At 37.7% G+C, this 1,011,242-nt stretch overlaps 1 protein-coding gene and 2 pseudogenes across 5 annotated transcripts; 1 reads left to right on the top strand and 2 right to left on the bottom strand.

Moving 5' to 3' along the window:
* Window positions 1-92,577: 92,577 nt before the first annotated feature.
* On the bottom strand, window positions 92,578-98,041 carry LOC105732292 (large ribosomal subunit protein uL6-like; annotated as a pseudogene).
* A 12,701-nt stretch (window positions 98,042-110,742) lies between these two features.
* On the top strand, window positions 110,743-111,442 carry LOC135268861 (large ribosomal subunit protein uL10-like; annotated as a pseudogene).
* A 71,497-nt stretch (window positions 111,443-182,939) lies between these two features.
* Window positions 182,940-850,623, bottom strand: TAFA1 (TAFA chemokine like family member 1). Of its 5 annotated transcripts, none has more exons than XM_012473823.2 (5): window positions 850,602-850,623; window positions 713,322-713,442; window positions 316,492-316,632; window positions 193,662-193,786; window positions 182,940-186,683 (listed from the first exon to the last, which is right to left on the bottom strand). In XM_012473823.2, exons 1-5 carry the CDS (start codon window positions 850,605-850,607, stop codon window positions 186,666-186,668), a joined length of 411 nt encoding a protein of 136 aa, XP_012329246.1. In that variant the 5' UTR covers window positions 850,608-850,623; the 3' UTR covers window positions 182,940-186,665. The 5 variants fall into 5 exon arrangements, with proteins under 5 accessions (XP_012329246.1, XP_012329263.1, XP_012329283.1 ...); XM_012473840.2 differs by lacking the exon at window positions 850,602-850,623 and adding an exon at window positions 715,365-715,850; XM_012473860.2 differs by lacking the exon at window positions 850,602-850,623 and adding an exon at window positions 715,626-715,850.
* Between the last annotated feature and the right edge of the window lie 160,619 nt (window positions 850,624-1,011,242).

Genomic DNA, 1,011,242 nt, shown 5'->3' with positions numbered 1-1,011,242 from the left:
AAAGGAAACATTTCAAGTTACAAAGTAATCTTGTAAACAGAACTTGGAACAAAAGAGCCCAGTAAATAATTGATGAACAGTTACTGATGCATGTTGGGCATCTTTGTAGTATTGATTTTTGGCTATGAAGAAAGCAGGACTCTGAAAGCTCATACTTTCGTCTCTCTCCTATTCAGTGCTATCAATCTTCATAGTCCACTTACATGTTAGGAATGTAAAATGATGCAACTTTTATGTTCTTCATTTGGGCCCTTGTTCTCTGTGGATGAGGTTTCTGACTCATCCCTTATCAGCTTTGATTCTCTTAATGAGAAATTATCAAAATAGTTCAGGACACTGAATTATTAATTGAATAACTGTAATTAATGATCAAGAGATGGAAGTAAGCAAATAAACTTTAGTCTTCTACTTCCAAGTCTGAAATACTATTCTCAGCAGTTCAGTTGGGTCTCTGAACTTCTCTGCCTTCTCTTTGAATTTCAGCTTCACCATTGCTTTGTTACATATATTAAGTTCAGTGCTCAGTGTTTTATAGTGTTTATTCACAGATAACACAGAAAATAAAATCACGCCCTTGCTATTTTACCATTGCAATAACTGAAAAGAAAACATAAAAAATAATCCATAGTTTCTAACACACAAGTCAATAGAGTTGGAATGTTTAGCTCAGCTCAGTGGGGGCATGGGTTGAAATAGGAATCAGGACAATACTTTGGAATATTTAAATATTTATGAGTGCTGTATATCTGATAGAAGACTGAAACTGATTTTGAATACTACAGTGAAGAAACTAAGGTAAAATCACTAGGTTTCAGCTTGAGAAAGTTAGTGACAAACTCTTGAAACTGTCAAAGTCAGAAAAACTGGTATTTGATGCTGCCATATGCTGTTTCAATCACGGTCTTTCCTGATTCACTACTAGAGCACAGACAAGGAGTGGGAACTGGGGAAGGAATCTTTGAAAGATGCTGTGTCTCATTCCCAAGGGAAAGGGATTTTGCCTGCAGAAAATCAGGCAGATGGCTCTGATTTGGCATGAACACATTTGGCCTAGGTCAGAGTGAGCGAAGTAGTGAGGGATTTGCATGGGTTTTTGGAGGGCTTTTACTTTACAAAAAAAGATTAGGAAAAAGTAATCTTAAAGACCTTTCTTATTTGTCACTCCATTCCTCTTCTTTAAAAAGAGCTATGTTGGTTTTTCTCTTCCCTCCTGACATCTCAAACACAAAAAGGGGACAGAAGAGAGCAGGGAACTATTTGGGTTCAGAATAGGGCTTGGAAGGAAGATCTGCCTGATAAGCAAATATTTGTAAAAACTGATCTGACTACGTAAAAAACAAAACTTTGTACATGGCACAACCACATAAACCAAACTAAACTCAAACTGGAAACAGTATTTATAGCTCACATGGCAGACAAAATACTGACATACACAAAACTTTTACAAACCAGTAAGTGAAAGAGGAACTTCTCAATAGCAAAGTGAACTGGAGAGGGGCCAAGATGGCCAATTAGAAGCAACTGCAATCTACAGTGCTCACAAAATGCTGAGTGAATTCTGCACCTGAGGTATCTAGGTTCTCACATTGGGACTGACTAGGAGGATGACTAAACCCACGGAGACTGAGGAAAAGCAGGGTGAGGTGATGGTCCATCCATGAGTGGCACAGAGCCAGGGGAACTACCACGCCAAGTCAAAGGAGGTGGTTAGTAACTGTGCGACCCTTTCTGGGAAACCATGCTTTTTCTATGGATCTTTGCAACCAGTGGATCAGGAGATCCTTTCATGAGCCCACATCACCAGGACCTGGGTCCAAAGCACAGAGCTATGCAGACTCTTGGTGGAGTGGCTGTCCACCTGCTTACTGGGGCATTTAGGGAAACCTGGGAGTTTTGCATACTCCAGTCCCAGTAATTCCAGCAAGGCAGGAGATCCTGTGCATTCCCTAGGAAAGGGGCTGAATCCAGGGAGCCAAGTAGCCTCATTCTGTGGGCTCCACAACCATGGCACCTCACAAGTTAAGACCCACTGGACTGGAATTCCAGCCAGCCAGCAGCAGAACACTGGAAATAGCCTGAGAAGGACTGAGTTCCCAGGGGGAGGGGCAGCTGCCATATCTGCTGTTCTAGTTGGCTGCTGTAGCCTGCCAGTACTGGGGACCAGGAGGAATTCCCCACAACACAGCACAGCTATTGTGCCTAATTGTGGCAGTCTGCTTCTTTAAGTGGGACACCGATCCATCCCTCCTCATTGGGAGGGGCCACCCTGTGGGAATTTCAGCAACTGCAGCCAGGGTTCTAGGTACAAAACTCTGACCTTTCCCTGGTGCTACCCTTCCTAAGAAAGAGGGGCACCTACTGTCTCTGCAGTTAGCAGACTTAATCTTTCCAGGCCCCTGTCCCTGGAGAGGCCAGGTGGTCAGTGCAATGCACTTGCTCTGCCAAGGAGCAGCCAGACTGCTTCTTTAAGTGAGGCTCTTATCCCAGGTCTCCTATCTGGGTGAGACATCCCAACAGGGTCTCCAGAGACCTCCTACAAGAATGTTCTGGCTGGCATCAGGTCAGTGCCCCCCTGGGAGGAGGCTCCCAGAGGAAGGAACAGGTTGCCATCTTTGCTGTTTCACAGACTTCACTGGTGATAACTCCAGGTATGGGAGGGACCAGGGCAACTATGATCTGGAGTGAACCCTCAGCAAACTGCAGAAGCCCTACAGAAGAGTGGTCTTACTATTAAACAAAACAGAAAGCAACAACCACATTAACAAAAAGACTCCACAAAACCCTATTCAAAGTTCAGCAACCTCAAAGATTGAAGGTCAATTACCCCACAAAGATGAGAAAGAATGCAAAAATTGTGAAAACTCAAAAAGACAGAGTGCCTCTTTTCCTCCAAATGACCACAACACCTCTCCATCAAGGGCACAGAACTGGGCTGAGGCTGCTGAAATGGATGAATTGACAGAAGTAGGCTTAAGGAGGTAGGTAATAATGAAATTCACTGAGCTAAAGGAGCATGTTGTAATCCAATGCAAAAAAGCTAAGAATCATGATAAAACAATACAGGAGCTGATAACCAGAATAGCCAGTTTAGAGAGAAGCATAAAAGACCTGATGGAACTGAAAAACACAACACAAGAACTTCACAATGCAACTACAACTCTCAATAGCTGAATACAAGTGGAGGAAAGAATCTCATAGCTTGAAGACTATCTTTCTGAAATAAGACAGGCAGACAAGAATAGAGAAAAAAGAATGAAAAGGAATGAATAAAACTGCTATGAAATATGAGATTATGTAAAAAGACTGAACCTACGACTGGGGTATGTGAAAAGAGATGAGGAGAATGGGACCAAGTTGGAAAACATACTTCAGGATATCATCTAAAACTTCCCCAACCTAGCAAGACAGGTCAACATTCAAATTCAGGAAATTCAGAGAACCCCAGTAAGATACTCAGTGAGATCAACCGCAAGACAGATAATCATCAGATTCTCCAAGGTCAAAATGACGGAAAAAAATGTTAAGGGAAGCCAGAGAGAAAGGTTAGGTTTAAGTGCAAAGGGAAAACCATCAGACTAACAGTCAGTGGGCATCCCGGCAGAAACCCTGCAAGTTAGAAGAGATTGTGGGCCAATCTTCAACCTTCTTAAAGAAAAGGATTTCCAACCCAGAATTTCATATCCAGCCTTTATAAGTGAAGAAGAAATAAGATTCTTTTCAGACAAGCAAATACTAAGGGAATATGTTACCAGCAGGCCTGCCTTGCAAGAGCTCCTGAAGAGCTAAAGAGCTAAAGAGCTCCTTGCAAGAGCTAAATATGGAAATAAAAAACCATTACCAGCCACTTAAAAAGCATACTAAGGTACACAGACCAGTGACACTATGAGACAACCACATAAACAAGTCTGCAAATTAACCAGCTAGCATCATGATGACCGGATCAAAGTCACACATAACAATATGGACCCTAAATATAAATGGGCTAAATGCTCCAAGTAAGAGACACAGAATGGCAAGCTGGATAAAGAGTCAAGTTCCATTGGTATGCTGTCTTCAAGAAACTCATCTCATTTGCAGACACACATAGGCCCAAAATAAAGGAATGGAGGAAAATTCACCAAGCAAATGGAAAACAGAAAAAAGCAGGAGTTACAATTCTAGTTTCTGATAAAACAGACTTTAACCTGACAAAGATCAAAAAAGACAAGGAGGGCATTATTATAATGGTACAGGGTTTAATTCAACAAGAAAAACTAACTATCATAATACATATGCACCCAATATAGGAGCACCCAGATTCATAAAACAATTTTTAGAGATCTTTAAAGAGACTTAGACCCCCCACACAATAGTAGTGGGAGATTTTGACACCCACTGACAATGTTAGACCTAGAAAAGAAAATTAACAGATATTCAGGACCTGAACTCAGCTCTGGATCAAGCAGACCTGATAAGAACTCTCCACCCCCAGACAGAATATACATTCTTCTCATCACCATATGGCACTTACTCTAAAATTGATCACATAATCAGAACTAAAACACTCCTCAGCAAATGCAAAAGAACTGAAATCATAACAGTCTCTCAGACCACACAGCACAATTTACTTAAAAGTTAAGATTTCGAAACTCATTCAAAACCACACGACTACGTGGAAATTGAACAACCTGCTCCTGAATAACTCCTGTGTAAATAATAAAATTAAGACAAAAATCCAGAAGTTCTTTGAAACCAATGAGAACAAAGAGACAATGTACAAGTCTCTCTGGGATGCAGCTAAAGCAGTGTTAAGAGGGCAATTTACAGCACAAAATGCACACATCAAAAAGCTAGAAAGATCTCAAATTGACACCCTAACATCACAACTAAAAGAACAAGAGAACCAAGAGCAAACAAAACCCAAGGAGAGCAGAAGACAAGAAATAACCAAGATTAGAGTGGAACTGAAGGAGGCAGGGACATGGAAAACTTTTCAAAAAATAAAAATTAATGAATCCAGGAGCTGGTTTTTTGAAAAAATAAAATAGACTGCTAGCTAGATTAAAAAAGAAGAAAACAGGGAAGGATCAAAGAGACTATCAGAAATGATAAGGAGGATATCACTATTGACCACACAAAAATACAAATAACCATCAGAGAATACTATAAACACCTCTATGCACATAAACTAAAAAATCTAGAAAAAAATGAATAAATTTCTGAACACATTCACCCTCCTAAGACTCAACCATGAAGAAATATAATCCCTAAATAGACAAATAAAAAGTTCTGAAACTGAGGCAATAATAAATAGCCTACCAACCAAAAAACAGCCTAGAACCAGACAGAGTTACAGCTGAATTCTACCAGAGGTACAAAGAAGAGCTAGTACCATTCCTTCTGAAATTATTCCAAAAAATTGAAAAGGAGAAACTCCTCCCTAACTCATTTTATGAGGCCAGCATCATCCTGATACCAAAACCTGGAAGAGATACAACAACAAAAAACACTTCGAGCCAATATCCCTGATGAACATCAATGAAAAAATCCTCAATAAAAATTTGCAAACCAAATCTAGCAGCATACCAAAAAGCTTATTCACCATGATCAAGTTGGCTTTATTCTTGGGATGCAAGGTTGGTTTAACATATGCAAATCAATAAATGTGATTCATCATAGAAACAGAGCTAAAGGCAAACATGACATAATTATCTCAATAAATGCACAAAAGACCTCTGATAAAATTCACCATCCTTTTGTGTTAAAAACCCTCAATAAACCAGGTATTGAAGGAACATACCTGGAAATAATAAGAGCCATATATGACAAACCCATAGCCAATATTATATTAAATGAACAAAAAGCTGGAAGCATTCCCCTTGAGAACAAGCATAAGACAAGGATGCCCTCTCTCACCACTCCTATTTAACACAGTATTGGAAGTTCTGGCCAGGGCAATCAGGAAAGATAAAGAAACAACGAGTATTCAAACAGGAACAGAGGAAGTCAAAATGTCTGTTTGCAGATAACATGATCCTATATCCAGAAAATCCCATCATGTCAGCCCAAAATATTCTTAAGTTGATAAGCAACTTTAGCAAAGTTTTAGTATACAATATCAATGTGCAAAAGTTGCTAACATTCGCATACACCACCAACAGGCAAGCAAAGAGGCAAATCATGAAGGAACTCCCATCCACAACTGCCACAAAAATAATAATATACCTAGGAATACATCTAACAAGGGAAGTGAAAGACATCTTCAAGGAGAACTACAAACCACTCTCAAGGAAATCAGAGAGAACAAAAACAAAAGGAAAAACATTTAGTGTTTATGGATAGGAAGAATCAATATTGTGAAAATGGTCATACTGTCTAAAGTAATTTACCGATTCAATGCTATTCCCATTAACTACCATTGACATTTTTCACAGAATTAGAATAAACTATTTTAAAATTCATACAGAACCAAAAAGAGCCCACATAGCCAAGACAATCCTAAGCAAAAAGAAAGAAAGAAAGAAAAAGAAAGAAAGAAAGAAAGAAAGAGAAGCAGCAGCTGGAGGCATCTCGCTACCCAATTTAAAACTATACTACAAGGCTACAGTAACCAAAACTGCATGGTACTGGTACAAAAATAGACACAAAGACCAATGTGACATATGTCTATTATTGATTTGCATATGTTGAACATAGACACATAGACAAACAGAATAGAGAACTCAGAAATAAGACTGCACACCTACAACCATCTCATTTTTGACAAACCTGACAAAAACAAGCAATGGGGAAAGGATTCCTCATTTAATAAATGATGCTGGGAGAACTGACTAGCCATATGCAGAAAATTGAAAGTGGACCCCTTCCTTACACCTTATACAAATGTTAACTCAAGATGGATTAAAGACTTAAACATAAAACCCAAAACTATAAAAACTTTAAAAGAAAATCTAGGCAATAACATTCAGGCCATAGGCGCGGGCAAAGATTTCATGATGGAGAGATCCGAGATGGCCGCTTAGGAGGAACTCGGGAATGCAGCTCCGAGAGAAAGCACAGAGGGTGAGTGGACGCCATATTTCCAGACTGATTTTTACTGCCCACAGACCAGGAGATTCACACGCAGAGAAGCCACACGGGTCGCCAGCGCCGCTGGCGCCGCTGGCTTGAACGGCGCAGCCGCTGGGCCGGCACCCTGAGGCAACGGCTCACTGTACAAAGTGAGAGAGTCTGAGTCCCCTATAAGCCAGCAAGGGGAGCTGAAACGGGGAGCCAGGCCAGCGCCACGAATCTCAGAGCCGCGGCTTTAGCCAACGCAGCGCTCCGGAGGCAGATCAGATGAGACGGTGTCCCCTCTTACCCAGCAAGAAGACCTGAAACACAACTGAAACCGGGAAGGTTCAGCTCTGTGGAGGAGGGGCGTTCTCCATAGGCACCCTGCTGTTCCCAGGGCAATCTAACAAGGCAATCCGCCACTACAGAGACTCCGTCACTACAGGGGCGGGCCAACATCGCGGAAGCAGTCCTAACTACACCCAGAAGTTCACACGGAAGCTGGGTGGAGCCCACAGCAGCTTAGCGAAGCCTCTGCAAACTGAGTGTGACTAGGCTGCCACCTTGTGGGCAGGGAAAACAGCAACCGCACAGGGGAACATCATAAAACTGTAACTCCCTGGGACAGAACCCCTGGGGGGAAGAGCAGGGGGTTTATGAGTTCTGCCACAGCAGACTTAAAATTACCAAAATCAGAAAGACAACAACTACAAAGTCAACAGGTGGATAAATCCACAAAGATGGGAAGAAACCAGCGCAAAAAGGATGAAAACACCCAAAACCAGAACACTTCTCCTCCTACAAGGGATCACAACTCCTCACCAGCAAGGGAACAAGACTGGATGGAGAATGAGTGTGATGAAATGACAGAATCAGCTTTCAGAAAGTGGATAATAAGAAACTTCCGTGAGCTAAAAGAACATGTTCTAACCCAATGCAAAGAAACTAAGAACCTTGAAAAAAGACTTGACGAAATGCTAACAAGAATGGACAACTTAGAGAGGAATATGAGTGAATTGATGGAGCTGAAAAACACAACACGAGAACTTCGTGAAGCATGCACAAGTTTCAACAGCCGAATTGACCAAGCAGAAGAAAGGATATCAGAGGTCGAAGATCAACTCAATGAAATAAAACGAGAAGACAAGATTAGAGAAAACAGGGTAAAAAGGAATGAACAAAGTCAACAAGAAATATGGGACTATGTGAAAAGACCTAATCTACGTTTGATAGGTGTACCTGAATGTGACGAAGAGAATGCATCCAAGCTGGAAAATACTCTTCAGGATATTATCCAGGAAAACTTCCCCAACCTAACAAGGCAGGCCAAGATTCAAGTCCAGGAAATACAGAGAACACCACAAAGATACTCCTCTAGAAGAGCAACCCCAAGACACATAATCATCAGATTCACCAGGGTTGAAATGAAGGAGAAAATACTAAGGGCAGCCAGAGAGAAAGGTCGGGTTACCCACAAAGGGAAGCCCATCAGACTCACTGCAGATCTCTCAGCAGAAACCCTACAGGCCAGAAGAGAGTGGGGGCCGATATTCAACATCCTTAAGGAAAAGAACTTTCAACCCAGAATTTCGTATCCAGCCAAACTAAGCTTCATAAGTGAAGGAAAAATAAAATCCTTTGTGAACAAGCAAGAACTCAGAGAGTTCATCACCACCAGACCAGCTCTACAAGAGCTCCTGAAGGAGGCACTACACATAGAAAAGAACAACCAGTACCAGCCACTCCAAAAACACACGAAAAGGTAAAGAGCATCAACTCAATGAAGAATCTGCATCAACCAAAGGGCAAAACAGCCACCTAGCACCAAAATGACAGGATCGAATTCACACATAACAATATTAACCCTAAATGTAAACGGACTAAATGCCCCAATCAAAAGACACAGACTGGCAAATTGGATAAAAAGCCAAAACCCATCAGTGTGCTGTATCCAGGAAACCCATCTCGCATGCAAGGATACACAAAGGCTCAAAATAAAGGGATGGAGGAAGATTTACCAAGCAAATGGAGAGCAAAAAAAAGCAGGAGTTGCAATTCTCATCTCTGATAAAATAGACTTTAAAGCAACAAAGATCAAAAGAGACAAAGAAGGACATTACATAATGGTAAAAGGATCAATGCAACAAGAAGAGCTAACGATCCTAAATATATATGCACCTAATACAGGAGCACCCAGATACATAAGGCAAGTTCTTAAAGACTTACAAAGGGACTTAGACTCCCACACAATAATAGTGGGAGACTTCAACACACCATTGTCAATATTAGACAGATCAACGAGACAGAAAATTAACAAGGATATCCAGGACTTGAACTCAGACCTGGAACAAGCAAACCTAATAGACATTTACAGAACTCTCCACCCCAAATCCACAGAATATACATTCTTCTCAGCACCACATCACACCTACTCTAAAATTGACCACATAATTGGAAGTAAATCACTCCTCAGCAAATGCAAAAGAACGGAAACCATAACAAACAGTCTCTCAGACCACAGTGCAATCAAGTTAGAACTCAGAATTCAGAAACCAACCCAGAACCGCACAGCCTCATGGAAAATGAACAACTTTCTCCTGAATGTTGACTGGATAAACAATGAAATGAAGGCAGAAATAAAGACGTTCTTCGAAACCAACGAGAATGAAGACACCACATACCAGAATCTCTGGGACACATTTAAAGCAGTCTCTAGAGGAAAATATATAGCAATAAGTGCCCACATGAGAAGAAAGGAGAGATCTAAAATTGACACCCTATCGTCAAAATTGAAAGAGCTAGAGGAGCAAGATCAAAAAAACTCAAAACCTAGCAGAAGACAAGAAATAACTAAGATCAAAGCAGAATTGAAGGAGATAGAGACACGAAAAACCCTTCAAAAAATCAATAAATCCAGGAGCTGGTTTTTTGAAAAGATCAACAAAATAGACAGACCACTAGCCAGACTAATAAAAAAGAAAAGAGAGAATAATCAAATAGATGCAATAAAAAATGACAAAGGGGATATCACCACAGATTCCACAGAAATTCAAACCATCATCAGAGATTATTACAAACAACTCTATGCACATAAATTAGAAAACCTGGAGGAAATGGATAAATTCCTGGACAGCTGCCTCCTCCCAAGCCTAAACCAGGAAGAAGTCGAAACCCTGAATAGACCAATAACAAGGTCTGAAGTCGAGGCAGCAATTAAGAGCCTACCACCCAAAAAAAGCCCAGGTCCAGATGGGTTCACAGCCGAATTCTACCAGACATACAAAGAGGAACTGATACCATTCCTACTGAAACTATTCCAAATAATCCAAAAAGAGGGAATCCTTCCCAAATCATTTTATGAGACCAACATCATCCTAATACCAAAACCTGGCAGAGACTCAACAAGAAAAGAAAACTACAGGCCAATATCCATGATGAACATAGATGCAAAAATCTTCAATAAAATAATGGCAAGCCGATTACAACAGCACATCAAAAAGCTTATCCACCATGATCAAGTAGGATTCATCCCGGGGATGCAAGGCTGGTTCAATATACGCAAGTCTATAAATGTAATTCACCACATAAACAGAACCAAAGACAAAAACCACATGATTATCTCAATCGATGCAGAGAAGGCCTTCGACAAAATTCAACAGCCCTTTATGCTAAAAACCCTCAATAAACTAGGTATCGATGGAACGTATCTCAAAATAATAAAAGCTATTTACGACAAACCGACAGCCAATATCATACTGAACGGGCAAAAACTGGAAGCATTCCCTTTGAAATCTGGCACTAGACAAGGATGCCCTCTCTCACCACTCCTATTCAATATAGTACTGGAAGTTCTAGCCAGAGCAATCAGGCAAGAAAAAGAAATAAAGGGTATTCAATTAGGAAAGGAGGAAGTCAAATTGTCTCTATTTGCAGACGACATGATTGTATATCTAGAAGACCCCCTCATCTCAGCCCAAAAGCTCCTGAAACTGATAAGCAACTTCAGCAAAGTCTCAGGATACAAAATCAATGTGCAAAAATCACAAGCATTCCTATACACCAATAACAGACTTAAAGAGAGCCAAATCAAGAACGAACTGCCATTCACAATTGCTACAAAGAGAATAAAATACCTAGGAATACAACTAACAAGGAACGTAAAGGACCTCTTCAAGGAGAACTACAAATCACTGCTCAACGAAATAAGAGAGGACACAAACAGATGGAGAAACATTCCATGTTCATGGTTAGGAAGAATTAATATCGTGAAAATGGCCATACTGCCCAAAGTAATATACAGATTCAATGCTATCCCCATCAAGCTACCAATGACCTTCTTCACAGAACTGGAAAAAACCACCTTAAACTTCATATGGAACCAAAAGAGAGCCCGCATAGCCAAGTCAATTCTAAGCAAAAAGAACAAAGCAGGAGGCATCACACTACCAGACATCAAACTCTACTACAAGGCTACAGTAATCAAAACAGCATGGTACTGGTACCAAAACAGAGATATAGACCAATGGAACAGAACAGAGGCGTCGGAGGCAACACAACATATCTACAACCACCCGATCTTTGACAAACCTGATAAAAACAAGCAATGGGGAAAGGATTCCCTGTTCAATAAGTGGTGTTGGGAAAACTGGCTAGCCATATGCAGAAAGCAGAAACTGGACCCCTTCCTGACACCTTACACTAAAATTGACTCCAGATGGATTAAAGACTTAAACATAAGACCTAACACCATAAAATCACTAGAAGGAAACCTAGGCAAAACCATTCAGGACATAGGCGCAGGCAAGGACTTCATGACCAAAACACCAAAAGCATTGGCAACAAAAGCCAAAATAGACAAATGGGACCTAATCAAACTCCACAGCTTCTGCACAGCAAAAGAAACAGTCAATAGAGTGAATCGGCAACCAACAGAATGGGAAAAAATTTTTGCAGCCTACCCATCTGACAAAGGGCTGATATCCAGAATTTACAACGAGCTAAAAAAGATTTACAAGAAAAAAACAAGCCCATTCAAAAGTGGGCGAAGGATATGAACAGATACTTTACAAAAGAAGACATACATGAGGCCAACAAGCATATGAAAAAATGCTCATCATCACTGGCCATTAGAGAAATGCAAATCAAAACTACATTGAGATACCATCTCACACCAGTTAGAATGGCAATCATTAAAAAATCTGGAGACAACAGATGCTGGAGAGGATGTGGAGAAATAGGAACACTTTTACACTGTTGGTGGGAGTGTAAATTAGTTCAACCATTGTGGAAAACAGTGTGGCGATTCCTCAAGGACCTAGAAATAGAAATTCCATATGACCCAGCAATCCCATTACTGGGCATATATCCAAAGGATTATAAATCGTTCTACTATAAGGACACATGCACATGAATGTTCATAGCAGCACAGTTTACAATAGCAAAGACCTGGAACCAACCCAAATGCCCATCGATGATAGACTGGACAGGAAAAATGTGGCACATATACACCATGGAATATTATGCAGCCATTAAAAACGAGGAGTTCACGTCCTTTGTAGGGACATGGATGAACCTGGAAACCATCATTCTCAGCAAACTGACACAAGAACACAAAATCAAACACCACATGTTCTCACTTATAGGCGGGTGTTGAACAAGGAGAACACATGGACACAGGGAGGGGAGCACTATACATGGGGGTCTGTTGTGGGGGAGTGGGGGGAACAGTGGGGGGGTGGGGAATTGGGGAGGGATAGCATGGGGAGAAATGCCAGATATGGGTGAAGGGGAGGAAGGCAGCAAATCACACTGCCACGTATGCACCTATGCAACAACCTTGCATGTTTTTCACATGTACCCCAAAACCTAAAATGCAATAAATAAATATAAAAAAAAAAAAAAAAAAAAAAAAAAAAAAAAAAAAAGATTTCATGATGAAAACATGAAAGGCAATAGCAACAAAACAAAAAAAATAACAAATAGGATCCAATTAAACTAAAGAGCTTTGCACAGCAAAAGGAACTATCAGAGTGAACAGATGACCTACAGAAAGGGAAAAATTTTTGCTATCTACCCATCTGAAAAATGTCTAATATCCCAAGTCTACAAGGAACTCTTAAATTTACAAGAAAAAAAAAAGAAACTTCATTAAAAAGTGAGCAAAGGACATAAACAGACACTTCTCAAAAGAAGACATTCATGCAAGCAACAAACATATGAATAAAAAAGCTCAATATCACTGATCATTAGAGAAATGGAAATCAAAACCACAATGAGATACCCTCTCACACCAGTGAGAATGACAATTATTAACAAGTTAAGAAACAACAGATACTGATGAGGTTGTTGATAAAAAGAAACATTTTTACACTGTTAGTGGGAGTGCAAATTAGTTCAATCATTGTGAAAGACAGTGTATCGATTCCTCAAAGACCAAGATGCAGAAATGCCACTTGACCCAACAATCCTATTACTGGGTATATACCCAAAGGAATATAAATTATTCGATTGTAAAGATACACACATGCATATGTTCACTGCAGCACTATTCCAATAGCAGAGACATGAAATCAACCCAAATGCTTATCAATGATAGACTGAACAAAGAAAATGTGGTACATATACATCATGAAATACTATACAGCCATAAAAGGAATGGGATCATGTGTTTTTTCAGGGACATGGATGGAACTGGAAAATCTTATCCTAAGGAAACTAACACAGGAATAAAAAATCAAATACCACATGTTCTCACATATAAGTGGTAGCTGAACAATGAGAACACATGGATGGGGTGAACAACACACAATGGGGCCTGTTGGTGGTAGGGCAGTGGGAAGGAGTGCATTAGGAAGAATAGTTAATGGATGCTGGGCTTAATTCCTAGGTGATGGGTTGATCTGTGCAGCAAACCCCCATGGCACATGTTTATGTATGTAACAAACCTGCACATCCTGCCCATGTATTCCAAAACTTAAAAGCTGAAGAAAGAAAAGTGAACAAATGGTATTAGTAATTCACAAAAGAAACAGAAAAAGGCTCGAGGTTTGCAGTTCTTGCTGAGTAATCGAGACTGCAGTCTTTCATGTATCAGCTTGGCCAATATTAAACAGAAAGATTAATATTTAACAAGAACTACAGGGGTATGGTGTTACATCATACATATTGTGTATCAAGAGCTATAACAGCGTATTATCTCTTGACTTCAAGATTTCTACCTGCAGGATTTTATCTCAAGGAGTTAAGGGGCCAAGTGATATGTGCAAGAATATGAATCACAGTATTGTTCATTGGACCAAAAAAATCACAAAACCTTAATAGCCATCCCAAAGGGTTGGTAGTATCTCCAATTCTAAGCAAAGTGCATTCTATTTTACTCCTAATCACAACCAAAATCCCTGGATGAAATATCTAAGTTACCCAGAAGAGGACTCCAAAAGGTGGAGGAAAAGCAGACTGCCTTGGGATGCTGGAACTCAAGGAGGCTCTGGGTTTTGTTTTCTTTTCTCTTTTTCTCCTATCTTCTGTATATCACAGATTGGGCACTAGAGGAACCTGAAACTCAGCGATATCAGTAGATGCAGACAAAAAAAATACCCCCAAGAAAAGCCTGTTTTCTCTTGCCCAAAGAACTGGGGAAAATGCAACATAATAGTCCAGAAACCTTAAATGAACATCTGTCTGTTCTTCAGGTAAACACCATGAAAAAAAAAGTACACCTGCTGTCCAACACAACAGGTTTCGCAGCAATGGAGTTTGTGGGTGGAACCCTTTCTTTCTTCCATCTCCTTGCCCTACGTGTAAGGCTGTATCCTTCTTATGCAGAGCCTGTAGGTCAACTCTGACTTCCACCTTCCTGTTACTTACCTCTCCTGACACCACAGATATGAGGAAGGACCCTTGCTCTTTGGAGCTGGTGGGCAGAATTGCAAATCCATCTCCCTGCAGGAAGAAAATGACTTTCCCTCCCCAGCTGTGTCAGTGCATAAAACCCTGTCTTCTGTTCCCACCCTCCAGTAATGAGTGCCCCTGACTTCCCCACTCTAGCCATTGCTAAGGAGACTATAGGGTATACTCCTGTCGTCTAGGTTGGTACACAAGTGCGGCCAACCAGAACAGCAGAACTGCAGAGTTATAAACTAGATTGACGTTTGAATCATGACCCACAAAAATGAGCTGGATGTACATTTTGAACCGAAAAGTTTGACTAGCTGCCAAAATAGCTTTACATAGGAATCAGTCTGACAACATAGTATTCGAAATATCTAGAATACAGCTCAAAACTACTCATTATTAAGAAATAGGACAATCTCAAATAATATAAAAATATGATTAACCGATGCCAGAACTGAGATGACACAGAAGTTGGGGTGTTTACAAATTTTAGAGCAGCTATCATGAAAATGCTCCAGGAAGCAATTACGACTGCTCTGGAAACAAATGTAAAAATAGATCAGCTGAGGAATAAAATAAAAATACAAAGAACTAAATGAAATTTTTGAAATGAAAAATACAATATATAAAAATAAAATTAAAAACCTCACTGGATAGATTGAAAAGCAAAAGTCAGATGAAATAGGAAGGAATCCATGAACTTGAAGACAGACCAATAGAAAACATCCAGTCTGAACAATTGAGAAAAAAATGGAAGGAAATAAAATGAACAGAGCCTCTGGGACTTGTGAGACAATAACATAAGATGTAACATTCACATCCTTTGAGTCCCACAAGGCGAAGAAACAGAACATGAACCTGGAAAAAAAGGGCCCAAATTTCCCAAATTTAGCAAAAAGACATCAACCTACCCTTTCAAGAGTACACGTAAGTTTTTGTTTCTCTGGGGGTAAATACCCCAAAGTACAATCACTGGCTTGTATGGTAAATGTATGTTTAACTTGGCAAGAAGAGTTGCCAAACTTTTTGAGAGTTGTTATACCACTCTACATTCCCACCTGCAATGTGTGAGAGATCCAGTTACTCTGCATCCTCACCAGAATTGTACAGTCAATTCTTGTTATGTTTTATAATGTTGCCGTAAACACTAAATTAATGAATACTGAAATCAAGGCTCCTGGGGGAAAGAGAGGGAAAGTGTCCTACCAGCCTCTGGTCAGAACGTTTTCAACCAATCAATACATAACCTTGTTTTACGTGTGTTTCTGTTTAAAGGCACCTTATTTCATACATTATTGTTGATTCATTAACACAGAATTCATGGCCAATAGCACTATAACTCACATCTGAACAAATCTTGTCTAACATAGACTCTTTTTTCTTTCTATAAGTCTGTTTGTTATTCAAACTAGCCATTACTAAACTGTTTAGCCTGGCCTGCCTTGTTTTAGAAGAAATCCCAATAAAGGTTTTTTCTCATTTCTGCTTCTGTCTCCTGACCAAAGCTTGATGCTCCCTGGCCTTTCATGGCATGGTATGTTCTCTTCTCTTGGGAAATGTAAGTAATCAATTCTTCAATGGCATTAACATGCTCATGTCAGACATCTCCATAAATTACAGTCACTTGGGTACAAATGAAACAGGTTTAACTTTCTTGTTTAAACTGTCTCTCTTTGAAACAGGTTCACCAGTATATTTACTCTCCAACTGAACTCACTTGAGATACTCCCTTGGCTTACCTGGTCATCCTAACTTGGACTGAGGTATTTCTCTTGGGGAGGAAGAACAACCCAGAGAGCTAGAAATGCCATTCTGTTTGACTGTCAAAACTCTGAGATGGTAATTCACTGTTTCCACTTGATCTCTCATTTCTAAGTCTTGCCAACCCAGAGATTCCATGTATCAGCATGTGTGGAAAGAGATGTATGTGTCCATCAAAATTCATCTATTACCTTTTCCTCTGATCTCACACATTCCAGGTTTCAATGTAAGCCTGAGACATCTCTGACTTCACTGCGCAGAAATCACGACAGAGAAAACTAATGTTGACTGAGCACCCGCTATAAGTAAGGCACAACACAGTATTTCACCAGTATTTCCCAGATGAAAATCTGAGTCTTAGAAAAATTCAAAAGCCATGCTGAAGACACAGTAAGTGTTATTGCTGGAATTCGTACCACTTGTCATGTTTCTATTTTGTCTCTCTCAGAGATTTGCAATTTGAGAGAATCTGTTAGTAAATAGTAATGTCAGCAACCACAATTCATTTTCAAGACCATACAGATTGAGCAAAAAACCCCAGAGAAGGCATTGTAAAAATAAAGCCTTATCAGGGTAGTGATAATGGAAGTGAAAAGAAGATTTAGAGTCTAATGCTATAATAAAATTTGTAATTACACAAGACTGTCCAGAACTGGGAATATGAGTTCTTAGAGAGTAAATAGATTTAAATGAGAATTACTTAACTAAAAATTTGATAAGACACTAATTGATTTCAGCAATGAGACATTATGTAAAGTACAGTCAGCAAGACTGCTAAAATGAGGAAGTACGTGTCTTGGTGTTTAATGGAAAATTATCCCAATTGCCAAGACATCCTCTTAGCAGAAAATAGGAGGCAAAAAGATGCTATTAGACAGGAGGAGATGGTTTTTTATGGCTAAAAGGAAGGGCGAGTAAGACCTGGTGGAATATTTCTTTTGGTTTTGGCTATGTATGTGATAACTATATTTTCTGATCTGATTTCCAAACACAGGAGTTAGTTGGTTGCTCCAAAGTTTCTCTGGGTTAGAGACTCATATCTTTTAATACTGACCACGACTCCATGCAATGGTCCAGAGATTCAGTGACAAAATCAAGGGCCGAGAGGAAAAAAAGGAATATCTTCATCTGATCTCCTGAGGAGACTTGAAGCCATATGGATTTTTCAATAAATGTCTTCATTCTACTTTCTCACAAGCTTTCTCTGACAAAGGAGAACTCCCTTTAAGTTTCCATCTGAAAGGGTCTGTTTGTCAGAAATATAGTAAGAATGGTGCTATCATGAGCAATATTAAATCAGTTCTAATGACTGTATTTTGAATAAAATATAGATATTAAAAGGACAAATTATAAAGCCAAGCTCATTTTATGGCATCCCTTTGGGAGAACCCTAGGGGATGCTGATTTACTGAATCAAAGTAAAGCCTTTGTTGTTAAAAGGGCCTAAAGATATAATTAGACATTTGATCATTTGCAATATTAGAGCTGTTTTCATCTTTCAATGAGCAAGTGAAACCAATATCAACTCTTTTTAGTTCACATTAAAAAAATAGGAAGGGCCAGAAAACAAAAAATTTCCGTTTTTCCTTTACTTTTCTTTTCTTCTGATCTTTGCAGTATCTGTGATTTGGTACAGATCAATTGCTAGAGATGTCTTTATAAATCAGATGTATTCAACAGGTACATTGATCCAGCCATTCAGAATATATCTGTGCTCATCTAATGGGAGGTTAGGATACTCCAGGGCATCAGCTTCAATTTTCCAGTTTTCATCCTCCAACTCTATCTGAAATATCATTGCCTAGACAGCCCCAAGACACTGAAGGAAACATGCATTTTGTCTGTTAGAATCTGAGGTATTTTGAAGAGTAGGCAGATTATCCTCAGGAAAGTTGACTCTTAATAATAGAGTCGTTAATAAAACAGCATGTTTAAAATCTATTCCCAACAGGATGAATGGTTTTCCCTTGAACTTTCTATTTTGAAATGATTATAGGAAGTTGCAAAGACAGTACAGAAAGATAGATCTCTGTACCTTTCACCTAGATACTGGTTTCACCCAACATACAGTAGCACAACATCAAAACCAGGAATTTGGTCTTGATACAATGTGAGTATATAGTTTTACATATAGAACTATTTCATTGCTACAAAGTTCTCCCTTATGTTAAGCCCTTTACAGTCACACGGCCACCCCTGCCATCACCATTGCTAACCACCCCTTAGCAACCACTACTCTATTTTCCATTTCCCTAAAATCTCAGCAAAATGCCCTAAGATCCGTCCAAGTGGCACATGTCATTAGTTCATTCCTCTTGATTGCTGAGTGGCATTCCATTGTATGGATGTACCCATTTTTGCTTAGCCATTTACCTATTGAGGCACATTTTCACTGTTTCCAGTTTTGGCCATTATAAGTAAGTTTGCTGTGAACAATCATGTACAGGTTTTGTGCAAACAGAGTTTTCATTTCTCTGGGATAAATGCCCAGAAGTAAACCTGCCTGTCATCTAACTGTGTTTTCAGTTTGTTTGTTTGTGTTTTCAGCTGCCAAATGTTTTGAGAGTGTCTGGGCCATTTTTCATTCCACTAATAAAGTATGTGTGATCTGGTTTCTCCACATTCTTACAAGTCCTTTACCAGCGTGTTTTTAAAATTTTGAGTTCTGAGAGCTCTTTATATATTCAAGTTATAAATCATTTGTGAGCTATGTGGTTTGCATATTTCCCCAGACTCATCTTTACTGATCTTTCACAGAGCAAAAGTTTTAAATTTTGATGAGGTCTAATTTATCTATGTTTTTCTTTGATAGATTATGCTTTTTGTGTCATGTCTTTTCATCAAGCCCCTGGTCCTGAAGATATTCTCCCCCTTTTTTCCTATAAATTTTACAGTTTTACATTTAAATCTATTTGTATGATATGTCAGGTTTAAATTGCAGTTCATTTTTTTTTTGCCTATGGATGTCCAACTGCTCCAATATCATCTGTTGAAAAGACTACTATTCATTCATCGAATTGCTTTTATTCCATGGTCAAAAATCAGTTTGCCATGCTTGTTTGTGGCTCTTTCTGATTTCTCTGTTACATTTATCTATGTGTCTACTCCTGTATCAAACATGCAGACATAATTACCATATCACAAATATTGAAATTGATAGTGATTCCTTTTTTTTTAAGAATTATTTTTGTGATTCTATTTTCTTTGCCTTTCCAAATAAGTTTTAAAATAGTCTTGCCTATGTCTACAAAAATATTGCTAGGAATTTAATAGGAATTGTGTTAAACCTTATTTAGGCTGAGTAATCCTAGGATAATTTTAAGATAATTAATGTTTACTCAATTGTATTTTCCAACCCATGATCATGGAATATTTCTCCATTTGTTTAGATCTTTGATTGCTTTCATCAGCATTGTGCAATTTTCAGCATACAAACCTACACAGGTTGGATAGATTTACACCTGAGTATTTAATGTTTTTGAAGTAATTTTAAGTGGTGTTTTTTTTTAAATTTCTTTTTCTCTGTGTGGTCACTGCTAATGTACAGACATACAATTGATTTTGTATGTTTATCATGTACCTTGAGGCTTTATTGAACTAATTTGTAACTTCTAGGAATTTGCTTTCTATAGATTCCTCGGGATTTTCTACATATAAAATAGGAAAAAAGCAGTTTTATTTCTTCCTTTCTTATACGTGTGCCTTTTCTTTTCTTTCCTTATTACACTGGCTAAAACTTTTAGTTCCATTTTGAGGAAGACTGGTGTGAGAGCAGTCATTCTTGCCTTGTTTCTGATTTAGGAGGAAAGTAATTAATCTTTTACTATTAAGTTTAATGTGAGCTGTAGGGTTTTTATAGGTGTTCTTTATTGCATTGAAGAAATTCACCTCTATTTTTCTATTCTTCTGAGTTTTTTTTTAATCAAGAATAGATGTTGAGACCTCGTGCAGTGACTCAAGCCTGCAATCCTGACACTTTAGGAGGCGGAGGTGGTTTGATCATCTGAGGTCAGGAGTTCAAAACCAGCCTGGCCAATATGGTGAAATCCCGTCTCTACTAAAAATACAAAAAATTAGCTGGGCATGGTGGTGCATGCCTGTAATTCCAGCTACTCGGTAGGCTGAGGCAGGAGAATTGTTTGAACCTGGGAGGGGAAGGTGTAGTGATCTGAGATTGTGCCACTGCACTCCAACCTGGGCAACAAGAGTGAAACTCTGTATCAAAAAAAATAGGAGTTAAATATTGTCAAATGCTTTTTCCTGCAATGATTAAATGCTTTTGTCATGTTTCTTCTTTAATCTGTTAGTAAGGTAACTCATATTATTGATATTTGAATAGTCTAAGAACCTTGCATACCTGGCATAAAGTCCATTTTCTCATGATGTATATTTCTTTTTATATTTTACTGAATTTTTTTTTTTTTTGAGACACAGTCTCCCTCTGTTGCCCAGTATGGGTTGCAGTGGCGTGATCTCAGCTCACTGCAACCTCTTGTGGGTTCAGGTGATTCTTCTGCCTCAGCCTCCCAAGTAGCTGGGATTACAGCTAGGTACCACCACTCCCAGCTAATTTTTGTATTTTTTTTAGTAGAGACAGGGTTTCACCATGTTGGCCAGGCTGGTCTTGAACTCCTGATCTGAAATGATTCACCCACCTCAGCCTCCCAAAGTGCTGGGTTTACAGTTGTGATCTGTAATATAGGTGCACCTGGCCTATATTACTGAATTCTGTTTGCAAATATTTTGTTAAGGATTTTGGTGTGTGCATACTGGTGTGTAGTTTCCTTTTTTTTTGTATCGTCTTAGTCTGGTTTGGCATTAAAGAATACTACCCTCATAGAAAGAATTGAGAAGTGTTCCCTTCTATGCTGCCTTCTGGAGAGATTGTTTAGAGTTGGTGTTAATTCTTCTTTAACCAATTCTTTTGGTAGACTTCTCCACTGAAACTATATGGGCATAGAAATTTCTGTGTTTATGACCATTGGTGTTCCTAGGTTGCCAGTTCTTCAGCACCCAGTCTGAGATACATGAGGCAGAAAGCAAACCCAGGGAATTCATGTTATGTTGTTTCCTGGATCCTGAGCTTCCTTGCTAGTCTGCCTTCTTCTACCTCTCAGACTTTTACTATATTTGTCTAGAGTTTTTATTTCTACTTATTGGAAGGAATAAGGAAAAGTACCTATGTTTCATCTTCCCAGGAGTGGAAGTTTTCCACAGGATTTTAACATGTTGCCTGGTGAGTAGCCAAGGAGAAAAATGTTTAGGAGAAAGGGGAAAGGACATCAAATTCTTGAAAACTATTTTGTCTTGGAAAAATGAACAGTGCAGCTTTGAGTTCTGGTGAACGATCTACTTTTGTTTTGTTTTCCTTTCTATTGTGATATAATTCCAGTACCATATAATTTATTCCTTTAAAGTATACCAGTGTTTTTTTTTTTTTTAAGTATATTTGGAAATTGCTATAACTACCACCACTATCTCATTTCGGAACATTTTGGTCATTCTAGGATGAAACCCCATACCCACATAGAGTCATGCCACATTCCCCATTAATATACTTTCTCACTAACATACTTTCTGCCTCTACAGGTTTGCCTATTCTGAACAATTTATATAAGCAGGATCATACGATATGTGGTCCTTTGTATTAAGGTTCTTTCACTTAGCAAAATTTTATAGGTTCATTCATGTTGCAGCATTTGTCAGTATGTCATTCTTTTATGGCTGATTTATTAATATGTTCAATTGTATGGCTATGCCAGATTTTGTTTATCCACCCATTAGTTGATAGACTTTTGGGTTGTTTCCAGTTTTTGACTATGATAAATGATGCTGCTATGAACACATAGTCACACAAGTTTTTCCATGAATCTATGTTTTCAGTTCTCTTGGGCATATACGTAATATTTGAACTGCTAAATCATTTGCTAATTCTATTTTTAACTTCTTGAGGAATTGCCAAATGTTTTCCAAAATGTCTGCAGCATTTTACATTCCCACTAGCAATGTATTAGGGTTCCGATTTTTCATAGCCTCAGTTTTTTAAATTCATAGCTCTCCTAGTGAGTATGAAATTGTTATCTCACTGATTTATTTTCATTTCCCTAGTGACTAAGGATGTGAGTACATTTTCATATGTCTATTGGCCATTTGTATATTTTCTTTGGAGAAATGTCTATTCAAATAGTTTTTCTTTTTGAAAATTTGATTATCTTATTTTAGATGTGTAAGTATTCTTCATATATTCTAGATATTATCACGTAGGCGATTTGCAAGTATTTTCTCCCATTTCATGGGTTGTGTTTGTATTCTTTTGATATTGTCCTTTGATGTGCAAAATTTTTGTTTTTGGTAAAGTTCAGCTTACCTATTTTTGTTGTTGCTGTTGATGCTTGGCTTCAGGTGTCATATGTAAGAAACTACTGCCTAATTGAAGGTCATCAAATTTACACCTCTGTTTTCTTTTTTTAAGGTTTATTTTATTTTTGCTTGACATAAAGTGCTATTTGTACATATTTATGAAGCATAGTGTGATGTTTTGATATGTGTATATTCTGTGTAATGATCAAACCAGCATATTTAACATCTCTATCACCTCAAATATTTATCTTTTTTTTGTGCAGTAAAAACATGGAAAATCCTCTTCTAGCTAGTTTGAAATATACAATACAATATTAACTACAGTCAGTCCACTGTGCAATAGAAACCTAAAATTTATCTTTCCTAGTTAACTGTAACACCATGCCTGTTGACCAATGCCTCCCTATGCTCCCCAAACCTTTCACTCCCAGTCTCTGGTAACCACCATTCTATGAGATCAATGTTTTCAGATTCCACATGTAAGTAAGATCATGTGGTGTTTGAATTTCTGTGCCTGGCTTACTTCACTTAACATAATATCCACTGGGTAGATTCATGTTGCTGCCAATTATAGGATTTTATTCTCTTTTATTCTGAATAATATTTCATTACACACACACACACACACACACATATTTTTCTTATCCATTCATTCGTTGATGGACACTTAAGTTGATTCCATCTTTGTTACTGTGAATAGTGCTGTAACATAAGCATGGGAGTACAGATACCTATTCAACATACGGATTTCCTTTCAATATATACCCAGTAGTGAGACTGCTGAATCATATGTTAATTTTATTTTAATATTTTGAGAAACAGTCATATTGATTTTTTGTAATGGTTGTAGTAATTAACATTTACACCAATAATGTATAAGAGTTCCCTTTTCTCTGGAACAAAGGATATACAAAAATCTCCCAACAAACAACAAAATGAGAGGCATAAGTTTTCACCTGTCAACAATAACCTTGAATGTAAATGAATTAAATTTCTCACTTAAAAGACATAGACTGGCCAAATGGATTTTTAAAAAGCTGACCCAACTATACGCTGCCTAAAGGCAAGTCACTTCATGTGTAAAGACACATGTAGACTAAGAGCGAAGAGATGGAGAAAAATAGTCTGCACAAAAAGAAAACAAAAGCAAGGAGGAGCACAGTATCAGATAAAGCAAACTTTAAGTCAAATACTGAAAAAAGAGTCAAAGAATATATCTGTTTGCCCTGCTGTAAGGTGAATATATAACAATTGCAAATATCTTAGTATATCTTAACATATCTGTTTTCTCTGATGTAAGGTAAATATATAACAACTGCAAATATATATTCACCTTACACTAGAGCAAACAGATATAGTAAGCAAATATTACTAGATCTAAAGAGACAGACTACAACACAATTGTAGTAGGGAACTTTAACACCCCACTGTCAGGGTCAGACAGAACATTTAGAAAGAAAATCAACAAATAAACATAGGACTTAAAACTGTACTTTAGACAAGATGGACCTGACATTTGCAGAACATTTCATCCAACAGCTGCAGAATGTACACTATTTTCATCATCACATGGAAGAGATTACATGTTAGGCTCCAAAACAAGTCTCAACAAATTTAAAGGAATTGAAATTATATAAGGTATCTTTTCTGACCACAGTGGAATAAAACTAGAAATTAGTAACAAGAGAAACTTTGGAATACATAGAAATTAAACAGCATGCTCTGAATGATCATATTGTCAGTAATTAGAAAGGAAATAAGAAAACTTTGTGAAATAAATGAAAATAGAAACACAACATACCAAAACCTATAGGATAGGTTTTTATCCATTAGCTGTTCTAAGATAATAGTTTAGAGCTGTATTTGTTGGTTCTTACACGACTATAAAGAAATACCTCAGACTGGGTAATTTATAAAGTAAAGAGGTTTAATTGGCTCATGGATTCCATAGGCTGTACAGGAAGCATGGTAGCATCTGCTTCTGGCAAGGCCTCATGGAACTTACAATCATGGTGGAGGGTGGAGGGAAAGCCAAATCATCTTACATGACTCAAGCAGCAGGAAGAGAGAGAAAGGGAGAAGGTGACACACACTTCTAAACACCCAGATATCACAAGAACTCACTATTACCACAACGACACCAAACTGGATGGTGTTAAAACATGAGAAACCACCTCCATGATTTAACCACCTCCCACCAGGTCCCCCATCCGACATTGAGGATTATTATTTGACATGAGATTTGGGCAGGGACACATATCCAAATTATGTCAATAGCAATAAATACCTACATCAAAATGTAAAAAGATTTCAAATACACAGCCAAATGGCACACCTTAAGGAACTAGAAAAGAACATACCTAACCCAAATAAGAAATAAAGATCAGAGCGGAAATAAACAAAATTAAGACAAAAATATATATATAAAAAAACAATGAATCAAAGAGTTGGTTTTTTGAAAGACAAACAAAATCAACAAACCGTTAGCTAGACTAGGTAAAAAAAAAAAAGGCCTAAATAAATTGGAAACAAAAAGGGTAACATTACAACTGATACATAGACATACAGGATCTTTAGAGGCTATTAAGAACAACAGGCTATTAAGAACTATATGCCAAAAAATTAGAAAACCTAAGTGGCATTGGGTAAATTCCTGGACACATACAACCTACCAAGATTAAGCCAAGAAGAAATGAAAAACTGGAACAGACCAATTACAAGTAATGAGATTCAATCTGTAATAACAAATATTCCATCAAAGAAAAGCCTAGGACCTAATGGTTTTGCAGCTAAATTCTAATGTATATTTAAAGAAGAAGTTATACCAGTTCTTCTCAACATCTTCCACAAAACTGAAGATAAGGAAATTCTTCCAGATTCATACTATGAGGCCAGCATTACTTGATACCCAAACCAGACCAGGACACAACAACAACAACAAAATATTAGGCCAATATCTGTGATGAACATAAAAGCAAAAATTCTCAATAAAAGATGAGCAAATCGATTCTAGCAGGACATTAAAAAGATCATTCACCATGGTCAGGTGGAATTTATCCCTGGAATGCAAAGATGGTTTGACATATGTAAATCTCTAAATGTGATTCACCACATAAACAGAATTAGAAACAAAAAACCCCATGATCATCTCAGGAAAAAAAAAGCGTTTGATAAAATGAAATATCCCTTTATGATAAAAGCGCTCAAGAATTTAGGTATAGAAGAAATATTAAATACCATATATGACAGACCACCACCACCATCATACTAAATGAGGAAAAGTTGAAAGCTTTTTCTCTAAGATGTGGAACAAGAATAGGATGCCCACTCTTGCCATTTATATTCAACAGAGTACTGGAAGTCCCAGCCAGAGCAGTTTCACAAGAGGAAGAAAAGACATTCAAATAGGAAAAGAGAAAGTCAAATGGTCTCTGTCTGCAAATGACATGATCTTAAATATAGAAACTGCCAAGACCCCACCAAAAGCTCTAAGAACTGATAAATAAATGCAGTAAAGTTGCAGGATACAAAATCAACATGCAAAAATTAGTAGCATTTTCTCTATACCAACAATAAACTAGTGGGAAATAAAATGAAAAGGGCAGTCCCATTTACAATAGCTACAAAAAAATAATAAAATACCTAGGAATTCTCCAAGGAGGAGAAAAATTTCCATGAGGAAAACTATAAACACTGACAAAAGAAATTGAAGAGGACACACACAAAAAAATGGAAAGACATTCCACGTTCATAAATGGGAAGAATTTTGTGAAAATAACCATGCTACCAAAAGCAATCTAAGACTCAATGCAATCTGATGAAAATACCAATTAAATTCTTCACAGAAATAGAAAAACAATCCCAAAATTTGTATGGCACCACAAAAGGTTCTCAATAGCCAAAACAATCCTAAGCCAAAGGAAAAAAAAAAAAAACTAGAGATGTTCCATACCAAACTTCAAAATATACTAAGGTAACCGAAACAGCATGGTACTTGCATAGAAACAGGCACATAGACCAATGGAACAGAATACAAAACTTGGAAATAAATCTACATATTTACAGCCAACTGATTGTTAACAATGGCATCAAGAAAATTCATCGGGGGAAAGGACAGTCTGTTCAATAAATAGTGCTGGGAGAACTGGATATCCATGTGCAGAAAAATTATACTAGGCTCTTATCACTTACCATATACAAAAATCAACTCCAAATGGGTTGAAGTCTTAAACATAGGACTTGAAACCATGAAATTACTAGAAGAAAATAGGGGAAATGTTTCAGAATATTGGTATGGGCAAAGATTTTATGGAGAATACCTCAAAATCACAGGCAATGAAAATAAATAGATAAATCAGATGATATCAAACCAAGTAAGTTTGATAAGGCCACTTACATTTTTAAAAGTTTTACAGTAACAGGCCCTATTTTAGTACTGATTTCAATAACTTGAGTCTTTTTTTTTTTTTTTTTTTTTGGTTAAACCAAGTGTTTTTCAGTACTGTAGTTAATCTTTTCAAAGAACCAACTTTGGATTTTGCTAAATTCCTCAATATATTTTCTATTTTCTCTTTCACTTATTTTAGCTCTAATCATGATTCTTTCTTTGGTTGCACTGAGTTTGCTTGATCTTTTTTTTCTAGCATCTTAAGTTGTAACATTAAGTTTATTGATTTGAGAACTTGTAAAAAAAAATGGTATTTGTGGCTATAAATTTCCTTTTGAGCACTACATTAATTGTAGCCCATAAGTTTTGATAGGTTGTCTTTTCATTTCTTTCTTCTCAAAGTATTTTCTAATTTCCATTGTGTTTTTCTTAACCTCTTGGTTATTTAGAAGTATATTGTTTAAGGTCTACATATTTGTGAATTCCCTAAATTTCCTTCTGTTAAATGTAGATGTGTGTGTGTTATATATATACACACACAGATGTATATATATATATACACACACATGTATGTATATATATGTATATACATATGTGTATATATACATACATAATGTATGTATATGTGTGCATATATATGTGTGTGTGTATATATATACACACACACACATACATGGGGGGTGGGGGGAGTGTCTTGCTTTGTCACCAGGGTCAAGTTCAATGACATGATCAGGGCTCACAGCAGGCTCAATTTCCTGGGCTCAAGAAATTCCCCTACTTCAGCTTCCCAAGTAGCTGGGACCACAGGCACAACTAATTTTTTACCTTCATGTAGGGATGGGGTCTCCCTATGTTGCCCAGGCTGGACTCAAGTTCCTAGGCTCATGAGATTCTTCTACCTTGGCCTCACAAAGTGCTGGGACTACAGGTGTAAGCCAATGTGTCTGTCCTACAGCAATATTCTAAATGTATTTTGTATGTGTCTTTAAAAAGGTAATTCAATAACTAATGTTCTAGGTCAGGAGTGAGAAAAGCTAATTGGCAAAACACTAAATAAAATTTAGGCTTTGTAGGTCATACGGTCTCTATTACAACGGCTCAACTCTCTACTTACAGTGAGAAAACAGCCATGGCTAATGTGTAGACAACTGAGTGGGACGGTAAGCCAGTAAAACTTTATTTACAAAAATAGGCAGTGGGCTGGACCATATTTGCCAACCTCTGGTCTACATGAATGTTTTCTGTCAGCGTGATTTGTTAAGATAGTTATTTTATCAACATTATCCTCTGTGCTGTTTTGAGATATGTCCTCTACATAATTTCAGCAAGTAATTTGATTTTATGAACTTTACTCATATTACAGAGATGCTAATCTACCAATCCATGATGAGTTTATTTTCAAGAAATAATTATTTCTTTTTTAATGTCTTCCGTTCTAAAACACAGATATGAAAATACCTTCCCATTTTCTTTACCATTATATATCAAACGTCAATATTAAAGTTTCCAGTAACAGATGTTTGATATATAATGAATCAGAAACAGCATAATATTCTCATCCCAAACACAAACAGCCTGATACACGGATTCAAATGAGTCACATCTGTGTTCAGAGTAAATCCCTGCAAATCAATTATAAAAGAGCATCCTAAGATGTAACATGTTTGGCTGAGAACGCATGAAACTATGTGTTAGAAAATATTTGGCAAGTATCAAGCCTTCAAGATTCCAAGGATACTCCTGAGATTTCAGAGGTGCAGGGCAGGAAAACTGTGGTCATTCCAACATACAGGTGTGACAACAGAAAAATTGAGCGTTAATTGATTAGCAGCTGCTCAGTGGTATGAAGCAGTCTGTAGCAGAGTCTGAATGAATAAATAATCAAATTCAGGTTATAAAGTGAATGACAGATTGCTCAGGAAGGTTCTGTTACTAAGACATCTTAGTGAGAGCTACAAGAACACCTTTATGCACTGGGAGGAGATGAGAAACATGGATGGAAGGTATTTAACACTATATTATTACCCTATGCTACATTTCTTCTAAGAGCCTTGAATTGCTGCCACAAACTTCCCCAGTAAAAGAAAGCAGACAGGGAGGTTATCTCAGTTTAACAGACTCAGAAATGATGGCCCAGAGTGGCTTAGTGACACACTGGTAAGCTTGTTTGCTTCAGCTCTGGAACCCTCTCGGGACAAAACCTGGACAGCTTCCCAAGCTGCCTGCCTTCAGCTGTGTTACAGCGACAAGTATTTATCTAGCACTGGCCGTGCCTGGTGAGGAGGAAGAGTAACAGCAGCAACTGTTGTTGTGAGGTATTAGGTACCAGACTCTGTGTTAACAGTTTGACATATGTTATCTCATTTATTCCTCACAAATAACACTGTGCTGATGATTAAAATGCACATCCAATTTAAAGATGAGGAAACTGAGGCTGTGATGGTTAAGGGACTCAACCATACTGAATTCTGTCTCTGATTCCAAAACCCTCTATAAATATTTTCTGCAGTTTCTTCAGTCAACACAATGGTTCTGGTCAGCCTGGCAGCTATACTTTGTGCCAAAAAATAGTGATGTCCCTCTGGCTCCCTGACCAGTCTTTTGGGAATCTGGGCAGTGTAAATTAGGCTCTCAGAGCTGAATATGTGCCCAAATTAAATTGTCAGAAAATGATTGTGGCTCACATGAATGAACTGGTTCTTAAGGGCAACAGTTGCCTACTTCTGGTTCCTTCTTCCCTCGAGTACAGATAATAACTGCTGCGGGAGGTTCTAGGAGATCAAATCCTATGTGAGCTGGGAAAGCCAAAAAAGCTGTGGTATGCGGAATTCTTTTTTTTTTTTTTTTTTGAGACAGGGTCTTGGTTTGTTGCCCAGGCTGGAATGCAGTGGCACAATCTCGGCTCACTGCAACCTCTGCCTCCCAGGTTTAAGCAAAGGCAGAATTATCTTTTTTTTTTTTTTTTTAAATTCCAGCTTTTAAGTTCAGGGGTATATGTCCAGGTTTGTTACATAGGTAAATATGTACTACGGTGATTAGCTGCACAGATCCTCCCATCACCTCGGTATTACGCCCAGTATCCATTAGCCATCCTTCCTGATGCTCTTCCTCCTCCCACCCCACCACCCTCCAACACTGCCCAGTGTGTGTTGTTCCCCTCCCTGTGTCCATATGTTCTCACTGCCCATCTCCCACTTATAAGTGAGAACATGTGGTGTTTGGTTTTCTGTTCCTGTGTTAGTTTGCTGAGGATAATGGCTTCCAGTTCCATCTGTGTCCATGCAAAGGACATGATCTCATTCCTTTTTATGGCCACATAGTATTCCATGGTGTATATGTACTACATTTCTTTATTTAGTCCATCATCGATGGGCATTTCCATGTCTTTACTATCATGAATAATGCTGCAATGAACATACATGTGTATGGATCTTTATAATAAAATGATTTATGTTCCTTTGGGTATATACCCAGTAATGGGATTCCTTGGTCAAATGATGTTTCTGTCTCTAGGCCTTGGAGGTACACTGTCTTTCACAATGGCTGAACTAATTTACACTCCCACAAACAGCATAAAAGTGTGTCTTTTTCCCCACAACCTCACCAGAATCTGTCATTTTCTTGACTTTTTAATAATGGCCATTCTAACTGGTGTGAGATGGTTTTGACTTGCATTTCTCTTAATGATCGGTGATGTTGAGTTTTTCATATTTGTTGGCTGCATTATTGTCTTTTTTTTTTTTTTTTTTTTTTTTGACGGAGTCTCACTCTGTCACCCAGGCTAGAGTACAGTGTCGCCATCTCGGCTCACTGCAACCTCTGCCTCCTGAGTTTAAACAATTTTCCTGCCTCAGGCTCCCAAGTATCTGGGACTACAGGCACCTGCCACCATGCCTGGCTATTTAAAAAAAATTTTTAGTAGAGATGGGATTTCACTATGTTGGGCAGGCTGATCTCAAACTCCTGACCTCGTGATATTCCTGCCTTGGCCTCCTGGCATTACAGGCATGAGCCACCGTGCCTGGCCAAATGTTGTCTTTTGAAAAGTGTCTGTTCATGTGTTTTGCCTAGTTTTTAATGTTGTTGTTGTTTGTAAATTTAAGTTCTTTATGATGCTGGATATTAGACCTTTGTTAGAGGGATAGATTGGAAAAATGGTTTCCCATTCTGTGGGTTGCCTGTTCACTCTGTTGATAGTTTCTTTTGCTCTGCAGAAGCTCTTTAATTAGAACCCATTTGTCAATTTTTGCTTTTGTTGCAATTGCTTTTGGTGTCTTCATGAAATTCTTGCCTGTGCCTATGTTCTGCTGAATGGTACTGGGTAGGCAGAATTCTAAAGTGGCCCCTGATATTCCTGCTGCTTGGTGCTTAGGCTTGTAATCCCCTCCTCTTGTGTAGGAGCAGGACCTGTAAATATGACATCATCCCATGATCAGGTTATATGGCAAAGGTCAGGGTATTTTGCAGATGTGATTAATGTCTCCATTCAGTTTTTTGTTTTTTGAGAAAGGGTCTTGCTCTGTCACCCAGGCAGGAGTGCAGTGGCATGATCTTGGCTCTGGGCTCAAGCAATCCTCCTGCCTCAGCCTCCCAAGTAACAGGGACTACATGCAAACAACACCATGGCTTGCTAATTTTTGTATTTCTTGTAGAGACAGGGTTTTACCATTTTGTCCAGGCTGGTATCGAAATCCTAGGCTCAGGCAATCTGCCCAGCTTGACCTCCCAAAGTGCTGGAATTATAGGCATGAGCCACTGTGGCTGCTCTCAATTCAGTTTGTCTTGAGTTATTAAAAAGGGAGATTATCCCAGGTGGGCCTGACATAATCAGATGAAAACCCTTATAAGCAGATCAACTTGTTCAGAAGAGACTGATTTTCTTGCTGATCTTGAAGAACTGCCATGCTGCAAGAGGGCCACATAGGAAGAAACTATGGGCACTGACAATGACCCCCAGCTGACACCTATTAAGAAAATCACCACCTCAATCCCATAATCAGAAGGAACTAATTTCTGCCAACAACGACATGTGCTTGGAAGAGGACCCTGAGCTCCAGGCAAGAGTGCAGCTTTTGAACTGCAGCCTGGTGAGACCATGAGCAGAGGACCCAGTGAGGTTGTACTGGGACTCCCGACCCATGGAAACTGAGGTCATAAATGGGTGTTGTTTCAAGCCACGATGATCGTAGTAGTAGCAGCACTAGAAATAATACAGAAGATTTCCCAGAGGAAAGGCTCTTTTACTTTTCTCTGATCTACTCCAAACCCTTGTCCAAGCAGCATCTGGGGTGATTTTTCAACACTGTACATAAAATCATCTCTCTTTGCAGCAAACTTTCTAATGGCTTCCCTCTGATGAAAGCCATCTCTACACTTTCACCAGAGCTCACAGGGTTGCATATTACTTGGCCCTTGCTCTGCCTGTATTCACTGTGCCATTCTTTTCCCCAGCTCTACACTCCTTCTACCAGGGCCTTCCTTTACTTCCCAGAAGACACCACCAGGTGCTTCCCAAATCTGGAGGCTTCACACGTGCTTTTGTCTGGAATATCTTTTACCTCACTCTGTACCACTTCATACCATTATTCAGGTCACATTTTCATAGAAGTCTTTCCTAATTCCCTATTTAAACTACAAACCTTGATTTCCAAAACAATTACTCTGCCTTAAAGGTTTGTAGTCATATATCTGTGTATTTTTAAAGATCATCTCCATCCTTCCTTCCCCGTTAGACTCCAAGCTCCTTGATAGGAGGGTGCAGGTCTATTTTGTTTCACACTTAGCATGCAGAACCCTGAACAGTGGGTGGTGTGTAATTCATTAAAACTACTTACCGAGACTTTTTATTCTCCTCCTATAAGATCAAGGCAGGACTGCTCTACTTGACTGTTGGAAGCTAGATGTGAACACGTGATTTACTTTCACCCACTGAATGTGAAAGGGCATGATGGTTATTACTTCTAGGTAGAAACTTTAGGATCAGTATATGAATGTCCATGCTTCTCTCTCCCTGCCCTAGCAACGTATGATGTTCTGAATCTGCCTTGTTCAGTACAGTAGCCAGTGGCCAAATTTTGACTATTGATATTTAAACTAATTAAACATTCAGTTCCTCAGTCACATTAGCTACATTTGAAATAATTGCCACCTGTGATTAGTATTATTTTGAGCAGTGCAGATATAGGCCATTTCCATCATTACAGAAAGACCTATTGGCCAGAGCTGCTACGGATGCCAGAGGCTTGTGTTTCTGATTGAGGAAGACATGGAAGAGGGCCATTAGTTGCTCTAACAGACATGTTATTTGAGCGTGAAATAACCTGTGTATCAGCAACTTATATTTTAGGTTTGTTTGCCACTGCAGCAAAATCCAGCTTATCCTGACTGTTGAATGTAATCACTAATTATTTGCTAAATAGCTTGAGGATTAAATTTCATAAGGGAGATATGCATGAAGGAGGAGGAAGAAAGAGCTTTTAAGGAGGCTGAGCAATCTCAGCAAAGGCTTGGATGTAGGAAATTAACAGGACCTCTGGGAGTTGTAGGGTTTGTGAGGAAGCTTTAGATATGAGAGGGGCCTGGAGGGAAATAGAGAAGCCAGGGTTAAGAATCAGTGCACAAAGGATGAAGGGAAGGTCACTAGTAGACCAAACCCGCATCTCCTGAATCTTGAGCAGTTGTGATTTTCAGAGCCTACAATCTGAACTCATGCTTTGCCCATTTAACTGCTATAATGTTACCTCCCAAATGGCACACCTGTCAAATGGGGTGTATTAGTCTGTTCTCACACTGTTATAAAGAAATATCTGAGACTAATTGATAAAAAATAAAGAGAGTTTCATTAGCTCATGGTTCTGCAAGCTGTACAGGTAGCATGGCTGGGGAGGCCTCAGGAAACTTTCAATCATGGCATAAGACTAAGGGGAAGCAGGCATCTCTTCACATGGCAGAAGCAGGAGGGAGCGAGTGAAGGGAGGTGTTCCTCACTTTTAAACAACCAGATCTCATGAGTACTCACTCACTGTGCTAGAACAGCAAGAGGGAAATCCACTCCCATGATCTAATCACCTCCCACCAGGCCACTCTTCCAACACTGGGGATTACAATTCAACAGGAGATTTGGGTAGGGACAAAAATCCAAACCATATCATTGAGATAGCAAGCTTAGCTCAGAGCATTGTTAATTTGCTAAGAAGAGGATATATGAAGAACCTGGATGATGGGTCAGTAGCCAGGAGGCTCTCCTTGTTGTCCTAGAATTGTGGATAAGGACCACAGCCAAGGAAGCAGCTGGAAATATACTACGTTCTAGTCAAAGTGAAAATGGCAGCCCCTCCTGGCAATGCTTGCTTAAGGGTGCCTTTGAAGAAGGACAAGCTTCTTCTCTCCAACTTGACCTTGCCACCTGTTAATAAGAGAAATGTGCAAGAATAGCTATTACCTCTACTTCCCCCTGGGGGCATGTGGCGGGAGGTACTCCGTCTCCCTAGAGTCTAGAGACAGTGCTCCAGGAAATTCACTCCTAAAACTGGTGAGTGGCGCTATTACTCTTCTCATGCACCTGGCAAGTAGGGGACAGGAGATTGATTCCCTCTTAATGATGCTGAGATTTACGACTGGGCATTAACATGGTAGGGGGGAAAAAGAATGACATTTAAAAACAAGACTGAATCTTAAAATCCAAAAGAGATAATTGGAATAAGTGGAAATCCCCTAAAACTCATGGAATTGGGTTAAAATACAAAGGGGGTTGTTACTTGGCTGGGAAAGAGTGGGGGAGGGTTGACATGTACTCCTTGAAGGATATTATTAGGAAAATGTTTTTCTTGTTTCTATTCCAATAGCTTGGAACTTCTCCATGAGCCAGTTATCCTAGGATGATGGTTGGGACGTAACAAGCCCCTGATGACCTTCCCAGGTGCCAGCTTATGAGATGTTTTAAGAATTGCCTCCTGAGCGCTCTTCAGTTCCCTCTTTTGAACTCCAAATTGATGAAACATATTTTTTAAAAGAAAGTATGAGGGATACAACTTGATATTCTTAGAGTATTTCTAGTTTTATAATTAATTCATGGATGAGAGAGCCATTATCTGATAGCATCCAGAAATGTGGAAATTATTAGTTTCAGACAAGCAACCCTGGTCCTGTTATAGTTTTTGATTAAAATGAAAACTTACCAAGTTTTATTTCTCAAAATATGACAGCTTCATGGGCAATTGAAATCAGCTAGTTCCATTGTTAGGTTTCTAATTCCAGGGCTTATAATAATATTTTTTTGGAGTCAAACATGACATAATGCTAGGACTCCTGGAGCTAGCAAAGATGATAAAGTATTTTTGCCACAGCAGGTACTCTGCAAAATCCTTTATTAAAAAGAGCTGCCACACACACGCTCAGAGTGTGATGGATTGTACAGAAATGAAGACTGACATGCTATGAATTTACAACATTAATTTTTTCCCCTAATTAAAGCAAAGGGAATGGCCTCCAAACAGAATCTGGCTGGAGCTGGACAGGGATGATTGTATTCCCTAGCACTCCAGAGGATGGATTCTTGACCCAGTGTTCTCACAACAAGAGTGCTTGAATTAAACTATGAGCTGACGGCAAAAGGTAACTGACATTATTTAATTAAAAAGCCTCTCTATTCTGTTACACCCGACTTGTATTTTCACTTGATATGTGGACATTTTCCTTTTTTTCAAAAACTATGTAATTAGACTTGGTAATGTAGCTGTCCTCTTCACAAAGTAAACTCTCCTAACAGTAAGAGTGGCTGACTTCTAGACATCAGAAAGGTTCATGGAGTCATTCAAACTGTGATAATGTGTGCGTTAGTGGCAACGAAGAAAATCTGGACAAACAATATCTACTAACAACTCTGTGATTGCCAGGGAAGGTGTGAATGACTTTGATTTTTCTGCATGTTTCTTGCACCAAGGGAAATGAAGGCATACATATGTCTCCAGTAGGAGATATTTAATGAGTCACAATGATGGTGCACGAACAGACGAATGTATTTTTCAAGGCTTTTGGGAGAGAAAGGATGAGTGGCCATGTATTCGTGACAAGTGGATCACATCTGGAACAAAGAGTTATTCAGAAACAATAATGTGCCCAAAACAAACACACAGTGAACTCTGGCTGCACCAGCCCATCTGTCCCCAGCTGTTTACTCATCTCCTAACTGTCAGTCAAGTCTTCCCACACTGATCCATACAGGACAACGGGAGTGTTTCTTTCATTCAACAGATTTATAGCTTCCCTTCTACCCCCAGAACTGAGGAGGACATAAATAGGAAAACACACAAATTCCTCCACCTATTTCCACTGCCTCCTCCCACAGTAGACTTTTAATTTCTCAGTGTCCTTTAAATACCTCAGTATTTCTCATTCCAATAAATTGTTTTTTCTAATATTTTTTTATGTAGGGTGAGTAGCATCATTATTAAGAATATGAACTTCAGAGCCTAGCAACTCCATGACTTCCTAACTGAGTGATCTTGTGCAAGTTCCATAATTCTCTTCTGCAAAAGGGGACATTAATGGTATCTATCATCAAAGAGTTGTTCTGAAGATGAAGTTATGTATGCATGCCTAGCATATGGGGTGCACCCACTAACTGTTAGCTATGAATATTTACTATCATTATAATTATTACCAATGCACCAAGACCTGATATCACTCAAGCTAATTAAAAATTGCATTTGCAGAATGCTGGAATTGCTAATAATTTATAGAAACATAAGGGAGGTCAAACTGATTTAGCAAGAGGAGGAGTGTTCTCTTTATTATTAAATTCCTCTTGTCAATAGTCTTAGTGATGAGTGATGTCAGAAAGGCAGAGTTAAAAAAATGACAGGAAAGATAAGTGGAAAAAGAGAGAAGATGAAGTGGAGGAGAATTTCAGAATACTGGGAACAAAAAAGGGATGAAGGTACAAAATTTTAAAACTACATTCTCTACCTTTTCCCCCCAAAACCAGTGGTCTCTGTGACAGTTCTACTTCATGAGTCCTCAGATCCCTGCTCACATGCTTTTGTAATCTTCTCCAAATACTTATCTATCACTATGACCTAATTGTTCCCTGCTGTACTAGAAATATCCTTCTTGCTATGAAAATCCCATCAACCTATTAGTATGTTCTCTTCAAACCACTGTGACTTAGAGTCCACAGCCCAAGGATGGCAAACAGAGTTCACCTTAGTTACCATCTTCCATGGACTGGCTATGATCACTTGCTAAGCTATTTTAAAAATATTTCTAAGTCCATGTCTGAGTTCAGCAGGAAAGAGGAACTCCTGTCATGTCTCCTTTAAGCCTGAGAAGGGAAAGTGGAGGTTGAATGCCTTGTGTTGCTTCAGTTACTTACGACTTCCATCCTGCCTTGAGTTTACTCTTGTGCAAGATCATTTCACCTATCTCCCAAACTTTGAGAATTCAATCACAAGTTTTTTTTTCTTCCTTCTATTAATAGTTCCACATGAATGCTTTGCATGCTGTAAATACTTGGTAGTTATATATGGAGTGATTGACATCCAGGAGCAGAAATTATGGTATTTGAGTGAATAGAGACAGGCCCCATGACATCTTTCTTTCCTCTTGAAATTTGGCTCTCTGAACACCTATAACGTAAACCTTCATCAGCTCCTTTGTGCTTTTCAAAGGAAAATACTCATACATTTCCCATACGTGTAAAGGAAGATGTGTCTGGCACAGTCTGCAGAATTAGTCTCTGGAACACAGAATTACTGAATTTGTATTATTCAGTATCATTTTCTCTGTCTTGCAAACCACAGGGAATGGCAGGCCAAACAGCAGGCCTATTGAAAGTAAACACATATCCACTCATCTCCACAGGAACTGCATTGAAAAGGGTGTACAAAACCAGGGCACACAAGAGCTTAGACTTGGCAAAAATCACAGCTAGCTTGGAAAGAAAGAAAGTTCACAGTGGTGCCACTGAACTTCCCTATTCCCCATTGCTTCTCTCATTGGGTTCATGAAAAAGCCACAGAGAACCAACATGGCAGGGTCTGCTGTCAGCAAGTCAGAATAACTATTGCAATTTTTAGGCTGCCTGGATATACGTGAGAGAGACAGGTTCTATACTGGGGGACACAGAGTGAGGGGATGCATGTGTGTGTACATGTGTGCCTGCAAAGGTGCAGGTGGGATCAGCTCAGTCACCTCAGTTTTTCAGCACCATTGCTAATTTATTTAGTTAAACCTAAAGAAGTACTGAGGTATTCACTTATCAATTAAGCAGAAGAGATGTTGATTGGGTAGCTCTGACAAGGGCTAATATAGCTAGGGAAACACGGATGTCCACACTAAAGGATACGAAAGGGTTTTATATTAATCAGATCAGACCAAGGTTTCTCAATCTTGGCAATATTGAGATGTGGGGCTAGATAACTCTGTTAGAGAAAGGGGCTGCACTGTGTACTGTAGAATGTTTAGCAGCATCCCTGGCCTCTACCCACTAGTGACACTCACTCGTAGTTGTAACCACCACATCATCTCCATATATTGCCAAATGTTCCCTGGAGGAAAAATCACCCTTTATTGAAAAATATTGGACCAGACCTTTCTATTTTAGTTACATGAAGTTGAGAGAGACATCAAATCAACACAGGATCCCTTGATACAGTTTCACTAATGATACACATGTACCTTGTGTTTTATCACTCAGCACGGCCTCAATCACCAATTGTATTAAAAGTTTCTTCAGCATGTTAAATAATTTTAAAGAACATAGATTTTTAATTTGAATCATATTAGCCTACATTAATCAGCATTTTTTATGCAGAGAGAATTATATATCCAAAGACAAACTAGCTAGAGTCATAAATCATGGCAAAGCAGGAAGCAAAATTAAGTTGGAAATGAATCTACAAAGTAAATATGAACACAAAAGCACATAGAATAAGTATGTCCCTTGCTGCATCCTTTTTGGTATTGCAATAAATTGGGGAAGAAAAAAAGAAATACATAGAGTGGGAGTTGGATATATGTTTTGCTTGTCAGAATACACTAGCACAAATAGATGTATGAGCAAGGTATAGTTCACTGCTATCATCACTAATCTGGATTTACGGACGTCTTGATTTCACAATGAAAAGGTGAAGAACAACAAATAAAACCTCATTGGCATTAACTGAATGACGAAACAATGTGAAAGATACACTGTATTACAAGCGTTTACTAAAAATCTTAATGCCATTCATTCACAGGCATTCCTTCTATTTAAGGTTGGCTACTACTCATTAACTTATTAGACAGACATGGTATAAAGAAAAGAGAAACATGGACAAGTGACTTTTTTTCTATTATTATTATTATTATTTTTGAGACAGAGCTTCGCTCTTGTTGCCTAGGTTGGAGTGCAATGGCACGATCTTGGCTCACCGCAACCTCCACCTCCCAGGTTCAAGCGATTCTCCTGCCTCAGCCTCCCAAGTAGCTGGGATTACAGGCATGTGCCACTATGCCTGGCTAATTTTGTATTATTATTACTTTTTTTAGTAGAGACAGGATTTCTTAATGTTGGTCAGGATGGTCTTGAACTCCCAACTTCAGGTGATCTGCCAACCTTGGCCTCCCAAAGTGCTGGGATTACAGGCATGAGCCACTGCTCCCTGCATGACCTTTTTTTTTTTTTTTTTGTGATGGAGTCTCACTCTGTCACCCAAGCTGGGGTGCAGTGGCATGAGCTTGGCTCACTGCAACCTCCACCTCCTGGGCTCAAGTGATTCTCCTATCTCGGTCTCTCAAGTAGCTGGTGCTACAGGTGCCTACCACCAGGCCTGACTAATTTTTATATTTTTAGTAGAGATTGGATTTTGCCAAGTTGGCCAGGCTGGTTTCAAACTCCTGAACCCAGGTGATCCCCATGCCTCAACTTCCCAAAGTGCTGGGATTATAGGCATGAACCACTGCACCCAGCCAACAAATGACTTTAAGGCAACTTTCCAATTCAATAATATATATTTTTCAGTACAAGGAGAAACATCTAATCAAATTGCTTTTGCCAAGCAAATTGACTATTAACTTATCAGATTCAAGGCTTGATTGAATAAAGGCTTTTTTAAATGTAGTTCTTATCACTAGGAAAAAGAGAAACACGCAAAGTCACCTCAACATTATACTTAGATAATTTAACTGCATAAGTAGTATTTTGATGAAGTTCAGTCATTACATTTTCCTTTCCCATTTTAAAAACAAGGAAAATTTAAAATCAAACTTAAGCTTATTCGTAAGCTCCTGGCAGCTCTCTTTTGCCCACTGTTTAAGTCATTAATTTTAGTTTAAGGGAAAAGCTTCCTACTTCATTTGATAAAGTTTTGTATCTTTTATTCTAAGTGTATTTTGTATTTTGCTTGATAATTGGGCATCTTCAAAAGAAGAAAATCATCCCTGAACTGAATGGGCATTCTATTTACACTTTTATTGTGAAAGACATTCCTTTGTTTCCTGAAATATCTTCTGTGTCTCCATTCTAAGAATCACCACATGAAAATACCAATGGAGTCTACTCTCTGTACAAAATGTAGTCAGTTGGTACAAAGCAACTGCTAACATGCTTATGAAAATGTGAGGCATTTTATTTTGCTGACATTAACGTCTTCTATGAATCTACACAGGTAATCAAGTGACTAGAGTTAGAAGCAAAAGTCATTCCTCCAGACTCAGTCCAGAGAATACTGGCTCTAGAAGCCACCCGGGGCAGCCAGCCCTTCCTTCCTCTGAGCTATGGTATTTTGAACACAGTTCCTGTTAGCATTCAGCCTGCTGTATTAGGATGATTTATTTTCCTGTCTTTCTCCCTCCCCTAGCAGACTGAACTACTTGAGAGCAATGAACACTTCTTATTCCTTGGTCTATCTTTCAGAGACTGTCCTTTCGTGATACTGAGCATACTTATAGTAACTTGTCTAGTGCCTGCCTTCCCTGCTGGACTGTTAGTAGGTGGCAAACCTTGATGATAACAACTTACATGGAACTGAAAATGTGCTAGGCATTGTTCAACATGTGTTGATAAAATCCTTTTTATTACTTTCAACTTCATGTGAAGTAACTACAACTATTAGGTTGGTGCAAATGTAATTGCAGTTTTTCCCACTACTTTCAATGGCAAAAACTGCAATTATTTTTGCATCAACCTAATAAAATCTTCGTCCTGTGACTGAGAAACCTGATAACGGAGAGATTAAGTAACCTGTCTGAAGTAATAGAGCTGCTAAGTTAAGAGCAAGGATTTGAACCCAGACAGTCTGATCAGAGGCAATTACTCCAAATCATTTTATTATACTACCTATACACTACCAGGGCCCTGAACAATATTTGGTAAATGCATAAAAGAAGGAAGAAAAAAATGAAGAAATGAGGAAAGAAACAAATGAACAAGGAACATATAGTCATTCAAGTTTTGCTGAATAACTGAGGAGTAGAATCTAATTGTTACAGCAGGAAAACCTAAGTATTGGCCAACATGGTGGCTCATGCCTGTAATCCTAGAACTTTGGGAGGCTGAGGTAGGTGGATCATTTTAGACCAGGAGTTTGAGACCAGACTGGCCAACATGGTGAAACCTCATCTCTGCTTTAAAAAAAAAGCAAAACAAAAATTATTTGGGTGCGGAGGTGCACACCTGTAATCCCAGCTACTAGGGAGGCTGAAGCATGAGAATCACCTGAAGAATCACGTTTTTTGTCTCATTAAAAAAAAGTCTCTCATACACACACACACACACACACACAGAAAGTTTCTAGATGCTACAATGTGTAGTATACCTAAATGATTTAAGTTGAATAGCTATTAAAATAGTAATCTTGAAGAATGCTCTGTGGTATGCACAATGGTGCATGCACAAAGTGCCTGTGCTAATGCTGAATGAAACGTAATTTAGCATATATCAGGACTATCTAGTAGAAATATGAGACACAGACATGAGTCACATATGTAATTTTAAATGTGCTAGAAGCCGCATTTAAAGTTTAATAGGTGATGTTAATTTCAATAATTTTGTTTAACCCAATAGAGCCAAAAATTTATTTCAGTAATCAACATAAAAATTATGAGATATTTTACATTTTAAAATAACATCTTATAAATCTAGAGTATAGCTTTGTCTTATAGCACATCTCAAAAAAGACTATCCGTATTTCAAAGGCTCAATGGCTCTATGTGGCTAGCAGTCACCATCTTGGACAGTGCAGCTACATAATATGATTTCTTTAAAATACAGTAACTTGGTTAGCCCTTCTGTCTATACATATTTATATGGAAAATTGTTGGCAGAGAATACAGTAACTTATTCATTGCAGTTATCTTTAGGTTGAAGAGATACAGGTACCTTTTCTTCTTCTTCTTTGTGAGACAAGAGTCTCTGTTACCCAGGCTGGAGTGCAGTGGCACAATTTCAACTCACTGCAACATCCGCCTTCTGGGTTCAAGCAATTCTCCTGCCTCAGCTTCCTGAGTAGGCACCCACCACCATGCCCACCTAATTTTGTATTTTTAGTAGAGACGGGGCACCTGCCACCATGCCCACCTAATTTTGTATTTTTAATAGAGACAGGGTTTCACCACGTTGGCTAGGCTGGCCTCGAACTCCTAATCTCAAGTGATGTGCCCGCCTCAGCCTCCCAAAATGCTTGGATTACAGGCATGAGCCACTGTGCCCAGCTCTTCATTCTTTAAAGAGTATGTTGAAGGGTTATTACTTTTAGAGTTTAAAAAAAAACACAAAATATTAGTCTCTACTTATAGCCTCTCAAGAAATACAAATATTATAAAAAGGAATAAAACAAACATGTAAGACATGAGTGTGAATTCAACATGGGATTCTTCTGTGTTCTGAAACTAGCACAGTTGTCAAGGTTCTGGTGGAATATGAGAAGGCAACGAAAAAGACACCAATGGTTTTGAGACAATGGCCCTACAAAATGGAAAAGCTACTAGGGACTCCAGCTTTTGTAATGGGAGGCTAGTTTTTACATACAAATCCTCCCATGGAAAACAACAAAAAGTGCTGGATAAATTATCAAATAAGTCTTCCTGAAAACAACAAACAGAATAGTAAGACATTAGTAAGCCATCTTTGGAAGAAAAACTAAGGCAGAGAATTAAACAGAGAATTGAAGCTTTACTCTGAGGGTATTTGCTGGTCTTTTCAAGTTTAACTTTAAAAGGCTCTTTGGGAAAAGTTAGAGCCCAAGGAAACATAAACGTTGGTGATTCTGATAGGAGACTCTCCACGACAGTCTAGAACTTTGAAGGCCTACATCACTAGGGAAAGTGTAAAGTGAAGATTAAATAAAACCAAAAATAAGTAGAAGGAAGAGAATAATTAAGATAAAAGGAGACACAAATTATGTAGAAAACCAACAAAGAATAGAGAAGAAGCAATGAAATCAAAGACTGTTCTTTGCATGAAATAATAAAATTCAAAAATCTCTAGTCAGGCTGACACTGATGAAAGAAAGCATGAATTACCTCTAGCAGGAATTATAGAGAAGACATCAGTACAAATCCTATATTATTAAATGAGTAGCAATGCAATGTTATTAACATTTTTATTTCAATAAATTTGTTAATATAGAAGAATTGGACAAATACTTTGAAAGATGCAAACTACCAAAACTAACTTAACATGAAATAGACAACTTGAGGTAGTTCTCTATTAGAGACATTTTATAAAGATACTTCAGGTCCAATTTTATTGTTTAGTGTTATCATGCAACTAATGAAGAAATAATACCAACCCTATAACACTCCATGAGAAAATAAGGGAATAATGAAGACTTCCCACCCCGAGTACAGTATCAGCCTAATGAAACCAGAAAAAGACATTAAAAGAAAACTAGAATTGAATACTCTTTAAGATAAAAGACACAAAAAACTTCAACAAAATGTTATTAAATCCAGCCACATGTTAGAAAAAATAATATATTTTGACAAAGTAACATTAACCCCAGGAACTCAAGATTGGTTTAACATTTAAAAATCATGTAATTCATTCACTGTATTACCAGTATACAGGAGAATGGTCATCTTGAAGCATGCAAAAATATATCTGGACATGATTCAATGCCCATCAATTATGAAAACTCTTAGCAAGCTAGCTATTGAAGAAAATTCCTTCAACCCAATAAAGGGAATTATGAAAAAAAAAAATTGCTCTTAAACAATCAATGGGCCAAAGAAAAAATCACAAGGGAAATTAGAAAATACTTAGAGATGAATTTAAATGAAACACAGCAAACCAAAGCTAACAGGATGCAGCAAAAGAAACACCAAGAGGAATCTTTAGAGCTGTGAATGTATAGTTTAAAAAAGATCTCAAATCAACAAACTAATCTTATGAACTAGAAAAAAAGAGCAAAGTAAACCTAAATGTAGCAAAAGGAAAAAAAAAAAAAAGATTAGAGCAGACATAAGCAAAATAGAGAAGAGAAAAACAACAGAAAAATCAAGGAAACGAACCATTGGTTTTTTGAAAAGATTAACAAAATTGAAAAACCTTTCGACTGACAGAAAAAGAGAAGCAGTTTAGAATTACTAAAATCAGAAATGAAAGTGGGGGCATTCCTACTGATTTTAAAGAAATAACAAGGGCAACATAGCAAGACTCTATGTCTAGAATTTTTTGTTTTTTAATTAGCTGGGCATGGTGTTATATGGCAATAGTCCTAGCAACTCAAGAGGCTGAGGTGAAAAGATGCTTGAACCCAGGAGTTTGAGGCTACAGCAAGCTATTGGTACACCACTGCATTCCACCTGGGGTGACAGAGTGAGACCCTGTCTCTTAAAAAAAAAAAAAGGATTAAAATATAATACAATAAACAATTGTACACCAACTATTAAATAACCTAGATGACATGAGCATATTCCTAGAAAGACACAAACTGCCGAAACTGACTGATAAAGAAATAGAAAATCTGAATAGATATGTAACCTTTAAAGTAACTAAAAAAAATTTTCCCAACAAAGAGAAACCCAAGATTGGATGGCTTCACTGTTGACTTCTACCAACAATTAAGAAAGAACTAATACCAATCTTTCTTAAATTCTCCTCCCCCACAAAAATGGAAGAGGAGAAAACACTTTCTAGCTCTTTTTGCAAGGCCAGAAATACCAATATCAATATGGCACAAAGATACTACCAGAAGAAAAAAACTCTATAGACCAATATCCCTCATAAATATTAATATAGTAATTTTCAAAAATACTAGCAACCTGAGTTGAGCAGGATGTCAAGGGTAAGATTCATTTCTGGGATACATGGATAATTCAGCATACAAAAGTGATAAATGTAGTAAGTCACATAAACAGAATGAAGAAAAAAATAACACAATCATCTCCATTTACATAGAAAAATCATTTAACAAAATTTAACACCCTTTCATGATAAAAACACTCAATAAACTAGGAATAGAAGGGAATTTTCTCAACATGATAGGGCCATATATGAAAAAACCACACTTAACATTACATTGCGTGATGAAAGCCTGAAAAATTTCCTCTAAGACAAGGAGGAAGAGAAGGGTAGCTTTTGTCACATCTATTCAATACAGTACAAGAAGTTTAGCCAAAGCAATTAGATAAAAGGGCATACATATTGAAAAGGAAATAGTAAAATTATCCCTGCTTTCAGATAACATGTTTTTATATACATAGGAAACCCTAAGGATTCCACACAAAACTCTTAGAACCAATAAATAAATGCAGCAACATTGCAGGGTACAAAATCAATACACTCAAGTTAGTTGCATTTCTATACACTAGCAATGAATAATCCAAATAAGAAACTAAGAAAACAATTTTTTTTTACAGTAGCATCAAAAAGAATAAAATACTTAGGAATAAGTTAGCTATGGAGACAAAATATTTGTACACTGACAATTATAAAACACTGCTGAAAGAAATTAAAGATGATATAATTAGGTGGAAAGACATTCTATGTTTATGATTTGGAAGAATATTGTTAAGATGACAATATTACTCAAAGAAATCTATCATTTGAATGCAAGTCTTAACAAAATCACAATGGAGTTTTTTACAGAAAATATAAAATGCATCCTAAAATTCATAAGCAATCTCTAGGAACTCCAAATGGCCAAAACAATCTTGAAAAAGAACAAAATTGGAGATATCATCCTTCCTGATCTTAAATTATACCACAAAGCCATAGTAATCAAAACAGTGTGATATTGGCATAAGGCACAGACTGAAGGGAAAAAAAAGAGAGCCTAACAATAAACTGTTACAATTATGGCTCACTGATTTTTTTTTCTTATGGGAAAGCCAACACTATTCAGTGGGGAAAGAAGGAATTGTCTTGTCTTTTCTTTCTTTTTTTTTGAGACAGAGTCTCACTCTATTACCCAGGCTGGAGTGTGGTGGTACAATCTCTGCTCACTGCAATCCCCACCTTCCAGGTTCATGCAATTCTCCTGCATCATCCTCACAAGTAGATGGGGTTTCAACATGTTGGCCAGACTGGTCTCAAACTCCTGGCCTCAAGCGATCCACCAGCCTTGGCCTCCCAAAATGTTGGCATTACAGGCATTAGCCACCATGCCTGACCCAGGACTTGTCTTTTCAACAAATGATACTGGGAAAACTGGATATCCACATGCAAAAAAATAAAGTTGGACCATTACTTTATGTCATATACAAAAATGAACTCAAAAGAAATCAAAGATAATAGCTACAACTATAAAACTTTTGGAAGAATACACAGCAGAAAATCTTCATCACATTAAATTTAGCACTGATTTTTAAAAAATATGACACCAAAAGCACAAACAAATAAACAGCAACAAAAAAGCAAATAAACAGGACTTCATCAAAATTTAATGCTTCTATGCATCAAAGAATGCCAACAAGAGGATGAAAAGGTAATTCAAAGAATGGGATAAAATACTTGCACATATTGCCTGATAAATGATTAGTAACCAGAATGTATAAAGAACTTCTACAACTCAACAACAACCAGAGAATTAAAAAATGAGAAGACTTCAAGAGGTACCTCTCCAAATAATATAAATAACAAATAAGTACATAATATGCTCAACATTATTGATCATTAGTGAATGTCAAAATCAAAATCACTGAGATATTACTTCACACCCATTAGGATTGCTATTGTAAAAAACTGGAAAATAAGTGTTGGTGAGATACAGGGAAACTGGAACCCCTGTGCATTGCTGTTGAGAATGTAAAATGGTGCCACTGCTTAGTGGCAATTTGGTGGTTCCACAAAATCTTAAATAGAGAATTACCGTTATATTTCCATAAAATTACCATATGATCCAGCAATTCTATTCTAGGTATATACACAAAACAATTGAAAGCGGAAACTTGAACAGGTATTTGTACATAAATGTTCATAGCAGGATTTTTCATAATAGCCAAAAGTTGGTACCAACTCAAATTTCCATCAACAGATGAATGGATAAACACAATGTGGTATATCCATACAATGGAATATTATTAAGCTATAACAAGAAAACAAATTCTGATATGTGCTACTACATGGATGAACCTTGAAATTATTATGCTCAGTGAAATAAGCTAGACGCAATAGGACAAATATTATATGGTTCTACTTATTTGAGACACTTAGAACAGACAAATCCAAAGACACAGAAAGTTGGAGTTTAATGGGTCTAGAGGAAGGAATAAATGGGGAATTATTATTTGATGGGTACAGAGTTTCTGTTTGGGATAGTAAAGTTCTGGATAGAGATAGTGGTGATGGTTACACAATATTGTGACTATACCTAATGCCACTGGGGTGTACACATAAACAGTTAAAGTGGTAAATTTTATATCAAATATGTATTTTACATGATAAAAATAAATTAAAAAAATACTAGCACAAACATCATATTTAAAGGTGAAAGACTAAATGCTCGCAGAAGGATACCTCCTCTCACCATTCTATTAATCATGCTGGAGGTCCTAGCCAGGGGGAAAAAAAGCTATAAATCCTCTTTGGAGACCCGATATACAGTGTGATGACAAAAGTTAATAAAAATGTATTAAATTTGGGAGGCTGGCAAGATGGCTGAATAGGAACAGCTTTGGTTTGCAAATCCCAGCGAGATCAATGCAGAAGGTGGGTGATTTCTGCATTTCCAGCTGAGGTACCTAGCTCATCTCATTGGTACTGGTTAGACAGTGGCTGCAGCCCATGGAGGGCAAACAGAAGAAGGGTGAAGTGTTGCCTCACCTGGGAAGTACAAGGGGTTGGGAAACTCCCTCCCTTACAAGGGAAGCCCTGAGGGACTGTACAGTGAGGAATGGTGCATTCCAGTCCAGATACTACGCTTTTCCTGTGGTCTTCGCAAGCCACAGACCAGGAGAGTCCCTTGGGTGCCTATACCACTAGGGCCCTGGGTTTCAAGCACAAAACTGGGTGGCCCTTTGGGCAGACACTGAGATAGCTGCAGGATTTTTTTTTATATCCCAGTGACACCTGGAATGCCAGCGAGAGAGAACCATTCACTCCACTGGAAAAGGGGCTGAAGCTAGGGAGCCAAGTGGTCTGGCTCAGTGGATCCCATCCCCATGGAGCCCAGCAAGATAAGATTTGCTGACATGAAATTCTCACTGCCAGCACAGAAATCTGAAGTTGACCTGGGATGCTCCAGCTTGGTGGGAAGAGGGGCATCCATCATTACTGAGGCTTGAGTAGGGAGGTTTCCCCTCACAGTGTCAACAAAGCTGTTGGCAAGTTCAAACTGGGCAGAGCCAACCACAGCTTGGCAAAGCTGATGTAGCCAGACTGCCTCTTTAGATTCCTCCTCTCTGGGCAGGGCATCTCTGAAAGAAAGGTAGCAGCCCCAGTCAGGGTTTCATAGATAAAATTCCCATTTCCCTGGGACAGAGCCCCTGGGAGAAGGGGTGGCTGTGGGCGTAGCTTCTGCAGACTTAAATGTTCCTGCCTACCGGCTATGAAGAGAGCAGTGGATCTCCTAGGACAGTACTAGAGCTCTGCTAAGGGATAGACTGCCTTCTCAAGTGGGTCCCTGATCCCCATGCTTCCTGACAGGTTGACAGACACCTCATACAGAAGAGTTCTGGCCAGCATCTGGTGGGTACCCCTCTGGGACAAAGCTTCCAGAGGAACAAAGAGGCAGCAATTTTTGCTCTTCTGCAGTCTCCACTGGTGATATCCAGGCAAACAGGGTCTGGAGGGGACCTCCAGCAAACTCTAGCATACGTGCAGCAGAGAAGCCTGACTGTTAGAAGGAAAACTAACAAACAGAAAGCAATACCATCAACATCAACAAAAAGGATGTCCACACAAAAACCCCAACCAAAGGACAACAACATCAAAGACCAAAGGTAGATAAATCCACAAAGAAGAGGAAAACCCAGTGCAAAAAGGCTGAAAATTCCAAAAACCAGACTACCTCTTCTCCTCCAAAGGATCACAACTCTTAACCAGCAAGGAAACAAAACAGAATGGAGAATGAGTTTGATGAATTGACAAAAGTAGCCTTCAGAAGGTAGGTAATAACAAACTCCTCCGACTAAAGGAGCATGCTCTATTCCAATGCAAGGAAGCTAAGAACCTTGAAAGAAAAGTTAGAGGAATTGCTAACTAGAATAACCAGTTTAGAGAAATCATAAATGACCTGATGGAGCTGAAAACAACAGCATGAGAATGTCGTGAAGCATACACAAGTATTAATAGCCAAATTGATCAAGCAGAAGAAACAATATCACAGATTGAAGATCAACTCAATGAAATAAAGTGTGAAGACAAGATTACAGAAAAAAGAATAAAAAAGAATAAAGCCTCCAAGAAATATGGGACTATGTGAAAAGACCAAGCCTACATTTGATCAGTGTACCTAAAAGTGATGGGGAGAATGGAAATGGAACCAAGTTGGAAAACACTCTTCAGGATATTATCCAGAAGAACTTCTCCAACCTAGCAAGACAGGCCAACATTCAAATTCAGGAAATACAGAGAATACCACAAAGAAACTCCTCAAGAAGAGCAACCCCAAGACACATAATCATCAGATTCACCAAGGTTGAAATAAAGGAAAAGATATTAAGGGCAGTCAGAGAGAAAGGCTGGGTTATCCACAAAGGGAAGTTCATCAGACTAACAGTGGATTTCTTGGCAGAAACCCTACAAGCCAGAAGAGAGTTGGGGCCAATATTCAACATTCTTAAAGAAAATAATTTTCAACCCAGAATCTCATATCCAACCAAACTGAGCTTCATAAGTGAAGGAGAAATAAAATCCTTTACATACAAGCAAATGCTGAGAGATTTTGTCACCACCAGGCCTGCCTTACAAGAGCTCCTAAAGGAAGCACTAAATATGGAAAGGAAAAAATGGTACTAGCCACTCCAAAAACGTACCAACATGTAAAGACCATTGACACAATGAAGAAACTGCATCAATTAATGGGCAAAATAACCAGCTACCATCATAATAATAGGATCAAATTCACACCTTAAATTTAAATAGGCTAAATGCCCCAATCAAAAGATACAGACTTGCAAATTGGATAAACAGTCAAAACTTATCAGTGTGTTGTGTTCAGGAGACACATCTCATGTGGAGAGACACACAGAGGCTCAAAATACAGGGATGGAGGAAGATTTACCAAGCAAATGGAAAGCAAAAAAAAAAAAAAAAAAAAAAAAACTCTGCCCAAAAAAACGCAGAGGTTGCAATTCTAGTCTCTGATAAAACAGACTTTAAACTAACAAAGATCAAAGGAGACAAAGAAGGGCATTACACAATGGTAAAGGGATCAATGCAACAAGAAGAGCTAACTGTCCTGAATATATATGCACCCAGTAAAGGAGCACCCAGATTCATAAATCAAGTTCTTAGACACCTACAACGAGACTTAGACTCCTACACAATAATAATGGGAGACTTTAACAAACCACTGTCAATATTAGATCAATGAGATAGAAAATTTACAAGGATATTCAGCTCTGGACCAAGTGAACCTAATAGACTTCTACAGAACTCTCCACCCCAAATCAACAGAATATACATTCTTCTCAGCACCACATTGCACTTATTCTAAAATTGACCACATAATTGGAAGTAAAACACTCCTCAGCAAATGCAAAAGAATGGAAATCGTAACAAACAGTCTCTCAGACCACAGTGCAATCAAATTAGAACTCAGGATTAAGAACATCACTCAAAACCACACAACTACATGGAAACTGAACAGCCTGCTCCTGAATGAGTACTGGGTAAATAATAAAATTAAGGCAGAAATAAATAAGTTATTTGAAACCAACAAGAACAAAGATACAACATACCAGAATATCTGGGACACAGCTAAAGCAGTATTTAGAGGGAAATTTAGAGCACTAAATGCCCAGAGGTGAAAGCAGGTAAGATCTATAGGATCTAAAATCAACACCCTAACATCACAATGAAAAGAACTAGAGAAGAGAGAGTAAACAAATTCAAAAGCTAGAAGACAAGAAATGACTAAGATCAGAGTGGAAATGAAAGAGATGGAAACATGAAAAACCCTTAAAAAAAATCAATAAATCTAGAAGCTTTTTTTTTTTAAAAGATTAACAAGATAGACCACTGGCCACACTAAGAATAAAAGAGAGAAGAATCAAATAGACATAATAAAAATGATAAAGGGGATATTACCACTGATCCCACAGAAATAAAAACTACCATCTGAGAATACTGTAAACACTTCTATGCAAAAAAACTAGAAAATCTTGAAGAAATGGTTAAATTCCTGGACACATACACCCTCCCAAGACTGAACCAGGAAGAAGTCAAATCCCTGAATAGACCAATAATGAGTTCTGAAATTGGGGAAATAATTAATAGCCTACCAAAAAAGAAAAAAAAAATGCCCAGGAACACATGGATTAACAGCCAAATTCTACCAGAGGTACAAAGAGGAGCTGGTACCATTCCTTCTGAAACTATTCCAAACAACAGAAAAAGAGCAACTCCTCCCTTACTCATTTTATGCAGCCAGCATCATCCTGTTACCAAAACCTCGCAGAGATACAACAACAACAAAAAGAAAATTTCAGGCCAATATCCCTGATGAACATTGATTACTGGCAAAGTGAATCCAGCAGCACATCAAAAAACTTATCCACCACAATCAAGTTGGTTTCATGCCTGGGATGCAAGGCTGGTTCAACATATGCAAATCAATAAACATAATCCATCACATAAACAGAACCAATGATAAAAATCACATGATTATCTCAATAGATGCAGAAAAGGCCTTTGATAAAATTTAACAGCCCTTCATGCTAAAACCTCTCAATGAACTAGGTATTGATGGAAAGTATCTCAAAATAATAAGAGCTGTTTATGACAAACCCACAGCCAATATCATACTGAATGGGCAAAAGCTGGAAGCATTACATTTGAAAACCAGCACAAGACAAGGATGCCCTCTCTCACCACTCCTATTCAACATACTATTGGAAGTTCTGGCCAGGGAAATCAGGCAAGAGAAAGAAATAAAGGGTATTCAAATAGGAAGAGAGGAAGCAAAATTGTTTCTGTTTGCAGATGACATGATTGTTTATTTAGAAAACCCCATCATCTCAGTCCAAAATCTCCTTAAGCTGATAAGCAGCTTCAGCAAAGTCTCAGAATACAAAATCAGTGTGCAAAAATCACTCATTCTTATACACCAATGATAGAAAAACAGCCAAATCATGGGTGAACTCCCATTCACAATTGCTACAAAGAGAATAAAAAAACTAGGAAAACAACTTAAAAGGGATGTGAAGGACCTCTTCAAGAAGAACTACAAACCACTGCTCAAGGAAATAAGAGAGGACACAAACAAGGGGAGAAACATTCCACGCTCATGGATAGGAAGAATCAATATCATGAAAATAGCCATACTGCCCAAAGTAATTTATAGATTCAATGCTATCCTCATCAAACTACCATTGGTTTCCTTCACAGAATTAGAAAAAAACTACTTTAAATCTTATATGGAACCAAAAAAGAGCCTGTATAGCCCAGGCAGTCTTAAGCAAAAAGCACAAAGCTGGAGGCATCATGCTACCTAACTTCAAACTATACTACAAGTCTACAGTAATCAAAACAGCATGGTTCTGTTACCAAAACAGATATATAGACAATGGGACATAACAGAGGCCTCAGAAATAATGCCATGCATCTACAACCATGTTATCTTTGACAAATGTGATAAAAACAAGCAATAGGGAAAGGATTCCCTATTTAATAAATGGTGTTGGGAAAACTGGCTAGCCATATGCAGAAAATTGAAACTGGACCCCTTCCTTACACCTTATACAAAAATTATCTCAAGATGGATTAAAAACTTAAACATAAGACCTAAAACCACAATAACCCTAGAATAAATCCTAGGCAATACCATTCAGGACATAGGCATGGGCACAGTCTTCATGACTAAAACACCAAAAGCAATGGCAACAAAAGCCAAAATTGACAAATGGGATCTAATTGAACTAAAGAGCTTCTGCACAGCAAAAGAATCTATCATCAGAGTGAACAGGCAGTCTACAGAACGTGAGAAAATTTTTGCAATCTATCCATCTGACAAAGGGCTAATATCCAGAATCTACAAGGAATTTAAACAAATTTACAAGGAAAAACAACCCCATCAAAAATTGGGTGAAGGATATGAACAGATACTTCTCAAAAGAAGACATTTATGTGGCCAACAGACATATGAAAAAAATTTAATTATCACTGGTCATTAGAGAAATGCAAACCAAAACCACAATGAGATAACATCTCATGACAGAATGGACATCATTAAAAAGTTAGGAAACAGCAGATCCTGGAGAGTATGTGGAGAAATAGGAACAGTTTTACACTGTTGGTGGGAGTGTAAATTAGTTCAACCATTGTGGAAGACAGTGTGGCGATTCCTCAAGGATTTAGAACAAGAAATACCATTTGACCAAGCAATCCCATTACTGGGTATATACCCAAAGGATTATAAATCATTCTTCTGTGAAGACACATGCATACGTATGTTTATTACAGCACTATTCACAATAGCAAAGACTTGGAACCAACCCAAATGCCCATCAATGATAGACTGGACAAAGAAAATGTGGCACATATACAGCACGGAATACAATACAGCCCCCCAAAATGGATGAGTTTGTATCCTTTGCAGAGACATAGATGAAGCTGGAAACCATCATTCTCAGCAAATTAACACAGGAACAGAAAACCAAACACTGCATGTTCTCACTCATAGGTGGGAGTTGAAGAATGAGAACACATGGACACAGCGAGGGGAACATCACACACTGGGGCCTGTCAGAGGGTGGGAGGCTAGGTGAGGGATAGCATTAGGAGAAATATCTAATGTAGATGACAGGTTGATTAGTGCAGCAAACCACCATGGCACATGTATACCAATATAATATACCTGCACGTTTTGCAGAAGTATCCTAGAACTCAAAGTTAAAAAAAAAAGTACTAAATCTTTGTAATTTGCTGAGATTTTAAGCATTCTTACTATAAGAAAAGATGACTGTAAGTTGATGAACATGCTCATTAACTTAATTTTGTTAATCATTTCACAATGTATACGTGTATCAAAATATTATGTTGCAAACCTTAAATACATACTCTTTTAGTCATCAATTACACCTCAAGAAATGTGGGAAAAAATAAAAACATTCTAAAATAAGCAATAAATTTCTTTTTAAAAAAAATATGAGACCTTATATGTAAAGAGAGAAAACAGTGAGATGATGCCACGAGAATTGCCAAATATTTTCCATGGTAGGAAAGAAGCAGAAGCCAGAAGTACAGCTGATATCTGACCAATAGAGTTTTGGCAAACACTGAAGTGTGCATGTATTCCATTCTCCATTGTCCTTGAAGTGGCCCATTATCATTTGTGATAATGATACCATTGTAAGAAAATTCACAAGCAAGTTATGTAGAAAAGAAATCAAAAGTAGCACGAATCAAATTCTTAATGCCAGTAATTACAGGTTGAGTAACCCACACATTGAGATAATCTAGGGAGGTCTTTGGGCTGCATACAAGTAACTTGAGTTTATAAACAGATTATATTAAATCTGTATATCTGAGCACTGCTGGTTATTTCACATGTGTTTTCTCCACACTGGTTCAATCACAACCAGAGACAAAATGTTAAGTAGCTATATAAAGCCATTCTGTTATAATCCTACAAATAGCCATCACTGCAGGAAGGCATTGGATGGAGAATGGGAAAACTCATTGTCTTGGTGGTCTGTAGAGACCTGCTCCTTGAGTCTGGACAGAGAAAAAAAAGGGTACTATACTCAAAGAGTCAGTATAAAATTCCCAAAAAGTCTTGCAGCAGAAGCAATACAAGACACATCTAAGTGTAATATAGTAAAAATTTAACCCATTGGAAACTAAATCTTCTAATGAATCTTTGGTCAAAGAGTCATCCTTTATAGGTAACATGAGAAGTGCAGCCATTTCAACAGTGAAATTACAGACCTTTAGAAAGTATTGTTAATGAGACTTGTACTTATTAACGTGTGTAGTATGCAGGAATAAAAATCTTCAAAAGAAAAAAAATTCTAGTCTTCAACAGTACCACTGCAAAGCAAAAAATAGCAGCAAATAAATGTTCAGTTCAATAATATAAAAATAAAACAACTCACAAGGAGTTTGAAAGAATTAAGATTAAAGAAGAATTAATTAAAAAGCACAAATGGAGATTTGAGAGGAAACTGTGAGAGCTGGATATATATAAAAGGCAAATAAAATAGATTTTTGCTAGTTTGAATTAAAAAAACTACAAGACAGCTTTGGAATGAGAAAGAGCTTGTAAGTATATCTGGAAAAGATTTTTAAGTTATCAAAAATGTGGTATAAAGCTCATGTTTATTTAAAAATCTAAATTAATGATTATTTACATATTTAAAATAGATTCATTATCAACATACTCACAAAGTAAGTTGAAAATGGTACAACAGATCTGTGTCCTACAAAGGAGTAGGAGAAAAATTCTATGTTTCTGAGTCTAAAAAACTACTTAATATGTTTTAGAGCAAGTATAAGGATGATGCTATCAACTAATTTTGTTTTTCTCCCACTTTATATGTTGAACTCCTAATCCCCAGTGTGACTGTATTTCCAGAGAGGATTTTTGGGAGGTAATTAAGGTTAAATGAAGCCATAAGGGTGTGGCCCTAATCCAGTAGATCAGTGACTTTAAATAAGAGATATCTGAGGGCTCTCTTTCTCTCTGTGCCATATGAAGATACAATAAGGAAGCAGCTATCTACAAGCTGGGAAGAGAGTCTTCACCAGAAACGGAATCAGCCTGCCTTAGATCTTGGAATTCTCAGCCTCCAGACCTGTGAGAAATAAATTTGTTGTTTAAGCCACCCAGTCTGTGGCAGTTTGTTATGGCAACTTGAGCTAACCAATTACAGATGGAAACCTTCCCAATTTATTTTTATCACAGTAACAAAACTAATTTCATAACCTGATAAATAGTACTGAAAAATTATGGACCAGTCTCCTAATAGTTTAAAAACTCAGAAGAAAATATTGAATGAATTCAGCAAAGTATTCAAATAATTAACATGACATTGTAGTGTTTATATTAAAGCAGGATGAGAACAGTTGAGCACTCAGTTTTATTAATCTCATATGTATATAAATAGGCTAAAACAAAGGTCAAAAAACTTTTTCTGTAAAGGGCCAGTGAATATGTTAGGCTTTGGGCAGCAGCAGTCTCTGTTTTAAGTACTCAATTTTTTCACTGTGGCCCCAAAGTAGCACTAGGTAATATGTAAATAAATGGCTGAGACTGTGTTTCAATATAACATTATTAAAATAAGAGTGAGTTTTGCTAACCTCTGGGAAAAGGAAGTAAAAAAATTTTATATACCTGGAGGCTAGAAAGGGATTTGATAGAATTGTACATATAGTACTTTAAATAGAAATCTCAGTAAAACAATGAATACAATCAATTTTATGAGCATAGATAGACTAATCTTTTATAAGGAAACATGAGAAATACAGCTATTAAAATCAGGAAAAAAGTTACTGATGCCTAGTATTTTATTGCTGTTATTCACTGTTGCACTAAATGTCTTAGTCAATGCAATGAGACAAAAAATAAATGATAGCGTATTACAAAAGATAACTTCTATACAATAATTTTTTTTCTATCCTGAAATGCAAGAAAATCAAATGAAAAATTATTAGAACAAATGCATATTTGAATTGTGTGGTTAGATAAAAGATAAATATACAGAAAAATCAATAGTGTTCTTCTTTATTAAAATGGAAATAAAAAGACTCCCAAACAATATTATTGTCCTAAACAGTGACATATCCTGCTAAGTGATTACGATCTGCTGAAGGGAAACATGGCTGTTGTGTCCCTATTAGGGGTGGAAGTTGGTGGCATCAATGGAGTGGGATATACAGAGACGTTACTATGGAATTTCACTGAAGAATGTAAAGAAGCCATGAATCAAGGGAAATCTATCTGGTCTCCCTGGATGAAAAAGTTGGTCATTGTCTGAATACTTATTCTCCAATAAAATCAGAAAAGCATGAATTTTAACTAGAAAAATCATTCACTCATTTGACAAATAAGTAGTCTAGCCACCCTTCTAGGGGCTTGGTTTCTTGCCCTTGTCAGTAACTTCTTTCCTGCCTTTATGGAGATTACATTCTAGCCAGACAAGATAGACCATAAGCAATAAGCCTAATTACATATTTTAGAAGGTGGTTAATGAAGCATTCAAGCAAGAGAAGGAAGATGAAAAATTTAGTAGCAGGTAATTTTAAATAGTAGGGTTAAGTGTGCTCTTACAGATGAGGTGACGTTTAAGCAAAAGCCCAGAGGAGGTGCAACAGGAAACCATGTTATCTGGGGGAGAAACATCACAGGTAGAAGTTAGTGCCAAGGCTCTAAGGCAAAGATAAGAATTAGAAGAAGGAACACAGGTAAGAGCAAGGGGCCAGTCTGACTGGAGTGGAACGAGCATCTGAGGGGGTAAGAAGTAAGACATAATGTCTGACAGGTACAGGAAGAGGTCATGTGGATCAAAAATTCATTGTGTGAATTTACAGTAAAATGTTAATTATTAAATAGTATAATGTCAGTATTATTGAACTAGGTTTCTTCAATTATGTAATAATTGAACTTGCTATGTAGCAGGTTGATAAAACAGCCTCAATAAAATAGAAAAAAGCATTCAGAAGAGCTAAATATTTGATAATTCATATAAGACAGGTTTGGTGTTCCAAATTTAGAATATCTATCTTTAGGGAGTGAGGTTGGGGAATGATGTAGTTGAATCATACCGTGGAAGAAGAGGCAGGAGATTTGGAGTGCAAGATGGACTCGGTCTGCCATTGCTAACTTCAAAAACAGAGGAAGCAGGCCCTGGCAGGAGTCAGAAGGCTGGAATCAGTCTCTGGGTTGTCACTGGTTGATCCTGATGAAAGCTATGTATTCTTCCAGGTCCCGATTTCCTCAGTCCCTGTCAGAGTTTCCTTTCCAGAGTACCACTGAACACATATCAGTGCATAGTAGTGGATAAGACCCTAGGGTAAATTTGAACTGTAGTTCAAATCCTGACTTGACCAGAGAGTAGCTGTGAGACCATGGGATTTATCTAAACTCTGCTTTTCATTGTTCCCATCTGCAAAGAGGACCATGACCCCTATTATACAAGCATGAACGGAATAAACAGATGTATAACACATATTATGTAGTTTGATACTTAGGTGCTCAGTAACTTTGTCCCCTTTTATCAGAAGTAGAATATTCTTGAAATAGAAGAACAATAGTAATAAAAATCTGCTTATTTGTGTTCTAGGCACTTTTTATTACTTACAACTTCATAAGATCGGTGTTATTATTTCCATGTTAACTGATCAGAAAATTGAGGCTGTAAGGGATTAAAAAAAACTTGCTCAGATAGTAAATAGACACACAGAACTTCTATTATATTCTATGTCCAACTTATTTCAGAGTTCAACTTTTAATCGCTACCATTTAATGCCTTAATAACTGCCTATATATGTAAGACATTTTGCATACATTACATATTTTACCTAAAAATGACCCTGTTAAGATAAAGCCCCAATTTTCCTTTCTGGTCTTAAACTGATGTAAATAGTTTGGTGGCACATAAAGCTGGTTCCTTAGAGAATTAGAACAATTATAAGCTTCTCAGGAATCAGTAAATGGTGACGTTTGTCAAAAAGTGAAATACTACAAAGGTAGTTGCTATTAATTTTTAAATAATTGCTGGAGACTAGTCTCAGCAGCAAGAAGCTCCATATATATTCTGCTTAATTTGATGGGGATGAACTTCAAAAACAGATTAAATCTTTTTTTGTTTTTCACCTCAAAGATAATTAGCTTGAAATCTGAGAGATGAGAATAAATCACAAATACTGTTATTTCAAAGACATTTCCTTTCACTTGATCCTGATTTGCTTGACGCCTTGATTCATAAAAGGTAATATTCCATCTGTATGTAAGTTTTGCACATTTTGTTCAGAAACACCATTCTTGTATTTTAGCCCCTAGATGGTAATTTCCAAGATTTCAGCTCCTCTCATTTGACAGCTATTCACAAACTGCTTGAAATCTCATGAGTATAAACAACAGATAAAGAAATATGGTAAAACTGAGAATATCAAGAGGTCAAAGATAAAGTGAGGACATTTTTCTTTACAAGCCTGGAAGAAATAGTTTGTTCAATTCTCCTTGCTGCATTGAAAGATCAGGAGTCATTCCTAAGTCCTTTTCCTGTGGCTTGGTTATATCAGCTGGAGCTCTCACTAGCCTAGAAGGGACCTCAAGAAGACATATATGCCTGCCTGATAGTTTCAAGCAAGGTTTTACCCAATATAGCAACACAGACATCTGGGCAGTGCTTGTAAAACTGAAATAAATATTTGTCGACCAAACTCAAAGTTTGCCCTAAAGGACTGCATTTTTTAGTATTATTTCATTTCTAGCAAAACCTCCTCTACCTTGGGATCATGTCTAGAGGCCTAAGCAAGGGCTAAGTCAATTTCCCTTTTGTAACTTTGGCTGACGTGTCATGCATCATGTCTTCTCTTAACTTGTTTACCCCAAGTTAGCATTTATTTTAACCATCTAAAAAAATTACTCCTGATGCTACTATTTGGTTCTACCAATCAATATCAAAAACAAAATTCCAAATGGAATAATTTTCTTATTTTGTCATTCCCATTGGATCCACCAGCCACAAGGAGACAAAGTGTTGGTAGTTGGGCGCCAGAGTGGACAAGAAAGGAAAAGAATCTGTATTTGCTTTGGAAAATTATTCGTCCTTTTACAAATCATGGGCTCTGGCTGCCTATCTCTTAATGAAATGTTTCTTAACCTGACCAAACTGCCAGAAAGAAATTTGTTATAAAACCTGGCCTTTTGTATCACTTTCTACTTTTTTTCACCTCATTACTATGACAAAAAGTATATTAGTGTCTGAATATTTCATCAGTTCCAAGAACTGTAGCTGTAGGCAGCTCATAAAATGGAAATTGGTGACTGGTTGGGCTCTTTATTTGCATGTGTACCACACCCATAATTGTTTAATTTGCATGGCATTTGCACACTCAGATCTTATACATGGTGTACCAGGCGGGGCTGGGGAAGCTCGGTTGGTGGTAGCAGCAGTTGTTGTCTTAAAATGGTCTGAGAGGTGATTTGGTGATTTGGGTTGCGCAATAGGTAAAAAACTAAAACACTGTAGAATATTGAATTATTCTAAAATAATATCTTACATATCCTCTTCCAGTATCACTGGTGTTTGCATTCTGTGGTTCAGGAAACATTTGAACAATAAGAGACAATTCTCCAAAACTGACCCCACTAAAAAACTGACTGGGACAGGCACAAAATCCATGTGTCCCCTAGAGAGCAAGTCTCCTCTGCTTCTCAGCCAGTCCAGGAAGGTTCACTGTTGGGCCACATATGACAGTGATGGAGAATTTTGTTAGAGGGGCAGTTCTGAGCAGCTGGGATCTTCATCATGGCAGATGAGAACAGGATTGTTATGCCACTAATAAATCTTCTATCATTGAAGAACTTGGTGATCCGTTCTGCTATTTTTTGCTTTGACAAACTTGAAAAAGGGGAAAAAAATCTACCTTAATAAAAGGACTTTTTAAAATTAGACTAACAGATTTGAGGGAAGAAGGCCAGGCATCCACAAGGGACTCATGTTTAGGCAGACTGTTTATCTTGGTGTCGAGAAAAATTCATTTTTTTGTTTCATAGATTCTGTGTTGCTTCCCCACCCTATGCCATTCAATAGTCAGACCACAGTCCTAGCTGACTGAGCCTTTGGTAGACCCCAGAGACACACCAGGAAATATGAAGCCATGATACTCTAAGGGATTACATCTAGATGAAAAAGGAAAACCCTATTCTCAGAAACAATTAGTGAACAATTATGTTTTATGAATATTTTAAGAGATCATTGCATTCTAGGGTAGCCAAAGAAATTTCACATTTCACAAAGTGGAAGGATTAAGCTTTAAAGCTAAATTGAATTTAAGTAGCATTTTATCTATTTTAATATTTCGCTGGTTAGGTTGCAATTCGTATGGTTTCTCTCACCTCCTGAAAAAATGAGCCTCCAACTTTGCGAGAGTTAGAATCATCCGGGGAATGTATTAGTGGTATAGTTTTGGGTGCTCTCTCATACACACGTGCCTTCAAACATTCAGAACCGAGCCTTTCCTTGGGTTATATCATTTTTAGAAGAGAGTCAGGTATAGTTAGTAAACAGTAGCAATTTCTCCTCTTGTGAACATTTAGAAATGTTAATTTATCTACACTTCTAACAAACGAATTTGAAATCTAACTAGGATTCAAATAAAGAGCCCGACTCAGGTCTGGCCACCTTGGGCAGCTGGCACAGGGCTGGGGAGGGGTCTCTGGGTAGGTACCTGCTGAGAACAAGAGGAGACAGGATAACTGTGGACAGAAGGATCTGGGAGAGAAGGAAAGGGAAAAGAGAAATTCGGCAGGTTTCCCATTATGTTGGTAAGTGTGGATACTGCAGTTTCTGTGGGGTTTGAGTCCTGATTCTGCCACATCCCAGCCATGTGAACCTGTACAAGTTCCTCGGGCCCTGTAAATGTCAGGTCTGCAGCTAACCTGGATCTCAGTGCTGCTTATCTGAATTGGTATTAATATGAACAATATTTATTTACTCAAGAGGGTTGTGTGTGTTAAATAACTTAACATCTGTGAAACTTGGTAGAATAAAAGTCAATTAAATATTCTTTGTGCATGTTGGGAGGGTGAACTGAGTGGATAACCTGAGGTAGGAGTGTGAGGCCAGCCTGGGTCAACATGGTGACAGCCCATCTCTACTAAAAGTACAAAAGTTAGCCGGGTGTGGTGGTGGGCACCTGTAGTCCTAGCTACTCGGGAAGCCGAGGCAGGACAATCGCTTGAACCTGGGAGGCAGTAGTGAGCCGAGATTGTTCCATTGCACTCTGGTCTGGGCGACCGAGTGAAACTCCATCTCAAAAAAAAAAAAAAAATATATATATATATATATTCTTGTATATTTAATTTTTAAATTTTCAAATATTCCATATCATTGTTTATATTCATTGTCTTGTTAAAATGGTTTATATGGTAGGCAATATGTGTGTTGGATTTTTAATAATTCAGATTTTAAAAATTTTGAAATGAAGAAAAATTGACTGCAATTTCTTGGGCTGTGTCCTGAAAGATTTTATCTCAGGAGCTGTGCGGTGGGCCCCAGGAATCCACATTTTGGAAGCACTCCTGGGGACTGTATTATGGATAATACCTGAGCTATCTTTTAAAAAAATAGTGCATATACTCAGAGTTCCTTATTGCAAAGAGAAATATTCTATATGTAGAGTATGACATATTATGGGTGCTCAGTAAATGTGTGAAGAATGAATGAAGGACTGAAAAGCAAAATGAAAAGGAAGACTAATTCTATATTTTTCACCTTCGGTACTGTTGACATGTTGGGCCAAATAATTCGTTACTGTGGGAGCCGTCCTGAGCATGGTAAGATGTTTAGGAGCATCCCTGATTTCCACCCCAGGTGCCAATGTTACCTTCTCTAGTCGTGACAAAATTGTCACCAGAGATGACCAAATGCCCCCTGCAGGCCAAGTCATCCTTTTGAACCAGTCTCACAGACTGATGCAACAACATCAGGGAAGACCCCAGCGCCGTGTGAGGCACATAACATGCATTAAATAAACATCTGCACCATTGTGTAAATCACGGCCATTTCTGAAGACCATTTTGGATGCTGAATTTTTTACAATGAACTTCAGATGAATTGAAGGAAGCACAGACTAGATAGAACATTCCAACAAAAAGGGCTGTTTGCTGGTTCTACAGGCCTTCTTATAAGGTTACATAATTATTTTCTTTTTCAGAATGGTTATCTCAATATGATCACAGGAAAAAAAGTTAATTTGATTTTGAGCATCCCTAGTGAATGTCTGGCCCTTAACTTAAAAAAAAATGTTATGGGTTGTAATTTATCAGTGTGATTCCCATTAAGTCCATTGGGAGTCAATGAATAAATCCATACATAAGATTTGAAAATGTAACCTTGGATAGGATCCACTTGTTATATTCATGAGAATTATAATGATTGCCTATACATGGACACATTTCTCTTCTCCCTCTCCATTAAAATTTTAAAGCTGCACACATAGCAAAAGGAATTCATTTCGCCAAGAAAGTAAATAGAGAAAAGAAATTAAAAATGTTACTGTGATAAGCATTATCTTTATTTCGTCATTTAAATATTTGGCCACTCCTTTACCTTCAATCAAACAATCGCATATCCTGGGGTCAAAGGGAAGTGAGGCTATAATATGAGCTAGAAGTAGATGACTGCGCTCTCCTGCATCATGGGAAACAATGAGGATTAGTATCCTCATAGAAGCAAACAAGGATGTGTATCATCTCACACTGAATTCTGCCTTTTACCTGGGGTTCAAAATAATAAATTAGGAGCTTCAGTAAGATAGGCAATATGAAAGAAATACTCAATAGGCATCTGGCCTTCCTTCTGCTTGAATTCTACCATGTCAGCAGCTGTCTCTGTAATAGCAATGGCAACTGCCATATTGACAACACCACAAAACAATGTCTATTTCTACTAGAAGAACCACCACTACCACTACAAACCTCTTTTCCTCCAACTGCTCTTTCAACACAATCATAACTACCATTGCTACCACATAGCCACAACAGCAATAGCTACAATGACAACAATAACACTACTACGATTACTATTACTACTCTTTTACTAATTCTGGAAAATAACTGTGTTGAGAACTGTTTCATGGACTTCACCACCATCCTCTGATATAGGTATTATGACCCCATTTTGACTAATTAGTGTGACTCAAGTGCTCACAGAATGCAGTTTTAGGGTCCCAGGAGGTCCACTCAGAGTGTGACTCTGGATCTCCCATTCAATGATGTGCTGCTTTACATTGCCAGGTGGCCACACAACCCTGGTCAGGCAGCCTCACCTTCCCAGAACTTGGCCATCATGCTTATAGAATGCAGAGGAGGGATTAGATCATTCATAAATTCATATAAATTATATAAATTCAAAATAGGGTCCCTCTATTCCCTTTCAGACTGACTGTATCACCGTATTATGTGAGCTCAGAGCACTGTGGCATCACACAGTGACTTATAACTGAATGTTCATTGTGTCCTCTGGGTTCCCTTGGGGATGGTTGCCTAGAGCTGTGGTCTAGCCAACAGGCGATTATTGAATTTGTCCTCTCCTGGCCAACAAGAGGACATTAAGATCAGGATCCCCAGCGTCTACACCAGGAGTGGCGGCGGAGTACAATATTTTTATTTGAACTTTGGCTTTCTTTGTGGTTCAAAAAATGATGACCATGGAAACCCCATAAGTTAGACATCTTTCAAAAACAGGTTAACTCAAGAGAAAGACTGAGGGAGGATGAGGAAGTGGGAAGAGTAAGTTCAGGCCTTTTTGTAAATAACAGAATTGTGAATGACAACAACATGAATAGCATTGTTATTCATAATAGCAAAAAAGTGAATGTCACATGTATGCCCATTAGGACGGGGCTAGCTAAATAAATTATGAAAGCCTTCTAAAACTTGATACCAAGCAGCCACTAAAAATGATTCCATATTTGACACAGAATGATACCCATTTACAGTAAACAAGATAAAATTGTGATATAGCATAATCCCATTCCTCCTCAAATTCTCAATATTTCAAACTCTACAAGTACAAGCAAACTTTAAAAAAATATACAAAAAATATCAGTCATAGGTCCCTTTTGGCAGTGGGATTAAACACGATTTTTGTCTGTATAAATTTGATAATAAGCAGAAAAATAATATAAAGCTATTTCTAAAGGGAAAAGCTAGATGTAGGGGGTTACAAGTATATTCTAGTCATATAGCCCTTCTTTGAAATGGTTTTCCTGTCATCTCAACTTTGCAAATTGTACGTAGATTTAATTTACATGCCACATTGGAAAAATCAGGCCTCTTCTTGTTAAAAACCCAAATCCCCTATCTGATCAGCCATGTTATTTGGAAGCTTTGATTCTAAACAACTTGTGGCTTGTTATGAAAGTTAAATCCTCCCAGGTGGATATGGGATAATACTGGCATGTGCAAAAGGATGCCCCGTGAGTTCTGACAGCACCTCCTGTGAACATTGCTAGAACAAATGCCAAACTTCAAAGACAACTATTTTCTAGGAAACAATGCTTATTTGGGCATATACATTATAAGGTGTGAACTAAGAAAAACACTTTTTAAAAGGCATGTAAGTGAACTCACAGAAAGGCAGCCCTCTTTTTAGTGTAAGTTTATGCTAAAATTATATAAAATTTTCAAATTAAGTGCTTTCAATCTCTAATCTTGCCCCTCAGATCCCATTTGGTTTGGTAATCTATTTTCCTCCATCAGTTTTCTTTTTGTGCACAATGCATTCTGGGCTCATTACTTTTTTCCTAGAAGCCTGGAGGCACTTTAATAGGATGTGTCAACAAATGAGCTTAATTGATCCTGTTGGGCTGTCATTTATGCAAGGAAGGTGAGGAGTGGATGGCTCAAAGTTCTTCTGAAAATTATAGTTTTGGAAAAATGCATTTTCATCTGACTTTATTTGCTGAAGGAAATATTCACTTATGTGTTGTTCAACATATATTAATCACTAGATTACAACCATCTCCATTTTACTTTTTGAGATACTCTGTCACCCCGACTGGAGTGCAGCAGTGCAATTTTGGCTCACTGCAACCTCTGCCTCCCAGGCTCAAGCAATCCTCCCACTTCAACCTCCCCAAGCAGCTGGGACCACAGGCATGCACTATTATGCCAGGCTAATTTCTTGTGTTTTTGGCAGAGACAGGGTTTTCCATGTTGGGCTAATCTCAAACTCCTGCGCTCAAGTGATCTGCCTGCCTCAGCCTCCCAAACTACTGGGATTACAGGTGTGAGCCACCAGGCCCAGCCTAGGCCTACTTTAAAAGACGCATTTCCCCAACTGTGCTGGTATCAACTCTGCTAGACCACCACTTGGTAATTTATGGTAGCTGTTTTTCAAAGAGGTTCAACGGTTACCAAAAACCTCGCAGTCTTCGCCACCACCCCACCCCCCAGCAGAAAATCCTAGTGGGGTGAGAGTGAGAAGTAAAAAACCTGTTTGCCAGAGGACTAAGAACTAGCCCAAGATCCATATCGAATGGGTCATTTTTCTCGAGTGTCTCTCAATTCTCCCAGCCCAGGTTCTTCCTCTCCACCATTCTCTTAGGCTGCCCAAGACTCAATGACATAGCATCATTTCTGTCTGTCCTAAACATATTCCTTAAAACAACATCCAGTGCTGGCAACTTTGTTCTGCTGGTTGCCTCCCACCCAACACACATGCTGCAGAAAGTGCTTCAGTCATATCATTTTCCTATCCTCTGACCCACCTTCTGGTGTTCAGCCGTGCTGCTTGGCATTATTAACATATCGGTTCAGTCTCCCACATGCTTCCTGACACCTCCTCCCTTCTCAAAATGCTAACATCTCCTTCTGCTCATCATTCTTTGATAACTTTGCTGTTTCCTTCGGAGACAATTAAAGCAATAACAAGAGAACTTCCACCAACTCCCATGTCCACAACCACTCACCTTTCAGCAGGTGTGTCTATATGCTCTGTCTTCTTTCTTGTCACCGTAGGTGAAACAGCCACGTTTCTCCCCAAAGACAACACTTCCCCTGTGCACAAGAGCCCATCCTCTCTGCTTAAAAACGCTGCTCCTGCAATTAATTCCACGCTCTCGTCCCCCTACGTCATCAATCCTGGCTCCTCGACTAGATTGTTCCCAGCTGTGCAGAAAACGCTGCAATCTCTGCCACCTTTAAACAGTCTGCCTTGATTACATTGCTCCCTCCATTTAAAGCTTCATTTTTCTGCTCTGCTTTTACAAACCTACTCTAAGAATTGTCTATGCTAATAGTCTCCACGTTCCGCCTGAACTGATTCAACCAGTTTTTTCAGGTGTTCCTTCAGACCCTACTGAAACTACTTTCGGCAACGTCACCAATGAATTCCTTGTTGTCAATTCAAATAACCACTTAACTTGTCTCTTTTCTCATTTCTTCCCATTGAGTATTCTAAATACAGCAACCAGACATCAGTTAAATCACGTCGTGCCTCTGCTCAAAACTCTCTTCCTGACTCCTCATTCCATGAAGTCCTGATAATTTCATACAGTATCTTGTATGACATGGCCCTCATCACCTCTCAGCTTCCTCTTTCCCTTGCTCACTCTGTCTCACTCAGTCACGTCATCTTGCTACTCCTTGAATAAGTCAGGCACACATCCATCTCAGGGCCTTTTCATGGGCTATTTTCTCTCTGACATGCTCTTCCCCCAGTTACATGAGTGGTATACTTCCTCAAATCCTCCAGGTATCTGCTCATATGTGACTTCCTCATTGAGGTTAACTGTCCACTCTATTTAAAAATTTAGTTTATCCCTGCTCTTGGCACTCCTTCCTTCCAATTAGGTTTGTGACTTATTTGTTACTTCTTATGTTTCTTCTCTGTCTTCTCCTCAAATATGAAAGCTCTTTGAAGGACGTGATTTTATATACCAGCTTTGAAGACCACTCTTGGCATAGTACACACTCAGCAAATCATAACTTTAATGAAGGAACTCGTGATACAATGACCAATAGTCCTTATGGAGCTTGTTTTCAAAAGACTTACAAAAATGCCTATTTTTTGGCTTCACACATGACTACTTAATTATAGTCTCTGGAGTTGGGTCCTGAGAATCTAGTTTATTCTTATGCACAACGACTCCTTGTAGTAGGACTCAGAGCAACAGAATACTGAATGGCTATTTGGTAGTAAACCCGCAATAGATGAGACACTCAAATAACTAGGCCAATGGTTTTGAAACTAGGGCTATTTTGCTCCCCAGGTGACATTTGGCAATGTCTGGAGACATTTTTGGTTGTTCACACTTGAGGAGAGTGGGGGTGGAAAGGGTGTACTGCTGGCATCTGGTGGGTAGGACGCTGCCAAACAACCTACAATGCATGGCACATCTCCCAAGAATAAAGATTTGTCTGGCCCTAAATGCCAACAGTGTTGAAGTTGAGAAACCCTGGACTATACTAAGCTTGTTTTCTGTCCTGGACAGCTTCTGATCCCTAGCTCCAAATGAGAAGCTTGTCAAAGATTTACAGAGGGAGATCAAAAGGTAATAATCAAAAAGAATACTGTTTTAGGAGTTATGATGCTGATTTTCAGCCTCAGCTCTGCCTTTAATTATATTATCTGGATTATATCACTTACCTGTTCTATGTAATTTTATGATCTTAATTGTTATATTATTACCTATTCATTCTATTTATGAACTTAATTTTGTCCCCTAAGGTGCATAAGTTGAAACTGAAACCTGTAACATGACTGTATTTGAAGATAGGGCCTTGAAGGTGGTAATTAAAGTTAAATGAGGTCATAAGACTGGTGTCCTATCTGATAGGACTGTTTTCCTTATAAGAAAAAGGAAGAGACCTCAAGAGTGTTGCGCATACTGGAAAGGGACCACGTGAGGTCACAATGAGAAGGGAGCCATCTGCAAGCCAGGAGCAGAGACCTTCCTAGAAACAAACCCTCCTAGCACCTTGATCTTCCAGCCTCAAATTGTGGGCAAGTAAATTTCCGTTGCGTAAGCCACCAGTCTGTAGTATTTTGTTATGGCAGCATAAGCAGACCAATACATATTGCAAATGGGCTTTGCTGCTCATGCTGCCCTTTATTTTTATGATAGCATCTTGATTTTCCTTTGGAGACATTACTCTTGTATCACGTACTGTAGTTCAGGTAGGTTGACCTCACCTTCTGGCTCTAAGGGCAGACCTATGAGCTAGGTTTGGCCAATCAGAGTGCCTTGGTCCTTTCACCCCAGTGACTGAAACTAAGCCTATAGAAATTATGGGATTTTATTGGATCTACTGGAGATCATCTTCCTTTCTGCTGGCTTAATGCTTGGAGAATGTGATCCTGTAGCTGCCAGACGTCTTTACTGACTACAGGAAGCTGCCTGAAAGTGAAGCCAACAATTAAGAAAACAGAACAAAGAGGTGGAGAGGAACTGAGTCCTAGTGATGCTCAAACCTTTAGATCTAACTTTGCATAGGGGCAAATGGGAGGGAGGAGCTGGAATTTTCATTCATAGAAGTCAACAAATTCTTATTTCTTTAAGCCTGTTTGAGTGGATTTTTAAACTTCCAACAAACTATGTCCTGTTTCAAATTTCCTTGAATATAACATAAGAAGCTGGATTTGCCTTATAGCTAAGAATTGGTAGTATGCACAAAATGGTATCGAATAACCAATAATGATGAAAACACGCAAGTTAAACCTTTGCCCCTGAAGAAATATTGCCTGTGAATCGAGTTTCAGGAATACAGTGGGGATCAGAATCCATCCTAGGGTTCCTCCCTTTGGTAAAAGTTAAATTGGAAACAGCAGGGGACTTATCACATTTGGGAGAAACTGAAGTTCTGGTGGTGAGGAAGGCCAACTCTGGCGTGGTGGAAGAAGAGAAGGAGAGGAAGAAGTACAACTGTAAACTAGTTTTTAATGTGTGTAGACCACTTGGCTTTGCTGGTAAGGAGTCATGTATTACATACATTCCATGATGTACCCAATACGGAAATAGGGTTTATTGTTCCTAGGAGGAGAGAGTCATAATTCAAGGCTATTAACAAAAATAATAGGGCTGAGGCCCTGAGGAGCTTTTCTTAGAACACCGGCACACATTTCACCTAACTGGCCAGCACGCATTCCACCTAACCCAATTTAAGCTATGTCATGAGTCAGAACGGATCCCCATCAATTCTGTCATGCTTGTCATAACATGGCATTTGAATAGAAGACATCCCTTCCCAAGAGAAATTCCTGCTAAGGAACTGTGTTATTTAATGAGGTTTAAAGATATCCTTTTAAGTTTCAGGGCCTGTTTGTATGAAATTTACATGAGAACAAGTAACTGTTGGCTGAGCTCCATTTAAAGGGAAATAAGCTTTCTCCAGGCAAGGATTCACAGGGGTAAGCTCCATGGCTATAATTAGCTAATGATGGCAATGGAGCATAGCAGAGAAAGAAGGTGGGGAGTGGGCTTTGGTTTGAATTTGGAATCACACATACGATTTTTAAAAGCTGCCATCTGTGAATCTGAGTTACCTCCAAAATAGTCTTGTGGCTATTAATGACAATGTTTCTCATCCATGGTGTCACTGTTCTGGCTGAGCTAATTGGACCAGAGGTGGATCCCCGGCTCAACACTGGCCATCACATTCTCTTGGGATTTGGAAATGTGGCACAGAGACATTCTAGTTGGTTTATGGTTGCTGTTGGTCGTTTTTATTGAACTTGAGACATGTACATTTCAAGGCTGATAGCTATACATAGGCTAATAGACGTCTCAGTCCTACATATTATTTAGTTGGAGGAAGAAACAGAGATAGCTTTGAATCCTTTGGAGGAAGCCTTGGGAAAAACAGCAAGTGATTTAGAAAAAAAGGATTCGGTGAAGTCTATGGTTTCTGGACACATGGCAGATTCCTTAACAGGCTATTAATTTCAAGACTAGGTGGTGTTAAGAAAGAATATAGCTCATTATCTAATCCACTTTATGTTTTTATTTTAAAAGTAGCATTCCAAACTCTTTTCTTTGAGCTCCTACCAGTTTAGTGACAGAGTAATAATGTTGCTGGAATTATTTAAGCAGACAATTATTAAGGCATTGAGAATACTGGAATAAAAGCCAAACCAAAGTGCTTTTCCCATTCTCTCAAAAAACACAGAAGTCTTCTGTGACCAGATGTGTGGCCTTTTTTTCCCTACACACCAAACAAGCAACCATCAATTTTATAGCAGATACTAACTGGGTGTTCTCTAATTCAATTCAATTCTGATGCTATCTCCAAGTAGACAGTGTCAGAATATCACAAGTTGAGGACTTAGTCCCCAAGACTGCCCCCCAATTCTTCTGATGCCAATCACAAGCTCCAGGTTGTTTAACCTGTGCTTCTGACCAACTGGCTATAAATCAAGGTTCTTTCCTTGGGCTTAATTAATTTCCTAGAGCAGCTCACAGAATTCGGAAAAACAGTTAAAATTATTGGTTTATTATAAAGGGTACTGCAGAGGATACAGATGAGGAGTACATCAGGCGATGTATGAAGGAAGAGGTGTCGAGTTTTCAGATCCTCTCTGGACTCACCACCCTCAAGCAGCCTCCAAGTGTTAAGCTATCCAGAAGCTCTCTGAACCTAATCCTTTTGGACTTTTATGGAGGCTTCATTACATAGGCATGACTGATTAAACCATTGCCCACTGGTGATCAACTTAACCTTTGGGCCCTGTTCCCTTCCCACTAATCTTGCCTTGGTTTTTTCGGTGACCAGCTCCCATCCTAAAGTTACCTAGGGAGGGCTGCAAACCATCAGGCAACATATTAGCATACAAAAAAAAAAAAAAAAAAAAAAATCCCACATCCATGAGAAGACTCCAAAAATTTTAGGAGTTGTATGCCAGAATGGGGACAAAGACTAAATATGTTTCAAGTATTACAAGCATCTTGGTCTTCCCCATCTTTAAATTATTTCCTTCTGTAGACATTTTCAAACAATAGTCACATGCTCATGGAATACTTTTTAATTGAAATGTAGGGGAATTAACAAAAGATATACCCAAGTAAGACATATTGCCAAAATGGCACAGTATGATTTACCTTATGTAATTCATAGAGAAGGAGATTTTCTCACAGAAAAGTAGACATTGACCACAAATACAAAAAGGCAAGATTGGTGTGTCAATCACGTATCCAAATATTGCTAATTCCCAAATATCTGCACTGATCCGGATGCCATGGGTTAGGTCAGTATCCAAGTGATTCATTATTCCTATGAATATGTTTTCCAAAGTTTATTTTGCAGTTAACTAGCGAAAGAAAGTCACATTTTTTACATCAGGAAAAAATTTGTGAATAAAATGAAACCTCTCATTAGTGACATTCCTTTCTAAATGCTGTGTTGCCGCAAATCGTGACAGCAGATCATTCGGACCCTACACTTACACTTCGACCTCCCTTGCTTTCTTTTCTTGCCTACTGTTACCTCTTTTACTTCTCTGATTAGAAAAAACTTGTCAAATGCTATTTTAGTGCCGGCTGAGCCTTTTGGAAGCGAACATGGCTAGGGTAGAAGGGAGAGAGAGAGTTAGCCCTGAGTGTTTCATGTTTGGGGGACTTCAAGCAGCAAGTAACAGCTGGAACTTTTGTAGCTGGATAAAATTAGATTCTCCCTGGATTCCTCACTCAGTATCACAAGAAATGGGGAAGGATTATCCCTCTTATGAAGGGATGGCTTAGTTCTAATAGTTTTAGGAGGAATGAGGCATTATTTCTTTATGGCTGACAGTAAAACAGCTTTACAATTAGCTCCAAGACAATGGCTGTGGTCAGACTCCTAGGCATATGCAAATGGTGGTGGCAGCTTGACTTTCCATACACCTACCCAACAAATTAGTCCTGGGATGGTTCAGGTGGCATATGACAGCAGCTACAGAATCTCTGGCTTGGAAATCTGATTCATACACCAGGTAATTTCACCCCAAGGGAATTTTCAGAAAGACTTAAGGGAGGGTGTATTTGTCAGGAGTCTCTCTGTAGGGAGTAAGAGATATCTCATTATTCTGGCATAAACATAAAGGGATTTATGGCTCACATCCCTAAGAAGTCAAGGGACCTACTAGCTTCAGGAATAGCTGAATCCAGGAGAAGTGTTGTATTCAGTCTTTCTCCATCTCTTACCTCTGCTTTCTTCTGCAGTGACTTTTAGTTTCATACAGGCCTTCTCATCGTGGTGGTCCCTCAGAGCTCTCGGATTATACTACATGTACAACCACAAATCTGAGCAGAAAGTGAGCTTCTTCCCTCCCCAGTAGTTCTAACTATTGCTGAGATTGCAGAGATGGATTCACTTTGGTCTGGGGTGGGTATTGGTTAAGAAATTCATTGGCCAGACCCAAGGAAATATTCTCTTCTGAAGTCATGTGTGTGTGTATATATGTGAGATGGCGTATCACTAGCCCCCACTGAAACTCTTAGACTGAGTATACAAAAGAGGTGATTTCTCAAAGGAGCACCAAGATGCTCTTACTAAAAGAATGGGAGCTGGGAGGTGGGTTTTTTTTTTTTTTTTTTTGAGATGGAGTTTCGCTCTTGTTACCCAGGCTGGAGTGCAATGGTGCGATCTCGGCTCACCGCAACCTCCGCCTCCTGGGTTCAGGCAATTCTACTGCCTCAGCCTCCTGAGTAGCTGGGATTACAGGGAGGTGGGTTTATAAAATCAGTGTTAGCAGATGTTTACCACAAGGAGACTCCTCAAAAAACTAGTTTTCATATTTGGGTACGTAAGGGCTGGTGATTTATCTACATGAGGCATACATGTTCACATGTCTTCTTCATTCACATTCACAAGCTAGTTAAACCTGGCACGTTCAGGTTTGACTAATTTTAAACTGACCAGGATGAGGTTTGATGGGAGGAGACTTGGGAATAGGAGGGGAACTGACTTCCCTTCATACCTAATACTTTCATATAAATCATATATGTATGATTTATTCTCTTTTTGTATTATTTCAAGGCAGGTGTCATTATTGCCATTTTAATATAGAAACAAACAAAAAAATAAAACAACAAAGAAACCTGTTTACGGTCACACAGCTAGTAAGAATCTAGCTCTTGTCTTCAACCTACCGTATTATTTCCATGTTTATGTAACTCAAAAAATTGATTAGTAGGCTAGAGGTCTTCCATTTGTGGTGCTGATGGGGGAGGTCACTCCCTGATGCTCAGATGTGTTAGCATCTTTCTAGCTCTTGATATAATTTCTGTGGTTTGGTTCCTCATCTGTTTTAGTTTGTGCTGCTGTAAGAGCATACCATAGACTAGGTGGCTTTGAGCTACACACATTTTTGTCTCACACTTCTGGAAGTTGGGAAGTCCAAGGCCAGCATGGTTGGGGTCTGGGTGAGGGCTCTTTTCCTGGTTTGCAGATGGCCACCTTCTTACTGCATCTTGTTTGAATGGCAGGGAGCGAGTGACCTCTGTCTGGTCTGTTCCTTCTCTTACAAGAACACTAATCCCATCATGGAAGACTCACCCTCACAATCTCATCTAAACTTAATTACCTCCCAAAGGTTCCACCTACAAATATCAACACATTGGGGGTTAGGGTAGCAAGATATGAATTTTGGGGCAAACATTCAGTCCATAACATCATCCTAGCCTTCTATCCTAGATAATCTTAACTTACGGTCATTTACTCTCTTCCTTTTCCCAGTTCTGCCTGGCTTCCTGCCTGCAATGTTTCTCTTTGCCACACCTATTCATGCCAAAATAAGAGTTTCTTTTGGAAAATAAGCTGGAATCTCTCTCTCATTCTCGCTCTCTTTCTTTTGAATTTAGGCATCTTTTGGCTAGCACAATAACTCAGAGAAGGGAAAACTTGGCTTACAGAGGCTGCTTTGGTCCCATGCCCAATAACACCCATATCTTGGAACCAAGGAAGACACAGAACTCATCCTTCCCTACTGCATTTCATTCTAATACATCTTGGGATTTTTGATCAAGTAAAATTATGAATAGGATCCCCAGTTAAATTCTCCAAATAAGGAAGGGGAGGCAAGAAACTATCCCACTAAATTTGGTATAATGTTTTATTTGGCATCTACTGAGAGTAACAGGCATGAGATGCTAGCTGGCTGGGCTAAGCAGATTAATAACTTGCCTTGGGTTATCAGCTGAGTTTCATCCAGAAATAAATCCTGTCTGATCTCTTGGTACAAGCCACAAGCTTATTCCATCTAGTCTGGAGGCAAGGATTTTTTGCCTTATAATTGAGCAGCAAAATGACACTGACTAAAGCATATTTTGTGTGTCTCAGGGTTTGGCTAATTTATGAATTAGGATCATGGGAGAAAGTTGGCTTGCTCACTGTTATCAGAAATGTTATAATCAAGGAGGATATGATCATGCTGGAGCAATGGTTCTCAGCCTAGGAGCAATTTTGCTGCCCTTCGTTCTAATAGGGGACATTTAGCAATGTCTGCAGACAGTTTTGGTTGTCACAGCTGTCGGGGGTGGGGGAGGTGCTCCTGGCATCTAGGGGCAGAGGCAAGAGGTGCTGCTGAATATCATACAATGCACAGAACAGCCCCAGGACAAAGAATTATCTAACCCAAAATGTTAATAGTGCTGACGCTGAAAGACCTTAAAGTAAATTATAAGTAGCCAAAGGTAATACTCGGGCTTCTAAGAGGGTAGAATATTTTCTTGGACTCATATAGGAAATATTTTTCTCTTTGGCAGAAACTGCTGCTGAGGAACTTAGTCCTTGTGTTAGTTTCTTATTGCTACTATGACAAATGACCATAAACTAGGTGGCTTAAACTAGTGGTGAAAAGTGTCACTACATCCCTTCTCTAGACTCTAGGAGAAAATCTGTTTCCCACCATTCTCAGCTTCTAGAAAGCTGAGGAAACTAGTTGCCTGCATTCCTTGGCTTGTAGATCTTTTACATTTTCCAGAGGAGCAATTTCGTCACTCACCTCTGCTTCCATCACATCTCTTTCTCCAACTCTCTAGAACAGGGGTCCCCAACCTCCAGGCCATGGACTGGTACTGGTCCATGGTTTGTTAGGAACCAGGCCGAGTAACAGGAGGTGAGGGGTGGGTGAGGGAGTGAAGCTTCATTTCTATTTACAGTCACTCTCCACTGCTTGGATTACCACCTGAGCTCCGCCTCCTGTCACATCAGTGGTGGCATTAGATTCTCATAGGAGCACAAACCCTATGTGAACGGTGCATGTGAGAGATCTAGGTTGTGTGCTCCTTATGAGAATCTAATGCCTGATGATCTGTCACTGTCTCCCATAACCCCTAGATGGGACCCTCTAGTTGCAGAAAAACAAGCTCAGGGCTCCCATTGATTCTACATTATTTTCTATTTCTGTATATGGATTAGAACTCAATGGGATCTTTTAAGAATTTGAATCAATAATATTTATTTTCTCAATCCTGCTCAGTCAAAATTTCTAGAAATACAGCTATCATTTTGGTCTAGATCCTTGTTGATGTCCAACTCTGTTCTTCACAGTCCCCCAAAATGCTGATGCTGAACTTGAAGGTCACTATAACAGATTCCCCATGGGGGCTGTGTTTATTGCATTACTTGAGCACCTATATGGTTACCATTGTGTTCTAGAGGACAAAAGTGGGTACCAAAAACTACAAGACAGTCTACCAGGGTTCAATGACCTTAAAATGCATTTGGCTCCACCTAAGAGATTTGAGAACTAGAAGAGCAAAATTCAAGCCAATTGAGTGAACATCTATGGAGCTTGTAATCTGTACCAGGTTGGCATAAAACACTACTATATAAAGATAAATTTGCAAACACTTGGACTTAGTACCTAGGAGAGATTTGCCATAATTGACCTTTTTATAAGTTCTATAACAGCAAGACTTCAATTTGTTCCCACTTCTAAAAAATTACATCCCTACATATATGTGGCATTGTACAAAGAAAATAAAAAAAGATTTCTCCATAACTGAGCTGTATTTTTCATTTGTGTTTTTAGAGTGTCAACATGATACAATGAAAAGCACGTTGGCTCTCCAGTACACCAACCCCAGCATGAATCCTAGGTTAGCCCCCTTCCCAAGAGATAGGAAACTTGGGCAAATTGCCTACTGTCTCCTTGGTTCAGTTTCCTCATTTGTAAAATGGGATTAATAAGGGTCCCATAAACCACTTTATCAAGAACCAGAAAAAAACATAAGGGCTTTACACAGGCATAGTGGATGGGTGGGTGGCTGATGAGTGGTGGCCATGATCATCACCCTCCCCCAGTACCCTGGTTACCAAACATGCTACTCCCAAGTGGAAGTACCAAGTTTCAGGCGGATGCATGCTTATCTTTTATAGCTCCTTCACCTCCCTCATGGGCTTGGAAAGAGCTTAATGTGAGGACCAGTTACAGTTGATAATACTCTTCAATTCATAGTAATTTTTTCAACGCCTTTAAATGTAACTCAGTTGCCATATAATTGGATGTTTTAAAAGTCTCCACTTTTTTTTAAGTACCCAATTGAGTATCTTCTGCAAGATGCTGACTCTACAGTTTTTAAAACCTATTACTATTACAACCATTTTTAACTTTGGAAATAATCCCACATTTTCATAGAGCACATAAGGCTGGCCATACAGCCAATTCTGAGCTTTTAAAACTCTCCATTGATATAGCTCCTATTTGGAATCATTTTTCTGAGAGCAAGAAATAATATTAACATTTTTGATCTATGCTTCTAGAACATTTGAACCTGACAACTTTCTTTTATGTGATTTTTGAGTTGGGGGCATTTGAGAGGTTGGGACATGATATCAAGGAGGACTGAATATGAATTCCAGCTCTATCACTTACTTGTTTTGGCAAGAGACTTAACTTGTGCCTCGTTTATCCATCTGCAAAAAGGAGATTATAATAGAACCTCCCTAATAAAGATGTTGTGAGATTTGACAGAATACTTAGTATACTTCCTGTTGTATATTATTATTGCCATTATTAATATTACCAATATTATTTATTATCATACTACTGTATTTCAGTGATTTATGGTTGGAATAAATTTAGCTGTTATATGTAAAGTGGTTAGCATAGAGTCTGGCACAAAGTTCGTTCTTGGTAAATGGCAATTATTATTCACCATATTTATCTAAGGGTTTTTATAAACATTACCTCATTTAATAATTATAATAATTCTATGTGTGGATTCTATTACCCTCGTTTTATAAATGGATAAACAAAAGCACTAAAGGACCAGAAGAAAAAAATGTAAGCGCTTTCATACAGGTGCAGTGGGTGGATGAGTGACTGATGAGTGGGTTGCTGATGAGTTATGATCATAATCATCACCCTCTCCCAGTGCCCAGATTACCAGATGTGCTGCTACCAAACGTAAGTGTTAAGTTTCAGACAGGTTGCACATTTATCTTTTATGGCTCTTTCACCTCCGGCATGGGCTTGGAAAGAGCTGAAGGGCTAAATATCTTGCTCAAATCACATAGGTATTAAGTGGTAAAGCTGGGATTTAAACCCAAGAGCCATTTTATATCATTTGGCTATAAGATTCTGTCCCTGGACCAAACTGAGGATTGGGCTGCTATTTCTTGTGGCCCAATAACGAGATGCAGATGAACTGGGGAGGAAGAAAGTTTTTATTTCTGTAACCAGTTACAGGGAGAAGCCCTGGAAATTATCTCCAGACCAACTCAAAATTACAAAGGTTTCCAGAGCTTATATACCTTCTAAGCTATATGTCTATGTGTAAGTGTGCATTTATTTAAAGACAGAGTGATTAACTTCTCTTAATCTATAACTAAGGGCCGAGTCCTGAAGGCTTTCCTCTGAAGCCTCAGCAAATTTACTCAATCTAAATAAGTCCAGGTGCTGGAGTGATTACCCTTATCTTGTCTCCTGCTAAATCACAAAGGTTTGGGGAGTTCCTTCAGACCCCAAATAAACTTGTTTGTGGAGGCCTGGGGAGTTTCTTCAGACCCACAGTAAAACTTGTATAATCCTAAATGGGTCCTGTTAAGAATTCCTTCATTATTTTGTCATGCTTTAAGGCCCAGGATAGGCCTAGGTAAAACTCTTGGTGGGCTTTTGTTACATTCTGGCTTTTGCATAAGGGCACTTGGCTTTTAATATTTAACTTAACCACTCAGTCAGTACTAAAACAGTTGTTATAGAAGCCTGCGTGAGTGAGACTTGGGCTACCACAATTTTACTCCATTTAAGATCTATCACAAAAATACCACTAGTGTGTCACTCAAGTCATGACCGTGCTGAAAGACCAGTTACATTATCTAGAGCAAGGCTAGATAAATGAGACTACAGAAATATTCCTGGACTTTGTATGGTGGTTCTCCTTCCAAGGTAGTCAATTTTTTTATAAAATGGCTAAGTGGGAACAGCCAATAAGCATGGTTGGAAATGAATGAGACATTCACTGATTCTAGAAGAGCTTTTCTTTAGTAAGAATGACTAAACCTTTTCATTGTTCTGATGGTGAATAAAACAACCCTTTAAGAAGAAGGAAAGCCTTAACAGGGAGGATGTGGCTGAGAAACATAGCTTCTCACAGGAAGATGAAGTGTGAGATTACCTTATAATGCTGACCTTATAATAAGATGCTCTGGGTGAGAGGCCAAGGTAATTCAGAGGGAATTACAGGCTGGATTCAATGCATAACTGAGATATTGCTTCTCCTTTTACAGGCAGTAGTGCAGGAGCAATGACATGATAAATTTGACAATATTCTTATTGTACAATTTATTGAGCATTTACTAAACACTTGGTTCTTTTCATACACATTTTCACTGGAATGGTGTGAATTCCTACATCACCCGCCTAAAGTAAGTAGTACTGTTTCACCATTTTACAAACGAGGAAACTGAGCTGCACAAGCTCGAAATGACATGCCCTGTGCCTTACAGCTAGAGTGTAGTAGATTGAGGGTTGAAACTCAGATTTTCCCACCTCTATCACCTGCTGGTCTAATCACTCATCCTCATGGGCAGCCAAGAATGGGAGAAAGAACCAGACCAGAAGTATTTTAGCTAGTGGGGAGACCTACTGGAAGGCACTTGTTTTCTCATCTCCATAAGGAGGAGTTTGTATACAAAACATCCTTGCTCAGTCTGTGTCCTTCATAGAGATGTCCTAAAGAACAGAACCTCTCATCAGATAAGCCAGCATGATGTAAGGAAGGATAATTAAGATAACTCATCTAATGTTCTATCAAGTGTTAGAACAAAAAGATTGAAGCTGGTATGAGAAACACGCAAACCAAGTTTAGACTGTTTTTACTAAGAAAGAGATGGATGGATACATGGTATTAAAAACTTTAGAATAACGATACTTAAAACAGCTGATTTTCTGTCAAATTACTGTGTGGTTAACAACAGCAGTTCCCAAATTTTAATGTGACCATAATCACCTGGAGGACTTGTTACAATGCAGATTGCTGGGTCCTGTGGCGCCAAACCCCTATTAACCTCAGTAGGGAGGCACGAGGTTCAGGAGGCCAAAGAAGAGACTCAGAGCCAGCAAATGAGACCTGGGTTCTTGTTGTGGGCTTCCATACAGGAAAGAGAGTCCAGTGACAGTGGGCTGGACAGAAGAACTGCCTTAATTACAGAAATAGTCCAGTGGTGGCAAGCTTGACAACATGACCTCACAGCCCAGTGGTTATGCGCTGAGCAGGAAAATCACAACTACCTACAAACATCATGCAGTTTATATAGCATTTTCATTTAGCACCCTCCCCCTAACAACCTCCACCTGTCAACCTTCATTTACCCTAAAACTCAGGGCCTCAATCCCCGGTATGGTCCATGTTCCATGGGCTGGAGGCTCAGATGTTCCTCATAGACAAGGAACAAGTCTCCGGGTTGGGCGCTCCTGGATTCCCTAGCTTGGAACACACATTCAGGTGGATGTTTCATACATGGCCATTCTAAGGGTATACTTAAGTTATCACTGTCAGGGGTGTTTATCCTACAGACCCCATGCAGAGTTCTGTTCCAGGAAGTCTGGAGTGGGAATCAAAAATCTGCATTTCTGATGAGTTTGCAGGTAAAGCTGACTCTGCTGGTCCTCACATGGGAAACCATTGATCCTGAGGGTAGGATATGTCAGGTGAGGCTTGATTCAAAGGTATCTATGTCACCTATGTCCAAATTGCTTTCCATCTTTTTGTTCTGACATCTGTAAAGTTTCCTTCAGTTTTGGGCTCTGCCTTGCCTTCTAGAACGGCTCCAGTATTTCAGTAGCAGCACTAGATTCCATTTCCTAACACCACACGTTTTAGGGGTTGAGAAAGCAAGGGTCCTTCTTTTCCTGGGAACACTGCTTTTCTGCTAAGCTGGTTTCAATATCTTATTGGTTCTGATTGGTCAGGCGCTCTTCTGTGACCCAAGGCCTGATCGGCTTAAGCCAATCCTAAACTTTGGAAATAAAGACGTGAAGTTAAAATACTTGGCTGAGAAGGGCTGAGGGATGAATTCCATAAAGAGAAATCAGGAACCTGATTTTGGGTGGGATTCAATAGATATTGGAGTGAGAAACAACATATTCCCTTAATTTTATAACATGATGAGATGCCTTAATACAGCCAGTGCTGTGGCCAGAGCTGGCGCTTGCCTGAACAGTTATTTCGAGATAGGAATTCTTCCAGGAGACATGTTTGACTCCTTTCAGAATGCTAGCTGTGCTCCAGTGGGGTTCTGTTCCGTCTTTCTCACTTATTAAGAGAATACCAGATGCTCAAGATAAATTTTCTCTCTTCCTGCTACACTGCTACAGAGCACTATGAAAAATAGAGACCTTAAAAACATACCCAGCAGTGCGACCAGTCTTTAAGCATGCAAACAGATCTCAGAGTCTTAAAGCAGTAGCCATAGCCCTAATGGCGACTGGGTATAAAGGGAACTCATTGCTCAATTCTAGGTACTTATTTAGGCAACAGACATCCTTACCATGCAGCACAGGAGTGTCCACAAGTCTCTAATTCACTGTCACAGCAAGGAGAAAAGACACTTCCCTGTAGACAGAGCCTTGGGTAAAAGGAAGGAGCGCAGTTTGCTTTCTATATGCATTGCACCTGAGGTCAGCCCCTGGGAGGAGGCCCTGGTGGACACAGCTCAAGGCAGCACGGGGCTGATTGTTGCTCCATTTAGAGGGCACCTGAGTTAAACAAGGTAAAAGGCCTTTACTGTAAAAGGCCTCAGGGACAGGAAACAAATAGCTGAGACTTATCACTGTGTGTGGGTGAAATGGGAGCAAATAAATGAAGGAGGTAATGTGAGAGTGGATACACACACACACACACACACACACACACTCTCTCTGGTGCTGGGTGCTTGAAGATTTGCCAGCCAGGCATGGTGCCCTCTAAGAGAGGGTCAAAGCTCTTCTGCCCCCTAACCTGCCCAGTCTCCCAGTCTCTCTGGCTGACCCAGGCTAGTGCTGGGAATTCTTGTTACACACCTGATCCCCCAGCACCCAATATGCTGCTTGAAACAAGTGAGAACTCAAAAAAGTACTTGCAATGTTTGTCCATTTGGGGTGGACTTGTGTTTCTGGTTCATATTCTCGTGGGCTTACCTGTCATACATTTTGATATGTAAAGTGCTCCTCAGTCTGGCGGCTGCTAGTGTCATTGACCGCCAGAACTTAGGAAGCGTTTTTGGAGCTTTGGTGTCATTAGTAGGAGGTACAACATCAGGGAGGGGAAGGAAGGCATTCTCTCAGTAGGAACCACTGTGTGTCACAGTTATTCATTTGCATATCAAAGACATGAGCTCATATTAGACCACAGACTGGTGAAACCACGTTAGGAAGATACTGATAACAACAGCGGCAGCACTATCTGGGATTTTTGTTTTTTCTCGAGTGCTCATCACATGCCAGGCACTTTTAAAAGCACTTAATATTTGCTCGTCTAACTAATAGTATGACTTTCCCTGTTTCCCAGATGAAGAAATTAAGGCAAAGGGTTTAGGTTACTTGCTGAAAGTTACACAGCTAGTAAGTGGCATATCCTACTTTCAATCTTTACATTGGTGGTTCTCAGACTTTAGCAAGCTATAAATTCCCCTGGAGAGTTTGTTAAGAATCACATGGCTGTGCTCCAACCCCAGGGTCTCTAATCATGTAGGTCTGGGATGAGGCCTAAGAATTTGTATTTCCAAGTTCCGAGGTGGTGCTGATGGTGCTGGTCCAAGGGCCACACTTAGAGGACCAGACTCCGATAGGCTCTAGAGTTTACACGCAACAAATTTTGTGTGCAAGGAATATTCACTGAGAAATTGTGGCACATGTCACTTTGACTTTTACACTTTACACCCCCGTCATAGGATCGTTTTTATGCCCAGATATGGGACAATTTCTCTCTCACCTCCTAAACCATGAACATCTGAATTGTGTATGATGAACATTCTGTGTAGGTTTACCACAGCTATGGTGTGCAGGTTGACTTTTCTTCTACTTATTCCTTCTCAGAGAAATTGTTACCATGGCCTAAGGAGCCCTATATCTGGTAGCCATCATTTAGTGATTTGCTAAATCAAGTATACACATTGAAACAAAAGAATACTTACAAAGTTATGGGGAAAAATGGTGGTCCTCATAAAATTTATTTTCCTTTTTTTATTACGTATATGGCTGGTCAGTTAGATAAATTATTTACCAGATTACCATGCAGCTAGGGTGTTGTATGAATCCGTTCTCATGCTGCTAGTAAAGACATACCTGGGACTGGGTAATTTATAAAGGAAAGAGGTTTAATGAGTTCACAGTTCCACATGGCTGGGGAAGCGAATCATAGTGGAAGGTGAATGAGAAGCAAAGTCACCTCCTATGTGGTGGCAGGCAAGAGAGCATGCACAGAGGAGCTCCCCTTTATATAAAACCATCAGATTTCATGAGATTCATTCAACACCACAAAGACAGTAAGGGAGAAACTGCCACCATGATTCAATTATCTAATACCTGGCCCTTCCCTTAACATATAGGGATTATTATAATTCAAGGTGAGATTTGGGTAGGGACACAGCCAACCCATATCAGGTGGTGATTTGATTAATGTTTACCTAAGAGAAATGGGAGCACTTTTCATTTTACTTTCTTCATAAGAAAGTTTCTTGCCTTGAATTTCCTTGTTTTCTCCTTTCTGTGAGCTGGAATACAGACAGGATAGCAACCCAGCTTTGATCTTACAGATGATGATAATACCTCAGGGGATAGTGAACAACAAGATGGAGGGAAACTGGGTCCCTGAAAGACTGTATGGAGCAGAGCTTCCCTGCCAGTCTGAACCTCACATCTCTATTTTATGGGAAAGAAACAATCTTATTTAAATCAGTAAATTTTTGGATTGTTCTTTGCTACAGCATCTTAGCCTTGGCAATAAATAATACAAATGATGGTATACATATATTGGTTATCTAAAATTACCATCCAAACTTAGTGGCTTACAGCAATGGACATTTACTATCTTTTTTGTTGGTTAGGAATTGGGAGCAAGTTAGCTGAGTGGATCTTGATTGAAGTCTCTTATAATGCTGTAGATAAGATGTTAGTTCAGGCTGCAGTAGTCTGAAAACCTTATTGGAGCTGGAAGATGAATTTTCCAAATGACTCCCTCACATAGTCATTGATAGGAGGTCTCAGTTCCTTGCCTTTCTATAGAGCTACTTAAGTGTCCTTAAAACATGGCAGTTGGTCTTCCAAGTTGGGCCATCTTGGAAGATTGCCACTACATGGTATGAAACTAGCTCCAAGGTGAACTCTTAGCTAGGTCAGGAATGGCAGGCACAGGATGCTTCGTATTGTTCAGGTTTCATGGGTATGTATACATATACCTATGCACACGTACACATGTATATGCCAAGAGTCTTTCTGAAAGGACACCTAACAGACAGAGCAGAGATAGCCTTGTCAGGGGAGGTAGGGTACTAGAGTGTGAAGGGTAATGCCTTTTACGATATATCCTTTTGTATAGTTTGACATGTATATTTGTTTTTAGCTAATGTTTAGTCACAATATGATTTTTTTTTCTTTCCAACTTTTATTTTAGGTTCAAGGAGTTACATACACAGATTTGTTACCTAGGTAAATTGCATGTCACTGGGGTTTAGTGTACAGATAATTTTGCCACCCAGGTAGTCAGCATATCTGATAGGTAGTTTCCAATCTTCACTCTACTTTCACCCTCCATCCTCAAATAGGCCCCCGTGTCTACTGGTCCCTTTTTTGTGTTCATGTATACTCAAAAAACATTACTTTTGTCAAAAAGCCAAACAAAATTAAAAACTAAAACCAAAACAAAATGACAAAAAATCCCCAAACAATTGTTATACAAACTTGACTCCAACATACAACCAATCCTAAAAAAGCAAGCTTATATTAGAATTTGATATTGCTTTTGATTCTTAGACTAATAACTGACTATGGGTTAAACAGTGGTTTTTTTTTTTCCTGTGTAAAAAGGAATTTTTCAAAGCAACAATTTTCGTGAATAGTTAACATCTTTTCTGGGATGCACAAAAATTTGGAGGTTTAAGTGTGAAGTTCAGGAAAGTACACAGTGTCATCAATGAAAATGTATTCAGTAGGCAGAAATAACAAAGAAATGTAATGAACTCCATTTTTCACTTTTAGAAGAACAATTTCTTTTATGTAACCAAAGGCATTTAAAATACTAATTGATACGGCTTGTGTCTTGAAACAAAGCAGTCAATGACTACAGAATTGCAATATTGTTTGCAAACAATGAACAAATTCTGTTCCCTGAAATGTTTTACTGAATATCTAGACTGCATTCTTCAAAAAGAAAAGGGAGGGTTTTTACATTAGCTAGAACAATTATTTAGCAGAAGTAATAACATTTCTTTGTTTAGGACCCAAAGATTAGAGCAGTAAATGGGGTTTACGTAGATAACTATTGAAAAAATGGGAAGTAGCAAATCTTTTCTTCATTTTTGACCATTCACAGCTGGTCAGCCACATCATGATGTGAGGCGACCAAAGTTTTAAAACTTTCCAATCTATGGTATGACCAATATGCAGCCCATGCCACATGTGACTCATCAGATGAGTTAGACAATATCTAAACCAGTCCTTTTCCTTTTAAACAAGGTACGCCAATGGAATACATGCTGGGATATTATGGCAATGTCAAATTGCAATGGAAGTTTCTAAAAACTTTATTTCTATGTCTATACTTATCCCATCCCAGACCTATTCAGACAGTTCACAAAAGGCCTTAGTCACTAGGTCAGCCAAGTAATACTAAATTAGATTATAGTTAATGGGGAGGGAATGATTTGGGACTAAAAAAGTAAGGTTGGAGGTATTTGCTTTGTTTCTTTTCTTCTTTTTTTGAGATGAAGTCTGGCTCTGTTGCCTAGGCTGGAGTGCAGTCTTGTGGTCTCAGCTCACTGAAACCTTTGCCTCCTAGGTTCAAGTGATTCTCCTGCCTCCACCTCCCAATTAGTTGAGACTGTAGGCACCTGCCACCATGCCTGGCTAAGTTTTGTATTTTTAGCAGAGATGGGGTTTCACCATGTTGGCCAGGCTGGTCTCAAACTCCTGACCTTAAGTGATCTGCCTGCCTCAGCTTCCCAAAGTGCTGGGATTACAGGCATGAGCCATGTGCCTGGCCCAGTGTTCATTTCATATGTGCTGTTTTGGGTTGAATTGTGTCCCCCCAAAAGATATATTCCAATCCTAATCCTTGGTACCTGTGAATATGACCGTATTTGTTCATTTTCACATTGCTATGAAGAAATACCTGAGACTGGGCAATTTATAAAGAAGAAAGGTTTGCTTGGCTCATGGTTCCACAGGCCGTACAGGAAACATGGCAGCATTTACTCAGCTTCTGGGAAGTCCTCAGGAAAAGTATAATCATGGCAGAAAGTGAAGGAGGAGCCAGCACTTCATATGGCCAGAGAAGGAGGAAGAGAGAGAGAGAGGGTAGGTGCTACACACTTTTAAACAACCAGATCTTATAGGAACTCACTCACTGTACAGTAGCAAGGAGGAGTGAGAACTCTATTCATGAGAACTCTGCCCCCATGATTCAATCACCTTCTACCAGGCCCACCTCCAACACTGGGGGGATTACAAGTAAACATGAGATTTGAGTGGGGTCACAGATCCAAACCCTATCAATGGCCTTATTTGGAAATACAGTCTTTGCAGACATAATCAAGTTGAAACAAGATCATACTGGATTAGGGTGGGTCCTAAATCTAACAACTGTTGTCTCTATAAGGTGAGAAAGATTTGAAGACCAACGGAGACGCAGAGAAGAAGGCCATTTGAAGAAGTGGCAGAAATGGGAGTGATGCAAATTTGTAGCTGCAAATCAAAGGAACACCAAAGATTGCTGGCAACTACAACAGGGTAGGAAGAGGCAAGAAGGATCCTCAATTTCTAGGGCCTTGAGAGAGAGATAGCCCTGCAATACCTCTCTCTTTTTTTTTTTTTTTTTTTTTTTGAGATGGGGTCTTGCTCTGTTACCCAGGCTGGAGTGCAGTGATATGATTATAGCTCATTGCAGCCTCAATCTCCTGTGCTCTGATGATCTTCCTGCCTCACTTATGTAGCTGGGACCACAGGCAGATGTCACCATACCTGGCTAATTTTTGTATTTTGTGGTTACAGGGTTTTTCCATGTACCCCTGGCTGGTCTTGACTCCTCAGTTCAAGTGATCTGCATGCCTTGGCTTTTCAAAGTGCTGGGATTATAGGTATGAGCTGCTGCACCGGGCCAACACTTTGATTTTAATCTCCTAGCTTCCAGAACTACAAAGGGCTAGATTTTCATTGTTTTGACAGTTTGTGGTACCTTTTTTTATAGCAGCCCTAGGAAACTATACCAGCAGTTGAGCATTAGTCCATTTTCACACTGCTATAAAGAACTGCCCAAGACTGGGTAAATTATAATGAAAGGAGATTTAATTGAATCACAGTTCCATATGAATGGGGAGGCTTCAGGAAACTTCCAATCATGGCAGAAGGGGAAGTAGGCAAATCTTACATGGTAGCAGATGAGAGAGAGGAGTGTGAAGGAGGAACTATCAAACACTTACTGAACCATCAGATTTATGAGAACTCACTATCATGAGAACAGCTTGGGGGAACCACCTCCATGATCCAACCACCTCCCACCAGGTCCCTCCCTTGACACATGGGGATTATGGGGATCACAATTCAAGATGAGATTTGGGTGGGGACACAGCCAAACCATATCAAGTGGATTCTGTGGAACAACTGTACTAAGAATTAATATGCACCAGGTAATAAATGGTTTTTATGGCCCAATAAGTTTAACTGAATAAGTGAAGTACTTTATCTCTATAAAAATTTCTCAAGGCTTTTGACCTAAAATTAGCTGCTACTACTAACTAAACACTTCGCTTCTTTCCAGAAGCTATGTAGAAGACGCTAGGCATATTAATGCATTTGATTATCACAACAACTCTATAAAGCTGGAGAATATTGCTCTCCCCATTTTAGAGATGATAAAACTGAGGCACAAAATGGTTAAATACTTGCACAATGGGCAGAGAATAGTGAAGCTGAGATTCAAAGCCAGTCAGTTGAGTCCAGAGCCTGGGCTGTCCTACCATGTAAGGAGCCCTGGGGATCTCTAAGTCTTCCCAGCATGAAGGTGGATCTATTTTTCGTGTGTGCAAAGAATTCATGGGATAAATGTTCAATGGAAAAATGACTGCTGACCTTTCATTGGACACAAATTCTACTGCTTAGGGTAATATTTCAGGATTCAAACAGTTTAGGATCCCTGGGAACATTAACTGAAACAATTATCTGTGACCTCCAGTGGTGGCAGACATATTCAAGTAGTTGAACAAATTATTCTTCTAACTAAATATTTTCATTTGAAATCACCTTTTTTTTTTATTTGAATACACATTGGTTAGTGACAAATACAGCCTGAAAAAAACAGAAGAAAAAAGGCCCACCCCAGCAAGTGGAAAAAGGAGCCAAATCAATGAGCTGTGAGAAGTGAAGGAAAGCTGATTCTGGTGTGAAGAAATGGTGTGGTTGTGAGTCATGCCATATTGCTGAGAGGATGAGCTTGTTTAAAAAAATGAACAACCCAGAAGATATCAGGGACACCTAGACCCAGAACCAGGGGGATGCAACCATTGGCAAAGGGCAGGAAAGTGAGAAATGGCCAATCACAAGCATTTAAAAATCCACACATTCAGAGAAAGGAATGGGTGGATGACTGCTGAGGAGTAAATGATGGTGCTTTTGGTGTCAGGAGGTCAAGATCTGTTTTCCCACTCTCAGAGGATGACCTTGCTTCTTATTTTATTGAAAATAGAGCAACCATCCGAAAACAATTCCCTCCTATTTTCACCACCAAATCAACCACCTACCTGCATCTGTGCCCACTGATTTTCCTTCTCACCTGGCACATGGAATAAATGGCCCCTTCTCATATCTGCCCCTCCACCTATGCCCTGGAGGGTGTTCCCTCTCACCCTCTCTAGGACTTTCCTTCTGTAATCTTCCACTTTTCCTTTTGTGTCATTATTTTTTCATGCTCTACTGTATCATACCAATCAGTTTATAATCATACTAAAAGTATATCCCTCTCTGAAATGTTTTCCCTCAAAGCTATAACCTTCAAGCTACAACCCTATATTTTCCCCCTCCTCCTTTAGAGCAAAACTGAAGAATTCCTCATATTCCCATTTTCATTTCTATCTGGAAAGGACTTTAATCAGGCTTTTATCCAGAACATTCCACTGAGTCATTCTCTGTGTCTTTGTCATCATTAGAACGACTTTGGGTCATATAACACTTTTCTAGAATATAAACCCTAGAGCATTGTGTCTTAATTTAACATGCAGCCCTTTGGGAATCCAGGTATTGTGCTTGTTTTGGATATTTCATCCTACAAGCTACAAGTATTTATTATGTAACATTAGGACATTCCCCACTCCCTACCAAATCTGCAATGATTACATTTATGATATCCCCAATGTCACTGCCTAGTTTATTTTGTTTTGAAGAGATCTTTAAAAGGCCCATTTATGTAACACTGAACTTTTGTAATTGTGAGAGTAATCTCTCCAGAAATAAATAAATACTCAATCTGTGTATAAAGAAAAGCAAAAAATAAATGTAAGAAATCAATTCTGTTTAGGGGCCTCTCTCTACAAATATCTTAAAGTAGAATGGACTGAGTATCTTTTGGATGAGGTTTTCCCTAAATTATACTTGGTTTTTCAAAGTAAAGTAATTGAAAAACTTTATAAAGACTTGCATGTAAGAGGATTCCCTATTTTCTGAATGGTAAGCTTTAGAGAGAAAACACCTTACCTTATATTCAGGCACATATGCTATTTAAGGCTACATAAAAACCAGATAGATTTGTCTGTCACAGTGGATAAAATAAACCTTACCCTGGATACTGACAACAATTTCTCATAGTCCCAAACAACAAAACTACTTTTCTGCAAAGCAACACATCTTGATAAAATCCTGCATTCACTGTCTCATCTCTTTCATTTTCTTTATAAAGCGCCTCTTGAAAACACAAGTGCCCCACAGAAAAAGTATCAGACCTTTAATTCCAGATACAAACTTTAGTATTCCACAACACGTGGGCTCAGGAAACCCATTTCATGTTTATAACCTGTTTTTAGAAAATTTGGCCTGTCCCCTCTCTTCTGGGTTTGGTTTCCTCATCCTGGACATTCAGGTTATCGTCTCAAATCAGAAATAATAATGAGTGGCTGGGGGTATGTTGCCTTTAGCACAGGTCTCTGAAGGCCACACATAGTATGTTCTCATTCCAATGGAATTTGTGAATATTTCTGCCACCTCATTCTGCTACCGCACAATTTTTTGAGAGTTCAGAAGTGGATGAATGTAGATTTGAGAAGTGAACATACAGAGTGGACATGTTCCTGGTTAGTAATTTTCATTTTTAAAAAGTTCAACAAATGAAAAAAGTTTAGGTGATTTATAAAGCTTTCTGTCAATAGAGATAAGCTTGTTTTTTAAAAAATGTTTAATTCCTGCTCTGTTTCCAATGTTACTCTGCCTTCTACTACTAAAAACTTAAAAAGTACCACCACAAAGAGGAATAAGTAATACGGTCTACCTTCCATGATTTATAGAGTTGGTCCAAGGTCACGTAAACTACCACGTGGCATGACTTCAGTTCACCACTACATAGCCTTCTTCATATGTAACTGGCCTCCTCCTTAAATTCTCCCCATAACATCTTTTGTCTTAAAACATTTAAAACCATAGTCATTATTGCAAAACAACAACAGCAACACAAAGAACATCAGATATTATTTATTGGATATATATTACCTTTTAGGATATATTTAAGTAATTTACCCAAACTATCTCCTTGCAAGTTAGAGACTATAATTAACTTAATTTTTCAGCTAAAAAAACTGAGGCTTAAAGAAGCTAAGAACTTCCTAGACAAAGCTATTTAAGTGCAGAGCTTGATGAAAATCCATACTCTTACCCTCTTTGTATATCACTGCATTCTCAGACCTAAAATGCACCCAGTAGATTCTCCGATTCAACTGCTTCATTTTCAGAATACACAATGGATGCCAAGAGAAGCAGAGTGACTCATTTGAGGTTACACAATAGCTGACCCAAGATCATAACCTGGATCCTTTATCTGATGGTCCTGGTGCAATATGATACTGCATCCAATATGATTAGGATTCTGGAAGATAAGGGACTCCTCATATTGGCTTTCCCTGCCCCCAACCCCCAAGATCGCTAGAGGTCTTTTATTGCATCATTAAAACATTGCAAATAGGTCTTAGGAATGATCTAGTATCTTGTTTTTGTAGCCGGATGACTCTTAGATCTTATTCACCAGCCTGCAAAACGGTTCCATTTTCAGTGACATAGATACCATCCCCCAATTTTCTGATATCCTTGTTTTTAATTGTTGTGATTTGTTAATCAAAGCAGTTGAATTTGAAACAAGTTAAATATTTCCTTCAAGGATTAATTCACTTTCTGGGCTTGAGATACTGAACAAGCAACACTTGGCCTCATCCAAACCCTGCAGATATATTTTTCACCCAAGAGATTTTGGATTTCAACAAGAGACCCATTCTCCTGGATAACAACATAGATGGGGTAGTGAGTAGACACAGATGTCATCTTTTACTGAATGTCCAGTATAACACCCAATATCATGTTTAGTACATGACTACAAATAGTGCAAATGGTAGCCAGTTCCTTTCTATTTCCCCACTATTTGTCAACTTGGAACTTATTTTTCTTTCTGAGGAGACTGAGTTCTAGATTGATGTGATTGAAGGCCCTCTGTAGGGTTTCTCCGAAATCCTTCACAGTAACTGTGGATCCCTTCAGAGGGATGTCCATGTTTTCTGGAATGTCAGCAGTCAGATTGCTGAGATGGTCTTCATTCTTGTAATAGATGCAGCAAAGAGACACACTGGCTTTTGACTCAAAGGAAACTGACTTGAAATTGTAGTAGAGTTATGTACAGGCACACACTTTGGAGAGAGAGTAGTGAACTCTTACTTCCAGTGACTTTTCAGCTTCTTTTAGTTCATTCTCATCATGCTAAGTTGGCAACCTTCAGCCTATACAAAGTGCTCCCATTGATTTAGTGTCTAACTGTGCGGATGTTTGGGTAAGACTCAGGAGGAAACCCCTTTTGTTCATTTCATTTTCCAGAACTTTGCTCTAACTTCACTCATCACGTTTATATGGAAAGTGAGACCAATAGACTAAGATATATTTAGAGATATTTTGTCTGCTGCATTTTCATGTTAGTTACTCAAAGATAAATAGAACGTTTTCTCTTTTCAAGCTTCACTTCTTCATCCAACATCTATCAATCTATCCATCCAACTATCCATCTATCTAATCTCTAATTAAATTTTTATTTTGATAGTGATCAGATGAAAAGACATATTTATACACCAAACCAAACATGATAAAATAACTGTTTGTCTCATATAGCTAACAGCTGACTTTCTAATACACTCTGATTTCAACTATGCTTTTGTTAGGTTTTTGCCAAAACATTTCACTAAGCCTGATGTAGAATATTAGAACCACTGCTGAGGTTGATTGCCAAACCTACAAATTAATAAAATTAACAGGGACAGTGACTCCATGCAGTGGTGGCACAAGAGAGGCAATTGCACAAAGTATGCCAGAGATTTTGATCAACAAAATGCTTCTAACAGATTGCCTGGCTGGAGTTTCAGTCCTTATTTGCCATGGTATTAATGCATGCAATTTTTCATGGATGAAAACAAATGATTGTGTTGAGGAATAATTTGCCACCTCTTCTAGTGGAGCTTGATGGAACTATTCAAAGCCATGTGATCAATGAATTATTTATAAACTACAGTACTAATGTCTGGTAGCAATGCTATTGTTAAGGGTATGCCAAGCTTTCCAATAGATACTGGCCTTTATTTTCTTCCCAAGCATGGATCATTTGCCCATTTTAAATTGTAACAAGTAGAAACTTGGTAGAGAGAATGACATTTTATAACAAAAATCACCAATCTTTGCCAGTAGACAGCAAAGAAAATTGCCCTTCCCCCAGTTACATTTAATCTCCAGGATTAAATTTGGAGTAAGGGAATTGGAATAAGTATACATTTTCTCAACGTAAAACCAAGGTGGCTTAGTATCAAGAATAGTACAATATGTTTCTAGGTAAGATTAACATATGAATAAAGTTCTGGGGTAGCTAATGGTTTTATCAGCTCAGTTTCACACTATCTCTTTCACATTTATGGGGGCCTTTGTCCTGTCAGAGCCAGACCTACCCTGCAAGTTCTCTCAAGACAGCATTTCCTAACATCCCCCTATCTGAACAGCCTAAATAGCCCAACTTAAGGATGGGAAATATGTGGTACTCATGGCTGTAACAGACATCACTAATCAACTGCAGCACTGTTACAGCACTCTGCTGCTGAACCTTCTTGGCCAAACCATACTTAAGTTTTGTTACTTATTTATGCACTTGTATTCTTGGAGAATGCATTTTACTACCCCCATTTTATTTATAGGAAGGGCAAACAAGTTTTCAAAAGTTACATAGTCAGGACTGAAATTTAGGGTCTAAATTCGACTTTAAAATGGTATAACAACTGTTACAGGCATTGTGGGGATAGTGGAAGAAGACCAAAATACAACTCAGTCTTCAATTAACCCATAATTAAATTATATATTAATATAATTATAGATAATATAATTATAAATATATCTAATTATATATATCTAACATAGATATATAATTAGTAGTGGCCTAAATATATATATATCTATATTAGATATATATAATTAGATATATTTATAATTATATTATCTATAATTATATTAATATATAATTTATATATACAATTATATTATAGATAATATTATATGTAATATATAGTTATATATAATATAATACATAATTATATAATATTACATAAGATTATTCAGGACTAAATAGGATTTGGACAGAGAAGCCATGCCTTGGAAATTTGATTTTTTTTTTTTTTTTTTGAGACGGAATTTCGCTCTTGTTACCCAGGCTGGAGTGCAATGGCGCGATCTTGGCTCACCGCAACCTCCGCCTGCTGGGTTCAGGAAATTCTCCTGCCTCAGCCTCCTGAGTAGCTGGGATTACAGGCACGCGCCACCATGCCCAGCTAATTTTTTGTATTTTTAGTAGAGACGGGGTTTCACCATGTTGACCAGGATGGTCTCGATATCTTGACCTCGTGATCTACCCGCCTCGGCCTCCCAAAGTGCTGGGATTACAGGTGTCAGCCACAGCACCCTGCCCGGAAATTTGATTTTTGAAAAAGTAGCCACTGTACATTAGAATGAATTGGATTTCCCTTATTGCTCCCCAAATCTCATTAAATCTACTATAATTTAAGTCACGAAACATCTCCTACCTGGAATATTGCAATAGCATTCTAACTCAGGTGTCTATAACCTGGGTCCATGCATAGAATTCAGGGGGTTCTGTGAAATTGGCTGAAAAAAAACTTAATTTTTACTAGCTTTTAACGAAAATTGAGCATTTTCTCAAATTATGCCTGCCTGTAGCAGACCACAGTGCTATCGGGAGAATCTGTGACTTGTTGCCAATAAAAACCATAAAAAAATTTATGTTATACATTATAGATGTTGAAAGTATCTTGAACAATATTCATGTTCTACATGTTTTTCAAATTATAGTGAATTTACCACTAGATTCTGTTATTTAATAAACTCATAAAGAGATATAGATTTTCCTAAATGGCAGTTTTCTTTTAACATTTTGCTAACTGCATTTTGTATAACTGTTTCCTTTGCAATCCTATGTATTTCTTCTACAGTTGAAAACATTTTCCTGAGGATGGGTCAGATGCCAAAGAAACACAAAAAGCTCAATCTCTTGTTCTTTGTTTTTTCCTTGCTTTCACCTGTACTCTCCACAGTGTGTCCTCCATGCAACATCTCAGTGATTCTGACAAAGATGAGTTTTATCATGTCTCCTTCCTGCTTCTGCCCTCCAATGGCTTCTAATGAAATCTAGGGTCCTTCCCATGAGGGCCTATGCAACCTGCCCTCACCTTCCCCATGTTCTCAGATCCCATCTGCTATATCTACCCCTCACTAATCACTTCATGTGGGACCTCCACACTGACCTCTTTGCTCTTACCTTGCACTTGCTCTTCCCTCTGGCTGAAAACCTTGTTCCTGGTTATCCTCATGGCTCTCTCCCAACTTCCTTCAGGTCTCTGCTCAAGTGTCACTTTACCAAAGGGACCTTCTCCATTGTTTTAGTCCATTTAGTGTTGGTAAAAAGGAATACCGAAGGCTGGGTAATTTACAAAGAAAAGAGGTTTATTTGGGTCATGGTTCTGCAGGTTGTACAAGAAGCATGGCACTAGCATCAGCTCCTCATGGGAGTTTCAGAGAAAGGGGAGCCAGTGTGTGCAGAGATCACAGGGCAAGAGAGGAGGCAAGAGAGCAAGCAGGGAGGCTCCAGGATCTTTTTAACCCTTTTCCTGTTTAGATAAACAAAAGCAAAAACATGCAGCTCACTGCCAGCACTCATTTAATTTTAAATAAACACACTCTTTGAGACTGAAGTAAATCTGACTGATTTTCCATGTGAAAATAAAATACAGAAAGCTGTTCTTGGAGTTATGTGTAATAACTAGCATCAGAATCATCAGAATCATCTATTTCAGAAACATCAGATTCATCCAATGAATCTTCAGCCAACGACTGTTCAAGAATAATGTTAACATCATTGGCATGCTATGTTTTCTATGATTTGATGTTTTCAGCCATCGAGAATTACTATATTTTGTAAACGGAAATACTACTACTAAAAACAGAATGCTATAAATAGAATGATGTCTTTTGTTTCCAAAGTATATATACTAAAGTGATGTGAAAATAATAACAAAAGTGAAATATTTTGTGTCAAAGTTATTTTGAGGTAAATGTGGCAGCCACGAGCACCACCTGCGAGTATTTGGGGGGCAAACGGGAAAGGCATTAACAACTAGGTCTTGCAGGAACTAATAGAGTGAGAACTCACTCGTCCCCTCCCCACACTGCCAAGGAGGGTATTCATCTTTTCATGAGCGCTTCACCCCATGACCCAAACACCTCCCATTAAGCCCCACTTCCAATAGTGGGGAAAGAATTTCAACATGAGGCCTGGAGAGTCAAATATCCAAACCATCACGCTTATCTTATTTAAAATGTTACTGCCAAACTCACCACTCCCTTCTCCCTAAACTTGCCTAATTTTCTTCATTGCTCTTATCACCATAAATGTATTGTATACTGGTGGTCTCCCCACAGGACACTGGACAGTCAATTTTGTGTTAAAATAATGAACAGGTAAATAGCGTACAGGAAAATGAACAGATAAGCAATGTACATGTATGACACGGCCATGGGATGCCCATGGGTCAAGCCAAAGATTATTCAGGGCTACTGATTATTTCTCTGCAGTCCCCTTCTGCCAGGGGAAAAGTGAAGGTGATCTGTATGGTTTGAAAATAGGCCAGGTGATTTTACTTTAGTCTTCAGCAAGGGGAACTCTGGGAAGTCTGAGCAACATCAGTATGTAGCCTGGGAGAAAGAGGTTATTGAACTGTGGCCAGCTCTCACAGGCCTGTGTTTCCCAACTATAAAATGGAGTTAATAACACTACCTACTCCTCAGGGCAGTACAAGGGTGATATGAGATAAAGCAGGTAAGAAGTTCAGCCCGGTGCCTGGCATGTGGTAAATGCTCAGTAAATGTTAGTTGTCACTTTATTATTGTTTTCATTATAGAAATTAATCATCTAGCTATACTGCTGTAAGTCTTAGACTAAGGCCTTTTCACCTAGGAGCCCTCAAAAGGCTTCACAGGGGTTGTGAGGCCCCCAAAAGTAAATGCCAACTACTTTTTGGGTAGGCATATCCAGATTTTTCTGGAAAAGAAAATCTGAGGAACTCCTACCCATGTGTTTCCTCTTCAACACCAGAGTGGTCCAGCATCAGGGTAAAGACATAGAAGGCTGTGAAGAATGGCATGCTGAGCAATGATCAAAGCTGCTGGCTCAGCAAAACTGACGAGCCTCAATTTAGCCAAAAGTCTAGGGGAAAATATTTATCTTCAATGGAGCAAACACACTGTAGAATAGAAGGTTACATAGTCATGAACTTGAGAGAGAAAACACTAGAGTTAAAGGACATTTCCTATCATGGAGACTTAGAAGGATGATCCCATATCCCCAGAGAGTACAAGATCACTCACATCTGCTAATGGGTGGTGGTGATAGATACAAGATAGTATAAAAATTTGTGAAACAACAGTGATGTTTAAATCTTAGTGTGCATCAAAATTTTCTGAGATGTGTGTTAAAATTGTCAGAGATTCTGATTCAGGGGATGAGTAGTAGATTGAAAAATCTGCATTTGTAAGAAGCACCCTGTATAGTCCATTTTCACGATATTGATAAAGACATACACAAGACTGGGTTTTGGGGGCACCCATTCAACTCACTATACTGAGAGCTTCTAATGTCTATGGTAAGAGGAACGTGCTCCAGTCCTTCAGTCTGGGCCTCAGTAGATTTGAGCTCAATTCACAGCCTGAAGCAGAGCATATCAGCTCATCTGCCCAATGTGAACAGAGGTAATTGCTGATTACTGTGTGCTGCTGAGACTTTGTTGTACCTTGCTGTATAGCAAAAGCTGACTAATACCCCAGGTATGAAAAGCATGCCCACTTAGTCCCCTCTTGGCAAAAGGGAGTTTTGTAAATTATATCACAGATACAATTACAGTAAGAAGTGACTTTGTGTTATGGAAGTTATTAGGGAGACTGGTTTTGGTTTCATATACCAGATAATTTACCCCCAAATTGGCCTGAGAATATTCATTCTGCCTCCAGACTCACATATAGCGATTTAACTGCCAACTTGGAGAGAGTGGGGAGAAGAGGAAATGATTTTAGCATTCCTTACTTGCATGCTCCTCAATAAAACAACCCACAGTTTCAGATGATCATAAGACTTCTTTGGATAATTTGCATTTTTCTTTACAGGGAGAACTTGGCTTTTTGAAATCTGATGAAACGCATTTTGATACGAAACACTTTAAGCTGAATATATACCAGCCTTGGTTCAGCCATAAGAAGGAAATTAGTCAGATTAGGGAAAGTAATGGATAAGCCTGTGAAAAATGGGTTTGGCACCAAGCAAACAGAAGGCAATATATGGGAATGGTGGAGGCACTCAGCAGTGAAATAAAATTACAGCCTCACTCACTCACAACCCATGGTCCTTGCCCATGTGCTGAATTAAATAAGACTTTTAACTCATTTTCACAGGAACCTGTATAAATAGCTGCAGCAGGTTCCGTGAACTGAAATAAGAAGCCAATTTTTGTTTAACTTTGTGTCCCCAATTCTTGGCATCAAGCCTGATGCTAAGTATATGCTCAATAAGTGTTTGTTACATGAACACATGGGAGCCAGAGTGATTGTCTTACAATGTAAGACAGACAAGGTAATTCCTCCATTCAAACCTTTTAGTAGTTCACATCTCATCCAGACACAAACTCAAAGTCTTTTTGATGCCTTTCGGAGATTTACATGGTCTGACCCTGAGCTCCCACTCTGACCTCATCTGTCCACCACTGCTCTACCACACATTCTTCCCCAGCCACTTCATCGTCCTCTCCTTGTTTCTAAAACTCACCAAGCATTCTCTAGCCTCAGGAACTTTGCACTTCCTAACTTCTCTGCCTGAATTGCTCTTTCCCTTCATATCTGCATGCCTTTTGGGTCTTTGCTCACACCATTTCCTTCTCCATTTGGCCTCGCATGACCATCATATATAAAACTGCAATTCCCAGCCTCACTCCCCAATACTTCCTGCTTCCAATCACTTGCTTTATTTAGTCATTTGCTCCTACTCTGATTTAACAATGAATATTGATATATTTATCTCTCTCTCTAGCTAGACTATAAACTCTTTCAAAGGAAGATGTGTCTGTGTGTATATATATTGCTATATCTTAAAACAGTGCCTGGCACAGAGTAGCCACACAGTAAAGATTCGTTAAATGAGTGAAAAAATGGCAGTTTGTGCCATGCATTGAGCGATTCCATAAACAAAAAAGTGCACCTTGGTAATGAATGCTGTTGCTACAGCTTAGGACCAGGACTGTCTCTTTAAAATTTACCTGAAAGGGCCCTTGTTTCTGTTGTTCTGTCTTCTGACCACACTGAGGCTTCCTGAGGCTTCCTTACATGCCCTGCCTGGCATGCCGTGCCTTCTGCTTCTAGGCCATAACACTTAAAATCTACTCTCTTGGGGAGCGAGAGCGTAGGGTGGGGAGTTTGGGAGAGATAGCATGGGGAGAAATGCCAGATATAGGTGAAGGGGAGGAAGGCGGCCAATCACAATGCCATGTGTGTAACTGTGCAACAATCTTGCATATTCTTCACATGTACCCCAAAACCTAAAATGCAATTAAAAATAATAAAATAAAAAATCCACTCTCTTATAAATTTTCAGGGATGGCCAACTATATGCAGGCAGGAAGAACATCTCCCACAGAAAGACCAGATGGAGAAGACCAGCACACTCTGAGCAGACCTTTGGAAGGAAGGCATTGAGAATAGATGGAGGGAGGATGGAGATCCTGGGCTGCAGCGCGAGTAAGGTAGGAACACTGCACAGGGCTGCTGAGCACCAGGACTTATTCCTGGCCCTCAGTGGCTCCTGGGGAAGGAGTCAGTTGAATAGGCAAGGAGTGGACTACTCTCACCATGGACCTTCAGAATCCTAGCTGCAGGATACTCTGCGACCCCCATGAACATTTGAGCTGACAGGGACAGCTGCTTGGAGAGGTGAAAGGGGCAGAACTCTAGTCTGTGTGGAGCCCAGAGGGTTTGGCTTGGAAATGGCTACCGTGGCTCATGACCACGGATGTTCATACTCCAAGGCTTGCCATGCTCCTCTAAGTGTTTTTGGTATTTGTTGACTCTTGGACCTAGAAAAGCAGGGTGGTCTTGCCTGTGGGACAGGACCAGTCTGATCTGAGCAGCCCTCTGTTTGTTGGCCTCTCCTGTGGTCCCTGCCTGGCTGCATCTGCTTGCAGCACAGCCTTGGATGGACTCTCTGGCAGCCACCACCACAGATTTTTTTGCTGGTAGTCCCTGCCTAACTGTCAGAGAGCTTCAGTAGATAGGCTCCAACCAATGTGTACTTGCCCACAGCCTCTTCCCATTACTTTGCCGGCACATGTGGACCTCACTAGGCCATTGCCACCAGTGCACATGTGAATCTTGCCACTGCTGCCCTGCCCCTGCCAGTGCAGGTGTACAGTAAATGTGTGCATATAGATGCCACCACCCCTCATCTGCTGGTGTGTGCACACCCTCCTATACCACTGTTGCCACCAGCATATGCATGCAGATACCACCACCTCAACGCTACTGGAATGAGCACTTGCACATGGTCTCTACCATTCCACTGCTGCCGGCACACATGCACATGAGAATGGACCCTACTACCACCACCCCAATGCAGTGCTTTTGCCAGCATCCCCATCAGAGAATTGTTGCCAGTGGAGTAGGAACACCTTAGCCCCTCCAACCCAGCAGGTGCTTAACCTTGAGGGGCCAGAGAACAAAGCTGTGGGGTGAGTCCCAGCCCTCCAGGGTTACTGCACACAGCCTAGGAGTGCTGAGCTGAGCCTTGGGCCCCTGAAATAGTCAAGAAAAAAGGCCAGTCAACTGAGTCAAACCCTCAAGGGAACTGAGGAATATAAAAACAAAAAACTCTAACCAAAGGACAGCAACATCAAAGATTAAAGGAACATCAGTTCACACAGATGAGAAAGAACCAGCTCAAGAACGCTAGTCACTCAAAAAGCCAGAGTGTCCTCTTGCCTCCAAACAACCACACTAGCTCTTCAGCAACGGTTCTTAACCAGGCTGAAATGACAGACACAGAATTCAGTATCTGGATAGTAACACTGATCATTGAGATTCATGAGAAAGTTGAAACCCAATCCAAGGAATCTAAGGAATCCAGTAAAATGATACAAGAGTGCAAAGATGAAATTGCCATTTTAAGAAAGAACCAAACTGATCTGATAGAGCTAAATAACTCTCTACAAAAATTTCACAATACAATCCAAAGAATTAACAGCAGACCAGAGAAAGAAGAATCTCAGAGACTGAAGATTGGTTTTTCAAATCAACTCGAACAAAAATAAGGAAAGGAATATAAAAGAATGAATGAAACCTCTGAGAAATATAGAATTATGCCAAGAGAACAAACTTATGACTCACTGGTGTCACTGAAAGCGGGGGAGAGAGAGCAACAACTTGGAAAACATATTGGAGGACATTGTCCATGAAAATTCCCCCAACCTTTCTAGAGAGGTTGATATTCAAATTCAGGAAATTCAGAGAACACCTGTGAGAGACTATACACAACAAACTATTCTCAAAACGCAGTCATCAAATTCTCCAAGGTTAACCTGAAAGAAAAATTTTAAAGGCAGTTAGAGAGAACAGGCAGGTCGTGTACAAAGGAAATCCCATCAGGTTAACAGTGGATCTTTTAGCAGAGACCCTACAAGGCTGAAGAGATTGGGGGCCGATATTCAGCCTTTTTAAAGAAAAGAAATCTCAACCAAGATTTTCATATCCAGGTAAAGTAAGCTTCATAAGTGAAAGGGAAATAAAATCTTTTTGTGGTAAACAAATGTTAAGGGAATTTGTTACCAACAGACTTGCCTTATATGAAGTTCTTAAGGTAGTGCTAAACATGGAAAAGAAAACTGTTACCAGCCACCACAAAAACACACTTAAGTAAATAGACCATTGATACTATAAAGGAACTACATCATCAAGTCTGCATAACAACCAGCTAGTAACAGTGACAGGATCAAATTCACATATATCAATATTAACCTTGAACACAAACAGGCTAAATGCCCCACTTAAAAGGCACAGCATGGCAGGTTGGATAAAGAGGCAAGATCCAACTGTATGCTGCCTTGAGGAGACCCATTTCACATGCAATGACAAGCATAGGCTCAAAGCAAAAGGATGGAGAAAAATCTACCAAGCAAATGGAAAAAAAAAAAAAAAAAAAGGCACGAATTGCTATTCTAATTTCAGACAAAGCAGACCTGAATACATATGCACTCAACAATGGATCATCTAGATTCATAAAACAAGTTCTTACACACCTATGAGGTGACTTAGATAACCACACAATAATAGTGGGAGACTTTAACATTGCAATAACAGTGTCAGACAGATCATGGAAGCAGAAAACTAACAAACATATTTGGGACTTAAACTCAACACGTGACCAAATAGATGTAAAAGACATCTACACAATATATGTCCTTCTCTTCTGCATGTGGCAAGCACTCTAAAATCAACCAAGACACTCACCTATAAAACAATTGTCAACAAATTAAAAAATACCCCAAATCATAAAAAACACATTCTTGGACCACAGCACAATAAAAACAGAAATTAATACTAAGACGATCTCTCAAAACCATACAATTACATGGAAATTAAACAGTCTGCTCCTGAATGACTTTTGCATAAACAATGAAATTAAGTGAGGAATCAATAAATTCTTTGAAACTAATGAGAACAAAGCTACAATATACCAGAATCTCTGAGACCTATCTAAAGCAATCTTAAGGGTAAAGTTTTTAGCATTAAATGCTGATGTCAAAAATTAGAAAGATCTCAAATTAACAACCTAATATCATACCTAGAGGAACTAGAAAAACAAGAGAAAACCAACTCCAAAGATAACAGAAGAAAAGAAATAAGCAAAATCAAATCTGAACTGAATGAAAATGATACAAATAATCAATGAAACCAAGTTTGTTTTTTGAAAGAAGAATACTGATAGGCTGCTAGCTAGACTAATAAAGAAAAAAAAAAAAAGAGAGAAGATCAAAATAAATACAATTAGAAATGACAAAGAGGACATTATTACAGACCTCATAGAAATACAAAAAATTCTCAGAGACAACTACAAACACCTCTATGCAGACAAACTAGAAAACCTAGAAGAGATGGATAAATCTCTGGAAACATACAAACTCCCAAGATTGAACCAGGAAGAAATTTAAAGCCTGAAGAGACCAATAATAAATTCTGAAATTGAATCAGTAATGAAAAGCCTACCACAAGGGAAAGCCCTGGACCTGACAGATTCACAGCTGAATTATACCAGATGTATAAAGAAGAGCTGATACAAATCCTATTGAAACTATTCCAAAAAATTTAGAAAGAGGAACTCCACCCCAACTAATTCTATTCTATGAGGCCAGCACAATTCTGATACCAAAACCTGGGAGGGACATAACAAAATAGAAAACTTCAGGTCAATATCCCTCATAAACATAGATTCAGAAATCCTCAACAAAACACTAGCAAACCGAATCCAGCAGCACATCAAAAAGCTAATCAAACACAATCAAGTAGGCTTTATTCCTGGGATGCAAGGTTGGCTCAACATGTGTAAATCAATAAATGTGATTCAACACATAAATAGAACTAAAACAAAAATCATATGATCATCTTAAAAGACACAGGAAGGGCTTTATGATAATATTCAACATCCCTTCTTGTTAAAAATTCTCAACAAACTAGGCATTGAAGGAAACTACCTCAAAATAATGAGTCATCTATCATAAGCTCACAGCCATGATCATATTGAATAAGCAAAATCTAGACGCATTCCCCTTGAGAACTGTGACAAGACAAGGATTTCTGTTCTCACCACTTCTATTCAACATAGTACTGGAAATCTTAGCCAGAGCAATCAGGCAAGAGAAAGAAATAAAAGGCATCCAAATAGGAAGAAAGGAAGTCAAATCATGTCTCTTCATGAACAGTATGATTTTATACCTAGAAAACCCCATAGTCCCTGCCCCAAAGCAGAGACTTTCAAAAGTTGAAAAGGAAAAAAAAAAAAAAAAAGAAAAATTAAAAATATAATATATTGCTTTTATCTGTAGTCACCATAATTTAAAATAAATTTCTTTAACTTAAAAAAAGAAAATTCACCTGAAAGGAATGCTAGTCTTGAGACAGGTGGAAGATCTGTAGGAGGTAATTCTTTAAGTTGTGATTATTTATCTTTGATAGCAGGAATAATAAACCAAAATGGTGCTAATATGCAATATAGAGGTAGCAATTGTGTCTCAGCTCAATATTTCATATCAGTCTGCAACTTTGTATTGGTCAATAGGAAAGAACCAGATGATTGTTGTGATTTATTAAATATGTCTTCTTAATTATGATGAAAGAGTTGATGCATTAATATTTTCCCTACCTGCTGGCTGGAAAAAAAAAGTCCAGTGAGAGATAAGCCCTTCAGATTCTGATAAAATGCCTTGGGGTAGGGACTTACAAAAAGCTAGTTCTTTTCCAATGGAGAGAAGTAGGGAGAGATACCTTAAATTCAGAGCCCTGGAATATATTATGGTGGCATCTGTGGCATTATAACTAATCATTAGAGTAGGGCCCTAAGAACCAATGATACACCCTTGGCTTTCCCTGGAATGGGAAATATAGGGGACCAGGTCAATGGTTCAGAAAGTGCCATTAGCATAGCATTATCCATAAGTCAAACCATTCCCTAGGGGAAGGAACTCTAGAGTGAGAGCTTCACCTATCTTGAGTGTGTTCTATCTTGGGGTCATGATAAGAGGGGAGAGGAGGGACTGAGATAGAAGTTTCATGTTTATCTTTTTCTTATATATACACTTCCATATGTCCCTTAAATAGGCTTTCATGAATATTTAGATTAAAGAATGTTTAAATCTGGTCAATCAAATGGGTGGCTAAAGAGAACTCAAATATACTGTAAATCAAATAATTTTGAAATAATTCAAATGAGGGTGCTATGGTTTAAATGTGTCCCTGAAATTTCATGTGTTGAAAACATAATCCCCGAATTCATATGTTGATTGGTTGTGGAGCCTTTGGGAGGTAATTGGGATTAGACAAAGTCTTTAGGGTAGGGCTCTCATGATAGGACTATTGACTTTATAAGAAGAGGTCACTTAAGCTGACCTGCAAACGCTTGCTTTCTCACCATGTGATGCCTTATGCCGTGTTCTGACACAGCAAGAAGGCCCTCACAGGTGCCGGTGCCATGCTTTTGGACTTCCCAGTCTCCAGAATCATGAACCAAATAAATTTCTGTTCATTGTAAATTACCCAGTCTCAGGTATTCTGTCATAGCAACAAAAAAGGACTAAGACAGAAATTGATACTAAGAAGTAGGGTTGTTGCTGTAACAGATAACTAAAAACGTAGAAGTAGCTTGAGAACTAGGTAACAAGTAGAGGCTAGAAGATTTTGGAAGAATGGGCTGGAAAAAGTCTGTATTTTCATAAATAGAATATTAAGAGTGATTCTGGTGAGGACTCAGGAGAAGAAGACTAGGGAAAGTCTGAAACTTCTTAGAGATTACTTAATTTGTGTGACCAAAATGTTGATAGAAATGTGAACAGTAAAGTCATTCTGATGAGTTCTCAGATGGAAATGAATATCAAGACATGGAAACTAGACTAAAGGCCATCCTTGTTATTCTGTTGTAAAGAACTTAGCTGCAATGTGTCCATGCCCTAGGGAGAGAAGTAGGGAGAGATACTTTACGAAAGGCAGCATTTAAGAATGAGGAACAATAATATTTGGTGGAAGAAATATCTAGGCAAGAAAACATTCAGGCTGCTGCATGGTTACTTTTAATTGCTTATAGTAAAATAAGGAGATTTGTATTGACAGAGCAAAGTCAGAGCCTATTCATGAGGACACTGGGACATCAATACATGATATGGAATTCAGAGAAATGCTCTTTTCCTAGAAGCGGATGAGGCAATTTTGTACTATGAAACTGAATAATAGGTGGAAGAGTCAGGGGACCGGGATTAGTTACAGATATACTGCTCTGGACATGTCACTTAACTCCACTGAGCCTCAATTTTCTCATCTGTAAACAAAATCAATTGTATCTTCTCTGCCTACTTTGGATAGTAATTCTGAAAATCATATAAGAACATATAGGTCTGATCACTGTATAAGCATAGTTTAAAAACATTTTTTTAATTGTATTTTAGGTTTTGGGGTACATGTGAAGAACATGCAAGATTGTTGCATAGGTACAGAGTGTGATTTGCTGCCTTCCTCCCTATAACATATATCTGGCATTTCTCCCCATGCTATCTCTCCCCAACTCCCCACCCCCCGCTGTCCCTCTCCTATTTCCCCCCGACAGACCCCAGTGTGTGATGCTACCCTCTTTTTTAAGTAACAAAACCTCCTAGCTTTCGTTAAAAAAATCTTAATCCCATAAACCCCTGGGGTTTATGACCAATTAACCCAGCAGACAGCTGGGATGGCATGGGCAGAGGATATTTAAGTCTATCAGAAATAAGATTTCTTTTGAAACAAGCCATTGTCTTATTTCTGAAGTCACCCATATGCTAGCAATACCATGAGATTAAAATTCATAAAAGTTATTTTTTTTCCCAGGATTTAAATAGCTCACAGTTGAATTTTGAGGAAAAACAACTCCATGTTCAATGTTTTTACTGCTCCTTAGGGCTCCAAGTCAGCATTTAAGACCCTGCCTGGAAAACCTTAATAGAAGATGAAACTATGTTAATTAGGACAATGGAAATGTATGTATCTAAATGGAAAGATCCTTTGTGTGTGTGTGTGTGTGTGTGTGTGTCCACACTCATGTGTGTGTGTTGGTGGGAACCTCCATTGGGTAGCTCCTCTCTATAGTGGGAGAAAAAATACATTAAAAATAATAAAGGATGCTACTCTATAAAAATATATCTAAAAGAAACTATTTTCCCCTCTGCTTGGGGAAGAGAGTTAAAGCTGTTCTGAGGACTCTGAAAAATTTCTCAGAGGTCTGAAATCAACAGACACTCCTGTATAGCCTCAGTCTCACATGTAATTCTGCTTTTCCATGTAGACATGCCCCTCTGCAATGCACTTTGAGACTCATTTTCCCTTTTAAGCCTGCCTGCACGAGGCTGCATTTCATACAGAAATTGTCACCTCTCTTTATCACTCTTTACATTCCCAAGAAAAAGGGAATACTAATTTTATTGGTCAGATTCTGAAATACTTTACAGGAAATTTACTATTGTATGGGGTTACTGCAAATTAAGAAGTTATACATATGGTACAGAGGTATACCACTGAAACTCTTAAAGTTCAATGTTAAAACAGACTTTGAATGAATGAAATAAAACAAATTCTAAACTTAGTTATTTTCCCTAATATTCATCTGAAGTCTTCAAAACTAGATTCCATGTAATAGTCAGTGGCATAGTGAATTTTCTTGTTTTTCTTTTCCTCCCAGATAACTAAGTTTGATTTTCTCTGTCATTCCTATCTTCAGCTCTGAAACCCAGTTCCAGACCACTGTAAGCAAGGCTATAGGTATAGACAAAATACACTTTTTTGTTGTCTAGGAATTTATATTGTTGTTTTTGTTATAGGTGACCAAAGAGTTTATTCTTATATCTTTTCACATATTAAATGCTAAGCTTTCTTAGTTCTCTACCTCCAGGCATTCTGTCTTAGAGATGTGAGCATTTGCAGCTTTTGGCTGAAATTAGTGAAAGCAAGTTTGTTACTTGTTATCACTTTGGAGTTTATGAAATCCCTGTGAAAGTCTTTCTCTCTGAGTTAACCAGGACCTGGGATTTTGCTTGACTCTCATGACCCGGGGTATACCACATGGGAAGATAAAATCCCTTAAAGTTCTGCCATCCTAATGGTCTCTTTCTAAGGGACACGGACTAGAAGGCAAAGGGTGGTGCATGGGAGTCATTAGACATAACAGTTGACTGTAGCTCCCGCTCTGCTCCTCTCTCTTCTTTATCTTGCTTCCAAAATAAATGTGCATATAATCACTGAGGGGTTCTGTTAAAATAGAGATTCTGACTCAGTAGGTTTGGAAGCCACAGATTCTGTGTTTCTAACAAGGTCTCAGGTGATGCAGATGTCGTTGGTCTATGGCCCACACACAAAGACAGACCTGTGCGAGGACGCTTCAGATCAGCTTGCCAGAGAGTGCAGTCCTCCAGTAGTGCAGCAGGCACAAATCTAAGTCCATTGGTATTTTGATTCCTTCAGCTTCTATCCATTGTATGCACTACTTCCTCAAGCTCTATTATAGAGGAGTGATTGGGAAAACAGGTAGGATCTCCTGGTGCAAAAATGATACCAATTCCTTCAGGGTATTACCACTCTTCCTACCAACAGTCCATTTATATTTCTAGATTTAAAATCACAGTAGTGAAGTTATCCCCCAGAGGATAATGGCTGGTGGCCAGAAGGATAACGACTGGTGGCCAGAAGGTCACTTTTATTCCCTTTTCCTCCTTGATTTATGTTTAATTTAAATGTCTTAAGCTATCCAGTCTCCATGGATGCCATCATCAGTTAGGCTGCCAATATTTTTGGAGATTTCTGGGCAGGTGCTAGTAAGAGCTTTTTTAAACTAATGATACCTGCATTAAAATAACATTCACCAACACAGCTTTAAACAAGTGGAAACTCAATAAAGCTGAAAAAGTGTATTAGCCTATTTAACAAGGCAGGCAGGCAGGAAGGTAGAGAATTATTCTACTAGGATTGAGGATGCTTACAGCCTCTGTTGATTATCCGTTCCTTGGCATCCCATCACCAATAGTACTGAATTGTATTCCTTCATGGGATGGTTCTTCTATAAATAATACTAAACACTTGCTTTGTGTTAGGGACCACATGAGGTATTGTGGAAATAACAAAGATAAATAAGACAAGAATTGGCTTTCCAGAGATCTAAATGCAGGCCAGAATAGACACATTAGTGACTAGATTTTAAAGGATTAACTAGAGGCCATTAATGCATGCATACAAAAAATATTTATTAGGCCACTACCACGTGCCAGGCAAAGTGGTGAAAATAACAGACATAGTCCCTTCCTCCATCGGAGCTCATTAAATAGCTAATTGCAGAAATAAATATGTGATGACAAATTTATATAAATGTCATGAAATGTAGATGGCAATCAGGAAGCAAAAAGAGAGACCTGGTTGAGAATTGGACTAGAGAGAGCCTCTCTGAGGAAGGGAAATTTCTCCTGAGACTCTGAGAGATAAGGAGGAGCTGTTAAGTAAAGAGATGGGAAGACCAGTACAAAGGAAAGCATAGCATGTGCTAAGGCAGGAAAGAACTTGATACATTCCAGAACTAAAAGCAGACCAGCATGGCCAGATGGTCATGAGGGAGAGAGAGAGAGGAGCAAAATGAGGCTGGACAAGCAGGCAAAGAAGTTCATGTTCAAGTACTCTGCATGACCAGACTCAGCATTTTCTTCTAAATGCAGTGGGAAACCACTAATGCAATTTGTGTTTTGAGAAGTTGACTATGACTGCAGACAGGAGAGAGGCAAAAGTCTTAGCTGATGGACCAGTTGAAGCCATCAGCTGGGTCATGTTCATCATGTTCTGAGATCAGGGACACACTGCTGGCCAATAAGGTGCCAGCTACCACTAGTTCTGGTGCCATTGCCCTGTGTGAAGTCCCTGTGCCCAGAACACTGTGCTGGGGCCAGAGAAGACTTCCCTCTTTCCAGGCATTAGGCATCACCACTAAAATCTCCAGAGGCACCGCTGAAATCCTAAGGGATGTGCAGCTCATCGAGACTGGAGACAAAGTGGGAGCCAGTGAAGTCATACTGCAGAACACCTCCCCCATTCCTTTGGGCTGAACATCAGGCAGGTATTTGACAATGGCAGCATCTACATCCTGGAAGTGCTTGACATCACAGGGGACACTCTGCACCCTCGCTTCCAGGTGTCTGCATGGTGCTATGGTGCTAATGTTTGCAGATTGGTTACCCAGCTGTTGTACTGGTACCCCATTTTATCATCAATGGGTACAAACAAGTCCTGGCTTTGTCTGTGGAGATCTGTGGAGACTGATTACACCTTCCCACTTGCTGAAAATGTTAAGACCTTCTTGGCTGATCTATCTGCCTTGTGGCAGCTGCCTGGGTCACTTCCGCTATCACTGCTTTTCCTACCGTGGCCACAGCTGCAGCAAGATTGAACCAAGAAAGAATTGGAAGAGTTGGACAAGGATATGGAGTGTGGTCTCACTGATCACCAAAAAGCAACCAACTTAGCCAGCTTTTTTTTTTTTTTTCAGAAGAAGTAAATAAAGACTTCTCCTAAAAAAATAAAGAAGTTTCAACACTGACTAAAGTACTTGAGGTCAACATGGAGACAAACTTGGTCAAAATGCTTCTCTTATATTCTAGGATCAGTTGCCCTGAGGGGATGTACTTGGAGAAGAAATTTTGGAACATGTACTTCAGAGAAGAAAGCGGACTTTAGTGATGCCCTAAAAATATATGATAAATTAATCTTAAGGTATCGTTTTGGGTAAGACAATACACTAAGTGTTGTGGGACTTGAGTTCCCATCCCCACTTCATTATGTGTACATGTGTACACATAGTACACATGTGACACATAGTACACATGTGTAAACTTGGGCCGAATGCTTATTTTTCTCATATATAAAGTAAAAGCATTGATGTGATCTTTAAAGTCTCTTTTAGCTATGCTCACTCCTGTGACCTTGGCCAAGTCACTTGATCTTGCTGAAACCAGGTTACTCATTTAAAAATAGGGAAGTGACGCTATCTAGAATTGAAGACCCAACATTGAATGCAACGCCTGGCATTTTGTAGGAAGTATTTAGTAATGAATGAATGCTTTTCTAGCTTGTGAAGATTAAATGAGATCTAACATAAGTTTGGAAACTATATAGCTCTGTTTCAATATTCACTGTGAACTCAAATTTACATTATTAAGAAAACTTTACTGTGTTCTGGGCTGAGCATGGCTCTTTATCCAGCATCATTTGTTCAAATGAGGGTACATCTCCAAACTCCTCGGCACGTATTAAAACAGCAGAAAGTGAGGCTGGATAAAAATGAGAGGGTATACCATTTAATGAGCTATTAAACTTCCCACCAGAAAGCCAGAAACTCAGAAGGAGTTCAAAATAGCAACTGCTACATAACCAGCCAAATAATCAGTTACATTTATGAGCCAGCAATCCATGCTTAACATGCCTACAAGATAAACAGGAGAAATAAAATAAAATTAAAAAGCCAGCTTTGGCTGAGGCTTCCCTGTAAAGTAACTTTATCGATCATCTTTAACATTTCCAATTTCCAGGCAATAGTTTCTTAATATGGACTTGCAGGTTTCATATGAGAATGACAAGTAAAGTATAAAAAGTTACCTCTGCAGCAGAGTCAACTTTTTACACTTTAAACTACTTCATCTTATGTTATCTTGAAATAGTGCTTGAGTTTAAGCTGTCAATGTTATTTAAATGCCAGAGTGGTTGTTAATCCTCACCCCTACCCTACAGCATACCATTCTAGTTTTTCGACTGCTGCTTTCCTATTCTTGAGAGTTGCAGGGGGTACCAGCTGCGGTTCAGTTTGGCTTTGAAGTTCAGCTGCCTTCCCGTGTTTCCCATGAATGATTTCTCTCATTGAGAGTTACTTTGAGCTCGAGGTAGAATTTAATGTTCTCAGAAGACTAAAAAAAATTCCCTTAGGTGTGTGATATGAAGAAAGAACATTGCCTCCTTATTTCTGCTTCGATTCATCCATCTAGAAGGCAGGCCAGTGGGAAGGCTGGAACAAAGTCTAGGCTAAATTAACACACTGGGTCCAATATTCGCTATTTATATATTGCATGAGGAAACCTGCCGGTGGCCCCATGGAGTGATCTGGAAAGGAGAGGAGACAAAGATGACTATGAGTATAAAGGGCATCATGGACAAAAGCTAATGTTTCCTCAAGGGGAGTATGAGCCAGTAAGAAAGTTAGTAAGAATATCAGCAAAAGTAGCAGCAATACTGGTAACAATAAGGCAACTACCATTTAATTGAGCACCTCCAATGTATCAGGCATAAAAGATGCATCATATACATTGACTCTTGCACAGATGAGGAAATGGAGGTAAAGAGAAGGTCAGTGATTTGACCAAATTTACCTACTCGAATGATGCAGAAGTGGGATTCAAACCCAGGTCCATTTCAGTCTAGTCTTTTCATTTCATCAAGCTACAGGGTATCAAGAAGGATCTCAAAAACTTTTTCATGGTGGCCTTATTTTTCTGTTCTCCCTGATTTCCAGGACTTATATGAGGGAAGATGGAGATTGCTCAGGGAAAACAGAGTGATTCTTTTTGCTAAGAGAGTGAGGGAGCTTGGATATTTTTTCTTCTTTAAAGCTAAAATGAATCTGAATTGTGATGTGTTTGCAAAAGGAAAAAGGAATGGTACTAAAAGTAGAGAGCATCGTGGGATGTTTGCAATCTAGTAGTAGGTGCATAGAGACTCAGTGCCCATATGCCCCAAGAGGAAACACCAAATCCAATGGTGCATTCAGAGAACAAATAAATTATATCTGTTTGGGTGGAAGAGATGGACTCAGAAAAGACTTCATGGAGGAGGTGGCTTTTGGTCTATGCTTTGAAAGGCAGAATTCTAGAAGGCAGAGATGGTATTCTAAAAAGCCTGATAGTGGAATTTAATTTAGTTACATCTCAGACTACAAAGTGATTTTTAGGGCAGCAGGAACTTGTATCATTAAGGCAATCTTCTTGGTCAACAAAAAAGCTTAGCCTTAGCAGTTTGCTAAAGTAGATATCATGATACTCTAATAGAAAGAGACTTTAATCTGGACTAGAAAGCCTGGTTTCAAATTCTAATTCTGGCACTGAGGTGGGACTTAACCACTCTGAGACCTAATCCATCAACTATAAAGTTCTAATGACTTCTACCCTGCCTTTCTCCCAGCTTGTGAAAAAGTTTAAAGTAGATGATAGGGTTGTAAATGTGAGAAATTACCATTTCTTTTGAGGGTTTGCCCCCTCTATTCTGAAAAGTTTTTGGTTTCCATTGGCTAACCAATTTGCTGTAGGCCTTTTAACTGTCTAAGTGAAATCTCTCATAGTGTTAGAGTTTCGTGAACTAGTAAATGATCAAGATAGAATTTAGACATTCAACTTTCTATATTCTACATTCAACATTTTTAAATGTGATAAATCCATCACATTTGCACACGAAGCACACACATGCGTGCATGCACATACACACACACCTGCCTTCATTTGTCTTCTAGCTTTAAAAAATAGTTTGAACACCAAAAAAGTAGTAAGAACATAACCTCAGTAAAATTCAGCATTTTAAAATGGAATAAATGTGGCTTAAAGAGAAGTTCAACTGCACTGTGCATCTGCCACAGAAGGTGACAGCATCATACTATGATGGCACAAGATCACATGGGACCTAATTTCCCTCTCACAGATACTTGCTAGGGACAGGTTGTTTTTTTAATTAATTAATTAATTTTAGTTGTCCTTCCACAGACTAGAGGATATAATTTCTAGGTATGGTTATTCTGTGGGCCGAGGCAAAGTTTAAGTCCCTCACAGTATATTTTTAATGTGTCTACCTTCCTAGCCTGCAGCATAGTATCTGAGATGGAGCACTGAGAACAATGTGTGAGTACAGGAAATATAAAGGATAATTACTTTGCTTCTTATTTGAAGTTGTTCTGGGTTTAGCAGGTAAAGTCGGAATTACGGTGGTCAATTGCAAAGATACAAAACCAACCTAAATGTCCATCAACTAATGAGTGGATAAAGAAAATATTATGTATATATATAATACACATAATATATATGTATAATTATATATAATACACACATATATTATATATAATACATATATATAACGTGTGTGTGTGTATATATATATATATATATATATACACACACACACATACACATACTATGGAATACTACTTAGCCATAACAAAGAATGAAATAATGTCTTTTGTAGCAACTTGGTTGGAGCTGGAGGCCGTTCTTCTAATTGAAGTAACTCAGGAATGGAAAACTAAATACAGTATGTTCTCACTTATAAGTGGGAGCTAAGCTATAGGTATGCAAAGGCATACACAGTGATATAATTGACTTTGGAGATTCAGAAGATGGGAGGGTAGGAGAGGAGTGAAGGATAAAAAAACTACATATTGGGTACAATGTATACTAGTCAAGTGATGGGTACACTTTTAGGGTAATTTAACCACAAACTACTCGTACCTCTACAACTATTGAAAAATTTTTTTTTTTAAATTAATGATGGTGAAGGTGGCCATGAACACATTTAATCTACAAACTGAATTCAGACCTAAGCTTATCCCAGGCCTGTTTGCTGCAATCAGATCCTACTCTATCAAATCATCAAACGGTTTAAGGTTAGAGGTCTTAATGGCAAAATGGTACAAACTCTGAGCACGTAGGGAATGTTCAGGGTTTTCACATATTTCTGACTCACTGCTAGGGATTTTCTAATTATGTTAAATGCAGAATAGTTTGAAAGTCCAGGTATCTGCACAGAGACCTTGCTTTTGTTTCTTCCTTTAGGGTTTCTTAAACTGGGATAAGCATACATTGGCAGAGTTGTAAACATAAAATAATGAATCTGAACTTTGGGGATAATTTGCAAGCTCTTCAAGGGTGTTTATGATCAGTCATAACTTCTACCTTACACATTGGCTCTAACACCTGCCTTTTCTCTTCCAACCAAATGAAGGGTCTGCACTAAGAAACATTGAGCTGAACAGTCCAGGACTTGAAACTTTGCTGGCAAGTACAGGAACTGTTGATACTGTGTTAGGTGACCCAGAGAGTTCAGGAGGAGTGTACTGAGATGCAACCTAAGAGTTTACACAGAAACTGACAAAGAACCTCTAGTTTGCGTTTGCCATAGTGCATTGGTTAGCTATAGCCACAATAATGCCATGTAACAAATTACCCCTAAACTTAGTGGCTTCAGATAACAACCACTTATTATCATGCACTTGGATCAGTGGCTTAGCTGATGTAGGCTGTGATCACCTGAGCAGCTCTGCTTCTAGTTGTGGATCAGCTGGGCTTGGCTCTAGGCTTTTGGTTGGGCTCAGAATATTCTGTTACCCTAGCTGAAAGCACAGGAGCTACTTTTAACAAGTCCTTTTCATGCAAGAGGGCAAGCCCAACCCTGAAAGCACAATTCAACTGCATGCTCATATTATGTTCACTAACAGCCCATTGTTAAAACACGTTGTATGTCCAAACACACAATTAAGGGCTGGAAAATACATCCCAACTACCAGAAGGCCATGGAAGAGGTGTAGACATATAATTTCCCTGCAGAGGGCTAAAGAAATTGGGAACAATAGTTTATGCTACCCCAGGGAGGAAGTCCAGATACACCGTGGGAGAGTTTTAGAGGACAAAAGGACAAAACTCTGTTTAACAAGTTAAGTTTTTTTCCAGGCTGCTAAATAAGCATCCTTTCCCAAGGCAGTGACTTGATTTTTTTTCTATTAAGTTTTACTTTTGTTGCCAGATCTGGGCTCTGGTGGCCACAGTTGATTTCTCTAGAGTCAACACATGACACATAGGTAAATGCAGAATAAAGGTTAACCATCAGAATGTGGAAAACTGAACACTTCATGTCAGTGACTGAATTCCTAGCTCCAAAACAGAGCACTGGATAACTTGAGATAAGTTGCTTAACCTCTCTATGCCTCAGTTGCTGTATTGATAAAACTGGTTTAATAATGGTATTTACTGAAAAACATATTTGAGGGATAATCAGGGAAAACTTCCCCAGCCTTGCTAGAAATCTAGACATCCAAATAAAAGAAGCACAAAAATCACCTCAGAAATTTATCACAAAAAGATTATCACCTAGACATATAGTCATCAGGTTATCTAAAGTCAAGACAAAGGAGAGAAGCTTAAGAGCTATGAGGAAAAAGTACCAGGTAACCTATAAAGGAAAACCCGTCAGATTAACAGCAGATTTCTCAGCAGAAACTCTACAAGCTAGAAGGCATTGGGGCCCTATCTTCAGCCTCCACCTGTAATCTCAGCACTTTGGGAGGCTGAGGCGGGTGGATCATGAGGTCAAGAGATCCACACCATCCTGGTTAACATGGTGAAACCCTGTCTTTGCTAAAAATACAAAAAGTTAGCTGGGCATGGTGGCGCATGCCTGTAATCCCAGCTACTCAGGAGGCTGAGGCAGGAGAATTGCCTGAACCCAGGAGGCGGAGGTTGCGGTGAGCCGAGATCGTGCCATTGCACTCCAACCTGGGTAACAAGAGCGAAACTCCATCTCAAAAAAACAAAAACAAAAACAAAAAAAACAATGATCAGCCAAGAATTTTGTATTCAGTGAAACTAAACTTCATAAATTAAGGAAAGATACACTGTTTTTCAGATAAACAAATACTGAGAGAATGTGCCAGTACTAAGCCAGCACTACAAGAACTGCTAAAAAGGAGCACTGATAATCTGAGAAAAGTTACTTAACCTCTCTGTGCCTCAGTTTCTGTATTGATAAAACTGGTTTAATAACGGTATTTACTGAAAAACAGTGAAAATGGTATTTACTGAAAAATATCTTGAAAAATCCTCAAAATACACCAAAATAGAACCTCTTTAAAGCATAAATATCATAGGACCTATAAAACAAAAACACAATAAAAAATCCCAAGGTATTCAGGCAACAAATAACATGATGAATAGAAGAGTACCTCACATCTCAATACTAATATTGAATGTAAATAAACTAAATGTTCCACTTAAAAGATACAGAATGGGAGAATGGATAAAAATTCACCAACTACGTATCTGCTGTCTTCAAAAAATCACCTAACACATAAAGACTCACATAAACATAAAGAGTGGAAAAGATATTCCATGCAAATGGACACCAAAAGCAAGCAGAAGTAGCTATTCGTATATAAGACAAAACAGACTTTACAGCATCATCAGTTAAAAAAGACAGAGGGACATTATATATGATAAAAATGACTAGTTTAATAGGAAAATATCACAATTCTAAATATATATACACTTAACACCAGAGCTCCCAGATTTATAAAACAGTTACTGTTAGACCTAAGAAATGGGATAGATGACAACACAATGTTAGTGGGAAATTTCAATACTCCACTGACAGCACTAGACAGGTGATAAAGACAAAAACTCAACAGAGAAACAATGGATTTAAACTATACCCTAGAACAAATGGACTTAACAGATATTTACAGATCATTCTACCCAACAACTGAAGCATATATACTCTATTAATCAGCACATAGAATATGCTCCAAGATAGACCATATGATAGGCCATAAAACAAGTCTCAACACATTTAAGAAAACTGAAATTATGTCAAGTACTCTCTCAGACCACAGTGGAATAAAATTTGAAATCAACTTCAAAAGGAACCCTTAAAATCATGCAAATACATGGAAATTAAAGCTCCTGAATGATTATTGGGTCAACAACGAAATCAAGATGAAAATTAAAAAATTCTTTGAACTGAACAATTACAGTGACACACCCTATCAAAACCCCTGGGATATAGCAAAGGCAGTGCCATGAGGAAAGTTCATAGCCTCAAACGCCTACATCAAAAGGTTGAAAGAGCACAAGTAGACACTCTAAGGTCAAACCTTAAGGAACTAGAGAAACAAAAATAAACCACACCCAAACCAGCAGAAGGAAAGAAATAACAAAGATTAGAGCAGAATTAAATGAAATTGAAACAAAAAAAGTACAAAAATAAAACAAAAACCTTGTTCTTTGAAAAGATAAATAAAATTGATAGACCATCAGCAAGATTAACCAAGAAAAGAAGAGAGAAGATCCAAATATGCTCAATTAGAAACAAAACAGGAGATATTACCACTGATATCACAGAAATACAAAAGGTCATTCAAGTCTACTATAACACCTTTGCAGGCATAAACTAGAAAAGCTGGAGGAGATGGATAAATTCCTGGAAATACATAACCCTCTTAGATTAAACCAAAAAGAAAAAGAAACTCTGAACAGACAAATAACAAGCAGCAAGATTGAAATGGTGATTTTAAAATTGCCAACCAGAAAAAAAAAAAAAAAAAAAAAATCCAGGATCAGATGGATTCACAGTTGAATTCTAACAGACATTCAAAAAAGAATTGGTACCAATACCATTGACACTATTACCCAAGACACAGACAAAATCCCCCCTAAATAATTCTATGAAGCTAGTGTCACCCTAATCCTCAAACCAGGAAAGAACATAATAAAAAAAGAAAGCTACAGACCAATATCCCTGGTGAATATAGATGCAAAAATTTTTAACAAGATACTAGCAAACTGAATTCAACAGCATATTTATAACCCATGATGATCAAGTGTCACCAGGGATACAGCAATGGTTTAACATACACAAGTCAATAAATGTGATACACCACATAAACAAAATTAAAAATAAAAATCACACGATCATCTCCATAGATAAACAAAAAGCATTTGACAAAATCCAGCCCTTTATGATTAAAACCCTAAGCAAAATTGGCATAGAAGGGATGTATCTTAATGTGATAAAAGGCATCTATGACAAACCCACAGCCCATATAATACTAAATGGGGAAAAGTTGAAAGCATTCCCCCTAAGAACTGGAACATGACGAGGATACCCACTTTTACCTCTTCTATTCAATATAGTACTAGAAGTCCGAGCCAGAGTGGTCAGACAAGAGAAGAAAATAAAGGGCATCCAAATCAGTAAAGAAGAAGTCAAACTATTGCTGTTTGCTGATGATCTGATTGCACACCTAGAAAACCCTAAAGACTTCTCCAAAAAGCTCCTAGAACTGATGAATGAATTCAGCAAAGTTTCAGAATACAAAATTAATGAACACAAATCAGTAGCTCTGCTATACACCAATAGTGGCCAAGCTGAGAATCAAATTAAAAACTCAACCCCTTTTATGTGAAAAACAAGAAACAAAAACAACTTAGAAATATACCTAACCAAGAAGACAAAAGACCTCTACAAGGAAAACTACAAAACACTGCTGCAAGAAATCATAAATGACACAAACAAATAGAAGCACATGCCATGCTCACGGATGAGTAGAATCAACATTGTGAAAATGACCATGCTGACAAAAGCAATCTACAAATTCAATGCAATTAAGAACTAGAAAAGACAATCCTAAAATTCATATGGAATCAAAAGAGCCCACACTGAATGTCAAAAAAAAAAAAAAAAAAGAGAGAAAGAAAAAGAGCCCGCATAGACAAAGCAGACTAAGCAAAAAGAACAAATCTGGAGGCATCACATTACTTGACTTCAAAGTATACTATATGGTAATAGTCACCAAAACAGCATAGCACTGGCATAAAAATGGGCACATAAACCAATGGAACAGAATAGAGAACACAGAAATAAAGTCAACTGATCTTCGACAAAGCAAACAAAAATGTAAGTGGGGAAAGGATACCCTATTCAACAATTGGTGCTGGGATAATTGGCAAGTCACATGTAGGAAAATGTAACTGGATCCTCATCTGTCACCTTACACAAAAATCAACTCAAGGTGGATTAAGGACTTAAATCTAAGACCCGAAAGCATAAAAATTATAGAAGATATAATTAGAAAAGTCCTTCTAAACACAGACCAGGCAAAGACTTCATGACCAAGAACTCAAAAGCAAATGCAGTAAAACCAAAGATAAATAGATGGGTCTTAATTAAACAAAAAGGCTTCTACACAGCAACAGAAATAATCAGCAGAGTAAAGAGGCAACCCACATAGTGGGAGAAAACTTTGCAATCTATACATCAGACAAAGGACTAATATCCAGAATCTACAAGGAACTTGAACAAATCAGCAAGAAAAAAATAACCCCATAAAAAGTGATCTAAGGACATGAATAGACAATTCTCAAAAGAAGACATACAAATGGCCAAAAAACATGAAAAGATGCTTAGCATCACTAATAATCTGGGAAATGCAAATAAAAAAATAGATATTGGTGTGGATGCAGTGAAAAGGGAACACTTTTACACTGCTGGTAGGAATGTAAACCAGTACAACCACTATGGAAAACTGTGGGGATTCCTTAAAGAACTAAAAATAGAACTACCATCTATTTGATCCAACAATCCCACTACTGGGTGTCTACCCAGAGGAAAGGAAGTCATTATATGAAAAAGATACTCGCACATGCATGTTTATAGCAGCATAATTCACAATTGCAAATATATGGAGCTATCCCAAATGACCATTAACCAACAAGTGGATAAAGAAATTGTGTATATATATACCTTGGAATATTACTCAACCACAAAAAGAAATGAAATTATGGCATTCACAGCAACCTGGATGGAGTTGGAGACTATTATTCAAGTGAAGTAACTCAGGAATGGAAAATCAAACATTATATGTTCTCACTTATAAGTGGGAGCTAAGCTATGAGGATGTAAAGGCATAAGAATAATACAATGAACTCTGGGGACTCTGGGGAAAGGGTGGGGCAGGTGAGGAATAAAAGACTACAAATTGGGTACAGTGTATACTGCTTGGGTGATGGGTGCATCAAAATCTCATAAATCACCACCAAAGAACCTCATGTGCCCAGGCACAGTGGCTCAAGCCTGTAATCCCAGCACTTTGGGAGGTCAAGTCAGGCAGATCACTTGAGGTCAGGAGTGGCAACATGGTAAAACCCTGTCTTCATTGAAAATCAAAAAATTAGCCTGGCATGTGGTGCACTCCTGTAGTCCAGCTACTTGGGAGGTGAGGCACGAGAATTGCTTGAACCCAGGAGGCAGAGATGGCAGTGAGTTGAGATCATGCCACTGCACTCCAACCTTGGCAACAGAGCATGACTCTGTCTCAAAAAACAAACAAACAAACAAAAAGACAAAAAAAAACACTTATTCATGTAACCAAACACCACCTGGTTCCCAAAAACCTAGTGTAATAAAAAAAAATCAATTTTAAACACTAAAAAAAAACCTAAAAATAGAAAAATATAAAGAAGACATTTTTATACAACTATGCAATTTTTCATGTATTAAGCAAAATGTTATTACAAAAGAGTCAAAAACTTCAAAAAAAATGAAAAATCGATAAATGAAAAAAGTTACAAGAATTTAAGGTTGATTTATTATTGAACAAATGAAACATTTTTAAATTAAAAAATAATGGTATTTACTTCACAGAATTGTTGAGAAAAAATAGTAAGAGAATTCAAGTTAAGCACTGGCTATAATTTCTCAATAAATGCATTTTTTTTGCTACAAATATTAGAACAATTCTTAGAAAGTTTAACCAATAGATGGACAAAGGAGGATGCCCCTAAACCTGCCATATCAGTCTCCTCAAGATGCCTAAAGAAGGAATATGTGAATGGTACTTTCAAGTGATATTTTCTGAAAATAGAGCTAAATGAATACTAAAATACAGGGTCTCAGTTCAGCCTGGCTGCTAGATATCAGCAGCTTCCCATTTCTGCCCTGCATTGCTATTTTACATATTGGCCTCATGGTCACTTTAGGGAACATTTTTTGAACATGCTGTCAGCAATTTCACTGGAAGAACAGAGCGGCATCTGGAAGTACTGTTCATAGGACTTCTCATATTTTATTTTGTCAGGCTCTGAACTGCTATTAGAGCTCTAGAATGTGTTCATTAGTTCAAATTTGCAAGAAGTCTCATTTTGGGAGAGCGTTTTGTACATCACAAACCTGTCTGGACACAATTACTTAGGTCATAGACAGTTCTCAGGAAATATCAGATTGTCTTTTGACTTTGCAAAATTTTGATCAATGCTAGGCTGGGGATTTTGTGCAGTAACAATATCACAGTCTATGTGATACCATCCCAGGAGCAATTATTGCTGTTTGAAATAAATATCAGGTGTCTGGTGACACTTCTTATTTTAGTGGTTCTCAAAAGGGATGTCTCAATTTTACTGGTGTGCCACATATCCTTCGAATGTATTTAAATGTTGATTGATGTGTACAATTTTTTTTGTTACAACTGAGGGTACCTATTATTATAATGATTTCTGTCAGGTATCAGGTTGTGCTGAATAAGGCTCATGAAACCCTGTAGGGCAGAGAAAACGTGCTGACAGGGAGAAGAGTCTAATCATGACATTGACTCATCTTCCAGGAAAAAAGCCTAGGTTTTGTGGAATATTCAAGAACTTTGCCTTATGAGTATTAGAGAGCTTAGGGAAGTATACTCTTCTAAAAAGGTCTGTGTTTGGTTGAAGGACAATTAATAGAGTTTAAAACTATGATTATTTTGGTAGATACCATTAAGCATTATCCTCTTGTAATAGAATTGTACTATAATTATTGGACTTGTTTATTGCTGTTTTCAATATCTTCATTGCTTTAATGTATGGTCCACATTTCTGGTATTTTAAATGTTGAGAATGAGTAATTCAGAATCATAAAACCCAATCTTTCACATGCTTTGGGGAGAGAAGGTCAGTATTTACTAAATGAATGGGAATCTAGGATGTATGTGCTCATTCCAGGTTCTCAGGAGGGCTTAGGGATTCAAGGAAGCACTAAAATATCAGAGAAATAGCAAGCTGGGAACATCCTCATATTAAAAAGTTGTGGGGTCAGGGCATGGTGGCTCACACCTGTAATCCTAGCACTTTGGGAGGCTCAGGTGGGTGGATGACCTCAGGTCAGGAGTTCAAGACCAGCTTGGCCAATATGGCTAAACCTCGTCTTGACTAAAAATACAAAAATTAGCCAGGCATGGTAGCCTGTACCTGTACTCCCAGCTACTTGGGAGCCTGAGGCTGGAGGATCCCTTGAACCTGAGAGACAGAGGTTATAGTGAGCCGAGATTCAGCAACTGCACTCCAGCCTGGGCAACAGAGTAAGACCCTGTCTCCAAACAAATAAATAAAATAAAATGTTGTGAGAGCATTACAGGAGTTAATAAAAAACTATTTTAGGTAGATAGAGCAGGGAAAATAGTCCTCTCTAAGTCTTTTTCTTTTAATAGAAAGCACAGTCCAAAACATTTCTTTTCTAACAGAAAGCAGCTTGAAAAACCAGACCTGCAAGCATTGATATGCAAATATTGGCAGTTAAAAGCCAGGTCCACCCAATATGGTGGTTCCTACCACTTTTTCTTTGTTGCCATTAGTGCATGGCAGCGTGGCCACCAGCCAGGTAGAGGCCAGGTGTGCAGGACATGGCAGCCAGCCAGGTAGCTGCATTTGCATGTTAAAAAGCTAGGGTGGGAGGGCCAGTTTGTTCGCAGGCTACTTGAATGACATGCCTGGTCAAACCAATCCTCGGGGCCCTATGCAAGTCAGACACCATGTCCTCCAGCCTCCCAATATAACCTACTGCTTTCCGCAGCATGTGGGGTTATCCATTCGGAGCCCTCCTCCCTCTGCATGCAGGAGGTGTTTTCTTTCTTTCTTATTAAACTTTCCTTTCCTTAAATCACTCCACTTGGGTCCGTGTTGCTAATTTTCTTGGGGTGAGACTGAGGATCCTGGGTGTTTCTCCAGACAAGGCAGCCATATCAGGAGGAGTGATAATAGAAAATCAAATGCTCTAAAATAATAAAGAATAATAATATATAGCTAACAAAAGAAGATGAAAAAACTGCTGCATGCTGGACTTTGAAGGGGAGAACACCTGTGGTTTAGTACACATCTGTTGAATAGACAAACATGTAAAAAAAAAAATGAATGAGTCAATGAATCAATAAATAAATAACCTTACCATACATTGTGTATTTACTATGTATCACACATGTATATGACCTCATTTAAGAAAGGCATTTTCATGCTCATTTGGTCACTATGAGTTATAAAGCTAGAAATTAAATGGCTTGTCCAGGGTGAGTTACTAAATAGTAGAGCTAGGTTTTAGGCTGAGAACTATCTAATCACCATAACCCAATTCTCTAGAGCGATTATATTTTAGACAAAAAGTTATAGATCTATTCACTACAGATTAGCCAAAACATAATCTTTAAGAAGGTTAAACCAGGTCATATCCTTCTTCTACTAAAGCCCTGTGATAATTTCCCGTCATTCAGAAAATAAAACCCTAACTCCTGACCTGGACCAAAAATGTCCCACAGAATTTTGCCCTGCCTGCTCCTTAGCCCTCATCTTTTTACACTGGACTTTCTGTTTTCCTAACCAACCAAGTTTATTCCTGCTTCAGAGGCTTACATTTACTGTTCCATCTGTCTAGAATATTCTTCCCCCAAATCTTTTCAGATCTCTGTACAAATGCCACCTTTTAGAAAGACATTCAATGATTATCCTGTCTAATTGTATACCCTATTTCCTTGTTTCATTGCTGTATTCACTCTCTGAAATTAGGTGGTTTTTGTTTACTTGTTTCTTGTGTCTCAGTTCCAGCCGTAGGTGAATTCTAAAGATCCCCTCAGGATTATCACAGTAGCCCTGGTCCCTAAAACAATACCTGACACACAGTAGACACTCAACTGATACTTACTAAATGAATGAACAAATTTATCCTTGGAAGCAAAGACTGAGTGCTGCTTGTCATCATGAAAACATTTCGTTTGTCTGTAAGACAGATGATGCCTTGAAGGGTAGGGAGGTAAAAAATAATGTCTGGGTAAGATGTTGTCACTTTAGGAAAGCACAAGATTGATCATGGAACATAACCCCCCAGCCTGTACGAACAAAGCAGCAAAAAGATGAAGGTGAAACACAGAATTTAACAGGTTGAGAATTTGTGGTCATATTCTCACTGGTCAGTTTAAACTTCATGACCTCAAAATGGTGCAGGTAAAAATGAATTTTGGACAAAGTTAGCCGATGACAAATTTGGCCACAGGATCACAAGGCAGCCATAATTTTAATGTAAACAACCTTCCACAGCGAGAGCAGTATCCTATTTGTTCGTGCGATTCCAAAGTAATATTTTAAAGGGCTGCAGCAATTTTGGCCAGGCACAAAACTATGCAAGTCTGTAGCTAAGTTTAAACCACTATCGAATTCAGAATATGTTGTGTGAGTGTCAATTTGTGAACTCTTAGCTCTAGCAAGTTTTAGAAGATGACAAATCAATTCCCATTCAGCTACCCGTCCCAAGGTAAAGGTACCTCTGAGGAACGATCTCCAAGACTGAGATATAGTTTGGAATTTAACAGTTATTGTTTCAGGTTAGAAGTATAATCTAATGAAGTGTGCAGTAATATCCTGTGGTGAGCACCTGAACGTTAAGCTGCTTGGGATGAGGCAGTGGATCTCATCTGACCTTGTCATCTATATTGAATTTAACACTCCCAGTGAACCCATTTTGCGCATCCCACTTCAAATGGATGCGATCTATTTCAATTTTCATTCTTCCTCCTAATAGTTTAATATAGCTGAGTAACTCCAGGGGCCTTGGTACAAATCAGAAGCGTTGCTCTCTGCTGCCAGTTAAGGGCTGGTGCATGAGGTAGCTAGAAATTGACCTTCATAAAACACCTCTCTGTTTCTGATCCTAATTCCAGGAGGTGATTGAGAAACCCAACGGCCAATTTTCCTCTGAGGATCTCCCCGGCTATAACCTATGGAGGGCCTTGACAGATGTGGGAATTGTGAGAGTTCAGAATTGGCAACATCTGTTTCCTTTTATAATTAGAGCTTAACTGCTCTGAGAAGTAGTATAATGCTGTGGGGTAATATTATGCAGTAGTTTCTGGTTTCCATATTTTATAGAGCAAAGCAAGTAAGACATAATTCAACACTGATCAATTCAATTTTCCTAGATGAGCTGGTTACTGCCAAAGGGTAAGAAATGGCATTTCTAGGATATTTGCATGAATTTTATTTTGACAGTCCATTGCATTCCCCATCTGAGTTGTGAGAAGGCTGGCAACAATTTCTTATACATACCCAAGTAAATATTACCGATTATTTTATGCTGTTATTTAACATTATTACAGAGGCAACTGGAGAATCTAAGTCTTGGAAAAGGAGCTCAACTTCAAGCTCTGTTGAGAATGAATGAATGTATTAATATAGAAAGTGAGATGGGTAACTTCGGGCAAAATATCCCATTTGGATTTTAAGGTATATGATAGTCCCTTTGTAGAAATCAGATTAAACTAGGTTAACTAAAAATGTCTATTTCTTCTGATATAGTTCATATAGCTTTGGTTTCTCAGGAAAACAACTAAAAAAATCAGCAAAAATGGGGCAAAATGTCACCTTAAACATTTACGGACAGCCTGGAATGTGCTGGGCCCTGTGCTAGATTTACAGCCAAGTCTCATAATGTTAGGCATTTTAGAGATGAAAAGACTGAGGCTCAGAGAGGCTGAGTGACTTTGGCAAAGTCCCATAGCTGGTCAGTGGCAGAACTAGGATTTGAAAACAAGTTCTTTCTGCCACTAAATTCCCAGCTTTTTGCCAGCATCTATCTGCAATCAAGAGTTGGGATTCCATCTTCTCTAAATGGATAAGCTGCCCAAGGTAGGGGCTCCAGCACCTCCTTCTGAGATACTGCCATTGGTGCATCAAGCACTGGAATGCTTTAAGTATAATCTGTACTCTCTAAATTCCAAGAGGATGGGACTCATACCTGTATTAAGTACCTACTACTTCACTATGTTATTCCTAGTGCCTGGAAGGAAATAGGTGCTTAATAAATGAATGCATGAATGCATAAAGTGATGAATGAATGGTCCATGCAGTTAGAGTCTAAAATACTTTTCTAAGTAGAAAGAAAATGATCTGGATAAGGCACACAAAAGTCAACGCAAGAAGCCATCAAGAAAATCCCCAGTTCAGGAACTTTGCACTGGCTGTTGTCACTGCCTGGATGATACTTTCTACAGATTCTTGCATGTTTGGCTCCTTCTCTACCTTTATCATCTCCAATGCCGTCTCCTCAGAGATGCTTTCTTCACTATCTTCTCTTTGTGTAGAGTTGACCTCAAATCTAGTTACTTTCTGTTCCCTGACTCTAACTGATTTTCTTTCTAGTGCTCATCATCAAGGCTATCTTGTTTATTCATTTGTTTTTTTCTTTGTTTCCCAACTTTAGAAGGTGAGCTGGCTTGTTTTCACTGTTGTATCCCTAGTGCCTAGACATACAGTAGGTCCTTAATAATTATTTCTTGAATGAATGAATGAAACCAAGGAAAGTGAGGTCAAGTCAGAACTTCAGAGGTCAAGGTCCAGGGGGAAAGGTCAAGGTCTAAGAAGCTGGAGATTAATACAGCAGCACACAGCTGATCTCCTGAAGCCTTGTAAACCTGTTTCTCTTGGGGTTGGGGGTCTACACTCCACCTAAACTCTCTCTTGTAGTTCATCTGCTTTCCAGCAACCCCTCTTCACAAAGACTACTTGGACTGAATTGTTCTCACCACTTTGCCCTTCAAATTAATCTTCAGTAACTGAATGCAGGGGTATGATAGAACAGATTCTACTTTTCTCCTGCTTTCAGTTCCAAGTGGATAAGGCCGCAGTCCCCAGCCTTTTTGGCAATAGGGACTGGTTTTGTGAAAGACAATTTTTTTCCATGGAAGGTGAGGGGAGGGGGTGTGATGGTGGTTTCAGAATGAAACTGTTCTACCTCAGATCATCAGGCATTAATTCGATTCTCATAAGGAGTGCACAGCTTAGATCCCTCACATGCCCAGTTCATAATAAGGTTTGTGAACCACTACTGTCCATGGTCCGGGAGTGGGGCATCCCTGGGATATCTGGTTGGTCCCTGGTTGGTGTTCTCATGTCCCTGAACTTCAGGGAGGAATCACTCTACAGGATCAGTCCATCCAGGATCATAATTTTATCTCTGGCCATTGTTACTGAGTCGTTTTGTATTTTTTTTTATATTTCCTTCCTTCCTTCTTCCTTTCCCTTTCCCTTTCCTTTCCTTTTGACAGGGTCTTGTTCTGTTACCCAGGCTGGAGTGCAGTGGTGTGATCACGACTCACTACAACCTTGATCTCCTGGGCTTAAGTGATCTTCCTGCCTCAGATTCCCAAGTAGCTGGGACCACAGGCATGTGCTGCTACATCCAGCTAATTAAAAAAAATTTTTTTTTTGTAGAGACAGGGTTTTGCTACATTGCTCAGGCTGGTCTCAAACTCTTGGTCTCAAGCAATCTTCCTGCCTCAGGATCCCAAAGTGCTGGGATTACAGACGACAGCCACTGTACCTGGCTGGCTTATTTCTCACATTCACTCCCATCATATATAGGAAGAAATAGAAACTTAGAGTTAGGGGAAAGCCTGGCCCACAGTCACACAGCTGGAAAGTGATGCTGGAGGAATTCAAATTCAGGTTAATCTGATTTCAAGTATCTTACTTTTTTACATAGACTTGCAAATGAAAAACTGCACAGTTGCTAGAAGCTGCTGTTTGTATTTTAGCCTCACATACAAGAAGGGACTAGAGCAGTGGTGTTCAACCTGCTTCCCTGTAAAATGTATAATTGTGGAATGGTTAACTGTAGCTAACTAAGAAATACATCGTCTCATATAGTTACTATTTTTGTGATGATAGCATATAACATGCACTCTCTTTACATTTCTAAAAAATACAATATATTGTCATTAACAATAGTCACCTTGCATATGTATACTTCAAAACATCATGTTGTGCATGATAAAAACTTACAATGTTACTTAGGCATGGTGGCATGCCTAGCTACTCAGGAGGTTGGGGCACAAGAATTATTTGAACCTGGGAGGTGGAGTCTGCGGTGAGCCGAGATCGTACCACTGCACTCCAGCCTGAGTGACAGATCGCGACTCTGTCTCAAACAAAACAAAACAACAAAACAAAACCTTAAAAAACTTACAATGTTGTCTCTCAAAATAAGTATATATATTAAAATAAGTATATGTATTATACAATTGTATGGTGGTGTTTTGCGTTTTCCTTTAGCCCTAACTCCCTAACAGCAGAGGTTTTTATACTTAGCCAGCTGTGAGGCCTGGCTGCTTTAAAGCAGGGGTTAAATGACTAAAAAGCCCCAAAATTGAACAGACAAAGGATAGTTTGGAAACCTTTTCCAGGTGTGACTCACTACAAACGATCCAGCGTCAGTGGCTGAATCCTCATTAAACTAAGCCCACTCTTGTCACTTCCCTGACCCTTGTTTCCTACCCAGACAGATGGCTTCATCTTCCACTTCTGCCATCGTACTGCCTTCCTCACCATGGGATTCGATCAACAAGCCTAACCAGAGTGAATCTGATGTAGGCCGGCTTGCCTGTCTCATCTCAGTGCCGTAAATGCCACCGTCGATCATTGTTTGGGCTTTTCCTAGGAAAGGCCACAGGTTCCGGGAGAGTCTGTCATTTTCTAAAAGGCACATTCTGTTCTTCAAGGTAAGAAGAGACATTTGTCTAAACCCAAAGTGCCCAGGAAATAATTTTTTTTTTCTGGGGCCTGACAGGATAGGAACAACTGAGAATGTGTCAGCAGCGCATCACTCATACAAAGTGAATTAATACTAATAATTACCGTGGATAGAGTTACCGTGGCTGGCATTTATCAACTGCTTTTTAAGTGCCAGTCTGCACTTTACATTACCTCACTAAATCCTCACATCAAGCCTCTGTGGTAGGCATTATTATTCTCTCCATTTTCCAGAGGCTCAGAGATATTACAGAATTTGTCTAAGACCACACAGGTAGAAACGGTAGAAGTAAGACTTGAACCCAGATATTCTACAGCAGTAGTTCTCAACTGGGGGTGAGTTTGCTTCCCAGGGGATATTTGGCAGTGTCTGAAGACAATTTGTAAATTAGCCTTTTATTTTAGAAAAGTTTTAGATTTATAGAGAAGTCGTGAAGATATTAAAGACAGTTCCCATATATCATCTCACACTGTGTTTGCCCTATTATTACATTATAATGTGTTTTTCCTATTATAACATCTCTTATGTGAATAATTAGTGTGGTACATTTGTAGCAATGAACAAATATCAATACACTATTCTTAAATACATTTTCTTCTTTAATCAGATTTCTTTAGCTTTTACCTGATATCCCTTTTCTAAAATCCCATGCATGACATACACGATCTTCATCTGTCTCCATAGGCTCCTCTTAGGCATGACAGTTTCTCAGAATTTCCTTGTTTGTTTTTGTTTTTGAGATGGAGTCTAGGTCTGTTACCCAGTCTGGATCGCAGTGACAAGATCTTGGCTCACTGCAATCTCTGCTTCCTGGGTTCAAGTGATTCTCATGTCTCAGCCTCCCAAGTAGCTGAGATTACAGGCATGCGCCACTGGTGTGCCTGACTGATTTTTGTGTTTTTGTAGAGATGGGTTTTCACCATGTTGGTCAGGCTGGTCTTAAACTCCTGACCTCAAGTGATCCGCCTACCTTGACCTACCAAAGTGCTGAGATTACAGGTGTGAGCCACTGCACCCAGTCTTCCCTTGTTTCTTTTGATTGCCTTGACAGTTTTGAGGAGTACTAGTCAGATATTGTGGAGAACACCCCTTGATTTGGATTTATCTGATGCTTTTTTCATGATTAGACTATGGCTATGGGTCTGGGAAAAAAGACCACAGAGATAAAGTGCCATTCTCATTGCATCATGTCAAGGGTACATATTGTCGAATATGGCTTACGCTGTTGATGCTGACCTTAACCATCTGGCTGAGATTGTGTTTGTCAGGTTTCTCCTTGGTAAAGTTTCTCTTTTGATTCCTTTTCATACTGTACTCTTTGGGTGGAAGTCACTATGCACAGCCCACACTTAAAGCGTAGAGAATTCCACACCATCTCCTTGAAGGCTGAATATCTGCATACATTATCTGGAATTTATCTGCATAGGAGATTTGTCTATTGTCCTCATTTATTTAATTACTCATTTATTTATATCCTCATGAATATTTATTTTATATTTTGGGTTATAATTCAATTCTACCTTACTAATTTTATTGCTCAAATTGTTTTAGGTTTGGCCACTGGGAATGCTTTCAGTTGGCTCCTATGTGCCTTTGACATAGCCCTACCATTGAGTGTCTGTGTGTGTGTGTGTGTGTGTGTGTGTGTGTGTGTGTACATTTTGATAACTTCCTTTCTTTCCAACACCACAAGATGCATTAGGCTTATCTTGCATATTCCTTTCCCAGACATAGAATCAGCTCTTTCTCTAAAAGTATTGTTAATTGTTATGACAGGGGGAGGGTGCTCCTGGCATCTAGTGGGTAGAGGCCAGGGATGCTGCTAAACATCTTGCAATACACAGAACAGCCCCCGCAACAAAGAATTATCCCGTGGGAAATGTCAATAGTGCCAAGGTTGAGAAATCTCGCTCTATTATCACTTAGAAGTTGAAATATGTCATTTTGACAATTACTGCCTATTCTTTATCCAAAGTTTCTAAGTGAAAATGTACCAAAGGTGAGGGCACAATCTATGAACGCCATACAATGTTTCAACCAAAATGAAAACACTAGGCTAATGGATTTAAAGATCCTTTTTTTTTATTTGCATGAATTTTCCTTGCTTTTCTGCTTGCCTTGAAGAAGGAAGTGTATTTGCCAATAGGAGGGAGGGTTTTTTAAAGTACAGCACACAAGACAGAAGGAGCAATGAGTGAACGCATGAATCTAGCATCTGCTAAATTAAAAATAAAAGTCTGTGTCCCTGGGTAGCTCCGTTACCAGTCCCTCTTTTTTTTTTTCCCCCAAATTATCCTTGGTATGAAGGTAAAACTCTTTTCCCAATTCTCTGTAGAAGGATATTTTAGAATTCAGTGTAAAGAAATTATATGTCTAGAAAATATAACACAGTAACTGATAAAAGAAGCAGATCTGTCGTTTACTTGTGTCTTCTCTTAAGTATAGTTAGTTATTTTAGACTGGGCAACAATGACTACTTTGTATGGTTGTCACAAGTTCCTAACACTTGCTCATGTCAAATTCCTGTTTGTAGTTAATTTTTGTATTGTAATAGTTTTAGCTAATAGAGTCTGCACGTTCTTTCCCATGTGTGGTGTTTTTTAAATTTTGTTTTGAAGTAAAATGGGTATTTTATGCATCTTACTTCCACCACCACTTACTTCCACCACCGCTCCCACTATAGAACACAGAAATTCTTGCACAAAGGAAATAAAATAACCAACCTGTAAATGAAGACAAAGCCAGGTCATTCAGAGAAAGTCAGTGCTTATGCAGTATGCCAGTTCAATCTCTGGGACATCCAAGCATGTCCTTAGCAGACCAAAATAGATTCAGAGACTGAATTACCACCTAAGGTGAATATTCCTTAATCCTGACTCTCACTTCAACACACATAATGGCTTATTAGTGAGAGGTAGTCATGTGCAGGGAAGGGCACTGGACTTAGATAATTTTTAATCCTGATTCAGTCATTGCCTGTGTGACCCAGGGTCACTCGCTTAATCTCTCTGAGCTCCCTGGATACTCATTCATAAAAGTAGACTCTTATTACCTGCCTCATAGAGTTGAGGATTTAATGAAATAGTGAATATAAAGCACTTTTACACTGTTACACATTGCAGATTTTCCACAAATTGCTCTGATTAGACATGCCTCTATATAGATATGTTAATTAACAGAGAATCCTGAAATTACCAGAAAAAAGTGAAGCTCAGATAGATTAGTTCATTGCTATTACTCTTGTTTGTTTTTCATATTTAAGTAATAGGGTGAGACAAGATGATCTTTAAACTTTCATAGTTGTTAGATTATAAAATTCTAGGATTCTCTTAAATAGGCATTGAAAAATGAATTTTAGACCCCTTTGCTTGATATAAATTTATACATATATATATTATTGTTATCATTATGGCTATTATTTACCATAACAAAGTCTATAGGTTTCACCCAGCCTCATAGGACCCCAAGAGAATGCACGATTTCCTGTCCCAATTCTCTTCTCTTCCCCTCTTCTAGTAATCCACCGCTTGCTCTCACTCAACCAGTGGGCCCAGGGGTACAGATCTGGCAAAGGGCAAAGAAGGGCAGACCCAGGGAGTCACAGGTGGGGACGAGGGACTGGGTGAGAGGTTCAGTTGGTTTCCACAATGAAGACATGGAGAAGAGGGAGGATGGGTGTGCAGAGGATAAAACAGGGATGGGTCATGGCAAGAAAGAGTGCCAGCAAGCTGCTGGTGTAGAGAAGAGCAATGGGAATACAGTAAATGTTGAAAGTTTTGAGTTGGTTCTCTTGAATTATCTTATGAATTTAGATAAAGAATAGACCACTCCCTTTGAATTTCAGACAAGTATATGCAACTGCCTTCTCTGCATTGCTACTTGGACAGCATTTTAACACAATCCATCCAAGACTGAATTCTTAAACTTTGCCTTTTACAGCTTTACTCAACATCTTTCCTATCTCGGTTGGAGGTAATTTGATCCTTTAACTTGTTCAGGAAAAAATGTTAGAGTCCACTTTACTAAAATTTTTCTCCCTCAGTGATATCCACACAATCAGAAAATTTAATCAGTTGCTATTGTCAAATAAACAAGCAGAATCTGATCATTTCTCCTCACTCTCACTGCTATTACCTGGCTGAAATCACTATGATCTTTTGCTTGCAATGTTGAAATAGATACTGTAGCTTTTCCTGTCTCTGCCTTAGCATTCATGCCACAGTGTTATGGTTAACATGTAAAGCAGATTATGTCATTTCACTGCCCAAAACCCTTCAGTAGCTCCCAATCCTGTGCAAAATGTGATGGTTAATTTTATGTGTCAAGATAGACAAATGGGATCACATTAAACTAAAAAGCTGCACAGCCAAGGAAATAGTGAAGAGACAACCTGTAGATTGGGAAGCATATATTTGTAAAATGTACACCTGATAGGGGGTTAATATCCTACAGCTATCTCTATATATTTATTTTTATTTTAAGTCCCAAGATACATGTGCAGGATGTGCAGATTTGCTACATTGTTAAACATGTGCCATAATGGTTTGCTGCACCTATCAACCCATCACCTAAGTATTAAGCCCAGCATGCATTAGCTATTTAGCCTGATGTTTTCCCTCCCTCTGTCCCACACCCCTGACAGGCCCCAGTGTAAGTTGTTCCCCTCTCTGTGTCCATGTGTTCTCATCATACAGCTCCCAATGATAATGAAGCATTTGGGTTGATTCCATGTCTTTGCTATTGTAAATAGTGCTGCAATGAACATACACATGCATGTATCTATAGAATAGAATGATTTATATTCCTTTGGGTATATATCTAGTAATGGGATTGCTGGGTGATATGGTTTGGCTGTGTTCCCACACAAATCTCATCTCGAATTGTAGCTCCCACAATTCCCATATGTTATGAGAGGGACCTGGTGGGAGGTAATTGAATCATGGGGGCAGGTTACTCCCATGTTGATCTCGTGGAGTAATACGTCTCATGAGATCTGATAGTTTTCTAAGGTGGAGTTCCCCTACACAAGCTCTTTTGACTGCCACCATCCATGTAAGACATGACTTTGCTCCTCCTTGCCTTCCACCATGATTGTGGGGCCTCCCTAGCCATGTGAAACTGTGAGTCAATTAAACCTCTTTCCTTTATAAATTACCCAGTGTCAGGTATGTCTTTATCAGCAGCATGAGAACAGACTAATACAGTAAATTGTTACTGGTAGAGTGGGATGCTGCTCTAAAGATACCCAAAAATGTGGAAGTGACATTGGAACTGGGTAACAGGCAGAGGTTGGAACAGTTTGGAGGACTCAGAAGTCAGAAAAATGTGGGAAAGTTCAGAACTTCCTAGAGACTTGTTGAATGGTTTTAACCAAAATGCTGATAATAATATGAACAATGAAATCCAGGCTGAGGTGGTCTCAGATGGAGATGAAGAACTCGTTGGGAACTGGAGTAATGATGACTGACTCTTGCTATGTTTCAGCAAAAAAACTGGTGGCATTTTTCCCCTGCCCTAGAGATTTGTAAAAGTTTGAACTTCAGCAAGATGATTTATGGTATCTGGTGGAAGAAATTTCTAAGCAGCAAAGCATTCAAAAGGTGACCTGGGTGCTATTAAAAGGATTTGGTTTTGAAAGGGAAACAGAACATAAAAGTTTGGAAAATTTGCAGCCAGATGATGTGATAGAAAAGGAAAAACTCATTTTCTGAGGAGAAATTTAAGCCAGCTGCAGAAATTTGCATAAGTAATGAGGATCCAAATGTTAATCTCCAAGACAATGGGGAAAATGTCTCCAGGGCATATCAGAGAACTTTGCAGTAGCCCCTCTCTCACAGGCCCAGAGGCCTAAGAGGGAAAAATGGTTTCTCGGGCTGGGCCCAAGTGCCCTCTGCTGTGTGCAGCCTAGGGACTTGGTGCCCTGCATCCTAGCTGCTCTAGCTACTTCTAAAAGTAGCCAAAGTACAGTTTGGCTGTTGCTTCAGAGGGTGCAAACCCCAAGCCTAAGCAGCTTCCACAATGTGTTGAGTCTGAGGGTACACAGAACTCAAGAATTGAGATTTGGGAACATCTACCTTGATTTTAGAGGATGTATGAAAATGCCCGGATGGCCAGGCAGAAGTTTGCGCAGGGACAGGGCCCTCATGGAGAACCTCTGCTAGGGCAGTGAGGAAGGGATGTGTAGGGTTGAAGTCCCCACACAGAGTTCCCCACTGGGGCACTACCTAGTGGAGCTGTGAGAAAAGGGCCACTGTCCTCCAGACCCTAGAATGGTAGATCTACTAAACAGCTTGTACCATGCACCTGTAAAAGACACAGACACTTAATACCAGCTTATGAAAGCAGCTGGGAGGGAGGCTGTACCCTGCAAAGCTACAGGAGCAGAGTTGCCCAAGACAATGGGAACCCACTTCTTGCATCATCATGATCTGGATATGAGACATGGATTCAAAGGAGATTATTATGGAGCTTTAAGATTTGACTGCCCCACTGGATTATGGATTTGCACAGGGCCTGTAGCCCCTTTGTTCTGGCAAACTTCTTTCATTTGGAATGGCTGTGTTTACCCAATGCCTGTACTGCCATTGTATCTAGGAAATAACTAATTTGCTTTTTATTTTATGGGCTCATAGGTGGAAGGGACTTGCCTTGTCTCAGATGAGACTTTGGACTATGGACTTTTGAGTTAATGCTGAAATGAATTAATACTTTGGAGGACTGTTGGGAAGGCATAACTGGTTTTGAAATGTGAGGACATGAGATTTGGGAGGGGCCAGGGGCAGAATGATATGGTTTGGTTATGTCCCCACACAAATCTCATCTTGTATTGTAGCTCCCACAACTCATACATGTTGTGGGAGGGACCTGGTGGGAGGCAATTGAATCATAGGGGCAGGTCTTTCCCATGCTGTTCTCATGGGAGTAAATGAGTCTCATGAGATCTGGTAATTTTATAAGGGGAGTTCCCTACACAAGCTCTCTTGACTGTCACCATCCATGTAAGACATGACTGCTCCATCTTGCTTTCCACCATGATTATGAGGCTTCCCCAGCCATGTGGAGCTGTGAGTCAGTTAAACCTCTTTCCTTTATAAATTAACCAGTCTTGGGTATGTCTTTATCAGCAGCGTGAGAACAGACTAATATACCTGGTCAAATGGTATTTCTGGTTCTAGGTCTTTGAGGAATCATGACACTGTCTTCCACAATGGTTAAAGTAATTTGCATTCCCACCAACAATGTCAAAACATTCCATTTCTCCATAGCCTTGCCAGCATCTGTTGTTTCTTGACTTTTTAATAATCACCATTCTGACTGGTATGAGATGGTATCTCCTTGTGGTTTTGATTTGCATTTCTGTAATAATCAGTGTTGTTGAGCTTTTTCATATGTCTCTTGGCCACATAAATGTCTTGTTTTGATAAGTGGCCATTCATGTCCTTTTATCACTTTCTAATGTTTTTTTTTTTCTTGTAAATTTGTTTAAGTTCCGCATAGATTCTGGATACTAGACTTTTGTCAGATGGATAGATTGGAAACATTTTCTCCCTCTTTGTAGGTTGTCTGTTCATTCTGATGATAGTTTCTTTTTCTGTGCTGAAGCTCTTTAAATTAATTAGATTGCATTTGTCAATTTTTGCTTGTTACAATTGCTTTTGACATTTTCATCAGGAAACCTTTGCCTGTGCCCATGTCCTGAAAGGTATTGCCTAGATTTTCTTCTAGGGTTTTTATAGTTTTGGGTTTTAAATTTAAATCTTTATTCCATCTTGACTTAATTTTTGTATGAGGTATAAGGAAGACTTCCATTTTCAATTTTCTGCCTAAGGCTAGCCAGTTTTTCCAGCACCATTTATTAAATAGGAAATCCTCTCCCTGTTGCTTGCTTTTGTCAGGTTTGTCAAATATCAGATGGTTGTAGATGTGCAGTCTTATTTCTGAGTTCTCTGTTACATTGGTCTATGTGTCTGCTCTTGTGTCAGTACCATACTGTTCTGGTTACTGCAGCCTTGTAGTATAGTTTGAAGTTGGGTAGCATGATGCCTTTACTTTTGTTCTTTTTTCTTAGTTTTGTCTTGGCTATATGGGCTCCTTTTCAGTTACACATGCATTTTAAAGTAGTTTTTTCTAATTCTGTAAGAATGTCAATGGTAGTTTAATGGGAATAGTGTTGAATCTATAAATTACCTTGGGCAGTATGGCCATTTTTATGATATTGATTCTTCCTATCCATGAGCATGGAATGTTTTTCCATTTGTTTGTGTCCTCTCTGATTTCCTTGAGCAGTGGTTTGTAGTTCTCCTTGAAGAGGCCCTTCACTTCTCTTGTTAGCTATGTTCCTTGGTATTTTGTTCTCTTTGTAGCAATTGTAAATGGGAGTTCATTTATAATTTGGCTCTCTGCTTGTCTATTGTTGGTGTATGAGGGTGCTTGTGATTTTTGCACATTGATTTTGTATCCTGAGACTTTGCTGAATTTGCTTATCAGCTTAAGAAGCTTTGAGGCTGAGATGACAGGGTTTTCTAAAGGATTATATCATTTGCAAACAAAGACAGTTTGACTTCCTCTCTTTCTATTTGAATACCCTTTATTTTTTTCTCTTGCCTGATTGCCCTGGACACTGTAATCCCAGCACTTTGGGAGGCCAACACAGGAGGATCATGATACCAGGAATTCATGACCAACATGGTGAAACTCCATCTCTACTAAAAATACAAGAAATAATCCAGGCATGGTAGTGTGCACCTGTAATCCCAGCTACTCAGGAGGCTGAGGCAGGAGAATTTCTTGAATGTAGAAGGCAGAGATTGCAGTGAGCCTAGATTGCACATTGCACTCCAGCCTGGGCAACAGAGCAAGACTTCGTATTGAAAACAACAGCAACAATAACAAGAACTTCCAATAATACTATGTTGAATGGGAATGATGAGAGAGGACCTCCTTTTCTTATGCCAGTTTTCAAGCAGCATGCTTCTATCTTTTGCCCATTCAGTATAATATTGGTTGTGGGTTTGTCATAAATGACTCATTATTTTGAGGTATGTTCCATCAATACCTAGTTTATTGAGAATTTTTAACATGAAGAGGTGTTGAATTTTATCAAAAGTCTTCTCTGCATCTGTTGAGATAACCATGTGATTGTTATCTTTAGCTCTATTTATATGATAAATTATATTTCTTGATTTGCATATGTTGAACCAGCCTTGCATCCTAGGAATAAAGCTGACTTGATCACGGTAGATAAGTTTTTTGATGTGCTGCTGGATTCGGTTTGCCAGTATTTTACCGAGAATTTTTGCATCTATGTTCATCAGGAATATTGGCCTGAAGTTTTCCCCTTCCTTCCTTCCTTCCTTCCTTCCTTCCTTCCTTCCTTCCTTCCTTCCTTCCTTCCTTCCTTCCCTCCTTCCTCTTTCTTTCTTTCTTTTCTTTCTTTCTTCTTTCTTTCTCTTCCTTCCTCCTTTCCTTTCCTTTCCTCTTTCCTTTTTTTATTCTTTCTTTTCTTTTCAGGTTTGGTATCAGGATGATGCTGGCCTCATAAAATGATTGCAACTCCTGCTTTTTTCTGCTTTCCATTTGCTTGGTAAATTTTCTTTCATCTTTTTATTTTGATGCTATGTGTGTCTTTGCATGAGAGATGGGTCTCTTGAATTCAGCGCACCAATGGGTCTTGACTCTTTATCCAGCTTGCTATTCTGTATCTTTTAATTGGGGGCATTTAGCCTATTTACATTTAAGGTTAATGTTATTATTTATGAATCTGATTCTGTCATCATGATTTTAGCTGATTATTTTGCAGACTTGATGTAGTTGCTTCATAGTGTCATTGTTCTTCATATTTCAGTGTGTTTTTGTAGTGGATGGTAATGGTTTTTCCTTTCCATATTTAGTTCTTCCTTTGGGACCTTTTACAAGGCAGGCCTGGTGGTGATGAATTCCCTTAGCATTTGATTATCTGAAAAGAATTTTATTTCTCCTTCACTTATAAAGCTTAGTTTGGCCAGATATGAAATTCTGGATTGGAAATTAATTTTTGTAAGAATGTTTAATATTGGCCCCCAACATCTTCTGGCTTGCAGGTTTTTTTGCTGAGATGCCCATGGTTAGTCTGATTGGCTTCCCTTTGTAAGTGACTTTTCCTTTCTCTCTGGCTTCTCTTAACATTTTTTCCCTACATTTTGACCTTGGAGAATCTGATGATCATGTGTCTTGGGGTTGGTGGAGTATCTTATGGGGGTTCTCTGTATTTCTTGAATTTGAATGTTGGCCTACCTTACTAGGTTGGAGTTCTTCTGGATAATATCTTGAAGTATGTTTTCCAACTTGATTCCATTCTTCCCATCTCTTTCAGGTTCTCCAATCCATCATAGTTTCAGTCTTTTTCACATAATCCCATAGTTCTCAAAGATTTTGTTCATTCTTTTTCATTTTTTTCTCTAATCTCATCTATGTATCTTATTTCAAAAAGATATTCTTCAAGTTCTGAAATTCCTTCATCTGCTTGGTCTATTCAGCTATTGATACTTTTGGTTGCCTTATGAAGTTCTCGTGTTGTGTTTTTCAGCTTCATGGTTCATGAATCAGTGGAGGCTGTAGAACAGCAAAGATGGCTGCCTGATCCTTCCTCTGGGATCTCCATCCCAGAAGGGCGCTGACCTGATGCCAGAGGAATGCTCCTGTAAAAGGTTTCTGGTGACCCTTGTTGTGGAGTCTCACCCAGTCAGGATGCATGGGGTCAGGGACCTACTTAACAAAGCACTCTTGCTGCCCCTTGGTGGAGGGGGTACACTGTGCTGGGGGTAATCGCACTGGTCCAGACTTCCCAGATTCCTCCGATCCATCGGGGGAAAGACTAAGTCCACTGATCTGTGAAGGCTGTGGGTGCCCCTTCTCCAGAGACTCCATGCCAGATAAAGCAGAGTTCTGTTTGTAAATCCCTGACTGGGCTTGCTAAAATTACCACAGGGAGGCCCTGCCCAGTGATGAGGGTCCAGGTTCAGCTTAAAGAGGCAGTCTGGCCACAATCTGCCACAACCACTGTGCTGTGCTGTGGGAAGTTTCTCCTGGGTCCAAACTGCTCAGTCTCTCCAGCACCAGCCTGGGAAAACTGCATACTTACTGGAGCCACAGTGATCGTGGCTGCCTCTCCCCTTAGGAACTTGGTAGTCTTAGGCAGTCTCCAGCCAAGTGGTCACCTAGAATTTGCACAGCTCTGTGCTTGGGATCAAAGGCCCCAATGGCATGGGCTTATGAGGGGATCCGATCCATAGGTTGCCCAGATCTGTGGAAAAAGCATGGTTTCCTGGGTGGGGTAGCACAATTACTCACCACCTCGCTTGGCTGGGGGTGGGAGTTCTCCTTGTGCCATATGGCTTCTGGGTGGCCTTTGCTCCACCTTGTTTTTCCTTGGCTTTCTGTAGGTTGTGCCAACTGCCTAGTCAGTTCCAGTGAGACTGACTAGTGGGAGCTCTTCTTGGTGGGAGCCACTGATTGCAGCTGTTTCTATTCAGCCACCCTGCCCCTCCCAGGCTTACTTCTATAACAATTTTGCTTCCTCACCTCTATTCTACTCTTGGGATTCTCTCTTCCCACATAGTACTCTAATATCACTACAGTTATTATGAGAGTCCAAGGCTCTGGAGTAGCAGGTTTCATTCAAATGGCCATCGTCCTTGTAGACATGACTTTCAGGTTTTATGATATCCAAATTATATAAGGAACTCAAACAACTCAATAGTAAGAAAACAAATCAGCCAACTAAAAAATGGGTGAAGGCTCTGAATAGACCTTTCTCAAGAGATATAAATGGCAAACAGGTATATTTAAAAAATGCTCGATATCACTAAGCATCAGAGAAGTGCAAATTAAAAGAATGAGATGTCAACTCATACTTGTTAGAATAGCTATCATAAAAAAATGATGAAAGATGACAAGTGTTGGTGAGGTTGGGGAGAAAAGGGAACCTTTGTACACTGTGAGTGGGAATGCAAATTCTTTCAGCTATTATGGAAAATCATATGGAGGATCCTCAAAAATTAAAAATAGAACTATTATAGAATCCAGCAATACTACTACTGGAAATATATCCAAAGTATATGAAATTAGTGTGTCAAGTTGATATCTGAACTCCAATGATCACTATAGTATTATTCACAATAGCCAAGATAGGTGATACTGTTTGGATGTTTGCCCTCTCCAAGTATTATGTTGAAATGTGATTCTCAATGTTGAAGGTGGGGCTTGATGGGAGGTGATTGGATCATGGGACGATTCTCTCATGAATGATTTAGCACCACCCCCATGGCAATAAGTGAGTTCTCGCTCAGTTAGTTCACAGGAGAGCTGGCTGTTTGAAAGTCTAGGACCTCCTCCTTCTCTCTTGCTCTGTCTTTTGCCATGTGATGTGCCTGCTCCCACTTCACCTTCTGCCAGGATTGTAAACTTTATAAGTCCCTTGTCAGAAGCCGAGCAGATGTTATTGCTATGCTTGTACAGCCTACAGAACTGTGAGCCTCTTTTCTTGATAAATTACCCAGCCTCAGGTATTTATTTATAACAATGCAAAAATGACCCAACACAATAGGAAATCAACTGTCCATCAGCGGATGAATGGATACATAACACATGACACACACACAAAACAGAGTACTATTCATCCTTCAGCAAGAAGGAAATCCTGTCATTTGAGACAACATGGATGAACCTGGAGGACATTATGTTCAGTGAAATAAGCTAGGCACAAAAAGATGAATACTCATTGCCTCAATTATATGTGGAATCTAAAAAGGGCAAACTCATTGAAACAGAGTACAATGCTGGTCATCAGAGGCTGGGAGGTGGGGAAATTGGGGAGATAATGGCCAAAAGACACAAAGTTTCGGTTAGAAGGAATAAGTTCCAGAGATCTATTGTACATCATGGTGACTACAATTAATAACAACATATTGTATACTTAAAAATTGCTAAGAGAGTACATGTTAAGTGTTCTCACTGCTAATTTACATACTTACAACCACATACCTAACACCAAAAATGATAGGTATGTGAGGAAATGCATATGTTAAATAGCTTGATTTAGCCATTCAACAATGTTTGCATATATCAAAACATCATGCTGTACACCACAAATATAAACAATGTTTACTTGTTGATGAAAAAATTATTGTGTATCACCTTGACTGGCTCATGGGGTACCTAGATATTTGATCAAATATTACACTGGATGTGTCTGTGAGGATATTTTTGGCTAGGTTTAACCTTTAAATCAGTAGATTGAGTAAAGTAGATTGCCCTTGCTAATGTGGGTGGGCCTCAGCCAATCAGTTTTGAAGGCATGAATAGGCCAAAAAGGCTGACCCTCCCAGAAAGAAGAGATAATTCTTTCTATCTGATTACCTTTGAGCTGGGACTTTTGTGGTTTCCTGGCTTAAAGCTTGAACTGAAACATCAGTTCTTCCTGGCTTTTGGCTTTTGGACTGGAGCTTTTCTGGTTCTCAGCACCTGGACTAACTACACGGTGAACTCTTCTGGTTCTCTGGCTTGCTGACTGCAGATTTCTGGACTTGTCAAATCCAATCATGTGAGCCAATTTCTTATTTTACACACACACACACACACACACACACACACACACACACACACACCCTGCTGGTTGCTTTTCTCTGGAGAATCCAGACTAGTAAACAAAGTAAAATCTAAGGTCATTGGGCATGATGGCTCTTGCTTGTAATCCCAGCACTTTGGGCATCCAAGGCTGAAGGATTGCTTGAGCCCGGGAGCATGGGCAACACAGTGAGACTCTGTCTCTGCCAAAAAAAAAAAAAAAAAAAATTAGCTGGGTATGGTAGCATGCACCTGTGAACCCAGTTATTCAGGAGGCTGAGATGGGAGGATTGGTTGAACCTAAGAGGCTGTAGCTGTAGTGAGCTATGATTGTGCTGTAATAACCTAGCTTGTGCTAGCCTAACTGACTCCATCTTAGCTGTAAACTCCATTTTTGCCTCTACCTCCCTGCCGTGTCTCCCTCGGGTGCATAACTGGGCCCCGCACTGACACTGTGCTTATATCATGCTGACCCTGTGCTTATCCTACCATATAACCATTGTAACCACATCCTGCTTGGCAAACACACCTGCTATTGTGTTTAACACTCCTTGTACCCCCCTCTTGGTGATTGTTTGGAAAATACCCTGGTCTGCAACCATGTTCCTCTAACCTGCTCATTCTGTTTCTGTAAAATTCTGCTGCAGCTAGGTGCCTCCTCCCCCACCTAATTCAAGGTATAAAAAACAATCAAGCCCCTTCCTCGGGGCCGAGATAATTTTGAGCATTAGCTGTCTCTCAGTCACCAGTAAATAAAGGACTCTTTATTTGGAACTCAGAGCATGGTGCTTTCCTTCTGACTTTCTCGGTTACAACCATGCCACTGCATTCCAGCCTGGGTGACAAAGTGAGACCCCGTCTTCAAAACAAAACAAAACTAAGGTGGTTACAATGATGTATAAAGCTCTGCATCTTCAGGCCTTATTATTTCCTGTTCATTCCTTTGGTCCAGGAGTCTGTAAACTATGGCCCATAGGCATACAAGTACTTCCTGTTCCCCCTGATGTGTTCTTCCCTTATGCATGACTTAGTCCCTTACCTCCTTCAGGTTCTTGGTCAAAAGACACCATCTCAAAGAAGCTCCCCCTCCCAAGTATTCTTCCCTGCTGTTTTCCTCCATATCAGCTATCACCATCTTAGTTATCATATATTTTATGTATTCTGTTTAATATCTGTGCTTCCCCACTCAATGTAAACTGTGTGAAGTTGTGCTTTTGTTTTGTTTGTTCGTTATTGAATCACTGGTGTCTAGAATAGTGGCTGGCATAGAAAATATTCAATGGAAATTTTGAATGAATGCAAGAAATTCATCTTAATTGATTTCTAGGCTGTTGAACTGTGTCTCTTGAATAAGATGCCATAGACTGAACTATATGTATCCAAAATTCATAAGAGTTTCATATGCTTATCTAGCCCATATAAGCATGTAACAGCATAGAAGGGCATTGATTGAAATAGCCTTCTGAACAGAAATATAATAGAAATATGTTTTATTTCCTGAGAGGACAAAAAAGCGGGGAGAACATATGCTTTAGGCATTAAATGTTTTCTTTTAATATTTTTTTTTTGACATTTCTCCCATTCTTATAAGCATGTGGCACTCTTTTCTCACTCCCTTGACTCTTTGACTTTCTCTGAAATGACTAAATTTGATTTTCCTGGTCTTATTATCTTCTGATCCCCTTCTATTTGTCCAGACCATCTCAATTCTAATCCTTTAATTCCTTTTAGCAAATAGGAGTGGAAAGAATGAAAAAAAGAGATAAACCTCAAGCATAGAGGTCGTGGACAAAAAATAAGTTCTCATGAGAAATAGACATTTGTCTTTTTTATTAAATAGCTCCTAGAGTCTGCCGGGCAATGCACAATTGCTTTGCTTCACCAAAGCAAATATTCATGGCTTGTATGTTGTGGATGAATGGAAAGATTGTGGGAGATCTGATGACCTTTTTTGGAGACCCTCCTTTATATTCTTAATTAACTATCTGTGCACAATTAAGAACAAACATATTTTTGTACCTCTTTCTACACACCTATGTACAGATATAGGTATAGACATAGATATGGATGATATAGATGTAGATCAAATACATTTTACACATGAGTTCCTATATACATAAATATATTTTATAGATCCTAAAATATTTATCAGATTGTGTGATGAATCAATACCAGTAGAAAATAAATTCTGATTTCCTATGTGCTTTATTTAGTCTTTGTTGATCTGTAGGGTAAGAAACTTGACTGAAACTGGTTTAAATAAAAAGAAAATTTCTTGGTCCATGTAGTTAAAATGTCTGTGGGATTACTTTGGTCACAGTATGAGTCAGAGGCTCAACTTAAGTCAAATAAGCCCGTTTCTTCAGAGCTCCAATAGGGAGACTAACCAAATTCAATGTATTGAATGCTGTAGCACCCACATCCCCTTTTGATCTCTTTTTAGTGCGGTGGGCCCTGACTCCCAAACCTAGCATCTGTATCTCTTTGCCTGAAGTCAACCTTCAGTGGCTAAAACATTTACTCTGCTAATGCTCAGGAAGACCAGAAGTATCAGGGAATTAATACCCCTAGGAGCAGCCCTCTACCAGTGACTGACAGGAGTTAGTTTCCACTCCTGTGTCAGGCTAACTCTGAGGCTTCTGTTCTACATGGGCTCCCAGAGTTCCCCAGAAGGATTAAGCTCCAATCCCCTCAGTTGTAACTTACTTGATTGTAACACATGCTTTATTGGATGCCTTTTCTTCTTCCTTCTCTACCACATTTCCTGGGATCACTTCTCAAATAAACCATTTATACTGAAATCTTTGTCTCTGGGTCTACTGCTAGGAGATTCTTCCTGGTTGAACATGATGCACACCTTATCCTGATTGGACAAGTTGGGACCACTTCCAATCTCTGCACCAGTCACTGTGGCTAGAGGGATTAGGGTGACCATTGGTTAAATTTAGACCACACTCTCTTCCCACAGAGCCAGAGTCAAGCTCAAGAAAAAGCATGTGGACCAAAGGATGTTAAGAAAAATAGACCCTAAGTAGCCCAGAAAACAAAACCAACAATGCCACTGTTACCTATCTCTGCCACATTGTTAGCAGACAAGTATATTTGCATGCCCAAATTTTGGGCACCAGGTGTTATGTCTAATGAACAGACAAATCTTCTTTAGTTCAGATGAACTAGACAAGAAGTTGAGAAACTATGGCCCTGTGGGCCAAATCCAGCTGCTGTTTTTTGTAAATCAAATTTTATTGGAACCTGGCCATGCTCCTTTATGTATTGTATATGGCCGTTTTCATGCTCTAACATTGAAGTAAAGTAGTTGCAACAAAGACCTTATGGCTTACGAAGCCTAAAATATTTACTATCTGGTCCTCTACAGACAAATTCTGCCAATTCTTGTTTGACACTAACCACTTTTATTTCCAGAAGCTATCTCCTAGATCCCAAGTCAACACATGAAGAACTGTTATTCTCAACTCTTCATTTTCCATTTCTATTTTCTTCATAGTTACCCCCATCTGAGGAATACCACCTGAGCAAATGGCAATTAATTTAGCAGATTCAACTTGTCATACTTCCCTAAGCAAGAAGTATATATTAAATCACATAACCCTGTAGCTAATCTTTTCAGTAGCTCAGTACCTATGGCCCCAGTAATGGAATATACTTAATACAAAATGTAACTCAAGCTCTTCTAAATACAGTTGTCACAAGTGTGATTAATTCAGTGAAACTGCCCATATTCAGCTGGAGAGAATGAGAAAGGCAATTGCTGATAGGTTATGAACCTGAAGTGACAATCTCAGATGTGCAAAAATTAATGTTATTTCTACAAAACTCTTCGATTTTTTAACTCATTGGTCCCCTCTGAAAGAAGAGTTAATTCAGTATTTTTTTAAGGATTTTTTCAGTCCAGTCTAGAGATTTTCATTAACCTACTTCTGGGCTTAAACTCAGTACCATTTAGAAGATTGCAAGAGCCATCTTGAGATTTTCTTCTTCCCTCTAACTCAGTCCTGATTTTAAATGCCTCAGGCCTAGACAATTTCTGCCATACCACTGGGGAGCCAAATCCAGATCTTGGTCCTTTCCTAGAGTTTTTTAATATGTGATTTGTCTTGTGTGAGTCTTGAGTGTGCCACCCTTTCTATGCTGGCATTGACCTTCATGGCTTACGGGCATTGACTTTTAGCTGCTCTGCTCTCTGAGATGTCCAAGATTTTACCCTGGCTTTGATCATCAGGTCCTCAGGTTATTCTCCACCCTCCATATCCTTTATTCAGGCTTATTCAGATATTTTAGCCCAACTTCAGTCCTTCTAGGTCTTTCCTATAGGCTGATTGTTGTTCCTCATGTTTAGGAGGACCACAGGAGATATAGAATCACTCTTCCCAACTCTATATGACTTACTCCCAATCCCTTACTCCCAACTCTATATGACTACCAATGACTAGAGTTTGAAACAGAAGAGACAGGGGTCCAATCCTCTCTATTATCCAGTTCCCAAATTAAAAGCCATTGTGAGGCAGTTTTCTCTCTCCATCATTAGGATTTATTCCAGGGAGAGATGACAGAATATGTTACCCTGCTAGTGTGTCTTTTCTAATCTACATTCTTTTGTCCATCTGTAGCTCAAAGGATCTTTTGTAGAGTCTTGGGGTAGGAAGAAAAATTTTTTTTGTTTGTTTTTTACTTGTTTGTCCATTTGGAGGTTAAGGATGTCACTTTTTTTCTCAGCTGTGGAATCTCTCTTATGCAATAGGTGTTCATCCATTTGGCTGCCAAAGATGGATGGTCAGCAGCTATACTTGGAGGTAGTAAGTAGCCCTTCAGTTAACACTTTGAAATATTATTCTGTCACATTAAGTAACAGGTTGTTGCTGACATCCAGAAAAGGCAAATAGTCATCCTGAATAATAATTATAGTTAGCATTTCTTGGATGCAAAGAATATGCTGGGTGTTAAACTAAGCTCTTTTAAAACATTTTCTCATCTAATTCTCATAGATCTCTATAGGATAGGTGTGCTCATAATCTCTGGGGAGGAGTTTGAGAAGATGGAGGTATGTATTTAAACACCACCACATGAGCTTTCTATGGCAGAGACAGGGCTTCATCCCAAGTGTCTAGCTTTCTAATGAGTGTCCTTAATCACTAAGAGACATTGCCTCCTCAGAAACATTAACAACACAGGTTTCTCTCTCTCTCTCTCCCTTCCTCCCCCACCTTACTCTGTTTCTCTCTCTCTCTTGAACAGAAGCATGGTTTTGCAAAGAGTCTGTGTGGCTTCCAACAAGACCTGACAAATGGTTCTCTCAGATGTGAGAGTAGCATATATTAGTATTGTATAACTGTTGAGATCATATATGTCTGCCCTTAAAAATGTCAGTTACTCAGTGGTAAGACTGTAATTTATCTTTATGACCCTGGAGCCCAGCAGTTAGTAGGCAGATAGTATTTGAGTCTTGCCTGAATGAAGAAATCAAGCATCAGCAGGAAGAGGCACCCTCACTTCTTGCAGAACAGTATTTGCTCCTGACATGTATAAACTTTGGTAGCATCCTTTTGGCTAAATTAATGTATCTGCTTAAAATGACTATTAAGGCCATCATCTTAGGATAGGGATGTCCATGATTTTAACACATTTCACCCTTCCATCCAACCACCTGTCTACTCAGCTTTCAGTAAATGCTCCCTGTGAATTCCTGTTCTAGGCTGGGTGCTGAAGAGTACTGTGGGGAACCAGAAATATGAAGTACTGATTTCAGTGCAATATGGTGATTACAAAAGAAATAAGAATAAAGGGCTATGGGAGGAATCCAAGGAAACGGGTAGCTGCATGTCTGTGGAAATTCTCATGGAAAATTTAGAGAGTTGACAAAATATACAGAAGTTAAGAGAATTATTGTGGTAGGCTCCTCAAAGAGATCTCTGTCCCAATCTGGGGAATTTGTGAATATGTCACCTTACATTGTGAAAAGGACTTTGCAGATGTAAATACATTAAGAACACTGGGATTATCTTGAATTATCCAGGCTGGCCCAAGGTAATAACATCCTTATAAGAGGGAGGCAAGAAGGTCAAAGTCAGAGAAGGAGATGTGATAATGGAAGCAAAGTCATAGAGAGGAACAGAAATGGAGGGAAAGGAAGAGGGTCAGAGAAGGAAAGAGATAGAGAGAAACATTTGAGATGTAATGCTGCTAGCTTTGGAAGTAGAGGAAACAGCCATGAGTGAAGGAACATGGGCAGCCTCTAGGAGCTGGAAAAGTCAAGAAAACAGATTCTCCCCTGGCACTCCAGAAGGAATGCAGCCCTGCCACCACCTTGAATATAGCCCAATATAATTTATTTTGGACTTCTGACTTCTAGAACTGTAAGATAATAGGTTTGTGTTGTTTTAAGGTACTACATTTGTAATAATTTGTCACAGCTTGATAGGAAATGAATACAGCTACTTTGGAGCCAGAGCACCTTGATTTGAATTCCCCCTCTGCCACTTCTTGGACATATATCCTTGGATGTGTATCACTTTGTTGAGCTTCATTTTGCCAAACCATAGATTCCTTCTTGTGCCAAATAGTAATACTACATCATAGAGTGTTGATCATCACCATGCCGGGCATACAACATGCATTTAATAAATATGAGCTAATAAGGTGATCCTTAACTAAAGCCTTGAGGGCTCCACAGAACATTCTAGGCAAAGGGAAGAGTATATGCAAGGCATGATATTATGGCCAGGTGGCATGCAGTGAAAACTTTGCTCTGGAGGCAGTAAGACATTCAAGATGCGAAGAAGCCAGATATGAGGCTGAAGAGGTGAGACTGGAACAAGCTGTGAATCCCTAATATAGCGTCTTAAGGAGTTTAAACTTTACTCTGTTGACTAAAGAGGCAGGAGCAATCTTTAAAAGAGTGAAGGCCATGATGAACTTGGGTATTTAGAGACATGGCTCTTTTGTTCATAAAGAGCCTAGGAATGGAAGACACTTGTTTAAGGGAAATAAGAATGTAAAATACCCTTTGATCTTGCAAATGATCATCATCATCAAAATTCATGTATTGGGCTAGGTGCAGTGGTTCCTGCCTTTAGTCCCAGTTACATGGAAGGCTGAGGCAGAAGGATCACCGGAGCCTGGGGTTTCAAGGCTGCAATGAGCTATGATCATGCCACTGCACTCCAACCTGGGTGATAGAGTAAGACCCGAGCTTCATAAATAAAACAAAATAAAATACCAAAATGCAAGTATTTCCTGAGTGCTTAGTTTGTGTCTGACATTGTAGTAGTTACTTTTCAAAGGTTATCTAATTTAATGACTCCAAGAATCTTATACCTTGGTATACTATTAGTCTCAAGAGACAGAAGAGAACATGTACTTAAAAAGCTTAAGTGACTAGACCAAGGTCAACTAACTAGCAAGGAGCAGAGAGAGGGTTCAAGTCCAAGTCTTTCTGATGCCAGGGGTTATTGTTTTACCTACTGTGTAATTTTTCACTTTTGTCTCTTCTGAGCAATTTCCTAAGTGAAGTCATATACTAATGAGGTCCTTGGTCCTTACAGACTAAATTAGGGCTCCATGAAGTACTCTCACTCTATCTATTAATGTTATTCCTTCTTGAACTGCACCAGAGCAAGTTTCCATTGTAACAGTTTCTCCGCAAGTTCATTCTTCAATCTAGCAGTCATGTATGCTAGAGACTATTTAGCCACCGAACGTCTTTATTGCTGTGAATTTATGCCCTCCTCTCAGTTCAGCAGATGAAATAACAGCCACTGATGAGCCAGTGAAGCACTGCTGATGTTGGCATTCTAAAAATACAGCCAATTAAGTGTGTCGGGTAGAAATGAACCCTATCATAACTGTTGCTGATGGCAAAGATTTGCTTGTCTTGGTATCAGAAATAAATACAAGCTTTTGCTCTCTAAAAGGGCATCAGAGATAACAACACATGCCTTGCTGGGTGCAGTAGATGGTGTGGTATCAACTTTTGTACCTTTCTTTATGTGGAGTGGATGAGACAAGGGATTGAAGGAAGACTTCAGGTTATGATAATCATATGAAATGTCTTTTATGAGAGATTATAAAGGAGATTAGCACACCTTCAGTTATATGCCCTTGAACATAAAAAGTATCCACACCCCAGATATTAGAACAAGAAAAGCCATTCTAGAATCTGAGGTTGATCACACAGTGGGGCTGGTCAGGGGGTGAGGTAGTAGGGAGGGAGAGCATTAGGAAAAATAGTTAATGCATGCTGGGCTTAATTCCTAAGTGATGGCTTGACAGGTGCAGCAAACCACCATAGCATATGTTTGCCTATGTAACAAACATGCACATCCTGTGCGTGTACCTTGGAACTTAAAATAAAAGTAAAAAGGAGTCTGAGGTTGATAACATGAGACCAAAAGAAATTGAAGGGTGACTTCAAAGGCAAGGGAAGACACTTGTGGTGCCTAAAACGTTTGAATAAGCTGAAAAAAAAAATAGGAGAAAAAAAGAAATACGGAATTATGGACTTCGAGAGCTGGGAAATGTTGGCTTATCTAGTCAAGAGTTAGCTAATAGATAGCATTTGGTCCATTATATAAGGCAGCCCTGCAGGATGGATCTGAGAAATTAATACCCTGACCCCCCTTTTCTCCCTCCTTCTAATCTCCCACACATGCTTTCCATTGGCTGAGCCCAAACAACAGCCAGAAAGTAAGGAAACCTGATGATGTCATATATACAGGTCAGGCTTGAGGCATGGATGGGTGGTGAGTAGACATACAGGTACAAAAGTGAGATATACACCACATTTGGATGGGAAATTAATCTGTAGGCTTACAGTAAGGAAGGGCTCCTAAGCCCCTAGTTAATAGTAAAAGAGCTAGATGAAGCCATCTAATGACATGTATATAGTAAATCTCCCTAACCTTTTGGGGATGCATTTTAACATCCCTAGTGGATCCATGAAGTCACAGATAGTATCAAACACAGATATACTATATTTTTTCCTATACATACATACCTATGATAAAGTTTAATTTATAAATTATGCCCACTAAGAAATGAACAATGATAACTAATAATAACATAGAACAATTATAACAATATACTGTAATAAAAGCTATGTGATGTGGTCTCTCCCCCAAAATATCTTACTGTACTGTAGTCACCCTTCTTGTGATGATGTGAGATGACACAATGTGATGAGATGAAGTGAGGTGAATGACATAGGCATTGTGACGGAGCATTAGGCTACTATTGACCTTCTGAGGACATGTCAGGGGGAGGATCATCTATTTTGGGTGATCTTGGATCACTGAGTCACGACAATGTCAATTGCTGGATGTTGGGAGTGAATAATGTCATCGACTAATGGGCAGGTAGGGATACAGCATGGAGAAACTGGACGAAGGGGAACTCATGTCCCAGGAAGTACAGAGTGAGACAATGAGATTTCATCATGCTACTCAGAGCACTGCATGATTGAAGACTTATGAATTATTTCTGGAATTTTTCATTTAATATTTTTAGACCATAGAAAGCAAAACCACAGATATGTAGGTACTACTATATGCTAGATATGTAAGCTGGCCACACCAGAACAGGGACTTAGCTTCTTGGTAGCATCTCCCCATACACCTGTAGATAACCAGTCACCTGGAGCTTCTCTCTTATTAAGGCCAATATTCATCTCAATAAATACTTAGTGACCAAGACTGTCATGCATGAACTAGACCTGAAGCCAAACACAATTGGTGGAAAACCATGCTTAGTAAGTTACAGGGCCAGCTTGCCTTTAAGTTATGACAGTCCATGAGCTGCAGACATTTAGTTCCCACTACCCTGCTTCTCAAATCTACCTTCTTGAATATTTCATCAATACATTTTTACCAAATGATTATCTCCTTTAGGCTAGGCTTTATAGCTATTTTTGAACATAGGAAACACTTCTGAACCTTATGAGAAGAAATTTAATACTACCACATTATTCATCAAGCTGTACACAGATAAATGTGCAGTTATCAGTGTGTATGTACGCATATTACACTTCAATAAGAAGTTTAAAATATTATCTTGAAAGTGATGCTACTAATATGTACACATATATTGTTTTGAAACACAAAAATGTGGATAGTCTAAGAAGATACGTTCCTCCTGGAATCAAGAAATAAGATTATAGCAGACATATATTTTTATCTCCCCCATTCTACTTTCTTTGGAGAATTATCTCTCCCACTTTCTGTCTGATTTTGTGGGTGGCTGCCCTTGCTCCCTGAACCCAAGGGTGAGCATATAATCCATTTCTGGCCAACACACCCCACGCCTCTGGCTGCAGCAACTGGTGTGGCAATAGATACTTAACCCAGATAAGTCAAAGTTCTCCTTGGACATTTCTGGGGGAACTATGGAGATGTAGCCTCTTATGTTTGGATCACAAATTGTAAGAAATATGATGTATATGTGGGACTTCTGGTTGTCATATTTCCAATTACACGAAAGGAGAATGAATATGATGAGGTCAACACATATTGAAGTAGAACTGAAAATTAAAGTAAGGCAGCTGATATCATCTAAGCCCCCTGGAATCTGCTATGCCTAATGTGTAAATGTCTTGATATGTCATGTGTCCATTATTAGACTTTACAGCTAGATGAGCCAATACATTCTATTTTTGAGTCAGGTTTAGTCATTTTCTTGCCATCTGTCATTAAAGTAATCTAATCAATATAATGGTATTAGTAGCATAGTTTTTTTTTCTCCCAAAGGTTGAAACATATCTTGGGCTTCTTTTCCTTGGAGCCAGGAGTTAAATAACAATGTCCTGACATCTTCCAAACTCACTGTGTGTCTCATTAAAGAGATAATGATTTTATATACCTTAGCATATGCTAACCCCAGTTTGCATATCCAACATAATTATTGGGTAAATGTAGGGAAAGCTTTAACAAAGTCATAGGACCTTCTGGGTTTCAGATTGTCTCTTCTTCCTTTCATTTTCACCCCGTCTTATTGTCCCTGAGACTCTTGAGTTAGAACTAATCCCAGGCACTATGCCTCTGAGAAGTCATCTCAAGTCTCTGGAACTCACCTCAATTTTCTGGGATTTGCAGAGATATAGAAAAGAACAATGCTTCTCTCATTTGAGAAGCCAAGAGATACTGATATGTGGCCTCCATTGAGAGCTGCAGGATCATCAAGAAAACTTCTGAGTAACCAGCAAAACTGTCCCAGACTGCTGAAAATCAGCCCCTAGGGAACTGGCCAAGAGCCTGGCATGACGGCAGCTGACTGTTTCCGTAGGGTTCTCACTCAACACATGTCTGCTGCAAAAAAATCCCTGCTCCCTGGGAGCTTCTTTGTTCTTTGGCCTAGACTCAAACTCTATTTTTCTGTTAAAAATGCACTTATTATTGGACCCTTTCTTGGAGTAATTGCAAAGAGAAATGTAATTTTCTTCTCCCAGGTTGACTGGTTTTACAGTGAGACCTACAACTAAACTTCTAAGATGACACTTCATCAGAGCATGGCCTTGATCTCAAAATAACAGATAAACCCTCACCTTAAGGGTGTTTGTTCCATGTAAGATGTGATCTCAGACACTAAGATTTATTTGCTAGGCTGACCTCGGCCTTTCTCTGAGATCTGAAGGCTCTACTTGTAACACATTTTCATCATTTTTGAAACAAGAAGGAGTTACCTATTGATCAAGTATGCCTGAATCTCAAAAGCGGCTTTCCCCTCTTGTGTACTTTTTACAGTGTTCATTTCTTACTCCCGCTATGTCTAGCCACCATGATGTCTCACCCGGATTGCCATCACACCTTCCTAACTGGTCTAGCTGCATCTACTTCTGTACTTCTGCCCCTGCCCCTATCATCTATTTTCAACAAAGTAGCCAGAGTGATTTTATTGAAAGGAAATCAGATCACATCACTCTTCTACTCAATATCCTCCCACCGTTCTCATCCCTTACTTGGAGTAAAAACCAAAGTTCTTTTCTTTTTCTTTCTTTTTTTTTTTTTTGAGATGGAGTTTTGCTCTTTTTGCCCAGGCTGGAGTGCAATGGTGCGATCTCAGCTCTGCCTCCTGGGTTCAAGTTTTTTTTTTTTTTTTTAACATCAGATATTCTCTTTATTTAAAATTGTTCAACATGACAGGATGCCTGTTGCATAACAGGCCTTTTTTTCTCAAACAAACAGCTTTTTGCTTTCTTCTTCTACAAAAAGTGGTTTGCTTTTTGTGTATATATATATATATATATATATATATATATATAGTAACTTACACCAGTGGTGACACTGCAAAGTCAATTTCCTGGGCATTTGATGGCATTGAAACACCATATTGAGATATTTAGAGCAATACTAAATGCAGTTCACCACTTGCAGTTACTACTGTTAAACAGAAGTCAGCTCAGGTCTTTGGTTTTGGTGCAGTACTTAAAAATTAAGGCAAAACTCCTCCTAAAATATATTTCCCTCCAAGCCCTTATTTGCTTGTTTACAAAGTAACTGTCAGCAAAATGCTACCTTTTTTGAAAAGCCAGTTGATTACCAATAATATCAATGTCAATGATTTGGGTGCTAAAGTTATTCTGTATTTCCAAGTACATATAGATATTTTCTAACCTGTTTAGTTTATTTCACTAAAACCAAAAGTTGATTAAGAACAGTTTATATGAAATGTTCATTTATCAAAATAGCCTTCCAAGTAGCTGGGATTACAGGCATGTGCCACTATGCCTGGCTAATTTTGTATTTTTAGTAGAGATGGGGTATCTCCATGTTGGTCAGACTGGTCTTGAACTCCCGACCTCAGGTGATCCACCCGCCTTAGCCTCCCAAAGTGCTGGGATTACAGGCATGAGCCACTGCGCCTGGCAAACCGAAGTTCTTAATGTAACCCACTGGCCTTATATACTATGGGTCCTCCTTCCCTTTCTAACTTGCCTTCCCACTACTCTTTTACTCATTCACTTTGCTTCTGACATATTGATCTTCCTGCTATCTTTTGTCTTCCTCAGGTTCACCAGGCATGCATGTACCTTAGGGACTTGGCACATGTCCAGAGTGTTCTCCCTCAGATATTCTCATGGCTAGTGCCCTGATTTCCTCAGGATCTTTTCTCAGAAATCACTTTCTCACTGAGGCTATGTATAACCACCTAAAATTTCAACCCTTGCCATCTGTCATTTCATATTGCCTTTCTTTGCCTCCAATTACTTTTCGTGTATTATTAATAATTCTATTTGTCATCTGTTTCTTCTACTAGAAAGTAAGCTCTACAAGTGCAGGAATTTTGGTCTTTTTTTTTTAAAAACCACTGAATCCTCAGAATCTAGAAGAGTACTTGATACATAGTATGTGCCAATAAATATTTGAAGAAAGAATAAATGAATGGATGAATATTTAAAATGGAATACAGAGGCACACAACTGAGAACTAAACTGAAAATGTATACGGAAGATTTTCAGAGAGGATATTGGTCCAAAGTGGGGAGGGGCTATGGTTTTATAGAGGCAGGAAACATAAAATACATATGAACCGCTACTTAGGAGATAAAAAATAAGCAGTTGAGATAAATATATGGACATGAAACAATCTAAAAATATGCTATATACAAATATACTATTAAGCAAAGCACATCAAAGAACAATGAATAAATAAAATCTTACATCTATAAACAAATCAAAAACAAACTATAGATTTCTGTATGTGTATTTGTGTGTGTATGTGTGTGTGTGCATAGATGCATACCTAGAAAAGGGTCTAGAAGTCTACACCAGTGGTCAAAAATTGTTTTCTGTAAAAGGCCAGACTATAAATATCTTAGGCTTTGTAGGCCACATAACGGTCTCTGTTGAATATTCTTATTTTTCTTCTTGTTTTTAAAACAACCCTTTTAAATGTAAAAAGAAACATTTATTTTATAGAATGTGCAAAAACAAAATCCAGCCTGTGGTCCTTCAGGTTATTGACTCCTAATTCAGAGTTTTTTACTTATGACAAAGGCAGTGGCATTGGAAAGAGTGAGGAAGACTAGTTTTTGCCTTTATAATTATTTTGAATTTTTGTTTTTTAATTTTACTTCAGGTTCTGGGGTACATGTGCAGGTCATGCAGGGTTGTTTCATAGGTGCATACTATATCCAACATTTCTCCCTATGTTATCCCTCCCCACCCCCCGCTGTCCCTCCCCTAGCCCCCCTCCAACTCCCTCCAGTGTGTGATGCTCCTCTCCCTGAGTCCATGTGTTCTCATTGTTCAATACCCGCCTGTGAGTGGGAACATGCAGTGTTTGATTTTCTGTTCTTGTGTTAGTTTGCTGAGAATGATGGTTTCCAGATTCATCCAAGTCCCTACAAAGGACACAAACTCATCGTTTTTTATGGCTACATAGTATTCCATGGTGTATATGTGTCACATTTTCTTTGTCCAGTCTATCATTGATGGGCATTTGGGTTTGTTCCAGGTCTTTGCTATTTGTAAATAGGGCTGCAATGAACATACATGTGCATGTGTCTTTATAGTAGAACGATTTATAGTTCTTTGGGTATATATCCAGTAATGGGATTACTGGGTCAAATGGAATTTCTATTTCTAGATCCTTGAGAAATTGTCACCTGGACTTCAAACTATTTTGAATTTTTAGAAAATTATTTGAATTATTTCAATTTCAAAATGATTTATGAGGTTTGAATCATGCTTTCAGGGAATGTATTCCTGAAATTTATGGGTAAAAAGAAATAAGAAAAAAAAATAAACACATTGGAAAAACACCTGGTATACAGTAGGGATTCAAGAAATATTTGTTGAATGGATCTTAAATGAATAACTGACTGTTTAAATGAATGAATGAATCCACGGGTTCACATGTTTCCAGTTCTTTTGTTATGTTTTGTGTAGAGGCAAGGAAGTAGTTTGTGCAGTTCCAGGGATAACAGAACAAGCCTTGAGGCATGTCCTATAAGATTCAAAGTCCAAGGTACTGACTTCATATTTTTCATTATTATCAATTTTCGTAATATTGGTACTGAAAAAATTACTAATAAAATTAATTTCATGAAATTAAAATTATTTTACCTATGCATTAATTTTTGGTTTGCCTGAGGCTTTAGTGTAATACACCACAGGAAAACTTGCAAAAATATTTAGTTACTTCCACATTTTGTTTCAAGCTTAAGTGAGCACTGAGCCACAAATATTTATTCATATTAAACCCACTTGTCTAGGAGTGAGCTGCTTTTCAGGCTCAATATGTTAAACTTTTTTGTAGAATAAGCATTTTAAACCTTTTTGGATTTTGCAAAAATCTATTTTCAATGACCTCTTTACAAAGAAGCTAAAGAAAACACATGCACATCTGTGTCCTTGTAGAGAGACGAGACTCTCCTCACTTTTACTTTAAAATCCTTTTTATACAATAATAACACATAAATTTTAAATTGTCCTTGAGATTACTATCTAAATTGCTAATAATTGTTTAAAACACCCCCTGCCACGCTTTAGTACCTATCCCATGTGTTTTCGCAAAATAGCATATTTATCATCATCAATATAAATCTCATTAAAAACACACATTAGGCACCCATCTGTACCTTCTGTTCTGATGCTATACCAAAGGGTTTTGGGGAAAAGAAAAGCAACAATTTAAGTCTGATAAGTCCTTTAAAAGTCACTATTGAAATTTATTATAATTTTTTTTTTTTGAGACAGAGTCTTGCTCTGTCACCAGACTAGAGTGCAGTGGTCCAATCTTGGCTCACTGCAACCTCTGCCTCCTGAGATCAAGTGATTTTCCTGCCTCAGCCTCTGGAATAGCTAGGACTACAGGCATGTGCCATCACGCTTGGCTAATTTTTTGTATTTTAGTAGAGGCGGGGTTTCACCATGGCCAGGATGGTCTCTATCTCTTGATCTTGTGATCTGCCCACCTCAGCCTCCTAAACTGCTGAGATTACAGGCGTAAGCCATCGCACCCAGCCAATTTATTTTAATTCTTGCAAGATTTTATTCTCTTAAATATCTAGATTCTTCTCCCTCTCTGCCCTATGTATGCAGAAGATTTCACTTCCTACTAAATTTATTACCTAATCTGGTTTTCAAAAAATGTATTTGAGAGGACAGAGTAAGATGGCAGAATAGAACTCTCCAGCAATCATTGTCCTGCAGAAGCATCAACTTAAACAACTATCCATGCACAAAAATACCTTTATGAGAGCTATATGGCTATAGTATAATAATAAGAAAAGACACACCAAAGAGGGTAGAAGGAACAGCTTTAAATTTCCTGTGTCACCTCTTCCCCAGTTTCAGGCAGTACAGCACACAAAGAGATACCATTACCATTCCCTTAGGAAAAAGAGCAGAAAGTGAGCATAGAACTTTGCCTTGGTGCCCAACACTGAGACTACCACAGATGGTCTCAGTGGTAGTCTGAGCACCAGGCAGACCCTCATGGCCCCCAAATGCAGTCTTGTACCCATGGACTGATCCCCAGTGTTAGGTGGGAACCCATAGTTCCTGTGAAATAATTTCAGTCTGGACTGTACCACAGTTGGCTGACTGCAACGGCCTTGGATCTCAGAAAGACTTCAGCAGCAGACAGGCCTCAGCAGCTGTGGACTTTGGCTGTATCCTGTGGTATGCCAGCCTCAGCAGCCAGACAATTCCAACTCAGCACTGTGCCAACCACAGAAGTCCTGGGCTTAGAGTACTCCCTAGCACTGCAATAGTTGCAGTAATAACAGGCTTAGTAAACATGCTAGAGGCCTACCCAGAATCTCTGCAATTATAGGCATTCTGTGAAGGGCATTCCCAGACAAAGCTAAACTGTGAAGACAGGAATAAGTACTTCTTCAACGTGCAGACACCTATGAATGACTGCAAGAATCAAGATCAGAAAAACATGAAAAAAAAAAAAAGACTAACATCAAAGTGACAAAATAAAGTTCCAGTGACCAACCTCAAAAAGATGGAGACATATGAACCGCTTGACATAGAATTAAAAATATGATTTTAATGAAGCCCAGCAAACTTCAATAAACTACAGTACAGAGAAACGATTAAACAAAATTAAGAAAACAGTAAATGACAACACTGAACAATTTAACAGAGAGACTGAAATAATAAAAAATTTTTTAACTGAAATTATGGAGCTTAAAGATACAGTAAACAATGAAAAATGCAATAGACAGCATCTAGAGCAGAATTAATTAAGCAGAAGAATCTGTGAACTTGTGGATGGGTTATTGAAAATATATAGTCATAGGAGATAAAAGGAAAATGATTGAAAAGTAATAAAGAAAGCTTACAGGATTTATGGGGCAGCATTAAAAGAGCAAATGTTTGAATTATTTTGAGTTAAAAAGGGAATAGAGAAAGACAAAGGAGTAGAAAGATAATTTAAAGAAATAATAGCAGAAAACTTTCAAAACTTGAAGAAAAATAAATGTTCAGGTAAAGAAAGGTCAAAAATCTGATTCAAGTCAAATAAGACTACTCCTACTCCAAGGCATATTGTATCCCATGGCATATCATAATCAAACTGTTAAAGCTCAAAGATCAAAAGAGCATTCTGAAAACAGTGAGAGAAATGAGAAAAATAACATATAAGAGACATCCAATATGCCTACCATCAGACCACTTAGCAGAAACCTTACAGGCCAGTGGGAAGTGGGATGACATATTCTAAGTGTTGAAGAGAAATAAATGCCAAGGCAAGAAGCAACCCACTCTCACCACAGGCCTCTGAAATACAGGCAAGAAGAGACCCCATGACCACCATGGACATTTGAGTTGGCAAAGAGACTTGCTTAGAGAAATGGTAGGAGCAGAACTCCAGCCAGAGTGGAACCCAGAGTGTTTGGTGCAGGAGCATCTGTAGTGGAGCACAGCCAGGGATGGCCATCACCCTAGGCTTAACTTGCTCCTGTAAGAGACTTTACCTCTAGTGGAACTGTCAGACCTGACCTTCACAGGGTGGTCTTGCCTGTTCAACTCACCCCTTCTGCAGGAGTTACTGGTTGCCAGGAATGAGTCTGAGGGGATGACAGTGTCATGTATGGTTTCCAGCTTTGTGCTCCTTCAGGGCAGCATCTGTGTCTTCCCTCTGCCCAGTCTCAATGCCTTTTCTCTGAGACCTGCTAAGAGTGTGCCAGTCCTTCTGATGTCCCAGTCCTTCAGTGGCAGAGGATCCCTCTGGCTGTGTCTAGTTTGCAATCTTGTTCCAGAGGGTTTTCTTTTGCAATTAATATTAAGTTGTTTTCAGCCTAAAACAATCTGTTACAAGACGTTTTTGTAAGACTCATGATAATCACAAAGCAAAATCCTGTAATAGATACACAAAAAATAGAAAGCAAGGCATCAAAACATACTACTATAGAAAATCACTGAACTACAAAGAGAGGAAGAAAGGAAGAAAGTATCTGTAAAACAACTAGAAAACAATTAACAAAATGGCAATACAAACTCTGTACCTACAAATAATTATCTTGAATGTAAATGGATTAAATTATCCAATTAAAAGACAAAGCATGGCTGAATACATTTTACAAAACAAGACCCAACTATATGCTGCCTACGTAAGGAAGGACACACATAGACTAAAAGCAAGGGCTGGAAAAAGATATTCCATGTAAATGGAAACCAAAAGAGAAGAGGAATAATTATACTTAAATTGTATATAAAATAGACTTTATTTCAAAAACCATAATAAGAGACAAAGAAGGTCATTATATAATGATAAAAGGGTCAACTTAAGAAGATATAACAATTGTAAATATATAAGTATCCAACATTAGAGTACTGAAATAGATGAAGCAAATATTAATAGATCTGAAAGAAGACATAGACTGCTATACAGTAATACCAGGGCATTTCAACACCTCACTTTCATCAATGACAGATCATCCAGATAGAAAATCAACAAGAAAACATTCAATGTAAATTACAGTCTAGACCAAATGAACTTAACAGACATGTACAGAATGCTCTATCCGACAGCAGCAGAATACATATTCTGTACAACTGTTCATGGAACATTCTCCGAGACAGATCATATGTTAGGCCACAAAACAGATCATAATAACCCTAAAAAGATTGAAATCATATTAATATCAAAAATATTTTCTGACCACAAGGGAATAAAACTAGAAATCAATAAAAGAAGTTCAAATAATTCACACATACATGGAAATTAAACAACATGCTATTGAACAACAAATGGGGCAATGAAAAAATTTAAAAATTTCTTTAAACAAATGAAAATGGAAACACAACATACCAAAACCAGTGGAATACAGCAAAAGCAGTTCTAAGGGGGAAGTTTACGGAAATAAATGCCTACATCAGAAAAGTAGAAAGATCTTAAATAAACAACCTAATGATAACCCTCAAAGAACAAGAAAAGCAAAAACAAACCAAAATCCAAATTAGTAGTAGGAAAGAAATAATAAAGATAAGAGCAGAAATAAATTGAAGAGACCAGAAAAACAATAGAAAATATCAATGAAACAAAGAGTTGGTGTTTAAAAAAAAATAGACAAAATTGACAACACTTTAGCTAGACTAAGAAAAAAGACTCAAATAAATCAAATAGATAAAAAGGAAGCATTACAATTGATACCACAGAAACACAAAGAATAAGAGACTGTTATGAACAATTATATGCCAAAAATTGGATAACCTAAAAGAAATAGATGAATTTCTGATATGATTGAATTATGAATAAGTAGAAAATCTGAACAGACCTATAATGAGTAAGGAGATTCAATCAGTAATAAAAAGTCTCCCAACAAAGAAAAGCATAAGACTAGATGGCTTCACTGCTGAATTCTACCAAACATTTAAAGAAGTAATACCAATTCTTCTAAAACTCTTCCAAAAATTGAAGAGGCAGGAATACTATCAAACTCATTTCGTAAGACCATCATTACCCTGATACCAAAACCAGACAAAGACATAGCAACAACTACAATAAAACTATAGTCTAATATCCCTAATGAACATAAATGTAAAAATTTTGAACAAAATACCAGCAAACAGAATTCAACAGTGCATTGAAAGATCATTCACCATGATGAAGTGAGATTCCTTTCAAGGATGCAAGGATGGTTGAACATACACAAATCTATAAACATGTTACATCACATTAAAAGAATGAAGAACAAAAATCATATGATCATTTCAGTAGGTGTAAAAAATGATTTGACAAAATATAACATTCCTTCATTATAGAAACTCTCAACAAATTAAGTATAGAAAGAATATGCCTCAATAGAAATAAAGGCCATATATGACAAACTCATGGCCAACATTATACAGAACAGGGAAAAGTTGAAAGTTTTCCTCTAAAATCTGAAACAAGACAAGGATGCCCACTCTTGGCATTTATATTCATTATAATACTGGAATTTTTAGCCAAAGCAACTAAGAAAGAGAAAGAAATAAAAGGCACACAAGTTGGAAGGGAGAAAGTTAAATTGTCCATATTTGGAGATGACTTAATCTATACATATAAAACCTAACAGATTCTATCAAAAAGTTGTGAGAAATAAAAAACAAATTCAGTGAAGTTGTAGGATAGAAAGTCAACATAAACAAATTAACATTTCTATACACTGACAATGAACTATCTAAAAAAAGAGTCAAGGTCAGGCATGGTGACTCATGCCTGTAATCCTAGTGCTTTGAAAGGCCGAGGTGAGAGGATCACTTTAGCTCAGGAGTTCAAGACCAACCTGGGGAAGATGGTGAGGCCCTATATTTACAAAAAATAAAAGAATTAGCCAAGCATGGTGGTGTGCACCTTTAGTCTCAGCTGCTTGGTAGGGTGATGTAGGAGGATCCCTTGAGCCCAGAAGTGTAAGGCAGCAGTGAGCTATAATTGCACTACTGCCCTCCTGCCTGGGTTACAAAATAAGACACTGCAAAAAAAAAAAAAAAAAAAAAAAGTCAAGAAAACATTTACAATCATTACAAAAAATAAAATAGGAATAAATTATTGAAGGAGGAGAAAGAGCTCTATATTGAAAATTATAAAACACTGATGAAAGAAATTGAGGACATAAATAAATGGAAAGATATCCCATATTTGTAGACTGCATGAATTAACATTGTTAAAATGTCTATACCATCCAAAAGTTATGTACAGATTTAATGCCACCTCTATTAAAATACCAATGACATTCTTCACAAAAACAGAAAAAGCAATTCTAAAATTTATTTGGAACAACAAATAAAGACCCTGAATAGCAAAAGCAATCTTGAGTAAAAAGAAAAACCTGGAGATATTATACTACCTGACTTCAAAATATACTACAAACTTATAGTAACCAAAACAACATGGCACTTGCATAAAAACAAACACATAGACAAATGGAACAGTATAGTGAGTCAAGAAATAAACTAACACATTCACAGCCAACAGATTTTTGACAAAGGTGCCAAGTACATATCATAGGGAAGAGACAGTTATGTCAGTAAATTGTGTTGGGAAAACTGGATAGCCACATGTAGAAGAATTAAATTAAACCTTTATCTCTTACCATATAAAAAAATCAATGCAAAATCAGCTAAAGATTTTAAGTCCCAGATCTATGAAACTACTAGAATAAAACATAGGATAAAAACTCCATGACAGCTGTGATGTGGACAATTATTTCCTAGTTACATCCTAAAAACCACAGGCAGCAAAAGCAAAATTAGACAAATGGGATTACATAAAACTAAAACGTTTCTGTGCAACAAAGGAAATAATCAACAGAGTGAAGAGACAACTTACAGAATGGGGGAAAATACTTACAACCTATACATCCAATAAGTGGTTAATAATATCCAGAATCTACAAGGAACTCAAACAACTCAATAGCAAGGAAAAATCCTGATTCGAAAAGGGGAAAAAATGAACAGACATTTCTCAAAAGAACGCATACAAATGGTCAATGGTTACATGAAAAAACACTCAACATCAGCCACCATCAGGGACAGGCAAATCAAAACAACAGTGAGATATCCCTTCACTCCTGAAAAACGGCTATTAATAAAAAAGACAGACAACTAGAGTTGGTAAGAATGTGGAAAAAGGAAACACTTGTGCACTGTTGGTGAGAATGTATAGCTGTTATGGAAAACAGTATTGAGGTTCCTCAAAAAATTAAAAATAGAACTACTGTGTGATCCAGCAATCCCACTACTGGGTATGTATCCAAAGGATATGAAATCAGTATGTTGAAGAGATAGCTGAACTCCCATGTTTATTGCAGCACTATTCACAATAGCCAAAATATGGAATCACCTTTAGTGCCCAATAAAAGATGAATGATTAAATAAAACATGGTGTATATATACACAATGGAATACTATTCAGCCATTTAAACAAAAGGCAATTCTATCATTTGTGACAACATGGATTAACCTGAAGGACATAGCGTTAAGTGAATTAAGCCAGGTACAGAAGGATAAATACTGCATGATTTCATTCATAAGCAGAATCTGAAATAGTTTATCTCATAGAAGTAGGGAGCAGAACAGTGTCTACCAGAGGCTGGGGTGATTAGTAGGAAGTGGGGTGGGGAAATGTTGGTCAAGGGATCTACACTTACAGCTAGATAGGAGGAATAAGTCCGGAAATCTATTATATAGCATGGTGACTATAGTTAATGGCAATATATTGTATTCTTGAAAAGTGCTAAGAAAGTGGATTTTAAGCATTCCCACCACAAAAATAATGATATGAAGTAATTTGTTTGTTCATTAGCTAGATTTAGCCATTCCATAATGTATATATATATATACTGTAACACATCATGTTGTACTCAATACATAATTTTTATGTCAATTAAAAAAAATCTGAAAAAAGTATGTGAAGTCCACATTTCACTGTGTTCAGCTAGAATTGTTACTGTCATATGGCTGTTTCTTTTGATTTTAAGACTATCACATTTAAGTGCATTGAATGCCATTTACAATAAATGCTAAAGCAGCTCTAACTATAAGCAAATATCCTACTACAATATGTGAACCACTCAATATTTTCCTGCCATACTAAAAAGTGTGAATTAATTTATAATATAATGAGAAATTAGCAGTTTGAAGTCATTCAAAATGTGGCAAATCTTCACCAGTGCATAAAATTTTTCAGTGATTGTAAAAATCATCAGAGCGGTTTAAACCTTGAAGCTTTCACCCAATAACCAAAAAGGGCCCAAAACAAACAAGCATAGCTAAGCATTTCATCCTGGAAGCAGCTTATTGAATTAATAAGACAAGTCAATTAATGTAACGCTCTGTTGCTTCAGGATAAAACATGAAAATGGAAAAATGTGGAGCTGTTTACCATATTGGGATCTAGCAACTAGGAAGACTCTGAACAAAACATCTTTCCTTCTTTAATTATTAAAGAAGAACTCAACATGGCTTCTGCCATGGATTAAATTGTATTTCCCCCAAATTTATATGTTGAAGACCTAGCCCCCAGGGTGACTATATATGTTCTTTCTCTCTCTTTCTCTCTCTTTCTGCCATATGAGGACAGAGTGAGAAACCAGCCATCTACCAGCTAGGAAGAGAGCCCTTGAGAGATAACCAATTGGCCAGCACCTCAATCTTGGACTTCCCAGCCGCTGGAACTGTGAGAAAATAAATGTCTGTTGTTTAAGCTACTCAGGCTTCGGTGTTCTTATTGGCAGCTTGAGCCAACAATATAGCGTCCAATAGCTTTCTGGAGAGGAGTATACTGGAGAGGAGGTTATGGTGGGCACTGAATGGGCATTCAGCAAGCTATCTCTTTTCCTTCCTGGGTGTACAATTGGACTGTTTTTGTTTTTAACCAGCTTTCCCTACAGTCAGGTGGGGCCATAAACCAGAATACTACTTAGTGAAATATGGGGAGTTGTACTTTATACCACTTCCAAGCCTGTCCTTTAACATATCTGGAATAGTCCTCCGAGCTTGTTCTCTATTCTTTGCTTGCTGATGGGAAGCAGAGACTCCATGGAAGGTTCCATGGGCCCTGAAATGTAGAAGCCTCTCCTACATTTTTACAAGGTATTTTTATCTTGGAATCCAAGGACCCCTTAGTCTATGGATAAAATTTAAGGAGTTCAACCCTTTTCTAAGCTTGGTTAGAAAATTCTACATCTGTATTTTCAGGAGACTCTATCTTGAATTTAGCACTTTCATTTATTATGAATGTAGGCAAATCACCACTATGCTGTTAGAAGTACCTATGACTTTGTCACCTAGAGAAATTACAGATTCTTTACATTACATTATAGTTGTTGCAGATATTTCAAAGTATTTTTACCCTCAAGGCTCCTTAAAAATTATGATAGTTATTAAACTTGCTGCTAGATTTTGTTATTTAATACTTTAATAATGAAGCATGTATATTACTACATATTAAATTTGTTTTTTAATAGTTTGATCACTGACTTTTAATATAATTTTCTTTAAATCCCATGAATTTTATTTTATGCATTTTAAAACTACTATTGTGGAAAAATGTTGACAGACTACACCAGACTGCCCAATATCCAAGGCAGAAAGAGGTTAAGAATTTTGGAGGCAGATGGAAGGAGCCTGTGTCAGTGTTACAGAGGGAGGAAATAAAAGACCCCTTATGTAGCCTACTTCTTTAAAAAAATATTCTATAGTCTGTACCTTTCCTCTCACCCTGCAACTAAGTGCCAAATTCTCAGATGAAAGTAAGCTATTCGGCTATCATCCATATCAGAGGTCTGCAAACTATAGCTCCTACACCAAATCTGGCCTGCTGCTTGTTTTTGTAAATAATGTAATTAAATTATGTCAGAATACAGCCCTGTCCATTTGTTTATATATTGTGTATGACTCCTTCACATACTGATGGCAGAGTTCAGTAGTTTCCTGCAAAGTCTAAAACAATTACTATCTGTTTCTTTACAGAAAATACTTTCTAACCTACAATCTAGACTTTAAGTGTAAGACATTTTTGCATCAAGACATCTGTTGAAACCTGGCTGATTTCAATTTTAGCTTTTCATTCTGATGTTTCATATTGTTGTGGTATCCACTGAATTTCTTGTAGCCTATTAAGCAAACCAGAGGCCCCTTTTTATTGAAAGAGAGCAACTTTAGTAAGAGAGAACAAATGTGGAAAGAGGTTATCGGCATTTGTTATTCTTTTGCTAAAATACCTTTGCCTTGACGTTAATTTGAATCATACTTATTATTTTGTTTAGTCAATTGTTTCTTTAAACAGTTATTAGGAGAAATGCTTTATTTCATCTTGTTATGTAAACGTTGTTACCTTGCTTGGAGAACAAAATTATTGCCTGACTCTTCAGCAAATTCCCACTTACTCCCAACCACATTGAATCCCAGTGTAATAGGAATGGTGATGGAGGAAAGCAGCTAGTCATTGCAGAGCCTTTGACCATTTTGACAACTACAATTGCAGCTAATCTACTTGAAATACACTTAAGATATTATGCTCGTTTTATGTCTCCAGTCAGCAGGAAAAAGATCCAGTTTATTGGGTTGGAGCAAAACGTACAACAGTGGTAAGACACATATCAAAGTACCTAATCTTCTTTCAGGAAAAGATTGTCTAAAAAAAAAATCATTTAAAAACTCTTCTCTTTCACCTTCTCCCTACATTTGCTCAACCAACTGACTAGAGTTTGTTAAAATAAAATTTTCTCTCTGTAGAATGCTTACTCACAACACTTTCTTAATCTTTCTCCATCCTGGAGAATGGGATTTTTGTTGAACTTTCTGTACTGTGGTTCTAAACAAGAGAAAATATAACATAATATATAATTCACCATGGTAAACTGTAGCATGAAAATGTTCTACAGGAAGGGGTATCAATGTTATTATCATTCCACATTTGCTTTGTCAAGTACCTAGCAAGAGCCTAAGATTGTTCTCAATAATAAGTATAAAGGAATAAAAAAATTATAAGCATGAGGAAAACGTGGCTTAGCTTTATTAAGGTACAATGTTAAGAGCCCTGAAATTGGACCTGATATCTCATCACAGCTTTACTATCAAGAAGCCCTGGTGACACAGGCAGAGTGCCTTCAATTATCTGGGCTGTGTGTACTCTTCTGCATAATATGAACACCAACATCTATCGTCTGAGAGCTGACTGCCAATATTATTTTTACTTTGGAGATGACCAAATAAAATGATAGAGCATTTATACTCTGTAAAGGACTCCACAAAGGAAGGGAGTTTTTAATGTGCTGCTCAGGAAGACCTTGAAATTTCTACGGGATTTTTTTTTTTTTGTCTTTTTCTTTTCAAAGTCCCTGGCAAAACCTCAGTAAGTTTCAGTTGGTTGAAGATGGGGCAATTAGAGCATCAGTAAGGATAACACGTGCAAAAAAGAGAAACACATCAAATACATTTACTTCCATGAAGTCATTATCATACTAAAAAATTCATTAGCTTCCCTGAAGGTTGCTACTGAAACAACTCAATATTTTGAAAACTGATAAACCAAGAGAATCAAGCATTTATCATGCCTTCTTATAAAATCTGTACCTCTGGATAACAATGTGAGAAAATTTCTCTTTGGAGTAGTGTCCAGCTAACAAACAAAGGAGGAATGATAAAACTTAAAATATCATGCTAAAATATTAGTGTATCTGAGAAGTTGTCATCAATAGCTGATATTGTCATGAAAAGAGACAACCAGACATTATGTGCCTCCTGATGGAAATAAACATATCCACCTATGAAGCCTTGCCAAATCAACAAGGAACAAAAACATATAATGTAAATCTGATCAAACCTTTGGATCTAACCCACTAGTTTATAGAAAATTCAAGAGACAGAGGAACATTTTAAACAACACCATGGAGATGTTATCAACAAAATTTAGACTTTGGGAAAACTTCACAGAACAGAGACAATCCATTTCTTAAAAATTATTTCAAAGAAGAATAAAAGAAAGGCAGAAAGAAAACATGTAAGTTAAAATGGACATTAAGAGCCTTCAATCAATTATAATATATAGAACTTATTTGGACTCAAGCAATTTACTAAAAAATTATAAGGCAATAGAACATGGGAAATATCACTGACTTGGTAGCTGATAATATTAATAATGTATTGTTAATTGTTTATTTGTTTTGATAATTGTATTATGGTTAAGTCTGAGGAAAATGGCTTATTTTTTACAAATACAGTCTGATATATTTACAGATGATATGATTCGCTTTAAAATAATCTGGGGTTGGGAAGTGGGTGGGTATACGGATGAAACAAGATGGGCCACGTACTAGCACTTGTTGAAACTGAGTGACGAGTACAGAAGAGTTATTACATAATTCTATCTACCTTCATGTTTGAAATTTTGGATTTTCTCTGTTCTGTAAAGTTTTCTCAAAGTCTGCATTTTGTTGACAACATCTCCATGGTGTTGTCTAAAATATTCCTCTGTCTCTTAAATTTTCTATAAATTACTAGTTAGACCTAAAATCTTGATCAGATTGACATTGTATTTTATCTGTTCTTTGTGTTTTTGAGGCAAGACTTCTTTGTAGGTGGAGAAGTGTATTTCCATCAAGAGGCCCACAATGTCTGGTTGTTTCTTCTCATGACATTGTCATTCTATCTACTTATTATTAAAAGTTAAAAAGCATGAAAAAAGAGCTTCAGCATGAAACAATGGTAATAAACCTAGGGATCTTTCTGCATATTCAGGCACTTTGGCCTGGGAGCTGGCAGTTCTAATAGCAGATACAGCAGAGTGAAGGCCTAAATGAGTCACTTTTTTATAGATGCTTAAATGACGTTGGGATCAGTCAACTCTGAAACCCATAGAAGTTTAAAGCTGCTTCAGTAAAATCCATCTGTCTCTCTCTCTCACACACACAAACTCACACACCCCACACACACGTTTCAAATGTCATTAAAATCTGTTAAAAATCCCAGAAGTTATAAAAACCAACATAATGACCACCAATTTTATGCCCACTGAATGACTATCCCCAAAATAGACTTAGCCTATCTTGAGTTTCTTTAAGAATGTGCTTGATCTGACCCAAATCTATTACTCTTTTCAGATATAAGCTTAAACCAATATGAAAAGCAGAGTGGTCAACTTGAAGGCCAGACTTCATTTTATTCAAAGAGATAATTAGTTGTATGTTCAGATTAAAATGTTCAACAAAAAGAAGTTTTTATTTTCAGTTATAGAATTAACAGTGCTTCTGTTAGGAGGTCAAATGGAATTATCATAGAAAAATACAAGACATGTCTCTAATCCTACTATGGGATTTTAAAATCTTCAATTGATGTTTAGAAAGAGAATGACATTTTTGAATAAAATACATTCCTTTCCTCTCTCTTTGGGACTATGGTCAATGTTTAAACGGAATGATTGTTTCATTAGAATCCCATCCCACAAGTAGAAGTGGTTCACAGGAGGTTACAGAAGGCATTCTTGCAGTGATACCAGCCAGTGGCCAGCAGGCTAGGATATCACCTTTGTGAAAGTCTGTGTTGCATTACTCACGTCTTCTAGGATACTCTGGGGCATATTTTATTTTTTATTTTGAAAAAACAAAACAAAAAACACCAATAAAAATGAAGTATTTTGAGAATTTTAGATTTTCCTTGAAACCATTAGAGACATCCCTGTGTATGTCAAAACTTGGTTTTAGAATCACTGACTTAGATCCTTGTTTTAAGCCCTCAGCACTTGGAAGGGACCAATTACAGAAAAGAAAAACTGAAAAGATTGTTTGCTATTTTTGGTGATATCAGTAGCCCCTGGTGCTTCTATAATTCTGCAAGCACTCTAATACTAGGTTTCACATTTGAAGCTCATGGCTTGAGGCCCTCTTAGCTGCTGTTTTTTGTTTGTTTGTTTTTGTTTGTTGGAGGTGAAGTTTCGCTCTTGTTGGCCCAGCTGGAGTACAATGGCGTGATCTCTGCTCACTGCAACCTCCACCTCCCAGGCTCAAGTGATTCTCCTGATTCTCCTGCTTCAGCCTCCCAAGTAGCTGGGATTACAGGCGCCCACCACCACACCCAGCTAATTTTTGTATATTTAGTAGAGATGGGGTTTCACCATGTTGACCAGGCCGGTTTTGAACTCCTGATCTCAGGTGATCCACCCACCTTGGCCTCCCAAAGTTCTGGGATTACAGGTGTGAACCACCGTGCTTGGCCCTTAGCTGCTATTTTAAATGAAAAGTAAAAAATTAAATCTTTGAGAAACAGGAAAACATCTAGCCCTGATAACTCTTTCCTATATATCTTAGAAGCTTTCTTGTATTTTTATCCTCTACCTTGAAGCAATTTGATAAAATTTTCCTCTTTGAGACAGATATTTTTGAACCTTAAGGGATGCTGCAAATTCTCAAAAATACTGCACATCCTAATCCTATTTATTTAGGAAAAATCCCAGAATCCTGCAAATATTTCATAGATTACTGCATAAGAAAACATTTCACATTGCTTTCTTAAAAGTTGGGGTGAAATGTGACAAATAGACAGGTGAAGGGACCAAATCACACAACTAGGACAGTCCTTGAAGTGGTCTGTAAGGGGTGAAGAGTTGTGACTATTTGTCAGTTTAGAAATGCAGGGAGTTGCATTGCAAACTATACACTTTGGTTATTTTTGCATGCTGCTAGGGCCGTGGTTGTCAACAAGCACAATATCTAAACTAAAAATATCTTTGAGGGCCACATGAAAATTGGTGCAATGATTTCTTGGTTTTCACAGCAGTTGTAGGATGCTACTACTACGTGGTAGGCTGGGAGAAGTGCTATATGTCCTGAAGCGTAAGATGTAATTCTGCTCAAGGAAGAATTATTGTCCCACTGAATTATTAATGTCTCGTTGAACATTAATGTAAGTGAAAAACCTGCTCATGATGAGGTAAGCCCAGAAATGAACTCAGTTTACAAAAAGTAATTTTTAAGACTTCAGACATAATTAACATTCCATAAAATTTACTCTTTTATTAAGTGGTCTATAATTTAGTGGTTTGCAGCATATTCACAAGATAGTACAACCATTACCATTATCTAATTTCAGAACGTTTTTATCTCCAATTAGCAGTCACTCCCTTATGTCTCCCTTCTTTCTAGCCCCCAGAAATTAACTTACTTCTGGACATTTCGTGTAAATGGAATCATATAATATGTGAACTTTTGAGTCTAGCTTTTTTCTCTTAGCATAGGTTTTCAAGGGATGAAATACTGATACATGTTACAACATGGAGCTGTCATCCTTTTTATGCTTGAGTAATATTTTATTGTATGAATATGCCCTCTTGTATTTTATCTATTTGTTAACTGATAGATGCTTGCATTGGCATTATTTTGATTTATATTAGAATTACCCAGGAATGCAACTACCATGTAAATGGGGGAAAGATTGTACTTTTTTGTTTTAAATTTTACTAAAAATCAATTATCATTTTAGAAAAATCATGTTAGTCTGGCTTGTGAATTTGAATCACCAATAAAACTACTTGTTTGTTTTTATTTACAATGTTGTATTCTTGTGTTTATAGCTACACACCTATACCATGTGCACACATATTTTTACTGAGTTTGTATTTTAAAATATAAAACAATGTGTCAACTGTATCTGGATAAATTTTACTTCTCTTAAATCTAATACTTATAAATATGTGTACAACTTTATTTCATTATGTCTTCTGACATTATGTGTTAGACTATTTACAAACTAAGATAAACATTTTTAAACAGATTTTCTTATATTTCTCCTTTATATCACATTTGAGAGTTACATTGATTTTTCCGAATTACATATGTAAGGATGTTATTCTTGAATTTCATTTCAAGAGAGTAAGGTCATGTCAGAAAATATTTGTTATCAAAAGGCAGTATTAGATCTTTTAAGGTTGACAAGCACTGTATTAGGGCAAGACTGTAGTGAAATATCTTTCTGAGAACTATCCCTCTTACATAGGCCACACATCTATTTGGTGGCATTTGTATGCACGCAGGCATTGTTCAGCTCTTTAGGGTATTTGAGACAATTGATTTGCATATTGCTGTTGGACTCTGCAAATTTGCCACAATGACAAAATTAATTAGCAATGGCCATTGCACCTTTGAGTTAGTGGTGACAATTCCTATTTAATATTTTTTCCTAACATAAGAAATACAAAACTTGTAATGAGACAAAAGAATATCTGGTGGTCTTCTGTTTAGACATTGCTGAAAAGATTGTTGAGAGTTTAAAGAGCATGTTAAAGCTGGAATGCAAAATAAGAGTCGAGAAATTTTTGTCTAGACGAATTTTCATTAACTGCATATCCCATGACTTAATATATTATTGCTTTTTAAAAATCTAGTATATAATTAGATGATATCTATAAATCGGATAAAGCATTATGTGTAAAGATAGCATAAGCATCTCTGGCTAAAATATTTAGTTACTTATTTAATTTCACATTTTTGAACCAATTCATGCCTTCAACCATTTTATAGTGTTGGCCAATTTATGTTTCAACTATTTGTATTTGGTCTGCTTCCCTGTTATCAAACTTTTGGCAGGTTCATCTTTGCAGTTATAGATATATCTGATTGAACACCTCTGAAGTCTTTCTGCCAGTCTCCATAAAAAAGACTGTTGGTTTATTATAAAATTCCTATGACTCCAAGTCATTTCCATTATCATCCTATTATTGATGTAACTGACTAATTAGAGATGGAGTTGGCTTGCCTTACAAGTGGCTTACTTACTCTGAAGAAACAGATGCCATTGAAATTGGTTTTAAAAAAAAATAAGAAAAGAAAAAAAGAAAAAAAAAACACCTTGTTTTTGCTGGTAAGCAATGCTGTTAGACAGTTAAGGGACATCTGTATCTTTGAACAAAGCAAACTCCTTATAGGCAGTTAGAGCTGCTCTTCTGAATCTAGAATTCATTGTGTCAGAAGAATCTGGCATTAGAGAGTATCTCTAATTTCATTTTCATTATACAGGTAATGAAACAGGCTCAGAGAACCACACATTCTGGGAAAGAAAAGATTGCATAGGCATGAACCCTTCTAGAATGTTCCTAATAGTTCTTGTCTGTTTGAACACCAACAGTAACAAGAAACTCACTACCTTCCAAAGAAAGTCTGCTGGGTTATTTGTTCTTACATTAAACTGAAATGTGTGTGGCTATAAATTCCATGTACTCTTTAAAAATTTTAATTTCTTTTCTAAATGACAGACCTTTAATTCCTTAAATGCAGCTTCATTCTCAATCCACTTATTGCTTGCCATTAGTCTGAACACTGTGTTCTTAAACTGTTTCTAATCATCACAGCTGAACTTTTGTCTGCTTGTCTAATTTGCTTGAACTTGCTTCAACCATGCAAGGTAGTCAATGGCCACTTTGAATGTACATACCTTCGAAATTGGTCTGCATGCCACACCAGTGCCCTCTTTCACATGATAAAACATTGCATAAGACATGGTCAGGACAGAACCCAGGATTTGACCACTAGAAATCTTTCTCCAGGATGTGACTAGTCTATGAATTAGAAACATCGAAATATGGCTATTCATTATGATTATAAACCTATGCAATGTTTTACTATTATCCAGCGGTCTCCATAATAATCCAGGTGTCAGCAAATGTTTTCTATAATGGATCAGATAGTATTTTATGTTTTCAGAGCCTTAAAGTCTCCGTTTCAACCATTCAACTGCTATTGTTGTGCAAAAGCAGCTGTAGCCAGTATGTAACAAAAGGTTGTGTTAGAATAAAACTTTATTTTAAATAAAGTCAGCGGGCCAGATTTAGCGTAAGAGCCAGTTTGCCAATCTTGGACTGGACTTGTACTTTTCAAAATTCTAGATGTATTACGTCCATCATTTAAAAACTTAATCTCTCAGACTAGTTAATCAATGAGGCCAATGGAAAAGGTGTCCAACATGATTTTTTTCTCAGTGAACTCAAGCTGGCCTCTAGTGATTACTGTTTCCCTAATTATTCATACAAATTCCCTTGAAGATACACTCTAGAATATACCTCAGGGTCACTAGTCTACAGTTTTCAGAATCTACTTATTTTTAAAAATAATTATAATTATACTTAACTGATTCTAACTTCTGGAAGCACCTCACCTTGGTGCCTCAAAATTCCTTGGCATTGGTGTGGCAATATTTTGATAGTTTTTCTTTTCTTCTGGTTTTTGGAATGTAGTTCTTATGCAGGGAGTGATACACGGGAGCTGGCTCTTACTGGCTTGTGAGAGCCGACTGTGTACATCTCTTCCCATCTCCACACTGGTATCTTGAAATCAGCTGTAGTGAGACGATTTACACCACAGGGATCAATAAGTGGTACAAATCAGGGCTTTCCCTTTCCCTCTGTCATGCATCCTGGGTAATTCAATCACTGAGGAGAGCAAGATGCTGTCTTACAAATCTCCTTCCCTATCTTGGGTTTATTTTTCTCTTAACACTATTTCTTCTAGGCATTTTAGCTGAAACAACATAGCTGCTTGAGAAAAATCTGAATTCTCTATCACCTGCACATTACTGGATTCAGGCAGTAGGTTTGTCCCTTCCTTGTTTTTCTTGCTTTGACCCTGACTACAAAAAGTTCTTTAGGTTGCTCTTAGCATTTTGGGGAAGCCGTAAGTCACTGGAGGAATTTAACTTTCCTTACTATGTTCTTCCAGGTTTCTGTCATTCTTATATATAGTCTTTCTTGATGGTTTGCTTTTGCTAAATCTTTTGCCCATGTCTTTTAAAATTCCAAACTGTTTCTTTAGCTAACTTACCATATTTCCTCACTGTTATCATTTGCTGTTGCCTGCATAGGATGCCAGTTCTAAGAACTGATTTGAGAAATGACTCCCTAAGTTAGGACTAAAAATTAGGACTCTTTTAACCTAATGCATTTACTAGGATGCTATGCTTTCTTTAACATTCAGTAAAAGAAGATATTGCGATTAAGAGACAAATTTGAAAACTTCTCATTCATAATTGAATTTGAACTTTGTTCACTGACAGTGAGGCTAGGTCTCATGAGAGTAGACTGAATCAGATGAAACAAAAACTTTCTCTCTATGACTAACCTCTAAAAGACTCAGCATAGTCTCATGCTTGTTTACCAAGATGGCCTTAGATAACTCGGTCCACTGAATGGTAATTGATTGATATAGCTGAGACTTGAATCTAAGTCATCAGCTCCCCATGAAAGGAATAGTATTATTCACTGCTCTGTCCTCAGGCTTTGACATGGTAAGTCTTCCATGTACATTACTAAATACCACAAAAACATCCTTATGGTCCCCTCAGTTTACTTGGGGGCCCTTCAATCTCTTCTCCATTTTGGAACCTCAGTTGTCATCTTAAAAGCTACCTTAGAATTTTATTTGAAAGATGAAGCCAAGAAGCACTGATAAGGAAGTCAGGAAGTAAGACAGGAAATTAAGAGAAGCCAATAAAGTGTGTGTTTATGGGCTGGCTATGGCTTTAGGCAACCTGGGCTCAGTCTTATATGGGAATTCTTAAGTGCTGAAGAGAACTGTACTGTACAACATGATAGCCACTGGCCGAATTAAACATTTAAAATTAAATAAAACTAAATATCAGTTTCTGTCTTGCAGTTGCCACATTTCAAGTGCTCAATAGTTTCATGTGCCAATTGGCTACCACATTGGATAGCTCAGATATAGAATGTCTTCACATTGCAGAAAGTTCCACTGTGTACTTTCTGATATAAAACATACCTCACGATTGCCCATCTGGGAGCAAGGAAGCCGGGAAATTTATATATTAGTCTAATTTGTCAACAGTTGCTCTCCTAATTCCCTGACATGTCTGGTTTGCCCTGCACATATAAGGGAACAAGGAGAGAATATGGATAGACACGAATAGCATCTGCTGTAAGTATAAATCAGATTGTGCCACTCTTGGCTTAAAAATCCTCTTTCATGGCTTCCTGCCACAATTCAGATAAAACCCAAACTCTTTATCATGCCCTACATGGCCCTATAATCTGACGTCAAGGTTACTTCCCCGGTCTCATGCCACTTTGCTCTCAATTACTCTGCTTTCAAATCAAACTGAAAAAGACTTTCTCTAAGTTTTGCAAACAATTGAGTTCTTCCTTGGCTAGGACATGGCACATACTGATCTGTCCACTTGTGATACCCCTACTGGTTCACTTCCACTCCCCATCAGCTCTCTGCAGGGCCGTTTCTTGCTATCCTCTAGTTCTCAGCTAAATGCCACCTCCTCCAGGAGATGTTTCATGGTTGTCTTACCTAACGTTAGCATTTCCCTCTCATTGTTTACTTTCTTGGCTTGTTCCAAATTTCTTTTTTATCATAATTTTTGATTATTTGTTTATTTTTGTTTCTGTTTGTTTCCCCTAGAACAATGTAAGCTCTGGAGTCATCCCCAGTATCCAGTAGTGTACCTGACACATCGTTAAGAACTCAACAGATATTTGTTTATTGAATGAATAACTGAATTAATGAACAAAAAGAGTCTTTACCAGTGAGGTAGGTGTAAGAGAGGGCACGAAAGCTCACAACTCTGCAGTATGCAGGGTTATATGTGAATCTGCTTGCTCAGTTAGCCTGAAGGACAAAAGGGCTGAGTGTGAGGGAAAGAGTGGCCTGGCCATGGAGTTGTGCGTAGTTGCCAATCGTGGTCTTACACACCAGATGGCTCAAGTCATTAGCAACTCAACTTCTGAATTAACACTCTGGACACCAGCAGGGTGCATACTCCAACATGCTATTACTTGCTGATGTCAATGGCATCACTCAAGTGTGGGTTATACTGGCATTTTCCAGTGGCTTAAAAACACTGGCTAGCAGATGGAGAATTCTACAAAGTGGAGCAAGCATCTGTCTAGTCTCCCAGCTTTCTAGAAAAGAAATATGAAATAAAATTTTGGCTATTTTTGCTATGTTTATTTGCCTTGAGTAGAGCTAGCACAGACACGGGGAGCATCTAGGTGACACCTTAGTAATTTGAGAGTAGTGCAGTAACAGTTACCTGGGAATAATAATTGCTTATCTACTGCTTTATATTTGTATAACATTTCCACTTTCTCTATTTCTCTAATCCACCCATAACCTTTAAATTCTGTATAATGATTTCTATTTTATAGACGAAAACTTAAGGAGAGAGGTTGCAAGCTCTTCTGGGTGGAATATGTAAGTGGAATGCAAGGACTTGAACCTTTGAGGAGCTCTTCTCAACACACACAGTGCCTTTTAGGCGTGAGATGTAAAGGGGAGAAGAGAGGAGAGAAAATGTGACTGGTGAGATGAGTGGTGGGGGGTGAGAAACCTTGAAAGCTTCTCAGTATAGTCATCTTTGGAGGAGTCAGATTAGGGTCCAAACACAGCAAGAACTCACATGAAGTCCAGGTATGAATGTAGACAGCAGCAGGAGTCACGAAATGATTCCATGTGACTCAACATAGAATCAGAGGGGAGGCCATTTTTCTTGGCCAGCTAGTACCTAGCATTCTTTTGAGTAGATGTAAAAGCATCTCGGGACTTTTTGCACAAGCTGGTAGGCTCTGCCAACCTTATACTGCTTCCTTTTGGTCCCCAAAGTTTGCTTCCACATTAGTTTGGTTACCCCAAAGTTGAAGCCCATGGAAATGCAATAATTTTACTCCATTCTAACAGAGAGGCTGGCTTCTTTTTGCAACCTTGACATTTCACCCAGTAGAGGACAACTGATATTCCCATAGAATCTTCGGTGGCATAGGTAAGACAGACTGTAGATTATGTATAATTGCCTGCAAACTAGCTGTCTCTGCCACTTTTTCTACCACCAGAGGAATCACATGAAAATGCAAATACGTGAGAATAATGTAATTTTGAGCCAGATTTAACAAAATTTCAATGGGTTATAAATATGTGAAATTTGGACATTTCATATTTTGATATCGTGAAATACACTTTTGGTCTTCAACATGGTGCCCTGGCATACAATTCTCAAACTCCTTAGAATTTCCAAGTGATGTCTTTTTATATGCTAATGAGCTGACTGATGATGGCTGGCTGCTTCTAGTTAGCTTCTCTGAAAGGAGACCAGCTCCTATCCCAAAGCATTAGATCCAAGGCAGGATTAGAGAGTCAGGACTTCAGCTCTACCTAAAACATCTAGGGAGGGGACAAGAGCTGAAGGTTGACCTGATTACCAGTGGCCAATTATTTAGTCAATCAGTCCTATGTAAAGAAGCCTCCATAAAAACCCAGAAGGACAGAGGTTGGAGAGATTCTGGACAGCTGAACACGTGGAGGTCCTGGAGGGTAGTGTGCTCAGGGAGGGCATGGAAGCTCCATACCCCTTCCTATACTTCATGCTACACATCTTTTCATCTATATCTTCTGTACTATCCTTTATAATTGATTGGTAAATATAAGTAAGTGTTTTCCTGCGTTCTATCAGTCACTTTAGCAGATTAATAAAACCCAAGCAGGTGGGGGTGGTGGGATACTCCATTTGTAGCCAGTAAGTCAGAAGCACAAATAAAACAACCTGGGGCTGTGATTGGCATCAGAAGTGGAGACCAGACTTGTGACACTGAGCCTTCAACCTGTGGGATGTGATGTTATCGCCAGGTAGATAGTGTGAGAACAGAATTGAATTAGAGAACATCCATCTGGTATTAGCTGCAGAATTGTTTGCTTGATGTGCCGGGAAAACCCCCCACATATTTGGTCACAGAAGTCTTCTGTTTTGATTGTCGTATGGTGTGGGAGCAGAGGAAAAATACTTTGAGTTTGTTTTTGTCCACACATTTACCAGCATCTGAATTTCTGGATATTCCTAAAAGTAAGTCAGAAGAATATGGACATATGGCTCCTTAATAAGCAGCATTAAGCATGTTTCCATGCATGGCAACAACAGTCTGAGATCAAATTTTGGCTAGTGGTACCCTGCAATGTGCCAGGGTTTCTACCTTCATCATGCTATGTTAGGCACTGCAGGTGGCCCTGCTTAACTAACTTGTGTTACCTGGCTAGTTTCTGTAGGCTCATGTGCCTTTCATGCCATGCTCGAGACTACCCTCGAACCAATTATAATGCTTTTACAAATTTATTCACCGTCTTTCTGAAGAAGCCATTTCCAACCCATTCCATGATCTCTGGCCATATATCCACGTGTCATGGCCTGATGGCTGCAATACACTATCTTATGAAAAATCTGGCTGCAAGTTTTCCTCATAGTATGCCAGTCTACTGTTGGGTTATATCCTCTCTAAGTGTGTGGGAATCAGGACTGGATAAACATAGCCTGGTCTATAAAAGTCAGTTAGTGTTGGGATCCTGGGTTTTATATTTTGTAATTATTATTTCTTTTAATAATGTAACTACCTACCAGGATGAGAGTTTAAACTTTTGGCAAATGAAGCAAACTACCTAAGTAAATAAAATAAACAAATGAGAGCCACTCATGAACCAATGATGTGAGCATGTCATGACATCCATTGATATGCCCCAAGCTCTTTTACAAGGGGCAAAAAATCCTGACCTATTCGATCTCAAATCTCTAAACCTTTAATAGGGGATATATTAAGAGGCGTGTACGTACAATTGATGGTCTCCTCTTTAAAGTGTGAACCTGATTCTATTTCATCACTTTTGTATATTCCCATGGGTAGTAGGAAATTAGATTCCATTACTGCTGCCACTAGTCCTGAGCTCTCACATTCCAGAGCAGTGCCGTTTATCATGTTTCCTTGTATTTATAAACTAGCTGGAGATGGCTCGAGCCCCACAATTCACTGAACACGCAGTTTTTTATTTAGAAGTTAGACAGCTCACAGAAAGACATGACATACTTGTTTGTCAAGCAAACTCTGATAGCTTTTAAAATGGTGATGTCTAGCTTAATTAAAATAAAAAGTAATATTATGACATGATATTTAACCTCCCAGGGAAGCAGTGTGTACCCTGTGCAGGTGAAGAATACGGTGGATCTCCTCATAGTAACAATTTTTATACCTTCCATAACTTACTGTATCAGTGACAATGGCAAGGTGGCATAATATATTATACTATAAAACCACTGTATTGCTTTGTGAAAGTTATACTCAATTTGATCGAAAAAACATGTTGAATTGTATCTTGGTGAAAACAACCTTCATCATTCTATAATAGAAAAAAGCCAAGTAGAAAACTTCTCAATGTGCTTGCCTAGTCCATTAACAGACGAATCTAATCACCCAAAAATGTCAACAAATAGGCTTTACTCTATTTGACAATCTTCACCTTATGAAATAAGCTACATTTTCTCTCTCTTTTTTTTCTTTTTTCTTTCTTTTTTTTTTTTTTACTAAGAGGAGGAGTCTCGATAAAACTCTTTGCATTTACTCTAATTATGTTATAACATTATTCATCGTCCTGGATGCACAAGCTCAAAATCAACATTAGTCATACCACACTGAGCTCTTTATTACCAGAAATACGTGATATAAGTTTTTACACCATAAATGTGCAGATTCAATAGGCAGATGGTAGCTACTGAATTCCCCAAACTGAAGCAAGTTAAATTTAAACACAATTTGATGGTTCACACATTTGTGTAAGGGACTTGGATAAATCCAAATTGAATTTGACGACATTTACAAATATTTGCACTGTCTTATGGATGGTTTCCTGATTCTGTTGTGATTTTTTTCTCCAGGTCTTTTCAAGAAAGACTATTGCATGAATTGACCGACGGGAAATGAATGAACAGACGTGGACCTCTAGACCGGCTTCTTCATTGACTTAAAGGCTCTGGTTACAGAAAAGAAAAAACTGTGACCAGCACATTTTGTGAGTATTGAGAAGTGTCTGCATGTGTGAGGCCTTACAAAAGAGAACAGCCTTCTTTCTTCCCATTGGATTTTCACTTAGGATCAATGCTTTTAAAAGAGTATCCTAGGGAACACTAATTTTACAGTAAAGTCCACATGTTCAGACAATTTGGGTCTGTAGTAATGCTGGCAGCATTTGAAAAATCGAATTAGTTCATCTCACTTTAGGCATGATAGACACTTTTATGTAAAATCTAGATTTCTGGTTCTTTAGAAAAACTGAAGATGTGATAATGCAGTAATTATATCCTCACATAGAAGCAATTTTTTACAGTTTCCCATTATGCAGGGTATGTGCATTCCACTAGCCATGTGACCAGGTAGAGGTTTCTTACTTGACTTCCCCTCTTATAGTCTTTCTTAAAGATACACAGTGCCTTTTGGTTTATTAAAGGCTCTGACAATTCCCCCAGTAATGTCTCTATTTTGTTTGAAAAGCTTTCCCAAATATATTTGATTATAGAAGTTTTTCTTTCACATTTTGCATCTGGTACATAAATTCAAAATATCCTGATTTGCTAGTGTGAATTTTGTGCTACCTTCTGTCAAATATTTTGTGAAAGTGTTTGAGAATCCTAGATTTTGCATTCAGGATTCTATTTCTGTCTCTGAATGCTTTTATAGGCCTTCAAGATGCAGAATCAGTTTATCTGGTTAAAGTGTTTGTAGGTTCAATCAGACTTCAGAATATATATATATTTAAGACGGAGTCTCGCTCTGTTGCCCAGGCTGGAGTACAGTGGCATAATCTCAGCTCATTGCAACCTCCACCTCTTGGGTTCAAATGATTCTCCTGCCTCAGCCTCCTGAGTAGCAGAGACTACAGGCACCCACAACTGCACCTGGCTAATTTTTGTATTTTTAGTAGAGACAGGGTTTCACCATCTTGGTGGGGCTGGTCTTGAATTACTGACCTTGTGATCTACCTGCTTGGGCCTCCCAAAGTGCTAGGATTACAGGCATGAGCCACCGTACCTGGCCCAAGCTATATTGATAGAGATGAATTTGACCTCTGAATTTGACCTGAGGTTTAAATTAAAAAGTCCAGACTATGTGGGACCCAATGTGCTACTGTCCTAATAAGAGGCCATAACAATATTCATTCCAGAGAATATGTTTTGCAGAAAAAGGGATACATTTCCAAGATAATTGGAACTAAAAGTATGATTATGCTATCCCAAGGAAAACTAGAACTTTAGATATTTCTTTCTTATAAGTATTAGCTGAGTAATTCTCAAAAAGAGAATGTCATTCATTTTTTGGTGGGGTTAGCCCCACATGTATTATTCCAGTGACCATTACAAAAGCCCAATAATGGGAACCGACATTTCAGCTTGCTGATTGAGGATAGTGCAGTTATAATAATGGATTTCTAATTTTCAAAATATTAACATTGAAAATAGTAGCCACAATGGAAACAAAGACCTTATGGGAGAAGTTCTGGCTGACTATGAGCAGGGCATTCTCTGGATTTGATTAAGGTTGACTGAGTAAAAATAAATGGCAAATAAAGAAGACAAGTAGGTTTAGAAAGAAGTTATTTACCACTTTAATAGGGCTGTCCAACATTTGGTCACATAGATCATTCTGAAATCTAATTGCCTTCATAGCCTTCCTATCTCACCAGAGGAGATCTGAATACTCTTGGAAAAAGCAAACCAAACATAGAAAGAGATGCCATGTTAAGACTTGTTGCTACAGCACTATGTAGTTAATGATGCCAGACTTTGGATTTAATCAGAGGACATTTCTGCAGTCTAGGACAGCTATACAAAGCCTTAAGACATTGTATTTACAGGACTTATTCATGTAGGGATCCATATCCTACCCATAACTCTGCCAGAGTCTTAGTAGCATGGTGGAGTGGCTCCCTTAAGAATCCTCATTTTCTTATATGTGGAAAAGCTAGTAGTTCTAAAAATATTTTCCTGGAAGAGGTTAGAATGGTTATTATATATCAATTGAATATAAAGTATGATTATGTAAGCCAAGCTTGCATGCTAATATTGCACAGGGTAGAAAGCAATAAAACAGGACGATGTGCTTCCTTGGACCATCTGGTAGAAGCAGAAGAAAGTTCTTGATTCAGTATCGTTATGATGCCTCAAATTCCAGGAGTCCACCTGTAGCTGGCCTTCCCGTGTCAGTGCCATCTTGAATTCTCAAAAGGGCACATATCTTCCTTGGCGTTAGAAAAAGAAATGACTAACAAAACGAAGCAAAACAGACAAAACATCCAAAAGTCAAAGGGGCACACCAGCCGTCTCAAACTGTGGTACTGTTCATTTCTTGAAGAGAATAGATAATATTTCAAAATATTATATATATATATATACACATATATTTCAAATGGTACAAAGTAACTATAGATTCAAATTAGAAGATAGTTGATCTTTCTTCACGATCCCCAAAAATTTCACTGAGAAACCTGTTTTTTAAGCCCACTTTCCATGGTGTTGCCAAAACGCCGTGTCTTCTCACTGTAGGATATTTCTTTACACACAGTAAACGCACTGTGATTATCTGGCACCCAGTCAAAGTGCAAGTAAGAAATCCATTTGGCTTGTATATATGTAAGATGTTTGAGATTCTCAAAATGTATTTTCCACAGGGTTGGTTTTCCTTTACTACCACAGATTCCTCTGTTAGGTTCTTGGGTGAATCTGAAACCAAAGAAAGACAGACATTTCAGGGAGAAAAGTGCAAAATGAAGGCACAAAGAAATGTGATTACGCAGAAAATGAAGACACTTTGAATCTTTAGGATGTTGCTTTTTTCAGGTGATCTGAAGTCAAAAATCTTAAAGTTTAGAGCATTCATTTTGAAATGGTAATCAAATTATATTGATAAGCCATCATACTTTTATCAGTGCAATAAATGTTGTCACCACTGAGGAGTGAGACTCTTGGAGCAATGCCTATCCAGGACTGGTTTCCTAGGCATGTGACCTGTGTAGCTGCACAAGGCCGTATCCTGGAAAGAGTCTCATGCCTGGTTTAATGTTCTTCTGTTGCCATCTTGAGATTATTAGTAATTTTTAAACAAGGGCCCTGCATTTTCATTTTGTACTTGGCCTTGCATATTATGTAATCAGTCCAGTGTCTATCTGATGAGAATTTGAACTGAGTAAGTTATTCCATGGTCTTGTCAAGTTGGCCTGTTGTAAGATGTGGAGGGCTGGCGTGAGGTGAGGTCATTGCCAAGGTTAGACCACATCTGTGTAGGAATACACAGATGAGAGACTGTTCCTGTGCACGGTGACAAACTGTTGCACTCAATGATACAGTGTTCAGAGACAATCAAGATTACATTTCTGTCGCTGTAGATATCTTCTAAACCACTTGAATAGGGTCTTAAAGGCTCAAATATTTAAAAGGACATATGTATAGAGAACCACTGATTTCAAGCATAAATAACAATTCTAATTGAGTTGAAGCCTCTATTCTAAAGTTCTAGGAGATATGGTACTTTTCTTTATTATCTCTTACTTCTTTGTAGTTTTAGAAGTTGAGTGTTCTGAGGCTGAGGCAGAAGTCCATTTAAGGATTTTAGAGTAAGGCAGGAGGATTTGTGTTGGGCCAGTCACAGAAAACACCAATTTGACAAGATGGCTATAGTGGTTAGTTGTACAATCGGAGGTCTTCTACCTCCTCCTTTTAGGGAATAAAACTTGACTTTACATTGTGTACTAACTGTTGATTTTCTCACTAGTCTGAGAGACATTCACATATTAGAATGAATCAAATCCAGAGCGGTTTGCTACTTCCCAGGATATTACACCAGACTATGTTCTGCCATTTTAATCTGTTAATTTGTCTTTTCCAGTGACTGGTTTTCTTCTCATTTTATCCTCTTCCTCTTCCTGCCTCCAAATAACTGACATTGAGATTTTAGATGAAATTCTTACAGCATTGTCAAAAACTTATTTTCTCTTTGAAAAACAAACAACTCTAAGGACTCCAAAATCACTAAGCCAAAGGGAAAGTCAAGCTGGAAATTATGTCAGGCAAACCTACCTCTCATTTTATTCCTAAATAAGGTAGCTATAAATAAATATATTTTTAAAAGCCATATACCTTCCTCACAATTTTCCCACAAGGAAATTCCTTGTGGGTCCCAGATCTTTACCCTAAAACCTGTCTGTTGAATTTTAACCTGGCAGTGTAAATTGATAGCTTATTTTCTCAGGTGCAGGACAAAGGAGAGAACTCTAAGTTAACACTCTGCTCGCCAGAGACAAATGCATATCTGATTGCATCCTCTGATGTAAAAACACAGATTCACTAAGCTAGATTAAGGTGTAAGTTAGTCTTCCTCTACCCCCTTTCCACATGTAAATTGTGTATTTGGTGAAAGGCTGGCCAAAGACTCAAAAGAATTCAGCCGTTAGTCTCTTATCTACCCACACCTTTAAATATTTTCTTCTTCTTTCCCCAATATCCACCCTTTTCCCTTTAAATATTGAAACCCTCAAAATCATCTTTGGAGGAAGGCACAGACTTACCTCTAGATCATGCATGCACAACCTTGGCAAAATAAGCTTTTTAAATTGAGTAAGACCAGTCTCAGATACTTTTCGTTTTTACATCTCTAAGGGGAAGTCTATCTTTCTAACTTAAGCCACTGTTCCTGAATATACGAGGTATACATATATTCCTGAATACATAAGATAGAGCCTCCCCAACTTTCCAACATATGTATTTTATATAGTTTAAAGAAAAAAATAAATAGGTATCTAAGACTGCAAGAACAAAATCTCCAGTCAATATTTTGGGTGGTTAGTCTTGCTTATAAATACCAACAAAGTGATTTACTCAAACAATTGAAGCAACAATCAAGCAGACACAGGGGAAAAAACTGACCATGAAACTTCACCCAGACATACTGGGATTCTCCCTGGGAGTATGTGTGTTGCCAGATTTATTCTACTCCAGGCTAGGTCTTGGAAAATCTCTCAAGGTGAATACTTCCTTTCTATAGGGTGGCCTTAAGGAGTCTTCCTCTCTTAAAAAGTTATTCCAAATCTCCTGAAAGAAAAGGCATTGCCTAATTCCACCTATATTTTATCCTTCCTTCTGTGGTAATAATGTTACTCAGATCCATTGCCCCTGAGGTTTTTTGTTAGACTGTGGCCTGTTATCTGGGCTAGTCCAGAAGTTCTGGGGTATCTGGTGGTTTAGATGAACCACCACATTTCTACTCTTCACCTGCCTTAAAAAATGAACACCATAAAGTTTTAAATTAGATCATACTTTGAAACATTATTTATCTACATTTTGAAGAGAATTTTGTTTCAGGATGATTATTTTGGAAGTAACCTAAAAATGATGAGAGTTTAGAACAATCGTTTATAAGAAAGAGAATGAAGTCCCAGGAAGCTTTCTCGTGATTATCTTTACAGTGAAGTTACTTTTAAAATAATAGTATGAAGGAAACTCTCAGTTGCTATTAACAATCTGAGTGTGTTTCTCCAACTTTATTTTCCTGAGTGAACTCTCTTTGATTTAATCTTACACAGAAAAGAACAAAAGATGTAGTTTTCTTTTTTTTTACCTCGTTGATATCAACAAAACAATGAAAATATGTGACTTGTAATAATTAAAGTACATCTGTCAATTAAACCATTTTTAAAGTTAAATTGTTAGAATCAATATTTGAAGTAAGCATATTTGTCATATTTATGCTCTGATAGAGAAAAATACATAAGGTGTATTTTCAGAGCACGTGATATAAGGACTGGTGTTGACACATCATTCGTACAGAATAGATGGCTCCTATATATACCATCTGGACTTAATTAGTGCCCTTTGTGTTTAAAAGTGCTTAGTTCATTGTGAATTTCTTGAGAAGGAAGGATGAGGTAGGACGTATGTCAGTAGGAGCATTTGAGAACTCTGAAGGTTTAAAAAGTACAGCTTTTCCAGTGTCCTCTTTTTCCTTTTCTAAGGACAGACTTGAGAATTCTCAGCTAACTGATGTGTAGTTCACATGGCTGTACAGTAGCCTCCTATTGCCTTACTTGAAATGGATGCACATATCAGAACCAGTACATCCTCTGCTTTCAAACCAACTGCAATGGCGATTTATTTATCTTGTCCATTCAACTGTTTGGGTTGAACTCAGCCCACCTAAGGCGGTAGCAAATGGTGTGCTCCAGCCTCAGTTACTGTGATCAGATCCCGCACAATACTTCTGCATTGTCAGAAAATGTCTAGGGTGCATCTGCAACATGCCTGATGGTTTTAAAATGTACTCTACAAGGAGGCTGAGGCAGGAGAATTGCTTTAACCCGGGAGGCGGAGGTTGCAGTGAGCTGAGATTGCGCCACTGCACTCCAGCCTGGCGACAGAGCGAGACTCTGTCTCAAAAAAAAAAAAAAAAGAAAAAGAAAAAAAAATGTACTCTACAGAGGTCAAATAAAAGCAAGTTACACTAGTCTCAAAAAAGTATCATTAACAATTTGTTTCTGGTTTTTCTCTCTCTTTTTTTTTTTAGTTTATATTCTATCTTCCAAAGAGTCTCCTAGTTGGTACTCTTGGAATTTCACATATTTAAAGCCTGACTTGAATTACTTTTCTTTACTGTGTTTCAGGTCTGGAGACACCATGCAAGCAACATTTGCCTTCAATAAAGAGCAATAAATGGTGTTGGGAAAACTGGCTAGCCATGTGCAGAAAGCAGAAACTGGGCTCCTTCCTGACACCTTACACTAAAATTAACTCCAGATGGATTAAAGACTTAAACATAAGACCTAACGCCATAAAAACCTTAGAAGAAAACCTAGGCAAAACCATTCAGGACATAGGCATAGGCAAGGACTTCATGACTAAAACACCAAAAGTATTGGCAACAAAAGCCAAAATAGACAAATGGGACCTAATTAAACTCCAGAGCTTCTGTACAGCAAAAGAAACAATCATTAGAGTGAACCAGCAACCAACAGAATGGGGAAAAATTTTTGCAGTCTATCCATCTGACAAAGGACTTATATCCAGAATCTACAAAGAACTAAAACAGATTTACAAGAAAAAAAAAAAAAACCCATTCAAAAGTAGGCAAAGGATATGAACAAACACTTTTCAAAAGAAGACATATATGAGGCCAACAAACATATGAAAAAATGCTCATCATCACTGGTCATTAGAGAAATGCAAATCAAAACTACATTGAGATACCATCTCATGCCAGTTAGAATGGCAATCATTAAAAAAACTGGAGACAACAGATGCTGGAGAGGATGTGGAGCAATAGGAATACTTTTACACTGTTGGTGGGAGTGTAAATTAGTTCAACCACTGTGGAAGACAGTGTGGCGATTCCTCAAGGGCCTAGAAATAGAAAATCGATTTGACCCAGCAATCCCATTACTGGTTATATATCCCAAGGATTATAAATCATTCTATTATAAGGACATATGCACACGAATGTTCATTGCGGCACTGTTTACAATAGCAAAGACTTGGAACCAACCCAAATGCTCATCGATGATAGACTGGACAAGGAAAATGTGGCACATATACACTATGGAATATTATGAAGCCATAAAAAACGATGAGTTTGTGTCCTTTGTAGGGACATGGATGAACCTGGAAACCATCATTCTCAGCAAACTGACACAAGAACAGAAAATCAAACACCACATGTTCTCACTCATAGGTGGGTGTTGAACAATGAGAACACATGAACACAGGGAGGGGAGCATCACACACTGAGGTCTGTTGTGGGGGACTAGGGGAGGGACAGTGCCGGGTAGGGAGTTGGGGAGAGATAACATGGGGAGAAATGCCAGATATAGGTGATGGAGATGGAGGCAGCAAACCACATTGCCATGTATGTACCTATGCAACAATCCCACATGTTCTTTACATGTACCGCAGAACCTAAAATGCAATAAAATACATACATATATATATATATGTGTGTATATATATATAAAGAGCAATCAGTTATTTAGACTAGAGAAAAGAGATCTGGCAGGAAATATATCAACAATGTGTTTAAAACAAAGGTGGTTAGATTCCAGTTATACCAGCCATAATTCAGAATAGCTTAAAACAAACTAATTTGCGAGGGCAACTTCAAATTATTTGGAAAAATCATTTTTAGGCAAAAGGTAACCAAAGGGAAACCTAATATCCATCTTCCACTAGCTAATTAAAATGGTTTCTGTGGGTAAGTCACATGAACCAGGCTCATTTCTGAATAATGTTTTTTGTAGGTGTTTCATTACAATGTAACAGGATAATCCACATTAAGCTACTCAGGCACAGACAGATGCATGTTAGCAAGCGAGGGTGGTTCAGAGGTCCTTCCTAGTCACAGGCTGGAAATGTATGGCCATTTCCTCCTGGTCAATGTGGTCAAAATTGGCAGGTAAATTTGATACACAAAATGTCTTCACTTATTTTATATGTGAAAGATATGTTTTATATAGTATTATGTAGCATTGGTTTTGTTTTCTGCATCACAAAGACATAAGAACTAATTTTATTTATTGAAAAGGTGATGCTGAGAAGGAAGAGTAAGTCAAGATTAATACTAAGGGGTGAGAAATAGAGACACCCTTTCAAATAAGTCAGCCTTTTGGTAGAATAAAAGTTCAGCATACTAGGAATTGTAACTGATGGAGCTTGCTTTAAAAAATACCCCATAGGCTGGATATGGTGGCTCATGCCTGTAATCCCAGCACTTTGGGAGACTGAAGTAAGATGATCACTTGAGGCCAGGAGTTAGAGGCTGCAGTGAGCTATAATCACACTACTGTACTCCAGCCTGGGTGACAGAGTGAGACCCTTGTCTCTCAAAAAAATATTCCTGTAAATTAAAAAACACACATGCATGCATGCACACACACACGTATACAGAGAGAGAGAGAGAGACAGACAGACAGACAGAAAGAGAGCAAGAACAGGGCTGATACTCAATTGGTACACATACATATATATAACCATACTTGTCAAAATATTGACATACTTTTCATTAGTGGTGCATAATTACTGTCTTGAGCATCCCCTATCCATGCCACTTTAGGATTCCAAGGCTGTCCAGTAACTATAGGGTTAAAGTCTGGCTAGCTAGGGCACCAATTCTGATGAGTGGGATTACCCTACCCTGAAGGTTGTTATTTATTTAGAAGAGCACTCCTGATTTAACCAGAGAAATTCAAGAATGAGTTTTCACTCCCTAAAACCCTTTTCAGTTCTCTGGAAGATCATCACACTCTTCTAAAGAACCATTAGAAATGGCTTTTGTAGGTGTACTTAAATGCAGATCCTTTCAGCAAATCATCTGGATGAATTAGGGAGGACCTTTATTTGATTATCATTCTGAGCACTATAGATGTTTGATGAATTATCTGAATAATTACCTTGCAATTCCTCTCCCCTCTGGCTATGGAAACCCAGCTTAATTTATGAGTCTGTGACAGAAACACTAAACTGCTCAATGTGGAACAGTTAAGTTCAATCTCTAACATCTCATTCATGGATGGACACTGATCTGCATAGTTAAGAATGCTTCCTGTCACAGGAGAATCTTTCTTCTCTCCTGTGCAAAGCTCCTGTGGATGCTGCTTGCACAGCACAAACTCCAATAACACAGTTTGTAACATGCAAAAATACATTTGAAATAAGTGCACTTACTCTCGTGGTCTTAATTTTGTTGCCTGTTGCGCACATCCATCCAGAATTGTCAGGGAGTGTCTTACATTCTTCTCCTTCTAGGCAAGGCTCCATCTCACACCACCATTTCCCGATCACTATGGAGGCTGTGCAAAAACAGGAAACAACTGTGTTTGCAATTCATCCAAACAACCTGAACACCGAAGTTATGTCCCTCTGCAGATTTTCATGTTCTCAGAAGCACGCTAAGTCCTCTTCAATCTTCCCTGACTAGCTAAGAAAACTCTATTAAGAAAAATAAGATTTTAATTTACATGTCTTATAATGCAAATATAATTATGTTGTCTGGTTTCATCAAGCAGCATTTTGTTGGAGATTGAGACTGCCTTTTCAAAATTATGACAGTAAGAGAAACTAACATAGCCGACTCCATCTTGCTACTAACATCCATGCTATCTTTGGTCATTCTTGGACATAGGCCAAGCTAATTTTGGGAGGAATTTAGTTTAAACTTAAGGCAAGGATAATAATAACCCTTCTCACAGGTAAGCTACATTTGTAAAACTAAAGAAAGGCAACAGTTAAGGCTATGAGGGGGGCTGAATTCTGTTAAGATGCAGAAGTAGTTAAATGATAATCAGCTATTGTTCTGGAGGCTGAGATTTGTAACTTTTCCAGTTATTCCTGTAGAAAACATCACTACTGTAGAACCTACAATTGACTCTTTGAGATGTTTTTCAGACTTCCCCATTCTAGCAACCAACTGACTCCACTCAGACCCATGCACTCATGACACATCCAGTTCTGTGGCCCTACCTGGAGGCTGACTTAGCATATGAGGTCCGTTTGACACACCTCTATGATTTCATCCCCAAACAATCAGCATTCCCCATTCCCTAGCCCCCTGCTGGCCAAACTACCCTTGAAAAATCCTAACCTCCAAGACGTCAGGGAGACTGATTTGAGTGGTAACTCCAGGTTTCCCATGTGACCAGCCATGTGCTAATTAAACTCCTTCTTTACTGCCATATTATGGTCTCAGTGAATTAGTGTTTGTCTGTGCAGTGGACAGGAAGATCCCACAGGCAATTAAAAAAAAATTTTTTTTTTTTTATGATGACAGCATGTGGAAGAGGAAGACTTATGAAGGAAATAAAAATATTTTATCTCAAAATACACTTTTTTGACATAGTGTGAGATGGCTGTTCAGAGAGCCAGCGAACAGCAGTAGCCCAGCAAAGTTTTCTTTCATGGGGGAGATTTGCATCTATAGAGAAAATCTGCACTGATACAACCAAGTTTCTCTGAAGCCCCCATTGTCCAATCTAGGAAAGAATAACTGAGAGTCTGATACTTTTAAAGGCCTAAAAGAAACATTTACCATCTTTTTTTCTCTGAGGGCTGCTACCTGCGAGGCCAACTTTGCTATCCAGGCCTCCTCTTCTATCCCTCCCCTAACCTGTCTTGCCATATAACCTGATTTACCGTCATAACCTGTTTTGGGCCATGCACTGAGTCCCCATTTTTTATGTCACTTCAAGATGGTATATAAGCTTTTATACCCCATTAGGGGGTTGGTGTAATCACTGTGATTGTCTCTCATGTACACATTAATAAGTTTGTATGTCTTTTATTAATCTGCTTTTTGTCCATTGATTTTTCATCAAAATTTCAGAGGACGAAGGAGAAGTATTTCTTTGCCCCTACACTTAATTTTTGGGTCTTGAGGAACTTTCATGCTGTTAGTTTTTGCAGAGCATAGACCTTGAACTATTTCTATGCAGTGAAGGGGACAAAATGCCTTAATATTCTTCAGAACGACTGAGGCATTCTTCCCAGAATGGCCAATTTATTCACCCAGCATTAGGGTTTATCCCCTAGCCTAGGGCCTTGAAGAATTTCAAAGGTAAAAGAAAAAGTGAATTGAGTGAAAGTACAAAAGAAAAGTTGCAAAAATAAAAGTCAAAAGTAAAATGAGATGAAAATATTTCCTTACCATTGAGAGTATAGTTGATATGGGTTGCGGTTACTTTTTAGTATATTTGATACAACATGGGCGGAACTATCACAACTTGAGCCTCCAATAAAACAGCCCCAATTTTCAGGGGGATATCAAGAATGACCACAATAGGAAGCTGGCAACGAATTTAGTATATGTATTAAATATTTACAGCACACATGTCCTGATAACAAAATTTTATAAAACCAGTGACTAGATTTGCTCAGTGCAAAGCAAGAAACTCTACGTTTTCCTTAATGTCTTGATTGAAAAATGATTTTTGCACAAACACCAGTTATTTCTGTAGCTCCTCCTTGTGTTAGCTCTTCCCAAATCCACCTGGGCTTTTCCCATTCAGAATCCTCAAAATGTCAGCCAGGTGCGTGTTTCGTGATGCTTTTCAGTTGGCTGTTTTTACTCTGAATCAGGACCCTTGTTCTTTAGATACTCACTCCCTTCCATCCCCCATGTTCCAAAGATGAGTCTCCACCATGATGTGTAAGTCTCACAACAAAGAAGCCAAATGACATATGATAATGTTACAGAGGATTAACATTAAAATGGGATGGAGTAAACCCTTCAGTGAAGCAGGAGCACATTAAAATTCTCTCTCTATCCAGTATTCACTAGAGGGATGAGATTGCTGACTTAAAAGCAGAATGGTTTAAATATCCAGACATCTCTCTGCACTTAGGCTTTCCTTCTATGCTTTTCTTACTTCAGTCTTCCCCTCCTTTGTATTCAGTGTTCCTCAATCTTTACTTTGAATAAAATTATTATGTAGTGAGGAAAGAAGAGAACTTTTATGTGAGGAATGTGAGCCTTTTCAAATTATTAGGCCCAGAGGGGTATTAAAATGCGATAGCAATCACACCCTGCTTCCCCTCTTTTGAGACACACATTCATCTAAGGAGATGGCTTGTGGTTGCAGCAAATAGCTATGCATTAACCTAATGCCTCAGTGGGCACCATATCCCACACCCTATAGCTTAACAATGTATAGCCAATAACTAATTAATGTTATTTTTGTAAACCAATGAGAATTCCTAATAAAACTTTGCCCCCATCCCCATTTTTTCCTCTTTAAAAACCTGCTTGTAACAATGGCAGGCCAGTGGAGCTCATATCCAAGGTTACTTGGGTCTGAGTCTTCCAGGGAGCTGTCCTAAGTTTGGCTCAAGTAAACTCTTCAAATTACATTTTGTGCTTCAGGATCTTTCCTTTAGGTCGACAGTAGGATTCTATATGTAAAGTCACATCTACTCTATTATACTGTCAATTTAAGAAACTTCTCAAGGGTAATTTTGCCATATTTTATTCTTGCTTTATATGTGGACCAGACCAAAGCATGTCCAATGCAATTCCATTGGCTATGGCCAGCATGCATAGGAGGTAAAATCTTGTAAATAGCTCTATTCACATGTAAGACAATGTAATGTTATGGGAAAACATAAAGTTATAACAGAAGACACAAATCCTTCACAGGGTATAGAATGATTGAGAGTTTAAAGTTTTCTTTTCTTTTTGATAGCACTGCTCTGTATCTGGGCATAGAGTAAAGGAAGATTCTTGTCATGGGTAAAAGTACTTATTTATGTGAATGAATAGATGACAAAATTAAATAAGAGAAGCACATGTTACAGTAGGAAGAAAAAGATACACTGTTGAAAGGGAACAAAAATAAATTGTAAAACTTCTAGTTACATAAGATAGAAATCAAGGTTTGCCAGTCTTTATTGAAAACCTATAATCTGAAGTTCCCTTTGGGCAAGCACTTAATCAGAAACAGTCCAGTCACATTTACTACCATTTCTAGTGCTTATTCACTTAAAGCCACCTAATATTTCAATATTGTTGCCCTGAATCTAAACCATCAAGAATGGAAAACATTTAATCTTAGCATGTCGGGAAACCTACCTTTCCCAACAGTCCTTCAACTTAGCATTTTGTCACTCTTTTTTTACAGAGGCACGAGAATAATGCACATCTGCCAGTGGGGTCAGCTTTTCGCACCTTTTTTGCCTCCTTCTAAGCCCTGCTCCTACTCCTCCTTCAGGCTGCTCTCTGCCTTCTTGGAGCTGACCTACTTTGTTGTAAGCTAACAAAGCAGTTTCCTTTTGTCTTAAGCATTAATGTCTCCTAAATGAAAATATAGACATTTGGGAAAACAATACATCTCCAAACCCATGCATCACCCTTAATTCAAGGTTGTAAAAATCCACTGGCTCATAGGGGAAAAAGAAAAGTCTTTCTAAGAAAAAAAAAGTCCTCAGACCTGTTATAATATCTAAAAACTCACATGAGAGTTGCCTCTTCAAAATAGAGTTTGATGATTTGGCTCTACCTTTTGGCTTACTAGAATCCAATTCATTATTCCAGTTATAGAGAAGTTTAAATCTGCAGATTTGCTAATTTGAGTCTATAAAAACTAAACAGATTCAGAGGAAAAAAAAGGCATACAAATTATGTGCACACACGTGCAAAGGAGTCATTCAAAATATAAAAATTCAAGGAAAGGCAAGATGATTGATGTTTTTATGCCATCTTGAGTTAACAGAAAGAAAAGGGACTTGGAACAGGTTATGGAAGAAGGTGAAGAGGAATCTGGCTAGCAAAGGTGGTCCTGTTACGCAGATGAAACTTCTCAGGTAGCAGCCCTCAGAGAGAAGAGCAGCGTGTCAGATTCTCAGTCAATCTTTTCTAAATACTGACAAGGTGGGGCTTCAGAGAAAAGCTGTTTGCATCTGTTGTCTACTTCACTTTTTTTTCCTCTACAGATGCAAATTCTCTCCACTAGAGACAGCTTTGCAGGGATACTTCTGTCTATAAGCCCTCTGAACAGCCAAAATATGTCAAAGACGTGTATATGGGGGTAAAATATTTTAGTTTTCTTCATGACGTTGCTTTTCTTAAGATATTATTAGACCAATTTTGTTTTTGATTGACACATTACATGGCCATCTTCATATGCATCCTTTTATATTACAGGTCAAGCTGTGAAAGGAAAATAAAATCTCAGGACCACAAACTCACTATGCCAAAGGAAAAGGTTAAGCTTGCAAACTGAGTCACACACACACAAATCCTTCCATTTGTTCTTAAATAGCTGCAAGATAGAAGGCCACAGGTCTCTCTGTGTGATCTCTCTCACTCTAACAATGTAAATTAACAGCTTATCTTCAGGGACAAAGACAAGAGTAGAAATCGTCCCTCTGCCCACCCCAAGACAAATGCATATTAGACTTCTTCCTCTACTCTATGTTTACTTTATCTCATGTAAAATGCAGATTTACTTAACGCAGGAGACAAACCCATAGTTGACTGTGCCTCTTTCTGCTCCTTTCACATGCAACATGTAGATTTAGTGAGCACTCATCAAAGTCTCTGATACGGTTTGGCTGTGTCGCCACTCAAATCTCATCATGAATTGTAGCTCCCATAATTACCATGTGTTATGGGAGGGACCCGGTGGGAGATAATTGAATCATGGAGGCGGTTTCCCCCATACTGTTCTCATGGAAGTGACTAAGTCTAATGAAATCTCATTGTTTTTATAAGGGGTTTCCCCTTTCGCTTGATTCTTTCTCTCTTGTCTAGCACCATATAAGATGTGCTTTTCACCTTCGGCCATGTGGCTTCTCTGGCCACATGGAACTGTGAGTCCATTAAACCTCTTTTTCTTTATAAATTACCCGGTCTTATGTAGATCTTTAACAGCAGCATGAAGATGAACTAATACAGCCTCATAAGGAAGTGACGGCTCACCTTAGTACATACCTTCCCTCTTTTTATGTTGTTCTACTTACCATCCTGCCCACTTTTCCCCTTTAAATACTGAAGCCCTCAATACCCTCTTTGGAAAAAGTGCAGGCCACAGATCCCATGGTGACTGGTGTCCTTTTTTCCCAGCTGTGTCTTCAACATTGGCAAAATAAACCTCTAAATTGATTAAGACCTGTCTCAGACATGTTTTTAAAATTTTTTTTGGTTCACAAAGCTACATTCTCTAGTCATAATTTTCTCATAAACTCATTTTTTCTGTAATATCTTTTTAAAAATTTATAAGGAAAAAATTTCAAAACTGCCTCCTCTTCAATATGAAAGTTACCTAAAAACCTTCAGGTTATTGGAACAGAATTGATCCACTAGATTTAATAAAATGATCTAATATCAATGCTAGTTAACTGTTTTTACAATTTTATCTTCTGGAAATACTTACGATAAGTGATAGAAACCCAAATATGCATCCACCCCCCAACTACTTCTTTGTCATATTTTGAGATGGCTATTCAGAGAGGCTGTAGACACAAAAATAATTCTGACAAGCTGTCTTTTGTGGGGAAGATTTGTATCTATACAAGAAATCTACGTTAGTGAAGTAAACAGTGGATGCAAATGGGCTTTCTCTGAGCAACCCCCACCCCCAAACAAAAGAGCCTCAGAGTTTGACACTTTTAAAATCTGACAGAGAAACTATTACGACAGGCTACCATTTAATCTTTCTGAGGCTGATCTCAGATACCTGAGGGGCTTTTATCCACATAAGAAGACAGCCTTTATTTGGCAGGTTTTGCCCTTGTTATCTCCCATAACCAGTGATGCCACCTCCCACTCTTCCTCCTGAGAAGACCCCAGCCCCTGTTCTTTCTGTAACCTCAGGATGGTATAAAAACTTTAGTCATCCAGCTCTTTTGGGGTCTTACTTTGTGAGACTCCCATGTCTATGTACATGTTAATAAATTTACATACTTTCTCCTCTGTGGATCTATTGTCCATTCATTTCAACAAACAGATTTGAACCTTCAGAGAGAAGAAAATTCTCCTCACCCTTGCATAAGAAAAATATAAAGATAAATAATTCTTAAATATTTTGAATTAAGATAGTCAATGGAATAATAAAAAGGATAGTTAACATGTATTGAGTGCTCCTATGTGTTTCTCTGTTAGGAACATGAAATTTATTACCTCAGTCTTTGCAGTAACTCTGTTAAATTAGGTAGTCAGGTTGGCATGAGCAGGGCAGGAGAGGGCCCCCTACCAGGAATGCCTGGAAACCATCAGGTGATGGCAGGTGGTTGTTAAACTGTCTCTTTAAAATAGTAATTGGTCACAGCCAGTACCAGAGAAAGGCAGTCTCCCAACAGATAGAAAATACCTGAAGCTGGTGATCGGCAGCTTCCCTGTAAGATATCAGGAGCTTGGTGAGTGGGCTCAAGCATGTGCACTAAGAAGCCAAATGGTGGAGTTTAATGGACCTTCCTCTAGGAACACTCAACTGGTCAAGGAAAAATGCCTCATATGAGTATGTGAACAACTTCCCAAATGCTGGCTGGTCACTACATGTGTGGACAATCCAACCCAAGGGAATAATCAGGGGAGATGGGACACAACCCCGCAGAAGCAAGCCAACGTATAAAACCCCAAATCAAAGGTCAAACTGTGCACTTGGGTCTCTCAAGTCACCTGCTTGTCTCTCTTTCAAGTGTACTCTACTTGCTTTTGTTCCTGCCCTAAACTTTTAAATAAACTTTCACTCCTGCTCTGAAACCTGCCTTGGTCTCTCCCTCTGCCTTACATCGTTCTGTGGAATTCTTTATTTTGAGAAGGCAGAATCTGAGGTTGCTGCAGACCTATAAAGATTTGCTTCTGCTAACAACCCTATAAAGTAGGTATTATCATTAACCCATTTTAAAACTGATGAAACTGAAGCCCAGAGAGATTAAGTAACTTTCTGAAACTTACACAGATAATGCAGGATTTAACACTAAAATTCAGGCTTGCTTCACTACCAAATCCATGTGTTTTTTTAAAATAATTACAGTGCTAGCTCAGTGCTTTCTAGTTTTGTATTCAGCAATCATAGAATTTAAAAAAATGATTGACTCTTGAGTCTGTGAATTCTCTATGTTGTATCACTATCAAGAATAAATTTCATAACAAACACAAATACTTGCAGAAAATAAAAACATTTAGTTTCTTGTAAAATTAAGTTATCTTTAAAAAAATTCAGGCAAGAGCCAATTTATCACACTTTTTTATCTGAGCTACACATTACTTGGTTTCACTAGTTATAGCATTTCAATAGAAATTCCCACAAGTGAACAATTTTCGAAGCCATGAGAAACTTTTGAGGTAGATGCATAACTACTGCAAGCACTTTTTATCCCTGAGAAATGAGTTAATTAAATATTGGCCACCAAAACCAACTTCTCTTATCTGTAGTGATTATGAAATAAAATCTTTAAGGTCCCATTTAACCCTGGGGTTCTAAGATTCGCTCTGTGAATTTGCCACGCTCAGGAAAATATCTGATCTTCAACTCTTTCGAGAATGTTCATCTTTCTTTTAGAGATTCTTAAAATCAGTAAAGCTTCTCTAATCACGAGTCTCAATTTCTCCCTTATACTAGGTCACATTGCTGTATAGCAAAAGAGAGGCTATAAAAGGAGAATCAATCCTTTATTTCAGTATAAATCCTAAATAGAGCAGAAATCTCTTCTTCATTATGGTTGTTCACTCATGAGGCATTTTGCCATGGAAGTATAGCAAGATACTAATAAGCAATGGGCTTAATGAAAACAGAAAATAAACAAACATTATATTGACTAAGAATGGCAGTCCCTTTCTATTGTTTCAGTAGATAATGAAATCCAGCAAATGTTTATCGAAACGTTACCTGCTTTACCGAGAGTGATAATAAAGAACATGACATAGTCCTGTCCTCAAAGGTGACAGTTTAGCTCAGAGTTTCTCAAGATAGGTTATTGGCATTTTGTCATAATTACAGGAAAGAAGTGTAAATGAGCAAAGTGCTCCTCCCCTAGTAAATATGCTGTTGTGTTAAAAGAGCAGGCTCAGGTTGGGAAATAAACGGGAAAAACTGCTGTAGCGTGGATGTTTGCCCTCTCCAGAGTTCCTGTAGAAGTTTGATCCCCAATGTTGGAAATGAGGCCTAATGGGAGGCATTTGAGTTACCAGGTGGATCCCTCATGAACAGGTCAACTACCCTACAGAGGCGGGTGAGTGAGTTCTCACCCTCTTAGTTCCAAGAGAGCTGGTTGTTAAAGGAGCCTGGCACCTCTCCTCTCTCCCTTGCTTCCTCTCTGCCATGTGGTCTCTGCACACTCAGCTCCCCTTCACCTTCTGCCATGAGTGGCAGCAGCCTGAGGCTTTCACCAGATGCTCAGTCTTCCAGCCAGTAGAACCATGAGCCAAATAAACATTTTTTATTTATAAATTACCTAGCCTGAAGTATTCTTTTATAGTAACACAGGTAGACTAAGACAAAGGCTTAATAAGACTATGGAAGTTCTTGAAAGCTAGCAGCTTGGGCTTTTTTTTTTTTTTTTTTAAACAGAGTGGTGAATGTAGATTCCGTGAGTAAAGGAAAGACATGATTAAAGGGGTGGTTGGGGAAGATGCATTGGTGTGGTGTGTAAGATGGATGAAAAAACAGCAGAAATGCTTGTTAAGTGTCACTAAATTCAAAGAGAAGGGATAAGCTCTTGATTTTAGATGCTTCACTAGAACTGTGAAGAAGGGCAGGGCTGAAGGCAATGTTAGGAATAACAGAGGAACATGTTAGCCAGCAGCTCAATCATCTTAGCTGTAACTCCAACCACATTGGAGTCATCTGCCTGCCTACTTGTACTAGGCAGTGAACTCCTTAGTGGCAGGATTAATAATACTATACTAATTGTTGAATGGCATGGGGTAGCTCAAGACTGATTTCCAACTTATGAATGAATGAATGAAGAAAATGAAATAAAAAGAGAAAAAAAATAGTGCCTATATCAAAGGGTTGTGAGGATTACATGAGAAAATGCATTCAAAGCACTTAGCAGAGTATTGGGCATTCAGCAAATGTTCAATAAGTATTAGCTATCATTATCTTCATTGGCATCATCAATTTTATTACTCTAAAGAATAAAATCATGCCAAACCAAAAAGGCAATTCTTCACTAAGTTAGAGTAAAACATTATTCTTCAATATTATGCCAAACTCTCAGCTTGCTTCTATGACTTATGAGAGTTTGAGCATAAATTAAATGGTTGAACATATGATTGAATTCATGTTTCCAGAAGTAGGTTATAAGTACATCAATCAAGACAAATTTCCAGCCTTATTTTTGTGCAACCTATCATGAAATTTAAGCAATGGGTAGAACTCCACTGGAGGGATGGGACAGCTCTCCAGCCTCTCTTTTTGCACAGGTTGTTGGAACAGCTGTTACAATTCTTTTCTTCGAAAGACCTGCAGTGACTCCATGTGTGTTATTGTCTTTATCAAAGTGAACAGGAAATTAAAGGCATTGGCTAACCTTCCCTGCAGTTATTTCAAAGTTCTGCTTTTCCATGAGCACACATTTAAGGATAGGATCCAATTTGGAGACATTATGTATTGGTTAAGACTCTAAGCTCTTGGGTATGTGATAGAGGAACATGGGTTTGAATTTTACTTTTATCACTTTCTAGTCGGATGTCTTTGGAAAATTGCTTAGTTCAAGATTAAATTTTCTCAGTAGTAGATGAAGTTAAAAGTCACAACTGGTTATTGTGAATTTTAGATAAGGCACTTACCATAATGCCTAATAAACTTTATACACAGTATGTGGCAGTTATTATTTATCCATGTGTCCATTATCCAACTCTGTATGCATCCATCCCATTACCTTTATACAGGGTTAATACCTTATCTTTAATTTGAGATTATACTAATTCTGGAATGCATATGCTCATTTTTTACAGGTCAAATTGTATTTCTTTAGAGGATCTACAATATATTTCAAAGATGTAAGTGAGTTAAGAGCTGATGAGATTGATTAGGATTGCATTCCCTCTACTAGAAATTCTATTCTAGTGCTTTTTGAACAGACAATCTTATGTTGGTGAGGGTAGAAAGGAGGGTATGGATTGTGAAATGGGCAGGATTGAAAGTCACAAGTTAAATGTAGTATAATTTCCTTCAGTCAGTGGTAGATATTTTTAAAGGTATTTGAGACAAAGGTTATCTTTTATTCATTCAAAAGCTAATCATTTACCGCAGTGCTGGACATAAAATAAAGACACATAGTTCCCACTCTAAAGCAGTATATAGTCCCTTGTTGGAACTCTACACTATATATAAAGACCAGACAATATATATTGAGGAGTTGTGATGCATAAATAGATACAGCATGCTATCAGCAAAAATCACACTCAGAGGTTCTCAGAGTGTGGCCATAAGAAGACTCCTCATTGATGAAGTAATTTAACTGTTAAATAATTAACAAAATTGTTTTTGTATTAAAACAAGTAAGCATATATATTATGATATAAAAGGCTAATTTGACATGAATTTTAAAATAAAATACAAAACAGAAATCTTTTACTTGTGATGGGCTACTCTAAACTGTCTCATTGGAACACAGGGGTATAGGCCCTATTTTGAAAAAAAGCTGTATGCTCCAGTGACGAGAAATTTTCAGAGACCTTTTGCAACTCAAGGGAGCTCTTCTAATTCCTGCCACTAATAATACTTTGTCTTAGGCTGAATATCAGTGCTGGAGTTCCTGGCTTATTCTGCAGTTTTAATTTGTGATAACTTTATCCTTGATTCTATTTTTTTAATCAAACCCTGAATGTTGGTCTTGCTTTCACTAAATAGATGATTTTATTTTAGAATTAAATTTAGCTTTATGTGACTTTGCATTTTGTGTAGGAAAATAATTTTTAATTAATGGTTAGAAAGGAACACAAGGAATCATGCTTATTAAATACATTTCTCACTGTATATCCCTTGTATCTTAAAATTTAACATTCTACCTTCAAATTATTTAAGAATGACCCTAAAGTTTATTTGTACTAGATAGTAACTTGCAATTTTGTTGAAGAACAAATGTTTTTAATATTTCTTATTTTACAAACTTGAGAAACCTTTGTTTTTTTCTCTAATTCTGAAAGTAATACATACTCTTTTCTAACATTTAAAGCATACAGATCATTATCAAAAAGAAAATAATTATCATTCATGATTCCATTTGGCAGAGGCATACTCTTACATTTTGGTATTTTGCTTACAACTTTAGAAATGGCTCCTTGAAGGAATATGTTTGTATACAAACATTTCCCCAATTTTAAAAAGTACTTTATGAGAGTACTATTAGACTTTATAATATGGTTTTTGCTGGAATTGCTACAAATTTACCATAATCAAATAATGTCAGTTAAGTACCGTTTCCTCTTTTCACATGTGAAGCAATCATTTTTATAGTTATTGAGGTATTAAAATACCACTTTTGGTTGATTCCACTATGCAGTTAATCCCAAATATTAAATTATGCTCAGAAAATTCCTGGCATCGAGTTCATTTGCAAAACTTGTTCTCACAATTTTGGCAGTAATGGGAAAGTTGTACACTGATTGTAAGGTCTTTCATTTTAATCTTACTCCTGCTAGAGAAGATTGATATAAATAAAATTTAAACAGAAAACATATTTTAGATGCCAGCTTGAAAAAGACTTTGTCAGACTAATGAAAAGGTATCAATTTTCTCTACTTTATTCAGTGAATTGTGAGTTATTTTCTAAATGGATTGAAGGGAAGTTCAAACTCCCAGGGATATGCTCTTGGCATTGATGGAGACTTTAGACAAGGGAGAAATAACAGGGCATGCAACACCTCTTAGACCACACTTCAGATCTATACAAATTGATACCAACTCGGATTAGAAGTGTCTCTAACCCTGAACTCACCTATTGCCTTAGAAGCCAAATTCTAGGGAATTGAACGAGACACATTGTTTCTCTTATTTTATTAGGGTGTCACAGGTGGCTGAGTGAATAACAAAGGAGAAAACTGGAAAATTGGGAGGACTGAGGTCTGGATGAAAAGCCTGTGGCTCTCAGCACTTTATAGGCTTGGCGCACAGATACTTGAGAATGTGTTAATACAGGTGTTTGATAAAAAAATAAAAATAAAAGAGAATACCATGATATAATGCCATGGTGTTGTTGCAGTCTCTAGGGGAGACTGATGGCTTCAGGTTTGCTGTAATTAAATTCACAAAAGGTAACTTGACTCTCATGTGAAGATCAAATATGGAAACCTTGATCATAGAGCACTCTTGAAATGAATTTGATGCATGTGAATATTTGAAATGGCAAAATAATTTGATAGTTGATTATTTTAGTCATTGGACAAGAACTTCCCAATAGCTCCAGAATATGCCTTTGACATCCACCTCCTAAAAAGTGGACAATAACAATCAGCTGCTTTATTTTGTTTTCCTATATAATACTGCACAACTGGTGTGGTTATTTGTGTGGAATTATCTGGACAATTTTGTGGAATTGTTTGGAAGAGTTTAGCTTTACTTATCAGAAAAATATTTATAGGCCATTTGCTCTATGCTCAGCACTACTTAAAATTGGCAGTCTGAACTACATAAAAGCATAGCAGAGCTTTCACCTATGAGTTTTAAAGCAGATGAAAAAATGAAGGATGATATAAGGTTCTTATTTTTAAATATGTAATTTCACTAATATCAAACCCACTAAACCAGAAAGAATCTGCCAACTGCAAACATAAATGGGAAAAAAATTCACCATACTGACCCTTCAAAATTCATTTTGTTCATGTCAGTGATGGCATTAAGAAAGCTAAAAAAATAATCAAAGGAGACCAGGAATATACATGTGGTAATGTTTCAGATGGATCTGCTTGCAAAAAGTTCAGCATCAGTTCTACTGCCTTGAGCCACATATCCCCTACACTTCTGACTGTATTTATGGCTATACATTTAGCTAAATTGAAAGCAGAGTATAACGCATCCCCAAAGTTCAACAGTAAAACCTAGAAACATAGTAAATTACTTCCCAATCTGAGGGCTCAAGATACTGAGAGGTGGGGAGGTTTGTGGTGGTTTAAAACCTTACTTTTCTAGCAATAGTGGTTTAGTAATGCTGATTCATTATGATTTTACTTTCTAAATGTACTGCCTCTTTATGTCAGGTGATAGCAATTTTCCATGTTCTGATTGTAAGAGAAACTACCAATACTTCCTCTCCTACACCCACCTCTGTGCACTGACTTTGCCTCTCCTTCCATTAAGAAGTGAAGTCTATTTTCCTAGGCCTTCTATCTGGGCTTGGTTATATGATTTTTTTTCATCCAATAAACAGTAACAAACAAGACACAAGAAGAGATTTGAAGGTGTTTGTACTTGGGGCTTGTTGCTCTTTGGAACCCTGTTGTGGCCATGATGAAAAGTCATGTGGAGCAGAGAGTAGCTACCCCAGCTGAGGCCCTCCTGGTGTCATCAGCTTGCCAATCATCAGACGTGTGACACAGGCCATCCTGACTCTAGCTCCAGTGGAGCCAGCCTAGACCAGAAGAAAACACCCAGACAACACACAGAATTGTGAGAAATGGTACATTTTTGTTCCTTTAAGTCATTCAGTGTGTAGAGATTTGTTATACAACAAAAGGCAATGGGAAAGTAGTCAGAAAATATCCTTTTAAAATGAATACATTTCAGTAAATTTAAAGAAAAGCATCAAGCAAGTAATGATAAAGACAATGTACTGGTATAGCAAGAAATAGGAAGATGGTATGAAACGGACAGAAGTTTGGAAAAAAACGACATAAAATGTTGGGTATTCTGCACCTAAATCCAAAACAACAAACCCCAATCTATAAATACATTTTCCCCTTGGATTTACTGGGGAGCAAGAGTCTATGCAAAGAAAACCTAGGCCTTTGAAAAGGAAAATAAAAACAATCTTATACATAATACACTTAAATAGCAAAACACTAGGAAGATGAAAATAATCTAGTATACTGAGTAATTATTGAGAGTGTTATTTTAGTATTTATATTTTGGGGATATTTTATTTTAATCAAATTCAGATACTATATTTATGAGTTTTTGCTTCGAAAAGCACTGATGTAAGAATCAAGCAATTGATGACAGGGCATTTTGTCACAGCTTCTTGATCATTGGCTACTTACTTTCCTGATTAAAGGAGATGTTCTGTTCTCCAGTCATATTGATCCTAAGAAATTACAAAACATTCATTTAACAATTAATCAACAATTGGCAGCTTATATGCTGAAATTGATGTGTGGATTCTTTTTTCTCCCTACATAGTACTTTTAATAATTGAAATTAATTACTAATATCCAAATTAGGAGATTTTACATTGAAGTTCAAATGTTAGGTTTCTGGGAAACATAGAAAGACTAGTAACAATGGGGATGCATGTTTATAAAAAGAACAGAGCAGTGTTTTCTCCCTTGGGTAGGGTTCATGTACTCCAGTTTGGCATAGTCCCTGCCACTGCCTATCATCCCTGGCATTCACTCATTCCATAGACATACATACACTTCTTTCAAGTGAGCATTTTGTTTTTTTTGAGACAGTCTCACTCTTGTCACCCAGGCTCACTGGCACAATCTCAGCTCATTGCAACCTCCACCTCCTGGGTTCAAGTGATTCTCCTGCCTCAGCCTCCTAAGTAGCTGGGATCACAGGTGTGCACCACCACGGCTGGCCAAATTTGTATTTTTAGTAGAGACGGGGTTTCACCATAGTGGCCAGGCTGGTCTCAAACTCCTGACCTCATGTGATCCCCCCCCGCCTCAGTCTCCCACCCCCCCCCACCTCAGTCTCCCAAACTGCTGGGATTACAGGTGTGAGCCACAGCACCCAGTAGCCCTTGTTTGTTTGTTTGTTTTTGAGATGGAATTTCACGCTGTCACCCAGGCTAGAGTGCAGTGGTGCGATCTGGGCTCACTGTAACCTCCACCTCTCGAGTTCAAGAGATTGTCCTGCCTCAGCCTCCAGAGTAACTGGGACTACAGGTGTACAACACCATGCCTGGCTAATTTTTGTATTTTTAGGAGAGACAACGTTTTGCCATGTTGGCCAGGCTGGTCTCAAACTCCTGATCTCAAGTGATCTGCCCACCTAGGCCTCCCAAAGTGCTGGGATTATAGGCGTGAGCCTCTGTGCCTGGCCTCAAGTGCCTTTTATGTCCCCAGATCCTGATTTAGGTGCTACCTCTGAAGCTCCAGTCCAATTGACTGGAAAAAGACCTGGAAGCCTTTCTTTTTCTGCTTCAGCAAATCTGGATGGCATCTACTTCCATGAAACTTTCCCTATCATTTTTCTGCACACTTACACGTGCTGCTAACACCACTGGAACTGCTCTCCTTCCACTGGCCCACTTAGTAGAGATTTTTGACTTCTTACATTCTCAATCCAAATGCGTGCTCTCATTGAGAATTTGTAGTGAGGAAAGAATTCATATCAGCTCTCACCAAGTTAGATGGAAAGATCTTGGCAGACGTTACACAAAATCAGCCTTATCATGTTCACTCCACAGGTAAAATCTCAAGATCTTTTAGAAAAATCTATAAGTAACTGAAAAGTTTTTGATATTTCTAGTTGGCTTATTCAAAGACAGAAAGCTATCAGGAATTGTGGCTTACACCTGGAATCCTAGCACTTTGGGAAGCTGAGGGAGGATGACTGCTTAAAGCCAGGAGTTGGAGACCACACTGGGCAACAAAGCAAGACCCTATCTATGAAAAATAAAAAATAAAAAACTAGCTGGGCTTGGTGGTGTGCTCCTGTAGTTGCTACTCAGGAGGAGGATCATTTGATCCTAGGAGTCCGAGGCTGCAGTGAGTCATGAGTCATGATCATGACATTGCACTCCAGCCTAGGTGACAGAGTGAGATCCTGTCTCAAAAAAAAAAAACAAAAAAAACAAAAAAGCCCAGACTCACTTCTCTGTTTGCGCCATAACATAAGCCAAGAAATTTCACTATTTCCAAACTGTCTATAGGTTTTTTCCTTCCCTATCCCTTATGAGTTCTGTGTCATCGTTGCTTGACTTAGTCTACCACTGACTCTCTCAAATATAATAAAATCATTTGCATGAGAAATAACTGAACCGCATGCCAAATAACTAAATATCCCTAAGGTATTCTTTGATGCTGTATAAATTTCTTGATCAATTCCACACGTAACCAGGCTTGTCTTTCTTCTTTCAGGCTTCTATTGTATTGTGCTCCTATTTCCTCATGCATTTTAAGTGTTTCTTTGCCTATTTCTCCACTAAGCCGTACACTTCTTGAGGCCAGTGATGATACATTTCCAGTTGTTTGTTTCATGCACCAAGTAGAGTGCCTGACATAGAAATTGTGACCAGCACTGTAAATTGGCTACAGAAAAGCCATTCCCAACCCCCTTCTCCCTTGATACCTCCCACTCCAGCAGTGGAACTTAAAAATAATTGCTTTACTAGCTTTCCTGGTAGCTGAGGTTGGGCATATGATACAATTCTGCTCCACGAGAACAAGCAAAGATCTGCTGGGGAGGGCACTCTGGGAGAGTCTTGATTTCCTGTTGAAAAGACAAAGTCACTGCTGGCCTGGTCCTTAAGTTGCCTACTTACAGTCTCAAATGCGTATATGACAGCTGCAGCTACTATAGCCAAAAGACAGTTGAGGAAAATTGCTGCAATGCTAGCACTTATGTCAACAACCAATACCTCTATACTTTCCGCTGTACAAGAAAAATCAATTCTTACTGTCCAAGCTGCTTTAGGTGGGCATTCTGCTACTTGCCACCTAACACAATCCTATGTTACACTGAAGATGCTCAATAAATATCTGTGGAATAACTAAATGATAGAATGAATCCAGGTGTTCGACTGCACTAAAGCCAGATTACTGCTATTTTCTAGCCATTTAGTACTGAATATTAAGAACTACTGAAGAATGAGATTTGGCATTAATATTAAAAAATTCAGTTGACTAATAGATAATCCTGAGAGTGGATTTCTGTCTTTACTACGTGTCTCTCCACTTTGCATGCACAATCACACTGTCCCTCACAACATGCCAGTGGCAGAAGTTACAGAACTGGCACAGATCTATGTAAATTAGACATTTCCCTAGCGAACTTCCATGACAGTGGTAATGTTGGGTTTTCTTAATTATAATCCAGATCTGTTCACAATGGAGTAATACTGACTGTTATGGCCTAGAGAAGCCAAATTCAATTTTACTTAATTATTAAGATTCATTTGGACGTTTCTGACATGATTTCTGCAAGAAGATGAGAGCATGTAGAAATTGCTTTCATAGTGAAGTATTTTTTGAGACTTGCTGTAGCACAAGAAATTGGGAGAAGACTGAACATCAGCCCTCAATAGAAAAAGAAAAAAATGGCAACTAAAGAAAAGGTTTCTAATATTTATTTATTGTTCTTTTAAAATCATTTTCTGTCCTACCTGTGGCAGGCTGAAATCTATCTCTACCTGAGTCTGAGCCACAGGGACAGGGTCTGAAAATCTTCGTGAATATGATTTGTGGAGAAGACAGGTCTAAAGAAAATTTTTTTTCTCATGTTCTGAATCTTCAAGTTGGCTCTAGCCCAAGTGCCAAGCTCAAAAACCATTTTCATTTTACTTTCTGAGATGACAACTTTTCCCAAAGAAAAAACAATCACCAGTGCAACATTCTGAATATAGACAACTTGTTTTGTATTTTAGGATTTTGTTATTCATAGGATTCCCTTTCTACAAGAAGGAATACTCCAGAATTATTTCCTTTCAATTCATCTCATTATGAAACTCTTCTTGAATGACATTCACTCTAAATTCAGAAAAGTAATATATAAGCTCATGTTATAAACTAAATGTTTTCGTCCCCCACAAACTCATATGTTGAAATCCTAACCTGCAACATGATGATGTGAGGAGGTAGGGTGTTTGGGTGGTAATTTGGTCATGAAAGTGGAGCCCTCATGGATAGAATTAGTGCCCATATAAAAGAGTCCCCCAGAGACCTCACTCTGCTTTCTGCCATGTGAGGATACAATTAGAAGCTAAGAGTATACAACCCGGAAGGGGGCCCTCACCAGAACCTGGCCATGCTGGCAAGCTGGTCTCAGACTTCCAGCCTCCAGAACTGCCAGAAATATTTCTGTTGTTTATAAGCCATCAAGTCTATACTACTTCGTTACAGCAGCCTGAACTAGCTAAGGCAGCCTATAGCACATATATATGAATTTATTTATGAAATGCCTCATACTAGGCAAGGTAGCTGATACAAAACTATGAAGTAATCATTAGCAATTGTCTGTGTCCATTTGGGCTATTATAACAAAATAATATAAGTTGGGTATCTTATATAGGACAGAAATTTATTTTTCACAATTCTGGAGGCTGGGAAGTCCAAGATCAAGGCAATAACCAATTCTATGTCTTGTGAAGGTCTGCTTCCTTGTTAATAGATGGTGTCTTCTCACTGTATCCTTATATGGCAGAAAGAGACAAGGTAGCTCACTGGAGTCACTTTTATAGGGACACTAATTTAATTTATGAGGGTTCCACATTCGTGATTAGATTTTAACAAATTGAGGGTGGGGAAAACACACACATTCAGACCACAGTAGCAACATTCAAATTAGCCTTTTATATATTGTATTTTAAACCAACAAGTTCAACCACCTTGATATATGTAAACTCATGTATCAACTCATTCTATTTGAGAATGGAGGAAGGATCACTGATACTTAAAATTAAATTTAATCTTATGATCCAAGAGGCAAGTTTTACAGACAAATAAAAATTAATCTGAAACTAGTGTTGTACTCATCTGACATTTTGTTCTCCCCAGCAGTAATCCCAATTTTTCCCCTTTGATAGAGGTACTTGGGTTTACCTTTGGGGAAACAACCTTCATTCACTCTCTCAATCCATGTGGTCATGGGACCTTGTCTCAACTCCTCTGCATATTTCTTCCCCCTTATTTCAGTGATTGGTTCAGATGGGAATGAAACCAGCCAATAAGTTGGTTTGGGGACTTTGATCCCATGAATGCCTGGTACAAAGTAAGTGCTCAATAAACTTGCTGCTGTTATTGTTATTATACAAGTAATCATCAGTAATTAGTAATTAGTAACTATTCTTGCCATCATCCAGATGCAATTCAATGCAGTTCAATTAAACATAAATATGTTATATTCCTAAATATGTTGAGTCTGAGGACAAATTTAATAAATTTCAGTGCATGCTCTTAAAAAAACTATTAGCTTAATAAAAGCCACAATTTAATTGCAATCAATGTAGTCAGGGCAATGGCAAAATAAATAATACTTTGAAATCATAAACATTTAGGGAGAACTGAATATGCTAAATAAATTGTGGCATTGTGCTAAGTATTTATTCTATAATTTAATCATCATAATAATATATGATATGGGTACTACTATTACCCCATATTAGAGAGGAGGAACCCAATCAAAAGGAGGATACATAACATGCCCATGCTCACACAGCTAGTAAGATGCAGGATCTAATCCAGAGCTGAGAGGAAGTTGAAAAAGGGATGTCTGCAATGAGTGCTAAATGATCAGTAAGAATTTGCAAATGCAGTAAAGTAGAGAAGGACAATCTCAGTGGAAGTAATGCTTGTGCATGACCCAGAGATATGAGCTAGAATGTTGTATTCTGGCAACTATTAGTTCATCATATCTGGAGCAAAAGAGAAAGCGGGGGGCGGGGAGAGAGAGAGAGAGAGAGAGAAAGAGAGAGAGTGTGTGTGTGTTTATCAGCAAATGGGGACAGATAAGGCTGGGTATATTTTAGAAACAATGCTGCTTAAATTTGATCACAGTCCACAGTCTTAATTAACTAGGCTTTATACAAATGCACTTGCTGTAACAAATGAAACATACCATAATGATAATAGAAATGATGACCAATGGAACAGAACGGAGGCCTCGGACGCAACACAACATATCTACAACCATCCGATCTTTGACAAACCTGACAAAAACAAGCAATGGGGAAATGATTCCCTGTCTAATAAGTGGTGTTGGGAAAACTGGCTAGCCATATGCAGAAAGCAGAAACTGGACCCCTTCCTGACGCCTTACACTAAAATTAACTCCAGATGGATTGAAGACTTAAACATAAGACCTAAAACCATAAAAACCCTAGAAGAAAATCTAGGCAAAACCATTCAGGACATAGGCATAGGCAAGGACTTCATGACCAAAACACCAAAAGCATTGGCAACAAAAGCCAAAATAGACAAATGGGACCTAATCAAACTCCACAGCTTCTGCACAGCAAAAGAAACAGTCATTAGAGTGAATCGGCAACCAACAGAATGGGGAAAAATTTTTGCAGCCTACCCATCTGACAAAGGGCTGATATCCAGAATTTACAAAGAACTAAAACAGATTCACAAGAAAAAAACAAACAAGCCCATTCAAAAGTGGGCAAAGGATATGAACAGATACTTTACAAAAGAAGACATACATGAGGCCAACAAACATATGAAAAAATGCTCATCCTCACTGGTCATTAGAGAAATGCAAATCAAAACTACATTGAGATACCATCTCATGCCAGTTAGAATGGCAATCATTAAAAAATCTGGAGACAACAGATGCTGGAGAGGATGTGGAGAAATAGGAACACTTTTACACTGTTAGTGGGAGTGAAAATTAGTTCAACCATTGTGGAAGACAGTGTGGCGATTCCTCAAGGACCTAGAAATAGAAATTCCATTTGACCCAGCAATCCCATTACTGGGTATATATACAAAGGATTATAAATCATTCTACTATAAGGACACATGCACATGAATGTTCATAGCAGCACAGTTTACAATAGCAAAGACCTGGAACGAACCCAAATGCCCATCAATGATAGACTGGACAGGGAAAATGTGGCACATATACACCATGGAATATTATGCAGCCATCAAAAACGATGAGTTCGCATCCTTTGTAGGGACATGGATGAATCTGGAAACCATCATTCTCAGCAAACTGATACAAGAACACAAAATCAAACACCGCATGTCCTCACTCATAGGCAGATGTTGAACAATGAGAACACATGGACACAGGGAGGGGAGCACTACATACTTGGGTCTGTTGGGGGGAAATAGGGGAGGGACAGCGGGGGGTGGGGAGTTGGGGAGAGATAGCATAGGGAGAAACGCCACATATAAGTGAAGGGGAGGAAGGCAGCAAATCACACTGCCACATATGCACCTATGCAACAATCTTGCATGTTCTTCACAGGTACCCCAAAACCTAAAATGCAATTAAAAAAAAAAACAAAAGAAATGATCACTTTTGATCCAGAGCAAGTTCTATCTCATCTCAGCAATACTATTTCTCTGTTAGATGAATGTCTCCTCCTGGGCCATAGTTCCGCTTTTGCAAAGTACAATTTCATAGATGTAACTGGAAATGAATTAGTTCATCTGACAGGATTAAGTGGTCTGTCTTCATCAAATATTTCCTTCAGTCCAGATCTCTATCAGATGCTGCCCGGAGGAGGCTTATTCAGCATCTGTATCACTCGTCTTTTTACAGACCACTTGACTGCACATTTGCACAGCTTTCCCTGCACCCAGATCACAAAACAAACTGGGGAGTCTTGGTTTATATACAAGAAGCCAGGATGAAAGATACTACATAAGGCCATGACCAAAACAAAGAGCTCCGCCTGAGTTTTAAAACAAAGGGTGTTACTTTTAGGAATTGATTCTTTTACTTCAATGAGTTTATATAAAAAGGAAACATTATTATCTTACTATAAGTTGAAAACTGGTATTACATGCTCTGAGGTCAGTATAAAAATAAATACAAACAATTTTTGTATTGTTTGTAAAAATAAATACAACAAAAAGTTTAGTGATTGTAGTTAGACACTATTGCCTTCCTAAGGTGAAATCCTCAGTTTCTTTTAAAAAGTTGGAGATGAACAAATTTTAGAGAGGTGTTAATGACATGATAATACTAAACTGAGATTTTCTCCTTCAATGTAGCAAAAGGATAGAAGGAAATGGAAAAAGGAATGATTGGCCAAGCACAGTGGTTCACGTCTGTAATCCCAGCACTTTGGGAGGCCAAGGTGGGTGGATCACTTCAGGTCAGGAGTTTGAGACCTCCCTGGCCAGCATGGTGAAACCCCATCTCTACTAAAAACACAAAAATTAGCCAGGTGTATGGTGCATGCCTATAGTCCCAGCTACCTGGGAGGTTGAGGCAGAAGAATGGCTTGAACCCAGAACGCAGAGGTTGCAGTGAGCCAAGATCGTGCCATTGCACTCCAGCTTGGGTGACAGAGCAAGACTCGATCAGAAAGAAAAGAAAGAAAGAAAGAGAGAGAGAAGGAAGGAAGGAGGGGGGAGGGAGGGAGGGAAGGAAGGAAGGAAAGGAAGGAAGGAAGGAAAGAAAGGAAGAAAGAAAGAAGGAAAGAAAGAAAGGGGGAGGAACAATTTATTTACTCTGTACTTCAATTGCTATTTTGTGTCACCTGTACTATTATTTCAAATGATTTTATTTATCAGTGCTATGACCCCTACACACTGAACACAGTGAAGCATTCCCTCCCTCTCCTGTTCTTTTATTGCCTCTTCTAGCAGCAGGAGAGAGAAAGAACCAGTACCATCCTTAATGCCACACAATATCCTGATGGCTTTCAATCCAAGATCACTTTTATTTATATCAAGTTCAGGAACTAAGCACATTAATTGAAAATATATACAAAGGAAACTATAAAATATGAAGGAACTGCAACATATGTAGCCTAATTTTTTCAGTTGGCATTCACATTAAAAAATGTAAAAACCAAGGCTAACATTTCTTGAAGGACAGCTCAGTTTCCACACTGTCCCCTTGATGAAAAACACCAGACTGAGAAGTCATCAGTCTAGAATCTTAAGACACAGTTAATCGCTGAATTTGGAACACAGCTTCTATCACCTGGATACTCAGGAAAAAATATTAAGCAATCAAATTTTATCAGTGATAACCAATAAAAGAGAAAAAGCTAAATTCAGCCCTAAATTTCATTATCAAGATGGGTTGAGCAACCTCAATAATCTTAAAGGACCAATGACCTTGGACTGCTTTGGATTCTGAGAGAAATGGATTTCAGAGATGAAATAGGAAAGTATGTCACTGCAAAGATGCATAGAGGTACTTTCTCATGTGAACAGAGACCAATATATCTGCTTTTACTCATCAAAGTGAAAATGTAAATTGCATTTGGGAAGTAAGGGCCAGTGCAGCCTGCAAATAATGTTTGTTTTCTACACATTTGAAACTTCTTAGGTGACTATGCGTCAGGTCGCTCTAAGAGGAGGTGCTAATTTCAAGAGGAGCTCGCATTCACAGTTTAAGAGGTTTCATAAGGAAAGAAAGGGGATAATTACTGAATAAACCCTAAGTGTATAGCACTCCATCTAATGCTAGCAGCAATCCTGGGAAGAAGATCATCATTATCCATATTTTAAAGATAAGGAAGGGAAGGTTCAGATTTTAATTAGCTCAAGCTAGTGAATGGCAGGGTTTAAGGTTCAGGCTTTTATGGACCGTACTACATTCTGATACCTTTTCTGATTTCATAATGCCTGCTAGAATTATTACACAAGGCTTGGTGATGTCAACATCAATTTGTCACATAGCTCTTATTTCTACTACCTAGCATCTGCTCCCTTCTTTTCTGGGAACAATACTTTAATTTCTCTTTGGAGACCTGCTCTCCCTATAACGTTAGATGCTTCAGGTGGAGCGAACCACACTCCCTGGAAACAGAGGTGGTCACATGATCAGGCTTGTCCAATCAGATCACTCCATCTCCTTGTAGCTTAAACGCTGTTGGAAAAAACAAATAGCTACTCCTCTCCTTGAGAAGTATGATTCCTCTCCTGCTGAACCTAGGCTGGCTCTAGTTACTTGCTTGAACAAAAGAATGTAATCCAAGTAACATTCTAGGATTTCCTAAGGTAAGTCAGAAAATGTCTTGCAGCTTCCATCCATGCTTTTTAGACTTTTATTTCTGGGAGTCCTGAGCCAGCCTACAAAAAATCCAACAACCCTGAGACTACCTTACTGGAAAGTGCACATGCAGATGCCACAGTTGATCATCCCAGCTGATCCCAGCCTTCCAGCTGTCTCCTTCAAGCCAAGGTAAATGAGCCATTTTGGACTTTCAGCCAATCCAGCCACCAGCTGAACACCATGGACTTCTGTCCATTAGTAGTTTGAAACAATAGCCATTTTATTACATCTCATGTTTTTATGTTTATTCTGAAGAATCACCCTGCCAAACCTTATCCAAATTGCTACTAATAAAAACATGAGATGTAATAAAATGGCTATTGTTTCAAGCTACTAATTTTGGGGCTGTCATATACAACTAAAAACTGGAACAATTTCTTTGGCCACAGTGACTAATTCAGAAATAGACTTGTGACCTAAGCCAACCAATAATTTTCAATTCCAGGATTTTTTCTAATGATATTGGGAAAAAATAATTTTTGTTTCATTGCTGGGTGGTACCCTGGTGTAATATAAAACTACGCCTGTTGGTAGCATTTTTATTACACCTGGGGCACAGCTTGTTTGAGATGGAACCCAGTGTAGAAGAAAACAGAATAGAGAGATGGAGAGAGAGGTCGTGATGTCTGAAGTCAGTCATTACCTTGGCATTATATTTCATGGCCAGAAAACTTTTTGTTTGAATGAGTTGAATGGTGTTTCCTGTCCCTGAAAGAGTTTAAATCAAGAAAAGTCATACTGGGGGAGAAAAGTAAAATGAGAAGTCAATGATCGCAAACAATGAAATGAAGGCTGTCTACACATACATATTTATATACATATGCATATTTGTAATTCATGTCAAAGGCACTGTTTCAAAATTAAATATATGCAATAAGAACAAGATAAGCTCAAGGACCACATTTAAAAATATTTTGTCATATCTGTATATAGAAGGTCTCTCAGTTCAAAGGCCATTTTAATCTTTCCAAATACACTTCTGCAATGGACTGATGTTTATCTCCCCCCAGAATTCATACGTTGAATTCCTAACCTCCAAAGTGACAGTGTTAGGAGGTGGGCCTTTTGACATAAGGAGGGAGCACACACAAATGGGATTAGTGCTCTTATGAAAGAGATCCTGGAGAGACTCCTCACCCCTTTTGCCATGTAAAGTTAGAGAAGAGAGCCATCTGTGGGGAAGGGGCCCTCACCAGATACCAAATCGGCAAAGAACCTTGATCTTGAACTTTCCATCTTCTACAACTGTGAGAAGTAAGTGTTGTTTATAAGCCACCCCATTCAGTATTTTGTTGTAACACCCTGAAAAAACTAAGACAATTCCTAAACAGAAAAAAAACTATATAGTTTGATCAAAAGCTACTTGCAAAAACATAAATAAGCAGAATAGTATGGTAGTCAAAACTATCAGCTTATGTCTCAGTGGGCAAGTTACTCTGATGACCTGAATTTTACTTTCTTTATCTGTAAAATGGAAATAATACCTGCCCTGCTTCCTTTATAGTCTTTTTGTTTTTTAATTTAAATGAGTTAGTGTTTCTGGAGGCAATAGGAAATAGGCAAGTAAAACCATGTTAAGGCACACAGTTTGGGGGGACTTATTTTGATGCATCATGCTTTATAAAATAGGCAGTGATCTACGTCCACAGAAAAGATATGGACGTCACGTCTGAGGTTGATGCCAAAAAAGCTAATGCTATTACTATCAAATACGATAATTACTAGTCACACGTGGATATTTAAATTTAAATTAATGGAAACTAAATAAAATTAAAGTTCCTTCTCAGTGATACCAGCTACATTTCAAGTGCAAAACAGCCACATGTGGTTAGTGGCTACCATATTGAATGGTACAGAGTGGAACATTTCCCTCACTATAGAAACTACTGTTGGACAGCAGTGATTTGGTATACCAGATCATTCTATCTGCATGGCATCTGTTAGCCATCACTTGGCACAAACCCACTGCTCATTCAATCCCACCACTCCTAAAAGAGTTAGAAGATTTGACCTCCACTTCCTTTCATGTCTTATGTTCACGACTCTGGAGGTACCTGTGAATGAAAACTGGAATGGAATCATAAAAAAAACCCTGGAAGTTGATAACATGTTTGCTATTGATATCGCTGAGAACTCCAGACAATCACATCATGTTACTCAGCCTCAGATTCTCATCTGTAAATTGGGTCTACCATCCACAACATGGACCTCCAACCATGACATGTAGAACCACCTACTTTGCTTGGCTGTTGAAATTGTCTGAGAGAATATTGGTGCTTTGAAAAATGTACAAAAGTTAAAATGGACAAAGTTCTCTAAAGGTGAAATTTTTTCTAAAGAGGAATTTCTCAAGGTTTAAATTAATAGTTCATGTAGCAACATAATCAAGATCATGAGCTCTGAGGACCAGCAGAAACACGTTTTTGTTTGTTTACTTAAATTCTACTTTTAGTCACTTGCTAGTTAATAAGGTCCAGGACATGAAAAAAAAAATTCTTTTAACCCCTTTTCTCATAAGATGAAGGAACAAAACCTACCTAGGAGTAATGTTGTGCTGATTAAATAAGATAAAGTGCTCTTAATATTGTATCTGGAGCACAGAACGAACTGAAAATTATTAGCTAATTTTTCTGGTCCTGGATCTTCCACAGGTGGTTGTATGGACTTCAGTACATATGCAAGATGGTAATAGGCGTGTATCTGTACTTTTTGTGGCAGGTAGAGAAAATTGCAGACAGCTAATAATACCAGCATCTAATATTTTTAAAAATATGTTATTTTGAAAGGCTCATTACTCTTTGTGTTGAAAAATAGTTACTACTTTTAAGTTAATGTATACTATTTTTTAGAATATTTTGGAAGCATCTCAGTTCTATATTGTGGGAAACAAATATATAAGTTCACTAAATGATGAAAGACATAGATTAAAGTTAGTAAGTAAACCGGTAAATCTAGTTATGGATACACTCCTCTGTGCATTACCTGAAGTGGTTAAGCAAGTGAAGTGGTTAAGAACTTCAGCTCTGGAGTCAGTGAGGCCTAGATTTAAGGGAACTTGATCTAGTGATTTAATTTCTGTAAACCTTGGTGCCCTTTTTACTAGATAGGGATAATTATAATGTTCCTATCTAATAAATAGGATTTAATTTCTGTAAACCTTGGTGCCCTTTTTATTAGATAGGGATAATTATAATGTTCCTATTTATTAGATAGGAACATTATAATTATCCCTATCTAATAAAAGGGGTACATAATACAACCTTATGTATACTTCATGAGGTTGTTGAGGTGATGATATATGAAATGAGTTAATACAGAAAGACCTTAGAAGAGGACTTGTCATATGTAAGTGCTACCTATGTTATTGGTGATGATAATGATGGCTATTATCATCACTTATATTATGCAGAACAATTCCAGGTATGCAACAGGTATTCAATTAAATATTGTATATTACTTATATTTATCTAGTATAATTTAAAATAACATATTTGATTTTACTTTCAATAAGTAAATGATGTTGACAGTTGTAATAAAGAGATTTACAATCAGGAAATTAAGTTTATCTGTGGTAACTAAGACTATCAGGAAAACGTTCAAATATTACATAAGCCTGGTATATTTAATTAGTATTATTTTAAATTATTTTTAAACCAAATTACTTTTAATATGTAGATATTTAAAGTAAGAGATACCTTAGAACTATTTTAAGGAATGAAAACCTCATGCTATTTACCCAGTTCACACCAGATTGTCTCGATTCAATTTAGGTTTCTATTGTTTTAATATAAGAAACATAGTTATCTCCTCCAGTGTATTTTTAACCAAGATCTAAAGGAAATAAGTGATTTCAACTTGTTTGCTAATAGAAATATATGATTAGAAATCTACTGAAGCTATGAAAATAACTAAGTTAATAACATTTATGGCAACTGCATTTGCTAATAGTATTATTTGCACATTTGTTTTCATACCTATTACTTCATGTTTAAATTCATCACAGCAAGGCTGAGCCTTATTTCCATATTTATTGCTACCCAGATATTTATACTATATGTTTGTTTAAAAACAGCAATGGGTGTAATCTTGAATGGGCAAAGCAAATAAAATACAATTGCAAAAGTTCTAATGAGATTTTTCCCCTTTCAGGGATGAGAAAATAGCTAGCATAGTTGAAAGGTGCATTTGCATTTGAGTCTTCTTAATATATACTCTGGAAAATCAATACAGTAGATATCTGACCTTCCTTCTGTGCTTTTGAATAAGCAAGAACAGACAGAAATCAAAAGGTGTAAAATCTTTAGGAATGTAATGAGCTGGTTTATTTCAAAGGACATATTTCTAACTTATATTTACCTGGTAGCCAAAGAAGAAAATTAACTTGCCTGTGTCTTCCTGCTACTTTTTTGCATAGCCCAATAAACCTGTCACCTTCTTGCATTTCTTATTATTTTATTCATTTTTACCCTTTACTATGCAAAATAATACAGTGGGAAGAAATTGAATTGGGAGTCAAAATTCCCCATTGTACATCTTCCCTCTATTGTTAATTAACTGTGTCACCCGCTTGACTCTCTCAACTTTTTTTGAGTCTCAGTTTATCCTAAACCGTGTGTAAATTCTAAGTTTTAGATGCAATATAACATTTAGCAATATCGTGTGGACCGTTGGCTACATAGGCAGCAGAGGCTTATAGCTCAGACTTTTGTCCTGAAACATACAACTGGGAAATGTGATACTGCACCCAGTCAACCACGCACGATGGCCCCCTGGTTTAACATGGGTGTAGGCTACTGTTTAGGAGATGAGAGAGTTAAATGTTACAACATTTAAGGCAATTTACAAATTGCCTTTCCTTCCCCCAGCACCATGAATCTACCTTAACACACTATATTTTTTCATTCACCTATAATGTCCTGATTTTGTATATATTATCTCTATTGGTGTTATTTTTGTCTGATTTTCCCCATAAGAATGTAAGTTTCTCAGGGATGAAGATCTTTTTCTGCCTTATTTATGCATGTATCTCAGAAACCTAGGATTTTTTTTTTAGCATAGAGAAGGAGCCCAAAATCTCTGTTGAATGAATGAATGGTTACTTCATGAGTTGTGTGATCACTGGACAAGATGCTTGACCTTCCTAAACATCTAGAAAGTAGGAAAAGTAACAGTATCCACAAGATAGAGTTGCTACGAAGAGTAAATAAGATAACAAAGAGTTTGACACCTGGTGAAAGTTGAATAACTGTTATAAAAGATGTAAGGCAAACCCAAGATGTCTTTCTGAACACTAAGATTTTCTCAGGTAGTTATGTACTGCATATTTATGTCCCCTTGAAAATCACATGTTGAAGCCCTAATCACCAATGTGGCAGCATTGGGAGTAAGCAAGTAATTAAGGTTAAATAAAAGATCATATGGGTGGGGCTCTGATCTGACAGGATAGGTGTCATTATAAGAAAACACACCAGAAAGCTCCACCTCCACCTCCACCCTAATGCATACTCCAAAGAAAGGCCATGTGAAGCCGTAGCAAGAAGGTAGCCATCTGCAAGCCAAGAAGAGAGCCCTCATCAGAAAGGCAATGGGCTGGAATTTTGTCTTGAACTTCTAACCTCCAGAAATGTGACAAAATAATTTCTGTGTTTAAGCTGCCCAGTCTATGGTTATTTTGTTATGGCAGCATGGGCAGGCAAATACACACGTGTTTAGATTTTTTGGTATATCTTGCAAAGGAGACCTGACATCTATATAAATACTACTTTGCAATAAATAACATGACATCCTGTTCCTTGTGAGGTCAAAACACTTTCTCATTACTTATGTTATATGCCGTCACCATGATTCCAAGCACAACAGAGGTTGTACGGTTTTTGCTTTTTATCTTCATTGCCATTCTGCATGTGGAGAAATGGGTCTGGGCTGGTTAAGAGGTGCACATAAAATCATACAGTGAGATATGCTAAGATTCTGGGTGTCTGATTTAAAAATGCCTTTATCACACTACAATGCTTCCCAAGACCAAAGCTTACCAAAAAATAACAATTTTAGAGTTTAAAAATTTTGTGAGCTCCATAATCATTTAATAGAACAATACCTGTTTCCTCACTGCAAACACAGCTTAAGTATGGGTAGAGAGTATTTCAAAGAAGAGAAGGGATAAAGAATTCTAGCTCCTAGTTTTAATCAATGGTTTATGCCCTGATATGACTACCTGGTAATCATGTTATATAATTTAAAAAGCATACTAATATATTTCATTTTTTTCCATATAAATAATATTTTAATATAACCTTTTAAAACTTTTGTCTCAGTAGTAAGAATCTCTTTCTCTATCCTGTCTCATCATGGTTCTTCGTTGGCCTATGTTTTCTCTTTGTTTTTGAGTAGATAATTTCATCTTGAGTTTAATTTTGTGGCCTAGTTGTGGCTCTATGGTAAGATAAGTTAATTGGCTATCCAAGGGCTGGCCAACAGGCTTTAACTCAAGTTCTAATCCAGCCATTGCTAGTGATTGGCCAAGGCACGGTGTTTAAGATTCTGAAGCTGTGTTGAGATTTCACCAGCAAGAGTACTGTGATTGATTATCAATGTCTGCCCTGGTGAGAAGTACAGAATGGCAGCAGGAAAGCTATGAATTTGCTATGCATGGCCCAGAACTTAAAATATCAAAGACCCTTCCGGCACCACAGGCCTTGCATGAGGCCATAATAAACACCCCTCCAGCCCAGAAAAATAATGTAGAATATCCTATTGCCATAGAATACATATTTCTGATTCATTTGCACTGTGGCTGCCTTTGAGAATAATTTAAATGAAATGAAAGGGTATATTTTAGACATTTTGAAAAAAAAGGGCATTTTGGGGAACATTTCATCTGACAAATTTGTTGAAATGGTCATTGTTAGGTACTAAGAGAAACCAGAAAAATGCCTTCTATGAAAAATATTAAAATATATTTAACATTTTCTAATGCTAGAGCAGTTATTTTGCCCTGAGTTATGGGACTTCAATGACTAATATTTCGACCAATCAGACCATAACAAATGCATGCCAGTAGAGCACAGCATTGCTCTGATTATGCCCACACGGTGTTTCCACCAGCTTTCAGATCCTGGTAACAAACCTAGAATGTAAATTGATAAAGCATATTTGCTGTGTGTGTGTGTGTGTGTGTGTGTGTGTGTGTGTCAAACACACTCTAAGATGACCCCTAATGATTTCTGTCCTTGGGTCATCCTCTACTTGAATGTGGGCAGGACCTGTGAGTCAGTTTTGAGAAATAGAATGTGGCACTGGTGATAGGAATACCACTCCCATGATTATGTTTTATTGTATAAGACTCCTTGGTAGACTAAAGAGATTCTCTTGCTGGCCTTGAAGAAGCAAACCACCATATTACAAACTACCTGCGGGAGGGGTCACATGGCAGGGAATTGAAAGCAGCTTCTAGGATCTCAAGCAGGCTGCGTCTAGCAGCCAGGAATAAGCTAAGCCCTCAGTCATACATCTGCAAGGAAATAATTTCTGCCAACAGCCTGAAAAAGTTTGGAAATGGAATCTTCCATAGATGAGAACACAGCCCACCGGCACTGATTGAAGCCTGGTAAGACATTGAGAGGAGGACTCTGCTATGGCATTCCTGAACTTCTGACACACAGACATTTTGAGTTACTAATGGGCATTGTTTTAAGTGCTAGATTTGTATAATTTGGTTTGCAGAAATAGGAAAGTAATAAAAAGTGGCAGAGATGAATTTAAAATGTGACCCTTAAACTTGCACAATGTGACTATGAGGTTACAACCATGCTCAAAACGTCAACGTGAGAGAAACTGTTAAAAGAGAAAAGCTAAAGACTTTAGAAAAATACAGCTTGCATCATATATGACTATTCCCATCCAGTGGTTTGTAACTTTTTGTGTTTGGTTGAACACTTGAAAAGCGTAAAATGTTTCTCTCTCTGCAGTTATCTTATTATTATCCACTTGGTTATCCTCCAAAACCTTGTCCCTGTTTTAGTAGAACCATTCACCATCCTGGCTACAGTTTTACATACTCAGGAGGTAGCTCTTGCACATTTCAGCAAACATGCTTTGATCTTTGGTGTCTGCTTAATAGGCTGCCATACTTCTCACCCCCTACTTGCAGCAAGACACACTCTGTTCTTACCATTCCACGTGCCCACAATTGTTACAATCTGACAACCTTTTCTTACAACCTTGTTTTTGAGTAGATATCCTCCTCAGTTTTAGTGGGAATAACTTTCATTCTTGATCATAATTTGATCCCTTTGAAAGGGTCATGGTACACCTGTGTACCATAGCACAGGATGAAACCTGGCCCCACTACTTTTGAAGAGACTTTTCCTTTTACTGACCATTGATATTTTTGTTGCTGCAGATGGGGAAAATTTCAAAGCTCATTATCTTAACTGTAAAAAGATTGGATGTAAATTTGTGATGAGGGGATAAGAAAAAGATGAAGTCCAATTATGATTTGGTAAAGAATTCCTTTTTTATATTAAGTGATGGAGTCAGATGTGAGAACACTTGATACATAGTGACATGAGAGGGACAGCTGCAGATCTCCTATGATTGTGTGCCTGTGTGGATCAGGTGAAACTAATCAAATCAACTGAAAGCCCCAGTGGCAGACAATACAGGAACAATGTGGCTGTCATGCTTGGATCCTGGTAAAATCCTAGTTAAGATGCTCCAGGAATGTATGCCAGAGTGTAGGGACACCCCTTATGGTGTAGTGGCAGGCAAATGGATACTGCTTGCTCTGGGAATAATTTGTGCTTGGAGCAGTTCATGTTAGGATGGCAGCTAAGGAGCCCTGCTGGCTTTCAACATAAAGGCCAAGCAAGCAGTTTCTCTCTGGCTTAACTCGGAGAGCAGGGCAAGAGGAACTAGGTTTTACAGGAAAGAAAGATCCTTATGGAATAATGTTTATGACAGACTAAGGGGACATACAAACTCCAAGGCTCAAAATATTTACCCTTTGCTTTCTATTTCGTTATACATAAATGACACTAAAATGTGGTTATTAAATTTTTCTTGTCCCTTCACCATAAAATGATGCTTTAAAAATATATAATCCTCCAGAAAAGCAGTCAATTAGGTATGCACTAAAATTCAGTTTGTGTACATTGGATTAATTATTTCTGTGGTTCCCAAGTTTATCAAAATTATATGATAATGATAATATAATGATGATGTTGATCAAGATAATTGTAATTGTAATCATCATCTTTTTACTTAATCATTCTCTTAGCATTATGTATTTTGTTCAAATATAAAAATAAATCTATGAATGCTGTTCCATTAGCTCTGTTTCCAAAATACTATTAGAAAATAATGCCCTTTTCTGGAAAAATTGAAACTTATTAGGTTTTCATCAGAAAGGTGTCCCTACTAGGAATGATTTTTCAAAAAATGATTCAGATAAAATTTACATAGCTAAAATTCATGATTTCAAGCATTTTAAAGTGTACAATTCAGGGGCTTTGAGTATATTCACGATGTCAAATCATTGCCACAAGTTGATCCCAGAACATTTGCAGGATCCCCAAAGGAAACCCTCTACCCATTAAGCATCATCATTTCCTCTCCTCACAGCCCCTACTGACCTCTAGCGTGCTTTCTGTCTCTATGGATTTACCTTTTCCGGATATTTCATGTGAACGGAATCATACCATATGTGGCCCTTTGCATCTGGGTTCATTCACATAGAAGGTTTTTCAAGTTCATTCATTGTAGTGCAGGCTAAGTATCCCTTATTTAAAATGCTTGTGACCAGAAGTGTTACAGATTTCAGGTTTTTTGGGTTTTGCAGTACTCGCATATACATAATGAGATACCGTGGGGATGGGACCTAGATCCAAAAACAAAACTTATGCATGTTTTATGTACAGCTTATACACAGCCCGAAGGTAATTTTATTTTTCCCTTGGGGATACTGAATAAGCTATGTGTGTTATGCACCTGCATTTTGACTCACTTGACCTGTCACATGAGATTAAGTATGGAACTTTCCACTTTTGCTGTCATCCTGGCACTCAAAAGATTTGTCTTCAGAACAAATGGATGATTTTTGGATTAGGAATACTCGGCCTATACATCATTCCTTTTTATGGCTGAATAATATCCCATCGTATGGATATATCACATTTTGTTTACTTGTTCACCAGTTGATGGACATTTGGGCTGTTTCCATCCTTTGGGTATTGTGAATAGTGCTGCCATGGAGATTTGTGTAAGAGTGTTGGTCTGAATACATGTCTTCAATACTTTAGAATTTTGGAATGGTGCTTGGTATTGTGTCTTTCGTTGGGGAAAACTTCAGACCTGGTCAAAACTGTTTTAGATGATGCCATAGCTCTTTGCATTTTGTGTTTCAGAGTATTAAGAAGGAGCTGTTTGACTTGGTAGGGTAAAGGTGAATGTGGAAGATCAAAATACATGGGGCTGGGGAGAATCAGGGAGGGAGAAGCATGCAGAAAAAATAACCTAGGTCCTCTCTGAAATAACTATAATTTCTCATAATCTGTGATATCAGTAGTATTGACATAGTGTCTACTTGTCTGTGATTATTAGTATGACTGTCTGTGTTCATCTGTGTTTCCAGAAACATAATCGGTTTCTACCCAGTTAATCTTTAGTAATCCATCAATGGCCTGAAATAATTAGGATATTAATGCCCAAAACAGGATATTTGGGCATGGTATCCGAGGTTTCATAAACAACTATTTTGTGTTTGGTGAAAGTCTTTGTTTCTTTCTGTGTGTTCTAAAGCACAAGAAAGCTCCAATTTATTTTTCCTAGTAAGTAATAAAAAGTAATTATAAACTTTATCTGTAAAATAGAATTAATAACAGAGTTGCTATGAAGATTAAGTAACTTAATATGTTTAGATTGCTTAGGACAATGCCCTTGCTATGAAGCGACCATTATATCATTATTATCACTCAGTTAATATAAGAGACAAAAATAGTGTTTTAAAAAGTAAATCAAACCACGTCCTCACTTGCTTAAAGCCCTTCAAGATTTTCTCACTTTGCCAAATCAGTAAAGAATTTCCACACACTAAGGCCCAGCCTGAATTATTGGGCTTCTAACCTCCCAAAAAGTGCTGAATTATTTTTCTTCTAGCTTACTTTGATTTTTTTTCCTGGAGGAGATCAAGATTTTCCTGCCACAGGGTCTTGGCACCTGCTTTTCCTATGCATGTCCACACTACGCATTCTCTACACTGTGTCCAAACTACACTTCTTTTGGCTAGTTGCTCCTCCTCTTATGGGATGTGACTTCAATATCACTTTCTCCTAAATACTTTCTTTGCTAAAAGAGATTCCTCCATTACTAACTTCTTTCTATTTCTTCTCCTTTTGGCTATGGTCAAATAATAGACTTATAATCTGCAATTTTTAAATTATCTACTGACTACAGTTTTGTCTATCCTTCTAACTCTCTGCAAGTTACCTTCCCACTCTAATCACTCTTATAGTTCTAGTATTTAGCACAGTGTTTAGATATTTATGGTATATATTGATTAAATATTTGCTAAACAAACATAATTTCTAAATAGTTTCATTTCTACTTCTGGAAAGTAGAGTTAAGTAGGTATTTTATAAGTATGATTATTTCATACACTCTTATGGTAGGTATTATTAATTCTCTTATTTTAATAATATTTTCAAATTATTTATTTATTCCTTTGCATATTTCATGGCTCTTTTTTCCTCAAAGGATTTGAGATGACAAATTCTTTCAAGCCTTGGTTATGACCTGCATTCACTTAAAGCATGTTTTGATTTTGCAGTATTCATTTTATACAGTAATTCAATTTTAAAAAGAGTCAGAAAAAGATGAGAGAATTAAGAGTAAAAAGATATAAGTCTGAAACTAGGTGATTATAGATTTTTGGCTCCCTAAAACATTTTCCCTTTTTTTTCTTTTTGTTTTGAGACAGGATCTCGCTCTGCCACCCAGGCTGGGGTGCAGTGGCATGATCTCGGCTCACTGGATTCTCTTCTTCCTGGATTCAAGCAATTCTTGTGCCTCAGCTCCCTGAGTAGCTGGGACTACAGGCACTTGCCACCATGCCAAGATAATTTTTTTGTATTTTTATTAGAGATGAGATTTCACCACGTCGGCCAGGTCACTCTTGAACTCCTGGCCTCAAGTGATCCACCCGCCTCGGCCTTCCAAAGTTCTGGGATTACAGGTGTGAGCCACCATGCCCAGCCCATTTTTCCCCTCTCTTGATAGCTGAATGTCAATTTCCTTTGGCGAATCATCCAGTTTCTACTCTCTGTTCATGAGCTTTTGAAGTGGGCATGTGCCTTGGTCTTGATCAATCATAAATCATGATCTGGTCACAGTGATTGCTTAGGGTAGGAAATGGCAAACTTTTCTTTTCCATAAAAGACCAGATAATAAGTATTTCAACCTTGTAGGCCACATACTCTTTGTCACAGCTACTCAATTCTGTCATGACATCAAAAAAGCAGCATAGACAATATATAAACAAATGGGTGTGACCATGTTCCAATAAAACTTTATTAAAAACTAGTGGTGGACCAGACTTAGTCAGTGGGTTGTTGCTTGCTGACTCCTAGCTTAGAGTGCTGCTCCTCAAAGGGTGATTATCTGTTGTTATTGCTGGTCTATTACAAGTACAGAAATTAAGAACACTTTATAACAATTGGGCAGGGTAATTTTATGTCTGAGAAATTGAAAAACAAAATTTTGGGCCCATATTTTACGTCCTTTTATTTTATTTTCGTGCTAATTCGTTTTTATTGTGTTTTACAAAAGTATTGGCCCATGACAGATTGGCTATTTTTTAAAAAGAATGAAAAGGTCCTTCATGATGGAGAGTTTGAAAGACACTGGTTTAGAATGCAACATGGCTTCAAACAAGCCTATTAACCCAAACCAAGCTGATCCTATGACTTACCTAAAGAGACACATTTCCCCCATTGGAACTCAAGCCCAGACAAAAATGCAGCTTGGAGCTGTTTAGAGCCATGTCAAAGAGCCTAGGAAGGAGGCAACATAGTAGAAGGCACAACCAAAAGATGTGATGGAAACTGAGCACAGATGGCATCATCACGTGAGGCTATGTCTTAAGAAAACCTGCAGTTTATTACTGTGTACTTGCAGTCTGCTACCCCTGCTAATAAGTTTTATCCCTGGACGTTACTTGAATTTACGACTACAATCCCTTCCTGCTTCTTGAAAAAAAAAAGCAAAAAGAGAAACAAATCCAGTTTGAATTGGGTTTTCTGTCATTTACAATCAAGAGAATCTTGACAGTCATATATTTTTCTGTCCTTTGCTTCTATTAACTACCTGTGAGACACTAGAACAATCGCCTCCATTATTCATATATTTATTTCTGCTACTATAAAAATAATGAGTTTTTACCAGATAATATCTTAGTTCTACAGGAACTTTAAATTGTGGTTTTGGTGGGGTTCACTCCCAACACACTGGCTCACAGCCTGGTCCTTGCCCATAAAATAAATAAATATATAAAGTATATTTTAGCTTACATTTTTGTGGTTAAATTGAAGATATTTATGATCTACATTTAAAATGTGAATTCAGAAATTTTAGTTTACAGCATGTCTTCTCAAAAAAAAGGAAGGAGGATGGAAAGAAAGAAAGAAAAAGAAAGAAAGAAAGAAAGAAAACAAGCTAGCTCCAAACAATAAACAAAAACAAAAAGCAAAAATACCCTCTCTACTAATAATCCAAGGTGTGGTTCAGTCTGCCATTTTGGCAATGGCAGGCTTTACAATGATTTAAATGCATCAATAAACAGTATTTTTTTTTCTTTTAAATTAACATATAAAGAGTTTCTATGAAAAATTCTACCCTAGATATTTGTTACTCATATCAGTTTGTCCCTGACAAACAAAACGAGTTGTTTAGTATAAATGAAAATTCTGCACAGATCTCAGAAGATATTTTAATACCTAAGCTGCTTTAAAAGAGTAAGGAGAAAACGTATCTCTTTCATGATTTCTCCAGCTCCATTTTAATGACAAGAAGTTGACTACTTAAGCTTCTACCAGAATAAAGGGGAAAGACTGTTGCAAAAGTAGGAGAGAGAAAATTTACTTCTAAGCCCCAGCCTATACATGACAAAAATCCCTTTTGCAGGAGACAGGCTTTCAAGGCTCCATTTCCCAGTAAGTGTTAAAAAAAAAAAACTCCTTTACTCATGAAAGTCCCTGAAGACCGTTTTAGTCAATCACCCTGGCAGCCAACCCTCTATACACAAGAACGACTTCAAATGTTTCTTTCTACATGGTGGCCACTAAAATAGTTTCCTCTCTACAAAAAAAAAAAAAAAAAAAAAAGCCACCAAACAGCTTTGGGAGGAATTTTTATAATCCAAATAGGCTTTTTCTAATCCTCTATCTGAATTAGCCTTCAAAGGAAAACTATCTTTGTGCCCTCAAGCTGTCTTACATTTCCAGTGACATCTTGGGCTCTGTAATGACCATGTTTTCAGCCAAGGTCAGACTTGGTCTTTTTTCCTTAAAATAATAAATTTCTTTGCTTTAGGGAGATGCAGCTACTTAGACCCACTTAGCCACAGTATGCTTTTCTAATTTGGAATTCATATTCTGCATGACTGTGGCATTGTTCTCAACCCCCAGCATATGTTTAATTTCTGTGATTTGTAACTCAGCCTCCTAGATGTATCTTTGAGAGTGGGGATATTGACTAATTCATCTTTGCATCCCAGTGCCTGGCTCAGTGCATATGTATGGGTTAAATGATTACAAAATAATATAATAATTATTGAGGACTTTCTCCATTCCAGGTGCTATTATAAATACTTTTCATCCTCATTGCAATCTCATGAGGTAGACACTATCCTTATTCCCATTTGACAGATGAGGAAACAGCAGCACAAAGAAGTGATTTTTCCAAGGTTATACAACAACTAGTAATTGCTAAGCCAGGATCAAACTCTGATCTGGAATCTCTTAAGTATTTGACAATAACAAGCATCTCAAGCCACGTTGGTGAAGCATATACTTAGTATTAAGCAAGGGGTTGGTAATTGAAGTCACCTATTCTCCCCAGAGTAGCATCAGATCCAAGTGGATTCTTTGGACAAAGTTCAATTAGTGGGTTACCAGGTGGAGATAATTTTCCTGTAGCAAAGACTCCTGAGCATTTTTTCTCTATCCATGCCATCACTCACAAGAACAAGCTATTATCCTCTTCCTCCTGGGCTACAGTTATTTCTATACACATCAGTCAAAGCTGTTCTAAACAACAAATGAATGAACAAACAAAAATAACCATTCTGCTTGTGTCATTCCCCTACTTCAAAGGCTTTATTATATATCCAAACAGGATAGTCAGTATCCTCCTCTGATTATGGAAGGTCCTTTGTGAATACTCCATTTGTCACTTCAGGCTCCTTGCAAGCTCATTTCCCATTCAGCACACTCTGTCTACTTTTGTTTCCTGGAAGGAACCAGCCTGTTTCTTAGCTTAGGATATTTGCTTAGGCTGATTCTTCTGCCAGGCACACTACCAACCTCCTACCCTTCCATCCACCCAACTAATACATTTCTACTCATCCTTCTTTTAGGTCTTAGCTTGGCCAGAAAAGACCTTCTTGATATCTCTCAATCTCAGACCACATTAGATTCTTCTAATGTGCACAGTCGTAGCTGTGTCTTGCTCTTCTAACAATTACTTTTTAAATATCTTTTTATCATCCTTGCCAACATGAATGAATGAGTGGACATATGTTAAATAATTAATGTTGTGTTAGTTCTTGGAACCACTGCCTTAGAGATGATAAAGCCTCTAGAACATATCTTGAAAGCACCATTAGCTACTCAGGAGTCTTTGCTACAGGAAAATATCCCCACCTGTTAACCCACTAATTGAACTTTTACTGAAATAGTTTACCCAAATACATGGAAAATCAGAAAAAAGGTGGTATTTTAATCATGGCTAATACATGCCAAACACTTACTATGTACAAGGCATCATTCTAAGCACCGTACCAAGTGGCCATGTTTGTTTTTCCATTGGGCTTTTTCATGAAGTCAATTCAGAGATCTCTTCCTCTACTAAAAGCTGAAAAAAGTAACAACAATAGTATGTTGATGGTAACAGTAATGATGATGATGTGGTGATAGAATCTCACTGTATGTTATATTATTTAAGTGAAGCATAAGCATATGTGGTCCTAAGGATCACCCCACGAGATAGGTAATGGTATCGCCCTACCACAGAGAAGAAAATGACACAGGAGGGTTAAGCAACATCTAAATTTACATGGATAATAAGGGCAGAGCTAGGACTCAAATCAACTCAGTCTTGACACTCAGGGCCCATATTCTTAACCGTGATGCTTGACAAGATTTGTTCCAGTTAGATTTTGCTCAAAATTAGGTGACTCAAAACAACATGGTATCTCAATTTCATGGATTGATTGGGCTCAGTTGGTAGTACTTGCTTGGAGTCTCTCATGAGGTTGTACTGAAATGTTGATTGGGGCCTTTGGTCATTTAAAGATTCAACTGGGCTGGATGGACACATCCAAGATGGCTTACTTGTAGGACTGGCAGTTGCTGCTGCTGGGGGCTCATTAACTGGAGAACCTATGCATAACCTTCCCAGAACCTACACGTAACCTTTCCAGGTAGCTTGGGTTTCTCAGCATTGAGACTAGCTTTTGAAAAGAAACAGCCCATAGGGACCACTGTGAGATACTAAAGGAAGCTGCAAGATTTCATACAATTTGGTCTTGAAAGTTCAGAATATGATTTTTCTAATGTTTTATCAGCCAAGGAAGCACTCAGGACAGCCCAGGTTGAAGGGGAGAGGAATTAAACTCAACCACTCAATATTAGAAACAGCATCTTCTGGAAGGTATAGATGAAGGCCATCTTGGAAACTATTTACCACAACATTCTAGCTCTTTTCCTAATTTATTCACATTTGCAACTGATTCTCTTTAACGCTGATCTTTCTGAGTAAAAAGGTAGGCCTTGCTACCCTCCTTGTATGTCTCATTGAGGAACAACTTTTGGTGTCCTTTAGCCAGAACATAGACACAGTGATATTTGATTTGAGAAGGTCTTTGTTTGTCTTTTTTTTTTTTTTTTGCTTCAGGAAAGAAGGTTCACTATCATTGTTATTTCAAGAGGCAAGTGGGAAAATCCTGCAGAATAAACAGGAGCACTTCAAAGGATGCTTCTTAAATCACTATCTGTAGAGATCACTTTCCTTTTAAGCCTGTGAAGGAAGTTTGTTTGGCATTACCTAACTTGCTTTGATGTAAATTCCTTCCTAGTTTTCCTTTCTTTCTTGATCCACATGTGAGCCTGGAGAGCATGTATCTTTCTGCATCCTCACAATCAAACCTAAGTTGCTTTAGATACCTGTCCTCAGGCCATGCCTGCAGCAGTGCGGACTGCAGATCATTCAAAAGGACCAACAAAGGTAGTTGGTAAGTTAGTTGGAAAATTCAGTGAAAGCAATAAATGACAAGTTGATCCACACACCTTGGATACATTTCAGTCTAACTAAAATCAGTGAAACATACACTTATTTGCCAATTTTTAAATGTAAGGCCAAAGACTTTCCTTGGATTAAGAATTTATATACTGAGATCCCAAGCAGTCATTCTTGCATACACTAAATTTATTATGAATCATCTTTGATGCCTAGTTTTTAAGTAAAATGACAGTATAAGGTAGAGCATATGATACTGCCAATTTTTTTTAATGATTTTGCCAATCTGCAAAACAAAGAAAAATTTTCTCTTTTTATCTAACCTCAGATTTAATTCTTTTTCTTCTCCAACTCATATTTCATTAGTTTATATAATATTTAATTAAATTATGTATTTCAATTGTAAGTGACAGAGGCATAAATGGGTTTGAAAACACCAAATGTTTCTAAGTATACAACTCAATTGCTGAGAACAGAAGTGCTCAAAATAGAAAGTGTCCTCCTAGCCGGAAGCCTCACTGTGTTGTGGGTCTCCACTGGAATTTCTATAGACAGAATGGGGAACATCAGTTAACCTGGTGTATTGGCTAGAGATCAGTTAATAGACCTCTATTGATAACACAATAAAAGTTGTGTTCTTTTGGTTTTTACTCTAGTTGTCACTTAATCTGATTGATAACCATATAGTCCACAGTACAGAGGAGAATCTAGACTTTCAGCCTAATCTTTTTGTTGAAATTCTATGGAATCCAAGCCAAGTTTAAGCAAAATTGATCATTTCTCAGGCATGTTATCTGTAACAGGTACTGTTTTAAGTGCATTATCTAATCTTATCCTTATAATAACCCTATGAGGTAGTATGTCAATTAGGAATTGCATTAAGCTGTTAGTACAGAAATAACAGGGCCTTAAAAACAGTTTAATTTTCTTGTAAAGAAAATGATAAAAAGTAATCAGTCCAGAGCTTGTGAGGTATCATTAGGAATTAATTCATCATGTGTGACTTTCATCTTCAAGAGCACTGCATGATCCAAGATGACTATTGGAGTCTTCACATCTGCATTTTTAGCAGCAAATTATAGGTGGGAGGAAAGTTCTCTGGGAGACTTATTAAGATCTAGAACTTTCAGGCCACACTTGCCTATGAGGGAGATTGAGATATATATTTCTCAGCTGTGAAATTTGATACTTAGCATAACATCTGGTTTCTTCTACAGAGAAAAAGGAGGAGAATGATACTGAATGTCAGGTAGCAGACTAGGACCCAGGCAGTTCTTGTTACTATCTCTATTTTACAGAGGAAAAAATGGGCTTATCAAGGTGAAGATCCTGATCACCCAGGTTGGAAGTGACAGGTCTAAAACTTATACCAATTAGCCGGGTGTGGTGACCTGCACCTATAATTCCAGTTATTCGGGAGGCTGAGGCAGGAGAATTGCTTGAGTCCAGAAGGCGGAGGTTGTAGTGAGCTGAGATCATGCCATTGCACTCCAGCCTGGGTGACAGAGCGAGACTCTGTCTCAAAATAATAATAATAATAATAATAATAATAATAATAATAATAGTAATAAAAAATAAATAAATTTCAGGTGTAGTGATATGTTTAACCCTTACAAACAACCCTGGGAAGTCGATACCATTAGCCCTAATTTTCAAGAAACTCAAACTTAGAAAGGTTAAGACCATGATTACACAGGAAGCACAGCAAGTCAGATCAGAGAGTGAATAAAATCCTGGTTATCAGATTCTGAAGTGGAAGCTCCAAATCAACACACCATTTGGCACTTTTGGGAAAGAGTCAATACAAATTCCAGATGTTGTCTCACTCCGCTGTGCATGGAGCCTCCAGGGAATGGTGCAGGAAAATATTATGAACTTATCTTTTATAAGATTACTTTTTTTTTTTTTTTTTTTAGACGGGGTTTCACCATGTTGAACTCCCAACCTCAGGTGATCTGCCCACCTTGGCCTCCAAAGTGCTTGGATTACAGGCGTGAGCCACCATGCCCGGCCTACTTTTTAAAAACATTACTTTTTAATGTTTCATCAGCTTTCAATCTTTTTTTAAATTTTCCGATCATTCATTGTCTAAAATTTGCCTGATTATAGAAATCACCTAAGCTATTTGTTTAAAAAAGCAAATTTCCTCTTACATCCATTAGGATGGCTACTATGGAAAACAAGTAACAAGTATTGATGAGGATGTATAGAAATGGAAACTTTTGTGCACTGTTGGTGGGAATGTAAAAGAGGACACCTACTGTAGAAAGTTATGGAGGTTCCTTAAAGAATTAACAATAAAATTACTGTATGATCCAGCAATTTCAATTCTGGGAATATATTCAAAATAATTTAAAGCAGGGATTCTAAGAGATATTTGTACACCCATGTTCATAGCAGCATTATTTACAGTAGCCACAAGATAGTAGCAGCTCAAGTGACCATCAATAATGAATGGAAAACCAAAATGTAGTGTATAAATACAACAAAATATTATTTAGCTTTGAAAAGGAAATTCCAACACATGCCACAACATAGAGATACCTTGAGGACTTTATGTTAAGGGAAATAAGCCAGACATACAAAGATAAATATAGTATGATTTCACTTATATTTGACTACCTTCAGTAGTCGAGTTCATGAAGACAGAAGTAGAATGGTGGTTGCTGAGAAGAGGAAGAGAGAGAAAAGGGGAGTTGCTGTTTAATGACTATAGAGATTTAATTTTGCAAGGTGAGAAGAGTTCTGGAGACTGTTTGCTCAACAATATGAATGTACTTAACACTACTAAACCGAACGCTTAAAAGTGACAAAAATTGTAAGTTTTATGGTATGTGTATTTTACAATAAAAAATAAGAAAAAAACAATTTTCTGGTTCTTTTCCCTAAAGATTATATTTAGTAGATCTGGGATGGAGCCAAGAAATCTGTATATTCAAAAACTGCCCCAGTTCATCCTTCTGATCAGACTACTGTAGGAAATAGACCTTTTACATGGCTTAATCAAGTGCTTTCTCTTTTAGTGCTGAATTCATAGAGATTTTGAAGGTGAAAATGTCTTCCCACAGTAGTTTTTGTAAGGCTTTTCCTTCCAAGAAGAAGAAGAAGAAAAAACTACAAAACCTTGCTTATCCTTGATCTTCTGTTTTTTTTCTACAAAATAAATATAGAAACACCACAAGCAAACTATCAAACTCTAAAGATACTTATCTTGAAACTTCAGCATTAAAAACTCATCCATAAAGTCAAGAATCAAAGACTACAATAAAACAACAGAGAAGTTGGGCAAGCACTGCTTTCTGATTCATTCATTGGTTTCTTCTTTCACTCATGGAGAGATCAGATGAATTCAGGGAGAAATGAGGGAATGTAGAATATCAGAAAAGCAACTCACTCAGAAATTCTCTCTGAAGTCTGGCTTCCCTAGGCTTCGCTGCCTTAACTTTTATAAAAGAAAGTCTCAGTGATATAGAAGCCTCCACTGAGTGTTTTGGAAAGGGCTACACACACACACACACACACACACACACACACACACACACACACAAAACACAGGTTGAAATAGAATGGGTCCATAAGAAGGCAATGCTTCTTAATTTATCAAGACTTAATCACAGTGGAAAAGGGAGTTTCTACAAAGTTTTTAGTCATTTTATGGAGCAATGCAATTATAACCAGGGACCCACATGGACCAGTCCCTATATAGAGGTACATTGTACACAACAGCAAATATCTCATCCACTAATTTCTATTTTTTGGTGTACGCTTTAATTTTCTATGTACTGATCATAATACATAAGTACAGAACTGCTTGTATGTAGACTAAATAAATAAATACACATAAATTGAGGGCATGCTCTTAAATGTTTTTTACTATTGAGGTAGGTGATCGATACAGTTTGATGTAGAACAGAGCTCCTCTATCTTTAGTGGGCTTCAGAATCCTCTGGAAGTCTTGTTAAGATGCAAATTTCTGGGATGCACAGGCAGAGATTCTGATTTGGTAGGTCTAGAGAAGGGCCTGAGAAACTGTATTTTTAACTATTTCCCATGTTGTGCTGACAATGCCCATCCAGAAACATGATTTGGATAGTACTATTCCAGAGTAGTGGTTATCATACAATTTGGTCTCAGGATCCCTTTTTACTCATAATAATTGTGGAGGAAGCCAGGTGCAGTGGCTCATGCCTGTAATCCCAGCACTTTAGGAGGCCGAGACAGTAGGATCACTTAAGCCCAGGAGTTTAAGACTAGCCTGGGCAACAGGGTAAAATCCCATCTCTATAAAAAAATACAAAACTTAGCTGGGTGTGGTGGCATACAGCCATAGTTCCAGCAACTCAGGAAGCTGAGGTGGAAGGATTGCTTGAGCGTGGGAGGTCAGGCTGTAGTGATCTGTGATGGCACTATTGCACGCCAGCTGCCTGGGTGACAGAGTAGGACCCTGCCTCAAAAAGAAAGAAAGAAAATATCATAAAGGATTCTAAATAACTTTGTTCATCTATTGATATCTGTTGATATTTATTGCATAGAAATTAAAATTGAAAAATTAAAAATATTTTAAAATTTAACAGCAATAAACCCCACCTGTCAACATAAATGGCATATTTTTTAAAAAACTATATTTTCCAAAACAAAAAAAATTGGCAAGAAAAGTGGCTTATTTTCTGATTTTAAGTCTGTTTAATATCTAGCTTAATAGAAGAAAGTTTTAGTTTCAATATATGCTTCTGCATCCAAACTTTTATATGTTATCTTGCTTGAAGTGTATGAAGAAAAGTTGCCCTTATATAGATATGCAGTTGGAAAAGGGGGAAATGTTATATTATATGATAATATTATGGTATTATAATAGTCTTTTAAGATAATCATGGATATTTTTCTTTGGTATCAAAAACTCAAAACATAGTAGTTTCTTAAAATTTAGTTGCAATATTTCTCTGAAATCTTATCAATGGTTATCTGAAAATCCCCTAGTCTATCTTCCACTGTGAATGGTCTTATATCCATGCAAGATTCTGTAATATCATGAACTATTCACTGGAAAATATTGGTTCACTGAATTAAGGATATTTTTGAAATGTTGACATATTTCACTGTGTCATGTAAAAATAGTGGTTTTCAAATATTACTCCCAATAACATCAGAAAAGTATGTAAGTATTGAAAATCTGTCAAGCTAAAGTTTTCCAAAATTTTAATTTTTCACTTGAAAGCTTGAGCTCTATCATTGGCAACAAATACTATTGATTATTTTCCTTGGAAGTGATAGCCTCATTTTTATTTTGTTTTGTTTTACAAAAGGGTTGCAAAATACCAAATCTGAATAACCATAGTTTGTCACTTTTTCATTTAAGTAAAAAAGGTGGCTCATGCAGCTTGCCATTTGATTCACAATTACAATATATGTACTTTCCTTTTTGTCACATGGGATATTACATGTGCTCAAGGATTTAAATAAAATTTAATAACTTTCCCTGGCTTCTTAATGACATTATTCAGAAAATGGCCATTCTTTTATTTTACCATGTACATACAGCAACAAATAAAACAATGGCTACTTAGTATATTTTGGTGCCACTGCGTTGACTTCATGCTAAGGAAGGAGCAGTACTACTCATCACTGTTTTTGCAGCATTAATGCAAATGTCAACACAATGAAAAAGAAGAATGTTTTATTATTTTCTGAAAATAATTTTGAACACACAACCCTAAACCAGTCATAGAAGAACACCAGGGGTCTATGGACCCCGCTATGGGAAATGCTTTTCTAGAAAATACAGAGCAGACATTGAAAATCAACTTGCAAATGGAGTTTGGCCTACAGATATATTTTATTTGGCTATCACAGTGCTTAAAAATTAAATTGAATTAGCTGTAAACATTTAAAATTAAAAGATTTCATATCAAAACATGGCTTTCAGATTTTTCTTGGTAGATCATAGAACTGGTAGCTTTGGCTCCTCATTTCTTCATGGTAATGATAGGTTTTGGCTACCCCTTTTACGTGAGGCAAACTTCTCAGTTGCTATAGTTCCCATTTTCATTCATTACATTTACTGTCCTAGGTGCAAACCAATCTGCATCCTCAAATCATGGTATTACAAAAAAAAAAAAAAAAAAAGATGAAAAACAAAGCCTTTGAGTTGGATATGCCATGAGTTAAAAACTGCAACTCTTCCACCTTGCTAGCTATGTGACTTGTGACATTAGCTCAATCTTTCTTATTCTCAGCTTCTTATGTTCCAAATGAGGATAATAATATGAAAGTTGTAAGGATTAAATGAAGTTCTGAAAATAAAGCACTTAGCTCAGAGTCTGTCTAATCTATAAGTGCATAATAAATGTTGGTTCTGTTGGTGGTGCCAGTTACAATAGAGCCACATGTTCACTTAATCTTCATAATAACCCTATGAGGTGATTCCGTTTTAGAGATGAGGAAAATGAGGCACAGAAAAATTAAACCGCTTTCCCAGAATAACACAATCAATTGACAGCAACAGCTTTAATGCCACTACTAATAATAATGAGACAACAATGCCATATATTGAGCACTCGTCATATTGCAGACTCTACACTAATAATCTTCTATTTACCATCTCATATAATCTTTACAACACCTTGTGCTGCAGGTATCTTACTGACATTATGCAGATGGAAAAACTGAGGACCAGTGAATTGGAGGGATTTTCTTAAGATCAATAGGAGATCCTGGACTTGAACCCACATAGGGCTCCAGATTTTTTGTCCTTAACAGTCCCAAGTCTCAGTGCTTTTTATACACTGTAATGGTTAATATTGAGTGTCAACTTGATTGGATTGAAGGATGCAAAGTATTGTTTCTGTGAGGATGTTGCCAAGGAGATTAACATTTGAGTCAGTGGACTGAAGGCAGACCCACCCTCAAACTGGGGCGGGCACCATCTAATCAGCTGCCAGCATGGCCAGAATAAAAGCATACAGAAGAACGTGAAAAGACTAGACTGGCTTAAATTTTTGGCTTATACCTTTCTCCTGAGCTGGACCCTTCCTGCCCTTGAACAGTGGACTCCAGGTTGTTCAGCTTTGGGACTTGGACTGGCTTCCTTGCTCCTCAGCTTGCAGATGGCCTACTGTGGGACATCACCTTGTGACTGTGTGAGTCAATACTCCTTAATAAACTCCCCTTTATGTATACATCTATCCTGTTAGTTCTGTCCTTCTAGAGAACCCTGCCTAATACATACAAATACTAGTAGGTGCAGAAATATGATTATATCTGTCTCTACTGGGTACTAGGTTTATTGCCATGTGGAGGCATCTGCAAAGAATAAATCTGTGCTACTTACTGCAACTTGTAGATGCCAGATCACATAGAAGCTTCTTTCTGTGAAACCTGCCAATATGTGCCAATAAAAAGAACAAACAGAAACATCTACAACACTCTAAATGTTTCAATACAATGAATTTGTAATGTATCATCTCACCTTCTTTTGGTACAGAGAACAGTTTAACACAGAGAAATTTCAACATACGTAGAAATAAATACACACTTCCATCTTTACAAATATGCGATGATTTATGAATCATATAACAATGCATAATTAACTTGCTGTGAAAAATTAAGAGACTATGAACATGGCTATTTTTTTCTTTTGCCAAATCTAGAGATTTTAAATAATAAAATAAATTTACAGTATGTTATAAAAAAGATTATGCTGATTTCTCACTGTAATTAGAACCACCTGAATTTTGCTATCAACTACTATCAAGTTTCCAAAAACCTTCCCTGACATTATAATATTTTGGATCTAGGTCACATTTCTAGGCAGTTGACATTCTCTCTTAGTTGCAATTAAATTCTGAAGTTTTCACACACTCTCTGGATCATCATAACATTTCCCATCTTTTCCTAAGTTGAAGAATGATCTGGCTTGGATTAATTGGATCTCAAAGGCTAAAAATTACTGTTATTTCTGGTATTTTATTTCATTTTATCTTTATTTTGTTGTCAAAACTTACTGGCAATGAAACATCACAATAAACTCACACTTTAAATTGTTTTAAAAATGAGCATACCAATTACACATAGGATGATGCCAAACTGCCCCTGAAATGCCATGGAAAACACTGATGACAAAACACTAAGCTATCGAGTGAGAAGTGGGTAGCTCAGTTGTGTAAATGCCCAGATATCAAGACATCTGGGTAATTAACTGAAGGCTTACCTTTTTATGATAATTAATGCTGCATTGACACCATCAAACAAGGGATCATTTTGCAGACGGAGAGGTCATCATTATGAAATGCTTTGCTATGTGTCTCATATTGGTGAGTACAATGTATTATCTCTTATAACTATCTTATTAGAAAGATGACTTATCATCATCATATTATAGATGAGGAAACAGCCTTAGATCAAGAAACTCTCCACAAATCACAGAGCTAGCAACTGGTAAGGCTGAGATTTAAATGCATTTCTGTTTGCATTCAAAGTCTAAGCTTTTCTCATGTTGGAGGCATGGTACAGATCAGGTGCTGCAAATGGAAATGGCCAGGGTCCAGGTGGATTGCCTGAATTTGTGAACACGATCATGTTTCAGACCATGGGGAATGGCCAGCTATGTGAAAAACTGCAGGTTGCATGCCTTACCTGACAGCTTTCAAATCCAGAGTTCTAAAAAGCATGATGCAGGAAAGCAAAATATAATGACCTTGTCTTGCCAGTTCTTTAGTTCGTCACAATGATACAGACAAAGCAAAAATAATCCTTTATGTATGGATTTCTTTTTCTATTTAGTAACTAGCTGTTTAAACTGCTGAAATCTGTTTAATAAGAATTTATCAGGCAAGGCATGGTGGCTCACATCTGTAATCTCAGCACTTTGGGAGTCTGAGGATGGCTTGAGCCCAAAAGTTTGAGATCAGCCTGGGCAACATACTGAGACACCGTCTCTATAAAAATAAAATTAAAATAAAATAAAATGGCCACGAATGGTGGCTACTCACTCAGGAGATGCCTGAGCTCAGGAGGCTGAAGCTGCAGTGACCCATGATCATGCCACTGTACTCCAGACTAGTTGATAGTGAGAACCCATTCTTTTTTAAAAGGAAATTATCAGTGAAGGAAAGGTCTCCATTTTACTGATCTTGAGTGAATTACAAATTAAAAGTTTAAAAGCAGTGACTGGAGAGATAGCCAATGATTCTAAACTTTCCTCTTAAATGCTTAATGGCTTTTTACTATAGAAAAATGTACATTTTAGTATTTAAAGTTTCCTAGAAATTATAGTTCAGTGATGAACTACCATCAGGCAAGTAGCCAATGAGAAGGTCTGAATCATCTATTGGTATAAAGAAACGGGCATTTGAATTTAATTGACTGAATATAGAATTCTTTATCAGGTATATGCAAAGCCTTTTACAATAACTAGAATTTGCTTACGTTTATTGGAGTGTCAAAGGAAACAGAAGCACTGAAATATCTTAGATGCTTTCTGGTACATATGGTGAGTAAAAAGTGGGTTTCAATATTGCATAAAGAATAGCTCAGTATCAGGTACACTCATCTAAATTCTGACTTTGTCAGGAGAGGCAAGAAATGGATGGACTTTTCCTAATTCTCTAAGTGAGCCAGTGGCAAAGTACAACAAAAACACAGATTTATTTAGGTCACTGTTAACACCTGTAGTATGGGTTAGGGTAGAGCAACTTATCACAAACAAGTGGGTTGTTCTGGAAGCAACTGGCTGGAATCAGTTAAACATCTGGCAAAGCCAGCTAAGTTGATGACATCTACCCTTGTGTGTGACAAGGTAGTTGAGTTGACCACCAAGAGAGATTTTGTAGCCTGTAGCTGTGGAAATTGTTAAGAGAAGAGACTGTTATTTGTTCTGGGTAGATTAGAGCCCCCAGAAGCTGGGGAGGACAACCCATGAACCTTTTCATTGCTACTTTGTGTGTAGATGCAGCCACAGTCACCTCCTTAAAATTCCAATAACCTTCCTACCTTTGCAAGATCATGTGTTGCCATGGAATGTAATCAAAGGATGGGTTAAAATAGCCTTGGTTATGATTCTTGCCTCGAAATTAAACCCCAGCAAGCAAATTGTTTCCTTTTTCCCTGAGAAGATTTAAAATCCAATTTATTTGAAGTTTCTATTTAAACTGAAAACACTGTAGCATCTCATGCAAAGTGAAATCAATCTCTTTAGAAGTAGGGAGAGGAGAAAGTAGAAGGGGAGAATGTGGTCCAAGTGTATGAAGATTAAAACTTGCTTTTTCAAAGATTTTGAAATATGAGAAACTACCTCTGCCTCTAAGATTAATGATAGATCCTTGGGACGGAATCACTCTGTTTAACTGCTTTCCTGGTTGCTTAATAGTTATCTTGAACTTAATATATCTAAACCCGAACTCCTCATTCCGCTTCTGCCCAGCTTCTTTTTCTCCTAGGCTTTGATCATTCAGAAAATAGAACCAATAACCTAGTTGCTTATGTCAACACCCAGAAATCATCTTTTGTTCCTCTTTTTACCTCACCCCCCAATTCAATGCATGGAATCTTATCTCTATGACATATCCCAAATTAATTCCTCTCTGCTACTCTTACCCTGGCTCATCCCCTTTCACCTAGACCACTGCAGTAGCCAACTAACTGTTTCGCTTGCTTCCACGCTTGCTCTAGATATTCCATTCACTACTCAGTAATCACAGTGATCTTTCTAAAACTATGCTGTTCAATGTCATAGCCACTAGGCAGAGCACCTTCTGATCCCTGGAAAGGTGGCTGGTTCCAACTGAGATGTGCTATAAGTCTGAATTACACACTGGATTTTAAGATTTATTACAAAGAAAAAATAATGTAAAATAGGTCATTAATAATTTTTATGTTGATTACATGTTGAAATGACAGTAATTTGGATGCATTTGGAGTAAAGCAATATCAAAATTAAGTTCACCTGTGTCTTTTTACTTTTGAATGTAGCTACTAGAAAATGTAGAGTCATGTGTGATTCACACTGTATTTTCACTGGACAGTGTTATTGTAAAATGTATGTATCAGATTATGTTCCTTCCTAGCTTAAAATCCTTCAGTGGCTTCCCAAGGCATGAAATAAAGCTTCATACCTGAGTCTAGAGAGCTGTAAGTGACCTGGCTCCAGCCATCTATTGTTTCCCTCCATAAACTTCGGGATCCAGTGACATTGGCCCTTTGCCTGTTTTTTAACATGTGAAAGGCATTGTCCTCTCAGAGGCTTAGCTCTTGCTGTTCCCTCTTCTCCAAAGGCTTCTCTCCCACACGTTTACCTATATCAGCCCCACAGAATCTGTTTCAGGGAGATATTTTTCAAACCACCCTAGGTAAAGTAAACCCCAACTCTTCCAACCACATCTCCCTGTCTACCCTTCTTTATAACAACTAGCATTCTCTGAAATTACCTTGCTGCTCATTTATTATTTTGTCTTCTTCTCCCATTCTACCAGTGCCAACTGGGACAAAATCCCTCTATAATAGAGTAGTGGGTGAGCTAAATATAACTTTGCTATCAGAGGCTACAACTGAGCACATAGTAAGTGTTCGTTAAATATTTGCTGAATGGATTAATGAGCAAGATGTAAACAGATTTTGTAATCCATGAAGCGTTATATAGATCAGGGTACATATTGTCTATGATTAATTTTCTGCTACAAGAGAACAGTTGAATAGCTTTGAAAGAGATCATATATAGACTCTTGGTCTACCAAGCCAAAAATGTCTATTCTTTACAGAAAATGTTTATTGACCCCTGACATATGTATCTATTTCTTAAAGTTATGTGAGATTCTTTATGAGTTGGGCCTTGTCTGCCTCCAGTGTGTGCTGAGTTACTGCCTCATTCCTATTCTGGGCTGTAGCTGAGCTAGACCACTTGCTGAGGCCTGGATGCACCTTTTAATTTTTATTATCCCTTTTTAGTTGACAATTCCTTAGTTGAGAATATCTGTCTTCCCTAGGTCTGGCAAAGACCTATATTGGTTGCAAGAAACAATAGAATTGATCTCAACTGGCTTAAGAAAGAAGTTGAATTTAGTGGCTCCACGAATTACAGTCCAGGGATAGGACTAACGTCAGGCACTTCCAGGACCATAGGCTTAAACTGTGTCAACAGAATCTGGTTTCTTTCTCTCCATTGCTCTGTTCTTCCCCTAATGTTAGCTCAAATCGCAGGCAGATTTTCTACTTGTGGTGGCAAGAAGGCTTCCAGGAGCTCTGAAAGTCCTGAATCCATCACCTTGGCTAGAAGAATGTGTTGTTTAAATTGGCTTAGAACTAGGTTAATGTCAGTTTGCTGGGTGAGGTCTGTAGACAGTGCTACCAAAAGACAGAGAGTAGAGGAGATTATTTTCTTGAGAAAATCAGGACTTTTAAACCAGGAGAAGCAGGCAGTGAAAACTGTGTGGCAAAGCTCATGGGTACCTGCTACCTTATCCCTTAAGACTTGATGGAAATGTTATCCCCTTTTGTAAGTTTTCACTGACCACTTTGCCACCCTTCTAGGTGATTTCTGCACCCATTCTCATCTCCCTGGTCTTTCCTGTATGTCAGCCCCGCCAACCCATGTGGTAATAATTGGCTAACTTGCCTCTCATTTGCAGAGGCTTCCAATTTCTTTTCTTCTTGGTGTTTACAATATCCAAATACAGTGCCTGATATACAGAAGGAGCCAAGTAAATGCAGAATGAATGTTTGCTGGATCTCTTTTTTTGAGTAACAGATTCTGTGTAAAACTTGTATCTTAGGAGAATTACTCTAATAGGGTGAATTTGTGAAGATTTCAGCTAGAAGACCATTACTGTGTTCCAGGACAAAATGAAGAGGAATGAGTCAAAGATGCTGGGCCATGGCAGTAAGAAAAATGATGAAGGAACTTGATAGGAGGAAATGCTCTCTCTGTATCAATGATTTAGAGATAAATCTCTAAATTATTGATCGAAAACTTAGACCAATTAAAAAAGCTACCACATATTGATATTTGCCTATGTGCTAGGAACTGTGTAATCTGCTTTATATAAATTAACAAATTAGAGTCTTCCAATACCCCTGGGGGTAAGATAATAGTCTAAATTTAGAGTAAAGAGTTTCAGTAATGTTAAGCAAGCTGTTCAAGGTTATGCAGTGAGTTAGGGTAGAATTTAGATCTGAATGAAACTCTGCCTCTAATGGGTGTGTAGTCATGAAAGTTAAAAGAATTATGTAACATCATCCAATTCTTCTAACAGTCTTTTAGATCCCAAGATGAGTGACTTTGAGATTGAAGGTCTATATTAGTTTTAGCGGTTTGAGCAAGACACCACTTGTTTGTGGTAATACTCTTCAGACACTTAATAGATTAAAACACTCACTGTTGATAGACTCCCCAGTCCACTGTCATAGTCAGGTTTCAGTCGATCTCCCTGATGGTGCCAGATAATGTCAGAATTCAGATAAAAGTCAAGAGTTGAATAAAGAGCTCATGGCTTTGTTGTCACAGAATCAACTCTCAAATCCAGCAGTCAGAGAAATATTGAAAGTCAACCGTGTATGTTCAAAAAAATGACAGTTTATGTATTAGTCTGTTTTCACAAGGCTGATAAAGACATATCTGAGATTGAGTCATTTATAAAGAAAAGAAGTTTAATGGACTCACAGTTCCACATAGCTGGGCAGGCCTCACAATCATGGTGGAAGGCAAGGAGGAGCAAAACACATCTTATATGGTGGCAGGGAAGAGAGAACGAGAGAACCAAGCAAAAGGGGTTTCGCCTTATAAAACCATAATAGCTCATGAGACTTATTTACTACCACAAGAGAACAGTATGGGAGAAACTGCCCCATGATTCAGTGTCTCTCACTGGGTCCCTCCTACAACATGTGGGAATTATGGAAGTTTCAATTCAAGATGAGATTTAGGTGGGGACACAGCCAAACCATATCAGTTTATAAGGTGACCAAACTTACAGGGATTCCTATAGTCCTTATGCCCTCATTATTTGCTGTATGAAACAACAGTTACTGACAATTAACTGGATTTCTGGCCTACTTCTTGCTCTCAAAGAGTTAATAATATAAAAAGGATGAAAGAGACACCTAGGGTTCTGGGGATTTGAGAGGGTCATAAAATACTAGAAGGGACATTACAGATCATTTAGGTCAGTAGTTCTCCAGCCTTAATGTGCTTCAGAATGATCTGGAGGACATTGTTATAACACAGGTTATTGCACCTCACTCACAGACTTTCTGATTCAGTTGGTCCTGAGTAGAAACCAAGAATTTACATTTCTAATAAGTTTCCATATTTTACTGATGCTATTTGCATGGGAACCACACTTTGAGAGCCACTGATTTAGGCCCAGCATTTCATTGTGCAAATGAGAGAATCCAAGCTTAGAGAAGTGAAAGACTTGTTTCAAACCATGTTAGCTAATGTCACAGCTGAAAATGAGGGCTCCTCCCTAATGTGGTGATGTGTGTGTGTGTGTGTGTGTGTGTCCATGTGTTTGAGTGTGAATCTGTATGTGTGAATGTATGTATATATACTTATTTTCCTGGCCTATGAAATATCTATTACTCCTTGTTCTGATTTAACAATGCCTCCCCTCTTCTAATTCCCTACGATTTGAACAAAGTTGGTATCACAGCCACCTGCAGAGAAAAGAGTCTGAAAAATACTAGAAATACCTTCAGAATTCACATAGCCCCTCTGATTGAACATGTCCATTTTCCAGAATCTATCCTGTAAATATAGTCTCAAGTTATATAAAGATATCAAGTATTGCGTTTATCCCAGCATTGCTTTACTAAGAAGAAAACAGCAAAATAGCAAAATGTCTACCAAGAAGAGACTGTAAAATTGAATCATTGTAGATGACTATAATGGAATCTCATGTAGCTATTTCATAAAATAAGAGAGATGTGCTGACATTGATTTCTGGAAGTCTTGCATTTAGGACATTAAAAGACCTATAAGATCTAAGAAGTGAGAAAAAGCAAGATGTAAACAATGTCTAAAGCTGTCATTTATACAGAGTAGGAATACGTGTATTCACATATATGTACAGCAAATATATTAGCATATATGTGTATGGAGCTACAGTTTGTATGGTATAGCAATATATATACACACACATATATATATTTATGTATACATATACACATGTATAACATAAAAGTGTATATGGGACTACTAAAATATATTTCAAAATTTCATAAAATTGATTTTAATATTGGAGTCTTTAATATAGAAATATAGAATTGGGTATTTCCACATACAACACATACCTTTTTCAAATAATCATTTATTCATTTAAGTAACATTTTTTGATTTCATGTACATTTACATGTTATAGTTCAGGTTGTTCTTATGTTAAATTTTATAACTTGCTGGTTGTTTCAAAGTGGAACAGAAGTTGAGGACCACTTGCAATAATGTCTTAGAATTGATAGGCTCAATCTACAAAAACTTACTATTCATCATATTTTATAGCTAATTAACTACCATGGCACAGAAGTGATTCCAGAATGTAAGGGAAGAGTCATTCTTTCAACTTTTAACTTTTATGGAAGGTGAATAAATATTCACTGAGAAAGAGTTCCATATTTTGCTGAGTCTAAGCCTTACTGAAAGTAACTTTTACTTTTTTTTTTCTTACTTCCACTTTGTGTCATAGATGCTGCTAGATGTCTGATCTCAGTTTGCTGAAAGTCTTCCAGATATCTCATTTAGAAAGGGCCTGCTGACTTTGTTGCTGAGGACCATGAGCAGACCAAATAAATATGCACAGGTGCCTTGAGCACATTATAAGCATCACTGAGAATTCTCCTCAACTCTTCTGTCAGCTTGCCATACCATGTTCCAATTTGTTAAACAAAGAGAGTGGCAAAGTTAGGAATACCTAATGAGACAGCAAATGCTGCTGCTGTTACCTATGAGAATTCAGAAATCACAAGGAATACGTCTGCCCATACCTCCCAGGACAAACTTTAGTCTTGATATCTGATAATCCTCTTTGTTCTAAATTTCATTCCACAATTTAAATCGCTTTCCCGTTTTCTGCTGGACAAAGCACAAGATCCAAATCTCTCATGAATAGATTAATGATTTCCAAGCCATTAGTGAAACTATTTTCATGTTACCGATGGTCCATACACCTCATTCTAAACTCAAATTATAAAATTCAAGTTAAAATGACAATGAGTTACCTCTATACACCCAACAATATATATGTTTCAAAACCTAAACCTGATAATACCAAATATTGGTAGAACCTCTTTGGAACACTGGCTGTATCTTCTAAAGCTGAAAATATATATATTCTCTGACCCAGAAATTCCACTCTTAGGCTTATATCCAACAGAAATATTTATATATGTTTGCCAAAAGATTATATATAAAGAATATCTACAAAAGCACTGTTTATGCCTGTAATCCCAGAACTTTGGGAGGCTGAGGTGGGCAGATCACCTGACGTCAGGAGTTTGAGACCAGCCTGGCCAACATGGTGAAACCCTATCTCTACTAAAAATAAAAAAATTAAAAAAAAATTAAAAAAAAATTAAAAAATTAGCTATGCATGGTGTCACATGCCTGTAATCCAAGCTACTTGGGAGACTGAGGCAAAAGAATCACTTGAACCCGGGAGGCAAAGGGTGCAGTGAGCCAAGATTATACCATTGCACTCCAGCCTGGGTGATAAGAACAATACTCCATATCCAAAAAGAATTTTTTTAAAAAGTACTATTTATAATAGTCCCAAGCTGGAATCTACTTGAATGCCCCTCAAAAGTAAATTTTTAAAATGTGATACATTCATTCTGTGGAATTCAATATAGAAATAAGAATGAAAATAAATAAGTATTATATACAACAATATGAATGAATCTTACAAATTATGTTAAAATATATAAAAAGTATATACTATATATAAAATATGTGATTGTGTTGTATAATTTATAGTTCAAAAAAAATAGAAACTAATATATGGTATTAGAGGTCAGGATAGTAGATACCCTTGGGGGAAAGTAGAATTTGAAAGGAGACACGAGGGGGTTCTCTGAGATGTTGATCACATTCTGTTTCTTCATTTGACAGGTGAGTACATAGGTGTACTTACCTTGTGTAAATTCCAGCAGCTTTTTAGTATTTATGTTATACATTGATCAAAATAATAAAAATTAGCCATTTTGATAGAATGTACTCATTTTATCCTATTACTAATAACTATACTAATATTGGTATGAAATACTAATAATTATAACTAATATTGGTATAAAAATTTTCTGGCTACAAATGGGTTCTATATTACCTTTAAAAAAAAGTCTTGGATCCTGGTAACAAATTCTATCAATGTAAGAGGATGAGTATTAGAAAATAATCCTCAGGGTTAATTTAGCTGTGGCGCCAGGTCATAGCATAACTTTTAGCCACAACTATTGAATAAGCAATGGATATCTATGAAGCCACCTTAAGTCAATTTGAAAAATTGTATTTATTAGGCTTCTTTAATCATATGAAACTATTCATTATTACTCTATACTTCCAAATATGTAAAAATAGATGTAAAGTTTAAGGTAGTTAAAATGGAATTCTTCATACCTTTGTATATCACCTCAAATTCCCCAGTGCTTCATCTCTGCATTTTTAAAGACTTGTTGAGTTCTATGCTTCCCTTCCATAACCTTTGTGCTAAACAGGTTATGAGAAACAAGCACTTTTCTCATTGTGTTGAATGGCTGCAGGTTTCTGAAGACTGTGGCTATCTCAAACTTAACAGCTGAAGGTCAGGCCCTTTAAAATGAGAAGCCAGCATTTAAGAAGTGGCTCTGGAGGTTGGGACAAGAATCTTTTCACATCTGACCCTGAACAAGAGAGATTTTCCATTTCAACATCAATGGTGAACTCAAAAAACCAGAGCTCCTTTGATAAAGAAGTAGGACCTTGGCTAATCAGTTCAGCATCTCATCTCAGCTGTGAGGAACTCTCCACTTTTCTAACATAAAATAGGAAAAACACAGCCATACTGAAAAAAACAAAGCCACACTAATGTGATAAACAAGAACTTTGTCCTGGTAGTCAATGTTATCTTTGCCATTTTTATGCTTCTCTCTTGGGTGTATTTCCCTCTTTACTAGAAACCATATCTTAGTGATGATTTTTTTGGCTCGCTATGTCTTAATCTCTTGTATGCCTTTTCATGTATGACCTCCGAATTTGCTTTTCATGAGAAGTAATAGAAATGGTTGGGAATACAGTTAGATAATTTCCAAGGATTTATAAAGCCAAGATGAAGCACTTGCTATACTCCCATGTAAACTTTGTTCTTTTGACAACCACTGCATTAAACTATTTCAGGTTACTAGAGATGAAGTCTGCACACTGAGTTCATACCTTAGTGAATTTGACTCTGCTAGATTCTACCAGACAACTTCCAAAGCTTTTGAATCAAGTTTTGAGAGCTGAATAGCTCTGACTTGCTTCTTTGGATGGTACAGCAAACTCACTATAGGTCTTAGTAACGGGACACAGGTGTGGAAATTGACCTGCAGGCAAAGCTTGAGATTCACGAATGAATGAATGGGTAAGTGTTTCATTCCCATTGCAACCCCTGTTTCTGGCCCCTTTAGAGAGGTGAAGAAGCCTAGTATAGTGGTGAAAATAAAGGCTCTGGAAACACATAGACTTATATCCTGAGTAATCTTGGTAACTTTGGTTTACTCAATTTTTGTTTAATTGTTTATATATGGGACCAATAATAATAACATACTATTATTATGGTATTAGACAACAGTTCTGTAAAGTGTCTAGGAAATTATTTGACAATTAAATTGTAATCAAGAAGTAGGATAGCCTGGCATTTTATTTACCTGGGGTGATACAGACTCTTGCAGATATATGCTTAATACTAGATCTGAGCTAATTCACTTTGCTCATGTTGACCTTTATCTCCTTGAAAACTTTCTTCATTCAACAAATGTTTATCTAGCATCTTCCATGTTTCAGGCACTATTAGGCCCTGGGGATGTGGTATAGAAAAAGTTAGAAAAGGTTTTACTCCTCTTGGAGGTTGTATACAACAACAAAGCTAGTTGATGGAGGGACTAGAGATGGGGAATGAGCATGCTGCCTTAAGTAGGGAAAGCCTCTCTGGAGTCTTTTCTGAGCACAAAGCACACTGGAAAGCTAAGTGATCAAGGACTGGAAAAACATTTCCTTTGCATAACGTTACTTGCCTGCACTGGGTCTAGTAGCACAGACAACTGCGGAGACCTGAGGCTTGGTATCTTAGGTAATCATTCTACCTTTGGACAATTCCAGGTGAGAAGGATGCAAACCAAACAACCAGGCTGCTGCTGTCTCGTGGCAAGTTTCATGATGGAAACAATGCTACCCACTAGTAGGACCACTAGATTTTTGGTGTCTGGTGATGAGTGCTATAAACATAAAAATAGACTGGAAAGTTAAGAAAAGAATCCCATGTAGTAAGTTACACAGCTAAGGCATGGCAAAATATTATTCATTTTCTATCTGTCCTGGATTGTCTGTCATCAATTCACATCATAATCATCACCGTAATCATCATACCCTTCTCCGTTTCCTCTTGGTCACTGGGAAGAAGCTTACCACTGTATATCCTAGAATCCTATTCCTCATAGATTTCCTAACTAGTTACAGTCAGTAAGCGGTACCTGAGTGAAGTTTGGAAGCTGGAAGAGAAATACATGCCATTATTCTCTGGTGGAAGTTTTAAGCAGGCAGTTCAGATCAACAGTTTCCCCGAGCTACTGAAGATTCCCAAGTGGCTGAGGTAAATGGGCAGTGCTTTCCCTCACAATTTGTGGTTTCCTCTGAAAATCAATCACTTTGATCTTGAAAGCATCTGGGATCATTGACTCCAACTTGTTGGCAATTACTTTGAGATTTTTTGAAAGTAATCTCCTAAAAATGTCCTCACTCCTCCCACCTCAGCCCTCATGCCAGTTATGTAAGCCTGTCATTCCTGTATTAAATGTCTAGCTTATCAAAATGTCTAGAGTGCCTTCTATATTTCTGTTCAAAGCTTGAACAATATGCCAATTCCTTATTCTTCATTAGTCTATGTAACTTATTAGACAAGTAGGCACTGCTCCAAAAAGTTGCCAACACTTATTAGGCATATATGATATTCCAGACATTGAACCAACTGATTTATAGGCATTTTATGTTTTTAATTGAGATAATTATGTATTTACATGCAATTTTAAAAATTAAGAGAGATCCTATATACCCTTTATCCAGTTTCTTTCCATAACATTTTGCAAAACTACAATATCACAACCAGTATATAGATACATAGATATTAATACAATCTACTAATCTTGTTCACATTTCCCTCATTTTACTTGTGTTTGTGTGTGTTAGTTCTAAACAACTTTTTCACATGTAGAAGGCTTGTGTGTACACCTGTATTAGTATGTTCTCATGCTGTTAATAAAGACATGCACAAGACTGGGTAATTTATAAAGGAAAGAGGTTTAATTGGCTCACAGTTCCACATGGCTGGGGAGCCCTCACAATTACGGCTGCAGGCAAATGGGGGAGCAAAGTGACTTCTTACATGGTGGCAGGCAAGAGCTCTTGTATGGGGAAACTCCCATTTACAAAACCATCAGATCTTGTGAGACTTATTCAGTATCATGAAAAGAGTATGGGGAAAAACACCCCCATGATTCAATTATCTCCACCTGGCCCCACCCTTGACATGTGGGGATTATTACAATGCAAGATGAGATGTGGGTGGGGACACACCCAAACCGTATCATTTTGTCCCTGGTCCCTCCCAAATCTCATGTCCTCATATTTCAAAACCAATCATGTCTTCCCAACAATCCCCTAAAGTCTTAACTCATTTCAGCATTAACTCAAAAGCTTACAGTGCAAGGTCTCATCTAAGACTAGGCAAGTCGCTTCCACCTATGAGCCTGTAAAACCACAAGCAAGTTAGTTACTTGCTAGACATATTGGGGGTATGGGTATTGGGTACCTGGATTTGAACTCAGATAGGGCTTCAGAGTTTCTGTCCTTAATAGTCCCAAGTCTCAGTGCTCTGTATACACCATGATGGTTAATATTGAGTGTCAATTTGATTGGATTGAAGGATTCAAAGTATTGTTCTTGGGTGTGTTTGTGAGGCTTTCGCCAAGGGAGATTAACATTTGAGTCAGTGGACTGGGAGGCACACATCCATTCTCAATCTGGGTGGCACCATCTGATGAGTGGCCAGTATGGCTAGGATAAAAGCAGGCAGAGAGTCATGGAAAGACTGGACTGGCTAAGTCTTCCAGCCTCCATCTTTCTCTCATGCTGGATACTTCCTGCCCTTGAATATCAGACTCCCAAGTTCTCACATCCGGGGCATGCTGATGCAAGAAGTTGACTCCCATGGCCTCGGGCAGCTCCACCCCTGTGGGTTTTCAGGGTGTAGCTCCCCTCCTGGATGCTTTCACAGGTTAGTGTTGAGTGTCTGTGACTTTTCTAGGTGCATGGTGCAAGCCGTTGATGGATCTACTATTCTGGGGTCTAAAGGACGGTGACTGTCTTCTCATAGCCCCACTAGGCAGTACCCCAGTTGGGACTCTGTGGGGGGGCTCGTACCTCACATTTCCCTTCTGCACTGCCCTAGCAGAAGTTCTCCATGAAGGCCCTGACCCTGCAGCAAACTTCTGCCTGGATATCCAGACATTTCCATACATCCTCTGAAATCTAGGAGGAGGTCCCAAAATCTCAATCCTTGACTTCTGTGCACTTGCAGGCTTAATACCACATGGAAGCTGCCAAGGCTTGGGACTTTCACTCTCTGAAGTCATGACCTGAGGTGTGCCTCAGCCCCTTTTAGCCATGCTGGAGTGTCTTAGATGCAGGTCACCAAGTCCTGAGGTGGCACACAGATGGGGGACCCTGGAAACAATTTTTCTCTCCTAGGCCTCCAGGCCTGTGATGGTAGGGGCTGCCAAAGTTCTCAGACATGCACTAGAGACATTTTTCCCTTTGTCTTGGTGATTAACGTTTGACTCCTCATTACTTATGCAAATTTCCATAGCTGGCTTGAATTTCTCCTCAGAAAGTGGGCTTTTCTTTTCTAATGCATCATCAAGCTGCAAATTTTCTGAACTTTTATGCTGTTTCCCTTTTAAAACTCAATGTGTTTAACAGCATCTAAGTCATCTCTTGAATGCTTTGCTGCTTAGCAATTTCTTCTGTCAGATGCCCTAAATCATCTCCCTCAAGTTCAAAGTTCCACAAATCTCTAGGGCAGGGGCAAAATACCACCACTCTCTTTGCTAAACCCTACCAAGAGTTACCTTTGCTCCAGCTCCCAGTAAGTTCCCCATCTCTTGAAATTTATTGTCCATATCACTATCAGCATTTTAGGCAAAGCCATTGAACAAGTCTCTAGGAAGTTCTAAACTCTCCCACATTTTCCTGTCTTCTTCTGAGCCCTCTAAACTGTTTCAACCTCTGTTACCCAGTTTCAAAGTTGCTTCCACATTTTTGGGTATCTTTACAGCAGCGCCCCACTCTGCCAGCACCAATTTACTGTATTAGTCTGCTCTCATGCTGCTAATAAAGACATACTCAAGACTGGGTAATTTATTTAAAAAAGAGGTTAATTGACTCATAGTTCCACGTGGTAGGAGACGCCTCACAACCATGGTAGAAGGTGAATGAGCATCAAAGTCATGTCTTGCATGGTGCAGGCAAGAGAGCTTGTGTAGGAGAACTCCCCTTTAGGAAACCTTCATATCTCATGAGAATCATTCACTACCATGAGAACAGTATGGGGGAAACTGCCCCCATGATTCAATTATCTTTACCAGGCCCTGCCCTTGACAGGTGGGGATGATTATAATTCAAGGTGAGATTTGGATGGGGACACAGCCGAACCATATCAGCCACCACAGTCAAGTTCCCTCATGTTCTTCAGTAGGGCTGCAGATATGCTTTTAAAGTTCAATCCATTAGTGTCCCTATAGATTCTATTGTTATCTCCACTTTGCAGATAAGAAAACTGAAGCGTAGACAGCCCATCACTAGTATAAGTTGTGTAATTAATACATATCAGAACCAGAATTTGAATATAAGTTATCTAACATGAAAGCCAGTGGTCTGGCCCAGTAGGCCAGTGGAGCTTCCAATGTCTCATAGAATACCTCTCTGACTTTTCAAAAGAGAAAATAGGAGAGCCAGTCTTGAAAGTGAGCAACAAATGAGAGATGATTACACTTTTCACATGCCTCCTTCCCACTAAACAGCAATGAAGTCTCCTGAGTGTCCCTTGTCAAATTTCTTCTTTCAACATCTTATACTACTAGGATACTAGTAATTAATTAATTAATACTAGGATACTAGTAATTATTAAATATTTTATTTTATATTCTTATTTATAAAAAGTTATAAATATTAATCTTTTATTATTTTAAAGGTATTTAAAAAACTCTGAAAATACACCAAATGCATTCTTCTCTCTGACCTTTTAAGCCTTTGCTAGCTCTGATCTTAACAATTGCTCGGAAAGGAGCTTCAGTTTGAACCATTGTGGTGTATTACTCATTTCTTTTTCTTTCTTTTCTTCTGTGGCTTTCCAACGAACCAACCACTTTGACCAGGAATAATTTGACACCTCGTGGAATTTATTTCTTACTAAAAATGATGTAGCTATTGATGAGTTGGCAGTTTTTAAAGTCATGCAGACAGCAAACATATGTCTTTCTTAGAAACTAGATTTGCAGATAATAGAAAAGTGCTGATAATGTGGGCTCCAAGGTGGATATAGCTACCCAGTGAAGAAGCCCCATAAATCTCAAAAATCTCAGCAATATTTCCCACTCTCAACTATTGGTAGTAATGGGGGTCTCAGAGAGCACAAATACTGTAATTGAAATTCACTGATAATCTCAAAACTTCATTTTATCTAATCGTTTCAGAGCCCTCTTGGGCTAAACTCTTGACAGGAAGGGATAGCAAGTGGTCAGTGTGACTGATTTGGGTTTCATCTCTGCCTTCCTGTCTTGGCCCAGCCTAGCAGTGGGGATGCTCTGCCAGGGAAAACAGTAAATGCAGGAAGCAAAGCCTGTCACTGAGAGACCAGGAGAGTAATTCAGTTCACATCTCACAAATACAAAGAACTTCAATTATAACTTCCGATGATACTGTCAAATAAGGTTTTGTACATATAGTCTCAGAGGCACACGTAGGATTGAAAGAAAAGTATGTTCTTCATACATATTTCAACCCCTATGCCATTTCTAGAGCACCACCTCACAAGTCTAGGTACCATCAATTAACGTTTTTTTTTTACCTTCTAATATTATGGTGTGAATAACGTAATTATACTGTGTTACTTTCATTTTGAAACCAGAAGCTTAAATTTGTTAGATGTATATCCTTAAAATAGTCAAAAAGTTGGAAACCTTTTACTATATCTTTGTTTTCTATTTTGTTTTTGTTTTTATAGGTATCAGGGTGCTGTCAAAGGGCATGTGGTTTGTGGCACTGGAAGAAAATGTAAGAGAATTTAAGAACTAGATGATCATATCTTGACATCACAGTGAAGTACCTGGTTATTTTTACTTTTAAAAGACAGATGCTGCCCATTAAATGTTTACTATAATGCTCACAACTCTATCTAGTTTCTGGAACATCCACTGATAACTATTCTGTCATTGATGAAACTCTACTGAGGCTCCCCTGAACTCTTTTTTTTCAACTGGGCCTGAGTTTTTGATTTTTGTGTTTGTCTCTGCCTTTTCCAGTTTTAGCAAGAATTCTGGTAAATCATTTTAGCCAGGACCTCCTTCCCTTGAAATCTGCTCACCCTTGAAACCAGGTTCCTCATCCTCCAGCATCTCCTAGGTTATGTCTGAGGACCCTGATCTGCCTTTAGCAAGAATCTTGTTAGACCAGTTTAGCCAGAATCTCCCTTTACCCCTGATGTTTCCTCTTAGTAATTTTCTTTCTTTCTTTTTTTTTTTTTTTTTTTTTTTTTGAGTCAGAGTCTTGTGTTGTCACCAGGCGCCAGGCCGGAGTGCAGTAACGCAATCTCGGCTCACTGCAATCTCTGCCTCCTGGGTTCAAGCAATTCTTCTGCCTCAGCCTCCTGAGTAGCTGGGACTACAGGCACGCGCCACCATGCCCAGCTAATTTTTGTGTTTTTTAGTAGAGATGAGGTTTCACCATGTTGGCCAGGATGGTCTCTATCTCTTGACCTTGTGATCCGCCTGCCTCGGCCTCCCAAAGTGCTGGGATTACAGGCATGAGCCACCGCGCCCAGCCCCTCTTAGTAATTTTCTATCCACTGACCCCACACTGCTCCTTGGCTGTAAATTCTCACTCTGTATTTGGAGTTGAGTCCAATCTCTCAACTCCACTACAGTGGTCTTCACATCTATCATCACAGGCCCTTGAATAAAATCTTCCTTACCATCTTTGACAAATGTCATTGAATAATTTTTTCTTTAACATCGTCTACCCATAACCATGGTCTTAGTATGACTGTACCTTGGTTAATGAGCTAGTGTTAAAATAAAAATACTGAAATCAGATAGTAGGGTCTGGGAGGACTGGAAAACAGTGTTTATCATTAGGATATAAGCAGTTCAACATTAGGATGGGAGTGTGGATTACTTGGAGGGCTCAAGATTTTATACTGGGACTAAGTGTTTAAAGGGATGTTCATACAGGACCCAGTGCTTCAAGGGGTATGGCCTTTGCCAGGTCATTAACCTTCTCTGAACATTTGAAAAGGGAGGATGGCAACATGTACATTTTACTATTGCTATAATTTAAGAGGAAATACATATATTGTATCAGTCAAGACAGGCTGAGTCACACCATCAGAAGAAACAGTATTCTGACTTCAAAGGCTTAAAACAAAGGTTTATTTCTCACTTCCATGCCCACTGTAGATTAGCTAGGAGTTCTGCTCCATCTCTCATTTTTGTTTGTACTCTGGGAGTTACAGCAACAGATCAGCCACTATCTGCAACATTGCCAGCTACTGTAGCAAAGGAAATACTCTGTATGGTCTCAAATTAATAAATAATGCTTTGCCGAGAAGTGAAGAATGCCACTTGCACTCATATCCAGCCCAACCTCAAGAGTGCCAGGAAATGGGTAAGCCTGCCATGTGGCCAGAATTAGAAGGATATGTGCAATATTTAGCAACAAGTTCAAGTACAAAGCCTGACACACTCAACAAATGATAACTTCTACCCTAACAATTATACAACACAGTCAGTTCTCAATAGACTGATATTGGATGGTCTTTTGTTACAGTTGTCTGTGGAAGAGATGCTGCCTGCAATTCCCTCCCCTATCCCACCCCTTACTCCCTTGCCTAGTATACTATCTTCTTTTGATAATTTATTTCCTAACTTTTTTGTTGTATACATAATTTCCTAGCAAAAAGACAATGTTTTTCAGCTAGGAATGTTCATCTGTCTAAGAGCAAATGGATTTAAGCAGAATAATTGTCCTTAAAAGGAAAGCCTATATCCTTCTCTGTCTTTTCTCTTTCTTGGTAGTCAGAATATGGACCTGATGGCCCGAGACAAAGTGGCCACCTTGTCCCATGAGGTAACTTTGGAATAGATTTCACCAACAGTAGAAAAGCAAGATAGAAGACCCACCATTCTAGTTCTGAAATATCTGCCTCTAGACTTTAACTTCGGAAATAGATTTCTAGGTAATTTCACTCATAGCTATTTTGGATTTCATTGCTTCTTTTACTTTTCAATGTTATGAAGAACTGGACAGGACCTAGCAACTGTACATGCAGATGTGTCAGTTAGAATGCATTTGGCTGCAAGTAATGGAATATCCAAATTAGTAATGGCTTATACACTTAAGACACCTAGAGATGTCTAGACACAGATGATTATACAGTTTTGATGTGCCATAGACTCAGATTCTGTCTTTCTAATCTGTGATCTTTAGCATGTTGAGTTTGGTCACTATATGGTTACAAGGTATCTGCTGCAAAGCTAGTTGTCCCCAGTAGTATTCAAGGCACAAAGAGGAAAGAGGATCTCTGTTATCTCTATTTTTATCAAGAAGCAATAACATTTGCTAATCTTTAACACTGATCCCTGCTCCTCTCCCCTCCCATCCACCCAGCAAGGAAACTTCTCTAGTATCTAGAATAAAGCCACAAGCCCATCCCTAAGCCAATCACTAGCAAGGGGGATTGGAGTTATTACCTATGGTTTAGGGTATCATGACTCATCTCTCAGGCTGGAGAATGGGCTGTCCTTCTCTAAGTATGCTGCAGCCCAAATAAAATCAGGATTCTATAGATTAAAGAAGGGGGAAACAATATTTGCCTCAGCAGTTAAAGTATCTCTTTGATTTCTTCTCTCCTTTTGGCACTTAGAAAGTCGTGCAATGCCATGTTTATTCTAAACACATGGAACTACAAAATGAAAGGGTAGAAAGAAAGGATATCTTTCATCCACACTCTTACCTTCAGTTTATTCTCAAATAGCAGGCATTGGCTATATCACTTTTTTAACAAATCACATAATGTCACTACCATTGCTCAAAATCCACCAAAAATGTGCCATAGCTTGGATGAAAACATCCACACCTCTGACTGTCCTCTACAAGGCCTTGCACTATGTGACCCTGGTTTTCCTTAGTTCCACATCTCATGCCACTGTCTCCTTTCACTGCTCCAACCAGAAGGTGCTTTTGACAGTTTTGCAAGAGTTACGACTCATTTCCACCTTGGAGATTCTATATCTACTGTCATCGCTCCCTACAAAACTTTACCACATAGACTTCTCCTTGTCCATTTCAAGTACCTTCTCAGAGAGACCTTCTCTGGACATGTAATCTAAAGGAGCTCCCTCCATCCCAACTCTCTCTTTATCTGGCTTTGTTTTCCTCATTGTAATTTCACTATTTGAAATGACTGAGGAATGCATTTATGTTCTTTTTGGATTTTCATTCACTGTTCTATCCCTACTATACTGCAAGCTAAATGAGAGCCAGGGCTTTGTCTTTTTTTTTTTTTTTTTTTTTTTTTTGAGACGGAGTCTTTCTCTGTCACTGGGTTAGAGTGCAGTGGCGTGATCTTAGCTCACTGCAACCTCCATCTCCTAGGTTCAAGTGATGATTCTCCTGCCTCAGCCTCCCAAGTAGCTGGGATTACAGGCACGTGCCACCACGCCCGGCTAACTTTTTGTATTTTTGTAGAGATGGGGTTTCACCACATTGGCCAGGATGGTCTTGATCTCCTGAACTTGTGATGCACCTGCCTCAGCCTCCCAAACTGTTGGGATTACAGGTATGAGTCACTGTACCCGACCTGTCTGTTTTCTTTGTCTACAAAGTTCCAGCAAGTAGAACAGTCTCTGGTACATGGTAGGTGCTCAGCAGATGAACAGAAAGTTAGGCTATGCTGGAAGTATTCTTTCCTGTGTGGCTAAAGAAAATGGCATGAAATCAATGTTCCTTTGCCTACAAAAATGAAATAACATCCTACCTCAGCAAGAGTATGTTGACTCAAATTTATAAAGGGGCCTATAAAACAGTTATTTTGAAAATAATATATAAAAACCTATCCATTCAATAAGTAGTACTGTTTTAATCCATGTAGCTCACCAAATTTGTCTAAACCTGACTTAAATTTTTTTTTTTATTACAGTGCCCATCTTACTCAAGATGACTGCTCAGGAGGCTATGAAATTGCCTGTGAATGCTATGGTCCATAATTCAACAGTTACGGAGCAAGGAGAAAAAACCTGAATAGCATCCTCTTTCCAAATTTATAAAAAACCTAAAAACTGTCATCAGATTTTGACTTCATCCAACATGACACCAACATCAACTGGCAAAGCTTGTTCTTGGGGATGTGGGCATGCTCACTATTTATATGGAGCTTTTCTTTTCTATGAAAAGTTGGAACACAGGACATGGATCAACATTCACTGTGGACATAAAAAGGGAGTTTATCAGTAACACAGATGGAGTAGAGAAGTTACACAATTCAATAGGCAAGGATAGCTGGGGGCAGATCCTGAGAAGAAATCAAACTAATTATACAATTAGGATTCTAATATGCTTGTCAAAAAAAAAAAAAAAAAAAAACAAGCTAATAAAAAAAACTGAATAAAATAAAACCTTTTGATAAAAACCTTATAAGTGACAGCATTTGAGTCGCAAGTTGTTTAAATCAGTTCTGAAATGAAACAGTGCTTTTTCCACTATGCTCCAGAAAATAGATGCTCGCTAAATAACTCCTTTAACTTTTCTCTGGCATCTATTGATTATATCCATAGAAATTAGGAGGAGAAGGCAATTAAGTTTAAAATTTAATGGTGTTCCGCTACTGTTAATTTACTGACTGATTCTATCAATGCGTCAACTTGGATAGAAATCTATGTCCCCCAACCCATGTGCTAGAAAACTCTATGATGTCCTTTCAGTTAAAATTATAATAACCAAATAACTAAGAAGCAGGGACTACACAAGTTCCCTATAGAGAGTGACAACAGTTGCCTATAGGAGTTGCCCAATCTACATTTTTAAAGAGGTCACTTAAATTGAAAAAAAAACAAACCTTGAAAGTTGTTTTGTTTACCTTACTACTTGCCAACTTTGGAATTCACTAAATGGTATATATACCACATTCATAACAAAAAGGAAGTTTTTCCTACCAATGACAGCTAAAATATTATGTGCCATGGAATTTCATTTTGCTTGTCAGACAGTGAAGTCTCAGATATATGTCATAATTTAATCTTGAAAATGCCTGATTACTATCAAATGAGATTATTCCATCTAACAAAAGAGCACATTAGGTAAGCCTACAATTATCAGTTCACTTTATGACAAGGAACTATCCTTATGATATGACTTAAGATAAAACTAGTAGTAATCAGATATACGATAATGACAAGGAACTAGAACAACTTACTTTCTATAGAATTTATCTGGAATCAGTTATTGTATTAGTCTGTTTCCACAATGCTAATAAAGACACACCCAATACTGCATAATTTATAAAGAAAAGAGGTTTAATTGGCTCACAATTCCACATGGCTAGTGAGGCCTCACAATCATGGCTAGAGGTAAATGAGGAGCAAAGTCACGTCTTACATGGTGGCAGGCAAGAAAGCACGTGCAAAGGAACTCCCCTTTGTGAAACCATCAGATCTCATGAGACTTATTCACTATCATGAGAACAGCACAGGAAAGCCTAGCCCACGTGATTCAATTACCTTCCACCAGGTCCCTCCATCGCCATGTAGGAATTATGTGAGCTACAAGTCAAGATGAGATTTGGGTGGGGACACAGCCAAGCCATATCAGTTATCTATTAGGTTTGCCAAACTTTTACTTCTTTTTAATTATATATTTTGAAAAAATTAAGTGTAGATATATATTTAAGAACACTGAAAATACAGCAAAATACAAATGAAAAAACAAAAACCTTCTTTTTCTCTTTTTTATCTGTCATTGTACTGAGAATTTTCCAGTTTTCCAAAGTGTAACTTTTAACAGTGAAAATGTATTCTGTTTTTATCAGTGTCTCACAATCATTAACTGCATTATTGCTGCATAGTTTGATTTCCCCCCACGTTTGCTAAATAAACATCTTTGTTGCAACCCAGACAACAGCTCTAAGAGTGATTGTTCCTTTTCTCCAAAAGAATTAACTCATTATATATTAACAGCCAAAAGTGCTACCAGCAAAGCTGGGTGTAAGTCACAGGGCAGAGTACCAGAAAATTAGTGGAAATGGACAAGTCTATAGTCTTGTCCTGAGTCCTAGAACAGAGCAGTTGGAATTGCCTTGTACAAGAAAGACAACTGGGGCCCCAGGCAACTGTCTTCTGCTTGAGGACAGATGAATATAACTGAGACAGGTTTTCATTCTTACTGACATCATGGTGATATGTTGTGGTAGGCCTAGGTTCTGCCTAACACTAGTGTTTCCACAAAAATCATAAAGGTTATTGCTATGAAAGGAGCATAGAAATATGGCAAGGGTGGCACACTGATGAAAGCTTCAATCTCTCTTCAGTTTGTCACCTCTACTAAGATTCAGTGAGAACAGCCAAAGTGATGAAGAACAGATTGGATGCTAGTAGGGGAAAAAGAATTGGATCACCTAGCCAGGTCTAAAAATCTCTAGATGAGATTTATATATATGTGCAACATGCATTAGTCTGGGTTCCTTCAGGATATTCTGGCCAGGATTTTTTTTTTTTTTTTTTTAGACAGTCTCACTCTACTGCCCAGGCTAGAGTGCAGTGGTGTGATCTTGGCTCACTGCAACCTATACCTTCTGGGTCCAAGCGATTCTCATGCCTCAGCCTCCTGAGTAGCTGGGATTACAAGCATGCACCACAACACCCAGCTAATTTTTGTATTTTCAGTAGAGTCGAGGGGTCAAGCTGGTCTTAAACTCCTGACATCAGGTGCTCCACCCACCTCAGCCTCCCAAAGTGCTGGGATTATAGGCGTGAGCACTGTGCCCGGCCATGGCCTGGTTATTTGGGCTCTTATCTGCCCTATCTTGGCCTCTAAGAGCTGATCTTCTTTATCTGTTTCTGGAGGAAGATTTCATTTTAAGTTACATTTTTTTTTTCTTAAATATATTTTTTTAAATTTAAGGAAAACGTTTTAGTCTAGTGGGGTTCTCGATGTTTGATCCCCACACTAGCAGCATCAGCATCACCTGGGAACTTGCTTGAAATGCAAATTATTGGGCCCTAGCCCGGGCCTATGAAATCAGAACCTTTGCTGATGGGAGGCAGGAGGCAACCCATGTGTTAAACGAGCCATTCCAGGTACTGCTTCTTCTCATCCCTGCCATCTATGTGGGTGAATATTCACTCTCTGTTTCTCTGGGTTCCACTCTTGGGAAGGAGCGAGAGATGCTCTGAATCTGTAACACAGAGAAGAGGAGGAGGATGTGCTCACAAAGATCTTACCTCTGAATTCAATACCTAAAAATATAGTGCAATTGCTTTTATTAGTATAGTTTTGTTCCTGCTGGCATGTACCCTATACTTTATCATGCTAAAAGTCTGTCTTTTCCCTGGACCTGAATGGCAGTATTAATAAATTAAAAATCCTTTATTCAGAAGGAACCAGACCCTAGGTAGTGGATGATGAAGAAAAACAGTATCTTCTGCCATCCTTGTATTGACATCTTTCACTAGGTAAAAAGGGAAGACCCGGATGTATAGGATGCTCTAAAGTTTCCTTTCAAATATGGAATTCTGAGATTTGAAGGGATATATTTTGCCTCATCCCTTTTTGTAACTTCACTAATGCCACCTATAACCAAATTTCAGCTAAATTTTTGCTGTAGGGAGAAGAGGCTTTTTTTTTTTTTAAAAGCCTCATTTTTTTCTTTTCTTCTGAGACCAAGAAAACTATTTCTTAGCCACACTGGGAGATTGAAGAAACAACCCTAAAGTAATTCTTTCAGAGATGATGTGCAGTTGTCCATCTCTCACGCCTCAATAAAGGGCCTTAACATGTGTTTCTCTCATGTTCTACCTAAGTAAAGCAGTGGTTAATTACCTCGTGAATCTAAACAAACTAATATTAAAAGCACGACCCAAGTTTCAGGGTAAAAAGCACAACATCTTCATTATTGTTTCGAGAGCTTCAGGTATCTCTGATTAGACATGAGAAGTTTACCTTTGTTTATCAATTTCTTTTATTTCACTGGGGATGATTCTCATGAGTATTTGACTGGGACATCTTAAAATGAAAGTCTTACATGGGTAAATAAGGAATTAGGAAAAAGGTGGCAATGAGCTCTCTTTGTATTGATTTTATCACTCATTTCAAAGATGAGATAATACTTTCTATCAACTGAAAACACTTTCATTCAGCTCCCATAAAACTAGCATTAGTTTCATTTATTTTGTCCTCAGAGTTAGGATTTAGTTATATTTATTCAATTCTCAGAACTTGTATTTTATAAAATGAACAGTTAAGTCTGAATCGTTGTTTATCTCTCCCAGTGCATTAAAAGACAGAACAAAAGTATCATTTCTTTGATATTAGTTACTACTTAAGAATTTTTATGTATTCCTTTCTAAGAATTAGCTTCTGAACACAAGATCAAAGTATGGGAAGAATTTTTCCAATAACTTCAAGTGCTCTTAAGTTCTAAAATCTGTCCACTATTTTAAAAATAGTGTTATTGCTTATTGTCCTACAGGTTAAGGAACTTATTACTTGTAGTGGATGCTGTGGGGTGCCACCTGACCCTCCCTGCTCCCCTCTCAGGACAAGACACTCATTCCCTCAGCTCCTGCAATAGGCATTGCTCTCAGCTGACGAGCACTTCCTTGCCCAAAATTGTACCCCCTCCCAGGGAGCACCCTGCACTCAATGACGGGCAAATGTGGGGATAGAATGGCTACATCTTTGCCTAAAAGAGAATTCTGAAGAACTCTCACTGTGAGATTACCTAAGGCTTTGTGGTGACCGTACCACAACTCAACTTCTTTTTCTGCTGATTCTTGCTTCCTTGCCCTGCCTCTCCCACAGATGTTGATCCTGAAGACATTACTCAATAAACTTCCTGCAAGTAAATCTGTTTTAGAGCCTGTTTCCCAGGGAATTTGTCTCAGATATTACTAAGTATAACTGGATTTACATTCAGCTTTACCCTTTCTTATAGAAGTAATGATGCATTTAAAATAAAAAGTGGGAAGCACTGTTTAAAAATGTCTGTACTCCAACCATAAAAGACTGCTGCCTGAGCAGTTCAAAGTGATCTTCATATAGAATGTTTGCACATAAGACATCTGGAAATGTCATAACAGTAGTTGCCAACATGTTATTTATTTCCTGTTGAGAATCTGTAGAGCCACTTTGGGAAAAGTAGGGTGAATAATAAACTTAAAATCAGATTCCTGTGTTTTAGTACTGGATTCTGAGTTGATGACTTTTGGATAGACCACTTAACTTTCCTGAGCCCTGGTAGAAATGATAAAACAATGAACAGGTACATAGTCCTCATGAAAAACAAGCTGTAATTCTGGCTTATCAAATATCCATGTACTAATTCATAAAATGCTCTTGTAGTAGAATAAGACCAGATGTATTAGTTAGTTCTTGCATGATATAAAAAACTTTCTAAGACTGGGTAATTTGTAAAGAGGTTTAATTGGTGTATAGCTCTACAGGCTGTACAGGAAGCATGGCTGTGAAGGCCTCAGGAGGCTTTCAATCATGGTGGAAGGCAAAGGTGAAGGAGGCATGTCCTACGCGGCTGGAGAAGGAGAAAGGCAGAGAGAAGGAGGAGGTGCCAGACACTATTAAACAACCAGACCTCATGAGAAATCACTCACTATCATGAGAACAGCAAGGGGGAAATCTGCCTCCATGATCCAATGACTCCCCATCAGGCCCTTCTTCAACACTGGGGGCTATAATTCAACATGGGATTTGGGTGGGGCAATAAATCAAAACCATATTACCAGATAATTAAAATGTTTCATGGATTCATCCCATGAGTTTACCTGTGAGTGACAGGGTAAACAATTTCACACTATTTCAAAGCATGGTCCATGGGACAATGTCATCAGAATCACAAGATGTTTGTTAAAATGCAATTCTTAGATCTCATTTATATGTAGACTCTAAAAAAGCTGAACACATAGAAGTAGAAAGTAGAATGGTAGTTACCAGGAGCTTGGAGAAGTAGGGGATTGGGAAGATGTCGATAAAGGATACAAAATTTCAGTTAGAAACTGAAGAGATCTGTTGTACAATATGGTGATTATAGTTAATGACAATGTATTTTATATTTGCTAAGAGAGTAGATCTTAGGTGTTCTCACCACAAAGAATGATAAATATATGCGGTAATGCATATATTAGCTCAATTAGACATTCACAATGTTTACATTTTTTAAAACAACATGTTGTACTTGATATACAGTTGGCCCTTAAGCAACATGAATTTGAACACTGCAGGTCCACTTACGTAGGGTTATTAAAATAAATGTATTCAAAAAAATTTTTTTAAGATATGTGACAATTTTAAAAACCAGCAGATGAACTATATAGCCTAGAAATAGCAAAAACATTAAGAAAAAGTTATGTATATCATGAAGGCATAATATAAATGTAGATAGTAGTTTATCATTTACAACCATAACATATACATAAATTTATTTAAAAAGTCAAAATTTATTAAAACTTACACACACACACACACACACACACTTATAGACCATACATGGAGCCTATTCACAGTTGAGAAAAGTGTAAACCAAGATAAACATGCACTATTAAATCCTAACTGTATAAAATTAACTGTAGCACATAGTATACTACTATATAATTTTGTAGCCCCCTCCAGTTGCCATTGCAGTGAGTTCAAGTGTTACAAGTACCTGCTTAAAATGCCAGTGACATTAATTATCTCCAAGTGAACAGTGTATCTCTCCAGTAAATTGCATACTACAGTAAAAACTGTTCAGTAAGAACTCTCATGGTTCTTCTGAAATTTTCATCATGTTTAGTGCAGTATTATAAACCTTGGTTAACACTATGGGACCCATATGAGGTGCCACTAGCAATGGTTGAACTGTTCCTAGATAACAGAGAAGAGTCATGACATTACAAGAAAGAGTTGAATTGCTTGACTGAAGTCTGCAGCTGCAGTTGTCTATCAATTCAAGATAAATGAATCCACCTTAAGGAACACAGTAAAAAAAGAAAAATTTGGGAAGCTGCAGCTACAACTATGCCACCGGGCACAAAAACTTGCCCTTTTTGCAGAATACCTTTTTATATCATATTGAAATGCAGTTTTTATGTGGGTACAAGATTGCTATAAGAAAGTCACACCTGTAGACTCCAATGTGATTTGAGAAAAACGTAAGTTATTACATGACAGCTTAAAACAAAAGGAAGGTGAAAGATCTAAACCTGGGGAAATTAATGGCAGCAAAGGATGGTTTAATAGTTTCAGGAAGAGGTTTGGCTTAAAAGATGCCAGTATAACAGGAGAAACAACTTCTGTTAACCAAGAGGCAGCAGATCAGTTCTCAGATGCTATTAAACAAATTACTGAGGGGAAAGAGCATCTGCCTGAAGAGACTTTAAGTGTAGATCAAAGTGTCCTATTCCAGGGGAAAAATGCCACAGAGGACATTTATTGGTAAGGAACAGCAGCAAGCACCAATATTTAAGCCAGAAAGTTAACTCTATTGTTTTGTGCAAATGCAGTTGGGTTTATATCATGACTTCCCTTATACATAAAGTTGCTAACCCCTGAGCATTGAAGGGAAAACATAAATACCAATTGCCAGTCTTTTGGTTGTACAAGAAGGCCTGCACAACAAGAATCTTTTTTATCTGAATTGGTTCCACTGACACTTTGTTCCTGAAGTCAGGAAATACCTTGCTAGTAAAAGATTGCCTTTTAAAGTTCTTCTAATATTGGACAGTGCTTGTCGTTACCCAGAACCCAATTATTAGTTCAACACTCAAGGCATCAAAGTAATCTACTTGCTCCCAAACACCATGTATTTAATTCAACTTCTAGATCAGTAAGTCACAAGGACCTTAAAGGCTCCTTAAGCATGATGTTCTAATAAAAAGTTTGTCAGTGTTATGGTAAGAGGACCCCAATAGAGAGAAGATAATAAATGTCTGGAAGGATTACATTGTTGAAGATGCCATCAGTGTTACAGAAAAAGCTGTTAAAGCCATCAATCCTGGAACAATAAATTCCTGCTGGAGAATGTATAATGTATCCAGGTGTTGTGCATAACTTCACAGAATTCATGACAGGGCCAATCAAGAAAATCTTAAAAATGATCATGCATATGGAAAAAAATATTGGGGAGATAAAGCGTTTTAAGATATGGATCTTGGAGAAACCCAAGAGCTAATTAATGCACACCAGACCAGAGGAATTAATAGAAGACAAATTGACAGAGACGAACGCATCCAAACCTGATCACGAGGAAGAAGATGGAGAAGCAGTGTCAGAAAACAAATTGACCTTGGAAAATCTGGCAGAAGTGTTCCAATTATTGAAGACTGCTTTGGCTTCTTTTTAACATGGGTACCAAAACTAAAGCAAATGGTGGAAGGAGAGTTGGTTCTATATAGAAACATTTTTAGAGAAATGTAAAAGCAAAAACATCAGACAAATATCATGATGCATTTCTGTAAAGTTACATCAAGTGTGCCTGCTTCTCCTGCCTCTCCTTCAACCTCTGCTCCCTGCCTCTGCCTTTTCTACCCCTGAGACAGCAAGACCAAGCCTTCCTCTTCCTCCTCCTCCTCATGCTACTCAATATGAAGATGAGGAGAATGAAGACTTTTTTGATGATCCATTTCCACTTAATGAATAATAGTTTCTCTTTCTCATGACTTTCTTAATAATATTTTCTTTTCTCTACCTTACTTGATTTTAAGACTATAGTATATAATATATATAATATGCAAAATACATGCTAATGACTGTTATCACTAAGGCTTCCAGTCAATAGTGGGTTATTAGTTACGTTCTTGGGGAGTCAAAATTTATAGACGGATTGTTGACTGTCTAGGGGCTTGGTGCCCCTAATTCTGTGTTGGTCAGGAGTCAACTGTATATATTTATTTTTCAATTAAAAAATAAAAGCAAGAAAATGCAGATTCTTGGATGCCACTCTAGCCTACTGAATCAGAGTAACTGGAAGTTGGCCTTAGACACAGCATTTTAAGTGAACACTTTTTATGCAACTTAACTTTTTATGTAATTAGCCTACTGAATCAGAGTAACTGGGGGTTGGCCTTAGACACAGCATTTTAAGTGAACATTTTTTATGCAACTTAATTTTTTATGTAATTCTTATGCAACTCATATTGAAGAATACAAGAATAGGGGTGGGTGTGGGGGCTCAAGGAAGGAAAGGAAGATCTGAAACAGCAGCTGTTACGGACCAGCAATAACAATAACAAAACTTGCCACTAAGAGCTGAGATGAGGATGGTCCTTACGTAGTGTCCAAATGACTCAGGATTTCCAACCATTCTTAGAAGCTCAGGAATGGGCATAGAGGTAAGAGATTCCTCTATTATTCCAGAGCTGGGGGCTATGTCAAATAGGATACAGTAGAGAAATGAAGATATGGCTTCCACAGTCACAGTTCTTGTGCAAGGCTCTTTGAGATAGCTGACCCTGAGATCTGAGACTGGGAAGGAAGGATATCGAGGCTAGTTGGGATTTGATAGACTGGGGAATAAGGTTGGGACAATGGGGTTCACAATGCTAGTAAAATCAAGTTCAGTAGAAGCAACTGAATAGATGTGATGAAAGGGAGAATTCAAATACAGGGAAGAATATTTAAGAGATGTAATACGTATGATGATCCTGTATTTCTTATAGAGATAATGCTGGATAGCCTGGAAAAGCTGCCACTACTCTTTTGTAATTCCTGTGTCGGCTACAGTAGGTTCTCATATTCAAGTTACAGAATCTTCATTTAACAACACAATTGCAGTCACTGCTATAAATTTACAAACTGCTATAGGTGCCCCATTGGTACAGAACATCTGTTAACCTCCTTCAACTTCCACGGGATGTGCAAAGAATTAATTTCTCATTTCATTCCTTCTCCTTAAGCCTTTATTTTACTCAGATGCACCTGAGAGTGAAGTTCAGATTTCCAGCAGAGTGTCAAGGTGAGAGGCTGTAAAAGTTACTGCATCTTTATCAATGAAGAATATGCATGCAAAGGATTATGGGAAATATGAACAGCTCAACTGCAATGTAAACCTTGTAGCTAACTGTCATTTAAATCACGGGGTTGATGAATAACATCTCAGGAATAATGAATATTCAGACTGACGAATAGTTCCTTACAAATTATCTAATAAATTTTGGCATATTGTTATTTGTCAAATTATTCCTATGCCAGATGCTTACACAGAATCTCTTGCCCATTGCCAAATGGCCTAGCTGTACATTTTCTCATTAGATAGAATTGATATTCTATGCAGAGAATGTATCAAATATAATTAAGAACAGAGAGATTTGTATTTGCATTTTCCATCTACAAAGCCACTGCATACCTCCACTCACCTGGTGGTTCAAGCCCATATATATGCCATCCTCCTCAATTGGGGCATTGAGAAGCCTCCAGACTTGCTGAGGATAGGGTTACAGCTTGCATTTTGATCAGAACAGGAATGAAAAGTGACTTGAAGAAGAGTTGCATTTAGAACATGCACCATTTCTGTTATTTTGGAAACATGCTGTATTTTCTGATTGCAGACATTTTCACATCCTAATATAGGACCTGTCAGTCCCCAGCACAAATTAAACAATGGTGAAAGGAGTATGCAGTGGTTCTCTTGTCAAGACAGAGGGCTTGGGGCAGTATCTCTGACCTACTCAAACCCCATCATTCTTAAAAAGAATTCAAAAATCTGGAGTCAGGTAACTCTCAAGGTTAGTAAGTGCTTACATCCCTGGAGATTAATTCATGTTTTGAATCTTACTGAAATAAAGCAATGCTACAGCAGCAAGAAAAAATGCCTTAAGTATCTAACAACACTGTAGTGTTTCAAATGAATTTATATTATCATTCAAAAAAGCTAGTAGATGCGCCCATGATTGACAAGTACAGTTTTCAACATTTACAATTCCCTCTTCAGGGATATTCAGAATCGATTGAAAAAGAATGTAGTGTTTAGGAACTACTCAGGGGTACTTTCAGTAAAAATGCCTTAAATAATGATTGTCCAAAGCTTGCTAGGCACTTTGTAAATGTCAGAAACACATTAAATATGTTAAATGGGCATGTTCAATATCTAGAAAACAACACAGATGATTTACAATTAATTTCACACATGCCCGGGAATGCCTCCCTGATAGAAAACAAACATGTCCTCTTTGACTGGGGCACATGATTCCAAGTCTTCATTTTGGTATAAAATTGAAACTTGCGTGGCTGCTTGAAAGAATATAGGGCTTTGTCTGGGGGTTGAGGTATATTCTTTGGGGCTGAATAAAATCTGATGTTGAACATATCTTCCATGGCTGAGTAAGGATAGTAGTAGACATGTTCTTACCTGGGTTTTTGTTTGTTGTTTTTTTTGAGATGGAGTTTTTGCTTTGTCACCAAGGCTGGAGTGCAGTGGTGTGATATTGGATCACTGCAATCTGCTCCTCCCAGGTTCAAGCGATTTTCCTGCCTCAGCCTCCAGAGTAGCAGGGACTGCAGGTACCCACCACCATGCCTGGCTAATTGTTGTATTTTTAGTAGAGACGGGGTTTCACTATGTTGGTCAGGCTGGTCTTGAACTCCTGACCTCAGATGATCCACTCACCTTGGCCTCCCAAAGTGCTGGAATTACAGGCATGAGCCACCATGCCCAGCTGACATGTTCTAATAAAAGCATAACAAAGCAATGTGCCTACTCAAAATTAAACTCTCCTCCTTAGACCACAACCACACGTCTTCAGGTCTTCTCAGGCCCTCCTGCTACCCATCCTTACTCTTCTTTACCATCATGGAAGCATTCAGGCCCTTGATCCTTTTATTTTCTCCCAGCCATCCTCCCCTCTCTTGGCCTTTCCTTCTACCCTGGGTGATCATCTGAATACCCCCCTCAGAAATCCATCCAGATTCCTTCACGATTTCATCCTATCATCACAGTGTCCAGGAAAACCTTCACACAGAACAGCACAAAACCTGCTTGTCACATTAAATGTGTGGTCTCCAACTTAAGTTAGGCCATCAGAACTGATCTTTAATCCTTTTCTTTATTATCAGCCAACTCTCTGGCTCATTTTGGAATAACCCATTTCATATCACCACCTCTCCTCTCTGGATCACACAACTCTTTCATTCTTAACAGACAGCTCTGATCCCTATGGTGTGGAGAGAGTTTCATCTATCAGTTTGGTCTTGTTGACTTTCTAACCAGTGTCTTCACATGTCATTATACCTGTGTAAATCCCACTTCTGTTTTCACTGTTATACTTCTTTATTTTTTTAAAGCCAACATCTTTGTGCTTAGAATATTTCTGAATATACATACAGAGGGGAAAGATGACAAGGTTATGGGGATATGACTGCAAGGAAAAGGAAAAGGCCTGAGAGCCTTTATATTCTTTGTGATGCAGGAGTGTCTTCAGCACCATCTATTTTTTCCTCTTTTGAGACATCAGTAAATCAGTCTTTTACTTAGTCTTGCATTCCTTCAGGTTCCTCCTCTACTGACAACCTCCTTTCAGTCTTATTAATACGCTTTACCCTCTGGGTATCACTCAATTGCTCTCATAATAAACATTTCTGATGTATTCATTTAACAAACATTTATTGAGGACTTACAAATTATGAAACACTATGATACAAAGAACTGTCTAGGCTCACAATATTTATTTCCCTATTGTCCATTCATTGCATGAATGGGGTGGCCAGATGTAATTTTTCATCTAAATCTAGAAAGTAACTGCTTCATAGCCTGGATGTTGGGATAATGGGCATAAACTGGGCTACCCTATTTGCTACCCATTGCAATATAAAAAGGTAGTTTCATAGTAATGAACTCAAGAGCCTGGACTCTGGAGCTAGATGGCCCGAATTTGAAACTGGCTCCATCACTTATTTGCTGAGTTTCTTCAGGAAAGTAATGTAACTTCATTGTCATTCAGTTTCCTCATTGTAAAATGGGGATAACCCTGGTGCCAATCTCATAAGATTGTAGATTCAAATGAGTTAAAATGTAAAGGGAGTTCAGTTTCAGTAGAGTTATAAGGTCAACACCAGATCATAATTACATAACACTACATGACTACAGGCATGACTACTACATTACTAGAGTCTATAGTAAGCGTTATGTAATTATGACCTGGTCTTTTCCTTATAACTCTACTAAAATTCACTAAGAGCAACTATACATTTCAAATCTCCAAAATGTTGGGACCCCCTTTTCTTCATCTTTTATTGCATTTCATACTTCTTAAAAATCTACTTCTTTGGTCTCCATAACATCTTCACCTCTGGATTCTTTTCACTCTTATGCAGTGGTGTTTGGGGAGTCCTTTTTATACGATCTGACCCTTAAAATATATTGTTGCCTGGCCACCTGCCCATTAGTCGTTCTTGAGCCTCAAGCTCTCCCTGAGTGATAAAATTCACTCTCATGGCTTACATACCAACAGACTGTAGCTCACTAGTTAAATTCAAACTTGTAACCCAGACCTCTTTGCTTTCAGACCCATGTATTCGATTTTCTATTAAACATTGCTACTGCATGTACCAACTTTATCTCCAACTCAACCTTTCCACAACAGATCCCATCCTGCTCACCCTATATCTGCCTTTCCTTTCCTATTCTTTTAGTTGAATGAATCATTACCAGCCTCCAAGTACAAACTAGAAACTACACAAATCTCTCTTTTTCTGTATTATCCTCAAAGCTCATGAATCATGAATCCCACGGTTATGTCTCCTGACTGCATCCCTCCTTTCCATCCTCAGGACTGCAATATTAACTCCCACTCTTATCATTCATTCCTTGTGTGGATCATGGCAATCATCTAACTATTCTACCTGCCTCCAGTTCTGCCCCATAAAATTATTTTCCATGAGTCTGTCAGCCTGTGCCATGCCTGGCAAAAGGGTCTGCAAATACAAATGTCCAGCTCCAGGCAGGTCCTGTGAGTGAGAAGAGCAGGCTAGAGTAAGGAAGGAAATATCACTTCTTCTGTTTTTCTTGAAGCATGTGGATCTTTTGTTCATTCACTTTCCCACTTTTACCAAAAGTACTTTGCACTCATGTAAACATGGCTACAAAGAAATATATCATCTTTATCATAAGAAAAATGTGCTTTAAGCTTGATGATAAATGGCCACACTCAAGTGGGCTCAGCATTGGCAAGGAAACAGGAAGTGGGGAGATTAGAGCCACCTGGAGAGCCCATGTCTACTTCAAATGGGACATCATTACTCAGATGTCATGTGCAAAACGGACTCACGTTTTAGATTCTTCTGTTTTGTTTTGTTTTTTGTTTTTGTTGTTTTGGGGGGAGGTGAGAGAGGGTAGTCTTCTGATTTTTAAATATAGGAAGAATATAAGAAATTCAACATATTAGGCCAACACATATGTAAATTTGATTATTCTAGAAGGTTACCTATTTGCAATTTCTTTCTAAAACATGTTTGTTCACATAAATCACTTACTTAGAAGATATTAAGGTCTCCCATCCTCTGTAAAATACTGCCCAGGTTCTTTAACATAGCAGGTAGGACCTTCCCTATTCTGCCCCTTATCTCTCCCCTTTTATCTTTGGTAATTCACATTTTGGAAATGATGAAATGAGTACCATTTCCTCTATACAGAAGCCCATATCTTACTTCTGTGCTGTTTATGATGCTGTTTCCTGTAGCTGTAAAATCAATACTTCTTTCTTTGCCTAAATTGCTACTCAACCCTCAAGGCTCGGTATACCGCCTCCTACAGGAAGCTTTCCCTGCATCTTTTCCGTGCATTTCTCTTTCACTGTACTTCACTATTTTGTGGAGATGTGTCTGGTTTTCCCAATCTCCTTGAAGGTTGCATTTGTATCTTAGCATGTAAATAAACCTAGTGTGGACACACATAGGCAGCCAATGAAGTTGTGTTTTTTTTTAAGCAGCACTAATGAAAGCTGAGTAACAGGCAGTTCAAATTCTGATACTGCCTTGTAGCTACTTCTCTAACAGTTATTAAGAGCTCTTACAATTAACAAAGTATTTTATAGCCCACAATGTCATTCCAACTAGGTTATTTTCTTTCTTCTCTGCATCAGTCTAATAAGAAAGGTTTAGTCCCATTTTACAGTGAGAAAATGAAAACTCGGAGATGCTAGGTAACTTATTCAGGTTACACAATTACAGAGAAGTTATTAAATTTCTTTCTACTGCCTTTCATATCCAGTTTTCCTCTTACAATGTTAGCAGTTGAAGTACTCAATGTACTTTGAAGTTTCAGTGGATAGACCCACAGGGTCTCTGGCCTTAAATAGGAAAAAAATCACCTCTTTCCTTTCATTAACCTTTAACCGCAATTTACCATCTCCTTCAATTATGAAAGAAAGCAACAAACTACCCTTGAATTAGCAGTACATGTGACTTTGTCACAAATAGAATTCACAAAGATTTTTATATAACAGTACAGTCATTATATTAACAGAATCATTGAAATGTTGTTTATGTTCTTCATTATTTTAACACTCTGGTTGCTATTCGACTCACTGATGGATCTTGTTATTTACTGTATTAATAAAGAAGCATGCAGATTACTCTCTCACAAATTTACATTTAAAAGATTTTGAAAATCAGATTTCAATATAATTGATTTTATTAGTTGCCATATATATTTTTGTTTTATGCATTTAAAATCATTATTCTCAGAAGGTGTCTGTGGACCGTTATAAAACTGTTAAGGATTCCATGTCCAGAACAGATTAAGAAGCCCTGAGACTTCCTCCTCATTTCATCCTTTTACTAGGAGATGACCCCAGGGATACAAATGTCTCTCACACAACCCATTGCTCTCTGGCAGAATTGCTCACACCCCCCACCAACTGCAGCAGAAATCCTGAGCTCACTTCTTAGCTCTGCCACTTAATAATACTGAATGTATGGCATAGGTAAATTATTTAACCTTGGTGTTTTAGTTCTCTCCTTCATACATATCTTATAGGATTATTGCAGGATTAACCAAGTTAATAAAGTATTTAGATCCATATCTGGCAAGTCGTGCTGTACATGTGGATTCTTTTGTTTACTGCTTATCGTATTCTTTCCTAAGAACAGAACATAGCTTTCCTAGGCAGAACATCACTTGAGAATACTTCTCAATGCAGCCTTACAGCAGCTACTAAAAACTGATCACAATTCACTCAAGAGACGAAAATTATTTGCCTGCCTTGGCATTATTCAATTCATGAGTCTGGGTGTATTTCTCTATGGTTCTGAGTTGCACTGCTCTATGCAAATGTATGTTTTGTTAAATTTTCATCTACCATCCACACCCATCTACCTGTTGTCTAGAGGTTTGGAATAAACTTTTGACTTGTTAATGATCAGATCAGAAACTGATCCTAAATCAGAAACTGGAGCATTTAGAAGCAATGGTCCTGGAGCAAGGACAATTTCTATAGAGAAAACAAGAGGCTTACTGGGGGAACGAGTGGATCCTGAGCAAGTGATGCATAGTGGATGAATTGTGTTATCGAATCTAGCAAATGTAGCAGAGGGAACTGCAGTGGACAGAATGGAGTAGCCAACAGTTTGGTTAGATAGCCTGTGGTTCAATCCTGGTTCTAGCACTCAATAGTGAGATCAACTCAAGCAAGTTCTTTTAGCTTTCTACATCTCAGTTTCCCTCTCCATAGAATGGAATAATCTTACCACTAGTCCTAGGAGGCTGCCATTGTGTGTGTTGGAGCTGATAAACATAAATACCTACAATAATACATGGCACATGTATGGATATGTAACGAAGGCTAGCTCGCTTTTCTTTACCCACTTTTAAAATATGGGGCATCATTCCAACACTATACAAATTCTTTAAAATTGTCTTTTCCAAATGGTAACAGCAACTGACCCAATATCATGAAAGAGAATCTAATGCTCCAACCTTCACTGTTGGACAAACTCAGAAATGCAATGGATAGATAATTAATGCCCCTAAGGTAAAGCACAGTGATCAAAGCCAAGAAGTCACTGGATTGATACAGATCTCTCCCTCTGACTACTCCACTCCATTGAAGATGACCTCATTAAGTAGTGATTGTATTCAGATTATTTGGTTCTATGCCATGGACACTTTGTTTCAGTATCTGTGCTTCAGATGCAGATGAGTGTGTGTGTTTAATTAACTGGACATGCAGTGAACCATTCATCAAATTAATGGAACCTCTTTGTCACCTCAAAAGGGAGAGTCAACCTCTATGTCTTTTCCAGGAGCCTTACATTTGAGATGAAAGCTGATTTTGTGATTCTTTTTGGACATAAGTCTTCTATCTATTTAGAATAAACTGGGTACTGAAGTGGGTAATTAAATTGCCTTTAATTTTTATTATTTAATGACAGACGTATATACATAATTTGTCCTTATAATTGAATATACTACCTGCAAACTCCTGCTAATGTCTAACTCAAGGTAATGAAGGGGATTTATATGAGGCTCAGATGGAAGGTAGGGGGCCAAGATTTTTGCTGTCTTCTTCTACACTCAACTCTCTATTCTTTAGCTAGGGATCAGCAAACGTTTTCTGTAAAGGAACAGATATTAAGTATTTTTGACTTTGCAGGCCATATGGACTCTATTGTGACTATTTATTCTTGCTGTTGTAGTGTGAAAGCAGCTATAGATAATGCATAAATAAGCAAGGCTGTATAAACTTTATTTATAAAAATAGGCCAGGCCTGGTGGCTCATGCCTGTAAACCCAACCTTTGGAAGACAGAGGTGGGAGGATGTCTTGAGGCCAGAAGTTTGAGAACAGCCTGAGCAACATAGCAAGACTCCATTACTACAAAAAATTAAAAAGAAAAATTAGCTGGGTATAGTGGTATGTGTCTGTGGTCCCAGCTAATTTGGAGACTGAAGTAGAGAATTGCTTGTACCCTGGAGTTTGAGGCTGCAGTGAGCTGTGACTGTACAACTGCATTCCGGCCTGGGCAAACACTGAGATCCCATCTCTTAGAAAACAAATCAAAACAAAAAAACAAATGGTAGGCCAGACTGGGTATGTAAGATGTAGTTCTCTAACTTCTGCTTTAGGCTGTGGTTCTCAGAATGTATTCTCAAGAACAGCAGCAGCATTTGAAAATTGTTTAGCAATGCAAATTTTTGGTCCCTGCCCTGACCTCTGAAGAAATTCTGAAGATGAGGCCCAACAATCTGTTTAAATAAACCCTCTAGCTGATTCTGATGCATGCTAATATTGGCGAACCACTGATTTAGGCCAAGGGGTCTTACATCTTTTCCAAATAGAAGAATTCCCTCCTAGTCAGTTTACAGCTGGAACTCATTTTAAAAAATGTTCATGCTGAATGTTAATTTAAGTGTCTGCAACTGCATTAGTATTTATATATTTGTTCAATATAAACATCTATGGAGAATTCTTCAGAGAAAATTAGTTTGCCCATACTTCATTGCATAAATCATGTATTCATTTGTCGACTAATTAAAACAATATTCTTGTAAAGTAGATAATCCTTCAGAGCTAAATTCTACAGAAGTGCACATCCTACCACCACGCAAATTTGGATCAAACACTGTGCAATCAGAAGGCTTTCTTCCAACTAAATTGGAGTGGTTGTTATCACTTTCCCAAAATGCAAAAATAAAAATGGCAGAAATAGAAAAGTACTATACATAATCTGCTAAGCAGATGTCATCGTAAACCAGCTAGTTTTGCAGCAAAGAAAATAAAATACTCAAAATGCAAAGTTTATAAAGTATAAAATGTCTTAGAGATGTAAATATCAGCATGTCTAAGTTTTGTCTAATTATCTTTGGGTTATAACAGAAACTGAACACAGATATGGGCTATAATTCTCAAGGTAACTGTTTAGATATTTTTTAAATTACTAGACCATTATTGATCAGTTAAATATACAATTTAATTAAACAATCCTGTGAAGTAAGTACATCTACCAATATTTTGTAGACAATAAAATGTGGTATTCAGAAGGAATGAAGTAGTGCTTGAGATTACAGAAGTTATAAATGGTGCAGAAGGGATTTAAATCCAGATCCACTGTATTTATTTATTTTATTTCTAAATTTTTTTTTTTTCTAGAGACAAGGTCTTGCTATGTTGCCCAGGCTGGTCTCAAACTCCTGGCCTTAAGATATACCTCTGTCTTGGCCTCCCAAAGTGCTGTGATTACAGCCATAAGCCACCACACTTGGCCCTGAAATCCACTGTACTTAAAAGAAGGGCTAGCAGCAGCATTTTATATTGCATGCATAGAGAATATCCATAGTCCTCCAAATATGCTTAGGGAGCTATAGCACAATGGTTAGCTCTTCACCCAAGATTTGTACTTCCTTACATAGTAGAGCATTGTTACTAGAAAGCTCAGCCAAGAGCTACAATTCCCAGGCCCCCTTCAGTTAAGTGGGGTCATGTGACTTCTCCTGGCCAGTGGTATGTGAGAAAATGTTTGTCACACAAGAGTGACAGAGCAAAGAAAGTAGACTTGAGAACTCTTTCTATGGAATAACATTGGATGTGATCACTAGTAGGTATAAGTTATGGGAGAAAGAAAGACTGGGGACTTGCTTAGTACTAGAGAGAACTATTTTACCCAAAAGACGACTAGCTCAGATTTTTTAAAAAAATGTCTTTCACTGTTTGAGGTTACAGCAACCCTTGGACTCCCAAATTTGTATAAAGAAGTAGGTTGTGAGAGCTATGGAGCCCTACGGTGGTCACACTACCTGACCCTTCCTTCAGATGAGGCCATAGAGGATGATGAAAAGAAAAATCTGTCAGGGGGCAGAGCCAGGGCCATGGAGAAAATGAAGCAAGGGCTTCTCCTATATGGGGATCTTTACAATGCCTACCTGGCAGGATCTCACTTTGTTAGGAAATGGTGATCACTGTTTCTTTTCCTTTCTTCCCTACTCTGAAAGGGAGTTTTAAAATTGCAGTTATTCTGCTCCTGACACAACATCTGTATGTTTTGTATTTGGGATGCAGCGAGGGAGAGATGACTAATGTGATTTATAGGAAGGCCAGCCTATGAGGAGGATTCCCATTTAGAACTTGATATGGTTTGGCTGTGTTCCCACCCAAATCTCATCTTGATATATAACTCCCACAATTCCCAAGTGTCGTGGGAGAAACCTGGTGAAAGGTGGTTGAATTATGGGGCTGATCTTTCCTGCACTGTTCTTGTGATAGTGAATGAGCCTCATGAGATCTGATGGTTTTAAAAATGGGAGTTTCCCTGCACAAGCTCTCTCCTCTTGCCTGCTGCCATGTGAGACATGCCTTTCACCTTCCATCATGATTATGAGGCCTCCCCAGCCATGTGGAACTGTAAGTCCAATAAGCGTTGTTTTTTTTTTTCTTTTTTTGTAAATTGCTCAGTCTCAGGTATGTCTTTATCAGCAGTGTGAAAACAAACTAATACAGATCTGACGGAGTTAAACTATTCATGACCTGGAGATCCTAGACTGTGAGCTAGATGCTTGAAGGATAGAACTTAGGACTGTCTCTTTTGGGGAAAAGTAGGCACAGATATTTGGTGGCCAGAGATAAGCACTGTGAGAAAAATAGGTAGCTGCCTTCCTGGGCTCTGTGCTTGTGCTTCATAGAGGAAGGATGTTACCAGGAAAAGGCTGTCTTACTGGGAACTATATTTTCCAGGCCCCTTGCAGCAAGGTGGAACCCCTTACCAACAGAACTTGAGTGTATGTAATCTAAGTCATTTCCAGGCCAAGGTAATTAAGAAGTAGATGGGGCTGCTCCACTCCCTGCCACTTGACGTGGATGCCCTTAGCAGTCACATATGACAGAGCCACAATATATAAGGATTAAGGCTTCCTGAGTCACTGTATGGAGGAGAGCTACCTGCTATTTGCTTGTACCCAAATCAGTTTTTATGTGAATGAAAAGCAAATATTGCATTAAGCCACTGAATCAAGAACATGGAGTTGCATAGGACTATAACATGAAACTATTGACTCTCAATCCTTATTGGCTATCTGATGGAGAGAAACAGTTTATAATAAAGATTGCCTGTGAGATATTTATTATTTTCTCTAGGCACTAAAATCCATTTCTGGTTTCAGTCAGACTAGCTGAGTGCTGATGGCTACACTGAGCCATTTTATGTATACTACCTTATTGTTAGCAAAGCATCCCATAAATTTTAAAGATATAGAGTATAGATTTCTCCTCCTTTCCTTCTTCCCTGCCTCCCTATGCCTTTGTCTTTCTTTTTTTTCCTTCATTCACTCACTTGCAGCTACTACTGGGATATTGGAATGTAATAAGAATATTAGTATTGCCATAGTTTGAATGTCTTCCAAAACCCATGATGAAACTTAACAGTGTTGAGAAGTGGGCCTTCAAGAGATGACTGAGTCACATGAGGACTCTGCCCTCATGGGAGGGGAACTGATGGCCTTATAAGAAGAAGAAGAGAGACCTGAGCAAGCACATTAGCTTAGCCCCCTTGCTATGTAATACCCTGTGCCACATTGGGGTTCTGGCCCAAGTCCCCACCAGCAAGAAGGCCCTCACCAGATGCAGCTAGCTCCTGGGTGTCCACAACTGTAAGAAATAAATTCTTTTTCTTTACAAATTACTCAGTTTCAGGCATTGTTATAAGCAATAGAAAATGGACTAATTTAAAAAATTGATAAAAGGAGGGAGTTGGTGGTGATCATGAATACCTGAAAAGGTGGAAGAAGCTTTGGAGCTGTATAATGGGCAGTGGGTGAAAGAATTTGGAGGAGCAGGATTCTGGTGAGGGCTTAGAAAACAGGAAGACTAGGCTACAGCCCATGTATCAGTATATAATCACACATCAGGCCATTTCTCCTTCTATACAAAGTACATAACCAGATATATTGCTCAAAGTTCTACCCACTGGGAAGATTTCCCTTCACTGCTGTCCTTCAGTGATGTCCTAATGCTGCAGCTGTCCACTGTCAGATGGTGCCTACATATTGTGCAGAACCATCTGTGAACCAGGCCCTAGTCTTCTCTTCCTCTGTCAGCTGATCATAGGTCCCTTGCTGCAAGCTAAGAGAGAAAAGGCAGGGTGGCAGAAGTGGAGACCACGGGCGTTTAAGATGCTTCCTGATGTAACTTACTTGTGCCTTCAAGACCTGCTTGAGCCCAATCACGTGTGTGTATGTGTGTGTGTGTGTATATATATATACGTGTGTATATATATATACACACACACACACACACACATACCACTTCTATTTGATGATGGAATGTTGGTGTGCATGACCCACTTTATGGCTAGATGGGTCAGAAAGCACCCAGTTCATGATAGGCAGTTCAGGTTGCATGGTGACTGGATGACCCATATCAAACGCTCAGTTTCCACCAAAGCCCATTAATAGGCCAAGAGCTGTATCTCAAAAGAAGAGTAGTTATCTGCAGAAGATGGCAGGGCTTTGCTCCAAAATCTTAGAGGTCTCTGTTGTGATTCACCTATGCGGGCCTGCTAGAGGCTCCAAACAGCATCCCTATCGGCGACTGAAACCTCAGGCACCATTGGATCTGCTGGGTCATACGGCCCAAGTGGCAGAGCAGCTTGCACAGCAGCCTGGACCTGTTGCAGAGCCTTCTCCTGTTCTAGATCGCACTCAAAACTGGCTGTCTTTCAGGTCACTCAGTAAATGGGCTAGAGTAACAGACTCAAATGAAGGATGTGTTTCCTCCAAAATCCAAATAGGCCCACTAGGCAAGGACCTATTTGGAAAGAAACCACTGTGCCTCTTTCTTGGTTGTAGGAGTGGCCAAATGCAGCAACTTATTCTTCACCTTAGAAAGAATATCTTGACAGACCCCACGCCACTGGACCCCTAGAAATTTTACTGAGGTAGAAAGTCCCTGAACTTTAGTCAGATTTAGTTCCAGAGGGAGGAATGCTGCCACCAGGAGACACAACAATGATTCCATTAAACTGGAAGTTAAGACGCCACCTGGACACTTTGGGCTCCTCCTACCTTAAAGTCAACAGGCTAAGAAGAGAGACACAGTTGGCTGGGGTGACTGACATGGAATATCAAGATGAAATTAGTCTGCTGCTTCACAATGGAGGTAAGAAAGAGCATGTGTGGAATACAAGAAATCTTAGTACTGCCATACCCCGTAACTAAGGTCAATGAGAAATGACAACAGCCCAATCCAGGCAGGACTACAAATGCCCCAAACTCTTCAGGAATGAAGTTTTGGGTCACTCTACCAGGAAAAAAATTCATGACCTGTTGAGGTGTTTGCTAAAGGCAAAGAGAATACAGAATGTGTAGTAGAAGAAGGTAGTTATTAATACCAGCTATGACCACATGACCAGTTGCAGAAATGAGGACTGTAATTGTCATATTTCATCCTCCTTTTGCCAAAAACATGTTTATACGTGTATACACTTGTACTAAGAAAATGTTTATTTTGTTTCCTTTTTCCTTTATCATGTGACCTAAGATTTATCAACTTCTGTATTAGTCCATTTTCACTCTGCTAATAAAGACATAGCTGAGACTGGGCAATTTACAAAAGAAAGAAGTTTAATGGACTCACATTTCCATGTGGCTGGGCAGGCCTCACAATCATGGTGGAAGGTGAAAGGCATTTTTCACATGGTGGCAGACAAGAGAAGAGAGCTTGTGCAGGGAAACTCCTGTTTCTAAAACTATCAGATCTTGTGAGACTCATTCACTATCATGAGAACAAGCACAGGAAAGACGCACTCTCATAACTCAGTCACCTCCCACCAAGTTCCTCCCACAATATGTGGGAATTGTGGGAGTTACAATTCAAGATGAGATTTGGAGTGGGGGACACAGCCCAACCATATCAACTTCATATCAGCATTTAAGTGTTGTTAACTTTATGTAGTAGCATTTGGGTTGGGGATTTCTAGTTGTACAAAGGGTAGTTGTATTATGCTAGGCATAATTATGATCTTATTATTCTTTATTTGAAGATTATGTATGATCTCAAGAGATGTGTATGCATTCAAATTTGTCCACTTACACTGAGATTTGGGAGGAAAGGAATAATTTCAAGACAGAATTTATAATTAAAAGGAAAGTATAATTATGCTCTCATTGTTTTTGAAGATTATGTATGATCTCAGACGATGTGTATGTGTTCAAGTTGACAACAGGTGTACTTGTGATGGTTAATACTGAATGTCAACTTGATTGGATTGAAGGATGCAAAGTACTGATCCTGAGTGTTTCTGTGAGGGTGTTGCCAAAGAAGATTAACATTTGAGTCAGTGAGCTTGGAAGGGCAGACTCACCCTTAGTCTGGGTGGGCACAATCAAACAGCTTATATCATAGCCAGAATAAAAGCAGGCAGAAGAACATGAGAAGACTAGACTGGTTTAGCCTTCCAGCCTACATCTTTCACCCATGCAGAATGCTTCCTGCCCTCAAACATTGAATTCCAAGTTCTTCAGCTTTGGGACTTGAACTGGCTTTCTAGCTCCTCATCCTGCAGATGGCTTGTGAGGCCTTGCGATTGTGTGAGTTAATGTTCCTTGTTAAACTCCCCTTTATATATACATATATGTATATATGTATATATAGATATGTGTGTGTGTGTATATATATATCCCATTGATTCTGTACCTCTAGAGAATCCTAATACAGCTTTGTAGAAGGCCAAACTCAAGAGTAATATACTAAGGTATGTGGCAGAAGAAATGTCTATGCAAAATCTAGAAGTTTCATGGTTACTTTTGCCAACTTACACTGAGATTTTGGAGGAAAGGAATAATTTGAAGGTAGAATTTATAATTAAAAGGAAAGCAGAGTAGAAAGATTTGGGAAACTCTCAGCCTGGCCATGTAAAAAGTGAGAAAGCATGTTCAGGAGAGAAAAACCAAGGGTATAGCCCACTGACTGTTTGCTAAAGAGATTAGCATGAATAGAAGGGAGCCGAGTATTATTCCACAAGACAATGGAAGAAAGATCCCAAAGGCATTTTACAGATCTTTGAGGCTGCTGCTCCCATCACAGTCCCAGAGGGCTAGGAAGGCAGAATGATGTCAGGGGACGGGACTGACACTCTCTACATGGCCTTGCTGCTCAAGGAACCTTGGCACTTTGCTCCCAGAGTCCTGGTACAGCAATTTTTGGCCACCTTAGCTCAAGTGGCCTCAATTGAGATGTAACCCATTCCCCAGAAGATACAAGCCATAAGCTTTGGTGGCATCAAAGTGGTGCTAATTCTGCAGGCTTGCAGAAAGCAAGAGCTATGGTAGCATGGCAGCCTTCACCTAGATTTCAAAGAATGTGTCAGACAACCAGAGGGCAAGGCAGAGACTTATCACTGGGGTGGACCCACCACAGAGAACTTCCCCTAGAGCAACGCTGAGTGGAAAGGTAGGTTGAAGGTGCTGCAGAGAGTCTCCACCAGAACAAATGCCTAATGGAGCCATGGGAGTGCTACTAACACCAAGACCTCATAACTGTAGAGGTAAGAGTGTGCAATGTCAGCCTAAGCAAGCTGGGTAGACTGAGTGCAGCCAAGCTACAGAGAGGTGGGACTGCCCAAGGCCTTGGGGGCCCAACCACAACTGGTGTGCAGAGGATGCAGACATGGAGCCAGAGGAGATTATACTGTTATTCTGGAATCTTTTTTGATTTTTGTTTTTTTTGGAGACAAGGTCTTACTCTGTTTCCTGGGCTGGAGTGCAGCAATACAATCCTGGCTCACTGTAACCTCCCACTCTGGGCTCAAGCACTTATCCCACCTCAGCCTCCCAGGTAGTTGGGGCTTTAGGCATGCATCACCAGACCAGATGAATTTTTGCATTTTTAGTAGAGACAGGGTTTCGCCATGTTGCTCAAGCTGATCTCAAACTCCTGGGCTCAAGCAATCTGCCTGCCTCAATCTCCCAAAGTGCTGGTATTATAGGTGTGAGCCACTGCACACTGCTACTCTGGAGTCTTATTACCTAATGTCTGCTCTTGAGTTTTGGACTTGCTTGGGGGCTGTTACTTCTTACTCCTTTCTTCTAGCCCATTTCTTCATTTGGAATGGGAATGTGTACCCTATGTTTCACTGACCACGTGTCTTAGAAGTAGATGCCTTGTTTTGATTTCACAGGAAGTAGATAGACTTTTGAGTTGGTGCTAGAACAAGTTAAGACTTTAGGGCTATGGAGTTGAAATGAATATATTTGTATGTGAGAAGGATAAGAGTTTCAGGGGAACAAGGGTGGAATGCTATGATCTGAAAATGTAAACCCTCCAAAATTTATTTTAAAATTTAAACCCTGAAGTGGCAATATTGAGAGATGGGGCCTTTAAGAGGTGATTGGGTCATAAGGACTCTGCCTTTATGAATGAATTCATTCCTTCGTGAATTAATGGATTCATGGGTTTTCACGAGAATGAAACTGGTGGCTTTATAAGAAGAGAAAGAGAGAATTGAGGTAGCCCATTCCGTCCCCTTCCATGTGATGCCCTGTGTTGCCTTGGGACTTTACAGAGTCACTACCAGGAAGAAGGCCCTCACCAGATGCAGCCCTTTGGCCTTAGTCTTCTCAGCCTCCAGAACTGTAAGAAATAATTTTTTTTCTTTATAAATTAACCAGTTGCAGGTATTCTGTTTTAAGCAACAGAAAATGGACTAATACAACTGTTTTAAACAAAATTCTCTTTATTTAGACCTGGACATATTTCTCTTTAACGTGCCAAGAATAGCTGTTTCTCTCCTAAGCAACAGTCTGGATTAAGCTGGGAACATTCTAAATCTTGTAACCAATCTTGTTTCCCTCTTTGCGTTGCCTCTTAGAAGGCTTACGGCCAAATTTGCGATGCATTGCCGGCATATTTATAGGCTTCCGTGACCTTCTCCCAGTTCCCTCCTGGCTTTCTCTTAAACTTCCTACCCTCATTTCCCCTATCTTCTTACTTCTTTCATGTCTATATTACATTTTATGTTTACATTGCTGTGTGGGATTCATCCACGCAAGTTACATTTGCTCTCTTATAAAATATTTATAAACAAAAAAGGAAAGAACAGAAACAGTTTTCAGCACTATTTAGAGTTTTCTAATAAAGTGGGCAAAATCTGGACAACAGAAGGGGAGTTGGCTGTATCTGCTAACAAGAGCCAAGGTGTCACCAGGAAAGGTATCTGCCTCCCTGAGTTCCAGGGGTTATTCGTATCCAGTGACTCGCTGTTCATTTGTGAAGCTCTATGCTGATTTAATCACAATTTTCCACAGAGACATCTGTTGGTTCCACATTTGGGTTAAATTCAAACCAGAGCCCAAGTTTTGGAAGGGACTCTGAGCAATCCTTAAATTTATTCTATTTTGTACAATATACACCTGCTGGTCTCACCTGCTTGGGGACTACATTATTAGATGAGCAATTAATGAACACTTGCTCAAATTTCAACATTAGCCTGGAGCTCAAGAAAGCAATTTGGCTTCAACTTGACTTTGTAAATTTTTTCCCTATTACTCCCTGAGGCCTCAGCCAAACGAATTGGTGTTTTTGAAACATGCTTTGTGATTTCTCTCCTCTCTGTCATGTTTCTCCTATTAACTTTACCTGAGTTAAGAACAATAGCTTACATCTATCAGACACTTATATGCCAGGTATTTATAAATCTTTTTACTTATTACCATGTTTAAAGCTTGCACAGATCATATAAGGTAGATACTATTATTATGCCTCCCTTACAGATGAAGAAACTAAGAGCAGGGGATAAGAACTGAATTCCTTTCATGTTTATATTACACTTTATCTGAATGTGTTGGAAATATCCATATAAGTTACCTTTAATGCCTTATGGGATGTTTATAAATTAGAAATTAAAAGAACAGAAATAATTTTGTTTTCAGCAAGAGCCAGAATTTCAATCCACTCTGTCTTATTTCCCAGTTCATGCTCTTAACCATTACAGCTTTGGTTCTCAACTCTGGTTATCTTTTAGTATCCCTCAATGGAACTTTTAAAAAATGCAAATGCCCAGGCCCTGCTTCAGCTCAATCAAGTAAAAATATCTAGGGATGTGGCCAAGGCATTGCTATTTTAAAGAGCCTCCCTAGGTGATTCCAACATGTGGCCTGGCAGGAGATTAATAGTACTCTTCAATTTCCCTGACATGAAGGGCCTCCTTTTTACATGGTTAAGATATGTTAATCTCAGTCCTTACTTTTTCTCCACAAGTAAAGTGAATACTCCCTTGCCATAATGATCCTGAATGTAAAACCAAAAGCATACATTCACAGTCATGTAACTAGGATGCCAAGATTTCCTATGAGAGATACTACTTTTTCCATAATCTTCACTCTAGTTTTTGCCAGCAAAACTGTGATATAACTTTGTTATCCTAAATATCAGAGTGTTGACCTAAAAATCGGAATGGATTTGTATCCTTTGTGGCATTTCTTGGGTTTATTCTCTGTATTGGCTAGAAATCTGGGTTCCAAGTACAATGAACAGCAATTATACTAGAAACAGTTTAATTCCTGTGCTATGTAGTGATACATCCAACACAAATCTAACTATGTCATTTATTGACATGAAAGCCTTTAGTGCCTGCTTCCATTGCTCTTGGGCAGTTTCAGTGTCCACCATGGCTACCAGGCGGCTACTGGTATTAGGAATTAGCCTCATTCCTAATGAGATTTCCAGTTTCACTTTTTTCTGGACCCTTCCCAAACTCTTTTTTACTCAGTCCCACTGAACTTCTTGGATTCATCAGGATCCTTCTTGTTGATGATGACTTTGGCATATGCTGTTGTTTCTGCCGTGGACATTCTGATCCCTTCCTCTTACCTAGTCACCTAGAGTCCCAGTCTGGATGTTAATTCTGATGAGAAGCCATCTAGAACACCCTCCCACTTCCACCATTTAGCACCCTAACCTCTGCTCTCAGAACACTCTGGGCTCATCTTCATCACAGCACACATCACACAACTTTGCAATCACCAATTTACCTGTCATCTCCCCAGATCTTCATAATCATTAAAGCAGAAATCATATCCTATTGATCACTCTATCTGATTCTCAGTATTAAAGAGGGTAAGTATTTACAGAATGAATTTTCTGATTTGGCATTTTTTTTGGGCCTTTTATGTATCATTTTTGGTTTAGGCAGGATGTATTATTAGATATATTTCTCTTGAATGCCACAGACAATGCACAATGAAGTCCTCAAAAATGACAAGTTTTAGACAAATGGTGTTAATTCTGAAATGTATAGCGAAAATCTGTCAGTCAGCAGGCTGGCAAAGCCATTTGTAGTGTTTCCCTGTCTGAATAATCATTTAGTATATTGAATAATTCTACCTTTGGTCAAAAGTTCTGTTTAAATTCATCCTGATATGTGTTTGTTCCCTCCTGGAACATTAGAAACAGTCACAGATAGACCAAATGTCTGCTTTAAGTCTTTTTTTTTTTTTGTATCAAAATGGAAGAAAAAATTCACAGCACATGAACACAAAGAAGGGGGAAAAAGCTCTTCAATGTACTGTAAAACCGACATCTTAGGTGTAGTATCTGACAAGGTTCTATGGTTGAATCTGTTTATATTCAGTTTCTGGTAAATAGCAGCCAAGAAAATATTTACATTTTCTTCTACTGCTTGTAACAAGCTCATCGCTAGAAGAGGTTTTATTTAGACAGAAGTACAGAGGAAATGGATAAGCCTTTTTCAGAACAGTCCTTTTTTGCTGCAAAAATTAACTTAGTCCATAGCCATCCCAAGTTACCACTTCATGTAATACCAGCAACTCAAAAGTAAAACAACATAAAACTTAAGTTTACTGATTTCAGATGACACAAATGCTCAAAAGAGTTCATTGCCGCCTGGGTGCGGTGGCTCACGCCTGTAATCCCAGCACTTTGGGAGGCTGAAGTGGGCAGATCACAAGGTCAAGAGATTGATACCATCCTAGCTCACATGGTGAAAACCCATCTCTACTAAAAATACAAAAATTAGCTGGGCGTGGTGGCACACACCTGTAGTCCCAGCTACTCAGGAAGCTGAGGCAGGAGAATTGCTTGAACCCAGAAGGCAGAGGTTGCAGTGAGCTGAGATCACACCACTGCACTCCAGCCTGGTGACAGAGTGAGATTCTGTCTCCAAAAAAAAAAAAAAAAGAGCTCATTGCCAATTCAGTTTTGTTGTAGCCTCTATAACATTAAAGACATCTGGCTTTTGACTGGTCCCACCAAGTACAAGGACTTCAACTTGTCTCTAATTTCCTTTTACAGAAAACTTAGAGTGTCAATAGTTCAATTGAGTTTCTGATATACTCAGGACAAAAGAATGTCCCATTACACATAAATAACACTCAAGTGCAAGTCTGGGAATTGTTCCTGTGCTGTCTTCATTTACCCAGTTTAACAGTAAAGAGTCCGAGAGATTGCCCACCAAATCTTTATCTTATATCAATCCTTTCAACTGTTAGAATAGTTATTGAGAACTAATTCTGTGCTAAATGCTCTACATACATTTCCTTAAATAATTCTCATAATTACATTTTGAAGCGAAGTTCTTGTAATTTCTGTTTTCAGATTTGGGAATTCAAACTTAGGATCATAGTACAGCTGGAATTGGAATATAAATCCATCTTTGATTTCATCTTGTTCTACTGAAGTACAAAAGCCATGAATTATTTGAGGATCTGTATCAGGCATTGTGCTAATACAGCTGTGAACAAGACCTTCATGAATTTTGCTTTCATGAAGCATTTGTTTTACGGAAGTAAAGATAGTATTAAAATGTAATTTAAAGTGGGAATTTATGTTCCAAAAGGGGAAGAACAAAATGTATAGTAGCCTACATCAGGAGGACTTAGGTTAGTTTTTGGAGGCTGTGTATGATATAGACTTTAGGCAATAAGAAAGAAGATCCTTCAATAATTAAGGTGAAAAGGTAACAATGGCTTGAGCTTGGTTATTGGATAGAAATGGAGAAGGAAAGAAGGGAAAAGATGAGAAAATTAGGCAAAGGAATTAAGAAGGTCTGAGGACAAAATGGACATGGGCCATGAGGAATGAAGAAAGGCAAGGACGTTTCCCAAGAGGCTGGCTTGGATAAAGAGTAAATGCAAATACTATTGAGTGATGCTGAAACCATGCTCAAGTAAGCAGACTGGTGGAAATGTGTGCTTTTCATTTTGAGCATATTAAATTTGAGGTGTCTTTGAGAAATCCAAATGGAGATGTCTAATAACTACCTGAACAAAATGGCCTAGAGTTTGGAAGAATGGATTAGGCTAGATGCATAGACTTGGAAACTATTTGGGTCTCTGAAGCCATGAGAATTAATGAAGTAACCTAGGGAGTCTCTATAGTGTGAAGAGAAAGGCAGCTCTTGTGTGAGGGCTAAGAGAAAACCAAAGTCATGGATAAGTCAATCTGTAACTAATGTGTCCCATCTTCAGTGAAATGCACACTCCTAGTTTCCTTTTGAATTCCATCATGCATAGATGAATTTAATTTCCAGAGATGCTGTGAGTACCAATAGGAGCTTGGAAAAAAGGAACTCCTAGTTCATTTTTGAATTCCATGTACCTAATGTGCCCCATCTTCAGTGAAATGCACACTCCTAGTTCCTTTTTGAATTCCATCGCGCATAGAGAGATTTAATTTTCAGAGATGCTGTGAGTACCAACAGAAGCTTGGAAAATGAGTGTCTTCTCTTATTTGGACTGGGATTAGAAGATGTCCTCAATATTTTCACTTCTGAATAAAAAATAGCATGTCACATTCACCTTATCTCCTCTTTTCATGCCTGATGGGATACGGACTTCTATGTCATGACCAGCTTCTTTTGGTTTCTCTGCACACATTTCCAGAGGCTTGAAAGTCTTGTTTTATGGTTGGAGGTAAACAAATGAGAAAAAGGTACACAAGTACAGGCATTACAATCAAAATTGCAGTTCCAACTCATGGTTTCTTATCTTAAGCTCTAGAAATGTACTCATTAATGAAAATACAAATTTAATATATTTTCTGAGTACATTATTGCTAATACAATTGAGGGCTCACAATATGGGTGGAGATCAGATTACCTATTTGTAGTTTATATGAATTTTCTTGTTTAGTATTTCCCTCAACTCGGATGCTATATTCTTTTCATTTACTTTTTACAAATAAAGAGAATGTGGTTCCAAGAGGACAATATGTTTAAGGACACGTGACTAATCAGTGGCAGAATTAAGGTGGAAATTCAGGCCTCTGTCTATTCCAAGCCACGGTGATTCTATATTACCATAATAAATTTCCATTTGCCTGTTTGAGAATGAATGCAATCTCAGTAACTTTCATGAGTAATACTATCAGATTGCTGAGGTTGAATCTTGACTCTACAACCTGGTAGCTATGTGACCTTGGGTAAGCCCCTTCTCATCTTGAGCCCCAGTTTCCTTATCATTAAATTGGGGATAATAACAATAGTACCTACCTCATGCATTGTTATAGATTAGGTATCATAATGTTGGTAACATTTTCAGTAGGACACCTGACACAAAGTCAGTGCTCAACAACTCTCAGTTCCTGTAGTTACTATTATAATTTTTGCATAAGAGCTGCTATGGGTAATAGATAATTTCCGTGGGTACAAATGTGGTTTTATTATATTTTTTCTCAAACTTATGTGCTTCAAGATTTTAAAGGGAGCGGGACTTGGTAATGTGAGAAACAGCCATTTCTCTATCATCTCTTTCTTAAAAAATAGACTTATAATACCTTTATTTGAATTTTACAACACTATAGATTTTACAACTACCCCAGATTTCAGGGGTAGTTGGTCAGGCATCCTTTGGTGTTATAGAGGCTTTTGTGGGGGTTAGGGAGGGAGCTACATAGAACATGGCATTGTCAATTCATAAAGAAACAAGTTGAAGTCGAAGAAGATAAGTGCCAGTCAGCAGACAAATGAATTGACATAAGCCTATAATTGTCCACCACGTTAAAATCAACCCCAAGTGAGAAGCCCTTTACCCAGATGCCCTTCCCTGTGTAAAGTATCTTCTAGTTAACACAGTATCTAAGGACAGTAAGCAGAACTGAAAAGAGCAGTGATCTAAAATTTCCCTCCAAAGATTTTGTTTACTGTGTGCGTTTGGTTGCGAGGACTCTGTAGAAATGTGAGTGACTGGGAGTACAGAGTGAGTGAGACATTCAGGTGACAGCAACCCTGTGTGGGTAACAGCATGCGTGGAGGCTGATGATATCAAAAAGACAATTTGGATTGCTTTGCTTTGGCATTGTCTGAAGTGTTAGTATAGAGGTTTTGAAATGTGTTGCCAGACCCTTCATAGGAGATTTTTGTCTCTGTAGAGGGTTCTCGATGCTCTCTCCTCACTCACAAAATTCTAAGTTGACTCATTTACACACTTAACCACTGCAGATCCCTTTATTGCCCCCTCTAAATATGTGATTAGCATGACTCAGTTTTAAGACGTATATTAAGTAATAGAGACACACAGCTCAATTATTACACCACTTATTGTTACTAATTGTTTGGCCCTATCTAACTCATCCGCCTTCTGTCTCATGTAATTTCATTGTTCTGTGGGTTTCCACCACCATGGCTTTCTCTCAAATTTTTGATCAAAATGCATGGCTTTGGCCAGGTGCGGTGGCTCACGCCTATAATCCCAGCATTTTGGGAGGCAGAGTGGGGAAGATCATGAGGTCAAGAGATCGAGATCATTCTGGCCAACATAGTGAAACCCTGTCTCTACTAAAAATACAAAAATTGGCTGGGTGTAGTGGCATGCACCTGTAGTCCCAGCTACTCAGGAGGCTGAGGCAGGAGAATCACTTGAACCCAGGAGGCAGAGGATGCCGTTAGCTGAGATAGTGCCACTGCACTCCAGCCCCGTGACAGACTGAGACTCCATCTCCAAAAACAAAACAAAACACAACAACAGCAACAACAAAATATTATGGCTTTTATGCATGCTGTCTTCTGTGCCTGTAATGCTGTTCACCCACTAGCTGGAGCTGTACCTACATTTCAGGTTTCCTGTCATGTCTTCACGGAAGTCTTCTTACCTCCCCAACCTCCTTTAAACATTCCTTGTTATTGCATCCTCTTCAAGGACAGAATTCTTTACCTTTTGAATGGGTGGTTTACTTGTATATGTTTAGGTATGATTAGATCATGGTCTATTTCTCCTGCTGGACTATAGGTTTCATGAGATCAAGGGGCTGTCTTTGTTCAGCATTATGAGATTAAGTATTTGGGATAATTTCTGTCACATAGTAAATGCTCCAAAAATAATTGCTGAATGAATTAATGAGTGAATGAGTCTCTCTAGCAGAGGAGATTACAAGTCAACCAAGATTATAGTACATTACAGTGAGTTATGAGAAATGTTATACAGGCTGCTCCAAGGACCTAGAGGAGGGCATTGTTAACTTTGGGCATAGCGGCTTGAGGAAGGACCTCTTAAACTGATGATTCAAGTTGAGTAATGAAGAGTCAGATGGAGTGAAGAAGGGGTATTGAGGATGCATTTTTATCAGAGAGATTAACTAGGGTTGAGAGATGAGTCTAGATAATGGCAGTCTTGACATTAGGGAATGAAAAGAAATGGATGGATTTGGAATGTAAATATATGGAACATGAATGATGATGGTGTGTATGTTGGAGGGAGTGCTTAAGCAAGAGGCTAGTGTGACTCAATGGTGTTATTGTTCTCCTAGAGAGCAAATATAAGAAGTGAATTGGTACTCTGAATCTTTCCTACCCTTGTTTCTGATCCTGTCTTCTGCCCATTATTTCCAGCGGTTCCTACTTGGGATCCCATATCTATCCTTACCATGTCCTGGAAGAAACGATCTAACTTCTCTAAGGCTTCAGGTTCCTCCTTTGTAAAGTGGGGATAATAATAGTACCTATCTTATAAGGCTTTTATGCAGATAATATAAAGTAATAAATTCAATAAACGGGGTCTGGCACATAGTAAGAACTCCGACTACAAACCAATAAAATTACCAGTTTTAGGCTACTACTATAAGTAGTGTCCCAAGACTGGGTAATGTATAATGGAAAGATGTTTGATGGATTCACAGTTCCACACGACAGGGGAGGCCTCACAATCACAGCAGAAGGCAAAGGAGGAGCAAAGGCACGAATTACACGGCAGCAGGCAAGAGAGAATGTGCAGAGGAATTGCCTTATATAAAACCATCATATCTCATGAGACTTATTCACTATCACAAGAACAGCATGGGAAAACCTGCTCCCATTATTCAGTTACCTCCCACTGGGTGCCTCCTATAACATGTGGGAATTATGGGAGCTATAATTCAAGATGAGATTTGGGTGGGGACACAGTCAAACTGTATCAATAGGGAATTCATATCTTGTTGTTTAAACTGGTGTTGGGGGTGGGTAGGTTTTTGGAAACTCAAGGAGTTTCAGAGTATGGAGAAACATATATCATTAATTTTTAAAAATGTTACTCATCTGTATAAGTTCATACACAGGTCCCAGAAGGGGATACAAGTTTTATTACTTCCATATATAAAGTCATCAGGTTCTTTCACATAGAAATGTACCAGTATCCTCAGCAGCTTCCAGTGTTGTTGCAGAAAGACAGGGCTATTGATTTTCCTAGAAGTGTGAAATAATTCACAAGGTTTGCTCGTTATTCATATGGACAGCACATGTCCATATGAATGGCCCTAGAATCCTGCCTTATCTAGGCTGAAGCCCAGCTAAAGAGATGAGGAGCTGACGCCTCAGATTTAGAACAATATTTTTCCTGCTTTCTGGAAAAAAAAAAAAAGGATGAAAAGTGCTATCATATCAGAGAAGACTAGGTCTTTGAAAACACCTGTGCTCTCTAGAGATAAATGAAAACCAATGAGTTGGGGGCTACATTAGAGAAATTTCTTTGTTTGTGAATTTGAGGTTATTTGTAAACAAGTTTATGGCAGCTAGATAACTGATGGATTTAGGGTGTGCAGTGTCATGATCTCCCTCTCTTTCTAATACATGCACGACATACACACCATGACAGATATTTATGCAGAGAATTTTGCTTCTCTCAGATGGCTACACAGATGCACTTTACAATGAGACTTGCTATATTAATCCAAGTATATGCACTAAATATTATTTTATATATTGTTTCATATTAAAATAACATCAAAATTCTTAAAAAATTTCTTAGATGATATCCAGAGTCATGAATCTGATCCTGTTGAGAAAATGCAGATAATTAAACAAGAGCTGTTGCTAAAGTCATTGCAAGCAATTATAATGCATATAATTAGCATTATGTTCCCCAAACAGCCAGTCTCATCACAAAATTTCCTATTTATCATACTCCTTTTTGGTGAACCCCATAGAGAAGAGTGGCTAACTAATTGTGTTTGCAAGCCGTTTATCACCAAATATAATTTAAATGTAATTTTTCTCTGTCTCTTCCTTAAGACTGGGTATTACCAAACTTTTCATCTCTGCCTATGTGATTGATGAAACACTGTAGTTCAGTGTTTAATTTACATTTCTTCAACTGAGTGATGTTAAGCATTTTTTCCATGTTTACCAGCCATTTGTATTTCTTTCAGTGAACTACTTAAGATATTTCCTTGTTCTAAAAAACATAGGTTCAGACCAGTCTGTACAATATGATATCATTTTTATTTATAAAGTTTTACATGTGTGTATCTGTAGGCCTGCATGTACCAAAATATTTTCTGTAGGGATGTGTAGAAATATGATGATAATAATTTCATCTGGCAATTATGATGTGAGAGGATTAGTGGGAAAGAAAAAAAAAGAGAATTACTTTAATTTTTATCCTTTCTTTGTTGGATTTATACACATACATTTCTTTTGTAAAAATGTTTAATTGACAAATAATTATGGGGTACAATGTGATGTTTCAATGTATATTTCTATTGTAGAATGTGTGCATACATTTATATTCACAACAGATTATATGTATTACTTTGATTAAAGAATACATTTTTTCTACAAAATTGATTTATTCAAAATTAGTTTAATTCAATTGAGATTAGTAGGTAAACGACTGTATTAACTGGTTGCCACACATTCTACTGTCTTTAAGGATAAGGCAGAAACATCAACCTGCCAGAGTCTAGTGCAATAATAAGAAATAGCAAGCCTTGTGGGAAACTGGGTGTCCGATCCAAAGGCATGCAAAGTCAATTTTTTCAATACTCTGCTGACCTCAGGTACAGGTCTGAGAATGGTTTCTGCCAGTGGGCTGGCAACTGGCAACTGCTGCTCTAAATTAGAAAACAAACAAAAACACAACAACATCTGCTCTTAGAAGGATAGATACATATGATGACCTAATTCCAGTTCTCTTTATTAGGAGGAACACTTGTAAAGACCTATCTTTTATTAGGCAGTATAAAAGATAGGTCTCTACAGGTGTTCTTGTATATCCATCCTCTCATTCCTCTTATGAATGCAGACTTGGATCTCTCACACACCTGGACATGCTTAAGTGCCAAACTGGGGACTAAAGGCTGTTTCAAAGAGAATTTACATAAGATTCAGAAATTATGCCTGAAAATGCCATCACTTCACTAATGATGCTATGGAAGATCCTCTTCTAATAAGAACAATGGGATTTCCCTTTAGAAATGACTTCTCATAAAGCCAGTTGCGGTCAGCATTCCATCTACTAAACAAGCTGGGGTGTGTTTACAAAGAACAAAGCAAGTTTCAAACAGAGACAGTAATGAAGGGACCACAGCCAGCCTCTGTGGCATGAATCCCTGATCCACCACAACAATTCATTATCTCAGTATTTCATTGTGTGTGGATGACAAGTAACAAATGGCAGAACCAAAATAGGTCATCTCTGTCCCCTAAAACGTTTAATATTTGTGAATATAAATAAGGGCTTAAGCTTTTTCATACTATGCTTGCTCTGGAAGCTCTCTAGATGATTTCTAAGCTGCAGTTGAGCCTTACATGTCACTGAGATACTATAAATCATATCAGAATAGGATCAGTTGTGTACTGTTTGGCCAGCCAGTCTTCGGAAACACACTGAGCTATCTATGGGCATCACACTATCCATGAACTCAGAAGATTTAAGACATTCCTGAAAAACAAATCATAGTCCGCAGACTCTATAGCACCATGGCCCCAAGTCAATTTCATGGAACTCTGGGAACCAGAAGAGATAAATAAATGTTACAGTTAAAAAGCTTCTTAAAAGTTTGGGAAATACTGGGTTCAAGTTTAGTAAGTTACTTGTCTGCAGAACTTCTCAGAGCCTTTAATACGCTATTGTGTTTTGGAAGGCTAAGCAGAGGCTATTATACATAATACTTCTCACACACATCTCATGTTGTTTTATGAAAAACTGTTGCTGAATTTCATATTTCCTTCAATACTCAAATCTTTTCTCTGCTATGGCTGTCTCTAGGGATTATGATGGTATGTGGTCAAGAAAATTTTATCATGTCTTTTCCAAAGGAGCAATCACCAGAAGGAATTTTTGCAGAGGTTCTTGTTCTAGAATCTCATATAATGTCACTTGAAACAAATTAAAGGTACATCTGTCAAATAAATTTTATTTTGTTAAAATTTGTTATAAACTGTAAGACTGAATACAAACAGTTTTTTGGAAAAATGTATCAGGCATTTTATGGATAGGTGTATTAATGTTCCTTCTAAGCATTTATTTACTAACTTCTCTCTTTTACTACCCTTAATCTCTGACCCCCTCTTTCTCATATGCCTCTTTGTAAAATGTTCCTTGCTCTCACTGTCTGTCTGTCTCCTTCCCTGTCAGTCTTTCTTCCTGGGTCTAAGTCTTTATGTATGTCTTCTCTGTCTCATTTGCTCTTATCTTGGAGGCTAAGTATGATAAGCCAGGAGCAAAACGTTCTGATATAAGTTTTTTTCTTCACAGAAATAGCCAGGAATGTGATGACTTTTTCATTGTAATAGTCTTTTCTTTTTTTCTTTTTTAAAACTGGGGTTTCCCTGCTGTGAAAGAAAGTTCTCTGATGTAGCCTGGCCTCTTTGTTAACGCTTTCTCTCACTGGTGATCCAGTGTAAGAAGACAAGAACACCAGGTGAAGGTTGCTAGTAATCAGTCATTGAAATAGTCATAATTTACACGGAATGAGAAGGAAGACTCACGAACTTATCATGGAGACTTTTCCTTAATTACAGTGATGCTAAAATCCACAATGCATTACAGGACCTCCCCTGCTAACAAGTAGTTAAAATTTCCCCCAACGTATTCGTCCATGTTAGAAACAGATATAAATTACATGAACGGTAAAATCCTAAATAGAGAACATTTCACCACTCCCACCATGCCTTAAACAATGAAGCTTCAATTATTCTATAAAAATAAAAGCACTGAAAGAACTGTTTATAAAAATGCTTCTCATTGCTCCATAACAATGACTTAAGAAAGCACAATCATCTTTATGATGTAGAAAGAAAAGGGGCAGGTATTGCCCAATGAACTGGGCGCTTCTGTAAGCATCCACATGGTTGGGCTTACTTCCCCTTCTCACCCAGATATTTTGTATCTTGTAAGAATGCCGTTGGAATATAACGTGTTCATATTAGATAAAGGTTTGCCTATGTTTGATGAATGATGAGCCCTGAAGACACGCCACGCTGACCTTCTGGCTCTGCCATGACTGTCTGTGTGATTTTTGAATCAGTAACCAAAAGCTCTCTGGGCCTCAGTTTTCTGATGAATGAAATGGAAATGAAAGGAGGACACACCTTATAGGGTTAGAGTTAGAATTAAATAAGTGTATAGACAGAGTAGTTGGGAGAGTGGCACATAGTAAGCCTTAAAAAATGTTAACCATGTTCTTTATTATTCTTATCATTACTGGTATTAATTATATTCCTTTCTTTTTAAACTTTGAGATTGATACTATTTTCATGCCATTATAGATTAATTAGAAACATAGAACATAACTTCATAAGCCCTCTAGAAATTTGTTTTTGTTTGTTTTATATAATTTGCTTGGAAAAAATTGTTCTCTTAAATAAATAGGTGTGTTTTGAGTCTTCATCCTCTTGTTTACAAATCTTTATTTGATTTTAACTTTTAGTCCCTGAGAAGTACCTGGAAATTACTGAAAGGCTATAGGTAATATTTTTTATTGTTCTCAACTAAAGATACTGGGTAGCGTGTTCCCCACTTCCATTTTGGGTTATACATTAAGTAAGTAATAATTAGGGTGTAATGACGTATATTCCTTCAGAACAGTGCTAGGCACAGGTTCAAGGATATAATGATTTTATAAGTTTTTATAAATGACTACTTCATAATTTCGAAGGTGTTTATTTTAGTGTTTTCATTTTTGAAATAAAAGACTACCACTTAAAATTTTCTCCAAATATATATTATACTTTTGAATAAGCTGCTAAGGTTTTACCACAAAATTTCTGTTCCATTTTAAATAATCTGCTTTCAGATTTTCAATCTTAAAACAATCCAATATATGCTTCTTTTAAAATGATAGCTCTTCTCCTGTTTTTGAAAACAATGTAAAAGGCAACTGACCTGCCATTTCAAAGGAAGGCAAATAAGAGCAATTGGAACATTTACCATGGGAAATTCACTGAATAAGACAGAGTATGTTTAGGACAAACATGGTGTATAAATTATCAGCTGCTGTCATGCAGAGAAGTTGATGTCTGTCTATTCTTAGGGAACTGAGATTGGGAATGCAAGAAACATTGTAAATGTGTTAACTGGAGATAACAGTTAAATAAATGGTGGTGTATCCACCTCTGAAAACCCCATATAGCTACTAACAATAATTTTCTGAAGAATATGTATTCACTTGGGAAATTTTCATTATACATTAAGTGAAACAAACCATCCATAAAACTGTGCTACAGCATTTTAGTTCAATAGAATACCTATAATGTGAGTTTGCTCTTTAGTGGTGGGGTAAGACTGGAAGGACATATACTAATATGTTATCTTACAATGTAGTAATAATCCCTGGGCAATGATATCATGGGTGATTTTGATACATGAATGTATCTCTGAAATTTTCAAAATTCTGATTATAAACATACATTTCTGAAGATGATGTATTAGTGATATTCAGAATAATTAGTTGGAAGCATTTCCAAGAAAAGACAGTAGCTAAAATCCCAGTGTATTCCATTAATATGAAACAAAACTCATAAAAAATATTTCTCTCTAAGCATTATCCATATTTTCTAGTGAGATAGAAAACAGTCTATCTCATTATATCATTTAGTGAGCCTTTGATGGCAGTCAGACATTGTACAAAAAACATTATACAGAAGATTTTCTTAATCCTCAGCACAACCTTATGAAGTAGAAATGACTATTATTCCCATTTCACAGATGTGCAAACTGAGGTTAGGAAGCAAATGCCATTCTATCAAAAATACAGGCGAGGAAACTGACGTTAGGAAGTAAATGTCATTCTATAAAAAATGCCATTCTCCCTCAGTAAGAAAGGAAACAGAACGCAGGGAAACAGAACGCAGGGAAACAGCCCAAAGGGCAGGACGGGTTCCCCTGCCACACAAAGCCCAGCAGGCTGAAAAACTCTCACTCCAGAGTTAGGCACACAGAACGTCAGTTAGAGAGCCACCAGGAACGCTCCAGCCCGGTGGGCGTAAGGGAAGCCGCCATTACAGAAACCAGCCTAATTTTCCTGAGGTGAACGGCCTACATGTGCAGTGACCTGCTGACACTTGGTCTCAAGATCGATCCAAGATGGCCACTTAAGAGGAAGTCGGGATTGCAGCTCCGAGAGAAGGCGCAGAGGGTGAGTGGACGCCGCATTTCCAGACGGACTTTTACTGCCCACAGACCAGGAGATTCACAGGAGGAAAAGCCCCATGGGTCTCCAGCGCCGCTGGTTTGAGCGGAGTGGCCGCTCAGCCTACGCCCTGGAGTGGGGGGCAGTGGCTTCTTGCGCAGAGCGAGAGAGACAGAGTTCCCTCTGAGCCAGAAAGGGGAGCTGAAGCAGGGAGCCAAGCCAGGAGACCCCCGGGCAAGGGAGTGCCACGAATCTCAGAGCCGCTGCTTCGGCTGACGCAGCGGCACACAGGGCAGCGGATTTTAATTGTGCGGAGAAGCTCCCCGCATTCCCAGCGCCGCTGGTTGGACCGGAGCAGCCGCTCGGCCTGCACGGGGGGCGGGGAGCAGCGGCTCCTTGAACAAAGTGAACGAGACTGTGTCCCCTCTGGGCCAGCAAGGGGAACTGTGGCAAGGAGGCAAGCCAAGAGATTACAGGACAAAGAGGGCCCCTCTAGAAACACGGCTGAACCCGGGACGGTTCAGCTCTGTGGGGGAGGGGCGTCCTCCATAGGGAAACACCCTGCAGTTCCCGGGGCAATTTTCCGTAACCAAGACAACCCGCCACTACAGAGACTCCGTCACTACAGGGGCGGGCCAGCATAGCGGAAGCAGTTCTAACTACACCCACAGGACTGCTGGGAAGCTCACACGGAAGCTGGGCGGAGCCCACAGCAGCTCAGCGAAGCCTCTGCAGGCTGAGTGTGACTAGACTGCCACCTTGTGGGCAGGGAAAACGGTAGCAACACAGCTGAAAAACATAAAGTGCTAAACCCCTGGGCCAGAACACCTGGGGAGAAGAAAAGGGGGTTTATGAGTTCAGCTGCTGCAGACTTAAAATTACCAAAATCAGAAAGACAGCAACTACAAAGTCAATAGGCGGATAAATCCACAAAGATGGGAAGAAACCAGCGCAAAAAGGATGAAAACACCCAAAACCAGAACACCTCTCCCCCTACAAGGCAGCATAACTCCTCACCAGCACGGGAACAAGACTGGACGGAGAATGAGTGTGATGAAATGACAGAATCAGCTTTCAGAAAATGGATAATAAGAAACTTCTGTGAGCTAAAAGAACATGTTCTAACCCAATGCAAAGAAACTAAGAACCTTGAAAAAAGACTTGATGAAATGCTAACGAGAATGGACAACTTAGAGAGGAATATGAATGAATTGATGGAGCTGAAAAACACAACATGAGAACTTCGCGAAGCATGTACAAGTTTCAACAGCAGAATTGACCAAGCAGAAGAAAGGATATCAGAAGTTGAAGATCAACTCAATGAAATAAAACGAGAAGGGAAGATTAGAGAAAACAAGGTAAAAAGGAATGAACAGAGTCAACAAGAAATATGGGACTACGTGAAAAGACCTAATCTACGTTTGATAGGTGTACCTGAATGTGACGAAGAGAATGCATCCAAGCTGGAAAATACTCTTCAGGATATTATCCAGGAAAACTTCCCCAACCTAGCAAGGCAGGCCAAGATTCAAGTCCAAGAAATACAGAGAACACCACAAAGATATTCCTCTAGAAGAGCAACCCCAAGGCACATAATCATCAGATTCACCAGGGTTGAAATGAAGGAGAAAATACTAAGGGCAGCCAGAGAGAAAGGTCGGGTTACCCACAAAGGGAAACCCATCAGACTCACAGCAGATCTCTCAGCAGAAACCCTACAGGCCAGAAGAGAGTGGGGGCCGATATTCAACATCCTTAAAGAAAAGAACTTTCAACCCAGAATTTCATATCCAGCCAAACTAAGCTTCATAAGTGAAGGAAAAATAAAATCCTTTGTGAACAAGCAAGTACTCACAGATTTCATCACCACCAGACCAGCTTTACAAGAGCTCCTGAAGGAGACACTACACATAGAAAAAAACAACCAGCACCAGCCACTCCAAAAACGCACGAAATGGTAAAGAGCAGCAACACAATGAAGAATCTCCATCAACCAATGGGCAAAACAGCCAGCTAGCATCAAAATGACAGGACCAAACTCACACATAACAATATTAACCCTAAATGTAAATGGACTAAATGCCCCAATCAAAAGACACAGACTGGCAAATTGGATAAAAAGCCAAAACCCATCAGTGTGCTGTATCCAGGAAACCCACCTCACATGCAAGGATACACAAAGGCTCAAAATAAAGGGATGGAGGAAGATTTACCAAGCAAATGGAGAGCAAAAAAAAGCAGGAGTTGCAATTCTCATCTCTGATAAAATAGACTTTAAAGCAACAAAGATCAAAAGAGACAAAGAAGGACATTACATAATGGTAAAAGGATCAATGCAGCAAGAAGAGCTAACGATCCTAAATATATATGCACCTAATACAGGAGCACCCAGATACATAAGGCAAGTTCTTAAAGACTTAAAAAGAGACATAGACTCCCACACATTAATACTGGGAGACTTCAACACACCGTTGTCAATATTAGACAGATCAACGAGACAGAAAATTAATAAGGATATCCAGGACTTGAACTCAGACCTGGAACAAGCAAACCTAATAGATATTTACAGAACTCTCCAGCCCAAATCCAGAGAATATACATTCTTCTCAGCACCACATCACACCTACTCTAAAATTGACCACATAATTGGAAGTAAATCACTCCTCAGCAAATGCAAAAGAACAGAAACCATAACAAACAGTCTCTCAGACCACAGTGCAATCAAGTTAGAACTCAGAATTCAGAAGCCCACCCAGAACCGCACATCCTCATGGAAATTGAACAACTTTCTCCTGAATGTTGACTGGATAAACACTGAAATGAAGGCAGAAATAAAGATATTCTTCGAAACCAACGAGAATGAAGACACCACATACCAGAATCTCTGGGACACATTTAAAGCAGTCTCTAGAGGAAAATATATAGCAATAAGTGCCCACATGAGAAGAAAGGAGAGAACTAAAATTGACACCCTATCATCAAAATTGAAAGAGCTAGAGGAGCAAGATCAAAAAAACTCAAAACCTAGCAGAAGACAAGAAATAACTAAGATCAAAGCAGAAATGAAGGAGATAGAGACACGAAAAACCCTACAAAAAATCAATAAATCCAGGAGCTGGTTTTTTGAAAAGATCAACAAAATAGACAGACCACTAGCCAAACTAATAAAAAAGAAAAGAGAGAATAACCAAATAGATGCAATAAAAAATGATAAAGGGGATATCACCACAGATGCCACAGAAATTCAAACCATCATCAGAGATTATTACAAACAACTCTATGCACATAAATTAGAAAACCTGGAAGAAATGGATAAATTCCTGGACAGTAGTCTCCTCCCATGCCTAAACCAGGAAGAAGTCGAAACCCTGAATAGACCAATAACAAGGTCTGAAGTCGAGGCAGCAATTAAGAGCCTACCACCCAAAAAAAGCCCAGGCCCAGATGGTCTCACAGCCGAATTCTACCAGACATACAAAGAGGAACTGGTACCATTCCTACTGAAACTATTCCAAATAATCCAAAAAGAGGGAATCCTTCCCAAATCATTTTATGAGACCAACATCATCCTAATACCAAAACCCGGCAGAGACTCAACAAGAAAAGAAAACTACAGGCCAATATCCATGATGAACATAGATGCAAAAATCTTCAATAAAATACTGGCAAGCCGATTACAACAGCACATCAAAAAGCTTATCCACCATGATCAAGTAGGATTCATCCCGGGGATGCAAGGCTGGTTCAATATACGCAAGTCTATAAATGTAATTCACCACATAAACAGAACCAAAGACAAAAAACACATGATTATCTCAATTGATGCAGAGAAGGCCTTCGACAAAATTCAACAGCCCTTTATGCTAAAAACCCTCAATAAACTAGGTATCGATGGAACGTATCTCAAAATAATAAAAGCTATTTATGACAAACCGACAGCCAATATCATACTGAATGGGCAAAAACTGGAAGCATTCCCTTTGAAATCCGGCACTAGACAAGGATGCCCTCTCTCACCACTCCTATTCAATATAGTACTGGAAGTTCTAGCCAGAGCAATCAGGCAAGAAAAAGAAATAAAGGGTATTCAATTAGGAAAGGAGGAAGTCAAATTGTCTCTATTTGCAGACGACATGATTGTATATCTAGAAGACCCTATCACCTCAGCCCAAAATCTCCTGAAACTGATAAGCAACTTCAGCAAAGTCTCAGGATACAAAATCAATGTGCAAAAATCACAAGCATTCCTATACACCAATAACAGACTTAAAGAGAGCCAAATCAAGAACGAACTGCCATTCACAATTGCTACAAAGAGAATAAAATACCTAGGAATACAACTAACAAGGAACGTAAAGGACCTCTTCAAGGAGAACTACAAATCACTGCTCAACGAAATAAGAGAGGACACAAACAGATGGAGAAACATTCCATGTTCATGGTTAGGAAGAATTAATATCGTGAAAATGGCCATACTGCCCAAAGTAATTTACAGATTCAACGCTATCCCCATCAAGCTACCAATGACCTTCCTCACAGAACTGGAAAAAATCACCTTAAACTTCATATGGAACCAAAAGAGAGCCCGCATAGCCAAGTCAATTCTAAGCAAAAAGAACAAAGCAGGAGGCATCACACTACAGGACTTCAAACTCTACTACAAGGCTACAGTAATCAAAACAGCATGGTACTGGTACCAAAACAGAGATATAGACCAATGGAACAGAACAGAGACGTCGGAGGCGACACAACATATCTACAACCACCTGATCTTTGACAAACCTGAAAAAAACAATCAATGGGGAAAGGATTCCATGTTCAATAAGTGGTGTTGGGAAAACTGGCTAGCCATATGCAGAAAGCAGAAACTGGACCCCTTCCTGACACCTTACACTAAAATTGACTCCAGATGGATTAAAGACTTAAACATAAGACGTAACACCATAAAAACACTAGAAGGAAACCTAGGCAAAACCATTCAGTACATAGGCGTAGGCAAGGACTTTATGACCAAAACACCAAAAGCATTGGCAACAAAAGCCAAAATAGACAAATGGGACCTAATCAAACTCCACAGCTTTTGCACGGCAAAAGAAACAGTCAATAGAGTGAATCGGCAACCAACAGAATGGGAAAAAATTTTTGCAGCCTACCCGTCTGACAAAGGGCTGATATCCAGAATTTACAATGAACTAAAAAAGATTTACAAGAAAAAAACAAACAAGCCCATTCAAAAATGGGCGAAGGATATGAACAGATACTTTACAAAAGAAGACATACATGAGGCCAACAAACATATGAAAAAATGCTCATCATCACTGGTCATTAGAGAAATGCAAATCAAAACTACATTGAGATACCATCTCACGCCAGTTAGAATGGCGATCATTAAAAAATCTGGAGACAACAGATGCTGGAGAGGATGTGGAGAAATAGGAACACTTTTACACTGTTGGTGGGAGTGTAAATTAGTTCAACCACTGTGGAAAACAGTGTGGCGATTCCTCAAGGACCTAGAAATAGAAATTCCATTTGACCCAGCAATCCCATTACTGGGCATATATCCAAAGGATTATAAATCGTTCTACTATAAGGACACATGCACACGAATGTTCATTGCAGCACAGTTTACAATAGCAAAGACCTGGAACCAGCCCAAATGCCCATCGATGATAGACTGGACAGGAAAAATGTGGCACATATACACCATGGAATATTATGCAGCCATTAAAAAGGAGGAGTTCACATCCTTCGTAGGGACATGGATGAACCTGGAAAACATCATTCTCAGCAAACTGACACAAGAACACAAAATCAAACACCACATGTTCTCACTCATAGGTGGGTGTTGAACAAGGAGAACACATGGACACAGGGAGGGGAGCACTATACACGGGGGTCTGTTGGGGGGAGGGGGGATAGTGGGGGGGTGGGGAGTTGGGGAGGGATAGCATGGGGAGAAATGCCAGATATAGGTGAAGGGGAGGGAGGCAGCAAATCATACTGCCAGGTGTGCACCTGTGCAACAACCTTGCATGTTCTTCACATGTACCCCAAAACCTAAAATGCAATAAAAAAAAAAAAAAAAAAAATGCCATTCTATCAGTAATAGGTACAGCTGTGATTCCATCCAGGTATATCAAATTTCTTACTCCATGATGTTGATAAATACATTGAAATTTTAATCTATATTCACATTTTATATTTAATTTTCACATAGAGATCTAGGCTATTGAAACAATTTTGATCATAGCAACACAATAGACTTACTCATACATGCCAAAGGATTGAAGGATTTTGGAGGAGTAGAATGTTACCAAAAATATAAATAATCAACATGAGAATAAAGAACGCTCAATACTGTATTGACTTTTGCCTGGAAGACAGAAACTGTAGCCCTCTTGTTTGAACCAACCACCCCAAACGTTCAGAGTTTCCAAAGTCGAACAAAGTTTTCCTGAGATAAAAATATTACTGTTATATGGCTTAACTTCTCACAAATCTTAGGGCTGGAGGCCATTTCCCCCTCTGTCAGCACAAGCAATGCATTGTACTTTGTGTTTTGTATCCAAATCCTAAAGCAATTCTATTTCTAGATCATTAGAAATAAAAATGAACTGGAAACAAAATGAAGATTTATAGTTAACAGCTTCAATGCTTTCTTTGGCAAAGAAATTGAGAGACCATCACAGTTTTATGTTTTATAACACTTGTTGACTTCGAGAGCCAAGAGTTTCTTCTTTAAGAAAGAGGGAAAAAGCTTTACTCTTCTAGCTGCCCACCTTCCCTGCATTAGAGGTGCTGACTGTGTTGACTGTAGTGGAGAATAAGTAAATAATCACAGTGCTAGTTTTTCAACTTCAGCACCATTGACATTTTGAGCTGGAGAATTCTTCATTGTAGGGATTCAGGGGGGGTCATCCTGTGCATTGCAGGATATTCAATAGAATTCATGGCCTCTACCCACTACATATCAATAGCAGCTCCCTTATTGTGACAAACATGTAGACCCAAATTTCTCCAGACATTACCAAATAATCCCTGGGAGAAACTGCCCTTATTGAGAACTAGTCCCTGTATATCCCCATACTTGACTTTTTTACATCCTTTAAAAAATAGTTTGATCTGGCCAGGTGTGGTGGCTCATGCCTGTAATCCTAGCACTTTGGTAGGCCTAGGCAGGAGGGTTGCTTGAGCCCAGGAGTTCTAGATAAGCCTAGGCTATATACCACAACCTTGCCTCCACAGAAAATAAAAGGAAACTTAGGCTGAGAGAGAATGATTGCTTGAGCCTGGGAGTTTGAGGCTGCAGTAAACTATGATGGTGACATGGCACACCACCGGGGAGACAGAGCAAGACTCTGTCTCTAAAAAATAAAATAGTTGACCTTACCGTGGCATATAATTGACAGCTGTATATGCCACATAAGCTTGCCTTTCCAGCTGTGATTAGTTGGGCAAAGGTTGACATATTGGCCCAAGTTGGGCCAATCACATCCTGTCTTCTCAGATGATGTATTAAGACACAGAAACTGAGTCAAATATATTTGTGCCCTGAAGCTATACAATCATGCTGAGAGAGATTAGAGTTGGTAGCATGGAAGGAAAAGCCTTATATCATTCTCTAATTTATTAGAAGGTAAAAACAAAAATCTTGAAGGGAGACAGTCTACACAGAAGAGAACTGGGTAAACAGAGATCAGAGATAGTTTGTTCCATGAACAAAGAAAATGAGATGACAGCTACCTGAAGAATTTACAGATTCCATGAGATGTGGCTGAATTTCCTATAATTGGTTCACCGAGATTCCTTTATTTTCTTAAAATACTTCCTCTTTACTTAGCCTAGCTTGAGTGTGTTTTGCTTTCTAACCACCTGCTGACCCATAATGAAAACACATAACATGAATCAATCTAGAAGGTGTCCTTCCCTATCTATATCTAGAGGAAGAACAACGAACACTAAGCCAAGGGATTCAGGCTCCATGTCCTGTTATGTGACTCTGAACAAGTGACTCATTTCTTTGAGTCCTGATTTCTTAAAGGATTTGAAAATCAACTAACACAGCTCTAAATTATGAAACATAAAGATGGGAGGAGAGATTTGTAGTCCTTTTGTACCTTGGACTTACTGTTTGACAGTAACATATAAAATTATCTTAAAGGTGGTGGTCTAAATTTTTAGAATCCCTTATGCTGGGCTGAAGAGTCAATCAAGCCAGGACTTATCAACCATGGGATGAATGGAACAGTATTCAACCCTTCCAAGCCTCGGTTTCTACATGTTGAAAATGAGAAGGAAAAACTTATCTCCTTGTGGTAAGCAGCTTCCATGGTGCCCACCGTGCCCCCTGCCCCTGCTCCCAGTGATCGCTGCTGCTGGTCTTCCAGTTGTGGTCTACCACCACAATGAATAGGGGTTGGGACGTATAACCTGTAGAATATTATGAAATAATGAAGTGTAACTTCTGAGGTGACATATAAAGGCTTCTGTATTGTTTTCTTGGATTACTCACTCTGAGAGAAGCCAGCTACCATGTTGTGAGGACATCAAGCTGTTTTGGAGAGGTTCACAAGGCAAGGAACCAAGACCACCTTCCAACAGCCATGTGAACAAGCCATCTTAAAACCATTCTCCCGTATCAGTCAAATCTTCAGACCTTGATTGCAATCACGTGAGAGACTCTAACCCAGAACCTTGTAAGTTGAATTCATGACCCACAGAAACTGTGACATAATGTTTTTTGTTTTAAGCTGTTACGTTTTGGGATTTGTTATATCACAATAAAGAACAAATATACTGATTTGTAGAATTGTTGGGAGGATTAAATAAAATAATGTGAGAGAAGTGTTAGCACAGGGTTTGACCCATAGTGAGCACAATAAGTGCTTATTAAATATGTGTAGAATGAATGTTAGATATTGTTATACTTATTATCATTATTACCATCATCATTCTCTGTAGCCTCAGTCCAAAATCATTTCCCAAGTGAACTGGACCTTCAAGTGTCTTGACCTGAAAAATATTCCTTTACCCTAATTTGCTCTACAAGATTTCAAAATAAAGCTATTTGAAACCCTAGAACTCAGAAGTAGTAGTTCATTTTGTGCTGCTATAATGGAATACCTGAAAGTGGGCAATTTGTAATGAATAGAAATTTATCAGCTCATAGTACTAGAAGGGGAGAAGTACAAGATCAAGGCATCAGGTAAGGGTTTTCTTGCTGCATCATCACATGATGAGAGGCAGAAAAGCAAGGGCACAAGAGAAGTATAAACTCACACTTTTATATTAGCATTAATTCCACCCATAAGGGTAGGGTCCCTGGTATGATTTGGAGTTATGTCCCTGCCCAAATCTCAGGTCAAATTGTAATCCCCAGTGTTGGAACAGGGGCCTGGTGAGAGGTGACTGGCTCATGGAGGCAGACTTCCTCTTGATGTTCTTGTGATAGTGAGTTCTCACAAGATCTGGTTGTCTAAAATTGTGTAGCACTTCCCCCTTTGCTCTCCTCCTCCTTCCCTGGCCATGTAAAACCTGCTTGCTTCCCCATTGCTTTCTGCCATGATTGGAAGTTTCCTGGGGGCCTCCGTAGCCATGCTTCCTGTACAGCCTGTGGAACCATGAGCCAATTAAGTCTAGTTTCTTTATGAATTACCAAGTCTCAGGTATTTCCTTATAGCAGCATGAGAATAGACTATAACACAGTTCCTCATAGCCCAATCACCTGCCGAAGATCCCACTTCCCAACGTTGCAATGGCAAACAAATTTCAACATGAATTTTGAAGAAAAAAACATTCAAACCATAACACCAGAGAAATAAGAATTCAGAATCTGCTGAGGCTGGCATTTGTATAACTTTCTAACACTTTGAATGCACCTTGTTCATTATCTGGAACCATATTAGATAAAACAAGAAATTACATTATGTATAGTGAATGCCAACAGGAACACTTCAAGTGGTAAAACCAGCTACCTACCATCGACGCAGGAAGGCCGGTTTCTTGTTGTTCCAGCTACTTTCCCAGGTAGACAGGAACACTTTACCGTTTGTGACCGCTCTTCAATGCGATTCTTGTTACAACATCGGTGTGCTGCTATCACTTCACACGTCCCTCCTTCTGGCAAGACAGAAATAACAGGGACATGGATTAGAAATAACTCAGTGACCATTCGAGCCTCTGGGAGTACATGTAGAGGGGTTGGGGACAGTAATTGAAATTATAGAAACAGTTTCCATGAAATACAATTATGAAAGGACTCTCTTCTACTATGTGTAATCTTGGAGAAGATAGTGCTGTACTTCCAAAGCAACAAAGAATACCAATGAATAGCCCTCAAGATGTGACAATTCTGGGCTGCAGGTATTGAGAGGCAGTAAAGCAATGAATTGAGAGGGTTTGGAACTAACACGCCCAATAAAGATGCTCCCTGATTTAAATGCATTTTTTGGGAGCTCTCTGTTGTGTTTTCACATTTAGGATTCTCTGAGCTCCCACTATTGACAACAACTGACAGTCCAGTGATACAGAACCTAGAGTGGCAGGAAAACTGGTCAGAAATCAGCTCTTCCTTCCATTGCCTGGCCACTCTCAAGGGGGCTGAATAGAAAATCTAATTGGGAGATATTTCCCAAATCTAGACTTCTTCCACAAATGAAAGAAAGAATTGCTGAAGAAAATGGGTAGGTGCTTTAAACAATGTCTCGAATTGCAGGCCTGGGCATAGAGCTTGACTTATTTGTAACAGCTCTTCCATGCACGCATCAGCATTTATTGGCAAACTAACGTATGTCACTCTCCACTAGGTTCTTAGCAGGTGAACTGCTGGCTCTGCGTAAAGGTGGACAAGCATCCAGGTGGGTCTTTCTGGCCCACAGGAAATCAGCTAAGCCAGATCTCTAGAGACACAAAAGATACACCAAATGACCAGAAACCAGGCATCAACTTTCTCAACATCAAGTTTCGAGTTCCAAATAGACCCATACCATTTAGGATTTTTAGCATTTAGGATGCAGTTGGCAGAAATTCACCAAACATTTGTTAAGCAACCTCTGTATACAAATTACTATGTGATAAACTGTAAGGGATGCATATACATACCCTGTACATAGAAGATACATATGGACACTTAGAAAACATTGTAAAAAAGAAAAGGAGGGAGAAAGGAAGGAGAGAAGACTTAAGACACAGCTCATCCTTTTATCCTGTCCTCTGAGAACTGTGTAGTGCAGTGATTCTCAGTGCAGTGGTGGCGGGGTGTTGCTCCCTCCCCTCTAATAATATCTGGCCAGTTTTAAGACATTTCTGATTGTCATCACTGGTTGGAGCACCCAGCTACTTGCATCTTTCAGGTAGGAAGCAGGGCTATGCTAAACATCCCATAATGCTGGGCTCCCATAGAGAGAATGATCTTGCCCAAAAGATTAAATTGCAAAAGTGTTTAGAAATGCTGGCCTAACATGAAAGAAACACAAGAGTCTCTGATTTTGAGTAGACTAATTATGTTTCTCTCAATGGGAGGAAAGAATTCAGACTTTCAAATCAGCCTCTTTTAGTTTGAATCTCAGCTCCGTCACTTTCTGAGTGCCTCAGTTTCCTCATCTATAAAATGGGAATAATAGTAACACCTGTATAACAGGGTTGTGTGAGTATAAACAGAGAGAACACATATAAAGGGGTTAGCGCTGAGCCTGACACATGGTAAAGAGTCTGTATATGCTACCCATGATAATAATGATAGAGTGACTTTGTTGATGCCAACAAAGATATAAATAATATGCTTTCTGTCTTAGAAGCATTGCAAATATGGTTTCTCCTGGAATACTCACTCCTACCTCCCCTCCCTCCAACCTCCTCACTCCAACACAGACGATTTTGCCAGTTAACTCTCCTTAGAGCTCAACTAAAAGGTCAGTTCCTTAGAAAATGTTTCTCACTTTCACCATTGTTCATTCTATTAGCACTTTATACGTTTCCGGTGTTTAGTTGTTCATGTCTGTGCCCCAGCCAAACTGTAAGCTTGGTTGGAGTCAAGGTCATCATTTGTCTCCTCACAGCCATGAATGGGAATTTTTGGAACAAAGGACTGGTGTGGTCCAGATATTTCTCCAGGGCAACCGCATTGGTAAGCTGTGTGCAGGAGGATTTGGAGAAGTACAAGGTAGCAAAGGAAAAGAAACAAATGGCTATTACAAAACACTGAGCAGAAGAAAGAGGGCTACAACTTGCTCATGGAAGAGTGCCTTACTATCTGCATGTGCACAACACAGGGATTAGAGTTAATGGAATAGGGCTAATCACATATTACACTCTTTAACCCAGACACCTGCAATCATGTCACTTTAGCTTATAATTGTCAGCTATAAATACTCTCGGTCAAGTCAGTAACAGATAGTTCGACACTTCATGAAAATGCCACTAATTTTAAAGTCACCTCTTGGCTCTGATACAAGATTGGAGTAATATTTATGACTGAAAATGGCACAAAACACATGAAAGCTCGCAGGATATATTTCGAATCTCATTTGATTTACAGTCAAGTCAACAGACACAATGACAGACATGCCAGATCGCCTGAGTTACTACACTGAGTTAAATAATACTGACAGCAAGGTGGCCACTGAAGGTCCAAAGCCTGTCCCTTATGGCACTGCTGTCAATGAGCCAAAGGAATCATTCTTTGTCACTCTTGGAGCTCACTGCCATTTCTGGAGCTCTGATTTGGGTACTGGATGCTGCATTAATTAGAGATGTCCCAGCAACTTTACAAGGTATTGTCCCCACCTTACACATGAGAAACTGAGTCTCAGAGGGGTTGAATAACTTGCCCAGAATCACGTAAGTGTGACCCCAGTCTATTAGATCCCAAAACTCATGCTTTTTGCAGCTTTTCACAAGCAGTTGTTCCTTGTGGATGAAAAACTTCCAAGAAAAAGTCTGACACTTGGCTTAGAATGGTTATCAAGGTTAAATATCCAAGCCACCTCTCCTCCCCTAGTTGTGACTTTGACCTTGTTCGTTATGACTCTCTCTTTCTCTTTCCTCCATGGACACTGGTCACTTCGATGATTACTGCAGGAGCATGCCAGGCATGTACAGCCTAAGGGTCATTGCATCCCCTGAAACACACTCCCAATAGATCTCTAGCTCATCCACCCCCTGCTCCATTATTGCTCAAATATCACTTAATCAGTGGTACATTTGACCTCTTTATTTAAAATAAATCATATTCCTCTTAGCCAGCACTCATGCACTCCCTTATTTTATGTCCCCTCAACTCCCTGCCCCCAACACCTGTAATTTTCAAACATAGTATGCAATTTTCTGATGATATTATTGTCCACGTGTCCCATTGGAAATCAAACTCCTCCAGAACATGGACTCTTATTGTTTTATGTATTCAACAACATCTGGCATATTATTATCAAGGTTTAAAATGTGCTTTTAACACATATCATTTAATTTTCAAAGTAGTTCAAAGATGGAGCTAGAACTATTATTATTCCCATTTCTAGAGATGAAGCAGACTTACGGTAAGCAATACAGCCATGTAACCAATGGTAACAGTAATAGTATTAAATAAATTAATCATTTATTGAGTTTTTCCTATGTGCCCAATACCATAATAGGCACATCACAATTATTTATTTTATGGAAACCAAGAGTGACTTAGAAACTTGCCTATATTTTACCTAGCAAGGAGCCAGCAGCACTGAGACCGGAACCCAGACCCTCACCCCATGCCCAGTGCTCTTTCCCGTTTCCCACCCTGACATACATGCTGTCATTTCTTTGAAAAGGGGAGAAGACCTTGGTAACTGGGAAATGACAAATGCTCCATTTTCATTAAAGCCTTATATATAAACTCAATGGCCCCAGGCCTTATATTCCTTAGGCTCACAGATGGTGGATTTGCACATAGGAGGCCAGGAAGGTGTTGCTCTAAATAACAGGCTCGTTGGTTTGACAAGTTGAACTATGGCTTCAATTACACATGCTGCTCAGGTACACTGGCGGAGAGCCCAGAACAAGGTCTTGGTGGACATAGTGGAACCCCATAGGACCCCAACAGTTGGAAGGTCTGATTGACCTGTCATACCCAAATCTCATTCCCAAGGTTTACACTGAGACAGACCTAGCCACAGTCAAACGGAACAATTTAATCTTTCAATCTATCCTGCCCATGGAAGCCTGAGCTTGCGTTAAAAAAGTAAAAATATTAGATCTTTGGCAGGAAAAGTCACACTTACATAACTTTGCTCTGAAGATACATTTTGTGGGGCTTCCCAGATTATCAAAGGGGGCTCGGTTATCTCCACTCCAAGAAAGAAGATATTCTATTTTTTAAATTCAGTTTAATGATCTATTTTTCACAGAGATTTCTCTGCTAAGGAAAAAGTGAAATCAATCATACTTAGGTGATTATCAGCTATTTAAAGGTAGTATTAAATGGCAAGCATTTGATTGATACATTATTCACTAAAGGCTAGGCTTTATTTAGATTGTTTAAGCTTTTACATAACATACTTCCCTGTTTCGGGGTCCCATCAAAGATACCACATTATATTTAGATGGATAGATGATTGAATAAAATGAAAAATGAATAACAAATCTGTCATGGTTTTTCATGATCAAATAATATGGAACCTAACCGAGGAGGGTGTATGCTTTTGGTATAGTATAGAAAGCTTGTAAAATATATACCTACCCCCATTCCTATGTGTTTTTTACTTCTTGGCTATATAAAGAGCCCACCTTTACTTGGGCCCACTCAAGATACAGTGAGAAGGTGATCAAATTCTATAAGGACATAAAAGGACACAAAATTCCTGTTATAACAACAGAGATAAAATTTTTCAAGACTCCCTCAGACAAAAAGGTTCTACTTATCTATTGTCCCCATTAGCTGGCTTCTTAGAAAAGGAGACAGGAAACCAAAATGTTCCCCAGAGTTGCTCCCAATGAAGGAGAAGAGTTAGGTTTGTCATACTCTTTCTGGAAATTAGAAAACATCCATTTTAATCTAATGTATTTGTATTTTAAGGTTTACCTTGTGAACTATCATTTCAAACTTAACTGCCAAAGTTATTTCAAAATGATAATAATGATAATATTTGTCACAGAAATGTCTTTCAGACTTTTCCTTGGTGTCAATATCTATCCATTTCTAAATTTTATCTCAATCCAAGTCAAAGTGATTTCAAGATAATCTACAGTTTCTCAAAGCTAAGTCATTTAAGTGCTCAGAAAATGCAGCTTTCCCCCGTGTGTGTTTTTTTTTTCTTTTGCTTATGGAAAATGGCCTCTTTCCTGGACTTCACCCAGGATCTTTAGATCTAAAAAATAAGACAGATGAAATAACCTGTTATCTAATGGCTGAGGATGTAGAATAAAAAACAGGCTAGTAGGGAGGTTGTTTGTACTATTCAGAAATTCCAGATTATTGCTTCTGTTATTAGTTAATCTGAAGAAAACATACATCTAAAATATCTATAAAAAATTAGCCCCAAAACCTAAATCTAGCATTATAAGTGATACCATTGTTCTTTCCAATTAGGAGGTGAATGCCATAATTATCTGGCTAATGCACACTGATCTGAAATTTTAGACGTGTTAGCTGTACTCCACTTCGCAGTTCTCTTTCCACCACAAATCTTCAAAAGAGTGGCCTTCCTTCTCATTCCTTTTGCCCATGTTGACCCAGGTGTTAAGAGGAAGGTCCCCTGCAAAAATTAAAATTAAAAAAAAAAAGCTCCACGGGGCATCTCTCTAGTTTCTCAATCGCTCTTTTCTCTTGGGTTTGTCAGAGCTCTGAATACATTATTAAACCTATTTTTAACAGAAAAAGAAATTTTCTAATATAAAAAAAGAGAAAAAGATAGCATTTCAAAATTATTTCTGGCAGCAGCTACTCTGAGCTGGAGAAGTTAAAAAAATGCCAAGTCCACTATGCTCCTAGCAATGATCCCTCCTTCCCAGTTCAATGCATCACTGTCTTACCCCATACAAGTGAGGAAACACAAGGAAGATAAAGTGCTAAGGATAATGTTTCTTTTAAAAAGAGTCCCCACTGATGACAATTATGTGTCATGATGGAAAGGGAGGAAGAGGTTAGGAATGACTGGCAGGCAGATGACTAAAAGCTTGACAACTGGCATTGTAAGCCAGGGTTTGCCCCCACACCAAATATTTAACAGAAATGGCTCATACCAACCAAGTGGATCACTCCGGGCTACAAACTGGGTCAACTTTTTAGAATGGACACCTATGGGAACTTGAAAATGTCCAATCCTTTTCATCTGCCAGGGAATTGGACATTCAGTAGTATCTTTTGCTGTTGGTGATTATATTAGTCTGTTTTCACATTGCTATAAAAATACTACTCAGGACTGAATAGTTTATAAATAAAAGAGGTTTAATTGACTCACAGTTCCACATGACTTGGGAGGCCTCAGGAAACTTACAATCATGGCAGAATGTGAAGAGAAAGAAGGCACCTTCTTAAAAATGTGGCAGGAGAGAGAGTGTAGGGGAAATGACCACTTTTAAAATCAGCAGATTTTATGAGAACTCCCCTACTATCATAAGAACAGCATGAGGGAAACCACCCTCATGATCCAGTCACCTCCAACCACATTCCTTCCTCAACGTGTGGAAATTACAATTCAAGATGTGTTTTGGGTGGGGACATAGAGCCAAGCCACATCTATGAGTGGTTTCATGTCCAAGACCAAGCATAGCCAAACAACTCAGAATTGTCACAACAGGAGGTTTTCTGGGAAAGAAGAAAAGATGCTAAGGGGGGAGTGTAAATTGGATTAGAGATAATTGCTTTAAAAATAAAAAGAAAGGGATGGGCGTGGTGGCTCATGCTTGTAATCCCAGCACTTTGGGAGGCCAAGGCAAGTGGATCAGGAGGTCAGGAGTTCGAGACCAGCCTGGCCAATATGGTGAAACCTCATCTCTACTAAAAATATAAAAATTAGTCAGGCATGGTGGCAGGTGCTTGTAGTCCCAGCTATGTGGGAGGCTGAGGCAGGAGAATCACTTGAATCCAAGAGGCAGAGGTTGCAGTGAGCCAAGATGGCACCACTGCACTCCAGTCTGGGCAACAGAGTGAGACTCTGTCTCAATAATAAATAAATAAATATAAACAAATAAATAAAGAGAAAGGAAATGTAAGCCTAAGCACTATACATGTGCATGTGTGTGGGTATTGCTGTGGTGGCCTTCTTGAATCATATTGTGAGTTATAGTCTCTTGTGTATGATCCTACATCTCCTACATAATTCTCCTAAAATATTTTATAGTGTACATGATTTTGATTTTTAAAAACTGATGTCTTGCTTTTCCTATAAAGAGGAAGGACAACAATTTTTTTTTCTGTTTTACCACTGGCCCAGTACTAAGTTTGAAATCTGGAGCTTATTTGGTCTGTAAAAAGTTATTGAATGAACCTTTTCCTCAAAGACTCACTGCTGACCCCCATTGTATGTTCTTTTAGGAAGCTGAACTTTTCTTTCGCCACATAACTCCTAACTGGAACTATAGGCTTGTTGTCTAGCCTGTTTGGCTGGGCAATCCCTGCTGGCAGGGACCACATCTTGTTTAATTCTTTATCTCTTGTGCCTGGAAAAATAGTGGGCAGTCACACATTTACTAAATGATTAAATGACTGATGAAAGGAAAGAAACAGAGGGAGCGAATAAGAGATGGAATATAAAGGGAAAGAAAAGGAAAATAAGAAAGAAAAGATAGAAGAAGAAAGACAGAATATATAAATTAAGCCTCTTTTGGGAACTTTTTCTGAATATCCATTATGTGGTCTTTTACAAAGATAAATTTGAATGCTAAGTGTAGCTTTTGCAAAGATGAGAACTTCCCATATGGCTTCTAGAAAAATCAACTTGGGATTTTGGTTTGGGATAGAGTCAAAACATACAAAGGAAAAGCTTTTTACTCTAAGTGAAATAGCTTTAAAATGAAATAGCAATTAAAAGTAACTATGAGGAAACTTCAGTTCTCATTAATAGGCTAGGTTACATGCTTACAGCCAAAGGTGATTTTTGGAGAAAATGAATAAACCGTATTTAAGGAATGTTAAGACTGACACGATTATTCGGATCCTTACATTTCCACTTTATTACAAATGGTTCCTTCCTTTAAAAGCTGTAATATGTAAGAAAAATCACAGATTTTTTTCAGAATCACTTTTACAGGAATTCTTGGTCAAGGTCTTATAAATAGCTTTTTTTTGGAATCTATTGTAGTGGATGTCAGAAATGCATATTTAAGACTGTGTTAAAAGTGCTTTATTGACCCAGTGGACTGGAAGGAAGCTCTGAGTGTCTTTGTCTGTAAATCATTGACAAGAGAGACACTAATGGATCCTTAAGCATGTTTTGGTTGAGCAGGGCAAAATAGCTGCTTGTTTTGTTTATGCTTGAGATTAAACAAATTCCCATCCTTTATCTCCTTCCTAGGGACCTGTGGTACGTAGAGAACAAAGGTAGGAAAAAGGAAGAAATTCTGGGGAGGACAACAATGTTTGAGGGAGGATAACATAATGGATAGAATCAGACTCCAGAGCCAGGCTGCTGAGACTCAAGTCCTGGGTCTGCTGCTTCCTATTATTTTCCATTCTGTATTTCAAGTTTCTCATCTGTAGAATGTGGATGACAGCATCAACTTTACACAGTTGTTTTAAGAACAGCTATTGCCTGACTGGGTCAATGGTCTTGGTTTAAGAATAGGGTTGGGGGAAATACAAAGGGGATTTAGGTCAAGAATATTGCACCCTAGGGTGAAGAGTAGATATATTACAGCTATTTTTCTAAGCATATTTCATTTCAATTCTTGTCCTAATCACAGTAGAATACAACTTATTTATTTTAAATGTGAGCTTAGGGAAGCTGAAAGGCATTGATGCTGTGATTCAGTTTCTAGAGACTTATATTGGTATCCAAGGTGAATGCCCTAGATTGCAATAATTGCAATAATTCTTACACTTAACTGGTGTAAGAATTAAATAAATACAGGCAAAGTAATTATAATAATACCTGGTACAGAGTAGGCATGAAAATTTACTCTGATATTACTAATACTATTAAAATTATCATCTTTGACCAGATCACAATTGTTGGTGGGAAAAATACAACTTCTATTTTTTCCATTTTTTTCACTAATATGGACTACTCCTCACTCTTATCTTTCTACTCTCATACCAGGCTAATTACAGAGCAACTACATTTATGGCATCATTATCTCCCTGAAATAAAATTGCTAAAAGTAAGGTAATACCACAATTGATTCAACACCCACCCACTAGATTTCTTCTTCATTTTTTTTTACAAAAGAAAATGGCTTATACATTGGATATGTTGAAACTCTACTGCAAAAATAATTTTTAGTAACTGGTCCACCCACATGGAAATACATTTTACTCTAGAGCCAGGCTGCTGAGACTGAAGTCCTGGGTCTGCTGCTTCCTATTATTTTCTTGTAACCAATGAGGTTACAAGAACATACTTGATTCCTTACTGTTCTTTACATATTGCAGAACTTTTACTCTTTCCCAACAAAGATACATCAGAGAGCATGAAGAAAGGGAACCCATGTAATGGATTGCACATCATACTGCCTTTGGGCTATTCTCAGATCTGCCTTCAAACTTTTGTTAAAATAACTGAGAATATATCTCCACTTCTCTAATCCTGTCCCAAAATGTGCTTGCTTGCTGTAGACTTGCCTTCAATACATTATTGAAGTTGATGGAATTAACTTTATTTATGGAATTAATAGAATCCCAGAAATGAAACAACTGCAGGGGAGGTTTCTACCTCAAAGTGGGGCATTCACTCTGGATGTTGATATGTCTCTGGAAACTGAATCACAGCTTCCCTGAGCCAACATCTAAAATAAATAAATTGTATTCTGCTGTGATTAGGGTAAGAATTGAAATGAAATAAGGCTTAGAAAAATAGCTATGTCTACTGTTCATTCTAGGGGGCAATATTATTGACCTAAATCTTCTTTGGATTTCCCTTAACCCTATTCTTTTTTTTTTGAAACAGAGTTTTGCTCTTGTTACCCAGACTGGAGTGCAATGGTGTGATCTCGGCTCATGGCAACTTCCACCTTCCGAGTTCAAGAGATTCTCCTGCCTTAGCCTCCCCAGTAGCTGGGACTACAGGCATGTGCCACCATGAACCCTATTCTTAAACCAAACCCATTGAGCCAGCTAGGCAATAGTTTATCAGATTTTCCTTCTCCATTATTATCCTTTAAGGATGAGAATGACATGGAAACAATTTCTAGAACAGACATATGAACCCTATTCTTAAACCAAACCCATTGAGCCAGCTAGGCAATAGTTTATCAGATTTTCCTTCTCCATTATTATCCTTTAAGGCTGAGAATGACATGGAAACAATTTCTAGAACAGACATAGGCCATGCTATTTTATATGAATAACTCCTCTGGCTACACTGATTTTTCCAAAATTGCGTAAAACATTGACATAAAAGATAGAATATGTTAATATCAAATATTTTAGTGGTCTTTTGAATAATTAACATTACTTTGGTTACTAGCTGGATGATTGGAGGAAGCTGTAACCTCCAAGCCCTCGTACCTCTAAGTACAATGCCTAACTTTAATGGATATTGTGAGCATTAGAGACCATACATGAAAGGTGATTAATAAATGGAGCAGCATATAGTAGGTATACTAGAAATAAGAGCTGCCATTCTTATTATTAATATACAAATTGAAACCCAATTTCAAAGACAACAATGGAGGAGGATGAAAGGATAAAGTTCTGAAAGACTGGAAAATGAAGTCATTTACCTTTTAGGTTCCAGGTTCCAAAGAGCCCAAATTTCTGAGCTGCTCTGGCAATAGTGAGTGACCTAATGTGCTCTTTCCATTGCATACTCACTTTGTCTGGTGTTCTTTTCTTTCTTTTTTTTGTTTAAAGATAGGGTCTCACTCCATTGCCTAGGCTGGAGTGCAATGGCATGATCACAGCTCACTACAGCCTTGACCTCCCAGGATCAACTGATCCTCCCACCTTAACCTCCTGAGTATCAGGAACTACAAGCACATGCCACTATGCCTGGTTGTTTTGATTTTTATTTTTCTAGAGATGGGGGTCTTCCCTCGTACTACCTATGCATTACTCCTAGGTCACAAACCATGCTGGTCTTGAACTCCTAAATTCAAGTAGTCCTCCCATTCTCAAGTGATCCTCCCACCTCAGTCTCTCAAAGTGCTGGAATTACAGGTTTGAACCACTGCATCCAGCCTCACTTTGTCTACTCCTACCTCTTTATTCATTTTTGCTCTGTGTTTCTTCATAACATTTATTCAATAATATGCAAGCAGGAATACACACTGAAAAGGAAGCCCAACAATAATCATTACCTGCTTTTTATTCTCTTAAAATGAGACTCTTCCATTATTGTTCACAGATAAGTGTAATGGATGCTAAAAGGAACATGGGTGGTGATTATACACAAACTCCTTTACAAAGGCATAAAGACACAGTCAACAAAATAAAGCAGACACTGCAATACGATGACTTCAAATCCATCACTTCTAAACCATAACTATTTTATGTTATTCCTTTTCTCCAGCTAAATGAAATGAATGCCCATGGAACACGTTTTTGAGTTGGCTTAGAAGCAAAGATGAGAAGATCAAAACAAAATTTGAGATAATCAGGGAAAAAGTGGCTGTAAAATACTGTCCCCTGGAAGTGGCATTCTTGCCAAATGCCCGTCAGTGCATCCCCTTGCTGAGCCATAAATTGATCTTAAACTGCATATCCTTTCTCTCTTTTTTTTTTAGTGCTATAGGAGAACTGCACACAAATCCACAGGTGTTAGATTTTACTTTCGTCTATGGGTCACTCACTAGCAACCTCTTAAATAAACTGTTAAATGTTTGGAAATCTGTTATACAGACACTAAGATTAGTGTTTTGCTTATGTCTACCATATTCCATAATTGAGGAATTTGTGAAAAAGTTGTCTCTACAGCATCAATGAATGGGATCCTTCTATTGCTGTAGACTTGCCTTCAATACATTATTGAAGTTAATGGAATTAAAGACTCAGCAGGTCTGTGAGTGGTAGGTAGGATGGTTGACAGCATAGTGTTTGAGATTGAATTTTGGGGTCGCTGACTAGGTTTAAACTGCTTCCATGATTTATTAGCTGGATTTATCTCAGGAAAATCATACAAGCTTTCTTTTCTTAGTCTCCTCATCTGTAAAATGGGGAAAATAGTACTATAATACTTTTATCATGAGGTTGTTGTGAGGATGAATTAGTAAACACAGGGAAAGCACTTGGAAGAGTGTGGGAAGTACAGGAGCAATGTGTTTGCTCTCAATACTGTTGCCATTATTAGTATTAGCTGGGGCAGCCATTAGGGCTGCCAATGACTTTCTCCTCCTCCTGGGCATATGGTAGTTACTGACCCCCTTGTGGGACAAGGGGCCGTTGACTGTTTCTAGTCAACTGGTTTAATGGACCTGACATATCACCACCAAGCTGAACTTTTAATTGCCTGTGCAAGATCTTCCAGGGCTCTCTTCCTGCTGGTGTGGCAGCTAGTGGTATTTTAGATCAAGGATCAGCAAAATTTTTCTATAAACATCTAGATTATAAATATTTTCAGCATTGTGGGCCATCTGGTCTCTGGAGCAAGTACCAAACTTCGCTGCTATATCACAAATGCAGCCTCAAATGATACATAAACAAATTGGTGTAGCTCTATGCCAATAATATTTATGGAAACTGAAACTTGAATTTGTGTAATTTTTATGTGTCACAATTGCCAGCCATTTAAAAGGTAAAGATCATTTTTAGCTTGTGGATCATAAAAATCAGATGGTGCACCAGATTTGGCCTACAGGCCACATTGCCAACCCCTATTTTAGATGGTGCCTGCTCCAGAAGTTCTAGTCCTTGAGTAACTCCTGCAAACACAGCCACACTGATGAATCACAACGGGCATGTTGTATGATCAAGCAATAAACTTTTGCTGTTTGAAGCCCATGAGATTTGGAGGTTGTTTCTGAAGCTTAACAAAGCCTACTATATAGTCTACTATACAGTCATGCCTCACTTAATGACAAGGGTAAGTTCTAATAAATATGTCATTAAATGATTTCATCATTGTGCTAATTCATGGAGTGCACTTCCACAAACCTAGATGATATAGCCTACTACACATGTAGATTAGATAGTATAGCCTATTACTCCTAGGCTACAAACCAGTACAGCATGCTACTGTACTGTATATGTATGCAGCTGTAACATAATGATAAGTATTTGTGTATCTAAATCTATCTAGACATAGAAAAGATACAGGAAAAATATGGTATTATACTATGTTATAATCTTATAGGTCTGTCATTAACTGAAATATTGGTAATAGGACATATAACTATATTATTCTTTAAGATGAGGACAGCAAAAGAGGTGCCTTCCATTCTTAACAGTAATTAAATAACTTCTGCAAACATGTTTATTAATAACTATTGGGTGGAGCCATTTCCAAGGCTTTCACTCAGTGAAATACAATCTTTCAAATCCATGTCTTCCATGCAGAACTAGAATGAGGTACTTCTGCTTAACTTTTGCCTGTGCATACATACCTCATCCAAGCCAAGAGTCTGGCCCCTGTCCTGTGGATATTTTATTGGTTTAGCTAAGAGATAATAATAAAAGTATATATTTATTTGTATTTTGAGGTCTGTGCCTCACATCTATAGCCAGAGAGATCAGAAAACACACATTTGGGAAAAAAAGGCAAACAGAAATTCCAACTTGTGTTACACACTATAGATGTCATTAACTATGACTCAGGTAGAAAAACTTATTACTCCTCTTTTTGACAGTGATGACAATTTAATAGTATTTGACTCTACCAAGTTACATACAGCATCCACAGACATTGAAAGAGACTGTATATCAAGAAGATAAATAAGTTTTTCTTTTCCTCTCTGGCTATATGGATGTGATCAGAAGTCTAAGACCATCTGAATTTACTTAGTCTGGCTACCAGGCAGAGGCTAAGCTACCTTGAACCATCTGTGCTTGAAATGAGCTTTCCTTAATGGACCCTCTCCAGGCATGTCAGAACTAACAGAGACACGTTTGCATCAACAAATGAGCACTGGTGCATTCAGGGTGAGCTTCAGGGTGGAGGGAAGGGAGTTAGTTATACTGGAAATCCTGCTCTCTGGAAATCCATGCTCACTAATTTCAAACTGCAGAGTTAGTTTTGTCTTCTGGGTTATGTAGCTATTACAAAGCAGACTGGCTAAATTCTTTACATGCCAAGAATGTAGAATGAGTTTTTATGGGGAATTATAATAAGAGACACTTTTAAAATAAGTGTTTATTCTAAGTATTGTTGTTATTGCTAGCTGTAGCATTCATTAAGGTTATTAGTTATTTATACTCTGTAGCAGACACCTGTTCTTTCTGCCTGCCCAGCAAACAGTCCTACTTCTACTGATGACTGCTGCTTCTTTCTTCTAGGGAAGCCAATGGGCTCTTTTCTCTATTTTCAGTTCATGGAGTTTGGGAGGTGCGAATTTCACCCCCTGCTCCAAGACAGGGCACAAGACTGAAGACTAGTAATGAAGATAATGACATATCTAGTGACCAAGTGTTTGTTAACAAAGGCTGGTATATCTGTTCCAAGCTATATACAAAGATTCAAATGCAGAGCATTTATTCTTGGGGAAGTAGTAGAGTGTTTTCCTCTAAGTGTTACTGATGAAAAGACCTAAATCTGGAGCTTGCCAGTATCTAAGCACCATGATGGAAAAGCCTGCAGGAGAATGGAGTCAACCCAGAGGGACACTAAGTAGAGAGGGGAAGTGCCTCCTGACACTACGTTAGAATTATTTTATACCACTGTGCCTGAAGCGGGGTGCTGAACTTTAGTCAGTCCATGCCTTTTTCTCTTGAGCTTGAACGAGATTTTCTGCCATTCACAAAGAGCCATGAGGTACAGCTGTATTCAAAATATCAGAAAAATTCTCTTCAGTTATCACCCTAGCTCCAGTGTCACTTCCTCAAGGAAGCCCTCTTTGACCTCCTGATTGGGTCTGTGACACCTCCTTCCCTATCATCCTGGACTCATGATTTTGCCCACTTCAGCACATTCATAACTGCAGTTTTACATGAGTTTGTGAAATACATTGTCTGCCTCTACTAAGAAGTGAAAACTTCACGAGTCGGTGGTCATGTCTGCTTTCACTGATCGTGTTATCTCAAGCGTCCAGCACAGTGCCTGGCTGTGAAAATCGCTGTTACCAACACGATATTCATTCTCTCCTTCTTCTGTATGGCTAGAACAGTAATTTGCCCACACATTCAAAACTATTTTTCTGTCCCATTCACAGCTGTGGATGAACATATGACACGGTTCTTGTCAATGGTATAAAAATGAAAGTCCAGGGAGGCCATCCAGGAAGATTTCATATTCCTGACATAGTCGCTGCTTCTCCTGCCTGTTGTCTCATTACCACCTACCCCTCAAATGTGTCGTGATTGATTTTCCATGTATAAATGTCCACCAGGTTTGATATTTGAGTCATTACCAATAACATTTTCTATGAATCAATGGTATGTATAAGATTTATATGAATAAGAAAACAGATGTGGTTCTTTAAAGAATCTGATTGTTTGGAGAGGAATAGAATTTAGCAGTTTCTACTTCACTCAGCCTAAATACAACTATGTTTTCCTTATAGTTGGGAGCGTTACTGGGGTTCAGCAGCTGCTGGTTTCTTATCAGGGCTGGAATAAGCAGTATAAGCAATAAAGCTCTCTTGAGAATCTTCATTGCATGTATAGACTTAGTTGCTAGGAATGCACTATGGTTTTGTAATTACTGAGGGTCCTTGGCTGCAATATTATTACATTTTATAACTGATGAATCTCAACAAGTGAAACTTCTTGAACCTTAATTTACCTGTCTGTGTAATGGGAATAATGATGACTATTACTATATGTAGTTGAAATCCACTGTTCTTGTTTGCCTATGTATCATTCCCTCTTTTGGTAACAGCACACCTGGCTTCCTTTGCAGAGTGACCACCCCTACCCTATTTTCAGTCAAGGCAGTGCAAGCAAACAAGGGCCCCAGGAGTGTAATTGTGACCGGGACCTGGCCAAACAGCATGGTCTCTTACCAGCCACAGTGAGTGGTTTAAGGATGGGCTTGTCATCCAAGTTGGCTAAGTCAGACGAGACCTGGGCTGTGTAGAAACATTGGGTAAAAAAGCAACTTTATTTCTGTTGAACCTGAAAATTTGACCTGACCTTTGGAGAGATCCTGTGTGAGTTGAGATTGAACTGACACAGATACCAGTACAGAGAGGTGACAGAGATTAACCCAGCCCTTGTGACACCTTTCAGCCTCTTGATCCAACGCAGCTGTGTCTACCTCTGTAATTTTTGTTTCTGCATGTCAATAGATGGTCCTACTTTTATCTGATTCATTTAGAATTAGGTTTTAGTGTTCCAACAACATATCTCATTGAGTAGTTATGAGGAGTGAACAAGAAAGATGTGCATAAAGCATTTAGCACAGTACCTAGAACACAGTAACCACTCCAAGCTGGTAGTCGTTTTTGTTACTATGATTGTTATTAATATTATATATCCATTATGAAATTATTAGAATTTTATTATGCCAACAATGCATTATGGGCCTGCAATAATTATTAAATACTTTAAATTTACTGAGAGCAATTGGGAAACAGAATCAATTAGATACAGATTTTCTGAGACTTCTAATACAGGTGAAGTCCAAATAACTCACCATTATTGATTCCTAGCAATTGATAAACAATCAATTGAACTGATTCTTAGTCAACTGGATGATTGAGCCTCCATTGTTGTGAAGAAATCCCAAATAATGAAAATGAAATAATTGGCAAAATATTAATACTACAGTGAAATCTCCTGGGCATAGTAATCTGTGAAACAGGGGTTCAAATCCCAACCCTACTGCTTATAAACCATGTAAAATGGATATATTTCTTAATCTCTCTGAGCTTTGTAAAATGAACACCTTCTTATAAGATAATTGTAAAGAATAAATGGAGTAATAAGAACTGTTCAGTATAGCCTGGCTTGGATTGTAAAACTTTGTAGTTATCATCACTTTTGATGTTTTAATTATATTGACTGTCATGAATAACCTAGTTCAACTCTAAAGTTATATAAATTAAAACAACATTTTTTATGGCCAAAAGATATTGATTAACTGTCATTTTTGCAATGTAGAAGCAATGTGTGGAAATGGAGCAATTTGGATGTTAAGCTGGTTAGACTAAATGTCAGATAAATTTTTCTACTTTTTCTTAAAAAATGCAATTTTTAGAATATTAAACTTACTCCTTTAGATAAACTGTAAACAAAGAATGACTCTGCAGTGGGAAGTGTGCAAGGAAATAACCATTCCTCTTTGATTAGATGTTAATTTGCCAGCAAACATTTTATCACTGATAATCTGCAGAGCAGAATATGGTTACTGAAGTTTGGGTTACCTGAAGAAACATTTATGTAAGTTAATGCTTGTAAGCTTAACAAAGTTCTCGTACTGTTGTTTTCAGCTCTATCAGGTCATTTATGTTCTCGAAAGTGGTTATTCTAGTTAGCAGTTTCTGTAACCCTTTATCAAAGTTCTTAGTTTCCTTGCATTGGGTTAGAACATGCTCCTTTGACTCGCAGGAGTTTGTTGTTACCCACTTTCTGAAGACTACTGCTGTCAATCTGTCAAACTCATTCTCCATCCAGTTTTGTTCCCTTGCTAGCAAGAAGTTGCGATCCTTTTTTAGAAGAGGCATACTGGTTTTTTGAATTTTCCACCTTTTGTGTTGGTTTTTCCTCATCTTCATGGATTTATCTACCTTTGGTCTTTGATGTTGGTGACCTTCGGATGGGGTTTTTGCATGGTTGTCCTTTTTGTTGATGCTGATGCTATTGCTTTCTGTTTGTTAGTTTTTCTTCTAACAGTCAGCCCACTCTTCTGCAGGTCTGCTGGAGTTTGCTAGAGGTTCACTCCAGATCCTATTTGCCTAGGTATCACCAGTGGAGGCTGCAGAACAGCAAAGATTGCTGTTTGCTCCTTCTTCTGGAAGCTTTGTCCCAGAAGGGCACCCACCAGATACCAGCCAGAGCTCTCCTGTATGAGGTGTCTGTCAACCCCTGCTGGAAGGTGTCTCCCTAACAGGAGGAAAAGGGGTCAGGGTCCCACTTGAGGAGGCAGTCTGTCCCTTAGCAGAGCCTGAGCGCTGTCCTGGGAGATCTAATGGTTTTTTCAGACCTGGCAGACAGGAACATTTAAGTCTGCTGAAGCTGTGTACACAGCCACCTCTTCCCCCAGGTGCTCTGCCCCAGGGAGACAGGTGCTTTATCTGTAAGCCCCTGACTGGGGCTGCTGCCTTTCTTTCAGAGATACCCTGCCCAGAGAGGAGGAATCTAGAGAGACAGTCTGGCTACTGTGGCTTTGTGGCACTCAGGTGGGCTCAGCCCAGTCCAAACTTCCCAGCGGGCTTTATTTTCACTGTGAAGGGAAAACCACCTACTCAAGGCTCAATAATGGTGGACACCCTTCCCCCAACCAAGCTCAAGTGTCCCAGATTGACTTCAGACTGCTGTGCTGACAGTGAGAATTTCAAGCCACTGGATCTTAGCTTTTTGGGCTCCATGGGGGTGGGGTCTGCTGAGCAAAACCACTCAGCTTCCTGCTTCAGCCCCCTTTCCAGGGAAGTGAATGGTTCTGTCTCACTGGCATTCGAGGCACCACTGAAATACGAGATAAAACTCCTGTAGCTAGCTCGGTGTCTACTCAAATGGCTGCCTAGTTTTGTGCTTGAAACCCAGGTTCTGCTGGTATAGGCACCTGAGGGAATCTCCTGGTCTGTGGGTTGCGAAGACTGTGGGAAAAGAATAGCATCTGGTCTGGATGGCACAGTCCCTCACAGCTTCTCTTGGCTAGGAGGAGTTTCTTGAAACCTTGCACTTCCTGGGTGAGGTGATGCCCCATCCTGCTTCTGCTTGCGCTCAGTGGGCTGCACCCACTGTATAACGAGTCCCAGTGAGATGAACTGGGTACCTCACTTGGAGATGAAGAAATCATTCACCTTCTGTGTTGGTCTTGCTGGGAGCTATAGACCACACCTATTCTTACTCAGCCATCTTGCCTGGGAATCCGCTAACAGATATTTTTTAAAAGAATATGATTTGGCATTATTTACCAATATTTCAATGGATATACCCTTTGACTCAGTAATATCAATTCTTAAAATCTCTTCTACCGATATTCTTGCAGAAGTTTACAAAGCTATGTGTACAAAGATATTAAATGCCTTAATCATAATAGAAAAAATGGGACAGTTATTAAAGATAATGTAAGAAACGAATACAATATTTTTAGCCACAAACAGGCCAGGTTGATGAAAGCTTTTTGTGTATGCCCAGTGTTTCCTCTGGTAAAAAATTGTGAGCCTAGTAAGCCCTGTCAAATACATATTATGTTAAGTTGACATGCAATCACTTATAAATCAAGGCAAAGCATGTCATGGTCTTACAACCAGATACAAAGTCTCCCTGATGCAGGATAAAGACTGTCTAGGCATGTTTCCTAAAATATCAACCAACAAGGATGAACTTCAAAATATATAGAACTATCCTTATAAATGTAGGCAACGTGCTGCTTAGCAAACCCACAGCTTTATTTTTAACTAAAAAGTAGTTTAACCTTTAACTCATGGTCAGAGGTACTTTTCTTATTTTCATTGTAAAATAAAAAGAAAGTTTGCTCAAAAAGTATAAGTCAAGTGAAAATTACAACCTAATCTTGTACGAAACAGATTTCAAAGTAAACTTAAAGTATTAATGGCTAATCACATGGAGATTCCTATTCTATTATGATAGAAATGTTGGCTAACTATTAAGATTCAAAAACACCATTCGAAAGGCCTCTCTGCCCCTGTAGTTTACATTGAAATGTAAATGGCCATAAATTATTTAAAAAGAAGGGCATCTTTATTAAGAATGATTTGTCTCAGTAGAGTTCTCAGTTTCAGAGTTTTGGAATATAGCTGAAAGGGTCTGACAGAACAAAGATCCTGTTAGCATGCTGTCTGTATCTGTAGATGTGGGAATGTGTTGGGAAAAGCAAATAAATAGGATGCTGGTGGTCAGATAAAAAAATTCATAGATGGCGAAATGAGCTGAATACAGCAAAAAAGGAAAATTACTGAGACAAATGTCAGATATGATACATTAGAGAAAAAATGCATAAATATAGATGAAAAAGAGGCTTAGAGCACCAATGTTTACAAAAATAGAAAGGCTTAAATTGACAGTGAATGCATATTGAAGCCTCTGTGTAATATGTTACTAAATTTGCTGATGTGCTTTGGAGCTTTATTAATAAAAGTGTTACCTAAAACAAACAAAATTTAATAAACACAATGTTTTTTTCCTTTAAATCTATATTGCCTTTTTATTAACATATAGTTCATATCTAGTGATTCTAATGTGTTCAATCAATGCCATGTCCCCTAAAACCTCTGGTAAAAATTGTTATTTTTCTACATATCTCCACCAGGTAAGATTTCTCTGGCCCTAACTTTTTCTAATGTGAGTTAAAACAAGAGAAATTTTACTGTGGTTTCTAAAAATGACATGTTGAAATATTGAATAAGCCTTTTCAAACTCTATAGAATAAACCTATTACAGAATTAAGGCTTAACATTCATTCATAAAGTAACATGAGTTGTTTTAGTGGAATAGGGAAATTCCACTTTGAATCTCAGGAATTAGTTTTAATGAAATAGTCAGAAATGGTTTAGATACTTTTGTTAAACACAACAATAACTATTTTTCATGAAAACCTAGAGCTGAATGAAGTGCATATTATAAATAACCTTCCAAGGCTGTGGTCTCAGAAAGTAACCATGAGTTCCTCCTTCATGAAGGGAAGAAAAAAAGTTTTTTGTTTCCCTGTTAGAACCTACATGTACTACTGATGACCTCATATGAAGAATCCTTGATTACAGCAGAGAACTCCCTTTCAGATTATGTCCTGAGTAAGAACACAAAAAAGACTCACTAAAGAGAATAGAAAATCTGGGAAAATAAATCAACCTAATACATCATCATGCTTTTATTTCCCGAGCACCCATCATAATGCCTGGCTTAGAGTTATTTATTAGTAAATGCTTGTTGAAGGTTGAACACAGAATAAACTCATAACACAATTGTCTGTTGAGGTAAAACATTTCCATGGCACAGAATACCATGTGTAAAAATTGCCTGAATGGCACTATTTAATGTAAAAATAAAAAGTACTCTAAATTTATTTAATAAATAAATAAATACCCTAAGCTCCACAAACATTATATTTAACCAGTGACCTTAAGGAGAGGCTTTTGTGTAACTGGAGAACTCCAAATAGTCCACAGTCAAATAATCTCTTCCTTAGTGTCTTAAAATAGTCCCCTTTTACAAACTGAATTATAGACTCCCATTTTGAGTCTAGCATAGAGAATGTCAGATCTGTGAGAAACCTAATTATCACTGAAAGTACAATGTCTGGATTTATAGTCACCAGAATTTTTAGTCCTGCTTTCAGCCAACAACAAAGATAGATTTCTGAAGCTGTAGATTTGAGATTCATTCTATCACACTCTTCTTGTGCTTAAGGGCTTCATCCTTAAGAAAATGTCTCTATGCAGACACCGAAAAAAAAAAATTAGGCAAAGAGTATATGGATTTAATATTGAACTCTACAAAGAAAATTCTGAGCACACTAGCAATCTAGATGTAGGGCAAGTATATGTATTTCCATATCAAACCAATACACGCAAGAGAATGATCTTTCTTTCTAAACTAAAGGGTTTTGCAAATTGATCTCATGGGAAATTGTTCCTAGAACCTGATTCTTATGCATATAATATATTTCACAAATGAATCAAAGGAAAATGGTACAGTCTCAAACAAAATAAGCTTCTGAAAGGCAAAGCTGTAGCTACACACATTTCTATAAACTTCACACCTACTAGCTACAGAGCAGACACCCAAGAGGCCAACAGAAAAGAAAGCCGTAGTCTACAAAATTAATTCATCAGCTACGCAGCTGGCCTTCTGGAGCCAGCACAGTTGGTGAAGTCAAACAGTTCCCTCCAGGGAAGGGAAGGATAGTTGTCAACAAAGATGGTGGTAGAAAAACTTAACTAAATCTAGGCTAGTCTACTCCAGGATTGTCAGGCTAGATCATGGACACAGCACCCTAAATGAGTTCCCAACACTTGTAAAATGGAACTGATTGACCCAAATGTAGACTTTTCAAAAATGTGCTCTTTGTACCATCTACATAGGATACTAGAGAGAGTGAAAAAAAATAACTCATAACCACCTCAGTCACTACACATGATCAGTCACTACAAACAACGTAACGAAATCTAAAAAATATGATTAGGACTGTGTATTGTAGGATCATATACAAGTGTTTCAAATTCCAGCTTTTTCACTTGTTAGTTGTGTGACTTTGGACATTTTAAGTAGTAAATCTGAGTTTTTGTTTCCCCCTATAAAAAATAAGGATAACAACAGTATCTAGTGTTACTGAAAAAATATTTGTAGTGTGGAGAATAAATTTGGAACACTGCCTTGTTTATAGTAAGTCAGCAAAGTTTTTCTGTGAAGGGCCAGATAGTGAAAGCATTAGGCTCTGGGGGCCATGTGAACACTGTGGCTACTTGTAACACAAATGCAGCCATGTTATAGCATAGTAGGATGACCAGAGTTAACACTAATATATTATACAGTTTCAGATAACTACAAAAAGGATATTCAATGTTCCCAATACAAGGAAACAATAAACGTTCAAGATGATGATATGCTAATTACCCTGATCTGATCACTGCATGCTATATGTATCAAAACATCTCTATGTACCCCATAAATACGTACAATTGTATTTCACTAAAAAAATTTGAAAAACAACTACAAATAATTTGTCAATGAATAGGTGTAACCATGTTCCAATAGATTGTAACTTACAAAACAAGGAGACAAATTGAGTTTGGCCTACAGGCTGTAGTTTGTAGTGGTTTCCAGACATGCTTAACAATAACATAATAAATCTAGTCATATCAAATACTTGATTTGCTTACAGCATGCCACATATTGCACTAAGTGCTTCATATGGATTAATTTATTCAGTCTTTATAACAACTTTCAAGGTAGAAATAAATAGTATCTCCTATTTAAAAAAGATAAAACAGGCCCAGAGTTTTTAAGTTCCCTCTCAAAAACCCACAACTAATATGACGAAAAGTCAGGATTCAAATCTAGGTCTTCAGGTTTTGAAGTCTTTTTTTCTTAGCCACTTAACTCTGACACTATTACTTACTAATAACCTGGTTTAACAAGTACCTTAGTCTTTGACCAGGATTTATGCTGGGTAAATATCATGGTATTTATATAGTCATTGGAAGACTTTTCAAAATAAAGTTTATTCCACCTATGGGAAACAACATGAGAACAGTTCTTTCCCTTTTCCTCATAATAGTCTAGATGCTACATTATCTCATTTAATGCTTAGGGGGAAAAATCCAGTGAGGTAGGCTTTATTATTACCTCCATTTAACAAATGAGGTATGTGAGGTTAAGAAAGGGCAACTGTTTTACCCAAGGTCCCATAGTTAGTTACTATAGAACCAGGACACACATGGCTCAAAATAAAGGGATGCAGAATAATCTACCAAGCCAATAAAAAATAAACAAAAAAATCAATGTTTGAAATCCTAGATTCAGACAAAACAGACTTTAAACCAACAAATATCAAAAAGACAAAGAAGGAAAAAGACACAATGATAATGGGTTGAATTCAACAAGAACTAAGTATCTTAAATATATATGCACCCAACACAGAAACACCAGATTCATAAAGAAAGTTCTTGAATACCTTAGAAGAGACTTAGACTCCTACACAATAATAGAGATTTTAACAACCCCCTGACAGATTATTGAGGCAGAAGAGTCAAAAAGATATTCAGGACTTGAACTCAGCACTGGACCAAATGGACCCGATAGACATCTACAGAATTTTCCACCCCAAAACAACAGAATATACATTCTTCGCATTGTCACATGGTACTTACTCTAAAATCAATCACATAATTATAAGTAAAACACTTTTCAGCAAATGTGAAAGAACTGAAACCATAACACACAATCTTTCTGACCACAGAAAAATCAAATTAGAAATCAAGACAAAGATATTCACTCAAAACCACACAAGTACATCTAAATTGAATTACCTGCTCCTGAAAGACTTTTGGTTAAATAATAAAATTAAGTCAGAAACCAAGTTCTTTAAAACAAGAAGAACAAAGATACAACATACAAGAATCTCTGGGACACAGTTAAAACAGTGTTAAAAGGGATTTATAGCACTTGAGGTCCATATCAAAAAGAAAGATCTCCAGCTAACAACCTAATATCTTCTAGAACAAAAAGAAGTAGAAAACCAAGAGCAAACAAATCTCAAAGCTAGCAGAAGACAAGAAGTAACTGAAATTAGAGCTGAACTAAGGAAGATAGACACATAAAAAACTATTTAAAATATCAATGAATACAGGAGGCATTTTTTTGATAAAATTAATAAAATAGCTCCACCACTACTAGACTAATAAAAAAAGAGAGAGAATCCAAATAAACACATCAGAAATGACAAAGGGAATATATTACCGCTAACCCCAGAGAAATACAAACAACCATCAGAAAATATTATGAATACCTCTATGCACATAAGCTAGAAAATCTAGAAGAAATTGATAAATTTGTGGACACATACACTCCCCTAAGACTGAACCAGGAAGAAGTCAAATCCCTGAATAGACGAATAATGAGCTCTGAAATTAAATCAGTAATTAATGGCCTATCAAACCACAAAAGCCCAGGACCAGATGGTTTCACAGCTGAATTCTACCAGATATACAAAGAAGAGATGATACCATTCCCGATGAAACTATTTCAAAAATTGAAGAAGGACTTCTCCCCACCTCATTCTATGGGGTCAGTATCTTTCTGATGCCAAAACCCAGCAGAGATACAACAACAACAAAAAAACTTCAGGCCAATATCCTTGATGAACAGTGATGCAAAAATCCTCAACAAAATACTGGCAAACTAAATCCAGCAGTACATTGTAAAAGCTTCTCCACCACAACCAAATAGGCTTCACCCCTGGAAGGCAAGTTTTGTTCAACAGACACAAAACAATAAATGTGATTGATCACATAAATAGAACTAAAGAAAAAAACCACATGATTATTTCAATACATGCGGAAAAGGGCTTTTGATAAAATTCAAGATCATTTCATGTTAAAAACTCAATAAACTAGGTATCGAAGAAACATACCTCAAAATTATAAGAGCCATCTCTGACGAAACAACAGCCAACATCATACTGAATGGGCAAAAGATGGAAGCATTCCCCTCAAGAACAGGCACAAGACAAGGATACCCTCTCTCACCACTCCTATGTAACATAGTGTTGGAATTCCTGGCTCACAAAATCATGCAATAGAAAGTAATAAAAAGAATAAGTCAAACTATCCCTCTTTGCAGATGACATAATCCTTTATCTAGAAAACCCTATAGTTTCAGCCCAAAGGTTATTTAAGCTAATAACTTCAACTAAGTCTCAGGATACAAAATCAATGTACAAAAACAACTAGCACTCTTACACATCAACAACAGTTAAGCAGAAAGCCAAATCAGGAACACAATCACATTCACAATTGTCACAACATAAAATAACAAGGAATACAGCTAACAGAGGTGACAGATCTTTACAAAAATAGCTACAAAACACTGCTCAAAGAGATCAGAGATGACACAAACAAATGGAAAATATTCCATACTCTTGTATAGAGAGACACAATATCATTAAAATGGCCATACTGTCTAAAGCAATTTGTAGGTTCAATGCTATTTCTATTAAACTACCAATGACATTCTTCACAGGACTAGGAAAAACTATTTTAAAATTTATATGGAGCTGTAAAAAAGCTCAAATAGTCAAGGCAATCCTAGGCAAAAAGAACAAAACTGGAGGCATCATGCTACCTGACTTCAAACTATAATACAGGGCTACTGTAATCAAAGCAGCATGGTACTGTTACAAAAACAGACACATAGACCAATGGAACAGAATAGAGAACCCAGAAATAAGGCCACATAACTATGATAGTCTGATCTTTGACAAAGCTGACAAAAACAAGCAATAGGAAAAGGATCCCCTATTCAATAAATAGTGCTGGTATAACTGTCTAACCAAATATAGAAGCTTGATACTGGACATGTTCCTGACATTATATTTAAAAATCAACTCAAAATGGATTAAAGACTTAAATGTAAAACCCCAAATAGTAAAAACCCTGGAAGACAACATACATTTAAGAATAAAGACTTAAATGTAAATTCCAAACCCCTAAAAACTCTAGAAGACAACCTAGGCAATACCGTTCTTGACATAGGAACAGGCAAATATTTCATAATGTAGATGCCAAAAACAACTGCAACAAAAACAAAAATTGACAAATGAGATTTAATTAAACTAAAGAGCTTTTGCACAGCAAAAGATACGATCAACAGAATAAACGGGTAACCTACAGAATGGGAGAAAATATTTGCAAACTATGCGTCTGACAGAGGTCTAATATCCAGTATCTGTATGGAACAAATTTACAAGAATAAAACAAACAACCCCATTAAAAAGTGGGCAAAGGACATTAACAGACATTTTTCAGAAGAAGACATACATTGGCCAACAACCATATGAAAAAAAGCTCAACATCACTGATCATTAGAGACAAGCAAATCAAAATCATGAGATACCATCTCACACCAGTCAAAATAGCTATTATTAAAAAGATAAAAAATATCAGATGCTGGCAGGGTTGTGAAGAAAAAGAAATGTTTATACACCGCTGATGGGAGTGTAAATTTGTTCATCCATTGTGGAAGACAATGTGGTGATTCTTCAAAGATCTATAGACAGAAATACCATTTGACCCAGCAATGTCTTTACTGGGTGTATTAGTTCGTTTTCACAGTGCTATAAAGAAATTCCCGAGACAGGGTAATTTAGAAAGGAAAGAGTTCCACATGGCTTTGGAGGTCTTAGGAAACTTACAAACACAGCAGAAGGCAAAGGGGAAGCAAGGACCTTCTTCACATGGTATCAGGAGAGACAGGAGTATGTGAAGGAGGAACTGTCAAACACAAAACCATCAGATCTCATGAGAACTCAGTATCATGAGAATAGCATGGGGAAAACCTCTCCCATGATCTAATCACCTCCCTCGTTCAATATGAGGGGATTACAATTTGAGATGAGATTGGGGTGGGGACACAGGGCTGAACCATACCATTCTGCCATTAGCCCCTCCAAAATCTCATGTCTTTTCACATTTCAAAACCAATCATGCCTTCCCAACAGTCCCCAAAGTCTTAACTCATTTCTGTGTTAACTCACAGATCCACAGTCCAAAGTTTCATCCAAAAGAAGGCAAGTCCTTTCTGCCTTTTTTGATTTTATAAGCCTGTAAAATCAAAAGCAAGTTAGTTACTTCCTAGATACAATCTGGCTATAGGCATTGGGTAAATGCTTCTGTTCCCAGTGGGAGAAATTGGCCAAAAGAAAGGGGTTACAGGCCCTACACAAGTCTGAAATCCAGCAGGGCAGTTATTAAATCTTAAAGTTCCAAAATCATCTCCTTTGACTCCATGTTTCATGCTCTTGGCATGCTGATGCAAGGTGTGAGCTCACACAGCCTTGGGCAGCTCTTTCATGGGCTGGCATTGAGTGTGTGTAGCTTTTTCAGGCACATTGTGCAAGCTGTTGGTAAATCTACAGTTCTGGGGTCTACAGAAAGGTGCCCCTCTTCTCACAGCTCCCCTAGGCAGTGTCCCAGTGGGGACTTTGTGTTGGAGCTCACAACCCACATTTCCCTTCCACACTGCCCCTAGCAGAGTTTCTCCATGAGGGCTCTGCCCATGAAGCTAACTTCTGCCTGGACATCCAGGTGTTTCCATACATCCTCTGAAATTTAGGCAGAGGATCCCAAACCTCATTTATTCTGTGTGCCCACAGGCCCAACACCACATGGAGGCTGCCAAAGCTTGGGACTCGCATCCTGTGAAGCAACAGGCTGAGCTGTACCTTGTCTCCCTTTAGCCATGGCTGGAGCTGGAGCAGCTGGGACACAAGGCACTAAATCCTGAGGCTACACACAGAAACGGGACTCTGGACCCAGTCCATGAAACCAGTTTTTTCTCCTAGGCCTCCAGGTCACTTGTTACTTTTAGGCTCCCAGGCCTGTGATGGAAGGGGATGCTGCCAAGATCTCTGACATGCTCTGGAGACATTTTCTCCATTGTGTTGGTGATTAACAATTGAATTCTCGTTACTTGTGTGAATTTCTTCAGGCAGCTTAAATTTCTACCAAGAAAAGGGGGTTTTCTTTTCTACTGCATCATCAGGCTGCAAATTTTCCAAACTTCTAGGCTTTTCTTCCCTTTTAAACATAAGTTCCAATTTCAGATCATCTCTCTCAAGTTAAAAGTTTCACATATCTCTAGGGCAGGATAGAATGTTGCCAGTCTTTTTGCTAAAGCATAGTGAGAGTGCTCTTTGCTCTAGTTCCCAATAAGTTCCTCATCTCCATCTGAGACCATCTCAGCCTGGACTTCATTGTCCATATCACTATTAGCATTTTGGTTAAAACCATTCCACCAGTCTCTAGGAAGTCCCAAACTTCTTATATCTTCCTGTCTTTTTCTGAGCCCTCTAAACTGTTCCAACATTTGCCCACTACCCAGTTCAAAAGTCTCTTCCATATTTTCAAGTATCTTCATAGCAGTACTCAACTCTCTGTGGTACAAATTTACTGTATTAGTCTGTTTTCACACTGCTATAAAGAAATACCCAAGACTGGGTAATTTAGCAAGGAAAGAGGTTTCATTGACTCACAGTTTTTCACAAGGTGGCAGGAAAGAGAGAAACATGTGAAGGAGGAACTGTGAAACATGTGAAGGAGGAACTGTCAAACACTTATAAAACCATCAGCTCTCCTGAGAACTCACTCACTATCATGAGAACAGCATGGGGGAAAACCTCCCCCATGGTCCAGTCACCTTCCTCCCTCAATATGTGGGAATTACAATTAACTATGAGATTTGGGTGATGACACAGAACCAAACCATATCACATGCCCAAAGAAATACAAACCATTCTTTCATAAAGACACACGCACAAATACATTCATTGCAGCACTATTCCCAACAGTAGACAGGAAATCAACCTAAATGTCCTTCGATGGTAGACTGGATAAAGAAAATGTGATATACATACCCCATGGAATACTATGTAGCTATAAAAAAGGATGAGATCCTGTCCTTTGTAGCAACATGGATGGAGTTGGAGGCTATTATTCATAGCAAACTAATGCAAGAACAGAAAACCAAATACTGAATGTTCTCATTTACATGTGGAAGCTAAATGATGAGAACACATGGACGTGTAGAGGGGAACCACACACTGGGGCCTACTTGAAGGTAGAGGGTGGGAGTAAGGTAAGGATCAGGAAAACTGACTAATGAGTACTAGGCTCACTACCTGGATGATGTAATAATCTGTATAAAAAAGCTCCGTGACACAAATGTACCTATACAACAAATGTACACATGTACCCCTGAACTTAAAAGTTAAAAAAAAAGAACCAGGATAGAATCCCAAGTTACTCTATTCCAAGGTTAAAAATTGAAGCACTTAAATGCTGCACTGAAATGTCCTTTTTTCAGCTCAGGAATGTCATATAATTGATTCAGATTAAGGACCTGTGGCTCAAAAAGCCTATATCCTGATCAGTTTTGCAGACCCTTGGAAATGAGCTGATATAACAAATACTAGTGCAAAGACAAACAAAAGACAAAGTTTAAAACAGAGTGGAGGGCCAATGAGAAACATTATTTAATTAAGGTAGTGGTTCTCAAAAACTCCCTGGCAGTGCCTTTGGAAGACTTTAAAAATACATAAATACCTTGGCTGCTTCTTTAGAGATTCTTTATCTTCTGACTGGGATAGAGCTAAATCAGAGGTTTTCTTTCCCCTCCATCATAAATTAGAAGCCTCTGTGGGATATTTATGTATACATATATAAAAAATGGGTTATAGCAGTAGTCTCAAACTCAGCTGCATATGTGAATCACTTGTGTATGTAAACTGCTTAGCACTGAGCCTGATACACCGAGATCATTCAAAAAGTATTAGTTATTACTGTTAATTAAGAATGAAAAAGCAGACTTCATACCTGTTTTAATGAATTGAATTGAACAAAGAAGAATGATTCATAGTGGTCCTTGGAAATCATCTATAAGTTAATCTGATATTGACTTTTCCCAGGCATGAAAGTTGATTTGGGCTTATTTATACACATGATGTATAGATCACGACTTCCTTAAGGTCAGGGACAACATCTGATTCATCTCCATTCTTTTTTGCCCAGTGACTTGTGTAGAGTAAGTATGCCAAAATGAACTTTCTGATGACTCTAAATATGCTTTATTTGGATAAGACAGCACTTAATGATTTTAATCAACTATGTTTGAATTAAAATAGGTTTAAAACTTAGTTGCATGGTAATAGAAAGTCCTGAGAGATATTGTAAAATAATAACACCACTGTCTGGAGTGGGATACACAATAGAAACAGTCCTGCTCCTAACAAAAGCAAGCTCTTGCCTTTGATGACAAGCCGTGATCCAAAAGCAGAGTGAAAAATAAGGCTAGAAGGCTATTTATGTTTGGAGAATTAGAGTTCAGGTGGGAACACACCAAAAACTCTGGTAGAATCATGCCAAAAAGGAATCTTCTTATACAAAGATTTGGTTTTGATAAGATCAGTACCAGATAAATTCATCCTCAAATACAATAATTCTGAAATGTGACTAGCCTATGGAGAGTTGATGAAGCCATCGCCAAGAGAGAAAGGTGGTTGGAGATAATGCTCTTCTTTTGCTTTTGCACTGGAGGATGATTTTGCAGGGAGAGAGAGAAGAGGTGTTGAAAGTAATGTGATCCATAAAGAATGTATAGAGACAGAGTGTCTAAGATCATTGAGATAATAAGAAAAGGCTGAGCTAGAGTTCTTAGCAGGGATGGGGACATTTATCTCACTAGAAAGCATAATAAGTAACTTAACAACAAGGAGACTTGGAAGTAAGTGACTTTCATCAATACCAAATCATAAGATGAATGCTTAACATGATACTGGCATAGCATCGTGGTTTTTAGAAATACATGGGGTGGGGTTATAGATGATGGAATGGTTATGGGAGTTTTTAAATTCATTTTGTGCATCAATGCATATTGAATTGTACAGTACTCAAACAGCCAATTTATTGTCATAAATATTAATCTGTTAAAATCTTTATAATCAGTGAACTCTCACTTTAAATTCCACCTTTGCATTTGATTGTACACAGAAGGGTTATTTTTCTTTGTATCAGTATATATAGCTAACAGTACAGAAGGCAACTGAGAGTGGTTAACTTGCTCAGAACTCACTCCCCCTCACTCCTTTCTTCCTTACAGAGACAAGCCCTTTACAGCTCTGCTCCATCCATATGGTTACCATGTATATAAAGTATGATCATGTTTATAAAATATGACCCCTGCCTACTAAACCTCAGTGGATTGGCCAGGACTGGGAAAGTGACTTAAGCTGCACCAAAGGGGATTTAGAATTCTCATATGCATCTGACTGGTCTCTTAAATAGCAGCATTTAATCACCAGAGTTGTGGGTGGCTACGTTTCACCATGTGGGATGAGAAGCAGAGAAAGCTAATTTGCAGGGTAGAGATGCAAAGAGGAGAGTGACACCATCTTTGGTCTATTTCTGAGTCTCAGATGTATTCTTGCCCTCAGGTTCCGGGAGACATTGTATTTCCTTATAATAAATTTCCTCCTTGTGTTTTATTCTTGCCCAAGTGAGTTTCTATTCCTGTCAAACAAGAGTCTGAACTAATAAAGAAATGAGCTCTAGCTGTTTGCAGAATGCATTCACTTTTTTACTCACGAAAGGGAGTCCTAACAAAATGAATGTTTGCTAGGCAGAGTGACCCAAGTCTTCAGTTTGAATACTGATAAGCATTTCCCTCACATTGGAGTTAGATTTGAAAATCTGGTCTCAAATTAAGATTGGCGTATCTGGTCTTCCAGATGGTGACTCGTATCTCAATGTAAAATGAAATGACTTCTGTCTCTTATGGTAGCTCTGACATCAACATTTATTACACAGAGCGTGCTGGTGTCTGCTGTGTGAAACATTCTCAAAAGGTATTGTTTGCCAAAGGCTTTGATGAGGAAAACAAAGCAGAAAGAGGGCCTGGGGTACCTTAGAAAAGGCAAAGTGGGTAGAGCAGATAACCTGGATTTTAATCTTATGTTTCTTTGAACAGCTTGAATCCCTCTCCCTGACTTAATATGGATGAAGCTAAACAGAATGGCATAATGAAAGAGTATGGTTTTAGGGTTAGCTAACACATATTAAAATCTCACTTTTGCCACTTACTAGTCATGTGACTTTAATTTAGTTACTCATGCTTTCTGAACCTCAGTTTTTTCCCTCTGTAAAATAAATGTTCTTCTTCCCTTATAGAATTAAAGAATAAGAAATAACATAAAAGCTGAGCACTTACCAGGTGTTCATTACATAGTACTTACCACTATTAGGCCAAATCAAGTTGTTAGATTCAGTTCCCTTATTAATTTATTTATGTACTCATTCCTGCCACAAATATTTTCTCTGCGTCTGCTATGTGCCAGGCACTGTGTTAGGGGCTGGAATCGCACCAGTGGAAAAAAAGTGATTTCTATGTCTTCATGATGCTTACAGTTCAGTGAACATTAGAGGAAATGTAATGGAAAATCAAATTTCTTGGTCTTTGGAGACCTCATCAAGGTAGAGGCACTCTACAAGTTCCTGTCTGAGTAGGCAGTGGCCATCATGTTTACTATCAGTTTAAATGCAGTGTTTGTAAACACCTATACTTCCTCATGCTCGTGCTTCTACAACCTGTATGAGGATTTAAGCGGGTGGGTAATTGCCTGCTGGCCACAATTTGCAAGGCTATGATGTGAATGTTTGTTGTAGGCAACATCCTGATACTCAATAAATGGCAGTAAAAACTTGCAATTTAAAAGTGAACTTTACATACTGTGGGAACAATTTTTTCTCCACTGAGACTGAGGCCAAATGAATCCATTTCCATCTCCAGTAGAAAGTTTGCCCGAGGACAGATTGGGGACCCTGTACACTGGTTTCCTTTATAAACCTCGACAGTTCTTCAAATATGTTTTGTATTTTCCAGCAAATTTTTTGGCTTAGCTTCTTATTGGGGCTATTCCTTAGCGGCTTTCACTTTTTATTCCTAATGGCTGATTTTTTTTTTTTTTTTTTAGTGGTGAATTTATTGTTTTCCATCTGATTGATTCTGCTATTTCATTTTATTAATTCAACCTTTCTTGCATGTGGATCTTTGCAGTTTGTTCCCCAAATTGTTTTCTCAGCTCAGTTTTCATTGGCCTCTTTCTGAAAACAAAGCTATACTGCATTATGCTCTGAAATTTCTTCACCTGCCATTTCATATCACCTGCTGGTTCCATACTAGGCTATTTGTCATGTGATTAGCAATTAGTAAAAATGGCATTTTGACCACCTGCCTAGAGGGACACCAAAGATTGGTAGTCCATCTTCAAACCCACCTGGCTCTCTTCATCAAAGTGCTCATTAACTCAGAGATTGGGCTTCTATGCTGTCAGTTTCTAGGACTGATTATTCTCCATTAAATTCTGGATCCACATCCACAACAGTCTTGGCTTTACTTGCATGTACATTTTCAGCTGTCACTAAACCATCATACTGCCATGAGGGACCAGAGAAGTCCAAACAATGCAACGTTATGTTCTTCAGAGATTCCTGAGGGGATTGGCCAGACCACAAGATAGCAATCACTGTCCTTATGGTACTACAAAAACCAACAAATGACTACCGATGACTATGATTCTCTGTTCACTTACTTTCAGCCTGTGGGATATCTTAAATAACTTAAATATTTATGCAAAAATTTGGATAAAAGTGAGAGAAATAAGGACTTACTTTTATCAGATATTTTCTATGTGTTAGACTGCAGATCGCAAACTGCCTTCAAAGTATTGGCCCATTAGATATTAGCCCACATCAAGATTTTCAGAAGTGTAAATTAGTTCAATAGAATTTCACATAAGAACCTAGATTTCTAATTCCTCTGAAAAATTCAGGTTTGGCAACACTGGATCACCATGCCCCCGTGGGAACAATTAGCTGGTACTGACACTGACCACAAACACCATTCCCAATTAAAAACAGTGTGTGCTCACTAGTTCTCCACATTCTCTAACACTCTTCTCTGTCTCCAATTTAGCCACATTTATGTTTAAATTTTATGCATCCCATGTGCATTTGAGGTTGTAACATCTGGCTTAGGTGATTTCAAGCACTTTAGCTTCTCAAAAACCCATTTATTGCAGCACTATTTATGATAGCAAAGACTTGGAACCAATCCAAATGTCCATCAATGATAGACTGGATAAAGAAAATGTGACACCTGTACACCATGGAATACTATGCAGCCATAAAAAAGAATGAAGTCATGTCCTTTGCAAGGACATGGATGAAGCCGGAAATCATCATTTTCAGCAAACTAACATAGGAACAGAAAACTAAACACTGCATGTTCTTGCTCGCAAGAGGGAGATGAAAGATGAGAACACATGGACACAGGAAGGGGAACATCACATACCAGGGCCTGTCAGGGGGTTGGAAACAAGGGTAGGGAGAGCATTAGGACAAATACCTAATGCATACAGGGCTTAAAACCAAGATGACAGGTTGATGGGTGCAGCAAACCACCACGGCACGTGTATACCTACGTAACAAAACTGCACATTCTGTCAATGTATCCCAGAACTGAAAAAGTAAAATAAAAGTTAAACAAAAAGAAATAAGAATTCTCTACAGTTTACCAATGAAAAAATAGAGGCTCAGAGAAGTTTTCTTTATAATAAGAGTGGACCCATGCTTATTTATATTGCATCAGTGGGGAGAAGAAAAAAAAATTACAATGTTTTCTTAACAGAAGAGTCAATAAGAAAAATAAAGTGTTTCTGACTTGCTTGGCCTGTCGTGCATTTTCTTCTTCACTGATTTCTACGTTATTATAGTAGTTCAATTTTATAGTTAAAAGCAAATCAAAAACAGTTAAAAGTGAAAAAAGGCAAAACAATCGTCTAGAAGATTATACCCCAAATATCTTGTCAAACTGATTCAACCACATGATCATAGTTAATTAAGATTATAGATTATTCCCTGGTACTCCCCAGCTTATTCAGGGATTATGAATCCAGACAATTTTAAAAAAAACAACAGCAAAACACAAAACACAAGAGGAGGTTTAACAAAGAGAACAAACATTCTCCAACTGTCTAGGAGTACTTTTGTGTCTCTTATATACAGTTTCATGAAGATAACTTCTAATTCTTTAAGGTTTTCAATATCATTTTTCTTTTCCCACACACTTAAAAAAGGAACTCCACCACCCTACCTGTAACATTTCTTTTCTTAAGTAGTCAACAATTCGTTCTGAGTTTTGCAGTAAAAGTTCAGCTATTTCACTTTGGTTAACTTTAGGCTGCAAAACATTTTCTTAAAAATTATCAATCATTTGTATTTTAAAACAAATATATATTTGGCATTCAGCTTCTGATTGTCTTAAAAGAACATGGGTGGTCTTATTTCCTTTTCTTTTGTCTGAAAGGAGGATTTGTCTTGTCTTTTGAAGGTGTGGCACTTGCAAATATTTTGGGAGGGAACCTGGTTTTATTCCTAATAAGAATGCACAAATGTGCAGACCATTCTAAAAGAAGGAGCTTTTGTTTTTAACAAGAAGAGTATTTGGAGAAACAACACAAGAGGCAGTATCAATTTATATTGAAATTGAAAACAATGTGGGAGTGAGTGATGGCAAATCCCTAAGAAATGGAGGATTTAATTAAACAAGGACTATAAAATAGAATTCGCTAAGGGAAAACAATCATTAAGAAACTATATAGGACAGTATCATCTTTGAACTATGACTACTATTGGCTAACAAGCAATGGGGTGACAGGGTTGATAGTACCGATTTTAAGATGTGGACCTCCTAAATATTTTGCTAACCTCAATCATTTGTTTAAATACATATATCCTTATTGTAGGCCTCATTTCTTTGCAAAGAATAAAAAATTCACTTTAGCAAATTTTTCAATCTTCAGCAATAATGCATTAATATAGAATGCCAGCCAATGCATCATCTTTTTCTTCATATCAGCTATCAAAGATATTCTGATCTAAGGATTTGTCAAAAGCTCATCTCAACTATTACAATGGTTGGTGGCCTTTGTTAGCCTTTCATTATAAAACAATTTATATACTAGACACATTAGATTTATTTTGGGTGGGGGTTTGTGTGCCTGCACCAATGTAAGTGTGTGCTAGATAAATGTTCCAGAAAACCTCTCTTCTAACTAGGCATGACAGATTGGTATTATAAAACCTGTTTTAAAGAAGTGAAGTGTCTGCTATAGCAAAACATAGGCTCTCTATTCTGACAATATTGTAAGGTCATGTCAACCAATAAACAGTGATTTACATATATTTTTGATATATTCTACATAATAAATTGTATGTTCATCAGATGCTTTCTTAAATGATGTCACAATTCTCCCACTACCCACTAGTCCAGGATCTACTGTCAAGTTAATCCACAGAGAAAACAGCAGGAGAGAAGTACTGGTATAAGCAATGAATTCAGAATACATTCTTGTGTGATGCTGCCTTGCTTCTAAATAGTAACTACTCCACAAATGTGTTGCCCCTCACTTTCCCTTGGGTTTAGATAGGGAAAGTTGGGGAGATTTTGTTGGCATAGATGGAAAGAATTTTTATTTTGTGTTCCCCTTCCCATGTATACCTTTGCAAATAAGTAAATACAAAATGATATTGAGAAAATGAAGGTGGGAATAGGGTAGATAAGGAGAATCATCATGGTTTTCTTTTTCTATTAAAGAAAAAGGTAAAAAAAAAAATCTCAAGATGGCCTCTGGTTAGGGGACAGTCTGACATCCCTGCTGTCCTTATGATGTTGTGTGTAATGAGATTTCTTTTAGACTATGTTATAGGCTATATAGACTATCTCTATGGGCCATAGAGATGTAAGTGCTTCAAGGCCCATCAGAAATGAATTTGTGGTCTAGCGATAAAGTCACTATAATTCTGGCCCCAAAGGTGACCTCCCACCGGGGACTAAGAAATGCCCATTCTCTTTATTGGCTCAAACGCCACTCTGCTCAGCACCTCCCTTGTTTAAAAACTCTAAGATGGTTTCCTTTGAGTAACCAGAGAAAACCTGTATTAATCTAACATTAATTTATTGCATTCATTTCATCTCATAAATTTAATTTGATTAAGGTATTATAAGAGACAATGGTGAGGTAGAGCACATTTTTAAAGACTACACAAGCTGTCTGTGACTTGAGGACAAAAAATTCCTGAGGTTTTTCACTTGGGAATGTGGACAAAATGAAAATTCCAGGCAATCAACCGGCAGAATTGCATTTATATTTACACGTAGAATGGCTTATTTTTCACTGTAATTAGCTTTTAGAGTATCACTGGGGATTCAAACAAATGTATGGGGATGTGTACATATAAATAAACTGTTTGCATTTGAGTTAATTTGTTTCACCACTAGATACAGGCAGCAGCTAAGTGAGCCATTAATGATGAACATTAGTTTTATAAACAATGGAACCATTCCTTTTACCCAAGCAGTTGTCCTTTATTTTTTTGTCTCCTTCCCAGAACCTGCCTTATTAGAACTTCTATATTCCACTTCTCAACCTTGGTTTAACAACAGAATCACCAAGGGAACTTTAAAAGAAACAAACAGACAAAGCAAGTGAGCAGATGCATAGGTCCTACCACAGAAAGCCTTTTATTTTGTCTGGGTATGGTTGGACTGGATTTTAAAAATCTTCTCAGGCGATTCTAATGTGTCTGAGGTTGTGTACCACTGAAGCACAACGTGAGTTTTGTCAGATATCAGGAACAGCACTTTGATGATCACAGCTCTTCCAGCCCTGTCTCTTTGCTCACAAAGTGACTTGTGTGGTTCTTGACATGTTTAACCTCTGCCTCCCAGTGGAGGAAAACCATGGCATATGACCACTGACGGACATTGAAAGTTGTTATTAAACCAGAGGGTTGAAAGTGCATTTGACCTAACCTTTGTTTCCTTTTGTCCCATTAAAATCTCACCACTCCAAGATTATTAAAGCCTAAAGAGGTCTTGCACATTTTATAAGGCACATTTACCACGTTAAGCAGGAAGCTGGTAAACAGGTTGAGATTACTGAAGAATGACACTGTCATTTACAAGAATTCTGATTTCCAATGAGGGACCTAGGTTACATTACTCTTTAAGAGATTTCTGTGCCAGAAACATCCCACTTAAAGCTTCAGGTGGGTCTTAAAAATAGGCCACCTCATCACTTATGTGCTGGCGCCATCTAAAGTGCTTTGCGTGAAGTCATTTACTGCATGTTCACAACCATCCCATAAGGGAATGTAGCACCTTACAATGATCTTCAATAAGATCACTATTACTGTTTAAGAGATAAGAAAACCAAGGTTAACTTAGACTTTGGGGATAAGGACAGTGAGTTCTGGAAACTTTGAGTCAAGGTCAATATCCAGAGTGTCAGAATTGACAGGTCAGAATATAGACACATTTGAACATGATCAGGCTCTAGATAGACAGATATGATTTCTGGTTTTTCATCCTAAATCTTGCTTCTAATAGTAAATGTGGGTTCTGTTTGTTGAGCACATACTATTCAATCAGGCACTTCAATGGACACTTCATTTAATTCATTTTAAACACACAAAACCAAGATGAGTAAAATTATTCTTTTTGGTGTGTAGAAGAGAAAATTTATGATTAGAAAACTTAAATAACCTGCCCCAAATCCAAAGCTGGATTTGAACTGTCTGGCCTTGAAATCTCTGTTTTGAAGTCCTGCCACATATTGCCTGCCTGTAAGGAAAGGTATTATATATGTTTGTATCCACTACACTACACTACACTACTTCATGGTTCTTTACATTTCCACCCAGCGAAGTCCTTTTCTCCATTGTAGACATGTATGCTTAAGAAGACTCAACACCATATTGTGTAATGGTTTGAAAACAAGGACTTGATATAAGGATGTAAAAGTAGGATTATGAATTGCTTCTTTAAACAAGCATCCTTGTGCCCTCTGTTCTTTCTGAAAGTCAATATTTCAAACTGTTTTCCTTCATACTCATCCTGTGACAATTCTCTGTTAGATTCAGCTACCGACAAGAGGGAAACTGGAAAGGACACTCACCCATTGATATGATTAGGCTGTGTCCCCACCCAAATCTCATCTTGAATTGTAGCTTCCATAATTCCCATGTGTTGTGGGAGGGACCCCACGGGAGATAACTGAATTATGGGGGCAGTTTCCCTTACACGGATTTCATGGTAGAAAATAAGTCTCATGAGATCTGATAGTAGTTTTTTTTAATCTCGCTCTGTTGCCCAGGCTGGAGTGCAGTGGTGTAATCTTGGCTTACTGCAACCTCTACTTCCTGGGTTCAAGTGATTTTCCTGCCTCAGCCTCCAGAGTAGCTGGGACTATGAGCACATGCCACTATGCCTGGCTAATTTTTATATTTTGAGTAGAGATGGGGTTTCACTATGTTGGCCCAGGTTGGTCTCAAAATTCTGACCTCATGATCCATACACCTTGGCCTCCCAAAATGCTGGGATTACAGGTGTGAGCCACTGCGTCAAGCTGATCTGATGGTTTTTTAAGAGGAAACCTCTTTCACTTTGCACTCCTTCTCTCTTGTTTGCCACCATGTAAGATGTGCCTTTTGCCTTCTACCATGATTGTAAGGCTTCCCCAGCCACATAGAACTGTGATTCTGTTAAACCTCTTTTTCTTTATAAATTACCCATTCTCAGGTATGTCTTTATCAGCAGCATGAAAATGAACTAATACACCCATCTTTATTTGAAATGTCCTATATGGTAACTTATATCCTTGATTTTTTGGATCAACCTCCCTTCTCCATCCTTACCTCCTCATCCTTCTCAGTGTCAAAATATCTCATACATTCTATTGTTGGAACATCCAAACCATTTTTCTTGCCTTTATCTGTAATTTGGAAGTTCTATAAATATCTTTAGCTGTGGTCCTTGCATTAGAAGTCACATATAACTTTCAGGTTTCAACGTCTCTAATTTCACAAACAGCAGCAGGTAGAGTGGCCAGAAAATGAGTTTTACAGTAAGAGAGGCCAATGTTTAAGATTCAGATATATTATTTACTATCTCTCTATTTTATAAAAATTATTTAGAATCATAAGTATCTCAGTTTTTCCATCTGCAAAATGGACCTCGGGTAATTCATTATACAATGCATACAAAGTGCTAAGCACATTGATTGCTTAGTGTGTATGAGCTGCTATAATAAACACAACTACTATTATTATAAAAAAACTGTGCCATCCCTCCAATAAAGGAGTCTTTCAGCTTCATGATCAAGGTCAAAGGCATAAAGTCCCTTACAGACAAGCCAATTATCACCTTAAATAAAGGATTTAGTGGAGATTCTTTAGACAGATGTTTAGGTTAAAATCCCTGTCTTGCCACTTTCTAATGTTGTGAACTTTGATAAGCTACTTAACTTCTCTGTGCCTCAGTTTCTTCATTTTTAAAATGAGGATAAAAATAATATTCACGGCCAGGTGCTGTGGCTCATGCCTGTAATCCTAGCACTTTGGGAGGCTGAAGCGGGCAGATCACCTAAGGTCAGGAGTTTGAGACCAGCCTGGCCAACATGGCGAAACCTCGTCTCTACTAAAAATACAAAAAAAAAAATGAGCTGGACATGGTGGCACACATATAATCATCTGTAATCCCAGCTACTTGGGAGACTGAGGCTGAAGAATGTCTTGAACCTGAGAATCAGAGGGTGCAGTGAGCCAAGAATGAGCCATTGCACTCCAGCCTAGGTGGCTGAGCGAGACTCTGTCTCAATTAAAAAAAAAATCACATCATAGAGTTGTTGTAAAAATTCAGAAGTTAACAGAAGAGTTAACATATGGAAAGTTCTTAAAATTCTGCCTGGCACATATGAAGTAGTATTTTAATGTTAGCTATGTTAATTATTTCAGTTAACTTCACCCCAAATTTACAATGAAAGAAACAGAATTGAAGAATATATAGTCTACGCTATTCTTAGATATATATCTAAGTTTCCCTAGAAACTTTTATGTTTATACAATTTAAACTTAGATGCCCGTAAGTTTATAAGATAAATATGTTTTTCTAGAAATGGTTCCCTTGAAATGCATCCTTCTCTTTATTATCTTTACCCTCTTTAATTAAGTCTTTGTACAAAATCTCTCTTTAAGGTTCTCTTCTTATCATTTTGTAACTTCTTTTTTGAAATTTTGGAGATGTGCCTCCCGACTCAAACATAGTATCCAAGCTATGGAGTGTAAATAATAATTGCCATGAATCACAGCTTTCTAAAGTTTTTCTGCTAGGAATCACCAGGAGTACCTGTTAAGCCCAGTTATCTGGTCTCTCCCCGGGAAGCCCTAACTCAGCAAGTCTGGATTGAAGTCCAGGGATCAGTATTTTAAACAAATACTACAGGATATTCCTAGAGCTAGATCCTTCTGTCCTAAGTGCTGACTTAAACTGAGGTGGGAGATAGCAACAAGGCCTCCAGTTACACTTAATTCTGATTTCACTTTCTGTTGTCACTCCTCCCAGCCCCAGAGAGAACATTTCTCAGCCTTTTTCCTGTGAGCAATTACTCTCAAACATACTGTGCAATCTTCATTTTTGAGATTCCTAACCTCTAGTAGCTCATGCTTTCAAGCCACCCAAATCTATCAGCTAGAAACAGTTTTTCATGGCGTGTTGAACAAGACAGAGGCAATGTGACCCCTGAGACACTGCAGAGTAGGGAAATTGGTAAAAACTTATGTTGGCAATGTTGTAACCTTGAGAAATCCCACAAGGCTGCCTGTGAATTTCGTTTTGGTGCTAATAAAGCAAAAAGCTATAACTTGCCTTTCTTTGTGGATATATTGGAAGATTTCATTGGTTATTCAAGGCAAGAAAATGAGCCAGTGCATAATGATTTACTTCTTTAAAAAGAACCAGGATGAGTCTTCTAAAGAAAATCAAGAAGGATGCATTTTTAAAATTGCACAAATGTTTTATTTATGCTTCCTTCTAATTGTATTTTCTCAGGAAAGGGTTAGAAGAATTAAAGATGTCCTGAATTTGCTCTGGGTAGGGTAAGATACCTTAAAGATCAAAAGTATGTCTTTTGGACTTTGAATTTCCATATTCCAAGTACTAGCTAGGAGGCCTTAGAAAAGTCATTCAGCCTCTTTGAGCATTGGTTTCTTCATCTATCAAGTGGGAACAATACCTCATAAGATTTGCTCCAGACTAAATAAAACAATTTATGTAAGCCATTCAGCACAGGTCTTAGCACAGAAAGGTGCAAACCAGGACCCATTGTGGTTTATTTTCTTTGCCTCGAAGTCACTTCCTTCTCAACTTCATGTTTGCAGCTCTCATTCACCCACTGAGCCCAGCTCAATTATTTTTTCCTTCTCACTCTTCCCAAATTAACAAGTGTTGAATACCTACCAGTGCCAGGCATGCACTTCAATACCAGTGCTCAGGCTCTGTAATAACATGAGCCAAGGATTGAGTAGAAATCATAAACTAGTAAAAAGAGTAACATCAGGAATTCTCCATTAGATAATTGGCAATATAGTCCATAATAGAGAAAAGTTTGATTCAACCAATTTTAAAGTCAGAACAGTTAAACTGTATTATCAGAAAAAGCCCACAAGACAGGGCTTACGTTGTTAAAAAGGAGAAGAAAACTAATTTAGGATTAAGGTGTTTTAAAACTGTTTATGTTCTCATTCTACTACTTATTATCTACTAAGATATGCCCCATATCTGATTTCAGAGTAAAATGTGTTTGGAACTACACACATTTGTAGACGCTACTGTACCACCTCTTTCCTGGTAACTGACATCATCCACCAACCACTTGTCTCCCTAATTTTTGGTTCTGCCTTTCAAAACCCTCAGACAGCTTGCTGTTATGTAGCCCCTTCTCAGAAGCTCCTTATGACTTTACATTCACTCAAGGAAGGGTCTAACTGTATTTTCACTCCATTCCTGTAAGAACCTAACCTCTTGTTATTTATTTATTTTTGTAAAACACACCAAACACAAACCAGCTAAGAAGCTTGTACATTGTGAAGGTATCTGATACGTATGTGTTAAATCAAGTCCATAAACCCCATACCAATAAAATCAAACCCAATATTATAGTTGTTTCTCTGTGGTTTTTGCTTACTCTGTTTCCTGAATCTAAGATACCATTTCTCCCTCTTCAGTCCGTAAAAACACTTACTATTCAAAGCCCAGCCAAAATGCCACCTCTTTGGTTAACGCTTTGCAAGTCTCTAGCAGCAGAGTTAAAAAGGCATCTCCTTATAACTCTCACAGCATTTGGTATAGACTCTGATTATGGCTTCTGCCCAATGCCCCTTGCAGTCCCTCTAAGCCTGTCGCACAAAACATGGTTCCATCCTTCTCAGAAACCAGCACAGCACGGTTTGTACATTAAGAAGGTGTCTAATATATACGTGTTAAATTCAATTCATAAACTCCATACCAGCAAAACGCAACCCAACCTTATAGCTTGATTCTCCATGGAAAGAAAGAAGTAAAAGACATTTTCCCCTGTATTAGATAGTTATTTTAGGTTTCAACACCACTTAGTGCTAAGTTGGGGGATGGTTGGAATGGTTAGTAGATGAGTGACACCATGTTAGTAAAAAGTTTGTTGATTTTGGATTTACACAACTCTGCAAATCACTAGTTCTATGAACTCAAGCAAACTCATTATCCTCTCAAGAGAGTCAGTGCCACCTGTAAAATGGGAATAAGATACATCTCCCAAATTTTGTGTCACAAATAAATTAACACAATGTGCAAAATCGCCTAACACAAAAGATTCCAAATAATACACGCTCATGAAATGTTGATTCTCTCCTTCACTTTCTTTCTCATGTCTTATGCAGGTCTGTTGGGTTCCAGTTTAACCTTATTTTTTGTTTGTTTTCCATTTTAATTTTTTTATTGATACAAAATATTTTACACACTTAGGAGGGACATGTATTTGTTACACGCCTACAATGTGTAATGATCAAGTCAGGAATATGGGGTATCCATCACCTTGAGTATTTGCCATCTGTATGTGCCCATAACATTTCAAGTCCTCTCTTCCAGCCACTTTGAAATCTGCAATGCATTGCTGCTAGCTATAGTCACCCTACTCTGTTACCAAACATTGGGGCTTTTTTGTCTAACTGTATGCTTGTACCCACTAACCATCCTCTCTTTTTCTGTGCCCCCACTCACCCATACATCTGGTATCTTGCATTCTATTGTCTATCTCTGTGAGATAATTTTTTTAGCTCCTACCTGTGAGTGAGAACATATGGCATCTGTCTTTCTGTGTCTGGATTTTCATTTGACATGGTAACTTCCAGTTCCATCCACGTTGCAGCATGACACAATTTCATTCTTTTTTATAATGCTTCTTTTGCTCAACACTTAGTGAGGCAGTCAATGGATGCTGACTTCCCACCTATACAGTAATTATTTAAATACTTGAAGGCCACTGTGAGGTCATCCTTTAGATGATAGTAATTAATTAGAGTTTTCAGCAAAATTGCATTTTGCCTTATTATTTCTTTAGCATAAAACTATACTACGCTTTTATCCATCATCATAACAGAAGACTGAAATCATAACATGTATTTCTTATGAACATTAAACTTAGTGATTTAAAAGCCTCTCACCAGCTTTTTAATATTCAATGAATAATAACTGATATTAATAACTTCTAGTTTTCATTAGCGTACCATAAACTTTTTTCATGGTTGCATTATGTTGTCAAAATGCTAATGTATAGTACAGTGATTTTGTTTTTGCATAAAATGTGAGCATTTCCACATGAAAAAGTGATTTTAGCATTGCTGTATCTTCATAGGAGGCCAAGCTGTGAGTTTAAATAGAAGCATATGTCATACTTATATGTACAGACAGTATTTCAAATGACTAACTGTGGAAATATTAATGGTACCAACTTGAAATTTTGTCTGCTGAGGGAGCAGATTTGTGATTTAAGAAAACCCCACAACCATACTAAATGACATAGCCACCGAGTAGCTGCTACTCTAGGTTTTGCCCTTTTCCTTCTACTCATCATTTCTTTGTCTGTAAATATTGGGTGAAAAGTGAACTTGGCATCCTGCTCTATGATGAAAAAAATTAGTTATGCCAACATATGTACTGGAATACCATGTTGTATAACATGTCATATTATGGCTAGAGTACCTATATTCTACTAAAAGATTAAATTGTTAATCATAAAAGTCTTGCATGTGTTCAAGTGGTCACTCAAAAGGACTGCTAATAGTGGTACAGTCAAAGTATTCTCCAGATGTCAGGCACCTCTATGAGGATTTGCAGAGTAAACATTCTCTGCCAAATCACCATGACATTTAGCATGAGGAGGCATAGAATTGAAATGCCATCAAAGTTGGTTATGTACTCTTATTGTTCCAGGGGGATATTCTGTACCATATTTCAATCATAATTGCAAATAATAGAATGGCATTGATTGATCCTGAAGTGGGGGTCTAAAAAACATACACTACCAGAATGGTGAACCCACAAGGCCACTTCATATGAGATCTTATAAGGGAGAAGACTTGTATTTTTGTGTTCAATTTATACATGTTTTATTCAATATGTCTCATATCAAGGTCCTCACTAATAGATTCTCCAAAATGGCTCCTTGTAAAACTAGAAAAGTGGTTCCTTTGGTGGAAAAAACCCTCTGCTTTGACACTGAAAGAAGCTTTAGCTCCATGAAGGGGCATTTGGTGGCTTAGTTTCCTATTGCTGTGGTAACAACTTACCACAAACTTGGTGGCTTGAAACACAAATTTATTATCTTACAGCTCTGTAGTTCAGAAGTTGACATGGGTCTCACTGGGTTGAACTCAAGATGCCAGTAGGGCTGTGGTCCTTCCTGCAGGCTCTAGTGGAGAATTCATTTCCTTGAGTTTTCTGGCCTTTAGAGGCTGCCCACATTCCATGGCACATGGCCTCCCTTCCTTGATCTTCAAATCCAGTAACAACAGATTGAGTTCTTTTCACATCATATCACTGCAATCTTTTCTTCTGCCTCCCTTTGTATTTGTATTAGTATTAGGGCAAGCCAGATAATTCAGGATAATCTCCCTATTTTAAAATCAACTAATTAGCAGCCTTAATTTTATCTGCAACCTTAATTCTCCCTTTGCCTTGTAGGGTAATGTATTCATAGGTTCTAGGGATGGGGGGGCACCATTGGGGGGGCCAGTATTCTGCCTATCACAGTGGTCAACCCAAGTATCACTGAAGTTTGTTCTGCAATTTTCAATTAACATGATTTAAAGAATATTGACCTTTTGCTGTAGAGCATATGGGAATAATTTCACATATTTGAAATATGATATGTGAACAATAAAAAAGGAAATTTCTCCATGGAGAAAGGTCGCATAAATAATATGATATCTGGCCCAAGAGTAGCCAACAGCACATTGGGTATGACATCAAACAGATTCATGCAAAGAAAAAGCATTTTGTTATAGACCCAGGTAAAAAAAGTGGTGGATTGGCCATAACCTTGAAAGAAGATGATTAATTCTACATGTTAGATGACTGCTGCTTTAGGTGGGATTAAACTTCTTAAGTAGATTGAGATTTGGAAACAGAAAACCAATTCAGATCACTCAATTGGTGACAACAGTTTACAATAATGGTCATAGAAGGATTATTATCTTCTCCATTGTGCTACATTTTTACCTAAGAACCAGCATGGTATCACCAATACATGCTATAGGCTCTGCAATTCTGAAGGCTTATAAGTTTCATTTTAAAGGAAGGCAACATTTATTCACCAGCAATAACTCCATCTGAGGGCTGTGAGCAGCTGCAGAGATGGGGAAGGAGAGTAGACTACAGATTTGCGGTATAGGGGGAAAGACAATCAGTCTACCTTGGAGGTGGGGATAATGAGACATGCATAACATGGAATAATATGTAACCACTTAAAAAGGGAAGCCATATTATACAGTGTCTGAGAGAGTTCACCTGTTACTAGTTTTTCTTTAATTTTTTTGTATCATACTTTAAGTTCTGGGATACATGTGCCAAACATGCAGGTTTGTTACACAGGTATACATGTGCCATGGTGGTTTGCTGCACCCATCAACCTGTCATCTACATTAGGTATTTCTCCTAATGCTGTCCCTCCCCCTGGCTCCCACCCCCGAAAGGCCCCGGTATGTGATGTTTCCCTCCCTGTGTCCATGTGTTCTCATTGTTCAACTCCCACCTATGAGTAAGAACATGTGGTGTTTGGTTTTCTGCTCTTGTGTTAGTTTGCTGAGAATGATGGTTTCCAGCTTGGGCAAGTTGCTTGACCTCTCAAGTTTCCGTTTCCCTGCCTGTTAGATGAAGACAATGATAGAACTAGGATAATGCCTCAGATTTGTTGAAATGTTAATGAGATGTAAATATCTTAGTACAGTGTCTGACATATGGTATGCTGTCGATAATTACTGGCTGTTTTGGATGTTATAATTGTAAATATTATTATTAGCTCAATAAGATGACATGGAAGATCTCCAGGATATAAAAATAATAAAAATGAACAGAATTAGAATGATTCAGTGTTTTAAATTAAAACAACTAAAAATTATATATACAGAAAGTTCATATAAACATAGAAAGAAGTCTGAAAATACACACACTTAGTTGTTACCAGTAATTCTGGGATCAGAATTTGCCTTTTAACTCTATTACTATAATAAGAATAAACAGCCTTGTTGAATGTTGGTTTCCTGAAAATACTAGCAAAACAATCTGCTGATAAACAATCCATGTAACGAATACGTAATACTTTTGTAAGAACAGCAACAAGGCACATGAACCAACATGTAACAACATGTAAAGTGTATTTAAGCATTTTGTGTAACATTTGAAGCCTTCTGTAATCTGATATTATTCTATCACCTTTTAAAGAAAAATTCTCTCTCCAAGCTCCAAGATCCTGAATCTAAACTAAAATAGACCATCTTCCTCATAATTCCTTGGGAACTTGAACAGGTATAATTGGGAATCTCCAAGCTCAAGAACACTTACATGTCTAAAACGGACATAAAAATGCCCAGTCAGTCCACCCTCAGGCTGCATTTTGTACAACATACAAGAATCAGAATGCTTGGAAAGAATACAGTTGCCAAGAGTCATTTTCTCCTGCTGTGTCTAGTCTTGGTAACACTTTACCCAATTGTCAGCTAATTGGAGTTTTCTACTTGGTTGGCTTAGCAGAGAACCACTACACTGACTAGTATAGGGAGCTCCATCATCACAATAGAAGGGGTGGAAATGGCCTAAAAGTACACAACTGTTACCATAGCTTCTTAAGAAATTAAACAAACAGCAGCCAAAACCAAAACCAACAAATTAAACCAAAAAATTATTCGGTTTTCTGAGAGATTTGACATCAAGTGCTTTTTGCCTTGCTATTAATCCTAGTCATTTTTCTGAGAACAAACAGACCCTTCCACCTTAACTGCAGGCATCTGTCAATGATTAAAGTGATAACAAATATATACATGATAGACAGTTACTTTTCTTCATGAAGATGGACAAGGTGCCACTCAAGTAAGTTGCTATATAACAAACATATCTTGTCAATGTTTTTTGAGAAGATTTACTTCCATTCTAATTAGGCAAATAGTTACTGAATCCTATGTAGTCTGTGCAGTGCTGGGAGACGTAGAAGAAATAAATGTTGTAGATACAACTCTTGTCTCCAAAAGTTGACATTGGCAAGAGGAAATACATACATGGTATCTTTGTCTCTGCATGACAAAGGCCATAGTGACAGCAACCCTTAAAGATTTTGTTCACCTGTCTTCTAAACAAGGATGCTAGCCTGGGAACACAGTTGTAAAACACCTGGTGCTAGAGAGACTTGGGTCCAGATACTAGCTGTGCCAGTTCCTGGGTAGGTATCATTAAGCAAGGCATTTAAATTTTCAAAATTTCTTACATAGTAGCTATAAGGATCAAATGAAATGATGCATTAATGTGTTTAGCACAATATATGTATGTATGTATGTGTATATATGTAATATTCCATACATATAAACATTTATAAATAGCAATCATTGTGAGTCAAAAGAAGTTGCATTTGAATTCTGTTTACAGCCCTTTACAATCTTGGCAAATCATATACTCTCTCTAAGCTTTAGTATCCTTGGTATGAGAAGCCACCTTTCAGGGGTGGTAGGAATTAAATGAGATACTGCATGTAAGGATTTTAGCTTAGAGCCCAGTACATGATTAAGTGCTCACTGATGAGAGTTATGATAGCTATTGATTTTAGAAAGATCTTGCTCTTTGGGAGGCTGCACACAATGGCTGTTTTACTGTACCCGAGAATGTTGACTCTACGTGTTTCCTTTCCTTTCACAGAAAGAAGGAGCCCAAGCATCTGTGCCCACTGTCTTGTGCTACAAACTGAGCTTGAATTTTATCCATTTGTACTCACAACCAGCCTTAGGGACAAGCTTTAATTATATATTACACATGGGGAGACTGAGGCTCAGAACAATGCTTTACCCGGGGCCATGCATAAGTCTGAAATTAAGGAGTCTGCAAGTAAGCGCTGTATCACGCAGTTTCTCAATTTCTTATTTATTCCAACCCAAGTACTGGATGCAGAAATCTAGTGCAAGACATCCCTCTATAATGGTGGTGTTCAACAGAACTTTCTATGATGATGGAAATGTTCTATATTTGTGTTATCTAATAACGGAGCCACTTGCCACTTGCGGCTATTGGTATTAGCACTTGAAATGTAGCTACTGCAATTGAGGAGCTGAATTTCTAATGTCATTTTAATTTTTAATTATTATTATTTTTTTGAGACGGAGTTTCGCTCTTGTTACCCAGGCTGGAGTGCAATGGCGCGATCTCGGCTCACCGCAACCTCCGCCTCCTGGGTTCAGGCAATTCTCCTGCCTCAGCCTCCTGAGTAGCTGGGATTACAGGCACGCGCCACCATGCCCAGCTAATTTTTTGTATTTTTAGTAGAGACGGGGTTTCACCATGTTGACCAGGATGATCTTGATCTCTTGACCTCGTGATCCACCCGCCTCAGCCTCCCAAAGTGCTGGGATTACAGGCGTGAGCCACTGCGCCTGGCTCAATTTTTAATTTTTAAAATATTTACTTCTTTTAGCTAGTATTTGAACCTAATTATTTAATTTTAAATAACAAATTTAAATAGTTACATGTAGCTTGTGACTACCAATTTGACCTACAACTTGCCTAGCTATAATCATTCAGTCTTTGCTTGAACACCATGAGTGACAGGTTGCTCATCACCTTTCAAGCAGTCCACTTCACTGCTTTCTAGCTTTGAACATAAGAAAAGCCTTCTTGATGTTGAACTAACATCTGGTTCCCTCTAACTTTTACTTACTTGGCCTGTCTGTATTTTTCCTTGGAGCTACATAAAGTATGCTCAATCAATTTCTTTCTTTCTTTTTTTTATATTGCATTTTAGGTTTTGGGGTACATGTGAAAAACATGCAAGGTTGTTGCATAGGTGCACACGTGGCAGTGTGATTTGCTGCCTTCCTCCCCTTCACTCATATCTGGCATTTCTCCCCATGCTATCTCCCCCCAACTCCCCACCCCACACTGTCCCCCCTACTCCCCACCAACAGACCCCAGTGTATAGTGCTCCCCTCCCTGTGTCCATGTGTTCCCATTGTTCCATACCCGTCTGTGAGTGAGAACATGCGATGTTTGATTTTGTGTTCTTGTGTCAGTTTGCTGAGAATGATGGTTTCCAGGTTCATCCATGTCCCTACAAAGGACGTGAACTCATTGTTTTTGATGGCTGCATAATATTCCATGGTGTATATGTGCCACATTTTTCCTGTCCAGTCTATCATCGATGGGCATTTGGGTTGGTTCCAGGTCTTTGCTATTGTAAACTGTGCTGCTATGAACATTCGTGTGCATGTGTTCTTATAGTAGAACGATTTATAATCCTTTGGATATATACCCAGTAATGGGATTGCTGGGTCAAATGGAATTTCTATTTCTAGGTCCTTGAGGAATCGCCACACTGTCTTCCACAATGGTTGAACGAATTTACACTCCCACCAACAGTGTATGAGTGTTCCTATTTCTCCACATCCTCTCCAGCATCTGTTGTCTCCAGATTTTTTAATGATCGCCATTCTAACTGGCGTGAGATGGTATCTCAATGTAGTTTTGATTTGCATTTCTCTAATGACCAGTGATGATGAGCATTTATTCATATGTTTGTTGGCCTCATGTATGTCTTCTTTTGTAAAGTATCTGTTCATATCCTTTGCCCATTTTTGAATGGGCTTGTTTGTTTTTTTCTTGTAAATCTGTTTTAGTTCATTGTAAATTCTGGATATCAGCCCTTTGTCAGATGGGTAGGCTGCAAAAATTTTTTCCCATTCTGTTGGACTGTTGCTTTTGCCGTGCAGAAGCTGTGGAGTTTGATTAGGTCCCATTTGTCTATTTTGGCTTTTGTTGCCAATGCTATGCTTTTGGTGTTTTGGTCATAAAGTCCTTGCCTACACCTATGTCCTGAATGGTTTTGCCTAGGTTTCCTTCTAGGGTTTTTATGGTTTTAGGTCTTGTGTTTAAGTCTTTAATCCATCTGGAGTCAATTTTAGTGTAAGGTGTCAGGAAGGGGTCGAGTTTCTGCTTTCTGCACATGGCTAGCCATTTTTCCCAACACCACTTATTGAACAGGGAATCCTTTCCCCATTCTTGTTTTTATCAGGTTTGTCAAAGATCGGATGGTTGTAGATATGTTGTGTTGCCTCCGACGGCTCTGTTCTGTTCCATTGGTCTATATCTCTGTTTTGGTACCAGTACCATGCTGTTTTGATTACTGTAGCCTTGTAGTATAGTTTGATGTCCAGTAGTGTGATGCCTCCTGCTTTGTTCTTTTTGCTTAGAATTGACTTGGCTATGCGGGCTCTCTTTTGGTTCCATATGAAGTTTAAGGTGTTTTTTCCCAGTTCTGTGAAGAAGGTCATTGGTAGCTTGATGGGGATAGTGTTGAATCTGTAAATTACTTTGGGCAGTATGGCCATTTTCACAATATTGATTCTTCCTAACCATGAACATGGAAGGTTTCTCCATCTGTTTGTGTTCTCTCTTATTTCGTTGAGCAGTGGTTTGTAGTTCTCCTTGAAGAGGTCCTTTACATTCCTTGTTAGTTGTATTCCTAGGTATTTTATTCTCTTTGTAGCAATTGTGAATGGCAGTTCGTTCTTGATTTGGCTCTCTTTAAGTCTGTTATTGGTGTATAGGAATGCTTGTGATTTTTGCACATTGATGTTGTATCCTGAGACTTTGCTGCTCAATCAATTTCACAAAATTCTATCCCCTAGTGCTCTTTGCCATGTTTCCAATTAAGAAGCAGTCTGGGATTGGGGGATTTTTATAAGGCTACTATGGAGATTTAAAACACTGGGGTGACGATATAATGGTGGTAGTAATAATCTACTATGCACTAAGCACTCACTGCATGCCAGGTATTTTTCTATGTCCTTTATATATAAATATATTCATGCATTTATCTATCTTAACAACCCTGCTGGCTTGATTCTATTTATTAGCCCAATTTTATGAAAAGGGAACTGAGACAAAGGGAGGTTAAGTGACTGAACAAAAGTCATATGCCTCAGAAGTGGTGAAGCTACCATTTGAAATGGGATAGTTTGAATTCAAAGCCCATATTGTAAATTATGCTGCAGCCTGGCTTCCCAAGCCCAGAGTTAGAGCAACTAAAAGAGCATGAAAGTAGGACTATGTTGGCTGAGGGTCTGGGGCTTGAAACCCTAGCCTCAGTAAGAAAGGGTTGAAAAAGAGAGCATGATAGACCCCATCTGCAAGACTCTCATAGTTTTTTGCAGAACTCTGGTCTGGCCACCAAACACCACTTCCCATGTGCCCACATTGAAGAAAAATGGAAAAGATGCTCTTGCCCAGGGATTTCACACCAACATTTCTACAGGGTTCTGATCGACCATATAAATGAGTGACGTGGATTGCCTGTAATGATTTGAATGTTTGTGTCCCCTCTAAAGCTCACGATGAAATTTATTTCCCGATAGAATAGTATTGAGAGGTGAGGCCTTTAGGAGACAATTAGGCATAAAGGCTCTGCCCTCATGAATGGATTTCTGCCTTATAAAAGGGCTTGAAAGGACAAGTTTGTCCCTTTCATCCCTCTCATCATGAGAAGACACAGCATTCATCCCTTCTGGAGGACATAGCAACAAGGCACCATCTTAGAAGCAGAGAGCAGCTTTCACCAGAGACTAAATCTGTTGGTGCCTTGATCTTGGACTTTCTAGCCTCCAGTACTATGAGAAATAAATTTCTGTTTTTTATTAATTACCTAGTCTAAGGTATTTTGCTACAGTAGAATGAATAAAATAAGGCAGTTATTTAAGTGTATTTTTATTTCCTTAAATTTGTTCTTGCTCATTTTTTTTTTCTGGAAACATGCTTTTTAGGCTCACTTGATATGTGTACAATAAATGTTTTATATTCTCTTCACTGTATAGCAAGAGGAGTCAATAAGCGATGGAAATGGCCACTGTCACTTAGTCTCATTGTCAGGGAGGCAATAGAGAGTAGGGGAGAGTGAGGAAAATGTAGGCACATGCCATGTCTAAAAGAGCAGTCGCATCTCAGCTCCAGCTTATCACTGTTAGACGGAAACACAAAGCTTTTGTTCTCTAAGCTTTCAAGGGAAATGTGAAATCCTCATCAGATCACCTAGGCTTTCCAAGAAAGTATGAAATCCACATCTTTTCTGTGAAATATTTCACTTTTTGAATATTGACAATTCCATTTAAAAAAATCACTCCGTACTAAAAGCTTTCTTGTATCCTAGATTAAATCTTGGGATAGAAGATAACATTAGAAAAATAAATGAAATTCAAATAAAATGTGGAGTCTAGGTTTTTGGTTTTTTTTTGTTTTTTTTTTTTTTTTAAAAAAACAATCAAAAACCCCTATAGTGAAAACTTGAGGGTCAGTTAGTATATATGTAGCCCACTGGCTGCTAATATGTAATCTCTGACCCATCCAAACACCACATTTAATGGTAAGAAAGCAGAGGCCCAGAGATCAAAAACACTTTGCTTAAAGTCATATGAATTAGTTGCAGAGTTTTGTCTAAAAACTCCATTTTGTACTGCTCAGGTCAGGGCTGATTAATTCTGGAATTATAATAGAGCTTACTCTTTTTAAGTCCATACATGGAATAAAGCAAGCCTGGTGGATTTTGCTTGTGGGAGTCCATCACATGTGTTAAAATGTTAGGAGCATGAAATGCTCTGCGACCTTTGACAAGAATGCTTCCTCTTCCTTCCCTACTGACTTCGCTCCTCTACTAACCTCCCTCCTCTGTTATCTGCCTCAGGATCAATTTTCCTCTTTTCTTCCTTTTTCTGAATATTTAGAGGTTTCCTTCTATTGTTCCCTACTTCCCTGTAGCCACTGTTGCATGAACAGCCAGATTATATAGCACATAGTGGCTATGAATACAAAACGATGTACTTATCTGCAAACCTAGTTCAGAAATACCTGGTCCTTAAAGCATCAAAAACTTTTCAAACCACCAAATAAAAATTATTTACTAGAGTGCTCATACCACAATAGTCACATGATGTCCTCGTGCAGCCGAGCACAAATCGATAAGGTGAGAATCACCTATAAATGGCTTACAGGCTATATCAGGCTTTACTTAACAAATAAAGACACACTCAAGTCCGTCTTCACAATGTGACTCCTAGGAACAGAGACAGCCAGAGAAAGAAAAGCTACAAACTCCTTGTTTGTCCAAAGATGGACCCAAGACTACTAGTGCTTGGTACTTGGATGAGTTGCACAAAGCTGGTGGGAGATAACTGAATAAAAAATCAGGGCTGGAGAAAAAATTACTTAATTCCAGCCCAGAGGAGAACAACAAATCTGTGAAGTGTGCTTTTTTTTCCAGCAAGCACAATATAAGGACAGATAAGGGAGTCATCTCATTTGTTAAAAGGCACAATTTTAGGGGAACAAAAGAGCCATTTTCTAGGCATGGTGGTTTAATGCTGGGTCAATTTGCCTTCTTCAATTTCTGATTCTGTTTTAGACTGAGTCAGAACAGAAGTCTCCAAAGTCAGCCCTGTACCCTGTGAAGGTCATCATAGGTAGAGGAAGTAAATGACAGACGTGGGCTCCAGGTTGTCCTCACCTTCCCTTGCTTTGCTTCCAGGTCTTCTTCCCAACTCCTGACCCTGTAATCACCAGTGTCCCCACGCCTGTGACTGACAATGGGACAACAGCCTTCCATGCAATTCTGTCAGTTTTCTTCTGCCATCCCACTGTGGCAGTGGCATCTGCCTTGCTACTGACAGAAACCAGAATATGTCACTGACAAACAGTTCTTTTTGACATAAATATTTTTGAGCTAAAGACAATTAGGCAACAGCACACAAAGGAAGAATCCTTTCTGTCCTCCCTTCTTTTCTACATACAGATGGAATATAAATTCTCCTTTACTGGAGACAACTCTTAGTAGCTCAGATATGGCACCAGAGGAATCCACAAACAAACCTTACACCATTAGTTTACTTCTATATATTTACCTTCCCACTGGAAGCCTAAAACTACTTTCTTTGCCTTGTCTCTTCTCTGAAATTTATTTATTTATTTTTTTGTTGAAGATGCTATAGGAGCTAGAGTTCTAAGCCACTGCCTTCAATTACCTTTCAGTGAGGTTTCCCCTGCATGATGTGTACTGTGCGCATTAATAAACCTGCTTGTTTTCTCTTGTTAATCTGCCTTTTATTACAGTGATCTGTCCCACCTACAAATTTATGAGTTGAGGAGAAACTCCATTTCCTCCCTGATGATGATATTCCTATGCAAGCTCCTACTTGTTTACCTACAAGTGCTCATGAGGGTGGTTAGTGACTTTTCTCAGATCTCCCACCTCCTTCAGACCCTTGCTTTCCCGACTTCTCCTACCATTGTGTATTCTTATTTCTATTATACATTTCTATTCCTTAATGCTCTTCACAGTCCTGCTTTCCAGTGTGGAGTAACAGAACATGCTGCCCTCAAATAGGAATCCCAAATATAACTGTTGAGCTGAAGACCATTAAGAAGCAGCAGATGCAGGATAGCTCTGTGACCTCACTCTACATGCCTAAAAACAAGGCAGAGCTTTGCAAACACAAAGGCAAACTTCCCCCTCTCTACTGAGGAGAACAAGGTTAACCACTGAAGACAGCTTTACACCCTCATCAGCCTAGAGATGATACAGAGGAATCCATGTTAACAAGATTTTCTATTACAACTAGCCTCTATCTTCCAGTTGTTTGTCTTCCCCCTCAAACTGCGACCCCTAGAGACTCAAAGTTCTTTTCCTTTGTCTTGTCGCCTCTAAAAATGTATTGTTCTTTTTGAAGATGCTATATAAGCTGGGATTCAAAGACACTCTTATGAAACTATTCCATCTGAGTGTCCCCCATGTATATATGAAATATACATGTTAATAAACTTTAATTTTTCTCTTGTTAATCTGCCTTTTGTAACAGGTGTCCATTTTAACTACAAACCTATGGGAGTTGAAGAAAACCCCTATACTACATTGAATCTGCTTAATACACTAAGAAATTCTCTGGTGTGGTGTTTTTCCCCAATTTATCTGATCCCAATAATTGTCTTGGTTGCTTATCAAAAACACAGATTTCCAGAACCCATCCTAGGCTTAATGAATTGGATTGCTCAGGACAGGGACTGAGACCTGGCACTATTAACAAGCAACCCAGGTTACTCTTTTAATTAAGTAACTTTGGCTACCATTGCTCTAGTTATGCTTTTCTTACCTGGGCAGCTCATTAAAAATGCCAGAAGAATTTTAATGATACTGGGTTCTAGCACCAGACATTTGGATTTAGTTGATCTAGACCATGGTCTGGACATCAGGAATTTAAAGAGCTCCCCGTGTGATGCCAATAAGCATCCAAAGGTGGGAAGCCCCACTCTATTGGAATACAGGTAAGCCACCTGTTAGGAGACAATACTTTCCTTCTACCTCACTAATGAAGTATGACAGAACCATATGCTTCAACATAGGATTTCTTTCATAGAATTTCAAAATCAGTTTTCCAGCTATGAGAGTCTTGGTCTTTTAGCAATGCCCTCATTTCTGCCCTCAGATTAGAATATGGAGACCAGACCAGTGAAGTGCCTGGTCCAAGGCCACCTGACTACTTATTACGAGACCCAGCACAGAACTCTTTCTGACACAGATAAACAACCTCTTCATTAATGCTTCATTGTGTCTGGAATAAATGTTCGCACATGTAATTGACTCTGTCCTGAAGATGTATCCTGCTGCATTTCTGTTAAAAAGGGATTTAAATTACATTCGATAAACAAACAGAAAGTACAATACCTGTCCTTGTTTTGTAGAAGCAGTTCTGCAATTTTACAGTGTATAAGAAATTACCTTGGGACTTTTAAAAAACGCAGATCCTAGAAGGCTAATTCAGGAAATCTGTGGCGGGCCTGGGTATCTGTAGTTCTAATCTAATCATAAGCTTGTATCCCTGCCATCCCTCATCATTCTACTGCAAATAGTCCAAGGACCAGCCTTTGAGAAGCTCTTTTATTTAGTATAAGATATTTAAATAAGAACAGCTTGTGTAAGATACTGGCATAATGTAATTAAATAAGAACAGCATTTATCTCTCATTGTGTCTAACACATACTCAACATTTTGTTTTTCTGAATTTGTGCAGAACATTAAACTCTCAGGTCTTCTAGAGCAGGGATTATATCCACAGCTTCTTAAAGCAGTGCTTCATCAAACAAAGCCAACTGAGGTACTGAGTACGTATCAATTTCTTTCTTACTACAGTCTTGCCATCCACACGTTGGCCCACCAGAGTTTTTAAGATAACATTTGCTACTTATACGAATAATTATACATAGGCATGGTTCAGTTTCAACCTTTAAATCAGATTTATAGAGTCTAAATTGTACAGAGGCCAGATAAATACTTCTAATGACTCAAGTAAACTGGGTTGGGAGTTCATAAGGAGTGGTGGGGACTGTGGCAAACCATACAGTTCTTGTGTGTGAAAAAAGAGCAGGTGTTAATTGGCTCAAGGCTATTATGGTGAATATGGACCCAGACATGCTGATCGTCTGGGCTCCTTTCCTCACCCCAACAAGAGAAGGTGATAATCTAGATCAGATGTTCATAATCTAAGACCTAATAGCCAAACCCCATCCTCTACCTGCTTTTGCCAATAAAGTTTTATTGAAACACAGCTATACCCCATTCATTTACATATTGCTTGCGGTTGCTCTCTCCCCACAATGGCAGAGTTAAGTGTTTGTGATAGAGACCCATAGCCCTCAAAGCCTAAAATATTTACTATCTAGCTCTTTACAGATACAATTTGCTGCTTGCTTATATAGACATTTTTTTCTATGAAATTTAAAAATGCCAGCTGAAAATTTAAAAACATTTCATGTCCAAAAAAACCACATATGCTGAAGAACTAAACATCTGCTAACTCTTCCTCTTGTCTATATGGGTGGGCAGGACTTTATCGGGTATAGCCTTTGTTGTAGTCTCTAAGGGATCTTTATTTTTGTAACACCTTTTCCTAAGATAATACCACATCCAGAAAAATGGGCACTTATGCGCTGTGATTTCTGGTCCAAATTTTTAGCAATTAGAAAGCATTTTGCTTGTGAAAACTAAGAAAACAGTAGGCACATATGACTTTGAATTTGAAGTTGGTAAATGCTGATTTAAATACTCCAAGCCAAAAACTCCAAGAACCTGAAAGAAGAAATACAGTCAAGATAACAGAACCTGTGGGAGAATTGATCTCAAATTTTATGATGACCTAGAAAATAGCAGAATTTTCTGAATCCATAGGGAATGATTCAGGACAAATTTCCAGAAAGAGCGGGGATGGCGGGGTAGGGGAGAGGAAATTCAGTCTCCTATAAAGAAACAAGCGGCAGATTGGCATCAGCTTTGTAATAAGGTTTTGCCGTAAGAAATCCAGTTTGTTTTAGAAGAAAAAGCTTCTAGACCTTGTATCAATCATGTTTTAAAATTACTAAAAGCCATTCCTTTTGCTTTTGTCCCAACCCCCTCTTTAAAATGTATCTTTGATCTTCCTACTGCAGTTTTTCAACCATGCTACTTTTCATGAAGGAATGTGATCTCTGTGACTGTTGAGAGATTGCAGTAATTCATTCTTACATTGCATGTTGAGTTTTTAAAATTGCTTTCAGATGTTCTTGGGGTGGAGGAGAGTAGGGGAAAACAAGAATCACAAAGAAGCTTGGATTGAAATATTACAAAACTGTAGCAAGTTGGAAGACCTTTGCAATTTATTGGCATTTCAGGAGTCAAATTTAATGAATAGCTCAGAGAGAAACAGGAGGCCTGAGTTGGATCTTTTTTTTTTTTTTTTAATTGCATTTTAGGTAGGTTTTGGGGTACATGTGAAAAACATGCAAGGTTGTTGCATAGGTGCATACATGGCAGTGTGATTTGCTGCCTTCCTCCCCTTCACCCATATCTGGCATTTCTCCCCATGCAGCCTAAATGTGCCCTCCTCTAAACTCTCAAATATATCTACAGAAATAAAATTAGGAAAATAGGGCTCAGGAGCTTGCAATGATTTTCTATCATCCAAATTTCGAGTTCAAGGAAGCATATGAATAAGATGAAATAAGCTCTGTTATTTGAGTGGCCAAATATATCTGACAGTAGAAGACAAGGTTAATTTAGATATTGTATCTGAATGTGTACTCTGGCTTGAAATTTAAGAAGCATTCTATAAGTATAATGATAAATAAGAATAAACATACATAAAAATACAAATACTCATTAGTATAGACTTACTGTGTGCAAAGCTCTGCAGTGAGCACTTTACATACAGTATGTCATTTAACTTTTATAAGGTCTCATTTCATCTTACAGGCAATGACACTGAGGTTTAGAGCAGTTAAGTAACTTGCTCTAGATGACACAGCTAGCAAGAGATAGGGGCTTAAGTCAAAAGCTGCTGCTAGTAGTACCTTTACCTTTCCAACAACCCTGTGAGGATTCTCTGCTTTACAGATAAGATATGAAAAGGCTCTGAGGAATCAACACCAGGGAATTAGTGAATGGCAGCATCAGGACTAGCACTAAGTCTCCTGATTTGGGTTGCCTTTCAATAATGCCACACTCTTCCCCACCTGAAACCCTTGCAGCTAGGAATATCAAATGGAGAGAGAGAAAGAATCCAATAGGAGAAAAGACCCAATAGGTGAAAAGTGGCTCAGAGATATTATCATGAACAAGTTGCAGAGAAGAATACAAATGAAGACCCTAAAATGTACCCTCTCAAAAGACATATCGTGGTTGACTGTTGCTAGAATATATGATGTGATTAAAAAGTAATATCTTGCCTCTATTCCTTAACAAAGTAATGGCAAAGCTAGTGATTTCTGAGCTGGAATCAGAGTGGCCCTATGGGCCAAATGCAGTCCAGTGTCTGTTACTGTAAATAAAGTTCTTTTGGAACACAACCATGGTCATTCATTTTTATACTGCCCGCGGCTGCTTCCACGTTGCAATGACAGAGCAGCACAGTTGCAACAGAAACCATATGACCTGTGGAACCTAAAATATGTACTGGCTGATACATTACAAAGTAAGTTTGCCAAGCCCTCTCCTAAATAAATGCTATCTATGTTATACAGAAAGTGTTATGGTGCTGCACTACAGGGGAACCATTTCCAGCTTAAATGAGAAGAAAGTGAGGTTTCCTACAAACAAGAACAGAATTTAAAACTCTTGCCGGGTGCGGTGGCTCATGCCTATAATCCCAGCACTTTGGGAGGCCGAGGCGGGTGGATCACGAGGTCAAGAGATCGAGACCATCCTGGTCAACATAGTGAAACCCCGTCTTTACTAAAAATACAAAAAATTAGCTGGGCACGGTGGCGCGTGCCTGTAATCCCAGCTACTCAGGAGACTGAGGCAGGAGAATTGCCTGAACCCAGGAGGCAGAGGTTGCGGTGAGCCGAGATCGCGCCATTGCACTCCAGCCTGGGTAACAAGAGCGAAACTCCGTCTAAAAAAAAAAAAAAACAAAACTGGAGAATACTCAGTCTTGGTAGATCCATAATGAGAAAGCAAGGGAGAGGACAGCAAGAGAGAGGAGCGAGGTGTTGTAGCATCATTCAAGACATCCCTGTGAACTGGTAAAGCAGACAACTAGTATTTGCAGAGTATGTTAAAGGGAAGCAAAATCATTTAGAGACTCAACAGTAAAAATGACACTTTCTGCAAAAGTATAAGCAGTAAGAGCATTCCAGAGGAAAATGATGTATAATAGTGGCCATGATTCAAGAACTGGACATCACAGCGGAGGTGACATAAGATAAGAGCAAGATCCTGCATATGGGATCACAGTGAAGAAAACAGCCTGGACCAGTGCAAAGACCCTTCTGAGGTAAGGGATAGAACCAGTTCTCTCATAGAAAGATCTGAAGATCTTGGACGGTTCCGTCAGTTAGGTTACATGTCATAATACTGATTCTATCAGCACTCTAGCTCTGCTATTTGCTTGTAAAGTACACCTCAGCATGCTAACACATTTTTTTTCCTTGTGTCTTGTGTCAGAAAAAGAAGTTGGGAAGTACCGGTACATCTCATTATTGACGAATATGGAACAACTCAAGGCAGAAAATTTAAACTTGTGTAAATTACTTTGTGGCTTGAAGTTTCTGAAGTCTGCTTTGGCACTTAAAGGAGTTAACCTATAGCAAGTTCTGTGTACAGCAGTTGTCAGATGATAGAGCCTCAAAAATGTTAGCAATCATTCTCCATCAATGCTTCTGTTGTCACCATAAAGACCATGAGTTAAAGAACACTCCTAAATATTGTTGCTTCAAAATGTTTGAGCTAGTAGAGACTTTTATGACTATGGTGGTCAAGATTTTGTGGCCCGGAGAAGGAAAATGCCAGATAAACATCATCTGCTGCTGAATATTAAACAAGACTTGACTGTAATCCCAGCACTTTGAGAGGCTGAAATGAGCAAATTGCTTGAGCCTAGTAGTTCAAGACCAGCCTGGGCAATATGGTGAAACCCCATCTCTACAAAGATACAAAAATTAGCTGGGCGTGGTGGTGCACACTGATAGTCCCCACTACTTGGGAGGGGCTGAGGTGGAAGGATCACCTGAGCTTAGGAGGTTGAGGCTGCAGTGAGCCGTGATCAGGCCACTGCACTCCAGCCAGGATAACAAAGTAAAACCCTGTTTTAAAAACAAACAAAAACAACAACAAACACACATACACAATTTAATTCCATCCAAGTAGGCTGCCTATCCCTCTATACTTCTAAATATTTTGGCTTCTCAATTGGACAAATCTGATCCACATGCAGCTAGTGAGGTCCCAAGGAAACTGTGTAAAAAGAAAAGCTGTCAAGCAGCCAGCCATTCCTCCTGGAAAAATTCTAAGCAGACTGTTAGTTAGCTTGTAGAACCAGGCATGTAAGTTAACAAGTTTCTCTCGCCGGCCAATCTTTTCTATCTTTATCCCTAAAGAAGAGAATGTGCATCTCATTACCAAGTATCCTCAGTATATCTCTTGATCCAGTCTTTCCTATCCCTATCTCAAAAAATATGGTAGAAATTCTCAATGGGATACTTCTGGTTTTCCAAAACCTTTGTTTAAAAAACAAATTCCAACATTATAGGTTGTAAACACAACGCTTTTTGCAAAGGCCTTCTTTTTCTTTTTTTCTTTAAATTTTTTTTATTTCTAGCTGTGAGAGTGTTTTCCAGGCAAGAGCAAAGGCTTGAATGAGATGATATCTCTCTGCCTTAAAGAAATGCTTGAACATGATCTCCTGGGTCTCCTTGGCCAGCTTAAATGTCACTCTACTGTTCATATCAATGGATTGCTGATTTCTCACGTTTTCCCCTGACTTCTTACACCCTGAATGCTGTTAATCCCCTTTTCTATTTTCCTTGAGTCAGAGGATTTTCATGTGTAAAAGAGTAGCTCTATTTCTATATTCATTGGTTTTCTTTGGAAATTGCATTCTGGTATGGAAGGAAGGGTTTCAGGGATGAGAGCTACAGGCAGATAAGAAATACACAGCAGTCACTCATTGGTCTTTGATTCTGATTTCTTTTTCTAGGGCTCTCTGCCTGGATGAGATAGGGATCAGATCTGGCCCTGGTTGCTCACTTTCATTCCAATTCATTGTGACCTCCTGCCTTGATGACTGATCTGTGGGGATTTGGCAAGAAGTAGGGTGTCTCCAGAGGTTAACAGTTGGTCTGCTCCAAAATGGTGATCTCTTCTAGAATGTAGACTGTGAAGGTGAACATTTTATTAGACTCCGTATAAATCAGTCTCCTGAGATCTAAATATGAAGGAGACACTAGATTTCGTCGTATTTTTCTTTTTTTTGAGATAAGGTCTCACTCTGTTACCTAAATTGTAGATATTTTGAAGACTGTAAAGGAACTTAAATAAATAAATGTATTTATAACTTTTGTAGTCAGTGATTAAGAGCATAATTTCCTGTGGTCGATAACCCGTGTTAGCTGTTAGTTGGCTGGTAGAGAGCTTCACCTCTTCATTTCTCAGTTTGCTCACTTATTAAATAGAAATAATAAAAGAACCTAACTCAAGGATAATTTGAGAATAAAAATAAGGACACAAAACACTTAGCATAGTGCCTGGCAGCTAAAGACTGTATAGATATTTATAACTACCCTCTTCATTATCTCTGTTGTTGGGTAGCTAAGTCCAGCTAAAACCCTAAAACACAAAGAAATAACGTAGCCCAAGCCACACAGCTAGTGGGCAAAGTCAGGGCTAGAATCCAGGTTACTTAATAATCAGTTCAAGCTGACCATTTCAGAGGAATGAGAATAATGAACTCCTATGTTAATGATGCAGTCCTGAAAAACATTTCACACCCAAACCTGTCCCCACACACATCTGTACTCTGGAATTCCTTGATGAGATTATGCTCTAAGAAGCATCATTCAACATACACAGCATGTAGAGTCATGTAGACTTGGGTTCATAATTTATTTCCACAAATTCATGACTTAAACCAGAGGTCCTCAAACTTTAGTAAGGTTATGTGGTACCTTAGTGTCCCAGTAGTTTTTCACTGTGTACACTAGACCCCCAAAACACTTAATATTTCCATTTATTAAGTAGTTCCAACATCTTAATAGATGTTTATGTTCTAATGTTTTAGCATGTTTGAAAATATATACATAATTTGAAAGATATTATAAAATTTTATATGTGAATATATTAAATATTATAAAGATAAAATAAAATCGTATAATATTGCTGCACATTTCTTAAATGCCAGAATCAGATTGGACAGGAGCATTCTTTTTCTTGTTCTACATTGATTTTCATATAAGACAAACTTTTGTTCACAGCAACTGCTACAAACCTAGCTACACAAACACAACTACATCAAGAAATACGTGGCAACAGGTACACAAGAGATATAGTTTGAACCTGAACTACCTTGAACTAGTAGTTGCCTAACAAATGTCAAGTATCACTGTATTTTCTTAGAAAATTTAAAACATCCTGCAAAGCTCTGTGAGAACACTGTAGTATCCAGGGGTGCCTCAGCATAGAATTTGAGAACCCCATGAACCCCATACCTAAGCCAGTCTCTACCTTATTATCTTTATCTACAAGTCTGGAAAGACTACTAAACACTACTATTATACATGACATTTGTAAGAATAAAATTAAATAGTAAAACTTGAAAGCACAGAGACTAGTATGTCTCAACCTTTAGTGTACATAAGAATCATATACTATTCTTTTTAAAAATGTAAATTACTGGTCCCATCCCCAGAAATTCTGACTCAGTAAGACTGGGGAGTGCCTCCAAAATCCACATTTTTAATCCCACCAGGAGATTTATACGTGGGTGATCTGAAGACTTATACTTAGAGAAAACTGCTTGAGATGTAACATTATTTATTTGGGATACATTAAAATGCCAGCAATTTAGAAAAGACAATTAACCTATGACATTTTCTTCTTAATGGGTAATGAGAAAACTTGAAATCATGCCAGTGGGTTGCTAAGTAAGTTGCTTTCATCCAATTCCCCAGGTAATCAATCTATAGCTCCTCACCCACCCCTACACAGTACACCTGACAGCACTTTGTTAAAGCAACTAAACCTATAGGAAATTTGATCTTTGAATAAGAAAAAGCCTTGAAAGAGAAAAATATATTTTGTGTGTGGTATGTATGAAGAATCTACTATTAAACCTTAAAGGCTGCACTGTATAAAGTAAAATTATTGTTATTAAATTCTCCACAGATTACAAGGTAGCAGCAGCTCATATTGTAAAGGCCAGATTGGGCCTTTGTGACGCCTAACTCGCTAAGCACAAGGGATGTCGACTTTGCCTCTTGAAGGATATTTGCCTACAGCATAATGCCAATAATGGAAATAATATCAGATCATATAAAGTTGAGGCTTTTATTCTCCATAGAACTGAGAAATGATGAGAGAGGCACTCTGGGAATTTTCCCTTTAGATTAAATATTTGAATCATGGCTGTCTGAGACAATCACATTCAGCTTGAAAATTACTTTGCTATCTCAAGCATGCTGAGAATAAAAGACACTTTTGATATCACAATTAAGACATGAAAATCTTATTTTCTGCAGGATTTGTATAGTTAAGAGAAAAAAGTATTTGAATGGTACTTAATGTTTAAGCTAAATTTAACTGATTCCATCTTGCTGCATGATATGGGAATAAACAAGCTCACAGCCTTTTGGAGCTGATTAAAGAAATTCTGCAGAAGCTCATCAGTTCTAAGTAGGATGAGACAATAGAAACAATACAAAAGCCAACTGGACAACCACTTTGTTGTTCTGGATCAAGATGTCAAATCTTAGGTTTTCTAGTACGTTCTTAGATTTACTTTCAAACTGGTTTCGATCTTACATGGGGCTCATACATTATGGAGGGCTTGGAGGACAGGGGTGGCACTTGTTTTGTGGGTTTATTCCCTTTACCTTATTTTTGCCAGAGCCGGTGATCATTTCTAGGGAGGCTACCCAGCTTTCAGAAATGGTCAAAAATGTGGAAGCCTTCCATCTATTCGTAGCTTAACTAGCTTTTTTTTTTTTTATTGTATTTTAGGTTTTGGGGTACATGTGAAGAACATGCAAAATTGTTGCATAGGTACACATGTGGCAGTGTGATTTGCTGCCTTCCCCAAATGCCCATCGATGATAGACTGGACAGGGAAAATGTGGCACATACACACCATGCAATATTATGCAGCCATCAAAAAATGATGAGCTTAACTAGCTTTAAGGGGAAGATGGTGAAATTTTCTCAGCAAGATCTCATTCTCCAAATGTGCCTTCATTCAACTACCAACTCAAAATGCCACTGGTTCCAAACCCACCTTGGTGCTCAAGGCCTTTTCGGGCTAAACTTTCATTCCACATCTCCCCATTATCCCTATTAAGCTCCAGCCAAACTGAATAGCTGAGATTTTTTTGGTTTATATTCTGTGGTCCTCTGTCTCTGAACCTTTACTTCTATGACTCCTCCTGAAACCAAGTTTGCAAAAATTCTACTCATGAAATTACGACAGTGAAAGAGATCAGATCTAACCAACTCCATTTTGCTTTTAACCTTTGAGCTATTCTTGTTCATTGCTGGACAAAGGCTGAACTAACCTTGGGAAAAAATGAAGAGTATAGTAGAACTCCAAAACAAAATTGCTCCTGGGAATAACATCATTATTGTAAAACCTAAGATTAGTGCTTGAGATATTTTGCAGACCCTGCACTAGATGCACCAGCTGACACACCCAGACAAGTTGTCTGGCTCAACCAGTTCTGCGATTCCACCTAGGAAAAGAGAACAGCAAGAAAAACTCACTCTGACCCCCTTTGATTCCATCTCCAACTTGACCAATCAGTACTCCCCACTTCCTGAGCTCCTATCTGCCAAATTTTCTTTAAAAACTCCAATCCTGGACTGCTCAAAGAGACTGGTTTGAGTAATAATAAAACTGTGGTCTCCTGCACAGCCGGCTCTATGTGAATTACTCTTTCTCCATTGCAATTCTCCTGTCTTGATAAATCAGCTCTGTCTTGGTAGCAGGCAAGGTGAACCCATTGGGTGGTTACACTCTGGAAGACTAGTTCACTCCTAACTTTTATACATCAACATCTTACCCATTATTTCATGCTACCTCTTCCAAGAAGGCTTCCCTGACTCTCAATGTGTCCATTGTGAGTCTGTTTTCTTTTATCTGAATTCATAGCACTGATGTCAATTTACCCTTCATTTTTCTCCTGAGATTACGGAAACATGAATATAGGTCAGATTTCTGTCTTCCTCATTAAATTGCAACTTTTAAAAAATCAAATTTAGTTTTGTATCCATCCTAATATATAAGACAGGGCATATGGCCCTATCAATGAGCAGTACTTGAATTAATTAGAGAAAAGAATAGACGTGTACTTACTCCTGGAAATCCCTCCAAGAATCTAATATGCCTAAGGTAGAAATGATTTAGCTTTCCTGTTCAAGGAAATAACCAAGAAAACAAAATGGGAGAGGAGAATACACAGGATATGTGGCCATCACTCAACTCTAGGGGGAGGGGTCAGTTGCTAAGGAGGAGAGTGGGATAGTGAGTCTATTTAAAGGAAACTTTTCCTAGTCTCATTCTTTTGCATAATACTTGGCAAAGGACAGACTATTTCCACCATTCAAATGCTTTCTACATTTAAATTCATTCCATTCACACATAAAAAGTAAGACAGCATTGACATATATCCTGTTAAGTACTTCTTTAGTGCAACTACCAAGGTTATCTGGATTTCATGTAACTTATTGCAGATGGAATAAAAAGGCATGAAAGGAGATGCCTTTTGGTCCACTGAAATCTTGGCTATTTAAATTCAAAGAGAACCTTAGTTTCCTTTCTTATACCATGAGGAACATGGAACAAATGATAGGCTGTGGTCTTTTTGAATTCTATGCTGTCTTCTATATATGCAATTTGCATGTATACTAAAAACATGGCGACTTATTTTCAAAGCTTAAAGAACCATATTTTCATACTGGTTTTTGAGAATCACTTAAGCCTCATTCATTGTTTTGATGGGATATGAGAACAAACTCAGGCAGAATGAAAAAATAATTAGAAGAAAATAAAAAGGATAAGAAACTCCTTGGTGGAACAAATAGTATTCATATCAGAAGACGGTTGTGGGAGCTATCTCATAGCTGCATTTTGTGAGCTGATTGTTAAAAACAAACTGGCAAAGCCAAAGCAGCCACGGTGGGAATATTTACACCATACAAATTGATGAATAGTACAAATAATAGGCCCTCTACCCCTCTCTTTTAGAGATGGTTTACCGGCATAGCACTGATTAGAGGCTGGCATAGTCATAATTTCCGAAGAGGTGGGAAAACAGATTGCAATATCTTAGTGATGTTTTCTTGCCTATTCTAGTCCATATTCTCAAGAGATACTGCATGTTTCTCTTGGCTTCTTGTTATTGATCATGAGAAGACTATGCCCTACAAAGCTTTGAACCTTTAGCCTGAGCCTCAGAAGGAAACACTTGGCCCATACTTGAATCCAATTTACAGACTGAATCCAAGCCTTGCATAGATCAAACTCCAGACAACTCACCAACCCATAAGCAAACAATAAATGTCTCAAGACAGTGAGTTTTAGTTTAACTTGTTATATAGCAGTATGGTAGCAATAGCTGATTAGTACAGTTACCAGATATTAGGCTGAAGTGGAAATTATTAAAAACTTTCTTCATGATAGTTTATGTAAATTAACCTTATATAGGTTTGCAATAAGAAAGCAAAGTTTTGAATCCTGGCTCAATAGTTTCAAACCCGTCTAGCATCAGTTTTGCCATCTACAAAAAGAGGATAACAATATTCACAAGTTTCTGGTGAGGATAAACTGAGAACCCTGAACACAAAATGCTCCATTATGAAGGGCTCAACATAGAATATGGCACATAATGAAAGCTCAAAAATTGATATCTGTGTTTTTAAAAATTAGATAGCATTTATCAAACATTCACTGTTAACAAAAGCATGAATACTAACTGAAATCTAGAAGAGAAACAACAAAGCATATTTTTGTTTTAAACTCAGAAATCACTAATAAAACAAAACCACCTGCAAGGCAACATATTCAGTACTGACTGTAGAACATAGCCAAAGGCAATTGCTTTGGAATCAAACACAGGTTTGGAACAGGGATTTATTTTTTGAACACCAATAAGCACTGACCATATCAAAAAGGCTCTGTAAAATCTGATGGATGAGTTCCATTATATAAGTAAAAATTAAAGCATGGCCTCATCCAAGTGTTGTTAACAACAGGCACAAAAGATCCATGGCAAGTAGTCCAGAGCTCGCCAGGGAGAAGAGTTTTCAACATAAGCTTGTACTGCAAAAACAAATACCCACATCTTTAAATGAACTCCAAGCCACAGAACCTTAAGCTTTGTGCTTGAACACAGGCTAATCTAATTTGACAGAAACCCACTAAGTGATTAGAAAATTCAACCATGTGGTCTTCAGTGAATTAATGAAATTGGTTGGGGACTCAATGTCTCAGGCATGCTATACTGCTCTTTTTTTTCAGACAGAAGAGAGAAGATAGGCAAATAGAAAAAAATGTCAAGTTCAGGTGGATGTGCACCTCACTTCACATACCTAGAATTCCCCTCAGAAGTCACAATGTGCCCTATACCTGTGTCTTCCTGTTACTGTTTCATGATTAAGAAATGCAGTAAACAATTAAGAGGGCAGATATTATAGTAAGTGTTCTTACCATAAACACACACAAAACAAAAAACAAAAAAAAATAACACTGGGTCACAGGAAACTTTTGGAGGTGATGGGTATGTTTATTACCTGAATTTTGGTGATAAGGTTAGTGTGTGTGTGTATATATATATATATGTGTATGTCCAAACTCACCAAATTGTATGCATCAATTATGTGCTGTTTTGTATACCAAAGCAACCTTTCTGTATACCAGCTGATACAGTTTAGATTTGTGTCCTTGGCCAAATCTCACATCAGTTGTAATCCCCCATGTTGGAGGTTGGGCCTGGTAGGAGGTAATTAGATTATGCGGGTGGATTTCCCCCTTGCTGTACCCATGACAGCCAGTGAGTTCTCATGAGATCTGATTGTTTAAAAGTGTGTAACACCCTCCGCTGCTTCTCTTTCTCCTGCTTGAGGCACTTAGGATTTGCCTGCTTACCCTTCACCTTCACCATGATTGTAAGCTTTCTGAGGCCACCCTGCCATGCCTCCTGTACAGCCTGTACACGAGCTAATGAAACCTCTTTTTAAAAATACATTATCCAGTCTCAGGTAGTTCTTTACAGCAGTATAAGAACAGACTAATACACCAACTATATTTCAATAAGGCTGAAAAAGAGGATAATACTTCAACTAATCTAAATTGTCAAACATTAGGCTGGGTGCGGTGGCTCACACCTGTAATCCCGGCAGTTCGGGAGGCTGAGGCGGGTGGATCACCTGAGGTCAGGAGTTTGAGATCAGCCTGGCCAACACGGTGAAACCCTGTCTCTATTAAAAATACAAAAAAAAAAAAAAAAAAAAATTAGCTGGGCACGGTGGTTGGTGCATGTCTGCAATCCCAGCTATTTGAGAGGCTGAGGCAGGAGCATTGCTTGAACCCAGAAGGCGGAGGCTGCAGTGAGTTGAGATCACATCACTGCACTCCAGCCTGGTAACAGAGCAAGACTCCATCTAAATCAATAAATAGTCAAATATTAAAGGACATTGAATCACCTGGAAAGCTTATTTACAATGCATATCCTGCCGAGACCCCAGGTACTCTGAATAGTCTGCAGTGATAGTTGTAACTTTCCTTTTCAACCTCATACCTTTCAAGCAGATAGTTTGAGAATCACACTTTAGGGAATATTAAACCATGCTAAATAGAAAGTCACAAATTTTGATTCTTGGCCAAATATGTGTTTTCTCACAGATTTGGTGGTGGAAAAGAGGAAATTTCACAAATTCAGATTTCTGGATTTTCTTTAAAAGTAAGGTATAGATAATTATTGAGTCTAACTTTTTTCATGATAAAAGCACATCAGAGGTGAAGAAAGATAAGTCAGTTACGAGGATCCCAAAAGCATGAAAATGAGAGACCGAAGTCACTGAGGGCAGGGTGTCAGAATTAAGATTTTCACATACCGAAGGCCAGTTCCCATAGCTTTATAATAATCATAGTCAGCATTTAAGGAATGCATGCAATGAAAGAACCCCCCTGCTAGGTGCCTTACATATATTGCTTCTAATCCCCAAAACAACTGGACAAAGTAGATAACATGTTCTTTATTGTCAAATTAGAAAGCCAATGATCAGAGAGAGGAAATGTTTTACCTAAGACCACTCAGCTGCCAAAGGGTGGTGCTGGGCTTCAATCCCAGGTTTGCCAGGCTCCAAGGCTCCGCTCTTCCTTAATAATACACCACTTTTCCAACTTGGTATATTAACGTGGAAGAGATGTACAGAGCAAATGTTGAAAGGAGTGGGCTGGGATTTGGGAACCGCAAAGAAGGTGGACAAATCACAACTTGACAAAGCAACAAAGGAATGTTTTCCATAAGTAAATCTTTTATTTATTTATTTATTTATTTATTTATTTTTTAAGGCCCCGTTGCGCAGCGCTACAGCCTCTGTGACGCACTGCGTGGCCTCCAGGGCTGCTGCGCGGTGCAGCGGAGGCCCCAAAAGTACATCTTCTATGTCACCAGTAATATCATGAGATTTTTTTCTTTTCTAAGGGCATTTTTAGGTGAGCAAATAATTCAAAGGCAACTGAGTGTTCACTCTAGCTATTGCTATTTATCCAGTAATTTTTATAATTAATGGAAATTCTTATAAATGGACTCAACCTACCAAAGTTGGAAGATGATCATATGTATATGATACCATTATGTGTACATGCATAAAAACATGCCTTATATTTTATAGAGTATCCTCCAATTAAAAAAAATTATTCCCATTGTTCCTATAAATCATTGGAATGGCTTAGAAATTTCAGTTATTCAGCATCTGAAACCCATTTTAATCCAAGTATTTTAAAGCTTTAAAGGGGTACAAAATTCAGTGTAAGATCATGTGTATAATCGTGAGTATGGAAAAGTTGGTCTCTGTACGGATAACTCATTCATTGCTATTTCCCAGAGGGAAAAATGGCAGTGGTGCCATAGAAAAACTTAGAGTGGAAGCCCAAATAATTAAATTATAGACCTGATATTCTCATTCTTGGAAATCAAAATGCTTATCATTTTTTATGCCTCTGACTCCCCATTTATTAAATAAAAGGGTTGGTGATAACATCTATAATTCCTTTCAGCTGCAAACTCTATCAGTCTAAAAGAATTATTAGCTTATCCTATGAGGAGAAAGAAAAATCTTACCAAACTCTCATATAAATAAAAGGCATGTAACAAAAGCCCTAATGCAAACACATTTCTCATGAAGCTTGTGAATAACTAACATGGTCACATGACAAAACCCCATGCACAATCACCTTGACAAGTTACTAAGGTTCACTAATACATGGTTCTGGTCAGCTTTAGAATATACAGAGAATTACAATTCTTTATTCCCTTCAAGTTAGGTATGCTCTTGCAACTACTACTGGCTAATGAAATGTGATGTAAGGGTCATGTGACACCTTGCAGTCAAAGTATTTAATTACTAGGGCTCAGTTTTCTGACCCTCTCACTTCCCGTCTCTCAGAAGATACAACAAACAGCAAGATGATAGACGCTTCATTGATAAGAGTCCCATAGGGACTCTACAGTTGAATATCTCAGTGACTTGTCTCAGACATGTAACATGAGTGAGACATATAGCATAAGTGTCAAAAGTCTGGGATGTCAGGGTGAATTTCCTACCACAGCAAAAAATCAAAGTCTGGTGCATGATTAAGCAGCACTGATATCAGTTCAGAGGTTGTTAAAAATGCAGACTCTTAGGCCCTATCTCAGAGCTTGTGAGTCGGAGGCTGCATATTAACAAGATCACCAGGTGATTTGTATAATGCTTGAGACACACTGAGAGTCTATCCTGACTTACACAATGCTTAAGTAACTGTCCAATGTAGGTATACTTGAAAGATCTAGCTTTCCCTAATGATCATCAACTCCAAGGATTTTCTTCAACATGTTCAAAAGCTGTTTCACAAATCAACAAATGTAACAACAACGAAAAAGAAATATAGTATCTCAGCACTGCTTCAACCTATGCCTAATAGCATGAATGTTCTCTGTTCCTATCTTGAGGAATCAAGAAAGGAAAACACATACAAATAGCCCTACTCATACTATTTTTTCTATGTATAAATGCATAGTAAAATTATTACCATGATCAAGCTGATTAACATGTTCATCACCTTATAGCATTGTTTTTTGTGTGTCATAAGCTTACTATTTACTCTCTTGGCAAAGTTCAAATAATAAATTAATTATAGTTTCTATGTTGCACATTGGGCCTCCTGAACTTATTTATAACTGAAAGTTTTGTACCCTTAGACCAACATCTCCCAATTTTTCCTACCTCCAGAAATTTTGGTAACCACAGTCTTGTTTCTATGAGTTTGACTTCTTTAGATTTTACATGTAAATGAGAGCATGCAATATTTGTCTTTCTGTTGCTTGCTTATTTCATTACAATAACATCCTCCAGGTTCATCCATGTTGTTATAGATGGTAGAATTTCCTTCTTTTGTAAGGCTGAATAATATGCCATTTCTCCATTCATTCATTAATGCACACTTGGGGTGATTCTATATCTTGGCTATTGTGAATAATGCTGCAGTGAACATAGGAGTGCAGATATCTCTTCTATATACTGACTTCATTTCCTTTGGTTATACACCCACAGGTGAGATTGCTAGATCACATGTTAGTTCTACTTTTTAAAAACCTTTTTAGGTTCAGGAGTACATGTGTAGGTTATATGGTAAATTGTGTGTTGTGGGGTTTGGTGTACAGATTATTTCATCACCCAGGTAGTAAGCATAGTACCCAATAGGTAGTTTTGCGATCTTTACCTTCCTCCCACTCACTACACTCAAGTAGGCCCCCTTTTCTGATGTTTCCTTCTTTGTGTTCATATGTACTCCGTGTTTAGCTCCCACTTATAAGTGAGAACATGCAGTATTTGGTTTTCAGTTTCTGTGTTAGTTTGCTTAAGATAAAGGCCTCTAGCTCCATCCACATTGCTGCAAAGGATATGATCTCATTTTGTGCAGTAGTATTCCATGGTGTGTATTTACATTTTCCATATCAAATTTACTGTTGGACATTTAGGTTGATTCCATGATTTTGCTATTATTAATAGTGCTGTGATAAACATACACACGTATGTGTTTTTATGATAGAATGATTTATATTCCTTTCAGTATGTACCCAAGAATGGGACTGCTGAGTCTAATGATAATTCTGTTTTAAGTTCTTTCAGAAATTGGCAAACTGCTTTCCACAGTGGCTAAACTAATTTACATTTCTACCAGGGCTATATAAACATTCTCTTTTCTCAGCAACCTCACTAGCATCTGTTATTTTTTTACTTTTTAGGAATAGCCATTTTGACTGGTGTGCGATTGTATTTCATTGTGGTTTTGATTTGCATTTCTCCAAATGATTAGTGATATTGAACATGTTTTCCTATGCTTATTGGCTGTGTGTTCTAGTTTTAATTTCTTGAGGAACTTCCATACTGTTTTCCATAATGGCTCCATCAATTTAGATTCCCACCAACAGTGTTCAAGAGTTGACTTTTCTCCATATTCTCACCAACACTTACTATTTTTGATTTGTCAGTAACAGCCATTCTAAGAGGTATGAGGTGATATCACAGTGATACTGATTTGTATATCCATGATGATGAGTAATGTTGAGTATCTTTCCACTACCTGTTGGTCTCCTCCATTTAATTTGCATGTCTTCCATAGGACAATGTCTATTCAGGTCCTTTGTTCAATTTTTATTTTAAAAAAAATTTGTTGTTGCTGTTGAGTTGCATGAGTTTCTTATATTTGGATTATTAACTCCTTGTCAAATACATGGTTTACAAATATTTTCTCTCATTCTGGAGGTTGCCCCTTTTCATTTTGTGGTATGTTCTCTTTGCTGTGCAGTACTTTTTAGTTTGATATAATCTAATTATTTGTGATTTCTTTTTTTTCCTGCTTTTGGCCAAAAAATTATTGTCAAAACAAATGCCATAAACATTTTCCACTATATTTCAGATCTCACATTTAGATCTTTAATCCATTTGGAATTTATTTCTAGATATGGATTCAATTTCTTTCTTTCTTTTTTTTTTTTTTTTTGTTTTGAATGTGGATATCCAGTTTCCTAACATCATTTATTGAAAAGACTATCCTTTATCCATTGCTCATTCTTGGTGCCTTTATTGACGATGAGTTTACCATATATGAATGCATTTACTTCTGCACTTTCTGTTCTGTTCCATTGGTCTGTGTATCTGTTTCACACCTCTAGCTTTGTAATATAATTTGAAATCAGGAAGTGTGATATCTGTTCTTCTTGCTCAAAATTGCTTTAGCTATTCTGTCTTTTTTGTGATTCTATGTAAATAACACACATTCTGTAATAGCTTCCTAAAAGGTGCATGATTTTGGCTTTAAATCATTACAATAAACATCTTTTTAACAGTAGAATCCTAGTTACCAACTTACTTAGTTTTAAAAAAATCTATCACCTTACTAGCATTCATTCATTTATTAAATAAGTATTCTTCTAGTACCTACTATGTATCTGAACTACTTTTTATTGTGATGAAGTTTATACAATATAAAATTTACCATTTAAAGTGAAATTTAGTGGCATTTAGTACATTAAGTGTTGCACAACCATCACCCACTATCCAGTTTTAGAACATTTTCTTGGCCTCAAAAGGAAATCTTGTACCCTCCAAGCAGTCACTCTCCATTCCTCTTTCCCCGTAACCTGGGAAACTATTAACCTACTTCCTGCTTCAGTAGATTTGCTCATTCAAGATATTTAATATAAATAAAATCATACAATATGTGACATTTGTGTTTAGCTTCTTTCAGTTAGCATCATGCATTTTAGGTTCTTTCATGTTACAGCATGTATTAGTACTTAATATTTTTAAGACTCAATATTTCATTGCATAGACATACCACATTTTGGTTATATTTCATCAGCTGATGGACTTTTTTTTTTTTTTTTTTTTTTTTACTGTTTGTCTTACGAATCGTGCTGCTGTGAACATTCTGTAAACATTTTTGTTTGAATGCCTATTTTCAATCATTTTGGGCATGGAACTATTTTTAAACTGTGAGAAAAACACAGATGAAATTCCCTGTCTTCACAGTGTCTAAATCTAGTAAGGGCAATACAAATATTTATTGAGAGCAGAAAATGTCACAGTCAGATAGACTAAGACCATTAAGGCAGTCTTTCAGTTAAATATCTCAGAGCTAAAAATTTCCAAAATTATACAAACCAAATAAATGAACAAAAAAAGTCATGAAGCTTGGTAGTCTATTATTCCAATCCCAGTTCTACCACCTACTAGTTATGTGACCCAAGGCAACTTAATTTCTCTAAGTTTTGATTTCCTCCCTTGTAAATTGGGAATATTGATAATATACCTTGCATCCCATGGTTGTTTTGGGGATTAAGTGTGATAACACACATAAAACACAGTAAGAGCTCAATAAATCATCATTTCTATTATGTACATTTCAAAGCAAAATAAGACTGAAGACAAAGTGCAAACATGTGAAGGGGACCTGGTATAGCTCTCCAGAGCTCCTTGCGTTGCTTTATTATTGAAATAATCCACACAGTAAGTAATCCGTTTATGTGGTTTGGTGAAGCCAGCCTAACTCACCAGTTGCAGAAATAAGCACCTGGCACCTGAACCAGCTAGGTTAATAGAGGACTCAATCATGTGGGCAGACTGATGGTTTCAGGAAAGGGCATGCAACCGAAACTGAACCAGAATCTGAAGTGAGGTTTCTTATAAGAACTGTGGCAGAGAAAAGCTTCTTTGCATTTACAACTATGAGGATGTAACCTGTAGCTTCTTTTGGTCATTTGCCCATGATACATGGACAAAGCCAGTTTCTGTAAGAATTAGGCCAACATACACATGAGTGGTACTGATACACAGTCACAAAATCTATTAACATTCTCTGAGCCCCTGGGTCCAGCTACACCTGCAATTAGATACACAACAGTACTTCAGTTCATGTTTGAATGTATATATGTACTTAGGTATTTATTTTGCCAGCTTGACTTGGGGTTTGGTCATTTTTAACTTAAAAAACCAAGACAAATGCAAAATTTAACCCAGAACCAGGTGAATTAACTTTATATATAATTCTAAATTAATGAGACATGAGAACCCTGCCATTTTTCTATCTCTTAGTGCCTCTGTTTCTCCTGTTTCCAACTTTATACATGCAAAATTCTTCCAAAGTATAAGATTAACCAGCAGATAATATTGAAGATGTCTACCTGCAGCTTGTAGAAAGCCAATGGTCAACATACGAGACCGAGGGCATTAAAACAAAGCAAAACAACAAATACACAAGAGTTTTGTTGGAGCAGAGCAAAAAGGCTCTAGTAATCAAGAACTGTGGTCTCTGAATTGAAGCCATTCTCTAACATGTCACTGACCATCACCACACTGAGTATAGACTTATCCCATGACAGAACTGGCACTGAATGGCTATGCTGGCACAGATTATCCTTGAGGGGCAGTCTTTGGAAACGTAGGCACCGAAATGATACACTTGTCATGAAGAGTGGCCACAAGCAAGACTGTTTACTTCTCCAAGGAGGCTCGGGAGAGGTAAGGGCACAGATAGAATCACAGTGCTTAGTAACATCAGGGGTTACTTTCATTTCAATTTTGTATACAGCTTGGAATGATGCTGCCCTCCTATTTGATTTTTATTTCATTACAGTTTTTAAATCACTCCTCTTGGTTTGCCACTAGTTGTCTTTCTTCTTAGCTTCCATGTCATTGTTTCCTACCATTAAGCTCTAATTTCTAGTTCAAGTTCATCTGCTTCTGCTTTTCAGAGATGCAAGGCCATATATACCTTCATTATATATAAAGACTTTATTTTCTAAAATGAATAAAAAAATAAAGAGCATACAGAAATCAGTGTCACTGTGAGTTGATACTCAGGAAAAGAGAATTCCAAAGTAAACTGCATAATAAAAATGAGTAGGTAACACATCTATGCCTCATGTTAGCCTGCTGGTTTATGCAAGTCCCTGGAAAATGCTGTAGATAAATTGTGATAATTCACCAAGGTTGAAATGTTTGTTAACATCTCTCAGAAGAGAGCTGAAATGCTTAGACTAGCTTCCCGGCCCAGCAGACACTTTCCCCAGCAATTTCAGCTGAAGGGGCTTCAAAATTGTGTAATAACTACTTTCCCCAAACACAAATCTGAAACTAAATAGGATCATCAAGAAGAAGAGGAGACTGTCCTTCTGAAACTGGGACTGCAATTGCTGTGTTCAATAAAAATAGCATCTTACCCAACATCAAAAGCAATTTTATGAAATTGGTAATTTCAACACTCCACACAGCCCAAGCCAGGCACTGGGGAATCTATTTGTGAGAGCAGCACAAAATCCCAGTTGATCACCAACCAGCTGATTCATGAAAACCAGGCGTGTAGAAAATATAAAATTTGAGGCTGGCTTTCCAGTTGCACAAAATGAGAAAAATGAGACCCTAGGCAGTGTCAAAATATAACATGTTTTTATACCAACAGATTCATAGGCCAATGTTAACCAAGCTGAACAGGGGATATGCCCTTGAAGGTACCATATTAAAAAAAGTTAACACTCATGTAATCAATTAGTAGTCTCAATACCCAGATGCCTCCATTAAAATTTTCTCCATATTATAAAATACTACAGTAAGAATTCAAGGATTTGGAGAGTGTCAGGTTTGCAGACCATGTGGGTCCATATCTTTCTCCTTATGGAGACTGATAGTGAAGTAAGGCAGATCTATGTTTTGCTTTAAATGATATGATACATTTGAAAAACCTTCATTAATGAAAACAAGTCTTATCATACATGAGAGGCTGGAGATTTTTACACATTTTAGTTAATTATGAATAAATGATATTGAACTGTGCACTGGCAGTAATAATACCTCAACTAATGCTAAAGTACTTAGTTCGTGCCCAGCACTGTGCCAAAGATTTATATGAATCAATCCATCTAATCTTCTCAACAAGCCTAAGAAGTTAGTATTGCTGGCTCCATTTTACTAATAAGATAATTAAAGCTTAGAGATGCTTCATATTTTGACCAGTTTCATGCTGCTATCAAATGGTGCTCTAGTACTTGAAACCAGATTGGTCTAACATCAAAGCCCATACTTCATTCATGTTGCCTCTCCTCAGTTATACATCCATTTTAATTTCAAGTTTTTGTAAAACTCCATTTCTTACAAATGCATTTTTACAAAAGTCTGCTAAAACTGTAAATGATAGGCCTCAAATTTCTGAAATAGTCTCCCTGTTAATATCCAAATACATCTAGGACAGAGAGAAATTTTGTATTATTCTGTTCTCATGCTGCTAATAAAGACATACCTGAGACTGATAATTTATAAAGGAAAGAGGTTGAATGAACTCATAGTTCGACATGGCTGGGGAAGCCTCACAATAATCATGATAGAAGGTGAAGGGGAAGCAAGACATGTCTTATACGGCAGCAGCCAAGCAGCCAAGAGACTTGTGCAGGGGAACTCCCCTTTATAAAACCATCATCTCTTCTGAGACTTATTCACTGTCACTAGAACAACACAGGAAATAACTGCCCCCATGATTCAATTACCTCCCACTGGGTCCCTCCTACAGCAAGTGAGAATTATGGGAGTTACAATTCAAAATGAGATTTAGGTGGGGACACAGCCAAACCATTTCAGCAATCTAATCTATAATTTCGAATTTGGAACTCTCTATTTAACGAAGTTCAAACTCTGGTCCGAGGTTTTGGGTCAGTCACATAACATCTCTCAGCCCCTATTTATTTTTCTTTTCAAGGGAGATAATAATTCCTATTTCTCAGAGCTGTGAGGATGAAATAACATTGAGAAATAAGTGTGGTATTGTGTCTACCTGATAATAAGGGCTTTTCAAATTCTGATTTTCTTTCTTTCCACCATGATCATTCTTTTTACTTTATGGTGAAAAATGTATATATACTTTCAAATATCAGATTCTGATAATGAAATGGCCACATAGATTCTGATAACACAGTGGCTAACAGGCAGCACGGACAACGCAGGGTTTTGCAGAGCAGCAGAATGGGTGAATTGCAAGCAAATTCTCAGGTCAACATGTCCAATCTGATGCGAATATATGATACCTTAATTGGGAAATACCAGTTAGGCACAGATATGACCAGTGAACCCAACAATTTTCCAATGGCACTTATTCTGCCACAGTTCCTCCCCTTCCAGGCTTACTTTCCAAAGATAAATATCAATGACACAAACCAGAGGCTGCAGTAGACAAAGTTATTTAAAACAATTGAATACGAATTTGAGTTTCAAATATGTGACACAAGGAACACTTCAAAAGTTGGTTTTGTTCAGGAATAGTATCAGTAAAAAGGAAATCCAGCATCTTCTAACAGTCTGAAAATGTTAACTCCTTGTTTGTCAAGTAAAAATAAGAAAATATGTAGCTTTAGGGAAACAACATTTGGGACTTAGCACTGAATTCCACGAAGTCCTTATATTTTCTTTAAATTGCCATTTGTTTGAATTCTCAGACATTCTAATGTATTCTATTTCCAATTTATTTACAAATAGCTAAGATCAAAAAGTGTTTACATCTGCTGCCCTATAATGAGCCCTTTGTATAACAGGTTTCCAATCACAAATGAGTGATTGAGAATCTGGGATCTGGGTTCGAATCTCGGATTTATCACTAGCAAGGTATGTGTCATTGGGCAGATTATTTAACCTCTCCCAGGTCCTAGCTTTCTCACTTAAAAGAGGGGCTTAGAAAAGCCTCGGGATTCTTATAGACTTATGGGAACTGAATAAGCTTATGAAGAATCGAATACATGCTGGCTATTATGATTTATACAACTGTGGGTCTTAAAATCCTAACTGGCTTATCTCAAAGCCCACAGTCATTGCAGCTCCTAGGGGAATTTTCTAGTTTGTTCCTAAGTGTTCCTTGATTTTATAGAAAATGAGACTTAAATAAAAAGAGGTTAATTGTTGCGCCTATGTAACATAGCCAGAACGTAAAATATAATAGTTGCACAATTAAGGGTGGTAAGCATAATCACTATCATGATAGTAGATACAAACATGCACTGAGCATTTATCTCATGCCAGGCACTGCTCTAAAATCTCCGTATATGTTGCCTAATTGAATCATCACAACACTCTGAGATATACATATTATTATTACCCTTAGTCTATAGTTGAGAAAGAGATTAAATAACTAACACAAAGGTCACATATTTAGTACTTGGGGGGCTAAGAATTAAACCTAGATCATGTGGCTCTTAACTCCGGCTCCTAACCACATTGCACTACAGGGAAAGATACAAGTTCAACTCAATCTCCTACAAATGATGACACTGATGTCTTAGTGCTGTTAAATGATTCTTCTAGGGTCACACATTTAATAAGGGACAAACAGGCACTTTAGTTCAGACCATTGTATCTTCTATTGCAAAAATTTACAAACTTTTTGGATTTTTGTGAATAAAGTGAAAGAGAGAGAGAGACAGACAGACACACCCTTGACTGGTGTCAGCTTGGAGCAGATCTGGCAGTAGACCATGATGCCCTTATGCTGAATACAGAGGATTTCAGAGAACACCCACCCACATTAGACAAGGCTACTCTGTGACTGTGATAAAGACTGGAAAAATGAGACAACTTTCCAACCATGTCTTAGCACAGATCATAACATGGACATAAGCTGAACTACAAAAGGGACCAAACCTCCCCTTTGCTGGCTAAAAAGTGACTGCTACTTCCTTGCTAATTACTGCTTTAGCTCCACTTCATTTCTCCCATCTACTTCTAAAAATTAAGATACTCAATCTAGAATTGTTTCTATAGGTGGATGCAAAAGTAACTGCAGTTTTGCCATTTTAATGAGGGTTGGCACATGATCTAGGTTTAATTCTTAGCCTCCCAAATACTAATTATGTGACCTTTGGGTTTTGTAATGGTGAAAACTGCAATTACTTTTACACCAACCAAATACTTACTGAGAACACTCAATTCAGAGCAAAATCATGAAACCTCTCCAAATTATATCTCAAGCCAAATCCTACCACAAGCCCTTTCACATGCCTTCTGTGACTCCTTGCACTTCCACAATGTACTGCCTCTCTGTTACAAGCCAAGAAACTCAACGTTTATTGACTACACGTGTGTTCCTAGTATGCTTCAGTGCTTGTTGGCTGTACTGACACAGAATTTTCAACATATTTTGTATTATGAGAAGATGTGTGTATATAAATATATATATATGTTTAAAGTTAGCATCTAACATCTACGGCCACTGCTCTTAAAAGAAAGTGTATTTATCAACAAAGCATAGAAAAATATCAAAAACAAGCAAAATCCACAACCTATAGTGAATATTAATTTAGCTTTGTGAAAAAATGTCTACGTTGTCCTTATTTTTCTTAATTCATTTTGGTCTAGCAAAACCTTTGTCACGGCCCAGCACTGCCAGGAAGAAATTGGGGCTTTGGAAAACCGAAAGCATAAATTACAATTTGGAGATGGCAGAGGCTGTTTAAGAAAAATGCAATATAAGGTGGGAAAGTTGGTATTTATGGAGAATGAAGAAAGAAATGCAACAATTCCTGGAGTCTTGGAGACATAGGTGCCCTTCTTCTGATATTTCCTTAGGTACTTTACCAGAGACACAGACAGAGTATTCCTGATTGCAATCTGGCTTCCCCTCCGGATCTGGTACACAACATAAAAAGCCTGTGCAAGTGAGGGCTCCAAGGCTAAAGTTTCATATGTTTCATAGTAAATCTGCCATTTGCTAGCATTTGGTAATACTGCCTCATGTCATGCTACTTCAGAGAATTATTTTCCAAGAAATGAATTCTAATGAATCTCATAAGTTAAAGGAATAAACAATATTTATATCATTAGGTTCCCTATCTGACTGTTGGCTATTCTTCCTCCTTCCCTTTCAGCTTAAAACTTCCACGCACATTTAAGCCTTGGAAAATCATAATCTTAATGGCTGAAATTAAAGAGTTACACATACAAGGACAGTCAGTTCAAAACCTTTTGGCCAGAGAATTGTCAATCACTGACCTGTAGTCAACGTAGATGCCGTTGCTTCTTTTCCTCATAAAACTCAATGTTTTATTTGGTTTGGTTTCGTTTCTAACTCCCCTTCTGCTTCCCTGTGCATTTGCGTTGGCTCCTATTTCCTGACTCCTCAACCTGTTCCCTAGTTCTGGCCACGTGAATTCATTTCAGTGAATTTTACACAGCTGGGTAGGTCTGCAGGTGGCAGCTAATGTATTGTAGAGGTGGCTGCATAAATCCTCATTCGTTTCATCTGGAGGAGGTAGTGTTCTCCCTGGAATAGGTTTAGTTTGCCTAAGTCTAGGGCAGACATCCCTGTCATACTGAAGCCAGTGTTTAAGGTGAGATGATATATGGCAAAATCACATTAGGATTTTATGTAAGATTTATTTTTCAAAAGATCTTTTAAGATAAGCAATGGCACCTTTGCCCAGCAATTATGATTATGATTATTGACCACAACTGGTCCTTATTTTCCTGGGGGTAGTGATATTGTGTGCTGTAGTGGGAATGTTCTGGTACTGTGAGAAAAACTTTTTTTTTTGAGAGTCTTGCTCTGTTTCTTAGGCTGGAGTGTAGTGGCACAATCTTTGCTCACTGCAACCTCTGCCTCCAGGGTTCAAGCGATTCTGCTGTCTCAGCATCCCAATTACCTGGGATTACAGGCATGCACCACCACGCCTGGCTAATTTTTGTATTTTTAGTAGAGTTTGGGTTTTGCCATGTTACTCAGGCTGGTCTTGAACTCTTGAGCTCAAGTGATTCAAGCACCTTGGCCTCCCAAAGTGTTGGAATTACAGGCATGAGGCACTGTGCCTGGCCACAGAGAAAGACCTTTAACGCTTGTCTAAACTTTGCCTCTAATTATATGAACTTGGGTGGGCAAGACGTGTAACTTCTCCAAATGGGGCTTCTAATAAAAGGGATACAACTGCACTGACATCATAGGATTGTAAGAATTAATTGACCTAATGACTTTCTGGATTCCTTGAGTGGAGTTATGTGTCTTCCTAAGGGTATATGATGATTTTGAGAAGAATAAGAAAACAAGGGCACAAACCCAGCAAATCTTATAGAAGCATTAATTTTGCTTAAGGATTGGGCTTTAAATAATTTAATGAGTATGTTAAAATACTATTTTTATGTTAAAATAATTATGGAACTTGAAGCAAAACATATATGCTTTCTATAAAGATATCTATAATACAAGATCAGAGAAAATTTGTACTTGTGTATGTAATTTTAGTTTATGGCCCCAGGTCCAGAAAATTAGAAAATTAGCCTCCTCTGCCATTAGGCCTAGTTTGGTATAAAATCTAATATAAAAAATTCTTTTGTATTTATAAAGTGCACAGTGAGGTTTCAGAACAATCTTAGTGTACATGCAACTGTGGGAAAAGATCTCTTTGTCTTTGGGAATAGATAGAGCTGAAATACATAGGAACTTATTTTAAAGTGGAAATATATCTTTTATGAATGATATTAATGGAAGAGAGAAGAAAGTGATTATTCATATTTAGAGCCTTTTCAGAAAAACTTGGAGATTTCAGTTGGCTGTTTCCTTAAAAGTGGAAGACTATTGTCCTTCTGTGGTTTTCATTGCCTCAAAGTCCAGATGGAGACTGAAGTGGGCTGACAGAGCAAATAAAACTTAGAAAGCAAGGTGAGAGGAGATGATGGGGATGGATGAAGGTAGGGAGAGGAGGAACGTGGTCAGGAAAAGAGGATGGGAGATCAGTGATTGCTTCCTGTTAGCCAAATACTTAGGAAGCACGCAGCATGCAACTTTCTGAAAAGCCCTAGCATTTTAAATTTCAGCCTTGTTTTATCATTGTATGCTTTTCACCTAAAGACTCTTAGAAAAGCCAAAGCTGAAAAAGAAAGGTCTTGAGTATTTTGTTTTTACACATTTATAATTTATTTATTAACTTACTTTTACTTCCCTCTTTCTTTCTCTCCAACATCAAGGGAAATATTAATTAAAGACACCCCAGAGGAGATGGCAATATTAACAGCTAATTTATTGAGCCTGTACTATGGCGTGCAGGCTTATTAAATCTTACAACTCAGCTATTGAAGTAGGGGCTATGATTATGCCCATTTTACGGGCATGACCAAGAGTGGTAATAATAATAGCAGCTAATGTCATAGAGGGCTTCCCATATGCCAGGCAATGCTCTCATTGCTTTTGCATATAAGACTACATCTACCTCATAATAATCCTAGGAAGTAGGCCATCTTTATACCCTATCTGAGAAAAAAGATACCCAAGAGAGGTTAATTGACTTGACATAACACAGCTGGCAAAAGGTAGATTAGAGATTTGAACCCTGACAGTCCAGCCTTGAAGCCCATTCTGTAATAGAGTCTGTGTGGCCCCCAGTGTAGAAAAAAAGTGGAAACTTCTACTCTGTTGTGCTGGAGGAGATATTAGGGCTAGAACTTGCCCAGCTCCTCCTTAGCACCTTCTCTCTTTGTCCCATTGGGAAGAGGAAGTCTATCTGACTGCGACCCAGGAAGAAGGAGATAAGCAGGAGCACTGCTTCGGCTCCCTCTGGTGCACAGCCTATTCTCAGAGTGCATGCTTTCTCAAGCTCCTGCCTTGTGGCACAATCTAGAGTTCTAGGTGAGCATAAGAAGAATCTTTAGAACATGGCGTTCATCAGAAAACTGGCTACAGAAGTGACAGAAGAGCTTGGAAGCCAAAAAAGAGATGGGTATTAGTAGTAGCAGGGAGCCACCCCTGGCCCTGGGTCAGAAAGACAGCCCAGGAAGGTAAGTTTACTGGGGCTAAGTACCAGAGTCCAATAGTAGAAGGTGGAATCATGACAGACCTTTCTGGCAGGATCTGGAACCAAAGAACAGATAGGTTTGCTGCTGACAATGTGACAGAGCAGAGAGTGAAAAACACTCCTGCTTTTCCTTTCCCAGCACCTTCCCATCTTCCATCAGTGCACCCGTTGGCTGGACCCAGCGGGCACAAGAGGCTAGGAAGTGCAGTCGGCAGTGGACAGCCTCTCATTGCCCAGAGCAGAGCAGAGCAAGGATGATGAGTGGATCTGAAAGTCTGAAGACCCAGGACACACACCTGCACTCGTTCAACTTGGAAGGGAAGATACAAAGAAGCCAGGCTTTTGATTTGTGGCCACAAATCAAAACCTTTTTCTCAAACTGCTTTACCAGTAAGAAAGCCAAAATGTTATTTTAATTTTCATTTATAAAACACACGCCATCTTTCAATTGACTTGGATTTTACTGGGGGAAGAAAAAAGGCTTGATAAATATTACATTCTACCCTCACCTCAAATGGCAATACTTAAGGTTAAATGTAAATATTATATATATGATATATATAAAAAATATATAAATATATATATATACACACTGTATATTTATTCAAACTGCACATAAAATATTCAGGTAAAATTATTATTTTAGAAGAAACTGTTTTAGTAGTATTCTCATCACTTGCTTTATCAAAGCTATCAAGCACTCTAGTGTTACTATGAAAATTACTAATTATTTTTATGATAATGAAGAATTTAGATAGCTCGGTAGGATAAACTAGTTTCAAACCATGGCTTAATTTTTCTCATCTTTGGAATACTAAACTGGAGTAAAGGATTTAATGCTTCTAATATGAAAACACATCTTTTTTTTTTTTTTGGAGATGGAGTTTCACTCTTGTTACCCAGGCTGGAGTGCAATGGCACGATCTTGGCTCACCGCAACCTCTGCTTCCTGGGTTCAGGCAATTCTCCTGCCTCAGCCTCCTGAGTAGCTGGGATTACAGCATGCGTCACCATGCCCAGCTAATATTTTGTATTTTTAGTAGAGACGGGGTTTCACCATGTTGACCAGGATGGCCTCGATCTCTTGACCTCGTGATCCACCTGCCTCGACCTCCCAAAGTGCTAGGATTACAGGCGTGAGCCACCGCGCCCGGCCCCAAAACACATCTTTTAAATTTTAAAGAAAGAAAAAGATACTTTTCTATCCATTTTGAGAATGATGAATTTATTTGGGGATGGGAATATGAAAAAGCAATTTTTACCTAAGGGACAAAGCCAAGAATGGATTTAATTTGGTCAAAGTCCTAAGTGGTAACAATGGCAAACAACAGCAACGTGTATCCATGTGGCAACACGGGACAAAACTTGAGCAACAAGCCATTCAGGCAGGGTTCTTCACTTTGCAGCGTTGAGATTTGGGACCCGATAATTAATTGTTGGGGATGAGGACTGCACTGTGTAATGTAGGATGGATGCGTCCCTGGCTTCTACCCACTAGATGCCAGTAACCCTCTTTCCTGCCACCCCTCACCAAGCATTAGTCATGACAACCATGTCTCTGCCATTGACAAATGTCCCCGGGGTGGGGGAATGATAAAGGAATGGGGCAAAATAGCCCTTGGTTGAGAATTGCTGTTCTAGAGATTTATATTTCTCATATTATCCTTGGTTGTGACCATTCTCTACTTTTGTTGAAGTAATTCAAATTTTAGCTTTAAACACTGTGCACACTGAACCGTATTCTAATAGTGTAGAAGTAGTATCCAAGGATCAAATCTCTTTGTGGGATTAAAGATTTTCATAACTATCTCTTTTATGTCCTTAAGGTGAACCAAATTATAGTCTTAATATGCCTAATAGGACCCAAGATACCTCAAGTACATTATAACAGGAATATATTTGCTAAAGACACTAGAGGAGGAGGAGAAAGAATCCTTTCTAAATAAAATGCTATCTTCTGAGGTATCTGCATTAAGATAATTCCTTTAAAAATGGACATTTTTAGTGCTATGAATTCCATTTCTAGTTATGTATTTAACTATTGGGATCCATTTCTTTTATTAGTAGGCATATTATGCAGTGTATCTTTATTGAAGAGGACATGATTCAGAAGATTTAAATTCAGTTATTTTTCAAGTAAATAAGCCTACTTAAACCAGATTACTTTAAAATCTTTTAAGTAATCATAAGGAAAGAACTAGGTTTCATGTTTTCATGTAACACAAATTTCTCAATCAGTTTAAGAAAGAGATTTATCCTCTTCTATCACTTATAATAAAAACTGTAAATGCAAAACAAATTAAACTCTCAAAGAAGAAGAAAAACATAACAAGAAATCAAATAGTTTAAAATTAGATGGACGGCCAAAAGAGCTGGATTCTGGTCAAGACTGTAATAATGCACTGCAGTGTGACCTAAGCTTTATCATTTCTGTGGGTTTCCATTCTTCAGCAGAAAGACAGTCAAGCTTGGTGACTTTAAAGATCCCTTATACCCGAAGGATCCATGATTCCATTAATAAAAGTCTGTCCAACATATTACCCTCCTTTACATTTAGAGCCTTCCAATTTCTACATATAATGATTTCAAGGATATTCAAATACTTTCCATAAAACTCAATCATCAAAGAGGCCATCTTTGATAGCCAGGAGAGGAAGAAGTGTATGGTGCATCCCATCCCTTGAGCCAGGGTGTGTCACCATTAGAAGGGCACAATCTGCCTTGGTATTGGTCTCATCACCAGAGAGCTAAATCAGTCTCACTGTGTGAGTGTGTGTGCATGTATGTAAATTTCTATCTTACTGACAAATTGATTGGCAACACATGTACTATAAAACTAACAGAACATTAGAATTCTATTAGAATGAATATTTCATTCATTCATATTCTTAACTAAAGGTGGCTTCAGGTGCATGTGACCAATGCAATTGCAAAGGAACCCAGGCTTGTTGTTTAACATTCTGTAGTCATCATGTTAAAATTATTAGACTTTTATCATAGTTTCTGTTTTATAAGTGAAGTTTGATGAGACATGGAGCACGTGCCAAGGGCTTAGAACCTTGGCTCACACATGGTCTTGTCTCTTATCTCCTGCAGATTTTGAGAGGCTACCAATCCTCCATGATGCCTTGAATAAAACCTACCTTGGACAGGTCTTTGGCCATCTGCTCCCACACACATGGTTCCCTGGACCCCTGTCAGTCTCCCCATCTTTGCCTTACTCAGGAGCTGGTGCCTCATCCAACTCCCTGGTGCCACACTGCTCTCCTTCTCTCTGTTCCTGCTCAGTGACTGCTGCTAGCCTCTGGGGATCAAGGCACAGGAAGGGTTTGGAATGGGAATGTGTACCTACATTGTCTTGGGGTGGGGCACAGCCAGGGTCATTTCTGTCTCCAGCTGGCAGCACCACAATGAGTTTGGCAGGTGACTTGGCCATCCCTGATTCTGGTACCAAATACATTGTAAACCCTTGGATTTGAGGCCTGTGGGAAGGATAACTTACAGGATCCTAGGCACTTGTTCAGGTCTGTGCTCATCAGCAAGTGTCCCTCAAACCTGGACAAGTGCAACATTAAATAATAAATAAAAACAAAAACTACCACAACAGATTCAGAAGAGAGAGAGACAATAGAAGAAATAATGAAGTTTTAATTTTAGTAGCTTTAATGGTACTTTTCTCTCTATTTTTTGAATAAAAAATTTTGTACCGGGCCCCATGAATGATGTAGCTGGCTCTGTAATCAATAATTACTGAGCATCTGGTATGTTCCAGGCACCATGCTAGGTACAGGGGACCCGACAGTGAGCAAAACAAAGCACACTGTAGTCTGTGGGGAGTTTTCAATGATTTCATCATGACTGTCTTGCCTACCATCCCTGAGACTCTGTCAAGACTCTTTTTAAAGGCATTTCCTTTACATTGGTGGGAAATTAACAAAATCAATTATGACAGCATGATTTGATAGCTTATCAAATATTTTAGTTTCTATCCCTGGTTATTCCTTCCAATGGCAGGACTATACATCCTCTCCTTGGTGATCTCAGAGTGGCCATATGACTTTCTTTGACCAATGGAATGTGGGTGGAAGTGTGTGGGTCACTTCCTGATAGGCACTTTAAGAGCCAGCACATAGCTCACCTGGTCTCTTTTCCTTCTGTCGCAGTGGCTGGCAATGTTCTATATGAAAGTTGATTCTTTGAAATGAGATTTGGGAAGGAAGACAACACAGAGCAAAGCTATAGCTGACATTTAGTCTAAATAAGATGGTTGTGGCAAGTGACTGAGATAGGAGTTGTTTGTTAATGCAGCATACTCTAATCCGTTCTCACTAAGCCACTGATTCTTGACCTTTCACTTGTAGAAAGGGGTCTCTATAAAGTCTTCAGAAAATTTGTCCTGAAAGACAGGACCTATAAACACATAATATCCATTATTATATTCAGAAAACATCAATCTTTCAAATGACACATTGGAACTCTTTTTCCTAATACTCAATTTCCATTCCCTTCCACAACTTACTGCCAAATTATTGACTATTCGATTAATATGTATTTAGTTTGACTTATTTTTGCCTTATCCAGTATCAGTTATTTTAAATATTTAGTTGGATCTGAGTCACTCATATACTGCTATCACACTGCAATGAAAAAAATATAGTCAGAAATAATGGAGGCATTCAGCTATTTTTGTCATTTATCCAAACACTTTAGAAACATTCATTCATTATGTTCTCTCTGCTTTTTCTCTATATCTTAGAAAAGCAGATCAGGAAGTAACCAAATCCACTGAATTCAAATTTTGACACATAGTTCAACTTCACCAACTCATTCAACACCTATTTATTGAGACCTGCTATTTGCCAGACAGTTGTAGGCATGAATCCCCTGGTACCTAGTATAGCATTAGGCATGTACAAAGTGGTCATTAAATATCTGTTATAAAAATGGGACTCTAATGAGTTCAGTATTCACTCAAACCACCTCAAAAAACTGTAAAGTTTTCATTATGCTTCCTGGACCCATTACTTTTCTTTGAAAGGAAATGCCAAGAAAAAAAGAGAGGATAAGCCCAGACTATTGCAAGTTAGCACCTAAAAGGCAGAACATTATGAAAAGCCCAAACAACATTAAAAACATCTTATTTTGCAGAAGATTTAAATCTAAAGCTACACGAAACTGCATTGGTTAAGAATTACTTCTATTTCCTTTTTTACCTGAGGGTACATCCTGATATATTTTAGGGAAGGTAAATTTTCTAAGCCACTCTAAATTTATTTAACCAGATTGTTCATTTCTAAGGGAGTCCTCCCCAGTGGGGTAAACCTCCTCCTCACCGCCGGGTATTATCCAGTTTTGTCAACTTCACAACTCAGGCAGTAAAAAATTCATATTTGAAATAAAGTATTTCATTATGTACATTAGTACAGTTATGGAACAAAACAGTCTTTACTCAGCTTAGGCTAGTGAATCCCTCATTTAATTACAACTGGAAAGGTTAGAAACTTTTTATCGTTCACACATATTCTCTGGGAATTATCTGGCTCTGAAATATAATTAATCATCCTCTGTCATGCTTTCATTATATGCAGGGCCCTCCAGAGCCATCGCTTTCTTCTTTCTTCATTCATATTCCTCTGACCTTCCTCCTCACCGTTACCAGAGACCTCAGTTGAATTTCATCGACTGCTCAGAAATGACTGGATATTGTTAAACCCATTTGTCAACCACATTATCAGCTCACAAACAAGAGATCTCTGCATATGTTAGCCTTTTCCGTATATAGTAGCCCAAGTATTAACATGGAAGGCATCTGTCAATGTTGACAAAAATTAAATTTCAAAACTACTGTAAATAATAAAGCAGTAATATAAAGATTATTTCTCTGGAGCATAAGCTACTAGTAAACACAATTTGCATATTGTGCTTACAGCTGTTTCAACATGAGATGTTTGTTGTGGTTCATTAAAATGATTTGATTTTTCAGATTCTTGGATAGTCAAAAGTTTGTATGTAGAACTATATAAGGAAGCTTAGTGACACTTCTGATTTTTAAAGCTAGGCATATATGGCATAGGAGGAATAAAGTAAACTGAGTAATGCAAGTTTAGGAGAATTATTAGGATGTGAAGGTGGGGAAATTCTTCATTTGCTCAATTCCAAAACAATGTCCCTGCCCTAGCAAAGCCATTAACACTTTCCATACACAACTTAGTGGAAGTAGAATGGTTCCTTATTCCATTCCTAATGCAAGCTGAGAGGACCTAATGTCCTTCCCCACCAACAACTGAACATGACAAAATCAAGCATCTTCTTGGTAACTAAGCATGTCTCGGAGAAGTTTTCTGTGGAATTGATTTAATTGGAAAATTCTATAACTTTCTCTTTTGTCCATCTCCAGTCAGAAAGCATAAAATCTAATTGCTCGGTGGAAATGGAAAAGGGCATGTGGATTGACACTATCTCTTCCAGGAAGAGCAGAGTTAACCTTTCTTAGAAAAATGGTTGGGGCCTCTGTTTCTTCATGATTTCCATAGAAGACTATTCCATGAATCTTTACTTATTAAAGTTCTCTTTAACAGAGAAGAAAGTCTTTATTTTGTGTCTAACTGATGATGTTCTTAATATACACCTTTTCTCTTATTCAATGATATATAGTGATATATATTAATATTGATATTATATATCAACATATATTTATAAGAATATATCAATATCTGTAAAAACATCTTGTGACCCAAGAATAACTAAAGTCAATATTCAGCTAACTTTTTCAAACTATGGAACTGAGAATTCCTTTAAACATTATTTGTTATCTTTTTAGTCCTGAAGCTTTTCCTGTTTCATTAAGAAGGGGGAGCTGGACTGAGCTTCTCTCATCACAGGTTACATATTTTAAAAGAATGTTTAAGATTTCAAACATAAAAGTACTTGCTAAGTGCATTTACAAATGAAGCACTAGTATCAGTGAGAAGGTGACTTATTCATTGAGTAGTAGCCATCACAAATCATGATCTTGTGTGTGGATGTGCAGACACACATATGTGTGTACTATACAGTGATAATTCCTCTGTCAAAAAGCAATCCCATCAAAAGAAAAATTTGTCAATCATTTTCCTTATCTAATGATGTATATTTGATAACAATCTGTGGAACATTAATAGCAGGAGAATCAGTGTGTAGGGAACTAAGGAAGTAACAGGAATAATTATGTGTTGGTGGCATGACTTTGCTGTAACTCTGCAGCAAAGCAGCAGATATTAATACCCTTTATAAATAAGTCTCCAAATAAAGCTTGGTTCTGAACATATGATTAACTCTCTGGACAAAAACAGGTGTTCCTATTTGGATTTTATTTTTGAAAAAGTACACTTGCCTACTCATTCCCAGGTCAACTATTGCTACTTAATTGGACCAGGTGTTCAATACAAAGGATAGTTTCCTCCTAAAGATTTTTCATAGACTACTGTAGGAAAAACAACAACCAAATACCAACTGAACAAAATCCTAAAGCCTAGGCAAATAAACAAGAATGATGGGAGTTATCTTAATCCTATTCAAGGGTATACTTAGATATTTACCTTTAGGCAGAATAATGGAATGAATGTTGTTGCTTGGATTAATCTTGAAAAAAAAAATGATTCATTTAACAGTTCTACTTCTTTTTATAATCAAACATGTAAGGTATATTTGTTATCTGCAGGCTAATATTCATACCCACTTCTTAAAATAAAATTAAAAAAAACATGCCTCCACTTCTAGCTTCTATGGAAATTGACTTTAACTCCAGGGCCTAAGTATGAGGAAAGGGCCATCAGAATAATTCATGTTCCAGTCATAGTGATTTATTTAGATAAACAACACAAGTCCATCCAGTTAGGGCCAAAGAGGGTGAAGATCAGGGCTATTTTTTTTTTTTTTTACTCATTTCAGGAGAGGTGCATATCATTGTTGAAGTGTACACTGCAGAAGGACAATACATCTGAGGGGATACAATTCATATTAATAGATCTCCATTATTTTGACTTTTTTCTTATTTTATCTGAACTTTGTCAACTCCAGCATATTTATTTGAACAATTTTTAGGGTAGATCATGCTAAGATGTTTTGTTCTAAGAAAATCAGCACAGTTGGACAATTTCCAAACAGATAAAAGTAAAGACTATTCTTCTACAAGGTATATGCAGATCATTATGCTTGGACATAGGATAGACGAGTTTAAGAATCAGGACTGCACCTATCTAACAGCTAGCATAACAAAAAGTAGCCCATGATTCTAAGGAAGGAGTTTATGTAGATAGGTTTTGGAATGGAAGACAATATCAAAACAATTTGCTTTTAAATGTAATTGTTTACTGTTAATTTGGTATAATGTTTTAAGCAACATTAATGTTATAAGCAACATGATGAGGGATATGGTTTGGCTCTGTGTCCCCACCTAAATCTTATCTTGTAGCTCCTGTATTTCCCACATGTTATAGGAGGGACCCAGTGGGACATGACTGAATCATGGGACCAGGTCTTTCCCATTCTGTTCTCATGATAGTGTATAGGTATCATAAGATCTAATGATTTTAAAAACAGGAGTCTCCCTACACAAGCTCTCTTTTTGCCTGCTGCCATCCATGTAAGATATGACTTGCTCCTCCTTGCCTTCTGCCATGATTGTGAGGCCTCCCCAGCCATGTGGAACTGTAAGTCCAATTAAACCTCTTCTTTTTAAATTGCCCAGTCTTGGATATGTCTTTATCAGCAGCATGAAAACAGACTAATACAATGAGCAACCAAAATTAAGCATACATAAAGGACTTGATGGCACTAAATTACCTGAATAAAAATGAAGCAATGTTTTAAAACCATACAATAGAAGCTAAATAAATCTTATCATCATTTAGAATTAACATTGGCTTTTCCAGAATAGAAAATACTAGACTCATTTCAAATATAAAGAGCATGATTATATTAGTTAGAGAAATGATCCAGAACTAAATTTTAAAATAAATTTCATTCTTCACTATATTTATCATTAACATATATCACCTTTAAAATTCAAGTTTATGATAGTTTATGATAGTGTTTAGAATAAATATAATTTGAAAAGTTACAGTGAATATGAATATGAACTATAAATATGAACTATTTCAACAATATAAACTATAAACTGGAAATTTACCAAGGAATATAGTCATGTGATACTGAGTGAACATCAGGAACATGAGGAACTAAAACTAATACATAGTTTTCTTACATTTAGAACACCTCCTGTTGAAGTACTGAAATATTCATGATAATAGTTCACCAGAAAAAAATCCAAACACTTTTATTTAAAAATATTTAGGGTATACTTGATTTAGTTGATACTGGTAATTAGTCAAAACCTTGGCTCTCAAAGTTAAAACAAAAACTACTTTAGATCTCCATCCCCACTAGAAAAAATAGTGAAGTCTATGGTTTGATTATTGGTACAAGTGAGCTTTGAAAGTATCATAGTTTGTTTTCCTGAAAAGAAGACATGTAATTGTTATATAACATCTAAAATGTGAGGGTACTTGAATCTTAAAACTTTATATATTGTACTGTATTATTTTTGACAGTAAAATTTGTATAATTTTGTAGAGTATCTTATGTATGTTTCAATAATTATTGATAAATTAGTCATACACTAACTTTGGAAATTTCCTCAAGAAAGAGGTACCTTTTTCTAATTTGCACAAAAGTCCCATGTGATCTTACAATAGTCTTGACTACTGGGGAAGCAAACTTCCTTCTTTCCACTGACATAAAAGAATATATAATCCCTGGAGCTGTTAGAACTACCATCCTGCCATGTTAATACCGAGGAAGTGGAGTATAAAAATCAAGAGAGAAACTGGGTTCTGGTGACATGATTTGAGGACTATGTTGAGTCCCCTTTGAAGCCATCCCTCTGATCTGTTCAACTCTGTGGGCCAATACATGTATTTATTTTATATTTTTGCTCAAGCAGGTGTAGGTGGCAGTTTCTGCCACTGCCAAGAAAATCCTAAATGACACAAATCCCGAGAAAAGTATTCATTCACAAATAGCTATTCACAAATAGCATCCAGATGGAAAAGTGCTAGTCAAGTACATCTGTATTTGGGCCTCTCATTGTAAATATACTGGGCTTCTTCTATATTTGTGCCCAATGGCTAATTACATGATTTTTTTTTTAGGATATGGGTTAAATTTTCTCTTGGCTATTTATTAATGCTGTGGGACAAAGTTCATGTGAATATTAAATAAGGTCAGAGGTATAATACCTTGGTTATGGTAAGTGTTCAGTAAGTGAAAATAATTATTATAGCTTATTTCTTCCTTTTCCCTTCGAGGCACTAGATATCTTGGGCATATTATAATTGATTATTATTTCGCATTTGTATTTTTATTATTGTATTCAGAAAATATGATTTGGACACCTATTGTATGCTTTCTATGTTCTAGACTAAGTATCCAGCGGTAAGCAGAATAGACAAGTTCTTCACTTTTACAGATCTTTCTAGGTTGTGGGATTCAGAGTGCCAGGGGTAAGGTAAACCTTGAATTGGGAAGACTTTTGAGCTCAGATACAAGCGATGAGGAAGAAATAGCCATGTGCAGATCTGTGATGAGAGCATTCCAGATCAAGGGTGAGGGTTCTGAAGCAGGAAGGGGCTTGGCTTCTAGGGATATGAAGCAACTGGTATGACAATAACATACTAGAGAAGCAAGGTGATAAAGATTGGAGCAGTAGGAAAGAAGAAGATCATTCAAGGTGTGGAGGCTAGAATATTAAATTAAGATACTATTCTAGTGCAACTAAAGCTTTTCAACCACCTGCTACTTTTAGGTGTGTATGTAGGTGAGTGTGTGTGTGTTTGTGTGTATGAGATGGGATAAGCTTCTCACTACTTTGTAATAGCATCTCTTTCTCTGTGTCATTGACAAGCATATGATTAAAATAAATGAGCATTGTCTTCCTGATGAAATTATTGATGAGAATGACAAATTTTCCATGCCAATGTAGGGGAGGAGGATGATGAAAACGACCTTACTATTGTTGATTATAAAGCGCATCATAGTTTTACATGAACAAACTAGTAAATAAGAAGCCCTTATTTTTGTAACTTCAGTGGTGTGATTGGTTAGCATGTGGTAGTTATAAGAAGCTGTTGTCCCTCTGGATTGTTTGTTACAAAGGCATCAACTTACTAAGCCATCTATTCTGGGTAATAGATCTGTACAGGAGACAGCAAATTCACTAAGACAGGTAGAGGGAGTATAGGGAAACAGTAGTAGCAAAAGTATTTGTAATTTATTATAAAATGAAGACAAATAACTCTTTTTGATAAAACTAAAATAAAAGAGCAATAACTTAGAGTATGACCACTCCAGGGGTAATAGCATTTTAATGAAGGCAGAATGCAACAGATAAAGTGAAATTTTGGATGTCAAGCAATGTATGTAAGACAATTACCTTCAGTATAAAACCTTCTGGGGGCCTTTGAATTCATGCAATATTATTGGTTTATAAATCATAGGTTTTTAGCACCTTAATGCTCCATTGTTTGGAGGCTCCTTTTCAAATTAGGAAGTAAAATTTTCGTTATGTCACTTGATTTATTACTATGCTTGATATTTTGGGGAGTAGTTGCATATATTTATTCAACACTTGGCAATAGTAAAAATGAGCAGTTTTTATTTAAAATATATAATGATGGGGGGGAGATCCAAGATGGCCGCTTAGGAGGAACTCGGGAATGCAGCTCCGAGAGAAAGCACAGAGGGTGAGTGGACGCCGTATTCCCAGACTGATTTTTACTGCCCACAGACCAGGAGATTCACACGCAGAGAAGCCACACGGGTCGCCAGCGCCGCTGGCGCCGCTGGCTTGAACGGCGCAGCCGCTGGGCCGGCACCCTGAGGCAACGGATCACTGTATAAAGTGAGAGAGTCTGAGTCCCCTATAAGTCAGCAAGGGGAGCTGAAACGGGTAGCCAGGCCAGCGCCACGAATCTCAGAGCCGCGGCTTTAGCCAACGCAGCGGCTCCGGAGGCAGATCAGATGAGACGGTGTCCCCTCTTACCCAGCAAGAAGACCTGAAACACAACTGAAACCGGGACGGTCCAGCTCTGTGGAGGAGGGGCGTTCTCCATAGGCACCCTGCTGTTCTGTACCAAGGCAATCCGCCACTACAGAGACTCCGTCACTACAGGGGCGGGCCAACATAGCGGAAGCAGTTCTAACTACACCCAGAAGTTCACACGGAAGCTGGGTGGAGCCCACAGCAGCTTAGCGAAGCCTCTGCAACCTGAGTGTGACTAGGCTGCCACCTTGTGGGCAGGGAAAACAGCAACCGCACAGGGGAACATCATAAAACAGTAACTCCCTGGGACAGAACACCTCGGGGGAAGAGCAGGGGGTTTATGAGTTCTGCCACAGCAGACTTAAAATTACCAAAATCAGAAAGACAACAACTACAAAGTCAGCAGGTGGAAAAATCCACAAAGATGGGAAGAAACCAGCGCAAAAAGGATGAAAACACCCAAAACCAGAACACTTCTCCTCCTACAAGGGATCACAACTCCCCACCAGCAAGGGAACAAGACTGGACGGAGAATGAGTGTGATGAAATGACAGAATCAGCTTTCAGAAAGTGGATAATAAGAAACTTCCGTGAGCTAAAAGAACATGTTCTAACCCAATGCAAAGAAACTAAGAACCTTGAAAAAAGACTTGACGAAATGCTAACAAGAATGGACAACTTAGAGAGGAATATGAGCGAATTGATGGAGCTGAAAAACACAACACGAGAACTTCGTGAAGCATGCACAAGTTTCAACAGCCGAATTGACCAAGCAGAAGAAAGGATATCAGAGGTCGAAGATCAACTCAATGAAATAAAACGAGAAGGCAAGATTAGAGAAAACAGGGTAAAAAGGAATGAACAAAGTCAACAAGAAATATGGGACTATGTGAAAAGACCTAATCTACGTTTGATAGGTGTACCTGAATGTGACGAAGAGAATGCATCCAAGCTGGAAAATACTCTTCAGGATATTATCCAGGAAAACTTCCCCAACCTAACAAGGCAGGCCGAGATTCAAGTCCAGGAAATACAGAGAACACCACAAAGATACTCCTCTAGAAGAGCAACCCCAAGACACATAATCATCAGATTCACCAGGGTTGAAATGAAGGAGAAAATACTAAGGGCAGCCAGAGAGAAAGGTCGGGTTACCCACAAAGGGAAGCCCATCAGACTCACTGCAGATCTCTCAGCAGAAACCCTACAGGCCAGAAGAGAGTGGGGGCCGATATTCAACATCCTTAAGGAAAAGAACTTTCAACCCAGAATTTCGTATCCAGCCAAACTAAGCTTCATAAGTGAAGGAAAAATAAAATCCTTTGTGAACAAGCAAGAACTCAGAGAGTTCATCACCACCAGACCAGCTCTACAAGAGCTCCTGAAGGAGGCACTACACATAGAAAAGAACAACCAGTACCAGCCACTCCAAAAACACACGAAAAGGTAAAGAGCATCAACACAATGAAGAATCTGCATCAACCAAAGGGCAAAACAGCCACCTAGCACCAAAATGACAGGATTGAATTCACACATAACAATATTAACCCTAAATGTAAACGGACTAAATGCCCCAATCAAAAGACACAGACTGGCAAATTGGATAAAAAGCCAAAACCCATCAGTGTGCTGTATCCAGGAAACCCATCTCGCATGCAAGGATACACAAAGGCTCAAAATAAAGGGATGGAGGAAGATTTACCAAGCAAATGGAGAGCAAAAAAAAGCAGGAGTTGCAATTCTCATCTCTGATAAAATAGACTTTAAAGCAACAAAGATCAAAAGAGACAAAGAAGGACATTACATAATGGTAAAAGGATCAATGCAGCAAGAAGAGCTAACGATCCTAAATATATATGCACCTAATACAGGAGCACCCAGATACATAAGGCAAGTTCTTAAAGACTTACAAAGAGACTTAGACTCCCACACAATAATAGTGGGAGACTTCAACACACCACTGTCAATATTAGACAGATCAACGAGACAGAAAATTAACAAGGATATCCAGGACTTGAACTCAGACCTGGAACAAGCACACCTAATAGACATTTACAGAACTCTCCACCCCAAATCCACAGAATATACATTCTTCTCAGCACCACATCACACCTACTCTAAAATTGACCACATAATTGGAAGTAAATCACTCCTCAGCAAATGCAAAAGAACGGAAACCATAACAAACAGTCTCTCAGACCACAGTGCAATCAAGTTAGAACTCAGAATTCAGAAACCAACCCAGAACCGCACAGCCTCATGGAAAATGAACAACTTTCTCCTGAATGTTGACTGGATAAACAATGAAATGAAGGCAGAAATAAAGACGTTCTTCGAAACCAACGAGAATGAAGACACCACATACCAGAATCTCTGGGACACATTTAAAGCAGTCTCTAGAGGAAAATATATAGCAATAAGTGCCCACATGAGAAGAAAGGAGAGATCTAAAATTGACACCCTATCGTCAAAATTGAAAGAGATAGAGGAGCAAGATCAAAAAAACTCAAAACCTAGCAGAAGACAAGAAATAACTAAGATCAAAGCAGAATTGAAGGAGATAGAGACACGAAAAACCCTTCAAAAAATCAATAAATCCAGGAGCTGGTTTTTTGAAAAGATCAACAAAATAGACAGACCACTAGCCAGACTAACAAAAAAGAAAAGAGAGAATAACCAAATAGATGCAATAAAAAATGACAAAGGGGATATCACCACAGATTCCACAGAAATTCAAACCATCATCAGAGATTATTACAAACAACTCTATGCACATAAATTAGAAAACCTGGAGGAAATGGATAAATTCCTGGACAGCTGCCTCCTGCCAAGCCTAAACCAGGAAGAAGTCGAAACCCTGAATAGACCAATAACAAGGTCTGAAGTCGAGGCAGCAATTAAGAGCCTACCACCCAAAAAAAGCCCAGGCCCAGATGGGTTCACAGCCGAATTCTACCAGACATACAAAGAGGAACTGATACCATTCCTACTGAAACTATTCCAAATAATACAAAAAGAGGGAATCCTTCCCAAATCATTTTATGAGACCAACATCATCCTAATACCAAAACCTGGCAGAGACTCAACAAGAAAAGAAAACTACAGGCCAATATCCATGATGAACATAGATGCAAAAATCTTCAATAAAATAATGGCAAGCCGATTACAACAGCACATCAAAAAGCTTATCCACCATGATCAAGTAGGATTCATCCCGGGGATGCAAGGCTGGTTCAATATACGCAAGTCTATAAATGTAATTCACCACATAAACAGAACCAAAGACAAAAACCACATGATTATCTCAATTGATGCAGAGAAGGCCTTCGACAAAATTCAACAGCCCTTTATGCTAAAAACCCTCAATAAACTAGGTATCGATGGAACGTATCTCAAAATAATAAAAGCTATTTACGACAAACCGACAGCCAATATCATACTGAATGGGCAAAAACTGGAAGCATTCCCTTTGAAATCTGGCACTAGACAAGGATGCCCTCTCTCACCACTCCTATTCAATATAGTACTGGAAGTTCTAGCCAGAGCAATCAGGCAAGAAAAAGAAATAAAGGGTATTCAATTAGGAAAGGAGGAAGTCAAATTGTCTCTATTTGCAGACGACATGATTGTATATCTAGAAGACCCCCTCATCTCAGCCCAAAAGCTCCTGAAACTGATAAGCAACTTCAGCAAAGTCTCAGGATACAAAATCAATGTGCAAAAATCACAAGCGTTCCTATACACCAATAACAGACTTAAAGAGAGCCAAATCAAGAACGAACTGCCATTCACAATCGCTACAAAGAGAATAAAATACCTAGGAATACAACTAACAAGGAATGTAAAGGACCTCTTCAAGGAGAACTACAAATCACTGCTCAACGAAATAAGAGAGGACACAAACAGATGGAGAAACATTCCATGTTCATGGTTAGGAAGAATTAATATCGTGAAAATGGCCATACTGCCCAAAGTAATATACAGATTCAATGCTATCCCCATCAAGCTACCAATGACCTTCTTCGCAGAACTGGAAAAAACCACCTTAAACTTCATATGGAACCAAAAGAGAGCCCGCATAGCCAAGTCAATTCTAAGCAAAAAGAACAAAGCAGGAGGCATCACACTACCAGACATCAAACTCTACTACAAGGCTACAGTAATCAAAACAGCATGGTACTGGTACCAAAACAGAGATATAGACCAATGGAACAGAACAGAGGCATCGGAGGCAACACAACATATCTACAACCACCTGATCTTTGACAAACCTGATAAAAACAAGCAATGGGGAAAGGATTCCCTGTTCAATAAGTGGTGTTGGGAAAACTGGCTAGCCATATGCAGAAAGCAGAAACTGGACCCCTTCCTGACACCTTACACTAAAATTGACTCCAGATGGATTAAAGACTTAAACATAAGACCTAACACCATAAAAACACTAGAAGGAAACCTAGGCAAAACCATTCAGGACATAGGCGTAGGCAAGGACTTCATGACCAAAACACCAAAAGCATTGGCAACAAAAGCCAAAATAGACAAATGGGACCTAATCAAACTCCACAGCTTCTGCACAGCAAAAGAAACAGTCAATAGAGTGAATCGGCAACCAACAGAATGGGAAAAAATTTTTGCAGCCTACCCATCTGACAAAGGGCTGATATCCAGAATTTACAACGAGCTAAAAAAGATTTACAAGAAAAAAACAAACAAGCCCCTTCAAAAGTGGGCGAAGGACATGAACAGATACTTTACAAAAGAAGACATACATGAGGCCAACAAGCATATGAAAAAATGCTCATCATCACTGGCCATTAGAAAAATGCAAATCAAAACTACATTGAGATACCATCTCACACCAGTTAGAATGGCAATCATTAAAAAATCTGGAGACAACAGATGCTGGAGAGGATGTGGAGAAATAGGAACACTTTTACACTGTTGGTGGGAGTGTAAATTAGTTCAACCATTGTGGAAAACAGTGTGGCGATTCCTCAAGGACCTAGAAATAGAAATTCCATTTGACCCAGCAATCCCATTACTGGGCATATATCCAAAGGATTATAAATCGTTCTACTATAAGGACACATGCACACGAATGTTCATTGCAGCACAGTTTACAATAGCAAAGACCTGGAACCAACCCAAATGCCCATCGATGATAGACTGGACAGGAAAAATGTGGCACATATACACCATGGAATATTATGCAGCCATTAAAAACGAGGAGTTCGCGTCCTTTGTAGGGACATGGATGAACCTGGAAACCATCATTCTCAGCAAACTGACACAAGAACACAAAATCAAACACCACATGTTCTCACTCATAGGCGGGTGTTGAACAAGGAGAACACATGGACACAGGGAGGGGAGCACTATACACGGGGGTCCGTTGTGGGGGAGTGGGGGGGACAGCGGGGGGGGTGGGGAATTGGGGAGGGATAGCATGGGGAGAAATGCCAGATATGGGTGAAGGGGAGGAAGGCAGCAAATCACACTGCCACGTATGCACCTAAGCAACAACCTTGCATGTTTTTCACATGTACCCCAAAACCTAAAATGCAATAAAAAAAAAAAAAAAAAAAAAAAAAAAAAAATAAAATATATAATGATTTCAGAACACTTAAGAAGGATAAAATAGTCATATTAGAAACCAATGAAGTGACAAGGGCAATTATGAGTCTCTTGCACACTGATTAGCCATTCCTTATGCATCTTTACATATTACTAACCCTGACCTCAGCTCACCTTCTCACATGGAGCTCACCCCTCATTATGTTTTTCTAGTTCTTGGAAGCCACCTTCTCATGAATACAACTATCCAGATGAAACAAACATGCTAAATCAAGAAAGGAGTCTGGAGGACTTCCAATCTCCAGTTCTTTCAAGTGCCTTGCCCTGTGCAGCTGAACGAAAGTAATAATTACATAACAGAGATAAAATACAAACATTGTTTCAGAAAAAAAGTGGAGGCAAATTTCCAATAAAAACTACAAATAAGAATTGGACAAACACATATATCCAGTAAGTTTGAAAAAATTAATATGTCATATTACTCATGTATGTAGTTAAGTGTTACTGCTGAATGTAGATGTTACTGATCCAAATATCAGATTGCTGGATGTGTGGAATTTGGAGCTAGTCTGTACCTATATACTTTGTGATTACTTTACCTGTAAGACCACTCTAGACTGCAATGGGATACTATAAAAAATATATTTGAACTAATTTATTTCTCACTTTGAATCCCAAGATTGACCAAACGATTCTTATTTAAGCTAACCGAATAATTCCCAACTTTTGAAAAATGAGGTACAAATAAACATTCTAAGTGACTTTTTTCATCATTGTATTATAAAATGGACTTTGGTCTTAGAAAATGTGGAATGATAAATAATAGCTAAATTTAGTGATGCTGATTAGGCATACTGCTATGTGCTAGGGCAATGTGTGAAATTCTTAACATACATTATCCCAATAATACTATCATTATTCACACATTCTCAATGAAGAAACAGAAGCTCATGGTAGTTGAATGGATTTCCAGAGTCATATGGTGGATGTGATATTTGACTAGTCCTTGCTGGAGCCGAAGATAATGTTCAAAACCACTACAGGATAATGTTTTGAAATGTTAGTAAAAGTTTATAGAAAAGAAATGTAGGTATTTGTCAGAAAGTCATTAGAAATATGATAATTAAGCAATAATTGGTCTCAGAGGAGGCATGGGATGAGGCTGGTTCAGGAATGTGGACACTCTAGAGAAAGATTCACCCCCGTTCCTGTGTAGCGGAGATTCAGCACCAAGGATAGTAACTTAGGTAGCTGGCCCACAGGAGACCACAACTTAGTACAAAGACCCACAGACAAATGACTCTGTGATTGGGACAGATTTTTACATAATGTAGTCCAGAGACCAGCTTTAGCTCCTTTGAAATATAGATCCATCCAGGGGGTGGAGGAGGAGGGGGCACTCCACAAATTTGTATCAGACCAAATTGAAACTGTTCAGTCAAAATCTATTTTTGACAGCATATAAATTTAAACACATACACAAACACACAAACACAACTGCATGACTGACTTTAAAAAGAATGTTTCTGCATATGTGAAAACTAAACTCAGGCATAACCTCTAGGGTGGCATGCAAGTCTTAGATGTTTCAAAGTTAATAACAGCCTGATAATTACTGTAATTTAATTAAATTTTGCAAGGTCAAACCCAAAGAGAGACCTATTATTTCCCCTTAGGCACTAATCCCACTGGAAAAAAAATCCCACCCAGTAAAGAGGAGGTACAAAGCTATAATGTAATAAAAGTTTAAAGAAATACAACTACCTAGGTACACACCATGAAGGTCACACACTAGACAATTATCAGGTAGCATTTAACTAACTCTAGTATTCTCCTAACATCTGGCCTTCCGTTTGGAATCTGAAACTCCCTAGTTTGTATTTTCTCTGCAATAACAGTTTCAAATATCTAGCCCTTACATGAAGTCACAGTTTTGTAATTTTTTTCTCCTTTCTCTTTTCAGTCACCAAAGGGTTTTCATGAGTAACTCACTCCAATTCATTGTTTTAAAACATTTTAAATGTATGCCTCACCATACAAGGTATTATTCTAGGTTCTGTATTTACTCATTTAATACTTACAAGTGCCTTGTAGTGTTACTACTTCCATTTTACATGAAGAAAATGACGTATGGTGCCATCATCACATAATGTGCCACAGTTCACTCAGCTAGTGAGTGGTGGAGCAGGGTGTGAACCAGCTTTTAGGCTTCTGAGTTTTTGTCCTTAACACTTCACTGATGGCTCTCAATATTCATATTACATATGCTCTTCCTTTGGTGATACTTGAAAATCTACTAGAGGTATAAGGCACTTTCTTTCCATCCCCTCACCCCCATCCCCACTTGAGAATCTTTAAATTATTTAGTCTAGCTAGGAAATTTATTAGTGTATCCCTATAATTCCCAGAGATCTAAAGTGCCTACTACTCTAGAAAACTACATTTCAAGGAATTTTTCCTTACCCTAAATCTATATAGGTTGAATTTTGTCTCCAACCAAAAGATACATTGAAGTCCTAACCCCTAGTACCTATATATATGACTTTACTTGGAAATAGTGTATTTAAAGATCTAATCAAATTAAGATTAGGTCATTAGGGTGAGCTGTAAATCAATATGACTGGTCACTTTGTACAAAGAAAACATCAGAAGAAAAAGCAGATATACAGGAAAAACACCATGCATCAACAGAGTCAGAAACTAGAGTTATGTACTTGAAAGCCTAGGAATAATGAAGATTGGTAAAGCTAGAAAGAGACAAGGAAGGATGCTACCCAGAGATACTGCAGACACATTGATTTTAGACTTCTAGCTTCTAGAACTTAAGGAGTAGGTTTTTTGTTGTGCTAAGCTGCCCAATCTATGGTACTTAGTTTTGGCCATCCTAGGGAACTAATACATTATTTCATATTCTATTTTTACTGCAGTTTGCAGGAGGAGAGGTAAAATGGAGATATCCTGATAAAAATAGCAACTATGTGGTCTACTCAAATGACTTTTTGCCTGGCCCACTAAAACACATACAAAACATGAAAACACTCAACTAAACAACCATGTAAACCTTGTTTGGACAACATTTTTCTTGATAACTTCACTTTTACTTCTTCTTACCCAACTGACCAAATAAATAGCATCAAAAAGAATTTTATTTGCTTATTTCTCCATTTTAAAACTGTGACCTTGCCAAATCTCTCTTTAACTTCTCTAAGGAATTAAGTATTTCTCTATTCTATTTCAGTGGTTGTTTGAAAATAATAATCTGGAACAATGGTAAAGAATTTACCTCACTTCCTGGGTACCATAGGAATGGTTATCACTTATAAGCACAAATCCTGGGAATAAAATAATACCTGAAAACTTTATGGGCTTCTCAGAATCTCACAATGAGATATCAGGTGGGCATAGAATCTGGGAGGTGGGCATAGAACATGATATAGATCCAAATCACACCCCTCATTCAGATTATTTAGAAAAAACTCCCATACTGAAAAAAATAGCCATACTAGAAAGGTAAAATGATAGCCAGAAAGACCTTTTGCTTGGTTCAAATATAAAGAAAACTTTATGAAGAAGGTTTCTCATTGTGGATAGAAATTTGCTTGTATTAACCTGGGCTTTAACAAATAAAACCCTGTAGTAGTTTGAATTTGGGATACTTCAGTATGCAACCTTCTCCTTTACATTTGTTCATATTAGGCATATATCATTTAAATCACACAGCTATTGTGTATTTTCTACCTTAGTATGCAACAGGGTGAAAATATGGTCAGAATACTTCCACACGCTTCTAGACACCTTCATTTTCCCATAGTTAAAAACTCAATTTCAGATTTCTATCATTTTGAATAGCTCTGCCTTACTCTTTGTGGGTAAAACTATTACCGTACACTTCAATTTCCACTAACGTAATGTCTACCTTTGTTAAGCAAGCTCTGTATTGTGGGTGCAGATATTATTTCAAATGATATTTGAAATTCTGGTGAGTATATTTCCAGTGTAACACAAGTAAATAAAAAGCTTTTATTTTTCTCTTAAATTTTTTTCGGATAAGGGAAAGGGCTGTGGTTTCCTAACTGCTTTTCAAATGCATGTCCGCTAACCAGTGGCTTCCTTTAATAAATTTGTCTCTTTGTGACATATTTTTAACTCTTCTAAGAATTTTCATAACAAGGAAAATTGGACCAAAAATCATTGTTTTGTTTCCTCTTTAGACAGAGTAAATGGCTAATTTTGAAGCTATGTATTTTCAAGTAGAGTTAATGGAAGGAAAACCCAAGAAAACAGCAAAAATAACAATGGGACAGGGAACAGGATGAATGGGGATGGGGTTAGGATTGAAATATTTCATTAAATATTTTTTAAATATTGTTTTTTAAAACCATGAGAATGTATTACCTTTAGAAAAGGTGCTAAAGATTTTGTTTAGTGCTTACATGATTCTGTACATGTGATAAAAATTCCATAGACCTATTGTATTAGTCTGTTCTCATATTGCTATAAAGAACTACCCAAGACTTGGTAATCTTTAAAGGAAAAAGGTTTAATTGTCTCACAATTCAGCATGGCTAGGGAGACCTCAAGAAACTTACAATCATGGTGGGAGGGGAAGCAAGGCAGCTTCTTCTCAAGGTGGCAGGAAGGGAAATGAATGCAGGAGGAACTAGAAAACACCTATAAAACCAGATCTTATGAGAACTCACTCACTATCTCAGGAACAGAATGAAGGAAACTGCACCCATGATTCAATTACCTCCACCTCGTCTCTCCCTTTACACATGGGGATTATGCGGATTACAATTCAAGATGAGATTTTGTCAGGGCGATACAGCCAAACCATATAATTCTGTCCCTGGCCCCTCCCAAATCTCATGTCCTCACATTTCAAAATGAATCATGCCTTCCCAATAGTCCTCCAAAGTCTTACTTCATTCCAGTATTAACCCAAAAGTCCAAGTCCAAAGCCTCATCTGTGACAAGGCAAGTCTTCCTTCTACCTAAGAGTCTGTAAAATCAAAAGCAGTTTAGTTACTTCCAAGATAGAATGTGGGTAGAGGCATTGGGTAAATGTTCTTGTTCCATTTGTTCTCACATTTGGCTAATGTGAGAAACTAGCCAGAACAAAAGGGCTATAGGTTCCATGCCAGTCTGAAATACAGCTGGGCAGTCATTAAATATTAAAATTCTAAAATGATCTCCTTTGATTCTGTGTCTCACATCAAGGTCATGCTTATACAAGAGGCGGGCTCCTACAGCCTTGGGGTGCTCTGTCCCATGGCTTTGTAGGGTAAAGCCCCCCCTCCTGGCTGCTTTCATGGGATGACATTGAGTGTCTATGGCTTTCCCAGGTGCATGGTGCAAGCTGTCAGTGGCTATTCCATTCTGGAGTCTGAAGGACGGTGGCCCTCTTCTCACAGCTCCACTAGGCAGTGCCCCAGTGGGGACTCTGTGTGGGGGCTCCCACCCCACATTTCCCTTCCATACTGCCCTAGCAGAAGTTCTTCATGGGGGTTGTGCCCCTGCAAAACTTCTCCAGAACATTTAGGCAGTTCCATATATCCTCTGGAATCTAGGCAGAGGTTTCCAACCCTCAATTCTTGACTTTTATGCATCTACAGGCCCAACAACACATGTAAGCCACCAAGGCTTGTGGCTTGCACCCTCAGAAGCAGTGGCCTGAGCTGTATATTGCTTCCTTTTAGCCACAGCTGGGATACAGGGCACCAAGTCCCAAGACCACACAATGCAGCAAAGCCCTGGACCTGGTCCACGAAACTATTTTTTCCTCTTCAGCCTCCAGGCCTGTGATGGGAGGGACTACCACAAAGACCACAGGCATGGCCTGGAGACATTTTCCCCATTGTTTTGGTGATTAACATTTGGCTCCTTGTTGCTTACGCAAATATCTGTAGCCAGCTTGAATTTCTCCTCAGAAAATGGTTTTTTCTTTTCTATTGCATCATCAGGTTGCAAATTTTCCAAGCTTTTGTGCTCTGCGTCCCTTTTAAACATTAGTTCCACTTCCAAACCATCTATTTGTGAATACATAAAACTGAGTGCTTTTAAGAGCACCCAAGTCATGTCTTGGACTTTTTGCTGCTTAGAAAATTATTCTACTAGATAACTTAAGTCATCTCTCTCAAGTTCTAAGTTTCACAGATCTCTAGGGCAGGGGCAAAATGCTGCCAGTCTCTTTGCTAAAGCATAGCAAGAGTCACCTTGGCTTCAGTTCCCAAGAAATTCCTCATCTCTATCTGAGACCACCTCAGCTTGGACTTCATTGCTCATATCACTATCAGCATTTTGGTCAAAACCACTCAACAAGTCTCTAGGAAGTTCCAAACTTTCCCACATCTTCCTACATTTTGTGTCCTGCAAACTGTTCTAACTTTTCTACCTATTACCCAGTTCCAAGTTGCATCCACATTTTCTGGTATCTTTCTAGCAGTGCCCTACTACTTAGGTACCAATTTACTGTATTAGTTCATTGTCACACTGCTATAAGAAATACCTGAGACTGGGTAATCTATAAAGGAAGAAGCTTTAACCGACTCACAGTTCAGAATGGCTGAGGAGGCCTCAGGAAACTGACAGTAATGGTAGAAGGCAAAAGAGAAGCAAGACACCTTCTTCACAAAGTGCCAGGAAAGAGAATGAATACAGGAAGAACTACCAAACACTTGTAAAACCATCAGATCTTGTGAGAACTCACTATCACAAGAACAGCATGGGGGAAAACACCCCCATGATTCAATTACCTCCACCTGGTTTCTCCCTTGACACATGGGGATTATGAGGATTGTGATTCAAGATGAGATTTTGGGTAGGGACACAGCTAAACCATATCAGTGTTTTTGTCCCTCCTTTTATTCATTCAACTCCCTCAGCTACAAGATTTTTTTTATCACTGCTGTAATTCCTTTCAATGTCCTCCTTTTTCTGTCCCTTTTATTTCATTCCATCCTTTTAATGTCCCCTCCCCTTTTAATGTCAGGCTTTTCAGCATGACATATGCATTCACTTGTCCATGATTGTTTATAGTCCCTTCAGCCCTCTACATGGACCCTCACTTCCATAGTCCAAATCAACTAATGCAATATGTTGGATCCCTAGTTCAAACTCTTGCAAAGAAATAGCTATGTGGCCCCACTAGAAGTAGTGTCCATCTCTCGCTGCTACCAAGTTGAAGTGTCATTAGCTTACCCTGTCTGTGTTCATCAGGGACCGAGGGCACAGGCTCACTGGGGAAGATGAAAGGAAGTACAGACATTTCCTCTGTCTAATGGATGAAAAAAGACTAATGGACAGGGAAAACATCTCCAAGTCCAATGAAATAATTTTATCTGAGAGGGAAACATTTTTACATTCCTTCTGAAGTGTTCAGAAAGTATAAATTATATTGATTGCAAGAAAGCGTTAGAATCACAGTAAGTTCTTATTGAGTGAAAAACAAGATAAAAATAGCCCTATTGGAAAATGCTAGACCTACTGAGCTTGTTGTAATAATTGATCTAATTAAGTTTCAAAATAAATAGAAATATTAACTTACAAAGAATCAAAATTTTACAAGGAGGAAAGCAAAAGAAAGGATATGAACATATAGAAATATTCTTAATACAGAAGATCCCCAAAATGTAAAAACAAATAGAATTATGAGAAATCCCACTGATATCAGGAGAGGAAGATCTTGCTGTAAACTTTCATCTTCATTAAATAGTTTTCAAAAATGACCAATAATATTACCTATTTCACTGAGGTTGATAATACCTATCATTAAAAGAGAAATACACAAAACTGAATTTTGAATGCAATAGTTCCCAGACTTTATTGCCTATCAGAATCACTAGTAGAATGTTTAAAAGATAAAGATGGCTATGACCCACCCTAGATCTGTGGAATCAGAATCTCTAGGAGTTGGGGTTGGAGGTAGTAGTGTTGTCTCCATCATCAAAATTATTGTAAATCTTCCCAGGGATTCAGGGTGAAGACTCAGAATTGAGAATTATTATTCTGAAGACTTAGGAAGGTTCCATGCCAACTGTTGGCTTGTGTACAAGATTAAAGATTGGCTAGTGATGCTTAAGTAGTTCCAACAACCTTAGTCAAGGAAGAGAAATACCCTAATCAAATAGGTACTTACTTTGGTTTCACTTAGAATAAAGATCACCATTGGTGACAGAGTGTACAGTGTCTTGCAAAGTCTAATATCCTAGTACTCCTTCAGTGTCATCCTGTGTTATATACCTGCTTATTTTCTATGCTCCAGGTATATAGGCTTTCTCTGACCTCCTTGAATGTCCTATTTTACCTTCTACATCCGAGTTTCAGAACATGCTGTCCCATCTACCTGGAAGATCCACCCTTCTTCTATCCTGTGGGCTGGTTAACACTCTTTGATGTTTTGGGTTTCAGTTCAATTATAGAAGCCTTTGTGACATCTCCAATTAGGCCACTTACCCCCAAACCCTCCAATATCATCATTTTTCCCACCTTTATGTGCTACTTACTACTGTTAGTTTTCCCATTAGGTTATTTGATGAACAGGTCTTCTCAAGGATAACAAGCTCCCTAAGGGTAGCAGCCATCTCTATATCTTTTCATCACTGTATCCCAAGCACTAAGCACAGTGTCTACACATGGTACACTTTCAAAGAATTATTGTTTCAATAACTATTACATAGATTAATATAAGGGCACACAGGTGGGCAACTTGTATTTTGAAACAGGAAGTGTATCCATAGAGATAAGTCGGTTCAACAGAGACCTAAAAGCCAGTTTGTTAAAAGCCTACACAGGAGATATTTTTGAATAAATATCTTTTTTTTGTTAAGTATCTTTTGATCCCCTAAAAATCACTTGATTTTAGTTTGTGATACCTTGTATTAGTTTTAAGGATAATCTGAATACATTAAGTTGATTCTATCTTTCTGTGGCTGCTTAGCATGGAAACATCTAGACGAATTTGTATCATATTCCAAGGGTATGTTTAGGATTATGTGATCTAAATAGAGATTTCAGGGGATATGTGACAGAATTTGATTTAGGGGGCTCTTGAGAACAACTCAACCAAACAGGCAGTAATTCTCCTGAGAGGCTAAAACTGAAATTCAGCAGGATACCACGTGGAGGGACAAGTCACATGTTTTAAAAGGCTATAGATAAGAACAACAAACACGGACGTCAAATATGAACCCAAAGAAAAAGTCACGAGGTAGGTGGTCCAGATTGCTGGCGTTGACTTTCTAGGGTTGTAGTTCTCATGGGTGACTCTATAACTGGGATTTCTGATGAGAAGTAACTATGATTTAATGGTTTATCTATGTTAATTCTCATATGCAATAATGGTGCTGATTTTCCAAAGAAGATTAAACTTTATCTGTTATCGATGGAGAATCAAAGTTCTTTATCTTTTATAACATGATTTTTTTCATCTATACTGATTTTTATTTCAAAAATAATACATGTGTTCTCTGTTTAAAACTGAAACATAGCTGGGCTTGGTGGCTTATTCTTGTAATGACAGGAATACAGGAGGCCAAGGAGGGAGGATCACTTGAGGCCAGGAGTTAGAGACTATCCTGGGCAACATAGACCCTGTCTCTACAAAAAAGAAAATGAAAATAAAACAAAAGTGAAACACTAGGAAGTCAATGAAGCAGAAGAAGTCTCTCTCCTTTCCTTCCTTCTCTGTGGGGGTAAACAGGCTTGACAATTTTGTGTGTTTCTTTTCTAAACACACATACACACACGACTTAAGACTGTGTTGTCAATTAAACTTTTTAAAAATACTTAAAAAGTCCTGTTTTTAACTGGAAATATATATCTTAGAACTTATAGTCAAGATAAAAGCACTTATCTTCCTAACAAAGTATGAAAAAGAATTGCTTTAAAAAGCTACCAACCCACCGCATCCTAACTTTAGGATTTATAACCATCATTGGCAATACTTAAAGGAGATGATTTCCTTCTGCCTCCACAAATGTTGGTGAATCTGATTCAAAATCCCTAAATAATTAACTCTCTCCATATTGTTAAATTTAAAATACCTTATGTTTACATTTGATTTTACAGTTCACTGGGCCCTTTCCTTTTACAGTATCTCATTCAACTGTCAAAGGAAATATACGGGATCAGGGGGTTGAGTAAAGGGGACAAAACTGAGGCTTAGAGAGCATAGTGAGTTGTGTAAAGACAGAGAGCAACAGGAGAAGCAAGTTCAAACCTAGAGCTTCTGACTTTAAATCCAGATTCTTCCCTGTGAACCAGTGCTGCCTAATATAACCATTAGCCATTCTTGGCTACAGTACACATGAAATGTGGCTGTGTGATTCAAGAACTAAATTTTTTATTTTTTTAATTAAGACAGGATCTCTCTCTGTTGCCCAGGCTGGAGTGCAGTGATGTGATCATGGCTCACTGCAGCCTCAACCTCCCAGGCTCAAACGATCCTCCCATCTCAGCCTCCCGAGTAGCTGAGACCACAGGTGCATGCCACCATGCCCAGCTAACTTTTTTGTAGAGATGGGGTTTCACCATGCTGCCCAGGCTGGTCTTGAACTCCTGAGCTCAAGTCATCTGCCTATCTCAGCCTCCCAAAGTGCTGAGATTATAGGTGTGAGCCACCATGCCTGGCCCAGGAACTGAATTTTAAAACTTATTTAAATGTAAATTGAAAAATTGAAATAATATACAACATTTTTTCTCTATATGACTTAATTCTTTCGGCAGAACTGCATTTCACTTTTACTGTTGAAAATTTATTGTCAGACTATAGATACACTGAAAGTGTCATAGATACATTGGATTTAAAGAGTTGGTATAAAATTAAAAATACAAAATTTCCCTTTAATAAATTTTTACAGCAATTACATGTTAAAATGATATTGGGGATATATTGAGTTCTATAAAATATACTACTATAAGTAATTTCACTTTTTTTAAACTTTTTAAAATGTGGCTACGTGAAATTTTAAATTATGTATGTGGCTTGAGTTTTACTTACATTGGGCAATGTTGTTTGGAATTACACCATCCTTTCAATTCCTTGACCAGTGGAAGAATTGTGCATAGAAAATTAAATTTTGAATTCTTGTTGTTGTTTATTGAATAATTTGACAGTTCAGAATACTATAAAATATTTCCCAAAATAAAGAACTCAAGAAAGCATCAAATCACAGGCAATTTTAACTGCTGAGAGTATGTTTTAGTAATGTTCCTCTGAGTGCATTTCACAGCAAATGAACAAAAAAATCCTAAATCTTAATCGATAGCTTTGCAGAGAGACTCTCTGTACTTTGATCAAGTTCTGCTTCTTTGTGTTTTTTGACAAGGTTCTCTTTTCTCTGTGACCTCGTTCATAAAAGGGCTAGAGGGAGCAGTCCCTCAGTGGGCCTTAAAATGAAGTAAACAGGGCCTTTCCCACCATAGTTCTCGACCTGGAAATCGCTCTTCAATTTCCCCCAAAGGTCTCTAAAGACCAACTTCTTTGCCCTGACTTCTGTTTCTGCTGAAAAATCTAAGATATTAAATACAAATGCTCTATGAAGAGAGTAATAGCTCACATTGGTCAAGCACATGTGCCAGGTACCATGCTAAGTCCTGATCTATGCAATATCTCATTAATCCTTGCAGAGATCCAAGGATGCATATGCTACTATTAATCACAGGACTGGTTATACAGTTTGCCTATGACCACCTATCTAGAAAGAAGTGACAATAGGGTTTGAGTCCTTGTCTATTTGATCCTAAGTATACATTTAATTAACCATTACACTCAAGTCAGTCCCCAAGATAACTGATGGTGGTGATCTACAACAGGGATTCTTTTTATTTTATTTTATTTTACTTTAAGTTCTGGGATACATGTGCAGAACATGCACATTTGTTACATAGGTATACATGTGCCATGGTGGTTTGCTGCACTTACCAACCCATTATCTAGAGGGGTTATTAATCTGAGGTCCATGGGTGAATGTCAGGAAGTATGTGAAGATCCTGATGCTATTTCAACATGCTGTCAGCATATGATTATTTTTCCCTGGGAAGAGGATCTATACTTTCATTATACTATTAAAGCATCTCATCAACTATGAAAGGTTAAGCACCTTTGGTTTACAAAGGTGAATCTCCCAGTGAACTTTTTCAGCTAGAAGGTTGTATCTGTTAGTACAAACCTAAGGCATTTTTTTTTTTAAATAAAAAAAGTTGTCCTTTTATACTAACAATTTAATGAAGGTATAAGATTGAATATGTAGTTTCTGGGAATTCATGAGAGAATAGAAGGGAAGCAATCAATGAAATATCTCTTAATCTAACCTGTATATAAGAATAAGGAAGTTACTTCTTTTTCTAGTAACTCTCACAGGATCAAAAAGAAAAGAGGCCAGGTACAGTGGCTCACACTTGTAATCCCAGCACGTTGGGAAGCCAAGGCAGGAGGATCCCTGGAGGCCAGAATTTCTAGACCAGCCTGAGCAACATAGCAAGACCCTGTCTCTACAAAATAGTTAAAACAAAACAAAACAAGACAATTAGCCAGGTGTGGTGGCATAGCACCTGAAGTCCCAGCTACTTGTGAGGCTGAGGCATGAGGATCGCTTGAGCCCAGGAATTTGAGGCTGCAGTGAGTCATGATTGTACCACTGCACTCCAGCCTGGGTGATAGAGTGAGACTTTGTCTTTTAAAAAGAAAAAGGAAGGAAAGAGGCAGACGATTATGAAAACACTTACATGAAACCTAAAGCATATATAAATGAAAATCTTAAAAGGTGTTTTTGTTTTTGTTTTTTGGAGAGAGTCTCAATCTGTCACCCAGGCTGGAGTGCTGTGATGCAATCATAGCTCTCTGCAGCCTCAATCTGCTGGGCTCAAGCAATGGGAGTATGCATGGTAAATAAGCAAAAGAAGACTGGGTGGAGAAGCCATAAAGAAGATGGTTTGGGAAAGGAGGACAGATGCCTTGTTCTTCCTTAAATCTCTAGATAGATAAGACACATAGCTACTAAGAATTATATATACTTAGGTAAACTAAATGTTCTAAATATGCTTAATGGTATAGTTAGAGTAGATAACATTTAATGCAATATGTGAGGGGAAAAGCATAACTGATGGCTAGATTGATTTTGGCTAGGGGGAAAGATAGTGATGAGAAAGCAAATGACATGAATGAAAACTGAAACCATATTTGCTGACCCTGTGGTTATATATATTTTATTCCATTGGTGTAAAATTCTCTTATTCTTGCAGCCACCTCCTGGATATTTATAGAGAAAATATCAGATGTCTTGCACTGCATTATCTCCCCACTAGATGACTAACTTTTTAAAGGCAGGACAATGCATTTCATTTCTGTTATCCCTGTATGGAAGCTTATCCAGGATTCTCTCAGTAAGCATGCATTTATTTGGAAGGGAGTATTCAGTCTAGCATGATTTGTGGTTTTAGGAACATATGTAACATTTTGGTTCAAAATACTTTGAAAATTCTTTTAACATGATCCAGATGTTTTTGTGGGGAATGGACATTCTGTGTTATAGTAATTCTGCACTACCTTAATGTGTGGATCCTTTTCTGCCTCCGTTCCTTTTTTTATACAATGACTCATTTTCACAGGATTCTGTTAACAGTAGTATGTAGAGTAGTTCAGAGTATGAGTTCTGGATGTAGACAGTCTTAGGTTAAAATCTCCTTCCACCACTTAATAGGTCTTTGTCTTGTGTAAGTCTAACCTAATATATTGTTGTAAATGGGATCTACAACACTATCCACCTTGTTTTGGGGATTAACTGAGATCATTCCTGTAAAAGGTTTAGCAAAGCACTAGGAATGTAAAAAATACATAAATGCTATAATATTATTTTCAAAAGTATCTTCTAGATTCACCAAGTGTTCATGGTTGCATTGCCAATTATGTCTGGGCCTAGACAACATCCTATGGTCCAAGATTCTAGCTCTAAATATCTCTTATTCTATTAATGTAATAGGGAAACTTAAATGTGGGCTGAAATTATTTTGATTCCGCACCTATATATTGAGCCCATATTGCTGTAAGATCCAAAAATCTTCATAACTGACATGGAGAGAACTAACATTTCCTGAATGTTTTCTATGGGTCAGATCCTGTTTTAATCCTTTTACATGCATCATTTTTATTTGATGTTTACAGTGAAAAGACTGTAATTTTCCCCCATTCTACAGCTGAAAAAAAATACTTAGTAGGGTAAAATAAAGCATACAATAATTTATAGCTGTTAAATAGAAATAGAGTTAGATCTATAGGGAAAAATAGCTTTTTTTTTTTTGTAGGATTAAACCTATTTTGAGCTGAGGCTTTCAGATTTATAAATTTACAGTTGATAATGAGTAAGTTCTTTTTAAAATTATTTCCCACATTCAGATCAAAGATTACAAATTAATAGTTAAACCTATTGGAGGAGTGCATTCTTTTTAAAGCAGCAATATAGATATCAATTAAGAAGCAAATTAGATATATCTTTTGACTTATGTGAAAAGAAGAGAATTGCTATAGTATTAAAGAGTTTTTAACTACTGGATAGTCAGGTAATTAGGAAGCTGTCAAAGCTTGTTATGTTATCTTGTAGCAGTTGGTGTTCAGAATATTACTTGTTACTCCTGGTCTAAATGGGATGTGGTTAATATGCAGCTTCAGTCAACAAAAGTTCAAAGAGGACAATTTAATTATGACTCTGTAACTTCTTAATTTTCAATTATTATGACATGGGGGAACTGCCCTTGATAAAGGGTGGTTAAAAGACATTCACCACTCATATAAAATTGCAAAAATAGTCAGACGTGAACAAGAATAATGATTACTGTTTGTGTATTTTAAGAGTTCTGCACAATATATACATTTTATTTTACATGTTAACATGGTAGTGGATTGAAGAGCAGTTTTTCCTAAATATTATTCCATAGAATATTAATACTTTGTCGTGTGATATTTTTCAGGTCTTCCTTTAACACTTTTAAATGGAAAAATAAATTTGAGAAATACTGGGTTAATTAAAGCTAAAGAAGTATTTTTTTCCTGCAGAATTTCTCAGAAACCTAATTAATATATAGAACAAATTATCAAGAGAGTTGTTACATCAAATATGCCAAATTATTTGACCAGGAAATCTTTATTTTTCCATAATACCTTGAAACTGGAGTTCAACAGAATATTCTCTGGGTTCTGTTGGTATAATGGATAAATGTCTTAATTTTAAGCATAAGAGTCAAGACATCTAGGTGCCTCGTTCTACCAGTGACTTGCTTATATATTAGACAAGTCCATTGGTTTACTCATTCATTCATTCATTCATATATTTCCACTTAAATGATTCATCTCAAATTAACCTGAGGAAAACAGAATTACTCAGTTTGCTCCACAAATCTCTTGTCTGCTCAATGTTAGTTAACAGAACCATTACTCAACTAGTTGCTGAAATTAAGAACCAAGGAGACACCCTTAATTTCTCCTCTTCCCTCATCCCACATTCTATTCATCTGCAAAATTTGAAGGCTCAATTTCTAAAACATATCTCATATCCAACTACTCATTGCTATTTTCACTCAAATCCTAGCCACAATCATTTCTCACCAGGATCACTGCAGTAGAACATTCTAAATGTTCTCCCTGCTTCAACCTTTGTCCACAAAGCAGTCAGAGAGGTAGGTCTTTATAACATAACAACTAGCCCATATCACGTTTCTCCTAAGAATATTCCAGTGTCTTTCTGCGACTCTCACACTAACACCAAAATATGTTTCTGGGCAGATGTAGCTGTAATTATGAATGTCGTAATATATCTACAAAATAATAGTGGAGACTATCTTTATGACCTTGGGATAAGGAGAGATTTTAAAATAGGACACCGAAAATATGAACCATAGAAGAAAGATTCGTAGGTTGGACCACATTAAAACAGGGCACTTCTATTCAACAAAAGACACCATTAAAAGAGTGAAAATGTAACCTATACAGTGGACTTTTAATAATACAAATAATGAACAGAAAATTCATATGCAACATATGTAAAGAATGTATATAAACAATACGCACCTTAAAAAATATTATTTCTTCACCAGGCAGTGGTTACATACTTTGCAAAAATTCACTGAGCTGTACATTTATGATATGTGGTTTTCACTTCAATAAATGTTACAAAAATACATGTACCCAAATACTTCAAGACATGAACTAACCTCCTTGGAGACTGAAGTAAGTTGGCCTAGTTTCAATACTTAGTTATTTCTACAATGATCTTCACAAAGCTAGTCATTTTTATCTTTGAAAAGATAGGCATATTTCATTTTTTCTCCCTACAGGGTAGTACTAGCAGAGCATTTTTGAATAAGAATTGCATGATTATATAAAGCCCTAGCTCTCCCATATCATGAAACAGTCATTAATAAGTCATTGAATCTGCCCATACAGTAGCATTTAATACAGATGGAGTTTGCACTGTTGCATCTTGCATAAGATGAATAAACAAAGACTCAAAGAACGAGGGGTATTAATATTTTAAGTATGATATTTAATTTGAAAACAGGACAGGGAGACATTAGCATTGAAAGCAGATAGGCAAAAATGTCTGGATGAGAAATAGAGGATAGACATCATTAAAAATGTGGGCAAGGTAAGAATACAAATAAAGGGAGTCTAGCCTTGCTTGACAAACAGCTGCACCAACTCAGTGCAAATGGTGACATAATCTTTCATGGGCAAATTCTCCAGGAAGCTGAGCCAATGAATTGGAAGTTTCCCAGAGTCATTCTATATTTTATTTGGCTCATTTCTGCTTTTACTGACTTCTTGGAATTCAACACAAATACAAGCCCAAGGATAGCTTTACCTTAGCAAAGCTGCTTAAAAAAAGTAAATGTTCTTTTTGCGCCTATGGCAATGTCAGGGATCCACGTGGGCCTGGAACCATGCTCTGGTTTGCACTGCAGAGTGAGCAGCAGCATATGCGGGAGAGTTATTACCACAAGGAGCCGATTTTTCTCCTTCTGCTAATTCTGGATTAGAAACAGCCATGAACTCTCAGCCATGCAAAGAAAGGTGAGATCACCCATGACCAGAGAGCAAAGTAATGAGAATTGAGAGCAAAGGAGGCTTCCGAACCCAAGGAAAGGATTTTGCTAACAGGATCTGCCATGGCTCCTGGACAGTGGCCTGTGAAAATCGATACTGAAGAAAAATTAAACAAAATGGTTTCTGATCATTTTAGGGAAGTCAGAATATTTTTTTTTGAAAAAGCCCCCCTCAACAAAAACAAAAAGCAAAATTCTCCAGACTTTATAAATACGCCTGTTGAAAGATCTAAAAATGTCCTCAATGCAGGCAAATAAGGAGGTATAATTAGATTTCACAAATGGGCCTTGCTTCAGGGGATCATGGAGGGAGGGATAAATAGCCCTAATTGGAAGTTTATATAGTGTGCAATGCAAGTCAGGAAATATCCACAGCTAAAATAATGTCCTCGGATGTATTTTTAAAACACTTAAAATGCATACGGAAGCAACAGGAGGTACCTCTAAAGCCATTGGGAGGAGAAATGATGTAAAATTGAGGTCCGCAGGACTCAAGAGTGTGGTGAGATGGTTCTTGCAGGGTACCCAGATGCACTGTTCTCAACTTCAAGAGACAGAGAGCAGTGCTTAATGCTCTCTGTCCTATGAAGGCAAAGAAAAAAATCTCATTGTCCCCTATGGTGATTTTCATGCACAATAACTTCAACCCCAAATGGAACTCATCTGTTCTCTCAAGGAGGAGGGTGGGAGAGCAGCAAAGGTCAGAGCAGAACAGCTGCCATTAAAACAAAGCGGCTGGATTAGGTTTTCATAGTTAGCAGGAGATGAATGAAGGGCAAAGAGCAGCCTGTTCCTCATGTAATAGGGCGATAATGGGAGTCACATTTGGGCTGCTATATTCTACTTTGGCTTGTGTCAGCTTTTCCATTACACACGCAGTTTTTCAGGAAGGTGATAATTCAATTCAGGAGTAAGGAAAAATAAAAGGAAAGTAAATTAACTGTGGGCTGAGACTTGGCAAATAGGGTCTCCACTTGGGCATGCAGAGCCCCAGGAAATATGAAAGGTAGTCACTTTTAATTCTAGGCCTGAGAACTGACTGTTCTCTGGCATATATCTTTGTACTGTGGTTGACCGCAGGGCCCCGCAACTGCTGTGTTTCCCTTGCTGGAAATGTGATGAGCCTCTGTTCCAATTGTGCAGCACCAAGGATGGCCCTGTTAAAAGCTTGATGCTAGGGGGCCCGGCTCTCCTGTTGAGGTGGTCTCCTTTTGTTATACCAGTACAAAGAATAGAGAGTTCTTCTCTCAAATTTCCCATACAGGTTTTCTTTCTTACCCTTCTAGTTAGAGTGATACTCCTTATCTTGATTATTCTCTATTACTGCAACCTTGTGCTTGACCCTTCCTATTCCTCTGGGACAATCCCGGAAAGGTGTGAGCCACGGCCTCTCCAGAACTCAATTCCAGTGCCTACATAGCAGGTGCTTAGAAAATACTTGCTGAATGAAATTCAAGAGATGACTTTTGCAATTCCTAACTTTCTTGGGTGTTTTTCCTCCTCCAAATTCTTCCTTATTAATTCTTCTTAGCATACTCTGGGGTCTCTAGTTCCTTTGTCTACTCTCTGAGTATTGAGGGTCTTCAGGTTCTGTTAGCTCTTTTGCTCATTCCAAATATTTTCCTGATCTGATTTCTTTCAAACTCAGAGCTACCACTTCAGAGAGAGCCTGACATCTTTCTCTCCAGGCCAGACTTCGGTGAGCAGCTCCTGTCTCACACAGTCAGCAGTTTTCTCTTGGGTAGCCCAATGGACTAATGTAGCCTCATTAACTCACCCCTCATCTCACCTAATACTGGTCTATTATTTTTGTGCTGCATGTTTCAGTCTCCTAACTTATAAATCTGGGGCTGTACATTCAGTAATTGGCCATTCTTGCATCATCTCTTTGTTCTCACATTGATTGAAATATTTAATGCAAATCTCAGACAATTTCATCATTTCACCCTAGTGATTATTCCATAATCACACCAAAAAATCTTTTTACATTTTTTGAAAATCAGGACCCAGACAAAATCCACATAAACTGCATTTGATTCATGTGTCTCAAATCACTTTTAATCTGTAACAGTTACCTCTTACTCTCCTTTCTCATGCCACGTATTTGCTGAAGAAACTGGGTATTTAGAAGGTTTTTTATATAAAGTCATTAATTTTCTGTGATACATCTGACCTCATATTAATAAATCTCTTCTAGTATAGTACATATATAAGTTGTTTGAAATTTTTGAGGTGTATATGCACATACAGTAAAATCTACAAATCTTAAAAGCACATCTTCATGAATTTTTACATATGTACATATAAGCACCATCCAGATCAATATTTACAATACTTACAACACTTTTATCCTCCCAGAAAGTTCCTTTGTGCCCTTGCAAGTCATCAGCTACTCTCATATGTAAAAAGTATTCTAACTTCTACTAACATAGATTGGTTTGCCTATTCTTGCAATTCATGTTAATGGAATTATATAGCATAACTCTTTTTGCCTTGCTTCTTTCATTCAATATAGTGTTTTGAGTTTCATCCATGATGTTGAATGCATTTGTAATTTGTTTGTTTGTTTGTTTTTAGCTGCAGGATCTGGCTGTATCACCCAGGCTGGAGTGCGGTGGTACAATCATAGCTCACTGCAGCCTTTAATTTCTGGGCTCAAGTGATCTCCCCACCTCAGCCTCCCCAGTAGTTAGGATTACAGGCATGTGCTATGTTGGCTGGCTATTTAACAAAAAATTGTAGAGACAGGGTCTACTGTGTTTTCCAGGCTGACCTCAGACTGCACTCAAGAAATCCTCCTACTTCAGCCTCCCCAGGAGCTAGAACTACAGTAGCATACTATAGGCATACAACACCCAGCTAATTTAAAACAAAATTTTGGCCAGGTGCAGTGGCTCATGTCTGTAATCCCAGCACCTTGGGAGGCCTAGGCAGGTGGATCACGAGGTCAAGATATCTAGACCATCCTGGCCTACATGGTGAAACCCCGTCTCTACTAAAAATAAGAAAATTAGCTGGGTGTGGTGGTGCATGCCTGTAGTCCCAGCTACTTGGGAGGCTGAGGCAGGAGAATTGCTTGTTCCCCGGAGGCATGACTTGCGGTGAGCCAAGATTGCACCAATACATTCCAGCCTGGAGACAGAGCAAGACTCTGTCTCAAAAAAAAATTATGTTAGAGATGGGGGTCTCACTATGTTGCCCAGGATGGTCTTAAACTTCTGTCATCAAATGATCCTCTTGCCTTAGCTTCCCAAAGCAATGAATTTAAAGGTATGAATCACCATGACTGGCCTACTATTTTTTGTTGCTGGGCAGTTTTCTATTGTATGAACATAGCACAATTCATTTCTACCCATTCTCCTATTGATGGAGACTTAGGTAGTTTCCAGTTTTAGCTACTGTGAATAAGGCTGCTAAAAGCATGACTGGGCAATCTTTCTGAAGACTTATGCTTAGTGAAAGAATTTCTGGGTCAGAGGAGAGACATATATTTTATTACAAGTTGCCAAAAAGTTTTCTAACGTTGTAACATTTGACATTCTCATCAAAAAAAATACAAGAGTTCCATGGGTTCCATATTCTCATCAACACTTAATATTATCATTCTTTTATATTTTCGCCATTCTGATGGATTTGCAGTGCTAGTATTTATTTTTAATTCCCAATTCCATGCAAGAAAATTAAGAATAACCCAACAAATTTCAGAAGCATTGAAACATTAGTAGGAGCCTACTATTTAAAGTGTTATCTTCTGACATCAATACGTTCAATTAAGGATAGTAGGGATGAAAAACACACAAAGAGAAAGATTCCAATTTCATTTAATTCTTCCCTCTTTCAAAATTCTTTGGCCAAGGTGAGCATCTGTGCAGATTCAATATCAAAATCCTAATGACAACCTGGTCAGTTGCAGATAACATTATATGGAGCAACAGGCTTTCTCCATAGCAGGAAATATCAGCTCTTGGCCTCTGGTTAAAGTTGATGTATCCTTTCACTTATAGCATTTACTTAACTTGACACGATGTGCAAAATTGCACAACCATTTATCCAGGAGGATTCAACTGATCAATGAAAATTTTGCAACTTGTGCAGCCATGCAATGTATAAAAGGAAGTTGAGGGATGATAAAAACAGCCACATGCTCTTAAAGCCAGGAATGATTACCCATCGCTGCTTTGTGCTGTGGGATGTGTTGTGGGGTAGGATGAGCTAGGAAGGGAAGTAACGTTTGCTAGATACTTATAATATGCCAGGCATATGCTAAGACCTTTTGGGTAGGTATAATTTTGAATCTAATTAGCTCCTCACTAAAACACTTCAAGGTGGGTTTTATTACTCCATTTTACTGAAAAGGAAATTTATGCTTAGAGGCATTTAGGAGTGCTTACTGCAAATGTCCAGGGCCAGGATTCACCCAGGAATGTAGCAATGCCATGGAATTTTATCTTACAAGAATGAGGAGGAACATATTAGATTTAGAGATATAAAAATTACACATAAATTGCTTTAAAAATCCTTTTAATTGCCCTCAAACTAGGACATACCTGACTTGGTGTGTATAATCCTAAACAGAATACATATGCATACTGAAGCCTGAGAATCAGTTAGTTAGACTATAAGAAAAAGTTATGTGCAGATTCAGGGCCCTTGCCCTCTTTGCATTTTAAGATAGTTATCAAATCTCTAGGGTGAGGAAGTATAGCAGAACGGCCTCAAGCATTCCTGCTTGTGCGCAGGGTTTACTTATTTAGTTTAAGTATTAATTCTCTATTATCATAAAGCACATTACATCTCTTTATTGTTCTGAGAGTTTAAAAATATAGTAGATTCACAGCTTCAATGAGGAAGGTTACCTTCTAAAATCAGCCATAGAGTAAAAGATGTATGCAACAGGATTCCTTTGGATTCCTACTGTATTATGAATAAAACTGAGTTTCAGAGAGATTTAAGATATGTGCCCAAAATGATAGTATAATTCAGGACCAGAAAGTAATCTCAGCTCATCCGATTGCAAACTCCAAGGCCCCTTTCATGAATCAGCTGACCAACAGTTTAGCAAGAACAGATCTGGAATCAATTAACCTGGAATTTGATATACTTCAGATCACCTTATTGAAATAAAAGGTTGGGGGACTTACCCATAAAATTATTGCATACATCAGGAAAATGCTTGATTCACTAGAGAATGAAAACCAGTAATTCCCCTCTTCACAGGCAAGATGCTTTAGGATAGCCCTTCCCAGCCTTGATTTTGCTATGATACTCATAACGGACGATGTTCTTCAGGGAGCAGAACATACTCCCTGGGTTGTACTCCCAGAGCAGTACATGGTGTGGACTCCATGAGTTTGCTCTAACTGTGCTTCTTTATCTCACATTCAAGGGAATGCATCAGAATGCAAGGTAGTTAAAATGACATTACCTGGAGAACCCTGAAAGCTCTTAATTTTGCATTAAGAAGTAAGACATACACAAATTGCTATCTTGTAACTGTTATTTAGAGATTATTTTTTGTGTCATATTTATTGTCACAACTCAACAAGGTCATTGTGAGGGTTATTCACAAGGATGGAGAAAATACTTGAAACAGTGCCTGATCCATGTAAGTGTGTCATGACTGTTCTCCATGATCACCATCATCAGGAATGAAAAGAGAAAAAAGTGATTGATATGTTTGGGCTGTGTCCCCAACCAAATCTCATCTTGAATTATAGTTCTCATAATCCCCATGTGTTATGGGAGTGACACAATGGGAGGAAATTGAATCATAGGGGCAGTTACCCCCATCCTGCTGTTCTTGTGATAGTGAGTGAGTTCTCATGAGATCTGATGGTTTTATAAGGGGTTTTTCCCCCTTTTGCTTGGTGCTTCCTCTTGCGGCCACCAGGTAAAGAAGTACATGTTTGCTTCCCCTTCTGCCATGATTGTAAGTTTCCTGAGCCCTCCCAGTCATGCTGAACTATGAATCAATTAAACTTCTTTCCTTTTTAAATAACCCAGTCTTGGGTATGTCTTTATTAGCAGCATGAGAATGGACTAAAACAGTGAATCCACTCCTTCTATGGATCAGAAATTATATGAATCCTTTATTATAAGGAAATCAAATAAGTGAATAATGGTGCCACAAATGCATCCACTCTTTTAAGTGTCCCAAGCAATATAAAAAGTTCCCATGGGACCAAGTGTGGTGGCTCATTCCTGTAACCCCAGCACTTTGGGAGGCTGAGGCAGGTGGATCACTTGAGGTCAAGAGTTCAAGAAAAGTCTGGCCAACATGGTGAAATCCTGCCTCTACTAAAAATACAAAAATTAGCTGGGTGTAGTGGGGCATGCCTGTAGTCCCAGCTACTTGGGAGGCTGAAGCAGGAGAATCACTTGAATCCAGGAGGTGGAGGCTGCAGTGAGCTGAGACCGTACCACTGCACTCCAGCCTGGGCAACAGAGTGAGACTCCATCTCAAAAAAAAAAAAAAAAAAAAAAAAAAAAAATGATTAATGTTGAAAATTGGGAACTGGTGCCCAGCAAAATCAAAATATCTTAAATAACTAATTCTAGAGCTTGATATCCTACCATGTTTTCAGCATTCCTGATTTTTAAAACACTAAAAATAAAATATTAACATGGTATAAAGATAATCTCAAGAAAAACATGGTATCGTGTTTTCTTTTTGTGTAATTTTAAGTTGTTTTGTAATGTATGAGGTTGCCAGTTTATATCCTTTCTTCCCTTTAAACTTTCGAGATTTAATTTACTTACCTATAAAACCTCAATTAAAATTTCATGCCTATCATATGCGGCTGTTGTAAGAATCAAAAGGAACAATGTAAATAAAAATTTCTAAAGATAACATATTATAAAATATATATATGTATATTTTTTTTTTGAGACAGAGTTTCGCTCTTGTTACCCAGGCTGGAGTGCAATCGCGCGATCTCGGCTCACTGCAACCTCTGCCTCCTGGGTTCAGGCAATTCTCCTGCCTCAGCCTCCTGAGTAGCTGGGATTACAGGCACGCGCCACCATGCCCAGCTGATTTTTTGTATTTTTAGTAGAGACGGGGTTTCACCATGTTGACTAGGATGGTCTCGATCTCTTGACCTTGTGATCCACCCGCCTCGGCCTCCCAAAGTGCTGGGATTACAGGCGTGAGCCACCGCGCCCAGCCCTATAAAATATTTTATTAGTAATTTTATGGATTTCTTGTTCTATAAGAATATTCCATAGGTATAAGAAATAAGCTGCATACCATCATAAGAAAAGGATTAATATCATTATAATTACTGTTCATTAAATATTATCTCATTTAATTCTCCAAAATACTTTTAAAAAATAGATACTGTTGTTATAATCATTAAGAAGGGGATTAGGTGTCAGAGAAGCTTAGCTAAATGCCTAAGAACATTAAGCTGAGAAGAGCCAAGATCTGAACTTATCTGAAGAAATTGGGTACTATTCCTGAGAGTGAATGCAGTTTTATTATTGTCATTTTATTCTTATTTCTGGCACAACGTAGGCAAATTGCACCTCCATCTTTGCAATTCATTCCAATCCCTGAAGTCCCATGACCCAGATTTTTTTTTTATCAGTATACATTTCTTTTTTTTTTTTTATTGCATTTTAGCAATCCCATATCCAAAGGATTATAAATCGTTCTACTATAAGGACACATGCACACGAATGTTCATTGCAGCACAGTTTACAATAGCAAAGACCTGGAACCAGCCCAAATGCCCATCGATGATAGACTGGACAGGAAAAATGTGACCCAGATTTTTAGATCCATGAGAGTGATATAATTTTGGTTCTCCTTCAAATCAGAATCTTTCTAACCATCCCACTGTGCAGAAGGGGGCAAAAAACCCAAAAGTCTACTCAATGTATGGTCAATTCCTGTAAAAGTGGCGGTAGGACTGTTTTGTAATCACGTGAAGGTGCTGGCTTCTACCATGATTCCCTTTAATCATATGATATCCTGCCTAAAAAGCGGTCTTTATCATCTGAAAATTTTCCTAATTCACTTACCAGGTTGCATTCACCAAGACATAGAATGTTGAGATTGCCCAGCAGTGAACAACCCAACAGGGCAGAATGAATGCCACTAATTTTGTAGCTTACAAAGAGTGATTGTCAGCCAGGGTTGTTAAAGGGATCAATGGTATTGAAAGAATGAGTTGTGGTGAGTAGAGTATTGACCACTCAAAAGAGTGATGGACAATTATAGTCTCAGTCCAATATCAGTGTTATAAAGGTCACTGTTGAAAGATGTCTCAATTCCCCTTTTTAAAAGTCCTTTTATGCTTGATTACAGCTCTTTTTCTTCTCCATTATTCTGTTTTCTCCAGTGCTTCTCTCAGAATCTTAATGACAATGAATAGCACCATTCAGCAGACAGTAAATATGTGACTTACATTATTAGCTTTATTAGAATTTTTACATTCTGTATAGAAATAATAATTTGGGAATACAAGTATTTGGGAATTTTGTGTAGGATGAGAATTTGGGAAAATAAGAACACTGGAAGACTCTAATCACCATGTTACTTAAAATGCAAAAATCTACAGTTGTATATCATTAAGGCTACAGATGAAAATTTATCCAAAGTCAAGGAATGAAAAAGTTATGTCTCCAGGTGGAATTCACTTCTCCACTGTTATATGTATTGTGTCATATACAACATGTTGTTATACTTACAAACCTAGCTAGTAACTGGAAACACAACCCAAGAGCAAAGCCCATATTATAACTTAATGTTACATAGAAAACTGTCTCCTTCACATTTCTATGCTTTTATGAGATTTCTATTTGAAATGGGAAACTTTCTGTTGAGCAAATGTTTTGAATTTAACTTTCAGGAAGGAGGATACTGAGAAGGAGAGGTAACAGTTTTTCCTGCTCTGACTTTCCACAGTGGTGACAACGTATTATTATATCAATCTCTTTCACCAGATTATCAGGTCTAGAGAAATAGAATCTATGTCTAATCGTCTCTGTATGACCCACAGCATCTAATGTAGTCATCTAAAGAGTCAGTGCCAATGTTTGTATCTTAACAAGATGAATAATTTGGGGAGGGATCAGATGAATCCAAAATGAACACCTGTGCATCTTCCAAGAAGCACAAAGTAGTGGCTATCACACTTACCTATGCTCCAAGGTTGGCAAAAGAACTGTATAAAGAATCGAATCCTGGACCCCTCCCCAAATTTCTCACGAAGGACAATGTCTCATTGTACAGAGTTGAAATCTAAATGTTAAGAAAAGTTTCTCAGTTGAATAATTTTTAGCCAACCTGTTTCTAGTCTATGTAATAATATTTAGCAAATTTTGAGATCAAGGAAGGGCTTGGCTCTAGGTCAAACATGGCTGATTAATTTCACTTCATAAGCCAACTCTGCATAGTATGGCCATTGAGGACCTGATACTCAAATTTAGTGTATGATCCAGCAGTATCGCCTGGAACTTATTAGAGAAGCTAAATATCAGGGTCAGAAGCAGACCTACTAAATGAAAATCTGCATTTGAACACATCTCTAGTGGTTCATATGAACATTAAAATTTGGAAGCACTGGTCTAGAACAATGCTAACAAACTATGGTGTGTGGATAGGCAGAATCTGTGTCATCTGGCAACTTGTTAGAAATGTAGAATCTTAGTTCCCATCCCAGACCTACTGAATGAGAATCTATGGGGGTGGTGGGTGTGGGAATGTGTATTTTAACAAGCTCTCCAGGTGACTTAGGTTTTGCTGAAGTTTGAGAACCATAGGTATAAAGCACTGTGCTAAGAAAAGGTGCAAGGGGACACCTGAGTTTACAGCAAAAAGATATATTGATCAATTAATACTATCTACCCAGGTACAGAAGGGGGAAAGTGATGGCACTATCTCTGCACCAGAAAGAAAATTTAATGCATGGCTATGAGCTTTAAGACAAATACATAGGACTTATGAGGAAATCAAAATTCTTACAAGAACAAGAAGTATGAACAACAATCCACTGCCCTCCAAAAAAGGGATGGTAGCAAAAATAGAAAAATGATTAAATTCCGTGCAGATAAGTGTGGCAATATATCAGTAATTATTGAAGCTGGGTGATGGGTAATAGGACTCTTAGTTTATATTATTTATTCTACTTTTGAGTGTACGTAAAATTCTATATATAAAAAGTTTGGAAATAAATCCGTTCAGAGACACATTATTGCCTGAGATGTTAGAAAACATTATCAGTCTTTTAAGACTGATACTATCCATTGTTGGCGAGAGTGAAGAGAAAAAGAAACTCACAGCTACTGTTGGTGAGAATGTAAATAATTATGGCCTTTTTGAAAGTCAATTGAGAGTATCCATTAAAATGTTTAAACAAGCTTCAAACATATTGGCCTAGCAATTCTATTTCTAGAAAGCTTATCTACAGAAAAAGTCACTAATTTGTATAAGGATACTGTATAAAGATGTACTGGGCTTTATTTGTAATAACAACAATTTGGAGAGAATCTATGTATCTATCTATTATGATGGGACAGTTTTGTAATTTCGATTTACTCATAGCATAGACTATTGTACAATTATTTCTAAATGACTTATGACTAAATGTATTGACCTGAAAAGTTGTCATGATATATTATTGAGTAGATGAAAATGTCTATCAACCCCTTTTAATGGGGATGGAAAGATGACCTTAATGCTTTTGTGTGTATCTCTCTACACTTAGACAAGAATCTAAAAGTCTAATACTAATCATTAGTTGTTACCTTAGAGAAGGAGGGAAGGAGTATGTCTGTTTTGGGGAGGCCGTCCATCACTTTTACCCTAATAAAAGTTTGTACTAGTTTTTCTGTCTTTTGCATCTTGGGGCCCGTGTGACATAGTTCCAAACAATAAGATATAAATGGATGTTACTGGGAAAACTCTTAAATTTGGAGAAAGCTCTTTTATAAAGTCAGATTCAGGGAGCACCTGCCTTCTTTTTTTTTCGTTGCCTTTTCCCCCTTTTCTAGTCCGGAACCTGAACAAATACCTTAAGAAGGAGAAGCTGTTTTGCAAACTTGGAACCAATGGTTTCATGCTTAGAAGAGGCATAATAGAAAACCAGAAGGAGGCTGAATATTAGATGGAAGTATAAATTAAGAGCATCAGCCTTGGTTGATTCCCTTTCAAATTTCTTATGCAAATAAGATAATACCCTAAACGTTTAAGTTAATGTTTTTCAGGTTTCTGTCACTTGCAGTAAAACAATTGCCAGCCAAAACACTGCTTAACTATCTAGGTGTCTTGGTATGAATCTGGTATGAATAGAGGTGTAATACACACTCTAATATATGCACTAATATGTATGCAAGTCGGTTTTACATAAGGAGGTACCGTATACATCTTGTTCTCGTGTATTTCCAGCCTTAGCACAGTGCCTGGCACATAATTTCACAAAGGAATAAATAAATTCATGAAAGAATAATGTACATACTTACCTCTCAATTGTGGGATTATAGATGATTTTAATATCCTTTTGTATACTTGCCTATATTCTTTACATATTTAAAATCAGAAAAAAGTTATTTTTACAATTATTAAAACTGTATAGGAAAGCTATATGGTATAGCTTGATGAAGTGGAACTGTGTTATTTTACAGCTTTCAACATATTGCATATTGAACCTTTTCCTCCTCCCTCCCTCCACAAACTATTTTAAAAATAGAATAAAATCCTGATAAAACTCAAGACAGATATTAGTCTGATCCTCCATCAGGATGATAAAGCAGGTTTACTCTACAATTATATTACATATTTATAAAGTAAATCTTAGAAGAAACTGGTTTCTTTTACACTGATGGATGTCTGATCACAAACCATAAGAAATAATAAAATATTAAGCATTTTTGTTTTCTGCTAAAAATGCATGTATGATGTACAGTATTTCGACTCGGGACATATTTATCATACCTCTTGGTAAAACTTTACACACACATCAACTGAAAACCCTCTGGGTGGCACAACAACTCTACAACATTTTAGAAAGTGGCATGACATTAATACTTTCATGCCAGTGTTCTCAATGGGGCCATCTGGCAATGTCTGCAGACATTTTGGGTTTTCACAGCTGGGGGATGCTACCAGTAACTAGTGAGCAGCAGTGAAGGACGCCACTAAACCATGCTCAGGACAGCTCCCATGACCAACAATTATTCACCCAAACGTTAATAGTGCTGACGCTGAGAAGCCTTGCTTTAGACTTTTTTTTTTCCTTTGCTGTTAGTCTGTAGCTACCCTTATAAATAGTTTGACTACTTTGCCTTCTGGGTTTTTTGTTGCTGTTGGGTTATTAAATTACCAATTTGCTAACTGATTTTCAACAATTTAAATTGATTTTTCCTAGTCTTAGAATTCTGACAGTAGATATAGTCACTGTGTCGTACAGATGTCTTCATTCAATGAATATTTACTGAGAGTCTAACAGGTACTAGACAGTGCCCCAGACACTAAGTTTGCAGAAATCAGTGGGAAGGCATGGTCCCTACGCTCAGGTACTTACCATGTAGTGAAACAGAAAAAGTCCCTAATCCTCAGCAAACAGTAGGATCAGTTATGTAGTCACATTTTGGGGCAGCATAATTAACTTCAAATTTGAACTCAAGTCCCAAGTCCAAATTTCAGTTAACCATTTCTTTCTTTCTGTGTATTAAACAGGGCAGTCCTGCTTCCTAGTTTTTGCCCTGTTTACTCTTCTGCTTGAAATGTCCTTTCTTTGAATCTCTTCTCTACTGGCCCTTTGTCCCATTCAGGTCTCTTCAAATGTCACCTCCTCAGAGAGGACATTCCTGATCACCCTGGCTATTGTCTCCTCTGTACTTTCTCAATCCCATTGCTCTGTTTCATGTTCTTTATCTGAAATTATCTTGCTTACTCATTTAGTGTTTGTTTCCCCCACAGTGATTTTTTTATGGCTTATACAAAAGAAAAAAAATCTTGTAATCTTCCAAGGCGTTGGATGATCTGAAGACTGATAATGCAGACGATCTTGCTTGCAGCCCTTTTTCCTTCTGCCTCCTTTCCAGCCACACTGGTTTTGCTCTGCTCCTTCAACAGAACACACCCTCTCGGAGCTTATGGACATCTCTCCTCTCTTCCTATCCCTTGGCAGTTACCTTTAAATATGATGTCTTCCACTCCCCACAAAGATGGCCCTTCACACTTCTCCTCAACATCACTTATTACATTTTAATTATTTGCTTATTTTGCTTGCCTTCTCTTTTAGTCCTAGACCTACAAAGGCAGGGCTCTTGTCTTCCATTTCACTGCTATCAACCCCAGTACCTGCCATAATTTCTTCCTTAGAAGTGCTCAGCAAACACATACTAATTAACTTTATACTGCAAACCTAAAACTAATTTTTAAAAATAAAGTTTAATACAACATGTAATATAACTTTCATTTTTTTAACCTGTCTGTCTCAAGAAATACTAACTTTGTAGTCCCACACAGACCATCCTTCTGCTTTTACAAATTGTATATGGTCTACATTAATTTTGCAACAGCAACAAAATGATGAAAATAATGTTCTTTGGTAATGAATCATTTCTAGAGAAAACAGCTAAACAAGAAGGAAAGAAACAGAGAGAGAGAGAGAGAGAGAGAGAGAATGCACAAGCAGTCATATCTCATTAAATTAAAGCAGAGGCACATATCAGACTTCTGAGTAAGGCTAATGATACACATACAAAACTGCCCCCAGCCCCTGCCACACAGTTACATGTGGAGAAAAAAAAAGCAAACACCAAAATTTCTCACTACTTTTGTGAAATCTTGATGATTTGATTTATGGGTGCTGTAACTATCTAGGCTCCAAAGTCCTCCCAGTGGAAAATATCATTTCCCACAGCAATTCAGGCAAACTCTGAAGAGTAGCCAAAGCAGGCTGTGTCTTGTCCTTCAGGATATTAGCTGCAGAACGATTTTTGCAAACCACACTGTGAAGCTCACATTGATCTACCAGCAGCGTTTGAATCTGCAGTCAGAAACGAACTTTGGCTTTTCTTGAACATATTGGCATCCCACACTGTTTTGCTCTTCTATTAATTCACCATTTTTCTCTGAACACTAGAAATAAAAATGTTGGAGGAGGTTTGGAGAATTTTCTCTTTAGAGTCCCTCATTTAATAAAACTTTCGTCATAGCTCTTTTTAATCTTTTACACTTCTTCTTTTAATCATCCTAAACACCATGAAATGAAACTTAACATTCATAATCTGGGTTTACGAAATGTGTAGTTTGAATTTGGAATTTGAAATTCATTTGCGTACTGAATTGAATGGACCGTTTTGAAGGCACCCTAAGTATAAAACACAAAGGATAGTACCATCTCAAGGCCAGCCAACTCCCACAGTTCTTAATAAGACTTGCACTCATTTCTTATTTCCTGGCAGATAATCTCACATCTCTACCTTAGGGCATGGCCAGAAAGCTGGTCAGAGCAAATCAATGCATCCCACCAAAGCCATGTGAATTTAACAAAAGGGCTGGGCTGGCTTAGAGATTTTTAGAAATTAGAATAAAATGTTGACATGGGAGTGTCCTTAGAGGTTCTGTTGTACCTGCTCATTTACAGACAGTAAACTGAGTCCTAGGGATTTAAAAGGAAATTCTGAGCCAGTCACACAGCCAGAGATAAGGTTGAAATATTTCTTCCTGTGCTTTATACTGTTACCACCTAGTTTAGCTCACTGTTGTCTCTAACAGCTCACCTGGATTTCTCTAACAGAGAAATTCCTAACTGATATTCTGGCTTCCATTCTTATATTCTCCTATTTATTTACAGCATCAAGAGTGGTTTTGAATCATAATTTCTATTACTCTAGTGCTCTGCAAGACACAAAGAGGATAATGCAAGCTCTGACAACACATTACCAGGCCACGTGTGATCTGGCCCCTTTCCTTCTCCAACTGCGTCTTCTATCGCTTTCCCTCACTCACTAAACTTTAGCCATGCTTGTCATTTGGTCTTCAAATACGTCTTACCCCAAGGCCTTTGCACTTGCTTTCCCTTCTGTTTGGAGTACTTTCCTCCTTCTCCTTTGCATGGTTAAAGGCTTTTACTCTCTATCTTAGCTTATCACCTCCTTTTAGAATACTTTCTATATGAAAATGAGGCTGGCACCATTCGCAGTATTGTTTCCTTTGCTTGCCTTCTTTCTTTCATAGCCTGTGGCATAATTTGCAATTATTTATTTTAGGTTCCATCTTTTAATTGCACTCCCCCACAAAATTAAAATACAACCTCCATGCCTAGCATAGAGATAGGGACAGAGCAGGCCAGGCCCTCAGTTCATTCCTATAGAATAAAAGAAAAAAGAAAGAATGGGACTTAATTCACAGCTTTGACTGTCCAACTCAGTTTCTAACTATATGAAGATACAGGTATTAAGAGAAATCAATTTTAATATTTTAGCAGTTTCTGCCACTACCTTCTCATTGCTTGGCCTGACTTTAAGGTTAGCTTTGGCTTGAAACCATTTAGCATGTCCTTACAAGGCATGAAAACTAAATCCACAGAAATGTTTTCCAGAGACTCCTAGATCCTGTTTGTATCTTTTCTTTCATAGATGAGGAAACTACAGCCCAGGCAGATGAATTACCGCAAGTGTCACAAAAACTGCTGATATTCTTAACACCTTTCTTGTAAAAAAGTCCAGTTTCTCAAAAATAGAATAAAAGTGCTATTTTGCCTAATTTGCATTGAATCATTATATTCCATTTACTGTGTCTCATTATGTTCAATAACCATGTACTCATCCATCACCAATTCTTTTTTTTTCTAGATGGAGTCTTGCTCTGTTGCCAGGCTGAAGTGCAGTGGTATGATCTTGGCTCACTGCAACCTTCACCTCCCAAGTCCAAGCGATTCTCCTGCCTCAGCCTCCCAAGTAGCTGGGAATAAGGTGCGCACCACCATGCCCAGCTAATTTTCATATTTTTGGTCGAGACGGGGTTTCACCATGTTGGCCAGGATAGTCTGGATCTCTTGACCTTGCTATCTGCCTGCCTCGGCCTCTCAAAGTGCTGGGATTACAGGTGTGAGCCACCATGCCTGGCCTTTGCTGATTCTTTTGTGATTTTATGATATGCCAGGCCCCATGTTACACGTTTTATCTTATTTCATCCTTGTAACTCCATATGCTTTAGGTAAATTTTCAAATCATTGAAGAAACAAGGAATCTAGGGTTTGATAAGCTAATCAGGTAAGGTCACCAAGGTAAGAAAAGGCCAAGCAAGAGAACAACCTGAGGGCAGATGGGTGCCCACATTTTAAGCTCTTGCTACCCCTCTGCCTCCCTCAACGGAGCTCCAGCAGCACATAGAAGCTAACATGGTTTTCTAGAGCATTGTGTTTTATTACAAAAGAGGAGCTTTTCACCCAGTGGGAATAAGACTCTTTGTATGTAAAGTGATTTTTATCTTTGGCAGAAAGCAACTGCAATACAAAGTCATATTTCACTTTATTCAGAGCTTGGATCTCCACATACATTGCCATAAGTCAATAGGACTGGGGAAAGAAAATTTCCCCCGAGCATCTATTTATAGTTACACAGTGCACATCACTGTATACTTGAAAATCACTTAACCACATTTCAACCATGTTAGTGAAACCTTCCAGCTGGCATCACATCCCTGTTTCTGAGGTAAATAAGATCATTGTATATATTTAAACGTGTGTGTGTGTGTGTGTGTGTGTGTGTGTGTAAGAGAGAAAGAGAGAGAGAGAGAGAGAAATCTAATATGGAAGTGGGGAGACAAAATACAGGTGGATGTTATCCAAATGTCTCCCCAGCTCCCATCCTCTGAAATATTAACTCTTTGGAAACTGTAGGGAATTTGGCAAAAACACCTCATTGTGATTGTGACAAATATCAGAAAGTTTTTCTCAACATCATAACTTTGTTGCAAAACCTGGAACTCTATCTCTTGTCCAAGATCTTTTAAGGAATGTGTCATTTTACTCCCTTCGAGTTCTTAGAAATCTCTGTTTTTCCCATCCAATGTTCTTTCTTTCTTCTTGCTGGAATAATACCCCGGTTTTACTAGGGAAATCATCCTTGTTGCATTCTCAGTTTTGTGGGTTGAGTGGTGCTGATGTGGCCCAGGCCTGGCCAAATAGAGGTAGATAATTCCATTCCCTGGACCATGATTGGTTATGGCATGTGAGTAAGACAAAGCCAGGCCTATGAAATGTGATCCTAGGGCTTCTGTTGGTCCAGCTCAGAAGCAGGAGTGCTGTGTTTTGTTGGAATTAATGACGTTGTGGAAAATAGGCCTGGAGGAGTGGCTAATGATCATTCTTGTTCCCTCATGAAGAGATGTTTTCTGAATTTAAAACCAATCCAGGAGAAAGCAGCACCAAGAGAGAAAGTGGGGAGGGGAAGGGTGGGGTAGAATTTGATGCTGTTTGGCCCCTGCCTCCTGTCATGTCCCAAATCAGCTACAACCTTGCAAACTTCAGTTAGTTAACCCAATAAATTTTACCTATTTTTTTTCAGCTTAAGCAGTTTAAATTGGGTTTCTATCATTTTCAATAAAGATTATTGATTAACATAGATGGAAAATCAATATTTTTAAGAAGCCTTCAATAGAAACAAAAATTGTTATCTTTTCATCACTCTGTGAGCTTTCTTAAAAAGAAGAAAAAGCTCATATATGCTAAAAGTCCTCCATATGCTTCTCTAATAAATTTTAAATTGAGCATTGATTTTTCTCTACTGTTTAATCCATAATACATTCCATAACTACCAGTGGGCTAGTCAGGCACACCATCCAGGAAATGAAGTTACATCTGACCTTCCCTCTTGTTCCTTCATCCACAGGATCAGCTCTAATTAATGATGGAAGCTCCCACCAAAAGGAAGGATACTCAAGTTTGGAAGAGACTTTTGGTAATCCCAGGTTATTCTTTCATCCTAGGTTCACAGATAACTTGGTCCTCTTCATACATTCTTTACATAAAACAATAAGCAAATCCCAAATGATTGCACTGACAGGGGAATCGATGCTGCGTAAATACATCATTGAGTCTTTACATTGTACATAAGACTTGTCTGGGTTTTGGTTCACATAAAACCAAATATTTTCTAACTTTAAGTGTAGGCAACATAAGAGGTTTGGGGATATTCTGTCTTCTTCTGGACACAAACCCACCAAATGTGATGAGTCATCTCAAAATATTGGCAGCTAGCATTTATAAACCCCTGTGTTCTGATAACCGGTCATTGAAGCCCCTCCACAACCCCAGTGGATAACTACCACTTTCAACCTCATTCTAAACAGCGGCTTAGAGAGATTAAGAAAGTGATGAAACTGGAGCCCCAGTGGTGCAATTGGTTGGCATATGGAACTTGTATAGATAATGATGAGGCAGATATTGAACTTTACTTCTGCCAAAATCTAGAGTTCTAAGCCGCCCAACTCTGTGGCCAAAAAAAGGGAAGAATACATTTGGATTTGGTTTCCTGTAGCCTGCCTTTTAGCCTGAAGAAAGGGGCACAGACTTTCCAAGGTAAGCATAGGAATTACTTCACCAAATGTACTTCTGAGTAACAGGTTCGATCACAGAAAATGTACTCGGGAGAAAAGAAAAAGTAGAACTGAAAAGTTACAACATGCATAGAGTCATAGAAGGCTTATATCTTTTCCTTCCTCTAAATATTAAAAAAAAAAATCCTTCAAATTAGTTGGTGGCTGTGCATTAAAACTAGATCTCTCTCTTTTTAATTTTTTTATTTATTTTTAATTATCTTTAAAAATTAAATAGGGTCTTACTATTTTGCCCAGGTTAGTCTCAAACTCCTGGCCTCTGGTGATCCTCCCACCTTGGGCTCCCAAAGTGCTGGGATTATAGGCATGAGTTGCCACTCCTGGCCAATATTCACTCTCTCTAATCCCACTGAAAATGTGTGGACCATTGTCTTGAAACTTCTCAAAGTGTTTCCCTGGTGTCAGGAACATCAGCATTACCTAGAACACTCATAGAAAGGCAAAATCTCAGGTCCCACTTCAGACCTACTGAATCAGATTTTGCATTATTTTTTTAGAGTGGAGGTCTCACACTATCCCCCAGGCTGGAGCACAGTGGTGCAATCATAGCTCATTGTCACCTCATCACTATAACCTCAAACTCTTGACTCAAGGGATCCTCTCACCTCACCCTCCAGAGCAGCTGGGACCACAGACATGTGGTACCACGCCTGGCTTGTTTTTTTTCAAAAAAAATTTTTTTGTAAAGACAGGGTCTCACTATGTTGCTCAAGCTAGTCTCAAACTCCTGGCCTTAAGCAATCTTCCTGCCATGGCCTCCCAAAAGCACTAGGATTACAGAAGTGAGCCAATGCACCCAGCCAGAATCTGCATCTTTAATAAGACCCCCCAAATGATTCATATACACACTGCAGTTTGGGAGAGATTAGTCTGAAACAGTTCTGCAAAAGTGTGTTCTTTGGACAGGCAGCATCAGCATCAATGAGAGTGTGTTAGAGATGAGAAATAAGGGAAGGAAAGAAGGGAGGAATGAAGGAAGGTAGGGAAGAGCTGGGTAAGGAAATAAAGGAAAGAAATATCCACATTAGTTAGAAATTCTTATGTGCCAGAATGTAATGGGGTATTGGAATTAATGTTAGTTCAGTCAGGCAAGACAGCTTAGTGTAATGAGTTAGTGTCAGCCGCTCTGAAAGTTTACATCTCTTTTAATTATCATGATTACCCAACTGACTGGTTTCTTTCTAAAAGCAGAAAAGTGCAGGGAGCATGTGAGTTAAGCAGCATTAGCAGCCCTTACAGCACATGCATAAGGCAAGCAGAGTGGAAATGTCAATCAGGCAAGGGATGGATATTTTTAGGTTCCTGGAAGAAAACCAAAGGGCTTTGTTTGACCCCATTTTCCCTGTGTCAGGGTGCCTGGTCTCTACCCACTATTCATCCATTCTTTTCTTTGCTATCCCTTTCACCTTTCATTTCCTTCACCATATTTTCTCCCAGTGGGGAGAAAAAATGATGATAATACCCATCAGAAAGAGGTCAAATATCACAGGAAGAAAATATCTCAAGGACTCTAATATTTGGCTGACAATTGAACTATCAGGCCACCCCCCTCCACTTCTCCACACCCACAATGAGTTGAGTCATGGGGGCCACACGTTTTTGGCCTCCCGTTTGAATCTGCTAAAACTCGAAATGTCAAAGTTTCAGCAATATCTTAAAATACGTCTTTCCTCCTTTAAACTGAAATGGTGCTCTCTCTCTTCTTATTTTCTTATATCCTGAAGTAGCTGTCCTTTTTTAGAATATTATCTCTCAGAGCCAAAACTTCGGTCATCCTTTCAGAATAAGGAGGGATCAGAATGGCAGTCAAATACCTTAGAACTTTATTTTTGGAAGCTGGTGTTATAAAAGGGACTGACAGTATGATTCTGAAAACATGCCTCACCTCTTAACACCTCTTTGAAACAAAATCAGAAATTTTCAACACAAAGAACGAGGAAAATGCATTTTCTGGGCTGCCAATGGCAAGAGACTGTAGCTCTTCTAATGAGTTCATGACTAAGAAAAACTCCAGAACTAAGTTATCTTTGCCAGTTCGTATTTATAGTAGCATCTACCAGCTTTAAAATTATCTGACAATCGTCTAGCAGAGATTTATCATGTGCGAGTAGTCTTCCCATTGTGGAGTACTTATTTGAAGAAATAAGCGGAGTCGTAGAAAATGTAGTCAGAGGAAAAGAAAAGGTAGAATTGAAAAATTATGACATGCATAGAGTCATGTAGGACTTGTATCTTTTCCTTCTCTTAAATATTAAAAAAAAAAAAAAGGAATCCTTCAAACAACCTGTGCAGGATAGAACAAAACTTTTAAGACTCAATAGAGAAATCTCAACATAATCAGTTACCTCTGCATGAAGAAAAGTCTCCAAAAATTCCCTGCACAAATTCACTTGAGTCAAGGTACTAATCAAAAGCACTTTCATCTGCAGAGTGGGATAATTCTTGGGATCACTAGGTACATGGGCTTGGTTTCCCACAGCTGCACCTCACATTTTGGCTTCACACCTCATTTTTCATGTAACAATATGAGTTACTAGAACTTCTGGAGCTTGGTCTCCTTGTCTGAAATGATGATGATAAGACAACCATAGATCCTACATAGAGCTATCTTGTTTGAGTAAAATGATACATGTTCAGAGCTTAATATATAAGTATGGGTTCAGTAAGGTTTTTACAAATGTTTTAAAATTGACAAATAATGATTGTATGAATTTATGGAGTACAATGTGATGTCTTGATATATGTTCACAGTGTGAAATGATTAGATGAGGCTAATTAATACAGCAAGTCTGTGTGTTCCTATAGACCAGTTTACACAAATGAGTAGGAATAAACTTGACTTGTTGTGAGGAGGAATGCAGCTTTCTCTTGTTAATGCTTCCCCTGGGGAGGAGGATCATTTGCATGCAGGAAGACAATCAATGGGAAATCTGTTTTTATTGGCACCCGAAGCCCCCTGTACCTTTGGTAATATTCATAGGAGAAACTGGAGTCTATTAATCTACAGAAGGCTCTTTTGCTTGACTGAGCCCAAGAGTGGATGTGCCTCATTAAAGACTAGTCAGGCAAGACACGTAGCTTCAAATTATGGTAACAAGGCAATTAAAACCACATACTTAACCGAGAGAGTTGGGCGGCATCCTCTAGAGAGGTGGAACACAGAAGACACGTTAACTGCTGAGCCAGAGCTGCCAGATTCTTTGGCCTTCCCTTTCCCATCCTCGCTATGTGCCAAGCATCTGGGAACTGTGTTTTTCTCTGCTCTCAACTGAATCCTTTACTATGTGTCTCCTGGAATACCCCATGCTCCCAAATGCACATCAAAGAGTTTGCAGCCCTGTGTTCTAGAAATGCAGACTTTCAAATGTGCAAGAAGTCTTGGTAAAGGGAGAATAAAAATACTGTGCCCTCTAGAAAGGTATAAAGATCAAACGAGTTTCTGTTTGTGAAAACTCTTATAAACCATAAAAAGCAAACCAAACGTCAGTATCATGATGGACAGTAGTGAAGGGGTGTCAGAGGTTTACTTAGGACCACGCTGTTTATATCTACTTTTCTGGCTAAAGATAGTTTTGTTTCTTATAAAACCTTCAACTTCACAACTCGTGTGATACAGATCTCTTCAATTAAAAATATTTTATATCTTAATCTGATTCTTTTAAGCCGAAGATCAAGCTTCACTCTCTACCAACTGCTGGGACACCTTTACTACAGTGTGTAAAAGCTTAAATGACCATCCTGGCTGTAAATTAAATTGCACTACATGAGAAAGATGACATTCCACTCCTGTCTCAACTCAGCCTGAACACTGACCACTTTCCCTTAATAGTATCCTTACCACGGGTGCTTTCTTTTGCCTATGAAGGAAACACTTTATGTCCTAACATGCAGCAGCCTGGCACAAGTAAGAAGAATAAGAACTTGCTGACTATGTCAGCAGAGCCAAATCTAAGAGTGCCATTCAATTTAAAAACTCAAGACGTTAGCATTCCAGTGACTATACATTTTATTTTCTTCTTAACATTCAGAACTTTTACTTTCAGGCATAAACCTTTTAGGACGACACACTAGAGCTGTGAAGTGTCCCAGAGAAACAGCCCAATACCACTAAGGCCTAGCATTTTAATTAGCCATGTCTGGGCTACACCTGCAGCCCAGATGTAGAAGGCTGACTCAGCTTCTGCAGTACACAACAGTTCACAGCCAGGGGAATAAAGGGATCTGAATGTCTTGGGCTTGTTCTATAACAAGCCTCAGCAAGACAAGCTCCTTCCAATCAGCTGCAAGGCCATGCTTTTCTGGTTCATATCATCTTTCTCAGACCTGGAGATGAACCCAGTTAGTTCAGGCTTCATATCGCTCTGTGCCCTGGAAAATTTCCATCCCCCAGTGGACCGATCAAAACATCTTTCTGAGACTTTGGAATTCACAGAAATTCCCACCTGGAATGTCAAGTATGGTGTGGACAAGCCTTGACAAAAGTCAAAAAGCTGGTCTTGGTAGGATGAGGGGTGAGTGTGCTAAATCATCTTTAATGAATGAGTGAGGTGCCCTTGAAGATGGAGAGTCTTTTTTACACAAAAGGACCTCTCAAATTAGGTTGATGTGGAAAGCAGCCAGACCAGGCCCCTTTGAAATACACAGTGAGCATGCTGTGGTTAGACTTTCTAGCAAGGAAGACAAAGAAAATGAAATCAACACCTGTTAATGACTAAGGGAAATTAAACAGGAGATCAAGATCTAAGTGATCAGAGCCTCAGAAAAGGTTTTGGATGAAATTCTTTTAAAAAGAGCTTCCAAGTTTAACAGAATCATGATGAGGTGAAAATAAAAACTAGGATTATGGAAATGATACTAAATTGAACACGTCTTGCTGTGCCAGAAAAGTTGCGTATGAGTTTTTAAATTTCATATATTAATAACCACAGTTTTTGCATACATTTTCACATAAATATGAGAATTCTATGGAGAGACATATTATTATAGCAGATCTTCATGGTTATCAATAATACCCTAACATGTCTTTTTATGCAAAATTTTTTTTAAACTGACCATCTCTGTCTTCTCAGATGCAACACTAGATTGCTCGAATTGTGAAGGTCTTGAAATAAACCAATATCTATCACTAAATAGGCTTTAAGTAATTTAAGCAGATTTTTATCCAAAGTTTTCCTCTGTGATGTATAATTTATATAAAGACTTTCATGGACTGTGTTAAGCTCAAAATAGGTAATGCTAGTTTACTTCTATACTAATAGGAATTCAGAGATTTACTTTAAAATGATAACACTGAAACATTTTTCAGAATGTATTGTGTTCTAACGGTCACCACCTACCCATCCTCTGTCATTGAACTTTTATAAGTTAACTGGTGTAGTTTTTACACAGTTGCTTCCATTTCCTTGGCTGGAACAACTGTAAAAAAAAACCATAGCCAGGTGAGTCTTGCAGACACATATAGGGTGATGAAAAGGTAAAAGATCAGGGATGTATGCTGGCAGTTTCCAAACTTCAATAATCTGTGTGCCCAATGTTTGTCATCTCCACAAATAACCTGAACTATTGTTTATTTTTTCAATCTACTTTATGTATTTATGTATGTATTTATTTATTTATTGAGTCAGAGTCTCCCTTTGTCGCCCAGACTAGAGTGCAGTGATGTGATCTTGGCTCACTGTAACCTCTGCCTCCTGGGTTCAAGTGATTCTCGAGCTTCAGCCTCCCAAATATTTGGGATTACAGGTGCCACCATTATGCCTGGCTAAGTTTTGGTGTTTTCAGTAAAGACGGGGCTTCACCATGTTGGCCAGGCTGGTCTGAAACTCCTGACCTCAAGTGACCCGCCCATCTCAGCCTCCCAAAGTCTTGGGATTACAGGCGTGAGCCACTGTGCACAGCCTCAAATCTACTTTATTTTGAACTAAATGATTATATTTTTAAAAACTAAAATTCTATTTAGCTGTTATTTGGCAAATGAGAAGATACACAGATATTGATACACATTTAAATAATTTCAAAATCAATGTTTGTCTAAATATGGTATTCCCCAAATCACCATATGTGCTTGGATACATGAAACATAGGTTTACAGTGTAATAAAAAGATCTAGTCCAAGAACTGAGGATGCTGAGTACCCAGTGCTGTGCTGGCTTGGGACAGAGAATGGCAGGGGATGGTATCCTGGATTGAGGGGTAAGATCGGTGACTTTGAGTCCTGACCCCCCAGTAACTTGCTGTAACTCTTTGAGCAAGTGACCCAGCCTCCTTCAGCTTCATTACTTGTTCTGTAAAGCGAGGTTATGGGACTAAATCGCTATCATCCCTTCCGGAGCCAAATGCCAATAACTTCATGACTATGGGTAAGTCCCTGGGCCTCCGTGTCCCCTTAGAAAATGTGTGTGTGTGTGTGGGGGGGTGGTTAAACTATCTGTTCCACTTACTAAGTGGGATTATAGTCAAATTTTGAATATAAAAAATTTGAATTTTTGTATATGTTCCACAAAAAAATGACAAAACATAAGGATGAGACTAGCCTCTATTTAAGAGACTAAACAGCACTTTGTATGTCAGGTATTAGCAAATCACAGTAAAATTCCAGGGTATAATATACTGGTTTATACCACAGAAATATACTTTTACCAATTTTCAGGGGTCAAACTCAACGTGAGGGACATTAGAATCTCTGAATGGAGACTAAGAGTTTGAGTCCAGCCTGGACATCATAGTTGAACACAATCTCTTAAAAAATATCTCTGAATAAAATCAAATTTACGACCCCATGAGTAGTACTTTAAAAACCCACATGATGCTGACTAACAGAAATTGCTGTGTTCTATCAGAGATGACTGTCTTTCCACATGTAAATAGGAACCTATGACTCAAATAAGCAATGTCAATGTTTTCAATAAAACTACAGAAATTATTAAAACTTTATAAGATCTGAACATTTAAAACGCATATAACATTTAATGTCTAATATCATTTGAATAATGACATATGGCATAACCACATTCCCAAATGTGTTCAGTTACTATTTGACCCAGCGATCCCATTACTGGGCATATACATAAAGGAATGTAGATTATTATGCCAAAAAGACACACATACTCATATATTCATCATCAATATTCACAATGGCAAAGACATGGAATGAACCTAGGTGCCTATCAATGGTGAATTGGATAAAGAAAATGTGGTACATATATACTATGGAATACTACACAGCCATAAAAAAAGAATGAAATCATGACCTTTGCAGCAACATGATGGAGCTGGAGGCTATTATTCCAAGCAAATTAACACAGGAACAGAATACCAAATACTGCATGTTTTCACTTATAAGTGGGAGCTAAACATTGAGCATACATGGACATAAACATGAGAACAATAGATACAATGGACTACTAAAAGGGGCAGGAAAGAGGAGGCATAGGTTGAAAACTGCCTATTAGATACTAAGCTCACTGTGTGGCTGGGTTCAATATACCCATGTAATGATCATATATATATATACACACACACACACACCCATATCTAAAATAAAAGCAAAAATTAAAAAAAAAATTTTTAAACCCAATACTTAGGGTTTGCATAGTCACTGGTTAGTGAATGATAATAAGAGGAAAAAGCAAGAATATAAACTCTGAGAGGATTATCTAGCAAATAAAAACAGTCCCTAAATTGGATTGTATTTTCGTCAAGTTGACAAAGCCCTTAGTTCACCTGGAGACTGAGCAGAGAGAGTTTCTTACACTTGCTCCACATATCACAAATGATTCTACAGAAAGAAATAAATCAACTTTAAAAAGTCAGTCTTTTAGCAGGTAGGTGATATTAATTCATTTTTTTTCTATCAATTTCTTGTGAAGGGACATCTCAGTTAAAACTAAATCCTTTTTCTTCTTTATTTTGCATCCTAACATTTGTGGAGTTCCACAAATGTTAAAGTTGTTGAACTAAAGAGATTAAGTTGAAAGGGAAAGTAAAACTCTGGAATAGGCAGTTAAACCCCTAATGGCATAATTTGGTTAGGATGTCATTAAAAATATCCTAGCACCTTTCTATTCAAAATGCAGTCCCAAAGACCTACAGTGGTACCTAGGAGCTTTTTGAAATTAAGAGTGTCAGGCCTCATCCCACACTCACTGAGTCAGCATCTGCAGTTTATCAACATCCCCAGATGATTTGAGAATCCCTGCCCATGCATGCTTTTGGGAAGAGCTAGATGTGAGTCCCAGCACCCTGGTCAGATTCTAAGTTACTGTGTGGGCACTGTTGATCAGAATCCACCAGAACCTGAGATTTCCAAGGGTCCAGAGGTGAGATCTGCAGCAACTTGAAAATGGTGCTTGTTGGCTGTTCCTGACAGAAGATGCAGAAGAGACTAAAACATGCTCTTGCATATTTCTGATAGAGTTCAGTTCCTTGGCTTCCCAAGGGAAAAAGTGATCCCAGAAAAACATATTCAACCTCTTCTGATACTCCAACATGTCCCAAGTAAGAATGGACTAGAAGGTTTCCAATATTATGCCTAAATTGATATATTTGTTATGTAGCTCTGATAAGCCACACCATTGGCAGCTGGTCTTTCTTGTGCTGTGGCCATTAGCATTATCTGGAGTTTTGATTTGAAATTATTCTCTGAACACTTAGATTCACCATGGTAACCACTCAATTAAATAGAATCACTTAAAGTCACACATGGTTTCTTATTCTTCTGAAAAAATAATTATTAAGAAATAGCTTTGAGTGAATAGAAAATCGATCATGATTTTTAAAAAGAAAGCCTAGTTAGTAATTCTCAATACAGTCAACAACATGCCATGCTCAAGTCCTAACCAATTGGAGCCAACACATTATATCAACTTGAATCACGTCAGCCATAAACAACCAGTGTATGCTGACTAAAGGTCAGCCCTGGCTTCCAAACCAATGTAGCCATTTAAAGGAAAATGTTTCGAAATATTTTAGATTTACAGAAAGTTGCAAAGATACTACAGAAGGCTCTTCTATACCTTTTACCTAACTTCTCCTAATACGAACACCTTATATAACCACAGTACATTGGTCATAACTAAGAAATTAACATTGGCACTTACTATTAACTAAACTTTATTTGGATTTCACCAGTTTTTTCACTTTAGTCATTTTTCTGTTCCAGGATAACACATTACATTTAGCACTCATATCTCTTTAGCCTACTCCTGATCTGTGACACCTTTCTTTCCTTGTACTTCATGATATTGAGAGTTTGGAAGAGGTATTTTATTGAATGTCCATGAAACTGATTTTTTCTGTTTCCTTATAATTAGCTGGGGTTATGAATTTTGGAGAAGAAAATCACAGGGGTGAAATTCCTTTCTTATCACATAATATCAGGGGGTACATGATAACTTATCATTGGATATATGAACCTTGGTCACTTGGTTAAGGTAATGTCTTCTAGGTTTATCTACTGTGAAGTCACTCTTTTTACCATTTTCTCAGTTTCCATGCTTTATTCCTTGGAAGCAAGTCACTAAGTCCACCTCATACTCTAGGTGAAGAGTGGCCACTTTTTAGAGGATATAGCAGTCCTTTCTAAGCTCACTGCATGAAGAAATATTATTTCCTCATTTGTAAATTACATTAATAATAATTAACTCAGAAAGTTATTGTGAGGATTAAATAAAATCATGGGTATCATGCACTTGGCCTGGTGCTTGTCACATACTAGGTTTTCATCTGTTGATGTAATCATTGATTCAACAACTATTAATTGAGCACCAACCACACGTTGTCTGAGAAAGAGTACAGTACTAAAACAAACAACAAAAAACAAACACGGTTCGTGGCTTTATGAAGTTAACTGTCTATTGGGGAAGACAGAGGTTACACAAGCATATGGAAAACACAACACCACAAATTATAATAAGTTTTACAAAGGAAAAAGTCAGTATGCCATGTTGGAAATTAGATTAAGGGTGGGGAGAAACTAATTTAAATTCTGGGGTCGGGTGGCTGGACTTTAAAGGAGTGCCATCCAAGAAAGTTATGTTTAGCTGAGATCTAAAGGATGAGCAGGAGTGAGAGATAGAAAGTGTGAATGGCAGATGTCCCCTGTAACAGAACAGCGGGTTGTAAATGCCCTGGGGCTGGAAAGAATTCCATGTCGTCAAGGCCCAGAAAGAAGCCTGGCATAAGCAGAGCTTTATGAGCGAGGGAAGATATGAGATGAAGCTGGAAAGGAGGCAAGAGCTTGATGCTTTTTGTTTATCCAAAGTCCAACCAATGAGTGATGCCAAGCACAGGAATAACATGAGGTAGTAGAGAATCATAAGAAAGATATTGGCTGCCATGTGGAAAAAAAGACTGGAGGGGGCACAAAGATGTCCCAGGGATGTGACTATTGTGGCTCCTATACAAAGGTTTTGGGGACAGATGGTGGCAGCAGAGAGAGAAAAGCAGATGTTATCACTTGATAAACACATAAACATGTATCAAATTTTCTCCAATCTTCTCCCAATTACCCAGATTGATTTATATTATTGTTAACCCCCAGATTTATAACCCTAGAATCACGTTAGCTGTCCTCATCTTCTAGAGTGTCCAAATAACATTCTACACAATGCCAAGGCTATGTATATTAAACTATGTACAAGACTATGTACATTTAAGAAACACAAAAATAATTTTACAGATGGAATTATTTCAATGACACCTTCATCTCTTAGAGTGGGCACCTGAGAGTAATACCACAGATTAAGCACTGTTAAGAGTGTGACTTTTTACTACAATGCATAGAGATAGGTACTATTACTATCCCTACTTTGTAGATGTGGTAACCAACGCACAAATATGTTAGGTAGCCTAATCAAGGTCTTGGTCTCCCAGCCAGTCTCTGCTCTGACCACTATGACACACCTCAGAGCTAAGGAAGTCCTTGTTTGAGAGAACCCCTCATACTGAAAAAGCAGTGTTTCCCCTGTGGCTTAAGGGAGACTTTTTGAGGAGAGGAAGTGTATTTAGAAACTGGAAACTCCTTGATTCGGTTCTCTTTAAGTCTGTTATTGGTGTATAGGAATGCTTGTGATTTTTGCACATTGATTTTGTATCCTGAGACTTTGCTGAAGTTGCTTATCAGTTTCAGGAGATTTTGGGCTGAGATGATGGGGTCTTCTAGATATGCAATCATGTCATCTGCAAACAGAGACAATTTGACTTCCTCCTTTCGTATTTGAATACCCTTTATTTCTTTTTCTTGCCTGATTGCTCTGGCTAGAACTTTCAGTACTATATTGAATAGGAGTGGTGAGAGAGGGCATCCTTGTCTAGTGCCTGATTTCAAAGGGAATGCTTCCAGTTACATGGATGAACCTGGAAACCATCATTCTCAGCAAACTGACACAAGAACACAAAATCAAACACCGCATGTTCTCACTCATAGGCAGGTGTTGAACAATAAGAACACATGGATGCAGGGAGGGGAGCACTACACACTGGGGTCTGTTGGGGGGAAATAGGGGAGGGACAGCATGGGGTGGGGAGTTGGGGAGAGATAGCATGGGGAGAAATGCCAGATATAGGTGAAGGGGAGGAAGGCAGCAAACCACACTGCCACGTATGCACCTATGCAACAATCTTGCATGTTGTTCACATGTACCCCAAAACCTAAAATGCAATAAAAAAAAAGAAACTGGAAACTCCTCAGTAGGCACTAGGACCTCCTTCCAGAATCATCCAATACCAAGTGGGAATAAAAATTACTTTACTCTACTCATACCTGAAAGGATTGTTACAATGCCTCAATCTAAAGGTACCTGGAGTAGCCATCTGATCTGATGTTAGAATCTAATATTTGGAAAGTATTTTAATGTGATTTTCTGGCTTTGATAAATAGTATGCACTCTAGCACAGTTAGTATTCTGAAAGGGAACAATTATTAGTAAATAGATTCATTAACAAATTAATTAATTCACAAATTATCAGTAAATTGATTTATTAGCCTCTCTTCTGTTAATTAAAAATGTTTGTTACAACTGAAATATCAGTGTATTACAAACTTAACTGCCAGAGAAATGGACTAGTCTTTCACTTCCCATTCACCCGTCTCCAACCATCCCCACTTTGGACACTTTAGTCAATATCTTCAGAAGAGATAAAATCCTAAGAAGCCTAGGATCCCTTAAAAAATAAATCATTATCCTTCACAAAACAAACAGGCAAACAAACAAATTTGAAATAAAACCTATAAAGGTCTCAAGAATGGGGTTTGGTTTTCTATTAGTGATCCTGTGCTGTGGCCATTGACCCCAGTATCACCTGATGGACATAGAGACAATATTTAGCTCTAAACACCAGAAATAAAGTGGGATATATAGGTCCCTTCACAATAAATGTCACATTTAAGGAAAAATAGTGGTGCTTACTGATTGTACACTAACACCTTAAAGTTCTCAATTCTCGATACTTCTTTGCTGCTCTGAAGAGTTGGTGAATAGTTTTCATTTTCTAGATTTAATGATTACTCTAATCAGAACAAAACCAATAAATGTAAATGGATTATGTTTTTCTAAATTGGACACAAACAAGATTTACAAAATATAGGTTTGTAAGTCAAACCTAATAAAAGAGAAAGAATAATATTGAATAGAAAGTCATTTGAGAACTAGAGTATTCTTTATCCTTCTCTATCCATTTACATTTCTCAGATTGAATCACTCCACTTTAACCTAATTGTTTGGGCCAGTAGATGACCTAAAGATGAATAAATAGTCTTCATCTGTTTCACTAGCATTTATTTGATTTATTGTTTCCTTTTAGGCAAAATGGCCACCCCTCAGAATGATTTTTATTTTCTATTGTAAACCAAATATGTTTTGAGTGACAAGTAATTCATTACAAAATTCATTTTCTCCCCACCTTTTCAATGAGGCCAAATGGATGTTACTTCCAAAGCTAGTTTTTTGGCCAGAGTGTCAAATTACCTTTTTTATTTATTGGCTGGCACTGTGGGTTTGGCTTACTTGGATGCAGGATTAATTTAACATTCTCTAACCAATCAAACTATCTTAATACTCTTTTCTGCTTATATGATAAAATTACCCTTAGTACAACAGAGTCAGAGATGAACATCCTAGAAGGTAACTTTCAGAGAAGTGGGACTTAATTGTGGTAGATCTACTGCTAAATCCTGGGATTATTTGTAATATTCCTATATATCTTGAATTTTCCTTGACCTTACCTTTACTTTACCTTTATCTTTATTACCACAGAGGAAATAACTACACATCAAGCATCACTTTGGTGAGCATATGGATAGATTCAGTAATATTGCTTAGTAAGTGACCTCAATAATTATAGTCCTCCTCCCCACCATGAAGGCATGTGGAAGTGGTTCATTTCAGAGAGATTAATACAAACGATGCCACAAGTATCTTTCTTCCAGGTTTAAAAAAGTCTTCTGAGATTTCACTAAATTTTAGATAGGCATTAGCTGACATTAATGAAAAAGACTTCTAATTACTTTACTTCCACTAACAATCATCTTAGGTGGTTCAGTTCTGATGTAATTGACTTTCATATTTTTCTCAGTAGTTATTTCAGTGTCTTTATCCCATATTCTAATGTTGAATTCTCATGTTCTGTCTTTTATCAATGTTGAAGACCAATGCCCAGCAGGAACTATACTTATTTCTCAACAGATAGACAGATTAGATAGATTAGGTTAAATGGCAGATAGACAGATAGATAGATAGATAGATAGATGACAGGAAGAAAGAAAGAGAGAAAAAAAAAGAAAGAAAGGCAGCAGACAGGTAGATAGAGAGACAGATAGATAGATGATAGGAAGAAAGGAAAGAAAGGAAAGAAAGAAAGGCAGCAAACAGGTAGATAGATAGATAGATAGAGAGAGAGATGATAGATAGATAGATATACAGAGTTTCCTGCATAACTTTCAGAATTCCAAAGAAACTGATGCTGTAGTCATTTTTTTTTTTTTTTTTTTTTTTTTTTTTTTTTTTTTTACAGATTCGCCAATTATGTTTGCAGCTTCTAAAAAGTAGGAAAGCACTGAATTAAAACCCAGTTGCCACATGGTAACGACCTTCAATCTGAAACTAATGTCACACAATAATGACCTTCATTCTGCATCAACCTATATTAGAAGGGGTGAAAAACATGTTTCAACCCCAGAACCTTGTTATTTAAAGCATACTACCTGTTTCAATGTTGCACTCATTAGACAGACCCCTGACCTTCTAATTTAGTATCATTAACCAAGAAAAATGTCATAAAACCCTCCCCATGAGAATTCAGAAAATAATCATTGTGCTATATAGCATTGGTGCCAACTATCTGCCAGAAAGTTGAAACATTACCCAATCACCACCTGCCATGTATCACCATTTTCTTCAGTCTGGTTGGAGAGAGAAAATATTAACACAAGACAGTTAAATAGCAATGCAAAGGAGTAAATGAGTATGCAGTAAGTAGTACACAAAATCAGAGCTACAGAAATGGAAAGAAGTGAGAAACAACGTCAAGATAGAGTGGCCAGTGATGGTTTCACAAATGGGTGAGATTTGAAGTAAGCCTTACTGAAGTGACAGATAAGATCCTGTGATCATAGAAGACTGGACCATTTGGGAAAGCTATCTGGGAAACAGGGTTAAGGTAAAGAAGGGCAAGGAGATAGGATTGTAAAAGGCACGTTCATTTTGACAAGTACACCAACTTACCTATGATACAGGGGGAATTATAAACAGCAACCACCAAAGGTAGCTTTTATTGAGTTCTTTCTACATTCAGCTATTTTGTTCTAAATGCTTTCACAGGTATTAGCACATCTAACCATCATACCAGGAATATGAGGTAGTTATCATTGTTACCTACCATATTAGTCTGTTCTCATGCTGCTAATAAAGACATACCTGAGATTGGGTAATTTATAAAGAAAAGAGGTTTAATGGACTCACAATTCCTCTTGGCTGGGGAGGCCTCACAATCATGGTGGAAGGTGAAGGAAGAGCAATGGCACATCTTGAATGACAGCTGGCAAGAGAGCTTGTGCAGGAGAATTCTCCTTTATAAAGCCAACAGAGCTCATGAAACTTATTCACTATCACAAGAACAGCACAGGAAGACCCGCCCCCATGGTCAATTACCTCCAACTGGATCCCTCCCACAAGATGTGGGAATTATGGGAACTATAATTCAAGATGAGATTTGGGTGGGGACACAGCCAAAACATGTCACCTATATTTTACAGGGCAACCACAGAGATTTTAATTAACTAGGCAACAACGTAAATTTAGTAAGTGGTAGAGCCAGAATTGGTACCCAGGCAGTTTGGCTCCCAAAAGGACTTATAGCCACTATTCTTCACTGTGTCAATGCCTGCAACAAGATGGATGCCTGAAGATGTCTGATTATAGAAAGTGGTGGAGACTGCAGGGAACTGGAGAGCTTATGCCCCATCCAAAATGGGCAGCCACTGCTCAGCTTCAGCTTTGTGGGAACATGGGCCCAGTGCTTCAGATTTAATTTTTAAAAGAGATATCAGAAATATAATTTGATATAAAATCTTTTTTTTTTTTTTTAAGAATAGCATATGGTCAAAATATAGCCCAAAGGTGATGGGTTTGAGACATGAGAGGAAAAGGATAAATGAGATTGAAAATGTAGGCTGGTACTGGATCGTTGAGGGTTCAGGAATCCTGGAAAGTGGGAGCAGACAAGACTTGAAACCTGAATAGTAGCAGGAGCAATGGAAAAGAAGAGTTACATCTGGTGAATTTCATAAGAGATAATTAATTGGACCTGTGACTGGAAAGGAAGATTTTCTGACATTTAGATCAAGGAAGAAGATGAGAAACAAGCCAACTGAAATTATGAGTGAGGAGATCTCAAAAGAAATAAGCTAGTTGTAAGGGTTAAGCTTATTTATAAAGGCAATGACAGAGCACATATACATGGAATTGTCTGCTGAGTGACTGAGAAGCTGTGCTGTGATTATAAATGACTGAGCTTTGGGAACTGCATAGACACCAATGTGAGTCCCGATGATGTGGCTTCCCACATATGTAACATGGATAAGTTAGTTAACATTCCTTTAGCTTCAGTTTCCTCACAGGTAAATCACATCACTCCTTCACTCGCACCAAAATATGGTTGATGGACAGAAAGAAACCCCGTGTTTTTTTCCTGGACTACAAGGCCTTGGCACTTTCTATCAGCTCACATTCCTCCAACCCCTATCAGCACATTTCATTCACAGACGCCATGCTCCATTCTTCACAAGCACTGTTTCTGCCTCAGGACCTTTGCATATGATGGCTCTTCCACCTGAAACACTTTCCCCCTGAGCTTGCAACATCCCTTCATTTAGGTCTCTGCTTAAATATCATCTCCCTTATCTCTCCTCCTCCTTCTCTTCTTTTTCCTCTCTTTCTCCTTCCACATATTGTCTTTTTCCTCCACTGAAATGTAAACCTTTGTTTTCTTCATTGCTGTATCCATAGCACCTAGGATATTGCCTGGCCTAGAGTGGGCATGCAATGAATGAATGAAATGAAAGTGACAAAAGAAGGGAATATTGGAACTCCCAACACAGAAGTGGCATGTAGATAAAATGAGAAAATGTATCTTAGTACTTAGCATATAGCCACAGCAAACTTTTTTTTTTAAGTAGCTTAAAAGTATAGGAAATGCCAAACTGTGGGCAGGGAACTGGAGCTGAGCCTTAGAACTTAGCATCTGAGACTATGAACAGGCTTCTGGGCAGTTCGGTCTCAAGGGTGTAGTGTCTGAGTTCTTGAGGAGGCTTCTGAATGTTACCCAATGAGAAGTAGATTAGCCACAGTAGTGTATTATAGACTAATAATTTATTTTATTTTGTTTTCTTGCTTAACAGTAATCTACAAGCTGCCATTTATCGCTGCTTGCCGATAAGCCGGAGATTTGGGAATGGTATGGTATGAAACTAAAAGCAATGAGAAGTTGGAAGAAAGCAAATACTATTTCTAGCCTATGTATTGTAGTTATTTTAAAAATTACTATTACGTTACCATAATAAGAGAAATAGGGTTCCTTTTCTGATTGTGTGGGTAATTATATCTTTTAGGAATAGTAATTGACTTGAAAATAGATCCTTGTCCTGCAGGGTCAGGCTCCAGGGAAGAAGGAAATTGCTAAAAGAAAAAAAATGACTAAAAGATCATTTAGGCTTGCCTAATTTAGCTAAAAATTTCTTTTTTTCTCTGAATCCCTGTCTAAATCCCCACTTAAGTAATTTTTGTTCTGTCTTAGAGACTGGTCACCTAAAAAATAAATAATAGGTGGAAATTTTAAGTCATGCAAGATAGCTCTTAGCTGACTGAGTACATCAAGGTTTTGGGAAAAGAGCTAGTTTCTTGAGAATAGGAAGTATTGTGGGTTATTCCTAGGAAGTCTGGATAGATGCTGTGGGGACACCATGGGGACAAAATATGTAGTGGAGGTTAGTATCAAGGGGCCAGGCTGAGCCAGGAGTAATGTTATTCCTACTTTAGTTTCTAAACATCTAATAGTAAGCATTGATGTATTGTACTTTCTTAGAACACTATAAGCAAGTACATCTTATAGGATAAGCTCATACTATAATCTTACCCTATAAGATCAGTTCTGAGACTGTTTCCAAATAAAGCCAAAATGCATAAACAATAATAACAGCCATGTGTACCTCTGCAGGGTGTATTATTAGTGTCCCCTTTGGACAGATAAGCAAACTGAGAGCCAGTTTTGCCCAGGGTTCCACAGTTAGTACGTGTAGAAGTCTGGATTAAAATCATCACACTGGATGATGAGGCATGCACAAAGCTATAGGTGATGAGAGCATATGGTTACTCCCTGGAAATGACTTTTCCCCCCAGAATTAATTTATTGTATGACTTAACATTAATAAATTAGTCTCAATATACTTCGGAGATAGAGAAAGATGAAAGAACAATAAATGTTTTTAGAGACATTTTTCATTGTTTGGTGCTATTCTAGATACGGGCCTTTGGAGGCTGTGTGATTGAAACACATGAATCACACTAAAGTGGTCCACCCAAGAGGAGACACTCCACGTCTGGCTCTGGAGGGTACTCATGAAAAACCCAACAAATCTCCTTGTCAGGGCTTATATTGGGTCAATGGTGTGCCTTCTCTACTTTTAGCAGCCTTAATTTAGTTCTGCTCTTTTATGACTGAGTGGGCGAAAAGGACCTCAGGAGGGCTTTCTGATTTTCCCTTTTCAGTTTTCTTCTTCTTTCTTGGTTGTACTTGCTCTTAGTCCTGACTTTCTCCTATCCTATTTCTTTCAAATCCAGACTTGGCAGATGGGTTGTGGAGGGCACCCAAGTCGTTTTTGCCTCCTGAGCAGCCATTCCCCTTTACTGATAACAGAATCTCAATTTCCTCTCGGGAAACAACACTCTTCTCATGCCATTTGATATGTAGGACGAATGACACATCTCAAGCCCTGACAGTTGTGATTTTCTCAGTGACACCTTATGATTCAAACCAGGTACTGAGACAGAGTGTCACAATTGTGAATAAAAGAGCTGGGAAAGACATAGTCCCCCAAGTGGAATTGCTGAGCTAATGAAGTTGACGCCTGGAATTCCCGAAGTAATCTTGACATGGCAGAAAGGTTCTGCCCGGTTGTGAGGGCAACATGGGAAAGGCAGAGTCAGGGGCTGGAGGAGACCAAGTTCTTGGGGATATCATCTACATTCCTGCATCTGGTTAGTCCCTGGGTTGTTGTAGTCACCTGAGCGAATCTCTTTCTTTCTGTGCTTACTACCACTTGAATTGAGTTTCTGTGTGTGGGTGATCTGTTGTGCTGAGCCCTTGTTACCCTCAGTAGGGAAGGCACCAGGTTCAAGAGGCTGAAGAAGAGACCCAGAGCCAGCAAAAAAGATCTGGGGTTTTATTAGGGGCTCCATACCAGGGAGAGAGTCCAGTGGCAGAGGGCTGGATAGGAGAACAGCCTTAATTACAGAAATGGTCCCATGGCGATGGGCTGGACAATGTATTCGCCTTCCTGCTGTCCAGTGGCTGTGGGCTGGACAGGAAAATTGCAACCGCCTGCAAGCATCATACAGTTTACACAACATTTTTACTTAACACCATCCCCTAATGACCTCCACCTGGCAAACTTCATCTACCACCCACCCCCCACCAAAAAAAAAAAAAAACCAAAACCTCAGGGCTCAGATGTTTATCATAGATAAGGAGTGCATCTCTGGTTTGGCCATTCCCAGATTCCCAGCTCTGAACACACATTCAGGTGCATCTGCCATACAGGGTCATTCTCAGGATATACTTAAGTTATTGCTGTCAGGTGCATTTACCTTACATTGTCTTCCAAACAAGCCAACTGTAATAAGATGTTTACTTTGAGGTCTGGTTTCTGTCATTTTATGAACTTTTCTTCCCTCCAAATGGTATATCTCAATCTTAATCTTTTCTCAATAATTTTATGTCTAGAAACATCAAGCCTAAGGCAAATTGAAGTCTTCTCCCCACTAATAGTCTACAATTATACAGCTTTATCAAATATTTCCATTTACTGGTTCTTATTAAGGTTTTGTATTAACCAAACTGGGAATTTCTTCCATTTATAAAATAAGAAGCCCCAACCTTAACTTTACAAACAAATCTGTATGCAATATTGCCACTGCATAAGGATTATGAGAAATTAATATGATGAATATTTTTAATGTTTGACAATCATTTAGCTTTTTTGTTTTTAATGAGGATGTATTGAAAGTCAGTTATGTACAGAAGGCTCACATTCGCCCTATTCTTAATGTCCCAGACTTAAAAGGATCTTAAACTGAGAATTATCCCCCAATAGTCTGCAACTAAGTACTTCAAGTGAGGTCATAACTAATTCTGCCTTTTAGCCAACAGTGGTACAACATTCAATTTATCTTTACTTTATAAGGAATATAAACTATGACCTGGAAAGTTAAGTCACCTTTCCTAAGTTACCCTACATTATTAACACATACAGAATTTCTTCTCATTTCTACACAAATAAAGAGAAAGGGAAATCGGACCAACTGATTCAGGCTCAGTGCCGAACTTCAAGAGAGCTCAGAGCCCAAGATACCCACCAGAGCTTGATTCAATTAGCCAATTGAGAGACTTGCTCCTTCACATTCTACAATAGAGTCATGAATTGTGTTGCTGTTTTAAAATACATATACATATGATATTCCTTTATCCCATACAGGACTGCATTCAGATTGTGGCTAAAAAGAACTCGCAAAAGTGGAAAAGATCTAGAAAGTACAAATAAAACTGACACGGGAGGGAGAGAGAAAAGAGAGTGAAGTCCAACTAGCCTTACAGCCCTGCAGCATTTGGACCTCAGCATGCATGGATGCAAAATAGCCTGTCACCTCCAGGCGCCTCAGCATACCTGCAGCATAAGGGACCTGAGGTACCTTCAGGCAAAAAGCACTGCAAAACTGACAAGGTTCCTAATGCTGTCCACTTGAGCAGGTCTGCTGGAGTTCACCAGAGCTGGAACTAGGACAGGTGTTCACTCTGGTGACATCTGAGGACAAGAAAAAAATAATTCTTATGCATGCTTTTTTTCCCCCTAAAGTAGGAGGAGAAGAAATGAGAAAGTTCCTAGCAAAAAGGAAGAGACTTTTGTTGAAAGAATGCATATGAAAGAAATTTAGTTAGTATCTGAGGGAACATCCAGGTAGACTTTAACATGACAAAATTTCGTTTCTAGTCACATTCATCTTTCAAGATCCAGGGAAGGAGGAAGAGAGGGATGACAGAGAGTCAGTATATAGAGTAGGTGGAGGTATTAACAATAATATATCAACATTTACTATGTGCCAGGCATGTTGCTGACCATTTTATGTAGACATTTCTTTCTCACATCAATCCAATGAGGTGAGAGTCATTTTATCATATGGCATTTAACTGACAGAGAAATGGAGGCACCAAGAAGCTCTGTAAGCAGCAGGGCCAAGTGTATGGGTCCAAGCACCCTGAATCCATGTTCTAACATTTATCATCCTTCTGAATCCTTAGATTTCCCCGATCTTGAACTCCTTTTTACCATAGGGAAAATGAGACTTTGCCCATTTTCAAAGTATCTTAAATTCTGGCAGTATAGCCATGGTTTGAACCAGTCAGTCTGAGCAGAAACAGCTCTGGAACGACTTTACTATGATACAGCAGAGGCAATATTCTTAGATGGAGATAGTGCTTTGTCATTTGGAGAGTTCTTTCACTGTATTATCTCATTCTGTATTAACAATACACCAGTGAGGTCTGTAGTTACCTTCTTAATTTATAGAAAAAATATTGAGACCAAAGGATGGAAAGCAGATTGGCCAAGAATATTAGAGATTCTTTATTCTTGGTTCAGGTGTGTTTCCCCAGGATGGCTGGGCTGGGCCCCTGGGAGGTTTGATTGGACACGATGAAGGCAATAGATATCAATGGTTCCAAGGCTCACCTGGCTGATTTCATACCTTACAAGCTCCACATAAAGATGTGGAAATAGGATGGTACCAGACAAAGGATGGTACCAGACATCATTGTTGACTCTGAAGATAGAGCAGGAAACAAAATACACAGATCCCCGTCCTCAGGGAGCTTGCATTATTGGAGACTGTTCTGAGACATTTTATTACCCACGCCTATGTCTTATACCATACCCACCCCTGGTTGTCCTAGATGAGCCCTCTTTTATGACTCTTGTAAAAAACCAACATATTTCCTCTTGCTGCCAAAAGACCAGCTTATACATTTCACAAAACAGGAAAACAATAAAAGCTAACCCTCAAGAGCAAAACATTTATTTCCTTTGTGATCTGCACTTGCAGGATGGGCAGGTTAAGAATTAGAGTCTGCTCAAGGTCATTCAGTAAGTAATCAGTAGAAGAAGCCAGGCAATTCATCTTCTGATTTTTGCTCTATCCATGAGATTTTCTATTTGCTAAAGGTGACCAAAGTAGCAAATGTTTATGAAAGAAAGTGAAACTATGGTAAAACTCCACTATCAATCCCCTTCCGAGCAACATATGGTATCAGGTGACCCTCTTGTTCACTTCGTTTTAGTATGCCATATCTATGCAAGCCTCCGTGAAATGAAAAGTAGCATATTAGAAATATATGTAAATTGAGGGTGTAACATGTAAATCACAAAGAAATCATTACTACGGGTTAATGTCCGGGAAAATAGCCTATCAAGATTTTTAAAAGGAATTAGAGACTCAATAAATAAGGAAAGTCATCCTTAGTTACATGACCTTTGCTAAAAATCAACACAGCTTTGGAAGAAGTTCTGTTAAATACAAATCAAGTCAAAGGGAGCAAAACCGTGCTGGATGCTCAGGACGTAACTAATGGCAAAACAAAGCATGTTGTCAAAAACTGATTCTGGATAAAGACTACTGTTTTATTTTTTAAAGTGGACATAGATAATATGTCAAATGCCTGGTCAAATTTCATAACGAGTCTCCAAACCTCCAGCTGAGTTCCTGAGATAGAAAAATGTATTTTTAAGGGTCTTCTAAAGAGGTCTTTAGTCCTGACTATACAACATAATAAAGACGACAGATGAAAAGCCTTAATTCTGAGCTTCCTTTGGTGAGAAAACATTTTATTACTAAGCATAGCATGGGCTTTCAAGTCAGACAGACATGGATTCTACCTTTGTGTCACACTGTCTTTATGACCTTGGGCAAATCACTTAATTTTTCCAACACTAAGCTTCCATATTTCTAAAATGATAGTAATAACACTATGCTGCATGAATATTTTTCTGCAAATAATAAATAGTTAATGCAGGGAATATGCTTAGAAATATGTCTTACATAGGGTAGGTGCTCAAACACTTCTAATTATTTTTATGTAGGACACGTGGTTTAAGGACTATGTACCTTTAAAAACATCAGGCTGGGTAGGGAGTGGCTCACCCCTATAATACCAACACTTTGGTAAGCCAAGATGGGTGGATTTCTTGAGGCCAGGAGTTTGAGACCAGCCTGGGCAACATAGCAAGACCTTGTCTCTACAAAAAAATAAAATAAAATAACCATTATTTGATTCAATAGAGGAGGCATAATCTTTTTAGCAAATGGTGCTGGAGCAATTGGATATCCATAAGCAAAAGAAATAAGCATAAACATAAATCTCATGCCTTACTAAAAATTAACTAAAATGGATCATGGTCACAAATCTAAAAGATAAAACACTAAAATCTCTAAGAAAAAAATACGAGATCTTCTAAACTTAGGACTAGGCAAAGAGTGCTTAGACATCAAAGCAACAATTAAAGAAAGGAAAAACTGATAAATTAAACCTCATCAAAATTAGAAACTTTTGATCTGCAAAAGTCCCCATGAAGGGGGTGAAAAGGGAAACTAGAGTTTAGAAGAAAATATTTGCAAATAACACATGTGACAATGGACTTGTACCTAGAATAAAGATCTCTCAAAACCTAATCTAATTGTAAAACAGGTAAAAGACACAGACATTTTACCGAAGAGGTTATTTCTCTTTTTTTTTTTTTTTTTTTTTTAATAGAGACGGGTTTTCTCCATGTTAGTCAGGCTGGTCTCGAACTCCTAACCTCAGGTGATCCGCCCACCTCGGCCTCCCAAAGTGCTGGGATTACAGGCCTGAGCCACAGCACCCAACTAGAAGAGGTTATTTCTATGGCAACCAAGAATATAAAAAGGTGTTCAACATTAGGAGATATTAGGAAAATGCAAATTAAAACCACAATGAAATTTCACTACACATATATCAGAATGACCAAACTGAAAGAGAGTCATTACACCAAATGCTGGTGAGGATGCAGAAAAGCTGGATTGCTCATACATAACTGCTAGAAATGTAATATGGTACAGTCACTCTAGAAAATAGTTTGGCAGCTCCTTTAGTAACTAAAAATGGACTTACCATACCACCTAGAAACTGCACACAGTGGTATTTCTCTCAGAGAAATTGAAACTTACTCTCTTCAGAATGTCCGTGGTCTCTTTATTAATAACAGTCAATAACAGGAAACTACTCAAATATCCTTCAATGGCTGAGTAGTTAATCAAAATGTGGTCCATCCATAACTCTGAAATATTGCTAAGCAGTTAAAAAAAATAAACTATTGATACATACAGCTTGGATGAACCTCAAGGAAATTATGCAGCATGAAAAAAGCCAATCTCAAAAGGATATATATGATATGATTTCATTTACATAGTATTTGAGATAGAGAGACAGGGAAGAAATTAGTAGTTGTGAGGGGCTGGGGCAGAGGGTGAGGAAGTGTAGGTAGGGCTATAAAGGGGTAGCTTAAGAGAACTGTGTGGCAATGTTACATTAAATATCTTAATTCTGGAGGGTGGTTAATGAAGGTATGCATGTGAGCATAGATCTACATACACACATGCAAATGAGTACAAGCATAACTGGTGAAAACTGAATAAGCTCTGTAGAGTTTATGAATGTCAATTTCCTGGTATTCCTTGATATTATACTGGTATTATGCATGATGTTAATTAACACTGGAGGAGGCTGTGCAAAGAGTACATGGGACATCCTGGTATAATTCTTTGCAATTTACTGTGAACCTAAAATTATTAAAAAATAAAAAGTTGAGATTATTATAGCCCAGGTGACAGAACAAGACCCTATCTTAATCAATCAATCAATAAAGATCATTAAAGAAAGATAAAGCTCACCGGTATGATTAAGATATATGATCCAGTGCCAATCACCACCCCCAGATCTAGTTTTCATCCAAAATCCAGGGAGGACTAATAGTCATGAAATCATATAATCTATCAAGGATAAGTTGATCTTTTTTCTGCTCTCTGTTCAAGAGAATAAATATCAACTTAAAATGCTTCCTAGGAAATAAGAGATGAAAATCTAGTTTATTTCATCACACTTCTTCCAATGCACACACACACATCTCACATCATTACTTAAGAGTCACCATATGCTAAGTGTTACATACAACACATACAGATATGCTATGTAGTCGATATCAAAATGACAGTTTGTATAACAATATATGCCTGCACTTAATTCTTACCAATAACATGTAAGTAGGACAAATAAATAGCATTTTCAGTTCCCAAACTAAATTTTTGAGGTTAGGCAAATCAACTCTCCAAATAGTTTTTAATATGGCAATTAAACTAGGTGATGTTAAAGACTCTAGCTATAATTAAATAACACCTAATTACTAGGAACAAAAATTCATCAGGCACAGGTGCTAGAGATGTATTATACTTTAATGTACAGTAAAACCTCATTAATTTAGACAGTGCTACTTTAGAACTTGTCACTATTTAGCATGGTTGCTTTATACGTTACATTTTTAATATTTAAGAAAACAAGGATTGTCTAAAAAAAGCTGCAAAGAAGGGTCTAAGAATATTTATTTAAACAAAGCAAACTTTTAAAAGGATCAGTGAGTACTTTATTAGTTCTCATGTATGTACTAGACTGGAAGGGTTCATTAGAAACATTCTTATCTAAACACAGAGTCATAGATGGACTCAGGATAATGCCACAAGCAGGGCAGGAGAAGAGACTAAACCTTTGCAGAAGATTCTCCTAAGCTCCTTCATTTCAACAAAAAGCCCTTACCAGCTCCCATGTGAAACTGTGTAAAGTATCTATACAGCTTGCTAGTATACAAACTTGATTTTAGGCTGTATTACCACAGACTCAGGCAGTGTAAGGTGTTGGTTAGGCCAAAGCTGAGGGCTAATAGTTTGCAAAACAAAATTAACATGACAAGAGCAAAACAAAATCTCTGGAATTACATTTTTATGTGGTGCTATTCAGACAATTTGCAAAACTTCAAGATTTTCCAGGTACAGATATAATGTCTTTCTCACAGCCTACACTTCCTGGCTTTGGCTCCAAAGTGAAGACTTTTTGAGTTTTTGGTTCCACTGAGGATGAAAAATAAAACCTTTGAATCAAGCATTAAATTAAATGGGATGCTAGTGTGCCTGCTACATATGCTTTCCTCTGCCCATTCATAGCCATCTATCCGTTGCCTGGAAAAGAGGAGGAAAAGTTGGGTCATTTGTCTTAAAAAAAGTCATAAGGAAAACTAATGATCCAGTTCAAAGGAAATTAAAAGGCAACAATGTTACACCCAAGGCACCATGGGAAGTGACTTAACACAGCCTAGAAAAAGCGCACTTGGAGCGCAGGATCTGTGTTCTGTGTTTCACTCTAAAGTACTATTTCTCTTTGAGCTGATTCATGTGTAAGCTGAAAACACAATTCTTTAAAAGCCATGAAGAGCTGGACTTCTCAACAGTTTCTTCCATTATATGTAGAGTCTCCTGTGGAAATAGTATTGTTAGTCCAAAAACATCCCCAGACATTAATTGGGCTACTCTCAGATTATCTGGAAAAGTAACACAGAACATCACCAAGCAACTGCTGCATTCTTTTCCTTCTATTTAAATCTGCAATAGAGACAGACTTCATTTATTTTATACTCCTTCCAATAGGATCAAGTACCAAAACTTTTAGTATAAAATAATTATTCTTATTTGCAATTTTATGAAAGATAGAAGTATTATTTTGTAACTTTAATTTATTTCTTATAAACTCAGATAACTGACCTAACCACTGTGAAAACATAAAAACTTCATTCTTTAAATGGGCAAGCCCAAAATATGCTGTGATGATTTATATCTATGATGGTGTTTTTCCCCCATCTCAATCAAAGAAAAATACCAAAATATCCACACTACAGCTCTATCATCTCAAAGCTTTCTTTGGCAGAAATTAGTGTGGCTAAAACAGAATGACTTCATGGTACTTAGAATTCTGTGTTCATGGTTAAGTTGCTTTCTGTCTCTGTGCAGCAAAGCTTAGACTGATAAAAGGAGGTATGTCTACTTTACTCCCTGGCCGTACAAGTCAGTAAAGGAAAATATATGAGTTCTTTGGAAAAGATTTTATAAAAATAACAGCACTTCAGAGGGCATGCTGACTTCTAAAGGAGGTGAAGGAAGCAAGATTTTTCTCTTCCTCCTCCCTGTCTACTCTGCGTCTTTCCAAAGGAGAGTGATAGACACTTAACAGCTCAGATTCTAGGACATACTAGGTCTGTGTAACAGAATGGTTCCTGTTTACCAGTGGGCAGGGTCACTGTATAGTCAAAGTTCATATAAATGTGATATACAAGGGTGAGCATGGTGCTCCTCTCTATGCAGCTGGAGTGATTTTTTAAAAGGAAGGGTTATGTTAGTTTCTAAATGATACATCTTCTGGTACTCTCTTCTCTGCCCTCCTTTATGGTCCTATGGAGTTGACCAATGACAACAGCTTTAGCTTTGCCTTTGTGTTCAAGAGAGATGGAAGAATCTTGCATTTGACTAGATGATCTTCTTTGCTCCTAATTTACAAGGGTTCTGACCTGCTAATTTGTATATTCTTAGTTACACATGCAATGTTATTGTGCTTTCTTAAACAGCTACTCTTGTTCACTGTCTCCTAAGGGGACACCATAAAGTGGATTGGTATATTTGGGAAGAAGATATAGGTATTCCTAGATCATTTGCCATAAAATATCCAAGAGCATCCCATTCTCTTCAGCATTTCTAAAAGCACTGTAGAGAAAGCACTGGAATGGCAGTCAAAAGACTGGTGGTTCTAATCCCAGCTCATATATAAACTTGGGTAAGCACTTTACCTCTATGATACTCTATTGCCTTATTTGTAAAATCACCCATTTTACAAAAGAGTTGTTGTGAGAGTCAGATTTCAGAATGTATAAGAAAGCCTTTTACACTATTACTTATAAACACCATTTATCTATAAAGTGCTATTATATATTTAAAAGGAAAATTCACTTCCCATAAAACCATCTGTCTTCTCATCTATAAATGTGTCAACAAGGTTGTTACAGGAACACGGGGGCTGCAAATGGTTCTGACTAATTGTCTGAGGGATTTAGTTGATCAGTTGGCTGTTTGCTCTCAATGGCACAAAAGAAGCAGATGGACTATTTCCTTCTCCTTGACTAAACCTGCTAATTGTTTTGGCAACTAAGCCTTTGGGAGATTAGAAGTTAAACTAAGCACTACTTAAAATCATCTATGTGTGTCTTGGGAGCTATCCAGTAACCATAGACTTTCTTCAAATGCAAGTAATATCATCATCATGGTGACTGTTTTTGTTTGGGGCTGGGTCAGGCTAGGGGTGTAGTTCACACAGAATTTCAGGTGCCTCTCCTGGATAAAGGGCGAAATATTGGGGAAAAAAAAATCCTCTTACCAAATATTCAGGACGAAAGAATGGTATCTATTTTACCATAAAATGAAAGTTCAACACAACAAATTGATAAATAGAAACTCAGGGACATTAATTATAAATAATTAAGTGAATTTAAATAATTAACTGAATTTAAATTAAGTACTCCTGAGTTCTAATAACCTATTGATAAACTTTGTTACATGAACTCAAGTCAATGCAGTCATAATTCATAGCTCTTCTTTCTTCCATAATACACGTATTAATACTATATTCGTGACAAATGAAAAGAGAGGTAAAAGGATGAGAGAGAAAACTAAGATTCTTACTATTTGATTGAGGTATACATAAAAGTTAATTTTTGTCTAAAAAGTATAAATAAACACATCTCTACCATGATTCAAATCTGTGCTTCTTAAAATTACTCTCCAGTAAATAAATTTAATATGCCAAAAGCGATATTTAGCTAAAGTATTTCTATCTGGGAAAACCTGCTTAGAAATTAGCCTAAGTAAATCCATAAATCAAAAAAGTGGGATATGTTTTAAAATCTTTACCCCCAAAGAATTCCATAGGTCATTAGTTTCTACAAGTTTCAAACCTAAATATTGATCTAAAGCAAACTAACTTTAAACTATGGGTTTAAATACTCATTAATAAGGTAACATTTTCATTGAATGTAAATGTCCTGTTATAAAATTAAGTATGAATTGATTGAGGCTATGGAAAGAAGTGAATTAGGCAAAAAAGTGAGTTTAAATATTATGATTATCTGAAATGTCTATGTTTCTGTTAAGATATTAGAAAATATTTAATCATCAGCCATCAGTTTGGCAGAGGAAAGGATTAACAAAACAATTCTACCCTTTCTTTTGGTATTTAGTCACTTTGTGTCAGCTTTTGATTAAACAGTCTCATTTAATACCCTACCAAGTTGTCATCATCAGAAAATAAAATTTTCAAAATTAGTTGAATATATAGGTCATATACTATGCATGGAAAATTAAAGTTTCATTTCTGCACAATTTAGCTGAAGAAAACCTATAAACTGCTTCTTCCAGATCTCACATCTAGCATCACATTGCCAATTCTTCAGAGAAAATCCTGAATTTCTTTATGCAGTTCATGTAACCAGTAAGGACAATTAACTGGTAAAATCAAGAAGGTCCGAGAAATCCCACAACGTCCAGATATCAGCCTGAGGGAGGAAGGTTCTTTCTGGGGTCCCCTATCTCAGCCCTCGCGGTAGTGGTGCTACCAGCCCTCTGATGTCAAAAGACCACCTCTTGGACACTTATGCAGGCCCAGTTGAAGGGCTGCTGTCTCAATGGGTGTAAACTAGACAGAAGCTGACCCAAGTTCCTGAAAAAGCAATTGAAGCTAACATTACCATGGTGACCTAGGAATGTTATCCATAAAGTGACCAATGAAGGTTAAGTTTCAGCATTTAGTGGTGAGGCCTTCAGCTACCCTGACCTTCACCTTCATGGGAAAAGAAAAAAAAATTAATAAAAAGGAAATGACCAAAAGCAAAGAGGGCAGACAGACCTGATCAAATGAACCCCTCAATTTCAGTGATGCCTTTTTATATCTGCTATTATGTTTTGTAAAGTTCTCTTTAATTCTTGGCAGTCAGTCAATCCCTTGATACTCTAATCTCCTCTTACAGTTCATAATCTTTACATTCAATTTCCTATCCCAATTACCATATGATTTTTCATTTCTGATTGGACTCTGACCAATTCAACATCATTGAATACTTTCACTTAACAATAAGTAAGGAATATATTTGTAATTGAGCAAAACCCAACAAAGTTTTAAGGCAATAAGTGTATAGGTAAGAAAAATTTAGAACCCTATTACATGTTGGTTACTTTGAGATAATCTGCCTCCAAGTTTTGTCACCCTCTCAGGATGTCATGAGTTAAATTCATGAAAACATGAATTCACACATATATGCCTTGATATCCATTTGTACCTGATGTGTGTGTAGCATTTAAAACCAACCAAGTCTATTATCTACATGAGGATCAGCAGTTCAAGTTATTGCTATGGTCTGAATGTTTGTGTCCTCCCAAGCACCACCCTCCAAATTCATATGTTGAAATCCTAACTTCCAAGGTGATGATATTAAGAGGTGGAGCCTTGGGGAGGTGATTAGGCTATGAGACCTCTGCCTTCACAAATAGGACTAGTGCCTTTATGAAAGAGGCCCCAGTGAGTTGCCTTGTTCCTTCCACCACTGAGATCACATTGAGAACCAGAAGGCAGGTCCTCACCAGACACTGAATCTGCCAGAACCTTGACCACGAACTTGCCAGTCCCAGAATCTTGAGAAATACATTTCTGTTGTTGATACGCCACCCAGTCTAAGGTGTTTAGTTATAGTAGCCTGAACAGATTAAGACAATGAGGTATCTTGTATATCTTGTAATGTTACATATGTTGAGATATTATTCAATGTCTTAGTGTTTAGCTAACATAATCTAATTTTCATTAGAACAACTAATTCATGTCTGAGATCTCGTCAACGCCCCATTAATTCCAGTACATGTTCTATGAGCTCTTATTGATGTACTGTCAATGATTCTCCACAAAGTATTCTATGATCATGACCTCATGAGAAGGTGCTACTCCTGCCAATGTAACTCAGCTGGGAAATTGAAGGAAGCAGTTTCAGTGATGACTTTCTTCCATGAAGCTGTTTTTATGTGACCAGGCAGGGACATTGTAACCGACACTTAGTTTCAAGAACAATTGAAGCCCACTTTAAGAAATACATTTTCCCATGAATAATATTAACACATTCTGAATATGAAAGACTGCAACTGGAATATTTGGGGTAATAGAGTTTTTCAACAACCTGATACTTTCATTATTTTCTCATCATGCAGTTGGTTAGCAACTCTCTGTCTCCTGACTAGGTTCGGTCCATTAGTACCTCCTTGCAGCACATCTTGTTAGAATAACTTGGTGACAGAGTACATTATAAAATAATAAAAGGAGATGAGTTTAAGTGGTCTTAGCCCAGTATTTTGGTCTATATGAGAATGACATTTCTTAATCACACTAACGATAGTAATTTATGAATTCATTTTGAATGGACTGGCTTGTGGAAATACATTTTTTAAAGTATGAATTATTGAAATCCAGGTATAACCAAAATAATCATTAGGTTGTTTTTAAAAACAAAAATCTTAGAATATTACCCAGTATGCCCTGAGGAATTAGAGGTGTGAATAATGAAGTGACTTGGGATGTCCACCTATATTAAGAAGTGGCCCTTTCCCTTGGTTCTGTCTTACTTAACTATAAGCCTTTAGGTATTCCATCTTTATTGAACATCAACTTTGTATAAGAAGGTAGACTGCCACAGGTGGGTAGTGTTGTGGTGGTTTTATGCTCAATAATTATGTTAATGAAAAACATGTTAATTGAGACTCTCAGTTGTAGATGCCAAAAGCCAATTCAAACCAGCTTAAACAAATAAGGAATATTTAGGGCACCTCTTTGTGGAAAAGTCCTAGAATGGTGCTAATTTCAGAGACGGCCATGTAGATCTCAACCAATGTGAGGAAGATTCCATCTTTCTCTTTCCCATATTTCAGTTCTACTGTTTTCTGCTTTATTTCACTGTCAAGAAGTTTCCATGTGTGAAGTGGTTATTTGAAGCTCCAGGTTTATACTCTGCCAGTCTTAAGTCCAGCAAAAAGACAGTTTCTTTATACCAATATATGTACCAGGGTTACAGGTCTGAATCTCACTGGACTATCATGAGTCACAAAAAACTGATTGGCCAGCCATGCTTGATCTACAGAGAACAGCGTAGGATAAGCACCAACCAGATAATAATGACCCCTCCAGAGAAAGAATGAGCTACTCTATAGGAAAACTGGAAACAGAAATTGGGCAGATACAAAAAGAAAATTCTCCATTCCAAGTTGTTATTTATTTTAGCTAAGTACGAACCTAGAATGCAATGTTTAATTCCCACAATACCACCTATTTCTTAGAATCATTCTATGTTATTTGCATATGAGACAGTTGGTGCTGAAAAATGATTAAATAACATGCTCAGAATTTTCTAACTGGTAGGTGTTAAGGCTGCTATCAGTACAATCGAGAGAAAGTTATTCCTCCTGAAGCGCACCAGTTCATTTAGCCATGATCTCTAAGATGGTTTTCATAGATGTGGTGAGATATGGTGACTGGAGGTGTCAACTCAAAAAAGTATCAGTTGGAATAAAATAAGATTCCTGCCTAATTTTCTGAACTCAAAGTCTTGCCACAGAATTGCCATATTTGAGGAAATAAAATAGTTAAGACTCTTACAAAGCAGCAAATGTCCCCCTCACCTTGAACTGAGGTGAAAATGCATATTGACCTTTAAGAACAATACCTCCAGAGCTCCAGCAAACATGTAAGTGTGTGTGCATACAAGATGGGGCAGGGGGCAGGAATGAGTCAAGTGTTTATCACAGACAACAGAGTTTATCTGTGCTCCTCACTAATTCATTCAAGGCACTCCACTAAGCATGTACACGGCCAAGAATTCACAGAAAGTTGCATCAAATAGACATCAAGCTACGTTGCTTGAATCAAAAGTCACCTGCTCTGCCACTTTGCCTTTATGTGATTTTCAGTGACTGAGTAATCAGAGGAAATCTAAGTATATTTACAGCAAACACTAATGACTTTGGTTTTTTGTTGGTTTATTTGCTTCCCAAGGCTGAGAATAAAATGTGGGAGAAATTAACCAGTGAGTGAAAATATGGGCAGCAATGACTCGACTCTATCTTGAAAGGCCAAGCAGAGCTTTGGTGAGCCAGGTGAAAAGTCCAACAGTGTCACTTGGGAATGAATCAGAAACCAATCTTTTTGGAAAGAGAAAAATGGGAACTGTGGCTGCACAGCATGTTGGAAGAACTGGTGCTTTTTTATACATTCATTGCACTCAGAGTTGATGAATCCTAAATACTCTCCTTTGGGTTAGCACTGACAGTTTTATCTCCAAAAGAGAAGACACTCAACATATGAAGGTGGCATCCCTATTGCTCCCTGCTCCACAACCCCTATATATATCTTCAGGGGATTTAATGTGAAAGAAACCTAAATCTGTGTGCTTGGAAACCTGCCATAGAAGCAACTTCCCTCTGAGAATGCTGTCGACTTCTCTCATCACCCACGAAGTCAGTATCTAGCTTCTTTCTGTAGGAGGCCAATTCCAAATGCAGTTTCCAAACACCTGTCACTGCTGTTCTTTGATTTCACTCTCAAACGCCATAGTGGGGAATCTGTTCAAGCAATCACCACCCCAGCTGATAACCCACAAAAATATCAGCTGCTGGATAATCTGTATGTGTTCTTCCATCCCGTTATGTTTTGTGGAGTTACAGTGATACTCAGCAAAGCCAAACTCAGCAGTGAGCAGTGATGAACAGCAGGGACCTCCTGGCTTGAATTCCACCATTACCATTGCTTTTCTGCCAGTTTCAGTCTTCTTCCTCAGACTTCCCTCATTTTTTCTTATCAGTAAAATGGGAATTATTTAGTGCTCTAGACCCTAAAAATCACAGTGAGAATAAAGACAAAAAAGATACAGGAAGATTTATGTATGCACTATACCCTTTATTTCATTAAAAAGAAATAATTTCCCTCTGGTATGGAAAGTTTCAAGACCTTTGTAATCCTGGAAGTTCCAGTATAAAGCACTCCATGAATTCTTATTATGCTGCTTAGAAATGTATGGCTTCCTCAGTCTACAGATTCAATGCAATTCTTGTCAAAATACCCTAACATTCTTCACAGAAATAGGGAAAATCAATCCTGAAACTTGTAGAAAACCATGAAATACCCTAAATAGCCACAGCAACATTGAGCAAAAAGGACAAGACTGGAGGTATCGTACCACCTGACTTCAAAGCTGTAGAAACCCAAACAGTATGGCATTAGTATAAAAACAGACACATAGACTAATGAAATAGAATACAAAACCCAGAAATAAATCCATATATTTACTTCAACTGATTTTTGACAAGAGCACCAAGAAGATGCATTGGGGAAAGAACATTCTCTTCAATAAACGGTACTGGAAAACTGTATTAAACTAGAAAGCTCTTGCACAGCAAAGGAGACAATCAACAGAGCAAAGAGACAAACTGTAGAGTGGAATAAAATATTTGCAAACTATTTATCAGATAAGGAACTAATATCCAAAATATACAAGGGATTCAAACACCAGCAAAAAAAATAAAATAAACTCAAATAATCTCATTAAAAAATGGACAAAGTATCTCAATAGAAATTTCTCAAAAAAAAAAGATATACAAAAGACCAGCAAATAAATGAAAAAATGCTCAACATCGCTAATTATCAGGGAAATGCAAATTAAAACCACAATGAGATATCATCTTATCCCAGTTAGAATAGCTATTATCGAAAAGACAAAAATTAACAAATGCTGGCAAGGATGCAGAGATAGGAGAACTCATACCTCATTAGTGGGAATGTAAATTAGTACAGCTATTATGGAAAGAAGTATGGAGTTTCCTCAAAAAACTAAAAATAGTCCAGGTGCAGTGGCTTATGTACGTAATCCCAGTATTTTGAGGGGCCAAAGAAAGAGGATCACTTAAGCCCAGGAGTTCAAGACCAGACTGGGAAACACACTGATACCTCATCTCTACAACTGATAAAAAATTAGCCAGGTGTGGTGGTGCATGCCTGTAACCCAGCTACTTGGAAGGCTGAGGTGGGAAGATCACTTGAACCCAGGAGTTTGAGGCTACAGTGAGTTATAGTTGTACTACTGTACTCCAGCCTGGGTGACAAAGCTATTTTAAAAAGAGAAAACACACACACACTAAAAACAGAATTATCATATGATCCAGCAACGCTGCTACTATGTTACTTATCCAAAGGAAAGAAGATCAGTATACTGAAGAAATATCTGCACCCCCCATGTTTATTTCAGCAGTATTCACAATACCCAAAATATAAAATCAACCAAAGTGTTCATCAATAGATGAATGGATTAAAAAAAAGTGATACACAATGGAATATTCTTCAGACATAAAGCAGAAGAAAATCCTGTCATCTGTGGCAATATGAGACTGGAGGACATTAAGTGAAATATGTCAGGCACTGAAAGATAAATACCACATGTTCTCACTCATATGCAGGAGCTGAAAAAGTTGAGCATAAAAAAGTAGAGAGTAGAATTATGGTTACTAGAGGCTGGTGAGAGTAGCAGGAAGAGGAGGCTAAGGAGAGGTTAACACACAAAATGACAGCTAGATAGGAGGAATAAGTTCTAATGTCCTATAGCACTGTAGGGTGATCTTAGTTAATAATTATTTATTGTCTATTTTCAAGTATCTAGAAAAGAGCATTTTGAATGTTCCCAACACAAAGAAATTTTAAATGTCTGAGGTGATAGATACGCAAATTACCCTGATTTATCATTGCACACTGCACACTTGCATCGAAAATATCTCTCCGTATTTTATAAATATGTACAATTATTAAGTGTTACAGCTAAAAATAAAAGGAAAAATGTATGGCTTTTCCAGTCCGTAGAGACAGGAAATAGATTAGTAGTTACTTGGGCTAAGGGTGAGAAGAGACAGCAATTGCAAAAGGGCATGAGGAACCTTTCTGGGATGATGGAAATACTCTAAAACTGAGTATGGGGATGGCTGCACCCTCTGTAAATCTATCAAAAGTCATTATATTTTACCTTTAAGATAAGTGAATTCTATGGTATATAAATTATATCTCAATAAAGCTGTTAGCAAAAATCAAATTAAAGCATGGGTAGACTGATAATTGCTAAAGCAAATATAATAAAAGGTTAATTGTGTAAGCTACGTGTTAGTAATGAGTGTTCATTGTACAATTTTCTACTTTTCTGAGCATTTAAATGTTCATAATAAAATGTCAGAGAAAATACATGTGGAAAAAAATTGGTATTACTATATTTGGTGGAAAGGATGAACCTTTCACTTTGTTTACTCTGTGTAAATACAGGAACATATACATGCATTTAAATAAACAAAAAGTGTAAACATACAAAACCCCTCATTGTCTTTGAGAAAAATACACTAAATATTGCTGCTGGTTAAAGAGGACACTCAGTAAATAATGAATGAATAATAATTAGTTATTTATCTGACTAGAAATGGGCAAAGATCTGAACATATATTTCTCAAAAGAAGACATTCAAATGGTCAACAGGTATATAAAAAATGTTCAACATCACTAATATCAGAGAAATGCAAATGAAAACTACAATGAGATATCGTCTTATTTTAGTTAAGATGGCTTTTATCAAAAAGAAAATAAATAACAGATGCTGGCAAGGACGTGGAAAAAGAGGAACCCTCATACACTGTTGGTGGGAATGTAAATTAGTACAACCAGTATGGAAAACAGTATGAAGGTTCCTCAAAAAATTAAAAGTAGAAATGCTATAGAATTCAGCAATCCCATTGCTGGATATATATCCAAAGGAAGGAATAACACTATATTGAAAAGATATCTGCACCCACATGTTTATGCAGAACTATTCACAAGAGTCAAGATATGGAATCAACCTAAGTGCCCATCAATAGATAAATGAATACAGAAAATGTGGCACATATACACAATGAAATACTATTCAGCCATGAAAAAGAACGAAATCCTGTTTTTTACAACAACATGGATGGAACTGGAGGACATTGTGTTAAGTGAAATAAGCCAGGCAAAGAAAGACAAGCATAGCATGCTCTCACTTACATGTGGGAGCAAAAAATATAATTCATCTCATGGAGTTAGAGAGTAGAATGGTGGTTACCAGAGGCACAGAAGGGTTGTGGGGAGGGGAGATGAAGAGAGGTTTGTTATGGGTACAAAAATATAGTTAGATGGAGTAAGATCTATTATTTGGTAACAATAACTAGAAGACTATAATTGGAATGTTCCTAACACAAATCATAAATGTTTGAGGTGATGGATATCTGAATTATACTGACTGGATCATTACTTAAATTGCATGCTTGTGCTAAAATATCATAGGTACCTAATAAGTATCTAAAACTGTTATCTATCCATAAATGTAAAAAATAAAAATTAAAAAATACTTATTAAGCCATCACCATAGGTCCTGTGCTATTCTGAGGATTTTACATACATCATCATATTTACTTGTCATAAACAACTGTTTGAGGCAAGCCTTATACATAGCTCCACTATATAGATGAAGAACCTGAGTCTTAAGGGGGTTAAAATGCACACATAAGTAGAGAAACTGGAATCTGAAACAGGTCTGACATCAAAGGATTAACAACTATATTTAGTTTGAATGAATGCACATTGGGAGCTGTTCCTATGACAATGATCACAATTTAATTACTCTAATTTCTTCTTCCCCTACCCACAAAAAAAGAATGATTAACCATGTGAAAAAAAAGTCAACTATGTTACAATCAGCCTGGTCAGGCTTATAGTTCCAGCCTATGTTTCCACATTTCTCATTTCTACATTAGAAAAGTATTTTGCATCATTTGCCAAAAAAAAAAAAAAAAAAAACCAACCAAAAAACAAAAAGTGCCTTGTGCTACCACTTTGATTACTTTGGGATTTTAAAAATCCCATCTCAACCACAAACCAGTGAAAATGGTTGAGTGATGACATTTTAGATAGTAGAGCAGCAGGAATTTTTTCTGTTTTAGAAAATATATCTTAGCAAGAATTTCTATTTTTTCACCTAGCATATAAGGCTTTCTTATATATGTTTATTTCACAGAAGTAAAATTCTTATTTTTGAACATTTCAAGAACATGAGAAAGAGCAATAGCAGATCCTAGTTATCTGCTTGACTGCCAATGAAGAAAATCAGTGAGGAAATAATTCACTATGACTTCCAAATCTACTTCAACACAAAATGCTGCTAAGACAATTGTGCCTATCTGGTTCAAAACTCTCAAGTCCATAGCCAAGATTTCTTGAATTTAATGAAAATGAAGCCTCCTGTTTTTGAAAAGTTGAGCCAGATGCCATATTTGGAGGAGGCAGATAGTGGGTGGTCAGGGAATCAGAGAAGTGAGTGGAAAACCATCTTGGGCAGAATGAATTCTTCAAGAACAATCTTTGCTCTTTAAATCCCTCCCCCAGTGTCTCTTTTATCTTCTACTTTCTCCCAGATTTCTTCCTTCAGCCTTCACTCAACCTTAAGTATTTGAACAAGGGTTCAATATAGTTGGAGGAAGGGTGGCATTCTCGTCTGTTTCACTTGCAGGTTCAACACCAGATGAGATGGGGTTTTATTCCAATCTTGGCGTATTTCCCAAGCTGGTTTTACTAAGATGCAAATAATGGTTGCTTTTAAGTCCATTAAACTTGCGTATATTGAGAACTAGCAAATTCTGAACTCTTTGCTAGGCACTAGGACTACAAAGACAAGAAGTAATTTACCCAGTTCTTAAAACATTCATAGTATAGTAAGAGAGATGGACAAGTAAGCAAATTAATTACTAAGTAGTCATTCAGGAGTAAATGAAACAAGTAAAAGTACACAGCCACATGGTATTGCTAGAACAGAAAATATACAGTAATAATGTACTTTCCACAGAAATATTTTTGAGACTATCATGTGTGACATAGCAGTTGATATGTGTAGAAGTCTGCCAGGCATGGTGGCATTCACTTGTAAGTCCTAGCTATTTGGGAAGCTGAGATGGGAGGATTGCTTGAGGCCAGGAATTTGAGGCTGCAGTGAGCTATAATCATGCCTGTAAAAGCCACTTCACTTCAGCCTGAGCAGCATAGCCAGATCCCATCTCTAAAATAAATAAATAATAAAAATTTAAAAATTAGAAAAATAAACAATATTTATAAAGGGCTTACAATATACCAGGTGATATAATGATGCTTTCCAAGCATTATCTTGTTTACTTTGCACAATAACTCAGTGAGTAAGTACTTTTATTCTCCCAATTTTCACAGATGAGCAAACCTCAAATACATCTGCTGAAATAGCCTGTGTTCTATCTTTCCATCCTGGGGGGCTCAGCTACCAGCTACTTATGTACTTGTGAACCTGGCTCCAAGTTGAACCCTTGGCTGTTTTCTCCACAAGGCAGCTTCTAAAATAAAGTATATGCTCCACTCCAAGTTACAGCCAGTGATAAAATATTTCCTTCTGGGGAATCACTTTTTACTTATAATGTATAGACCTTGCTCCATGGAGCATCTGTGTTGGGAAAAAAATCATTTTAATAAAATGAAAAGCCCCAGATGCTCCCAGTATTGAGTGATAAATTCACACCCTGTTTCGGAATTCACCATGCATTCAAGCCAGGGCTGTATAGAGAAAGTTAATATTTCTGACCGAAGTTGGAAAAAAAAAAGCCAACACTCTATTCTATAAGTGGTCAGCATTATATTTTTCATCTTCTATTAAACCTTTCACTTAATTTCTCCCTTTACATTTTGTGGTCTTTTGTGATTCAGTACTTCCCCAATATGCCTGTATGGAGCCCTGCTACATGGAAAGTGGCATTTTGAGCTTGAAGTACTCATCTTCCAGGTTCACCTGGAGGATGGAAATAGGATGTCACCAACTTGGCAAGGCTTTGAAGAGCCTGGCTGAATTCCAGCCCCCATAATTATGTTCTAATCTGTCTTGATTCCCTTTCCTCATTTTTCATGTAATGTTCTTAACACAGTCCAAACCATAATTTCATTGCTTTTTAGCAGGAAGGGAAATTAATGGATGTACTCTGAGATTATCTAATGACATATGATTTATTTTTAGTTCTATTCCTGTTAGAGGAAACCTAAACAGAGATTGCTAGGATACATGTTAATCCACACATAAGAAATACAAATTTTTTATGTGAATATTTGCACATGCTAGAAAAATTGCCTTGCATTTCAAAAAACAAAAAACAAACAAAAAATATCCAGACATTTTGAAATGTTTAAGGACCAATCAATCTGCCCCCATAACAATGACCGCTCGATTCCGGGCTTTCAGCAGCTCACTCTTTCATTTGTATGCATTTGGGCTCCCCTATAACAGTAAACATTCTCTAGAGGACAGAAGACAAGTCAGCTTCTCTTATCTGCCCCACAAACCCTTGGCCAAAGCTGTGTATCCTTTGCTCTTCTGAACTGCTAGTCAGCTTCCTGGTGGTGCTCACTGGTGGTTGCTACCTTTTGTAAGATTTGTTTTTCCTGGAAAAGGTTGTGCCTGGAAGATGTAGCAGGGTGAAAAAGCACTGGCATCAGGACAAGGACTGAGCTGGGAAGTGACCAGGCTCTGAGAACTATTGGTTCTCTGAGTTGAGCCAAATCACCTCTGAGCTTTCGTTTGTCTGACTTCAAAAGAAAGCTAGTAATTCATGCTCTGCCTACATCTCAGGGCAGTTGAGAGTCTTAAGTAGTATAATATACATGAAAGTACTTTGTAAAATGTGCTATACAATGAACGTTAATAGGAGGAAGGGGAGGGCAGGCAATGATGAGGCTGCCTCTCTCCATTCAGATTAGGTCCTTGAGGACAAGGAGAATTTATCTCAAGTCTTACTTTCTTCAACCGCTTGTTCTCGTATATTGGAACTTCACCAAAAGGCGTGACAGACAGTATGTGGGAGTGGAGTGGGGAGGGGGCAAGTAAATATTTTGAATTGATAATTCACATATGCATATAAAAAGATGTCCCTAAGAAGCATGAGAGTCATTCATTTGAACATGAAGCACAGGGGTGGAAAACCTCTGATTGTGATAACATGGTTGTTTCTCTCCCTTTGTCAATAGACATGAAAGCATGTCAGACACTTTGGAGCACATCAGCCTGCCCATGAGTGAATAGCATTGGCATATGGCACAAAATCATTTTATTTTCAGCTATACTCTGACCCTTGTTTTTAATTGTCTGATCAAGAAGCTCTAAGGAACAGTGGGAAAGGCAGACCCTTGAGACTGAGAAAATCACAACACTTTTCCATCAATCAGTCAGTCTTTCTTTGAACAAGTAAACTGAACTCTGAAAATGGGACCAGAATTTCAATCCTACTAATGACTACATGCTGCAGGAATATTCTGTTCTGTGATATGACTCTTTAACATCATGTCTCAACTACGGGCTATAAATTTATGTATATCAAAATCTTATATCTCCATACTGATGGCTTTCAGAGAGTTTTCATATGGATTATGTTTTTTTGATGCTCACAGCAAACCTGAGATGGAGGTATTGTTATTGCTTCATTTTTACAGATAGGTTATTTGAGGTTCAGAGACTTCAGAAAACATGCTCAAGATTACACATTTTTTCAAAAAAGAATAAAGACAAAGAAGAATTTAAAATGTGGAAATTCAAGCTTAGAAATGTGAAATACCTTGCCTGATGTTTCATAATAAGTAAATAATAGAGACAGGACTTGAACCTGGGGAGTCTGACTCTACTCTGCTACTTACCCTGCATGTTGGATACCTGACTTAGGGCCTGGCACATAGTAAGTGCTCAGGAAATACATATTTCCTATCACTATCAGTATCCATGCCTTGGGGTAGAGAGGGCAGACAAGATGAGAGGAGATACGACCTTTCCAAGGTTGCCAGCTGGTCCTCCTTCTGTGGCACCATATTTCCACCACAGGCAGGAATTATTAGGTAATTTATTTTGACTGTTGCTCTCCATGGATTACTTTCATGTGGATAAATTTATTTTAAATAGACGACCTATAAAAGTTGCTATGAATAAATGGGCACAAGATCCTGAATAGACATTGCAGGTTGTTGAAAACTTCCCATTCATGTCTCCTCTTGAACATGAGTACACTAGGCTTAAGCCCAGGGAAATAAACTAACACAAAAATAACTAATGAAGTGCCACAAGCCAAAGGTTTTGGAAAAGACAAACAGCAAGGGAGGCAGTCACAGGCCCCCAGCTCCCGGCTCATAGCCCCCTCCCCTACTGAAAGTCTAGAATCCCTTTTTGCTATTTTTGACTATTAATATGAGCTAAAAGTCTTCTAGAATTTGTTAGGTATAAATGCCTAACTTCAAAGATGGGGAAACTGAGGCTCCGAGCAATGAAAGGAACTGCCATAAATGAGAGCCTATAAGCCTCAGCCAGGAGGGTGACTCTGGTCACTAGCCTCTCTGTCCAGTGACCTTTGCTACCAACCATGTATGGTCCCTCAAATGAAAGGCCATAGGCTAGAAATCTTTCAGGAAACAAACACACATCTCCAGGTTAATGCCCCTGTAAGTTCTGGATTTCTGGAAAGCCAAAAAGTTTGCCACAGAGACTAAGATGAGATTAGCAGCCCTTCAGCATAGGTTACAAACATTTTATAAACAGAGAATTAACATTTATTAATTTACTGCGTTTTCCTCTGTCAGAGCCTGGGCCCTACAGAGAGGACAGGTCAGTGTAACCCTTATCCTCGAAGAAAAGCTAAATCAGCAGGTGTGTGGAGAAGGAAGGTAAGAGTTCTGACGTTGAAGACACCTACCTGAAGGGCATGACAGAGCTCTTCTTAGTCTTAATTCTTTCTTATAAGGAGCTCTTAAATTTGCCTACATCTACCCTTCTTTACCAAAGGTAATTCATACATGCATTCAAATCTTTCTAAAATATTTTAGGTTTTATATTGACTATGAGAAGCAAACCAGAAAACATTGGTCAGAAAGAAATAATCCACTCCCACCAAATACTAGCAGTTTCCCAATACTTGCATGGTTGTTGGCTATAAAATCTGGGCTCAATAAATTTTATTCTCATTAACTGCATTCTGGATAAAAAAAAAAATCTGGATTAAGGTTTAATCAAATTAATATATTTGATGTTGAAGTATTCACATTAACATGGCTGTATAGCCTTGCATTCAATTTTAACTGTGGAAGTTAAAGCACAGTGATGCCCAGAAGGTATTGATCAGTCACAGATTTCAGTCCAAGATTGCTAACAACTTCAGGTGTGCCATAAATTACATTTGTCCTGACCAGCATTCATCATGGCCCTGGATAAATAACCATTACTGGTAAGACCCTGCCACTTGTCTAAATTTCCTCATCCCAACAATGAGCACGGGGAATAATCCCTTGGGTTGCTAAGTGTTTGACTTCCAAAGCATAGAGGTTTCCCAAGAGTTGCATACTATGCATCTCTGCAGGTAAAATTCTCGGAAGGCTTAAATTTTTATTAGGACATGGTGATGAGAGGATATGGGCTTAACAGGCTTATGTGCACATAGGTGTAGACATATACATACTTATATATACATACACACCTATATATACATACACACATACTCTGAAAAAAATTAGAAATTATTTTAAGTTAGTTGTATTTCTACGACTTAGTTACCTTGGTTGTAAATAACACAGTATATATAAAGTATTTCACAGAGAATCTGAAACATAGTAAATGCTCATCTATTGAAAGACGATTTTGAATGAGAACTCCAGCTTGCTTATTGGTAGAGATTTCCTTTCAAGTATAAGTGGAAATACTGAGAGGCTTAATAAGCGATCTCAAATTTAAGTATGTTGGAAGTGCCTAAACAATCATTTAATAGGCCCTCAAGGAAATCACACTGAGTATTTTGACAGTAAAGATGTTCTCCGTTCCTGAATACCTATCTAAGTCACCAAACTTGACTCTGAAAGACTTGCTTTCTTCCAAAAAAGAAATCAAGCCTCAAGCATTGTGGTATTTGTGGGAAAAAAATACCATAATGAAAAATGTTCAATAGACAGTGATATTTTAAAAAATAATGTTGGCCAGGCGCAGTGGCTCATGCCTGGAATCCCAGCACTAGTACTTCGGGAGGGCAAGGCAGGTGGATTGCTTGAGGTCAGGAGTTCAAGACCAGCCTGGCCAACCTGGTGAAACCCAGTCTCTATTAAAAATACAAAAGTTAGCTGGGTGTGGTGACGGACACCTGTAATCCCAGTTACTGGGGAGGCTGAGACAGGATTATCACTTGAACCTGGGAGGCAGAGGCTGTAGTGAACCGAGATCACACCACTGCACTCCAGCCTGGCAACAGAGTGAGACTCCATCTCAAAAATAAATAAATAAAAACAATACTCTCCACTCTCCCCAAAAAGAGACACAATTAAGAAGTATACTCAATGGATCTTCCATTAGAATATCTGTTTAATCTGCCACATCGAGATGGAATAAAGATCCTATACAAATAAACTCGAGAAGTTAATTCAGCCAAATTTATTGATCAAGTAGATATTGAATACCTGCCAAGTAGAAACATAACTAAGCTAGGAACCATGAGGGCAAGGGGAAGTGGATATATGAAGAAAAATGGCCCCACTCTTCATACAACTCAGAAAATGTCAGAGACAAGCAGGTAAAAGAGCAATTCTTATTTCTTTACTTTCAACTCTGCAAATAAAGATATATCAGAGGAGGAAATAGGAAGGGCAATATAGTGCTTTCCTGTCTGGCATAAAATTCATCTTGGGAAAAGAACAATAAGCTAACGGCCGACCTCTTTCCCAATGACATCATATGAAGTTTGGGCTAAAGGGCAAGACAAACTACGCCAGTTGTTTCTTAGGCTTGGTATCGTTCTTCTAAAAATGGGCAGCATTGCAAGTGTTAACTTTTAACTTGTAAATCAGAACCATGAACATGAATAAGTCAGGTTTTCTCTTCCAATCCTCTTATCCTCAATAGAATTATGAAAGAATAATAAAATGAAAAAGTTAGAGGATTTTTGGTCTTCTCAGATCCAACAGTTATTCATCTTGAGGGAGTAAGCTCTCCACAGTTGACCCCAAAACACCTTCCAGATGTCATTCCCTATTATATTTCAGTGTTCAACAAATACACCATGGATTTTCACTCTATTTCACAAATAAGTATCAAATTTTTGTGTTCAAATTATATTGAAAAATGTGATTGTTATTGGTGTCTCTGAAGGGATTAAAAGAATCAAACAGCACAATCAAATCATATTTATTATAGATCACATTCATTGAGAATCTCCCCACTGTATTCTGCTCATTCTATTCTCTCTACCTAGATACTCAGCTAGTTGCAATACTATTGTACCTTGTTTGAAATGATTTTTGAAACATTAGTAAGCTTTTTCTCTTTTCACTTTCTGACTTTTTGCAACTTTTGCCCTGGTTGTTCTAGTGTATCCATCCTTTTAGGGGTAAAAGAGGAGGAATATTAGGAATGTAGGAACAGGAACAATATTGGGAGAAAGGTAACTTTTTGCTTTTGACATAAAAAAAAATGAAATTGTTGCAAAGCAAGCACCTTATAAGCCAAGCTATTTTCTTAAGAAAATATTATCTAAGTTGTTGTATTTCTCATTTAATATATCAAGAGCCAATCTACTCTCTTATCATAGGTTTTTATATAAGAAAGATCCAGATAGGAGGAATAGGGGCAAACCCATCCCCCATTTTTAGACCCTAAGAAATAATGGGAAGGAGAAAAGAGAAAAAAAGAAGAACAAAATTGGGTCCCAGTTTTCTTCATCCTAGGTCAAAGTCCAGTAGGTGAAGTTAAATAGATGAGCAAGAGTAATACTGAAGTCAACAAAAGAGTATTTGTTACTGGACCAAGATGCTCTTCAGGCCACTTCCTCCACCAGTGGGAGGCCATAGTGCAGCAGAGGAGTGGGTAGAGGGAAGTCTTGAGGTTTCACATTCCTCAGCTACACTCGTGTGACCCATCTGACTTGAAGCTGCTAAGGACGCGGTTGGAGGCTTCTACAGGGGTGTTGTAACAGAAGTAAGACCACTCTATGTCTGGGATCATAAAGCAATCCAGTTAAGCCAGGTCCTGATGGAGATCACGGCCAATCCTCAGAGGCATCTGTGGTGCCAGTGGGGACAATCTGAGGCTGAGTCAGCTAGGGAGCACCACACCCCCAGGGATGCTGAAAGAGATCTCCTCAAGAATACCCTGAGTGACCCTTAGAGCCAGCAGTGCAGTAAGAAAAAGATGAAGAGATATTACTCAGTGAGCAGAGGAGCCAAAGAACACTGTGACCCAAGGACGACAATCCATCCTCTCCACAGAGACTGAGAGAGCCATACTCCTTCACCCACACACCTGGATGCCATTTTGAAGAGCATCTTGGAGGTGGTGGTGAAAATCTGAGATACTAGTCATTTTGCACAAGATACTAAAGTCCTCCTAAAAAAATTGTTTGAACGGACGAACTGGACATCTATTAGTAGTTATTTTTTTCTCTTCACTAATGAGTGGGTCTAAAGAACTTAGGGAGAAAGAAGACTATATTAATTGTAGACAAATTAAAAGAATTGCACACTCAAGTTGTAATATGTGTTAAAGTTGTGAGCCTGCTTTTATCCCAGGCTCAGCATAAATGCCCCCTCATTTGTGAGATTTTATTAAGCTTGAATTAATTACTTTTTCATCTAAGTTCCATAAGAGCTCACTTTAGAAGTGATTTCATTCAGCCTTGTTTTGTAGACAATCTTTATATACCTTTGTTACAAAATTAAAAACTCTGTGGATATCTATTCCAGTGATCATATAAATTTCATATCTTGAATTAATGAACTAACTGAATTTAAAAGCTAAGTGACATTCTTTTCTAATTTAGAATGTTTTGTTTCAAAGGTCTAATCCATGCTCTACAGTTCATATTTCGACTTACACAATTAATTGGGGACCTATAAATCTTATAAACCAATTTATAATATTAAAACCTCAAAGGATTGGAGAGGACAAAACCTTCTTTGTATTGATTACTGATTAATGTCTAGCTATTGTTTTTATTGGCCTAATATGTAAAAGCTATCTTATTTTTTCTGCCAACAAACTATAATCTGCAAACATATAACCAGTGCTGAACCAAACTTGGTACCCATCCAGGATAGGCAGAATTTAAGATGCTCACAAGGTTTCTAAACTTGGGTGTATACACCCTGTAAAATCTCTTTTTCTTGAGTGTGGGCAGGAAAAGTGATTATGATGAGCTATCATTCCCTTGATTAGGTTACTAATCAGTTGACTTTGAGTTAATGAAAAGAAAGATTATCCCGGATAAATGTCAATCAGATGAAATGTTTAAAAGGTGAAGCATCAGAGACATGCTTTCTGGAAGGCCTGGAAGAAAGCAAACAGCCCTAGGTGAGAAAAAGAGAAAACCTGTGAGGGCTGCCTCTAGAAGCTGAGAGTGATTCCCTGGCCAACAGCTAGCAAGAAAGCTGGCTGGATGGGCCTGGATGTAGAGGCTGAACTAAAGTGAGAGTTTATAAAGACACCTGTGTTTATACACAATTGCTATTGGCAAAGGCCAAAAGATAGGGTAACACATGACTTCCTAAGCACTGTGAGCTCTAAACTATATTTTGACATTCAATTCAATAATGTCCATATTAGTAAACTATATACAAAAGTAGATCTACCTCCTCAAGATTTAATTTTGCTATAGTTTTTGTCAAATTAAAATACTTTTAAAAAGTGTCTTTGAGTTATAAGGAAACTGTTCTGGAGGGGAATATAAATGCATTTCTCACTGTCAAGCTATGCCTAAGATTTTTTTTTTTTTTTTTTAAGATATAATGGCTGTAGCCATATTCCCCTAGTGATAAAAAGAAATCCCCTTAGTAATCCCTACAAAATCCTAAAAGGCTAAAAAGCAATGAAGAGGATTTCTAATGGTAAGTTATAAATCCTTTTAGAGAACATCTTGGTTTAAAATAATTTTTAAAAAAAGAACGCTTAGGAATTGCGTAGTACTATTTAGAAATCCTTCAGCAATATCAAGGACGCTCAAAAGGATTTTACATTCAGAGCTGAGAAGATGAAATGAAGTTACATTTGTGATGGTCATGGATAGTAAGAAACTAAAGTTATTGAAGAAGCAACACTGTAATCTCTCTGAGCTTGATGGAATTTCGGTGGCCATTTATTCAGCTTAATCTAGGTCCAGACTCTCTACATGAGTGGTAGTAGGAAATGATCGTATCACCTCATGAGTCAATGTATTGCTCAGGTTAATTACGCAAAAATTTAACTCAATGTAAATGTTTTTTCTTACAAGTTTGTTCTCTGGCATTCCAGAGAAGTTCTACCTTTCTTCTGTCTGGATGCATTTCCAGTATTTGAAGGTAGCAGTTACTAGTATTAACTTTCATAGACTATACCTACAGGACCAGGTATGGAATGCAAATAGGCATAAAGAGATAAGATGTAAAGACACAATGGAGGGGTGATCACTGTGAGACTAACGCCACATCGACTCATTCCCCATCCCCACAGGATGACCTGGGAATCAGTCGCAAGTCAGAGATCTGGATTATAAAGAATAGGGAGAGAGATCCAAGATGGCTGATGATTAGCAGCTCGGGCACGTACCTCCCAGTGAAAGCGCAAAGAACGAGAGGACGCCACACTTTCAGACGAATATTAGTTGCTCACGGACCAGGAGATTCCCAGCAGAGGAGCTCCACGGGTCGCCAGGGCGACTCTTGTGGCCGGCGTGGCGGTTTTGCTGGTGCCTTAGCACGCCAGTTCTTGGTGCAGAGTCCGGAGATTCCGGGCAGAAAAGCACCATCAATCTTAACACCGCTGTTTTGGCCGGCTCAGTGGATTGCTCAGATTTCGGCGCAGGGAATCAACAAGTTGGACGTCAGAGACCCAGTTAGAAAGTCGGTAATTATAAAGACGACAGACGGACAAATATATAATGAAGGGAAGAAACCAGCGTAAAAAGGTAGAGAATACTCAAAATCAGAATGCCTCTCCCTCTACAGGGGATTGCAATTCCTCATCAGTAACGGAACAAGGCTTAATAGATTACACGTGTGTTCCAATAACAGAAGCAGGTTTCAAAACGTGGGTGATAAGAAACTTCTGTGAATTAAAAGAACTTGTTCTAACCCAATGCAAAGAAACTAAGAACCTTGAAAAAAGGTTTGACGAAGTGTTAACGAGAATGGACAATTTAGAGAAGAATATAAGTGAATTGATGGAGCTGAAAAACACAACACGAGAACTTCGCGAAGCATGCACAAGTTTAAACAGTCGAATTGATCAAGCAGAAGAAAGGATATCAGAAGTCGAGGACCAGCTCAGTGAAATGAAACGAGAAGACGAGAATGCAGAAAAAAGGATGAAAAGGAATGAGCAAAGTCTTCAGGAAATATGGGACTATGTGAAAAGACCTAATTTACGTTTGATAGGTGTACCTGAATGTGATGAAGAGAATGAATCCAAGTTGGAAAACACTCTTCACGATATCATTCAGGAAAATTTCCCCAACCTGGCAAGGCAGGGTAATATTCAACTCCAGGTAATACAGAGAACACCACAAAGATATTCTTCAAGAAGACCAACCCCAAGGCACATAATCGCCAGATTTATTAGGGTTGAAATGAAGGAGAAAATACTAAGGGCAGCCAGAGAGAAAGGTCAGGTTACCCATAAAGGGAAACCTATCAGACTTACAGCAGATCTCTCAGCAGAAACCCTACAAGCCAGAAAAGAGTGGGGACCAATATTTAACATCCTTAAAGAAAAGAACTTTCAACCCAGAATTTCCTATCCAGCCAAACTAAGCTTTATGAGCGAAGGAAAAATTAAATCTTTTGCGAACAAACAAGTACTTAGAGAGTTCACCACCACCAGGCCTGCTTTACAAGAGCTTCTGAAAGAAGCACTATACATATAAAGGAACAACCAATATTAGCCTTTCCAAAAATATATCAAAAAGCAAAGAACTTCAACACAATAAAAAATTTACATCAACTAATGGGCAAAACAGCCAGCTAGCATCAAACGCCGGTATTAAACTTATATATATTTTAATTGGATAAAAAGCCAAAACCCATCGGTATGCTGCATCCGGGCCCATCTTACATGCAACAATACACAAAGACTCAGAGAGAAGGAGGAGGATTTACCAATCAAACAGAGAGTAAAAATAAACTAATAAACAAAAAGCAGGAGATGCCATTCTCGCCTCTGATAAAGTAGACTTTAAAGCAACAAAGATCAAAAGAGGCCAGGAATGACATTACATAATGGCAAAAGGATCAATGCAACAAGAAGAGCTAATGATTCTATAGATCAACGAGATAGAAAATTAACAAGGATATTCAGAACTTGAACTCAGACCCGGAACAAGTAAACTTAATAAACATTTATAGAACTCTCCACTTCAAATACACAAAACATACATTACCACCTCACACCTATTCCAAAGGTGACTATATAATTGGAAGTAAATCACTCCTCAGTAATCGCATAGCATTTCATAGGTTTAAATTAAATATTGGTTGGCTGTTTGTTTGTTATCTTCTTCCCTTATTCCTTCCTGACTACATCATTAAGTATAATTATCAGTATAAAAGAGGTTTTCAATACCCATTACTAAATTGCATTCTAGCCTGGTCAAGAAAGCAATACTCCCATAAAAAAAAAAAAAAAAAAAAAAAAAGAATAAGAATATGCTCTCTTTTAAAAGCTGTAATCAATTAACCTATATATTAAGAAATTACATTTGATCCTTCTAAGAACATCATTACATCAAAACATTCTATAAAAATGAAGACTTTAGAACATTGTTTATATCTTAAAACTGTTTGCCAGTCAATGTTGAGGAAAAATCTGAAATCTACATCTATTTAAATACATAGAAATGAAAATCTTGGGACGTTTCATTGAATTTCTGTAATTGTGACCTGAGAGGCTGGAATTTTTTACATTGAATTAATCCTGGAAAACTGAAACACCAAATCATGTGGGATGCTGATTAAATCTCCAGGGAACATGTTGTGTAAAGATCCATTTGTCATTAAAGATCTGAAGACAAGACAAGTGCTTCAGATGCTCTTCCCAGGAGGGCACACAGCATATGGCATTTAGTATATAATTTCAGAGGTTCACCTATACCTTTAAAGGGTTTTTATTTTATTCAAATCTAAATATCTTCTATAATAATAATGATGATAAAATCTAACATATTAGGCAAGAAAAAAAATTTACTGTGAAAGTTAAATGAGATAGTAAATGTGCTATTTCAGATTGTAAGAATGAAATAAATTAGTACATATAAAGGGTTTGAAAAACACATTATTTTAATTGTCATACCAACCATCAAATTTAATACAAAATTTTAGAACAGTATTTATAGAAAATTTATAAAGAGCACAGAGTCCCTATATCCCCACACGGCAGTTTCCTCTATTATTAATCTCTTACATTAGTATTAGTATGGTACACTTGTTACAATTCAATTTCAATATATTATTAACTAAATAAAGTGCATGCTTTTTTCAGATTGTCTTAGTTTTAACTTAATGTCCACTTTTCCCCTCGTTCTAGGATCTTATCCATCCAGATAATTGAGCTATCTGTCTCTTTAGTCTTCTTGGTTGTGATAATTTCTCAAACGTTCCTTGTTTTTAATGACCTTGATAGTTTTGAGGAGTACTGGTCAGATAATTTATAGAACGCAGCTCAATTTATGTTTATCTAATTCTTTCCCCATTATTAGACTGGGATTATGGGTTTGGGGGAGAAAGACCACAGAAATAAAGTATTATTTTTATCTCATTATATTAAATGTAGATACTAATAGGTTAGTGCAAAAGAAATTGCAGTTTTTGCCATTAAAAGTAATTAATACATCACATTAAGAGTAATGGTGAAAACTGCAATTACTTTTGTTCATATTAAACGGGCTGCGGTAATTTTTGCCAGGTTTCTCTACTGGAAAGTTACTCTTTCCCTCACCTGCTTTTCCATTCTGTACACTTCAAAAGAGAGTTGCAATGCAGAGTTCTTACTTAAAGAGCAGAGAGTTGTGCTCTCCTTCCTTGAGGGTAGATTTTTCAATATAAATTATTTGGAATTTGTCTGCATGGTAGATTTGTCTATTCTTCTCCATATATTTATTCAATCATTTCTTTATATCATTAAAGCCTATGGATATTTATTTTGTACTTTGGCTTATAATCCCATATCACTTTATTCATTTTGTTGCTCACTGCTCCATTGCTGGCTCTTCGGAGCTCTTCAGTTGGTTCCTGTGTCACTTTGACTCTGCAAATATAGAGTGTTGTCTTTTTTGAGACTTTTCTTGCTTGCTGGTACTACAAGATTCTCCAGGCCCATCTTCTATATTTTCTGTCCCATTCCTAGAATTATCCAATTTTCCAAAAATCCCTGGTCCTTTTTATTGAATAATAAAAAGGTGAGCATTAGGTGTTCTCACTGCTATGTCAAGGAAATACACGCGTATAACAATCCCGCATATATACCAACTTAACCCATGCTTCTGTGGGATACAACTTTATCAACCCAATCACAGTGCTTATGCAGTCTCTTGTTTCCTTTAGTTTTACAGACTACACATTTCCAAAACTGTGGAGTCAGCATTGTTTTCTCCCACTGCCTTCAGTGAAGGTGTTTTATATATTTTAATAGAGGTGAATTTTTTGGTCACATTCTTCATTCATCTGGGATTCCCCTGTTCCTGAAAATGTTTTTTTTAAATCTGCATACATTAAGGTCCACTCTATGTGCATTCAAGTTCAATGGGTTTCGACAAATGCATTTTGTCATGTGTCCACAATTAGACTATCATACAGAAAAGTTCTTCTGCTTTAAAAAACATTCTCTGCTTCACCTATTCAACCTTGCCTCCTCCTGAACTTCTGGCAGCCACTAATCTTTATACTTTCTCTAAAGTTTTGCCTTTTTCAGAATTTTTTATGGTTAGAATAATATAGTGGGTAGCCTTTTCAGGCTGGCTTCCTTCGCTTAGTAACATGCATTTAAGTTTCCTCCATGTCTTTCTGTAGCTTGATAGCTCATTTATCTTTTTGGTTGAATAATATTCCATTGGATGAATGCACCACAGTTTGTTTATCAACTCACTGATTGAATGACATCTTGGTTGTTTACAGTTTGGGATGTTTATGAATAAAGCTACTATGAACATGTGTGTGCAAATTGTTCTGTGGACATAGGCTTTCAAATCAGTTGGGTAAACAGATAGGAGTGTGATTGCTGGATCTTAGGGTGAGATTATGTTCAGCTGTGTAAGAAACTGCCAAACTGTCTTCTAAAGTAGCCATACCATTCTTTATTTCCACCAACAATAAGGCCTTGTTGTTCTACCTTCTTGTCAGCCTTTAGTATTGCCAGTTTTTAAGATTTTGGCCATTCTAATGGCTTATTGTTCCTTATCAGAAATCTGTTTTGCACATATTTTCTCCCAAGTCATGAGTTGTCTTTTCATTCTTTTAACAATATCTTTCACAGAGTGGAAGTTTGTAATTTTTAATGATACCTAGTTCATTTATACTTTCTTTCATGGGTCATGCTTTAGGTGTTATATCTAAAGACTTGTCATCAAATCCAAGCAACATCACCTAGATTTTCTCCAACCCTCCATTTTTCAGAAATTATATAGTTTATTTTTCAGATGGCAAAATTGGGATGTGAAAATTAACTGAGCCAAGGCCACATAGCCTAAATTTCAACTTAGATTGTCTGACCTCCAAACCCTGTACTCTTACCACATTTTTATGCTTCTTGAGCACCACACTGCTTAGTGTGAAGATTAAATGGGATAATGAATGGAAAGTCCTTGGGGTATATTGAGTAGGAGCTATTTATTATTATTGTTCTTGTTATTCCTCTTAGGCATATATGTTATGTCAGGCTTTGATTTCAGTTATAACCACATAAATTCATAGTGAAACCTCCTTGGCATACTGGGCTAACAATGCTTCATTAAATTTAAAGTAGTTTTATGGAGCTTTATATTGATATGATTAAATAATGCAGAAATCTGAGTGTCCTTTATTTCACAGATCAGCAATAGTACATACAACCTCTAAGCAAAAGTGCAACTTTCTTTCTTATTAAGACACTTGGACTAAGATTGTAGAGAACCCCCGACTCACTCACTGGGGTCTTTCTTTTCTTCACATTTTCAAAAGAAAACATTTGATGTGCATTATTTAAAAGAGAGGGACAATAAATTCTCCTTTGAATGTCATAAATAACCAAATACACTATATGTAAGAGGAAGCAGCTTGGAAGAACAAACTGCAGTTGCTGATGACAACTGCTAACATTTTTTGAGCTCTTTGTGTAGGACACACAATCAAGAATTTAGAACATACTATCTTACTTAACCTCAGTTATTATTATTATATTTATTTGAAAACCAGGAAGTAGGGTGCAGAAAAATTAAGGGACTTGCTCAAAGTCACACAGTGAGAAAGAAATGGCATAAGAATGTGAATTCTGGTCTGTCTGAACCAGGAACCTGAGCTCTCAAGCACTGTGCTCCTTTACCCAATGGAAATCACGCAGTTAAGTAGCCAGAACTTTTTCACACCAAATTTTGTGCAAACGGAAAGGCCTTATAGGACCTAAGAAATTGAATGGGAGAATTTTAGCAGACTATACTAAAAGCTGTATCTATGACATGTGGCCAGGAGAATATCAAAGCATCACAGCTTCTATACTCGGAGATTAATTCCTGATTGGTTTAATAAGGAAATAATATTGTTTCAAGTGTGCTTGGCAAATTAAGAAAATGCCTGAATTCCACAATAACTAGAAATCATGCAAAAGAACAGACAAAAGCATTTGGACCATGTTGAGTGTCAAGAGTTGTTGATGTGTGTCAAGGAAAAGACCAATATCCCAGCTGACCTATTCCTTCTAACAAGCGAATCCAAGAACCCAATACTAATGTGTTTGACTAGGACACTCAAAATCAACTGAGAAACTGTTTTGACACAACCCAGTGGCATAATGTAGTAGACACATATATACCTAGCTAATATTGGGAAGAATATTACCTACTTTGAAGTTAACTCTTCTTAATATAGTCTTTTTTTGTGTATAATAATAACCATCTGAGGTTAAGGCAGGCAAAAATCAAATGGCTTTTTATGAAGTTCAAGGTTGAATTGATTCAATATTGGAAGAATGTGCTAAAGGCTCTGCTGGCTGTAAACAGAACTTTCCTGCTGGTCCCAGTGGTAAGAAGTTCTAAGCTGGGCACACCTTCTGATTACAAACATTTACTGTGAGTGCAATTACTAAACTAGAGTCATTATGCAGAAGGATGTGGCATTTGACTTATTGTAATTCACTGATCAAATTACTTGAAACATGTAAGTTGGACATCTTCCTGGCTGGATATAGAACTTATAGAATCCACACAGGCTTGATGACATTTCTCCGAAGATCTAGTATCTTTCATATACTCCAGACCCTACCCCCTGACTCCACAGAGAGCTTGGGGGTAGAATACATGAAAGTTAAGGAGAGGTATCACTTTTGGTAATAGCACTCTGATTTCTTCCTGGAATATTACTTCTCTTAACTACATAGAGCCAAGCTAGATCAATGAGCTCTCTTTTGAGATTTTTAATATTAAGCAGAAGGATGCAAAAGGGAAAAAGACAATAGGAAATAACATTCATTCATTTCAGAAGTGACAACTTGAGTAGACTGTAAACTAGATCTGGGTGTTATGTCTTAAATTATCGACAGAGTTTGATTTTTCCCTTTTAAAGTTATTTTTCCAACATTTCCTTCAATTTTTCAAGTCTTTTGGTAGTCATCCAATAAATACAGTTTCTACTTATATTAGCTGGAGCTGGTTTCTTTTTTACTGGCAACAAAGTGTTATAACTGATCATATCATCCAACAGAATCAAGTACCAACTTCTTTTGAAGTGAAGAAGAGCTAACAGCCTCACTAGGTGTGTTGTGTTTTCTCTCTCTCTAAAATGCTTTTCTAAAAATACCACCATTTGTAAGTTAAGTTAGCTGGACCCAGAGGAGGGTTAACGAGAGAGAATGTGGCGTATCCTGAGAGTTTGTAAAGATGACTTTTCCTCCTTTGGCTGGGACAGTGGGCTACAGTCCCACCCAGCAGCTTAGTGTGTGATTCAGCCAGATTGCTGAGTGTGTCAGCAGTACAGCACCAAGTAAAAGTCATACATGGGTCAGGGATGAATAACTCCATAGCAACCATCCCCTTTCTCCAACCCCACCTGCCATTGCCTCAACGTCTCACTTTGGATAGCCTTATTTAGATATACTTTTAAAAACTGATTGGCATAGTGTACGAATAACACCAAGAAAAGGAATTCCAGGTAAAGTACAATTCTGAAAGGGGATAAAAGCTGAGAAAATGTAACAAATAGGTGAATGGATACACACTTATATTGTGTGTGTCATTCATGGCTTTAATAATGTTTAGTGGGAGGAAAGAATAGTGGCTGCTCATTACAGGGGGAAGATGTCTCTCATTTGAAAGCCAAAGACATCTGAATCTATAAGGGACAAAAAGGGGAACAAAGATAATAGCAGCCAAAACTGACCCTCTGTTTTCTAACTAGTAACAATACTGAGCAGCCCAAGACAAAGAATATCATGTTGCATCTCTACTAAAAAACGTCTCAATGGTTCCCATTAAATTTAGAAGTGACCACAGGGCACTATGTGATCTGGCCTTTTTCTCTCATTGCAATCTCATCCCTTACTCCTCTCCTCCCAACTTTGCTTCAGCTACACTTACCTTTTTTCTTTATTTTTCAGACCAATCTCTTTCCTGGTCTGATTTACCCCTGCCCTTCCCAAGCAGTTTGCCGTCTTCACATTATAGGCTCATACTCAGGCTGTTGCTCTTGGATCAAATGCCATCTCTTTAGGAAAGCCCTCTGTGGCTACCCTATCCTGGGTAACCTCCACTTAACCACTTACTTTTCATGTCAATGTTTTTATCTTTATTATGAAGCTCATGGCAGTCTATTTACTTGTTTAGAGTTTGCTATAGTTTGGATACTTGACCCTCCAAACCTGATGTTAAAGTGTTATTCCCAATGTTGGAGGTGGGACCTAAAGGAAGATATTGGTCATGAGGGTGGATCCTTCACAAATGGCTTGGTTCTGTCCACAATTTGATGTCTGAGTTCTTGCTCTGTTAGTTCCCATAAGAGCTGGTTGTTAAAAAGAGCCTGGTAACTTTTTTATCTTTCTCTTGACTCACTTCTATTCATGGATGTCTGTACACACCAGCTCCCTTCACCTTCTGCCATGAGTGGAAGCAGCCTGAGGTCCTCACCAGATGCCAGCACCATGCTTCTTATGCAGCCTGTAGAAATGCAAGCCAAATAAGCCTCCTTTCTTTATAAATTACTCAGTCTCAGGTATTTCTTTATAACAATACAAATGGACTAAAACAGAGTTTCTCCATTCTAGACTATATGCTTCATGAGGGCTTTCATTCTGTCTATCCCAGTCACCACAGTGTCTTTATACCCAGAAGGGTGACCAGCAGATGGTAGAATCTCAGTAAATGTTTTCAAATATCCTAACTCAGATGGAATCATTATGAAAATGAAGGCATTAGTCAGCATGTTTAGAATCTTCTCTCTTAAATGTATCATTTATACCAGGAAAATGATCTAATAGTTGAGAATAGTATATAGAAAATACACTTTATAAGTACAAATTATATGTTATACTGACATATTGGAACCTCCAAGATGGGCACCAGTGATTCTTGCCACCTGGTATTCATGCCCTTGTGCAGTTTTCTCCCACACTGAATGGAACTAACCTGCATAGCCAATAAGATACTGTAGAAATGATGCATGATTTTGAGGCTAGGTCATAAAACACACAGCTGGGGCTGCCTTGTTCTCTCAGATCCCTTGCTTGGGGGAGGCTAGCTGCCAAGTTGTGAAGAGACTCTGGCAGTCCCATGGAGAAGTCCAAATGATAAGCGACGAAGGTCTCCTTTCAGTAGCCAGCATCAGCTTGCAAGTTATGTGTATGGGTTGTCTTAGCATTGGGTCTGTCAACCCCATAAAGCTTACAGATCCCTGCAGCTACAGTCAATATTTTAACTACAACCTCATGAGACAATGACCATAGATGGAACCACCCAGCAAAGCCAGTACTGGAACTGTGTGAGATCATCAATCTTGTTTTAGCTGCTCAATTTTGGAGGTGATATATTATGCAGCAATAGATAACCAATATACTACCTCCTAGCGTGTGGAACATAGTAAACATTACAAAAAGGGTAACTAGCAGCAACAGATGCATCAGTAGTAGCAGCAACAGTAGGGTGGCTCACTAAATAGAGCTGGGGAAGAATGGTTACATGTATTAGGCAAAAGACTGTTGAATATTTACAGTCCTCAGCCCTAAGAAGTTGAGACATTGCGTACTGCACATCAAAATTTATTGCCTTCATTATGCTAGACCATAGGGTAAACACTGGAACCTTAAGATGATTCAGTCAGTCAGGTAATCCCAGAGGATACGATCCATTTGGTAGTAAGTTCCAAGTCTATACCCACCAGATTTTACCTAATGGATGAGCATCTAGCAAAGCCCTTGATCACAAGAGAGCTTAATTTATGTGTATTCACACTGATAACCACGGTGAGAATATCTGGTCTCTCAGGATGGTCCCCAAAGGCATCTTTAGGGCCAACTTTCATTTCCGAGGAAAAATGCTAAAAACCAGGCCTTAAGACAGCTTGGTTTTCCTGACTTGAGTCCTGTTATTTATCATGAAGCCTTATAAGTTATATTTCATTTTCTTCAGGTTCTGATAACTGAATCACACTTCTAAGGTAAAACAAATGGAAGGTGTTAAATAATAGAAAAACCTTCAAAAATAGGAGTTGGTGGTAACAGGAGAGACAGTTCCAATTATTTTTTCCCTTTCTCTTTCTCTCAAACACAAGCTCATTACAAACCCAGGTCAGAAAAAAGGGAGAAAAAAAAATTGTGATGGAGATTGGCACTTTCAGACCATGTTTAACTGTGTTTAGGAAAAAAAAATTAGAAGTGATGCTGATGAGCTTAAAAGATAGGCCTACAATTTCAGCTACTATGGATTCCACATCTATAGATTTGAACTACGTATTTTTTATTTTCAATCTGAGACAATAAAGTCTATATAAATTGTGTGGGTTGTATGCCTCTTATTATAGGTGTATTTGTATTATAAAATGAGAAAAATTAAGTTCCCTATCTTAACAGCAAACATGAATAATATAAAGAAAACAAGTCTTAGGAACGTTGTAGCATTTGTTGGTAGAATGATAGCATTTTAACAATTTAAAAAATCAAAACCTACTACTGCAATTTTGAATCAATGTCTAAACACATTGGAAACCAGAAAATCACAGGCTGAAACTGCTGAGAACATACATAATGTAATAATGCATGTGGGACACAGCAAATAAACTGGTTAAGAAGCAAGAAGGGACAATGATAATATGATATGCTACCCTGTTAACTTAATTGTCTACGAGAATCACAGCATTTCTGTGTTGCTTTCCATTTGTTATGGAGCCACATTATCCATTTTTTATCTAACAGTCTTGGAAATCACTGCTGTATAATGTAATATTCCGTATGGAAGATTAGGCATGTTCCAGGCTGTATTAGTTTTCTATTGCTGAATTTAAAAATCACCACAGATCTACTGGCTGAAAACAACACAGATTTGTCACTGCACTGTTTCTGTGTATCAGGAGGCTGATACGTTTTAGCTGAGTCCTCTGCTTAAGGTCTCACAGGGCTGAAATTAAGGTGTCAGCTGGCTGTGTCCTCATGTGGAGATTTGAATGACTAGGTGAAGATGTGGCCTCCGAACCCCTCAGGTTGCTGGCAGAATTTATTTCCTTGCAGTTGTATGGCCGAGTGTCCCTTTTTTTGCTAGTCATCAGTTGAGTATCTCTCTTGGCACCCAGAGGTTACTCGCAGGCCCTTTCCATGTGGCCCCATCCATGAAATGGCAGTTGTTCCTCCAAGGCAAGCAAGAGGACATCTCTGTAGCTTGGAATTTCTTAGACATTTTGTCTCTTCCATTAGACCTGCCTTTTAAAGAGTTCACCTAATTAGGCCAGGCCCACACGCACTGAAGAGGAGGCGCTTATTCAGAGCGCACTAAGTAGTGAGAGCCTTGGGGGCATCTTAGATCTATGCCTACCACCCAGGCATGCAACTCGGAGGGAATTTTGCACAGAAGGGCACCCTGTGCTGAAGGCATGTGCATACAACCAGAAGTCCTGGCTGGGTTCTTTTTTTTTTTTTTTTTCATGTGGGGAAATGAAATTCCTGGGACCCTGTAAAGACAGAGGTTAAAATATTTTTCAAGCCAACTGCCATTACTTTCTTGTCAAAATTAGAATGAGGCCTTGCTGGATCTGAGTTTGGTTCAAAAACTGGAAGGACTTGTGTTAGAGCCAATCCCTTAATGAAAGAAGCCAGATTGAGTAGCTTGTTCTGATTGGTGACATAAGCCAGACTATAAAAGTGCAGTGGTGGAAAAACGAGTCACTTCCCTTCTTAAATCTGATGGGACCCTACATACAGAAAATACATCCCAGAAACTGCTTGGGGTCAAAGGGAAAAGCTGTGCCCAGACTCGTTGCACTAAGTTACAGCTTGCTGTAACTACTTGGCTGAAATAAGTAAGAACCTGGCTAAAACAATGATCCAATCAACATGGCGAGTTCTAAGGTTATAAATGCACAGTGGACTCTGCTGATGCTGCATGTTATTGAAATAAAATGACCAGGTTTGTACTGATGCATGGATCACAGGCAGAAGGAAGGAATAGCTTCCAAACTTCCATATCCTTTATATAGCAGTGATTGTAATACTGCATCTTACCAATAAAAATACTGTACGTTTTTTTAAAAAATCATCCCATCTTCTCTTTTTTCATACGATAAAAAATATAAAGGGACAGGGTTTACCTTCAAGTGAATATAAAGCAAAACAATGAAGGGTCTTACTATTTCTAAAAGTCCCTGAGTCTATTGTTACTCCATTGCTACCTGGAGAAAGTACCTTTCCAAGGGCCAAAATTATAAAATAAGATTGGTGATTAATAAAAAGAAGCATTCTTTATTTACTGTGTGGCCTTGACTAAGCACTTTGTTTTTGTTCTCAATTTTCTCTTTTGAAAAATGGGAATAACAAGGGCATCCAGTTTCCAGAGTTGTGGTCATCAGCTGAGATATACAGTGCCTGACATGTAGTATGGGGCTAGTAAACATTAGTCATTACTACAACTACTATTACTAGTGTAGGTACTATCAGAACAGATAGTGTAATGGAATTTTTATTGCTGTAAAATTGTTGACAACAAACTCAATTGGTAGTTCTTAAATCTTAGTATGCATCAGAATCTCATAGTAGGCTTGATTAAACACTGACTGCTAAACCCACCCTCAGAGTTTCAGACTGTGTAAGCCTGAGGTAAGGCTCTGAGAACTGACATGGTATACTCATGATCACTGTCTACTGTGTGAAGTTTCTCACTTCATTAACAAAATTTTAAAAATAGCCTAGTGGTTACACAATACAGCACAGGTAATGTGGCCATATTTTTCAGTTTTATGAATTTTTCTGATGGCCTATAAAAATAGCACCAATTAACTATGACATATGACATTTTAATATCTTTCAATCTGAAAAACACATAAAAAGCATAATGTGTAGGATCTTGAGGCTCTGCTTCAAGAATAGGAAAATTTCAGAAAACAGTAACTTTATGGGTTTGGTTACCAAAATGTTACTGTATATTAATCAATAGAGAGCAGTATCTCCATTTTTTGCTAACATGAGGCTGAAAAACACTATTTTCTCAAAACCATTCATCGTTCAGTTTGATAACATTCAGGGTAGTCCCTACCAAGAAACATGGTATTATTAACTCTGACTTCAAACATTTAGTTTACTGCATATATAATATTTCCGGAACTTTTTGATGTTGAATTACCCCACATTCTTAGTAAAAACATCTTATCACTTCAGGGAGTGTGAAGCCATTTCTACTCTTCATCACTGTGCTGTGGGGGTGACTGACCTCAGCTCCTAGCTTCTGTGGAGATCATGTGATGAGGTCTAGCCAATCAGCACATTTCCTTCTCAAAGCTAGGGTACCTGAGCATGCAGTCCAAGTTTGTCCAATGAGATACAACTGCAGCACTTTGCTTGGAACCACTTGGAAAAAAAGTTATCTTGGGCTTAAGGTAATTCAGATGATAGAATGTGTATCAGAAGCTAGGGGTCGCTCTCTTGTCTACACACAGAAATATTTTCCAGATAATGACCAACCCAAATGAGAGCAGAGCTCAGAGAGAAAGTGTAATTTATGGTGACATTGAATAAATGAATCCAACTATGCCTGAAGCCATGACATCATTATTTTTTATTCTTATATGGGTGTCAATAAATTCTCTTTTTTACTTAAGCCAGTTTAAATTGATTTTTATATCCATAACTGAAAGAGCCCTCAATAATATCATTTGGGAATTATTATATTTTTTATAAAACATGAGTAACAATATCACCATGTAGTTGACAATATTTTATAGTATTTTATGACAAATCAGAGACATATTAAAGACGGAAAAAAAGAAACCTTAACATCTATCTCATTTTAAGGCTGTCAACCTGCTATTATCTGTCTGCCATTGGTTGTTATTCTACATATTCTTTTCTTTTCTGACAAAGTATCATATTGTTTACATTGACATAGAAATAAATTCAAATCAGCCATTATTCTATCCCCTTAATAAACATATAATGTATCTCTTTCAAACTGTTTCATAGTATTAACATAGTTTCAAACCTACCTCCAAATTATTTAGCATTCACCAAAGACTGCTGTTTTGTTATGTGTAATCTGTAGTTTTAAAATAAAGCACATAAAATAGAATGAAAACACTTAAAAATCATTTTAGTCTCCATATGACACAGGGAATGATAAAATAATTTTAGGTTATATATTTAATCAGGGGGTGACTGTGTCATGGTGACTATATTTTTATTTCTACTGCAATAAATTATAATGTATTACAACCACTGAATATTTTTGCACATCTCCTGAAAGCTCAGTTAACTGAAGAGAAAATCCATATAATATTTAACTTTTCCCTTTTTTCATGTCAATATTTTGCTACCTAATATATTTTCATATTACTGTAAGGAAGACCAATTTTGTGACTAACTGTTCTTTTACCTTTATCCATTTTTAGGTGAATGATAATGTTGGTTTTCTGTGACACCGCTTGTAGTTATTTGCAATTTATTAATAGTTTGTTTCTGCAGAAATTTATGTCAATTGCAAACAAATGTAGTAGTTAAAGAAAAGATCATCTAGGAACACTTTCTAGTCCTCAGGAGTCTAAAGTCATGCTCAGCCCACCTTTGTCACATCGTAGTAACATAGCTACCAAATACTGTCAGAATCTCTCAGCTTTTGAGCTCTCAATATCCACATCTTAACAATGTGGAAAGTGGGACTGAGAGAATGTGTGCCTTCCTTAGGGTCACAGAGTCCTGATGGACACCTGGCCATATGTTCTTTTTCATTCCTCATATCCCCTCATAGTCATTTTCTTCTTCATAAAGATTTGAGGACAAAATCTAGAATATCACAGTGTATACTGGCTGGAAAAGAGACACTGTTAAGAGGGATTCTGAAATGAAGATAACCAGGACCTCAGTCCTTGCAGTGATTTCCATTGGGTGTATTGACTAAGAGTTTCAGCTCATAAAGCACAAACCCTTGTTAATGAATGAATTTAAATCATCTCTGGAAAAGTGTGATGCTTAAAAATCACCTGTATCTTACAGAATACATTAAAAGAAATCCTTCCTCACATAATCTTTGTGGTGCAGTGCTATTAAGTCATGGTTCATTTTCTCAGACTTACCTGGGTTATGGAATTCCAACACATTATATACAAGGTCAGTTTTATACCATATGCAGATCTGCAATTGGCCAATCTACTTTATAATTCTATAATAGGGTATGATTTACTAAATGGGAATGGTTATGCTTGAAGTAAAAGGGAAAAAAGGAAGTGGGTTTATAGGGCATCTGGGAGGCCAAATGATACAGTGAGAACAGGCTGTAGACTAGGAAACTGTAGATCTTTGTTATGTCATAGATTGGCCATTAACTTGCTGGATGACCTTGAGCAAATCACTTCAGCCTTGAGAATTTCAGTTTCCCCATAAAGGGAGTTGAAAAAGTTCATCACCAAAATAAATTAGAGCTCCATACAGGAAGGCTGTTAGAGAGAATATAGTAAATATTTGAACATTTGTGGCTGTTGTTTTTAATCTGTCCTTTCTTTTGGGGTTAGCCCCCTTTTCACTCCATATGAGTCCCATGGGCTGCCAATCCTGCTGATGCCTTCCTGGTCTCTGTAAAGGCACATGATTCAGAGAACTGTCTATTAAAAAATCCCTTCTCTCCCTCCCTCAGGACACAACTATTGGTCCAAAGCTGAGCACATCATCAAAGAAAGTCAATCAGAATTACTCTTGGAAATTCTTATGGACAAAGCAGTTGGAAGATTAAATTAATTTTTCTGCAATTGCTAACCAAAGGCCAGTGTAAGTAGGGGCTTTTTCATGATCATCTCTGCTACCAGGTGAAAAGTTCCTAAGAATTAAGACAGCCCAAAGGAGAGTAGAGAAGAAAAATGAAAAGAGACTTCTGGTTTCATGTTCCACATGTAACAAGCTTGGAAGTTACCACTTCCAAGTTACCCAAATAACAAGTAAAAAGTTGAGTGAATGGAAACATCACAAATTAATTTTAGATCTATAAGACAGATGAGGTAACAGGGAAAAATCCTATCCACAAAATTGGAAAGACAGACAGGTGGATGCAGAAAATCGCAATATACCAGAGCAAAAACCTCCCCAGCAACAAGTGCCAGGTAGGAAAACCTTAGCTGTAATTAATGAACAGGTGAAGGCTTTATGTGGACAAGTTTGAGAGCTAAAGACTCTAAGGGGATGCAGTCACTGGGGGCCCTTTCACACCTTTGTGACTTTAACCTCCAGGAGCTCAACCAGGTTCTCACAGTGAATATTGGAAAAAAAATCTCCTGGTGCTTCCAGCCAGGAGAGGGAGAAAAGCAATCATTTTGAAATATACCAGAGCACTATGTTCTTAAACAGGTATACCACCAGGAGAAACTCATTACCTAGAGCCTAACTTGCTGGGTTTTTTTGTTTTTTTTTTTTTTTGAGACGGAGTTTCGCTCTTGTTACCCAGGCTGGAGTGCAATGGCGCGATCTCGGCTCACCGCAACCTCCGCCTCCTGGGCTCAGGCAATTCTCCTGCCTCAGCCTCCTGAGTAGCTGGGATTACAGGCACGCGCCACCATGCCCAGCTAATTTTTTTTTTTTTTTTGTATTAGTAGAGACGGGGTTTCACCATGTTGACCAGGATGGTCTCGATCTCTTGACCTCGTGATCCACCCGCCTCAGCCTCCCAAAGTGCTGGGATTACAGGCCTTGCTGGGGTTTTATCAGAGCCTAACTGACATGGGGGAAGGGCAGTACCCAACTTCATCCAGCTCTAGTTTTCTATGTGAGAGAAGAGAAATACCCATTTCAGCTCACTCTAATCACCCAAAGGGGAAGAAAAAAAACTGAAAAACATCAAGTTCACAGTACAGAGGCATAGGCTTACCAAAATTCTGAAACCCAATCATAGGACACTTCCTCCCTTCTCACAGTTTACCACCACATTACTAAAGATGTTTTTACAGCAGTTTCTTTTACCCAGTACATAATGTCTGGTTCTCAGGCAAAAACTACTAAGAGATAAACACCTAGTTTGAAGAGTCAGAGCAAACATCAGAAACAGACGTGTCAGGACTGCTGGAATTAACAAACAGGAAATGACTATGAATTTCACGCAAATTAATGTCAGACACCAAACCACAGATTCAAGAAGGTCAGAAAACACCAAGCAGAATTAGAAGAGAAAAAAAAATTCATACTCCTAGGCACATAATTTTAAAACTAAAGAAAATGAAAGATAAAGTCCTGAAAGAAGTTAGAAGGAAAAGACACCTTACCTGCAGAGGAGCAAAGATAAGAATTATGCCAACTTATCTTCAGAAACTATACAAGCAAAAAGGGAGAAAAGTGAAATATTTGAAGGGTTGAAAGAAAAATAAAAAATGTTGATTTCTGTACTCTGTAAAATTATTGTTTAAAAGTGAAGACCAGGCCTCTGTTCTGTTCCATTGGGCTATATCTCTGTTTTGGTACCAGTACCATGCTGTTTTGATTATAGTAGCCTTGTAATATAGTTTGAAGTCAGGTAGCATGATGCCTCCAGCTTTGTTTTTTGTTTTTGTTTTCGTTTTTGTTTTGTTTTGCTTAGGATTGTCTTGGCTATGCATGCTCTTTTTTGGTTCCACATGAAGTTTAAGGTGGTTTTTTCAAATCCTCTGAAGAAAGTCATTGGTAGCTTGATGGGGATAGCATTGAATCTATAAGTTACTTTGGGTAGTATGGCCATTTTCGTGATATTGACTCTTCCTAACCATGAGCATGTAATGTTTTCCATCTGTTTATGTCCTCTCTTATTTCCTTGAGCAGTGGTTTGTAGTTCTCCTTGATGAGGTCCTTCACAACACTTGTCAGTTATATTCCTAGGTATTTTATTCTCTTTGTAGGAATTGTGAATGGGAGTTCACTCATGATTTTGCTCTCTGTTTGTCTATTATTAGTATATAGGAATGCTTGCGATTTTTGCACATTGATTCCACACAACCACAACCATCTTTGAAAAACCTGACAAAAACAAGCAATGGGGAAAGGATTCCCTATTTAATAAATGGTGTTGGGAAAACTGGCTAGCCAATATGCAGAAACCTGAAACTGGATCCCTTCCTTACATCTTATGCAAAAGTTAACTCTAGATGGATTAAAGATTTAAACATGAGGCCTAATGCCATAAAAACTCCAGAAGAAAACCTAGGCAATACTATTCAGGACATAGGCATGGGCAAGGTCTTCTTGACTAAAACACCAAAAGCAATGGCAACAAAAGCCAAAATAGACAAATGAGATGTAATTAAACTTAAGAACTTCTGCACAGCAGAAGAAATTGTCAATAGAATGAAACTGCAACCAACGGAATGGAAAAAAATTCTGCGATCTACCCATCTGACAAAGGGCTAATACCCAGAATCTATGGAGAACTTAAACAAATTTATAAGACAAAAAAACAACCCCATCAAAAAGTGGGCAAAGCATATGAATAGACACTTTTCAAAAGAAGACATTTATGCAGACAACAAACAAACAAAAAAAGCTCATCATCACTGGTGATTAGAGAAATGCAAATCAAAATCACATTGAGATATGACCACATGCCAGTTAGAATGGCAATCATTAAAAAATCAGGAGACAACAGATGCTGGAGAGGATGTGGAGAAATAGGAACATTTTTACACTTTTGGTGGGAGTGTAAATTAATTCAACCATTGTGGAAGACAGTGTGGCAATTCTTCAAGGATCTAGAATTAGAAATACCATTTGACCCAGCAATCTCATTACTGGGTATATACCAAAAGGATTATAAATCTTTCTATTATAAAGACACATGCACACATATGTTTATTGTGGCACTCTCCACAATAGCAAAGACTTGGAACCAACTCAAATGCCCATCAATGATAGACTGGATAAAGAAAATGTGGCACATATATACCATGGAATACTATGCAGCCATAATAAATGATGAGTTTATCATGTCCTTTGCAGGGACGTGGATGAAACTGAAAACCATCATTCTCGGCAAACTGACACAAGAACAGAAAACCAAACACTGCATGTTCTCACTCATAGCTGGTTGTTGAATAATGAGAACACACAGACACAGGGAGGGCAACATCATACACTGGGGCCTGGGGGGTGGGGGTTAGGCAAGGAATAGGAGCAGGTGGGGGGATGGGGAGGGATAGCATTAGGAGAAATACCTAATGTAGATGATGGGGTGATAGATAGAGCAAACCACCACCATGGCACAGGTATACGTAACAAACCTGCATGATTTGCACATGTACCCCAGAACTTAAAGTACAATAAATAAATTTAAAACAAATAAAAGTGAAGAATAAATAAAGTTTTTCTCAGCCATGAACTGAGAGAATTAGTCAGTAGACATGCCTTTTGAGAAATGTTAAAAGAAGATCATTAGAGAGAAGAAATATGGGTCAGAAACTCTATTTAAAAAGGTCTATTAAGAAAAGAAGAGCATTGTAGAAAAAAATAAGTGGGGGTAAAATAAAAATTTTTTTATTCTTTATTGATTTAACAGAAAACAGTTTATTCAAAATAAGAATAGTAACAACATATTCAATTATGTATGCTCCTATTACCATACATGATATATAATACTTAATGTATGCTTATATATAAGTAAAATTCACTAGAGAAATGATACAAGGGATGGAAGGAAGAAATTAGTATTTTTTGTTGTTAGAATTTACTCACAGTACCCATAAAGTTGTATGTTTTTATTTAAAATTGGGCTTGATTAGTTGTCAATGTATATTGCAAACTCTAGGATAAAAGAAGTCTTTAGTACAGTGTGCTAAAGAAAAAAGAGAAAATTGAATTATAAAAAATTTTCAATTAAAACCACAAGGCAGAAAAAGAGTCACAGACAAAAATAGGAACAAAAAACATAAGCAATAAATAGAAAATAGTAACAAATATGGTAGATATTAATGAAAATATATCAATAATAACTTTGAGCAACAATGGTCTAAATATACCAATTAAAAGACAGGAATTGTCAGAGTGGATTAAAAACAAGACACAATTAGATGTTGTCTACAAGAAACCAATGGTAAATATACAGATACACACAGATTAAAAATAAATGGAGAAAAATATACTCTGCTAATATTATTCAAAAGAAAGTGGGTGTCACTGCTGTGGTCAGGATGTGGTTTGTTTGTCCTCACCAAAATTTATGTTGAAATTTGAACCTCACTGAGGTAGTGTTGGGAGATGGGAGGGCTTTAGTGGGAGGTGTTTGGGTCAGGAGGGCTCTGCTTTCATTGGTGACTTGGTGCTATTTTTGCAGTAGTGATTGAGTTCTGATTCTGGTAAGACTGGATTAATTCTCACAGGAATGGATGATTTCCATTAAGAGTGGGTTTATAGAGCTGGGATATCACTTGGGTTTTACCTCTTCCTATGTGTCAGCTTCCCAGCTGACCTTCTGCATCCTGTTACGGCACAGCACAAAAAGCCTTCACACGGAAAGCCCTCACCCAAAGCCAGCAGATGCTGCTGCTATGCTTCTTGTGCTTCCCATCCTACAGAACCATGAGCTAAATAAGCCATTTTCTTTATAGATTACCTAGTCTCAGGTGTTCTGTTATAAAATAAACTAAGACAGTGGCTATATTATTTCAGACAGAGCAGACTATAATGCATGAAAGTTACTAGGGATAAAAAGGGACATTGCACAATGATAAAGAAGTCAGTTCTCTAGGAATACATAATAATCCTTACCTATGTGCCTAATAACAGAGCGTTAAAATACATTAAGCAAAACCTGACAGAACTGCAAAGAGAAATAGATGAATCCATTACTATAGCTGGAGACTTCAACACCCTTATATTAGAAATGAACAGATCCAGTAGGCAGAAACTCAGAAAGGACATAGTTTAATTTAGTGCCACCACAAGTGAACCAGATAAAATTCACATCTATAGATTTCTTTATCCAAGAACACACATGCTTTTCAAATTCACAGGAAACACTCACAAAGATATGCCACATGCTAGGTCATAAAATATACTATAACAAATTTTTAAAAATATAAATCATAAAAAGTCTCCTCTCAGATCACAATGGAATTAAACTAGAAATCAGTGACAGAAAGATAACTAGAATGTCCCCAAATACACGGAGATTAAACAATGCATTCTTAAATAACACAGGGATCAAAGCAGAAATCTCGAGATAAATTTTAAAATATTTCGAACTAAATAAAATGAAGGAAAACAAAAACATAACTTATCAAAATTGGTGGGATACAGTAAAAGCAGACATAAGAGAGAAGTTTGCAGCATTGAATGTATATATTAGAAAATTTAAAAAGATCTAAAATCAATTATCTAAGCTTCTATCTTAGTAAATGAGAAAAAGAAGAACAAATTAAACCCAAGTAAGCAACAGAAAAGAGATAATAAACATTAAAGCAGAAATCAATAAAATTAAAAACATGAAATTAATAGAGAAAAATCAATTCAACCAAAAGATGATTCTTAGAAAAGATAATTAAAATGATAATCTTCTAGCCAGGCTAATTTAAAAAAAAAGAGAGAGAGAATGGATACAAAACACCAACACTAAAAATGAAAGAGAAGACATTGCTATGATCCCATGTACATTGAAAGGATAATAAAGGAAGATTGTGCACAACTCAATGTTCACAAATTTAGTAACTTAGATGAAATGGTCCAATCCTTTGGAAGATACACTCTGCCAAACTCACATAAGAAGACATAGACATTCTGAATGACTGATATCTACTAAAGTAATTGACACAATCATTAATAACTTTCCTAACAGAAAGCACCAGGCTTAGATGGGTTTACCAGTGAATTATATCAAACCTTTAAGGAAGAAGTTATACCGATTCTTTACAATCTCTTTCAGAAGACAGAAGCAGAAGAAATACTTCTTAACTCGTTTAATAATGCTAGCACCACCCAAATACCAAACCAGACAAAGACATTACAAGAAAACAGATCTACAGACAAATATCTCTCATAAACTTAGAGGCAAAAATCCTCAACAAGAAATTATCCAATCAAATTCAATGTATAAAAAGAATTATGCACTATGATCAAGAGGGATTCATCCAAGGTATGCAATGCTGATCCAATATTTGAAAATCAATTGATATAATTTATCATATTCACAGGTGAAAATCACATGATCATATGAATAAATACAGAAAAGGCATTTGATGAAATCCAACACCCATTTATGAATAAACACTTAGTAAACTAGAAATTGAGGAGTACTTCAACTTGGTTTTAAAATGTACAAAACCCTACAGCTAACATTATACTTAGCGATGAGAAACTAGAAGCTTTCCCACTAAGATCAAAAACAACGCAAGGGTGTTCCCTCTCACCATTCCTTTTCAATGTTCATACTAGAAGTCCTGGCTAATGAAATAAGACAAGATAAGAAAAAATATACTGATTGGGAAAGCTGGGTGAGGATGTGGAACAACAGAAACTCTAAATCACTGCTGGTGGGAATGCAAAATGGTACAGCCACTTTTGAAGACTGTTTGGTGGTTTTTCACAAAACTATGCTCTCACCATGAGATTCACCAATCATGTTCCTTGATATTTACCCCAAATTTTGCAACTAATGTCCACATAAAAACTTATACACACATTTACAGCAGTTTTATTCATAATTACCAAAATTTGGAAGAAATGAAGATGTTGTTCATTAGGTGAACAGATAAAACTGAGATACATCCAGACAGTGGGATATGATTATGTGCTAAAAAGAAATAAACTATTAAGCCCTAAACAGACATGGATATAACCTAAATGCATATTATTAAGTGAAAGAAATCAGTCTAAAAAGGCTCTACATTGTATGATTTCAAGTGTAAGACATTCTGGAAAAGGCAAAACTTTAGAGGTTGAGATTTTCATTTTTAATGACTAATATCACAATCCATTCATTCATTAAATATTTATTGAAAAACTTTTACATGGCAAGCCCTGAGGGTACAGTAGTAAACATACAGACAAAAATATCTGCACCTACAGAGCTTATATTCTAGCAGGACCAGCGTTACATTATATTTAACTACATATAATTCAAGTCTTAGAAACATTCAACCCACCAAATACAGGAACAATTAAACCCAGAGTGAAAAATAACACTATATACCTTACAGATCTCCACTTAAAGCTTTTTCTCACCAGTGAATTTGGAACCAAGTTTATCATCAGAGCCTGAACGTACATTTGTTAAGTTTTTAAACAAGGGCTCCTGCTTGCTGTTCTGACAAAGATATATTCATGCTTTGTCTGATTGTACATTTCTGTAGGAAATAATTTTGAGTAGTCCCTGTCAACTAAAGTTAGATTTAACACAACCACCAGCCAGCAGTTTAAAAAATAGGCATTGACATCTTTATAATTAGATGTTGTCACTGATATGGAGAATAAAGGCACCACGGTCCTGAATTCTGAATGTTGCCTGGTGGAATTTTCATTGCATTTCTCCAACCCAGAGAAGCTTGTCCTTTGATTGAACATAAAACCTGCCAGGTAAAAATCAAGTAATTCTAAAAGATACATCTGATCTTATAAAGGCAAATACTCTATACCTTACCCACTTATTTCTCTTAAATTTCATCATTTTATTTTTAAAAGCAATATAATATATGCAGGGAACATATATTTCATCACAGCATAAATATTCTATTATGGGCTAAGAAACTTTTCATATACTGTGCTGGCAAATCATTCTAAATAAACCTGTATTGGCAATACCTAACATAGTAACTTATCACACATATATTTTCGTTGGTGATTATATATATTTACCAATTACTGCTGGGGTATAAAGCATGATTCTAGACCTTGTAGAAGAAAGTGATACATGTTGAAGCTGTGATAGGTCATCTAATATACTGGATTTCTGCTATACTTTCTTGTCCAGGATTTCCTCTCACACATTCTCATGGTAACAAAATACCTCTTTCTTCTTTGAAATCCATTCCATTCAGTTGGCAGATATTATTTCACTTTCACTGTCCAGAAGGAGGATACTGTGGTTGGCTCTGATCAAATAATCCAATTCCTTTGGCCAAAGTGATTAGTTGAATTGTTGGTAAGTGAGCTAAACAGGACCAATTAAATTTCTTCCTAGGACTGTCCTAAGGGAGCTATGGAGCATGGTCACTCAGCAGGCATGGATGGTGGCCATCTTGTCGCACAGTGCAAGAGCCAGTCTATGAGATGAACAGGGGCAGGGAGTACTAACAACAGCAGTTTGAGCCCTGGTTCCAATCACAAATGAAATATAACACAGAAAAACAGAGCAGGAGGAAGAATGAGAGACAGAAATAAGACAACATCAATTTTCTCCCTATATGCAATACTCTGGGACTTTGAAAATATTTTAGGCAATAAACGTCCCTTTATTTTTCATTATACTAATTTGAACTGCATATCCTCAACTAAAAGAATGCTGAATGCACACTGGAAAACAGGTGAATCAGAACAAATACAGATCCCACATAAGTATCATCAAAATTGACTGGTTTATAGATTGATTGATTGCTAGATTTGGTCAGTCATTCAAACACACGGTGAGATCCCACCATGTGCCAGGCATGAGCAAGTAGAGAAGGAAGATAAAGACAAACAAAATACAATTATTTAAGGAGCTAAATGTGCAGAAGGAAAGGCAGACATATCAAAGAGCTGCTGTAATACAATGTGAATATAGCTTGATTGTAGTGTCCAGAGTTCCTTGAGGATTCAGCATCTGATGAAAGTATTCTTGGAGGCTGAGACCATTAGAAAATGCTTCCAGGGCCGGGCGCGGTGGCTCAAGCCTGTAATCCCAGCACTTTGGGAGGCCGAGGCGGGTGGATCACGAGGTCAAGAGATCGAGACCATCCTGGTCAACATGGTGAAACCCCGTCTCTACTAATACAAAAAATTAGCTGGGCACAGTGGCGCGTGCCTGTAATCCCAGCTACTCAGGAGGCTGAGGCAGGAGAATTGCCTGAACCCAGGAAAGCGGAGATTGCGGTGAGCCGAGATCGCGCCATTGCGCTCCAGCCTGGGTATCAAGAGCGAAACTCCGTCTCAAAAAAAAAAAAAAAAAAAAAAGAAAATGCTTCCAGGAGAACTGGAGACACAGAACAATGAACTAAATGCATTTGCCCATTGGTATGAACATACTATTACCATTATACCACTTTTGAAGACTTAAAGGAAAGTTACAAGTTATGTGAACAGAAGAACGTTAAGGCAAGATGGGAGCTACTTATACACAGATGCGAAGGGCAGAACGAGGTCCCTGATTCTTGATCAGTATCCGCTTAATAGAACCTGTCCTTAGATGAGGATTACTTTTCTCAAAACCTCAGCTTTGTGACCTATGGCCCATCTTCTAAAAGCCCAGTTGACTCTAAAACTCTATACATTTCTGATGCTATTGAGATCAGAAGAAGAGAGAAAATATTTTTAGATATGTAAATTATAAGTGACATGGGTCTAAGACATTTTCACGACAGCAGATTACATCCATAAATATTTTATCAAGCACCAGGGTGGATGCTGAGAGTTAAAGAGAATACAAAGACATATATGATATGGGTCTGTGTGGAAAGACAGGAAAAAAGAAAATAAAATATTGTAAGAACCCTAATGAAAAGCAGAAAGCACTATGGCCTGATATATTCACACACAACTTGATCATACTAGGGGTGGCTGAAAACAGGATTTCTCAGGCTTAACATGGTTGACAACTTGGGCTGAATAACTTTCTGCTATAAGGGTCTTTCCTGGGCATTGTAGTATACTGAACAGCATCCCTGGTCTTACCCACAAGATATCAAGTAGCACAACAGGCTATGACTGCCAAAAATGCCTCTAGACTTTGCCAAATGTCCTTTTTTTTGCGGGGGGGGGGGCAGTTCCCCCTGGTTTAGAACCAGTGGTCGAAAGGTACTGATGTTTAGAGACACAGTGGTCATAATCTCGAATTTCAGATAAGACATGATCGTAAGCGTCTATGTACAAGAAGTCCTCAAACTCGAATTGTTAATCTAGGATGCCAATAATTCCAGAAGTTTGTGGCAGTCTACCGGGGTAGGCGTAGTGGAAAGGCACAAGAGGCCTTATGTTGTATCTTCCTAGGGCACAGATTTATCCCTTGAGGATTTAGAAAGAAATTAAGCATTTTAAGTAGTAATATAAACATCCATTTTTATATTAAAACAAATGCACATATATTACAAGGCAAACCCAAAATTAGTATAAAGCTTGAAAGAACATTTCCAAATGCTCTGGGCTATTTAAGGCTATAGTCACAACCTCTTTAAGCCTCTGATATGAAGAGAATACTGAAGCAGCATGTGAGGACCCAGACATGGATGGGCATGTAAGGTGTATATCCACTTTAAATAAGAATATAGGAAATTAAATGGGCATAGCTAAAAACTGACTACTACAGAGAAATGTGGGATAAGACAACTATTACTAGTTAGTACTGATAATGACGATGATGACAAACACTCACGTGTAGTGAACACTTCCTATATGCCAGTCTCTAGGCTATGCACTTTACCAACAAAACCTCACACCAATCCTCTGAGACAGCTACTGATGTCACTGCCATTTTAAAGATAAGGAAGCTAAGCCTTCATATTTTGAAGTATTTTACGCTAAGTTGCAAAACTAATGTATTTATTTGTTAGGGCTGCCATAAGAAAGTACCATAAAATGAGTGGCTTACAACAACAGAAATGGATTCTCTCACAATTCTGAAGGCTAGAAGTCTGGAGGTACCTTATTTCTTACATGGATATTATATACTCCCTGACAGCAACAACAACAAAAATATTGCTTCCATATTACTTAGTTAAATTTTTTTGAATACAATATATCTTTCATAATGATTGCACAGCAACTGATGTTGAATAATTGTCATCAGATATCCCATTAGCATATTTGTAAAGAAAATTCTCTGGTTAGTCTCATCTTTTTAATTTGTTCACAGTGGCTATGGAATTCCAATCATGCACATTGAAAAAAATCTAAGTGGGGGAAAGCAATGGAGACTTCCATTTGATGATAATTTAGCCACCAATGTAGATAGGAATGCTGCTCCCAATGCCTCGCTTTCTCCCCAGGGTAGAACTGCACATGCCCTTTGTCATTTGCCGTGGTAGTGACTCCTCCCAGTGGAGGCACGGTATGCATTCCTACCCCATTGACTTTGAGGGTGGCCATTCTACTTGCTTTGATCAGTGGGCAGAAATGACTGTGTTCCAGTTCTAAGCCATAATTTTAAGGGTATTGTAAAATGTCACCAGTCCTATTGAGTTTCTGCACTTTGCTATGGGAAAAGCATGCCCCAGAGAGTCATTTGTCTTTCAGCCCAAGTCTCAGAACACATGAAGTAGACTAGAACCTGACACAAAGCCTAAAATAATAACTTAGCTCAGCCAAATTCACCCAAAGTCAGCAAGACCAAAACTGAACTGCAAACCCACGAACCTACAAACAAATGTTTGCAGTTGTAAGAAATTAGGTTTGAGAGTTGCTTGTTACACAGTATTAGGGCAGCATAAACCTGACTAACACAGCTACCACATATGATAGATGCAGAAGAGACCTGTTCATTTTTTGCAATCCAGCTTTAAAGCCTAGGATTTTTAAACCTGAAAAATGTGAAAAACAGAATTTCTCTAAGAAGAGTCGTATTTTTCTATTGATTTGCATAACAATTTCAGAGACATTTTTGCTTAAGGAAAAATGTTACCTTCAAAATAGCCACACTCAAAAATGCAGCACATTTAACAAACAAAACTGTGTTCAATTCCCTGTTTTTGAGAATGCAAGAAACTATTGAGTATCGATACATGAAAAGGGGAGACACTGGAAGGAGACATCTAACTTTTCTGTTTTCTTGTTGTTTGTTAGCTGTTTTAAGTCTCAAACGTAGTTTTTTTGGATCAGTACTATTTCTGTGAATTCTATTGAACTTTTCTCCCTTCTTGATATTTTTGGCAAAAATGTTAAAGTTAGGGGACAATGCTTTCTTATATCTTAAACTTGATATTAAAGTACCTTTTTATTACAAAATAATCCATGTTTGAATAGTATAAAAGTACCTACAATAAAATACATCTCCTATTTGATTCCATTTCCTAAATACCACAGTTAGCGGCATGGTACATATAATTAATATTTTTCCAAATTTTCTGCTACCCCAACTTACTTTGGAGCTTATATTTCTTATTTATGAAGAAGTGGCAGTTACTGTGACTAATTCCTCATACTTAAAACACTTCAGTGATTTTTCATCCTCTTAGGATGGAGCTCAGCATTTTACTAAGGTTTAAGGAGACTACCGTATCTGCCTGTGCCACCATCTGGACTCAAATCAAGATACTTTCAACTTCACTTTGTACATTTTCCTTTTCAGGCCTCCTGTGCCTCTATGGCTACATTTCCACACTCTGTTCCCTATTCTGATCTACCTCATAGTATTTTCCATTCCTAAGTAAATTCCTAGTCAAGTGTCAGGTCCCAGATGATCCATCACGCCCTTCAAAACTACTTCTTTGACTTCCTTAGACTAGATAATGCCCCTTGCTATATGCTTTGAGTGCCCCTTTTACTTCCCTACTAATTCATTCATTAAAATTGTATTTTATTTTTAATACCAATGATTTAATATAGAGACAAATCACAGGATGTGAAATATTTCAAGATCAATGGATACATGATTATTGTTCAACAGAAAGAATATTGATATACAAAATAAGGATAGCACAAGAAAAGCTGAATTCCTTTTCTCTTAACTTTTTCGATTTTGGTTGTGAACTACACAGCTCTCTAGAGATGCTGCTGTCAAATTCAGATTGCATTCAATGGGATGATGAACGCACATGATAATGATGCTCAATGAGCAACTTGCAGTATTCCCATCAGACACATTCAGTTTCTCATCAGTTTTCATTTGTAATACACTGGCAGATGCCATCACCACGTGATGGAGACATGGAGGCCAGGTGGTCAAGAAGGTAGAACTTTATCCTGGAGTTACCTAGTCTTTAACCTTTTGCCAAATGCACCATTTTGGAGAGAATTACAGGGCATGAGAGGGAAAAAGACTTCATTTATGATCATTTTAATCACTCCTGTTTACTTTTGTCATGATCTCCATGAGAGCAAAAGCTGTATCACTTGACCCCTTACAGCCTTTGGGTCTGGTACATAGTAGTTACTCAATAAACGGTTGTTGGACTAGAGCAAATAGTGCTCTTATGTTGAAAAGACAAGAAGCACTTAGGATGACAGAAGCACTTAGCTGATGATACATGTAGGCAGGACTTTGGAAACAAAAGGGAAACCAAAGCAAAAGCAGATAAACCAAGAATATAGATAGATATCCTACACTTAGAACTCACCTAAGAATGGCTGAAGTAAAGAAAGTGAATAATTCCTTCAATTGTGATTGTGACATTGAAGAAAACATTACAAAAACACCATCAAATCATGTCTTAAATGACTAATCAATCAGGCCTCCTGAATTACTCACAGTGAAAATCAGTGCCCATTATCATGTGGCTTATGGGCTTGTGAGTATTTGTACAAAGTCCATTTGAAACCAAGTTTACCTAATATGTCTTAACCTTAAGATGAGCAGTGGCCCTTTTTAAAAAAAGTTTTCTCTCCCTTTCTTTGATTCTACTCTCTTTGCTGTGATAAAAAGTTTTGTGGCAACTATAGAGTTAGGATGAGCTGATGAGCAAAGTCCAGTTTGACCTATCCATAAGCATGTCCTCAAATATTTTAATCCATCAATTCTACAGGTATGTACTAAAGCCAAACCAATAGAGACACAAAGAAAGACAAAGATAATTGGATACATTTTTAGCTTAGCACCTTTAGTGTGCCATAGGTTTCAGCTTAGTTTACCTGTGAAGACAATTAGCTTCATTCTAACCAAAGCTATGGTTTTCCACTGCTTGAATAGGCTTCATAAATACCTCCAAGATGAATAGTCTTACATGTCCTGTGGGAAATGCCTTTAAACTCTAAATTAATATATATTACTCTGAGTACCCACTCAGCTTTTTGCCTTGTTGAGGATTCCATATGAGGAATATCAGAAGAAAAAGTATACCATGCAGAAAACAATGCATTACAATGTGTTTACCATAGAATTTAAAAATGGAAAGACAGAACAAAACAAAACAATACCAAGATAGACACACAATAGACTCATCATAAAACAGCATTCACTTCTCCCATCTCTTCACATGGGGATTTCCTGCAGGGTTTAAGTCCCCACCCCAGATCAGCTGAATCCAAATATCTGAATTTCACAAGCTACACAGATGAGTTTTAAGGTTTCTAAAACATAAGTAGCACAATGTAGGCAGTGTCCAAAATGACTAGGAAGTCAATGTGGGGTAAGAGGTATTTGTTAAAATTGTGTCTCAGGATAGATACTTCCTTTATTTAATTCCTACCCTAGTCTCATTGAAAGTTCACATTACTTTGCTTGGAGAAGCTCAAGATACATAGTTAATTAGGAATAAATGAAAAATTTATCTTTCCATGGCTCATAACAATATGTTAAGAAAAAAACTTAACAACCCACATGGTGAATTTTCTATTCTGTTCTCACAAACTCCTCCCAGTTTACCACAGTAAGAAACTAAGGCTATGGATTTCAAATTTAATGTGCAGCAGAATCCCATGGGCTTCTGCTGAAAACATAAATGTTCCCACTGACAAAGAGCAAAAACAAGAAGACTGAGGAACTGCCTTGGATTCACATTTCACCCAGATTCCAAATCACCCTGAGGTAAGTGGTCTAAAGAATGCATTGTGAGAAACAGAGCAATGAGGCGACAGACTCTAAGAGGGCACTTTTCCTACCTCAATATTTTGTCTTCAGAAAACAAATGAAAGGAACAATGAAAATCAAGTTCAAATGGGTGTGTGAAACCATCTTCAAGAAAGACTTAGAAATGTGTTCCAGTGACATGTTGCTATCATCTTAAATTTATACAGAAGTATAGCCAGGCTTCTAGCATCAGAAAGACTGCGAGGCTGTAATGCAGTGAAAGCAAGATAAGCTGTGATCTAATTAATCATATCCTTCACTACAGGGTAATGTAGACATGAAAGAAGCTTTTGGTGACTGACAATGAATCCTGAAGAAAAAAAGAATGACAAAATGTTAGAATTCGTTAGTATCTCTTTCTGACACCATTCAAGAAAGAGATCAGGCTGATTCCACATGACTGATAGCGGTTCTTTTGACAGAATTTCCCTCAAGTGAACTAAGACAATTCATTCAGCCACAGTAGCTTCATATAAATATCTATGAGCTCACCAGCTTCCTTTATTCTAATTTATCTTCACCAAGCAATCTCTGTAACTGGGTCTTCAAAGTTCACTAACACACTAGGAGAAATTCCCCCACATCAATGACTAATAATACCAGTGGTGACAATAAGAATTCCAGCAGTGACAACAGCAATATTAATGGCAGCTCCTTCTGTGCCAGGCATAATGCCATGCCCTTTTCCTGCATGATCTCATTCTATATTTGAAGCATCCTATGAGGCAGGTATAAGTACTATTCTTATTTTAGAAACGAAGAAACTGAGGCCCAGAAAGTTTAAATAGTTTGAATTAAATAGACAAGCTTTGATTCAGGCCATTTTTGTCTGAATTGAGAACTTACCTACTATACTCCTAATCTTGCCCCCTTCCTTGACAGAGTACCAGTGTCAAGGTGTAAATTTCTAAATTTACAAGCTCAGGGTGTAAATTTCTAAAGACCCAGAGCTGGAAGTGGGAAGGTCTCACTGAGACCATGAAATCAAAGATGATGGGCAGAGCTCTGAGAGGGCAGGCATATTTGATATGGGCAAAAGTATAGCTGTAATGAGTTGCCAACCCCAAAGCTAATATTTAAGCAGGGTGTACAGAGCCAAAAATTTACAACATGGAAATAATAAGAACAAGGACAGGGTTGAATGGTATTAAAGATCAGTCTAAAGCAACATTTAACAAAAGTTGCTCTCTGGGGCTAGATTTCTTGCACCAGAAAACAGTGGCATGTGGGTGAGCCTACTGAATGGAAAGAGTCAAAGATGGGACAGAAAGTGCTAGTTATTGCATTCAGTAAATCAGTCTTCCTCTCTTTCAATCAGCTAACACCTACTGAGCATCTATCATGTGCCCAGTCATTGGGAATACGATGATAAACAAGATTAGTCCTCACCTTCACAGAACTTCTACTCTATAATTTTACATTACAAAATATTGAATCACACTCCAAGGATTTTATTTGGTGCAAAGTAATCCCCAAGAACATAATCATTAGTGTACATTCAATTGGAAAGTCTGACCATCTAAAGCTGCTGACCAGAGTCTGGATCTACAAAGACACAACATGGTCACAAGCCTTCCCCATTTATAGTGACCACCGGGCTTTGCATCCACGAAGGAAACAGAAATGGTGAGCTCCTAAAACAACAACAACAACAACACACACTTAACCAAAATTATTCTGGATGGTAAAAATTAATCAAAAGAAAGCATCACATAAAATGTTGGTCAGCATCAAAAGTCATTTTGCCTTACCATGGTTTTGTGAAAAACAGCATCGATTTCAGAGTCAAAAAAACCAACTTTCCCCTCTCTCTCTAAGCCACTTAACGGCCTAATGGACACACAAAGACTGAATTGCAAAAGCCAAGCTTGGTTCTGTAAGCATAACATAGATATAAGAGATATTAGTTTCAAATTGTTATAGATACATAAAAATAAAATTAGATGCTAGTTTCTGATGGTGGTCTCTCTCTCTCTCTCAAATATATATATATATATATATATACACACACACACACACACATACACACACACACACTGCTTTCAAATGTATGTACAGCAAAACATTTAGAAAGATAGTTAAGAAATAGAAAAAACCTTTAAAACATGCAGAATAGATGCAAAGAGAAAATCATCCATTTTAAAATTCTATAATAAAGCCAAATGACTATTTAAAATAGCAAACTTAGCAAGTGATGTGGTGGAAACAACCTTGCAAACTTATTCCTACCAATGTCCAAAAAAGTTAGGCAGTATGGAATTTAGTGTTCTCTAATTTAGAATTTCCTAAACAGAATGCAAAAACCACTTAGAAATTTAATTACATTAAAATTAAAAACTTCTGTTCATTTCAAAAGCAAGGAAGGAAATAAACACCCTTAAGAATATGAATAGGCAATCCATAGAATAGAATATGGAACAGAGATAACAAGGTCTTATATTCAGAATATAAAATGACTTCCACAAATCTATAAGACAGAGCTAGATAATCCAACAGAAAAATAGGCAAGAAATGTAAACAGAAACTTTATAAAACAATATCCCAATGGCAAATAATTACACAAAAAATTGCTTAACTTCACTAGTAATTAACAAAATGCAAATTAAAGCCTCAGTGCTACCGTAATACTCACTAAAATGGCCAAAATTAAAAGCACTGACAGAACCAAGCACTGGCAAGAACTTAAGGCCAAAAGGATTATCATACATTGCTTCTGGCATAAGTATAAACTGTGTAACATGTTGGAAAACTGCTTGGCATTTTCTACTAAAGCTAAACACTGCTTTGCATATAATGATCCAAAATCCCACTCCCAGGTATGTGCTCAAGAGAAACGCATGACATGTGCTCCCAAAACAAATGTAAGAAAGTTCATGGCATTGTTACTTGTAATAGCCCCAAACTGAAAACCAGTATTACAGAGGATTTCTAAAATTTATCATGTAATCTTACCATGCAATGATGAGCTATATCGCCCAACATAATCAATTTCACAAACCTGCTGTTGAACAAGTGAAGTGACAATGAGTGTATCAGCCTACCATAGAAAGTTCAAAAATAGACAAAGCTATCTAGGTTAAATAGTATCATGCCTTTGGCCAGGGGTGAAGGTGATTAGCAGGGGCATGAGAAAGGCATCTAAGTCACTGACAATGCTTTATTTTTTCATTTTTTATGTTTACTTTGTGATAATCCATTAAGTAATACATTATATTTGTACACTTCTCTTTTTATATGCTATACATCCCTAAACACAAAAAGATAACTTGAGAGGCTGCTTAAAAACAGAAGGTGATGTCAAATTATGTGTGGAGGAGACACATAAAAGACAATACTCATGTTTTATTTTTTATCCACACCAAATAATAACCATGATTGCACCACTGTTCTTCAGCCTAGGTAACAGCAAGAACCTGTCTCAAATAAATTAAATGAATTACTCAGAATTCAAGGCTTAATTATTGACAAGGTACTCCTAATTTCCATGAAAGTTTGGCTCAAAACTAGGAATATAAAGTTAAAGATGGGATGGTTATCTAAGAAAAGCAAACTGCCCTCCTTTTTTTTTTTTCACAAGCTTCACACATTCTCAAGAAACTGCTAATTACCCACAGAGAAAAGAAGGACGGATGACTTTCAGAAGAACCATTTGTGGGCTAGGCCCATGGTATGTTTTGAAGGGACCATCTCCTAGCAAGGTGAGAAATTAAAAGCCATCCCAAAAGCTTGAGCTTCCTCAGCAGCCTGGAGCAATTCAATGCATCCTAAGCACTTACTAAAAAGTTGAGCACACACTAATGTCTGATGAATGAATTAATGAGAGAGAGGTGAGAGGAAGGAAAGCCCAGGCAGGTTGGGTGCCTGGATAAAGAACGGTAAGTAGACAGGTAGAAATACCGACAGAAGAATCAACAATGATCTTATCTCCAGGTGAGGATGGAATAAACATTCTTCTCATATATTAATTGCACACCTACTATGTGTCTGTCCCTGTACAAGAGATGAGGTACACAATGGTGAAAGAAAGGGGAAAAACACAAAAAGACCAACCTCATTTCTCATGTCTTAGTAAAACACAGGTTTCACTTAATGGTCTATTATTACAACGAGAGAAGGGTCATGTTATGCTTTGGAGCAAGACATCACACATCACACTGAAATGCTTAAAACAGACCATGAGAACTCAGAGACATTTTCACCTTACTGCTCTGATTTCCGACTGTTCTGGGTACTTCTGTGAAAGGGTTAGGGAAGCACACCAGGACCTGTTTAAAAGTTCCCATTGGTTTCTAGAAATTGCCCTGGCAACAAAACTCAAAATCCTCATGATTAATAGTATTTATTGCCAAACAATAGAAATGTATTATAAGAGACCCTCTAGATGATATTTGCTAGCACAGCAAAGGGGAAGCTAAGGCAATAAATATCTCTGAGTTGCACAATGAGAAAGTTGTTTTTTCCAGCTTTCCTTCCAAGGAAAAAGTTTCATGTTGCTAGTAGGATGTATAACTTTATCTCCTAACACTGTTTGTCTCCCTTTTTGACAAGGAGCAGGCTTCACATTCAGCGTCTAATGGAAACAACATTGAGTTAGAATTTAACAAATTCATTTTTTTTCAGATTTATTTATTTAATTTATTTGAGACAGGTTCTCGCTGTTACCTAGGCTGAAGTACAGTGGTGCAATCATGGTTCACTGTAGCCTAGACTTCCTGGGCTCAAGAGATCCTCTCATCTCAGCCTCCTGAGTAACTGGGACTAAAGGCAGGCACCAATGCACCTGGCTAATTTTTGTAATTTTTCTGTAGAGATGGAGTTTCTTCATGTTGCCCAAGCTGGTCTGGAACTCCTGAGCTCAAGTGAGCTGTCTGGCTTGACCTCCCAAAGTGCTGGGATTACAAGTGAGCCACTGCACCTGCCATAGTTCATCTTAAAAGTGACTTTCTACTTACGTTAGATGATGCTGTGCTTGTATTAACATAGTGATACAAAGTTTTCTTCTAAAATAAATTTATTTAAGACAAGAAGTTAATAGATTTAATGCAACGAATTAAGGAAATAACAGTACAAGCTGTACTCTGGTGGAGCAAACCACGAAAATATCAAAGACTGGAAAACACAGGCTTATCCTTGAAGTTCCAGCCCCTTCTAGCTCCTTCCATAACACAAACTTCCACTATCGTTACCCATCATTAAGGCTTCTTCTGTATTTCTAATCCATTCTTCTTTATTAATGTCTTCTCCCAAAATGTGATTTTCTCTGTTTGGAAATGTCCTTTCCCTTCTCTTTTCCTCCTTATCCCCACTTTACTGGCTCATACTCATCCTTCCAGGATCCCTTTAAATGTCACTTCCTCAGGGATGTCCTTCTTGTTATCTCCCATGCGTACTGGTTCCTCTGACTACACATCTGCATTTAATGCTTGCTCAGATGTCTGTCTTCCCTGACAGCCTAGGAGCCTTGTGAGAACAGAGGCTTTTAGACTGACATATAGCAGGATTAAATATTTATTGATTTAAATTGAATGAAGAAAAACAGCATTTTTAATGAGAAACTGAATGTATACCAATGGTTGTTCAAGGGAAGGATGTAGAATAACATCCTGGGTGTTTGCACAGAACACACTTTCCCATGTCTCGGCTCCCAGGAATCTGATTCATCACACTGGTTGAAGAGTAAACATTTTTAACAAGTAAAATGGTGGTCCATAGGTCACTATGAGAAATATTAAGTCTATACATATGACAGTCAATATCCGGTGGGCCCGATATCTTTCTTTCTCTAGAGCAATTTCACATGAGTGAGTAGTAAAGCTTTGCTCATTTAACCATACATAATATTTGTTCAACACCTGCTTTTGTTAGCAAATGGGAGCTTTCGTGTTCCCAGTATATACTGGAGCTAATCAATACTCCTGCTTTAGGGATAGAAGAGACACGCCAAAAAAATACCTATGTAGCATTTCAGGCTGTTTTCAGGGGCAAAGAAAATTAATTTTTATCCTTACAGAGGGTAAAAATGAACTCTCTTTTGCTTTTCTTATACACACACACATACACACACACACACGTTTATCATCATAAATGTAAAAAATATGTTGGTAAACCTACTAGCCACAGTATTTCTAAAATACAGACTAATAATTTTCTAAGCCTCCAGCTCTTCAAGGTTTATCAAACCTGATATTTTCTTTCATGTGGGACTTAGGATGCTTTGAAATTGCTGTCATGTAACATGGAGGTAATCTATTTCAACACCATGTTTATCCTCTGTCAATCCTCTGAATTATTGTAAATATTAGTGTCAGCTCAATCATTTGATTCCTTATTCACAGAAATTCACAGAAAATTTCAGTGAGAACACAGCATATAAGGCGCTTTTTTGATGTCCAGTTCCTAAGACATATGAATGGAAAGTGTTATATTGATATCCTGGAGAAAAGCAGCTTTAATGTTAGTGTTTGGATAAGACATTTGAGTTTTTTGTTCATTCAGGTTACAGATTGGGAACAATTACATTAAATTGTGATGAAGGGAAATATCTTTTTGAGTATATTAGCTTTGCATTACAGAAGACCAGGGTTAGCTTACATCCCTCATTGTGGTTATCTCTGAAGCACTTGGCATTATACTACACATTTGTGCATTTCATTTTCCCTGACATGTTAACTACAGTTACTACTGTTTTGTATGCATCAATTCCCATTCTCAGAGAAAAATGAGAACTATAGAACTGACTCTGAACTAAATAGAATGTGCTTAGAAGCAAATATGCTATCACAATCCCTTGTATTACCAAAGTGGGTTGGAAATCACCAAACAGGTAATGAAAGAATGAGCAGTCCCTAAATTCAAAAGTGATGCATTAGCAAAATGCTGTGTTTCAATTAGACTGCATAAGCTGTGAAATGATCAAAAAACCTTCTTCTCATGGTTTAGGGCAGCTAATAAATAATAAGAAAAGACAAATAGAATCCAATGGAATCTTCTGATTACAATAGTTCCAATCAAAGTCTATTACATCAAAAATATAGTTTGTCTTAAAATGAGAACTTCTCCAAGCTATTAATATGCACCTCACTTTTATACCTCACTAAAGACAATACAGCTGAAACATAATAAGTTGCTAGAGTGTTCCAATGCATAATAATGCATGACTTCTAGTTCATTATTTCCTGATGTTACAACACTGCTGTCCAATCCTGGGGTATATTGAGGAGCTGGAGATCTTATATTACTATTTAATGAAGTCCAATTAAGAATCATTAACCTTTGCTCCACTTTTCATACTTGATGTACAATAAGTGGTCCTGGGAAAACTTTAAAAGGTGAACTTGGGCAAGACTAGACAATGGATTTTTTGAAGAGTTAAAGCCCTCTCAAACCACCATTTCGCACAAAGCAACGGGCAGGCGATACTATTGACTGATTATAAAACTATACACATACTGCTTAGGTCAAATGTATTGAGTAGTGCAAGAATTTTCTGACAGGATAATTATTTGGGAGGGTTGGTTGAACCAACTGAAATAAAGATACACGACTTTGATTATTTGTTTCAACATTTTATCTATGAACCTCTTGAACCTAGACACAAGTTATATTTCTTTTTATTATATTTTCAATTCAATCCAACCTGTTCTTATCACTACCATGTACACAAAATATAAGCAGCATCCATAAAACATGACATTATCACTAAATAAGAAACTAAACTGACTGAAATTGCTAATAAATGTGTATAGTGCATAAAGCAATGTTTTACACAGAGTTTACAAGAATACAGGGTTTATATAAAGAAATGGCTTAAAGGTTGTAAGACATTACATTAAAACACACCTTAAAATGTGTATATGTGGATAAGTACTTTAAAAGGGTGTTGTACTTTAAGTGCTTTAAAAGGGTGTTGGATGTTGTTCAGGTTAATGGGATAAATTCAGTATTCTATAGGATCCGATAAATTACTAATAACAAAAGTACCAGTTGAAGCAAGAACCTAGTAGCAATAATTTCTAGCTCCCATTTCTGATATTTGAATATCAAACTGTTAGTACCTTTGAATGAAATACGACTGCATTGTATGTGACACTTAAACATTAAATGTCATAACCCCAGAAGCTGATGACACCTTGCATCACACTCTATGTCTCATTCATTTTTATCTCCATACTGAGGACAATACACAGTACAACACTGAGGTCTTTACAAAGCTTGCTGAATAAAGGAATGAATAGTAACCAATTTTCTACCTGAGAATGTAATACTGAGAAATCCACTAAGGGTTACACAGTTTGCCTGTCTGTTTATAAATTCATTTATTTTTGAGACAGGATCTCACTCTGTCACCCAGGCAAGAGTACAGTGGTGTAATCATGGCTCGCTGCAGCTTTGACCTCCTAGACTCAAGTGATCTTCTTGGCTTAGCCTCACCAGTAGCTAACACTACAGGCATGTGCTACCCACACCCAGCTAATGTCTTTAACTTTGTGTAGAGATGGGGTCTCACTATTGCCCAGGCTGGTCTCAAGCTCCCAGGCTCAAGTGATCCTCCTGCCTTAGACACCCAAAGTTCTGGGATTACAGGCATGAACCACCATGCCCACACTGTAAACAGTATTTATTATACAGTTTAAAAGTAAGGAATCACATCCAGATCTTTAAGACAATGTTTTAGCTATGCTCTGCTTCTTTCATAACTTAGATTTCACCCTATTTTACAGATAAAAGAATTGCAACCTCCACTCTTCTCCTTTTGATGTGTGCTAAGACAGCCCACAACAGATGTCTAAGCCATTTCCAGTAGTCTCTGTTAGGAGTCTAGTATTCTTGTCTTGGTCAATAGTTTCTAACAGTTTTGTATATAACACATACTTTAGATACTCAGAATATTTGGAAGCATATCTGAAGGGAATTTTTAAAAGATAAATTCAAACAGAGCATAAAATATAATAATTACCCTATAAGCAATGTATCAGTATAATAGTCTCTCACAACAGCTAACTCACTATTGGTTACCCTGAATTTACTTCATAGTTACTGAGTACCTCCAACATTAATTATTACAGCAAAACTATAGTCATTGGAACAGAAAAATTTACTGCCTTGACTTACATAATTCTAAGAAAGTTTTTTATTTTTTTATATGTTCTAGTCAGCGCACCATCTTTCTCTGCAATAAGGTATATTATTTATCTACTGTTGCATAACAAATTACTCTAAAATTTAGCAGCTTAAAACAATACACAGTTTCTATAGATCAGGTGTTGGGGCACAATTTTGCTGGGTCCCCTGCATCTGAGTCTCTCACCAGGCTGCAATCAAGATGGCAGTGACTGCTGTGGTCTCATCCCAAAGCTCAACTGGGGAAGGATCTACTCACTCCACTCATGTGCTTGAGGGCAGGATTCAGTTCCTTTAAGTTTGCTGGACCAAAGGCATAAGGTTTTTGCTGGCTGTTGGCCAGAGGTGGCCTTCTGGTCCATACTTTGTGTGTCTATGCAGCATGGCAGCTTGTTTCATGAAAGCCAGCCAGCCAACCTAGAGAAGGGAAGACAGAAAATGCCAGCAAAATCGAAGTCATGACCTTTTGTAACCTAATCTCAGAAGGCACATCACTTCATTTTTGTTGTATTCTGTGTGTTGTTTTTTTTTTTTTTTTCAGAATAAAGTTACTAGGCCTAGCCCACACACAGAGAGAGGGGATACAGAAAGGCATGAAAACTAGGAGGAGAGGATCATCGGGGGTCATATTAGAATCTGCCTACCACATAGGTGATGTTGCTGTTCTGGTGACCACACACATCAGACTGTGGAGGCCAGGGAATAATTGTAAATGACTGAAAAATGTCAGATGCCAAGAAAAATAAGGGGTGGTAGGGACTGTGGCAAACTAGGAAGCATGTATCTTCTCTAGAAGGGGCAGGCACTACTCAGCTCCTACTGACTTTTGCCAACCAGCTGATTTTTCAAAAGAAACCATAAATCCCAGTATTTATGATGAATCACCTGAACTTCTCATGTTGGAACAATATGGACTGATCAAACAAAAATTACCTGTAAGTGTGATGCTGTTCTCTTTCAGTATCCTTTATTTCCTGTTACTAGTTATCCAGCTCCTCTGCCATTTCAGTTCACAATCTGAAAACCCAGCTCAATATGATTCTGACATATATAATTAAAGTTAGCTGGGTGTGGTGGCTCACACCTGCAATCCTAGCACTCTGGGAGGACAAAGTAGTGGATAACCTGATGTCAGGAGTTTGAAACCAGCCTGGCCAACATAGTGAAACGCTGTCTCTACTAAAAATACAAAACAATTAGTCCCAGCTACTTGGGAGGCTGAGGCAGGAGAATCACTTGAACCCAGGAGGTAGAGGTTGCAGTGGGCCCATATCATGCCACTGCACTTGAGCCTGGGTGACAGAGTAAGACTCCCTCTCAAAAAAAAAAAAAAAAAAAATACATGTTTTAGGCAGGCTTTCCTAAAGATTCTTTATCTTATACAAGTGTCAAAATTTGGTTTACACTAGTTGACTTGCTCATAGAGTTTAAGCATAATTAGTAACTTATTTGCATTCTTACAAGCATACATATGAATAAATGGGGTCAGGTAGATGAAGGAGAGATGGGAAGGCCATCTTCCCAAATTTCAGGAGCATGCATTCAAGCAAAGTTGCCTTATTTAACTTCAAAGCCAATCCAAAAGAAGCTATTTGCTACTTCACATGTCTATTATCCAACTCATTTATTTGATAATTAATAAGTGAAAAATTCTAGCATTGTGAGGTTATATCAAGAAGAGTCAGATTAACTGATGTTATTTTGGAAACTTTACAAATAAAACATTTCCAGCATTCTCCAGGGTTGGAGTTGCAAACAAGAAGTTCTTTAATAAAGCACTAAATAAGTGCTTGTTATTACACTATTATTTAATAATTTAGAAAAACATGGAGTTCAATTTTTTACAACTTCACTGTCTTTAAAAATGCAGGCCAATGTTAAAAGAGGAAAAATGGAACGATGAACAAAATAAGCAGGAACAACATGATGCAAATTTTAAAATCCTAATGAGGATCAGAATCCCACTTTCATTCTGTGATACTTATGCACTAAAATTAAGTTCTGAAGGTTGTTTAGTAATATAGGGTTGTAACAAGCCTAAAAATATTTCTGTGTACAGATGAGAAAAATCAAAGAAATATGCTGATCTGGTATATGTCCTAGAATTTTAAATTTTAAAAATACTAAAAGTAGTGTTTCTGTGCAGGGAAGGTGAGGAGATATAAACTTTAGTTTTCCTGGAAGTAAGTTATAACCTAACAAACTTATGAATGATGATATGTGTTTCCAAATAGCCATAATGTAGTCTTGAGTGGTTCTGCTTTAAAAAGCTGCTCTTTTCACCAAACAAGTGTGCTCTGAGCACCACCTCCTCTCCTCCTTGATATGTTAACAGCAAAAACATATAATATCTCAGAGTTTATCACAGAACACACTGGCTACAAAATAGCTCAGATACGTGTGTTTGGGGATTTCCTCTTTGATCCATAAGGAAGCTCAGAGATATACTACTGACTTTCTTCAAGCCATTCTCCATAGAACAGCTAGTAGAACCTCCTTAAAATGTATACCTCATTACATCATCTCTTCTAGGGATCTCACTATTCTCTAAATTGAATCTAAATTGAATCTAAACTCCTTATGTAAGTAACAAACCCCTGTTCTACTTTGTCCATTTTTCCTTTTCCCAGCTAATCTCATTATTCTACCTTACCTTCCTTGTGTTCCAGCCAAGTAGCTGTCTTTCACATCCTTGTGCATGCCAAGCTATTTCTGCCCCAGGACATATATACCTGTTGCTCCTTTACCTTCAAGTGTCTTTCCTGAGCTGGTTTTCTGGCCTGTTTGTTGGTCAGGTAACAGCTTTATAGATACCTCCTCCCAGATGCCTTCCCTGAACACTCTAAATTAATTCTCATACCCATATCTCCAGCATTCATTTCCATCTTAACCTCTTGCTTCCTTCATTCCTACCGCCTATAAAAAAATCATGATCCATTGGTCTATATATTGGTTTTGGTTCCAGAACCATGCTATTTTGGTTACTGTGGCCTTGTAGTATAGTTTGAAGTCAGGTAGGGTGAAGCCTCCAGCATTGTTCTTTTGCTTAGAACTATCTTCGTTATATGGGCCCTGTTTTTGTTCTCTATGAAATTTAAAGTAGTTATTTCTAATTCTGTGAAGAAGGTCAATGGTAGCTTGATGGGGACAACATTGAATTTATAAACTACTTTGGGCAGTATGGCCATTTTCACAATATTGATTCTTACTATCCATGAGCATGGAATGTTTTTCCATTTGTTTGTGTCCTCTCTTATTTCCTTAAGAAGGAGTTTGTAGTTCTTCTTGAAGAGGCCTTTCAATACATTTTAAGTTGTATTGCTAGATATTTTATTTTCTTTGTAGCAATTTTAAGTGGGAGTTCACTCATGATTTGACTCTGTTTGACTATTATTGGTGTATAGAAATGCTTGTGATTTTTACAAATTGGTTTTGTATCCTGAGACTTTGCTGAAGTTTTCTGATTGGACTTTGCTTAAGTTTCCTGATTGAACTGCAATCAGGTGAGAGAAAGAAATAAAGCATATTCAAATAGGAAGAGAGAAAGTCAAATTGTCTGTTTGCAGATGACATGATTGTCTATTTAGAAAACCCCATCATCTTGGCCCAAAATCTCCTTAAGATGATAAGCAACTTTAGCAAGTCTCAGGATACAAAATCAATGTGCAAAAATCATGAACATTATATACAACAATAATAGTCAAACAGAGAGCCACATCATGAGTGAACTCCCATTCATAATTGCTACAAAGAAAATAAAATGCCTAGCAATACAACTTACAAGGGATGTGAAGAACCTCTTCAAGGAGAACTACAAACTACTGCTCAAGGAAATAAGAGGGGACACAAACAAATGGAAAAACATTCCATGCTCATGGATAGAAAGAATCAATATCATGAAAATGGCCATACTGCCTAAAGTAATTCATAGATTCAATGTTACCCCCATCAAGCTACCATTGACTTTCTTCTCAGAATTAGAAATAACTACTTTAAATTTCATATGGAACCACAAAAGGAGCCTATATAGCCAAGGCAGTCCTAAGCAAAAAGAACAAAGCTGGAGGCATCATGCTACCTGACTTCAAACTATACCACAAGGCTACAGTAACCAAACAGCATGGTACTGGTACCAAAACAGATATATGGACCAATGGAACAGAATAGAGGCCTCAGAAATAATGCCACATATCTACAACCATCTGATCTTTGACAAACCTGATAAAAATAAGCAATAGGGAAAGAATACCCTATTTAATACATGGTGTTGGGATAACTGGCTAGCAATATGCAGAAAACCGAAACTGGACCTCTTCCTTATACTTTAGACAAAAATTAACTGAAGATGAATTAAACACTTAAACATAAGATCTAAAATCATAAAAACTAGAAGAAAACCTAGGTGATACCATTCAGGACATAGGCATGGGCAAAGACTTCATGACTAAAACACCAAAAGCAATGGCAACTAAAGCCAAAATAGACAAATGGAATCTGGTTAAACTAAAGAGCTTCTGCACGGCAAAAGAAATTATCATCAGAGTGAACAGGCAACCTACAGAATGGGAGAAAATTTTTGCAATTTGTCTATTTGACAAAGGGCTAATATCCAGAATCTACATGGAACTGAAACCAATTTACAAGAAAAAAACTAACAACCTCATCAAAAAGCAGGTGGATATGAACAGACCCTTTTCAAAAGAAGACATTTATGCAGCCAAAAAACATGAAAAAAAGCTCTTCATCATTGGTCATTAGAGAAATGCAAATCAAAACCACCTGATACCATATCAGGCCAGTTAGAATGGCGATCATTAAAATGTCAGGAAACAACAGATGCTGCAGAAGATATGGAGAAATAATAATCCTTTTACACTGTTGGTAGGAGTTCAACTACTGTGGAAGACGGTATTGCGATTCCTCAAGGATCTAGAACCAGAAATACCATTTGACCCAGCAATCCCATGACTGGGTATATACCAAAAGGATTATAAATTATTCTACTATAAAGACACATGCACATGTATGTTTACTGCAGCATGATTTACAATAGCAAAGACTTGGAACCAACCCAAATGCCCATCAATGATAGACTGGATAAAGAAAATATGGCACATTTATAGCATGGAATACTATGCAGCCATAAAAAATGATGAGTTCATGTCCTTTTCAGGGACATGGATGAAGCTGGAAACAATCATTCTCAGCAAACTAACACAGGAACAGAAAATCAAACACCATATGTTCTCACTCATAAGTGGGAGTTGAACGATGAGAACACATGGACACAAGGAGGGGAACATCACACACCAGGGCCTGTCGTGGGAGGGGGACTAGAGGAAGGATAGCATTAGGAGAAATATGTAATGTAGATGACTGGTTGATGGGTGCAGCAAACCACCATGGCACGTGTATACCTATGTAACAAAGCTTCACGTTCTACACATATATCCCAGAACTTAATGTATAATAATTAAAAAAAAAACCTTTAAAAATATCCCCAGTTAAAAAAATTATCATTTTATTTCTTTAATTACTTTTTTGGTCTGCTCCTTCCACTACAATATTAAATAATAAGAATGGGATTATGCCAATCCTGCTCACTATTATTTCCAGCATCTAATCAGCATGTCAGCACAGTGGAAGCAACTGATAAGTATGTGTTGTATGAGTAAATGAATGAGGAAATAAATGACAACTTGAAAAGAAGTTTTGGTTAAGCCACTGTACAACTTAACATAATAAATAGCTACCATGTACTGGGTGTGGCACTTTGCAGGATTATTTTAATTTGATAACCATCCTCTGAAACATCTCCTATTTTTACCATCATATTATAGAAAGAGAAACTGAAGCTCAAGGGCATTAAGTCATTTGTCCATAGCCCACACAGATTATAAAAGAAGTAGGAAGAGCATTTGAACTTGGTTCTGTCTTCCTCAAGACTTCCAGCTTGTAACTATTACATACACCATTAATGGTTAATCCCTTGTAGAAAATCAGGAGTTTCTAATTATTTATATTGGGACTATATTTTAGATAACTGCCTAAAAGTACATTTAAACTTGTACATCAAGATGACAATGTATCTAATCGCAAATTGAATATAATAGGAGTTCACTCCTATTATATTCCTGATTACTACAGTTAGAAGTCTCCAACAGCAAGTTTCTTTCTTCAAAAGAGCAAAGTAGCAGTAAAGGACCTGAAGAAGCACAGAATCCCAGGACTTTTTTTATTAATGAGGTTTTCCCTTTAGCCACTAGCTCTGTAGCTACATCTACAAGAAATCAAATGTGAATCTCAGTTTTCTAAAAGAGCTGGATCTAAACTTTTCTGATCATTAATGTTGATTTACCAATTAAATGTCCCAGAGCAAATGCAAGGGAGTGTGACTTGGTGTCTACTTGGCAGAAATATATGGGCAACTAAGGAATTCTCTGCATCCTACTTTGATGAAATATGTTACCATTTCTGCCTAATTAGAATTACTCCTTTTCTCTTTTAATTGCTCTTTTAATCCCTATGCATGTTGTCCCCATTCATAGAATATAAACAGTTGACATCATCTGAGTTTCTGTGATATTTACAGTTTCAGTAAGGTCTATGAAGACTTCAGTGAAAATACCAATTCTCAATGATCACCAATCTATAAAACATCTTAATTCAAATGCCACCAAGGATCAGATGAGTAATATAGCAAATCATAAACAGCCAAATCAATTTTCCCCCACATTCCTCCCAGAACTTGCAAACAATCTACTCCCAGGTTGAGATTTTGTGCTGAGTTTCATCCCAGACTACAATTTTACAGTGGAGTTTTAAGCCCCAAAATTGCTGATGTAGCCTTAATTATAGCTATGCTGCTGACACCATTCTAATGAACCCTTTGCTATTTTATGTGGCCTGGGTATCCCAGGAGGGGCATTGTCTAAATGTACAAACACATTGGTAAGGGTTTAGTGGGGATGGAGGAGTGGTAAATATGTATGTGTGTGTGTACACAACATGAATTATGCAAATTTTAATGAGTATGATATCAAAATGGTAATAGCACTTCCCATTATGGGAAGTATTGGAACTAATGGAAATCCTGTCAATTAAAAAGCTTTATCAAAATTATACAGGAGACTAAATGATCCGTAAACTCTATTACTTATTTAATAGAGTCACACTCTGTCACCCAGGTTGGAGTGCAGTGGTGCTATCATAGCTCACTGTGAATTGGAACTCCAGGGCTCAAGCAATCCTCTTGCTTCAGCCTCCCAAGTAGCTAGGACCACAGGGACCTGCCACCAAGCTCATCTAGTATTTTTCAATTTTTATAGAAACAGAGTCTCAATATGTTGCCCAGGCTTGTCTCAAACTCCTGACCTCAAGCAATTCTCCCACCTTGACCTCCCAAATTGCTGGGATTATAGGCATGAGCCATGGCACCCTGACTGTAAACTGTATTTATATTTATGTATTAGTCCATTTTCATGCTACTGACTGGGAAGAAAAAGAGGTTTAATAAACTTACAGTTTCACATGGTTAGGGAGGCCTCACAATCATGGTGGAAGGCAACGAGGAACAACTCATATCTTATGTGGATGGTGGCAGGCAAAGAAGAACTTGTGCAGGGAAACTCCCATTTTAAAACCACCAGGTCTTATGAGACATATTCACTATCATGAGAACAACACAGGAAAGTCCTTTCCCCATGATTCAATTACCTTTCACTAGGTCCCTCCCACAACATGTGGGAATTCAAGATGAGACTTGGGTGGGGACATAGTCAAACCATATCATTCCACCCCGGCCCCTCTCAAATCTCATGTCCTTACATTTCAAAACCAATCATGCCTTCTAGACACTCCCTCAAAGTCTTAACTAATTTCAGAATTAACTCAAGAGTCTACAGTTTAAAGTTTCATCCAAGACAAGGTAAGTCCTTTCCACCTATGTGTCTGTAAAATAAAAATCAGGCGAGTTATTTCCTGGATACAGTGAGGAAGCAGGCATTGGGTAAATGCAACCATTTCAAATGAGAGAAATTGGCAGAAACAAAGAGGCTACAGGCCCCAGGCAAAGCCAAAATCCAGCAGGGCAGATAAATCTCAAAGTTCCAAAATGATCTCCTTTGACTCCATGTCTCACATCCAGGTCACGCTGATGCAAGAGGTGGGTTCCCATGGTCTTGGGCAGCACCACTCCTGTGGCTTTGCAGGGTATGGCCTTTCTCATGGCTGCTTTCACAAGCCAGCATTGAGTGTCCGTGGCTTTTTCAGGTGCACAGTGCAAGCTATCAGTGTATCTACCATTCTGGGGTCTGGAGGACAGTAGCCCTTTTCTCACAGCTCCACTAGGCAGTGCCCCAGTAGCCACTCTGTGTTGGGGCTCCAACACCACATTTCTCTTCCACACTGCCCTAGCAGAGGTTCTCCATGAGGGCCCTGCCCGGGCATCAAACTTCAGCCTAGACATCCAGACATTTCCATACATCTGAAATGTAGGTGGAGGTTCCCAACCCTCATTCTTGATTTCTGTACAGTTGCAGGCTCAACATCACAGGGAAGCTGCCAAGGCTTTAAGCTTGTAACCTCTGAAGCCATGACCTGAGCTATATGTTGACCCCTTTCAGCCATGGTTGGAACAGCTGGGATGCAGGGCACCAAGCCCCTAGGCTTCACACAGCACAGGGACCCTGGGCTCAGCCCACTTTTTCCTCTTAGCCCTTTGGGCCTGTGATGGGAGGGGCTGCCATGAAGACCTCTGAAAAGCCCTGGGAACATTTCCCCCATTGTTTTAGCGATTAATATTTGGTTCCTTGTTACTTATGCAAATTTCTGCAGCAGGCTTGAATTTCTCCTCAGAAAATGGGATTTTCTTTTCTATTACATAGTCAGGCTACAAATTTTCCAACTTCTACGCTCTCCTTCCCTTATAAAACTGAAAGCCTTTAGCAACACCTAAGTCACATCTTGAATGTTTGCTGCTTAGAAATTTCTTCTGCAAGATACCCTAAATCATCTCTCTTAAGTTCAAAGTTTTATAAGTATCTAAGGTGGAGGGAAAATGCTACCAGACTCTCCTAAAATATAACAAATGTTACCTTTGCTCCAGTTCCCAAAAAGTTTTTTATCTTCTTCTCAGACCACCTCAGCCTGGACCTTATTGTTCATATCACTATCAGCATTTTTGTCAAAGGCATTCAAACAGTCTCTAGGAAGTTCCAAACTTTCCTACATTTTTCTGTCTTCTTGGGGGCAGGAAAGACCTGCCTCCACCTCTCACTGGGTCTCTGTGACAACGTGTGGAAATTCAAGATGAGATTTGGGTGGGGACACAGCAAAACCATATCAATCTACTTATTTCCTCTATTACAATGGACCACACTTGTCTTTCAAACCAAAATACCAACCACCATTTTTAAGTTCCATGAAAATCATTGCTTTTCAAAATATAATGTGACTATAAAGCACAATCCAGTTAGAATGCAGATTTTGATTCTGTAGGTCTGGAATGGGGCTTTTCTGCATTTCTTACAAGCTGCTAGTCCATGTCATTGTTTACTTGGAATAAAACTTCATAAGTGGTTTATCATTGCATTGTTTTTATTACATTCAATAACCACTTTTAAAATACGTTGGGTGATAGAGTCATACCCCAAAATATATATTTTTTTGGCAAGTTAGAGATACAATTTTTAAGAAATTAAATATCCTATAACTCTGTTATTTGAACATTGTTTAAGTGGTGGTTCTACTGCTGTTTCAAAAACCAAAAAGCTTCTGAAAAAAATCGATGACTTTAACAATGAAGGGAAGGGCCCTAAAACACTGTAAAGAAAGGCAAACAACCTGTACAATACACCACATTGCTAATTTACAAGGATTCTGAGAAATATCAGAGTTAATGCTGAGAAGACAAAAAGCAGCATGAGAGAAAAGTCTTGTAGGTCTTCATGCCCCATTCTTTAAATGTACTCTCATAGGAAAATGAGTCTTGAATTCTGCAAGTTTCTTAAGTGTTTGAAGTTTTTAAAATAGGCTCTTCATATAAATACATGTATTCTTACATATTTAAAATCTAGAATTTCAATTAGTGTATGTGTGGCTGTATCACTGACACTTCATCAGATATAACGTCAAAGTTGTGAATCACACAAATCAGTCAAGAGCCTCTTTGCAAATACTTGAGTGGCAGCTCACACCCAGAAATGTATGTGTTTTCTGACAAGTTGGAGATGTAATTCAGTCACTAACTATAACGGAATATATGTTTATTTCTATAGGGCTCTTAAGTGGCCTCTTCATGTTTCTGTGGCAGTTTTTACATCTTAGTACATTTGAATAATGTACATATTTCAGGCAAACCTACCAAGCTTAACAACAGTGTCTCATGATTCTTGTGTTTTGTTTTTTTTTTCAGAGTAGGAACTGGAATCATCAGTTACAGAATGTAGCTTTTTTATACAATCATTAGTCACACACTGTGGCTTATGTGATCATTTTTTATACTGAGCTCAAGGACTATAGCTCTTGAGCTAACCTTCCATTTTTCCTTAGAGATTCCTCACATTTTCCCTAAAAATAATAGCCTCATGTTGCAAAAGAGCAGTAGTTTTGAGTATATTCATAGAGTTGTGCAGCCATCTCTACTATCTAATTTTAGGAAATGTTCCCACCCTAAAGAGAAACTCCTGTCAATTAGCATTGCAGTCACTCTCTATTCCTCCCTACCATCAGTTCCTGAAAATACTAAGCTATTTTATGTCTCTATATACTTACCCATTATGAACATTTTTTATAAATAATCTATTATGTGGCCTTTTGTGACTGCCTTTATTCATTCAACATGAAGTTTCCAAGGCTTATTTGTGTTGTAGTATGTATCAGTATGTCATTCTTTTTTACAGCAAAATAATAGTCTATTTTGTGTGTGTGTGTGTGTGTGTGTGTGTCCATTAGCTGCTGAATCAATATATTGTGTGTGTGCATATATATATATACACAATTTATTGTGTATATATATATACAAAATATTGTGTATATATATATATACAATTTATTGTGTATATATATATATACAATTTATTGTGTATATATATATATGCACACACACAATATATTGATTCAGCAGCTGATGGACACACACACACAATAGACTATATATATATATACACAATTTATTGATTCAGCAGCTGATGGACAATAGGGTTGTTTCTACTTTTTGGTTATTATGAATTATGCTGCTGTAAACATTTGTGTATATGAGTTTGTGTATTTTCAAGGCTTTTTGGCATATACCTAGGAGTGGAATCACTGGGTCACATGGTAATGCTATGTTTAACCTTTTGAGGAACTACTTAACTGTTTTCTAAAGTTTCTGCAACATTTTATAATCCCACCAGCAATATATGCATGCATGAGGGTACCAATTTCTCTACATTCTTGTCAACACTTGTCACTGTCTTTTTTATTTTAGCTTTTTAGTAGGTATGAAGTAGTATTGCACTGCAGTTTTGATTTGCCTTTCCCTAAGGATTAATGATATTCAGCATCTTTTTATACACCTAGCCTCCATAAATTCTGATGAAAAGTCATCTGCTAACCTTATTGAGGAGCCCTTGCATGTAATAAGTTGTGTTTCTCTGCTGCTCTCAAGATTCTTTCTGTCTGTTTTTCAACAGTTTGGCTATGATGTTTCTTGGTGTGAGTTTTACTGAGTCTATCTTAGTTGGAATTCATTGAACTGCTTCAATATGTAGATTAATATTTTTCATCAAATTTGGGAAGACTTAGACCATTATTTCTTCAATTTTTTTTTCTTCCCCTTTCTCTCTCTTCTCTCCTTCTAGATTCAGTCATCTATAGCCTGTATCCACAGAAGTTTCTGGGTCTCTGTTTAACTGGCTTAGTGCCCAGGAAGTGCTTGAACAAAGATTCCTTAATCAAGTGGTACACTTGATGGGATCCTACAGGCTTGAACCTATGTTCATTTTTCCTCATTTTGTTTTCTTCATGTTGTTCAAACTGGACAATCTCAATTGACGTATCTTTAAGTTTGTTCATTTATTTTCTGTTGATCTTTTCTTTTGTCTCCTCCAGTAGCTACTTGATTTGCTGTTTATTTTTCTTTTTTTTATTTCAGTTTTTGTACTTTTCAACTCTAGAACCTGTATTTGGCTCTTTTTAGTATCTTTTTATTGACAATTTGTATTTGGCAAGACATTGCTCTCATACTTTCTGCAATTCTTTAGAGATAATTTTAGTTCCTTAAACATATTTGTAATTGCTTAAAGTCTTTGCCTAGTAAATCCAACATACATCTTCCTGAGAGATAGTTTCTATTGATTGGCTTCTTTTCTTGTGTATAGGCCATATGTTTCTTTTTTGGTAAGTAGACTTTAAAAAGTTATAATCTGGACACTCTGAAAATCAGATCCTCCTTCACCCCATATTACTTTTCTATTGCTGTGAAACAAATCACCACAATTTAGTAACTTAAAACAACACCAATTTATTATTTTGAAGTTCTGCTTGTTATAAGTCTAAAATGTGTCTCACTAGGCTAACATCATTGTGTCACACAGACAGCATTTCTTTCTGGAGGCTTTATAGAACAGTCTATTTTCTTGTTGTCCAACTTCTAGAGGCTAATTCTTCACTCACATCCCATTCTATCTTCTAAGTCATTAATGACTATTTGAGTCTTTCTCACATTGGATCACTCCAACACTAACTCTTTTACCTCCCTCTCCCACATATAAAGAACCCTTGTGATTACACTGGGCCCATGTAGATAATCAAAGATAATATTTTTATTTAAAATACAGCTGCCAGCAACCTCAATTCCCCCTTGCCATGTAACATGTAACATAAATTTACAAGTTCTAGGGATTAAGACATGGGCATCTTTTGGGGACAGCATTATTCTGCCTACCATACTTCCCCAGGGCTTACTGTTGCTTTTTGTTCTTATTTTGTCTGTTTCTGCTTGTTGGCTTAATGAATTTCCTGGATGAATTCTGTAAAGTATTTGTTTGTGTGTATGTATGTAGCCTGTATCCATAGAAGTCTCTGGGTTTCTGCTTAACTGGCTTAGTGGCCAGACAGTGATTGAACAAAGATTTCTTTAAATGATTTGATTTCCCCCAGCCTCTGTTGAGGTGTTGTGTGTTTATGGGCATCCCTCCAATGCTCTAGTAGTTTACAGCTCTGCCCTATCCTTCACTTTCTACTCTTTGCTGAGCCTCAATGTCAGTGGTTAAAGCTTGGAGCCTTTTCAGTTTATTTATGGGGATAAGCACAGCTTTGCACATGTATGTTGCCTTCTGGATTCCCAGAAATATGTTGGAGCATTTAAAATGCCACTATGGATATCTCATACCATAGTCTTTCCTTTAAAATTTTTTGGTCAGCCTCTTGTTTGTGCCACATGTACAGCTGCCTCAGAAAGTTGCAACATTAAACAACTGCAATTGATTATTTTTTACAAACACCCTGGAGATAGGGCTGTTTGCACAGAGAAATCTCAGTCAGATTGTATAAAAACAAGCACTGGAAGTTGGGCATTTTTAGGGAGCCACTGGATAAGTAAAATAGTAAAATTTTCTGGGAAGAGGGCTTTTGGGGAGACCCAAAACTGTCTTCGCTTGTGTGGCTGCCAGACTGCTGGTTTCTAACAAGTACCATGGTTGTGGTCTATTGGTTTTCAAGGATACTGCAGATTTGAGGACAGGGTGATGAGAATAAGGCACATTAAAATTCCATAAATCTTGCTTTTCTTATTGATACTCATGTTCTCTTGAATAAGTGCTCCTTGGATTGTTCAAGCCTTCCATTAATTTCCAGAGCTCTAGAAAAGTTACACTTGAGAACTTTTGCAAGTGTTCTTATTGCCTTTATGGAGAAGCAGATTTTGGGGAGTCCTTACTCTATCATTCTGGAAGGGCTTCTTGAAAGGTCTTTGTTAACTCTCAATAGCTCTCTACCTTATCTGTAAGTAACATACTTTGTCTTTACAAGGACAACAAATCTTCTGGCCAACTGCTGAAGGCACCCACCCATCAATCTTTTAAGTATTTGCTACAAATTGAGTTGCTTTTCTCTACCTCACCCATACTCTACTCTTATAATGCCTAGTTAAAAACTAACTTTTCTCTAAAAATTTTCACATCACCCACAGAATGAGATACAAACTCATGATTGTCATGGAGTTTGGTGTGCATCAAATATTTTGAACTTTCATTTGTTATAATCTTGCCTTTAACCATAAAATTCTACATTTATTATTTATTACTGAGTAATGAATTGCCTTAAGCCTTATGAGATTAAAGCAATGATTATCATTTGTTAGACATAAAGTTTTATCTACTAAATAGATGTTCAGAGCTATGTGATCAAGCAACTATTGCTGCATGGTGTCTGTGGGAGAGGAATTAGAATTTGTTTGGTTAGGAGACTCCAGTTCAGGTTTCCTCATGTTGTAATCAGATGTTGACTAGGTCTAGGATATTCACTTCCAAGGTGATTCAATCATAGGTCTGGCAGCTTGGCACTATCTTTTAGCCTCAGTTCCTCTCAACATGGGTATCATCAAAGGGTTGAGTGCCATCATGACAGCAGTCCATATCCTCCAAAGCAAGTGATTCAAGACAGTAAGCAAGAAGTTCCAGTGCCTTTTATGACCTAGCTTTGAAAGTTGCACATCATTACATTTGATATTAGTCACATATTCAATTAGTTATACAAGGCCAACTTTGATTCAGTGTGGGAAGGGAACAGATACATGGAGACATAAATCATTTGGAAACATCTTGGAGGCTAACTACTATAATATCTATTTTGTCTAAACCCCTGTTCAGGATATAAAAACTTATAAATATGGAAACTCCTTAAAGAAGAGCACGTTAATTTGCAGAGAAAATGGCATGCATTCCAATAACAAAACATACTACAGATAGCAGATGTGTCATAAATGAAAGAAAGACAATATACTTCAGAAGTTCAGAGAAAGCAGAAATTGCATCCAACTTCCAGAACAGGGGCTTTGTACTGACAGGGACTCCTGGCTATAAATAAGAAATCAAAAAACAATCATCTATTTTTTAGTCCCAATAAATTCTTAAGATAAAAGGAAAACATGCATATTTGAATTGCTGAGGTCAAAAGCCAATTTAGACACCTTGTTTAGAAATACACTTGCAACTTCACGGCAGGCAACACAACTCCAAAATAATCAGGAATAAGTTTTAGCTAAACCATTGATAACAGAATGCGTTGATCACAATTATAATTTGCCATCAGGATCTAAAGAAAAGGCAGTCATTTCTGGATTTCAACTCCTAGACTGGAATAGAATTAAGCAGAGATTATTTATAACCAATCAACATCTACATTATGACTATTTTCAGAAATGTAAAGTTATATCACTATCAACTACTAATACTTACTTTGAAAGCTAGCATATATATGTATATATATATAAATACACAAGTGAGAATCAATGTGTGGTTACTAAATACGCATTCTGACATTACAATGAATGATTTGCACCATCATTACTAAATCTGTTGAACTTGATTCATAACACATATTTATTCAAATTTTAAAATTCATAGACACACATTTATTCATCAAGTTTCACTGTAATTACAGCAAATGCCACTGGGCTAGAAAGAATAGAACCTAAGAGAAGAGATAGTGGTTCTCGTGATTTGCTGTTGAGCCAAATAAGTCAAGCCTATTTTCTTTTGTATCTAAAAAGAAGCTTATTAGGACAAATAAATAGACACAAAGTTTCAAAATTGATGGTAATAATCAATGGCCCCTAAAAATGGGAAAATTTGCAGTCAAAACTGAATAACAAATAGAGGACACTATCACAGGTCAATGACATTGAAAGTGACCTTTACATTTACTTGCAAAGTTGCCTTCACAGATTCTTAAAGAAACACATGGGTTTTCCTGTGTTTTTAAGCTTTGTCTTGGGAATTATGTATGTATGTATTTATTTATTTAGTATTTTTGGGGTGGGGGACAATGTCTCTGTTGTCCAGACTGGAGTGTGATCTTGGCTCCTTGCAGCCTCTACCTTATCTTGGAGTAATTTAGACTTCTGTAACTTTTATTGAACTATTTCAGCCTATGTTAGGTGTCTTTTGGTGCAGTCGTTCTCAAATTTGTTTGCCAATTCCCTGGTGCCCTTGCTAAAAATGCAGATTCCTTAAAAATGCAGATTCCTTTCTACTTAGAGTGGCTGATTGATTGAGGCCCCTAACTCTGCATTTTTAACTCTTATGCAGTGATTCTGAAGCAGTCATCTCACAAAACTGTGAAAATTGAAGTATTATGGTATGGGAGCTATGTTTTCAGAGCATAAAAAAACACATTCCACATTTTCATTCAGCAGACCTGAGTTTATGTCCCAACCACGGCACTAACCAGCCAAGTGACCTTGGGAGACTCATTTAACCTCCCTGAGGCTCCTTTGAATGTTGGTGAAAATTCTTGTTTTGTGCTGAATAGTGCTAAAGACAAAAAGAGGCAGTGTTTGCAAAACACTTTATAAACCTTAAAGCCTCCACCAACAATATTGAGAATATTCTTACTGCTGAAGCATCTGCCAGAGGTGGCCGGTTTACATCCTTGATCTTATTTATCATTCAGAAGATATTTACTGCATGTCTACTGGGTAAGGCTTCATGGCGGATGTACTTCCCCTGGCCCTTATACAAGCCTATAAGGGGATTTCAGGACTCACAAATGGGCAATTAAACCTCCAGCCTCTTCCTGAGAGTTCTGCCCTCCATTTGATTCACAGAACTTTCTTCTGATGATTAAATTGGCACCTCTATACAAAAATGTTCCCTTCCCATCCTCCAGGGAGGGGTGCTCTCCCATTATGCGCTTCACAAGGGAGGAGTGTGGCAGGCTTTGCTGTATACTGCACACTGTTAATTTTTAATGTGGAAAGTCAGACTCTGCCGGCTTCCTTTATGGTACGGATTGTGCTGCAGGCTTCTCATCCACTATGCAACACACCCTGTTGGCTGCTGCAGAGAGGTAGCTTTACCTTTTTAGGGGTCTCAAAATGGCAAGTGATTTAGTTAGTATCTAAATAAGGGGAAAAGAGGACTTAACTCTGCTCATTGTAAGGGGCTAGTCTGAAAGAGCCTCAAACGGATGGTAATATAATTGGTTGACAGACTGGCTGACAAGTGAGAGGAAAAAGAAAGCATTGATGGGAAGGAAGAAGACACAAACCACTATGGGAAGAAGAGTGGCCCAGGAAATGGGGAACCTAAAATGTAAAGGGGTTTAAAGCCCACTACGATTAAGAGTTTTAGGTATCCCCAATGTCCATAGGATAGCAAAATCTTGTCCTTGCAAATAAGACCTTAACAATGAAGTTTCAACCACTTGTTCAGTCTCTGAGCTCTGGCCACACTGAATTTCAGTATCAGGAATGTGATATGCTCTTTTATACCTCCATGCCTTTGCTCAGAATTGTCCGTCTTCCATCTGGCATTGCTATGTGTACTCACATCATTTTTCAATTTCCTATAGACAGTTCAAGGCTGGGCTGGAGTTCTCTAGCTCTTGTAGTCAGAATGAACTATTCCCTTCTCAGTCCTCCATGATGATTTAAAATACAGAAATATTTCCCCTTTTTTAGCATTTGTTGTACTAAATTAATTTGATTCAAGTTCCTATTTACTGAGTGCACACTATGTGCAAGGCACTGCAGTAGATGCTGGGGATATAGCGGTGAGCAAAACGAAGCCACTTGCCTTGTAAGCTTAGCTATTCATTTATTGTCTGTCTTTCCCCTGAGACAAGAGGGCAGGATTTTGTCTATTTAGTTCATTGCTGTATTCCCACAGCCTTAAAAATGTGCCTGGCACATAGAAAGCACTCGATGAATAAATATTTGTTAAATAGTTTTTATCTTAATTCTAAATTCTACTCTAGGATGCTAGCTATGCTTTTCAAAACAGACTTTAGACAATTTGAGAGTAGAAGCCATACTTTCTTTACCTTTTATATTTGCAGAGTAGAGCAAAATAGCTAGTGTGTAGCAAATGTTCTGGAATGAATTAAACTATCTAAGCTTATTATTTTAGCTGCTTCTATAGACCTCATATTCAAAAGCTGGGTAGCTATGTTAGGCAATTATTTCTCCTGAGACAAATTAAAGCTAAAGTGTAACCCTAAGAAATCTTTCTCTAAATATAGGGCTTCAGACAGAATTGTAAGGGGACAGAATCTGTGTGCATGGGAATTGCTTATTAGGCAGTTTTGCTGGTGAAAGAAAGGTTTTTGGGAGTTCTTACATTATGCCATAGAAATTGCTACAAATTTACCAACATTTTTCACTGTTAGAGGTGTTGATACAGAGAGTCACTCATAGGATAGAAGATGAGATTCTAAAATTCCAACAGTTGATAGTTCTTTCTGCACAAAACATCATAGATTTCTGGGCTATCATCTATTTACAGATTACCTTTTGGGTTGCTATCCCTTGGCCTGAACTTTATCCTTCTCAAATAACTGGGCAAAGAGTTCATGTATGAACAGCTGTTCTTTGTTTATTTACAACATAGAATGAAGAGGACTCAAGGACTACAAAATACAGGCATATATATAACAGCATTTAAGTAAATGACCTTGAATATATTTCAGGGAGTTGGGGTGGGGAAAATACATTCCTAAAATGGTATATCTCATAGGATATGAAAGATGTTTACACAGTCACTAAATTTGTATTGGAATGAGAGAAAGGAGTCAATCTGGTTACATTTCAAGTGGATGGGGAAAGTAGAATTGCACGAAAATATATCATAGATAATCCACAAAGTGAGTAATCATATGTGAAAACTTGAGAGCTGACCTTAAGCACTAGATATTAATTCCCCATATAACTACCTCTTACACACACACACACCCTGCAAAAAAAAAAAGAAAAAGAAAAAGAAAAAGAAATATGGTAGATGAGATCATGAAGCAAAAGCTGCATAAAAGCAAGGGTGCATTAAAAATGGGAGGGAGAACGTAATGAAAAAGAAAAGATTCTACAAAAATGAAAATTTGTCAAGTTTACAAAAACCAGGAATATTCTACAGAATATACCCAGGGCAATTACCCAAGGGGTAAAAAAAGAATCTATTCAAAACTTGCCTGATGACACCACTATGAAGTATCAGTATTTCAGGTGATAGCATAAGTTACAACACCTTAAAAGCCCTTTTCAGAATTCTACTTGAATGTGTGTGAATTCCACAATAGTTCACATACATTAGCTTACTTTGAGATTCTGTTTGAAAAAATACCATTCAGAGGCAAGACATATATGAGGTTTCTACCCTGAGTGAATTTTTATGGCCAAATTAGGAACCCGGGAAAAGAGAGATTGTAATAAAGGTGCTGACTCAGCAGTGAACTGCAGAATGGCAATGGGATATTATTTTAATGATGCTAGAGCTGAAATGCATCATTCCTGAGATTAGCATATCTGTTAAAAAAAAAAAAAAAGAACATTCAGCAATCCAAGCTAAAGCATTTTGCCAGTGGTCAGCAGAAAGAGGATTTTTACACAAATGGGAAGAAGACTGGGATATAGGATCAGCTCAGAAAATTTTGAAGAGATTACACAATGCATAGACCTAAGAGTTTAAACTGCAAAGGTCTAGATGGGATTTAATTTCCTTTTTGCCTAATTTCCCCCAGAAGTGTGTTCTTTAGCAAGGTCCCTGGCAGAGTTTGACAGGTTACACGGTTTATTTACGTGCTCCTTCCCAATCTTCTAGTAGATCTTCCAGTTTATTAGCTAAAAATGAAGTCTCTTTCATTAGTTCATTCATCAGAAAGTTATTTAGTATCCATGGCAAACCAGGTACTTGGGATACTCCAATCATCAAGATCCAGCTTCTACTCTTAAAAATGCCATAGTTTAAAAGGGAATCTAACCAAAAACAGCTAGTAATTTCAGTCCGGGGTGAATTATGCCATGATAGAGATAAATAAGTAGAAAAGACGATGAGAGCACCATAAGACTATGAAAGCACAAACATGTCTGACCCTAGTTTGGGAAGATCAATAAAGTGAAAGGCTTAAGCCTTGACTTAAGGGTTGACTCAGCCTTTACCCTACTTTTCTAGAATAATTAACATATTCTAAGTGCAGCATCAACCTCATCAGACACTAAAATCAGTTAAATGCCTACCTATGAGCAGAACCAGTGGATGAAATAGAGACAGCAAGTATTAGCCCAAGGTTATACAGCAAGAACATTGCATATCTTAAAGGGAAATAATGTTGGTTAACTCCCACACCACAGGCTTAACCCAGTGTACTAAGCTGAAATCGCCCTGTGATTTTTTCACCATTGTCAGTACTTAAAATCCAACTAACACGCTGGAAAAGGATGATCAATACATAGAGGAGAGCAGTCCTTCAAAAGATTACACAGAAAGAAAAATAAATTGCTATGCCCTTGAAAGAAAAACTACTTTTATTTAAGTTAATAAAGCTTTATTTGTTCTCTAGCCGTTAAGTTTATAGAAATTAAAAGTCTTGACTATTTGTCTTTTGCCAACATGAATTTAAAAGTGGCTTTAAAAAATCTCATTAACATTGTGCTTTTTTTTTTCTGTCCCAAGCTGATTCAATACAAAACAGATTACCTCCTGTCTATGCCACTAAAGTGCACATAAATATTTCACAAACCAATTTATCTAAAAATTTTGTCATTCCTCATTCTGAGTCTGGACATAGAGTGCACTAGAAAGCACTTTAGGTTTTTCAGATAACATAATCAGAGAGGCAACAGTATATTGTATTTCCTTTTTTGCTTCTTGTCTAGGATCAAAATATTTCTCTTGGAGTATTTTCAGAATTTTATTATGCCAGATTGGCAAGCACACAGTTAATGGGACTCCCAGAAAATACTTAATTGAGATAATTTAATAGTCAAAATAAAGTCCACGCTATTGAGCCATAGGGGAAGGAGAAAGAGAATAAACTTAGTTTTACCAATAACGGTGGGAAAAATTTTAGTCTTAATGAGCAGAGTGGTCTAAACTAGGAGTTCCCAGCCCCTGAGACATAGACAGGCATGGGTCAATGGCCTGTTGGGAAACAGGCCACACAGCAAGAGGTGAGTGGCAGGCAAGTGAGCATTACTGCCTGAGCTCTGCCTCACGTCAGAACAGCCGTGCATTAAATTCTCATAGGAGCCTGAACCTTGTTGTGAACTGTGCATGTGGGCGATCAAGGCTACACACTCCTTATGAGAACCTAACTAATGACTGATGATCTGAAGTGGAACAGTTTCATCCTGAAACCATCCCCCAACACTGTCTGTAGAAAAATTTTCTGCTGCAAAACCAGTCCCTGGTGTCAAAAAGGTTGAGGACCACTGGTCTAGACCACTGAGAAATACATGTACAGAAGAGCTGAGAAACCTTTGATCTTGAAGTCAAAGTGAGGAAACTAAATGGCCCTCTTCTGTTATTTTATTGATCAGGCTTTATGTGAGAAGTCTATTGCCTCTAACCAGCAATTGGCCAATGTTTTCTATAAAGAACCAAAGAGTAAAGAATTTCTGGTCTGTAGGCTCTACAACCTCTGTTGCAACTCTTCAGCTCTGCTGTTGTAGTGTAAAAGCAGCCACTCACGGTTGATAAAAAAGAAATGAGCATGACTGTGTTTCAAAAGGAATTTTGCTAAAATTGGTTGTGGCCACTTTTGCTGACCTATGTTCTAGAGAATTAATAATTATGAATCTGAAGGTAAAACCCAAAAGGTACCAGGGTACACTAATAAAGGAGAAATGATCAAGTCTCCATGCCAATAAGACTAAAATAAGTAGGCAAGGCAGCTTAAGGAGGAAAAATATGAACTCAAAATAATGACAAAATGGGCTTAGAATCTGAAATCTTAGATTTTCTATCAAGCTCTGTGCTTGTCTAGTTTTCTCACTGACAAAATGATATAAGAAAACATATTTTTCCACCTTACTATCCTCCCTATCTTAAATAGTATTTTGAAGCTGACAATGAATTAATTATATTTTTAAGTATTTTGGAAAATAAAAGGTGCTATATAAGTGATAGAAATATTATAAAATGATTTACACAATTCATACATTGCTGGGTTCCATCACCAAATTCTGGCCCTAGAGTTTCTCACTGAGCAGGTCTGAGGTTGGCTCTAGGCATGACATCTCTAATCATTTTCAAGAGATGTTGATACTGCTAGTTTGGAGACTATTCTTTAAGAACCCCCACTGTACCCTCTTAAAACAGAACATAAATCCAGTGATAGAAGTGGAGGTTAAGTACACAGATGAAATTCCAAACTAGAAAAATGAAGATTAATGAAGATTTACATATAGTGAATATTTTACTAGAAAAATGGAGATTTACATATAGTGAGTAACCCTAATCATAAGCCTAGTTTTTTTGGTTCAGCATATGATAGCGTTAACCTTGTATGGGAAAAGTTAGGTCCTTAGGATAGAGGTAAACATTGTTTTTGTGGCTTCCTAACAGATCCAGAGAAATACATTAGACTGTATTGACATCAGAGTATTATCATAATATTACATCTATGTATAGTAAATATAGTTATGTAGAGTTTCAAACAAAAGAAATTAAAGGCATGGTCCTGATTTTTTTTAAGATATGGAACTAAATAGATAGTGACTCACACACTTAACATCCTGGGCATTTGCATTTTGACCCACTTGAAATCTACACACTGTGATCATTGAGTGTGGGGGCCATTATCCATCGAATGTATGGTCAGAAAGGCCAGTTGTGGTGAGGCAGCATGGGCTCTGGAGTCAGCCAGACCTGACCTAAACTCTTTCTCCCCCAGCTCTGAGACGGCATTGGAGGTAGGGTCAGGTAAAAGCACAGCCTCTAAACACTGACACTCTGAATGGAAATCCTATCCTCACTTTTTAATGACTATGTGATGGTAGGGAAATTGATTAATCTCTGAGTATTACTAAAAGTGGCTAATGAAACAAGAATGTATTAAGTGCCAGGTGCTATTCTAATTGTTTTGCAGATATTGTTACATTTAATTCTCACAACTCTGAGGTGGATACTATTATGCCCACCTTACAGATGTGAAACCGAAGAATAGGGAGATTAAATATCTTCTGTAGAGTCACTTAACCAGAAAAAGACATATTTGAGGATATTATCTTAGGCAGTTTGACTCCAAATCATATACCATGATATACCATTGTCCTCTACTATAAGAGTTGGCAAACTAAGCCCCTCTTGCTAAAGCCAGTCACTGCCTGATTTTGCAAATAAAGTTTTATTGGAACACAGCCACATCTATCATTTATATATCATCTATGGTTTCCTTCACAGTACATGGCAGAGTTCAGTTGCTGCAACAGAACAAAGAATATATGGTCCACAAAGCCTTAAATATTTACTATTGGTCCCTTTATAAAAAATGTATGCTTACCCCTGCTCTATGAAGCTCCACAATTAGCTATACTGGCTATCTGGCAAGTTACTTCATTTATTCCAGTCAGTTTCCTTCGCTATAAAGATCATATCACCAAACTTGCAGGAGCCTGAGAGCTTTCCATTTCTGCTATACATTTATTCACTCTGCCTACTGGAGGAAATGTAATTTAAACACAGGTTTGGTCACTCGATGCTTGCAGAGTCCAATTAACAAAAGCCAGGTCTGATATAAAGAAAAGTGACTTTCTATTCCAAAACTAGCTTAGGGAAAGAAGTACAGCCTTCTTCCCTTAAGAGTACTGCTTGGCTTTTGGAGTAGACAGTGGGTTCTTTTAAAAGGGGTGCCTACATAGGGATAGAAGTGAGCAGGTGGGGTAGTCCATGTGCTAGCTTGGTGCCTTATTTACTGAGCAGCCAAGCTGGTGTCTTCATAAATAGGCTTTAATGGTGGCCAAAACTCTCCAGGTGGGAGAAAGTTTGTACTGGGCATATTTTAGGTTGTAAATCAACTGTTATCTCTTGAGGCAACTCTCTGTTGAGAGTTCTGTTCTGGAAATTTGCCCTGTAGGGAGTGTCCAGTGAAGAGGAGGTAAAAGGCTATTATTTGCTTCTCTAAAAAACCAAGTAGGAACTGAGGAACAAGGGGAATAGAGAAAAGAAGAAAAAATAATTTTAAAATAGTAATTCGTTCTCTTTTTCTTAGAAAAATGGGGATACTCAGTTACAGAAAGAGTTGCTAATAATTTCTTAAATTGTTTGACCATAGATGTTCTGGCATGTTTTGCCTCTGGAAGTCTCCTGTTAATACTATGAAAAACTATATTTTCAAAAAGCACAATTTGGGAAATGTTAATAGGCTCATGGCCCAGCTGCCTCATTTTCAGATAAAGGAGCAACTCAGGCATTTTTCTTAGAATTTCACTGCCAGTCAGGTGATGAGGAGATTTGAATCGGCTCTCCTAATCTCAGAACGGGCTCCTCAGCCCTGCAGGTGGTTTACTATCATCTTCTATCCAGTCCTTCCGCAGGTTCCTTCCAGTCACATGGCTTTCCTGCTGTCTATCAACCCTTTCTTCCTTTAGACAAGACTGCGAGCTCTTTGAAACTAAAGTTCATATCCTTCTCATCTCAGCACCCAGCAAATTGCACAATGCTCACAGTGTGGTTGGCACTTAGTAATTACAATTTAAATGAATAGGAGACTGAACAAAAGCCATTCCCTTCCTCAGAATTTGGGATTTCATATCTTCCTTCAGTCAGATCTTCATCTAACTTTGATAAAAGTTACAGATTTTCCCCAAACTATAAGATTCTCTCCTTACTTCAGTATATGCAAAATGCCCTCTGTCACAAAATACATATATGATGCTGTAACATGCATTTATTTCAATTAAATTACATGAAATCAAGGGCACATATTTGTAAAAGAAAAAGAAAGAATAAATACACATATAGAAAAGGATCCAAAAAATTTTTAATTTGATTGCAAATTTCTGAGGTCATCACAAAGTGAGGCCTTCTCATCTCAGAGTATGACTCTAGCATTTAATGGTGTATTCTGCACATGGCATGGCCCTCTATTCTAGCCAATGACTGCCCCTTATATTCAGCTGAAGAAAGACTAAAGCTTCCTAACCCTGAAAACTTGGCTGGGTAGGACTTTTTGATTGATGAGACGTCATAGCCATCTCCAAACTTATAGAAAAAATGGCCACAATGTATCTAGTATCTATGTAGTCAAGATTCAACAAAGAGAAATATATATCAGCTTCATGAGCAAGTCATACAATTTACACCTTACAAGTTGAATGTAAACTAACCCTCACCTGCAATGCCCTTTCACTATACTGTATGCTGCACACATTCATTGCTTGCAAAGTTATGTATTAGAAGTAGGGATTCCCAAAGCTTGCTGGGAAACTGGCCACCTGGACCACATCACAGAGGGGGCAGGCACCTCTGAATCAAACATGTGGCTGAGAAACCAGCAATATGAATGCCATTGTAAAATATTTGCTGAAATCTGGAAGTCATTTCCTCTCAATCTGGGACTATCAGGCAAATAAAAAGCAAGCAGAGCCACTGGACTGGGTCTCAATATTTGGGTTGCTTTCCAGGGGCAGATTTTTTTTTTTTTTTTTTTTTTTTTTTTGAGACGGAGTCTCGCTCTTGTTACTCAGGCTGGAGTGCAATGGAGCAATCTCGGCTCACCGCAACCTCTGCCTCCTGGGTTCAGGCAATTCTCCTGCCTCAGCCTCCTAAGTAGCTGGGATTACAGGCACGCGCCACCATGCCCAGCTAATTTTTTGTATTTTTAGTAGAGATGGGGTTTCGCCATGTTGACCAGGATGGTCTCGATCTCTTGACCTCGTGATCCACCCACCTTGGCCTCCCAAAGTGCTGGGATTACAGGCATGAGCCACTGCGCCCAGCCCCAGGGGCAGATTTTTTAAGGGTGTTGGGTGAAGCCTCATCACAGATTTTAATTTCCACTGATTCTAAGAGAAAAATATCGATCTCTAGAACTTGTTAAATCTAATATTGAGGGGATAGATTGAGAGTAAAAGGACTCAAATGTGAAAGTCGCCGAGACCTCACAGCTTTTCCCCATAAGCTAAAAAATAAGACACAGTTTTTCATTATCATAACTCAAGTCCTTCAAAACAAGAAGACTTATTTTTGTTAATAATAAAACCAAAGGTGATATCTATCTACCTACCTAGCAGTTGATTATGCTAATGACAGTTCTGAAATGAAATTTGTAGCCAGAGCTATTTGGAGAAAAACTGAAGAAGCCAGCCCTATTTGGAAATGACTAAAGAGACCACATGTGAGTTTTTATTATCTTGGTTAAATAAATGGGAAACATAAAACCTGGGAGATGAGAACATATGATTTTTTAGTTGTTTCTATTGATTAGAAAACAGCTCCAAAAAAGATTCAAAACTATTTAAAAATAAACAAACTGTATTTTTTTTTCCTGTTTGCTTGTGTGCCTTCCAAGCAAAGCAAGGTTTTTTCCCCTCTACAGCAGTTGGGAGAAATGAGTTTCCAGTAAAGAACAAGCTTACTTATCAGATGTTCTTGATAGAGCTGTGATCATCTTTACTGCAATATTTTTAATATCTCTTGGCAATATTCTGCTTTCTGATTTAAGATCATGGACCTATAAAAGTTTCCTACCTGCCACTTAACATTGACCTCAGCATGAATTTCTAAAGGATGCTCAAGAGCATGTTGTAAGCACAAAGACAGCAAACAAAAATAGAGAAATGCAATGAAATAAAAAATAAATGTAACAAATAATAATAGTTTCCCGTGTCCTTTCTGAATATGCTCCAAACACGTTTTCTGTATCACACCAATTGTTTAAGTCAATCTGAATTGAAATACAAGAGCCAGGTTAGGATAACCCAGTATTAAAACATAAAAGTTTATTAACATTGCCAGAAAGAACCTGAGAACATTTTCCCCAGGGCTTTTAAAGGCAGTAAAGCACAGTGGTTAATGGTGACAGAATTAGGATATCTGAGGAAGATACTCATATTCCTCATTTACTAGCTAAATATAGATATAAATCTTAGAAAAGTAATATAACCTCTCCATGCCTCAGTTTTTCATCTATAAAATGGAGATATTAACATCAGCTTTAAGGATGACATGAGTTAAAGCTAGTACAAGACTTATTATTTTCCCTGGCACAGAAGACATACTCAGTAAATTATAGTTATTATGAATATTATAAAGATGAAAATGATTCTGTTTATCATTTCAAAGTTATGTTCATTGTCAGTCAGTTCAAGATGTAGGTCACTGAACTGTTTCTCCTTATGTATCTACCTAATACAGATAAAACAAGTTAACATTAATGGATCGGTTTACTGCACAACAGACATGTGCTGAGCAATGTTTCTGCATTTCCTCATTTAGTGGGCATAGCAGCCATAGTAACTATTCCTATTTTGCAGATGAAGAAACTGAGGCCTAGCAAAGTCATATAATTTCCCTAAAATCTCACTTAATAAGTAGCAAACCCAGGAGAAATGAAATGACCAAGCAAACAAACCAGAACATCTACCTGATTTCAAATCTGATGCTTATGACCACCAGGCAACGTTGCTTACAAATTCAGATTGCATGCCTGCTTTTGGCTCTTCATCCTTTCTCATTTCCCAGAGACTTCATTAGAAGGGCTAACCCGAAAGTCAAAAGCTCCGAGATACCATGACTACTGGTTTAAAAGTCTGTCCCTTTCTCCAGACCTCATTCGGGATGCTGGATTCTCCTCCCTGATTCTGCCACAGTAAGCTTGGTGCTTGTGCTTTTTACCGTGTTCTGTGCTAGTCTATTCTGCCACTGCCCTTAGTTTCTTCAAAATAACTCAGATGTCAGAAATGGTACCCTTGGGCCAAATACAGTCTACCTGACTCTGGGGTTTGGACCACCTGGTACTTGAAGGAGAAAAAAAAGTAATAACCTAATTATTGCAACCACCTGCCTGCCACCGCTGTTGTGTTCCTGACTGCTGCCAGGTGCTATGCTGGCAGGCTTGGATCAATTAGTAATTGTAACTGAAGCTGAATGCAATTAATTATATAACTTTAAGCTGCTCAAGTTTGATACCCTGCAATTACTTCATGAAACTGGGATATAATGGAAGTTTACAAGAAATGAAGAGAAATTATTATGAATAAGATTTCCATAAGTATTTTCTTCAGGTTTGGATCATACTCAATCCTCATGTATCATGTTCACGTCCAACCCTTTCCATTTTCCCTTTATGGATGGAATGATTTGTTAATTTCCAACTTGTGGCCCAAGACTTTTAAAGGGGGTGGCTATTACTCACATAGATCACAAGGTACAATTACTTCCCCTTGGGCCACATGGTGACAGGCCTTCTGCGAGGCATAGGAGAGTGGAATAGAGTATGAACTAAGTAAGGAGTCACAGTGATTAGGGTTTAAGACCTGGCTGCACTCTGAAATAACTGGGCAGGTAATATCCTCACTCAACTTCCATACCCTCATCTCTAAGTTAGGGATAATATTATTGCCAGAAAAAGTAAGCAAGACAGAATCTACAGTTGGATTAACATAATATCCGCCACAAGGTAAAGGCTTGGTAAATGCTAATGTGCCATCCCTGTCTGCTAACGCTGCACAGTTCTGGGGGTTGGCAAGCCTTCTACTGAGACTGTCATAGTGATAGCTTCTCCACTGACCTGGCACTGCAGAGTGACGTAGTGACTAAACACCCAGGATTTGGAGTCTGCTGTACGTGGGTTCTTGTCATGAATGCCACCTAATGAGGAGTGTGTCCAGAGACTAGTAATACAACTTATTCAAGTCTCAGTTTCCACATCTTAAAATGGGAGAAATGTTACCTACCTCAAAGAAATGTTTTGTTGATAAGGAAGGCATGGGCCTGACATAACTGGTTTGTTGATTAACCGGGTTGTTGATAAGGCTTAGGCCTGATATAAGTAATCAATAAAATCAATGCATTAAGGAAAATTTTTTAAAATTGTGATTTATATTTTTCTCTTGGTCTTTTCCCCTATCTTCATTCCAGAAAGATAGCCAAGCCTTTCTATGCTCTCTTCCTCCAGTGTGTTTGGTGGGGGACAGAAAGTAGAAGTCAAACAATGTCCCAAGGCATTAGGGGGAATAAAAGTGTGGAGTGTGTGTGTGTGTGTTGAGGATGGTGGGGGCAGTTATGTGAGAATGACAAAAGCTCAAGGTAAGGGAGAGAAGTACCTCCAAAGCAGGGCCCCCAGAACAGGGACAATCACATGTGTTCTCTAGCTAAGCCTAGAGTATTAGCAAGAACACTGCACAGATGGCTACATGACTTCTCTAAGAAAGGTAGACCTGGTCTCTGAATTACCTGGTCTCTGAATTACTTGGTCTCTGAATTTCGTGCGATGAAAGAAGAGACACATGAGACTCAAGGAAACAGGGGTTTGGAATAAGAGGATGCCAGCTGCAATGTAATAAGCTAAAGAGGCTCCATTTTGCAACTAAGTTCTCTAGATTTTACTATACTCTAGAAGCAAAAGGAAGCCCTAGTAATGATTGTAGTAGGAGGTGGCTGAATGCTCACCAAACCCACTTTCCCACTTAGGTACACTGGGAAATTACATTTATCAGTTTACCCTGCAGTAAAGGTGGGACCTTACAGGTAGATCTGGCCAAGAGATTATGGGAAAAAGTGATGTAGACAATTTCTAGGTCTCTAAAACCCTTCAGGTGATGTGCCATGCTCTTTCTCTTTGCTTATTAGCTGACTGAATGCAGAGGATGAAGTAGGGTAATCTCAGGATGTTTTAGAAAAAAACTGGTAAAAAGAGATGGACAGAGCCAGGATCCCTGAACACCACATGAAAAGTCACCTGCCAAATAAGCAATCAGACAATGGTGAGACTAGACTAAGAAATTAATTTGCTATTAAAACACTAAGAATTGGATGCTGTTTATTAGGCTGGCTAGCATCAATTACTCTTACTAATAAAAGGCCTGACAGAATTTTTCATCACCCATAAAGGATGGGAGTTAGAAAACAGAATTAAAGTGTGTGAAGGGGAACAAAATAGAATACAACTCATACTTAAGTTTGTGCATAGCTTTCTTCTTATAATCATTGTACTTTTCATGCAGCAATCTAAGCAACATGTAGGCAATAGCAAGGAAAAAAGGCAAATATTTCTTATCATGGATTGTTCTGATGACTAATTCAGAGGAGTCATATGACAGGGTTCTCTCACTCAAGGAAAATGTCAAGGCTGGAGTGGCTGTCTCTTAGCCATGAGAACACCATGGATTCATCAGATGGGCACAAGAATCTTAAGCAACCCATGAAGTGCCCTCTGCAAATACAAGCGATGCTAATTCCTGGCAGTTTACAATAAGCGAAACATGAATAAATAAAATAAACGAGTCTTTGAGAGCTCAATTCCAAAGCCATAGCAGAGCTTTGCAAATGACAGCTCAGAAGCATCCTAATTTCTATCCACATCTTTCAGCTTTCCCAATAAAATTCCTATTCTTTCCACTCTCTCATCCTACCATCTTCTCAGCTTCTAATCATGACATCCCAGCTCTCTCTGAACTGCAGCACTTTTTAACTGATACTTGAAAGTGTCCTGTGACCTGTGATAAACACTTTATTTTCAGTGATTTGAAGCATCTTGTAAATAAATTCTATTAACTCCACTAATTGGGTCTGGTGTGAATAGTTTGCTATTGGATCTATATATAGACACACCTGGTCAAGCACTGGATCATGTTAGATTTAGTATCATTTAAAAATATTTGCTGAGAAAATTATGCTACATATAGTCACCTAGGGGAAAATGACAGCTTGACTATAAGCCAAAAGAGTAACTAACTCATTTCATCCATTCATGGGTGAGAAGGGCATTCGTTGATTTGTCTGCCCAACATCCATTCCCTCTCCTTGTACTATTAAGATTCGACTTCCCTTTGGGAACCAAGCCTCCCTTACTCTCAGTTAATGTGGCTTATAAACAGCTTATCCCACTCTCCATTCCTTCCTCCCTCTAGTTTCAGGACTTTGGAAAATATTCAAGTTTGTCCAGGGCATGCCACCCTGCTGATCTCTGCTTGGTTTGGAGTGGTAGTTACCTGGGCCCAAAATCCTAGGACTCTTCCAGGAATTATAATGAAAGATGAACTCTTTCCATTGAGAATTCAAACCTGGCAGAATTTGATGAGGTGGAGCCACCTCATCACCACTGTGGAAGTGGCTACTTAAGAATAAAGAGCAACCACACAGAGGAGAGGTGAGCTAAAACATGGAGAGAAGAGAAAGGTATCCGTAGTAATTATGGTTGAGCATCTAGATCTAACTATATTTTAAATAAGCTATTAATGACCTTTTGAGCTTCAACCACTTTGATTTGGGTTTCTCTAGAAACATCAAGTCTTCATATCATGGAACTGAATTTAACTGATAGCATTAGGGTCAGATCTCTGTGGTAATATTCAGTCATCTTTTACTTTTGACACTCAAAATTGTCTTGCTCACTGACGTGCACCAAGGTTTTACAACACTATCATTGTGTTTACTTCTTATGGAAAGTGTCAAAAAGTCATAAACTTTTTACATGAGTAAAAATTATATGGATGTCTTGGAGGTTTGGGAAAACTGCAAAAAAAAATGCCGATTCCTGAGCTCTGCACCCAAAGAATCTGATTTAACAGGTCTTTTGAGCATTCCACAAACCACCATTCTCACACACAGCCTACATGATTCTGATGCGGGTAGACACACTTTCAGAAACAGTGCTGTGGCAAAAAGATCGGAACTCAGGGGTCTGAGTCATATAGAAATGAATTTCAAATTCTGCTTCCATGGCCTACGAAATTATTCTCTGGACAAATGTTTTAATCTTTGTGTCCCTCAATGCCCTAATTTATAAATGAAGATAATGCTGTCATAGAGGGCTTTGCCGGATAATGGTCACAGAGAATTTAGCACAATGCATATCATACAGTAAAACTCCAATAAACGGTGTCTATTGGTAACTCATTTACATGAATGAGCTTCTCAAATAAACTAATCATTGCTAATTAGAATCTAGTAGCATATAAGATTTTGTAGCAATGAGACATAGAATGTATAAGTTTTTGTGTAGAACAGGGGAAGCAGGCTGTATTCCTCAGTGCCATAGTTTGAATGTGTTCCCCAAAGTTCATGTGATGGAAACTTAATGCCCAGTTCAACAGTGTTGATTATGGTGATTACGTCACAAGGGATCTGCCCTTATAAATGAATTGATGCCATTATCACAGAAGGGGGTTAAACTATCTTTGGTGTGGGTTAGTTATTGCTGGAGTGAGTTCCTGATAAAAATCGTGAGTTTGGTTCCCTTTTCTCAGTTCTCATGCTCTCTTGCCCTTCCACCTTCCACCACACTATGACTCAGCACAAAGGCCCTCCCTTGCCTAGAACCTTGATATTGCACTTCCCAGCCTCCAGAACCATAAGAAATAAATTTTTCTTTATGAATTACTAAGTCCGGTGCATACTTTTATAGCAACACAAAGCAAACTAAGATATTCAGCCTGATATATGTTCTGGTATACAAAGGAGAGGAAAATACCAAGAAAAGCTGCTTCCTTACTTTATAATCTTACCTAAAGCCACTTAGGACATTAAGTTTGTCAATATAATTTTAGCTTTCACACTGAACATTTATGTACATTAAATAACAATAGCCTAAATACATAGCGAGTAAGGCAATGGAACTGGCCTTAGCATTACAAAATATGTTGCAGCTAGTGTAACAGTTATGGCTATACAAAGGAGAATGTTAATGGTGAACAGGGTAGAGGGAATAAAGAGGATAGCTGTCTGAGGTGTAAGTCTATGTGGCATTGTTATATGGATTACAGCTCTTGAAGGATGGCTGTCCTGAGTTTAAGTCACAGAGGCCCCATGTCAGCAAGTTACTTAGTTTCTTTAGAGTTTGGTTTCTAGTGTATACATTGAGGAAAATAAAGCCAATCTTCTTAGGTTGTGTTGAGGATTCAACAAAGTGACTGATGCAAGTCTCTTAATAAAGTGCTGGACATATGGCTACTGCTCAACAGAAGTAGCCATTATTATTATTTCTTATGCTTTTATTGAAGATCTTGTTTTTTAAAAACCAACAAAAATGAGGATTTTTTTTTCTGAAGAAAAAGCCTTTTTTATATTTTTACAGACATGACAATGAGGAGAGGAAGCAACCAGAAACAAACTAACTCATGAATTTCAATAGGTGGGACAGAAAGAAAAAAGTAAATGAAGGGTTAAAACAAGTGCGTCCTGCCAGTACTGTCTGATAACACCTCATTTCTCAGATGAGTCCTTGGTTGATATTCCTCTTGGTAAAGCAGCAAGAACGCACCAGCGCCAGTCATGGCTGTCACGTTAAGAAGCCTCCAACAGCTGCCTCGAAACCCATTTTTTAATGATTTGCCTTTGTGGCCATAAAAGTTGCAAAATACAAAACAAAAAAAATCAATTCTACAAATTTCCTCTTTTCCAAACTGCCCTGGGCTTTGGCTGATAAAGCAATGATTTAAGTCAATAGCTGAGGTGGGAATTTGAGTATGTTCTTCAAGGATAATCACCAGGCTCCTCCTTGAGATGCATTTATTTTTAACCAATTACTCAACCTCTGAGTGTGGTGATTAGACAGAGAGGTGTAGGAAACATAAAGAGTGGGAATTGCAAACCAGCTTCATTCATCTTTGTATCTTAGCAAACTGCAGGTGTGTGTTAATGAATTACATGACTGGTAAAACAAAATTAAAGGCAGCTGCGTGTGTTTACAAAACTGCAGCAGCAAATTACAGGTATCTGTAGCATCCATAATTCATCCATAATTGACAATTTTCATATTACTGAAATAAAGAATCAAGTCATGCAGATGATTACAGTATTTGCCTCTCAGCACAAGAGACCTTGCTTCATTACCTATGCAGTATCTCAAATGAAATAAATACAGTTTTCAGGTGGACGTGGATCTTAAGATAAAGGAAGAAAGTATTGCAGACAACTCATCCCCCAGCTCCATCTCCCAAGCCTCTAACTTTTAGTTCCTTGTCAACAGAAGAAAGAGTTTACACACAAGCATTAGAAACACACATGCTAGGTCTTCTTTTGACATTGCTTCCGAAATATAGAACCCCAAAGTCAGTTTCTTAAGATTCTGCTGTAGCCTGGAAGTTTGTTCTCCCAAATCTCATGTTGAAATTTCATCCCAAAGCTGGGGGTGAGGTCTAATCAGAGGTGTCTGGATCATGGGGATAAATCCCTCCTGGAGGGCTTGGTACCATCCTTGATATAATGAATGAGCTCTTGCTCTATTCATTCCCACAACAGCTGACTGTAAACTACAGCCTGACACTCCTCCCTCCTTTGCTTCCTCTCTTGACGTGTGGTCTCAGTCTCCATACACTGGATCCCCTTCGTCTTTAGCCATGAGTGGAAGCTCCTTGAGACCCTCATTGGAAGCAGATGTTGGTGCTATGCCTCTTGTACAGCCTGCAAAACTGTGAGTCAAATAAGCTTTTTTTCTTTATAAATTATCCAGTCTCAGGTATTCCTTTATAGCAACACAAAACAAACTAAGACAGATCTTATGTCTTAATTTCATTTTCTTTATCTGTCAAGTGGGATCATCTTAGTGACTAACTCACAGGAATTTTACATTTAATTTAGTTAATTAAAATTAATTGACTTCATCCATGTAAAGTGACTAGTGTAATGACTCGCACCAAGTAAGCACTTAGTGAAAATTTAACTATTAATATCTCCAAGCTTCAGTTTTCTTAACCATAAGTTGAGGGTAAAAATGTTGCTTACCACGTATGATCATCAGGAGGATGGGATGAGGTGATGGGATGAGGTAATGGGTGCAAAGAGCTGAGCGCACTCAATATTACAGTCAGTAGTAGACAATAATAGCAGCAATTTGTATCTCAGACAGAATAAAATAATATTGCTAATTATTTAAGACTTCTTCTATATTCACATTCCAAGATTTGGGCTTATCACTTATTTGAAAAAAAATCATTTTCATATTCTATATCCCATTTCAGAATGATGCAGATATTACTGGGGACTGGATTTTTACAAAGCATCTTGGACTTGAATAAATTTAATCTTGATGAAAATCCCTTGTATAAAGGGATGCCCTGTGCCTTGGAGGGAGAACTCCTAGTTCTACCGCCACAAAGAAGGCTGAGCAGAGCTGCACCTGGACTTCTCTGCTGCTCGATGAGCATGAATCAGGAGGCTGCTTTGGAAAGCTGCCGTAGTCGGGAGGAAGGCTGAACACAGCAGGGAACATGACAGAGACAGCATTGAGAAGCTACAGAGACACTGGCCAAATGCTTTTTCTGAAATCTCTATGATATTCTGCAGAACCCACTTTCCCAAGTACCTATCATTGCAAAGATGAGATCAAGGATCTGGTGTTAACTATTTCAATTCCCATCACTGAAATTTTGGAAGGCAAGACAATGCAAATTCATAGTAAAGTTAAAATTTCTGAGCCAAACTGATCTGAACATATATCAAAGTTTATTGTCCATTTATAAGGGACTCTGCAGGCAGAATACATTCATGCAAAATGATATGAGAGAAAGAGGTTAAGTGCATCAGGCTTCTCGCAAAATACAGACTGCTATGCTACATCAAATGGTTCAAAAGGTTGTATTTTTACCAGTGGTAGGATAAATTTGCAGCACAATATGTAGTCATCTTCAGACATGACCCATTAGTCAAAAAACAACAAATTATGAGAGAAACAAATGACAAGTAAATTGATCTGTGGCTATTAATTAGACAAACCAGGTAACAAAATTTCTCCTGCCTCTTCCACATAGAACCAATTAGCACTGAGATGCTGAGCAGAGGTCAAAGACAAGAACATTGGCAGAAGCAGAGTCCTGCTTTTTCTCAAATTTCTGTAGCATATAATCAAAGGCACCAAACAATTGACTTATTTCTCAGAAATTGAGGCAACATTTTTTCTCTCACAATGGTAAAGATACTTTGTAATGTTTTATACGTGTTTGGCACATCATTTTACCAAGTGTGTTTTCTTTGTCACATTTAATGCTCACAGTAAGTTTAAAAGGTAGGCAGGGCAGATGTGAGCCCTGTTTTATACACAAGGTTCAGGACATCTAGAGAGGTTCAATGTCTTTGCTCAAAGCCTATCATTAAGCAGATGAAAGAGCCAGGGATGGAATTCATGTTCAATAGAGCTATAAAAAAAAATGTTTTGCTTTCAAATCTTTGAAGTGTTTCAAGAAAATTGTCTCTGGTTGGAGCCTATAGTAGACACAGCTAGACTCATGCCTTCAATTCCATGGGCAGTTTTGAGGAGTGTTTCATATTCTTTTATGTGATGGTCAGTCACGTGGGGCCACAGAAGGAGACAGGAGGGGCTCAAGAAAGCAAACTTATCATATTAACAGGCCCTAGAGATTGAAGGCATGGCACGGCACATGGGGCCACAGTGGAGGGACACTAAGGTGGATAAGAGGCAGAAGGCGGGAGCAGAAAGTTAGGAAGTGGCTTTTTTGCAGCCCTTTTTGGAGTTTTCTTGGGAAAGGCAGGGCCAAGTGAACTGTTTAAGATCAACTATTTTGGATAAATTTTGGCAGGCTCTAAACTATAGGAGTGGTCCCTAGTTGCCTGGTGTCTGGCCCTGGAGTGGTTAAAGCAGAGAAATATTGCCTTCTGAGTATAAAGGTTTTTTTGTTTTGTTTTGATTTTTGTTTTTTTTTTAAGATGTCAGCACATCATCATACATGCTCTGTGTGTGTGTGTGTGTGTGTGTGTGTGTGTGTGTGTAGACACACATAAATACAAGGCATGCTTAAAGGTCCTTGTTCTCTCTTTCTGCTAAATCCATCAGCTCCATTGTCTCAAACAACCTGATTTAAGCCTGTTAAGTCTTTTTCAAATAAGAAATCTGTCATACAAATGGAGGCTTGCCACTTCAGAAATTATCACCTTTAGCATCTAATAAACAATGTGTTATTAGATGAGCTATTTCGGTTCACCTGCAGGATTTTTCCCAAGTGTGTTCTGTTAGAATTTCCTATGCTTACCCTGGGGACTGCAACCTCAGTTATAAATTGGGATCTCCCAGGGAGAATTAAAGCTACTGAACTCTGGGTTCTACCCACGAGATTCTGATCTAGTCTAAGGACATTTGTAGATTATTTAAGGGGAATTCTAGATTAAACCATAAGAAAAACTTTTTTTTTTTTTAATAGCTGGACTTCTCAGAGCCTTTATTACATTTGTGCATCATGTGAGTCCCCAAGATGGGGAACCATGGTTTATGGTGTTTGGCAAACTTATTTTACTTCACAGTCCTTTGGGTATTGAACATCTCCTGAGATTCTTGTTCCACACTAGCCTCTGAATGCTAAGAGAGCAGGAGGAATTTTTTGGTGGGACCTGAGCTGTACCAAGAGTCAAAGGCACCTCCTAAAGAGAAAGACTGCATCTAAAGACAGATGAGATAAAGACAAACTTCCTCATCTACACCTTGCTACACAAAGTGCGGTCCCTACACCAGCCTCATCAGAACCCCTGCGAGCTTGTTAGAAATGGCAGAATCTCAGGGTCCCATCTTAGATCCACTCAACCAGAATCTGCATTTTGACAAGATTCCCAGGGCACGTTAAAGTTTAAGAAGCAGTGCTTTAATGCACCAGTTTTTCTCAAGCTCTTCCAAGATTCCATCATTCTGACTTTGAGGAAACATTTACTAATGTATCAACAGAGGTTCCTTGGATAGAAAATTTTTAACATTCTACGGAAAAAGTAGTAAAAGCCAGGGTCGTGATTGCACAAGCTCGAGGGGTCGGGAGGGCAGTGATAGAGAACATAAAGTGGACCATGTCCCCCAGGTTGTGTAAACCAAAGAAATTGTTTCAAAATGGAGGCTGAACCTTTTGAAAGATGCAGCCTTTTTATATCAATTTTGTCCAGGAGCTTTAATGGATTCAAGTTTGTCAGAACAAGTTAATACTTTTTGTGTACTTCATAGGGTCTGGGCATCTTGACGCCACTTTACAGTCATTATTTTATGTTATCTTAGAGAGTTACAACTCTCTGAGGTATGATTTGTTATTATCCCCAATATTTTGATGAGAAAATGGAGGTCCTTATGGGTTTGTAGAAGACATTGTGCTCAAGTTAAAAGTCAAAGAGCATGGAGTTAAATGTAGCAGGAGTTGGGATTTGATCTTAAACTATGGAAACTGCACTCTTACCACAGAAAAACTAGGTTAAAAAAAATTGTAAGATGGACCATTGAAGTGGGAAATTAGAGAAGAGTTCCGGGATATTTGAAGAGAGATTGATATAGAAAGTACAGCCAGAATATGTTCTTAGAAAATATATCCTTAGTTTTGCCTAATTTTAAATAAACCCTACATAAGTAGCCAATGAAGAAACAAAACTTTGCTACATGATTACAATGTCCAATCATATTAACAATTTTCATAGCAATTTTGAAATCTACAAATAGCTACCATCTTGTTTTATCCTCACAGCAGTTCATTGGAGAGTTTTACCAACCATATTTTTAAGGACAAAGTAAAGCACAGAAATTTAAGAATTTTTCCTGAGATCTCAAAGTCAGGAAGTGATAGTCATAAGATTAAAAACCAGGTCTTAAAACATTCAGATGCTGGGCTTCTTATACTTTAGTACAGCCACCTTCCCAACCATCAGAAAAATATAAGTTCTTTAAAATAAAAGATGGTGCATACCTCAGTTGGCCAGCCCGACATGGACAGTCAACACGCAGCAAAGGAAAAAGCTCATAGAAATAAATGGATAAAACAATAACAAAATTTAGAAAATGTCTTCCAAGAATTTTTCACACTTTAGCAGACGCTCGATACTAACAAATGGTCGGTTCTGGTACCTAAGAGCACAAAAAGTTATTTTCCTACAGCCCTTAAATTTGTTTTTGGTTTTTATTCTCCCCTCTTTCAAAAAAAATGTTTCTGCCAAGTTTTTTCAAAAACAAAAAGAACTTAAAAAAAAAAAAAAAAGACTCCAGGTTTTTTGCTGACATAAAGGGCATGTTGGAAATGCAGCTGCCTGTCCAGCAGTCATGAGAGCCCACGGTGACAGGGCAGAGATGAACCAAACCAGGTTATGGGTAAAAAGTACCCTGGAATTCTAGGATTGGCAGGGATCTTAGGAGGTCATTTAGTGCATTCCTCTGTCAGAAGGAATGATTCATCTTTCCCTATTAATTTAGAACAAAATTCATTCTATTTTAGAGAATCTGTGAAACAACTGTTAGTCTTGGTTTGGCTCAGTGGCTCTCAAGCAGGAGTGACTTCACCCACCCTGTTCCTCACCTAAAGAAACACTTTGCCATGTCTGAAGACTTTTTGGTGGTCATAACTGGGGAGGGAAGGTTACTAGTGGTATCTGGTAGGTTGAGGCCACACATGATGTTAAGAATCCTACAATGGACAGGACAGTCCCCACAACAAGGAATTATCTGGCCCCAAAGTAAATATACTGAAGTTGATAAATTTTACCTAAGAGAGAAAGGAAGACCATTATGCTTTGTATATTGCTGTTACAGTGTTAGAGTGTTGCTGTCAGAGTGTATTTAAGAATACAAGGGCCTACCCTATAACGGGACTAAATTTCTTATAATTCAGAATCATATTTCTTTATAAGCCAACATAGTACCCATTTGTGCGTGTATATGTGGCAAGACTGACATAAGAGAGTAAGTTCCATGAGGATAGAAACTATATATGCTTAATCTCTATTCTCCCAGGACCTACCACAGGGAATAGCACATAGTAGGTATTTAAAATATGTTTTATAATTTTCTATATAAAACATTAAGTCATCTAGTTATTTAAAAATAGCAAGATGGATTTTCACTAAATAAGGAATATGTACTTGAGATTTTCTGTCTTAAAGACCATTTTGTATACTTGATATTTTGGGGTTCCCTAGGTGAGACATCTTAAGGAGTCTTCCAGAGCAGTTGAAACCAAGAAGTCTTTGTGACTATAAATGGGGCACAACATGTTATATATATATCTTTATATATATATATATATATATAAGATTTTGTACACTAAAAAAAAAAATAATAATGATTACCCAAGTGAGTCGCAAAGTGAAAATCACAGGAGCAGATTATCCAAATTGTGGATGTTGCTTTGCTTTCCAGAAGGGTAACCCTGTTTAATTATGCACCAGTCCACTCCATAGAAATGAGCTGCCTCTGAGAGGAATGTCTTAAAGAGAATCAGAGCTGAGCAATTCATGGCATGGGGTGTATTTAAAGTGCTTTTGGAAAGCTACCAACTACCACTATCATAGACACAACCCATTTCTGTTTTAACAGGAACTTCTTTAGCCCACCCTGTTAGAGTAGGAGGTTTTGCCAACTTCCTTTAGACTTTAATTGATAACACACAAATCTGTTGCCACAGATGGTTGGGTGGGCAGCATCTGAAGCTGAGATCTGGAGAAAGGCTTCCCACACCCAGCAAATGCAAGAACGTTCAAGGACTGCACATGCACAGTGCACCATGGAAACAGAATTGAGGGAAGGGCTCCTGGCTCCATGCTAAAGCACAGGGGGTCTGGATTAAAGGTGTCCTTAAATGAAGAAGGTTGCAGGTTCCCAGCTTTCCTTTTCATCACATGCAAATAAGACTACATGGGTTTGAATCCTAGTTATACCAGCTACTAACTGTGTGATCTTGGGCACCTTATTTAATTTCTCCAAGTTTCACTTTTCCTATATGCAATAGAGATTAATATTAACATTTTCCTTTGGATATTTAGAGAAGCTTGAATGAGATACAAAGCAATTTTTTCATTAATTATTAGCATTTCTTCATGCATGAAACATAACTATCCTGGAGATGACCTCTATTCTTTTTTATCTTTCCCCAGTATGCCATGTGGGATCTAGGTAACTGCTAACCTAGAGGTAAAAGGGCAGAACCCAAAATTCCAGGAGCTTGGAAACTTCAGATTCTTCAGAGATTACTGATGGAGACTCACAACATGCCAAGCACTCACAAGAAGCTAAAAGTGACCTGAGAGGGAGAACATCTTAGAATGGGGATAAAATTTGCTGAACCAGTTCTTTTCAGTGACAGATGACTGAAGTCAACCAAAACTGCCTTAAGGAATAAAAAGGAAGACGTCTGTCAACCCTCATCAGAGATGAGAAGCACAGTGGAAAGCTTCAAGCTAGGTAGTATCCAATTGTTCAAAAGAAAGGATCAGGACTCTCTTTCAGTGTGTGGCCTTGCTTTCTTTTGCGCTGACTTCACTGTCAGCAAGGCTCCCTGAAGTAGTGGCCCTGAGGAGCTTCAAGCTTATATCCTTTCATTGTCAAGGCCAATAGACCAAAACTTATCTTTCCCAGTAACTCTGGTATAAGCATTAGGATTTAGTCTGATTCATTCAGGCCTAGGTCACGTGTCTAGTTGGGCAGTGGGCATCCCACCTGAACCAGATAGATTTCGAGGGCAGAGGAGTTATCAAAAAAAAAAAAAAAAGGAGAGACAGAAGCCATTTAGGCAAAAACAAGCATCCGCTGCACTTGCCGATCACCTGAGTTCTCTCTCTTAATAAAGGGCTTACCTACCTCTTTCTCTCCTGTACATATGATAAGGATGATTACGGAATTAAGTTGAACATGGTCTGGAATTGTGAGTATATTATGTACAGCTGGGCTAAAAGGAGTTTCTTGTAAGGTATTTACATCTCATTAAAGACGTGCTCACCATAGACATAGGTGTCATGTAAATGTTGCCTATTGCTTGTGCAGCAGTTTGGCTATATGAGAAAAGTAGATTCTCACAAGCTGCTGCCCACTATTGACCCGTGGCACCCCTTTAGTTATTCTTAGACTCCAAAGAGCTGAGGCTGTCAATGCCGGAAGGGGAGACTAGCTTAGGTACAATATTCTAGTTATAAATTCAGACTGATAACCTCATAGGCAAGCAGACTTTTGTATTCATCCTAGGACATTTCTGCCATGTCTTTCTCTAATACAGGTTTGGTATGTTTCTTTTTAAGCTCATTGGGGTCACATTAACTAATTATACGTGGTTTTAAAGACAACAGAACCCCTGGGATTCTTAGTTGTATAGAGTGAATGATAGGAAACAGCAGGGCAGTAAAGGGGCTAAATGCCAAGATTTTGAAGGTAGGCATAGTGGGCTGTAAAGCCCTGATCAAATTATTCAACTGCCCTGAGACCATTTGCTCTTCTATAAATTAGAGACAAAGTTAATTCTGACGACTGCCACTGAGCACTTCCAATGTGTCCTAGTCTTAGTGCTTTATGTGCTTTAATGCACTGAATTCTCATACCCAACTCCATGAGGTAGCTACCATCATTATCTCCATTTTACAGATGGTGGCACAAGAAGTTTAGAAATTTGACCAATGTTGCAACTCAAGTAAGTGGCAGGAAAGCGTTCAGCACAGGATTCATACAGAGTAGGCACTCTCCTCAAAAAATGTTTGCAGTGGGGGAAGAGTTGGTAATACATGCACTTCCTCTTTTAAGGAACATATAGTCCAAATACAGTGGATATCATTCAAGGTAACTGAGGAAGAAAACGTATGATTCTCATTGGAAAATGCGGTAGTTTAATCTTTCCAGAAGAGGAGGCTTGTTTTCATATTCTAATAAGAGAGCGTCACATTCAGCTGCCTCTGAAAAATGCGTAAGCTTCTTCCTTCGGAGTTTTAGGAGCAGATTAACTTTATATGCAATAAGTGAAGAAAGGCATTGCCCCCCAACCAGCTGTAGTTTTTGAATTAACATTGATAACCAATGTCAAGCACTATTGTCACAAATTACCTTCCCACGTAGGCTGTGAATAGTTGATGTGACAGGCTAAAACATGAGGCCACCTCAACTCATCCACTATGTATCTTCACTGCAGTTTGAGATGCAAGAGTGAAACTGAGAACCATGAACCACAGGAAACCCAACTTGGGTGACATATACTATTTATGGACATATTTAGAACTTCACATCCAGTATTTCATTTAGTCTTGACAACCACTCCATAGGGTACCATTATTATCTCCATTTTGCAGATAAGAAAACAGGTTCTTTGACATTGCCCAATATCACATATAGCTAGTCAGCCATATAACTTATAAAGAACTTATATTCTGAACCACTATATTCTCAGTTTCTCACATCGACATGGGTTGAAATAGAGCAGGAGATGAGTTCAGATAAGTAAGAGGAGGCTTGTTATTGATGCTTGGAATTCCTATACCAAACTCCAGGCTTAATCAAAATGCAAAAACCAAAGCTGGTATAATTACATGATCTCAACATTTTTATACCCTTAGGATATCCAAGTCATGAAAAAATTGCTGAGGCCCAAGAAATATCCTTGTTCATTCTATAAAAGGAAGCAATCTAAGTGTCCCAATTATAATTAGCAATTCCATGTATTTACTTTTTTTTTAAAGAAGAGAACAAGGAAATAAATGGCCACAGACTCTGTCTTTATTATAACAAGACTCAGTGTGCCCAAAGTGAATCAATATTTCCCCATAATGTTACTTGTTTTCCACTGATTTCTTGGCAAATTGTACAGAGAAAAGCAATGCTTACAGTACATTATTACGTTGGTGTTAGGTGGGGAATTATTCATTTCCACATATTATAGAAACAGTGTTCACTCTACAGAACCTATTCCCAACTCTAACTTCCAATGGTGTATATTTCTCCTTTTACTGCTATTTAAATACACAATTACTTTCTAAAGTTAATTGACCTGATGTTTGGTATGTCAATGTTTGCAAGTGCTAACATAAATAAATATTATGTATATAATGGTGGATATAGCAATGCAGTAGAAATTCATTTCCTAATGGAATTTTCTTAATTAAAACATGTTGGTGGTTTCCAGAATTCTAAAGGCACATCAGTGCAAATCTAAAACATAGGACAAAAACAATCTGCTGTTCAACATGGCCACACTCAAGGGCAGTAATTAACAAAGCAGAGCAATTGTCAATATGCTGGTTCATTCTTAGTTTCTCCCTTTGACAGAGGCCCATAGAGCCCCAATGTCACTAGTCCTGGCAACTTCCAGCATTGTCAAACATATCCTAACTCTACCCTGAAAAGACTTGTAATGATTTAGTTCTTTAGGAAAGGCAACTTCACTGTTATAAAAACCATCTATCAATATTAGAAAACAATAAAGGCAACTTCCAGTATTACTAAATTCATACATGGTGTTCTGTGCTAAGTGCTTTATACATGTTATTTTGTATAAACTGCTCATGTATATGGAGTTTCCAACTTACACATGAGGAAACAGAGACCAAGATAGTAAATAACTTGTCTCATGTTCCATCGGCTTATAAGTGTTGGAGTTAGGATTCCAATCCATCTCTGCTCAATTCCAAAGCTCACAGTTTTAACAATTGGTCCCCGACCTTTTTTTAAAATGAATTAAACAAAAATGGCTAATGAAATCAACCTTCATAACAAACATTTCATGTTTATTAGTCAGGATAGAAGAAGCTATTCTGTGGTAAAAAGACAATCCCAGAATCTTAGACTAAACATAAGCCACAAAACCCAATGCACAATATGTAACTTTCCTAGAGCTCTGTATTCAGTGCAGTGCCCCTGGTGACTTTTACCTTGCGGCTTTACCATGTCAGCATGTTTCTTGTGGTGAGGCACCTAAAATCTGAAGGGATCTTGCACTGGCTTGTAAATGCTTCAGCCTACAAATAGCACATCAATTCTACTCTTGGCTACTCCTTGTCACATGGTTCTGCTCAACTACAGAAAAGTTGAAGAATATGGGGGAAATATGGAAATTCACTGAGCAGCAAATGTCTCTACTATGTAACTCTTGATGATTGTTGGGTAGGAAGAGACCTAATGGACTGCTCTCTACCTTAGGTATATACAAATGTATTACATTAGGTATATTCAAATTGTTTGCCCTAGTTTTTGGGAGGTAAACATCTACTCATTGAATTCACTTTTTTTTTTTTTTTCATTTTAAATAGTAGCTAAGATTACTCATGTGTGTTAACAAAGAATTGGGATATTTGGCTATCAGAAAATACTTTTCATAAAGGTAACTGTGGAGTAGCAAGGCTTGATTTGGATATCTTTAGTCCTTTAGGGCTACTAGCATAACATTGCTATTTTTCTCTCAACAGTTTTTATGGGAAAAGATCAAGTTTAAGTGCTAGCCAGATGTAAAGATAAACTATTTGGACCTTTCCTTACAGGCCTCTTGTGACTCACTGTTTATGCTTCACTTTCTGACCACAGCCGACCAACACAACCACAAATCCAAAGGATGTCCAGACGAAGGCAACGACTTTTATGATAGGTACATTTCCCTTTATCTATCTCTACTTCACTCAAACCTGGAGGCAAGATTTCAAAGTGGGAAAACCTCTGCATCTATAAATTTACTAGTCTTAGTTTCATTTGCTTTTTCTGTACTCCAGGAATCTATCAAGTTTCTAGAACTTTCTGTCATACAGTATACATGATCCCACTTCTTACTGAGGCTGTGACTCACAGGTATGCTGTAATTTAGAACATACTTTCTTGGCTTAAAATCAAACTCTCATCTTCTGTATATAATCTGATGGGATAGATTATTTAAGAAAACTAAGAAATGAAGGAAGGTCAACACTTGTCAAGGCTTGCCCTTTCATTTAATTATAAAATTGAAAGAACAAAAAATTAAACATTTGAGAATGGAAAAAGAAAAAACAAAAGCAGGACATCTTTATGAAATATTTTAAGTGACTAAATACTTGAGTTTCTTTGAAGTTTTGCTTTGTTTTTTTATTTAGAGGAGACTCTTAACTTATTCCATGAGAACAGAAGAGAGATTTTCCCCATAAAATACTCTTATTTCTAGACCTTGAGAACAGAGTTTGGAAAACAATGTTCCCCAGACATAATAGAAAAATCATTCTGGTGCTCTCAGTCTTCTCTTTTAAGAACTTATATTCTTGAAAAACTATTCTGAGATTTTTCCCTCAGCCAAATCCTCTGGGTCTGAGTGGCTGATGGCAGTCCTTAATGAATAGGTAAAAAGAACACTGAAGTATTCTTTGAAATTTCAGCAAACCACTGGGCTAAAACTTAGATTAATTGATCCAAATCATGTCTCTCCAAGATGCATAATGATGGAAGAGAGAATCCAATGCACAAAGTGAATTTTAATCATTTATTTTTGACCCGTATCCATGGAAGTAGGTGGCAAATTAAGAAAAAGGAAAAAAAAGAAAAACCTCTGTGCTTTCCCTGGTATCTGTTACTCCCTCCCTTTTTCCATTTAGGAGCTCAAACATACATATATTCCACTTCCTTCCCAATGTGTTCATTTTAAAAAGAGAGAAGCAATGAATGCACCCTGTGAAGGAGTTGCCATGGAGAAGCTGTTCCAGGTAAAGAAGAGTCACTACAGAAAAGTGGTATAAAACTTGTCAGCAGAAAGGCTGCAGCAGCCCTGGAGAGATCATAATTTCTGTCCCCACTAATTTAAATACAACCACGTTTCTGCTGGTCTCCAGAAAAGGCTCTGTTCTTTTGTGGATGTACCTTTACTTTACAGAAGAGCTGCAGCCTATTTGCCTTTAAGTCAATGTTTATTTCAAATGCACGTGTACGGTGCCATATTTAACAGAATCCTAATGGCAATGCTTTGTGGAAAGCCTGTTCCCCTTCTGAATCCTGTCTGTATTCAGAAGTCCAGTCCAACTTACACCCCTCCTATATAGCATTTCTATGTTTTGGGCTTACTTATAGTGGGCTAAACTTATAGAATTCTGACTCCTGACCTCTGCTAGTATGAAGGAAATATAGGTCTGTCCTGTGTTGCCTTAGTTGTATCTGCCCTCATTCTTGAAACAAGCTATCAATCAAAATCAGAAGAGTATGTACAAGTCAATCTTTCTGAAATCTAATCTGTTTTTCTCTGCTGGCTGAGAACTATTTAAGAATATGTAAATAAGTTTAGGCTTATTTATTAGACTTCAGCAAAATTTCCCGGGTTTTAATGAAAAGAAATACATTTATATGAGCATGAGATACACCTCCACTCAAATATGTATGAAACATACATCTGGCATCATATCTATAGTTGTTTCAATGTAAAAGAAAAAGGAAAATCTTGATAAATTAAAAGAAATGAAAAAAAACAGCTATTATCATTCAGTAGCAGCTGTTTAAATAAAGTGCTATTCAGAAAGCCAAAATAGTTTAATCCTTAAAGAATCAGCTTCCAACTGTGAGCATGCAACAAATACCACTGATATTTTTTAAGCATCTATTGTATTCCAAGCACAAGGCTAGGTATTTTCTCTTGTTCCTTAAAGCAAATCTATGAGATGGTGGTTTACAAGCAAGGAAATAGAGGCTTAGAGTTGTTACGCAACTTGCCGAGTTAATTCTACTGTGCTAGAGCCAACCTGGGGGCTTGAACCTGGGTCTCGTAGACTCTAGAGTCTGTGCTTCTTTTTCCATGCTGCCAGGAAGTCAGGAAATTCCCAAATTCAATTGCAGGATCTCAGACATGCAAAGCATGTGCCCTACCACTGAGTTCTGGGACAATGTCAAAGACGAAATTATATGCTTTGTTTGGCTAGAGCTAGCTACCCTGGAGATGTATTATGGCAGATATTGCTCAACGACTACCCAAAATCGATTTTCCCTTCCTCTTTACTAACAGGTGGCAATATGCCCAGTTAAAAAACTGCATTTTCCAGGCTCTCTTACAGATATGTGTGGCCAGTGGAATGTAATCAAAAGCTGTTTGATAAGTCATTCAGCAAAGCTTTTTAAAAGGGTCTTATTTGGGTGAAATGAAACCTTTCTGCTTCTCCCCTTGCCTTGTTCTTCCTATATGGAACACCACCTCCCCAGCCAACAACGGCTGAAAGATGAGCACTAAGCCATAGTCACAAAGCAACCCAGAAGATAGAAATAACATACTAAGAAATTTCACAGACCTAAAGACAGTGCTTCAAGTTCAAGCATCGTGTTAAATAAAAGAAAAAATTAACTTCTATCTTACTTAAGCCGGTATTATTTGGGGTTTCTGTTAAATGAAGCCAAAACTAGCTTTAACAGAAACTTACACATTGTTTGAATAAGAAAGAAAAGGAAGCTGATTCATGTCCTTATCTTCCTAACAACAGTTACATCCTGGAGGTTAGAGACCCTACCTCTTATATTTTCTTTTAATATCTCCCCAGCATCTAGAACTTTTCCAGACAAATAGCATGGAGTCTATAGATACTTGTTTACTCGAGACAGTGAACATTTTAGAAGAAGCACTGAGCAAAGTCTAACTTTCTGGATTTCAGTTTTTTTAAAGCTAAACCCACTTAAATATTCTAACTATAAGAAAATGTATTCTGGACAGATTCCAGCTGGCCACTGACACTGACTGACAGTGAGAACCAATTGTTCCTCAACCTGAAGAAAACAAGAACCCAGAACTGAATTTGTCCCTCTAAATGCCAGTGGCTAACAAAGGAGCTACATGGATCTTTAAATAATTACAGTTGGCAAAGAAACAACCATATGTACATATATATATACACACACACACATTATGTACACACACACACACATTATGTACACACACACACACACACCCCCAGTCCTTTTAGAAACTTATCCTATTAAGAATTTGAATGTGACTTGAATGTTGGTCTCCTGATTTAACCTCCTTTCCTTTCACTGTGTCCTTGTTCACCTTCAGAACATTGAATCTGTTCACTGTCAAATTGCTAACCTCCCTTCCGCTCTTGTACCCACTGTGCATATTCACTCTTCCCTTTTGCACAGGTCATTCTATAAGGCTTTCCTCTCTAGCCAAGGATTCCAATCAATCAACCATTGGTTTTCCTTCCAGTTGTCATCACACTTGTTATTTCAACTGAATCCTGTCTGTATTCAGAAGTCCAGTCCAACTTGCACCCTTTTCAAGAGTCCAGTCCTGACTCAGAAATAGCTTCATCTTTTGTGAGTCCCTCTTTCTTTAACTCTCTGTCCAGTTAATTGTGTCTTGACTGAACGACCATTTTCTCATATGAATATTATGTCCCCTTAGCAAGTTTCTAAGGTTTTTGAGGGCAAAGACTGTGCCCTCTGCCACTTTGGTCCCCATTGACCGCCATGCTCCCTAAAATGGAGTAAGTTTTGTTAAAGAGGGCAGCTTGATTGTTTGCCTTTGGGGTTTTACTTTAAAATGGGGAGAAAGGAGCTTCTGTAAATAAGAAGCTAAAGCATATATGATGCAAATAATGTCTGTGTTTGCTGTTTCCCAAGTCATATTTTGAGTAGTTAGCGGATGCCATATACTGGGTTAACTGTTTTACATATGCTGCCTTTCAACAATAAGGAGGTTCTCCAGTTGACTCGGCCCCAAATCTTCTTTAGCTGGTAAGCAACTTTAGCAAAGTCTCAGGATACAAAATCAATGTGCAAAAATCACAAGCATTCTTATACACCAATAATAGACAAACAGAGAGCCACATCATGAGTGAACTGCCATTCACAATTGCTACAAAGAAAATAAAATATCTAGGAATACAATTTACAAGGGATATGAAGGACCTTTTCAAGGAGAACTACAAACCACTACTCAAGGAAATAAGAGAAGACACAAACAAATGGGAAAACATTCCATGCTCTTGGATAGGAAGAATCAATATTATGAAAATGGCCATACTGCCTAAAGTAATTTATAGATTCAATGTTTTCCCCATCAAGCTACTATTGACTTTCTTCACATAAATAGAAATAACTACTTTACATTTCATATGGAACTAAAAAAGGGCCATATAGCCAAGACAATCCTAAGCAAAAAGAACAAAGCTGGAGCCATCATGCTACTTGACTTCAAACTATACTACAAGGCCACAGTAATCAAAACAGCATAGTACTGCTATCAAAACAGATATATGGACTAATGGAACAGAATAGAGGCCTCAGAAATAATTCCACACATCTACAACCATCTGATCTTTGACGAAAATGACAAAAACAAGCAATGGGAAAAGTATTCTCTATTTAATACATGGTGCTGAGAAAACTGGCTACCCATATGCAGAAAACTGAAACTAAACGCCTTCCTTACACCTTGTACAGAAATTAACTCTAGATGGATTAAAGACTTAAACATAAAACCTAAAACCATAAAAACCCTAGAAGAAAACCTAGGCAATACTATTCAGGACATAGGCATGGGCAAGACTTCAAGACTAAAACACTGAAAGCAATGGCAACAGAAGCCAAAATTGACCACTGGGAACTAATTAAACGAAAGAGCTTCTGCACAGCAAAAGAAACTATCATCAGCGTGAACAGGCAACTACAGAATGGGAGAAAATTTTTGCAATCTATCCATCTGACAAAGAATTAATATCCAGAATCTATAAGGAACTTAAATAAATTTACAAACAAACAAACAAACAAACAATCCCATCAAAAAGTGGGCAAAGAATATGAACAGACGCTTCTCAAAAGAAGGCATTTATGTAGCCAACAAACATATGACTAAAAGCTCATCCTCACGGGTCATTAGAGAAACGCAAATCAAACCACACTGAGATACCATCTTATGTCAGTTGGACACAAGATGGTGAACATTAAAAATGGTGAACATTAAAAAGTCAGGAAACAACAAATGCTGAAGAGTGTGTGGAGAAATAAGAATGCATTTACACTGTTGGTGGGAGTGTACATTAGTTCAAACATCGTGGAAGACAGTTGTGATTTCTCAAGGATCTAGAACCAAAAATACCATTTGACCCAGTAATCCCATTATTAGGTATACAGCCAAAGGATTATAAATCATTCTATTATAAAGACACATACATATATATGTTTATTGCAGCACTATTCACAGTAGCAAAGAGTTGGAACCAACCCAAATGCCCATCAATGATAGACTGAATAAAGAAAATATGGCACATATATAGCATGGAATACTATGCAGCCACAAAAAAGGATGAGTTCATGCCCTTTGCAGGGACATGGTTGAAACTGGAAACCATCATTCTCAGCAGACTAACACATGAACAGAAAATCAAACACTGCATATTCTCACTTATAAGTGGGAGTTGAACAATGAGAACACATGGACACAGGGAGGGCAACATCACATACCAGGGCCTGTTGTGGGGGTGGGGGCTACAGGAGAGATAGCATTAGGAGAAATACCTAATGTAGATGACAGGTTTATGGATACAGCAAACCACCATAGCAGATGTATACCTATCCAGCAAACCTGCATGTTCTGCACATGTATCCCAGAACTTAAAGTATAATAATAAAAAAAAAAAAGGTAAAAAAAAAAAAATAGGGAGGTTCTATGACCATTCCTATTTTACAGGTAAAAATGCTGAGACATAGAAACTAAGGGATGTTCCCCACTCTACATCTGCTAAATGGCAGAGCCAGGATTCCCTGCAAGGCTCTTTAGCTCTAAAAGCTGAACTCCAGCCAGGATGCTATAGTGATTCTAAGGCATGAGCCTGGAATACTGAAGGCTGTATGCAGCCCAGCCCCTCTGCGGCAGGGCTCACATAGCATCCGACTCTGCCTGTTCAATAGTTAAGGTCTGGACTTATTATTTGTGGATGTTAAGAGCTCACAACAACAGCTAAAAATTTTGCTTAATCTACCCGGGAGCAGTACTAATAAGGACAGCAGCAGATTGACAAAGGGCTGCAGCATGGCAGTGGGGAGTCTAAAAATAAAAATAAGTTTGCGGGAAGAGTAAAACTTGAAGGTAATTAACTGGTGCTCTTCCTCCCTCGGGGAAGAACAAAAGTCAACTAATTGGCCAGCTTAAACAGCTCTGACAGCACCTTAGAGCCACAGCTCTCTCTGTGTGTGTGGGCGTGGGCATGTCTGTGTGTGCAGAGAAGATTATGGCAAAAGAGTATTACACATTATCCACATTGTGGGAAAACATGGGGTCTCCTGAAAGGAATTATAATAGAGTCACTGATAAGGGTAAAAAAATAGCCATTGCTTAGTTATGGTTTCAAAGGTCACATGCATGACTAGTTGTATATGGTGCAGGCAATCTCTCTGGGAAACAACTCACCAATCCATTCATTCCTTATGTATTTATTTCCTAAAATATTTAATAAGAGCCCACTATGTGCCATGCATTATCCAATTACTAAGGATGAAATGGTGGAGTCAAAAAAGTGCTTGTTTTTGTGGAGCTTGTCTTTCCCATGGGGGAGACAGACCACAGACACACCCACCAATGAATGAACAAGAAGATAACAAGGGAAGAGACAGTGCAATGAGCTAGAAAAGGTTAAGGAGAAGACTCTAGCCAGGGAGGACAGGGAGGTATCCAATGGAAAGATAATATTTGAGCAAAGACGTCCAGGATGAGAAGGAGTCATCCCTACAAATGGCTAGTGAGAAGAGAGCCTTTCACGTAGGTAGATACGGAGGTACAAAGGTCCTGAGGCAGAAAACAGTCTGATATGTCCGAGGAAGGGAAATGTAACTTGAATGTAGTAGAAGAGGGAAAGAAAGATGTGAAAAAAGTTGGAGAAGTAGAAAGGAACCGGAGAGAAAGGGTTTTGTAGGCAGTGGCACAAACTTGGCATTTTTTTTCTAAGAAAAGAGAAGCTTTTAGAAGGTTATATGAAAGAGAGTACCGTGCTGTGCTGTGGAGAGTAATTTGATTATTGAGTGGAGAAACGGTATTCAATGGAATTAGATGAGAAACAGGAAACGAATTGGGAGGCTGCTGTGGAAGCCTGGGAGGTTTGGTTAAGTGTAGTAGCAGCAAAAAATGGAAATAAATGAAAGGGTTGGAGCTGTATCTTGGAGAAAGAACCACATTTGCCTTTTACCCGAAGGCTCCACTGCCCCAAATGTCAGCAGCAAACTGCTCCAGTGCCTAAAATTCCTGGAATTAAATAATTAAAAAATGAATGAGTTATGTTCAAAACTAATACACAAAATAATTTTAGGTAGTTTTCCTCCAGTCCTAGCTTCTTAAATAAATGGCTAAAATGCTGCCCACTAATTCTTTACCTTCATGGAGACCCTGTAGGCTGTATATTCCAGGCCAATGCCTGTCCTGTTTTCCTGGCAGGGTTGTCATGAGGAGTTAATTAATTAATAATAAATAAAATAAAAGCCTTTATGCCAGCATTTTCCAAACTGAAACGTGTCTATAAAATTTTGCTCAAAGAAATGTGAATATAAGTGTTCCACAGTCAAAGACACATATAGGCTTCTGTATTGCAGGACTTATCAGCGTCTTTAATGAGCTAACGTGTATGAGAGTTTATAATGAATAAGAAAATCACAAGGAAAACAAGTCTTCAGTATTTCTCAAACTTCCTTTAAGAAGGAACTTTTTTCTTTCAGACAATGTGGTTACAATTCTCATGGAACCCAGTTTGTCAAACACTGTATTACAGAGCTGAGAACGATTATTAACAAGATGCCCTGAGATCTTTCAGAAGGTCTTCTGAATTTTAAAATGGAAAATCTCCCATGAGGGAAAATATAAATTTATATATATTTATATATATATATAATTTTTATTATATATATTATAATTATATATATAATTTATATATATTTATATAGATATATTTTTATATATAATTATATATATTTATATCTATATATAATTATATATATTTATATCTATATAAATATAATTATATATATTTATATGTACATAATTTATATATATTATATATTATATATTATATTTTATATATATTATATATTATATTTTTATATTATAATATATATAAATTTATATATAATTATATATATTATAATATATAAATTTATATATAATTATATATATTTATATATATATATAAAACATAACTTATAATTATCCATGCTTTGAAGAACAATTATCATATTATGGGACCAGCATCTTGCCTAGGTGCCAAGACATAAGGCACTGGTCTCAGAATAAAGTAGAAAGGGATACTTATAGAAGATACCTTGGAAATGTTGTCTCCCTTAATCTACACAAGAAACCTGTGAGGTAGTGATTATGATCTTCATTTAACAGATGAGAAAACTGGAGCTTGAAGAGGTTGAATATCTTGCAGTAGTTCATCCAACAGATGTATAACCAACAAGTGTACTTCTAACCTTTATACAATACAGCTCTTTTTAAATGCTGGGATTAGATGTAGCAGTCCTTCAACTAGTGTGGATTCTATTTTAATTCCAACTGCAAGTAGCAGTGGAGAACACACAAGGCAGTCATAGGGTTTACATCACAGCTTTACCACTTACCAGCTGTGTGATGTTAGGCAAACTGCTTAACCTCTCTGATTCTGGCTAAGTCATCTGTACCAGACAAAAGACAACAATTCCCCTCCTGCCCCACTCTCCCTTAGATTTGTCATGAGTATTACATGGGACGACACCAGTCGAATACTTAGCCCAACTCTAACAAGTTGGGAGCCCTTATGAAATGTTTATACTAGCTTGTCATTTTGTGTAATATCATTTGTAGAAGTTGGGATTCTTTTTAGAGAGATGACCTACTAAGGTAATTTTATATCTAGTCCAGTTTAAGTGGCAGAGGATAAAAGCTGAATATTTTCATTTCATCTAGAACTACCTTGTTCTAGAAATCAGTTTTGAGTAAATGCTTCCTTTTCTTTCTTTTTGTTTCCTGGAGGCACTTAGTTTGGCATTAACTCACTGAGCCTAAGTAATGTGAGAAAAATTGGAATCCTAGGGAAAGATAAGGATGGCTAAATGATTCCCAAGGTCCTGCTCTAAGTACCAAATATTTCCTCTCCACAGGGCATATCCACATTGCATCAGGTGGGGAGAAGAGCAGGGAGGACCAATCATAAGAATTGGATAAACAATCAGATACAATATTTATACATGTTTTAATGGGGGAGTCCACTCTAACTACAAATCAAGCTTCTTCTGATTTAAAATCACACCTTATTCTTGCCTTAGTTAAATCTACAGGAAACCAATTTTTGACCTTTAAAACACAACATCGGCTTGTTCATAGTTCCCTTGTGAGTTGCTTGTCTACTTAATGAAATTGTTGCCTGGCTAATAAAGTTGTGGTTGGAGTCCTGCCTCATAGCCATTAACCTCAGGAGCTGTGCACAATTTTCTATTCATTACACTCTAAAGTCCCATAACAGTAGGATGTAGGGTCTTGCTTAGAACTGAATTTGGATGGTCTTTAATCATGATGAGTTTAAAATGGGATGCAAGATGTTAGATTAGTATAAAGACTACATGGAATTAAGTGTGTGACCTCTGGAGACAGCCTGCCTGAGTTGGAGTCTTGGCTCCACTGATCATTAATGGTGTTACTCCTACAAGCCTGTTTCTCCAGCTTTAAAGCCTGAATAGCAGTTATGATAATAATGATACCTACCCCTACATCAGTGACTGGTTATGAGGACTCAAGGAGAAGTAGAGCTTCCAAACCATAATAAATAGTAGCTATCATTATTATTACCACTACTATCATCATCATCATCATCATCATCATCATATTATCATTACTACCGTGACTGTCATCATCATTAATTGGTTTTAAAAGACTCAATACCAATTAACGGATGTGTTTTGAAGGTCTCTGTCGCAGGCAGTAGGGGTTGCTGAGAACCCACAGAGCCACTGAGAAGCATAAGGAGCACTTTATAGAATAATTTACCTGGAGGATGAGGGTAATGCGTTCATAATTTCATCCTTTCTAAAGGAAAAGATTTAAGGTTTAGAGCATTTAATCAGCATGCTCAGTCAGTGTTGGAAAAGGCCTTGAAGCCGAAAGATAATCGAAGTGCACCTGAGGCAGGAGTCACATGTATGAGGTGAGTCTGAGCCACCACAGCACTGCCTACCACAGCAGTGGCTAAACTGAGGGGTTAGAGGATGGGATGGGATGTGGGACACCAGAGACAGTCACAGTCATTCTTTCAGCAAGCATTTAAGCATGCTCCCAGTGCTTTTAGTGACCGGCTCCATGCTAGGATTCCATACATGAGCTTAAAAAGACAAAGGGCTTCCACATCTCAGATATGGCAATGGCTCTAGGCAGGGGCCATGTCCCTCCACCGTATTTAGAACATCCTTTGGCTCAAAGTCACAAACCAAATAAACAGATTTGGTAGTGAGATTCACTATCACTTTTTGAAGAGTTTTAAATACTAGTTTTCAAAACAACAAGCAGCAGTAGCACTTGAAATAATAATAACAAAAATCACAATAGCAGCACAGGTAGTTCTTGCTACATACCAGGCTCTGTTCTAAGCGCGTTATGTATATCAGCCCTTTTCATCCTCACAATAATTCAGCAACATAAGTACCATTACTATCAGTCCAACTTTACAGACAAGGCAACTAAGGCACAGAGAAGTACTGTGCTGAAATTCACCCAACGTGAAACAGATAGTGGGATGCATAGATTTATAGATTCAAACCTATGAAGTCAGAATCCAGAATCCAGTTTCTGTGCTCACACTTTCTACTTCTCCAGGCCTAGAGGAAAACCTGAGTATTTCTTCCACTTTCCAAGTATATGCATCCTTTTCATGTCTATTTCAAGCACATTCAGGTATTACAAAAGTCTCAGTCAATGTCAAGTGGATGCAGATTTGGTTTGCTTCTGTCCAAAACTGAGAGAAAATACAGAGCTTATCCAAGGAAACCTCAACCCTAACCTGCCACTCCTTACCCCCTTACCCATACTTACAGAAGCTCTAAGACAGCAAAAGTTCTGTCTTTTGCAGTGACATGTCACAAGTGGGTAGTGAATGATCAGGTTTCAGAACTTCTGTTCACTCAAGGGGCTAAGAGCCCAGGCTCTGGACTTAGACTTACTTGGTTCAAATCCTGACTCATAAAATTCTCCATGCACTGGTTTTCTTCTCTGCAACATGGACACAAAAGAGTGCCTAATGAATTAGATAATATTTGTAAACTCCATAGCACAGTGTCTTAAACATGTAGAGCACTAGCTATTATCATTATTTCCCCCCACTGTCAAACACTTGGATGGGAAGGGCCCAAACTCTTAACTTAGATGTTCATGGTTCCATTTAAGAATGAACAAAGTACTATGGGTAGGTTTCCCTCACAAATGCCCATGTCATACAATTTTATATACAGTCTCAGAGACATTACAACCCACTGAGAATCCTTGTGGGTCACATAGGGACATCTCTAGGCAGACCATATAAAGATATCTGATAACTCCCATATCAGCCAGGAAGTTTTCTCAGAAAGTGTATAGTAACGAAAAGCTGCATCAACTGCTAAGAACAGTGAGAACTGAAAGAAATAAAATAGAAGGAGCTTCTGTCACGCTTTATCCCCCAATAATTATAAAATTCCTGTTACCATCGAGTGACAAGGCTTACAGCCAGCACACTTAAAACTTTCATTAATTAAGCTGAAGGGAAAAATTAACTTACTTCAAAATTAAAAAAAAAAAAACCCTCAAATTCTCTATGCATGAAGGCTAACACAGATAATCAAATCAGCAAACACTTCAAAAATTTCAACATTAAAAGGACTCTATACCCTTACACCTAACATAATGGTCTGACCCAAGGATGTTTTTATAAATACCCAAGATTACTGAAGGACCAGTGAATCAATAGAAAACTTTTTTTTTGTTTTGAAAAAAAGAAGTGTTGTCCTTTATTGGAGTATAGAACCAGGGTAGAAATCCTCCTAGAGCATCTGGTTGTAGAAAGCAAAAGTGGCTTACTGCAGCAGGACTAATAATCAGTTTATTATGTAATCTGAAACCAAATTTCAGATGAACAACTACATGGATTTAGAAATACTTCCAGTGGACACAATGTTAAACCAGATGGTTACTAAAGGCAACTTTAGAGCAAGCCACTGTGTTAATTGGGAAGAGATAAAATCATGCTGAATGAAATAGATTCAACTATTTAATGAAAACTATCAAAGGCAGACCATCTCTTTTCAGACAAGTGAAGAAGTCTTACCAGACTGGAGATCACTGCACACGTCTACCCACTATATCTTCTTGGCCAATATAGTAGGGAAAGTTCTATGTTATCTCAGGCAGAGCTCCTCTAGACTGGGGCAAAGTTGCACAAGAGGAAATGACTGTTTTCCATTCTCTCCATGTTCCTCTTCAGTGTCCTTCACCCATGTGGTTCTAGTGGACAACATCCCTCCTCCCCAGGCACTTTGGGAAATGTGTAAACCAAGTGGAACCTTTGTCAAGCCCTTAAATGCTATCCCAAAGGCAACAGCCTACTCTCTGTGCTCCTGTTGACCCTTCTCCCTGGTGACTGCCTCTACCTTCCTCCACTCTTCTGCACCCACAAAGCATATTAGCATCTAAAGATGTGAACCTGAGAAAGAGCTTGATGGAGTGTCATCAAGAGAGAAATCATGCATTTTCCTAAGGCAAGAGGAAAGATTTTTGCAAGAAATGTCTGGGGTAGGGAGGGAAAGAAGGAAGGGAGGAAGGAAGAAATCTATAGACAGATTTTTGAAAGTAAAGTGTTGTTTTTTTCTTTACTGCTCTTTCTATTAGGTTAGCCACCTCTCCCCAATGAGTCAAGAAAACTTGGTGTGTGTGTAAAGCATTTATATATTTCATATATACACACATAAAATACAGATGCACACATGAAAATGTAAAAATCTGATGTATAATACACACACACACATATATATATATGACATAAAGCAAGTTAAGAGCAACTGAAATCTTCATATAAAATGAATTTCTTATTTATTTCAAGTTCTATTTATGGAATTATAAGTAATTTTCTTTTTTCAGGCTTTGCCTTTTACAAAACAAACATAAAGTATGCCAATGACAAACTATTAGGTTGAACTTGACGTTGAATTTCATTAGGTCATGATCCTAAATTAACACAAAACTCATTTTCTCCCTCATACAGGGTTAAGTGTTCCTGTCATGTGGACTGCTTAAGTTGCACATTTATGTTTAAATCCATATAATCTTTTCATTCTATTATCTTCATTTGTGATTCTTTTTCAATCTTTACTTCCTCTAGAACATGTGATTATTTAATTTTTGATAACCAGCATTACATAGAAGACAGAACCCTCTTCTGGTCAAGTGTGTTTAAAAACATGAAATCTGTACATTGCAAGGATCACTTCTCCTAGTTTTGGTGTCACTGCCAATGTGGACATGAAATACTGGCCATACAATAGAATGGCAAATCCTCAAAATCATTAGGTAAGTTAAATTATATAGAAAGCCTCGGAACTAAATAATACAAAGAACAGTCATATCGGAGACCTAGACAGAGAGGAGCATCATGAAAATTTGACTCTTGAGTTAGAATGAGGTTTGAATCCCAGATCCACAACTTACTAGCAGACCTTCATTTCTCTCTCTATAAAATGGAGCTAAAAAGAGTACCCACCTCATGAAATAGCTGTGAACATAAAAGAACAATATATGTAAGGGCTTAGCAGAGTGCTTAGTTTTGAGAGTACATTGAGTGTTCTATAAATATTAGTTGGCATTATTAATAAATACAAAATACCTCTATATAGTTATAAACATCCTACAATTAATATTCCCTCCACGGTTCAAAGATGCATCCCTGCAAAATTGCAGGACTTATACCAGGATGTCTCCCCACAAAATTACAGATACTCTAAGTAAGAACCATACTTAAACTTTGGAAGGAATGGACACTTCCCTTTGAATTCATTGTCAATTGCTAAAAGGAAGTGTATGCTACATTTTGATTGATCTAGATGACAAAGGTATGAAGTTGAACAAAATAGTAAATTATGTATATTTGCATATTAGTATTTTTATATTCTACCATGAAGACTACCTAATTTTAAAAGAATTAGAACAACTCATGTTATTGAATTAGGGACACCAGGAGAATTTAATATCCCAGCTGGTTCATTTCCACTCCAAACACACTGTTCTTATTCAACTACAGCCTGTACATTCAGTTCAAGAGTGTTCTTCAAAAACCTTGTTAGTGAACTTCAGATTTCTTGGAACATCAAAAATAAGCTTGCATATGTGAAAGATCCACCGACACAGAATAATGAGTTCTGCTGGAGTTTTCAAAAACACGGGGAAATCATCTTATTTTCTCTCTAACATTTAAGAATTATTGAGCTAGAGAATGACTTGCATTAACTCATAGGAGGTCTCAGTTCTGCTTAGAAGTATATACACAATACACACACACACACACACACACACAAATGTACAATATTTGAAAGGTCTAAATTAAAATGTGTCCTAAGAATAATTAGAATAAAATGCATTATAAAAGGCATTTTTCACTCTGCATTGAAACATTAGCAAAGAGAACTAAAATACACAATACACTTTTCCTTAGAGAAATCTATATCCTGGTTTTCATCCCAATAATGATGACTCAGTAATGGACATGAACTGAGACAAAATAAAAAGTGACTGTAAGAAAGAGGAGACTTTTGACTCTATACAGAATTTGAATCTTATTTAGGCCTCCATCTAAGTCGTGTATAACATTCTTAAATGGTCTTTAATTGGCCTTTCAGGTATGCGTCTGTAAAAACTGGAAATAATCATCACATTCCTAAAGGCGATAGGTACCTGGGAAGAATATATTAATGCTTTTAGTATTTCAGACAGTCCTCTTTATTTTCTTAGAAGAATGAAATCCCCTGAGAACATCCCCTACCATGGGTTTTTAATAACGATACCCAAAGACTCATGAGAAAATATGCTTCTTCTATACATTTTCATAAAACAGCAGGCACACAATAAATAGCCATTGCATAGAAACGTTAAGTTAGGTAGTGTTTTCTCTTCATGTGGCCTTTTTCTTTAAGTTTATGAACCTCACCTCAGGTATGATGAGGCTGTATCATCTCTGTAACCCTCACTAGGGCAAAGAGATTTACATAAAAAATATAGAGGTTGGCCAGGCGTAGTGGCTCACACCTGTAATCCCAGCACTTTGGGAGGCTGAGGTGAATGGATCACTTGAGGTCAGGAGTTTGAGACCAACCTGGCCAACATGGAAAAACTCCATTTCGACTAAAAATGCAAAAATTAGCCAGGTTTCGTAGTGTACACCTGTAATTCCAGCTAGTTGGGAGGCTGAGGCAAAAGAATCACTTGAACCCAGGGAGGCAGAGGTTGCAGTGAACAGAGATTACACCACTGCACTCCAGCCTAGGCAACAGAATGAGACTCTGTCTTAAAAAAAAAAAAAAAAAAAAAGAAGAAGAAGAGAAGAAATGTGGAGGCTTACTATGAAAACTAAATAACAAAATCTGGCAGGTAAGCAGGACCACTTGAGCATTTTCTACCACTCTTCCACATCCTACCCTACTCTGACTTTTAAGGATTTCATCATTCTCTTAAAGGAAGAATGGACTGAAAACTCCTAGCAGACATTTTCATATGGATGCTCCTTCCCCCCCCCTTACTTTAACCTACGTCAATAGTTATCAAACTTTAGTATACCTAATATTTACTTTACAGAGTTGAAAGACACTAGGCATATAAAACTATATGGGTAACCCAAAACAATCTTGAACAAGAATAAGTTTGGAGGTCCCACATTTTCTAGTTTCAAACTAATTATTATAAAACTACAGTGATAAAAACAGTGTGGCACTGGCATAAAGACAGATATATAGACAAATAGAATAAAAAAGAGAGCTCAGAAATAAGCCCTCATATTTCTGATCAAATGATTTTTGACAAAGCTGCAAGATCATTCCATGTGAAAAGGACAAATTTTTCCCACAAATAGTGTTGAGAAAACTGGATATCCACAAGGAGAAAGAAAAAAATGAAGTTGGACACTTACCATATACCATATACAAAAATTAATTCAAAGTGGATCAAAGACCTAAACTTAAAAGCTTAGAAGAAAGAATAGGGCAAAGCTTCTTGACACTAGATTTTAGCAATGATTTCTTGGATATGACACCAACAGCACAAGCAACAAAAGTAAAAGTAGATAAATTAGACTACATCAAAATTTAAAACTTATGTGCACCACAGGAAAAAATCAAGCGTGGAAAGGCAATGTATCGAATAAGAGAAAATATTTGCAAATCATGGATCTGATGAAGAGTTAATAGAATGTATGAAGTGCTCCTACTGTTCAACAAGAGCAACAACAAAACCAAACAACTTGATTAAAAATTAGGCAAAGACTTGAACAGATGTTTCTCCAAAGAATATATATGAATGGCCAGTAGGCAGAAGAAAAGATCCTCAATGTTAGTAATCATTAGGGAAATGCAAATCAAAACCATAATGAGATACTACCTTATATCTATGGCTGCTATTTTTAAAAACCCTAAAAAACAGAAAATAAGTTTCAGCAAAAACACGGAAAAATTCGATCCTTTGTTCACTGTTGATAGGAATGCAAAATGATGTCACCCCTATGAAAAATAGTGTGGGGGTTCCTCAAAAAATTAAAAATATAATTAACATATGATTTGGCAATTCCATTTCTGTGTATGTACCCAAAAAATGAGAGTGTGATCTCAGAAAGATAATTGTACACCTGTGTTCATAGCTGCATTATTCACAATAGTGCAAAGGTGGAAGTGACCCAAGTGTCTATCCACAGATAAATGGATAAGTAAAATGGAGTATACACACACAATGGTGTATCATTCAGCATTAAAAGGAAGGAAATCTTCCTATATGTAACAACATGGATGAACCTTGAGTACATTATGCTAAGTGAAATAAGCCAATCACAAAAAAGACAAATACTGTATGATTCCAGTTATTTCAGGTATCTATAGTAGTCAAATGTATAGAAACAGAAGGTAGCATGGTGGTTGCCAGGGGCTGGGGGAGAGGAGGAAATAGAGAGTTAATGAAAGAAATAGAGCAGGGGTCCCTAAACCCTGAGCCACAGACTGGTACCAGTTTGTGACCTATGAGGAACCGGGCCACACAGCAGGAGGTGAGTGGCAGGTGAGCAAGCAAAGCTTCATCTGTATTTACAGCTGCTCCCCATAGCTGGCATTACAGCCTTACCTCCACCTTCTGTCAGATCAGCGGCAGCATTAGATTTTTATGGGAGTGAGAACCCTATTATGAACTGTGCATGTGAGGGATCTAGGTTGTGTGCTCTTGAGAATCTAATGCCTGATGATCTGTCACTGTCTCCCATCACCCCCAGATGGGACTATCTAGTTTCAGGAAAACAAGTTCAGGGCTCCCACTGATTCTACTTATGGTGAGTAGTATAATTATTTCATTACATACTACAATGTACTAATCATAGAAATAAAATACACAATAAATGTAATGCACTTGAATCATCTCAAAACCATCCCACCCTTGGTCTGTGAAAAAACTGTCTTCCACAAAACCAGTTCCTGATGCCAAGAAGGTTGGGGACCACTGGTATAGAGTTTCAGTTTTGCAAGATGAAAAGCTCTGGAGATTGATCACATAACAGTAGGAATGTAATCAATACTACTGAACCGTACACTTAAAAATGGTTGTTGTAGTAAATTGTATGCTGTGTATATTTTACCACAATTTTTAAAAATGTATTAGCCACATAAAGATCAAAGGTAATTTTGACTATATGAAGAGTTGCATTACAAATTAATGAAAAATTTTAAGACAGAACCCTTACAATAAGCTGTGATTCCATTATAGTTTCTGGCTATTTGTTATCGTGTTCCCTATTTATAAAGCAATATAATTATAAGGAACTATAAACATCAACTAACCCAGATTTTTCTGGTTACTAAAGAAGAAACTGTGAAACTCATTTGCAGAAGTAGCCCACTACCCCATGTATATACAAACCTAGAAATAGTTCACCGTGCTTTTACTATCTATTGAAAGATAGTGTACTTCATCCCTGAATACTGATAACCTATCACTGAATTCAGTTGGGGATTATAGCAAATCATATCCGCCACTCTAATATACCGCATCCCATCCTTAGTAACTTGGCTTTCCATTTAACTTGTAATCTGATACACTCTTGCCACTCCTCTGAGAATGAAAGCGAGCTTGGGAAAAAATCTCATAGTACGTAATTAATGTGCTCCTGAGAAGTTGTAAGTGAATTGATACATATCTCCCCATATCTCATAGTACTTTAGCATAACCAAAACCCCAGACTGGCTCCAAGGGAAAATGAAGGGCACTTAATAATGCAATGAGGGGAATAAGTTTCCAAGAAGAGACCACAATGTAATAAAACAATTAATTAAGGGTAACATGGAAAAAGAAACTTATTTGAGCAAAAGAGAGCTGCCGAGAGGCACTAATAAATGATTATTTCATTCATTCAACATTCAACACATATAGAGAGCCCACTCCATGCTAGCCATTTTTCTAAATCAGGGATCAGCATGTGGTTTGTGTAAAGAGACAGAGAGTAAATATTTCAGGTTTTGCAGGCCAGATGGTCTCTGTCACCAACTACTCAACTTGCACAGTGACATGAAAGCAGCCATGGATAGTAAGTAAATCAGTGGGTAATGCTGTGTTCCAATACAACTTTATAAACCCAGGCAGGTGGGCTGGAATTGCCTCAAAGGCCATAGTTGCCAACCTTTGTTCTATGTGTTGGCAGACAAGGGTGAACTAAGTCCAGAGGTCTGTGATTTCATGAAGCTTATATTCTAGCAGAGAGGAGGGGGCAAGCAGAAAAAAATAAATAAAATAATATCATGCAATATTGACAAATTTTGATAACCTGAATCTAGGGTAGAGCTTGGAGAGCATTACTTTTTAAAAAGTTCTCCAGGTGAGACCTCTGGTCAAACCACCTTTGCTTCTATAACTATGGTTGGGAATAATTAGATTGTTAATGTTAATTTCATTGAAAGACTGACGGAGAAATAGCGAAGTTTAATGAATGATATACCAATAAATTGGCTTCTTCAATATACAAAGGGCAACGTATATGCATTATAAGTAGTATGGCTGATTGGGATACTTACACCTCATTTATATAAGAAAGCCAAATAAATTTGCCTTATGTGTATAATATAAATTTCATACTAGTCTTTAAGGATTTCTCAGATTGACATATTTTTATTAGAGGGTGGTCTTCCATATCATTACAGGAGGGTGGTTCATCCCCAAATTTTGTTTTTACAGAAATGTTTTATGGTGACAACAGGACACGTGTTACACAGAATTACAAGCAATTCTAATTCATCCCTAGATACACTGAGCAAGCTTTGAATTAGATAAACACTCTTCTTGTTACACACAAAAATAGGATGGGGACCAACACGTGGGAATAAACTGATAAGGTGTAGGCATCTCCTGGTTAGCATTCTGCTGTGTTTACTGTTGACAGGTCTGCAAAACTGAGAGACAGGGACATATCTTCGGCATGACTGAGCACCTTAGCTAATATGGGTTGCTACTCAAATCACATCCAAACCTCAACCTGTTCCATCAAATGACTGTGAAAATAGTCATTTCCTATTAATCCTAGGGCTCATTATTTGGTCTGTGGGCCAGAATTATTGTGCTAGCATTCTACTTTTACACTTAACACTCCAAAATGATTAAAAAAAAAAAAAAAGATTTAACAGTTATCTGGTCAACCCATCTTTTGCTTCACAGATGAAATAGTAGAGGTATCGTCTGGGAAGCTATAATGAGCTGACTGGGTTGTAAGCAACAGATTTATAAATGCCACTCTTGAACTCTGTGATGCCTCTGTCTCTTTAACAGTTTCTTTATAGAATATACCATGCTAAGAATAAGTGCATAAAACATAAGTGTACTAACTGATTAATCACCATATAGCAAACTGTCATGTAATTACCACTCAGGTCAAGAAATAAAACTTTGCCAGTGTTCCAGAAGGCTCCTGGCTGTCCCTTCCCCATTATAATCTCCTCTTTCCCTGCTAAATGTAACCAGGGGTTCTGACCATTTTACTTATCACTGCCTTGTTTTTCTTCATATGTTTGTCTCCTATGAACTATAAATTGTGTTACTGTTCAGTTTTGCCTCTTTTAAGCATTATATAATTGGAATAATATAGCATGTATTCTTTAATTCTGACTTTTATTGCCCAACATTTACATTTGACTGAAAAATTAACTGTAATCCTTTTCACTGTTGTATAGTATTCCATTATATGAGTATATCACTATGAATTTTACAACTGATGAACACTTAAATTGTTTTAAGTTTAGGATGATTATAAATAATACTGATATGAACATTTTATATATATATTTATTATTATACAAATATACATAGCTAGATATGAAATTGCTAGTCTGTAAAGTGTTTGTATTTTCAATTGTATTAGCTAATGCCAATGTTTGTCAAAGTGTTTCATGCTAATTTATACTCTTACTAGCATCATGTAAAAATCGAAGTTGCTCATATCCTTTTCAGCACTTGGAATTGTTAGGCTTAAAATTAGCTATTCTGGTAGGGATCTCATTGAAGTTTTGTGTTTCCCTAAGGATTAATGAGATTGAGCATCATCTCATATGTTTATTGGCTCCTTGTATATGCTCTTTTGTGAAGTAACTTATTTTAAGACCCTTGCCTATTTTTATCAGTTAGCTGTTGCTGAGTGACAAACTATTCTACAACTTAGTAATTTAAAACAGTAAGCATTATTTAGCTCATAGCCTTTGAGCCTCCTGGTAGTTCTTCTGCTCTAGGCTAGGTTCAGCTGATTGTGACTGGTCTGTGGGGAGTATGCAGGATGACTGGGGGCTGGATGGTCTAAGATGACCTCTCTCACAGGTCTGGCAATTGGCCAGCTTAGGCTGGATCTGTGGGAAAGACAAGGCCACATCTCCTTCATCCTCTTCTAGGCTATCTGGAATCTAAGGGCACAGAGAGATCTGAGATTCCACACTAGCCTGGCCAAAATGGTGAAACCCCACCTCTACTGAAAATACAAAAATTAGCTAAACATAGTGGAAGGTGCCTATAATTAACAGCTACCTGGGAGACAGACAGGAGAATTGCTTGAACCTGAGAGGCAGAGGTTGCAGTGAGCCAAGATTGTGCCACTGCACTCCAGCCTGGGCAACACACTGATACTCTGGGGAAAAAAAAGAAAAGTACTATACCCCAGTCTGTCACACTGTCATTTCTGCTGCATTTTACTGGCCAAAGCAAATCATAAAAGACTTTGCCTTTTGATAAGAGTTACTGCAAAGTCACAAAAAGTGTGAATAAAGGAGGAAATGAATGGTTGGGGCCATTACTGCAGCTATTCTACAAACCACTTTTTATTGAGTGTCTGCTTTTCTTAATACTTGGTAGAAATCTTGTATAGAGTCTTTATACAAGTCTTTTGATGATTATTTGCATTTCATATTCCTTCTTCCACACTGTGAGAACCTTTTTATTTTCTCTATAAAGTCATTTAATGAACAGAGGTTTTAATGTACCTAAATGTATTGATATTCATATTAATGAAAAGTATTATGAGTCCTATTTCTTAAAATCTTCCTCTATCTAAGCTTATATTCTCCTATATTTTATTTTCAATCATTTACTGTATTATCTTTTACATGTAAGTATTCAATTCACCTGGATTTGATTTTTGTATATGGTCTGAGTCAGGTGTGAAGTTTACTTTTTCCATATGGATTTCCAATTTTCCCAGCATCGTTTATGGAAAAGACCATTATTTTCCTACTGCTCTGTAGCACCACATTTCTCTTGAATTATGTGTCCCTATGTGTACATGGTCATTGCAGAAATCCATTCTGTTCTATAGCAGTCTTTGTCTATACTCATGAAAATAGAAAACTGCCTTGGTTACTGTAGTGTTCAAATAAATCTTGGGATATGGTAGAAAAAAATTGCTTTTAGCTTATTGTTGATTTTCAAGTGTCTTTATTATTAATAGGGCTTTGTATTTCCCTGTAAATTTTAGAATCAGCTCATCAATTTCTAAAGTACTACCTATCAAGATATTGACACCCAACATTGAGTATAAAAAGTAATCTAAAAAATTAATTTGAGGATAATTGATAGCTCTAGGATTAAATCTCTTCCAGTCTATGAGTATCATATATTTTTCTATTTAGGACTTTTTAATTTCTTTAAATAATGTTTTACCATTTTATTGATAGGAACATTCCGTATCTTTTATAATTGTATTCTTAGTATTTGGTTATATTGATAATATTTTAAATGGTATTTTAAAAATTCCTCTTTTTCTGTTTTTTTCTGGCATATAGGAATTTAATTGATTTTTATATTTACCTATTCAGCAACCTTACTAATATCACCTATTAATTATTTTAACATCTGCCAACCATGAAAGTATTATTTCTTCATTGCCAATCCTTGTTTTTTTCTTGTATTACTGAACTATCTAGGGTCAAGGATATAACATTTAAAAATAAGAGCTTTTAAACTCTAAAATAATTTTATCAAACACCTTTTCTGCATTAATTGAAATGATTTTTTTTCTCTTATTCCATTAAGGTGGCACATTACACTTAAAAATCACGCAACATTAAGCAACTTTGAATTTCTGAATAAGCTCATTCAGCATGATGCATAGCTGAATTCAATTTGCTAATTATTTGTTTAGAATGTCTACATCTATATTCATGAATTAGGCAGCCCTATAACATTACTGTCCTGTAATTCCTTTTTGAGTTTTGTTGGGAGAGGCCCACTGACCACAGGAAACAGCTGCCCACTGTTAAAGCTTGCCTTGCTTTGTCTCTTCTGTATGTGAGTAAAGCATTTTTTTCACCCAGTGCTTGACTGTGTTGTTTTCCTTAGCAACTCTAATACTAAGATGCAATGGACAGAAGTGCTTGAACTGGTACTCCTGACAATAGGCAACAGATGTTGATCACTAACAGTTAGCGGTTTTATGGAGTATCTTTTCCTATTCTTTTAGTGAAATAACTATCTGAAAAATAACTGGCTTTTAATTGGGGTATTTAACACAATTATTAATGTATTTGTCTCTAAATTATCTAAGAATTCTTCCTGCCCTACATTTTTTTCTCTCTCTCTCTCATGTGTCTGTGTCTGTGTGTGTATGTGTGATGGATTATTTATACTATTCTTTTTAATAATTATAATACACTTTTTGAAATTATTTTATTTGCTATCCTAAAGATTAAAACATGTTCTCTTAATTTGGCATAATCTAATGCCGATTAGTCTTTTTATTTTTACCCTCTTCCCCACAATTTCAAGGAACTTAGAACACTTTTGCACAATTAATCCCTATCTGAGGTTTATGCTATAATTATTATATATTTTAATTCTGCCTACGTCATTTATATTTATAATCAATTTACCATCTTACTCTTAATCCCTTCTTAATTTTTTAAGTTTCCCTCTGGGAACATTCTTCTTCTCTTTGTAAGATCTTTCTTTGGTTTTTAGTTTGGGGATTACGGACAAAAATCACTCACTCTTCATCTATACATATCTTTATTTTACCTTCCTTTTTGAGGACTATTTTGATTGGCCACGGAATTCATAATTGGCAGCTTCCTTTCTTTCAAAACATTGAAAATATCATCTCATTGTTTTTCAGGCTTCCATTATTTCAGCTGAAAGGTCAGCTAGTAGTAGATCCTACCTCCTCAAAATGTGGTCCAGGAAATAGCAACACATTATACCCAGCTATCTTTGATTATATTTTGGAAATTTCATTTTAAATGTTGTTTGTAGAAATAATTTCATCCATAGTGATAGCCTATATTTTTACAGGAAAGATGATCATTTTGTTTCAGCTTGGCAGCTGTGCCCTAGCAGCTCAGGATCACATTAATTTTAGTGTTAGAGATTGAGATTTGGGAGGAGGAGGGCATTCAAACAACTCTTACTGTGATGAAGACTTTATGATGTCTGCTTTACCTTTGGTTCATCCTCGTTCCCAGGATACCACCCACCTTTCAGGATCCCAGACCAAAGCGGAAAAGGTTTATAATAGAACCCACCCCTGGTAGGCTCTGGACTCCAACTTTTTTCATTTTTGAAGCACTGTAAGCTGTCAAAATTACTTTTATGCCAAAGAACTGCCTCTCTTAGATTGGAAGATAACCATAGTTTATCTCTTTCTGTCACATTGTACATTCGATTCATCACCAAGTCCTACTGGTCTTACCTCCAGAATACAACCTTAATCCATAATGACTCTCAATCTGCAATGTGTGGCCTAAAATTGTCCTACATTGCCTCCTTGTTTCCACCGTTAACTTTCTTAGTCCATTCACTAAACGAATGTTTAAAATTAGCCACATACAATTCCTCAAATATCTAGAGGCAGAAATACCATTTGACCCAGCAATTCCATTACTGAGTATAGATATATATACACCCAAATGAATTAATATAAATCATTCTCTTATAAAGATACATGGACGCATATGTTCATCGCAGCACTATTCACAATCACAAAAATATGGAATCAACCCAAATGCCCATCAATGATAGACTGAATAAAGAAAATGTGGTACATATCCACCATGGAATACTATGCAGCCATAAGAAGAAACAAGATCATGTTTTTTTACAAGGACACTGATGGAGCTGGAAGCCATTATCCTCAGCAAACTAACACAGGAGCAGAGAAACAAATACCATATGTTCTCACCTAAGTGGAAACTGAACCATGAGAACACATGGACACGTGGTAGGAGGAGCATCACACACTGGGGCCTGTTGGAGGGAGGGGTTGGGGAAGAGCATCACAAAGAATAGCTAATGGATTCTGGGCTTAATACAAGGTGATGGGTGGATCTGTGCAGCAAACCACCATGGCACAAGTTTACCTATGTAGCAAACCTGCACATCCTGCACGTGTATTCCAGAACTTGAAATAAAAGTTGAAGAAAAAAAGAAAAAATTATAAAACCAAAATCAACCACATAATCACATCAATCATATTGTGATGGTCTGCAGTTTAAAAGTCTCCAATAGCTTCTGATTGAACTTGAAGTACTTTGTTTTTCTAACACCCAACTTCTTATTCTGGTATTCAAGCCATTCCACAGTTTGACCTCTACCATTCCCTCTAGATACAGTGGAATAATTTTTGTTCTATGAATAATCCAAATTAGTTCCTTAGTTTCTTTGTACTCATAGTTTCCTTTATCTGAAAAACAACAATTTTCTTAGTAAATCACATGACAGCCTCCTCTTGGTCATGTAGTTTCTCCTTGAATATTGCCTCTTCTAAGAGGACTTCGCTTTTTGTTGCAGCTAAAGTCTTCCTCCTTTAGCAATGCTCTTGTGCATTACCCTATTTAAGTTTATTCATAGCATTTGCCACTTTGATACTATTCTTTTTATTCCATGCAACAAATGTCAGTCAAAGATAACCTGAAAATATTTATTTTTTTTCCAATATAAAGAAGTGTGCCTGAAAATGGCATAATTGATTTAAAAAATCAAATCAATATAAAGAGATAACAGATGAAAGTATGTGGCACAATGATGCCACACTGCTGAAATGGAGAACACTGGATATTACACACAAATCACTAATCCGGTCATAGCCTGATGAATTCAGCCTTCCTGTAGCAATCTAATTTTCTTCCTTTCTATACTTCACTCCAAATCTCCAATTTGATATCATCCAATTTCCTTCTTAAGAAAACATTTTTTTTCAACACCAAAATCTGCTCTAACCTATCCAAAGGGACTGTCATAGAAGCAAGCAAATAAGTGAGTCAACAATGTGCACCATAATAGAGAAAAACTTAAAACTCTAAATATTCATTAACAGGGCTTCAGCTAAGTACATTTAGAACTTAATACATGCAGCCTTGAGGAAGATCTGTAGGCATTTTCATGGAAGAAGTTAATGATAAATTCACAATTGAGTAAAATGTGTAGAAGTAGATGTACAATGTGACATAGCTTTTATTTTTAAAATCTCTCTATCTATACACACATACATATAAGTCATGGAATTGGGTAAAGACTATTATTTTCTACTTCTAGACCTCTGTTTTGTTTTAGTATTTCATTTACATATTATGTTTTTATAACAACAAAAAGCTAAGCTACTCAGAAATTTTAAAAATCATACTCTATTTTGTTTTGAACATTTCATTTAGGTGTATTTTTATACCTTCATCTAATCAGCAATGACAGTATTCTCAAGGTGCTAAAAATTACTAATGTGCTTGTCAAGCTTTATGCTATCCAGATTAATTTGTTCATGTCTAGTTTGGCAATGATTTCCAGGAAAGTTAATCCCAGGGCACTCACCAACAAATGTTGTGGAATCCCAAGTCTAATACTGTAGGCGTAGTAGCCAGTGGCTAGAGTGTATCATAATGCTTAATTCTTTACCACACACACACACCCCTTCAAATAAAATATCTTTCCTACTATCTTATCTTGGCTTTATTACATTGGACATTACAGAGAGAAAAGTTACTTCATGTTAAGAAACATTTTTTTGTCTTTGTTTTTGTCTTGGGATCTTGCATTAGAAAAATAATATTTAATACAATTCAGTTCAACTGATTTACTGCATTCAAAAGCAGCTCTCACAGCTCTTGTCTAACAAGTTTCTACATTTTTTGACTTGAAATAAACACTTCAGAGGACAGAAATAATAAGCTATCTTATACCATTTGACACATCTATCTCATAAAATTATACAAAAATGAAAGGTGAACGGTGACTTCTGCTAAAGGTGATTTTCATAAAATCCTTAAACAACCTGACCAGAAATATTAGAACATAATATGATTAGAAAAAAAATCCAACCAGCCTGTCATTTTCTGCACTTCCTCATCCATACTTTATAGCATTGACTCGCCAGGGTTTGGCATAAGTAGGTAATTTAGTTCTTAACAAGTATTTAACAGAATTAGTACCTTAATGACTAGGGCAGAACCATCCCAGGGCCTCTGTAAAATCAATAAAAACACAAGCGGTAAATTGGAATAGACATTAAATTATGTGCTGAAAGACATTTGCTCTTTGAATTTGGATTTAAAACTAAACTCTGTTAATTGGTGCTATGTCAGAGTATCAGAAATCATATTAAATCCAGCCACTCCTGGAAACTTAATTGAGAGGGAGAATTCTAAGCTCTTTAGTTTCATAAAAGATATGACATATCTCTGAAATCCATTTGATGAACTAATAGCAACTAGCTTACTTCGCAGTTTAGAAGTACCTTTCATGTCCAAACAATTGTGACAATTTGTAACATTAGAAGAAAATATTGTAGATCCAGGTCCCAAAAATATATTTAGTTTCATTCATGTTCGTACTTATATTTTAAAGGAAAGAGAGTGTGTGCTCTTACATACATCAGCAATTCATGATGTTTTGTTGCTGAGTAATATTTCATTTATAAATGTAATATAATTTGTTTATCCATTCACCAGTTGATAGACATTTTGGTTGTTACCAGTTTGGAGCAAGTATGAATAAAGGTACTATTAACATTAACGTACATGTATCTGGATGAATATATTTTCATTTCACTAGGACTAGAATTGTTGGACCACATGGAGTGCTTTACTGGTAAACATAATAATTGATTCTTCCCCTTTCCCTGAAAAAGTATCTGATTTGTAGCATTTGCCAATTCCTGCAATGTAAATACTCCCACTCTAACCCATTTCAATCTCCCAACATGACATCACTGAATGCTCAGAGAGAAATAGATGTGCATAATTTGCTCCCATGAACTGGTAATGTTTGGCTGCAACACAATGCTAGTAATATGGTAAATGTGTATTTTACTTCATAAGAAACTGCCAAACTGTCTTTCAAAGGTGTTTTGACACTTTGCATTTCTACCAGCAATGTGTGAGGATTTCAGCTGCCCCACATACTAGCCAGCATTCAACATTGTTTAGGCTTTTTCCCCTTTATTTTAGTCATTCTTTTAGATATGTTATACCTTGCAGTTTTGAGTTTCCCTAATGACTAATGATGTTGAACACATTTTCTTGTATGTATTTGCCTTTTCTATGTATTTTTTAATTGAGGTTTCTGTTCAAATAATTTGCCCATTTTGTTTTCTTAGTATTGCATTCTGAGAATGTTTTGTATATTCTGAATACAAGCCCTTTTATCAGATATTTTGTTGTAAGCATTTTCTCCCAGTTCAGTAACTTGTCTTTTCATTTTCTTAACAGTGTCTTTTATAAAGCATAAGATTTTTGTATTGATAAAGTTTAATTTATCTTTTGTCTTTCATTGTCTGTGCTTTTTCACACTAAGAAATCTTTGCCTAACCCGTTAAAAATATGTATTCCTATAATTTCTTCTAAAACTCTGATGTCCAACACAACAGTCACCAGTCACATATGGTGCCTTAAATTTAAATCTAAATTAATTAAAATTAAATTAAATTAAAACTTTAGTTCCTCAGTTATACTAACCACATTTCAAGAGTTCAATAGCCTCTTTGGCCAGTGGCTACTGTATTGGACAGAACAGTCACTGATCATTTTCATCATTGTTCAGTGTTCCACTTAGCACTTTCCTAGAAGTTTCATAGTTTTTATCTTACATTTAGTCAATTCCAAGTTAATCTTTGTATATCATGTGAAATATGGCTAGAGTATTTGTTTGTGGTTTCTTTCCTTCTTTTTTTTTTGCATATGAACTCCAAATTGTTCCAGCAACATTTTTGAAATCTGCTTTTGTGTTTAATCACCGTGTGATTTTTGTGTGTGAAAGATAGATGCAAGGGTTTTCTTTTGGCATTTTAAATTTTCTTTTAGGCAGGCACACCTGGGAATAAAGTATTAGACATTAAAAACAGTAGCTGAATTAGGCCCACCAAATTTACCAAGCAACACTTGCATTACTTCCAGTAGGCTGTGTCTCAAGTCAACATTGGTTTCTGACATATCCCATCCACAAGGCTTTAAGGGATTAATCTGTGAATACCAGGTAGATTAGGTCTGGTTTACATAGAAGGCAGCTGAAATGTAAGAGAAAGTCAATCTCTTGCAAAGAAATTATTGAACAATCTAATCAAGGTAGGAAAAATCACTATATCCCCTTAATAGAGACATAGAGACAAGCCTCTGCAAATGGATCTCTGTTAGTGGAAAAAGTGTGACTGTATTTTTTAAATAAGTTTACCTAGCAGAAAATATGTATTTCTCACATGAAATTTGGTATTTTTCTTCTCCTATTTTAATTCTGCTTTAGATTAAAGAAAGTAAATACTTGATTTTGTGTTTTATCACAATACCTTCTATGGTTTTTGTTGTTTTCCATCTCACTTTGGTTGATTTTGATAAACCTCACCTTGATGTTGTAATATTTTTAAAATTCAGGTAGCAATAAAACAAAACATGTTTGTTTAACTGGCTGAACATTTTAGAGTCTAAAAATTATTCTGACATGACTTTGTTTTTATCCATTTGGAAAGTCTCAAATGTTAGGGGACTCTAGGGTAGTACTGGAATGTGTGCCAACTAGTATTTTAGTTTTGACACTGATATATTTTGGATGTTTGTCCCCTCCATACCTCATGTTGAAATGTGATCCCCAATGTTGGAGGTGGAGCCTGGTGGGAAATGTTTGGATCATGGGCGCAGGTGCCTCATAAATGGCTTGGTGCTGTTCTCATGGTAATGAGTTCTCATTCTATGAGTTCACATGAGATCTGGTTGTTTAAAAGACTGTGGTACCTCCCTGTTCTCTCTTGCTCCTGTTCTCACCATGTGATACACCAGGGCCCCCTTTGCTTCCGCCATGACTGGAATCTTCCTGAGGCCTTAACCAGGCACAGATGCCAGCACCATGCTCCTGTAAAGCCTGCAGAACCCTGACCCAAAATAAACCTCTTTTCTTTATAAATTACCCAGTCTCAGGTATTCATTTATTGCAATGCAAAAGTGGTCTACTACAGACACATAGTTTAGAGCAGGGGTCATCAAACTATTTTTCCCCCAAAGGACAGATTATAAATATTTCAGTCTTTGCATGCCATAAGGTCTCTATCACAACTATTCAACTCTGCTATTATAGTACAAAAGCAGCCATAAACAATATGTAAACAAATGAGCTTGGTCATCTTCCAATAAAACTTTATTTATAAAAGCAGGCTCTGGGCCAGAGTTGGCTTCCAGGCTGTAGTTTGCTAACTCCTGGTTTAGAGTTACAGATGTTTATTTCCACACTCTCAAAAAAGATAACATTCATTTGAATGCAATTTGTTTAAAAATAAATAAAATTTAAAGATAATATATTCCATTTAAAGTGGACTATATATAGTGTAGGAATGTGATAATTTTAACCACAATAAAAGTAATCAAATATTGTTTTTATATAAATAAAAAGTAACAAATTACTCTGTTAATATATTTTACAATTTTTACATATTTTTTTACTTTTAAAATTTCTGTATTTTACCATACATTTGAAAAGATAATAAAGACTTAATTGAATGGTGTGAGAATTCTTAGACAATTGTCCTTGTAATTATTTTATCTAAGTTCATCACCCCAGTAGTTAGCTAAATAAATACAACAGACCCATATTAATCTGAATTTTTTAATCCCCTCTGCCTCTTAATGACCAGAATTAGACTGGTATCAAGTGGCCACTGAGTAAAGAATGTGACAATTATTATACTAAGAGCAATAAAGACTAATTATTATACACAAAATGACCTAACATTACACTTTAAATTCCTGTGATGCACTGGAGACACATAAAGGATAAGTCAGTAAATCAGGCTGACAAAAGACACATGCAAATAAAGTGGGAAACTTAAGTCAATGGGAAGAAGCTGTCTGAAGACCTGAATTCAAACCCTGATGCTGCTTTCTACCTTCATAGGTAGGAACTCTGAGATTTGAGAAAATCATTTGTATTCTCTGTGCATCATTTTTTATCATCTGTGTGATGTGGTCATAAAAGTACCCATTTCATAGGTTCAATGAAGACTGAGAGTTACGATTTATGGAAGGTGTTTAGGGAAGAGCCTGACACATAACAAATGCTTAATATTAGTTAATGGTATTTAATTATTTTGATGATGTTGATGGTGGTGATGGTAGTAGTGGTGGTGGTGAACAATTAGAGTGCTGAATCTTATAAGCTTAGCAGACTCAGGGAATTCTGATACTCTTCCAGACACTTATTAATTCACCATGAGTGAATTTTCCTAATCTTGTGGCTTTTCCTCTGAGCTTCACTAGGTTACTGGCTAATGAAATAAATGCATGCAAATATGTTAATTGCTACTGGTGAATAATAAAGATGTAGTTTTACCCTTTAATAATTATCCACGTTTTAACAAAAATTTAATGTCTAAACTTAGGAATGAATGGCTAAGGATGGAATTACTGTGACATGTAGTTAACAAGCATGTTTGAAAACAAGGAAACCTTTAACCACACTTACCACACAACACTTTCTCCTCAAATATGTTGGGTCAGCCCTTCCTGCAGCCTGCAGCTAATTTCCTTGCACTTTCTCCTAAAGGGTAAAAATTAACAGTTCTAACCAAATCTGCCTCAACACTTGCAGAGCCTGAAGCAAGAGGACAAATTGAGACTCCTCAGCCCACCTTCCCCTCCTCGCCCCATCCTCACCTCTGGCTCCAGCCTGCACTGCAGAGAACAGAACATATGACTTTGGACACCAGAGCCTTTCATCTCCAACCTTGGGTAATGTGCACTCCTTGGTCACTTCATGCATGCACATTCCCAGCATTCTTCTCTAACTTTAAGAGAATAAACTCAAAGAAGAAAGAACCTGGAAACAGATTCAGGGTCACTTATGCTGAGAATCTTAGGGTCTCCAGTACGCAGAACATGATGTGGGTAGGAAGACACTGGCTCTGGATGCACACAGCCCTTGGCCCAAGCATTCTCAGTTCATAGGAGCACAACCAAAAGAAAGCCAGAGCTGGACCCTTAAACCCAAGACCTGGGGCCAGGGCTAGTTGGGCTGGCCTAAAGGTGGATGATGAAATATTCTCCTCTACAAACCCCCACGACACAAGTTTACCTATGTAACACACCTGAACATGTACTCTGAACTCAAAATTAAAGTTAAATAAAATCAACCACCTGCCAAAACAAAACAAAATAGGTGTCTAAACCTCTAGTGGCTAAAGTGGATGAGCAGGTAACTAAAGACATGGGGCTGGCTAGGTGTGCCAACATAGGCATATATTGTTTTCCTGTCTTTTGTTCCTGCTGATGGCTTTATCATATTTTGTCTTGTACTATAGTAATGTATATCTTTCCTACATCATTTCCTAAGCTAGAGGATTCTTAGGAGAGGGATGAAATCTCATTCATTCCTGATTTCAGAGCAGAGTATCTGAAACACAAGGTATATTCAGAAAATATCCCTTTATTGAATTATTGAAAGAGATATCAGGAAATACGTCTTTATTGATTAATAGATTTTTGTTGGGTGAATAGATAGCTGGAATCATGAATGATAAATGACAAAAGAATGCTTAGAATGGAATTGAGCTGAGTACAGTCTAAACATGCATGATAGACCTATTGACAAGCAGTATCACACACTAAATTTGGAATTGAGATTCAGAAAGCCAAAGATCCAACTGGTGGCCACAACAGTCTGAAACTAAACCAAGACACTCTGTTGCCCAGGCTGGAGTGCTCTTGGCTCACTACAACTTCCGCCTCTCTGGTTCAAACAATTTTCCTGCTCAGCCTCCTGAGTAGCTGGGATTACAGGTCCCACCACCATGCCTGGCTAATTATTTTATATTTAGTAGAGATGCGGTTTCACTATGTTGGTCAGGCTGATCTCGAACTCCTAACCTCAAGTGATCTGCCTGCCTCGGCCTCCCAAAGTGCTGGGATTACAGGCATGAGCCCCTGTGCCTGACCTTTCTACATGTTTCTACCTTTTTTTTCTTTTTTTAAAAATTCAAATTTTATTTTATATTCTGGGATTGAACATGCAGGTTTGTTTCCTGGGAATATTGAGTGATGCTGAGGTTTGGGGTATGACTGATCCCATCACCTAGGTAGTAAACATATTACTCAATAAGTAGATATTCAGCCCTTGTTCCTCTCCCTCCCTCCCATCTCTAGTAGTCCTGTTAATTCCACCTTTATGTCCATGTGTACCTAATGTTTAGCTTCCACTTATAAGTGAAAATATGAGATTTGTTTTTCTGTTTCTTTGCTAATTTTGCTCAGGACAGTGGAGTCCAGCTGCATCTATGTTGCTGCAAAGAGCGTGGTTTCATTCTTTTTATGACTGTGTCGTATTCCATGGTGTATATGTACCACATTTTCTTTATCCAATCCATCACTGATGGGCACCAAGGTTGATTATATTCCTTTGCTATTGTGAATAGTGCTGCAATAAATGTACAAGTGCCTGCGTCTTTTTCATAGAACAATTTATTTTCCTTTGGGTCTATACCTAGTAATGGGATTGCTGGGTTGAATGGTTGCTCTGTTCGTAGTTCTTTGAGAAATTGTCAAACAGCTTTCCACTGTGGCTGAACTAATTTATACTCCCAGCAAGAGTGTATAAGTGTTCCCTTTTCTCCACAGACTTGCCAGCACCTGCTGTTTTTTGACTTTTTACTAGCAGCCATTCTAACTGGTGTGGGATGGTAGTTTATTGTGATTTTGATTTGAATTTCTCTGATGATTAGTGATATTTAGCATTTTTTCATATATGTGTTGACCACTTGTATGTCTTCTTTTGAGAAGTATCTGTTCATATCCCTTTCTTACTTTTAAGTGGGATTATTTTGTTTTTCTTTGTTGAATATTTTAAGTCACTTGTTCCTTATAGATTCTGGATATTAGACCTTCGTCAGATGCGTAGTTTGTAAATACTTTATCCCATTATATAGGTTATCTGTTTAGTGATAGTTTCTTTTGCTGCGCAGAAGCTCTTTAGTTTAATTCATTCTCATGTGTCAATTTTTGTTTTTGGTGCAATTTCTTTTGAGGACTTAGTCATAAATTCTTTCCCAAGGTTGATGTCCAGAATGCTATTTCCTAAGTTTTCTTATAGGATTTTTACAGTTTGAGGTCCTAAATTTAAGTCTTTGATCTGTCTTGAGTTAATTTTTATATATGGTGAGAAGTAGGGGTCCAATTTTATCCCTCTGCATGTGGTTATCCAGCTATCCCAGAATCATCTATTGAAGAGGCAGTCTTTTCCTCACTGCTTATTTTCATCTGCTTTGTGGAAGACTAGATGGTTGTAGGTGTGCAGCTTTATTTCTGTTTTCTCTATTCTGTTCCATTGGTCTATAATCTGCTTTTGTACCTTCCCTATTCTGTTCCATTGGTCTTAATATCTGTTTTTGTATCAGTACCATGCTGTACTGGTTACTGAAATGTTGTAGTACAGTTGGAAGTTGGGTAATGTGATACCTTCTTGTTCTTTTTGCTTAGGATTGCTTTGGCTATTAGTAATATGCTCATAGCATTTGTATTCTACCATAGCACTTACTACCCTCCACTGGAATAATCTGCACAAGTCTGTCTCCACCCACCACCCTACCCTGTGCTTCTCTCTCCAAGAAGATATCCCATCATATGACTGGCACAATGCACTGTGTATCACCAGTGGCCACTAAATATTTGTTGAATAGATGAATCAATAAAGAAGATCCTAGGCAGACATAGACCTAGAAAAAACCCACTAAGATATAGGAGTTAATGCCTTTATATATTTATTTTTATTATTTCCATTTTATAGTTTTGGAAACTGAACCTCTGGGAGATCTAACAACTTCCCCCAAATCAAAAGACAGATGTGTCACAGCGTAATAGAAAATTCTGATCTTCTTAAGAATACACCAGCCATTTAGATGCATGTAACAGAAACGTTTTAAAAAAACAGTCACACCTTAAAATATCTTGAGTTGAGAGGTTGCACTTTCCTCCCCCATTTGATGCATTCACTTATTGACTTCCTTCACAATTCTGTTCAAACACTGAATCCACTGCAGTTTCATTTGAAAGGAATAACATAATTCTGCACAGTGAGACCACAAGAGGTTCTTTGCAGTTAACAGTAACTATAGGTACTGACTGTCTATCATGTGCTGGTCACTAACCAAGAGCATCAAATGAATAATTTCCCATTTCGCATTTGAGAAACCTGAGGCTTGGGAGGAATAACCTGTCAATGCTTTCATGCCTGACAAATGTGGAAGTAGGATCTGTACTCCTCCTTACCTGACAATGGGGGCCATGTTTTGTTCTGCCATGCTGTGGGAACTTCCTTTCTGAGAGCATCTGCCTCAACTCTTTATTCCCTTCCTCATGGGAAATCAGACCAGTACTGTTCATTTCCATGACCCTCTAGTAATCCTTCTCTCATAGCCCTTAATCTATTTTATGGTGCATCCACTCATTTAGCAAGTATTTACTGAGCACTTACTAAGTCCCAGGCACTGAGCACAGCAGTGAAGAAGACAAAATATCCTACGTTGCCCCTCTGCCAGACTATAAGCCACATACAGGCAGGGGATAGGTTTGCCTTCTTCCTCTCATATCTTATTGAATAAGATCATTAAATTGACATGGATTCAAAACACTGAATAATTGCTTTGACACAACAGAATACTAACCCAAATAGAGACCTCTCATCCAATGCTCACTTTCAGACAAATGAGAATTGTTTAGTATTGGCAAGCCATGCAGCGAACACGGAATCAAACGCAAATGGGGAAGGAAAACAGAGACAGTAACTTTTTTTACTCTCACATCAGTAGAAACCAACTGCTCTTCAACCTGAACATAATTGTTTCGGCCTTGAAGCTGAAAGGTGTTCATTTCAAATAAAGGCTATTATGAGGAAAAAAAAAGTGTCATGTATAAAAAGCTATGTTAATGAACCTGAGATTATGTAATTATAAACACGTGAAACCCAACCCCAGGTTATACTTCCCATTGCTTGTGTGTCAGGCGATCATTTCTCTTATGATAGGCTTATGGTGAACACAAGGTGGGAAAATGCATCTCCAGTGAAAAAAGACAATTCTTTTGCTTAAGAATGATCCCAGAGCAGCTGTTATTAAATCTCTCAGCTCACAGAAGCACAACGTAGACAGAAAGGAACACCTAGTGAAAGAAATATTCACTCAGGCTCCAGATACCATTTCACCTGCTGAAGGTACCTAGGGGTATACAGCTGCTGGATGGTAATTAGATGTTTTCAAAAACCCTCCAATCTATCTGATTGCTTTCCACCATTACTTCTGAGAGTTACTTTCCCAAAATCTCACTTCAAAGCTATCTAGAAGTGCTTTGTGATTCTAATTCTCTTAAAGTGCAGGATGTGTGTGCATTTGTGTATTATCTAGACATACTCCATGTTAATGGCAGTGTCTTTCCTGTCAGACATCATGCCACTACAATAGGAGTTAGCCTGTAATTTACGAGTACAGGCTTAGTTGTCCTGTGAATTCAGCTATCTGACTTCGGAGAAGTTCCCTAACCTCTCTGAGCCTTAGTTTCCTCAGCTGGAAAATGTAGCTAATGTTCCTACCTTACAGGATTGTTGAAAGAACAAAATAAGATGATATATCCAAAGCATTCTTAATAAAGGAAATTTTCTGAAGTCAGCTCTACTATCTTGGCAAGTCATTTAGCCTCTCTGAGACCAGTTTCCTGATCCTGTAAAATGGGAACACTCATTCATAGGCAATTTCCCAGGATTAAATTAATTAATACATGGATAGCAAAGATATGGAATCAATCTAAGTGTCCTTCAGTGGACGAATAAATAAAGGAAATGTGGTACATATACATGATGGAATACTATTTGGCCATAAAAAAAAAGTTAAATCTTATCATGTGCAGCAATGTAAATGGAACTGGAGGTTATTATGTTAAATAAAACAAACCAGGCACAGAAAGACAAATACTTCCCGTTCTCACTCATATGTGAAAGCTAAAAAAATTAATCTCAAGGAGGTAGAGAGTAGAAAGATAGAGACTAGAATGACAGTAGAATGGAAAGTGTGTGTGGGTGGGAGGGGGAGAATGAAAAGAAGTTGGTTAATGGGTTCAAACACAGTTAGATAGAAGAAATACATTGTAATGTTTGATACCAAATTAGGGTGACTATAGCTAAAAACAATGTATTGCACATCTCAGAATAGCTAGAAGACAGGTTTTGAAATGTTCCCAACACATAGAAATGATAAATGCTTGAGATGATGGATATCCTATCTACCATGATTTGATTATGACACATTCTATGCATGTAACAAAATATTATGTTTACCCAATAAATATGCACAAATGTTATACATTGATAAAAATAAAGTTAAACATGCTTCTTTAAAATTAATTAATTAATGCACAGAGAGTGCTTAATACAGTGTCTGAGATAACACAGTAAGTAACTGCTCAATAAATGTTATTAATAGTGTTGTTACTTTTATTATCATTACCATCATTACCACTGTCATCACCAGATAATCTGATTAAGGGTGAGGACGATGTCTTACAAATATTTCCTCAGCCCAAATTTTGGGAAGCTAAATACTGCTTAAAATCTGTGGGTGGCAATCATGAGAATTTCTGGATGAAATCTCTACAGCATAAAGACATACCACCATGGAAAGAGGGTCCTGATTTTAATAATAAGACATTAAGCCTATAACATTAAAACTCAGTATTCCAGGATTAACACACAAAGCTTTTTATGTTTGAGTGCCTACAGGCTTGAACAGCACCAAGAAAAGTATCTCATTGCAAAAATAATTCCAAATAGCATTCTTTGAATTAATAAAAACTGTTTTTTTAATGACAAGACAACTTAAATGAAACTCAGGGATATTTCCATTTCAACTGATAACAAGATCAAAGGATTGCATCTCATGGGACATCAGAAATGAGAGAACTTGTAAGGGGCAGAGGTTAGAACCTAAGAGCTGTATTAAATGTGGGAAGAACAGGAGTGTCCAGGGAGCTGTAAACACACTGGAAAACAGCCAATCCGATCTCGCTGGCTTGAAGACAAAGAACCAGAATGCTGCCTGCCTGAAACTAAGCCACTTAAGGGCCTCTGAGAGGGTCACAGGCCATTTCCATGATGGGTGACCTTGTATAGTCTGCCATAGGAGTAATTCTCTGGAACTACCAACAGTTATTCTACAAGATGAGTCCTTGTTAATCAGAGAAAAATGACCAACAGGAGCTAAAGCAACTTGCAGTTATGGTAGAAGACCAAGTCTGTGTTCAATTTCTTTTTTCTCCCTTCTCTTCTCTGACTTTTCACATCACCCTATAGGTTGACACCTGGGACAGTGAAACAGCAAGAACACTAACATCCACTGAGTACTTGTGATATAAGTACAACTCTATAGGGTAGGTAGGCATATCTCTATTTTACACATGAGGATACTGAGGCTCACAGGGGTTAAATAACTTGCCAGAGCTAGAATTAGAAGAACTAATTTCTCTCCTTCTCTCCTTCCATGAGAACTGGTGCAGTATGTCTGCTTCCTACTGTAACTTCAGTACCTAATTGACACTTTCTAAGCATTCTTCAACAAATATTAACAATCCACTTTCTCAGCTACATACAAAATCTGACTTTCTTAATATTTGTTGTAAAATGCAAACAGGAAAGCCTGTTTCTTTTATTTCTTCATTTAACAGATAGTTACAAGGCCCTACTGTGTTCCAGGCACTGGAGATACCTCTGGGAATATAATAGACTAAGAGCCCTATGCTTGTGGACCTTATCCCCTAATTGAAGAAGTGAGACAGTAAGTAACAAACTCTATAAATCAACACATTACTTATGATGTCAGAGAAAGAGTCATTGGCTCAGAGAAGATGAATAACATAAACACCCACAAACCCACCAAAGTTGGAAATTATGACTGGATGGAATTAGAGTTTTGATAGATATCATATTTTTGAAAATGTTAAACTGGCATATTTTCATTCATCTTAAATCACAGTACCCTAGGCATCCACCCCCTGCTCTAATGGGTTTCAGTGCTTCAGAGAAAGAAAAGGTATCATCTACAATAACAAAATCCTTGTTCCATGTTGACTGTCAAATAGATTTATTTTGAGTCCCTAACATGATAATAGTTTTGACAGTCAGGCATTGTCAAAAAGAGAAAAAATGTATGTAAATTGCAAAAACTTCTTTTCCATATCAAGAGACAGGCCTGGTGACTGTATCCATGTTTTTCTATATGCCATGGGTAAAGGAAACTCAGGATAGAATATACTGTAAGTTCTCATCTAAGGGGGGAATAGAGAATGCTTTTAGGGTGATAAGAAACTTGGATTCTTATTTTTCATCAACCTTTATCCATTTTTGGTGGCCAATCCTCAGGGGGAGTAATAAAACACAAGATATATTGATATGGGATGCTGTAAGCAGCTTTCTGCCTATAGCTCTGGGAGAATGCAACTAACTAGCAGTGTGCAACCTTCCGACCTGGAGCAGCTGCAGAAGAATATAAATGGCTACATTGCATAGTCAGACAGAAAGTGACCCATTAAACTGACCTGCCTCCCTAGATACCCAGTGCTGCATAGATTGGGATGACTGGGATAATATGGGAAAGATCTAAAAGTTTCTGATATCTCTAGTAGTTGAAATTTAAGAACCAAGAACGGCCTGCCATGGGTCTGCTAGGGCAATTTTTAAGGTCTTCCTCAAAGCTGAAGTAAGGGGGGTGGAAATCATTTAATATCATCATGGCCCAGACCCAAAGGTAGTGAAATTAGTCCAAGTTATGGGACAAGAAAGAGGAAGTAGGAAGGAAACCCATGGTGGGAAGAATAAATTTATCAGCTTTGAATTTGAGACATATATAGAAAGAGGCTCAATGACCAGGCTGGACAAGAATTAAACTCAATGAAGGCCAAGAAGAGCCCAGGTAACAGTCCAGTGACCTGCATTCTTTCCTTCATCACTGTGAGTACACAAAAGATTTTTCTTTGCTTAATGCCACTTGGATTTTGAGGAAGGACAGGGAAAACTTTTGAGAGGAAATAAACATGCATATAGTGAATTTCATTTATTAATCTGACTGATTATGTATCCAAAACAACCTGAGCTAATCTGAAAGAGACTATTTAAAACTGGTAGGTAATAAAATACCTAGAATTAAGTTTTTTCCAGCCAGCCTTGTTCAGCAGAGAATAAAGTTAATGGAGTTGTTGTGTGTAAATCTTGGTCTCTGGATTAAAGGGATACTAACTCAGCCATTATGATTTATCCTGCCTTCTTCTGAATGCACATGGAGCCAGCTGATTTTATTTTAGTACATTTGGGGAATGCAATTGCTATTCTGGTGGGTGTCCAGATGTTAAGAGTTTCTGTTTATGACTTCTGAGAGCTGTTTATTGGAAAGAAGTGTTCTTTTGCCTGCTAATGTACCTAAAAACTCTCTAATGAAAACTGCTTAATAAGCCCCATGAAAGATTTACCTGAGTTAGAAGGAGGAATTTACTGGCAGAACATGGCTCACTTTCCTTCCTATTTTCTTGCCCGTTTATCACTGGTCTAAAACTCTTCTTTGAGAAGTTAAAATATCCTCCCACGCTGGTTTCTATTTTTCATAGCTTCCTTCCAAGAAGTCATCCTTCTCCCAAGGCATGTGAAAATTCATGGTGACCTCCACCTTCTCAGAACCTTTTTCTCTAAATACCACTTAGGCATCTAGACCTTTCTGGCTTTTTCTCCATAACAAGTCACTATTGACTAAGCTATTTTCCTCTTCAGGTGTATTTACATTTTGTCAGATTTTATTCCAAATCTCGAATCAGCAATTCAATCAGGGAAAAAGTCATTTGGCCTTAGAAAAAAAAGGGTGTGTTTCATTCATTAATGCCCTCAAGCCAAAGACCAATAAAAATGTACCTTAATTTAAACAATGTTGGGATTATTCACTTGCTGCAATGAGGGAGAGCTGATGACATTGAGACTGAGGTGACTTAGGGTGACAGTTGGGTGTTAGTGAGGGCTTATTACAAAATTTGGGCTTATGTTACATGATTCGGGAGATAATGCTAGGAAATGGGATATTGCTTTGAATTGGATGTTATCTAGAAGCTGGGATAATTCTATGATTGGGTATCTTAATAATTCTTACCTAGGAGATGAGAATATAGGGCAAGGTGAAAACTGTTAAGAAACTAGCAGTCACTCAAACTGTTATAGGAGATAGTTGATCATTTTTTGTGTTTTGGAAAATGTTTATGCTTTTATCTATGTTCTTACATGATTAGAGTCCTTGTCTTGACCCCAGCATCTCAGCACAGTCTTGTGTGATGTTGATGTTCTGTGAAATTGTTTGGGTTAACCAAGAGAACACCACAGCCCTGCTGTGTGTGTGAGGCTGGCTCCTCCCTCTCAGGGCTGCTTTTCTGACCCTCTGTTTGCTTGTTCATTCACTTATTTGTAGTGGTTTATCAAAATTAATGAGTATATAATTCATTGATCTGCTTGCTTGATATCTGATCCGCTCCTTATATTAGAAAATAAGCTCTATAATGTCAGATACTATGTTTGTTTTGATCACCATTTTATACCAAGTGACTGCTCAGTGCCAAGGGAAAAAAGCACCTGGCAGACTGAGGAATCTTGGAAGGTCTCAAGTCAGATACTGATAAGTAAGTTAAATCTTATGGTTTAAAGCATTGGAGAAATGAGAATGGATAGAAAGTCAGCCAGCTATTTTGTGTTCCAAAAAGCCAAACTTTTCAATGGAAAAAACAATAAACATACTAATTTTAATATATACTATTTGTTCTCAGGGCTAGCCATATGGGTATACTTCTTTATTAGACTATTTGTTTCAGATAACCTACCAAGCTATTTAAAATGCCCAATTTACAATGCTCCATTATCCCCAGAGAGAAGTCTGTAGGTGTCCTGGGTGATCAAAAGAAAGGTTTAGGGAAATCCTAACTTATATTGTTATTTTATAGGGTAAATCATTCAGCTAAGATTGTCCAGCTGACTAGAACATTAGACAATAAAAAAAGTGTCCCTCATCAAGAAAGCTATTCTGAAATAGATTATTTCTTCAGACTTGATTTCAAGGTATTTCAGTGCTTACCTAATACTTAGCTTAGATTGGATTGTTTTAAAAAAATAATATTTTTCCCATGTGTCTGAACATGTAAGTATTTTGGTTGCTTTGTTAGTTGGGAATCTTTCTGAAGAGAGATTTGGGTTCAAAGAAGCAAAAGTCTTACTAACATTGATTTTCAGTAGCATTACCACTAACGTCCTGGTTTTCTCTGACCTGTCTCTTTGAAATGCACTTCTCTCATTTGGGTAGATTAATTGATTCTCTCATCCAAGTAAAAGTCATCCAGCCTCTTTGACTGCCAGATACTTTGCCAGATTCCATAAAAACAGTAGTAAATAACAGATATGACAGTGCTCTTCTAGGTTATAGTCACAAGGGAAAGCCAACATTGAACAAGAAATTACTGATGAGCTGAGTGTCACCAATGAGAGGCACAAAACACCACTCAACATACAGAATGCCCATCCAGCCCCACAGGTGGAGGGGAACAACATGGGGTACAAACCAGCAAAAACAGCATTGGCTAAGACGTCTTTCTTTGCATGTCTTGTGGTTTTGAGTTGTAGTTTCCAATCTGACATTTAAAATTCTAATGATACCAAATCTTAATGTAAAAATGAATTGTCAATATTCTGATCATGATATTACACTATAATTTTATGAGATGGTACCAGTAGAGGAAACTGAGTAAAGGGTACATGAGATCTAGCTGTATTATTTTGTATAAGTGCATGTGAATCTGTAAATATCTCAAAATAAATGTTTGATTCTAACATCTTGATATCTTGCAGGGATTGGTTTGTTTTATGTGTTGGAGAGAAGACTCTGGGGTTATTAACAAATGACAACTCAGCTGTCACAACCCCCAAAGCACTGAAATTCTCAGTTATATGGATATTTGGCTTACATTAATTGCTCTTCACATCTTTAGTGATTGAGTGACTGAAGGAATTCTTAGTGAGTAGAAGGGCTCAAGCTGCTAACCTCAATGGCAAAGTCTTGGTCATTATAGTGAAATATTCACTTTGTGTTTAAGAGGGGATCTTAGGAGGTCAGTCAGCCAATTTCATTTTCAGAGATCACATATATAATAGCTTCTGTGAGTTATGAACACATTTTTAAACTAGAAATTGTAATTCAAGCCAGGATTGTTTACATTTCTCCTGTTAATATTTTATTCTTTATTTCTAACAAGACCTAGCCCAGACATTGAGGGACCAGCTAAATACAGATGGCTGAATTATTAAAAGGATTCTCTCTGAGTGCCTCAGGAACTACACAGGTTTTTCTAGTTAACATTTCCATCTAGGCAAGAGGGGTTAGTACCACATTTCAGGCACAAAGATTGGAGTTGGCAGAGTCAACCATGATAATATGGCCCTGGAATTCATGGCTTGGTTTTCCTTGGAAGGTGTAATTAATAACCCACATGTATCCAGCCACTAATATAAGTAAACGTCTAGGATTTGCCTTTTCTCTTATACCCTACACTGAAACCAGATAAACAAACTTCTTCTCTATCTTTTCCAAGATGGGCCAAACCTCGGAATTAGATTAAAGAGTGTTCATGTTTATTAACTAGTGAATCGCCAATCCATCCACCTATACTTCCATCATCACAATGAAGAGGAACAGCTGATGTTTATTATCTACTTACTACTAACAGGCAGTGTGCTGAAAATTTTATAAAATTCATATCGTATCATTTAAACTTCACAAAAAGTATTACTTCCATTTTACAAATAAGTAAATCCAGGTACATCAAGATCAATTGCCTTACGATCACTTAGCCAATACTGAGAACTCCCAAATTTAAATTGCTAGCCCTGAACTTTCTCTTGACTTTCAGCCTCACATATCCAGCTTTACACTCAAACATCTCCAGTTGTATGTCTAATACATACCTCAAACACAGCATGTGCAAAAACAAAATGTTGACTCTCCTCCCCAACTCATCCTCATGGAAACCTCAGGACACTCCACTCAGTGAATGTCAGCCACCATGTATCCAGTTCCTTAGGCCAAAAACTATAGAGTTAACCTGAACATCCCCTTCCTTCTCCCTCTACATCCTAGTTAGCAGCTTGTCCAATCAGCTCTACCTTCAAGTAGAGCCAGAATGTGGCTGTTTCTCATCATCTCCAGTGAGACCACTGCAATATCTCACCTTGTCAACTTTAATAGCCTTCCAGCTGGTCTTTCCACTTCTGCATTTGACTTTCTACAGTGGATTCAAACACATATAGTGAGAATAATCTTTTATAATTTTATATATCAAATCACTCCTTGGCTCAGAGCTCTCATTGTATTCGTTGTTTTGTCATCCTTACCTCTCAGCTTGGCTTTGATAGATGGAATCAATATTCCTAACAGGGTCCTCGACCACTTCAGTGTTAACTTCCAGTAAAAACAATGAAAAACCCACAGGTTCAAAATTGCTAGACTGACAGAAACTAAGAAATTATCCAGCACTATGCTCTCATTTTCAGAGCAGGAAACTGAAGCTCAGGAATATTTGATGACCTCCAAAGGTCAAGTAGCTAATAAGTAGTTGAACTTGGTTTCATATTGAGGATCCCTGGCTCCCAGCCAGTGCTTTATACATGATGTCACACTGTTTTCACTTTCCTGGTTGCTATGAGCGGAAACCTCTATATGTGTCAAAACCACAAATGATCAATAAAACCAAAATATATGGAAAAATAGATATATAAAATTATAAATTCTAAGCATTTGCCTGATAGCACCAATTTACTGTGGCTGTAGAGGTGGTCAGACAATATGACTGCTATATTATTTTTCAGTTAAATTAATATAGGCTATGGATGCTTTGTGAGTACATATTATTATTTCTAAGTCCACATTATAGTGTTATTTATGTAAAATATTTTAATGGACTTGGGAAGTAATAGCCAGCTGTATTAACCCTCTAACTGATGATAAAGACTGTCTCGGCAAAAATAAATGTTGTTACTTCAAACTAAATTTAAATAATCTTGTTTTATTTATTTATCACAGAAGTACAGAAAGACAAAAACATGAGCTGTGTCTACCATGGTTGTAGTCCCAGAACCTGGCACATAGTATCAGCTCAATACATGTTAATTGAACGAATGAATAAATAAGTAAATCATGCTTATATAGAAATTCTTATAATAAAAAAAATTTTAATATAAATTCCAATCATAAGGGATTGTACATATAATTTATGTGACATTCACATAATGAAGTAAAATTCTCATGAAGTAGAGGTACATTTACTGGCATGGAAAACATTCAAAGTATGTCGCTTCATTTAAAAAGTTGTTTACAGAAAGTTGATGTTTGATGTAATTTTTTTTTTTTTTGAGATGGAGTCTCACCCTGTTGCTCAGGTTAGAGTGCAATGGCACAATCTCGACTCACTGCAACCTCCACCTCCCAGGTTCAAGCAATTCTTCTGCCTCAGCCTCCCAAGTAGCTGGGATTACAGGCACACATCACCATGCCTCGCTAATTTTCTTTCTTTCTTTCTTTCTTTTTTTGCATCTTTAGTAGAGATGAGATTTCACCATGTTGGCCAGGCTGGTCTCAAACTCCTGACCTTGTGATCTGCCTGTCTTGGCCTCCCAAAGTGCTGGGATTACAGGCAATTCTATGTTTTAAATACAAGGATAGATGGATATGTGGACAAAGAGAAAGAAGGAAAGAAGGGTGGGAAGGAGAGAGGGAAGGAAGAAGGAAAAAAAGGAAAGAATGAAGAGAAGAAAGACAGAAAGTCTGGGAAGATATTTTCTAAAATGTTTCTGTAGGTGAAAGTTATAAATAACCTATTTTTATATATTTTTGTGTTAGTAATGTTGATCACTTATATTATTATTTTTTAAAAATGTCTGGCACAGAGAGTCAAATTTCATTGGCAACCTCATGTCCTCTGAGATTGAAAATACTGATAGCCATTATTTTCTTTCACCACCACCACCAACAACAAAAAAACTCCCAAACCAAATGAACATCTATTTCCCAGCATTTTCAACTACTGTCTCAAAGGATTTCCACTGAAGTATCTGAGTATGAGAGCTTTATGGATTTTGTAAATCAGATGCTATTCCTTTCTAAATGCAATTCCTGTACAACAGTAGGTATCCAATGGTAACTAAGCAGGGTTATTTAAACAATGCATAAATATTTCATAGTGTGCGAAAAGCCACAAATGCCAAACTCTAAAATGTCTGCAAACATGCAAGATTTCCAGTTCCAAGAATGTAATTATTGTCTTGGGATTTGCGGGGTGTCTTGTTGAAGACACTTTTCATTTTGATAAAACGATGATGTTGCAATGAGAATAATGCTCTAACATCTATGTTAACTTCAGTGGTTCTGATCAAGGGGAAAGATTCCTTTTGTAAATGATTTAAGAGAACACTACCTAAAGCCTTTTGTTACCTGTTAGCATCAAAGAATGCTTCTCCACTATTCCACTGTCTGGGAAAATAGGTTTATATCACAATAGGCTGTGTGGCCACAAGTCTGACAACTTCAAAATCATTATTATTAGTAAAGGCTGCCAACACCATTTAGCCTACATTAAAATTAAGTTTTGGTATTTCACCTTCCTTTCCCCTCATTCTCATTACACAATAAAGATATTTTTTAAATAACCCAGTAATTTAGATATGGATTTTAAAATTAGAAGGAAAAATTATAGTCAAAATGTTTTTATACAGTTCTATAAGACGTTTATTTTATAAGAATAGGTAAAAATGAAAAGGAAGAATGCTGTTTTAACATGCAACAATAAGAGATGCTTCCAAAAATCAGACAACTGACATGTACAAAATACACATGCTGCTTAAATCAGTGGGCAAAGAGAAAGAAGAGAACTTCTGCAAATTGTAAAGGACTATCCAGAAATTCACTTGCATCTCCAAGAAGCCCCAAAGATACCCTGGACTCTACACAATTACTGACACCTGACACTGGTTAGACGCTTTACTGGATAAACCCAATGACAAAACGCCCTCAATAACCTGGAAAATATGCTGCAAGTGTCTGTGACCCTAGACCACTTTGAGAAAGGAAAGGAAGCGACCCTAGGTGGTTTACATCCTAGACCACTAGTCAAATCAGAACATCAGATAATTCTCCACTTCCAGATGCTTGGTTAATAACTGCCCATTTTAGTATTAATATTTACAAATGGGCTGATTTTATGTAAACAGAGACAATTCCTTCAGGCAGAAGGGAGAATAGTGGCCTCATCAAGCATCAGATGTTGATTTTCTAAAACACCAAAATACTGAGTGCTCAGCTTCTGCAATAAAGATCCAGACCTGTGGCTAGAACCTTCTATGTTGGGCACACCTGTTCAACATGGCTGGCTATTGTGCTGCAGATTCACTACATGAATTATGGAAAGAGATTTGGGGAAATGCTTCAGAAGAATAACATCCTCACTTTGAGGGAATATATTGAAAACCCACTCAACTAAAGAATATCCTTTCCCTACTCTCTGAGTGACTTCATAGTTCCAGTGATTTCTAAATATGTGACAGGAACTTGGATTATTGGAATAGGCAGACATACTTTTTGGAGTGGATATAAATCAAAAACAAATAAAAGCCACTTCAAAGCTCTAAACAAGGCAACAGCTTGATCTTCAGTCTCTTATGAAGATCAGGAGTGATGATAGCTATGAAGAACCATATTTGACAATGTTCCAAGAAACTCTGTCATGTTTGATATTACAGTCACATTTAATCTCCAGGAGAATCGCTGAAATGCCCACTTTAGGCATTATCATTCACCTTGGCATGCTCAAAATGTGCTCCATTGTGTACTAGCCCTACAAGTGACTCCTCAAAATATGCAATCATAATCTAGTAAGTTAGGAAATGTTGTATACTATGTATCTGTAGAGGTTTCTAACAGGTGTTTCACAATTAAGGCCTTTATAAGTCCTGCTGGAGAGAAAACAGTTAACTTTGTTTAACTGCATGTCTCCGGATTTCTTTAATCACAGATTCCCTTTAATAATTACTGAGTTTAGACTTATTACCGGCCATCTATAAAATAAAGATAGAAATGCCTTACTCTCAGGAATTATAAAAAGGGTTAAGTGAGAAAGTCCCTGAAACACAGTAGGTGAGAAATCCTATTGTGAGTCCATTTTATCATTCTTGTATTGTAACTCCAAAGTGTTTCATTTGAACACACATGTTTATAGTGTGCTAATGATGCATAGATAATGAGAAAAAAATTTTATGACCTGGAGTTTGCATTACAATGGGGAGGCAAGTACATGCAGCAGTGACTCTAACATAGGACAGATATTTCTAAGTGCCACAATAGAAGTACAAAGAACTAAAGAGTATAGGAGAGAAGGCAGCCAATACCCAATGAAGTATGGGGACTAATTTTTTAAAGGAGACAAGACTAAAGGTTAGAGGTGAAACCTGAATGTTGGAGGCATCCTGGCAGAGAAATGTTTTGGACTGATCTTCTAAGCACAAGGTATAATACAAGCAAAGGCATGGCAGCATAAAAATGTGGCAGAAAAGAGCTATTGATATAACAAAGACATACATAAACGTAAATTATTATGCTGTCTAAGCTGTATGTGAACAAAATTCTAATAATCTATTTCCAACACTAAATATATATTTTAAACATATAAAAATAACGTAACTCCACTAGAGAGGTGGCTGCCACACCCACATTCCTCAATTAGGGAAAATTCCTGGCTCATAGTACCTACTTAGGGATGGCCCTAGACAGCCATGTAGTGCACACACCACATCACATCTTTGATCACCTCCAGGATGGAAAGTACCCAGCCAATTAGCTGACCAGGGGCATACTGTCATGAATAGCACTGCCTACAGAGAAATGAGTTGATCCATTAAGAGTCTCACTCTCTGATATTTAAGTAGGGAAATATGGAAAGAAGAAACTTCTCAGCGATGTCTGAATTTGAATGAATGCAAAACAAAAAGAGGCTCTTGAGGTATTATACAGGTCAGGAGGGACACTAACAAGATACATGGTGAATGTGTTGAATTTATGAATCATAAGGAAACAGAAGCTGAGGGAGAGTAAAAAAATCAAGGCTGAATGTCAGCTGGTTGATAATGGACCAGAAGAAAGAAAAGATGCCAGAAGTTAAGACCAAGAAAGTAGCTGAAGTTGGGAATTGCCAGAACATACAGGATCTTCTACTGCTCAGATCTGCAGTGATGCTTCTCATTCAACTCCATTTCCTGTGAGCCACAATGATGTCAAGATGCCTGTACACAGATTGTCAAGGGAGCCCATTGGCCTAGTGACCATAAACATCCGTGCACTTTTGTTGATCTGAATGACTTTATTCTATGCCACTAAATGAGCTAACTTAAACCAAGTTTGAAATAAAGAAGAACAAAGAAATCATCTATAATCTCATTGCTCACACATAATAATCATTTTGTGGTATTCCTCTCTGGTCCTTTTGATGTATAATTTTACTTTAAATGTTTTTCACATAAAATCTATAGAAAACAGGCAATTAAAATTCAGATAATTCAAGCAAAGGCAAAAGTGATTGTTACCTAAAATATTTAACAACTTGGAAGTTAATAGGTTGGGGTTGGAGGTTTGGTGCACTTCATTGCCTCAATTAATTTCCTTACTGCCCAGAATGCATTTTGTTTCTAGACAGAGCCCTTCTCTGATTTTAGAAGCTCTCACTCATTTGCTATGTGCATGACATAAGACCCAGCCTTCACATTCTTCCATTGAGGCTCCATTATGCTGGGGAGTACTTTGCAACTACAAAGAAAGGAATGAAATGGAAGGCTATAAACTTCATTAATATTAAATATTAATCCTTCACAAATTAAGGTACAATTTGCCGTTAAATGTTAAACGCATTCTTATAGCATCCCTAAAGGGTATGTGGAATACCTCCTTCTTGTATATGGAAAAGTGGATAAACCAAAAAGGTCAATGACTTTCTCAATGTCAAATAACAGCATAATTAGTAATGACAACTAGGACTTGATAGTTCTGAAGCTCCATTTCCTTCTATTTAGTCTTACATTTTTAGATGCCTCCAAAGTAGCTGAAACAGTGTCAGTATCTGAAAGACACAACATAAATGCAATTCATTCCTCCCTTCAAAGCCCTCACTATATAGTGTGAGAGACAGACATAAGCAAAGTATTATAACAAATATAAAACTCAACTCATCATCATCATCCTTATCACCATGATCAACAGCAACAGCATAGTGGTTGCTTTGGTACTAACTTAAACTCTTTCAGTGCTCAAACAGCCAAAATAATTTAAGTACTATGCATTGCTCCATTTTACAGATATGGAAACAAGACTCTGAGAGATCAATCATTTGTTTTATGTCACAAAGCTAAAAAATGCTATATTTAGGACCTGACCTAATGTCTATCAGACAGCAAAATTCAGGCTTATAACCCTATATTGACGTGCCTCTTGTATTTAAGGTTTCGATAAATTGCTTCAGGAAAAATATCAGGAATAAATTAATTACGAAGTAGAAACAATGGAAAAATCCCGTATGGCTTATTGGCTTCTATGTGGGTTACTTTAGAATTCTCTTTTATCAAACCCTCATCTCCAAAGACCACTACCCCACAAGTAAAAGCACTGAGATCAGGTCCTTGCTTTTCCATTCAGCTTTCACCAAGAGTGCTTAGATAACAGTGGAATAACCCAACAAAAATCTCACAACATTTTTATGATGCTCTCTTAATTTTGCTGATGGTGATTTTTCCTAGATGATTGGGATGGATTTTTTTTCCTATGAAAGATAGCGGATCAACCAGGCTCAGAGTCTCATGCCTGTAATCCCTGTACTTTAAAAGGCTGAGGCAGGAGGATGGCTTGAGCCCAGGAGTTCAAGACCAGCCTGGGCAATGTGGTGAAACCCCATCTCTACAAAAAATGTAAAACTTAGCCAGGCATGGTGGCACGTGCCTGTAGTCCTAGCTACTCCAGAGGCTGAGGTAGGAAATGGCCTAAGTCCGGAAGATCAAAGCTTGAGTGAGCCAAGATTGTACCACTGCACTCCAGCCTGGGTGACAGAGCAAAACCCTGTCAAAAAAAAAAAAAAAAAAAAAGGAAAGAAAGAAAGATAGTGGTTCTTGGTCCCTCACCAGCAGTGTTAACATTGGCTTCATTTTTCTACGCACTTGAGACACTTGAGAAATTGTAAGAGTTATAAAGTTCACTAACTTGACAACATCTTAATGGCTGCCTCTTCACGATATGTAATAAAATGGCATTTACTTTCAACAACCCCCTTGTTAAAGTCATTGGGACTTAAAATGGTATAAAATGAAAGCAATTCATTATAATTCCACTGAAGTAGACTTTCCTTGTGGGGTTGAATGTAATATCCTAGTTAAGGTTTCAATATTCTTATCACAAACTACAAGTTGGTTTCTGAATCAGCTTATAGAAAAGGAACAAAGAAAACTGAAACTCATTGAAGGTGACTAATCGTCTATTAGCCTAGGAGTAAGAGTCAGAGTCTCAGAGGTTGCAGGCTTCAATGGAAAGGTAAAAGGCAGCTAATTTTACCCCTGGTGCCAATAGTATATCTAAACAGAAGGTCAGGCAATCACTATGCAACCTGTACAAAGTAGGTACCACCTTTGACCATACAAAAGAAATAGGCAAAAGTCACAGTTTTAAATACTTTTCCACTAACAGCATCTATTGACCCTGGCTCTGTCTTCTGTGATTCTACTTTGTCTGGTCCTCAGTCTTACAAACCAAAGGTACATTTTTATCAGCTGCCAGGTTTGTGGGAAGGTTAATCACCCATGATCCAAGGGACTACTGTTTACAACAGAAATATCTTGTTGCAACAATTTCGGGGAATTCAGAAATAGCACATTCTATATGTTGAAAACTATCCTGGGATGGCAAACACAAAAATAACCTAAAGAAGTTGGTTTTCAAGACTCAAGAAGTAATTTTCAGGATTCAAGATTGAAGCAATTTATCCAAAGAAAATGTATATGGTGGTTATGAGACAATCTCAGGAGTCAGATAGACCTGATATGAATTTCAGCTCTGTCATAAAATGGACTTGTAGATTATTTCATCTCCCTGAGTCTTTGTTTTCTAATATGTAAAATGGAGGTAAATAATCAAATCTTCCTCACAGTCAGGGTTACAAGCTTTGTCAGAAGCCTTACATACTTTTTTTTTTTTTCATTTTAGTGTCATCATATCCTTTCAATATAGGCAGTTTTATTTTCCTTATTTTTTATTGATGAGGAAATTGAGATGTCAAGAAGTTTAATATTTTCCAAGGTCATATACCAGGAAATAGTTACACTGGGATACAACCTCAGGAATTTGAACTTGAGCATCAGAGTTTTCTGTTAAGCTTCCATATAGCCTGTAAGGCAGGGGTTCCAAATGCCCAGACCACAGACGAATATCAGTCCATGGCCTGTCAGGAACTGGACCACATAGTAGGAGGTGAGCAGCAGGCGAGCAAGTGAATCTTCATCTGTATTTACAGCAGTTCCCTGTCATTCACATTATGGCCTGAGCTCCACCTCCTGTCAGATCAGCAGGAACAAGAACTCTATTGTGAACTGTATGTGTGAGATCTAGGTTGTGCAATCCTTATGAGAATCTAATGCCTGGTGATCTGTTACTGTCTCCCATCACCTGAAGATGGGACCATCTAGTTGCAGGAAAACAAGCTCATGGTTCCCACTGAGTCTACATTATGGTGAGTTAATAATTATTTCATTACATAGTGTAATGTAATAATAATAGACATAAAGTACACAATAAATGTAATGTGCTTGATTCATCCCAAAACCACACCCCACACCTGCCCCAGGTCTTGGAAAAACTGTCTTCCACACAACCCATTCCAAGTGCCAAAAAGGTTGGGGACCACTGCTCTAAGCACTCACTAAATACATATCATCACCATCATTACTACTACCTCCACCCCTGCCTTTTCACTTTAGCTACCCCTACCACTGCTGTGGCTGCTACTACAACTGCTGTGCTACTCTCACCACTAGTATAGCTAATATACAATGGAGAAAAAAATATTGTGCCTAGAGAGGCAATGCTTGTCTTTTAAATATGAAAACATTTTAATCCAGATAGAATTTTCCATCTAAATCTTATTAGACAGTTTAAGAGTAGTAGGCTATGTCCCGCTGAGGAAAGGTTTCCCAGACAACATGGCCACCTGAGTAATGCTATATTTGTTCTTATGTTTGTGTTCTCTTTAGAAAGGCAAAAAGGAAAGAGAAACAATAAGGGGGTGGGGGATATATTTGTTAATGTTGCAGAATGAGAATCAGCATAGAGCACTGAAGAAGCTCACTGCCCTAGTCCCGTGGACCTTGCTGCTAGGGCCTGGCTCTACCATGTGTTGAAGATGAAACCTGGAGTAAATCACTCAACCTCAAGGGACCTCTGCTTTCTCACATCTAAGATCAGGTTTCCTCTAACTCTAATATTCAGTAAGTCTATAAAAATATCATCTTATAACAAAGCCCTAGGTGTAAGTAATCCTCCAAGAAACGGAAAACAAACAGAAAAGCCTACCCAGAGGAGGTCACTTCTGCTGGTTTAGCTACTTATTTTCTAATTAATCGAGAATGAGGATGGCCTGTCTTGAAATTTTCTTTGGAAGATTGGAATTTAAATGCATGTCATTGCACACAGTATTTTCTCTTCAGAAATCCTTCTAATGAGCCAGGGGAAGAGTACATTGTTCCTTTTTTAGGTAAATTTCATTGGAGTTCTTTGTATTCTAACAAACTAATTAATGCTGAAGACTACAAGAGCTGAGTAACACTGCTCTGAATGCTTTATGCTTGCAGTGTTATTTTCAGTTTACCAGAGCTTTTGTTTTTATTAGATCACGTGTTCCAAGCTTCAGACGAAACCAGTGGCTACACTTTAGATCCATAATGTCCAACTGCCTGTAGACATCTCTCTGGGGACACTCCACAAGTGTCACAAACTCCATAGCCCAAAACTGAGCTCACCAAATCTGTAAAAACTCCCTTCTGCTTTGTCTCTTTGGTGTCACCATTCACCTAATTCCAAAACGGAAACCTGGCCCTTTGTTGCTCTCTTCTTCCTAACCTCTCCCTTTAAAATCAGGACGTGTCTATTTTATCTCCTAAACATTTCTTGGCTCTCCTTTTTATCCTTGTTCTCTCTCTTCCCCATCTGTCACCTGGACTCCTGCAGTTCTGCTTAACTTGTCACCCTGTATCCTTTTTTCCCAAATCCATTTTCCACATTTCTACTCTGGAAACAGCTAAAACACCCCCCTCTGTAACTCCTGGGAATAGTTCTCCATCACTTTAAAATTTACAATATAAAACTCTAGGACCTTCACAAGCTGACCTCTACCTACTTCTCTAGCCTCACATCCTATACTTCACACACAAGCCACACAAGGCTGCTTCTCATATCTGTGCTGTTGCTCATGATATCTGCTCTGCCACAGAGGCCACCTGCTATTGCCACATCTGGTCCCTCACCAGGCTGACTCCTCCTCACCCTTGTAAGCCTCAGTTCAAGAATTACATCCTCCAACCACAAAAATATAAAAAGAGAAAATATTAAACCATTTTTACAATGTTCGCTGGAAGTGTTCTAAGCAAATTACAGGCATTGGCCTATTTAATTCTTACAGTGACTATATGTATATATTTTATATATATATATACACACATATATATGTATTATATATAAATACATAGGTATTATATATATATATATATATTCAGTGACTATGTGTAAAATACTATTGCTATTCTCATTTTAAAGATGGTGATATAGTTTAGATATTTGTCCCTACCCAAATCTCATGTTTAACTATAATTCCCAATGCTGGAGGTGGAGCTTGGTGGGAGGTGTTTGGGTCAAGGAGGTGGATCCCTCATGGCTCAGTGCTGTTTTTGTGATAGTGAGTGAGTTCTCCCAAGATCTAGTCATTCCACCATGTGACATGACTCTTCCTTGCTTTGCGTTCTGCTATTAGTAAAAGCTTCCTGGGGACTACCCAGAAGCTGAGCAGATGCCATCACCATGCTTCCTGTAAAGTCTGCAGAACCATGAACCAATTAAATCTTTCTTCTTTATAAATTACCCAGCCTCTGGTGTCTCTTGGTAGCAATGCAAGAACAGCCTAATACAGATGAGAAACTGAGGAACAGAAATGCTAAGTGGTACAATAGCAAGTGGCAGAGCTGGCATGAGAGCTGGATCTACCTGGCTCCAAAGTTCTGTCCTAAACTCCTATGCCACACCTCTTCCAGTGAGCCTTCCCTGATTTCCCTTCATCACCCCATTCTCCCCACTGATGATACATAGTTACTGGAAGACCCAGAACTCTTGATTTCCATCTGATATAGTTGGCTATGTGCCCACCCAAATCTCATCTTGAATTGTCTCTCCCACAATTTCCATGTGTGCGGGAAGGGCCCAGTGGGAGGTTGTTGAATCTTGGGGGCAGGTCTTTCCCATGCTGTTCTCATGATAGTTAATAAGTCTCATGAGATCTGATGGTTCTGTAACAGGGAGTTTCCCTGCATAAGCTCTCTCTTTGCCTGCAGCCATTCATGAAAGATGTGACTTCCTCCTCCTTGGCTTCTGCCATGATTGAGGGGCCTCACCAGCCACATGGAACTGTAAGTTCATTAAACCCTTTTTCTGAATATATTACTCAGTCTCGGGTATGTCTTTATTAGCAGTGTAAAAATTGACTAATACAGTAAATTGGTACCAGGAGAGTGGGGGACTACTGAAGTGAATTTGGAACTGGGTAACAGAGATTGGAACTGTACAGAGGGGTCAGAAAAAGGAGAGAAAATTTGGGAAAGTTTCGAACTTCCTAGAGACTTGTTGAATGGCTTTGCCCAAAATGCTGATAATTTTATGGACAATGAAATTTAGGCTGATGTGGTCTCAGATGGAAAGGAGGAACCTGTTGGAACTGGAGAAGGTGATTCTTTTTACATTTTAGCAAAGAGACTGGTGGTATTTTGCCCATGCCTTAAGATTTGTGGAACTTTGAACTTGGAAGAGATTATGTAGGGTATCTGGAAAAGGAAATTTCTAAGCAGCAAAGCATTCAAGAATTGACTTGGGTGCTGTCAAAGGCATTTACTTTTATAAGGGAAGCAGAACATAAAAGTTCAGAAAATTTGTAGCCTGACAATGCAGTAGAAAAGAAAATCTCATTCTCTGAGGAGAAATTCAATCTGGCTGCAGAAATTTGCATAAGTAACAAGGAGCCAAATATTAATCCCCAAGACAATGGGAAAAATGTCTCTAGAGTATGTCAGAGGTCTTATGGCAGGCCCTCCCATCGCAGGCTTGAAGATCTAGGTGGAAAAGATGTTTCCTAGGCTGGGCCAAGGGCCCCATGCTCTGTGCAGCCTAGGCACTTGTGCCCTGCATCCTAACTGCTCCAGCTGCAGCTAAAAGGGGCCAAGGTACAGCTCGGACCATGGCTCCAGAGGGTCCAAGCCCCAAGCCTTGGCAGCTTCCATGTGATGTTGAGCCCGCAATTACACAGACATCAAGAATTGAGGTTTGGGAACCTCCACCTAGATTTCAGAAGATGTATAGAAATGCCTTGATGCTCAAGCAGAAGTTTGCTGTTGGGGTGGGGCCCTCACGGAGAACCTCTGCTAAGCAGTGTGGAAAGGAAATATGGGGTCAGAGGCCCCATACAGAGTCCCTACTGGGGCTCTGCTTAGTGGAGTCCTCTGCTTAGTGGAGCTGTGAGACAATGGCCACCATCCCCCAGATCTCAGAATGGTAGAGCCACTGACAGCTTGCACCATGCACCTGGAAAAGCTACACTCAATGCCAGCCCATGAAAGCAGCAGCCAGAAAGGAGGCTGTACCATGCAAAGCCACAGGGGTAGAGCTGCCCAAGACCATGGGAACCCACCTCTTGTATCAGCATGACCTGGATGTGAGATACAGATTCAAAGGAGATCACTTTCGAGCTTTAAGATTTGACTGCCCTGCTGTATTTTGGACTTACATGGGGCCTATAGCACTATGTTTTGGCAATTAGTCTCATTTTGAATGGCTGTGTTTACCCAATTCCTGTACCTTCATTGTATCTAGGAAGTAACTAACTTGCTTTTGATTTTACAAGCTCATAGACAGAAGGGACTTGCCTTGTCTCAGATGAAACTTTGGACTGTGAACTTTTGAGTTAAGGTCAAAATGAGTTAAGACTTTGAGGGAATGTTGGGAGGCATTGCTTGTTTTGAAATGTGAGGACATGAGGTTTGGGAGGGGTCAGGGGTGGAATGATATGGTTTGGCTGTGTCCCCATCCAAATCTCATCTTGAACTGTATCTCCAACAAGTCCCATATGTTGTGGTAGAGACTCTGGGGGAGGTGGTTGAATCATGGAAGCAGGTTTTTCCTGTGCTATCTTCATAATAGTAAATAAGTCTCACAAGATCTGATGGTTCTATAAGGGGAAGTTTCCCTGCACAAGCTCTCTTTTCCTGCTGCCATCCACACAAGATGTGACTTGCTCGTCCTTGGCTTCTGCCATGATTGTGAGGCCTCCCCAGCCACATGGAACTCTAAGTTCCTTAAACCCTTTTTTCTGGATAAATTATGCAATCTCAGGTATGTCTTTATCAGCCATGTAAAAATGGACTAATACACCATCCCAGTGATTTATCCATTATAGTGCATACAAACAATTTCCAAAGTTCAGTCTTGGCAACACCTTCATTACAATGTTCCAGTGTGTGTATTAAAAACTGTAGTTACTCCTTTTCTTAAAACCATCCAAAAATGCTTAGTTCTGTACATCACCCCAGACCTCTTGAATTAAATTCTCAAAGGGCAGAGCACAGGAATCTGTATTACTGACAACCTCTGTATTAAAGTCTATGCACATATCATAATATGGGGATTAAATCAGATAATACATGTATGGTACTTAGTCTGCAAATTCTCACATAGTAAGTTCTCCAAAATGTTAGCCCCTGCTGTGTTTACGGAGGTCCTTATTATTGTTTGATACAAAGGAAAAAGACTAAACAAGAGCTAATGAACTTTCTATTCACTAAGAAAAAAGGTAGAAAAGAAGAGAGATGACAAACCACGCTACTAGAACAGTAACACATGAGGTCTTTTGTGATCAGGCAAATAATAATTTTGAAGGAAATAATAAGTTCATGGCTTCCAGTTCCATGTTCTCTTGGGTTTGTTTTAGGTAAACCACAGGGGAAGAAAAGATACAGATATATTTTTATTTTAGCTGTTCTATTCCTGAGAATAGTGGCGCCTACTTAAGTAACATGACCCCAAGTACAGGAATTAGGGTGATTAAAGATTTAAAAGCTTAGAGCCATCAGCACTGTCATACTATGAAGTCTCAAGCCTCAGAAAAGCAGAAATAGCCAGCTAATATAAACAACAGGAATCCGTCTGAGCTGGAAATAAGTATCTTATTCTAGAAAAGAAGATCCACAATAAAGTTAACCCCATGAGGAATGCATTAAAGTCCTTAATAGACAAGTTGACATCTTGAATGTAGTATTTCATAGCTTCAAAATCTTGCTCTTTCTTTGTTTCTTATTATACATGTTTCACTTATTGAAACCAGTTATTTAACTTATCTTTCATCTAACAGTCAGTTTGAAACTTTTTTCTTTTTTCCTTTTTTTTTGTGATGGGGGTCTCACTCTGTCGCCCAGGTTGGAGTGCAATGGCGCAACCTTGGCTCACTGCAACCTCCATCTCCCAGGTTCAAGCAATTCCCCTGCCTCAGCCTCCCAAGTAGCTGGGATTACAGGCACCTGCCACCATGCTTAGCTAATTTTTTGTATTTTTAGTAGAGATGTTGGCCAGGTTGGTCTTGAACTCCTGACATCAGGTGATCCACCCACCAAAGTGCTGGGATTATAGGCATGATCCACCAGTTTTTGCCTAGCACGTATTAATTCCTAATCTCTAGTGACGAATGCCCAAAGCCAGGTGATCTACTATGACTGACTTTCTTGAGTTACTAAAGGCATTACTTCCATGTAAAGAATTTCAAGAAAGACAAATGTCAAAGGAAACAACAAGAAGTGTATGGAGGCCAACAGGAACAGTTTTTTGTTTTCTTCTTTTTTTCATAAAGCATTTCCTAGTTCTTTCATTAGAATAATTATTGTTCCTAATGTAATTGTTTATGTATCTGTCTTTCTAATACTCCTGGACAGTAGAGACAAGGTCTCATTCAACATTGTGTTGTCAGATTGAGCAAAGAATAGGCAATCAGTAAATGCTTGTTAAATGGAAGGAAAGATGGAAGAAAGGAAGGAAGGATGGAAGGAAAGGAAAGGAAAAAGGTAGAATGGAAGGAAGGAAGAAAAGTTGGTTACTGGATGGTCATAATGCTTAGTAATTTACAGTTAAAATGGATGTAAATTGAAAACTTGCAATAACAACACAGTAAAAACATTCTGTAAAACCAATTTCTCTACAAATAAATAAATGCCTGCTACGTACAGGAGTGTGCCAGTTACTAAAACTAAGTGCTTCTATTACCTCTAAAGCCATATACAAAATAAACACAAGAACCACATTCCTCACTCTCATGGAACCTGCAGTCTTGGAGGAAAGAGAACATTAAACTTTATAAATAGAAGGTCAGTTTCTCATGGCCATTGGGGAAGCACTAAATGATGGAGTGAATGACAGAAAAGCTGGTGAGAAACTATGAAAACATTAAATGATAAAATGATAACGGAATGGGAGTATGTAACCTGGAGAAGATGAAGAAGATCATAAAAATGCTCTAGGACAATCAAACAGGCAAATCCTTATGTTAGGTATATTTAGGATGGCCATAAAATGCAAAACAAGGACCAAAATGTAGATGTCACAAGGAAGTAGATTTGGGGTTAATTTGAGGGAAACTAATCTCATTGTTGACCTCCAAACTTGAATCCTGGCCAATATTATGGAGACAGAGGGTACTGCCTTGCTCTATGCCAGTCACCCCAAATCAAATCCAATGAGAAAGTCCATGAGTTATTCTACATGGAGTTGGCCATCTTACTTGATACCATGTAAAAGACTTTACAGCATTGACTATTTTTATTTAATTGGCCTTAAAAACCCCTGTGCCTTAAGGAAATCTGTCCCTCTCCCACCCTGACAGAGAAATAGAGGCATCAACTTTTATAAATCCAATTCCCCTCCTTGCATTCTTCCCACTATTTTGCATATCTTCCTCTTTGTCCTGAATTCAGCAGATCTTAGTCTTAGGTTATCCTGCCTCAGCTTTCTATTACCTATTAATGCCTTTTATAATCTTACCATAATTCCCAGAATCACCTGAAGGTTGAAAATCAGAAGGTTGAAAATTATCATGTGAAAATCAGAAATTATGCTTTAATGGTTAGCTCCTCTCATGAAATATTTGGCTAACCTACTGTATCTCAACCTACAGTTGAATTCTCCTTCTACCTGGTTACTCTGTATAACCTGGGTATTACCCACTTCTTTGCAACCTGAGATTATTTTCTATTTTCCAGAATTATCTGAGATATATACCATTCCTGCACCACTCAGATAGAAAAAAAGACTGTGGTAATCTTTAGAAAGACACACATTTAAAAGCAGAAGCAGAGTGCTTACTTATATATACAGAGGGTTATATATCCCATCTTTGCATTTATTTATTCCCTAAATATTTATCAAGCTCCTACTATATGCCAAGCACGTTCTAGAAGCTGGCATATAACACTGGACCAAAAATAAAACTTATCTGCTTTCATGGAGCTGATTCTTTGTTGGCAAAAAGGGGAGTACACAAATAATACACACACCGACACAGAAATGTGTATGTACATATATGATACGCATGGCTTTACTGATATATAATAAAATGTAAACATTTCATATATGATTTGATAAATTTTGATATATGCATACATCTGTGAAACCATCACTACAATCAAGAGAATTTCCGCCTGCCGCTTTATAATCTCTATCCAACCCCTCCCAAGTAACTACTGATCTGCTTCTTATCACTATTGTTTGTATTTTCTACACATTTATATAACTGAAACCACACAATATGTACACATTTTTTTCTGGTATGATGATTTTGACATTCATTCATGTTGTTGCACATATCAATAGTTCATTCATTTTTATTGCTGAGTATCCTATTGTATGGATATATCACAGTTTATTCCACCTGTCAACAGACATTTGGGTTGTTTTCAATTTTTAGCTAATAAAAATGAAGAGATAGACAGATCTATGAATAGACAGAGGCATATATATATATATGTACACACACATACATACAACTATATATACACATATGTATATGTCATCGCTCTTATTTACCTATGTATATACACACATATATGCAAATTCATCTATGTCCCCATTCACAATTTGTACCCTCCAGCACTTTCACCAGCTCCCTTGCGGGTTCTAAGTCAAAAGGCACTGACAGAAATAGGTTTGCGAAGCTGTGAATAGTACTCGAGCATTCAGCAGGAAAGTGCTCGATAATCTCAAGGGTTTCTTTAAACATAAACGGGAAGACACTGGGACCCTCTCAATCGTTCATCACATGCCCTTGTAATGTGCTTGCAAAACATGCAATACATTGCCCATCACAGCAAAATACTCTCATTCTAGTTGAGAAAATTTCCCAGACCTTGAAGATCACAGGCTCAGATTTATATGACCAGATAAAAATGCATTCTGCAGTCATCCTTGGAAAATCCCTAGTAAAACAAATTAAAAGAAACAAAAACCCCTACAATATACCAGGAGAGCAAATCAAAACTGAAAAACTCTGCCCCAATAAAAATTAAAGTTACAATTGACATTGCTCTCTGTCTGTGGTAGCGGTAGAAGTATTCCGATCTCCCTAATTTGAGGGCTGTTACAATTGAGGTAAGAGATGACACAAACTGAATATACAATCAAAAGGAAACCACTTGCAAAGCATAAAATCTATAGCCTGATACATGATTTTGCTCTTCTTAATGGATCTACATTTATTCATGAACCCATAGCTCTGGGAGGCAACCCACCATGGAAAGTGATAATTAGCTAAGATGTACATATCAAGGCAATTCGTTTTATTTTTTCTCAAAAATGTGGATATTCCCCAGAAAGAATAAAGAAAAGAGTTTAAATGAAGAAAAAAGATTCCTAGAGCTGGCATCTTTGCTGATCTTATTAAATTTACAACACAAGACAATTTTATCATTAAAATTATACGCTAGTATAAACCACAATAGGATACTTCTCAAGCAGAAAATGACAAAAAAAATTACACAAAATACAAAATATTTTCTGAGGAGTTAAGAAGCTTTCCTGGACAAGTTATATTACAATAAAATATTAATGTATGCTCATTTGTCATGTGTTAATTAGCAGAATAAGCTGTAGGAAGTCCGGATTACAATGCAAATGTTAATTAGGTCATAATTTATGTTAAGCATTTCTAAGTTTAGGAGCACCGCGTCTCATTTAGCAGCAGTTGAACTTTAGAAATAATTTGCATGTGCAACTGCTCGTTTTCAATTTTAATATGGCAGTCACTTCATTTTAATAAATACAAGAAATTGCATTTAAATAATAGCAAATTCTGAACTAATTTGGTCACAGCCAGTGCATTTGCCTAGGAAATTGAAACTTTGTCTTTTCATCACTGTTCAGGTAATAAAAAAAAAAATGCTTCAGAAGATGTTTCTCCTAAAAGAGCCGAGAGAGTCCTCCTGACTTCCCATCAACTATCCACATTTCTTTTTTTGGAGTAAATGTCCTCCCAGCTGGTTTTTCACATGATCCAGGTTGGCCATCTTCCTTTCCCACCCCATCATGTTTTTACCTCTCCACGTGGGTTTGCTACACGGCAGCATTCTGCCTGTTCTCGCCTATTCTGCTTTCATATATTTGAATTTACTTCTTTTAAGTTGTCAACTTACTAGGTTTATTTTTTATTCTGTTGCAGAGTAATGTAGAATTCCAGCTGAATTCCTGTAAGCCACAGGAAACTCACATTAAAAAGGTAAAAAGTCCTTATCCCAGGTAGGAAATCCTCAGAAAATATTAGGTCATCATAACTCAGAGATTTTTATTCCAGGAGTATACATTTTATGCAGTTTTTAATATAATTCATCAAATTAAGAAAAAGAAAGAAAGAAAAAAAGGGAGGGAGGGAGGGAGGAAGGAAGGAAGGAAGGAAGAAAGGAAGGAGAAAGAGAAAAGCAATTCTGTCATTGCCAGAGTGGGTAACCTTTTTATTTACTGCTGCACTGGTTCTGAACAGGCTCCTTAACCTTTCTCATGGCATGGACTCCTTTAGTGGTCTGGTGAAAGCCTATGCATCCCTTTTAAGATAAAGGATTAAAAAGGAAACTAATTATAGTGAAATAACATTTTTAAAAATGCGTGATATAATAACGTGTATGCTTCTTTATTCAAGCATTAAAGAATATAATCTGACTGCACATCTGCAGGTCTGAATAATGACTGTGATTTCAAAATACCTGTACTAAGAACACTAATTGATTTTTCAAGCTATCTACATGTCAACAATATAAAAATAGCTGAGATTTCTATTGGTGACAAAGTCACAGAACTCTAGCAAGATATTTTTAATCAATGTTTTCCTAACTTAAATTTTACATTATAATTATGAAATGTAACCTTTTAAAATATTTTTACTTTCAAAAACTATTTTCATTTTATACTTCTTGTCCATGTGCAAACTTTTGAAAAAACATATGCATAGTTATGATCCACGCCAAATTTATTGCATCTTTAGTGGTTTCTTATTACCAGTAGCAGTAATATTTAAATGTTCTCTAAGATGAGACCTACTATTAACTCAAGAAGGGAAAGAATGTAGCTAGCTCAGTGACTGAGGCCTGGGCAACCCCAGCTCCCACCACCCAGCAGCCCTGAGTTTATTTTACATAGGGGATTTCAAATAAGCTTTGATTCACACTTTTCTTTTTTAATGTGAATTTTCTGCCAACATTTTAAAATCCTAAGTTGCAAATAAAAACCCAGATTTCAAACTTATCGTAAGCAATGCTGGTGCTGCATTTCTACATGGCAAGGATCTGCTGGAGCTGAGCCTGTTTGTGTGTGTGTGTGTGTGTGTGTGTGTTTATCTGGATAAAGTGTCCCCTTCTCCAAAATCATTTTTCTTTTTAGGTTACCTCCCTGGCCCCTGTGGGCATTTGAGTTGGCAACCACCTGCTAGATGATAAAGTTCAGACTCCTTAAGACTGCCACTTTAGACTGTCAAAAACTAGTGCTTTCAACTAATTGCATTTGAGAGTTTTTGGTGTTTCCATTTCCCCAGAAAAGGAATTGGTAACTTTCCCTACCATGGAGCATTTCTTCCCTTCATTCAACCCATTAGGACTGCTTCTTCACTGTGGTTATCTCTTAACTAGCCATATCCAAATTTCAAATCATAACGCAAATATTACCTCCTCTATGAAGCCTTCCTTACTGCTTCAAACTGAAATATTTGTCTCCACTTTTGTTGTGCAGCTAGCAGAGAACAGGGATTTCAGTTTACGGTTTAGATTTTTCCAGTGGAAAAACTCTAGGGTCAGGCACATATGTAAGAAGTCACAATTCCTTGTTGATTTTTTTTTCATTGGTTTGGTTAAGAACCTGGTTTTTGTTTTGCTGATGCTTTGTTCTTGCTGTTTATTTGTTTGGTGTTCACTTTCTCAAGAATAATTAATTTTAATTCTCAAGAATTAAAATGATAAATTTTATCATTTTAAATGATAAAAAACTTTGCTTATTTGACCATGTTTCTGACATCCCTTGAAAAGATTTGCATGGGATCACAATCTTGGGCCCAAAGCCCCATGTGGCAGCTGTTGGTTGAAACTGCATAGCAGAAGTCTCCCTTAACGAAAGCAAAGGAGCTCCAGTTTCCTACAGTCCTTACCATCCCCTATTGTAGTGCCCTTGATTCACATTGATAGTCTAAACTACCTACCTCCTCCCTAATCCCAGAAATAGCTTAGTTTGAGACCACTTTGCCTACAGAAAAATAAGATTACTGAAGAAAAAAAAGTGATAGTCACTAAGAGGTTGTGGCTCTTAGAAATGTAGTAGTAAAAGATCAACTGACAGCTTCTAAAATAAAATATCACATACCTATGTCTACTATACGTTTGCCGGAAGCATTGAACCCCCTACCACGTCTTCGGAAACAAAAACCATATAGTTTGAGGTATCATTTCTACATTTGTCAAGAAAAAGGAAAATCTCTCTTTGATAAGGGATAAATGTGATACATTCAGGGCACACAAAAAGAGAGAAACCATGCTGTACCAGTGGTTCAACCTCCCCCTCCTTTCCTGAAAGGTGTTTTGTGGAGAAAGATGACTTCATCCTCAAAAATAGAGACATTTCCTGAATGTTCATAATGTACCTTTAATCGTCAACTACAGTTTTATTCTTCATGTACATATCTGCTCTTTTTTGGAATCTACTTCCCTTCCAAGACACTGCACATGATCAATAGTGCTTATGAGCTATGCAAAATGCACCTGTTATATGGGTCTTAAATCACCACTTTCAAGCTTCAAGCAAACCTCCCACCCTAGTTTTCAGTGATATGATAAACAAGTGTGTTTTCATTCTGCCTGTACCCTTTCTAATTTTGTGGATGTATGTGCTTTCCTACTAAGACCTTGTATCCCTGCACTGATTTCCACGGCTCCTTTTAACCTGTTCTCATAGAGAAACCATTCTATCAAGCTGAGTGAACTCAGTCTCTTTTCTCAGGACTTCTCTCAGGACAGACAGACTGAATTATGTGTAGAATTCCTGAAATGGGAAGTCTACACAAACAGAGAAATTTATAAAGCATCATAATTGTTTTTAAAATTATATGTCATTCTCATAATCGAGATGAAAACACAACTCTCAACCTGACACTTAATAAATCTCCTTTTCAAACTCTGCCAGCTGATATATACCATCTGCATACAGCATCAACGAAAGAGAGAGACTCACATATACCATGTCACAGACCTTTCCATGGGGAAGTTTCACAGTATTCTCACTGGCTGCTGTCCACTCAGTTTAGACAGATATTTATTTTCTACAAACTGTTAGCTCCATCTCCAAACAAAGCTGAGAAAGACATCCAGAAAGAGCCAGCGAGAAAGAGAGTACACACACCCTAAAGAGGAATATGGTCAGTACACACTTGAACCTATGTCAAACCCTCCGTGGGATCTGTTGAATCATCCATTCTGACAAGCTGGTTTGTGATGGTAAGACTTGAAAAATCCACGTTTTCATTATATAGAGTCTAACCGCTAACAAGAGCAATCAAAAGCCAGCTAATTGAATTATCCATGAGCCCATTTAAAGAAGAAATATTGCTCAATAAAATTATATGGCATCTCTCAAGCCTGCCCATCCAACTCCTTTATCTTTTCTCTAAGGCATATGTACCTGACATCCATGACAAAGACCCACAGTTCAACAGAGACTGACCCAAGAGACAGTGGAGGCCAGTTTCTCCACATTCACAGGGGCCAGAGTAATGCTATGCATAAGCAAACAAGAAGCTCACTGTAAAAACATAATGCAAGGATTTCTGGAGAAGGACCCACCATCTCATTTGCTGGTCTAGAATAGTCCCCACACCTGTCCACTTCCCTGACTGAAATTCTACCAGTCTAGTTTCATTTCTTCTAGATGAAGTGTTATGGCCTAAAACAGTGTTCTTTAAAAATATCTGCCCCAGGCTAACTTGAAGTTGCATCAGTTATTTGTACAACCAGTGCCTGCCTTTATAAGTTTCTACCCATGGAAACCATGTAATTGGAGCTGCTATGTGGAGGTGGTGCCACAGGAGGAGGCTGAAGAAGGCATGGGGTGTGAAAAATTATGAGGGCACTGGCAATTTAGGAAGGCGACACCCCTAGAGGGAAAAGGGAGATTCTGAAAGATACACACACACACACAGAGACACACACACACACACACACACGCATGCACACAGTTGCAATGGTGGACTTTTGAGACAATGAGGCATATAAGTCAGAGAACAGTATGGAGGCATCAAAAATAAACTTCTCTTCCTCCCCAGTTTTTTTTTTCCTCCAGTGAGCCTTGATTACCCAAGAAGCAAGTCCCCATTAGCATTCAGGAGTAAATTCTCACTTCAGCCTAAAGAATGCCTTGTGCATAGCTGGCTCCTCTAGCCCCCAGAGGAGGAGGCAAGGAACAAGCCCGCGGGGGCTCCCCAGCTGCCTCCCAGGAATAGATTTATTTGCACCCAGCAATTTAGGCTCAGGTGCTCTTCTAAGTAAAAACAATTATGCTCACTCCGCCCTGGCACTTGGGTTAATAATTCCCAAATGAGTCACTAAGTCAAGCAAGCACACTTTTACAAAAGATCTTATTTTCTCTGATCCTTTAATTCATTTAGCTAGGGCTGGCCCTTGGCTAAACTGTGAACTAGGTAAAGACTATTCATTATCGGCTCCCTATATCCCAGGCCACTTCTGTCATTGTGCAGACACATACTGAGTGCCCCTTGCTTCTTGTAGATGTCAGGGTGCTGCTGTGGCCCCTTACCTGCATCTGCACTCACTACCCAGCATTCCCTCTCTTGCTTTCAAAACCCACCTGTCCTGTGTTCTGTTCTCTCAGAAATGTGTACTATTCCTTCCAAGTTAGCTTATTAGTGGGTAGAATATAGGCTCTGCAGCCAGGCTGCCTGAGCTCAATTCCCCCTTCTGTCACTTACTAACTCTGTGACCTTGAGGAGGTTATTTAGCCTCCCTGCCTCAGTTTCCTCATCTACACAGTCAAATAACAGAATCTACTTTTCAGGGTTGTTATAAGGAACAAATGTGTTATATATATAAAATTTGTCTGTGTGTATGTGTGTGTGTGTGTGTGTGTGTGTGTGTGATTAGTGCTGTGCCTGGCATTTTCCATGCACCCAATGAGCATTTGCTATTGCTGCTATTATTATAAATGACATCTAATGCATAGTCCTCCTATAGCGTGGTCGTGTTCTTCAGGCTCTTCACAGGAATTTTCTCCAATACGTCTTCTCAGTTATTGGAGAAAGTTTGAGGAGGCAGTAAAGAAAGCACTTTGATATCATTTATACCATGAAAGTGATAGAAACAATAACTTATTAGTCATTATCATGTGTGGATTTTATATATAATGGCAAATATCTCCACAATTTGGTCTCATCTTCAGCAATCACTGGGTGGTTTCTGATCCTGAAACTTCCCAATTTACAACCTTTTTTCACCTTGCCACGAGAGCTCGCCTTTGTAAATAGTTATGGACTGAACCCAAAGATACGGTAGCCACAGAAAACATTATACAAGCCTTTTTCTATGGACTATACATTTAAAAATAATGAAACTAGTTTTTAAAAGTCTGAAAACAGATATCAACATACAATTCTGTTCAACAACCAGCAGGCAGTTGTTTTCTGAGAGCCATTACTAAATGTGTGTGGCTCTGTGTATCACTTTGTTTAAGAACATTTTTTTTCTTACCTCTGGAATTTAGTACTCATTATATTTTCAACATTGACTCAGGAGTGAAAAACTGAAAAGCCAATCTCAGCTATGCCTATTAATAACTCAGAGACCTTGTGAATATTCCTTATCCTCCCCAGGATTCTATGTGTCTATGTGGGAAATGGTAAGGAAGAGAAGAAGGGGAAAACAATCTCACAGAATTGATTCAAGTTTAAACACCTATATGTAAGAACACCTTGTAAGCGGAGATCATCACAAGCATAAAGATCATTATTATTATGTTGCAATAATAGTCAATGTTTTTGAGCTGTTATTATGTACTGGGAATTCTATTAAATGCATTATATACAGTATCTTGCTCAATGTTTATAACAACAATATAAGATACAAAGTATTATTTCCCCAATTTACAGATGAGGAAACCAAGACTTAAAATTGTTGCATAACTTTCTGAAGGCCACATAGTGAATAAGCGATAGAGCTGTGAACTTGATTTCACTAACTAGATTATTAGCATCTATACTATAATTCCAGCAGAACTAGAGACATCACTGCTTCAACTTTAGCTGCAAAGATGATTGTCATCACCTCTGATTAGCTTCTTATTGCTGCAGTAGCAAACTATCATGAACTTAGTGATTTAAAATACAAAAATGTATTATCTTGCAGTGAGATCAGAAGTCTGAAATGCATTTTAGGGGACTTAAATCAAGGTGTCAGCAGGGCTGCACTCTTTCTGAAAGTTCTAGGGGAGAATCCGCTCTTTGCCTTCTCCAGCTTCTAGAAGCCACCTACACCACTTGGCTCATGACCACTTCCTCTTTCTTCAAAGTCAGCCATTGCATCACTCCACCCACTGCTTCTGTCATCACATTTCCTTCTCCGACTCTGACTGGAGCCTGTATCTTTCACTTACAATAATTTTGTAATTATATTGAGTCCACTCAGGTAATCCAGTATCATCTCTCCATACCAAGGTCCTTAATTTATAAACATCTGCAAAGTCCCTTTTGCTATGTAAGGTAACCCATTTACAGGTTCTGTGGATTGGGATATGGACGTCTTTAGAGAAGGCACTTGTTTCCCATATCACACACTGCAATGACCAAGTTATAAAATTATAATTAAATAATTGTTTCTAATATATAAAAATGGAAAAGAAGCAGATTGCTTCCACCCTGCCATATTTCCTGAGATGGAGTTCTATGTTTAAATGAAGCATTGGAATTGATATTCTCATCAATTTAGTAAAATGATTTATGAGATCTGCAACAGAGGATCACCTCTTTTCAACACATAAAAGGGAGCTGGCCTTGGGTGGATACAGGAGGTCTGTTTCAAGTGATGAGATTCGGCCCCATAACATAGACAACTGAAATATCTCTAACTATGGACCATTAGACAGCATTTGAATTATCACACTAGCAAATATATAAACTATAAATTTCTATTCCTGGTTCCCAATTCAAGAGAGTAAAATATAAATTGACTCTGGTCCAGGAGAGGATGCTCTGCCCTTACCAGGAAAACAGAATTACTGGCCAAAGGCAGAGGAACCTAAAATGTGTGTTAGAGAAGAGAGATGAGGAATAGGATTGCAGCTTTTCCCATAAAAACTCCTGTAATAAATCATGACCAGTCAGCCACTCCCTTATCATGACGATGTCAACTTAACATGGGTCACAAATGGATCTGAGTACTGCAAGGGGTGAGCAGTAACAAATGCTAATTTTCCCTACTCATCTCATCCAGACCCCTCAGTGTCTCCCACCAAATTCCTGTGCCGATGTCTGCATACTTAAGCCAGAATTTGCTTTTTTTTTTTTCTTGGGATTACAATCACACCATTCTATTTGTGGCCTGCAGGCTAGAAGTGCCTGGAATTTAAAACCCTCTAGGATTAGCCATTCACCAATGGCTCTCAGAAATTGGCATGTAAATCCCCCACACCCTTGCGTCTCTATTGGGAAACTTCTGAAACATGTGTTTTGCCCTATTTCCTGAAGTCTCCCATGGGATTAAGCTCTGGTTGCTCACTGTGATATCTGGCTTAATATATGTTTCTTTGATTGATTGGCTGTCTTATCTTTGCTGTATCACATTAAAGTGTTTTGCATCTCCAAAATAAACCTGGATCTACCTCAGGATCTAATTCTGGAATAACAAGACAGTTGGAACTTGGGCAACCGGCCATCTAGTTTGCTCAGGACTGAGGGTGTTCCTGGGACATGGGACCTGCAATTTTAAAATCAAGACAGTCCTAGGAAAAGCATTTCAACTTGGCCTAGAACTTGTGGCTTAAGGATGTGAGACTTTCAGTACTAAAACCTGGGAACTCAGGTTGGAACTCAAAGTGGTCCTAGGAAACATATCTTTAGAACTGGTCTTTGCAGCTAGAAACTAGCAAAATGGCAAACAAAATTACCATTGCTAGTCACAAGTGGAATGGTGTGCTATGAAATCATAACTGCTGAGACTCTTACCTAAGATTGAATTGGGATGCAGCACAGCTGGAAAAGGACGCACTAGCCTATGCAGTTTCTCTAGCACTTGAGAGATAGGATGGCAATGGCCATTGGAAAGATGGTGGAATTGGACAGTTGGACCAAGTACCATTAATGAGCTGAAAGAAGAAAAAGGTATGCTAAAGTGAGCTGAAGACCAACCCAGGGCACAGTAGGAAAGCCAGAGGCCTCTCTGACGTTATTTAAAGAGACTGTCATCTTCTGCAAGCACAGAAAAGATCAGGCTGAAAATTGAGGCTAGGACCTGATACAAGAAAAGAACTGTCTAGAGTGTTGAAGTAACAGCTCCAGCCAACATTCTAAGGCAGAGCATGGATAAAGAAGATGGGAAACACTGAGATATGTCCAGGGAGAGGGACATCTGGATAAATGCACTCCAAACTCTTGAACTCTCAAATTCTCCTTAACCCTCAGAGACTTCAGAAGCTATCTACAACTTATTGCTAGAGTATAGCAATATAGAGTATTGCTGGGAGACCAAGCAGAAGCTTCATTTAGGAGGCGGCCTTGGGAGATGATACTTGCCTTCCTCAAGATCTGTCCCCACATTCCAGCATGGATTGACCAGGGAAGTACTAACTTTTCTTCAGGAAGTAAAGAATTATTCAATAACCGTGTTTAAAGATCTGGGTAATAGGTAGCTACCGAAACTGGGAAAACAGATGTGGCAGTGAACATTGAGAATTCTTCACCCTTGGGGTAGGGAAGGGGAACAAAATATAGTGTTGAGTAGTGGAGTTTATTGATATGGAGGCAATTACCATACAAGGTAAGCAAAGAATTAAACCACCCCACCTCTTGCCCCCTGCACACATACACACACGAGCATCTCCAATGACACTTAAGAGTTGGAGTATAAATACCTCTGCTCCTTAGGCCTTCTTTGAGGTGTTTCTGAGGTGTATGCTTTGCAGATTTCCCAGAATTTCTTCAGGAGATTAAGTCCCTATCATTCACAATGCAGGTGGCTTGGTAATTAACTCTTTTTTCACTGTCCTCCCTTCCCTTTCGTACTTCCCCGCTCCTGGGCATGTTTTTCTGCTATCCAAACAAAATGCTTCCACCAAAATAATTGCCTGAAGGTCTGCTTGTGGGGCATAGAGGTACACATCTCATTATAAAAACTTCAGAGCATAGTCTACTCAAATTATAAAAGAAAAACATACTTAGTACTAGATTAAGAAATTGAGGATAATAAACTTGTCTAATAATGTAACTAGTGCTAAACCTTAGATCTTAAAATAGTGTCTGGCAAATGGTAGCTACTTGTTAACTATTTGTTAAATAGACGAATAAACAAATGAATTAATAAGATTAACCTCAATCAATTAAACTCAGAGGTTGGCAAAACTTTGCTGTAAAGAGCCAGATAATAAACATTTAGGCCTTGCAGCTCATACAGTATGTGCTATGACTATTCACCTCTGCTATTGTATTGTAAAAGCAGCCACAGACAATATTTAATGAATGAATGTAGCTGTGTCACAATAAAACTTTATTCACAAAAACATATAGTAGGTCAGATTTGGTTCATAGGCCACATGTCTTAGTCCATTTTGTATTGCTATAAAGGAATACCTAAGGCTGGGTAATTTATAAATAAAAAGGTTCATTTGGTTTGTGGTTCTGTTGGCCACAATATTGGGCATCTAATAAGAGCCTCAGGCTGCTTCTACTCACAACAGAAGGTGAAGGGGAGCTGGTGTGGAGAGACCACATGGGGAGAGAGGAGGAGAGGTGCTAGGCTCTTTTTAACAACCAGCTGTGGTGGGAACTAATAGAGTGGAAATTCACTCACTACTCCTTGACTCCTCAGACCCCTGGCTCCCAAAGGGAAGACATTCATCTACTCATGAGGGGGTCCATCTCCATGACCCAAACCTCTCACACTGGGCCTTGTCTCCCAACCCAACACTGGGGATCATATTTCAACAAGATATTTGGAAGGGACAAGCATCCAAACTATAGCAACACAGTTTGCCAATTGCTGATGCAAATAAAAATTGAAACCATATCAAAAACTTCATAGCTGTGAAGGGGAGTCCAGAAAACTTCTGATTTCTCTGATGGCTATTTTGATACTTTTAAAAATGTTAAAATAAGTCACTCATTGTGGCTCATGCTTGTAACCCCAGTGCTTTGAGAAGCTGAGGTAGGAGGATCACTTGAGGCTAGAAGTTCAAGATTAGCCTGGGCAATATAGAAAGACCTCATCTCTACAAAAGATTTAAAAATTAGCTAAGTGAGATGGTGCATGCTTATAGTTTGAGCTACTTGGGAGGCTGAGGCCAGAGGATGGCTAGAGCCCAGGAGTTCAAGGCTGCAGTGAGCTATAACTGCATCTCTGTACTTCAGCCTAGATGACAGAGTGAGATCCTCTCTCTAAAAACTAATAATAAAATAAAATATAAAATTGTTTTCTAAGAAACTTCTTTCTCATTTTTTGTGGCCCTGCTTTGCTGGAAGCTTAATTTGCAATTTGGGTGTCTCTACATCCCACAAATTACCGTGAAATGCAATGTTACAAAATGAAGAGCAGAGGCAGACTCCATAGACTACATAAAAGTAAACATATACATTAAAATATAGATTCCAAGGTTTTGGAGGAGAAATGTAAAGAGATAGAGTATCTAGTAGGTAGATCTGATGTTATTTCCATTCTTACTAGAAAAAGTACCAGCAGATTCTACAGGTAGCTTACCCTCATGTCTTAAATGCCAACATGTAACATGTAGATTAAGGTCTTTATCACATCTGTTAAAATTTAAATAGGCAACTTATGAGGAGTAAAACTTTAAACAATCATCAGGGGAGTTCTTTTTGGCTCCTCAATCTAAAGAAGGCCCCACCCCACCAACTATTCTGTTTCTGAACATACTACTTTATTTTTGTTATTTACACTCATCATATCTGAAATGTTTGTATTTGAAAATTGTCTGTGCCAGTGTTAGAAAAAGTCATGAAGGCTTTGAAGTAGACCAGAAATGACTGCTATAGAATGCTGGATGAACTTTAACAGATGTTCCAGGAATAATCCAATTTAATGGAGTACACACACACTTTTGATTGTCTTTCAGGAGAAAGAAGTTAAATTACTGATCATGCCAGTGAAGTAAATATTTCCTCCGATGCAAGGCAAATTGTTCCTGCTTTTGGCAATGAAAATGAATATTGTCCAGTAGAGATTATAAATCTTTGTAAATCCAGTTCTCATTTGAACCAATTATGAACTCTTACTGTTCCCCTTATTAATTAGTAAGTAACATAAATCTTTGACATGTGTTCATGTTGTACTTGTGGGAGTCATGATTTTACCTTTTTGAAAATTATCCTTTAAGACTAGACACAATATTCTTAAGTGAGTCAGATAGAGGGTGTTGTCTTGTTCAATATTGTACTAGACACATAAGGGAAACAATATTCACTCAGGGCGGTGGCAAAAATATTAAGGGAAAAATAGTAGAGAAAGTATAGAATTTAGTTTCAAATCCTTTTGAAGGCCTAAGGGTTTTTTCATAGTTTCAGTAGAAGTTTTGGCTGAAAGCAGCCTAAATCCCCTTTATATTTAGTTAATAAGTAAAACAAATATGGTATGTGGGGGAGTTTATCTAACTAACTTGTTTACTCATGTGGTCTTAAAACTAACCAATGTCCCTCTCGGGGGGACATTGACCAGGGATATTATCCATTAATGGTATTTGCTTCGGTCATTGGAACCTGTCCTTTAATCTTCACTCTAGTGGTGTTGACTCAAGCCTGTGTGAATTAAACTTTACTAAATAAATGCAATTCTCACTGGCTGGTGAGGGCCTGTGGTTGCAAATGTTTATAGCACTCTTGGTGCCTGTAAGCCACCTGGTCACCCTCAATCAAAGTAGCAAAGCATAATATCTGTGTGTCAGTGTACTTTGTTCATCTGTTGCTGAGTCAGGGTCTGCAGGACAGACCCCCACATGTGGTGACCCCGAAAAAATATTTGTTTGGTGAGTGAAGAAATGAACAAATAAATTAACAAATAAAATAAAGGAAGATGGTCAAATAGGATGTAAAGCCAGGGGACAAATCTAGCTGAAGTATAAAACTTTCAGAAATGCCAAGTAAGAGTGTAAGTTGTGCACTGATCAATAGCTCCCAATCAGAGTTTTGTGTCCTGGTTTATGATATGTATCTTCTCAGAGGATTTCCTTCTTTAATGAGTCCAAAGTTCCACATAGACTAGACGAGGATTTAAAAACATTGTTAGGACATTAGAGGACTCAGAGTAGTCACAGGAGTCTGGGAATATTTAGGTGAAATTTGAGTACCAAAACAAACAAAAAAAAAGAATGCCATTGAGAAGGGATGGTTTGATGGAGATGGACTATATAGGGCCATTGTTTAATAAAATTTTTCTATCTGTCAAGTCGAGAGATCTTAATACTTAGAAAATAAGAGAAAGAAGAGATCTTTCTCTTCTTTGGTGGTTTCTTGACAGTAAAGAGCTATTAACAATCACTCCAGTGTGGTGAAATTCAGTACAGAAAGCATTTTGAACGGGGATACTCCATTTCAAAAATCATAAAGTCATAATATTTAGCATTAAACCAGTGCAAATAATAGCTTTGCACACTTTTCATTGCCAGACACCTCAGTAATTTATGGAAAAAAGACTTCCTTAAATTACAACAAAGATGAGGAATTCTGAAGCCTGTCCTTTATCTTCTCAAATTGTCCTAGATTCATAAAAAGTTATAGAATGCAAAGAATATCATTTGTATTCTTGAAAAGACTCTTCAACATTTAAAATTATTTTACAAGAAAATAAATTATGTGGTTTTGTCAACTAGCCACTTGGTGTATTTTTAAAAATGAAAGTGTCATTAAAAAAAATCACACTTCATACCTAAATTGACTTAACTTGACAAAATATTTCCATACATCTTTTCAAAGCCTATGAGTCAGAGAAATCATGAAGATAATTTGCAAATCATGTGAAATACTATGATATAAATAGTGCAATATATTAGAGGGCAAAAGTTCAGAAGTGACATATACAATCTAAATGAGTGTTTCTTAACCTCAAAACTAATGTCATTTTAAGCCAGATAAGCCTTTGTTGTATAGAACTGTCCTATGCCTTATAGGATTTTTAGATTTTACTGGCCTCTACCTATGACATGCCAGTAGCCTACTCTTCCCTAGTTAGGACAATACAAAGAATCTCTAGACATTGTCAAATATCCCCTAGGTGGCAAAATTACCCCTGGTTAATAACCACTGATCCAAATTCATGCAGTTCTAACAGGTTATTCAATTTTAACTAGTAAATATCTCCGCCAGATCTGAATCTTCTGTTGTCTTTTCTCCAAAAGAATTGTAGGGAATTCTGCCAGTAAGAAAGCACAATAGTAGCAGAAACCAAAATGAATATAATGGAAATATTTATTCACTTCTTCTGTAATCCATATATGCTAAGCCCAGCATATGAATTAGCCCATGCAATCCATCTCCCCCAACAACCCTGTGAGGCAGGTATATTTATCATCCCTATTTTACAGATGAGAAAACTGATAGTTAACAATAATAAATGTGTGCATGAAGTTGCCAAAGTAGAAAGCCTTCAAACTGAGATACAATACCAGGCAGGTTGACATAGACCATCCTTTTAATATCTATGCTCTACTGTCTCCTGAGAAGTAAACACTGTTTCTGTCTCACATTATATAGCTGTAGGAAAAGAAACTTTGGCTTATGAGCCAAACAATGGCTGGTGGGTCAAATCTAGCCCACTACCTATTTTCGCAAATCAAGTTTTACAGGAACACAGCTACCCCATTCATTTACATATTGTCTTTGGTTGCTGTCACACTAAAAAGGCAAGTTGAGCAGTCACAACAGAGACTGCAGGACTGGCTAAGATGACAAAGAGTTGTTTTTTGGACTTTTACAGGAAAACCTGGTCAATGGCTGATGCCTGCTTTAGAAGCTGAAAATCTGGCCCCTTAAATGGTAAGTGGTAGAGCCAGCCTTATTTGGGACCCAGGCTCTTACCCATAGGGCTCTGCTAAGGACAACAGGAATGGCGGCCAGTGTAGAGGTAGAGCTTACTATATGTCAGGCACTTTTTTACACATTCCTAGAGGTAAACTCATTTAATCCTCCCAATAACTCAATGAAGTATCATTACATGCCATAGCAGACGATGGTGGTGCCCAGCCCAAATAACCTCAGCATTCACTTCTACACACTGAGGACTTTTACTTTATCACTTTGGGAGCACATTGGACACAAACACAGGATAAGTAGCAAGTGCCATCGCATAGATGACACATATGCAGCCTTCAAAGACTCTGAGGGTGATACATCACTCAGGATCTCTTTTATAGTTTCTTGAGTTCCATCATCCTCACACTGGTAACTGGTTTGCTAATATACCCTTCAATGGTTTTTTCTTCTTCCCTACCATAATTCCTCACTTCCCAATCTATATTGCCTGGCATTACCTTCCAAAGGAACAATGTCTAGTTGAATTATTGGTTCAGAGTCTGTTTCGGAGAGAATTAAAACTAAGATATGCCATTTTTACAGGCAAGAAAACTAAGGCCCAGAGAGGTTATGTAAATAGCTTAAAGTCACGCAGCTGGTAATTGGAGATTTGAAGCAGTACATCTAGCTACAGAGTCTACATTCTTAACCAAACCACTCCCACAAAACAGCCATTTATGGGAGTATCTCAGTATTCCTGTTCCTTTTTCTCTACAGAGCAGGATAAACACATAATCATGAACACCTTTGGGAGTTTATTCAGAAAGGGGTGAAAGTTGTTTGAGGGTAGAAAAAAATATGCAGAAAATGCTTTCTCCCTACTTCTTCTCCACTCCACCTAAAAAGGACAGAGCTTCTGTTAGGATGGCAGACAATTTCTGTGCTACCAGCCAAGTAAGTGGGGCAGGGAGAAACTTTCCTCTTTCCAGTCTTAGAAATTAACATCTGTACACTTCCTTTGCTTGTGCTCCACTACCAGCCTCAACTGGGAAATACTTCCTCCAATTCCAAGTAACCTATCAGGGTTACCATTTCCCCAGGCCTGATAATAGGACAACTCTGTCCAGGTTCCATTACTGACATGCAGAATTCATGTGTCCCTGGCAACACAAATCACATTTCTTCTCCTTTTCAGTGTTGGAAAACAAAGAAACAATCACTGTCTTTTCTTTAGGTATTAAAAAAATCCACATACTTGATTGATAGACTGTTACCATAATTCCTCATCTGCAGCCCACAGTCCTCATGTAATGGGAGGCACCAAAATCATTCTGCCTGTCACATAGACACCCGGTGGCTGAGCAAGAGCTGCTCCCCAAGGAGAAAAGTCTTTCTTCAATAGACACTCCAGACACTATAGGCAGAGATTTAGAGTTTATTTGCTTTTAATAGCCTATGAATTGTAAAAAAGCTAATTTCTAAGAACATCAGTGGTCTCTGAGAAAATGAGTAATTAAGTCAGGGCCACTGCATATAGTTATACATTGTAGGCTATGTGATTGGTGTCCCCCTGGAAATGTGTAGTAAAAAATGTGCCCAGCTATACTGTAAATTAGTAAAATCGCTATGGAGAACAGTTTGAGGGTTCTACAAAAACTAAAAATAGAGCTACCATGTGATCCAGCAATTCCACTGTGAGGTATATGTCCAAAATAAAAGAAATTAGTGTATCAAAGTGATATCTGCACATGCATGTTAATTGCACCATTATTGACAATAGCCAAGATTTGAGAGAAACCTGTGTACATCAATGAATAAATAGATTTTTTAAAATGTGGTACCTATGCACAACAAAGTACTATTCAGCCACTGAAAAGAATGAGATTTTGCCATTTGCAACAACATCAATGGAAATGGGAGGTTATTTTGTTAAGTGAAATAAGCCAGGCAAAGAAAGACAAACTTTGCATATCCTCACTTACTTGTAAAAGCTAAAAAAAAATTAAAACAATTGATTTAATGGAGATAGAGAGTAGAATGATGATTACCAGAGGCTGGGAAGACTAGTGGAGGGTGGAGGAGAAATTAGGGGTAGTTGGAGGCATACAAAAATATGGAAAGACAGAATAAATAAGATCTAGTATTTTATAGTACAATAGAATGACAACAGTTGACAATAATTAATTATACATTTGAAAATAACTAAAAGAGTATAACTGGATTGTTTATAACACAAAGAAAGAATAAATGCTTGTGGTGATAGATGCCTCATTTATCCTGATGTGATTATTATCCATTGTATGCCCATATCAAAATATATCATGTACCCCATGAACACATTTACCTACTATGTACCCACAAAATTTTTCTAATTTGAAAATATCCCCTCAACTATACATGACAGCCCTGCCATAAGCCCATCTTCAATATTCATGAACCCCATATATATCTATTTTGCCCAATATATTCTTATAATCATAGCTATTGTATTATTTAATATTAATGATTTGCAGAGGGAGTATCAGAATGTTTCCGCTTGTCAGAAACAGAGTACTCAACTGACAGCACTTACGTTTCATAAAGCAGAAGAAAGGAAACAGCAGTTCTGGGATTTGTTATCTGCATGATTCCATGATGTCTGGGATCTAGGTTGATTTCTCTGCAATAAACCTTGGTTCCTCCTCTTGGTCAGAAGATGCCTACTGCAGCTCTGAGCATCATACTTCACAAGTATGTGGCCAACTTCATCTATTCACATAACCTGGAAGGCCCTTGCAGTGATTGAGTTTCTTTCTCTTGTAGTAGAGTGATGGAGTCAGAAGCTTCTGAAATTTCTGAAGTCTCTTCAGCTATCGTACCTACTAGGTTGGTGCAAAAGTAATTGTGATTTTTGCCATGACTTTTAATGGCAAAAGTTGTTGTGTTTATTGGGTAATTATATTGGCAGGTGTCTCCCTCAGATCAGGTTGTTGTGCTCCTGGGTTCCACAGATGTAAATGTTGCCAATACACCCCTGTCCTCCATTACTTACAATAACATGAGTCTCTATTCCTTATAGCCAAATAGTAACAGAGAGGGATGTTTCTCCTTGACAGCTGGATCCAGTGAAATGATGTGGCATTTCCAAAAGAAAGAATAGATCCATTAATTCTGGTTCATTTCAGAGATGAAGACTTCCCATCTCCATTAAGAGTGGCTGCTACCCATATAAAATAAACTTTCCCTTGGGGCCTTCTGTGAAAATTCAGTTGGCTGCTATGCCATCCCTTTGTAGTGAGCCCCTTCTTAAATTTATGCATTTTTCTCATATTTTCTGTGAGCTTTATTTCAACCGGAAGGTTGTTCCAGAATTGTTTCATACCTGGGGCCAGGTATGTGGGTCTATGTCAACATCTGAAGAGGGTATTTTGAATCTGTATAAAAGTTTCCTAAGCCAAAAGATGTGCTAGTGCCCCGATATAAGATCCCAGACTTGTCTAAAGGAGAGAAAAACGGCTTTCACTGTAGGTGCTTTATGAAGATAATGTGTGTAGCACCCGTAGCTTGCCTACCCTCATGGGGATGAGAACGATTGAGCATATAAAGCTCAACTACTTTCAATATTAAAACAGTTTTTCACAGTTATCACATTACGATAACTAATGAAGCAAAAACTTTTTCAAATATTAAACACAGTGCTTGCATATTTCTAACAACTTTTGATGCAAGAGGTACATACTTGTTTTTTAAAAAAAATCACTATGTCTTATGTGATACTATAATGCTTACCAGGGATAAATTAATAACATCAGGTTTAACCTTATCATAGACATAGTACAGCAGCATGTACAGTACAGTTCAGGATCTAGAGTCAGGTCTCTGGGGAGGACTGGAGGCTGTGTTCAAGTCCTAACTCTGTCACTAGCTGGCTGTCTAGCCAAATAAGTTACTTAACCTCTCCAAATCTCTGTCTACTTATAAATTCAGTTAGCATACCTGCCATATAGAGTGTTAGATGAATTAAATGAGATAATCCATGAACCACCCTTATCTTGATGCTTGAACTCAGTAAGTACCCAATCAATATTTATCATCAAAGAATCAACTTATTCGATATTGATCTTAAGAATAAGACAAGTGGACCCTAGCTGGACAATTCTGCTGATTTATTTCTAAGATTCTTACTTACAAACAACCATTTGCTTAAAATGTTGAAAATGTATCATTGCAAACTTAGTAGCACAACTGTGAGGGAGTATATTCATCATGGAAAGTTTTTTTTAATAAAGTTGAAATTATTTTCTGGAATTAATGAAATAATAATACATTTAGGAATTTGGTTAACTATGTCTTCATTTTAAAAATAAATTATTTCATACTTCTACAATCAAAGTCACCTAAATATAACCTTATCAATGTGGCAGAAATACAAAAAAATTATCTAGATCTGTGTTCCGATTTTTCGTGCATTACAGAAATTAAATAAAAATATGGATTTGTTGCAAATATTGAAAACTGCCAAAATCACCATATTCCATCCAACACTGTGGTTGCAAAATTAAGTATCCTCGGTGGGAATATGGCTTACATAAGCAATGGAGATAAGAGAAAAATGAAGGAATTACTGTACATCTAAGAGGAGCTGTAAACCTATTAGGGGAAAGATGCTGCCGGGGCACAAATTAATTAAAACATGTCACTAAGCTAATTCCCAAAACTTTAGTAATTAATTAATGACAATATCACTAGAATACTACTTCAGATTATTTACAGCTCATAGTCACTCATGAATAAAGTCTTTTCGAAGGTATAAACTATCCTTAGCCTAAGAATGTTTCTCTTTGTTAATTTTCAATATGGAATAAAATGTGAAAAATAATGAAATGAATAATTAAAGAGTAGAAAAGGACTTAAGAGATCATGTAGTTGCAGAATAACACATACACATCATCTGTGCCACCACTCCCTTCCCTAGTGCCTATGCTAGACATAAGCAATCAAGCCTAGCACTGTCTTTGTCCTTACAGAATGCAAGGAGACTATTCCCAATTGATTCACACTAGGACTCAAGTCTCAAGACCAAACCCGTTGACCATATGTCTAGTAGCAGAGTCTCATCATTCTACAGATGCTGAAACCAAGGCCTGGAGAAGGAGCTTCCCAAGACTGCACAATTTGTGGTAAAGGTAGAAGAGCCCAAATTTCCTGGCTAGGTAACTAATTTTCTATAATACTATGGTGGATTAAATTATTGGTCCCAGTCCTTCAGCTCTTCCTGTATTCTTAACTTTTGCCAGACACCTTTGTAGTTTATCTAACAAAAGAGAGTGTAATGCCCCACCTCTGAACATTGCACTCACATACATGACTTTATTTGGCCAATGGATTATAGGGATAGGGATATTGCACCAGTTCCAAACCTAGGTCTTAAGAGGTCTCTTGTATTATTTGTGCCTTATTTCTCCTTGGCCATTGACTTGAGAAGAGCTCCATTTGGACAGCTGATGCTCTTCTCTATAAGCCAGAGAATGAGACACAAGGAGCAGACCTCAGCTGACTGGTCCCACTACTCAGAGAAGAACCTCCCAGTCAAAATCAGCTCACTCCTAGTTGTATAAGTGAGCCAGCTGAGATCAGCTGAGGTGCCTCCAGTCAATTCACAGAGTCTGCAGAAAAAAAAAAAAAAAAATGCTACTGTTTTATGCCCTGAGTTCCCGTGGGTATCTTTCCACATGGTCACAGCTGATTCATACAATTATGATGAATATGGTGATAATAATTACTATCAAGTAACTTATATATGCCAGTTACTTTGCCACTTTATGTCTAATCCTCATAACATTTCTGCAACAACATTATTATCATTCCCATTTTTTTTTGAGACGGAGTTTCACTCTCGTTACCCAGGCTGGAGTGCAATGGCACGATCTCGGCTCACCGCAACCTCCGCCTCCTGGGTTCAGGCGATTCTCCTACCTCAGCTTCCTGAGTAGCTGGGATTACAGGCACGCGCCACCATGCCCAGCTAATTTTTTTGTATTAGTAGAGACGGGGTTTCACAATGTTGACCAGGATGGTCTCGATCTCTTGAGCTCGTGATCCACCCGCCTCGGCCTCCCAAAGTGCTGGGATTACAGGCTTGAGCCACCGCGCCCGGCCTATCATTCCCATTTTAAAGACTGTGAGAAGAGACCCAGAAAAATTTTAAAACTTGCCCAAGGTCTAACACCTAGCAAGAGGCTGGACCATGATTTGAACTCTGGCCCAATTCTAAAATTCCATGTGTATTCTTCAATAGCACACTTTCTGTCTCTCTACTTTCATCTTCTATTTGACTTTCAATGTCAATATATCAATGTAAAACAATGAAATTGTTTTTAGTGTTTTGAATGAAGAGAATATATCTGTTTCCTTAAACCATGAGAGAACCCAGGCCAAGGCTAGAGTGAAACAGCCAAGAGGGAAAGCAGCAAGAGGTGAAGTCAGGGAGGTGACTGGAGGCAGGATTATCCAGGGCCTCTTAGGTCACTGCAGAAAGTTCAGATTTTTCTCTGAGCAAAACAAAGGGCCATAAAAATGGGTAACACAAGCTGCTCACCAAGTTTTCACTCAACAGATACGTAATCATCATTTTGTAAGACACTAGGATTTCAGTGACAAATCATAAAAGAACAAAAGTCCCTACCATCATTGAGTTTAATGTGCCAGAGATAAGAGTGAGACATTAATTGACGAATTAAAAATAAATGTAAATGTAACACTATAATTGCAGTGAATCTTGCAAGGAAGAAGTGCCTAAATCTTTAAGAGTCTGAACTAAGAGAGAAGTTGAATTAGGAAAGAAGAATGAAGGAACAAACAAATGAATGAAGTAATAGAAAGGGTTCCCATTTAAATCTAAGGGCACAATATGGTTGTCAATCATGGAATCAAACTTGGGTGTTTAAGGAATCAGTCCTAAAATTGAGGACTGTGAATTTTCTAGTTTTTTTGACTGAGTAGAAAAGGTTGGCTGGGAAAATGGGCAGGGGTTCTAGGTCAGAAAACAGAAATGAATTTTTCTTGAAGACTCCTACATGCATCCCTAGAAATAGCCTACTTCAAAATAAATGCCCTCGGCAACAATGCAGGTGGGTTTTGACTCTGGCAAGAAGCATCCAAGAGCCTGTAAAATGACCTCTCCTAGAAAGAAATCTAGGAGAGAAAAAATGTTTAAATCCTGCAAGCAGCCTCAGCCTCTTTTAGAATTCAGAGGGAAAAAGAAGGCAAAAGTCCAGCCTCACTTTTAGATGCCAGAGTAAAAGAACTCATAGAAAATTCTATGAATAATGGATTCACTTTTTTATTTTTCATGTTGTGGCTTCAGATTTTTTTCTTCAGTAGCAAAAGCAAAATTGAACTACTTTGAAAAATTCTGATATATATTAAGTAAAATTAGTTTCTGAGATAGACTAAATGCTTATGTGTTTTGGTCTGGCTGATCTTTTAATCACCTATCTTGAAAACACACATTAAATATACATGGAGCTACATATATTATATATTTATATGTTATATTCATTATATATATAGCTCAAAATAAAAATTTGTGAGTAATTTCTTTGAAACTGAGCAATATTCCTTATTCTATTTGGATAGTTCTTTACTTTTAAAGGAAATTATTTAAGCAAGTTAATCTTTCAATTCGTTTTTTTAAACAAGTCTTCTCCCACACCTTATAGAACTCAGAGGCTCAGGGGACTTAGGTGGCTTATAAAGAACAAAAATAATAAATTATTGCAAAGACAATTTTAACAGTCCCCTTCTCCTTCCAGTATCACCACTTTCCACTTTAAGTAAGTAGCACCAGAATCACTCAACAGAGAGTGAAGCAAAAGGCAGTGCCTGCCAGTCTTTTACACAAAGCAGCATACACTCTTCCTGTTAACATACAAACTCAGAATGGCACAATATAGACCAGGCACAGTGGCTCACATCTGTAATCCCAGCAGTTTGGGAGGCCAAGATGGGCGGATCATGTGAGGTTAGAAGTTTAAGACGAGCCTGGCCAACATGGTGAAACCCCAGCTCTACTAAAAATAAAAACATTAGCCATGCATGGTGGCAGGCACCTGTAATCCCAGCTACTTGGAAAGCTGAGGCAGAATTGCTTGAACCTGGGAGGCAGAGGTTGCAGTGAGCCAAGACCGTGGCACTGCACTTTAGCCTGGGTGACAGAGCGAGACTCCATCTCAAAACAACAACAGCAACAACAACAAAAGAATGGCACAATATAAATGGTGATTAAAATGAAAATTAATGTGCACTTGAAGGTTTGGGGAATTGAACTGGAGTCACTGGCCTCTGTACCTCTCAACTATAAAACAGTAGCAAAAATAGTACCATTGTAAGAATATGTGTCATAAGAATTAGCGTATAAACACACAGACTATGCACAGCTATAGTTGGTGCTCTATTTAAATATAATATATAAAGTTTTGTTTTTGTTTTTTGTTTTTTTGAGACAGAGTTTCGCTCTTGTTGCCAGTCTGGAGTGCAACGGCACAATCTCAGCTCACTGCAACCTCCACCTCTCAGGTTCAAGAGATTCTCCTGCCTCATGTGAAGAATCAAGAGCTCGGATAGGAAATAAAGAATTGCATTTAATAAGTCATAAGCTCTTGGGTTCTCTATGACCTTCTTTCACCAGAATAACTCAAATTTTATCTTTTTGAGTTAGATAAGATACATTTGAATCAAAGGTGTAGAAATTGAGAAAACACTGGTTTGTAGTGGGAAAAGTCCTAGCGAACATGACTTTTACCCATTCTAGACTGAAAGCTCTGGGTGGCTGTCACGTTTCACTATACAACTCCAGCACCTAGCACAGTACCTAAGATAGTAGACACTCAAAGAGTTTTCAATACCTGAATGAAAGAAATGAGCGAAGTATTAGGTTCCAACCCTTTTCAACCCAGGTTCAGTTTCTAAGCCTCTCCACTTTGAGCTATCCCTATCTGGAATATGTGAGAAAAAGGAATCTGCCCTTCACAGGGTTGGAGCAAAGATGCATGAACTAGTCTATATGATTGGCATAATGTTCTCAGTAAGAATGTTTTCATGCAACTCAAAGGCATATATGTGTGTTCTCTCACTTTAATCTATGCATAAACTCTTGGAGAGTACAAAAACTGAATTTTGGTAAACCAAATTAGTTGGTTCCAATATTTTTAGTCAGGCCATTTTACATGCAAGAAGGCTATGTTTACGTAAAAGAATCTCAACAGAGAGTCTTTCAGGAATGTAAACAATCATACAAGGTGGAGGAAGAGCAACTAGAATAAAAGGGATTTTTTTTTTGGATTATATATTTATTTACAGTGAGGCATATGCCTTTATAATTACTAGCCATATTAATTGCAAATAAGATAATTAATGTATACAGTTGCAATAATCTTTGATGTTTGGCAGAAGAGAGAAACTATCTTCATGCAATTTTCAAAACAACATTACATACCCCAGAGTTGTATAATTCATAAATGTGCAGGAACTGAGAGCACTGGAATCTTCATTGCTGATGTATGTGTTATTAAGATGGGAAGGAATTTACAACTTTGCTCAAAACTTTTATTTTATAGCAATTGGTTGAATAAAATAATTTGGACAAATGTAAATTGTAAAAGACTAGAACAGTGATTCTCAAACATTAGTGTTCATCAAAATCTCCTGAAGGGCTTGTTTAAACAGATTGCTGGGTCTCACTGCCAGGAAATTTGATTTGGTAGGTCTGGCAGAGGGAGGGAGGAAGGAACTAGGAATGTGTACCTCTAACAGGTTCCAGATGATACTGATGCTGCTGGTATGATGACCACACTTCCTGAGCCAGTGGACTAGAGGAAACCAAAACAACCTTGTCAAAATAAGGGAGTAGCTATGGGTAGATCATTAGTCACACCACCAGAGCACCAGTAAAAATTACATTCTGCTCAGTAGGTATTAATGTAGATACTTTATTGGACAAAGAGTTTACATTGCAGCTTCAGAGTCATTAAATCAGAGTTGTATAGAAGTATACAACTCTACTCAGTTGAACCCCAACTATAGGAGGAGTAAACCTCCCCTGAGAGAAGGTTACAAAGAGACAGACTTCATTTGTTTATGGGACAGTCAGAGAGTGTTAAGGTGACTGGCTGGCTCAGCAGGAGGGAAGGCTAGCAGTTTTGAGTAACTGAACGATGGAGCAGGTGAGTAAGATTGCCAGCAATAGTGTTTTTCTCAAGAAACACAGTAAGCCAAGACATAATGTCCAGTTAAAATGTTAAAAGAATAATTTGAATATCATCCCAAAATATTTGTTAAAATATAGCCATAAACAAAAAACAATGTTGTAGCAGATGGCCTCCATGTACTGTTCATATCCTATCAGAAGGCACCGCTCTGCATACCAGCAGCTTTCTATAGTGCATGTCTGTGACTGCTGGAGGACTTTCTATGAACATAAATGCAGGCATGTGCTTGGCCCACCCACAGAGCAGATCAGAAGTGTGTGGAGTTATTACCCCTGGGAGCATCTCCAGGCAATGAGCTGGAGTTGGTGGGTTAATACCTGGTTTATTCACCCCTCCAATGGGACTTCTCTGAGGCATGTCCTTCACAGTCCTCCAGACAGCCTCAGCAAAACTGAGTCTCAGTTGTCTGCATCAGCAACTCGCTTATGGAGGCAACACGTATTGGCTGCTTTCCCTTCCCTGTCTCATTTGCCCACTTATATCTCTGGAGACCACCAATGACCTCCAAGTAAACTACCTGCACTCAAATCCTTGTTTCAAGGTCTGCATCTGGGGTAATGCGGTTGTTCATTAAAGCATGGTTTAAAATAGGAAGAAAAATAAGAGATTGTCTTATCATAGTAGCTCTATAAGATGAAATGCTACACAATCTTTGAGTGGAGAGAAATTTGCAGAATAATAAGAATGACATCATATCAATTGTATAAAACACACACACATGTACAATAGCATACACATTCCTTACTGCATATATATTGTATAAAAGCCTAGAAAATGACCTCAAATAACTCAAATTGGTTATTATGACTCTCTTTGCACAGAAAGGTTATTGTTAAAGAGTACTTGTCCCTTATCCATAAGGTTTCCATTTTTATATGGTGATTATAATCATGTATTATTCTATAATAGATAATTACGAAAACAATTAGAAGTATACAAAATTGCTAATATTAATATGAGTAAAATCACTTATGAATACTATGGAGAAAACCATTTTTTAAAGTCTAAGATTCCAACAACAGAAGATTAAGCAAATGAATTATGGTATATTCAGAGAATAAGAAACTATGCAATTAACCCAAACAAAACAATATCCATCAATCAACTAGTGCTGATATGGGGACCAGCAGATAGCAGGGCTTGGATATAGAACAGAGGACAAGAGAGACACAGCCCCTGCCCACTTGGAGTTTGTACTAGGGAAGGAAGATACTGAAGCAGGATCATGTACAGTCAAAATTATATATGAGTTAAAATGCAGTTACGTGTGATAGATCAGTAGGAAAAAAATAGGCTACTGAACTGAACATACAGTAGCATCCCTTTTTTTGAAAATAAACACATACATAGATTCATCCATTGTAAACAAGATGAGAGGTTACATAATGAAATGTTAACAGCAATGATCTCTTTGTAGTGAAATGAATTTAAAAGCATATTAGCTAAACATTGCCAAGAAACCAGGGTTATTATTCTACTTTTAATATCATTGCTTTTCCAACAAGTATTGACCCCTGCATGGTTTTTAAGTTTTATTTTAATGATAGCTTCTACTTTAAACTGCTTATAGTTCAGCAAATGTGACTACCCCAAACCCTAGATTCTATAGAGTAATACTGCAGCCATGCAAGCATCATTCATACATCCACTCGACATTCACTGAGCTCCTGCTAGAGTCCAGGCTCTGTGCCATGTACTGTGCATTCAGCTGTGAGCAGAGAGGAACATAGCTTCTAGGCTCAGAGGGCTTACTGCCCAAGAAAGACAGGTTCCACAAAGCACTAGACTAACTGTTACACTGACCTCGATACCGAATTCCTGGTTGGTTACCCTGAAATTATACCTTCCCACCAACATTGACTAAAGATTCCCGGGACATAAAACCTTGACTTTCTAAAGGTTTTGATGATCTGTCTCGATTTTGCCAACTTTCTTCTTGCTCCATCACCTTCCCAAAGTGACTCACTAAAAAACCACGAGGAAGATTTTTCAGACTCATTTTTCTGAAATATGACAATGAGAGTTATTAAAATTATGATAAAATAGGATAAAGAATTCTACAAGGCAAGACAGTCCATTAAACTACATATACTGTAGACAAAATTCAGCATCACCCTGTGATTTCCTAATGCTTCTATCTGTGGTCTGTTAATGGTACAATCAGCAGAGAATCATTTGTAATATAATTCAAATAACATCAGGCTTTTATGCAATCTATGGAAAGGTGTTTTGTGGTTTTCTTTTAGATTGCATTCCCACTTGCATAAAATGGCATGCCATGAAAATGTGTTTTCTTCTTCTGTTCTCCTGTCTGGCCAAAAGATGTTTTAAAAGGATTTGCTTAAATTGGGCCTTCAGAGCAGTAGAATGCATCTTGCCAGAGACCTCTCTCTCCGCATTGCCTCTGGAGTTCTCTTTCTAAAATGCAAATCTTACTGTTTCTCTTCCCTGCAGAAACCACTGAAAAAGACCCCTTCCACACACTAGAGGAAAAGATTAAAATATTTACAGGCTGATTTTTTTTCTACTAAAACTGAAAGTCATTTTACTGAACTGTATTTCTTCCCCAATGGATTACCTACTTTATTGAGTAAAAGAATGTCATTGGAAAAAATTGAAAATTGTAGTTTAGACATAAAATATTAATACCCAGACATTTTTAAAAGCAGCAACAAGAAGGTAGTTTTCTAATGTTTCCACCTGAAGCGAGACTGTGGGCTTGGGGAGAGTCATATAGGATCCACGGCTTATGGGTGCCTCATTACAGATTTCTAAGATAAAAGTACAAATTCCTCGGCATGATACATAAGGCCCTACATATCTGGTTCTTGCCTTTTTGGCGTCATCTCCAGACAAAAGCCCCTTCATAGGTCACCCCTGCACTTCTGCACTCCTTGAGTTTCTCTAGACACTGTGTACTCATTCATGCCCATTGCCTTTCTACTTGTTCTTTCTACTGTCTGGAGTGCCCGTCTCTGACCCTTTTCTACCTGGAAAGAAGTGCATTCATTCTTCAAGACTTAGCACAGCTACCATCATTTTTACATTCTTCCCTGACCTCTGCCAAGAACAAAACTAATCACTGTCTCCTCATAGCTCTATGTCATTGCTGCAATTATCATGACACATCTAACAATCACATATTTGTCTTCTCCACTAGACAATGGGTTTCAGAGAGCAGGACTTAGTTCCTGGTGCGGGACTTAGCACTTAATAGGTGTTAGATAAGTGTTCAATAAGTGAATGACTGTACAAATAAAAAAACAAATGAATATCAATGTGACAGAAAAGTATTCAAAATCCCATTGATCTCAGAATGGCTAAGACCAGGTTTTCCTTATTTGAAGAAATGGTTTTATTACTAAACGTTCTGGGCTCCTGAGACCCATACTGGCAACAAAATGAGAGGAATTGCCATTGAAGTCAGTATCTCTTTGGGGATCCACAGAGTAGCCTTCAAGCTGTAATATTTATTAGAAAGGAAGTGTTCAAGATTTGGGGGCAGGACAGATAAATCAGAAGGAGAGAGTTAAGGGATCCACCTTCACAAGTAATTGTGCAACTAGCCTAACCTCACATGGATTTACCAAGCCTTCTCTGAAGGTCACCTGTAGCCAAACACAGCACCCAGGAATTGGTGGGCTCAGAGAGAGTTTTGCCCAACCTGAAAGATAGAAGGGCAAAATAAAGACAGGTGACAGGTTTCAGGACTTTCAGCAAAACATGCAATCAACTTATAAATGATGCCAGGGGATCTTTTTGTTGTATATTTTATTCACTATTTTAAAATTTACTTACGGTAAAATTCCTTCTTTTTGGCGAACTGTTTTATGAGTTTCGACAAATTAACAGCCATATAACCACAACCAGTATCCCAATATGTAAAGCATTTCCATCACCCTCCAATCAGAATTTCCTTACACTGCCTCTTTGTAGTCAATGCCTACTCTCAACCTTAACCCTTGACTACCACTAATCAGTTTTCTATCCTTTTTTTGCCTTCAGAATGCACGTAAGTGTAATCACGTGGCTTTGTGTCTGGCTGTTTTCACTTAGCACTAATGCAACTGAGATTCAGCCTTTTTGCTGCATGTTTCTGTAGTTTATTCCATTTTATTTCTATTCCATTGTGTGGCTGCACCAGTTTGTTTATCTATCCACCCGTTAAAGAACATTTGGAGTGTTTTCAGTTCCTAGTGATTGAACAGAGCTTCTATGAATATTCACACATGGTTTTCATGTGAACATAAGTTGCATTTCTTTTGGGCAAATACTCAGAAGTGGGATTGCTACATCATAAAGTAAACGTATATTTAATTTGATAAGAAACTTTCAGGTTTCTGAAGTGATTATATCATTTTTTTTGGTTTCCATACAGTTGTTTCACATCTTCATTAGCACTTGGCATTGTCAGGAATTTTTCAATTTTTGCCATTCTAATAAGAGAATTTTTGAGATGAAATACTTGGAAATAGAAGGTGAGAGTTTAAACAGATAATAATGATGTATAATGTTATAAAATAAGTTAGTATTAATAATATACTAAAAATGAAGAGCTTTTCTTGACCAAATATATTAAATATGTAATCACATAAGGAAAAATATGAGGGCATATGCACAGAATCTTGGGTTTGAGAAAACAGAGCATATGACTATTACTAAAATAGAAGATTTGAGCTGACTGAGAAATGCCTCAATATTGCATTTGAGAAATAGCAGTCATTGAGCTGATAGGACCACAGGCTGGCCTGGACCACAGATCTCTGGAAATAAAAGTCTAATTATAGACCACAAATCAGACGGGTGCTTTGTTTCTTAAAAATATATCTGAGATGAAGAAAGATCTGGGTAAGAAATTATAATTATTGACTTTTTAAAAGGCCAAAGTAGTATCATGGTAAAGTAGGGGGAATATGAAAGTCTACTGAATTAGCAGCCCTATCTGTAAATACTGGGTGGGTGACCAAAGCCATGATCTTCAGGTCGGAATAAGGAGAATTTGCGAGCAAGCCCTAAGATGCCACCCAACTGGGCACCCCTATATAAGGATGAATGTGTAACCAATAATAAATAGATAATACATCTGGGTTGGAGTATGACATTTTTCAATTTCTCCTTTCTAAAATAGTATTACATTTGTCAGCACACATGTCCAGCCCAACATTCATCTCAGAATTCCTGTCCTTCCCAATCTGTAGTGTTCCAGATTGGGAAACTGGAAAGCCTCTTTCTCCTCCAAACTGTCAGGTAGACAAGGACAGAAGAGTCCTTAGACTATGGAACAGAAAGTGTTCTTCCTCACCAAGCAAAGATATGAAAGGGTAATGGCAATTTCTTCATTGTCCCCTCAAAGGAACATGAGTACTAAAACAGAAATCAGCATTTGTAAAGACACTGGTTTATGCTTCCTGCTGAAAGCTAGGTCGCAATAGAGTTCATTTAAGCTAACATTGAAGAGCATGGAGTCTGAAATCAGACTGCTTGGGCTCAAATCCCTCTCCCTTACTTGCTAAGTGTGTGACACTACTGGGCAAGTTATGAAGAGCTGTGCTGCAGGCTCCTCTTAAGTAAAATGAGGTTAGTAGTAGTACATTATAGGGTTTTGGTGAGGATCAGATGAATTTATACAAGCACAGAGACTACAGTAGTGCCTGGCACAGAATAAGTGTCTCATGTTAGCTGTTATGCTTACATTTATTATCATCATAGTTAACAGTATCCTATAGCAAGTGAAGGAAGCATTCCAGGGGCTCTCAGTCTCCTTTCATGTTAAAATCACATGGCTCATTTTTTTCACAAGCCCAAGGTATTATTTATTTGGCTTAACTTAAAAATTAGGTCATGGACACTGGAAGTAGTTATGGGTTAGCAAGTAGGCAATGTTGTATCTACCGAAGACACCACTGTCTCTAGTTTGTAGGTCAAAGGTGACAAGTGATTTCACAATGAAGATCTTTGCTCCTCTCTATACAGCTTTCCTTCTCTACAGTGTGATCATGCTTTTTTATTTTTCAGTGATCCTGTCACCTGTCCATATTTCTTCCACATGAACTGATCTGAAAAGTACACCAAACCAACTTAAAGGTGATATGGGATATCCAGTGATCGTATTTTTATCACATTTAATCCAAGGGAGGTTGTAAACTGTATTTTCAGCATTTATAATCAGATAACGATGTCTGCTAATAAAGATTTTTTGATGGGGAAAACATATTCCAATTCATTTTCCTACAGAAAAGAAGAAATACTATCTGCTTTAAAAAAATACTTCATATGCTAATTTTTTCATTCTATCCATTCCTTAATAAGGAAACATCTACCATGATTTAATCCAGCAAATCACAAACTGATATCTGTTATATCACATTGGCTTATATGCATATAAAAATACTATGCTCTCAGAGGGGTACTGAAATTGGATGGAGAATGTTCTTGTTTAAAAGATAAATGTCTAACATAATGCAAAGAAAATATCAATGTCAGAAGCTAAATGCTTGCATTGTGAATACCTTTAGAAAACATAAAAAATAAAATAAAAAAGTACAACCCTAATAATCCGATGCTCCTAAAGGGTATAAAAATAAATGACTTTTTGAGGTAGAATGCTCCATAGATGTCAGGTGTTGAAAGTCAAAAAGTACAATCCCCAACTGTGAGGATAGACAGAAGGTGAAGATCGGAACAGCTGAACAAGTTGGCAGAAAAGGAAGTGAATATGAAAGCTCAGGTACAGAAAAATATGAGTGCCCACTTTTATACAATGTAATAGCAACTAGGTCAATGGAAAAACGTGGAAAATTACAAGAGATGTTCCCTATTTTTGTTGAAAATTGAAGGCAATTTGACCACTTTTTCATTATTGTTAAAGTGTTTCACAACTAGGCATTACCTTCCTAAGTGACTGTTGAGTATATATATTTTTCTTCAACCATTTATATATAAGTGTTCTTGCTTCTGACTTAATTTTGGAGGAAATGGAAGGATATTGTACATAGGTAAGAAAAGGAAGAGAATGAGGAATTGGGAGGTGACAAGAGAAGAAACAAGGTTGAGCAGGAATAGAAAGCAGGTACTGAAAAGAACTGAAAAGAACTGAAAAGCACAAGAGCAAACAATTAATTTACACATGTTAATATTTCCGCAGATTCTTGGGTCTGTAGGTCCTAAGAAAGATCCTTTTGTTTTCCTGGGTAGGATGGTATGAGGGTGAAGCTCAAGAATAACTGATTTCTGTGCAAGAAACATCTTGAGGTTCCACTGAAGGAAACAGACAGGGGAGTCTGGAAGGGAAAAAGTAGAGCTGGAGAGAAGGAGAAATGGGAAAGGAAGTGGAGCCAGGCAGTGGGAAAGGGATGGTTTGAAGTCTGAAAGAACATGGAAGATGACACAAACTGAGCTATGGCCAGGAGAATTTTAGCACATTCTCACTCTATGTTCTAGGATGTAATTCTTTTTGTACTACCTCTACAAGAGTTTGTCAGCAAAAGCCTATTTTTCTACTAAAATTTTTGTCATCACAATGGTGTTTCTTTTGGATGTGTGAGTGAGTTGAAATGAGCTCTGGGTGAAGACTGGATGCCCATAATTTATATGGCATGAGAGTCAGAAGGAAAGAGGAGAGAAGTGATAAGAGATCAAAACAAGGGTAGACTGAATATGCTGACATTTGATAATTTTAGCACATTTTTTTCACATTTCCTCTCCATACTTTAGTACACTTGCCCATCTAGACAGAATAAAAAACAAAAGTCTTCTGAGAGCTTCCACTAATGAACCTGATACAGATCAGATAAGCTGTTGGTTTGTTCTGCAAAGGTCAGGCAGCCAAAAACCAAAATGGTCTGAAAAAAAAACATGAAGCTTCCTGAATGAGCTTTAAGATTTCATATTAAAAAATGCAAAGAAATCTCAGAGAATATAAAAATATTAAGTCTCAGATGTCAGTGCACTCAATAAGTAAATAGGTTAATAAACACTGCAGCTTAGAGAAAGAAAATCTATAAGAAGATTCAAATTGGTGTAATTTAGAGATTAACCATAAAAAAACGTGTCCCAGTGATTCTGGCTTGGTTTATGAGAATGGGATATGATTCAAGCAGTATCTAGATTTTAACAGAAAATAGAAGTCATGGGAAAGATAATAGAAGATAGAAGTCATCCAATCTAACCTTCTGACAAATAGTATAGCTCTGGGTTATTTGGGGATGGATGTTCACACAATAAAGCCTAAAAGTTTTAAAATAAAAATATTTAAATTGCTTGTTTCATGCATAAATCATCCTTTTTAATTACTGGCCACTCTGTTAGGCTTTGGGATTTATGGCAAGCCTGCCACATAGGAACATCGCAGCAAACGGAAATGATGATTTTCATCTTTCTCCTGGCCATCTCCCCCACAAATGATGTCTTTCCCAGTCCTTCCAGATTGGAATGATTATTCTTTTCTCTTCCTCACACCTTTACTCAGCACATACTTCTTGCCTTATATTATTTTCCATTTTTAAGCATTGCCCACTATTTCCGAGTGCTTTTTGATAAAGTCTCCTTTGATTCATCTTCACCTTTGGTACCTAAAAGTACTAGCACAGCACCCCACATAAATGTTTGTGGAATGAAATGAGAATCCAGGTGGAATATAAGATTGGTCACCATATGCCCCACCAGAATTTTTTTCTTTTCTTAAAACTGGCTGAGAATTGATTCTGAATAAGAACTTCTGAGTTAAGATAGGAAACAATCCCAAAGCTTGAAATTGACATATAATAGCCAAAGAGAAGCAACATATTTTAGAAGCTTGATCATCTCAAAAGCCACAATATTTCTTTTCTGTTGGTACAATTCTTTCTGGTAATGAATCTAAACTCTTGTAAAGTAGTATGTGAGCTGGCTTGTGGTCTCTCTAAAACCACTAAAAAGGGGATATCCTTTCCATTTCTAAGGCTACATTGCTACGAGGAGCAAACCAACAGCATCTTATCTCGGAAACCTCTCCGGCAAAATACACTGTATAAGAGATAGACAGATGGCTTAAAACTCCATCAAGTGTGTGCTGGTGAAAAAAGAAAAAATTTTTAAAATCTGAACTGGTTTTATTTTTATAATGTGTTTTACTGTTGTGACATTACTGTTTGCCATTATTAATAATATTATCCATTTTATTTCCATTTATCTTTATTCTTATAACATTTTAAGTATATTCTCTAATTTCTTCATCTTACAAAACATCAAGTTAATATCCTGAAGAAAAAAGTTAATTAGAAGGGAATTCAGCTCACACTTGATGGAAGGATGAAGACCAGGTTCTATTGAGGTTCTGGCCACAGGATCTCTGCAGACTAAGCTGGCTTTTTACCCAAACATTTTCAGATGTAAATACATCTGAAATACATCTTAGCTATCATCCCATATCAATTTCTGACAGCTGAGGCTTAGGCAAGGTAAGACAACTAGGGCTGGGTACCGTGGCTCACACCTGTAATCCCAGCACTTTGGGAGGCCGAGGCGGATGGATCATGAGGTCAGGAGTTCAAGATCAGCCTGGCCAACATGGTGAAACCCCGTCTCTACTAAAATACAAAAAATTAGTCTGCCGTGGTGGCATGTGCCTGTAATTTCAGCTACTCGGGAGGCTGAGGCAGAGAACTGCTTACACCTAGGAGGCAGAGGTTGCAGTGAGCCTAGATGGTGCCACTGCACTCCAGCAGCCTGGGCATCAGAGTGAGACTCCATCTCAAAAATAAAAAACAAAAAAGAAAGAAGAAAGAAAGAAAGAGAAAGGAAGGAAGGAAGGAAAGAAAGAAAAGGGAACAAAAGAAAACTAATGTGCATTCAGACAGAGAACCCCATGAGATTGAGACTATGTTGATTTTGTTTATTACCATATTTACAGGTCTTGGCACCTGTGGGCATTCAAAATACTTTTGGAATAAATGGCCAAACTTAATGATACTTAAAGTTCAGGCATCATTTTATAACAGAGTACATCTTCTATTATGTATTATAGTTCATATGCTATAATTGAAGTGGGCTCTATGTTTGCATCACAACAGTGTATAAAACAGTAGCCATGGCCACTGTACAAGGAGGTCCCAGGCTTCACTTGAAAAGTGGCTAGTGAGAGTAAAGAAATGAACTTTTTTTTTTTCTTTTTTTATTGCATTTTAGGTTTTGGGGTACATGTGAAAAACATGCAAGGTTGTTGCATAGGTGCATACGTGGCAGTGTGATTTGCTGCCTCCCTCCCCTTCACCTACATCTGGCATTTCTCCCCATGCTATCCCTACCCAACTCCCCACCCTCCCACTGTCCCCCACCAACAGACCCCCGTGTATAGTGCTCCCCTCCCTGTGTCCATGTGTTCTCCTTGTTCAACACCCGCCTATGAGTGAGAACATGTGGTGTTTGATTTTGTGTTCTTGTGTCAGTTTGCTGAGAATGATGGTTTCCAGGTTCATCCATGTCCCTACAAAGGACGTGAACTCCTCGTTTTTAATGGCTGCATAATATTCCATGGTGTATATGTGCCACATTTTTCCTGTCCAGTCTATCATCGATGGGCATTTGAGTTGGTTCCAGGTCTTTGCTATTGTAAACTGTGCTGCAATGAACATTCGTGTGCATGTGTCCTTATAGTAGAACGATTTATAATCCTTTGGATATATACCCAGTAATGGGATTGCTGGGTCAAATGGAATTTCTATTTCTAGGTCCTTGAGGAATCGCCACACTGTTTTCCACAGTGGTTGAACTAATTTACACTCCCACCAACAGTGTAAAAGTGTTCCTATTTCTCCACATCCTCTCCAGCATCGGTTTTCTCCAGATTTTTTAATGATCGCCATTCTAACTGGCGTGAGATGGTATCTCAATGTAGTTTTGATTTGCATTTCTCTAATGACCAGTGATGTTGAGCATTTTTTCATATGTTTGTTGGCCTCATGTATGTCTTCTTTTGTAAAGTATCTGTTCATATCCTTCGCCCATTTTTGAATGGGCTTGTTTGTTTTTTTCTTGTAAATCTGTTTTAGCTCATTGTAAATTCTGGATATCAGCCCTTTGTCAGACGGGTAGGCTGCAAAAATTTTTTCCCACTCTGTTGGTTGCCGATTCACTCTATTGACTGTTTCTTTTGCCGTGCAGAAGCTGTGGAGTTTGATTAGGTCCCATTTGTCTATTTTGGCTTTTGTTGCCAATGCTTTTGGTGTTTTGGTCATAAAGTCCTTGCCTACGCCTATGTCCTGAATGGTTTTGCCTAGGTTTCCTTCTAGTGTTTTTATGGTGTTACGTCTTATGTTTAAGTCTTTAATCCATCTGGAGTCAATTTTAGTGTAAGGTGTCAGGAAGGGGTCGAGTTTCTGCTTTCTGCATATGGCTAGCCAGTTTTCCCAACACCACTTATTGAACAGGAAATCCTTTCCCCATTGCTTGTCCTTCGATAGCTCAGTTGGTAGAGCGGAGGACTGTAGTGGAAAAAAGAAATGAACTTTTAATTTTTACTAATTTATTTAACTTAAATTTTAAAACTGATGTTTGATTTATTTACTGCAACACTATTAAATTAGGTTGGAACAACACAAGTATGTGAATCAATGTTTACAGCTGTACATTTTATAAAATCTAAATGCAGGTCAGGCATTTTCCAGGAAAATTGAGCATCTGAATTGAGATGTGCTCTCAGTGTTAAACACACACCAGATTTCAAAGACTTGTTACAGGAAAAAAAAAAAAAAAGTAAACTATCTTGTTAGTAATTCTTTATACTGATTACATGTAGACATAATTGTAGTCACCTGATAGCCTCCAGAAAGATATGTCCATGTCCTAATCCCTAGAACATATGAGTATTACCTTATATGATAAACAAGTGAGTATTACCTTATGTGGTTTAAAAAAATGTGATAGAGAATCTTGAGAAAAGGAGCTTACCCTGGATTATCCAGGTGGCCTTAAATCCAATGACAAGTGTTCTGTTAAGAATGAGGCTAACTGGGCACGGTGGCTCACACCTCTAATCCCAGCACTTTAGGAGACTAAGGTAAGTGGCTAGCTTGAGCCCAGGAGTTCAAGACCATCCTGGGCAACATGGCAAAATCCCATCTCTACAAAAAATAGAAACATCAGCCAGCCGTGGTCACAAGTGCCTGCAGTCCCAGCTACTCAGGAGGCTGTGAAGAAAGGATCAGTGAGGCTGCAGTGAGCTATGATTGCGTCACTGCACTCCAGCCTGGGTGACAAACTGAAATCCTATCTCAAAAAAAAATTTTTTTTAAAGAGTGAGGCTGGGGGAGATTTGATAGACAGAAGATGAACAAGTAAGAAGGCAATGTAAGACGAGATTTGAGTAATACAGAAGCCACAAGTCAATCCACAAGTCAGCATCCACAGGAATCTGGAAGAGGCAAAGAAGGGATTTTTCTCTAGAGTCTCCCATGGGAGCTTGGCCCTGCTGACACCTTGATTTGGTGCCTGGGACTTCTGTTCTCCAGAACCATGAGGGAATAAATTTGTATTGCTTTAAGCCACTCAATTTGTGGTAATTTGTTACAGCAGTCATAGGAGACCAATAAAATATGTTTAAATTTATTTTTAAATTATTTTCATCTTTTTATTCAACTTCTTTATATGTGGCTAGCTAGAAATCTTTAAATTATAGATGTGGCTATATATATATATATATTTAGACAGAGTCTCACTCTGTCACCCAGGCTGGAGTACAGTGGCATAATGTCAGCTCATTGCAACCTCCACCTTTCAGGCTCAAGTGATTCTCATGCCACAGCCTCCTGAGTAGCTAGGATTACAGGCATGTGCCACCACACCTGGCTAAGTTTTGTATTTTTTGTAGAGATGGGGTTTTGCCATGTTGGCTAGGCTGGTCTCAAACTCCTGGCCTCAAGTGATCCACCTGCCTCAGCCTCCCAAAGTCCATTATATTTCTACTGAACTACACTGCTGTAAAATAAACTATCCGAGAATATCTATCTTTCCAAATATTTTTCTTGGGATTTCTATCTCTTAGGTCACATTGTAAGAAGCCTAAAACCCTCTTCAGTTCACAAAGTGATGAAATGTTGGCATGCTATCATCATTCCTGGAACATGGAATGCTCAATTCATGTTTGGGAATTAATTTATTAAGTGTTAACCTGTAGATTTTTTTATTCATTCAAAAGCATTAAGCTGAGAACCCTAGTTAATATATTAGATGAGAGAATTGGAATTTTCAAAGTTTCCAATAAGATGGAAGGAAGATTGAAATCTAATATGATAGAAAATAACAGAGACAAATTTAAAGTGCACACTTACGTTCAAATAGCCAGCTGTGAAAACAGAGACAAGAAGATGTGACTTCAGGGCGGCATGTGTGAAAGACACCTGGGGGTTTTCACTGATGGCAGACTCAATCCGAGTTGGCAGGCTGATACAGCTGCCGAAGTAACTATTGTGACCTTGAGTTGTTCAAATAAATATCAGGGTTCCACAAATGATAGTCATGTCTTAGGTCACAGCTGAGCCATTTCCTATGACAATCAATTAGCCTGGAAACGGGATAGTCCGGGAATAACACAGGAACTGTCTTTACAACTAAATGGCTCTTCACTGAGAGACGGCTGGCTCTGCAATCTGCCATAGAAATAGAAACAATCCAGATCCTCCCTAACCCCAATGTACTCAGGATTCTGCGAAATATTGGGAGAAAAGTCTAATTTCAACTCTCTAGTATTGAAACAGTCTACCTCAAAAGGTAATAAACCTCTCATGTCTTAAAGAAGACTCTCAGAAAAGGACCCACCATAAAGTCTGAGAATATTGCTTACTTAAGACTGAAATCTGATATAATTTAGATGTGTGTCCCCACCTAAATCTCATGTTCAATTGTAATTCCCAGTGTTGCAGGTGGGGCCTGGTGGGAGGTGATTGGATCATGCTGGTGGTTTCTCATGGTTTAATACCATCCCTGCTTGGTGCCATCGTCACGATAGCCAGTTTTTGTGAGATCCGATTATTTAAGTGTGTGCCACTCCCCCTTCTCTTCCTCCTACTCCAGCCATGTGAACTGCCTGCTTCCCCTTTGTCTTTTGCCATGTTTGGAAGCTTCCTGAGTCCTCTCCAGAAGCAGAAACCACTGTGCTTCCTATACAGCCTGCAGACCCTGAGAGAATCAAACTTATTTTCTATGTAAATTACACAGGCTCAGGTGTTTCTTTATGGCAATGCAAGAATGAATAATACAACCTCCCAAGGTAACTGTGCACTGTTTTTCAGAAACAAGTACACAGAAGTGAACATATAGGACAATAGTTAGGAGCACAGACTTCAGACTGAGAATGTCTGGGTTTGAATCCTAGGTCTGTCCTTTACTAGCTGTGTGACATTGGGAAAATTACTTTGAGTTTCTATTCCGTCATCTGAAAAACTGGGATAATAAAAGTGTCTACCTCATCAGGGTATTGTCAGGGTTAAATAATATATACAGATGTATATATGTATATATGTGGGTGTGGGTGTGCAGTGCTTAGGGTAGGGCATGGTACATAATGAAGGCTCCATAAGTTTTTGGTATTATTATTACATCAGAATAAAAAGACATTTAAATCTAAAAAGTCTCTCTTTAAAATTCCTCTGTGTTTGAAAAATCACAGTAACTTGGCATTTGAATTTCTGTTAGATGATTAGGAGAAAATGGACCCTCTGGGTAGGGATGGGATTTTGCATCTCCATTGGCCATAATATCAGCCTTAGCAGCAAAAGATCTCTCATTCCCCACCTACTGGATCAGCAGTTATCTCATCTTCACAAGGATTTGCCTGTGGGTGAACCCCTGCCCTAACTCCCATGACCAAAGAGTCATGCAGTTCAGGGGACCAGGGCCATTGAAGCAAAGGAGGAATTTCATTTTTAGCAAAGAGCTGAAGGCTGTGGAGGAAATTTATAAATACTTACATTAGATTTGATAGGAAATTGAAGGAATGGTCTTTATATCATGTGGTCTTGAAACTTCTCTTCTATTTATTCATTCATTTAGTCAGCAAATATTTATTAAGAGCCTTCTTTTTGCCCTCTGACATAATGGGATCAAAACTGATGAAAATCCTTGCCCTTGTGGAACTTACATTCTCGTGGGGGGAGACAACAAGTTTGGTAAGTAAGTTATCATAAGTTAAAAGGCAGCAAATGCTAAACAGAACAAACAGGAGAACGGAGATGTGCAGTTCTGAGATGACAGTGAAATTAAAATCAATAAAGTAGTAAGGAAGACCTCACAGAGGAGATGATATCTAGGCAGAGACTTGGAGCAGGGAGAACGTATATCATGTAGACATCTGGAGAAGAGTATTCCAAACAGAGCAAGAACCAATAAATACAGACGTGTGCCTGTCTTTGAAGGGACATCAAGGAGCCCAGTGTGGATAGAAGAGAGTTAGCAAAGAAGAAGATACTGTGGAGATAATGGGGGCAAAAGTTGAGGGCATATTATTGGGGCCCTTTGTAAGGACTTTGACTCTTACCCTGAAATAATGAAATCATTGTGTGTGGGTTTGGGAGATGACTGACAAGACTGACTAATGTTTAACCTGATCACCTGCCTGCTGTGTGAAAAATATAGATTGTAGTATATATTGCGGCAAGGCAAAAGCAAGAGACTTCCCTAGGCTTCCCCCATAATCCACCTAGAGAACATTGTGGCTGAGCCCGGAGTGACAGCAATAGAGCTGGTGGGAAGTGGTTGGAGTCAGGATATATCGTGAAGTTAGAGAAACAAAGCTTTTTCCAATAAATTTAATGTAAAATCTGAGAGGAATGGAATGTAAAATCTGAAGACAGTAGTTGGCGATTTGTAGATTTTTGATGTGAGGAATGGAAAAGATGGAGTTGCATTCACTGCAATGAAGAAAAGCATGAACGAAAGATGTTTGGGGACAAGGGAAGATCTGTTTTATAATTAAAAAAACATTTTGCCCAGGTCAGAGAAAGGAGTCATCCTCCATTTCAGCATGCCCCAAAACAATATGGCAGAGAATCCAACCAGTGAGTCAACAATCACTTGGCAGGGGAGGTTTTGAGGCGAATGAAGTGTCCAATGAAAGCATAGTCTTCATGGTTGCTAAAGCAACTTCCAACTCTTTATTACTGAAATACAATTTTAAATGCCTTAACCATGTATGATTATGTGTGTGTGTATGTGTGTGTGTGGGTGTGTGTGTGTGCATATGCATGCATCAAAAAGATAGTCTAGAGCGTTATTTAAAATCTTGACAAAATAATTGCCTCAGCTTTATTCTACCCCCAAGTGCTGGGAGGTCAGAGATTAAAGCTGTTTTGCAAAACTAAACCTGATATGTAAACGCGATCTTCCTGAACCATCAACAGGAAAGCAACACTTGGGAATGACATTTGTGACACCGAAGTATTGGCAGACCAGGTTAGCCTTTCCGGTTTTATCCTTCTCTACTTTTGGTCTCCCAGTGTACTCTGCCCATTGGGGCAGATATTTGTATAACAAGAAAAATTCTGTTCATTAAATAACAGCTCTTAGGAAGCCTAACTTTCCCTAACACAGTTTTACTTCAGCTGGGGTCACTTTACACTACAAGAATACTTAATTAAAGGAGGGGGAGAGAAATAATATTGCCATACTCCTAGGGTTTGAAAATAAGTCATTTAGTACCTAAAATTGCAATGTCCCCTGCTATCACTGTTTTCCTAGCTTCATTAATTTTTTTCTTCCAAAGTCAGCATCCACCCTTACAAGGTTTTGTTTCCTATAATCAAGGCATTTATAGGCATTCATCCATGACAAATAGATGCATTTGATCCATAACTGATTTATCTGCCTACCAACTAGAAACAGATACAATTCTGGAAATAAAAATAAGGAGAATAAAAAATACTTAGGATAATATAAAAATATCACCTACTTACTGAGTATACCCAATAAAGGTTTCATCTGAAGCAAACAGCAGCATTCCAGACAGTGTAGTATTGAATGTTTTGACCTTTTATTCCAAGGTGGCAATTCTTCTTAAAAGTGGGAATCGGTTCACAGATTAGACTCAAAAATGAGAAGGTGGAGACAGGGCCGAAGAGAGTGAGCAAGCAAGAGCCTTAGGTATTTGCTATAGGGAAGAGACTCGATGGAGAAAAGGAAAGAAAGTTCCATAGCCTCAAAGGTTTGCTTCATTTTTACTTAAATGAGGATTTGGGCCATATGACAATTTATTCATAAATCAGCTATACGTAAACAAAACAAAGCAAGCTTGATGTCATGTTATTTTTTTTTTTATTCACACACCAGAGTATTCCCTTCTCGAATCTACACTTTTGCCTTCTTTATAGACTGAGGAAACTGATCCAACAGTTGGATATTTCAGTATCCAAAAAATACTGAAATAAGCTAAGACACCTAAGCTTGGCTATCTAAGAATGGAAGATTACCATAACAAAGAAAATATCATTTTCTAACCACTAAGGCGTTTTGTGGCCATCATGAATGCTGTTCAACAAATAGCTCTCGCTGTCTGCCTTCTGGGAACATGGTAGTACTGTACTTCATGGCCCCTTGCTACTGGGTTAAGCCACGTGACCAGGTCTGGCCAATGAGTTGTGATGCAAGTCACTTCCAAGTCAAGGCATTTATTTGATGTTGGACCTCCAAAACCCTCCTTTTTCTGCCATGGTGGAAAACACTGTTTCAAAGAGATGCTGCTCTGAATTCTGGATTGAAGACAATGTAGAGCACAGCCCCCAGCCAACCTCAGTAGACAGTGGCATAAGCAAGAAAGAAATATGTAGTGTCTTAAACCGTAGAGATATGGGTCTGATTGGTTACCATAGCATCACCCAGCATATCCTGACATACATCTACTTCCATCTTAACACTATCCATCACAACCAACTAATGATACTGGCAGAGGAAGTTTCTGTATTGTAGTCTATAACAGCATGGGATCTGGAATCAGATTACTCTAGTTCAAATACTGGCATTATCACTTACTAGCTGTGTACTTTCAGCAAGTTATTTAACCTCTCTGAGCCTAATTTCCTTCACCAGCATAAAGAAAAAAACAAGAGTAACTTTCTCACAGTGGTAAGTATAAGGATTAATGAAATAACATAGAATGATTAGCACAGGGCCAGGCACATAGTAAACACTTAATATAAATCTTAATTTCATATATTTATAAATCTTAGACATAATTGAAGGAGAAAAGTAGTATTTTTTTTCCAAAGCCAGCTTCTACTTCGTCTTTGCCTATCCTCAAAGCATTTACATGCATTAATTCATGACAAAGCAATGCATTTTCCCCGATATTCTTCTGATTTTCTCTAATGTAATTTTCATTCTGCCTCCTGACTAAAGACAATGTTAGTTTCTTTGCCTAGAATTGTTTGCTACTCAAACACCATCCCTTACTCTTGAAGTAAGAAGTAGCCCATTCCTACTTCTTCAGGTCATATTTGAAGCACTTCTTTTCACTGAAATTTTGACCTGTATCTTAGACCCTTCCCCCCATCAACAGACCCTCCAAGAAAAGAAAGAAGGATGGACAGATAGTCTTGGAGCTACCCAGGGGCCATAGTAGAAAGACAAGAATGTCTGTCCTGTCAGAAATCCCATTTCATTTACCTAACACTGGATATAAGTTTAGAAATGCCATCTGATGCTTCTACCTCCAAATGTTCTATTATGACAACTTTCTTGAATTAGCATTTTTATATTGCTTTCTGTTGATGAATAATACCATATTCTGTAGAAAGAACTTTACACCAAATCTTATTCACATAAACAAGTACATCAATAGGGTTTTCTGCTTACAATAATAATAAACTACCCTTACTTGTTTTCAACAATTTAATTAAATACAATTAAATCTAGTCTGTTTTGGCAACCCATTAATGTCACAATTGAAAACAGACTCACGAAAAGATTATAATTAATAAATCCTTTGCACTACTGTAAAATTACTCTGATGCTCTGCTTGCCAGAAATACTTAATAGCATTTTTGAAGTATGTTAATGAGAACAGTTAAAAAGAGATGATAAAGTTTGATCAAAGCACTTAGTAAGAATTCTATATGGTTTTTGCCCTCTTCAGTAGAGAGCTAGTGCCTGTTGGGTACAAATTCTTAGAAGACCCTGAAACACTAATTGCAAATTTATCATCATCTTATAATGTCTTTAATCCATGGTTTTAACTATATACGCTACTCTCTCACACTACCTCACATTCCCTAGAGTCTTAAAACATAAAAAAAAAAATGACTATCAGTACCTCTTTTTTTCTTCTTTTCTTTCTTGCTAGAGCTCAAAATACTAGACACCTTATTAGGTGATTCTTAATACACATAGATGTCATTTTGTATTCAGTGTAGAAAATATAGGGTAACATACAGCATTATTGATGAAACACACATATGATACCTTGGGATGAACATTTAGGTACCATTGTGTTTATTAGAATATGCCTGGATTTCTTCCTTTAGTGATTGAATCCTATATAAAAGGATGATGGATTATTGTAAGAATAACACAATTAATTAAAAGAAAATACATACATCCTATAAGATTTTTACCTGACTAGTAGCTCTTTTAATAGAATTATAACAGGATTATAATCCACTATGAGGGTCACAAAACACCAATGCTAACTTTTGGATTATTTCCCTTTAATGAGTTGTTGGTCAGGTATCCATTAATTAATCAAACTTCCCTATTAGTTGACACCATACAGACAAGACACCACTAAACCTCTTTTGTTTTGAGACGGGGTCTTGCGCTGTTGCCCAGGCTGGAACGCAGTGGCGTGATCTTGGCTCACTGCAGCCTCTGCCTCCCAGGTTCAAGCAATTCTCCCACCTCAGCCTCCCGAGTAGCTGGGATTACAGGTGCACCACCATGCCCAGCTAATTTTTGTATTTTTAGTAAAGACGGGGTTTCACCATGTTGGCCAGGCTGGTCCTGAACTCCTGGCCTCTGGTGATCCACCCTCCTCGGCCTCCCAAAGTTCTGCGGTTACGGGCATGAGCCACCACGCCTGGCCAGACACCACTACTTAACTAGACCACCTTCTTAACTAGACCACCTTCATCTGTAATTACATATACAATGTACTTTTGGAAGGAAGGATACAATAGCTATTGACCTATTTCTATTGACTTAGAACATGTGCCCAACTATTATGTATTCCATAGTAGAGATTAACCATAAAAATCCATATCATGTACTGTGCTAAGTACATGGATTTTATTATCAGAAGACTCAGATGTGATCTTAAGTGAGTAAATAAGTCCAAGTTGTAAAACTTCTATGTGCATCTTTTTATATAATAAAATATTATGAGCATACAGGTTAGTAGTAGGCATTTTATTCCATCCTTGCTCTAACATTCACATGTTTACATAAAATTTAAGAATATATCATGTCCTAAACACCTACCTACTATATGGCAGGTGTAGAACAGACATTATCTCTAGTTGTTACAGAACACACATCATCTCTATGTCTTACTTAAGCCAGCAAGGTAGGGATTTCATAAACAGGAATCCCCACTCTATGGGTGAAGCAAGGAAAGTTACACCGACTTGCCCACACTTAGAGCAAATAAGTATAATAATGATACAGATAGGATGTAAACTCCTGGTGTACTCAGTATACCAAGCTTCCCCTATCCCTAGAGACTCCTCAGACTAAGAATCACTGGTAGCAAAGAGGGTGAAGGCAGGTAAAAGACTGGCAAGCAAATCAACTCTTTGCCCAATTTCTAAAGATGTAAGTAGATGATACATGGCCCGTCTTGATGGGACAACTAAATTGCATAAAAGGACAGCCTACCCCAGGAACAGACAACATGTTTCATCTCAAAACAAAACAAGTAAGTCCATGTAGGGCACTTAGCCCAGTATGTGACACATAGTAGTGCTGAATGATGATTCTTCTGAGAGGAGTTATTACGGTTGTTTCTGAACTCACTCCTGTCTCATTTAATTACTCAATGACTGGAGCACTGTACTGTGCTTGGAAGGATTCAGAGGTTGAATCTGGGTTCAAATATAAAGCATATAGCAATTGATCAGCAATGTCTGCTACAGCAAAATTATAGGAAGAATAGGCTGTGTATCAGGAATTTGCCATCACTGGCCGGGGGCTATTTTTGGAACAGAAGAGTGTTGTTTTTTTGTTGTTGTTTTTTGTGTTTGATGAAGACAAGAATTGGAAAGGGAAACTTCAGGTCTGATTATATAGACAATTTCTACCTAACATATTATTGGGCCATGGGTCTAGCAAGTTTTATTTGAAAGACTGCAAATTCTATATTTTAGCAAAAAGACATTGCTGCAAATGATCAAATCACTTACCAGAAAGGTCAACCCATTATACAATATTCTAGATAATTTATAAAGTCTCAACATGATAAATGCCAAAAAATCTTACGAAAAAGTTAAATTGCAGTTGGAGAGCATTCTTTTCCAGTGTGAATGATTTATAACTTCATTTTAAGTAAACCAAAAAAATCTACACTAAAAGCAAGTCTAATAAATGTAGATTTATCCTATGTTGCTGCTTCCCTGACTGAGGCACAAAAGGGCCTACAGAATCTAAAACAATTTATTGGGAAACAATAACCCTGTAAAAAAAATGCTTGAAAATTAGGCACTGTTTATCCAGAAAAGAAAGGAAGCATTCTTTCAGCCAGGCCTGTTTGCACAGTAAAATTAAGAATCAAGCATTATTCAGCTGCAGTACTCAAAACTATTACATGATATAGAACAAACTAACTGCCCAAGAAACAGATGCCTGGCTAAAGTAGAACAATGTACCTCAACATAGAGATTTGTTTTTTAATTTCAATTGACGAAGAGTAGATGGCTGATATTCCTAAAAGTAGTACTTGGTTGTAATGGAAACCTGACTGAGAGTTGGTATACAACCTAAGTTTCTCTTTCATGTTTATCATTATTATCCACATCTTGCAATGCTTTGTACAAATGGGAATAACAGCACCAACTATGTAGGGTTTTGGTGCAGACCAAATGTCCTATCATAAGAAACCCCATATTGGGGCCTGTATACAGCAAGCACGCAATAAACCAAGCCATTATTCAGAAGCTGGCAAAGCTCCCAACTTGCCCTCCCAAGCTAGGTGACCTTAAACAAATCCATTAACACATTATTTTACATTTTTGTTATTAGAAAAATTGAAAGAGATTCTACCTCATGAGGATATTGTGAGGATTAACTGAAATATCAAATGCTTAAGATTGTTATTCATTTAGCAAGTATTTATTTGGTTCTCACTGGGTGCCACACTGTTTCAGGCATTGTCAGACTGCTGGGTTCATTACCTTCATGTAGCATGTGATGTGGTAGGGAAATGAGAGTTAAACCAGGGACTATAGTAAAGTGTCATTTGTATTACTACTATGTAACTGTAGTCCTCTGCACCTATAAATACTAAGTTTGTTGTAAATTAAAAATAATTATTTATCCTTAGAGTTAGAGATATGCAGCTTCCTTTAATATAACAACCAGCTATTTGAAATCAACAGTCATGACACGTCTTGTCTTTCATTGAACAAAAATAAGAATAATTCAAAGGTGTGAAAGGTCCCAAAGGGCTCAGAGACTCTGGCCAGAATGTGGTTGCAATGCCTTTGATAATTTGCTGGCTTGTGTTCCATAGAGACACTCATTGTGACACTGGGGCTCTTTCCATCCATCTCCATCTGTGATCACCAGTGTGCACTGATAAGGCAGCCTTGAGATTGCAAAACTAAGTAATTTAGAAGAAAAAAATCTTTTCCCTTTTATTAAAATGATAACAAAAGTTTCTCTAACGAATGCAGGGCCTCTAGCCATCTAGATCTGCTGCCCTGCCCTTTTACACTTACCTATCTCTAAGTCTTTACTTGTTCTGTTCTTTTGGGTTGAATAAACCACCCTTCTGTTCCCTCTAGCTGACTTCCTACCCAACCTTCAATGTCCAACACAAAATCACCTCCTTCTTGAGGGCTTTCCAAATCTTATTTGCTCAGAATGACTTGCTTCCTGCTTTATGATTACATAGTACCCTGTTCAGTTAATGGCCCGTATCACAAGCAGCTTTGCATCTCTGACACAGAGTTAGAGAAGAATCAGGAGAGGACTCAAAACTTTCTGGAGGTAATACAAAGTAACTTTTTAAACTCCTAGATAGTCAACAGAGCTGTCTAATGCTGCACTATCTTAAACAGTAGTTATTGGACCTATGTGGCTCTTTACATTTAAATTTGTTTTGATCAGAGTTAGGACATTTTCTTCTTTGTTAATGAAAATAATTTCATGGCACACATTTTTTTGGATAGAAGTGAGAATCTGAAGATGATTAGCCAATTAACACACATAAGGGATGGTCAGGGACTCTCAACTTGCATGCCAGTGTCAATCACTTGACAGACAGTGCCTGGAGAAAGATTGAAGAAGATTCTAATATCACATCTAGGCTCTGTGGGAACAACCACTGTGACTGATTAACCTAGGCTGGTGATAGATAAAAGTCTGGATACTGGCAATATCATGCCATAAATTTGCTCTTACTTCTAAACAATCCTGCAAGTAGCTGTCAAAAATGTTGCCCTACAAATGTTCACCCAGTGACCTAGATTTTCAAGCACCTGTCCAGTATGTGGCATCTTTCATGTTCATCAGATAAAGAGATGTAAAAAACTACAAAACCAATTCATTTTAATAAGACCCCATCCAGGAAGCTTCCACTTACACTTTTTGCTATGCCACATATTTTTAAAGTCACAATTTTATAAAGGGCTGAACTCTAGTTACCATTTCTCTGTAGAACAGTGGTGTTCAAACTATGGTTGACTGCAGCACACTGAGTAGGTGAAATATCTAATTCCTGCCTGTTTCCACTTCCCAGTGGAAAAGTGCTTAAGTAATAAGTATTTGGAAAGAAATTTTTATGAATCACTAATTATTTTTCATACAATAAGAAAAACCTGTTAACATGCTCTTATATTATAAAATGATACCCTATGAACCAAAAATAAAAGATAAATGTTATGGGCCATGAGAATATGTCACAGAAGTTCACAGGCAGTGAATGTCACCAACAATGTCACCATACATCACCATACAAGCAGATTTTCAGGTAATCACATATACAGTCATGTATCGCTTAACAACAGGGATATGTTCTGAGAAATACACTATCAGGCAATGTTGTCATTGTGTGAATATCAGAGTGTACTTACACACACCTAGATGAGACAGCCTACTATCCACGAAGGCTATATGGTATAGCTTATTGCTCCTAAGGTACATATTGTATAGCATGTTATGGTACCGAATACTGTAGGTAATTGTAACAACGATAAGTATTTGTATATTTAAATCTACCTCTAGTACCTGGGTGATGAAATAATCTATTCAACAAACCCCCATGATGAGTTTACCTATATAACAAACCTGCATATGTACCTCTGAACCTAAAATAAAGATTTAAAAAGCCTAACTAAACATAGAGAAAGTACAGTAAAAATACCATATTATAATCTATGTGACCACTGGGATATAAGCCATTCATCGTTATGCAGGACATGGCTACACATGTTTTAGCAATAAGAATATAGATGAAATCTTTTCTGAACCACAATTTAAAAATGTCTTAAAGTCTAGTCTTCAGCAAATTTAAAATCCAAAATATGCAAATATGCATCATCACAGACTATAGGGTTAACCCAATCATCCACAGCAAACGTAATTGATAATGATGAAACTAAACCACCACTAATTTATAATTAAAAAACAAGGACCACAGCAATTGAAAATCACTAACAACTCAAGACAACATTCACGATACACTGTTAACAAATTATCCTTCTCCACATTGCATGAATTCTAATTCGTTGCATACAGAAACTTTGCAATATTTCCAAGAGCTGGCAGCCAGTTAAAGAATACCGAATAAAGGAAGTTCAGTAAACATTAGTTACATGTAATTTGTATCAAAACAATAATTCAGTTGTTTTACTAATAAGTAGCTTTTATTCATAGACAAAATGAATATATATGACATAATAAATCATTTTCCCAAAAGAACAAAGAAAACCTTGAGTTTCAAGATAAATTCATAACTCGCTAGTGGGCTGCAGACTAGATTTTGAGAACTTTAATAAAGTATTAAATTAAGAGTTTTACATATGCATCTCTATGCTGCTTGATGCTTCTGTTTTATTAGATTTGCTGATTACTATTTCTTCTAAACCTTAATCAAAAAGAAAATTAGGCCAGGCACCGTAGCTCACGCCTATAATGCCAGCACTTTGAGATGCCCAGGTGGGCAGGTCACCTGAGGTCAGGGGTTCGAGACCAGCCTGGCCAACATGGTGAAACCCCCATCTCAACTAAGTATATAAAAATTAGCTGGGCGTGATAGCATGTGCCTGTAGTCCCAGCTACTCGGCAGGCTAAAGCAGGAGAATCACCTGAACCTAGGATAGGAGGTAGAAGTTGCAGTGAGCCACACTCGAGCCTGGGCAACAAGAGCAAAACTATGTCTCCAAAAAAAAAAAAGAAAGAAAGAAAATTAATTGATTTTTAGCTGATATTCAAATGAGACTGCTGAATAGACCATTGGCTTCATTATATCAAAGCTGTCTGTTTGCCAGAGCCCCAGTAATACCATTTAACTTACAGACACAATGTTTTAGCATGCTGGATATAACTCAAGATAGGGCTGACTACACTATGGGCATATTTTTAAAATAGGCCGAGACACATGTACACAGAACATCTCCTTTGACTCCACTTCCTTCGCTTATCTCTACTCTGGTTGCATAAAGATATTTGACAAAATCATTAGAAATAATAAAATGTTAAAGTTGGAGATAATCTTGTCTGAGGTTACACACTGACAGTCTGCAGGTAGGATATAGCCATCAATCTTGTTTCGTTTGGCCCACCTGACATTTCCCAGGTAAGAAAATCACACATCAATTTTTAGATTTCTGGCTTTCCTTGAAATATCAGGTGATCTGCTCACATTGGGCCCATGGCAGGTGAAGCTAAGGATGTATTGTATGTGCATATCCCCTTGATTTGACACAGTCTTCAGTATTTCCTAATATCTGACCCATCATTTTTGTTACCAGCCTGGTCCATGATGGTATTTGCTTTGCCTACCTATGAAATCATACACAAAATTTTCAGATAGTTTTAGCAGAATGCTTTTTTACACAAGAAAAGGTAATTTTGAATCTTGCTGAGTCAAATAGATAAAGTTAATAAACTGGTTCCTTGGGTAGTTTAAAACTTGTTTGGCAGAATATACTTCGCTGTTTATGGAACACTTGGATCATCCCCTTGGAGCTACTAGGTACAATATGAAAACTATTGAATTCCTTTCCACCCTCTCATCTGGAGCTTTGCAATTTGACAACTTAAAGGAGATCTCGAAACCTCCTCTGACTCCTACTCTGGTGCTCTTTCCTCATTATCATTTGGTGTATTTTTTAAAAGGCTTAATGTGATTTTTTTCACTTTTTGAATTTTAAAGAATGTAAAGTTCTCACTTAGCTGAAGCTAGGTTAATCAACAAATAATTATTGAATACATACCCAATATTAATTCAATGAGAAATATGACCTGCTGGCCTGCTGATTGTAATCCAGTATACTGTTAATTTCAGGAACAATGAGGTGCTTTACCCACTGCCCCCCAACATGTGTAGTAGCTCATCTGAATCCAGGAGGTGACATTCTGTATTCACTTGAAAGCATATGACTCTATTAGTCTATTCTTCATCCACAAAAGTGGAAAATAAGAAATGTCCTTTGGATGTATACAGATTCAGCTTGGATTTATTCTTGTGTGACATGAAATCATACCTAGAAAAGAAGGTCTAGTAACTGCATAGTAAAGGTAAATGCTGTTCATTGCATCACTAGAATCATGGCCACACCTGAGGATGTGAGAGGTCTTCCTCTCTTGCAAACTCAGAGAATGACTTGGCTTGACTCCTTCCCTGCATGATAGAAAGATTTGCTTAATGAATAAGCAAATCCCTCAGCACTCTTATCATCTTCTTGGAGAAACTCTGTAATAATATCATTTTTTTTTCTTTTTTGGTCCTTTATTATATAAAGTCAGGAAAGGAGAAAGAAATAATGGGCCAATAGAGTTCCCTAAGTGCTTTGAGGATATTATTTTTGAGGAATTCAATTAGGTTATACAAATTATTAACAAAATTCATCTTCTCTTTACCTCCAAAGAAAGGAAAAATTGCTTGTCTGGTGTTACTTTCTCTCTGCTACAAAGGTGAAGTGACTTTTTCTCTTGATGTCAAAAGTTTTGGTAAGTAAAAGTCCTTTCCCTATTTGCCAAGTTAAACCTCTTCATCTTGCCCTCAAGACACACCTATAATCTTTTCTAAGCTTATAGAGAGGAAAAAAATGTACCAACCTGTGACTGAGAATCTTAGGGATTTAATTTTTTACTACGTTTGTAAGTGTCATCTTTGAATTATTTTAATTAATGAAGTAGCTGTCAAAATTGAATAGAGTCAAATAGCAATATAAAGATACACACATACATACATGTATGTGATACTGACAATATAATGTTTATGCCACTCTCCATTTGAGAGATCTCCCAATTATAAACATATACACATGACACACAAATGCACATACATCTGTATGTATACACACAACCACTCACACACAAGCAGTATCAACCAAAGAACAGTTTAAGATTCCACCAGAACCTTCGTTTCTCCTTTCCTTAATAATTAAACAAGTATTTTCAGAGAACCTATTATTTGTCAACTCAGCAGAAGTGAGACATAAAAAGATAAATAATACAGGATTCCAGAATTATCTTCTCAATGCATGTAATCTGAATAGGCATGGTAGATGCTGCCCAAATAAAAAGCGTTTGGAAAATTTTAGTTAAACAAAATCAGCTTTCTTACCTGCAAATCTTTCCAGAACTTTCATATACTTACATGCACTGAAAATCTCCAGGAGGAGAACATAACTAACAGTGAGTGCGTCCCAGCAGGTATTTTCCACTTTTGTCCAAGGAGTATCTTGAGAAGACAGTGTTTTATGAAGTATAATTCTGAAATGCTGGCCTAGACATTTTATTGGATTGACTCTTGAAAGGAAAGGGGCCTCATGATATTTTTCTACTTATTCTCCTTTCTTTTTTCTTAAACTGGAAACATGGTTTGATACCTTTCTAATTGTACCACTGAAACTCTGCAACTAATATTTTAAGCTTTTTGTTAAAAAGCAATATACACTCATTCCAAAAATGAATCCAAGAAAAAAAAAAGAATTATAGAAAGTTAAAAGTTCAAGTCATTCTAGTCCTCTCACCAGATTTAACTACCACTGTAGAAAGGGTGTTTATATCCTTCTTGACATTTTTATGTATGTGCAAATATGATTTTTTTTTCTCCAAAATTATTTTGAAGCAGAGTATTCTTGTTTTCTTCACTAAGCAATGTATCACGGGCATTTTTCCACATGGATAGATAGACATATTCTCATCCCTTGTAATGGCTACATCAAATCCCATTGTGTGGATGTGCTATGATTTATTTTACCAATCCCCTTTTGATGGAGATAAAACTCCTCTCCAGTTTTTTGCCATTAAAACCATTGTCGTGATAACTATAGCTTTGCATACATCTTTTCACATTTATCCAATAATTTTCTTAGTATAAGCACCTGGAAATGGAAGTGTCAGGATTTGCACATTTTACATTTTGGGAGATGTTACTAAATTGTTATCAAAAATGGCATGCCAATTTATACAGTTAAGCTTTGATAGTCTTATACAAACTTCAAAATTGAAAGAATTTTAAAAAGAGTTCAAATTGTCTTCTTAAGAAAACTTTAAGAAATTAACAATTAAAGGCTAATCTTCATTTGTGCTATTTCTAAATATTTTTTGCTTTCAGTATAGTATAACATCTATTTTCCTTAACTAGGAATTGAAACCATAGGCTTGAACTCATGTAAGTAAAAGTTTTTATAGCATTGTAATAATTTTCTTATAAGTTCATGGGATCAGCAGGAAATATTTATTTGCATCTCTACTTGGCTTTGATATTATAGGGTCTGATCAAATATCAATAGATCCACCCTGACGCTGCGATGAGGTCAATATGATCAACTGGATGATCGATGGATTATCACTAAACACCAACTTGTACCAAATAAGAACCTGTCTGCTCCAATCCTTAGGCCAATTCGCTATACTTAGCAGCCTAGCACTGGTATGCATTCTTAAAGAGCCAATATGCACCCATGGTTGTTCCCACTATTTCTTTTATATTACAGTTATAAAACAACCCTTTATTGTAATGTACTCTGATATTCTACTGCATATTCTTTAAGCAGCTTTCAACAAAGTAATATTGAATAGTAAGGTAAAAATAAGTATAAGGCATACAAAAATGCTTTTTACTATTTTAACAAAAATACCATACTTTAAAATGGTTGGTGATATTCAGTATGTAATAATCAAGGCATAAATGAAAATCTCTAACATACATAGTTTGCTTAATATAGCTTTAAATCAGGTCAAGTATAAATTACACAGACAACCCTATTCAGAGTAATCTTTTTATATATCATTTCCATACACCCCTGTCGATAAAATAGTAGTGACTCAGGAATAAATGATTCATTAGGCACTTAACACTTCTTGTCTCATGTAATTTACCTATATAATTTTAAATTACTGAAGAATCCCAAGGATCTTTTCTTGCTAAATAATTTTGAGATGATTTATATTTTATTAAGTTTCAAGGACACCCCCTCACACACACACACACACACACACACACACACACACACACACATTCAAAATTAAGTAACTATCAAAATTGCTGTCATATTTCGTATATCCATAAGGGGAAATACTCATTCTAAAATAGAAAACTACAATTAGCAAAAACCATTCAATCTTTTTTTACCTGTTATACACACACACACACACACACACACAAAAAAAAAAACAAAACAAAACAAAAAAAAACCCTGGTCATTATAAAGAGCTGAACTATTTTAATTATCTGAAACAATTGAACACCACTTTTGAGTTTTCACTGTTTAGTGTGTCTTTTTAAAATGAAATGTCCTGTCTAAAGCTTTATTATGAAAAATAAAAAAGAAGCACAAGTATTCTTCAAGTTGTTAGGGTAATTTTCTACATCATTCCCCAAATAAAAACTTGCTCCAGCCAAATATTAAATTATTGAAATTACAAATCTGTTAATCTACAGCACATTTTACTCATTAGTGTAATTTTAAAATTCACTTTCATTTGATTGACTGTTTTAATCTTCCTTAACTAGTGAGTAACTCAAAATAAATGGTGCATTCCTAATACTATATATATGAAAAATAGGGAGTACTTAAGGACTGCAGGCGAATACATTAAAATCGGTCAGTTTTCTAGTTAACATATTCTCATTCTGTTTATGTACAAACCCACTGCATTGAGAAGACAGATCACAAATTAACGGCCTTACAAAAACATGGTCTCGATTTCATGTTATGACAGCAGAAATTGGCCCAACTCTCTAACCATTTCCCCTAAAAGACCCTGGCTGGCTGGTGCCATCCAGGTGAGGCAATCTGAACGAGGGGAATATCACATCAAATTCCACTCATCTGTCAGCGTAGTGGATTATTTCTTGAGAGACTGAAATTGGCTGTTTGCTCTCTGAACACCATCAATCTTACCGTGCAGGGAATAGCCAAACTGCCTGTAAGAGGCTGGGGGGCAGAGGGTGGGGACAGCGGGGGAGCCATTCCTAAGCAGGTGAGGAGGCAGCTGTAAAGCTTTCATGCTCCCTCCATTCAAGGCTCTGAGTGAAAGATTTGTCATTTTCCACATTTCCCAGATACTTGGTATGCACGCAGAGTCTGCCTGCTCTTGCTTTATGAAAGAGGTGATTTTTCAAGCTTAGGCAAATGTGGCAGAGCTCAGGGTCTGCGGTGTCTCATTTTTTCTCATCATGTCACTTGTTTTAACCGATTTGAGAAAATGAGATTATGTTTTTCCTTTTTGCTCATTTATCCAGCAATTTATTTATTTATTTGTTCATTTAGGGGTGGATTGTCACAGATAACTGGCCCTGATTTCTCTCTTGTTTTCATACACATTTCATTAGTGTCCCTGGAGATTTAAGACCTACAAGGGAAAATGTCACAACTCTCATCCAAAAAATCATATTTTTATTCTTAAAACCAAGAGATTGTATTAAAGAGTCTGCCTGAAATCATCTAGAATATGGCTATGACCAAGATCTATCATTTTAATCTTTGTAGCTATTGTCAAAAAGGAAAGAAAGTTGACTAAACATGTCATATAGAACTATTGGACATTAAGTTTAATATCATTTTAATCATTCTGCATCTAGAAAGGGATATTTATAGTTTTTTCACTTCAACAATAAAGCTGAAATGATTTTCAAATGTATTAGCACTTGGGGCCAAAATTGGTTTCAGTGCTGCAGTTTCTTGGGGTATTTGATGCACAGATAAACCTTGCATTGGTTGATAATAAGCAAAGTCTAAGGAAGAACATGGAGAAAACAAATATTGAGTTTAATTTCAGCCGGAACCTAATATGTGATTCTCAGTTTAAAGATATGATATTTTAATAATAAGCCCTATAAAGAAATTAGTTTACTTATTACATATAACCCACACCGAAAAACTCCATACATTCACTGATTAACGGAGACAACAATGTGAAAACTTGTTGCACACGGTGCTGTATCTACTTCATGATTATATGCATAGAGCAAAATAAGACACAGTAGTATATTCTAGCCATGTACCACATGGTTAAAAAAAACAATAGCAAGAGAATATAAAAAGAGTTGTTGTCTTGACTATGTGGATTATTAGCTGTATGAACAGCAAAACTTCATTCATCAAACATCCCTGGCTTGCAGGTTTACGGTCTATTAAGTGGGGACATCAGTAATTCCTGATATTTGTGAAGAACTTTACAGCTTACAAAAGACTTATTAGAAGTTATTTTTATTTTATCTACACACCACCTCAACCCACGGCCACCACCACCACCGTATCCATAAATGGGGAATGAAAGCAGAAAAGTCAGTTGCCCAAGGTTATGCCACTAACTTTAAGTGGCAGAGACTTGGGTGGCCAGCCTTGAGCCCTGCCCTCCACCCTCAACCACGTGCCACTCACCAGTTCCACCATGGCCACCTCTCAGAATGGGTGTGCAGTTCAGATGAGACCAAGTACTGACATAATGAAAGTTTTCAAAAACTATATGAAGGGGCTCACACTTCCTCAAAGAAGCTACTTGGCATGGTCACTCTGTGCTCCGAAAGCTATTTCCCCCTCCTGGGGACACAGACTCTGGCGGTGAATCATGCCGATCTGACTTTCAGTGATAGTTATTCCTTGTGTGGCCTTAGACAAGCCATCTAACCTTTTAGAACCTCTGTTTCCTGGGTGGAAGGGGAAAAATTACACCCACCTGCATAAGGATTAAACCAAACAATGAGAATTAATCCTGAGAGCCATGTCTAAAACATACACTTAATAGTTGTTTTTCTTAGGAATTCTTATTGTTGAGCATTACGACAAATGCAGATGTCCCGCATTGTTTATTATTTATATGGCTATGTAACAAGTGAAAGACATTTGTGCCAGAACAGATTGTGATTAAGTGACTGGAGGTAATGTGGAGAATCTCAAATTCACTTTTGTTTTCCCTCCATCTCGGCTGAACTGAGACTTGAGTGGCGGTTCCCGCGCCAGGCTCCAGACACAGGATGCAGAAATACAAGCGCTTCCTGAAGCAGGGCGGTTTCCATGCCCACCTGCAGGGGCACCAGCGCCCCCTCGCCTTCCCTGTCAGACCCAGGGCGTGGGGAAACAGGGTGGCGGGGCCCAGAGACAGCCCCTAGCCTCAGCCCACAAGCACAAGCCAGCCCCACCCCTTCACCCGGGCCGCCAGGGCTCCTGCACCCAGATGGCTTGCGCGCTCGCGGCAGCCTGGTGCAGGCGCGCGGGAGGACCCTGGGCTGCATCCGCGCTCTGCCAAGCCTTCCCCCAGCGGGGAAGCTGAGCCCCCGGAGGCAGCAAGCGGGGCCCCGGAAGGTGTTGCTGGAGGACTGTACAGAAGAGCCCGGGATCGGTGTCCAGGCCGGCTGAGGAGCCAGGGAAAGGCAAGGGCGTAGACGCTGGACCGTACAGCAGGAGGAAGCTCGACCGATGGGAGGAGGCCATTGATAGGATTTGGAGAGGCGGGTGGAGGGCTGGGAGCACTTCAGAACTGAGCATCAGAAACTTGGGCGCGCAACTGGTCCCCAGAGCCCGAATTTGACCGTCGCGAGAGGGGAAGGGAGAGTAGGGAAAGGATGGCGTTGAGGGTGAAGGCTGGGTGGGGTAGTAGAAAATGGAAAGGCTGATGCTGAACAGAAAATGGAAGGAAATCTTTTCGAGAACCAGGGAAGGTAAGGACAATCGAGCTGGGAGGGACTGTAATGAGAAAGCTGGAGAGGCAAAGAAGAAGAGGAAAAACAGATTGAAGAGCGAGGTCGTGGAAGGGTGACAAATATACTTTGAACATTAAGAAGAAAGCAAAACGCATCTGGAACTAAAAATTCAATACAGAAGAAACAAAAATCAGGTGGGAGGGACCTTGTCCCTGAAACTGCCAAAAGTTGGGGGGGGGGGGGGGACACTGAGCATACCGGAAGAACAGAAAGTGAAGGAAGGGAGAAAGGAAAGGAGGCATGTTAAACCAGACAAGAAATAGTAAGTTACTTTTTAATTTCCTTTTCATTGACAACTTGCTTCCAAAGTTAGTTTGGGTACTATGCCCCCACAAAATTCTCAGCCACATACTGACCAAGATTATAGTATCTATACTAGGTAAAAATGCATCCCAGGGATGGACACGCAAAGATGTTATTTTTTCACCCTAAAACATCCTCAAGTCTTGAAAATTATTCCACCTTTTGCAGAATATTCTGCTGTTGGCCAACATATCCAAAAACAGATGACTTCTACTTTTTAAGGTGTGTAGAAGCAGGAGGGGTAACACTTAAAGAAACCCACCTTTTCTGATAAATTAATAGAAATACCTACAAGACATTTTGGCACACTCCACTTCCCCCAAAGCATCCAGCCAACAATATGTCTTGGAATTCAAAGGCAAGCTGCCCACACTATAGCACTTTATGTCACTTGCATTCAACCATCTGTTAAGGAAACAGCCATAAGACTGGAGGAGGCTGCAGTGGAGCCAGCTCCTGACTTACCTGGTCTGTGCAGGTGATGCTGCTGGAAAGTATGCTGAAGGGATCCATGGCAGAGTAGCATTGCACAAGCACTTATCCACAAATACAGGACCCAGGACATCGCAGAGACCATTGCCATTCTCTAAAGAGAACATTCGACAGGAAAGGTTACCCCCAGCTTCAAGCCCCCAGCTCAGTCAACCCCACCGATGAGGGAAGGGAGGTCTCAGACGTCATGTTCCTTTGCTACTTCTCTGGCTAGAACTAATGATCCAGCAGAGGTCATGCCATGAAGTGGGATTGAAGGAAAACCCTTTTCAGATGATCATACACTGATTTTTTTTCTTAATTCTATAAAACAAAACTCTAAGGATTGCCAAAATGCAAAAATAAAGTTTTAGACTACCAGTTAGGTGGTTTAAAACAATGCATGCTGACTAAAAATCCTGTTTTACACAATGATCTTTAAACTATAGTTAACCCAGGCACTGAAAAGCTGCAGACTCCTCCTGTTCATTCTAACTTCATTGCAAGTCTGACATAAGCCTGGAAGGAAAGAGTGGGTTCTTTTTTTTTTATTTTAATTCTGCAGTCATGAATTTTTAATTGCAATGCTGTCTTCTAAACTAAGTAATCATTTCTCAGAGGCATGTTGTAATCTCCTGATAGAACCAATCCTTTTGACTGGACTTAAGAAACAGAAGGGATTACGTTTAGCCAGAATGAGTTTCAGATGCAAGACCTACGCTTCTATCCTAGAGCGAGCCATAATTTACGATATTGCTTAGCCTCCTAAGATTCCATTGTGGCATTTGTTGTATAGCATTGATGAATATGCATATACAGGTGGTATATGTATTTGTGGATGAATATGTACCTTTTCTCGGGTGCTGAAACTTTGACAGTCTTATCTGCACCTATGAGGATCTTAGGAGCTACAAAGGCTCAACTGCGCTACATATTGTCCAATTTCTCAAACAACACCTTATGCTGCATCTCGTATTGCCAAATTAATCAAACTTGAAGCACCGTCCTTACTCAGCCAGTGATAGGGAAGCATTTTCTACACAAGAATCCAGTTAACTGTATGCTTTTCTGTTAGGTAGCGAGGGCTTTGGAAAAAGATTTCTTTCTTTCTTTTCCTTTTCACTGTCAAATCATACCCTTCAAAAATCTCAACTATACATTGAAAACCTGCTAGTGACCTCCCAGCCTGGCTTCTTTATTCATAAAAATTGGTTCTTTGTTAAAAACTGTGATGTTCAGAAAACAAAAATGTGCATCATAGATACGCACACAATACAGGATAATTTGTGGATTTTAGCAGAGAGATATAGTCTTGGAAAGATTTTAGGACTGTAATAGACAAATGGTGACAACTATAATTAAGTTCAAAGTAGGAAAACATTGTTTTCAACAGCTTGATGCTATTCATGCCTAAGTCCGTGATTCAGATGGAGCATTCACTTTCTAATTAGTTTCCCTGCCCACTGTTTACTTTTGTATACAACATACTTTGCCTTATTGTTTAACTATCGGGATAACATACATGCATTCTGTTCAGTGGAAATAAATAGCAACCCCCCTCCTGTGAAACCTAAAATGAATGTATTTGGGGACTTTTTCAGAATACCCTGTAAATTACAGAAAGACAAAACAGAGGTGACTGTGGATGTATTTACTGCTTGTGAATTACAATTAAAATGTACTAGAAATTCATCTAAACTTGAAAAAAAAAAATCCTGCCACAACCAAAACTTAATAGTTTTCCAATCACTCGGCTTTCTCTTGCTCATTTCTTCACCCACATAGATCTTAGCACTCAAAAGGATTACTGTGACTTGATGCTTGCAATATTTTCTTTTTTTAACTTTCTTTAATTCTCAGCATACTTTCAAGCCTCCTACATGTCACTCTCACTGCTTGCTTCTTTACCAAGAGGTTGTCTCAATGTTATTAAGTGTCTTCCCCAAATAATGCATTCAGCCTTGCATAGTTCTCTAAATATGCCTGGATGTTTCAGATCTGCTTTCTGAATCTTAAACCCTTAAAGATGCTTCTTACCTGAAAAATCCAGCCAAGAGCAGATTACTCTATTAGTGTTCATTGGAAAGATCTAACACTTTTTAAAATCCATCTGTGCCAAATTTGAAATTTTTTTTTCAAGAGCTTCCCAACAATCTTCTTTATCAGGATTAAAAAAAAAAAAAAATGTTACTCTCTTCCGATCCTATTTCCACAGTAAAAAAAGACATCAGGTTCATTCAGACTGTAATGTCAGAAAAGGAGCCAAGGTTTGAGGGGTGGAAACCTTGTCATTTTCACCTTTAAATCATTTCCTGGCGTCACCTCTGCCTGACGAGACCTTTGAAGTGATGGGGAGATAATGTGCAGTTTCCTGATGAGAATCAGTTTATAGTTGCCGATGGACCATCCCCACTCCAGTGCATTCAGGGCAGAGTAAGGCAGCAAAATGTAGGAGCAGGGCTGCTATACGGTGCTGTAAGTAGCAGTAGTCTGTTTCAATACATCCCTCCGCTCTAAAGTATCACATGTCTTAAAGTGACATTACCCTCTATTACAGCTACAGTGAATTGTAATATCTGCTCGCTAACTCTTAAACAACTCAAGCAGTGCTTTAACACTATATTGCCTGATTTATTATGTTAGAGGTTCTACTGATACCATTCATTTAACAGAAGAGTAAAGAGGGAAGGAGAAACAAGAAAAAAGCATTCTGCAAAATATTGATAGGATTAATGGGAGTTAGACTTCTAACAGTAAATGGGAAAGTGAAATATAAGCCATTTCTTACCTCTTAATGTTCTTTTTACTAGTAAGTTAACCAAAAATATCGTCAGGTTTATACTAATTTAAGTCTGCTGGTTGTTTCAGCAGTTAAATAGGAGACTAGAATTTACCTGGAATAGGACATAGACACTTAACGTGTAAGTCCAATAAAAAGCTTCTGAACTTTTTAAACACATTAATAAATAAAAATATGTCATTTTCAGCACCAAATGAAGAAATATGCTCACAGCTCTCTTTTTAAAAATTTTTGCTCTCCTTTAAATAACATGCTGGGGTGAGGAGGGAAAACACTCAGAATCTTGTTTCTCGTACTATGGTTTGAACCCTTTCTTCTTCAGAAATACGGTGGAATTTTGCCTAAACTTCAATGATGCCTACAAGGTGATCTAGTTTTCATTTGTAGATTGTACTGGTAATAACTCTCAGTTATTTCAAACATCACTTATAAAGCACCTACTATGTGTTAGGTGCCTGAGGACAAAGCAGAAAACATGATTGGTAAGATCCCCACTGTTACAGATCATACTGTCTAGTCTTTTATAGTGTTTTCAAAATCAAGGTAGTTCTCATAATAATCCTTCCTTGAAAATGTTTTGAAATTCCCCAGAATACTCTCTTGCCTTTTGGAGGCACAATAAAGAAGGTCCGATGCTGCTGCATATCTTTGCAAGCGATTCTGTTTTTTCATTTTACACACAGTGAGAAAGTGAGGGATCCTTCAGACTCATCAGTCTTGACAACTGGTCTTTCACATTGCACAAAACACACATAATAGCTCTTTGTAACATAACAACTGTTCGTTAAATCTTACCTTGAAACAGATTTCTAAGTAATAGGAAATACTAATCTCACAGTTAAAAATTAGTTTAAAATGCCGAAGTTCTAGTTGGCATTGCATGTTTTACATCTGTGCCTCATTATTGTTGTTCATGAGTCTGTTCAGAAAGTTTACACTGACTGTATGGCATCAAGATGAAAAAGTAATAAGAGCAGTAGCAGCAGGTAATGTTTATCAAACCTTCACCAGATGCTAGCACATTCTATAGTATGTCTTGTAAAGTCTAATTTAATTATTTTTACTAACCCCATAAGTATTATTATTATCTCTGTTCCACAGATGGGGGATGTGAGAGGAGACAGGAAGTTTAAAGAACTTGCACAAGGTTGTACCGTAGTAAGTGACAGAGCAGATTTCAAGACAAAATGATTTGGCTCAAGAGTACATTTCTTAAACACTGGGACAAAATATTTAATGGAAAAAATAACCCAAAAAATTAACTACTATATTTTATTATTTCTTTACCATTAAGACAGTCTCAAAAAATGACTATTCTTTCTTTCTAGAAGAATATATTATGCCAGGCATTTGAAATATAGAAGTGTACAAACTACTCTTTGCCCCATGGTTGTTGTTCGTCGTGTTTTTGCTATGCTAATGAATTAAAATTAAAAGGAAGTTCACCTTTGCTAATAAAGGTTCCCATATTGACAACCTGTAACCATTATGTTTGTCATTTCTAGAAATTAAAATAAGGGTCAAGATAGTTACTTCTATAATTCAATTTAATCCACCACCTAATGGATTATGTTCAAGGCATTCACATTCAGATAGGCAATGTTGAAAATTAAGAAAAACATACTGGAATAAAGACCTCCTTAAGTGTCATCAAAGCAAAACTACTCTCACATCTCTCAGAGAAGTTGAGCCTTTCCACCTTCTGACCATGATAGAATTGTACTTTCTGATCCCTCTAGGATTGGGTAGGCCATGAAGTTCCAGCCAATGAGGTATCAGTAGCACTGATGGCATTTCTTCAAGCAATAGAGCATTTAATTGTTGAAGTAACATCATCAGATCTCTTCTTGCCTTTGAAGCGGGGACAAGCTACACTATCAGCCTGAGTCCTTGAGCAGAGGTCTCCACTTCCCCTACCAACCCTGGATGGATCTACATAGTGAATACGAAACAGTTTTTTGTTTAAGCAATTACAACTTCGGAGTTATTTATTATTGCAGCATCATCTAGTCTATCCTGACTGATAAAAACTTTATCTTGTATTTTTCACTTATGAATTGAATTTTTATGTTCTATGCACTGCAGTAAGCCATGAAGAGAGCTTTATACACATCAATAATCACAATTATTTCTTAAAAATACAAAGCACTCACAAGGTAAACACCAAACAAACAAACAAAAAAGCAGCAACCAACAAACACAACAAAATAAAACCCAATTACTGCTTAAGAAAGAATAAAAATCATTAGTAGCAATAGTGAATGCACACAGTTGGAAAGAGAGGCTAAATCATTTTCTGTCAAACTGGTGCTATTCATTCAATACTATAATTTAAATATGGATCCATAAGGCAGAATTTTCAGTAACTATCTGAAAAAGAAAACGGGAGACGAGATTTTTCTTAGGCTGGAAAAAAAGATAACCTTCATGTAGGAGTCTCATTTTTCACCTCAAGCAGCCTAGCTCTACAATTACTTTATCAACTATAATTCCTCATTGCTTATCTTGTCTGTCTTCCAGGCAGAAGAAAAAGAAAGAATAAGGTCATTTCTTTTGTTCTTACACTTCTCATTTCTTTTTTCCCCTTTTAGGACAGAGAGAAAGTTGAAATCCCCCAGCTTCACCTCCTTTTCTCTAACCGAAGTAATGCATATATTTTTTATAGAGACTAAGTAGTCTCTTTTTTTGCAAGGATATGACATATATCAGAAGCACATAAAGGTCATGAAAATGATTGATTTGGCAATAATGAAAACAATATGATTTTTTTTTTTTGTTTATAAAACTTTCAAATCCATAGCTGATTTGAGATCAGATTCCCCAAAGCTACTCAAATCCAATGGCCATTCAACAACACAACAGTTTGAGCCAGAAATGAAGACCCTCCTTGCCATGTCCCTCCCCGTGAACATCTGCATCCAATCAGTCACTACCAACTATTAATTCTACTTCCTATTTATGCCTCAAATCCATCCAGTCTCTCCCTCTGCATTCAACTACCCTTGCCCAGGTTACCATCATCTTTTACCTGAACTATAGCAAGTCTACTTGTCTTGGAGTGTGTACCTTCCACCTGTGTCTCCCCCACTATGCATCTGGAGGGAGCATATTTGAAACACATGATGATCATGTCACTGCTGCTATTTAAAAACCTTTCAACGGTTTCCCATTGCACTTAAAATCCAAAACTTACGACCACAGTTGACAAGGCTCTGCACAAACTGGCCCACCTACTTTTCTAGTCTCATCTCTTACAAACATTCTCATTCTTGACTTCTACTAGATTCTTCTCTTGGATCCTTGAATAAGATGGGGAAACCTTCTTTCCAAAGTCTTCTCTAGTACCCCAGACAAGATTAGGTCATTGTGCTATGTCCTCTTACATCCTTTGGGACAGCACCTCTAGAATCTTAAATACCAATGTAAATAGAGATTTCTGGAATTATTTGTTTAATGCCTGCTTTATCTCCTTATAAGAATCACCATGAGAACAAGGAGGACAAACATAGTGTTCACTGATACATCTTCAGCGTCTAACATACTGCCTGACATATAGTAGACAAGGAAATGCTTGAGTGAATAAATGAATAATAATAAATGAATCAAAAATTAAATATTAATTCACCATCAGGATGGCATACATAGTGAGCTGCCTTTATAGAAATAAGTAGATTTGGCCGGGCTCAGTGGCTCATGCCTGTATCCCAGCACTTTGGGAGGCTGAGGCGGGTGGATCACCTGAGGTCAGGAGTTCGAGACCAGCCTGGCCAACATGGTGAAACCCCATCTCTACTAAAAATATGAAAATTAGCTGGGTGTGGTGGCAGGCACCTGTAATCCCAGCTACTTGGGAGACTGAGACAGAAGAATCACTTGAACCTGGGAGGCGGAGATTGCAGTGAGCTGAGACTGCCATTGCACTTCAGCCTGGGTGACGAGAAACTCCATCTCAAAAAAAAAAAAAAGAAGTACATTTTTTGACCCTTCTCCATAGCCTTTGCTAGTTTTTTTTGGTAGGTAATATATTCATGTATGAAATGGTGACCCATATTCAGGGTGACCACCTTGCCCTGTGTTAGCCGACTGTGTTGACACTAAGTAAAGGAACTTGTTCTGTACACTGTTTAAAACAATGCCTACTTGCCACTAAATTTGTGTTGGATTTTTTTGCTAGAAGATAAAAAAAAAATGGAAGTGTCCTGAATTTTCCATTCTGGTTGTCAGTATTTGATATCCAATATGATCTGATGGTAGATCTCACAGCTGATCTCTGAAGAATAAAAAAGTCTACAAATGTTAAAAATCAAAAGAAAGTCCTTAAAATTTCAGGATATTGAACCTAGAAGAGACCCCCAAAATCCCCTAGTCTGGTCTCTTACTTTTAGAAGAAAGATGAAGACCTAAGAAAGGGGAAGAGGCTTACTCAAGGGAATGTAGTAAATTAACTGCTATAGATGATGTTAGAATACAGCTTTCCCAATCTAATGTCCGTTTTGTGTGCTTCCCCTCCCTCCAATATATACACACATACAGAGAGAGAGAGAAAGAATGAGAGAGAGAGAGAGAGTGAGAAAGAGAGAGAGCACTATTATTCAGTAGAACTTTCCACAATGTTGAAAATGTTCTCTGTTTCTGCTGGCTAATATGGTAGCTATTATCGACATGTAGCTATTACGCATTTGAAATGTCACAAGTGCAACCAAGAAACTGAATTTTTAATTATATATAATTTTAACTATTTTAAATTTAAATAGCCACATTTGGTTGGTAGCTACTATATTAGACAGTACAGTTCTAGAATACACCAGCTAGGTCAAGGAAAATAAAACCTGTGATTTTTAGTAATTTTTAGTAAGCTACAAAAAAGATCTTTAATTACCTGATAGTAACCTTCCAGGATGAGAATAACATAGAAAAAATGAAGTAGGATGTGTTTGGTTACAATTAACAGAAAAACAACCATGCACACACAAATTCAAACTGGAGTAAATAATAAAGAAGATTCACAGTTTCTCATGGGTTGATAGCCCACAGGTGGCACTCACTTGCAGGTGGGTTTGATCAGCAATTCCACTAAGCCATCAAATAACTAGCTCATTTCCAACTCTGCCTTCCAGAATTTCTATTCATTCTAAGGCAGGTGCCTCATCACAGCCGAAATGTGGCTGCTAATGGCTGCCTAGGGTATGTGCTTCCTCATCCACATGGGAACAAGAGAAAGGATTCTTTTGGGTTCTCTCACATGAGCAAGGATTATTTATTCCTAGCTTCTTCCAGCAAACCAGTTGTCATGCCTCATTACTTTAACTTGGGTCACTTGCCCTTTCTTGAGCCAGTGACCTTGACCGGGGAAAAGATCACATTGTTGGGCTTAGAGCTACAGTGCGTGCCACGTCCCTAACTCAGGGGAGCATTACCCAAAAGAGATGCATGCGGTGGGGGATGGTGGCATTTAAAGGAGAATTAGGATAATAATGAGAAAAGGAGGATGGATATTGAAGGCATAATCATAAATGTTGATTAAAGCTAGTAAAGCTTTCACATGTACTTTTAGGACTAAAAGACTTTGATGTGTTTTATAATTTCTTCTTATGTATAAAATAACATATTCATATTTTAAATGGTAGATAACTCAAGATCTAAATCAAAAATTTTTAAAGTCACCTATAATCTATTACGCAAATGTTACCAGTATTCACATGTAAGTGTGCATACTTCTAACACTTTTCCAAACATGCCTATTTGGTGCTGTTGATTTTTTAAAGATGTAATTTAATATGTTTTATGATTTTTTATGTTTTATATTTTTTTCTCAAAATATCACATTTCTCATGTCAGTCCACTAATGGTGCTATTAGTCCACTTAACAAATCTAAATTATTATACTTTTGTTTCTTGAAATACTCAACATCTATTTGTTGCTTGCAAATTGTGGTTCATCTTACTTTTGTTGCAGTAAATTTTTTACTACATGAGACAAAGTGTTAAAAACAAGAATGCCTTTCTTTTTCTATAGAATCCTACATGGTGTAAATTGTTAACTACAAAAAAATAGTAATCATACATAAATCTTCTTTTCCTGGTGTAGGCTTCAGTCTTATTAACTTTTCTTGACTTTCTAGGATTATATCTGATTTACCTTTAAGTAAATTTCTGAAGAATAGAAGTCTTTGTCTTATTATTAAAGTCTTTCTCTTAATAATTAGACAAAGACTTCTATTACTATCGGGGGGATAAAGAAAGGGCTATTTGGGAAAATAAGAAAATGGAAAATTGTTTCTGAAAGAACAGAATGTGCATTATTCTCTTTTATCTGGCTTGAGTTTTTAATTATGTGAAATAGATAATTTCCAGAAATAGTAGTAAACCACAGGAAAATATAAATATATATATTTTAATCTATATCTCTTTGGGTCTTTCAGTTCCTTGAACATGTTATACCATTCTTTTTTGTTGTTGTTGTCTTGTTTTTTGAGGTGAAGTTTCACTCTGTCACCCAGGCTGGAGTGCAGTGGTGTGATCTCAGCTCACTGAAACCTCTGCCTCCCAAGTTCAGACTATTCTCCTCCCTCAGCCTACTGTATAGCTGGGATTACAGGCACAGACCACCATGCCAGGCTAATTTTTGTATTTTTAGTAGAGATGAAGTTTCATCATGTTGGTCACGCTGGTCTTGAACTCCTGGCCTCAATCTGCCCACCTTGGCCTCCCAAAGTGCTAGGATTACAGGCATAAGTCACCACACCCAGCCATATTATAACATTTTTGACTCAAAGCTTTTGCACATTCTGTTCTCTCTTTCAGAAACATTTTTCTATATTCTTATTTTCCCAAATAGCCCTTTCTGTATCCCCCTGATTTCAGGGATACTTTCTCTGACCTTATCACTCCCTTCTTGAAAAAATGCATTTATTTCCCAATGCACAGAATATAATGTCTGATTTTTAAAAAACTAGGTCCAACATGAACTGATACCCACCCCTATTTCCAACCTAATATTATTCCACTTTTTCCTAACCACCTGCACATGTACCATGCACCAGTCACTCTGGTCTTTTCTCACTAATTCACTTGGGTGGTTATTAATTTACCAAGGATTCCCTCAACAAATGAGGTACAGAGACCAGAACTCAATTATTGGTGAAGAAGATAATCACTGCCCTGCTTCATACACTCCAATGCTTTCCAGATTTGAGTCCTTTACTGTGCTATAAGCTCCTATTTTATTTACCACTGTTCACTCACCATCTGGCAATATACCTGGCACATAGTAGGTGCCTAATCAATATTTATAGAACATATGAATAAATGAATGTGTGAATGAATGAATACACAGTCACTTCTCATTTATTCATGTTTTAGGTGTTTTATGAATTTGCAGCAAGATTCTAAGCAAGCGGTTGGCAGTGGGCTGAGCAGAGAGGAGGCTGGGAAGAATTTCAGATGATGTGTCTGTATGCGTATGGGTGTTTGTGTGGGAATCTGAGTCTGAGAGTGCCTAAATGTGCATCTCCAACCTCATCCTAGTGCCAGGGGAAAATGCTTTTTGCATCACTTCTTGTTTTCTCCACCCTTTTGTCCGCTTCTTCTAACACCCTACTGACAGTAGGCCTTCCCTCCTCTTGGTTTCCACCCTCACATTCAGCTTTTTGTCATAGTGTAATAGAGAACATGTGCTATCTCTGGGAGTCCCAGCTCAGGGAGAAGAATCTAACAGTTATGAGTTTAGAGTAGAGAAAAAGAGAATTATAAAAGGGAGTTCAAGGGAAGAGGGGATGAGAACGCACCTAGCATGCTCATGTTTAGAGTCCCTAAGAGAGAGATCCTCAATCTTGGCAGTAAACTACAATAATCTAGAGAGTTTTAAAACTCTAAATGGTCAGGGCCCCACCCAGATCAATCAAATCAGGAACTCTGGAGATGGGATTCAGGCAACAGTGTTTTTCAAAGCTCCATAGGTGGTTCCAATTTGCAGCCAAATTTGAAAACTACTGAACTAAAACAAAAATGTACAGCAGAAGGCCTCTGGTCACTATGGCAACCCCCAAAATACCTGCAATTTCTTGTTATTTAGTTGCCAACTAAGAGGTACGTTCTCTGTGTTGAACAGATTTAAGGTTAGCCTAAGGTAGGCATCTTTACTGAACGCTTACTATGTACTTGCTATGATAATAGCTACCATGTAAAACCTCTATTTCATTAATTTAGTTTTTTTCTAGTTTTTATTTAACTATTAGATCATGTGAAACTTAAGTGTTCCAAGCCATGTTTGGCAGATTTCATAGTTGCCTCCATTACTCATGAACCTTCTTGATTTTCACTTATGTGACCACAATTCCCCTGCTGAACTAACCACTGGCTCTAGGAGTCTTTCCTGTAGTTCAGGGTAGCCCCATTCCCTGGACATGATCAGAGATGTGAACAAAAGTCATTTTGGGCCAATGTTATGCAAGGACAAGTTTTCAGGGATATGCTAAAAGGCATATCCTTACTTGTCTAAGCCTCAGAAAGTGATTTTCTCTTTTCATTTGGAGTTGTATAAGAAAGGATGACATTAACCAGGAGTCCTTAACAGATATTTTGAGATACTGAAGAGCCACCAACCTGTCAGGATGAGGCAGACACCCTTGAAAGAAGAGTAAACAAGTTGGGAAAATGTGCTTTGTTGAATGAAACCAATCCAAAAGGCCACTCAGCACTAGGCTTTCCCTGTGATGAGTTAAGACAGTTTCAGTTGGGCTTTCTGTTACCTGGAATCAAAAGCATCCTAACTATCCGAGCACTGAGAGACACCCTATAACAGTGGAACTATGAAACCAAGATTGTCCTATAGATTATTTAATCTGGACTCTCAGTTTAAAAATAAACAGATTAAGATCCAAAGAGCTGAAGTGCCCTGTGTAAGGCAACACAATCTACCTGAGCCTGTGTTACCTAGAGCTGGGCCTGGACCTCAAGTGTCCTCATTGCCAGCTCACTGCTCGTTCTACTGAACTATAGTCACTTTCATTGTGAACACTCACTTTAATTTTCCACTGTTGTTAAATTAGTTGTGATGACCCTAATTTTTGAAATGTCATAAATTTCCTTGGAAGGACCTCTCTCTAGAGACAGATATTCTCAGCCCTCTCTCAACAGACACACCCAAAACTTATAGATAAAATGTAATTGTTAAATGTAGACATCATGAAAGAATATGGAAAACTGTTGAAAATATATTTCACAACTCACCCCCAACTAACTCACCCCCAACCAAGAATAAAATTAAAAATTCTACCCGGCTAGGCTGCTTCAGTAAATGATGTTGCTGAATATATAAAATACTTGAATCTAAATTTAAAAATGCTCCCCCCTCCCCTTGATTAACCAGATTGTCCCCTCCCCTATATATAGGAACGCTATGTGCCTGAGCCCACTTGCCATCTGTCACCACATTTTCCAAACTTCTCTTCCACCCCCTCCTCTTACACAATCTTATCACATAAAAATATTAGATTTCAGGGATTTGTATAATTTCATCAGATTTTCTGAGCAAAGTAAAAATAGAAGATGTACTGGTATACTAAACTGACTCAGGTTTTGAGTGCCCAACACATACCCACGGTAGCCAGTAATGCCCTTTACACAGACCTTATGTGACCAGGAATATCAAGAATAAGGATTTTTTCCCCCTGTAGTATGGCATTTTATATTAGGAATTTTCAGACATTTCCCATATTACAGAGAGGAACTTAGCATTTCAGGCATTCCCCATATTACAGAGAGTCCTGACTCATATAGTGTTATATTGCTTTGTTTATTAGCTTTTGTAAAGTTTGGTAAGTTTTCCCAGATCATTGGAAAACACTTACAAGCCAACTGGGGAGTATCCATATTGCTCCTTTCCCCTTACATTTAGAAGATGAATTCTAACCATTTAAATATATGGTACCTCTACTCACCCAGGCACTTCAGCCAGAAACTTAAAGAGTCTTCTTGGTTTGTTGTATTTCCTACCTCTCACAGCTAATCCATCAGAAATACCAGTTAATGCTTTTGCTTCCAGATCCCAAAGGAAGTCTTTGAAGAATACCCAGGGAAACTGGCTATGAAATATTAAGTCTTCTACCCAATATACATTTGTTAAAGATGGTCCTATGAGCTAGGTTATTTCCTATTTTTTGCATGCGTAGGAGAAAGGAGGCTTGTAAGAAGCACCCTGTTGTGTCTACCAAGCATCTTACTTTCTTCCATCTGCACCCCTGGTTGCTCTGAAGGATTCATCAATCACAGACCATTATCTAATTATAGGGGTGGTCACATGACTCAAGCCTGACCAACCAAGAATTCCCATGCTCTGTCAGCAGAGACTGGCTCAAGTGTGGGCACATTACCCAAGGAAGAACACAAGGGAGGAAGGGATTTACGCCCTTTTATAGCAGGGCTACTGGTGGCTACTTTTATCTTTAAGGAAAAAGGCTATCTGGGGAAGCAGAGAATACAATCACACCCACCAGAGAAAGAAGAAAACTAGGGTTGAAGATGGAGCAAGAGAAGGAGGGAGAAGGGTAAGAATAGAGTCTAAATGAGGGTTACAGACTATGGTTTGCCTTCTTTTTTTATAAATTAAGTTTTGCTGAAACACAAATATGCCCGTTTCTTTATGTATTATGTATACTTGCATTCATGCTGCAACAGTAGAGTAGTTAGAACAGATACCATAGCCAATTATTCCTGAATGAGGGCACATGAAGTATCGTGTCCTTCTCAAAGATCTTATAATTTAGTGAAGGGCAAGAAATGCAAATCTTGAAGCACAATAAGATCGTGGAAATAAAGAAAAAATGCAGAATAGAAATAGCAAATAAAGCTAACAAAATAACATGCTAACAACAATGATAATGATCCTGATGATGACAGATACTATTGATTGATTGCATGGGGGCAGTGTGTTGCCTCTGTAAGTATATTGTCATTCATCCTCGAAACAACCTTGCCAAATAGATGTTTCAGTTAGGATACAAAAATGTTTGCTGTAGTAACAAGCAACCCCCATAGCTCATGCTGCATATCCAGGGGTATCAGTAGGAGGATCTTCTTATTATAAACAGCCAAGATCCTGGGATAATGACGGCTTTCTCCATATGTTTTCATATTTGCCTCATTGGGGGAAGGGACCATTGTAAGTCACACACTATCTCTAAAAATGTCTGTCCACAAGTGAAACACATCCCTTCCACTCACATTTCATCAGTCAAAACAAGTCATTTAACCTTTCCTAAACTAAAACGTGCTGGTGGAATGTAATACTACCACGTGCTTAGAAAGAGAAGAGCTGTAAATATTTAGAAAATGCCAGTGAATTAGTCAGGGTTCTCCAGAGAAACAGAACCAATAGGATATAGATATTGATAGATTACAGATATAGATAGATGATATAGATATAGGTGTAGATATAGATATAGGCATAGATAGACATATGAGGAGATTTGTTAGGGGAATTGGCTCACATAATTATGGAGGCTGTGAAGTCCCACGACAGGCTGTCTGCAAGCTGGAGATCCTGGGATGCCAGTAGCGTGGCTCAATCAAAGTCCAAAAGTCTCAGGACCAGGCAAGCTGATGGTATAAGTCTCAGTACAAGGCCAAAGGCCTAAGAACCCAGCAGGCTGCTTGTGTAAGTTCTGGAGTCCAAAGGCTGGAGAGCCTGGGGTTCTGATATGCAAGGACAGGAGGAGAAGAATGTCCTAGCTCTAGGAGAGAGAGAAAGGAAATCTTTTTCTATCCTTTTTTGTTCTATCTGGGCCCCCGGCCAATTGGATAGTGCCCACCCACATTGAGGGTGGATCTTCCCCACTCAGTCCACTGATTCATGCACCAGTCTCCTCTGGAAACCTCACAGACACAACCAGAAGTAATACTTTCCAGTTTCCTAAGCATTCCTTAATCCAATCAAGTTGACATCTCAAATTAATGATCACAACCATGAATCTTTACTCAAATTAGTATTATCAGTATTCACTTTTCTAATGAGAAAATACAGTAAGAAAAGTTAGGAGACTTCATCAAGGCTGTCTGCTAATAAGTAGTAGTGTTAGAATTGAACCCAAGTCAGTATCAGTCTAAATCCCAAGACTTTTTTCTTGTTGTTGTACCATGCCAATGCCTTTTCTCATCAGGTTTGTGTTAGATGATTGAATAAAATAGTAAATTCACACGATGCAGGACCAAGCAAGAGATGTAAAACATTTGGATTTGACGAGCTGGGAAATAGTAAGCCCTTTAATATTTTTAATAAAGATATTTACATTATATAAGCAATACTTAATAAAGATATGGTCATCAGTTTTGACCAGAGAATTGGGTCTGCAGTGGGATAAAGGAGTAATATAAAAGTCGGAATGTGATAATGCAAAAAAAAAAAGTGAGAGAGAGATTGAAAAGAAAGAGAGAAGTGAGTAGTTGGAAGGGAGGTTTCAGACAGAGACCTTTCCTGTTCTTGAGTAGCTTAAGTATAATTCTTTCCTAAAAGGTTCAGGTTCAAATATTTATGAGACAGAGTTACTATTTCTTTTAGAGGCTTATCAAGTGTAAAAGAGGAGGAAAAACCTGTTTGTGAAGGGAGTTTACAGTATACTTAAAGTTTATTTTAAAAATAAATAGGACTTGATAGATAGGGCAATAAACAACAGGCCCCATCAGTAACCTGCCAGGAGCACTAACAGGAAGCATCTCTAGGCTGCCAAGAGCCAGAAAAAAGAATGAACAATTCTTACCGTCAGAGTCACAGGACAAAGTCAGAAGTCACGAGCAAAGTGACAGGACAAAGTCAGAGTCACAAACAAAGAGGATATTTGGTATGCAGCATCTCTAAGCCAACTTACTCTCTGTCATGAGCACACTCACAGTTATGTGGAATACACCCACACAGGTAAAGTCACATCTGATTCAGATGTTGCTGGTTCCCTTTGCTATGAATTCCAGGTTTTGTTTTAGCTTGAAATTATGACATAGCACACAAAAATATCTAAGGATCTTTAGATAAACATATCAGCATAGGGATATTAAACTTTGTATGCTGTTAGTAATTAGGAAGTATATGTGGCCAAGAAGAGTTTATGTGTTCTCCCCAACCATTTATTATTTTAATATTTATATGTATTAAATGAATGCAGGCATGACCAATTATTTAGGTGTTCTTACAATATGCTGGGCATGATTATAGGAGCTAGGGATGCAGATATGAAGAAGAGAAACAATCTTTACCTTCATGGAGCCTCACATTTTACTGGAAGAGTAAGATGAGGACACAAATGCACAAGGCAATTAAAGATTGGGGCAGGTGATTTGAATATGTGTAAAGAATAATGTCATAGAAAACTTGGGGGATAAGGAGTGGAACTAACTGTAGGTAATGGTCAAGGAGCCCTTTGGGTACTGACCTTTGAGGTGAGAACTAACAGGTAATAAGTCAATCATGCAGTAACAAAGCATCATATATATTTGGGCTTGCTTCAATTATAGGTCAGTGCACAAGTAACTGCAGTTTTTGCAATTCTAATGGTAAAAACTACAATTACTTGTGCACCAACCTAATAATAAAGACTTTCTAGAGACAAAAATATAATAGAGCCGGGTTGTGAAGCTCATTGGATTGGTAATCTGAGTTTTGTTCTGCCTAAGATCTGAGATCCGAGTCTCTGTTCTGCCACTTAATAGCTGTATACCCTTTAGTTAGCCATCTAAATTTTATGAGTGTGGATTTCTTCAAGTGTAAAATGTGTGGGTTGGGTCGGCAGATCTCTAAAATCTCCTCTAGCACTAAAAGTTCATACTACTTTGTCTTCTGTTGCCACTGCAATAGTGTTCATATGCTTTCCCTCAACACACCACACACACACACACTCACGTAGGAATATATGTATTAAGTCTTCCACTTTCAAACTGCTGTCAGGAATTGACCTGGGCAAAACAGGAAATGATTTTTCAATATGATTTGAATATAAGTGAAAACCAATCTTAGCACCTTACTCCCTTCCAAAAACTACTTTGCTAACACATTAACTATTCCACAAAGGTCCCTGGGCCGTTATCTTAAGACCTTATCTTAGAGGACACATCACTTCCCTTTCTCAAACTATCCCTCAGCAGCCACAGCCTCAGATACCCTGTGTGTGTGTGTGTGTGTGTGTGTGTGTGTGTGTGTGTGTGTGTGTGTGTCTTTGGCCCAACTGAATCTGATGGGCTGTTTGATGACCTGGGGAATAATGGGAAAATATGAGGCAGGCCAATGAATTTGCTTCTAAGGAATTTGTATTTGGGATTATAAGACAGTGGATGGACTGGCTGCAGGGCCCAAAATGAAGGACACATAAAAGCCTACAGAAGCATAATGATGACAAAGCATTCAAATGGAGCCTGTGGACTCCATGCCTGTTAAGGCTGCCAGACCTGCTTAAATCCAGGCTCACTTTCCAGTTCTGTCTTCCACAAGGCCCAGGCATTATAGTATTGCTTGCCCCTAATTTCTCCAGGTCCCATCAGCAACCACATTTTTACTTGACATACGTTAACTCGAACTCTTTCAGTCAAATTATATTCACTAAAACAAAGGGTGGCTCATTCAACAAATAAGATAAACTCCATGGAGATGTTAATGGTGACCAGATTTAGAAACAGGAGTAAGAAATACAAACAAGGGAAAGGCTCTGCTTTCAAGAAACAGAGGTCAGGTAGCCAGGATCTGCTGGCATGGGGAGAGGTAAAAGATGCCTGCAGCAGAAAATGGGTTCCAGGAAATGCAATTTGGGGTAGGTGTGGGGAGGTGCTCCAAAACTGGCCTGGGAGGATCTAAATGAGAAGACTGGGAGGAAGAAATTTGATTGATAATTTTATTAATGAGAAGTACTCATTCCACAGGACAGAAACTGTCCTCAAAGCTCCCAAATATGCTTATCATCTTCTCCCATCTATCTTCCAGCAACATGTCTAACATATAGTAAAAGTAATAATAATAATACTTATTAGTAGAGGCTTGAAATTGTCTTTCAGGTACCACATGGAAAGACATTCTCTCCTAGTCATTCTTTAAAGAACTCTATTCTTCTCCCACTGGACCACTCATTAACTGTTTTTCTTAATTCTATGGGTTATGATTCTCCACTTAGGGATCATGGGTAGGCCAACTAAGCTTGTCATTTTTAAGAAGAGAATGGTATAGAGTGATTGCCCAGTAGTCACTTCCAATTGCCGGCTGTGATGAGTCTATAAAACATTTCATTTGCATCATGCATAGGAACCTAAAATACAGCACACTATTACAAAAGGCAGAAATATTCTATGTTAAGTTATGTATCCTCATAAAATAGCCCCCCACTCCAGTATCAGCAACAAAGCAGAATTATTCTGTATTGCTTAAAATTTAAGTATCTAATGTTTAAGGAATGACGGAATAGATATTAAACCTAGTTTCATCCAGTGCTGTAGATAGGTAAAGTTCTGACGAGAATAAAGCTGAGCAAAGGTCATTTAGCAGAAAGATGCTTATTTGGCTTGAACATCTTCTCTGCTCTAGGGTAAGCAAGGACAGATTGGCAATCAGCTTATAAAAGCAAGTACTGTGTGCCATCCATAATGTAGACCTATATATGTGACCTAAAAAGGCCACCGCTCATGTTTCCAGAGTGGAAAAATGCGTATGAAATAGCTTACCTGTAAGAAAAGATCCTTCTGGTTAGTCAGAAGTGGGCCAGCACACTGATACCTTGACAGCATGCTGGAGACTCTATCAATTGGGGCAGGAGAGGATGTGGACTTCATTCCTCCCTGTCTCAGTCTCTAAAGCACAAGGACATCTTTGCTATAGAAAATAACACTTTGTTTGTCTAGATGGAGAATATTTAATCATGTGCAATTGTTTCCACAGAGTAAAACCTGACTGTTGCTACAGATGCAACCTTTCTAAAGCCACCACGTTAATCATCGTTGTTATTTCCTGACCGTTTGAGCAGCCCTCAACACACTATCCAAATTTTGATGATCCATGAGAGAAGAACAGGAGAAATAGGACAGGGAGATAGATGGGGATATCTTGAGCATTTTAATTAATCCAGTCTCATAAAGTAATTTAAGTCAATGGATGGCTTACGTCTGATTGTCAAAACATTCCTATTGAAATGGAAGCCTTGGAAAATAACCTCAGAGGCATTTTTTATAGTTTGGATCCAACTCTGTCCAGAGTGCTCAATCCAGGGCTGGAAAAACTTATAAGTGGTTTTTCTTTCCAAACAGTCTGAATGACAGCCATATCATACTTCTTTCAAGACAGATGGCGAGAGCACAGTTTGCCTTTCAGTTTCAATTCATTGCCATCTTTTATAAGCAACATGGTTAAGCGAGCTGCTAAAGAGAACGGCCTCCCAAGCCATTCTGCCTAATTTTAACAATACCAGGATGAAACCTCATGCTTTAATATTATGGTTCACTTTCCCGAACTGTTTTATGAAACTTGCCTTAAATTTGCCATCGAGATTCGTAACTGATAAAACGTAGGCAACCTCCCTAAAAATAAATACATGAGAGGTTTTCAATTTTTCCTATGTTCTGACACCATTGTCTGCCTCTTGATTTGTGTGGGTGTTCCCATTTCTAGAACTCTGGCTCACATTGTTTTCATGACTCCATTTTTTCTGTCCCATGATGCCCTGAAAGAGAAGCCAAGATCCACCATCTGGATTTATGTTTCTCTTGAATAAACTTATTGAGTGCTTACTGTGGACCTCCCACTTTGCTAAACCTTATATTTTTGTATCCGTGTTAATTATACAATACTGAAATATTAATCCATTTTATAGACGAGAAAACAGTCTCAGGTAGGTTAGGTACCTTTTCCAAAGTCATATGGCTCATAAATAGCACAGCCGAAATGTAAACTTGGGTATAAGTTTAAAGTCCCACATTCTAAACTTCACTCAACAGTGTCTTCATTTAATTCCACAAGAAACTTCAATGAGAGAGCCTTTTATTCCATCTTGCTTTGACCAATGATACTTCTGATACCAGTTCTTTCCTGATTCCTGGATGCCAGTTTAGTTACCCAGAAATGTCCCCAGATCCAAAACTTCCCTTGGGTATTTCCCTGATAGAAAGCCATTTAGAAAACCAAGAAGAAATATTCATTTCTTGATAAAAAACCAAGAAGCTTACCATTTATTTTAGAATAAATTTAACTTTTCTCAGATGGCACTGTCATAATACTCTCTCTGTACTTAGCCTACTGGGCATGAAAAAGGGGGTGGCTTTAGATTTATCAGACTTCTGAACAACTAAATGATGTTGTTAGTGATCTATCATTTTCATTCATTCAACAAATATATGTGGAGCCACTACTGTGTGTGAGGTATATTCTAAAAGCTATGGATTTTGTGGGCATGAAAATGAAAGGGGCAAGAATCCTTGCCTTTATGAAGCTTAAATTCCAGTGGAGAGAGCCAGACAGGAAGCCAAATAGAGAAGTAAAACATGGCATGTGCCGGGAAGTCACAAGCAGCAAGAAGAGAAACAGAGCACAGAAGAAGCGGGGTATGGCATGTGGAGGGCAAGGTGCAATTTTAAATAGGGTGGAAATTATAGGTTACATTTGCACCCTTTATAAAGAAAAGGTATATTGATGTCCTATTTTCCAGTGCCTCAGAATGTGATCTTATTTGGAAACAGATTTGTTGCAGATGTAACTAGGTTACACTGGAGTAGAGTGAGCTCTGAAACCAAAATGACTGGTGTCCTTCCTGCTAAGAAGACAGGGTGAAGACACGCAGAGAGACCACCATGTGACAATAGAGGCAGAGACTGGAGGGATACAGAGACAAGCCGAGGAAGACCAACGATGTCTGGCTGTCACCAGAAGTTAGGAAGAGGCAAGGAAGGATTCTACCTAGAGTCTCAGAGGGAGTACGGCCGTGCTAGAACCTTGATTTTTCTAGCCTCTAGAACAGTGGGAGAAGAAATATCTGTTACTTTCTAAGGCCCCTGGTTGGTGGCACTTGTAACGGTAGCCCTAGGAAGCTAATAGAGTGGGCAAGAAGGCTGCACCTGTGAGGATGGTATCTAAGAAAAGACCTGAAGTTGGTGAGTGTAGGTACAAAGATAGTTCAAGCAGTCCTTGCCGAATCAAAAGAATGGCTGTGATGCAATAGTCATCACTTATATTTAACCCCTTTTTACAGTGCAAATTCCCAAAGATCAGAAACCTAGTCTTACATCCCAAGATTGTAGCCCAGAGCCCAACATTTAGATATGCAAATATTTATTGAATGAATGAATGAACAAATGAACAAGTGTATGAGCAGAGACATCATTACTCAGGGACAAGAGACTTCAGAGCATGTAGCTATCTGGAGAAGAGGGAATAATAAATACTAAGTCCCGGAGGTAAGAATGTACTTAGCAGAGAGGTCAGAGTGACTGGGGTAGTGTGAGAAGAATAGCAGTCAACGAAGCAAAAGGGTAAATATGACACAAATACCAAGGGTCTTGTAGCACAGGAGTGTTCAAACTGAAGCTCGGCATAATAATTACCCAAAGGACTTGTTTCGACACTGATTTCTGGGCTCAGCTCACCCCCAGTGTTTCTAGTTCAGTAGATCTGGGGCAGAGCTTGAGAGGACACATGTCTAACAGCTTTCCAGGGGAAGCTGATCTTGCAGATCCAGGGACCACACTTTGGGAACCACCACTGTAGGCCATCCTAAGACCTTAAGCCTTTGTTCTGAGTTGGCTAAAATATTTTTGAAGGTTAGAGCAGAGGAGCAACACAATGTGACTTTCCTTTTCAGTAGGAAACTCTGCCTATTTGGGTTAAGAATAGACTGTAAGTGGTGAAGAGCGGAGGCAGAGTCCAGTTGTGAGATGATTGAAACAAAAAGTGCATAATGTGAAGCATCTACCAAAAGGTAGACATGAGCAAGTATGCATCGCCTGTGACTCAGAGTATTTCGGGAGTGGGGAGGAGCAATTGGGTTTGTTCACAGAAAACAAATATGTAAATAAGAAATTTGACTTCCCTGGTGCCTTAAAAGCTTGGCATGCTTAAAGAAGAACATTTATTTCATAGGAGTTATATTGCTTCTGAAGGGCATTGGCTTCCCTTCCATGTGTAGCCAATTAAGCAGTCAAGCTCATGTCACATCTTGAAATGTAATGGGCCCTGTAGGCATCCGCTGGAGTTGATTGCCTGGCTTGCTTTTGAAGGAAAAAGAAAGGGTCTTTTCATTCCACCCTCACACCAACTCAGAATCCTGTGAATTTTAAGAGCTTTTGTTTGTGTAGCTAATGAGGACTCCAATGCACATGCTCTGGTGATGTTCTCAGATCATTCATAGGGTGACCTTTAAGAAGGTCCTAAAATAGAATATTATCTTTTTATATAAAACTCAGATTTCACAGCAGAAGAAATTCCCAAATATGAAGAATAAAGCAAAATACCAGGATTAATAATGACAGGAAAAGGGATATTTAGAAGAGAGCAATGCATTCAAGCTTTTTGAAAGCATTTGATTTCTATTACCACATTTCCCTTTCATCTGTATGTGCTCTCACCTTCTCATTGATGTATCATCTTGGCAATATGCTCGTAATATCTACTCAGATCCCTTCAAAAACATTATGGTTTTATGTCTTGCCTGTTTGAAAGGAATTCTGAATTTTATAATTTGGGTTTTACAAATACTTTAACCTAAAAAAAGGATATTTTGTTTAAATAACCAAAATCTTCATGAAAGACATAGCTTAGAACCCTTCTACTCCAACATAAAAAGTGAAGCATCTTCCAAGTCTTACTTAGACCACCTAAGAGCTGACGTACTGTATCATCAGTGATGTGACTATAAGCAAAACTTCTCTAAGTTGATTTCATGGAGGTTGAAGGTAGAATGATAGGTACCAGAGACTGAGAAAGGTGTATGGGTAGGGGATGAAGAAGAGAGGTTGATTAATGGTACAAATATATGGTTAGAGGGAATAATTTCTAATGTTTGATAGCAGCATAGGGTGACTATAGTTAACACCATAGTATTGTATATTTCAAAATAGCTAAAAGAGAATACTTGAAACATTCATAAAACATAGAAATGATAAATACTTGAGGTGATAAATACCCTACATACCCTGACTGGATCATTAAACAGTTTATGCATGTAAAAACATATCAAAATATCCTACAACAATGTACAAATATTATGTTTTAGTTAAAAAAAAAACTCTATTTATCAGTTTCCACATCAGTAAACTAAGGGAGTTTGCGCCCTTCCCTTTTATTTGGATCAAGTCATAAAGGCCCCAGTAAGTTCAAGAATTAGCTAATTTAAATTGTACTATTGCACCCTATATTTATTTTAGCTTTAAAAGGGAAACGTTATTTTAATGCATGTCTTCTAGGATATTAAAATTGAGATCAAAATTCAAATTCCTTTGCAGGCCAGGCTAGTATCATCAATAAGTAAAGCAAGTAAGAATCAAAGAAAACCCAAGGACGAAGAAGGTGCAAGTTAGGAAGGGGCAGTGGCAGTCTCCAAATAAAAAGCAGGTGGTACTCAGCTCCAGGCTGTGCTATGCATGCAATGCAAGAATACAGACCCAGGTTTGTGACAGCATCCATTTCAGAAGCTCAAAATACTCGTTTTAGTTGTTGGTATTTTAAACACCTTGATCTTTAAATCACAAGCAATTCAAATTAGAAACATTCTTATCACTATGTGGACCACATGACTTCCAGCTGAATCCAACCTGAAAGCTGTTAGTTTCATGATGAAAGCTATTAGTTTCATGATGAAAGCCATATTGGTTAAGATTGATCCCTTCAAGAATTATTGTTGCATGTTAAGTTCCCATACGGGGAGTATCAGGTCATATGAGTCCTCATCTTAATTAATATTAGATTGGTGCAAAAGTAACTGCAGTTTTTGCCATTAATTTCAATGCCAAAAATGCAATAACTTTAGCATCAACCTAATACCTTATGCATGTCCCTGCAAGAAAAAAGTTAAGTATTCATAATAGACCAAGTTAGATAGACAGAAAGACAGGCACAGGATATGACAAAGATGCTAACAAAACAACACAAACTGGTTTTCCTGAGGGCCCTTAGACAACTGCAAGTTGACCTTTCTAGCTTTAAATCAAGATATTTTTTATTTCTGGTCACTTGCACTGAAATGGTGAACAGAAGTGGTTATGAATCATGAGAGTTGTCCCAATGCCCTAAGCTAAAAAGTAGACAAGTGGAGACATAATTGACACTATAAATGGGATTTTTTTTTCTTTCATAGAAGGATTAACAGGATTAAGTAGTAAGCACCCTTAGGATACCTAAGTGTTTTCTTTTTCTTTTCTTTTCTTTTTTTTTTGTTTTACTAACACTATATTTGCTATTCAGAGGCCCACAAACAATTTCAAGAAACAATATTTGGGTTTATGGATTTGCTATATATATAAAATTGGACATCAGTCAGCTTGTCTACTGTTACTGCATCACATGAAAAATGTCTGGATGAATTTTCACCAACTTTGGAGATAATATTTGTAACGATTTGAGTGATAATATAGATTATATTCTGCATATCAAGTTGGATTCCTTCACAAAGATCTGAGAGAAAGTCCGGAGTAATTTACTTGAGACATAATTCTGGGAGGAAGGAAGGAAGGAAGGAAGGGAGGGAGGGAGGAAAGGAGGGTGGGTAGGATGGAGGGAGGGAGGAAAGGAGGGTGGGTAGGATGGAGGGAGGGAGGAAGGAGAGGGAAGGAGGGTGGGTGGGATGGAGGGAGGGAGGAAGGGGAGGGGAGAGGGGAGGGAGTGAAGGAAGGAAGGAAGGAAGGGAGGGAGGGAGGGAGGGAGGGAGGGAGGGAGGGAAGGAAGACCAAGACAGCTGCACCACTGAACTGGTGATAACTATAAATAACTAGGCTCATTCCTACTGGGGAATGTCTGAGAACCATAATGAATGGGTTTCAGAATGGTCCCTTCAAAAGCCAGAGAGGCTGGAAAATTTATCCATAGACACTCATCCTCCAGTGATTGGGATTCACCCTGGGTATTATTTTCTTTGCATATGAAAACTACTCATGGCTTGGGAAAAAGTCTTCATGAGGAAAAGCAGAGAGATGCTGGGGGCAATTGATGTGGGATGACCTCAGCATCATGGGAACCTTCCATCACATTGCAGCTGTAATCCAGGTAGACTACCAAAAAAAAAAAAAAAGCTAAATTACATATGCAAGATTGAAGGTCATCACTGAGAAAGGATGCTATTCTTTGGAGCAGTGAGAACTGAGGCACAAAGTAAAATCTATGACTTTTCCAACTGAGAGAGAAAAGCTATCATCACCATATCGTGACAGCCAGCACTCTTGTGTGCTGACTTTGAGCAACACTGTGTTTTGCATGCATCTTTCATTTGGTCTTGCCACCAATCAATGCCACAGGCACCATTTTATCCCCATTTTATGACAATCAAGCTAATGATTGTGCAGATTAAGTCATAACACTTTTCTATACCAAGAGAATAAACATTGTGTTCCAAATACATGCTCAAACCAAAAGTCATAAAGAATCTATGACTTGAATCTCAGGCATTGATTTGCCACAAGCTGCTTCACATGTGGGCAACCTTAGAGAATATTCCTGGAATAGTAGCCATCAGGATATACTTATTTAATTATGGTTTATGATCCTCTCCCCTCCCCCCACCAATTCTATCAACTACTTTATTTAACATATAATGACAACCGAAAAGGAGAACAACCTCAAGGTAGTAAAAAAAAAAAAGTGTACTCTTTCAGGATTAGAGAGGTTACAAATGAAAAATTTGCTTTCTCAGCTGAAATATACATACAGTTATCTCATTTAGTGCTGTCAACTAAAGAACTATTTGGATATAACACTATGCTTTTCAGAAATATTTTACATTAAATATATACATACATATGTAAGTCTTTTGCCATACACTGGCTTTATGATTCTCTTAAACAATGACCAGTACACCAGCAAGTCACAAATCAAAAGTTTTCTGAACATCTAATTAAATTCTCTGGGTAAACAAGGCTCAAATTAGAAAGGCCTCATGGCTATTGAACTTTCAAGAAACACACCTACTCTATGTCACAAGATCCACTCATGAAAAACAAGTGTTTGTGAACATGTATCTGAAAAGAAATTCAAATTAAGGGGAATTATTTCCTGAAACAGAATTTTTCTCTCCTGCTGGGTATAACCATTGCAGGGCTCTAAAACAGAAGCAGGTGTTTGCAATTCATGAGTTCAGAACCACCACTTGGGCACCAAAGACTTGTGTGCCTCATGCAGAGACCTCACTTCTCTTTCATGGTAACTAATGACTCCCACACCCTCCGTTCTCTCAGCTTCCAATAAAGGTTTTGAATACCAAGGTAGAGACAATGGAAAAACAAGTAGAGAATAGAAAAGAAACTGCTGAAAACAATGGATAAAGTTATATCATGTCACAGTGAGCATTTTTATTCTAATTCATTTAATTTTGTTTAGGCAGGGCAAGTGGGTAAATGTTGTGGGTGTGGTCAAAGGAATCCTGGTAGGTGAAATAATATGAAATCTTCTTAATGATGCCAACCAAACTAATTATTACTAATTTCTTCTCTGTTCTTGGTAGATGTCTCCATGATTTGAGTTTCAGTTATGGCTCAACTAAAGAGATTTTGTGAAACTGTTTTCAATTTCATTCTGTTAGGTAGCTAAATTAATTTTCTAAGGCATAAAATCATACTGAGAAACAGATATACATGCTGTCGCAAAAATCTTCTCTGTGTTAAAATTATAAAAGTATTGAATAAAATAGGAAAGAAAGGAAAAATAGACAGCTAGAAATTGTAGACATAAATGCCAATGAGCTTGGATGTGATATGAGTTGTCTCGTCCAACATGTCAACAGAATTTCAGAGACACTAATGTCTTGTTTAGTTTCTTAATTTTTCTTAGGTGGCTTTCATTTTCAAAGCATATGGTTCTGTTAACAACTGGCCAAAAGTATTTGCACATGAGGTTTTTTTATTTTTCAGATATATTGTAGGATTTTTATTTTTACTTTATGATTATTATACTTTAAGTTCTGGGGTACATGCACAGAACGTGCAGGTTTCTTTCATAGGTATACATGTGTCATGGTGGTTGCTGCACCCATCAACTCATCATCTACATATTTCTCCTAATGCTATCCTTCCCCTAGCCCCCTACTCCCCAACAGGTATGTGTGATTTTCCCCTCTCTGTGTCCATGTGTTCTCATTGTTCAACTCCCACTTATGAGTGAGAGCATGCAGTGTTTGGTTTTCTGTTCTTGTGTTAGTTTGCTGAGAATGATGGTTTCCAGTTTCATCCATGTCCCTGCAAAGGATGTTAATTCATCCTTTTTCATAGCTGCATAGTATTCCATGGTGTATATGTGCCACATTTTCTTTATCCAGTCTATCGTTGATGGGCATTTGGGTTGGTTCCAAGTCTTTGCTATTGTGAAGAGTGCTGCAATAAACATACATGTGCATGTGTCTTTATAGTAGAATGATTTATTATCCTTTGGGTATATGCTCAGTAATGGGATTCCTGGGTCAAATGGTATTTCTCATTCTAGATCCTCGAGGAATCGCCACGCTGTCTTCCACAATAGTTGAACTAATTTACACTCCCACCAACAGTGTAAAAGTGTTCCTATTTCTCCACATCCTCTCCAGCATCTTTTAAAGAATTATCAGTGCCTATAACAGTGAATTATTTGCAGCTCATTACTTAATAAGAATATAGTGGCATGAATATTTAAAGAGATGTGAAAAACATGTTTCTGTATTTTTTATGATAGTATAGTAAGGGGTAATTGACATCTTAGGATTTTCGGTTGGTCTTCACAGCCTCCTTGACACCCCCGATACAGTCCAATTATAGGTAGACATACATAATCACATTTTTCTGGGAATGAGGGCCATAGCTTTCATCAAATTCTCAAAAGGGTCTAGGACATCTCCCCACAGCACACACAGAAATGTAAGACTAATCAAGAGAAAATAAAAATTCTGCAGAGACAGTTGATCTTTAATTGCTTTTGTTGATCTAGTCTTAAATGACGGACTGCTGGTCTTCTTTGAAGGGCATCAAAGAGTCACTCACTCTATCTCGTGGTATCTGCTCCATATAGGAAAATCATTCTAGGTCTCTACTTAGGCAAAATGGTCTTCTCATAAATACCTCCACAGTATCCATGTTTCAGACACAGCCAGTCTTAAACAGTTGGATACTCTTTTTGCTTTGGCTTATAGAAGGTTTAGGGTCAAGTCTATGGCCTGCTTCTAGCAACTGTACCAGACTTTAAAGGCTATATGTCTGTGATTGAATTTAACCCTGGAATATAATAGTTTTTCTAACCTTATACCCAACTCACTTTAATATTCATGTCATTATTCAGTGCCTTATGTGTTTTTAGAAGCTGCTTTAAACTCTCATACCCATTGAAATAATAAGGCTTGTGAGGAAAATTAAACCCAAGGTAGTTGGATCACACTCTTATCATTTCCAGTCCTACCCTTGTTATATTTTTCCTGGTAGTACTTAAAACTAATCACCTAACAGTATATTACATATCAATTTATTTACGAGTATTGTCTATTTCCCCCACAGAAGAAGGTAAACACCAATGAGGCAGATACATTATCTAACATGGCCAGTACTGTATCCTTAGTACCTAGAACACATTCTAGCCCTAATGGGACCCTCAGTGGAGATTTGCTGAATGAACCTGGTGATCTGAGTTCATAGAAAATATTATTTATCAATTTATCAACAGAGTTCAGCCAGTTAACTCCCTCCTCTGTGCTTTTTGACTCCTGTTAAATTTTCCAAAGCATTCAAATGGAATCATTTTTAAGTTTTGCAATCTCCTAAGTTTAGACAGAAATCCATTCTATATACATGAATGTTCTCTGTTTGAATAACAATATAATTCTTCCCACTTGTTTTAAGTGATTCTAAAAGGAGGAAATCATTGGTTTTACAAGAATTTTGTAATTGGAAATCTGGGTACATTTTAGCAAAGGCTAATGGATACATATTTTTCTGTGGAGCTGTACTTCTATAGTACCTTGAAAGGAACTCTTATTAAACTTTTATAGATATTCAAAACAAGCTTTCTTTCTGTTACTTAGGAAAATTAACATACTGTTTGTAGCCTTATACCAACTTCAGTTACATGGCCCTTAAATCATCATTTATATACTCTCAGTGTTCAGCAAAGAAAAAAATATGAGTCCCTTAGAATTCGTGGTTTGCTTTAAGGACGCATGAGAGTACAATTGAGAACCATGCAATTCATAACAAATTCAATCTAGACAAGACAGTATACCATTAAATGAAGCGCCACCTATTTCTTCTTTCCCACAAGAGACTGAAGAATGGAAGTCATTCACTCAAATATGAGATTCATGAAACACTTTAATTCTATGACAGCCATACACCAAGGAACAGAAAAAAATCATTTCATCTCATAATGTTTTAGAGACCTCAGGCAAATGTAAACAGTAGATGCTGTTAGACATTAAGGATTCATTACAAGTACTAAACAGCTAAACTGAAAATCTACTGGTTTATTTGAAATTCCATGGGATTCTAGTACGAGATTTATTAAATTATTTACCAAACTTCAACAGGAAAGATTACCATTTATTGGATTTGAATATAATGCTGATACGCTTATTTCTTTCACAATGTGGTTTACATTAACTGATAAAATATATTGTAAAATAATGTCTAGTGTATACCATTAATTCACCAGTCATGATTCATTTAAATAGAACACAGCAGTGCTTCTATGAGCTGACTCACTGGTGGCTAAACATTCCCACGGTTTTGTAATAAGATTTACCTTCTGTCAGTGAGACACATCTGGGTCCCAGAGACCAAGATTTAGTATTTATACACAGAAAATGGTCCTCTACTTACTAATGTCCTTTGAGGAAACTATCTACAGAATTCCATCATAGCTGGTTCCATATAATTCATCTTCAAAACTTTCTGAACATACAGCACAAGGACTCAATATTATTCTTCTCTTAAGTGAGTGTGCTCTTCCTAAATATTTATGTCTATGAATTACATATAATTATATACACAGACCCATATATTGTGATCATCTGTATGTATCCAAGATATGATGTGTATCTGTATACACAGACATTGTGGGCATCTATACACATGGCAAAATGGAAATAGAAAACTAGAATTAAGCCAGGTAATTCTGAATAATAGAAATTTCATGGAGAGGATGAAAGGAACAATACCAGTGATGACACACAACTATCATGCAGAAGAGGGATCTAGCAGCATTGTTTCAAGGTTGTAAAGTAACCAAAGTCTCAAGTGGACAGATGACAAAACTTACTTTATCTCAGATAAATGTGTTTCTGGATGGAGAATGCCTCATAGGGGATAACTGAGTCCAATAGGATGGTAAGTTATAGAAATGGGAACAATAGTCTAAAGCAGGATCTGTGACTAACAAGACTTGATGACAGAGGAAAAGGATGTAAAAGAAAAAAATGGGGAAACGTTGAACACAGGGAAGAGAGCACAAGGAGATTGTCTCTTTGTGATGAAGGGCGGTTGCCTCAGGGTTCTGATAAATGAGAAAAGGGAGGCAGAAGAAAATGTGAAAGTTAGAGGGAGAGATTTGAAGATGCTATTCTGGTGGTCTTTAAGATGGAGGAAGGGGCCAGAAGACATGGAATGCAGGTAGCCTCCAGAAGCTGGCAACCGCAAGGAAATAGATTCTCCTCTGAAACCTCCAGAAGGAACGCAGCCCTGCTGGCATCTTGATTTTTAGCCCAATGAGACTTGTGATAATGCAGAATTGTAACAGAACCAGTCTTTTTGTTTTTTATACCACTAAATTTTTTATAATTTATGACAGTAACAATAGGAAATTAATATACTCATTCTTACCAGGAGTGGTCTTTTTTTCATGTGAATTTTCTGGAACTATATTATCAAGTAATTTAGAAACAATATTTTGGGTTTGAATAAACTTTGTTCAACTTCCATTTTACCTCTATCACCCTCAGTTTAGGGTTGAGTGGTTTATATGTTTGTGGGTATTTTATTTTCCAGTGAGAAAGATCCAAGGAATTCATATCATTTCCAAATCAAATTTCACTGTTTAAAACATTAAGCCCCATAGATCTCATACTACTTTAGATAAATTACTTAAGACAAACTTTAAAACAGCTTAATAATAGGAAGTCAATTCTTTTCATTTAATTAGCAAGCAATTAAACAATTTCAATTTTCTTTTACCCAATGTTAAAATTATTTTAATTTATTAATACTGGTTCTGTCAGACCAAAGACTTTACATGTGTTTGATAACTTGATGATTCTGTTGTGAGAGAAAAGTTGAGCTCTGGTGTCTCTAGACAGAAGCAGCACAGAGTCATTTTCACAGTCCATTTCACATACTCTCCCTGTTTGCTTCATAAATCAATTTACATGTCCCTCAAGGAGTGTCTATGTATTTTTTCCATCATAACTCAGTTAATTCCTCATCCTTTATGTTTATTCCCACTGAAACTGAACATATCAAGGGCCTCCCTGGGGTCTCTGCCCAGGGCTTTATAACCAAGAAATGGGCTGCCTCCTTTCCTTCTTGGCATTTGCTGCCAAAGAGAGTCTAGATCTGACAGACTCCTTCAATTCACATTCATCCAAGACTAACCAAAGGATACACTGAACGGTTAGTTTGAAATTCCCTTATTGTATCACTTAACTTTAAAAACCAAACAAAACTACTAAGAAAAGCAGGAAAACACTATGTGGAGCCCACAGCTTTGGAATCAAAGTCCAGTTTATACCCTAACTCTTAGTCTGCCTGATGTGTGACCTTAGACAACTAACTCAATCCCTTCCAGCTTCCCTTTTTCCACTCATGTCATGCAAGAAGAAGCAGTATTTCTTTTAATCACCTGTTATGGGGACTAAATGAGATACTGTCTTCAAAACTTTTATATAGTGCTGGCTGATGGCAATTGCTTGATAAAATGCCACTATCACTCTTCCATCTCTTAAATAATTATTTTAGAATAAGACCTGTTACTTAACTTCTTTGCATGGCATCTTTTTCATCTGTTAAGTAAGGAAGTCTGACTAGATAATAATGTATCATTTTCCCTTTAGTGGTGCAATTTTATAATACTAAGAACAACAGAAGTATAAAGTGCATGATTGTAAAAGTGAAGGGATAGTTAAGTAAAAGGATATATAAAGAGATTTGCACTAAAATATGTTTCTACAACTGTCTTTAAAAATATTTTTTATTTGCCCACAATTTCTTTATTTAACAGACCTCTATGAGACTACCTACTGTCTGCCAGGTGTTATTCTAGGCTCAGAGGATTCAACAAGAAGCAAAACAAAGATTCTACCCTCAGGGAGCTTACATTCTGGTGGGCAGACCAATGACAAACAAATGTATGGAACTATGTCAGGTTGGGGTAAGTGATGTGAAGAGAGATAAGGCAGGTAGGGGAGAGCGACTGATGGGTTGGGGAAAATATTATATTTTTTACTGATACATAATATTTGTATATATTTATGGGGTCCATGTGATAATTTGTTACATGCATATTTACAACATTCAACTCAGAGGATTTAGGGCAAGCATAACCTCAAATATTTATTATTTCTATGTTACAACAGTCTTTTATTAATAACACTTTCATAATAGCTATGAAGTTCTAGTGTGCCATAGATTATCTGGAAACATATTGACCTATGAGGTATCTCCAATAAAATTTTATAATAAAAGCCAATATGTGTTGTTTATTCTATGGCAAACACTATTCTATGTGTTTTATATTTATTAAATCATCTGATCCTTGAAAGACTCTAATACACACACACAGGCACACACTACATTGGAAAACTCAAGCAGAATTTCCCAATGTAATTATTCAATAAAATTTTACTTTAGGCTAGTGCTCTCCCTGCAGGATAAAATTGATTTGGGGTATACACTCTCCCTCTGCTTTTATACTTTGCCCTTTTCTTTTTTTTCTTAGAACACACTTGAAATTATAATTTGAAAGTAATTTTGAATATTTTTAAATGTTTTATAATTTTTTTAAGTTATATGTTCAGCATAACAGGGTCTAAAGTGTCAAATGCCAAATACAGAAAATAAACAGATGATTATGTGATAATGAGGCTTAAATAGTGGCAGAAAAGTTTCAATTATTTTAAAAGAAAAAAATATTTTAAATAAAGAGTAAAATCAGGAACTATGCCCAAGAAATATCAAAAACTCTAGGGTAGAGCTGTCCAATAAAAACAGAATGTGAGGCATACATGTGAAACAGATATATTATTCCATATTTTCTAGTAAGCCACATTATAAGAATATTTAAAAACAGGTAAAGTAATTCTAATGGTATATTAAACACATTACATCCAAAATATTTTTATTTCTATGTATAATGAATATTAAAAATTATTGAGGAGATATTTTACATTCTTTTTTTTTGAGACGGAGTTTCACTCTTGTTACCCAGGCTGGAGTGCAATGGCGCGATCTTGGCTCACTGCAATCTCCGCCTCCTGGGTTCAGGCAATTCTCCTGCCTCAGCCTCCCGAGTAGCTGGGATTACAGGCACGCACCACCATGCCCAACTTACATTCATTTTTAAAAGTTAATTACTTGGCTGGGCATGGTGGTTTACACCTGTAATCCTAGCAGTTTGGGAGGCAGAGGTGGGCAGATACTTGAGGCCAAGAGTTCGAGACCAGCCTGGCCAAAATGGTGAAACCCTGTCTGTACTAAAATTACAAAAAATTAGCTGGATGTGGTGTCATGTGTTTGCAGTTCCAGTTACTTGGGAGGCTGAAGCAGGAGAACAACCTGAACCCAAAAGGCAGAGGTTGAAGTGAGCCAAGATCTCACCACTGCACTCCAGCCTGGGCAACCGAGCAAGACTCCATCACAAAAAATAAGTAAATACAATAATTAAGTTAATTTTTAATTGAGAAATAAAAATTACATATTTATTCTGTACAACATGATGTTTTGAATTGTTCCTATGTTATGAAATGGCTAAATCACACTAATTAACATAAGCATTATTTCATACTTATTTTTTGTGGTGAGAACACAAAATCTACTGTCTCAATGATTTTCAAAGATGAAATACATTGCTATTAACTATAGTCACGTTATACAACAGAGCTCTTGAACTTATTCCTCCTATCTTACTGAAAATTTCTATACTTTAACCAACATCTCCCTAATTTCACCTTTCAACCTGTTAACCACCATTCTACTGTCTGCTTCTGTTAGTTCAACTTTTTTAGATTCCACATATAAGTGAAATCATGTGATATTTGTTTTTCTGTGCTAGGTTATTTCACTTAACATAATGTCCTCCAGGTTCATTTATGTTGTCGCAAATGACAGAATTTCCTTCTTTTGTGTGGCTGAAGAGTATTCCATTGTGTATATGTACCACATTTTCCTTAGCCATTCATGCACTGATAGACACTTAGGTTGATTCCATACCTTGGCTATTGTGAATAATGCTGTAATGAACATGGGAGTCCAGATATCTCTTTGGCATACTGATTTTATTTCCTTTGGATGTATACTCAATAGTGGGATTGCTGTATAATATGACAGTTCTATTTTTAAGTTTTTGAGAAACGTCGATACTGTTTTCTATAAGGGCTATAGTAATTTACATTCCCAACAACTGTGTGCAAGGGTTTCCTTTTCTTTACATCCTCACCACCACTTGTTAACTTTTGTCATTTTGAGAATAGTCATCCTAAGACTTGTGATTTTGATTTGCATTTCTCTGGTGATTAGTGATGTTAAACATTTTTTCATATACTTTTTGGCCACTTGTTTATCTTCTTTTAAGAAATGACTACCCAGATCCCTTGTCCATTGTAATCAGATTATTTATTTGCTAGCTATTGAGTTGCTGAAGTTCCTTACGCATTTTGAATATTAGATGTTAGCTCATTATCAGATGCATGGTTTGCAAATGTATTCTCCCGTTCCATGGATTATCTCTTCACTCTGTTGATTGTTTTCTTTACTGTAAAGAAGATTTTTAGCACATTCTTCTTCTTCTTATGCTAAGTTTTTGAAATTCAGTATGTATTTGATACTTACACCATATCTCAATTCAGACCATCCACATTTCAAGTGCTCAACAGCCACATGTAATTAGTGACTACCATGTTGGATAGCAAAAATCTAGGTATAGCAAAACTGTGACTAATGCTCAAGACACAACAATAGGTTAATCCATGAAAATAATAGATTTATTTCTCTTGAGATTCAAGAATTGTTTCAATGAGTTATCTCTAGTTTATACAGAAATCACTGCTTGTTACAGGTGTTAAGTTTGGGTTTCACAAGTGTTGGGATTGCACAAGGGAGGGAAGGAACACTTGGCAGAGACAGAAGGCCTAAGATCAAGTCTTAGTTTGCATAAGTCACTTGAAATTCATATGTGTCATTTTCTCCACATTGTCCTGTCTTCTCCCCACTGTTGTTTTGAGGATTAAATACAATATTTTCAGTGAATTTGTAGAGAAGGATGTGATATAAGGAATAGTAACTATAATTGCTATTGAGTTAATGTTTGTGATGATTATATTGTCAGTATTGTTGCTTGTTTTGAACTAAAATCTATATTAAAAACATTTCTATAGGAAAAGATTTCTAAAAAATAGGGCTTTACCTAAATAAATAGATTATAAAATGATTAAAAGTAGAATCACCAAAAGTTATATAATTATTAAATTCGGCTGGGCATGGTGGCTCACACATGTAATCCCAGCACTCTAGAAGTCCAAGGCAGTCAGATCACCTGAAATCAAGAGTTTGAGACCAGCCTGGCCAACATGGTGAAACCCCATCTCTACTAAAAATACAAAAATTAGCCAGACATGGTGGCACATGCCTGTAATCTCAGCTACTTGGGAGGCTGAGGCAGAAGAATTGCTTGAACCCAGGAGGTGGAGGTTGCAGTGAGCTGAGATCACACCACTGCACTCCAGCCTGGGTGACAGAGCCAGTCTCCATCTCAAAATATAATGATAATAATGATGATGATTATTAAATTTGCTTAACAGTTTCTCTTTATTTAACTTAGTCACTAAAATTAGGTCTTTAGTTCTAAAAAAATTGTCAAGAGATAAAGGAGATAAGCATGAAGAACATAGGTTTATATTTCCAGGAGTTATAAAAAAATAAACCATATACAGGGAAAAAGTTGTGTTAACTATATTATCATAGTAAATCATTACATCAACATTTTGTGTTCAAAAACAGATAGATAGAAAACATTTTATCAGGAAATCGTTAGAAGAAACAGGTGAGTTAATTGGTTCCTGTCAGTTGAATTAATAAGAATTCATTTATTCTAGACTGGTTTATCAAAAATACAAAGTGTTCTGTCATGTAAGAATATTTGATTTTATGTTGGAATATGCTAGAAAGTATTTAAAGAACTTTGGAAAAGCGTGCAGTTAAAGAAGTAAGTTGTAGTTAGCACTCCTTCTTGGTGAGAGTAAAGTCAGGCATAGATTCATGAGAGAAAAATCTAAATTAAGTAATTTTAAAAGCTTTTTCAAAAGCTTTATTAGTCAAGGTAAAGCAGAGAATATATACTGTTGATTTAAAACAACATCAATGTTTTATAGTTTCCAGTTTATAGGTCTTTCATCTCCTTAGTTAAATTTATTTTGAAGGTTTTTAAAATACTATCATAAATGGGAGTGTTTCTTGATTTCTTTTTCAGGTAGGTTGCTATTTGTGAATAGAAATGCCATAGATTTTTTGTAGGCGGATTTTATGATTTGCAAGTGTACTGAATTCGTTTATTAGTTATAGAAGTTTTTTGGTAGAGTCTTTGGGGTTTTCTTTATGTAGGATCATGTCATCTGCAAACAGAGATAATTTTACTTTTTCTTTTCCAATTTAGATATCCCTCATTTATTTTTCTTGTCCAATTGCTCTCGATAGTGCTTCCAGTACTATAATGAATAGAAATCGTGAAAATTAAGAATGTCTCCAGAGATTGCCCAAGGCCCCCCCAGTTAAGGATGGGGGGCAGCACGGTCAGTCAAGAACCACTGTTCAAGATTGACTGGAAAGTGAGTTGTACTGTTTGTTATTGTTGCTGTTATTTGACGAGAGGAAGGGATTCAACACTGAAAAAAAAATACATCCAACCAAGTGATGATTTTGGAAGCAAGTTATCCAAGCAGGGAAAACAGCAAATGCTATACCTGTTAATGAATTTGGAAAGTCCAAAGAACATATAAAGGATTTGTGTGACTGAAGCACACAAATGAAGCAGGAAATAGAATCAGAGAGGCAGAAAAAGACTTTCAGGTCATGACAGAGAGCTTAGATTTATTCTTTTTTAAGTGTGATGAGAAGTTTCAATAAAAGAGAGAATTTCTGATTAGCCGTGAACTAAGAAATGTTCTGACTAGACCTTTAAATATGGATAGGCCTGGATTTTTACGGCCTAGGGTGAAAGATAGAAGTATTCCAGGAAGGGATAAGGGATCAGAGATGATAAATTCTGGTTGGGCTAGGACCAGGGCTGTGCAGAAATCAGTTTTTGAATTGTCAGAAATGTAGTCTAATGCTGGAAAAAGGGACATCTTCCACTTCAACTACTACTGGGTTGACAACTTGGAGGAGCTCTCTCAAGGAGAGTGTGTTCCGGGCAATACACTGGCAGCAGCTGTGAGCTGTGGTACCCACTGTGTGTATATGGACTCTGGTTCAGCTCCAAACATGCCCCTTTAGGGAGAAAGGGCCCACAGCCAAGAGCAGGCCAAGATACCCAACACAAGCCAGAGACTGACAACCCAGGGACTGGCAATTAACAGCACAAGATGTCAGCGACTTGACTTCAAAATATTCTTATTAGAGGTTTACAGAGTCAACACCTTCAGATCAACGGAGACAAATAAAACAGACTTTAGGTCTTCATTCTAACTCCCTTGCTGTTGTTTCATTGCTACGGATTTTGGCATGTGCAAGGCATTATTCTAAGTCCTGCCATCCATTTTCTCACTTAATCTTCTGAATGATCCTATGTGTGGATTCTCTTATTTTCAGTGTTTTAGTAAATAAGGCACTAGAGCCTAGAAATGTTCTGTTTCTTGCCCATGCAATCAGAAACCCCAAAAATCTGATTTAAGCACAATTTCTTTAACCACCACATAATACTCAGACAAAGCAATAAACACACTATACCGCTCTGATGAAGCAATGGCAAAAATGAAATCTCTTGCCAAAAATCATACCCAGCTAATTCCTAATAATTTAAGGAACAATTACTACTAAATTGCTAGAATTTGACCATCAACTAATACCAGCTGTTTTTCTAAGCACTGTATATGAATTGTCTAGTTTAATCTTCATAAAAACCTATGAGAAAAGTCTTATTAGTTGTCCCAATTTGTAGATGAGAAACTTGAGGTTTAGAAATCGGAAGCATCTTGTCTGAAGTCACACAACCAGTAGGTGGTGGAATTGAGATTATATCCCAGACAGTCAAACACCCAGTGCTTTACTCCGACATTAAATTATTAAACCCAATTTTCTCCTAAAAAGGAAATGTTCAGAAACTCATAGCTTTATTTGATAAAAATCAGCTGTATTATTTAGTCTATGCAACATTATTTAAAAGAAATTCACAAACAAGGACATCTGATAATGTCATAAACTAAGGCAATCCTTTGGAAAGCTTCCCTTACGTTCTTACTGTTTGTGCAGAAGTTTTAAATAAAACATATTAATTCATTTGCCAAATTATTTCACATTATATCTGAATTTACAAATCAGAATATGAAAAGAGGACTTGGTTTCTTTCTGTAATCTTGCATTAATATATAGGATAGTTGATGGGTTCAGATATTTCCAAGTACTTAAGGTAAGGATCTGTCCCAACTCCGTCTGCTTCCCAACCTCCGAATCTTCTAACCAAACACAGTTTGAGAAACCAGCAAAGACCAAGAGTTCCAGAAGCCACTGTCAATGTTTCAGAATTTGTGTATTTGTATGAGTTCCAGTGTCTCACATAGGAGTAACAGAATGCTGCTACGTATGCGGTAGCACACTTCCTGTGACACCAGGCCACATAAGAGAATCTGTTGGTGACCTAATCTATTGAAAATTGTCTATTCATGAACGAGAGAATTGTGAGCATTAAGAGGTATCCATGAGGTGGTGAAAGTAAGTCAGAGTTTGGCATTAGAAGTTGTAGATTTGAGTCCTATTGTACTGCACGAGCTTTGTGGCCTTGGGCAAGTCACTATAACTGCTGAAACATTAGGGCTTTTTATTACACAGGAGGTAATAAATCCTGACCATGGCTATCAGGAAGATTGCAGAGCAAATCAATAAGACAATAGGTGTATGAGTGGTTTACGGACTGTACAATGTTCTAACAACAAAAAGAGACATTCATAATATTGATGTCAAACAGCCAGTTACACAACTGACTCTACTAATCTAGGGATAGCGTGTCTCTCCTCTATGCTCAGGTCTTTTTGACAAGGGCAGTGTGTGCTGAAGCAGAGCTGAAACAAGCCAGTGTGTTCTGCAGATGCAGGAGGGATGAAGCTAACGTGAGTAAGGTATTTGTGTTTTTGTCAGTTGCTCAAGATAGAAATGGAAAGGTCTCCATGTTTTAAGGCATTAAACAATCAGTTTAGCTACAACCAGCGGACATGAGATAAACGTTGCAGACCCAAGAGCAACTATCTTTGTTACCTTTGATATAAATAATAATTATTATAACAATAATAGCAGCTCATGTATTGGTCAACTACTTTTATAAACAAAATGCTCCAAGACTCACAGGCTTAACACAATTATTTATTCTCAATTCTTGAACCAGCCTATCAGCTGGTGATTGGTTAATTGAGGCTGGTCTCAGATAGGCAGCTCTGCTTCAAACCGCAAGCTCACTTGGGCTTAGATCCTCATTGCAGGCTGGGCTCATGTGTGTTCATTCTACAACCCAGGCAAAAGGGCAGCAGCTACCTGGGAGCAAGGGCTTTTCAGTGCAATGACAGATGGGCAAGACGGCACTCACGTAAGTACATTCAAGCCTCTGTCTAATCCAGATACATTACATTCACTAGGTGCTTACTGCATGTTCAAGCAATTGTTACGGAAAACCTTATCCCATTGTTTTATACAATTGTCACAACCACCCTGTAAAGCAAGGTCCATTTTTATCCTAATTTTACAGATGAGAAAACCAAAGCAAAGAGAAGTTAAGAAACTTTCCCAATATCCCACAGTTGTCAATGGTCGAGTCTGGATTTGAGTATAAGTTTTGCCACTATATTCTATTGACAACTTAAATCCTTATTCATCAATATTGCAATTAAAATGGGGCTACAGTGTTGAATATATCTGGGTTCCCATATCATGGCATTTAAAATATATTTTTATGTCATAGAATATTTGCTATGTGCAAGCATTCATAGCCCACTTCTATATGGTGATGCCTAATAAATAAACACATAAAAATCTACCACCAAGAACTACACTACGACCAATATCCTTGTATGATTCTTCTCTGGCTCAACTTCCTGACTCCTCCCTGAAGGTAACCACTATCTTGAATTTTATATTTGCCATTCTCTTGCATTTTTAAGGATAGATTGATCACACTTGTCTGTATCAAATAGTGTTGCTCAACTGTGCTGTCACCTGTATCTATAGTTACTTTATTTTTTATTGATGTGTAATAATAGTACAGTTGATGAATATATCACAATATACCAGTTATCTTACCTATGAATGCTGGTTTGTTGTCAATGTTTTGCCATCATAAATAATGTTTCTATGAACAATCTCACTAGTAATGTATGAGAGCTTCCATTTTGCTAAATCTTCAGCCATTCTTGGTAGTGTCAGACCCCACAATTTAAGGAAAGTAAAATAATATTTTATTGTGATCTTAATTTCCATTTCTCTGTTTACTACAAAGGCTTAGCACATTTTCATAAGGTAATTCATCATCTATGTTTTCTCTTCTGTGAACTGCTTATTGATGACTCTTGCCAATGTTCCCATTGTATTATCTTCCTTATTGAGTCATATCAGTTATGTGTCTGTTTATACAGTATAGTTACATAAACTTTTTTATTGTGTATCATTAATATCCTCTCTCCATTTATGGCTTGTCTTTCTATTCTCTTCATGGTAAATGGTGAAAGTGTTTGTCAATCTTGTCCTTAATGGTTGATACGGTTTGGCTCTGTGTCCGCACTCAAATCTCATCTTGAATTGTACTCCCATAATTCCCACGTGCTGTGGTAGGGAGCTAGTGGGAGATAATTTGAATCATGGGGGTGGTTCCCCCTATACTGTTCTCAAGGCAGTGAATACGTCTCACGAGATCTGATCAGGGGTTTCTGCTTTTGCATCTTCCTCATTTTCTCTTGCTGCTACCATGTCAGAAGTGCCTTTTGCTTCCCACTATGATTCTGAGACCTCCCCAGCCATGTGGAACTGTAAGTCCAATTAAACCTCTTTTTCTTCCCAGTCTTGGCTATGTCTTTACCAGCAGCATGAAAACAAACAAATACAATGGTTATCTAGTTTGAATAGTGTCCCTCCAAAATTCATGTCCACCAGAATGTGTAGATGTGACCTTATTTGGAATAGGATTGATACAGGTCACAATGGATTAGGGTGGATCCCAAATCAAAACACTGTTGTTCTTATAAGAAGGGAGAAACTCCGAAACCAAGACAGAAGAGACACAGGGAAGAAAGCCATGTGACAAAGAAAGAAGACATTGGAATGGTGAATCTGTAAGCCAAGGAATTCTAAGGACTACTAGCAAACACCAGAAGCTGCAGAGGCAAGGAAGGACTTCACTAGATGTTCAGAGGGAGCATGAGCCTGCTGACATCATGACCCGACTTGCACCTTCAGAAATGTGAGAGAAGAAATTTCTATGTTGCAAGCCACCTAGTTTGTAGTAATTTGTTACAGCAGCCACAGAAAACAAATGACAAAGCTCTATAAATCTCCTACTGGGATGTTAGATTTGTCAGTTTCTTTCTGTAGTTGTAGCAATTTTTGCTTTATGTATTTTGAGACTATTTTGTAAAGTACCTGCATATCTAGAATTATATCTTCCTAGTGAGTTGAGATCTACTTTTAGTAAATAATTTTTTGTCTTTAATAATATTTTAAATTAAAAAAAATTGGGGTACACAGTAAATGTATAGATGAGTTATTTTGATTACGGGTATGTAGTACATAAAAATTACATCAGGGAAAATGGGGTATCCATCACCTCAAACATTAATCCTTTGTGTTACAAACAATCCTGTTATACTCTTTTAGTTATTTTAAATATACAGTTAAATCATTATTGACTATAGTCACCCTGTTGTGCTATCAAATATGAGGTCTTATTCATTCTTTCTATTTTTTTGTAACCATTAACCATCTCCACTTGACCCTCACTAACCACCACCACTACCCTTCCCAGGCTCTGGGAATTATCCCTTTACTCTCAATCTCCATGACTTCAGCTGTTTTTATTTTTAGCTCTCATAAGTGAGAATATGTAAAGTTTATCTTTCCATGCCTGGCTTATTTCATTTAACATAATGACCTCCAGTTCCATCCACATTGTTGCAAATGACAGGATCATATTGTGCTTGTTTTAATTTTACTTTAAGTTCTAAGATACATGTGCAGAACATGCAGGTTTATTACATAGGTGTACATATGCCATGGTGATTTGCTGCACCTATCAACCCATCATCTAGGTTTTTAGCCGCACATGCATTAGTAATTTGTCTTAATGCTTACCTTCCCTTGCCTCCCACCTCCAACAGGCCCCAGTGTTTGTTGTTTCCCTCCCTGTGTCCATGTGTTTGTTCTCTTTGTTCATCTCTCACTTATGAGTGAGAACATGAGGTGCTTGGTCTTCTGTCCCTGTGTTAGTTTGCTGAGGATGATGGCCTCCAGCTTCATCCATTTCCCGGCAAAGGACATGATCTCATTCTTTTTTATGGCTATATACTATTCCATAGTGTATAAGTGCCACATTTTTTTCATCCAGTCTATCATTGATGGGCATTTGGGTTGGTTCCATGTCTTTGCTATTGTAAACAGTGCTGCAATAAACATATGTGTGTATGTGTCTTTATAGTAGAATTATTTATATTCATTTGGGTATACACCCAGTAATAGGATTCCTGTGTCAAATGGTATGGTTCTAGATTCTTGAGGAATTGCCACATTATCTTCCATAGTGGTTAAACAAATTTACATTTCCACCAACAGTGTAAAAGAATTGCTATTTCTCCACAGCCTCGCCAGCATCTCTTGTTTCTTGACTTTTTAATAATCACCATTCTGACTGGCATAAGATGGTATCTCATTGTGGTTTTGGTTTGCATTTCTTCAGCAATCAGTGATGTTGAGCTCTTTTTCGTATGTTTGTTGGCCACATAAATGTCTTCTTTTGAGAAGTGTCTGTTCATATCCTTTGTCCTCTTTTTGATGGGGTTGTTTTTTTCTTGTAAATTTGTTTAAGTTTCTTGTTGATTCTGGATATTAGACCTTTGTCAGATGGGTAGATTGCAAACATTTTCTCCTGTTCTGTAGGTTGCCTATTCTCTCTGATGCTAGTTTCTTTGCTGTGCAGAATCTCTTTAGTTTAATTAGATCCTATTTGTTAATTATGGCTTATGTTGCCATTGCTTTTGGTGTTTTCATCATGAAGCCTTGCCCATGCCTATATCCTGAATAGTATTGCCTAGGTTTTCTTCTAGGATTTTTATGGTTTTGGGTTTTACATTTTAAGTCTTTAATATATCTCAAGTAAATTTTTACATAAGGTGTAAGAAAGGGGTCCAGTTTCAGTTTTCTGCATATGGCTAGCCAGTTTTCCCAGCTGGTACTTGGTCCCTATTTATTAAATAGGGAATCCTTTCCTCATTGATTGTTTTTGTCAGGTTTGTTGAATATCAGATGTGTGATGTTGTTTCTGAGGTCTCTGTTCTGTTCCATTGGTCTATATATCTGTTTGGTACCAATACCATGTTGTTTTGATTACTGTAGCCTTGTAGTATAGTTTGAAATCAGGTGGATGGATGCCTTCAGCTTTGTTCTTTTTGCTTAGAATGATCTTAGCTATCGTATTTTTTTTTTTATGGTCGAAAAGTACTCCATTATGGATATGTACAACATTTTCTTTATCATTTGTCCATTGATGGGCACTTAGGTTGTTTCCAAATCTTGGCTATTGTGAATAATACTGCAAAAAACATGAGAGTAAAGATAGCTCTTAAATATACTGATTTCCTTTCTTTGAGGTATACACTTAGCAGTGGGATTGTTAGATCATATAGTTGCTCTAATTTTTAGTTTTTTTGAGGAACCCCCAAGCTGTTCTCCACAGTTGTTGCACTAATTTACATTCCCACCAACAGTGTACAAGGGCCCCCTTTTCTCCACATCCTCACCAGCATTTGTTATGGCCTGACTCTTGGATATAAGCTATTTTAACTGGGGTGAGATGATATCTCATTGTAGTTTTGATTTGTATTTTTCTCATGATCAATGATGTTAAGCACCTTTTCATATGTCTGTTTGCCATTTGTATGTTTTCTTTTGAGAAATGCCTAGTCAGATTTTTTTGCTCATTTTAAAATCTGAATATTAAATTTTTTTTCTATAGAGTTGTTTGAGCTCCTTATATATTATGGTTATTAATTTCTTGTCAAATAGGTAATTTGCAGATACTTTCTCTGATTCTGTTAGTTGCTCTTCACTTTGTTGTTTGAATCCTTTGCTGTTAAGAAGCTTTTTAACTTGAGGTAATTCCATTTGTCCATTTTTGCTTCGGTTGCCTTTACTTGTAAGGCGTTACTCAAGAAATCTTTGCCTAATGTCCTGGAGAGTTTTCCCCAGTGTTTTCCTGTTGTCATTTCATAGTTTGAGGTCTTAGATTTAAGTCCTTAATCCATTTTTATTTAATTTTTATGTATAGTGAGAGATAGTAGTCTAGTTTTATGCTTCTGAATCTAGATATCCAGTTTTCAGCACCATTTGTTGAAGAAATTGTTCTTTCCCCCAAGGTATGTTCTTGGCATCTTTGTCAAAAATGAGTGCAATGTAAGGGTTTGTTTCTGGGTTCTCTATTATTTTCCATTGGTCTATGTGTATGTTTTTATGCCAGTAGCATGCTGCTTTCATTATTACAGATCTGTAATATAACTTAAAGTCAGGTAATGTAATTATTTCAGTTTTATTTATTGTAGCAAAAACTTAGGACAGCTTTAGCTATTCTGGGTCTTTGCATTAAATCTGTACATTACTCTGAGCAGTATAGATTTTTAACAATATTGATTCTTCTGATCCATGGACATGGTATATCTTTTCATTTTTGTATCTTCTTTAATTTCTGACATCAATGTTTTATAGTTTTTACTACAAAGATCTTTCTTTGGTTAAGATCATTCCTAAGTATTTAATTTTACTTGTAGCTATTGTAAATGGGATTACTTTCTTGATTCCTTTTTCTGATTGCTTACTGTTGGCATATAGATATACTACTAATTTTTGTATGTTGATTTTGTGTACTATAAATTTACTGAATTTATCAGTTCTAACAGTTGTATGATGTAGTCTTTAGGGTTTTTCCAAATATGAGATCATAACCTGCAAACATGGATAATTAGACTTCTTTCATTTCAACCCATTTATAACTGAGGTTGCCATCATTTGAATTTGAAAAATCAGACTTTGGCGACGACCTTGAGCAGTAGGATATACATAACTCCCACATGTTTAGTGTTCTAATAATGGAACAGTAGACATAATGGGTTTTGAACGTACTTTATATCTTTCTCTTGTCTGATTGCTCCAGGTAGGATTTTTCAATACTGTATTAAGTAACAGTGGTGAAAATGTACATGCTTGTCGTGTTTCCCATTTTAGAGGAAAGGCTTTCAGTTTTTTCCCACTCAGTATGATACTAGCTATGAGTCTGTCACTATGGCTTTTATAACATTGAGGTATATTCCTTCTATAACCAGTATTTTTAAGGTTTTTATCATGACAGGATGTTGAATTTTTAAAAACATTTTTTCAGCATCAATTGAAATGATCATATGGTTTTTGTCCTTTATTTTGTTAGTACAATCCATCACACTGATTGATTTGCATATATTGAACGATTCTTGCATCCTTGGAATAAATCCCGTTTGGTCATGATGAATGATCTTTTTAATGTGTTGTTGAGTTCAATTTTCTAGTATTTTCTTGAGACTTTTTGCATCAATGTTCATCAGGAATATTGGCCTGTAGTGTTTGTTTGTTTGTTTGATGTGTCTTTGTCTGGTTTTGGTATCAGAGTAATACTGGCCTTGCAGAATGAGTTTGGAACTATTTCCTCCTCTTCAATTTTTTGGAATAGTTTGAGTAGGATTGGTATTAGTTCTTTAAATGTTTGGTAGAATTCAGCGCTGAAGATTTCGGATCCTGGGCTTTTCTTTACCAGTAGACTTTTTATTAGGACTTTGATCTTGCTACTTGTTATTAGTCTGTTCAGCCTAATACTTTTTAAATTAATTAATTTTTTCTCTATAGATTTACATACATGAACCACACATTTGTCTTTTCTAGCACAGTTCTAACATCAAAGAGCTGGACATACTGGATGCAAAAACAGAATTTTACTTGTCAAATATCTGATTATTTTAAATAGCCTCCTTATTGCTTGCTCATTTTTATCTTTTATTTCTTTAAATATTTCATAAAGTAATTTTGTATTTTGTTTCTCATATTCCCATATTAAATAATTATATTTCTAAATCAGATTGTTTGCTTACTTTTGCTGATTCTCACCTATGGTGGTTTTTGGGCTCCTATTGGTTGACCTCAATGAATTGGAAACCTAGGGGGTTATACTGGTGATACTTTTCAACATGTGGAATTTGCCTTTGGACTTGCTAAGAGTCAGAAGATGCTATTAGCCAAAAATAACTTTAGACCTTTCAAGGCCACCAGCTAAATATAGAAATCTAAGGTTCTGCTCACGTAGTCATCCTTGATAGTCATGTTCTCCTGAAATTTAGTGATGAACGATACTCAAATGTATGCATATATAATTTCTGATGATGTATCAGATGCCTCTCATATAGCACTTTATATAACCTCTTTGTACTGTCTTTCACTTTAGCCACTGATACCGTAATGGCCTCGCCAAAGTTTTGATGAGCTTCATGCTGGTACAACCTCACAGTGACTCATGCCTTTTTAAAGTTAGATCATTTTTTAACATTTTATGGTTTTCACTTTCCGTGTCATAGAATATACCCAAGAGTTCCTTGAAGGTGAAATTTTCCCCCACTTCATGTACCTCTTGCTTCCTAACCAAAATTTATCTAAGACACAATGGTATGGAGTACCTACAAGAAGCTACCTAATTCTTGGAAATGTGAGGTAGCTAATGCCATGGGGCTACTTCTGACCCCCGGGGATTGGAAACATACAGATAAATGTCTCTCCATCCTCAAGATGAATAGCTCAGAAATGCATTTCAAATGATCTAGGACCAGTGTCCCTTAACAGCAGTCAACTCTATAACTCATCCTTATACTGACTTTCCTTTCTTCCTTGTTAATGAAGCCTATCTATCACTCCTGCTCCCTGGATCATTTCTCTAGTAAGCTTCTTGAACTCAGAACTTTGTTTCATACTCTGATTCCTGCTCAACTCATCCTAAAACAGAACAAGATTAGGAAGAAAATAAAACTGAATAAAATGATAGAGTGATTGTAGTTGAGAAAAAGCCCAGAGAGCTGTTTAGTAAGAGAAGAGAGTTGAGCTGAGACCCAGAGGTATAAAAGGAGTCCACCTCATGAGAATGTGGGTGCTGTTTTCTAAACACAGGAACAACCAGTGATAAACATCTGAGGTGAAAAGAAACAGAAAGAAAATCAATGCAGCCGGAAAGGAAGTTGAAGGATTGGTCAAGATCGACTCCCAGAAGCACTAAGCTACTGTAGAGAATTTGGGATTCATTCTGATTGGATCAAGAAGACTTTTGAGAGTTATGCAAAGGAAAATAAGAGAATCTGATTTGTACGTGGTCAAAAAACCTGCTAGGCAGTCCTAAGAGTCAGATCTCAGAAACTGTGTTTATTGTTTAAAAATACGTCTAACATGCTAGGAGCAGTGGCTCATGCCTGTAATCCCAGCACTTTGGGAGGCTGAGGCAGACAGATCATCTGAGGTCAGGAGTTCCAGACCAGCCTGGTCAACATGGTGAAACCTCGTCTCTACTAAAAATACAAAAATTAGTTGGACATGGTGGTGGGTGCCTGTAATCCTAGCTACTCGAAAGTCTGAGGCAGGAGAATTGAACCTGAGAGGCGGAGGTTGGAGTGAGCTGAGATATCACACCATTGCACTCCAGCCTGGGCAATAAGAGCAAAACTCTGTCTTAAAAAAAAAATTATATATATATATATATATATATATATATATATATATATATATATATAAAACAATTTGAACTTGTTCTGAATTCATAATGTTCATTTTGTATTTGAGAAAATTTCCTTATGTCTGTCTTCTATTAGTTTGAATCTGAAGCTACATCACCTCTTCAGCTAATGTAGCAATCTCTGATGCTAAAAATAAATGTCCTGGTATATAAGTCTCTGACTGTGTCTCTATTTCCAGGTGACATAATCCAAGTAGCAAAATTACAAGGCCAGAAATGGTCATTTTTTCCATTCCCTGTTACATTCAGTCAACTTGTCCTAAATAAAGACTTTGATTTACTAATTTTTACTCCTGCTACCCATATTTGAGAATGCTCACCTCACTACAAAGTCACCAGCACTCAGCCAAGTGGTCCCTCCTTTGCTATGCAATGTGAGAGTGTAAGAATGACCACACAAACTAAAACTGTACAAAGGGCTCTTAATAATCAATAGAAAAATGCCAACTATTCCCTGACCTTTAAAAGTTTTTGTTAAATCATTAAAACTTACTTTCAGTTATAAATGTATAGAACAATTTAAAAGACAGTAAAAGGCATATATTGAGTAGAACACTGTATAATTTAAAACATTAGAAACATGAAAAAGGTGTGCTATGAACTTAATTGTGCCCCTTCTCAAATTCATTGGCTGAAACTTTAATCCCCAAAGTGACTGCATTTGAAAATAGGGCTTTTAGGAGATAACTAAAGTCAGATGAGGTCTTGAGAGTGAATCTTATCTTAGGTGATGGATGGCCTTATAAGAAGAGGTTGAGAAAGAGATCTCTCTTTCCTCACTTGCATAAAGAAGAGGTCATGTGACACAGTGAGATAACAGCTGCCTATAAACTGAGAGAAGCAACCTTGGAATAAAATCTGCTTAGCCAGCACTTTGATCTTAAACTTTCCAGCCTCCGGAAATGTGAGAAATAAATTTCTGTTGTTTAAACCACCCAGTCTATTGTATTTTGTTATGGTAGCCTGAGCCAAGACAAGGTATTTTATTTCTTTTTAAAAAAGAAAACAAAAAATTTGGGCACAGTGCCTTGTGCCTGTAATCCCAACTACTCGGGAGGCCAAGGCAGGAGGATTGCTTGAACCCAGAAGTTCCAAAGCATCCTGGGTGACACAGGAAGACCCCACCTCTAAAAAACTAAATACACTCAAAAAATTATGCAAGTGCCGTTGTGCACACCTATAATGCCAGCTACTCAGGGGTTCAAGAAATTGGGAGAATTTCTTGAACCCAGGAGTTTGAGGCTTCAATGAGCTATGATTGTGCCACTGCACAACAGTCAAGACCCCAACTCTAAAACCAAACAAACTAAACTTATCAAGAGTAGTTTAACCAGTGCTTGCCTTCATCTTCTCATCACAGAATCTTTATACTCGAGCCAAATATTTTCTATACCTTGGCAAATTGTCATAGTCCTTTCTAAGTTTCAATTAGCTTCCAACATTTTATCCTTTGGGATTTCAATATCATGAAATATTTCAGGAGTTTCTTGAATGTGAAAATTCTTTTCTGACGTCACTTTCTCTGGGACATCTTCATACATTAACATCAATCACTTTTCTCATTTATATTGACAAGTTCACCTTCACTAAGTTCCTCTGGCTACAATATAGAATTTCTCAAATGGTGGTAGTGTCATGTTCCCATAGTCAGCTCTTTCTTCTCTGATTTCATCCACATTCAATTTTAATTTCAGTTCCAGTATTATCATGTTTGGTTTCCTTCCTCCATTTTTATCTTTATTGGTCAATTCCTTAATTCAACTATCAAATTCTATAAAATGTCATGTGGTTCTATCACTAGCAGACAAGAGGCAACACAACTACATGCATTGCTGTCTGTGCATAATCTAAATAACAGGAGTGCAGTGACCAATTTCCAACAGGCTTTGAAAGAAATGACATCATGGGTCTCTGATTATGATGCTCATCTGTTATTTATGTAGTGATTTGTGGTTTGAGGAACTAGTAAAAGAAGATTGGATTTCATACAATTATAGTTAATATTCTGTGGTAACTGAAATTTGAACTGTGTTTTTGTAGGGCTGGTGCTAGTGAATTAACTGGTGGTGAATAAAATTTGTCCATGTCACTACCATACAAAACAAACACTGCCTGTATTATAATGTTTTTAATCTTCATCATTTAGATAGATGAAAGGTGACAAGTCTTGTTTAAGAAGTTGGCATCCTACCTCTCAAACCTATCAGCAGTATGATTTGAACAAATTACTTATTTGAATCCCTTTGAGTTTCAACATCTTTATTTGTAAAATAAAGCCAGTAACCGCACTTAACGTTATTATTTTTTCTTTTGGTTATCATTCATCTGGCGCTTATAATGTGCCAGGTGGATGCTAAACATGTTAATATGGTAAATTCCTAGTAAAAGCTACATTTAATTTTTCACTTTCTTTGGAGATGTTAGTGTTTTCCATGTTGCTTGGTAAATGGTTTCTTTATCTCCCTCAAAGTTGGCTTACAAGTTTCAAAGATATTCTGTTCCTATCAGTTGCTATTTACCCCTAAGATGAGAATGCATTTCAGAACAGTCATGATCTCCATATAAGATCTCTTTTCATAAGGCTTATTTTAAATGAATAACTAAAATAATTAGCAGTTAATCTGTGCATTAATGTTAAAGTAACATGCAATAAAGTCAAAATAGTTGATATTATCTGAAAATGACTAAATCCTTGATGGACAAAGCCTTTTGTACTGCAACACAATACTTACAACTGAGAAACGTTGACTTTAAAATCATACCACTATTAACTTCGTAGAGTGCCTTCCTATAATTTCTGTTATTTTAACTTTTAAATTCCTAATTTAGTTAAGTAATTCACAAGAATTCTATTACTGACTTTATAAGTCATAGCTCCCAAGCAAGATACTGATGAAAGCTTCAATTCTCCAAAAACTATATGCCCTTGAGAAAGTTACCATTTTGAGAGATTTTATCTTTTGAGATGCAAAAGGGAAACTTGCATGTACAGATGGGCATCTTCTTTGAGGCATGTGCTAAGATAATAAAACCACAGGCATTTCTTCTGCATAGAATTGTGTCAGAGGATTGTAATTGTAATGCACAAGACTGTTTTGAAAACATTGTTTTCTAACCTGAGACCTTGGTCGTAGTTAGGAAAGAAAACCAAAGTCACTGAATGCAATGAGAAAAAAAAGATTGTTTTGCATTAGAAAGTATTTTTAAATGAGTGTACAGTACAGATAAATCATTACTAATAGTTTGAAAAGGTAAAAAAAAAAAAAGACTAAAAGATACATACATGCCAACTACCATCACTTTTAACTTAAATTTTAATTATTCTGTCACATTTTCATGAAGGTGAGTTTAGTGTGATACTTTTAATAGTAATATCTTCCCTCGAATCATCAGATATATCTTTTAATAATTACCTTTTAAGAGTTGTTAACCTGAAACATTGAGATTATATATATTTAGTACAGGAAACTTCAATCATTACAATGTTTTAAGTAAGAGGAAACCATACTAGTTAAGATAAAGGAGAAGAAAAACACCTGGTACTAGGACCTCTCATATACTTCTGATGGCAGTGAACTGACAACCACTTTTGAGAAGTGATGTTTTTTATCAAAGATGTAAACATGTACATTCCATGACCCAAAACTCCATTTCTTATATATATTCGCAACAGAAATATGACATGTGTTCATAAAAAGATATTCATGAAACGTCATCCCCAGTGTTGGAGGTGGGACCTAGTGGGAGGTGTTTGGATCATGAGGGCTTGGAGCATTTCCTTGGTGATAAGTAAGCTCTTGCTCTGAGTTCACAGGAAATCTGGTCATTTAAAAGTGTGGCATCCCTCCACACATATACACTCTCTCTCCCTTGCTCCTGCTCTGCTATGTAAGATTGCCTACTCCCCCTTTGTCTTCTGCCATGATTGTAAACTTCCCAAGGCCTCCCTAGAAGCCAAGCAGATGCCAGCATCATGCTTCCTATAAAGACTGCAGAACCAGAAGCCATTTAAATCTCTTTTCTTTATAAATTACCAGTCTCAGGTATCTATATATAGCAATGCAAAAATGGCCCAATGCAGCCCCAAACTATGAACTACCCAAATGCTCATTCCAGTAGAATGGATTAATGGTGGTATATTCACTTACCACCAATGCAAATGAACCATCTGCAATGACATGTAGTCTCGTGGACCAATCTTTCAAACATAATACTAAATAAAGGACCTCAGACACACACAAGAAGTACATACTATATAGGATTCTATTCTATGAAATACAAAACAGGCAAAATTAATCTATACAATTAAAAAGCCCAAATAGTTGTTACTCAGGGGAGTGGGGAGATTTGTGTCTGCAAGGGAGCATAAGCAGACTTCTAAGGTGCTTGTTTGTGAGTGCTAATCACCGACTGGTATTCAGTTTGTGAAAACATATTGAGTGCTCCACTTTCATGTGCACATTTCTCCATGTAAATTATATTTTAATAAAAATTAAAGAGTAAAAAATGAAAACAGAATGCTTGTGAAAGATAATTTTGTTTGCTCACTTCAATTTATATACTGTTTCCACATTAACTTTATAATAATCAATAGCAAAGATTCTTAATAACAAAACTATCATCTTCCCTGCAGAATATTACTTAATTAAGTAGTAATTCATTCATAAAACACAATGCAGAGTCTAGTTCTTCCACAAAATGGCATTGCCATAGAGATTGTCATAGTAATGTCACTTATTTTTCTGATGTGTTTAACCAGATTAGTACACCTGAAGATTGCAGAATAAATACTTTATACCCCACTTTAGAAAGGCATTTTATTACACAAACATTAAAATCCACTCCACCAGATAATACAAGATAGTTAACTGAATTTGTGTCCTACTAAAGTTTGGGGTTAGAACTTAGCTCTTAAAAGGAAAAATACATAGCATCAAAATTATCCTTGAAAATTCCCCAATGATGTGGTACACCAGAGACTGAATTACTACTCATAGTCTATACATACAAGATAGATGGTTTTTGCTTTACCACTAATTTGATCACTCTTTCTCTGATTGAAGATTAGATAAAGGAACTAGCTGGCATTTAGAGCCATATTAACAAAAGGAAACACAAATATCAGAATCACATCAGCCTCAGAAGCACCTGGGAGCTATCATTAACTGAGGTAAGAACAGTCACAGAGTCCAACTCATAGTTCCTGTAAGAGTACAGTGTAGAGTGGCTGGCTGGACTGCCCCTATGATTTAAATTATTTTCCCTTTTGCTCTCTCCCAATTGCCATCCCTGATCCCAAGATAGTGCACAAATAATTGAATTCACAAAATTTTTAGTTTATACTTCTGAAAACTCGGAATATCTACCTTACACTGTAATGACAAAATGTAAATGTATCTAAAATGCTTCCTGGGTAGCATAGTATCTAGCATGTTGTGAGTGCTCAGTAAATAACAGCTATTATTACTGAGGTAGAAGAATGTGAAAATAAATAAAAGATATAAAATTATGACTCAGTCTCAAAACAAATTTTAAAATTACCCTTTTTCAAACTGTGTGGAAAAATTTTAAAAATTTAATAAATATTTACGCTTCATCTCACTCAGTATCCTTTTCCCAAAGCTCAAGACCATGTGGCCACCATGGTTCCCTTTCCATTCCCCGGGCAATATGGCTTTGATGGCCCTCCATGAAGAGGTGAAGTGTATTTCTCAGGCCATTGGATGATGGCTGGCTATGGAATGCTTGGCCAACTGAACTCAGCAAAAGGGGCTAAGTGCCTGTTTCAGACTTGGGCCTCCAAGAGCCATGTGGGCTCTCACTTTGTCTCTGGAGACTCCGTCTCAGTCATGAACATAACGGCAGGCTAGCCTGCAGGAAGAAGAACGACAACGTGGGTCAGAGGCCAGTCAGCCTACTTATGCCAGTTGTGGTGTCCCAGACACCTGCCAGCCCCATGTTGATCAGCAAAGCCAGCCTATAGTTCTACTGTGGTCACTCACAGCTGACCACAGACACATGAGGAAAATACAATAGTACTGCTCAGCAGTATCATGAGCCAAATATGCTATTGTTATTTTAAATCAACATATTTTGGGTGGATTTTTACTCAACCATACCTATCTGATAGAGACTGTATATTTTCTAATCCATTCAAAAATTTAATTAACCCTAGAGCATTAATTGCAACGTGTGGTTCAGACACATTGTAGTATTCTTACACATTATATAATACATTCAGACATTCCATAATATTACACTGAGACACATATATGCACAAACCTAGGGGTTGGGTGTATACAAATGTCTCCGATTGATTCACCTCTTTCATAATAGGGTATCCACGGACCTACAATAACAAAGACTTAGACCCTACTTGCCAGCATAATCTTGTCATTTTCTATCTGTCACATTATAAATAAATTATTTAGCCAACATGTGTATCAGAGATTCTGGCCAATGTAGTAGGGTATGCATCTTCTTTCAAACTTGATGCACAATTAGAAAAATACCTAATTGAGAAGATCAACTTTAAATACCAGCTTAGAATCATGAATAGTTACACATGGACAGGTACTTTTAATCTTTTTAAAATTTAAATAGGTAAAAAGGAACATATAGGCCAGGCATAGTGGCTCATGCCTGTATCCTAGCACTTTGGGAGGCTGAGGCAGGCAGATCATGAGGTCAGGAGTTTGAGACCAGCCTGGCCAAAATGGTGAAACCCCATCTCTACTAAAAATACAAAAAAAGAAAATTAGCTGGGCATGGTGGCACATGCCTATAGTCCCAGCTACTCAGGAGGCTGAGACAGAATTGCTTGAACTTAGGAGGTGAAGGCTGCAGTGAGCTGAGATTGCACTACTGCACTGTAGGCTGGGCAACAAAGCAAGACTCCATCTAAAAAATAAATAAATAAATAAAATAACAACATATACTGAAAAAGTAAGTTTATCTTCTTTCCCTGTTCCATTTTAAAGGCAGTGCCATCATTGCCAGTGTATTGTGTAGCCTTCCAGAGACGCTGCATTTGTTTTGTATATATAGTATATTCATTTGCATTTGTATGTGTGTTTACTTGCTCCCCTCATTGATGCTTTGCATTTTACAGTTTATCTTGGAAATCATTATCGATATGTATAGACTTTAAGGCAGAGACTTGAAATGAGATGAGCTCAGGCCAAGGTATACAGGGAGTCTTCCAGTATCTAGAAGACTGTTGAAAGCTTCAGATTTTCTATTCACCTTCCAAAATTTTTTCTATTGCTTTCACTGACAGGGTATGATTGCCAGAAAGTTGGGGATCATTAGAGACCATTTTTTCCTCTCTCTTTGAACCAACATTTAATGAACCCATACTACATGCTTAAGCCTGCAGTTGTCACTGATTTAAATAAAAAATCAGCCCCAAAACTTGAAAGCGCTGAGAGAATGGGACTTCAATTTGGACCTAGGTCTTATAAGGGTTCAATTATTTGTTTGTGGAAATATTTTATTGTCTTAATGATATTAGCCATTATTTAATAAGAAGTCATGTATTGTCTCAGACTGACTATCTTATGAGGGGGATCAAGTTACATCCTTAAAAGAAAATCAGATGCTAAGAAAAGCAGCAGCCAAGTGTCAGAATGTCTGGTTTATAGACCCCAACCAAGCTCAGAAATAATTAGATCATGCAGGCGGTTGTCTTACAGATGCAAGTACTGTGTGCAAAGAACAAGGCCACCCTTACTCAGAAGCCAAGTTTATCCAATTCAGGATTCTGCATATTTCAGAGGAACATTTGTGACTTGATGATTGCCCATCACGAAATCACCTTTAAAAATAGAATAATGCACCACAAACACATCTAAATTCCTTTTAGCATCTAGTACAGAAAAAAAAATCGTGATACAGTTTCTAAATTTCTGAAACAGTTTCTAATCTGTATTAGGTATTGAAGAGATATGGCTTGGGTTTGGTTTTGGCTTTTAGGTTTTTTTCTTTTCTTTTTTACCACCTACTTTAGATGACTTTAGCTACATCCTGAAGACATAAAGTCAATAAAATAGTAGCAAGTTATTATAAGAAATTAAATCTGCAGTTCTTTTTTTAATAATCAGATTAAATTCAGGATACATTTCCTATCATAAGAATTTCAAAGTGCCTAAAATCTGGGACAGATTTTTTTCAGCAATGTTACAGGAACTAATGTGGGAGGAAGAAGGGGAGGGGGAGGTGAAAGAAAAGGAAGAAAAGTAGGAAGGAGACCAGTAAAGAGGCAGAGAAGAAGGGGGAGGAGGAGGGAGGGAGGGAGGAAGAGAACCAAGATAGCCTACTCCCAAAAGTAGTGTTTCCATGGAGAAGCAATGCTATTAGAGACACTTAGCTTGCAAGATGACTAGGAGACATTCTTAACTTTATATTGGAAGATTACAGTGCATGCTAGTTTTATCTCATATGAGGCAGCAAATTTTCTTAGAATACCAACAAGTGGGCTTCAGATAATTATATAGTGAGGACACAGTAATCGCTACAAAAATAAACAAAAGCTTTTGGTTTATTTCTCACTGGGAGAGAGTCTGTAAAAGGCTGAACTTTTTGAAAAGTGAAATCTGATGCAAAAACTTCATCTAAGGAAACATTAGCTTGAACATCCAGGGATGTGGGAGTAGAAATCAGTGCACACTATTTTTTCCTCTCTATTATATTTTCTTTTCCTGATAATTTTGGGAATAACATCATGTCCTATATTCTGCCAGCTACTGCTAACGCTCTGAACTTTCAGTTCTTGCCTGGCAGGGATCCATCAATCCACAGTCTTTCCACTATTAAATCTATTTCTCAATATAGGTCACTTGAGTCCAAATTACTCAGTTAGAGATAAAATACAACCCTCCACTAGAGGGACATATTTTTATCCCAACATTCAAAGAGTTGCCTTTTTAACATGACCCAGTGTTAAAGGAGGTTATACTCATAACTCTTCAAGAAGAGACTATAATTTAGAAATCTACTCTCCTCTTGATAATAGGTTTAACTTCTATTAACATAAAATGAAAATTATGTGACGTAGAGGAAGTGAGATAAGATGCACTAGTCTAAACTAATGATGAAAGTTGTGACTGTTCCATATTGTGGAGGTCTCTTCTGAAATCATAACAGCATTTAGGGAAATGCCACTATAACCCCCACAGCTGTTGCCTAGAACCCAAATATTGAGAAAGAAATTAGGAAGCCTGTATCAAGGCCATATGTTGTTAGTGACACTGAACTTCCTAATTTGTTATTTTAAATAATGACTTACTGTACTTCATAGTAAGGAGATTCAATTTCTGGGTGTATAGTTGACCACAAGTGATGTATTCATTTTTTTTTTTCAATGTCTCTTATCACCTCTTACAGAAGAGCCTAGTAAAGCTTTTATCCCAAATCCTGACTTGGCTTTAAGTTACTATATAGGTACTATTTTATACATTTAGCAAGATGTAAATGCAAATTTAGGCATCTATCAGATATTTAGCAAAGATAATAACACTTAGAATTTTCTGTTCAAAAATTTAATTTTTATACTATTGAAAAATTTACTAAATAAGCAAGTGGTATACTGAGAATATTATTTAGGAATTTTTACCCTTAAAGCCTAATGTTTTCCTACTAATATGTAACATAACCAATGAAAAGTCATATTACCTAAATCACTCATTAGAAAATCTAACATTAAATACAGACCACCAATTGAGCTCATGGAATTATAGAACACTTTACAACAATCATTCATGCACATAGGAAACTTTTTCAAGCAAACTCATATGTGGAATTCAACTGGGGTGAGAGACTGTGTTAAATAAGACCCCAAACAGAGTCCCGAGGCACAGAAATGTGTAAAGGTCACCAACTAAGGTATTTTATTCTTAGGAAAGTATACTAACTAATGACTTATTTACTTTTATCTTAGACATACTTTTAACAATGTTAGCTATTTCATTTTCCTGTACATATTATTAACAAACAAATTATAAATAGAAAGAAAGCTGTTAAGTCACACTTTCTGCAAGAAGTGGTGTCTAATACTGAAGCAAAGTACAGAAAATAACATAGCATTGTATACAGGTATTCAGAAAGTATACTCCTCTTGAATCAGCAAAGGCCCCTCAAGACACCTCTGTTTTCTACACGATTCGATAATAGTAAAAAAGATAACTCCTAGCCATCTTATATAGAACATGAACTGTTCAAACTGCAACATAAGATGGCAGAGAAAGCCACAATTCATTGTAGAAAGGCTTTCATTTTACAGCTAAAATTTTTTTTATTGTTATTGTTAACAATTTTTTTATTGTTAAGGTTTTACTCACAGAAGATATAACTACAATTAGCTAAGCAAGTCACCTATGACAATGTGAACTTGCCAATGTCATAAAGGAAACAAAGTTATTTTGTATGCTTTGATTGTAAACTACTGGGAATCAATTTCATTTGACCAATATTGAGTCCCTACTCTAGGCAAAACACTTGCCATGGAAAATGCATTTGAAATGAATAACTCTGTTATACATACAGGTAACATTTCTAATCTATTTCATTTAATTAATCTAATCATGAATGACAATGACCATTAGAAATTTTTTATACCTATGTCTTATAAACCATTCTTCAGCCTATCAAAACGCAGCTTCAAACAAATGGATTTTAATAATAAAAATAGCAAAGCCTTCCCTAGAACTAGCTAGGTTTCAGACACTATTCTAACCCCTCTGAACAGATTACTTCATTTATTCATTTAATCCTTACCACCTTCTACAAAATAGGTACAATCATCACCCTTATTTCTGAGATAAGGAACCCACCAAGAGTTATTTGGAAACTTGCTCAGGGTCTTGCAGTGAGGAAGTAGCAAAACCAAGATTCAAAACGCAAAGTTTTCTAGAGGGAGAGGGAGGATTATCAGCATGTTCACGGATATGGATTTTTAAATAATCCACAAATGAAATGTATCATGAATGCCAGCTATTCTAGATTTAGAACTATCTATTGAGTACTTTTGGGGTGATGGGTACACTCGAAGGCCAAACCTCACCATTAAGCAATATATAGATGTAATAAACCTGCACGTGTACCCCCAAATCCAAAATAAATAAATTTTTTTTAAAAATAAGAAAAATATAAGGTTTTATTTTATCTTCAAATAAAGAACTATCAACATGCTGTGGCTAATTTTGAATAGATATTTAAAGCTCTCCAAAAGTTGTCACGGTTTGTTTCAAAGGACTGGTCAAGGATACACACATTGACTATCACCAGTTCAGATGCAAACTGCCTCAAAGGGCAAGAATGTCAGAAATATTGGATAGCCTTGTATACAATGGGCTAAGAACATTTTCTTTTCTGTGTGGTTTATCATTCAATATTCAAAATTTACTATTGTTAATGAATCACGAGAACATTTCAAATGCATAAGAAAATATAAGCCATAAGAGATTAATACAATTGTGTGCATGAAGAAAGATTCTTGGTGAAAGCAATGTTTGAAACACTGAATTCTTTTGGTTACAAATGCTGGAAACCCAAATCAAACTAGTTTAGGTAAAGGTGGTGGGGAGGAGATATTTTATTCATTCATAAAATTAGAAGGTCACAAGTTCAGCTGACTGAGAAGCATAAACAACATCTCTAGGACTCTGCCTCACTTAGCTTTTAATTCTTCTGCTCATGGTATATGGGTTTCATTCTCAGACTGGTCTTTCCACAAGTCTCAGAAAATAGCAACAAGTAACCTCAAATATGCACCTTTATTGATGAGCTACTAAATCTCAGATAAATTTCTAATTGGCCTGGCTTGGATCAAAGGCCTTTTCTTGATCTAATCACTGCAGCCTAGAGGTCAAAGAACCCATACGGTTGCACCAGCACAAAGCTGGTCAAAACTTGGAAGAGGCCATCATTGCATCAGTGGCTAGAGTGAGAGATGGTACAAAGAGGTTATATAAAATGCTGTATAAGAGACATCTGATACACCATCAGAGGTTAGGTATGCACACACTTGAATATTGTCTATCTCTAAATTTCAGGAGAACGTGATCATCAAGGATGACTAGATGAGCTCAACCTGAGATTCCCAGATTTATCCTGTGGCCTCCAAAGGATTTAAAGTTGTCCCAGGCTAATAACATCCCCTGGCTCTTAGCAAATGTAAAAGCAAATGGTGGAAATTATCCCCGGTGTAAACCCCTCAGGTTTCCAATTCATTAAGGTCAACCAGTTGGAGCCCACAAACCACCATGGGTGAGAGTTAGCAAAAGCAAGCAAACAATCATATTTAGATACCTAATTATTTAGTATAGGAATATCAGAGACAGAACATAAAATTAGTTTATGAATTATGGTAATGAAATCAAAGAACTTTCGGGGCTCTCCCTGAGTGCCTGTATGGGATTAACTGCTTAACAGAGTGCCACAGCAGTTGCCCCTCCCCACCAAAAAATGTTCTGTTACATAAAGAAAGGGAAAGATATACGTTGGATAGGTAGAAACAACATTTGACTACCACTATCATGATTTCTCCATGGAAAAAGCTCAGATTTCATTCAGGGTAACAACTTCCTTGTATTCAGAGATAATTGTGTGTCAAGCACTGTGCATTTCACATACCTCCTTTCACTTAATTCTATGGCAATATTGAGGTAGACATGATTGTTATTTCTAGAAATGATGTGAAATTGTGTACCATGTGAAATTCACCTATACCAGCTATTTACACCACAACCTTTTTACTTGGGCAATGCCCCTTTCAGTTGATTGGTTCCTGTGCCATACTAGCATTTGAAATAACCAATCCTGTTTTTCCTTTTGTTTCTTTCCGAGACAGGGTCTCACTCTGTTGCTCAGACTAGAGTGCTCTGGCGTGATCACAGCTCACTGCAGCCTGAAGCTCCTGGGCTCCAAGCTCCTGTCAACCTCCCAAGTAGCTGGGTCTACAGAAATGTGCCTCCACACCTCACTGATTTTTTAAAAATTTTGTAGAGATAAGAATTCTCTACATTGCCCAGGCTGGTCTTGAACTCCTGGGCTCAAGCAATCCTCTCACTTCATCCTCCCAAAGTGTTGGGATTACAGGCATGAGCCACCAGGCCAGGCTTTCCTGTTTATTTCTAATACTGCTATAAAGCAACTGAGATTCACAGAGTTTCATAATTTAAAAATGTAAATTCAATAAGTACAAATCCACTAGTAGAAACTCAGTAAATGTTATTCGTTATTAGTGTTAATTACTTGTTAGCATAAACATGACAAATACTATAGGGACATTACATTTTAATGGTTTAAGATATTCATTAAAGTACAATTTTCATAGAATAAAATCCAAATTCTATTTAAATGCACAGCTTGATGTGTTTTGCCCAAAGTATACAGCCTTGTAACTATCTCCACAGAAGACAGACATTCCTCTTATCCCAGTTTTCTCTTGCCCCTTTGCAATCAATTCCCTTGTCTCTCTCTGGATAACCACCAATATGCTTCCTATAGTTTTACCTTTTCTAGAACTTCATATGAATGGAACCATATAATACACAGTGTTTCGTATTTATGTTCTATTGTTCAGTATGACAATGAAGTCATCTATATTGAGAGTCATCTATATTGGTGCAGGTATAAGTGGTTTGCTCCTTTTTGCAGTTTATTAATATTTTATTGTTTGGATATACCGCATTTGTTTATTCATTTGCCAGGTGATGAAAATTTTGGCTTACTCTAGTTTTTGGATTTTACAAATAATACTGCTTTGAATATTCACAGCAGCATTACAAATCTAGGGTAGACAGTAACTGTTGAGCAGTTAATCCCCCACAGTTAATCCCATTCATGTTCATTTTAGGGGGGCAGATAATAAACCAGGAAAGGAACTGATGAGTCATAAATACAACTACAGGTTTAACTTTATAAGAAACTCCCAATCTGTCTTCCAAAGTGGCTGTAACCATTTTCTCATTTCCACCAACAATGAATGAGAGCTCCATTGGCTTTACATATTTGCCAACACTTAGTATATTAAGTCTTTTTAATTTCAGCCAGTGTAGTGGTTATACAGTGCTTGTAGTAAATTTAAGTGTCATTTTGCTGATGACCAGCAGTGTGGAACACATACAATATGCTTATTTGCCATCATATATCTTCCTCGGTGAAATGTCTGTTCAAATTTTTGCACATTCTTAATTGTTACATGTTTTCCTATTGAGTTGCAGAAGTTTTTCACAAATTCTAGATACAAGTTCTTAGTCAGATATATGGTTTTGCAAATATTTTTTATGTTTCTTTTAATTAACTTTTTCTTAAAAGTCTTTCAAAACCAAATTGTTTTTAACTTTGATAAAGTCCAATTTATCATTTTTTTCTTTTCTGATTAATGCTTTTTTAATTATACTTAAGAAATCTTTTGTTAAACCAAGAACATAGGACATAAGGAGGTGTCTTTTTCCTGGTTTTGTATGTATGTTTTATGGTTTTAGGTTTTACATTTAGGTTTACAATTTATTTCCATTTAATTTGTAAGTTATATAAAAATAAGGGTTGAAATGCTTCTGTATCTCATCCCAGACAGATAATTATTTTTCTATGGCAGCTATAGAAAATTAACTCAAATTTACTGTTTTAAAACAACACAAATATATTATTGTGCAATTCTATAGGTTAGAAGTCCAAGTTGTTGGGAAGGCTACACCTCTTTCTGGGAGATCTCGGGGAGGAATTCACATATTTGCCCTTTCTAGCTTCCCAAGGCAGCCCATTCTGTAACTCATGGCCTCCTTTGCCATCTTTAAAGCCTGCAACATTGGACCCAGTTTTTCTCCTCTACCATCTCTCTGGTTCTTTTCTGCCTCTCTCCTCTCCTTTTAAGAACACTTACAATTACAGTGGACCCAACTAGATAACCCATTTATCTTCCTATTTTAAAGTTAGCTGATTAACAATTTGATTTGCAAACTTAACTCCCCTTTGCCATGTAACCAACACATTCACAGGTTCTGAGGACTAGAATGTGGACATCTTTGGGGAGGAGGGTGGAGGCATTATTTTGTCTATTGCATCAACTGTACCAGAATCATATGTTACAAAGACTACTTTTCCCATTGAACTAATGTGGCATCTTGTTTGAAATTCAGTTGATCATGTATGGATCTATTTCTGGATTCTATTCTATTCCTCTGGTTTCTTTGTTTATCTTTTAAACCAGAGGTCACCAACCCCTGGCCTATGGACTAGTTCTGGTCTGTGGCCTGTTAGGAACCAGGCCACACAGCAGGTGAGTGGCAGGTGAGTAAGCGAAACTGAGCTCTGCCTCCTGTCAGATCTGTGGTGGCATTAGATTCTCATAGGAGCATGAACCCCAGTGTGAACTGTGCATGAGAGGGATTTAGATTGCATGCTCTTTATGAGAATCTAATTCCTGATGATCTGTCACTATCTCCCATCACCCCTAGGTGGGACCATTTATTTGCAGGAACACAAGCTCAGAGCTCCCACTGGTTCTACATTGTGGTGAGTATGTAACAATAACAGAAATAAAGTACATAATAAATGTCATATGCTTGAGTCCCACCCCATCCCAACCCATCTGTGGAGAAATTGTCTTTGATGAAACTGGTTCCTGGTGCCAAAAAGGTTGGGAACTGCTGTTTTAAACACCACCACATTGTTTTGTTCACTGTAGATTTATTTATGTTAAGTCTTTAAATCAGTTAGTGTAAGCCCTTCAACTTTGTTCCTTCTCACAGTTATTTTGGCAATTCCAGATATTTTGTATTTCCCTATGTGGATTTTTTGTGGGAACTGCATTGGATCTATGTGTTGATTGGATAATGGACATGTTAACAACATAGAGTCTACAGATCTGTGAACGTGGCATCTTTCTCCATTTATTTAGGTCTTCTTTAATTTATCTCAGCACTGTTTTGTAATAATTAATATACAGGTCTCACATATCTTTGTTAAATTTATTTCTAAGGGCTATACTTATTTCAGGTTCCATTGTCAGTGCAATTGTACTTTTAATTTCATTTTCCAATTGTTCATTACGTATCTTAGAAATTCAGTCCTTTTTTGTATAGTGACCTCATGCCTTGTGAAGGCACAAATAGCTTTTTAAATATATTCCATAGGATTTTCTACATATATGACAATGTCGTCTGCAAATAGATAGTTTTCCTCCTTTTTGTACAATTTCCTTTTTTTCTTGCCTTATTGGACTGATTTGGATCTCCATAACAATATTGAACTGAAGTCAACACTGAACTCCTGTCAGATCTATGGTGGCATTAGATTCTCATATCTAATGAAAGCAGACATTCTTCATTATCCCATATTTTTGGTAAAACAAATTTAGTCTTTTACTAAGTATGATGTTTACTGTGAATTTTTTATAGAAGCCTTTATCAAGCTGAGAAGGTATTTTTAAATGCTGGTGTCCTGAAGTTTTTATCATGAATGGGTGTTAATTTTTAATAATTTTTTCTAATGCTATCAAGGTGGTCAAATGATCTTTCTTTATTCCATTAATATGATGAATTGCATTGAGTAATATTTGAATATTAAGCAAATTAATTCTTGAGATTAAACCCTTTTGTATGTGATGAGCTATTCTTTTTATATAATTTTGAATTTGATTTGCTAATATTAGGAATGCTTACATCTATACGTATGAGAGATGTTGGTCTATAGTTTTCAATTTTGGGAATATCTTAATCTGGTTTTGGTATCAACGTAATTCTGGCCTCAAAAAATGTGTTGGGAAGTGAACCCTCTTCTATTTTCTGAAATAGTTTTTGTAAGAAAATACTTTCTTAGAAAATGTTTGATAGACTATACTTTCTTCATTAAATATTTGATAGACTTCACTAGTGAGGCCACCATGTCCTATCATTTTCTTTCTCGGAACATTTTTAAATTACAAATTTAATGTCTTTAATGGATATAGGGTTATCTACGTGCTCTATTTCTTCTTGAGGCTGTTTTGGTGAGCTGTTTTTCAAGATATTTGTCCATTTCGTCTAAAATGTCAAATTTATTGGCATAAAGTTGTTCATCAAGTTGCCTTTTATTGTTTTATATTCATTTTTATTAACTCATATCTTCTACTTAATTAGTTTGCTGGTTTTTGCTAGCTCTCTGGCGCAAGTTTAGATCTTGAATTGAGAGGTTTCGTCTTTTAAACACAAGCATTTAAATCTATAAAAGTGCTGCTGAACACTGATTAGCCACAATCCTCAAAATGTAATATGCTTTTATTTTTTTGCCATTAAAATATTTTCTAGTTTTTAAATAATTTATATGATGATAAAGTATACACAAAATTTACCACTTTAATCTTTGTAAGTGTACAGTTTAGTGGCACTAAGTACATTCACACTGTTGTGCAGCAGTCACCACTATCCATCTCTAAAACAACTCTGTCATCTTTCCAAATGAACACTTTACCCATTGAGCAATAATTCCTCATTCCCTCTCCTCAACCCCTGGAAACTACCTTTCTATTTTCTATCTCTATAAATTTGACAATTCTAGGTACTTCACATAAATGAAATCATATATTTGTCCTTTTCGGTCTGGCTTATTATACTTAGCATATTGTTTTCAGTTTACCCATGTTGTAGCATGTGTCTGAATTTCCTTAATTTTAAGGCTGAAATCATACTCCATTGTATATATGTACCACATGTTGTTTATCCATCAGTCAATGGCATTTGGATGAATGCCACCTTTTAGCTATTGTGAATAATGCAGCTATAAATGTGAGTATAAAAATATCTCTTTATGCTACTGTTTTGATTTTTTGGGGGGTATACACCCAGAAGTAAAAATTTTAACTTCTTGAGCATGGGTTATTTATAAATGTATTTTTTTATTGTCCAAATACTTGGGTGATTTCCCAGATAATTTTCAGTTATTGATTTATAATTTAATTCTATTATAGATAAAACACTGTATGATGTAAATATTTTTGTATTTGTTAACGTTTGTTTTTTGACCCTGCATTTGGTATGTCTTGGAATGCTCCATGTGTTTGTGAAAACAAGGTATATTCTCCTGTTTAGGCATAAATTATTTTATAAATGTCAATTTCTTCATGTTGGTTCATATTGTTATTTAAACTTTTTTTTTTTAATATGGAGTCTCTGCCACCCAGGCTGGGTGCAGTGGCTCCATCTCAGCTCACTGCAACCTCTACCTCCCAGGCTCAAGCAATTCTCCTGCCTCAGCCTCCCTGGTAGCTGGGATTACAGGCATGTGCCACCACGCTCAGCTAATTTTTGCATTTTTAGTAGAGATGGGGTTTTGTCACGTCAGCCAGGCTGGTCTCAAACTTCTGACCTCAGGTGATCCACCCACCTCAGCCTCCCAAAGTGCCAGGATTATAGGTGTGCACCACCACAATCAGCCTATTGAATTTATTTTTTAGATCCTCACTGATTTTTTACCTATTTGTTCTAATTGCTGAGAAAGGAGTTTTGAAACTTCTAACTATACTTGCTAATAATTGTTAAATTGTCTATCATCTTTTCCATTGTAACAGTTTTTGCTTCAGGCATTGTGGAGCTCTGTTAATGGGTACATAGACTTCTATAATGGTTTTATGGAACGATTATTCCTGTTGCACCGCTCTTTCTTTTTTTAATCAAATATCCCTCTTTGTCTACTAATACTACTTTATCTTTTTTTCACAGATTGAAAAAATATTATTTTCTTTTTAAATAAATGTTCTTGTATATATTTAAAATATACAACCTGATTTTATAAAATGCATACACACACACACACACACACACACACACACAGTTAAATGCTTACTATAGAGAAACAAAGTAACATATCCATCATCACATAGTTACCCATTTTTCCTTTCTATAGCAAGAATAGCTATAATCTTCTCATTCAGCAAAGATCCTGAATATAACACATTATAATTAACTATAATCTCCATGGTATACATCAGATCTTTCAACCAATACTTTTTATCTTAACATGTAATTTATATGATATTCATATATCCAGTCTATTTTTTTTCATTGTATCTCTGACAAAGAGTTCATTTCTTTAATTCACAAAGGGCTCAAACTAATAAAATAGTAAAAATGGGCAGTGTTTATGAACAGTTTATAGGGGAAAATGTCATAGATCAGTAAATGTAAGAAACATACATAACCTCACTAAAACCTAGAAAAAAAATACAAATCAGGATACTAATGATGTATCCTTGTGCCTTAATTAGATTGGGGAAAATAATAAAACATTGATAATAGTATGTATTGGTAAAGATTTGGGAAAATAAACACTCATCACTTTTGATGGCAGTATTAAACCATCTGGAGGAGTACTTTGGCAATATCTATAAATATTAAAAATGTAACAAAACATTTATATCAACAACTTCAATACTAAGAATTAACTCCACAAATAATAATAAAATACTTGCACAAGTACACAAGATATAAATATAGACATGGGCATTGCAGGATTGTTTTAATAGCAAACAACTGGGAAAATACGTAAATATTCATTTAAAAATGGGGTAAATAAATTATGGCACATCCCTAAAATAGAATTCCAAGTTGCCACTAAAATGAGGTACATCCATATTTTTTGATCTAGACAAAAGTCTATAATATATTAAGTGTCTTTGAAAGTTATAAAATAATAAGTTTGCTATGTCCCCATTTTTTGTACAAATAAAGAGAAACAAAAACTCTGTGTGTGTGTGTTTGTGTGTGTGTGAGTGCATAGGTTAAAAAAGTCCAGGCCATATAAAGGTTTCCTCTCAATAGTGGTACCATGAGTGATTGTCATTTTATACTTTATATTATAGCATATTTTCTGAAAATTTTATCAAAAACATGAATTATAATCACTAAAATAGGATGTATATTTTATACGCATAGACAATGGGCAGGGGTGAAAACAGGTGTCAAAATAAGCAGGTCATTTATGACAAATTAGGGTTCCTACTTTGAGAATATTTGCAGCTATCTATGACAGAGTGTGCCTTCCCCTAACCTTATAGCTTCCCCAGTTCTAGCCCACCCCCACAGATCACTGGGAGCTGTGGGTACCTGTTTGTCCTGGATACTCCCTCAGGCTTCCCTCTGTTTTAGCCTCTTTCTCTCCTGACAGCATTTCTCAGCCCACCTCATTTGCTTCTTGTTTGTGCAACATTTTGGATGATGGGGGCTGGGGAAGGTAGAAAAGTGGAGAGTTTCTCATCAAATGCAAAGGCTGCAGACCTAGCCTGCCTCCCTCAGAATCTCCTCCAGACCCTGCTTCTTGGTGTCTGACCCTCATTGGGTTTCCATACTGCAGGTCACACAGTGAATCAATTTACTGTCACAGCCAGTGTTTTAAAAAACTACAGTAAAATAGAATAGAAAATATCAAAATGTATTATGTACATTAAAGGCAAGTATTATTTATAAAACTTTTGTTTAAGATATATATGTAATATTTCACAGTCAAAATAATTTTTAAAATACTGATATAAATTGTTAATGTGATTAATAACAGGTATTAAGTCCTGAGAACAGAAGTTCATCCAGAAAGCCCCAGTCCCTTTCCAATTTTGGGCTCATTCTCCTCTTACCAAATGAGGAAACCACACACACACACACACACACACACACACACACACACAAATGGTGAAAAGGAGAGCAGGACTCTGACCCCTCATAGTGGCCAGGTGACTTCTGGTAGATTCCAAGGTCTCCACCCAGATCCCAGCAATGATCACAGCTTAACATGGGAATTTTAAGCATGGTCTTGCTTCTCAGTTGGGGAATTCCAGCATCACAACATCTGGTTCTGAGAAGTCTCTCTTTCTTGCTTGACTCTTTTTGTTTCTAGTTCAAGTTTTTCAATTGTAAAGTATGTTGGGCCTTTTCCTCTGGAACAGAATAATTCACCATCAAGACTTTGCCTTCTATCACCTCCTTCTTGTCCTGCATTGCTCTGGGACTAAGCATTCCTCTCGTTAACACTTGATACTCTGGAGTTGTTTTCCTCTTTGTTGTTCTGAACCACATTATATTTCTATTTCCCTGAGTCATAAACACAAGCCTAAGAAATGAAAAATACTTCTATGTTTCCTAGGGAGAAGCTAAAAGGTCATGCCATCCTTCTAGAAAAGCACCAGGTGCTAAGACTTGATGTACAAGGTAGTGCAGGCGTCTGGGATGCACTGCAGGGTCAGATTCTACTCTCTTTGCACCAAGTTCGGAATGATCTCCATGAGGATGCTGTTGATGGTGTAAGAGTTTTCTTGACCCTCAAAGCATGAAAAGAGAAGAAGTGTCAGCAGGACTTAGGGATACTCCAACAGCATCCTGAGGTTAAAGACTGCCAGGCATAGTTGGTTCTACCTTCAGACCATGCCTTTTGGGCAAATGACTCTTTCACACTTATGCACTCTTCAAATTATTCTCTCACCACATCCTTCCTTCCCATCCCTCTTCTTTAGCATACTATTTCAATAGCATGTATCATTTTCTATCCTTAACTTAGAGTTTATTTGTGTCTGTATTTAAAGAATAACGTTTATAGACAGAATCTTGGTTCTTAAAAATCTAGTCCAACACTATTTGCCTTTCATTTAAAATATTTAACCCATATATTTAATGTGATTATTATACAACAGGATTTTAGTCAGCCATTGTGGTGTATTTTTTGTCTCATCCCTTTTTTATTCCTCTTTTCCTCCTTTCCTAGATTCTTTAGTTTTCCATAAATACTTTAGAATGTCATTTGAGCCTCTGTTAGCTTTTAACTATACTTCTTTGCATTTTTTTTTTTTTAGTAGTTGCTTAGGGGTAACAACATGCTTTGTTAACTCATGATAATCTTCTTAGATTTAGTATTGAATTATTATTATTATAGAGACAGGTAGTCACTCTGTCACTAAGGCTGGAGTACAGTGACACAATCACTCCTCACTGCAGCCTCATCTCTTCAGGCTCAAATAATCTGCCCACCTCAGCCTCCTGAAAACCTGGACTACAGGTACACATCACCACACCTAGATGATTTTTTATTTTTATTTTAGTAGACACAGGGTCTTGCTATGTTGCCCAGGCTCGTCTTTAACTCCTGGGCTCAAGCAATCAGCTTGCCTTGGCCTCCCAACATGCTAGGATTACAGGCGTAAGCCGCCATGTGTGGCCTTAAATTCTTATTTTTATTAAGATATCAGAATCTTAAAACAGTGCAGTTCCATTTATTCTCCATCTTTCATGCTGCTGTTGTCACCAATGTACGTTATAAACTCTGTCTTTTCAAAAACATTTAAAAGAAAGAACAAAATATTTGCAATCTTTTATACTTCACTACGTTTGTTTCAATGCTGCATATTTCTTTCTGCATATCTACATTACCATCTGGAGTCATTTTCCTTGCACTCAAAGTTCCTTTAGTGTTTCTTGTACTGTTAGTCTGCTAGCTATGGATTTTCTAGGTTTTGCCTAAAAACTTCTATTTTATTTTTATATTTGTAGAATAGTTTTACTAGTTATAGACTTCTTGGCTGCCAGTGTTTTGTTTTTGTTTTTTTTTAATTACTCAGTATGTTGAATACGTGAGTCCAATGCCTTCTGGTCTGCATTATTTCTGGTGATAAATCAGCAATTAATCATATTGTTTTTTTTCTCTTGCTACTTTCTGTAAATAATGTGCTGTTTTTCTCTTGCCACTTTTAAGATTTTCTGAGGTTTTTTGTTTTCTTTTTAGGTGTCATGCTATAGTGTACTGAGATTGGACTGCTGGTTGTGCATGTGTGTGTTCATATTATTTGGGCTTCATTGAACTTCCTGAATCACTAAGTTAGTGGGTTTCCTTTAGCAAATTTAAGAGGATTTGGGCCATTCTTTCCCCAAATATTTTTTGTCCCCTTCTCTCCTTCTTCATCTTCTGGGACCCCATTCACACACATGTTGAACTGTTTGAGGTTGTTCTACCTTTTTCTGGGGTTTTATTCATTTTTGCTAAATGTTTTTTTGTTTTATCCATGTTACTCAAATTTGGTAATTTCTACTGATTGAACTTTAATTTCTTCTTCCTCTTTTTAAAGACAGGGTCAGGCTGGGCGCGGTGGCTCACACCTGTAATCCTAGCACTTTGGGAGGCCAAGGCAGGTGGATCACGAGGTCAAGAGATCGAGACCATCCTGGTCAACATGGTGAAACCCCGTCTCTACTAAAAATACAAAAATTAGCTGGGCATGGTGGCGCGTGTAATCCCAGCTACTCAGGAGGCTGAGGCAGGAGAATTGCCTGAACCCAGGAGGCGGAGGTTACGGTGAGCCGAGATCGCGCCATTGCACTCCAGCCTGGGTAACAAGAGTGAAACTCCGTCTCAAAAAAAAAAAAAAAAAAAAAAAAAAAAGACAGGGTCTCCTTTTGTCACCCAGGCTGCAGTGCAGTGGCACAATCATGGCTCACTGTAACCTCAACCTCTTGGGCTTAAGTGATCCTCCCTCTTCAGTCTCCCAAGAATCTGGAACCAGAAGTGTGTGCCACCAAGCCCAGCTAATTATTTATTTTTTGTAGAGACATGGTCTCCCTCTGTGGGCCCAGGCTGGGCTCAAATTCTTGAGGTCAAGCAATCTTCCTGTCTTAGCCTCCCAAAGTGCTAGGATTACAGATATAAACTACTGTTCCTGGCCAATTTCACTGATTCTTTATTCTGTCATTTCAAATCTGTTTTTGAGCCTATATAGTGAAGTTTTCATTTTTAGTATTGTACTTTATAGTTGTAGAATTTCCATTTTTTTCTTACTGTTTACAATTCTCTGTCACAATTTCCTATCTGTTTACTTATAAATATTATAGTCTCTTTTAAATATCTGAATAAATATAAAATTGCCTCTTTGAAATCTTTATCTGCTCAATACATCATCAAGGCCCACTCAATGTCAGTTTCCATTGACTGTCACTCAAACTCAGGCAAAGAAGCACCTTCCTGTTTCTTTGCCTATCTAGTAATTTCTTGTTTTAAATTAAATGTTGTAGATTATGCCTTGTAGTGACTCTGAGGCATCTGAGGATTATTGGTTTGCTTGTTTTATTATTTTTATTTGAGTAGGCAATTTGATTGGTCTAGATTCAAACTATGAAAATAGTTTCCCCAATTATGTGTAGCAGATGGTATTTGTAGTTCTGGGGTCAGCCAGGGATTTGGGGAAAGTTTATACTCAGACTTTGGACTTCAATACTTTTGCATCCCTCATTTCCAGAATTCCTTTTTAAAGGTCAAATATTCCTGTGCTTTTGGTGCTATCATCTACTGCAAACTGGTATGAATGGTTGGGGTAGTTCACTGGGGGAAATCATGTACCAAAGCCATAAATATATAATTTTTGCCAGTTATGCCAGACATAGTAGTCCAATTTTTTTAATATTTGTTATTAATATAATTTAAACCATTATGAATTGGTAAGGAACAATAGAGATCCTGCATACGCTTTGTTTAGTTTATTTCAATGGTAACATTTTGAAAACCTACAGTACAATATCACAACCAAGATACTAACACTGACTGATATACACTGATCTTATTTATATTTCCCTGATATACATGTATTCATGTGTGTGTGTGTGTGTTTGTGTATATAGTTCTATAAAATGTTATCATGTGGGTAGATTCATGTATTTACCACCATAATCAAGCTACTTAACACTTCCTTCACCCCAAGGATCCCTTTTATGACCACATTCATTTCTCTTCCACCCCAATCCCTCTTCACCCCTAGAAAACACTAATCTGCATTCCATTTCTCCAATTTTGTAATCTCCAAATGTTGTATAAATGGAACTCTACATTACATAACCTTCTGACAGTGGCCTTTTTCACTTAGCATACTTCTTCAGAGATTCATCCAAGTTATGACATCTATCAAGTGTTATTTTGTTCTTATTGTTGAGTTGTATTCCATGGAATAAATACACTACAGTTTGTTTACCATTCACCTGCTAAAGGTTATCTGGGATGTTTCCAGTTTTAAGCTATTATGGATAGCTGCTATGAACATTTGTGTACAGGATTTTTTGTGAACTGCCTGAGAGTGCAGTTGCTTGGTTATATGGTAATTGCATGTTTCATTTTGAAAGAAACTATTTCCCAGAGTGACTGTATAATTTCTCATTGTCCCTAGCATAAGTGATTATTGTCTCCAAATTCTTGCCAGCATTTGGCATTGTCACTATTCTTTATTTTAGCCATTCTGATATGTGTGTAGTGATATTTCATTGTGGTTTTAATTTGAATTTCCCTGATGGACTCATAGCTGGTATATATAAGAGACTCTTAAAACAACCTTAAAAAACAATTAGAAAGTAGGCAAAAGATATGAAGAAATGTTTCACTGGAGAAGATATACAGGTGGCAAATTCTAGATATGAATCTTTTTGCAATGTTGTCTGAAGAAGGAATTGCCTGACATCTTCATGTCACCAATACTGTGTGTCTACCCTTATAACACTCTATAGTCATTTTATCATGTAAATGAAGACTTTGAAATTACATAAAAAATATTTACAGCATAGGTATCATGTAAAATAGAACTTCATGATATATTTTAATATTGCAGTATTAAAAACACAAACAGGCTATGTCTAGATAAAAGACTAGAAATAAATATACCAAAAGATAAAATTGTCTTTGATAATAGTAATATGAGTGATTTTTAAACCTATGTTCCATTTATTTGTGCTAGTAGGAAGTTAGAAAGTTAGCTTCTATAATTACTAAACTGTGTTTAGCATTTTTATTAGGTTACAACTTAATCATTGCTGAAAATGTGTTTCTCAAAGAGGTTAATGAAAATTCTAATTTGAACATTATGCATAGTCACAAGATTTCTATTTATTCCCTATACTCAATTTTGATAAGGAAGTGCATTTCCTTAAATCTCCTGAAATCACAAGTAACTTCAGATAAGAAAAGCATATAGCTTTTTCATATTAAAAACATGTGTAGATAATGATTACTACTAGATTTAGCAGTATCATCCATATAAATTACATACACATAACATGTATTTAACTATATAATAACAACCCATGAATAATTTGAGCAAGTTTTAACCATATTCTAAAATGAGAACTTTAAGACTAGCTGTCTAAAATATTAAAATCAGTATGCAACAAATTAATGGAAATTACCCCTAAGGAATATTATCCAAATATGATGTATATTTTTAGTTGAACATTTTAAAAAGAAATTTCACATACAATAAATAAAAATTAAATAATGAACTAAAACCTTTATGGACATTTAGGCAAAATCTCAGGAAAAGCTAGGCCCTGAGCAACTCTTTCTAATTTGCTAAAGATGATATTTTCAAGTTTTTGAGTAAATTAGGATTTCCTGTGAATGCAGCTGAACATTCTGGATTAGCTTAGACAAATCCATGTAATCTGCTTAAAATTTATTTTGGTTCTGTTTTCTCCCCTAGAACCAACAGAGAAATCTTTCCTCCCGTAAAATCAGTAAATCCAGCATATCAAATTCAGTCATTTTGACTCAATTATTATAGACAATATTCCAGGAAGTTGTGATTTTAAATTTATAAAAGTTTATAAACACCTATAATTAAAAGAGAACTAAAAGTGACCTATAAGATAATGAAACCATTCCCATGTCAAGATCACAAAATTCTGAAATCTCTAGGTGGAGAGTATAAACCTTTCCTCTTCACCATAAGGCCATTAACATTAAAAAATTGGCAAGTTTGGCATTTTATGTAACAAATAATTTCTTATGACTTTACTATCCACACATCAATGCCAGAGGCCCATGTTCCAGCCTGACCTAGCCATGCTTGTCTTGGAAGTTGCTGAATATTACTTTTAAGAACATTCTTTCTGCCTGCAATAAGAGCTGGAGAGAAAAATCCTCAGAGCACAATATTAATAATTAGTATGCGGATGATTAGTGTACCTTTAAGAGCTCATAAATTATAAGTTCAAGTCATGAATACTGCAAATACTCCACTAACACATATGCTCCTAAAAACACAGTGGGCCATAATAAGGTAGCTGAAAAGGGGTAGTCTTAAAAATTTATATATTATTCATTTCCCATTGGTTTTTATAACAAACAACTCCTTGAAGGAAATGAGCTGCCAAAGAAAAGTTACAGCAAAGTAATCCTGGGACTAGGACTGAATCAGAGAATAAGAAAATATTTTATTAGTGTTAAAAATTCTGCCCCAAACAGAAAGAGCAGTGGACTGGATGTAAAAGTTCTAGTTTGCTCCTAAGGCCACGGGGGATGAGAATTAAAGATTTAACTTACTGTATCTGAAAGGCATTTAAGTTTTTCAAAAGAAATGAAAATACGGCAATATGGTTGTACTGATATTACATACCTCAGAAAGTCCTGCAAAAATTTCTCAGCAGCTAATATCCTCAATTTACTTCATCTAGTGAAATGTTAGTTTCTGTCTTAGGGGCCTTATTTTAACTTGAAAACATCCCACTGAGTATTGAGCATATGTGATGAGTTTATACCTGAGGGGTTTCCCCTCTTGGTGCCATTTTCCATTTTGGAAAATTTTGTTGAATAGGTATATGTTGTACCTTGATAGAAATACCCAGTCAACTGTTTGGAAGATTGGTATGCCCAGGATGATGTATTGGTCTTTTCATTTTTTTTCAGTGACACATTTGGCAGAGACATTTGTTAAGGATTGAGAATGCACAAAACCCACTTCCATCAGAGAATTTATGTTTTGGTGTATCGAGCTCTCTCATCATAAACCTTTATGATACCGCAAAAAAACAACACCCACTAACCTAAAGCTAGCACCGTGTAGCACACTCTTCTAAAAGACTCCAACGATAGATGAATGTCTTCAATTCCAGTTCTTCCCACCCCACTGACACTATGACCTTATAGGCAAACTGCTGTCATTGACTGTTCTAGTAGTGACACTGTAAGATGAAATCTATTGTTTTTGCAAAAATGTTCAGGGAGATGGCCTGTGCTATGGACTGAATGTTCGTGTGACATCCCACTTCCCAAATTCCTATGTTGAAGCCCTAATCCTCAATGTAATGGTATTAGGAGGTGGGATCTTCAGGAGGTATTTAGGTTTAGACAAGATCCTGAGGGTGGAGCCCCATGATGGAATCAATGTCCTTATAAGAAAAGAAAGAGGCACAGGATCTCTCTTGATCTCTTTTGTGCATAAATCATGGAAGGCCAGGTGAGGACAAAATTAAGAGGAAATCCCTCACAGGAACCTGACCATGCTAGCCCCCTGGTCTCAGACTTTCAGCCTCTATAACTATGAGAAATAGATCACTCCCATTTATATGCCATACCCAGTATATGGTAATTTGTTATAACAGCCCGAATTGACCATAACAGCCTATAAAGTTCTTATTTACATTTTTTGAAATTAATTACAATTCAAAATTAAGAGTTAGCTATAACTATTCAACCCTGATTGACACACTTTGGATACACTTTGAAAAAACTGTGTTCACACTTTATTAAGGGGGTTTAATCCTGGGGTAGCAAGAGTAACAGAAATGGGGACATGAATCAGGGAAAGAACAGAAACCAAGGCAGGGTGGTATATTAGCAAGCTGACCTCAGCTTCCCAGCAGAACACCACACCATCACTCAGTCACTCAGAAGCCATACGGGATAGCCATGTTGAAGAACAGTCCATCAAGGGGAATGGTAGTAACACTATCTGTGGCTCCTTCCCCTTTCTTATCACTTACTGATCAAAGTTCTCCCCGTTGGCTATTATCTTCCTTGTACTTTTATGTTGTGGTACAAGGCCCTTCTGGGCAGCTCTGGGAAAGCCAGAGCATTGTAGGTCAGATCCAGGGGCTGGAACTGCTATGGACCATGCCACAGCGAGTGCAACCAAGCCTAGGCTTTTGTCCTTTGGGAAGGAAATGTCCACAGGAACTTTAGAACCATGAGAACAGGAGCCCTTCCCTGGGCCATTCCAATAGGACACTGAGCAGGTAACTGAGGCCCAAGTGAGAGGGTGCAGGCAGACTGAGCAGGCATGAGGTGGCACTTAACCTGGATCTAGTACCTCTCCCCAAGTAATCGACCCATGTAAAGAATATGTGGTTCTTGCAGCAACATGGGTAGAACTGGAGGCCATTATCTTAAGTGAAACAACTCAGAATCAGAAAGTCAAATATTATATGTTCTCACTTATAGGTGGGAGCTAAATGAAGTGTACACAATGAGAGTGTGGAATAATAATCATTGGAGATTCTGAAAGTAGGAGGATGGGAGAGGGATGGGGGATGAGAAATCACTTAATCAGTACAATGTACACTATTTGTGTGATGGTTACAATAAAAGCTCAGACTTCACTACTATGTAATATATCCATGTAACAAAACTGTACTTGTACTGCCTAAATTTATACTACGTATATTTACATGCATATATATGCATATACATGTATACATACATGTATATCTACACACATATGCATGTATATGTATGTATGTGTTCATAAGTATCTATACATACATGTAGTATAAATGTATATATGTAGTATAAACATGTACATGTATATACATACACACACACACACACACACACACCCCTATATATATATGGCTCTTCTTCACAGGTATTAGATGGGTCAAGGACACTTTATAAAGTATCTTTGAACAAAAAAACTGTCATGACTGCATGGCAGCAAGAGCTGCACTGTTGTTTAGCCAATTTAAGCCCTGGATAGAGAGAACTGCAGTAAGATTTCAACATGCTTCTTGACTTTCAGGGTTTCTGACCCTCAGCACTCTTTCCACAGATCTGATGAGTACAAGTCAAGCATTTCTGTTCATGATGACTGAAAGAGATATATGGCTTCTTGGAAGCAGAGGATTGATGCAAATGGTTTCTGCTACAATGCTATTTTTAAGAAATGTTGCAGATATTGAAATCTAAAGCAACAGGTAACATTCTGCAGAAAATATGTTTCACCAGCTGGTGCCACTAGTCAGTCCTCTCTTACAACTTTTTTTGCTTCCAACCCTATCTAGGGTCTGGCTGAGCAAGTAACTGTGCTGTGTCTGTGATCACTTTTCTAGCTCTCATCCCAATTAGATACTGACCCTTGCTTTCTTCTGCTAAGATCCACTTGTCCTTAACCTCCAATGGATATGAAGAGCTCACTGACCTAGAGATGTGCCTCTGTATCGGCATGTCTGCCTGAGATTTTTAGCTTCCTGCCTGAATCAGTCTTTTCTGCAATCAGGAGCTTAATTCCTATTTTTAAATAATGGCAAGGAAGCGACTGGTGGAATGGCAGCAAAGAGAATGGCATTGTAGTGATCTGTTTCCTCATGTGTCTCCAATTGAAAGGGCTCCTCAAGGGCAGAAACCATTTCTTGCTGAGCTTGGTATCTTCAGTGTCTAAGCCAGAATTTGCTCTATTGGAAGGACTCAACAAATATCTGTTGAATAAATGAATGGCACAAGACAAGGGAAAGAAGATGGGCTCTAAAAAGCACACATGTAGGGAATAGTGGAAAGAAAATTCATATTTTTCCATTACAATGTTATGTGGAATATTACATGAAATGCCTTTATGTGAATAAGCAGGATGCAAACTATGTGTATATTTATCATGGCAGTTTTGTTTTTAAAAAGTATATAATTACAAACATTTACATGCATTTATATAGAGATACATAAGGAAAAATATTTCAAGGAAATGCAGCAAAATGTAAACAATAAATATCCATGGCCAGTAGGATTATAGGTAATTTTTGTTGTATTCTTTATATTTTTTCTGATTTTTCTAGATGGACATATAATTTATAATTCAAAAGGGATGCTATAAAAAGTCCACCCAAAATTCAATAAAGGAAAGAAGAAAGGGATGTGGAATAAGAAAGTCATTTTATAATTTATTAAAAGATAGGAGAAAGACTGTACCTATCAGGGCAAAACTACTCCTACAATGGTCCTTCTTCATCCGAGCTTTTGCTTTATGTGGTTTCAGTTACCCAGGGTCAACCATGGCCCAAAAATAGGCAAGTACAGTACAATAAGATAAGTTTGAGAGAAAGAGACCACATTCACATAACTTTTAGTACAACATATTATTATAATTGTTATATTTTCTTATTGTTCTTAATATCTTATTGTGTTTAATTCACAAACTAAACTTTACCACAATTATGTATGTGCAGGAAAAAAACAGCGTATATCTAGAATTTAGTACTTTCTGTGATAGGCATCCACTGAGGGTCCTGGGAAAAACCCCCAAGGATAAGTGCAGACTACTGCACTACCACTCATCATCCTTGTTGTCATCATCGACATCATCATCATCATCATCATCATCAAATAATGTACAGGACATCAGAGTGAGCCAGAGTAATTCTCCCTAGAATATACTTCTGCTGCATGGTTTTCTAATAGTTCAAGTCCTGCACCACGATATCAGAGGAGATGGAAGAGACTCCTCAAAGAATCACTGAGCAAAGATTTGGGGCATCAGTAAGTCCAGCCACTGCTCTTGCTACATACTCAGATAGAGAGTCAGTCTCCCTAAACAAAACTCTACCGTTCCAGGGACAGAAAGCCACTCTATGATCCTTGTTCCAAATTCTTTCTCTGTGAAACTCTTTCAAACCTCTCTTTTTTCAAATCCTAAACAACACAAAACCAAACAGGAGGATTGGAGGAGTTGTAGAAGCAAGCTGTCCGATCACAGACCAGAGTTTCTCAACAGGAGGCATCTGGCCCCTAGGGAGCATCGAGTAATGGCTGAAGACATTTTTGATTGTCACAACTGAGGGGGAGGACAGGTGCTACAGACATCTGACAGGTAATGATCAACATCCTACTCTGTACCAGATAGCCCTCACAACGGAATTATTTGACCCAAAATATCAACAATATTTAGGTTGAGAAACTTCATTTTCAAATACGAAAGAATGGATCCAAAATGACAGTTACTACCTCTGTCACCATCAAAAAGGTCCACACCTTGGCAAACAACAATGGAATGTTCAATTCTAGGGACTAACACAGGCATCAGAAAACCATTGCCATTCAACTATGGGTTTCAGAACTATGCCCTGCTTCTTAGGTCCACTTTGGCAGAAAAGAGAATTGAATACCCTTCACCTTAACTTGATACCACTATTCATGATTGGAGCACGTCAGCAGAAAACTCAAGGCTTCCCCTCGGATGCCTGCAGCAGAGAACGCAGAAGTCAAACAGCATGCCTGCACTTTATTTCTGCATTCATAACCTTTGTCTAGAGAGTATCTGGTTGGCACAATCTAAATTAAGAGATACTGGGAAATGAAAGGTTTGCTTTCACGACCTTTCACTATAAATGGAGGTTAGGATGGCTGTTGACTGAGCTACTTTCCTACACCTGCCAAAATATCATATTTATATTTAAACACAGTCAGTGCTCCCCATCAGACTGTTTATGATTCCTGGCTGTGTCATTCCTCAATTCTTACTCTGATTGGCCTCTCCATTTGCTGGCTTTGGTTTTCAGGAGTGTTTCCCCCCTTATTTCCTGATTTCTTTCATGTTTGACAACGTTGCTCTGTAACCATTAGAAATTAAAACAACTTTGTTGGGTAACCTTCATTGGATGATGTTCTCTCTCCTTCAAGCACTGCAGACAGTGCTTTCTGTTTTCTGGCCTTGGACGTCAATATGGAAAGGTCTGAGGCCAGCCAGATTTCCTCTTCCCCAGGTACATAATTTGGTTTTTCTGCCTAGAAACCTGAAGGATGGGAGATGCTGAATCAGTGTGTGCTCATTGACCTGCCAATGTGATTTTCTCTTCATTTTGGGGAAGGTATTTTGTGCTATATCTTCAAACGCACTTTTTAAAATTTTATTATTTTTCTTTGGGAGAAATATCCACCTTAGAGACAACACTTATTATTATGCTGGTTGTTTTAGTCTAATTTACCCATTAGCATTCTTACTGTTTTAATCTCATCTGGATTCACTGTAATTATGTATAGTCTTCCTTCTGTGTCAATAATTAAATTTTCAATGTTGATTCTCTTACTTGATATTTCTACTTATTGATCTGTTTCCTTGAGTCTACAAATAACTGTTGTTTTTGTAGCTAATACATGAGAAATGCTGGACTCAACAGGATACACCATGAAAAAGGTTGATATGCTTCCTCCCCCTGTATCCTCTATCCTGTACTTTGTATTAATCTGTTTTTTGTTCTTACATGAAAAGTTAGATAAGACCCAAAGCTTCTTTAGTCCCCTTCGAGTCACAAGAACAATCTCATTTCAGTAACTACAAAGTCCACTTCAAAGTATATTACAACTTTAAATTTTAAATTGTTCTCCTTGCCTAGTTCAAATCCACCTCAAGAAGCAAAGTTTTCAGTGAGTGCAGGAGGCGTGGTTGCTTCTCTTTTTCCTCTATCCCATCCTCCCACACTGTGATGGTTAATATTGAGTGTCAACTTAATTGGATTGCAGGATGCAAAGTACTGCTCCTGGGTGTGTCTGTGACGGTGTTGCCAAAGGAAATTAACATTTGAGTCAGTGGACTAGAAGAGGCAGACCCTCCCTCAGTCTGAGTGGACACCATCTAATCAGCTGCCAGCATGGCTAGAATGAAAACAGGCTGAGGAAAGCAGAAAGGCTAGACTGGCTGAGTCTTCTGCCCTCCATCTTTCTCCTGTATTGGATGCTTCCTGCCCTCCAACATCGAACTCCAAGTTCTTCGGCTTTTGTACTTTTGGACATACACCAGTGGTTTGTCAAAGGCTTTTGGGCCGTCAGCCACAGACTGAAGGCTACACTGTTGGCTTCCCTACTTTTGAGGTTTTGGGACTTGGACCAACTTCCTTGCTCCTCAACTTGTAGATGGCCTGTGGTGGGACTTCACCTTGTGATTATGTGAGTTAATTCTCCTAATAAACTCCTTTCCACATATACATCTATCCTATTAGTCCTGTCCCTCTAGAGAACCCTAATACACATGGCTTCTTCACCAGCTCCGTTTCTGAGGCCTGAATACTGTAATCCAAGAAGTCATGGCTTAGGAGTTGAGCCCTCTGGAGGGTGGCAGGAATACAAATGCAGATTCCTAACATGAGGGCTCTTCATTGTTTCCTAGGACACCCTCCCATGGGGGCTTCTGACCACAGCTCCTACGACACTAGCAATACCTCTGCTATGCTTCCTACCCTCCATCCTATCCCTGGAATTCCTAATTTCCACCCCTCTCCTAGGTCACGTGGTCCCCTGAAAGTTCTCTGGGTGGAAATGTTTTCACACTGCCTCTGTGAAATCATACATCTTTCCTTAACATGGAGATAAGCACAGATGGTCCCAACTTACTATGATCTGGCTATGATTTTTCGACTTTATAATGGTATAACTATACTTTAACCATAAAACCATTCTGTTTTTCATTTGTAGTACAATATTCAATAAATTACATGAAACAATCAACATTATTATAAAACAGGCTTTGCACTACATGATTTTGTCTAAACTTAGGCTAATATAAGTGATCTGAGAACATTTTAGGCTAGGCTCAGCTATGATGTTTAGTCGGTTAGGAATATTAAATGCATTTTCAACTTAGAATAGTTTCAACTTACAATGGGCTTATTAGAATGTAAAGTCAAGAAGCATGTGAGGCCAGATATCTGTGGTCCATGCATATAATCCCAGCACTTTGGGAGGCCAAGGCAGCGGGTGGGGGCGGATTACTTGAGCTTAGGAGTTTAAGACCAAACTAGGAAAAATTATGAGGCTGCATTTCTGCCAAAAAAAATAAATAACAAGGTATGGTGGCATATGTCTTTAGTTTCAACTACTTGGGAGGCTGAGATGGGAAGATCACTTGAGTCCAGGAGTTTGAGGCTGAGTGCACCACTTTTCTCCGTTTGGGCAAAAAAGCAAGACTCCACCAAGAAGAAGAAGAAAAGGAGGAGGAAGAGAAAGAGGAGGAGGAGGAGGAGGAGCAGAAGGAGAAGAAAGAAAAAAATAATCTGTCTTTATATCCTTGTCCTATTTGCTCTAACGCCATAGGACTAAACCAAAAGGAACATGCATCTATCTCGACTAATGTTTTCCTTGTATCATATAGAGTTGGGCTTCGGTTGCACACACAGCTCTCGCCTCCTCCATGAGTGAAGGTGTAAAAACAAAAGGATGTACCACACTATGCATGGCCTCATATCTTCCTCCCTCCTTAATTGCCAGAGATGGTTATTCTCAAAACCTAGCTAACCATCTTTGCCATCTCTTAGCATGTACTGCTTTGGTGACTTAGCTTCTCACTTTAGGATAAGAGGGTACATAGCATCTATCATACTTTAAAATATCATATGTCACATGCAATAATTGAGACATGTTTATACTAAAAAATAGTAGTTGTATTAATTTTCTATTGTTGCTATAACAAATTACCAGGCTTAAAACAACACAGATTAATTACCGCACAGCTCTGTAGTTTACCCCAACATGGGTATCACAGGGCTGAAAGCAATGTTTTAATTGACAGGGCTTTGATCATTTCTGGAGGCTGGTGGGGTTCCTTGATGTGGGGAACACCACGTCCTCATCGTTACACTGTGTGTAACTTTCAAGGTGACTTTCCTTTCTCTGGCCAATGAAGGCCAGTGAAATAATTTTCCCCAAGTATTTGAATTTTGAGGGCAGTAATTCAGGGTTGGAATCCACTGGAGTTATTTCATCTCTGTGAAAACTTGAAATGACTGGTCATTTATTTATACCTTCTAGGTAACTGGCATCGCTGCCTCTGTGAAACCATACATCTTTCCTTTACATGGAGATCGTCCTGATTTCTGTCCTTTCTGAAGTCTGGATGCTTATCTAGTCTCCTGATTTTTTGAGCAAATTCTTATCTTCCCAAGAAGCTTTTTGGTTTTTTTGTCTGTTTATTTTACCCAAGTTAGCCAGAGTCCATTTCTGTTAGTGTCTACTAAATAATCTTAACTGATACCTAGTGTTTAACAACTGAAACAAGGGGCAAAAGGCCTTTGGACAGTGATTCTGTACTGTCAGTTTTACGGGTAAGTTCTGTTGCTGCATTTCTGTGACATATTGGATCCTAAGAATTGCAGATCAATAATACCTTAGTAAAATATAATACTTCATTTTGCCTCACTCAGGGAAGAATTCATTTTATTTGGAAGAAGTCAATGAAAGAAGCATAACTAATAAAAATTCAGTGTTTCTTTCTAGTGATTTAGGTTTTTGCTGAATTTGAAATTTTTATGCCAATACTCCATGGGTCACTGATTTAGACAAATTAAAGACATAAATCATATGAAAGCTGTAATTGCCACAGTAGTTTGGTTTTCACTTTATATGTATAAAATCTATTTGTTTTGCTCTATTTTATTGCCTCTGCTTTACCTGTTTTTGTTGTTATGCTAAAACAGCTTTTTCCTTGGACTATCCATTTATCTATGCCCTGCTTGGAAACAGTGTGGAATCATAGTTTGGGTAAGCTGAGTTTTTCCAGTTTGCCAAACCTAACACCTTTAAAATGGAACCAGTTTTTATGCGGTAACATTCATGTTATTATCAATCCATGAGGAAGTCCGTTGAGAGATTTCTGGGTAAATAAGTTACTATCCAGTATATTACAATGTAAAATTATTCTTTAAAGACATTTGTTCCTTAATCAATAATTAATTATAAATAATTAATTATAAAGAATATCTACTTTATTAATTTATATGGCATTTATTACCTGCTAGTTGAAGATAACATTAAATTCAGTTTTCACAGCAACACTATGATTTAAGAATTTATCATCCTCAATTTATAGTAAGGAATATGAAACTTAGGGACTGCAAACAATATGCTTCTGATTCACACAGAGACAGAGCTAGAATTTGAAACCAGGTCTGGCTGACTCAAAACTAATTGCTTCCAACAACACTAACGTGTTGACTTTTACCACATTTCCATTCACCTCCTAATTAATTCAAGCTGTGTTTTTATCTATTTTTGACAATATCATCTAAACAAAAGCACACATTTTCTATTTTATTATAAAGAACTCAGAAATTTCAGTAGGAGGTTGACCCTTAAGATTGGACCACCTATCCAACTTCGGAATGATTGTTTGGACATTTACTATGGGTACTGTAGAATCTTTATTAAATCAGTAACTGAAAGAAAATGCTGAATAATCCCTTTAAAAGCAAACTCCCATAAAGTTATGCTTTTCAAGAATCTGTGAATTTGAACCATTGCCCCACTCTCTTTTGTAGGGCAGCAACTGGGAGATTCCAATGAGCAGAACTCATCTTTTTCCTGGCTGAATAAAACTTATGGGAAAACAAAAACAAAATTAAATGTCAAAACTTGAGATCTAGGAAGAATCTCAATATAGTCCATCCTTTCATTTTCTATATGGTGATATTAAATATGTACAGTTGATTCTTGAATAACATGGGGTTTAGGGGTGCTGACTCCCTGCAGAGTTGAAAATTTGAGTATATCTTTTGGCTACCCAAAAACTTAACTACTAATAACCTAATGTTGGCCAAAAGTTTTACTGATAATGGAAACAGTCAGTACAGTCAATACATATTTTGTATATGTATTATATACTATATTCTTACAGTAAGCTAGAGAAAAGAAAATATTAAGAAAATCATGAGAAAGAGAAAACACATTTATAGCACTGTACTGTATTTATTGATATCATAAGTTTATGTTTTCTCTTTGCAAGGTCAACCATCTGTCTCAAATGGTGGGCAACCAAGGCTGCAGACCCCAATCAATGGTACATATCAAGCAATTCAATATTTCCTTGTAATGTCATGACTTTTTTGCTGTTTCTTGAGAGCATGTGCAGCATCACTAGAATGGGTTCTATGGTGTTACTGGAGGCTCATTGTATTGCACTAAACACAATGAAAAATATATAAGAACTATGAGAGATCATGTTTTACTGTTATATGCAATTTACTGGAGAGGTGAACTGCCTACATAGAGATGATCAGTATCACACAGCGTTTTAAGTGGATGCTCGCAACACTTGAGCTCACCACAATAGCAACAGGAGGTGGCTATGAAATTATTATAGTAGAACAGTATGTGCTACAGTTAATTTTCGCAGTTAGACTTTAACACAGAGTCTTTACCTTTGTTTACATTTCCTTGACTATAAATGGCTCCATGTTCAGTCTGTGTTTGTGTGGGTAATTTTGATACATTTTAACTTTTTATAATAGATTTGTATTTATGGTAGTAAAGGATAAAATAGACTAGTATCTATACATATTTTACACACTCATGACATACTTAACATTTTTCTAATTTTTATTCTTTCTAGTCTATGGGGTTTATCTGTGAGTTTTTTCAAATTATTGCAAGTCTCCAAAACATTTTCCAATATACGTACTAAAAAGATGCACATAAGTAGATCCAAGCAGTTTGAACTGTTGGGGCCAAGTGTACTTAAATATACATTCTTCTTAGCACTTCATGCGTATTTGTGTTTCTACCTGTGTCTGCACATTTGTACATTTTTACATATAGCATAATGAAGCATGGTGGTTCACTGTAGGCTCTAAACCCAACACTTGGGCTCAAATTCAGGCTGTCACTTACTACTTGCATGGCCTTGGAAAAACTAATTTTAGCTGCTCTGTGCCTCATTTTCCACATCTGTTAAAAGACTATCATAGCAGAACCAACCTCACAAGATTTTGAGGATTAAATACTTTAACACTTGCAAACACATATAAAAGTCCTTAACATTTAGTAAATGCTTGATAATTGTTAGCTATTATTTATTTTGCACATGCATTTAGGTGTGTGTCTCAGATGTTTAAGAAAACACTTGATACTGAAAGAAAAGGCCCTTAAAAAATGACTTTCATGTCGTTAACCACAGTAAAATAAAAATTACTCTTCCAAAAGAATCGCTGCATACACATTAACCTATTGGGCTAATATATCAGTAAGCCTAATTTTTATTATTGTATAAAAACAGCCTCAAAATCTCATTGACTTGCAACAATTAAGTTTTATTTCTGGATCACATTTCACATCTATGTCAATCAAATGAATGTGGGCTACACATCAAGTCATGTGTGCTTCATCTGTGAAGGAGCAGCTCATGTCTGGAGATTTGCTGGCCTAGGGCAAGTCTCATGATAGAGGGAAAAGGGAGCATTGATTAATCACTCAATGACTCAAAGCAACACATATCACTTCCACTTGTTTTTTTTTGGCCAAATCAAGTCACATGATGTAGCCTAACATCAAAGGGTCAGGAATGTATGATCATCCCATGGGGACGGGGGTGGGAGGAGAGGAGAAGAAAACATTCTGAAGAATAATGCTGATTCTACCGTATCTAATAATAGCTATTATTTATTGAGCAATTACCATATGCTAAGCTTTGTGCTACATGCTATTAGAATTATATCTCATCTTTACAAAATCCCTGTAAGATACATGTTTTTGTTCTTTCTCCATGAATGAGGAAACCTAGACACCAAAAAGTTTGATGTATTCACCTACAATTCTTGCATTAAGCTCAATGATAAGTATTTCACTTCATTGGAGATACATAACCAGGATCTTTACCTGCATGGAATATTAGTAGGACAGACTATTTAACAAATGACTATTTGATCACAATCATGATTAAGTGCTCAAAGAAGAGGTATAGGATGTCATAAGAACAAATGCAGAGAGAGGTCAAGGAACACTTCTTTGAGAAAATGATCTTTAACCTGAAATCTGACTGATGAATAGAAGGTAGCAGGACAAATAAATGCATGAGTGGATTTTAGGTGCAAAAGACCTGAGAAGAAAAATGATACTGTGTTGATTTTATAGCAACACAATCAGATGGCTGATGAGAATATGTCTGAAGTCACAGCAGAGGAAACAAGGTGTTTTAAGGGAAGTAAAGAAGTTCTATAGCTTAGTAGGCCTGGGTTCAAAACCTCGTTTTCCCACTTATTATTTGTACAATATCAAGCAAGTTATACAGCTTCTCATTGCCTCAATTATCTCAGTTACAAAATGGGAATAGAACGAGGTACTTACCTTAGAATTTTTTTAGTTAATTTTTATAAAACACTTAAAACAGTACACAGTGTTCAGTAAGTTTTTGCTTTCCTTACTATTATTACGAAAGTACACCTAAGAGGAAACACAGTGGCATAGCTTTGGAGCAATCAATTGTCAAAGTGGTCAATTAGGACAATGAGCCAAACTGACAGGAACAATCATGCCATCATTCACTCACCCTGACAGTGCAAGTAAGCAGCGCATGAGAGGTGCTGGCTCCCAGTGTGTCACTTTCCCTCACAGAGCAGTGCCGGGCGAGGGTCAAGTGGATGCACTGCAGATGAGGGAAGCATCACATTGCCAAGGAGCTCCTGCCTCTTTACGAGCTTATGTAGGGGGCAGGGTAGGGGGACCAGAGAGGGAAAAAGGTGTAGGAGAGGAGAAAAGGTACAAAATCAAAGTAGAGAAAAGTGCCTCAGCCATAGCCCCTGATGAGGAGGTCTCAGCTGGGTTGCCTGTGCCTGTGCCAAAGAGCATGGCTGGCCCAGCGGGCTTGAATCCTTGACTGCAATTCCCTCCAGAAAACTTAAATGCACTGCCTGTATGGTGTAGGTTGAGCAGCTTCCCCATGAGGACTTCCAGGCAAAGCCTTGTATATGATTGCCTATGGTTAGATCTGAAAGATAACACATTGGATTTTGGGCTTGGAAAGAGACTCCTGAACATTCAATCAGAGCTATAAATTTGAGGGGGGCTAAACTACTCCCATGAAGTTTCCTAGCTGCTGATCATACTGTTACTGGAGTAAGAATTGCAGCAGGTCATCGGGAGGAGACATTGCCAGTCTCAGTCATTTTTTGATAACCTTCTGCCTTATTTCAAAGGTTTTGCAGTCTGACTTTCCACCAGGTGAAAGGCAACTCTGGCACCTTACTGAGTGCCACTCAAGGTGAATGTCCCAGGTGTATCAACTCCCAAGTGTTCTGAGGCTTTGCCTACTCAAAGACAAATCCTGCAACTGTTTCCAAGAAAGAAACTGAAAGGTCAGTGTTACTGAGATGAGGTTAAATGATAGCTCAAAATGAGGCTGGAGGGCAAAAAGGGACCAGATCAAAATATACCTGAGTCCACCAAGGTTGCATAGGTAAATCCATATGGAGCCAAAACTCAAAGCCATGTGCACCTGGTTCTTCAGTCTTGCTCAGTACACTGAGCTAAGTCAAAAAAGAAAATCATTTGAAGATGATGATAGAGGAAAGTAGTGATATTAAACATATGTCCTTGGCAAAAATGGAGGAAATATTTGCCTGGGGTCCTAGAATGAAATGTTGGTATTTTGGTCTTAACAACAGAGGATGATGCTCATAGGTCTATCGAGCTGGTGGGCAATGACAGTCTGGATGAACAAGCTGACTCCAATAGTCTATTAGTGCAGATGTGTCTAATGCCCTCTTCAATTCAGTATTTAGCTTTTCTATGCAACTTAATGAGGGGAAAAGTAAATCTGAGTCAATGATACATCTGCTCATAAACTTCCATTTGTTAAATATGAAGCAAAATTCTGACAGCCATAAAACAGGGTGAACAGTTGTGTGTTTGTATTAAAATATCATTGAGATAAGCAATAACCAGCAATCCGAGCAAAGGAACATCTGCGATATTATCATGCTATTTCTGGCTGAGTCATCTCATGCTGGGAGAAAACACGGGAAAATGGAGTTATCACTTGTGGTGTTCTTAATTGAGTTAAGAAAGGGCTCTTTTTCTTTTCTTTTTTTTTTTTTATGTTCCCAGGGTAGGCCCTAGAGATGCAACAGGTGTCATTTAAAAATAAATTTGTAGCTGATTCTTAAAGTTCACTATAAACCACGCACTGCCACCACTTTAAAATTAAATTTTGCCCTGACAATTCCTAGACTAAAACGTTAAGTACTCAAAGTCTTCTAATCAATGCATCTGCCTATACTGTTTGCATTTTTGAAAGGACTGTTTTGTTTGACATCTGGAAGGAAGATCGTATATAAAAACATTTGATAATGCTGGTTTTCAGGTTTTTACCATGAGAAAGTTTAACTGATAGGCAAAACTTCTTCCATAATAGATCCTAGTACAGGCTCAGTAATTTATTAAGTGCACATCTTGGATAAAGATAAAACAAAAATATGCTTATTAGACTGAATTATATTCTATACAAAATATTGAATTAATGGAATCAAGATGGTAGTAATATATTTTAAGAAGTGTTGGAAGTAACTTGCTGTTACTCTCTCATTACACAGATGGTAAAAATGTACCTATGACTCCTACCTGCCATGCATTACTCTCATGGCAGGTAGGAGTCATAGGTTATAGAAAAGGTCCAACATACCTGGATTAAATATTAGAATTTTGGCCTTGAACAAATTAAGCATTCTGAGCCTCAGTTTATTTATCTCTAAAAGGGGAAAAACATTAGTCATGTCTTATAAAGTTCTTGCATAATATAAATGAGATAACATGTTTAAACTGCTAAGGCACAACACTCATCAGAGATGCTTAGTAAGTGGTTCTTAGTATCTGCTTGCTTATAGCCGGAAAAAGTAGAATTTAGTTAATAAGTTCACTACATCAAGTTATTTCTGCATATACAGTAAAAGAGATAATGAAATCCAAAGAATCCTAGACGGTGACACATTTTGTCAATTTTTCCAGGACTACCTACTAAGCCCATGAAAAGCATGCCAGTATACCCAAGGCAGTACACAATTTAAATCACAAGTTTTAACCAGACTTTTTTGCCAATCCAAGCAATACAAAGAACAAGGTAATCTTAACCTTAGGATTGACTGCAAAGAATTAGACACATCAAATGATCCTCCAACTTAACTCTCTAGGTAGTGAAGAGGAACAGGCGCTTTTAGCTTAATTCCTAACCAGGTGAATTTTCCCTGGTGGTTTTGTTTTTGGCACAGCCATGCCTTGTATTTGAGAGGTCTGACTCACAAATGTCCTCGATCTCCCTATTCACCTACTGAAAACAAAGAGCCCACAGCCCAAAAGTCATTTATGTGGACAAAGTCCAAGTCAGAGATGTAGATATGATATGGCCTGAATTTTAAAGACAATTATCTCTGTGAGTGTGCCTCCATTTAACATGGAGATCCCTTTGAAAATTACCTTCAAACAGGAAAATATGAAATAAACAGCTGGTGACTTGAAATAGAAATTTGAGTAGTGCAAACTCTAGTTATCAGCTTAAATTTGTGTTATTGAATAATATCAGCTATAACTTTGTACAATGCTTTTTTCCATACTTAATACTTAATTTTAAATACTTAATATTAACAATATTTATTAATCAGACAGCACATTAAAATTATAAAATATTAAATAATCATTAGAAATACCAAAAGCTTAGAAGGGTTGTTTTACTTCTAGTACACGGTTTCTATTTAAATATAAACTACCTGATACAAATGTGTAATAAATGTATACATTTCTCTCAAATGCTCAGCCCCTTTACAAACGAATTGATCTTTATGACAGCTCTATAAAATTGGAATACATCAGTGTTTTACCTTCATTTTCCATGTAGTCTACTATGAGAACAATTACTTTCCAGTTTGATGTTCATTGTTGCACAATAGAATGGGTGCCCCTAAAGGTGTACAGCATGGCAGCCCTGTTTGCTTCTCAAATGATGCCTTCCTGTTAAATGTGTTTACCAAAATTATTCCAAGCCTTTGTTGCCTGGGTTTTTTCCTATAAATGCTTGCTCTGAAAGGGACAGCATCTGCATTCTTGCTTTGCTTGAGTTCTTACAGGTATTGACTTCAGCCCTTTTGATAATGCATTAGAGAAATCTACCAGTCTTCCAAGTTCTAAGAGCCATACACACCAGGGGTCTCCCTGCCCATCCCATAGGGGAATCTCAGAACCAAGCAACCTTATCAAATATAGCAACTGAGTATCAAGAGTCAGCTAAAATGAATCATCAGTACATGAAAACCTAAAATCCTTTAAAATATCACAGGACTCACACTTTAAGCATTGGCAACTCTTAAGGCATTTATAGCCAGTTGCTTGTAACCATAAAGATTTGGAGCAAATGACAAAAAAATTCACCAGCATGCATCCTCTTCAGTGGTTTGGTTTTTAAGTTTTTACTTTGGATTGTTATTTTTACAAATGCATTGTTTAACATCATACAAGAACCCATTTGTCATCCTTAATTATGGTTTAGAGTTTATATTGATCTGTTTTTGATTAGTTCTGAACTGTTTGTCTAGGGACAAAAAAGTAATTTCCATGAGAAACTGTCATTAGTTAGTTATATTCTGTGCTGTTTAAAATATACTTTTTAACAATGCATGCTGTTCTGTTGATGGGAGCACCAATCATTTTTAACTACATAAAACCTCTAGCTATTGGGTTGTGGGAGTAAAATAATATAGGGTTCACATGTAATCTAAAATAATTGAGGATCTATAGTTGCCAATTTGCATGAATGTTTTACAAAGTCTAACTGATTTTTCCAATAATAGAATTTTTAGTTCATATTGTCTCAAAATGTTTGAATTTATATTTATACCAAATAAAAAAAGTAACATGGACTAACATGCCATTTCTCCACATACGGTTTAGAATCTCCTGGAAGTGCTTATTATAAATTCCAGCCCCCTCTCAAGTGCTCATGAATCAAACCATGTAAAAATTATTATGGTAAGTTAGTGGTTGGTTTTAATGCTGGAAGTTACATAGTGTAATTGTTGTTGTTGTTATTTTTATTTCCATCTTAAAAATAAAAAAACTGAGATGTACGAAACTTGCCAGAGTTTACTTAGATTATTTTATAGCAAGTCCTGGACTTAAACCCACGGGAATCCGATACCACGGCCTATATACTTAACCAAGTGTTTCAAGAGTATGCCAAATTTACATGAAATTTATAAATTCACACAAATTGAGTGTGTGAAAGATTTGTATAGAATATAGATAAGAGAAACAAGGGAGATGAGAACAGCATGCAAAGACTGGAACAACAGAAAGGCCAGGTTTCCTTTTGGACTTAAGGTGTAACTGATGGGACAAGCTCCATATAGGGAAGCATCCAAAATTATGAGGCTGGGGAAAATGCTGGAGAGCAATAGCGAGGTTTCTGACTAGGAAGACTAGTCTGTACTTCTCTCTATGCCCACAGCTCAGGCCACCTCCCAACTGGGCCACAGCAGCATTGCAAGTGGGCTCTCTCCTTCAGTCTTGGTTTCCCAGTGCATCTGCCATGCTGTGCTCACAGCACTCATTCCAAAATGAAAATCTCATGTCATTACTTGGCTTGAAATCTATTTTGATGTCCTGTTACCCTTAGAATAAGGGAATCCAACATGCACATCATGGATTCCACAGCCATATAAAATCAGGCAGGAGTGTCCCTCCTTACCTCTCCATTCTCCACTTCTGATGATGTCCATTCTCTGTCTCTGTCTCCACCCAGGCTTCCCACTCACCCATTACCCTCTAATACCATAGACATATAACTTCTTTCATTTTATTCCCAATGACATGATTTTTCCCCTATTTGGGCTTTACATATCCTGGTCCCCATGAAAGAAACGTTTTTGTGTCATTCATACACATTTCATCTACCAATTTGTCTCCTTTTTTGTTTGTTTGTTTTATACTAGAGATGAGGGTCTCATTATGTTGCCCAAGCTAGAATACAGTGGCTATTTACAAGTGTACTGTAACCTGAAACTCCTGTACTCAAGCAATTCTCATGTCTCAGCCCCCTAAATATCTAGAGCTACAGGTGCATGCCACCATGCTTGGCATATACCTGCCAATTCTTACATAACATGTAGGTCTCTGTTTACTTAAAATCCTCCCTACTTCCCTCAACCAACCTACCCAGACACATTTACTATTACTCCCCTTGCTCATTCTAGCATTTTTCTCACAGTGTCATAATAAGCTTTGTGCCTTTCTAGAAACCTCATCAGAAGTAGTATTCCCTTAGGTGCAGTCAAGCTCTGTCTTCTTTACTAGGGAACTAGAATAGACTAGTGCTTACTATACTGCCTGCCAGTAATTGCTTGACAAATATTATTTGTCAAGTAAATGAAGAGATGGAGGAGCAAATGAATGATTGGGGAAAATATGGCAGAGGAAAGATGTATAAGGATAATAAAGAATACATGTGAAAAACATAGCAGTGTAATTTAGTTTCCTTAGATAAAGGAATCAAATGTTAATATATTTAATACTGCAACGTATCAAAGCACACTTTTAAAGATAAAAAAAATTATCCATTTCTTCAAGGTGTCCATAAGGAAACACAGATAATATTTTATATCCTATAAAGAGTTCTTTGATGATATTATAATAAGAAGAGATATATTTGCCTATGTTTCTAGATTTTTTGGACACCCATAGACATAAGCACTACACAAATGACTTTCACAATCTTTGCTGCCCCTATTTCTGCATGATTGGGGTAACTCGCAGCCCTTTTAGTTAGGGAAAGTGGAGAATTAGTTGATGTGATTATGTCAATCAGGAGCATCTCATTAATCTGGCACATGCTGCCAAAGGGTTGCTTTATCTGTGTCCTCATCCCACCTTTAGCATCAAGGGAGTTCATGTGACAGGCTTATGGAGCATGCCAGTCAAGAGTATGGCTTTTGGTATCACACGGACCTAGGTTCAAAGCCCAGCAGAACAGTGTCACCTTGGAACACACTAGGCCTGTTTCCTGATTTGTGAAATGAAATTAACAAAGGGGCTTTTAAGAAATTTATTTGAGATAATTGTCTTGATTTTTGAACTAGTCTCAATTGATCTTCCTTAATTTTTCAGGCAGTTTTAGCTTCAAGATTAACAAACAACAGGCCAAACTACATCTTCTCTGTGACCTAAACCCCCTATCTTTAAGCATGGTTCTTATGTAGTATTCCTGATAGTTTTCTACGGGGCACTATCTTAGCCCCCAACCTAGTCTTACGTTTGTATCTAGTACCCTCTTCATCCTTTTACTTATCCACCTATTTATTATAACACAATTACTTCCTGATGCCTAAATCTCACACACAACTCTCCATACACAAATAATGTTTTTGCAGCACCCCTGTATTAAGAAATGGACTCATTCCCTGATACAGTGGCCGCTACAGAAAAACCCATCAGCAAGTGACAATTTTCCCCATTGTTTTTTAAAAATCATACTTAAAATGAAACTCAAAATAACTCTAGGGTGAAGGAATAATATGTAAGAAAACAAAACAATAAAAAAGCTTGCCTACCTAGAAGTCAGGAAAAGTGTTGATCAAGAACAAGGTGCAAAAAGACTGCCAGTCACAGTGGCTCATGTCTGTAATCCAGAACTTTGGGAGGCTGAGGTCTGTGGGTCACTTGAAGTCTTGAGGTCAGGAGTTTGAGGTCAGCCTGGCTAACACGGTGAAACCACGTCTCTATTAAAAATACAAAAACTAACCAGGTGTAGTAGGGGATGCCTGTAATTCCAGCTACTTGGGAGGCAGAGGCAGGAGAATCGCTTGAACCCAGGAGGCAGAGGTTGCAGTGAGCCAAGATTATGCCATTGCACTCTAGCCTGGGTGACAAGAGCAAAACTCTGTCTCAACAAACAAAAAAGTGCACAAAGAACACAAGATCCAGAAACTTTCCATTATGAAAGAGAAAATTTGCACATGAAGAAAAATATTCCTGTGTGAATGTTCCGTATGCATATTACTATCTAAAATAATATATAAATTATTATTAATGGTAGTTATCCTAGTGAGGGCAACAATTAGCTTTTCATACCATTTATTCCCATACTGTTAATTACACTTGTAACATTTATAATGTTTTACTATTATTTAAGACAAATAGAATAGTACTGTGGTGAATTGTTTGCAAAAGTACAAATTCTGATCTATGTTTAGACCTTTTGCTCTAGGCCTGAAAATCTTTCCAGAGTTTCTTAGTTTAGTATTTTTGGGGTATGATTTTGAAGTATTCTAGACATTATGCTGCATATTACTTTCTTTAGAAATACTATTGCTATACCAAATACTAAATTCTTGAATTTTTTGTTAATGCTAATTTTTGTTAATAATTTTTTGTTATACTCCCCCTTTTCAAAGGAAACCACTCTTTGCATCTGCTGCAGTCAGAGCAAGAAACATCCTTCTCTTCAAATTGCCTTTTTTATTTTTTACTGTTGTGTTACAGCACAACCTTCTGTGTACAGCATACAAATGATGGGTGGTAAAGGTATTGTGGGTTAGCATGCATAATAAATATGGTTCCGTTTGAGTAGTTGGTATTTCATAATGCAAGAGTAGAAAATGGGGCAATTTAAATATTTTGGGAGGCTTCAATATATATTCACTCTGCATGCATATACATATTTACATACAATTTTCAATACTCTTATTTATAAGCAAATAGCCAAACAGACAATTATTTGTATGTGGGCCCATATGACACAGTCAATGGTTTGGAAAATATTGGCTAGTTAACTAACTCATTATTGTAAAATAGAAAATGCAGTAAGGTATATCAGCTATTTGAAACATAAGCCACTGAAGTTAGAGTAGCTTTCTTGGAATCAAATTTAGGAGCGATGTTTAGATGTAAGTCCTCTTATTTTTGCAATATTTAAGAGAACATGGAAATACGAAACATTTGAAAAAGCCATTTAGAGTAAAATGTGGCTCAATACCTTTCTATAAAAGAAGCTGGCAAATCAAAACCAATGTATTCCTTGTGATTTCACATTTTAATTTCAGAGAATGTTATGTTGGTTGGGCCACAGCTTCTATTGCAGTTAGTTGTTTGAATCACAAATGGTAATACCTGCTGAGAGTGCTAAAATAAACCTAATGAGCTCTTACATTGATGTCAGAGTCTCTGTGGAAGTCAACTAGTTGAAATTACTCAAAAGAAGTAGAAAGAGGAGGCAGACACACAGGAATGAGTTGACTTGGAGAGTTAAGGCGTCACAGGCATGTGACGGATGCAACCAGAGCTCCATCAATGTCCATCCTGCTAAAACAGTGAATGAAAATGACTGATCTAAAATTTGCATCCTCTTTCAGTCCATCAACTGAACATTATTAAAACCAGTCAGCCAAAACCCATTAGAACAGCACTCACGTATGAAACAATGCCCAGGTCTGCTTGTTCTCCATTTTTATGCACTGCTACAGGACTATAAATATTCATCGTAATGTAACTGAAAATTATTGAAGTGAGAAAAAAGAGAAACAGGGAAGCCATTTGCTTCAATTCATAAACAGCATCTGTTGGGAAGTTATTCATAGATTGCTTCAGGGCCTGCTGAGCAGCAAGCCCACAGAAAAGGATGCCATTGCAAGCAAATTGGCGCAAACTGCATGGAGATGCCATTAGACATGATTCACTGACAGCCAGCGAAAATGATCAGGCGCTGGGTTGTTTTATGTGTTCTTTTATCACTGGGACACAGAACTACCCTCCAGTCAAAGTCTCACACAGTTCAAATTAGACGAGCAACCTTCTAAGTATATTAAGGCCTAACTAGTGGCTAGGGAAAGTTAGGGAAACTGCTACACTCCAGGTGATTGAACTTGTTCATCTGCCCACAACTTAGGCATGCTTCAAATTCTGCCTGCACAAACTGGCAGATGTGAACATCCCTGGTAATACATTGTCCATCAGAAATTAAACATTAAAGAAAAAACTTTAGAGAAAGTTGAAGCTAAATCAGCAGTGTGTTCACCCTGAAAGGAGTGAATCTGAATGCTCACCACTTACCAAAACCATGTGAAGAAGAAAAATTAGCAGGAAACTCTTTCCAATCTGGCATTGTGGTGAAGTCATATTTCATCAAAAAATGAATTTATGGCTTCCTAGTCAAAGCCCCAAATTCAGCTAAAAAAAAAAGATAAATACAGCAAGAACTTTCAAATGTGAAGTGATCATGAATAAAATAGATGGGTTGATTTAGTAACTGTTTATACACATATATTGATTTATGTGTTTGTGGTTAAAAGGCATCTTCGAGACTGAGAAAGAAAATATTTATCTCAGATTTTGGGTGGTTTTTTTTTTTTTGGCAATGTGAGTGTTGTCTGTTTTAGGCTGAACCCACTGATCGATCTTGATATCACCAAAAGACAAACAACCAGGCACAATGTGTCTCCTAGTGTGAGGCAATAAGAAAGTTTTACACTTCCCTATGAAGGACTCTTGTTCATGCAGACACACACACACATGAGAGAGAGGAGAGAGAGAGTTAGAGAGCGAGAACCTAAATTAGATCAAGACTTTAGATCTAATTACTCCTTTATAGAAAAAAAACAGGGGACAGGAGAACACTTTAACACCATGGAAGTGCCATCAGCAAACTTCAGACAGTGAAAAACGACAAGATAAGTGACTTGGTTTTCCCAACAAACAAATTGCAAAGAAAATAAAAGGGGTGGGAAAAGGAAGAAGGAATCTATAGATTTAAATAGAATTAAGAGATATATCAACTAAAGGCAGTGCATTGACTTTGCTTGGCTCCTGATTTGAATAAACCAACTGTACATTCCTCAAAGGAATAAATAAATATAATACATATATATGTATTCAGAGAAATCTGAACACTGACTAGATACTTATGGTTTTCAAGAACTGTTGTAAACATTTTTTGATATATTAATTGCATTATAATTTTAAAGAGAGTCCTTATCTTTTAGAGACACATATTGAGGTACGGGCTTCAAAATAATCTAGTTGGGGATAGAAGGAGCAGATAAGGTACAGAGAAAAGAATTTTACTTGGTTTGATAATTATTGAAGCTAGGTAATGGGTAGAGACAATTCTTTCTACTCTTTAAAGTCTCTATAATCAGTTTTTATTAATTCATGGTTAACCTATTCAGTGTTTTGTTGGAGTCGGCTCGCACTGGCTCAGAGAGCTGACTGTCAAACTTTCAGAAATGTTATGAGCCTGTTGTTAAACCATTGGCAGCTTGAAATCAGCCATGGCAGTGTATTTATATCATGAAAATCAGATAATGCTTCAAATAAAGCTTGTCTTTTTTTTCCTGAAGAATTGATTGTTAAATATGAACTAGCACACCATTGCTTCTACCCCCAATGCCAAATGCAAAGAACTACACACACACACACACACACACACACACACACACACACACACACACTCTCTCTCTCTCAGGAAAAACAATTAGGAAAACCTCATCAGTATCAGAAAGGGCTGAGTTTTCAGCTTACTTTACTCTCCCTGCCCTTCACCACTTATTGTAAATTATCTAAGATCCCAAGCTAAGGCAATCCATGGACCCACATCCAATCATTCCTTCCTACAGCAAGTCCTTACTGTTTTTCCTCCTATCGAAATGTATCCAACCTGTGGCCATTTTCCAACAGGACATACTTTGACATAGACCAGCATTCAAAATGATCAGATTAACTGATTCTTACCTAGGTGTGAAGAAGCCTAAATCCTTCTGAAATCATTTTCTTTGAAGGTTTCTGGGCTTTTGGAAGGCTTCATATTCCTGAACAGTTCTGCGTCACTAAAGCTCCTTTATACTTATCGTATTCCTTCTATCAAAAATATAAGCTAGCAAGGTGGGTAAAATTATCCTCTTCTGGCAAATAAGGGCATCATAAACGGAAAGAAGTGTCTTATCTGAGGCCACTGGGCTAGTTAGGGACAAACACAAGACCAAAGACCAAGAATATTTTCTATCCTATTCTAAAAATCTTCCTACAAGCCACCAGTACATTTTTTTGCATAAACTTACGGCAGATTTGTGTAAATACGTAGACCACAAAGGAAATAAATTTCAAAGGCATTTTTTCCCTTTCACGCATGCATTGGTAGGAAGGCCACTAGCTAGTTAAGTCCAATTCATAAGCATTTAAGTGCCTACATAATAAATGCAGCATCTCCTAGATGCTATCAAAAAATGAAAACATCCTACTTTTTTTAAAAAAGACACTGGCTTCCTTAATTTGTAGTTGTCCCAGATTGCCAAAAGGGTGTTTTTTGTTTGAAATACTGTGATTTGCAAAATTATGTGGTTGTCATTTCTGGTTTCTTCATGCATTCCAACAGAAGCCATGCCAAGCTTTCAGGAACTGTTTAGAAGGCTGGGGCTGTTGTCCCATAAACATCTAAATTTTCTGCATTTGCATCCTTCTGAAACTAGATGAGTAGGACAAACAATCCCATTAGCACTCGTGGGTTCCTTCTGCTTTTCTATGACCATTAATTCTAACTCAGATCCTACAACTGAGAAAATGGCCAGATTTGGGGGAAAGATGTGATCTCCACACTAACACTAAATAAAATGGATGTATTCTGTCCCTGTGTGCTCTTGGCAGAAATTTGAGTAAAAATTAAGTGCTCCTAATTGCTCATTAATTCCACTATCTCTTTTTATTTGTGTATTCCTGTATTTTACTGACCACTGCTACTTCCCAGGCACTTATGATAAGCACATGGGATATGAATGGGAAAGACTCTGACCCCAAGGAGCTCACAGGCAAGTTAAAGGGAGACACAAGTAAAGATGCAAGTATCTTAGAGTATGCAAATTTCTACAATGGGGCTAAATACCAAAGGGCTCAATGGGAACACAGAGGAGCACTTACTACAGGCAAGGGTCTGTAGTCTTGGGTGAAGAGTAATATTCTTAGAGGCTGAGACATATAGGTAAAGCCTAAAACACAATGGGAAATTTTTTCCAATGAAGTCATTAAATAGGGAATAGACACTACAGACCCTGGAAACACCATATTTGCTGATGTTGAGAAGATCCCACCTTGAGGTGTTTTGATTCAGTAAGTTCCAAGTGAAGCCCAGGAAATATATTTTTAGCAAGCACCCTCAAGAGATTCTCATGCAAGTGATTAAAAACTTCAAGAAGATTGATGGCAACATGATCATCATTTCAACTAGTTCAGAATGTGATCATCCTGGAAAATTTGTCTTAGGCATCCATGAAGCAGCTTCTTTGGCAGCATTTATATTACGAACTTAAGACATGTTATACCTGTTGTGTGTAAGCTTTGCGGGATAGGAATGTAGGTCAGAAGGTGGAAAGAAGTGCAGGAGGGTGGAATGCTTAAGGAATATACCACAAGGTGTATAGAATAAAAGGAGGGCTCCCTGGGCTGCAAAATGCTGAACCAGGACCTGAAGAAAGGATGGAATATGTGAGGGGAGGGTACTAGCACTTCAGGTAATTGAGATTTGCAGATTCCAGGTCTGGACTGAATGTGGGTTTGACTCCCTCCTAGCTGTGACATTCGGCAAGCTGTATGACTTCTCTTTGCATCAGTTTCTTCATGTGTAAAATGGAAATAATATTTTCAACTTGGTGAGACTATTGTGAAAAGCATATAAAGTGACTTATCGAGTAAGTACTCACTCAAAATATATTGAATAAAAAATAAAAACTAGTTATCATTACTTTGATCATTTGGAGGTCCTAGTCTTACTACAACCTCAACAAACATTTTTGCCAGTGCTGGCTCAATAGGCCATATCGAGAAAACATGTATGTTAGCAAAGAACCATTGCTTCCAGCTGCAAGGGACACAAGAAACCATTTCATTCCAGTTCTTTGTTTTGCAGTAGGCAGAATACAGTGAAAGGAGCAGAGATTTTAAAACTAGATGTATCCAGGATTCTGTATAACCTTGAATATGTTTTACAAACTCTCCCAGGCTTGGTTTCTTCATAATACAATAAATGTATGACTCTTAGAATTGTTGAGACCTTATGAATTCATTCACTCAAAAAATATGAATTAAGCATTTACAGTATGTAAGAAAGTGTTCCAGGATCTGAGGATCAGCAGTGAACAAAATAAATGAGAGATCCCTGCTCTCATCTAGCTGACATAGACAAGCAAAGGTAGGTATACTATTTCCCTAGGGCTCTGCAACAAATTACTACTAACTGGGTGGCTTAAAACAACAGAGATTTATCTTCTGGTGGTTAGAAGTCTGAAATTAATGTGTCAATACACTATGCTCCCTCCAAAGGCTCTACAGAAGGATCCTTCATCGTCTCTCCTAGCTTCAGGCAGTGGCCAGCAATCCTGAGTATTCATTGGTTTGTAGACCCCTCACTCCAATATATGCCTCCATTGTCATGTGGCACTCTCCCAGGGCATCTCTGTGTCCAAATCACCCTCATCTTATAAGGACACTAGTCATTGAATTTAGGGGACACCCTGATCCAGTATCCTCTAATTGACTACATCTGAGAAGACTCTGCTTCCAAATAAGGTCACATTTACAGGTACCAGGGGTCAGGATTTTAAAACATCTTTTGGAGGAAACACCATTCTGCCCACAACAGGAGGTAATGAACAACCTGACCAGATAATGTCTAATAGGAAGATCTTAGCTCCCAGAAGGTTCCTCAGTAATGATAGGTAATAGAGGTAACATATCTTACTCACTGTTTACATATAAGGTCATAAATCTGCCTTGCTCACCAAACATCACAAACCCAATATATTGAAAACTAAAATTCTGGTCAAATAACTTTTTACAGAAGGCTCTTTCCAAACACGAGTGTCTCCCCAAATAGGTTATTCATAGGACTTAATGCTCCTAAAAACTTAGGGAAGTATTAAGTGGATGGGGTATTAAGTGGATACTTTATCTTTAATAATTATGTATTAATTCCAATATGTATTGGAATAACTATTACAGGCACAATAAACTCACGATTTTACAGATAACACTTATGATGGGCTTAATAGAGTTTAAAATTTTTTGATTAGGTATTTAATGTAGATAAATTAATAGAAAAAGCTGAGAAAAGAGTTGGTAAGTAGCTATAGAAAAAATGCTGCAATGATACTTGAGTATCATTGAAATGAAACCAAGTCTCAGAAATACCATACTCCTGTGTGTTAGTTCTCTGTTCATCCTGTCAAACAAACTGGCATTCATGGCTATATGTTTAACATGAATCCAATTTGCAAAATGCAATTTCAGAAATTCCCCACTTGGGACATTGAGGATTGTATGAGACCATTCTTGCATTGCTACAAAGAAACCCTGAGGTTGGGTAATTTATAAGAAAAGAGGTTCAATTGGCTCACGGTTCTGCAAGCTTTATAGGAAGCATAGTACTGGCATCTGCTTAGCTTCTAAGGAGGCCTCGGGAAGCTTACAATTATGGTGGAAGGCAAAATGGGGGCAGGTACTTCAGATGGCAAAAATAGGAGCAAGAGAGAAAGACAGTGTGGCAGGAGGTGCTGTACACTTTTAACGGACCAGATCTTGAGTGAACTCAGAGCAAGAGCTCCCTTATTACCAAGGAGATGGCCCACGCCATTCCTGAGGAATCTGCTGCCTGATTCCAATACCTCCCACCAGGCTCCACCTCCAACACTGGTGATTACAACTCAACATGAGATTTGGTGGGAGTCTAAGTCTCTTTGTAGGTCTCTAAGAACTTGCTTTATGAATCTAGGTGCTCCTGTATTGGGTGCATATATATTTAGGAGAGTTAGGTCTTCTTATTGCATTGATCCCTCTACCATTACATAATGCCCTTTTTTGTCTTTTTTGATGTTTGTTGGTTTAAAGTCTGCTGTATTAGAGACCAGGATTGCAACCCCTGCTTTTTTTTTCTGACTATTTACTTGGTAAATATTCCTCCATCCCTTTAGTTTGAGCCTATGTGTGTCTTTGAACAGGAGATGGGTTTCCTGAATACAGCACACCAATGAGTCTTGACTCTTCATCCAATTTGCCAGTCTGTATCTTTTAATTGGAGCATTTAGTCCATTTACATTTAAGATTAATATTGTTATATGTGAATCTGATCCTGCATTATGATGCTAGCTGGCTATTTTGCCCATTCATTGATACAGTTTCTTCATAGTGTCGATGGTCTTTACAATTTGGTATGTTTTTGCAGTGGCTGGTACCAGTTGTTCTTTTCCATATTTAGTGCTTCCTTCAGGAGCTCTTGTAAGACAGACCTGGTGGTGACAAAATCTCTCAGCATTTGCTTGTCTGTAAAGGATTTTATTTCTCCTTTGCTTATGAAGCCTAGTTTTGTTGGATATGAAATTCTGGGTTGAAAATTCTTTTCTTTAAGAATATTGAATATTGGTCCCCACTCTCTTCTGGCTTGTAGGATTTCTGCAGAGAGATCCACCATTAGTCTGATGGGCTTCCCTTTGTGGGTAACCTAACCTTTCTCTCTGACTGCCCTTAACATTTTTTCCTTCATTTCAACCTTATTGAATCTGATAATTATGTGTCTTGGGGTTGCTCTTTTCAAGAAGTATCTTCATGGTGTTCTCTGTATTTCCTGAATTTGAATGTCGGCCTGTCTTGCTAGGTTGGGGCAGTTCTCCTGGATACTATCCTGAAGAGTGTTTTCCAACTTGTTTCCATTCTCCCCCTCATTTTCAGGTACACCAATCAAATATAAGTTTGGTCTTTTCACATAGTCCCATATTTCTTGGAGGCTTTGTTCCTTCCTTTTCATTATTTTTTTTTCTAATCTTGTCTTCACGCTTTATTTCATTAAGTTGATCTTCAATCTCTGATATCCTTTCTTCCCCTTGAACATTTCAGCTATTGATACTTGTTTATGCTTCATGAAGTTCTCATGCTGTGTTTTTCAGCTCTATTAGGTTGTTTATGTTCTTCTCTAAACTGCTTGTTCTAGTTAGCAATTCCTTTAACCTTTTTTCAAGGTTCTTAGCTTCCTTGCATTGGGTTAGAACATGGTCCTTTAGCTCAGAGGAGTTTGTTATTACCCACTCCTTGAAGCCTACTTCTGTCAATTTGTCAAACTCATTCTCCATCCAGTTTTGTTACCTTGCTGGCCAGGAGTTGTGATCCTTTGGCGGAAAAGAGATGTTCTGGTTTTTGGAATTTTCAGCCTTTTTTCACTGGTTTTTCCTCATCTTCGTGGATTTCTCTACCTTTGGTCTTTGATATTGGTGACCTTTGGATGGGCTTTCTGTGTGGACATCCTTTTTGTTGATGTTGATGCTATTCCTTTCTTTTTGTTAGTTTTCTTTCTAACAGTAAGGCCCCTCTGCTGCAGGTCTGCTGGAGTTTCCCAGATGTCCACTCTAGATCCTGTTTGCCTGGGTATCACCAGCGAAGGCTGCTGAACAGCAAAGATTGCTGCCTGTTCCTTCCTCTGGAAGTTTTGTCCCAGAGATGCCAGCTGGAGCTCTCCTATATGAGTTGTCTGTCAACCCCTGCTGAGAGGTGTCTCCCAATCAGGAGTCACAGGGGTCAGGGACCCACTTGAGCAGGCACTCTGTCCCTTAGCAGAGCTCAAGCACTGTGCTGGGAGATCCGCTCCTCTCTTCAGAGCCAGCAGTAATGTTTAAGTCTCCTGAAGCTGTGCCCACAGCCGCCCCTTCCCTCAGGTGCTCCATCTCATGGGGACATATATCCAAACTATATCAAGCATGAAGACTATAATAGGTTTTCATGTCAGTCACCTGCTAAACTAATGATCATTTTCCTTAAATCTACATTTTTTCATCAAATGGTGCTGGAACAACTGAATATCCACATGCTAAAGAATAAAGCTGGACTCCACCTTACACAACATAAAAAAAATTAACTCATTAATATCTAACATGGGTATATATCTGACACCTGTGTGTTGGGGGGGGGCATCTGTATTATTGCAAGTTTTTTCTTCCATTTGGGGGCTTATCTTTTTACTTTCTTGATGGTGTCCTTTGATCTATATTTTTCCTTGACTATTGTACTTTCCTCCTAAGCATTTTATAGTTTTAGCTCTTACATTTGGGTCTTTAATCCATTTTGAGTTAATTTTCATATATGCAATTCTTTCCGTTTTTGCTTTTCTCGGAATGTCTTCTTTTTTATTTTTGCAAACAGTTTTGACAGATTTATTTGTTTACAATCTTATTCTTTGAATACATTGGCTATATTACTCTACTGTCTTTGACCTTCATGGTTTCTGATGAGAAATCAGTTAATATATTTGTGGGTCCCTTGTAAGTGATGAGTCACTTCACTCTTCCTACTTTCAAGATTCTCTCTTTGATTTTGGCTTTCAATTAATTATGATTTGTCTAGGTATGAATCTCTTTGAGTGTTTTTTACATGGGATTCTCTGAGCTTCTTAGATATGCAGAGAAATGTTTTTCAGCAGATTTGGAAGGTTTCAGACATTATTTCTATAAATATTCATTCTACCCCTTTTGCTCTCTTTTCTCCTTCCAGAATTTCCATTATATGTAGTTTCATATACTTGCAAGCCCCACAGACCTCTAAAGCTCTGTTCTTCTTTCTTCCTTTTTTGTTCATTCTGTGTTTCAGACTGGATAATTTCCATTTACCTATCTTCAAGTTCAATGATTCTTTTACCTGTTCAAATTTGCTGTTTAGCCCTTCTAGTGAATTTTGTTCAGTTATGCTTTTCAACTCCAGAATTTCTATTTAGTTTTTAAAAAATAATTTCTGTATATTTTTTGGTAATCTCTATCTGGTACAAAATTGTTCTTACACTTAAATTTTGTAAGCATGTTTGTTTTAGATTTTTAAGACAAATTTAAAATAGCCAATATAGAGTCTTTGTCTACTTATTACAACATTCAGGGTTCCTCAGGGACAGTTGCTATCAATTTATTTTTTCTTGGTATGGGCCATACATATTTGTGTATCTCATAATTTTTCTTGGAAACTGGACATTTTACATAATATAATGTGGAAACTCTGAAAGCCAGAATTTCTCCTTCTTGGGGTTTATTGTTGCCGATTGTTGTGTTCTTGTTTAGTAACTTCTCTGAACTAATTCTGTGAAAGCAGTTTTCTTCATTTTCCTTGGTCAGCAAAATGTTGCTCATTAGCTTAGTGGTTGCTAATAATTGAACAGATGTGTTCTTAAACACCTGAAACTAATAGCTTTTCCAGTCTTTGCTCCGCAGCTCTGCATGTATGTTGGGGCATACCTTTAACACTTAGCCAACCAGTTGACAATTTCACCTTAGCCTTTACTTCTTGCTAGCACAGAACCTCAAGGTCATAAAGAGGTGAGAGCTTAGGACATTCACAGGTCTTTCCAGAGTTATGCACACAGCCCTGGGCATATGTGCAGATTTATGCATGTGCATGGCCTTCTAAATTCCTAACAACATGTTGGAGTTTTTCAAGGCCTTTATAGACTATCATTCTCCAGCTTTTTCTTTTAAGTTTTTTTGTTTAGCCTATTATTTGACCCAAATGTTGTCTACTGCATCAGACAGCCACAAAGTTGAAAATTTGGCTCTAAATGTTTTTAACAAACGTCCCTAAGAAAACAGATTTCTTCACTTGGTAAGATGGAAGTCAGATCAAATAAAGATAGTGTTGCAAGTGGGGTCTTTCCAGGAACCACCAGAAAGGTCATATAATAACAATTCTCTAGAAATGAAGCTTTGAAGAAGCACCAACCACATTCTGGCAGTCAGTAGCCTTTCCAGTGGATTTTCACTATGATTGTGGTCTATTGGTTTAGAATGCTACTGTGGAGCTGGAAAGAGGGAGATGGAAACAGAGCAAATTAAAATGCAACAATGTTCCCCCTTCTTAAGAAGATTCACTTGTTTTTCTTTTTAGAACAAATGTTCCCCAGGTTTCTGCAAACCCTTGGTTAATTTCCAAAGTCTGAGAAAGTTGGTTCTGATCATTTTTGCTAGTTTTTTTTTCATTGCTTTTATGGAGGAGAAAAATATCAGAGATCCTTACCTCATCATTTTTAGTGCTGTCACATTCATCCCTCTTTCTTCATCTCTAAAGGCAGGGTTGGCTTACAACCTGTACTGTGCTGAGTCTTCCCTTTTTCTCCTGGGTTTTTTTTTTTTCCCCTCTCCATTAATTTATTCCCAGAAAATGCCAAGTGTCAGAGCTGGGTAAAGATATGAGTGTCAGGTTTTGTCAGTGTTTAGAAGATGGGAATAATTGAAGGGTAAGTCATTTTTAAATTTATTTTTGTTCCCTCTAAATGGTGATTATTCCATTAACCACGTTGATATTTATACTACAATAAAACTACCAAAGCACACACATTAAATGACATTTGTGTCCTGACACTGAGAAGGAAATATATAATGAGACCATCACCTACCAAAGCATACACATTAAATGACATTTGTGTCCTGACATTGAGAAGGAGATATACAGTGAAACCATCACAAATGCTCAAGCTGATGAATATAAGTTAACTGCTTCCTTTTTAATCACATCAAGAAATACCTATTTTCTCTCATATATGGTCTTCCCCCACTGATAACCCAACTTTCAACTTTGACCCACATTTACCCTTATTTGGTAGTCAGTTTCCAAAAAAAAAAGCAAAGTTGCTGTTGTTCTTTTAATAAATTTACAAATGTTACTAAATATAGGAAACAGCCAAGGATATCAAAGCCCCATTGCAATCTTGATGCTGGGCAGTTATCTAGGTTTACTCACTAGCAAAGTGACTTATGACTTATTCTTTCACCTTATCTTAGAACTTTGAATGTCGTTAATTGTTATAGACCATGAGATTACTAATACATAGCTTAAACTGTGAGTTTTTGAATAATAAGGACCAAGGCTTCTATGTAAACTTTGGAGATTTTTTTTATAGTTGCTTTCTAGAATAAAATAGCCAGTGATATCTAAGAGCAAAAGTAGCATCACCAGTTATTTTCTATGCCCTTTCCAGTCAGACTTGACCTTTTCTTCAATGCTTCCCCAAATTCTAAATTATTTTCTGCCTGAGGGAAGGAAAAGCATTTCCTCCTGCCAGAGACAGCCAAGATGCTGCAGAAGCAACAGCTGGCCAGAAGTGATTTTCCCTTCCTGTGGAGTACGCCAAATCATAGAAGTAGATCATTATGTTTCTAGGTAAGAATCCCAGATTGGTAATTCTTTGGGCTTTATTTAACTTCTTTTGTTTGATGAACATTACTAAGCATCTCTCTATACTCAAAGGTCTAACATTTACAAAGCATAACCAGAAATACATCTGACCAAATAGAATGATGGAAATTATTTCAATTGAGGCTACAATGACAACATTAAAACAAAACTCATGCCACAGGACCTTACAGCAATGAACTCATGAAAACAAGACACAATTCGGGGATGGTTATGATCCTGAGGTCTCATAGGCAGTTGGGAAATGAGAGCTTGTGTTTCAGTATAAGAAATTATTCACTAAATGGAAACTCAGTGATCCAAGTTTGGCCAGTTTTTGGTCACATTAGGGAATTTGTTTGCCATTTATTTCCTAAATACTTTGGTTTAGGGACTTTGAGTATTTGTTTTCACATCTTGGAACTAAAATGTGATAGAATTTGTTCATTGATTTTTAAAATTATTATGTTAAGAGACAGCCCCTATCCTCTACCCCAATGGAGAATAGTTCAGGCATTTCCAAACTGCTCAGTGAGGCTACTTTGATCTGCCAGACACAAGGTCACTAGCACAAATGGTGACTGTTCCACTGGACACATTTGTCTGCCTCTGAATGTGGCCTGAAACATCTGGCTGGGACAGAAACTCACAGCCACCTTGTTCACTGTTATAGACAGATCATGAATGATATCAGTCTGGGGAAGGGAACACACACAGCAATGTCCTGGACACTTATTTTAATTCAAGAGGGAGATAAGGAAGTAATAACCTTGTTCTTAATGTGAATTCCAAGGAGGGAGCTAAATAAATCGCCTCTACTCTATGCACTCCATTATTAATCTATACAAATACTGGTCAATTAAATTAGATTACACTTGAAAAGTGCTTGGCAATGCAGCCTGACACATAGTAAGGCTCTTTGTAAATCTTAGCGGCAATGAATAATGAGTTATTCATTGTCACTATAATAACAATATATAATAATATTCTGATCTTTTGCATGCATTTAACATTCCAACAGAGAAGATGACAGAGCAAAGACACCAGACAAAGTGCTCTTTGTAAACTTACTGGGAATCGTGTAATATTTCATATGTCTGAGAGGTCAGATGTTCGGGTTTGAACATGAAAGAATGTTATGTGGGTGTGTGTTTGGGAGGAGAGATAAAATATCAGCAACTATGGATGTGAGACATTTCAGGAAACACAATTAATGAAAGTGTAATGTGAATTGTCTGACACTTACCTCCTCTGTGGACACTATGTATAGCCAGATGATCCACGGGTTAAGCAATAGCATACTACTTGGTTTCAATACCTTAGTGTAAGGACCCTCAGTTAATTTCTGCTTTGAGATTCATTTCAGGAAAATCACTATCTTTTTAGATTAATATATCTTCCTTCTATTTTCAGAAATCACACTGCTTCACTTGGCATTTTTCTTTTGTTGCTTTAGCCACTTAAGAGTTATACCTCACTTTATCACCCAGGTGGGTAAAATCTGCTCAACCAATATGTGGAGTGCTAAAAACATCAACTCCTTCTGCCTTCTCCAGACATTTTAGAGGTATCTAACCGTACCAAGTGTTTGAAGTTGCTTTAAGTATGTAAAAGTATAAAGAATAGCATAAAATAGCATTTACAAGATAGCATTTATAAGAGAGCAATGTGGTATTATAGCACATTAAGTGTAATTCTCATTCGGAAAACTGGGGTTCAAATACTATTGCCACCAATTGCTTGCCTCTTCAGCTTCTCCATACGCCGTGGTTCTTTGTCTTTGTTCCTTTGGCTTACCTGGCCAGAATGCCTTCCCCTGCTCTCCTCTTACCTAAGCCAGGTCATTAGTCAAAATCTTTCCGGTTTCACACTCTTGGCAGATCCCTTGGAAACAACTCATGTCAATCACTATATTTGTAGCCCTCCAATGACAGTGATTGGCTCAGGAGAATGCGTGACCCCAAATAGTCTCATCTCATCAAAGCAAAGTGCTCGAGTTTATAGGAGTTGCACTGAAACCATCTGAGGAAGAGAAACTTTCTTCTTGCTAAGCCTGAGGCTTGCTGGTGGCCATGTTAATACCCAAAACTAAGAAGTTGCCTGAAATTAACACCAGCACTAAGGAAAAAAGCTTCAAGAGACAGACAACATACACCTTTGAGTATTTATTTATTTATTTATTTATTTTTTGAGACAGAGTTTCGCTCTTGTTACCCAGGCTGGAGTGCAATGGCACGATCTCGGCTCACCGCAACCTCCGCCTCCTGGGTTCAGGCAATTCTCCTGCCTCAGCCTCCTGAGTAGCTGGGATTACAGGCATGCGCCACCATGCCCAGCTAATGTTTTGTATTAGTAGAGACGGGGTTTCACCATGTTGACCAAGACGGTCTCGATCTCTTGACCTCGTGATCCACCCGCCTCGGCCTCCCAAAGTGCTGGGATTACAGGCTTGAGCCACCACGCCCGGCCACCTTTGAGTATTTAGATCCAGTCATGCCTGAAACCATGTACAAAGGGACCCTCCAGGTATTGAGCAACTAGTTATCTTTTATGGTTAAGCCTATTTTCATTGCATTTCCCTCACTTGCTGCTAAAAGCCTACTGACTAACATACCTACAGCATGCACAGTGCTAGGAATTCAACCATGACCAAAGAAAATGTAGTCTCTGCCTCATCAAGTTAACTTTCTTGTGAAATGTGCTAAGATGTCAATGAGTAATAACTGCTAATGGTGGAGACATACCAGGGGCTGTGGGAGCACTCAGAGGAGCACCAGATCCAACGTAGGGGAGCCACTGAGGGAAGACATCTCGGAGGAAACATCGCTAGATGAATTCCCTGCCAACTCTTCCTTGGGGTTAAATTAAAGATGTTATGCTTTCGGCCTCAAATTGAGTGCACAGTGAGTAATAATGTTGATGACTAGCCATAGGTACCATTGTTATAACTCTAAAACTATAGCTTTACCTTAAAATTCCCACCCAGTAAGATGTCATCCCTTTATTCTATTTTAATAGCTAGACTTGCATTATTCATGCTTATTGCCTCAAAAACATAAATTATCTCAGCTGTTCAGCCATCATATATATAGTTTCCAACCCCACCACCCACTCCCTATCAGAATTTTGGCTATGGCCCCAGTTGGTACTGAGAGAGAACATATAAACGTTAAATACTATAACAATCTGTGGTAGAAGGGAAAAAAGTCAGTAACTGACAGTGCTGCAAAACGTAACCAGGAAAACAAAAATACCTCATCCAAGTGCCCATTTTTTTAAAGTGATACACTCTGACACAGCAATTCTCTGTTAGGTTTGGTAAACCCACCAAAAAGCTGATGTGGACTCGATAAAATCTTTTTTATGGCCCTTTTTCTAAGAAAATAGTAGAGTTGGTGAGGGCTGAGCAGTAGATTAAATACCAGCAATCGATGAAGGACAACATGAATTTCTATGCACTATATACATTTTAATTACATAGCAGAAGTTATAAGAGCTGAACATTTAACCCTTAGCTAGAAATTTCAAAGGACCAATAATATTTTATCGCTCAGTATCTGGTCTGAGGGTTTTCCTTCCCAATCCATGTGCCCTTTGACAATTAGGTATAAAAGGTTTTCTGAGTAATTTGCACACTAAGAGATCCAGGATGGAACGTTATCAAGCTGTTCAAAATACCTGTATAAAGTGTGAGTTTAAATTAAAAATTACAAGAGAAAAAATATCCACTGAACTGTAAAATTATGTTGAAGCTCTCTTTGATCAAGATACTTCAAACTTGGAAGAAGTTGTGAGAAATAAATCCACAAGGGTAGGACTGATCAGATGTGGTGGCCAATGTCCAAGGCAGTCCTCAATGATTCTTGCTTTGTGATATTTATTTCCTTGTGTATTCCCTTCCCACAGTCAATAGGGCTGGACTGTGAAACCAACTGAATATTGCAAAAATGAAATGTGACTTCTGAGGTCAAAAAAAGGTGTTATGGCTTCTGACTTTCTCTTTGATCAGACACTCTGGGGAAAGCCACCTGCCATACTACAAGGACACCCAAGCAGCCCTCTAAAGAAGGCCAAGCAGGGAGGAATTAAGGATTCTCATCTACAGTCAGCACCAACTTGCCCACCATGTGGGTGAGCCACATTGGAAGCAGACCCTCCAGGCTCATCAGGCCTACCAACAACTGCAGCCCTGACAGACATCTTGATGATGATCTTCCAAAACACCCTGCACCAGAACTACCCCACTAAGCCACTCTAGGATTCCAGACTCACAAAAGCCATGAGATAATAAATGAGCATTGTTGTTTTAAGCTCCTATGTTAGGCTGTTCTTACATTGTTATTAAGGAGTGCCTAAAGCTGAATAATCTGTAAAGAAAAAAGGTTTAATTGGCTCACAATTCTGCAGGTTGTACAAGCATGATGCCAGCATCTACTCCGCTTCTGGAGAGGCCTCAGGGAGCTTTTACTCAAGGCGAATAGTAAAGTGGGAGCAGGTACATCACAAGGCAAAAGCAGGAGCTCGGGGAGGTGGAAGGTGCAACACTTTTAAATGACCAGATCTCATGAGAACTCACTATCACAAGGACAGCACCAAGCCAAGAGGGGTCCTCTCTCATGACCCGAACATCTCCCACTAGCCCCACCTCTAACACTGGGGATTACAATTCATGTGACATTTGGCAGGGACATCTATTCAAACTATACCAGGCCCTAGATTTTTGGGTAATTTGTTATGCAAATGATAGACAATGAATTCACTAGACAGATGACCTCAATTGTTTCTCTAAACTCTAGATCATAAAGTAATTATTTATTTAATAATAGAAGGCATATTTATTGTTCTAAATATCCATCAATGGCTGATTATTACTCCATCTGCAAGGAACTGTTTGGTAGGTGATGCTTATACACATCCATTCATTTAGAATATCTCTCTGCATGTTGGCCTTCAAGTAATTGTGAAATAACAAAACTGGCAAAAGACCATGTACATTCTTTAAACCCAACCCCTCTTCAACATGCTGGCTCTAACTTCCCCAAACTAAGCCTAAACTCCTTGAGTGAGAGGAACTTATTATTTATTATAATTTAATCAAAATCTCTCAAGAAAATGAACTCAAGCATATCTCCCTGTGAATTCCAAATACTGACCTTGGACACTAAGTCTTATTCTTCTCCAGTCAGTCTTTTTAGATTACCGAAGAAAATTTTACCTTCCAATTTTAGTTCTCTCTTACATAAGATAAAGTAGCCAGCACTACCTCATAAGATATCATTGAACCCGGAGATCCAAGATGGCTGAACAGAAGCAGCTCTGGAGTGCAGTTCCCAGCAAGAACAACGCAGAGGGTGAGTGATCACATTTCCAAACGAGTTTCTACTGCGCACAGACCAGGATATTCCCAGTTTGAAAGCGCCACGAGTTTCCACCACAAAGATATTCCTCAAGAAGAGCAACCCCAAGGCACATAATCATCAGATTCACCAGGGTTGAAATGAAGGAAAAAATTCTAAGGGCAGCTAGAGAGCAAGGTCAGGTTATCCACAAAGGGAAGCCCATCAGACTCACAGTGGATCCCTTGGCAGAAACCCTACAAGCCAGAAGAGAGTGGGGACCAATATTCAACATCCTTAAAGGAAAAAACTTTCAATCTAGAATTTCATATCCAGCCAAACTAAGCTTCATAAGTGAAGGAGAAATAAAATCCTTTATGAACAAGCAATTGCTGAGAGATTTTGTCACCACCAGGCCTGTCTTAGAAGAGCTCCTGAAAGAAGCACTAAACATGGAAAGGAACAACCAGTACCACCCACTCCAAAAACATACCAAATGGTAAAGACCATCAACACAATGAAGAAACTGGTCAACTAATGGGCAAAACAACCAGTTAGCATCAAAATGGCAGGATCAAAATCACACATAAAAATATTAATCTTAAATATAAATGGGCTAAATGTCCCAATCAAAAGACACAGACTGGCAAATTGGATAAAAAGTCAAGACCCATTGGTGTGCTGTATTCAGGAAACACATCTCACATTCAAGGACACACATAGCCTCAAAATAAAGGGATAGAGGAAGATTTACTAAGCAAATGGAGAGCCAAAAAAAAAAAAAAAAGCAGGAGTAGCAATCCTAGTCTCTGACAAAATGGACCTTAAACCAACAAAGATGAAAACAGACAAAGAAGGGCATTACATAATGGTAAAAGGATCAATGCAACAAGAAGAGCTAACAATCCTAAATATATATGCACCTAATACAGGAGCACCCAGATACATAAAGCAAGTTCTTAATGACCTACAAAGAGACTTAGACTCCCACACAATAATAGTGAGAGACTTTAACACTCCACTATCAATATTAGACAGAAAAATGAGAAAGAAAATTAACAAGGATATCCAGGGCTTGAACTCAGATTTGGACCAAGCAAACCTAATAGACATATACAGAACTCTCCACCCCAAATCCACAGAATATACATTCTTCTCAGCACCCCTTCACACCTATTCTAAAATTGACCACATAATTGGAAGCAAATCACTCCTCAGCAAATGCAAAAGAATGGAATTCATAACAAACAGTCTCTCAGACCACGGTGCAATCAAATTAGAACTCAGGATTAAGAAACTAACTCAGAACCACACAACTTCATGGAAACTGAACAATTGGCTCCTGAATGTCCACTGGATAAACAATGAAATGAAGGCAGAAATAAAGATGTTCTTCAAAACCAATCAGAATGAAGACACAACATATCAGAATCTCTGGGACACTTTAAAACAGTGTCTAGAGGGAAATTTACAGAAATAAATGACCCCATGAGAAGTGAGGAAAGATCTAAAATTGACACCTTATAATCAACATTGAAAGAGCTAGGGAGCAAGATCAAAAAAAACTCAAAAGCTAACAGAAGACAAGAAATAACTAAGAGCAGAACTGAAGGAGACAGAGACACAAAAATACCTTTAAAAAATCAATAAATCCAGGAGCTGGTGTTTTGAAAGGATCAACAAAATAGATAGACTGCTAACCAGATTAATAAAAAAGAAAAGAGAGAAGAATCAAATACAGGCAATACAAAATGATAAAAGGGATATCACCACCAATTCCACAAAAATACAAACTACCATCAGAGATTACTGGAAACAACTCTATGCACATAAACCAGTAAACCTGGAAGAAATGGATAAATTCCCGGACACTTGCACCCTCCCAAACCTAAACCAGGAAGAAGTCAAAACCCTGAATAGACCCAAAACAAGGGCTGAAGTTGAGGCAGCAATTAATAGCCAACCAACCAAAAAAAGCCCAGGTCCAGATGGGTTCACAGCCGAATTCTACCAGTTGTACAAAGAGGAGCTGGTACCACTCCTTCTGAAACTATTCCAAACAATACAAAAAGAGGGAATGCTTCCCAAATCATTTTATGAGACCAACATCATCTTGATACCAAAACCCAGCAGAGACCCAACTAAAAAAGAAAACTTCAGGCCAATATCCATGATGAACATCAATGCACAAATCTTCAATAAAATACTTACAAACCGATTGCAACAGCACATCAAAAAGCTTATCCATCATCATCAAGTAGGCTTCATCCCAGGGATGAAAGGCTGGTTCAACATAAGCAAGTCTATAAACGTAATCCACCACATAAGCAGAACCAAAGACAAAAACCACATGATTATCTCAATGGATGCAGAGAAGGCCTTTGACGAAATTCAACAGCCCTTTATGCTAAAAACTCTCAATAAACCGTGTATTGATGGAATGTATCTCAAAATAATAAAAGCTTTTTACTACAAACCCACAGCCAATATCATAATGAATGGGCAAAAACTGGAAGCATTCCCTTTGAAATCTGGCACTAGAAAAGGATGCCCTCTCTCACTACTCCTATTCAATATAGTATTAGAGTTTCTAGAAAGAGCAATCAAGCAAGAAAAAGAAATAAAGAGTATTCATTTAGGAAACGAAGAAGTCAAATTGTCTCTATTTGCAAACGACATGATTGTATATTCAGAAGACCCCATCATCTCAGCCCAAAATCTCCTTAAACTGATAAGCAACTTCAGCAAATCTCAGGATACAAAATTAATGTGCAGAAATCACCAACATTCCTATACACCAATAACAGACTAACAGAGAGGCAAATCAAGAGTGAACTCCCATTCACAATTGCTACAAAGAATAAAATACCTAGGAATACAAATAACAAAGGATGTAAAGGACCTCTTCAAGGAGAACTACAAACCACTGCTCAACGAAATAAGAGAGGACACAAACAGATGGAAAAACATTCCATGCTCATGGTTAGGAAGAATTAATAACTTGAAAATAACCATACTTCCCAAAGTAATTTATAGATTCAATGCTATCCTCATCAAGCTACCAATGACCTTCTTCACAGAACTGGAAAAACCCACCTTAAACTTCTTATGGAACCCAAAGAGAGCCCACATAGGCAAGACAATCCTAAGCAAAAAGAACAAAGCTAGAGGCATTACGCTACCTGACTTCAAACTCTACTACAAGGCTACAGTAATCAAAACAGCATGGTACTGGTACCAAAACAGAGATATAGACCAATGGAACAGAACAGAGGCCTCAGAAGCAACCCCACACATCTACAACCATCTGATCTTTGACATACCTGACAAAAACAAGCAATGGAGAAAGGATTCCCTGTTTAATAAATGATGTTGGGAAAACTGGCTAGCCATGTGCAGGAAACAGAAACTGGACCCCTTCCTGACAACTTACTCTAAAATTAACTCCAGGTGGATTCAAGACTTAAACATAAGCGCTAACACCATAAAAACCCTAGAAGAAAACCTAGGCAAAACCATTCAGGACATAGGCGTAGGCAAGGACTTCATGACTAAAACACCAAAAGCATTGGCAACAAAAGCCAAATAGACAAATGGGATCTAATTAATCTCCAGAGCTTCCGTACAGCAAAAGAAACAATTATTAGAGTGAACTGGCAACCAACAGCATGGGAAAAAAATTTTGCAATGTACTCATCTGACAAAGGGCTAATATCTAGAATCTACAAAGAACTAAAACAGATTTACAAGAAAAAAACAAACCCATTCAAAACTGGGTGAAGGATATGAACAGACACTTTTCAAAAGAAGACATATATGAAGCCAATAAATATATGAAAAAATGCTTATCATCACTGGTCATTAGAGAAATGCAAATCAAAACCACATTGAGATACCATCTCATGCCAGTTAGAATGGCCATCATTTAAAAATCTGGAGACAACAGATGCTGGAGAGGATGTGGAGAAGTAGGAACACTTTTACACTGTTGGTGGGAGTGTAAATCAGTTCAACCATTGTGGAAGACAGTGTAGCAATTCCTCAAAGACCTAGAAATAGAAATTCCATTTGACCCAGCAATCCCATTACTGGGTATATATCCAAAGGATTACAAATCATTCTATTATAAAGACACATGCACACGTATGTTCACTGTGGCACTGTTTACTATAGCAAAGACTTGGAACCAACCCAAATGCCCATCGATGATAGACTGGACAAGGAAAAGGTGGCACATATACACCATGGAATACTATGCAACCATAAAAAATGATGAGTTTGTGTCCTTTGTAGGGACATGGATGAATCTGGAAACCATCATTCTCAGCAAACTGATACAAGAACAGAAAACCAAACACTGCTTGCTCTCACTCATAGGCAGGTGTTGAACAATGACAACACATGGACACAGGAAGGGGAGCACCACACACTGGGGTCTGTTGTGGGGGAATAGGGGAGGGACAGCAGGGGGTAAGGAGGTTGGGAAGGAATAACGGGGAGAAATGCCAGATATAGGTGACGGGGGGATGGAGGCAGCAAACCACATTGCCATGTATGTACCTATGCAACAATCCTGCATGTTCTGCACATGTACCCCAGAACCTAAAGTACAATAAAAAAAAAAGACATAATTGAACCCCTGACATCCCTGATGCTCTGAACTTGCCTCAGTTTCTCTATAATCACAGCCTATTAACTAGCAGGCTACAGATTCATGGACCTTTTCTTGTGCTTCTATTTGCTTCTTTCCAGAGATTTGAACTTGGACACTTTTTAATGCAGCATGGTCTTTCCAGTACCATAAGCCCCACAACTCTTTCCTTTTTTGTAAATCTATTCACTTCACACATTTCTTACCTTTCTGTCCCAGGGCTCCCAGAACACAGCCTATGTTTCTGACCAATATGTTACAACTGTTGCTATTCCTGTTCGATATGCCACAGCTGGGGTTGATTCAGAAAGCTTTCCACAGGTATTGGGATGAAATCAGGCCTTCATCACCTTATTGGCCCATTCTAAGTCATGTCAATTTAATAAGTACTTTTTAAGCATCTCCGTAGTGCCTCGAATCAGAAGCTATGTTGAATCATATAGAAAACAGAAAACCTGGCCAGGTGCAATAGCTTACACTGTAATCCCAGGGCTTTGGGAGGCCAAGGCAAGAGGATTGCTTGAGACCAGGAGTTAGAGACCAGCCTGGGCAACATAGAAAGACTCTATCTCTATCAACAAAAAACAAATTAAATTAGCCAGATGTGGTGGTGCATACCTATAGTCCTAGCTATTCATAAGACTGAGGCAGGAGGATCATTTAAGCCCAGGAGTTTGAGGCTGCAGTGAGCTATTATCATGCCACTACATTCCCTCCTGGGTGACAGAGTGAGACCGTGTCTCTTAAAAAAAAGAAAAAGACAGAAAATTTGCCAATCTACATCTGAAGGACAGGAGCTGTGTCTGTCTTATTCATCCCCATTCTGCTGCATGGAACCTAGTACATAATGACTGTAGAACACACAAGGAAAGGGAGAAAGCAAAAAAACATGCTGCTCTAACTGAAAGATGGAGTCAACAACCAGCAAACCTCAACTCATAAAATACAAGCAATAACTGCTTGAGAAATGTAAGCAGAGGGACAATGTCTAAACTTCATATGGTCAGAGGAGGGGACATGGAAATATATGAATTCCTTACTGGCCAACTGTGATTCTGCTCAGTCCATAATATGAGCTCTTTGAAGAACCACCACTTTGAGTGTGTTTAATCAGTCCCTGGCAAGAGCTACCTTTGCTTTTGCTTCCTGGTGTTGGCAACCCTAAGGACTAGATTTTGTTGTTGTTGTTTACAGTGTGATTTAGTGGTGATATAAAATTGGGAGAGTTAGCTCTAAAGTCCTTTTACCTTTCTATTAAGGAAAAAGTTATAGTGGATCAAAAATGTAGGCTGTGAATTGTTCTCAGTGAGGAATATAAGGGGGAAATAAATAACCCATGGCAGACCTCAAGAGGTCTATCTTTATTGTTTGTTTCATGGTACACACATCCGCAAGCCTCAAGTAGAATAATTACTTCTCTAAATATCAGCTGAAGGGGGGACCAAATTCAGCACACAGTGGCACTCGACTTTTAATTCCAGTGACAGCTAAAACACCATTAAATTGTACTTCAAGTCCTTGAAGTACTAAAAAGTTCAGTTAGAAAATAGTATATGACCATGTATCCAATTTAATAGCTAATGTAGTTATCTGTCTCTTTCTCTGTCTGTAGTTGAGAAGACATTCAAAGTACAAAGGAATGGTTCTGGAAGCTTTAAAGACCCAAAGGAAAGTAGCAAGCCTTTCAGAACAAGTTAAAAGGGATGTGGAAACTATAACCTCCTCTTCCGACTCCATTGCCATTATCCAATCATACTGGATATTCTAGAGAGGCAGTAGGGATTATTGGTTAACAGCATAAGCTTTCTCTGAGGTCAGAGAGACCTCAATTTGCCTCCTACTCTGAAGCCTACACAAGGTTTCCCTGATTCAACCATGTAACTCCTGTGACCCTCAGTTTTTTCATCTAAAAATGTAGGTAAGAGTAGTACTTAAATCGTCATTTATGATTAAATGATGAGCTATGTGGTAATCATTATAATTGTAGCCATGTATGTATTGAGAGCTTACTATGGGCCAAACTCATAGCTAAGTGGTACATCATCTCTTTTGATCCCAACAGTGGTGCTTCTCTTTACCAATATAGAGAATAATGAAGAAAAGCAAATAGGAGAGAGAATTACATTGGATTCCATTTATTTATTTTATTGCACTTGTGAGGAAGTGTCAACAGGCCACAGGAGGAGAAAACACAATTCCACATCTGAACAGCCTCTCCAGTACCTCTAGACAAAGCCATCCCAGAATTTTTGACTTCTCTCATCTGTCAATAAAGTCCTTAAGAAAGGAGTCCATGTTCTAGATATAACCTGATAATATTGTGTGTAGTGACTCAATGCATATACCTACGGTCACATCATCTATCTAAGCAGCTATGTTCTGTAGGCAGAACTTGTCATCTAGGACCTCTATTTTTTCCATTCATGAGCAGATTTTAATCCCGATTACTCTGATATCATTCTAGGATTTTTGATGCTTCTGAACTTTTATTGTTATCACAACTACACTTGATGAAATTCTCCCCTATTTGAGCTCATCCTGTTGGATTTCATTTGGATTTTGGCATTTTTTCACATTAGCTTTCCCTTCTAACTTTGATATCACCACTGTACTGTAAAGAGTTTTTCATGATGATCTTTAAGCCAAAAAAGAAAGACAAAACACAAAAAAAAACTGAAGCCAAACAAACAAAACATTTTCAACGTCACTATATAAAACATGAAGAAGCATTTCCAACATTACCTGGAGTCCAGCAAATGTGACATACCATGTCCGACTCTGTCCAATGTGGAACAGTTGACATGCTGTCTACCTCACCCTGCAGTATGCAACATTTGTATGTCCATACATTTAGTACTTTAATTCTCAAGCCATGAAAAAAAAAATTTTACTTAAAAGTGACAATTTACTACAATTAGAAAAACATGCAGTTCCATGGCAACAAGTTGACTTGAGGCATTCCCTGAATTTGGAGAGTCTAACTTAGTGCAAAGCAATGTTCAGTTACTGAAAATGGAAATTGCTAATCAAAAACACATTTCATTATCAGGTTTATAAGTTATTCCTGTGCAAGTTAAAAAGTGTAGAATTAACTGTTCTACTTTGGATATGACCAAATCCTTTTATGATATTAAATAGATACCTCTTTTTTTTTCCTGTATTCTGACCCAAGAAATGAAGCAGGAGGGTTTATCAAGAACTGATTAAAAGATGCTTTTCATACATCAACAATGTTCATGTGAAACGTAAACAGCTAATAACTGTTGAGACTGAAAGAACAGTTTCCACTGTGTGTAGACTAACAAAAGTATTATGTTCATAGCTACTATATAAGAATAAAAATTATTTAAAATATGTAACCATAACTCACTAGATATTGAGAAATAAAGATATGAATGGGTTATAAATATGTATAGTTGTAAACATTTAATCAGTAAAATTACATATTGAACATATTAAAGTTATTTTTAAACACAGAGCAAAATAAATATCTAGAAGTTTGTCTACGAACTATGAATTCAGAGAAGAATGTTCTTTATCAAGGACCATTATAGGTTATATGTTTAGAAATCCACCTGGACTTCTAAATTTTGTTGGCTCATCCCTATAACAACCTGTAGAAAAGAAATGACAAATTTTGTGACTTATTCTTTTTTTTTTTTTGTCTTTCTAAAAGCCATTGTTTATGACATTTTTCTAGAATCATTTTCCTAAGAGTGCATCGTGGACCAGATCCTGCCCATATCCTTTGGGCTAAATGGATAATAGCAAGGTTTTATATTCAGTACCATCTAGGCTTAACTCCAAGCTCTACAGCTTCTTAACTCTGTGACCTTTGACTCATTACTAAATACTGGTTACTTACTCTCTGAGCCTTGGTTTCCTAATCTGTAAAATGAGGACTGAAATGGTTTTAGAATATGAACATTCACAATGTTATAAAAGGAGAATTAACTCCTTTTTCATTTTTCTTTATGAATTCTGAAGATTAATTTTAAGAATTTCCCTTTACTTCCTGGCATGATTTAAAGTTTAGGTTTTTTATTTTGAAGTAAAACTTAAAACAAGTCAACTTAAACAAATTTTTTGGTTGCTAATAATTTGAGTTATGAGTTTAATGAGTCCTTCCTGTCAACTGTGAAAGAACAAGAGAAAAAATAATTGCAAAAAGAAAGAGAAGGAGGAGAGGGAGGGGTAGCATAAAGATCAAAGTAAAGTGGAAGAATTACTTAAAAAAAAAAAAAAAGCTCTGAGATGTTAGAATCTGATCTAGAGACAACTGCCTTACAAGATAAAAGATTATCCTACCCCGAAAGAGTCAGCTTGCAAACTCCTGGAAGAATCACTTGGAATGGAACTGTTCACATCTACTAAAGGGTCATGTGGGAGATGAATGATCACTCTTATCACTCACTACCTGTTTAGCCATCACAAAAGGACGAACTTCCAGGTGATTTTCATTGGAATGCCAAAACAACAGTTTATCACCTGCAAACACCCTGCAAGAGTCATACCTATTTACGAAAAAACAACCTGATAGATCTCACCTGATTGGCCGAAGTGACACCTCACTAATACACAACCTCTCAGGGAAACTGCAGACCCCTAAAATGATAATGAAACTTCTGGACGCTAATTAGGGTGAATACAGAAGTTTCCTATCTATATTTGAGGGGTAGGTGAGGTGAGATTAAACTAAATAATCCCAAGACCCTCATTCTGAACCAGTGATTATATATTGCATATTAACTCCTGCCTCACTGAGTTCTTGGGAAGATTAATTGAAATGACTTATGTCAAGAAGTTAGTACTGTAAGAATTCAAACTAGTAGCTATGTTCATCATTATTATCACAGGGGCACTGCCTTTTAATGTTATTGGGGCATTAAGAAACATAAACATGAACAGAAATAAGAAAGTGGGATAAATGGCAGGGTGTATGTCAAACTGGCAAGAGTTAACCTCCTCATCTGGAGTTGCCAGAAGATACAGGCAATATCATGCATCATTGCAAGAAAAGCTGTCTCACAATTTTACACTTTTGACCTGGACATAATCTAATTCAACCATACCTTGCTACAGATGTGCAAACATTTGCAAGAGTTGAAGGTTCCAAAGGTGTGTTTTCAATAAAAAATCATCTAGAAGTAATTTTTTACTTGGTGTGTGACATATACTTCTGACTGTCTTCAGACTAGGTATTAAGGCTGTGCTCTCAAAAATCAATTCCACTGAAAAGTTTTAAAAAATCAAAGTGTATTAATCAATGTGCTTTGGGACTGCAAGTTAATCTCCATTCAAATTAAATGTACCAAAGAATGTACTGGCCGATGCAATGGCTGGGGCAGAAGAAATGCATTGAAAGAAAAGCATTGAAATGGCTGGAGCAGAAGAACTTTAGGCAAGAACGGATTCAGGTGCCTAAACATTATCATTATGACTCAGTTTCTCCCTGTTAGCTTTATTTTGGGGGTGGTTGGCTTCTCTTGGGCAGGTTTGCTTCTTCGGTTAACAGTCAATGCAGTAGCCTAGTTGAAAGATGACTTCTCTTTCATAACAGTTAGACCAGAAATCCAAACATTGAATGTATTTGCCTATCTTGGGCCTTGTGTACATTACTGAGCAAAGCATTGTGACCAAGATATGGTCTGTGTTCATTGTTCTGCTGGGTCCCATGGCCACTCCTAGAGATGGAAGAGCAGTAAATCATCACACAAATCAAAAGAATGAAACCGGGAAGTTATTCCTCAAGACAAACTGGGAAGCTGTTAGCAGGGGAAAAAAAAAACAAGAAAATAAATGCAGGACAAGGAAAAACAACAGATGCTGATTAAAACTACTTTTAAGAGAATACAGAGAATGTTAGAATAGACAAACCCCAAGTATAAATTCAAGGTTCTTCAGGATACATTATTATTGTTTTCAGAGCTCAGGCAACTGTCCAAGTCTTAAAGCACTTCCACAGAATGCATAAGGTCAGAGGTCTGCAGACTCTCGTCTCTCATCTCTCTTCATTGACTTACAAATCCTAAATCAGGCATTTACAGTTAAACTGTGGTTCCCTTACCATCTTAATGACCAGTTTTATGCAATCATATTAGTCATTTGATCGATCCTATTCAGTTATAAAGACAACCCCAAACATCAAGTTGACCTTTTCAGTCTAGCATTTTTTTAAAATCCTAGACACTGTCTCCTTCATTCTCACTTATGGTTTTCCGATCCATTTTTTTCTTCTGCTTTCTTCTTTTCCACTTTTCTCATATACACCCTCACTCATATATATGCTTTCATATCAGATCCTTGAATTCAACTTCACTTTGTCCTTTATTTTTTCTGTGTCAAATAAAGATATTGATTAAATTCTACTCTATTCCATTTATCCAAAAGTATCTGAATTCTGGGCACTATTCCAGACACATGAGTCACAGGAACAAATAAGTAATAGAAAATCCCTGTTCTCATGGAATTCCCATTCTGATAGAGGAGACAGACAAATGTGCCACTTGCTTGTGCTTCCTTGCCTGCCTCTGTCCACCATGACCTGTGATCATCATAAATTGGGTGGTTTTTCAAAGCACATTATCTGATTTAACCTTGTCATCTCTTTCAGGGGAGTGGAGCAGATTCAACTGACCCCATTTTACAGATATAAGTGAACAGAGAGGCAAAGTGAGATCATTAATTCAATCATTCAATAAATATATACCTAGAATATGCCAGTTTTGGAACTATTATCAGTCAATAATATTGACATGGGCATTATCTTCATGAATCTAGTGAGGGACATCAACCAATAAAATCACAACTAAAAATGCATATGAAATTAAACTGAAAGTTAGTGGTGGATGGACCCAGAATAGTTTTCAGCATTTCTAACCTAAGCCTGCTGTCCTCACATACAGTATGACTACTCCCTCCAAATGATAATTTCACAAAAATCCCTGCAAGGATGAAGCACCAGCAACGAAAGCTATTCTTATCTTCATGCCTGCTCCACAGGGCAGGCCTAAAAAAGAATTTTGTAATTCCCAATCAAGATCATGCTGCTACTTCACAAGGAATTCTCCAACCCTACCTCCTCCAAATACCTCTACTGTTCAACATTGTACCGAAGGTCAGATCAATGCAATGTGATAAGATGGATAGGATGAGATGAGATGAGAAAAGAAAAGATAGGATAGGATAGGAGGCAGCTCAGCTTCCATCTCAGGCAGGCTAGCTACAGAGACAAAGTTCCTAACCATTCTTTCATGCTGCCTCTTCCCAAAGAAGCCCTTCATAAGTGACAAGTACAATTCACACACACAAAAAAGACAGAAAAAACAAAAACGTAATTTTTTCAAATCTTAAGTATTGATTTATGGATAATATAAAGTTAACAGAATACATATTGATATTGTAATGTACCATAAATAGGATTATTAAGTACAGTATTAAGAACAGATAAGGACTGTTACAAACTAGTAAGAAAAAATGAGCCAAGGATGTGAAGAGGCAAAATAGAAACCCAACAGACAATAAACAAATGAACAAACAAAACAAACATAACTTCAATTGACAACCAAAGTACTGCAAGTTAAATTAATATTTGGATAGCATTTTATACTCTTCAAATAGGGAGAAAAATATCTGACTTCATAAAGTGTTGATAACAATATACATTTCTGGGAGAAATTAAGTTGCTGCAATCACTTCTGAAAATAGTTGGAAATATATCATTATTTTTTAAAAGAACATAATCTGCAATTCAACAATTCCATTTCTACCTATGGATTCTATAGAAACTCCCAGTCTTATGTCTCAGAAGACTTCTCAAGAATGTTTACACCAGCATTCACAAAGTTGTATTATAATCAAGGTAAATATCCATTGACAGTAGAACAGATAAGATGGAATGTAGAATTTAAAATTGAAAAGCTATACCTATATGATTCAACACAGACAGATATCAAAAATGTAATGCCAAGTGAAAAATATATGTTGTAGATTGTTACCTATAGCATATTACAACTTCTGGATTTTTCAACACTCAAACAATATAATATATATGTTGTGTTACATATATATATTATAGAAAAACAGCTTCAAGAATATATAAAAATATTTTCTAGAAATAGAAAAACATGACTTGGAAATAAACAAGCACAGCTCTGGGAAGGGTGGGAGAGAAAATGTGAATTGAGAGGCATAAAGGGAATGTCAAAATTACCTGTAGGGTTTTGTCTCTTTTAAGTTAAAAAATATGAAACAAGACTGACAAAAAGCCTTTATCAATGTAAACATCCCACCATTTGTTATGCACTTTTCTGTATTTTCCATTTTCTGTATTTCTCAAGATTAAAAAGACCAAACAAGACAACTCCCTGCATGCTTGCTACTTCCTACTTTCACCTTTGCATCATTCACAATCTCATCATTCCAGATTGGCAGAAGAGCATCATGGTTAAGAAATGGTGCTCCACATATCAAAGAATGAAATCATGTCTTTTTCAGAAACATGGATGAAGCTGAAGATCATCCTTCAAGTGAAATAACTAAGTTATTTCTCAGTAAAATAATTTAGAAAATCAAATACCGTGTTCTCACTTATAAATGGGAGCTCACAATGAGTACACATAGACATACAGATGGTAATAATTGACAATAGAGACCTCAAAAAGTGGGAGGGTGTGGGGGGGAATATGGGCTTTAAAATGACCTATTGGGCACAATGTTCACTATTCAGGTGATGGGCATACTAGAAGCCCAAACATCACCATATGCAACATATCCATGTAAAAAAATAACCTGCACAAGTACCCCCTGAATCTGTAAATATTAAAATATTTTCAAATAAACTAACAAATAAGTATATAAATAAATAAGAAATGGGTTCCTATAATGAGAAACACTTTGATTCAAATGTCAACCTTGTTGTGTATCTGGACAAGCTAGTTAACTGTTCTCTGTCACAGTTTCCTCATATGTAAATGAGGAAAACCAGTAGTACCTACAGTGCAAGGATATCAAATGGAACTAATGAAATGATACATGTATTAATAAAACACTTAGCACGGAGACTGTCCCTGGTGGATCATGTCATGAAGACTAGTGGTAGGGAAAGCAGACTGAGTGTCAACTAGTCCAGGAGCCGGTGCTGAGCCAGAGTCCATTGCCACCTGACAATGGCACCCTGGGCTTCCAGCCCAGAAGAGAGGTCATATCCATTCATCTCTGCATCTTCCACAGTGGGTGTTCCCTATCCATAGTAGGTGATCAATCAGTATTCAACTGAATAATTACTCTTCAGACAGCCATAAGTGCAAAGCAACAAGATATCCAAAGAAAGAAATCACTGATATACACATCTTAGCATGTCTTTATTTGAATTATTTCATTCAACAAATATTCGCTGAATGCCTGTCATACATTAATGCTACTCAGAGTGGGATCCATGAACCAGCAATTTCAACATGAGAGCATGTAAAAAATGCAAAACTTGAGCCCCATTCTAGGGCCACAAAATCAAAATCTGCATTTTCACAAGCTATCTAGGTGATATATATTCAATGTAAAGTTTAAGCACAAGTATGTAGGCCTATGGGTGCTTATACCCAGAGCTAATTCTGATTTTTTTTTTAATGGGCTGCCTGGTTTAAATCCTGTCTCTGCCATTACTAATTGTGTGACCTTTGTTCAAGTTATCCAGCTTCCCTGAATCTCACTCCTCCTATTTCCAAATGGGAATATTAAGTACGTACCTCACAGAGTTATTGTAAGAACCAAAAAATGGTCCCACTAGTGGTTTTTAGCACAGCCATGAGGTTGTACTTTTATGTTAGCTTTGTTAGTGAGTAACGTCAGTTTTTGCTATTAATGTAAACATTTGGAAGAAATAAAAATAGGCAAATGAAGACATGGAAGAAAGAGGGGGCAGGACCTTCATTAAGGGAAGAAATTGAACCAGAGGAAAAATGGCTCATGAAGGTGCAATGGTGAGAGAAGAGGACAGGGCAGAGAAACTGAAAAAAAAAGTTTGCCATATGTTAACCCTGAAGTAGATGTACAGCTACGTTCTATACCCACTTCTGCTCTAGAGTCTAATGCAACCGGCTTTTTCTTCTTCATTCCTTAAAAGCACATTTTTGGTACTGGTGATGGTGGTTTGTTTAGGAATTCTGGATTCCATGTCTTACTGTAATTATTTTTTAAATCCAACTCCCACAGGATCTTGTCATATATTTCAATGTTTCAATCAGAAACCAGATGTACGGTGTAGATTTTTTGCCCATGTTGGAGTATTCTATCTACTCCTTTTCAACACCAGAAATATGACTGAAGCACTGAGCAAAGTCCTGCATCCTTTTGTAGGAGTTATCTCCCCCACTGCCTTCCATGACATTCTGGTTATGGCATTCTCTCTCCTGGATCATCTTCTACTCATACCCTGCTGTAGTCCTACTATAAAAAGTAGCAAGCAGATGACTTTAAAATAGTAATTCTGATGTTACCACACTGCTTAAAACTCTTAATAATTAATAGTGGCCCATTGATTTTCAGATACAGGTGAAACTCCTGCCCCCATCATGAGTAAGTCTGTATTAGCTTAGCTTTCTAGTTTCATAATGCACACTTTTCTTTCTGTCTCTCTCTCTTTTCAGCTATAGCATCCTCTGAGTCCTTCCAACACTATCTGGCCCCACCAACCCAGACCCAATATACAATCAACCTTCTACTAGGACCGGCAACCCCCGGTTGCCACTGCACTCATCCAACTTATTGTTTGTTTGTTTTGAGACAGTCTCACTCTTTCACTCAGGCTGGAGCGCAGTGGTGCAATCTCAGCTCACTGCCACCTCTGCCTCCTGGGTTCAAGTGATTCTCCTGCCTTAGCCTCCCAAATAGCTGGGATTACAGGCACACACCACCACACTAGGCTAATTTTTATATTTTCAGTAGAGACAAGGCTTCGCCATGTTAGCCAGGGTGGTCTTAACCCCAGTCCTCAAGTGATCTGCCCACCTTGGCCTCCCCAAGTGCTGGGACTACAGACATGAGCCCTGAATCAGGCCTATTCTTCAGAGTCACTCCAGGTACAGTGTCTTCTGGGAAGCTTCCATAGCAGAGACATTGCCTACCTTAGGCCACATTGTCTGGCTTGATGCCCTAAGAACACAATTTTGCTTTTTTTTTTTTGGGAACATTACCTTAGTTTGAGGGCTTAAATTCACTCTCCACTGTGTTGAAATGACTCTCACACACAGTGAACTATTCTCTGTTACGTATAGCCTGAGAGGATTTTTCTCTCTCACTCCACAGACAAGACAACTTGAACTTTAGCCCACACTCCCCTCTCTGGTTTGCAGGGTTTTTGCTTGTTTGTTTTGGTTATTTTTGCTTTCCTTTTTTTCTGGTCACTGAGGACTTCTCTGACTTCGGGGGCATTTAGTTCCACTTTTGAATTTTTTTTTTTTTTTTTTTTTTGAGACAGGGTCTTGCTCTGTCGCCCCATCTGGAGTGCAATGGTGTGATCTTAGTTCAGTGCAGCCTCGACATTTTGGGCTCCAGCAATCCTCCCACCTCAGCCTCTCAAGTAGCTGAGACTATAGATGCACACCACCATGCCTGGCTATAAAACGTATCTTATTATATTTTATCCAATGTTTGACGTATTTTGAAACTAGAGGACTTCTTGTTATCCTAGTACATATTACCAAAAAAATATAATTACCTAAGAATGCAAATGCACATTCTATTATTTAAGAAAACTTGTGTATTTCGAGGCATTGGAATCTCCATGAGAAAAGGGAATGTATGTGTTTTGGTTCATCACTGACCTCAGTGTTTTTTTTTTTTTCTTAATCAATGCCTGCCACAGAGTAGGCACTCAAAACATATTTCTTGAATGAATGAACAGATCAGAGCCCGAAGGGTGGGGGATTTTTCTTGGAGCACTTTGCTGAATAGCATGCTGAATTTAACCAAAGGCAATATGTCAAATTCCAAGATGTTCAACATTCTCCCAGGCACTTGCAGATGAAAGCCTCAGAGTCTTTGATCACCAGAAAATGTGACTCTCCCACTAGTCTAATGTCATTAATCTTTAATGCATTTTTCACTCCATCCATCCTACACTTAAGTTTCCATATTCTTCATTAATTCTGACATCAGCAGTCTGAATTCCTCTGAGGCCCAAGGCACTAGAGCTCTGCCTTCAAATACCAAAGGCATATTTTTTTAAAGACAGGCATAATTTTCGCCCACAAGATTTTGTGTAACAATATTACCAATTAGCCCCTTGTACCATCCAAATAAATTGCCTACTAGTCATCACTTTAAGGGATTAATTGACCATGCAAATATTGAGAGGCATAAAATTCTGCTGCCAAGCAGGGACCTAGTTAAGGCCGCTTTAAGTATTTCTCCTTGGGAGGAAACTCCTTTATATTTTAATGATATTGTATCGTTCAGATAAAAATTACAAAGTTCACTTAAGTTTTTAGTCCCCAAGATCATCCTCAATTTATCTGCTCTTTGCCATCTGGGATAGGCCAAACTTTCTTCAAAGATTTCACATGAAGGAAGCAGCTGATGGAAGGTAAATGTTAGAACTCCAGCTGGTTTTCCATCTCTTCCTTTGTGCCTAGAAGGGAGCAACCATGGCAGAATTCCCTCCGTGAACAAAGGAAGTCTAAGCTTATCTGAGCTATGGATAGAATCAGAATGCTGGTCATAGGCAGTTCCTTAAACATCCTCCAAGTCCAGTGAAGTGTTAAGGAAGTGAATAAGGCAGAGTCTATGAGGTAGGGCCCCAGTGAGAAACAAATGGCACAAATAGAATAATGAGGTGTTTTGATGAGGGAATTGCTGACAAAGGGTGCAAGAAAGCTATAAAAGCGGTAACAGGCTGAGTGCAGTGGCTCATGTTTGTAATCCCTGCACTTTGGGAGGCCAAAGCAGGCAGATCATAAGGTCAGGGGATCGAGACCATCCTGGTCAACATGGTGAAATTTCGTCTCTACTAAAAATACAAAAATTAGCTAGGCTTGGTGGCAGGCACCTGTAATCCCAGCTACTCAGGAGGCTGAGGCAGGAGAATTGCTTGAACCCAGGAGTGGAGGTTGCAGTGAGCAGAGATCACACCACTGCACTCCAGCCTGGTGACAGAGCAAGACTCAGTCTCAAAAAATGAAACAAAACAAAAAGCAGTAACAGTGCCCTGATGTTAGTGGCAGCAGAGTTGTTCCCACTTCTTAGCTGGAAGGGGACAATGGAAGGGAACTGTTATCAGAACAAAGAGACATACAGAGAGGGCTACCTTCCTAGGAGCTGTTTTTGTTTAAGGTGACAGTCAGTCCAAAGTGACCCCTTTGAGAAGGAAGCCAAGGGAATAAAATACCCCAGTCTCCCTCTCCTAACCCCAACCCCTGGCCCATGTCCTGCCAGTGTTCCCCATTGGCTGATCCTAATGGGTAGCCAGAAAGCAAGGGAGTTCTTCAAGGTATCCCAAGTGCTCAGTCTTCTGAGAATAGAGCGTAGTGGAAAAAATAAAAGTTGAATGTACATCTGGAGGATAAAACAGAAGGCATCCAATTCAGCTGGGATCAGAATCCTGCATTCAAAGTCAGCTCTATCTTAACAAGTTGATTAACCTTGATCAAGCTATTTAATCCCTGGACCTCAGTTTCCTTTTCTCGGAGACTGAACAACAAAAACAAAAAGCCCACCTCACAATGTTTCTGGTCAATGTACCCTATTTTAAGATAAACATCATGTTTTGATTAATTAGCTGGGAAGAGCAAAGAAAGGAAGAAAAAGAGAAAAGAAAAAAAGAAAGCATTAAAGTTTAAATGAGCAGAAAAAGACAACATATTTAGATGTATAACCATACAAGTAAAATGTCGTTTATGGAGTTACTATACTTCACCAAGTATAGAGTAGCAGCTTTGCACACATTTAATTCTCACTGAATTAATAAGTAATATTTTTAAACCCAGTGTACTGAAGACAAGACTAAGTTCAACTTATGGCCCCATTATTATAAATATGACCTTTAAAACTGCTTACTAGCCAGTCATTAACATGGCAGAGTACTGGTTTTTAGTAGGGGACTCATAAAACCACAGTATAGAGAAAGCTGTTTTCTTAAGACCGCTGTATTTACCAGGATCGGTGAACTTCTAGAATGTTAATTCACCAGAAGGGGTCAGTCTCATACGTGCTTTAGAGATATGTAAGCAAATTTATTGATTTCTTCTTCTGTAAGACTTTATTTACAAGTTTATTACCATGATCAACATCAAAGTAACTTCTGTCTCAGGAAACACAGTTGTAACAAGAAAGCAATTTCTCAGGAGATCGCATGTTTCATCACATGATTTAGAAGCCTTTCAACTCTTTTCCATTCCCAGACTAGGTGGATTTTATCTTCAACTCACATCACATTTGGAAAACTGGCTTCATGAGATCTAGCAATGTGCTCTTTAATAAAGACCACTACGATGGCAAGAATGAAGGACACTTTGCTGACACATCTATGACTAGAATAAGAAGAAAGTTCTAAAAACCAAAATCACGAGATACCATCTCCTGCCAGTCAGAATGGCAATTATTAAAAAGTCAAGAAACAGCAGATGCTGGTGAGGTTGTGGAGAAAAAGGAATGCTTTTATGCTGTTGGTGAGAGTATAAATTAGTTCAACCATTGCAGAAGAAAGTCTGGTGATTCCTCAAAGACCTAGAAGCAGAAATACTATTTGACCCAGGAATCCCATTACTGGGTATATAACCCAAGGACTATAAAATTATTCTGTTATAAAGATGCATCCATACCTATGTTCATTGCAGCACTATTCAGAATAACAAAGACATGGAATCAAACCAAATGCCCATCAATGATAGACTAGATAAAGGAAATGTGGTACATATATGCCCTGGAATACTATGCAGCCATAAAAAGGAAAGAGATCATGTCTTTTGCAGGAAAATGAGTGAAGCTGGAAGCCATTATCCTCAGCAAACTAACACAGGAACAGAAAACCAAACACCATATGTCTTACTTATAAATGGAGCTGAACAATGAGAACACATGGACACATGGTGGCAGGAGGTGGGATGTAAAACAACACACACTGGGGTCTGTCATGGGGTGGTGGGAGGAGGCAGAGGATGAAGAAGACTAGCTAGCGGATGCTAGGCTTAATATTCAGGTGATGGGATGATCTGGGCAGCAAACCACCACAGCACATGTTTACCTATGCAACAAACCTGCACATCCTGCACATATACCCCTGAACTTGAAGATTTGTTTAAAAAGGACACTGTTTTGCTGTTCATAACAACACATTGACTTTGGTTCCTATGCTTTAGAACTGGTGTAAAATTCATCACCATGACTCACTTTCATCTAATATAGGGCCCTGAAGTTCCCAAGAGGTTTTGCCTCCTAATCTCAGGAAATCCACACCACAGCCATGAAAGGAGCACATTCCTCCTGTGCCTACTTGTGAGAGAGGTGAGGATTTGTCTAAGGTGGTGTCCTTAAGCATGTCTTCTTGTTAAGAAGCAGAATCTGAGCTCCACCTTACCTCTTCAGTCAGAATCTTGGGGCTTTGAACCAGTTTTTCAGGTGATTCCAATTGATGCTTAAGTTGAAGAATTACTATTCTACACCAGATTTCTTAAATTTACCTAATGAAACTCAGCTGTAATATTCTTCAACCAGGGCTTCTAGGTGGTCAAATTGGTACCCTCTGAAAAATCCCTCCCACAGAAAGTCTGTTTCAGAGGTTCTCAGATGGTGTTACAGACCGAATTGTGTGTTCTCAAAATTCATGTGTTGAAATCCTAACCCCCAATGCCTCAGAATATGACTGCATTTGGAAACAGGAACTTTAAGGAGGTAATTAAGTTAAATGGGACTATCAGAGTATGTTTTAATTCAATACAACTGACGTTCTTATTAGACAAGGTGATTAGGACACAGAGAGAGACATACCAGGGGCACGCAGGCACAGAGACACAATCACATGAAGAGGCAGTGAGAGGGCAGCTGCCTCCTAGTTAGAGAGGAAAACCTGAGAAGTAAACCAACCGGCTGATACCTTGATCTTGGGCTTCCAGCCTCCAGAACTATGAGAAAATAATTCCCATTATTTAAGCCATTCAAATTCTGGTAGTTTGTTATGGCAAAGTATCCATATTTTCAATAGGCACCACAAGTGGTTCTATTCCAGCCAAATTCAAGAAATATCCCCCCTCACCCTTTCCTTTCAGATGTGATCTTTAGAACAGCAGCTTCAACATAACAGCAACTGACTCAGAGTATGCATTTTAACAAAATTCCCAACTGACTTATATGCAGAGTAAATTTTGAGAAGCATTGCCATGCACCACAATCTAGGGTTGTCATATTTAGCAAACAAATATTTGCAATATTTGAGACATATTCATACATACATACATACATCTATAAGTAGATATATTTATGCTAAAATATTCATTGTTTACCTGAAATTCAAATTTATCTGGGCATCCTGTATTTTAACAGGCAACCTTACCCTAACAGCCTCTCTCATAGTGTAGAAGGGAACTGGACTAGTTCACCAGAATGATAGCAGAACAAGATGGCCAAAGACTTGACTTTGGTTTCTAAAAGCATTCTTCGGTATCGTGTGTTTCTTGTTCCCAAATTGAATAATGTAACAACACTGGAAAGGACTGACATTTCCATTAGTTAAAAAAATAGCAAAACCTGATGATATTGTCTAATCTTCAGGTACTGAAATTTCTCACTGGAAACATCTATATCAATTCTCACCCTTAAAGCTGGCAGCTTGTTTTCTGGAAGGCAGCCCTGAATTCAGAGCTCCTTATCACCCAAACATTCTCAGAAATATCGCGTGGTTATTTCTTGTGACGGTGCCATATCTCTCAAAGTTAAAATACCGGGTCATTTATTTTGTTACTTCTAAAAAAAAGAAACAGAATGCTAGCACTTGGCTCAGCTACCTACTATCAGTGTCAACCTTGAGCAAATTACTTAAACTCTCTGAGCCTTGATTTTCTCATGGATAAAATGTGGGTACAAAGAGTATCTAGCATGGAGTAGTTGTGAGTGTTGAGTGAGTTAATATGTGTAGTCAGAAAGATGCCTGGTACAACTGTAATTGCTATCAAGTGTTACCTATTACTAACAAGAAGGTGGAAGTTCTCAGATAAGACTTTTTTCAAGCATAGGCCCTGAATCCCTTAGGGTGCCTGTAAAGAAATATATATAATGGAATATTACTGGGCCATTAAAATAAATGAAATCAAATTTTCCTTTGCAGAAACATGAATGGAGCTGGAGATCATTATTTTAAGTGAACTAACTCAGAAACGGAAGGTCAAATGTGGCATGCTCTCATTTATAAGTAGAAGTGAAATAATGTATACAGAAGACACAAAGTGTGGGTTGATAGACATTGGAGACTCCAAAGGGTAGGGAGAGTGAGTACAGATGTCACCACTATGCAATATATCCAGGTAACAAAAAGACACTTTACCCTCTTAATTTATACAATTTTTTTTAAAGAAATTTAAAAAGTAGATTCCTGGGTCTCATCTACTGAATCAGAATCAGGGATCTCTTGTTTTTACAAGTCTCCCTCACTGCAAAAGTGATTCTGAGGTACATGAACGTTTGAGAGGCCCGTCATGGAGGTTATGAGACCTGCCCATCTCTCAGTGGCATACCTTTGCTGCCCAGCAGTGTATGAAATAGACAGGTGCATGACAAAGGACTCAGTGCCTTCCACTAGAGTGCCAAATACACTGGAAGTTTGAGTGGTTTTTCCAAGGTAACAAGTTACCGTAGTAACAGGCAGAACCAGGATTTCAATGCGTATCTCTGATTGTAAAGGTCCGCTCTCACCCACCCAACCAGCAGGAACACGAATCTACTCAGGGACGCTTACCTGCATCTGACGATAGAGGACAACAAAGTCTTCCAAAATTGCCTCTTCTCTGAAGAGACTTTGTACTGAACAGTGAACCCGACGTCCCAGTAGAAAGGGTGGGGCCTCCCAAGTGCTCTACTGGAGCCAGCCTTGACGAAAGGTCTCTATCTAATGAGAAGGGCGTCACTTTGGAGCAGCCCACACCTGCAGGCAAAGGGCTCCCATCCCGGAAGAAGCCTGCAACCAGGTGGGGCCTTTTAGTCCAAGGAGTTTACATCTAAGAATTTTCTTTGAGAAACAGGAGTTTTTAATGTTTAGAAGAGGAGGCAATCAACAGCTCAGTCTCTTCAGCCAGTCAGTGTTAAAGAAGAGAACAAAGGTGGAGAGGATTGCTCTGGATGGAAAGACACTTAAGAGATGCAACAATCAAATGTAATAACTAATCCTTGGTTGGATCCTAATTTGAAAAATGTTCTCACTCATAAGTGGGAGTTGAACAATGAGAATACATGGACACAGGGAGGGGAACATCCCACATTGGGTCCTATCAGGGGGTGAGGGGCTAGGGGAGGGATAGCATTTGGAGAAATATGTAATGTAGATGACACGTTGATGGGTGCAGAAAACCACCATGGCATGGTGTACCTATGTAACAAACCTGCACGTTCAGCACATGTATCCTAGAACTTAAAGTATAATAAAAAAAATCTTAAAAAACAAAAACGTCGGTGTTCAGTGTTTTTAAAAAGCTGCATTTTGGATAACTGGGAATTTTTTTAATGAACCGTGTATTCGATATTATGGAATTGTACTTAATTTTGTTAGGTACAATAATTATGTAGGAAAATGTCCTCATTTTATGAGGCACATATTTACAATAGTAGGGTGAAATGTAATGATAGATATGTTTTATTTTTTAATACTTAAGAAAAACAGACACAAAGCAAATACAGCAGAATGTAATCAGGCTGAATATATTTGCCAGCTATATGTTTGTGTTATTATACTATGCTTTCTAATTTTCTGTGGGTTTGAAATGTTCATAATAAAAAAGTAAATTTAAAATAACTGAATGAGACAGTTTGGGCCCAGTAAATCCACTTCTAGAAACTTGTCAACATTCATTTGTTTATTGAAAAAAATGTTCTAAGCAATAAGAAAATATTTAGACAACTATTTGAGTATTGCAGGGCTATATATAATAGGCAGAACTTTTTTTAAAAAAAAAAAAAAGCCTAAATGTCCCAACAATTAGAAGCGGTTAAACAAATTGTCATTCACGTACACAATGAAAGGATGTGCATCTCACAAACACAATGATACAAGTGTCTATTTCCCGAGTCTTATAGGAAGATATTCAAGATAAATTTATTACGTGACAAAAGCAGGTAGATAACAGCATGCATGCTGTTTTTGTAAATGATCCCATTTTGTGAAAAGAATCATATCTGTATTTAACAGTGATTTTACAAGCTAATGTGCATTGAGAACTTATGATTTTCCAGCCCCTGTGCCACATTATAGGATTATTTTTTAATATCATCACAATTTTCCAGACTGGGAAGTTGAGGTACAGAGTGGTTATGTAATTTGCCTGAGAGATCATACAGCTAAAAGAGACAGAGCTGAGATTTCAACCAGGTTTGTGGGATTTTCAATTCCAAAGCCCTTACTCACTGCACTGATCTCCACCCAGGAAGATGACATATCCAACACCAGCACATTACTATGGATTCTGATTGTGTGGTGGGATGATGGGGAATTGTTTTTCTGTTATGTTTCCCTGTAGCTTTTCCATTTTTCTATAAGATGTATTACCTGAAGCTCTTTTCATAAGTTAAGGAACAAATCATAAAAAAAGATGGGAAAAAATGTAACAATGGGCAGAATTTTCTGGATCTGGCCCCAGATATCCATCATCATCTGGCTGTGTAACGCTGTCTGTTTACTCTGCTACTACCCTGGGATACTGTTTCTAGTTACCTGCTCTAAATTTCTCTCCGTGTTTACTTGTGCCTGGCTTACACTGAGAGCCCAATCTGTCTCATTTTGTCGAGCCCTCTTGCCTTGATAAACTTCCCTTGTAATAATATCTTCTACTTTGTTGTAGATTGTATTTTCCAAAGATGGTGATAACAATATCTCCCATCCCACCTGCTGTGAATATATGAATTTGCTACTCCTGTATAAAGATATGGAGTCTATATCCCTTCCCCTTGAACCTGATGGAACTTTGTGACTACCTTTATTGGTAGTATATGGCAGAAGTGATTCTATATTCAGGCTAGATCATAAAAGATAATACAGCTTCCACCTAATTCTTTCTTTTTAGGGATGCTTGCTCTTGGAACTTGGCCACCATGCTGTAAAGAAGTCCAGGCCACATGGAGAAGCCATGTATAAACATTCCAGCCAATAATCCCAGCTGAGGTCCTAACCAAAAGCCATCATCAACCACCAGACACACGAGTAAGACTTTGAGATGACTCTAGCCTAAGCAGTAACAGACTGAAACCACAAGAGAGATTTGATCAAGAAGCACCAAGTTGAGCCTAGTCAACCTCCAAAATCATAAGAGATAATGATATATTGTTATTTTACATCACTAAGTTTAGAGTATTTTGTTACACTGAAATAGATAACTGATACATATTTTGATAATACATTGTAATTTATAAAGCATTTTTACTTTCATTCTCACAACTCCTACAGTCTTGTGAATGTAGCTTAGAAGATTATTTTTACAGAGGAAAAAGCTAGAGCTTTGAGAGTTAGAAATTTGGGATTACAAATATGAGAGACCTGGGCCTAAGTCCTATTTCAGGTACTTAACTATTAATAGCTACATGCTGTTAGACAGTTTACTTAAATTTTGAAAGACTGTTTCTTTATCTATGAAATGGGTATAATAATATTACTCACCTTACAGGGCTGAGCAGTGGGTTGTCTAATGCATGTGAAGTCATTCGCACCACCTCATCTCAATAAAATGTTTCTGATTTGGGTGCCCAATACCTTGGAGGTGTTCTTGACCCGTTTATTTCAGCCCTCACATTAAACCCTCAGCATATTCTAGCGGCTCCAGCTTCAGAACACATGAAGAACCCCACGACTTCTCCCAATCTCCACTGGTCCAAGCCCCTATCATCCCTCCCCTTCATGAGGGCAATTGTCTCCATGGTTTTCCTGCTTTACCCTTGCCTCAATATCAGTCTGTTTTCCCTACAGCTGCAAAGTGATGCTGCAATCATGGAATCGGTTTGTGTCATGCCTATGGCTCCCCATTCAGCATATTCTAGCAGCTCCAGCTGCAGAATACATGAAGAACCACATGCCTCCTCATTCCACTCTGAGCAAAAGTCCCAATAGGAAACAGCCAGGCCTGTGTGCATAATCCTCCCCCATTATCTCTTCCACCTAACCTCCTTCCACCTTTTCCCCTTGCTCACTCCCCTTCTCCCTTGCTGGCCTCTTTACTCCTCAAAAGGACCAGGCCTGTTCCAGTCTCAGGTCCTTTACACTTGTTGTTCCCTGTACCCAGGAGACTTTTTCTCCAGGCACCTGCCAGACTCTTCTTTGGAGATTTTGCTCAAATGGGTGCTCTTACCAAGAGTTTCCAAGACCATCTTATTTAAAATTGTCACCTTTCAGCACCCCAGAATCCCTGTCCTCCTCCCTAATTTACTGTCTCTCTAGTGCTCATCATCATCAGACATTCCATATGCTTCAACTTATTTATCCATCTGTCTCTGCCTATACCCAATGGAGAGTAGCCTTTATGAGGCAAAAATTTCTGCCAGTTTTGTTTGTTACTTAAGTCTGAAAACCTAGAATAGTGCCTGGCATATAGAAGATATTCAATAAATACTTGTTGATCACAAATGAGTCCTTGACAATTGATTTGAAATTTTCTTAAATGATAGCTATTGTCATATTATTAGGCTTAAAACCTAAGTTTTCTGACTTCTACCTGTATATCCACTTAATGGGTTGAATAAGTGGCATCCTCAAAAGATATGTCCAACTCCTAAACCTCAGAACCTGTGAAAGTGACCTTATTTGGTAAAAGGGTCTTTGCAGATGCAGTTAAGGATTTTAAGATGAAATCATCCTGAATTTAGTATAAGCCCTAAATCCAAAGACAGATTTCCTTATAAGAACAAAAAAGGCTTAGAGACACAAGAGGAGATGACCGTGTAAAGAGGGAGGCAGAGATTGGAGTAATGCATCTGCAAGCCAAGAAACACGGACTATCATGCAGCCACCAAAAGCTAGCAGAGGGACATGAACTGATTCCCCCTCAGAGCCTCCAGAAGAAACCACCCCTGCCAACACCTTCATTTTGGACTTCTAGCCTCTACAACTATGAGAGATTGCATTTCTGTTATGAGCCAAGTTTTGTTACTGCAGCTCTCAGAAACTAACACATCTGCTATACCCTGATGTCTCCTTGGACATCAAAATGGTCTCCAACTCAGCCTGGGGATCTGGACTTGAGCTTAGTCTGCCATCAGGCCTCATTATAAACTGTATGTCATTTTCCCATGTGGACAAGCACCTTGTCACAGTTTCTGCTCTAGCCTGGGTACCACTTTGGCCACTTCTCTCATCAGCCTAGTCTGACCTCTGATCTTGATGCTTCCCAGGTTGACCATGGCTCATGGACATGCTGCATGTGGCTGATAAAGTTCCTTGGTCCTGCCTCTGCACCTGTATTTCCAATTACCATCTCTAGACCTAAGTGGGTTGGACAAAATACAGCATTGAGAACCAAAACAATTGCCCTTTTGAGTCCCAGCTAACTGTCTGTGGATCATCCCGGGCGCCATACCAGCTGGTGATCTCACTGCCCCCTGAATCTTCTCGCCAGACTGCATTAATAAACTGCTGAAAGAATCTTGGGTTCCTGTAACTTTTTCCAGCCTAATGTCTACTGTGATGTTTAATTTATGTTGTTAAGAAATAAAAGAAGTGCACTCCTTCCTGCTTAAAATGTTTACATCAGCTGAGATCTGACACTGTTTTTCCTGTATCATGAAGAAAGCATCAGGAGGAAAATTTTCTTTCTGAATCCAGAAAGGTTTAGCAACATCCTCCTCCAAACAGGTTGGAACAACATCATTTCAGATTTCCCAAAACTTCTGGATAGATGAGGACTCCCTCGCACAAACCAGTAACCAAACATCAAAACCTCTTTCTTCTTAACCTGCAAAGAGGAATTGGCAACTAAACAGATAAAGATTTCAAAATATCTTCTGCTTCCTGTTAACTAAGCTATCATGCTCCCAACCTACCCTAATTTGTCAAGACTTCCCTCAATTCAGGCAAGATGAAGCAAGGGACACCTACCTCCTTCCACCTCCTCCACCCACCTCCTTCCTTTACTCATTCGCTGAGAGGGAAGCCTTCACTTTAAAAATAAAAAGGAAAAAAAAAAAAAGAAGAAGAAGAACAGAACTCTCAAGAACTCATCACAGGCAAGTCATTATCTCTGAATAGACGGCTAAGAAAAATAGTTTTCTATCTAGGTTGAAGATTTTTCAACACTAAAAGAAATTCCATTCAATTGGTTCAAGATGTATTGAATATTTATGTACCTGGAATAGTATGTTTATGAAAGTCCTGCTCCCCCTAGCAGATAAGTTCCTCAAGGGTAGGAATTTTTCTCTATGTTCACTAGAGATACTGCTTCTAATAGTCCTGGTGCATAGTAGGTGTTCAATGAATACCTAAAGAATGTTGAATGAACAACATTGAATCCTTAGGGAAGAAAGCAACTGGAGATTCTGATAGAAACTTCAGAAGGGATTCTAAAATTCCAAAGCAACCAGGTCTTCTGGGGATGATCTAGCTTATACCTGAATTTTTATCAATGATAATAATAGCCAGGAATTATTATTGAGTGTCGGGCACTGAGCTGAGCTCTTTAGTTTCATTCCTTACTGAATTATCTTGCTCTCCTTCTTATTCATATGAGGAGACAGGCTATCAAGAAAGATATGTAACTATCTCAGGTCACACAGTTAGTGAATGGTCAAGCCAGGATTCACACCCTCAAAATCCCAGGTTTTTGAGGCCAGTGCCTAAACTCCAGTTCTTTGGTATATTACCACTTTTTGTAGTTAAACTGAGGCCTAACAAGTGGAAGAGGCTACCCTAGTTTCACACCTCAAAAGTAGCATGGAGAACTTAAACTTGGCGTTACTGGATTCCTAACCCGGTGTTTTTGCTACACCACCACATTGCCTCTTATCACTAGTAAAACCAGGAATTTTAAAATTTCAGCTCTTCTCATAAAAACGTTTTCTCATCCTGATACTCTTCCCTTTGGTGCTGGGAAAGAAATCTGGTTGGTATCTTTAAAAAAGAAAATGTTTTAAAAATCAAAAAATTCTTTTGAGAAAAAGCAACATGTTTGATCACCAAAAGAAAAAAGGCTTTTATTCACATAGAAAATGTTAACCTGCTTAAAATATTAATATAGTGTTTATATACTGCCTTTCTTCCAGGAACTGAAAGAGTTTAATATAGCTCATTAATTCTTAGACTATTTCTGTGAGGGAAGAGAACAAGCATCATTATCTATATTTTAATATGAGGAAACTGAAGCATAGAACCAACTGGAGAGTTGGGAAATAGAGCAAATTTGTATTCCAAGCCAAATGTGAAAGACATGATCATTAAGTCAAGCTACAGCTGGAATGTTTGTTGAATGCGGATCATTTCTGTGAAGTATGTTGGTCTTTGTTGAGGTGCCTTGAGAAGCCCATGGCATGATAACTTTAATCAGTCAGCTCTATGATTAATATAACATTTTCTTGACTTGAAGATTTTTAAAACGCGAGTCTCAAATTTGAGAATGTATCCAAATCACCAGGATGGAGAAAACACACATTGCTAAATCCCATCCCCAGAGTTTCTGATTCACTCGCTCTGAGCAGTGACTAAGAGTCTGCATTTCTCACAAGTCCCCAGGCCATACTATCGCTGCTGGTCCATGAACACACTTTGAGAACCACTCATTTACAGTGACTTGCCACTGCAGATGGCCCTGCAGGAGGTCAGCACACAGACTCAGCAATGAAAGTTGAATCCTGGCTCTGCCACGTCCTAGCAAAATGACCATTGATAATTCATATGATTTGTTATTTTGTATTTCAATTTACTTCTTTTGAAAAGCATCAGGCTTATGATAATTTTATACACCATGAAGCAGATAGAAAGTGCTCAGCAATTGTTAGCTTTCTTCTATTTTGCTGTGACTCAGGCTACAGGCTTAACAACCTTCCCTGATGCTACAGAAGCCCTCACTAACAAGGTATCATAAATTAGGAAATATCCCTCCCAAGTAGTTGGACAGTCCCTGGGGAAATTAACATCAGGCAGAAATCTTAATTATGGGAATGATGAAATTTGCATGGCATGATACTTTGATCAACAGGGAATATTATTTTAGAGCAAAAACTCAAAAGTTTTCCTTTAAAAGTCCTATTAGCAAGGGTAGGGACATGAACTTTGATATATTTCCAGAGAGTTAAGTACTATAACAAATTATCAAATTTTAATGATGCTGGTGAGGATGACTATGTTTGCTGGAGGTGTGTTCAGAAATACTTAGTCTGAATTCTAATGAAAGAGGTTTTCCTCCATTCCTAGGTTGCATTTGTTCCCCGCTTGAAAGAAAGGATGCTGTGTATGTGCTAAATGACAATAGTATATTAAAAATTTTACTCAAGTTTTAACAACTCTTCCAGAGAAATAGAGGATTTATTCTTCATATTTAAATCAAATCACCAACAGAATGTAGCAGAAATGATGATGTACCTGTCCTGTGCCTGTCTTGAGAATGTGTAGCATTGTCTGCTTTTGCACTCTGAGGGAGGCCAGCTACCATGTAAGATCTGAATATCCTATCCGCCAGGCTGTGCTAAATCCAACCTAATCGTGTGAACTGAGCCCCCGATCAGGAGCTCTAGTCAATCCCCCAGCCAACAGGCAGGTCTGATTTCCCTGCTATGTGACTAAGGCTGTCTTGGAAGCAGATCCTCCAGCCTTCATCAAGCTGCCTCACCTGATGCAGTTTGGGACCAAATAAATAAAATGGTTATTGTCGTAAGCCACCTAGTCCAGTGTGGCTTCATTCATGAAGCAGCAACACATAACTGGAATAGCTAACTTAAAAAATAGCCCAGTGCTGTTTACCACAGGTACTCTGCATAAAACTGCATCTTGATACAGCCCTAATCAGCCCACAGTGATTTCTTGGTGCTTTGTAAAACATATTGATTCCAAATCAACAATTATGCATATGTTATTTGATACCAGTTATTCATAACAATTTTCTTTTACTGTTCTGTTCACACCTTTTTGATTTTTATATCAAGGAAGGCGGCCAAGGGAAATTTTCTTTCTTCATCTTGACTCTTGACAGTCTCATGATCTTGACCTAATGTATAATTACTTCTCATGTTCATTTCTTTTACCATAAAAGCATCAGAAAAAAAAGCCAACTAGTCAAATGTACAAAGGTGATGACTTAATTGACCAGATGGTTTCATGTGTATTTAACACTGCATGCACAGCAGCGCATTTGGGGGCTGATGGTAAAAAGATACTGACTGCACAGTGACACATTACATCCTCCAGCCTTACACCACCTGTCTTGGCAGAACCACGCATTTCTGTAGGTGATGGGGATCACTATGCACAGTCAAAATATCTAACTTCGGTCACTGCCATTCACTTTTACCACTGGTATTTCCAAACTGAGAGAACACACACGAAATCCAAATGTATAGATGATCAAGTTGCTACTGCATAAATCTTTCATAAGATCTAGTTTTGTTCTATTTTAAACCCTGAATAAAAACTCATACATATCCAGTTGTAACAGCCTGAGACTTCTTTTAAAAGGGTGTTAATTCTCAATGGAACCATTTCTCCAGATTTCACATTTCCTCTAAATCTTTCTTTTCCCTGGAGAATAGCAGGTCGTTACATCAACGGTTTGCTACACTAAGGAGACTAGAATATGTATGAAGGTTGTGTGTTTACTTTTGCAACCGTGGGGCTTTCCAAACTTCTTCAAACAGGTACTTTAACCTCATGAAAGGTTTCATGGGAATTGAATATGGAGAGGCATACACCTACAAGAGAAATGAATTGTACTATTTGCATAGTACATTTGTCTTCTGCTGCCTACAGGGAAGAAGGGAGGTAAGCACTCTGGGAAGAGAATTGTGCTTAGACTGCAGTTAATTCCATGGCTTCCTGGCAAGTTATTGCATGTTGGAAGCTCAATATTTCCATCTATACAAGAGAATAGAAATGCCTCCCCATGAATGAAACAAAATAAATGAAATGTTTGGAAAAGCGTATTGATATGAGCTCTACACAAAGAACTATCATAATGATATTATTGTTACAGTTTTAATCACCTCTAAATATTAAGAATCATTACCATTTCTGGTTATCTGTTTTGCACTCTTGGAAAAATTATCTTTACTGCAGTAGTTGTATGATCTTAGACAAGTTAATTTTTCTTTCCTAAGCCTCTCTTTTTTCCTCACCCAATATGGCAGAGTTGTGAAGATTACATGAAATAAACTTGGAGTGCATCACCACCACTTTAGCACTCTATCCTGGGAGCCACTGCTGATTGAAGACCCTGAGTGCTTCAACCAGGGTTTCTCCACCACAGGAGATTCCCCCAGTTTTATTCTTCTTGCTTCTAGCTCCCAGAATGGGGCAGCTGCTGTCAATACGCTGCCTGCCTCATGTCTTTTCAGCACAGCTCTGAGCTGGCCTGCCATCATCATGCCATCATCTTCCCTCTCTGTCTTTCTACTTTGCCACCTGAAGACTTTTTTTATGTCCCCAAGAGATCCACTAGCCTTTGTGCTGGGAAAAATCTCAACCAATGATGAGTGGAAGGTGGTGAATACATAGCCCTGCCTCTCACTGCAGCACTACTACCATGCTTTCGAGAAGATTTTTGATGATTCTCAGGAAGATCGAGACACACCTGTCTATAGCAGTAACCCACTCATTAACATTCCTTTTAACAGGCTTTGCCCTGTCCCCTCCTTCACCTTCCCTATTCCTTCACTTGAGCTTCCTGGTTGACTTCCCAAACAAATACATGAGCCAAAGACCTTGTTTCAAGGTCTGCTAGTGGGAGATCCTAAGTCACCAAAGTCTGGAATATATGTGCCTGGCTTGCCAAGCCCAGCATCAGCCCTTGTCCTAACTGTACAACAGCCCTTGCCAGGATAAATGAGTGCATTGCATTTTCAGCTTCTATAGTGACAATAATTATATAAGTTCTGTCTCTGTAGTATCTTTATTTTCTATATTCTTCAAATATTGAAATATTTTTAGATACATACAATAAAGAAAATTATAAGTGTCTGCTACTCAAAATTTGTTTTATCCAGAGAAGAAAGCACACCTAGCTTTTTTTCCTCTGCCATGTAATTATGTTGTAAAAATTCAAACATCATCTTTGTCTCTACTGCATGGTTCTCAAAATCTGTTTATGAACCCGAATAGTCCCTGAACTCCCCATGAGACTTCTGGGGCTTTTTGATCTGATGCTACATTCAACCAGCAGACCCTCTATTTGCTAATCCAAAGACTAAGAAGGGAAATTCAGACACTGTCTTTAGCTCTCAACTTGCCCACAATATAATTAAGAAGACCATCATCTGCATACATAATTCTGATTTAAGATGAACTCTAGCTAATACTGCAATGCAAGTACAAAAGGAAGGATACTAGGGGAAGGAAGGATTTGTTTCCAGTCAGGGAATCAGGAAAAGATTGAGCATTTAGCCATTTACAGACTCAGTGCCATCTCTCAGACTAGAGCAACATAGCCAGCAAAAGCATAGCACTAATCTGAAAACGTGCAAAAGGTGCTTTTGGCCCTGTGAGCAAGCTGTAGCTACAAGAGTGCTCCTGTGAGTGACATGGTTTGTTATAGATTTACAGGGAGCTCCTCTAGGGAACTGTGTCTAGCAGTTATCCAAGTACGTACTTAAGTAAGTACAAAGTCAGGGCCAGGTCAAGTAGGGAAGACAGCCACGTACTTGACACAACATTGAGACTCTCGCAGGAGAGAGGATTTGTTCAGGAGATTTGCACTCATGGTCATATCCCACGTATTTTCTTCATGTTTAGGGAGAAGCAGCTTTTTGATTGACAAAGGCAGGGCTGGTCCATGTTGGTGCAGCAATGTTTTCTCTTTTTTAATAGCCACAGCTTACAAGCAAGATACGAGAAGGTGGTTACACATAATGCTTTGGCAACCTTTCTTGATCTTGACTCTGACAGTCTGATGATCCTGAAGCTGGGGACAGGCTCCCCTTCCCTGAAGTATTTGTTGCTGATATGGTTTGTCTGTAGCTCCACTCAAATTGTCTTGAATTATAGCTCCCATAATTCCCATGTGTTATGAGAGGGACCCAGTGGGAGATAATTGAATCAAGGGCGTGGTTTCCCCCATACTGTTCTTGTGGTCGTGAATAAGTCTCATGAGATCTGATGGTTTTATAAAGCGAAACCCCTTTCACTTGGTCCTCATTCTCTCTTGCCTGCCTTTCACCTTCCACCATAATTGTGAGTCCTCCCCAGTCACTTGGAAATGTGAGTTCATTAAATTTCTTTCCTTTATAAATGATCCAGTCTCGGGTATGTCTTTATTAGCAGCATGAAAATGGACTAATACAGTTGCCACAAGGGGGAAATGTAAATACCCAGAGTAAGTCAGGAAGGAAGGAGTGAATTATAAACTACATCCACCACATTAGTGAAGATTAAATGGCTTAAGACAGGTAGAGCACTTGGATAATAACTTCAATATAGATAAATGCATAAATAATATTAACCGCTGTTTTTGAAATGCTAAAATTACTAACTAATCTATTTTTCTAAATAAAATTCTAGAAATTTGGGCAAACAAAAATTGGTGTCTAACCAAAAAAAAATTATGATCTCATATAAACTATCTTACAGATTTTTTTCTTGACCTGTGATTAGGTATTATATATTTTCCAGTAGAATTTTAGTCAATCAATATGTTTTAACTTCTGCACTATGAAAGACACATGAGATATGCTACATGAGATATTAAGTGTAAAAATATAGCTTCTTCTAGGAGCTTGGATGCCAACCCATAACATATATACCATATCAGTGTACAATAACACTCAAGGAATCAATATTCAATAATAAGTGAAATAATAATATTTTATGAATATAAATATGTATATAATCTATTAATAGAATAATAGAAATATGAAACAAGTGTTTCAGTACTACAGTGTTTAAGAGCCTGGTCATGAATACTATGCAACATATGGTTTGAATTCTCGCCCTAGCATTGGCGTCTGAGCGATATTGAAAAACTTGTTAATCCTTCCCTACTTTAGTCTTATGATCCTATATCATTGACCATAGTAAGGGTTAAATTAAATGAGCTGATGCAAATAATTGCTGTCACAGCATCTGGCACATTGTACATACTCGAAAAACATTAACTACCCTTAGAATCACCATTCTCATAATGAGTCAGGTTTATAAATTTTATCTCAGCCTTAAAGGAAGTGTACAAAGCAGAAAGGTAAAGAAAATAGGAAATAGCTGACCGAGTAATCACAAGTCAGACTTGGGAACTCAGTGAACTGCCAAACTGGGACAGGAAAAGACTCCAGGTAATAACAGGTCATATTTATACAACATCGTCTCACTGAATCCTCACCCCTTTTAAATTCAAGAAAGAAGAACAGTACCTAAGGTATTAAAGGTGCCCCATGAGTAACTGTTGAATGGGTGATGATGGAATAAAAATTAAATAGTTAATAAAATGACTTGCTTTTAGTGCAAGCAGGGATGACAGCAGGGATGAGACTGGAAAAGTATTCAGGTATTCTAATTCCTAATCTGTTTTTAATGCTTCCCACCATACTCACTCCCTCCATATAAAGGAATTAAGAGAGAGACGCTTGGTAAAAAGCATCTCTGGAGAATGTTAGATCCTGAAGCTCAGGTGCACCCCTAATAAACAAATCCATTATGTTCTCAGAGTCAGCACAGTGTGTGGGGAAGCACACAGGTCAGGTGAAAGCCTCAGCTTTTCCACTACGGCTCTGTGACCTTGAATAAATTACTTACCTTCTCTGTATCTCATCTCCCTCATCTATAAAAGGGTGTAAAATCCTTATTCTCATCTAGAGTTGTAAAAATTCAATGCAGCAATGCATAGAGGACCTTTCAGGACACTGCTGGTTTTTCTTTGGGTTCTCCCCACTCTATATTTGAATCTGTGCAATTCATAGCTCTGTTCTCCCCTTGTCAGAGACTTTGATGTTTGCTTTTACAGCTCTAAAAGCTAAGCATTCACAAAGAAGGGGTGGCAGAGATTGCTGCTCCACTGGAACTCCTGCAGGGAGGCAATCACCTTCCTCATCACATACAGCATTCAAACTAGAGAAAATGGCTACAATTTCATTTCCATGAGTCTGATGCTCAGTACTGGCCTGAGTATCAATGTCCATATATTAATAATTTGTGGGATTCAGTGCAAAATGAAAATGTGTGACTTCTTATTCCAAACATATTAAGAATTTCAAGCGGGAACAGCAGAGCATTAAACAAAGTGTGGGACCTTTTAACCTCATGGGTTGCACACTCAAAAGCCAGTCCTGCTTATATGTTAAGCACCCTCCTTCCCATATTCCTTTAGGGTAGAGGTATATGCAATGGAGACACCATTGCTCTAACTTATATCACCTATGTAGTCAGCCTTTTACTACTTTTTATCCCAAATGCATGGCCCTAAGTGTTCCTCCTTCCTTTGATCTTTGCATTAAATTTACTTTGCACTCTGAAATCCAACTACCTGGATTCACATTTGGATTCCACCCCTAACTAGCCTGTATGATATGGGCATGGTGCCTAACTTCTCTTTACCTCTATTTAGTAAAAATCCTGAAAATTGAGGACAATAATAATAGCAACCTTATAGACCTGTGGATGAAAGAAGCTAATAATTTAAAGTTTATGAATAGCATCTAATGGAGTGGTTCTCAACCACGGCTGCACATTCAAACCTCCTGGAGAGCTGTTTAAAACTTCCTTATTGCTGGGTCCCCATCCACAACCAATTGAATCAGAGTCTTTATGAGTGAGGCCAGGATATTGGTAGTTTTAAAAAGCTCCCAGGAAATTTCAGTGATCAGGAGAATGGAGGACCACTAATCTTATACATGGCAAGTATTTAACACAGTGTTGGCTAGTTAATACACAGTGTAGCTAAACAAAGAAGTAAAATGTTCTGCATTTCAGTTCTTCCCTTGGATCTACTCTGCATCTGGCTTCTTTCTCCCACTCCCATCTGCTTTTATCCAACATGTACCTGAAAGTAATATAAATCAAATCTGAAGATGTCTTAAGGTGCTCCCACTGAGACGAAGGTGCCTTTGAATACAGTCTCCCCATTAGCCTAGAAATGAGAAGGGGAAGTGTCAACTTCTCCAACAGGGGTCTTTCTTTGATATCAAGGTGGGCTATATTCAAAAAGCTTGACACACTGGGGGCTTTAGGGGACAAGGAGGACTTCAGTCAAGTCACTAGGGATCCTTAAATAATGCAAAGCAGAGAAGCAAGGCAGCGATGAGAATGTTAATTTCTTGAGCTCATATTTCTTTCCCATCAGTGTGGATAATCATCTTTGGAAAATGTCCTTTTGTCATATTTATGATGGTGACACATCCATTATGAATACAGTAGCTCATTTGCAACATGACCTGACAAGTATTGAATGTTCTAGGCTACATTTAATTCCACTATAACTAAAATCATTTGTGTTTCTTAGTAACCAGAATGGATTCAGATTATATAAAGCTTAAAACAGGAAGAACTTTATGGCTTGTCCTTCACAATCAATCTAACAACTAAGATGTGGCCTGGGGTTGAGATAGGAGCTGTAGGAGTGAAGGCAACTTGGCCTCAAGATCAAGAGGATGTCAATTTCAGGCTGAGGTTCAGGACACATTTTTGGAGGGAGGTTGGATGAACCAGTGACAAATGGTTTTCTAACTACAAGTCAATGACCTTTTCCTCCAGCTAGGTCAAGGAATCGGTTTACAAACCCAAAGGCTTTGAAACTCAGACTATAAAATCTGACTTGGGGAAAATCTCAGAGGCCCAAATTCCAACATCCAGTTGTTGAATACTTGCTGCATTTGCTGTGATTGTGGGTCTAACAGAAAGGAGGAGATCCTGCCTGAAAGCTATTTATGTTCTAGTTGGAACCCCAATTCCTAAACACCAGAGAAGGAAACTCCTAACAGGTATTACAAAATAACATAGGTTTAGGTAGCAAAGAAAGCATCATAGTCAGGACAACGTTTTTAATGAATTTTACAATCATGGTGAGTCCTGAAGTTCACTGTGTAGGTTTAAAAAAAAGATTTCTTTTTGGAAGAACACAATAGAATAAACTGAACTAGACTGGATCAGAGTGCTTTTCTTTTAGTTAAGTAAATCGTTAGGATTAAGTGCTGTTTTCTAAAAGTTTTGTTTCATTTATATATGCTTATGTATGTGCATCTTAGATTACAATGTAAAATGGAATTTTTGCTATGGTAGTCAAGGTCCAAAAAGAATGAAATTCACCATTATTAAGGGACAGAATTTCCTCAGGGCCTTCAGGGCAGAATTTACAAATTGGTGGTTCACAGGATACATATAGCCTATTAGGAGTGGGTCAATTGGGAATTTTATTGTTGTTGTTTTATGGTTCACAAAATGAGGTTTTTAAAAAATAAGAGTGAAAGGTCAGCAGTTAAAAGCCAGGAGTTTCCATATTTTAAAAATATAGATTTTGGTCAGGCGCTGTGGCTCATGCCTATAATCATAGCACTTTGGGAGGCTGAGGCAGGTGGATAACCTGAGGTCAGGAGTTCGAGACCAGCCTGACCAACAAGGTGAAATCCCATCTCTACTTAAAGTACAAAAATCAGCCGGGTATGGTGGTGTGTGCCTGTAGTCCCATCTACTTGTGGGGCTGAGACAAGATAATTGTTTGAACCCAGGAGGCGGCGGTTGCAGTGAGCCGAGATCATGCCACTGCACTCCAGCCTGGGTGACAGAACGAGACTCCATCTCAAAAAAAACAAAACTCTAAGTTTTCTTCAAATACCAGAACATTTGGAAATAATGAGTCAATTTACCCACAGACCAGGAGAGCCCAGACAAACTTTCTTCTGAAAAAGGTAAAAGTCTGATGGGTAAATCAAGTGGATCTATTTCCACATTATTCTTTATCCCTGGATCTTTTGGCTTGACAATGATTGGGACCTGGTAGGTGCTCCTGCCCCAGCCTACATTTTTTACCTTGTTCCTCACCCACCTTCTGTTGCAGTCAAACTAGAGAGCTAAACTATCCAAGAATAGTTCTGGCAATCCTCTAAATATGTAGCACTCTATCTTCACCTCATACCCTCTGCTGGTTGAAACGAGTTCAAACATACAGACCTTCCAAAAAGGTTTTCTGAATCTTGTATCTCCTGGTAGTTTCCACCCCTGAATCCTCCTAGTATATTCTACCCCTCTACTGCCCTTGTAGTACTCTATAATTCTCTAAAATAAGTCATTCTTGATTTTTATCACCTGTCTTATTGAGTAGGTTATGAGTTGCTGAATGCAGGAACCATGTCACATTTGTCTGTACTTTACCATCCCATTATCTAGACCAGTGAATGGCGTATAGCAGATACTCAATAATTGCTTGATGAATTGCATTACAAAAGATTTCAATATAAGCTTATTTATTAAAGCATTGTTTGAAATTGGAAAAAAAAAAGGAAAACAATCCAACTGTCCGTCAGTTGAGTTTGAATAAATCAATTGCAGCACCTCCATACAATGGAATACTCTGAGACTAGTAAAAATGATTCAGATATGTATTTGATGATATATTACAGAAAGATGTTTAGGGCATATTACCAAGTAAAAAAGCAATTGCCAGAACCACAGAGACAGAATTATCTGAAAAACGTTGTAAATAGACATTTTTATATGTTAAAAAAGATCTAAAAATATATTTATTCATTCACCTCATAAATATTTCTGGAATTCCTACTATGAGGCAGAAACAATGCTAAGAGTTGCAGATACAGGATATAAGTAAGAAAAATCTCTATGAACATGGAATTAACAGTCCAGTATGGAAGGTGAAGAAAAATTATATGTAAGACAATAATGAGTGCAACAAAGAAAAATAAAGCAGAAATATTGGATAAAGAGTAACAGAACTATTATGCAGAACATTTCTATATTGAATAAAGTATTCAGAAAACACCTCTTTGATTAGGAATTTTTTTTCCCAGAAACTGAAATGAAGTGAGAAAATAAGCTACATCATTATTTGGAGGAAGAGGATTCCAGGCAGAGAGAATTCCAAGTGCAGAGGTCCTGAGGTACAAGTGTACTGGCTGTGGTGAGGGACACTAAGGAAAAGGAAACTCAATATGAGATGAAATCAGAAAATTAGTGTGAAATCACATTATGTAATGCCCTATAGGGGACTTTTAAGTCTTATTCTGAGTTGAGAGAGAGGTCAGGCAAGCATTAGAAGAATAAAAAAAGAGTTTGGCAATGGACTTGGTAAGTTCAAGCAACCTATTAGACCTTCAAACGGGAGGTAGACAGTTTGATACATTTTCTACCATTCAGGGGGCATGTGTAAGCTGTATTATAGATTTGGGATAACATATAAAATGGTATTTAAATCCATTTTCTAGGTTAGCAAGAATACTTCAAAAATAAATGCAGAAAGCAAAGGGGCCTGTAAACAAAAAATAAAATTATAAGTTCTCCCAACCCTCTGAATAGACCCCTCCTCTCAGCCAAGGGCATTTCAAAGTTATCCTGAAAAACTAGTTCAACCCATAATGGGAAGTGGTGGAGGAGAAGGTAGTCAGACATGCTTCATTACCATTAACATCAACACAAACCTTAAGACTGAAAAAACAGACTCTTTAAGCCTGATAAGAAACATTTACAACCTATTCTCTAAAGCCTGCTATCTGGAGGTTTAATCTGCATAATTAAATCTTGGTCTCCACAAACGCTTATCACAACCCAGATATTCCTTTCTTTGGATAATAACTCTTTCAACCAATTATCAATCACAAAATCTTTAAATCTACCTATGACCCAGAAGTCCCCACTTCAAATTGTCCCACCTTTCTGGACCAAATCAGTGTACATCTTACATATATTGATTCATGTCTCATATCTTCCTAAAATGTGTAAAATCAAGCCGTACCCCAACTATCTTGGGCACGTGTCATCAGGACCTCCTGCGGCTGTGTCATGAGCAGCATGTCCTTAACCTTGGCAAGGTAAACTTTCCAAATTGATTGAGATCTGTCTCAGATACTTTTTCATTCACAGGTCCGAGGACTGAGCTTTATGGCATTCCATCATTTAGAGGTCTGGGAGATTAAAGAAACTGAACAAATATTACTTACAAGGAGGGATCTGCGAAAGGAGGATAAAGGAGAGAGCTATATTAAAGGAATCTAATGAAGAAAGTACAGTAGTAATGAATGGATGCTTACAAGCTTAACAATGGTAGCAATAGCTTTTAATTGTTTGTGAGCATCTCTATTGATAAACCCCACAGAGCCCAGATGCGGATGTCAATAGTGCTATAAGGCTATCCAGTTGATGGAATGAGTAGCACATATTTCCTCCCTTGGCTAATTTTCCTAACCTTTGGGTATCACCATCTCCAGTCATTCAACCACAGACATTCCTTTTGTCAGGTAACTCAAGAAACTGTACACTGTGACTGTGTTTTTTTAACAGAATTCAGTAGAAGAGCGTATACTAGTAGGTGGAGTCAGATAATTATACAAATCATTTACACCTGGTATTTGCATGCTACAACACTATTATGCGCAGTGCCATTCTAGATTTTAATCTTATTGGGTACTTACATGAGCCTAGCAAGTCGGGTTATGCAGGTATTGTTACAATTATTATTACAGTAGAATTGCATCTTACTTGGCAGTGGGATCTAAAGTACATAAAAAGAAAATTACATATAGTCAAAATTACCTGTGAGAATTTTTTCCTCTCAAAAACTCCATCACACTCAGTTTTCCTTCAAGTATTAGGATTCATTGCTGTTTCTTCCACTCATACCTGGTAAAGTGGATGGCTTTTCTCTGGGCTCATGCTGTTCAAGAAAATAGAGACATATTCAGTATAGCAAGTTGCACACTATTTCTTCATTTTTTTCCCCTCCTGTTCTTCTTTTCTACCTCTTTTCATAAATATTTATGGTCTCTCCTACATATTGGGCATTACCACAGGTCTTGTATACACATCCATGAAACAGAGAGACTATATTCTTGACTTCAGCAGGCTTACAGTCTAGCATACATTGTGAGAAGCACATGTGATGCAGGAACAATAGTCCACACCTTTGGCACACACACTATTGCCATTTATGGCTAGCAGAAGTCTTGCACTAGTTAAATTACTTCTTTCCCTCTTCACAGAGTGCTTATATTTGAATTTGCCTAGAATAAACTTCCATCAGATACAATTCTGTATTACCATAATACAAATGAAGAAATAGGCTTAGAGAGAAAAGGTGACTTCCCAAGAGTCATTCTATCATAGCAGAATTAAACTTTAAATCCAAGTTTAAAAAACGTTAAATCCCATGTTCTCCTTCCTCTGTTCTCCTAGACATTTCTGCTCCTCTCTGACATGGTCACTCTTTTGGGCTGAGTCTGCACCTCCCCTTGTCCCCCCTAAATGGGACAGCGTGGCCTTGCTCTTCTCTTTTGTTTGTCTTTTGCTCTTGACTTTTCCCTCCCCAGATACAAATTTCTGTTACTATCCTCATCTTAGCCTCACCTGAAGAAAACATGGCTATCAATGTCTCCATTGATTAGTGTTTTGCTTTTAATATCCTTGACTCTTGGTCTGAATTAGTCCAGGCATGGCTACTGAATAGGAAGGACTTTATTTCACTTTACTGACATCTTGACTTTCCAACTTCCCTGGAGATTCTATTATATTCCTACAACCCAAGTAGGGAATTGTCATTTTTACTGAGGATAAACCTATTTAGGTGAATGTCCCTCTGCAGAATCATTTATCTTCTATTCCAATTTATACTGTAGTCATGGCTCTTGTCCAAAACACAGTGATTTATTAGGGTTTCTATTTAGGACTGTGTTTAAAGACACTATGCCCTACATTGTGAGATTGTTAAAGTAAGAAATTCCTGTAAAATTAAATTTCAAGCAGAACAAATTGTGTGGGGGAGGACAGACAGGATTGTCTGAAGTACATTGTCTGATATCTTACTGGTGAGACTGTGAAACCCTTCTTATCATGTCAGGTTGACCTCACCTATTACTGTGTAAAAGCAGAAAGTTAAAGCAGTGTGACTTCATTTAGGTAAATAGATGCGCAATATTATAAAGCTGCTCTGAATGTTTTTGAACAGTTGCCACTGTAATTTTATGACATAATGACTTGGTTTAATGTCATGGCCATTTAATGAAGTTTTTACATTCACCTGAGATAAGCTATGAGAAGGAACAAGTGGTTACTTGCAAACAGAGACCTTTTACAAATTGGTTTTTAAAAATAAGAGGAAGAAAATGGTAAAGTCTCCAGATCCTTATCTTCACTAAAGAGCTATGGGCATGCAGTCACCTTTCTAGGCCTCAGTTTCCATCACAGTAAGAAACATTCGCTGCTGTAAGAAGCAACCTTAAAATCTTGGTGGTTATTTGCTCAATCACTTCAGTGTAAGGAGTATGTGTGGGAAGGTAGGTTCCGGCCCTTCCAAATTGTGGCTTCAGCATTTTCAGTAAGTAATCCCAAATTAACACCATTTGAAAGTTTTTTCATGGTTACCACTGTTGACCTTATGAAAAAAAACCATTTTCAACGGTCAGCTTACTCTTTGCAGAATTTTCTCTCTTACCTTTTTCCAACTCTAGGGACTGACTACAATTTTAACTTGGATAATAGTGAAAGAGTCGGTTATCTCTTTGATACCAAATAATTACATTGGAAATAAATGTTTACGTTGTGATCTACCACTAATTGTGTAACATTTTAGGCTTCTTAATTACTCAAGTATGTGAAATTGTTGTATCCAAGTGAATTATAGAAGAAACGCCACGCTCTGAGTTTCATATTAAGAGTCCTTTGTTAGGGGGTGACCGAGAGATGGTTAATGCTCAAACTGCTCTCTACCCCAAGGAAGGGGCTGGATTTTCCTTTATACCTTGAATTTGGTAGGGGAGAGGGAACCCAGCTGAAGCGGAATTTTACAGCAGCAGAATGAGCAGGTTAGAGGGATGTGGTTGCAGGCCAGGGTATTTCCAAACAATCACCAAGGGAGGTTCAAAGAGAGTTATTCATAATAGCAGGTGTGCTTGCCAAGCAGAATGTAGTTACATTGTTTATATGGTAGGATAAGCACAGAGTCAGCGTGACATAAGCACAGCATCAGTGCGGGGCCCTGTTATGCACCCGAGAGAGACATAGCAGGGAGGGAGAGGCAAAAATGGAGTTTACAGCTAGGATGAAGTCAGGCTAGCACAAGCTAGGTTATTACAAAATAACAAATGCACTAACTTTTTAGTTCATTGATTCTGGATGTGTTCTTCACAAAACTTCAGCCATAAAAGAGATCTGGTTGATTCAGAAGAAAAATTTGTTTTTCCAAAAAGTATTTTCTCAAAACAATTTCTTAATGGAATTTAATGGTTTTTGATACTCAAATTATTCTCTTTTCTCTTCCTCCTCTGAGGAGAAGAAACTAAAACACCAAGTAGATTTCAGATCACCAAAAAGAAGAAACTGGCAGGAGGCTTAACACTTAGCGTCTTGGATTTTTTTTCTACTACCAAACAGTCCATAATTCTTTCTTTTATTGTATTTATTTAACTCCTTCTTCATATCTCCATACGACTTATTTACACTGCTAGTTTTTCATTATTTTCAGTATTTACTATCTAAGGTTTGTGGTGGCTGGTTTTGCATTTTTTTAATTTAAAGGTTTTGTTGTTGTTGTTTTGGCTGACTATATGAGGTATATTCCTGCACTGCTCTACTTCTTGACCATTGTGTAATACCATCTAATTATTCAAACCAAGATAATTTGAATAATTAATACTTGATTCCACCTTTGGGAAACTCACACATAGTCTTAGGCCCTACATAAATCATCTATATGTGGAGTTTCACAAGGGTAGGATTTAAAACATGTCTTATAGGATGGAAGGGAACCTGAAGAGCAAGGCTTACGATGGTGAATGGGGCAACAAGTTTAGAGGTAGAATGTGCAAAACACAAGGTCTATTCTGGCAGGGTTAGAGAGCAATTTGGGGAAATGGGTGAGACCCAGATAGGGATTTCTCATATAAACACCTAGAATATTTGGACTCTAGAGAAGTTTTCTTCAATGTCTATTTCAGAGAGCACAATTTCCTTACAGTTTCATAAAAAGAGGGAATCATATGTTTAAGATATGCTTCATATGACTTTTACCTCTTATTAATATTGAACTTTGATTTAATACTTACTCTTGCTCTAAACCATGGCTAAGTATATTACTTGCATTATCATTTCTTGTTTACTGTAGGTAGGTACTATCATCACCAACATCATCATCATTGTATTTATTACTTATTGTTGTGTAGCAAATCACCCTAAAACTGACTTAAAACAATTATGAACATTATCTGTGGGTCAAGAGTTTGGCAGCATCTTGACGGGGAGTTCAGGCTCAATGTCTCCTATTTAGTTGTAGTCAAGTCATCAGCCTGAGCTGAAGTCCTCTGAGGACTTCATTGCTTAGAATGTGCTTAGAATGCACTTCCCAGTTGTCTTGCTCACATGGCTGCCATGTTGGTGCTGGTTGTTGGTGGAAGGCTTTTTTTCTACATAGGCTTTCCAAAGAGCTCTTTGAGGGTCTTCATGACATAGCAATTGACTTCCTCCAGAGCAAGTTATCCAAGAGAGAGCAAGGAGGAGACACAGTGTCTTTCATGACTCAGCTTTGGATACAACTCTTCAACATCCTATGGGCTACACGAGTCAGTCGTTTCTGATGAGGGAAGAGACTAACAAGTGTGTGAACACAGTAGGAGAGGATAGTTGCAGGCCATTTCATAGGTCATAATCATTATCTTGTCTTGCAGATCAGGGAAATAAAATAAGAGAGACGAAGTCATTTGATGAAGAACATAGAACATTGGGAAGGTCATTTAAACCCAGACACTCTGATTTAGAGAAAGCAAATTTTGGAACTATTCTCTATTTGTCTCCAATACATGATTTCTTTCTTAGTGTCACACAGATATTAACCTAATAAACAGTCTGATAAATCTTTCTGTAATGAAAGTACTTTTCAAACTTACGTTTATCTTTTCTTCCTTTTTTTTTTTTCTTTCTTCCTTTTTCTTTGATTTAAATAGAATATTAACATCCTGAAGAACACGTTTTGGGAAATGTCACCGTAGGAAATAGGAATAATTAGATGATTTTAAATAAGACAAGTGAAGAGAATGATATTAGAGCAGGTTAATTTGATAAGTGTGTAGGACAGATTGGTGGGAGAAGGAAACAGAGGCATGCAAATGTGTTTTGTTAAGAAAACAGAAACCAAACACACAGACAAAAAAAAAAGGAAACAAAAAGCAAGGGATTATTGCACATGTGACTTGGAAAAAATCAAATGAAAGAGTGAAATAATGCAGGGTGGTGAAAAGGGGGAGAGCTGTCTACAAACTACATAAAGCAGAAGATTAGAGTGGTTAAAGGCAATGCATTGACTCAAACACGACAGGCTTTGTTTCTTGGCTCTGCCCTATAAGCTATGGGATATAAGAAAAGTCATTTCAAACCTCTCTGACCCCAAACTTATTCAACTGAATAGGCAGGCCAAATTATGGTACCCCCTGTTGTTGGGAGAATTAAAAATCACATGGTAAATGTTCATAAAATTTTTTTATTATCATTTTTCATATTAAACTATAATTACCTGAAGAAATTCAAAATTAAAAGTGAATTTTGATTGTAAATAGGATATTAATTTTTAAAATTTTTTTCAAGACTCAGAACCCTGTCCTTCAAGGTCTTGTGATTAATGTATCATGATAAATAGGACATTGTTCTAGTTGAAAGAAGGAGCCTACCTTCTTGCTCCCCTTCCTTTTTTATCCTGAAGTGTTAGTCAAAGAAACTATATAGAATGCCAGGAAATCTACAAGGTGCTTTTTGAAAATCATCAGATTAAAACCAAACTACCAGTGCCAATATTTGAAATGAACTGTGAGAAGATCATGGCGCACCTAAAAAAGATGTTTCCCCATAGACCACATATAAATAGAAACAGATGAACATATCTTAACACAAAGCATCTGCAACCCCAAAAATCTTAACTCCAGTGCCTGAGAGGAGAAAAAGTGAACAAGCAATAAGCCTGATTACTGATATCTGAATTCAGTTTTCGTTATTTCTAATGAACATTGATTTCCATAAATATTTATCAAAACTTTCCAGAGCAGGTGCTGGGTCTTATTTACTGCCATATCCCCAGTATCTTGCTCAATACATACCATTTAATGATAATTGATATATATCAGTGAAATGAATAAGTGATGGAGTAAGGAGATAAAGGAATAAATGTTTGCATGAAAGAATTCAGTAGAGATGAGAATAAATGGATGTGAGAAACACTTAAAAAGAAGAATAAATAAAATTTCACTACAAGTTGATGCACTGAATGAAGAAAAGAAATTTCCTGACTTGTAAGAAACAAGACAGCTGAACTTTATGATTCTCTTTTGGCTTAAAAAACCCATACTTCTAATGTTTTATGAGTTACAAAATTCTCTACATCTTTAAGCTTGATTTGCAGACTGCATCAATAGTACTGCATTTCATAGAAATTTGGAATTGAGGAGGAAAATCCCATTTGAGAGAGAAGATAAAAGAATGCATGTCTATTATATATCAATTACAAAATTGAAAAAGTTTTTAAAAAAGAATTTGGGATCTGTATTAGGGTTCTCTAGAGGGACAGAACTAAGATACATATACATATGTAATAAGATATATATAAATCTATCTTATGTATCTAATAAGATATATATCTATATATGGATATATAGATATACATAAAGGGGAGTTTATAAGTATTAACTTACACAATCACAAGGTCCCACAATAGGCTATCTGCAAGCTGAGGAGCAAGGAGAGCCAGTCTAAGTGCCAAAACTGAAGAACTTGGAGTCCGATGTTCAAGGGCAGGAAGCATCCAGAACAGGAAAAAGGTGTAAGCTAGGAAGCTGGGCCAGTCTCTCCTCTTCACGTTTTTCTGCCTGCTTTATACTTCCTGGAAGCTGATTAGATTGTGCCCACCAGATTAAGGGTGGATTGCCTTCCCCAGCCCACTGATTCAAATGTTAATCTCTTTTAGCAACACCCACACAGACACATCCAGGATTAATACTTTGTATCCTTCAATCCAATCAAATTGACACTCAGTATTAACCATCACAAGTCTACTCCTTGTCAACTTGAACCCATAAACATCTCCTGAGATTATACATGGGTGGGGACACAGACAAACCATATCAGGAGGTAATAGTAGCAACAGATGAGAGAGAATGAATAAAGTTTACCATTATCACAGTAGATAGAATCTCCATGATTTTATAACTAATTGGATACCTGGTGGTGTGGTAGGACAAGGAATGCATACACAGTGTGGTACTCTCAAGGAAGCAGAAGAAATAAACTCTATCAAATCCTGCTAAGAGGTTGAATGGAAGACTGAGAATTGACCATTGAATTTTGTGACCTGAAGGTCACTAGTCACCTAAATAAAAGCAATCTTGGAAGAATGATAAGGAACAAAAGTCAGGATAAATTAAGATCTCAAGAGAATAGGAAGGCAGGACCTTTCGAAAGGAAGTTCCTATAACCTTTTCAAAATTAAGAAATATCAAACCCCAAAAAAAAAATCACAAAAAATAAAAAAATAAAAAATAAAGAAATATCAAACCAATTGAAAGGCATTCTAGAAATCAACTGGCCTGTTCTCCACAAAAATGTCAATGTTAAGAAAGATAAAGAAAGGCCGAGGATTAAAAAAGACCTACAAGACATGACAGCTACATTTTATACATGATTGGTGATTGAACTCAGGATCATGGAAAATTATTGTAAAGAACATTGTCGAAACAATTGATAAAATTCGAATATCGGCTGTATTTTGACTAAGAGTATTATATCAATGCTTAGTCTCTCAAATTTTATCATCCAATTGTCGTTATGTAATGAATGACTTTGTCCTTCAGAGATAGACCCTGAAGCACTTCAGGGTGAGGATTATAATTCATACAACTGTTACTCAACTGATTTAGAAATATATATTTATGTGTGTGTGTGCATGTATATACATATTTTTCTAAATCATTTACACGCATATATAAATATATATGATATGTATGTATATATGTGTGTATGTATATATAAAATAAGAAAGTAAATAAATAAAAATGATAGCATAAATAAAAATAAATAGATATACATACAAAGCATATAAAGGTAGAATATTGAATATATACATATGGAATTATTGAGGGGTCTATGGGAGTTCTCTGTATTATTCTTACAGCTTTCCTATAACTATGAAATTATTTTACAATAAAACATTTTTGAAAATGTTAAGAGTAATTATTTCTGAGTAGTGAAATGAGTTTTTTCTATCTCCTTATCTCTATTTCAATTTTTTTCAACAGCAAACAAAGATCAATTGTGTAGAAACATAGGTATTTTTCAGTGATGAGAGAAAAATATATCAATTAACTTTATCAACCACTCAAAAGAGAAGTGTTGTAGCGATTTGGGCAAATACTAATTTTATGAAAAATATTTACTGTATTTTTTTGAAATTATATAAAAAGATTTAGGACAGCTCTTTAATGGTGAGATTATATAGCACAGGTGATATTTTGTGGGCAAATGTTCTATGTATCAACAAAGAAGTTTATAAACTGGAACATTGCTTTAAGTATTTTCATATTTATTACAATGATAAAACACCAAGTGAACTGCTAATTTTGAATTTTCTTGAACTCAATTGGCACAACTTGCTTGTGGGCTTACATTTTTATCTCAATGTTCTATGCGTTGCTTTACTATTCACAGAGGAAAAGACTCCAAACACAGTTAACTATACCCTTTGGTCTCCCTGAGGAATTCCTATAGGGAATCTGTGAAAGAAAGGGTAGGATTAGGGTAATCATACAAAATCACTTTAGTCAGATTCTCACCCTTGGGAAAATCTGGCTTAACACCCCTTGGCTAGCAGAACAAGTTTGCCATTTTCACAGTAACAGATTTTTGGTAGAAACTCAAAACCCACTTGTTGATTAATTGGCAGAAATGGGAGGAAAGTTTATATCAGAGACAACTTGACTTTGCAAGATCTAGCAAGGTTACCATTAACTCTCACTGTCACAGAATGTGCAATATAAAGGCCATAGTGTTAGGAGACTGGGTAGCTTGTTTTAAGATGCAATCCATCTAACAAGAAGAATAAGCTAATGTTGTTGACCATAAATCGTAAAGTACTTTGTTGACTTAATAGCCAAATTAGAAAGAAAATGGGAAAGGAAAAAATTAGTAAAGAAAGTTGAATAACAATAATATTACTATTGAGATGTGTAATTCAATGGAAACAAGTCATTTAAATTCAGCCTTTAAAAATAATTATAGAGAGATCTTTTGGAATTATAAATACTGGGTTTTGAAGGGGTTTAAAACTGTGTGTGTATATATGTGTAATGTACATCTGTGTATATATGTATACACACACATATATATACATATACATATATTTTATATATATATATATATATATATATATACACACAAAGATACAATTTCAGTTTCTGGCAGCATAGTAAACTAAATAAACTAATTGATTGACTCTCTTGACAAAAACCAAATAAAAATAAAAATAAATATCTATTTTAATGCATTGATAAACTGGCAAGAAGATAAGGATTTTTAAGAGGACTAAAGTTAAGGAAGAACAAGAGCCCAACATGGTAAATAAGGATCAAAGCTTACTTTTACCCTGAGGGTATCTTCTGAGTCCAAATGACTATGGGCTTCATTTTTCATGGCCTCATGGGGAATGAAGACAAGAGAAAAATCTTTCAGGGTGGTAAATCTAATAGGAGAATCTTCACATATACCTGGGTCTAAAAGAATTATACCCTCAGCAGACAAACTAGAAATAAAGCTATACCTCCTAGGAGTAAAAAATAAAATTTTGTATCTATACCTTGTTGTTGAGTGAAAGTAAGGAAAAAAATCTAAAAATTAAAAAGAAAAGAGCATACAATATACTAAAAAACACCTGAATTTCCATATAAGCAGTTGAAATATGCAAGTTTTTTAAAAATAACATTTTAAATTGTACCAACAAATCAATTTAACCAAAGATATCCAAGACCTTAAAAACACACGCCTTTGAAACTTTATTGAAATATATTAAGTAAGTGCTAAATAAGTATTCAGATTTATCATTGTTCATAGATAGAAAGAATCAATATTGTAAGGATAACAGTTCTTCCAAAACTGACCTATATATTCAATACCCATTGGCTTTACTTTGAAGTTTGTCAAAAAGATTATGTGATTTAAGTATCAGAGCAAAGACTAGTAATAGCCAAAACAGCTTATCACAGGAAGTACCTAGTAAGATACTTGCCTTATCAGACATCAGGAGTTTTTATAAAAACAATATTTAAGATATGATGGTATGAGCCCAGAAGTAGATGAATAGAGTGGTAGAACAGTATCTGGAATCCAGAAACATATTTACAAATATATGGATGCTTGATTCACAGATTAGTGGAAAACATGAGTTTTTCTACAAATGGTACTAAAGCAATAAAATTGAACCCCCAACTAAAACAAGACAATCTCCTATGAATTAAAGACTTAAGTTTGAACAGCAAAAGGGTAGCAAATTTAGAGAAAATGTTGAAAATTGGCTTTTCCATTCCATTCGAGGAATCCTTCATTTTATTCTGAAACTGACTTTAAAGTAGAGAAGGACTTTTTAAATAATATAGAAGTAAAAACCATAATGAAAGAGAATTAAGTTCAATTATATTAAAAATTAGAGCACCCATTCCTTAAATGGCACCATGTGGCAGATAACTGTGAATCCTCCAAAATATTCACGTACTTTCCTACATTTTCCAACCTCCCTTGCATTTGATTGGGGCCACATGTGATTTGGATATTAGTGACATAAGCCACTTCCAAACATAGCACTTAAAAGTAGCCTATGCAATTCTCTAGCTCTCCTTCCCTTGCTGCAGCAACTGTGATGGCCATGTGTTTTTTAAGGCACAGCTACTAACATCAGACTTCATTATTCCACCAAGAATTGAGATTTAATTGTTATCCCAGTTTAGTCTATTCTATTCTGACTAACAAACACCATAGAACAATGACAGCTACAAAGTGAAGAAGGCATTTGTACTACATTTAATAGACAAAAGATTAGTGTTCAATATACTTTTAAAACTCCTATGAATTAATAAAAAAAGAATAAACATCTCAATGGAAAAAATGGGCAAAAGATTTAAACAGTTTATTTTATAATGGTCAATAAACACATAAAAAGATATCCACTTTCTTTAGTTAAAGAGAAAGTGGTACCTCTTCATTTTCATACCCATCAATATGACAAAATTTTTTAACACAAATGTGGAACAATAAGAATTTTTATCAACTGCTAATGGAAGTATAAATCAATGCAACTACTTTGGAAAACATCTTATCATTTCCTAATAAATGTAATGAAGCTCATACTCTTCAACCCAGTAACTCTGCTCCTAGATATGTACTCTATGCCAGTGCTACCCAATAGACATTTGGTGATGATGAAAGTATTTTATAATCTCATTTGCTAACATAGTAACCATTTGCCATGTGTGGCTACTGAACACTTGGAATGTGGCTACTGTGATAAAGGACATATTTTATTTTAATTCACTTTAATTTTAATTTTCCCATGTGCTAGTGGTTACTACATTGGACAGAATAGATCTAGAAAAATTATCGTGCATGTATATCAAGAGATTGTTCACAGGCCTGCCTGAGGCCCACCACTGCCACCATCAGTGTTTGCGTACTCTCCCTTCTCTTGGGGACTGATGACTGACCCATGAGAGTCCCTATTTCCATCATAGTTGTGTCACGGCCTCCACAAACAACTGCAGTGTAAGTCAATAAGGAATTCACAGACACCACTGACATTAATTACAGCCAGAGACATCATATGGAGACTACACTACTGTGCCCATCCAGAACCACAGCCAAAGCACCTTACCCAACCAACACTATAGATACCTCTGCAGGAAAAAGTCTTACTCTGTGAAAACAAACTGACTGGAACCTAGAGACCTGAAAAATAACACAGTAATAAGTTCCCTGGGTGTTCTTTTTGCCTTATATATACTAGACTTGGAGCTGAAGAACCCAACAATTCAAAATGCCGACGGAAACAGACTCCCAAAAGCCTCCCAAAACTCTGTCCTCTCTAGCCAAAGGACCAGGAAAATAATAGCCTAATAAGCCAGAAAACTTTTAAACAACATATTCACCCTTATAGCTAAATACCACAGAAAAAAAAAATTGTGACTCCAACCCCACTCATACTATCAAAGGTCTAATGGAGATCTCAGACTTTTATCCTTCCAAGACTATAAAGAGGTGGTACAACATCTCTGCCAGGGCGGTATCGCATAATGCCAAGTGGGGGGCCTAGACCTCCCCACTGGGGTAGTATCAGAGGAGGCCTCAGGAAGAGTCAAGATGTTCATTATTGCCTAGCCGTAATTACGCCATTAGCCACTGCAATGTCATGGACAGCATGCAGGGAATCATACTTCCACCCCACTCATCAAGAATGATGAGTCTCTAGCACAGGTAATCAACAGAGGCTGACTGTAGAAGCTTGATGTCAATTTCCACCTAAAAGTAGCAAAACTATGCCTCCTCTTTCCCCTGTCAGAGTAGTTTCAGAGAAAGCAAGCTGAAACAGAAGGTTTAAACAAGATTCACGGACTCACAAAATAAACAAAGCTGCCTAGATTTCAAAAATTTATTGACTCACCATCCAAAAACTAAGAAGGGCTCAAAATGAATTAAGAAAAAGAAAATCAATATATGTCAATACCAAGATGACATAGATATTAGAATTATTATCTGACAAAGATTTTTAAGACAACCCATCATAAAAATGCTTCAGCAAACAATTACGAACATGCTTGAAACAAATGAAAACATAGAGCTCTTAGGAACTAAATAAAAAATCAAATCAAAGATATTTTAAAACTAAAAGCAAATCTTAGAGCTCCCAAATATAATACAGAAAATAAAAAGCTCAGCGAATGAGCTGAACATCAGAATGGAAAGGGCAGAAGAAAAATCAGTAAAGATAAAACAACAAAAAGTATCCAATCTAAACAAAAGAGTGAAAAAGGATTAAAACCAAAATGAACAAATTCTCAGGGCCTTCTGGGACTATCACAAAAAATCTGACATTGATTTCATTGGAAGGAGAGGTGAAGAAAGAGCAAGAATAAATAAGCACTCAGAGAAATAACAGCTGAAAACTTGCTAAAATTAGCAACAGACAAACCTCTACAGACTCAAGAAGCTGAGCAAACCTTAAACAAGATAAACTAAAAATAAATTGAAAATTTATGCCAGAACACATTATAACCAATCATCTTAAAATTTAAAAAATAATAAATCTTGGAAACCACTTGAGAAAAATGACACATTATCTACAGAAGAAAACCATTAGAATGACAGAATTCTTATCAGAACAGGAAGCCAGGAGGAATTGGCGCAACACTTGCAAGTGCTGAAAGAAAAGGGTTGTTAGTCTAGAATCATATATACAGTGAAACTATCTCTCAGCAATGAAGGAAAAATAAAGATATTCTCAAATTAAGGAAAACTAAGATTATTTGGAAACAGCATACCTACTCTAAAAGAATGGCTAAAATAAGCTCTAAACCAAAAGAAAACAATAAACAAGGAAACTTGGAATATCAAGAAGGAAGAAAGAACATGGCAAGCAAAAACATAGGTAATTACAATAGGCTTTCCATCTCCTGTTGTGTTTTCTAAATTATGTTTGATAATCGAAGCAAAAAGTATAATAGCGTCTGATATAGTTCTAAAGTATATAGAGGAAAAAATTAGAAAAGTATTGGCATGTGTCACTTAATGATATGGTTACATTCTAAGAAATACATCATTAGGCAATTTTGTTATTGCACAAACATGATAGAGTGACTTACATAAATTTAGATGGTATAGGCTCCTCCACATATAGGCATATAGTAGATAGCCTGTTGGTCCTGGCCACAAACCTACACAGCATGTTACTGGACTAAATACTTTAGACATTTGTAACACTATGGGAAGTATTTGTGACCAACATGGTGAAACCCCACCTCTACAAAAACTACAAAATTACCCAGACATGGTGGCACATGCCTGTAATCCCAGCTACTTGGGAGGCTGAGGCAGGAGAATCACTTGAACCAGGGTGGTAAAGGCTATAGTGAGCCAAGATCATGTCATTGCACTCCAGCCTGGGCAATGAGCAAAACTCCATCTCAAAGAAAAAAGAAATCTAAACATAGAAAAGGTACATTAAAAATATGATATGAAGGATAAAAAAATGGTACACTGGATAGGGCATTTCCCATGAATGAAGCTTGAAGGCGTGGAAGTTGCACTGGATGAGTTTAACGAGTGAGTCATGAGTGAATGAGAAATCCTAGGACATTACCATATGCTACCGTAGGCCTTAAAAAACACTATACACATTTATTATCACTATCGTTATTATGAACTTCATAATTTTATGTCCTATACCTTTATATGACTGGCAACGCAATAGGTTTGTTTATACCAGGGTCACCACAAAAACATGAGTAACTAATACATTGTGCTACAAAATTATGATGGCTACAAATTTACTACATGATAGAAAATTTTAAGCTCCGTTATATGGGACCATCATATATGAGGTCTATCACTGACCATAACATCATTTTATGGCTTGTGACTATATATTATAAATGGAAGAGTTTAAAGGGGCATAAAAGGAAGTTGGGTTTTTATACATCATTTGAACTGATAAAATGATGATATAGCAGAAAAAATATATTCTCAACACATCAACAAAATAAAAGTTGAAGTGGCTATCTTAATATTAATAATAGAGTAGATTGCAGAGAAAATTACCAGAAACATAGAGAGACATAATGATAAAATAGATAATAATAATACATGATAATATATAATAATGTATAAAATACAATGATAATGATATATTTATTGATAAAAGGTCTATATACATAATATATAATGATAAAATATATATGATAAAAAGGTCAATATATAATGATAAGAAAGGTCAATCCCACAAGAAGACATAGCAATCCAAAATGTGCAGGCATCAAACAACAAAGCTACCAAATACAATACAGTTGAAAAGAAAAACAGACATACACAGTTAGAGTTGGTGATTTCAACATCCCTCTCTCAACAACTGACAGACAATTAGACAAAAAATTAGCAAGTGTAAAGAACACAACAATATCATCAACCAATAGGATACAATCAACATTTGTAAGTAGAATACACAGTATTTAATGACTAACTTAATGTCACTCTAACATTAGTCTAACTTGTCAGAAAGTTCAACTGGCATAAGCATTAAAATTCTGTAGTGATACCATTGCTAAGATATGAGCCCTTTGCTCTTGATCTGTCTTTTATATTCACTCATGTCTGTACCATGTTTTGTGTTGCAGATAGGGGTAAACCACTATATACTTTTTATTGTGCTGTTGTATAGTGTCAAGCAAACATAACTGGGGAAAGTGCTATGAGGAGCCAAAAAAAAAAAAAAAAAAAAATTGTTATATTTTTGCAGATTGCACGAAGAGATCCTAACATGAGAAGGAAAGTGCTGATTCTAATGTAGTTGGGATGGGAAAAGATTTCTGAAGCTAGGGACTTAACATTTACATCATGTGAAGTCGATGGTGCATTATCTTCTCTAAGTATTCTGAAGGAGGGCAAAACCCCAACTTTCTCTATTTGTTTGATAAAATAAAAAATAGTTTGTCCAAGCAACAACAGCACACTGCAAAAGTTCTTCCCTGCAAAATGGCAAAATGCTTTCCAAGAGCACAGAAGTAGCGGGCTTTTGGTTTAATTCAGCGATACTTCTATCCATTGGCAGAAATAACAGCATATTTCCTGCAGATTAAATTTGAAGTTTCTCTCAGAAAATATCTTGGGTTTTGTATATGCATATTCATAAAATGAAAATAACTTGATTTGCTGGCACTCGGGTCCTGAAGGCAGAGGGGTAGAGGGGGAGAGAAATATTTTTAGGAATTCAAGTAAAAGAGCAGGGCCAGAGAGAGCAAGAAAGTGAAGTAAAAACAAAGGTCAAGTCTCCAGAAAGAGCAGAAATTGTGCAGATGTTAACAGTGCAGATGTGCTTGGGAAAGAAAGTGGCTTTTCTACTCAGGATCCTACTTGAGGATCCCTGAGCTTGAAAATGTTGGTTGCCTGACCCAGATGGTGGAGAGTCTCACGTTTGCCAGTGCAGAGCCGAAGGTGTGTCTGGATGCAAGCTGGCTGGGATTCCAGCCAGGGAGACAGCAGTGAAGCTCAGAATGAGAGGGAAGCATCTGATCTTTTCTAACAGAGGTGCCCTTCAGAACAAGTCTCATGTCTGCTTTGGTGGCAGCAGCTTGTAGAAAAGTGAAGGAAATAATCAGAATATTGTTTGCACCTCCAGTTCCATTTTCTACTTTGTCTCTTCCTTCTTTCCTTTTTCCCTCCCTTCCTTTCTCCCTTCCTCCCTTCCTCTTTTTCTTTTCCTTCCTTCCTTCCTTCTTCCTTCTTCCTTCCTTGCTTCCTTCCTTCCCTCCCTCCCTCCTTCTTTCCCTCCTTCCCTCCTTCCTTTCTTCCTTCTTTCTTTCCTTCCTTTCTTTCTTTCATATATGGGAGGTACATCACAGTTTCAATCCCTAGCTACTTCCCAGCCAAGTTGTCAGGCTGCAGTGGATGACTTTTTCCAAGACCACAGCTGCCGTTTGGTGGCAGGAAATGTTCCCTGCTGCTGTCACTAGCCAGGAGTCCTACACCATTGTTTGTAGGTTTCTCTTAACATTGCCCATACCTATGTAATGTCCCCTTCATAAAACTTTATTATCTCATTTGAATATTTTATCTGTTTCCTGCTGGGACACTAACCTGCCAGTGAATTGGTCCTGGATGGTGAATGAGTTCCAGAAAGGTGATTTGAAGTGGAGGAAGGAGAACAGTAGTGATGATGGGAGAGAAACCTCCAAGACAACATGCTGCTATGGTCCTTGGCTGTCCTCTAGAAAGCAGCACTACTCCCTAAGCCATCTGTTTTAGGTTACAGTGTTGCAGAAATTAAGAAAATGACATTGGGTGTCATTGGGAGCTTGGAAATGACAGGCAGTATGAAGTTAATGGAGTTACGGAAATAACCCAGGATTGAGAGTCACACAAACCTGGGTCTGTTACTTAATATCTGTGTGGCCCAAAAAACATGACTTAAATCTTTGAGCCTCACTTTTTTCATGTAGTCAAAAAGATAATAGTATTCACGTCTTGGAGATTTTGTGTGATGGCTAATTATTAAGATAACAAAATGCATCTAGGACAGGGTCCAGAGCTTTCCAGTTTTGTGGTCAATGTTAGCTCCTTTCTTCCTTCTCTGCTTCCAAGTAGTGGAACAAGTCATGGGATGCCAAGGCCTGGGATAGTTTATGCTCCTAGACCAGAAAGGTGTTTAGTGGCAATGATGGCGCTGCACTATTGCTTTACCAATAAGCAGCTATGGCGCACAGTGGAAAGTACCCTGCACTGGCATCAGAACTAGATTAAAGATTTAGACAGTCCACAAAGCCAGTTGATTTTTTGCAACACACTTGTCTTCTCTGAGCCCCAGTATCCCATAAGTAAAGAGAAGCATTTGGGCCACATCAGCTCTTCCTAAAGTATGAGTCTCAGTCTGGAACTGAGAGGGAGACAAGGGCATAAGGAGGGGAGTATGTTCCCCCTCAACTTCCAGAATGAAAAGATAGAAAGCAATAGAAATGACAGCAGTGCATTTAATTATCTGTAGCAGAAATAATGTGCTGGTAGGTCATCAGCTGGATACATTTGCAGATGTGTTTTGTTTGACCTGCATATTGGTGTTTCACAATTTTGCATTATTTGACAACCTTTAAAAGTCAGAAGACATGATATGAAAATTGAGATTGACAGCTTCTCTCGAAAGTCTAGTTATACTCCCTCCCCTGCTATACAAATTTCTACAGAGTAGTAGTGGCCAGAGCTGAGAAAGTGCTGCCACCTGCAGAAAGAACCTGAGCCTTCCTATTGGCCAGTCTTCATCTAGCCCACTTCTGCAGTGTGTATGTTACCTGGCAGACTCTTGAGGACATTCGAGTGCCTGACGCTTAATAAATTAAGAAGGGTAGGTTGCAATGTTAATGGTTCTGATGTATTAAAAATTGCCTTCTATCTTCACTAAAATAGAAAATAATAATAAGCACCAAGGACACACTGGTATAATACAACTTGATACAAATCAACTAATAGCAATGAATGGGGCTTTATTGGAACTTAGTATAAGCAAACTGTAAAAATCTAAAATAAATCATGAGGCACTCAGAGAAATTTTAATACTGAGTGAATATTTATGGCATTTGGGAACTACTCATATATTTGATGGTATAACAGTGGCACTGCTACTTTGGCTTTTTTATTGTTAATACATTTTGGTTTTAGATCAGTTTTAGGTTCACAGCAAAATTGAGCAGAAAGTGCAGTGAGTTCCCATCTACCTCCTGCTTCCCGCCTGCCCCACACACATAACATACCCTACTATCTACATCTGAAATTAGAGTGTACATTTAATACAACCAATAAACCTACATTGACACATCATTTTCACCTAAAGTCCATAGTTTACATTAAGGATCACTTAGTGTCCGACATTCTGTGGGTTTGGAAAAATGTATAGTGACATGCATTCACATTAATGATATCATGCAGAATAATTTCACTGCCCTAAACATCCTCTATGCTCTCTGTCTACTCAACTTTCCCTCTCACCAAACCCCTGTCAACCACTACGCTTTTTATTGTCTCATTTTGTTCTTTGATACTGAGTTGGCTATTCTGGGTCTTTTGCCTCTCCATAGAAACTTTAAAATCAGTTTGCTGATATCCACACTTGATCATGGTGCATAATTATTTTATATATTATTGGACTGAATTTGCTGACATTTTATTAAAGATTTTTACAGCTACATATGTGACAGATATTACTCTATAGATTTTCTCCATGTAATATCTTTGTCTGATTTTTGTTTTGAAGTAGTGTTGCCCTCTTAGACTGAGTTAGAAACTATTCTCACTGTTTTAATCTTCTGGAAGAGACTGTAAAGAATTGGTATAATTTTTTCCTTAAATGTTTGGTATAATTTAGCAGTGAACCCATCTGTGTCTGGTATTTTTATTTTGAAAGATTATTGGTTATTAATTCAATGTCTTTAATAGATATTGGCTTATGATTGCCTTTTTCTTCTTGTGTATGGTTTGACAAGTTGTGTTCTTCAATAAATTAGTCAGTTTCATCTAGGTTATCAAGTTGTGAGCAAAGAACTGTTCATAATATCCTTTTAGTATCATTTTAACATCAGTGGGTTCTGTAGTAATATCCTCTCTTTAATGTATGATATTAGTAATTTGTGTCATATGTCTTTCTTAATTAGCCCAGCTACAGGCTTTATTGATATTCAAAAAAAATTTTTTTTTCATTTTATCTATTTTCTTTATTGACTTTGTGTTTTTTAATTTTATTGATGTCTGTTCTAGCTTTTATTACTTCTTTTCTTCTGCTTACTTCAGATTTAATTTGCTCTTCCTTTTCTAGCTTCCTAAGGTGAAGGCTTAAATTCTTGATTTGAGATTTTTCTTTTCCAATATGTGTAATACGTTGACTGATGGTGCTGTTGAGTTTAACCATGCCCTCTGCCTTTTGGATCGGTCCCCTTCTAATAGAGGAGTGTTGGAGTCTCCAACTATGAGTAGATTCTCCTGTTTCTCCTGGCAATTCTATCAGTTTCTGTTTCAAGTGTTTTGACACTCTGTCATTAGGCATACACACCTTAAAGACTGTTATGTCTTCTTGGAGCATTGACACCTCTGTCATTATGTAACACCCCGTCTTTATTCCTGATAATTTTCCTTGATCCGAGGTCTGCTGTGTCTGAAATTTGTATAGCTATGTTCACTTCTTTTGATTGATGTTAGCATGGTGATATGGTTTGGCTGTATCCCCACCCAAATCTCATCTTGGATCGTAGCTCCCATAATTCCTTCATGTTTTGGGAGGGACCCAGTGGGAGATAATTGAATCATGGGGGAAGTTTTCTCCATGCTGTTCTCATGGTAGTGAATAAGTCTCACAAGATCTGATGGTTTTATAAAGAGGAGTTCCTCTGCACAACCTCTCCCTTTGCCTGCTGTCATCCATGTAAGATGTGACTTGCTCCTCCTTGCGTTTTGCCATGATTATGAGGCCTTCCCAGCCATATGAAACTGTAAGTTCATTAAACCTCTTCCTTTTGTAAATTGCCCAGTCTCCAGTATGTCTCTATCAGCATCATGAGAACAGAGTAATACACATGATATATCTTTCTCTATTGTTTTATTTTTAATCTATATGTGTCTTTATATTTAAAGTAGTTTTTTTATAGACAACATATAGTTGAGTCTTGTTTTTTTATCCATTCTGACAACATCAATCTTTTTAATGGTGTATTTAGACTATTGAGATTTAGAGTGATTATTGATGTAGTTTGATTCATTTATGCCACATTTGTTACTTTTTTATCCATTGTCATTTTCATTTATCCCTAATTGTGTCTCCTACTCTTTTTCTGCCATTTGTGGCAGAAAAAATTGAATGTTTTTCTGAAAAAGAATAGAAATTGAATCTATTCTAATTCTTTCTTTTCTCCTTTTAGCATATTAATTATACATTTTTTTTACATTTTTAGTAGTTGTCCTAGAGTTTTAAATATACATTTACAGCTAATCTAAGTTAATTTTCAAATAACACTGTAGTGCTTCATAGGTAGTGCAAGTACCTATAATAACGAAGTGTTCCTAATCCTTCCCTGCCAACCCTTGTATTATTGCTGTCATTTATTTTACTCATACATAGCATATATATAATGAAACACATTGTCCTATTATCATTTTGAGCAAACTGTTATCAGTTAAAATTAAGAATAATAATAGTTGTTTCTTTTGCCTTTGCTTATTCATTCTCTTATATTCTTCTTTATATGTGGATATGAATTCCTGACCTGTATCATTTCCCTTCTCTCTGAAATCCTTCTTTTAACATTTCTTGCAAGGCAGGTCTACTGGCAACAAATTCTCTCAATTTTGTTCTGGGAATATACTTATTTCTCCTTCACCTTTGAAGGATAATTTTGCATAGAACAGAATTCTAGGTTGGTGGTATTTTCCTCAACATTTTTCTCTCAAGATTTTAAATATTTCACTCTACTCTCTTTTCGTTTGCATGGTTTCTGAGGAGAATTCAGATGCAATTCTTACTGTTCCTATTCTATAGGCAAGGTGTTTTATTCCTCTGAATCCTTTCAACATTTTTAACTTTATCTGTAATTTTTGGAAGTTTGAATATGATATGTCTAGGTGTAGATTTTTGGGGTGATTTTTCTTGCATTTATCCTGGTTGGTGTTCTCTGAGCTTTTGGACCTGAGTGTTAGTGTCTAACATTCATTTGGGGAAATTCTCAGTCATTATGGCCTGAAATATTTCTTTTGTTTCTTTCTCTTTCTTCTCTTTCTGGTATTTCCATTAGGTGTATGTTACACCTTTTTTAGTTGTCTCTCAGTCCTTGGATATTCCGTTTTATTTTTTCAGTCTTTGTTCTCTTTGCTTTTCAGTTTTGGAAGTTTCTGTTGAGCTATTCTCAGGCCCAAGATTCTTCCCTCAGCCTGTCCTGTCTACTGAGTTCATCAAAAGCTTCATTTCTGTTACAGTGCTCTTGATCTTTAACATCTCTTTCTAACTCTTTCTCAGAATTTTCATTCTTCTGCTTGCACTATTTGTTCTAGTATACTTTCTCTTCTACTTTTTCCATTAAAGACCTTAACATCTGAATCAAAGATATTTTTTTAAAAAAATTCCTTGTCTGATATTGTCAACATTACTGTCCTATCTGACTCAAGTTCTGATGCTTGTTCCATTTCTTCAAACTGTATTTTTGCCTTTTAGTATGACTTGTGATTTTTTGTTGAAAGATGGACATGATATACCAGGGGAAACAGAGTGTGGTGAATAGGACTTCAGTGATGTAGTGATAAGGTGGAGGTGAAAGGAAGATTTCTACGGTTCTATGATTAGGTTTCTGTCTTTTGGTAAGCCCATGCCCCTGGACTGTGAACTTCACCAGTGCCTCTCAGTCTCCACCCTACCAGGACAGAATTACACATTTGCCTTCCTTCACATATGGAAATAAAATTCCAGCACATTAGGCTCTAGTAAAAATGGTTTCTCTTGAGGGAAGGCCTTGTTAAGAACAGAGTGTTCTGGTGTATTCCAAATTGTCCCTATTTTCCTCCCCTCACTGGAAACATAAAAGGATTTTTCTCCGATATTTCCCCCTCAAGACTGGGTCCCCTGGAGATCTTATCTCTCAGACTTGTCCACATTGAACCTCCAGCTATTTGTCAATTACAGTTAAAATCTTCTTACCTTGGCAATGGTTTCCACAGAAGGTTTTGCTTGTAGATTTCTGCTCCAGTATATTGTGATTTTCTATATCCACCTCTCTGTCTCTCCGATTTTGGGGACAGTAGTCTTCCCTGTGACCTCATTTCTCTGATGGATCTAAGAAGAGCTGGAAATTGTTCAGCTTGTTCAGTGCTTGTTAGAACAGAGTGGCAACTTCTATGTTTCTTAATGCCAGATAAGTGACTGCAAATCTGTTTTTTTTTTAAAAAAGTTCTTATCTTTCTAAGACGACTGCTGAGATATGTACAGACAAGATATGATATCTGGGATTTTCCTCAAAATAATCTGGAAAGATGAAAGGAAATGGATGGGATGCAAATGAAACAAGATTGGTTATGACTTGATCTGAGAACCCAACAAAACCCATTGCTGAATTTGGGTGATGGTTATGTTGGTGTTCATGGCATTATTCTCTAAATATTTGTATTTGTTTTCTTTCAAAATATAGTTTTGAATGTTTCTCTTTTTTTCTATTTGATGGACTTTGAATAACTATAGCTCTCTAATAGGCTAGGTAAATTTTCTGTCTTCCTTCCCCTCTGTCCTCCCTCCCTTTTCTCCAAATACTTCAGAAAAGACAGACGAGGCTCACCAACGTCTTAAAAGGAAGAAAAATAACTCTACACTAGTAGTATTTCCCATACTTCAGTCCTTCAGTTTCTTCATGCATATCTTGCAGACCTTGTAGTATGTTCTCTATAATTGTCTTTAACTTTGTTTCAAATTAAGCCCTTTTTTTCATGATGTCCTGAGAATTTTATCCATGAAACCAAAGAGTTGAGATTCTAGCAATATTTTAATACATATAAAAATGAATCTCTAACCACTAAATAAAGTACACTGTTTCATGTACTTTATTTAATCAACTTGTATTTTACCAGCCGATATGTGTGCCACACTGTGGGAGGTACTGCATTAGCTAAGTCATGGTCACAATCATGGAGAGAGGTGCATAGATTCCCAGTCCCCTCAAAAACTTAAGTCATGGTGTACTTCCTCTTTCCTGGCCTAATAGTCAGAAGATGATTAAGTGGCAGAACTAGAATCTCTTATCTCTGTAATGTAGCAGCTTGTCAGATATCTGAATTTTCAGTAGAAACCACCTGTATTTTACTGTGCAGATTCCCAACAGTGTCAGAGAATTCAAGTGTTGTCCTAAGCTAACCATCAAATGAGGGAGGAATAAATCCATGTTTGCTTCTTGAGAGAGGTTAGATCTCTAACCAAAAGGGGATCTGCTGCTATGGATTCACTTTGTTTTTAATTTAACTGAAGGGAAACTGTATAAATTGATCACAGAGGATGGTATTTTATTTCTGAATGCAGTCATGTAAAAATCAATGTACATATAAACGTGGCAGTCCATTTCAACTGTGTCTTGGAATCTTGGTTTTTCTTTCACCTCCTAGATTGAGTTTTCTTTCATTAGATCAGCGCTTTGGAAACCTTGAAGGGGAAAAAAAAAAGAAAGGAGTGAAAATTTGGACTCTGATTAAATCTTATGGAACTTGAAAAATGACGAGTCTTTGTTTCTTTGGTCATTGCAATGCAACAGGAGCAGCAGCTGAGTGATTATAAGAAAATAAATGCACCAATAAATTGGTCAGGTACCAGCACCATCATTAAAACCTGAGCATTTATTCTAAGAACACAACAAAATCCATGAAATCCATGTAAGAAAATGCTTCTGAAAATTGAATGACTATTGACCACTGGAACTTTACAAAAAGCAACCAGCAAAACTTCTGTAAATGTACAAGGCTTTTAAATTAGCTCTAAAATAATGAACATCAATTTTCAACCTTTTTAGACTATTTTATATCAAAAAATGTGATGAATATTGCAATGTCACTTTTTACTTTGGCAAAAAAAATATTATTCTCTGTAGACATTACAACATAAAAGAAAAATGCTTTTATTACCAGTAGCAATGATGTGACAAGCTTGATAAATGCAAGTTTAAGATTCCTTTGGGTTTTGGCATCCCCTCACACTTATTTTCAAGTTACTAATAGATTCTGTAGGTTTGACTAACCATCATTTAAGAGTGTTATTTAGTCTGAAATGACAGAAAGTAAAATTTTCTTAAAAGTCTAATTTTTCTCTTTTCCCTGAATGAGTTGCTAATGACAAAGAGTAATATCTTTTATTCATGTTGTCCGAGTGAAGAAATGGTCATTGCCAAATGATGAATATCAAACAGAGATGTTTTCACTTAACACTCATGAAAAAACTGTAACAGAAACCTGGCAACCCTGTTTTGTTTTGTTTTGTGTTGTATTTTTAAGAGATTTGGATTGGCAGGTAAATTTTTCCAATTAAATGGACCTTAAATATCCCCCATGTAAAACCTGGATGAGTTAAATTAAGCCAACTACAAATGGGTTGGCTTACAGGCTAGTTAGTGCATTGAAGACCAAAGAATGGCTCTAATGTTATTTCTTCAACTAGGGAGGTTTCTGAAATAGTGACAGTTGTGAAACTAGATGTAAATAATTAATGACAAAACAACTCATGGCTTTCCAAGCAGAATTTTCTTTGAAAGCTATGTGATCATATTTGAAACACCACATAATAGACACATTAGGGATCCCTAGGCTGGTTACAGTGAATTTTGAAATGTAAATAACCAGCTCAGATCCCTCTGGGTGTCTCAGCGTTTGAAATTTAACTCTTAGTTTGCCATTTGGCAAAACATGACTTTTTGTTTGTCTTTATAAATAGCCCCAAAGAAACATTAGGCATCTCAAAGATTGCATAAAGTAATCCTTACTATTACTGAAATTTTTCATTTCCCCATTTAATTTATTTTCAAAAAAAAATTTTGTTTCCATTGTATGCTAACTATGATGCTACACATGGGGAACAATGGTAAACAAGACAGATAGGTTGCCTTTCCTAGAGAAACTATGACAAAGGGGATTTAAATAAAAAAATAAATAAGGCAGATTCACATAGTGAGAGACTGGATGAAAAGGATGGGAGGATAGGATGTTACTTTGGATAGGAGGGTCAGCAAAGGAATTTATGTCTGTGAGCTGTGTTACTTGAAGTGTGTTCCCCATACCAGTATCATCTGCATCATCTGAGATCATGATGGAAATGCATATTTTTGAGTCCTACCTGTGACATACTGAATTAGCAACTCTAGAGGGAGGCCAGCTGTCTGGTTTTAACATGCAACTCCTCCGCACACACACACACGTAACTGATGCACTCTTGAAGTTTGGGTAGACCTAACAATCTCATTTGAACAATCCTTCTCTAGGTAAGTCTGATATATCATGGTACTCTGAAGTTCTGGTGAGGCTAACATTTTTATTCTACCTTCTTTTGACCACGTGCCTCTTTCCCACACCACCCCTAATTGCCCATTTCTTTGTTCTTCTTTACAGCAAAATCCTCAGAGTCTAATTTCTTTTCGTATAATCTCTCTTAATCCTTCTTCAATTAAGTTTACATCTATACTACTACATCAAAACTGCTCATGCCAAAGTCACAATTGACCTCACATTGCTAAATTCAAAAGATTTCAGTCTTCATTTTACTTGAGTTATTCACAGTGTTTGAACAAATTAACCTACCTTCCTTCTCGAAGCACTTTCTTTCTTGGTTTTCTCTTCCTTTCCTAAAGTATCCATCCTGTTAGCTACTTTTCTCTTCTCCACCTGTAAACATTGCCACACTTCAGAGATTAGACCTTGAGCCTCTCAGCTACTCTGTCTATACTAAGTGGTTGCACTTAGTTTCACGGGTTTAGCTACCATCTATATGCTTTCAATCTCCAGACTTAGACCTCCACCATTGACTCTTCCTAAAACTTCATATTCCCACTTGTCTGTGGATGTTTAATTGGCATCCTAAACTTAACAAGACCGTAATAGAACTTCTGATTCCTTCCCTGCAACCTGCTTCCTCATCTCAATAAATGACAACTCTACCTTTTCTGAACAAGTCTGACCCCAAATCTTGGAGTCATCCTTGACTCTTTCTTATTTTTCACCCAAAGTATAATCTTTCATTATATCCTCCCTATTGACATTGCCTTTAAAATATATCTAGAATTTAGGTCAGGCATAGTGGCTCATGCCTGCAATCCCAGAACTTTGGGAATCTGAGGTGGGCAGATGACCCAAGGTCAGGAGTTCAAGACAGGCCTGGACAACATGGTGAAACCCTGTCTCTACTAAAAAAATGCAAAAATTAGCCAGGAGTGGTAGCACACTCCTGTAATCCCAGCTACTCAGGAGGCTGAGGCAAGAGAATTGCTTGAATCCAGAAGGCAGAAGTTGCATTGAGCTAAGATCATGCCATGGCACTGGGTGACAGAGCAGAATTCTGTGTCAAAATAAAATAAAATAAAATAAACCATATCTAGAATCCAAATAGTTACCACCACTACCACCACTACTACCATTCTAATCCAAGGCACAATACTGTCTCACATGGATAATTGCTCTAGCATCATAATGAACATTCCTGATCCCACATTCCTCCCTATAGTCTATTTTTTACCACCAGGTATTGTCATCCATCTTACTCAAACAAAAAGCTAGTGTTTTCACCATAAACCACAAAGGCCCACATAGCCTAGACCCTTTTACGTCTCTGAGCTTCTCTTCTAGTACCCTCTCCCTCATTTCCCTCACTCCACTCACATTGGCATCCTAGCCTTCCTCAAACAGGCATGCTGCTGCCTCGGGACCTTTGTATTTGCTTTTCCAGCTGCCTAGAGTGCTTCCCCCCCAGATAGTTTCACAACTTATCTATGACTCCCTTCAACGTCAGCCCAAATGTCTTCCCAGCACTGGCATATGCCCTGCTTCACTTTTCTCTGTAAAATATATTACCCTCTATAACCCTCTGTATTTACTTAGACATTCATTTATCTGTATCTCCTCACTAAAGTTATGAGCACAGACTGTCTTGTTCCCTGCTTTATCTTTAGTTTCTAGAATAGTGCCTGGCGCATATAGGTTTTTAAATAAATATTTGTTCAAAATAGTTAATGTAATACTTCAGGTTCCCAGATCAAATATCTACCACATCAGGGTAGATCAACCCATCCAAAACACCCTTCCACACCCCTACTCTGTAGCCTATCACCGTGTTTATTTCTGCATTGCAATTGTGAGGAAATGTGCTATCTTCTTTAGTGTTTTATTTATTTATTCATATTGTCTCCCTCCCAAAGACACTAGGTTATATGCCCCATGGGGGTTAAGACCTCATCTATCCTCCTAGTGCTTAGCATAGCACCTAACGCAGTGGTGAATTTCAAATATTTTCTAGTACAAGTGTGTAAAGAAATAAGGTACTTCTCCATGGTCTCTTGATATTATCTTATTAAATCTTCATATTCAATCTTTGAGGGCAATGGTGTCATCTCTCTTCTACTTACGAGAATACGAGAGCTCAGCAAAGCTACTATCTTGTGCAAAGTCACTTAGAGAGCAAATTACAAAACCCAAGTCAAACGCTAAGTCCACTCTCATTCCATTGCATTGCTTTTTATAGGGAAACCACCAGAAGGTTTCCTTTGACATAATATTCTAATTTGATGAAAAAGATATTTGGACTAACATGTCAATCATCAATAATGTTTTTATGGCCACCCCTCTCTATTACTTTACTGCTACTTTAAAAGATGAATTCAATATTTTAACCCAAATAAATAATAAAGAAATTTAGACTTACAGAAGAAAAATGTTTACAGAAATGAAGCCTTTATTTTTTTTAATGACTTCAAAGTCCTGGCTGATTTTTTGTACCACATCTAGAGAATGACAGTGTAGTGGAGGGAATAGTCAGAATCCAGGTCTGTCACGAATCACACTTCAGAAGACTGTAACCACCTCTCTGAGTGACCATTTTCTCACCTAAAAAGTGAAGATAATGCCTGTTTCAGAGAACTGCAGAAATAAGAACAACTGCAATAAGTGTGCCAAACTGTTGTCACCTCAACGTCCTTGTCATCCCCTTGCAAAGAAGTCAGAACCGTAATTTCCGGAATTTTCTTCATGGAACATCTCCAGGTTCGATTCTGCCAGAGAAAAGTACTTGTATAAGATGTTGAAAGCAGAAGGGAGAATTAGGCCATTATCATAAAGACTCATCACAGCACAGGAAAGCTCGGCAGTGGTTCTGGGGGCATCTATATGTATACTCCACTTCAGTGCTGTGGACACCTGTGGTGGTGGGAGATGTCTGCTGGAGACTTCTTCCCTTAGAAGGCAGGCTGAACAACTCAGTAGATTCCTGCAACATCCTGGAGTTCTTGAGACTTACAGCAGCTTTCAATGGGTGTCTAGACCCAGCCAGTTCAAGGCTACTGACTGAGATGATTAGAAATAACTTTCCTGACCATTGACCTTTGCTACCACATCCTTCCCCAAATTGTATAAGCTTCTATTTCCCTAAATTAAGTCTTTATACTTGGAACACTTTAAGTGGCTTCTGTGTATTTGATGAAACCCAAATCATAAATAATGGTAACAACTTATACATATTGAATACTGCCAATTAGCCAGGCATAGTGCACCTTCTTATTGAATTGCCCTGTGAATAATACATATTATTAGCTCCATTTAGTTGATGAGGAAACAAAGGCCTATAGAGGTACTTGCTCTCAGTCACACAATTTATGAGCACCAAATAGGGATTATATAAGAAAGTACATTAGAAACTGAAAAGTTCGATACTGATGAAAGATATGTAGCTATATATTCTTTCCTGGTAGAACTTCCCACAAGATTGAAAATAATTCTCTCTTTTTTCAGTGACAGAGTCCTCAATGTTCTCTATTCTAACACTTCTCAATCTGGCACCATTAACATTTTGAGCCTGGTTCATTCTTTGCTGTGTGGGGAGCAGGTAGGGGTGGGGGTAGGGGCAGTGGCTGCCCTGTACATGGTAAAATGGTGAGCAGAATCCCTGGGCTCTACCCATGAAATACCAGAAACAGCCCCCACAGGTATGACAACAAAGTGCCTCTGGCACCGCCAAATGTTCCCAGGGGTGTGGGGTGGCAAAATATCCCCCAACTCTGCCCCCATGAGAATCACTGAGTTGTAATCTTCCTGCTTGGGGTCTAGACTTGTAAGGGCCATAGATCTAGCCTCCCCTGAGACACCCTATCCTAGGTTTCAGTGCTCTCTAGCAGTAAACATTCTTGCAGGGAAGCACATGCTTTGCAAAACCTAAAAAGAAAAAAAGATGCAAATTTTTGTGTTGAGTATGATATCATTTGGTTTAAAATACATTAAAACCTACCTACAGCAAAAGATATAAAAATATTCATACCAACCTGTTCGCGTTTGTTACCTCAAGGATGTGGGCAGTACAAAAGAGGATGAGCTTTTTTTGTGTTTCTGCTGTGGTTTAACTTATTAGAATGAATTTACGTTTTTAAATATTTTTATCCATGACAATTAAACACGCAATAAATATTAGAGCATCTAGTATGTGCAGATCCTAAGCTAGACACAGTAAAAGATCAAAATGAAGCACTTAAAGTCCCTTCAAACGCCATCAATCCTTTCTGCAAAGCTCAGGAGGTTTGAAAATCTGAGTGGTTGGGTATTTCAGGAATAGGCACCCAAGGTTATGGCCCTGAAGTAAAGCACCAAGCAAGAAACTAATTCTGGGTGCATCATTTCCTTACATCCCAGCCACCCCAATCAACGCCTTTCTTGATTACCTTGTACCCCACCCTGACAGTTACTGAGTGCTAAATCACAGGCAACAAGACTTTCATCCTCCATCTCCAAAGAGCAGACCATTTCCTCTCCTCACTTACTCCAGCCATCTTCTCCACTCCACAAAGAGCAAGATAAGTTCTGCCCCAATAGAAAGCAAAAGGAAATGTAAATATGTATGTCCCCTCATTGAATTAACAACATCAGGCACTAGGGTTGTAAGTTCTTTGTATTAATTAATTAATCAACTCCAGAAGCTTGTAGACACCCAGTAGTACAATGTCTCTCAAACTAATTGAATAAAAATCACCTGAGATCCACACCAGACAAACTAAATCTGAATATGGGAGTGGGGGCAGTGGTGGTATAGAAATCTGATTTTTAACAACTGCTCAGGGAGATATTTTTTGCACAGAAAGTATAATATCTTCTATATAGTATGCAATCAATAAATATTTTTTAGTCATTTTGAATTGATTCAGATGAAAAGCCAGTGAATCTTTCTTCGAATGCTAAAGTATAAAGAGATGTTGAGTAGAAAAACTCCAAGTTTTCAAGCTAGGCATTTTCCTTTTACAAACCTCTGTGATTTGGGTAAAAGCAGAGTAGCTTTAAAATTAAACAGTAGTTTAAAAATCCTTTAGAAATGGATATGACTTTGATCAAGGCAAATGGCCCCACATTCTCGTAGACTTTGGAATTTAAGTCTGACATCTGGGCAAACTATTAGTCAACTCTATTCCTCTGAGAAGTGATTGAGAGCAAATGATTATTAAAAACATCACCAGAAGGTCATTTTATCACCTTCCTAATTTCATTTTAGAGGATCTAAATTTCCTTCCAGCGGGATGTTTGCCTGGAGCAATCAAATCATCTCCATGCCAGCCAGGTGAAGGGGACTGATACTCGAAAATACTTCTAAGAGCATCTGAGCTTTCAAGTTTTAAGTCACTGAAAGTTTCAAGCCATGTTCTAACTCAAAAGGGATGTGCTACAAATTATGACATGCAGAGGGGAAACAGGAGTATATCTTTAAACGAACTCGAAAAGGAAGATAGCTATAACAAGTGAAAAGGATATTTTACCAAACAACAAACAGGAGGAAATAGGTTTAAAATGGTAAATAAACATTAATTAGTCTTTATAAGAAGGTTGTTAAATTAGATTCATACCAAAAGGATGAAATTTGGAGGAAAGGGTACACTAAAGGCTTAATTTTAAATTATAAATTTTCATCTAAAGAACAAATTGTCTTAAAGCCTCCATTTTATTACTCAGCACTGTTTTTACTTTATGGAATATTTTGCATTATATTTTAATTAAAGTTATAATTACAGAACTAAATATAATTAACTTCTTTCTTCAAAAGAAATTGGAAGTGAACTTACTTTATTAAATTTTCAATTTGTTTCTTGCGGTGTTACATAGTTTATTCTAATTAATTGAGGGAGAACTCATAAATATTTTATCAACATGGGGATGTGATTAAAAACTCAAGAATTTTTCCCTTACTTTTTAATTTTATGCCCCCTAATTTTGGGCTCATGCTCAAATGTATACAGATGATGTAGAAGGTGGAAGCCCCCATTGTGTTCTCTCTTAAACTGATGCTTTGCCTCCAGGTTGGTTGAAACATTTATTCCTTCAGTTTCTTTCTTTTTGGGTTAACATTTTGCAGTCTTCCCAAGGAAGAAAGGTAATCATCAGGCTTTATACATCTTTCCAGAATAAATACAAAAATGGACACCATATGTTCCTACCTGATGCATTTCTGCTTATGTCATTGCATTCTTCCCAACCTCAGTAGTCCACAAGGACAAGTACTTTATGTATGTCATTGGCTCTCCATGCACAACGCCACAAACAGCATGCGGCACAGAGCAGGTGCTTAATGCATGTTTATTGAGTCAACGAATGGACACAACATTCCCAAAATTTGTCCCCCTGAAGACTAGTTCTGAGTGATGTTTATAGTAAATATTCATTCAAAAAATTCCTTGTCAGGAGGTTTAAGATAACTGACTATAGACACTGGACATCAGTTCTCCGTAGAAAGAACAAAAATAATGAATAATCATACCTCAAGTAGAATATCAAGGAGAGAACACTAGTACCCAATGGAGAGCTCACAGGAAAAACCTGAAGCACAGAAAAAGAAGAAAGAGGCCAACTCGGTCATGATCAGCTAGAAGCCTGGAGGGACTCAGTATTGGAGGTTAAAGTAAGTGGAAGTGTTTTGGTAGCCCTCATCCCTGTGGCAGACTTCTGGGATCAGAACAATGGGAGAGCTCCTCTGTCCTCCTGACTGCACTAGTATGGGTGGTAATTTGGAAAATGCTTGAGAGCATTGCACCAGGCTGTAAACTCACACTAGGTCACTCACCCTACACCCAGACTCAGTGGCTGCAGCACTTTGCCACTGTGACAGCACAATTGTCAGGGACTGTATCCTGCCCTGGGAACCTCAACTCTGGTATCTTCATATCCCAGGAGCTCCTTCTGACATTCCCCATTGCCCAGCAGGAGAGCTACAGCAACACTGTTAGCTGGACCTAAAGGAGCTGCAGGGCTCCCAGCACTGTAGTCCTCAGGGAGTGCTACTTCTGGGAGAAAAACGAGTACTGCACACCAAAAGGGTAGCCCCTGGGATAAAGAAAACCAATGGACTTTCTAGAACCCAAGAGCTCCCTGCATGGGGCTGTGAAAGTGACCCCACTGCCAGCAGGGGCACAAACTCTGTGCTCAGTTCTGCAAAGAGTGAAATTTCCTCTCGCTAGCTGAGCAGCCTCTGTGCTACAGCCCAGGCATGGAGAAGGAGACCCCCGTTTCTCCTCCACACAACACTCCAGTCACATCCACTGCTACAGCCACAGGAAGTTGGCACAAGCTAGCCAGAGGGTTGCCTCTCTCAGGCTGTGAGTGATGACTGCAACCCCATTGGTGGAATAGTCTCTTAGCCTGGACTTAAAGGAAAGGAAAGGCCCCCTGCCCCCACTAAGCAGTCCACTAGGCGGTCATCTAGTGCTGCTGCCCCAAAGAGCAGGAGAGCCTGAGAGCTCCCTGTTTGGGGTAGTGAAAAATGTCTCTGCCTTTAGCAGTCATGCAAATTCTATCCTGGGCTTTGCAGGTAAAGAGTGAAGTCTCCCACCACTGGCCAAGCAGCGTCTGCTCACTCTGCCTCATGAGTAGAGAAAAAGATCCCTCCTCCTGCTCTGCACACTTCTGCAGGAACAGCTACTGCCGCTGCTCAAGGAGGCTGGGGTGGATGAGCTAGAGCATGGTCTATCTGGGACTCTGAGGGACAACTATGACCCCACTGGCAGCGTGGCCTCAGCCTAGGATTGCAGAAGTGCAGTGTCTTTCCCTCCTTCTGAACAGAGATGCAGCATTGCTGCCCTATAGAGTAACAGCCTGAAAACTGTCTCTCCTTTCTTTCTCTCCCCTTTCTTTCTCTCCCCTCTCTCCTCTCTTCTCTCTCTCTCTTTCTCTCTTTCTCTCCTCTCTCTCTCTGACAGAGACATTTGCTCCTTTTGGAAAGTCTATGGCAGTGTGATAAAATAGGACACCTTCTGGCTTCCTTTCCTCTAGGCTGTTTTCTCACTTTGTTCTAGAACTTTCTATCTTTTTTATCACTTGTTTAATAATACCTTATACCTCTACAGAATAACTATGCTTTTCAAACATTTTCACATATACTATCTAATATCATCTATAACTATTCTGTGAACAGATGTACACATTACCATGCCACCTTGACCGTCAAAGAACAAGGACAGGGAAGCATCAAATCCAATGTCAGGAGGAGCAAGAATTAGAACACACAGCACTTTTCTCTAGACTGTGCCTCACCCAACTGACAGCCTATGACATCATGAAGTTAGAGAATAATGGCAAACTTATCCCTAGCCCATGCCTTTTAGGGGTTTCTGGCAAGCTTTTAAATAACAGCATGGGGCTTGTTTTGAGCTTATGATCTACTCCAATACCTGTGTTGTTTTCTGCTGTGACTACACATAGCCTGGCATTCCCAGTCTTGGAATCGTATCTTTTGCATTTGTTCATATTGACTTCACTTCCATATGAAATATTTACATATGTTTATCACTTTGTCATCATTTAGAGTGGCATCTGTTTGCCAAAAATGAGTCAGGTCTCAGTTACAGCAGCTTGTTGGATCGGAGTGAGCATCTCTGAAGGAAAAGAGAAATTGCCTTTTGATAGGCTCCCTTAAAATTGAGTTACTTTATTAATTATTACCTGACATTTCATTATCTTTTCCTTTCAAATACGTTTTGCATGTTTTTCTTCATGTTAGACTTATAACAACCTGTGGGACATGTTAAACAGCTTTTATTATCCTATGTATTGCTGTTGGAAGGTGAAATTATTAGAAAAATGACACAGGGCTAAAAGCATGATGACCCAGATCTCCTGCTTCTCAGGCCTGTGGCCTTTTTATTAAATACACTGAGTCACCTTATTAAAGAAAACACTAAGAAACAATGACTTTTCAAACATTCCAGAAACTAATTTTGTGGTTAAACTAAGAGCTACCAGTTAGTGAGTGTCTAGGTTTTAATTTAGATCTATAAAATAATGTTAAAATGCTTCCTGTTGATTCTGGAAACCAGTTGAAGTCCCAAAGTCCTAAGATGCTGTAGAAAACCCCACATTTAAAAGAGAAGGTGGCCAAATTGATCCTTTTGACCACACCCCCATCATCTCATTCAGCTCATGTGGGCAGAAGACTAGATCTAAGAGAGATTGGTTGAATCAGGATAATTGTTGGCTGACAAACCAAGTTAGGGCATTTTCATGAAGTGAATGCAGGCTGATTATCAGATGGGCAGACTAAGATCTCATTCCCTGGCAGACTGCTTGCAAGTGGACAAAAAAATGTTAGTGTTCCCCAACCTAGCCCCATTCCCCAACACACAACTCGGTGACAAATTTCTTGAAGGAGTTTTACATGTATTTCTTAACTATGGGAGCATATGCAAAATGAGAAGCTGCTATTTACTTCCTATCTGAGGTTTTCTGAAGATGGTAAACTGGCTTCAGCCAACCCCAACAAGAGGGAGAAGAGAGGGCAACAGTGGAAACCGTCTACACAGCAAGCAGGACAAGTCTCCCATGTACCAAGAATCTTTGCCTGTCTCAGACCAACCTGATGGGGCCACACCCAATATCACTCCATGAAGGGAGCAAAGGGCCCCCATCAGAAATAAGCTGTGGTGTGGGCCACGAAGACAGCTCTGGTCAGTGCCTCTAAACCCTCAAGCAGTGGGAGATGAGCGTGGTTGAATAATTACCCTGGCTTATGTCAAGTTCCGTAGAAGCGTAGATCGAGACAGAAATTCAGATGCATGAGTTTTCGTGATGGAGATGCCTCAGGAGAACCCTGTAAAAGAAAGGAATAAAACAGAAGAGGGAAGGAAAAAGAGCCATGCCAGTGTGAGATCACCGGTCTGTCTAGCCCGATTCATGGGTAGAAAAGGGCTCTGTAGCTTAAACTACCCAGCAGAATCATCTCCTGTTGAGGCAAAGGGCCGGCCTTGTGTGTGTCTGTCATTCATCGGCTCGTGACAACTGGAGTGAGAGGATGGGCCCTTCTCAGAAGAAGGAGCAGAGGACAGCAGTGAGCCATTCAATGCTCAGAGTAACAGGGATGTGTGCACTAGAGCAGCCAAGAAGATCCATTTGTGGAACAAACAGCACTCGTACACCCCCTTCTTTCAAAGAGAATGTTCCAAGGTATCTTCCATGTTGTATTTCAGAGAGATGGAGCCCCAGTTACTCATGGTAATGACCTGCTCATAAGCTTTTATTGGTTTTTATGTTTTTCCTGTCTCTTTTCCATTTTTCTTCACTTTTACTACCTGGACCCACTTCCCAGATAGACTGACTGTATCCATATTCTTCTCTCAAGATCATTTCTAGGGAAATCCAAATTAAGACAACTATCAGAATGAAATTATTTTTATCCCTGAAGGTTCCCAACAGCCATGGGCTCCAATTAGCCTTAAGGAATAAGAAATTAAAGATCATGTTTGGGGGAAAAATAAAATAAAGCTCTTTCCTGCTTGCACCACTATGAAATTTACATTGGTTGGCAAATTGATACCCATTTACTGTCTCATTTAATCCTCACAGCAACTTTCTGAAGTAGGTGTAATTATCTCCACTTTATATGAAAAAAAAAAACAGAGGTTCAAGGAAGGTAAATGTGTTGCCCAAAGTCTCCCAGCTGAGATTTAAGTTCATGAAATCTGATTCTAAAGCCAGCAAACATTCTCGTTCACTAATTCATGCATTTGCTCATTTCTAAAATTAAATATAGGGCTCCTAGAACAACTCTTAAGACAATTGTGGTAAGAAGTATATCTTTGATGTGATGAAGGGGCACATTTTTCTTTTTCTAATATAGCCAGGAAGATGAAAAGGGCAGATGGTATGTTCTGTTGTTAAACTGACAACATTATTGATATTTTTCAAATTATTACAAGAAAGACCCAGCATTCACATGTTTTATTTAAGGCAGTTTCTGCATTGTTTGGACATTACATTATTTATGTCGCAAACAGTATTTTGGGTGAACATTTATTCACCCGGTAACATTTATTAGTTACAACCAAGCAGTTTTAAGACCAGAATAAAAGATTGGAAAATGGAGGAATGGAATAAACCAGTGTCTTATTTCTCTGGGACTCTCCCTGACATGTAGATATTTTGTTCAAGTTCTAAACTAAATTCCCAATGTTTGCTCTATAGGATTGACACAACTCCCCAGGTAGTGGGCTGTTAAGAAGAACTACTAAATCAGCCAGGTAAATGGGAAGATGTCAACCATAGTTTCTGTTCAGAAGGCCATGCTGTATGGTGATTAGCATGATAAAAACTTCAGTATTAGACAACCTTTGATTTAATCTAGGCCATGACACCTAGCTATATAATCTTAGACAAACTACTTATAACTCTCAATTTTCCAAAATGCAAAAGCAAGAAAATAATAGTCGCTAACCATATTCATCTGTTTTCACATTGCTACAAAGATAGTACCTGAGACTGGGTAACTTATAAACAAAAGAGATTTAATTGACTCACAGTTCCCCTTGGCTAGGGAGGCCTCAGGAATCTTATAATCACAGCAGAAGGTAGAGGAGAAGTAAGTGTCTTCTTCACAAGGCGGCAGAAGAGAGAGAGAGCAAAGGGTGTAAATGTCAAAAACTCTTAAAGCATCAGATCTCAAGAGAACTCACACACTATCATGAGAACAGAATGGGGGAAACTGCCCCTATGATCCAATCGTCTCCCACCAGGTCCCTCCCTCAACGCTTAGGGATTACAATTTGAGATGAGATTTCGGCGGGAAGACAAAGCCAAAACACATCACTAACTGATAGAGTTTAGGAAGGATTAAATGGGATCAAGTTACAAGGTATCTGACAAGAGAGTGAGCACTCACTAGATTTTATCTATAGTCAATAAAATATTTATTTTTCTGATTAGAATAAGACATAAGAAAGATACTTAGTGAAAATGAATACAGTTAATTTTGCCAAGTTTGACCTACGTTGTTCCAGTCTTAGCTACACCCTAATCTCCTGGAGGTCATCAGTATCATGCCCAAGAGTAGATTTGACTTGCACAAATTCACTGGGTGATGCACATTGGGGTGATTGCATGACTGACACTGTTTACCTGGAACAATGCTGCCTATAACATCTCCCTATGTGGTGCCTTTTGAAAATTAGTCCTCTCCCCTAGGAAAGCAGCAGGAGTAGAGAAGGTTGCAAACACAGTGGAGAGAGAATATATGTCAATATGGAGTGCTGTAAACTTACATTACTGTGAATCTGGGATGACAGCATAAGTCACAAGAAGGAAAGCATTAAATGAATTACACAGGCATTTTCCAAGAAGTGACAATTAAAAAGTGCAGTACCTTTCGCTATCCCGTATTTCATTTATGCCACACAAATTCAACTCAAGAATCTTATATTAATTCTTTCCCATTTTTAGCCTCCTGCTAATTCCCCGTGTCATATGACTCAGAATTATTCTTTCATTTCTATAGAAGTCCCTATAGGGCATTATCAAGCTATAAGTGCAAGCTACAGTGTTTATCTGCATGGATATCTCACCAAATTAACTTATTTTCCTGATATAAAAGACAGATAATAGAGAGCTAGGTAAAAAAAACTGTGTGTTAAACTTCATATGTAATCACTCTCTAACCAACACCATGATTTTGTGTAAATTAAGAGAAAATGTCAACTGATTTTATGGTTGTGCTTGTGAAAATGTTAATACTATGACAAAGAAGGACACTGCAAAATCGTCTCATTAATTTGCTAAAAATATGAAGTTGATCCCTGGTGGGTATGCATACAGCATAATTATTAAAAAAAAAAAAATAAGGTGATCAAGTTTTCCAAGTTATTCTGAACACCCATTATTTTCCTGATTGAGGGATGGCAGAAATGCAGCACATGATTCACACTCTCCCCTGCCCCTGGCAACACACACATGCACATATATACACATGTGGATAACTGATCGTGGGACTTTTCCCACTGAATGTTGATATTGCCTTAAAATCTTTCTCAACATAGCACTCCAGGAAACGCCCTCCACTGTCAGTGTGGGCACCTGTAATTGTTTCTACTAAGGATATAACAATCCTTAGAGTTGATGACGAGATTTTGTATACTTTTTAACAAACTAAGTCCTTCAACTTCTTAAAGTTGTGTACTTTATTAGTTACAACCAAGCAGTTGAATATGCATGCTATCCACAGTGAAGGAAGAAGAAGAAGGAGTAGAAGGAAGAAGAAAAAGGAGAAACACTTTAATGCCTTGAGTTGAGAAAGTTTGGATTTAAATTTATGATTTCAAATCACTTTAAAATATTGCTTTATTTATATATTTCACAAAGATCTCTATCATGTTCATTTTTTTTCCAGCTTCACCCAGGAACTAAAATAAAAGGTGAAGCAACCATTGTTTATAAAAGGTGTTACTTGTATCAACCAGTCCTCTCCCTGACATGCTGTAGAGGTGAAACTCTCAATGCTAATATCAAATCCCAGGTTCTGATTCCGAGCCTACATCCTCAAAATCCACATAACATTTCCTGCAATTTCCAGAACTAACTCAGTGAACAAAATGTTTTCTATTTAGGATAGATAGTCCTTGCTCATTTATCTAAAAGGAAACTCTTATTCATGGTTCAAAATTCAGGTTAGGTGTCATTCCCTATGGAAAATCATCTCTGCCCATCTCTTCTGATGATCTTTCTTCATTTCTTGTGCAGGTTTCTCTAGCTGCCCTTATCATACTCCATTGTGTCCTCTAGCAAATAGGAAACTCCTTAAAATTCAGGTGATATGTTAGTCATTTCCTTGCCCTGAGCACCTATCAGAGTTCCCTGCTTAAAGGCTAATTTACTAAATGTTGTTAAACTGAACTAAACAGAATGCTCAATTTTAAACACAGGGAATCACCTTTTAAATCAGATATTCTTGAAAGTTGCTCTTGGTGACAGTGAAAACATTAAAGAGCAACTGATACCAAGAAGGTAAGTACTGTGGAAGGGAACAGTCTAATATTTCATTCATTCATCATTCAAATGTTTAATAAGTGTCTACTATGAAGAAAAGATAAAGTGAGAGACAGTATGGAGCTCCTATATGATAGATACTGGGAATTATGTACCACCAGCTACAAGTAAATGAGTCTTTATCCACCAGTCACAAAGAAATTTTGTAGTAAATAAGTAGCAAGGGGAATGATTGAGACTGAGGAGGGATTGATGAACATGAAAAAATCAGGTCAATGAGCCTACTATACTGGTCCTATTCTTCTGTATTCTGTTAGCTGTTGAAGACGACTACTCAAAGTTTTGCATCAGACTTCACAGTCACAAGAACTGGGCAACACGCAGAGATTAGAACAGTTTTGAGAGCTCAGAAGAAGACAGAAAATTGTAATAAAGTTTGGAACTCTCTGGAGACTTGTTGAATGACTTTGACCAAAATGTTGATAATGATATGGACAATGAAATCCAGGCTGAGGTGGTCTAAGATGGAGATGAGGAACTTGTTGGGAACTAGAGCAAAGGTGACTCTTGTTATGTTTTAGCAAAAAGACTGGTGGCATTTTACCCCTGCCCTAGAGATTTGTGGAACATTGAACTTGTGAACTATGATTTAGGGTAGAAGAAATTTCTACCTATGTGAACAATGGCAGAAGAAATTTCTAAGCAGCAAAGCATTCAAGAGGTGACTTGGGTGCTGTTAAAGGCATTCAATTATGTAAGGGAAGCAGAGTGTAAGAGTTTGGAAAGTTTGTAGGCAATGGAAAGGAAAATCCCATTTTCTAAAGAGAAATTCAAGCTGACTGCTGAAATTTGCAAAAGTTACCAGGAGCCAAATGTTAATCCCCAAGACAATGGCGAAATGTCTTTCACGGGTATCTTTTCAGCAGTGCCCCACTCTACTTGTACCAATTTACCATATTAGTTCATTTTCATGCTGCTGATAAAGACATACCCAAAACTAAGAAGAAAAGGAGGTTTAATGAACTTACAGTTCCACATGGCTGGGGAGACCACACAATCATGATGGGAGGCAGGGAAAAGCAAGTCATGTGTTACATGGATGACAGCAGGCAAAGAGAGAGCTTGTGCAGGAAAACTACCATTTTAAAAACCAACAGATCTCATGAGACTTATTCACTATCATGAGAACAACATGGGAAAGACCCACCTCCATGATTCAATTATCTCCTACCAGGCCCATCCCATAACAGTGGGAATTATGGGAGCTACAAGGTGAGATATTGGGGTGGGGACACACAGCCAAACAATATCACCCAGAACCTTAATTTCTCTAATGATGAATTTTTGTGTGCATGTGCGAGTGTGGGTGTGGGTGCTGGTGTGTGTTTTCCGTTGATATACAGATACAGAGATAGGCAAATGGAACAAGAATTTTAGAGTCAGGTAGATCACTGATTGAATCTTAGAATTATTTCTCTACAGGTGTGTGACTTTATGAAAAATCACTTCACCTTTCCAAGCCTGTTTCCTTATGTATTTATATGACTGTTTTACACAAGAATAGCATATATCCTATTAGATTATTGTTGGAAATCAAGACCTTATATATCAAACTTAGCAGAAAACCCAGCATGTAGCAGAAACTCAATAAATAATGGCATACTCAAAATATTATAATTATGATTATTATATTTGCATACTCTAAGCCACTCTACCTCTACTACCCATCCCCCTAATTCTTCCCCTGCCCCCAACAGTCAGTAATGAATCACTATAGATTGAGAAGTCATAGGTGAAGCTGGGCATTTAGAGTCCCTTAGCATGGAAATTAATAAAACCTGTTGAATTTGTTTCATAGTAGTCTAGTGAATATATCTGATTAACCCTGATGACCTAAGCTCCCTCATTTATAAATTGGAGATTTAAAAAGATACTTTCTTTGTAGGCTTATTTTGAGAATTGTATACAATGTATGTAATTTAGCACAGATCCTGGCACATAGTAGAAACTCAAAATGTGGCTATAACTGTAAATATAATTAATGATATGTACATATTGTTCTCAAAATGAAAACAATAATTAAAATTTATTTTTAATTCCAAAGAGTCCTGACAAGATATAAAGAAGGTGTCAGTATTCTCTCTTCTTGCAGCCCATGACACACTGTGCACATTGGTACTGCTAGGACATCAAATCAGGTCTGGGAAAGCTAAAACCTTCAAGGAGCACATCCAGCAACTCTAGATGGAATGTGCTGTAGGCAGCTGGAAGTACACAAGAATCCAGGCATAAAGCAGGATGTGCAACTCACTGTGAATTAGATTTTTGATTTTTTATATTTTCCCTTTAATCCCCATGGCTTTGGTTTTAAGTAGCACTGGGTCAGGTGGAATTTTAACAAAGGCTTCTCTGAAAATCCAAAAGAACGAGACTCTCTGTGTTATTTTGTATCCTCTTTTATGACCTTATTATATAGACAGGTTTAGTTAAACAGAATTTTCTCTTCTTCAAATTAGTACAGAACATACTTTATTTTTTGTGTCATGGCAAGATTTCTAAAATCCGTCCCACACTGGGATTCATTTAACCCAGCTAGAATTTCACAAACAGAAGATAAACTACGATATTTAAAAAGACAGACAGGGAATGTAAACTGGTCCAGCCATTATGGAAAACAGCTTGGCAATTTCTTAAAAGAAAAACAAAACAAAAACTAAACATACAACCACAATAACACTCAGCAGTTGCACTCCTGGAGAAACTTCCCACAGAAATGAAAATTTATGTTTATATAAAAAACCCACACACGAATATTCATAGCAGTTTTATCTGCAATAGGTAAAAACTGGATCAGCCCAGAGGTTCTTCAACACATGAATGATTAAACAAACTGTGATACATACATGCCATGGAATATTACTCACTAATAAAAGAAGCAAACTATTGATACAAGCAAAAACTTAAACTTTCAGAAAATTATGTTGAGTGAAAAAAGCTAATCCCAAAAGACTATATAGTACTATTAATTTCATTTATTTAACATTTTGAAATATGAAAAGCAATTTAGATGAAGGTAGATGAGCAGTTGGCAGGAATTAGGATACTGGGAGTGGGGTTTGGAGAGGGAGGGTGGCAAGCAGGAGGTGAGTGTGGATTTAAAAAGGCAACAAGGGGATCCGTGTGGTATTGGAACTGTTAGTATCTTTACTGTGGCAGTGTATACAGGAACCTGCATGTAATAAAATGGCATAAAATTTAATACATACAAATACACACACACATGAATATAAATAAAACTTGGAAAATCTGAATAAAATTGCTGGATTTTATCAAGATCAATATCCTAGTTCTTACAATTTTGCAAACTGTCACCATCGGGAGAAACTGGGCAAAATGTACCTAGGAGCTTTCTGTATTATTTGTTATAGCTGTACCTTATCTACAGTATCAAAGTTTTTTTTCAAATAAAAAAAACTAAAAATGAAACCATTGGAAGAAGCAATGCTTTCAATGTTACCACTGCAAAAATTATAAAATTCAAACCTCTAGAAAATTATTGAATTATTATATAGTGATTGCTTAAACTCTCTTCAGTTGAACAAAGAATTTACCTCTCGAAAGAAAGGCCGGGCATGGTGGCTCATACCTATAACCCCAGCACTTTAGGAGGCTAAGGCAGGCAGATCACTTGAAGTCAGGAGTTTGAGACAAGCCTGGCCTGGCCAACACTGTGAAACCCCATCTCTACTAAAAATACAACTATTGGCTGGGTGTGGTGGTGGGCTCTTGTAATCCCATAATCCCAGTTACTAAGGAGACTGAGGCAGGAAACTCACTTGAACCTGGGAGGCAGAGGTTGCAGTGAGCTGAACAACAGAGGGAGAGACTCCATACAAATAACAAAAGTAAAAAACAAAACAAAAAAAAACTCCTGAAATAATTAATAATAATTTTCCTTAATCTGAAAAGTTATTTCTAACATTGAAATGGAATCCATTTAAAAACACTGTATCTTTTGGTCTTACAGAAGAATTCTAAGTCCTCAGACATATGGGAGCCCTTCAAAATCTTAGAGAGCTATATATTTTACCCTGAGCTTGAATTTTTATTGTGATGAATACTGTATTCTTGGTTATTTTTCTTCATATGTCATACTTTTATGCCTCTCCCTGATTCTAAATAGTTCTTCTCTAAACACATTTCAACGTCACCAATTTTTTCTTAAAGTGATTGTAGCGTTCTAAATGTGAAATAAACAACAGAGAGGCTATAGTTGTCGAAGGCTAAGGGCAAGAAGTGGAGAAAGGGAAGTAGATGTGATAGAGGAATTAGGCAGACAGGGGCAGGTTCCTAGTGAAACTTCACCTTCAAGGCAAACAGCCTGAAACCCCCAGCCCAAAGTAAGACCTATTCCTGCTTGCCACTCTCTCCCAATTGGTTCTTTCTGAATAATGTCTTTTTGTCAGTCCAATGTTGCCTTTTCCAAAACCACCTCATCCCCTATTCTGTACCTATAAAGACCTCAGATTCAGTTGGTAGAGGAGACAGAGATGGCTTGACTGGAGAGAGGCAACTTGACTTCTGGGAGACAGGTGGGCTCCAGAGGGGAGAGGCAACTGGACTTCAGGAAGACAGCCTGACTTCAGAGAAGAGCTAACCTGACATCAGGGAAGAGATGGCTGGATGTCGGAAAAAGACTACCTGACTGTTCCACCCCTTTTCAGCTCCCTTCTCCACTGAGAGTCATTTCCATTGCTAAATAAAATTCTCCACCTTTGCCATCCTTCAAGTGTCCACATGATCTCATTCTTCTTGGATGCTGGACAAGAACTCAGAATCCACTGAATGCCAGTATTCAAAAAAGACTGTCATACTGGCCCTTTGCCCTCACCAGTGGAGAACAGCCACCCCATGCAATGAGGCAAAGGGTCAACTGAGCTGATAACACACCACCATCTACAGACCATGGAACTAAGAGCATTGTAACAGGCACCCCTACCTGGGCACCACTGTGAGCCTCACATGGAACTTGCTTCTGCTGGCGTCCGAAGTGGCCAGCCTTGCTCACTTGCTCACATGCTCCCTTCCACAAGGAGTTGAGCTCAGCATACTGAGTAAACAGAGCCTGCTCCGCCAGCCCCCAGAGTGGCAGCTGACTGGATCCTGCACTTGCTTGCTCATGTGCTTCCTCCCAAAAGGGGTTGAGCGTGGTGGGCCCAGTAAACAGGAAACCCGTCACAAGTGCAGCGAAGGGGTTGAAAAAAATCCTGCGTCAGATGCAGCTATAAAAGGGCACCTAAAACTAGAGATCATTGTGGTTATGGAATTATTTTGTAGCTTGTGTCAATGTCAATATCCTGATTGTAATATTATACTCTAATTTTGCAAGACGTTACCACTGAAAGAAACTGAGTAAGGGGTACACAGGATATCTCTGTAGTACTTCTTAAAACTATTTGTAAATCTACATTTATACAAAACAAAAAGTTTAATTAAAATGACAGAGAGACAGAGACAGAATGTCAAAGCCTGCCTCAACTAAGCTGGCATGAAAGTTTGAGCACTTGTGAAAACAAAACAAAGCAAACCCAAAACACCCATATTCCAGCCAATTCTACATGGGTCAGTACTGAGTGTGTGTAAATAACCTGAAGTGGTGTGTGTCTTGACTCCAAACTGCATACCAAAGAAAACTTAGTATGCGAACTCCAGTATCTGAATATTTAAAAAAGTATAAACGTTTATTGATTACTCTGTCTTCGTACATTCGCTCTTCAAAATTATATTCAACCACAACAAAAACCTTGGTGTCCTTTTTTTCTTTCTTTTATACCACATTCGTAATCTGTCATCAAATTCTGTTGTCTCTACCTTCAAAATATACCCAGAATCTAGCCACTTTTTCATTAATTCCATTGCTTACCACCGTCTCTTAGCTGGATTATTCAAATATCTTCATAAATGGTTTCTACAATCTTCCTATTCCTGTACAGTTTATTTTCAACAAGGCAGCCATAGTGATCCTTTAAAGCATAAGTGAGACCATAATATTCTCCTAAGAACCCTTTAATGGCTTCTAAGCATAAACACAATCATGATAGAAATAAAAATTCTTGCCAGCATTCTGCAAGTCCTAAATGATTTGACTGCCTTCCACCCCTCAACCTTGTGTCTTCTACTATGCCCTCTCTTTATCCTTCAGCTTCAGCCTCATTGGTCTCTCTAGCATTGTTCAAATATGCCAGCCAGATTCCTGCCTCAGTGCCTTTGCACTCGCTTTTTCCTCTACCTTGCTGCCTTTCCCTAAGATAACCACATGACTAACTCCCTTACCACCTCTAGGTGTTTGCTTGAATGTCAACTTCCCACAAACTTCCTGTTCCTTTCCCTGCTCATTTTCTTTCTGTAGAACTTGACACCATTCACATATTATTTATTTATCTCATTTTTTAGTCTCACCATTAAATTTGTACTTTGCTCATCAGCACCAAGAACATTGTCTGGCACATAGAAGTCACTCTGTAACTATTGAAAACACTAAATGAATAAGTAATCAAGATGAACGGCTAAGACAGCTTAATAATGGGAAACATCAGTTAGAAATTCTGATGAAATTCTTTTTCTTCAAGTCCAACCCCCAGATCCTCTCTCTTCCTTTCCATAATGAACAACTCCCTACTTCTCATGATGTACAGTTCCACAATTTCCACAATGTATAACTCCTTCAGCAATTTTATAAATTCCTCCATATCACACACTACTTCATTTTTTGTTCTAAATATTTTATGGATGACTTGTCTTCTCAACTAAATATGAAGCTCAAGAGTAAGAACCATATTCTAGCCCTTTTTAATCCTCCATTATTTCTGTTAAAGCACTACACACAATTTATCATTTCTACTCATGGATTTCATGACCCCTCCTATATTGTTCTCTTTTTGATACATTTCTTATAATATATTTTAATCTTATGTTGATCATGTCTCATTTCCTAATGTAATTGAGTGTCAACAGCACTCTGGCTGCTGAAGATCCTCTGCTGAATTGATTGAATACAACCTTTCACCACCCAACCCACTAACATTCCCCAACAGTAGAATCTGTCACCACATTCTTGCCCTTAGTTAACCTGGAAGGTAAGGACTGTCGCCATGAATGTGTAAGTCACAAATGAAAGAGAATTCACAGGAAAGTTCATCATCAGGAAAGGAGAAACTATTTTGTAGCTCACAGAAGCAAGGAAAGGCTTGGATTAAATTCTCCTGGCATTGGAGCCTTTACCTTGCCATGCATAATGACTGAAGCAACCATTTCTGCCAGACTTCAGAAATGCAGATTCAGAGAATTCATTTTAGAGCAAATCAGAAACTTATCTTTTTATCTGGCTGTTTCTATGCTTAAATGTCACTCTGAGTTTAAAGCCCTTGAATATTGTTTTATGTCGAGTCCTTAGAGATAACTTTATATATTGCAAATTTGGTTTGTATAGCACTGAGTTTGAAGAAAAGGACTAAGGCGGTAAGAAAAACTACAGGAAATGAAAATTCATAAAGGGACTCTACTGATATAAAAAGGGGCAGACAGAAAAAAAAAACACATTTTTGTAAAAGATAATAAAATACAGTAAGTGCTGGAGGGGAAACCCCAAAACTCATTTCTTTCAGGCTCTTCATGTTATGCAGGTAAGAACTTCTTCCCAAAATGTGAAGTAAATTGCTCAAGGTCACAGAGTAGATAAAGACTAGGATACTCATTAGCAGCATAATAATAACAACCTCCTCTACAGGACTTCATAAATCATTGAAAATAACCATTCTAATTTATATTACCATTTTCCTTAAATCTATTACACATTACTATTTAAGTTTGGAGGCTCATTCAAATCAGATGGAAAATTTGTGCCTCCAATACTCTATTTCTTAGTATGGTTATCATTATTATTGTTGTTGTTCTAAGAACATAAGGTCTATCTTCTTAACCAAATTATAACACAATACAATATTGTTAACTACAGTTACAGGATCATACAGCAGATCTCTAGAACTTATTCATCTTGCATAACTGAAACTTTATACCTGTTGAATAGCATCTCTGCATTTCCTCCTTCCCCCAGCCCCTGGCAACCACTATTCTACTCCCTGCTGCTACATGTTTGACTATTTTAGAAACCTCATATAAGTGAAATCAAGCCATATTTTTCTCTCTGTGATGGGCTTATCTCATTTAGCATGATGTCTTAACTGCCATTGCAAAATTGTGACTGAGACAGTGAAAGAGATCTGACCTAACAAACTCCATCTTTCTTCTTTTCTTTCTCTAAGCTGTCCTTGTTCATTCCTGGGTGTAGGCTGAACAAACTTTGGGAGAAACTTAGTTTATAGTTTAAAACAAAGGTGAGGCCGGGCGCGATGGCTCACGCCTATAATCCCAGCACTTTGGGAGGCCGAGGCAGGAGGATCACTTGAAGTGTGACATGGTAAAAGCCCCATAAAACTGCATACCTCAACCATACCTCGGCTTTCTATTGAAACTGCTCTCTGTAACCCAAATGTGACAGGCAAGCAGTTCAAACACATGCCATCTTGGCCCCTGCGACTTGTAATAAGTAATTAAGGACTGTAATTTCCACCCTACCTAGACAATGTGTAAACAAATGCTAATCTTGATTTTGTGAACCAGTTAAATAACAATCAGAATGTCCAAAGTCCCCTGGCCCTCAGAATGTCTGGAGCCCCTCACCCTCATCTTTGCCCAGGAATCCACTGGAATGTCCAGAGCCCCTCACCCTCATCTCCGCCCAGGAGGTGATTTACAGAATCCACTAGCCCTCAGAACGTCTGAAGCCCCTCACCCCCACCCCTGCTCCTCACCCTCACTCCCGAGGTGGTTTTATGGGTATAAAAGGTCTTGACACCCTCCTTTCGGGGGCCACGGGTTGGAGAGATGTGAGTCCTCCATGGCCACCGGCAATAAAGACCCTACAATTTGGCATACTTTTGTCTTGGTGTTGACTTTCTATGCTCGGGCCAGTACAACAGAAGTCAGGAGTTCAAGACCATCCTGGCTAACATGGTGAAACCCTGTCTCCACTAAAAATACAATAATTAGCAGGGCTTGGTGCTGTGCACCTGTAATCCCAGCTACTCCGGAGGCTGAGGCAGGAGAACCATTTGAACCTGGAGGCGGAGGCTGCAGTGAGCTAAGATCTCACCATTGAGACTCCATTTCAAAAAAAACAAAGGTGATAACAGCCTTTTCCCAAAACAAACTTCCTTCTTGCCTGGGACTAGACTGCCTTAGTAGGACTAACAAATTAGCCACAAGATTAGAAAGTATGGTTGAGGAGTCATGCAGCTGAAGACAACAAGATTCTGACCCTCTCCAAATTGCTCCTGGGGATAAAACCACTATTGTAAAAACCTAAGACCAGTGTTTGAGATATTTTACAGACTCTGTACTTAATGGATCAGCTGGCACCACTCAAATTGATAAACTGGCACATCTGATCTTGTGGCCCCCACCCAAGAACGGACTCAGTGCAAGACATCTCCGACTCCCTAAGATTTCCTCTGACCTGACCAATCAACTAATCAACACTGATGATTCACTGGCTTCCCCAAACAACCAAGTTGTCCTTAAAAACTCTGATCCGAGAAAGCTAGAGACTGATTTGCATAATAATAAAACTCCGGTCTCCCACATAGCCAGCTCTTTGTGAATTTCTTTTTCTCTATTGCAATTCCCTGTCTTGATAAATCAATTCTGTCTATGCAGCAGGCAAGGTGAACCCATTGGGCAGTTTCATATATACCATATTTTCTTTAATCCATTTAGTTACTGATGGACATTTAGGTTGTTTCCATGCCTTGACTGTTGTGAATAATGCTGCAATAGGCATGGAAGTACACATACCTCTTTGACATACTGATTTCATTTCCTTTGGATATATATCCAGAAGTGAGACTGTGGGATCATATGGTAGTTCTATTTTTAATTTTTTGAGAAACCTTCATAATGTTTTTCATAACAGTCTTACAGTTTTATATTCCCACCAACACTGTATACAGGTTCCAATTCCTCTACATCTTTACCAACACTTGCGATCTTTTGGGTTTGGGTTTTATTGTTTGTTTGTTTGTTTTTGACATTTCCTAACATCTCATTAAGGTTTTGATTTGCATTTCACTGATGACTGGTAATGTTGAAAATCTTTTCATATGCCTGTTGGCCATTTGTTTGCCAAGCCAGAGCAATTAGACAGGGGGAAAATATGAAAGAAAGAAAAAGGATCAGAAAAAAGAAGTAAATAATCCCTCTTTGCAGATGGCATGATCTTATATATAGAAAGACTCCACTAAAAAACTATTAGAACTAATATACAAATAAACAACAAAGTTGCAGTATACAAAATTAACATACAAAAATCTTGCATTTCTATACACAAACAATAAACTATCCCAAAAGGAAATTAAGAAAATAACTTCGGCCGGGCACGGTGGCTCACACCTGTAATCCCAGCACTTTGGGAGGCCAAGGCAGGCGGATCACGAGATCAAGAGATCGAGACCATTCTGGCCAACATGGTGACACCCTGTCTCTACTAAAAATACAAAAAAATTAGCCAGGCATAGTGGCACGCGCCTGTGGTCCCAGATACTCGGGAGGCTGAGGCGGAAGAATCACTTGAACCCAGGAGGCGGAGGTTGCAGTGAGCCAAGATTGCGCCACTGAACTCCAGCCTGGTGATAGAGCAAGACTGCATCTATAAAAGAAAGAAAGAAAGAAAGAAAGAAAGAAAGAAAGAAAGAAAGAAAGAAAGAAAGAAAGAAAGAAAGAAAGAAAGAAAGAAAGAAAGAAAGAAAGAAAGAAAGAAAGAAAGAAAGAAAGAAAGAAAGAAAGAAAGAAAGAAAGAAAGAAAGAAAGAAAGAAAATAACTTCATTTATAATATCATCAAAAAAATAAAAAAAAAAAATTCTTAGGGATAAACTTAACTAAGGAGGACTTGTACCCTGAAAATCACCAAACATTGTTGAGATAAATTAAAGCAGACACAAATAAATGGAAAACGGCCTTGTTTTCCATTTATTTTCTCTATCCATTTACTTTCTTTATGGATTGGAAGACATAATATTCGTGGATTGGAATATTTTCCATGGGTGTTCATGGATTGGGAGATATAATGTTGTTAAAATGGCCATACCACCAGAAGCAGCCTACAGATTTAATGCAATTCCTATCAAAATCTCAATAACATTATTTACGGAAAAAGAAGAAAAAATCCTTAAATTCATTTAGCCTGAGTATTTTTAGTCTTAATCAGGCCTGCCTTTAACATTGGCAGAGTCCAGAGTAAGATTTCAAATAGACATTTAAATCTCATATAGTACATTGACTACAAAATAAATTTATTCACTTTTTCTATGTGGTCAAATATATCCTCATAAAAATCTGGGATGTCAGGTTTGGATTCTGAATTCACAAAGTCTGTGGAGTCCTGAAACAAAAAGTGATAGCATGGAGAGAATCATCTTCCATCCTTCAACGCCTGTGCTGCCCACCTTCTTTCACATAAAAACATCTCCATTTCACTTCAAATAACTGCCCCTTCAATACTCTTCAGATCTAGGGGTTTCCATACTGGCAGCATGATCTGTCCTTGGAAAGAGAGACTCAGAGTTTATTTTTAATTTTCTTAATAATTAAGTTTAGGCTGGACGCAGTGGCTCACGCCTGTAATCCCAGCACTTTGGGAGGCCGAGGCAGGTGGATCATGAGGTCAAGAGATCAGACCATCCTGGCCAACATGGTGAAACCCTGTCTCTACTAAAAAAATACAAAAATTAGCTGGGTGTGGTGGCACGCGCCTGTAGTCCCAGCTACTCGGGAGGCTGAGGCAGGAGAATTGCTTTAACCCAGGAAGTGGAGGTTGCAACAAGCCGAGATCACGCCACTGCACTCCAGCCTGGTGACAGAGCAAGACTCTGTCTCAAAAAAAAAATTGAGTTTAAAAGTGTCTTGCATATACAGCAGAAGAACTTACTAAAGGCTTTCTTCCCCCACTAAAGGTTGTTATTCTACTCCTTTCATTTCATCTTCACTTGCTTATTTAAGAAAAAGCAAGTATGACTCCAAGCATCACTTTAATGTTTAACTGATATCATTCCCTATTTACAACTGTGTGGAAACTAATTTGTGTTACAGAAGCACATGCAGTAGTAGAACAGACTCTCTAACCGATTTACCTTTGCTATGAATGAGTCCACTGACAATGATTGAAAGAATGAAACGCAATCTGCCACCCGATTGAGAAATGTGGATTCCTAGCATGCAAAATATACCGCTAATTCCTACTCCTTGTTCAAGACCCCATTCAAATGTCACCTTCTCTTGAGTGCTTTCTTTTCTGTTACAAGTTTAAAGTGATCTTAAAGTTTTAAAGTCTGCTCCTGCAAACTTTTTACAGCTTAGCCCTACATGGTCTTAGTTATGTATACATTATATCATTTCCTTGAGGGCAAATTTAGGTTGCATTTATCTTTCCACAGGCCACTCTACCACATCCAGAGCTTGGTTATGAGAACGTTTCAGTAAATGCTTAAGCAAATATATGAAATCTGCAATCTGGAAGCCACAAGTCTCACTGAAACAGTCTTGAATGATAAAAATTAAATGGTGATTCTTGTCTTGATTATCCATCAACTCTATGACTGCCCCTGAGAGGTTGGATGAAGCTACAGGAAAACAGACAATAAGACACACAACAGAAATAGTCGCAGCATTTTTAGAATACCAGGCATGAAGCTAACTGCATCATGTACATTAGCTTACTCAGTGACCAGCCTAGAAGTAAATGGCAGTATACACTGTTATATAAATGAAGAAATTGATGCTCAGAGAGGTTAAATAATTTTTCCAAAATGGCATCATCAGTGGAGGTGATGGACCTCACTAGTATATCCTCTGAATCTTGGTTTACTCATCTATAAAATCAAGGCAAATATTTTTCCTGAAGACCTCACAGAACTACTGTGAGCTTAGAGAGTGCTTCAGAAAAGCCCAAGACAATATTAATTTCTTATATTTGTAAAAAACATTAGAGGGTTTTTAAGTGCTTTCATATGTATCAAGTATTTTAAAAGCCCTAAGGTTCTGTGCAAATGTAAATTATTACTAATCTCTTATGCTGTTTTTAATCCTTACATGTGGTAGGCACTACAAGATAATAATAGTATCAATAGCTAATATTAAAATATGCCAAGCTTGGTGCCAAGAGTTGTACACTGATTGTCTTAATTTATATTAAAAGAAAAGCAGAAATGAGTATTCTTAATCATCCACTTTAAAGATAAGAAAAATATATAGAAATTAAGCAATTTACATAATTCACTTTTAATGCTTTAACAGGTCAGGATTTAAATTTATATCACTACTTTAAAAATAATAATTTATTTTATAACAGATTCAGTGTACATGTAATTGTCACTGATTATGATAACCTACAAGAATGAATAAATATATAAACTTTGAATAAATTGAGTCCTGTAAACATCATATACACAAAAAATCCATAGCTGAATTCTCTTGAAAAAATTCTATGACAATCATTTCATTCAAGAATGTCTCTATTGGCCCCACAGTTATAATACTGTAGAATTATATAATTGAAAAAAATGTATAAATAAAATCACATTGTGGATGTGCTAACTGGGGCAATTCATCTTTAAAGGAGCCCTAAAATTAATGATTTTATAAAATAAAAATGAAAACGTAAATTACCCTTAAAAGCTATACCATAAAGTAATACTTTTATGTATCAAATTTTCTCAATGATAATACATTACATTCAATATTAACAAATTTTATTTTTAAAAGCAATTTTAGATTTACAGGAAAGTTGAGCAGCTAGTACTGAGAGTTTTAATATTATCATCTCTGCCCAGTCTTTGCACACAGTTACCCCAATGATTCATCTTTCATTAGTATGGTACATTTGTCATAATTAATAAAGCAATATGAATACATTGTTATTAACTTATTTCATTCCTTATTCAGATTTCCTGGGTTGTTACCTAATAGCTTTTTTTCTGTTCCAGGATTCCATTCAGTCTAGGATATTAAATTTAGTTGGCCTGTCTCTTTATGCTCCTCTTGGCTAAGACATTGTCTCAAACGTTAATGACCTTAACACTTTTAAAAAGTATGGTCAGGTATTTTGTAGAGTACTCCTCTATCAGACTTTGATTTCTTTTTCATAATTATGCTGAGATAATGAGCTTGGGAAGAAAGACCATAGAATTGAAGTGCTATTTCCATTACATCATACCAAGTATACATAGTGTCCACATAATTTGTGACTGTTGATGTTGACCTTGATAACCTGGCTGAAGTAGTATGCGTCAGATTTTTTTATCACTTTTCCATACTGTAATTTTTGGAAGGAAGTCACTGTGAATAATTAAGAATGGGAATTTCTTATAATAGAACGATTTACAATCCTTTGGATATATACCCAGTAATGGGATTGCTGAGTCAAATGGAATTTTGCCCCAAAACCTAAAATACAATTTAAAAAAAAAATGGGACTTTCTTTAGGATGTCTTATCTATAAAATTTATTTCAAATTCTTTTGAATAGAATTTATTTATTCTCCCTCTCTCTTCCAGTTTTTAAATTATCAATTATTCTTTATATCAGTAGAGACTTGTGGATGTTTACTTTATATTTTGGGTTGTAATTCAAAGCTAATTTACTTTCTTGCTCTGCTTGTTCCAGCTTTGGCCTTTGGGAGATCTTTCAGTAGACTCCTTTGTTTTTTGACATATTGTTACCACTGTGACTTTTTTTCAATGCACTTGTTTACTTTCTGGCCCTACAAGTTGCTCCAAGATTATCTTGTATATTTTCTACTCCTGGTTTAAAATCAGCTGTTTCTCCAAGGAGTCTTTGTTCCTTTTATTATAAAATGATGTTAAAAATCAACATTTGGCAAGGCACGGTGACTCATGCCTGTAATTCTAGCACTGTGGGAGGCTGAGCTGGGTGGATCACTGGTTAGCAGTTCGACCAGCCTGGCCAACATGGTAAAACCCCATCTCTACTAAAAATACAAAAATTAGCCAGGCATGGTGTTGGGCGCCTATAGTTCCAGCTACTCAGGGGGCTTAGGCAGGAAAATTGCTTCAACTGGGAAGTGGAGGTTGTAGTGAGCCGAGATCGTGCCATTGCACTCCAGCCTGGGCAATAAGAGGGAAACTCTGTCTTGGAAAAAAAAAAAAAAAAAAAAGGTCAGCCAAATAGGAACAGCTCCAGTCTGCAGCTCCCAGTGAGATCAATGCAGAAGACTGGTGATTTCTGCATTTCCAAATGAGGTACCTGGCTCATCTCATTGGGACTGGTTAGACAGTGGGTTCAGCCACGGAGAGCGAACCGAAGTAGGGTCGGGTGTTGCCTCACTTAGAAAGCGCAATAAGTCAGGGAACTCTCTCCCCTAGCCAAGGGAAGCCATTAGGGACTGTGCCTTAATTAACGGTGCACTCCAGCCCAGAAACTACACTTTTCCCATGATCTTCACAACCCATAGACCAGGAGATTCCCTTGGGTGCCTACGCCACCAGGGCCCTAGATTTCAAGCACAAAACTGGGCAGCCATTTGGGCAGACACCGAGCTAGCTGCAGTTTTTTCTATATCCCAGTGGTGCCTGGAACACCAGGGAGACAGAACTATTCACTCCCCTGGAAAGGGGGCTGAAACCAAGGAGCCAAGTGGTCTAACTCAGCGGATCCCACCCCAGCAAGCTAAGATCCACTAGCTCGAAATTCTTGCTGCCACCACAGCAGTCTGAAGTCAACCGGGATGCTGGAGCTTGGTGGGGGGAGTGGGTCCGCCATTACTGAGGCCTGAGTAGGTGGTTTCCTCTCACAGTGTAAACAAAGCCTCAAGGAAGTTTGAATTGGGCGCAGTCCACCACGGCTCAGCAAAGCGGCTGTAGCCAGACTGCCCCTCTAGATTCCCCCTCTCTAGGCAGGGCATCGCTGAAAGAAGGGCATCTCTAGAAGAAATGGATAAATTCCTGGACACATACACCCTCCAAAGACTGAACCAGGAAGAAGTCAAATCCCTGAATAGACCAACAACAAGTTCTGAAACTGAGGCAATTAACAGCCTACCAACCAAAAAAGTCCAGGACTAGATGGATTCACAGCTGAATTCTACCAACGGTACAAAGAAGAGCTGGTACCATTCCTTCTGAAACTATTCCAAACAACAGAAAAAGAGGGAATTCTCCGTAACTCATTTTACAAAGCCAGCATCAACCTGATACCAAAACCTGGCAGAGATACAACAAAAAAAAGAAAATTTCAGGCCAATATCCCTGATGAATATTGATTGGAAAATCCTCAGTAAAATACTAGCAATCTGAATCCAACAGCATATCAAAAAGCTTATCCTCCACGATCAAGTCAGCTTCATCCCTAGGATGCAAGCCTGGTTCAACATATGCAAATCAATAAGCGTAATCCATCACATAAACAGAACGAATGACAAAAACCACGTAATTATCTCAATAGTTGCAGAAAAGGCCTTCTATAAAATTCAACACCCCTTCATGCCTAAAAACTCTCAATAAACTAGGTATTGGTGGAATATATCTCGAATTAATAAGAGCTATTTATGACAAACCCACAGCCAATATCATACTAAATGGGCAAAAGCTAGAAGCATACCCTTTGAAAAGCAGCACAAGACAAGGATTCCCTCCCTCACCATTCCTATTCAACATAGTTTTGGAAATTTTGACCAGGGTAATTAGGCAAGAGAAAGAAATTTTTTGCATATATATGTACAATTTTTTGATGATTATTTGTTGAAAAGATTGTCTTTTCTCAATTGAATTTCTTTTACTCTTTGTCAAGAATCAGTTGACTGTATTTCGGAGGATCTATGTCTGGGTTCTCTCCTCTTTTCTATTAATCCATCTGTCTATACTTTTACAAATACCTTACTGTCTTAATTATTGTAGCTTTATAGTACTACTTGAAATTGAGTAGTGTCAGCCCTACAACTTAGTCCTTGTTTGTTAGTATTGTGTAGACTATGCTGGGTCTCTTCCATTTCCATATAAATTTTTAAATTATCCTTTGGGATGAAGCTAAAAAGTAGAATGAACTTGTCAACTGCAAAATAGCTTGCTGAGAATTTATTAGATTTGCATTCAATCTATACATCAATTTATGAAAAATATATATCTCAACATTATTGAGTCTGCCTTTCCATGAAAATGATACATCTCTCCATTTATTTAGATCTTGCTTTATTTCTTTCATCAGGCTTAAAATTTTCCATATACATAGCCTATGTCCTATACATATTTTGTTGTTTATATTTCCTTTTTTTGCTGGAGGAAGGAACGTAAATTGTATTTTGTTTTCTACTTTAATTTTCAGTAGTTCACTGGTGGTACATGGCAAGACAATTGACTTCTATTAACCTTGCATCCTGCAACCTTGCTATAATCACATATTAGTTGCAAGAGTCAATTCTTTTAGTTTTACTAAATAATTATGTCATCTGTGAACAAAGATAGTTTTCTTTTTTCTTCCTAATCTGTATATATATTTTTTCTTGCCTTATTGCACGAGCTAGGATATCCAGTAGGATGGTGAGTAAGAGTAGCAAAAAGAAACAACCTTGTCTTGTTCCCAATCATAGAAGAAAAGCATATCATTTCTCACCATGAAATATCATGGTGGCCTATTTTTTAGATATTCCAGATTTAGTTGAGGATGTTTTTTGTTCCTAGTTTTCTAAGGCTTTTTCTCATAAATAGATGTTGGATTTTGTCAAATGTTTTTTCTGTATCAATTGACAGACTCATAAAATAGTTCTTTAGCCAGTTAATATAATGTACTACATTAATTGATCTTGATTTTTAAATGTCAGATCAGTGTTGCAGGCCTAAAATAAATTCCACTTGTTGTGATGTATTTTTACACATTTTTGGATTCAATTAGCTAATATTTTATTGAAAAATTTTGCATCTATGTTCATAAACTTATTGAGCTGTAGTTTTCATTTCTTGTAGTCTCTGGTTTTGGTATTAGGATAATGCCTGCCTCATCAAGTGAATTAGGAGGTATACCTCTTATATCTATTTTCTAGAAGTGATTATAGAGAACTGATATCATTTGTTCCTTAAATGTTTGGTGAAATTCATCAGTGAAAGAATCTGGGCCAGATGCTGTCTTTTTTGAAAGATTATTAATTATTTATCAATTTTATAATAAATATAGATCTATTTACATAATGTATTTTTTTCCATAAGGTTTGATGGTTTATGTCTTTCAAGGAATTGATCCATTTCATCTAAACTACTAAATGTGTCAGTATACATTTGTTTGTAATATTCTTGTATTATCTTTTAATGTCCATGGAATCAATATTAGTAATTTGTGTCTTCTCCCTTTTCACTTGGTTAGCCTGGCTATGGATTTATCAATTTTACTGATCTTTTAAAGGCATTGCCTTTTGGGTTTATTGACTTGCTCTGTTGACTTCCTGAAATCTTCCTTTGTAGATTTCTGCTCAAAGTTTTGTCTTTTCTTCTGCTTACTTGAGGCTTAAATTGTTGTTCTCTCTTTACTTTCCTAAGGCATGTTTCTATTATTGATTTTAGATGTGATTTTCTTTTCTAATATATGCAACTGCTGCTATAAGTTTACCTCTAAACACTGCTTTTACAGCATTCCATACATTAAAAAAATAAAAATAGGATTTGTAATGTAAAGTACATCTGCAATCTCAGATTTTATCAATATTGTAAGGTTTGAGACACATTTATCTAAAGATATAAGAAGAACTATTAGAAGACAGAAAACTGTGTGTGAAAAGAATTATCATTCCTTTTTTCTCATCTTTTATTTGAAGTTCCAGGGTACAGGTGCAAGATGTGCAGGTTTGTTACGTAGATAAATGTGTGCCATGGTGGTCTGCTGCACAGATCAACCAATCACTTAAGTATAAAGCCAAGCATCCGCTAGCTATTCTTCTTGAGCACCCCAAAAGTTTTGATGTACATTTCATTTTGTTTAGTTCAAAATATTTTTAAATTTCCCTTGAGATGTCTTCTTTGACCTATATGTTATATAAAAGTATGTTATTTAATCTCAAACTATTTGGGGATTTTGGAGTTTTTTTCTGATATCAATTTTTAGTTAAATTTCATTATAGTCTAAAAACAAATATAGTAAGACTTCTGTTCTTTTGACTTTGTGAGGGTATGTTTTTCAGCTCAGGATGTGGTATATTTTGGATAAAGGTCCATCTAAAATTTAGAAGACTGTGTATTCTGCTGCTACTTGATTAATTTTTCTGCTGTTACTTAAACAGTTAGATCCTGCTCCTTGTTAGTGTTATTCAGTTGAACTTTCTCCTGATTTCTGAGTGTTGGAATTAGCTGTTGTTAACAGAGGGATGTTGAGATCTCCAAAAATAATAGTATATTTGATCATTTCTTCCTTGTTTTATAAATTTTTTCCTCATGTATTTAAATGCTCTAGTGCTACCTGCATAACTTGTTGAGAATTATTATGTCTTTTTGGATAATTGCCCCTTTCTCGTTATTTAATGCCTATCTTTATCCTTAATAACTTTTTTCCCTTTTTTTTTTTTTTTTTTGAGACAGGGTCTCATTTTGTTGCCCAGACTGGAGTACAGTGGCACAATCAAGGCACACTACAGCCTTGACTTCCTGGGCTCAAGTGATTCTTCCACTTCAGGTCCCCTCCACCCCACACTGTCCCTCACCACACACCTCCCACCACCCTGAGTAGCTAGAACTATGGGCATATGTCACCACACCTTGATAATTTTTTGTATTTTTCATGGTTTTACCATATTTCCCAGGCTGGTCTTAAACTCCTGAGTTCAAGCAATCCACCTGCCTTAGCTTTGAAAAGTGCTGGGATTACAGGCATGAGCCACCATGCCCAGTCTCTCCTTCATTTTAAATGATAATGTCAATGGATATAGATACTAAGTTGGTGGGATTTTATTTCTTTAAACATTTTACTTCATTCTCTACTTGCTTACATGGTTTCTGACAAAAAAAAGTTTAATATAATTCTTACCTTTGTCCCTCTACACTTAATCACTCCCTTGCCACCAGGGCATCTTTCAACATTATTTATCTTGGGTTTTCTCCAGTTCGAATATGATATGCTTAGGTGTAGATTTTTGGTTTTTATTACAGTTGGTTTTCTCTAAGATTCCTGGGTTTGTGGTTTGGTGTCTATCATTAATTTTGGGAACTTCTTGACTATGATTACTTCAAATACAATAGTTCCCCTTACCCATGGTTTTGCTTTCCACACTTTCAGTTACCCATGAGTCACTGTGGTCTGAAAATATTGAAAGAAAAATTCCAGAAATAAACAATTCATAAATTTTCATTTGTGCTTGATTCTTAGTACTGTTATAATTGTTTTTTTTATTTTTAATTGTTATTGTTAATTTCTTCCTATGCCTAATTTATAAGTTAAACTTTATCATAGATATGTACATATAGGAAAAAACATCATATGTATATGTAGGGTCAGGTACTATCTGTATTTTCAGGCATCCACTGGGGGTCTTGGAATGTATCCCCCATGGATAAGGTGGAACTACTGAACTTCCTCTGTACTTCCTCTGCTCCTTTCTCTCTTTTTCTTCTAGTACTTCAATTATGCAAGTTATATTTTTGTAATAGTTCTTGGATATTTAAATTAAAGTTGTAGTCCTTTTTCTCTTTGTACTTCAATTTGCAATGTCTCCTTGGATATATCTTTAAATTCATTGATTTTTTTTTCTTGATTATCTTCAGTCTAGTAATGAGCTCATCAAAGGCATTCTTCATTTCTATTGTAGTGTTTTTCATTCCTATCATTTTCTTCTGATTCTTTCTTAGAGTTTTCATTATTCTGCTTACATTATTCATCTGCTCTTACGTACTTATACTTTTTCCATTACAGTCCTTAATGTAACTAATCATAGTTATTTTTAATTCTCTATTTGATTATTCCAAACTTTGTTTTATATCAAAGTCTAGTTCAGATGCTTACTTTGTCTCTTCTGACTGCGTTTTTCCTTTTCTTTTTGCGTAGCCTTATGATTTTTTTTGTTGAAAGTTAAACACAATGTATTAGGTAATGAGAACTGAGGAAAATAGGTCTTTAGTATGAGGTTTTTTTGTCAGTCTGTCTAGAAGGTGGGTTGTGCTTCGTGTTTTCCATAGCTATAGATGCCAGAGACTTTAGTTTCGTCAGTGCCTTTGTTTTCTCCACATTGGATTTCCCTAAGAATTCCTTCTTAAATGGAGTCTGTGTTTTGAAGCTGTTTCCATTGTAACCCGTTTTGATTATTCTGGAGCTATGCTGATGTGGTGGTAAGGTGTGGAGGAGGGTAAGCATTCTCTCTCAGTCTTTCAGTGGGCTCAACTTCCTGAGTTGTGGACTTCAGAAGTGTTTCTTAGCCTTTTTTTTTTCTTCCATTAGGTAATACAGGAAGGCTAGAGAGGGATGTAGGTGGCTAACTGCCCTTCTCCATGGTCAAATAAGACTCTGGTAAAGTTGTTTCCCTTAAGGAGCAAGTCTTGGCTATGAAAAATGCTCTAGGATTATTTGAAAATGGTACTTTCCCCCAACTGACCAAGATATGAGAGATATTTTCTAAAATCATCACCATGAAAATCTGATGGGCTTCCTGAAGGTAAACTCCAAGAAAGTATGACGGGTCTCGTTCAGACTGGGCATCCTCAAATTTTTTACTCTCAAGCTAGTTCATAGTCAGCCTGCAGAAATTTATCTTACCAGTTCATGGCTTCAGTGGCGTCTGCTCAAGGTAAGTTTATCTAGGTTACAATCTAACATTCCACTCATGAGATTTCTCCATGCTGTTGAGTGTAGATTTAGATTATTTATTCTTTCTGCTGTATAATTTTCAATTCTGTGAATATTAACACAACTTATTTATCCTACTCACATTTGATTAACATTTTCAGTTTTTGTATCTCATGACTAGTAATACCATGAACATTCTTGAACATGTTTTCTGGTGAACATACACCCACATTTCTGTTGGGTATACACCTGAGAGTAAAAATTCTGGGTTACAAGGAATGCATATATTGGGCTTTATTAGACACTGCCAAGTTGTTTCCTAAGTAGATGTTCCTAGAATGATGTAGAAAAGTTCCAGTTACCCCAGTTTCTCATCAGCAGTGAGTATTTTCTAACTTACTCATTTTTGTTATTCTGGTAGGGGTGGTATAGTATTGCATAGTAATTTTAATCTGCGTTTCCCACATGATCCAGAAAGAAAGAAAATAAATCAGAGGAGTGACTTTTACACATTTAGTATGGGAACCCAGTTCAACTCTCCTTCTCAATATGTTGCCATTAAGTCTTAAGATCAACTAGAGTGAGTTTTGGCAAATGATCTGACAGGTATTTTGAAGGAAGTGAGGTTCAAAGGATTTAGAAATAGATATACACTTTTTCTTATCCATACTGCCCAACAGCTACATAAATCTCTTAAAATGTTTTTGAAGGTTGACACATCCTATGGAGATCAACATTACTCATATGGTGATGCTCTATCAGGTGCGGTGAAGCACCTTGCCTTTACCTTGATAGGAAGAAAACAAGATGATAAAATTGCAAAACCCATCAACTTTGATATTTGATCTTGTTTAGACAGTGGATGTCCCTTCCTTTTAAGGAGAGTAGCCAACTGGTTTACATCAATAATTTGATATTAGGGCATTTTTAAGATTCCACACTCTCCTGCTATCCCTTACTATACCAAACATCTATCTTTCTACTTTCTTTATGACTTGGTAGCTCAGTAGGCTTAGTTACGCTTAGTTTAATGAAAGTTTGTCAAGGTAAGGAACCAGGAGGACTCACCAGGTTACTACTGTCTGTGAACTAATTAGAAAATTGTTAAAATTTTAAGTTTCTAAAATAGTTACACAATGTGGATTTGTTGTAATAGCATTTGAAAACATTGTGTTGTCTAAACTTGAATACTAGTTTTTCAAAACCTGACCTAATTAAAATTTATAATAAATAGGTGGATTCAAGATAGTATGGTCAACACTTTTTGGGAAAAAAAGGTGAAGCTGCAAAGAGCAATGAATGAGTCAGAGATCTATGATATCAACAAAAATGGTGGTAATATTGTCACCTATACATTTATATAAACTTCATTTTATATCAGTTATAGTGATAGATTAACTGATTAAAATTGACAAATAGCATTATACTCGTTATAGAAAAAGATGTATTAGATGATTGGAGTGGATTCTTCTTAACAACCAAGCTTCAGAGTCTCTAACATCTTAGTCTATGTATATAGCAATGAAACATATCAAAGCAAAAACAAAACCTCCAGATAATTCAGATTGACTTTTGGAAACAAAGTTATGTTTATTTATTTCCAATGAATTTGTAATTACACCATTTAGAGTTACTGTTTGTTTCCTTTTACTCTATGCACTATTCTAGTCAATCCGTTCAAAATGTATAACAATCCTATGAAGTAGAAATTATCATTTCCATGTTTAAAATTTGTGAAAAGTTACATCTGGTAATCACTAGAGGAATAATTGTCAACATCCTATCAACAAACATATAAAGTAACAAAAATATTCCTAAAGAACCTAGTGACAAGAATTTGATTATTAATTCTAGTCTACAATCAAGAAGAGCAAGGGCTCCTTGAAGAAATGGTTGAATCTTGGGCGGGGGCTGGATATATGATGAAACTGGAGCATCTTGTAGTGCCAAAAAGTAAAGAAATATCTGCAAAAAGGGGAAAAGGCATCCCACAATGATAGAAGTATGTCAAAACGACACGGGAGGTCAAAAAAAGACCTTCAAATGGCCAAAATTGAAATAATTTAACAACAAAATAATATAATATTGAATTATAACCTGAGGATAAAACAAATGTCCATGAGTTCATACGGCCATAAATAAATGCTTGTCAGGTGCAGGGGTGCACGCCTGCAGACCCAGATGCTCAGGAGGCTGAGACAGGAGGATTACTTGAGCTCAGGGATTTGAGACTCATGTAAGCAACGTAGCAAAGTCTCATATCTAAAATAATAATAATAAATAATTGAATAAATAAATTGGAAAAAAATAGATAATTATCCTAGGCAGAAAGATTTCAAGTATTTAATGTAGTTACTGTGCCCTCAAGGCGATGGAGCTCTCCTTAAATGTGGGCTGTGCATAGTGACTTCCTACCACCTAGTATAGTATGGAAAGTGGGGAAAAGTAACTTTACACTGGGGAATTCTGACAAGTGCTATCTCAGTCAAGTGGTCAATGTCAACATCATCAGTAATAAGTTGTGTTGATGGCATGGTACCCTTGATGTGATGTGATAAAAAAGGGCTCTTTACATCAATGATCTTTCTTCTAAAGACCTGTAATCCCAGTTCAATCATGAACAATTCATTAGTCAAAGTTCAGTAGAGGGACATCCTAATAAATACTTTTTTAGTACTGCTCAAAACACTCAAGGTCCTTAAAAGTTTGGCCCTGAAACTGTCCCCACAAAGATGAGTCTTAGGAAGAACAATATGAAATGTGATTTCTGGGATGGAATCCTGAAACAGAGAAAGGACATTAGGTGAAAACTGAGAAAATCTGAATAAAGTATAGAATTTAGTTAATTATAACATATCATCAATAGTGGTTCATTAATTGTGACAAATGTATCATACTAATATCAGAAGCCAATAATAGGGAAAGGCAACTTTTCCTATCTTTGCAACTTTTCTGTAAATGTAAAGCAATTCAGAAGTGAAAATGTTTATTTATTTTTTTTGAACTGTATAACTTTGGAACAAAGTTTAAAATAATTTTCTTAGTTTGGAAGTCAATTCATTTAATCAATACATCAGCTCATTAGTTCATTTGTTCATTCATTGATACCTTTTATCATTCAACGAATACTCCTTTGTGTCTACTTTGTGGCAGCATAGCACTACAGCATAAGAACTCTACAGGTCTATAATGGGCGTTTCTCTATCTGGTGGCTTGTATATCCTCAAGAAGATGTTGTTTACTATATTGAGGAGTTTGAAATTCCAGCGCAGTGCAGCAGACTAGTACCATTTGGCGAAATCCTGAAAAGAAAGTAGTACTGAAGGGCAGGTGGTACTCAAAGATTACTGTGGATGAAGAATTTCTCACAATTGCATTTTGATGATAGATTATATTGCATAGATTGGTCTACTGAAAATGAATTTGATTATTTTTTGACTATGTGGTCTTCGAATGCACTGTAGTGTTAATCAGAGCTTGCGATAACTACCTGTTATTGATTGACCTGTGACATTACCATGTTCTGATAGTGGCAATAAAAGTCAGTCTTTGAGTACTATATTGGGATTTACTAAAAGTATTTAGAATACTAAAGTATTTCCAAAGACAAATCTTTGGTGTGTCAGATGTCAACACTCAGAAGTTGAAGGGTCTTTCTTACAAAAGCATTCTGTTGCAGCTTTAACAAGAGTACAGGGTGTCACTTTAGGAAGCTCACCTCTTTAGGCCTGCAAATAATTTTTTTTGCCAATATTTTAATATTTAAATTTGATTTAAATATTAAATTGATTTTGAATATGAGCTGATTTCATATTCAAAGTCCCATACTTTAGAAGAAATGATTGAATTTTTCTCATGGTCATTTTGCCTTCTATAGGATTAGATTTTGATCAGCAAACTCATTTTCCACTTCAAAATATATTGAACACAAAAACTAAAGTTCTGAAGCATTTAGATGCCCAATTTTTCACAGTGACCACTGCAATGTGGATGAAGGCTGACTAGAAATATACCTTTATCTTAGTGATCTAATAGCTGTCCCCCAAGCCTGCAGAAATAGCACATAGCATAAATCTGTGTTTTCTGAAAATATCACATTGTGTTCTTGAGGTCATCAGCATGGAAATGATCTCCCGTGTAAAATCTATATGAGATATATGGGACTCTCTACAAGGAATATTGGATTATTGCCCTCTGTAGCTTTGAAAACCATCTTTCTTGGACGACAGCAGAAAACTTCAATATACTTGCATGAATTATAAATGACACCCAGTACTCTTGTTGAAGCAGCTACAGAATGCTTTTCTAAGAAAGACCCTTCAGCTTGTGGATGTTATTTCACATCTGTCACACCAAAGATTTGCCTTTGGAAATACTTCAGTATTCTAGATATTTTTAGTAAATTGGACATAGTACTCAAAGACTGATTTTCTTTTCTTTTCTTTTTTTCTTAATTCTCAGAATGGTACAGACATGTATTTAACCTGAAAACGAAGTCAAGGCTTTTAAACAGCCCCAAAGAGGCATTGATTTAAAAAAAAAAAAAAAAAAAAAAGCTTGTCTGTGAAAGGGTGAGAGACAAAACTAACATTGATTTTGGAGTATAGCTGCTTAATAGTTCAGACTTTTAGGTGCCGTTGAGCATCTTTACTATCAGTAGAGAAATGGGATAACATACAGATCAGAAGCTCCAAATCAACACACTCCTTTTCAAAGATGCACTACTGGCTTAATTCACATTATTTTACGTATCTTTTTCATTTCTTTCTAAACACTCCACACATTTTCAGGCTGGGCACTTATACCATGGGCTCTTACTGTGTCAGCAATTTTCTTTAGTGACAACCTAAGTAAGTAAGTAAATAGTTGAATTTTAAGGATGTACCTGTCATTGAAATCAGACTCCTTCAATATTCAAAGTAAAGATTATTCAACAACAAAAAAAGATATTTTAAACTCTTCATACATTTCCACTTTTACTCCAGCAAGAAGTATCTTTCTAATATCTCTAAATGATTTTTAATGTATTATAAGTTTGTAGACTCTGGAATCTACAAAGGAGAACAAATAATGTGTATGCTATCGAATTATGTAGATTTATAATTTTTCCCCAGCAAGGTAGCAGAAAGTACACTAGGTTCACAGTCCTTCCATGTTTTAAAAGAAAATCATAGAGTGAAACTAGACCTTGGAAAGATGCAGAGGCAAGATCACTGGGCAGTGTGTCCACAGGACCAGAGCAATTTGGGTCTTTTCTCTGGGGTTAGTTAGTTGTGTGACTGAGGGTAAGTTACTCAGTTTATTGAACTCCAAAGTTGTCATTTGTTATAAATTTCTCATAGACTCCTGAATGATTAGAATTTAGAATAATGGGTCACTCATAGTGGCTCACGTCTATCATCCTACTATTTTGAGAGGCTAAGGTAGGAGTCTCACTTTAACTGAGGAGTTTGAGGCCAGCATGGGCAACATAGTAAGACCCCATTTCTTTCTTTTCTTTTTTTTCTTTTTTGTTATACTTTAAGTTCTAGAGTACATGTGCAGATCATGCAGGATTGTTACAGAGGTATACACATGAGATGGTAGTTTGCTGCATCCATCCCCCCATCACTTACATTAGGTAGTTCTCTAATGTTATCCCTCCCTAATCCCCCCATCCCCTGCTATCCCTCTCTTAGCCCTCCCACCCTCCAATAGGCCCCAGTATGTGATGTTCCCCTCCCTGTGTCCTTGTACTCTCACTGTTCAACACCAACTTATGACTGAAAACATGCGGTGTTTGGTTTTCTGTTCTATTTATTTATTTATTTATTTATTTTTTAGAAACAAAGAAAGAAAAAAAAGAATGAAGAAGAGGAAGAAAAAGGAAGAGAAAGAGAGAGAGAGAATGGGAGTATTGCTTTCTTGCCCAGGCTAGAATGCAGTTTAGTAATGGGTATTGAAAACCTCTTTTATACCAATAATTATACTTGATGTAAACAGGAAGGAATAAGGGAAGAAAATAACAAACAAGCAGCCAACCAATATTTCATTTAAACCTATGAAATGCTATGCGATTACTAAGGAGTGATTTACTTCCAATTATGTAGTCACTTTTGGAATAGGTGTGAGGTGGTAATGTATGTTTTGTGTATTTGAAGTGGAGAGTTCAATAAATGTTTATTAAGTTTATTTGTTTCGGGTCTGAGTTCAAGTCCTGGATGTCCTTGTTAATTTTCTGTCTCGTTGATCTATAAAATCGTTAGCTCTTGTTACATTGATCCTTTTGCCATTATGTAATGTTCTTCTTTGCCTCTTTTGCTCTTTGTTGCTTTAAAATCTACTTTATCAGAGGCGAGAATTACATCTCCTGCTTTTTGTTTATTTGTTTATTTTTACTCTCTGTTTGGTGGCTAAATCTTCCTCCTTCTCTTTGTTTTGAGTCTTTGTGTATCATTGTATGTGGGATGGGTCTGGATGCAGCATACCAATGGGTTTTGGCTTTTTATCCAATTAGAATATATATAAGTTTAATACTGGCATTTGATGCTAGCTGGCTGTTTTGCCCATTAGTGTAAATTTTTCATTGTGTTAATGCTCTTTGCTTTTTGATATATTTTTGGAAAGGCTGATATTGGTTGTTCCTTTATATGTATAGTGCTTCTTTCAGAAGCTCTTGTAAAGCAGGCCTGGTGGTGGTGACATCTCTAAGTACTTGTTTGTTTGCAAAAGATTTAATTTTTCCTTCAATTATAAAGCTTGGTTTGGCTGGATATGAAATTCTGGGTTGAAAGTTATTTTCTTTAAGGATATTAAATATTGGTCCCCACTCTTTTCTGGCTTGTAGGGTTTCTGCTGAGAGATCTGCTGTAAGTCTGATAGGTTTCCCTTTATGGGTAACCTGACCTTTCTCTCTGGCTGCCCTTAGTATTTTCTCCTTCATTTCAACCCTAATAAATCCGGCAATTATGTGCCTTGGGGTTGGTCTTCTGAAGAATATCTTTGTAGTGTTCTCTATATTACCTGGAGTTGAATATTACCCTGCCTTGCCAGGTTGGGAAAGTTTTCCTGAATGATATCCTGGAGTATTTTCCAACTTGGATTCATTCTCTTTGTCACATTCAGGTACACCTATCAAACGTAAATTAGGTCTTTTTACATAGTCCCATATTTCCTGGAGACTTTGCTCATTCCTTTTTATCCTTTTTTCTCCAATCTTGTCTTCTCATTTCATTTCACTGAGCTGGTCCTCGACTTCTGATATCCTTAATTCTGCTTGATCAATTCGACTGTTTAAACTTGTGCATGCTTCACGAAGTTCTTGTGTTGTGTTTTTCAGCTCCATCAATTCACTTATATTCCTCTCTAAATTGTCCATTCTCGTTAGCATTTCGTCAAACCTTTTTTCAAGGTTCTTAGTTTCTTTGCATTGTGTTAGAACAAGTTCTTTTAATTCACAGAAGTTTCTTATCACCCACCTTTTGAAACTTGCTTCTGTTATTGGAACACACTCGTTCTCCATTAAGCCTTGTTCTGTTACTGATGAGGAATTGCGATCCTCTGTAGAGGGAGAGGCATTCTGATTTTGAGTATTCTCTGCCTTTTTAGGCTGGTTTCTTCCCTTCATTATATATTTTTTCCTCTGTCGTCTTTGTAATTACCGACTTTCTAACTAGGTCTCTGAGCGGACGTCCAGTCCAACTTGTTGATTCCCAGCACCGAAATCTGAGCAATCCACTGCACTGGCCAAAACAGCAGTGTTAAGATTGATGGTGCATTTCTGCCAGGGAATCTCTGGACTCTGCACCAAGAACTGCCATGCTAAGGCGCCAGCAAAACCACCACGCCAGCCACAAGAGTCGCCCCGGTGATGCGTGGGGCTCCTTCGCTGGGAATCTCTTGGTCCGTGAGCAACAAATATTTGTCTGAAAGTGTGGCATCCTCTTGTTCTCTGCGCTTTCACTGGGAACTACGAGCCCGAGCTGCTAGTGATCAGCCATCTTGGATCTCTCTCTCGGTTTTCTGTTCTTGTGTCAGTTTGCTGAGAATAATAATTTCCAGCTTCATCCATATCCCTGCAAAGGACATATCCAGTTCACAGAACAGACAAATTAACATTGTTAAAATGATTATACACCCAAAACAGATTCTACAGATTCAATGCAATTCCTATCAAAATATCAATGACATTCTTTACAGAAATTTTTAAAAATTATTCCAAAATTTGTATGAAACCCCAAAAGACCTTGAGTACCCAAAGTTATGCTAAGCAAAAAGAACAAGCTGGAAGTACTATACCACCTGACTTCAAAATATACTACAAACATACAGTAAACAAAACAGCATAGTATTGGTATACAAACAGACACATAGACCAGTGGAACATAACATATAACCTCGAAATAAATCCATATGTTTACAGCCAACTAATTTTTGACAAAGGAAGCAAAAATACATGCCAGGGGAAGGACAACCTCTTCAAAAAGAGATGGTAGAAAAACTGGATATCCATATGTAGAAGAATAAAACAACCCCTGTCTGTCACCATATGCAAAAATAAACTCAAAATGATTTGAAGACCTAAATGTAAGACCTGAAACTATAAAACAACTAGAAGAAAACAAAGGGAAAATCTTCAGGATATGAGTCTAGACAAAAATTTTATGGCTAAGACTTCAAAAGCACAGGCAACAAAAACAAAAACAAAGAGATAAATGGGATTACATCAAACTAAAAAGCTTCTGTATAGCAAAGGAAACAATCAACATGATGGAGAGACAATGTGTTGAATGAGAAAAAAAAGATGTATAAACTATTCATCAGACAAGGAACTAATATCTAGAATATACAAGGAACAAGGAACTCAACTCAACAGCAAGAAAAAGAAAATGATTTAAAAATGGGCAGAGGATTTGAAAAGAGACTTCCTAAAAGAAGATATATGAATGGCTAAGAAGTACGTGAAAAAAATGCTCAATATCACCAATGATCAGGAAAATGTAAATCAAAACCACAATGAGCTATCATCTCACTCCCATCAGAATGGTTATTATCAAAAAGACAAAAAATAACAAAGGCAGAAGAGGATGCAGAGAAAAGGCAACTCTTACACAAACATGTATCTGCACCCCCATGTTTATTGCAGCACTATTCACAATAGCCAAGCTATGGGATCAACCTAAATGTTCATTACCAGATGAATAGATAAAGAAAATGTGGTGTATATACACAATAGAATCTATTCAGTCATTAAAAAGAATAAAATCCTATCATCTGTGGCAACATGAAAAAAACTGGAAGATATTACGTTAAGTGAAATAAGTCATCACAGAAAAATAAATACTACATGTTCTCACACATATGTGGGAGTTAAAGGACTGAACTTACAGAAGCTGAGAGTAAAAATGTGGTTATAGAGACTGGGATGAGTAGGAGGCAGGGAAGGATAGAGACAGGTTGGTTCAAGATACAAAATTACAGCTAGATAGGAAGAATAAGTTCTTGTGTTCTATGGCACTGCAGGGCAAATACGCTGAAAAATAATTTACCATATATTTTCACAAAGCTAGAAGAGAGGATTTTGAATGTTCACAACACCAAGAAATGATAAACATTTGAGGTGATGGATATGCTAATTACTCTGATTTGTTCATTACACATTGTACACATGTATTAAAATATTACTCTGTATCCTATCAATATGTACAATTATTATGTGTCAACTAAAAATAAAAGAAAAAAAGAAGCCAGATGCAAGAATGTGTACTGTATGATTCCATTGGTATAAGCACAAAAACTAAAACAACTAATATATGCTGTGAAAGCTAGTGTTTATCTTTGGAGAAAAGCTAAAAAGAGACAAGAGATAGAGGGTTGGAAGAGTGGTAAACTTTGGTATCTTAACCTGGGTTGTGGCTACATGGTTGTGCTCAGTTTGTCAAAATCATCAACCTATACACTTACGATTTATGAATATATCTATTACTATAATGAAAAGTTTAAACAATTGGCTCCTATAACTGAAATATACAGGGTTAGTATTCAGGAACAACTCTATAATGATACCCAAATAATGCCTTCAGAAACTCTCTCTCTAGCTCTCTACTTATCTGCCCTGCTTTCTTCTTTGTTAGTTATTCTCTTGGACAGCCTCTTCCCATGTGGTATCAAAAAGTCCATGAGCAGCCTCAGGCTGTCCAGTTAGAAATATGGCAAAAAGAGTTCCTCCACTGTTGCTCAAGATTAAGGAATTGCATCTCATTGGATCAAACTGAGGCACATGTCCCTTCCTGTACAAGTAGTATTGGCAGGGAGTTAAAGTGTACTGATAGGTGAGGTCTAGATCATGTGCCCATCCCAAAGCTATTATATCATCATTATCATGGTCATCATCTGCCACATTTCTGGGAGTTGACTGCACCAGCTAAGCTGTTCTTACTAGGGGGGTCTTACAGTGTAGTTGCATCCAGATGGTGGCTAAGCTGGACTCATCTTGAAGGCTTCCTTCTCACATACCTGCAAGGGAAGATGGCTTAGATGCTGGGACTTCTTGGACATCTCTCTATTTCTGTGTATTCTTTCCTCATAACCTCTATAGCATGGTGACTTCAGGGTGAAATAAATTTTCATCAGAAAATAGCCAAGGTTGTTTGTATATTATCTTTGGCTATTACATGCTACAATAGCAGAGCTGTGTAGTTGTGACAGAGGCCCTGTGGGTATGGCCTGTGAAGCTGTATATATTTACAATGTAGGCTTTGCAGAAAAAAATGCCCTGACCTCTGACCTAGGCTCAAATGCCAGACAGTGTCATTTCTGCTGCATTCTATTTATTAGAAGTAAATCACTAAGGCCAGTTCATATCCAAGGGGAGAATTTGTGGATATATTCTAAACCAGGGGTCCCGAACCCCCAGGCCATGGACCGGTACCAATCTGTGGCCTGTTAGGATCTGGACCACACGGCAGGAGGTGAGTGAGCATTACCACCTGTGCTCTGCCTCCTGTCAGATCAGCAGGTCATTAGATTCTCATAGGAGCATAAACCCTATTGTGAACTGCACATGCAAGGGATCTAGGTTGTACACTCCTTATGATAATCTAATGCTTGATGATCTAAGGGAGAACAGTTTCATCCCAAAACTATCCCCCACCCCCACCCCCACCCATTTATGGAAACATTGTTTTCCACGAAACCATTCTCTGGTGCCAAAAAGGTTGGGGACTGCTGTCCTAAACCACCACAGAGGTGGAGTCACCTAACATATGTGCAGTGAGAGGAAAAGGAGAGTGCTGTTGGCTACAGAAGGTGCAAAGATGTTGAAAAGACCAAAACAGGAAAACCACTCTAGGTGAGATAGCATGTTTTTAGTTCTCTGAGCCAGTTAACAGAGTTGAGTTATAGATGGTGCATTTTCTTCTCCAAACAAGTTATCACCACTTTCCATACCAGGAAGGTAACAGCAGAACTTGCCACCCCCCCTCCAAAATTATCCCTATTGCTCAGGGGCACTTATGTTAAAGGCATTATGACAACTTTTACAGTGCTCTAATTGAACTGCTTGGGCACAGAAGAATTGCTTCTTGCTAAAGGAAAATAGCTGGGAGAATTACAAAAATGGCATATCAGAAAAAATGAACATATTCTTAGGCTTTTGAAATGTCAGACTTCTGGGCACCAATTTATCTGACTTACATTACAGGGCTACAAACAGTCAGCAACTCTTATTTGGCCATTTTTCACAATAAAAATACATTTCTAAGTGCTGTTTTAGTTCAATAATGATTGTACATATCTACTTATTTTTCATTTTTGTGTGTGTGTGTGTGTGTGTGTGTGTGTGTGTGTTGGGAGGAGTGAGTGGTTCCCTAAGAAATACCTTGCCCTTGGCAATATTTGGCAACAAACAAGAATATACTATATTAATCAGATTGGACCACTTGTTCAGTGGAAGATTGTAATCTGGATTTTAACAAAATACAAAGCATTCAAAATCTACATGGAAAATTAAGTAGTCACTGAGTTCTTCCTACAGGAATATGTCACTGACATCATCTCTTCAGCTCTAGCATAATGGAGGAGGCTGAAGGACATTATAATAATCAGGAAGAGATTCATTGTGATTGTATGATTCCCAGAGAGGTAGCTGAAATGTGGATTGGAAATGGTGGGGAGAAGGGTGGGAGTGGGATGCAACCAATGCAGGAGAATAGCAGGCTCCTTTTGATTGGTCATACTTCTCACATTAGCAGATGCATAGCATCTTAAGAGAGAAATGCTGGCCAGCAAGGACATTATGAAACACGGGCTAGATGTTGATGGAAATAATTTTTCACCTATATTTCAAGTGTTGGAGTGGAGAGGAAATTTTTTAAGGGGCAGGGAGGGGGCCTTTACTCTGCAAGCTGATCACCTAATGAGTCAGTTGGGCACATATACATCTTATGATGCAAGGCATAATGTAAAGAGGACCCATTACAGAGTAGGAATTTAACTAATACAAGTGGGTGAGAGCTAACATTTATTTAGGGTTTGTACATAGCAGACAATATGGTAAATGATTTACATACATTCAACCCTCACAATCACTTTATTAATTGTATAATATTATTATACTTATTTTAGATACAAGAAAATTAAGGCTTCATGAAGCCAAGTAATTTGATCAAGGTTACATCATTTTGTTTTGGAATCTGAATTTTGAACTAAGAAAATCTGGTTCCAGACCTTGCCCTTTTAATTACTATGTATTACAGCCAATGAATGGGTGGGTGGATAGATGAAAGGATGGAAGGGTAGATGGATAGATGTAAGGAAAGAGAGACGATATAAGCAAAATGTTGTGAAAATGTAGGGGAAGGAGTAAGTAAATCTGACTAGCTATTGGGTAAGGTTAAATAGAAAGGGTTACATTTGACCTGAGTCTTGGATAAGACAGATATATCCAAGCAGAGGATCCCAAACGGGCAGCAAAGTCTAAGCAAAGACCCCTGACACCTAAGCCTCCATTAATCTAAAGGATGACAGGTAGTCCTGCAGGACTGGACACAGGGCAACCAGGGCAGCATCCCAAAGAAAAGGCTCTGAGTAATACAACATGGTGAAGGGTCTGGAATGTCATGTTGACAAGGATAGGCTTTCTTCTGTAGGCAGTAGAGCGTCTTCAAATATTTTTTAAATGGTAGATAACATTTATTGAAGACTTAATTTGTGCTAGCTAAAAGGCATTAAAATCCTCACAAGAACTTTATTGAGCCAGGTGCTGTGAATCACTTGCCCAAAGTTATATAGTCCAGAACTCTTTGAATTATAATTTGAACCCAGGTAGCCCTCTAGAGCTACAGAGCTAAACAGAGCAAGAGAACGGCATGATTTATCCGTATTTAAAGAGCTAGTCATAGCAGCAGCATGGATGAGGATGAAACTAAAGATAAAGAAACTGATTAGAAGGCTATTTATGTTTAGACAAAAGAGGTTGAAGAAATTAGCTAAAGCAGCATTCTCAACCTTGTTGCTACTGACATTTTGAACTGCATAATTCTTTGCTGCAAGGGCTGTCCTGATCATTGTAGAGTGTTTAGCAATATCCTTGGTTCCTACCCAAAAGATATTAGTAGCATCTGCTATCAAGCCGTGACAAACAGAAATGTCTCCAGGCATCCCCAAATGTCCCCAGAAGGGCAAAATGGCCCTGGTTGAGAACCAATGAGTTAAGGTACTGATGGGAAATTGGGGAACAGGAGATATTTACCAATAGGATAAATAGGACCAAGTGAAAGGGCTTCAAAGACCTGTCCAGATGTATACCATAAACATGGAAGGCAGAAATATTCCCAGAGGTCCATATGTCTAGATTCAGTAAACCTGGAGCTCAGGGTCTGGATTCAGCAAACCTGGGTTCAAAATTCAGCTCTCTTATCTGTCACTATGTGAATTTGAGCAAATTTCTCACACTCTCTAGTTCATAAAAGGAAGATTCTAATGGCACCTACTTCAAAAGTTGTAGATTAAACCCAGACATTACGAGTAAGTGCTTAGAAGAGTTTCTATCATGTAGTGAGTGTTCAATAAATGTCACTACTGGCCAGCAAAGGAAACACAGAGGCGCTTTCTTCAACCCTAGTTTATGGAGTTCATGGTTTTAAAGTTTTGTAGTAAGTGGGCATGGTAAACTTTATAAAGAGTTTTCGTTTGATAGACTATTTTTCAACTCATTAAGGTTAAACTGAAGAAAGAGTATACGGCTTAATATTTGGTTTGATACTGATATAGTTTGGCTCTGTGTCCCCACCCAAATCTCATATTACATTGTAATCCCCACATGTGAAGGAAGGGACCTAATGGGAGGTGACTGGATCATGGAGGTAGTTTCTCCCACGCTGTTCTCATGATAGTGAGTGAGTTCTCATGAGATCTGATGATTTGAAAGTGTTTGCCAGTTCTCCCCTTGCTCTCTCTCTTTCTCTTCTGCCACCATAGAAGACAAGGCTTGCTTTCCCTCTGCCTTCCACCATGATCGTTAAGTTTCCTGAGGCCTCCCCAGCCATGTGGAACTGTGTATCAATTACATCTCCTTTCTTTATAAATTACTCAGTCTCAGTTGGTTCATTATAGCAGTGTGAAAATGAACTAATACAGATACCAATTGTGAGTGTTAGGGGTGTGTGTGTGTGTGTGTGTGTGTGTTTCTAGAAATGCTTGTATGTATGCATGTATACAGATATAAATTAGGTTATTGGAATCACACCAAAAGACTAACAACATTATTACTGGATGGTAAGATTACAGGTAAACTTAATTTCCTTCTCTATTTTTCTATTCTCCTTTATATTTTTCTAAAAGGAGTATTACTTTTATAAATACAGGACAAAAGCAAATGTTCTCCAATGTCTTTCTTTAAGATATATTGGTTAACATCCCACTATGTGCTAGGAAGTATGCTAGAAACTAAGAATACAATATGAGACACCCATCCTCCATACACACATATCCACACACACATACATCCATACACAGAGCAACAACAAAAGCAACAAAACCACAATAAATCATGTGTACATAACAGAAAATTAGAAGTTGGAGAATTAAGTTCAAATTTAATACAGATACCCTAAAAGCAAGGAATCTGGCTGGTTTTGGTGGTGCCATCTTAATTAATCATGCATGTAAGTCTAGCGGAATATTCAAAGAATTTTCTTTGCACAAATGGTTCAGTAGAAAACACATCATCTTCTCATTTTAGGGATTTTGCTTCTCTCATTTAGTAATTTTTATCCTAAAGGAAAAATCATACAGTTTTATAATGTCTTAATCAAATCTGAGTCTGATTAGTAGGAATAGCTCACCTGAAAACTGTAATTTTCCACTTATTTCAGTAACAAGGCCTTTCCTTAGACAGTACACAAGAGGTTTTCCATTTCAAAATAAAAACCTTTGCCTCCATGCAGGCGCATTTAGGAAAATTTAAACAGTATGTGTTTTTCTGAGCTCCCACAGACTTATGAAAACAGTAAGTTGGGCCTCAGGAAAATTCTCCAACATCCTGACTGTGTGTTTAAGCAAGGAAGAAGTGATTGCATGGGGCTTGCTACAACACTGTGATTCTGACACAAAGTTTTCACTATCATTTCAATTGGTGTCTCTGTGTAGAGCGTAATGGAGATGATATACTGCAGATGCTCACTCCACCCTCTGTATCTTTTAAAATTAAGTATACAGTGAAATGAAGGGAAGTATGCAGGTGATGGACTAGGCATTCTGTGTCTGCCTCTTGTCATTCTTTCTCACTGCTGTATTTCTAGAATTAGGCTTCATGTTCTGTCATCTTAAATATTTTAATACTTTACTGATCTCCAACATGTTTAGCCATAGGAGGATAGCAGTAAAATAAAATTTTATAGTCAACAAAGTCCTTTATACCTAAAGTTTATTGCACATTTTATATTTTGTTTAACAACACATTGTTCCTGGAGACTCTGAAATACACAGTTTCCTCAAATTGCAGTGTGCTCATGTTTTTTTCCTTATTAAGGATTGATTTCATTGTCAAGGTAGAAAGAATTCCTGATAATTGGCCAGGTGGCTGAAAAATCTACCGGGAAGGCACTTATTTCTTCGAAAGTGTGGAGGCAAACTTAAAGCTCTTCTGTGTTAGAAAAATACCCTCACTTTAACTTTGGCTTCCAAAATACATACATTTTCCATTCAAAGTGACCATCTTCCATGAACTCCCCAGTTTTCCTCAATATAATCAAGATTTAATTCCATTTCAACCAGCAAGTCAGGGAAGTCGATTGATATAATATGAAGGATTCCAATGGGATCTTCATATAGATGATGTTTTCTGGTAACAGCTTTCCTGTAGCTTGGCTAGGGTTTGTAAAGATACTGTTTCAGAGTAGACACCAAGTTATTGTCTTCTGTAATGATGATTTTTAAGAATAATGAGCACCATCTTTTTATTGCTCTTTTGTTTCGAAAGTTGCCATGGTGGCATCGAATTGATGGAAAAATTTTAACCTGGTAATACAAGACATTAAAATAGTTGCCATTTTTCACAGGTTGAGAGAAAAAGCTATCTTTTTACATTTTTTGCTATGGGGTTAAAAAACAACCACAAAATTCTAGCTTTTTCCATAAGGTAAGCGGCAGAGAGAACTGGCATCCTAGAAGAGTTTAACGGAATGGAAACACCATCATAGCGGATTGAATTTGCAGCACTCACACTATTATCCAGATGGCAGATGATTCAGTTGCTCCATCAGTAAAAACTAAATGAATAATAATAATTAGATTTGATTTCTGAAGTCCTTTCCAGCTCAAATTTTCTAAAGATCTAAACAAAATACATTAATCTGATTTCATCCCAATTACACTATGTCAAAGAGTCACTGGATCCCATTCATACCTTCTACTAAGATTTATTACACAATCAGCATTCACTAAGATCTCAATATCTAGCATTTGTCTTCACCATTAACATTTCCTCACAGGATATATTTCAAGATATTCTTGTGAGAAAGGGTTAAAAAGAACACCAACTGCCATACAGAAATAAATCACTGATCTTCTTGTTCTTACTGAGCTCTTGACCTATTTTCTTGCCTGAATTGCCACAAAAGAAATTCAAAAGCCTTTAACCCTCCTCATACTTAGAATCTAAAAATATACAGGTCACATAGGAGTTTCTCATCACTCTTATTATCTCCAAGGATGAAATCACTGAGTCTTAGAATGGTAGGGGTGTTAGAGGGGTCATTGTTTCAGGATGTTGACCTCAGATCTGCAAAACTCTTGGGCCATTGCTGTCAAATACTGAGTCTTCTATAAGGCCATGTTAAGAACTGAAATGTATCAAAAAGAGCGGAGTTTAGCTGTTGGATTTTTTAATGACTTCTTTCCCCTGATATTCTCATGGTCAGGAAGTTCATTCAATTGTCTACCTTCTTTGGCTTCAATATAAATGTATTTTGTGTCCAGTCTGTCTTCTACTGAGATGGAAATAATGTCTCATATTTCTCTTTGAACAGCCCTTCTTACTTTTGAATATGGTTGTTAAGGTGTCCTTCAGCTCTCATTACTGTAAGCCCAGTATCTTTTGTGATAAACATAATTAAAAACTGCTCCAAGGTCTTCTTAAAGTAATGTGAAATTTTTCCCTTTTTATACCTGGCATGGGTATGTTAAAGCAAGTAGCACTGGGATGGAAAGGTAGAAAAGATATCAAAAGATACCCTCCATCCTTAAGGCTCCCTTGATGGAAGTGACAGCCTTATTTGTTTTGTTAACCAGTGCATAATTAAAAGTCAATATTCAAGCTCATAATAAAAATCTGTATAACTACTCATGTTGTGAGTCTGTGGTTTGGAAGAAAAATCCATTAAAACACAGCCATGTATAATTTACAAGAAATTGGCAATAAAATGTTTGCTCTCAATGTTATCTGCCAAATGGTCTGTATATTACCAGAATAAATCCATATTACTTGGAGCCTGTAGATAAACATCCATAGGCAAAGTTCACATTGAGGTTATCTGCCTCCTGCTCTGAACTGGGGAGTGCGATTTAGAGGAGATAAATTGTAGTTTACTTCTCCAAGTCCCAAGTACATTGTGCAGAAATGAGTTTAGTTCCTGAGAGGATATCTGTCATACCCAAATAGGACAGCATGCAATTACAGGGTTGTACCCATTTAAAAAAGAATATAGCTTTGTCCTCACTGGGAAACAAAAGGAAAATTCTTAACAATTAAAAGTCCTAGATGCACCTTCTGTTCTCAAAGAAAAAAAAGGAGAGATATTTAATGACTGATAAAACACTTATTCACTGGCAGTATGATGATATTTGAAGTCACTGGTGAATTCACAGCTCATGTATATGGAAGTATTTATGTGGCTATACTTTGGTTTTCAAAGGTATTAAATTTTTATTAGTTTTTTAATATATAGGAAAGCAATCTAATAGTAATAGGGTGGCACACTGAACCACCCTGACAGAAAAGTTTAAGACCATGTCTCCCTAACAAGCCCAAAATGTTTTAGAAGAAAAGAAAAAGCTGTTGGACTGATATTCTCTCATTAGGTGAGGTACTGTCATTTCTTCACCCATTCCACAAATACTCTCATTAGATGCCTCCTAGGTTTAAGAAGTGCAAAAATGGATAAGACAAGGATTTTTTTTCAAGAAGTGTGTATTGTCTGGGGACATCTGGGAATCAGGGAAGAAAGCCTTCTCGGAGATGCAAGGGTTAAAGACAAATGGGAGTTACCACTCCCTGCCTTTCTTTTTTTTTTTTTTTTAATATTTTCTTGAAGAACTCTTTTTTTTTTAAATTGCATTTTAGGTTTTAGGGTACATTGAAGAACGTGCAAGATTGTTGCATAGGTACACACATGGCAGTGTGATGTGCTGTCTTCCTCCCCTTCACCTATATCTGGCATTTCTCCCCATACTAACAAAGGATGTAAAGGACCTCTTCAAGGAGAACTACAAACCACTGCTCAACGAAATAAGAGAGGACACAAACAGATGGAGAAACATTCCATGTTCATGGTTAGGAAGAATCAATATCGTGAAAATGGCCATACTGCCCAAAGTAATTTACAGATTCAACACTTTCCCCAACAAGCTACCAATGACCTTCTTCACAGAACTGGAAAAAACCACCTTAAACTTCATATGGAACCAAAAGAGAGCCCACATAGCCAAGTCAATTCTGAGCAAAAAAACCAAAGTGGGAGGCATCACACTACCAGACTTCAAACTATACTACAAGTCTACAGTAATAAAAACAGCATGGTACTGGTACCAAAACAGAAATATAGACCAATGGAACAGAACAGAGGCCTCAGAGGCAACACCACACATCTACAACCATCTGATCTTTGACAAACCTGACAAAAACAAGCAATGGGGAAAGGAGTCCCTGTTTAATAAATGGTGTTGGGAAAACTGGCTAGCTATGTGCAGAAAGCAGAAACTGGACCCCTTGCTGACACCTTACACTAAAATTAACTCCAGATGGATTAAAGACTTAAACATAAGACCTAATACCATAAAAACCCTAGAAGGAAACCTAGGCAAAACCATTCAGGATGTAGGTGTAGGCAAGGACTTCATGACCAAAACACCAAAAGCATTGGCAACAAAAGCCAAAATAGACAAATGGTACCTAATCAAACTCCGCAGCTTCTGCACAGCAAAAGAAACAGTCATTAGAGTGAACTGGTAACCAACAGAATTTGAGAAAATTTTTGCAATCCACCCTTCTGTCAAAGGGCTAATATCCAAAATCTACAAAGAACTAAAGCAGATTTATAAGAAAAAAAAACAAACAAACCCATTCAAAAGTGGGCAAAGGATATGAGCAGACATTTTCCAAAAGAAGACATATATGTGGCCAACAAACATATGAAAAAATGCTCATCATCACTGGTCATTAGAGAAATGCAATCAAAACCACATTGAGATATCATCTCATGCCAGTTAGAATGGTGATCATTAAAAAATCTGGAGACAACAGATGCTGGAGAGGATGTGGAGAAATAGGAACACTTTTACACTGTTAGTGGGAGTGTAAATTAGTTTGACCATTATGGAAGACAGTGTGGTGATTCCTCAAGGATTTAGAAACAGAAAAACCATTTGACCCAGCAATCCTATTACTGAGTATATACCCAAAGGATTATAAATCGTTCTTTTAGAAAGACACATGCACATGTATGTTCGGTGCAGCGCTGTTTACAATAGCAAAGACCTGGAACCAACGCAAATGCCCATCAATGATAGACTGGACAAAGAAAATGTGGTACACCTACACCATGGAGTACTATGCAGCCATAAAAAACGAGGAGTTTGTGTCCTTTGTAGAGATATGGATGAATCTAGAAACCATCCTTCTCAGCAAACTCACACAAGAACAGAAAAACAAACACTGCATGTTTCCACTCATAGGCAGGTGATGAACAGTGAAAACACTTGGGCACAGGGAAGGGAACAGTACTCACAGGGCTAGGTGGGGGGTGTAGGGGAGGGGAGGGGAGGGGAGGGACGGGGGGGGCGGGAGGATGGGGAGGGATAACACTGGAAGGAATGCCTAATGTAGGCAATTGTGGGGGGTGGGGATGGAGACAGCAAACCACCATGGTATGTATGTACCTATGCAACAATCCTGCAGGATGCAGGAAGTGCACATGTACCCCAGAGCCCAAAGTACAATAAAGAAAGAAAGAAAGAAAGAAAGAAAGAAAGAAAGAAAGAAAGAAAGAAAGAAGAAAGAAAAAGCACTATAGATAGGCTGGACACAGTGGTTCATGCCTGTAATCCCAGCATTTTAGTGAGGCCAAGGTGGGTGAATCACTTCAGGTCAGGAGTTTGAGACCAGCCTGATGAACATGGTGAAACCCCATTTCTACTAAAAATTAAAAAAAAAATTAGCTGGGTATGGTGGCACATGCCTGTAATCCCAGCTACTTGGAAGGCTGAGGGTGGAGAATCGCTTGAACCCTGGAGGCAGAGGTTGCAGTGAGCTGAGATTGCACCACTGCACTCCAGCCTGAGTGACAGAATGAGACTCTGACTCAAAAAAAGAAAAAAATATATACTATAGATAAACCAAATTCTAGAAAATAAAATCTAGAAAATGTTCAAGTAACCGACAGGATGACAGAAAGAAAAACAAACCAGAAAAAAAAACAAAATTAAAACAGAAAAATCAGAGAGAATAAACAGAAAACAAAAAATAAAATGGCAGGCTTAAGCCCTAACACATGAACAATTTCATTAAACATAAATCGTCTAAATACAGCAATTAAAGGAATGGAAACCATGCTTTCTACAAGAAATTGGTTTAAATATAACAATATAGGTAGGTTAAAGTAAGAATATAAAAAAAGATATATCATGGAAACATTAATCAAAAGAAATGTATTCACAAAAATGAAGTTGGACACTAACTCACACCTTATTTTAAAAAATTTTTTTAAAAACCTCCAAATGGATCCAGATGTAAATATGAGAGCTAAAACTGTAAAACTCTTAAAAGAAAACTGGTTCAAATCTTCATTTCCTTAAATTAGGCAATGGTTTATTAGATATGACAGCAATGAAAGAAAAAAATAGGTAAGTTGGAATACATCAAAATTGGAAATCATTGTGCTTCAAAGGACAGTACAAAGAAAGTGAAACGGAAACCCACAGAATGGAAGAAAATGTTTGCAAATCATATATATGATAAAGGTCTAATATCCAGAGTATATAAAGAACTCTTATAAATTAATAATATAAAGACAATGCTAATTTAAAAATAGGCAAAAGTGCTAAATAGAAATTTATCCAAAGATACATGCAAATAAACAATATGTACATGAAAAGATGCTCAGGAAATGAAAATCTCGAGGTCTAGAGCATTACATTAGAGAATTCTACCATACGTTTAAAGAATTTACACTGAGTCTATACAAAATCTCTTCCAGAAAATAGAAGAGGAGAGAATATGTCCCAATTCATTTTATGAAGCTAGTATTACCTGGATACCAAATTATGCATGATGGTAAAAGTCCATCACAAAAGGTTAGTTACTAAATGATTCCATTTATGGGGCAGAAGGAAGGTTGGCATGGCTATGAAAGGCCAAGATGAAGAACACTGAAGTGATAGAAATGTCTTTGACTGGATCAGCATCCACATCCTGGTTGTGCTATTGTACTATATAGTTTTGTGATATATTACCACTGGGGGAGCTAGGTAAAGGGTATGTGATATTTCTTCCAACTCCATATGAATCTGTGTTTTGACATCATCACAATTACCTCAAAATAAAAATTACATTTAAAAATTCTGCTTATTAGTGTGAATGCAGCCATCTGCTAACAATAGGAATATCTGCAAAATTATGCTTAACTCTTAAAATGAAATGAAGTATAATGTGAATCTAAAATATGCATATCTATGTGTGAATTAAATCCTGAAGGTTCTGAGTATATTCTCAGCTGTTTTCAGCACAGATTTGAAACATCTGAATCCATAAGTCTTCAGTCCAACATGAACTTAAAATGGTTCCAATTAAGCTTAAGACCACCCCCATCTTCCTTTGTTAAATTATTAGAAACTAAGCCTGTTTCCTAAATTACCTGCCATAAAAATACATGTGTAATATATATTACACATGATTTCTCCATAATTAGAACAACCATGACAAACCTGTTCCTTTGACAGAAACCTCAAAATTACACAAAATGGTAATAGGTCAAATGGGTTGATTGATGAGATCCTGCAAGGCAGAATCCCTGGGGAGTAAAACACACACACACACACACAGACACACACACACACACACACACACACTCTCTCTCGCTCTCTCCCTCTCTCCCTCTCTCAATCTCTCTCCCTCTGTCTCTCACTCACACAGAAGTTTTCTCTATTATTCCCACTGCCTGATTGCTAGAGGCAGGGCTAATGAGAAGCTTTGTTTTTCTCCACCCCATGGTGTCTTTGACCACTGTCATGCCTTCTAACATTGAACCTCTGGGAAGAGTATTAAATAACATTAGCTAGTGTTTTCTGAGTACTTACTGTGTGCTAGGCACTTTGCTAAGCATAGGTTTAGTATTAATTATAACCCTAAGTGCCAGTACTGTTAATTATCTCCAATTTGCAAAAAGACCTGGAGCTTAGAGGGGTCAAATAACCTGCCCCAAGTCATGTGGTCTAGTGGTAAACCTATGATTGAAACTAAGATCTGTCTAGATTAAAAGTGCAAGGCTTTAACCATTACTTCAATTGTTCTCAAATTTCACTTCACATTAGAACTGATGATTTTTTAAAATCTTTATGCCAGGTCACACTTGAGAAAATTAAATCAGAATGTCTGGAATAGAAGCAAGTTTCAGTAGTGTTTAAAAGATTCCCAGGTGATTTCAATATACAGTTCATTTGGGACCCACTGCAATATTGTGTGGCCTTTTGATTAAAACGCTGGCTTACCTGGGTGCCTTCCACTACCAACCTTCATTCACAATGCTCTACCTATTCCACATCTAAGGTTCTAAGTACACTCTGCCCCCTTGAATCCCCTCATTTTTGAATCCGGCTTCCCAGAAAATTGGTTAGATTTTCTGGATTACCCGGGAAAGTCATCTACACCAGGCTGTAGGCTAATAAAGGCTCACTATCTTTCCTATCTAATGATTCAGACAGAGGCCTTTGATGCTTCAGCTACAAACAGACAATATGGGAATGCAGACCTTTGGGGCCCCTGAAGCTTTTCTGAAGCCAATTTCGCAGCAGACTTAGCAACAGCCTACGTGAATAGATGCAAGACCCAGTTGTGAGTAAGGACTATTAAAAATTAGAAAATATAAACAGGGAGAGAAAACTATTGCCTTTGATAAATAAGGACTTTAGCAATGACTTGGAAAGAATTTCAGTGTGAATTGTGGATTCATTAAGCTTTCAAGTTGGCAGAAGAAACTGCAGATAAGAGAAATAAGGCTCAGAGAGTAGAAAAACCAAGGCCACACAGCTTACCAGGAACGACAGTGAGATGAGTCTATCTGGAAGGATGTGGCTATGGTGGGGGCAGATGGGCTAATCCATGGCAAAGTTATTTGCACAGCACCCACTCTATGCATATTTATCTATAGAGAAATAAGCAAATTTTGCCTGTTCAACATGTTCAGAGATGTTGCAAAATTGGGGCCAGGGGGCAGATGAGTAGCTAATGGACACAAAAGTTGGTAGACCAGAAAAGAAAAACAGCGATGGGGAAGAGCTTGTAAAATTCAGTAACCATGAAACAGACAATCGAAGTAGATTTGTATGGCCCAAAATAAGTTGAATATATGGAAGAAATGGAATTTAGCTACTGCTCTATGCGAATCCAAATCTAAGGCCAAAGCCAACTGGGAAACATGCAGAACCCAGAAGTATTTTGGCTCTTCCTATCTCTTTCTCACTCCCACCAGAAACAGTTGAATTCATTAGCTTGTTAACAGTGGCTCAGAGAAACTCGGTATCTTGAAATTTTCCAGGACAATGTTGGCACCTGTCCATTCACAATTAGTCCCACAAGTAAGGAAGCTGTGTTTCTCTGAGTGTGCACTCCAGTTTTTCTAGCCCCAATTAGTAACCATATATCCCCTTTAAAATTTTTCAGAACACCTTTGATGTGTCTTTCTTTTAAATGTAAATAATGATAAAGTATTGAAATTGTGTTTGCCTCCCAAGAATTGAATTTCCCTGGGTTGGTGATGGGAGAAGAAAACTGTTCTTTTAAGCAGCAGATATTGAGTGGTAGGAAGAGCAACCACAGGCAGTCAGGAGAGTCAGGACTCACTGCAACACAGAGTCCAGAAATCCTCCTTTGAGGTCAAGGTTGGGAAACCCTGTGTCTGACCCAGATGCTGGGTTTATATCTGTTCTTCTCAAGTAGACTTCAGGCCTACCATGTGCCAAAGAGACAAAACTGCAGAGAAATGCTCCTTAGGTTAGAGAGTAGCTCTTTCCAAGGTCCTAATCCAGTGTGTGCCTCCGGAAAGCATTAATCCCACATCATTCCTTTCAGCTGTCTCTCCACAGAGTAGTCACTATCTGCTTCAAATTTGGCCAGTTTCTATAGAGCAGAATAAAGAAATGTTCATTAAAAACATAATATATGATGCATGTCTCTCAAGTTTTAATGCAAAATTAGTAAATTAATCAGTATTTTGGACAATAAATCTGCTTATTCTGAAATAAGTAAAAAATTCAGTAGAAAGTATATTTATGCATCCTGAAAACATGATATCAACATGCATTAGTTATCTATTGCTGCATAACAAATTATCCAGAAACATAGTAAATTAAAATAGCAAGTACTATTATCGCTGTGAAAGGAAATTAAATCTTGGGATCCCAAACTCATGAAGCCAAAGGAAAAAGTTAAGCTGGGAACTTGGTCATGCCAACCTGCCTTCCACTTTTTTGGTTCCTAAATAAGATGGCTACAAGATTAAAAAAAAAAAAAAAAAAAAAAAAAAAAAAAAAAAAGGCACCTGCCTCCCCCAGATTTTGTTCACAAGGAAATTCTTAGTGAGCTCCAGGATCTTTACCCCAAAGTGTTTCTGTTAAAATTTCACCATGGCAATATAAATTGATAGCTTGTCTTTACAGGTGCAGTCACTCCCTGCCCACCTAACACAAATGCATATCTGATTGTTCCCCTGTCCCATTTATTATCTTATTTAAAAATGCAGATTCCCTGCATTTTCCCTCTGCCCCATTTGTCTGTGTCATCTTATGTAAAAAATGCAGATTCACTGAGCCAGAAAAAGGCATGAATGCCTATTTTTCCCTACCCTCCTCTTACATGAAAACTATTTGGAGCCCTCAAAATCATCTTTGGAGAAAGGCGTAGACCTGTCTCCTAAATGTACGCCCTTAACTTTGGCAAATAAACCTCCTAAAATGAACGAGACTTGTCTCGTCATTTTTCTCAATCGGACATCGCACAGTTTCTAAGACTCAAGAATTCAGGCACGGCTCATCCGGGTCTCTCTCTCTGTCTCTTGCTTGGCTTCAATCATCTCACCCCTTGACTGGGGAAGGATCTGTGACCAAGCTCTCTCACATGGTAGTTGACAGGCCGCGTGTTCTTGATATCTGTTGGCTGGAGACAGTTTCTTGCCACGTGGACTTCTCCATGGGGCTACTCACAGCCTGTTTCCCCCAGAGCAAGTGTTGCAGGAGGGAGAGGGAGGGAGCAGCAAAGCAGAAGTCCTGAATTTTTGTAACCTCATCTCAGAAGCTACAGCCTATCTTTTTTTGTTGTTGTTCCTATTCTATTCATGAGAAGCCAGTAAGCTCAGCCCACACTCAAAGGGAGAGGAATACATAAGACCATGAATACTAACAGGCAGAGTTCTCTGGGGGGCACCTTTCAGGCTGACTGGCATCAACATAATTCCTTCTCACTATGTTAAGGAACACTGAAACCAACATCCTTTCCTGACCCCAAGTTAAACAATTCTGGGATAGGGCATACTTTCCCTATGTTAAACAATACTACAAAAGAAAACAAAAATAACTTAGAGGCTTGCTCCTGGAAGGTAAGAGCGTAAACGAAGACTGCTTACTTAGCGAGACTAACCTCTTGTTCACTATGACTGCTTTCCCACCTTCTTCTCACAGTGCCCACCCATCCAGGCCTCCTCTGTCATGGATTCTGCCCCATTACATCCAGTTTCTCCTCTGGCAAGATTCACCTTCAAATTGCACAGCTCACACTCTAAAAACCTATAAATGTCCTCACCTAATTTCTTATTTTCATATGCTACCAAGACTTTGGTAAGGTGTGTTCTCTGTTACCATAGTAGGTTTAACAAATTTAATTTTGCATAACCAATAAATGTTTTACGGGGTTTTTTTGAGAGGTCAAGAGTTGACAATCTTGTGTAAGAAGGATTATGAAATATTGACCCACTGTCTCTATAGAATGACACATTATTTTAGTCAAACTGCACCAATATAAAAATAAAATAAAATAGATACATAAAATTATAAGGCGCCTATTTGAGAGAATGAACTGTGGCTTGCTACACATTCAACTGTTATGTTAAATAATCTTATTTAAAAGTATACATTTAATGAGATTTATGGGTAGCAAAGCATCCAAGTTAATGCCTATAGTTGTTTCATATCGTTCTGCTATTTCTTACTTGCATGTTGGTGATGGCGCTTCCTTCCCCAGATTCACCACTCACAAGATAATATTCTCTCACATCTCAAAATATTATCTTGGTGTTTCAATATGTTTAAGCTATTATTCTTTGATATATTTAGAATCCTTAACTTTTTTATTTTTTGATGAAAAATAAAGCATTGAGCTGTCTTTTCTGTCTCCAGTGTCAAAAGCAAACACTACTGTGATTCATACCAAATCTCTATGGCACTTAATTAAAATGAAAGTATTTTGTGGGGTGGGGTTTTTTGTGGGGTGTTACTCATGTGAAAATTATAGTTGATACTTGGAATTTTAACATGACTGTGATATCCAAAACATAAAATAATCTGACTTCCTTTAAGTTGTCTCTTATTTTTAGTATTTGTTTCAGAAGACACGTCTTTACTGAATAGCAGATTTTCTTCTACCTAATCTCTATCCTCACTCCAAGCTGCAGTGCTCAGTGGTAATGATGGAGAAAATATTTTTAAAATCCAAGAAAGTCATCCTTACATGCACTATTTATCTTCTAATAATGATTAATGCTGCTAATTTGATGCTCAATTGAATTTATGAATTTTTAAATTTGGTTATTATTTAAACAGTCACATAGGCCACCATTGTAAAACAGCACCCACACAATTACTCAGGGGAAATGAAGAAATGTTTGTCTGTAGATGACCAAACATTCAAAAGAAAAAACAGGGGTGTGGTGGCATGCACCTGTAGTCCTAGCTGCTTCAGAGGCAGAGCTGGGAGAATCGCTTGAGCCCAAGAGTCAGAGGTGCAGTGAGCTATGATCACAAAAAAAAAAAAAAAAAAAAAAAAAAAAAGAAAAGAAAAGCATATATATCCTGAAGTAGTTGTATATAATTCCTTCGGCTACAGAACTCCAACATCTTAACTTTTAAAATGTATATAGGCAAATAGTAACCTAGTTATTGATCTCAAAGTGGGAACTTTTGATTAAATAAGCATATGAAAAAGAAGGGTTTCACTATGTTAGTACCAAGTAAAATCTTCCTAAAATAATTTCTCTTTCAATTTGGATCAAAATCATGTTCTTATAGCTCAAAATACAAACCCATTGAGACTTTGGGACCCAGCCAACCCTTCGAATAAAAAATCATTACGTTTTTTCAAGTCCTAGGGTATTTTAGTCCTTGCATTCTAATGAGTAATTAGTACCACTACCAACCCATTAATCACACATATGGCTGCTTTAATAAGTAATTTTTCTGTGACTATAGCTTAAAGATTATGATTGAAATGAAAATGCCTCTGCTTTATCACCTTATTGATATTCTTGATGAATTAATTCAAACCCCATGTTTTCATGTATTTGGAATTGGTTTCACAAAATAAATTATGTCATTTTTCATAAATGTTTCTACACTCGCTAATGTTCAATATTCAACCTGATCAGGCATTACAATGTGAAATATTAAGATCCAGTAAAAAGTCTGATGTCAACATATAGTGAGATAAATTATTTTAAACATATTAATCTTTATTTTCACAGGAAAGGATTATTTGTGGACTTACAAATATGCCTCTAGACAGTGTGTTAGAGAGATATTAAATTTCTACATGTATATAATTCCTTCAGCTATGGAACTCCTTGCCCGTCAGCTTTCAGTCATCTTGGCTTTCAGCTGAGGAATTTTGCAGTCAAAAAAACAGAATCAAGTTCTCAGCTTTACTCCTTTTAGGATTTAGAATCTAAAGGGCAAAAACTCTTCTTTTCTCAAAGACCTAACATATTCATCTGCATCACCACCAGCACCACCACCATTTTAAAATAGCACCCATACAATTACTCATGGGAAATGAAGAAATGTTTGTCCATAGATGATCAAGCATTCAAAAGAAAAATCAGGGGCATGGTGGCATGCACCTGTAGTTTTAGATACAATTTTCCAAAGCAGGAAAAACTGGTTTTAGCAGTGGGCAATGTTCCACCAAAATTATTTCCAGTGCCAACTTCCCAAAGGTATGTATCTGTCCACATCATAATTCTGAATCTAAAACACTAATTTTTCAATCTATTGATTTTTTTAAATTTTAGTTAACAAAAATTGTGTATATTTATTGTGTACAATACGATGTTTGAAATACGTATACATTGTAGAATGGCTAAATTGAGCTAATTAACACATGCATTACCTCAAATACTTATAATTCTTTGTGGTGAGAACAGTTAAAATCTATTCTTTTAGTGAGTACAATAAACCACTTGAACTCACTCCTCCTGTCTAACTAAAAGTTTGTGTCTTTGGACTAACATATCCTTACCCACTCCCATGGCCCCTGGTAACTACTATTTTAATCTCTACTTCTATGAGGTCGACTGTTTGGATTCCACACATGAGTGAGATTATGCAGTATTTGTCTTTCTGTGCTTGACTTATTTTACTTAATATGATGGCCTCCAGGTTCATTCATGTTGTCACAAACGACAGGATTTCCTTCTTTTTAAGACTGAATAGTATTCCATTTTGTACATGTTTTCTTTATCCATTCATCTATTGATTCACACTTGGGTGATTCCATATCTTGGCTATTGTGAATAGTGCAGCAGTGAACATCTGAGTATAGATATCTCTTTGACATGCTGATTTCATTTCCTTTGTTTATATACCAAGTAGTGAGATTGCTGGATCATAAGGTAAATCTATTTTTAATTCTTTGAGGAAACTCCATACTGTTTTTCCATAATGGCTGTACTAGTTTATAATTTTAAAATTCAGGCTGCATGTGATGGCTCACATCTGTAACCCTAGCACTTTGGGAGGCCAAGGCAGGTGGATCACCTGAGGTCAGGAGTTTGAGACCAGCCTGGCCAACATGGTGAAACTCCATCTCTAGTAAAAATACAAAAATTAGCCAGGTGTGGTGATACATTTCTGTAGTCCCAGCTACTCAGGAGGCATAGGCAGGAGAATCCCTTGAACCCAGGAGGCAGAGGTTGCAGTCAGCCAGGATCATGCCACTGCACTCCAGCTTGGGCAACAGAGTGAGACTCTGTCTCAAGAAAAAAAAAAAAAGCATTTTCAAAAAATTCAAACTACTAAAATCTCAAGAAAAAAATTTAGACAATCAAAACAGTGCATTAAATAAACAGTCAATTCTTACCTGGTACACCCAGTTTCCCCACTCCCATGGAGGTGGCCCTTGTTTGTTGTTGAAGCTTTCAGACATTTTTTAAAATCCACTTTCAAATTATATATGTATACGTGTGTGTGTGTGTGTGTGTGCGTGTGTGTGTGTGTGTCAATCTCAGCATTCTTTTTTAGTATTAGCCAAAGATCAGAGAAAATTGTAATGCCCATTGCTGGGAGACTAGTAAATGTTGCATCCATATAGTAGAACGTTTTGGGGCCATAAAAGACAAGTCAGGAAATCTTTATGTGGCAAGGTCTGAAAGTTATACTGTCAAATGAAAAAAGCAAGCATCAGAACACTGTGTATTGTATGAATCAATTTTTATTAAAAATGCATGAAATAACACCAAAATAATTTTTTTTAAACCTCAAAATCTGATACCCTGCAGGGAAGAGAAGGAAATGACTAGGGTAGAGGTGAGAGGGAGTTGTCACAGATAGCCTTTTGCACATTTTTCACTTCGATAAGTACATAAAATATATAATAAAATTAACTTTTCAAATATATAAACAAATTTCGTTTTAAAAACACTTTTTAAGTTGTACCTTGTGTTTTTTTATGTTAAGTATTGAGACACTTGACAATGTGCCTCAAACATTGTTTTGTTTTTCAGTACATAGGGGCTACTGAATTCTTTTTCCAAAGTAGCATATTATTTCAACATAAGTAAACCAAAGTTTATTTTAAAAGCCTTCTATTTATATACTAAATCACTGGGAGAGGGACCAGTCAATAAGCTCTCCTTGGCTTAATTTAATTAAGTGATTTTCATTTCATTTACTATGAACTTCTCCTTTAGTTTACTAGTATACAATAAATATAAACTAACAAAAATGTTCAACCTTAATAATAGTTAAGCAAATGAACATTAAAATAACAATTAAAAAAATTACTTGTAAAGGTGTGAATAAAAGGACACCATAACATACTACTAGTAAGAAATAAAATGGTACAGTTTGAAGGGCCTTTGGTAATCTGATTGAAAACATTAAAATGCATGTTTTTTCCCATAAATTTCCTGTCTGCTACTTATCCTTAGCTAAGCAATTGGATGAATTCACCAAAATAAATGTGCAGCTTTTTATTACAGATTTTTTTTTTTTTGGTGAGGCGGAGTCTTGCTCTTGTTGCCCAGGCTGGAAAGCAATGGTGCAATCTCGGCTCACTGCAACCTTGAAAGCAAAAAACTTTAATATTTTGGGAACAATCAGAACATTTAACAATAAGTAATTGGTTAATTTATTATGGTATATTCATACAATAAAATACTGTGAAACCATTTTTTAAAAAAAGCTGCATAGCATTATTTATTGAAATTTTAAAAAGAAAAAGTCAGGTTAAAAAACAGTATAAATTATTATCTCATTTTGGTAAAACAATATATTTGCATTAAAAACTCTGGAAGAACATAAATACTAAAACATTAATAGTAATCATTATCAAAAAGTGGAAAATGAGGCCAGGCGTGCAATCTCAACGCTTTGGGAGGCTGAGGTGAGAGGATCAATTGAGCCCAGGAGTTCAAGGTTTCAGGGACTAAGAGGATGCCACTGCACTCCAGCGAGGGAATAGAGTGAGACCAATTTCTAAAAAAACAACAATAACAACAACAATTTGGAAACCTGGGTAATCTTTTGTCTCATTCTTAGTATGTATTCTATATCTTTTTCTGAAATTAACATGACTTACTTGTATTATAAAGAAATAATACAAGCTTTTGTAACTAGTTAGTAGTCTCTTTAGCTCACATAAGATAAAGTATATGAAGGGCCAAAGATAAGAGTAATGGGTTTAACCATTGTCTAATCTACCTTTTCACCTAAACATCGAATAATATTTAAAACTTGCAATTATTTGTGTGTATGGTGCCCTTGGTTGAAAAACATTGTTTAAAAGTAAAGTCAGAGTTGAGTAGACAAAGAATGAAACCAACTTTAACTAAGGATTAGATTCAGTAGACTTTATATCCACCTTGATGTATCTGCAAGATCACCCATAATCCTAAAAGATCCACAATTGATCTTACAAAAGTAAAAAGCAAGTCTTAACGCTTCACACCAGATATGCACAACTAGTGTTATACTGACCATGCAAACCAAGTTTGACAAGTGAAAAGATGTTTGAATGAGTAAACTAAACATACGAAGCATGTGGGCAATACTGAATGTGTGAAAGTTGCCCCCTAAGTGACTACTATGTCATTTTTCTTTGTAAATATTCTTCAAAGCTCCGAGAAGTCTTTAAGGAAGTCCCTAAACCCTGACCTTATCTCAGTGGAGTGCAGAATAGAACATTTATCACACCATGTTTATTACTTGTTTACACACATTTCACCCCATGGAGAGGATGTGGAGTTTGTAAAGAGACCTTGTGACGAGGTTTTGTATTCAACATTGTGTGAGGGTTTTGCTGTCTAGTTGCTCTGATTTTATGCGGGAATTTAGAGAGACTGACAAACTATGCTCCCCAGCTGCAGTCTTCCTTTCACAATACATTTTTAAGTGAGGAGAGTAACTTACAAACAGTATAGACAATGGGATCAAAGGGTTACCAATGTCATTTAAGAGCACAGATAACCTATACCCAGGTACCTCTTCTTGTCCAAATCCATTCTCAGTTATCGGGAGTTTGCACAGTAAGTTCAGATAACAAGGGAGTCTTTGTTATCCCAAATCTATTTGGTTCCTAATTTCAGGTAGTAAGTAGCAGCAGTTTGGATAGTGAAAGAATTATCAAAAAGCATACCCAATCTATTCATCTCCTGTGTACAAACAGAGAAATTCACATTGTAATTGAACATTGAATGTTATTTCTGAATTGTAAACATTCAAGATGAAGTTTAAAGACATCAGGTGATTTTTGCTTTCTTCTCTATTCCCTTGTGTAGTCTGGTAATTTTCTAAGTGAAACTCGAATGCTTCATTTGTTTTAAGAAAATATTTGAATAGTAACTAACATTTCAACTTGTTTTTCAGGAAATCACGATCTAAATCCGTACCAGTGTGAACTGTCTTATAGACCTTTGGACTGTTGTTTGTTCAGTATAAAAGCATCAAACAGTGAGAGATGCCTTCTTGATCAAAATAAGCTTTATAATCATCTAAGTAAGAAACAGTCCAAGATATGTGTTTTCTAACTGCCCCCAAACCATTCTGCACAATGCTAAATAAAATTCATGGTCTTCTTCACTTACTGTATTAAACCAATAAATTTTTGAAGGGAAAAAATCTGTAACAAAATAGAAAGTAAGATCATTTTTCTTGTAACAACTATTTTTTTTTATCAGGTCACTGTGAATTCAATAAAACCAATTTATTTTTTCTCTGTCTGCCTTGAGATCAATTCTTCAACTGCAAAAGCAATAGACAAAACAAATTTAAATGTCTGAATTAAAATCAATATAATTTATTCCAGAATTCATTCCCATTTTCTTGAAATGACGTACTAAGGCCTTTGGAGAATCCCTGCACATCCACTGATGTGTGTGTAAACATAAAAATTTATATAGCAATATAAGTACAGTATCAACACCAAAAGCAAGAAGGCATTTATTGTTTATAGTGTGCAGGGTACTATGACAGGCAGCACAAATGCAAATGTCTGGGATATGAATATATGATATGAATCTTATGTTCTAAAACCTGACACTCATAAACAGGTCGGAATGAGCTTTTACACAAATATATATCACTTGGGGCTTGGGGTAGATCACTATATAATAATAACCCCTAATGAATCCCATCCCTGGCCCCATGCTCCATTGCCACCACTCTCAAGAGGCCAAATATTATTGCTCTACGTGCTTGAATTTGGTCTGGTCTTACAGCTTCCTTTGATCAACAGAATCTGGGAAAAGTGACTTTGTGTATGTTCCAAAGCCTAGGCCTTCTTAAGATGCTGGATGCTGGCAACTTCCGCTGCTCTCATGTTCTTTTTTTTTTTTTTTTTTTTTTTGAGATGGCATTTCACTCTTGTTGCCCAGGCTGGAGTGCAGTGCTGCGATCTCGGCTCACCTCAGCCTCCCAACCTCTGCCTCCCAGGTTCAAATGATTCTCCTGCCTCAGCCTCCTGAGTTGCTGGCATTACAGCCATGCACCACCATGCCTGGATAATTTTGTATTTATAGTAGAGATAGAGTTTCACCATGTTGGTCAGGCTGGTCTCAAACTTCCGACCTCAGGTGATCCACCCACATCATCCTCCCAAAGTGCTGGGATTACAGGCATGAGCCACCGCACCTGGTCAGCTCTCATGTTCGTAAACCCTGAGACCACCATGCCTGAAAAAGCCTAGCCTAGCATGAAAGAATATTTAGATAGAGAAGCCAGGCATCCTAATTGTCCCAACTGAGCCCACCCAGGCCAGAAAGCAGAACTGCCTGCCACCTACGAAATCCAGGCAAAGTAGAAATAGTTTTTGTTTTTAGCTACTTAGTTTGCAGGTAGTCTGTTATGCAGTACTAAGTAAAGCACTGTTTCTGTCATTTATTCACCCACAACTATTCATTCAATGCCAAGACTGTGCCCATCAATTGGCACTGAAAAAGCAGAGGTGAACATTGACCAAGGTCCCTTCTCCCGCAAGGTTTACTTTCTCACATCTGAGGGCAGAGAGGGGCGAGATTGACAATTAGAAAACAGACAAATGAATAACAATTTCATGCACAAAGACATGAATCCTGTAATAAAAACAAAACAAGATGAAGGAACAGAGTGTGACTGAGGTGGACAGGGAGGGAGAAGATGACTAAAGAAGGCTTTACTAGTTTGGTGACATTTAATCAGAAGAAATGACAGCCAGGCAAAAACGTGAGGGAACAGCATTCTATCCGTAGATACAAAGGCCATGATGTGTCATCAGGCTTCTACACGTAGGGGAAGCAAGGACGTGAGCAGGAGGACAATGAACTAGAGTGAGTGACTGAAGAGGAGGTCCAAGCAGCAGGTGCTGGAGGGATCTTACAGGACTTTGCACAACATAGTAAGAAGGTCTTTTATGTTTCATGCAGTGAAGTTTTTCTTCACTACTAATATGTAGTTATCCAGAGACACAAAAGTACATTATTATAAATGATTCAAACAGTACAGTAATAAACTCTCTCTCCCCAAAACCCCCACTCTAATCAGGCTGACTTTCTGTAATGGGCATTTAGTCCCACAATTTAAAAATAAAATCTGCATCATGGCAAGTTGAAACATACGTGTATGTAAATAATTTTTTAGTCAAAGGTGCCTGTTTCATGGGTCACATCTGATAAGCAAAAATTCACCGATGAGAGCAATCTGTCTTTAAAGTAGCTTATTTTTACCCCAGAAATCCCTAAATGTAATTTGAATTTGGGTCCAATGACTAGGAGTTTGGAAAGCAGGTATTTTGAGGATAGCTCCACAACTGAATAAGCTATCGCTGGTAAGAAGCTCAGAGGGAAAGCTTGGCCAAGAACCGAAGTCTTTTCACTGCTCCTCACACCGCTTGGTGGAAACGGCAGTTGATTTTACAGCTAATAAGGCATTAAACTGAATCTCTTAAGCTTTTCATATTGAAAGTAATTGTAAATTGAATTTGCTAAAACAATAACTTAAAGAGGCAAGACTTGAATGTTATCAGAGCAAATCAAATGATGATGCGGAATTTAAAGAGCCACTGAAACAAGTGTCTTCAAGTACTTTATCGATCTCCCAGAAGCAGCCACTGTCGACGCCGAGCTTTGCTTGGCAAGTGGAATTATCGCACATTGATTATTCATCACAGAGTCAGCCTGTAAGTCTCTGGCTCCAGGTGGGCTGGTCACGTATGTTTCAACACTCTGACTCTTAGTAAAGATAAGCTCACCTTGGAAGAAGCAGAGAGATAGCGTCTTGGGCTGGGCTCAGAGACGGGAGCTGGCCCATTTTCAGAAAGAAATGAGGACTGAAGGAAGCGGAACATTTTAAGATTAGCCCTTTAAAAAATGCATTTATAAAGGCACTGATTGTACTGTTCACTAGGGCTGCTATGACAAAGTACCATGCAGACAGCGAAGGGGGAGGCCTAAAAAACAGAAACTGGCAGGGTACAGTGACTCACGCCTGTAATTCCAGCACTTTGGGAGGCTGAAGCCGGCAGGTTGATTGAGCTCAAGAGTTCAAGACTTGCCTAGGCAACGTGGTGAAACTCTGTCTCTACAAAAAAAATAAAATAAAGAGATTTCTGATCATTCTGCAGGCTACAAGTCCGAAATAAAGGTGTATTGCAAGGGTTGATTCCTTCTGAAAACATCGAGGGAGAACTCTGTTCCGTCCTTCTCTCCTGGCTTCTGGGGGTTTGCCTTGGCATTCCTTGGCCTGTGGTAGCATCATCCCAGTCTCTGTCTTTGTGTTCACAAGGCATTCAATCTATGTGTGTCTCTGGATCCAAACTCCTTTTTTTTAAGGACATAGGTCATATTAGTTTAGAACTCCTTCTAATGTCCTATTTTAACTCGATTACTTCTACAAGGTAATCACATTCTGAGGGGCTGGGGGTTAGGACTTCAACCTATAAATCTGGGAGGGACAGAATTCAACCCAGAGCGGTGATGTACTAGTGGCATAAAAAAGTGCACTGAATCACTCGTCATTCTCAATGTTGGCTGCAGCTCACAATATCCTGGGGAGGTTTAAAATATAGCTATCCCTGGGTCTCACCTTCACTGATGTTGATTTAATTGGTCTGGGTTAGGGGCCAGGTGTAGGTATTTTTAAGAGGCACCTTAGGTGGTTCTAATGTGCAGCCAGGATTGAGAATCACTCATTAAATGCCTCAAAGGGCCTACTGTCATTCAGATAGGAAACTATAAAATATATCAATTATTTTAAGCATTGTATTAAGTCCTAGAAATATATTGGTGATCAATGCAGATACAGAAACTGCAGATACAGTTTGGATCCAGAGACACACTCAGGATGAACACCATGTGGGCAAGAAGACAGAGATTGGGGTAATGCTCTCACAGGCCAAGAAACTGTACCTGCATTGATCACATAATGTATGGCCTGAGGTAGCAGCCCCATACATGTTGATAAAAGAATGAAATAATGCATATATAAATAAATTTAAGTCAACACATATTCATTGTCTACTATATGTTAAGCATTATATTAAGCACTAGAGAAATGTAAATAATTTTTTAGTAACTGAATGAGTGAATGAATGGGTAAATGAATGAGATCATATTCCATATTACCTTCTGGTCTGCTGATAATTTCTGGGGAGGTGTTACACCATGAGATTTAGAATTTTCAACATGCTAGAAGAAATACACTCTAGAAAAAATACTTTAAAATCAACTATAACAGCCAGACTTCCACTTAGAAATTTTGATTTTTTTTAAATTATAAGAACTCATATAATTAAGATCTTAGGACCATCCTTTTTTACAACAGAGCACAAAGATGCTTACATAATATACCATGAAATATTTGCAGACACATTTCAGTATCCCTACAGAATGTCCAAGAGGTGCCACTAATGTGTAAGACAGAAAGAGATGGAGAGTCCCAACATAAAAAATCAGTCATAAAAAATGCTTGCATTCAAAATAATACTATTCAGATGCCACTGCCAACAGAATTATCCAACCTAAGATGCAAATGTGAGGATTTATTATTCACAGAATTAGTCAAACAGAAGTTGAATAGCATATAGAGGTGAGCAGTTACCTGCTAAATTTGATAGTTTTGATAACTGCACTAGATGATTTAGTCTTGTGAAAAAGCTACTTTTGCATCTTTTTCTGTTTGTTTTGTAATATTAATAGCTGTAGAGGATTATGGGGAACTTCATTCACTTGTCTCTTTATACACCCATTCAACAAGGTCAGTTATTAGCACATACTATGTCCCTATGGAAATTGCATAAAGGGGCCCTCCTGGGTAAAGAAATTACAAAACAGGTACTCCTCCTTAGGGCTGAAACAGGCCTAAACCAAGATACATATGGTCATGAGCTGGACTTTACTGCGCTGCCCCTTGGCTACATGTCTTTGTGCAATAGAGTAACCACCATAGACAGTAGCCCAGTGTCCAACAATTATCTATAAAATGCCTACTTTGTGTCCGTCCTGTGCTGGGTCCCAGAAATACAAAAGGGAATGAGATTAGGTCCTGTCCCTCATGGAGTTCAGACACAAACCACATGAAGAATTGTAGGATAATGTGAATAGTGAAGGGATGAGTTACCTGTAGACAGACAGCAGCCAAGGCCTCATAGAGGAGGGAACGTTAGAAATGGGGCTTGGAGGAGAATGAGTAAGACTTTGTTTCATAGCAAAAATAGGCAAAACAGAGAGTGATAATGTCAAAGTGTGATCACAGTAAAAGGTGATCAGGGAAAGCAAAAACCCTACAAAGCCAGAAAGCAGGATGAGTGGAATGAGAATAGCTGGAAGATTAGTCTGGAAATGTACATTGGCACTACACTGCTCAGATTCGCTGGATAAAAGATAAAAATTGATCACTGAAGATAGAGGAAAGGATTCAGGCAACGAAGGTGATGTTAGGAAGCAAGGAGATAAGCAAACCAGCACTGGGGAAAAGATCCACTGATTGTTTATCCTGAAAACAGAAAATATCCAGTGTAATTTGTTATCTGTTCTTTGTTGCACAGATGGATCATTTCTGTAAATTACTTGGCTTATCGGACGAACTGACTTCAAATTTCTCAAGTTGTATTTCACTTAAACTGTGTTTTCATTTAGAAGAAACTGAAGCCTGGCATTGTGGTCCATACCTATAATCCCAGCATTTTGAGAGGCCAAGCTAGGAGAAATTGCTGAAGGCCAGGAGTTGGATACCAGCTTGGCAACAAAGAGAGACTCCATGTCTACAAATAAATAAATAAAAGTATCGGAGCTTGTGCCTGTAGTCTGAGCTACTCAGGAGGCTGAAGTGGCGGAATCATTTGTGCTCAGGAGTTGGAGGCTGCAGTGAGCTATAAACATACCAGTACACTCCAGCCTGGGTGACAGAATGAGACCTGTCTCTAAAAGAAAGAAAAAGAAAAAAAGAAACTGAACCATCAACCCAGATTGGTTAAGCCATTTTGGTTTTGATCTTTAAAGTACAGGATAATTTCCCGATATTCTCTAATTTACAAACAAATAAACTAGAACATGTGGCTTCTTCTAGGAAAGACACTGTTAATTGGGAGGATGTGCATTGCTATGCCCTGAAGCCAACAAATATTTTTCAGCAAAGCTGGCATACGCTCTTCTGAGTCTTTTGTTTATAATCATCTTTTTTTTTTTTTTCCCATTTGACCTCCACACAGGATGAAGAGGCTGTAATAATTAACAAACCCAGTTTATGGCTAGTATTGATTTGATAGTAAGTGGTATCATAACAATATGTGACTGCCAAGTTTCTGTTAAATTTCAAATTTGATTGCTTTTTGGTAAGGCTGTCAGTTTCTGTTCTCTTTTTTCAATTGCTTATATTTTCTGAGTGCCCTAAGCTCTGTAAAGTTCCTACTCAGCTAAAATAATATGGAATCTAATTTGAAAAATCCAGTGGAGTTTAACTATTAATTATTCTGTGTTATATTCAAAGGCTAGAGGTTTTACATTGATCACATCAGCAAAGTTGAGCTCTAATTGCATTAGGTTACTTGATAATGTTCTAACATACAACTTTTATAGAGTATTGTTTGAAAGACAATTCTTTGAAATAAATGGAAGCATCAGACACTGAACCTCAAAGGAAACTGTCAGATCTGAAATCAGTTACCGAAATACATAGGGCAAAATTAAATGCCTTGTCAGACTATATATTTGACATCTATTGCTGCAACTGTGTGAATTGGGAAACTTTGAGCACTGATCATTTTTTTCCATAATCCTGACTTGCTATCTGAAAAAAAATATATATATATATATGTATGTATGTGTGTGTGTGTGTGTATATATATATATATATATATATATATATATATATATATATAGTGTGTGTGTATGTGTGTGTGACAGAGTTTTGCTCTTGTTACCCAGGCTGGAGTGCAATGGCGCGATCTCGGCTCACTGCAACCTCTGCCTCCTGGGTTCAAGCAATTCTCCTGCCTCAGCCTCCCAAGTAGCTGAGACTACAGGCATGCGCCACCATCCCCAGCTAATTTTTGTATTTTAAGTAGAGACGGGGTTTCACCATGTTGACCAGGATGGTCTCGATCTCTTGACCTCGTGATCCACCTGCCTCAGCCTTCCAAAGTGCTGGGATTATAGGCTTGAGCCACCGTGCCCGGCCTTGAAAATATATTTTTATGCCATCTTTTGTGAACTCTGCAGGTAACTAAACAGGGTATTATTCACCTTTGCATCTCCAGCACTTGACCTTTGTCCAGTATATATGAGGTATTCAAAAATGTTTAAGAAATAGACGAATAATAATGATGAATTTTTCCTATAAACCAAACTCTATCCAAAATGTTTTATGTGCACTTCTCCTTAATGCCTTGCAATAACATCATGAAGTCATTACCCATTGTTAATTTTACAGATGAGAAACTGAGGCTCAGAAAATTCATGTAACTAGCAAACAGCAAAGCAGAGGTTTTGGCAGCTATAAGTTACCCATTCTTAACTCCTATGTTATACTTGGTGAGTGCATAAAAATTTAAGCAAATAGTGATTTGCATGTATAAATATTCATTTGTACAGTGCAACCACAGTGCGAACATGGCAATGGGACACATACCCCACAACCCACAGGTTATTAGGACGCCGCCAGTGGAAGCACTTTTATTGAACAAGAGGTTTGGGCTAGAATCGTGCTACATGGTTGCCATAATTTATGAAAGTATCAGAATATTCTCTAATTCTAAATAGTCTCATCCACTTTTCCTGTTGAAGGAATGAGGCAGTCACCTATCACTCAAGCAAGTAGCAATCATGTGAAATTATGGATTTTTCGAATATAGCCTTATATTAAATAAACAGATTCAAAAGCATTATTTTGAATCAAATTTTTTTCAGACAATAGGCAGATAGCAAAGACAGGTGTTAAATTATATTCAATTACAAAAACATAACTGACTCGATTATTCTTTCTTGGGTATCAAACACCTGAAGGGCAAGACAAGTTCTGCATACCTGGTAATTAGGGAATTCTTTTTAGATACACATAGATATGGCTATAATAACAACATAGAATTGGCTGGGCGCAGTGGCTCACACCTGTAATCCCAGTACTTGGGGAAACCAAGGCAGGTGATCACAAGTTCAGGAGTTCAAGAACAGTCTAGCCAAGATGGTGAATCCCCATCCTATTGAAAATACAAAAATTAGTCAGGAGTAGTGGCTGGTGCCTGTAATCCCAGCTGCTCAGGAGGCTGAGGCAGAGAGTTGCTTGAACCCAGGATGTGAAGGTTGCAGTGAGCCAAGATCACACCATTGCACTCCAGCCTGGGCAACAGAGTGAGACTCCGTCTAAAAAAAAAAAAAAAAAAAAAAAAAAGCCAACATAGAATTATAACAAATCCTGGGACTACTTTCTAAAAACAAAACAACAAAAAAAAGAACCCTGACTGACTCATACTTTTTTGTCTAAAGCATTAAGCAGCATAGCAAAGAAGGCTCTTACCTTGAAAACAATGAGGTCCAAATTGAAACCCTGGTTCTGCCACTTAGTAGCTGCATGCCTGTTTCCTTGATAGGCCTATTATAAACTCCGTGTGGGCATGTTAATTACATTGGTCACAGTCATTTCTGTATCTGTGTAATAAGTAATGGGAATAACAATAACAGAAAACAGTTTTGATTGCTTTCCATCTGCCAGAGACTGAGCCCAGTAAACAAACAAGTACTTACTGCATTGTGAAAGTGCACTATTATTATGTTCATTTTATCAGTGGACGAATTCAGGCTTAAAGCTCAAGTAACTTACCTAAGGTCATACAGATAGGGAATGACACAACGGGAATTTGAACTCAAGCTATCAAACTTGCAAGCTAACCTTTAAAAAATATGTGCTACAATTAAGAAAGGTAGGAAGGGAGGTGGCAAAGGAAGGAGAGAGGGAGAGAAAGAATAATGAATGATGGAATGAAAGGAAAGAAAGCAAAGGAATGGAAGAGGAGAGAAGGCAAGGCAGTGAAGAAAGAGGGGGAGGCAAAGAGGATGGATGGGAGAAAGGGAGGAAAGAAAAAAGTAGAGGAAAAAAGGGAAGGAAAGAAAGAAAAAACATCACAAGGTTACTATGAGGGCTAAATGAGATATGGTTATAAAAGCCCTTTGTGATACACAAAGCAAGTTAAATATGCAAAGTAATACTGCATGATAGTAAAGGTAAGTTTATCAATAAGCATTGGGAGTTAAATGTCAATATCAACGGAGAAAACTGCTGTAAATAAGGCAATACAAAGCAAATCGAATTAAAAAGAATGACTTGACTGGTTATTTACTGAAATTATAGGCAAAATGCATTCTCTTAACCCAGTCAGCTAGGCATCTATGAAATCTTCTTTTGTCTGTTGGGCATAGAGGATGAATGTGTTCTAATAGGGGAAATGTTTCTCCCCACAGCTTCATTTACAGCACAAAAATGACAGCACAGAGGACCTGGCTTGAATCTGCTGGCACCAAATAGATCTAAGCATTTTGAGTCACAAATAGCCAAGGAAGGTAGTTATCCAGTCATGTTTACCAGGCAGTTTGTTCAACTTTGGACCACCCTAAAATAGCCCTCCTATTTCCTCTCTATCATTTACAACAAAGAAAAGAAATAGTCAGGTTTCAAAAAGTCACCTGGAGATACAGTAAGGCGTCTACAGGTGAACGAATATATTTCACGCAAAATGATTTGCCATCCACAGCAGATACTCGATACAGGGGAAATGAGCCATTTAAAAGCAGTAAGTGCTAAGAAGAGAACCAGACCTGGAAAGCCCTGGATGTGTTCTAAGCAAGAATGCAGAAGTAATTCTAAAACTATAGCCAGATTCACAAAGGTACCTTAAGTGCCTTAGGAGAAAGGGTCTGAAAAATCCATTTTGTCCTTTAAGCCACAGCTTAAAAGCCATTTCATCAGAAAAGTCTTTTTTGATCTCCCACCTAGACTAGGTCCTCTAGCATGTATTTTCAGAGCAGTCTGTTTCTCTATTTCACAGACCTTGTAATACTTTGAACCTTTTAAATGTTTTGTTATAACAAATTATAAAGTACTCAACAATATTCTCCCATGTATTCAATACTCAGATTCAACAGTTGTCATAAATTTACATTTGTTTCATCTAGCTCTTTCTTCTTTTTTCTTCCATATTAGTGAAATACTTAAAGCAAAACTCAGGCATCATGTCATTTTACATTTAATTACTTCAATATTCATGTCTTAAAAATGATCAGCCATTTAATAATAAATATGATATTTATTATTATTATTATTATTGAGAGACTCCCTCTGTTACCCAGGCTGGAGTGCAGTGGCACAATCTCAGCTCCCTGCAACCTCTGCCTCCTGGGTTCAAGCAATTCTCCTGTCTCAGCCTCTGGAACAGCTGGGATTACAGGCATGTGCCACCACTCCCAGCTAATTTTTGTATTTTTAGAAGAGATTAGGTTTCACCATGTTGGCCAGGCTTGTCTCGAACTCTCCTGACCTCAAGTGATCCACCTGCCTCAGCCTCCTAAAGTTTTGGGATTATAGGCATGAGCCACTGCACCCAGCCTGATAGTTTTTTTCCTTTAAACCACTATCTCAGCCTGGGTTCCCCCTAAAAGTAGAGTCTGAAACAACGGCTTGCATGCAAGTTGTTATTTTGGGAAGTGATCCCAAGGAACATGGGGCTGAGAAGAGTGAAAGGATGCATTCTCAGAGAACCAATTCCGTGGACACACTGGGACTAGGTTCTGCTGAGGACTCTCAGAGGAGCCATAGAATGCAATTTAGGTTATTTATTGAGTGACCACAATGGGAAGTATTTATCCACTGGTTCTCCTACCCCATGGTCAGGGATCACCCCACAGGGCATTAACTCTTACACTCCCAGATTTGCAATGGAATGCTTCAGAAAGAGACCGAGTAGCTGGAATGATCCCCACAGGTGTCCCATAGGGGAACAGAGGCACCCAGAGCAGAAAGAGTGGTGTGTGGTAAGGTTTAGGGGAGGTGCTATCAGGTTTTACCTGCACAACACTAGGGGGAGCTGCAACAGCTGGGATGAAAATGTGGACTGAGGATGTGACACAGGACACAAGAAGTGCTTGACACAACTGCAATGCCACTGTCACTGCTAGTCAAATTCATTCCAATTCCTAGGTACCAACTCAAACCCAGTTCTAAATCATATACCTCCATGGATTCAAAGATGTCTTTTTAGAGTTGCTTTTGTCTAATTAGTATTCAAATAGAGTCCACAACAAAACTTAGTTGCTATGTCTTTAAATCTTGTAATCTAGAAGAGCTCGCTTTCCATGCCACTGATTAGTTAAAAAAAAAAAAAGTCAGTTGTCTTGTAGAACATTCCACATTTTGTGTTTACCCAATTAGAAAGTCATTTCACTTACTGATCTTTTTTTACATTTTTAATTAGGCAGCATTTTAATTTTTTTTTTTTTTTTTTTTTTTTTAGAGATCGGGTCTTGCTAGATTGCCCAGGCTTGTCTCAAGTGATCCTCCTGCTTTGGCCTCCTAAAGCCCTGGGATTACAGGAGCTAGCCACTATGCCTGGATTTTTTCACTTATTCCTCAATCTCCAATATTTTCTATAAATGATTATAAGCTCTAGGGGTTTTGTTAAACACAGAAAAGTTTTTCTGTCAAGGAAAGATTGCAAATGAGGCTATGTGCTTCACGGTGCATCACACCAGAAGACACATGTGGTGGAGTGAATGGCGGCCCCCAACAAGATGTGAACACATCCCAATCATCAATTCTATGAATATTACCTTATATGGCAAAAGATGTGATTCACTTAAGCATCTTAAGAAGAAGAATTTACCCTAGATATCTTGTTAAACTGTATGTGCAATCATATATATTCTCATAGGAGAGAGGCAGAGGGAGTTTGGAACAGAAACACAGAGGTCTTAGGAAGATGAAGACACAGACTGCAGTGATGTAGCCACAAGCCAAGAAACACCAGGGCAGCAGTCAAGAATCTAGTAGAGGCAAGAAACAAATTCTCCCCTAAAATCCCTGGAGGGAGCACAGCGCTGCCAGATATTGGACTTCTAGCCTCCAGAATATGGAGACAATAAATGCTAGGCAACAGTAGAAATGTAACAGCTTAATTCTTTCATTGCCAACTTCCCTACTAACTTTCCTTTTAACGGCTCCACTCATTGATGAGTGTAGCCTGCATTCATTATTAATTTAAGGGAAATAAAATAGTGATTTGTGGATTCTATCACTACTTTCTCCTTTATTGTTAAGAATTCTTGGCCGGGCGCGGTGGCTCACGCCTGTAATCCCAGCACTTTGGGAGGCCGAGGCGGGTGGATCACGAGGTCAAGAGATCGAGACCATCCTGGTCAACATGGTGAAACCTCGTCTGTACTAAAAATACAAATAATTAGCTGGGCACGGTGGCGCGTGCCTGTACTCCCAGCTACTCAGGAGGCTGAGGCAGGAGAATTGCCTGAACCCAGGGAGCGGAGGTTGCGGTGAGCCGAGATCACGCCATTGCACTCCAGCCTGGGTAACAAGAGCGAAACTCCGTCTCAAAAAAAAAAAAAAAAAGAAAGGAATTCTTTCACAAACAAAAGTAAACTTTCCTTGATCACCTTGGGCTTTTTGGTTATTCTAAAATATAGTTCATACAAGAAACACTAAGAATAAATACTTAATTCCCCCCTTTCAACTGTCATCTTCCCAAGTAAGAAATTGGTCTTGATAGTAATTTAAACCCTTATTTATGCCATTGTTTATCTGCCATCTGTCTCCGCCACCAGACTGTAGGCTCTGTGCAGCAGAAAATCTGTCTGCTGTCTTTGCTGCCTAATCCATACTGCCTGCCACAAAGGAAGAGCACACCTGAGACGTTTTAATAAACAAAACTTCTACTATCCTGGAGAAATCCCAGAGTCCCAAGAGGAATGTGAAGTCCCCCACTTCTGCTTGCCTTTAAAAAAAAAAATCCAAAGTACTGAAATTATTTTAGAGTATTTCTCTTCCCCATCCCTAAAGCAAAGCAGCAAAATCTTCTGAGGCAATATAGCAACTCCTTGTGAAAAGAGCCAGATTTTGAAAGGAAGGAATCTCCGGGCCACTTAGGTGAAGTCTCAGCTTATTTTTCTCACCAGAACCATCTTGTTAGGATGTCAGTGCAGGGAGAAACTTTAGCAATCATCTAGTCAAGTGCATTTAAACCTTGCAAATTCAAAACAGCCATCACTACAGGAATAACATCCATCATAATAGTAATAATCATAAACACACTATACAAATTCCCAGGTTCATGGAAACAACACCTTCAGGAACATCTCAGGAAACTACATCTTAAGTTCCTTGGGTAATTCTGATGTAGCTTGTCTGTAGCCTTGGGTTTGAACAATACTGCTGTAGTTGAGAGGCTTTCAAAATAATATTTAATAACAGAATCCTTGGCAAAAGCCTCTTAAAAGTCTGATATGTTTTAAAAATTAATTCACTCTAAAACTACTTAATGAAAGCTTCCTAAGAGCTAGAAACTATTATAGACACTGAGAATACAGAGGGAAACAAAATTGAAAAGATCCCTGCCTGCTATGGTTTGAAAGTGGCTCCCCCAAATTCACATGCTGGGAACCTAATCTCCAATGCAACAGTGTTAAGAGGTGGGGCTTAATAAGAGATTGGGTTCCATCTCTTAAAGTAAGTTCAGCCTCTGGTTCCTCTCTCTGTCTTGTGTGCTCAGTCCACCTTGCACCATGGAATGACTCTTATCAGATGCCAGGACCTTGCTTTTGGACTTCCCAGCCTCAAGAACCTTGAACCAAATTAAACTTCCATTGTTTATAATTTACCCAATCTGTGCTATTCTGTTATAGCAAAAGAAAACAGACAAAGACACTACCCTTGTGGTACTCACATCAGGAGCAGACTACCTAGAACAAACTGAAAATAAATAAGTAAATAAGTATATACCATAATAGCCCCTTTGTACCTTTCTTAGAAAACTTAGGGTTTCCCAGGGCACAATTGGAAAGTGTGCTCTCTACAAGTAAATGAAGTTACAGGAAGTTGTTAGCCAACCTCCCAAAGCCAGACCCTGGTAGAGTGGGGACTCCTGCAAACATTCCTTCCTTTGACTCTTGTCTACACATGGCTCTTAACATAGAGGTCCAGTTTGTTCACTTGGCTTGAGTTTTCACTAGTTAATGAACCTGGTGGGGAGGAGAATGAGAGGAATATATTAGCATCAGAGTTGGACAGCCCTTCTCCAAATCAGCCAGGAGGCACAGCAGTTCATGTTAGTGATATGTCTGAAACATCGAGTCCAGAGTTTCCAGCCTGCATTTTTCAGAACCAGAACTGAATCAGCATTAACTAAAGAGCCATTCAAAATACTGAATCTTAGAATTTTGTCCCTGAATACCTCATTCAATGGAATCAATGTGATACCTGGAAATAAGTATTTTATGAATCTCTGTATCAGAGCTGTCTTTTTGTTGTGGTGCGAGCAATAAAAAAACTCTAGCCTGTTGAAGAGGAAAATAAATATCTTGGAAGTTTATAGTGTGGCTCACAGAATGAAAGAAAATGCTTAAAATTCAGACCCTGGGAAGAATAAGAACTGAGTTACAGGAGTCTGGGAAACAAAACTTAAAGAATGGCTTCTCCACAGGTCATAGTAAAAAAGAATTGGCCCCTACTGTTATACATGCATGTGTCACTCTAGTCAAGATTAACTTAATTAAATTCCAATAGAAAGAATGTGACTAATCTGATTTGTGTTACATCTCTATTTCTTGGCCATGGAAAGAGAGGTAGTTCCATTATCAGTTCCATCAAAACTTCAAATCATGGAGGGATAATTGGCCAAAGACAAAAAAAAAAAAAAATTCTGTTACAGCAAATGTCCACCTCTACCTCCCCAGGTGATTATGAGGCACAGCCAGATTTGAAAACCAGTGCTTAGTTCAACCACCAACCAGATATTTAAATTCTCCCTACAAGAGACACACAAACACACTTGAATGCAAACTTCCCAAGATGGCTTGAAGTTCTTTCTTCTTGGAATAAATGTATCAATTCCTTTTCCAAAGGAGTCTGCCCTCCATCATGTCCCTGTTGAATAAACAGAGTATCTCACCTCACAGACAGTCTCAGCTAACTCCTCCCAGCTCAATTTGCAAGGTCACACTAGCATCTTACTACTATTTAAGCACACTCCTTAGGCATACATCTCCCTAAATTATTTTGCACTTGTTTGCTATTCCCTCTGCGTAGACACTCTTCCTCCAGAAACCACATGGCTTATTCTCTCCCTTCCTTCATTTGGTTCTTTAATTTAAATTACCTCACTGGGTGCAGTGGCTTATGACTATAATCCCAGTGCTTTGAGAGGCTGAGGTGAGAGCATTGCTTGAGCCCAGGAGTTCAAGACCAGGCTGGACAACATAGTGAGACCTCATTTCTACAAAAGATTAAAAATTACCCGAGCATGGTGTTATGTGCCTGTACGCTCAGTTCCTTGGAAGAATGAGAGGGGAATCCCTTGAGCCCAGGAGTTTGAGGCTGCAATGAGCTATGATCATGCTGCTGCACTCGAGCTAGACTGAAAAAGCAAGATTTAGTCTCAAAAAAAAAAATGGCCAGATATGGTGGCTCATGCCTGTAATTCTGACACTGAGAAGCTGAGATGGGTAGATCGCTTGAGCTCAGGTTCAAGACCAGCCTGGGCAACAGAGTGAGACCAATTAGCCAGGCATGATGGCACACACCTGTTCCCAGCTACTTGAGGTGCTGAGGTGGGAGGATCGCTTGAGTCTAGGAGGTGGAGGCTGCAATGAACTGAGATCACACCACTGTACTCCAGCCTGAGTGACGAAGTAAGACTGTCTCAAACAAAAAAATTATTTTAAGTTCACCTGTTTAAAAATCAGCTTCACTCCTGTCCCCAGTACTTCCTAACTCCTTTTTCGGTTTTTTTCTTTTCTTTTTTCTTATCACTTATCACTATCTGACATATTATACATTTTCTTAATGGATTTGTTCATTGTCTACCTTTCCCTCTAGAATATAAGCCCCTTGAAGATAGGAAGCTAGTATGTCTTCTTCAGTTAGATATCCTCACTCTTGTAACATGCCTGGCATAGTGAAAATGCTTAACAAATATCTGATGAATAAATAAATATATATATTTTAAAAAATCTTTGAAATATCTATATCAGTATCAACTGTGGTATGTTGTTCAAAATTTAACTTTATGTTGCCCCTTCTGCTGAATCAGAACCTTCAGTAGACAGAGACTAGGAATCTGCATTCAGAATCTTCCCAAGTGATGCAAATGAACAACTGAAGTTTGAAAATTGCTACTTTAGCATTCTCCAAAACAAGTACAAGCCCTCTTCCACGTTATACTTTATTAGATGTTTAAAGACAGCTCTTCTCTCCCCTTCTTCTCACTGACTTTGGATTTTCTTTGTCTTAGACTGAACAGCTAAACCTTCTATGCCCATCCCTCCTACACATCCCCTTACTACCCCAGAAGGTCAGGCTACATGCTCTGAATGCACTTCCATGCATTCTCTTTCCATTTACGTGATCTTGGCTGAAGAGTCTCTAACCAACAGTTCTCTAAAGACCCTTGCAGAGCCTTTTCAAAATTATTCCTTACACGCAAGAAACTCTGCCCTTTTTTCCTTTGCATTATCCCTTGGGAAGATGTTCAGAAAGATGGAATACTCAGGTTTGTGATCTCAGGGTAGAAAATACACCCAGGCTGTGTGTTTCTGTCCTGTGTGTGTTTGCCCCATTAGAGACCAGACAGAGCATCTGTGTATGAGTCTCCAACAAACAATCAAATGAAAAACGATGTGTGATGAGAAGACAAAGAGTGCAAAAGAGTTTGTTGAGTGAAAGGAGAGGACATAAAGGAGCTATTGACAGAGTGTGCATTGGTAAGAGATAGACAGCAATTTAAAGAATGTCTTCTGTTAGAGCTCCACATAGCACACAACTTACGCTTTACCTGAGGAGGCTGGGTTTTGTTTCATTACACTGAAAGAGTAAATGGTACCTTAATATATATTTTCATTACAAGGGTACCTATTATATAGATGATCTATGTTAGCTAACTGATTATGCTTTTGTGTTCTTTTATTGCTCTAAAAATTTGAAAAAGCAAATTTGGCAAAAATCTTGAAACTCAGCTTTCCCGCAAACTAGAGTAGTCTTGTCGATTAATTCATATAACCAATGTGCTATGCAGACTGATATCCAACCCCGCATCAAATATTCACACCTTAGTCCTCAGAACCTGTAAATACATTATGAAACAAAAGGCAAGTGTGATTATATTAAGAATCTTGACGAGGGTAGATAATCTTGGATTCTCCAATAAGTCCAATTCAATCTCACGGGTACTTAAAATCAAAGAATTGTTCCTGTGGTTCAGAGAGATGTGACTACGGACAGATGAGCAGAGAGATGCAAGGTTGTTGACTTTGAAGTTGGAAAAAGGAGCCATAAGCCATGGAATGTTGGTGTCCTCTAGAAACTGGAAAATGCATGGGAACAGATTCTCCCTGACAGCCTCCAGAAAAGACCACAGCCCTGACAACACCTTGACTTTAACCCAGGTTTCAGAGTTGCAAAACTGTGAGATAATAAATTTGTACTTATTGAAGCCACCAAGTATGTGGTAATTTGTTATAGAAGGAACAGAAAACTAATACAACCAATGTGCAAGTGTAGTAATAAAGTAAAGTATATCAGGTACTATGCTCATGATACCACCATTAGTAAAAGTCCCAAATTTGAAACAATTCAAATCCACCAAAAGGCAAGTATACCCTGGGTGCTGGTCACATGGGTATATTCAGTTGACAAAAAGTCATCAAACTGCCAACAGACAATAAATATAATTCTCTATATGTATATTATAATACAATAAAATGTATTAAAGGGCAATGATGGTACATGTGTTTGTGTATGTACCATCTATACCATGCAGTCATTTAAAATGTTTCGTTTAAAAGAGAGGTCAGCAGACAATGAGGCTCAATGCCTGCTTTGAGCACAACCATGCCCATTCATTACATATTGTCTATGGTGGCTCTTCTGCTATGGTAGGAGAATTGAGTAGGTGCAACAGAGACCATTTAGCCTGCAGAGTCACTAAAATATTTCCTCTATAGTCTGTATTTCAGGGCATACCACAAGGAGTTCCATGTAGATTTTCTTAAGTGTCTAGATGTTTTTTCATGGTCATTGGCATAACCAAAGGCAGAGCTTTCAGACCAAGTCTTTCACCTACCAGGTTGGCAGCCAAGCAGACAGTGGCTTTTTATTCATCTGCTTGACAGATATGCATTAAGTGCTGAGTAAACACAGGCCACACCCTGTGATAGAAGCTAAATATACTTAAATGAATAAATTACATATGTCTAGGTCCCTGTAGAGGTTACGATTCTATCAATCTGTGTGGTCCAGATGTGGTGGGAGGCTCCCCAAAGGTAATTCATGAACCACCAGCATCAACATCACTGGGAAATTGTTACCAATGCAAATTCTCAGGCCCTACACTGCCTCTATTGAATCATATATATGGGGGTGGACCCAACTATATGTTTTTACCAGACCACCAAGAAATTCTGATGTATGTTCAAGTTTGAGAATCACTGAACTAAACCAAAAAGATCTGTGCTAGGATAAGTGTCTTATGAACCATATTTTAGATATGTAAGTAGCTCTTCACAACATCCATGTTAGAAGATACCTTGTCCACCTTAACTATCTGTCTTACTCCATTTTTTCATTGCTTATTACAGAATACCTGAACCTAGGTAATTTATAAAGAAAAGGAATTTGTTTCTTACAGATATGGAGGCTGAGAAGTCTGGGGTCAAGGAACGGCCTCTGATGAGTGCCTTCTTGATAGCTAGAACTCTCTGCAGAGTCCCAAGGCAATGTAGGGCATTACATCATGAGGGAGCTGAGTGTGCTAGCTCACATCTCTCTTCCTCATCTTATAAAGCCACCATTCCCACTCACTTAATAATGCATTAACCATTAACACATTAATCTATGAGTTCATGAATGCATTAATCCATGCATAAGGGCAACACCCTCATGACCCAATCCCTTCTTAAAGTCCCCACTTCTCAATGCTACCACACTGGGGATTAAATTTCAACATGAGTTTTGGAGAAGACAAATATTCAAATCATAGCACCATCCTATGTAATAATTTATTTTTACTAAAGTCATAGGAAATTGACAGCAAAAGCACACCATAGAATGTGTAGATTGCTTAACATGTGCAGAATGCAGAGCGGGTCACTGAAGTCAACACTAAGGAAATATAAAGGATGCTTGATGCCGTGCTGCCTTCCCACTGAGAGACAAAAAGAACTCATAGTATCAGCATCATTTTATTACCAGAAATTGACAAATATTTTCTGTAAAAGTCCAGATTGGGACATAGCAGTGTTCCAATAAAACTTTATTTACACAAACTGGTGGTGGGAACTTGGATTGTAGTTGCTTATCCCTGTCATATAGCATTATTTAACATATATCATTATATATGATGTCATGAACCAGGCTGTACGGCTTCACCACGTATTTCATTTTGTTCAAACTTTTTCATAACTTTCCCTGTAATTTTGTCATATATGATCACCTAATTTTGACCTTCAAAAGCTCTGCTAATATCTTATTAATGAAAAAATTATTCAGAGCAGTGACCTTCAAGATATAATCTTACTTCAATGAGTGAACACATCCTACTTGTTTATTATCACAGCACTAACTTCTGTAAAAAATTCTGAGGTTAACATTACTACTTAGAAATTAGAAACTAAAACTTAAAGAGGTTAAGCAATTGTTGAAGTTCATACAAAAAATATTTTTTGGAACCAGGGCTCAAATTCTTGTAGTTTTGGCACTGAATCAGCCATTTCTGGGTACTGTCTCCCTATGCATTGAATGTGCTTAAAATCTAACCAGAAATTGGGTTCAGGGTGCAAATGCAATATTCATGCCTCAGTGGCTGTATCTCATCTTGATTGTGTCCCATAATTATTGTTTCAGTTTAAAAGCAATTAATATCTTTAAATTTCATGACAATCACATTATATCATAGATGAGTCATAACCCAAAACCCTAAACACATTGCTAGCTAAGTAATTATAGAATAGGAAACTTTCTGCAACAGTTCAGTCGCTAATATAATATCCTCCACAACATAGTTCTGTAGTTATCTGTATTAGTCCACTCTCATGCTGCTAATAAAGACATAGCCAAGAATTGGTAATTTATAAAAGAAAGAGGTTTAATTGACTTACAGTTCAGCATGACTGGGGAAGCCTCAGGAAACTTACAATTACGGTGGAAGGGGAAGCAAACACATCCTTCTTCACATGGCAGCAGCAAGGAGAAGTGCCAAGCAAAAGGCGAAAAGCCCCTTATAAAACCAGCAGATCTCATGAGAAGTAACTCACCATCACAAGAACAGGACGGGGAAAACAGCCCCCATGATGCAATTATCTCCACCTGGTCCCTTCCATGACATGTGGGGATTATGGGTACTGCAATTCAAGACGAGTTTGGGTTGGGACACAGACAAACCATAACATCACCTATTCCAGGTCTAATATCTACATGACTGTTGGCAGGTCTTTCTCCTCCTTAGACAATTTTCCAGTCTAAAACTGAAGGTCTTGGTCTATCTATTGTTTATTAGGCTATCTTTAAATTCCAAATTCTAATTCTATAACAATATGATATTCTTCCTCCAAGTCTTCCTTTCTTATGGAGACAAACTCATGTGTTCCATGCTTACAGAATGCATACTTTGGCTATTGATACATATGTTGAACCAAACGTCCAACTTTGTAGGATTTACAACCTTGAAAATTCAGAAATGGATAATGCAAACAATGGAGGATAAATAAATATCTGTGGCCACCATCATTTCTAAAGAAATTATAAGCAAAACCAAAGATGATAGAATATTCAGGGAGTTTACTTGTGATATTCTGGAAATAGGAAGTGAAAATGAAAGTCATAAAATAAGGCTTGTTAAATCTGAGAATCTGAGCAGATCTGTACAGATGGGAACATCAGTGAACAAGTACCCATGCATGTTTTCAGGTCAGATGAAGAGCCACTGAAAATAGATCAGAAAGTAACACAGCCTGGCAGGGTGCATCTGGAAGAAAAGAACTTAAACTCAGCCTCCATGGGAAAAAGAAGCTCACCATTACCTCATTTCACTCACAAGATACAGTTCTAATATGTTGGTCATTCAGAAAACAAGAAGCACTCAGTCAAAGGCAGGATGGATTTGAAAGAAAAGAATTTAAACTGAGCCTCCATGGGAAAAAGAAGCTCACCATCATCCCATTTCACTCATAAGATACAGCTTTGATATATTGGTCATTCAGAAAACAAGAGGCACCCAGTCAAAGACAGGGTGGATCCGAAAGAAAATAATTTAAACTGAGCCTCCCTAGGAAAAAGAAGCTCATCATCATCCCATTTCCCTCATAAGATATGGCTCTGATATGTTGGTCATTCAGAAAACAAGAGGCACCCAGTCAAAGGAGAGAAACATGGACTTTGGACAAACACATGGACAAAAAACAGGGTTCCAGACTTTCCTGGGTATTCAGCAGCTCAACAATGCCAGCTTTGGATGATTTTTTTACAATTCATGGTGAAATTAAAAACTTTTGTCATGAATCCACATTTACTTAATTTAAAGGGTCACATTATTTTCTCCGATTTTGTCCTTCCTTTTCTGTTGTTGTTGCTAAATTTCTTTCTTTTGCAGGAGGAATGATGAGAGTTAGTGGTAATTGGCTTTTCTTTCTTCTTTGTCGCCTTCACTTAAGAAAATAAAAGTAAATTTTGTCAACTTTATATCAGTTCCACTAAAAGAAAAATGTTTGCAATTGGGTACAATGTTCACTATTTGGTGATGGGTACACCAAGAGTCTATACTTTGCCACTACTCAAATATACTACATCACAAAACTGCTCTGGTACCCTCTGAAGTCATAAAAATATTAAAAACTAAATTTAATTTTAAAATAAAAATATTTGAAGTTGTTCTTGTTCATGAAACCCGAAAGTTTCAGGGGCCTGCTTATCATGTGACATTTGGATGCTGTCACTTTGGATCTTCATAACGGCTTCATTGTTGAACACCTATTCAAATCAAGCACTTTACATTCATTATTTATAATTATTTCTCAAATTCTGCAAGGCATATTCAAAGTTTACAAATGAGGATTATGAAGTTCACTGAAGTTAAAGGACAAGCCCAAGGTTACACAGCTATTAAAATGGACATTCGCTTTCTCAAAGGCAATGCAGTCACTTATATCAGACTATAAATTCCTAGAAATCTATGTGGTGGATTATTGAAAACTGGCAAAACTCTTTTTTGACTTCAAAGGGACACAAATGGCAATCAACAGACTTACATTCATCCTCACAGGCAACTCCCACAACTAAAATGTTAACATTTTCCCCAAACAGCAAAAAAGTTGTAAGTGATTTTGAATGTTTATATATCTTAATGTGGCTCAATCCATCAGTAGCATTTTGGATATACTCCATTTTGGAAGAGTTGGAAAAACAGTTGGCAGCATTTTGTGCATTTTATTTTAATTTAGAGGGGGACATTTGAGATCTGCAATTAAAAAGAGGTTTGGTTTGGCTGTGATGAACTGATGTAATTCACAATTTAAACTCATTTGAGAAAAATAACAACAGCTACAACTGTCGCATTTGCCAGGGAGGGAAATGGAATGAACAACAGCAGGGCCTGGGAGGAGAAAAACAGCTCGTTGATAGGACTACAGATTATACAGATTACTCATTAAAAGGGCAGAGTAAGTATCTATGGATAATCATATGACATTTTATAAAATAGAATGGTGACTTTGCTTAGCCATATTTTCAAAGGGATTCACCGAGAAGCTTCGATAATGACGGCCTGTTTGAAGCTACAACCTAGCGATGGGTGGGGTATTAAAAGAGGAAAATTTTGCACATTGAATTGTTATATTAGGATGTAAATTGGAGCCCAGAGTGGTATGAAATATATAGAGCCAGCAGTCATAGAGGGAATCCTTCCATTCCGTCCTGTCACAAGTGAAAACTGAGAATTCTCACAGCTTGAGATTTTAAATCCTGGGGAAATTATAAATGGCTGGGTTTACTTGGGGACTTACTCTGGGTCTGCAAAACTAACATTTACCCATTGAGTGGTTTACAAGAGGCCAATGTTCTTGTTAGGCTTACTGCAACATCCTCTCTGAAAATCCTCTGGCCGTGAAAGTGAGTGAGACAGTGACAGAACCTAAGTTTTATTTCCCATGAGATGAACTCAAGCCATGACTCAATGTTGTGAGTTTTTCACTCAAGCAATCAATATAGATGAAGGAAATGACAGTTTGAAATATCAAAAAGCATTTTGTTTCTTGGGACGAAGTTGGTTTCCCCATTTGCAGCTCTTCTGCCATGAAGATTGGGCTAAGAAGCTGAGACCAATTGCTTCAGAGACAGAGACAGAAATGATATAAAACAAAATATTTCCAGGAAGGAAACTGGGAAGCCCTGCTAACAGGTATAGTCTTGGAGGAGACAAGAAAAATAGGCCAAGAATCTAGACTCTTGTGTCTTCCCACATGCCTAGCAGATACAGCCTTTGGACTCCAAAGTAAAACAAGCTAGAAACAGGCAAAGCCAGCATTAAGGACTGTCACCCCAAATATCAGAATGAGATAGGATCTCCCTTATGACAACTGCTCTGGGAAGAAGAGCCAGAGAAGGGGAAGGACAAGAATTTAGAGCAACTATGTCTAATATAAACATCATGCAAGCCATGCATGCAATTAAAAATTTAAAATTTTCTGGTAACCACATTTGAAATGCAAAATTAAACAGGTAAAAATTTTAATAATATAGTTTATTTAACTCAATATAATCAAAGTTCTATCATTTCAATACATAATAAATACAAACATATTAATTAGATATTTTACATCTTTAAAATCCAACATGTATTTCACTGGGTTGCATTTATAGCAAAGCTCAATTCAGACTAATCACATTTCAGATGCTCAATAGTCACATGTATTGAGTAGCACAGATCTAGAATCAATCAAGTTTAAATTTGGGGGCATTTTAAATCAGAAGAAACCAAAGGACCTTCAATAGACAAAACAATTTGTTTATTTTTCTGCTTAAATCCAGGGCAACAGTTAAAGAGAAAAGAGAGATCAGTATTAGAAAAATAAAAGTTGGCCAGGCATGGTGGCTCGCTTTTACAATTCCAGCACTTTTGGAGACTGAGATGGGAGGATCACTTGAGCCTAGGCATTCAAGACCAGCCTGGTAACATAGGGAGACCTCTTCTCTACAAAATTTTAAAAATTAACCAGATGTGGTGGCACACACCTGGGGTCCCAGCTACTTGGAAGGCTGAGGTAAGAGGATTGCTTGAGTCTGGGAGGTCAAGGCTGCAGTGAGCCATGTTCATGCCACTGCACTCCAGCCTCAGTGACAGAGCAAGATCGTGTCTCAAAAAAATGAAAAATAAATAAATAAAAATTGAACCATGGAATTAAGTATTGATTTATTGTATTATTTCAGATATCACATAGAAAATCTAATCCTACTGCACAGAAGTCTGATGAGTGTCTACCATGTGAGAGGCATCGGATGGGACTGAGAAAACGTGAATATTAATGAGACACTGAATTGTTTATAATGCTCAGGGGTAGGCCCATGATAAAAAATAACAAAGATGTAATAGAACATAAATAGAGACAAAAAGCAACAGTCTGGGAACTCAGGAAAGACAGTAATTAATGTAATTAATGTTTCTGGGTTGCTGTTGGCCGTAAGCTTGAGGAGGGATGCAACCGTATCTGTCTTATTTGCCACTTTCTCAACAGTACCTTGACATAGGGCTCAATAAAAATGTGTTGAGTGAGTGAGTGAATGAACGATTGCTGGTTAGAGAGAACTAAGTAAGGAAAGCCCTTATATTTGATGTGGTATTTGAATTTGGCTTTGAAGAACTAACTGATCTTCACCTAGGAGAGTAGAACTCTTTAGACCAAAAGATCTGAACATCCAGGTAGGTGGATATTTAGGGCACATTCGGTCAATGATATTTGATCTTAAGAGACAGGAGTGTAGATGGGGACAGAAGATGAGATGGAAAAGTTAGTTTAGGGCCAGATGGTGAAAAATGTGGAGGGGTTTTAATGAATTATTTGCAGGATTAGTCTATTCTACCCACCTACTGATAGCACTACAGTATGGTAAAAATTCCTGCAATGCTAAAACAGACTTTTGCAGCATATTGATCTCCTGTTTTTAGAGTTTTCAGAAAGCAATCAACCATCAGACAGCCTAACAGTGGTAAATGACAGTATACATTCTTTAGAGCTGACTGTATATTGCTGTTGAATTTTTCCCATCTCAGTTAAATTTCTTTTTCTTTCCTGAATAAATTTACTGAGAGAACAATATAAGCAGTGAATAAAATGAAAATGCACTGAGTTACTTTTCACCCCAAAATAACAGAATGAGCTTTTTTTAATGGGAAGAGGAGTGGCAATTTTTGCTCACTGTTATCATCAAGGATTTCTTATCTACTAAAATAATATCAAATACACTATCCGACTGGTGATATGAACCCATAAATCCCAGGACTACATCTCAAAATGGTTTGCTATAAAAAATAGAATGTTCCTGACTAATATGGTACGTTTATAAATTCAATGTGCATATGGCAATAGCAAGTTTAGAGAGTGGCAATAAACAAACAAAAAATAAAGAGGAGAGGATAGTTTATGAAGCTTATAAAGGCCTTATTAGAGCATTTGGGTAATTGGAAATTTGATTATGGCCAACACAGTTTGGGTCCAGGTTAAAACAAAGCTGGTTCAGTGTTGTGGTTAACAAAATAAACACCAGAATCAGATATTCAAGGGTTTCAGTACTGGCTCCTTTTGTTACTTTAAGGTTGGTGCAAAAGTTATGGCAAAACCGCAAATACTTTTGCAACAACTTAATAGAAAGTCACTTACCTCTCTGATCGTCAGATGTTTATCCATAAAACAAGGGGATTATAACCCTAACATGGTGGGTTGTTATGAACATGGAGTGCAATTATAAATAAGTGTCTGACACGTAACAGCTCAAAAAAGCGATGGCTATTGTTCTTCAGTCACTGAACAATTTTTGAGCATCCATTATGTGCAAGGTTCTAGACAATCAGAGACAAACATATCTAACTTGAAAAAGCTCATTGTCTAATGTAGCAAATATTTTCTGTAAAAGCATGCATCATTACATAGACCTAGAATGTATGTTCTATATAATAATGGTAATGTGTTTCTCATACTGATTCACATAGCTCTGAACTTCAGCATGGTTGACATTTAGGGATGGATAATTCTTGGTTGTGGAGGCTGTCCCGTGTGTTTATACACATCTCTGGCCTCTACCTGCAAGATGCCAGTAGTATTCACCAGTTGAGACAACTCACAGCATCTAGTCATTGCCAAATGTCTCCTAGGGGGCAAAATCATCCTTGGTTAAGGACTATGGCATAGCCTGATGGAGGTACTGCCTAAAAATCAGCCAGCATGGCTAAGGTTTTATTTAGTCATCAAAACCTGACTCCACATCTCCCAGTTTGCTGACATAACCACTTATCACTACAACACCATCTGAATCTTGCCTCTACTCTATGTTCTGACACCCTCTTTCCTAATCCAGACCCCACTCTCTCTCTCATCAGAGCCACTGCCAAACTTGAACTGGTCTCAAGGCCTCTTTTCTCTTCCCACTCATTCTACACATGGTAAGTAGAGAGATCTCAAAACACGGTTCTCATCATACATTCTCCTCTTCTAAAATTCACCCTTGTTCTGGGCAGGAATTTGCTAGCGCTTCATTGGCGGTGATAAAGGAATCAATTTGTTTTGTTTTGCTTGAGACTTTCCCAGCTTTAGCGTTTTAGCTTTGAAAGACTGAGAGAGCCCTGGCAAACCAGGGTGATTGGTCACCCGCAACAATGAATTCGGTTTATTTGCAGACAATTTTTTTGTAGAACTCCAGAATGTACGTAACAGATATGAATCTTGGGCCTTAGACCCAGGTGGGTAAAATCTATCATATATCTGTATTTGTATTATTTTTAAAAATAAGAGCTTAATTTCTGATCCTCATTTTTTTTAGGAGGAAAGAAAATCTCAGTCTAACCCATGACCTCTCCCACATTCCCAGGGTTGAGCCACAGTGCTAGGATCCTCAGCTGAGTCAGAAGTCTCAATGATAGAGGGGCTTTCCTGGTTTTTAGTGGTGTGTGGGACCAAGGGAGTAGCACTGATTACTCCCACACTCTTCCTGTCCACCTTGCCTTTCCAGTGCATAGGGTTTCTGCTGCTTCCATGCTGTATCTGTTCCTGGACAGCCATTGTCCTGAGACTTTACTGCCTCCCAAGAAGCCCTGAGGGCAGGATTCAGGCATCTTCTAAACATTCCTTTACTCTCTCCAATCCCTTCTTAATCTGGGGGGATGGGGAGAGGAAATTATAAGCTCCCCTTTGATTCTTTAGCACATTTTGGTATGTATATGTGTAGGTTTTAGAACTTTTACTTTTCTATTATCTTCTTCACCCAATTCCTCCAAAATTTAGTCGAGGGGTCATAAACAGTTGGCCCTAGGTCTGACTACAGTGCACAGACAGGCTTTGTGTGGCTTGCACAGTGTTTTGTTTTGCTGTTTAAGTTAGATTTGAATCCTTTAAAGGAGAAAAGAGCTCTTCAGTTTACCACAGACATCATCTCCTGGTTCTCTCGTACCCAGTCCACTTGACCTGTTTATGTTCTCTGCTTCATCCTTCCAGGTAATTTGAGTTTCCAACCTGTGGCCTTCATTATGGAAAAACAAAACAGGCCTGAGTGTATACGACAAATTCTTATTTGAGTTGAAGGAAATACAGAGAGGAAACATAATATAGATTCACTTCTGTGACTCTATAGATAACAGCTTCATGTCTTAAAATACTATGTTAGCCACACATGAAAAGGTAGCAGGAAAGGTGCCACAGTGATGTGCAGGCAGGAGGTGCAGAACCCTAACACCCGGCCTCCTGAGTTTCAAAACTACAAGCCTGCTGGATGAATACAAATCAGTACAATGGCATTCCAGACTGCTTGTCATAAGGCAATTATCTCCTTTTTTAGTTCTCTCTCTCAGCCTCAACAATCAAACTATGTAACTTGCCCTTGCCTTCATTTGCCTTCAGTTCATTATCTTCCCTCTATCCCTGAATGTCTTTCCTACTGACATCTATAGTCAAAAACTTAATTATCCTTCAAGTAGGAACTCAAACTCTATCTTCTTGTGCTTTTACAAAAGGTTATTCTCATCTTTTCAGGCTCACCCTCCTCTAACAGCCCATTAGCCATAGGAATTCCTCAGGAATCTTAGGCCCTCTCTTTTGATCTCCCTCCTTGGATAATCTCATTCATGATCATAGGTTCAATTATGATCTTTATGCAGATGGAGCACATATGTATATGCTCAGCTGGGAGAGACAATTGTTGTTGTTTTGAGACAGGGTCTTGCTCTGTCACACAGGCTGAAGCGCAATGGTGTGAACATAGCTCACTGCATCCTCAAGCTCCTGGGCTCAATCAGTCTTCTGCCTCAGCCTCCAGTGTAGCTAGGACCACAGTTGTAAAGCACCATGCTCAGTTACCTTTTTTTTATTTTTTGTAGACACAGAGTCTCACTTTGTTGCCGAAGTAGATCTCAACAGCTCCATTTTTTTTTTTTTTTTTTTTTTTTGATGTTTCAAGGGCATCTCAAGTTCAACATGACTAATGATCTTTCTCCACTTAACTGAGATCCTTTCTCAGGGATGGCCATTGTCAACCATCCATTCTATTAACAGGTCAGAAATCTAGATGTCTGCAATGTGTCCTTCTCTCTTACTACCCACATCTAAAACATCACAAATGTGATGTTTTGATAAGAGGAAGATGGTCCAATAAGACCCACTCAAAACATGGTGTAGTCAACTCTTGTGTTCATCATTATAAATTGTGGGCACTTTGATTTCCTTCTCTTAGTGTTTTTGGAAGAAATAATTCATCAATTCTGGGACATTGATGGTATGAATTTAATAATCAATAGGGCTGAGACGGAAAATGCCTTGGGCTGTAATAATTCCCCAGGATAAATGTCACAATATGAGGACCTGTCTGAGTAGCCCACCCATGACTCCAGGTCCCTACCACTCTCTGTCACTGTGAATACAGCTGTATTAGTCTAGGTTCTCCAGAGAAAGAAAACCAATAAGAAATATAACTATAGATATAGATTTACTATAAGGAATTGGCTTGCATGATTATGGAGACAGAAAAGTCAAAGATCTGTAGTAGGCAAGTTGGAGACCCAAAATCAAAGGCAAGAGAAGATCGATGTTCCAGTTTGAAAACAGACAGAGGAAGAGATTTTTTTCTGCTGCAGCCTTTTATTTTATTAGGCCTTCTCAACAGACTGGATGAGTCCTGCCCACACTAATGAGGGCAATCTGCTTTACTCAGTTCACCAATTCAAATATCGATCTCATTTAGAAATACCCTCACAGACACACCAAGAAATAATATTTCACCAAATATCTGGGCACCTTATTGCCCAGTCAAGTGGACACATAAAATTAACCATCACACTCACTAAACATTGCCATTTTCCTCTCTACCTCGCCTCACCTCACTAACTCATCAACTTCCACCTTCATCCCACATGGAGACCAGGTTCACCAAAGTGGCATGTATCCCTTCTCCTCTTAATCACAAGCTCCAACCATTCCTGGTAGCAGAGGCAACCATCATTCTTTTTCTGAAGGAGAGAAGAAAGTCACAAAAAACACAGAATTTCTCAAACTTGATTCTATGGAACACCAGACCCATGAGATACTCTGGGAAAAAAAAGAAAGATTTCTTGAAACTAAAATGTTATATCCTTTATGAGTTTTCTATGCTACATAACACATCACCACAAACTTAGCATCTTAAAACAACACCCGTTTGTTAACAAGGTCAGGAGTCCAAGCTTGGCTTGACTGGGTCCTCTGCTCAAGGTCTCACAGGGGTGAAATCATAGCGTTGGCTGTCTTCTTTTCTGGAATTTGGGGTCCTCCTCCAAGGTCACATGGTAGAATTCAGTTCCAGATAGAGGCTGAAGTGGGGATCTCAACAGCAAGAGGTGGGCTCTCTCCATAGGCAGTCACGTGCCTGTTCTTCAAGGTCAGCATGAAGAGCTCAGTCCCTTTTATTAAGTCAGGCCCACACAGAAGATTCTCTTTTTGACTAATGCAAAGTCAACTGATATGTGATCCTTCACTTTTGCTGCATCATATAGCCCAGTCACAGGAGTGCTATCCCATCAGTTTTACAAATCCCAATCTCACTCAGAGGAAGGAGATCAGATAAGACAGGCAGGCTGGGGGGTTGGAATCCTAGGAGCCTGTCATATCTCAGATTTAGTTTGTGAATTAGCATACTACAGGCTCTGAGAAATCCTACAGCAAAGAAATACGATTAACTTGGTTCCACCTATTGTTACCCAAATTTACTTGGCCTATATGAAAACGTAATTTTCACATAGTACCGATTATCATCTTTGAAATTACTGGTTTGTGTCATCTATGTTTTGGGATATGCTGAAACAGGAAAGGCCTTCACTGTGAAGTTAGACTGCCCATGATTAAAATTCCCACACTGGGCCAGGCGTAGTAGCTCATAACTATAATCCCAGCACTTTGGAAGGCCGAGGGGGATTGCTTGGGCTCAGAAGTTCGAGACCAGTCTGGGCAACATGGCAATGTACTATATCATCTCTACTAAAAATACACATATATAAAAAAATTATAAAGAAAAAATTTAAAAATATCTTTTAAAGAAAAAAAATTCCTACCCTCCCTGCCACTTCTGAGTGACTTCAGCTTGGGCAAATTCCTAGACCTTGCATAATCTTGATAAAATGGATGTGGACTATGAGCACCCCACTTCTCAATCTGTTACCACAATTCAGTGAAAGTAATTAACACCTTGAAACATGCCTGGCACAGGTTAGAGGTACAAAAGGATTTTAAAAACATGTTGGCTCCCTCCCATTTTTCACATGAAATTGTATAAACAATTACAAAAATGATACTTTATTAACATTAGAGTGTTATAAGCTTACTAGGCAACAGACTTGAAGTTTCATTATATCCTTAAACTAAAAAAATTATTTAAATTTAAGAGGTAGTCTGGGCATGGTGGCTCACACCTGTAATCCCAGCACTTTGGGAGGCTGAAGCAGGAGGATCACCTGAGGTCAGGAGTTCGAGATCAGCCTGGCCAACATGGCAAAACCCTATCTCTACTAAAAATACAAAAAAATTAGCTGGGTGTGATGGCACACACCTGTAGTTCCAGCTACCTGGGAAGCTGAGGCAGAAAATCACTTGAACCCAGGAGGCAGAGGTTGCAATGAGCCGAGATTACACCACCGAACTCTAACTTGGGCAACAGAGCAAGACTCTGTCTCAAAAAAATTGTAATAAAATAAAATAAATACATAAATTTAAGAGGTAGAATCTTTATTTATTCTGTCCATTGTAATTAATTTTAGTATGTTTCATCCATACTACCAGCATAATGAATCCAGAAGTGAATCATTAGCATATGTATGTAAAGAGTTTCTGAACTCTTCTAAACCACCAAAGCAACAAAAGCATGAAAAATTATATGTTATTGTCTAAGTTGAATTGGTTAACATTGATTGAGATGTCACAAAAATGTTAACTGCCATTCCTTTTATAATAATTCAAGCAAAGTATTATGTAAAGCCTTCAACAACATAATGTAAATTACAATCTATTTAACGCCTTTGGAACAAGTACCCAGTTTTAGAGAGAAATTATTTGACATTTAGGTTAACTGCAGGGGAATGTCTATATGGCAAATCTAAATAGTACTGATTAAAAAGGTATAAAATTACAAAACTTGTGATTAGTATTTAAACACTGTAATAAATGTGTGACCTCCTGGAAAGTATCCTTTCTCGGCTTCAGTTTGCTTATCAATAAAATGGGTATAGTACCTGCATTATAGGAATATTATAAAGATAAAATATGTAAAACTTAGTGTAGTGTGCATTACTTATTAAATGCAAAGTTAATCATTATACAAGCTCAAGTCACAATTTGTGTTAGTCCATTCTCATACTGCTATAAAGAATTGCCTGAGACTGAATAATTTATGAAGAAAAGAGTTTTAATTGACTCACAGTTTCTCAGGCTGTACAGGAGGCATGGCTTGGGAGGCCTCAGGAAATTTACAATCATTGCAGAGGTGAAGAGGAAGGAAGCAAGTCTTCTTATGGCTGGCAGGAGGGGGAAAGAGAGAGAGAAAGAGATGGGGAAGATGCTATACACTTTAAAACAGCCAAATCTTGTAAGAACTCTATCACAAGACAGCACTTGGGGGATGATGCAAAGCCATTAGTAAACACCTCCGTTATCCAGTCACCTCCCACCAGGCCCCACCTCCAAAACTCAAAATCCCAATTCAACTTGAGATTTGGGTGGGAACACAGAGCCGAACCCTATCACAATTTGACCTCAATTTTTGTTGTATGTTGTGCTTTGAAATCCTTGAATGAAAAGTTGTTGATGAATTCTGACCAATTCAGAAACTTTAGACTAAAGTTCATGTTGTACCTATCACTTATTAAAAGAAAAAGAAAAACAGTATGATTGTATTATTCAATGTCATTAGGCATTAACGGGGGAAGAACAGTACAGAGAATACATTTCTCATAAGGAAAATTCTTTCAAATTGGGATCCTTTGCAATGTATCCCATGAGGCATCTGTAGGTCTTTAGGGACACAAAACAATTTATTGAAACTTCTGTGCAAATTGAAACTCATATTTGGAGCAATGCATTAAGAATGTACAGATTATTTATTCATGCTCTTCTCTGAAGGAATTGCAGAGATCACTTTTATTATACAAATCCTCCTTCGGTGATTAAAATCCCTTCTCTCTGACATTTGGATGGGAAAGGAATAAAAGCAAGTGCATAAGAAATGAAACCTAGTCTGATAGATAAATTGCATATATTCAAGAATGAGGAAAATTGTGTGTGCATGTTATCATATTAAAAAAATAAAATATGTTTGGAACTCCTTGAGTTTCCTTCCTCAATAATGAGAGGCACAGAATGAGAATGTTCACTTACAGTAATTTTATCAGCACACCATCGGCAAGGCCAGAATGAATGGTAGATATTACTCTTGCAGAAACATGAATAGGATATCATTTTGATATTACTTTTGCAAACACAGCTAGCAGAGCCAATGTTCATTCTAAACTGCTTGTCAAGGTTTCACAAGAGTCACAACAAATAAAGAAAAAATCCTTGCAATTTAACTAGCTTTTACTGGGAGCTGTAATGTACCCAGTCCTTTCCTGGCCACTATCATAAATATAAGAAAAAGATGTTGACATTTTCCAGTGCTATCAGGTGAGGCTGTGTTAATTCTGTACTCCACAAATTCCAAGGGAGCTAGCCTGAGAGTTCTGATAGTGTTTAAAACATAGAGTTGAGGCCGGGCACGATGGCTTACACCTGTAATCCCAGAACTTTGGGAGGCTGAGGCGGGCGGATCACCTGAGGTCAGGATTCAAGACCAGCCTAGCCAATATGGTGAACCCTGTCTCTACTAAAAATACAAAATTAGCCGGATGTGGTGGCAGGTGCCTGTAATCCCAGCCACACAGGAGGCTGAGGCATGAGAATTGCTTGAACCCAGAGGGCAGAGGTTGCAGTGAGCCAAGATCATACCACCATACTTTAGCCTGATGACAGAGCAAGACTCTGTCTCAAACGGCAACAACAACAACAACAAAACCAAAAATACAAAACATAGGGTTGGAATTTACTTACATGGGGGCGGGGATCACCTGAATTTGCCACGTAAGGTGTAAATATGGGTAAATTTCTTAACTTTTCAGACTTCATTCATCAAATAAGAATATAACTATCTACCTCTTACCTTCATTGTAGGGAGTAAATGGATTAATGTATTTGAAATATCTAACCCAATATGCTATAAATGTGCCATGATGGTTAACGTCTGTCTTTGGCTTTCCCCAATAGCAGTCTCTGAGACAGGGATTTTGGTGCAAGAAGTTTATTTGAGAAGTGATTCCGAGACACAGAGGGAGAAAAGTTGAGACATGAGACACAGAAGGAAGATAATTAAGGGTGATTTCTTGAGCAGGTGACTGCTGTGGGTAACAGTAGAAGCCGACTCACTGGGGAACACTAAAAGTAGAACAGATTCAGAATTACCTTTCCCCAGAAGCAAAGGTGCTGGGCTACTCATCTACCAACTCTCTGTTATTGGTTTAGGATTGATTCCAGAGGCATTAACCTTTCTGCACTTCTAGCCTGCCCTGCATGCTGGCCAAGCTTGCTTCCAAAGACAGATAAATAACCTTAGGTGAAGAGAATTAAAGGGTTTTCAGTAAGCTGACTACAGAAGCAAGCACTTAGGGGATATAGACAGAGCTTAAAGAGGATCGTCATGACTAAGACTTTATATAACTTTTCCATGACTCCTTGGTCTCTAGGCTCTCACTGCTTTATCAGGCTTCTGTAATTCAGGTAAAATCTTTCAAATTGTATTCTTTCCATTTGAAAATGGTAGACCAACAGGATTAGAATGTATACCATCTGGGTTGAGTGAAATTAGAACTTTGAACTTGTACATCAAAATTTTATGCAGGGTTGACTTGCTAGATTCTCTCAAAGAGTTCACAATTGAAATGAGGAGACTGTACATACACAAGTGAAAACATGTAAGTCAAATGCAATTTAGAAGTTTAAGGCACTAAAGTCAGTGCAATGGCATTTTCTAAGAGGGGAGACAAACATTAATCACTGCAAAATCTGCTGAAATTCTTAACGCTTTTCATCTAGTGTCATTTGCCATTTTACTTTGAAAATTCAAGGCATCTGAATAGAGTACACTTAGTGTTGATTTGTTGAGTTGTGTGCTGTTTCGCATGATAGTAAAATGGACTAATTGTTCAGCATAGCAGAGTAAAAATGACCAAAGTTTTGATATTGAATTCTTCTGATTTATTATTTTGAAGAGAAAAGAGAGAAGAAAATAGGTTATTTCCCCACTGTGGTATGAATAAAGCGTCAAAGCTGAAGGTAAGCATATAAAATTGGAAAAGCTTTTCTGAATATGTAAGTTGTGCTAATTAGAGTGGATAAAAATCAACTAATGAATATCTAACTTCGTGTGCAGATCTGTGCTTAGAAATGGTGAGATAAGACAAAAACAGAAGCTTTATTGAGGAAAAGACAGACATTTAAGCTCCACTTCTTATTAGCTGAGCAATCAGGTAACTTAATCTCTCTGAAGTCTAAATGCGTCTTCCCTACAATGGGCCTAATAAGACCTACCTCACAGTAGTGTGAAAAGAATATAACATGTAAATGTAACATGACATATAAAAGTGTTCGAGGGCATCAACAGGTGTACAGGCAAGCAAACTGTGATATATCTTTACAATAGAAAGCTACTCAGCAATAAAAAGGAATGAAAGACTGATGCAGAAACCAACATGAATCAATCTCAAAATAAATACACTAGACAAAAGAGAGTATATACTCTAGGATTATGTTTACATAACATTTTAGAAAATACATAATAATCTATAGTGCTGGAAAGCATATGAGTGATTACCTGAGGATGGAGGAATACGGAGGAGTGAGAGGGCACAAGAAACTTCCGGGGTAAGCGAGATTTTCACTATCTTGATTGTGGTGCTGGCTTCATGGATGTGTACATATGTCTAAATTTATTACATTGTGCACTTTAAACACATGCCGTTTATTGTATGCAAACTTTACTACAATAAAGCTGTTGGCAAAACAGTATTAGGTGCTCAGTAAATGTAACTTTCCTTTTCTGTGTGTGTGTTTATTGGACCCTGATGCAACTTGCTTGGAATCAAATTTGGTAAGTCCAAATCAGCTGAAGCTATACAGATTTTGTCTGCCTATCACGTCTTTCTTCTTCAAAAGAGCAACAGGATCGTCCCTCTTTTGATAAATTTCTTCTCCCTGGCTCAAAAGCATGGTGCTTATTGGTGCTGCCAGTCATACAGACCAAACACTTTGGCCACTTAGGGAAGGGCATGTGTGGCCCTTTCAGATCCCCTCTACCAAATGCTGTGTGCCCAGCCCAACTACTTCTTCCTTTTATTGCAAAGATTGCACCTGCCACCTTCTTCAGAGGATTGCCCTTGAGCTAACAGGGCTGCCTTGCCTATAGAAAGCCAGAGTTTACATCCCCCCAGCAACTGACAAAGGCCAGCCGTAACCAATGACTGGCACAGTGTTGCTTTTGCCCAGCTCCCTTGCTGTAAGAGGAGACAAACTCTGACATGCAATTTATGCTCTAAGCTCTCTGTGGGCCAAGGCTGGCACTTCATCTGACATTGCAGCTTTGACCAGAAATTTTCTCTTCCTTAGCCTGCCTTCCTATTCCCTTACGATTGTTTACTGAGAAAATTTTCTGAATAAAGCCACTTGTATCTGAATCTGATTTCAAACAGCATTGCAACCATCTCTTTGGCCACTGGGATTTATGCAGGAATAACGTCTGGGACCCTAGCTGACCTCATGAGACTCTTTTAGATATTTTGAGAACTTGAGCTAGGGCTGTCTTTCCTCTTTGGTCAAAAGGAAGGATGGACGTGACACTGGAGCTCCTAGGATCCTCATCTTGACAAAAAAACTACCTTGAAAGAGGAATGTCAAACAGAGAAACTCACCAGAGATGAAGTGAGAAACTCCAGATGACAGTTGGGTCCATGATGCCAGATACCTTTAACAACAGCACTCTTTTTCCTTCTGTGGTTGTTCATGCTGACCAATAAACAAAGCATGTACTTTGAGTCATACTCAAACATTTAAAAAGTATTTTTCATACTTTTCAATTGTTCTTAGTAGTTTGATCTGATTTTCTTTGGAATACCAAACTCTCCCCTTATACAGAGTGATGAGATGAAATCACACTGGGGCAATTTGGAGCCTAATCTTAGGTTTCTTTCATTAAAAATTATACTTGTCCCCGAGACACAGACAATAACATAAAAACTCAATGTATTAAGGAAAAGCTGATCTTAATGGCACAGGCTAATGCTGATAGTATAAAAATGACTTCCTGAGAAAGTTTAGCTCACAAATGCTTTGAACCCTTACTAAATCAGATGGATAGCAGGACCATTAATGGTTTGGAGAATTTTCAAACTGAAATTTGCTATTTTGTGCAGAATATTAGAATATTGCTTCCTTGGCTTGGCTAAAATCAAACTAATGACATGAAGATTACTATTTTAATTTATTTAATGATTGCTTGATGAGTTAAAACTTTTTGCTTCCCTCTTGTTATATTTTTAAAAATTAATCCACTCTAAAAGGTGAGATGTATGAAAATAAAACATTTTATGCAATAATCTGTTGTTTTTAGTGTTTTTTTTTTGTTTTTTTTTTTTTTTTTTTTTTAGTGGAGGAAGGAGATATATCTAGGATTATTGGATTATTAAAGGTCAAAACAGTGAGATTGACAATATTAAGTGTTACAGTATTTCTGCTCTAAGAACAAATATTTATAACAGTGGTCCTCAACCAGGGGAGATTTTACTCTTCCTTCCCACCTCATGTATTAGTCCATTTTCATGCTGCTATGAAGAAACACCTAAGACTGGATAATTTATAAAGAAAAAGAGGTTGAATGGACTCACAGTGCCTCATGGCTGGGGAGGCCTCACAATCATGGCAGAATGCAAAAGGCATACATGTCTTACATGGCAGCAGGTCAAAGAGCAGGTGCAGGGCAACTTCCCTTCATAAAACCATCAGATCTTGTGAGACTTATTCACTATCATGAGAGCAGCATGAGGAAAACCCGCCCCCATAATTCAACTACCTCCACGACAAGTGGGGATTATGGGAACTACAATTCAAGATGAGATTTGTGTAAAGACATAGCCAAACCATATCACCAACTTCTAGGGGATATTTGGCATTACAGTATCTAGAAAGATTTTTGACTGTCACAAGTGTAAAGGAGGGGGCGTTTCTTACTGCATATAATGGTAGAGACCAGGGATGCTGCTATATATCCCATTATGCATAGGACACTCCCCTGCAAAAAAGAATGGTCCAGTCCAAAAGGACAATAGTGCAGAGAGAATGAAATCCTCATTTACACCCTTGCTACCAAATCTTCCCTTTATTTCAGGAACAAAGGGGACTACTCTGGCCTGGAGTCTAGGTTAAAACGTCAGTCCTTAACCCTCCTAGCCATGTCGTCTAAGGTAAATCACTTTGCTTCTCTGTACGTTTCCTTCTAATCTTGTAACAGTGCAAGAGCACTTACCTTTTAGAGCTATTATGAGAACGAAATGAGGTAGACACTTGTAGTAAAACTCCTTAGCACAGTGCCTGCACATAACATCGATCCAACACAGCTTAGCCATTTGTTGTTTTTGTTATGACAAGTAGAAGTTTGGGCAGGTATAAAGATGAAGCAAAAGGCTAGGCTTGGTGGCTCACACCTGTAATCCTAGCACTTGTGGAGGCCAAGGCAGGTGGATCGCTTGAGGTCAGGAGTTCAAGGCCAGCTTAGGCAACATGGTAAAATCCCATCTATACTTAAAAAAACAAAAATTAGTTGGGCATTGTGGTGAGTACGTGCCTGTAATCCCAGCTACTTGGGAGGCTGAGGCAGGAGAATCACTTGAACCCAGGAGGTGGAGGTTGCAGTGAGCAGAGTTTGTGCCACTGCAATCCAGCCTGGACAATGGAGCAAGACTCTGTCTAAAAATAAATAAATAAATAAATAAATAAAGATGAAGCAAGGTATTTTTTTTTTGGGGGGCTGTTTTGATTAACCTATTTTAACACTACATATATTTTATTGTAGCTTAAACAATAAAAATATTAGAATTTCATCTAAAAAATTGCTGTATATCTTCTACCACAGACACCCTTATTCATTCTTAAGCCCTAGCTTTGCCTTTCTCTTTAATCCCAGAACCTTTCGTTCTTCCCTCATTCTAAACCTATCCCCATCTTCATCTTTTTTTAAAATAACTTGAACTTTTATTTTAGATTCAGGGGGTGCATGTGCATTCAGAGTTGTGTGTTCCATGGTTATATTGTGTGATGCTGAGGTTTTGGGTATGAAGGAGCCCATCATCTAGGTACTGAGCATAGTACCCAATAGGTAGTTTTTCATCCCTTGTCCCTTTTCCTCTCTCCCCCTCTAGTAGTTCTCAGTGTCTATTGTTTCCATCCATATGTCTATGTGTACCCAATACTTAACTCCAACTTGTAAGTGAGAACATGTACTATTTGGCTTTCCTGTGTTAATTTGCTTAGGATAATGGTCTCCAGCAGTATCCATGTTGCTTCAAAGGAAATGATTCTTTTTTATGACTACATAGTATTCCATAGTGTACCCATACCACATTTTCTTTATTCAGTCCACCACTGAGGGACACCTAGGTTAACTCCACGTTTTTGCTATTGCAAACTGTGGTATGATGAACTTCAGTTAACTCTTACTTTCCCCAGCTTTTCCTGCATTGCTAAACTACATGGGCTTTAAAGCAAAGTTCCAAGCAGGTTATAAGATCAGGCAGTATAAGGTCATGGAGGTCTATAGGGCAAATTTTGTCAACATCCTTGCCTTTGCTTAGTCTTCTTTTTAAAAAATTATGCTTTGTTGTTGTTGTTGTTGTTTGTTTTTTTTGAGATAGAGTCTTACTCTGTCACCCAGGCTAGAGTGCAGTGGCGTGATCTTGGCTCACTGCAACCTCTGCCTCCTGGATAGGAACAATTCTCCTGCTTCAGCCTCCCATGTAGCTGGGATTACAGGTGTGCGCTACCACATCCTGATAATTTTTGTATTTTTAGTAGAGACAGGGTTTCGCCTTGGCCAGGCTGGTCTTGAACTCCTGACCTTAGGTGATCCACCCACCTCAGCCTCCCAGAGTGCTGGGATTACAGGCATGAGCCACCACACCTGGCCAAAAATTGTTTTTATTTGACTGCCTTTAGACAGACACATACTTGTTACTAATGCCCCCATGACTCCTTATTCCCTTGTTTGGCTTACTTTATTCATTTAGGTTTCCTTGCTTTGTCTCCTGAAGGCAACTGGGTTTAGATGCTGCCAGAGGTTAGAGGCGGAGGATTTGACTGTAAGAAGAACTGAGGAAGGCTACTGGAAAGAGGTAAGCACTGCAGCAGTGGGCTCAGGAAGATGGCCTATCTAGGTCAAAAGGCTAGGATTCTTTGCCCCAATTTCTTTACTGAAGTGAGCCCACATCCTTCAGAAGCTGATCTGCCTCTTTGACTTGGCTTTCAGTCTATTTACTCCTGTGATAATCACATTTGCTTTTCTAGGAACTTAACAAAGCTTGACATCAGAAGAGTAGAAATCATTATTTGCACCATTTCTATCTATTTCTGCTGTAAAATCTTTTTTTTTTAAACCAAGTATAGGTTCTCTCTGATTTTCTTCTCTTGCTGTCTCTAATCTTTTTATATACATCAATAAGAGCCAACCAAACAAACACTTTTTGGAATGCTTGAGTCTCCTTATGTCTCCACTGAGAAAGTCCCAGGGCAGCGTTTTTACATCTACATTGCAGAGCCCAGACTGCAGGAATGTTTAGAGCATCCATACTGTGCTAGAAATGATACGGAACAGGATAAAAGTTAGTAATTGAGATGGTCAGATAGGAATACAGTTTAGAGCTAAACTTTTAAAAAAAAATAGTAGAACCTTTTTTCTAACCATCTCAAATGCCTCTTCTCCTATACCAGATAAAACATTAGTATGAGCTAATCTGGTTGGTTTTAAATGAAAGGCAGTATAGTCTACCCTGACCCCACATCCCCTTGATCTACCCTGGAAGTTATCTGTAGTTCAGGAGGATAGACCCAGCACTTGCATCTCTTGGCCCTAAGGCTTTATCTAGGTACAGGGGCAAGAAATGGCCCTTAGAGGAGGCAGGCTGGAGATGGGGAAGGAGTTCAGAGCAGGTGTGAGTGACTCTAGGAGCATCCCTCAACCAGTAAGGCATGAGAGTTGGTGGATAAACACATCAGTTCCGCGCCCTTCAATGAAACAATTATATAGTGCTTGCCATAAGTCTCTCAAGTGTTTCCTAAAAAATAAACCCCAATTGCCCACAGCATACATATCAATGTAGTCTTTTATTAGTTTTCACCTTTGCCATCTCACTTCTTCAATCCCTCTTCTGTTGCCTGGGATCACTTCTTAAATAAGTTCTTTGTACCCAAATCCTTGCTTTGAGGACTGCTACAGGAGAAACCCACTTAAGAAAATGGAGTGATGATGCAGAGTTAGATAGCCTGTGTTGACCAATATGGTTATCTTTGGCCTGTCACCACTGCTCTAAACTTGCTTCCTGTGAATTCTCTCCAGGATGCAGTGAAAATTTCTCTTGAGCACACTTCAGTTTTGGCAGAGAAGACACTTTTTGTCATAAATCCCTTTTCTTCTGGGCACCTTACATAGTTGTCCCTCACTATCCATGGAGGATTGATTCCAGGAACTCCCATGGATAACAAAATTCATGGATGCTCAAATCTCTGTTATAAAATAACATAGTATTTCCATATAACCTATGCACATCTTCCTGTATACTTTAAGTCATTTTTAGATGACTTAAAATACCAAATAGAATGTGACTGCTATGGAAATAGTTGCTACACTGTATTGTGTTTTACTTGTATCATTTTTTATTATTGTATTTTTTTCCGAAGAATATTTTCAATCTGCTGTTGGTTGAATCATAGATGTGGAACCCACAGATACAGAGGACCAACTGTCATTTAAATAGAGCTGCTGAGAAATACCATCAAAATTAATCATTTTAATGTATTATTGAAGAGGGAAAAATAACTTGATCACAATGACCATTCTTTCTGTGCCACTAGCAAACAATGCAACTGAAGCACTGGTTAAAATGGCTGTCACAAATAGCAACAGGGATATTACCTATGCACATAATGAAAGGCCAAAGTTTCTTCTGTAAATTCCAGAAAGCTGTTATCCATTAAAAAAAATAAATAACCAAATGAAATCCACAAATGCCCTTTATTTTATCATTGTAATAGTGATTTTCCATTCCTGGCATGTAGCAGCATGAACTCAAATATGTAACTCATGAAAATTAGGGTTGTTTCTTAAAAAATTCTATTCAGCTCTGCTGGTTATAATGAGTTAGTATTTGTCAAACAGTTTTTATGCTTAAGTGAAAAGGTAATGATAAATAACCACCAGAACTGCTAGATACACTATCCCTTTGCTGGGTTTCATGACATGCCTCTTTGGCAAATCTGGACCCCTGGAGTAATCAGTGCGAATATGAAAATGAGCACATTATTTCACTGTTAACACTCACTGCTAAGACGAAAGAGAAGGCATGGAGACCTACTGATGTTTTTTATTTTTTTTCTGCAATGATTAACTGAATAAAAAACAGTATAGCCAAGGTACTAGAAATACAGAGCTTAATCATAGAGTTTTAGAACTTCATATTTCAAATGCATGCAGTTTATGAGAAGTGCTACAATGTCAACTCACAGCTCAAATAAGATGTCATACTTGACCTTCATTTTACTAATAGGAAAACTGAGGTTCACAGATGTAAACACTGAAGAAATAAACACACAAAAAAGAGTTCTTAGTCAAATAATGAAGGCATGGTAGGTAACAGCCACTGGGATCTCAAGTGTTTGAGGATGCATCTCATTGTCAAAATAGGTACTATCATAATCCCCTTTTCACAGATAAAGGAATTGAGATTGTTAAGTAACTGGCCCAGGGTCATAGAGCTTTTAAATTGCAGAGTCAACACTTGCAAGGTCTACCTCTGTGCTTCAATCTGATACCAGAGAGTGCAGAATGCTTTCAATAGTGCTATTGCCTATGGCCATAGTTACTGTTCAAGCAGTTCACAATTGCAGTTTTGACAAAGAAAAAGCATAGAGTAGCTGTTCATTCACTTTAAGCCAATGCTTTTACATGTTGCAGCTGACTTAGACCATGGGTAGAAACTGGGTTTGGTTCCAGGTGTCATGGCTCTCTGAAAGCATCATTCATAATCTCCATCTATGATTTATCAGCTTTTTGTCCTATATTTAGGAACCAAATGAGGGATAAGAGAGTAACTCATCTTTAGATTCACCAGGAAATGTCTTGAGAGTTTACCACTATGGTTTGTTTTGTTTCCTTTTTTAGTTCTTAAAGAATACTTTGAAAAGACTATTTAAAGTGCAGGTCCCAGTCTCCACCCTAAGTGATTCTGATTCCATGAGTGTGAGGTAGAGTCCAGGAATCTGAATATTTGAAACTCTAAAACCAAATATAATGGTTCCTTGACCACTACTCTCAACCTGCTTCTTGGAGGCAACCTCTTTAGACTCTTAATATTTTGTCTGGCATTCGTACATCTCTGTAATTCGGCAGTGCAATCAAGATAAATTACAAAGTGTCAGGGGTCTCCTAACCCACATCTCAAATTGCCCCTGGTGTTTCACATTCGATATCAAGCAAATATTTGCTATGAACCCACTAGCAGAAGAAACAGAACATTTATTAAGTCTTTACTATGTTCAAGGTCTTTACATGCAACATCTGATTATTGACTACTTTCTAGCACCCTGTGAAGTGGGTATTTCCTTAGTCACAGGTGTTCAAGGGGGTGGAGGTCAGATTTGAATCCAATCCAGTTTGGCTGAAAACTTAATGCTTGTTTCAGGAAATCACAGTGCAGACCTCTGGTAGCATCTAGATTCTCTGTCCTCAAAGAGCTTCCTACTTTGGGGAGGTTGGAGGGTAGAAGTGGGGAAGGGAGTACACAATAGGGAGAAATTTTAGGAGGAACTCTATAATACAATTCATTCCACCTATGTTTACTGATTACCCTTTCCAATCCAGGTCCAGTGCTAGGCACTGGAGATGCTATATGAATGGTTATCTTTCTTCCTTCTGTCCCTTCTCCCCTACCTCCTTGCTGCAGAGAGGGCAGAATGAGAAAATATGAGTAAAGACATTGAGGAATTGCTGATGAAAGATGTGGGCCCCAGAACTGAGGATCAGACAGTCTTCCAATTCATACAGGAAAACTCCTAGGAGGCTGATAAGCCTGGAAAGCCTCCAAGTTATGCACCAGTAGATAGTGAACCAATCAAAGACTGCCAAATGTACTTGAATGACAATCAGAAAGCCTCTCTCCACTCGCCTTTCGAAAACCCCACCGTAATAGAAAAACCCCATCCTAAAAGAATACTCATCAATCAAAGACTGTCTTAAGAGTCTAGCCTTATCTCTATAAAACAAACATTTCTTTCAAATCCCTTCTAGTCTCATTTGGAAGGAAGGTGATAGCAGCCAACTTCCTTACCATAGTAACGTCTGAATAAACAGTCTTTGATTAATTCTATAGGTGGTCTTCCTCCTTTTGGCAAAATGTTCAGAGCTCTCACCAAAGTTTAAATGTTCACTCTCAAACATTAGCAAGAGTCTTTGCTCTATCGCAGCAGAGCCAGTAAGGGTAATGATGAACAACATGGAAACTCAAATCCAGTCTAGTCAAGAGGAGGGTATTAAGGAGAGTGGTTAGATTCCAGCTTTGGGGAATTCGATCACAAGCCGTGTCATCCTTGGCAAGTTACATGACCTCAGAGTCACGTAAATGCCATGTGGAATTCTGTGGCCCAGTTTTCTCTCTGGCAAAATGGGAATAACAGTAGGACCCCCTTTGCAGGGCTTCTGTGAAGATTAAATGACTGAAAACAGAAGCAGCAGAGTATATGTATCAGGAAAGAGCATAGGTTTGCCACTGAATAAAAAAGAATCCACAAGTCCATACTGATACAAATGAATAAAAGAATTCACTGATGAATGGTGTTAAAATGAACTAAATATGGCCTGAGAGGGACTCGGTACTTCTATATTTGAGTCCTGGTGGACCAACTGCAGCCTAGCTTAATAGGTAGACAAGATTGAAAACCTAACTTAGAAGTATGTGCCTAAAACAATAGCTTAGTCTTAGCCAGTCCTAGTGGTCATACTTCAACTATTCACACATTGCTGAGTGTTCACACTGTGTAAGGCAAAGGCCAAGCTGTAACTAATCTAGCCATTCTGTACTTCACTTCCGATTTCTGTATGACATTTCCCTTTATTTATTTATTTATTTTTTGGTCTATAAATCATCTTCCACCACATGGCTGCATTGGAGTCTCTATGAATCTGCTGTGATTCTGGGGGCTGCTCGATTCGTGAATCATTCATTGCTCAATTAAACTCCTTTAAATTTAATTCAGCTGAAGGTTTTATTTCATCAATGGAGATGATGGAGAGCCGGTGAAGTTTTTCTCAGAGCAGAATACAAACTAATAAATGTAGGGTGCAGTTAGACAATTGCCAACTTGCCACCATCGTGGGAATAACTGATTTAATCAATCATCATCACCATCAAAAGATGCTAAATCTAGTGGATAAACTTACATCTTAAAAGAGACTAGAAATTATATTGAAATAAAAATCCTCAGCCCCCTGCTTCCCAAAGAGAGAGGTTAAGAAAGAATCTAGGGCCGGGCGCGATGGCTGACGCCTGTAATCCAAGCACTATGGAGGCCAAGGCGGGCGGATCACCTGAGGTCGGGAGTTCAAGACCAGCCTGACCAACATGGTGAAACCCTGTCTTAAAAAATAATAATAATAATAAAACAAAATAAAAAAAGAAAGAAGCTAGTAGCAACAGCTGTCTACTTATTAAATTGTACCGTTTTTCATGACGATATACTCAAGAACGAGTAAGGTTAAAAAAACTCATAAAATAGTGCTGAATTTGGGGGTGGGTGGAAGGGATGTGAATCTCATCTCTTATCAGAACTTGCCAGAGTTAAGTAACTCTGACAAGTTACTTAACCTCTGTGTATCTCAGTTTTCTCTTCTGCAAAATGGGGATAGTACACTTGTACATGCTTAAAAGGTTGCTATGAAGACTAAACGAATTTATATTTGTCGAGTGCTTGGCACATATTCAGTAACTTTGCTCTTGTTTTTATTACATGTGCAGTGCTTAGACTCGTGTAAACTCTGTGAAAGGGAAATAATCTTGGGACCCCCAAATCACTAAGCTAAAAGGAAAAGTTAAGGTGGGAACTGCTTAGGGCAAACCTGCCTCCCATTCTATTCAAAGTCATACCTCTGCTCACAGACATAGATGCACAGCTGATTGCCTCCTTTGGAAAGGCTAACTAGAAACACGAAAGAATGCAACCCTCTGTCTCTTATCTACCTATTACCTGGAAGCCCCTACCTGCTTCCAATTGTCTCCTTTTCTGGACCAAACCAATGTACATCTTACATATATTGATTGATGTTTCATATCTCCCTAAAATGTATAAAACCAAGCTGTGTCCCCGACCACCTTGGGCATATGTCGTTAGGTCCTCCTGAGGCTGTGCCACAGGCACGTGTCCTTAACTTTGGCAAAATAAACTTCTTAAATTGACTGAGACCTGAGTCAGATATGTGTGGTTCACAACTCCAAGTGAACGTCGCTTTTATCATTCTGATTACTGGGCTTAAAATCCTCCAGTAACTTTACATTGATCTTAGGTTAAGGACAGAACAAAACACCCACAACTCCCTAAGGGATGGAGAGTCTCTGCCAACCTCTCCTTGACCCAGTTGAGGCCCTGGGCTGCAGGCCCCACCTCTGTCTCTATTCCTTGAAGTCTCAGCTCCAACATCACTTTCCCAGACAGGCCTCCGTGACC

The sequence above is a fragment of the Aotus nancymaae genome, unplaced genomic scaffold (assembly GCF_030222135.1).
Source record: "Aotus nancymaae isolate 86718 unplaced genomic scaffold, 86718_ANA_hifiasm-v0.15.2.pri h1tg000046l, whole genome shotgun sequence".
Lineage (NCBI taxonomy): Eukaryota > Metazoa > Chordata > Mammalia > Primates > Aotidae > Aotus > Aotus nancymaae.
This window is presented reverse-complemented; position numbering and strand designations above follow the sequence as displayed.

Coding starts and splice junctions, on each gene's coding strand:
- TAFA1 (XM_012473823.2), bottom strand. Junction 316,633..713,321: donor GCATCACCTGCACAGACCAG/GTAAGTCAGGAG, acceptor CTGTCTTGCCAG/AAGGAGGGACGTGTGAAGTG. Junction 193,787..316,491: donor CCGGCCTTCCTGCGTCGATG/GTAGGTAGCTGG, acceptor GTTTTTGCACAG/CCTCCATAGTGATCGGGAAA.